Consider the following 971,967-nt stretch of genomic DNA (forward strand, 5'->3'; position numbering starts at 1 on the left):
ATCCACCTTTCTTACAATGCTCCTACCATTAAAATAGATGCACTTAAGAAATTCTCGACCTGTTACTCTCTGTTTATCCCTAATGGTGCAAACAACTTTATTATCTTTTATGTGTCTCCCCTACATCTTCGATCTGAGCGCTCCATATGTGTCAAAGAAGCTACCTCAGACTTACATCTGTCACAGATGGGATTTATATGGCAATAAAAATGAGGTAACTTATCCTTGGACATATGAGCCCTGTGAACCACCTTAAATTGTATCAAGGAGTGTCTCACACACATTGAAAAAGTGTTAACTAGTTGGGCAATTTTCTCCCATTTCTCTATAGGTAAAGATACCTGAAGTTCTCTTTCCTTATTTATTCTTAATTTTATCGGATGTACTTAGACATATTTTCGTAATCAGATCATAAATAATTGCTATTAAACTCTTCTGATGGGGGTTAAAACCTCAATTTTTTTCTGTAATTTCAGTTTGATGTGATACTGGAAAAGTAGAACATAATATTCAAAAAGTTTCTAATCTGTAAATATCTAAAAAAAATGTGATCTAGGCAAACTATATTTATTAGACAACTGTTCAAAAGACATAAAACAGTCATCCATGAATAAATCATGAAAACATGTTATTCCTTTTGTTTTCCATAAAAGAAAAGCTTGATCAATTCTAGATAGTTGGAAAAAAGATAGATATAATAGAACTTGACAGGATAAATTTATTCAATCCAAAAAATTTACGAAATTGAAACCATATTCATATTGTATGTTTCGTCATTGGATTAGTCATTTGTTTATTCAGTTTAGTAAGTGGAAAGGGAAGCAAGGCCCCTAAGATAGAAGCCAATGAAAACCCCTGTACAGACTTGCGCTCGAGGTTCACCCATCATGGACAATGAATTTCATCCAGATCTTGTGTCCAAAACGTTAAATATCGAATATTAATTGCCCAATAATGGAACTAAAATTCAGCATTGCCAAACCGCCCTCCTTTTTTGATTTCTGTAAATATTTCTTATTTAATCCAGGATTTTTATTCTGCCATATATATGAAGAAATTTTAGAGTCAATAATATCAAAAAAGGATTTGGAAATGAAAATTGGTACCGCCTGAAATAGATACAGAAATTTAGATTTAAATTTTAGAATTTAGATAAAAAATTTATCTAAATAAAGATAGATAAAAAGAAATTTAGATAAAAAATAAATTACCTAAAGCACCTCTGTGGCCGTTCCCATCAAAAATAAGCACACCGTTTTGGATACTGTTGGTGGGGATGACCTACCAGGAACAAGCTGCAGTGGTCCTGTCTATGGCACTGAGGTTGGACCCTTGACTAGGAAGGGGAGGAGGGAAGAGAAGAGAGCAGTATTAATAGGGGATTCTATAGTCAGGGGGGCGGATAGGAGATTTTGTGGGGAAGATCGGGAGTCTCGGATGGTATGTTGCTTCCATGGTGCCGGGGTCCGAGACATCTCAGATCGGGTGCAGGTTGTTCTCGAGAGGGAGGGCAAGTTAACTCAGGGAGTTAGGTGCGAAGCTGAAGAGCAGGACCTCCAGGGTAACAATCTCAGGATTGCTACCTGTGCCACGTGCAAGTGAGGCAAGGAACAGGAGGATTATAAAGATTAATACGTGGCTGAGAGGATGGTGCAGGAGGGAGGGCTTCAGGTTTGTAGATAATTGGGCCTTGTTCCAGGGAAGGTGGGATCTGTTCCGAAGGGATGGTTTACACCTAAACTGGAGCGGTACTAACATTCTTGCAGGGAAGTTTGCTAGTGCTTCTTGGGGGGGTTTAAACTAAATTTGCAGGGGGCGGGGATCCAGAATGTGAGAGAGGATAGCGAGAGGAAGGATAAAGGACAGGTGGGGACTACACGGTTCCGGAATATTAAGTATGTAGTAGAGGAAGGTGGGGCGGAACAAGTGATAAGGAGGACTCATGTACAGAGGGATGGTCTGACGGATCATGGAGTTAAATGTGTTGAAAGAATAAGTAAATTTAGGAAGGACAACAAAATTCTAGGGGCATATAGCCCGATGGGAGTTCGGGGAGCTGGGTTAAGCACAATAGGCAGCGATTCAAACAGAGAGAGGAGAAATGGGTTAAAAATTCTATATCTGAATGCACGAAGTGTCAGAAATAAGGCGGATGAGCTTGAAGCCCAGGTGCGAATGGGTAACTATGATATTGTTGGGATAACGGAGACATGGCTGCAGGGAGATCAGACCTGGGAAATGAATGTACAAGGGTATACGTGCTATCGTAGGGACAGAAATGTGGGCAGAGGGGGTGGGGTGGCCCTGTTGGTGAGGAATGAGATTCAGTCCTTTGCAAGGGGGGACATAGGGTCAGGAGAAGTAGAGTCTGTGTGGATAGAACTGAGGAACAGTAAGGGCAAAAGGACCCTAATGGGTGTTGCCTGCAGGCCACCAAACAGTAGCATGGATATTGGGTGCAAGTTGAATAGGGAGTTAACATTGGCATGTGGCAAAGGTAATGTCGTAGTAGTTATGGGGGATTTCAACATGCAGGTGAACTGGGAGAATCAGGTTGGTGCGGACCACAGGATAGGGAGTTTGTAGAGTGCCTACGGGATGCATTCTTGGAACAGCTTGTACGAGAGCCGACCAGGGACAAGACTATTCTGGATTTAGTGTTATGTAATGAACAGGATTTGATAAGCGATCTTGCAGTAAAGGAGCCATTAGGAGGTAGTGATCACAATATGATAAGCTTTTATCTGCAATTTGAGAAGGATAAGGGCAGCTCGGAGGTGTCAGTGTTGCAGATGAACAGGGGAAACTATGGAGCCATGAGGGAGGAGCTGGCCAAAGTTAACTGGACGGATAGCCTAGCAGAAAAGACAGTGGAACAGCAATGGCAGGTATTCTTGGGAATAATGCACAAGGTGCAAAATCAGTTCATCCCCCAGAGAAGGAAGGATTCAAAGGGGGGAAAGGGGCCACAGTGGTTGACAAAGGAAGTCAGAGATTGCATAGCATTAAAAAAAAGGAAATATGACAGAGCTAAGGTGAGTGGGAGGACAGATGATTGGGAAGTTTTTAAGGAACAACAGAACTTAACTAAAAAGACAATACGGGGAGAAAAAATGAGGTACGAACACAAGCTAGCCAGGAATATAAAGGAAGATAGCAAAAGCTTTTTTTAGGTATGTGAAGAGAAAGAAGATAGTTAAGAACAATGTTGGGCCCTTGAAGAATGAATTGGGTGAAATTGTTATGGGAGACAGAGAAATGGCAGAAGAATTGAATCAGTACTTTAGATCTGTTTTCACTAAGGAAGACACAAGCAATCTCCCAGATGTATGGATGGGCCAAGGACATAGGGTAACAGAGGAAATGAAACAGATTGACATTAGGAAGGAAACGGTGATGAGTAGACTGATGGGACTGAAGGCTGACAAATCCCCAGGTCCAGATGGTCTGCACCCTAGGGTACTAAAGGAGGTGGCCCTGGAAATTGCGGATGCATTGGTAATCATTTTCCAATGTTCCTTAGATTCAGGATCAGTTCCTGATGATTGGAGAATGGCTAATGTTATCCCACTTTTTAAGAAAGAAGGGAGGGAGAAAACAGAGAACTATCGACCTGTCAGCCTGACATCGGTGGTGGGAAAGATGCTAGAGTCCATTATTAAGGATGAAATAGTGGCATATCTAGATAGCAGTGATAGGATTGGGCCGAGCCAGCATGGATTTACCAAGGGTAAATCATGCTTGACTAATCTGTTGGAGTTTTTCGAGGATGTAACCAGGAAGTTAGACGGGGGAGATCCAGTGGATGTAGTGTACCTCGATTTTCAGAAGGCATTTGATAAGGTCCCACATAGAAGATTGGTGGGTAAAATCAAAGCTCAGGGCATCGGGGGGAAGGCATTGACATGGATAGAAAACTGGTTGGCAGATAGAAAGCAAAGGGTAGCGGTGAATGGGTGTTTCTCGGAATGGCAGGTGGTGACTAGTGGGGTGCCACAGGGCTCGGTATTGGGACCACAGCTGTTTACCATTTACGTTAACGATTTGGATGAAGGCATAGAAAATAACATCAGCAAATTTGCTGATGATACTAAGCTGGGTGGCAGTGTGACATGTGATGAGGATGTTAGGAGAATTCAGGGTGACTTGGATAGGCTGGGTGAGTGGGCAGATACTTGGCAGATCACGTTTAATGTGAATAAGTGTGAGGTTATCCACTTTGGGAGTAAGAACAGGAAGGCAGATTATTATCTGAACGGTGTAGAGTTGGGTAAGGGAGAAATACAAAGAGATCTCGGACTCCTTGTTCATCAGTCACTGAAGGTGAATAAGCAAGTGCAGCAGGCAGCGAAGAAGGCTAATGGAATGTTGGCTTTTATTACAAAGGGAATTGAGTACAAGAGCAAGGAAATCCTCTTGCATTTGTACAGAGCCCTGGTGAGACCACACCTGGAGTATTGTGTACAGTTTTGGTCTCCAGGGTTAAGGAAGGACATCCTGGCTGTAGAGGAAGTGCAGCGTAGATTCACAAGGTTAATTCCAGGGATGTCCGGACTGTCTTACGCAGAGAGGTTAGAGAGACTGGGCTTGTACACGCTGGAATTAAGGAGATTGAGAGGGGATCTGATTGAAACATATAAGATTATTAAGGGATTGGACAAGATAGAGGCAGGAAATATGTTCCAGATGCTGGGAGAGTCCAGTACCAGAGGGCATGGTTTGAGAATAAGGGGTAGATCATTTAGGACAGAGTTAAGGAAAAACTTCTTCTCCCAGAGAGTTGTGGGGGTCTGGAATGCACTGCCTCGGAAGGTAGTGGAGGCCAATTCTCTGGATGCTTTCAAGAAGGAGCTAGATAGGTATCTTATGGATAGGGGAATCAAGGGATATGGGGACAAAGCAGGAACCGGGTATTGATAGGAATTGATCAGCCATGATCTCAAAATGGCGGTGCAGGCTCAAAGGGCCGAATGGTCTACTTCTGCACCTATTGTCTATTGTCTATTGTCTATAATCATCTTAATAGTATTAATTCTACCAATCAATGATAAGGACAATGGGGACCATTTAGTAAGCAGTTGTTTAACATGATCAAATAAGGGTAAAAAGTTATCTTCAAATAGATCCTTATGCTTCTTAGTAATTTTAATGCCCAAATAAGTAATCAGTAACCAGTCTGAATGGTGATTGTCTATAGATTGGAGCTTGCATATTTAATTGGAAAAGTTCACTCTTATTAAGATTCAATTTATAACCAGAAAAAGTACTCAGCTGAGCAAGTAGTAATATTATTGCAGGGATGGATTTCTCTGGGTTAGAGATATATAATAACAGGTCATCTGCATATAGTGATGCCTTATGTATCTCATTCCCACGAATAAAGCCAAATATATTGAGTGAATCACGAAAAGCGATTGCCAAGGGCTCCAAGGCAATATCATATACTAAGGGACTTAAAGGACAGCCCTGTCTAGAACCTCGAAAAAGCCTGAAAAATGGGGATCTCTGATTATTGGTAAATACAGAAGCCAAAGGTGTATGATATATCAGTTTAATCCAAGATATAAACTTTGGGCTAAAATTAAATTTCTCAAGCATATTAAATAAATATTCCCATTCAACTCTATCAAATGCCTTCTTGGCGTCAAGCGAAATAACACATTCTGGGGTTTTAGATGAAGGAGTATACACAATAATTAACCTCCTAACATTAAAATACGAATAACGATTTTTAATAAATCCTGCTTGGTCGTCAGAGACAATTTGTGGCAATAATTTTCCAATCTAATTGCCAATATTTTGGAAAAGATTTTGGAGTCCACATTCAACAAGGATATAGGTCTATATGATGCACATTCAGTGGGGTCTTTATCTTTTTTAGGAATTAAAGAAATAGATGCTTCATAAAAGGACTGTGGTAATTTACCTACAGATAAAGCATCTTTAAAGATTCTACATAACCAAGGAGAAAGTAGATTTGAAAAAGATTTGAAAATTTCTACTGTATACCCATCCACACCAGGTGCTTTACCAGAATTCATCAAAAAAATTGCTTTCTTTATTTCTTTTTCCATGGTGGTTGCATCTAATGCTAAACGTTCATTAAGTGGTAATTTCAGAATGTTCAATTTCCTTAAAAATTCATGCATTATGATAGAATCATCAGGAAATTCTGATTGGTATAAAGAGGTATAAAATTCTTGAAAAGATTTATTAATTTCATCATGGGCAACCGTCAAACTACCATCCCATTTATGAACTTTAATAATCTGACATTTAGCTGAAGCAATTTTCAATTGGTTGGCCAATAATTTACCTAATTTATCACCATATATATAAAATTGAAACTTAGTTTTAAGTAATTGATTTTCAATCGGGGATGTTAATAACAAACTGTGTTGCATCTGAAGTTCAACTCTCTTTTTATAAAGCTCCAGGTTAGGAGCAGCAGAATATTTTTTATCACTTTCTTTAATCTTATCAACCAATGTACTTATTTCATTATTAATTCATTTTTTCAATTCAGCAGAATATGATATAATTTGACCACGGGTGTATACTTTAAAAGTATCCCATAATATCCCACTGGAAATTTCTTCTGTAAAGTTAGTTGAAAAGGAAAAGGCAATCTGTTCTTTAATAAAGTTAACAAAGTTTAAGTCCTGAAGGAGAGTAGAATTGAATCGCCATTGTCTAGCACTAAAAGTTACATCAGTTAATTTGATTGACAGTTTCAAAGGTGCATGATTGGAAATGGCGATTGCATCATGCTCACAGTTAATAACAGACTGAACTAATCAAGAGTCGATAAAGAAGTAGTCAACTCTAGTATAATTATGATATACATGAGAAAAGAATGAGAACCCTTTATCATTAGGATATAAAAACCTCCAAATATCTAAAATTCCGGAGTCAACTAAAAAGGAATTAATAAGAATAGCAGATTTGTTTGGAGGTACCTGATTGAATGCAGATCTATCTGATTCAGAAGGATTCAGACAACAGTTAAAATCTCCACCCATTTTCAACATATATTCATTTAAATTAGGAAGAGATGTAAATAAATGTTTAAAGAATTCAGGATAGTTGGCATTTGGTGCATAGATATTAACGATAACAACTTTTTGGTTATCAAGTAAACCAGTAATTAATAGAAATCTACCATTTGGGTCTAAGATTGTTTCATAGTGAACAAATAAAACTGAGGAGTCTATAAAAATAGATATACCTTTCACCTTAGCCTGTGAATTAGAATGAAATTGTTGTCCCTTCCAAAAGAAATGCTATTTATCCTCTTTCCTCACATGAGTTTACTGGGCAAAGATAATCTGAGCATTCAATCTATGAAAAACTTTAAAGATTTTCTTCCGTTTAATCGGATGATTCAAACCATTCTTATTCCATGAGACAAAGTTAGTAATATTATCCATTTAATTTGAATAAACCATATGGTATGTAAAGGGTTAACCTTCCTGCATAGGAAACTCATGAATCAGGAGGACAGAAAAAGGTTTAAGGTGGAAAGTGTACAGTTTTGGTCACCGAATTACAGGAAGAATGTTAATAAGGTTGAAAGAGTGCAGAGAATGTTTACAAGGATGTTGCCGGGACTTGACAAACTGAGTTACAGAGTAAGGTTAAATAGGTTAGGACTTTATTCCCTAGAGTGTAGAAGAATGAGGGGAGACTTGATAGAGGTATATAAAATTATGATGGGTATAGATAGAGTGAATGCAAGCAGGCTTTTTCCACTGAGGCTAGGGGAGAAAAAAAACAGAGGACATGGGTTAAGGGTGAAGGGAGAAAAGTTTAAAGGAAACATTAGGGGGGGCTTCTTCACACAGAGATTGGTGGGAGTGTGGAATGAGCTGCCAGATGAAGTGGTAAATGTGGGCTCATTTTTAACATTTAAGAAAAACTTGGACAGGTACATGGATGAGAGGTGTATGGAGGGATATGGTGCAGGTCAGTGGGATTAGGCAGAAAAATGGTTCAGCACAGCCAAGAAGGGCCAAAAGCCCTGTTTCTGTGCTGTAATGCCCTATGGTTCTATGGGAACCGGAAGTTATGACAATTCAGACATATTTGTAGTTTCAGTTCAGCCCAGATGAAAAAAACTAAAGATAGTCCCACCCTCCGCCCACAAAGACCTGAAAACTGGCCAATAGACAGCCAGAAAGCTAACTAGTACCTCCCTTACCCCCACTCTCTTGATGGCAAAGTCTCCAAAATTGAAAAAAAGTTGCAAAATACCACCCAGTCAGAACATTGAAAAAGGATTGCCATATTTGCAAAACATTGCACTTGGAATATTGTGTTCAGTTCTGGTCACCTCATTATAGGAAGGATGTGGAAGCTATGGAGAGGATGCAGAGGAGATTTACCAGGATGTTGCCTGGTTTGGAGAACAAGTCATATGAAGCAAGGTTAGCTGAGCTGGGACTTTTCTCTTTGGAGCGTAGAATAATGAGACGGGACTTGATAGAGGTCTACAAGATTATGAGAGGCATAGATAGGGTGGATAGTCAGTACCTGTTTCCCAGGGCACCAATAGCAAACACCAGAGGGCATATGTACACAATTAAAGGAGGGAAGTTTAGGGGAGACATCAGGGTTAAGTTTTTTTACACAGAGGGTTGTGAGTGCCTGGAATGACTTGCCAGGGATGGTGGTGGAGGCTAAAACATTAGGGGTATTTAAGAGCCTCTTGGACAGGCACATGGATGAAAGAAAAATGGAGGGTTATGGGGTAGTGTGGGTGAGTTTAGTACTTTTTTTAAGGATTATATGGGTCGGCACAACATGGAGGGCTGAAGCGCCTGTACTGTGCTGTAGTGTTCTATGGTTCTATTTTGAGAAGCAAAATCTTAAAAAAGTGAAACAGAATACAATCTTATTAATATTTCAGAAAAAAACATTCAGTCAACAGATCATAAAAAACTTCAAACTCTAACAGTCAGATCTATAAACTGGTTATTAATTTATAAACTAAATGAATACAAACACAAAAAAAATTGAGAAAAATGCGAACTTCCACCTTAGTCAAAACATTGAGAAGGGAATGATATAAACAACACCGGAATACAATCTTCTTAATATTTCAGAGAAAAAAGTCAATCACCAAATTAATTTCTTAATTATTTTTTAAAAAATGAACAATTGAAAATAATAAAGTAACAAAGGAAAAAAAACTTAAACATAGAAGCATAATAAACATCCATACTCCGAAACAGAATACGAGTTTTATCAAACCAGTGGCAAAAATCTTCAAACTTCAAAAGTCTAAATCTATGAACTGATTATTATCTTATAAACCAAATGAATACAGACACGAAGAAACATTCAATTTATTAGACAACCGGGATCGAACGTTGGTCGTCAAGGTTTTTGTTGAGCTTCTTCCACGGATTTAAGCCATTTACGTGATTTGTCAGGTAGAACAACCCTTAAATAGCAGAGCTGGTTGAAACTTTCTTTGATAAAGCTTGGACATCACCGGTTTAAAAAGCAATCTTTCTCGCATCACCTCGGGACTATAGTCTTCAACCAATCGAAACTTGAGGTCCCCATGTACAATAACCCCTTTCCGACGGGCAATTCGAATTAAATGCTCCTCGGTTTGCACATAATGGAATTGAAGTATAACAGGTCAGGGCTTCAGCTCTTTAGGGGGCTTGACTCTCAGAACGCGATGCGCGCCATCAAGTATAGGGGTAGTAGAAAAAACTTCAGAGCCGAACACATCCGTTAAAATTTGAGAAAAAAATGTAGTAAGCTCACCACTCTCAACATCTTCACGGAGTCCTATTATTCGCAGGTCCTATGACTGTGACTTTCCAGGTCAATAATCTTGAGTTTATACTGTTCTAGTGTCTGAGTAGTCGAAGTTAATTTCTTTTCCAGCACGTCCAATCTGCGATCTCTCTGTCTTCCAGCTTCATCGAGTTCAGCTATTTGCTATTGTTGCTTTTCACGCTCCTGCTTAAGAGCTCACAGTTTGCTTTCAATCTCCTTTAAAACTACTTCCAAAGTAGAACATTTTTTATCGTATTTAACATCCAGGAGTTTTGACATAGCTTCCAAAGTGAGTGGAGATTGTTTAAGTTGTTTAGAATCTCCCTCTTTCCTCCTTCCACTTCCGTTACTGGCTTCCTTGCCTTTGGCTGAAGCTTTTTGCCCTCTGGTATTCATTTTCAGTAATTAAAAATCAAAGTTCAGGCATATGAAAGTGTTATAAACACTTTAATATAAATAGTGAAAGGGTGGTAAAAAATTTAAAAAGTGAACGGAGCAAAGCCAAAATATGACTTACTCCATCTAGTGCCCCAAGAGAATCCCTCCCTCCAGCATTTTATAGGTGTTGCCAAAATTAATTTTGTTTCTTGATAAAAGTGAATGCTGAAGAGTGTATCTTGCTGTTGGATTTTTCTTCCAGATCCCAGATTTCCAATTAGATTATTTCTGTTTCCCAGTGTCCGAACTTACAGTGGAGCATCAGGAATTGTCAGAGTCCCTCCCAACGCTGCAATTCTCTGAGGATAGCCCATCCTCCTCTTCTCTGAGCAGTAAAACACCTGACTCTGATACCCAGCTGGTACAAGAGCCATCAAATGGTGAGTACCAGAGAATAGGGAGATCTGTGATGTCTTCTCTAACTGTTCTGAATTAAATGGGATGAAGTGAAAAGTTACATTTGTGCAAATTTCAAGTCGTTTGTGGTCCAGGCTCTCCTCCAACTGCTGATTAAAATGTTGCCAAAGTGTAATCATACCTTTGGGCCATGGAGGGTGAGTGACTACCTGACAATCAATGTAGTATCATATTTCCCAACCAGAACATTATCTTTCATGGTTCAGTACAAATCTTCCTCATGAGGTGTTAGGTTATATATACCAGGGGATATTAACAGGGGCTATAGTCAGGTGTGAATTTCAGGCTCAGCAGTTGTACTGAAAACTTGTTTCCTGCATCATCTGTTTGTAAAGGTCCACAATAAAACTCCGTCTAAGCTTCTTCCACCAGTCTACACAGCTCGGGGTCCATGGCATAAAAAGGTTGGGGATCCCTGTTTTAGAATAAACCTATAAACTGTAATCTCTTAGGGGTTTGCTTTCTTCATTTTTCAATATCACATGAGTTCTTGCCTCTGAATCAAAAGGTTGTGATTCACACCACACTTCAGACTTCCTGTTGATATGATACTGAGTTCGTGCTGGAGGTAAGGTATGTTGCCCTTAAGGCATTTGTTTAGCTTTATTACATAGTTTGTTGTAGTTTTACTTTTACAAGTATTTATGATGTAAATGCGATGCCAAGAAGGAAACAAATACTATATATATTTTGTATTGTTTTATCAACAGTTTTCACCATACGTTAATGTGGAAGAGTGAATAGTAAACGGTTAATCTTACTGGGATCGTGCCTCATTGACTACAGTTTAAACTCAGTGTTTAGTTCAGAGTTTTTACACCTGAATGAGAACACTACATAAGGAGTACCACAAGTGAGCAAGAAACCCTCAGTGATGAGTATCCAGAAGTCATGTGGCATTGCTTCAAACAGGGAGGGCTTCTCCCAACTCCCAACTTATATAAAACACTCAAGCATCACTTAAATTCTGATGATTATCATATTGCTGTTTATGTAATCTTGCTGTGCACTCATTCAATGAGAAGCAGAACTTCACTGTCATTAAAACATCTTATACCATCTTGAGGTTATACCATTGCAAGTTTCTTCTTTCTCTTTCATTTTGTTGCTTTTTCTTGGTGTCTCCTGCTTCATGGATAAACTTGAAGAAAAGGCTCACCAGACTGATTCCTGATGTCAAGGCTGCACAGACCGGCATCATGATGGGGTTATACCTCAGTCAAGTTCTTCCCTGAATATTGTGTTCATTTCCCACGTACAGGTGTCCCACGTTTTTTGAACGTTCGCTTTACGACAACTCGCTGTTACAAAAGACCTACATTAGTACCTGTTTTCGCTAACCAAAGAGGATTTTTGCTTTTACTAAAAAAAGACACCCGCTTTATATGTGTGTTTACCCTGAGAAAGACTACAATGACTGTGAAACCTTGTGCAGGCAGTTGTTTGCGCATGCGTGTACATGCCGATTTTTTTCTCCAAATCGAGTTTGGCTCGCTGTCTTACCGATTTTGATAAGTGAAACTACACCGTACCTACAATATTTCTACTTTATATAGGGTGTATATTTATCATATCATTCCTGCTTTTACTATATGGTAGTGTTATTTTAGGTTTTATGTGTTATTTGGTATGATTTGGTAGGTTATTTTTTGGGTCTGGGAACGTTCAAAAATTTTTCCAATATAAATTAATGGTAATTGCTTCTTCGCTTTACGACATTTCAGTTTACAAACAGTTTCATAGGAACGGTCTACCTTCAGATTGTGGGGGAAACCTGTACTACAAAACAAGGACAAGGCAGCAGGTGCATGGGGGTACCACTGCCTGCAGCTACCCCTCCAAATCGCATATGATCCTGACTTGGAAATGTGTCGCCAGCCCTTCACTGTCATTGATACTAAATCCTGGAACTCCCTCCTCAACAGCCATGTGGGAGCACCTTCACCAGTAGTTCTGCAGTGGTTCAAGAAGGCAGCTTTCCCTGACACTCTGGATGCGTAAAAAATGTCGGACTTGTCAGCGACACACAGATTCCCAAAAAATGAATGTGGAGGCTTATGTATGTAGCAACTTAAGTATTTCATGGTCACTGTCCGAGGTGCAAGGTTGATCCACTGAAGAGGTTTGCTATGTGTCACCTTTTCATCCAACCACTAAACCTTTCTGTTCCCACTTTGTTCCAACAGAAGAGGCACAGATGGGCGAGATGCGAGACCAGTGGCTACTGAGAAGGTGTATTGGGAGTGTGCGAGGAATGAAATGCTTTCGATCGTTTCTCATGGGGACAAATGGTAGGCAAATCCTGTGGGATGCGTTAATGAAAGGAGACAAGTCCCAAGTTTCCTGTCCCTTTAAGAATGCATGGATTGCTTGCTGTCGTGCTCAGAATGCAATTGAGGTATGGCTAAACAATGCTGGGTGTTCTTCTGGTGTACAGGGGCAGAGCTGGTGGAGTTCTGGATGAGGATGGAGAGGATGCGGAAACTCGACGAGACTGACATCAACCAGCGAGACCAGTACTTTGCTCAACTCCGCACGATACAGGCTGCTCACCTGCAAGAGGGCTCCGTTGTGATGTCCACCTGTGGAGGTTTTACTGGTAAGGAATAGGTAGCCTTTGGGTGGTAACCAAAGTAAGGGAGGGATTAACTTGTCACATTAAAAGCTGCAATGGCAGCTAGGTAACTTTCTGCCATAGTCCTTTACCGCTCTATGTGCTAAGGCAATATCTGACAGTAACAACCTTGCTCATTCTTGCAAACTCACAGATTCCCAACCCAGGGTCCTGTGGCATAAAAAGGTTGGGAACCCCTGTGCTAACTCTATGCAACATTGTCAGAAGAGTTGTTTTTCGCTGTGTTCTAAACTTAAGCCTTACTCCCTGATTAGGTGGATTAGATGGACCCATGACATGGAGTTCTCCTAGTGTAAAGCCCAACTTTATTTCTCACGTCTGCAGAGCAAGTCAGACTTGTCTACTGCTTGTTATTGCAGTTTGTGGGAGCTTGCTATGTATAAATTGCCTTTGCTTTAATTGCAATTGTACTTGTCAGCAGAATGCCTGATTACAGGCGAGATTCCCCCTCTCCTGCATTCCTCTCTGAATTACCTTCTTTTCAAATACTTGTCTCTTTCTTAGAATAAATATTTACTTAATCTACCTGCTTGTTTATAATTCAGCTATTTACAATCCCTTTGCAGCAGTTACAATCATGATTTTTGTCATCAGCACTTCAGCAGCACCTCTGACAATCTCTTCTGTTGCTTCCCTCACCTCTGTTGCTGGTGGCCTAGTTCACATCTACCTTCTGACTCATTCTCCATTATTCAAGGCTGCTCTCTTTTGCTCTGTCCCTTCTTTTCCTTTACCACAGTTTAGATCTTTGCCTTGCCCCCTTCACAAACTTGTGAAAATTAGTTGGTGGGAGATCAAGGATGGGGATGAAACCGAATGTGACAGATCGAAACTTTTCGCTTTATTATGTAACACTTACCCACAGAGGCTGGTATATGTCTAGGGGAAAAGGAGATCCAGCCACACACCAACCCACCTCCCGTACACGCAGGTGCTGTGAGAATCGAGTTTATGCCTCGCGCCGCTCACCGTAACAACTTCACACCAAATACCGTTATGAAATACACTTTATAGAATTTACTAACATTAACTAAAGAAGTATTAGGCAATACAATATATATACAAGGAAAGAAAAAAACAAAAGGCGCCAACTTATCAAAGTTCAGTCAGTGTAGTGCACATCGTAGGAGCTCAATCAACGAATCATCCGACAGCCACGTCGTCACCCCTGGGACCCACCCGGTGGTCTTACGAGCTGTCCAGCGCCAGTCGCGGTGGTCCTACGAGCCGTCCAGCGCCCGTCCACCTTCCTCGTCCGTCTCTCCTCCCGACTCTCCTCACACCTCAAGCCCGCGCAACCCCTCCCCCAAGTTCCCAGCCTCACAAAACACAATAACATTCCCCATTGATTAACAAATGAATACAATTACCATATCAGCCATTCTAAAGCGAAACAACGGCGAGATAAACTTTTAACAGACAAAGAAGCATTCCTACTCGTAACAAACCAAAGAAGCCCTTTTTAGTAACATGCACAGGACATTGTACAATTATAATGATTTAGAATAGGCAGGCAGGTCTCCAGGTTTGCTGATGTGGCACATAAGAACTGGGCAGCATCATGCTGGCTGCGTCTGGTTGTTTCTGAGAGGAACAATCAGCTCCTGATAAATGTCTTGGACCCAAGCCAGCCTACTGTACCTCCAGGTGAGCTGAGTGACATCTGTCAGTCTGAACCACCACCTGGACTCCATCTGGCATCCAATGTGGGAGGCCAGTCTTGCTGACATTACAATGGGGAGTCCACTCTCCCTATCCAATGCCAGACAACACTGGTGTAACATTAGGGTCTCCATTTATCTAATTCCAGAATCATGACCTGCAGATTAGGAGATAAGTTTTTTTGTGTGCTTTTAATGATTTATATGTATACTGTGGTGTTTCTAAGTTTTTAGGAGTTAATGTGTCTAATTTTTATAGAAATTTTAATGGGTTTTAAATATCATTCACTAGCAGAAATATTTTGAACTTGTAGTATGGCCTTGACAGCTTTGACAAGGGGGGAAGTTCCACCCCCAAATGTCTGATGCTAAAGGTGCATGCAGTGGAGCAAGTGCTGGATGCCTGGAATGCACTCTCAGGGGTGGTAGTGGAGGCAAATACGAGAGAGGTGTTTAAGAAACTCTGATGCAGGCATGTGAATATATAGGGAATGAATTGATATGGACATTGCGTAGGCAGAAGAGAATAATTTAGTTAGGAGTTTAGTTATTACTTTAATTATTTTGACTAAACTTCATGGGCTGAAGGGCCTGTTTTATATTCTATGTTCTAACTTTGCCAGAGAGGAGCAAAGTGTTTCCAGAGCCATGCTCTGCTCTGCCTATTGAGGGTGTGATAGGGATGTGGGTGTAAGTATGGTGGCCCTTGGAAAACACCATCTGAGCTGTAACAGTCCTTTGGGTATGGAATCCAGAGATCTGTAAGTCTGTCTGATTCATGTTTCTTTCTCCTCCTATTTGAGAAGACATTCCACTGTCAAAATCAAAGAAGCCCTTTCGCACCAGGAGGGATTTTCTGGTGAAGCTGCAAAAGCAGGTCTTGGAGAAACTAAAAGGTTACTGGTTGCCTCGTTTCCTGACACACTGCAAACAGAGCCTGAGAAAGGTGAAGGAGTACGGTGTCATCATCCGAGAGTACCAAGGAAAGGCTTCAGAAGACCAGTCACCTTCCCCCGTCCTAACAGTGAGCATCACACACAGAGGAGGCATTATGCAGCCCTACTTCACCAAGGCTCACAAGCGTCTCCTGTGGAGGCTGCCCGATTGCGAGGGCAAACCCATGAAGACACACAACTTCAAAGCGAAGGAGCAACGGGACAGTTGCCAGGCTCAGCCAGGGATAACTGCCCCCAAGTCCACTTTGCGTAGTTTCCCCAAGCAGGATGAATCATGGTTCTCTCCCCAGGCACCACAATGTGTTCCTTGCTCTTTAGCAACTAAAGATAAAGGGGCAACGAACATGCAGAGTGAATATGTCTTCCCACAGTTGGGCTCCTCTATCCCGCTCATCAAAGCACCTTCGATGCTACAGTGTCGGAGGTTTCCAGAGATGCCCCAGCACTTCAGGTACCTCCATTGGGCCTTTAATGCCGACCTGCTGGCAGGCAAACCATTTGCAGCCTTCCTGAGGGTGAGTGGTAACCTCTCCAAGCTCCAGTACCTGTGCCTCTGGCATGAAATGAGCAACTTCCTGAACATTGTGCTGAGTGTGAAGGACAGAGCCGGGTATCTGCTCAGGAAGATCATGGCTGAGAAGATTGTTGAAGTGTACCTAACAGAGAGTAGTAACCAATATACCAAGCTGCAGGTAGTAACTACTGAGAACCTCAAGACCCTCCTCCCCTCAGGTCAGGTCATTCCATGGATCTTTGCCGCCCAGAAGGAGATATGTGAGGTGAGGATACACTCTTGATTTTGGCTTTAGTATGTGCCTGTGAAGGAGGAGTACAGAGGGCACAGGTGCAGCTCTATGCTGACCCTGGGATGAATTGCCTAAAGAAGGAATAATGTCATTCAATGGCCAGAGCAAAATAAGACATTATTACTTAGTTGACAACAGTCATGCCAGCTGACCTCCGCATATGAACATAATAAGAAATAGGAGCAGGAATAGGCCATCCGGCCCATAGAGCCTGCCCCGCCATTCAATAAGATCATGGCTGATCTGTCCGTAAAAGATTGTGACAAATTGTCCTACTGGGTCAGATGATGGTGATAATAAACCAGCTGAGATTTGTTTTAAACCAATGATTGGAATCAGGTGTACTGGTAGTTTTTCAAGGGGTTTTGGAAAACTACTTGCTCATGAAATAGATCTGGAACCATGTATTTATTTACTTGTTGAGCTACAGAGTGGAACAGCTCCTTTCAGACCTTCGAGCCGTGCTTCCAGCAACCCCTGATTCAACCCTAGCCGAATCGCGGGATAATTTACATTGACCAATTAACCTACCAACCGGTACGTCTTTGGACTGTGGGAGGAAACTGGACCCATGTGGTCACAGAGAGAACGTACGAACTCCTTGTGTTGGGAATTGAACCAGGGTCACTGATACTGTAAAGTGTTGCACTGACCACTGTGCTACCATGCTTCCTAAAGGTTGGGGAGAGGAATGAACTGGATTCCTCATTCAGAATTCTGGTGCCATTTCTGTGCTGCAAACTTTGAAGTTACATCAGTTACTCATGGGTTGATGAAGGTTTCTGTCACCAGGAATTAGTACATTATGTCAGGATAGTAAGGCATGAAAAGAATCTGCAGCTCCACCATGTGAGAGCACACACACACACACACACGCACGCACACACACGCACACGCACACACACACACACACACACACACACACACACACACACACACACACACACACACACACACACACACACACACACACACACACACACACACACACACACACACACACACACACACACACAAAGCCCATGGGAATAAACATTTATGATACTGTTCAGGCACAAAAAAGTGTGATGATGTCAGTCCACACTTGCAACTTGAGGCTTACCCTGGCCCTCCCATAGAACCATAGAACATTACAGCACAGAAATAGGCCTTTTGGCCCTTCTTGGCTGTGCTGAACCATTTTTCTCCCACAACATTCTTTCTGCTCTTACTTTCAAAGAGTCATCCAAAAGTTGCAAATGTGGGAAACTTGACCAAACTCCCTCTCCCTGGCTATGGAGAAACAAAGACAGCTATAATGCTGTACATCCTGAGGTTTGCCAACCCATCATGGTCTGATGCCCACTTAATGATTTGGTGCCACACAGAACAAGCAGGGAATGATCTTGGTGTGAAACAGAAACAAACTCATCAATTTGTTTTCTACTCCTCCAACAGACACTCCAAGAAACATATGACGATTTTCTGGATGAAGAGGATAAGATTTTCCTTAATCTTGTGGTAAGACGGTTGCAGATCATCTTGCAATGTCCATCTACATGGGTTTTGCTGCTCATGATGACACCATAGGACAGCAAGATTGATATGCAGGTCTCTGAGCACCAGTGCATGTGCAAGTTAACTAGGTGCCATGGTAGCGTAGTGGTTAGTGCAACACTATTACAGCTCGGAGTTCAGAGTTCAATCCTGACCTCATCTGTAAGGAGTCTGTCTGTGGAACGGTGGATTTTTCCTGGACTCTCTGCTTTCCTCCCACAGTCCAGAGGCGTACTGAATAGGTTAATTGGTCATTGGCTATTGCATAATTAGGTTAGGGTTAAATCAGGGTTGTCATGGGTTGCTGAGGCAGCGTGGTTCAAAGGGCCAGAAGGTGCTATTTGCACAGAAGTCCCATAGTTCCATTTCAGAGAGTCTGGAATACATTACACAAAAGTCCATGACAAAGGAAGTAAGATTTTGCAGGTTTTGAAGTTTAGGACTATAGAGCGATAATATTCAAAGAAAATTAATTGCACGCTTAAAATAATTTATTGTTAATTAGTTTTAATTACACTTTGAGTAACACAATGCAACTCCTTTTAATAGTCCACCGAAAAAAATGTTGCCTTTTTGGTTTCTAATGTTGTGAATTAATATTTTCATTATGCTGGCATCTCCTCATTCTTTGCCCCTTGACACCCCCCCCCCCCCCCCATTGCCTCCAGTCCTTCAACACCCATCGAACCCTATCAAATATTGTAAGGCCTAGATAGAGTGCATGTTTTCTATAGTGGGTAAATCAAGGACCAGAATGCACAGTCTCAGAATAAAGGGATGTCCATTTAGAACAGAGATAAGGAGGAATTTCTTTAGCCAGATGGTGGTGAATCTGTGGAATTCATTCAGAGGGTCCTGGAGGCCAGGTCACTGAGAATATTTAAAACAGAGGTTGATAGGTTGAGGAGGATGATAGAATGGCAATGCAGATGTGATGGGCCAAATGGCCTAATTCTACTCCTGTTTTATGGTCTTATGCATGGGTAGAGTCCATGACAGAGGAGAGTGGACTTGTAGTGTGGGGAGGAACATGATAAATAGATTCCAAAAATAGTATCTCCATAATAGTTGTGGACTATTACTTGTGGCTCCTTGTTGATACTCCTTTTATGATATTAGGCAAGGTGCCGTATGGTAGGCTGGTCCTCAACATTGAGGCACATGGGATCCAAAGTGACCCGGCTAACTGGATCCAAACTTGGCTTGGCGATAAGGGTAGAGAGTAGTAGTGGAGGAAGGGTGCTTTTCTGATTGAGAGTCTAGCTATATAAGACCTTAATTAGACCCCACTTGGAGGACTGTGTTCTGTTCTGGTCGCCTCACTACAGGAAGGATGTGGATACTATAGAGAGAGTGCAGAGGAGATTTACAAGGATGCTGCCTGGATTGGAGAGCGTACCTTATGAGAATAGGTTGAGTGAACTTAGCCTTTTCTCTTTGAGCGACGGAGAATGAGAAGTGACCTGATTGAGGTGTATAAGGTGGTGAGAGGCATTGATCGTGTGGATAGCCAGAGGCTTTTTCTCAAGGCTAAAATGGTGAACATGAGGGGGCATAGTTTAAAGATGCTTGGAAGAAGGTACAAGGGGGATGTCAGAGGTATGTTTTTCACATAGGGAGTGGTGGGTACATGGAGTGCACTGCCAGCAAAGGTGGTAGAGGTGAATACAATAGGGTCTTTGTGTATTTTCTTCCCATTTAGGAAGTAGCCTACATCTTTATTCCTTCTACCAAAGTGCATGACCATATACTGCCCTGCGCTCTATTTCATCTGCCACTTCTTTGCCCATTCTCCCAACCTGTCTTACTCTGCAGACTCCCTGCTCCCTCAGGATTACCTTCCTCTACACCTATCTCAAACTCCCTCTCAAACTGCAGGGTGAATTCTGTCATATTATGATTAACTGACTCCTAAGGGTTCCTTTACCCTAAGCTCCCTAATGAAATCTCATTCATTACACAACACCCAATCCAGAATTGCCTTCCCTATTTTGGGCTCAATCACAAGCTGCTCTAAAAATCCGTCTTGTAGGCATTCTACTTTTGGGATTCAGCACCAAATGTATTTTCATAATCTACCTGCATATCGAAATCACCTATGACCATTTTAATCCGTCATCCTGACTACTGTTTAGAGGCCTGTATAAAACTCCTATCAGGGTCTTTTTACCCTTGCAGTTTCTTTACTCTACCCATACAGATTCTACACTTTCTGAATCTATGTCACCTCTAAGTATTTGATTTCATTTTTACCAACAGATCCATTTGGTTTTTTTCCACATAGGTACCTTGTCTTAATGTGTTCTATTAATATTATAATCTTCTGAAAGATTAGTGTGTCAGTAGTCTAGCACCAGGTTTGAATATCTGGACTCCAAACCAGGGGAAATAGACTCCCTCTCTACCTATCAAATCCTCTGCAGGGCTGAAACAAAGCTTTTGCTTCTGTCTGCTGCCTTTTGGGAAGCCTCTTTAAGTAATATCCATCGACATACCCTACCTTCTATTTTGCAGACTGCCTTGAAAACAATGTAGTCAGGTTCGAGAGGTCAGATATGCTATACAGATCCTTGCTGACTCTCTGACCAGTTCGTTTAATGCCCACTACACTCGCATTTTGCGTGCAGGTAGAGAATCAGTTAGAAATGCCAGGGATGGACTGAGGAAGAATTTAAATTCCCCTATCTTATGGATAGGGGAATCAAGGGATCTGGGGACAAGGCAGGAACAGGGTATTGATAGTAGATGATCAGCCATGATCTCAGAATGGCGGTGCAGGCTCAAAGGGCCGAATGGTCTACTTCTGCACCTATTGTCTGTTGTCTATTGTCTAAATGTGAAATTGCAATCCAGATTCTCAGAATGGCTGTTTTTTAAGTCCAGTGCAATCTCGATTATGGAGTTATGATCACATTCTTCTTACTTGCACTATTTAAGGCTGGGAGTGAACCCAATGATCCAAGCAGCTGGACAGAGTGCAAGAAGTTGCCAACACCTACGACAGATGCTGAAGACCTGCTCATCAGGAGGATGGCACGGGCACTACTGCTGAGCCAGGCCTGCACTGCCATAGGCAACTCTGAGAGCCTGACTGATGAAGACTGGAAGTTGCTGGTCACTGAGGACACGGCCAATCTTGGCTCCATGCTGATGCTCCCAAAGCCATCAGCAGAAGATGCGGGTAAGGGAGCTGGGAGGTGGGGGCTCGTCTGGGGCTAAGCTTCATTTCCCTCTCTCTGTTGGAAGGGAACAATCTACAGGCCATCTGGCCACCACTGTGGTTCTTATGTTATCCTGCAGTCCATTTCCAATGACCATGTTCCCAGATGCTTTGCCAAGGCCAAATGATAGTTATTTGGATAAGGTTTCATGCCCTAGGTTGATTTTTCCATGGTTGTTTATACAAAACAGCTAAAGGCCATTAGATGACATATTTCTTTCTCCCATCAGGAGAAAGATAAGTGACATTTGGCCAGATAGTTATGAAGCTCATGCTTGAGTGATATTAGAGAAGAAGAAGAAAGCCCTTAACTCCGAGTGGAGTCATCGGGATGCCACCGTGATGGCTTTTTTTAGCAGGATTTCTTATTTTTACGAGGCCGAGTTGCTAGCTCGACGCTCAACCCAGCACAGATGGAAAGCATGCAAGGGGGCCAGCTGGATTTGAACTCGGGAGCCTTCACTCTGAAGTCCAGCGCTGATGCCACTATGCCACCAGCCAGCGAGTGATGTTAGGTGTCTTGTTATGTATTGGGATCCAGGAAAGGTGGGGGCTAGTTCTCATTGAACATTCATGGCCTCAGACCCTCTCAAAGCACAGTGCAGTCAGCGAGGAACTTTTCAAATGGAATCATAGAGTTAAGACAGCATGAAAGCAAGAGAAATCATGAAATATGAAGGTAAGCTAGCCAATAATGCAAAAGAGAATACCAAAAGTTCTTCTTCAGATACACAAAGAGTGAGAGGATATTGGACCACTAGAAAATGATGCTGGATGAGGGACAAAGAAATGGCAGACGAAATCAGATGAAGTATGTTGCAGCAGTCTTCATTATGGAGACACAAGTTGCACATCAAAAATTCGAGATTGTCAGGGTCAGAAGCGAGCATAGTTGCTATTACTAAGGACAAGGTGTTTGAAAAGCTGAAAGGTCTGAAGGTAGATATGTCACCTGCACCAGATGCACTACAACTCTGGGTTCTGAAAGAGGTAGCTGAAGAGCCTTTGGAGGAATTAGTAATGATATTGCAAAAATCACGATATGGGAATTGTTCCGGAGGACTGGAAAATTGCAAATGTCACTCCACACTTCAAGAAAGGAAGGAGGGAGAAGAAAGGAAATTATATATCAGTTAGCTTGACTTCAGTGGTTGGGAATATGTTGGAATCCAATATTAAAAATGAGGTTTTGGGTAATTGGAGGTACATGATAAATTAGGCCGAACTCAGCATGGTTTCCTTCTGGAAAAATCTTGCCTGACAACTTTGTAGAAATTATTTGAGGAAATAACAAGCAGGATAGACAAAGGAGAGTCAGTGGATGTTGTTTACTCGGATTTTCAAAAGGCCTTTGACAAGGTGCCACTCATGAGGCTGTTTAATAAGAGCCAATGTTTATAGGAAAGATACTAGCTTGAACGTAAGATTGGCTGACATGCAGAAGGCAACGAGTGGGAATAAAGGGGGCCTTTTCTGGTTGGCTTCCTGTGACCAGTGATGTTCTGCAGATGTCAGTGTTGGGACCGCTTCTTTGCTTGTTATATGTGAAAAATTTGGGTGAAGAAATTGATGGCTTTGTGGCTAAGTTTGCTGATGATAGAATATAATGGTCATGCACTAGTTTCAAAACATTCAATTAATGCAAAGAAAGACATGGGAATCCGAAATATGAATCTGGGTTCGTCTTTACTTTAAGCAAGGCACACATATCAAATGGTAGTATCAGAATGTATGCAATTAGTGTATTTTTACGTATAACCTTGTGGTGAACCTGTCTGGACACGCCCCCCCCCCCCCCCCCCCCCGTTGACTGCTCCTGTGGCTCCTTCCACAGACCCCTGTATAAAGGCGGTTGGAGGCACTGCTCCTCCCTCAGTCTCCAGGATGTTGTGTGGTAGTCCCTTGCTGCTGACGTGCTTTCTTCCAGCTAATAAAAGCCTACCTTGACTCACGTCTCCGAGAGTTATTGATGGTGCGTCAAACCCATAATTAATTATTAATACTTACTCAAACTATATATATCAGCATTTATACGTACAAGATTACTCAAATATTATTGAAATATTAAATACACAACAGGCATGAACTATTCTGTAAATAGGGAGAAAATTCAAAAGAAATCAGAGGTGTAGAGTGCCATGGGAGTTCTCATGCAGGATTCCTTAAAGGTTAACTTGCAGGTTGAGCCAATGGTAAGAAAGTCAAAGGTAATGTTAGTATTCATTTCGTGAGGACTAGAATACAAATGCAAGGATGTAATGCTGAGTCTTTATTGGTCAGACCGCATATTGGGTATTGTGAGCAATTTTGGGCCTCTTATATAAGAAAAAATTGGAGAGAGTCCAGAGGAAGTTCGTGAAAATTATCTAAGGAATGAAAGGCTTAACTTATGAGGAGCATTTGTTGGCTGTGGGACTGCGCTCGCTGGAGTTTAGAAGAATGACAGGGGATCTCATTGAAATCTATCAAATATTGAAAGGTTGAGATAGAGTGGACATTTTCTATAGTGGGGGAGTTTAGAATCAGAGGGCACAGCCTTAGAATAGAGGTATGTCCTTTAGAACAGAGATGAGGAGGAATTTCTTTAGCCAGAGGGTAGTGAATCTGTGGAATTCATTGCCACATGCATCTGTGCAGGCCAAATCATTGAATATATTGAAAGCAGATTTTGACAGGTTCTTAATCATCAGGGGATCAAAGGTAATGGGGAAAAGACAGGAGAATGGGGTTGAGAGGGATAATAAATCAGCCATGTAATGGCAGAGCAGTCTCGATGGGCTGACTGCCTAATTCTGCTATGTTTTATCATCTTATGGATGTAAAACAAGCCCTTCAGCCCACTCATTCACATTGACCATTGTGCTTATCTGAGCTGCCCCATTTGCTTGTGTTGGCCCATATCCCTCTATATCTTTCCTCTCTATATGTTTGTCTGGATATTGCTGCTGCCACTTTCTCTGGCAGCTCATTCCATGCACCCACCACTTTCTGAGTAAAAAACTTGCCCTCAGCTCCCCTTTAAATTTCTTCCCTTTCACCTTTAACTTATGCCATCTAGCGCTCAATTTCCCTAAGCGGGGAAAAAGAATGTCATCATTCACCTTACATGAATTTTAAAAGTCCTGTAAGGTCACCTCGCAGCTTCCTTCTCTCAGAACCAGTCTATCCCATCTCTCTTTTTAACTTCAACCCTCTAGTCCTGGTAACAGTTTTGTGAATCTTGTCTGCACCCTCAATAACTTAATCACATCCTTCCCTTAGCGTTGCAAACAGAGCAATATTCCATAAATGGTCTCACTATGTCTTGTACAGCTATAACATGGCATCCCAATTCTTGTAATCAGTGCCCCATCCGATGAAGGCAAGGGTGCTGTATGTCTTCCACACAACCATGACTAAATTGGCAAGACTTTCAGCGAACTATGTAGGTCTCTACTACAACACTCACCAGGGGCCTGTCAGTTACTCTGTTTATCTCATCCTAATTGAACTTCCCAAAATGCATCACTTTTCTGAGTTAAATTCTATCTCCCATTCCTTTGCTTAGCCTCCTACTTCATCTAGGTTCTTTTGGGACCTTAGATAACCTTCTTCACTGTTCACCACACATCAATTTTGGTATCATCCACAAAGTTATGCATCATGCCACCTATATCCTAATGCAAATTGTTAACATCAAGTCAAGTCAAGTCAACTTTTATTGTCATTTCGACCATAAATGCTGGTACAGTACATAGTAAAAATGAGACAATGTTTTTCAGGACCATGGTGTTACATGACACAGTACAAAAAACTAGACTGAACTACGTAATGAAAAACAACACAGAGAAAGCTACACTAGACTACAGACCTACACTGGACTGCATAAAGTGCACAAAAACAGTGCAGGCATTACAGTAGTAGTATCTGGCGATGGTAGATAGCCGCTCTGTTATCCATGTGCCCTAATGGAAAATTGTGTATCAAACTTAAAATAGAAAATTAAAATTAAATTAAAGTAACACCAGGTCTGAAAGGCCGCTGCTGCCGTGCCGCCTGCATGTGACAAGGAATAGGGAACCCGATACTGATCTTGGTCACACCACTGGTTATGAGGTCCAATGTGGAAAAACAACACTCCACTGGCATCCCCTTACTCCTTTCCTCAGGTCAATTTTGTATCCAATTGGCTTGCTCACCCAGGACCCGATGATACCTCACTTTCCAGATTCTGTGTCCTGTGTAGGACCTTGTTAAAGGCCTAGATTAAAGTTTCTGTAGTCAATGTAGTGAGTACAGGCCCAGAGCCATTAAACACTCCTCATACATTAACCCTTTCAATCCCAGAGTCATTCTCATGGATCTTTTCGTTCTCCAGTTCCAGCACATCTTTTCTTTGATAGGGGGCTCAAAACTGCTCACAATACTCAAAGTGCAGTCTGACCAATGCCTTATAAAGCCTCAACACTCCACTCTTGCTCTTATATTCTAGTTCTGTTGAAGTGAATTCTAACATTGAAACTGCCTTCCTTACCACTGATTCAACTTGCAAGTTAGCCTTTAGGGAACCCTGCGAAGTCACTTTGCAACTCTGACTTTTGAACTTTCTCCCCATTTAGAAAATAGTCCATGCCTTTATTGTCTCTACCAAAGTGCAAGACCATATACTTCCCTGCACTATATTTCATCTAGTGGAATGCATTCGGCACGGACTAGAAGGGCCAGGATGGTCTGTTTTCGTGCTGTAATTGTTATAGTTATATCTGTCACTTCTTTGCCCATTCTCCTATCTGCCTAAAGGTGAACTTGGCAATCAGAGTACAATGCAAGTGAATTTCTTCACTTTGTGTTGAATGTAGTTTATTTTAATGCAAACAGTACCAGTATTTCCTCTAAAGGCAATAACAATTGACCACAACGTGGACCATCGTGCTGGAGCTCCACACCCGTGAATTCAAATCTGCTGTTTAAAAATTCGCCTTTCCATAGGATCCAGTGGATCACTATGAATTTGCAGCAAAATACCCCACTTACAGTGGACCTTTGGCTGAACTATCTCTGCTGCTGAATTTCAGTGGGGATTAATTGAATTTGATGAAGTTTGTGTTTTTTTAAGTTTGTCATTTTAATTACTATTTTAAAGTAATTTAATTCATACATAATCATTGTGGAATTGCCTTTGTATGTTTCTAACAGTCACAATTATTTGTTGTGTTTAACACCGTTGTTGACTGGCCTTACGGGGGCCTGGTTAGCTGGCTTGTGGATTACTGTTCCTGCTGTTTGTGACACCTCCTGATACTGTGCAGTACTTGGGGATTCACCAGTACACCACCTACAGCCATTACAGCTAAGTACGGTGCCTTCTTTCTACAGAAAGATCCTGTTTGAGCTCCAGACAAAATAAGTCAGGAACAAGATGCTGGAAATTCAGGCAACACACACAAAATGCTGGAGGAACTTAGCAGGCCAGGCAGCATCTATGGAAAAGAGTACAGTCAATGTTTTGGGCTGAGACCCTTCAGCAGGTCTCAGGAGAGTAGGGTTAGCAGAGACAGCATATAGGCTGATTACGCTACCACAGGATGGCAACAATCATAACTTCAATGTGTAAACGCCCTTAGGACAGGAGCAGATTGCTAATCTTCACAATCTCTAGCATTCTCAAATGGAGTAATTTCAGACTCCTCACCCTCCATTCTGAGTGATGTGATGTTCTAGCAGCAAGGTTTTCTAAAAATATGGAGCCCTCAAACTCGGTCTGGATATTAACTATCTTTCACTTGGACTGGACTCCTGGGTTGGAGTTTGAACTGATTGACTTGATTACTTAAATATCTTTTCTTAAACATATTTGAATCATCAGGCTTGTATTGAGTTAACAAGAAGCTCCTATTGCAGTATTATCTCTAGCACTCTCCTCCTGTGGTTCATTCTTTGCATTAGTTGGTCCCAAATGTGCTACAGCCAATGGAGTACTTTTGAAATGTGATCTCTGTTGTAATAGATGAAACATAGCCAGTCATAAACAGCAAGATCATAGCAACAACGTTATGTTAATCACTTGATGATGTAAGCTGAGGTATAAATTCTGGGCAGAACATAGGATCAAACTACTGAAATTCTGAAAAACAGTGTTCTCTGATCTTTTATATTAATCTGAGAGGACAGGAGTTGAATAGTTTCGCTGAATATTAGCACCTCTGACAATGCACAAGTTCCTCAGAACTTCACTAGAGATATCATCCTTCATTAAAGACTTGAGTCTCAAGTAGATGAGCTCTTGGTCTTCTGCCTTAGACCAGAGTGTCACCACAACCTTTGCTGTCTTTTGTTAAGCTAAGCACTGATAACACATAACTAGTAAGTCCAGTAGGAAAACCACCAGAAGTAAGTCACTTTCATTATTTTTTTTATAGATGGAAACTCACCAGAACCATCAATTGAGGAAAAGGGGACTAAGGTGGAGACAGGAATTCGATCACCATGATTGGGAAGTTGTAGTTGGTTTTGATTGGTCACCTGACTCTAAAATACACTGGTTGAACGGTTTTGAGTAGGAGCAGTTCAATAAATGCAAAGTACTTTGTGCCACCATCATAGTCTCTTTAGTGTTTTTGCAAGACTCTGTTCATTGGCAGTCAATATGTCAAAGCAGATTCAGTAAGAGCAACTTCCACTGAGCTCCCTGCAGAGGCAGAGTGAACCCTCCAGAAATTTGACAACATTGATTCAACAGTTCTTGTTCCATTTCCTGGAGATTTTGTCCAAGGAAGTTTCCCGATGAGAACTTGAGTGTGTTTACTTTATATTTAGAGAGAATTGGTTTGCTCTTTGCACCTATTATTATACCATGTTATCCAAACCTACAGGGAGATTTTCCCTTGTTCTTTGATCTACAGTATGTTTATATCTCTGTGTCTAAAGTCTGACCTCCGCTTCAACACAAAGCTTAAGTCTAGTGCAGAATTAGTATGTGACTTCAGTCATTGAGTTGAGGCAACACACAGGCCAGGTCCACCAGGGAAAGCAGGATCTCCCAGTGGCCACATATTTTAATTCCACGTCCCATTCCCATTCTGATATGTCTATCCATGGCCTCCTCTACTGTCAAAATGAATCCAAACTCAGGTTTTATATACTGGCTGGGTAGCCTCCAACCTGATGGCATGAACATTGACTTATCTAACTTCTGTTAATGCCCCTCCTCCCCTTCTTACCCCATCCCTGACATATTTAGTTGTTTGCCTGTTCGCCATCTCCCTCTGCTGCTCCCCTCCCCCTTTCTTTCTCCCGAGGCCTCCCGTCCCATGATCCTTTCCCTTCTCCAGCTCTGTATCACTTTTGCCAATCACCTTTCCAGCTCCTAGCTTCATCCCACCCCCTCCGGTCTTCTCCTATCATTTTGCATTTTCCCCTCCCCCTCCTACTTTCAAATCTCTTACTATCTTTCCTTTCAGTTAGTCCTGACGAAGGGTCTCGGCCCAAAACATTGACAGTGCTTCTCCTTATAGATGCTGCCTGGCCTGCTGTGTTCCACCAGCATTTTGTGTGTGTTGTTTGAATTTCCAGCATCTGCAGATTTCGTCGTGTTTGCGCTTTATACGTGTGTTTACCCCGAGAAAGACTACAATGACCGTGAAGCCTTGTGCGGGCAGTTGTTTGCACATGCGCGTACATGCGTATGTATACGTGTACATGCCAAATTTTTTCTCTAAATCAATTTTGTTTCGCTGTCTTCCCGAGTTTGATAAGTGAAACTACACTGTACCTGCAATATTTCTACTTTATATAGGGTGTAAATTTATTATATCATTCCTGCTTTTACTATATGTTAGTGTTATTTTAGGTTTTATGCGTTATTTGCTTTGATTTGGTAGGTTTTTTTTGGGTCTGGGAACGCTCAAAAAATTTTCCCATATAATTTAATGGTAATTGCTTCTTCGCTTTACGAAATTGCGGATTACAAACAGTTTCATAGGAACGCTCTACTTTCGGATTGGGGGGGGAACCTGTATCAGATATAGACATATCATTCTGATATGTCTATCCATGGCCTCCTCTACTGTCAAGATGAAGCCACACTCAGGTTGGAGAAACAACACCTTATATACCGGCTGGGTAGCCTCCAACCTGATGGCATGAACATTGACTTCTCTAACTTCCATTAATAACCCTCCTCCCCTTCTTACCCCAACCCTGATATATTTAGTTTTCTTCCCCCCCCTTCCTCCTTTTTTTTTCTCTTTTTTTCTGCCTGTTCTCCATCTCACTCTGGTGCTCCCCTGCCCCTTTCTTTCTCCCTAGGCCTCCTGTCCCATGATCCTTTCCCTTCTCCAGCTCTGTTTCCCTTTTGCCAATCACCTTTCTGGCTCTCAGCTTCACCCCACCCCCTCCAGTCTTCTCCTATCATTTTGCATTTTCCCCTCCCCCTCCTACTTTCAAATCTCTTACTATCTTTCCTTTTAGTTAGTCCTGACGAAGGGTCTCGGCCCAAAACGTTGACAGTGCTTCTCCTTATAGATGCTGCCTGGCCTGCTGTGTTCCACCAGCATTTTGCGTGTGTTGCTTGAATTTCCAGCATCTGCAGCTTTCCTCATGTTTACAGATTGCACAGATTGTGTTATTCTGTTTTGTCCTGTTTTCTTTCATAAGTCAACCGGGAACATTATAAATCTTTGGAGTAAGCTCCTCTGATATAGTACTTGGCTGATAACAGGAAAAGTCAATGCAGTGGGTACCAGTCTTCCTTCAGGACATTGGTATTGCTAACCTTGTTATTTTTTTTTTGTAATGGAGATGGTGGGAAGGGAACTGCAAAGAAGCATTTGTGAATTGCCACATAGCATCTAACAGATAGTGTGTGCTCAACACGCATGGTGCACTGATATTGGACGGGCTGTGGATGTGGATTGCCACTGATTAAGAAAGTTCTTAACTGTGTTGAGCTTCTTGAGTTTTCTTGGAGCAGCATCCATCCAGCAAATGGAGAGTAGTCCAGTATACTCTTGACCTGTGCTTACTCTTGACCTCAGTTACTTAAGAGTGTGGATGAACAAAGGGACCTTGGGGTTCAAATCCATACGTCCCTCAAGGTCGCTGCACAGGTTGATAGGGTAGTTAAGAAGGCCTATGGGATGCTAGGCTTCATTAACAGGGGGATTGAGTTCAAGAGTAGAGAGGTCATGTTGCAACTCTACAAATCTCTGCTGAGACCGCACTTAGAGTATTGTGTTCAATTCTGGTCACCTCATTATAGGAAGGATGTGGAAGCTATGCAGAGGGTGCAGAGGAGATTTACCAGGATGTTTCCTGGATTGGAGAACAAGTCGTATGAAGCAAGGTTAGCAGAGCTGGGACTTTTCTCTTTGGAGCGTAGAAGAATGAGACAGAACTTGATAGAGGTCTACAAGATTATGAGAGGCGTAGATAGGGTGGATAGTCAGTACCTGTTTCCCAGGGTACCAATAGCAAACACCAGAGGGCATATGTACAAAATTAAGGGAGGGAAGTTTAGGGGAGACATCAGGGTTAAGTTTTTTACACAGAGGGTTGTGAGTGCCTGGAATGACTTGCCAGGGATGGTGGTGGAGGCAAAACATTGGGGGTATTTAAGAGCCTCTTGGACAGGCATATGGATGAAAGAAAAATGGAGGGTTATGGGTATTACGTATCCCGTAACTGGATCACTTACCAGCAAAGATAGAGAGGTCCGCTGAAGTCTGATGGTACCATTTTCAAACGTTTTTATTTATAAAGGGGCACAAAAGTAAGGGTAATACAAACATTCAGATAACATACGTCGTCAATACTCAATCTAAAGCGCAGGTATAGTAATAATAAGAAATAAGCTCTATCGTTGTCTAGGGGTTAAACGATTGTCCGATGGAAATATAACAGTCATTCAAAAGTCTGCAGGCTTCAGCCTTTTGGGAACCGCTGGGTTTCCTGTGTTGGAGTGAGAGAGAGAGAGAGATTGGTGAGAAAAGGAACACTTACCCGGGTCCTTACGAAGCAAAGCCGTGGAATCAGGGGAGCAGGCTTTCCTGTTGTTAGTTAAAAGCGATTTTCCGTGATTCCAGCCACATCCCGATTCGGAATCTAACGCACGTGGCTTCCTTCAAAAATGGCTTCCCGCTACGACGGGATCGCTATCGTGTCTCCTTGGTGCGTCTAAAGGGGTCGTCCCCCCCAGACCCTCCTTTATACTTCCTCACGGGATCGCAGGTGTCACTCTCTCTCTCAACCAGCCCACTTTGCCCGAGGGCTTTACATGTGGTCTTCATGAAACAATAGTCAAGGTCGCCTTATTCTGCATCCCGGTGGAACGCGGTATTCAGCACGTCTCTCTCGCTCCCATTTCCTGTGTCTATTCAGCACGTCTCTCTCTCTCGGGTCATTGACCCCCCCCCTTCACTAGGGCTCTTGCGATTCTCACAAAGGAGGGGGCTGGCATCATAACACCTCCCCTCTTAAACGTTTTTTACCAGCGGTTAAAAACAGTGGTATAGAGTCTTATAGGATTTTTGAATCTACCACAATACACAAGCTTTTCTTTTCACAGAGTACTACTGTTATACATTCAAGTCAGTATCTAAACAGTTAACGATTGCAGTGTCCCTTTCTTTAATATCTTAACATCGCGTACCGTACTAAAAATCTTGTAGCATCAGACTTCAGTTCAATAACCACCTATTTTTTTTTTCTTCAGCAACAAAACTAAGGAGGTGTGATCATCTACAAAAGTTTATGCGAATACTAATCGTTTCGGTCGTTTCACTTCACCGGCAGGTCTCCAAAGGGGCTGTCTTTATTATTCACAGGCTTTGGCGCAACCCCGTACAACCTGCTTTGCTGTTTAAAAATGTCATCCCCATTAACCGTCGCCTCTTTTTCGGTGAGTCTCCCCGTGGGGAACTTGAGTAATTTGGCGTGGTGAACTCCCGCCCGTCTCGTTCATCGGGGTCATCTTATCAACACCACTTAGACCATTTCCACCCAATTCTGTAATTTTCCCCAGGTGACTAGCCCTTTTGTCAGGACCATGCAGGCTGATGGGTTTCAGTTCGAACCTTTCCCTCAGGCCGCATTTAAATTTCGGCTTTTTCACAGCGCTCTCTTGAATAACAACAGCGTGTGGGGCACCTTTACATTCCAAATCAACCTGTAATCGATGCGCAGGCACCGCATTACCAAGCCCTTGTTTCTGTAGCTTGGTTGCTTCTTCTGACACCAATCTAAACTTTAAATTTTCTTCATTCGATTTGGGAACTACAAACTTCCCGTTCCCTTCAATAATAATGTTTATTCCCCCATGGTCGAGTTCCACTTTAAGGTGCACCACCCCTTCGTGTACCAACACCTGGGAACCCTCCCTTCCCCCAATTACCAGGGTTAACCCTGTCTTCACTAAACCCAGTCCATCTGACCCACAGGGACTGCATTCCTTTTCAACTGAATCAAATATCTCAGACTTGTTCTGAGCTCCATTACTAGGTTCAGTACCACGTGCATCCACATCTTGGACACACTCAAACGGGACATCTGCCTCTCCCAGGCTTTCAATACCCGTACCCTTTTCAAATTCTAAATTCCCCTGATCCTCCCAGTTCCTCTCTGGGCAACTCCCTTCCGGAGTAAACTCAACCCCGCGGGCTGAAACAACCTCGTCTGCCAACCCAGCAGACCACTCCAAGGTAATGGCATCCTTTTCATCTAGGACTGCCTTCATCTCATTATCGGGAACACCTTGATAACTCTCAACTTCTTCAAACAGGGCTGCCACCCCCGACAGATCATCCATGTCCAACTCTGGACCTTTTAACAGCTTTTTCCGTCTCTCATCTTTATTTCCTACCTCTAGGACCTTTCTCTTCGCTAAGGGCAGATCTCGCTCCTCTCCCTTAACCCCTTTCACTTTACTACTCTTTGGTTTACCACCCTCAGAACCCTCGTGGTACAGGGTCGGTAGGACCGTCTCGGCCAAATCAATACTGGCCAGATTTAAACTGCTCGCTTTCTCAGCTGCCTTTCTCGACAGGCTGCGAATGCTCGCGCCTGTGGTACAGACTGGAGATGCGAGGGGCGGGGCTGCAATCCTCACAGGCTGTTTGAGCCGTGTCCAAACCTGCCCCCCGGCTGTCATTTCCGAGGAGGACGTCCGCGTCAGTTCTCGGGAATTCTGATGGCACCCCTATTTCGACTGGTCCAGATACCAGCTCACAATCCATAATTACCTGATGTAGGGGCACCATTTCTATTCCTGTACCTATCCCCTTCACGGCGACCATTCCCCTTCTCCGACCGAAATCTAGTATCTCACGGCGGATCAACGACAGCTCCGCCCCGGTGTCTCGCCAGATTTGGACGGGAATGGGTGGGTCTCCGCCCTTCATGGACACGGTTCCGGGTGACAGCCAAGTCTCTGACCCTTCTCGTACTCTGTCTACCCGGGGCTCTCTCGTTGATTTACTGATTACCACGGCAAACCCGATAGGGACCGCTGCTCTCCCTTTTTCTGGCTCCTTTCTCGGAGCAAAGCACCTAGAGGCAATATGTCCTCCCTTCCCACAATTAAAACAGGTCAAGCCCGGAAATCTCGGGCCGCCTGGCCTTTCCCCCTCAACCTTACCACTAGCTCCCGGCGGGACCTCTGCCTCAGCCGGCGGACTTTCCCTACTGTTCCGACAGTCTCTCGGGTAACCTTTTGGCGAGGAAATCTTTATCCTGTGGGTTAGGGCATATTCATCTGCGAACCTAGCAATTTCTGAGATGGACTTACTCGCCTTCTCATTCAAATACATCCGGATCTCCTCCGGAACACATCCTTTTAATTCCTCAATCAGAAATAACTCCCTGATACGCCCATACCTGTTCCGCGGTGCACCAACGGTCCAAGAGCACACCCTTTTCGTAGGCTAGCTCGGTATACGTTTGATTCCACCCTTTCCGTAAATTTCTGAACCTTTGTCTATACGCTTCCGGTACTAGCTCGTAACTCTGGAGAATGGCCTCTTTTACTTTGGCATAATTCTCCGCTTCCCCTTCCTCGACGGCCAAGGCCGCATATGCTCGTTGTGCCTTCCCCTTTAACACACTTTGTAACAACGCCACCCACTGCTCTTTGGGCCACTTTTGATTTACTGCCACCTTTTCAAAAAGCAAGAAATAACTATCAACATCCGACTCTTCGAATGGAGGTACTACCCTCAACTCCCGACTAACATTAAACCTCTCCTCTTGATCTAACCCTAGATATCTTCGCTCTTTCTTTAACTTCTCCATCTCCAAGTCATGTTCCCTCTGTTTCTGTTTCTCCTCATACTCTGTTTGCTTCTCGGCTCGTTCCCTCTCGTTCTCGGCTACTTCTAGCTCTTTTAGCTGAATTTCATGCTGTCTTTGCTTTTCAGCTTGGTCCTGCTCCCGTTCTTTCTCTCTCTTAGCCGCTTCCAGCTGCTTCATTTTAAATTCATGTTCCAACCTTAATTTCTCCAACTCTAGCTGATCCATTCCACTCGCTGGTACTTTTTCAGGGATATTTTCCAAGACCTCAGCTTCGAACACTTTCTTCCCAATGTAATACCGAGTTATGGCCCCTCACACCTCCCACTTTTTCATGGACGACCTCACTTCTGCGAGGTCCAATCCCTTCGCCAAATTTAACAAGTCTGATTTGGTGGCCGCCTCTAGCGCCTCTACAGTCGGGTTTTTCATAAATTCATCCACGTCCATCTTTGCTGGTTTCCCGTCTGGCTACCCACGTACCAGATCCAAATTTTTTTTTTTTTTTGACTTACAAACCCAATTCACTGCCCTCCCAATTTGGTTTCAAATCCCGGACGAGGCTCCCACGTTGTTACGTATCCCGTAACTGGATCACTTACCAGCAAAGATAGAGAGGTCCGCTGAAGCCTGATGGTACCATTTTCAAACATTTTTATTTATAAAGGGGCACAAAAGTAAGGGTAATACAAACATTCAGATAACATATGTCGTCAATACTCAATCTAAAGCGCAGGTATAGTAATAATCAATAAGAAATAAGCTCTATCGTTGTCTAGGGGTTAAACGATTGTCCGATGGAAATATAACAGTCATCCAAAAGTCTGCAGGCTTCAGCCTTTTGGGAACCGCTGGGTTTTCCGTGTTGGAGAGAGAGAGAGAGAGATTGGTAAGAAAAGGAACACTTGTCCGGGTCCTTACGAAGCAAAGCCGTGGAATCAGGGGAACAGGCTTTCCTGTTGTTAGTTAAAAGCGATTTTCCGTGATTCCAGCCACAGACTCCCGATTCGGAATCTAACGCAAGTGGCTTCCTTCAAAAATGGCTTCCCGCTACGATGGGATCGCTATCGTGTCTCCTTGGTGCGTCTAAAGGGGTCGTCCCCCCCCAGACCCTCCTTTATACTTCCTCACGGGATCGCAGGTGTCAATCTCTCTCTCAACCAGCCCAGTTTGCCCGAGGGCTTTACACGTGGTCTTCATGAGACAATAGTCAAGGTCGCCTTATTCTGCATCCCGGTGGAACGCGGTATTCAGCACGTCTCTCTCGCTCCCATTTCCTGTGTCTATTCAGCACGTCTCTCTCTCTCGGGTCATTGACCCCCCCCCCCCCCTTCACTAGGGCTCTTGCGATTCTCACAAAGGAGGGGGCTGGTATCATAACATGGGGTAGTGTGGGTTTAGTACTTTTTTTTAAAAGGATTATATGGGTCAGCACAACATGAAGGGCTGAAGGGCCTGTACTGTGCCATAGTGTTCTATGGTTCTATGGTTGTAAGGTCTGGAGCCATGTCCTAGTGCAATGCAAACTGGACATTGGTGAGCAGATTGTTGATGAGTAAGTACCACTTGATAGCCCTGTTGACAAAGGCTTCCATCACTTTGCTAATGGTTGAAAATTGAACTAGATTTGATGTGTCCTGGCTTTTTGTGAACTGCTTTTTGTGGTATAGATGGGCAAATGGCCAGCACAGGTCTGTGCTATGCAACTCTAAGACTCCTTTTAAATGCTGCTGTTGGGGAAATATACTGAATTTCTGGAAAACCTATGCCAGAATGCCTATGATTTTGAATCCACTCTATGTGAGGATAGATGGTCATGGTTTGCTTTTGTAGGAAACTTCTTGGGGTCAGCAATGCACCTGACAGAAGGGAGAGGAGAATGAGTCCTCAAAGATGCAAAGAATAACTGGGCTTTGTCCACATGGCAATGCTGACAGGCTTCAGATCTGCAAGAAACAACATGGATCTTGAGCCTAAGCAGGGGGAGCTACTGTCAATCTCAGGCTACAACTGATAACTTTTTGTGCAAAGTTCCCGCTCCTGACGTCAGCCAGTTTTAAGCTCACACTGAACCAACATCTAGATGTATTGCTGTTGGAACCCAAAGGAAAATTGGCTACTTGAAGCTTGCCACATCTTGTGAGTTTGGCATATTTTATCACAAGCCTGAATGGCCTCTTTGCATTCTCACATCCTGTCTGTTTGTAAATGAGCCATTTCTATGACATAAATTCACTTCAGTTTGATTCCAGCAATCTGTCAGCCAGTGACTGACATTTGTTGCACCACTGATCTTGTCTTTCTGTTGTCCCTATCCCACTACCACCCCATCTCACAGATATTACGAGCATGACCTTTGAGGAACTTGCACTGAAGTATCCAAAACTTGCAGTTGAGGAGCTGAGCAAGAACTTTCATCGATATTATAAGAAAATGGTTCTACTTGGTATGTATGGAGCTTGTGTTGTTTTTACCAGTTCGCTGGCTATCTGCCCACCAGCCCCATCTATCACTTTTGATTAGAGCTTCCATTGACACCACTGTGCCCCCCAAGGAAGGTAGAATTAGTAGCAGACCTTAAAGAAAACAATAGAGTATGTGGCATATAAGATTGTATTGAATCAGCCGTGCAATAACCCCAGAGTTCTTACACAAAGCTTCAAAGAACATTCATTATTAAAGTATGTACGCAGCATGAGATTGTCTTCCCACAGACAGCCATGAAACAAAGAAATAACATGAAACTGGTTCAAAGAAAACAATAAACACCCAATGCACAAAAAACAACAAATTGTGCAAACTGCAAAAAAAAGAGCGAATAACACACAGAATATTAAACATAAAACCACAACTTTCTTGAAACAGTCTCAGAATATCCAGTTTAGTTCTGCTCAGTTCAATTTATCCTTGTGTCATCTGTTGATTGGAGGCCGTGAGTTTGTACACATTTTATCACATGCCAGTCTGTCCTGAACAAACTTGTGCAAAATAGCATTTAAAAAAAGGAGTAACCAGAAACCAGAACACGTAACATGAACTGCAGTCCTCTAAAAATGAGTCCAATCCACAATCCACGTTAATCAAACCTTGCCCAAGACCCAAGACTCCTGTGACTTCCACTGGCATCAGCAAGTGAGAGGGAGAGGGAGACCTGTCAAACACAGGCAGGTGGAGATTCAAAGATTCAGACAGCGCTGAACACCCACTCACCTTACATTCTCGTCCTCATTGATTTCAGTCTTGCTCAGCGTTTTAATTGGTGAGTTGGTCAAGAATTGGAGCTGATCATGGGTTCACACTCTACCATTACTCTGGATCACGGAGAGTCTAATACAAAAATACAACACATGATTCCATGGACTACATCAGAGATGAAAACCAGATATGCGGCAAAAATCTGGTCTGGCAGAACTTGTAGAAAGAGGACAGTTTCAGGTCTGGAATCTTTCATCAGATCTGAGAGAGAAACAGGTTCATCTGGGTGGGAGAGAAGATTAGGGCAGGATAATGGATGGAACAGGGGTAATTTCTCACAGAGTGATGTAACATCACTTTTACAGGGCTAAGATTAAGCTTTTCTGTCTCACTCTCTCTCCTACCTAAGCAAACCTGTTTCTCTCTTTCTTTGATCTGAAGAAGGGTCTAGCGCTCAAACATCACCTTTTCCTCTTTCAACAGATGCTGATCGATCTGTTGAGTTTTTTCCCATCATTTGCAATATAACGAACCAAGTCTATTTACGCACAAAACTAAACAGTATCTATTTAAACAAAGTAATATGGCAAATAGAGTCTTTTTCTCCCTAGATGACACTAATCTACACTCAGTAATAGAGCAAACAATCTACTTAGGCTATTACAAAGGGATCTATTTAAATACAACCAATACAGCAAATGTGGGCACCACGGTAGCATTGCGGTTAGCACAATGCTATTACAGCTGGGGGTGTCAAAGTTTGAAATTCAGTTCCGGCATCTTCTGTGGGGTGTTTGTACATTCCACCTCGTGGAATGTCCAAAGACGTACCAGGTAGTAGATTAATTGATCTTGCAAATTGTTCCATGATCAGGCTAGGGTTAAATCGGGGGACCAGAAGGGCCTATTCTGTGTTGTATCGCTAAAGAAAGATCAGATGGCTAACAAACACTGAACTATGGGGAAATCTCTTAAATTGCTCACAACATGGAGGTCCAGTTAAATGCAGCCACTACTGGTCTAGTTAAATAGGGCATCGCAGGATTATGTAGCTAAAAACATCAATACAGCAAACCCAGACTACTTATCTCTTATAGTACCAGAGAGTCATCTCTACAACTAGCTGATAGAATGTCTATTAAAACAGTTAACTATAGGAATAGAGCAGAATCTATATTTTAACACTATACATCTTGCATGGTGTAGGAAGTGTGGTTCAGGTCTGCACTATCCAAATGATTGATTTGACCATTCTGAATATCCTGGTACTGACATGCCTCTTCCCATTCCATATTAGGATTTCAGGCTTTTAGGATCATGGTTTCTGTCCAATGTGAAACGGGAGATTAAGGATCACTTAGTTGAGGAATCAGCTGCTTTTTTCTTCAAAGAGGAAGGACAGAGCAGTGTTGGATGTATGGGTGCAGAGACAACAAGGATAGACATGTCAGTGGAGTGGTGGAGTGTAGCACTCTCTCTGGGGATATACAATGGTTGTGTTAGCCGCTGCATTGGTATTGAACCCTACCAAATCCCAGCATAAGAAGCACCCTCAGTCCGTGGGGTGAACTCACCCTCAAACAGCTGAAAACACTTTGAGCTGAGGTGAATTTGGATCAGAGAGGTTATGGAGAGAGCTGGGGAGGGAACTTAATCACTATCCCAAATCACTCAAACCTGGTCACAGGAGAGACAGCAACATACAGACCTTTATGGTAAACAGCTCATTAACACCTGGGCTTGGACGCAGAATAACTGGGCGTTTGAAGTAGACAGTGTGAGGTGAGGCCGGGGCTATATCAGAGTCAGAATGGAGACTGAGGCTAGCCAAAAGGGAAAATGCTGCCTAAATTCTCCAGTGGGTGGGAGACACTCCTTCACCTAAAAATCCTCACCTTCTCAAGCAGTTGTGACCTCTCTTGGGTGCATAGGTCTTTCAGCCTGTCCAGCAGATTAGCATCATCATGCTCGCCTCCTTAACATGGTCACAATAGCCTTAAACTAGTTTAAACCCATTGGCCTCTACCTCCCAGGTCTACTAAACAAAGAGATCTTACGAGAGGAGCTGTGGAAAAAGCTGAACATGGGACATCTGAAACTTGGGGACAAGATCCTGACCAGACTTAAAGGAATTCCCAGGTAAGGTGGCCTCATTGCAGATAAGAGTCACTCAGGGTTCTATAGACCATAAGGCCAGAAGATATAGGAGCAGAATTAGGCCATTTAGCCCATTGAGTCTGATTTGCCATTCCATCATGACTGATATATTATCCCATCCAACTCCCTTCTCTTGCCTTCTCCCCCTAACCTTTGACACCCTGATTAATCAAAGGCCTATCAAACTAAATGACTTGGCCTGCATAGCCATCTGTGGCAATGAATTCAATGGATTCACCACTCTTTGGTTGAAGACAATGGTGGGGCTGGGCTGCCAAATATGAGGTTCACGTATGGTCAATGATGGAGCCGTGCGATTGGCCTATCCACTGGAATAGTCACATTACTTGTCATAGAAGCTTCATAACCCATGGTCTGTGTCAAACAGGTGATGTAGCTAGTGAAGAACTGTTGTCTTGCTTTGAGTGTCACACAGGTACAACCTCCTTTCTCCTACTGATATCCCTGAGGAATCTGTCTGAAAGCCTGGCTTCTGGGGAGTGTGACTCAGTGTTGATGCTGTGAACTGGGGCAGGATATCACAAAAAAGGAAACTTCTCAAAGGCATAATGGGACCAAACCTGCACTGCATTGCTGTTTACACTGAACTAAAGTGGTGAAGACCTGTTGCAGGAGTGTTTAATGGAGACAGCGTAGAGGGAGCTTCACCCCCTCCCATTTCATCCATACACCATTAATAGATGTTGCCATTCTACAGTTGGTAAATGCAGGGGAGAGCAAGAGTGAATTTTGACCACTGACTTGCTGTGTGTCTTGGCAGGAAACTGGCAGATGTGCTGACAGATCCGATTGGAATACATTTCTTCCGGAGGTTCCTGGAAATCTATGATGCAGAATCTCCACTGCAGTTCTGGCAGGCAGTGGAGAACCTCCAAAACCTCACCACTGCCAACGAGAGAAAATTCTACACCAACTGGGTTATTAATAACTTCTTCAACAAGAATGTCAACCCAGGTAAGTACCACACAAAGTCTCCAATTGGACAAATCCTTTCTAAACTCCCTAGCAAGTCACAAAGAACAATTGTGTTTCTCAGACAGTGAGGGAATTGAACCCAGGTCACTGACAGTGTAGTAGTGTTAAGCTAAAAGCTATGTTGCAATTTGCACCAGGTCTTCTACCCCCATCATTTCTGCTACTGCTGATTTACGTCTGCTGCTCATTGAAACAATTCTTGGGTATCTAAGATTCTTACTCTTGCTTTCAAATTTCTCAGAAGCTTCTTTTAATTCCAACAATTTTGAATCTCTCCACAGCCCCCCCCCCCCCAGTTCTGGCTTCCTCAGACTCTTCTTGATGGTCATCCCTTTAAGCCATCAAGACCTAAAGTGTGGAAGTCCCTGCCCAACCTCTCCAATTCTCTGCCTCTCTCTTGATCTTTAAAACATACCTCTGATCAAGATCTTGTATAAGAACTCAAAATAAGAGTGGGACCAACTGGATCTCAGGAGACACAAGAGTGTGGATACTGGAATGTGGAGCAATTCATGGAACACTAGAGCATCTCAGCAGGTTAGGCAGCATCTGCAGAGGGAGAAGGGCAGTTGACTTTCTGGACTTTAGATCCTTGCAGGTGCCAAACTGTGAGGCCTACAAAAAAAGATAGAAAGCTGAGATCCTCTCCAATACATTAATGTATTGATTGATCATTTCCTGCTATAGATGCTGCCTGATCTGCTCAGTTCCTACAATTAGACCTCAGGCTTGCTGCAACATTCAATAGACTTTTCAGTGATCCTCCAATTTATTCGCATTGTCACACTTTTTCACCTTTTTTGTTGATTCCCTTAGTGTCCAAAGCTTCATCAGTCTCAGCCTTGGATATTCCCAATGCTGAATAACCATAGCTCTCTTGTTGGAAAGTTCCAGATTCACCTAAGAGGTTTCCCGCTGCCTCATCTCAAACCATCCATGTGATGGGTCATTCCCATAACTGTGTCAAGTTTGCTTTTGCAGACATTGGCATGCTGCTGTGTTTGATCCCGAGTGTGGCATCAGTTCCTGACCCCAGAGGACTTGCATCTGGGCTCTCTGAGCTTTGGTGAGCTGGGCAGCCACATACCCTGCAAATAAGCCTGGAAGGGGAGTCACAAGGAGCAAGAATTGTACAGGTGGACACTCGATAGACAAAAAGACTTGTTTCTCTGCTGCATGACTCTTATTATTGATGGGGTGATGATCTCTGTCACATGATGGATGAAGTGACTGTGTCTCCATCTAGATCTGTTATTTGGAGAATGAATGACATAGGGTTTGCTTTGGAGTATATAGACCAGTCTCCACTAGACCTGATTGGGCCTTCAAGAGAACATCAACTGTGCCTTACTTGGTACTTTCCATCGGGCATCAGTGTTCACGTAGTGGAACCAGTCGAACAAAAAACATCAGTAAATAGCTATACAGGCCCACATGATCTTGTTGGATTCATCAGATTCAATGAGGCGAAGAGAACGCTCTAGCTCATTGAGAAGCCAGCACTCTTTGAGCACTTGGTACTGTCTAATGGGGAGAGGTTCGCTGCCAACATGCCTACTGAAGGAGATGAGAACAGGGGATATGTTTACTGAACTAAAGTATTCATTCTCATTTCTCTCGTGTGTCTCTCCCCCTCCCACCACAACCCCCACCCCTCCCCAATCTCTTAGAGGAGCTTCTGCAGTGCAACTCACCAATCATCAAACAGATTGTGGAAATGATTGAGAATGGCAAGCCAGTCACGATGAGCATGCTGTTACAAGCTCAGTCAGAAGTTCAAAAGTCCTTGCAGAGCTGGTCAGTAGGGCAGGTTTGCTACTTTAGGCTTGTCTGCAGTATTTTATGGTGGTGTGACAAGGGTGATTGGGTAACAGGAGCAATTTACAACACTGAAACAAGTAATTTCCCTCTACCGAATTTTTACATAAAAGCATAGAAAAAGTACAGAGCACAATGTGGGCGCTTCGGCCCAGGAAGTTGTCCCAACCTATAGAAACCTACTCAATGGTCAATCTAACCCCTCAGTCTACACAGCCCATAACACTCCATTTCTTTTATAACCACAAGAGATTCTACAGATACTGGAAATCCAGAGCACCACACACAAAATGCCAGAGGAACTAAGCATCTACAGAGAGGAATTAACAGCTGACATTTCTGTCCAAGAGCTTTCATCAGGAGTAGAAAAGACTCTACCACAGACTCGCTATCACAGCCACATGGGAAATTCCTGGGAATTTGTCTCCACCACCATGGTCCACTCTGTTCTCCTATCAGATTCCTCCTTCTTCAGCCCTTCACCTCTTCCATCCATCACTTTCCAGCTATTCGCTTCACCCCCCTTCCCCCACCCACCTACCTTCCCACTCACTTGGCTTCATCTATCAGCTACCAGCTTGTACTCCTCCCTTCCCCACCCCCACATTCTGGATTCCTCCTCTGTCCTTTCCAGTCCTGAAACGTTGACTGTCTGACCTGCTGAGTTGCTCCAGCATTCTGTGTGTGTCTCTGTTGATTCAGCCTCAGCCACCACCTCCAGCAATGTGTTCCAGCACTCTGTGTAAAAATCTGACATTTGACACCTTCCTCTCAACTTCCCACTCTTATAATCATACACACCTCCATTAAAGCACCTCTCAGCCTCCTTCGTTTCATGGAGAAAAGCCCTGGCTTGCTCAACCTTACCACAGAAGACATGTTCTCTAATCCAGGCAGCATCCTGAAGTGTGGTCTAACTAGAGTTCTTGAGCTGCTTGTGATGATTGAGTTCACTTCTTGAACTCAATCATCCGACTAACAAAGGCCAACACACCACACACCTTCTTAATCACCTATAAACTTGCACAGCAACCTTGAGGGATGTGTGGATGTGGACCCCTGCACGCTGCTAAGAATCTTGCCATTAACCTTGTACTCTCCCTCAAGTTCAGCCCTCCAAAGAGAATCACTTGTCACTTCACTTTTCCAGATTGAATTCCATCTGCCATTTCTCAGCCCAGCTCTGCATCCTGTCTATGTCTCACTGTAATCTACAACAGCCTTCTACACCATCTACAACAACCTTCATGTCATCTGCAAACTTATTAACACACCCTTTCACTTCTTCATCAAAGTCACTAATAAAAATCACAAAGAGCAGGGGTCCCAGGACAATCCCCATGGAATGCCCCGGCCAATGATCTCCAGACAGAATACTCACCATCCACTACCACCCTCTGCCTTCTTTGGACAAGCTAATTCCAAATCTGGACTGGCAAGTTTCCATGGATCCTGCTCCTCATGACTTTCTGGTTGAGTCTTCCATGGGGAACCTTATTAGATACCTTACAAAAGTCCATGTTCTCCACATCCACTGCTCTACCCTCATCAATTTGTTTTGTTTCTTCTTAAAAAAAAGTCAATCTAGCTTGTGACTTGCCCCTCACAAAGCCATCCTCATAAGATTATGCTTCTCCAAGTGCTCATAAATCCTGTCCTGAAGAATCCTCCCCATTAGTTTGCCCACCACTAATGTAAGATTCACTGATTTATAATTCCCAGAATTATCCCTATTACCTTTGTTGAACAAAGGTACAACATTTGCTGTCCGCGAATTGTCTGTTATTACTCCAGCGACCAGTGAGGATATAAAGATTGTCAGTGCTTCTGATAGTGACCTGACTATATCCCATCTGGAGGGATGTATCTCTCCTAATGTTTTTTTTTACAGTTCCAGTACATTCTCTTTCTTAACGTCAACATGTCCTAGCATATCAGCCTGTTTTACACTGTCATTACAAATGCCAATGTCTGTCTCAGTGGTGAATACTGAAACAAAGTATTCATTAAGGACCTTCCCTAGCTCCTCAGACTACAGGCATGTGTTTCCTCTTCTATCCCTGATTGGTCCTACCCTCAATCGAGTCATCCTCCTGTTCTTCATGTACGTGTCAAACAGCTTGTGGTTTTCCTTAATCCTACTCACCAAAGCAAGTGATACAGTTTTTACGTCCCAAACACTAACCCCAGCATGAGTTTCACTATCTCATAATCTTATGAAAGTTGCTGCCTTCTGCTCCATGTTGCCTATATTTAGTTTGACACCACTGTCCATCATCCATCAACAGAGAACACTCTTAAGCATTCGGCATCTCTGGAGAAAGAAACAGAGAAAATATTTCAGTTTAAAGACTCTTCATCAGAACTGTGAATTGTAGAAGACAAGATATTTTGGACTGGGAAAAAATGGAGGGATGGAGAAAACAGGAATGTCTAACAGAGAAGGAAGAAACATTATTGGTACAATGAAATACACAATGCATTTTGATAAGGGTGGGAGTGTCAAATAAGGTTAGGACATAAATAATTAGGGTGCTTGTAAAGAAAAGGGCCTTTAGTGTACAAATCCAACGGTCCCTGCAGATCTGCAGGGGGTAGCTGAGGTAAACAAAATCATAGAGTTATAGAGCAATAGTATTAGGGTTAACCCTAGCCCTAATGCTAACTCTAATGACTGAATGAGTCTGTGACAGCTAGACCCAATTTCCTGTGTCCAACCCAGTGAGACTCCCTCCTTACCCATCCAAGTGTTTCTTAAATGATACTATAGTACCTGTTTCAACCACTTCGTCCAGCAGATCATTCAGATCCCTTTAGATCTTTCCCCTCTCACCCTAAATGGATGCCCTCTAGTTTTGGACTCCCCAACCTCGGGGAAAAGATTGTTACTATTTATCTGAAACTAAGCTTCTCATAATTTTAAACACATCTGTGAGGTCAAACCTCATTCTCCTGCATTCCAAGGAATTGAGTCCTATATTCTGGACAACCTCTCCCTATAACTAAGGCTCTCTACTCCTAGCAACATCCTTGTAAATCTTTTCTGTACTCTTCCATTATCAAGGATGAGCTCTCAAGGTACTTAGAGGCACATGATAAAATAGGCCGTAGTCAGCATGGTTTCCTCGAAGGAAAATCTTGCCTGACATATCTATTGGAATTCTTTGAAGAAATAGCAAGCAGGATGGACAAAGGAGAATTGGTTGATGCTGTGTACTTGGATTTTCAGAAGAACAAGGTGACAAGGTGCCACACAAAAGACAGCTTACAAGCTATGGTATTACAGGAAAGAATCTACCACAGATAAAGCAGTGGCTAATTGGCAGGAGACAAAGGGAGGATATAAACGGAGCCTTTTCTGGCTGGCTGCCGGTGACTAGTGGTGTTCCACGGGTGTCTGTGTTGGTACCAATTCCTTTTTACGTTATATGTCAGTGATCTAGATGATAGAATTGGTGGCCTTGTTGCAAAGGTTGCAGATGATATGAAGGTAGGTGGAGGGGCTGGTAGTTTTGAGGAAGTAGAGAGGCTACAGAAGGACTTAGACAGATTAGGAGAATGGGCAAAGAAATGGCAGACGGAATACAATGTTGGGAAGTGTATGGTCATGCTTTGGTCAAAGAAATGAAAGGGTTGACTGTTTTCTAAATAAGAGAAAATACAAAAAACTGAGGTGCAAAGGACTTAGAAGTCCTTGTGCAATATTTCCTAAAGGTTAATTTGCAGTTTGAGTCTCTGTTGAGGAAGGCAAATGCAATGTTAGCATTCATTTCAAGAGGACTAGAATATAAAGCACTGGTAAGGCCTCTCTTGGAGTACTGTGAGCAGTTTTGGGCCCTTTATCTTAAAATAGGATGTGCTGAAACTAGAGAGGGTTCAAATGAGGTTCACAGAAATTATTCCAGGATTAAATGGCTTGTCATATGAGGAGCGTTTTATGGCTCTGGGCCTCTATTCAATAGAACTTAGAAGAATGAGGGATGACCTTATTGAAACCTATTGAATGGTGAAAGGCCTTGACAGAGTGGATGTGAAGAGAATAGTTCCTATGGTGGGAGAGTCTAAGACCTGAAGACCCAGCCTCAGAATAGAGGGGCATCCCTTTAGAATGGAGATGGGTAGGAATTTCTTTAGCCAGATCATGGCGAATCTGTGGAATTCTTTGCCGCAGACAGCTGTGGAAGCCTAGTCTTAATGAATTTTTAAGGCAGAGGTAGATAGATTCTTTATTTGTCACGGCATGGAGAGAGAAGGTAGGAAATTGGGGCTGAGGGGAAAATTGGATCAGCCATGATGAAAATCCAAGTACACAACATCAACCAATTCTCCTTTGCCTATCCTGCTTGTTATTTCTTCAAAGAATTCCAACAGATTTGTCAGACAAGGTTTTCCCTTGATGAAACCATGCTGACTGTGGTTTATTTTATCATGTACCTCCTAGTACCCTGAGATCTCATCCTTAATAATCAACTCCAATATCTTCCCAACCATGGAGGTCAGATTAACTGGCCTATAGTTTCCTTTCTTCTGCCTGTCCCTTCTTGAAAAGTGGAGTGACATTTGCAATTTTTCAGTCTTTGGGAACCATTCCGGAATCTAGTGATTCTTGAAAGATGATTAACTAATGCCTCCATGATCTCTTCACCCATCTCTTTCAGAACTCTGGGGTGTACACTATCTGGTCCAGGTGACTTATCTACCTTCAGACATTTCAGTTTCCCAAGAACCCTCTCTCTAGCTGGTAGCTTCACACACTTCATTCCCAGACACCTGGAATTTCTGCCATACTGCTGGTATCTTCCACCATGAAGACTGACACAAAATATTTATTCAGTTCATCTGCCATTTCCGTGTCCCCATTACTATCTCTCCAGCATCATTTTCCAGCTGTCCGATATCCACTCTCACCTCTGTTTTACCTTGTATGTATCTGAAGAAACTTTTAGTATCCTTTTTTAATACTATTGGCTAGCTTACGTTCATAGTCCACCTTTACCTTCTTAATGAGCTTTTTAGTTGCCTTCTGTTACCTTTTGAAAGCTTCCCTATACTTCAACTACCCACTAATTTTTCATCTATTATATGCTCTCTCTTTGGCTTTTATGTAGGCTTTGACTTCTCTTGTTAGCCTCTTGTAATATTGATACATCTGACTTTATCATCTCCTCAAAATTCAAGGTGAATTAGATCATATTATGATCACCTGCTCCTAAGGGTTCCTTTACCTTAAGGTCTCTAATTAAATTTAGTTCATTGCATGTCACCCATTCCAGAATAGCTGATCCTCTAGTGGGCTCAACCACAAGCTGCTCTAAAAAACCATCTCATAAGCGTTCTAGAAATACCCCCTCCTGGAATCCAGCACCAACCTGATTTTCCTAATTTACCTGCAATTTGAAATTCCTCATGACTATTGTAACATTGCCCCTTTGGCATGCATTTTTTTACTGTTTGGGGATCTGTATATATCCCATCAGGGTCTCTTTGCCCTTGCAGATCCTTAGCTCAATGATTTGATACCTTCCGACCCATGTCATCTCTTTCTAATGATTTGATTTCTATTTTTACTAGCAGAGCAATACCGCTCCCCTCTTCTGCCTTCCTGCCTGTCCTTTCGATATAGTGTGTATCCTTGGACATTAAGCTCCCAGCTATAATCTTTCAGCCATGATTCCGTGATGCCTACAATATTAAACCTGCAAATCTGCAACTGTGCTGCAAGTTCATCTACTTTATTCTGCATACTACACATATTCAAATATAACACGCTCAGTCCTGTATTCACCCCTTTCAATTTTGTCTGCCTTTTACATTGAAACTCATCTTGTTGACTGCAATTTTGCCCTATGAACAGCCTCTCTTCACTACACATTATCTCTGTTAGTAAACCAGCTGTCTCATCTTCAGCACTATAATCTGCATTTCCTACAATACTTCTTGCATTGAAATAAAGGCAGCTCAGGGCACTAGTTGCACCATGCTCGACCTTTTGATTCCTAACTTTTGCCTCCACAACCTCTCCACTAACTGTTCTGGCACTCTGGTTCCCATCTCCCTGCAACTCTAGTTTAAACCCCACCATGCAGCATTAACAAACCTTCCCGCTAGGATATTAGTCCCTCTCCAGTTCAGGTGCGAACTGTCCCTTCTGTGCAGGTCCCACCTTCCCGGAAAGAGAGCCCAATGATCCAAAGGTCTGATGCCCTCCCACCTACACCAACTCCTTAGCCACATATTAAACTTTGTAATCTTCCAGTTCTGGCCTCACTAGCCCATGGCATGGGTAGCAATCCTGAGATCAGAACCTTGGAGATCCTGCCCTTTAACTTAGCACCTAACTCCCTGAACTCCCTAACCAGAACCCCGTCACTAGTCCTACCCATGTCATTGGTCCCTTTGGCTGTTCACCCTCACACTTAAGAATGCTGAGGACTCAATCCAAAATGTCCCAGACCTTGGCACCTGGGAGGCAAGTTACCATCTGGGAATCTTGTTCTCGCCCACAGAACCTCCTGTCCTTTCCCCTAACTAATAGATCCCCTATCACCACAGTGTGCCTCTTGTCTCCTTTCCCTTCTGAGTCACAGAAGCAGACTCAGAACCAGAGATTCGACCACTGCTTCCTCTGTTAGGTAATTCCCCCTGATATTATTCAAAGTGATATACCTGTTGTTGAGGCCGATTGCCACAGGGGTACTCTGCACTAGCTCCTTAACCCCTTTCCCCTTCCTGTCGCCCAATTTCCTGTGTCCTGCACCTTGGGTGTAACTACCTCTCTATATGTCCTATCTATCACCCTCCCAGCCTCCCGAATGATCCAGAATTCATCCAGTTCCAGCTCCGACTCCTAAACGCAGTTTGTTAGAGCCTGCAGCTGGATGCACCTCTCGCAGCTGTAGTCGTCAGGGACGCTGAAGGTCTCCCTGCCTTCCCACATCCAGCAAGAGGAGCATACAGCTATCCTGCTGGCATCTCTACTGTCCTAGCTGACCAGATATAAAGAAAAGAAGGAAAACACTTGAGATTTTCTTTCCTTTACTTTCTCTGACTGAAATCCCTCTTTGATGAAGCGCTAAAGAGCTAAAGCCTCAAGATCACCACTCTGATGACAGCCACTGTGATTGCCCCTGCCTTTCTTTAATTTGCACTTACTAATCAATCTCAAATGCCAACTGGTCGCTGGTCAAAGGTCTTTTTCACTGCCATGACCCACTGCTGCCTTTTATCCTTGGGCTCTGGACCTGATTGAAGTCCCCTCATCTCCGAACTTCCAATGTCCGGATTGCCGCTCATCAGAGACCTTGTTGCAGTTCAGTTAGACAACACCCAGTGCCCTACCTTCAAAGCCTTTGGTTACCTCTTCAAAGAATTCAACAAGATTTGTAAAGCATGACTTTCCATGAAACTCTGCTGACTCCTCCTAATCACATTCTATCTATTCTAATGTCAAAAATGCATGTCAAAAAGGCAATGTTATGATAGTCATGGGAGAATTCAACATGCAAGTCAATTGGGAAAATCAGGTTATCAAAGTGGATAGTAAAAGCTTCTTCAAGTATGTAAGAGAGATGAGGGTGGATGTAAGACCTCTAGAAAATGAGCCTGAAGAAATAATAATGAGGGCCAAGGGGATGGCAGATGAACTAAATGAACATTTTGCATCAGTCTTCACTGTGGAAGACACTAGCAGTGCGCCAGATGTTGAAGGCTGTGAGGGAAGAGAAGTGAGTTCAGTTTCTATTACAAGGGAGAAGGAGCTCAAAAAGCTGAAAGACCTAAAAGTACAAAAGTCACCTGGACCTGATGAACTGCACCCTGGGGTTCTGAAAGAAGTAGCGGTAGAGATTGTGGAAACATTAGTAATGATCTTTCAAAAATCATTGGACTCTGGCATGGTGCCAGAGGACTGGAAAATTGCAACTGTCACTCCACTCCTTAAGAAAGGAAGAAGGCAGCAGAAAGGAAATTATAGACCAGTTAGTCTGACCTCAGTGGTTGGGAAGATGTTGGAGTCAATTGTTAAGGATGAGGTTATGGAGTACTTAGTGACATAGGACAAGACAGGACAAAGTCAGATTCAGATTCAGTTTATTGTCATTTAGAAACCACAAATGCAATGCAGTTAAAAAATGAGACAACATTCCCTCAAAATGATATCACGAAAGCATATGACAAAACAGACTACACCAGAAAATCCACGTAACATTTGGCAATCCCCAATCCAGAGTCCGGAGAGGCTGCTGCATATAAAATGGCGCTACCGTCTAGCACGTTCCCCGGAAAGGAGCTCCAAATCCACCAGACAAACAAGACTAGAAACTAAAGCTACAAGACCTACACAAAACCACATAGTTACAACATACAGTTACAACAGTGCAAACAATAGCATAATTGATAAAAAAACAGACTATGGGCACAGTAAAAATAGTCCAAGATATTAAAGGACTGTAAGTTCAAAAGAAATCACCACAGTTTCCACAAGTCCCCAGGGTCCCGACAGATTCGCCATCCCACGCTGGTGGCAGAAGGGAATACCCCTGCTATGGGCTTCCAAGACGCCGCCCAATTCAGCCTCACAGACGTAGCACACAATGGAAGCTCCGTTGAAACCAGCCTCGCAGACGCAACACACACCAAAAGCGACCTGAGTCCGTCGAACCTCCGAGCCGACGACCATCCCCTCCGGCACAGCTTCTCCAAGCACCATCCTCTGCCGAGTGTATTAAGACAGCCCCGCCAACGGCCATCGGCAACGCGACCTGGGGGCCTGTTCTTTCCAGCAGAGACCCGGACCTCACAGCAGCAACAGCAACGAAGAAGGTCTTCCTGGAATTTCCCGATGTTTTTCCGTGCTTCCACGTCCGTTTTCAATCGATTATGATTGTGCACGGCACCCCACTTCACAGATAACAGATAATCAGTTCCGGAGTGGCCGCTGCAAGCTGCATCGCGCCGCCATCTTGAATCTAGTCAGCATGGTTTCCTTCAGGGTAAATCTTGCCTGACAAACCTGTTGGAATCCTTTGAGGAGATTACACATAAGACAGATAAAGGGGATGCAGTGGATGTCATATAGTTGGACTTATACTTGCCTGCCAAGTTAAGAGCCCATGGTATTACAGGAAAGTTACTAGCATGGTTAGAGCAGTAGCTGATTGGTAGGAGGCAGCAAGCAGGAATAAAAGGATCCTTTTCTGGTTGGCTGCCAGTGACTATCAGTGTTCTGTGGTATATCAATGATTTAGATGATGGCTTTGCTGCCAAGTTTGCAGATGGTATGAAGGTTGGTGAGGGGCAGGTAGTGTTGAGGAAACAGGAAGGCTGCAGAAGGACTTGGATGAGGAGAATGGGCAAGAAAGTGGCAAATGAAATGCAGTGTGGGAAAATGCATGATCATACACTCTGGTAGTAGAAATAAATGTGCAGACTCTTTTCTAAACGAGGAGAAAACCTAAAAATCTGAGATGCAAAGGGACTCGGGCATCCTTGTCCAGAACACCCTAAACTTTAGCTTGCAGGTAGAGTCAGTGGTGAGGAAGGCAAATGCAATGTTAGCATTCTTTTGAAGAGGTCTAGCATATAAGAGCAGGTATGTGATGCTGAGGTCTTATAAGTCACTGGTGAGGCCTTACCTTGTATTGTGAACAGTTTTGGCTCCTTATGTAAGAAAAGATATGTTGACATTGGAGAGGGTTCAGAGGAGGTTCACAAGGATGAAATCAATTAATGGAAGAGTTATCATTTGAGGAACGCTTGATGGCTTTGGGTCTGTACTGACTGGAATTTAGAAGGATATCATTGAAACCTTTCGAATGTTGAAAAGCCTAGGCAGAGTAGATGTGGAAAGAATGTTTTCCATGGTGGAGGAATCTAGGACAAGAGGGCACAGTCTTAGGATAGAGGGCCGTCCATTTAAAACCGAGATGTGGAGAACTTCCTTTAGCCAGAGGATGGTGAATTTGTGGAATTTATTGCCACAGGCAGCTGTGGAGCCCAGGTCGTTGAGTGTGTTTAAGGCAAAGCTTGATAGGTTCTTGATTGGACATGGCATCAAAGGTTATGGGAGGAGGCCAAGGAGTGGAGCTGAGGAGGGGAAAAAAGGATCAGCCATAATTGAATGATAGAGCAGACTTGATGGGCCAAATGGCCTAATTCTGCTCCTATGTCTTATGGTTTTTAAAAGCTTCCCAATCCTCTATCTTTCCACTAACTTTTGCTCTGTTATCTGCCCTCTTTGGCTTTTATATTGGTTTTGACTTCCCTTGTTAGCCATGGTGTGTCATCCTGCCTTCTTCCTCTTTGGAATGTATGTATCCTGCACTTTCTGAATTGCTTCCAGAAATTCCAGCCATTGCTGCTCTGTCATCATCCCTGCATCCCTATCCATCTTACACTCTCTGTTGCTCTTCTCTTAGATTTATTGATAATCTTTTAAAGTCCTCAAGGGATTCACACATCCCGACCTCCAAAACCCAATCCATGCTTCCTTCATTTTCCTGATGAGAGCTCGAATCAGCCAGGGTTCCCTAAACTTGCAGATTAACCCTTCCCCCGGAATCTTGATATCACCGTATGAAAAGCCATTCAGTCCTTTTAAACAGGCTTTCCTAGTTGATGTCTGCAAGATCTTGCTTAATTCCACCAAAATGAGCCCTAGACCTGTTTAGTATTCTAACCTGTGGACCTGACCTATCCTTTTGCATCGCTACCTTAAAACTAACAGAATTATGTTTGCTAGAGCCAGAGTGCTTCCTGACTAAAGAAGGCATACTGGTGTTCGTCATGCTGTCCATTTTTACTTTGGGAACATACTTCTGCTGTTCAGAAGGCATTTGATAAGGTCCCACATAGGAGATTGGTGGGTAAAATCAAAGCTCAGGGCATCGGGGGGAAGGCATTGACATGGATAGAAAACTGGTTGGCAGATAGAAAGCAAAGGGTAGCGGTAAATGGGTGTTTCTCGGAATGGCAGGTGGTGACAAGTGGGGTGCCACAGGGCTCGGTATTGGGACCTCAGCTGTTTACAATTTACGTCAACGATTTGGATGAAGGCATTGAAAATAACATGAGCAAATTTGCTGATGATACTAAGCTGGATGGCGGGTGACATGTGATGAGGATGTTAGGAGAATTCAGGGTGACTTGGATAGGCTGGGTGAGTGGGCGGATACTTGGCAGATGGCGTTTAATGTGAATAAGTATGAGGTTATCCACTTTGGGAGTAAGAACAGGAAGGCAGATTATTATCTGAACGGTGTAGAGTTAGGTAAGGGAGAAATACAAAGAGATCTAGGAGTCCTTGCTCATCAGTCACTGAAGGTGAATGAGCAAGTGTAGCAGGCAGTGAAGAAGGCTAATGGAATGTTGGCCTTTATTACAAAGGGAATTGAGTACAAGAGCAAGGAAATCCTCTTGCATTTGTACAGAGCCCTGGTGAGACCACACCTGGAGTATTGTGTACAGTTTTGGTCTCCAAGGTTAAGGAAGGACATCCTGGCTGTAGAGGAAGTGCAGCGTAGATTCACAAGGTTAATTCCTGGGAAGTCTGGACTGTCTTACACAGAGAGGTTAGAGAGACTGGGCTTGTACATGCTGGAATTAAGGAGATTGAGAGGGGATCTGATTGAAACATATAAGATTATTAAGGGATTGGACAAGATAGAGGCAGGAAATATGTTCCAGATGCTGGGAGAGTCCAGTACCAGAGGGCATGGTTTGAGAATAAGGGGTAGGTCATTTAGGACAGATTTAAGGAAAAACTTCTTCTCCCAGAGAGTTGTGGGGGTCTGGAATGCACTGCATCGGAAGGTAGTGGAGGCCAATTCTCTGGATGCTTTCAAGAAGGAGCTAGATAGGTATCTTATGGATAGGGAAATCAAGGGATATGGGGACAAGGCAGGAACCGGGTATTGATAGTAGTTGCTCAGCCATGATCTCAAAATGGCGGTGCAGGCTCGAAGGGCCGAATGGTCTACTTCTGCACCTATTTTCTATTGTCTATTGTCTATTGTTAGGAAGTGAGTGCTCCAAGAGTGGTTCCATGGAAATTCAGGTGTGGGAATGTGAAGGAAAGCAATTACAACTGAATATTCAAGGCAGCTGAAGATGGAATCTGGAACCAGGTAGTCCAAAATGCCTTGACAGCAGGGAAGGGATGGATGGGGGCAGGAGGAGGTACTGTGACAAATATTTTATTAGCTAATAAAATTGAGGCTCTGTTATAATCAGACAGTTCTGTTTGTATTTCAGTCATAGCTGTTGTGGTGTCTGTGGAAGTGATGCAGTGGAAGATTAAATTTGGACTTGACAGTGAGCTCGAGGAGAGCTGCAGTATTCAGCAATGGTGAACTTGCTTGCAAGAACAGATCTCTGTCAAGTAGGACTATTCAGGAGTAGAGATGACAGGATGGCCTGACTGATTGTGGACCAAAACCTCAGGATGAGTGCCAGCTAAACATGGTGCAGGAGAGGTGCTGGGCTGTCAGTAGTTTAGCAAGAATATGATCAAGGGAGCATGTCTCGTAGACGTGGTTAATATGGAGAGGGCTCCTGATGGGAAGGATGCAATTTGCAAATTAGAACAGAGGACCCTGGAGAGACTTTGGGAGGTGAAGGAAGTGGTCACTGTCACTTTGAGTGGTAGAGCAATTCAGTTCAGGATGCCTGTTTCATTCTGGTGTTCCTGGCGTGTCCATGATGTAGGAATTGTGTAGGGAGATAGCACCGACAAAGGGCATCAAGTTGGAATGATGTCTGGACTGGAGAGGAAGGTGAGGAAATCTGCTGCTGTTCGGCTGTGTGAAAGATGAGTTGCAGCAAGGTTTCCTGTAGGTGCTACCAAAGACAGCCACCATGCAGGGTAACGGGGGTGACCAGTTGCAGGGCAGATTTCTTTGGGTAATAAATGATACAACAGATCCTCCAGCAGAGGGAAGGGACCAGATGTACCAGCAATATCTTGGAAAACACTAACATGTCACTCCCTGGTGGAGATTCAAAGTAACTTGCTGCTAGCGTGTGTGATGACTCTGTCTAAACTATGTCAACTGTTGGAGGATGCCCGGGATGGCAGTGTGACTTCCTCTTTGTGTTGGCACAGGTTTGAGCTCTACTTGAAAACATACCCAGCAGAATCCCAATATCACAAGGACTCCTCTATACATACCTTCAGGTCTATCCACGTCCTCAGTCAAACGGTGAGAATTCAGATAGCTGCATGTCATGGTTAATTCAGTGCTCCTCACTACTCAGAGCGTTATGAACACTGGAGCAATATTCTGATGAAACGTAGCTGTGAAATGACAGGCAATCCATGCTGAATACTCTGTAGCTAGGGGGAATGGAAAACATAGAATGTAGAACATACAACAGCACAGCACAGTACAGGCTCTTGAGCCCATGATGAACTGACCATCTTGAGTGGAAATTTTTAGTTCCTCTTCAGACCTCAACTGGTCTGAAGACCCCTTCAGTTTGTGGTCTGGTGGAAAGTGAGATAAGGTATTGCCCTACCTGTGACAATGCAGTGGGTTCTTTGAAGGGATTGTGATACTCTGGGTGGCGGAGGCTGGAGGCTGCAGCCATGTCCTGGGCATTTGGTTGTGGGTTGATATAAAGCCGTGGAAAGGCTGGCTTCAGTGTTAATTCTGCTGTTGCGTCTGATATGCTTGAGAAAATGCCAGCCTCCCAGCTCGGTATGCTTGCTTAGCATGAGCAACCAGAATGCTGAAGACAGTGCTTAGCCAAGTACTCCTGTGCCTGAGCAGAGTGCGCATTTGAACCCATCCTCCATGGAGCTGGGACCCTTGCATCCCCCCACCCCCTGACCTTACTACAGTCCGTTTGTGGCTGGTGTCTCACCAGGTGTAGCACATTCTTCCATCTCCGCTTCATATCAAACCTCCTTTTATTTAGAGATACAATGCAGAACAGGCCCTTTCGGTCCAACGAGCCGAACTGCCCTACAACCCATTGATTTAACCTTCGCCTATACACAGGACAATTTACAATGACTAATTAACATACTAACTGGTATGTCCTTGGACTGTGGGAGGAAACCCAAGTGGTCATGGGGAGAACGTACAAACTCCTTTCAGACAGCAGCGAGAATTGAACCAGCGTCACTGGCGCTGTGAAGCATCGTGCTACAGTGCCAACACTTTGATGCCAGAAGCTAGGCTGCTGCTTGCTAGTATCATACAGTATGCCAGTGATTCCCCCTTTCCTGTAGAACTGGTACCGCACACCCCTCTCAGTGCCTGTCGGTACCTTCCTCACGGAAGTCATTGCGATGTTGGGCTGATGGGACATCTTATGAGATACAGATTTATTTTTCATGTGTACATCGTAACATACAGTAAGTGCATTGTTTGTGTTAGCAACCAACACCCCCGTTCAAATACCCCAGTGTACCCACAGGGAATCCCCAACCCTGGGCCTTCGATTCAACCCTCGAATCTCAATCCTCAGCATCAACACCACGATCACAGATCACAGAACACTAGGGCTCGAGCTTCGGTCTCAGTGAGTCGTGAACCCTTGGGCCTCATTCCTCCTGCCTCTGACTCTGGAACCCTCTGACAACTTGGTGACCCTGCGATGTCTGAAGGAATCCACCAACTCTGGCGGCGCTGGTCTGTTGGCCTGACATCCCGACCTAATCCATGGGTGTCCCACTTTTGTGTCGTTAGTATTCCGAATACAGAGCCGAGACTTCAGACCCTGACCTGTTCTCTAGTTCCTTTCATTTCCCTGAGCCCTAATCTGACCTCCAACATCACGCTCTGTCCCCAAAATCAACCCCATAATCCCAAGAAAAACCACTAAAAAAGCAACAGAAACTGAGCCACAACTTCAATGGAAGTTGCAACTTGGCGCCATCGGTATAATGGGAAGGAGATTTCCCCAGACTGGCAGGAGCATCTGAAAAGTCAGCTTTGCTGTTTGTTCGATTCTTGTTCCTATCCCTCACCGTTCCAGGCTCGGTGACCTGCAGCACCGATTCCTTCAGGGGTGGAGCACTCCCCATTCCTAGAGGATCCATGTGCTGAGCCTGCCTTCTATTTCCTGTCAGAAAAGGGGAGACATTTCTGAAAACACACCAGGTTATCTGGAAGCAGCACTGTAAATGCACACTCGTGTCTGTATTGCTGTTCAGCTTGTTTTAGATAGATAGATAGATAGATACTTTATTCATCCCCATGGGGAAATTCAACTTTTTTCCAATGTCCCATACACTTGTTGTAGCAAAACTAATGACATACAATACTTAACTCAGTAAAAAATATGATATGCATCTAAATCGCTATCCCAAAAAGCATTAATAATAGCTTTTAAAAAGTTCTTAAGTCCTGGCGGTAGAATTGTAAAGCCTAATGGCATTGGGGAGTATTGACCTCTTCATCCTGTCTGAGGAGCATTGCATCGATATTAACCTGTCGCTGAAACTGCTTCTCTGTCTCTGGATGGTGCTATGTAGAGGATGTTCAGAGTTATCCATAATTGACCGTAGCCTACTCAGCGCCCTTCGCTCAGCTACCGATGTTAAACTCTCCAGCACTTTGCCCACGACAGAGCCCGCCTTCCTTACCAGCTTATTAAGACGTGAGGCGTCCCTCTTCTTAATGCTTCCTCCCCAACACGCCACCACAAAGAAGAGGGCGCTCTCCACAACTGACCTATAGAACATCTTCAGCATCTCACTACAGACATTGAATGACGCCAACCTCACATACTCTTTTGGAGGTTTTCAACTGTATGCATATGCGCTTGTGCGTAAGATGAGATAAGGCGTTCTTGAATTTGTGGCACGTAGCGTGGTGGTGGTGCGATGATATCACTGTTCAGAGTTTGGAGTTCAGCTCTGACACTGTAAGGAGTTTGTACATCCTCCCCTTGAGCATGTGAGTTTCCTTCAGGTGCTCCGGGTTCCTCCCACATTCCATAGATGTACCGATTAGTAAATAATTAAGCATTGTAAATTGTTCTGTGATTAGGTGAGGGTTAAATAGGTGGGTTGCTGGGCTGGAAGTGCCTGTTCTGTGCTGTATTTCTAAATAAATAAATAAACATGTGCATATTGGGTGGGTGTGGACGTGCTTCGGAACTGTATCTGCCCACTGGCTGGAGGGTCACAATGCAAACCTTCACTAGTCATTTGGGATTTCTTTGGAAGTAGTTCTCTGATGTTGTGCAATTTAGCTTGGGACCCTGATCTCCAAGTGGAGGTCCTTGGATTAGCCTCCAGGCTGGTGCACGGGCAGTCACGGGGTACGTATGAACGGAAACTGACACCTGCCTGGCCCACACTAAACACCCATTCATTTCCCCATACTCAAGTGAGTTGAACTACAGCTGTGAGCGAGAGTGAGTTCAGACATCCCACCTCTCCTGGAAGTTCCAGGAGTCTCCCGCATATTGATAGTGACTCCCTGACACCCACAAATTATATACAATATTCCAGAAATTGATCTTTTTGAGAGCGAGCAAGCGAGAGGGGGAGAGAGAGAGACAGAGAGAGCAACTGACAGACGTAGCAAGAGAGTGACAGAGAGAGCATCCTGATTGGTCTCTCTTTGTGCTAAGTAGACCTATCAGCTTTCTCTGTGGGTGGGCTTTACAGTTGACCTCTCTCTCTCTTTCATTGTCCATCAGTTCAGTTTAGTGTCCTGCAGTGCCATGGCAGAGTGTTCCAAAAAAAGAAAATATAAAACGTACTTCACCCCAGACTACACTAAAGTGTACCCCTGCCTAATAGGGGTCAAAAATAATGACAGTGTTGCTCGCTGCACTGTTTGCAACAGTGACTTTTCTATTGCCCGTGGTGGGTTCAACGACTGTAAAAGACATGTTGAGTGTATTTAACAGGTGTCATTCGTATATGTGTGTGTGTGTGTGTGTGTGTGTGTGTGTGTGTGTGTGTGTGTGTGTGTGTGTGTGTGTGTGTGTGTGTGTGTGTGTGTGTGTGTGTGTGTGTGTGTGTGTGTGTGTGTGTGTAAATAGTTCCAATATGTGATCAAATAAATTGTTGTGTTCGTTCATAATCAAATGTCCTGTAAACATACACCTTTGGAGGTTGACCAGTGGGTGGGGTGGTTGGGGATATGGGATTGCAGGGCGCAGGGGTGGTGGTGCTACCTTCCTGAAATGCATTTTTGCAGGGTGGGATTCTGTCCATTGGACTGCACGTGTGCGCGAGAGTGAGTTGGACTGCGTGTGTGTCAGTGAGAGTGAGTTGGACTGCGCGTGCCCGTGTGAGTGAATTGGACTGCGTGTGTGTCAGCGAGAGTGAGTTGGACTGTGTGTCTGCACGGAAGTGATTTGGACTGCGGCTGTGAGTGAGAGTGAGTTGGACTGTGTATGTGTGCGAAAGTTAGTTGGACTGTGTGTGTGTGCAAGAGTGAGTTGGACTGCGTGTGCGTGAAACTGATTTGGATTCCGCATGTGCGCGAGAGTGAGTTGGACTGCGCCTGAGAACGAGAGTCTGTTGGACTTCAGTTGTGCACGAGAGTGAGCTGGACTGCATGTGCATGAGAGTGAGTTGGATTGCATGCGTATGCGAGAGTGAGGTGGACTGTGTGTGTGCGAGTGAGTTGGACCGCATATGCACGAGAGTAAGTTGGACGGCACATGTGTGGAAGAGTGAGTTCGACTGCGTGTGTGCATGAGAGTGTTTTGGACTGCGGTTGTGAGTGAGAGTGAGTTGGACTGCACGTGTACACAAGAGTAAGTTTGACTGCTGGTGTGCGCGAGAGTGAGTTAGGCTGCAGGTGTGGGCAAGAGTGAGTTGGAATGCATGTGATACAAGAGTGAGTTGGACTGTGCGTGTGCACGAGAGTGAGTTAGAATACGTGTGTGCGAGTGTGTTGGACTGTGCATGTGTGCAAGACTGATTTGGATTCCGCATATGAGCGAGACTGTGTTGGACTGTGCGTGTGTGTGGAAGTGTAAATTGGAATGTGCATTTGTGAGAGAGTGAGCTGAACTGCACGTGTGTAGTCAGTTGAACTACGGCTGTGAGCAAAAGTGAGTTGGATTCCGTGTGTGCACCAGAGTGAAGTGGACTGCGTGTGCATGAGAGTGAGTTGCACTGCAAGTGTGAGTGAGAGTGAGTTGGACTGTGGGTACATGTGAGCGTAGCACTGATCTGTGATGCCCTCTCTGGTGTTTTAGAACCGAGCATGGAAGGAGCTGCAGAAGGTGATCAAAATGATAATACGGTTCCTGCACATGATAAAGACTCCACACATGTGCCAAATGTTTGAAAGCTACCTGCGTGATGAAGTGTACAATGATGAGGAAAGTAAGTTCACGAGGAGCTGAACCCTCACAGGGGGTGGGATTGTTTTACTGACAGGGTTCAACATGCTGAGGTCAGTAGGAAGTGACGATTTTCATTCATCACCTTGTGCTAGCCCCTTGACTGTGACCATTGCCTTTCCCCTTGCAAAATACCATCCCCCTCTTTGATTCCACTGTGATTTCTGTGGCAATCGCAGCCCCAGGTGGAATCCAGTAAACTTCTTCTGTTATAGTCATAGAGTCATAGTCACAACACAGAACAGGGCCCTTGGCCCAGCCTATTTTATTGACAACTAGAACAGAATAGACCTTTCTGGTCTTCTGATCCAACTTGTCCATGTTGTTCTCCTAGTATAAACCTCAGGACGCTATTTCCTTGTAATAAGTGTGGGGGCAGTTTGTCAGCTTTGGCCTACTGTCCTGATCTCCTCTCCACGAGCTCAGTCAGGGGTGTGACAAGCCATATCCTCCTAGTGTGCTGTCTGCTTGTTCTGTGTGAATGACTGAATCACTGCCTGCTGGCCGAGAGAATTTCTCCTGATTCCCTCTTGTCACAACACTTTACCCTTCGAGTTGCCAGCACTCACTCTCTTGGTCTCAGATCAATCACCCTTGACTCCCAGAAGCAAGAAAAATAGAACGAAACATCACAGGACCATGGTCTGGCCCACAATGTCTGTGCTGACCATTGTGCCGAATTAGCTAATCCCATCCCTCCACTCCTTGCCTGTTCATGGGCCAATGTTAAATACCAGTATCATGTCTACTTCCTCCACTTCCTTGCCATTGTGTCCCAGGCACCTTTTGTCCAACAAATCTGTGCCACACACTTTATTTAAATGTTAACACACTCACTCTAAAATATGCCTGTAAATTTTTTGACATTTCTACCCCGGGAAAAAGACTCTGACGATCTACACTCATAGTTTTATAAACTTCTGTCAGGCTTCCCCACAGCATCCTCTGCTCTAGAGAAAACAACCCAAGTTTGTCCAGCCTTTTAACTAATTCCCTGTAATCCAGGCTGCATCTTGGTGAACCTTTTCTGCATCCTCTCCTAGGCCTCCACATCTTTCCAGTCATGACTCGTTGGAATTTAGAAGAATGAGGTGGGGGGGAGGGGAATCTCATTTAAACTTATCAAACGTATAAAGGCTTAGATAGCGTGGATGTGAAGATTATTTCCTTTGTTGGCGGAGTCTAGGACCAGAATAGAGGGATGTTCATTTAGAATGGAGGTGAGGAAGAATCTATTTAGCCACGTGGTAATGAATCTGTGGAATTCATTGCCACAGGCGGCTGTGGAGATCAGTCATTGAAATTATTTAAGACGGAGGTTGTTAGGCTCTTGATTAGCCAGGGTGTGAAAGGTTATGGGGAGAAAGCAGGAGAATGGGGCTGAGAGGGAAATGGATCAGCTGCGATGAAATGATGGAGCAGACTCAATAGGCTGAAAAGCCTAATTCAGCTCGTATGTTGTATGGTCTTATGGTCTGTCTAATGAGGAAAAGGTCTTCTGAATGGAGTATAAGTGGAAAATATGAAGTTATCTGTCTGTAAGTCTCTATTGATTTCCTTGTTAAAGGAAGGATGCTAAAGCATTGGAAGTTGTTTGCTAGTCTAACCTGCTGGAAGTTTACTCGGCTAATTGTCCTGCTGTATGATTGGCAAAAGGCTTGTATGCAGATACTACAAGTATTTATGAAAGCTTACATTATGTTATGGCTTGTTGCTGGGGGAATTGAGTACAAAAGTAGGTATTCAAAATTAAGTAGGCTCTGATTCAGTAAACTAAGGCACCGGTGATGGATCTGGAGTATAGTATTCTCTATGAGCACTTCAATCACCAAGGCATTCTGGGGTATGGACCAAGTGCTGGGAAATGGGATGAATATGGTTAGCAAGATCAATTGGTTTACTATTGTCACATGTACCTAGGTGCAGTGAAACATATCATTTTCAATATCATCCAGATACTTGCATCACATCTGAGGGATCTGGGGGTACACGGTTTAGAGAGTATGGATTATGATCAGAGATTAAGGGAGTCTTTACTCTTTGAAGAGAAGGAGGATGAGAGGATTCATGATAGAGGTATACAAGATATTAAGAGGAATAGACAGAGTGGACAGCCAGCACCTCTTCCCCAGGGCACCACTGCTCAGTACAAGAGGACATGGCTTTAAGGTAAGAGGAGGGAAGTTCAAGGGGGATATTAGAGGAAGGTTTTTCCACTCAGAGAGTAGTTGGTGCGTGGAATGCACTGCCTGAGTCAGTGGTGGAGGCAGATACACTAGTGAAGTTTAAGAGACTACTAGACAGGTATATGGAGGAATTTAAGGTGGGGGGTTATATGGGAGGCAGGGTTTAAGGGTCGGCACAACATTGTGGGCCAAAGGGCTTGTAATATGCTGTACTGTTCTATGTTCTATCAGTACATCAAGGTAGGACAAGGGAAAAGCAATAACAGAGTGTGGAATAAAATGTTTCAGTTACAGAGGAAGTACAGTTCAGTTAGACAGTAAGGTGCAAGGCCATAGTAAAATAGATTGTGAGGTCAAGAGTCCACCTCATTATACAAGGAGACTATTCAATAGTCTTGTAACAGTGTAATAGAAGCTTGGATATAGTAATCTGAAGGGCCAATTTCTGTGCTGAAAATCTCTATTGATTTCCTTATTTAAGGAAGGATGTTTATGCATTAGAAGCTGTTTGCTAGAAGTTTACTACGCTAATTGACAGTTTGGCCACTGAGGAATAACTTACTTGGTTATACTTAAATCTGTTAGAGTTTAGAAGTCTGCTAGCAGACTATGATTGAAACATAAAATTCAGAGGGGTCACGACATGTTAAATATGGAGCAAACACGAGGAAATCTGCAGATGCTGGAAATTCAAACAACAACATGCTGGTGGAACACAGCAGGCCAGGCAGCATCGATAGGGAGAAGCGCTGTCGACGTTTCGGGCCGAGATCTGACGAAGGGTCTTGGCCCGAAACGTCGACAGCGCTTCTCCCTATCGATGCTGCCTGGCCTGCTGTGTTCTACCAGCATTTTGTGTGTGCTGTATGTTGAATATGGAGAAGGTTTTCTCTTGTTGAAAAATCTACTGTTTGACAATTAGGTGTCAAAGTGAAAATTTCCCTGTCTAGCTCTCATGTCTTTGGAATATTTTTCATTAAAGGACAGTGACGGTGAGTCTTTGAAAATTTTAAATTCAAAGGAAGATAGTTTTGATAAGCAAGTGGAAGAAAGATTATCAGAGTGAATGAGAATGTGGAATTGAGATTACAATCAGATTAACCCTGGTCATCTTCAAAACTGGATTGAGTTTGAGGGTGTATACCTCCTACTCCTCCTGGCTCCTTTGCAAATGCCTCCTTTACTGCCTTTGATCTGATGAGAAAAGGCATAACTTACATGTTTCTTGAATGTTTGAATTCTGCTCTGTGGCCCATTACATTGAATCTGTACTACATCCTGTCTAAAGCCTTGAGATTAATTGGTTAAGGAAAGCCTGCGCTCTTGGAAATTTGTAACCTGCAGGGCCATTGTAGATACAGTAGGGTTAGCCTGGGTGCACAGTATCAGACACGATAGGTGTAACTGTTCTATGATTCTATGGTCAAGCACAATCTGGGGTGTTAGATAGAAGTGTCAGTGCTCAGGCTGGAACAGTTTGGGGTCCCTACAGTTGTAGATGAAATGTCTCTCACTGAATGATCTTTCCCCTAATTAAGTGTTTTTTTTCCCCCTTTTGCTTCCAGATATGACCGCATCTCACAATCAGGCCATGATACCTTCTGTGGCTAACTCATTGATAGTCCGAGTGTCTGATTATGGAGAGGATGCCGAGGTGCCCCAGATAAGAAAGCGAGTTGTGTGCAGCCGACATATCATCGTCAACTACTTAGTGAATGACCTGCACTTCTGCATGGAAATCCAGCAGTAAGATGGGATAGGACTGGCTACCCAGTCTCTGCATTGTCAATGATCATGTGATACATGGATGAGTGAGATGGAAGTGCATGGTTACCCACTGAGTGTAGCAGTTATCATCTGCACGTGTGTGTTGGTACAAACTTCATTTTATGCACGTGTCTTGAGCCAGTCCATTAGAGCTCAGTGGGTTGAATTGGACATAGAAAAGTACACCCTGCTCTGGTCTTCTACTTGCTCTGGATCTCTTTATTGCTAATTGCCGACGGGACATCAACCGTCTTGACTTCACCACACCCTGTTCTAATTCCAACCTCACTCCTTCCGAGTGCTCTGCTCTCCGCTCCCTCCGCACCAATCCCAACCTCACTATAAAACCTGTTGATAAGGGGGGAGCTGTTGTTGTCTGGCGTACTGACCTCTACCTGGCCGAGGCACAGCGACAACTCTCTGATACCTCCTCTTATTTACCCCTTGATCATGACCCCAATAAGGAGCACCAGGCCATTGTCTCCTATACCATCACCAATCTCCCATCCACTGCCACCAACCTCATAGTTCCCACACCCCGCACTTCCCGTTTCTACCTCCTACCCAAGATCCACAAACCTGCCTGTCCAGGTAGACCTATTGTCTCAGCTTGCTCCTGCCCCACTGAACTCATTTCTGCATACCTTGACACTGTCTTATCCCCCCCTTGTTCAATCTCTTCCCACCTATGTTCGTGACACTTCTCATGCTTTGAATTTTTTCAATGATTTTAAGTTCCCTGGCCCCCACCATCTTATTTTCACCATGGACGTCCAGTCCCTATATACCTCCATCCTCCACCGAGATGGTCTCGAAGCTCTTCGCTTTTTTTTGGATTCCAGACCTAACCAATTCCCCTCTACCACCACTCTCCTCCGTCTAGCGGAATTAGTTCTTACTCTCAATAATTTCTCCTTTGGCTCCTCCCACTTCCTCCAAACCAAGGGTGTAGCCATGGGCACCCATATGGGTCCCAGTTATGCCTGCCTTTTTGTTGGCTTTGTGGAACAGTCCATGTTCCAAGTCTATACCGGTATCCATCCCCCTCTTTTCCTTCACTACATCGACGACTGCATTGGCGCTGCCTCTTGCACGCATGCTGAGCTCGTCAACTTCATTAACTTTGCCTCCAACTTTCACGCTGCCCTCAAATTTACCTGGTCCATTTCCGACACCTCGCTCCCCTTTCTCAATCTTTCTGTCTCCATCTCTGGAGATGGCCTATCTACTGATATCTACTACAACTCTACAGACTCTCACAGCTACCTGGACTATTCCTCTTCCCACCCTGTCTCTTGCAAAAATGCTATCCCCTTCTCACAATTCCTCCGTCTCCGTCGCATCTGCTCTCAGGATCAGGCTTTTCATTCCAGAACGAAGGAGATGTCTTCCTTTTTTAAACAAAGGGGCTTCCCTTCGTCCACCATCAACTCTGCTCTCAAACGCATCTCTCCCATTTCCCGCACATCTGCCCTTACCCCATCCACCCGCCACCCCACTCGGGATAGGGTTCCCCTTGTCCTTACCTACCACCCCACCAGAATCCAGGTCCAATGTATAATTCTCCGTAACTTCCGCCACCTCCAACGGAATCCCACTACCAAACACATTTTTCCCTCCCTCCCCCTTTCTGCTTTTCACAAGGATCACTCCCTACGCGACTCCCTTGTCCACTCGTCCCCCCCATCCCTTCCCACCGATCTCCCTCCTGGCACTTATCCTTGTAAACGGAACAAGTGCTACACCTGCCCTTACACTTCCTCCCTCACCACCATTCAGGGCCCCAGACAGTCCCTCCAGGTGAGGCGACACTTCACCTGTGAGTCGGCTGGTGTGGTATACTGCATCTGGTGCTCCCGGTGTGGCCTTTTATATATTGGTGAGACCCAACGCAGACTGGGGGACCGTTTCGCTGACCACCTATGCTCGGTCCGCCAGGGAAAGCAGGATCTCCCAGTGGCCACACATTTTAATTCCACGTCCCATTCCCATTCTGCTATGTCTATCCATGGCCTCCTCTATTGTCAAAATGAATCCAAACTCAGGTTGGAGGAACAACACCTTATAAACCGGCTGGGTAGCCTCCAACCTGATGGCATGAACATTGACTTCTCTAACATTAATGCCCCTCCTCCCATTCTTACCCCATCCCTGACATATTTAGTTGTTTGCCTGTTCTTCATCTCCCTCTGGTGCTCCCCCCTCCTCCTTTTTCTCCTGAGGCCTCCCGTCCCATGATCCTTTCCCTTCTCCAGCTCTGTATCACTTTCGCCAATCACCTTTCCAGCTCTTAGCTTCATCCCACCCCCTCCGGTCTTCTATCATTTCGCATTTCCCCCTCCCCCCACTACTTTCAAATCTCTTACTATCTTTCCTTTCGGTTAGTCCTGACGAAGGGTCTCGGCCCGAAATGTCGACAGCGCTTCTCCCTATAGATGCTGCCTGGCCTGCTGTGTTCCACCAGCATTTTGTGTGTGTTGTTGTTTGAATTTCCAGCATCTGCAGATTTCCTCGTGTTTGCTCATAGAAAAGTACAACACATTTGGCTCACAATGTTGTGCTGATGTTGATGCCAATTTATACTAAATGTCCTTCTCCTGTGTATTGTCCATTTCCCTCCATTCCCTTCATATTTATGTGCCTATCTAAAAGCCTCTCAAATTCCATCAAAATTACCTGCTTCTCTATCCAGGCACGTACAGGTCTTTGCATAAAGAAACTGACCTTAACTTCGCCTTTAAACTTTCCCCCCTCCCCCAACCATAAAAACAGGTCCTCTAGTGTTTAACATTTCTATCCTGGGAAAAATATTCTGACTATCCACCCTACCTATGCCTCTCATACTCAGGTCTCCCCTCAGCCTCTGCCGCTCCAGGGAGCACAACTCAACTTTGTCCAACCTGTCCTCATTGCTCATACCCTGTAGGCAAGGCAGCATCCTCGTGTGAACCTCTCCTGCACCCTTTCCACATCCTTCTTACACTGAGCTGACCAGAAATGCACACAATACTCTGTGTGCTCTGACTGAAGTTTTAGATAGCTGCAACTTGACTTCCTTACTCTTAATACCCAACACCCCAAGCAGTGAACCATAGAACACTACAGCACAGTACAGGCCCTACAGCCCTCCATGTTGTGCCAACCCATATAAATCCTTAAAAAAAAGTACTAAACCCACACTACCCCATAACCCTCCATTTTTCTTTCATCCATGTACCTGTCCAAGAGGCTCTTAAATACCCCTAATGTTTTAGCCTCCACCACCATCCCTGGCAAGTCATTCCAGGCACTCACAACCCTCTGTGTAAAAAACTTACCCCTGATGTCTCCCCTAAACTTCCCTCCCTTTAATTTTGTACCTATGCCCTCTGGTGTTTGCTATTGGTGCCCTGGGAAACAGGTACTGACTATCCACCCTATCTATGCCTCTCATAATCTTGTAGACCTCTATCAAGTCCCCTCTCGTTCTTCTTCGCTCCAAAGAGAAAAGCCCCAGCTCTGTTAACCTGGCTTCATATGACTTGTTCTCCAAACCAGGCAACATCCTGGTGTTACGTAACCCCGTAACCAGGTAACTTACCAGCAAAGATAGCGGGATCAGCTGAGTCGGATGCTACTATTTTCAAACGTTTTATTTAAAAAGGGCACAAACGTATGGTTAATACAAAACATTCAGATCATATACATCATCAAAACTCAATCTAAAACACTGGTGTAATAATAATCAATCAGAAATAAGCTCTATAGTTGTCTAGGGGTAATACTGAGTCCAATTGAAATGTAAAGAGTCACTCAGAAGTTTGCAGGCTTTTCCCTTGTGGGAACCGCTGGGGTTTTCACGTTGGAGAGAGAGAGATGGTTTAGAAAAGATAAACACTTGCCTGTTGTCTTTGCAGAGCAAATCCTTGGAATCAGGGGAGCAGGCTTCCCCGTTGTTAGTTAAAAGCAGTCTTTCGTTGGTTCTAGCCACAGATTCAACATTTGGAATCTAACGCACGTGGCTTCCTTCAAAATGGCTTCCCGCTCCCACGGGAATCGGTATCGTGCTTCCTTGGTGTCTCCTTGGTGCGTCTGAGGGTTCCCCCCCCCTCAGACCCTCCTTTATACTTCTTCACGGGATCGCAGGTGTCAATCAGGTTGCAGGTAATGCGATCTTTCTCTCAACCAGCCCACTTTGCCCGAGGGCTTTTCACGTGGTCTCCATGAGACAATAGTCAATGTCGCCTTTATTCTGCTCCTTGGGAGAACATGGTCTTCCGCACGTCTCTCTCTCTCTCTCCCATTTTCCTGTGTCTATTCAGCACGTCTCTTTCTCTCTTGGGTCAGTTGACCCCCCCTCAACTAAGGCTCTTGAGATTCTCACAAAGGAGGGGGCCGAGGGCATAACACCTCCCCCCATAGCAGGTTTTTAACCAGCGGTTAAAAACAGGTTGGTACAGGACTTTTTTTTTGAATCTACATACTACACAAGCTTTTCTCTTCACAGAGTACTACTGTTATACATTCAAGTCAGTATCTAAACAGGTAACAAGTACAGTGCCCCTTTTCTTTAATACCTTAACCTCACGTGCCATACTAAAGTCTGGTAGCATCAAACTTCAGCTCAATAACCACCTTATTTATTTGCTTTCTTCAGCAACATAACTAAAGAGTTGTGATCTTAGTTTACGTGTGTACTACAAAAGTTCATGCAAAATACTAATTTTTATGTTACTTTCAAACTTAACAGTCAAGCTTCCATGGGTGTTGTCTTTATTATTCACATACTTTGTCAAAATCCCTTACAACCGGCTTCTGCTATTTAAAAATGGCGTCCCCATTAACCCTCGCCTCTTTTCCGGTTAATTCCCTCATGGTGATCTTGGGCACCCTGGCGAAATAGGCTTTCGCCCGCTCCTTTCATAGGAGTTATTTTATCAACAATGTGTTCCAAACTTAGACCATCTTCCGAATTTCCACCCAATTCTTTAATTTTTTGCAAGTTGTTAGTTTCCTCTTCAGGACCCTTCAGGCTGTTAGTTTTCAGTTTAAACTCTTTGTTCAAACAGCATTTCAAATTCTGCCTTTTCACACCACACTCTGGAATAACAATAGCGTGTGGGGCCCCTTTACCTTCCAACTCAACCTGTAATTGATTCACAGGCTTTGTGGTACAAAGCCATTGTCTCTGTAGCCTGGTTGCTGCTTCTGATATCAGTCCAGCCTTTAAATTTTCTTCATTCAATTTGGGAACTACACATTTCCCTTTTCCTTCAATAATAATATTCACCTCATCAACTTGTAACCCACTTTCGAGCACAAACACCTGGGAACTCTTACTTCCCAAGGTTAACCCTTTTTTTCCCGAACCAAGTCTATCTGCTCCAAAAGGACGGCCGTCTCGTCCAGCTGAGTCAAATACCTCCACTTTTTCCTGAGCTCCGTGACTAGGTTCAGCACCGCGTGCATCTTGGACACACTCAAACGGGACATTGGCCTCTTCCAGGCTTTCAACAGCCGTACCTTTTTCAAATTCTAACGTCCCCCGATCCTTCCAGCTACTCTCTAGGCAGCCCCCCGTTGGGGAAGGCGCAACCCTGCGAGCTGAAACAAACTCCTCAGCCATTTCAGCTGACTTCTCCACAGCAAGGATACCCTTCTTCTCTAAGACTGCCCTCATTTCACTCTCGGGACCATCGAGAACACCTTTAGAACTCTCAACTTCTCCAAACAATTCTGCCAAACCAGACAGATCAACCACGTCCAACTCTGGACGTTTTAACAGCTTTATCTGTTTCTCATCTTTATTTCCTACCTCTAGGACCTTTCTCTTCTCTAAGGGGGGGGCTATCTCCTTACCCCCTTTCACTTTACTACCTTCTGTTTTACCACCCTCAGAACCCTCGTGGTATAGGGTCGGTAAAAACGTCTTGGCCAATTCACTACTGGCCCGATTTAAACTGCTCTGGTTCTCAGCTGCTTTTCTCGACAGGCTGCGAGTGACTGCGCATGCGCGATAGCTTTGGGACTCTAGGGGCGGGGAGACCGTACTCGCCGGTCGGCGGGTCGGCATCATGGCTGCCGAAATCCTACCTCTGGCTAAATCGTCCCCCTCCCCTCTCTCTCCCCCTTGAGCTCTTCGCTCTTGCCTTCGCCTGTCCAGCTCCAATTCATGGCTCCTTTATTTCTCTTTCTCTTCTGCTTTTACTTCTAGCTGCTTTAGCTGGAGCTCATGACCCCATTTCATCTCTAATTCCCTTAGTCTGAACACATGCTCTCTTTCCGCAGCCTTTTCAGCTGCTTCTAGCTGCTTTACTTTAAGCTCATGGTCCAACCTTGCTTTCTCCAACTCTACCTGATCTGTCCCACTCGCTAATCTCTTTTCGGGAATATTTTCCAAATCCTCAGCTGCAAACACCTTCTTCCCAACGTAATGCTGTTGTATGACCCTTCGCACTTCCTGCTTTTTCATTGCTGGCTTCACCGCTGTGAGGTCTAACGCCTGCGCCAAATTTACCAAGTCTGATTTGATAGCCGTCCCTAGCGCCTCTACCGTTGGGTTTCTCATAAATTCATCCACATCCATCTTTGCTGGTTTCCCGTCTGGCTACCTGCGTAACCAGATTTAAGTTTGGACTTACAGCCTGATTCACTGACCCTCCCGTTTGGTTTCAAATCCCGGGACGAGAACCCAACTTGTTACGTAACCCCGTAACCAGGTAACTTACCAGCAAAGATAGCGGGATCAGCTGAGTCGGATGCTACTATTTTCAAACGTTTTATTCAAAAAGTGCACAAACGTATGGTTAATACAAAACATTCAGATCATATACATCGTCAAAACTCAATCTAAAACACTGGTGTAATAATAATCAATCAGAAATAAGCTCTATAGTTGTCTAGGGGTAATACTGAGTCCAATTGAAATGTAAAGAGTCACTCAGAAGTTTGCAGGCTTTTCCCTTGTGGGAACCGCTGGGGTTTTCACGTTGGAGAGAGAGAGATGGTTTAGAAAAGATAAACACTTGCCCGTTGTCTTTGCAGAGCAAATCCTTGGAATCAGGGGAGCAGGCTTCCCCGTTGTTAGTTAAAAGCAGTCTTTCATTGGTTCTAGCCACAGATTCAACATTTGGAATCTAACGCACGTGGCTTCCTTCAAAATGGCTTCCCGCTCCCACGGGAATCGGTATCGTGCTTCCTTGGTGTCTCCTTGGTGCGTCTGAGGGTCCCCCCCCCCTCAGACCCTCCTTTATACTTCTTCACGGGATCGCAGGTGTCAATCAGGTTGCAGGTAATGTGATCTTTCTCTCAACCAACCCACTTTGCCCGAGGGCTTTTCACGTGTGGTCTCCATGAGACAATAGTCAATGTCGCCTTTATTCTGCTCCTTGGGAGAACGTGGTCTTCCGCACGTCTCTCTCTCTCTCTCCCATTTTCCTGTGTCTATTCAGCACGTCTCTTTCTCTCTTGGGTCAGTTGACCCCCCCTCGACTAAGGCTCTTGCGTTTCTCACAAAGGAGGGGGCCGAGGGCATAACACTGGTAAATCTCCTCTGCACGCTCTGCATAGCTTCCACATCCTTCCTATAATGAGGTGACCAGAATTGAACACAATACTCTAAGTGCAGTCTCACCAGAGATTTGTAGAGTTGCAACATGACCTCTCTACTCTTGAACTCAATCCCCTGTTAATGAAGCCTAGCAACCCATAGGCCTTCTTAACTACCCTATCAACCTGTACAGCAACCTTGGGGGACATGTGGATTTGAACCCCAAAGTCCCTTTGTTCATCCACACTCTTAAGTAACTGACCATTAATCCTGTACTCAGTCTTCTGGTTTGTCCTTCCAAAATGCATCACTTCACACTTGTCTGGATTGAACTCCATCTGCCATTTTTCTGCCCAACTCTGCAGCCTGTCTATATCCTCTTGTAACCTTAGACCACCTACAGCTCCATCCATAACTCCTCCAATCTTCGTGTCATCCGTAAACTTACTCACCTATCCTTCCGCCTCTACATCCAGGTCATTTATAAAAATCACAAATAGCAGGGGTCCCAGGACAGATCCCTGCGGCACTCCACTAGTCACCAACCTCCAGGCAGAATACTTTCCTTCCACAACTACCCTCTGCTTTCTTCCTTTAAGCCAATTTTTTATCTAAACAGCCAAGGTTCCACTTATCCCATGCCTCATGACTTTCTGGATGAGTCTCTCATGAGGGACCTTGTCAAATGCTTTGCTAAAGTCCATGTAGACCACATCCACTTCCCTACCCTCATCAATTTCTTTTGTTACCTCTTCAAAAAACTCAATCAGGCTCGTGAGGCACAATCTATGTTGAAAAAGCCATGTTGAAAGCAAGCATTTCATATGCCATATTTACCACCTTATCCACTTGTATACCTAACTATGGACCTGGTCCCCAAGATCCCTCTGAGCCTTAATGCTATTAAGGATCTATTATTAACTGTATACTTTCTCTTTTCATTTGACCTATCAAAGAACAACACCTCACACTTGCCTGGATTTAACTCCATCTGCCACTTCTCTGCCTGTGTCTGTAATTGATCTCACTGTATTCTTTGATAGTCTATGCTGTTCACAACTCCACCAATCTTGCTGGTATCTACAAACTTGTTAGTCCACCCACCTATATTTTCATTCTATTCGTTAATTTATATCACAAACAGTACTGGTCCCAGCACTGATCCTCGCAGATCATCACTGGTCACAGACCTCCCACTACTCCCTGTCTTCTATGGCAAGCCAGTCTAAATTCAAACTTGCAGTTCACCCTGGATTTACCTTTGTCTTTTGAATCAATCTGCCATGAAGGTCCTTATCAAATTCATGAACTGAAGTTCATGTAGATAATATCCATTGCTCAATCAAAAACTCGGTCTTCTACACTATCCACAACTCCACCAATCTTGATATCATCCACAAATATACTAACCCACCCATCTATATTTTTACCCAGGTCATTTATATACATCACAAATAGCTGAGGTCCCAGCACAGATCCCCACTAATTACGGACCTCCAACTTGAATAAGTCTCTTCAACCACTACACTCTGTCTTATATGCACAAGCCAGTTCTGAATCCAAACAGCCAATTTGCTGTGGATCCCATGCATCTTAATCTTCTGGATTCGCCTCCCATGAAGATCTTACAAAACGCCTTACTAAAATACACTTAGACAACATCCACTTCCCTACTCTTATCAATCTCTCTCATCACCTTGTTAAAAAACTCAATTAAGTTGGTAAGACACAACTTGTCCCGCAGAAAGCCATGTTGGCTCTCCCTAATTAGACCATTTTCAAATGCTCATAGATCCTTTTCCTAAGGAATTTCTCTAGCAATTGATCTTTAAACACCCTCCACATGTCTGATGTGGACTTGCCAAAGGAAAGATGTTCCCAATTAGCACTCCTTAGTTCCAGCCTAATGCCCTTGTATTTTGCCCTACTACAATTTAAGAGTCTCCTATAATGACCATACCTATTTATAGCGGTCCTAAACGTTAAGGAGTTGTTGTCACTGTTTCCTAACTGTTAGCCCACTGAAAAGTCAGTCATCTGGCCAGGCTCATTACTCAACACCAGATCCACCTCTCATTGGACTGTCCACATATTGATTTAAGGAACCTTCCTGGATACACTTAACAAATTCTGCCCCATCTAAACCCCTTGCAATAAGAAGGTCCTAGTTTATATTAGGGAAGTTGAAATTTCCCATGACAACAACCCTATTATTTTACACATTTCCTTAATCTGGTTACATATCTGTTCCTCGATGTCCCAGTAGGGGGTCTGTAGTACAATCCCATCAGTGTGATTGCACCCTTCCTATCCCTGAGTTCAAACCAACTGACTCAGAGTTTGGCCTCTCCATTATGTCTCCATTGAATGCAGCTGTAAAATTGTCCTTGGTTAGTAATACAGCTCCCCCCACCCCCTTTTACCTTCTCCTCTATCTTTTCTAAAACTTCAAAGACCTGTACAATAATCACCCATTCCTGCCCCTTTCTTGGCCAAGTTTCAGTAATGGGTACAACATTGTAGTTCCACGTACTGATCCATGCTCTAAGTTCATCACCCTTACCCATAATACTCCCAGCAGTAAAATATACAAATTTCAAACTCTCTGACCCATCATACCTGTTAATTCAATTTTGCCTTTCAGTATTTTTCCTGACATCTACCTTCTGGCCCAATCCTTCCCTTACTGACCTGGGGCTTTGGTTCCCAGCCCCCTGCTGAACTAGTTTAAACTCTCCTGAGTAGCATCGGCAAACCTTCGGCCAGGAATAGGTTTCACTCCAGTACAGGTGCTACCCGTCCCTCTTGTACAGGTCACACCTTCCCCAGAAGATGTTCCAATGATCCAAGAACTTGAAAACCAGACAAAAATGGGAATGTGATTTGAATATCAAAATTGAAGAAAAAAACTGGTCAAGACTATGTCTTGAGAGTATGACAAATACAATAAACGTTCGATTAAGATTAGTGCAATACAATTTTTTACATCAACTATATATTACACCACAAAAAATAAACAAATTAAACCCAAATCTATCTGATCAGTGTTTTCGATGTAACCAAGAAATTGGTACTTTTTTACATTCTACTTGGTCTTGCTCTAAAATTCAACCTTTTTGGACAAATTTAAGAGTTTTACTGGAACAAATCATTGGAATACAACTTCCACACAACCCAACATTACTTTTACTAGGTAATATTGAAGGGATAAAACCGATATCCAGATTGAATAAATATCAGAAAGAATTTATAAAAATTGCATTGGCAGTAGCCAAAAAAGCTATTGCAGTGACTTGGAAATCGGATACATACCTAAGTATAGATCGTTGGAAGAACGAAATTTATGGCTGTATTCCACTTGAAAAAATCACTTACAATTTAAGAGATAAATATGAAACATTTTTGAAAATTTGGCGCCCTTATTTACAAAAGACAGGATTAAATATATAGGTGCTCCGAAGATGAAATAATTGGTTACTTGGGGAAAGAAATAAATGCATACACTAAAGTTATTACGAACTCCGTGGAGCGTGTGGGGATCTTCCAATATCCAGGCATTCCCTTTTTTTTTTCTCTTTCTTTTTTTTTTAGGGATGTTAGGGGGGAGGGGTTAAGGGGAGGGGGGCTGGGTAACATTTTTTTTTTTTTCTTATACACTTTTATTCTGTAACTATTTGAAAACAATAAAAAAAGTTTAAAAAAAAAAAAAAAAGAACTTGAAAACCTGCCCTACACCATCTCCACAACCACCCATTCATCCATGCTATCACCCCATTCCTACCTGCACAGGGAGTAATCCGTAAATGACAACCTTGGAAGTCTTTCTCTTCAGCCTCTTTCTTAACTCTATATACTCACTGCAAAGGACCTCTTCCCCTTTTCTGCCTATGTCATTGGTACCAATATGCACCATGCCTTCTGGCTGTTCCCCCTCCCCCTTGAGAAAATAAGACCATAAGATATAGGAGCAGAATTCAGCCATTTGGCTCATCAAATCTGCTCTGTCACTGCATCATGGCTGATCCAATTTTCCTCTCAGCAACAATATCCTGCCTTCTCCCCATATCCCTTTATAGAAACATAGAAAATCTACAACATAATACAGGCCCTTTCGCCCTTAAAGTTGTGCCAAACATGTCCCTACCTTAGAAATGACCATAGCCCTCTCTTTTTCTAAGCTCCATGAACCTATCCAAAGGTCTCTTAAAAGACCATATCATATCTGCCTCCACCACCATTACCGACAGCCCATTCCATGCACTCACCACTCTCTGTGTAAAAAACTTACCCCTGACATCTCCTCTGTACCTACTCTCCAGCGCCTTAAACCTGTGTCCTCTTGTGGCAACCATTTCAGCCTTCGGAAAAAGCCTCTGACTATCCACATGATCAATGCCTCTCATCATCTTATACACCTCTATCAGGTCACCTCTCATCCTCCTTTGCTCCAAGGAGAAAAGGCTGAGTTCACTCAACCTATTCTCATAAGGCATGCTCCCCAATCCAGGCAACATCCTTGTAAATCTCCTCTGCACCCTTTCTATGGTTTCCACATCCTTCCTGTAGTGAGGTGACCAGAACTGAGCACAGTACTCCAACTGGGAACTGACCGGGGTCCTACATAGCTGCAACATTACCTTTCAGCTCCTTAATTCAATTCCATGTTTAATGAAGGCCAAAGCACCATAACCTTCTTAACCACAGAGTCAACCTGCGCAGCTGCTTTGAGCATCCTATGGACTCAGACCCCAAGATCCCTCTGATTCTCCACACTGCCAAGAGTATTACCATTAAGAAATTAGAAAAGCTAAAAGAAGGTGTGAGGTTGCTTTGGTGAAAATAAATCCAAAGGGTTTCTACAGTTATATTATTAGCAAAAGCACAGTGAGGGATAAAATTGGTCCCTTAGAGAATCCGAGTGGAGAGTTATGAGTGGTGCCAAGAGAGATGGGGGAGATTTTGAACAATTTCTTTTCTTCGGTATTCACTAAGGAGAAGGATATTGAATTGTGTAAGGTAAGGGAAACAAGTAGGGAAATTATGGAAAATATGACGATTAAAGAGGAGGAAGTGCTGGCGCTTTTAAGGAGTATAAAAGTGGATAAATCTCCAGGTCCTGACAGGATATTCCCTAGGACCTTGAGGGAAGTTAGTGTAGAAATAGCAGGGGCTCTGACAGAAATATTTCAAATGTCATTAGAAACGGGAATGGTGCCGGAGGATTGGCGTATTGCTCATGTTCCATTGTTTGAAAAGGGTTCTAAGAGTAAACCTAGCAATTATAGGCCTGTAACTTTGACGTCAGTGGTGGGCAAATTAATGGAAAGTATTCTTAGAGATGGTATATATAATCATCTGGATAGACAGGGTCTGATTAGGAACAGTCAATATGGATTTGTGCGTAGAAGGTCATGTTTGACAAATCTTATCGAATTATTTGAAGAGGTTACGAGGAAAGTTGACGAGGGTAAAGCTGTGGATGTTGTCTATATGGACTTCAGTAAGGCCTTTGACAAGGTTCCGCACAGAAGGTTAGTTAGGAAGGTTCAATCTTTAGGTGTTAATATTGAAGTAGTAAAATGGATTCAACAGTGGCTGGATGGGAGATGCCAGAGAGTAGTGGTGGACAACTGTTTGTCAGGTTGGAGGCCGGTGACTAGTGGTGTGCCTCGGGGATCTGTACTGGGTCCAATGTTGTTTGTCATATACATTAATGATCTGGATGATGGGGTGGTAAATTGGATTAGTAAGTATGCAGATGATACAAAGATAGGTGGCATTGTGGATAATGAAGTACGTTTTCAAAGCTTGCAGAGAGATTTAGGCCAGTTAGAAGAGTGGGCTGAAAGATGGCAGATGGAGTTTAATGCTGCTAAGTGTGAGGTGCTACATTTTGGTAGGAATAATCAAAATAGGACATACATGGTAAATGGTAGGGCATTGAAGAATGCAGTAGAACAGAGTGATCTAGGAATAATGGTGCATAGTTCCCTGAAGGTGGAATCTCATGTGGATAGGGTGGTGAAGAAAGCTTTTGGTATGCTGGCCTTTATAAATCAGAGCATTGAGTATAGGAGTTGGGATGTAATGTTAAAATTGTACAATGCATTGGTGAGGCCAGATTTGGAGTATTGTGTACAGTTCTGGTCACCGAATTACAGGAAAGATGTCAACAAAATAGAGAGAGTACAGAGGAGATTTACTAGAATGTTACCTGGGTTTCAACACCTAAGTTACAGAGAAAGGTTGAACAAGTTAGGTGTTTAAACTTTGGAGCGTAGAAGGTTGAGGGGGAACTTGATAGAGGTTTTTAAAATTATGACGGGGATAGATAGAGTTGACATGGATAGGCTTTTTCCATTGAGAGTAGGGGAGATTCAAACAAGATGACATGAGTTCAGAGTTAGGGGGCAAAAGTTTATGGGTAACACGAGGGGGAATTTCTTTACTCAGAGAGTGGTAGCTATGTGGAACAAGCTTCCAGTAGAAGTGGTAGAAGCAGGTTCGATATTGTCAATTATAGTAAAATTGGATAGGTATATGGACAGGAAAGGAATGGAGGGCTATGGGCTGAATGCAGGTTGGTGGGACTAGGTGAGAGTAAGCATTCGGCACGGACTAGAAGGGCCGAGATGGCCTGTTTCCGTGCTGTAATTGTTATACGGTTATTAATACTATATTCTGCCATCATATTTGACCTACCAAAATGAACCAATTCACACTTACACACACAAAATGCTGGTGGAACACAGCAGGCCAGGCAGCATCTATAGGGAGAAGCGCTGTCGACGTTTCGGGCCGAGACCCTTCGTCCATTCTTTGCCCTTTCTCTTAATCTGTCTAAATCCTTCTGAGATCTCTCTTCTTCTGCAAAACTATCTGTCCCTCCACTTACCTTCATATTGCTTGTAAATTTTACGACAAAAACTATCAATTCCATCATCCAAATCATATTTTACCAATAGATCAATGCCGCCCTCCTCTTCCTTCCTACCAGTCCTTTCGATACAACGTGTATCCTTGGATATTAAGCTCCTCTTCTTTCTGCCATTATTCAGTGATGCCTACAACATCATACCTGCCAATCTGCAACTGTGCTGCAAGTTCATCAAACTTATTCCGTATACTGCACGTATTCAAACATAACACCTTCAGACCTGTATTCATCCTTTTCAAATTTGTCTGCCTTTTATATTGCAAGTCATCCTGTTGACTACAATTTTGCCCTATCAAAAACCTCTCTTCACTTCAGCACTATCACCCGCCTTTCCTACAATACTTCTTGCATTGAAATATACACAGCTCGGCACTAGTTGCACCATGCTCAACCTTTTGATTTTTAATTTTGTCTGAGATCTTACCAACATCTGCCTCTACAACCTCTCCACTAACTGTTCTTGGCATGCTGGTTCCTATCCCTCTGCAACTCTAGTTTAAACCCCACCATGCAGCATTAACAAACTTTCCCACTGGGATATTAGTCCCGCTCCAGTCCAGGTGCAAACCGTCTCTTCTGTAGGTCCTACTTTCCCTGGAAGAGAGCTCAATGATCCAAAAATCTTATGCCTTCCTCCTACACCAACTCCTTAGCCATGTATTAAACTGTATAATCTTCCTTGTTCTGGCCTCACTAGTGCATGGCACAAGTAGCAATCCTGATATCACAGCCCTGGAGGTTCTGCCCTTTAATTTAACACCTAACTCCCTGAACTCCCTATGCGAACATCATTACTTGTCTTACCCATGTCATTGATACCGACGTGAACCATGACCTCTGGGGCTCTTCACCCTCTCACTTAAGGATGCTAAGGATTCTATCTGCGACATCTTGGATCCTGGCACCTGGGAGACATCATGCCATCCACGAATCTCATTCTCGCCCACAGAACCTCCGATCCATTCCCCAAACGAACGAATCCCCTATCCCACACACTGCCTCTTCTCCACCATTCCCTTCTGAATCTCAGAGGCAGACTCAGTGCCAGAGATTTGACCACTGTGACTTTCCTCTGTTAGGTCAACCCCCGCTGACAGTATCCAAAGTGATAAACCTGTTGTTGAGGGGGACGGCTCTGCACAGGCTACTTAATCCCTTTCCCCTTCCTGACTGTCACCCAGTCTCCTGTCTCCTGCACATTGGATGTAACTACCTCTCTATATGTCCTATCTATCACCATCTCAACCTCCGGAATGATCTGGAGTTCATCCGGTTCCAGCTCCGACTCCTAAACGCAGTTTGTTAGAGCCTGCAGCTGGATGCACTTCTCGCAGTTGTAGTCGTCAAGGACACTGAAGGTCTCCCTGCCTTCCCACATCCAGCAAGAGGAGCATACAGCTATCCTGCCTGAGCAGATATAAAGAAGTGAATGAAAAAGCTTGAGCATTTCTTTGCTTTCTCTGCGTGAAGCCTCTTTTTGTCGAAGCCTCGAAGAGCTGAAGCCTCAAGGTCACCACTTAGACTATGTCCACTGCACTTGACCCTGCCTTCTTTTAACCTGCACTTGGTAGTCAATTCCAAACACCAACTGGTTGCTGGTCAAAGCTCTTTCTCGCTGTACCGACCTGGTGCTGCCTTTTACCTTCGGGCAGCAGACCTGATTGAAGTCCTCTCCTCTCAAAACTTCCGCTGTCCAGGTTGGCCACTGGTGCCACAGCCGCACCAGTACATCATGAGCCCCAGCACCTGGAAGGCAACACACCGTCCTAATGTCTCTTCTGTGGCCACAGAATCTCCTAACTGTCGAGTCCCCTATAACTGCCTGACTTTACCCTCCCTGTCAAGCCTCAGAGCAGGCCACAGTGTCACCAGACTGGTTGCTGCTGTTGTACCCCGATGGGTCATCCCAGCAGCAGTATTCAAAAGAGGTACTTGTTGCTGAGGGGAATGGTCACAGGGGAACTTCTTTAATCCCCTTATCTTCTCTGGTAGTCTGAAACCTGTACTCTGGGTGTGACCACTTCTTCAAAAGTCTCATCTATAATATCTTAGGCCCCCCCCCCCCCAAATGATCCTGAGTACATCCAACTCCAGCTCCAACACCTTGACCCAGTCAGTCAGGAGCTGGAAGTTGGGTGCAATTCCCACAGATATAGTCACCTGGGAAACCATCAGGTAACCGGAACTCCCACATCTGACAGGAGGAGCATTCCATCCTGATTATACAAAAAAAGAAAAAGACTTACCTCTTCTTAACTGTGCCTATGACTGTTCACACCGAAGCCTTTTAAGCCAAGGCCTCTCCACTCTCACTGGCACATTCCAACAATAGCTGGCTCCACTTGAGCCCATCTCCTTTTATTTGCAGCTGAGGTTAAGCCTCTGACGCCGACATTTTCTGCACCTGAACAGTCTAGAAAGAGCAGCCTTGTGGGAATACGCTCCTTTACCCTCTCTTCCAACTTCCTTAGGCCTCTGACACAGATACATGCTTCTTGCCTGAGCTGCCGAGAAAAGACTTGCTTTTTATATTCACATTCCTAGCTTTTATAGGCCTAACACTGACCCTTTCTCCAGTTGCGTGTGAGTGTGGTGTAATGTACAGGTACCCTCCAACCCCCAGGTTAAACACCTGGCTCATGTACAGCCCATAAAGGCAGATATTATTTGGGAAACTGGTAGGGGATTTGCCAGCTGCTGTTGTTGAAGGAATCCTTGCCAGGTGGGAACTGGCTACATTTCTGTTTTGCAAACTGTCCAGATTACAAGCAGTTCAGAAGGACAGAACCATGCTATAACATTGGGAACCTGGTTACACTGTAGTATCCAAATGGCTACACTGCATGTGTCTGTGTGGCTTTAGTATGAGTATGCATTTTGTTGTGTAATGTAGGAATGCACCTTTGTGGTTCTAATGTGTGCGTCCACGTGATTGTGGTGAGTCCTTGTGTGAATCGTTGCAATGACGGTGTGCCTGTGAGTGACTGTTGTGAGCCTGTGCTGAGACCTGAGTGATTGTAGTTAGAGTGTGCACTTATCCGAGTAGGTTGTAGTGACAGTGCTGGTGTGTGTGTAAGATTAAAATTTCAGTGTGTAGTTATAATGAGAGCATTGGTACCTGTGAGTGATTGTACAAAAAGCATCTATGTTGGAGGCGGAGAAGGAAGGGTATGAGAGGTTGTAATGGGAATGTGTATATTTGTGACTGGTTATAGTGCGAATGTGCACACGTGTGAATGGTTGTAGGGAGAGTGTACATGTGTATGACCGCACACTCACTGTATATTTGTGTGAGTAGTTGTAATTAATCAAATCAATCAAAATCAAATCAAATCAAATCAATTTTAATTGCCATTTAAACCATACTGAATTAGACAGCTTTCCTCTGGGGCCAAGGTGCAAAACATTCAAAATATCAAGCAAATATGAAAAAAAGAGTAACACAATTTAAAATATTGAACAAAAAGCATATTAAAAATGCACACATATATAGTATTGAGTATAAGAGTTGAAATGTTATGGTGAGCTTGTATAAGGCATTGGTGAGGCTGAATTTGGAGTATTGAGTGCAGTTTTGGTCACCAAATTACAGGAAGGATATTAATAAGGTTGAAAGAGTGCAGAGAAGGTTTACAAGGATGTTGCCGGGACTTGAGAAACTGAGTTACAGAGAAAGATTGAATAGGTTAGGACTTTATCCCCTGGAGCGTAGAAGAATGAGGGGAGATTTGATAGAGGTATATAAAATTATGCTGGGTATAGATAGAGTGAATGTAAGCAGGCTTTTTCCACTGAGGCTAGGGGAGAAAAAAACCATAGGACATGGGTTAAGAGTGAAGGGGGAAAAGTTTAAAGGGAACATTAGGGGAGGCTTCTTCACACAGAGAGTGGTGGGAGTGTGGAATGAGCTGCCAGATGAAGTAGTAAATGCGGGCTCACTTTTAACATTTAAGAAAAACTTGGACAGGTACGTGGATGAGAGGTGTATGGAGGGATATGGTCCAGGTGCAGGTCAGTGGGACTAGGCAGAAAAATGGTTCGGCACAGCCAAGAAGGGCCAAAAGGCTTGTTTCTGTGCCATAAATGTTCTATGGTTCTATATAGTCTGAGATCCTGAGCGACAATGTCCAGCAATTGATGGTGCAATCTTCCGGCAGTGTACAGACATACTCAATTCGGCCTGTCATTCCACCACGCAAACACGGGAGGGCAGCACCGACAAAAGAGGCCAGGCCCCAGCCAAGCTCACCATGCTTGTAGTGCTTTCGCATCGCTCACCTGGTCTGCAGCGGTAAGCAAGTCTGAGGCTTGACTAGTTCTCGCTACAACTGAGGCCACACATCCCTCATGTACACTGACCCTCCACCAGACGACAGCAACAGGTCTTCGGCAACTTACATTGTCACTGTCCAACAGAGTCTTGCGATCACAAATGAAATAGAAACATAGAAAACCTACAGCACAATACAGGTCCTTAGGCTCACAAAGTTGTGCCGAACGTGTCCCTACCTTACAAATTACTAAACTTCTCCATAGCCCTCTATTTTTCTAAGCTCCATGTACCTATCTAAAAGTCTCTTAAAAGACCCTATCGTATCCGCCTCCACCACTGTTGCCGGCAGCCCATTCCACTCACTCACCACTCTGTGAGTAAAAACCTTACCCCTGACATCTCCTCCATACCTACTCCCAAGCATCTTAAACCTGTGTCCTCTTGTGGCAATCATTTTAGCCCTGGGAAAAAGCCTCTGACTATCCACACAATCAATGCCTCTCATCATCTTGTACACCTCTATCAGGTCACCTCTCATCCTCCGTCACTCCAAGGAGAAAACGCCGAGTTCACTCGACCTATTCTCATAAGGCATGCTCCCCAATCCAGGCAATATCCTTGTAAATCTCCTCTGCACCCTTTCTATGGTTTCCACATCCGTCCTGTAGTGAGGCGACCAGAACTGAGCACGGTACTCCAAGTGGGATCTGACCAGGATCCTATATAGCTGCAACATTACCTCTCGGCTCCTAAATTCAATTCCACGATTGATGAAGGCCAATACACCATACACCTTCTTAACCACAGAGTCAACCTGCGCAGCTGCTTTGAGTGTCCTATGGACTCGAGCCCCAAGATCCCTCTGATCCTCCACACTGCCAAGAGTCTTACCATTAATACTATATTCTGCCATCATATTTGACCTACCAAAATGAACCATTTCACACTTAGCTGGATTGAACACCATCTGCCACTTCTCCGCCCAGATTTGCATCCCATCAATGTCCTGCTGTAGCCTCTGACAGCCCTCCACACTATCCAAAACACTTCCAATATCCGAGACGAGAGTGAGCATTCTTCTGAATGGTTACAGTAAATGTGGGTCGATGAGAATGCGTATGAGTGACTGTAGTCAGAACGTGCATGAGCTGTTGTAGCAACAGAGGATGTATATTATAGTGAGGGTGCATGCCTGTGAATATTGGTAGTGAGAGTGTGTGGGTTGTGAATGAATTTCAGGAGGCTGGGATATAAGCTAGTTCAAGGACTCACAGATAACACTATAATTCACTTCAGTATATAGACAGCTGATATGAAGTGCTTGAGATTGCAGCCCATTTCAGTATTTAAGCAAGGTGCTTCTCAAATTCCAGCTACACTAAAGCCCCACACTCCTCATCTTTAGGCAGAGGGCCATACTACTTGGTCTGCCCCTGGGCTTGGCCACTCACAGATCCAGGTAGTGAGCCATCAGGGAGGCTTCTCTGCTGAGATTACACACCTGACTGGGTAGTTCTGAGGAGGAAGCATGCAATGTCTGCTTAGGCCTTGCATGAATGATGAGAGTTCCTGGGGAACGGTGCATCCTAGACATCAAGGACAAGATAATAATACAAACTTTGTTTCTTTGTTGTTTTATTAAAGTTATTTTAAAGCAAACCCACCCCCAAAATATACACAGCATGAAGTGTGTTTTGGTCATAAAAACCAAAACAAAGAGAAGATAGAAGAGAATAACACTGTCACATTTCCATCAGAAGCTGGTAGGCAGAGAGACCGGGAGTGGAACAAACTGCACGTGGTTGGCAAAATCTTTTGCATTCTGAAATACAACATTGCCATGACATGTATGCAATGGCAGATGTCAGAAAAAAAATCCATCCAAAAGGTTCAGATTCAGTCCAGTTTAGGACAGTAGAAATAGAACGTTAATCCTTCCCCAAAACAATATCATTAACCACTCCAAAGGCTGGTAAACCAAACTTTAAGTACAAAGTTCCAACTTGTATGAGAGTATCTTAGGACCTTGAGTGATTGCGGTTTTGAGTTCTCAGGTATGCCTGCTGATAATTTCTGTGCCGTTCCAGTTATATAAGGCGATCAGAAGCAGCAATCATCATGGCCCGAATGGGGATGCATAATGACATTTATGAGGGATTGCTTCGGGCCAGAGTGGCAATGATCTTCAAGTTGTTCCTGCAGGCAGACAATCCTCCACGTCTCCGGGTGAGCATTAGCCTCTGTTCCTCTTACTTTCCTTCCTCCTAAAAATTACCCTGGAGCAGGAGTTCCCAATGTGGGGTCCACAAACCCCTAGTTAATGGTAAGGCTCACTGGCATAAAAAGTGTTGAGAAGCCCTGCCTTAGAGTATGCCCTCTGTTACACAGTTCGGGAATCCAGACTAACCAGGGGTCGTTCTGTGCTTGGCATTGCCCAGTTTTATAAGTCTGAGTAAAGATCCAGCCCACAGAAACATTTCGGATTCGTAACTTCAGTGCAGTGAATTTTGTGCTTTGTCTTTGTCCCCAAGTCAAGTCAAGTTGCTTTTATTGTCATTTCAACCATAACTGCTGGTACAGTACACAGTAAAAATGAGACAACGTTTTTCAGGACCATGGTGCTACATGAACAATACAAAAACTACACTGAACTACGTAAACCAACACAAAAGCTACACTAGATTACAGACCTACTCAAGACTGCATTAAGTACACAGAACAGTGCAGGCATTACAATAAATAATAAACAAGACAATAGGCACAGCAGAGGTCAGTAGGTTGGTAGTCCAATGGCTTGGGGGGAAAATCTGTTATATAAATAATCAGCTGAAAGGCGGCATCCAGGGATTCTGTCCGTTTCTGTACTCCTGCTGAGTATTTCGTTGCCACAGATGTAGTCCAATTTAATGTCCGTTGGAGAGCAGAATGGATGGGAGGGCTGGCCGGCTAGGGCTTCCTTTTTTTCCTGGCACAGACTCCTGCCCACTCGCCTCGCTTCCATTTCCTCTCACACCACTTACGCTGTCCCCACCTCCGGCCACTGGCATCAGGCGACTCTGAGGACTGCAGGCCTGATTCCCTCAGCAAGCAGACATTGGAGAACAGAGTGGATGGGAGGGCCGGCCGGCTAGGGCTGATTCCGTCAGTGAGCCGAGGTCGCGCAATCTAACCAGCAGATTTTCATGAAGGTTTGTTTTTGGGCGATCTAGCAGTATCTGGCGATGGTAGATAGTCACTCTGTTATCCATTGCCCTAAACCCTAATTGTGCCTTAAAATTAAATTTAATTAGAATTAAATTAAAAAACTAAATTAAAGTAGCACCAGATCCGAAAGGCCGCTGCTGCCATGTGCCGCGCCGCCTACAGGAGCGCACAAGTAGAAGTAGAAAGTTCGCGCTAAATCACGAGCTATAAAAGCTATGATTATGATGAGATGCTAGAAGTTCCAGGAAAGGTGCTTGGCACAAACGCTGAACATCACAGTTGAGTGCCCAAGGCGCTCTTTATGATAGTACATCCCTCATCATAGACTGGAAACCCTCTGACAGTTGTCATCAGGAGGGACATAGCCTAGTCAGAGTTTGCACCAGGAGGGAGAGGAAGAGTGGGACTGTGTAGGCAGAAAGAATTCACGTTGAGTCTGGGGTTTACCTCCAGAAGAGTCTTTATCTTTATTACAAACTGACATCAACAGGAGAGTCACTCATCCTAGAATAAATAATTTCTTATCTGCTTCTCCATCCACAATCTCAACCCCTCATGCATTGTGTATTTTGAGCCAGTACAGAATTTCACTGCCTAGTACCAACCCTATAGGGCTCCCCTCCTACAGCTCATCCGTACCTCTGTCTCTGCAGTGCTACAGAGCCAAGAATTCACTATTCCCTGCTATACCCCCTGCTTCCAGACTGTATCCCTGTGAGACAGTACCAGGAGTATCAAATATCATGAAAAATAGAACATTTTGGATAGACTTTCACTTCATACCACTTGTTGCTTTAAACCAACAAAAATCAGCAGTTGTGGTTTTGAGGTTGTTCTCAACCTCCTGGTACAGGACATTTAAGGAGTGCCCATGCTCAGATTTGGATTTCAGGAAATCATTTATCATGTTCCACTTGATTAAAAGGAAGTGAAATACATGGCATGGGATTGACCATAAAACATAGGAGCATAATTAGACCATTTGACCCATCAATTCTGTTCTATCTTTCAATCATGTCTGATCTATCCTTTACCTTCTCAGCCCCACTTCCCAGCCTTCTCCCCATAACCTTTGATGCCATGGCCAATCTCTGCCTAAAATACACCCAATGACCTGACCTCCACAGTAGCCTGTGGTAACAAATTCAAAATTTACCACCCTCTGGCCAAAGAAATTTTGCCACATCTCTATTTTAAATGGATGCCCCTCTATCCTGAGGCTGTGGTCCTAGACTCCCCCTCCGTGGGAAACATCCTTTCCACATCTGCTCTGTCTAGGCCTTTTAACGTTCAAAATGTTTTAATGAGACCTCCCCCCACAGATTCCTCTAAATTCCAGTCAGTACAGGCATAGACCATCAAGCGTTCCTCATATGATAACCCTTTCATTCCTGGAATCATCCTTGTGAACCTCCTCTGGACCCTCTCCAATGCCAACACATCCTTTCTCAGATAAGGAGCCCAAAACCGTCCACAACCTGTCCACATGAGGCCTCCTTAGCACCTTATAAAGCCTCAACATCACATCCCTGCTCTTGTTTTCTAGTTCTCTTAAAATGAATGCTGACATTCATTTATTATTGATAGGATGTAAAACTGGGCTGAGAAGTGGCAGTTCAACCCAGATAAATATGAAGTGGTTCATTTTGGTAGGTCAAATATGATGGCAGAATATAATATTAATGGTAAGGCTCTTGGCAGTGTGGAGGATCAGAGGGATCTTGGGGTCCGAGTCCATAGGACACTCAAAGCAGCTGCGCAGGTTGACGCTGTGGTTAAGAAGGCAGGAGGTCTCAAGATGGCACTTATGGAGTAAACCGCTTTTAGGCTTTGCTCCAAACCTTTTACGTCTTTTTAACCTACAAACACCCCTTAAAGGATCTTTATATACTTATTCTAAAGGGGTCTAAACATACAGAATTTTTCTTTTTAACTATTTGAAATATTCTCAACTTGCTGAAATGTCCAGAGCAAAAGAATCGAAACAGACGAAAGAACCGATAACTTTAAAAACAATTGTGAAGCTTATAGAAGACAAATTTGAAGAACTGGAGAGAAAAATAACCATAAAGCTTTTTCAGTTTGATGAGCGTTTAAAGTTATTCGAAGAAAAACTCCAAACACTTACACTGGAATCACAAAAACAACAAGCAAGTATTTTGGCTCTTGAAGAAGCCGCTCGCAAGAAAGATCGTATAATTGAAACTTTACAAGAAGAGCAAACTTCGACTTCTCAACAGATGGATCGTTATAAATTTAAAATTACTGATTTGGAAAATCGCTCTCGAAGACAAAATCTTCGGTTAATTGGGATTCCGGAAAAATTTGAGAGCGGTGATCTTACCGTTATCTTCTCTAAATTTCTAATGGATGTCTTTGGTCCAGAGGTACTGGACTCTCCTCCAATAATCGACCGGGCACACCGTGTCTCCCATTTTCGGTCTGACTCAAGTTTGAAACCACGACATGTAATTCTCCGGATCCATTACCCTCATACCAAAGAGCGTTTGATTCGGGCAGTCCGGAAAAAGGGTATGATCAGTTTTCAAGAGTTTAAATTTCGCATTCTGGAAGATTATAGCCCTGAAGTCTTAAGGGCAAGAATGGCTTTTAGATTGGTTATGTCGAAAATTCACCAGAAAGGCTGCAAGCAAGCGCTGCTGTTTCCAGCACACTTGAGAGTTACTCTTGATGACGGAACTTTTTGGCTGTTTAAATCTCCAGCGGATGCTCAAAGATTTTTGGAATAATGACGTTCTATCGGGTTGACTAATGTAATAATTAGTCTATAGATTTGGATCTTTTACAGAACGATGTTTGTTTTTTTTTGGGTATGGCTTACATGTATTTTTTATACACAGTTAAAGCTCTTTTTTCTTGGCTTATTTTGACTTTATTATTTTTCCATATTATTAATCTATTAGCTTTGAAAATAACTTATTAGGGTTTTTTTCTTTTTTGTTTTTCTTTTTAAGCTGGTATACGCTTTTTTATATTTTTAACATTTAAATATTAAGATTTAAAAAAAAATAAAATGTTGTTTCTTCTTCCCGACAGACTTTAGTGCTTGGAACGTCATATCCGTTTTGATGTGCTTGAAAGTTTTAAACTCTCATTTAAAATACCAATCCAGTATTAGTCATTTATGGGTTTTATTGTTTTAATTTTTTTCAACCCTTTTGTTTATATACATTTATAATACTAATTTTATATTTTAACTTTTGTTATACCAACCCTCTCTTATAATGTGGGTTGTTTGTATTTTTTTTTAACTTTGTTTTGTCTGAGTTGCCGTCTTGAGACATGGGGGTAATTTTAGTGTTAGATTGCCTGCTTGCCTCGTTTTGGCTTTTTTCCTGGGGTTTTGAGGGTGGAGGGAGGGGGATTTTTCTTTTTTCTTTTCTTTTTGCTTGCTTTTTGCTTAGTTTTATTTCATGGGCTTATATGAAACTACAAAAATGGTCGCAGTGCCGTGACTTCCGGTTTCTCCTTGAACTTACTTCCTTCCGGGTTCATGAGTTCACTTTTTTTTAAACTTATGTGTTAACTGTAATAAATATTGTCAATATGGATAGGACTATTAATTTTGTTTCTTGGAATACTAATGGTTTAAATCATCCAATCAAACGAAAAAAAACATTCAAAGTATTCCATAGAATGAATGCCAATGTTATTTTTGTGCAAGAGACTCATGTAAGGAAGGTGGATAGTCAACATTTGTTTAGGTTTTGGAAGGGCCAACAGTATCACTCAAATTCGCAAGCCAAAGTAAAAGGTGTTTCCATCTTTATAGATTCATCAACTTCTTTTATACATCATGAAACAATTTCAGATCCGCAAGGTAGATTTTTGCTTATTACTGGTCTACTTTTTAATCAAAAAGTTGTTTTAGTTAATGTTTATGCTCCAAGTACTGATTGTCCTGAATTTTTTAAATGTTTATTTACATCCTTTCCTAATTTGAATCAATATAGATTGATAATGGGTGGGGATTTTAACTGTTGTTTAAACCCTTTGATGGATAGATCCAAGCCCACCCAAACTCTTCCGAATAAATCGGCTTCTCTCATTAACTCTTCTATGATTGATTCAGCTATTTGTGAAATTTGGCATTTTCTACACCCTAATGACAAAGAGTTCTCATACTTTTCCCATGTTTATCATAATTACTCAAGAATTGATTACTTTTTCATTGATCACCATTTACTTACAGATGTTATTGATTGTAAATATGACTCTATTACCATATCTGATCATGCACCTCTGAAGTTATCTATTAAGATAACGGATTCATATATTAATGCTAAAGTTTGGAGGTTCAATCCTGTTTTATTGCAGGATTCTGACTTTGTTAACTTTATTAAACAGCAAATTGATTTGTTTTTCTCAACAAATTCTACAGCAGAGATCTCTAGTGGAATTTTATGGGATTCTTTTAAAGCATATATTCGTGGACAGATTATTTCATATTCTGCTGGAGTTAGGAAACGAACTAATTCTAAAATATTAACATTAGTTGATAAAATCAAAGCAATTGATAAGATTTATTCAATGACCCCTAGCAAAGAACTTTATAAAGAAAGAGTGGAACTTCAAATGGAGCATAGCTTATTACTATCCTCCTCGATTGAAAGTCAGTTAATTAAATCAAAAACCCAATTCTATATATATGGAGATCAGTCTGGTAAATTACTAGCTAACCAATTGAAAATTGTTTCGGATAAACGACAGATTACTAGGATTCTTAAACAAGATGGTACTTTGACGATCGATCACAAAGAGATAAATAAAGCCTTTCAAGATTTTTATAATTCCTTATATCAATCAAAATTTACTAAGGACTCTTCTATAATAAATGAATTTTTAAGGAAATTGAATATTCCAAAAGTAACTGTTGAGGACAGTGTATTTTTAGATACACCTATTACGGAGTCTGAAATAGAAAAGGCTATTTTTTCAATGAATTCGGGTAAAGCTTCTGGTCCAGATGGTTTCTCTGCAGAATTTTTAAAATCTTTTCCTTCCATACTTTCTCCTTGGCTTTGTAAAATTTTTAAAGATGCATTAAGTATAGGCAAATTACCACAATCTTTTTATGAAGCTTCTATTTCTTTAATTCTTAAAAAAGATAAAGACCCTACTGAATGCGCATCCTATCGGCCTATATCCTTGTTGAATACGGATTTTAAGATTTTTAGTAAAATTTTGGCTATTAGATTAGAAAATATATTACCTTGAATTATTTCTGAAGATCAGACTGGATTTATTAAAAATCGTTATTCATCTTTTAACATTAGAAAATTAATTAATATTATTTATACCTCTTCATCTAAAATACCAGAATGTGTCATTTCTTTAGATGCTGAAAAAGCATTTGATAGAGTCAAATGGCCATATTTATTTAATACGATGCAACATTTTAATTTTAGTTCAAAATTTATATCATGGATTAAATTAATATACTGTAAACCCTTAGCTTTGGTTTTTACCAATAATCAAAGATCCCCTTTTTTTCAGCTATTTTGTGGTACAAGGCAAGGTTGTCCTTTAAGTCCTTTACTATTTGACATTGCTTTAGAACCTTTGGCTATAGCTACTCGTGAATCACCCAATATTCTGGGTATTACCCATGGGGAGATGACGTATAAGGTATCATTATATGCGGATGATTTGTTATTATATATATCTGACCCTGAAAGATCTATTCCTGCTATTTCTTCTTTGCTCGCTCAATTTAGTAACTTTTCTGGTTATAAATTGAATTTTAATAAGAGTGAACTATTTCCATTAAATATGCATTTTCCAATTTATAAACATTTACCATATAAAATTGTTACAGATTATTTTACTTATTTAGGTATTAAAATTACTAAAAAAACAAAGATTTATTTAAAATTAATTTTCTACCTTTAATTGACCAAATTAAGCAACTTGCTATTAGGTGGTCTCCACTATCTTTGTCATTGGTAGGCAGAGTTAATGCTATTAAGATGATGATACTACCTAAATTTTTATATTTATTTCAAGCATTACCAATTTTTATTCCTAAATCTTTTTTTGATACTGTTGACTCTAAAATATCTTCTTATTTGTGGCAGAACAAAAATCCTAGACTAGGCAAAAAATATTTACAGAAGCCTAAGAAGGAGGGCGGCTTGGCTCTACCAAACTTAAGATTTTACTATTGGGCAGTTAATATACGGTATTTAATATTCTGGACGCAAGAGTCGACTATAGCTGCTTGCCCACAATGGGTAAATTTGGAATGTAAATCTGTGCAAGATTTTTCACTGATTTCAATCTTAGGATCTTCACTTCCTTTTTCTTTATTCAAAATGAATAAACAGATAACTAATCCCATAGTCAAATATACATTACGAATTTGGTTTCAATTTCGTAAATTTTTTGGCTTGAATAAGTTTATGCTGTCATGTCCTATAATATCTAACTACTTCTTTCGGCCTTCATCTATAGATCAAGCTTTTCTTTTATGGAAAACAAAAGGTATAACATGTTTTTGTGATCTGTTTTTGGATGATAACATTATGTCCTTTGAACAGCTATCTAATAAATATAATTTACCTAAAACCCATTTTTTTTAGATATTTGCAAGTCAGAAATTTCTTGTATAATGAATTAAAGTCTTTTTCGAAAGAATGTCCATTGGACATTACAGAAAGAATTTTAGCCCTCAATCCTTGTCAAAAGGGTTTAGTAGCTATCATTTATAATATGATTATGAGTGTACAGCCAGATGTATCAGAAAAAATTAAGAAGGAATGGCAAGAAGAATTGCATTGTCCTATATCCACTGAGCAATGGGAAAAAATTTTATCATTGGTAAATTCGTCCTCTATTTGTGCTAAACATGCCCTAATACAATTTAAGGTTGTACATAGAGCTCACATGTCTAAAGATAAACTTGCTCGATTTTATTCTCATGTTAATTCAACCTGTGACAGATGTCATTCTGATGTTGCTTCATTGACTCATATGTTTTGGTCTTGTCCTTGTTTACAAAATTATTGGAAAGATATTTTTAATATTATTTCAAGAGTTTTAAATATCAATTTTCAACCGCATCCTTTTACTGCAATTTTCGGTTTACCAATGATAGATAATAATCGTCTATCCGCTTCATCTCAATGAATGATTGCATTTGTTACATTAATGGCTAGAAGATCTATTTTACTGAATTGGAAAGAAATTAACCCTCCAACTGTATTTCAGTGGTTTTCTCAAACTATCTCTTGTTTGAGTTTAGAAAAAATTAGAAGCGTGGTTTTTGATTCTTCAGTTAAATTTGAAGAAACTTGGAGACCATTTATTCAACATTTTCATATGAGTTAAATGGTCTTATCCTAAACCTTACTTTTATTATCCTTAATTATTTGGATGGAGGTTCGGAGTTATTGGCACTACTGTATGTATTTAACATTATATAATGGCCCGTGTTGGTTAGTTTTTTTTTCTCTTTTTTGGGGGTTTTTTTTTCTTCTCTTTTTTGGTTTTTTTTACATAAATACTATGAGTTTGGGAGGCCTTATATATTGATTATTATATATCTGATTGTCTATTTAAACTATTAATTATATACTCTCAAACACTTTGTATTCATATTTCATCTATGTTTTTCTTAAAATTAATAAAAAGATTTAAAAAGAAAAGAAAAGAAGGCATATTTCATGCATAAAGCATGAAGTGCATACTTCATCGATCGTGGAATTGAATTTAGGAGCCGAGAGGTAGTGTTGCAGCTATATAGGACCCTGGTCAGACCCCACTTGGAGTTCTGTGCTCAGTTCTGGTCGCCTCACTACAGGAAGGATGTGGAAATCATAGAAAGGGTGCAGAGAAGATTTACTAGGATGTTGCCTGGATTGGGGAGCATGCCTTATGAGAATAGGTTGAGTGAACTCGGCCTTTTCTCCTTGGAGCAACGGAGGATGAGAGGTGACCTGATACACGTGTATAAGATGATGAGAGGCATTGATCATGTGGATAATCAGAGACTTTTCCCGAGGGCCGAAATGGCTGCCACAAGAGGACGCAGGTTTAAGGTGCTGGGGAGTAGGTATGGAGGAGATGTCAGGGGTAAGTTTTTTACTCAGAGAGTGGTGAGTGCGTGGAATGGGCTGCCGGCAACAGTGGTAGAGGAGGATACGATAGGTCTTTTAAGAGACTTTTAGATAGGTACATGGAGTTTAAAAAAAATAGAGGGCTATGGGGAAGTCTAGTAATTTGTAAGGTAGGGACACGTTCGGCACAACTTTGTGGGCCTGAGGGCAGGTATTGTGCTGTAGGTTTTCTATGTTTCTATGTAACATTGTATTTGCCTTCCTCACCACCAACTCTACCTGCAGGTTAACCTTTAGGGTATTTTGCACAAGGACTCCCAAGTCTCTTTGCATCTCAGAGTTTTGAATTCTCTCCCTGTTTAGAAAAACTTCTGCACAATTATTCCTTCTACCAAAGTGCATGACAGTGCATTTTCCAACATTGTATTTCATTTGCCATTTTCTTGCCCATTCCCCTAACCTGTCTATGTCCTTCTGTAGCCTTCCTATTTTCCTACCTGCCCCTCCACCAATCTTCGTATCATCTGCAAACTTGGCAACAAAGCCATCTATTTCATCATCTAAATCACTGATATACAGCATAAAAAGTAGCGGCCCCAGAATGACCCCTGCGGAACACCACTAGGTCACTGGCAGCCAACTAGAAAAGAATCCTTTTATTCCCATTTGCTGTCTCCTACCAATCAGCCAATGATCTAACCATGCCAATAACACTCCTGTAACACTATGGGCTCTTAATTTGGTACGCAGCCTCATGTGTGGCACCTCGTCAAAGGCCTTCTGGAAGTCCAAATATACAACATCCTCTGTTTCCCCTTTATCCTGCCTACTTGTAATCATCTCAAAGAATTCCAACAGGTTCATCAGGCAAGATTTTTCCTTAAGGAAACCATGCTGATTTTGTCCTATCTTGTCCTGTGTCACCAAGTTCTCCTTAACCTTATTCATAACAATCGACTCCAACATCTTCCCAGCCACTGAGGTCAGGCTAACTGGTCTATAATTTCCCTTCTGCTGTCTTCCACCTTTCTTAAAGAGTGGAGTGACATTTGCAATTTTCCAGTCATCTGGCACCATGCCAGAGTCCAATGATTTTTTTTTGAAAGATCATCACTAATGTCTCCATAATCTCTACTGTTACCTCTTTCTGAACCCTAGGGTGCAGTTCATCTGGTCTGGGTGACTTAAGTACCCTTCGGTCTTTCAGCTTTTTGAGGACTTTCTCCCTTGTAATAGTAACTGCACCCACTTCTCTCCCCTCACACCCTTCAACATCTAGCACACTGCTAGTGTCACAGTGAAGACTGATGCAAGATACTCACTTAGTTCATCTGCCATCACCTTGTCCCCCGTTATTATTTCTCTCACTTCATTTTCTAGCAGTTCTATATCCACTGTCATCTCTCTATTTTTTATCTACTTGAAGAAGCTTTTACCAGCCACATTGATATTGTTTGCTTGCTTTCATAGTTAATCTTTCCCTTCCTATTGATTCTCTTAGTTGCTTTCTGTAGGTTTTAAAAAGCTTCCCAATCCTCTGTCTTCCCACTAATTCTTGCTTTGTTGTAGGCCCTCTCCCTTGTTTTTACATTAGCTTTGACTTCCCTTGTCGGCCACAGTTGTACTATTTTAACATTTGAGTATTTCTTCATTTCTGGAATACATCTATCCTGCACCTTCCTCATTTTTCCCAGAAACACACACCATTGCTGCTCTGCTGACATCCCTGCCAGCAGCTCCTTCCAATTTACTTTGGCCAGCTCCTTTCTCATACCACTGTAACTTCCTTTACTCCATTGAAATACTGCTACGTCAAACTTTATTTTCTCCCTATCAAGCTTCAAGTTGAATTCAATCATATTGTGATCACTACCTCCTAAGAATTATTTTACCTTAAGCTCTCTAATCACCTCTGGTTCCTTGCATAACACCCAATCCAGTAAGACTTAGTAGTCATTGATCCCCTAGTAGGCTCTAAAGAGCCATCTTCTAGGAACTCACTCTCTTGAGATCTCCTACAAACCTGACCCCTGAACCAGCTTCTCAGCCACACATTAATCTGCCAAATTATCCTGTTTCTATCTTCACTGGTGAGTGGCAAAGGCAGCAATCCAGCAATTTCTACCCTAGAGGTCCTACTTCTGCTTCTCTGCTTTCTACCTAGCCCTCTAAATTCTTTCTTCAGGACTTCTTTGCTTTTGCTTCTTATGTCCAAAATGCTGTGGACGTGATCTGAGATGTCGCTGACCCTGGCACCTAGGAGGGTGTCCCATTCACATCCACAGAATCTCTTGTTTGTTCCTCTGATTATTGAGTCCCCTATCACTACTCTTCTCCCTCTTTCCCAGACCCATGCTCAGTGTCAGTAACCTGGTCTCCATTGTATTCCCCTGGGAGGTCATCCCCCACAACAGTATCTAAAGTGGTATATTTATTATTGAGGGGAATAGCCACAGGGTGCTCTGCACTAACTGCCTATTCAAATCTCCATTTCTCCTGACAGTCACCCAGCTACTCGCCTCCTGCAACTTACAGGTGACTACTTCCTTGTAACTCTGATCGATTATCTCCTCACTCTCCCATACAAGCTGAAGGTCCTCCAGCTGCTGCTCCAGCTCCCTAATAGTCTTCACAGAGTTGGCGCACCGCACCTTGGCCCATCAAATCTGCTCTGCCATTCCATCATGGCTGAGCTATTACCCCTATCAACTCCATACAGGCCCAGAACCATCAAACGTTTCTCATACATTGACCCTCTCCCATGCCAGCACATCTTTTCTACAATAAGGGGCCAAGACAGCTGTCAAAACTCCAAAGGTGGACTGTTCAATATTTTATAAAGCCTCAGCATTATATTCTTGTTTTTATATTCTAGTTCTCTCAAAATGAATGTTAATCTTGCATTTGTCTTCTTTATCACCGACTCAACCTGCATTATTAAACTTTAGGGAATTGATGGATTCTGGTGATGAAATCCAAGGTTCTTTTAGAAGATAGGAATGAAACACAAAACTTGTTGCTTCTTGTTGTTTTATTAAGAGTTGATAAAACAAAGGAAATGGGCAGAAGCTACTGGCAGAAGGCTTCCAGACAAGAGACTAAGAAGATTAAGCTGGCGTGCTTTGTGTTTAACTATTTTATACCCAGAGATAAGGGGAAAAGCAGGATAGACAAAGGTTGTGAACTTGCATTCTCAGAGGCCTTGGACAAGTGCCACACATGAGACTGCTTAACAAGCCATGAGCCCATGGTATTACAGAAAGATTCTAATATGGATAAAGCTGATTGGCAGAGGCAAAGAGTGGGAATAAAGGGAGCCTTTTCTAGTTGGCTGCCAGTGACTAGTAGTGTTCCACAGGGGTCTGTTGGGACTGATTCATTTTATGTTATATGTCAATGATTTGGATGATGGAATTGAAGGCTTTGTTGCAAAGTTTGCAGATGATATGAAGATAGGTGGAGGAGCAGGTAGTATTGAGGAAAGAGGAAGGCTGCAGAAGGACAGACAATTAGGAGAATGGGAAAGGATACAGCAGATGGAATACAGTGTCTGGAAGTATATGTTCATGCAGTCTGGTAGAAGAAATAAAAGGGCTGACTTATCTTCTAAGCAGAAAGAAAATACAGAAATCTGAAGTGCAAAGCGACTTGGGAGTCCTTGTGCCTTAATTTGCAGGTTGAGTTTGTAGTGAGGAAGGCAAATGCAATGGTAGCATTCATTTCAAGTGGACTAGAATATAAAAGCAAAGATGTAATGTTGAAAGCACTGGTGAGGCCTCACTTGGAGTATTGTGAGCAGCTTTAGGCCCCTTATCATAGAAAGGATGTGCTGAAACTGAAGAGAATTCAAAGGAGGTTCACAAAAATGATACCAGGATTAAATGGCTTGTCATATGAAGAACATTTGATGGCTCTGGGCCTGTATTCACTAGACCTCAGAAGAATGAGGGGTGACCTAATTGAAACCTATTGAATAGTGAAAGGCCTTGATAGAGTGGACATGGAGAAGATGTTTCCTCTGGTGGGTGAGTCTAGGACCAGAGGACACAGCCTCAGAATAGAGGGGCGTCCTTATAGAACAGAGATGAGGAGGAATTTTTTTTTAGCCATTGAATGGTGAATCTGTGGAATTCTTTGTTGCAGGTAGCTGTGGAGGCCAAGTCTTTATGTATATTTACATAAAGTAGAAGTTGATAGATTTTTGATTGGTCAGGGCATGAGAAGGGAGAAGGTAGAAGATTAGGGCCGAGAGGAAAATTGGATCAGCCATAATGATCATAATCAGCACAACAGACTTGATGGGCCAAATGTTCTAATTCTGCCCCTTTCTCTTATGGTCTTATGGTCTAGATTTCCATTCTAATCTATATATAAAAATTAACCAGTTAGAAAATATTATTCAATACTGCAGTTAAAAATTAACCAGTGAGAAAACACTTACTCAATTAATGCAGAACAAAGAAGCAGCAGCTTCACCTTCCTGGGTGAAGAAATTTCTCCTAAACTCACCCTGTATCCTGCAATTGTGATTCCTGATTCTGAAAGGGATATAACCTCCATTCAAAATGCCTTAGTAATTTCCTTTCAGTCTGCTAAAGTCTAATAGACAGTCTAATCTCTCCTATTGACCAGCCCCAGCATTCCTAGAATCAATCTGATGAACCTTTTCTGCTCTCTTAGTTTAGCAAACATGTCTTTTTTAAGTCAATGGACGAAAAATGCACACAATATTCAAGGCATACCAAGGCCCAAACACGAGAAAATCTGCAGATGCTGGAAATTCAAGCAACACACACAAAATGCTGGTGGAACGCAGCAGGCCAGGAAGCATCTATAGGAAGAAGTACAGTCGACATTTTCGGCTGAGACCCTTCGTCAGGACTAACTGAAAGAAAAGATAATAAGAGATTTGAAAGTGGGGGGGGGGGGGGAGAATCCAAAATGATAGGAGAAGACAGGAGGGGGAGGGATGAAGCCTAGAGCTGGGAAGTTGATTGGCAAAAGGGATACAAGGCTGGAGAAGGGGGAGTATCATAGGACAGAAAGCCTTGGAAGAAAGAAAGGGAGAGGGGAGCACCAGAGGAAGATGGAGAACAGGCAAGGAATTATTGTGAGAGGGAAAGAGTAGAAAAAAATTATTAAACATTAAAAATCAGGGATGGGGAAAGAAGGGGAGGAGGGGCATTCACAGAAGTTAGAGAAATCAATATTCATGCCATCAGGTTTTAAGGTTACCCATCTTCTGGAGACGGCTTATGTACTGATGTCATATACTATAAGCCCACAGACTCTCATAGCTACCTGGACTATTCCTCTTCCCACCTTGTTACTTGTTAAAATGCCATCCCCTTCTCTCAATTCCTCCATCTCCATTGCATCTGCTCTCAGAATGAGGCTTTTCATTCCAGGACAAAGGAGATGTCTTCCTTTTTTAAACAAAGGGGCTTCCCTTCCTCCACCATCTACTCTGCTCTCAAATGCATCTCTCCCATTTCACGCACATCTGCTCTCACCCCATCCTCCTGCCACCCCACTAGGGATAGGGATGTCCTCACCTACCACCAGCCTTAGTGTCCAACATATAATTCTCCATAACTTCCGCCATTTCCAATGAGATCCCACCACCAAGCACATCTTTCCCTCCCCCCACTTTCTGCTTTCTGCAGGGATCGCCCCCTACGCGACTCCCTTGTCCATTCGTCACCCCCATCCCTCCCCACCGATCTCCCTCCTGGCACTTACCCATGTAAGTGGAACAAGTGCTACACCTGCCCTTACACTTCCTCCCTCACTACCATTCAGGGCCCCAGACAGTCCTTCCAGGTGAGGCGACACTTCACCTGTGAGTCGGCTGGTGTGGTATACTGTGTCCGGTGCTCTCGGTGCAGCCTTTTATATTTTGGTGAGACCTGACGCAGACTGGGAGACCGTTTCACTGAACACCTACGCTCTGTCTGCCAGAGGAAGCAGGATCTCCCAGTGGCCAAACATTTTAATTCCACTTCCCATTCCCTCTCCAATATGTCTATCCATGGCCTCCTCTACTGTCGAGATGAAGCCACACTCACGCTAGAAGAACAACACAAAACAAACAAACCTCCAACCTGATGGCATGAACATTGATTTCTCCAACTTCCGTTTATGCCCCTCCTACCCTTCTTACCCCATTCCTAATTTTTAATAATTTTTTTTCTCTCTTATTTCCTCTCACAATAACTCCTTGCCTGCTCTCCATCTTCCTCTGGTGTTCCCTTCCCCTTTTCTTTCTTCCAAGGCCTTCCGTCCAATGATACTCCCCCTTCTCCAGCCTTCGAATGCTGTTCATAGACTTCAGTTCAGCATTCAACACAATCATCCCTCAGAAACTGACTGGAAAGCTGAGCCTGCTGGGCCTGAACACCTCCCTCTGCAACTGGATCCTAGACTTCCTGACTGGGAGACCTCAGTCAGTCCGGATCGGAGGCAGCATCTCCAGCACCATCACACTGAGCACAGGGGCCCCCCAGGGCTGTGTGCTCAGTCCACTGCTACTCACTCTGCTGACCCATGACTGTGCTGCAAGACACAGCTCGAACCACATCATCAAGTTTGCCAATGACACGACAGTGGTGGGTCTCTTCAGCAAGAACGACAAGTCAGCTTACAGAGAGGAGGTGCAGTGGCTAACAGACTAGTGCAGAGCCAACAACCTGTCCCTGAACGTGAACAAAACAAAAGAGATGGTTGTTGACTTCAAAAGGGCACTCTCTGCTGAACATCGACGGCTCCTCAGTAGAGATCGTTAAGAGCACCAAATTTCTTGGTATTCACCTGTCAGAGAATCTCACCTGGTCCCTCAACACCAGCTCCAAAGCAAAGAAAGCCCAGCAGCGTCTCTACTTTCTGCGAAGGCTGAGGAAAGTCCATCTCCCACCCTCAATCCTCATCACATTCTGCAAGGATTGTATTGAGAGCATCCTGAGCAGCTACATCACTGCCTGGTTCAGAAATTGCACCATCTCGGATTGCAAGACCCTGCAGCGTATAGTGAGATCAGCTGAGAAGATCATCAGGATCTCTCTTTTACACTACACGCTGCATCCGCAAAGCAAACAGCATTATGAAGGACCCCACGCACCCCTCATACAATCTCTTCTCCCTCCTGCCATCTGGGAAAAGGCACTGCAGCATTCGGGCTCTCACGACCAGACTATGTAACAGTTTCTTCCCCCAAGCTATCAGACTCCTCAATACCCAGAGCCTGGACTGACACCAACTTACTGCCCTATTGTCTTGCTTATTATCTATTGTAATGCCTGCACTGTTTTGTGCACTTTATGCAGTCCTGTGTAGGTCTGTAGTCAAGTGTTTCTTTTCTGTGTTGTTTTTTTACGTAGTTCAGCCTAGTTTTTGTACTGTTTCACGTAACACCATGGTCCTGAAAAACATTGTCTCGTTTTTACAGTGTACTGTACCAGCAGTTATGGTCAAAATGACAATAAAAAGTGACTAGAATTGACTTGTATCCCTTTTGCCAATCAATTTCCCAGCTCTTAGCTTCATCCCTCCCCCTCCTGTCTTCTCCTATCATTTTGGGTCTCCCCCTCCCCCTCCCACTTTCAAATCTCTTACTATCTCTTTTTTCCATTAGTCCTGACAAAGGGTCTCCACCCGAAACATCGACTGTACTTCTTCCTATAGATGCTGCCTGGCCTGCTGTGTTCCACCAGTATTTTGTGTGTGTTGCTTACCAAGGCCCTATGTATTTGTAGGAAAGTATCCTTGAAATCAAAACCTTTTGCAATGAAGGCCAGCATACCATTTTCCTTCTTAACTTTGTGTTCATCTGCATGTTTGTTTTGTGGCTGGTGTACAAGAGCACCCACTTTATATCATCATTACCCATTTCTGTTTTTCTCTCTAAATGTAGAATATATATTAATCTCACTAAACACATCATTGTTTAGAGTGTCTTGTAACATTCTTCCTGAATTCCAGACATCCCAAAGTGCTTCACAATGAAATATCACACTTGCAATACAGTAAATGAATCACCAAGTTGTGTACAAGATCCCACAGACCCCAATAACATAAATGTCAGGATTATTCAATGGTATTGGTTGAGTGATAAATACTTGGGCCAGGGTCCTGGGAAAACTCCCAAATTCCTTTTAGAAATCACTCTATGATGGTATGGTGGCACAGCAGGCAGTGCTATGGTCTCACAACACTAGGGACCCGAGAATAGTTGTGACATTGGTTGCTAATTGTCTAGAGGCTGCATACGCTCCCTTGACTGCATGTGCATCTTCTTATATTAGATGCTCTGGTTTCCTCCCACATCCCAGGACAAGAAAATGAATTGGCCATTGGTATAAGCAAAGAAAAATCAAAGGAGAGTTAATGGAAATGCATTAGAGAGATTAAGAAATGGACAGAGAGAGAAAATGGCTAATGGGATTGTTTTCCCAGAGCTAGCATGAAAGTGATGACCCAAATGGCCTACATCCGTGGCATATTGCAGATAGAGCTTTAGTGTTATGGAGGGGTTACTGCACAGAAAGAAGCTGCAGAGGGTTGTAAATCTAGTCAGCTCCATCTTGGATACTAGCCTACAAAGTACCCAGGACATCTTTAGGGAGCGGTGTCTGAGAAAGGCAGTGTCCAGTATTAAGGACCTCCAGCACCCAGGGCATGCCCTTTTCTCACTGTTACCATCAGGCAGGAGATGCAGAAGCCTGAAAGCACACACTCAGTGATTCAGGAACAGCTTCTATCCCTCTGCCATCCGATTCCTAAATGGACATTGATTCTTTGGACACTACCTCACTTTTTAAAAATATACAGTATTTCTGTTTTTGCTCATTTTTAAAAATCTATTCAATATATGTAATTGATTTACTTGCTTATTTATTTATTTATTTATTTGTTTGTTTGTTTATTTGTTTATTTTTTCTCTGCTAGTTTATGTATTGCATTGAACTGCTGCTGTTAAGTTAACCAATTTCACATCACATGCTGGTGATAATAAACCTGATTCTGATTCTGAATATAATGACTCATCTGGAGAAACACTGCAGTCTCAGTGGAGTGACCGGATTGGTCATGTGCTCAAGCTTCTGGAATCTCATGATTAACGATGTGAGGGGTGAGAGTGCTGCTCATTGAAAAGCCTGACAGCTTGGTATTGGACTTGAGGGTGAACCTGCTTAGAATTCCTTGTAGCAGAAAGCAGCAGGAATCTAATTCTCTGATACACTCATTCTCACTTCTCCCCCTGGACAGGTGAATATTTCAGAGTATGAGAAAGACCGGATCCTTATGGCAACTCGGCATGGAGCACTGGAACCGTGCTTGTTTCACAGTGTGCGCATGGCTGTGATCTTCCCTCTCTTACACTTCTGGAAAAGGTCAGCCTCCAGCTCGCACAGGGCATCATTCTGCCTAGTCAGACTGATGCCTATGTCTCAGGATAATTGACACCTGACCTGAGTAGCCAGTGGTGCAGTAGTGGGGTCTGTGGGGTCAACATCTGTTTAATGCAAGGGTTCACAACCTTTTTCGTGCCATGGACCAATACTATAAGTAAGGGGTACGCGGCCCCCAGGTTGCGAACCCCTAGTTTAATGTCTTCTGCTGCAGGTCACTGCTCTGTGTTGTACATTTTGAGTTAACCAGACTGGAGAAGAATGTGACAGCACTGGAATGGAATGGGTGCAGAAGATACTTATGAGAATGGCAGCACTGGAGAATTATCATTAAGAGGAAAGGCTGTCTAGCCAGGGTGACTGACAAGAGATTAGCTTGAGGTGTATAAAACTGAAGGAGGCCAGGATATGAAAAATAATAGGATTTTTTTCCTTAGTAGAGGGTTCAAGTGCCAAAGGTTTAATTGATAGGACTGAGGAGAGATGAGAATATATAATTTCACTCACGAGTAGTGGAATAGTGCTGGAATTCCACCTGAAAGAGCAGTGGAAGTGGAGGCTCTCCCCAGGTGTAAATAGTACCCAAATAAGCACTTGCAGGGTTGTGACCAAGAGCCAGAAGATGGGATTAATTTTGTCCACCTTTGGTTGATATGAGCTCTATGGGATGAATGGCCTTCTATGATGTAAATATCACAAATACTGCAGTACTTTAAAGTGGTGGGGTAGAGTTAAGTCTCTACCAAAGGTGCTTTTCCCTCTGCTAACCTGCAGGTTATTGTTGGGCAGGGTGTAGCATCCGCTTAGCCCCCCCCCCCCCCCCCCCCACCAATCAGGGTCAGGTGAGCCATGAGATCGGGTGGTGGATGGTTGTATGAGCAGCTGGTGTATATCACAAGTCCTGGTTACGCAACCATTGATGTCAGGAAGACAATCTCTGAAGAGTATTGATAATGGCTGTGGTCACAATAATTCATGTATGTTGACTGTGTTCCCTGGTAGTGTCATCCATTTCTCAAAAAGGGAGAAGTGGACAAAGCTGGGTGCTCTGCTTCCATTCCCATTCATTTCCTATATGATCCGCAGTCCACCTGTCACTGTACAAGGTTTTGGTCAAGCGGATGGCTGTCACACTAGAATCTTGGTAGTGCTAATATCAGGTTTCCATACTGCTTCTTCTCCTTGGGCAGTCTCTCGGGGGTGAGAGTGCCTTGCTTCCATTCTAGATTTGTGGGTTCTGAGGCTGATGAGGCTGTGGGTCCCCACAGATTGCCGTATGTGGTCAGGGAGAAGCTGATGAAGCAGGTGGTTGGGTAGTTGGGAATCAGGTGTACTGCTTCCACCATCTGTACGAGACTTCCATGTGCTTTGTCGGTGTCTTCCTGAAAACTCAGTAGTACTTTAACTTAAGTTATATCTTTCTTTGCAAAAAGAATGATATTTCACTGATGGTTGTAACGAGTGTGGAGAATGAAGCTGGGGAAGGGTAGGGTTGAAAGAACACATTTCTGATGAGACAGCTAAGCAAAGCTGTTTGTAATCCATTGGTGTAAGGCACGGGGATGGTACACATGGTGACATTCCTTTACAACTCAATCAGCACTTTTTGAAGGTTAGTCACTCTGACACTCCCTCAGTACAGCCCCTTCTAGAGTGTGGCACTCCCTCAGTTCTGAGCTGCCCCTTCCACAAAGTGACAGTCCTGCAGTACCTCTCCTCTCACAGTGCAACATTCTCTAAGTACCATCCCTCCCACAGTGTGACAAATTTGGTACTCCCTCGGTTCTGCGTTCCAGTAATGCAGCACTCCGTCAGCACTGGTCCTCCACGTAACAAAAGGCGTTGAATCTTACACTGAATGATCAGCTTCTGCTACGTGCTAGTGGGACTGTACTGTACTCAGAATAAGGTTCCTGATGATCAGTGTTTTATTTCACATAATAATGAAAATGTAAGTTGAAACTTCTAAATAAAAGAACTGTTGAAGCTGGAAATCTGAATCAAAAATTGAAAGTTGTGGAAATGCTCATCAGACAACATGTGTGGTGATAGTTACTGCTTCAGGTCAATGACCTGGAGATGCCTGAAGTAACCTGTAGTGTTACCAATACTTCCTGTTTTTATTATAAAAGAGAATGGGTAGTCCTTTTAAAAGTATCAGATTCCAATCATAATGACATCTTTCTCTTTTCATATCTTTCGCACAGATTCTGTTTCCTGAATGCTCTAAAAATATTGGGCCAACCCATACGTCAATGGAGAAAGGAGTATGTTCCACCAGATTACCTGAATCCGTCTCTTGAATTTAATTTTTATGAAATGATGCCTGCGCTCTCAGGAGGTAAGTAATGGATAAAGTGATACTGGAGAAAGGATCAAAGTATTTCTCCAAGTTAAGCTTTAGTTACTCTACAAAAGAATTTCCTTCCAAAATAATTGTCTATTGTCACATGGAGGAAGTCAAAATAACTTTCAAGATTAATGCATGCATTTCTGCCGAGAGAATGATTAATGGAACAGGGTAATCATTCCTTTACTCTGTCATTATATATGGTATAGCTAGTGTTATGACCCCAGCCCCCTCCTTTGTGAGATTCGCAAGAGCCCTAGTCAAGGGGGGGTCAAATGACCCAAGAGAGAGGGGGAGACGTGCTGAAGACCACGTTCCCCCGGGAAGCAGAATAAAGCGACTCTTTGACTATTGTCTCATGAAAACCACGTGTAAAGCCCTCGGGCAAAGTGGGCTGGTCGCTCAACAAGACAAAAACCTCGGACATAGCCATTGTCTTGGGAGACACCTTTGTGGGATAAGGAACTGGCCTACGTGCAAAATCTCAGGGCAATGTGAGGTGGGTGATGGGGGAAGGATTGCCTCGCCCCCCCACCCTGATGGACATCTACAACCCTGCCAGTCCAGATAAAAGGTGGGCTGCCGAGAAGACGCGCTTGAGATCCTGTGACAGCGTTTAGAGAGCGACAGCCGGTGGTGGGGTTCGTGTGCATCTTTTCCTTGCCTGGGATTGGCGACCCCCCAACGGAAGAACGGCTTAGCTACAGGGGAGGCCACAGATGAGCGTTCATTCCCCCAACGAGGCTCCGACAAACCGAACTCCTCCAGGTTGGAAAACCTGTCGGGTAACTCTTTCATCCCCCCTCTCTCTCTGTGTCTAACAAAAGTGCACCAACGCGACACCACAACCGACGGCGGCTGGTGGAACTGCAGTGACTGCAAAAAGACTTTTAAATATCCAGTAAACAATATATATCTACATTACCCCTAGACAACTGTAGAGCTTATTTCTGATTGATTATTACTATACCTGTGCTTTAGATTGAGTTGTGACGACGTATATGATCTGAATGTTTGGTATTAACCATACGTTTGTGCCCCTTTATAAATAAAAACGTTTGAAAATAGTAGCATCAGGCTTCGGTGGATCCATCTATCTTTGCTGGAAAATTACCCGGTTACTGGGGAACGTAACACTAGTCTAAGAATATTGATGGGAGAGTATGGAAGGGGGCTTTGTTTTGACCCTAACAAGTGTTGTACTTGCTCTGTTAACGTATAATAGGAAAGTTTCATTTTGTAGAAGCTTTATATCCATGTTGAAGGTATTTGTTGGAACTCAGAAAATGTAGAATGTTTTACTTAGTACTTCTGACAGGGAGCGCTGGATCGGGAAAGGAGGAAGCTTAGTGCCGTGGTGACCCAGCCTTTATCAGCTCTGGACATGAATCATTGCACTGAAGTGCGAGCTTCTCTTTGCATCTAACATACACTGTACCTGCCCTTGGGGAGGTTTGCTGAGAATGTGCATTTCTAACACAGCTGTGGGAGTGTTTTTTGAGATAGTTTATAGAAAGATTTACTCTGGAAATCATTTGTGCTGTACTTATCCTGGGCGTTTTGGTTAGAGAGTAATGGGCCCCAAACAATCCTTCACCTGAGTCAACACTTCACCTGTGAATCTGCTGGGATTGTTTATTGTGTCCAGTGCTCCCGATGAGCTTCCTCTACATTGGTGAGACCCATCACAAGTTGGGGGATGGCTTTGTTGAGCACCTCTGCTCCATCCGCCAAAAGTGGAACTTCCTGGTGGCCAAACATTTAAATTCTGGTTCCCATTCTAATTCTGACATGTCGGTCCACAGTCTCCTCTTGTGCCAAGATGAGGCCACCATCAGGGTAGAGGAACAACACCTTATGTTTCATCTGTGCAGCCTCAAACCTGATGACATGAATATCGATTTCTCCTTCTGGTTTAAAAAAAATCCCTCCCCATTCCCCACTCTGGGCTCATACATCTTCTCACCTGTCTATCAGCTCCCCCGGGTCCCCTCCTCCTCCCCTTTCACCTCTGGTCTGCTTGCCTCTCCTATCAGATTCCTTTCTCTCCAGCCCCTTGCCTTTCCCATCCGTCTGGCTTCACCTATCACTTTCTAGTGATTTGCCATCTTATTTTGGCATTTCCCCCTTCCTTTCCAGTCCTAAAGAAGGAGCTCAGCCCAAAAAGTCAACTGTTTATTCACTTCCACCGATGCTGCCTAACCTACTGAGATCCTCCAGTGTCTTAGAGAGTGTAGGTGGGGCTTAGCAGCGTATTTCACCTGAATTTTATGTAATTTGTTGTGGGACCTTTACTCTGTCAAGGATTTAAAGTGCATTTACTGTATTATTAAATATTATTATTGTCACTAATCAGTACAAACTTTTCCTAGAAATATTTGAAAGGGACAATGTGGAATGGGCTTTCTTCTGCATTTAACCTCTACAGTGCCTTGCAAGATTCTGATGAGACAGGGCAAAGCAAGTACTTATTGTGCTGCAAAGCCCTTCTGTATCAGCCCGATAATTGATGGGCAACAGAGCAGGAGCTTTGCTATGCACCTTTTGTGCTGTAATTCACCTGGACTTGTTTAGATAGAGGAGAGAAGCCTTAAATCTTCATGTAAGAATGCTATAGCTGTTTCACGATACAGTGCTCTTCGCAGTGTTGAAAGGCAAAAATCTATGTTGCGGTTTTTGGTACAAAGAACTTTTTGCAGTCCTCAATGCTGTGCTATCGATATGATACCCTATGCACTGATACTGTCTGACCTGCTGATGGTTCTAATTCTGTCTGTTTTTATATCACAGTTCCAGCATCAACTGAATTTTGTTTTGGAAAGCTTATGCAATGTCTCTCATTGGAATGATTCCTGGGACAGCAGAGAGGGATTTTATAATTTGTCTGCCATACTTATTATTACTAAAGAGAAGGTGCTTGGGAAGCTGAAAGTAGATAAATCACCTGGACCCAGAATACTGAAAGAGGTAGCTGATGAGATTGTGGAGGCATTAATAGTGATCTTTCAAGGTCTAAGAATCTGGAGGACTGGAAAATTGCATATGTCACTCCACTCTTTAAGAAGGGGAAGAAACAGAAGAAAGGAAATTATAGGCCATTTAGCCTAACCTCAGTGGTTAGGAAGTGATGCACCATCAATAACTCTCGGAGACAGGAGGCAAATGATAGGCTTTTATTAGCTGCAAGAGACCACGATTAGTAGCAAGAGACCACCACACAACATCCTGGAGACTGAGGGAGGAGCAGTGCCTCCAACTGCCTTTATACAGGGGTCTGTGGGAGGAGCCACAGGAGCAGTCAGCAGAGGGGCGTGTCCAGACAGGTATATGTAATTCACCACAGGAAGATTTTGGAATCCATTATTAAAATGAGGTTTCAGGGTACTTGGAGCCATGTGATAAAGTAAGCCAAAGTCATCATGGTTTTCTTGAGGGAAAATCTTGCTTGACAAGTCCATTGGATATCTTTGAGGGAATAACAGGCAGAATAGACAAATGACAGTCAGTGGATGCTATTTACTTGGATTTTCAGAAGGCCTTTGACAAGGTGCTACATGCGAGGCTGCTAAACAAGAGAAGAGCCCATAATATTACCGGAAACATACTAACATGGGTAGATTTACTGACTGGCAGGAGGCACAGAGTGGGAATAAAGGGGTTTTTTTCTGATTGGCTGCCAGTGGTGTTCTGCCAGAGTCAGTGTTGCAACCACTTCTTTTCAATTATTTGTATGACGAATTGACATCTTTGTGGCCAAATTTGTAGATGATAAGCGCGAGGGGCAGGTAGTGTTGATGAAGCAAGGAATCTGCAGAAGGTCTTAGACAGATTGGGAGAATGGGCAAAGAAGTGGCTGGTGGAATATAGTATAGGGAAGTGTATGGTCATACATTTTGGTAGAAGGAATAAAGGCGTAGGCTATTTTCTAAATGGAGCAAATTCAGAAATCAGAGGTGCAAAGGGACTTGGGAGTCGCTGTACAGGATTTCCTAAAGGTCAACTTGTAGACTGAGCTGGTAGTAAGGAAAACAAATGCAATGTCAGCATTCATTTCAAGAGGACTAGAATTAAAAAGCAAGGATGTAATGCTGAGGCTTTAGAAGGTATTGGTCAGACCTCATATAGAGTATTGTGAGCAGTTTTGGGCCTCTTACTGAAGAAAGGATGTGTTGGTATTGTTAAGGGTCTAGAGGAGGTTCACAAGAATGATATCAGGAATGAAAGGGTTAACAGACTTATTGAGGGTCCTTCTGGCCATTCGAGCTGTGCTGCCCAACAATTACTCGATTTAATCCTAGGCTAATCACGGGACAATTTACAATGACCAACTAACTTACCAACTGAGGAAACCAAGGCACCAGGAGAGAACCTGTGTGGACATGGGAAGAATGTAGCAGCGGTAGGAATTGAACCCAGGTCACCTGTACTGTGAAGCATTGTGTTAACCACTACGTTACCATGCTGCTCTATGAGGAGAGTTAACCTGTACTCACTGGAGTTTAGACGAATGGGGGGGGGGGGGTTATCTCATTTAAACCAATTGAATATTGAAAGGCCTAGATAGAGTGGATGTAGAGAGAATATTTTCTATAGTGGGTGAGTCTTGGAATAGAGGGCACAGCCTCATAATAGAGGAATGTCAATTTAGAACAAAGTTCCAAAATTGAGGAGGAATTTCTTTAGCTAGAGAGTGGTGAATCTGTGGAATTCATTGCCACGGACTGCTATGGAGGCCAAGTATTTAATGCAGAGGTTCATAGGTTCTTGATTAGTAATGGTGTCAAAGGTTACAGGGCAAAGGCAGGAGAATGGGGTTGAGAGGGATGAAAAGCAGCCAGTTTGGAATGACGGAGTAGACTCAATGAACTGAATGGCCTTATCCTGCTCTTATGTCTTATGCTGCATCGATGTTCAAGATGCTGTAGGGCAGTGTAAAGTCAGCAAACTGATGCTGTGTTGGTTGGGGAATGTTGATAGGGAGGAATGTGAAGGGAGCTTTTCTGTGTATCTTATATAACCATATTACAATTACAGCACGGAAACAGGCCATCTCGGCCCTTCTAGTCCGTGCTGAACGCCTACTCTCACCTAATCCCACTGACCCGCATTCAGCCCATAACCGTCCATTCCTTTCCTGTCCATATACCTATCCAATTTTGCTTTAAATTACAATACCGAACTTGCCTCTACCACTTCTACTGGAAGCTCATTCCACACAGCTACCACTCTCTGAGTAAAGAAATTCCCCCTCGTGTTACCCCTAAACTTTTGCCCCCTAAGTCTCAACTCATTTCCTCATGTTTGAATCTCCCCTACTCTCAATTGAAAAAGCCTATCCACGTCAACTCTATCTATCCCCCTCATAATTAAAAAAACCCCTATCAAGTCCCCCCCTCAACCTTCTACGCTCCAAAGAATAAAGACCTAACTTGTTGAATCTTTCCCTGTAACTTAGGTGCTGAAACCCAGGTAACATTCTAGTAAATCTTCTCTGTATTCTCTCTCTATTTTGTTGACATCTTTCCTATATTTCAGTGACCAGAAATGTACACAATATTCCAAATTCGGCCTTACCAATGCCTTGTACAATTTTAACATTACATCCCAACTCCTATACTCAGTGCTCTGATTTATAAAGGCCAACATACCAAAAGCTTTCTTCACCACCCTATCAACATGAGATTCCACCTTCAAGGAACTATGCACCATTATTCCTAGTTCACTCTGTTCTACTGCATTTTTCAATGCCCTACCATTTACCATGTATGTCCTATGGATTATTCCTATCAAAATGTAGCACCTCACACTTATCAGCATTAAACTCCATCTGCCATCGCTCAGCCCACTCTTCTAACTGGCCTAAATCTCTCTGCAAACTTTGAAAACCTACTTCATTATCCACACGCCACCTACCTTAGTATCATCTGCATACTTACTAATCCAATTTACCACCCCATCATCCAGATCATTAATGTATACGACAAACAACATTGGGCCCAGTACAGATCCCTGAGGCACACCACTAGTCTCCAGCCTCCAACCTGACAAACAGTTATCCACCACTACTCTCTGGCATCTCCCATCCAGCCACTGTTGAATCCATTTTACTACGTCAATATTAATACCTAACGATTGAACCTTCCTAACTAATCTTCCGTGTGGAACCTTGTCAAAGACCTTACTGAAGTCCATACAGACACCATCCAATGCTTTACCCTCGTCGACTTTCCTTGTAACCTCTTCAAAAAATCCAATAAGATTTGTCAAACATGACCTTCCATGCACAAATCCAAGTTGACTGTTCCTGATCAGACCCTGTCTATCCAGATAATTATATATACCATCTCTAAGAATATTTTCCATTAATTTACCCACCACTGACGCCAAACTGACAGGCCTATAATTGCTAGGTTTACTCTTAGAACCCTTTTTAAACAATGGAACCACATGAGCAATACACCAATCCTCTGGCACCATCCCTGTTTCTAATGATATTTGAAATATTTCTGTCAGAGCCCCTGCTATTTGTACACTAACCTCCCTCAAGGTCCTAGGGAATTTCCTGTCAGGACCCGGAGATTTATCCACTTTTATATTTCTTAAAAGCGCTAGTACTTCCTCCTCTTTAATCGTCATAGTTTCCATAACTTCCCTACTTGTTTCCTTTACCTTACACAATTCAATATCCTTCTCCTTAATGAATACTGAAGAAAAGAAATTGTTCAAAATCTCCCCCATCTCTTTCGGCTCCACACATAGCTGTCCACTCTGATTCTCTAAGGGACCAATTTTATCCCTCATTATCCTTTTGCTATTAATATAACTGTGGAAGCCCTTTGGATTTATTTTCACCTTACTTGCCAAAGCAACCTCGTATCTTCTTTTAGCTTTTCTAATTTCTTTCTTAAGATTCTTCTTACATTCATTTTATTCCTCGAGCATCTCATTTACTCCATGCTACCTATATTTATGTAACACTTATCCAACAGGCTGGTATATATCTAGGGGAAAAGGAGATCCAGCCACTCACCAACCCCGCCTCCCGTACACGCAGGTGCTGTGAGAATCGCGTTTATGCCTCGCGCCCGCCAACAGTATCAAACCCACAACAAATACCGGTATGAAATACACGTTAAAGAGTTTACTAAAATTAAAAGAGTACTAGGCAATACAATATATATATATATATATACAAGAAAAAAACAAAAGGCGCCAACTTATCAAAGTTCAGTCAGTTTAGTGCACTCGTTGGAGCTCATCCAGCGAACCATTCGACTCCTCGGCGCTTGCCCTCCCGACTTCCACGACTTCCACCTTGGACTCCCCGGTGGTCTTCCGAGCGCACGTCCTCCTTCCTCGGCGTCTCCCTCCCGACTCCCTTCACCCCCAAGCCCGCGCAACCCCTCCCCCAAGTTCCCAGCCTCACAAAACACAATAACATTCCCCATTGATTAACAAATGAATACAATTACCATATCAGCCATTCTAAAGCGAAACAACGGTGAGAGAAACATTTAACAGACAAAGAAACATTCCTACCCGTAACAAACCAAAGAAGCCCTTTTTAGTAACGTACACAGGACACTGTACATTTATTGTAGATATCTCTCTTTTTCCTAACCAAGTTTCCAATATTCCTTGAAAAACATGGCTCTCTCAAACTTTTAACCTTTCCTTTCAACCTAACAGGAACATAAAGATTCTGTACCCTCAAAATTTCACCTTTAAATGACCACCATTTCTCTATTACATCCTTCCCATAAAACAAATTGTCCCAATCCACTCCTTCTAAATCCTTTCGCATCGCCTCAAAGTCAGCCTTTCTCCAATCAAAAATCTCAACCCTGGGTCCAGTCCTCTCCTTCTCTATAATTATATTGAAACTAATGGCATTGTGATCACTGGACCCGAAGTGCTCCCCAACACATACCTCCGTCACCTGACCTTTCTCATTCTCTAACAGAAGATCCAACACTACCCCTTCTCTAGTTGGTACCTCTATGTATTGCTGCAAAAAACTATCCTGCACACATTTTACAAACTCCAAACCATCCATCCCTTTTACAGTATGGGCTTCCCAGTCTATGTGTGGAAAATTAAAATCTCCCACAATCACAACCCTGAGCTTACTACAAATATCTGCTATCTCCTTGCAAATTTGCTCCTCCAATTCTCGCTCCCCATTAGGTGGTCTATAATACACCCCTATAAGTGTTACTACACCTTTCCCATTCCTCAATTCCACCCAAATAGTCTTTCTAGACGAGCCCTCTAATCTATCCTGCCAGAGCAGCGCTGTAATATTTTCTCTGACAAGCAACGCAACACCTCCCCCTCTTGTCCCTCCGATTCTATCACACCTGAAGCAACGAAATCCAGGAATATTTAATTGCCAATCACACCCCTCCTGCAACCTTGTTTCACTAATAGCTACAACGTCATATTTCCAGGTATCAATCCATGCTCTAAGCTCATCCACCTTTCTTACAATGCTCCTAGTATCTTGTTAAGATGCCTCAGTAATTAATAACTACACGTCAATATAAAACTTACCATGTTTAAGTAAAATCATTGAAAAATTGTTTATCAACTTAATAGCTTTTTGGCACTAGGTAACTGTTCTCCCGTCTGGATTTTGACAACACTATAGCACTGAGACTGCTCTGGTCAAGGTTTTAAATCACATCCGCTTAAAATTTATGGTAAAGTTTATGATTTGGTTTTACTGGACCTTAGTGTTTGTTAATTTTGACACTGTTGACCATGGCATATTACTGGACTGACTGGAAAACTGGGTGAGACTTCCTAGTACAGTCCTAAAGTGATTTAAATCGTATTTATAGGACAAGGACTATTTTGTATCGATTGGTTGCTGCATATCAGACCGACAAAAATGACATTCAGGCCTCTTCTGTTTAACACGTACATGCTCCCTCTAGCTCAAATCATGTAAGCATTAAAATATCTCATCTTAATTATATAGATGACACTCAGATTTATATAACAGTATCATCAAGAGACAATGGTCCCATACAATCACTAAAAACTGTATTGAACAAATCACTGTTTGGATGAGCCAAAATTTCCTCCAGTTAAACAAAGAGAAAACTGAAATAATTGTTTTTGGTGCCAGAAAAGAACGATTAAAAGTCAATGCTCACTTAGAATCCCTGTCGTTACAAACCACAAATCAAGCTAGAAAGCTTGGTGTCGTGATGGACGCCAACTTAAATTTTAACTGTAAATTAAGACAATTACAAAGTCTCAGCCTACTGCCATCTTATAAATATAGCAAGTTAAAGGGCATATGTCTCAGTACGATCTAGAAAAACCCATCCATGCATTTATTTTTAGTAGGCTTGACTACTGTAATCACGTTTTCACAGGTCTCTGTAAAAAAATCCTTCAGCTGCAGCTCATTCAGAACGCTCGGCTAGAGTCGTCACTAGGACCATGAAAGTAGAACACATCACTCCAGTTCTCAGTCACTACACTGGCTTCCTGTCCATCAGAGGATTGACTTTAAAATAGTACTACTGGTTTATAAAGCACTGAATAGTCTAGGGCTATACATCTCCAATCTCTGGCTGAGCCTTCCTGAGCTCTCAGGTCATTTGGGGCAGGTCTGCTTACCGTCCCCAGGGCCAAAACTAAACAGGTGAAGCAGCTTTTAGTCACTAAGCTCCACATATCTGGAATAACCTTCCAGAGGACCTGAAGTCTGCCCCAACTTTAAGCTCTTTTAAATTGAGGCTTAAAATTTTTCTTTTCGCAGTAGCTTTAAATTAGAATCTCCTGCGCTGTAACTTCTATTTAGTGATTACTAACAGGATTAAAGAAATAGATAAAGTTTATTCAGTATCACCTACTGAAGATTTATATAAGGAAAGGATGAAACTTCAAACACAGCATGACTTGCTATTGACTTATCCCATTGAGCAGCAACTTCTGAAATCTAGAAGTCAATTTTATATACATGGAGGTAAGTCAGGTAAATTGCTGGTTGCTCAACTCAAAGCAACTATGGCTAGAAGGCAGATTTTAAAAATATGAAGATCTAACAGAACTGAAACATCAGGTTGTCAGGAAATTAATAATAAGGTATTTTTGGACTTCTACTCTAATCTTTATAAATCTGATTTTCTAGACAACACTATTTTTATGAATAAATTTCTCCAAGATATGAATACTTTAGATGCACCCATTAATCGAGAGGAAATAGCAAGAGTTATATCTTCTTTTCAATCAAATAAAGCTCTGGGACCGGATGGATTTATGGTAGATTTTTTTAAGACATTTACTGAAATACTTACACCTCATTTATGCCAAATTTTAATTGATTCTATATCTTCTGGGACCCTCCCAAAAACTTTCTATGAGGCATCAATTTCATTAATTCCCAAAAAAGAAAAAGATTTATCTGAATGTGCCTCTTACAGACCAATTTTCTTAATAAATGTGGATTCTAAAATTCTTTCTAAGATTTTGGCTAACTGGCGAGAATATTTTACCTAAGTTTATTTCTAAAGATCAAACTGGATTTATTAAGAATAGATAATCATATTTTAATATTTGGAGATTATTGATTTGGAGATTATTCATTCCTCTCCATCTAAAGAATCTGAATGTATTGTTTCCCTTGAAAGCCTTTGATAGGGTAGAATGGCCCTATTTATTTGAGGTTTTAGAAAGATTTAATTTTGGTCCAGGTTTTATTTCCTGGATTAAGCTGATCTATCAAGCCCCTATGGTGGCAGTTATAACTAACAATCAAAAATCTCCTTATTTTCGGTTATACAGAGGTACCCGGCAGTGTTGTCCTCTTAGTCCATTGTTATTCAACCTGGCTCTAGAACCTCTTGCTATTGCTCTTCGGGACTCCAATAAGGTTCAAGGTATTAAGAAAGGAGATAAAATGCATAAGGTATTGTTGTATGCAGATGACTTGTTAGTTTATATTTCAGATCCTAAAAAATCTATTCCTGCTACATTATCTATATTTTCTGAATTTAGTAGTTTCCCTGGATATAAATTAAATTTGCACAAAAGTGAGTTATTTCCTATTAACAACTATTTGGATCAATATGACCAAATTCCTTTTAGTATTGCTAAAAGTAACTTCACTTATCTTGGTATTAAAATTACCAAAAACTTTAACGACCTGTATAAATATAATTTTCTTCCATTAATTGAGTACGCACAAGAAGTACTTTCTAAATCGTCTCCTGTGACATTATCATTAATAGGTCAAATTAATGCTATTAAAATGATAGTGTTACCTAAGTTTCTATATGTATTCCAAGCTACCCCTTCTTTTGTTCCTAAACTGTTTTTTGACAGAATAGACTCTAAAATTCTATCTTTCATTTGGAATAATAAAAATCCTAGATTAAGTAAACCTTTACTGCAGAAATTAAAGAAGTATAGTGGTATGGCTCAAATTTTAGAATGTATTACTGGGCAATTAATATTCGATATATCTCTTTTTGGATTCATTTTTCAGACATACATGACTGTCCTTTGAGTGGATTTGGAGAAAAACTCAGTGAAGGAGTACTCTTTGGCCTCTTTACTGGGAGCTCCTCTTACTTTTTTGCTTTCTAAGATTGCTAGTCGAGACCTTAATCCTATTATTAAATATACATTAAGAATTTGGTTTCAGTTTCGTAGATTCTTTGACTTTAATAATTTTGTTCTTTCTAGTAAAATCCATTTCAACTTTTTTTTTAAACCATCAGTTTCCGATCAGACCCTTTCAATTTGGAAAACCAAAGGAATAGTAACTTTTTTTAGATTTGTTTATGGGCAATTGTTTAATGTCTTTCACTCAGTTAGTGGACAAATATGACCTATCTAATGAACACTCTTAGATGTTTACAAATTAGGAATTTTCTACGTAGATTACTTCCAAATTTTCCCTTGGCTTATTCACCCAATATAATAGATACTCTTTTTCAGGTTAACCATTTCAAAAAGGACTGATAGCTATAATTTATAAATGGTTATTGAATTTGCAAATGTTATCTAATGATAAAATTAAAGCTGCATGGGAATTGGAATTTCGAGAGTCACTTTCAGATAATCAATGGGATAAAATTTTTCATTTGGTAAATACTTCATCTATTTGTGTCCGTCATTCTTTGATACAGTTCAAGGTAGTACATCAGGCGCATATGTCAAAGGACAAATTAGCCCATATCTTTTCCAATATTAATCCTATTTGTGATAGATGTAATATTGAGATGGCTACTTTAACTCATATGTTTTGGTCTTGTATCAAGATAGATAATTTTTGGAAAGAAGTCTTTAAAGCTTTATCAAAAGTCTTGAATTTGGAACTACAACCCATTTTACTTACAGCATTTTTTGGGATCATTCCATCGGAAGCAGGATATATTCCTGTTTCTGCTCAACGGATGATAGCTTTTACAACTTTATTGGCTAGGAGAGCTATTTTGCTTAAATGGAAGCACTCGAATCTACCTACTGTTTTTTATTGGCTTACTTCCATTATGTCCTGTTTAAGTTTGGAGAAAATAAGAAGTCAGACATTTGATACATCCTTTAAATTTGAGGAAACTTGGCGACCTTTTATTCAATATTTTCATATGCTTTGATTTATAGCTCTTCCAGTTACCTTCTCGAAGTGTTGGATTTGATCAGAAAGTTTTTCTTTTTTCTTGCTTTCACTCGCAATTTGAGCTGCCCAGTTCCTTTTTGTCCTCTTTTTTGTTTGTGGGTTTTTATGTATATTAAAATTATAAAAGTTTCTTTATCTTTTTTCTTTTTATGGATAAGAGAATCAATTACCTTTTTCTTTATTATATACTATTAGATCATACTATGTATGATCTTGATAATATTTATTTTACCTTTTATATGAATTGTTATTGATATAGATATTTGAGATAACTCTCCTTGTTTATTTATATATATACTTTTTTAATTAATAAAAAGATTGATAAAGAAAGGATGAATATCGCTATTACAAGGGGACATAATTTCAAGGTGATTGAAGCAAAGTATTTTGGGGACAAAAACAAAGTTTTTGTTTTTTTTATTATACACGGAGTGTGGTGGGTGTGTGGAATGCCCTGCACAACATGTTGGTAGAGGCAGGTACTTCAGGAATGTTTAAGAAACTCTTAGATAGGCACATGATGATAGAAAAATGGAAGGCTAGTAGGAGAGAAGGTTAAAAGGTCGGCACAATATTGTGGGCTGAAGGGCCCGTGCTGTGTTGTAAATGTTCTACACTCAGCGGCCACTTTATTAGCTACCTCTTGTACCTAATAAAGTGGCCACTGTGTGTATGCTCATGGTCTTCTGCTGCTGTAGCCCATCCACTTCAAGGTTCACCGTGTTCAGTACGCAGTGATAATTTTCTGCACACCATTGTTGTAACATGTGGTTATTTGAGTTACTGTCACTTTCCTGTCAGCTTGAATCAGCCTGACCAGTCTCCTCTGACCTCGCCCATTAATAAGGATTTTTGCCCACAGAGCTGCTGCCGACTAGATGTTTTTTTGTTTCTCACATCATAATTCTCTGTAAACTCTAGAGACTGTTGTGTGTGAAAATGCCAGGAGATCAGCAATTTCTGAGATAATTAAAACACTCTGGCACCAACAATAAGTCCTTGGTTAAAATCACAAATCTTCCCCATTCTGATGTTTGGTCTGAACAACAGCTGAACCTCTTGACCATGTCTGCATGCCTTTATGCACTGGGTTTTTGCCACATGACTGCCACACTCGATGAATTCACACAATCGGAACTGATGAAGGGTCTTTGTCCTAAATGTTGATAGTTAATTCATTTCCATAGGTGTTCCCTGACCTGCTGAGTTCCTCTAGCATTTTGTGTGTGTTGCTCTGGACTTCCATCGTCTGAGGAATCTCTTTTGGCTAATTAGATATTTGCATTAGTGAGCAGACACCTAAAAAGTGGCCACTGAGTGTATATCCTCTGTGTAACTAACACTGTACATGTATGAAAAGCATGAGATGCATACAACTTTTTACATTATATTCTCTTGACACAGGAGATCATTCAGCTTAACAATCTCTTCTAGCTCCAGAGCAATCCTATTTCTCCCAATTCTCTAAACATTCTTTCATACATGTCCTTATACACTCCCAATGTCCCATCGTCCACCTACACTAGAGGAATTTAACCTCACAATCTGCATACTTTGGGATTAGTTTACCCCGCTTCCTAGCATCTCGAAGAATTGCTTCTTTAGTAGCAAAGTAATGCAGGCACAGAATCACTGGACAGGGCTTCGTCTCGACCGAAGGCTTCAGGCAGGGGATTCAGTGAGTTCTATCGACACCTGCAAGAAGTGCATCCAGCTGCAGCTCCGAACAAACCGCGTTAGGGAACCAGAGCAGGAGCTGGATGACCTCCAGATCATTCAGGAGAATGAAGAGTTTATAGATAGTAGCTACAGGGAGGCAGTTACGCCAAAGGAGCAGTGCACAAGTAATTGGGTTACCATCAGGCAAGGGAAGGGGAAAGGGCAGGCAGAGCAGGGCTTCCCTGTGGCCATTCCCCTCAACAACAAGTATACCGATTTGGATACTGTTGGGGGGGATGACTTACCTGGGACAAGCTGCAGAAGCCGGATCTCTGGCACTGAGACTGGTTCTGCCGTGCAAAAGGGAGGGGGAAAGAAGAGGAGAGCGGTAGTGATAGAGGACTTGATAGTTAGAGGTACAGATAGGAAGTTCTATCATCGTGACAGAGACTCCCAGATGGTTTGTTGCCTCCCAGGTGTCAGGGTCAGGGATGTCTCTGATCGCGTGCACAGCATTCTGAAATGGGAGGGTGATCAGCCAGATGTCATGGTACACATCGGTATCAATGACGTGGGAAGAAAGAGTGAGGAGGTCCTGAAGAGTGAGTATAGAGAGCTTGGTAGGAAGTTTAAAAAGCAGGACCTCGAGGGTGGTAATTTCAGGATTGTTACCTGTGCCACGTGCCAGTGAGGGTAAGAATAGGATGCTCTGGGGGATGAACACATGGCTGAGGAACTGGTGTATGGGGCAGGGTTTCAGATTTCAGGATCTTTGGGGCCTCTTCTGGGGCAGGTGGGACCTGTACAAGAGAGAAGGATTACACGTGAACTACAGGGGGACCAATATCCTTGCAGGGAGGTTTGTTAGTGCTATTGGGGTGGGGGGGGGGGGGGTTTAAACTAGATTTGCAGGGGGATGGGAACCAGAGTGACAGAGTAGATAGTGGAGCGGGGCTGAAAATAAATGATGTTAAAGTTTCACGCAAAGTCACAAATAGAAGGATTGTGTGTGGTGGTAATAATCTTCTGAGGTGTGTCTATTTCAATGGGAGGAGTATTATGGGGAAGGCTAATGAGCTGAGGGCGTGGATTGACACGTGGAATTATGACATTGTAGCCATTAGTGAAACTTGGCTACAGGAGGGGCAGGACTGGCAGCTTAATGTTCCAGGGTTCTGATGTTTCAGACGTGATAGAGGCAGAGGACTGAAGGGTGGGGAGGGGGGGGGTGGCATTGCTAGTTAGGAAAATGTTACAGATCAGAGGGCTTGTCTACTACCTTAGTATGACCACATTAATGGGGTTGACCATAGATATAGACCACCCAATATTCAGCGGGAATTGGAGGAGCAAATCTACAGAGAGTTAGCAGACAACTGCAGGAAACATGAAGTTGTGATATTAGGGGATTTTAATTTTCCGCATATTGATTGGGACTCCCATACTGTTAAAGTTCTAGACAGGTTAGAGTTTGTAAAATGGGTTCAGGAAAGTTTTCTAAATCAATATATAGAGGTACCAACTAGAGAGGATGCAATATTAGATCTCCTATTAGGAAACGAGTTAGGACAGGTGACGGAAGTGTGTGTAGGTGAACGCTTTGGTTCCAGTGATCATTACACCAATAGTTTCAACTTGATCATGGATAAAGATAGATATGGTCCTCGGGTTGAGGTTCTAAACTGGAAAAAGGTCAAAAGTGAAGAAATGAGAAAGGATCTAAAAAGCATGGATTGGGACAGGTTGTTCACTGGCAAGGATGTCGTTGGTAAGTGGGAGGCCCTCAAAGGAGAAATTTTGAGAGTGCAGAGTTTGTATGTTCCTGTCAGGATTAAAGGCAAAATGAATAAGAATAAGGAACCTTGGTTCTCTAGGGATATTGGAACTCTGACAAAGAAGAAGAGAGAGATGTATGACATGTATAGGAAACAGGGAGCAGATAAGGTGCTTGAAGAGTATAAAAAGTGCAAAAAAATACTTAAGAAAGAAATCAGGAGGGCTAAAAGAAGACCTGAGGTTGCTTTGGCAGTCAGGGTGAAGGATAATCCAACGAGCTTCTACAGGTATATTAAGAGCAAAAGGATAGTAAGGGATGAAATTGGTCTTCTTGAAGATCAGAGTGGTCAGCCATGTATGGAACCAAAAGATTGGGGGAGATCTTAAATGGTTTTTTTGCATCTGAATTTACTAAGGAAACTGGCATGGAGTCAATGGAAATGAGGCAAACAAGTAGTGAGGTCATGGAACCTATACAGATTGAAGAGGAGGAGGTGTTTGCTATCTTGAGGCAAATCAGAGTAGATAAATCCCCAGGACCTGACAGGGTATTTCCCTCGGACCTTGAAGGAGACTAGTGTTGAAATTGCGGGGGCCCTGGCAAATATATTTAAAATGTTGGTATCTACGGGTGAGGTGCCAGAGGATTGGAAGATAGCTCATGTTGTTCCGTTGTTTAAAAAAGGCTCAAAAAGTAATCCAGGAAATTATAGGCTGGTAAGTTTGACCTCTGTAGTAGGTAAATTATTGGAAGGAGTACTAAGAGATAGGATCTACAAGTATTTGGATGGACAGGGACTTATTAGGGAGAGTCAACACGGCTTTGTGCGTGGTGAGTCATGTTTAACAAATCTATTAGAGTTTTTCGAGGAGGTTACAAGGAAAATGGATGAAGGGAAGGCAGTGGATGTTGTCTACATGGACTTCAGTAAGGCCTTTGACAAGGTCCCACATGGGAGGTTAGTTAGGAAGATTCAGTCGCTAGGTATACATGGTGAGGTAGTAAATTGGATTAGACATTGGCTCAATGGGAGAAATCATAGAGAGTGGTAGTGGAGGATTGCTTCTCTGAGTGGAGGCCTGTGACTAGTGGTGTGCCACAGGGATCAGTGCTGGGTCCATTGTTATTTGTCATCTATATCAATGAGCTGGATGATAATGTGGTAAATTGGATCAGCAAATTTGCTGATGATACAAAGATTGGAGGTGTAGTGGACAGTGAGGAAGGTTTTCAAAGCCTGCAGAGGGATCTGGACCAGCTGGAAAAATGGGCAAAAAAATGGCAGATGGAGTTTAATACAGACAAGTGTGAGGTATTGCACTTTTGAAGGAGAAACCAAGGTGGAACATACAAGGTAAATGGTAGGGCACTGAGGAGTGCAGTAGAACAGAGGGATCTGGGAATACAGATACAAAATTCCCTAAAAGTGGCGTCACAGATAGATAGGGTAGTAAAGAGAGCTTTTGGTACATTGGCCTTTATAAATCAAAGTATTGAGTATAAGAGTTGGAATGTTATGGTGAGTTTGTATAAGGCATTGGTGAGGCCGAATTTGGAGTATTGTGTGCAGTTTTGGTCACCGAATTACAGGAAGGATATTAATAAGGTTGAAAGAGTGCAGAGAAGGTTTACAAGGATGTTGTCGGGACTTGAGAAACTGAGTTACAAAGAAAGGTTGAATAGATTAGGACTTTATTCCCTGGAGCGTAGAAGAATGAGGGGAGACTTGATGGAGGTATATAAAATTATGATGGGTATAGATAGAGCGAAAGCAAGCAGGCTTTTTCCACTGAAGCTAGGGGAGAAAAAACCAGAGGACATGGGTTAAGGGTGAAGGGGGAAAAGTTTAAAGGGAACATTGGGGGGAGCTTCTTCACACAGAGAGTGGTGGGAGTGTGGAATGAGCTGCCAGATGAAGTGGTAAATGCTTTTAACATTTAAGAAAAACTTGGACAGGTACATGGATGAGAGTTGTATGGAGGGATATGGTCCAGGTGCAGGTCAGTGGGACTAGGCAAAAAAATGGTTCGGCACAGCCAAGAAGGGCCAAAAAGCCAGTTTCTGTGCTGTAATGTCCTATGGTTCTAATGTTAGTGTAAACACAGATTTTGAGAGCCTATGAAACAAAAATGGAAACCCGGAAGAACTCAGCAAATCAAGCAGTGTCTGTGAAGGGAGAGTGCAGGGTGTAAAGTTTTGAAAGCAGAGCTGAAGGGAGGAATGAGCTGGAAGTCAAAAGACGCCATGGAGATTGATTAAGGTAGATCACATGAAAACGGGTATGCTATAATAGTCTGGCTGACTCTCAGATGCCTCCTCTTACTTACCCCTCAAACAATAAGGAGCACTAGGCCATTGTCACCTGCACCATCGCTTCCATTAACTACAGGGTTCTTGCATCCACTGCCAGCAGTCTGTTTGTTCCTGCCCCACTGAACTTGTATCTGCCTACCTCAACTCTGTTTAATTCCCCCTGGTTCAAACCCTTCCAACCTACATCCATGACACTTCACACTCTCAGGATCTTTTCAACGACTTCAGGTTCCCAGGCCCTGATTGTCCAATTTTCACCATGGATGTTTTCACCTCTAACCCCCATCACGAGAGCCTTAAAGCTCTCCACTTCTTCTAGATAACAGACCCAACCTGTTTCCTTCCACCACCACTCCTCCGAATGGCAGAACTGGTCCTCACTCTCAATAATTTCTCCTTCGGCTTCTCCAAATCAAAGGTGTAGCAATGTCCCAGCTGTGCTTGCCTTTTTGTTGGCTATGTGAAATAGTCTATTTTCCAAGCCTACACTGGTATTACTCCCCAGCTTTTCCTGTGCTACATCAACAACTGCATTAGGGCTGCTTCCTTCACCCATGCTGAATATGTCGACTTATCAGCTTTGCCCTCAAATTTACCTGCACCATTTTCAATACCTCTCTCCCCTTTCTCGATCTCTCTGTCTTGATCACTGGAGGCAGTTTATCGACTGATATCATTTATAAACCCACTGATTCTCACAGCTATACCTCTTCTCACCCTGGTTACTTGTAAAAGTGCCATCACCTCCTCTCAGTTCCTCTGTCTCTGCTGCATCTGCTCTCGGGATGAGGCTTTTCATTCCAGAACTGATGAGATGTCCTCCTTCAAGGACAACGCCTTTCCTTCCTCCACCATCAATGCTGCCCTCATCTGCATTACTTCCATTTTGTGCCTGTCTGCCCTCACCCCATCCTCCCGCCACCCCACCAGGGATAAGATTCCTCTTGCCCTCATCAACCACCCCAGTAGCCTCCATGTTTCCAGCACATAATTTGCCGTCTCCAACGGGATCTACCACCAATCACATCTTTCCCTCCCCCCAACTTTCAGCTTTCCGCAGAGATTGCTCCCTGCTCGACTCCCTTGTCCGTTCATTCCTCCCCACCGATCTCCCTCTTGGTGCTTATCCTTGCAAGTGGAACAAGTGCCATTCCTGCCCCTACTCCTCCTCCCTCACTACTATTCAGAGCCCCAAACAGTCCTTCAGGTGAGACGAAATTTCTGTTGGGGTCATCTACTGAGTCTGGTGTTCCTGATGTAGCCTCCTGTATATCAGTGAGATCTAACATAGATTGGGTGACTGCTTCGCCAAGTACCTATGCGCCATCCGTCATAAAAGGCAGGATCTCCCGCTACACCTGCCCTTACACTTCCTCCCTCACCACCATTCAGGGCCCCAGACAGTCCTTCCAGGTGAGGCAACACTTCACCTGTTATTCGGCTGGTGTGGTATACTGCGTCCGGTGCTCCCGGTGTGGCCTTTTATATATTGGTGAGACCCAACGCAGACTGGGAGACCATTTCGCTGAACACCTACGCTCTGTCCACCAGAGAAAGCAGGATCTCCCAGTGGCCACACATTTTAATTCCACATCCCATTCCCATTCTGGTATGTCTATCCATGGCCTCCTCTACTGTCACGATGAAGCCACACTCAGGTTGGAAGAACAACACCTTATATTCCACTGGGTGGCCTCCAACCTGATGGCATGAACATTGATTTCTCTAACTTCCGTTAATGCCCCTCCTCCCCTTCTTTCCCCATCCCTGATTTATTTATTTCCCCCCTCCCTTTCTTTCTGTCTCTCTGCCCATCACTCTTTGCCTGTTCCCCATCTCTCTCTGGTGCTCCCCTCCCCCTTGCTTTCTCCCTAGGCCTCCCATGATCCTTTCCCTTCTCCAGCTCTGTATCCCTTTTGCCAATTACCTTTCCAGCTCTTAGCTTCATCTCGCCTGCTCCTGTCTTCTCCTATCATTTTGGATTTCCCCCTCCCCCTCCTACTTTCAAATCTCTTATATTTTTTCTTTCAGTTAGTCCTGACGAAGGGTCTCGGCTCAAAATGTTGACTGTGCTTCTTCCTATAGATGCTGCCTGGCCTGCTGCATTCCACCAGCATTTTGTGTATGTTGCTAGGATCTCCCAGTGGCCACCCACTTCAACTCAACTTCCCATTCTCATTCTGATATGTCAGTTCATGGCCTCTTCTACTTCCGCGATGAGGCTGCACTCAGGTTGGAGAATCAACACCTTATATTCTGCCAGGGTAGCCTCCAATCTGATGGCATACACATTCCCATCCCATTTCCATCTCTCACCTCATCTCCTTGCCTGCCCATCTCTTCTCTCTGGTGCTCCTCCCCCTTCCCTTTCTTCCATGGTCTTCTACCCTCTCTTACCAGATACCCCCATCTCTGGCCCTTATCTCTTTCACCCATTAGTTTCCCAGCTCTTTACTTCACCCCTCCTATTCTCCTGGTTACACCTAGCACTTCCCACCTTGTACTTTTCCATCCCCTCGCTCCACCTTTTTGCTGTAACCTCATCTATTTTTCCAGTCCTGGTGAAGGATCTCGGCCCGAAACATTTGACTGTTTATTCTTTTCCAACAATGCTGCCTGGCCTGCTGAGTTCCTCCAGCATTTTGAGAGAGTTGCTTGGATTTCCAGCATCTGCAGATTTCCTCATCACATAATAAAGAGTTTGAGAACTGACCATTAGCGAGGCATTTTATAGAAACAAGATGAGAAAGGGACATGAGCATGATGATGACTTACTATTGTCACGTGTACTGAGGTACAGTGAAAATCTTTGTGTTGCATGCCATCCACACAGATCATTTCATCACATCACATGGGAAATGACAAGAGAGAAGTTCACTTGAAGCTGGAAAACTTAGTGTTCATCCCAGAAGTGTGCATGGTGCCGAGACAGAAGGTTAGCTTATATTGGGCCTCACTATGGTAGTGGAGAAGGCCAAAATAGGAGTGGCATTAATAACTAAAGGGGCATGCAACAGTAGCTGAGTAACCCCTGCAGATTGACAACACATGCACTGAAAAGTGATCACCACCTGTCACCTGCTCTCTGCTGCTGATGAGTCAGTGTCCTCTGAAGCTCATAGCTATCTTCATGGATCTTCAATATGAAATGTAAACATACCAGATCTCACTCTTACCAGTCCACCTGGAGCAGATGCATTTATTCATGATAGCATTGGTGACAATGACCATGTCTTTGGGAACACAGTGAGAACAGTAGCAGAAATGTACAAAGCTACAGTCTGAAACTGTCATAAGTCGGGTGTTGAATCAGGACCCAACTGCAGGACACAGACAGTGGAGTCCTGGAAACAGGATGAGACGGAACCCAAGGACGGGATGGGATACAGTCTAGGCAGGGAAAGCAGGACCAGGACGAGGGACTGGGAACAAGGAGCCTGGGGTGGACTCCGAGCCCGAGACTGGACAAGGACCCAGAACCTGGGGCTTGCCTCGGGCTCGGACCCCCAAACCCAGGTGAGGATGTGACGAGGCTTGGCTAGGGACTTGAGGCTTGGGTCGAGGCTTGAGGCTAGAGGCTGCAGGCTTGACTCGAGGCTTGAGGCTGCAGGCTTGGGTCGAGGCTGGAGGCTGGAGGCTTGGGTCGAGGCTGGAGGCTAGAGGCTGCAGGCTTGGAGCTTGGGGAACTCGGAGGCTGGAGCTAGGGGCAGACTAGGAACTGTACATCAACATGGAGCCAGTACTTATCCTCCGACAAGCCGGGACTCATCTTTAACAGGACACTGACATGAGACGGGACAGTACACAAACATAGAACCAGGACTTATCCACCAACAAGCCGGGACTCATCTATAACTCTACACCAAGGTGGGGCAGGACCATCCATCGGGTAATGGCAGAATGGCCTGACCTACCCAACGGAGGCAAAGACAAGGCAAGACAGATCCTCCTGCAGGGCAACAGCAGAATGGCCTGACTTACCCCACAGAGGTGAGGACAAGACAAGCCAGATCCGCCCACAGGGCAATGGCAGAATGGCCGGACTTACCCCACAGGGGCGAGGACAGGAAGAGACAAACACCAAGAAACGACACACAGTTCCACCTCTGCATCGGGGTAGCTCCGAGTAGCCGTTATGGCCAGCAGCCTTGGCTGGCTACAGAAGCAACCAGATCCCTACCTAGCTCGGAGTGGCTGACGGCCACCCAGCTGGCCCGGGAAACAGCTGAATCCATACTGCAATGACCGCTCCGACTACTACCAGCAAAGCTCCCAGAAGCCATTGTTCTCCAACGCAGCCCCAAGGATGGCAAGAGTCCGTTCTAGCCTTCCACCAGCCATCTTGTGCCATGAGTATCTTGACAAGACAACCCCCCCAACCACACTCAATACCAGGGCCACTTATATTCCCAGTTCCAATATAAGCCTCAGGTGTTTCTAGTTAAGTCCAACCACAGCAAGGAACCGCCGGAAATCCCAGAGTCCGGAGTCCGCGGACCGGACCACGGACTTCAGACTGAACCACCACAGAAACCTCACTAATGCCCCTGCTGAACCTCACCAATTCTTATTGATTCACCTTAGAAAGAATCCTTCATGCTTGGTATGGTAACTGCTCTGCCAAAGAGGGGAGCATGTGGTGAATCAGTGTGATACTTATCTGTCATCCTATTTAAGACAGTAAACGTTATTAGACTGCAGAGAATTGTGGATACAGCGTAGCACATCACAAAAACCATACTCCCCTCCATGGACTTTGTCTACATTTCTCACTGCCTCGGTAAAGCAGCCAATATGATCAAAGAACCCTACTGCCCCAGATATACTCTCTTCTTCCCCCTTCCATTGGGGAAGAGATTCAAAAACTTGAGAAAAAGTACTATCAGACTAAAGACAGTTTCTGTCCTGCATAGTAAGACTACTGAACAGACTTTTTTGCACAATAAGAAGGATGCTTGACCACACAATCAACCTTGTAACTTATTGTCTGCTTGCACTGCACTGTAACACCATATTCTCCATTCTCTTACTGCTTTACCCATTTTCTAGTCTACTGAAGTGATGAAATGATCTGGTTGACCATGGATATTGTGTCCCAGCTGTTAATGTGATAGGCAAGCTAGGGCAGTATGATATGGAAAGCAATTATTGCCCGTGTAGCAAATTCCCCCTCTCCATGCATCTGATGAATCCAAAGGAATGGCAGAGATTGATATAGGTTGCCAATCAGCATTGAATTCAATGCAGGACTGCCTTAGGGACTCTAGCTCAGGACTTTTCCTCAGGATTTACTCCTGAAGCCTTTTCCATGAGTGAGTATAGCCTCAAGACAGCAGAGGTTTAAGATCAGAGTCCTAGATGAGTTGTCAACCATGGCTGAAAGCCCCGTCTGCCCAAAGCGACTGGTTTTAAGGCGCCAGTAACTTGCCTTTGCCCCCTTCTCCTGCCAGTAGAAACTGTTCCACTGGAGTTAGTGGGTAAGCCACGTATGGAGGCTAGTGGCTGGACTTGGTTGTCAGAGGCTACTTGACGTGCACACCATTGGGAGCATTTAATAAGTAATGGGAGTTTATCCCCATTACCATCCATGGTTATAATAACCTTGATCATGCAAAACAGGTTCTGATGAAGGGTCTCGGCCCGAAACGTCAACAGTGCTTCTCTTTATAGATGCTGCCTGGCCTGCTGTGTTCCACCAGCATTTTGTGTGTGTTGTTTGAATTTCCAGCATCTGCAGATTTCCTCGTGTTTGTTCTTTTTACTATACTTTGGACTTGTGACAATAATAAACCTATTTACAGTTTACTTTCTTTTCTTCATAAACTCAAAAATGAGGATGTTCGCTAATGATTGGTGCACATTATCTAATTTCATCTGAAAATCTTCTGTAAATGAACCAGTTCACGCCTGCATGCAACATTCAGGCATGGGATGATGAGTATTCATATAGGAATATATGGGGTGTCCAGCGAGGAGTAGCACCTCTGGGGAATGGTCTCGTGATGTCAGTTCTGGGGCAGCTCATTTACATTTGGTCCCCAGTAGACACTCAGCTCTCACCTGTGGCTCCAAGTAGCTGTTTGCACGCGACAGCAGCCACACCCTGATGCACTAAATCAGGTCAGGGTCACCAGCAGCCTCGTATCCCAGTGAGATAGGGACATGCCTGTCCTAGCATGTGAAGACAGCTCCAGCGGACTGGGCGATTGAGATCTACAGTGAGATCCAATGGCCAGGAAGATGGCTCTGAAACGCTCCGTGGAGAGCGAAGGGCATGACAAGGCACAGAAGGCGTGGACTCATCCACTGCTACTAAGGAAGACTCCAGTTTGTGGCGCTTGTTTGTACCACTGGACCGGACTTCTGAGGTTGAGGGAATGGAACTGCCCCAGTACAACTGCTTTTTCCACTTTAAAAACTCTCCCACACAGGTTTCATGTCATCATCGGACACGATGGACAAACATTTTATGCCTCTAAGGTATGTTGAAGGTGATTGAAGAGTGGGCAGAATTGATATGTTGATCACAAAATGCTGACCACCATTGTCTGCTGGTGACATTCCTTTGATGTACTGGAAATTGTGATGGTTGATCCACTGTGTATGCGCTTTGGGGATGGGGGATTCTGTTGTACTTGCCCTGTCTCCTCCTCTATGAAGCCAGGCACCTCATTACTATGTGAGGTAAAATCCTGAAGCCATAAAATGCAGATAACTGCAAAAAATACTGGAAGAAGATCAAAACAGAGACAGCTGCAATGTGAGTGTGGGGATATGTCTGCTCCTAGCAATCAACAGATAAGAAATGGTTTGCAATACAGTGGGGCAACTGCAGAGAGCACTGTATCTTTATAAGGCAGATAAAAATAATAGAAATTTCCAAATACATGGAACCATTGTCAGATCTGTCTGATCAATTTAAGAGAAAAAAAACACGTTTTACACTTATCGGTTTAATTTCAAACTAAACTTTTTGCATATTTTTGGTGAAAACATTGCTGTTTTGAAATTGGAAATGAAATGTTGCTCTGGGACCTTAGAAAGGAACTTTAGAGCTGATGACTTCAAATAATGGAGAGATTCAAAGTTCGAAGTAAAATTTATTATCAGAGTACATACATGTCACCACATACAACCCTGAGATTCTTTTTCTGCGGGCATGTTGGTTGGTTGGCAATTAACCTCTCTCTACATTCACTATTTGCAGGATTAAATCCTGCTGAAAATCACTAGCAGGCTTACAATCCACCCAACACCACATCATAAACACAAGGAAGTCTGCAGATGCTGGAAATCCAAAGCAACACACACAAAATGCTGGAGGAACTCAACAGTTCAGGCAGCATCTAAGGAAACATGTAAACAGTCCACGTTCAGGCCCGGTTCTTCTTCAGGACTGGAAAGGAAGGGGGAATATGCCAAAATAAAAAGGTAGGGGAGGGGAAGGAGACTGGTTGGAAGGTGATAGGTGAAGCCAGGGAAAGGTAAAGGGCTGGGGAGGAAGGAATCTTATAGGAGAAAAGGAAAGAAATGGGAGAGGTGATGAATGATAAGCAGGTGAAAAGGTGTAAAAAGCCAGAGTGGGAAGAGAGGAAGGGGAGGGAAAAAAATCCTTTTACCAATAGGAGAAATTGATATTCATACCTTCAAGTTGGAGGCTACCTAGATGGAATATAAGGTGTTGCTTCTCCAGCCTAAGGGTGGCCTCATCTTTGGCACAAGAAGGGTCCATGGCCCAACAATTCGGAATGGGAATGGGAATAAAAGTGTTTGGCTGCTGGCAAGTTCTGCTTTTGGAGAATGGAGGGGATGGAGCGGAGGTGCTCAATGAAGTGGTCCTCCAATTATATGACGGCTCTCACCAATGTAGAGGAGGCTGCATCAGGAGCACTGGACTCAATAGATGACCCCAGTAGACTGGCAGGTTAAGTGTTGCCTCACCTGGAAGGATTGTTTGGGACACTGAATGAAGGGAGGAGATGAATGGGCAAATGTAGAACTTAGGCCCTTCACAGGGATGTGCTGGGAGGGGCAAATGGAGAAGGGAATCATGGTGACCCCTGCAGAATGCGGAGGGGGAGGGGAGAAGGGATCCCTTTGGAGATGGCAGAAGTTGCAGAGGTTGATATGTTGGATGTGGAGGCTTGTAGGGAGGTAGGTAAGGAAAGTGGAGATAAGGGTGAGGACAGCATCAATAGTGGAGGAAGGGAAACCCTATTCTTTAAAGAAGGAGGATATCTCTGATGTCCTGGAAAGGAAAGATGCAGCTTGGAACAGATGTGGTGGAGGCGATGGAGCTGGGAAAAAGGAATAGCAGTTTTACAGGAATAGGGTAGGAAGAGGTACAGTCAAGATAAACATGGGAATTGGTGGTTTATAAAATGTCGGTTGACAATTTGTCTCCAAAGGGGAGGGAGGTGTCAAAATGGACTGAGTGAATTTAAGGGCAGGATGGAAGCTAGAGGCAAATACACTGTATGGTTGTATATCAACTTCGGAGTAGGTAACTCACATTAACACTAATAAATGTTAATTTTGCATGTGCAGGTAATTTTAATTGATGTTAAGCATTTTTTGTCATACTGAATTAGTGTCACTTAAAATATATTCTTACAACAGGGAACCAAAATTTCAAAATGTTATGTGAAATATTATTCTCAAATGCAATGTACTTCTTGATTTATTGCTTGAAGTCAGTAAAGTAATTGTCCTTTCACATGTTTTCCAGAGGAGTTCCCAATTCTCAGATTCACACTAGCCAAAGGAATACAGATACTGGTCCCTCAAGAACAAGAGACAGGTGTGATACACTGCAAAACTGGCCCATTTGATTGATCTAATTTTGTCGCACTTAGAACTCTCAGATTACGCCTCACTCATTTGATTGTGCTAAATGCTATTGTTTATCCTTTGCGCATTACTGAGGTCACTGTTGGACAAGCTCCGTCCTCAACAGTTTCTTCAGCACAGAGCAGACCCATCAGGACTGCAAACATTATGCCCCTGTGTCCCCTTTAGAATTTGGACCTCTGAAATTCAGGGGACACCACTCCCTCAGCTCGTGATCGATCAAAGGAACTTTCCCATGGTCAGTATTAGGTATGCAGAAGCTGACATGATTCTGTTCATTGATAGTTTTTCATTGATTATGTTACATGATGTAAGCATGTTGGGGATTAAGGGCCATCTTTACTCAATGAGTCTTCTGCACAGTTTTCCGCCACTGAGGCTGCTATTTGACGAAAGCCTCTAGTCTTCCTGATAACCAAATTTGTGTGAATTGCACCCAGCTGTAGCTCCTTACAGATTTTGTTAGGAAACTGGAGCTCCAGCTCCAGCTCCAGTAAATAGGATGACCTCCAGCTCATTCAGGACAATAAGAAAGTAATAGTTAAGAGTGACAGGGAGGTAGTCACCCCTAGGTTGCAGAAGACAGGTAGCTAGATGGCTGTCAGGAGAGAGAAAGGGAATAGGTAGGTAGTGCAGAATGGCCTGTGGCCGTTCCCCTGAATAACACTTGGGATGGCACCTAGTCTAGTTCAGTGGCGCAGAAGGAAAGAAGGGAGAAGGAGAGGGCAGTAGTGATGAGGGAGGGGGGGGGGAATCCAATAGAGGATCAGACAAGAGATTCTGTGGTTGTGAAAGAGATTCCCTAATGGTATGTTACCTCCCAGGTTTCAGAGTCAGAGGTGTCTCAGATCAGGTCCATAGTGTTCTAAATGGGCAGGGTGAACAGCCAGATGTAGGGAAATAACATAGGTAGAGTAGGGGATGAAGTCTTTTTTTTCCAATCTTTTTATTAATATCAACATGATAAGATTAGTTCATAGATAATGGGATTACAAACTTACAAAATTAAAATGAACATAAAAGGATACACAAGCAATAAGTACAGTATAGTTAAGTCTTCCCAAATCATGAATGATACAAATGTCATATAAACAAAACAAAAAAGAACTAGGTAAATCATGTTAAAAAAAACAGAAAAGAGAAAAAGAAAAAAAAATATTATTGCCCTAAGAAAAACTAATCTAACAAACTAACCACTAACTAATAAAGAAAAAAAAGAAAGAAAAAAAAATGGGCTGTTTATAGTATCTATTAAAAAAAATACAAAATCATCAGTGTCCCCAACTCCAATCCTCTCAACATATATATAATCAAAACTGGAAAAACAAATAGGATTGGAACAGGGTCAAATTACATCATGTGAAAATATTGAATAAATGGCCTCCAAATCTTTTCAAGTTTAATAGAAGGGTCATATACGACACTTCTAATTTTCTCCAAATTTAGACATAACATAGTTTGAGAAAACCAATGAAATACGGTAGGGAGATTAATTTCTTTCCAATTCAACAAAACAGATCTTCTAGCCATTAATGTAAGAAATGCAATCATCTGACAAGCAGAAGAAGATAAATGGATTGACTCCATCGTTGGTAAACCAAAGATTGCAGTAATAGGATGAGGTTGTAAATCAATGTTCAATACCGTGGAAATAATATCGAAAATGTCTTTCCAATATTTTTTCAAAAGCGGACATGACCAAAACATATGGGTTAAAGAAGCTATCTCAGAATGACATCTGTCACATATAGGATTTATATGGGAATAAAAACGAGCCAATTTATCCTTGGACATATGAGCCCTGTGCACAATTTTAAACTGTATCAATGAATGTTTAGCACATATAGAGGATAAATTAACTAATTGAAGAATTTTATCCCAATTCTCAATAGGGATAGTAAAGTTAAGTTCTCTTTCTCAAACATTTTTAGTCTTATAAAAGGCCTCTGAATGTATTTTCATAATTATATTGTAAACATTTGATATTACACCTTTCTGAAAAGGATTTAGTTCTAACAATTCCTCCAAAATACCCGAAGAATCAAGATTTGGAAAGGATGAAGTCTTGAAAAGAGAATATAGGGAGTTAGGATAGTAAGCTGAAAAGAAGAATGCCAAGAGTGTGTGGTGTTTGGATTACTGCTTGTGTTTCACGCTGGTGAAGGCAGATGAATGAGGAATTGGTGCAGGTTTTCAGAATTGTGGATCATTGGGCTCTCTTCTGGGGAAGTTATGACCTGTACAAAAAGGACAGGTTACATCTGAACTCGTGGAGGACCAAGGGTCTCGGCCCAAAACATCGACTGTACTCCTTTCCATAGGTGCTGCTTGGCCTCCTGAGTTCTTCCAGAACTTTGTGTGTGTTGCTTGGATTTCCAGCATCTGCAGGTCTTCCCTTGTGTGTAATTGGACTTTTTCCTTGTGGTGGATTTGCCAGATATTTTGGGGAGGGTTTAAACTAGTTTTGCAGGAGGATAGGATCCAGAATGATAGGTCAGAGGTTGGGGCAATTGGTATAGAGGTAGATGCAGCATGTAGAGAGATTGTGAGAAAGGACAGGCAGTTGATAGGACAGAACTGCAGTCAGTAGGATGGGTTGAGGTATGTCTATTTTAATGCATGAAGTATCAGGAACAAGGGTGATGAACTTAGAGCGTGGGTCAGTCCATGGAACTACAATGTTGTGACCATAACAGCAACTTGGCTGTCACAAGAGTAGGAATGGCTGCTGGATGTTCCAGGTTTAGATGTTTTAGAAGGAACAGGGAAGGAAGTAAAAGAAGTGGGAGAGTGGCATTGCTAATTAGGGATAGTATCACAGATGCAGAAAAAGAGAATATCGTGCAGAGATTGTCTACTGAGTTACTGCGCATAGAAATCCCTCTATTAGGTCAACTCTATTGAGCCAACCTCCAATAGCAACAGCGACACTGAGGACCAGAACAGGAGTTTAGAAAGGTGTAAAATTAACAGGGTTGTTGTCATGAGGGAGTTTGACTTCCCTAACATTCATTGGCACCTCCTTAGTGCAAATAGTTTAGATAGGGTGGAATTTGTTAGGTGTGTTCAGGAAAGATTACTGACATAGTATGTAGACAGGCTGACTAGAGTATAGGCCATACTGGATCTGGTACCGGGCAATGAACCACATCAAGTGTTGGTGGGTGAGCATTTCAGAAACAGTGACCATGACTGCCTGACCTTTATCAAGGGCTTAGAGAGGGATAAGAGTAGATGGTATGGGAAAGTATTTAATTGTGAGAGGGAGTTAGTCCTGACGAAGGGTCTCGGTCCGAAACGTCGACAGTGCTTCTCCTTATAGATGCTGCCTGGCCTGCTGTGTTCCACCAGCATTTTGTGTGTGTTGGGTGAAATATAATGCTATTAGGCAGGAACTTGGGAGCATAATTGGGAACAGATATACTCAGGGAAACGCACAATGTAGATGTTGTTTAGGGAGCACTTGCATGGGGTTCTGGATTGGTTTGCAACATTCAGGGAGAGGATGGTAAGGTGAAGGAACCATGGCTGATAACAGATGTGGGAACATCTAGTTAAGGGAAAGAAAGAAGCTTACTTAAGGTTAAGGAAGCAAGGATCAGTCAGGGGAGAGGTAGAAGGTAGCCAGGAAAGAGCTGACTTAGGAGAGCTAGAAGGAGGCATGAGAAGACCTTGGTGAATAGGATTAAGGAAAACCTTAAGGCGTTCTTTATGTATGTGAAGAACAGGAGGATGACTAGAGTGAGGGTAGGACCGATCAAGGCTAGAAGAGGAAGCACGTGCCTGATGTTAGACAGGCAGGGGAGGCCCTTAATGGATACTTTGCTTCAGTATTCACCTTGACGTTTGTGAAGACAGCATAAAACAGACTAATATGCTACAACATGTCAACATTAAGAAAGAGGATGCATTGGAACTTTTGAAAAACGTTAGGATAAATAAGTCTCCAGGCCAGGGCAATATATTCTAAGTTGCTACAGGATGTGAGGGAAGAGATTACTGTACCTTTGGCAATGATCTTTGCATCCTCGCTGGCCATAGAGTAGTACCTGGTGAGTGCAGGCTGGCAAATGGTGTTCCTTTGTGAGGGGCAGGTCATGCCTTATGAGCCTGTTTGAATTCTAACGAGGATGTGACAAAGCATATTGATGACGTTAGAGCAATGATATGATATATATATGGATTTTAGTAAGACATTCGATAAAGTTCCCTCTGGTAGGCTCATTCAGAAACTCAGGGGGCATAGCTGGGTGGATACAGAATTGGCTTGCCCTTCGAAGACAAGGACTGGTAGTAGATGAAGTATATTTTTCCTGGAGGTCAGTGACGAGTAGACTTCCTCAGGGATCTATACTAGGACCCCAGTTCTTTGTGATTTTTAAAAATGATTTGGATGAGGAAATGGGTTACTGTTACATACCCATAATGGTTTAAATGAACCAGCAGCAATAGACCACACCTGGAGTCTGGTTTTGATGTTAAAACAACTATCTTTATTAGTACCTACTCAATATAGCAACTTAAACAAGAATAATCAAAAGTTAACAGTGTTATGAGTATACATATGTGTAAATAAAACTTCCAAACTATTAAGCTCAGTTGGGGTGGGGGGGGAGCACCAGGCTTAAAATCTTGTGATGGTAAGGTATGAAAGTTCAGTCCATCCACAGATTAAATGATGTGAGAGAGATATTTGTAATCCAAGGTGAATGTCAAGAGAAGGAATTCACGTCGTATTCCACAGGTTCCACGGTGGTGAAACAGGATAACAATCACCATAGGTTTTATCCGTCGTCGTTCCAAATCCACTTACGAATTATCACCAATACTAACTTATCACAGGGGTACTGTCATCAAAGGGAACTACCACCCAGGCAAGGGTTAACACATAGGTAGATTCCACAAGGTTGCCCCAATCACACAACATGATAGCCACTTATCAATGTTCTGGGTCAGTGCTCAACCCAGACTTGTGGGCATTTGGAAGTTCCAACCAGTGATCCCTTAGTCACTGGCTTCCTTCCATTGTCCGGCTTCAACTGCGACTGGCTGTGTGTGTGTGAGTGTCCTTGCTTAAATCAAAACAAGCTACAGAGTCAAATAGTTTTGCCCCGCTCTCTCTCTCTCTCAAAAATAACAGTCCACGGCAAGACATACCTAGGGGTTCATCACACTTCCCCCCAGAAAAGAAAATTTTGATCAAAGGGCAAAATTTTAACTGCAAACTATAGAAGGTAAAACAATATATATGTGATTATCATATAATGTATGCAGAAGCGTATTCAAATACCAGTTTCTTCACTTAAACTTAGCTTAGCATCTGGACAGGCAATCTGCAATGATATTGTTTGTGCCCGTCACATGCTTTATTACCATATCATATTCCTGCAAAATCAGACTGTGTGGTTGAACTGGAGTCTGATTAACCATTTTCTTTAACCATGTATATGCAAACATCCACCCTGGGGATAGGGTAAGCATCTGTCTTTGTTACTGCATTTACCTTCCTATAATCAGTACAAAATCTAACTCTACCATCAGGGCACTATAACACAGGGTGAGGCCCAATCTGATGTTGACGGCCTGATAATACCATTTTTCAGCATATATTCAATCTCCTGCTTAGCCAATTTACTCTTTTCTATGTTCATGCGATAGGGGTGCTGCTTCATTGGGTCAGCTTCACCAACCATCTACGTCATGCACAGCAACCGAAGTTTGTTTGGGAACATTGGGAAACAAATCTTCAAATTTTGGAATTAATTCTTTCAGTTGTTGTCGTTGTTTTGGCTGCAGTGGACCAATTTGTTATCAATATTTTCCAAAAATAACTGAGTTCATAAGCCTTACTGAGACTATGTTTGGCTTGTTAAAATTCTTAGACGAGTCAGTTATCCCATTCTCAGGCCCTCTAGTTTCGCATGTTCCCACAACAACACTCACAGATGGCATCTCCGGGTCAAAATTATGCTTTATCATATTTACATGTACCAGCTGTGTGGGTTTTCTTCGATCTGGTGTTTTAATAACAAAATTCAAAGAATCAATTTTAGAGATTATTTTGTATGGCCTGCTAAAATTTGCTTGGAGTGGATTTGTCGACATTGGAAATAACACCAATACTTTGTCTCTCATGTAATATGTCCTTTCTCGAGCTCGCTTATCAAAATAACACTTCATTTTGTCTTGAGAAGCCTTCAAGTTTTGTCTCACTAGACTACAGACTTGGTGTAATTTATTTTTGAACTTCAAAACATTGCTAACAAGCTAACATGCACTTTTTCATCAATCCATTGTTCCCTCAGCAAGGTCAAAGGTCCCCTCACTCTGTGACCAAATATGAGTTCAAATGGACTAAAATCCAGTGATTCCTGCACCAATTCTCTTATGGCAAATAGGAGAAAATATACACCCTCATCCCAATCTTTTCCATTCTCAATACAGTATGTCTTAATCATTGTTTTGAGGGTAGAATGAAATCTTTCTAAAGCTCCTTGTGATTCTGGATGGTACGCAGACAATGTAATCTGTTTAGCTCCCAGTTCACAAACTACCTGCTGGAATAATCCTGATGTAAAATTACTGCCTTGATCAGATTGAATTTCTTTTGGCAAACCGAACAAAGTAAACAACTTGGTGTGAGCCTTCACCACAGTTTTAGCTTTAATATTTCTGAGAGGGATCACCTCTGGGAATCTGGATGCAGTGCACATAATGGTTAACAGAAACTGATGGCCAGCTGTTGTCTTTGGCAATGGGCCAACACAATCTACTATAACTTTGGAAAAAGGTTCACTGAATGCAGTTATAGGATGAAATGGGGCCACTGGGATGGCTTGATTAGGTTTACCCACAACTTGACAAGTGTGACAGGTTCTGCAAAAGGTCACAATATCCTTCCTCAGATTAGACCAGTAAAGTTCTTTTCTAATCCTGTTTACAGTTTTATTCACCCCAAAATGTCCACTTAAAGGCATACTGTGAGCCAAAGTCAAAATTTCAGTCCTATAGACATTAGCAACCACAACTTGGTTAAGTTCCTCATTCACAGGTAGGTGGTCTCCACTTCCTCAGCAATATCCCATCTTTGAGATAGTACCCTTATCATCTTAGCTTATCATCTGAGAGAGCTGTTTCTTTTAAAGCTTCAATCTCAGGATTTCGATTTTGTTCTGCTACAAACTCCTACCTAGACAAAGATAAACCTTTCTCATCGGACTTACTCGCTGAATCCTGTTGAAACAATGAAGGCAGAAAAGTCCCTGACAAAACCCGATTTTGGCTATCCTGGACATCAGAACTATGCTGCACAGAACCGTCTCTGCATTGGCAGACATTTTAGTCAAGCTTTGTGTTACTGCACAGGCAGGATAAATATTAACATCCATCTGTGGGTCATCAGTGGCTGGCTTACTTGTCAGCTGCACTGCTGGATAAACTTCACTCCCTGCTATGTCACTTCCTTACAACAAAGAACACCCTTTATCGGTAACTTGGGTTGGATCCCTATCTTGACAGGTCCTGAAAACAATCCAGACTTCAAAATTACCTTATGCAAAGGTACAGAAACAACACCTTTCCCAATACCTTTAATACGATTTACCTCACCGAACTTTAGAACGCTGTCTAATATGAGTGACTGAGAAGCCCCAGTGTCTCGAATTTTCACTGGTACCAGGGTTGACCCCTCATTCACTGATACCAACCTATCTGATATAAAAGGATCAAATCCCTTCTTAACTCGGTCAGCCTTCTCAGTCCTTAACTGAGCCTCAACAGAAGGCTCAGAACCCGGTGGGGTTTTAGGTGCTTCGACACACTGAGCACAGGCATTTGGGACTGCCCCTTTTTCCTTTTCCCTTCTCTTCTTCAGAACGGAACAATTAGCCATCATGTGACCAGCTTTCTAACAATAGTAACAAGTAAGACCAGAATATTTATCCTTCGACTGCCTCCCTTCCTCCTTACTTTTGTCACTAGTTCCCAATTTAATTACTGGCTTACCCTGCCAGTAATTAACTGGCTACTGGGTTATCCCTGCTACTCTTTTGGAAGCTCTTATTCAGGGTAAATTTAGCCTTGTGGGTTAAAGCAAACTCATCTGCTAATCTAGCAGACTCCAGTAAAGTGGCAGCATCGTCTTCATCTAAATATGTCTTTATATCATCAGGGACACACCTTTTGAATTCTTCAATCAAAACCAACTCTTTCAAGCTGTTACAATCATTTACATTCTTGGGTGTGCACCAACGATCAAAATACACAAGTTTCTCATAAGTAAATTCCACATAAGTATGGGTCATAGACTTCTTCAAATTTCTAAACCTTAGTCTATAAGCTTTCTGAACCATCTCATAAGCTTTAAGCACTGCCCATTTCACAATATCATAGTTAGCTGCATCTTCAAGTGATAGGGCCGAATAAGCTTGTAGGGCTTTACCCTTAGATACACTTAGTAACAAAACAGGCCAACTTCTTTACGGCCAATTTTGACTCTGAGCCACCTTTTCAAAATGCAAGAAGTATTTATCAATTTCTGCTTTGTCAAATGGAGGTACCAATTTAACCTCCCGACTGGCACTAAACCCCTCGCCAGGGTCTAGCACTAGACCTCCTTGCTGTAATCTCTCTATCTTTTCCAGCTCAAACCGCCTGTCTTCCTGCTTCCGCCCTCTGTTTTTCTGCTTCCTCAGCCTCAAACTGCCTTTGTCTTTCCTCAGCCTCTAACTTAAGTTGTTGTAACTTTATTTGCTCCAACTGTAACTGCTGCTCAGGGTTAACTGGTTTACTTTCAGGAAACATCTCCAACTCCTCCATTTTAAACACATCCGTAGGTACATAATCCTCTGAATCTGTGCCCTCCTCATTGTCAATTACACCTTAGTAAGTTTTAACATTTTAGCAATTCTCAACATCTCAAACTTTCTGGCGTCCTCTAATGCCTCAGAGGTTGGCGCTTCCAGAAATTTATCACCATCCATTGCTGCTGATTTTTCCTCACACAAGTAAATCAAAAGGGATTTCCCCAATCAAATCGGTATTTGATCAATCAATAAGCCCCCCAAATTTGTTCATATCTCGGACGCAGGCCCCAATTTTGTTAAGTACCCATAACAGTTTAAATGAACCAGCAGCAATAGACCACGCCTGGAGTCTGGTTTTAATGTTAAAACCACTATCTTTATTAGTATCTACTTAATATAGCAACTTAAACAAGAATAATCAAAAGTTAACAGTGTTATGAGTACATGTATGTGTAAATAAAACTTCCAAACTATTAAGCTCGGTGGGGGGAGGCACCAGGCTTAAAATCTTGAGATGGTAAGGTATGAAAGTTCAGTTCATCCACAGATTAAATGAAGTGAGAGAGAGAGATTTGTAATCCAAGGTGAATGTCGAGAGAGGGCATTTACATCATATTCCACAGGTTCCACAGTGGTGAAACAGGATAACAATCATCGTAGGTTTTGTCTGTCGTCGTTCCAAATCCACTTACAAATTATCACCAATAGTAGCTTATCACAGGGGGACCATCTTCAAAGGGAACTACCACCCAGGCAACCTCCATAGGTAGTTTCCACAAGGTAGAACCACTGGGGCACTATGCTAAACAAATATGTTTACTCTTAACATACAAATGCCTACCATTTGTTTACAAATTATAACAAAGTAACTTAATAATATCAAATTATAACAAGCTCTTTTTTTTAAACTTTTGGTCTAAGACCCATTTAGAATTCAAGTCTCTGGGGAAGTCTTCTTTGCCTCCCTGGGTAACGCCTGACCTGAAACGTTTGCTTTGGGGAATGAGTCTCCGCAGGTTCATCAAGTGGGTCATCAGCACTGATGACTGGCTTATCTGTAGAGGAGGCTGATGTGGTCACATCAGGAGTGTTTGCTTCTTATGTCAGGGGAGTCTGGGCAAGGTGTTGTTGTGTTTTTCTCTGAGCATCCAGGATTTGGTCCACATGATGTCTCCATACGTTCTCTCCCACCTCCACTGTATACATCAGTGGCCCATCTATGGCAAAAATTGTACCCGGCTGCCACTTTTCAGTCTGGTAATCATGTGCAAGAACTGACTGTCCCACATTGAAGCTTCGTGTGGATTTAGCATTCAAGTGTTTGAACTGTCCGTTCTCCACATCACGCTGTACATCTGGTTTGAGAAGATCCATGTGGGACCTCAGGTTCCTGTTCAGAAACATAAGTCTTTATCTGCAATTTGAGAAGGATAAGGGCAGATCGGAGGTGTCAGTGTTGCAGTTGAACAAAGGAGACTATGGAGCCATGAGGGAGTAGCTGGCCAAAGTTAAATGGATGGATATCCTAGCAGAAAAGACAGTGGAACAGCAATGGCAGGTATTCTTGGGAATAATGCACAAGCTGCAAAATCAGTTCATCCCCCAGAGAAGGAAGGATTCAAAGGGGGGAAAGGGGCCACAGTGGTTGACAAAGGAAGTCAGAGATTGCATAGCATTAAAAAAAAGAAGAATGACAGAGCTAAGGTGAGTGGGAAGACAGATGATTGGGAAATTTTTAAGGAACAACAGAACTTAACTAAAAAGGCAATACGGGGAGAAAAAATGAGGTACGAACGCAAGCTAGCCAGGAATATAAAGGAGGATAGCAAAAGCTTTTTTAGGTATGGGAAGAGAAAGAAGATAGTTAAAAACAATGTTGAAGAATGAATTGGGTGAAATTGTTATGGGAAACAGAGAAATGGCAGAAGAATTTAATAAGTACTTTAGATCTGTCTTCACTAGGGAAGACACAAGCAATCTCCCAGATGTATGGATGGGCCAAGGACATAGGGTAACAGAGGAAATGAAACAGATAGACATTAGGAAGGAAACGGTGATGAGCAGACTGATGGGACTGAAGGCCAACAAACCCCCAGGTCCAGATGGTCTGCATCCTAGGGTACTAAAGGAGGTGGCCCTGGAAATTGCGGATGCATTGGTCATCATTTTCCAATGTTCCTTAGATTCAGGATCAGTTCCTGAGGATTGGAGAATGGCTAATGTTGTCCCACTTTTTAAGAAAGGAGGGAGGGAGAAAACAGAGAACTATTGACCTGTCAGCCTGACATCGGTGGTGGGGAAGATACTAGAGTCCATTATTAAAGATGAAATAGTGGCATATCTAGATAGCAGTGATAGGATTGGGCCGAGCCAGCATGGATTTACCAAGGGCAAATCATGCTTGACTAATCTATTGGAGTTTTTCAAGGATGTAACCAGGAAGTTAGACAAGGGAGATCCAGTGGATGTAGTGTACCTCGATTTTCGGAAGGCATTTGATAAGGTCCCACATAGGAGATTGGTGGGTAAAATCAGAGCTCATGGCATTGGGGGGAAGATATTGACATGGATAGAAAACTGGTTGGCAGATAGAAAGCAAAGGGTAGCGGTGAATGGGTGTTTCTCGGAATGGCAGGTGGAGACTAGTGGGGTGCCACAGGGCTTGGTATTGGGACCACAGCTGTTTAAGATTTACATAACGATTTAGATGAAGGCATTGAGAATAACATCAGCAAGTTTGCTGATGATACTAAGCTGGGTGGCAGTGTGACATGTGATGAGGATGTTAGGAGAATTCAGGGTGACTTGGATAGGCTGGGTGAGTGGGCAGATATTTGGCAGATGATGTTTAATGTGAATAAGTGTGAGGTTATCCACTTTGGGAGTGAGAACAGGAAGGCAGATTATTATCTGAACGGTGTAGAGTTAGGTAAGGGAGAAATACAAAGAGATCTAGGAGTCCTTGTTCATCAGTCACTGAAGGTGAATGAGCAAGTGCAGCAGGCAGTGAAGAAGGCTAATGGAATGTTGGCCTTTATTACAAAGGGAATTGAGTACAAGAGCAAGGAAATTCTTGCATTTGTACAGAGCCCTGGTGAGACCACACCTGGAGTATTGTGTACAGTTTTGGTCTCCAGGGTTAAGGAAGGACATCCTGGCTGTAGAGGAAGTGCAGCGTAGATTCACGAGGTTAATTCCTGGGATGTCAGGACTGTCTTACACAGAGAGGTTAGAGAGACTGGGCTTGTACACGCTGGAATTAAGGAGATTGAGAGGGGATCTGATTGCAACATATAAGATTGGACAACATAGAGGCAGGAAATATGTTCCAGATGCTGGGAGAGTCCAGTACCAGAGGGCATGGTTTAAGAATAAGGAGTAGGTCATTTAGGACATAGTTAAGGAAAAATTTCTTCTCCCAGAGAGTTGTGGGGGTGTGGAATGCACTGCCTCAGAAGGCAATGGAGGCCAATTCTCTGGATGCTTTCAAGAAGGAGCTAGATAGGTATCTTATGGATAAAGGAATCAAGGGATATGGGGACAAGGCAGGAACCGGGTATTGATAGTAGATGATCAGCCATGATCTCAGAATGGCGGTGCAGGCTCGAAGGGCCGAATGGTCTACTTCTGCACCTATTGTCTATTGTCTATCATCGCAGGAGTCTGATTAGTGGTTGCATGTACTGCATTATGATAGGCAAGGATGAAGTTGTCTATCTTGTGTTGTAGTAGTCGATTTTCACTGTCCCTTGCCTTGATGGCTTTCTTGAATGTCTGCACAAATCTTTCTGCAAGTCATTTGTGGATGGATAGCAAGGGGCAGATGTAAAGTACTTGATTCCATTGTTCTTCACAAAACTTTAGAATTCTTCAGAGACAAATTGTCGTCCATTGTCTGCGCAGATTTTTTCTGGTATGCCATTCCTGGCAAACATGGCCCTCAGAACTGTAATGTCTTTTCCGATGTGGTTGTCTTCACTTTGATGACCTCTGGCCATTTGGAATGTGCATCGACGGTGATTAAAAAGATAGAGTCCATGAATGGTCCAGCAAAGTTGATGTGCACTTGTTGCCATAGTTATGAGGGCCACTCCCATGGATGGAGAGGGGCTTGTGGTGTGTTCTGGAACTTTTGACATCCAGAGCAGTTCTTGGTCAAGTCCTCAATCTGTTTATCAATTCCTGGCCACCACACATAGGCACAGGCAAGACTTTTCATCTTCACAGTACCCAGGTGCCCCTCATGCAGTTCCACCAGCACTCTGGTGCATAGCTTGGGAGGAATCTCAATTCGTGAACCACACATTAGTGTTCCCTGACACACTGACAACTGCTCCTTCCTCACTGAGAAGGCTGGAAACAGTGTGTTACCACGCGCTGGCCATCCCTTTCCCGTGATGTCATACACTTTTGACAACATAGGGTCATTGTGTGTTTCTCTTTCAATGAGGCTGTTTGTCACTGGTAATTGTTCAACTGTTGTTGTGTGAAAGACCTCTGCTGAATCCATTTGTGTAGTTACCTCTGAAGTCAGCAGTAGTGAATGTGACAAACCATCTGCGTTGCCATGTTGCTTGTTCCCCTTGTGTTCAATGTCATTCATGTGACCTCCTAAGAAAAGAGACCATCGTTGCAGCCTTTGTGCTGTCATTACTGGAGCACCTTTCCTTGGGTTGAAGATTGACACGAGAGGCTGATAGTCAGTCAAAAGGATAAACTTTTGACCATCAGGAAGTGACTGAATTTCTTGACTCCCCACACAAGGCTTAGGGCCTCTCTGTCAATCTGTGCATAGTTGCGTTCAGTTGAAGTTAGCATTCTTGAGCCATCTGGAAACTTGTGCGATAACACAGCTCCTATCGCATGGGGCAAGGCATCACAAGCCATTCGGATTGGTAAGGAGGGGTCAAAGTGCATGAGCACCCCTTCTGAAGTTATGAGTCTTTTAGTTTCTTGAAACACTTTCTCACAGTTCTCAGTCCATTTCCATTGTATCCCTGTCTGTTATTGTGCATTCAGTGAGTGTAAGACTGTGGATAGGCTAGGCAAGAACTTGTGGTAATAGTTCACTGGTCCAAGGTATGTTCTCAGCTGAGACACATTAGCACCGCTTCTATCTTGTCTTGAAACATGAGTAAGCCATCCTTGTTGATCGCATGCCCACAGTATGAAATCTCCTTTTTGAAACACTCACATTTCTGTCAATTAGCTCTGAGTCCATATTCTTGTAACCTGGTGAGCACTTGTTCAAGGTTAAAAAGATGTTCGTCATCACCTTTGCCGGTGACAATGACATCATCCAGGTAATGCTGAGTCCCTTAAAGTCCCCACATATGCACACCTTGCTTGGTTTTCCTGGTTTTGTGCTGGAGGTTTTCTTCATCACTGAAACAATAGGCGTGGCCCATTCACTCCAATCCACCTTTGACAGGACCCCAGTTTGCTCCAGATTTTTCAGCTCAGCCTCTACTGTAGGACAGATTGCATATGGCACTGGTCTGGCTTTGTGAAATTTTGGACATGCATTTTCCTCAATCTCAATCTTTGCCTTCATGGTCTGAAGTGTTCCTATTCCTTTCATGAACACTTCCTCAGAGTCAGCAAGTATTTGTGACAGTCTCTCAGATGTAGCCTTGCTGCCCTCCTTTGCTGACACATCTAGTGCCTTGATGGTGTGCTACTCCAACTGGATTTTCCTGAGCCATTCACGTCCCAGCAATGGTGGTCCTCCATTTTTCAGTACATAGAGGTTCAGTTGCTGTGTTTTGTCTCTGTAGATCACTGTCACTTTAATTTTACTTTAAAGACTATCTTGTGTAAGTCTTTAGCAATATTTTAGTTCGTTTCAGAGGTATGTGAGAAAACAGTCATTTGTAGGCGTGTACAGAGATCACTATTAAAGCTGAACCTGTGTCCAACTCCATTTTCAGTCTCACACCTGCCACTTGTGGAGTGATCCATATTACTCTTTGAACATCTGTCTCTTTCACACTGTGAAGTTGCAGACAAGACAATTCACTTTTGTCTGAGTCATTTTCATCAGAACTGCTTTCTTTCATTTTGTGTACATTGTTGTATTTTCCTTTCTGGGGGTTTCTTGTTTCTCTGTATTTTGTCCTTTTTCTGCTGTTTACTAGCTTTGCATACTCTGCCAGTGTGGCCCTGTTTGCCACAGTTTCTGCATTCTTTGTCTTTAAACCAACAGTCCTCAGGGTCATGTGACATGTTCCCACAATGGTAACATTTCTTCCCTTCATTTCTGTTCAGTGACATTTTATTTGTAGCATACTCCAGAGATTTTTGTTGTATCCCCGAAGCACCCCGTGCTGCTTTTCCAAAGATATTGCAATGTTCAGTGCCTAATGTAAGGTCTAATTTACACAGGAGCTTCTTCTGTGTGGTTTCACAGGGCATGCCACAAACTAAACTGTCCCTCAATGCGTCCGATAGACCAGCTCTAAATTGATAATGTTCTGATAATTTGCGCAATTCAGCACAATATTAAGAAATACTTTAATTTTTGCTCTGATTCCATTTGTGAAATTTAAATCGTTCAGCAATGACCAGTGGTTTGTAATGTTAAAATTGTACAAGGCATTGGTAAGGCCAAATTTGGAGTATTGTGTACAGTTCTGGTCACCGAATTATAGGAAAGATGTCAACAAAATAGAGAGAGTACAGAGAAGATTTACTAGAATGTTACCTGGGTTTCAGCACCTAAGTTACAGAGAAAGGTTGAACAAGTTAAGTCTTTATTCTTTGGAGCGTAGAAGGTTCGGGGGGACTTGATAGAGGGACTTGATATGAGAGGGATAGATAGAGTTGACGTGGATAGGCTTTTTCCATTGAGAGTAGGGGAGATTCAAACAACAGGACATGAGTTGAGAGTTAGGGGGCAAAAGTTTAAGGGTAACATGAGGGGGAATTTCTTTACTCAGAGAGTGGTAGCTGTGTGGAACGAGCTTCCAGTAGAAGTGCTACAGGCAGGTTTGATATTGTCATTTAAAGTAAGATTAGTTAGGTATATGGACAGGAAAGGAATGGACGGTTAAGGGCTGAATGCAGGTCGGTAGGACTAGGTGAGAGTAAGCGTACGGCACGGACTAGAGGGGCTGAGATGGCCTGTTTCCGTGCTGTGATTGTTATATGGTTATATATGGTTTGGGGTTTAAATGCTGTTGGAGAGTGTCTACTATTTGCTTGAACATTTCGTCGGCTGGCTTTTCAGGGGTTAACGAGCTCTGTAGAAGCCCGTATGTTTTTGCTGCCATAACACTGAATAAGACACTGGCTTTCTTTTCATCATTAACACTGTTAACATCACAATATAATTCCATTATTTCAATGTAAGTTAGCAGTTTTTTTTTCTTTTTTGTAATTTATTTTTTATTGAAGTTCATCATCAAACAAACATTTCCATAAGATGTATTTCAGATATTGTACATACATATCATATATATATATATCATATATATATGCCACAGATCTCCACATAATATTTATCTGAGGTATACACTTATAGAAAAGAAAGGAAAGAAAGAACAAGCAAAAGGAGAAAACTATGTACAAGTAGGGAGTGATCTTTTTTTACAACACATTCATTGATTTGTGAGAGTAAAATCAGGCCTATGAGGTGTTATGTAGCTAAACCATTTTTCCCAGTATGAATCAAATTGTTCCAACTTATGATTAACAGATGCTGTTATCTTCTCCATTTTGTAAATATCCATTGTAATTTCCATCCATGCATTTAAGGTTGGGCTCTCCTGTAATAACCATCTCCTGGTAAGAGTCTTTTTACCAGCCACCAGCAGTATATTCATTAAATATTTATCTCTTTTCAACCATTTTTGAGGTATATACTTTCTTTCTTGGGGTATTTCACATTTAAAGATATCTTGTAGAGCATTGTGTATCCCACTCCAATAGTCTTTGATAACGGGGCATTCCCAGAAAATATGATAATGGTTTACATTTTGATTTCCCAATTTCTCCAGCAAACAGGGAGGTTACTATCATAATGGGATTTCCGAGAGGGTGTAATAAAATATCTTATCAAGTTTTTCCATCCGAACTTCCTCCATTTCTGTGAACTGGTACACTTCCATTAATACCTCCATATTATTGTCCATTCTTCCTCAGATATAATTATCCCTCCTTCCTTCTCCCATTTTGTTTTAATGTATGAAGTCGAATGTGTCTTAAGATTTGACAAACCCTTATACACGCTTCAAATGATTCTACTACTATTATCTGAATTACATGTTTTTCTAAATAGCTCTATCAAACATGTACTTGCCTTGGTTACATTTTTAACCATCCTATTAATATATTGTTGCATCTGTAAATGCCAATAAAAGTCTTGTTTTTCTAATAGGTGTTTCTCTTTAAGCACTTCAAAACTGAACAATGTTCCTCCTTTCATTATGTTGCAAAGAACTGTTATTCCTTCAGCTGTCCAGTCCTTAAATCTAGCATCCAGTTTATTCGGTGTAAAATCCAAGTCAAATGCACACCTTTTAAGAATTGCAATATCTCCCTCAAGTTTGTATTCTTTTATAATAGTTTTCCATATCTTAAGAGTCTATTTCATCCATAGGTTATCAATAGTATTTATGTACCTTTGTAGGTTGTTATCAGCCAAAATTGCCTGTATGGGGATGGGAAGTATACCCTCCTCAATGTTTTTCCATTGTGTGCCATATGATGGGTTGCACCAGCATATCAGAGCTCTCAACTGTGCTGCAAAATAATAATCTCTAAGAGAAGGTAGGCCCCATCTCCCCCTTTTCTGAAAGAGATATAATAGTCTGGGCAGTATATTCATTTTAACAGATTCAATCCTTGAACTGAGACTAAAAAAAGGAATTAGGTTCCATCTTGTTATATTTTCCTTAATTTTTTTATATATAGGCTGATAATTGCAATCTGATAATTTTGCCAAATCTTTTGGCATAATGATGCCCAAATATTTGAAAGTCTCTGTTTGCCATGCCCAGGATATCTACTTTCAATTTCTCTTGGTGGGCTATAGTTATATGAAAGTTATTGGGTTTTATCTATGTTGATCTTGTATCCTGATAATTGACCATATTGTTCAAAGGATTGCATCAATTTAGGTAAAGAGTATGTTGGTTGCCCTAGATAGATCAAAATGTCATCTGCATAACAGGCCAATTTATGCTCTGTCACTTTAATAGTAATTCCCCTGATATCTTCATTTTGTCTGATGTATTGAGCTAATGGTTCCAGATATAATGCGAAGAGTAGTGGTGACTATGCACAACCCTGTCTCATGCCCCTTTCTAGGGTAAAACTATTTGATAAATATCCATTAATCCCAGCAGTAGGGTTGTCATATAGTGCCTGTATAGTTTTAATATAGTTTTAGTTTTCATGGAAACTAAATCTATATAAAACTCTATAAAGAAAATTCCAATTAACCGAATCAAATGCCTTTTCAGCATCCGCGCTTATCACTATTGCTTCGATTTTATTTTTTTGTATATGATCCATAATGTGAAGTGTCCTTCATATATTGTCTTGTGTTTGGCATTGTCGTATAAAACCTGTCTGATTGTTATGTATCAATATGGGTAGAAACTCCTCTAATTGTTTGGCCATGATGGAGGTAAATAATCTATAATCTACATTAAGAACGGATATTGGTCTAAATGACCCACATTCCATTTTATCCTTGCCTTCTTTCGGTATAGCTGAGATTATCACTTCCTTCCAGCTGGGTGACATTTGTGCCTTTTTTAGAGCCCAGTTCAGTGTGGGGAGTAAGACAGGAATTAACTCATTTTTAAATTCTTTGTACCACTCTGCCATATACCCATCTGATCCTGGTGACTTGCTTAATTTAAGCCTACTAATTGCAGCTTTTAGTTCAACTTCAGTTATGTCAGCAGTCATTGTTCCATTTTGTTCTTCGCTTAAAGTGGGTAACTCTAGAGAATTCAGGAAGGTGTTAATTTCGGTTATCCTTCCCCCTTGAACTTTGGAATATAGAGTTTTGTAAAACACTTCAAAAGCTTCTTGAATTTCACTTAGTTTATTTTTTTAAATAATTTTGGTTCTTGGATCCCTAATTCTATGAATTGTATTTTCTGCTATCTTTTTTTTTCAGTTTCCACGCCAGTATTTTCATAGACTTAGATCCACTTTCATAACGCTGCTGTTTCAGAAGCATTAAATTTTTCCTGTCTCTTGCGAAGCCAAACTATTAATTTCATTCCTAATTTTTAAAATTTCCTCTAATGTATCCTGAGCCAAATTTAATTTGTGTTTTTTTTCTAGTTCCTTCAGCCTATTTTGTAATTCCTCTAATGTTTTATTCCTTATTTTTTTCTAATATGAAGATATCACTATGATTTTCCACCTTAAAACAGCCTTCAGAGTATCCCATAGAATGGGAAGTGAAACCTCTCCATTATCATTGAATTGACCAATTTCTTTTTTAATTTGTTCCTTAAAGTAGGGATCATTGAGTAGACTTGAATTTAGTTTCCAAATAGTATTCTTTGGCTGTAGGTCAAAATCAGCAAATAAATATATAGATGCATGGTCACTTACATCTATTGTCCCAATTCCACAGGTGTTTATTTTGTCTTTGTCTTTTCCAAATGTTATGAAATAGTCTATTCTTGTATATACAGAATGGGGTGCAGAATAATGAGTATAATCCCTTCTGTTGGAACGACATCCTCAAAAAGTGTATTAACTTTCTTATGTAAAGATTTTGTTTCATAGGTTTTTCTATTGGAAGAGTCTAACTTTGGTTGTAATTGTAAATTTAAGTCTTCCCTACATATCAGGAGACCTTCTGTTTCCGTTACCATAATATTGGTAATTTTCTGAAAGAAACTAATATCACTTCCTGGGGGTGTGTTTCAATAGAATATCTGAATTTCTGTCTATATTCCCCCTTACCAGAATATCTCCCATTTCGAATACTTTTTCAAAATTTAGCTTGCTTGAGGTAAGAATAGCAACTCCTCTCCTATGTCCTGATTTATATGAGGAGGAAAACAAATTAGTGAAGCCCATTCTCTTAAGTTTTCCATGCTCATTATCACTTAAGTAAATTTCCTGTAAATATACTACATGGGCTTGTTCTTTTTTCATTTTGGATAGAATTTTACTGCGTTTGATTGGATTTAACAGCCCATTGACATTAAAAGAAATGGGTTTTACTTTGTCCTTAGCCATGTGTATTTATCTGTCAATATATCATCGAAGTTAGCAGAATAAAACTTAATCGATCTACTCCCTGAACAAGTAAGAACTAAGAAACGCGAATAATTTTTAAAAAGGCGACGAAGGTGTGATTCCAAGGCTGAGGTCTCTAGTAGATGACCCTGGGTTGAGCTAGAGGAAATGTCTAGCTGTGGGGGATAACCCCTCCTACTTGTGAGTTGAGGGCCCCCAGTGCAGTATCCAAATCTCTGTAAGTGAACAAATCTATGTCCATTACACAGAAAAGATTTCCCTGTGTATTCCTCCCATATATATATTCTCATTTAGGTGGGGAAAAAGGAGTGAATGAATGAATTAAAAATAATTGAGTAATATATAATCCACATTATAAGAAGTATTTCTTGAAATAGGTATAGCACCGTCTATTTTTGCTTCCGTTTAGACTATCAACAATTTTAAAGTTAGCCAAACCTTATGGCTCTTCTGGAGGGGGTGAGAGGTGTCTTCGTAAAACTCACAGACTCTTGCTGATATACTTCTCTCACCCTCCTCCCGTCCCCTGATTTCTCGATTCTCTCACTATTTCCTAAGCAGAGCAGGAGTAACTGCTCATCCAGGCTTTCCCTCAGTTTGATCACGCTGACGGGCAACCCTCTGGCCTTCATGTCTGTAATCGCCTCTTCCACTGTCTGACACAGTTGGATCCCATCTTGATAAAACACTCGCAGTTTAGCAGGGTACGGAGTTTGGAATCTAATCCTTCCTTGCTTTAATATTCGCTTGACTTCAGAGTATTCTTTACGTTTCTGCAGGGCCACCGGGGGCTAATCTTGATCAAAATATATTAATTTACCGTTCAAAAACACCCTCTTCTTTCCCCAGTCCCTTTGTAGAATCTCCGCCTTGGTACTGTATTGAAGGAATCTAATTACTCTTGAGCATGGCTTATCTTCTCTGTCTCCAGTAGGCCTCGGGACGAGCGCACGATGTGCCCTCTCAATTTCAAGCTCCATAGTCGAGGGAATCTCCAGCATGTCCCGCAGCAACTTTCCTACAAACTCCATCATAGACAAACCCTCCGCTCTTTCGGGAACATAGTATATCCTGATATTTTTCCGTCATGATCTTCCCTCCAGGTCAAGCAGTTTATCTTCTTGTTGACTTAATATTTTTATCATCTTACTTAGTATCCGTTCCATGTTTTGCATGCGATCTTTCACCTTCTCATTTCATCTCTCTGCCACTGCTAATTTTTGATTGACGATGGCGAGCTCTGATTTGATATCATTTAGCTGCTATTTTATATCTTTTTGGAATCCCAGTATCTCTTCCAGAATTCTTATCATATTTGCCTCTTCATCTGAATGAGGCCCAACGTCAGCCTCGCTACCACACGTTCGGGTAGGACAGCCACTCGCTGCACCCCTGTCGTCCATAGGCTCCGCAGTGATGCTTTCTTTATCTCCAGTCTTTTTTGCCATTCTTGCCCCCCCTTATCAATTCAGATATTTTTGAAAGATCTTATATTTGATGGATTAACGGGGCAAAATATGCATTTTTTCCGGAGGAGCTATTGATTTAATCTGCCATTCTGGACGATGACATCACCAGAACCCAAGTTACCCAGTTTTCAATGCTACTATCAAATGCTGTAATAGTTCCAATCATCACCATCTTTGTTGTGTTAATTTAGTCCCATTTTTCCTTGTTTTCTTTTTAGCTAGCTCCTTGCAGTTACTGCACATTCCATTTGACTCACGTGTCCTTTTTGCTAGCACCATGAGCGCACTCTGTATAGATGCGTGTGTCGCTCCTTTTCATCTCCCTTCTCTCTCTTCTCCTCCGAGTATTGTTATCATCTAAAACATGGTGTTCCGATAAGATATAGGTTCATAATTCTCGTCGCCACTTTGTTGTGCATGTGGCCTTGTTACACAACTATGTTATTAATAAAAACGCTGGAGATGGGAACTAAGTTTCATGGTTCTTTACTGGTAGAGGCCAAACTTGACACACACATACAGACACATACACATACAGATACTATATACGTGCCTAATAGTGCATGCAATGACGTGTTATTAAAACATAAAGTAGTCCCTTATTATAATGTAGGCTATACGGTACACCTTCATTAGTCAGGGGATTGGGTTCAAGAGCTGTGATGTAATGTTGCAGCTCTATAAAACCCTGGTTAGACCACACTTGGAATATTGTGTTCAGTTCTGTTCACCTCATTATAAGAAGGATGTGGAAGCTTTAGAGAGGGTACAGAGGAGATTTACCAGGATGCTGCCTGGATTAGAGAGCATGTCCAATGAGGATAGGTTGAGCAAGCTAGGACTTTTCTCTTTGGGGCAAATGAGGATGAGAGGTGACTTGATAGAATACAGTATACAAGAGGCTAAGAGGCGTAGATAAAGTGGATAGCCAGAGACTTTTTCCCCAGGGCAGAAATGGGAAATATAAGGGAGCGTAATTTTAAGGTGATTGGAAGAAAGTATGGGGGGATGTCAGAGGTAAGCTTTATTGGTTGTTGAGTAGACTGACCTTCCAGGGGTGGTAGTAGAAGCAGATACATTAGGAACATGTAAGAAACACTTAGATAGGCACGTGGATAGAGAAAAGAGGGCTATTTAATAGGCAAGGGTTAGATTGAAAGTAGTAGGTTAAAAGGTCAACACAACATTGCAAGATGAAGGGCCTGTACTGCTCTGTATTTTCTATGTTCTCTGTTCTAATCAGTGATGTCAAGACCCAAGCAATGGCTCATTGAATCTAAAGTCATATATAGAACACCATTTCTTGCCTATGAATTGACAGTTCCTTGCAGATCTCAAATATTTTGCGCCTTTTATCCATTACCTTCCAGCTTCCACTTGACTTAAATGGCAGCTGATCACTGATTTTGTCTTTATTTTGTCCATTTTGCTGCCATTCGTTCAGCTGTCTGAGATTAGGAGAGGTGTCCATCTGACCATGGATGGCAAAACCTCTGTCCAACTGGGGAGGGAGTCTTATTTCACTGTTCAACTGTGAGAGAGGCACCTGCCCTACCATCTGTATCCCCAGGCAGGTGATGAAATGAGGGGCTTGCTATTTCTCCATTAGCTTTCCCCTTCAGCCATTATGTCTGTTCCTACCTACTGTAGTAATGAAGTGGCTACCAGTTACTTTTAATGATGCAATCCTCTGGTCTCTGCTCTTTATCCAAAAACAGTATAAGAGCTGGGTGTAGCCTGTATTAATGCTCCTACCTGGGTAGGATGACTTTTCAGTCCAATGTGTCATCGTAAAATTCTGTTAACCATAATATTCCGCTCTTTCAATATGTAGTGGAAGATGATACTTCAAATCACAGAAACAGCACCTCAGAACTGAGTCCTGCCAGTCGGTGAGTGGGCTTTTCAATATTTCATTGGCTAGAACTGTGCGAAGGATTATGTATAGAACTATATATATATATAGACTACCAGACAGGTATATGGAGGAATTTAAGGTGGGGGGGTTATATGGGAGGCAGGGTTTGAGGGTCGGCACAACATTGTGGGCCGAAGGGCCTGTAATGTGCTGTACTGTTCTATGTTCTATGTTCTAACTGCTAAAGCAAAATAGTAACACCATAAAATAAATGTTAAACATAAAAGATCATACGGATGCTGGAAATCCAGAGCAACACACACTAAATGCTGGCAGAACTCTGCAGGTCAGGCAGCATCTATGGAAATGAATGAACAGTCTACATTTTGGGCCAAGACCCTTCATAGAGTAAGAGTATCTATGAAGAGAGAAAGTTACGTTTGTGATCCTTTCATTAGAATGGTTTGCTGAAAAGCCTTGAATGTGAAGACCTCTTTCCACAGATGCTGAATGACCTATGTTTTCAGTATTTGCTGCTCTTATTTCAAAATTCAAACATCTCTAGGCTTTTTAAGAATGCAAATTATGTCCACTGTCCAAGTCCCTGTCCCCACAAACACTCACACTGTGTCCACAGGCCCTCTCCATTTTCCCCACAGATTCTCCCTCCTGTCTCCAGCCCTCTCCCCTCCCGTCTGTCCTGTATCCATAGCCCCTCTTCCCCTTTCCCCAAAGACCCTCCATTCTGTTCTCAAAATCCTCATAATGCCCCACAGGGCTTTCACCCTTCTTCCCTCAGGCCCATACCCTTGTCCCACAGACTCTCACCTTGCCTCCTGGACCCTTATCTCTCTTCCACCAGGCACAACTCTGTCCCAAAAGCATCCTACCAACAAAGTGTGGTTTTGCCCCTTTTTCCTATGCCCCTTTCCTTTGCCCTCACTCTGATCTCCTGTGGTCAAGATCCTTCGTATGGCCCAAATACATCTCCCATAGATGTACCTTTCCTATCACTATCTCCTACGCCATCCTTCCTTGGACTACATTTACGCCTATTTGACCTTGTCCCTTACGGCTTAGACAAAATCCCTACCTTGAATTAAAACTCTTTTGGCCATAGTTCTTGGTCAACTTTCCCTGATACTTTGAGCCAGCCCCCTCATGGCTGTTTATTTTTGGACTGTTTTACTCAATAACTTATTACTGGCTATCAGGTAGTTACGTGCAATGTTTTCTATGATATTTCACTAATAACGTTTGTGTTTGGGGTAAGTCCTCTGCATAAAAAAGCAGTCAGAAGTTCAGAAAGAAGGGAACAAAAGAAAAGACAGTCTCGTTCAACATAAAAAATTAAGAACTAAGATGCTACGTGAAAAGCACAGGAGAAGCACAGCTGGAGAGGGAGAGAAACCTGGGAACGTTGTGAAGGAGGGGAGAGATTAAGCTGCTTCTGTTACAATAAAAAGATATCTTCACATTCTTTTGGTGTTTTGTATTTTAAAAATTTTCTATTCTGGAAGCTGGCTAAAAAGTAACTTCCAAGAGAAAGAAAAGGTTAAGAACTGAATGGTGTCCTTTGAAATTTTTACTCTTCCCCCACTCCATCACAAATTATTTTCAGAAGCATTACTGCTCGTATTTGCAATTTTAATATATTTTCAGAGGTTTCCAAAGTGGGTGATATCGTGCCCATGGGGGTAGTTGGTGTTTCTAAGGGGTCGATAGAGATAAAGGGAGTGGTTGGTGGTGGGGAGGTGTTGGCTCTTGGTAGGAAGGGCAGACAGCTGAAGGATTACAAGCTTAATTTAAGAGATGAATTGCTTATTACAAGCATTTGATCTTCGGTGCCTCAAAATTAATTAAAATGATCATGTAATCACCACATCTCTTGCTAACCCATCATTCTCTTACACTTTGCTATAGTATGTTATAGTTGTTGAAAAGCAATGTGACACTTCTGTACTTAACATATCCTGAGAAATATGGACTGAAGAAATTGTGATATTTCTGGGCCTGGCCCATGCATTATTGCTGTTCACTTCTGTAGTACAGTGTTAGCTAGTATGGTTCCCGTGCACTAATCATGCGGCAACACAATTCCTGTGAATTAGGGTTTGCTGTTCAATGGGGTAAAGTTCAGAATCTGCCCTTTTGAATGGTCTTGACCATATTTCTTTAGACCTAAGACCCAACCGACATATCACTGCCCCACTTCAGGCAGAAATCAGGTTTCGCCTGTGCTATGATAACATCATAACTTTCTCCTTTATTGATTGTAGCACTTGAGGTTGGACTTAGACAGTAGGCGATTAACTGTGGTCATTCATCCATAATGAAAATGGCAGAAACGGCCAAACAAAAAAGGAGTCTCAATAGTACAGTGTGAAGTATCTGAAAATTGGATTTATACCAGCACCAAGCAACCAACAGCAGCCAATGTTTGTTGTGTGCAAAGGTTTTTTTCAAATAAGGTAATGAAACCATCCAGTCTGCCTGAACATTTGAAGAGATTTCACTCTGATGAAGCAAACAAGAACTTGTCTTATTTTCAGTAACTTGGTGAAAACTTTCAGAAACAGATAACACTTCAAAACATGTTTGCCAGCATTTCACAATAAAACAGTGATTGTGTGCTTCGTACAACATTTCATTGTTCATTGCTAAACCTGGAAAGCCCCATACAATTGGAGAAGAACTGAATCTGATGGCAGTAAGGGAGGTTCTAAGTACAGTGTTGCAAAATTCACATGATCAAGTAATTAAAGAAATTCTGCTTGGCCACAACACTGTCTGAAAGACAAATAGATGAAATGTTTGAGAATGTGGAAGACACATTGTGCAACAAATTTGTTCTGCAGCTGGATAAGTCAACTTTATCATGCAACAAATCGTTGCTTCATGGTTATGTTCGGTTCATAAAGGATGAAAGCATGGTTCAGGATTTGTTATTTGCAAGGGGACTAGAAGTGAATAAAAAAAGGGAATCAATATTTTGGACTGAATGAACTTTTAAAAATAAATACATTCCACTCACCAACACTCTTGCTTGTGTAACAGATAGGGCACCATTAATGACAGGACACATGTAGAGTTAGTACTCACTTGAAAAAAGCTGTTTCACAGACATCCTGTTGCAAAAAAATCTAAGGGATCACTTGCATAAATCATTAAATACTGTTACCGCAGTGGCAATTAAAATCACATCCTTGCTTTCAATTCTCAACTGTTTTGAGAGCTGTGCATTGAGAATGATGAACAGTTTGAACACTAGATGTTGTATACAGAAGTCAGATGGCTCTCAAAAGAAAACTGCTGAGATGCTTTCATGTTCTTTTTGAAACTGTGATAAAATTCCTTGAAGACTTAAATGCTTCATTCAATAACAACTCAAGAATTTTAGGCATGACATTGCTTATTTGCTAGAATTATTTGCAGTTTAATGAAATCAATCTTCAATTATAAGGAAATTATGTGAATCTTATCTTAGTCAAATTGGTTGTCTCCATATTTCTGTCCAAGGTAACCCTATTGAACAGCAACATTGGCCATCATGACCTCTTCCAACTTCAGAGCCTCTCTGAGTTGGAAGAGAAAGAATGAATGCCAGATGATGATCTTCAAGTACACTGCGCACACCTGGATGAGCTGCATAAAGTCATGACCGAGAGATTTCAGGGTCTTCTCTTGATCCAAATTCCAGATTAGATAATAAATACATTCCTGAGCACTTGTAATGAGAAATTAACAAGCAGGATGGAGGAAGAACTGATCTTAACCATAAAATGATTTTTAACTGAAGCCGAGGTTCAAAAATCATATTGATGCACCATCAATAACTCACTCTGAGACGTAAGAAGCGAGATATCGGCTTTTATTGACTGGAAGAATGAACAACACTACATCCTGGAGAATGAGGCCGGGCTCAGGCCTCAATCGCCTTTATACAGAGGTCTGTGGGAGGAGCCACAGGAGCAGTCAGCAGGGGTCTGTGGGAGGAGCCACAGGAGCAGTCCAGACAGGTATATGTAGTTCACCACACATATCAAGACAATTGATTGCAGAAAGTAATCTCTGAACACTATCCTGCAGTGTGGAAAAAAGAAATGGTGGTTTTTATTGCCTTTCTAACATCATATTTAGTGGAGCACTGTCCCAGTACAGTAGCCGAACATCTTTCAAAGCAACAAAGCAGATTGGAAATGACTGAAAGTGGGAATCTGAGACTTCTTCTGAATAACTTTCAGCCTGATGTTGAGAAGCTGGTATCACTGCACCAAACCCATTCATCTCATTGAAAGGTTGGACTACTAACGTACACTCTAAAATTGTTGATGAAAATATGGTACATAGAGCTTAGAAAAATAAACGGCTATAGAAATTACCCTAGGTAATTTCTAAAGTAAGTACGTGTTCGGCACAGCATTGTGGGCCAAAGGGCCTGTATTGTGCTGTAGGTTTTCTATGTTTCTAAAATTTATTCTACTGTAATTAAGTAAAGAAATAATTTTATTTGTAGCTTTAAATAGACTTGAATATTTTTGCAATTATTTGTCACTGCATTGAATTTGCAGTTCCTATTTTCTTACACTGTGCATCGTAAATCAAAATTCTTGAAAGTTTTTGTGTAATGGCCAGAATTGGGGGAGGGGGGTAGGCACTGGGGTTGTGGTCTGGGACCCAAGTGGACAGTGAGCCAAAGAAGGTTGGGAGCCACTGTACTGAATGATCGTGCATTAGCTTTTGCTGCGTTTAATGTTTGTGCTGCACTTGAGTAAATTTTCCATGATTCTCAAGTAAAGAGGAGCTCATTGTCATATGCAAATAGTGAGGTACAATTGCAGTGCAAAACTTGTTTGCAGTAGAATGACAGACACCTACAGCCAATTCAGTTAACATACAAACTTCAGAGTAAATTGTACAAGACCATGAAGAGAAAAAGTTTGCAAATCAAAACATCAGTGCAAAGAAACAATAACAAGTGCAAGAATTAGTCAAAAAGTTGCTGATTTAGGGTTTGCCTGTCATTTCAAGAACTGTTGGTTGTAGGAAAATACCTGTTCCTGAGTTCCCCTTATGAAGTCAAGGATGATTTTCTTTGTTTTGTTGACACTCAGCACAAGGTTGTTGTTGCAGTACCACTCAACCACATGTTCTATCTCACTGTTACATGGTGACTCATCACCACCATCACAACTCATGATAATTCTCACCAATTCATCATCTCTGTTGGTTTGGCCAACAACAGTGGTGATGAATTGGCAACAATTATCATGAGTTGCTGGACAATTTGTGTACTCTATTGTAGGTTTTATGGAAAGAGGAGCAATTGCCCAGAACCATCAAAAAATAGGCCCTTTGGCACACTCCAAGCCAGCTACAGGGTGGGAGCTATAAGGATCAGCAAGGCATTGGGAAAAACCTCCCGTCCTCTATCTGGAGCCTTTCTCATGGTATCCCTGCAGCACAGTTCAGTTGTGAACTTTCAGATGAAGAGGAAGATTGTCGTAGTCATGTTGGCAGATTGGGTCACATTTAGTCCATGTACTGTATTCATCTTTTGTTGTTTCCCCAAACTGTGTCATTGTGGTGAGGGAGCCTACGACTTCCATTTGACTTTAGTGACTCATTGGCTCTGAATTCTGGTTTGGGACTGCCACCCATGCCTCAGCATCTTCAGGTAATCGAACCTGATAGTGAGGAGTGCAAAGAAACAGGTCTCTCACCTGACGAACATGGCCTCACTCTTACTCCTATAAGTCTCACTCGACACAGCTCAAGACAGTCAGATAGCCTGGAGCCTGTGTACTTACTGCCGGTCCACCTTTCAATATGATTTAGCTGATTTGCCCTAGGTCTCAACTCCTATGCCAATCTTTCAAAGCTCTGCTATGATGCCTGCTGGAATCATATTCTTGTATTTCCAAGAGGCTTCTCCAGCTCAGCCTAGTTCTACAGCGCTGACAACACTTCTGGGAACTCTCTTCTGGAAATATTAGGAGGCCAAGACTGGCTTATTTAGTCAGGAGCCAATCTATTCACTTAAGGAAGAAATTTCTGGACATGATTAATGGTAGGAGTCCATGGCATAAAAAGGTTGGAAACCCCTGACTTAGAAACCCCTGTCATAAGTGGGCTTCATAGGAACATAAGAAATAGAAGTCAGCTGTCTGCTGAACAATTTAGTGGATTCATGGCAGATCTTCTACTCAACACCACTTTGCTGCAGCAACCCATATCTCTTATTTCCTTAATATTTATAACCTAGTTATGTGTTGAAGCCTCCTGGATAGGGAATTCCAAACATTCACTAATCTGAGTGAATTTCTTCTAATCTCTGTCCTTATTTGCTTATGCCTAATTTTGAGACTGTGACCCCAGGTTCTGGATAACCATTCAAGAAAACATCTGTTCTCTGTCAAACCTGTCATGCCTCATAAGATCATCATTTGTTTTAATGAGTTTTCAGGAGATAATTTTGACTGACAACATAAAGAAGAATCTTAAGAGATTTTATAAGTATATTAAAAGAAAAAGATTAACTAGAGAGAGACTAGGTCTCCTCAAGGATCAATGTGGTCGGCTATGTGTGAAGTCACAGGATATAGGCATATTAAGGTAGATAAATCATGAGGCCCTGACCAAATGAATACTAGGATATTGTGGGATGCTAGGGAAGAGGTTCCAGAGTCATTGGCAGAGATATTTGGATCATCTTTAGCCATGGATGATGCACCAGATGACTTCAGAGCTGTGTTGTAGGCATGGCTATATGCAGCACAGGGGCCCCATAGGGGACTGTATTGACTCCTTTCCTGTATACCCTCTATACCTCGGACTTTAGATACAACAGATCATGTCATCTGTAGAAATTCTCTGATGACTCAGCAATGACTCAGAGTTCCCCTGTGGCTATCCCTCTTAGCAATAAGCACTCCCGCTTGAGTACTGTTGTGGAGGACAGACTGCCTGGGGGAAACAACAGTGGCCGTGCCTCTGACACACAGAGTCTGGCCCTGTGGCTCAGAAGGGCAGGGAAAGGAAGAAGAAGGCAGCAGTAATAAAGGGACCAGATAGTTAGGGGATGAGACAGGCGATTCTGTGGATGTAGGAAAGAAACACGGATGATAGTTTGCCTCCCAGGGCCAGGGTCCGGGATGTTTCCGATCACGTCCACAGTACCCTGAAGTGGGAAGTAGAACAGCCAGAGATTGTGGTACATATTGGTACCAACGACATAGGTAGGAAAAGGGAGGAGGTCCTGAAAGCAGACTACAGGGAGTTAGGAAGGAAGTTGAGAAGCAGTACCACAAAGGTAGTAATCTCGGGATTACTGCCTATGCCATGCGACAGTGAGAATAAGGATAGAATGAGGTGTAGGATAAATGAATGGCTGAGGAATTGGAGCAGGGGACAGGGATTCAGATTTCTGGATCATTGGGACCTCTTTTGGGGCAGGTGTACCTGTACAAAAAGGACGGGTTGCACTTGAATCCCAGGGGGACAAATATCTTGCCCTGGAGGTTTACTAAGGCGATTGGGGAAAGTTTACACTAGAATTGTTGGGGATGGGAACTGAACTGAAGAGACGGAGGAAGAGGCAGTTGGCTCACAAATAGAGAAAGCTTGGAGACAGTGCGAGTGGGAGGATAGGCAGGTGATAGGAAAGGGACGCGCTCAGACTGATGGTTTGAGATGTGTCTATTTTAATGCAAGGAGTATTATGAACAAAGCAGATGAGCTTAAAGCATGGATCAGTACTTAGAACTATAGAACCATAGAACACTACAGCACAGTACAGGCCCTTCAGCCCTTCATGTTGTGCCGACCCATATATTCCTTAAAAAAAAGTACTAAACCCACACTACCCCATAACCATCCATTTTTCTTTCATCTATGTGCCTGTCCAAGAGGCTCTTAAATACCCCTAATGTTTTAGCCTCCACCACCATCCCTGGCAAGTCATTCCAGGCACTCACAACCCTCTGTGTAAAAAACTTACCCCTGATGTCTCCCCTAAACTTCCCTTTCTTAATTTTGTACATATGCCCTCTGGTGTTTGCTATTGGTGCCCTGGGAAACAGGTACTGACTATCTACCCTATCTATGCCTCTCATAATCTTGTAGACCTCTATCAAGTCCCCTCTCAGTCTTCAATGCACCAAAGAGAAAAGTCCCAGCTCTGCTAACCTTGCTTCATATGACTTGTTCTCCAAACCAGGCAACATCCTGGTAAATCTCCTCTGCATCCTCTCCATAGCTTCCACATCCTTCCTATAATGAGGTGACCAGAATTGAACACAATACTCTAAGTGCGGTCTCACCAGAGATTTGTAGAGTTGCAACATGACCTCTCTACTCTTGAACTCAATCCCCCTGTTAATGAAGCCTAGCAACCCATAGGCCTTCTTAACTACCCTATCAACCTGTGCAGTGACCTTGAGGGACGTATGGATTTGAACCCCAAGGTCCCTTTGTTCATCCATACTCTTAAGTAACTGACCATTAATTCTGTACTCAGTCTTCTGGTTTGTCCTTCCAAAATGCATCACCTCACACTTGTCCAGATTGAACTCCATTTGCCATTTTTCTGCCTAACTCTGCAGCCTGTCTATATCCTCTTGTAACCTTCGACCACCTAAAGCTCCATCCACAACTCCTCCAATCTCCGTGTCATCCACAAACTTACTCACCCATCCTTCTGCCTCAACATCCAGGTCATTTATAAAAATCACAAATAGAAGGGGTCCCTGGACAGAACCCTGCAGCATTCCACTAGTCACCAACCTCCAGGCGTCAGATCTTTCAGTAGGAGAGCATTTTGGAGACAGTGATCACAATTCTATCTCCGTTACCATAGCATTGGAGAGGGATAGGAACAGACAAGTTAGGAAAGCAACACACAGAAAATGCTGGTGGAATGCAGCAGGCCAGGCAGCATCTATAGGAAGAAGTACAGTCGACATTTCGGACCGAGACCCTTCGACAGGACTAACTGAAAGAAAAGATAGTAAGAGATTTGAAAGTAGGAGGGGGAGGGGGAAATCCAAAATGATAGGAGAAGACAGGAGAGGGTGGGGTGAAGCTAAGAGCTGGAAAGGTGATTGGCGAAAGTGATACAGAGCTGGAGAAGGGAAAGGATCATGGGACAGGAGGCCTAGGGAGAAAGAAAGGGGGAGGGGAGCACTAGAGGGAAATGGAGAGCTGGCAAGGAATGATGGGAAGAGAGATGGAAGAGGAGGAGGGAAGGCAGGAAATAAATAAATAAGGGATGGGGTAGGAAGGGGAGGAGGGGCATTAACGGAAGTTAGAGAAATCAATGTTCATGCCATCAGGTTGGAGGCTACCCAGACAGAATATAAGGTGGTGTTCCTCCAACCTGAGTGTGGCTTCATCTTGACTGTAGAGGAGGCCATGGATAGTCATATCAGAATGGGAATGGGACGTGGAATTAAAATGTGTGGCCACTGGGAGATCCTGCTTTCTCTGGCAAACAGAGCATAGGTGTTCAGCGAAATGGTCTCCCAGTCTGCGTCGGGTCTCACCAATATATAGAAGGCCACACCGGGAGCACCGGACAGAGTATATCACCCCAGCAGACTCACAGGTGAAGTGTTGCCTCACCTGGAAGGACTGTCTGGGGCCCTGAATGGTGGTGAGGGAGGAAGTGTAAGGGCAGGTGTAGCACTTGTTCCACTTACAAGGGTAAGTGCCAGGAGGGAGATCGGTGGGAAGGGATGGGGGGGGCACGAATGGGCAAGGGAGTTGCTTAGGGAGCGATCCCTGCGGAAAGCAAAAAGGTGGGGGGAGGGAAAGGTGTTTGGTGGTGGAATCTCATTGGAGATGGTGGAAGTTATGGAGAATTATATGTTGGACCCGGAGGCTGGTGGAGTGGTAGGTGAGGCCAAGAGGAACCCTATCCCTAGTGGGGTGGCAGGAGGATGGGGTGAGGGCAGATGTGCGTGAAAGGGGAGAGATGCGTTTTAGAGCAGAGTAGATGGTGGAGGAAGGGAAGCCCCTTTGTTTAAAAAAGGAAGACATCTCCTTTGTCCTAGAATGAAAAGCCTCATTCTGAGAGCAGATGCAACGGAGACGGAGGAATTGAGAGAAGGGGATGTCATTTTTGCAAGAGACAGGGTGGGAAGAGGAATAGTCCAGGTAGCTGTGAGAGTCCTGACAAAGGGTCTCAGCCCGAAACGTCGACAGTGCTTCTCCTTATAGATGCTGCCTGGCCTGCTGTGTTCCACCAGCATTTTGTTTGTGTTGTTGTTTGAATTTCCAGCATCTGCAGATTTCCTCGTGTTAGCTGTGAGAGTCCATGGGCTTATAGTAGACATCAGTAGATAAGCCGTCTCCAGAAGATGGGTAGCATCCAACCTGATGGCATGAACATTGATTTCTCTAACTTCCATGAATGCCCCTCCTCCCCTTCTTACCCTATCCCTAATTTTCAATTTTTAATAATTTTTTTTCTACTCTTTCCCTCTCACAATAACTCCTTGTCTACTCTACATCTTCCTCTGGTGCTCCCCCCCCCCCCACCTTTCTTTCTTCCAAGGCCTTCTGTCCTATGAAACTCCCCCTTCTCCAGCCTTGTATCCCTTTTGCCAATCACCTTTCCAGCTATTAGCTTCACCCCACCTCCTCCTGTCTTCTCCTATTATTTTGGATTTCCCCTTCCCCCTCCTACTTTCAAATAACCATATAACATATAACCATATAATAATTACAGCATGGAAACAGGCCATCTCGGCCCTTCTAGTCCGTGCCGAACGCTTACTCTCACCTAGTCCCACTGACCTGCACTCAGCCCATAACCCTCCATTCCTTTCCTGTCCATTTTCCTATCCAATTTTACTTTAAATGACAATACCGAACCTGCCTCTACCACTTCTACAACTCTCTGAGTAAAGAAATTCCCCCTTGTGTTACCCTTAAACTTTTGCCCCCTAACTCTCAACTCATATCCTCTTGTTTGAATCTCCCCTACTCTCAATGGAAAAAGCCTATCCACGTTAACTCTATCTATCCCCCTCATAATTTTAAATAACTCTATTAAGTCCCCCCTCAACCTTCTACGCTCTAAAGAATAAAGACCTAACTTGTTCAACCTTTCCCCGTAACTTAGGTGCTGAAACCCAGGTAACATTCTAGTAAATCTCCTCTGTACTCTCTCTATTTTGTTGACATCTTTCCTATAATTCGGTGACCAGAACTGTACACAATACTCCAAATTTGGCCTTACCAATGCCTTGTACAATTTTAATATTACATCCCAACTCCTATACTCAATGCTCTGATTTATAAAGGCCAACATACCAAAAGCTTTCTTCACCAACCTATCCACATGAGATTCCACCTTCAGGGAACTATGCACCATTATTCCTAGATCACTCTGTTCTACTGCATTCTTCAATGCCCTACCATTTACTATGTATGTCCTATTTGGATTATTCCTACCAAAATGTAGCACCTCACACTTATCAGCATTAAACTCCATCTGCCATTGTTCAGCCCACTCTTCTAACTGGCCTAAATCTCTCTGCAAACTTTGAAAACCTACTTCATTATCCACAACGCCACCTACCTTAGTATCATCTGCATACTTACTAATCCAATTTACCACCCCATCATCCAGATCATTAATGTATACGACAAACAAGATTGGACCCAGTACAGATCCCTGAGGCACACCACTAGTCACCAGCCTCCAACCTGACAAACAGTTGTCCACCACTACTCTCTGGCATCTCCCATCCAGCCACTGTTGAATCCATTTTACTACTTAAATATTAATACCTAATGATTGAACCTTCCTAACTAACCTTTCATGCGGAACCTTACTCTTACTATCTCTTATTATCTTTTCTTTCAGTTAGTCCTGATGAAGGGTCTTGGCCCGAAACGTCGACTATACTTCTTCCTATAGATGCTGCCTGGCCTGCTGCGTTCTACCAGCATTGTGTCGCTTGAATTTCCAGCATCTGCAGATTTCCTCGTGTTTGTGTTTTTAAGTTAGGAAAGCGGTTAATTGGAGTAACGGGAAATATGAGGCTATCAGGCAGGAACTTGGAAGCAGAAATTGTGAACAAATGTTCTCAGGGAAATGTATGGAAGAAATGTGGCAAATGTTCAGGGGGTATTAGTGTGGAGTTCTGCATAGGTATATTCTAATGAGATGGAAAGGATGGTAGGGTATAGGAACCATGGTGTACAAAGTGTTATGATACCAGCCCCCTCCTTTGTGAGAATCGCAAGAGCCCTAGTGAAGGGGGGGGGGGTGTCAATGACCCAAGAGAGAGAGAGACGTGCTGAATAGACACAGGAAATGGGAGAGAGAGAGACGTGCTGAATACCGCGTTCCACCGGGATGCAGAATAAGGCGACCTTGACTATTGTCTCATGAAGACCACATGTAAAGCCCTCGGGCAAAGTGGGCTGGTTGAGAGAGAGATTGACACCTGCGATCCCGTGAGGAAGTATAAAGGAGGGTCTGGGGGGGACGACCCCTTTAGACGCACCAAGGAGACACGATAGCGATCCCGTCGTAGCGGGAAGCCATTTTGAAGGAAGCCACGTGCGTTAGATTCCGAATCGAGAGTCTGTGGCTGGAATCACGGAAAATCGCTTTTAACTAACAACAGGAAAGCCTGCTCCCCTGATTCCATGGCTTTGCTTCGTAAGGACCCGGGCAAGTGTTCCTTTTCTCACCAATCTCTCTCTCTCTCTCCAACACGGGAAACCCAGCGGTTCCCAAAAGGCTGAAGCCTGCAGACTTTTGAATGACTGTTATATTTCCATCAGACAATCGTTTAACCCCTAGACAACGATAGAGCTTATTTCTTATTGATTATTACTATACCTGCGCTTTAGATTGAGTATTGACGACGTATGTTATCTGAATGTTTGTATTAACCTTACTTTTGTGCCCCTTTATAAATAAAAACGTTTGAAAAGGGTACCATCAGACTTCAGCGGACCTCTCTATCTTTGCTGGTAAGTGATCCAGTTACAGGATACGTAACAAAAGACTGTTGTAAATCTAGTCAAGAAGAAAAGAAAAGCTTAGGAAAGGTTCAAAAAACTAGGTAATGACAGAGATCTAGAAGATTATAAGGCTAGCAGGAAGGGGCTTAAGAATGAAATTAGGAGAGCCAGAAGGGGCCATGAGAAGGCCTTGGTGGACAGGATCAAGGAAAACCCCAGGGCATTCTATAAGTATGTGAAGAGCAAGAGGATAAGACATGAGACAATAGGATCAATTAAGTGTGACAGTGGAAAAGTGTGTATGGAACCAGAGGAGATAGCAGAGTATTTAATGAATACTTTGCTTCAGTATTCACTACAGAAAAGGACCTTGGCAATTGTAGGGATGACTTACAGTGGCTTGAGCATGTAGATATTAAGAAAGAGGATTTGCTGGAGCTTTTGGAAAGCATCAAGTAGGATAAGTAACCAGGACCAGATGAGATGTACCCCAGGCTACTGTGGGAGGCGAGGGAGGAGATTGCTGAGCCTCTGGCGATGATCTTTGCATCATCAATGGGGATGGGAGAGGTTCCGGAGGACTGGAGGGTTACAGATGTTTTTCCCTTATTCAAGAAAGGGAGTGGAGATAGCCCAGGAAAGTATAGACCAGTGAGTCTTAATTCAGTGGTTGGTAAGTTGATGGAGAAGATCCTGAGAGGCAGGATTTATGAACATTTAAGAAGCATGATATGATCAGGAATCGTCACCATGGCATTGTCAAAGGCAGGTCGTGCCTTACGAGCCTGATTGAATTTTTGAGGATGTGACTAAATACATTGATGAAGGTAGAGCCGTAGATGTAGTGTATATGGATTTCAGCAAGGCATTTGATAAGGTACCCCATGCAAGGCTTATTAAGAAGGTAAGGAGGCATGGGATCCAAGGGGACATTGCTTTGTGGATCTAGAACTGGCTTGCCCACAGAAGGCAAAGAGTGATTGTAGACAGGTCATGTTCTGCATGGAGGTCAGTAACCAGTGGTGTGCCTCAGGGATCTGTTCTGGGACCTCTACTCTTCATTATTTTTATAAATGACCTGGATGAAGAAGTGGAGGGATGGGTTAGTAAATTTGCTGATGACACAAAGCTTGGGGGTGTTGTGGATAGTGTGGAGGGCTGTCAGAGGTTGCAGCAGCACATTGATAGGATGTAAAACTGGGCCGAGAAGTGGCAGATGGAGTTCAACCCAGATAAGTGTGAAGTGGTTCATTTTGGTAGATCAAATATGATGACAGAATATAGTATTAATAGTAAGACTCTTGGCAGAAAATTACCCCCGAAATTAAAACGATTGTCCCAACAAACTATGACCCACTAGTGGACAAAGGGAAAGAGACGTTGGACCGATGGATAACAATGCCCATATCAATGACTGGCCATATAAATATTATCAAAATGAATATATTACCAAAATTTCTATACCTTTTTCAATCACTTTTTCAAAATCATTTTTGGTAGTATTAGTAGCTTATTGGTAGCTTAGTAGTATTTTTAGTAAATTCATTTGGAATAATAAAAACTCTAGACTGAGACTTGGGCTGCTTTACCTGCCTTATGAAAGGGGAGGGCTACGGCTCCCCAACCTGAAATGGTATTAATGGTCTGCTCAGGTATGTTCTGCAATGTTTTATTTCTCAATGGAGGCCCTTCCAGCCTGGGTGAATATTGAACAGGCATCAGTACCAAACCTCCTGTTAAAGCTCTATCTATACCCAAGAAATCGGAAAAGAACAACCGAGAACCCATTCCTCAAAAATACTATTGACATCTGGTATAAAGCACATCAGCATATTAAAGATACTCCTGCCATCTCTCACTTCTCCCCAATATGGGACAATACATACCTCAGGGCAGGAAGAGCAGATGGTGGTTTCAGAATCTGGGCAGACAAGGTTGTGCTGAAAATATGAATGGTAATCTTATTACATTCGATCAATTGTGTCAGACATACCGTATCCCTAAAAAAGCACTTTTTTAAATATATGCAACTGAGACATTTCGTATTATCAAAATATAAGCATTTAATATCTGAACCATCACTATCACATCTTGAAAATCTCACACTTCTAAACCTAAAGGGGAGGAGTCAGATTTCTTTATTTTATACAGCTTTGATGTCATATGATAAGGAGACATGTCATTGACAGGCTGGAGGCATGGAGACTGGATGTTCAAGTGGACATACAAGAAACTGAGTGGGAAATGGCATGCTTAAAAGCCCCAAAGCAATCAATTAATACGAGAATGTTGCTATTACAATACAAATGATTAATGAGAACTTATATTTCCCTGGTCAAACTGAACCGAACACTTGTGTTAAATGTTTAGAAGAAAAGGGTACTCTGTTTCACTGTGTATGGGACTGTCCAAAATTTAAAAAAATACTGGAAAACAGTTGTTCAGACTATATCTGAGATTGTTGGAGTAAAGATGCCTCACCAAGCAAAAATGCATGTACTAGGTATCTATCCAAAGAACTTTACTGCTAGTTCAAAACAGTCAACTTTAATTGACTTTGGACTCCTGCAGGCTAGGAGGATGATAGCTTTATCTTGGAGAAAATGGATATACCTTTGATACATGTATGGGTGAAGGAGATAGCATCTTGTATTGTATTGGAGAGACTGACTTACATAACCAGGGGAAGGGCAGGAGAATTTGAAAATGTGTGGAAACCTTTACTGGAGTTTCTTGAATGTCAAGGTGCACAGTCATTTTGAAATAGCTGTGTGTTGTTGAGTGCTTCTACGCTTTTCTCTGATGTGTTTTTATTTTACTTCTTTATTAAATATGTGAAGTATGTGAAGTGTTATCTCTCTTTTCCTATGATGATTGTGAAAAACATGAGGACATGTTTCACTATTTAGTTTAATTATTATTATTGTTTATTTGTATATGTGGAATATATGTAAAAATTCAATAGAAATATTGTTTTAAAAAAAAGACTCTCGGCAGTGCGGAGGATCAGAGGGATCTTGGGGTCTGAGTCCACAGGACACTAAAAGCTGCTGCACAGGTTGACTTTGTGGTTAAGAAGGCCTTCTTCATTTGTGGGATTGAGTTTAGGAGCCGAGAGGTAATGTTGCAGTTATATAGGACTCCGGTCAGACCCTACTTGGAGTACCATGCTCAGTTCTGGTCACCTCACTACAGGAAGGATGTGGAAACTATAGAAAGGGTGCAGATGAGATTTACAAAGATGTTGCCTGGATTGGGGAGAATGCTTTATGAGAATAGGTTCAGTGAACTCGACCTTTTCTCCTTGGAGTGACGGAGGATGAGAGATGATCTGATAGAGGTGATGAGAGGCATTGATCATGTGGATGAGTCAGAGTCTTTTTCCCAGGGTTGAAATGGCTAGCATTGGAGGGCACAGTTTTCAGGTGCTTGGAAGCAAGTACAGAGGAGATGTCAGGGTTAAGTTTTTTACGCAGAGAGTGGAGAGTGCTGCTGGCGACAGTGGTGGAGGCGGATACGATAGGGTCTTTTAAGAGACTCCTGGATAGGTAGAACATAGAACACATAGAACATAGAATAGTACAGCACATTACAGGCCCTTCGACCCACAATGTTGTGCCGACCCTCAAACCTTGCCTCCCATATAACCCCCCACCTTAAATTCCTCCATATACCTGTCTAGTAGCCTCTTAAACTTCACTAGTGTATCTGCCTCCACCACCGACTCAGGCAGTGCATTCCACGCACCAACCACTCTCTAAGTGAAAAACCTTCCTCTAATATCCCCCTTGAACTTCCCTCCCCTTACTTTAAAGCCATGTTCTCTTGTACTGAGCAGTGGTGCCCTGGGGAAGGGGTGCTGGCTCTGCACTCTGTCTATTCCTCTTAATATCTTGTACACCTCTATCATGTCTCCTCTCATCCTCCTTCTCTCCAAAGAGTAAAGCCCTAGCTCCCTTAATCTCTGATCATAATCCATATTCTCTAAACCAGGCAGCATCCTGGTAAATCTCCTCTGTACCCTTTCCAATGCTTCCACATCCTTCCTATAGTGAGGCGACCAGAACTGGACATGGTACTCCAAGTGTGGCCTAACTAGAGTTTTATAGAGCTGCATCATTACATCGCGTCTCTTAAACTCTATCCCTCAACTTACGAAAGCTAACACCCCATGAGCTTTCTTAACTACCCTATCTACCTGTGAGGCAACTTTCAGGGATCTGTGGACATGTACCCCCAGATCCCTCTGCTCCTCCACACTACTAAGTATCCTGCCATTTATTTTGTACTCTGTCTTGGAGTTTGTCCTTCCAAAGTGTACCACCTCACACTTCTCTGGATTGAACTCCATCTGCCACTTCTCAGCCCACTTCTGCAACCTATCAATGTGTCTCTGCAATCTTCGACAATCCTCTACACTGTCTACAACACCACCAACCTTTGTGTTGTCTGCAAATTCGCCAACCCACCCTTCTACCCCCACATCCAGGTTGTTAATAAAAATCACAAAAAGTAGAGGTCCCAGAACAGATCCTTGTGGGACACCACTAGTCAGAACCCTCCAATCTGAATGTACTCCCTCCACCATGACCCTCTGCCTTCTGCAGGCAAGCCAATTCTGAATCCACCTGGCCAAACTTCCCTGGATCCCATGCTTTCTGACTTTCTGAATAAGCCTACTGAGTGGAACCTTGTCAAATGCCTTGCTAAAATCCATGTAGATCACATCCACTGCACTACCCTCATCTATATGCCTGGTCACCTCCTCAAAGAACTCTATCAGGCTTGTTAGACATGATCTGCCCTTCACAAAGCCATACTGACTGTCCCTGATCAGACCATGATTCTCTAAATGCCCATAGATCCTATCTCTAAGAATCTTTTCCAACAGCTTTCCCACCACAGGCGTAAGGTATATGGAGCTTAGAAAAATAGAGGGCTATGGGTAAACCTACATAATTTTTAAAGTAAGGACACATTTGGCACAGCTTTGTGGGCCAAAGGTCCAGTATTGTGCTGTAGGTTTTCTATGTTCTAATAGTTGGGTGTGTAAAGGAAGATGAATACAGGGAGGACTTTGTCAAATGGTGCAAGCTGAATCATCTGCAGTTCAACATCAGCAAGACAAAGGAGATGGTGATGGACTTTAGGAAGTGTTAAGAGCTCCCAGTTACCATTGATGGTGAGGATGTGGATGGCATGAGGACCTGCAAGTACCTGGGGGTGAACCTGGATGACAGACTTGAGTGGAGCACCAACAAGGTGTACAAGAAGGGCCAGAGACACTTCTAATTCTAGAGGAGGCTGAGGTCCTTTAGAATATGCAGGCCTCTCCTTCAAATGTCCCACCAGTCTGTCGTCACTAGTACAACCTTGTATGCAGTGGTGTGCTGGGGCAATTGTTTCAATGTGAGTGATGCCAACAGGCTCAATAAACTAACTAGAATGGCTGGCTCTGTTATAGACTGGTAGAACAAAGGATCCTATGGAAAATCCTTGCAATTCTGAGCAATGTTTCTCATCCTTTGCATGCCACCTTGGCTGATCAGAGGAGCACTTTCAGTAACAGACTTAGACAATTGCACTGCTCCAAAGAGCACCATATGAGGTCATTCTTAGCCTCGGCCATAAAGCTCTACAACAAGTCAATCTATAGGGAAGTGAATACACCCTTCTGATAGACTGTTTAAGATAACTTATTTTTATTTATTCTTCTTTCTTCTCTTCTAATATTGTATATCTTATTGTATTGTATAACTTGTAATGCTACAGTAAATTTTTGAAATTAATAAAATATCTATCTACTCTTTTTTTTTAAAAAGGGCTGCAAGGACAAGTCAGAGAACCACAGGCCAGTAGTGGGAAAGTTACTGGAACAGATTCTGAGGTTGTTTAGAACCATAGAACACTACAGCACAGAAACAGGCCTTTTGGCCCTACTTGGCTGTGCTGAACCATTTTTCTGCCTAGTCCTACTGACCTGCACCTGGACCATATCCCTCCATACACCTCTCATCCATATACCTGTCCAAGTTTTCATTAAGTGTTAAAAGTGAGCCCACATTTACCACTTCATTTGGCAGCTCATTCCACACTCCCACCACTCTCTGTGTGAAGAAGCTCCCCCCCCATGTTCCCTTTAAACTTTTCACCCTTCACCCTTAACCCATGTCCTCTTTTTATTCTCCCCTAACCTCAGTGGAAAAAGCCTGCTTGCATTCACTCCATCTATACCTATTATAATTTCATATACCTCTATCAAATCTCCCCCTCATTCTTCTACGCTCCAGGGAATAAAGTCGTAACCTATTCAACCTTGCTCTGTAACTCAGTTTCTCAAGTCCCGGCAACATCCTTGTAAACCTTCTCTGCACTCTTTCAACCTTATTAATATCCTTCCTGTAATTCGGTGACCAAAACTGCACACAATATTCCAAATTCAGCCTCACCAATGCCTTATACAACCTCACCATAACATTCCAACTCTTATACTCAATACTTTGATTTATAAAGGCCAATGTACCAAAAGCTCTGTTTACTACCCTATCTACCTGTGATGCCACTTTTAAGGAATTTTATATCTGTATTCCCATATCCCTCTGCTCTACTGCACTCCTCAGTACCCTAACATTTACCTTGTATGTTCTACTTTGGTTTTTCCTTCCAAAGCACAATACCTCACACTTGTCTGTATTAAACTCCATCTGCCATTTTTCCACCCATTTTTCTAGCTGGTCCAAATCCCTCTGCAAGCTTTGAAAACCTTCCTCACTGTCCACTACATTTCCAATCTTTGTATCATCAGCAAATTTGCTGATCCAATTTGCCACATTATCGTCCAGATCATTGATATAGATGACAAATAACAATGGACCCAGCACTGATCCCTGTGGCACACCACTAGTCACAGACTTCCACTCAGAGAAGCAATCATCCACTACCACTCTCTGACTTCTCCCATTGAGCTAATGTCTAATCCAATTTACTACCTCACCATGTATACCTAGCGACTGAATCTTCCTAACTAACCTCCCATGCGGGACCTTATCAAAGGCCTTACTGAAGTTCATGTAGACAACATCCACTGCCTTCCCTTCATCCACTTTCCTTGTAACCTCCTCGAAAAACTCTTATAGATTTGTTAAACATGACCTACCAAGCACAAAGCCGTGTTGACTCTCCCTAATAAGTCCCTGTCTATCTAAATACTTGTACATCCTATCTCTTAGTACTCCTTCCAATAATTTACCTACTACCGATGTCAAATTTACCAGCCTATAATTTCCCGGATTAATTTTAGAGCCTTTTTTAAACAATGGAACAACATGAGCTATCTTCCATTCCTCCAGCGCCTCACCCATAGATACCAACATTTTAAATATATCTACCAGGACCCCTGCAATTTCAACACTAGTCTCCTTCAAGGTCTGAGGGAATACCCTGTCAGGTCCTGGGGATTTATCTACTCTGATTTGTCTCAAGATAGCAAGCACCTCTTCCTCTTCAATCTATATAGGTTCCATGACCTCACTACGTGTTTGCCTTATTTCCATTGACTCCATACCAGTTTCCTTAGTAAATACAGATGCAAAAAAAACATTTAAGATCTCCCCCTTTTCTTTTGGTTCCATACATAGCCGACCACTCTGATCTTCAAGAGGACCAATTTTATCCTTTACTATCCTTTTGCTCTTAATATACCTGCAGAAGCTCTTTGGATTATCCTTCACCTTGACTGCCAAAGCAACCGCATGTCTTCTTTTAGCCCTCCTAATTTCTTTCTTAAGTATTTTTTTGCACTTTTTATACTCCTCAAGTACCTTATTTGCTCCCTGTTTCCTATACATGTCATACAACCCTCTCTTCTTCTTTATCAGAGTTCCAATATCCCTAGAGGACCAAGGTTCCTTATTCTTATTCACTTTGCCTTTAATCCTGACAGGAACATACAAACTCTGCACTCTCAAAATTTCTCCTTTGAAGGCCTCCCACTTACCAACGACATCCTTGCCAGCGAACAACCTGTCCCAATCCATGCTTTTTAGATTTTCATTTCTTCAAATTTGGCCTTTTTCCAGTTAAGATCCTCAACCCAAGGACCAGATCTATCTTTATCCATGATCAAGTTGAAACTAATGGTGTTATGATCACTGGAACCGAAGTGTTCCCCTACACACACTTCCGTCACCTGTTCTAACTCGTTTCCTAATAGGAGATCTAATATTGCATCTTCTCTAGTCGGTACCTCTATATATTGATTTAGAAAACTTTCCTGAGCACATTTTAAAACTCTAACCCGTCTAGACCTTTAACAGTATGGGAGTCCCAATCAATATGTGGAAAATTAAAATCCCCTCCTATCACAACTTTATGTTTCCTGCAGTTGTCTGCTATCTCCCTGCAGATTTGCTCCTCCAATTCTTGCTAACTATTGGATGGACTATAATACAACCCCATTTTAATGTGGTCATACCTTTCCTGTTTCTCAGCTCCACCCATATGGCCTCGGTAGACAAGCCCTCTAATCTGTCCTGCCTGAGACCTGCTGTAACATTTTCCTTGACTAGCAATGCCCCCCCCCCCCCCAACCCTTCATCCCTCTGCCTTTATCACATCTGAAACATCGGAACCCTGGAACATTAAGCTGCCAGTCCTGCCCCTCCTGTAGCCAAGTTTATTGACCACAGCTCAGCATTCAACACAGTCAACCCTACAAACATCATCAAGCTTCAAAACCTGCACCTTTGTACTTCCCCTTTAAAACTGCATTCTTGACTTTTTCATAAGCAGACCTCAGTCAGCACTGATCAGTAAACACAATTCCTCAATTGACAATCAACACAAGTGCACTTCAGGCCTACGTGCTTCACCCCTTGCTGTGCTCTCTTTACACCACAACTGTGTGAGTAAGCACAGCTCCAATACCATCATCAAATTCACTACAGTTTGCTGGATCAGAAGTAGTAATGAGTCAGTGTACAGGAGTGTTGCAGAACACCTGGAGCTGCAACAAAATCATCTCATTCAACATCAACAAAACCAAAGAACTAATCAGTGATTCATTAAAGGCAAGTACAAAGATCATGCGTGTTACACCGCTGGCGTTAACGGCAGCAGTGAAGGCCCTCCATCTCTGACTGTGTTCAAGGCTTCCTTTACCTGGTCAGTAGCTTCCTTTTGATTTTCACTATTGTTAGTCATGCAAGTCCCAGTTGGAGTCACAGGAAAATCGTCATATTCAGATGTACAAGGGTTCTTCATTGCTGTTTTCATAACAATTTTGTTTTACCAGTCAGAGTTATTAGCCTGAGCTGAACCCCCAAACGTGGAGGACCAGTACCCTTTGTCTTTTGTCTGTCCTCTACCCTTTGACCTGTTTAGCATGGGTATCCTTGTCGAGAGCAAAAGCATAAAGCCCTGACTCCAGCTAGGGTCATTGAGACACACAAGCCTCCAAACCATGACAAGGCTGTGGTCCTCTTTGAGGGAGGAGGGGACTGAAGGGTTAGCACATTCAAATTCCTGGCATTAACATTTTGAATAATCCGTATCTGACCCCACATATTGCTGCAATCACAAAAAATTTCCCTAAATGCACCATAGAATGAATCCTAATTGGCCTGGTATGAGATTCCTCAGGAAACGTTCCAATTGTTTTTTTTTTGCATTAATGCCTTGTTTTGCAAAATATTTTTCTTCACTATGGAGCACAATTTATGTATAATTTGTCTTCTGTATGTTGTGTATTTCTGCTGCTGTTAAGTTTAAAAGCTTGAGAAGGAAATCATGAGAGTGAGGATTGGGCATGAAAAGTCCTTGGTAAATAGGATGAAAGAAAATCCATATATGCATTTGAGTTGAGAGAAAGAGGATAGCCAGGGGGAGGGTAGGACCTCACGAGAATGAGGAGGAAATGTGCTTGAAAGCAGAGGAAGTAGGTGAAGTCCTTAATGAGTACTTTGCTTTGGTATTTACCAGAGAGGATGTCCGAGTGCAGCTTGCTGATAGACGAGGGCATTTTGAGATAAAGAGGCAATATTAGGCCTCTTGAAGAACATTAACGTAAGTAAGTTATAGAGAGTGGCAAGCCACAAGATTGCTGTGGCCTTGATCAGTATGCACAGATTGCAGCAACCTAACAGACACATAGCACCATATAAGCAGGATTCACAAGAAAAACATAAATTATACACTGGTATTTGGTCCAAAGCAAATTTGATGAGAATATAGTTGATATATTTAGCAAGTTTGCAAATGACACTAATATTAGTGGTATAGTGGACAGTGAAGATGATTATCTAAGATTCATAACAGAGAAAGTTGGTTAAAGAAAGGCAAATAGAATTTAATGCGGACAAGTGTGTAGTGTTGTACTTTGGTAAAATAAGCCGGGCAGATTTAGACAATAAATGGTTGTGCCCTGGAGAGTGTTGTAGAATTGGAGTAGGAGTACAGGTACATAGTTCCCTGAAAGTGCAGACACATAGAAGCAGGATGGTTGTTAGGGAAATTTTATTTCTACACCAGACATGGACCCAGATATTCAATAATCCTTTTATTTTAGGTGACACGAAGAACTGTCCCTCCTGAGAGCAGCGACTCTGCCTTTGGATACAGAGAGTTCCTTTATACAAGATATAGGATATGCAAGCAGTACGGTTACACATTTTAACAACATCAATCATTAGTGATAAAACAGCAACTTTGCCCCAGACATTGTTCGACTGAATACAAACACATAAAAACACTCACCACATAATCTTGTGATTTACACATGGTTTTGTGACTGACACCAGTAAGCTAAAGGGTAATCTAATTTCTGCTGATCTGTGCATTCAGCAGTGCAGACATGCAATTCTACAGTTGTGCAAAGGTATTTTGGCAAAATTCTTCCAGTGGTGAAGACAGCATTGTACATGCTTGCCCTCATCAGTCAAGGCACTGAGTACAGGTATTAGATATTGTACAAGTCATTGAAGTTACAAATTGAGTATTGTGTATAGTTCTGGTAGGTCAATTATGGAGGTAGAATATCATTGAGTTGAAGGGGTTCAGGTTTCACAATGTTATTGGGTCTGGATGCTTGAGTTATGAAAAACAGCATAGGCAGGGACATTTCCCCTGAAGATAAGAGGCTGATGGGTGACTTCAGAGGTGAAACCTCATAATGATGAGGTTTTGGGGTACTGGGAGGCCAAATAGAACAAAGTCAGCATGTTTTCCTTAAATGGAAACCTTGCCAGACATATCTGTTGGAATTCTTTGGGGAAATTACAGGCAGGATAGACGGAGTTAGTAGATGTTAGAAAAAGGAAAAAGGATCTAGTGGATGTTGCTTACATGGATTTTCAGGACTTTGACAATGTGCTGCACATGAGGCTGCTAAACAAGATAATAGCCTATAGTATTACAGGAAAGATACCAGCATGGATAGAAAATGAGCTGACAGGCAGAAGTAATAAAGGGGCTTTTCTGGGTGGATACCAGTGACTAGTGATGTTCCACAGGAGTAAGTGTTGGGACTGCTTATGTATCACTGATTTGGATGACAGAATATGATGGTTTTGTGGGTGATAGGCAAAGGGGCAAGTAATGTTGAGGAAGCAAGGAGTCAAATGGACAATTGACATAGAAAGACAACGGTCGTAAATGTGGCTGATGTAATACAGTTAAGTGTATAGTAATGCACTTTGCTACAAGGAATAGAAGCATAGACTATTTTCTAAATGGGAAGATAATTCAGAATCAGGTGCAAAGGAACTTGGGAGTCTTTTTGTGTTGGATTCCTAAAGGTTAACTTGCAGGTTGAGTCAGTCGTAAAGAACGCAGATGTAAGAAGCTTATTGGAGTACAAGAGATATTGACAAGTGTTGCTTTAATTCTTGACACCAATCTGTTGTGACTTGCATACTGAAATCAGTATTGCAATTGTACCAGAATAGGTTGGCTCGAGGCATAGCTAGATGTTCAGCATGTTTTCAGTATTACAATCTGATTCTTTTGCCTTTGTTGTTTTCAGTGCTCTTAGCTATTTTTTCCATATCATCCAGAGGAAATTAAATTGCCTGGCTTCAGTGATGTAGTGATCTTAGGAAGAAGCAGAAATTAACTTTCCATTTGACACTTCTATGTGAGCACACTTACACTTTGTGCTCGATTCCACCACTGTTAGGGATAAGGATATACCTGTAGGACCGTAGAGCTTGTTCTGTATATTGTACAGCAGTTACCTTCCTGTGTTTGCAACTTTTTTAGGTATGCTGTATGCTGCTCCCAACATGCCCTTCTGAATTTCTCACTAAAGTAGGGTTGATTCTTTGGCTTGATTATAATGGCCAGTGAGGCTGGTGGAAGCTATTAAGTTGCATTTTGGTAGAATAAAGCTCCAATGAATGTTTATATTCATTAAAACTTGCTAGAATATTAGAAGCCTTTTAACCAGGCAGCACAGTGCTTGAGAAGAGGAAGAAACTTTGAGGTGCATCCATGAGTCTTACTTAGCTTTGGCTTAACATCTTGACCAGCTCAAGCAGCAGTTATACAAAAAAAACTGCTAATTGTCAGTCATCTTGTGTCTGTTGTATGCCTACTTTATACTGATTTGATCATCATGGCAACTCCTACTTCTTCATAAATCAATAAATCCCTCCATTACTAAACCATTCGATTATTTTTCAGAAAGGATAAAATCTATGCACTTCAGATCATGTACAGTACTTAATGCAGTTTTCAACTGCTAGATTTGGGTTCATCCTAATACAATAGTGTCCCAGATAAAGTGAGAGCTGTTTCAATAAGGGCTATGTCTTGACATTGATAATGATGATACACCTACATGTAGACTGGTGAAAATGAATTAGGAATATTATACCTCTCGTTCATTTACTTAACTGCCAAAGGTCCTGACAATCATCTTCAGAACTTAGCTGGTGGTGATGGACATTAAAATTCCCAAATACTAGCTGCACTCCTTGTAGGTGCTAATTGCAAGTGTTGTTCAACGACAACAAATAATGTTGTGAGCTGGGAAACAGTGATGGAAACATGTTCATCAGATTAATTTTTAAATGCATCTGAGAGGGCAAAAGACCCAAAGTATAAACTGCAACTTCAACAGGATCACCCAAGCCAGGGTAAAATGGAACTAGCATTGCTTGGTAAACCTGTAAGTCATAGGGTTTAGAATCAGATCCTTTTACTCCCACATGTGCCTGTTACATCATCTCCAGTGTGACAAGACCTGCCCAAGATTGGTGATGGAGGAGTCTGGCACACTGCTTTGCAGGAATGATCTTGTGTGCATAACTGTTAGGCCATTGCTCTACACAATCATGGGACCTCTGTTTAGGTACTAGCAGTTTGTGAAACAAGCTCAGCAAAATTAACTGAGCCAGAAGTGTCTTTACCTTGCCTAAATAAGATCCCCAAATCAAAATCTAGATAGTCATCTGCTTTTTACTTTTACTCAGTGACTTTGATGCCACCACATGGCTTGTTCAGGCAATTCAAAGGATAGATAACAGATAACTAAAGTAGTGTAGATTTGGCGTCATTCATGTCATATTGAGCAAATGCAGCAATTTTATTTTCTTTAAGAAATGAATAAACCATTAATATGGCAACATTACAGGCTTCCTGGTGGTGCAGTCTTTCACAGATTCAGCTTGCTAGTTCTGCAAGATTCCTTTCAGAGCTCAGACTCTTCATAAATCACATGGGCTTTGATTCAAAGGCAGCCAAGGGAACCCATATATGTGGGTTCTCCATATACAAGAGCTGCTGTAATGAAAGCCAAGGCAGCACAAGAAACTGAGGGAACAAAAATCTTATTTTGTTGAAATTAGCTGCACCATTCTGAGATTGCACTTCACTACACACCAGAAAGGTGTTCCTAATTTGATTACTGCTCATCATAAAACTCAGATCTAAAGGAGGGTAATGGTTTTCAGCAGGGCTGTCAACAACACAAAGTAGATTTTGATGGGCAATAAAAGCAGATCATGCTGAAGTTTGGAGCCCATTGATGACTATGAATGTGTCATTGCCTTAGTGCCTCAATGATTTGTCATCAACCTCCAACATTCAAGAGCTGATTCTGGTGTCTTAGATTACACTGGTTCTAGACAACTTCATTTTACAGAAAACTACTTAATTCAGCAAAAAAATAAATATCACTCACAAAGATCAGCATAGTGTTCAACAGATTAATGTTAAAATTGATAAATGAGAGGGGGTAAAGAGGATCCACAGTAGATTGTTTATTTATTTAAAATAGCAGGAAGGAGAACTTCAATAGTATCACTCTGAGTCATGGTAAAATCGAGCCGTTATTGCTTGACATCTTGACAGGACAGTAATCCCCGAGGAGAAGACATTTCACTTGCAGGCAGTGTACATTTCTACCTAGGGAAAAAGAAATTGATATGATGTACAAAATAAAGACCAAAATTCAGGAAGCGTTTGGCACATCACACAACAACTATTGTAAAGAAACACAGAGAATATGCTGTCAGTCAAAGCCTTTGTCAGAACTCGTAGGATGTCATGTGAATAACTCCAGTAAGAACCAGACTGAATATAGTGAGACTAAAGGAAGAAATGATATGGAAATAAGATGAGGAAAAATAATGTTTGAAAGGTTGATTTGGAGAAAGTATGGGAAAAACTAACAATTAAAGTAAGCAAACTACCTCATACTGGATGGGTGCACCTGATGGAGCTGGAGTGGAGAAGTTTTGTAACTTAGATATTTCTGCCCACAAATACTGGATAGTATTGTTTATAAAAAAATGTAGTACATTGGAATTAATAAACAGATTAATAATCTGCCCAGACCACAGGTGAATGAAGATGTGGATTTTGCATTCAATGTGACCCCCATCACAAGACACAGGAGTAGAATTAAACTATTCAGCCCATCAACTCTGCTCCACCATTTCATCATTGCTAATCCATTTCCCCCTCAGCCCCATTCTCCTGCCAACTCCCTTTAACCTTTCATGCCCAGGCTAATCAAGAACCTACCAACCTCTTTCAATATCCCCAATGACTTGGCCTCCACAGCCATCTGTGGCAATGAATTTCACACAATCACACCCTCTGGCTAGAAATTCCTCATCTAAATGGACGTCCTTTTATATTCAGAAGCTGAGCCCTCTGATTCTAGACTCCTCCACTGTAGGAAACATGTCTCCACATCCACTATCGAGGCCTTTCAAAATTCTATAGGTTTCAATGAGATCCATCATTCTTCTTAATTCCTCAAATTCCAACAGATTTATCAGTGAACATTTTCCCTTAAGGAAACCATGCTGACTTTGGCCTGTTTTATCATGCAGTAAAGGAGCCATTAGGAGGTAGTGATCATAATATGATAAGTTTTTATCTGTAATTTGAGAAGGATAAGGGCAGATCGGAGGTGTCAGTGTTGCAGTTGAACAGGGGAAACTATGGAGCCATGAGGGAGGAGCTGGCCAAAGTTGACTGGACGGATAGCCTAGCAGAAAAGACAGTGGAACAGCAATGGCAGGTATTCTTGGGAATAATGCACAAGTTGCAAAATCAGTTCATCCCCCAGAGAAGGAAGGATTCAAAGGGGGGAAAGGGGCCACAGTGGTTGACAAAGGAAGTTAGAGATTGCATAGCATTAAAAAAAAAGAAGTATGACAGAGCTAAGGTGAGTGGGAAGACAGATGATTGGGAAATTTTTAAGGAACAACAGAACTTAACTAAAAAGGCAATACGGGGAGAAAAAATGAGGTACGAACGCAAGCTAGCCAGGAATATAAAGGAGGATAGCAAAAGCTTTTTTAGGTATGTGAAGAGAAAGAAGATAGTTAAGAACAATGTTGGGTCCTTGAAGAATGAATTGGGTGAAATTGTTATGGGAAACAGAGAAATGGCAGAAGAATTTAATGAGTACTTTAGATCTGTTTTCACTAAGGAAGACACAAGCAATCTCCCAGATGTATGGATGGGCCAAGGACATAGGGTAACAGAGGAAATGAAACAGATTGACATTAGGAAGGAAACGGTGATGAGTAGACTGATGGGACTGAAGGCTGACAAATCCCCAGGTCAGGATGGTCTGCATCCTAGGGTACTAAAGGAGGTGGCCCTGGAAATTGTGGATGCATTGGTAATCATTTTCCAATGTTCCTTAGATTCAGGATCAGTTCCTGAGGATTGGAGAATGGCTAATGTTATCCCACTTTTTAAGAAAGGAGGGAGGGAGAAAACAGAACTATCGACCTGTCAGCATGACATCGGTGGTGGGGAAGATGCTACAGTCCATTATTAAGGATGAAATAGTGGCATATCTAGATAGCAGTGATAGGATTGGGCCGAGCCAGCATGGATTTACCAAGGGTAAATCATGCTTGACTAATCTGTTGGAGTTTTTCGAGGATGTAACCAGGAAGTTAAGACGGGGGAGATCCAGTGGATGTAGTGTACCTCGATTTTCAGAAGGCATTTGATAAGGTCCCACATAGGACATTGGTGGGTAAAATCAAAGCTCAGGGCATCGGGGGGAAGACATTGACATGGATAGAAAACTGGTTGGCAGATAGAAAGCAAAGGGTAGCGGTGAATGGGTGTTTCTCGGAATGGCAGGTGGTGACAAGTGGGGTGCCACAGGGCTCGGTATTGGGACCTCAGCTGTTTACAATTTATGTCAACGATTTAGATGAAGGCATTGAGAATAACATCAGCAAATTTGCTGATGATACTAAGCTGGGTGGCAGTGTGACATGTGATGAGGATGTTAGGAGAATTCAGGGTGACTTGGATAGGCTGGGTGAGTGGGCGGATACTTGGCAGATGACGTTTAATGTGAATAAGTGTGAGGTTATCCACTTTGGGAGTAAGAACAGGAAGGCAGATTATTATCTGAACGGTGTAGAGTTAGGTAAGGGAGAAATACAAAGAGATCTAGGAGTCCTTGCTCATCAGTCACTGAAGGTGAATGAGCAAGTGCAGCAGGCAGTGAAGAAGGCTAATGGAATGTTGGCCTTTATTACAAAGGGAATTGAGTACAAGAGCAAGGAAATCCTCTTGCATTTGTACAGAGCCCTGGTGAGACCACACCTGGAGTATTATGTACAGTTTTGGTCTCCAGGGTTAAGGAAGGACATCCTGGCTGTAGAGGAAGTGCAGCGTAGATTCACGAGGTTAATTCCTGGGATGTCCGGACTGTCTTACGCAGAGAGGTTAGAGAGACTGGGCTTGTACACGCTGGAATTAAGGAGATTGAGAGGGGATCTGATTGAAGCATATAAGATTATTAAGGGATTGGACAAGATAGAGGCAGGAAATATGTTCCAGATGCTGGGAGAGTCCAGTACCAGAGGGCATGGTTTGAGAATAAGGGGTAGGTCATTTAGGACAGAGTTAAGGAAAAACTTCTTCTTCCAGAGAGTTGGGGTCTGGAATGCACTGCCTCGGAAGGTAGTGGAGGCCAATTCTCTGGATGCTTTCAAGGAGCTAGATAGGTATCTTATGGATAGGGGAATCAAGGGATATGGGGACAAGGCAGGAACCGGGTATTGATAGTAGATGATCAGCCATGATCTCAAAATGGCGGTGCAGGCTCGAAGGGCCGAATGGTCTACTTCTGCACCTATTGTCTATTGACTCCCAAGTACCCCCGAAATCACATCCTTAACACCAGACTCCAAACCACTAAAGTCAGGCTAACTGGTCTTTAATTTCCTTTCCTCTGCCTTAATTCTTGGAAGAGTGGAGTGAAATTTGAAATTTTTCAGTCCTATGGAACTATGCCAGAATCTATTCTTGAAAGATCATTGTTAATACCTCCACAATCTCTGCAACTATCTGTTTCAGAACTCTGGGGTGCAGTCCATTTGGTTCAGGTGACTTATCAATCTTCAGAATTTTCAGTTTCCCAAGCACCTTCTCCCTTGTAATAACCGCACTCACTTCTGCCCTGATACTCTTAAACTTCCAGCATCTGCTAGTGTCATCCATAGTGAAGACTGATGCAAAATTCTTTTAAGTTTGTCTACAATTTCTACCTCTCCAGCTTCATTTTCCAGTGATCCAATATTTATTCTCAGCCTTTTTACTCTTTATATGTCTGGAAAATATGCTACCATCTTCTTTGATATTAACTAGCTTATCTTCATATTTCATCTTCCTACCCATGGCTTTTATTTTGGTTGCCTTCTTCTGGCTTTAAAAAAAGATTCCCAAACCTCTAACTTCTGACTCATTTTTGCTCTATTTTAGGCCCACTCTTTTGCTTTTGTGTTGGCTTTCACTTCCCTTGCCAGCCACAGTAACTTCATCCTGCCTTTAGAATACCACTTTTACCACAGACAACAGAATACCACTGCTGCTCTGCTGTCATCCCTGTAAGTGTCCCCTTCTAATCAACTTTGGCCACTCTCTCTCTCTCTCTCTCATGCCTCTGTAATTTCCTTTACTCTGCTGTAATATTAATACATCTGACTTTACATCCCTCTCAAATTGCAGGATGAGTTCTACCATTATGATCACTGCCTATGGGTTCCTTTCCTTTAATCAAATTTGGTTCATTACATAACATGCATTTCAGAATAGCTGCTCCCCAAGGGATCTCAACTGCAAGCTGTTCTAAAAAGCCATCTCATAGGTATTCTACAAATTCCCCCTCTTGGGATCCAACACCAACCTGATTTTCCCCAATCTACTTGCATATTGAACCACCCACCTCATGACTATCGTAACATTATCTTTTTGACATGCCTTTTCTAACTCCCATTGTAATTTGTAGCCCACATTCTGGCTACTGTTTGGAGACATGTATACAACTCCCACTATGGTCTTCATACCCTTGCAGTGTCTTGGCTCTACCCACAAGGATTCTACATCTTCCAAATCCACATCACCTTTCTAATGATTTGATTTCATAGTTTACCAACAGAGCCACACCACCCCCTCTGCCTACCTGCCTGTCCTTTTGATATCCTTGGATGTTATGCTCCCAACTGTGATCTTCTTTCAGCCACAACTCAGTTATTTCCACAACATCAAACTTACCAATCTTTAACTGTACTACAAGATCATCTACATTATTCTGGATACTGTGTGCATTCAAACACAACACTTTCAGTCCTGCATCCATCACGCCTTTCGATTTTGTCCCCCTTTTACACTTACTGAAATTTTGCCCTATTAACCACTTGTCCTTCCTGACATGTTCACTACTCACTGCCTCTGCTTGTAAACCCAGCCCTATTCTCCAGTTACCATCTTGGGACCAAATTAGTTTAAAACCCTCTCTAACACTGCTTGAAACCCTGCCCCCTACAGCAGATGATTCATCTGCTGAATCATCATATTCTTGCCCTCACTGTTAATGATACTGCTACCCTACAGATCCTGTTTTTCAGCTTTCTACCTTGATCCCTACAATCTCTCTTCAGGACTCACTTTTCCTACCCATGACATTCATGCCAATATATACCAAGACTTCTGGCTGTTCCCTCTCCCCCTTAAGAATGTTGTGGACCCGATCCAAGATATCGCTTACCCTTATAATCCGGGTGACACAATCTCACACCTACTCCTCAAACAATGGAATCCCCTTTCACTACTGCCGTCCTCTTCTAAACCCTCCCTCCCCCACTTCCATTCTGAGCCACAGAACCCAACTCAGTGTCCCGCACAAGTATAAAGAATGGTATACTTGTTATTTAGGGAATGGCCAGAGGAGTACTCTCCACTGGCTGTCCATTTCCCTTTTATCTCCTGACAGTGCATCTGTGGTTATGCAGGGGACCAGAGGTCTCTCAGAATTCCCACATCGCACACAAAGAACACAACTGAACCACTCAGTGCTCTAAGTATACATTAACAGACAAAAAGACAAAAGACAGAAGAAACTCACCAGATCCCACAAAAGCTCCTTTATTAAATCTCGCACTTTAGGACCTGCGAGAGGCCTCCACCTTCAATTAGACTGTGCTGCTGAAAAAAAATCAGCAACCAGGTCTTCAGTTGTCTCTGAACATAAGAAAATAGGAGTAGGCTTTAAGGCTGCCCTGACTATTCACAAAGATTAAGAGCTGATTCAAGCTGACTTCCATTCCTCTCCTGTGAGTTTGTCATACCCTCAATTCAATTATTTATCTACCGCCACCTTATCAAATTATCCAGTAACTGGATTTCGTCCTGAATATCGTTGCTGTATGGAAACTGCATGCTTTCCTTGTGACTATAGGCCTGGAAACCTCCGCACTAAAGGATCCATTGACAAAGCCCATTGACCCAGTCCATTCTCACATCACAGCCTCTGTTTGATAAACAATTGAAAAAAATAGCTTACTTATGCCTTAGTCCCACTATATGCACAGTGAACTCGGGGTACAACCAAACTGCATGGTTAAATCACCGTGGAAAAAAAAGCTGCCAAAGATTAGTGATGATACTCATCAGAAAATTAGTGTTTAGATCTTCACAGATATTAAGGGCATGTACACACAATAAAACAGAATGCATCAGAGCGTTTACTTTGAGCCTCATCAAAATCAGCAAAAAAGTATGTCATCACTTGCATCCTGCTATTCATTACTAGCAATTCTGCCCATGGTAATCATCTCAAACATATTAGACAGCCAGCTAATATGCATTTCCTTCTGGTGATAAGTCTCAACACAATACCTCATGAAAATCATTGCCAATGGATTAAATTAACAGAATTTTATTGTAGCACTGCAAAATCATTTTTCATGACATCAACCAGTAGTTTCAGAAAACTAAAACACTCATGTATTACAGCCAGCCTGAGATGTACAGTGAGATCCAACTGCAGGAACACAAAACGGTAACACTGTGCAGAACTAAGGGCGTGACAAGGCACAGATGTCATGGTCATCCACTGCAAACAAAACCTTGACTTCTGAGGGCAAGAGAAAGCTCTCCCGCACAGACATGACATGCAACCACCATGAGTAGATCCACTGAACAGATAGCTGAAGGATCAACTATTGCTTAATTGAGTTTTAGGCTTTAAGGTTTTGTAGAAGATTCTGAGAGGCAGGATTTATGAACATTTGGAGAGGCACAATATGATTAGGAATAGTCAGCATGGCTTTGTCAAAGGCAGGTCGTGCCTTACGAGCCTGATTGAATTTTTTGAGGATGTGACTAAACACATTGATAAAGGTAGAGCAGTAGATGTGGTGTATGTGGATTTCAGCAAGGCATTTGATAAGATACCCCATGCAAGGATTATTCAGAAAGTATGGAGGCATGGGATCCAAGGGGACCTTGCTTTGTGGATCTAGAACTGGCTTGCCCACAGAAGGCAAAGAGTGGTTATAGACGGGTCATATTCTGCATGGAGGTCAGTGATCAGTGGTGTGCCTCAGGGATTTTTATAAATGACCTGGATGAAGAAATGGAGGGATGGGTTAGAAATCTGCTGATGACACAAAGCTTGGGGGTGTTGTGGAGGGCTGCCAGAGGTTACAGTGGGATATCGATAATATGCAAAACCATGCTGAGAAATGGCAGATGGAAGTTCAACCCAGGTAAGTTTGAGGTGGTTCATTTTCGTAGGTCAAATATGATGGCAGAATATAGTATTATTATCAGTGTGGAGAATCAGAAGGTTCTTGGGGTCCGAGTCTATAGGACACTCAGCTGCTGCGCAGGTTGACTGTGTGCTTAAGAAGGAATACGGTGCACATTGGCCTTCATTAATCCTGGAAATGAGTGTAAGAGCCGAGAGGTAATGTTACAGCTTTATAGGACCCTGGTCAGACCCCACTTGGAGTACTGTGCTCAGTTCTGGTAACCTCACTACAGGAAGGATGTGGAAACCATAGAAAGGGTGCAAAGGAGGTTTATAAGGATGTTGCCTGTATTGGGGAGCATGAACTCAGTCTCTTTTTCTTGGAGCGACAGAAGATGAGAGGTGATCTTGATAGAGGTGTATAAGATGATGAGAGGCATTGATCATTTTGATAGTCAAGAGGCTTTTTCCCCAGTGCTGAAATGGCTAGCACGAAAAGGCAGCTTTTAGGTGCTTGGAAATAGGAACAGAGGAGATGTCAGGGATCAGTTGTTTGTTTCTTTTTTAAGAGAGTGCGTGCGTGGAATGGACCCCTGGCGACGGCAGTGGAGGCGGATACAATAGAGTCTTTTAAGAGACTCCTAGATAGGTACATGGATCTTAGAAAAATAGAGGGCTATGGGTAACCCTAGGTAATTTCTAAAATAAGTACATGTCTGGCACAGCATCGTGGGCCAAAGGGCCTATATTGTGTTGTAGGTTTTCTATGTTTCTATGAAATGGACACTCAAGGTATTGGAGGATTAGATGGGAGTTAATCAGGATTCATAGCAAGCCTCTCACAATCACCACCTATAGACCAGTACATGTTTTCTGTCCCATTGTAGGATAATGGGGAATGTCAAGGTCTGCACGTACTACCCATACCAAAGTGACTTGGAATTAATGGCATATGTTCCAGCTCAACCATGTGTTGAATATGCTAGTCTAGAACACTAATGTTGGTGTCTCAGAAAATAACCTGAATTCTTTTGCATCACAGCAAAAAAAAAAATCAGTCTCCTCCCAGACTCTCTGCTTATGCTTCACGAAATAACTCTCTCTTTGGTCTTAAAAACTTGGTATGCCAAAACTCCACAATGGAGGAAAGCCATTTTAAAACAAAATAACACTAAATTAAGCACTCACGTACATATTGAAAAGGTGAAAAGTTTAAAGCCTTTGACCTGTAAACAAAAAAAACAATTATTAGTGACAATAGTAGCAAGTTATTATATACCGCATGCATCATATCTATCAGAGCCAAGAGAAACATGATATGCCAAAAATCACTGACATGTAATCAGACTCCAAACCATAAATTACCCTTTGAGCAACAGGATGCATCAGAGTATTTACTTTGAAGATCACCTGCCTTGAAGACAATTGACATCACATTTCCCAATACTCATCATTTGCATCACTCTGCTCAAATTTACAGCAGAGTGTACACAGATTTTGGAACATTACAGTGCAGTACGTGGCCCTAGCTCACGAGGTCGTGCTGACTCTTTAACCTACTCTATCAATCTAACCCTTCCCTGTCACAGCCATTTTTCCATCATCCATGTGCCTAAGTTTTTTTTTTAAAAAGGAAAAATGTATCTAATAGTGCTTTACTTTCTAGAAAAATATTTTGCTTCCAGATTTATTGGTGCATTTAAGTGCAAAGTTATAGAACATAGGACATTACAGCACAGTACAGGCATTTGGTCCACAATGTTGTGCCAACCTTTTAACTTACTCCAAGATCAATCTAACCCTTCCCTCCTACAAGGCCCCCCATTTTCCTATCATCCATGTGTCAACTAAGTTTCTAATATGCCCCTAATGTATTTGCCTCGACCACCATTTCACCTCTGACATCCCCCCTTATACTTTCCTGCAATCATTTTCAAGTTATGTCCTCATGTATTAGTTAAAAGTCTGGAAAAAGTCTGTCTATCCACTCCAATCTATGCCTTTTATTATTTTGTACACTTCTTTAAATCACTTCTCATCCTTCACTCCAAAAGAGAAGAGCCTTAGCTCGTTCAACCTCTCTTATTCCTAAGACAGGTTCAGACAGCAACCTGGTAAAATCTCCTCTGCACCCTTTCTAAAACTTCCACATCCTTTGTATAATGAGACAACCAGAATTGAGCAATATTCCAAGCGCAGTCTAACCAGATTATACAGCAGCAAAATTACCTCATGGCTCTGGAACGCAATCCCCGACTAATGAAGACCAACACATCACATGCCTTGTTAACAACCCTATCAACTTTCACATCAACTCTGAGGGATGTGGACCCCAAGATCCTTCTGTTCTTCCATACTGCCAGGAATCCTGACATTAACCCTGTATTCTGCCTTAAAATTCAACCCTCCAAAATGAATCACTTCACTTTTTACTGGGTTGAACCCCATCTGTCACTTCAACCCCATCTGTCACTTCTCAGCCCAACTCTGAACCTTGTCACTATCCTGTTGCAACTTACAACTCTCCACACTATCCACAACACCAACAACGTTCATGTCACCTGCAGAATTACTAACACACCCTTCCACATCCTCATCCAAGGCAATTACGAAAATCACAGGGGCCCCAAAAGAGAGATACTACAAGGGACCTGAGGGGCACATTCTTCACTCTGAGGGTGGTGGATAAATGGAATGAGCTGCTAAAACTAGTTGTGGTGCATACAATTCCGACATCTAAAAATCAATAAATGGATAGGAAAGATTTAGGGGATTATGAGCCAAAGGCAGACAACTCAGTCAACATGGATGGATTGGGCTAAAGCGCCTGTTTCCATGCTATTTACCTTGATGATTCTATGATACTTGTGACAGAAGTATAAAAAAAATTGAGGTATAGATAGGTTATGGCTCTGTAACCCCTGGCATCGGTTAAAAAGGCTTCTCAAAATCAGCAACAAGATTTCCAGCTGACCGATGAGAAGTATGCAGAGATGTGCAACCTAATCCTAGTGATTCTTCCTCATACTTAATATTCTTTTAAAAAACAAATTGCGCCAAATATAGTCTCAGCATCCTTAAGGCTCTCACTACGAAAAGAAACCTACTGTTTTTGAAGTCACTTCCTTGGTCTTCTGCAAGCCATCCCTCTAAGCAAATGCAAAAACCTTGTCCAAGCTTCAAAATTCATGAGTGTCTGGAACATACAAAGAGCCCATAATCAACATATACTGATGGACTTCATTTCACACAACAGGCCTTAATAACAATAAATAATTAAAATCCAGTCACAACCGAGTTTGGACAGTTATTTTTAAACATTCATTGAACTTTGCATATATAAACTAACCATTGTGGGGAAAATAAACTTTTTTAAGCACAGCTTACCCTCCAGAGTAATAGAATATAAAGAAAAACAATGCTTCACTGATGTTTCTATGTCTATTATAAATGACCCCAGCTGTGACAACAGAAATATGCAAGCTGATAATTAATTTGGCTAGCAACCATCTCTATAGCTCTAAGAGCAATATAATAAAAAAATCTTTAGTTCAGAAAATATACTTTGAATAATTATTGCGTACAGAAAAGAAGAAGCACCTGATAGCATAAAGCTCCATCTGTTTTATCCAAAAAAAAAGTACACATGTTGATCTGTAGGACACATCAGAGCGTTTACTTTGAGCCTCACATTAGAATCTGCAAACAAAAATCATCATTTGTGTCCTTTCCCCTCCTCACAAAAGAGGGCCACTCATTAAGAGCTCATGCTAAAGTACTGATGACAAAAGCATTTAGTCTGTCAAGTGAAGGTATCCTTCTACTAACCACAACAGAAATCATTACCCATGCCGAAGGCTGACTTGCAATTTACAGCTACCTGCAAAACTTAAACAAAAAAAAAATCATACAAATCTGTTTTATGCTTTCTCCTGGTTTGTGAGTAAACTGAGCAACCCAGGCTCAGTAGTTTTATAAAAAATTGACATTTGTTCCTCATTTCAAGGACTAAATAGTCAGGGCTCTACACTGACTGCCATTGTGCAGTCTTCCTTAATAAGACGCAATCCTGCAAAAACTCACCATTTATAACTAGTTGGAGCAAGAATCCTTTAATGAGATCTGAAAAACAAAAATCAAAGATTAAAAGACAATGCTGCAGAATTTTAAAAATGGGGGGGGGGGGGGGGAAGCAAAAAAAAAGGGAAGTTCTACATTGGGTTGGAAGTCAGGTAAATTAAATGCTAGAAAGGTATGGACAGAAGCCAAGAAATTGACGTGCACAAACGGACCAGTCACCAGATGTAAATGGGAGATGAGCACAAATATGTGCTGGTGTGAGAACATATATACAGAGAGTGGAGCACAGTCAGGAGTGCTGGCAACTGAGGGGAAACCTGAGTTGAAGAAAAATGCCAAATCTGATGCATAACAGAGCTGCTGACTCACACTTCCAGTGACCCAGGCTTAAATCTGACCTCCCATTCCATCTATGGTATGTATTTTCCCAGGTGCTCTGGTTTATTGCCACATCCCAAGATTGTTTGTTAGATTAATTGGCCCACTGTAAATTGTCCTGATTGTAACTGCAAGTGCCAGGAGAATCAGGATGGAATCAATTGGTGTGTTTTTTTTTTAAAAAAGGAAATATATTACAGGGATGCAAGTCTGAATAGACTCCAAGCAGTATGGGCCTTTCTGCTCTTAAGAGTAAAAATGACAAAAGTAACATTATGAGAGCTAACGAAACAAAGGCATAAAAATTGTAAGCATAAAGTGAGTGCAGCGATGGGAAATGGAGAGTACATGGTCAACGCTGCTCACTTGTCCATAACGAAGATGAAGATAAACAAGAGTTCAAGATGGAGCACATGATGAAATCAGAATTATATACAGATGCAAGCTCAAAGCAAAGAACAGGAAGGTGCTTCTACTGTTATTAAATTACTGGACAAAGACATAGTGGATGGGACAAGGAAATAATGCTCCATAAGCCCAACACTAATAGGCTTTCCTGAACCCAAATGGCTTCCATAGCATTTAGAGAAAGTGAGTGGAATTAAAGCAAACACTGTTCAATGTACATTAAGTACATAATAGTCAGAAGACAGTAGTGGCTAAAACTCTAGCGGAGAATAGAAGGGATCTTGGGCTCTCCTTGGATTAAAGTATTAAGAGTGGGGCCAGGACACTGTCTTCAACTAACCGGCTTCCACTACCTGTGGATCATTGCTCAAATTTTCATTTATTTTCAAAGTACCTCTTTCTTCTTTTGCTATATGAAGGGATCACTTCCTCGGGCGCTGTTTCACTTATCTTCCAAATTTCATTCTAACCAACTGCAAGAGATGTAATGTCTGTCCTTTTACACTACTTTAGGTCCCAAGCACTTAAACCAGGAAAAGCAATATCACTTTCATTTTAGAAAACTGCTGTTCACAAAGCAGTTTCCAAGTCAACAGTTCACTGTCATTGCCGGAAAATTAATGGGTCTTATAAAAGTAACCATGGTGGATGTGTTCCCACCATGCTGATATGAAAGAATTCTGGCGTAACTGAGTGTTTGTGCCACAGTAAAACAGTCAGTACCTTACGCAAGCTGTGATTTTGATTATTAGTTTGAAGCATTCAGAAGGATCCAGTGCTCACTGAGCTAACTCATTGTCCTGAGACAGTCCGCATTTAATCAGAGCACTTTGTTTCGAAGAATACATCTCAGAGTGCTCTGAACACATAATGTTGTAACCTGGGGTCATCAGGTGTTACCCAGGTGACCCAGCCGTGGTCGATCAAGTTGTGCTCAGGTAGTATGTGCTGCAGATCCTCATGGACTTGCTTCATCCAGAGCCACCTTGAGTCTTTCTCTGCTGGCACAGTGATATTGAAAATGGCTCTCTGCCTCCTTGTATCAGAGATGCCCAATGTGCTGCGGACTCTGAAGAGAATGTCTAGCGAAGCACCAGCAATATAAAACACCACAGTTAAAGTAGTGGTGCTTCTTTTAACAACTTCACATTGAGTCCAAAGTCTATTATAATCTATCTAGTCAAATGAGAAAGAAATTAAATTGATTTGCATCCAGGACACACAGAAAGAGGATAATCCAAGAGCCCAAAACTGTATTTTATGAAAATGAATCAAACGTGGGCCGTGAGCATCACTATGGCCAGATATGTGGCAAAGCAAATTTCTAGGCTTTGAAAGGGATCTTTTTAAATATTGTTAATGAAGTAATCCCAAACTGATTTTGAACATAATCCCAAATTAACTTCAGGAATTCTATTTGGAACCTCTTGATGAGCAAAGGAACAAGGAGAAAGCCATGCATCAGCTTATATAGGCCCACTGCATTTAGTTATTGTGAGCAAATGTTAGAATGGGCTTCAGGATACACCAGAGAATTTACTTTGAGCCCTTGGCTGAAATCAGAAAAATACTAAATGGTTACCTGCATCCTGCTGTTGCATACTAACAGATCTAGCTTTGATACGCATCCCAAACATATTAGCCAAACAACTAAACAGAATGCAAGAATGTGCCCTTGGACAGCAGGCATGGCCTGCAAATATGATCGCGGCCAATCTGCCTTGATCTCTGTTGCACTAGTTCCCCATGGCACTCACTTCCCTGACCTTTCAAAAAACGTTTCCAATTGCTTTTTAAATATTCCCAATGATATTGCCTCCATAGCCCTCCCAAATAAATAAACTCCAGAGATTCACCACCTGCAAGAAGCTCCTACACCTCAGTTTTAAATGACCACTGCCAAATCTTACAGCTGGTTTCTCTGCCAGTGACACACCCCGAGACAGGGTTATTAAAGATTTCTGATGAAACAATCACAGGCTGAGAGGGTGCTGAGGACAACTTTTGACGTGCAGGCTCTCACCAGAGAATTGAGTCCTGAGCCATGGAAAATGGGATGTTGCAGTTGTACAAGACATCTGGTCACCGGGCTACAGAAACAATGCCATTAAACTGGAAAAAGTGAAGATTTACAAAGATGATGCCAGGACTTGAGGAATGTAGTGCCACAATTTGAGATGCCGGCCAAGCTAAGACTTTATTTTGTGAAGCAAAGTAGACCGAGAGGTGATCTTATAGGAGGTATATAAAAATCATTAATGGTATAGATAGAGTGAATGCACAAATCATTTTCCACCAGGGTTAGGGAAACACTGGAGGGCAAAGATTAAACATTTAAGGCAAGAATGACAAGGTTAATCAGCAGTTCAAGGGGCAAACTTTCCAAACAGAAGGTGGGACGTAGAGGGCATGAGCTGATAGAGCATTAGGGTTAGGGTGGAAGGTAAAACAACACAAGACATTTGGACAGGTATATGTTTAGGAAAGATTTGAGGGATAATTGCCAAATGTAGGTAAACAGGACTAGCACAAATGGACATCTTGAATGGCATGGCCCAGAATGCCAAAGAGCCTGATTCTGTGCTATATGTCTAATGCCATAAACTGATGACATCTTGCACTTGCAGAGGAACAGAAATTCATTCAGGTCTGTTCTGCTCCTGTTCCTACAGCCAAGTCTGTAAGGAGTAACTTCAAAGCAATGATCCCCAGTCTCGAATACTATTCGAACAGGCTTTACTTTTCAGCAATGGCAGCCTTCCAGAGTGGGTAAAATAGATGAGCCAAAACTCTCCATAATCACTCCTGCTGTAAAGTACATACAGGATTATCGGTTTCACTAAAGAATATGTAAATCCTCACCATTTAAAGAAACTGTGATGAGAAATCATCTTGTGATGCTTTATGAGACGAAAATGAAGATTCTAGAAATCTGGTATAATAAAATTCTGGAAAACACAGCAGAAAGTAACTGTGGAAAGAGAAAAAATATTTCAGATTGAAAATCCTCTGGGTAAAGTTAGAATGTTTAATGATGAAGAGCAAGGGGGGGCATTGAATTGAGGAAAAAGCAGGACATTCAGCTTCATATAAACTATCATGCAATTCAATCGAGATCAACCCTTAAATTTAAATAAATTTAAACTTACAGCTGGGTGCAGTTAAATTCCTATATGCATAAAGCAGGCAAAGTAAACTGCAATAATTGATTGATAGATTCTCGATTGGCCAGGGCATGAAGGGATTTGGGGAGAAGGCAGGAGATTCAGGTTGAGAGGAAAATTGGATCAGTCATGATGAAATGGCAGAGCAGACAGGATGGCCTAATTCTGCTCTTATATCTTATGGTCTATTAGGTAGGACATACACTAAACAGCAAAAAGCTGCAAGAATTGAACAGTATAGTCTCACATCAACTCTGCATCTCTTAACATCCCAAAATCTTTTTCTACATTGAACATATCAGTATATTAAGGCCTATTGAACACAGAAAGCTTTTCAGTACCTGCGACCAGGGTTCAATTTTTTTTCCCATTTTCCCCATGACTTCGGGGGCCTCCCACAATCCAAATGCGTATGGATTGATAAGCTAATTGGTCATTGTAAATTATTCTGTGACCAGTCTGGAGTTAAAACGAGGGTTGCTGGGCGGCGTGGCTAAAAGTGCCTATTCTGCAGGGCATCTAAATAAATAAATCAATTAACTACTCACTCGGTCAGTCATAGAAACAGGCTTAGTCTGCACAATCATCAACAAGTCTACTCCGGGTGATGGGGTCCTTAATGATGGAGGAAACCAGTGGACACCCATCACAGGGAATACAAACTGTACACATTCCCGAGATAGCGAGCACTGAAAGGAAGGATTGACCCCGGCTTGATAGAGCTGTGAGACAGCTACGCCAGTCCACGGTGAACACGAGTATGTTCTCCCATCTTACACAGTCTTCCCCACTCATCAGTCCCGACGCATAAATAACGTGCTCCAATGACTGTCCCCTCTTCTTACCTTTCGGCGGTCCTGCAGCGCACCATAAATTGCAAACATCAGCAAACTCCCTAAACTTTCTTAATGTTTTGCAACAAATCATTCGTTGGGACATGCGATTTCAAATTACTAAGCTATCTTTCAGCATATCAAATGCCAAGCTGGACCAAAACATCCAAAATGAATTTTACCCATTCTCAAATTTTCCCATTTTTGGGGAGTGGGGGGATTTCAAAAGTTCTGAGGGAACAAGGCTCCGGGTTACAAATGAGGGCATTCCACCGTCTCTAGATCCGACTCCTTCTAAATGCTGTACTCGCAGTGGGTTGGTGGCAGAATGGCAGCTACAGCGAGAAGTGGGAACCCCGCCAATTGTATACCGTCTTTTGATAAGGAAAACCTGCTCCATTTTAGGCGTATCGTAGAAGCTACAGCGCAGCCCGCCGCCGCCATTTTGCGGCGAGGTCACCAAAGGCCGGAAGTTGCCCACGTGACCGTTCATGGCGCGATCGGGTTGCTCGGGCCCATCCCTGGTTCGCGTCCCGACACCACGCCTGCAGCTACATACAAGCTTCAACCGCCGGTCGTAACCACCCGTAAGTAAATTCGCGCCGTCTCCGCAGCAGCCAATTAGTGGCGGGAACTATAGTCCCGCCCACCGACCTCCTTGATGGTCTTCTGACAGCGGCCACGTCATCTTTTGTGCTGATGGCGTCTCTGGAAGGTGCTTTACCGCCACCTACTGTGACGGAGTATGAAAGGAGCCAAGACAGCGCCAGGGTTATATGTACACGTCTTAACCGCTCATCCCTCAGGTTCCAGTATATTCTGCAAACTAAGCATCCAAGTTCTATCCAATAATTACCTTAAATCGCTTTTCACGTTTTAATGAATATCTGCTGCACACCACGTCTCTGGAACCTTACAAAAATCTCACTGCCAATTCCCAAGATTACCAACAAGAACCAAAATGAAGTTCAAACCTGCATGTCCATATCTCAGTCACTCCAACTACACATCTTCCCTCCTACTCCTTCTCAAAAGGTGCCTCCTACAGAGGATGGGGAGGAGGTCTGGCCCCTGCACATGTAGCACACAGGCCCACTGGTGTGTGGACATGCCCTGGTGCTCATGAACTAAATCCCCAGCTATGGATAAGTAGCCTCACTGCCTTGTGGGCCGAGACCTGACAAAACGTTGACTGCTCATTTCAACAGATGCTGCCTGACCTGCTGAGTTCATCCAGCTTGTTTGTACCCATGTAGAGTTTTTCCTTCTTGTATCCCTCTCCCCACTTTCCCACCTTTGGGATGTAGAAGAGAACTAGAGCACCCAGGGCAAACTCAAACAGTTACAAGGAGAATGTGCAAACTCCATACACCCAGCATCTGAGCTCAGTCTCTAAAGCTGTGAACCCCTTGTTCCTCTAGAGTCATCCTCTCAGCATCTACACTTACTGCTCCCCAAGAAACTTATGTTTCAATAAATTCATGTTTTATTGCTCTAAATTCAAATATATAGATGCACCTAACATCAACCTTTCTTCATGTCCATTGAACTCATTAATAAATCTTCTGAAGCTTCTAACACTGCCTCCAATAATTTCTCAAAGATAGTGTCCAAAACTAGACACTAATAATAATAAAATTATTAAATATATATTGAGTTCATAGAACTATCAGGACCATTTTAGGTCTTAGCCAAGCAATCCATTACCCCTGTCCTACAAATTATTTTCTTTTACATTCCTACTAACTCCCCTTTCATGACACAAAGCTGGGTGGCAGTGTGAAATGTGAGGAAGATGTTGTGAGAATGCAGGGTGACTTGGACAGGTTGGGTGAGTGGGCAGATGCATGGCAGATGCAGTTTAATGTGGATAAATGTGAGGTTATCCACTTTGGTGGCAAGAACAGGAAGGCAGATTACTATCTAAATGGTGTTAAGTTAGGAAAAGGGGAAGTACAATGAGATCTAGGTGTCCTTGTTCATCAGTCACTGAAAGTAAGCATGCAGGTACAGCAGGCAGTGAAGAAAGCTAATGGCATGTTGGCCTTCATAACAAGGGGAGTTGAGTATAGGAGCAAAGAGGTCCTTCTGCAGTTGTACAGGGCCCTGGTGAGACCTCACCCGGAGTGTTGTGTGCAGTTTTGGTCTTCAAATTTGAGGAAGGACATTCTTGCTATTGAGGGAGTGCAGCGTAGGTTCACGAGATTAATTCCTGGGATGGCGGGACTGTTATATGTTGAAAGATTGGAGTGACTGGGCTTGTATGCACTGGAATGTAGAAGGATGAGAGGGGATCTGATTGAAACATATAAGATTATTAAGGGATTGGACACGCTAGAGGCAGGAAACATGTTCCCAATGTTGGGGGAGTCCAGAACCAGAGGCCACAGTTTAAGAATAAGGGGTAGGCCATTTAGAACGGAGTTGAGGAAAAACTTTTTCACCCAGAGAGTTGTGGATCTGTGGAATGCTTTGCCTCAGAAGGCAGTGGAGGCCAATTCTCTGGATGCTTTCAAGAAAGAATTAGATAGAGCTCTTAAAGATAGCAGAGTCAAGGGATATGGACAGAAGGCAGGAATGGGGTACTGATTGTGGATGATCGGCAATGATCATAGTGAATGGCGGTGCTGGCTCAAAGGGCCAAATGGCCTACTCCTGCACCGATTGTCTATCGTCTATTGTCTATTGCCATCCCGAGACATTAAGTAGTGGAGCTGTATTCACTAAACCATGGTCTGATAGGGGTGTCTTTACTGTCCAACTGCTCCGGAGTATAGAACCAGGGAGGTAGTATCCGCTGGAGGCCTGTTTTGGCAGTAGGCAAACTGCAATAAGTCGAGGTTGTCCGGAATGCTGGAATTGGTGCTGCCACGACCAGCTTCTTGAAGCACTTCATCAGTAGTCATTAAGCCACATTATCTTGGCACCAGCATGATCGTGGACTTCTTAAAGCAGGAGGGTACCACAGTCTGAAGCAGGCTGAGGTTAAAAAATGTCTGCAAATGTGCCTGCCAGGTGATCTACAGAGGATCTGAGAGACATGGCCTTGGACACCATCTGACCCAAAGCTTTCTGTGGATTCACGCTCTTAAGACTGATCTTACTTCTGTGAAGGTAACAGTAGATTCAGATGCAGTGTTGGAGGTGTGGCAGGTGATAGGTAAAACTGGGAGGGTGGGGTAAAGTAAAAAACTGAGAAGTTGATTGGTGAAAGAGCTGGAGAAGGGGGAATCTGATAGGAGAGGACAGAAGACCGTAGAAGAAAGGGAAAGGGAGAGCCACCAGGGGGAGATAATGTGCAGGTAAGAAGTGATTACAAAGTAAAATTGCCTACACTCCTTTCAGTGTGATGCAGTTGATGTGGAGACATATTAAGTGTCACCCCACCCACAAATATCAAATATATCATAGAGCAGGAAGTAGATGCATATTCTTCGTTTTGAAGAAAACAAGCAGCTTGTAAGTCAGTAAAATTCTGATCATTTGAAAAGCTATGCCTATTGGTGTTTCATATAATTTAAAAATTAGCTTGTTTTTTTTAGATTTTTGCTTAACATGTTTTCAATTTTTTTTGTAATTTGCCCAGTGTAAGACTTGATTTGTTTTATTTCTTAACTGTTTGGCTTGCTTTTGTGTGATTTGGCTGGTTTTAAACTGAAGCAGAAAAGGGTGACTGTTTCCTTCTCAAATTCCAGTTGTTCAAAGTTTAATTAGGTGCCGCCGCCCAGAAGCGGGAGAGGGTCAATAACTTTAAATTGTTCGGCATTAAGGATCGATGTTTCTCTTTCTGAAAAGTGTCAGAGGATCTGTCCTGGAACCAGCACACAGCTGTCATTACAAAGAAAGTACGGCAGTGCCTATACTTTATTAGAACTATGTCACCTCGATCTTGACAGCCCTGTCTTTTCAGCCTGTCCTTGCTGGCGTTTAAATTGACCAAACAATGGAACAGCTAAAGGCTCCAGCGCCTTGGAAAGAGGAGTGAACATCGCGTAGAGCAAGTGAAATCGGCAATTGCCTCTGATCTGGGCCGACATTTTAGGCAGCACGTAATTAATTAGCTTGTTTATTTAGGCTTTTTTCTTGTGTCTGTATATCGCTTTTAGTTTGCTATAGTTTTCAAACAATCTGATGCTTTGAACTGCCAAATATAGTCACAAAGATATTATTTTGACTTTCGAGCAGCAATTTGGAAAATGTTGAGAAGAGTCGATTACACTGTCAATCAGATGTTTTTTAACTTTACGGAAGCAGTCAGCATAAAAGACCATTTTTACATAGCTATCAATTCCTAGTGTGGCACGTGGCCAAGTGGTTAGGGTGTTTGACTAGTGACCTGAAGGTCATGAGTTTGAGCCCAGCTGAGGCAAGACTTAACCACACAATGTCAAGTCACTTTTAATGTCATTTCGACCATAACTGCTGGTACAGTACATAACAAAAATGAGACAAAGTTTTTCAGGACCATGGTGTTACATGACACAATAAAAAAACTAGACTGAACTACGTAAAAAACAACACAGAGAAATAAAAACAACTACACTAGACTACAGACCTACCCAGGACTGCATAAAGTGCACAGAACAGTGCAGGCATTACAATAAATAATAAACAGGACAATAGGGCAGTAAGGTGTCAGTCCAGGCTCTGGGTATTGAGGAGTCTGATAGTTTGGGGGGAAGAAACTGTTACGTAGTCTGGTCCAAACGCTTCGGTGCCTTTTCCCAAACGGCAGGAGGGAGAAGAGTTTGTATGAGGGGTGCGTGGGGTCCTTCATAATGCTGGTTGCTTTGCGGATGCAGCGTGTAGTGTAAAAGAGAGATCCTGATGATCTTCTCAGCTGATCTCACTATCCGCTGCAGGGTCTTGCGATCCGAGATGGTGCAATTTCCGAACCAGGCAGTGATGCAGCTGCTCGGATACTCTCAATACAGCCCCTGTAGAATGTGATGAGGATGGGGATGGGAGATGGACTCTCCTCAGCCTTCGCAGAAAGTAGAGACACTGCTGGGCTTTCTTTGCTATAGAGCTGGTGTTGAGGGACCAGGTGAGATTCTCCGCCAGGTGAACACCAAGAAATTTGGTGCCCTTAACAATCTCTACCAAGGAGCCGTCGATGTTCAGCGGGGAGTGGTCGCTCTGTGCCCTCCTGAAAATGGGTACCTGCAGTAAAATGCTGTCAACTTCGCCCCCTATCGGGGGGGGGGGGGGGAGGTGGGAATGTCTCATACTATACTCTCAGTCGCTTCCCGCCACTGAAACGGGCATAAGCACCATATAACCATATAACTATATAACAATTACACCGGTCTGATGAGCCACAGGACTTTGAGTTTGATCAACTCCATACTCTTTCTCTGTTATCCTCATGATATTTCTAAAGTATTTATCCATTTTTTAAAGCTGTGAGAAATGCCTGTCATTCCATATAAAACACCACTAATGCCTTGAGTTCTTTTATAAATAACTTATTTTTTGTCTAACAAACGAGAAAATTGCGGATGCTGGAAATCCAAGCAACATACACAAAATACTGGAGGAACTCAGCATGCAGCATCTATGGAAAAGAGTATAGTAAACATTTTGGACCAAGACCCGCCAGCAGGACTGGAGGAAAAAAGTTGAGGAGTTGGAGTAAGAAAGTGGGGTGATGGGAGGAAGAAACACAAGGTGATAGGTGAAACCGGGAGGGTGGAAGGGGTGAAGTAAAGAGCTGGCGGGGGCTGGGGGGTGATTGGTGGAAATATAGGGCTGGAAAAGGGAGTATCTGATAGGAGAATTCAGAAGTCCATGGAAGAAAGAAAAGGGGGAGGAGCACTTTGGGGGGGGTGATAAGCAGGTAAGGTGATAAGGTGAGAATGGGGAATGGTGAGGGGTGTGTGTATACCAGAAATCTGAGAAATCAATGTTCATGCCATCAGGTTGGAGGCTACCCAGACAGTTCCTCCAACCTGAGAGGGGCCTCGTCATGACAATCGAGGAGGCCATGGACTGACATGTCGGAATGGGAAGTGGAATGGGTGGCCTTTGGGAGATCCTGCTATTTCTGGCAGAGTAAGTGCTCAGCAAAGCAGTGTCCCAATCTATGTCTCACCAAAATACAGGAGGTCACACTGGGAGCACTATATGACCCCAACAGCCTGACAGGTGAAGAGTCACCTCACCTGGAAGAACTGTTTGGGGCCCTGTTGGTAGTGAGGGAGGAGGTGTAGGGGCAGGTGTAGCACTTGTTCCGCTTGCAAGGAGAAGAGCCATGAGGGAGATCAGTGGGGAGGGACGAATGGACAAGGGATTCACGTAGGGAATGGTCCCCCCGGAAAGCAGAAAGTTTTGTCTGCTTACTAATCCATGAGATGTGGCTGTTGCTACCTTCATGTTTATTTTTGTTTTACCTTTAATTCAGAGTCAAATTCAGATTGATATTCATTTATCACATGTACATCAAAACTTACAGTGTAATGCCCCATTTGTGTCAACAACCAACAAACCTGAGGGTGTGCTGGGAGCAGCCCACAACCATCGCTTCACGTTTAAGTGCCAATATAGCATGCCCACAATGTTCAACAGAGCAACGCAGAACACAGCAAGCAATAGAGCAACAAATAAATAAACCCTTTTCTCTCTCCCACACCAACCCACTCACATGGATGACATCCTATCTCCAGCGCTGAGGCTTCAGCCATTGGGCCTCGACCTCTGGCTTCCAATCGACCTTTGGGCTTCGAGTTTTGGTAATGACCCCTAGAGTAGCCAATGACAGGACCCTGAACTCCAAACTTGAACACTGGGCTGGCCAACTCACTGATCCCGGGATCCACTGAACTGGGACAGCCTGACATCCTATGTGTCCTTTGTCACCAGTCTGTGTCCCTGGCCTTTGAGCGCCGAGTGAAAGCCTGAATTCCAGATGTCCTTCATCCTAGGTCCATGTTGTTGGCCTTTGAGCCCAGAGGCCAAGACCCTGGATGTCCTTCGGCACTGACCCACATTACTAAGCTCTGGGAAGGGACCATTTGATTAGGTAGTCAAAAGCTAACTACATTGATGGGTCTGAAATCATAAATATAAACTAGACTGCTTAAGAATGACCAGTTTCCTTCGATAAGGATAATTATGAAACAGAGGGTAATTATGACATTCTATTAGTTATGTGATTATCATTACTAGTAGTGGCTTTCTATTCCACATTTACTTAATATGTTTGTAATTCATTTTAAGTTCCCCAGTTCTGGTGAGTGGTTTTCAAACATGTATCCTGATCGATAATGCAGGACTCTGGATACTGATTTCCTGATAAAACCACGAGGACTCTGAACCTACTGTCCTCTCATTATCTTTGTCATTGCATAGCAACCATCCTGCTGCTGTAAATTATTTCCCTTAAATAATTTTATAATTTTATAAGTTTTGGACAATTCCATTAAATGTTTACTGAAGCACATCTCTGATGTTATTCATCAATGGTCTCTGTGAATACGAAGGTTGATCTCTAGGTTCCACCTGGAGAATCACTGGAGAATGGCTGACATATGACCCAACTCCATTGATCCATTAACATATTGAGTAACAAAAACCTGTTAGTGTCAGTTTTAAAATTAGCAACTAACTTAGCATTAATTGCCGTTTCAACTCAGCAACATTATTGTGGTGCTAGGATGCTTTCACAAGATCACAAGGCAAAGGAGCAGAAGTAGGCTATTCGGCCCATCGAGTCTGCTCCGCCACTCCACCATGAGCTAAACTATTCTCCCATCTCGTTCCAATTTTTGGCTTTTTCTCCATATCCCTTGATACCCTGACTAATTAGATACCTATCAATCTCCTCCTTAAACACCCTCAATGATTGGGGCAACTGTATGCGGCAATGAATTCCATAAATCCACAACCCTTTGGCTAAAAAATTTTTTCCTCATCTCTGTTTTAAATGGGTACCCTGTAATTCTAAGACTGTGAACTCTTGTCCTGGATTCACCCACCAAGGGAAACAGCCTTTCCCACATCTACTCTGTCCAACCCTTTCAACATTCGAAATGTTTCTATGAGATCCCTTATCATTCTTCTGTACTCTAATGAATACAATCTAAGAGCCGACAAATGCTGACAAACGCTTTCTAATCATTTAGAACATAGAACATAGAATAGTACAGCACAGTACAGGCCTTTTGGGCCACAATGTTAAACCCTGCCTCCCATATATCCCCCCACCTTAAATTCCTCCATATACCTGTCTAGTAGTCTCTTAAATTTCATTAGTGTATCTGCCTCCACCACAGACTCAGGCAGTGCATTCCATGCACCAACCACTCTCTGAGTAAAAAACATTCCTCTAATATCCCCCTTGAACTTACCACCCCTTACCTTAAAGCCAGGTCCTCTTGTATTGAGCAGTGGTGCCCTGGGGAAGAGGCGCTGGCTGTCCACTCTATTTATGCCATTGAATTTACTGAAAGGTTTGGCTCCAGTTTTACAGTCTGTTTCCTCATTCTGAGCTCTCCTTTCAGTGGAAGTAGAGTTTCTCTCACCAGTCAGTTCCCCTGCTCCCCCCTAGTGTCACACAGCACAGAAACAGGTACTTTGACCCAAATGGTCCAAGATACCATTCCACTTAGACCATAAGGCATAGGAGCAGAGTTAGGCTATTTGGCCCATCGAGTCTGCTCCACCATTCAGTCATAGCTGATCTTTTTTTTCTTTCCTCCTCAACCCCGTTCCCGGCCTTCTCCCCGTAACCTTTGATGCATGCCCAATCAAAAACCTATCAATCTCTGCCTAAATACACCCAACAACCTGGCCTCCACAGCTGCATGTGCAATGAATTCCACAAATTCACCACCCTTTGGCTAAAGAAATTTCTCTGCATCTCTGTTTTGAAAGGGTGCCCCTCTATCCTGAAGCTGTGCCCTCTTGTCCTAGACTCTCCCACCATGGGAAACATCCTTTCTACAAACGTACATCTACTCTGTCTAGGCCTTTCAACATTTGAAAGGTTTCATTGAGATCCCCCTTCATCCTTCTGAATTCCAGCAAGTACAGACCCAGAGCCATCAAACATTCCTCGTATGATGACCCTTTTATTCCTGGAATCATTCTTGTGAATCTCCTCTGGACCCTCTCCAATACGAGAATATCTTTTCTAAGATGAGGGGCCCAAAACTATTCACAGTACTCAAGTTGAGGCCTCACCAGTGCCTTATAAAGCCTCACCATCACATCCTTGCTCTTGTATTCTAGACTCTTGAAATGAATGCTAACATGGCATTTGCCTTCCTCACCACCGACCTATAAATTAACCTTTAGGGTGTTCTGCACAAGGACACCCAAATCCCTTTGCATCTCAGATTCCTGGATTTACTCCCCGTTTAGAAAATAGTCTGCACATTTATTTCTACTACCAAAGTGCATGACCATGCATTTTTCACATTTGACCTCTGAATCTTTTCCATCCATGTACCTGCCTAAGCGTCTTTTAGATGTTGACAATGACCTGAAAATTTCAACCATATTACCAAATTGTCTAGCCATAAGAAACTGTATTCCATTATTTTTCAACTTCTGTAACCATCTATGATATTCATTATCAATTTACATCAATCCCCAAAACATCCTCCTTTTCTGCTTTTCATATTCTTCAAAGTTTTAAAGATCCAAAGTTCCAATTTAAAGTCAGAGAAATGTATACAATGTACATCCTGAAATGCTTTTTCTCGCAATGCTTTTTTTCTTTGTATTAATTTTATCTTGAAAGTGGGTCACCTCACATTTGCCACATTTGCTCCAGTCACATTTACTCTATTAAAATCAATTGATAATTTATTACACACTGTATTTCAGTTCACCTAAAACACGGTAACATGATCTTTATATCAGATGACTCAGATTGTTTATAAAGTGAATGAATGAGGCCTCAACATGGTGCTTGCATGCCTCATGTAAAATTGGTAAATTGGTTATTTGATGCACCATCAATAACTCTCTGAGACCTGAGGCGAGATATCGGCTTTTATTGACTGGAAGAAAGAACAAGCAGCAATTGACCACCATGCTATATCCTGGAGACTGAGAGGCAGGGCTCAGGCCTCAATCGCCTTTATTCCGGGGTCTGTGGGAGGAGCCACGGTCAGTGGGAGGGGCCACAGGAGCAGTCAGCAGGGGGGCGTGTCCAGACAGGTATATATAGTTCACCACATTCACCCCCCCTTTGTTTTAAAAGTGAGTCCCCACGGGGCAAAGTTTCTTACAAGTATATTTACAGGTTACGTCTATCAGGTGGTTGAATCTGTCGCTGTGATCTACGTAGCACCGGCTGTGATTGCACAGGTGCCGGTGGTGATTGCACCGGAGACGGTGGTTGTGCTGGTTCCGGCCTGACCGGAGGTGTCAGCCCACTAGGCATCAGTGATCCCTCATGCGTGTGCGAGGCGCCTGATATATGCGCGTACGAGACGCCCGGTATAGGAGTGTCGTGAGGAGTCTGTGTAGGGCTCGGTGTGCGCGGTGTCACCTCGGGTACAGGGTTCATAGTTACTGTGGAGTGTTCAGGGTAGTGGTCTGCTGCTCCTGCGGGCGCCAGGTCGCGGACGGAGACCATGTCCTCCCGCCCATCAGGTAAGACCACGTAGGCATACTGGGGGTTCGCATGTAGAAGGTGAACCCTCTCGATCAGCAGGGAGTATTTATTGCTCCTCGCATGTTTCCGGAGCAGCACTGGCCCTGGGGATGTCAGCCAAGCTGGTAGGGTGGTCCCAGTGGCAGACTTCCTGGGAAAAGAGAATAGGCACTCGTGAGGGGTGGCATTGGTGGACGTACATAACAGGGAGCGGATAGAGTGAAGTGCCTCGGGGAGGACCTCCTGCCATCGAGAGATCTGCAACCCTTTTGACTTAAGGGCTAAAAGTGTGGCCTTCCACACTGTGGCATTCTCCCTCTCCACCTGTCCATTTCCCCGGGGATTATAGCTCGTGGTCCTACTAGTAGCAATGCCCCTAGCCAACAGGTACTGGCGCAGCTCGTCACTCATAAAGGAGGACCCTCTATCACTGTGGATATAGCAGGGATATCCGAACAGAGTGAAGAGCTGGTGCAGGGCTTTTATGACGGATGTGGCAGTGGTGTTGGGGCAGGGGATGGCAAAGGGGAACCGCGAGTACTCGTCAATAATGTTGAGAAAGTAGACATTGCGGTCGGTGGAGGGAAGGGGGCCCTTAAAGTAAACACTCAGTCGCTCAAAGGGACGGGTGGCCTTGATAAGTTGCGCCTTTTCAGGACGGTAGAAGTGCGGTTTGCACTCAGCGCAGACTTGGCAGTCCCTGGTCATCGTCCTGATGTCCTCAAGGGAGTACGGCAGGTTCCAGGCTTTCACGAAATGATAAAATCGGGTGACCCCCGGGTGGCAAAGATGTGCATGGAGGGCGTATAGCTGGTCGAGCTGTGCACTGGCACACGTTCACCGGGATAGGGCATCAGGGGGCTCATTGAGCCTTCCAGGCCGGTACAGGATGTCATAGTTGTAGATGGAGAGTTCTATTCTCCACCACAAAATTTTATCATTTTTGATTTTGCCCCGCTGTTGGTTGCTGAACATGAACGCAACTGAGCGCTGGTCGGTCAGTAAGGTGAACCTTTTGCCGGCGAGATAGTGCCTCCAGTGCCTAATAGCTTCCACTATGGCCTGGGCTTCTTTCTCCACCGCGGAGTGCCGAATTTCAGGGCCTTGAAGGGTACGAGAAAAGAATGCTACTGGCCTGCCTGCCTGATTGAGGGTAGCAGCAAGCGCAAAATCGGAGGCGTCACTCTCTACTTGGAAGGGAATGGTCTTGTCCACCGCATGCATCGTTGTTTTGGCAATGTCCCCTTTAATGCAGCTGAAAGCCGCGTGGGCCTCGGCAGAGAGGTGAAATATGGTAGACTTGACCAGGGGTGGGCCTTGTCTGCGTAATGGGGGACCCATTGGGCGTAATAGGAAAAGAAGCCCAGGCACCGTCTGAGGGCTTTGAGGGTGGTGGGAAGAGGGAGTTCTAACAGGGGGCGCATACGGTCGGGATCAGGGCCAATGACCCCGTTCTCCACGACATACCCAAGGATAGCGAGCCGGGTGGTTCCGAACACACACTTGTCCCTGTTATAAGTAAGGTTCAGGGCTTTGGCCACTTGGAAAAATCGTTGGAGGTTGGCATTGTGATCCGGCCAGTCGTGACCACAGATGGTGATATTATCCAGATAGGGAAATGTGGCCTTCAGTTGGCACTGGTCCACCATCCGGTCCATTTCCTTCTGGAAGACAGAGACACCACAGGAAGTGATAGAGCCTGCCGCCTGCCTCGAAGGCGGTGTAGGGGCGGTCCTCTGGGCAGATGGGGAGCTGGTGATAAGCGGATTTCAGATCTATTGTCGAGTACACCTTGTACTGAGCTATCTGGTTGACCATATCCGTGATGCGGGGTAGTGGGTACGCGTCAAGCTGCGTGAACCTATTGATGGTCTGGCTATAGTCCACGACCATCCTATTTTTCTGCCCGGTCCGAACAACAACCACCTGGGCCCTCCAAGGACTTGTGCTTGGCTCAATGATCCCCTCCCTGAGCAGCCGCTGCACCTCTGACTGAATGAAGGCCCTGTCCCCCACGCTGTACCTCCTGCTTTTAGTTGCCACAGGTTTACAGTCAGGGGTCAGGTTGGCGAACAGCGGTGGGGGAGGGATCTTGAGGGTGGAGAGGCTGCAAGTGGTGTCAGTAGCGCAGCTGTCGGCATGGTGCTGGGTGGGATGTGTGGGTCGGTGTGTGTGTGTGGTCAGTAGCGGGGTATATGATGAAGTCCCACAAAACTGAGGATTCCTGACAGTGAGTGGTTGGAGGGGCCTGTCATATGCCATAGTCACACTTTCGAGGTGGCTCTGGAAGTCCAGCCCCAATAGCACAGGCGCGCACAGTTGAGGCATGACCAGTAGCGCAAAGTTCCAATATTCTGTGCCCTGCACCACCAATATCGCTACACAACCCACCCAGATGTCTGTGGAATGCGACCCAGAAGCCATGGTGACCCTCTGGCTTACCGGCCGTGTCACGAGTCCGCAGCATTGCACCGTGTCCGGATGAATAAAACTCTCAGTGCTGCCCGTGTCAAACAGGCAGCTAGTCCTGTGCCCCTCCACCAGGATGTCCATCATTGACCTTGCAAGCTGGTGTGGGGCGCTTTGGTCAAGGGTTATGGAGGCCAGAGTTGAACTGCCGTCTTGGTGCCCAGTAAGCACCGGTGAGTCGGGGGCGGGGCAATGTGGTGCCGACAAAGATGGCCGCCCCCATGTCTCGCACGAGGCGGGCAGGCAAGATGGCGGCCCCCATGCCTCACACGCAGCACTGCCCAACCCCGCTCGTGGTTTAGACTTACAGACCTTGGCAAAATGGCCCTTCTTCCCGCAGCGGGAGCAGGTCACTTCTCGGGCCAGGCAGCGTTTTCGGGGGTGCTTTTCGAGTCCGCAGAAGTAACACTGCACGGACTTGCGACTGGCAGCAGCTGTGGTCGGTTTCAGGGAGTTCATGGACTCGCGACTGGCAGCGGCATTGGTGAATTCGCTCGCGGGTGGCGGGGTCTGAGGTGTCCATGGGACCGGCGGGGGATCGCGCGGCTGGACAGCGTCAGCGTTGTGCAGAGCAGCCTCCAGCATGTTGGCCGTCTTGATCGCCGAGCGTAAGGTAAGATCGGCATTTTCCAGCAGCCGCTGGCACACGTACACTGACCTGATCTCCGTAACGAAGGCATCTCGTACTAGCAGCTCCGTATGTTGTTCTGCCGTCAGACCTTTGCAGTCGCAAGTTCACACGAGTGTCTGTAGGGCTCGGAGAAACACGGCGCTCGACTCACCGGGTCGCTGTCGCCGCGTCGCTAAGCGATGTCTTGCGTAGACGGTGTTCACCGGCCGCGGGTACTGTCTTTTGAGGGCGTCCAGTGCCCCTTGGTAGGTCGGTAGGTCCCTGATAAGGGAGAATACTTTCGGACTTACTCTAGATAGTAATATTTTGTACTTCGTGGCAGGCTCAGTCACTGGAATCTGTTCCAAGTATGATTGGAAGCATGCAAGCCAGAGTTCAAAGGCAAGAGCTGCTTCGGAGTCTTGCGGATCAAGGTCTAATCTTTCCAGACGTAAAATGCTGTCCATGTTTTAAACTTCCAGTTAATAAAATTGATGCACCATCAATATCTCACTGAGACGTGAGGCGAGATATTGGCTTTTATTGACTGGAAGAAAGAACAAGCAGTAATTGACCACCATGCTACATCCTGGAGACTGAGGGCCGGGCTCAGGCCTCAATCGCCTTTATACCGGGGTCTGTGGGAGGAGCCACAGGAGCAGTCGGCGGTGGGGCGTGTCCAGACAGGTATCTGTAGTTCACCACATTATTATTATCATGTGTACGGAGGTACAGTGTAAAAATTAACTTCTATTCTGATCAACATTGCACTGAGGTCGTACAAGATAAAATAGTCATAAGGTGCAGAATTAAAGTGTTACTGTACAGAGAGAGTGCAGTGAAAGTTGATAATGAGATGGAAGATCACAACAAGGCATGTTGTAAGGTCAAGAGTCCATCTTATTGCACTAGGGAACCATTCAAGAGTTTAATAACAGCAGAATAGAAGCTGTCCTTGAACCTGGGTGGAATTTGCTTTCAGGCTTCTATATCTTCTGCCTGGGGGGGTGGGGGGTGGAGTAGGTGGAACAAGAGAGAACCTTTGCTTATGGTGGTTGCTGGCCAGCAAGAAGTGTAGACAGAGTCCATAGAGAGGAGATTGTTTTCTATAATGTACTGAGCTGTGTCCAGTGCAGTTTCTTGTATCATGGAGAGAACAGTTCCTATACCAAGATCAAAATGTGTCCAGCTTTCTATGGTGCATCAATGAAAATTGGAGAGGGTCAAGAAGGTGGCATCTGTTAGTCTCACAAGACCCTGGATCTGTGCCTGGAATGGTTTCCAGAGCGCAGGCCTGGGCAGGGTTGTATGGAAGACCAGCAGTTGCCCATGCTGCAAGTCTCCCCTCTCCACAACACCGACATTGTCCAAGGGAAGGGCAAGGGCTGATACAGCTTGGCACCAGTGACATCACAGGAGTTGCCAGAGTGAGGTTGAAGGCAACATCGGACTGCCTTAGGGACTCCAGCTCCAGATTTGTCCTCAGGTTTACTCCCGAAGCCTTTCCCATGAGTGGGTATGGCGGAGGTTTGAAATCAGAGTTTTCCCTCTCTTAGATGGACTGCCTTCCCAGGCTGATGAGCTCCATCTACTTGAAGGTCGAGAAGTACACAGCAAATTTCTATAGCCTCCTGAGGAAGTAGGGGTACTGGTGAGCTTTCTTGGCTGTGGAATTAAGTAATTGGACAGGAGAAATTTTTAGTGATGTTCAATCCAAGGAACTTGAAACTCTCAACTCTCTCAACTTCAGCATTGTTGCTGTAAACAGTGAGCACCACCCCACTTCCTGAAATCAATGCCATCTCTTTCATTTTGCTGACATTGAGAGAAAGTTTTTTGTTATAGCATCATGGCACTAGGCTCCTTATCTCCTTCTTGTACTTAACTTTATTTGAGTGTGGCTCACTACAGTGGTATTGTCTGCAAACTCTCGGATGAAATTAGAGCAGGATCGAGCCAGTCAGTCATGGGTGTAAAGGGGATAGAGTAGGGGGTTGAGAACACAGCCTTGTGGGGTGCTAGTGTTGAGAACAATCACAGCAGAGGTATTACTCCCTCTCCTTACTGATTGAAGTGTGTTGGTCACTAAGTCCAGGAATTGTTGAGTCCATAAGACATAGACTTTGGAGCAGAATTTGGCCACTTGGCACATTAAGTCTTCTCCGCCATTCCATTGTGGCCGATTTATTATCCATCTCAACCCAATTTTCCATGTAACCTTTGATGCCCTAACTAACTAAAAACCTATCGACCTCCACTTTAAGTGGACTCAATGACTGGGCCTCCATAACAGTCCCTGACAATGAAATCCACAGATTTACCACCTTCTGGCTAAAAAATTCCTGCTAAATGGACATCCCTCTATTCTGAGGCTATGCCCTCTGGTCCTAGACTTAACCACTATAGAAAACATCCTCTGCACATCCACTTTATTTACACTTCCAATATTCGACATGTTTTAATGCGATTCCCCCTCATTCTTCTAAATTCCAGTAACTACAGGCCCAGGGACATCAAATATTCCTCACACATTAACCTTTTCATTCCTAGAATCATTCTTGTGAACCTCCTCTGGACCCTCTCCAACGCTGACACATCTTTTCTTAGACAGGGTGCCCAAAATTGCTCATAATCCTCCAAGTGTGGTCTAGCCAAAGCCTTATAAAGCCTCAACATTACATCCTTGCTTTTATATTCTAGCCCTCTCGAAATGAATGCTGACATTGCATTTGCTTTTCTTACCACCAGCCCAGTCTACAAGTTGACCATGATGGAATCCTGCACAAGGACTCCCACATCCCTTTGTACTTCTGATTTTTAATTTTTTCTCTGTTTAGAAAATAGTCTTTCCCTTTATTCCTTTATACCTTCTCCCAAAGTGTATGACCTGGCCACAGATTCTCCCAATCTGTCTAGGTCCTTCTGCAGACTCCCTTCTTCCTCAATACTACCTGCCCCACCAGATCATCTTTGTATCATCTGCAAACTTGGCCACAAAGCCATCAAATCCATCATCCAAATCATTGACGTATAGCTTGAAACGAAGCAGTGCTAGTATTGCCCTCTGCGGAACACCAGTATTCACTGGCAGCGAACCCTTAATTCCCTTTCTTTGCCTCCTGCCAGTCAGCCAATCTCTATCACTGCAGGTGTCTTTCCTGTAATACCATGGGCTCTTATCTTGCTAAGCAGTCCCATGTGCAACACATTGTCAAAGGCCTTCTGAAAATGCAAGGAAACAACATCCACTGACTCTCCTTTGTCTATCCTACTTGTTATTTCCACCAAGAATTCCAACAGATTTGTTTGGCTAGATTTTCCCTTAAAGAAACCACGCTGACTTTAGCCTGTTTTATCATGTGCCTCCAAGTACTGCAAAACCTCATCCTTGCTAATTGGCTCCAACATCTTCCCAAACACTAAAGTCAGGCTAACTGGCCTATCATTTCCTTTCTTCTGACTCCCTCCCTTCTTAAAGAGTGGAGTAATGTTTGCAATTTTCCACTGGAAGCTTTCCAGAATATAATGTTTTTTGAAAGATCATAATTAATGCTTTCACAATCCTTTCAGCTACCTCCTTCAGAACCCTGGGGTGTTGTCTACCTGGTCCGGGTGATTTACGTAACTTCAGTCTCCCAAGTTTGTCTAAAACTTTGATAGACTTCTATAGATGTGTGGTGGAGAATATAGACTGGTTGCATCATGGCCTGCCTGGTATGGACACACCAATGCCCTTGAGTGGGAAATCCTACAAAAAGTAGTGGAATCGGCCCAGTCCATCATGATTGAGTACACCTACACTGAGCGATGTCACAGGAAAGTAGCATCCATCAAGGACCCCCACCATCCAAGTCACGCTCTCTTTTCACTGTGACCATCATGAAGAAAGATCTGGAATGTCAGGCCCAACACCACCAGCTTCAGGAAGAATTATTAACCTTCAACCATTAGGCTCTTGAACCAGAGAGGATAACTTCACTCAGCTTCACTCACACCATCACTGAACAGTTCCCACAATCTATGGACTCTCTTTCAAGGACTCTTCACGTCATGTTCTCTATATTTATTGCCTACTTATTTATTTGTTTGTTTGTTTGTTTATTTGTGTTATTAATTTGTTCATTCATTCATTCTTTTTTCTTTTGAATTTGCCCAGTTTGTTGTTTTTTGCACATTGGTTTTTTGTCTGTCCTGTTAGCTGTGGTCTTTCATTGATCCTGTTGTATTTCTTAGATTCGCTCTGTATGCCCACATGAAAATGAATCTCAGGGTTGTTATGGCCGCCTCTTGGTTCAGCTTCTGCCTGTACCTTGGCAGCAGCAAGATGGAGGAGTGATCCAATTTTCCAAATGGCAGCCGAAGGAGCACTTTGTAAGGTTGTGGAAGGGAGAGTAGCAGTGGTTAAGTATTCTATCGTATTCTATCTCCCCATGTGCACACCTGGATGTGTTGGCAAAACTTTAGAGAGACTTTAGTCAGTGACGTTCTATGAAAGTCCTCGGCGACAATGAAAGCAGCCTCCAGGTTTGCAGTCTCCAGGGTGCTGATGACCTCATACAGTTCCTTGAGAGCCAGGTCAGTATCAGCCTGCAGCGGAATATACACAGGTATGATAGTAACAGCCGTGAACTTCCTAGGCAGCCAGAAAGGTCTACACAGTAGCCCAGGGTATTCCAGATCTGGGGAACAAAAAGATTTGAGGGCATACACATTCCCGGGGTCGCACCAAGCATTATTGACCATGAAGCATACCCCACCTCCTTTACTCTTCCCAGAGGGATTTTTAGACCTACCTGCCCAGAACAGGGAACTACAGTTCAGTATTCAACACCATAATTCCCTCCAGGCTCAACAAGAAGCTCAGAGACCTTGGCCTTCACCCTGTCTCAAACCCTCTGATCCTCAACACAGGAACCCCTCCAGGGCTGTGTCCTAAGCCCCCTCCTTTACTCTCTGTATAGCCATGCATGTGTCACCACCCACAGCTCCAATCTGCTAATTAAATTTGCTGATGACACTACACTGATTGGCCTAATCTCAAATAATAATGAGGCAGCCTACAGAGAAGAAATCAATGGTGTCAAGAAAACAACCTTTCCTTTAATGTTGCAAAAACAAAGGAGCTGGTTGTGGACTACAGAAGGAATGGAGACAGGCTAACTCCTATTGACATCAATGGATCTGGGGGTAGAGAGGGTGGACAGCTTTAAATTCCTTGTCATTAACATCACCGAGGATCTCACGTGGTCTATATATACCAACTGTGTGGTGAAAAGACATAATAGTGCCTCTTTCACCTCAGACGGTTGAAGAAATTTGGTGTAGGCCCCCAAATCCTAAGACCTTTCTATAGGAGCACAATTAAGACAAATGGACAGACAGACAGACATACTTTATTGATCCCGAGGGAAATTGGGTTTCGTTACAGCTGCACCAACCAAGAATAGTGTAGAAATATAGCAATATAAAACCATAAATAATTAAATAATAATAAGTTAATCATGCCAAGTGAAAATAAGTCCAGGACCAGCCTATTGGCTCAGGGTATCTGACACTCCGAGGGAGGAGTTGTAAAGTTTGATGGCCACAGGCAGGAATGACTTCCTATGAGAGCATCCTGACTGGCTGCATCACTGCCTGGTATGGGAACTGTACTTCCCTCAATCACAGGGCTCTACAGAGAGTGGTGCGGACAGCCCAATGTATCTGTAGATGTGAACTTCCCGCTGTTCAGGACATTTACAAAAAGAGCCCAAAGGATCATTGGGCACCTGTGGTGAACTACATATACCTGTCTGGACACGCCCCCTGCTGACTGCTCCTGTGGCCCCTCCCACAGACCCCGGTATAAAGGTGATTGAGGCCTGAGCCCGGCCCTCAGTCTCCAGGATGTAGTATGGTGGTCAACTACTGCTTGTTCTTTCTTCCAGTCAATAAAAGCCGATATCTCGGCCTTCACGTCTCAGAGAGAGTTATTGATGGTGCATCAGCACCCCAACCACAAACTGTTCCAGCTGCTGCCATCCAGAAATCAGCACTGTAGCATAAAAGCCAGGACCAACAGGCTCCAGGACGGCTTCTTCCACTAGGTGATCAGACTGATACAATTGTACTTCTACATTATATTGACTGTCCTGTTGTACATACTATTTATTATAAATTACTATAATTTGCACATTGCACATTTAGACGGAGACGTAATGTAAAGATTTTTACCCTCATGAAAGATGTAAGAAATAAAGTCGAATCAATTCAAGTTAACTCATGACTATCGTAACATTGCCCTTTTTACAAGCATTTTCTAACTCCCACTGTAATTTGTATCCCACACCCTAGCTACTGTGGGGGGACTTGTATCTAATTCCCATCAGAATCTATTTACCCTTGCATTTGTTAACTCTACCCACAAGGATTCTATATCTTCTGATCCTATGTCACCTCTTTAGTAGGATTGATTTCATTTTTTACCAACAGAGCCATCCTGTTCCCTCTGCCCACCTGCGTGTGCTTTCAATACAACGTGTATCCTTGGATGTTAAGCTCACAACTGTGATCTTCTTCAGCCAGGACTCAGTGATACCCACAAAGTCATACCTGCCATTTTCTAACGGTGCTACAAGATCATCTACATTATTCCGTATACTGCGTGCATTCAAATGTGACACCCTCAATCCCGTATCCGTCACCCTTTTTGATTTGCCTCCATGTTACACTTCAACTCATCCCACTGACTGCAGTTCTGCCCTGTCATCTGCTGGTCCTTCCTCACAGTCTCGCTACACAATGCATCGAATCGACTTCTATAGCAATTGTCCTATCCTCAGCCCTATCGCTCTGGTTCCCATCAATCTGCTGTGGTAAACTATGTATACCTGTCTGGACACGCCCCTCTGCTGACTGCTCCTGTGGCTCCTCCCACAGACCCCGGTATAAAGGCGATTGGAGGCACTGCTCCCCACTCTGTTTTGCTGCTAATAAAAGCCTATCATTCGCCTTCCCTCTCCGAGAGTTATTGATGGTGCATCACCTGCCAAATTAGTTTAAATAACACCAGCCTCACTTGTGGGTTTAGGTGCATTGGAGTCCTGTGTTTAGTGGTTTGGAGATGAGTTTGCTTGGAATTATAGTACAGAAGAAAGATCTGTAGTTAATAAACTATAGTCTAACACACATCTTTACTGTGCAGATGCTTCAGGGATGAGGAGGGCCAGGGAGATTATGTGCACTGCAGACTCATTTCCATGGTAGGTGAATTGCACTGGGTCGATGTTGTCTGTGAGGCTAGAGTTAATGGATGGCATTTCCAGCATCGTGAAGCATTTCATGATGGCAATTTCCCAATGCACATTAATAAAACACATCCTCTCCTGCACCCATAACACCTGATGACATCATGGGTCCTTCTGTTAAGGAGACTGGGCCAGAATGTCAAGTGGATATCAGTATACAGTAGATGTTTAGTTAACTTTATATTTTTTACGTGAAGTATGAAACTATGTTACCACTATCATTAACACTCTTGTAACCTTGAATCTGAGTCAGGACTACTGGTTATGTAACTCAAATTGATTTTCCTTGGCTATTATGTCACTGAAAATGCTTCCAGTCCATAACTCAAAGCATCACTCACGTTTTAGTATACTTGTATCATTTTAAACTAACAAAGACTCATTTCCTAGACAGTTCTGGATGTTATATACAAATTTTTGATCTTTGACCTAATTCCATTCTTTCCTCACTAACTGAAGCCAGGTTAAGTAAAAATCTAGTACCGTAACTAGGAGTAATGTTTTCAGATTCTCATATGTTTACAGTTACTTTCATTTTCTCTTTGTAGTTACAATCCAACCCAGGGTTACTTCTTTCTCTATGAATGCACACTTACTTCTTTTTGAATTTTACCCTTGATTTCTGTAGTAACCTGATTGCATCTAACTTTCAATGATTTTTGTCTTTGGTACTTCTCTTTGGAACAGGGGAGGCTGAGAGGAAACTTAAATGAGGTGTATAAAAAATATGAGTGACCTGAATGGAGTAAATTGGGAAGACCTGTTTACCTTAGAGGAGTGGGAGGGGTGGACTTAGGTAGATTGATGGGAGAGATAAGGAGGTTCTCCAACCCAGAGTCTGGTGGAGAATAGAACTAAGGGTGCTGGAGGCAGAAACCCCCAACACACACCGTACTAGAATGGGAGAATTGTGATCTGCAGGGCTACAGACTCAGTCCTAAAAGGGAAATTGAGCTTCTCTTCAAACAACACAAATGCAATAAGCCAAGCAGTCTTCTTCTGTGTCACAAATTTGCCTTTACATCGCCTTTAAACTTCCTTGTTCTAACCTTAAATGCACGTCCTCTGGTATTTGTCATTTCTACCCTGGAGAACAGATTCTGACGATCTATCCTATCTATGCTTCACAATTTAAAAAAAACCTTTATCACGTCTTCCTTGACAGCTTAAGGAGAGCAATTCAAGTTTGTCCAACCTGTTCTAATATTTCATATCTCAAGCACAAGAACATTGAGTTGCCTGCCCTGACTCTCATGGTTCTGTACAGGAAAGAACATAACTATTCCATTGGCTGCTCTCGGCTCTAGTTTATCCTTTTAAGCTTCTTGTTTTACCTGTAATGTGTTGAAATAAGTACATTTTAGCCCATCAGTCACACTATCAACCTGTTCCTTGCTGTCTTCCTTTCAGCTTTATTTGTGAGACCGTCATCAACCTGTTGCCCTGCTGCTGTAGTTCCCATCCTCCTGCCACTCTAAGATATCAGTTTCCTTGCAGTTCAGATGCAAACTATCTTGCTTGTGCACATCCCACTTGCCTTGGAAGGGAGCCCAGTGATCCACAGATCTAGGGCTCTCCTTCCTTAGCCATGTATTGAACTGCATTATGTATTATTTCTCAGCTCGCTAACTCTTGAGATTCCAACCCTGCTTTTTATCTTTCTACCTAGCTATCTAAAATCATTTTGCAAGACCCCATCTCTGTTCCTGCCTATGGACAATGATCTGTTCACTCCACCCCCCTCAGAATGTCCCGTATCTCCTGTGAGACATCCTTGACCCTGTGCTCTTTACTACCAAGTCCCCTGTTACTATCACTCTGCTTGACTTCACCTATTTTACCTCAGAGCCGGGCACAGTGCTACCGACTCGGCTACTAGTGCTAGCCTCTGAAAGGCCACCCATCCCCAACAATTTGCAAAGGGATATATATACCTGATAGTGAGGGGAACGGCCAGAAGGGAACTCTGTTCTGTCTGCTTACTTCCTCTACTTATCTTCTTCTGGTGGCCACTCACCTATCTGTATTCAGCACCTGAGGTGTGTCCACTTCACGATGATATCGTTTATGACATCCTCAGAATCCCAGATGATCTCCAACTCCAGCTCCAGTTCCAACTCCTTCACCCAGTCTATCAGGAACTGCAGCTGGTGCACTTTTCACATATGTAGTCATCACAGAGACCATAAGGTTCCTTGAGTTCTCACATCTCAGGAGGACCATTCCAATGCCCAGACTGCCATTTTAGCTGTCAAAGGTTATGGATTGACAGGAAAATAAAAACCTTACCTGATTATTGTCTGCTCCTCACTAAAGCCTATCTAGCAAAAGCCTTAGCTCCCCACTCTCACAATGGCCACTCTTTTTCCTGATCCTACGGTATCTTCTTTTTATTGGCAAAGTATGTAGCAACTCACCCAATCAGGAACAACTTTATAAAGGTTGCTGGCCCCTCCGCTCTGCTGTCCTGGCTGCTGCGACTTTAAAGAAATAATCCCTTAAATAAGACAAAATAAGCAAATTATATCCATTATAAAGCAGATTGTGTGCAGTTGCAAATGGCATTACTTTATCGCTAATGTTTTCACCTCACAGGTCCCTCAAATGTTCAGAGGATTGGGAATGATATCTTGAAATCAGTTTGCTCTGATGCTATAATCACCAATGTGTTATTTTCTTACCCAGGAAAGAGGTTCAGCTGCAGCAATTGAAGAAAAATGTCAGATCCAGAAGTACTTGGTAAGAAACTTCGAGACCTCTGTAATTCTTCAACTTCAGATCTCTCAGAAGTGGAGCAATTAATTGCAAAGGGAGCATTGGTTGATTTTGATCCTGATGACATAGGGACCCCTCTATTTTTAGCAGCAGAAAAAGGTAATGAGCAGGTTGTTGAGTTGCTCTTGAAAAACAAAGCTAACGTTAACTATAAGACTAAGAGTTATGGTTGGTCACCTCTCCATACTGCCGTACAATCAAATCACGAAAAGGTTGTTCATTTATTGTTGAAGTATGGCGCAGACCCACATCTCAGGAAGAAGAATGGAGCAACGCCTTTCATTGTTGCTGCGATAGTTGGTGAAGTGAATTTGCTCAAAGTGTTTCTATCCCTTGACACAGATGTCAATGATGCAGATGACAATGGCTTTACTGCCTTCATGGAAGCAGCAGAACATGACAACGAGGATGCCTTGCGTTTCCTGTTTAGTTGTAAAGCTGATGTGAACAAGCGCAGGGAAGTGCCAGACACCAAAGCGAATGTGGGCAGAGGTGGAAAGACAGCACTCATGAGTGCTGTAGAGAATGGTTATGAAAATATTGTTAACATCTTATTAGATGAAATGAATGCAGATGTTAATGTGCTAGACAACCTTGGCAGAACAGCTTTAATTTTTGCCTTAAAGGAAAACAGACGGACAATTGTGGAAACCCTATTGAAACATGGGGCAAATGTAAACTCCATAGACAAGAATAAAGAAACACCTTTGAGCACCGCTTTGAAAAATAAGACGTTAGATAGTGATGTGGTGGAAATGCTGCTGAAGCATGAACCAGATGTGAATGTTCCAGACCAAGCTGGGAAAACACCCCTGATTCTTGCAATATCAAATGGTTTCACAAAGGTGGCCAAACTGCTGCTGCAGAATTATAGTGTTAACATCAATGCACGAGACGAATCTGGTTCGACGGCTCTTCTGGCAGCAGCGAACAGCAAAAATACTGAGTTGACTAAAAAATTGTGTGAGATGGGAGCAGATATGCACTCCTGTGACAATACAGGGACTACACCAATAATGATGGCCAAACGTCGATATGCCAAAGAAATAATAGAGATATTGAATAAGTATGACTTAAAGACTACTAATCAAAATGTAGAAGTTTCTTCAAATTGGAAGAAGTGCAGTAAACGTTGGCATGGAGAACTGGAGAAATTGCAGAATGTTGACTGTAACCCAATTGGAAACCTGAGACTGTCCAGGATTGAGGATTATAAGATTACTAGGGAAAACATGACTGAAGTTTACCTTGGTTTCCATAACAGACATACTGAGGTGGCAGTGAAATGCCACAAGAGGCACAGCGAAGAAGCCTTAAAGGAAAGGCAATGCCTCATGGAGCCAAAAATCAAAGCAAGCAGTCTGTTTGTTAAATTCGTGTCTCATGAATATGACGATTATTGTGAATACCTGTGCCTGGATCTCTGTGAGTATAATCTAGAAGAATATGTGCAGAAGGAGCCTGAAGGATGTCAGTCAGGAGCCCCAGGCGTTATGAAGCAGTTGATTGAGGGTCTTCAGATTTTGCACACAGTCAAGATTGCACATCGGGATTTGCATCCAACAAATATCCTCAGAGGTAACTTGAGTTATACTTTTTAGATATTTAAATCAGAATCAAGGCTGCAGTTACCCAATTAAATGTTCTTTTATTGTGATACCACACAAGGCCCAGCCAAAATGGAAGTGGGTGAGTCATTTCTATCAAAGTTCCTTTAAATGACTGGGATTGATTTTATGGATGTCACTTGTATCCTACAACTACCCTACACTCCACTTTTCTGGAGAAATATACTTGTTTTTATTGGCTATCATTGCTGTAGGTTTGATTACAAGTTTCGTTTGTTGTGGTTCATAGTCACCTTTAAATCGTCTCTGTTCAGTGGAGTTAGTTTGTAAACCATTTACAACACCAAGAATACCAGCCTACACTCACACAGCAGCTTAATAGAATAACATGCCCAAGGAGATGTGCAGGCATATCATGAAACAACAGTTGATGCAAAGCTACCTGAGGAAACATGAGCCATGTCACCAATGATGGCCAACCAGATCAGGGGAAGATCAAAAGATTAAAACAGAACATGGTACAGTAGGGCACCCAAAAAGCCATTTGGCCATGATGCTCTGTGTCACTTGTATCTCCCCATTCCCTTCATAGTCATATGTCTATCTGAAACCCCTTTAAACTCCACCAAACTGCATCCTTCCTCTACTAGCCCTGGCAATCTATTGCAGACACTTACCACTCTCTGCATAAAAATCTTGCCCATCATATCACCTTTAAGCTACACCTGCTAACCTTAAAAACATATCCTCTGGCATTTGGCATCTCTAACCTAAGGGAAAAATGTTGACTGTTTAACCTATCTATGATTCACAGTTTTAAAATTGTCGATCAGGTCTCCCCACAGCCTCCAGTTCTGCAGGGAGAATAACCTAAGTTTATCCAATCTTTCCTTAAAACTGGTATCATTAAATCCAAGCAGCATCCTGGTGAACCTCTTCTGTACCATTTCCACAGTCTCCACATCCTTCATAAAGGGGCAATCAAAACTGCACAAGTGTGGTCTGACTGAAGTTTTACATAGCTGCAGCATGGGTTCTTATTCACCTCCCCTGTCAATGAAGGCAAGAATGCCATACACCCTTTTTGGAAAGGGAAATGAACTGGAGGGAGGATTAAAGGGGGATGTCAGAGGCAAGTTCTTTATTCAGAGAGTGGAACACCCTGCCAGCGGTGGTGGTAGAGGCAGATAAATTAGGGATATTTAACTCACTCAGATAGACACATAGGTGATGGAAAAATGGAGGGTTTTATAGAAGGGAAGTGTTAGATTGATCTAAGAGTAGGTTAAAAGGTGGCCGCAACATTGTAAGCCAAAGGGCCTGTACTGTGCTGGAATGTTCTACATTTTATTATTGTCATATGTGGTACAGTGAAAAGCTTGTCTTGCTCACAGCTCATACAGATCAAATCATACACAATGCATTCAAGTAGAATAACAGAACGATAACAGAATGCAGAATAAAGTGTAACACCTACAGAGAAAGTGCAGGGCAGATATACAAAAAGGTGCAAGATTGATTGTGGTCAAGAGTTCATCTTATCATACTGGAGAATTATTCGTTAGTTTTATACCAGCAGGGTTGAAGTAGTCCTTGAGAATGGAGATCCATGCTTTCAGGCTTTTTATCTTCTGCCAAAGGGAGAGAGGAGATTAGAAATGTTTAGTTGGGTGGGGTCTTTGACTTGTCAGATTTATCGAGACAGCATGAAGAATAGACAGAATCCATAGACGGGAAGGTGGTTTCTGTGACGTGCTGACCATTGTCCACAACTCTCTGCAGTCACAAGCAGAGCTGTTACCATGATGCATCTGGATAGGATACTTCCTATGGTGGCATCAATTAAAAATTTATGAGGTTGACAGGGATGTGCCAAATTCCTTTAGCATCCTGAAGAAGCAGAGGCATTGGTGAGCTTTCTTGGCCATGGCATCTCCAGACCAGGCTTTTGATGATGCTCACTTCTAGGAACTTTAAGCTCTCAACCCTCTCTACCTCAGCACCATTGATGGAGAGAAGACTATGTGCACTGAGCCCTTCCTGAAGTCAGTGACCAGCTCTATGTTTTGCTGACATTGAGGGGAAAGTTTTTGTTGTGATACCATGTCAGTAATCTGTCTCCTTCCTGTATTCTGCCCCATCGTTATTTGAGATGTGACTCACTACGGTAGTATTATCCTCAAACTTGTAGATGGAGTCAGAGCAGAATCTGGCCACAGAGTCATGAGTGTACAGGGAGTAGAGTAGGGAGCTGAAGACTCATCCTTGTGGAACAACAGTGTTTAGAATAATTGTGGCAGATGTGTTGCTGCCTATTGTGGTCTATTTGTCACAAAGCCAAGGATACAATTGCAGAGGGATGTGTTGACTCCCAGTTTGGTGATGCATTTGCATGTAATTAAAGTATTGAAGGTGGAGCTGTAGTTAATAAATTATAAACTGTAGTCACCAGATAACACCTTATCCAATTATCTGCTTTCAGGGAACTATGGACATGGGCGCCAAGATCCCTCTGTAATTTTAGTGCTATTAAAGGGCCTTTGTTAGGGGTTTGAAATTAGAGGAACACCGAGTATCGCAGAGGGTTGCAGGGCTAGAAGTTACAGACTGATAGAGGAGTTTAAGAAGGTAGAAGAGAGCCCATGGGTAGATTTGTAATCAATGATGAAAATATTAAATGAACGAGTGTCTAGAAAACACCTAGGTGATGGAAAAAGGTGATTTTGTCAGAGTTAGATTGTAGATAATGAAGAGTGTCGGTAAGTGAAGTGAGACATGATAGTTATGTGTTGAGTTTCTGATTAATGTTGACCTCTAGGATGTTGATAGTAAGGGACAACTATTATCAAGGGAGGGTCTCCTTTGCTTGTCTAACGTGAATGTTACTTGACACTTATCAGCCCACACCTGAATGTTGCTTAGGTCTTCATTTACTGAAGAGGGGTGTTAGAAATGTGGGATATGACCAAAGAAAACAAGGCTGGAGTCACTTCACACTTTGGTGCAAGGCTGTTTATTAGGTGTAACAAACTTACAAATCTTAGTGAAAATAGTGGAAAGAAAAATGCCAATACTTACAAAACAATATCTACAAGAAAACACAATAATCACTCTGTGCTGTGAACTCCTGGCAGCCCCGATCTCTTTCTCTTGCTGAGGGCACCAGGACATACCAACTTCGATTACCAGCAAAGTTAACTTAAGACTACACATGAATTAAAATATGATGCACCCCACAATCATATTACAAAATAAACAGAAGTATATATATATAAATACAGTATACAAGCAACATTAACACACTTACATATCTCTAATACTAAAGGAATGGAATAATACACACTGTATGGAGGGAAAAGCACCATAAAGCCAACCTGAGCACATTGACTTGGTTTAGGACCCAGTAGTAAAACAGCAGAGCACTCAACACAATCACACACTTTTGATTAAGTACACATAAAGAATGAAATTAAATCAAATTCTCAGTGTCTGATTCTGAATGTATGCAGCAATGTGAAGAGAGAACAGTCAGAATGTACCAGGGCAGACATTGAAGTGTGTACACTCTCCGCAACGACAGCAGAGTAATGAGGAAATGTTTGTGTATGAGTGAATATGTGTTGGAAGGAGTGTGTTTACCAAGTGCTTCTATGACAAGAGCGTCACTTTAATACTTAGTTCCTCTCCAATTCTAGTCTTTGTCCTCAGCTTGTTCCTCTTCTACCTTTTATTCTCTCCCTACACCCTTGTTATTTTGATCTTTTCCCTCCTTCCCTTCTTTCAAAACTTCTTTTATCTTCAACATTTTCCAGTTCTGAAGAAAAGTCATTGATTGAAAACATTAGCTCTCTCTCCCTCTTGTCATAGTTGATGCATTTATAGATTTTACTGGATAATTAGTATGAACTTAGATCTGCAAAATATTGTGTTTAAGCTGCTTTCACTTTTGCATGTATCCAGTCAAAACACTGAGAAATAAAACTGCTTGATTTTCCACAGATATTGAAAACCGTGTTCTCCTGGCAGATTTCGACAAGAGTGTGCATTTTGATAACAATTCACCTGTAGAATTATCATCACAAGGGACCTGGGAGGCTTCAGAAATCCTTCAGAAAATGAAACAAACGCCAAATTCAACTTTTGAAGCACACGAGCTTTTCGCAGCAGATCTGCAGGTCCACTTCTTTCTCTCTGTCAGCTAGGTGACGTGCATATCATAGTGTGCGGCTGGGGCTGGGAAGAGTGAAAATGAACCCCAAAGCAGTGGTGCCTAATAGTAATGGTTGTACCATCCACTTAAAACATCTACTTTGTTTCTGTCTCTACAGATACTGCCTGAGCTGCTGTGTGTCTCTGTTTCTATTTTAGGTTAGATGATGCCAAGGAGGTTGGAAACAGTGAGCATGTAGATTGTGTGAGGAGCTGACGAACCAGTCTACTTAGTGGTAGGACAACAAGGAACAGAGACAAACAGAAAAGGAGAGAGGAAAACGTTGACTAATATAGAAGGAGGATGGCATTCTGTATTTCATTTGGGTATCTATTGATATGAATGTTATACCGTGTTAAGGTGACATATCCTCTTGTTTATCTATTGAACATAGTTATGTTCTATTAAGAGAATAGCCCAGTGACTAGATGGATGAGCTGACTGACCAAGACAGAGTCATGCAAACCCATAGGGTTATAGATTCTTCACTTGAATTCCATTGAACTAGCTGGTCTCAGCAATCACTGCTGATGGTTGCTCATTGAATTTGGCATCAAGTCTCCATGTCAGAAAAGACATAGGAGCAGAATTAGGCCATTCAGCCCATTGAGTCTGCTCTGCCATTTCATTGTGGCTGATTTATTTTTCCTCTCAATCCCATTCTCCAGCCCTTGCCCCAAAATCTTTGTCATCCTTGCTAATTAAGAACCTTTCAACACTCGCTTTAAATATACCCAATGACAGAGCCTCTACAGCAATGAATTCCATAGATCTACCAACCTCTGGGTAAAGAAATTCCACCTTATCTCTGTTCTAAATGGACATTCTTCTATTCTGAGGCTTTGCCCGCTGGTTTTGGACTCTCTCATCATTGAAAATATCCTCTCCATGTCCACTCTACAAAGGCTTTTCAATATTCAGTAGTCTTCAATGAGATTACCCCCCCCCCCATTCTTCTAAACTCCATGAGTACAAGCTCAGAGTCATTGAATGTTCTTCATTCATTAACCCTTTCATTCTTGGGATCATCCTGTAAACCTCCTCTGGACTCTCTCCAATGCCAGTACATCTCTCCTTAGATATGGAGTCCAAAACTGCTCAGAATACTCTAAATGTGATCTGATCAATGCCTTATAAAGTCTTATCATTACATCCTTGCTTTTATACTCCTTTCGAAATGAACTCTAATATTGAATTTCCTTAACTTAGCCTTTACCTTTACCTTCACCTTTAGTGAATCTTGCACTAGAACTCCCAAGTTCTTCAATTTCCTCCAATTTCTGAAATTTGTCCCCTTTTAAACAATAGACAATCCCCTTTATTCCTTCTACCAAAGTGCATGACCATACATTTCTCAATGTTATTTCCTTACTTTTATTATTTGCACAATTGTTATTTTTCTCTGTACATTGGGTGGTTGATGGCCTTTTTTAAATGGGTTCTATTGGGTTTCTTTGTTTTGTGGCTGCCTGTAAGGAACCAAACCACAAGGTTGTACAAACTTTGATAATAAATGTACTTTGAACTTTCTCTACACTGTATTCCATCCGCCACTGTTATGTCCATTCTCCTAATCTGTTCAGGTCCTTCTGCAGAATCATTGCTTCATCAACACTACCTGCTCCTCTACCTACCTTTATATCATCTACAGACTTGGCCATAAAGCCATCATCCAGATCAATGACATGAAAAGAAGCGGTCTCAACACTGACTCCTGCAGAAGACCACTAGCCATTGGCAGTGAACTAGAAAATGCTCCTTTTATTCCCACTCTTTGCCTCCTGCCAGTCAACCAACCTTCTGTCCATGCTAGTACCACGGGCTCCTCTCTTGTTTAGCAGTCTCATGTGTGGCACCTTGTCAAAGGCCTTTTGGAAATCCAAGTAAACAACATTAACTCACCCTCCTTTATCTATCCTGCCTGCTACTTCCTTAAAGAACTCCAACAGACTTGTCAGGCAAGATTTCCCCTTAAGAAAATCATGCCAATTTTAGCCAATTTTATCATGCAGTGTCTTTCCAAGTACCCTGAAACCTTATCCTTAACAATGGACTCCAACATCTTATCAAAAACACAGTCAGACTAACTGGCCTATAATTTCCTGTCTACCTCCCTTAAAGATTGGAGTGACATTTGCTATTTTCCAGTCCTTCAGAACCATTCCACAATCTAGTAATTCTTGAAAGATCACCATTAATGTCTCCACAATCTCTTCAACCAGCACTTTCAGAACCCTCAGGTGTAGCTTATCTGGTCTAGGTAACTTATCTACCTTCAGACCTTTCAGCTTCCCAAGAACCTTCTCAATAGCTGTTATGCTTAACTCTGCTCCCCAACTCTCCCAAATTTCTGCACTGTGAAGACTGACACAAAATACTTGTTCAGTTTATCCGGCATATCTTTGTTCCCCATCAGTATCTCTCCAACGTCATTTTCCAGGGGTCCAATATCCCTTCTTACCACTCTTTCACTCGTTACATACTGGAAAAAAAACATCTACTATCCTCTTTCATAATATTGGCTAGCTTATCTTCATAGTTCATCTTTTCTCCCCTTGTTTTTAGTCGCCTTTGGTTGGTTTTTAAAAGCTTCCGAGCTGCCCACTAAATGTTACTACTGTATATTATATGCATTTTCTTTTGCTTTTATGCTGTCTTTGACTTCCCTTGTCAGCCACGGTTGCTTCATCCTCTCTTTAGAATACTCCTTGTTAGAATTATGGAGCACTACAGTATGGAATTCTTTTTTGGGATAAACTGATCCTACATCTTCCGAATTACTTCCAGAAATTCCAGCCACTGCTGCTCAAACATCATCCTTGCCCTTCCAATCATATTTGGCTTAGTCCTCTCTCATGCCTCTGGAGTTACCTCTAATCCACTGTAATACTGATACATCTGATTTTATCTTCTCCCTCTCGAACTGCAGGGTGAACTCTATCATATTATGATGACTGTCTCCTAAGGGTCCTTTACCTTAAGCTCCCTAACCAAATTTGGTTCATTACACAACACCCAAGCCAGAACTGCCTTTCTCCTAATGGGCTCATCTGCAAGCTGCTCCAAAAAGCCATCTTGTAGGTATTCTACAAATTCTCTCTCTTGGGATCCCACACCAACCTGATTTTCCCAATCTACCTGGATATTGAAATCCCCTGTGACTATCACAACATTGCCCTTTTTACACGCCTTTTCTATCTCCCATTGTAAGTTGTATCCCACATCTTGGCTACCATTCGGAGGCCTGTACCCAAGCAGTTTCTTAACTCTACCCACAAGGTTCTGCATCTTCCTGACCAATGTCAGTTCTCTCTAAGGATTTGATTTCATTTCTGATTAATAGATTTCTACCTACCAGCCTGTCTTTTGATACAATGTTATTCTTGGATATTTAGCTTCCAATTGTAACCTTCTTTCAACCACAAATCTGTGATGCCAAAACATCATAACTGCCACTTTTTAGCTGTGCTATAAGCTCATCTACCTTATTTTGCATGCTGCGTGCATTCTGCATACAATGCCCAACTTCTCCGTTTTGTCTCCATGTTGCCTTAAGTTAAATTCTTATTCCATTCTAAATTTTCTCTCTTCTACTTTATTCTGGAGACTACAGTTACAACTCTTGCACTCTCGCTCAGTTTTACTTTATCCATCCCTTCCCAAGGTGTGAATCCATCTTCCTACTATTATATAGTTAGCCATACAATTTGATAGGCTGTCCACTGTTGCTCACCATCTGATAAAGGAGGCAGAGGCTGTGGAGGAGAGGGAATTGTCACTAATGAAGACACAATTACAAGTTGATAACAAATATGATGTACAGTTCAGCTAGCTGTAATCCAACATGGAGAGCAGTTGAAGGACATGGAGAGCAGGTGAATGAAGAGCCAGTGATCAGTTTTTTAACATCTTGCAGAATTTCAAAGTAGCTTTAACAACAGGTCTGCTAAGTAAAAGTTAGGCCAATTACTCTATTATTCCTTGAGTTGTGAGAGCATTGTGAAATTGACTGAAATTCACATGAAACTGTATATTTTTACTTATTTATAAAATTTAAACTGAACCAACTGCAATTATCTCTCAGGCATCTTTCCTGTTTCATTTCCCAGCAGAGGAAGAAATATCCCTGAGAGAATCCGTAAGATTAATAGACCAAAAAAAAGGGAGTTTTATTCTTCCAGTATGTTCCCACAGGATCTTTGACAAGAAACAGGGTGATCCAGAAGGCTGAACGGCCCATTTAATAGAATAATAAAGTGAGAGTGTGGACTGGCAATTGGAGTAACGAGGTTAATGTACATTATTTTACATAATGAAATTATGGAATGACTAATCACAGAAGGAGATAATGGTGGAATTCATAATAGCTTTTAAACAGTTGAAAAAAATAGCATGGATAAGAATGAAAATCTTGCACAGACATGAAGATAGCCTCTTGTACACAATTTCTATCATTGTATAAAACTTAGAAGGTGACTGTTGCAATCTAAACAGGGTATATTTGGGTGCAGGGTTATGTTAGGTTTCTGGACCGGTACCCAGAGTTCTGAACCACTGCTCCAGAGATAGAAGCATTTGAATCCCACCATGTTGGTGGGGGATTAAGACCAAATTTCATGACATATGCCAATGATTCCTGAGTCTGATTCTGAACAAATGATTCAATCGATCTGCAATTTGGAAACGAGCTGCTTTCAGCAACAGTATTCATGAAGTCACCAGCTTTTCATAGAAACCCATTGAGTTTGTTAATCTGTTACCCTTCAGGAAGTAAAGCTCCCAATATTGCCAGTCTTGTGGTTAGCTCTTACCTGTACCTTCAGTTCAGTGGCAATAAGGGATTGACAAAAATGCTGGAAGTTCCAGCGAAATTCACATCCCATAAACCAATAATTATTAAATCTTACTAGTATTAATATTTTTAAACTTGGCAACCCAGTGGAGTTAATGTATTCACCCCATCCCCATTGTATAGTTCTGAATTTGTTTCGCTTCCTACACAGGCTTTAGGTCGGCTATTGCACTACATTGTAACTGGAGGAAAAGACCCTTACGAGTGTGAGGAGAATGTATGTGAGAATAAGCCATACCTCGACGAGAAACTGTACAAATCTGAGAATGCTGAAGTCCGGGATTTCATAGAGGGATTGCTAGCTCCAGCTGAGACTCGGATCACACTCCTGGAGGCTGAGCAACATCCATTCCTGTGGAATGAATTGGAGTGAGTCAAATGAGCACAGTAAATGCCGTGGTTCCGTGGCTCAGATGAGCACAGTAAATGCCGTGGTTCCGTGGCTCAGATGGGCACAGTAAATGCCGTGGTTCCGTGGCTCAGATGGGCACAGTGAATGCCGTGGTTCCGTGGCTCAGATGGGCACAGTGAATGCCGTGGTTCCGTGGCTCAGATGGGCACAGTAAATGCCGTGGTTCCGTGGCTCAGATGAGCACAGTGAATGCCGTGGTTCCGTGGCTCAGATGGGCACAGTGAATGCCGTGGTTCCGTGGCTCAGATGGGCACAGTGAATGCCGTGGTTCCGTGGCTCAGATGGGCACAGTGAATGCCGTGGTTCCGTGGCTCAGATGGGCACAGTAAATGCCGTGGTTCCGTGGCTCAGATGAGCACAGTGAATGCCGTGGTTCCGTGGCTCAGATGGGCACAGTGAATGCCGTGGTTCCGTGGCTCAGATGGGCACAGTAAATGCCGTGGTTCCGTGGCTCAGATGGGCACAGTAAATGCCGTGGTTCCGTGGCTCAGATGGGCACAGTAAATGCCGTGGTTCTGTGGCTCAGATGGGCACAGTGAATGCCGTGGTTCCGTGGCTCAGATGGGCACAGTGAATGCCGTGGTTCCGTGGCTCAGATGGGCACAGTGAATGCCGTGGTTCCGTGGCTCAGATGGGCACAGTAAATGCCGTGGTTCCGTGGCTCAGATGGGCACAGTAAATGCTGTGGTTCTGTGGCTCAGATGGGCACAGTGAATGCCGTGGTTCCGTGGCTCAGATGGGCACAGTGAATGCCGTGGTTCCATGGCTCTCAATTGTCCTTCTCTACAACATAGAAGAGTCTGGGGTAAACAGCATGGTTATAGTTTCTGGGCTGGAACCACAGAGGTGACTGGTACCTTGTATCATATACCTGGTCCCAGGCACTTACCAGGAACCAGCCGCATTCATGCTCAGTGGGAGGAGTCACAAGTGAGCAAGGACACTTGTCCCTGGTGACTCTAGAGAAGATATTTTCCAGAAGGTTCTTCTGCCAAGAATGAGTTACAGCTATTTTATTAGATATTCACAACAAAGAAATAGCAGGTAACTAACTCTAACTGTAACCAGTCCAATCAAACAAAGAATCTGCCTCATCATTTTTCCTAATATTGGAAACTGGTTCAAGCTAGAGAGATAAGGGAAATTTCCTCTGATAAGAACAGTCTGTGAGACAACAGGCTCAGTCGTGTTTTATGCTACCATCACATCTCAGGCAGACAGACAAAGAAACTGCTGAAGTACAATCCACTGAACATTTACAGACCAACAAGTAAACAAGCATAAATAAAATTAAACTACAAGAAAGATAACAATTCCCAACATGTCTCAGCTTCACCTTAATCCTTTCCCCTCACTGTAGACCTATGCCCTCCAGAACATAAAACATTGACCAGTACAGCCCACAATGTGGTGATGAATTAATAAATATAATAACACCCAGTCTCTTCTGACTGCACAAAATCCTTATCCCTCCATTCTCTGCATATTCCACTACCTGTCTAAAAACTGCTTAAGTGCTTCTTTTATATCTGCCTTCACCACTACCTCTGGCAGCACATTCCAAGCTCCTACCACTCTCTGTGTAAAAAAAACATAAACACATATCTCCTTCGAACTTTCCTCCTGAAGTGCATTCTCTCTAATGTTAGACTTTTCAACCCTGGGAAAAAGGTACTAAATGTCTACTCCATCTGTGTCTTTCACGATTTAATAAACTTCTATCAGGTTGTCCCTCAGCCTCCGCCACTCCTGAGAAAACAACCCTACTTTGTCCAACTTCACCTTATAGCACATGCCCTCTAATCCAGGAAGCATCCTGGTAAATCCCTTCTGCACTCTATTCATAGCCTGTCACATTCTTCCTATAATAGAGCAACCAGAATTGAATGCAGTGTTCCAGATGCAGCCTAATCAGGGTTCTATAAAGCTGTACACAACATCCTAACTCTTAACTCAATTCCTCAACAATGCCTTGCAAGCATTCTTTACCAGCCTATGCAGACACTTTCAGAGAGCTATAGACTTAGATCCCATGATCCCTAGATCTCTAGTTTTAGACTCCTCTACCGGGGAGACTGTGACCATTCGACTTATCTATGCCCCTCTTAATTTTATAAATTTTTATAAGATCGTCTATCAGCCTTATTTGCTGCAGGGTAAACAGACTCAATATATTGAGTTTCTCAAGTCTTCTAGTCCCAGCAACATCTTCATGAATCTTTTCTGTATCCTCTCTAGGTTAATGACAGCCAATCTATGAAGGTGAATCAGAAAAGCACACAATATTCCCAAGTATGGTCTTGCCAATATTTTGTATAGTTGTATCCTAAATCTTATACTTCAGTTCCAGACTGAATGAGGCAAACACGTCATCTGCCTTCTTCACCACTCTGTCTACCTGAATTTCTATTTTCAGGGAACTTTGTACATATCCATGGTCTCTTTTCTGCAGTATTTCCCAAGGCTCTGTGTGTCTTGCCCTGGTTTAACTTCCCAAAATGCATCACTTTGAGTTAATTTCCACTTGCCATTCCTTTTCCCACTTTCCCAGCTGATCTAGATGGTGTTGCAACTTCAGACAACCTTCTTCAATGTCCACTACACTGCCAATTTTGAGGGTATCCACTGACTTGCTAAATCATGCCATCCAGATTCTCATCCAAAATACAGCATATGCAACAGTGGACTGAAACAGCATCCATCAATGTGGCACGGGTCTCCAACCTGAAAAGCACCCTCTGCTACCATAATTTACCAAACCAATTTTGTATCCAGTGACAACACCCTGGATCTCAAATGTTCTAATCTTCCAGACCAGCCTATCATTACTGCTTCTTTAAACTACATTTAATGTAGAGAATATCCTAAGGTATTCACACACATGGAGGAAACCATGCTAAGGATCTCCAAAACTGGGGTTCAGTTCTTCTGATCTTGCTCTGATTCTGTTGGAAAGTTAAACTCCTTCACATGGTGAGACCATAAGACATAGGAGAAGAATTAGGGCATTCGGCCCATCGAGTCTGGTCCACCATTCCATCATGGTTAATTTATTATCCCTCTCAACCCAATTCTCTTGCCTTCTCTCCTGAATTATATTGGACTGTGTTTGACTGACCAGGTTATGGGGAAATAGAAGTTAACCCAATTCCTAACCAATTTCTGATATGAAATTCTGTCTCCAAGTCACGCAGGTAACAACTGTTATTGGAAGTATGTGTAACTGGGCTTTAATTAGCTTTTGGTTTTCACTCCAGAAAGAGCACGTTTGTCCAAGACCTCGCCAATGAAGAAGTTGTAACAAAGCGGAAGCAGGATAGTGAGCTGGTGCGGATTCTGAATAAGACCAGCAAGGACCAGCACAAATCATTTCACAAGTGGACAGAGAAGGTAAAACAGCTAAGCTGATATTCAAATAACACTGCTCTCCCTGAAATACTGGACTCTATGAAGAACCAGTTGTATCTAATATATAAAATTCCATGTAATCTGAATGGATTTGGTATCCTGTTAAGTTAATGGTGGGAAGGAATGGGATGGTTCCCATTTCTGACTTCCCTTTGTTTTGTTACATAAAGGGTTTGGATTAGAAATTCAGGTTACATTAATGGATCAGTTCCTCACTATAGCTGAGAATTTAAACTGTATGTAAAAGAAATCTGAATTAATGCATTTTTCTATACTAGGCAGCATGACAACACTGGATAGTCATTAAAATCTGGCTGGATTACTTGTGTTCGTGGGAAGGGTTCTTTATTGTCTTGATTCTGTCTGAGACTGTGGGCTCTGAGGTGAGGCCGTGAAGGAAAAACACTAATGTTGTTCCGGGCTTGGAATTTGTTAAGATGGGAAGGTAGGAGGTTTATACTGAGATCTCTTCTGAGAATGAAGAGGGATAATGAAAACATGGTCAAGTTGAAACTACGCAGAAAGATGGGTCAGAAAAACAGGAAGGGGAAGGAGGTTCCAGAATAGTACTGGAATTCAAGTGTTGTTGGTCAAACTATCCAGTCACACAAAACCACTAATGGCAACACCGGTTTGCAATTCCCCCGTCAGTTCTTCTACCTCCACCACCTCTTCCCATTTCTAACCATTTCCCCACATAACCAAAGGGATTGCAGTACATATCTGTTCACCTTCTCCTTCCCCCACTATACAGGGATCCAAACAGTCTTTCCAGGTATTTTGTGGTGCATGAACACAGTTAATGCTTCAGGCTGAATATCCTTCATGAGAAAGGATGAGAATTTAACTTTCTAGTATTGGTTAAAGGCCATCAACCTGAACTGTAGCATGGTTTCTTTTTACAAGAATGCTTCCTGAATGTTTTACCAGTCTCTGGTTATTGACACAGTCTGGCTTGAAGGAGTAAGATCAGAGCAGACAGACAGACAGACATACTTTATTGATCCCAAGGGAAATTAGGTTTCGTTACAGCCACACCACCAAGAATAGTGAAGAAATATTGCAATATAAAACCATAAATAATTAAATAATAATAAGTTAATCATGCCAAGTGGAAAAAAATAAGTCCGGGACCAGCCTATTGGCTCAGGGTGTCTGACACTCCAGGGGAGGAGTTGTAAAGTTTGATGGCCACAGGCAGGAATGACTTCCTGTAACGTTCAGTGTTACATCTCGGTGGAATGAGTCTCTGGCTGAATGTACTCCTGTGCCTAACCAGTACATTATGGAGTGGATGGGAATCGTTGTCCAAGATGGCATGCAACTTGGACAGCATCCTCTTTTCAGACACCACCGTCAGAGAGTCCAGTTCCCTCCCAACAACATCACTGGCCTTACAAAGAGTTTGTTGATTCTGTTGGTGTCTGCTACCCTCAGCCTGATGCCCCAGCACACAACAGCAAACATGATAGCACTGGCCACCACAGACTCGTAGAACATCCTCAGCATCGTCCGGCAGATGTTAAAAGACCTCAGTCTCCTCAGGAAATAGAGGCGGCTCTGACCCTTCTTGAAGACAGCCTCAGTGTTCTTTGACCAGTCCAGTTTATTGTCCACTCGTATCCCCAGGTATTTGTAATCCTCCACCATGTCCACACTGACCCCTTGGATGGAAACAGGGGTCACTGGTGCCTTAATCCTCCTCAGGTCCACCTCAGTGTTCATCCATTAGAATTTCAAGGGCAAAGGAAAACAAATGGAATATATAATTATTTTAAAAAACTCATTCTTTTTACTTTAGATTGACCATGAAGTTCTTGAAAACATGAACTTGGGCCAAAAGAAGAAGCCAAGCAAAAAGCCAGGCAAAGCGTATGAAGACACCACCAATGATCTTCTGAAATTCATAAGAAATCTGACCCAACATTTCAATGAAAAGGATCCAAGGTATGAGAAATAGGTGCCGGTCTGTTGATTTTTGATTGATTTTGCAGGGTTAAAGACAAAAAGTTGCAATGAATCTCCTTCCCTCCAATCTATACAGCTTCCAATTAAGGAAAGACCATATGGTGTAGTTGCCATTTGCAGTGGTACAGTTCCTGATAGAAACCGTTCTGTGTCTGCCAATTCCTCCAAAGAATCAAGGAATAAAACGAAGAGCAAGAGCTATCACTGACTGCTCCCTTCCCCATCCCAAGGTCTTTGAGCATATTTGCAAGGCCCTAACCCAGGCTAGGTAATAGCAATCTGAATTCAGGACTTTCTGATTTTTAGTGGTAGAGGCTCTTGGCAGAACAGCACTCTAAATGTTTTATATCAGGGAAATTCATGCAAGGACAGATCAACGTAGATGGGGATGTAGAGATGTTCATAAAGAACCACGCAGATGCTGGAATTTATGACCTTGAGGAATACAATGATACAGAAAGCTGCCCTAATGGAACAAGAGAGAGGGTCCCAGGTTGAGTTGAGCTGTACTACAGCTCTGTGGACAAGGCTTAGGACTGAGTTAGCTGACACTGTTCTGACTCCTGATACTGTATGTAGAAATGTAGCCTAGTGGCAATGACATTATTAGCTGTTCAAAGTCCCTCATTGTAAAACAGCACATCTACGTTTGAACATAAGACCACATAGCAGCAGAATTTGGCTATTCAAGTCTGCTCCACCATCCCATCACAGCTCATTTATTTTCCCTCCCAACCCCATTCTCCTACCTTCTCCCTGTAATCTATAACACCCAGACTAATCAAGAACCTATCAACCTCTGCCTGAAATATAGCTAATAACTTGGCCTACCTCAGAGTTGCCTGTGGCAATGAATTCCACAGATTCACCACCCTGTGGGTTAAGAAATTCCTCTTTATCTCAGTTCTTATGGACGTGGTTCTATTCTGAGGCTGTGTACCCTGGTCGTAGACTCACCCAACATCCTTTCCATGACCACTCTAACTTGGCTTTTCAATATCTGAGAGGTCTCAATGAGATTCCCCCCTCATTCTTTAAATTCCAACAAGTATGGGTGCTGAGTCATCGAATGCTCGGACATTAACCTTTTCATTCCCAGTATCATTCTCGTGAACCTACTCTGGACCCTCTACAATTCTTCCTTAGACAAGGGACATAAAACCGCTCACCATATTCCAAGTGCAGTTTGACAATGCCTTATCTACCACTGTCTGAGTTGAAATCCGAACCTGCCTCTCCTCCCTGACTTTCTGTGCTAAGGCAATGATCTCGTAGAGCAGCGTGAAGACCCATCCAGCATGGATTTCCTCCAGCCACTGTTTTACTCTTGCTCAGATCAAAACTCGTTGAAGTATCATTCTGTCCTAGCTGCTCTGATTTGGGGCAAACCTTGCTCATCTACGGTTTATCCTTTATCCTTGAAGGCAGTGCATAGCAGAATTACCCTTGGGTGAGTCCTGCTGGGGTTTCTGCCCCAAAGCCCCCTGAGATTTGACAGTCACAGTTTCAAAATAAGGGGTTGGCCATTCAGAGTAATGTGAAAAGAAATCCCTTCACTCAGTGGGCAGCCTTACTAGCCCCTGGAATTCTCTAACCAAGGGCTGTAGAGTCTCAATTGTTCTGCATACTCAGAGGAGCACAGATTTCCAGATATTAATGGGATTGAGGGATGTGGTTAGTATAGAAAATGAATTCACTGAGTGACAGAACAGTCACAAGGGGGAAAATGTCCTCTTCCTGCTTCTATCTCTCATGTTCATATACCCGTTTCTGCCATTGTTGTGAAATGTGAGCCACTAGTATCAGGGGACATAATTTAAAAATGACTGGAGAAAGTATGGAGAGATGACAGAGGTAGGTTCTTTACACAGAGAGTGGTGGGTGCACGGAATGCCCTGCTGGGGTGGTGGTAGAGGCAGATACATTAGGGACATTTAAGAAACACATGGATGATAGAAATATGGAGGGTTATATAGTTGGGTAGTGTTAGATTGATCTTAGAGTAGGTTAACATTGTGGGCTGAAGGGCCTATACTGTGCTGTAATGTTGTATGATATATCACCTGGAGATAAAAAAATGCATTGCACAGTGTCTGGGTTCAATGTGTATGTATTTGCTCTACAAGCTCTATGAGTGGTACCCTTCAATGGTCAATGAGATCCTTTACTGTTGATGTTTTAAGGCTTGGTTGAAATTTGAGTACAGAGTGCCTGAAGCTCAGTAGGAACTGCTTGCACTGATTCATACTCCTTCAATTCCATCATCAGAAGCCCTTTGTCACCTCTATCGATCACCTCCTAGTCTCTGTCGCTACTTCCACCTGCTCTTCCTCATCTACCTGCTGCTACTCCTCACGTGAATCCACCAATCAACTGCCAGCTCTTGCCCCACTCTGTCCCCTCACCACTTTACACTAGCTATAATCCCTGTATCTTTCAGTCCAGATGAAGGGATTCAAACCGAAATATCGACAGTCCACTGATGCAGCCTGGCCTGTTGAGTTCCTCCAGTGCCTTGTTTTTTGCTGCAGATTTCAGGATCTGCAGTCACTTGTGATTCAAACAGACATTTGTTATAATTTTTTTTTCAGCATCCAGAAAACTGTTGGAAAACCAGAGAAATACTGGCTCAGGCTTTTTCCAGATTTTGTAATCTCGATCTACAATGCTGTAAAGGACACTGAATGGAGAAAGCACTTTCCAAAGAATCAAAGGCAACTCTGACAGCCAGTGGTATCTCCCTCCGCTGGTCCTGCATTGGACTATTGAGATATCAGCCAGGATCACACACTGAAACGGTACCTGTTGGTGTATTTAATCTCCTCAGGAGGAGAACATTCTGAAACTATGTCAGGGCTGTTTTGGCCGGTGAATATGATAGCCAATTTATACAAAATGGTCCATAACCAGAGATGGTTTAGATAGAGCATTCCCCACCCTTTCTCAGCCAATACCACTGCCATTTGTATCAGTTTCTCTTGGTCTTGACCCTATGAAGAAACATTCCCATTGCTCTCTCCATCCCTTCAACTTCTCTACTTGCTTGTTTGCTCAGCTCTTTTGAAGAATGATAGAGTCATAGAAAAGTACAGCACAGAAACATGTCCTTCAGCCATCTAGTCTGTGCAGAACCATTTAAGCTGCCTTCTCCCATCGACCTGCACTGGGACCATAGCCCTCCATACCCCTACCATCCACGTATCTATACAAGCTTCTCTTAAACATTGAAATTGTGCTCGTATGCACCACTTGAGCTGGCAGCTCATTCCACACTCACACCACCCTGAGTGAAGACGTTTCCCCTCGTGTTCCCCTTAAACTTTCACCTTTCATCCTTAAGCCATGACCTCGAGTTGCAGTCCCATCCAACCTCAGTGGAAAAAGCCTGCCTGCATTTACCCTATCTATACCCGTCATAATTTTGTATACCTCTATCAAATCTCCCTTCAGTCTTCTATGTTCCAAAGAATTAAGTCCTAAACTATTCAATCTTTCCTATAACTCAGGTCCTCCAGTCCTGAAAACAGAAAATCTTTTCTGTACTCTTTCAACCTTATTTACAACTTTCCTGTAGGTGGCCAAAACTGCATACAAGTCTCCAAATTAGGTCTCACCAATATAACATCCCACCTCTGGTACTCGGTGTGGGAAACTATGTGTATACCTGTCTGGACATGCCCCTCTGCTGACTGATCCTGTGGCTCCTCCCACAGACCCCTGTATAAAGGCGATCGGGGCACTGCTCCTCCCTCAGTCTCCAAGATGTTGTGGTCACTTTTGCAGCTAATAAAAGCCTGTCGTTTGCCTCCCGTCTCCGAGAGTTATTGATGGTGCATCAATTTTATTACCTGCAATTTTAAAACATGGAGAGCATTTTACGACCGGACAAATTGGACATTGATCCTCAAGCTCCCGAAGCAGCCATTGCCTTTGAACTCTGGCTTGCATGCTTCCAATCGTACCTGGAAGAGATTCCCGTGACTGAGCCTGCTATCATGCACGAAGTTCTCCTCTCCAGAGTCAGTCCGTGGGTATACTCCCTAATCAGGGACCAGCCAACCTACCAAGGGGCACTGGATGCCCTCAAAAGACAGTACCTGCAGCCGGTGAACACCGTCTACGCAAGACGCTTAGCGACGCGACGGCAGCGGGCCGGAGAGTCGAGCGCTGAGTTTGTCCGGGCCCTACAGACACTCGTGCGGGCCTGTGACTGCAGGGGACTGATGGTGGAACAGCATGCAGAGCTCCTGGTACGAGACGTCTTCGTTACGGGGATCAGGTCAGTGTACATGCGCCAGCGGCTGCTGGAAAATGCCGATCTTACCTTACAGTCGGCGATCGAGCTGACCGACACGCTGGAGACTGCTCTGCACAACGCTGACGCTGTCCAGCTGTGCGATCTCCCACCGGCCCCGTGGACGCTGCAGACCCCGCCACCCGCTGGCGAATCGACCACGGCTGTTGCCAGTCGCAAGTCTGCACAGTGTTACTTCTGCGGACTTGAAAAGCACCCCCAAAATCGCTGCCCGGCCCAAAAAGCTACCTGCTCCAGCTGCGGAAAGAAGGGCCACTTCGCCAAGGCCTGTAAGTCTAAACTGCGAGCGGGGTCGAGCAGCGCCGTGTGCGAGGCATGGGGTTCGCCATCTTGGTTGCCGCCATCTTGCCTGCCTGCCTCGTGCGAGGCATGGGGGCGGCCATCTTGGTCGGCACCGCCTCGCCCTGCCTCCGACCCACGAGTGCTTACTGGACACCAAGACGGCGGTTCAACTCTGGCCTCCATAACCCTGGACTAAAGCGCTCCACACCAGCTTGCAAGGTCAATGATGGACATCCTGGTGGAGGGGCACAGGACTAGCTGCCCGTTTGACACGGGCAGCACTGAGAGTTTTATTCACCCGGACACTGTGCAATGCTGCGGACTCGTGACACAGCCGGTAAGCCAGAGGGTCACCATGGCTTCTGGATCGCATTCCACAGACATCCGGGGGGGTTGTGTAGCAACATTGGTGGTGCAGGGTACAGAATATCAGGACTTTGCGTTACTGGACATGCCTCAACTGTGTGCCCCTGTGCTATTGGGGCTCGACTTCCAGAGCCACCTGAAAAGTGTGACAATGGAGTATGACGGGCCCCTCCCACCAATCACTGTCAGAAATCCTCAGTTTTGTGGGACTTCATCATATACCCCGCTACTGACCACACACACACCGACCTACACATCCCACCCAACACCATGCCAACAGCCACGCTACTGACACCACTTGCAGCCTCTCCACCCTCAAGATCCCTCCCCCACCGCTGTTCGCCAACTTGACCCCCGACTGTAAACCTGTGGCAAGTAAAAGCAGGAGGTACAGTGCGGGGGACAGGGCCTTCATTAAGTCGGAGGTGCAGCGGCTGCTCAGGGAGGGGATCATTGAGCCAAGCACAAGTCCTTGGAGGGCCCAGGTGGTCATTGTTCAGACCGGGCAGAAAAATAGGATGGTTGTGGACTATAGCCAGACCATTAATAGGTTCACGCAGCTTGACGCATACCCCCTACCCCGCATCGCGGATATGGTCAATCAGATAGCTCAGTACAAGGTGTACTTGACCATAGACCTGAAATCCGCTTACCATCAGCTCCCCATCTGCCCAGAGGACCGCCCCTACACCGCCTTCAAGGCGGGCGGCAGGCTCTATCACTTCCTGCGCGTCCCCTTCGGTGTCACAAATGGTGTCTCTGTCTTCCAGAGGGAAATGGACCGGATGGTAGACCAGTGCCAACTGAAGGCCACATTTCCCTATCTGGATAATATCACCATCTGTGGTCACGACTGGTCGGATCACGACACCAACCTCCAATGATTTTTCCAAGCGGCCAAAGCTCTTAACCTCACCTATAACAGGGACAAGTGTGTGTTCGGAACCACCCAACTTGCTATCCTTGGGTATGTCGTGGAGAACGGGGTCATTGGCCCTGACTCCGACCGTATTGGAATTCCCTCTTCCCACCACCCTCAGAGCCCTCAAACGGTGCCTGGGCTTCTTTTCCTATTACGCCCAATGGGTCCCTCACTACGCAGACAAGGTCCGCCCCTGGTCAAGTCCACTGCATTTCCACTCTCAGCCAAGGCCCGCGCGGCCGTCAGCCACATTAAAGGGGACATTGCCAAAGCAACGATGCACGCGGTGGACGAGACCATTCCCTTCCAGGTAGAGAGTGACGCCTCCAACTTTGCCCTGGCTGCTACCCTCAATCAGGCAGGAAGGCCGGTAGCATTCTTCTCTCGTACCCTTCAGGGCCCTGAAATTTAGCACTCCGCGGTGGAGAAAGAAGCCCAGGCCATAGTGGAAGCTATTAGGCACTGGAGGTGCTATCTCGCCGGCAGAAGGTTCACCTTGCTGAGTGACCAGCGCTCAGTTGCGTTCATGTTCAGCAACCAACAGCGGAGCAAAATCAAAAATGATAAAATTTTGAGGTGGAGAATAGAACTCTCCACCTACAACTATGACATCCTGTACCGGCCTGGAAGGCTCAATGAGCCCCCGATGCCCTATCCCGGGGAGCGTGTGCCAGCGCGCAGCTTGACCAGCTATACATGCAGATCTTTGCCACCCGGGGGTCACCCGACTTTACCATTTTGTGAAAGCCTCCAGAACCTGCCGTACTCCCTTGAGGACATCAGGACGATGACCAGGGACTGCCAAGTCTGCGCTGAGTGCAAACCGCACTTCTACCGTCCTGAAAAGGCGCAACTTATCAAGGCCACCCGCCCCTTTGAGCGACTGAGTGTTGACTTTAAGGGCCCCCTTCCCTCCACCGACCGCATTGTCTATTTTCTCAACATAATCGATGAGTAGTCGCGGTTCCCCTTTGCCATCCCCTGCCCCGATACCACTGCCACGTCCGTCATAAAAGCCCTGCGCCAGCTCTTCACTCTGTTCAGATATCCCTGCTATATCCACAGTGATAGAGGGTCCTCGTTTGTGAGTGACGAGCTGTGCCGGTACCTGCTGGCTAGGGGCATTGCTACTAGTAGGACCTATAATCCCTGGGGGAATGGACAGGTGGAGAGGGAGAGGGAGAATGCCACTGTGTGGAAGGCCACTCTCTTAGCCCTTAGGTCAAAGGGACTGCCGGTCTCTCGCTGGCAGGAGGTCCTCCCCAAGGCACTCCACTCCATCCGCTTCCTGTTATGCATGTCCACCAATGCCACCCCTCATGAGCGACTCTTTTTTTTCCCCAGGAAGTCTGCCACTGGGACAACCCTACCGGCTTGGCTGACATCCCCAGGGCCAGTGCTGCTCCAGAAACATGTGAGGAGCAATAAATACTCCCCGATGGTCGAGAGGGTTCACCTACTTCATGCGAACCCCCAGTATGTCTACGTGGTCTTACCTGATGGGTGGGAGGACACGGTCTCCATTCGCGACCTGGCACCCGCAGGAGCACCAGACCCCTACCCCGAAAACTCCATGGTAACTATGAACCCCATACCCACCAATGTATATTATATACCCATGCACACTCCCCTCTCAGCCGAGGACCGCGCGCACACCAAGCCCTACGCAAACTCCTCACGACACTCCCATACTGGGTGCCAGGCACACGGATGAGGGATTACTGACGCCTAACGGGCTGGCACCTCAAGTCAGGCCGGAGCCAGCACAACCACCATCACCGGTGCAATCACCACCGGTGCTACGTAGATCGCAGCGACAGACTCGACCACCTGATAGACTAAACCTGTAAATATACTTGTGAGAAACTTCGCCCCATGGGGACTCTCTTTTAAAACAAAGGGGGGGTGAATGTGGTAAACTATGTGTATACCTGTCTGGACATGCCCCTCTGCTGACTGATCCTGTGGCTCCTCCCACAGACCCCTGTATAAAAGCGATTGGAGGCACTGCTCCTCCCTCAGTCTCCAAGATGTTGTGGTCACTTTTGCAGCTAATAAAAGCCTCCCATTTCTGAGAGTTATTGATGGTGCATCACTCGGTACTTTGAGTTTTGAAGGCCAATGTGCCAAAAGCTTTCTTTACGATCCTATCTACCTGTGCTGCCACTTTCAATGAATTATAGACCTGCATTCCAGATCTCTTCGTTCTTCCACACTCTCAGAGCCCCTCCATCCACCATGTAAGACCTACCCTGGTTGGTCCTACCAAAGTGCAAAATCTCGCACTTGTCTGCATTAAATACAATCCGCCATTTTCCCACTCAGCCTTTTTTTTTATTACAGCTGATGCAGATCCCTCTGCAAGCTCTGATAGTCTTCCTAGCTGTCCACTGCAGCCTCAGTTTTGGTGTCATCCACAAATTTGCTGATTCTATTACCACATTATCATCCAGATTGTTGATGTAGATGACAAACAACAGACCCAGTATCAATCCCTGCAGCACACCACTAGTCACAGGCTTCCAGTCAGAGAGGCAATCATCTACTTGTACACTCAGGCTTCTCCCATGAAGCCAATGTCAAATCCGTTTACTACCTCATCCTGAATGGTGAGTGACTGAACCTTCCTGACCAGCCTCCCATATGGGACCTCGTCCTCCTCCTAACGTCCATGCCTTGCATTCATCAAAATTCCTGGTAACTTCCTCAAAAAACTCTATAAGATTAGTTGGACTTGTTGGAATCAGTTGTTTTTAAAATATTTTTAAGGTATTAGTTGAATTCATACAAGACTAAAATTGTAGTTTTAATTGTATAAAGAACATAGAACAGGAACAGGCCCTTCAGCTCATGATGTTGTTCTGAACCAGCTAAAATGTAATTCAAAAACCCCCAGTAACTAAACCCTCCTCCCTACATAATGTCCATATCCCTCCATCTTCCTCACATTCATGTGCCTATCTAAATATCTCCTAAAATCCTCGAATGTATCTGCCTCTACCAGCATACCAGGCATCCACCACTCTGAATAAAAAAAACTCATCCTTCACATCTCACTTTCAATGCATGCCCTCTGGTATTAGACAGGTCAACCCTGAGAAGCAGATACTCTTTGTCCACTCTCATAACCTTGTAAACCTCCATCAGATCTCGCCTCAGCCATTCCAAAGAAAACAACCCAACTTTGTCCAGCCTTTCATTAAAGCACATGTCCTCTAAACCAGGCAGCATCCTGATAAACCTCTTTTGCACCCTCTCTGTGGTGAACTACATATACCTGTCTGGACACGCCCCCTGCTGACTGCTCCTGTGGCTACTCCCTCAGACCCCGATATCAAGGCGATTGAGGCCTGAGCCTGGCCCTCAGTCTCCAGGATGTAGTATGGTGGTCAACTACTGCTTGTTCTTTCTTCCAGTCAATAAAAGCCGATATCTCGCCTTCACATCTCAGAGAGAGTTATTGATGGTGCATCACTCTCCAAAGCCCTAACATCCTTCCTATATAGTGGGGCAACCAGAACTGTAGATTCTTTGTTGACATAATCTGTATATTTAACAGTTTGTATCTATAACAAATGCGTGTATTTTTCACATTATGTGGTGGTGTGTCTCCACTTACTGGCAGGAAGTGATATAACAGTGGTTAATCATATTTTTCATTGGCTAAGTATTAGCACATAGCCCACATATTATAATTGTTACAACTATGTAGCTTCTTGATTTGTTTCTGTTATCTAAAGTACGTTATCTTGGAATATAAATGTGATAAATTTTTCAAAAGCACGATATTGAATCTCTTTAATTTCTGCTTTGCTTCTCAGCTCCTTTATTTAGTTTCAAATGCTCTATTCTTTGTTTAAGCTTTAAATAAACGATCATGAAGAATTAAAATCTTACACTCATTCTTGAACTTGGAAAAGAACGCAGGGATTGAAAAAAAACTGAGATCCGATAGTTCAGTACACTGTTTAAAGGGAGTTTAAGAGTGAGAAGAAATCTGCATTAAATATTCCCTTGTATTTCTTACACTCCATAAGCACCTCATTTGTCCCTACCTGCTATGCACCTCCTTTTTTTCTTAACCAGGGCATCAATATCTCTTGAAAACCATGGTTCCCCAAACCTGTTATCTTTACATTTTATTCTGACTGGCATATACAAGCTTTGCACTCTCAACATTTCACTTTTGAAGGGCTCCCACTTATCAAGTACACTTTTGCCAGAAAACAGTCCATCCCAATCCACACCTGCCAGATTCTTTCTGATACCTTCAAAGTTGACCTTGCTCCAATTTAGAATGAGAACCTGCGGACCAGACCCATCTGTTTGCAAATTTACTTTGAAACTAATGGCATTATGATCACTAGATGCAAAGTGTTCCCCTACACAAACTTCTGTCACCTGCCCTGTCTCATTCCCTAATATCACACTCTCTCATTGGGACTTCTATGTACAGATTAAGGCAACTTTCCTGAACACATTTGACGAACTATCCATATCTAGTCTCTTTACAGTATGGGAAGAAGTCCCAGTTAATATGTGGGAAGTTTAAAATCACCTACTATAACAAACTCTTGTTTTTTGCAACAGTATGATCTCTCTACAAACTTGTTCCTCTAAATCCCTTGAACTGTTGGGTGGCCTACAATACAACCTCATTAATGCGGTCATACCTTTCTTATTCCTTAGTTCCATCCATAAGTCTCACCAGCCGAGTTCTACAGTCTGTCCTGACTGAGCACTCCCGTAACATTTTCCCTGACTAGTAACACCATCCTCCCCCCCCCATTTAATCCCTCCTGCTCTGTCATGTCTAAAAAAGCTGAACCCCAGAATACTGAGCTGCCAGTCCTAAACCCTTCTGTAACCAAGTCTCACTAATGGCTACAATCTCATAATTCTACATGTTAATCCATGCCGAGCTCATCCACCTCATTGACTCCAATTTGAACTGTCCACTGTCTAACAATTTTTAGCAGCAAATTGGCTCCATGTTGTAAAAGCTGTATTATAGCACATTATTTTCATAAAGATTTCTCACCATCTTCCTTTTCAAAGGTCATCACTATTCCCTCTGACCTTCCCCTCTCTGTGGAAGAAAATTCTGTCATCAGTAAAGGTCTCACCTTTGTCCCCCATCTTAGTGAGTTCTGCACCCATCTTCTTCCACCGCCTCAGTCTCTGTGCCTATTACTTCAGCAAGGACTCTCGACCTCACACCGATAACACCTTCTCCTGTCTTCAGCCCTCCTCCTCTTCCTGGACACCCCACCCTGGTCTTCTGCCTGCCCTGGACCTTTACATTGTTAACTGCCAGTGGGACATCAACTGTCTTGACTTTACCACTCCTCTCTCCAATTCTAATCTCACTTCTTCCCAATGCACTGCTCTCTACACACTAATCCTAAACTCTCCATCAAACCCACAGGGTGCTAGTAGTCTGGTGGACTAACCCCTGCCTTGCTGAGGCCAGGTGACAACTCTCAGACACCTTTTTCTACTTTCCCCTCAAACAGTACTCCACTAAGAATCACCAGGTCATTGTGACCCTCGCCATCTCTGAACTTATTATCTCCCATCCACTCCCATCATAGTTCCTTTACCCTGCACCTCCTGTTTCTATCTCCTATCCAAGATCCACAAACCTGCCTGTCCAGGTAGACTCATTATTTTGGCTTGTTCCTGCCCCGCCAAACATATCTACATACCTTGACTCTGTTTTATACCCTTGGTTCAGTCCCTTCCTACCTACGTTTGTGACACTTCACATGCTCTGACCTTTTTAATGATTTCAAGTTTCCTGACCCAGATTGTCTCATTTTCGCCATGGACATCCATCCCCCATCAGGAGAGCCTGAAAGCTCTCTGCTTCTTTCTAGACACCAAACCCAACCAGTTCCCCTCCACCACCACCCTCCTCAGTCTGGCAGAACTGGTCCTTACTCTCAATAATCTGGCAGAACTGGTCCTGACTCTCAATAATTTCTCCTTTGTCTCCTCCCACTTCCTTCAAACCAAAGGTGTAGCCATGGGCACTCGCATGGATCTCAGCTACACCTGCCTTTTCGATGGCGCCATAAAACAGTATATGTTCCAAGCCTACACTAGTATTACTCCCTAACTTTTCCCATGCTACATCAAAGACAGCATTGGTGCTACTTCCTGCACCCATGCTGAGCTCAGAGGCTTCATCAACTTTGCCTCCAACTTCCATCTTGCCCTCAAACTTACCTGGTCTATTTCCAACACCTCCTCAAACTCACTGCCTCTATCTTTGGAGGCAGTTTATCTACTGATATCTTTTATAAACCCATTGATTCTCACAGCTACCTGGACTATACCTCTTCCCACCTTGTCACTTGTAAAAATGCCATTCCATTTTCTCAGTTCCTCCATCTTCACCACATCTGCTCTCAGGATGAGGCTTTTCATTTCAGAACTACTGAAATGTCATCCTCCTTCAAAGAAAGGGGCTTCCCTTCCTCCACCATCAATGCTGCCCTTATTTGCATCACTTCCATTCTATGTACGTCTGTCCTCACCACACCAATGATAGAGTTCTTCTTGTCCTCACCTACCACCCCACTAGCCTTTGCATCCACCACTCTGTAACTTCTGCCATCTCCAACAGAATCCCACCACCAAACACATCTTTCCCACCCCCTAACTTTCTGCTTTCCATAGGGATCACTCCCTACAGGACCCCCTTGCCCATTCATCTGTCCCCACTGATATGGAACAGTGCTATACCTGACCCTACACCTCCTCTCTCACTAACATTCAGGGCACTAAACAGTCCTTCTAGGTGAAGCGAGTGGTATCCCGCAGGGATCTGTTCTGGGACCTGTACTTTTTGTGATTTTTATTAATGACCTGGATGTGGGGTTAGAAGGGTGGGTTGGCAAGTTTGCAGATGACACAAAGGTTGGTGGTGTTGTAGGTAGTGCAGAGGATTGTCAAAGATTGCAGAGAGACATTGATAGGATGCAGAAGTGGGCTGAGAAGTGGCAGATGGAGTTCAACCCGGAGAAGTGTGAGGTAGTACACTTTGGAAGGACAAACTCCAAGGCAGAGTATAAAGTAAATGGCAGGATACTTGGTAGTGTGGAGGAGCAGAGGGATCTGGGGGTATATGTCCAGAGATCCCTGAAAGTTGCCTCACAGGTAGATAGGGTAGTTAAGAAAGCTTATGGGGTGTTAGCTTTCATAAGTCGAGGGATAGAGTTTAAGAGACGCGAAGTAATATTGCAGCTCTATAAAACTCGAGTTAGGCCACATTTGGAGTACTGTGTCCAGTTCTGGTCGCCTCAGTATAGGAAGGATGTGGAAGCATTGGAAAGGGTACAGAGGAGATTTACCAGGATGCTACCTGGTTTAGAGAGTATGGATTATGATCAGAGATTAAGGGAGCTAGGACTTTACTCTTTAGAAAGAAGGAGGATGAGAGGAGACATGATAGAAGTATACAAAATATTAAGAGGAATAGACAGAGTGGACAGCCAGCGCCTCTTCCCCAGGGCACCACTGCTCAGTACAAGAGGACATGGCTTTAAGATAAGGGGTGGGAAGTTCAAGGGGGATATTAGAGGAAGGTTTTTTACTCAGAGAGTGGTTGGTGAGTGGAATTCACTGCCTGAGTAAGTGGTGGAGGCAGATACATTAGTGACGTTTAAGAGACTACTAGACAGGTATATGGAGGAATTGAAGGTGGAGTGTTATATGGGAGGCAGGGTTTAAGGGTCGGCACAACATTGTGGGCCAAAGGGCCTGTACTGTGCTGTACTGTTCTATGTTCTATGTTCACCTGTGAGTCTGTTGTGTTCTGTCAGGGCACTGGAGCAGGGATCCAATCGCAGACCCAGTACTGTGCACACACTGATAGTAATTGAGTAACAAATTCCAAGGTGCAAACAAAGTCAGTGTCAAAGTTCAGGCAGAGATCAAAACATCCAGAGAAATCCAAAAACCAGAATCAGGAAATAGGCAGAGTCAATATTCAGACAGACAGAGTACAGATACAAATGCTGGACAGGCTCAGGAAAACTCACTGGCACAATCTGGCAACAAACAGGTGAAAACAGTTTTGAAGTACACTGAGCACCAAACAGAGAGGCAGATGATAGGTGCAGCACAATGAGACACGGGTGGCAGCAAAACAGGTAATAATGAGAAACAGGTGAGAGACAGAGTACTCAGTGATACAGGGGCCGGAGTACAGCAGAAGTGGGGACAGTACGTGGCAATACAAAACCACAGACTGACAGCTAGGGGGAAAACACACAAAAAGACAGAGTTCAACTGGAGGTACTGACACGTTCATCTATTGTATCTGGTGCTCCCGGTGTGGCCTCCTGTATATCGGTGAGACACAACGTAGATTGGGAGACTGCTTTGCCGAGCACCTATGCTCCATCCGCCAGAAAAAGTGGGATCTCCCAGTGTCCACCCACTTCAATTCTACTTCCCATTCCCATTCCGACATGTCAGTCCATGGCCTCCTCTACTGCTGTGATGAGGCCACACTCAGGTTGGAGGAGCAACACCTTATATTCCATCTGGGTAGCCTCCAATCTGATGGCATGAACATTGATGTCTTGAACTTCCGATAATTGCCCCTCCCTCCATCATTTCCATTCCCATTTTCCTCTCTTACATCATCTCCTTACCTGCCTATCACCTCCTTCTGGTGCTCTTACCCCTTCCCTTTCTTCCATGGCCTTCTGTACTCTCCTATCAGGCTCCCCCTTCTCCATCCCTTTATTTTTTCCTAGCCTTTTAATTCACCCTACCCCCTCTCCTGGTGTCACCTATCACCTTATATTTCTTCCTCCCCTCCCCCCCCACCTTCTTGCTCTAATCTCATCTTTTTTCCCCAGTCCTGATGAAGGGTTTCACCTGAAACATTGACTGTTTATTCCTTTAATAGATGCTGCCTGGCCTGCTGAGTCCCTCCAGCATTTTGTGTGTGTTGCTTGGATTTCCAGTATTTGCAGATTTTCTTGTCCTGATTGGACCCTGTTTCTGCCATCCCTACAGTGCACTGAGTTCCAGAACATTAATTCTCCCTTCAAGAAAAGATTTTGCCACACATCCTCTTGTACCAGTTGGCCAGAATCCCAAATCTGTGGTCTGTGGTCCTTTTCTGTAGTTCTCTAGGACTCACATCCTTCCTGAAGTGTGGTAATCTGAAGTTAGTTCATCACTCCAAATGCACCTGAGTGAGAGCTTTATCAGTGTGAAACAGGACCTCACTGCAAATCCTGTGTAAACCTCCTCTATTACTACACCATATGGATTATCTTATGGCATTGGAATTACAGGCAACAGGCTTCACCTGTCCTTTGTGTTCTGAGCCCTCATTTCACATTTCCAAACTGATCAGATTCCTATATTTACATAGTCTGTTCCAACTGCACCACTGAGCATCTACTGAGACGATTCATTATCTCTATCTACCCATCTCACCTTTCATCAGGCAGCTCGTGCTCCTTCCCCTCCCCCAAACTCCTGCCTCCTTCCTTTCCAGACCTGATGAAGGTTCTCGGACTGTTTATTCCCTTCTATACATGCTGCTTCACTTGTTCCTCCAGCGTTTTTGTGTGTGTTGATTTTTATAACATGGTTTGATTAAAAACAAAGTCCCATTCAGAAAAAGTTTGCATTCTTTCTGATGATAAATAATGACACCATACACATTCAAGCATTCTTCAAATGAAAAAGAAATGAAGATAATAGTTTTAATATAAATAACCGTCACACAGCAATGTGATTCACTCCTATTTATGATTAAAATAAGCCCAGACTGTGCTGGATAAATACAGCACAGTCACACATCAGCTACATCCTGTATTTATATAGCACCTCTAATGTGAGGAAATGTTCTGAACTATTTATGGCAGTTTTATCACAAGCATCATCTAAGAGGGGAAGAGGTGGAAGGGGGTAGGTTTAGAGAGGCATTTCTAGAGCTTAGGGTTTGATGGAGAAGGTGGTCAGGCAACTTGCTCTCCAAGTTCCACCCAATCCTACCTGAAATCCTGAAATTCTATCCTGAAGAGCATGTGGGTCCAGGAAAGCAGCTGAAAGCCACCTTCACGTGGGTCTTGTAGGGTTGTCAAATACTGGCCATGTCAACATATGAGTGATGTTAGGCTGAATAGCAAAGGGCTTAGGAGTGTGTTACAGAGTAAGGAAGAGTGAGACAGGCTGGTAGCCACAAGAATGAAAGCCTAAAACGCTGCTTCCAGGAAGCCAGGCAAAGGGTAGACTGTTAGAAAGCAGCTTCCACATGAGACCTCCGCATTTACCTCTACTGCAAGAAATGCCAACAGGAGAGTGAAAGAAGAGGTGAGATCCAGACAGGCTAGAAATTGATAAAGGAAACAATGAGAGAAGCCTGCTGAATTCAAAGTGAGCTTGTCTGGGGAAAAACATGGGAGTAAGTTACAGAAACTCTTGCTATAAGCATTCAATAAGGATGTAAAACCACAGGAAAGAACAATTGTAACAAGATAACGTGACTTAATGACTACCACTCAGTCTAGCATCACTTCAACTAGCATCATGAAGTGCTTTGAGAGCTAGGCCATAGCGCATATTAACTCTCGCCTTCTACCCACTGAAATTTGCCTACCGCCAAAACAAGCCTATGACGGAGACCATCTCCATGGCCTTACACTCATCCCTGGAGCAACTGGATAGTAAAGATATCCACATTCGATTATTGTTTACTGACTACAGCTCTGCCTGCAATATTATAATTTCAAGCAAACACATCATCAATCTCCAGACCCTGGGAGTTAATGCCTCCCTCTGAATCTGGATCACTTACTACCTGACCAAAAGACCACAATCAGAAAGGACAGGAAGCAATAACTCTGCCTGATTATTCTAAATACTGGTGCTCCATAAGGTCTTATTCTCAACGCCCTATATCAGGAAATGTAGAGGCTTGACCCAAAAGCAGAGCAGAATCAGACTCAGGTTTGAGTCCTGACGAAGGGTCTTGGCCCGAAATGTTGACTGCTCGTTTCCACGGATGCTGCCCGACCTGCTGAGTTCCTCCAGCTTGTTAGTACGTGTTGATCTGAGCACAGCATCTGCAGTGTACTTTGTATTTACTCAGGTTTAATATCACAGGCATAAGTTGTGAAATTTGTTGCCTCTGCGGCAGCAGTATAATGCAATACAAAACAATAGAGAAAAAAAATTACAGTAAGTATATATTAATTATAGTTAAATTAAATAAGTAGTGCAAAAACAAAAATAAGAATGTAGTGAGGTGGTGCTCATGGGTTCAATGTCCATTCAGATTTGTGATCGGATAGCAAGATTTGTGTTTTTGTTTTCTTTTCTCTTGCACAGCAGGTGTTGATCTTTTTTTAAAAATTGGGTTCTTTTAGGTTTTTTGCTTCGTGACTACCCATAAGCAAACAAATCTCAAGGGTGTATAAGTAATCCATTCATTGATAATAAATGTTCTTTGAAACTTTAAAACTTTGAAATCTGATGACAGAGGGGAAGAAGCTGTTTCTGAATTGTTGAGTGTGTGTGCCTTCAGGCTTCTGTACTTCCTTCCTGACGGTAACATTGAGAAGAGGACATGTCCTGGCTCATGGGAATCCTTAATGATGGATGCCACCTTTTTGAAGCACCACTCCTTGAAGATGCCCTGGATACTACGGAGGCTTGTGCCCATGGTGGAGCTGACTGAGTTTACAACTCTCTGCGGCTTAAGTCGATACTGAATAGTAGCCCAACTCTCCCCATATCAGACAGAGATGCAGTCAGTCAGAACATCCGTAGAAATTTGCAAGGGTCTTAAGAGATCTTTCCAGATCTCCTCAAACCTGCTCAAGAGCAACTAGGGATGGGTAATAAATGCTGGCTTAGTTCACATACCCTCAACCTGAAATGAATAAATAAAACAAAACTCCTAACAAAATATAGTCGTTGTTGGGCCATCTTTATAGCTGCATCAATATGTTGGGCTCAGGATAAATCCTCAGAGATATTGACACCCAGGAACTTGAAATTGCTCACTCTTTCCACTTCTGATCCATCTATGAGGACTGTTGTGTTTCCTCATCTTACCCTTTCTAGAGTCCACAGTCAGTTCTTTGGTCTTACTGATGTTGAATGCAAGGTTGTTGCAATGACACCACTCAACTAGCTGATATATCTTGCTCCTGAATACCCTCTTGTCACCATCTGAAATTCTGCCAACTTCTGAAGTTGTGTCATCAGCAAGCTTATAGATGGCATTTAAGCTGTGCCTAGCCACACAGTCGTGGATGTAGAAAGAGAAAAGACCAATGGGCTAAGCACACATCCCTGAGGTGTGCCAGCCTTGCATGTCCATGAAGTGGAGGTGTTATTTCCAATCTGCACAAATTGTGGTCTGCCAGTTAGGAAGTTGAGGATTCAGTTACAGTGGGAGGTACAGAGGCCCATATTTTAGAACTTTTTGGTCAGCCTGTAGGGATGATTATGTTCAATGCTGAGCTTTAGTCAATAAACAGCATCCTGATGTATTATCCAGGTGATCCAAGGCTGCGTGGAGAGCCAGTGAGATTGCATCTACCGTAGACCTATTGTGGTGATAGGAAAATTGCAGTGGGTCCAGGTCCTTGCTGAGACAGAAGTTGATTCTAGCCATGACCAGCCTGATCCTGTACGGTCATGACTGTGTGATCAAATTGTGCTCTAACTTCATTTGCAAGTTTAGGGATGATTGCACCATAGTGGGCAATCTTTCAAATAATGAGGAGTCAGAATACATCAGGTGATAAAGAACTTAATGACATGGTGGCATGACAACAACTTTCCCTTTAGTGTCAGCATAACAAAAGAGTTGATCATTAAGTTCAGGAAGGCGGGCAATGCATACGCTCTTGTCTTCACCTATGGTGCTGAGGTTGAGAGCTTCATGCTTGTAGGAGCAAACATCACCAATAGACTGTCCTGACCCTGATATTATAGGTGAAACTTCTGTCTAGGTGGTCACACCCAGAGTACAGGTTTTGGACAGTAGATGGGTGACCACCAGGAGAGATAAGGAGATTAAGAAGCCAATACAATGTTCCCCTGTGGCCATTCCCCTTAGCTATAAGTATATGTCTTTGGATACTGCTGGGGAGATGACCCATCAGGGTATGGCAGCAGCAGCCAGGCTGGTGGCACTGAGGCCAACTCTGAGGCTTAACAGGGAAGGGTAAAGTCAGACAATGAGATAGTTATAGGGGACTTGATAGCTAGGGGGACAGACTGGAGATTCTGTGGAGGCAAAAGAGACACCAGGTTGCCTCCTGGGTGCTGGTGTCCAGGATGTATTGGAGTCACTGCAGGATATTCAAAGATTCAAGATTCAAAGTACATTCATTATCAAAGAATGAATAAATTATGTACCTTGAGATCTATTTGGTTATAGGTAGCCACAAAGCAAGAACACACACACACACACACACACACACACACACACACACACACACACACACACACACACACACACACACACACACACACACACACACACACACACACACACACACACACACACACACACACACACACACACACACACACACACACACACACACACCAAACAACAGCATTCTGAACGAGACTGAGTCCTTAGATACATTCCCCAGAGCAGCCGGAGTGGGCTCAAGTCCCAATCTCAGTTCATCATGTTGGCGGGGCAAAAATGTCACAGAACTGGTAGAGACGACAGCAGTCGGAGCAGTTCACAGCCTCATCGTGCCACAAGAGGAATGAACATCACTGAAAAGTGAGCACAACCGGTCTGGCACTTGCCTGAGGTCCCGACACTCTATTTGAACTGCCTTTCCAATTGTCCAAGCACCGGGTAAGGCCTCGCTCTAGGATCCAAAGGCTTTCTCGATCTCACCAATTGCCTCGGTGTTTGGAGCAATCCAACCTCACACCAGTGCTGAGCTGGGAGCTCAGCTTGTTTGTGATGTACAGTATGAAGTTATGCGGACTATCCTTAATCAGTCCACGTCTATCCAAATACTTCTATATCTGGTCCCTAAAAATGCCTTCCAAGAGCTTTTCCACAACTGATATCAGATTCACAGGCCTGTAATTTCCTGGTTTATGTTTAGAGCCTTTTTTTAAATAGCAGAGCAACATTAGGTATCCTCCAATCCTCTGGTACTTCTCCTGTCACTAATGATGATTTAAACATCTCTGCTAGGGCCCCAGCAATTTCTGCACTTGCTTCCTGGAGGGTTCTAGGGAACACATTGTCAGGCCATGGGGATTTATCCACCCTCAGGATAGCAAACACCTCCTTCCCTGTAATCTGTACAGGGTCTATGAAGTCGATGCCACTTTGCCTCACTGCTATAGACTCTGTGTCTATCTCCTGAGTAAATACGGATGCAAAGAATTCATTTAAGATCTCCCCTGTCTGTTTTGGCTCCACACATGGATTAACCTTCTGGTCTTCCAGAGGAAGAATGTTGTCCCTTGCAATCCTTTTGCTCTTAACATATCTGTAGCATCCCTTCCGATTCTTCCTCACCTTGTCTGCTGGAGCAACTTCATGCCTTCTTTTCGCCTTCCTGATTTCTGTCTTAAGTGTTCTCTTGCATTTTTGTATTCCTTAAGCACCTCATTTGTTCCTACTTGCCTATACCTGTTATGCAATTCCTTTTTGCTCTTAACTAGGGCCTCAATATTTCTTGAAAACCAAGGTTCCCTATACTTGTTATCTTTACCTTTTATTCTGACAGGCACATACAAGCTTTGTACTCTCAAGATTTCATTTTTGGTGGCCTCCTACTTTCCAATGAAGCATTTGCTAGAAAACAGCCTGTCCCAATCCACACTTGCCAGATCATTTCTGAAACCATCAAAATTAGCCTTTCTCCAATTTAGAATCCCAACCTGTGGACCAGGCCTATCTTTTAGTATATTTACTTTGAAACTAATGGCATTATAATTACTGGATGCAAAGTGTTCTCCTACACAAACTTCTGTCACCTGCCCTGTCTCATTCCCTAATAGCAGATCGGGCTGTAAGTCCAAACTTAAATCTGGTTACGCAGGTAGCCAGACAGGAAACCAGCAAAGATGGATGTGGATGAATTTATGAGAAACCCGACTGTAGAGGCGCTAGGGGCGGCTACCAAATTAGACTTGGTAAATCTGGCAAAGGGGTTAGACCTCGCAGAGGTGAGGTCATCAATGAAAAAGCAGGAAGTGCGAAGGGTCATAAATCAGTATTACATTGGGAAGAAGGTGTTTGCAGCTGAGGATTTGGAAAATATCCCCGAAAAGAGATTAGCGAGTGGGACAGATCAGTTAGAGTTGGAGAAAGTAAGGTTGGAACATGATCTTAAAGTAAAGCAGCTAGAAGCAGCTGCGAAGGAAAAGGAACGGGCTGAAAAGGAAAAGGAAAGAGAGCAGGCATTCAAACTAAAGGAATTAGAGGTGAAACGGGGTCATGAGCTCCAGTTAAAGCAGCTGGAAGCAGAAGAGAAAGAGAAACAAAGGAGCCATGAATTGGAGCTGGACAGGCGAAGGCAAGAGCGAAGAGCTCAAGGGGTAGAGAGAGAGGAGGGGTTTGATGTTAGTCGGGCATTGAGGTTGGTCCCCCCGTTCGAGGAGACGGATGTTGATAGTTATTTCTTGCTTTTTGAAAAGGTGGCAGTGAATCAGAAGTGGCCCAGAGAGCAGTGGGTGGTGTTGTTACAAAGTGTGTTACGAGGGAAAGCACAGCGGGCATATGCAGCGTTGCCCCCAGAAGGGGAAGGGAATTATGACCAAGTAAAGGAGGCCATTCTCCGAGGTTACGAGTTAGTACCTGAGGCGTATAGACAAAGGTTCCGAAATTTAAGGAAAGGGTGGAATCAAACGTATACCGAGCTAGCCCATGAGAAGAGTGTGCTCTTGGACCGTTGGTGCACCGCGGAAAAGGTGGCCGAGAATTATGGGCGTTGCAGGGAGTTAATTTTGATTGAGGAATTTAAAGGTTGTGTTCCGGAAGAGATCCGGATGTATTTGAATGAGAGGACGAATCAGTCCATCTCAGAAATTGCTAGGTTCACAGATGAATATGCCCTAACCCACAAGACAAAGTTTTCCTCGCCAAAAAGTTACCAGAGAGACCGTGGGAACGGTAGCCCAGATGTCTTTACCGACCCTGTGCCACGAGGGTTTCGAGGGTGGTAAAACGAGGAATAATAATGTAAAAGGGGGTAAGGGAGAGAAGGTAGGTCTTCCCTTAGCAAAGGAAAAGGTCCTAGAGGTAGGAAATAAAGAGGAGAAACAGATAAAGCTGTTAAAAGGTCCAGGGTTGGACATGGATGATCTGTCTGGTTTGGCAGAACTGTTTGAAGAAGTTGAAAATTCTAAAGGTGTTCCCGATAATGAAATGAGGGCAGTCCTAGATGAAAAGGATGCCATTACCTTGAAGAAGTCTGCTGGGTTGGCAGATGAGGTTGTTTCAGCCTGCGGGGTTGAGTTTACTCCGGAAGTGAGTTGCCCAGAGAGTAACTGGGAGGATCAGGGGAATTTAGAATTTGAAAAGGGTACGGGTATTGAAAGCCTGGAAGAGGCCAATGCCCCGTTTGAGTGTGTCCAAGATGGGGATGCACGTGGTCCTGAACCTAGTCACGGAGCTCAGAAAAAGTCTGAGGTATTTGACTCAGCTGGACGAAACGGCCGTCCTTTTGGATCAGATAGACTTGGTTCAGGGAAGAAAGGGTTAACCTTGGGAAGTGTGAGTTCCCAGATGGTTGTGCTGAAGGGGGTGTTCAGAGATACTGTGGAGTTTACGAATGGGGGGATAACTGTTGTTGTGGAGGAGAACGGTAAATCTGTAGTTCCCAAATCGAATGAAAAAAAAATTAAGGCCTAGATTGATGCCTGCGCATCGATTACAGGTTGATTTGGAATGTAAGCGTGCCCCACACGCTATTGTTATTCAAGAAAGCGCTGTGAGGAAGCCGAAATTTAAATGCGGCCGGAGAAAAAGGTTCGAACTGAAACACATCAGCCTGCATGGTCTTGACAAAAGGGTTAACTACCTGTGTAGCATTAAAGAATTGGGTGGAAATTCCCATGATGGACTAGGTTGGGGACACGGAGTTAAGAGAATAACCCTTGTGGAAAGGAAAGGCGGGAGAGTACCTCGCCAAATTACTCAAGTTCCCCACGGGGGAACTCACCGGAAAAAAGGCAATGGTTAATAGAAATGCCATTTTTAAACAGCAACGCCGGTTGTACGGGTTTGCGCCAAAGCCTATGAAATATAAAGACAACCCCTTTGGAGACCTGCCGGTGAAATAACACGACCGAAACGATTAGTATTTGTATAAACTTTTGTAGATGCACCTAAGCTAAGATCACACCTCCTTAGTTTTGTTGCTGAAGAAAATAAATAAATAGGTGGTTATTGAGCTGAAGTTTGATGCTACAAGACTTTAGTACGGTACGCGATGTTAAGATATTAAAGAAAGGGACACTGTAATTGTTACCTGTTTAGATACTGACTTGAATGTATAATGGTAGTACTCTGTGGAAAGAGGAGCTTGTGTATTGTGGTAGATTTAAAAAAAAATCCTATGAGACTCTGTACCAACTTGTTTTTAACCGCTGGTAAAAAACTTTTAAGAGGGGAGGTGTTATGACCCCAGCCCCCTCCTTTGTGAGAATCGCAAGAGCCCTAGTCAAGGGGGGGTCAAATGACCCAAGAGGGAGAGAGACGTGCTGAAGACCATGTTCCCCCGGGAAGCAGAATAAAGCGACTCTGACTATTGTCTCATGAAGACCACTTGTAAAGCCCTCGGGCAAAGTGGGCTGGTTGAGAGAGAGATTGACACCGGCGATCCCCTGAGGAAGTATAAAGGAGGGTCTGGGGGGGACGACCCCTTCAGACGCACCAGAAGACACGCTAGAAATCCTGCGACAGCGTTTTGATAGCGACAGCCGGTGGTGGGGTTCGTGTGCGTCTTTTCCTTGCCTGGGATTGGCGACCTCACCACGGAAGAACGGCTTAGCTACAGGGGAGGCCACAGATGAGAGTCCATTCCCCAACGAGACTTCGACGAACCGAACTCCTACAGGTAACTGTTTCATTCAATCTCTCTCTCTCTCTCTTTCTAACAAAAGTGCACCAACGCGACACCACAACAGACGGCAGCTGGTGGAACTGCAGTGGCCGCAAGAGACTTTCAGATATACAGCGAACAATATATACATTACCCCTAGACAACGATAGAGCTTATTTCTGATTGATTATTACTATACCTGTGCTTTAGATTGAGTTGTGACGACGTATATGATCTGAATGTTTTGTATTAACCATACGTTTGTGCCCCTTTATAAATAAAAAGCATTTGAAAATAGTACCATCAGACTTCAGCGGACCTCTCTATCTTTGCTGGTAAGCCACCCCGTTACGGGGAACATAACACCTGCCCTGTCTCATTCCCTAATAGCAGATCCGGTATGGCACACTCTCGTTGGGACTTCTACTTACTGAAGGAGGAGACTATCCTGAACACATTTGAAAAACTCTATCCCATCTAGTCCTTTTACAGTATGAGATTCCCAGTCAATATGTGGAAAGTTAAAATCACCTACTATAACAACACCATACAACTGAGCATGGGGGTCCCCCAGGGCTGTGTGCTCAGTCCACTGCTGTTCACTCTGCTGACCCACGACTGTGCTGCAACACACAGCTCGAACCACATCATCAAGTTCACTGATGACATGACCATGGTGGATCTCATCAGCAAGAACGACGAGGCAGCTTACAGACAGGAGGTGCAGCGGCTAACGGACTGGTGCAGAGCCAACAACCTGTCTCTGAATGTGAACAAAAGAAAGAGATGGTTGTTGACTTCAGGAGGGCATGGAGCAACCACTCCCCGCTGAACATCAATGGCTCCTCGGTAGAGATAGTTAAGAGCACCAAATTTCTTGGTGTTAACCTGGCGGAGAATCTCACCTGATCCCTCAACACCAGCTCCATAGCAAAGAAAGCCCAGCAGTGTCTCTACTTTCTGTGAAGGCTGAGGAAAGTCCATCTCCCACCCCCCATCCTCATCACATTCTACAGGGGTTGTATCGAGAGCATCCTGAGCAGCTGCATCACTGCCTGGTTCAGAAATTGCACCATCTCGGATCGCAAGACCCTGCAGCGGATAGTGAGATCAGCTGAGAAGATCATCGGGGTCTCTCTTCCTGCCATCACGGACATTTACACTACGCTGCATCCGCAAAGCAAACAGCAATATGAAGGACCCCATTCACCCCTCATACAAACTCTTCTCCCTCCTGCCGTCTGGGAAAAGGCACCGCAGCATTCGGGCTCTCACGACCAGACTATGTAACAGTTTCTTCCCCCAAGCTATCAGACTCCTCAATACCCAGAGACTGGACAGACACCTTACTGCCCTATTGTCCTGTTTATTATTTATTGTAATGCCTGCACTGTTCTGTGCACTTTATGCAGTCCTGGGTAGGTCTGTAGTCTAGTGTAGTTGTTTTTTTTTCTCTCTGTGTTGTTTTTTACGTAGTTCAGTCTAGTTTTAGTACTGTGTCATGTAACACCATGTTCTGAAAAACGTTGTCTCATTTTTACTATGTACTGTACATAGCAGTTATGGTTGAAATGACAATAAAAGTTGACTTGACTTGAACCTTATGTTTCTTGCAACAGTCTGTAACCTCTTTACAAATTTGTCCCTCTCAATCCCTAGGACAGTTAGGTGGTCTGTAATAAAGCACCACTGACGTACTTTTCTTATTCCTCAGTTCCACCTTAATGCCTTACTAGTCAAGTTTCCCAGACTGTCCTGATGGACTACTGTTGTGATATTTTCTCTGACTAGTATCACCACCCCTCCTCCTTAAATCTCTCGCACTGTCATGTTTAAAACAATGGAACCCTGGAATATTGAGCTGCCAGTCCTGCCCTCCTACAACCAAGTCTCACTAATGGCTTTAACGCTAAAATTCAAGGTGATGATCCATGCTGAGGTTCAGCTGCCTTTCTTACAAAACTTCTTGCATCGAAATATACACAACTCAGGACACTAGTCGCACTATGCTCAACCTTTTGATTCCTGACTTTGTCTGAGGTCTTACCAACACCTGCCTCCACAACTGCTCCACTAACTGTTCTGGCACTCTGGTTCACATCCTCCTGCAACTCCAGTTTAAACCCCACCATGCAGCATTAACAACCCTTCCTGCTACAATATTAATCTCCCTCCAGTTCAGGTACAAACCATCCCTTCTGTACAGGTCCCACCTTCCATGAAAAAAAGCCCAATGATCCAAAAATCTTATACTCTTCCTCCTACACCAACTCCTTAGCCATGTGTTAAACTGTATAATCTTCCTAGTTCTGACCTTACTAGCACTAGGCATGGGTAGCAATCCTGAGATCACAAGCTTGGAGGTCCTGCCCTTTAACTTAGCTCCAAACTCTCTGAACTCCTTTTGCAGAACCTCATCACTCATCCCACCCATGACATTAGTACCTACATGGACCACGACCTCTGCCTGTTCACTTAAGAATGCTGAGGACTTGATCCAAGATATTCCAGGTCCTGGCACGTGGGAGGCAATATACCATATGGGAATCTCATTCTTACCCACAGAACCATCTGACAGTTCTGCTAACAAATCCCCTATCATCACAGCACGCCTCTTCTCCCTCCTTCCCTTCTGAGTCACAGAGGCAGACTCAGTGCCAGAGACCCAACCAATGTAACTTTCCTCTGTTAGGTTATCCCTCCACCCCACCCCCCAAGAGTATCCAACATGATATACCTGTTGTTGAGGGGGATGGCCACAAGGGTACTCTGCACTGGCACTTAACCCCTTTCTCCTTCCTGACTGTCACCCAATTTCCTGTGTCCTGCACCTTGGGTGTAACTACAGTGCCTATAAAGAGTCCCCCCTTTAAAGTTTTCATATTTTATTGTTTTATAACATTGAATCACAGTGGATTTTATTTGGATTTTTTGACACTGATCAACGGGAAAAAAAAAGATTCTTTCATGTCAAAGTGAAAACAGATCTCTACAAAATGATCAAAACTAATTACAAATATAAAACACAAAATATTTGATTGTATAAGTATTCGCCTCCTTCAAGTTAGTATCTAGTTGATACACCTTTGGTAACAATTACAGCCTTGAGTTTGAGTGGATAGGTCTCTTATCAGCTTTGCACATCTGGACACTGCAATCTTTCCCCATTCTTCTTTACAAAACTGCTCAAGCTCTGTCAAATTGCATGGGGATCATGAGTGAACACCCCTTTCAAGTCCAGCTGCAAATTCTCAATTGGATTGTGGTCTGGGTTCTGACTTGGCCACTCCAGGACATTAACTTTGTTGTTTTTAAGCCACTCCTGTGTAGCTTTGGTTTTATACTTGGGGTCATTTTCTTGCTGGTAAACAAATCTTTTCCCAAGCCACAGTTCTCTTGCACACTGCATCAGGTTTTCCTCCAGGATTTCCCTGTATTTTGCTGCATTCATTTTACCCTCTACCTTCATGAGCCATCCAGAGCCTCCTGCAGGGAAGCATCCCCACAGTTCGATGCAGCCACCACCATGCTTCCTCGTAAGGATGGTGTGTTTTAGATTATGTGTGGTATTTGACTAATGCCAAACATAGCATTTAGTCTGATGGTCAAAATGCTCAATTTTGGTTTCATCAGACCATAGAACCTTCTTCCAGCTGACTTTAGAGTCTCCCACATGCCTCTGGCAAACCCTAGTCCAGATTTAATATGTTTTTTTTTTAATAGTGGCTTTCTCTTTGCCACTCTCCCATAAAGCTGCCACTGGTGAAGCACTCAGACAACAGTTGTATGCACAGTCCCTCCCATCTCAGCCACTGAAGTTTGTAACTCCTCCAGAATTGTCATAGGTCTCTTGGTGGCCTCTTTCACTGGTCTATGTAAAAGGTTGCCAAACTAAACAGTGGGATACAGGTTGCTTGCAGATATGGGCGGAGAAATAGTAGATAGAGTCATAGAGTCATAGATCAAAGCAGCATTGATGAAGGCCCCTTGGTCCAGTGAGTCCACGTCAGTTACATACTATGCCTAGTCAGTTCCAATTTCCTGCATTTGGCCCCTATCCTTCTAGGCCCGGCCCCTCCATGGACCTATCCAAGTACTTTGTAAATGATACTATTGTCCCTGCCTCAACCACTTCCTCTGCCAGCACATTCCATAAACCTTTGTGAAAAAGGTTGCCTCTCAGGCAGTTTTCCCCACTCAATCCCCTTTCAACCTAAATCTAGTCCCCTTTGTTTAGGACTCACATACCCTGTTACTGACTACCTTATTTATGTCTTCCATAATTTTAAACACAAGGGATTCTGCAGATGCTGGAAATCCAAAGTAATACACACAAAATACTGGAGGAACTCAGCAAGTCAGGCAGCATCTCTGGAAAGATATAAAGAGCTGACATATTGGTCTGAGACACTTTCATTAGGACTGGAAAGAAGGGAGGAAGAAGCCAGAATAAGATGGTTGGGGGAGGGGAAGGAGGACAAAATGGAAGGTGATAGGTGAAGCCAGGTGGGTGGGGGAGAGAAGATGAAGTGAAATGAAATGTGGAAAAGGTAAAAGGCTAAAGCAGAAGGAATCTGATGAGGAGCACAGTGGACCACAGGAAAAAGGGGAGGAGGGGCACTAGAAGGAGGGGATGGTCAGGTGAAGAGAAGGGGAACCAGAAGGGGGAATGGAAGAAGAGAGAAGGGGAGGGGTTGTAAATCACCAGAAGTTAGCAAAATTGATGTTCATGCCAACAGGTTGGAGAAGAAACGTGTGTTGCCTCTTGCGTCCCAGGGTTAAGAATATCGCAAAGTGACTGCAGAACATTCTCAAGGGGGAGGATGAGCTGACAGAGATCATGGTGCAATTGGCACCAATGAAAGGGAGAAGAGACTGTATGTAGTGAGTACAGGGAGTTAAGAAAGAGGCTGAAAAACAGGACCTTGAAGGCAGTAATCTCTGGATTACGCTGGCGCCATGTGCTAGTCAGTACGGGAATAGCAAGATTAAACAGTTGAATATATGGTTCAGGAACTGGGGCAGGGCTTCTGGTTCTTTTGATGCAAGTGCAGATGTTGCACTGAAACTGGAGGGGAATCAATATCCTGGCTGAGATGTTTGCTAGTGCTGCTCAGGAGGGTTTAAAGTAGTTAGCAGGGGAATGGGAACCAGAGCACCATGTTAGGAAGTGGAAAGATTAAGAGGAAGGTAGATATTATGACTAGTAAGAACAGGCAGGAGAAGGTAATAGATACAAAGGAATGGACAGGTTGAAGTGTGTATATTGTAATGCTTAGAGTATTATAGGTGAGGGTGATGAACTTAGAGCATGGATCAGTACATGGAACTATGATGTTATGGCCATTACACAGAGGAGAGGGCAGGAATATGTGCTTAAAGTTCCAGGGCTTTAATGTTTTAGTAAAGAAGGGGTCTGAGTTGTGCTATAAAATCAGGGACAGTATCACAGCTGCACATGGAGGAGACATAATGGCAGGCTCATCCGCTGTCTATATGAGGAGGATTCAAAGGTAAGAGAGTCTAAATCACTCTGATGGGACTATACTACACACTACCCCCCCACCCCCCAATATCTACAAGGACATTGAAGAACAGACATACAGGCAGATTAGGGAAAGATGTGAAAACAACTGGGACCTCCTTAGTTCAAAAGGCTTAGATGGGGCAAAATTTTTTAAGTGCATCCAGGAGGATTTCTTTAATTAATATGTAGATAGTCCAACAAAAGGAGGGGTGCACTGTACTGTACCCGGTGTTAGGTAATGAACCTGGCCAGATGCCTGGCCTTACAACGGGACAACAGTTATGGAAAAGAGATCACAACTCCATAATTTTTTGTACTGCTATAGTTAAACATAAATATGGATCTTTATTTTATGTGGGAGAGTATTCATTTGAATCATAGCAAATTACAAGAGCATTAGGCAGGAACTAGGGAGAGTTAATGGAGAACAGCTCTTTCTGAGCAAGTCCACATCTGACATGTGGAGGGTATTTAAAGACCAACTGCACAGAATACAGGGCAAATCAGAAGGGAGGACGAAGATGGCACACTAAAGGAACATTGTGTTTTGAGAAATGCAGTATGGTGAATTTAGTAAAGGGCAGGGAAGAATATTTAAGGTTTAGGAAGCTAAAATTATACAGCACCCTTGAGGATTATATATATAAAAAACAGTAAAGAACTCAAAAAGGGAACTTAAAAAAAGACAAGAGGGCCATGAGAAGTTCTTAAAAAGTAGAATTAAAGGAAACTCCAGGCTGTCTATACATATAGCACATCAAAGATGATAATGAGGAAGTGGGTAGGTCTGCGCAAGGATAAAGGAGGGAACATGTGCTTCGAGGTGGAGGATGCACGAGGTCTAAAGTGAATATACTGCATCTGTATTAATCAACGAGAAGGATGTGGAGGACAGGGAGATCAGTATGGAAGTGTGCTAATACTCTGTGGCATTTTGATATAAGAATGAGATAGCATTGGATGTCTTAAAGAATATTAAGTTGGATAAATCCCCAGGATATACCTCAAGTTATTGAAAGAGGCCGAAGATGAGCTGTCTGGAGCCTTGACCAAGATCTTCCTGTCATCTCTAGGCACAAGTGAGGTCCAGAGGACTGGTGAGAAGCTAATGTTATTCAATTATTCATAATCCTGAAAAACTATAGACAATGAGTCTCACATCAGTGACAGGGAAATTAATAGAGATGGTTCTTAAGGGTCGTCATCAGTAGGTTGCATCTAGAATTTTCAGTTGGCAGACGATTTCCCTCTAAGCCGCTCGGACACATTGGGAAATCATATTCATGGCAAGTTACAGCAGTGGTTTGCCTTTGCCTTCTGCCGGGTGAGTTTCTTTTAAGAGATCACCAGCTCTTAACCCAGCACGGAAGGAGAGTGTGCAAGGGAGCCGGCCTGACTCGAACTCCAGACTTCGCACCCTGAAATCCAGCACTGACGCCACTACGCCACCAGCCAGGCAGGTTTAAGGGTAGGTTTTGGAAAACCATAGACTAAATGGTTCCTTAAGGGTATTATAGCCAGGGGTGGTAATGGGGATGAGCTCCCACTATCTATTAAACGCTGCATCTCAAATAGCCTCTGATAACCAAGTCCAGCTCCTGGTCTTCACGTGTGGCTTAGCTACCAAGCCTGGTGGAAGTATTTCTACAGAACAGGCAAAGGTGGGTTACTGGCACCTTAAAACCATTCACTTTGGGCTTGTCAGCTGTGCTTGGGAGCCCATCTATAAGGAAAACTCAGATCTCAAATTTCTGCTGCCTTGCAGCTATACCCACACATAGGGAGGGTTTCAGGAGTAAACCCCAAGGAAAAATCCAGAGCTGGAATCCCTAAGGTGGTCCCATGTCTCAAGTTCAATACTGACTGGAGCTCCTGCAATGCTGCTAGTGCCAAACTGTATTGGTCTTTGCTGTTCCTTTTCACATGGAGTGAGGGAGCTCCATGGGCAATGGTTTCCTCTCCATATTGTACTACCCTGGTCTGCATACTGGCTTTCAGATCACGTGGACAGCTGGGATGCAACATTCAAGGTCGACCTTGACCAATGGTGGGCCTTAATTAAAAACAGTCAGCTTAGCTTTATGTAGGGCAAGTCATATTTTACTGGAGTTTTTTGAGGAGGTGACAAAAGTGATTGATGGAGGTAGAGCTGTGGATGTTCTCTACGTGGATTTTAGTAAGGCATTTGACAAGGTCCCTCATAGGAGGCTCGTCCAGAAGATTAAACTGCATGCGATCATGATGTCTTGGCAGTTTGCCCATAGTGGTTGATGTGACTTATTCTGGCTGGATGCCTTGCCTAGTGGCGCTCCACTGATATTTTTACAGGACCACTGCTGTTTGTGATATAGACTGTATAAATGACATGGATGAAAGTGTAGATGGATAGGTTGGTAAATTTACAGGTTATATGAAGATTGGTGTAGAAGTGAGTAGTGTAAGGTCTGGCAAAGGATACGGTGGACAGATCAGTTGCAGATATGGGCAAATAAATGGCAGATGGAGTTTTACCTGGCCCATTGTGAAGTGCTGCATTTGGGAGATCAAATGTGAGGCCATAGTACACTGTTAATGGCATTCCCTTAACAGTGTTGGTGTGCAGAGGGATCTTGAGGTCCAAGTCCATAGTCCCTGGAAGTGTCTGCGCAAGTTGATAGGTTTATAATGAAGGCAAATGGCATGTTACCACTTGCTTCATCAGGGTGTCAGTAATGTCAGTGCCTGAGAAGAGCACCTCACAGTATGACTGTCACCTGGACCTCTGTGGGAATATGTAACCATGTGTGAAAATGACTTCCAGTACTGGTTGAAGGTTGTGTCTGAGCTTCCTGTTTCCTGGAAGTGACTGTTATCCAATCACGCTTGTGATTTCCACCTTGTATTTTCCCTCAGTATCACTCCTCTAATTTGCTGTTATGTTTGAATGCATTCACATAGGGATCAGTCAGTTGTAGAATCAGAGTTAAAAAACATAAAAACAGGTCTTTGGTCCAGATGCCCATATTGACTAAGATTTGAGTAGAGGCAAATTTGAGATTGAAAGCCTGAGAAGACAGCTCATTCAGGTTCACCAACTGAGTAGAAAAGACAACAACTTGTAGCAGTTTGGAGCTTTGAGCAGCAGCAAATTTGAGATCAGAAACCTAAGAAGATGTAGCTCATTCAGATTTGCTGATTGAATTGAAAAGACAACAACTTGTAGCAGTTTGGTGCTTTGAGCAGTGGCCAATCAATATGTGGGATTGATCGGCAAGAACAAATTAAAGTAAGATAGGGGCAAGCAGAGCAGCTATTGTTGGAGTGGCCATCGTTGGAGTGGTCAGAGTCAGAGTGGATATTTTTAGGCTTTAACTCTTGGAAGCTTCAGCATGGAGAGGCTTCAGTGAAATCTGCAGGTAGAGTTCGCACCTCAACCCATAGTTTATTGTTCTTTTATATTTGCTCAGTTAGAAAAGTAGAGATGCCAGGCAGGATAGTGGAATGCCTCTCTTGTGGGATGTGGGAAGGTGGGTAGGCAGAAAGACCTCCAGTGTCCCTGATAACTACAACTGCAAGAAGTGCATTCAGCTGCAGCTTCTAACACTCTGCGTTGAGTTGGAGTTGGAACAGTATGAACTTCGGTTCATTTGTGAGGCTGAGGTGGTGATAGATAAGACATATAGAGAGGTAGTTACACCCAAGGTGCAGGACACAGGAAAATGAGCGACAGGGGTTAGGGGAAAGGGGTTAAGGAGCCAGTGTAGAGCATCCCTCCGTTAATACCCCTCAACAACAGGTATATCACTTTGGATACTGTTGGGGAGAGGGCATTGACCTAGCACAGGGTTGGGTCTCTGGCACCGAGTCTGACTCTATGACTCAGAAGGGAAGTGGGGGAGAAGAGGCAAGCTCTGGTGACAGGGGGTTTGTTAGTTAGGGAAACAGAAAGGAAACTCTGTGGAGATAACAAGATTCCCAGATGTTATGTTGTCTCCCAGGTACCAGGGTTCGGAATATCTCGGATTGAGTATTAGTAATCTTAATCAGGAATGTGAACAGCTAGAGATCGTGGTCCACATAGATACCAAGGACATAGGTAGGAAGAGTGACAAGGTTCTGCAAAGGGAGTTCAGGAAATTAGGTGCTCAGTTAAAGGGCAGGACCTCCAGGGTTGTGATCTCAGGACTGCTACCCATGCCTCATGCTAGTGATGCCATAACTAGGAAGATCATACAGTTATATCACATGGTTAAGGAGTTGGTGTAGGAGTGAAGGCATAAGATTTTTGGATCATTCTGCTCTCTTCCAGGAAAGGTGGGATCTGTACAGAAGAGATGGTAAGCACCTGAACTGGAAGGGGGCTAATGAAGGGTTTGCTTGTGCTGTGTGGTGGTGTTTAAATTAGAGCTGCAGGGGATGGGAACCAAAGTGCCAAAACAGTTAGTGGGAAGGTTGTGGAGACAGATCTTGTTAAGACCTCAGAAAAGTCAGGAATCAAAAGGTTGAGCATGGTGTGATGTCCTGAGCACGCGTATATTTCAATGCAAGAAGTATCATAGGAAAGGCTGATGAGCTCAAAGCATGGATCAACACATACAATGTTGATATTGTAGCCATTTGTGAGACTTGGTTGCAGAAGGGGCAGGTCTGGCAGCTCAGTATTCTGGACTTCCATTGTTTTAGGCATGACAGAATGGGAGAGATTAAAGGAGAAGTGGTGGAGATACTAGTCAAGGAAAATGTTACAGCAGTGCTCAGTTATGACCAACTGGAGAACTGTCTAGTGAGGTGTGGAGCCAAAAGAGATGAGGAAGATCTTAAATTAATTTTTTGCATCTGTATTTACTCAGAAGCTGGACACAGCATGAGACAAAGTGGCATCAATTTCATGGACTCTATACAGATTACAGAGGAGGAGGTATTTGCTGTCCTGGGGCAAATAAGGGTGGTAAATCCTCAGGGCCTGACAAGCAGTTCCCTCAGACTGGATATACAAGTATTTGGATAGACAGACTAATTAAGGACATTCAGCATGACTTCATGCGTGGTAGGTCATGTCTTACCAATCTTATAGAGTTTTACGAAGCTGTTATCATGAAAGTGGATATTGTCTACATGGATTTAGCAAGGCATTTGACAAGGTCCCACATTGAAGGTTGGTCAAGAAGGTTCTGTTGCTCGGCATTTAAGATGAGGTAATAAATTAGATTAGACATTGGCTTTGTGGGAGAGGCCAGAGAGTGATAGCAGATTGTTGCCTCTCTGACTAGAGGCCTGTGATGAGTGGAGTGCTGCAGGGAATGATGCTGGGTCCATTGTTTGTCATCTATATCAAAGATATGGATGATAATGTGGTTAACTGGATCAGCAAATTTGTGGATGACACTAAGCTTAGGGGTGTAGTGGACAGTCAGGAAAGCTATTATAGCTTGCAGAGGGATCTGCATCATTAGAAAAATGGGCTGAAAATGGCAGACGGAATTGAATGCAGACAAGTGCAAGGTGTTGGCTGTTGGTAGAACCCACCAGCCTAGGTCTTACATGGTGAAGAGTAGGGCACTGAGGAGTGTGGCAGAGCAATGGGATGTGGAATACAGGTCTGTAGTTCATTGGAAGTGATGTTACAGGTAGATAGGGTCATAAAGCTTTTGGCACATTGGGTAGCGTAGAAAACATAGAAAACCTGCAGCACAATATAGGCGCTTTGGCCCACAAAGCTGTGCCGAACATGTCCTTACCTCAGAAATTACCTAATGGGGTAATTACGTAGTGGTTAGCACAACGCTTTACAGTACAGGCGACCCAGGTTCAATTCTTGCCACTACCGGTAAGGAGTTTGTATGTTCTCCCCTGACCATGTGGATTTCCTCTGGGTGTTCTGGTTTCCTCCCACAATGCAAAGACATACCAGTCGGTAGGCTAATTTATCATTTAAATTGTTCCGTGATTAGGCTGCCATTAAAATTAGGGGATTGCTGAGTGGCATGGCTTGAGGTGGAAGGGCCTACTCTGCACTGAATCTCAACAAACAAATAAATACAGGAGATAGGATGTAGCATTGAAGTTGTACAACCATTAGTGAGGCCTAATTTGGGGTATTAGGTGCACCTTTAATAAATACAAGCAGACTTTTTCTACTGAGATTACAACTAGAGGTCATGTGTTAAGGGTGAAAGGTGAAAAGATTAAGGGCACCCTGACAGAAACTTGTTGTTTCTGTGTTGTACTTTTCTATGATTCTCTGCCCATTTGAGGTTGTCCTATTGGTCTGCACTTGGCCACATCGCTCTAAACATTCCTATCCATTTGTCTGTCCAAACATGTTCTAAACAGTATAATTTTACCCACCTCCATTACTTCTTCTGGCAACTTGTGCCACATACCTCCTGCCCTCTGTGTGAAGAAACTGTAAATCAGGTCCTTCTTAAAACTTTCCCCTCTCACCTTAAACCAATATCCTTCAGTTTTAAACTCTCCCATCATGGGAAAAAGACAGAGACCTTTCACCTTATCTATGCTCCTCATAATTTTACAAAGATCTATAAGGTCACTGCTCAGCTTCCTGCATTCTGAGACAATGTCCCAGCCTACCAAGCCTTTCCTTATGACTCAAACCCTTCAGACCCATCAACGTACTTGTGTATCTTTTCCTGCTTGACATCCTTCCTATAGCTGAATAACCAGAAATGCACACAATACTTCCAGTGTGGCCTCACTAACAAATTAAACACTTATAACATGACATTGCAACTCTTGTAAAGCCCTGACTGATGATGCCTTTCCAATGACAGCTATTTCTGTGTCATTGGTTATGGATGGATGTCTAAAATCCTGCTGGAACTAACATCTGGTAATGTGGACAAGCCCTGGTCAGTTAATGAGTGTCTGTGCTACTGGCAGTGGCCAGGATATCCTGCATGCAGTGCAGTGCTAGAGAGCAATGGTCCCAAGCCTTTGCTTTCCGGGAGTGTGTCCCAGCTTACACTGGATCTGCACTGGCTGAACTGGCAAGGTGATCGAGGAGCTGGGAATGCCCTATAGACAAATGATGGAGTGTCACAAAACTCAGGCAGACACAAATCTGAGCCAGTTAGTTTATTTTCGAAAATACAACTGTTAGAAATTCAAGCTCTCCCATAGGTCTGGGTCTGTGCCACAAGTAAAGAGATGGGAAGCCTGAAACTATAGATAACCAGAAACAGAAAAAACCTACCTCCTGCCAGGGCAGGAAGCAGATTAAGCATAAAATCTTTCCTAAATTTAACTATTTTTAATATTGAGCCAGTTTGAAAATTAGAGAAACAAGATAGATAATTTCTTTATACATTGTGCAAATTGAATCTGGTATCAGTTACATTGCCACATCTACACACATCAGTTTGTAAAGACTCTAAGAGGAGAAGGTTAGGGCAGTCCTGCAGGAAGATCCAAGCAGGATGTTAAAAGAACACTCAAGGTGTCCAGTGAGTGGCCATGTGGCTCAGCAACCAACATAAACAATGCAACAAAAATCAGCCTATCAAATCAACTGAGGATGACACTCTCAGTCAGGCTGAGACCAACTCGATCATTCTCAGTCAGTCTGGCACAGAGCTTGATTATTCTTAGTCACTGAGCCCAGGGAGGGAAGGAAGATATTATTATTATCATCAGGGAGGGGTAGAATACTGTAGGGAAACCTTCCCTCATGCAGAGTACAGAACTGGTGCTTTTACTACATTGGCCAGTGGCAATGTCAATCAAAAGTCCAATGGCAATGAAAGGAACACCAAGGTAATATAAAATACAATAAACATCTGTTGCCTTACAATACACAAACCAACAGTTAGTAACATTGGATTAAATAATGAACGAACCTATGAATGTACAAAAGGGCTAACAGTGGTCAGCCAGACAGGCTGGTACTCTCCAGTAACTGCCTTTCCTCTGTGCAGCCTGGTTGTGTGGAGTAGTGGCGAGGACTATGTGCTCTCTTTGGGAGGGGGAGTGGGTGGGGACTGTGTGCTGGTGGCAGTTTTGATAGAGTTCAGGGTTTTGCTGAGCCAGGAGTTTTTAGTGGCTTGAATCTCATTGAGCAGAGTTCCCCGGTGGTGCTCCAGCTCCTGTTAAAAGAACACACAACAGTGAAGGAATTTAGCCCCACAATCGCACATGGGGGTGCAGTGGGAACATCAACACAATTGTACTTGTATACATATTGAATAGATGGAGGCAGTGGAGAAAGAGAGAGAGAAATCTTCAGAGAGGGGAAGAGATAGGAGAGAGAGAGGGGGGAGAAGGAAGGGATAGGAGAGGGAGAGAGGGAGAAATAGGAGAGGGGAGATAAGGGTGAAAGGGGGAGAGTGGGGAATGAGGGGGAGAGAGGGGTGTGAGAGTGGGAGAGGGGAGAGAGCGGGGAGATGGGGAGAGAGGGGTGAGAGAAGGGTGAGAGAATGTGAGGGGGAGAGAGAGGGGAGAATACAGAGGGGCTAGGGAGGAAATAGAGAAACAGTGGGAGGGAAAGGGGGAGGAGAGAGGGATGGGGAAGAGAGGGAGAGTAGGAGAGGAGAAGTAGGTAAGAAATGGTGAAATAGTGAGAAAGACAGAATGTGAAAGAGAGAAAGGGAGCAACGGTGAGACATGCAGAAATATAGTGAAGGACGTTCCCCTGAATAATAAGTATACCATCCCGGATACTGTTGGCGGGGATGACCGACCAAGGGTGAGCCACGGTAGCAGGACTTCCGGCAATGAGTCTAACCCTGTGGTGCAGAAGGATGGGACGGAGAAGAGAACAGCTGTCACATTGGGGACTCTATAATTCGGGGAGCAGACAGGAGATTTTGTGGACATGAGAAAGACACCCGCATGGTTTGTCTCTGACCGGGTCCACAACATCCTGGTACAAGAGGGAAAGCAACCAGAAGTCATGATACATGTTGGTACCAATGACATAGGCAGGGAGAGGGACGAGGTCCTGAAGTGTGAGTTTCGGGAACTCGGCAGAAGGCTGAAGAACAGGACCTCAAGGGTGGCGCTCTCAGGATTACTGCCAGTGCTACGTGATAGTGATGGTAAGAATTGGAGGAGATGGCAGTTGAATGTGTGGCTGAGGAGATGGTGCAGGGGCAGGGTTTTACATTTTTGGATCATTAGGATCTCTTCTGGGGAAAGTGGGACCTGTACAGATTGGATGGGTTACACCTGAACTCGAGGGGGAGCAATATCCTTGCAGGTAGGTTTGCTAGTATGGTTCTGAAGGGTTTAAACTAATTTGCAAGGGGGATGGGACCCGGAGCGATAGAGCAGTGGAAGAAATGCATGGAGTAAAGCTAGATCTAACATATAGAGAGGCTTTGAGGAAAGAGAAGCAGAATAAAGGGTGTAAAGGGAGTAAGGTAGAAGGAATAAAGTGTGTGTACTTCAATGCAAGAAGCATCAGGAACAAAGGTGGTGAACTGCGAGCTTGGATACATACATGGAATTATGATGTAGCAGCCATTACGGAGACTTGGCTGGCACCAGGGCAGGAATGGATTCTCAATATTCCTGGATTTCAGTGCTTTAAAAGGGATGGGGGGGGGGGGGTAAGGGGAGGAGGGGTGGAATTACTGGTCAGGGATACAATTACAGTTATAGAAAGGGTGGGTAACGTATCAGGATCCTCTTTTGAGTCAGTATGGGTGGAAGTCAGGAACAGGAAGGGAGCAGTTACTCTAATGGGAGTTTTCTATAGGCCCCCTGGTAGCAGCAGAGATACCGAGGAGCAGATTGGGAGGCAGATTTTGGAAAGGTGCAAAAATAACAGGGTTGTTATCATGGGTGACTTTAACTTCCTTAATATTGATTGGTACCTGATTAGTTTCAATGGTATAGACAGAGCAGAGTTTGTTAAGTGTGTCCAGGAGGGATTTCTGTCACAATATGTTGACAGGCCGACTGGGGAAGTGCCATACTAGATCTAGTATTAGGTAACGAACCGGGTCAGGTCAGAGATCTGTCAGTGGGTGAGCATCTGGGGGACAGTGACCACTGGTCCCTGGCCTTTAGCATTATCATGGAAAAGGATAGAATCAGAGAGGACAGGAAAATTTTTAATTGGGGAAGGGCAAATTATGAGGCTATGAGGCTAGAACTTGCGGCTGTGAATTGGGATGATGTTTTTGCAGAGAAATGTACTATGGACATGTGGTCGATGTTTAGGGATCTCTTGCAGGATGTTAGGGATAAATTTGTGCCAGTGAGGAAGATAAAGAATGGTAGGGTGAAGGAACCATGGGTGACAAGTGAGGTGGAAAATCTAGTCAGGTGGAAGAAGGCAACATACATGAGGTATAGGAAGCAAGGATCAGATGGGTCTATTGAGGAATATAGGGTAGCAAGAAAAGAGCTTAAGAAAGGGTTGAGGAGAGCAAGAAGGTGGCATGAGGCGGCCTTGGCGAGTAGGGTAAAGGAAAACCCCATGGCATTCTTCAATTATGTGAAGAACAAAAGGATGACAGGAGTGAAGGTAGGACCGATTAGAAATAAAGGTGGGAAGAAGTGCCTGGAGGCTGTGGAAGTGAGTGACGTCCTCAATGAATACTTCTCTTCGGTATTTACCAATGAGAGGGAACTTGATGACGGTGAGGACAATATGAGTGAGGTTGATGTTCTGGAGCATGTTAATATTAAGGGAGAAGAGGTGTTGGAGTTGTTAAAATACATTAGGACGGATAAGTCCCCGGGGCCTGACAGAATATTCCACAGGCTGCTGCACGAGGCGAGGGAAGAGATTGTTGAGCCTCTGGATAGGAAATTTATGTTCTCATTGTCCATGGGAATGGTACCAGAGGATTGGAGGGAAGCAAATGTTGTCCACTTGTTCAAAAAAGGTAGTAGGGATAGCCCGGGTAATTATAGACCAGTGAGCTTTACATCTGTGGTGGGAAAGCTGTTGGAAAAGATTCTTAGAGATAGGATCTATGGGCATTTAGAGAATCATGGTCTGATCAGGGACAGTCAGCATGGCTTTGTGAAGGGCAGATCATGTCTAACAAGCCTGATAGAGTTCTTTGAGGAGGTGACCAGGCATATAGATGAGGGTAGTGCAGTGGATGTGATCTACATGGATTTTAGTAAGGCATTTGATAAGGTTCCACACTGTCGGCTTATTCAGAAAGTCAGAAGGCATGGGATCCAGGGAAGTTTGGGCAGGTGGATTCAGAATCGGCTTGCCTGCAGAAAGCAGAGGGTCGTGGTGGAGGGAGTATATTCGGATTCGGATTGGTGACTAGTGGTGTCCCACAAGGATCGCTTCTGGGACCTCTTCTTTTTGTAATTTTTATTAACGACCTGGACGTGGAGGTAGAAAGGTGGGTTGGCAAGTTTGCAGACGACACAAAGGTTGGTGTGTTGTGGATAGTGTAGAGGATTGCCGAAGATTGCAGAGAGACATTGATAGGATGCTAAAGTGGGCTGAGAAGTGGCAGATGGAGTTCAACCCAGTGAAGTGTGAGATGGTACACTTTGGAAGGACAAACTCCAAGACAGAGTACAAAGTAAATGGCAGGATACTTGGTAGCGTGGAGGAGCATAGGGATCTGGGGGTACATGTCCACAGATCCCTGAAAGGTGCCTCACAGGTAGATACAGTAGTTAAGAAAGTTTATGGGTTGTTAGCTTTCATAAGTCAAGGGGTAGAGTTTAAGAGTCGCGAGGTAATGATGCAGCTCTATAAAACTCTGGTTAGGCCACACTTGAGAGTACTGTGTCCAGTTCTGGTCGCCTCACTATAGAAAGGATGTTGAAGCATTGCAAAGGGTACAGAGGAGATTTACCAGGATGCTGCCTGGTTCAGAGAGTATGCATTATGATCAGAGATTAAGGGAGCTAGGACTTTACTCTCTGGAGAGAAGGAGCATGAGAGGAAACATGATAGAGGTATACAAGATATTAAAAGGAATAGATAGAGTGGACAGCCAGCACCTCTTCCCCAGGGCACCACTGCTCAATACAAGAGGACATGGCTTTAAGATAAGGGGAGGGAAGTTCAAGGGGGATATTAGAGGAAGGTTTTTCACTCAGAGAGTGGTTGGTGCGTGGAATGCACTGCCTGAGTCAGTGGTGGAGGCAAATACACTAGTGAAATTTAAGAGACTACTAGACAGGTATATGGAGGAATTTAAGGTGGGGGGTTATATGGGAGGCAGGGTTTAAGGATCAGCACAACATTGTGAACCGAAGGGCCTGTACTGTGCTGTACTATTCTATGTGAGTGAGTGAGGAATAAAACATGGATGAGAAAGACTGAGATGGGACTTGGCCAGAGAATTGAGAGAGAGTGGAAGTAATGTCCTGACCGGATATTCCTGGATATTCCCCAGGACCTTGAGGGAAGTTTGTGTAGAGATAGCAGGAGCTCTGACGGAGATCTTTCAGATGACATTAGAAACGGGGATTGTGCCGGAGGATTGGCGTATTGCTCATGTGGTTACATTGTTTCAAAAGGGTTCTAGAAGTAAGCCTGGCAATTATAGACCTGTCAGTTTGACATCAGTGGTGGGTAAATTAATGGAAAGTATTCTTAGAGATAGTATTTATAATTATCTGGATAGACAGGATCTGATTAGGAGTAGCCAGCATGGATTTGTGCGTGGAAGGTCATGTTTGACAAACCTTATTGAATTTTTTGAAGTAGTTACGAGGAATGTTGACGAGGGTAAGGCAGTGGATGTAGTCTATATGGACTTCAGCAAGGCCTTTGACAAAGTTCCACATGGAAGGTTAGTTAAGAAGGTTCAGTCGTTAGGTATTAATGCTGGAGTAATAAAATGGATTCAACAGTGGCTAGATGGGAGATGCCAGAGAGTAGTGGTGGATAATTGTTTATCGGGATGGAGGCCGGTGACTAGCGGGGTGCCTCAGGGATCTGTTTTGGGCCCAATGTTGTTTGTAATATACATAAATGATCTGGATGATGGGGTGGTAAATTGGATTAGTAAGTATGCTGATGATACTAAGGTAGGAGGTGTTGTGGATAATGAGGTGGGTTTTCAAAGCTTGCAGGGAGATTTATACCGGTTAGAAGAATGGGCTGAACGTTGGCAGATGGAGTTTAATGCTGAGAAGTGTGAGGTTCTACATTTTGGCAGGAATAATCCAAATAGAACATACAGGGTAAATGGTAGGGCATTGAGGAATGCAGTGGAACAGAGAGATCTAGGAATAACAGTGCATAGTTCCCTGAAGGTGGAGTCTCATGTAGATAGGGTGGTGAAGAAGGCTTTTGGAACGCTGGCCTTTATAAATCAGAGCATTGAGTACAGAAGTTGGGATGTAATGTTAAAATTGTACAAGGCATTGGTAAGGCCAAATTTGGAATATTGTGTACAGTTCTGGTCACCGAATTATAGGAAAGATATCAATAAATTAGAGAGAGTGCAGAGACGATTTACTAGGATGTTACCTGGGTTTCAGCACTTAAGTTACAGAGAAAGGTTGAACAAGTTAGGTCTCTATTCATTGGAGCGTAGAAGGTTGAGGGGGGATTTGATCGAGGTATTTAAAATGTTGAGAGGGATAGATAGAGTTGACGTGAATAGGCTGTTTCCATTGAGAGTAGGGGAGATTCAAACGAGAGGACATGATTTGAGAGTTAGGGGGCAAAAGTTTAAGGGAAACACGAGGGGGTATTTCTTTACTCAGAGAGTGATAGCTGTGTGGAATGAGCTTCCTGTAGAAGTAGTAGAGGCCAGTTCAGTTGAGTCATTTAAGGTAAAATTGGATAGGTATATGGACAGGAAAGGAGTGGAGGGTTATGGGCTGAGTGCGGGTAGGTGGGACTAGGTGAGATTAAGAGTTCGGCACAGACTAGGAGGGCTGGAATGGCCTGTTTCCGTGCTGTGATTGTTATATGGTTATATGGTTATATAAGAGTATGTGAGACTTAGAGAACAAGAGAGAGTGAATGTGACTGCAATGAGATAGGAGAACACCAATGATTGGAAGAGAAAGTAAAATAAGAAGAGGAAGAAGACAAAAATGAGATAACATAAAGAACATTTAAGACAGAGAGAGAGAGCATGAGTGATGGCAATGACTGAGAGAATGTTAAAAAAGTAATATGCAGGACAGAGGGAGGAAGGGAGAGAAAGGAGAGAGAGTGGAAAGAGAGAAGGGAGAGGAGGTAGCCTTTCACCAGTAGCTGGTTCAGCTGTTACCTTCTTGTTGAACTGGTACCTGTATTTTGCATTTAGCCTCCACGAGCTGTAGTTTGGTTTGTGCGAGCTCCAGTTCCATCTCTCTCAGCTGTTTCTTTAGGAGTTCCTTCTCTTCATCCACATCCTGGTGCACATTGGCCTGCCCAGGCTCTGGGATCAGCTCGCCGTCCTTTCTGAAGAGCTCGCAGCACCGCTCACAAGTCAGCACCTTACCCTGATGGTCGAACAAAGCACTCCATCAATAGGCTCTTCAATTTTGAAAGGCAGAGCTAAAACTTCCCACCCTTGCACTCTTCCAGGTGAAGAGATGCGTTCCAGAGCAAGAAGTCAGAACTGGGCAGTTGGGAGATGACTGTCCACACAGCAGCTGTGAAAATCCAGAGATCTCCGAATTATGAGTTACTGAGACTAGGAAGCAATTAAAACTCACAAACCTAAACTGTTAAGAATATAAGGTTTGACAAGATTGAAAAAAACATGTTACAGAGGGAGAGGGGAGAAAGGGTAGACAGAGAAAAAGAGAAGATAGTGGGAGAAGAAAAGGAGAGGGTTGATTGGATGGGAAAGGTTCAGAAGGATAAGTTGGCAAATGGGACTAGCTTAGTTGGCAACCTAATCAGCATGGAGCAGTTGGGCAGAAGGGTTTTCTTCTGTGCTACATTATTCTGTGACTAAGTTTTTTTTAGGTAAAGATATACAGGATACAGAAACAAAATGGAGAGATGGATTGAAAATGGAAAATATACTTCTGGGAGGTGATAGCTTTCTGTTCCTGTTGAGAACTGGAATGCACTGGCAGACAGGGTGGTGAAACAAATATAATTAGAGATGCTATAGGGACAAAGTGAGATTAATGGCTAAGACACTAAACAGCAGGACCCTGGATGAATGTTCCTCTGTATTGCAGGATTTAGATCCATTCCCAGATAGGCAACTCAGGATGTTTTCAAAAATTTAGTTCAGAATCTCTCTCTCTCTCTCTCACACACACACACACACACACACACACACACACACACACACACACACACACACACACACACACACACACACACACACACACACACACACACACACACACACACACTTACTTGTGTCACAATCCCGTCTATTTCCTCTGCACAGTGGCTACAGTTTCCCTGCACACAAGTATGGACTGCCTCATCTGACAAGATGCTGTGCAACTAACATCCTCACCTCCAAGTTTATGATAGAAGGAAGGTCATTGATGAAGCAGCTGAAGATAGTTTGGTCAAGAACAATGTTCTCAATAACTCCTGCAGTGATGTCCAACAATCATAATGACCTTCCTTTGAAAACCACTGACTGCAGTTTGCCGGATTGGATGGTAACAAGCTGTATTGGATTTGTCAAGCTTTTTGTAAATGCCCTCAGGAATGTTTCACATTGTCAGGTAAATGCTAATGCAGTAACTGTACTGGAGCAGCTTTACTAGAGGTGTAGCTAGTTCTAGAGCACAGGTTGTCAGTATTACAGCAAAACCCTTTAATGTTTCCAGTGTTCTCAGTTTCCTGAAGTTATGTGGAATGAATCAAACTGGCTCAACACTATCTATCCTGAGCCCAACACATTGATGCAATCAGAAAAGTGGGCCAGTGGCTCTGCTTCATTAGGAGAATGAAGAGATTGGGTATGTCACCAAAGACTACAAATTTCAATGTTTGTACAGTAGCTAACATTTTGACTGGCTGCATCAGAGCTTGGTATGGAGGCTCCAATGAGCAGGATTGCAAGGGGTTTTAGACTCAGCCAGCTCCATCATGGGCTCAACCCTCCTCACGATCAAGAAGGTGGCATCCATCATTAAGGCCCAACACCATCCGGCATGTGCTTTCTTCTCGCTACTATCATTGGGGAAGAGGGTTAGGAAGTTGAAGATCCACACTCAATAATTTAGAAACAGCTTCTTCCCCTTCATCAAACACGAGGAAATCTACAGATGCTGGAAATTCAAACAGCAAACACAAAATGTTGGTGGAACACAGCAGGCCAAGCAGCATCTATAGGGAGAAGCACTGTCGACGTTTCGGGTCGAGACCCTGATGAAGAGTCTCAGCCCGTAACGTCGACAGTGCTTCTCCCTATAGATGCTGCCTGGCCTGCTGTGTTCCACCAGCATTTTGTGTTTGTTGTTTCTTCCCCTTTGTCATTACGTTTCTGAATGGTCCATAGTCACATTAACACTAGCATCATTATGATCCCACTACCAAGCCACCCAGTGGCCACCCATTTTAATTCCACTTCCCATTCTGATATGTCCATCCATGGCCTCCTCCACTGTTGTGATGAGGCCACACTTAGGTGGGAGGAACAACATCTCATATTCAATTTGGGTAGCCTCCAACCTGATGGCATGAACATCGATTTCTTGAACTTCCAGTAATGCCACCCCCAGCCCCCTCCTTTCTTTCACCATTTTCCATCCCCTTTTCCCTCTCTCACCTTATCTCCATGCCTGCCCATCACCTCTCTCTGGTGCTGCTCCCTCTCCTTTCTTTCTTCCATGGCCTTCTGACTTTCATCAATTTACTTCATCCCTCACCCTTCAGGTTTTACCTATCACCTAGTGTTTCTCTCTCCCCTTCCCCCCCCCCCCACCTCTTAAATCTACTCCTCAAGCTTTTTTTCTCCAGTCAGGTCCAGCCTGAAGCGTCAACTGTATTCTTTTCCTAGATGCTACCTGGCCTGCTGTGTGCTCAGATTTCCAGCATCTGCAGATTTTCTCTTGTTTCTCAATATTTCTATTTTTTACACCATTCATTTATTGTTAGTTTATGGTAATTTTATATCTTGGCGCTGTCAATTATCCTTTTCAGAGTACTGAGATGGATTATTCACTTGGGAGCAAATGATTGAGCCTTTATCACTCACGTGTTGAGGATGGGATGTTCTTGGAACTTGCTCCTCCTGTGAGCTACGTATCTAATAGTCCACCACCATTCACAACTGGATGCGGTGGGATCACAGAACTTTGACTGGAACCACGTGTTGTGAGATCACTTATCTTTGTGTACTGTTCAGTGTGCACCTTATCCTATATTACAGGGTCACTAGGCTGCCATCTCATCGGTATTGGTTTAACCCTTCTCCACTCCTCTCTGCTGATTCCCTGTCCTGACAGTATGAAGTTACAGATTTCTGCTATGGCTGCTGTCTACAGTGCAGCACAACAGGGAGGGTGATGGGATTGTCTCCAGAAGGACTGTATAGTACAATTGGTCCTCCTTATCCGTGAGAGATTGGCTCCGGGACCCCTCGTGGATACCAAAAAACGTGGATGCTCAAGTCCCTTATTTAACCTATTTCAGTGCAGTAGACTTTAGGACCCAGCGGAACCCCAGACCTTACTTAACCTGACTCAGTGCGGTGGTCTTTAGGACCAGGCGAAGCTCTGAATCCGCAGTGTTTCTGTTCACGAAAATAATCACGATCATGATTGAAAATAAAGTGGAAATAATAAAGTGATCAGAAAGAGATGAAATGCCATCAGTCATTGGAAAAGCGTTAGGCTACAGTCAGTCAACGATTGGAACAATTTTAAAGGATAAAGTGAGAAAGACCCTGCCCCGATGAAAGCTACAATTATTACCAAGCAAGGCAGTGGTTTAATTATTGAAATACATACGTTTCTAAAGGTAATTTTTTTTTTCAAAGACAAACGTTTGACTAACTGACGCTAAATAATACTGGATGTACCTGTTCCGACTTACTTAGTAAGAGAACTTCTGATTTTTTTCAATCCTGATCCACGATAATCTACGCACAGCCTCCCGTTTACTTCAAATCATCTATACATTACTTATAATACCTAATACAATGTAAATGCTATGTAAATAGTTTATGCATTGTTTAGGGAATAATGACAAGAAAAAAAGTCTGTACATGCTCGAAGAGCACTTCCGGGTTTTCTTGATTCGCGGTTGGTTGAATTTGCGCACGCGGAACTCAGATAAGGAGGGCCGACTGTAGTCACTTCCAGCAATTCATCTACTACAGGTAGTTTGCCGAAGGGAGTATTAAGCAGGTGTAAACCACCTATTGTTTCACTCACTACCTGTCAGTCATAGGCTACATCCACACTACACCGGATAAATCTGTAACCGAAGATTTTTCTCTTCGTTTTTACCCTCCGTCCACACTAAAACAGCGTTTTTGTCCCCCGAAAATGGATATCTGGAAGGTGCTACCAGAGCAGGTGGTGGAATCAGATACAATCACAATGCTTAAGATGCTTTCAGACAGACTCTTGAATAGGCAGGGCATATGAAAAAGATTCTGACTGTCTACTCTTTTTATGCCTCTCATAATTTTACCTACTTGTATGAGGTCACCCCTCACTTAGCCCCCTTCACTCAAGGAAAAACAGACCCTTCCCAGCCTATCTAATTCCTCCCCACAACTCCAATCTAGGCAACACCCCGGTGAATCTCCTCTGCATTCTTGCCTCTGAAATCACATTCTTCCTGGCTAGATCTGCACACAATTTTCTCAGTACGGTGTAACCAATGCTTTGTAAGGTTACAAAATTACATCCCAACATTTACATTCTAGGTCCCAATTTATGAAAGGCAAGTATGAAATACTCTTTCTTCACCACCCTATTGATCTGTGTTGGCATATTCAGAGAACTATGCACTTGAATCCCCAGATCCCATTGTTTATCAATATTCCACAGCACCTTTCCAGCTACAGTATATACCTCCCTCACTTGACTTCCCAAATGGCACAACCTCACACTCGTCTGGATTAAATTCCAGCTGCCAATCCTCTTTTCAGTTTCCTATCTCAGCTATATCCTGGTGTATCTTTAGACAAAACTTCTTCCCATCAATGTTCATCAGCACCAATTTTCATGTCATCTGCATATACTTACTAATCATTCCTCCTACATTCACACCCAAGTTGTACTTGTAAATTTCAAACAGAAACTCTGAAGGATGTTACAGCTGTTGTTAACTTACTGTCAGCCCGACACAACAGAGCAAAACATGACATGACCAGAGAAGCTGTAAATAGTCATGTCTGAACTGAAAGCTTCATACAATCAAAGAAGACGGCTTTGTGACTTCAGAAGTGGTAGGAACAAAGAGAAAGAGGTCCGGTGATTACAAGTGGGTCAGGCTGCAAAGCGGTATGAAAGCAGAGACACAAGATGGACAGCTTTCAGTAGCAACCAATTTAGGATTCACAGAGTTTGGTGCGTTATTGGATACTTTGCATAAATGTAATCATTCGGACTTCCGGTAAGATGGCGATTGCTTAGCTGCTCCGAACTTTTGTTCCGTTACTGTCGCTACCTTTGCACTAAATGTCTCCATTTTATAAAGCTTAGTTAGGAATTATTTCGGTATCTCTTACTTGCCTGTGAATATATCTAACCTACAATGTCTAGCAAGAGTTCTAAATCCGGGAGAAAAGAAACTACGACCTCGTCGGACGTGACGATGGAGGTGCTTGAAAATCTCCGAGACGAAATCTTAAAGGAAATTAAAATCGCTTTCAAACAGTTAGAAGAGAAACTGGATCGGATCAACGATAAAGTGGACAAACATGCTGAACACCTATCTCGCATCCATTCGACTTCTGAAGCTTTAGAAAGTCGGGTTCGATACTTGGAGACTCTCTGTTCCAGCTTAGAGGAAAAATCTAATAAACTTCTTTCCAAAATGGTGGATCTCGAAAATCGCAGCAGACGCTGCAACATCAGAATTCTGGGATGACCAGAGGCAACTGAGAAGGGGTCAACCGTGAAGTTTTTCGCCGAGTTTCTCTGTGAGATATTTGGGAAGGATCTGCTTCCGAAGCCGCCTGAGCTCGAACGGGCACACAGAGTTAACGTCCCCCCCGGAATTCTGGGCTCCCGTCCGCGACCAGTAGTCTTGTGTTTCCATCAATACCAGGTAAAACACAGTCTGATTGTGGAGGCACGTCGCAGAGGCTCTTTTTCTTTCCAGGATACAACCATTCGCTTTGTGGAAGATTCTGCACCCCAGACCTTAAAGATGCGCGCTGAGTATGAAGGCGTAATGAAAGTGCTTTTTGATCGTGGTTTCAAACCTTCCTTTCGTAATCTTGCTGACCTAAGAATCAAGTTTAATACCGGGGAATTCAAGTGGTTCAAATCAGCGAGGGAAGCTGAAGCGTTTGTGGCAAGTCTTCCGGCTTTCCAGTCATCTTCGGAATCTGATCGGACCTCCTAAAATGGTGGATAAGTACTCCTCGTAGTAAAATTACTTTCTCTGGACTCGGAATTCACTTGAATCACTCAGACATTATTCACTGAAACTCTAAAGGCTGTTGACAATGTCTCCCGGGATTTGGTGTGTGTGTAATCTATTTTTACCTCTGTATAACTTTACCTACAGAGTTCTACAACTAATTCTAACTTGTTTTGGAGGTTTGAAGTCTTTAGTGAAGGCCTCCCTGTTTGTTGGTTCACAGTTCAACTGCTGATTTATTTTTCCTCTGTTTTAAATATTTATTTATTTTATCTTTTTCTTTTCATCACCCCCTTTTTTTTCCATTCTCTGAATTTTTTTTTCTCCCTTCTTGGTAAACGGTTGATAAATACTCGTCTTGAATTTATAATTTTCCCCTTCCTCTTTTTTTCTTTTTCCTTCTTACCTTTTTTTTCCCCTTCTCTTACTTTATTCTTCTATAATATTTCGCGGGTAGGTTAGTTTTGGTTTTCTTCCGATTTTCTCTGTATTAAGTTGTATATCTCGGCAGAAGGTGTTCTAATCTGTAGTTATGTTTTCTAGTGCATAAATTAGTTACTGTTTGTTATAGCATTTATACGGAATTGCTGTCAATGACACAGATCTGGAAGTTGTATTTGGGTTAATTTTTTTGGTAGAGCTAGCTACTTGTTTTGGTAGCCGTCTAGTTTTGGGTTGTGTGGGTGGGGTGGATTTTCCAGTTCCAACATTTCTTTATTGTTTAGGACATGTTTATATTTTGACCTTACGAATCTATGTTTACATCTCTGCTCCCAGACTGCTATTGTACCGCTTGATTTTTTATATGCCTGCTGCCTTTTATGCATTAGTAATTGATAATGGCTAGTGCACTTAAATTTGTGAGCTAGAATGTAAAGGGACTGAACCACCCTGTTAAAAGGAGGAAGGTATTCTCACATATTAAACAACTCAAAGCTGACATTGCTTTCCTCCAAGAAACTCATATTCGTTGTTTTGATAACTCCCGGCTTCTGTCCAAGTGGGCGGGTCAGCATTTTTATTCATCCTTTGCCGCTAAAGCTAGGGGAGTCTCCATTCTTATTAACTCAAATATTCCTTTTGAACTCCATAATAAAATATCGGACACAAATGGCCGTTTTATTATTGTTTCTGGTAAACTATATAACACTAAAGTTACACTAGCAAACCTGTATGCCCCCAACTTTGATGATGTTAACTTTTTTGAATGGTTTTTTTTCCTCACTACCAGACTTAAACTCATACTCTCTTATATTGGGTGGTGACTTTAACTGTTGGTTGGATCCTAAACTGGACCTATCGTCCTCTGTTACCAGATCACCTACCAAATCTGCCTTAGCTATTCAGTCGTTTCTCTCTAATTTTGGTATCTATGATATATGGCGTTTCCTCCATCCTACGGAGAGAGATTATTCCTTTTTCTCACATGTTCACCATACCTTCACTAGAATTGACTATTTCCTACTCGATAACCAACTTATCCCATTTGCCCACACTTGTGACTATCAGAGTATACTGATTTCTGACCATGCCCCAATTACCCTCTCTCTGAACTTTCCCGGTCTCCCTCAGAGGAACAAACACTGGCGGTTCGATTCAACTTTATTATCGGATGATGATTTCGTAAAATTTATTAAAGACCAGATAACCTTCTATTTTAACACTAATACATCACCTGAAGTGCCATCCCAGATTGTCTGGGATGCCATGGAAGCATATTTGAGGGGTCAAATAATCTCTTACACAGCAAATCTCAATAGAAGATCCCGTGCAGATCGAGCAGACCTCATTAACCAGATCAAAGATGTGGATCAATTATATGTCCAAACTAAGAACCCTGAATTATACAAGAAGCGCGTTGAACTCCAAACTAAATTTAACCTTCTGTCCACTCAACCTGTCGAACGCCAACTTCTCGAAAGCAAGAGCCGCTTTTACATTCATGGGGATAAGTCTGGTAAATTCCTAGCCAATCAGCTGAGGCGTTCTAAAGCCAAACAACATATTACAAAGATCCGGAAGGAGAACGGAGACTTTACATCGGATCATTTAGAAATTAATGACGCATTTAAAAAATTTTATTCTCGGCTTTATTCCTCTGAATCCCTGAATGACAATATCTCTGTGGATCAATTTTTACAGAATCTGAATATCCCCTCACTTTCATCTGATTTCAAAGCCAAACTTAATGCGCCTATATCACTAGAAGAAATATCTTCTGCAATTTCTGCACTGTCCTCAGGGAAATCTCCTGGACCTGATGGGTTCCCTGTGGAATTTTATAAATCATTCTCCTCACTTCTTTCTCCTCAGTTACTTTCAGTATTATCTGACTCGTTTAACTACGGCAAATTGCCACCCTCTTTCAATGAGGCATCTATTATTCTTCTTTTAAAAAAGGGCAAAGACCCAACAGAGTGTTCCTCGTACAGGCCGATCTCTCTGCTCAATGTTGATGTAAAGATCTTAGCTAAAGTGTTGGCTCATAGATTAGAAACTGTTATTCCCTCCATTATCTCTGATGACCAAACAGGCTTTATTAAAAACCGTCTCCCTTTTTTTAACATTCGGCGTCTATTTAATATTTTATACTCAGTTCCAACTGGGACTCCTGAATGTGTTATCTCCCTTGATGCGGAGAAAGCATCTGATCGCATAGAGTGGAACTACCTTTTTGCAGTCTTGGAAAAATTTGACCTCGGCCAAAGTTTCATCTCTTGGATCCAATTGCTGTACCTGTGTCCTACTGCTTCTGTACTAACTAACTTTCAGAAATCCCAAGTATTCAATCTCAAACGTGGCACCCATCAGGGATGCCCCTTAAGTCCCTTTCTCTTTGATTTGGCTATAGAACCTCTGGCGATAGCATTTCGAAAATGTCCTGAACTGACCGAGATTTGGAGAGGGGGTGTTGAACATAAAGTCTCTCTCTATGCTGATGACTTACTACTCTTTCTCTCATATCCGTCTACATCCTTACCTCTAATGTTTTCACTTCTTGACCAGTTTAGCCAGATCTCTGGCTATAAACTCAACTTACATAAGAGTGAACTTTTCCCAATTAATAAAGAAGCACAAGAACTAATATTTCGAGATCTCCCTTTTAAAGTAGTCCATAATCAATTTACTTATCTTGGAATTACAGTCACAAGGAAGTTTAAAGATCTCTTTCGTGAAAACTTTGTCAATCTTTCATATGCTACAAAACAGAGTCTGGTACAATGGTCACCTTTATCTATGTCCTTGGTAGGTCGTATCAATGTTGTCAAAATGTATGTTCTCCCCAAATTCTTATACTTATTTCAATCTATCCCAATTTTTATTCCTAAATCTTTTTTTGATTCCTTAGACTCTATTATTTTGTCATATCTGTGGCAGAATAAGCGCTCTAGAATTAATAAAATCCACCTCCAAAAATCTAAAACAGAGGGTGGCATGGCTTTACCTAACTTTCGCTTATATTACTGGGCAGCTAATATACGTTGTGCTGCCTTCTGGTCTTTCTTCCACGGTCAACCTGAGTGCCCTAACTGGGTGGCAATGGAGTTGAGCTCCACTAAAGAATTATCTATATCTGCACTTCTTGGCTCTGCACTCCCTCGCAGTCTGCCCAGATCAATAGCTAATCCTCTGGTTAGACACACTTTGCGTATATGGGCTCAGTTCAGGAAATGCTATGGTTTCCAGGGGTTTTCCATTTCTAGCCCTGTTGCACATAATCACCTTTTTTTACCTACCACGTTCGATTCAGCATTCCATGTTTGGTACAGGAAGGGCATTAGACATTTTGAAGATCTCTTCATTGATAACCGCTTTGCTTCTTTTCAACAGCTCTCTGTTAAGTTCAACCTGCCTAATGCTCACTTTTTCAGATATCTCCAAATCCGACACATTACTGCTCCTTTAATTCCTAACTTTCCTGAAATGCCTGCGAAAAATGCTATGGACCTATTTCTCTCCATTAATCCACTAGGTAAAGGTTTAATTTCAATTATCCGAGATAAACTAGCAGCCTTACGACGGGCCCCTGTGGATAAAATTAAAATGGCCTGGGAGCAGGATTTAAATATCTCCTTATCCGAGGAGAGCTGGGACTCAGTTCTCAAATTGGTTAACTCAACCTCTCTTTGTGCTCGCCATTGTCTCTTACAGTTTAAGATTGTTCATAGAGCCCATATGTCTAAATCTAAACTATCTCGATTCTACCCTGGCATTAGTCCGCTCTGTGATAAATGCAAGAGGGGCGTGGCCTCTCTCATCCATATGTACTGGTTCTGTCCTAGCTTGGAGAAATTCTGGAAAGATGTCTTCACTACACTATTGGGTATTCTGAATCAGCACCTAGAACCTAACCCCTTAATTGCATTGTTCGGTTTTTGGGGCGAGACAGATGTATGTCTGGGTCCGACCAAATGCCGAATACTATCCTTTGCCTCTCTCCTGGCGAGACGCTTGATCCTCCTTAGATGGAGAGATGTTGCCCCGCCCACTCATGCGCAATGGCTTAACGACATTATGGCCTGCTTGGACCTCGAAAAAATTCATTATTCAGTTCTCAATTCGGATTTAAAGTTCCATAAGGTCTGGGGGCCTTTTATCGAGTACTTTCATAACCTTCCTCTTGACTAGGGTTTTTTTTTCTTTTCGGTCCCTTGCTTTCAGCTCCCTTTTTTTTCTGGTAGTAGGCATTATTATCCTCTGTTGCTAAGTGTATTCACAGTCTGGGAGTTTGACTGTCCGGACTTATACTCTCTATATTGTGTGGTGGTTGGTCTGGAATTGTTGTTTTTTTTCTTGTGTTGTGGGGTTTGGGGAGGACACTAAGCTCACTTGTCATTAATTTAGGTGCTTTTTTGTTAAATTCTCTTCCTTTGTAGCATATTGTTATTGTATGCTTAACCTTGCTCTGTATTAATGCTCCTCACTGGGATTTGGGGTTTTTAATTTTGTAAAATGTTTTGAAAAACTAATAAAAAAAATAAAAAAAATAAAAAAAAATAAAAATAAATGTAATCATTCATTTGTTTGTTTTGCATTGTGTCGTATGATGTGAGTGATCCTGGTCGCCCATGACCATGATTTTACTTGGCAAATTTTTCTTCAGAATTGGTCTGTCATTGCCTTCTTCTTGGCAGTGTCTTTACAAGATGGGTGATCCCAGCCATTATCAACACTCTTCAGAGGTTGTCCGCCTAGCATAAGTGGTTGCATAACCAGGAGTTGTGATATGCACCAGCCGCTAATATGACCATCCAACACCTCCTACCATGGCTTCACATGATCCTGATTTGGGGAGGGGGTGGTCAGGAGTGACCTGCAGGCTAGCGGAGAGAAGGAGCACTTTATCCCTCCTTTGGTAGAACAAATCTCCACCCCACTACCCTTGTAATCACTGCTGTTATTTATTAGTTATCGGTCTCTGTGTGAAGATTTATTTGAATAGAATAGTGCATACATGTAGTTCAGGAAAAAGGTGATCCAAAAATACAATGTATACAAAGTCATGAAGACAATTATGTTGAACCAGCAATTGTAGAGCTAACAACATTAAAAGAGGGATAGGTAGGGTCATGTTGAGTTTATTGTCAAATGCACAAGTGCATATATGCACAGAGGCAATGAAAAACTTGTAGTAGTAACACAGGCACTTAACTTTAGAGACACAACATTCAGAAGAAAAAACATAAACTAAACATAAATTCTACAAGAAAAGTGCACAAAAGAACCTGATTAGAACCAAAAACAAAACAAAGATGGTAAGAATATTTTTCTTGGATGGGAATGTCTAAGACCAAGGTTTATTTATTTATTGATTGCGATATAAGCTCTTCTGGGCCTTCGAGCTGCGTTGCCCAGCAACCTCCGATTTAACCCTAGCTTAATCATGGGACAACTTACAATGATCAACAACCTACCAACTGGTACATCTTTAGACTGTGGGAGGAAACTGAAGCATCAGGAGGAAACCTACCAGTCATCGGGAGAAGGTACAACTCCCTATAAGCAGCAGTGGGAATTGAACCCGGGTCGCTGGTACTGTATTGTGCTAATGACCATGCTACCGTACCAAGCAGATGGAGGTTTAGAGATGTTGAATCTGCTGATATTGATTCTGAGGTTCTTCGGAAGTAAGAATGAGGTATAAAACCACGTGGTTATGTTTTATCAAGTGTAACAAAAACAAAGAAATCATGGTCATCTCATACTCAGACTGTAGATAACAGCACATTCCAGTGGTAACAATTTCTCTTTTAACTAGCCAGATTCAAATGACATGACACCTGCTGCAAAAAGAACTGAGAAGATTCTAGAAAAACACAGAATCGGCTGTACTACAATTACTGGGAAATTTACTAAACAATTACATGTATATAGGTGATCATATAAAAATTATAAGTAAGCATAGTGTTACGTACTCGTGACACGTGACAGTGGTACCCTTGTCATGTGACTGGGGTTGAGGCTATACTGGACTTGAGGTAATGGTCTTGTGATGGTGGAGTGACGTCATTTTCCCGCCAGTAGAGATCATGTGACAGGTTTTTTTTACAGGGTATAAGAGGAGGACCCCACCCTGTGGGGAGGGGCAGTTCGTGGCTGGATTTGCCAAGCTGACTTCATGCCACTGCGTGATTTAATGTGATAACGCAGTTTAGTTGAAAGATGAAGTTTTATCTAATGCCTAAAGTTTAAAAGGTCATTGTCAGCAGTTTCTTTACAATACTGCTAGTTAAGAATTAGTGGTGAGTGAAGATAAAAGTTCGGGAGTTAAAGATCGAGGAGAATCGATTTTCGACGGTGGAATGGGTTCAACCTTGTGTGATCCTCATTCGGAAGGATTTCGTTGACTGTTCTCGTGTTAATCTCTGCGGGATAGCAGAAGATTGAGGACAGAGTGATAAAGGGAAGGTCAGTGCCTTTAAGCCATTATGTTTCATAAAATTCTACGTGGGAAGAGTTTGACGCCGGGGATCGAAGGAAAACGACATGGAAGAGAATTTAAAACGCCTTAAAAAGTCTCTCCTTTTAAATGGACTGAGCATTTTTAACTTTTGGCAATATCGCTTTAAACAACTGTTTTTGCAACATCGCTTTAAGAACTGTTTGAGCTGCATCGCTTTAAGAACTGTTAAGCTGCCACACAGCAGCTGTTTTTCCGGTTACGTTAGTGTTTTTTACTTTTGGGGGGGGTTTGTTTTCAGTGTTTAATAAACGTGTTATTTGTTATTAAAACCCTTGCCTAACTCACATATATTTATTGTTGCCTGAATACGTAACAATAGAAAAGTTAAACTACAAGGAAAATACTAGAAAAATAACAGTCCTACACCTGAATCCAACAGAGGGGATCTGTGGAGAAGTGTTTTCACTAGAAGGTGGTTGCAATCTGGAACACACAGCTAGAGGAGGTTGCACAGACAGAGACACTTACAACATTTAAGGAGAATCGTCACAAGCATGTGAATTGCCAAGGCATTGAAGGCTACAGACCTAACCTAAGTAAATTGGATTAGTAATGGTCAGTAGCATGTAGTGGGCTGAAGGGCCTGTTTCTATGCTAACAACTCTTTAAACTGGGGGTAGGAACAGTTGCAGCTGAAGCCCACCTGGGGAAGTTCTTGCACTTCGCAAAACCAGACACATATTACATTTCAGCTGGACTGACCACACCGGCTGTGTGACAAAAGAAGCACAACAGCATCCCTTCCACCTCTGGTGACTGAAGTAGTTCAGCATGAGCCCTCAAATCCTCAAGACCTTCTATAGGGGCAGCATTGAGAGCATCCTGACTAACTGATTCACTGCCTGGTACAGGCATAATGAATGCATTGTAGCTATAGAATTTGGCTTGCTATTACCCTGAACTTTAGCGTATAAAAATGTGATGTAATGTTGGGTCAGGGAGCCTCTCCAAAGTGATTCCAAATGCTGTCCGCTTATGTGTACCGAATAAAGGATTTATCCTACCAGCTGCATGTCTTTCATATAGCTTTCGTTAACAGTCACAACAGCCTTTTACTGTCTCTGGGGAAGCCTCAGAACCCCTGTGGCTGTACCCAACCAGTGTTATCAGGCTCAGACTCCTGTTGAGAAGGTAGCAGGGTTGTCAAGGCAAGGAGGTGAGTCCACGACAGAGGCTGTCCTGGACCAACACAAGAACCAGGTCAGCCCTGTGACTCACCCTGCAGTGACGGCCACTCCAGGGGATCGGAGTCACACTTGGATATGTGCAGAAGAGGAACATTCAAAGTCAGTTTGTCAATAGGGGTCACACGTACCTTTACCATCTCCAGCTCCTCCTTACTGGCAGCCTGCTGCTTCTCCAGTCGTGTGCTCAGCTGTGAACAGATCTTAACAAAGAGGAAGGATCAGTGTTGGTCCTGTTACACAACAAATGGAAGACAGGGGCCATGGAGGGAGAAGGGGAGGCAAAAGAGCAAAACCACATCGAGTCTGGACCATGGAGCTTAAATAAATGAGGAGCCATCTCAACCAACCACATGAGAACCTATGGGAGGCTGGCAGTGTAGATGATGGGATGAGGTCACCAGCAACAGAGCCATGAACAAAAGACAATACAGTAACTAAATAAGGGGGCCAGTCATTTAAATCTGAGGTGGATAGAAATTTCTTCTCCCAGACAGTGGGAAAAGGAGCTGTCTGCACTGAGGAGACAGGTCTGGGGGAAAGGAGCTGTGTGCACTGAGGAGACGGGTCTGGGGCTAAGGAGCTGTCTGCACTGAGGAGACGGTATCTAGACTAAAGGAGCTGTGTGCACTGAGGAGACGGGTCTGGGGCTAAGGAGCTGTGTGCACTGAGGAGACGGGTCTGGGGCTAAGGAGCTGTCTGCACTGAGGAGACGGGTCTGGGGCTAAGGAGCTGTCTGCACTGAGGAGACGGTATCTAGACTAAAGGAGCTGTGTGCACTGAGGAGACGGGTCTGGGGCTAAGGAGCTGTGTGCACTGAGGAGACGGGTCTGGGGCTAAGGAGCTGTGTGCACTGAGGAGACGGGTCTGGGGCTAAGGAGCTGTGTGCACTGAGGAGACGGGTCTGGGGCTAAGGAGCTGTCTGCACTGAGGAGACGGTATCTAGACTAAAGGAGCTGTGTGCACTGAGGAGACGGGTCTGGGGCTAAGGAGCTGTGTGCACTGAGGAGACGGGTCTGGGGCTAAGGAGCTGTCTGCACTGAGGAGACGGTATCTAGACTAAAGGAGCTGTGTGCACTGAGGAGACGGGTCTGGGGCTAAGGAGCTGTGTGCACTGAGGAGACGGGTCTGGGGCTAAGGAGCTGTGTGCACTGAGGAGACGGGTCTGGGGCTAAGGAGCTGTCTGCACTGAGGAGACGGTATCTAGACTAAAGGAGCTGTGTGCACTGAGGAGACGGGTCTGGGGCTAAGGAGCTGTGTGCACTGAGGAGACGGGTCTGGGGGAAAGGAGCTGTCTGCACTGAGGAGACGGTATCTAGACTAAAGGAGCTGTGTGCACTGAGGAGACAGGTCTGGGGGAAAGGAGCTGTCTGCACTGAGGAGACGGTATCTAGACTAAAGGAGCTGTGTGCACTGAGGAGACGGGTCTGGGGCTAAGGAGCTGTGTGCACTGAGGAGACGGTGTCTGGGGCTAAGGAGCTGTGTACACTGAGGAGACGGGTCTGGGGCTAAGGAGCTGTGTGCACTGAGGAGACGGGTCTGGGGCTAAGGAGCTGTCTGCACTGAGGAGACGGTATCTAGACTAAAGGAGCTGTGTACACTGAGGAGACGGGTCTGGGGCTAAGGAGCTGTGTACACTGAGGAGACGGGTCTGGGGCTAAGGAGCTGTGTGCACTGAGGAGACAGGTCTGGGGCTAAGGAGCTGTCTGCACTGAGGAGACGGTGTCAGGGGATGACGAGCTCTTTAAATCCTGTTTTATTGCTCTAGCCCCACAGTTTAGAAGGTCCAGGAGCAGGGAGAGGAACTTCAGTCTGACTGGTTCGTAGCTAATGGTCCCAAAAATATAGAGAGATTGGAGTTACCATCCACCTTACCCGACCCTCAGCCCCATCAGTGTAACCTCCACCCCCAGCCACAAGTCGTAATGGCCCTGTCTCTGAACTGTTTGCGGGCGATTATGTCTTTCTGTCAGTACCTGCTTGTACTCTGAAATTATAGCACTTGTCTTCTTCACCTCCGACTCCGCTTTCTCCAACTCTCTGCGGAAAACCTCCTTAATCTGTAATGGAAAATCCAGAGGGAAGTACAAACCTGTATCATTCTCTGAGGTTTGGTCAGTGCCTCACTCCCATACCCACGTCCGGTCCTCTGGTCTCCTTCCAACACCAGGGCCAGACTTTCCCATCCATAGCCCTGGCCCAGGGACTCTCTCCCACACCCAGGTCTGGCCCTTCCACCCACAGCTTTCGCCCAGGCCCTCAATTCCTCAGCTAGGCCTGGCCTCACTCACACACCTAGGCGTAGGTCTTCCATCCACACCCCTGGCCCAGGGTCTCACTCTCACATCTGACTCAGGGTTTCCCACCCTCACTCAGTAACAACCTAGGCCATTACTTCCTCACCAGACGTGGTCCCAATTTCAATCCCAAGGCTTGACAGAGGGCGGAGCTTAGTCAAGATGGCGCTAAATGACAACTCTTTTCCTTGCACCTTCGGAAACAGCTCGATTTCCATCTTTAAAATCTCCATTTTTCCCTTTCAGGGTTCTTTTGAAGACCCTGACTGGAGTTATACATTGACTTTGGTTCTTTGCGGGAATGGGACCCGCTCTCGGAGTGTCACGACTGGCCATTATCTGACGTGCCAAGGGTGCAGCCTAAGAGTTCAGCTCACCTTTGGAGGCCTAGGATTTCGGAGCTCTGGAGGTGGGTGGATCAAAGGTCAGTGTCCCTTCATAAACCAGCGAGTTGTTTATGTCTCCCCACTCGCTATGAAACAGAGACATCTCTTTCTCCCTTATTAGGGAGAGAGAGAGAGCCTGTGGTATGTTGAATACCGGGTGAACACAAAGTCTTTGGGGTAGCTGCGGCTCTGTGTCTTTGCTATTGCTTTGCTCACACTTGAGTGTTCGGTGGCGGTGACGATGCTTTTTTTGCCGGTGGGGGGAGGGGGATTGTTGCTCGCTGCTGCTTACACACGGGAGGGGGGAGCTGGGGGGGACTTAGGGGTTCTAACATCTAACTGTCATTCATTCTTTGGGGTACTTCTCTGTTTTCGTGGATTGTTGTGAAGAAAAAGCATCTCAGGGTGTATATTGTATACATTTCTGACATTAAATGTACTTTTGAAACTTTTGACCCTACCTGAGCTGACTCTTCCTCCTGCCTCCTCTTCTCATCTTCTGTCTCCACCAACTTCTGTTTGGTCTGCAGGAGCTCTTTGTTGAGGACATCTGCTTTGTCTTCAATCTGTGTGAAGGATCATGGCTGGGTCAGTGATGAAGGTCCAGGTATTCCCAGCACATCATCCAACCCTCTCCTTCCTTCTCACCCCTGTACTTCCTTACACTGCTACCTCAGACTGAAGCGCTTGGCTCAGAGAATGGAGGTCTTAGCTCTGGGTTAGGTTATGGCTGGTGTGCATTCCAGTCTACCAGAACTCCAGACCCAGCATGGAGGACTTTGACCTGGTCCATCCACTGGCTGGGGGGGGGGGGGGGAATGGACAATAAATGCGAGTAAGGCCGTCAAAGTACCATTCCAGACTACAGGAGAAATTAATGTGAATCACAATGTAGAGTGGCACTGAAGGACAGTGGCATTGCTGTATCTGTGCGCTGAAGTGCGAGGGACTATCCATCTCTGCAGTGGTGTTGATGTGTTCCATACTGAGGGGAGATTTTCAAATAACATGCATCACCCAACCGTTGTAATTATAGCGAAGGATTATCTGAGACGCATCATGCAACCGATTATGGAATCTTCCTGTGCACTCTGGCCGCCATGATTTCTGTAGCAATGATGGTGGTTCACGCTAGAGTAAGGTACTCTGTGAAAGGTGTAACAGGAAAGGAAGTGTTCCACTGTACAGGGTTCCTTTCAATGACACCTGGGCACACTCACCTGATCTAGGTCATTCCTCAGTGCGATCTTGCTGGTCACCAGCTCATGAGCCAGGTCATCGTTCTCCTGCTCCAGGCGCAGACTGGCCTCCTGCAATCGCCGGTTCTCCCGCTGAGGAGCAAAGAGCAGAGGTTGGAACACTGAACCAAGAGGTGTGGAGAGGGAGGGGGGGAGAGAAGAGAGGTGGGCTGAGAACAGTGGCAGGGAGAGAGAGAGAGAGTGAGTGGGAGAGAGATTGGTGGAGGAGAGAGACCACAAGACTGGTGGGTTAGAGGGGAGAGAGAGGTGGGGAGAGGGAGGTGGATGAACAGAGAGGTGGGGGCGAGACAGGGAGAGATAGTGGTAAGAGAAAGAGGGGGCAGGAGAAAACAGAGTTGGGGAGAAAGAAGATGAGGAAGAGAGAGGGGGGTGAAGAGGACAGAGTGGTGGGGTGGAGAAGACAAGAGAGAGAGTCAGGTAAAGATTAAAACTGGATGTAAGTGATGAATGGCATGAGAGAAACATGAATAGGAGTTGAAAAAGAATCTAGTGCTTTCTGAGTATATATGACAAAAAAACTCTTCTTGGGCTTCCAGCCAGATACAGGTATTGATTATAACCTGCTTTTATGATGATTCCTGGGCATGTCTAGTCTAGTGGTATTTATACCCACATCATCCGTCCTGATTGGTTAGTCCTCATCCAATCAGGTTTCTGCTGTTCTGCCTTGTTTACAATGGAATTCCAGTTCTTACTTAGAGCGAGACCTTCGCCTTTTGCGGGTCAAAGATGACCTGGGACTCAGGTTGGCTGGCACTTACAGAATTCTCTGTGAATGCAGAGCAGCATATATCAGCCAAATGGGAAGGGGTGAGTGGAAATCCACATCAAGGAGCCAAGGAGGTGTGCCCATTTGGATTACCCAGAGTATTCAGTGGTAGCAAAACACTGCATTCGCAATGGCCATAGGATTAACTTTGATGGCACAAAACTAGAGGAAAAGAATTTTAACAAAGACTAAGGCCTTGCTCTAAGTAAGAACTGGAATTTGATGGTAAACAAGGTGGGAGAGCAGAAATCTGATTGGATGAGGTCTACCAATCAGGAGGGACAGTCTACCATTGGGCTAGACATGCCCAGGCATCATCCCTGATGAAGACGGCAGAGTTTGTCATTGAAACACCAGTTATAATCGATTCCTGTACGCAGCTGAATGCCTGAGAAGAGCTTATTCATGAATAGGAGTGGCTGTAAAAAGGATAAACACAGTCACTGGGACAGTGCATCTGACCACATTATGCCCCAGTGGATCTGCACACAGGAGGCAGCTACTCTGGGAGTGCATGTAAAGGAGACACAGGCCAAAACAACACTGCAGCAAAGTCTGGAGGATAATGGGGAAATGTGTTCAAAACCAGTTATATGGGATATACAGAGAGGAGGTAAGAGAGAAAATAACAGGACAGGCAACTGTAGTAACTTGCAAAACAGGACATGAAAAGGATCAGAAGTTATAAGGCAATTAAAGAGAGGAACAAAAATAGCGATAAAGAGAGGAGACATTACATAGAACATAGAATAGTACAGCACATTACAGGCCCTTTGGCCCACAATGTTCTGCCGACCTTCAAACCCTGCCTCCCATATAACCCCCCTCCTTAAATTCCTCCATATACCTGAACAAAGGTATACAATGTATAAATATACATCGAACAAAGGAATTGGGACAGACTGGAAAAGGAGACAAAGTATTGGAAGAACAGGTTTCTATGAAATGCTCTGAGAATCAGCAAAGGCCTGGTGAATGGACTCCTCCTCGATATAAGAAACATGAAATATGTGAATGGCGGTAAGACAAGGTGACACACTGAAAGGAGCACGGTCACAGAGAGGGAAGCAGGATTGTGCAGGTAGATGTACAGATTATGAGAGGGGCATGGATAGCAAAAGGGAGAAAGAGTGAGGGAGAAAGGAGAGCATTGAAAAGGAAGAGAGAGTGAGGCTGTGGAGATAGAGAAAAGGAGGGAAGGAGGGACTGTTTCATGGATAGAAATATACAAATGTGGAGACAAGTAGTGATCCAACATTTAGAAAAATAAAGGGGAGGCAGAAAAAAAATCTTTGCTCAATTGAGTCATCCATCGATCACGACCATTAAAGGCATTTGAATTAGTGCCAGACTCATTTTATCTTTCACATTACATAACATTACTGAAATTCTATCTTGTCTGCTTAGAATTTGAATCTTTCTTAACTTATAATTAAGGATCATTGCAACTGTGAGTCAGGTAATAGACATGAGTGAGTTTCAAATACCCAGTATCTGTGAAAGACCTGAAAAGAGTTAGTAATGTTCATAGGGTTGAGAATTATTTGCCAATTTCTGAAAAACACCAACTTACGAACTACCTTACGATTTACCACACGTTCTCATCTTGTCAAGCAAAATGATCCCCCTTGTCAAGAAAGACATTACCCCACAAGAGTAAAAAGCTTTCAAAGTGATTAAATCTTTAGTCCCGAATGAGACCATTTAAAATTTACTGTGCTGTGGATGTCTATATAGTGGTTGTATTTATATGTATATAATATTGTAGGTATGCAAGTTGGGATGCATTTTATATTGAGTTGGAGTTTAAGTATTCTTTGTTTACATTATTTCATTACTGGTTATATGTAAAAGTATGTTAATGGCATACATTATCATGCCACCACATCAAATGTGCGCGCCTCACTTAAAGTAAAAGACACATATCTTCCAGCTCTGTGTTTCTTTCTTCTAAATGGTTTTCATCATTTGGAGATAGAAAACATAATTAACTTAATAACAAATAAAAACTGAACTGTCAGCAGGTCAGGCAAGTGGCAATTTTGGACGGACAAACAGCGATACCTTTTGGGTTTTCAGGTAATCAACAGGAAACTTATTTTACCCTCTCCACAGATGCCATCCAAACTGTGGAAAAGTTCCAGTGTATTTTTTGTTTTTTATTTCAGATTTCCAACATCTTGCCTTTTTTTTGTTTCACAACTTCATCCAAATAACAACAGTATGTTTATAACAGAATGTGAGTCATCTGTGAACAGACGAAATTAAATTGATCCAACTGCAAAAGTTGATGTGCATTTTTAGAAGCGATTTCTTTTAATGAAGATATTTTTACTTCAGTTTTCCAAATCATGAACTGAGGCTTTCAAAAACACCCTCCCATGAGATTCTTTACTAAATGCTTGATCTCCTCAGTGAAATCATTATTTTTATTCAATATCTCCATAAAATGACAGAAGGGCTTTCACCATGGTCAACCAAACACAAAATAAATCAGTCTAGAGGTTAGCACAATTAACAATGAAGATCACTGCCCTGTCCACAAAATCCAGCTACAAACGTTGTAATTAGCAACCAATTCAACTGCTCTCAATCATTAAAAAGCAATGAAAGTTACTGTACACAGTACTATTAAATAGGAGTCACTCACTAAAAATCTACTCATTAATCCCCAGTTTTGCCAAGACCATGGTTTCAAGACTCTTTACAGACTTGGTCCAAACATGAACCAGAGGTGAGCTAATTGGTAAGTGGTTTATCATTGACACATGTACCAAGATACAGTGAAAGGCCTTTGTTTACAGGCCATTCAGATAAATCATTTCATACAGTTGGTGGACTGAAATCAGCACGAGACGTCATTTGCTGGTAATATAGCATGAGGTTTAAAAAGAGCTCTGGTGCTTTTGTCTCTTACTGGCAGGCTGCAATCAGTGTGGGGCCAATAAAATGAAAGGAGGTCTAAGTGGAGTGGCCATTGTGGAAGCGGGCCAGTGTTTGAGTGTACAACCTTTGGCTCAATAGGTTCAGGCAAAAACAGACCTGGGCAAGCACAGGTGGAGGTTCTAAGTAAGTAAATAAAGTTCTTAGTAAGTTTTTTTTATCTGTTAATACAAAGCAAGTGCACTGAGAATGGGTTTGGAGTTAGTGGTATGTTCTTTGTGTGAGATATGGGAACTCTGGGAGACTTCCATTCTCCGTGATAAGTACATCTACATAAAGTGCACTGAGCTGCAGCTCCTTAGAAATCACATTAAGGAACTGGAGCCACAGCTGGACCTCCTGCTTAATGGTAAGGGTTCATGGCATAAAAAAGGTTGGGAACCCCTGTGCTGACAAAGCTTTATGGCACATTGTTTTTGCATTTCTCTGCAATGTTTTGTTCCAGATGATTACTAACTTAATTTCTTCAAGGAACTCTGTGCACATTTTACAAACAGGTAAAGTTCAGCCAGATACAGTAGGTACCTATTTTTGTTTAGGGTTTTATTATTGGAAAAACACAGTGTGAGGACATGTTGGTCTTGTAGCTCCCAGTTTTGATTAACATAAGAGTTTTTCAAGCCAGATTCTTTGAGCAAGATCCCGGAGTCCTACTTCACTTAGGGAGCTCTTCCACCAACTGGTGAGCTGTTCGAGCTAACAGCAGCACTTCCAGTGGTTGATGGTGGAATCGTTGCCTGCCTCTTGCTGTCTGACCCCCAAGCCTCATGATGAATACTGTACTCCTTTGTTTTTTTTTATCTCTTGAGAGGAGAGCACATTAAATTCCCTATGAACTGGGACTTGCACTGTTCCCTAGAACCTGTCAAACCTAAAAGCAAATAGTTACTTGTTGGCTCCTGTTTCTTCAGTTGTGCTGCAGATTGTTGCAGCCAGCATTGATGGGGGTGGGTTTGGAAAGTTAGCTGAGGATGTAGATGTTGCAAGCCATTTCACTTCTCATGGTTAATCCTTTATTTCAGCATCATCCTCCTGCTCTTTATTTCCTTCACATGCCTTGTCCTGTACTTGCCCAGCATCTGAGGTTCCATAGCTGTAAAATTAGCTGTATTCTGTTTGATACATTTATCCTTCAGGGTAAAATGCAAACACAAAATACTGTACATGTGGTAGAACACAGAGCGCCAAGCAGATTTTATGGTGGAAACTGATAGTCAAGCGCTTTAAGTTGAGATCTATTTTACAGTGTGAAATTGAAAAATATTTTCATTAATTTGCTATCAAATAAAGACACCCATCAAGGTTCACTGTTAGTTCCCACCTCGCAGTGGTTTGAGTTCACTCCCAGCTTCTGGTGCTGTTTGTGTGCAGTTTGTGTGTTCTTTCTGTGACTGTGCAGCTCCCATGGGTGCTCCAGCTTCCTCCAACTTTCCAAAGATATGCAGACTGACTGCTGAACATATCCCCTTGCGGTAAACAACCAGAATCAGAAAAATTAAACTGACACCATGTGGGCGAGAATGAACTGCAAAAGATTCAAGGAGTGGGGAATGGGACAGGGATCACTCCCCTGGGAAACTGGTATGGATCACACAAGACAAATTCCTTTGAGTGTCAGGTTATATTTGAGGAAATTCTCAATATCCCTGGATTTCAGTGCTTTAAAAGGGGGGGGGGGAAGGGGAGGAGGGGTGGCATTACTGGTCAGGGATACTATTACAGCTACAGAAAGGGTGGGTAATGTAGCAGGATCCTCTTTTGAGTCAGTATGGGTGGAAGACAGGAACAGGAAGGGAGCAGTTGCTCTATTGGGGGTATTCTATAGGCCCCCTGGTAACAGCAGAGATACCGAGGAGCAGATTGGGAGGCAGATTTTGGAAAGGTACAAAAATAACAGGGTTATCATCATGGATGACTTTAACTTCCTTAATATTGATTGGCACCTGATTAGTTTCAATGGTATAGACAGGGCAGAGTTTGCTAAGTCTGTCCAGGACGAATTCCTGTCTCAGTATGTTGATAGGCCGACTGGAGGAGTGCCATACTAGATCTAGAATTAGTTAACGAACTGGGTCAGGTCACAGATCTCTCAGTGGGTGAGCATCTGGGGACAGTGATCACCGCTCCCTGACCTTTAGCATTATCATGGAAAAGGATAGAATCAGAGAGGACACGAACATTTTTAATTGGGGAAGGGCAAATTATGAGGCTATAAGGCTAGAACTTGCAGGTGTGAATTGGGATGATGTTTTTGCAGGGAAATGTGGTCGATGTTTAAGGATCTCTTGCAGGATGTTAGGGATAAATTTGACCCGGTGAGAAAGATAAAGAATGGTAGGGTGAAGGAATCATACGTGACAAGTGAGGTGGAAAATCTAGTCAGGTGGAAGAAGGCAGCATACATGAGGTTTAGGAAGCAAGGATCAGATGGGTCTATTGAGGAATATGGGGTAGCAAGAAAGGAGCTTAAGAAGGGGCTGAGAAGAGCAAGAAGGGGGCATGAGAAGGCCTTGGTGAGTAGGGTAAGAGAAAACCCCAAGGCATTCTTCAATTATGTGAAGAACAAAAGGATGACAGGAGTGAAGGTAGGACCGATTAGAGATAAAGGTGGGAAGATCTGCCTGGAGGCTGTGGAAGTGAGTGAGGTCCTCAATTAATACTTCTCTTCGGTATTCACCAATGAGAGGGAACTTGATGACGGTGAGGACAATATGAGTGAGGTTGATGTTCTGGAGCATGTTGATATTAAGGGAGAGGAGGTGTTGGAGTTGTTAAAATACATTAGGACGGATAAGTCCCCAGGGCCTGATGGAATATTCCCCAGGCTGCTGCACGAGGCGAGGGAAGAGATTGTTGAGCCTCTGGCTAGGAAATTTATGTTCTCATTGTCCATGGGAATGGTACCAGAGGATTGGAGGGAAGCGAATGTTGTCCCCTTGTTCAAAAAAGGTAGTAGGGATAGTCCGGATAATTATAGACCAGTGAGCCTTATGTCTGTGGTGGGAAAGCTGTTGGAAAAGATTCTTAGAGATAGGATGTATGGGCATTTAGAGAATCATGGTCTGATCAGGGACAGTCGGCATGGCTTTGTGAAGGGCAGATCGTGTCTAACAAGCCTGATAGAGTTCTTTGAGGAGGTGACCAGGCATATAGATGAGGGTAGTGCAGTGGATGTGATATACATGGATTGGAGTAAGGCATTTGACAGGGCTCCACACGGTAGGCTTATTCAGAAAGTCAGAAGGCATAGGATCCAGGGAAGTTTGGCCAGGTGAATTCAGAATTGGTTTGCCTGCAGAAGGCAGAGGGTCGTGGTGGAGGGAGTACGTTCAGATTGGAGGGTTGTGACTAGTGGTGTCCCACAAGGATCTGTTCTGGGACCTCTACTTTTCGTGATTTTTATTGACGACCTGGACGTGGGGGTAGAAGTGTGGGTTGGCAAGTTTGCAGACGACACAAAGGTTGGTGGTGTGGAGGATTGTCAAAGATTGCAGAGAGACATTGATAGGATGCAGAAGTGGGCTGAGAAGTGGCAGGTGAATTTCAACCCGGAGAAGTGTGAGGTGGTACACTGTGGAAGGACAAACTCCAAGGCAGAGTACGAAGTAAATGGCAGGATACATGGTAGTGTGAAGGAGCAGAGGGATCTTGGGGTACATGTCCACAGATCCCTGAAAGTTGCCTCACAGGTAGATAGGGTAGATAAGAAAGCTTATGGGGTGTTAGCTTTCATAAATTGAGGGATAGAGTTTAAGAGTCGTGATGTAATGATGCAGCTCTATAAAACTCTGGTTAGGTCACACTTGGAGTACTGCGTCCAGTTCTGGTTGCCTGACTACAGCAAAGATGTGGAAGCACTGGAAAGGGTACAGAGGAGATTTACCAGGATGCTGCCTGGTTTAGAGAGTATGGATTACGATCAGAGATTTAGGGAGCTAGGGCTTTACTCTTTGGAGAGGAGGAGGGTGAGAGGAGACATGACAGAGGTGTACAAGATATTAAGAGGAATAGATAGAGTGGACAGCCAGCGTCTCTTCCCCACGGCACCACTGCTCAGTACAATAGGACATGGCTTTAAGGTAAGGGGAGGGAAGTTCAAGGGGGATATAAGAGGAAGGTTTTTTAACTCAGAGAATGGTTGGTGCATGGAATGCACTGCCTGAGTCGGTGGTGGAGGCAGATACATCAGTGAAGTTTAAGAGACTACTAGACAGGTATATGGAGGAATTTAAGGTGGGGGTTATATGGGAGGCAGGGTTTGAGGGTTGCACAACATTGTGGGCCGAAGGGCCTGTAATGTGCTGTACTATTCTATGTTCTATCTATGTTCTACATTTATGTCTGATTGTGGTTGGTTTTCATAATGACAGTTTCAAGACAAGACCACCAGCTTAAAGAGCAAACATGAGGAAATCTGCAGATGCTGGAAATTGAAACAACAACACACACAAAATGCTGGCGGAACACAGCAGGCCAGGCAGCATCTATAGGAGAAGCACTGTTGACGTTTCAGGCCGAGACCCTTCGTCAGGACTAACCAAAAGGAAAGATAGTAAGAGATTTCACCAATCACCTTTCCAGTTCTTAGCTTTATCCCACCCCCTCCGGTCTTCTCCTATCATTTCGCATTTCCCCCTCCCCCCACTACTTTCAAATCTCTTACTATCTTTCCTTTTGGTTAGTCCTGATGAAGAGTCTCAGCCCGAAACGTTGACAGTGCTTCTCCTATAGATGCTGCCTGGCCTGCTGTGTTCCACCAGCATTTTGTGTGTGTTGTTGTTTCAACCACCAGTTTAAAAGTTGATCTTGACTAGAAAGGTTTGACAGGCCATTCACAACAATAGCCATCATTAAATTCTGTTGTTATCCTGGAGGTTACCCTGCTGACACCCCCTTGTAATGGACCATGTGTGGACATCAAATCAATGACATCCACAGAGGTGGATCGAAGCCAGAGGCGGAGAGGGAAGAGGTAAAAGAAGCTCGGAGAGAAGCTGTTTTTTTTTTAACTGATCGGGGCAAAGAGGCTAGACTGCGCAGGCGTGTGATGTAGCGCACCAAAGGTTTAAAAGAAAGACTGCCATATACAGCGGCCATTGTCAGAGTGGACTGAGGTAGAGTGGGATGGCTTTGGCTCAATCAGGCTTTGGCGAGAACAGGCAGTGGCGAGGTTTGAACGGGGCACAACTGTGCAAGCGCGTGAAAGTCGGCCTCTGAGATCAGCGGGGGAATTCAAAAAGCGAGCAGAGGCTGAGTACGAGCTTCACTCCAGGTGAAATAAGGCCAGGTAAGCTCCTTTAATTAATCTAATTAGCTTAGAGTAGGTAATGGAGGCAGCAGTTAGGGCAGTCGAGTGCTCCATTTGCAGTATGTGGGAAGTCAGGGCGAGCACAATTGTCCCTGATGACTACACCTGCAAAAGGTGCATCCAGCTGCAGCTCCTGACAAACCGTGTCAGGGAACTGGAGCCGGATGAACTTTGGATCATTCGGGAGGCAGAGGCAGAAATAGACAGGAGTTTCAGGGAGATAGTCACCCCTAGGAGTCAGGAGACAGGTATTTGGGTGACTGTCAGGTGAGGGAAGGGGAATAGACAGGAAGAGCAGAGCACCCCTGTGGCCGTTCCCATCAACGATAAGTATACCGTTTTGGATACTGTTGATGGGGACTACCTACCAGGGACAAGTTGCAGTGGTTGCGTCTCTGGCACTGAGACTGGACCCTCAGCTCAGAAGGGAAGGAGGGAAAAGAGTAGTGATAGGGGATTCTATAGTTAGGGGGACAGATAGGAGGTTCTGTGGAAGAGATAGAGAATCCCGGATGGTCTGTTGCCTCCCTGGTGCCAGAGTGTGTGATATCTCGGATCGAGTTCTCAGCATTCTCAAGAGGGAGGGTGAGCAGCCAGATGTCGTGGTCCATGTAGCAACCAATGACGTGGGTAGGAAGAGTGAGGAGGTCCTGAAAGGTGAGTTTAGGGAGTTAGGTGCCAAGTTAAAGGACAGGACCTCCAGGATAGCAATCTCAGGATTGCTACCAGTGCCACGTGCAGGTGGGTTTAGAAATAATAAGATAGTGCAGATCAACATGTGGCTGAAGACATGGTGCAGGAGGGAGGGCTTCAGATTTATAGATAATTGGGCAGTTTTCCAGGGAAGGTGGGAGCTGTTCCAGCGGGACGGTTTACATCTGAACTGGAGGGGGACAAATATTCTTGCAGGTAGGTTTGCTGGAGAGGCTCCAGTGGATTTAAACTAGATACGAGGGGGGAGGGGAACCAGAGTGTAGGAACTAGCAAAAAGTTGATTGAGGTTGATCAACTAGTATGGGAGAAGGAAGAAAAAGAAGACAGTAAAGTTATTTGTACTGTTAGAGATAAACAGAGAGGAAGAGGTGGAGAATTTCTTAAATGCATTTATTTTAATGCTAGGAACATTGAAAGAAAGGTGGATGAGCTTAGAGCATGGATTGATACCTGGAAATATGATGTTATAGCTATTAGTGAAACATGGTTGCAGGAGGGGTGTGATTGGCAACTAAATATTCCTGGATTTCGTTGCTTCAGGTGTGATAGAATCAGAGGGACAAGAGGGGGAGGTGTTGCGTTGCTAGTCAGAGAAAATATTACAGCGGTGCTCTGGCAGGATAGATTAGAGGGCTTGTCTAGGGAGACTATTTGGGTGGAATTGAGGAATGGGAAAGGTGTAGTAACACTTATAAGGGTGTATTATAGACCACCTAATGGGGGACAAGAATTGGATGAGCAAATTTGCAAAGAGATAGCAGATATTTGTAGTAAGCACAGGGTTGTGACTGTGGGAGATTTTACTTTTCCACACATAGACTGGGAAGCCCATACTGTAAAAGGGATGGATAGTTTGGAGTTTGTAAAATGTGTGCAGGATAGTTTTTTGCAGCAATACATAGAGGTACCAACTAGAGAAGGGGCAGTGTTGGATCTCCTGTTAGGGAATGAGATAGGTCAGGTGATGGAGGTATGTGTTGGGGAGCACTTCGGGTCCAGTGATCACAATGCCATTAGTTTCAATATAATTATGGAGAAGGATAGGACTGGACCCAGGGTTGAGATTTTTGATTGGAGAAAGGCTAACTTTGAGGAGATGCAAAAGGATTTAGAAGGAGTGGATTGGGACAATTTGTTTTATGGGAAGGATGTAATGGAGAAATGGAGGTCACTCAAGGGTGAAATTTTGAGGGTACAGAATCTTTATGTTCCTGTTAGGTTGAAAGGAAAGGTTAAAAGTTTGAGGGAGCCATGGTTTTCAAGGGATATTGGAAACTTGGTTAGGAAAAAGAGAGCTATCTACAATAAATATCGGCAGCATGGAGTAGATGAGGTACTCAAGGAATATAAAGAATGTAAGAATCTTAAGAAAGAAATTAGAAAAGCTAAAAGATACGGGGTTGCTTTGGAAAGTAAGATGAAAATAAATCCAAAGGGTTTCTATAGTTATATTAATAGCAAAAGGATAGTGAGGGATAAAATTGGTCCCTTATAGAATCAGAGTGGACAGCTATGTGTGGAGCCAAAAGAGATGGGGGAGATTCTGAAAAATTTCTTTTCTTCGGTATTCACTAAGGAGAAGGATATTGAATTGTGTAAGGTAAGGGAAACAAGTAGGGAAGTTATGGAAACTAAGATGATTAAAGAGGAGGAAGTACTGGAGCTTTTAAGGAATATAAAAGTGGATAAATCTCTGGGTCCTGACAAGATATTCCCTAGGACCTTGAGGGAAGTTAGTGTAGAAATAGCAGGGGCTCTGACAGAAATATTTCAAATGTCATTAGAAACGAGGATGGTGCCGGAGGATTGGCGTATTGCTCATGTGGTTCCATTGTTTAAAAAGGGTTCTAAGAGTAAACCTAGCAATTATAGGCCTGTCAGTTTGACGTCAGTGGTGGGTAAATTAATGGAAAGTATTCTTAGAGATGGTATATATAATTATCTGGATAGACAGGGTCTGATTAGGAGCAGTCAACATGGATTTGTGCGTGGAAGGTCATGTTTGACAAATCTTATTGAATTTTTTGAAGAGGTTACGAGGGAAAAGCAGTGGATGTTGTCTATATGAACTTCAGTAAGGCCTCTGACAAGGTTCCGCACAGAAGGTTAGTTAGGAAGGTTCAATCTTTAGGTGTTAATATTGAAGTAGTAAAATGGATTCAACAGTGGCTGGATGGGAGATGCCAGAGAGTAGTGGTGGATAACTGTTTGTCAGGTTGGAGGCCGGTGACTAGTGGTGTGCCTCAGGGATCTGTACTGGGTCCAATGTTGTTTGTCATATACATTAATGATCTGGTGATGGGGTGGTAAATTGGATTAGTAAGTATGCAGATGATACTAAGGTAGGTGGTGTTGTGGATAATGAAGTAGGTATTCAAAGCTTGCAGAGAGATTTAGGCCAGTTAGAAGAGTGGGCTGAACAATGGCAGATGGAGTTTAATGCTGATAAGTGTGAGGTGCTAGGTGTAGGAATAATCCAAATATGACATACATGGTAAATGGTAGGGCTTTGAAGAATGCAGTAGAACAGAGTGATCTAGGAATAATGGTGCATAGTTCCCTGAAGGTGGAATCTCATGTGGTGAAGAAAGCTTTTGGTATGTTGGCCCTTATAAATCAGAGCATTGAGTATAGGAGTTGGGATGTAATGTTAAAATTGTACAAGGCATTGGTAAGGCTGAATTTGGAGTATTGTGTACAGTTCTGGTCACTGAATTATAGGAAAGATGTCAACAAAATAGAGAGAGTACAGAGAAGATTTACTAGAATGTTACCTGGGTTTCCACACCTAAGTTACAGGGAAAGGTTGAACAAGTTAGGTCTTTATTCTTTGGAGCGCAGAAGGTTGAGGGGGTACTTGATAGAGGTGTACAATGTCCTGTGTATGTTACTAAAAAGGGCTTCTTTGGTTTGTTACGAGTAGGAATGCTTCTTTGTCTGTTAAAAGTTTCTCTTGCCGTTGTTTCGCTTTAGAATGGCTGATAAGGTAATTGTATTCATTTGTTAATCAATGGGGAATGTTATTGTGTTTTGTGAGGCTGGGAACTTGGGGGAGGGGTTGCGCGGGCTTGGGGTGTGAGGAGAGTCCGGAGGGAGACACCGAGGAAGGAGGACGTGCGCTCGGACGACCACCGGGGAGTCCGAAGTGGGAGTTTCAGGAGGACAACCACCGAGGAGTCGAATGGTTCGCTGGATGAGCTCCACCGATGTGCACTAAACTGACTGAACTTTGATAAGTTGGCGCCTTTTGTTTTTTTCTTGTATATATATATATTGTATTGCCTAATACTCTTTTAATTTTAGTAAACTCTTTAAAGTGTATTTCATAACGGTATTTGTTGTGGGTTTGATACTGTTGGCGGGCGCGAGGCATAAACGCGATTCTCACAGCACCTGCGTGTACGGGAGGTGGGTTGCTGTGTGGCTGGATCTCTTTTTCCCCTAGACATATACCAGCCTCTTGGGTAAGTGTTACAGAGGTATTTAAAATTATGAGGGTGATAGATAGAGTTGACGTGGATAGGTTTTTTCCATTGAGAGTAGGGGAGATTCAAACAAGAGGACATGAGTTGAGAGTTAGGGGGCAAACGTTTAGGGGTAACACGAGGGGGAACTTCTTTACTCAGAGAGTGGTAGCTGTGTGGAACGAACTTCCAGTAGAAGTGGTAGAGGCAGGATTGGTATTGTCATTTAAAGTAAAATTGGATAGGTATATGGACAGGAAAGGAATGGAGGGTTATGGGCTGAGTGCAGGTTGGTGGGACTAGGTGAGAGTAGGCGTTCGGCATGGACAGAAGGGCCAAGATGGTCTGTTTCCATGCTGTAATTGTTATATAGTTATATGACTGTTGTATTTTTCTCTGAAGGTGAGCCATTTCCTTTCCCTTGTTGCTCAGCTTAATTTCCCTTCTAAACTGATATTTATTTTAAGTCAAAAGCAGAATGATTCAGATGCAAATCTGATATAAAAGCAAAAGTTGCTGGAGTTGCCCAGCAAGTCAGGCAGCATCTGAATTGGAAAAAGATAGAAACTATAGTTGGGAAGGGCAGAGGGAATCAGAGTGAAAACAAGGGTGGAGACCAACAACGATTGAGTGACACAAGAGATGTGGCTGTGGACTCTGAGAAGGTACATCCATGACAGTTGAGGAAATAAATCTTAGCAACCAGAAGAGGTTCAAAACACTGAATGCTGAAACTCTGAAATAAAAGGATTTGAGTAGCTAATTATCTGAAATTGTTGGGACTTTATTCCCTGAAGTGTAGGAGAATAAGGGGAGATTTTATAGAGGTGTCCAAAATTGAGGGGTATAGATAATGTAAATGCAAACAGACTTCGTCCACTGAGGTTGGGTGACACTAGAACTAGAGATCATAGGTTAAAAGTGAAAGGTGAAATGGTTAAGGGGAACATGAGGGGAAACTTCTTCACTCAGAGGGTGGTGAGAGTGTGGAACGAGCTGCCAGTGCAAGCTTGGATGAGTGATTGATTCTGGCATTTAAGAGAACTTCTGAGAGGTACATGGATAGGAGGGCTAAGATGCGTGTGCAGTTCGATGGGACTAGACAGAATAGTAGTTTGGCATGGACTGGATGGGCCAAAGGGCCTGTTTCTGTTTGCTGTGGCACTGTATGACTCTATAGTGTTCTCTGAAGGCTGTAAAGCACTAGGTCAAAAATGAATGCCATTCTTCAAACTTGCATTAGGCTTCATTGAAAGCAAGGGTGCTGCGTGCAAAGACAGAGAAGGTGGAGTGGGAGTGGGAAAGAGAATAAGAGTGAGAGGTGACTGGAAACTAAGGGTCTCCTTTGGGTATGAATGAAAAGCTGTATATACTTTCTCTAATTCCAACCATGTGTGGTGAGCACTAGATTCGGAAACGTGCAAGTGAATCACTGCTTGTGATCACCTGCAAGGACTGTGGTCCATCACTTCATTGACCCCAGGTCCCTGACTTGTCACAAATGGAAAGAATAGTGTTAATGGTGGCTTGATCTTGGACACTACTTCTGTTCAAGGCTTAATTTGGTAATATATAGTAACTAGAGATTTGGTTAATTCTCAAGATCTCAGCCCTGCCCTCACCAAGAAACACAACTAAACACAGGCTATAAAAAGTAACATTTATTTTGTTGCAAATGAACATTCCACACATTACTTTCAAAACATTTACAAGATCCTGGGTTTCAGCAAAACACAAGCACAGTATGGCCTTAGATAGAAGCCCAAGCTCTGAGAGAAATGAAGTACTGTCAAAGGCGTGTGGTGTTTGTCCAAACACCGCTGCAAACCACACTAATATGGAGAGCAGTGAAACGCCGACCTCATCAACCAGCAACATGAAACTAGGAACAAGGGGATAAATAATCTACCCATGAAATTGTCCAGACATCATTTCATTCAAAGCTCAATTTAAAAGGTCTGACACACACATTCATGAACATAACCTTCAAGTTTCAAGAGTGCTTTGCGATATGACAAATCATTCGGTACAATTGCAAAGTAGCAGCAGCTTTCATATAAGTTCCAATAATATTTTTACAATAGGCTCAGAAGTACATATCTGGTCCCAGAGTATCAAATACAGCACCAATGCCATGTCACAGCTTTTTTTTTAAAAAAAGCTAGCTTGCTAGAAGCCCTTCTGTTAATTATTTCAGTTTTAAGTTGCAAAGTTAATTATCTAAAAACCTAACGAGCTAATTGAAAATTACATACTATTCACTTTGATCACTGCCATGCCAGGTCCTGAGGAGCACTGTGACACCTCAACCTCACACACTCCACAGGGACCACAGCCCCAGCCTTTTGACAGTGTCAATTTGCATGGGCCTCAGGTGGAGTGAAATTAGAGTGGGCATTAAAAAAAAACTAACCCTAATAAAGCAGTGAAAGGGAAATGGAAGAATTCTTGACAGGTTCTGGTACTTCCTATATAGGTCACACCAGAGTACAATGCTGCATTAGAAGACAACTGAAATTAAAGCTGAAACTCTAAATGTGATAAATTCTGCCTGGATGTCTTTGTGTGATCTGGAATACTGAGGATTGTTACTTTGGCTTGAAACATCTACATACCCCCCTCCCTGTCTCTACACAATCACCTGATTTCTGGCGGAAGACTGTGGTCAGCGGACTGAAACAGCTCATCAGCCGAAGTGACTGTAGAACCTTTTACAGTTGCTTACAGAAGAATTTGATTTACTTATGATGATACTGCATGGGCTAAAGAGAAAACAACAGAACAGAAGGAAAGAAAGCACTAACACCTCAGTTGGAGATGATAAAAGTAGCAAGATACACAAATTTCTACAGGCCCTTCATTGTGACTTTTACTGGGACTGATCTGGGAGTTGGGAGTGTGGAGAGAGTGAGAGGCCACAGAAGTGGTCCTGACTGGCTTTGGGTGCATCTGCAAGGACCACATCCCCATTCTGAGCTGTGGCAGAAGCCTACAGCTTCTGGGGGTGGGGGTGGGGGTGGTGAAGGGTTGGAAGTGAAATAAGGGAAACAAGTATTAGGAGTGGCTAGTTTGCATCTTATGGCACCGGCAACTTTAAAATACTTTTAAATATCAATCCACTGATTGTTTTAAGACACTAGTAAGACAGTTGTAAGCATCTCAGTAGATGCGCGCCAGTGCAGAGTGTTCAGCCCCTCTAGCCCATTGCAACACAGTCAGTCAGATTAAGGCTGATGCAGTTACCTCCACTTAACTTCAGTTTTGTTATTTTTACATGACCCAAGGTAGGATAGTGAGGGAATTCCAAACTTTCACCTCTGCTTCTAACATCATTGCCCTGTCCCCTTTTTCTGGATTCCCTCACCAAAGGAAATACTTTTCTGTTTAAACTTATTAAATCTTTTAATCTCTTAAACAGCCTTTAAGCTTTGATATTCATTTGAATACAAGATCAGTCTGTGAAACTTAGCTTCTTAATTTAACTCTTTAAGCACTGGATCGTTCCACTGGGAATTCGTTCCACTATTAATTTCAGCACTGGGTTTTCCAGATGGGCTGGGCTACTCTCAATCATTGTGTTGGGTGGGGAGGGTGGGTGGGAGGAGATCATTCTCTACAAAAACAACCTCAATTCCAGCCTCTTTGACCTACTCAGCCCCAGTTTATAGGTTTATGCTGCAAAGAGTGGGACAGACAGCTCTGGGGATGGGACCTTTGGGATGAAAACAGATGGAATGTGTAGTTTTTCACTGATTCTATTGTATTTCTTTGTTCTACTCTGAATGCCAGCAAGAAAATGAATCTCAGGATAATATATGGAGACCTTGATAATAAACTTACTTTGAACTTTAGATATTAGGGGTGGAAGAGAATGGAAGCTCAATGGGAACTATAAGGAGCTTCTCACATTTAGAGAGAAATGAATCTACATAGTGCCGGGGAAGAAATTAATTGATGGAATTTGAACCCAGTGACTGGTAATGACATACCATCTAATGGAGCCAGCAAAAAACTGTATTAAATGAACTATTTTTTTTGTTGATTCTGGGGATCGGGACATTGTTAGCCAGCCATTAGGTTCTGTCAGATCCAGCATCCACCACCCACCTCGACCAAACGTTTACAGGGCCTCTTCAGATGGTAGGTAAGATTGAACCACACTGCAGCGAACCAGTTGGACTAGGCAATCTGACACCTTCAAATTCACTTTTACTTAAACCACAGATTGTTTCCTCTGATTGAAATGCTGGCAACACTCAGCAGGTCTGGTAGTGGGCCCAGCAAGTAACCCAGATTTAAGCAAAGCAGGTTTCTGTATTAGAATAAAAAACATTTAAACGACCATTGGGTCATCTGTAATTATAAAAAACTGTCAGCCCATCAAGTGTGCATGAAACATCTACCTATGCTAATCCTATACTTTATTCTTCCTACAGTCCCATCAACTCCCCCCAAAATTCTACAATTTATCTACACACTAAGGGAGACTTACAATGGCCAATTAACCCACTAATCTGCACGTCTTTGGGACAAGGGGGAAAACTGGAGCACCCACTGGAAACCCATGTGGCATCAGTAAGAATGTGAAAGTTTGACATAGACAGCACCCAAGGTCAGGACTGAACACACGTCTGTGGAGCTGTGAGTCAATTATCGGTCTTATCTCTCCAGCTGGTGGACTGCAGTGAGGACACAGTATTTCCATATTCAGAGGGATTTGTGTGCAGGAAGGAGGTCATTGTACAGAACAATGATGTGTACTATGTACACTTTTAGCATCTTCTCAAAGCATCACATATGCATATAAGGCAAGCTTACTAGCTCAGGAATGAAGGATCTGAATTACAGGAAAAGATTAGAAGGGTACAGAATTATGAGAGTTAAACATGGAACTTAGCACAGAACTAATGAAACTGAGAATATAAACTCATAATTCTCACTGTAGGAAAACAGATAAGCAGGAGGTATTGGATGTATAAAAGCCAAGATAAAGAAAACTTCCTGATGCAAATCAATTCAAAGCAATTGATAGCAAATTGTACATGCCATTCAAAAGCAATCCTGACAATTATCAAGAGAAAACTGAAAGGAACCTAAGGAGATAATGGACAATGGGTTTTGTTCTGCAAAGATGTAAGTGTAAAATCTAGCAAAATTAGGGCTAAAATTCAGAGATAAGGATAGCTTCTTCTCAAGTCTGTATGTTGCCTTGAACAGTGTAAGCATCAAAACAGTCTTCATTCCTCTCCTGTTTAGTCCAGAAGGATCTGATAGAGGAGGTACTAAACTACAACAATATCAGCCTCTGCAGGGTGTGTAGCAGCAACAGGTAGGTTTGGGCTGGATTGTTGTAAATACTCAGCAGGTCCAGAAATGAGTATAGACATGACCCAGATTTAAACAAGGCATGTTTTCAGCATAAGAAGAAGAAACATTTTACATCAAAATATTATTAGTCACCTTTTAGACCCAGCTGATGGACTGCAGCAAGATCATAGTATTTCAATTCAAAGAGTGGGTCAGGTCTCCCCAAAGTAGGTTCTGGTTCAGTTGCAAGTCAGAAGGCTGCGGGATTCAAGCTCCTACAGAGGAGCCAGCATATAATGTGGTCTGAGACACAATTATGTTGCTAAATGCGCACCGGGGTTCACCTTTGGAAATGTCATCGTTTGAATGAGATGTTGAATGTGCCCACTCTGATAGATGCACAGCTTCCCACGTCTCAATCCACAGCACCACCACAAGATGACTTTGCTCTGTCATTTGATATCCACAGAATCCCCCAAGTGCGTCTGGATTGTGACTTCAACAGTTGTTTTACAAAATATGCTGAGATGATTTAAGGTGACAAAGATTTGTCCAAATAAAAGTTCTTTATCTTTGCCAAGGAAGATTACAAGCAGATTAAAACACATTCAAAACCAACAAAAACGTCCACGGAAGATGCTATTTTGCATCCCGAGTTCTTCATGTTCATGCCCCAGGGAACTGCAAGGCAGATGCTGATGCATTATAAGGAATTCTTTGCACTAGTTCTAGCTGGCCATGGTCCAATCTGTAGTAAATAGTGAGTTGCCTCAAATTAAAGAGGTGGGAGCTTTGCCATTTCTTTGAGTAGAAAGTCGCTTCAAGCATTTCTCCATGAAGTATCGCACTTTAGGAAAATGAAATGAACTGAAACAAGAGAAGGAAATGGGGAAAATTAACCAGATCTTGCTTTGAGCACCAGAGAGTCCTAGGAGTGTGAAGAATCAGTACTACCAAAAGATTCCCAACAGGTTACATGGTTCATATACAAACAGAACAAAGACAACACTGTGGTTAATGCTTCAAAATCTAGTGACTAGTGATGTTCCACAGGGGTCTGTGTTGGGCCAATTCTTTTTACGTTAAATGTAAATGATGTGGATGATGGGATGATTGGCTTTGTTGCGAAGTTTGCAGATGATACAAAGATAGATGGAGGGGCAGGTAGCTTTGAGGAAGTAGAGAGACTACAGAAATGCTTACACAGATTAGGAGAATGGACAAAGAAGTGGTAGATGGAATAGAGTGTTGGGAAGTGCATGGTCATGCACTTTGGTAAAAGAAATGAAAGGATTGACTATTTTATAAATGGAATGAAAAATACAAAAATCTGAGGTGCAAAGAGACTTGGAAGTCCTTGTGCAGGATTCCTGAAGAGTCAATTTGCAGATTGAGTCTGTGGTGAGGAAGGCAAATGTGATGTTAACATTCAGTTCAAGAGGACTAGAATACTGTATAAAAGCAAGGATGTAAATGTTGAAACTTTATAAAGCACTGGCGTGTCCTCACTTGGAGTACTGTGAGCTGTTCTGGACCCCTTATCTTAGAAAGGATGTGCTGAAACTGGAGAGGGTTCAAAGGAAGTTTACACCAATGATTCCAGGATTGAATGGCTTGTCATATGAAGAGTGTTTGATTGCTCTGGGCCTGTATTCACTGGAATTCAGAAAAATGAGGGGGAGATGGGGAGGGATGGGTGGAGGGTGAGGGGAAAAGAGGGAGAGAGGGGAGGGTCGAGTGTGGGGTAGGAGGGGAAAGAAGAGAGAGGCAGGGGAGGGAGGGGGAGAGGAGGGGGAGGGGAGAGGGGAGTGAGAGAGAGGGAGGGGTGAGGGAGAGAGGGGGAAGGTTGAGGGAGAGAAGGAGGAAGGGTGAGAGAGGGGGGTGAGGGTGAGAGAGGGGGGTGAGGGTGAGAGAGGGGGAGGAGGGGGAGAGAGGGAGGAGGGGCAGAGGGAGAGAGGGGGAAGGTTGAGGGAGAGAAGGAGGAAGGGTGTGAGAGGGGGGTGAGGGTGGGGGGTGAGGGTGACAGAGGGGGAGGGTGAGAGAGAGGGAGGAGGGGGAGAGAGGGAGGAGGGGAGAGGGAGAGAGGGGGAGGAGGCACACAGTTAGCTAGATTTTTGTATGGCATAGGAGAATTAAGGTTATGGGGGAAGGGCAGATTGGTAGAGATGAGTCCATGGCCAGACCAGCCATGACCATTGAATGGTGGACCAAGCTTGACAGGCCAGTTGCCCTGCTCCTGCTCCCACCTCTTATGTTCTTATGAGAGATGAAGAAAGAAAAGGAGCGAGTTGAGAAGGAAAATGGGAGGAAAGGGTTTCTAACTCAGGAACTTTGCAGGCATTTAGTCTTTAATTGGAGATGGGTCAATATTGTCATTGTTTAAAACAGTTCACCCCTGTAGTTCTTTGAATGCAAGTGCTGATTTGAGAGCATGACTGAAGAAGACACGGTTGTGGTATGATCCTCCTGAATAAACAAGGATACTTCTGGTGATCATGTGTATGGGAAATGTGTCCAGGCACAGCTCCAGACAGACTGCATTGAGCAAACAACAGAATACTGGAGTGACACAGTTGGTCAAGCATCATCTGTGAAAGGAGAAATGTATGTTGATGTTTTCGATTGAGATCTTTGGATATGTAAGTACATGGCATGATGGTACTAAATTAAGAGGTCTTGTTGATAGTGAAACAGATTACAATGAATTGCAAAGAGATCTTTATCTGACAGAGAGATAGTTTGATAAATGGCAAGTGGATTTCAACTTTGATAAGTATGAGATTATGCATTTTGGACAATTATCCAAGGTAAGACTTATATACAGTGAATAGCAAGTCCTTGAGGAACAGAGGGACCTGGAAGTAGTAGTGCACAGTTCACAAGTGGGAACATACAGCCAAATATAGAGATCAAACAGTATCCAGCAGGTAGAACAATTTGGTAATGATTAGGTACATGGGGAGAAAGAGAAGGAGGATGGCACCAGAGGGAGGTGATGGGCAGGAGAGGAGAAGGGGTGACTGGGGAATGAGAATAGGGAACAGAAAGAGAAAGTAGGGGATAGGGAAGAAATTACTGGAAGAAACTGATGTTCATTTAATCAGGTTGGAAACAACCCAGACAGAATACAAGGTGTTGCTCCTCCAACCGGGGAGTTAGAACCATAGAACATTATAGCACAGAAATAGGCCTTTTGGCCCTTCTTGGCTGTGCTGAACCATTTTTCTGCCTAATCCCACTGACCTGCACCTGGACCATATCCCTCCATACACCTCTCATCCATGCACCTGTCCAAGTTTTTCTTAAATGTTCAAAGTAAGCCCACATTTACCACTTCATCTCACTGCAGCTCATTCCACACTCCCACCACTCTCTGTGTGAAGAAGCCCCCCCTAATGTTCCCTTTAAACTTTTCCCCCTTCACCCTTAACCCATGTCCTCTGGTTTTTTTCTCCCCTAGCCTCAGTGGAAAAAGCCTGCTTGCATTCACTCTATCTATACCCATCATAATTTGATATACCTCTATCAAATCTCCCCTCATTCTTCTACGCTCCAGGGAATAACCTATTCAACCTTTCTCTGTAACTCAGTTTCTCAAGTCCCGGCAACATCCTTGTAAACCTTCTCTGCACTCTTTCAACCTTATTAATATCCTTCCTGTAATTCAGTGACCAAAACTACATACAATACTCCAAATTCGGCCTCACCAATGCCTTATACAACCTCACCATAACATTCCAACTCTTATACTCAACACTAATAAAGGCCAACGTACCAAAAGCTCTCTTTACTACCTTATCTACCTGTGATGCCACATTTAGGGAATTTTGTATCTGCATTCTCAGATCCCTCTGTTCATCATCAAGTTCATCATTATGAAGTTACATCATCATAAGAGTAGAGGAGGCTATGGACGGACATGTTGGACTAGGAATAGGAATGGGAATTAACCATCATGGAATCCTGCCTTTTTTTGACAGACAAAAGGTGCTTGATGAAATGGTCCTCCAATCTACGTCAGATTTCACTAGATGTAAAAGAGGCTGCACTGGGGGCACTGGATACAGTAGATGACCCTAACAGATTTGCAGGTGAAGTGTTGCCTCATCTGTAACAACTGTTTGCCCTAAATGGTGGAGGTATAGAGGCTGGTGAAGCACTTGTTCCATTTGTAGGGATAGTATATTATTACAATAATAGTCATGTGATTGAAAGAAAGGCAGAACTGGTGATTTAAGATAGAGATGTTTTGATGAGGATGGATAGGGGATATATAAAAGGAATGGGCATTGGATTAATGATGAGGGAGAATATCTGTAGTGTACTTGGGAAGGCTCTACAAATGAGGCTATATTGATAGAATTTTAAAAAGAAGAATGTGATGCTCATTTTGTTGGGATTGTACTACTAGATCCCCAAGAAACAGCAGGAGCAGATACTTTCAACAAATCACAGTAAATTTAAGTTCATGTAGGATCTTGAAATAATGCATAGAGAAAAAGGAAGCATCTTGCAGTGATAGCCCAATGGAAACATGAAAAGTTCTTAGAGGGATTCAGGAGAATACTTAAATGCTAAATTAGAGGGCTAAAGTGAGAGGAGAAAGTTTGAAGTAGATTTACGAGGCAGGCTTTTTGCCTATTCACATATGTAATAGCTTGAGAATGCAGTGAAGGAGAAAGGGAAATTCCAGAGTAAATGTTCATATGTAAAGAGGAGGTACATAATGCTTTCGCAGACTTAAAGGTGGAAAAAAACCCTAGGGTCAGATGAGATTTTTCTCAGCTTGCTATGGTACATAAGGGAAGAATTACTGGGACTAGGACTGAGATTTTTGAATCTCTGCTGGCCACAAATAAGATACCAGATGACTAGAGGTCAGTAAACGGAAACCCCATTTCAAGAAGCGCAGCAGGGAAAAATCTGGTAATTGCAGGCTTGTGAGCCTAATATCAGTAATAGGGAAGTTAATGGGAAAAAAAATGTGAGAGACAGGATCAATAATTACTTGGAAAAGTAGGAACTAATCAGAGATAGCCAGAATGATCTTGTTTGACAATCTGAATGAATTTTGTGAAGAGGTAGCAAGGTGTATTGATGAGACAATGCAATAAATGGTGCTTACATGGACAAGGTCTCAGTTAGAAGACTAGTCCAAAAGGTCAGGGCAAAGTGGATCCAAATGGACTTGGCAATAGGAGACAGGGTGACTGAAGAGAGCTGTTTTTGTGATCAGATATCTGTAACTTGTGGTCTTCCACAGCAATCAGTGCTGAGACCCTTGCTGCTTGTAATATATGTGAATGATTTTAATGTGCATGTAGGAGGTAAGTTGCCAGGTGACACGAATTTTTGTGAAGTTGGTAACAGGGAGGAGGGTAGCCTTGGGCCACAGGGTGATACCTGCATGTTTTGTGAAATGGGCTGAAAAATGGTAGCTGGAGTTTATCCTAATACATTGAAGTGAGTACATGTATTTTGGGAATGCTACTGAGGCTAGGACATACACTCTGAATGGTAGGGTCCTAGGGAGGAGAGAAGAATTGGTGTACTAGTCCAAAGGTCATTAAAAGTGGCAGTGTAGAAAGCTAATGTGATTAATAAAACATAAAGGATACTGTTCTTCATTAGTCAGGGCACTTATTACAGAAGTACAGAGGTTATGCTCAAACTTCATAAAACATCAATTAGACCTCATTTTAAGCACTGCATGCAGTTCTAGGCACCATACTACAGGAAAGATGTCATAGTGCTAGAAAGATATAGAGAAGATTCACTTAGATGTTGCTTAGGATGGAACATTTGAATTATGAGAATAGATTGGAGAAGCTGGATCAGTTTTCCATTGAAAAGAGAATAAGAGTAGTGTAAAAGATTAGCCATAAGACCATTATACTTAGGAGCAGGATTAGGCCATTCGTCCCAACACATCTGCTCTGCCATTCCATCTTGGCTGAGTTATTATCCCTCTCAACCTCATTCTCCTGCCCTTTTCCCATAACCTTTGATGCCCTTACTAACCAAGAACCTATCTTTCTCTGTTTTAAATATACCCAATGACAATTCCTCAGCAGCCATTTTAGGCAATAAATTCCACAGTCCTAATCTCCGTTCTAAAGAGACATCTTGTATACTGAGACTGTGTCCTCTGGGTCTAGTCAACCACACCCCCCCTTCCCCACTATAGGGAACAATCTCTCCATGTCCACTCTATCTGTGCCTTTCAATATTCAATAGGTTACAAAGAGATCCCCCGCCTCATTCTTCCAAAACTCCAGTGAGTACAGGCCAAAGCCATCAAACTTTAACCCTTCCATTCCCAAGATCATTATCGTGAACCTCCTCTTGACCCTCTCTAATGCCAACACATCCTTTCTTAGATTAGAGGCCCATTCTGCTCACAATACTCCAAGTAGTCTTACCAATGTCTTATAAAGCCTCAGCATTCTATCCTTGGTTTTATATTCTAGACCTCTCGAAATGAATGCTAACACTGCATTTGCCTTCCTTACCACTGGCTCAGCTTGCAAGTTAGCCTTTAGGAAATCATGCCTGAAACTCCCACATCCCTTTGCACCCTTTATTTCTGGATTTGCTCCCTGTTTAGAAAATAGTCAATATCTTTATTCCTTTTACCAAAGTACATGATCATATATTTCCTTACACTGTATTCCAGCTGCCACTTCTTTGCCCATTCTCATAATTTGTCTAAGTCCTTCTGTGGAATTCCTGCTTCCTCAGCACTACCTACCCATCCATCTATCTTTGATTCATCTACGAACTTGGCCGCAAAGCCATCAATTACGTCATCCAAATCATTTACATATAACATAAAAAGAAGTGGTCTGAACACCAATCCTTGTGGAACACCACTAGTCACCGGCAGCTAACCAGAAATAGCCCCATTTCCACTCCTTGCATCTTGACAGTCAGCCAATCTTATATCCATGTTAGTACCTTTCCTGTAATACCATTGGCTCTTACCTTGTTTAGTTGCCTCATGTGCAGTACCTTGTCAAAGGCCTTCTGAAAATCCAATTAAACAACATCCACTGACTTTTCTTTGTCTATCCGGTCTGTTATTTCCTCAAAAAATTCTCTTAAGATTTTCTCTTAAGGAAAAGTACTGACTTCAGCCTATTTTATCATGTGCCTCCAAGTACCTTGCAACCTCATCCTAATAATGGACTCCAACATCTTACTGACCACTAAAGTATGAGAAATCACTGAAATGGCCTATAACTTACTGTCTTTTGCCTTCCAGCCTTCTTAAAGAGTGGAGTGATATATGCAATTTTCCAGTCCTCTGGAACCATTCGAGAATCTGGTGATTCTTGAAAAATTACTACTAATGTCTCTACAATTTCTTCAGTTACCTCTTTTAGAACACTGGGGTGTAGTTCATCTGGTTCAGGTGACATCCACCTTCAGACCTTTAAGCTTCCCAAGAACCTTCTCCTTAGTAATACTGAGTACATTAACTCCTGTCCTTGACATTCTTGAATTTTTGGTATACCGTTGGTGTCTTCCAGAGAGAAGACTGATGCAAAATACTTACTAAGTCCATCTGCATTTCTTTGTTCCCCATTACTACCTCTCCATCATCATTTTCCAGTGGTCTGATGTCCACTCTCGCCTCTCTTTAACTCTTCATCGGTTGGAAAAAAAAACTTTTTGCATTGTCTTTTATATTATTGGCTAGCTTCATATTTAATCTTTTCTTCCTTTTAGTTGCCTTATGTTGGTTTTTAAAAGCTTCCCAATCCTTCACTTTCCCACTAATTTTTGCTATATTATATGCCCTCTCATATGCTTTTATGTTGCCTTTGACTTCCCTTGTCAGCCATATGCCTCATCCTCCCTTTAGAATACTACTTCTTTGGCATATATCTATCCTGCACCATCCAAATTGCTTCAGAACTTTCAGCCATTGCTGATCCGTGTTGTTCCTTCTCGTGTCACCTTCCTATTAACTTTGGCTAGGTCTCTCTTGCCTCTGTAATTCCCTTTACTCCACTGTAATAGTGATACATCTGATTTTAGCCTTTCCCTTTGAAAGTGCAGAGTGAGTTCTATCGTATCCAATTTTATTCTATCTGGTTTAAGATGACACCATCGAAGAACTTCCAGCGACTTGCACTGCTAATTTGCTCGCCTCTATTGTTTGCATGATTTGTTTTGTGTTTATTTTTCTCTTTCTTTGTGGGTACTGGGGGTGGTCTTTTTTTTAATTGGGTCTTTCAGGTTCCTTGCTTTGCGGCTGCCTGTAAGCAAGCAAATCTCAAGGTTGTATGAATCTATTATGAACGCTGCCTCCAAAGGGTTCCTTTATCTCCCTCATCAAATCTGATTCATTACACAACACCCAGTCCAGAACTGCCTTTATATAACTCCCATTAAGGTCATTTTTCTCTTGCAGTTTCTTAACTCTACCCATAAGGACTCTACATCTTCCAATCTTATGTCAGCACCTTCTAAGGATTTGATTTTGTGTATTTTTTTACCAAAAAAAAGCCGCTGTACCTGCCTGCCCTTTCAATACAATGTGTACTATTGGATGTTAAGCTCCCAACTATGATCTTCTTTCAGCCATGACTCAGTGATTCCACAGGTTGAGGGGTATGGAAAGGACAGACAGCAAGAAACTTGCTCCTCATCATAAAACCAGACAACATACATTTGGGGTAAAGGTGAATAGATTTAGAGAGGATCTGAAGGGTATCATTCTTTTTGAGATAGTGATTTAGATGCATATCATATTTTTTACTGAGTTAAGTATTGTATGTAATTAGTTTTGCTACAACAAGTGTATGGGACATTGGAAAAAAAAAGTTGAATTTCCCCATGGGGATGAATAAAGTATCTATCTATCTAACCAGAGGGTGGTGAGTATCTGGAATATACTTGTTGAGAGAGTGGTGACAACACTTAAGTAATGTCTAGATTGAAGAGCACTTGATTTGCTGATGCATGGGTATGGGTCAAGTGCTGGAAGATGGAATTACTACAGATGGGTTCCCACTGTTCAGTGTGGCTGTAGTGGGCTGTTCCCATGCTGTACAACCCTGACTGTGATCCCGAGTATTGTCTCAGGATGTAGTGTGATACAGGTCAGTTAGAAAGTTGTTGAGTGATGGCAGATGGAATTTAATCCTGACAGTGCAAGCTGTTGCATTTTGGAAGATCAAACGTGGTAGGACATATACTGTAAATGGCAAAGTCTTAGGATTGGACCTTAGCAGACAAGTCTATATACTGATTCCTTGATAGTTGCAGCACTGTAGATAAGTTGGTGATGAACAAATATGAAATGCTTTCCATCAACAGCTGTAGCAAAGAATATAAGAGCTGTGCTTTGCACTGGAAAAGATACAGAGGAGATTCACCAAGATTGGCGCATTTCAGTTTAAAAAAGAGATTGGATAGGCTGGCTTTATTTTTCCATGAAGTGAGAAGGATCATGGATGACCCGGCAAAAGTAACCAAAATTGTGGCGCTTAGATAGGGGAGAAAGTAAGAATCTTTTTTCTCTCACTGGGGTGCTAATAACAAGAGGGCATAGGTTGAAGGTGAGAGTGCACCGACAACACACACTAAAAAAATACTACTTCTGACATAATCTCTATACTGTTCTTCAATCACCTTAAAATTATGCCTTTCAAGATGCATGTACCAAGATACAGTGAAAAGAATATTGTTCATACCTATCAGATCATTACCCAATGCATTGAGATAGAACATGCTAAAAACAATGACCATCACAGCAAAGTGTAATAGCTACACAGAAAATGCAGTGCAGATACAGTAAACATTGCAAAAGCAGTGCAAAATAAAATATGTAGGCCATTTTGAGGGCATCTAAGGGAGATCTTTTTTCACCCAGAGAGTGATTGAAATCTGGAACATGTTGCTGGAGGAGGTAGAGGCAGGCATACTCACAACATCTTAACAAGCTTCTAGACAAAACAAGCATCATCAAAGACTATGACCAAATGTGGTTTAGTGGGATTAGTATAAATAAATAACAGTCAACATGGAGTTGGCCAAAAGGCCTATTTTAGTGTTGTATGACTCTGTGTCTCTTTATATTTTCTCTTTATCAACAACCTTACACCCCAGGTTACAAATGAGATTACTTCTACCTTAGTTCTAAACTTCCACAGTTAGCCCCAAACCAGAAAAGTCTCAGCAATTAATTCGGTACAAAAAGAGACATGCCTTTGTCACCAAATCATGCATACTAATCCCTTATAAACTAGCATACAAAATTAAAATTAGTGTTTGAAATCTCTAACAAATAAGGACAATTATTAGATTTTTATGACTGTATACTGATGGAATCACAAATGTGTAAGTGAAGAGGTTCTGACCCAAGGAGTTGTGATACCTTGCTTGTCACAATATATATGCACTCAAACAATACAACACCTTGTGGCCTCTGCCAAGTGAGAGGAAGCAGCAATAAGAAGAGGGACGCCTCACGTCTTAATAAGCTGGTAAGGAAGGCGGGCTCTGTCGTGGGCACAGAACTGGAGAGTATGACATCGGTAGCAGAGCAAAGGGCGCTGAGTAGGCTATGGTCAATCATGGAAAACCCTGAACATCCTCTGCATAGCACCATCCAGAGACAGAGAAGCAGCTTCAGCGGCAGGTTGCTATCGATGCAATGCTCCTCAGACAGGATGAAGAGATCATTACTCCCCAATGCCATTCGGCTTTACAATTCAAACGCCAGGGGTAGGATATGTTAAAGTGCCAGGGTCAGGACTGAGCTTAAGTTACCATTCAATGTATTTCTTAGTAAACTATTTAAGAACTTTTTAAAAGCTATTTATTAATGCTTTTTGAGAGGGTGATTTTAGATGCATATTTATATTGAGTTAAGTATTGTATGTAATTAGTTTTGCTACAATAAGTGTATGGGACATTGGAAAAATGTTGAATTTCCCCATGGGGATGAATAAAGTATCTATCTATCTATAAGGGGAGGGGAAGTTATGAAACATATACATCCTCTTCAATACCTTCAGCCAGACAGTCTGGCACAAAACACAGCAGGACAAAACCACAGCATGTTACACTTTACTGTTAGGAAGAGCAGCTACACTACACTGTGCACTGGGTCTTTGGATTATTGGCTGCGTTGAGTTTATCGTCATGTGTGCTGGTATGGTGAGGTACAGGTAGCATGAAAAACCTGCTTGTAGCACGGGCACATAGGTTCAGACAACATACAGAATATAAATTATGCAAGACACTGAAGAGAGAGAAAAAAGGTCTGTGCAAAAAATAAAGGCACAATCTATGTCATTAATTTTTCCTGAATTATTCCAGTATATGAACATAATAACCATGTAAATCTGGATAATTAAGTCAGGTCCCCTGTATTTATATCTGTGGCACCCCACTAATTACTGGTTGCCAATCTAAAAATCATCCCGTTTCCAAAATGTTTTTCCAAAACGCCACTTCCCTATCCTTGGTGGTAAATTATTCCAATCCCACATTCTCATCTCATAACCCTCTTGGAAATCTGAACAGATTGTGTTGAATTTATTTGTTCTGTTTATTACATCCTCAATACATTTTCTACTCACAAATCCCTTTCCATAAGCAATGTTGGTTCTGGTTGTTTTAAAAATGTCCTGCTATTTGCTACTACATAAAGGATTTCAATATTTCCCAGTAATGGACCTCCAGATAACTCTCCTCTTGTTTGTTTCTCCCTTCTTTCTTGAAGAGACATTATAGCTCCTGTTTGCAAATCCTCTGGAACCTCTCCAAAATCCAGGCAGTTGTGGGATATATTCGGCTTTCTGCAGCCACTTGGAGACCTGAAGATGCAGGCCACTGGATTCAAGGCTTGATTTATATTCCCATTCATTTGCCTGGTAAACTACTCTTGTGACGGAAGTTAAGTTCCACTCTCCTTAAGCCCTTTAATTTTCTATTATTATCGGTATTTTACAGTGGCCAGTGAAGACACATATGCCTTCTTCATCATGTTCTTCACTTATGCTACCACCCGAGAATCTTTGGATTTTCCTTTCTCAATACTCCTTGGGGCTCTATCATTCATTGTCTATGTGCTACACTTACTAGTTTCCCAAACTGATAATGGTTAGGCTGCATCAGAAATATTGCATTCATTGCTGATCACTCCAATATAAGAAGGATGTGGAGGCCATGGAAAGTGTTCAGAAAAATTTCACCAATATGCTGTCTGATTAGAAGTAATGAGCTATAAGGAGAGGTTAGACAAGCATGGGTTGAATTTTTAGAGAGGTGGAAGGCAAAAGGAGACCTGCTATAAGTTTATAAAATTCTGATAAGCATGGATAGACAATCAAAATCCGGTGATATTAAACCTGATTCTGATTGTTTATCTGAAATGCCTAATAGTAGAGAACATGCATTTAAGGTGAGAGGGTGAAAGTTCAAAGAAGACGTGCAAAGCCAATTTTTTGACAGAGATTGGAGGATGTCTGACATATGCTGCCGGGGTAGTGGTGGAGGCAGGTACAACAGCAGTGTTCTTACACAGGCACATGCTTAGAGAATGGAGGTATATGGATCATGTGCAGAGAGAAGGGATTAGTCTAATTAAGCACTGTTATCCTAATTAGTTTGGCACATCATGGACCAAAGGGCCTGTTCCTATACTGTACTGTTTGATGTTCAAACTGCATCACCTCACACTAATCTAGATTAAATTCAATCTGCCATTGCACTGCCAATTTTACCAACTGATCAATATCATCCAGAAGCCTAAAACTATTCTCATGTCATCTGCCAATTTACTATTCAGATTTTCTATATTTACATGCAAATTATTAATATATATATATATATAACAAACAGCAAGGGTCCCAGCACCCATCCCTGTGGTGCACTATTAGTTATAGACTTTTGATCAGAAAAGCAACTCACCACCATACCAAGTTAATTTTGGATCTAATCTGCCACTTGCTTTGGATATCATGGGCCCTAACCTTTTGAACTAGTCCCAGGTGCAACCTTGTCAAAGGCCTTACTGCACTCACGTTGACTACATCAACCATGCTGCATTGATCAATGTATTTTTTTATTACCTCACTGATAAAATCAATCTAACTAGTCAGACACTATCTCTCCCCAACAAAAACATGCTGTTTTTATTTGATAATCACTGCCTTTATAAGTGTAGATTTTTTTCCAATAAATTTCCTACACTGACACTGTACTAACAAGCCTGCAATTACCTGGCTTCTTCCCTGAATAAAAGACCTCCATTTGTTTTGGCCAGTTAAGAATTAAGTGCCTCAACAACTTTTTCCCTTGCCTTGTAGTTCGGGATACACCCTAATGGTACCTGGGGATTTATCCAACTTTAAACCCATTAAGACATCTAATTTCTCCTTTGTAATGATAACATGCTCTGGAATTTCATATTTTATATTTATGTATTCAAATATATTCAATATTTAAATATTATATATTTATATAATTTCATATTTATATTTTGATGGGAAAGCTGTTGGAAAAGATTCTTAGAGATAGGATCTACGGGCATTTAGAGAATCATGGTCTGATCAGGGACAGTCAGCATGGCTTTGTGAAGGGCAGATCGTGCGTAACTAGCCTGACAGAGTTCTTTGAGGAGGTGACCAGGCATATAGATGAGGGTAGTGCAGTGGATGTGATCTACATGGATTTTTGTAAGGCATTTGACAAGGTTCCACACGGTAGGCTTATTCAGAAAGTCAGAAGGCATGGGATCCAGGGAAGTTTGGCCAGGTGGATTCAGAATTGGCTTGCCTGCAGAAGGCAGAGGGTCGTGGTGGAAGGAGTACATTCAGATTGGAGGGTTGTGACTAGTGGTGTCCCACAAGGATCTGTTCTGGGACCTCTACTTTTTGTGATTTTTATTAACGACCTGGATGAGGGGGTAGAAGGGTGGGTTGGCAAGTTTGCAGACGACACAAAGGTTGGTGCTGTTGTAGGTAGTGTAGAGGACTGTCAAAGATTGCAGAGAGACATTGATAGGATGCAGAAGCGGGCTGAGAAGTGGCAGATGGAGTTCAACCCAGAGAAGTGTGGGGTGGTACACTTTGGAAGGACAAACTCCAAGGAAGAGTACAAAGTAAATGGCAGGATACTTGGTAGTGTGGAGGAGCAGAGGGATCTTGGGGTACATGTCCCCAGATCCTTGAAAGTTGCCTCACAGGTGAATAGCGTAGTTAGGAAAGCTTGTGGGCATGCTTTCGGTGGGCATGTGGGTTTCGGCCCGAAACATCATCACTACCTCCTCCCATAAATGCTGTCTGGCCTGCTGAGTTCTGCCAGCATTTTGTGTTTTTATTTATTTCCAGCATCTGCAGATTCACTCGTGTGACTTGGAGTACTGTGCCCAGTTCTGGTCGCCTCACTATAGGAAGCATTGGAAAGGGTACAGAGGAGATTTAGCAGGATGCTGCCTGGTTTAGAGAGTATGGATTATGATCAGAGATGTACAAGATATTAAGATGAATAGACAGAGTGGACAGCCAGTGCCTCTTCCCCAGGGCACCACTGCTCAGTACAACAGGACATGGCTTTAAGGTAAGGGGAGGGAAGTTCAAGGGGGATATTAGAGGAAGGTTTTTTACTCAGAGAGTGGTGGGTGTGTGGAATGCACTGCCTGAGTCAGTGGTGGAGGCAGATACACTTGTGAAGTTTAAGAGACTACTAGACAGGTATATGGAGGAATTTAAGGCGGGGGGTTATATGGGAGGCAGGGTTTGAGGGTCGGCACAACATTGTGGGCCGAAGGGCCTGTAATGTGCTGTACTATTCTATGTTCTATGAAATGCTTTGGGATTTTCTTTGAGCTTGTCTGCTAGTGATATTTCAGTTTCCAATTCTGCCTTCCTACTGTAAGTACCCCCTATGCCTTCCAATGTGCTTCTGTTTTCAGTTCTTCATACCAGACGTGCTTTTTATCTTTATCAAACCTGTGACATCCAGGGTTCCTTGGACTTGCTTCCTGTATTTTTCACTCTTGAGGGGAAATGTTGTACTTAAATTCTCTTTCTTTACTTTTGAATGATTCTCACTTGGCACATGTAGGCACTCCTATCCCAATCTACTTTTGCTAGGCCTGTCATATGACCTTGAAATTGGTCTTCTCCAGTTTCAGACTTTAATTTCCAGATTATCCCAATTCCTCTCCAAACCCACTTTGTAGCTTATAAATTATGGTCAGTATTTCAGGTCAGAATTGTGGCATTTCATGAGCAGGGTGAAGATTTCTCTATCATTCTATAACTTAATGTTTAACATGCTATGACCACTCTTTTTTTGAGGATCTTTACGAAGAGATCATTCATTAATCATTCTCATTACCACCACCTGATGTAAACTAATCTATTCCTGGGTAGTTCCTCAATGTATTGCTTTACAAAAACTCCCCAGACTTTACAACCCCTCAAGACTACCTCATTAATTTGCTTTCGCTGATGCCTCTGACAGCATAGCCTGTACTGCAGACTTAAGACCTTGACCTGTTTCTTTACCCAGTTGCCTGTGAGATTCTAAACACTCAGTGCACTCCCAACATTGTCAATGACAAGGCAGATTTTGCATGTTTCCCTACCTTGTATCTGTCGATTGGATCTTCCTGTTGTGCCTGCTGCTCCCTCATTGTTTGGTATTCCTTCTCATACTTCTTCAGTTTTTTTGTTGGCACCTGGAAAGATTGTAGGAAAGAGGCAGTTAGTGGAAAAACACGAAAATCACAGTCTTCACTTCTCAAACACAACAGAGCTATGTTCTTTTTATTAAAGTCACCATTGGTAGTCCCTGTCATTAAACCCTGGGGTTATATACAGCTTTGTGAATTGTCAATAAAGAGTGAGGGTAAGGGCTGGTTTATTCAAGGCACCATTTAGGTGAAGCTATCTTGAGTATTTCATTAGCTTTATAAATGATCTTGGCTCCATATTCCACTCTTTGTCAAACAATTCACTTTGGAATTTGCAACCAGCAACACCACCGTGGGGCAGCGAGTTTTGGATTTGTCATCTTTGTTGCCATCCTTATGTCATCACTAACCTACCTGGCAATTTTAATTTACAGGATGTGCCAGGAGCAGGGCCAGGATTTTTTGACAGAAATACACATTGCTATGTTAGGAGGTAAAAGGGCACTGCTCACCAATACCAAAACTTCACCCCAACAGTAAATCATGGTGGAAGGAACATCATGGTTTGAGACTGTTTTGTTGCCTCAGGGCCTGGACAGCTTGCAATCGTAGAGGGATCAATGTATTTAAAGTTGTATCAAGACATAGAACAGGAGAATGTCAGGGTAGCGGTCCATCACCTGAAGCTTAATGCAACAAGACAATGATCCAAAAGACGAGTACGTCAACAACAGAATGGTTTTTAAAAAAAAAAAAATTTGTGTTTTGGAATGACAAAGTCAAAGTCCTGACCTTAATCTTATAGAAGCAAGCAGCTCATGCAATAAAGCTTGCCAACATCCTAGAGTTGAAGCAGGAATGGCCTAAAATTCTTCCAAGCCAATGTGCAGGACTGATCAACAGTTACTGGAAATGTTTGGTTGAAGTTATTGGTGTACTAGTTACTGAAAGCAAAGATTCACATCCAACAAATACATGTAATATTGGATCATTTTTCTCAATAAGTGAATAAGTATAATGTTTTGTGTGTTATTTGTTTAATTGGGTTCACTATATCTGGTTTTAGGACTTGTGTGAAGATCAGATCACATTTCATATTCATATATTATATATTTATATAATTATATAAATGATTATATAATTTTTAAAATATATACCATATTTATGCAGAAATTGGGACAATTCTACAGGGTTCACAAACTTCCCAGCACCTGTATCTTTAATGCCAAAGTCAACCTCAACTAAAGACTTGCTCAAGTGTTCTCAGGACTTGTACGCACAGTGGAATTTTAAATGTTTTCTCAAATAAGGATTATAGACATTGTTTGACATCACCTTTTGTGTCCAGTGACCTCACTAAAGTGTTGGCTGAATTTCATATTACAAACTTCAGTTCTGACCCAAAAATGGTTCTCCAAACCTTTGATGTAGAAGGAGAACAGCAACTGGCAGAATAGAACACCATAAACGCCATGTCAGTGGGTCTAGGTGAGAGTATGCGTTCGGCACGGACTAGAAGGGCCGAGATGGCCTGTTTCCGTGCTGTAATTGTTATATGGTTACATTATATGGTTAAACTGCAGGTTCCTCTCCAAGTCCAGACTTGTAACAAACTCTCTGGTAGTTTACCGTTACCATGTCTAAACCCTGGAACTCCCAACAGCTCTGTGAAGGACTGCAGTGGTTCAAGAAGGTGATTCATCAAGTCAAGTCAACTTTTATTGTCATTTCGACCATAACAGCTGGTACAGTGCATAGTAAAAATGAGACAACGTTTTTCAGGACCATGGTTTACATGACACAGTACAAAAACTAGACTGAACTACGTAATAAAAAAAAAACAGAGAAAGCTATACTAGACTACAGACCTACACTGGACTGCATAAAGTGCACAATAACAGCACCAGCATTACAATAAATAATAAACAGGACAGTAGGGCAAGGTGTCAGTCCAGGCTTCGGGTATTGAGGGGTCTGATAGCTTGGGGGAAGAAACTGTTATATAGTCTGGTCGTAAGAGCCTGAATGCTTCGGAGCCTTTTCCCAGATGGCAGGAGGGAGAAGAGATTGTATGATGGGTGCATGGAGTCCTTCATAATGCTGTTTCCTTTGCAGATGCAGCGTGTAGTGTAAATGTCCGTGATGGTGGGAAGAGAGACCCCGATGATCTCAGCTGACCTCACTATCCGCTGCAGGGTCTTGTGATCCGAGATGGTACAATTTCCAAACCAGGCAGTGATGCAGTTGCTCAGGACGCTCTCAATACAACCCCTGTAGAATGTGATGAGGTTGGGGGGTGGGAGATGGACTTTCCTCAGCCTTCGCAAAAAGTAGAGACGCTGCTGGGCTTTCTTTACTATGGAGCTGGTGTTGAGGGACCAGATGAGATTCTCCGTCAGGTGAACACCAAGAAATTTGGTGCTCTTTACGATCTCTACCGAGGAGCCGTCGATGTTCAGCGGGGAGTGGTCGCTCCATGCCCTCTTGAAGTCAACAACCATCTCTTTTGTTTTGTTCACATTAAGAGACAGGTTGTTGGCTCTGCACCAGTCCGTTAGCTGCTGCACCTCCTCTCTGTAAGCTGACTTGTCGTTCTTGATGATGAGACCCACCACGGTCGTGTCATCGGCGAACTTGATGATATGGTTCGAGCTGTATGTTGCAGCACAGTCGTGGGTCAGCAGAGTGAACAGCAGTGGAATGAGCACGCAACCCTGGGGAGCCCCCGTGCTCAGTGTGATGGTGTTGGAGATGCTGCCTCCGATCCGGACTGACTGAGGTCTCCCAGTCAGGAAGTCTAGGATCCAATTGCAGAGGGAGGTGTTCAGGCCCAATAGGCTCAGCTTTCCAATCAGTTTCTGAGGGATGATTGTGTTGAATGCTGAACTAAAGTCTGAACAGCATCCGAACATAGGTGTCTTTTTTGTCCAGGTGGGTTAGGGCCAGGTGGAGGGTGGTGGCAATGGCGTCATCTGTTGAGCAGTTGGGACGGTACGCAAACTGCAGGGGGTCCAGTGAGAGGGGCAGCAGGGTCTTGATATGCCTCATGACGAGCCTCTCGAAACACTTCATGATGATGGATATAAGTGCAACGGGACGGTAGTCATTTAGGCAGGACACTGAAGACTTCTTCGGCACGGGGATTATGGTGGCGGCCTTGAAGCACGTTGGAATGGTGGCGCTGCTCAGGGAGATGTTGAAGATGTCAGTGAGAACATCTGCTAGCTGGTCTGCACATCCTCTGAGCACTCTACCAGGGATGTTGTCTGGTCCAGCAGCCTTCCGTGGGTTGACCCTGCACAGGGTTCTTCTCACGTCGGCCACGGAGAGACACAGCACCTGGTCATTCGCAGGAGGGGTGGACTTCCTCGCTGCCATGTCATTTTCCGCCTCAAACCAGGCGTAGAAGTTATTCAGCGCATTTGGGAGGGAGGCATCTCCTGCACAGTCAGGTGATGTTGTCTTGTAATTGGTGATGTCCTGGATGCCCTTCCACATGCACCACTGCTGTCCTGGAAGTAACTGTGGATTAGCTGGGCATGTGCACGTTTTGCCCCTCTGATGGCTTGGGACAGTTTGGCCCTTGCTGTTGTTAAAGCTGCCTTGTCGCCTGCTCTGAAGTCGGAGTCGCGGGTCCTCAACAGCGCATGTACCTCTGCGGTCATCCATGGCTTCTGGTTGGCACGTATAGTGATGGTCTTGGACAGAGTAACATCATCAATGCACTTGCTGATGTAGCTGGTCACTGATGCTGTGTACTCCTCTCAGTTGGTAGAGTCGCCATCGGTTGTAGCCTCCCTGAACATGTGCAAGTTAGTGTGCTCAAAGCAGTCTTGAAGAACAGAGATGGCTCCTGATGGCCAGGTTTTCACCTACTTCTGAACTGGTCTGGAGCGCCTGATGAGCGGTCTGTATGCTGGGATTAGCATAACAGAGATGTGGTCTGAGTATCTGAGGTGGGGGCGGGGCTCTGTCCGGTACGCGTCGGGAATATTTGTGTGAACTAGGTCCAATGCGTTCTCCCCCCTCGTTGCAAAGTCCACATACTGATGGAATTTGGGGAGCACTGACTTAAGGTTCACGTGGTTAAAATCACCAGCGACAATAAACAGACCATCAGGGTGTGCATTCTGCAGTTCGCTAACAGCCCCGTACAGTTCACAGAGCGCCTCCTTAGCATTAGCGCTGGGGGGAATGTAGACACCGAATACAAGGATAGAGGTGAATTCCCGTGGCAAATAAAATGGTCTGCATCGAACTGCCACAAACTCCACTAACGATGAGCAGTGTCTGGAAACCAGCACAGAGTTCTTACACCATTCCGTGTCGATATAAACACAGACATCGCCACCGCGGACCTTACTGGAGACAGCTGCATCTCTGTCCGAACAAAACAAAGCTAGCCCATCTAGCTGGATGTCACCGTCCGAAATCCCATCAGTGAGCCATGTCTCTGTGAAGACATACGCGGAGCAAACTCTGTACTCCTGCCGAGTATTACGTTGGAGTCGGATGTAGTCCATTTTATTGTCCAGGGAGCGGACACTGGAGAGCAGAATGGACGGGAGAGCCGGCCGGCTAGGGTTTGCTTTTAGCCTGGCATGGACCCCTGCCCGTTTGCCTCGCTTCTGCTTCCTGGCACATTGCTTTCGACGTCTCCATCTCCGGCTCCCAACATCAGGCAAATCTCAGGATTGTAGGCCCGTTCCCCTCAGCAAGCCGACATCGTGTAATTCAGCCAGCAGATCTTTGTGAAGGTTTGTTTTTGGGCGATCTCTGTATTGTAGTAGTATCTGGCGATGGTAGATAGCCGCTCTGTTATCCATGTGCCCTAATCGAAAATTGTGTATCAAACTTAAAATAAAAAATTAAAGTAACACCAGCTCTGAAAGGCCACTGCTGCCGTGCTGCGCCGCCTCATGGGACACCAGCTTCTCATGGACAATTAGGCTAGGATTTCTGCAGGTCTTTTGCTGTTACCTTGGGTTCTTTTTCACCTCCTTCAGCATTGCACGTTGTTCTGTTGGTGTGATCTTTGCAGGACGCCCACTCCTAGGGAGAGTAGCAAAGTACTGAGATCCTTCCATTTGGAGACAATTACTCTTACTGTGGATTGAGGTTTTTAGAAGTGCTTTTGTAGCCTTTTCCAGCTTCATGCATCTCTACAATTCTTCTTCTCTGGAAGTTGTTTTGATTGAGGCATGGTGCACGTAAACGGATCTTACTTGAGAAGAGCAATCTGACTTTATGTGTCATTTTATACATTAGGGCACCTCGACAACCCACACCTCCAATCTTATCTCACTGATTCGAACACTTGACTTTTATAGAAGGCATTACCCTAGAGGTTCACATACTTTTCCCAACAAATTAATGTAATAGTGGATCATTTTTCTCAATAAATAAATGATAATCTTTTTGGGTTACTTATTTAATTAGGTTCTCTTTATCTAGTTTTAGGACTAACATGAAGATCTGATCAGATTTCAGTTCATATTTATGCAGAAAAAGAGGAAGTTCTACAGGGCTCACAAACTTTCTAGCACCACTACAATCTGTCATCATCCTGTAGGTTATAGTCATAGAGTCAGACAGTATGAAACAGACTCTTTGGTCCAAATAATCTATGTCAACCAAGATTCCCATCTAAGCTAGTCCCATTTGCCTGTGATTGACTTACATACCTCTCAACCTTTCCTATCCATTACCTGTGAAAGTTCCTTTTAAATCTTGTTCATGTGCTTACCTCAACCACTTCCTCTGGCAGTTCATTCCAATACAGAACACTCTCTGGGTGAAAAAGTTGTCTTTCAGGTTCCTAATAAATTTCTTCCGTTTCACTTTAAGCTTATGCCCTCTTGCTCTTAACTCCTTGAGAAAAACACTGCACATTCACCCTATGTCATCATACTTTATAAACTTGTTTAACTTTCCATTGTCTTCATCTATTCCATCATCTGTTTTATCCCCTCTGGCCATCTGCCTTGGTAGTGGTGGTCATGGGTTTGACAGGTGCTCTTACAGAAGCCGTGGTAAACTGTTGCTGAGGTTAAAGCAGACAGCACTTACTGCAGCCTCGGGCTGCTGGTGATAGCAGGAGGTGCTATCATCTAAACGTGAGGTTGGAAACACACAAGATTACTTCATCAACTCTTGACACATTCCATACAGTAAGGTTTTGGAGTTGTTTTCCTCAGGACCAACTAGTATTTACAGCGCCTATAAAAACTATTCACTCCCTTGAAAGTCTTCATGTTTTATTGTTTTAAAACAATGAATCACAGTGGATTTAGTTTGGCTTTTTTGACATTGATCAACAGAAAAAGACTCTTTTGTGTCAAAGTGAAATCTAATCTCTACAAAGTGATCAAAACTAATTACAAATATAAAACACAAAATCATTGATTGCACAAGTATTCACCCCCTTTATTATGACACACCAAATCATCACTGGTGCTGTCAACTGACAGATAGACATACTTCATTGATCCAGAGGGAAATTGGTTTTAGAAGTTACATAATTAGTTAAATGGAGTTCACCTGTGTACATTCAAGGTGTTTCAATAGATTGTGTGTTGCCTTTAAGGCATTTGTTTAGTTGATTATATTTTCGCTTTAGTAATTCGTTGTTATTGTTTTCTAGTTAAAGTTAAGGTTGTTTAAAGTAAATTCGTTGTCTGTGATATATCGCGGCATGCGATGATGTCACACCCGGTTTCGCCGTGTCTTGTGGGAAAATACCGGTTTGGAGAAACGGGAAGGAGGGGGCTTCTGTGTGTGGGATCAGCGCGAGAAAAGTTTTCTTTCTACGCACTAGAAACATTAGTGAAGCAATGCCGTAAGTTCATGAGATAATCGATACGTTGAATTAAAAATGTTAACGCTGATTCTGTTAAAAGTAATGACGGTTGATAAAGTTCATGTTTTTTGTTATTTAAAGAGTTGCGGATAGTTTGTGTTGAAGTGTATTTAAAGCCAGTCGATGGCGTAGGTAGATTCTGACTGTATGTTGCACTTTAATGTAATATAGTTGTTGTAGTTTTACTTTTGCAAGTATTTATGATGTAAATGTGATGTCAAGAAGGAAACAAATACTGTATATATTTTGAATTGTTTTATCAACAGTTTTCACCATACGTTAACGTGGAAGAGAGAACAGTAAACGGTTAATCTTACTGGGACCGCCTCACTGATTGGTTTATGCTTGGTGTTTAGTTCAGAGTTCTTTTACACCTGTGCGAGAACACTACAGATTGTATTAAAAGTACACCTGTATCTGGAAGGTCCAGCTGCTGGTGAGACAGTATCCTGGCAAAAACTACATCATGAAAACAAAAGTATACTGCAAATATCTTCACAAAAAGGTTATTGTAAAGCACAAGCCAGGAGATAAATACAAGAAAATTTCCAAATCACTGAATATCCTTTGGAGTACAGTTAAATCAATCATCAAGAAATGAAAGGAGTATGGCACAGCTGCAATTCTGCCTAGAGCAGCTGTCCTCAAAAACTGAGTGACCATGCAAGAAGGGGACTGGTGATGGAGGCCACCAAGAGACCTATGACAACTCCAAAGGAGTTGCAAGTTTCAGTGGCTGAGATAGGAGAGACTGTGCATGTAACAACTGTTGCCCGAGTGCTTTATCTCTCACAACTTTATGGGAGAGTGATAAAGAAATAGCCACTGTTGAAAAAACCTCACATAATATCTCAGCTAGAGTTTACTGAAAGGCATATAGGCAGAGTGGACAGCCAGTGCCTCTTCCCCAGGGCACCACTACTCAATACAAGAGTGCATGGCTTTAAGGTAAGGGGTGGGAAGTTCAAGGGGGATATTAGAGGAAGGTTTTTCACTCAGAGAGTGGTTGGTGCGTGGAATGCACTGCCTGAGTCAGTGGTGGAGGCAGATACACTAGTGAAGTTTAAGAGACTACTAGACAGGTATATGGAGGAATTTAAGGTGGGGGGTTATATGGGAGGCAGGGTTTGAGGGTCGGCACAACATTGTGGGCCGAAGGGCCTGTAATGTGCTGTACTATTCTATATGGGAAACTCTAAAGTCAGCTGGAAGACTGGTCCATGGTCTGATGAAATCAAAATTAAACTTTTTGGACATCAGATTTGTCAGGGGAAATCCTAGTTTGAAACGGGGTCCAGAACGGACCCAATGAACTGTGCTGCTATTAAGAGAGAGAGAGAGAGAGGGAGGCGTCCAGTAGGGAGGGGGGGAGAGGGAGAGGGGGAGGGGGAGGGGGAGGGGGAGGGAGAGGGAGAGGGAGAGGGGGAGGGGGAGGGGGAGGGGGAGGGGGAGGGGGAGGGGGAGGGGGAGGGGGAGGGGGAGGGGGAGGGGGAGGGGGAGGGGGAGGGGGAGGGGGAGGGGGAGGGGAGGGGGAGGGAGAGGGAGAGGGAGAGGGAGAGGGAGAGGGGGAGGGAGAGGGAGAGGGAGAGGGAGAGGGAGAGGGAGAGGGAGAGGGAGAGGGAGAGGGAGAGGGAGAGGGAGAGGGAGAGGGAGAGGGAGAGAAACTGCTCGAAAGATTGATGTTATGGTTTCTCTGTCAGCTTGTTTACCTTTTCCCCGAGGTCACTTGCCTGCTTGTTGAAGTTCCTGCAGAGAGAGCAGGGTGGATGGTTGATGGACAGCTGATGTCCGACATGGAGAGGTAAAAGCCAGGTCCGCTGTTACACAGACAGACACACAGTTCTGACACCGAACGAGCTTTGTTGCACCCACAGGAAGGTGGGGGTTTTGGAGGATCAATATGGGGAAATCAATCAGTGGCTCACAGTGTGAAAAGGTGCGACCGGTGGGGAATTATCCGTGTGTCCATCCTTGCCTGGGTGATAATTCCACCACTGAAGAATGGTCGTACATATCATGGTCATAGTCGGTGACCACCACAGGACTTTGGAAGACAACGGGAAGATCGACGGCATCGCCTCTCACCTCTCTCTCTCTCCAACGTCACTCAGCTAACTACCTCGAACTGAACTGAACTCTCTTCATCACATCGTAAGACTGTATCCATTTACCCCTAGGTTTGAAAGAGCCTAGTTTTGTTTCTATTTTCACACATATATGTATATATATCATTGCTAACCTGTTCAATATATTTGCATTTATATTACTGTATTGCTTAGTTACTAATAAACACTATTAGTTTATAGCAATACCAGACTCCAGTGCGTTCTCCATTTCTGCTGGTTCTTTAACCCGGTCACGGGATACGTGACAGACTAAATGCAATTGTGGCATAAACCAAACACTGCATGTCATCAAAAATACACCACCCCTACTGTGAAACATGGTGGCTGCATCATGCTGTGGGGATGCTTCACTGCGGCAGGCCCTGGAAGGCTTGTGAAGGTAGAGGATAAAATGAATGCAGCAAAATATAGGGAAATCCTGAAGGAAAACCTAATGTAGTCTGCAAGAGAACTGTGGCTTGGGCGAAGATTTGTTTTTCAGCAAGACAACAACCCCAAGCATAACACCAGAGCTACACAGGAATGACTTAAAAACAACAAAGTTAATGTGCTGGAGTAGCCAAGTCAGAGTCCAGACCTCAATCCAATTGAGAGTTTGTGGGCTGGACTTAAAAAGGGCTGGTCACTCATGATCCCCGTGCAATCTGATAGAGCTTAAGCAGTTTTGTTAAGAAGACTGGGAAAAAATTGCAGTGCCCAGATGTGCAAAGCTGATAGAGACCTACCCACACAGATTCAAGGCTGTAATTGCTACCAAAAGTGCAATTACACTGACTTAAATACTGACTTGAAGGGGGTGAGTAATTATGCATCAATTATTTTGTGCTTAATAATTGTAATAAATTTAGACCAATTTGTAGAAATTTGTTTTTACTTTGACACAGAAGAATCTTTTCTGTTTGTTGATCTGTGTCAAAAAAGTCAAATTAAATCCATTGCGATTCAACATTGTAAAACAATAAAACATGAAAACTTCTGGGGAGGGAGTGAATACTTTTTATAGGTACTGTACATGGCTGGTCCAGTTGAACTTCTGGTCAATGGCAGTTTCCAAGATATTAATAGAGAAGGTCTCAGCAATGATAATGCTATTGAACGTCAAGGTGGTTGGATTTTCTTTTCATGCAGATGGTTATTACTTGGGACGTCTACTTATTAGCCTATACCTGAACGTTTTGCTACATGTGAGTATGGACTGCTTTATTTGCTAAGGAGTTGTGAATAGAAAAATCCTTTTTGTTCTGAGTACCTCCACAATGAAGCAGTCCAAGATGGTAATTAGATTGCCTCTTAATGTTCCAGTTTAGGGAGATCAGTCCAGGGTATGCAACCTTTCCTCATACCTCAACACATTTGACCCTGATGCTGTACAGAATTGGGTTATCTTCCACCTGAATAAGGCTCTGTCTGGGACACTGTATACAGCGGTGCCAATGGAAAAACATAACTCTCGTGAAGATTGTTTCTGAAGTTTAGGTTTTGAGGTATTGTTTAGGAATTTGGAGATCGTGTTATTTGGCTAAGTGAAGATTTGAGATGACCTGTTAGAAATATTCAAAAAACTAGTAAAAGAGGTGGAGGCAAGTGATTTGAATGCTGCAGACTAGATATAAAATGAAAAAGAAAACTGTTACATTGAGACCTACAGCTGAAGTCAGAAGTTTACATACACTTAGGTTGAAGTCATTAAAACTCATTGTTTAACCATTTCACAGATTTCATATTAGCAAACTATAGTTTTGGCAAGACATTGTGGACATCTACTTTGTGCATGACACGAGTAATTTTTCCAACAATTGTTTACAGACAGATTATTTCACTTTTAATTGACTATATCACAATTCCAGTGGGTCAGAAGTTTACAAACAAAATCAAAAGAAATCAGCCAAGACCTCAGGGTAAAAAAATGTGGACCTCCACAAGTCTGGTTCATCCTTGGGAGCAATTTCCAAATGCCTGAAGGTACCACGTTCATCTGTACAAATAATAGTATGCAAGTATAAACACCATGGGACCACGCAGCCGTCATACCGCTTAGGAAGGAGACACATTTCCTAGAGATGAATGCACTTTGGTGTGAGAAGTGCAAATCAATCCCAGAACAACAGCAAAGGACCTTGTGAAGATGCTGGAGGAAACAGGTAGAGAAGTATCTACATCCACAGTACAACGAGTCCTATATCGACATAACCTGAAAGGCTGCTGGAGAAACTCAGCAGGTCGGGCAGCATCTGTGGAAACGAACTGTCAATGTTTCGGGCCGAGACCCTTCGTCAGGACTAAAGAGGGAGGGGACAGGGGCTCTATAAAGAAGGTGGGGGGAGGGTGGGAAGGGGAAGGCTGGTAGGTGCCAGGTGAAAAACCAGTAAGGGGAAAGATTCCTGAGGGGAAGCAGGGAGGGGATAGGCAGAAAAGGCACAATGACCATCGTTATGTTTGGAGGAAAAAAGGTGAGGCTTGCAAGCTGAAGAACACCATCCCAACCATGAAGCATGGGGGTGGTAGCATCATGTTGTGGGGGTGCTTTGCTGCAGGAGGGACTGGTGCACTTCACAAAATAGATGGCATCATGAGGAAGGAAAATTATGTGGATATATTGAAGCAACATCTCAAGACATCAGCCAGGAAGTTAAAGCTCGGGCGCAAATGGGTCTTCCAAATGGACTATGACCCCATGCATACCTCCAAAATTGCTTAAGGACAACAAAGTCAAGGTATTGGAGTGGCCATCACAAAGCCCTGACCTCAATCTGACAGAAAATTTGTGGGCAAAACTGAAAAAGTGTGTGTAAGCAAGGAGGCCTACAAACCTGACCCAGTTACACCAGTGCTGTCTGGAGGAATGGAACAAAATTCCAGCAACTTACTGTGAGAAGCTTGTGTAAGGCTACCCAAAGCGTTTGACCCAAGTTAAATGATTTAAAGGTAATGCTACCAAATACTAACAAAGTGTATGTAAACTTCTAACCCACTGGGAATGTGATGAAAAAAATAAAAGCTGAAATAAATCTTTCTCTCTACTATTATTCTGACATTTCACATTCTTAAAATAGTGATCCTAACTGGCCTAAGACAGGGAACGTTTTCTAGGATTAAATGTCAGGAATTGTGAAAAACTGAGTTTAAATGTATTTGGCTAAGGTGTATGTAAACTTCTGACTTCAACTGTACATTTTGATCAGTTCAGTGACTCATCCCTTCCAAAGATGGACTATCTTGCCAAATACTTCCTATGCTATTTCTGTAACTTCCCTTCATATATCCTGTAAAGAAGATTTGTTATGGCAAGTCTGTCTTATAAAGTGGCATGTGCCTGGAACACACTGACAGGGAAGGTGGTAGAAGCAGATATGATAGCAGTGTTTAAGAGGCATTTAGATAGGCATATGAACAGGCAGAGAATTAAGGGATATAGACTACTTGCAGATTATAGTGGCATCAGGATCAGCACAGACATTGTGGGCTGAAGGGCCACCTCCAGTGCTCTACTGCTCAGTTCTGTGCAGTTGGTGTAAATTTGAGAGAAATTGTGAGAGACAAATGCAGACAGATTTTTGAAACTCTGGAGATCCTAAAGCACTTGACAGCAAATGAAGTAATTCTGAAGTGTAGATGTGAGAGACTGTAGATTCTGGAATCTGGAGCAACACAAAAATGAGCAAGAAGAACTCAGCCAGTCAGGCAGCATCTATGGAGGGAAACTGATCCAGTCAAAGAGCCTTGAGCTGAAATGTTCACTGTCCATTTCTCTCCATAGATGCCAAAGACTTGTTCAGTTCTTCCAGCTCCTAAAAGGGTAGCAGTGTAGTTATATTACCAGACTTGTAAACCATTACCTTGGACTAATAGTCTGATAGATGAGCTTAAAAATTAAAAGTAGGTAAAACCTACATATAATTGTCTACGATTTAACAAAAAAGGCATTATTTGTGATGATGACCAAAGGACTGCAAAAATTCAATGGAAGGAGACCTCCCAAGTCCTACCAATCCTGGTTAAGTGTGACTCCAGACTCTCAATGGGATGAGCGGGGGGGACTTTTAACTGCCATCTAAAATGGACTAGCAAATATTCTTTTGTACCACACTGCTGCAAAAAGACAACAGGACACAAAAACTAAAAGATCATCACGTATAGATTTAAGGTGATGTATGCATGGCCACACCAGCTGGACCTGCAAAGTGCAGCTTGCTACTATCAGGGGACTGGTGCCAAAAATGGAAGAGTAGTCCCATGGATACATCATTTCAAATGACTCCTTCCACTCTGACAGCTCCATCCGCAGCCTCGAATACTTTCTGTTTCACCAGAAGAGGTAGTGTAGTAGAGTGCAGTCTTTTGAGGTCCTCCACATCCTCCTGATGCAATGACATCAAGCCAACCAAGCTAATAAAATGTATTGAAAATTTTTTACAACATTGGAGGTTCACTAGTACTACTCCGGAGTGTTTAAACTAGTTTAGAAGGGGGATGGGAACCAGAGAACCAGGTCAGAAAATGGCAGGATGGAGAAAAAGGTAGATGTCAGGGCCAGTAAAAACAGGCAGGAGTAAAATAATAGATACGATGGAACGGTTAATTTGAAGTGTGCGTATTATGGGTAAAGGTGATGAACTTGGGAGCATAGATCGGTACATGGAACAATGATATTGTGGCCCTTACAGAGACTTAGTTGAGAGAAGGACTGGAAAGGATGCTTATGTGCCAGGGATTCAATCTTGTAGAAAAGATGGAGAGGGAGGTATTAGAGAAGGGGGGAGGGGAGTTGCACCACTAATCAGGAACAATATCACAGATACATTCAGAGCAGACATAATGGAGAGCTTGTACACTGATGGGTAGAACTCAAAAATGGGGTGCAATCACTCTGATGGGATCATACTACAGCCACTGGGACATTGAAAAACAGATATGCAGGCTGATTAAGGAAAGGTGTAGAAACAATAGGGCTGTTATCATGGGGGACTCAACTTCCCCAATATAAACTGGGAGCTTCTGAGGGAAAGTGGTTTAGATAGGGTAAAATTTGTTAGGTGCATCTAGGAGGCTTTCTTAAATCAATGTGTAGATAGTGCAACAAAAGGAGGGACTTTACTGGAACTGATGTTGGGTAGTCAGCCAGCCAGGTGATTGACCTTTCAGTAGTTAAGTGATCGCAAGTCCTTAAGTTTTAAGATAGCCATAGATCAGGATAAGCATGGGCCTTGCAAAAGAGTATTAAACTGGAGCAGGGTAAATTATGAGAACATTAGGCAAAAAAATAGGGAAAGTTAATCAGGAACAGCTGCAAGTCCACATCCAGCATGTGCAGTATATTTTAAAGACCAACTGCACAGAGTACACGGTAGGTACCCTACTCTATGTTCCAGTCAGAAGGAAGGATAAGGATACAAGGTAAGAGAAGCTTGGATGTGGAGGGTGGTGATGAATTTAGTCAAATATATATATCTATCAGTTGGGAGTATGAGTGGAGAAGTGACAGATGGAGTTTAACCCAGCCAAATGTTAGGTGTTGCACTTTGGTAGGTGTGAAGGGACAGTACAAAGTTAAAGGCAAAATTTTTAACAGTGTACTGTCTTGGTGATCTTGAGGTCCAAGTCCATATCTCCCTGAAAGTGCTATGCAGGTTGATAGGGTGATTAAGTAGGCATTTAGCATACTTGCCTTTATTCATCATTATGTGGCATTTTGTATGATGTGGGTGATCATGTTCTTCCATCTGTCTTTAATCTGAGTAGTTCTAATAAGCTCTTTAAAATTGCCTGTCCATCCCTTGATGTAATTCATTAATGTCACGTGCTATTGAGCATAACTTTTCCTATCACTGAAAGATGTTCGAGTTTCTCTTTCCTCAGTACATGACCCAGAAATTCCAGCTGCCATTTCCTGATTGATGATATCAGCACTCATCTTATTCTGGCTTTTTGCAACACTTCCTCATTTGTTACTCTGTCCTTCCATGATATTTTCACATTCTCAAAAACCACATTTCTGCAGCTTCAAGTTTTCCCTCATTTTGCTTTGTCCAACATTCGCTTCCATATGTTTGTGTAGCACTGCAACACTGAGTTTCGTAACCAGTGAAATTTTGTTATTTACTATCTTGCTCAAATGCTTGAACGTTCATTCAGCAATCCCAATCCTCCTCCCAATTCCAACATCAGCCTTACTGTCAGATGTTATCATGCTCCCTAAGTAATTGAAATTCCATGTTCATTTAATTGCTTCATTGCCAACTTTCAGTTCACATTTCCGTCTTTCTTCTAGTCATTCAATCTCCTTGCAGTTGATGGCCAATCCTCTCTTTACACTCTCTTGAACAACTTTATCTAGTATTTTTCATTTGGAGCTTTTCTTTGGAAGTAGCTATCAGCTCTGTGTCATCTGTGTATCGTAGGTTGTTCAAACTGTATCTACTGACCATCATGTCTGGAATACTGATAATTTCTCTTAGAATCCTCTTGCTATAAGTTGAGACATTCAGTTCAAAAGTCAGTAAGTTATGGTGCAGCTTTATGAAAATCCAGTTAGGCCACATCTGGAGTATTGCATACAGTTCTAATTGCCTCATTCTAGTAAGGAGGCTGAGGCTTTGGAGAGGGTGCAGAAGAGATTTACCAGGATGCCTCCTGGACTAGAGGGCATATGCAATAATGAGAGGTTGAACAAACTTAGCTTGTTTTCTCTGGAGCAGCGGAGGCTGAAGGGAGATCTGATAGTTCATAAGATATCAGAGGCATAGATAGAGTAGACAAGATAGTATCTTTATCCCAGAGTTTAAAATATATAATTTCAAAGGAGATATGAAAGGCAATTTTTTCACACAGAAAGTGGTGGGTGTGTGGAATGCACTACCTGGGGTGGTAGATACATTAGGGACTTTAAAGAGATGTTTATATAGACACATGGATGTGAGGAAAATGGAGGATATGAACATTGTGTAGGCAGAAGGGATTAGTTTCTTTGGCCATTTGATTGATAATTTCTTTGGTTTGAAGCAACATTGTTGGCCTACGAGCCTGTTCCCGTGCTGAACTGTTCTATGTTCACTGAGGACTGCAAAGATGAAGAATTACTCTGGGCAGTGTCTTGTGCAAAAGTTTTAGGCACATATTCAGTATAAGGTAATGGATCCCAAGAGAGTGAGTTTGTTGAATGCCTAATAAATAGCTTTTTAGAGCAGTTTGTTGTTGAGCCTACTAGGGGATTGGGGATTGGCTATACTGGATTGGGTGTTATGTAATGAAATGGAGGCAATTAGGGAGCTTAAGGTAAGAGAACCCTTAGGAACCAGTGATCACAATATGATTGTGTTCAACTTGAAATTTGATAGGGAGAAAGTAAAGTCTGTCAGGGAAATTACAATGGTATGAGAGAGGAGTTGGCCAAAGTAAATTGGAAGGAGCTGCTGGCAGGAATGTCAGCAGAGCAGCAATGGCATGCTTTTCTGGGAAAAGTGAGGAAGGTGCAGGACGTGTATTCCAAAAATGAAGAAATACAGTCGGCCCTCTTTATCCGCGGGGGATTGGTTCTGGGACCCCTCGCGGATACCAAAATTCACGGATGCTCAAGTCCTTTATGCAGCCTGTCTTATTCTGGTGGACCTTAGGACCCAGCAGAACTCCAGACCTTATTTAACCTGTCTCAGTGCGCTGTTCATTAAGACCCGGCGCCAGAGCTCTGAATGCGCAGTGTTTCTGTTCACGAAAATAATCACAATCACGATTGAAAATAAAGTGGAATTAATAAAGTGATCGGAAAGAGGTGAAACGCCATCGGTCATTGGAAAAGTGTTAAGCTACAATAGTCAACGATTGGAACAATTTTAAAGGATAAAGTAAGAAAGGCTCTGCCCCGATGAAAGCTACAATTATTACTAAGCAACGCAGTGGTTTAATTATTGGGTTTTGGGTTTTTGATCCTCACATCAAGCCAGCACAGTGGAAAGCGCAATTGGGAGCGATCTGTCCCGAGTCCCAAGAACTTCCATTCCCAAGCCCGGCGCTGAAACATAAGTTCTTAAGTGTTTTATATGCATAGAAAGGTAAAATATATACTATATACCAAGACAAACGTTTGACTAACTGACACTAAATAACACCTGATGTACCTGTTCTGACTTACTTAGTAAGAGAACTTCCGATTTTTTTCGATCCCGATGCACGATAATCCACACACATTCTCCCGTGTACTATAAATCATCTCTAGATTACTTATAATACCTAATACAATGTAAATGCTATGTAAAATGGTTGTTATACTGCATTGTTTAGGGAATAATGACAAGAAAGAAAAGTCTGTAGATGCTGGAAGAGCTCTTCCGGGTTTCCGCGATCTGCGGTTGGTTGAATTTGCGCATGCAGAATCCGCGGATGAGGAGGGCCGACTGTACTCAAATGGTAAAATAGTACAACTGTGGCTGACAAGAGAAATTAAAGCTAATGTAAAAGCAAAAGAAAGGACATACAACAAAGAAAAATTAGTGAGAAGACAGAGGATTGGGAAGTTTTTTTAAAAAACCTGCAGAGAGCAACTAAAAAATCATTAGAAGGGAAAAGATGAAATATGAAATCAAGCTAGCAAATAATATCAAAAGTGGAGTGGATAGTAAAGGTTTTTTCCAAGTATGTTAAAAATAAAAGAGAAATGACAGTGGATATAGGACCGCTAGAAAATGAGACAGGAGAAATAACAACCGGGGATAAGGAGATGGCTGATTAAGTAAATAAGCATTTTGTGTCATTCTTCACTGTGGAAGACTCTAGCAGTATGCCTGATGTTGTAGTGTGTGAAAGAAGAGAAGTGGCTACAGTTACTGTTACAAGAGGGGTGCTCAAAAAGCTGAAAGACCTAAAGGTACATAAGTCACCCGGACCAGAGGAGCTACATCCTAGTGTTCTGAAAGATGTAGTGTAGAGATTGTGGTGCCATTAAAATTGATCTTTCAAAAATCACTGGACTCTGACATGGTGCCAGAGGACTGGAAAATTGCAAATGTTACTCCACTCTTCAAGAAAGGAGGAAGGCAGCAGAAAGGAAATTATAGACCAGTTAGCCTGACCTCAGTGGCTGGGAAGATGTTAGAGTCGATTGTTAAGATGAGGTGATGGAGTACTTGGTGACACAGGACAAGATAGTACCAAGTCACATTGGTTTCCTTCAGGGAAAATCCTGCCTGATGAACCTGTTGGGATTCTTTGAAGAGATTACAAGTAGGATAGAAAAAGGGGATACAGTGGATATTGTATATTTGGACTTTCAGAAGGCCATTGACAAAGTGCCACACATTAGGCTGTTTACCAAGTTAAGAGCCCATGGTATTACAGGAAAGTTACTAACATGGTTAGAGCATTGACTGATTGGTTTGAGGCGGCGATTGGGAATAAAAAGATCCTTTACTGGTTGGCTCCCAGTAACTAGTGGGGTTCCGCAGGTGATGGTGTTGAGGCTACTCCTTTTTATGCTGTATATAAACGATTTAGATGATGGAATAGATGGCTTCGTTGCCAAGTTTGCAGATGATACGAGGATTGGTGGAGAGGCAGGTAGTGCGGAGGAAACAGATAGGATGCAGAAGGACTTAGACAGATTTGGAGAACGGGCAAGAAAGTGGCAAACAAAATACAATATTGGAAAATGCATGGACATGCACTTTGGTAGTAGAAATAAATGAGCAGACTATTTTCTAAATGGGGAGAAAATCCATGAATCTGAGATGCAGAGGGACTTGGGAGTTCTTGTGCAGAACACCCTGGAAGTTAACTTGCAGGTTGATTTGGTGGTGAGGAAGGCAAATGCCATGTTAGCATTCATTTCAAGAGGTCTAGATTACAAGAGCAAGGATGTGATGCTAAGGCTTTATAAAGCACTGGTGAGGCCTCACTTGAGTATTGTGAACAGTTTTGGGGCCCCTTATCCTAGAAAAGATGTGTTGGTGTTGGAAAGTGTCCAAAGGAGGTTCGCAAGGATGATTCCAGGAATGAAAGGGTTATCATACGAGGAATGTTTGATGGCTCTGGGTCTGTACTTACTGGATTTTGGAAAGATGAGGGGGGGGATCTCATTTGAAACCTTTCAAATGTTGAAAGTTGGGCCTAGACAGAGTAGATGTGGAAAGGATGTTTCCCTAGTGGAAGAGTCTAGGACAAGACAGCACAGCCTCCAGATTGAGGAGCGCCCTTTCAAAACAGAGATGCAGAGAAATTTCTTTAATAACAGTGTGCACACTTAACTAATAATAAAGTACAGAATAATAACATATACAATAATAATTTACCAATGTGCATTAAGTGTATAAAAATAATAAGACTGACTATTAGACTATTGTACTATGATATGTTTTCTCCTGTCACATAGAGATGGACTTGTATATGCTTATTGCATTTGGTAGGAAAGATTTTCTGTACCAATCCTTATGACAACAGAGCTGAATGAGTCTGTTCGAAAGGTGCTCTGCTGCTTATTCAGAAGGTCATGGAGAGGATGTGCCAGATTGTCCATAATGGATAACAGTTTGTTTAGTGATCTCCTCTCTCATAGAAACCATGAGTCTCTATTGTGGACTGAGAGTAGGGAGAGGACAGGGAGAGGGGAATCATGGTTATGAAAAGGGGAAGGGAGCGGGAAGCATGAGAGGGACATTCTGTAATGATCAATAAACCAATTGCTTGCAATCAAATTACCTTGCCCTTTGTCTCAGGGCCAGGTGTATTTGCGCCTGCTCCACCCCGTCCCTGGCACTTCTTCTCTGCCATCTGTCCCACACCTCTCCCGCAGCGCTCTACCCTCACCATTCCCAATATCCTTTGCTCCCACCATATTTACAAACTTGTTCTCCTCACCATGTTGACAAATATAATGCTGTGCAAAAGTCTTAGGTGCCTTAGGTGTGCTTAAGACTTTTGTACAGTAACTGTAGATGACAAAGGCTTTGGATGTCAGGAGTTGTGTCACTTACCATTGATTGCCAGTCTTTGATGTGTTCTTATAGTCAGTATTGGTCCAGATATATTTCTGGTTAACAGTTAACCCCAGGATGTTAATGGTGGAACACATGTGAAGATAATGCCACCGAATATCAAGGGTAGGTTGGACTCAGGCCTGACACTTGAGTAACACATATATTATTTAAATGTATTAAACAAGGGCCCTTCAGAGCAGTGTCTGAAAATCAAGAAAACTTCCAGTGGCACTTGCAGAGAGTAAACCACCTCACGACATACCAAACCTTTCCATCATCAAGGCAGAATCCAGGATGAAAAGGTGAAATACTCCGCACTTGACTTGAGCGAACAATCGAAGCTCACACCATTCAGCATAGGGCTAGTTAATTACCACCCTATGTAACTGTGTTGCAGAATGTGCCTTCTACAGAGATGGACTATGATGAACACAAGCCACAATATTGCAAAGGGATGGACCACCACCACTAGCTCCGGGCAATTACAGATGAGCAACTAATCATGCAGTGATTCCCACAGCAGAGAAAATAAAGTCACCATTGTATTATAAACAAATATGCAGGAAAGTTTGATTCAGTGATCTACCAAAACAAGCAATGTGACAGACATAGCAAGACCATCTGTTCTCTGTGATAAAAGACTCCCTCAGAACACTGCCTTGGTATCTTTAGCATCCACCTGTGAGGGAAAGTGGTGCCTTTTACTGCATTTGAGGCAGTGGTGCAGTGCTGAGGGTCTACTCACAATAGGGCAATTAGGGAAGAGTACTGTCAACTGAGTCTTGCAGATGTGATGAGGAGAGAGATATGAGGGTTTGATCAGCAGCCAAGGGTCTCTGCTTTACATATGTAGTTTAAGCTTGATAAGTCCACTATATTGTTTCATGACTCAATACAGAATCATAGACATATAAACTATGTCACAATAACGATACTGAGTTTTGGCTCCCCCATTTCCTACCAAGAACTTTAGTATGTCGTAACTAACCGTAAGACCATTTTACATAAACAGTTAATGGCAGCAACTTCATATTAAAATTCAGGACAGCAGAGTAGGTAATTCCTGGAAAGAAAATGCCTCACTAACAAACAAGTGAAATTGTAAGGATACCATGATTAAGAAATTGATTGCAATCCACCCACTACTAAGTTGTTGTCCTGCCTTTAACTTAACTCCACCCTAAAAGCCAAGTATAAAAGAATCATTAACCACACAGTCCAAATATCAGTCAACCACAACAAAGAAACCAGGTTACCAGGTTACTTTAAACATAGTAAATGGAATGCAAGTGTAAGAATTTTGCACAGTTAATCCCCAGGAGTGTGTGTCAACATATTTTCAGATTAAAGATTCAGTTTCAATCTCTAGATTGTGCAGAGTACTTTTATTTAGGCTGGTGTTGGGGTTATTATAATTGATAAACAAGGTAGTAATTGGGATGGAAATAAAGCAGAAATTGCTGTCGGAGTTATTCACCAGACTCTCCTAGTAGACTCTTCTAGTGTATTCTCATTCAAATGTACTCCACAACTCTAGTTATTGTTGTGGCTGCATATAGCTTTGTTACCTAAGCTGTGTTGCCTAGCAGAGAAATTCTGTTGCTACAGTTCCAGCTGTGTCTGAACTTCTGTGGAATATGTGAGAAATCTGTGACCGTGGGCTGTGAGCATAGAGCTTGGTACCCATTAACTGGAGTGGGACTGCAGTAACACAATCTTCTGTCGTTGTTTTGGAGATTGCTTCACATCAACATGAAAGTTGTGTCCCAGGTACAGAGGGTGATGTAGAAGGTATATGGCACCACAGGAAAGGTTTTACATGGGTCACTGTCACACAGCTGTCAATGAAACTTGGTCATGCATAAATGCCACAATATGACGACGACAACAATTTCATAAGTATTTCTTTAGCTGAGTCATTCTGAGAAAAGCAATATAAATATCAGTGCCTTTCCTTCCAGTTACGGTAATTTAATTCTTCCCACTCTGACCTCTGTCTTCCAACATTCCAACAAAGCTGACACAAATGCAAGGAACAGCAGTTCATCTTCTGATTCTGCACAATTATCACTTTCTGGCTCAACCATGAGCTAAAATTCTAGGTAAAACATTTCTGGCATTAGTCATTTTCAATCTAATTATTTCAAGCAATTATTCTGCTCCCCCCCAATCACTCTTCCTGTAGAACAATTCTTCACTACTAATCCCTTAAGCACCCTGTACTATCATTCAATTTGTCCCGCTTTTCACCTTCTCATCTCTCCTCAGTTACGAAGCAGATCGAGACATGCTCTCAAACCTTTTTTTTGCCCAGTTCTAATGAAGGGGTATTAACCCAAAAATTTAATTCAGCTTCACTTTGCACTGATACTGCCTGACATGCTGAGGACTTCCAGTATTGTTAGTTTTATTTCAGATTTCTGGCTGTGTTTTACTTTGGAGGTGAAAAAGAGAATATCCACTCTATCACTCAGTGTTGTGACCATTGCTAACCATTATTTACCAATGTCTTGCCTGATCTTACTAAGTAACACTTTTGATGAGGTCTCAAAGAGAAAAACATTTTCCATTTCTAGTCTCTAGTGGCACTTGAGCTAAAGAGAGGTTAGTAAACTGGGATTGTTTTCCCTAAAGCCTAGGATATTGAAAGGTGACCTTTATAGAGGTTTACAAAATCATGAGGGGGAGATGGTTATAGTCTTTTTCCCAGCATAGGGGAGTCTAAACTATATAGGTTTAAAGCAAAAGGGGATAAATCTAGAGGGGACTGGAGTGTCAAGTTTTCTCATACATAGGATGGTGGGTATTTGGAATGAGCTGCCAAAGGATGTGGTAGAGGTGGGTACAATTATTATGTTTAAAAGATATTTAGACAGGTATATGGATAGAAAATAATTAGAGTGATATGGACCAGACATGGGAGAATGAGGCAAACTCAAGTAGACTTGGTTGCCATGGAAGAGATGGGCTAAAGGTTGGCAAGTTTGCAGATGATATGAAGAATGGTGGAGGGGCAGGTAGTGTTGAGAAAACAGGTAGGATGCAGAAGGGCTTAGACAGATTAGGAGAATGGCAAGAAAGTGGCAAATGAAATGTTGGAAAATGTTGGATCATGCACTTTGGTGGTAGAAATAAATGTGTGGGACTATTTTCTAAACAGGGAGAAAATCCAAAAATCTGAAATGCAAAGGAACTTGGAAGTTAACCCTAAAGGTTAACTTGTAGGTTGAGTCAGTGGTGAGTGTTATGACCCCAGCCCCCTCTGTGAGAATCGCGAGAGAGAGCAGCCTTACAGTTTGGAATGTGGGCTGGCCTCTCCGCCAGACAAAAGCCATGGACATAGCCATTGTCTTGGGAGACACCTTTGTGGAATAAGGGACTGGACTACGTGCAAACCCTCAGGGCAACGTGGGCTGGGTGATGGGGGAAAGATTGCCTCACCCCCACCCTGATTGACATCTACAACCCTGCCAGTCCAGATAAAAGGTGGGCTGCCGAGACGGGGCCTCAGACGCACCAAGGAGACACACGAAGAAGACACGATAGCGCTTCCCGTCGGAGCGGGAAGCCATTTTGAAGGAAGCCACGTGCGTTAGATTCCAGATCGGGAGTCTGTGGCTGAAACCAAAGGAAAACCGTTTTAACTAACAACCGGGATTTTCTTCGTAAAGACGACGGGCAAGTGTTCCTTCTTTCTCACCACTCTCTCTCTCCAACACGTGAAATGCCAGCGGTTCCCAAACGGAAAAGCCTGCAGATTATGAGTGACTTTTATATTCCATTGGACTCAGTATTCCCCTAGACAACGATAGAGCTTATTTCTGATTGATTATTACTATACCTGTGCTTTAGATTGAGTTTTGACGATGTATATGATCTGAATGTTTTGTATTAACCATACGTTTGTGCCCCTTTATAAATAAAAACATTTGAAAATAGTACCATCAGACTTCAGCGGACCTCTCTATCTTTGCTGGTAAGTCACCCGGTTACTGGGAACGTAACATGAGGAAGGCAAATGTCATGTTAGCATTCACTTCAAGAGCTCTGGAATACAAGATCAAGGATGTGATGCCGAGGCTTTATAAAGCACTGATGAGGCCTCACCTTGAGTATTGTAAATAGCTTTGGGCCCTCATCTTAGAAAAGATGTGCTGGCATTGGAGAGAGTCCAGAGGAGGTTCACAAGGATGATTCCAGGAATGAAAGAGTTATCATACAAGGTATGTTTGATGGATCTGTACTCGCTGGAAATTGGAAGGATGGGGGGGGGGGGGGGGGGGTTTGAAATCTCATTGAAACCTTTCGAATGTTGAAAGGCCTAGACAGAGTAGATGTGGAAAGGATGTTTCCCCATGGTGGGAGAGTCTAGGACAAGAGGGCACAGCCTCAGGATAGAGGGGCGCCTTTTCAAAACAGAGATGCGGAGACATTTCTTTAGCCAAAGGGTGGTGAATTTGCAGAATTTGTTGCCATGTCCAGCTGTGGAGGCCAGGTCATTGGGTGTATTTAAGGCAGACGTTGATAGCTTCGAGATTGGACATGGCATCAAAAGGGAGAAGGCCGAGAACTGGGGTTAAGGAGGAAGAAAAAAATATCAGCCGTGATTGAATGGTGAAGCAGACTCGATGGGCCAGATGGCCTAATTCTGCTCCTATGTCTTATGACCTAAAGGGCCTGTTTCTGTGCTTATAACTCTATGTGCAACTAAATCCATGAAGTGGGTTAATGAAATCATCTCAACAGATGCATTTTATAACCATGGCATTCACTTTTCTTGGTATTATCCTCTAAAGCACTGAAACATCTGAACCCTTGGAACTTATCTGAAAGTCAGGCAGAATATATGGGAAAACAGTTAATATTTTTGGGTAATGACCTCTCATTAAATAAGTTCATCTACCAAAAAGGCTAAACTCAGTCCTGCAGATATTACCTGAACCCTTAAGTAGCAAACACGAGGAAATCTGCAGATGCTGGAAATTCAAACAACAACACACACAAAATGCTGGTGGAACACAGCAGGCCAGGCAGCATCTATAAGGAGAAGCACTGTCGACGTTTCGGGCCGAGACCCTTTGTCCACCCCTTAAGTATCCTGCATTCAACACATCGTTCTCCACAACTTCCCGCCATCTTCAATGGGATCCTACACCAAACACATCTTTACCTCCCTCTCACTCTGTGCTTTCCGTAGGTATTGCTCTCCCTGTGGTTTCCTTGTCCATTTATCTTTCCTCACTAATCTCCCTCCTGGCCCATATCCTTGCAAGAGACAAATGCTACACCAGCTCATTCACCTCCTCCCTTACCTCCATTCGGGGTCTCAACTGTCCGTAAACTAAAGTGGGCATTACTGCTAAGGCCAGAACTTGTCTGTGGCTGAACTGATGGGTGACTTCCGAGGCAACTCAAAGGGTGCAAGGCTGATTGCATATGCACTGTCTCACCTAACGATAATGGATTTTCTTTCCGGTGAATCTGACCATTTCACAGTCAATTTTACTGACTGCAGCTTTTCATTTTTGAATTCATATTCTTCAACTGCCACAATTAAATTGTGACCCCACCACCACCACCCCCAACTGAATCAGGACTCCCACAACATTGCCTCTACAGAATTACATCATAAATAGAAACTAGAGTTGGGGCTACTGGAGTACAGGGGTATGAAGGAGGAGTTTGGGATACCCAAGAGGTTCCTAACCACAGTTGAAATACATTTGTAATTAAGACAAAAAATTGAAAGCACAGAGTACTGGGGGCATCTTTCACATCCCATCTCACCGTAAATTGCCTCCTTGGCTCCTGCTCTGCCTTACTGACCAAGCTATGCTTGCATCAACCTACCATGGCCTTAGGCTTTGTGACTGCGACCATGCTAGCCAAGGTGTCCTCTTCATCCATCTGGCTGAAGACATGAGCATCGTAGGCTACTGTTATAGAAACTTCTTCCATCATCTTGGATGCAAAATGTTAAATAAAAATAAATTAAATAAATAAGAGAATGTCCCCCCTGAATGCAGGGAAAGTTTGTAACAGAATGAAGAGTCCACACTGCATCCACTTTGTTCCGAAACTAATTGTGGTGACAAGCTAATTAAAATCCGTCCCTCTTCCTACTTGAAGAGTGAGCTACGGGTCAGACTCCATTATCACTGAGTGCACAGAGCTCCATTGGTGGCAGCTGAGACCTCTGCAAAGCTGGCCCCATTAACTATCGACTCACTCTCTCTTTCTCCACCTGTGCCTGATCCCAATTCTCTGTAAACATTCTGGAAGTCAGAGAGTGATGAAATGCGTCTTCTTCTCTCGAGATAAGCGCGCCCAATGAAAGGGAGATCCTTGACTTCAGTGTGCTGACCACTTCCTGCTTGTTTCTGCTGATGGGAGGGCTGAGTGTAACCTCTGCACGCTCCGTTACCTCGATGTCTTCATTATTCCCTGAAGGAACACGGCTCACAGAACATTTAGATATTCAAGAGTGATACCTTGTATATTTGCATTTGAATAGGTTTCTAGGGCAGCAACCGTGAAGGCGAAGGCTTCAGAGGAAGTCCTCTGACACACTCACTTTCGCACACAAACACTCCAAGGTTCTTCACGCTCAGTCCTTGTTTTTCAACAAAAAATATACGTAGCACAACCACAAGGCAATTCACTCCAGGGAAGCCACAGAATCAGTCGACTACTTCCTGCTTCAGACTGCAGCCGTTGCAGGTGTCATTTGGATTTTAGATTCGAGCATGTGCAGTTGAATCCAGTTGACTAGTTCTTGTAAGTACCTTTGAGTCCCTCCAGGGGAGTAACAGGTCCTTCAAGAGAGACGAATTGTCTGCTGATTTCAGAATTTTTCCTCGTTGATTTTCAAGGCACCTGTTCCACAAAGCACACACCTCTCTCTCTCCCTTTCCTCCAGAGCTGACTATAGTTTATACACTCACTGTATGAACCAGGAAGCGGCAACGATAGAAAGGAAGCTTCAGATGCCCTGCATTCCTAATCAATTCACGTGCTGTTTTTAAGGAGTGGCTTGCTTCAGTCCTCCAGCTCCCAAGGGCAGGTTAATGAGCAGCAGTACTGACTGAGGAGTGGCCCTACTTGGTGTGCAGTGACAAAACCCATAGTCAGAGGTATTACTGGTTTCTCTAACACAGACAAAGGCATGCAGAGAAATCCAATGTGAAATGCATCTGACATTAATTAGGTAACACTTTATTGCATGCCCATTAATCCACTTAATAGATTTGTTTTACGGGGAGGAGAGTCAAGACAAAAGTATTGCTTAATACAGACTAAGTTAGAATAAGGATTAGTAGTTCTGTTACAGGACAATTTGACAAGGTCTGAAGTATTAAGAATATGCATTTATTTAATGCCTGTCACTATTTCTGCACGTTCTGTAGTACTTGATCAGCAAGTGAAAATTTTAATTGTTGTAATACAGCTACCAATTTTCAATCAGCAAGCTCTCATAATGTAACATTCTGTTTTAGTTATGAATATTAGCAAGGAATCTGGGCATGATGCTTTTGCTTCTCTTTGTTATAGTGATGAAGGACTTTATATAATAATCACATGACATTGCGTTAGATTAACATCTCATCTGCATATCAGCATCTCCACTAATGCAGCACTCCTTCACTACCACATTTATTTAGAGATACAGTGTGGGATAGGCCCTTCCGGCCCTTCGAGCTGCACCACTGACAACCACCATTTAACCCTAACCTAATCATGGGACAACTTACATCAACCAATGAACTAACCAAACAGTATGTCTTTGGACTCTGGGAGGAAACTGGATCCCCAAAGAAAACCCATGCATTCCAGTGTGGACACACGAGACTCCTTACAGAGGACACCAGGATTGAACTCTGAACTCTGACACACCGAGATGCAAGAGCCTACGCTACCGTGGTGAATGTCAGCCCAGATTCCCTGCTCAACTCTCCAGTAATGCTTTTTGAAGTATTGTGTACAGTTCTGGTCACCGAATTATAGGAAAGATGTCAACAAAATAGAGAGAGTACAGAGAAGATTTACTAGAATGTTACCTGGGTTTCAGCACCTAAGTTACAGGGAAAGGTTGAACAAGTTAGGTGTTTATTCTTTGGACCGTAGAAGGTTGAAGGAGGACTTGATAGAGGTATTTAAAATTATGAGAGGGATAGACAGAGTTGACGTGGATAGGCTTTTTCCATCGAGAGTAGGGGAGATTCAAACAAGAGGACATGAGTTGAGAGTTAAGGAGCAAAAGTTTAGGGGTAACACGAGGGGGAACTTCTTTACTCAGAGAGTGGTAGCTGTGTGGAACGAGCTTCCAGTAGAAGTGGTAGATGCAGGTTTGATTTTGTCATTTAAAAAAAATTGGATAGGTATATGGACAGGAAAGGAATGGAGGGTTATGGGCTGAGTGCAGGTCAGTGGGACTAGGTGAGAGTAAGCATTTGGCACAGACTAGAAGGGCCGACATGGCCGTGCTGTAATTGTTATACTGTTATATGGTTAATGCAGCACTCCATCTTTACTATACTGGGAACCTGCCAAGGTCCTCTGGTCATGTGTCTGATGTGGGGCTTGAACCCTCAACTCTCTGATGGACATGTACATTTGCCAGTCAAATGGCCGTTCTATACCTGCCAGAGTCCAACGCCACATTGTGTGTTGTAAATGGACAGAAGTGCAGCTCATAACGGAGCACAGGTTATCGGTACTGCAGCTGAGATTTGCAGTATCCAGTGCTCTCAACCACTTCTTGACATCTTGTGAAGTCACTGAGCTACACAGCACAGAAACAGGCCATTTGGCCCAACAGACCTTCAACACAACAGTTAAGTTAGTAGGAAGATAAAGTTGGTGGAATCCTGTTAAGTATTGGAGGGGAAGTGTTTCCTTCATGTACTATTGTTCAAAGACCATAATGATGGAGTCAATGGGAAAATTCAATGACCAGCACAGTGAAGATTTGGGTTCCTTAGCACATATTCCACTTCCACTAAGCCTCTGATCCCTAGGGTAGGTACACTGCTGCAGTTAATGAATCAAAGTCCTCTTCTGCTCTAGAAAATACTTTATTTTGGTTATAATCTGGTGCAATATTCAGATGTTGGAAGTCCATTCCATGAGGCGAGTGTTGAGAGTACCAAAGGAGGGAATACTGACCAAGCTGGCCCTGAGGGATATAGCTCCCTCTCTAACAGGCAATGAGGGATAAGTCAGAGTAACCCAAAATTCAAACAAGGCCTTCACTCCAACTAGTCCATGCCAAGCAAGATTCCCATAGAACTACTCACATATACTCTTGTTTGGCCAATATCCCTCCTATACATGTACCAGTACAAGTACTGTCTATATGTTGTTAATGTACCTGCCTCAGCCACTTCCTTTCAGATACTGACTCTGGGTGAAAAAGATGCTCACACACAAGGACTCAAATACTTACACTAATGGCACTTTGTGCATTACTGTGACATTCTGGTGCTGCTGTAAGTTATTTTCTGCTACTTATCTATTTAATACTGTTTTTCTATTACTGTCTTGTTTTTATCTACCGCTTTGTTTGATTGCCTGAGAGGAAGCCAAACAGAGTTTCATTGTACCTATGTATAATGACAATAAAGATCACTCAATTTAATTACGTATCTCCCCTCTCATCTTAAGCTTAGGTCCTCCAGTTCTTGATTCCCCAACTCTAGTGAGAAGAAGATTGAGCACATTGACAATGCCCCCCACACTAGAATAACTTTATTCTAAATAAAATCATTCTGACTTTAGAACAACTCACACTCATCTTTACAGTGGCGGCACAGCAGCAGAAACTGCAAGCAGTTTCAAAGTCCTGGGAGTGTACATCTCACACAAACTCCTATAGTCCCAGACTACATTCCACACAATCAGGAAAGCTCACTAACACCTCTACTGTCTGAGGCTAAAAAGAGCTGGACTATGTACATCTGTACTCACATCCATCTACGGATGTGCATTAGAGAGCATCGTGACATGCTACATCACTGCATGGAACGGAAACTGCACTGCAGTGAACAGGAAGGTTTTATAACGGGTATTGCCAGTACCTGCCTACCTGCCATCAAGGACATGTATACAGAAAAGGGCCAGTAGCATCAATATGGATTCCACACACCCTGCCCAGACTGTTTGTCCCACTCCCTCCGAAGTCGTGTAACATCTCCGCCAGGACCATCAGATTCAAAAACAGTTATTTATCCCAACTAGTAAGGCTGTTCAATATCTCCACCCTCGACACCCCAAACCACCACTGCTTTATCATTTCATGTCAGCCACCTTTTGAACAGATACTCCTGTGCCTGGTGTCACTTTATGGACATGTAATCAATCTATGTTTATAAGCTATTTTATGCATTTGTATGTATTGTGTGTATTTTTATGATTACGTTATTTTTGTGCTGACCCAATCTGGAGTAACAATTATTTTGTTACACTTGTGTACTAGAAATAACACTAAACAATCTTGAATTATTCTATACATCCCTATAAAATCAAATCTCTTTCACCCATGCTCCAACAAATAAAGTCCAAAGCTGCTCAACCTCTTTCCATTCTCAGTCTCTTGAGTCCCAGCAAATGCGACTAGATCAGGAAAACATCCAAGGTCAGTTTTTGGGCTGGAAACTCTGACTCCACAAAATTTCAAGAAGTAGCTGAGAGCACTGGGTATAACAATCCCAACTGTAGAACTGAAAACCTGTGCTCAGAATAAACTGTACTTTTAGCCAAGCTGCTTCGATCTAATAACAACACTGGCTTCTACCCCTCAATTTGGAAGCTGTCTATGCATGTTCCGTTCACAAAAATTCAGAACTAATTCAAACTGGCCAATTACTATTCAATTAGTCTGGTCTTAATCATGAGCAAAACAATAGCGTCTGTCATTGACAAGATATATAGTACATACCAATAAGCTACTCACTAAGGCTCAGTTTGGGTTTCACTCCTTAAACCTTAGTACAACTGAGTGAATTATGAGTAGTTTTGGATCCCTTATCTTAGGAAGGATGTGCTGAAACTGGAGAGGGTTCAAAGGAGGTTCACGAAAATGATTCCAGGATTGAATGGCTTGTCATATCAAGAGTTTGATTGCCCTTTGTCTGTATTCACTGGAATTCACAAAAATGAGGGGTGACTTCATTGAAACCTATTGAATGGTGAAAGGCCTCAATAGAGTGGATGTGGCAAGGAGGTAGAAACACAGAAAACCTACAGCACAATACAGGCCCTTCGGCCCACAAAGCTGTGCCGAACATGTCCTTACCTGAGAAATTACCTAGAGTTACCTATAGCCCTGTATTTTTCTGAGCTCCATATACCTGTCCAGGAGTCTCTTAAAAGACCCTATCATATCCACCTCCACCACCGTTGCCAGCAGCCCATTCCACGCACTCACCACTCTCTGAGTAAAAAGACTTACCCCTGATACCTCCTCTGTACCTACTTCCAAGCACCTTAAAACTATGCTCTCTTGTGCTAGCTATTTCAGCCCTGGGGAAAAACCTCTAACTATCCACAGGATCAATGCCTCTCATCATCTTATACACCTCTATCAGGTCACCTCTCATCTTCTGTCATTCCGAGGCAAAAAGGCCGAGTTCACTCAAGCTATTCTCATAAGGCATGCTCCCCAATCCAGGCAACATTCTTGTAAATCTCCTCTGCACCCTTTCTATGGTTTCCACATCCTTCCTATAATGAGGCGAACAGAACTGAGCACAGTACTCCAAGTGGGATCTGACCAGGGTCTTGTATAGCTGCAACATTACCTCTCGGCTCCTAAACTCAATCCCACGATTGATGAAGGCCAATGCACCGTATGCTTTCTTAACCACAGAGTCAACCTGCACAGCTGCTTTGAGCATCCAATGGACTCAGACCCTAAGATCCCGCTAATCCTCCATACTGCCAAGAGTCTTACCATTAATACTATATCCTGTCATCATATTTGACCTACCAAAATGAACTACCTCACACTTATCTGGGTTGAACTCCATCTGCCACTTCTCAGCCCAGTTTTGCATCCTATCAATGTCCCGCTGTAACCTCTGACAGCCCTCCATACTATCCACAACACCTCCAACCTTTGTGTCATCAGCAAATTTACTAACCCACCCATCCACTTCTTCATCCAGGTCATTTATAAAAATCACAAAGAGTAGGGGTCCCAGAACAGATCCCTGAGGCACACCATTGGTGACCGACCTCCATGCAGAATATGACCCGTCTACAACCACTCTGCCTTCTGTGGGCAAGCCAGTTCTGGATCCACAAAGCAATTTCTCCTTGCATCCTATGCCTCCTTATTTTCTCAATAAGCATTGCATGGGGTACCTTATCAAATGCCTTGCACTACACTATACATTACATATACTGCTATATATACTGCTACATACACTACTATATATCCATATACACTACATCTACTGCTCTACCATCATCAATATGTTTATCACATTCTCAAAAAATTCAATCAGGTTCGTAAGGAACTACCTGCCTTTGACAAAGCCATGCTGACTATTCCTAATCATATTATGCCTCTCCAAATGTTCATAAATCCTGTCTCTCAGGATCTTCTCCATCAACTTACCAACAACTGAAGTTTCCTACAATGGTAGAATCTAAGACCAGAGGACACAGCCTCAGAATAGAGCGGTGTCCTTTTAGAATGGAGATGAGAAGACATTTCTTTAGCCAAAGAGTGGTGAATCTGTGGAATTCTCTGCCCAGGGAAGCAGTTGAGGCTTCTTCATTAAATATATTTAAGAACCAGAAACAGTTAGATAGGTTTTTACATAGTAAGGAAATTAAGGGTTATGGGGAAAAGGCAGGTAGATGGAGCTGAGCTTAGGGACAGATCAGCCATGATCTTATTAAATGGTGGGGCAGGCTCGATGGGCCGGATGGCCTACTCCTGCTCCTATTTCTTATGTTCTTATTGGGGCTGAGAGGAAAATTGGATCAGCCATGCTGAAATGGTGGAAAAGATTTGTTTGGGCCAAACAGCCTAATTCTGCTCCCATTTCTTATGGTCTTACAGAGTATTCAGACACGCAATAAATGTGGCTACATGAACAGTCAGAGGCTGGGTATCCTGCAATAAGTAATTCAGCTATGCTCTCAATCTCTTCACCAACTTTCAATTCCCTAGCTCAGATCACCTCATTTTCACCACAGATGTCCAGTCTCTATCCCCCGTCAAGAAGGCTTTAAAGCTCTCCACTTTTCTCGACAACAGACCAAACCAGTTCCACCACTCTCCTTCGTCTGGTAGAAGTGGTTCTCATACTCAGTGATTTCTCTTTCTGCTCCTCCCACTGTATTCAAAACCAGTGGATAGCCATGGCCACTTGTATGGGCTCCAGCAATGCTTGCCTTTTTGCTGGCTATGTGCAACAGTCCATTTTCCAAGCCTTTGCCAGTAATACTCCCCAACATTTTCTGCACTATATTGGTGCTGTTTCATGCACTGATGCTGAGCCCATCAATTTACGATACTTCTCTTTGCTTTCTAGATTTCTCTGTCTACACCTCTGGGGACAAACTGTCTACCAATATCTTCTATAAAGTTACAGTCTCACAAATATCTTGACTATACTTCTTCCCACCCAGCCACCTATAAAAATGACATTCCCTTTTCACAGTTTCTTCGCTCCACTGCATCTGCTCCCAGTAGGAGTCTTTCCTTTCTACAAAATCAAAGAACAGGGTTTCCCTTCCTCCAAAATTGACGCAACCCTCACATGAATCTCCTGCATTCCTCGGACAGCTGCACTTACCCCATCTGCCTTAACAGGAATAGTGTTCTTCTTGTCCTTACCTACCACCCCATGAGCTGCCGCCATCCAGCACATCAATCTCTAGAATTTCCACTACCTTTAACAGGATCCTACCGCCAAACACATCTATTCCCTCCCCATATTTCCACTTTCCGCAGGGCTCACTTTCTCCATCCTTGTCCATTTGTCCCTCACCACTAATCTTCCTCCTGGTACTTATCACTGCAAGTGGAAGAACTGCCACACCTGCCTATTCATCTCTTCCTTCAACGCCATTCAGGGCACTGAACAGTTTTTCCAGGTGAGGCAACACTTACCTGCAAATCTATTGGTATCATCGGCTCACTGTATTTGTGCTGAACATAAGGCCAAATTAAACTAGCCCCATTTGCCTGCACAACTCATATCCCTCAACTGCCCACATTCTCATGCTTCTGAAATGCCACTATCATATCTGCTTCCACCAAAGTCATGAGTGACTTTGAGATATTCTGTTTACAAGTCGACTTTAATTATTAAAACATTCCCATATTCACCTCCATTAACACAAGAATTGCTTTTCTCTTTTAGCCATTTGACTTCCTGACTGCAAAAACAGCCAATGGCTTTGAGTTTCCAAAGATGGCTTCTAAAAAGGTTTCTGTTTGACCAAGCTGCCCCTCCCCAACCACCATCTTGATTAACTTTCAGCTTCCACTTTCTGAACAAAGTTCAGAAGTAGGTTGAAAGGAAGTTTGGAATGCACTAAAAGTGCTTCAAGTCTGCTTGCGGAGTTCAACTAAAGGCCAAACATCTTGCTTCAATTAAGACTATTAAACTAGAAGGCCAAAATAGCATGTAGGGCATTTACTTTGGAAACTGAGGGATAAACCAAAAAATTCCCTGTGACTTCTCTCTAGATACATCATACAAACAGAGTTTGTGCAGAGATTTCAACAGCTGAATGGATGAACCATCCTGCTCATTGTCTCACTGGTGTTTCTCCTCTGTACTCCTTGGGATTTCCTAGCAGCAGCATCAGTGCCTTGTTCCAAAATTGCATAGGGGTAACCCAAGTCACTTAGTAACCTTATGCAAGCTGACAAATATGTCAAGTGCAGATAATTGGAACTCAATCTTAATTTCCATTTCTCTAACTCCACGCCTTCAAACTTGCAATTTTCCAATGGCATTGTTCCATAAACAGTACTTCTGCAACATTTCAAGTCAAGTCAAGTCAAGTCAACTTTTATTGTCATTTCGACCATAACTCCTGGTACAGCGAATGTTAGAAAATGTGCTGACCAATCTTACAAATCATATTCTTTGCTGGAACAACATATTGATACTTGACAAAAAATGGTGTCTTTTGGCTGTCGATTTCAGATAATTGGAATTAAGGAACAAACTATGAACATCATACTGCAAGAGGGAAGAAAGGCAGGTGATAGAGAAGGGCTGCACTCAGACCGAAGGCTTGAGATGTGTCTATTGTAATGCAAGGAAGTGTTGTGAACAAAGTGGATGAGCTTAGAGTGTGGATCAGTACTTGGAGGTATGATGTGGTGGCCATTACAGATGGGTCAGGGACAGGATTGGTTACTTCAAGTGCCGGGTTTTAGATGCTTCAGAAAGGACAGGGAGGGAGGCAAAAGAGGTAGGGGCGTGGCACTATTGATCAGAGATAGTGTCAACGCTGCAGAAAAGGTGGACACCATGGAGGGATTGTCTACGGAGTCTCTGTGAGTGGAGGTTAGGAACAGGAAGGGGTCAATAATTTTACTGAGTGTTTTTTATAGGCTGCCCAATAGTAACAGGGATATTGAGGAGCTGATAGGGAAACAGATCCTGGAAAGGTGTAAAAATAACAGAGTTGTTGTGATGGGAGATTTTAATTTCCCAAATAGTGACTGGCATTGCCCTACAGCAAGGGGTTTAGATGGGGTGCAGTTTGTTTGGTGTGTTCAGGAAGGTTTCTTGACACAGTATGTAGATAAGCCTACAAGAGGAGAAGCTGTACTTGAATTGGTATTGGGAAATGAACCTGGTCAGGTGTCAGATCTCTCAGTGGGAGAGTATTTTAGAGATGGTGATCATAATTCTATCTCCTTTACAACTGCATTGGAGAGAGAGAGAGGAACAGACAAGTTAGAAAAGCGTTTAATTGGACTAAGGGGAATTATAAGGCTATCAGGCAGGAAATTGGAGGCTTATACTGGAAACAGATGTTCTCAGGAAAAAGTATGGAAGAAATGTGGCAAATATTCAGGTGATATTTGTGTAGAGCTCTGTATAGGTACATTCCAATGAGACAGAGAAGTTATGGTAGGGTACAGGAACCGTGGTGTACAAAGGCTGTAATAAATCTAGTCAAGAAGAAAAGTTTACAAAGGGTTCCGAGAGCCAGGTAATGATAGAGATCTAGAAGATTATAAGGTTACTAGGAAAGAGCTTAAGAAAGAAATTAGGACAGCCAGAAGGGGCCATTGAGAAGGACTTGGCAGGCAGAATTAAGAAAAACCCCAAGGAATTCTACAAGTATGTGAAGAGCAAGAGAATAAAATGTCAAAGAATAGGACTTATCAAGTGTGACAGTGGGAAAGTGTGTATGGAACCAGAGCAAATAGCATACTTTCACTATGGAAAAGGATCCTAGCGATTGTAGTGATGACTTACAGCAGACTGAAAAGCTTGAGCATGTAGATATTAAGAAAAAGGATGTGCTGGAGCTCTTGGAAATTGGTTAAGTCACTGGAAAAGTACCCCAGGCTATTGTGGGAGGCAAGGGAGAGAATTGCTGAGCCTCTGGCGATGAACTTTGCATCATCAATGGGGACGGGAGAGGTTCCCGAGGATTGGAGGGTTGCGGATGTTGTTCATTTATTCAAGAAAGGGAGTTTCTTGCCCAGGAAATTATTGACCAGTGAGTCTTACCTCAGTGGTTGGTAAGCTGATGGAGAAGACCCTGAGAGGCAGGATTTATGAACATTTGGAGAGGTATATTATGATTAGGAGTAGTCAGCATGGCTTTGTCAAGGGCCTTATGAGCTTGATTGAATTTTTTGAGTATGTGACTAAACACATTGATGAAGGAAGAGCCGTGGGTGTAGTGTATATGGTTTTCAGCAAGGCATTTGATAAGGTATTCCATGCAAGGCTTATTGAGAAAGTAAGGAAGCATGGGATCCATGGGGACATTGCTTTGTGGATCCAGAACTGGCTTGCCCACAGAAGGCAAAGAGTGGTTGTAGACGGGTCATATTCTGCATGGGGTTCGGTCACCAGTGGTGTGCCTCAGGGATCTGTTCTGGGACCCCTACTCTTTGCAATTTGTATAAATGACCTGGAAGGAGTGGATGGGTGTGTTAGTAAATTTGCTGATGACACAAAGGTTGGAGGTGTTGTGGATAGTGTGGAGGGCTGTCAGAGGTTACAACGGGACATTGATAGGATGCAAAACTGGGCTGAGAAGTGGCAGATGGAGTTCAACCCAGATAACCCGTGAGGTAATTCATTTTGGTAGGTATATGATGGCAGATATAGTATTAATGGTAAGACTCTTGGCAGTGTGGAGGGTCAGAGGGATCTTGGGGTCTGAGTCCCTAGGACGCTCAAAGCAGCTGCGCAGGTTGACTCTGTGGTTAAGAAGGTGTATGATGTGTTGGCCTTCATCAATCATGGAATTGAATTTAGGAGCTGAGAGGTAATGTTGCAGCTATATAGGAACCTAGTCAGACCCCACTTGGAGTACTGTGCTCAGTTCTGGTCAACTCACTACAGGAAGGATGTGGAAGCCATAGAAAGGGTGCAGAGGAGATTTACAAGGATGTTGCCTGGATTGGGGAGCATGCCTTTTGAGAATAGGTTGAGTGAACTTGGACTTTTCTCCTTGGAGCGAAGGAGGATGAGAGGTGACCTGATAGAGTTGTGCAAGATGAGAGACATTGATCGTATGGATAGTCAGAGGCTTCTTCCCAGGGCTGAAATGGTTGCCACAAGAGGACACAGGTTTAAGGTGCTGGGCAGTAGGTACAGAGGCGATGTCAGCGGTAAGTTTTTTAGTCAGAGTGGTGAGTGCGTGGAATGGGCTGCTGACAATGGTGGTGGAGATGGATACGATAGGGTCTTTTAAGAGGCTTTATAAGAGCTTAGTAAAATAGAGGGCTAAAGGTAACCCTAGTAATTTCTGAGGTAGGGACATGTCCGGCACAACTTTGTGGGCCGAAGGGCCTCTATTGCGCTGTAGGTTTTCTATGTGTCTATGTTTCTATCATAGCTTATTAATGATGAAACACTGAATGTTTTATTTAGCCTTTATTTCTTCCAACAACCACTGACAAATTGGTGATTCCAAAATGATCATGGCAAGTTTTGTTAATTACTTGACATGCTATATGCATACATTGTACAAGTTTGTCAAATTTCATAAAGGAACATCTACTTTGTTGGCAGTTAGATTAGAGTGTTAAACAATCCAAATGATAAATATGACATTTACTGGAAACTTAAAACAAAAATAAGGAATCTAGGAAATACTCAGCATCTGAGGAGAGTGATCATTGCTGTTTCAGGTAATTGGCAGGCACAGACTAAGCTATAACCAGCATGCCAGCAACTGCATCCACCACTCACATTCCATCCTAGACACAACATAGGGTCAGGTGGAATGCGTAGGGTGCTGACCCCAATTGCATCTGATGCCCCAGCTTTCAGCCAGTATTTGAAAACTTGTTTAGGCTTTCATTAGGAAGGTAACTATTATTCTAAACTTTATTTTAACATATAACATTTCTGATCATTTTACCTTTGTTACATATGTTTCCAACTAATTTATTTTATTCTTTAATTTAGGAGTACTGTGTTTAGTTCTGGCTGCTGCATTACTGGAAGAATATAGAGGCTTTGGAGAAAGAGAGGAAAAGGTTCATCAGGATGTACATAATTTGTGAAAGCGGCAAGGGGCTGGTGGAAAAGGCAGTAGTCATGCATGCTTTCATCAGTTGGGGCACTGAATACAATAATCAGGATGCCTTGTTACATCTGTACAAGACATTGCTGTAATCATACTTGGCCAATTGGGTGTGGTTCTAGTCACCATAAAAGATCCAAAAGGAATTTACTGGTTACTGGGACTGGAGGGCTTGAGTTACAAGGAGATACCAGATAGGGTAGGACTGTTTCCTTATGAGTAAAGAAGGCTGAGAGTTGACCTTATGGAGATTCCTAAAATTATGAGGGCCATTCGTAGGATTGATAGTCACAGTCTTTTTCACAGGATTGGGGAATCTAAATCATAAGCCTTAGGTATTGTAAAAGGGGGCCAGAGAGGCACGTTTATCACGCAAAAGGTGTTGCATATAATAACAAGCTGGTTAAGGAAGTGGTTGAGGCAGGTACAATAATAACATTAAAGAAACAACTGGACAGGTATATAAAAAAAAATTGGACAGGTATATGGATAGGAAAGTTTCGAGGGATACAGGACAAATGTGGGAAAATGAGACTAGCGTAGATGGACAACTTGATTGGTATGGATGAGTTGTAGCAAAGGGCCTTTTTCTGTGCTGTATGACTCAATGATTTTATGAATCGTTAGGAACCCTATAACCTGTACATTAGATCTGGTGTGGAATAAACCTGGTGACTACTGTCTGTAGTGTGACCAAAGGAAAAAAATCCTTATTCAAATTTAACCATTTGTGGTCTGCAGCATGTGTCCCAGTTCTTAGAAGGTGAGAGACAAGGTAAGGATGTAGTCAGCTGATACTGCATTGATGTCATGTGTTACAATGTAAACCAAACGTTAAGAATTTAGTAGTTTCAGATCCAAAATAATGAGCATGTGATTTTTGTGGCCAATGGTATGCAAAGGAAGCTTCTCTTTAGAGAGTTATCCCCTTGTGGCTGCTGCTACACTAAGCACCTCACAGGAGAACAGAGAGCCCCTGGGAATCAAGGGTGATTTGTTTCCACTCTAGCTTTGAAGTGACTATGAAGGAATGGGTGGGACAAGATTCGGCTAGTTTGATAGGCGGTAGGATAATATGCGTGGTGAAACACTCCTTACCCTGTTCACACAGTGTTCCTTTGTGCTCTTGATACTGGAGGTTCTCCTTGCCTTTCCACCAAGCAGTCCCCAGTTAGTGGCTCTTAGAAGTCAGAGAGGATACTGCATTTTTCAAACTCAGAGCACATAATAAATCAATTTCTCTATCTACCTTCTAATCTCTCCCCATGACAAAACTCCTAAGAGAATTCCACAGCATCTCCCGAGGATGACAAGTAGGATTTTCCGTGTGTGACTGGGGCATTCACATACCAGTGAGCTCAGTATTTCAAAGCATGTGGGTACCACTGGGGATGTACTGAATTTCTGACAGTTGTTTGCAGTATTCTTTTCATGGCTACTTCTCAAGGGTAGAATTGCTAAGCTTTAAGCTGTGACATTTCCCCAGCTCTAGAACCTGTCAGAACAACCTGCAGTGTCTGGAGCTGGCACACTGACTCTTCCTCCACAGGCTGTGCATAAAGTGGTCTGCTACTGGATCTAAGGCAGGTTTCAACACTTTTAAGTTTCTTTCAAATTGTTTAAGTTTATAGATGTTTTTATTTTAAATTCTTCAGTTTTTAAAATGACTTTTTAAACCACTCAGTAACTTCACTGATCTTTAATAGTCTGAGTAGTTATCAAAGGGCTCCACCATCTCACAGCTATCACTAGGCAGGAGGTACAGAAGCTTGAACACCAACACTATCAGGTTCAAGAACAGCTACTTTCCTTCAACCATTCAGTTCTTAAAACAACTTGTACAACCCTAATCACTACCTTGGTACAGCAACAGTGGACTTTGTTTTTTTTTTGTTCTATGTTTTTTCATGTATAATTTTGTTCATATTTATCTTGTGAACATTGCTCAATGCCTGTTATGCTACTGAAAGCAAGTTTCTTTTCATTAACCTGTACATGTATGTACTTGTGCATACGACAATAAACTTGACTTTAACTTTGAATCCTTATGTCAAAAATTATGTTGATGTAGTTGTTACTGATACATTTGTAATGTTTACCTGTGACCCAGTGCTTTCGTCTGAATGGTCTGGATTTTTGATTCAAAGAAACGCCAATATTGCGTTTTTAATATTGACCTGTCATTTTTTCTAGTTCATGGATGGAGCTGGTTCTCTCAGGTTCTCCCTAAGATGGAGGTCCTGCAGACTCATGGGGCCTCACCTCTGGCTTTGTCCAGGATATTCCACTGGGAGATGGTTACAGAATAAGGGTGGACTTAGTGCTTTAGTCAGTGGCAAGTAATATTTCAATGACTGAAAAATCCAATGCAAGGGAGGTGAAGACACTAGGTCAAAGGTAAACTGTGTCAATAACCCAAAATATTTCAGTGGTTGTAGGACATTTTGTGACCATGAAAGTTGGTGTTAAAAGAGATCTATTTGCAATTTAAACCGCATCAGGGTAGATTTCAGAAGGATGGTGAGAAAATCCAGTAAATTAGGTCACAACATCTGCTCAACAATCAGTTTTCCACAGCAGGCTCATTTTTAACAGTTATAAAGGAGATCCTAATCAGGAATCCCAGATACTGTTAGAAAATTTTCAGGATCAGACTCAAAGCAATAAAGCACAAAACAGTTCCTTTGGCCCAACTAGTGCAGGTTGGTCACAGTGTCCACCCAGCTAGCCCCAATTTCCTGTATTTGCCCTATACCCCTCCGAGACCCGCCCTTCCACATTCCTATCTGTGCTTCTTGAATGATACTGTTGTACAACTTCCTCAGTCAGCTCATTCCACATACTCACCACCCTTTGTATGAAAACATTGTCCTTCAGCTTCCTTTTAAATCTTTCGCCTCTTACCCTAAATGTATGCTCTCTAATTCTGGACTCCCCTGCCCTGGTCAAAAGACACTGACCTTATCTATGCCTCTCATAAGTTTAAATACTTCTAGAAGGTCACCACACATTCTCCTGCATTCCAAGGAATAAAGACCCAGTCTGACCAATTTCCAATAACTCAAGCCCACTATTCCTAGCAACATACTTGCAAATCTTCGCTGCACCCTTTCCAGCTTAATTTAAGTGCACCTTTCTTACGAAAGCATGACCCAAACTGCACACAGTACTCCAAGTGCAGCCTCACCATGATTTTTACAACCTGCAACACAACAGTGCAGACGATGTTACTGCATAAGTACTGATATGCCTTCAGAATTGCAATGCATCATGAAGCAATTTGACCAAGTGAGGAGATCCTGATTAAATGACAGAAGACAGAATGGGAAAAATCAAGGAAGGAAGGGAGTAGGACACTGAGGAGTGCAGTAGAACAGAGGGATCTGGGAAAACAGATACATAATTCCCTAAAAGTGGCGTCACAGGTAGATAGGGTTGTAAAGAGAGCTTTTGGTACATGGGCCTTTATAAATCAAAGTATTGAGTATAAGAATTGGAATGTTATGGTGAGGTTGTATAAGACATTGGTGAGGCTGAATTTGGAGTATTGTGTGCAGTTTTGGTCACCTAATTACAGGAAGGATATTAATAATATGGATTGGCAGATCACAGTACGTGCGCTTGCAACACTGTGTGTCAGACAGAGTGGTCAGCAGCACTGGGGCTCCACAGGGGACTGCCCTGTCTCCCTTTCTCTTCACCATTTACACCTTGGACTTCGACTACTGCACAGAGTCTTGCCATCTTCAGAAGTTTTCTGATGACTCTGCCATAGTTGGATGCATCAGCAAGGGAGATGAGGTGGAGTACAGGGCTACGGTGGGAAACATTGTCACATGGTGTGAGCAGAATCATCTGCAGCTTAATGTGAAAAAGACTAAGGAGCTGGTGGTGGACCTGAGGAGGGCTAAGGCACCGGTGACCCCTATTTCCATCCAAGGGGTCAGCGTGGACATGGTGGAGGATTACAAGTACCTGGGGATACGAATTGACAATAAAATGGACTGGCCAAAGAACACTGAGGCTGTCTACAAGAAGGGTCAGAGTCATCTCTACTACCTGAGGAGACTGAGGTCCTTTAACATCTGCTGGACGATGCTGAGGATGTTCTATGAGTCTGTGGTGGCCAGTACTATCATGTTTGCTGTTGTGTGCTGGGGTAGCAGGCTGAGAGTAGCAGACACCAACAGAATCAACAAACTCATTCATAAGGCCAGTGAAGTTGTGGGTGTGGAACGGGACTCTCTGATGGTGGTGTCTGTAAAGAGGATGCTGTCCAAGTTGCATGCCATCTTGGACAATGTCTCCCATCCACTTCATAATGTACTGGTTAGGCACAGGAGTACATTCAGCCAGAGACTCACCTATGAGCATGGGGAAAAATAGAGGGAGACAAGGGGAGTGAAAAATGAGAGATAGACAGGGAGAGAAAGTAGTAAAGGGGGAACAACGGAGAGAAAAGGAAATAGGGATAAAGCAAGATGAAGTGGGGGAGGTGCCAGCTCATGACCTTGAACAAATGTAAAAGCTAACTCCAAACTGTGAGAGCACAGCACTGGATTACACTAACTGGGCTCCATGCTGATGAAGGCAAAGGTTAAAAAGCAGGTGGAGACACCTTAAACACACATGTAACATAATCTACGTTATTGTTCTTGATACGGAGGAGTTAATTGGGAAGGGTGATATACAGGAAATTAGCTCATGGGTGATGGTAGCAAAACTATAGGAGGGAAATAGGGCTGAGGGAGTGATCAACAGGACATACAGATTCGAGGTTCAGGAAGTGGGATTCTGGATAACCATTAAGAAGGGGCAAGGGGATAGGCAGCCAGTGTGGAGTAAATTATAGACCAGTGAGTCTTACCTCAGTAGTTGATAAGTTGATGGAGAACATCCTGACAGGCAGGATTTATGAACATTTGGAGAAGCATAATATGATTAGGAATAGTCAGCATGGCTTTGTCAAAGCTCAGTCGTGCCTTATGAGCCTGAATGAATTTTTTGAGGATATGACTAAACACATTGATGAAGGAAGAGCAGTAGATGTAGTGTATATGGATTTCAGCAAGGCATTTGATAAGGTACCCCATGCAAGGCTTATTGAGAAAGTAAGGAGGCATGGGATCCTAGGGGACATTGCTTGGTGGATCCAGAATTGACTTGCCCACAGAAGGCAAAGAGTGGTTGTAGATGGTTCATATTCTGCATGGAGGTCAGTGACCAGTGGAGTGCTTCAGGGATCTGTTCTGGGACCCCTGTTCTTTGTAATTTTTATAAATGACCTGGATGAGGAAGTGGAGGGATGGTTTAGTGAATTTGCTGATGACACAAAGGTTGGGGGTGTTGTGAATAGTGTGGAAGGCTGTCAGAGGTTACAGCAGGACATTGATAAGATGCAATACTAGGCTGAGAAGTGGCAGAAGTGTGAGGTGGTTCATTTTGGTAGGTCAAATATGATGGCAGAATATAGTGTTAATGGTAAGATATTGGCAGTGTGTAGGATCAGAGAGATCTTGGGGTCTGAGTCCATAGGACACTCAAAGCTGCTGCGCAGGTTGACTCTGTGGTTAAGAAAGCATATGGTGCATTGGCCTTCATCAATCGTGGGATTGAGTTCAGGAGCCAAGAGGTAATGTTACAGCTATATAGCACCCTGGTCAGACCCCACTTGGAGTACTGTGCTCAGTTCTGGTCGCCTCACTACTGGAAGGATGTGGAAGCCATAGAAAGGGTGCAGAGGAGATTTACAAGGATGTTGCCTGGATTGGGGAGCATGCTTTATGAGAATAGGTTAAGTGAACTTGGCCTTTTCTCCTTGGAGCGACAGAGGATGAGAGGTGACCTGATAGAGATGTATAAGATGATGAGAGGTATTGATCGTGTGGCTAGTCAGAGGCTTTTTCCCAGGGCTGAAATGGCTAGCACGAGAGGGCACAGTTCTAAGGTGCTTGGAAGTAGGTACAGAGGAGATGTCAGGGATAAGATTTTTATGCAAAGAGTGGTGAGTGCATGGAATGGGCTGCCAGTGATGGTGGTAAAGGTTGATACAATAGGGTCTTTTAAGAGACTCCTGGATAGGTACATGCAGCTTAGAAAAACAGAGGGCTATGGGTAACTCTAGGTAATTTTTAAGGTAAGGACATGTTCGACACAGTTTTGTGGGCCGAAGGGCCTGTATTGTGCTGTAGGTTTTTAATGTTTCTATGTTTCTAAACCTGCGGCTGTTCCCCTCAACAACAGTTTTGGATACTGTTGGGGGAATGATCCAGCAGAGGAAAGCCAAAGCAGTTAGATATCTGGCACGGAGTTTGATCCTGTGACTCAGGAAGAAAAAGGGGAGAAGAGGCTAGCAGTAGTGATAGGGGATTAATTGGTTAGGGGACCAGATAGCATAGTTTGTGGATGAGAATGGGAATCCCAGTGTTGTGTTGCCTCCCCGATGCCAGGATCAGGTACATTTTGGATCGAGTCCACATCATTCTTAAGTGGGACGATGGTCATGGTCTATGTTGATACCAATGACATGGGTAGGAAGGGTGACTAGGTTCTGTAAAGTGAGTTCAGGGAGCTATATGATAAGTTAACGGACAGGACCACCAGGGTTGTGATCTCAGGATTGCTTCCCATGCCACCTGCTAGTGAAATCAGGCACTTGATCCTGATCATACAGTTTCATACATGGATAAGTGTAGGACCTGTCCAGGTGGGACGGGAATTGGAGTGAGACTGTGTATTGCTGACAAGTCTGGAAAGTGACGCAGTGGTTATTGCCAAAGGGTCACTCCCAGGGAGTTGTGGTTCATATTGGTATCAATGACATGGGTAGGAAAAAGAAGGTCCTGAAGAGAGAATATATGGAGTTAGCTAAAAAGCTGAAAGGCAGGACCTTTGGGGTAATAATCTCTGGATTGCTGCCTGTGCCATGTCCCATTGAAGGTAAAAAAAAAAAAGGATGATCTGACAGATGAATGCATGGCTATGGAATTGGTATGGGGGCAGGGTTTCAGATTTCTGGATCATTGGTATCTCTTCTGGGGAATGTATGACCTGCACACAAAGAATGGGTTACAGCTGAACCTGAGAAGGATCAACATCCTTGTGGGCAGTTATTCTACAATTGTTGGGGAGGGTTTGAACTAATTTGGCTGGAAGATGGCAACTGGAATGATGGGGCAGTTGGTATCCAACCAAATGTTGTGTGTAATGAGACTGTGAGGAAGGACAGGCAGATGATAGAGCAAAATTGCAGTCAGTAGGATGAGTTGAAGTGTAACGGGGGGCAAAATCATAAAGGGTGATGAATACAGGATTGAAGGTGTTATATTTGAATGCCTGCAGTATACAGAATAATGCAGATGATCTTGTAGTGCAGTTAGAGATTGGCAGGTATGATGTTGTGGGCATCACTGAGTCATGGCTGAAAGAAGAGCATAGTTGGGAGTTTAACATCCAAGGATATACATTGTATCAAATGCACAGGCAAGTAGGCAGAGGGGATGGCGTGGCTCTGTTGGTAAAAAATGAAATCAAATCCTTAGAAAGAGGTGATAAAGGTTTGGAAGACATAGAATCTTTGTGTGTAGAGTTAAGAAATCGCAAGGGTAAAAAGACCTTGATGTGAATTATATACAGGCCTTTGGTGTGAGATATAGGTAACAATGGAAGATAGAAAAGGCATGCAAAAAGGGCAATGTTACAATAGTCATGTAGGATCTCCATATACATGTGGATTGGGAAAATCAGATTGATGCTGAGATAGAATTTGTAGAAAGCCTTCAAGATGGCTCTTTAGAGCAGCTTGTGGTTGAGTAGACTAAGGCAATTCTGGATTGGGTATTGTGTAATTAAAGATTAGGGAGCTTAAAGTAAAGGAACCCTGAGGAGAAAACAATCATAATATGAAGTTCGAGAGGGAGAAGATAAACTGAGATGTATCAGAATTACAGAGGCATAAGTAAGGTGGTGGCCAAAGTTGATTTGAAGGGGACATTAGCAGGGATGATGGCAGAACAGTAATGGTTGGAGATTCTGGAAGCAATTTGTAAGGCGCAGAGTAAATACTGTACATCCCAAAGATGAAAAAGTATTCTAAAAGGAGGTGACGCAATCCTGGCTGACAAGTGAAGTCAAGGTCAGCATAAAAGAGAGGGCATATTATACAGTAAAAATTAGAGAGAGGTTAAAGGATTCAAAAACTTTTAAAAACATAAGACAACTAAAAAGCCGTAAGAAGTGAAAAGGTGAAATGTGAAGGCAAGCTAGCCAAAAATATAAAAGAAGATACTTAAAGTTTTTTCCAGATATACGAAGAGTAAAACAGGTGAGAGTGGATATTGGACCGCTAGAAAATGACGCTGGGTCAAAGAAATGTTGGACACAGTTAATAAATATTTTGCATTACTCTTCACTGTGGAAGATACTAGCAGTAAGCCAGAAATTCAAGACCGTCAGGGGCAGAAGTGAGTATAGTTGCAATTACCAAGCAGAAGGTGCTTGGGAAGCTGAAAGGTTTGAAAATAAATAATGTTGAGTTCTGTTCATTGGGCATGTGCACTTACCCTGTTATGGGCATGCACACAAGGTGGTTGGGGGGAATTGTGAGTAAGAAAATGGCAGCCTAGTGTATTAAATGTGAATGGAGAAAGCAAAGTTGTTAAAACGAAAGAAAATCTTGCCTTTGTTGTTTGAATGTTACTGGTGATAGCAGAGGATGGTTTCCAATTTCAGGATTCCACTGGCATTTGATGAGAGCAAGCCTTACCAAAGCTGGAAAAATTAAATTGGAATATGGACTCATGTTATGGAGCTTGAGAAGAAGAACTAGGCCCTTGCAGGTGTACTGTCACTTTCGGAAAGAGCAAGAAAGATCATGATGGGAATTTTGGTGAAAGATTTAGACAAAGTTGACTACGCAAATACTGAAAATGCACTTGACTCAGTTTTTCTGAAGGAAGAGCAGGATCAGATTTATGAGCCATATTTAGACTTAGACAAAATTTCCAGAAACAGTTCTATAAATATGGTTGATTATATTATTGATTTTGAACAAAAGAACAGTCATATGCTTAAATACAAAATGGAACTTCCCAATGTAGTATGAGCATTTAAATGGCTGGATACTGCATGTGTAGACATAAAGGACAGACAGCTAGGGTTGACAGCATGTACAAAAACTTAAATTTGCATCTCCGAAATCACTGCCGAAGAGGATTTTTGGAGAAAAGGCTGTCAAGACAAGTCAGGATTAGTTTGCATCAGGAAACTGCTGCTTCGTGAAGTATGCAACGAGAGAGAAGAAGGCGTAGGTCCCAGAGTGATCAGACAAGGGTGCTATTACCTGACACAAATCCACTAGACAGTACTGCAGGAGATCAAAATGCGTGGTTTATCAAAATACTTATCACTGGGCAAAAAAACTGTCCACACAGAACCAAACATGTTAAGTTAAATAAAAAAAATAACAAATCTGAAAATTTAGAGTGCCTTATCACATTGTTTCCAAAAGAATTGTTTGCTAGTGCAGAGACATCTGATACAGAGATTTTGATGATAGGATCTCTAGCATCTGCTGTTATTGATACAGTATGCACATGCACAGTGTGTGCAGAAAGTGGCTTGAAAGCTATGTAAGTGAACTAAACCAGAAAGAAGTGCATAAACTAGTGAACCCAGTAACAAAGCATTAACATTTGGAGATAAAAAGATTGTACATTCTACCAAAAGAGTGAAATTTCTTGTAAAAATAGGGCAGACAAAATGTTACATTGAAACTGAGGTGGTAACAGTGAACATTCCATTACTCCTGAGTAAAACTTCCCGTAAGAAAGCAGGGGCAGTTTTGGATATGGAGAATGATCAAGCAACCTGTGGCCAGTGTCTCTTGAGCTCACCAGCTCTGGACATTACTGTGTGAACGTACTAGATGAGAAAAGCAAAGTGTTGCTCAAGCTTCACAAACAGTTTGGACACACTTCAACTAATGACTTCAGCAACTGCTCAGGAGTTCAAGAAACAAAGATGCAGACTATTTTTCCATTCTAAAGCAGATAGTTTACAGCTTTGAGACATGCCAAAAGTTTGTAAAGCCCAAACCTAAGCCTGCAGTTGGTCTGCCACTAGTGTCTGAATAGAATGAAATGTAGACCTACATGAACTTGAGCAAAAAGTGTGGTACTTCCACATCATTAATGAGTTCACACATTTCAGTGCTGATAGCATTGTAAACACAAAGAAACTCTTAGAAATACAGATAGTCCCCGAGTTACGAACGTCCGACTCGGAAAACTCGTACTTATGAACCGAGGAAGGAGAACGCCGTCCACCATTTTAAGTCGGATCCCGACGCCGTCTGCCATTTTAAGTCGTTGCCGTTGACACTGTGTTGAGTGTTTAACTTTGTATTTGGCTTAAAATTTTCTTAGTAAGATTCACCCTGACCCCGGCCCCCCCTTTCCAGTTGGCTGGTGGTGCAATGAGATCAGCGCCAGGCTGTGGAGAACGGAGGTTCCCAAGTTCGATCCAGTGACAGACTGCTCCCGTGCCAGGTTACCATCCGTGCCGGGTTGATGCCGAGGTCACAACTCGACCTTGTAAAAAAAAACACTGCCACCTCCAGTTTAAATTCCCACGCGGAATATTGTGGATGATCAAATACCCAAACCCAGCACAGCTCCCACTTCTCCCATTTGGCCTGTCTCAGTGTGGTGGTCCTTAGGGCCCAGCAGACCTCAGGAGCCGGCGGAGGTCAGGACCTACTGTCCGCAGTGTTTCTGTTCCGTTGACGGTGTGCGGTGGTCCTTAAGACCCAGCGGACCTCGGGAGCCGGCGGCGTTTGGGACCCGACGCTCACAGTGTTTCTGTTCCATTGACGGGAAGCAATTGCAATTGAAAATAAAGTGGAAATAATACTTTTGGAAAGAGGTGAAACGCCATCAGTCATTAGAAAAGCGTTAGGCTACAGTCGGTCAATGATCAGAACAATTTTAAAGGATAACGGATAAAGTGAGAATAATGGAGCATGTGAAAAGCCCTGCCCCGATGAAAGCTACAATTATTACTAAGCAACGCAGAGGTTTAATTATTGGAATACATATGTTTCTTAAGTGTTTTATATGCATAGAAAGGTAAAATATGTACTACCGGTATATACTAAGACAAACATTTGACTAACTGACGCTAAATAATACCGGCTGTACTTGTTCCGACGTACGTACAAATCCGACTTAAAGATGGACTCAGGAACGGAACTCGCACATAACCCGGGGACTGCCTGTACTAAAAAAAACTTCATCCATTCCTGGATAAGTGTGCATGGTACACCTTGGAAAGAATTCAGTAATAATGATGGCAAACTTAATAATGATGAATTCAGAGATATGGCGGAGAACTTCAACATTGAAATAAAGACAATAGCAGCATACAGTCCTTAGAGTAATGGACTTATGGAGCAACACAATCAAACACTTACCAAAATAATGCTGAAGGCAAAGAAGATCAACGGCTTTGATAGGAACACAGCCCTGGATTTAACCCTTATGGTGAACAATACTATGCACAATGTACATGACTATAGCCTGTATCAATTAGTGTTTGGCCAGAATCCAAACCTTTCCTCTGTACTGTTTGACAGGCCACCTGCTCTAGAGAGCACAAGGAGTGAGTGGGTTGGGAGACATATTTCAGCACTACACTTCAATGAAGGCTTTCACTGAAGCAGAGTGTTCAGAGAGAATTCAAAGAGCTGTGAGAGCTCAGCTCCGTTCTACTGATGGGAAATATGTGACCGGGAGGCTCACAAAACTTTGCCACAACAGTCATCCCTCAGCTAAAGTTAGCCTTTCAAATTGGACATGGGGAAATTGACAGATTCTGGTATGTAGGGATATACATCTTTGTTGTTGATGGAATAGTACAACTGCACCAAGAAAGTTACATCAGAAATCTTCAGACAATTCACATGGAATCCGCACGTACCATACAGCAGGATGCACCCCACAGAGAGGCTGTAGCTAAGCAACTCAGGTCAAAGATTGGTCAGATTCTATGGGTGGCAAGGCTAGCAGACCTGACATCATGTTTGATACCTGCAACTTGGCACCCAGCACAAAAAATGCCACAGTATAAACTTTACATGAGTCAAACAAGATAGTGCACCTATTTCAATCTGAAAAAGTAGTCTTGAAGTTTCAACAGCTTGGAAAAGATGGTTCACTGAAACTTGTTGCTTCAGTGATACCTCAGTTGGATATCTCAACGATGGAGGTACTCAAGGAGGACATTTTATTGTACTAATGGGAGAAGAGGGAAGATTCTCACCTCTCTGTTGGCAATCAAAAAGGATTCGAAGAGTTGAATGTAGTATGCTGGCAGAAGAAACCCTTGAAATATCTGATAGTATTGACTATGTCATTTATCTGGCCACATTCTATTCTGAGCTTGTCCATGGTGACCCAAAGAAGAACACTCTACAAATAACTTGTGTCACAGACTACTGATCTCTGGTTGATGCCAACAAATCCACCGACAATTACAGAGAAGAGATTTTGAGATGAGCAGCATCAAGGAACTCGTCCAAGCACAGAAAATTCATCTTTGCTATTGTCAACTACAAAGGAACAATTAGGTGATTGCCTCACAAAGAAGGGATCACCAGCTCTTGTGCCACTGAAGGCACTTAGTGAAAGCATTTGGTACCTTAAGAACTGTATCAACATCAAGGGTTAGAACTAATCCCCATATCCTAAAAGACATTTGAGTTGTGAGATACACACACACACACCGTTCTTGTACTCTAAAGGCACTAAGTGAGGGTATAGGGTACCTTAAGAAATGTATTAGGCCTAACGACTCAAGGTAAAAGTAATATAACTAAACCACTAGACATTTAATTATTTATAGGCATAAAAAAGAATGGGAGATTGTTGAGTTCTGTTCATTTGGGCATGCGCATGAGGGATGTTGGGGAGAATTGTGGGTAAGAAAATGGCAGCCTAGTATACTAAACTTGAATGGTAAAGCTGTTAAAATGAAGGAAAATTTTGTCTTTGTTGTTTGAACATTATCAGACAAGTCACCTGGACCAGATGGACTACACTCTAAGCTTCTGGAAAAGGCAGCTGAAGAGATTGTAGAAGCATTAGTAATGACCTTTCAAGAATCACTAGATTCTCGAATAGTTCTGGAGAACTGGAAAATTGCAAATTTCACTCCACTTTTTAAGAAGAGAGACAGTTAGCCTGACTTCAGTGGCTAGAAAGACATTGAAATCCATTATTAAAGCATGAGGTTTTGGGGTACGAGGGCATATGATTAAATAGGCTGAAGTCACCAACCTTTCCTTCAGGGAAAATCTTTTCTGATAAATCTATTGGAATTATTTGAGGAAATAACAGGCAGGATAGAAAAAGGAGAGTCAGAGAATGTTGTTTTCTTGGATTTTCAGAAGGCCTTTGACAAGGTGCCCCACATGAAACAGCTCAACAAGAGAGAAGCCCATGGTATTACATGGGCAGAGGACTGACTGGCCGGCAGGAAACAAAGAGTGGGAATAAAGGGAGGCTCTTCTGGTTGCATGCCAGACACTAGTGGTGTTCCACAGGATCAGTGCTGGGACCACTGCTTTTCACATTATATATCAATGATTTGGATCACACAATTGATGGCTTTGTGGCCAAGTTTGCAAACAATATGAAGATAAGTGGAGGGGGAGTTAGGATTTAGACAGATTAGGAGAATGGGAAATTAAATGGCAGATAGAATACAGTGTAGGGAAGTGTATGGTCATGCATTTTGTTAGAAGCAATAAAGGCATGGACAATTTGCAAACAGAGAGAAAATTCACAAACCAGAGGTGCAAAGGGACTTGGAAGTCCTTGTGCAGGATTCCCTAAAGGTTAACTTGCAGGTTGAGTCAATTGTAAGATTGCAAATGCAATTTTAGCATTCATTTTGCGAGGACTAAAATATGAAAGCAAAGATATAACACTGAGGCTTTATAAGCCATTGGTCAGACCACAGTAGTGTAAGCAGTTTAGGGCCTCTTAAATAAGAAAAGATGTGCTGGCATTGCAGAGGATCCACAGGAGGTTCTTGAGAATGATTCTGGGAATGAAATTGTGAACACACGAAGAGCGTTTGATGGCTCTGCCCTGTATTTGCAGGAGTTTAGAAGAACTGGAAGGGGGAGGAATCTCAATGAAACCTATCGATTATTGAAAGGCCTAGATAGAGTGAATATGGAGAGGACATTTCCTATAATAGGTGAATCTAGAACCAGAAGGCACAGCCAAATGAAAGTTGTCCATTTAGAACAGAGATGAGGAGGAATTTCTTTAATCAGAGGGTGGTGAACCTGTGGAATTCATTGCCATAGACAGATGTACATTTAAAGTAGAGGTTGATAGGTTCTTGATTAGTCAGAGTGTCAATGCTTACGGAGAGAAGGCAGAAGAATGGGGCTGAGAGGGATGATAGATCAGCTATGATGGAATGGTGGGGTACACTTGATGGGCCGAATGGCCTAATTCTGCTCCTATATCATATTATCTTATTATAGTTTCATGTTTAGGCTGAAAGGTCTGTTTTTGTAACAGGTGTCAGAGCAATCCCATTCCTCTCCTTATTTCTGGTAACTTATTCTCTATCACATGCACATCAATTCCCTCCAGCTCTCCTGCTACCGTTCTACACTTTGGCCAATTAACTTTTCAACCTGCAGGTATCTGGCTGTGGCAGAACAAAGCACTCAGGGGAAACCCATGAAGTCATAGGGAGAATGTGCAAATCCACATAGACAGCACGAAGTGTCAGTGGGTTGCTGAGGATAGGATGCAGCCGTGCCACTATGTTGCATTGGGACTTAGTGACCCTTTGTATATGACCTTGTAGGTAATGAATCATTACTTATCCATGGACATGAAATGTAGCTGGGATTCTACCCTCACTGTACTTCTAGCTGGAGAGTTCCATATCTCAGCAGACTGTATACAAAAAAAAATTTCCTCGGATCTTCTTCAATCCTCCTACTAATTAAACTGCACCAAAGGTACAAGTGCTTTTCTTGTTGAACCTATGAGATTCCTAATTTTATACAATTCAGTTAAATGTCTCCTCTGTCTCCTTTGAGCCTAGACAGCCTCTCCTTATCACTATAGTGCTTCAGCCCTGGCAATGCCTTTGAGAATTTTCCCATCCTTCCTACAATGTGATGATCAGAACTGCAAACAGTACTCTAGCTGTGGACAAACCAGTATTTACACAGTGCTAACAGCAACTCCCTGCTTTGGTATTCTGTGCCTCTGTCATTAAATAAATAAAAATCAATATCCTTGTCAAAACAGACACAGATTTTCTAATCTTGCTAACGGCTTGAACGACATACAAACTGGCAGAGGAACTGAGTGGGTTAAACAGCATCTATGGAGAAAAGTAGTAGGGGATGGGCGTATGTGTGATGGGCAGAAGGAGTGAATGGAAAAGAAGCAAGGTGAGAACAGTTTAGTGGAGGGTGGAAAATTTGATGCTTATGCAACCAAGTTGTAGACTACTGTAGCTAGGTGGAAAATGAGTTACTCATAGTCTAGTCTGTGATTAGCCTCAACCTGGCAGTGGAGGGCAGACATTTTTGTGGGAATGGGGAGGGGAATTAAAATGGCTGGAGTTTAAAATGGAGTTTCACGATGGAGCAGAAATTTTCAGATAAACTGATACCCAGTTTGATTCTGGCTTCACTAACGTAAAATAGGCCACATTGGGAGTACTGGATACAATAATGAAGAGGAGGATTTGTATGTGTTTGCGCAGGCACTCTAAGGAGCGTGTGGACATGTAGTCTGTGACCATCCTATTCCCTTGGTTAGCTTAAATGGGGAAAAAAACATATGGTCATTTTATTTTGCAAGTAGTCTGGAAAGTTGTAAAATTCATATAGACAGCGTACATTACCTACAAGGCTATATACAAAGGACTGGTAAATACCAAGGACAGTACTTCCATATTGTGACTATGTATCTGGTTTGTCATCCTCAAATTCACATGACCTCATAGAAACCTACAGCACAATACAGGCCCTGCGGCGCACAAAGTTGTGCTGAACATGTCCCTACCTTAGAAATTACTAGGCTTACCCATAGCCCTCTATTTCTCTAAGCTCCATGTACCTATCCAAAAGTCTCTTAAAAGACCCTATCGTATCCGCCTCCACCACTGTTGCCGGCAGCCCATTCCACTCTTTCACCACTCTCTGAATAAAAAACTTACTCCCTGACATATCCTCTGTACTTACTCCCCAGCACCTTAAACCTGTATCCTCTTGTGGCAACCATTTCAGACCTGGGAAAAAGCCTCTGACTATCCACACGATCAATGCCTCTCATCATCTTATACACCTCTATCAGGTTACCGCTCATCCTCTGTCGCTCCAAGGAGAAAAGGCTGAGTTCACTCAACCTGTTTTCATAAGACATGCTCCCCAATCCAGGCAACATCCTTGTAAATCTCCTTTACACCTTTTCTATGGCTTCCACATCCTTCCTGTAGTGAGGCGACAAGAACTGAGCACAGTACTCCAAGTGGGGTCTGAACATGGTCCTATATAGCTGCAACCTCATACCTTTGCAGACTGACTTTCTCTCATCACCTTTGTCAAGTCAAGTCAAGTCACTTATTATTGTCATTTTGGTACAGTACACAGTAAAAACGAGATAACGTTTTTCAGGAGTATGGTGCTACATGAAACAGTACAAAAACTACAATGAACTATGTGAAAACAACACAGAAAAAGAAACCACACTAGACTACAGACCTACCCAGGACTGCATAAAGTGTACAAAACAGTGCAGGCATTACAATAAATAATAGACAAGACAGTAGGAACAGTAGAGGGCAGTAAATTGGTGTCAGTCCAGTCTCAGGGTATTAAGGTGTCTGATAGCTTGGGGGGAAGAAACTGTTACATAGTCTGGTCGTGAGAGCCCGAATGCTCTGGTGCCTTTTCCCAGATGGCAGAAGGGAGAAGAGTTTGTATGAGGGGTGCATGGGGTCCTTCATAATGCTGTTCGCCTTGCAGATGCAGCGTGAAGTGTAAATGTCCCTGATGATCTTCTCAGCTGACCTCACTATCCGCTGCTGGGTCTTGCAATCCGAGATGGTGCAATTTCCAAACCAGGCAGTGATGCAGCTGCTCGGGATGCTCTCAATACAACCCCTGTAGAATGTGATGAGGATGGGGGGGTGTGGGAGATGGACTTTCCTCAGCCTTCGCAGGAAGTAGAGACACTGCTGGGCTTTCTTTGCTATGGAGCTGGTGTTGAGGGACCAGGTGAGATCCTCCGCCAGGTGAACACCAAGAAATTTGGTGCTCTTAAGTATCTCTACCGAGGAGCAGTTGATGTTCAGCGGGGAGTGGTCACTCCGTGCCCTCCTGAAGTCAACAACCATCTCTTTTGTTTTGTTTACATTCAGAGACAGGTTGTTGGCTCTGCACCAGTCTGCTAGCCACTGCATCTCCTCTCTGTATGCTGACTCATCGTTCTTGCTGATGAGACCCATCACGGTCGTGTCATTGGTGAACTTGATGATGTGGTTCGAGCTGTGTGTTGCAGCACAGTCATGGGTCAGCAGAGTGAACAGCAGTGGACTGAGCACACAGCCCTGGGGGGCCCCCGTGCTCAGTGTGATGGTGTTAGAGATGCTGCTCCTGATCCGGACTGACTGAGGTCTCCCAGACAGGAAGTCTAGGATCCAGTTGCAGAGGGAGGTGTTCAGGCCCAGTAGGCACAGCTTTCCAATCAGTTTCTGAAGGATGATCGCTGAACTGAAGTCTATGAACAGCATTCAAACGTACGTGTCTTTTTTGTCCAGGTAGGTTAGTCCATCTAATCAGTCCACTGATACCTTCTTGCAGTTACAACTTTATTCATCACAATGAACCACACTGTCAATTCTGGAGTACTGTTGGCAAAACATCTTAAATGTTGTTCCAGCATTCAAGATTAAGTTATTTACAAACACTGAAAAGGAAAAAAGACATATAGTACTGGGTCCTGTGGATCCCAGTGTTGAAACCCCTAAGGTACTAAAATTGCCACTGGTCAATGTCCTTTACTCTCTGCCATTTTAATTATGGAATGGTTGCAGACAGAATGAGGCCATTTGGTACATTTTAGCACACTGGCGCCCTAACAGAGCAACTCACTATTTCCACCCTCTGACATTTTTCCTGTAGCCCTCACATATTTATCCAATTTCCTCACAAAAGCCACAATGGACCAATTTTCAGTCCAACTCTCCTTTGGAAGCCAAGGGGTTTGACCTTTTTGTTTAATTTGGCACATAAGAATTTGTCAAATATCTTGCCAAAATCCATGTATGTATAATGCAACAAATGTGCTACTCTCATCACCGAGTCTAGTTACATTCTCAAAAAATCCATCCAGTCAGATACAACACTCTGTGAAACTCCACAATGCCTGTTGGTGACCAACCTTTCTAAATGCATTTCCTCAATTTAACTCAATTGTTTGTTCACCAGTAAGCAGAGTCTTTCCTTTCCTTCTACTCACAGAGACACAACACAGAAAAAGGCTCTTCAGCTCACTGAGTCTGCGATGACCATCAACTACTCATCTAGACTAATTTTACTTGAATCCCATTTTATTCTTCGCACATTCTTATTTATTTATTTATTTATTTATTGATTAAATTTTAGAAATTACAAGGAATAAATGTGATAATAAAATAGTAAGAAAAATAATGTTGACCCTCTCCCCTCCCCTTAACCCTCCCCCCCTTATTCTTATCAAGTCTCCACAGATAATACCACTTACTTACACACACACAAAAAATGGCCAATTAACCTGCCAATCCTCACATATTTTGGATGTGGGAGGAAGGCAGTGAGGCAATGAACATGGGGGAAATGCACATAGTCTCCAGAGAACTCAGATTCCTGGCGCTGTGAGACAGTAGCTCTACTAGATCTGCCATTGTCAATCCTGATTAAACCCCTACATTCAGAAACTCCTTCCAGGTGCTAACCTTTGCTGGTAATTAATTCCGCCCACTGCCTAAAATTCCAGCAACACTCAGCAGGCCCTAAAAAAAAGATGCACTGGACCAAAAAAGGTGGCTGTCTGTCACTTCCCATCTGAGGATAAAACTAGCCAAGGGAACGCGAGGTCTTCCTGGGCAAGATGGCTTGCATTACTCTCAAACAGTAAGTGGTGAACAGAACACCCAGAGTTATGGCCACAGACAAGACAAGCTCTGCATAGACCTTGTTAACCTCCCCATCTGAGGGTGAAGATTTCAGTGACAATAAATGACCTACACAGGGAGGATTCATCCAGCTCCATTATTATTGAAGTTAAATGGAGTGAGTTGTGGATCTAATTGAAAGTACGGCGGGTTTAGAGTCGATGGTTTACACTGTGGATATTCAGTAGGAACAGTGATTTCTCATAATTCCCACCTCTGCCCTCAGGCACAGTAGCACACACAGCAAGGAGGGGTGGAGGAGGTGCACCAATTACTTGTTGGCATGATGTAACACAAAGACTTGAGCAGTATAAATAACCACAGGAACCACTCAAAGGAATCAGGTGAGAGATATTTCAATTAGTTCATTTTTGATCAGGAAAATGTTGCCTGGTCTTCCAGTAAGATCTCTGTTTTTTAAAAAAGTTTGTGAAGGGACAGTTATGGATAATTGGAAAAACATACCTTAGCAGGGACAGATTGTCAGCTGCAAAGAAATTGACAATCTGTTCTCACCCCCCACACAAGAGTAAAATGGGATTCCAAATCTCTGACATTGGGCAAACAGGGCACAAAAAGATGGGAATATAATTACATGAAACACTATGTTGCTCAGGCAATTGGTCAGTTTATAAGCATTAGAGGCCTTTAATCCGAGAGTCTCCATTCTAAGAACAGAATTGGTGTGTAACTTGGGGAGAAGGAAACTGCTGAGCACAAATTACTGCAAGTGAGATTGGCACAGCCCACAAGTGCTGGGCAACAGTCATGAGGAAAGCCAAATGGACAACTGTACAAGTAGCTGGATAATTGAACGATTAGGAGAAGGGCACTGAAATCAGCAGGAAACATAAGATTCAGTCATTTAAACACAGGAGGAAACACTAAATAAAACAGCCCAACTCATTTATGCTGACCAAGCAGTCCACGTTGTGGGATACTCCCATTTGACCACGTTTGCAGAGAGGTCAGTTTAGGCCAGAAGACCATAAGATATGGGAGCAGAATTAGGGCATTTGGCCCATCGTCTCTGCTCTGCCATTTCATCACGGCTGACCCATCTTTCCTCTCAGCTCTAATCTCCTGCCTTATCCCTGTATCCTTTCATTCTCTGACTAATCAAGAATCTATTAGCCTCTGCCTTAAATATACCCAATGACAGCCTCCACAGCCACCTGTGGCAATAAATTCCAAAGATTCACCACTCTCTGGCTAAAGAAATTTCTCCTCATCTCTGTTCTAAAAGGATACCCTCTATCCTGAGGCTGTGTCTTCTAGTCTTAGACTCCCCCACCATAGGAAATATCTTCTCTATATCCACGCTATCAAGGCCTTTCAACATTTGATAGGTTTCAGTAAGGTCACTCCTCATTCCTTTGAATTTCATGAATACAGGCCCAAAGCCATTGTATGATAAGCCCTCTTTTAAACCCTCTCCAATGTCAGCACATCCTTTCTTAGATAAGGGGCCAAAAACTGCTCACAATACTCCAAGTGAAGCCTCACTAGTACTTTACAAAGCCCCAACATTACATCTTTGCTCATATATTCTAGTTCCCTTAAAACGGATACTAACATTGCATTTAATAGAGGCTCTCAGATGAAGGCCCACTAATAAACCAACTGATTGCCTGAGCAGCATAGAGTTTTATGTTATAATATTCCCATTTTTTTGTGCCCTGTGAGGATGGACTGTTTCTTAACCAACTCCTCATGGTGCTCAGACGTGATGGTTCTGCTGAGCTCCTGCTCACCCAGTTTGGAATATCTAATAGTGAAGTGTTTCCTAGACTACCTGTCCCAAGACTTCACTGACTGGTAGTCTATACTGAACTGAATTGTCTTTATTTCTTACATCTTTCATATACATGAGGAGTAAAAATCTTTATGTTACATCTCTGTCTAAATGTGCAATGTGCAATTACAGTAATTTATAATAAATATTATGTACAACAGGATAGTCAATATAACATAGAAATACAGTTGCATCAGCACGAATTAAGCAGTCTTTTGGCCTGGTGGATCCCATATCGGATGGATATGAAGCCTGCACTCATTGCACTATACTCTGTGATCAACAGCTTTGAAATGTTGCTCTCCTCATGAGTGTCAGTGATGTCAACAGGCCAAATGAGTGTGTCACCAAATTACAACCAGCACATTTCCTGTTGCACCAGGGGCCTAAACAGTGACACAACATTGCTATAGAACCATTAAAGATGCCGACCAAGCCACTTGCCACCACCCCACCCCCACACCCCGACCACACTTTTGTAAATAAGATCACCAGGCTGTCCTCCTATTTTCTAAATAGAAACTGAAATGTAAGGATCCGATACAGAAAGTAGTGCAGTGCTGTAGAGGAACTTCTGTGACACAGCTTTGAGTCTATGTTCAAAGACTCGGTTGCCAGCCTAGATGAATATATCATTACCATTGTGGAATTTATCAAGAAATGTGTGCTTGTTTGTTTGTTTATTTATTTAGAGATCAAGTGCAGAACAGGCCCTTCCGGCTCAACAAGCCACACCTCCCAGTAACTCACATATTTAACCCTAGACTAATCACAGGAAAATTTACAATGACCAATTAAGTACCTATTGAGTATAGCTTTGGACTGTGGGAGGAAACCAGAGCACCAGGAGGAAATCCATGTGCTTATGAGAAGGATGTACAAACTTTAAATTGAACTCCAAACTCTGATGCCCCCTAGCAATAACCACTATGCGTCCATAACATATTACAATGTTGTGAACGGTGTACCAAAGAGGACAACCTGGTTGCTCCCAAACTGGAAACTTTGGGTGAACTCAGAGATCCACTCCCTACTGACCTAAGCTTTACCAAAAATTATTGAGATACAACCTCTGTAAATCTATCAGACACCAAAAGACAATACCAGTCTAAAACTGAGTCATAGACTGCTCATCAGTTGTGGCAGGGCTTACATGCTTTAATGGGCTACAAAACGAAGTCGGGCAGCATCAACAACAACAGCACAACCTTTGCTGATGAGCTTAACACATTCTATCCACGTTTTGAGCAGAAGGGGAATGGGTATATCATCCACTCCAATAGTCTCCAATGTACCTGAACACAGAATCACCTTTGCAGATGAAAATCTGTCTTCCAGAGTGAACCCACAGTACAAATCTGACCCAAATGGTGTCCTTGCTGTGCCTTAGATTCTGTGCAGATCAGCTGGTGGGGGTATTTGTAAACATTCTTAATCTCTCCACACTTCAAACTGTGGTTCCCACCCACTTTCAGAAAACCACTATCATTCTAGTACTTCAGAAAAATAAGATAACCTGCATGGCAGCAGAACAGTTAGCACAATGCTATTACAGCTCAGGGGATCGGAGTTTGGAATTCAATGCCAGCATCCTCTGTAATAATCTCTGTATGCTCTCCCCATAGGTTTTCTCCAGGTGATCCAGTTTCCTCCCACAGTCCAAAGACATATCGGGTAGGTTAATTAGTCATTGTAAATTGTCCCATGATTGCTTAGGGTTAAATTGGGGTTGTCGGGGTTTGTGGGGCAGTGTGACTTGAAGGGCCCAATGGTCCTAATCCCCATTGTATCTCTAAATAAAAATAAACAACTGATACTGAATTCTCCAGCTTCAGCTAACTCACCCTTCTGTAGCAGAATGGACAAGTTTGCCTGCCCATCATTTTGGTTCAGTTGTTTGTTTCCTACTGGCACAGGCACAGGCTGGGTAGCAGGACACATCATACAACCCTGCAAACAACACTACAAAGGAGCATAATATGCTGATAACTACCACTGAATAATTTGGTCTCACTGTATCAGAGACATTTCCTCCATTCTACCCACCCCTGCCACACTTTCTCTGATACTAAAAAGTAAATTGTTTTCTTTCTGACAAAAGGTCCTGGACATGAAATAGAACATAGAACCATACAGCACAGTACAGGCCATTTGGCCCACAATACTGTGTCAACCCTGAAACACTGCCTCCCATATAACCCTCCACCTTAAATTCCTCCATATACCTGTCAAGTAGTCTCTTAAACTTCACTAGTGTATCTGCCTCCACCACTGACTTAGGCAGTGCATTCCATGCACCAACCACTCTCTGAGTAAAATAACCTTCCTCTAATATCTCTCTTGAACTTTCCTCTCCTTATCTTAAAGCCATGTCCTCTTGTACTGAGCAGTGGTGCCCTGGGGAAGAGGCGCTGGCTGTCCACTCCATCTATTCCTCTTAATATCTTGTATACCTCTATCATATCTCCTCTCATCCTCCTCCTCTCCAGAGAGTAAAGTCCTAGCTCCCTTAATCTCTGATCATAATGCACACTCTCTGAACCAGGCAGCATCCTGGTAAATCTCCTCTGTACCCTTTCCAATGCTTCCCACATCCTTCCTATAGTGAGGCGACCAGAACTAGACACAGTACTCCAAGTGCGGCCTAACTAGAGTTTTATAGAGCTGCATCATTACATCATGTCTCTTAAACTCTATCCCTTGACTTATGAAAGCTAACAACTCATAGGCTTTCTTAACTACCCTATCTACCTGTGAGGCAACTTTCAGGGATCTGTGGACATGTACCCCAGATCCCTCTGCTCCTCCATACTTCCAAGTATCCTGCCATTTACTTTGTACTCTGCCTTGGAGTTTGTCCTTCTAAAGTGTACCACCTCACACTTCTCTGGGTTGAACTCCATCTGCCACTTCTCAGCCCACTTCTGCATTCTATCAATGTCTCTCTGCAATCTTCGACAATCCTCTACACTATCTACAACATCACCAACCTTAGTGTCATCTGAAAACTTGCCAACCCATCCTTCTACCCCCACATCCAGGTCGTTAATAAAGATCACGAAAAGTAGAGGTCCTAGAACCGATCCTTGTGGGACACCACCAGTCACAACCCTCCAATCAGAATGTACTCCCTCCACCACGACCCTCTGCTTTCTGCAGGCAAGCCAATTCTGAATCCACCTGGCCAAACTTCCCTGGATCCCATGCCTTCTGACTTTCTGAATAAGCCTGTTCGAACCTTGTCAAATGCCTTACTAAAATCCATGTAGATCACATCCACTGCACTACCCTCATCTATATGCCTGGTCACCTCCTCAAAGAACTGTGTCAGGCTTGTTAGACACGATCTGCCCTTCACAAAGCCATGCTGACTGTCCCTGATCAGTCCATGATTCCCTAAATGCCCATAGATTCTGTCTCTAAAAATTTTTTCCAACAGCTTTCCCACCACAGATGTAAGGCCTGGTCTATAATTGGTCACTGGTCTATAATTACCTGGACTACCGTTACTACCTTTTTTGAACAAGGGGACAACATTCACCTCCCTCCAATCCTGTGGTACCATTCCTGTGGACAACAAGGACATAAAGATCCTAGTCAGAGGCTCAGCAATCTCTTCCTTCGCCTCGTGGAGCAGCCTGGGGAATATTCTGTCAGGCCCCGGGGACTTACCTGCCCTAATGTATTTTAACAACTCCAACACCTCCTCTCCCTTAATATCAACATGCTCCAGAACATCAACCTCACTCATATTGTCCTCACCGTCATTAAGTTCCCTCTCATTGGTGAATACCGAAGAGAAGTATTCATTGAGGACCTCGCTCACTTCCCTGCCTCCAAGCACATCTTCCCACCTTTATTTCTAATCGGTCCTATCTTCACTCCTGTCAACCTTTTGTTCTTCACATAATTGAAGAATGCCTTTTACCCTACTCGCCAAGGCCTTCTCATGCCCCCTTCTTGCTCTCCTCAGCCCCTTCTTAAGCTCCTTTCTTGCTACCCTATATTCCTCAATAGACTCATCTGATCCTTGCTTCCTAAGCCTCACATGTGCTGCCTTCTTCCATCTGACTAGATTCTCCACCTCACTTGTCACCCATGGTTCCTTCACCCTACCATTCTTTATCTTCCTCATGAGGACAAATTTATCCCTAACATCCTGCAAGAGATCCCTAAACATCAACCACATGTCCAAAGTACATTTCTCTGCAAAAACATCATCCCAATGCACACCCGCAAGTTCTAGCCTTATAGCCTCATAATTTTCCCTTCCCCAATTAAACAATTTCCTGTCCAGTCTGATTTTATCCTCTTCTATGATAATGTTAAAGGCCAGGGAACGGTGGTCACTGTCCCCCAGATGCTCACCCACTGAGAGTTCTGTGACCTGACCCGGTTATAGATGATAACTGCTCTTCTCTACAAATAGTGCCTGGTTCTACTCAGCATTTCCAGCACCTTGTTTTTATTTCAATGCCCAACATTTTTGATTTTGGACTTGCAAATGAAGCAGAAAATGAGAGGCCTGGGCTCCAAAACAGCCCTTGATGTTAGAACTCAAGATGCAGACGCCTAATGAGACTTGGGCAGCTAAACACAAGTAGGAACACAGGACTCACACATTAAAACAAAAATACCTCAGGCACCACAACACAAGAAGAAATACATAATTAGATTATCTAAATCAGGGGTGGCCAACCTTTTATATTCCATGAGTCAATTTTTTCACGCACAAGTTCAGATGTCCCATACAACTCTTGTACCCCCATTCAATTCTTGTAAAAATATGTTAATATAGACATATTTAGCATTTTTACATGATATATTGATTTAATATAAACAAGATAAACATTACTTCCCTTAATGAGACTTTTAACAAATATATTTTGTCTTCTTTTGATTTTTTCCTTTTTCTTAATCACATATTCTCTCCATAACTCAGACCCAAGCACTAGCTTCAGTTTTCCTTCTATTTCAGTCTGATGTTGTTGTTTTATAGTGTCTATTAAGATCATGTCTTCTATTATGTGAGAAAGTACTTTCACAAACAATGTACAACGGTTTTCCTGACAGACTCGCTATAAATAAGGACTCATTTTTCCACTGTTCATTGAATTCACACTTACTATCACGTTCTGCTTTTCTTTTGCTCACTTTCTTTTGCACTGTGATGGGTAACTGAATGTAAAAACAAGGCTTAATTTTCAAAAAAGTACAAAACCGCAAATGTTCGCAAAGGACAAACGAAGCACAACTCCGTAGCGCACGAGTGTCAATTGTAAACTAACTGGCAAAAACCTGCAACGCACCGCTGGTGCAGATGCCTGGCACCTCAGGATCAAACAAGTATCAAACCTGTATTGAACAGTTATGGAACGACTGCAAACAAAAGTCCTTCTTTCCAAGTTTGACTCCTTGAACATTTTTTAAAACATTGAAAACAGATTAATGTGAAAGAAGATAACATTCGCCAAAAGATGTGCACAAAATAATAAAATCGCTAAAATAATTGCTAAGTTTTAGATTTATTCTCAGTAAAACCCATTTCTAGCTCTAAGCTACTTGAATTCCTGTTATAGATTTTCTTCTACAGATCAGTTTTTGGTTAATACTTTTTGCATGAGTAGGCTTACTTTTTTTTATTATTATCACTGGGATGCAATGTGCCACTTCTAATCATCCAATGTGCCACTTTTGACGCATGCGCCATAGTTTGGCCATCCCTGATCTAAACAAAGGAGGAAACACGTGACTCGGACACACAAAAAACACAGGAAGAAACACAAGAAACTCGGATGCCTAAGCATTGGAGGAAATACAAGACTCAGGTTTCTAAACACAGAGAAACATGAGGTTCTGGCACATGGGACACAACAGGGTACATGAAACATGTACCAATAAGCATTTTGTCAGTTAGCATGGACATGGTTGCCTGAAGGGCCTGCATTTATGTAGTACGAGTCCATGATTTTATGACATATAGAACACACAGTGACATACAGATTAAAACACAGCAAGAAACATAAGACAGACACCTACATACAGCAGGAAACACATGATGGGGGCAGCTGGACACAGCAGGAAACACCAGTATTGGCCATCTAAACACAGGAGTATTTGGTTAGATAACACAGCAGAAATACAAGATGCGTACGGACAAATTCACAAGACATGTGCAACTATACACTGCAAGAAACAAGACAGCCTAAACACAGCTAAAAAAAAATGAGGCATTGCACCTAAGTGCATTTTATTGGCAACAGCAGCTGAAAGAAGTAAAAAAAGAAACCTGAGCAAATAAGCACAGAAGGCAATATAAGACAAAGACAACTAAACACAGTAGGATACTCAAGACTCAAGCAATCAAAGGCAATGAAGCAACTTGGCCACTTTAACAGAGCAAGACAATATAACAAAACATCTGATACAAATAATCATTGACACTGGAAGTGTGTTTCAGCCTAGCATCTTTATTGTGCTTTAAAAGTTGTAATAATTTATAAGTAGAGCTTATAAATTATAAGCACTGGAGCTTTATTAAACAAAACTTAATGTATCACTGGATGTGAAGATAGCTGGAATGATGACTAAATGTTTTGCCAAGAGGTAGGGTTTCTTTTGGATCATCTGAAAATGGTTTGGCGAGCTTGAGAAACTGAGAAAGTGAGCCAAGATGAGTTCAAAGAAATCTGCTGGAGACCGACCGCAGTGTGAATGTAACGGGAAATGTATTATTAAACTAGGAGAATGTAGATAAAATTTACCGGGATGTTGCCTGGACTTGGGACCCATCACTACAAGAAGTGATTGCATAGACTAGGACTTTATAGGAGATGGAGTGATGACCTGATAGAGGTACATAGTACCATCATGATGGGCGGACACAGTGAAAGCAGTGCCTTTTCCTAGGGTGTATGTTTAAGATCAGAGGCAAAAAATTTAAAATAGTTATCATGAGCAGCTTCTTCACACAAAGGATGTACGTACTTGGAATGAGCTGCCAAAAATAATGGTTGAGGCAGCTACATTAACATTTCAAAGCCATCTGATAAGTATGCGTATAGAAGTTTAGAAGGCTGTGAACAAAAACAAGGGGAAATGGGACCAGTTTGGTTGACCACTCAATCAATATAGGTGAGTTGGGCTGAACAGCCTGTTTCCATGCTGTAAGACTCTATAACATAAGCAGGAATTTATGAAACACTGGGACTAAACAAGGAGGTTATTTTTTTTAACAAGGTGCACTTTGAGGCCAATGAATACAAAGCAACACTAACATATGAAAAAAAGCAAGACAGCAGTGAGTGCAGCATCCAAAACACTGAGTGAAATGCTTTTACTCATTGCAGTGGAGAAGTTTTACCCGGGAAAGCACTGGCAACCTCGAATGTTTCTGATAGGAGCACACAGAGGCTATTGACAACACCCATACCTGTTAATCTGTCCATCCCCTGTCAGAAATACTGTCGACAGCCATCAGAAATGTTGGCACATCTACCATAGTGAACACCTGCTCTGAAATCCCAAACTGGCTGGTACCTGTGTGCAGAAAATCCTACCCATTGTCCCAAGAGCAGGTGTGAAATTCTATTCCCAGCTCTGTCATTTGATGAGACTACCAAGTGGAAAAAGAAAGGGATTCAAGACCTCACTGTAGAAGCGTAACATCCCCACTGACACCTCACAGGCAGAATATTACAAACAGAAACAATTATGACAGGAAAATGAAAAGACAGAAGGGAGCAGAGACAGACGTTGTATCATCAGGGATGTGGACTATGACCATGCAGGACACTGCAGCAAAATGTTAGAGATAAATGGACACACACAGAAAATACAGAGGAATTCAGCTGGTCAGACAGCATCTTTAGAGGGATTTGGACAGAGACATTCATCCTGAACCATTGACTGCATATTTCCCTCCACAAAATGATCTGCTGAGTGCCTCCCACATCTTGTGCATTGCTGAGGATACCAGCATTTGCAGTGTGTTGTGTCTCCATCAGTGTAGAAATAATAGATTACTGTTCTCCAGTCTAAGAAGCCAGAGAGCAGACTTTTAATAACATTCAGTTCCTTTGGGATACTCTAAGCCTATGAAAGGCACTGTATGAATGCTTCATCAGTCCTGACGAAGGGTCTCGGCCCGAAACGTCGACAGCGCTTCTCCCTATAGATGCTGTCTGGCCTGCTGTGTTCCACCAGCATTTTGTGTGTGTTGTATGAATGCTTATGTTCCTTTTTTCTCTTCCTTTCCAAACACCAGAGCAGATCATACCTGAAACTTTGCAAGATCCATACAGGCTGCAGTTTTATTCTCATTTCTTAGAACATAACAGCACATAATGTTGTGCCAACCTTTTAACTTAACTCTAAGATCAATCTAACCCTTCCCACCTACATTGCCCTACATTTTGCTATCACCCATGTGCCTAACAGTTTTTTAAATGCCCCTACTGTATCTGCTTCAACCATCACACCTAGCAGGTCATTTCACACGTCCACCACTTTCTGTGACATCTCCCCTAAACTTACCTCCAATCATTTAATAATTTTGTCTCCTTGTATTAGCCATTTCTATCCTGAGAAAAGTCTCTGTCTATCCACTCAGTTTATGCTCTGTTATCCTCTGTTAAGTTACCCCCCCACCATGCTCTTTCATTCCAAAGAGAAAAGAGAAAAGCTCACTGAACCTATCTTCCTAAGACATGCTCTCTAGTCCAGGCAGCATCCTGGTAAATCTTCTCTGCACGCTCTACCATCAGATTTCTGAGTGGACAATGAACCCATGAATACTACCTCATTATTATTTTCTCTCTTTTTACACTACTTACTTAATTTCACAAACAAGAGAAAATATGCAGATCCCTTGGCCCCAAATGTCGACTGTTTACTCTTTTCCATAGATGCTACCTGGCCTTCTGACTTCCTCCAGCATTTTGTGCGTGTAACTTACTTAAATTAAATTTATATATATATTTGTTATTGTAATTTATAGTTTAAAAAAATGATGTATTGCAATATATTGCTGCCAAAAGACAACAAATTTCATGGCATATGCCAGTGATATTAAAACTGATTCTGATGTGTGTAAGAAACTGGAGAGACTTGTGGACACAGGTTGGTTCATCATGGAAACCAGGCTCCCTTTATGGACGCTGTGTACACTTCTTTTTGCTTCAGTAAAGCAGCCAGCATAAGCAAAGACCCCACCTATCCTGGACATTCTCTCTTCTCCCCTCTCCCATTAGGCAAAAGGAACAAAAGTCTGACAGCATGTACCATCAGATTCAAGGTTAGCTTCTATCTTGCTGTTATCAGACTCTTGGAACTGACCACTTGTATGAAAAGACCTTGAGGACTCTTGACCTCACAATCTACCTCAATGTGTCCTTGCACTTTATTGCTTACCTGCAGCCTTTACATTTTATTGTGCATTGTTATTATTTCACTTTGTACCACCTCAATGCAATGTGTAATAAGTTGATCAGTATGAACAGGATACAAGACAATCTTTCACTGTGTCTTGGTACATGTAAACCAATACCAAAACTGTGCAGAGTGGATTGATCCCCGATGGAAAGGTGGAGAGTGGATAGAGACTTCAGGAAGAGTACAATAGATAAACAGCAGATACATTATTTGGTTCCTTAAGGGTGTTACAGCCAGGGGTGGTAATAGGGATAAGCTCCCACTACCTACTAAATGCTCCCAATGGCATGCGCCTCAAATAGGCTCTGACAATCAAGTCCAGCTTCTGCTCTTCACATGTGGTGTAGCTGCTAATTCTGGCAGAACTATTTCTACTGACAGGAGAAGGGTCAGAGGTGGTTTACTGCTGTCTTTAAACCAGTCGCTTTGGGCAGATGGGTCTTGTCAGCCATGGTTGGCAGCTGATCTTGGAGGAAAACTCTGATCTCAAACCTCCACTGCCTTGCAGCTATATCCACTCATGGGGAAGGCTTCAGGAGCAAAACCCAAGGAAAATCTGGGGCTGGAGTCCTTTATGCTGTCCTACATTGACTGGCAACTCCTGCGTGCCAAACTGTACCGACCTTTGCCATTCCTTTGGGTTCACTAGATGTATGGAGAGGGGAAGCTTGCTACAGAGACAACAGCTTGCTGTCCATATTAAACTGCCCAGGCTTGCATATCTAGACAGCTAGGATGTAATATCCATGGTCGACCTTGACCAATGGAGGCCTCAGCAGCATAGACAATAAATAAGCATACCTCAAAAATGAGGGATGTAGATGTGGTAATAAATAAACTTTAGACCCATCAAAACACAATACACAATATTTCTGATAATGTTACAGGTTATTTATGAAAAAAAAATTCTTGGATGTAACTGAGAGCCTGCTAGACACAAGACTAATCTCTCCCTAGATTGTCTGCTGCAAATACAGTATTAAGTTATCACAACAATTAAGCTCCATCAGCTAGTTTACAGACTTCAGGCCAGGAAAACCCCTACCCATGGAGCATTTTGGGAGCCTTAACATCTGTGGTGTGGACTATATATATAGTATATGTATTTCTCCCCTTTCCCCCAGTAGTAGCAGCTCCTTGAGAAATGATTGCTAAGCTATTTTTTAAATTTTAGATGGATCAGCAACAATGGGCCAGATTGCTTTCCTCATTTATCTTGCAGCAAATGGTCTGAATTCAACTACTTTGAGCCGACAGACAGACATAACTATTGCTTCGGTGTCTACACCTGCTGGACACAAATCTGAGGCTGAGCTGGATTTCTTCTGATTAACTGCACCTACTGAACCAATCAACATGTCCTCACAGCAGGTCAGAGTCATGTATTGAGCATTAAATCCAGATTTGACCAGTTACATTCTTCTTTCCACACCCCAGCTACTTGTTGGCTTACCTTTATATTGCAGGCTTGCTCCATTAATCTCCTGGCATTTTCCTCAGCTCTGTAGCGCTTTGGCAACTGGACACGGAAGAACTTTAAAGCCCCTTCAAAGTCAGCCTGCAGCAAGTCCTCTTTTGAGGTCTGTGAAGGTGAAACCAACAATGAGCTTCATCTTGGAAATGGGATATGTGAAGCAGTTAACCAACAGAGCACAACTCGTGACAAAATGGAGGAAAGAGCAATGCTGTAGACAGGAACTTTCCATTCTCTATGCCACCAATAATTCCACTAAGCTAGCCTCCGTTAACTGTAGCCACAAGATGTTCATCTTAAATACCTGCAGCTGTAAGTGGTTAAGCTAAAAGTACTAGTGCTTTCAACTCACTACACTGCCTAGATCTGTAACCTCCTCTGGCATGTACAACCCACCACAATCATGATGTTCTTTCATCTTTGGCCTCTTAAAGATCTTCCATCCTTCACAGTTGTTCCCCTTCTCTACCCACATGCCTAGCTTCTGAAAATATTTCCTTTGAGCTCCTCTGCCTCTCCACATACTTCAATCCTACCACATCAAGGATCAAGAATCAACTTTATTTGCCATATAGATTTACAAATATCAGGAATTTTCTGTGGTGTGTTGGTGCAACATGCCACAAAAAATTCAACTATTACAAAGAATAGAGAGTTATAAGAATATAGAATTGCTCTTCTATGTGAATTTTTAGCCCATTCATTAGCCCCCTATCCTAACCTCACTCACTGGAACATCGGGTAAGGTTTCTTCATAGAGTTCTTACAGTTATACAGCACAGAAACAGGCCCTTTGGCCCAAATGGCCTATGCCAGCAATGATGACCCAGCAAAGCAAGGCCCATTTGTTAATGTTTGGCTCAGAACCTTTCCAATCCATGCACCTGTCCAACAGTCTTTTAAAAATTGTTATTGTACTTGTTTCAAATACTTCCTCTGCAAATAAATCCCCCTGAGTAACAGGTATACCACTTTGGGTACTAAACACAAAGTACACTGCAGATGCTGGGGTCAAAACAACACGCTGGAGGAACTCAGCAAGTCGGGCAGCATCCGTGGAAACGAGCAGTCAACATTTCGGGCCGAGACCCTTCGTCAGGACTGAAGAGGGAGGGGGCAGAGGCCCTATAAGGAAGGTGGGGGGAGGGTGGGAAGGAGAAGGCTGGTAGGTGCCAGGTGAAAAACCAGTAAGAGGAAAGATCAAGGGGTGGGGGAGGGAAGCAGGGAGGGGTTAGAAAGGAAAGGTGAAGAAGGAATGTAAGGGGAAAGCACTGTGTGTAATAGAAGGCAGAATCATGAGAGAGGTGTTAAGCAGCTGGAGGAGGAGGCAGAGTGAAACTGGGATGTGGGAGGGAATTACCGGAAGTTGGAGAATTCAATCTTTATGCCAAGGGGCTGGAGACTACCCAGACGGTAGATGAGGTGTTGCTCCTCCAACCTGAGTTTGGCCTCATCATGGCAGCAGAGGAGGCCATGTATGGACATATCTGAATGGGAATGTGAAGCAGAGTTGAAGTGGGTGGCAACTGGGAGATCCTGTCTGTTGTGGCGGATGGAGCGGAGATGCTCAATAAAGCAGTCCCCCAAACTGCATCGGGTCTCACCGATGTACAGGAAGCTGCACCAGGAGCACCAGATGCAATAGATGACCCCAACAGACTCACAAGTGAAGTGTTGCCTCACTTGGAAGGACTGTTTGGGACCCTGAATGGTAGTAAGAGAGGAGGTGTAGTACTTACGCTTGCAGGGATAAGTGCCAGGTGGGAGATCTGTGGGGAGGGACGTGTGAACCAGGGAGTCATGGAGGGAACGATCCCTGTGGAAAGCGGAGAGGGGTAGAGAGGGAAAGATGTGCTTAGTGGTGGGGTCCTGTTGAAGATGGCGGAAGGTACGGAGGATAATGTGCTGGATCCGGAGGCTGGTGGTGTGGTAGGTAAGGACAAGGGGAACCCTGTTGTGGTGATGGGAGGATGGGGTGAGGGTCTAAGTGCCTTCCCACCCTCCCCCCACCTTCTTTATAGGGCCCCTGCCCCCTCCCTCTTCAGTCCTGACGAAGGGTCTCGGCCCGAAAGGTTGACTGCTTATTTCCACAGATGCTGCCCGACCTGCTGAGTTCCTCCAGCATGTTGTGCGTGCTACTTTGGGTTCTGTTGGGGGAGGCATAACCTAACAGAGGAAAGACGCAGTGGTTGGGTCTCTGGCACTGAATCTGGCTCTGTGACTTCAAAGGGAAGTGGGGGGAGAAGAGGCACGCTGTGGGGTTAAGGGATTTGTTGGTAGGGGAATGGACAGGAATCTATGGGTAAGAACGAGATTCCCGGATGGTGTGTTGTCTCCTGGGTGCCGGAGTCTGGGTAATCTTGGATTGAATCCTCAGCATTCTTGTGGGAGAGTGAACAGGCAGAGGTTATGGTCCATGTAGGTATCAGTGACATGGGTAGGACAAGTGACGAGGTTCTGCACAGGGAGTTCTGGGAGTTAAGTGGTCAGTTAAAGGGCAGGGCCTACAGGGTTGTGATTTTCAGATTGCTATCCTTGCCACGTGCTAATAAGGCCAGTACTAGGAAGATTATGCAGTTTAACAAGTGGCTAAGGAGTTAGTATAGGAGGAAAGTCATAAGATTTTTGGATCATTGGGCTCTCTTCCATGGAAGATGGGATCTGTACAAAAGGAACGGTTTGAAATGGAGAGGAATTAATCTCTTAGTGGGAAGGTTTGATAAAGATGCACAGTGGGGCTTAAACGAGAGTTGCAGGGGATGGGAACCAGAGTGCCAGAACAGTTAGTGGAGACATTGTGAAGATAGATGTTGGTAAGACTTCAGACAAAGTCAGGAATCAAAAGGTTGAGTATGGTGCGACTAGTGTCCTGAGCCATATACATTTCATGCAATAAGTGTCGGAGGAAAGGCGAACGAGGTCAGGGCATGGATCAACACCTGGAATTATGATGAGGCTTAGTTACATGAAGGCAGGACTGGCAGCTCAATTTTCTGGGGTTCCATAGTTTTATACGTGACAGAGCTTGAGGGATTAAAGGAGGAGAGTTGGCATTACTGGTCAGGGAAAATGTAATGCAATGCTCCATCAGGACAGACTGGAGAGCTCAACTAGTGAGGCAAAGGTATACTTGGAAAGTGGGAGGTCTTCAAAAATGAATTTTGAGAGTACAAAGTTTTTATGTGCCTGTGAGAATAAAAGATAAAGATAAAAGTGTAGGAAACATTGGCTTTCAAGAGATATTGAAGCCCTGGTTAAGAGAAAAAAGGAGGGGCATAGCAGTTATAGACAAGTAGGAACAATAATATGCTTATGGAGCACAAGAAGAGCAAGGGAACACTTAAGAGGCCAGGACGCTTCAGTCCCGATGAAGGGTCTCTGCCCAAGATGTCAACTGTACTCTTCTCCATAGATGCTGCCTAGCCTGCTGAGTTCCTTCAGCATTTTGTGTTTGTTACTTAAGAAAGAAATCAGGAGGGCTAAAATAAGGCATGAAGTTATTCTAGCAGACAAGGTAAAGGAGAATCCTAAGAGATTCTGCAGATATGTTAAGAGCAAAAGGATTGCAAGACAAAATTGGTCCTTTGGAAGATCAGAATGGTAATCCATATGTGAAGCAAAAACAGATAGGGGAGATTTTAAATGAATTCTTTGCATCTGTATTTACTCAGGAGATGGATACAGAATCTATAGAAGTGAGGCAAAGTGGCAACAATTTTATGGACCCTGCACAGATAACAGAGGAGGAGGTGTTTGCTACCTGGCAGCATATCAGGGTGGATCAATCCCTAGGACCTGACAATGCGTTTCCTTGGACCCTATGGGAGGCAAGTGTAGGAACTGCCAGGGCCCTTGCATAGATACTTAAAACATCCTTCGCAACAGGAGAGATACCAGAGGATTGGATGATAGCCAATGTTGTTCTGCTGTTTAAAAATGGCTGTAAACATAAACCAGGAAATTATAGGCCAGTGAGTATGACATCAGTTGTGGGAAAGTTATTGGGAGGTATTCTAAGGGACCAGATATATAAGTATTTGGATAGACATGGACTGATTAAGGATAGTCAGCATGGTTTTGCATGTGGTTGGTCACCTATAACCAATCTTAAGAGTTTTTCAAGTTACCAGGAAAGTGGATGAAGACAAAGCAGTGGATGTTGTCAACATGCGACATGTAAGGCACTTGACAAGGTCTCGAGTGCTAGTCAAGAAAGCTCAGACTCTCGGCATTCAGAACCAGAGAGTGATAACAGAAGATTGCCTCTCTAACTGGAGGCCTGTGACTAGTGGTGTGCTGGGTCCTTTGTTGTTTGTCATCTATATCAGTAATCTGAATGATAATGTGGTTAACTGGATCAGCAAATTTGCTGGTGGCACCTAGATTGGAGATGTAGTTGACAATGAGGAAGGCTATCATGGCTTGCAGAGAGATCTGCATCAGCTGGAAAAATGGGGTGAAAAATGGCAGATGGAATTTAATGCAGACAAGTCCAAGGTTTTACACAGTGTCTTATCAGAGCAGGTCTTATACAGTGAATGCTCGGGCACTGAGGAGTGTGGTAAATCAAAGGGATCTAGGAATACAGGTCCATAATTAGTTGAAAGTGGCATCACAGATAGATGGGGTCATCAAACTTTTGGCACACTGGTTTTCATAAATCAATGTACTGAGTACAGGACATGGGATCAACACACACAAAATGCTGGAGGAACTCAGCAGGCCAGGCAGCATCTGTGGAAAAAACTGCAGAGTCAATGTTTCAGGCTGAAACCCTTTGGCAGGACTGGAGAAAAAACTGCTGAATTCCTCCAGGTTTTGTGTGTGTTGCTCAGATTTCTAGCATCTGCACATTTTCTCTTGCTTGTGACAGAAGATGGGATGTTACATTGAAGTTGTATAAGACATTGGTGAGGCCTAATTTGGAACATTGTGTGCAGTTTGCTGACCTACCTAAGGAAAGATGTAAACAAGGCTGAGAAAGTGTTGAGAAAATTTACAAAGTTGTTGCCAGGTCTAGAGGACCTGAGTTATAAGGAAAGATTGAATAAGTTATGATTTTATTATTTAGAATGTAAATGACAGGTTAAATGTAAGCAGACTTTTTCCACTGAGGTTGGGTGGGACTACAACCAGAGGTCATGGGTTAAGGGTGAAAAGTGAGAAGTTTAAGGGGAACCTTCACTCAGAGGGTTCTGAGAGTATGGAATGAGTTGCCAGTATGTGGTGCATGTGAGCTTGATTTCAACTTTTAAGAGAAGTTTGGAAAGGTTCATGGGTAGTACGGATATGGAGGGCTATGGTCCTGGTGAGGTCGATGGAGAAGGCTGCTTAAATGATTTTGGCATGGACTAGATGGGCTGAAGGGCCTGCTTCGATGCTGTACTTCTCTATGACTCTTGCAACTCACTTCACATACATACCTTTTACTCTTTGTGTAAAAAAAGTTGCCTCTCAAGTTCTTATTAAATCTCTCCCTTCTTAAACTTATGCTCTTGATTCTTATGTGAGCAGTTTGGAACCTGTTACCATATAAAAGATGATATCCTTGATTGTTCGAGGCTTGCCACATGTGTTGGACAACTTGTGTCAGATACAGCATACACAAAAGCCTTGAAATGCTCCTGTAAAGCCACATTGGTGGCCTACATTTTATATTTTACAATGTGCTCACCAGACGTTATAGATGAAGAGTGTTAATTCAAAAGGCAGCATGCCGGTTTCATAGGCTATTATTAATATGCATCAGGTTATTTTAGATTGGCAAATAAATGCAGTGGACACGAAAATGATGTGGTCTGCCAGTAACTAATTCAAAAACTTGAAGCTCCATCAACATATAGATTTGGTTCTGGGTAGTACTGAGGTTTATCAGAATCATAGAGGCATACAGTAAGGAAATAGACCCTTCAGCCCAGAGTTCATGTGGGCCATCGTCATTGTGTGTGTGTGTGTGTGTGTGATATGGAGGAGGAGTTGGAGGGGGTGAGGGGAGAGGAAGGAGAGGGGAAGACAGGAGACAGGGATACACGATGATTAAGTACACATATAAATTTTTTTAAAATCAGGGCTTTTGGAGTTTACACTGCAAGTGAGGCTGATTCCTTGGTGTAAGAATACAAAAAGATTCTGGGAGTTTTAACAGAAAAATAAAGGGTATCTCCAGCCAAATATCAGATGGAATTCAGCAGCCAAGTAACGTCTTGCATGAGCAGACAGCTGATGTATAGATGCTACTCAGATTACTATAACGGTCTGTTCCTGAGAACAGTTTGTACCTGCAACACTTTGGAAGTTGTAAATACGGGTGAGTGGCAATATATTTAAATAAAAACATAAGCCAGTCAAGGGCAATGTGTAGTTAAATTAGGGTGTTCAACTCAACATTCAGATTTCTCTGCAATACGCAATCAGATTGCCACAAACTGAGTTTGCACACAGCAGAATATGCCTACAACTCCACAGCAGCTGGCAAATCTATCCCACCAGTCTCCTAAACGCTCATTCAAATATATGGACTGTACATAAGTTGGATGTTCATAACCTGGGGAGAACCTGTACACAGCTAAAGAAATTATGCTGTTAACTGAGGCAGCATAGGTCAGAGTTAATCAGCAAGTTTGTTATTCAAGGGGAGATTCAAACAAGAGGACACGAGTTGAGAGTTAGGGGGCAAAAGTTTAGGGGTAACACGAAGGGGAATTTCTTTACTCAGAGAGTGGTAGCTGTGTGAAATGAGTTTCCAGCAGAAGTGGTGGAGGCAGGTTTGGCATTGTCATTTAAAGTAAAATTGGATAGGTATATGGACAGGAAAGGAATGGAGGGTTATGGGCTGTGTGCAGGTCAGTGGGACTAGGTGAGAATAAGTGTTCGGCACTGACTAGAAGGGCCGAGATGGCCTTTCTTCCGTGCTGTAATTGTTATATGGTTATGGAGATTGCTACCACACTGAAGGGTGGAACTTGGGGCTCAGCATGTCTATTTGAAGTGACCAAGGGAAATGACTAGACTAGCGCAAAAAAAAGTATTCACTTTATAAAGTATCCTCAGATAAAGGTAATACAACACAGAATAAATCACCACAATGGATCAACAGAAAGAACAGTAGAACTGTTGAGAAGGTAGCTTAGGCGAAGTGAGGCTACATTGCCCACTCACTTACAAGAAAACACCAGTCATCATCATATCCAACCTGTTGCCCGGGCAGCATTAAAGTTCATGCCTCCACCAACCCAACCACATGCCCATCCTATGAGTCACTGCTCTACAGAAACTTGCTTTCTGATATCACTGCTAACTACTCCTTCAAATGTTTCAAACTGACAGTACTTCTCATCTATTCTTGATAATATCTATTGACCACTCTAAATTGCCTTCGAAAACCAGCATAACCACAGCGCTATATTGTTTTATTTTTTAGGCTAGCTGTGGTATGTTGAACCATTAAACAAGCTTGAAAATAAGTTCAAACGAGGAAATCTGCAGATGCTGGAAATTCAAACAACACACACAAAATGCTGGTGGAACACAGCAGGCCAGGCAGCATCTATAAGGAGAAGCACTGTTGACATTTCGGGCTGAGACCCTTCGTCAGGACTAACTGAAAGGAGAGATACTAAGAGATTTGAAAGTAGTGGGGGGAGGGGGAAATGCGATATGATAGGAGAAGACCGGAGGGGGTGGGATGAAGCTAAGATCTGGAAAGGTGATTGGCGAAAGTGATACAGAGCTGGGAAGGGAAAGGATCATGGGACGGGAGGCCTCGGGAGAAAGAAAGGGGGAGAGGGGTAGCACCAGAGGGAGATGGAGAACAGGCAGGGTGATGGGCAGAGAGAGAGAAAAAAAAACAAACAACTAAACAGGCAGGGATGGGGTAAGAAGGGGAGGAGGGGCATTAACAGAAGTTAGAGGTCAATGTTCATGCCATCAGTTTGGAGGCTACCCAGCCGGTATCTAAGGTGTTGTTCCTCCAACCTGAGTGTGGATTCATTTTGACAGTAGAGGAGGCCATGGATAGACATATCAGAATGGGAATGGGACGTGGAATTAAAATGTGTGGTCACTGGGAGATCCTGCTTTCTCTGGCAGACTGAGCGTAGGTGTTCAGCGAAACGGTGTCCCAGTCTGCGTCGGGTCTCACCAATATATAAAAGGACACACCGGGAGCACTGGACGCAGTATACCACACTAGCCGACTCACAGGTGAAGTGTCGCCTCACCTGGAAGGATAAGTGCCAGGAGGGAGATCGGTGGGTTGAAAATAAGCTGCTCAACAGAGCAAAGATTGATCAGCAGCTTATTGCTAAGGAGGAGATCTCTTAGATTTTGTTAACATTCATTCCTAGCTGAGTCCAGCAAAACAGATTAACCATTGACAGATTACTGAGTTAGTACTAATAGGTCATTCATTAGCTGTGAGGGAACTTAGGATATTGTGGTAGTCTGTGACTCATATGTTCATAAAACCCAAAGTTTCTCTAGTCTTCTTCCATGGCAATTCTCTTAAAAATGTTGCTGCATGAAAAGGCAAGTTAGAGAAGTAGAGGTGTTCAATGAATATCCTTTATTGAAGGCAACCACTCTCAACCAATGGTAGTATTTGTACAAAAATGTATCAAAGGTCATACCACAAGGTACATTTTTAAAGGTATACCTATAACACATTGTTCAATAGGCACATTTAATATCTTTAAAAAGATATTAATCCAATATGCACAATCATCAACACACAGTACCTGCATAAAGCCATGCAGTTGGTTAACTATTTACATTAATATCAGATGTAAACTAACTAGAAATTCAATGAATCATTTGGTTGCTTTGTTCACTGAACTCTTCATTGTAAGCTGTACTTTATATCCACTCCTAGGCACTGTTAACTCAAGTGTAGCACTTGCCCAAACAAGCTTTAGGCATATCAAGTCTCACCTTCTGCTCTGAACTGTGGCTTTAACATAATTGTTGCTCTGTGAATGTACAGTTTTGACCTTACCTTCCTGTCGTTACCAGAATACCAAACTGATCACTCAATATTGGCTACTACTTTAACATCTGTTACAACTACAATTAAGCATGGCCAATTCTATAGCATGTACTCAGTCCCAATATCTCTATTTCCTTTCCTTTTTAAGGGTCTCCATTTTTCAGTCTCTACTTTCGTTCATCTTGCGTCCTTACTCCCATTCTTACTCACTGTAGACACATTTCCTCTGTAACCATAAGTTACCTCCTCTGATTTTCCCTTTCTACATTCAACTCCTCAATACTTGTACCCAGTCTGCCTTGCCACACTCTGCCTGCGGAGTTTTGGGCTATCCTTTAGTGACATCCCCCAAAGGACTGGCACAGCTTGTTTCAGTCAGTTCGTCACTTGAAGCATCTAACTCAGTCTGTGGTTCTGACCAAGGTCATATAGTGATTCAGCTAGCAGAGCTGCTGTCTTACAGTTCCAGTGATACAGACTTGCTTGGCCACTGGTGCTGTCTGTGTGGAGCTTGCATACTCCCTGTGTGACCAGGTAGGATCCCCCCTGGTGCTCTGGTTTCATTCCTCACTCCAAAGGTTGGTAGGTTAACTGGTGTCTGGTATGAGGTGAGTGGCTGAATTTGAGGAGAGTTGATGAGAACAAGGGGAAAATGAAGTGGGATATAGTGTCAATGGATACATGTTACTTGGGGCATTTTCAGAAGGCTAAAGAGTCTCTTTCTGTGCTATATGACTTTATTCAGCAGTTCTGTATAAAATGGAAGCCTTGTAGATGCACAGTACTTCCAGTGAAATCCATCAACATCAACTGTGCCCCTCACCCTATCAGTGCACAGAGCCTTCTGCTCCCCACCTTACTCCTGCTCAAATTAGAAAATAAACACAGCATTTTGTGATTTTATTTCAGATTCTTGTTATGGCACAGCTGTCACGCTGTGAATAAAGATCTCATTGGCAAGCCTCTTCCTCTGTACTACCATCACTTTGCAAGTAGCCAGTCACTGTCCAAGTGATGCCTCAAACAGGTCACTCATAATGCCGTGTATTCTACTGATCCAGCCAATCAACTTTCATAGAAACATAGAAAACCTACAGCACAATACAGGCCATTCGCCTCCGAATGCTGTCCCAAACATGTACTTTCTTTAGAAATTACCTATGGTTACCCATAACTCTCTATTTTTCTAAGCTCCATGTACCTATCCAGGAGTCTCTTAAAAGACCCTATTGTATCCACCTCCACCACAGTCGCCAGCAGCCCATTCCACACACTCACCACTCTCTGCGTAAAAAACTTACCCCTGACATCCCCTCTGTACCTACTTCCAAGCACCTTAAAACTGTGCCCTCTTGTGTTAGCCATTTCAGCCTAGGGAAAAAGCATCTGACAATCCACACGATCAATGCCTCTCATCATCTTATACACCTCTATCAGGTCACCTCTCATCCTTCGTCATTCTCCGACATTCCAAGGAGAAAAGACCAAGCTCACTCAACATAGAGAAATGGAGGTCATTTAAAGGTGAAATTTTGAGGGTACAGAATCTTTATGTTCTTGTTAGGTTGAAAGGAAAGGTTAAAAGTTTGAGAGAGCCATGGTTTTCAAGGGATATTGGAAACTTGGTTAAGAAAAAGAGAGCTATCTACAATAAATATAGGCAGCATGGAGTAAATGAGGTGCTCGAGGAATATAAAGAATGTATGAAGAATCTTAAGAAAGAAATTAGAAAAGCTAAAATATACGAGGTTGCTTTGGCAAGTAAGGTGAAAATAAATCTGAAGCGTTTCTACAGTTATATTAATAGCAAAAGGATAGTGAGGGATAAAATTGGCCCCTTAGAGAATCAGAGTGGACAGCTATGTGTGAAGCCGAAAGAGATGGGGAGATTTTGAACAATTTCTTTTCTTCGGTATTCACTAAGGAGAAGGATATTGAATTGTGTAAGGTAAGGGAAACAAGTAGGGAAGTTATGGAAACTATGAGGATTAAAGAGGAGTAAGTATTGGCGCTTTTAAGGAACATACCGGGTCCTGACAGGATATTCCCTAGGACCTTGAGGGAAGTTAGTGTGGAAATAGCAGGGGCTCTGACAGAAATATTTCAAATGTCATTAGAAACGGGGATAGTGCCGGAGGATTGGCATATTGCTCATGTGGTTCCATTGTTTAAAAAGGGTTCTAAGAGTAAACGTAGCAATTATAGGCCTATCAGTTTGACGTCAGTGGTGGGTAAATTAATGGAAAGTATTCTTAGAGATAGTATATATAATTATCTGGATAGACAGGGTCTGATTAGGAACAGTCAACATGGATTTGTGCGTGGAAGGTCATATTTGACAAATCTTATTGAATTTTTTGAAGAGGTTATGAGGAAAGTTGACGAGGGTAAAGCAGTGGATGTTGTCTATATGGACTTCAGTAAGGCCTTTGTCAAGGTTCCGCATGGAAGGTTAGTTAGGAAAGTTCAATAGTTAGGTATTAATGTTGAAGTACTAAAATGGATTCAACAGTGGCTGGATGGGAGATGCCAGAGAGTAGTGGTGGATAACTGTTTGTCAGGTTGGAGGCTGATGACTAGTGGTGTGCCTCAGGGATCTGTACTGGGTCCAATGTTGTTTGTCATATACATTAATGATCTGGATGATGGGATGGTAAATTGGATTAGTAAGTATGCAGATGATACTAAGGTAGGTGGCGTTGTGGATAATGAAGTAGGTTTTCAAAGCTTGCAGAGAGATTTAGGCAAGTTAGAAGAGTGGGCTGAACGATGGCAGATGGAGTTTAATGCTGATAAGTGTGAGGTGCTACATTTCGGTAGGAATAATCAAAATAGGAAATACATGGTAAATGGTAGGGCATTGAAGAATGCAGTAGAATAGAGTGATCTAGGAATAATGGTGCATAGTTCCCTGAAGGTGGAATCTCATGTGGATAGGGTGGTGAAGAAAGCTTTTGGTATGTTGGCCTTTATAAATCAGAGCATTGAGTATAGGAGTTGGGATATAATATTAAAATTGTACAAGGCATTGGTAAGGCCAAATTTGGAGTATTGTGTACAGTTCTGGTCACCGAATTATAGGAAAGATGTCAACAAAATAGAGAGAGTACATAAGTCACCTCTGACGTGCTCAATGATTGCAAAGTCTGGCTGTACATCACAGAAACAGACCATTTAGCCCATGACGTTGTGCCAAACTAATTAAGCTAATAAAGTCATAGGAAAGTACAGCACTGAAACAGGCCCTTCAGCCCATCTAGTCTGCCAAATCATTCCTAGAGCCATTGACCTACATCCGGACCATAGCCCTCCATACCCTTGCCATCCATGTACCTAACCAAACTGCTCTACGTTGAAATCAAGCTCTCATGCACCATTTGCTGGCAGCTCATTTCATACTCTCATGACCTTCTGAATGAAGAAGTTTCCCCTCATACTCCCCTTAAACTTTCTGCCTTTCACCCTTAGCCCATGATCTCTGGTTGTAGTCCCATCCAACCTCTGAAGAAAAAGCCTGCTTGCACTTACCCTATCTAAACCCCTTATAATTTTGCATACCTCTATGTCGCCTAATCCCTTCTGCCTTCACAATGTCAATATAGCTCCATATTCATGTGCCAATCTAACAGCCCCTTAAGTATCTCTATTGTACTCATTTTCATCACCACTCCTGGCAGTACTTTCCAAGCACCCACCTCATCCTGGGTAAAAAATCTGTTGGAATTTAAAGCTATTTAAAAGAACTAATGATTATTAGGACTCAGGACTCCAGACCACTCAGGGAGTAAGTGCAGAAGTTGGAAGCTGAGGGAGCATCACCATTGTCTCGGAAAACAAGGCTGCTGGACAGGACCCCACAAGTAAAACTGAAATACAGGTCCTGAAGGTCACCTCCCCACCCCTACATCCTCCTAACAAGCGTATATTCTCAGGAAAATTAAAATTGAAGACCCCATGACTTGAGCAAGTCACTAATACCAGAGAGACATCAAGGATTGCTGTGCCCTCTGCTTTACAGAGGGGTGACTCAACTCCAGCACTCCAACCTGAGGGTCTTCCCTATCAACCATGTGGTCTGGATGGTAGCATCAAGTAAAAGTAGAGGCAGTGGCATTTGCTTCATGATGAACTCATTACATTGCACAGATGTAATGTTATGTTTCAGTCCTTCTCCCCTGACTTGGAACATCAAGTCTCCAACTTTCTATCCACCAAGGGAGTTTTCTGTCATTATCCTGGTTGCAGTGTACATTCCACCATTAGCAAACGTCAGGCTGGACTGGAGGAACTGAGTACCGTGAACAGCAGACATACGTCAATGCACCCTGACACCTTCCAAATTATCATGGGGATGACAGCTATTGAATTGACTTTATTACTTACATCCTTCATACACATGAGGAGTAAAAGTCTTTGTTACATCTCCATCTAACTGTGCAATGTGCAATTTATAGTAATTTATTGTAATAGTATGTACACCAGGACAGTCAATATGACATAGAAATACAATTGTATCAATATGAAATAATCAGTCTGACGGCCTGGTGGAAGAAGCTGTCCTGGAGCCTGTTGGTTCTGGCTTTTATGCTGCGGTACCATTTCCCGGATGGTAGCAGCTGGAACAGTTTGTGGTTGGGGTGACTCGGGTTCCCAATGATCCTTCGGGCTCTTTTTATACACCTGTCCTTGTAAATGTCCTGAATAGTGGGAAGCTCACATCTACAGATACGCTGGGCTGTCTGCACCACGCTCTGCAGAGTCCTGCAACTGAGGGAAGCTACTAACCACTAACTAGTAATATAGTTACTACTAACACTATTTCACCAGAAGAGTCAGTACACTCAATCACTGTTACACCACCATCAGGATCACTTACTGCCACACATGCACTTTGGCAAGTCCTTGACTGTATGTCTACTTCTGCCATATATGCAGAGACTGAGGACTACAGCACCAATGGTGAGGACAGATAAAGTCTTGTCAAGGGAGATGGAGGAGCATTGACAGAACTGATTCCACCTGCCTCAAAATGGCTACAAACATATCAGTGTCCAAAAAGAGCAGGGTGAGCTGCCTCAACAACTATCGCCAGGTAGCACCCAAATCTACTGCAATGAAGTGCATTGAGAAGTTCATCATGGCTGGATTTAACTCCTGTCTGAGCAAATGCCTGGACTTGCTGCAACTTGCTAACTGCCACGACAGGTCTCTAGTGGACAGAGTCTCACTAACTCTCCATTCAGCTACTGAGCACCTGAACAATAATAGCAAAGCATACATAAAGCAGCTGTTTATATTATAGCTCAGCATTGCATGCCATCATCCCCTTAGTATTAATCACCAATCTTCCAAACCTGGGCCTCTCTGCAACTGGATCCTTGACTTCCTAATCCATAGACCACAGTCAGTGCTGATCAGTAATAACATCTCCTCCTCACTGACAATCAATGTAGGCACACCTTAAGGATGCATGTTTGTCCACTGTTCTACTATCTCTATACTTATGAGTGTGCTGTTAGCCTTAGCTCAAATGCCATTTATAAATTTGCAGATGATACAACTGTTGTTGGCAGAATCTCAGATAGCAACGAAAGGACGTGCAGGAGTGACATAGATCGGCTGGTTGAATGTTGTCCCAACAACAACCCTGTACTCAATGTCAGCAACACCAAGGAATCGATTGTGGACTTCAGAAAAGGGAAGTTGGTAGAACACACACCAGTTCTTGAGGGATCAGTGGTGGAAAGGGTGAGCAGCTTTATGTTCCTGGTGTCAACATCTCGGTGGATCTATACTGAACCCAGTACACTGGTGTAATCATAAAGAAGGTCAACTCATTAGGAGCGTGAACAAATTTCTCAGAAAGATGCTTGCAAGTTTCTATAATGTATAGTGCAGAGCATTCTGACTGGTTACATTACAGCCTGGTATGAAGGCTCCGCTGCTCAGGATTCCAAGATGGTTGTAGACTCAGCCAGGAACATCATAGACACAACCTTCTTCACTACTGAGGACACCTACAAGAGGTGCATCAAGAAGATGGCATGCATCACTAAGTCCCCTCACCATCTAGGACATGTCCTCCTCTGCCATCAGATTTTTGAACAGTCCCTGAACCTATGAATACAACCTTGTTATTCCTCTTAATGCACTATTTATTATTTTGTAATTTATAGTAATCTTATGGTTTTACACTATACTGCTGCTGCAAAACAAGAACTTTCACAGCATATGACAAGTTAAGAGAACCTTGGATGCTGAGAGAGATGATGAAGTTAGTCAAGAAGAAATAGAAAAAGTATTTAAAACTTAGGAAGCCAGAATCGAACAGAGCCCTTGAGAATTATAAAGTAGCCAGAAAAAAAAACTCATGAAGGGAATTAGGAAAGGCAGGAGGGGCCATGAACATTTTTTGGCAAGTATACATACCTTATACATAGTGTACATTGAGAGCAAGAGAGTAAGGAGTAGGTAGAGTGACGCAAGGATGGGGGGGGGGGGGGAACATTACATGCAAAGAATGAAGATGAAGTCCTTAATAAGTACTTTACATCAGTATTTACCAAGGAGGAGGGCATGGAGGATAGAGAGATCAGTGCCAGGGAAAACTGCAGTCAGTGGGATGAGTTGAAGTATAACATGGGAGCAAAATCAAAAAGGGTGATGTATCAAAAAGGACTGAAGGTGTTATATCTGGATGCACGCAGTATACAGAATAAGCTAGATTATCTTGTAGCACAGTTAGAGATTGCCAGGTATGCTGTGACTGACAGAAGATCATAGTTGGGAGCTTAATATTCCAAGCACATGTATTGTATCAAAAGGATAGGCAGGTAGGCAGAGGGCTGTGGCACTGTTGGTAAAAAGTGAACTCAAATCCTTAGAAAGAGGTGATATAGAATCAGAAGATGTAGAGTCCTTGTTAAGAAACTGCAAGAGTAAAAAGACCCTAATAAGTGTTACATAGAGGCCTCCAAAGAGTAGCCAGGATGTAGAATACAAATTATGAGAGATAGAAAAGGCATGTAAAAAAGGTAATGTTACGATAGTCATGGGAGACTTAAATATGCAGGTAGATTGGGAAAATTAGGTTGGTGCTGGATCCTGAAGAGATGGAATTTGCAGAATGCCTATGAGTTGGCTATTTAGAGTAACTTGTGGTTGGGCAGACTAGGGGCAAAGGCAATCCTGGATTGGGTGTTGTGGAATGAACCAGATTTCATTAGGGAACATAAGGCAAAGGAACCCTTAGGGGACAGTGATCATACAATGATAGATTTCACCCTGCAGTTTGAGGGGGAGAAGCAAAAGTCAGATGCATCAATATTGCAGTGGAGCAACTGGAATTACAGAGACATGAAGAGTAGGAAGCCAAAATTGATGAAGGACCGACTAGCTGGGATAATGGCAAACCAGAATGGCTTGAAGGTGCAGGGTAGATTCATCCCAAAGATGAAAAAGTATTCTAAAGGAAGGATGAAACAACTGAAACTGATAAGACAGTCAAAGACAGCATAAAAGTAAAAAGGACATATCATATAGCAAAAATTAGTGGGAAGCTTTTAAAAACCATTAGAAGGGTACTAAAAAGGGCATAAGTTGAGAAAAGATTAAATATGACGGTAGGCTAGCCAATTAATATAAAAAAGGATATTAGAAGTTTTTTTTCCAGATACATTAAGAGCAAAAGAGAGGAGAAAGTGACTAATGGTCTACTGGAAAATATTGCTGGACAGGTAGTAATAGGGGACCAAAGAAATGATGAGTACATTAAATAAGTAGATTGCATCAGTCTTCACTGTGGAAGACACAAGCAATATGCCAGAAATTCGTGAGCATCAGGGGGCTGTGTGAATGTAGTTTCTATTACGAAGGAGAATGTGCTCAGGAAGCTGAAAGGTCTGAAGGTAGGCAAGTCAAATGAACCAGATGGACTACACCCCAGGGTTCTGAAAGAGCAGCTGAAGAGATTGCTTGAGGCATTAGTAATGATTTTTCAAGTATCACTAGATTCTGGAATGGTTTTGGAGGACTGGAAAATTGCAAATATCACTCTGCTCTTTGAAAAGGTGGGAGGCCAAAGAAAAGAAAATTATATTCCAGTTAGTCTGACTTCAGTTGATGTTGGATTGCATTATCAGGGATGAGATTTCGGGTTATTTGGAGACACACAATAAAATAGGCCAAAGACAGTATAGTTTCCTTATGGGGATATTTTACCTGACAAAACTGCTTGAATTCTTTAAGGAAATAACAAGCAGGATTTTCAGAAGGCCTTTGACAAGATGCCGCATATGAGTCTGTTTAAGCGCCCATGATATTACAGGAAAGATACTAGCATGGATAGAAGGTTGGCTGAGCAGCAGGAAGCAAAGAATGGGAATTAAGAGGGCCTTTTCTGGTTGGTTACTGGTGACAAACGGTTTTCCACAGGAGTTGGTGTTGGAACTGCTTCTTTTCACATTATATGTCAAATATTTGGGTGATAGAATTGAGAGTTTTGTGGCTAAATTTGTGGACAATATGAAGTGGTAGAGGGGTAAATAGTGCTGAGGAAGCAGGGAGTCTGTAAAAGGACTTAGACAAATTGGGAGAATGGGCAATGAAGTGGCAGATGGAATACAATGTAGGGAATTGTATGGTTGCATACTTTGTTCGAAGCAATAAGTAGGCAGGATACTTGGGAGTGTGGAGGAGCAGAGGGACCTGGGGGTACATGTCCACAGATCCCTGAAAGTTGCCTCACAGGTAGATAGGGTAGTTAAGAAAGCTTATGGAATGTTAGCTTTCATAAGTTGAAGGATAGAGTTTAAGAGTCGTGGGGTAATGATGCAGCTCTATAAAACTCTGGTTAGGCCACACTTGGAGTACTCTGTCAAGTTCCGGTCGCCTCACTATTGGAAGGATGTGGAAGCATTGGAAAGGGTACAGAGGAGATTTACATAGAAACACAGAAAATAGGTGCAGCAGTAGGCCATTCAGCCCTTCGAGCCTGCACTGCCATTCAGTATGATCATGGCTGATCATCCAACTCAGAACCCTGTAGCTGCTTTCTCTCCATACCCCCTGATCCCTTTAGCCACAAGGGCCATATCTATCTTTCTCTTAAATATAGCCAATGAACCGGCCTCAACTGTTTCCTGTGGCAGAGAATTCCACAGATTCACCACTCTCTGTGTGAAGAAGTTTTTCCTCATCTCGGTCCTAAAAGGCTTCCCCTTTATCCTTAAACTGTGACCCCTTGTTCTGGACTTCCCCAACATCGGAAACAATCTTCCCTGTCCAATCCCTTTAGAATTTTATACGTTTCAATAAGATCCCCCCTCAATCTTCTAAATTCCAGTGAGTTTACCAAGATGCTGCCTGGTACCAAGATGCTGTATGCATTATGATCAGAGATTAAGGGAGCTAGGACTTTACTCTCTGGAGAGGAGGATGAGAGGAGACAAGATATTAAGGGGAATAGATAGAGTGGACAGCCAGCGCCTCTTCCCCAGGCACCACTGCTCAATACAAGAGGACATGGCTTTAAGGTAAGGGGAGGGAAGTTCAAGGGGGATATTAGAAGAAGGTTTTTTACTCAGAGAGTGGTTGGTGTGTGGAATGCACTGCCTGAGTCAGTGGTGGAGGCAGATACACCAGTGAAATTTAAGAGACTATTAGACAGGTATATGGAGGAATTTAAGGTGGAGGGTTATATGGGAGGCAGGGTTGAAGGGTGGGCACAACATTGTGGGCCAAATGGCCTGTACTGAGCTGTATTGTTCTTTGTTCAATAAAAATGTAGACTATTTTGTGAACAGGGAGAAAACTCACAAACCAGAGGAGAAAAGGGACTTGGGAGTCTTCGTGAAGGTTAACTTACAGGTTGCGTCAGTAGTAAGGAAGGCAAATGCAATACTAGTATTCCTTTTGAAAGAACTATAATATCAAAACAAGGATGTAAGGAGACTTTATAAAGTATTGGTCAGACCGCACTTAAGTATTATGAGTAGTTCTGGACCTCTTATCTAAGAAAAGCAGTGCTGGCATTGAAGAGGGTCCAGAAGAGGTTCACAAGAATGATTCTGGTTTATGTTTGATGGCTTTGGACGTGTACTCGCTGGGGTTTAGAGGACTGGTCATGGGTAAGGTCTCATTGAAACCTACTGAACATTGAAAGGCCTTGATAAAGTGTATGTGGACGGAATGTTTCCTATCAAGGAAGAATCTAGGACCTGTAGGCACAGCCTCAGATTGGAGGTCTGTTCATTTAGAACAGTGATGAAGAGGAATTTCTTTAGATATAGGGCCGTGAATCTGTGCCACAGATAGCTGTGGAGGCCAAGTCATTGGGTATATATATATATATATATATATATATATATATATATATATAGACAGTGCAGGTTGATATGGTGTCAGAGGTATGTGGATAAGGCAAGAGAATGGGGTTGATCGGATATCAGCCGTGATGGAATCGATGAGCAGACTCGATTTGCTGAATAATCTAATTCTGCTCCTATGTCTTGTACTCTTTTGGCATTGATCTGCTAGGTAAAGGAGGAGGTAGTGTTGGGTCTCTTAAAGAGTGTCAAGGTGGATAAGTCCCAGGGCCTGATGGGATATACCCACATTATTGAGAGAGACACGAGAAAAGATTGTTGAGGCCTCAACCATTATATTAGCATCCTCACTAACCACAATCAAGGTCCCAGAGGACTGGCGAGTGGCTAATGATGTTCCATTACTTAGGAAGGAACCAGGCATAAATCTGAAAACTACAGACTGCTGAATCTCTCACCAATGGTAGGAAAGTTACTGGAGAGAATTCTCAAGGTTAGAATTTATGAGCATTTGGAAAACCATGGCCTAATTAGGTAGAACCAGCACGGCTTAGTACGGGGCAATCCATGTCTTACTAACTTTACTGAGTTTTTTTGATGAGATGGCAAGGATGACTGAAGGTAGAGCTGTCGATATCTATAGAGATCTTGGTAAGGCGTTTGACAAGGTCCCTCATAGGAGGCTTATCCAGGAGATTATGATGCATGGGATCCATGGTGAATTGACCATTTGGATTCAGAACTGGCTTGCCCATCAAAGACAGAGGTTTGTGGTTGAAGGTACTTATTCTAGCTGGAGATCTGTGATTAGTGGTGCCCCACAGGGATCTATACTGGGACCTCTTCTGTTTGTGATGCATATAAATAACCTGGATAAAAATATAGATGGGTGGGTTGGTAAGTTTGCAGATGACATGAAGATGGATAGCATAGAAGACTGGCAAAGAATACAGTGGGTTATAGATCAGTTGCAGATACAGGTGGAGAAATGCAGATGGAGCTTAGCCTGGCCATAAAGTTGCACCTTGGTACATCAAATGTAAAGGGACAATATACAGTTAATGGCAAGCCCCTTAACCATGTTGATGAGCAGAGGGATCTTGGAGACCAAGTTCATAGCTCCTTGAAAATGGCTACAGAGACTGATAGGGTGGTTAAGAAGGCATATGGCATACCTGCCTTTATTAGTTCAGACACTGAGTCCACAAGTCAGGAATTTATGTTGTAGCATTGTAAAACTCCAGCTAGGTCTCTTAGTATTGCATACTATTCTGGTTGTCCCATTATAGGAAGGGTGTTGAGGCTTTGCAGAGGGTACAGAAGAGGTTAACCGAGATGCTGTCTGGATTTGAAGCTAAGTGCTATAACAAGAAGTTGGACAAACTTGGGTCATTTTCTGTGGAGCAGCAGAGCCTGAGAGGAGATCTGATAGAGGTTTATAGAATTATGAGGCATAGATAGAAAGGGTTGACATGTCTAATACCAGTGGTTATACATTTAAGGTGAGAGGGGTCACTTCAAAGGCGATATGAGGGCAAGTTCTATTTTACACAGAGGGTGGGACACTGGAATGTGCTGCCTGGGGTGGTGGTAGAGGCAGATACATTAGAGACTTTTAAGAGACATTTAGGCACATAAATGTAAGAAAAATGGAATGCTATGGACATTGTGTGGGAAGAAGAGATCACTTTAGTTGGCCATTTGATTACTAATTTAATCAGTTCAATATAACATTGTGGGCCAAAGGGCCTGTTCCTGTGCTGTGCTCCATGTTCTACTCTATGTATATTTGTCATAATCTCAGTGGAGCCTCCACTGCTCCACAGAAAATTACCCATTTGTCTAACCTCACTTCATAGCACATTCCCTCTAAAACAGGCAGTATCCTGATAAACCTCTTCAGCACACTCTTCATAGCCTCCACAATCCTTCCTATAATGGGGTGACTAGAATCAAATGCAATATTCTTGTTGTGGCCTAACCAGAGATATGATTCTACATTTTGTCAATTCAAATGCTTGTCTTGATACTTCTTAAATGTTATGAGAGTACCTGCCTCCACCAACCCTCAGCCAGTGTGTTCCAGATTCCCAATTCCAACAACCATCTGAGGGGAAAAGTTTCCATAAGTTTCCATCCAAACTTCAAACCTATGCCCTCTGAATAAAGCCATCTCTGATATGGGGTCTATCCTATCCTTGTTACTAACAATTTTGTATATCCCTTCAGCTTTCTCTATTCCAAGGAAAATAATCCCAGCCTCTCCACTTTCTCCTTGTAACTGAGACACTCCATCCTGGTGAATTTTCTCTGCACCCTCTCCAGAGCCTGACACTTGTTGAGGAAACCAAAGTTGCACCCAATATCCCAGATGTGACCTTATCAGTGTTTTATAAAGCTGCAGCATCTGTCATCAATATTGTGTTCACTTCTGGTCACCTCATTAGATGATAAGGAAGCTTTGGAAAGGGTACAGAGGAGATTTACCAGGAAGTTGCCTGGATTAGAAGGCATATCTTTTGAGGATAGGTTGAGGAACTAGGGCTTTTCTCTTTGGAGTGAAGGAGGATGAGAGGCAACTTGATAAAGGTGTACAAGATGAAAAGTGATACAGATCAGGTGGAGACCCAGAGACCTTTTCACAGGGTGGAAATGGCTAATATGAGGGGGCAGAATTATAAGGTGATCAGAGGAAAGTATAGGGGTGATATCAGAGGTAATTATTTTTTACAGAGTTGTGCATGTGTGAACACCCTACAAGGAGTGGTATTAGAGGCAGATACATTAGGGACACTTAAGAATCTCTTCAATAGGCACAACATTAGAGCAGGTTAAAAGGTTGGGACAACATCATGGGCTGAAGGGCCTACACAGTGTTATACTTTACTTACTTTATTGTCACCAAACAATTGATACTAGAGCGTACAATGATCACAGCGCTATTTGATTCTGCGCTTCGCACTCCCTGAAGTACAAATCGAAGTAAATATAATAAAAATTTAAATTATAAATCATAATTAGAAAATAGAAAAGGGAAAGTAAGGTAGTGCAAGTCAGGTCCGGATATTTGGAAGGTACGGCCCAGATCCAGGTCAGGATCCGTTCAGCAGTCTTATCACAGTTGGAAAGAAGCTGTTCCCAAATCTGGCTGTACGAATCTTCAAGCTCCTGAACCTCTCCCAGAGGGAAGAGGGACAAAAAGTGTGTTGGCTGGATGGGTCGTGTCCTTGATTATCCTGGCAGCACTGCTCTGACAGCATGCGGTGTAAAGTTAGTCCAAGGATGGAAGATTGGTTTGTGTGATGTGCTGGGCTATGTTCATGATCTTCTGCAGCTTCTTCCGGTCTTGGACAGGACAACTTCCATACCAGGTTGTGATGCACCCTAGAAGAATGTTTTCTACGGTGCATCTATAAAAATTAGTGAGGGATTTAGGGGACAGGCCAAATTTCTTCAGCTTTCTCAGAAAGTAAAGGCACTGGTGGGCCTTCTTGGCAGTGGACTGTGCTTGGTTAGACCAAGTCAGGTCATTTGTGATATTCACTCCGAGGAACTTAGAAGTTTTGACCTGTTTCACCCGTGCACCACCGATGTAGATGGGATCGTGCGGTCCGCTACTCCTTCTGAAGTCAACAACTAATTCCTTCGTCTTGCTGACGTTGAGGGATAGGTTATTGTCTTCGCACCATGCCACCAGGTTCTTAATTTCCTCTCTGTACTCAGACTCATCATTACGCAAGATACAGCCTACAATTGTGGTGTCATCAGCAAACTTATATATTGAGTTCGATGGAAACTTGGCTACACAATCATGGGTGCACAGTGAGTACAGCAGGGGGCTGAGTACACAGCCTTGTGGGGCACCGGTGCTCAGAGTGATTGTAGAGGAGAGCTTGTCCCCATTTTTACAGCCTGGGTCCTGTCTGTGAGGAAGTTGAAGATCCAGCTGCAGATCTGAGTGCTAAGACCCAGGTTCCAGAGCTTAGGAATCAGTTTATTTGGAATGATGGTATTAAAGGCAGAGCTGTAGTCAATGAAAAGGAGCCTTACATATGCGTCTTTATTCTCCAGGTGTTCTCAGGAGGAATGTAGTGCCAGAGACATGGCATCTGCCATTGACCTGTTGCTCCGGTAAGTGAATTGCAAAACGTTGAGGTTGACCGGTAGGTTATGGTTGATGTGTGCCATAACCAATCGCTCGAAGCACTTCATAGCAATTGATGTCAGAGCCACAGGTCGATAGTCATTCAGGTATGCCACCATAGTGTTCTATGTTCTATAAGGTATACAAGCATTCAGAAGGGAGGAGTTAATTAGGCTTTGTACATGTAAGACTATGTCTCACAAATTTGATCATTTTTTTGAAGAAGTAAACAGGATGATCAATGAGGGCACAGCAGTGGACAAAGTCTATGTGGACTTCAGTAAGATCTTTGATATGGTTATATATGATAGGCTGCTATTGAAAGTTATATCACATGGGGTCCACTCTATCTAGGCCTTTCAATATCCAATACGTTTCAATGAGACCCCTTAATTCTTCTAAACTCCAGCAAGTACAGGCTCAGAGCCATCAAACGATCCTCATACATTAACTCTTTCATTCCCAGGATCATTCTTGTGAATCTGCTCTGGATCCTCTTCAATGCCAGCACACACTTTTTAGATATGGGACCAAAACTGTTCACATTCATGAAACAGCACAGTACGCATCTCTGCAAGGGTGCTCATGTTGTGTGTAATCAGCTCCTGAGAAATACTTCAGGCCTTGAGTCCACTGAGTAATTCTGGATGAGCAAGAATTTAACAGAGTCAGGATTATTCCGTGCTCGTGAGCCCCCTCAACACCTATTGCGACAGGTTGGGGACCAGTTGCTCTCAGAGTCAAAGTACCACTTTCTACCAACAGAGGAGCATTCTGACTGGTGGTGGCTATGTTCCAGACTCTTAATAACTTCTGATAAAAGCTGGGAAACTCCCTAAGAGCAGCGTGGGTAATGCTCTCTGCAAGGAGGGCTGCATGCCCTCCTGAAGGCAATGTCCTGGAAGGAAAAAATACAGTTCCAGCACATTCCATCTAGAAATGTGCTCAGTGAATGGCCATTTCTGCATGGTCCTTGGGTGAAGACACACCAGCTAAGTATGTGTGTACACCAGTAACTGACCAACCTCTGCTGTCAGGAGAACAGGACCGCAGCAGCGACGAAGTGTTTCCTATTGCCCTTCAAGACATCTTCCAACTTCTTTTAGGCCATGGCAACAAAAACAGTGAGGGGAACAAGGTGACCAACTAGAAACCAATCAGTTGGTTTATGACCAACACTCTGCCCCAGTAAGAAATCGCACTAAGTAGTCCTGACCAGTGCCCTACTCAGGTAGTGACTTTTGTCACCAGGTTCCACCAAGCTCGTTAGTTAGGTTTTCTCAGTGGAACTCCATTTAAATGGTCTCATTACCTGCGGTAGGGCCACTAACATGCAACTGCAACACCAAGAGACTAGAACACTTCTCCCAGTTGATCCTGTCAGAGAACACAGCTGAGAAGACCTGATAGCACTTACTGGTCACAAAATATACAGAGTTTTGAAGAGATATTTGTGATTCACCCTGTCAAACACCTTCTCCTGATTGAGAGAGAGGAAGGCAATGAACAGACTAGCTCTCTGGGAGAGGTGGAGCACTTTCCAAACTGGGTAGAAGCTGTCCTGAATGCACCAGCCAAGGGCCACGGAGAACTGGTAAGGGTCAAAACAGAGTACAAATGATTGGCTGTCACCTGGGCAAAGATCTTGTTCTCCATGCTAAGGAGAGAGATCAGACGCCAATTTCTCAAACAGTGGAGACCAGCCTTCTTGGGTAGCAGGATTACCACTGCTCAACACACAAGGGGGACCCTGCCAGGCTCTCCTGCATGACCCCTGTGTACTCATCTCCAAAGCGTCCCAGAGGGCCCTGAGAAATTCAGTGTCAACCCATCCATGACCTGCTAAACCCACGCCATGTCAGTGACAGACCCATACCCTGTCGGTGGCAGACACACACCCTGTCAGAGACACTACCACACCCAAGTCCCCGGGGCCCCAGGCTGCTCCATGAGGTGAGGTAAGAGATTGCTGAGCCTCTGGCTAGGATCTTTATGTCCTTGTCCACGGTAATGGTACCAGAGGATTGGAGGAAGGCGAATGTTGTCCCCTTGTTCAAAAAAGGTAGTAGGGATAGTCTGGGCAATTATAGACCAGTGAGCCTTATGTCCGTGGTGGGAAAGCTGTTGGAAAAGATTCTTAGCGATAGAATCTATGGGCATTTAGAGAATCATGGTCTGATCAGGGACAGTCAGCATGGCTTTGTGAAGGGCAGATCATGTCTAACAAGCCTGATAGAGTTCTTTGAGGAGGTGACCAGGCATATAGATGAGGGTAGTGCAGTGGATGTGATCTACATGGATTTTAGTAAGGCATTTGACAAGGTACCACACAGTAGGCTTATTCAGAAAGTCAGAAGGCATGGGATCCAGGGAAGTTTGGCCAGGTGGATTCAGAATTGGCTTGCCTGCAGAAAGCAGAGGGTCGTGGTGGAAGGAGTACGTTCAGATTGGAGGGTTGTGACTAGTGGTGTCCCACAAGGATCAGTTCTGGAACCTCTACTTTTCATGATTTTTATTAACAACCTGGATGTGGGGGTAGAAGGGTGGGTTGGCAAGTTTGCTGACAACACTAAGGTTGGTGATGTTGTGGATAGTGTTGAGGATTGTCGAAGATTGCAGACAGACATTGATAGAATGCAGAAGTGGGCTGAGAAGTGGCAGATGGAGTTCAACCCAGAGAAGTGTGAGGTGGTACACTTTAGAAGGACAAACTCCAAGGCAGAGTACAAAGTAAATGGCAGGATACTTGGGAGTGTGGAGGAGCAGAGGGATCTGGAGGCACATGTCCACAGATTCCTGAAAGTTGCCTCACAGGTATTAAGAAAGCTTATGGAGTGCTAGCTTTCATAAGTCGAGGGATAGAGTTTAAGAGTCGCGGGGTAATGTTGCAGCTCTATAAAATTCTGGTTAGACCACACTTGGAGTACTGTGTCCAGTTCTGGTCGCCTCATTATAGGAAGGATGTAGAAGCATTGGAAAGGGTACAGAGGAGATTTACCAGGATGCTGCCTGGTTTTGAGAGTATGCATTATGATCAGAGATTAAGGGAGCTAGGGCTTTACTCTCTGGAGAGGAGGATGAGAGGGGACATGATAGAGGTATACAAGATATTAAGAGGAATAGATAGAGTGGACAGCCAGCACCTCTTCCCCAGGGCACCACTGCTCATTACAAGAGGACATGGCTTTAAGATAAGGGGAGGAAAGTTCAAGGGGGATATTAGAGGAAGGTTTTTTACTCAGAGAGTGGTTGGTGCATGGAATGCACTGCCTGAGTCAGTGGTGGAGGCAGATACACTAGTGAAATTTAAGAGACTACTTGACAGGTATATGGAGGAACTTAAGGTGGAGGGTTATATGGGGGGGCAGGGTTTAAGGGTCGGCACAACATTATGGGCTGAATGGCATGTACTGTGCTGTATTGTTCTTTGTTCTTCTTTGTTTGTTCTGTCGGTAACAATACCACACCCAGTAACAGTACAACATGCAGTGACAGTATCACACCCCATCAGTGACACACACCCAGTGACAGTATTACACTGTCAGTGTCAGACCCACAACCTCTTCATGACAGACTTGCATCCTGCCAGTGAACAGCAGAATGCCCCTCCTACAGGTCACTAAAACTAAGACTAATGGATGGAAGCATCAAGTGTCCTGGCTCCTCTTCTCTGCAGGGAGTTAATCTGCATGTGAACCATCGCGTGCCCTGAGCACATTCCCACAGACAAACAACTTCCATCGTTTGGGAACTGGTTGAAAGAACAGTCCGGTGCAGCATTTCAGGAAAACCAATGATGTCACCAGCTTCTTTTATATGGGCAGATATACTGTCAAATAAGTGGTCCCAATTTTGAGACAACTCCCTCCATTTAAAGCAGCCCAGCAATAGCAACTGTAACCATTCTGCATGCTGTGTCGTGGGCTGAAGTCTGAATAGCCAACATTGCTTTTAATGATTCGAGGGCTACACACACACACACACACACACACACACACACACACACACACACACACACACACACACACACACACACACACACACACACACACACACACACACACACACACACACACACACACACACACACACACACACACAAGAGTCAGGGAGTCAGCCATCAACAGCTCACTGATTACTGATTCCCGGCAAGCGTCATTAATTACATGCTCCGGGCCTGTTCCACCTGCTGCCGCTGCATCCCCCTCCCCCAGCCCTCAGCCTCAATCTCTCAGAGAAAAGATGCTCACCGGCAGCAGCCGAGGCACGAATAGTCGATGGCCCATCCCCAGCAATTCCAGCAGCCGGCAGGCATACTCATTCACCATCTTGTGGCCATCGTCCTGTGCTTCCTGGGCTTTGGAACGGGGGTTCTGCACAGCTGAGAGGGAAGGGGCGGAACAGGGAAGCCCCTCTTCTGTCAGGAGGAAGCAGGATGGATCCAGCTTGCTGGCTCGGAAGTCAGGAATGAGCAGGAGAAAAGGGTAATGAACCTCACTCTTAGGACCGTGTCGTTGCTGAGCACAGGCTTGTTAGCATTGTGTGGTCCATGGAAAAGCGACAGCACGTTTGAGACTGCCTGCAGTCCGCGCCGAGAAACCCAGGCAGAGTTGCTCTTGCTAATGTAGTCGGTGAGCTCATCGCCCCTGGCTGGAAACGTGACGGCTGCTGTTCTCAGCACTGATGTGAATGTGTAATGAGGGAACCAGCCTGCAAGCCCACGTCTCATGGGAGCGGTTTGCCAATGGGGGTGGGAGGAGGGGGAATCTGTGAGAGACACCTTGCTTACCATCTGGCTTAGTCCTTTGACATGCTGCCCCCAACCCCTCCCTTCCCCTGCAGACAGCTGGCTGCGATGCACATCCTTAGCACGACACACATTGTTCAGTAGTCCAGCCTGCCTTATGCTATGCTCTCCTTAATCTTTGTTCTTTCGGCAAATGTGACATATTGATTCAGATTTACCCCTAACGACTTGTGTGGTGGCTGTTTGTTTAAAATTCATTTGTCACAATGACATATGTTTTTTTAAAATGGCAGTACCCTCTGTGAGTACAGTCATTTCCCACCATACAGGATCAGTTTATGTGCTCTTGACAAGTGACCCAAACAGGGTAGAAAATCATGAGGGGCATTAAGTAAGGTGAACACACATACTCTTTTTCCCCAGGGCTAGGAAACCAAACAAACTAGAACGCATAGGTTTAAGGCAAGAGGTGCAAGATTTAAAAGGGATTTCAGGGGCAATGTCTTAGTGCAGAGGGTAATCCATATTTAGAATGAGCTACTAGAGGAAGTGGCTGAGACAGGTAACATTCAGAAGATATTTGGTTAAGTACATGGATAGGAGGTACCTTGGCTGACATGAACCAATTGGGCTGAAGGGCCTGTTTCTGTGATATATTACTATATGACGAGATGTGCAACTCTGCATCAGAATCAGGTTTATTATCACTGGCATGTGTTGTGAAATTTGTTAACTTAGCAGCAGCAGTAAATGCAATAAATAATATAGAATAAAGGAAGAAAGAAAAACAAATTACAGTATATGTACATTGAACAGATTAAAAATCATGCAAAAACAGAAATAATATAAATTAAAATAATGAGGTAGTGTTCACAGTAGCATTCTCTTGTTTTCACTGACAAGGCAGATTGACTCCTCACTCTGTTCCTTTCAATCCATTACATACCCACTGATGGCACTGGAGTCAGCAAGTTAAATATAACCCACCATCTCTTTACCATATCTCTTAGTAAACTCAGTTAACACTTTGCCCATTTTCCTAGCAAGGGCATTACAAGCAAGGCCAACATTTACTGCTCATCCCTAATTGCTTTGAGGAGAAGGGGTTGTGTTTTTTTCTTGAACTATGCAGTGTATATGGATTTCAGCAAGGCATTTGACAAGGTACCCCATGCAAGGCCTATTGAGAAAGTAAAGAGGCATGGGATCCAAGGGGATATTGCTTTGTGGATCCAGAATTGGCTTGCCCACAGAAGGCAAAGAGTGGTTCTAGACAGGTCATATTCTGCATGGAGGTCAGTCACCAGTGGTGTGCCTCAGGGATCTGTTCTGGGACTCCTACTCTTTGTGATTTTTATAAATGACCTGGATGAGGAAGTGGAGGGATGGGTTAGTAAATTTACTGATGACACAAAGGTTTGAGGTATTGTGGATAGTGTGGAGGGCTGTCAGAGGTTACAGCAGGATATTGATAGGATGCAATACTGGGCTGAGAAGTAGCAGATGGAGTTCAACCCAGATAAAAGTGAAGTGGCTCATTTTGGTAGGTCAAATATGATGACAGAATATGGCAAGACTTGGCATTGTGGAGGATCAGAGAGATCTTGGGGTCCGAGTCCACAGGACATTCAAAGCTGCTGCACAGGTTGACTGTGGTTAAGAAAGCATATGGTGCATTGGCCTTCATCAATCGTGGGACTGAGTTTAGGAGCCGAGAGGTAATGTTGCAGCTATACAAGACCCTGGTCAGACCCCACTTGGAGTACTATGCTCAGTTCTGGTCGCCTCACTATCGGAAGGATGTGGAAACCATAGAAAAGGTGCAGAGGAGATTTACAAGGAGGTTGCCTGGATTGGGAAGCATGCCTTATGAGAATAGGTTGAGTGAACTTGGCCTTTTTTCCATGGAGCGACAAGGATGAGAGGTGACCTGATAGAGGTGTATAAGATGCTCAGAGGCATTGATCATGTGGATACTCAGAGGCTTTTTCCGAGGGCTGAAATGGCTAGCAAGAGAGGGCACCGTTTTAAGGTGCTTGGAAGTAGGTACAGAGGAGATATCAGGGGTAAGTTTTTTCTTACACAGAGAGTGGTGAGTGCGTGGAATGGGCTGCTGGTGATGGTGGTGGAGGCGGATACGATAGGGTCTTTTAAGAGACTCCCGGACAAGTATATGGAGCTCAGAAAAATAGAGGGCTATGGGCTAACCCTAGGTAATTTCTCAGGTAAGGACATGTTCGGCCCAGCTTTGTGAGCTGAAGGGCCTGTATTGTGCTGTAGGTTTTCTGTGTTTCTGAAATAATCCTTCTGGGAGAGGTGCTTTTGATGGCAATGTTGGGAGAGTGGTGGTGTTGGAGTTCCAGGACTTTGACCCAATGGTGTTGAAGGACCAGTAGTGGTGGAAACCTTGTGGGGTTGGGAGGTGCTGTTGGACTAGCCCAGGAGAGTAACTGTTGCCTTTTTGTAGGTGGTGGGAATGAACCTTTAGGGTGGGTGATGGTGTGCCAAACAAGCTTTTCTGAGATGGTGTCAATCTCCTGAATGTTTTGGAACTGCACTCTAAAGAAGTGTAAAAAATTCTATCACACTCCTGACATGCTTTGGAGATGCTGGAAAAGCCTTGGAAGCACCAAGAGAATAATAACTCACTGCCTTTGTCCTGCTCAAGTGGCCATGGTGTTTTATGTGGCTACTCCAGCCAAGTTTCTGGTCATTAGAGGGAGAGCGATGATAATGTGATTGAGTGTATAGAATAGGCAGTGAAGACAAGTGTTGCCTGATATCTATGTAGTGTGGATGTTACTTACTATTCATCAGTACATTGTTGAATATAGTCTGGGTCCTGCTGAATGTGCTTATGGGTTACTTCACTAACTGAAGAGTTTCAAATGGATTTATACATTATGTAATCATCAGCAAACTTCCCCTTTGTGACCTTATGAAGCTGTTGAAGGTGGCTGAGTCAATGTCATTGCTCTGAGGATCTGCTGCAGAGATGTTATGGAGCTGTGATCAGTAGCCAGACGGTCAAGCATCTTTCTTGTGCATGGTTTGCCTCCAAATACTGGGTAATCAAGGATAATTTCTCTCACTTCACCTCTGGAATACAGTTCTTTGAGCTCATTTGTAGTGAGGTTTGGAGCCAAGTGTTTCAAACAAAACACAAAGTGGTCATTATAAGAAACACTGCTTCATTGTACTAGAAAAGCTAACCATCCCAGCCTACTTCTCTAACACACAATGAAGACCTGGAGGAGTAGAACTTGCTTCTCGTTTGGTACCACAGTAGAGAGACAGAAGAGAATATGAACAGGATAGGCAAATAGATTTGAGGGGACACAAGAGATTACAGATGCTGCAGTCTGGAGCTGGAAGAGCTGAGAGAGTTGAGAAGCATCTGTGGGAGGGCTGGGAGGTGGGGAAGGAACTGTTGATGTTTCATTTTGGAACCTGCATCAAGATCAGTGTAAGGCTTATATAGTGAATGGTAGGGTACTGAGGAGTGTGGTAGAACAAAGGGATCTGGGAGTACAGGTCCACAATTTGTTGAATTTGGTGTCATAGGTAGAAAGGGTCGTAAAGCACATTGGCTTTCACATTGGCAATGTATTGAGTACAGGAGATAGGATGTTGTGTTGAAGTTGTATAAAACATTGGTGAGGTCTGATCTGGAGTTTTTTGTGCAGTTTTAGTCACCTACCTACAGAGAAAATATGAATAAGATTAAAAGAATACAGAGAAAACTTACAAGGATGTTTCCGGGTCTGGAGGACCTGAGCTATAAGGAAAGACCGAATAAGTAAGGACTTTATTCCGTAGAACATAGAAAATTGAGAGGTGACTTGATAGATGTATACAAAATCATGAGGGGTATAGACAGGATAAATGCAAGCAGGCTCTTTCCAATGAGTTTGGTTGGGGCTACAACCAGAGGACATGGGTTAAGGGTGAAAGGTGAAAAGTTTAAGGAGAACATGAGGGGAAACTTCTTCATTCAGAGTGTCATGAGAATGTGGAATGAGCTACCAGCACAAGTGATGCATGTGAGCTCAATTTCAACATTTAAGAGAAGTTTGGATAGATACATGGATAGCAGGGATATGGAAGGCTATAATCCCGGTGCAGGTTGATGGGATTAGGCAGGTTAAATGGTTTCACCATAGACTCGATGGGCTGAAGAGCCTGTTTGTAGGCTGTGCTTCTCTATGACTCTATGACATGAGAGTGGAGAGGTGAGAAGGCCAGTATAAAGAAAAGAAAAATGGTAAAAAGGGATTGTAAGGCAATTGGTGGATAGAGTGGAGGTGTAAGAGGACAAGCAGGTGGTGACTGTTGGGGCAGGTGAGCGAGGGTGGTGTTGGGAAACAATGCTAGGTGAGTGTTAGATGGAGGCAGATAGAGGCAGAGAAATAGGGAAAGGGAATAAAGGGAGCAAATTGGGGGAAGGAGGTTGTGAAGATATGAGACAGCTACTGGAAGCAGATAAGCAGGAGCACAAAGTGCTGTCAGTGTTGGATTTTTATAAGTAAAGAATATGAGAATGGGAATCAGAAGATTATCAGAAGCTTAGACTGTGTGGATGGGAGGAACATTATGTGTGAAGTGGATGGGAACCTGGAGGGGGGGAGTGACAAATATGGGTGTATGTGGAAAAAGGGGACAAAACTAGAGGACTGGAGGAAGACTGGGGGGGGGGGGGGGTGGTTAGAAAAGGATTACCTAAAATTAGAAAACTCAATATTCATGTCACTGGGTCATAGTCTACCCAAGTGTTGCTGGGCTTCATCCTGACAGTAAAGAAGACTGAAATGGACAGCTCAGTGTGGTAATGGATAGGGGAACTGAAATGGTCTGCAACTGAGAGCTCAGAAGGCCACTAAGGACTGAGCATAGGTGTTCTTCAGTGAGGTTGCCCACTTTGTTCATGGTTTCTCCAAATAGATCTTAAGTGTCCACTTGGTTAACAAGCATCATGGTACTACAAAGGGAAAACAATTCTGCTTCATCTCCTATTGTGGGATAGCCAATGTTTTTGGAAAGGAACCAGAAGATTCCACATGTTGTTGTACTGTATTCTGAAGCAATATATTGATACACCCATTCTCAATGTAAGGAATGAAGTTCAGAGTATATTCACCAAAGTCAAAGCACCAGTTGCAGGCAAATTGAAAGAAGTATGGAATATTCTTCTCTGGCCTTGATAAGAGTGTCTTCAACATATAGCATGCTTAAACACCATCAACGACAAAATAACTAGCCTGACTGGCACTCCACCCACTACTCTAAACCTTCACTCCATCCTTCACCACAACTGAAGCGTGTGGTGTCTACAAAATGCTCTGCAGCAACTTGCCAAGGCTTCTTAGGTAGCTTCTCCTAAAGCCTCTACTAATGAGAAGCATATATTCAGCAGGGACTTGATAACACCACCCTAAAAATTCAACTCTGTCACTTAGAATGGAAATGCTGCACTGTTCTATCACTGGTACTCCCGCTGCATTCACAACTTCTCCACTTAAACCACAACAATTTAAAAGCAGTGGCAGTAATTGAAGGCCTTACCTTGCAACAGTTGCTTTCCATCAAATATATTAAATGCATCATTAACAGTTCAGATATCCAGCTTATTTGTGTACATTTGATATGATAAATAAGGCCTAATATAACATGCACTCTGGTTTCTTCCTTGATAATTCATTCACAATGTTTGAGGCCAAACATATAAGTACTGAGCGTACAAGAGCATATTAGCGAATCTGTAGCAAATTACCCCACCTGATGCTCCAAATCCATCCCACTAGTTACAAGTCTCAATCTGGATGAGAAAGGCTGCAAAGGTCTCTATTGGATGTAATATTTCACCCCAATATCTTGCTCTCTTCTCATTTCCTTAACATCCTAGTAACCCATCTTTCTCCTTTCCCACTCCCCTAATAATATATTTTAATCTCATTAGCATACACTCCAGCATGTTCTTTTCTATCCTGCCATCCAAACCCATTCTCTTGTTTAATCTGCAGTTTTACTGAGCCACACACTCTTATTCATCCTTTTAAATAATTACCCTTTAAAACCTCACCTTCACAGTAACATCTTCCCATTCATGTCTTATTCTATTTAATAACTCACAGTACTTTCCACAGCACCAGCAATATTCCACCTGCAGTAACCATGCTCTCTCCTACTCTACCAACACACAGTAAAACCCATGTCTAATTCCATTTACTAATCAAGAACTTATAAACCTCCACTTTAAATATACAGAGGATATTTATATATCCATATGACCATGTACCCATGATTTCTGTCCTAGAAAAAAACTCTCTGGCAGTCCACTTGATCCATGACTTTTATCATCTAGTACACCTTTATCAAATCACCTCACATCCTCCTCCATTTCAAAGAAAAAAGCCCAAACTCGCTCAAATAAAGGTGCAGACCATTTTACTAACTAGGGAGCTAATTCCAAAATCATTGGTGCAAAGGGACATGGGAGTCCTACTGCAGTCCTAGTCCAAGTCCCTGAACTTGCAGGTTGAGACAGTAGTAAAAAAAAAGTAAATAGGACTAGAATATAGAAGCAAGGATGTAATGCAGAGGCATTATAAAGCACTGAGTAGACCACATTTGGAGTATTGTGAGCAATTTTGGGCCCCATATCTAAGGAAGGAAGTGCTGGTATTTTGAGAAGGATCAGAGGTGGTTTATGAGAATGATTGTGGGAGTGAAAGGGTTAATGTGTGAAGAGTACTTGATAGCTCTGGGCCTGTACTTACTGGTGCTTAGGAGGAAGAGGAGGGATTTTATTGAAACCTACAAAATATTGAAAGGCCTATATAGAGTGGACATGGAGAGGAGAGGATGTTTCCAATTGTGAGAGGGTTTAGGACCAGAGGGCACAACCTCAAAAAGGACAGCCATTTAGAAAAGAGATAAGGAGAAATTTCTTTAGCCGAGGATGGTGAATCTGTGGAATTCATTGCCACTCCTCCCCTCCCCTTCAAAAGATAAATTTAATGTTGGAGAACAGGGAATCTCCACTTTCTATGTGGTCAACCTTACTCCTTTAATCTCAATACTCTTAGATGTCCCCTGTCACCAAAAACAATTATTTGCTCATTCCTGAACCATTTTAATATCTTATAGAGTATAATATTCAACTTTGGTTCACTCCCAACATCCATTAAAATCCCACTCTCGTGCTTAATCCTAATAAATATTAAAATCCCACCTCGCTATTGTCACTTACACTGTTTGGTAACCACCCTAGACTGATTTTACTCTCCTGCTAGCTGTAACATCTCCAAATTAATCCCACTTTCCTGTTTACTCCTTGTATTCCTTAATATTCCACATACACTATTGCGCAATCTTGTTCTTTTCCCATGCTTTTGGATAGCTCAGTTGTGGCCTAATTCCATTCTCCTTTCTGCTTATCCTACTCTGCATCACCGTATGACGCTTAATGCCATCTACATGAACAGAGAAACTGAATTCTCAAGTGTTGAGAAGAGGCCATGCTCTTTGGAAGATCCAGTTATTTTCACTACCTCTGCCTTTACCTAAATGTCGGCAATATTGCCTTCATTCAGTATTCATTCAATCTGCTTATGAGGACTCTGACTGAATCTCTATCTCTAGCCTATCAGCAGGTCTTTTCCAAATTCTAGCCATTCTCAGTAACACAACCATTAGTACTACTGCTGCTCAGCTCCAGAGACCTGGGTTTAATCTGACCTCCGGTGCTGTCTGGGTGGAGTTTGCACGTTCTTTCTGCCACTGTGTGTGGTTTCCCTAGGGTATGCAGGTTTCCTCCAGTAGTATGCTGACAGATTAACTGGCTAGAGTGGATGGACGTGTGTGAGAGAGAATGTTGTATCTGGACTATGAAAGAGAAGAGAATTGGGACTGATGAAATTCCTCCTTGGGAGCTAGCATGGACTTGTTGGGGCCAAGTAGTTTTCTGTGTCATTATAGATATATTCAGTTATACATTACCACTAACCTATTTGCCAGAAACCTGTGATTTTGCCACATTCATCAACTCACCAGTCACAGGAAAGAGTTTCTGTTCAAACTTTCCATGATATTATTTAACCTTTCCTAACAAGAACATATCACCTTCCCTTGTCTAAGAAGATAATTCATGGAAGACTTACAGAATTGGAATCACATTCCTGCAAACAAACCCCTCTATTTCTGTTCAAGCCAAACTAACACAGCAAAGAGCCAACAGATCTCTGGATTTTATAACTTTGCAGTTGGAAGATTTTGTCTGACCAAGTTGATAGAATTTTCCAAAGAGGTCATTAAAAGTATTAATTGAGGCTGTATAGTTGAAGAAGTCTAAATGGCATTGAGGCATTCAACCATATTGAAAACTGATTCTTAAGGCTGGAAGCAATGGGTTCCAAAGCAAAATGGATATGAAGTTATAACACTAATGGCAAGAAAGTAAGGTGTGTGAGAAGAATACAGGACAGGAAATAAAAACAGAAGAAAAACATTAAGAGGCAGGATATGGTGGAGAATCAACGCAAAATACTCTGCAGGTGCTGGGGTCAAAGCAACATGCACAACACACTGGAGGATCTCAGCAGGTCGGGCAGCATCCGTGGAAACGAACAGTCAACGTTTCGGGCTGAGACCCTTCGTCAGGACTGAAGAGGGAGGGGGCAGGGGCCATATAAAGAAGGTGGAGGGAGGGTGGGAAGGGCATGAACACTGAATTCTCCAGCTTATGGCAATTCCCTCCCCCTCCCTTCCCCCATCCCAGTTTCACTCTGCCTCCTCCTCCAGCTGTCTATCACCTCCCTCATGGTTCTGCCTCCTTCTACTACCCATAGTGCTTTCCCCTTACATTCCTTGTTCACCTTTCCTGCCTATCCCCTCCCTGCTTCCCCTCCCCCACTCCTTGATCTTTCCCCTTACTGGTTTTTCACCTGGCACCTACCAGCCTTCTCCTTCCCACCCTCCCCCCCACCTTCCTTACAGAGCCCCTGCCCCTTCCCTCTTCAGTCCTGACAAAGGGTCTCGGCCCAAAACGTTGACTGTTCGTTTCCACAGATGTTGCCCGACCTGCTGAGTTCCTCCAGCATGTTGTGCATATGGTAGAGAGTTGTTTAGTGAATGGTAATTTGTGACCAGTGGATACCATAGTAACAGGAGCTGGGACCCTTAATGTTTGTTTTTATATTAATGACCTGTGTAGATTGGCTGTTGTAACTGGGTGGTCACACAATCAAGGGTTGTAAATGGTTTAGTCATCTGATACAGTTACTGAACAAAATAAGGGCTTATGGAGTTGGGACTGAATCATTGCAGAAAGCAGTAAGTGGGGATAAATGTGATAACTCAGAAGACTAAACGACACAACAACCCTTTGATTCCCACTCACTTCCTACATAATTCCTGAAAACTCTTATGCTGTAGCCTCAGCTATTTACACTCAGCATCTATGACAAATATAAAAGGACTGAGAACAATTGTTTCCCGATGACTCAATGCAGACAGTGAAGTGAGTTGTGAGATCAACACAATCTATGTTCCCTCAAGAAGGTAGATAGGTACTTAATGAAAGAAAAAGTCAAAGTTATACTCTGTGGTGGGAAGAATAGAAGGAGGCAAACTTACAAGGTGTGAGACTGCTAAACTGGTGTTCAGAAAGATTTGGGTAAAAGTACAGTTGATGTTTTGTGCTGAAACATTGACTGTACTTTTCTCCATAGATGCTGCCTGGCCTGCTGAGTTCCTGCAGCATTTTTGTGTGTGTTGCTCAGATTTCCAGCATCTGCAGATTTTCTCTTGTTCATAGAGAGATCTGGGTGTCAGCTTATGACAAACAAACTTAGCATGCAATTATGGCAAGTAATAAAGCAGGCAAATAGAATCAGGTATTTGTTATAAGTGAAATGGTGTATAAGAATAAAGCAATCTGGCTATTGTTCAGTGATATGCTGACAATCAACACTAGCACACCTCAAGGATGTGTGCTTATCCCACTGCTCTACTCTTTCTATACCCAGCTCAAACACCATCTACAAATTTTCCACTGATACAACTGTTGGCAGAATTTCAGATGGTGATGAGGAGGCATACAGGAGTGAGATAGATCCGGTGGTTGAGTGGAGTCGCAACAACAACCTTGCACTCAATGTCAGTAAGATCGAGGAAGTGATTGTGAACTTCAGAAAGGGAAGGTCAAGGGAACAGCAGTGGAAAGGTTGAGCAGTTTCAAGTTCTTGTGTGTCAACATCTCTGAAGATCTGCCCTGGGCCCAACATATTGATACAGTTAGAAAGAAGGCACAACAGCACCTCTATTTCATTAGGAGTTTGTAGAGATTTGGTATGTCACCACAGATTCGCACAATTTTCTACAGATGTGCCAAGAACAATTCAACTGGTTGCATTACCATCTGGGCCAATGTATAGGATTGGAAAAAGCTGCAGCAAGTTGTAAATTTGGTCAACTCCATCATGGACACTAGCTTTCCAGCATTAAAGACATTTTCAAAAGGTAAACAAGAGAAAATCTGCAGATGCTGGAAATCTGAGCAACACACACAAAATGCTGGAGGAACTCAGCAGGCCCGGCAGCATCTATGGAAAAAAGTACAGTCGGTGTTTTGGGCTGAAACCCTTCAGCAGGACTAGAGAAAAAAAGTTGAGGAGTAGATTTGGAAGGTGGGGTGGGGAGAGAGAAATGCCAGGCAATAGGTGAAACCTGGAGGGGGAGGGATAAAGCAAAGAGCTAGGAAGTTGATTGGTGAAAGAGACAGAAGGCCATGGGAGAAAGAAGAAACAGAAGAGGTCGGGAGGAGCACCAAATGGAGGCAATGGGCAGGCAAGGAGGTAACATGAGAGAGGGACAAGGGGATGGGAAATGGTGAAGGGGGGGTGGAGGCATGACTGGAAGTTTGAGAAATCTATGTTCAGGCCATCAGGTTTGGAGGCTACCCAAATGGAATATAAGGTGTTATTCCTCCAACCTAAGTGTGGTTTTTTCCCCCAGCAGTGGAGGAGGCCATGGATGGACATATCAGAATAGGAATGGGAAGTGGAATTAAAATGGGTGGCCACTGGGAGATCCCGCTTGTTCTGGCGGATGGAGTGTAGATGCTCAGCAAAGTGGTCTCCCAATCTACATTGGATCTCACTGATATACAAGAGGCCACACCGGGGGCACCAAACACAGTAAATGACGACAACAGACTCAAAGGTGAAGTTTCACCTCACCTGGAAGGACTGTTTGGGGCCCTGAATGATAGTGAGGGTGGAGGTGTAAGGGCAAGTGAAGCACTTGTTCTGATTGCAAGAATAAATGGCAAGAGAGAGATCAGTGGGGACGGATGAATGAACAAGGGAGTCATGTAGGGAGCAATCCCTGTGGAAAGCAGAAAGTTGGGGGTGGGGGGAGGAAAGAAAGATGTGTTTGGTGGTGGGATCCAGTTGGAGATGGTGGAAGTTTCAGAGAATTATGTGCTGGACGTGTTGGCTGGTGGGGAGTGGGGGAGGTGGTAGGTGAGGACAAGAGTAACCCTATTCCTGGTAGGGAGGTAGGAGGATGGGGTAAGAGCAGATGTGCATGAAATAGAAGAGATGCAGTTGAGGACAGCATTGATGGTGGAAGAAGGTTCTTTGAAAAAGGAGAACATCTCCTTTGTTCTAGAATGAAAAGCCTCATCCCGAGAACAGATGTGGCGGAGATAGAGGAAATGAGAGAAGGGGATGGCCTTTTTACAAGTAGCAGGGTGGGACAAGGTATAGTCCAGGTAGCTGTGAGAGTCCGTTGGTTTATAATAGACATTGGTGGATAGGCTGTCTCCAGAGATAGAGACAGTGAGATTGAGAAAGGGAAGTGTCAGAAATGGACCAGGAGAATTTGAGGACCAGGTGGAAGTTAAAGGCAAAGTGGATGAAGTTGATGAGCTCAGCATGGGTACAGGAAGCAGCAGCAATGCAGTTGTCGATGTAGTGTAGGAAAAGTGTGGGACGGTCACCAGTATAGGCTTGCAACATACACTGTTCCACGTAGCCAAAAAACAGGCAGGCATAGCTGGGACCCATGCGAGTGCCCATGGCTACACCTTTTATTTGAAGGAAGTGGGAGAACCCAAAGGATAAATTATTTAGAGTGAGAACAAGTTCCACTAGGCAGAGGAGAGTGGTGGTCCAGGGGTACTGGCTGGGTCTGGTATCCAGAAAAAAAAACAAGAGAGCTTTGAGTAAAAACACAAAGTGCTGGCAGAACTCAGCAGGCCAGACGGCATCTATGGGAGGAGGTAGTGGCGACGTTTCGGGCCGAAACCCTTCATCAGGAGTGAAGTAATGTGGGATGGTCAAGGGGAAATAAGAAGCTTTGAGGTCTTCCTGGTGGGGGATAGAGGTGTACAGGGACTGGACATCCATAGTAAAAATAAGATGATTGGGGGGGTGGGGGGTAGGGACCTGCCGAAGCGTTTCGGCCCGAAACGTCAACTGTACCCTTCCCAGCTGCTGCTTGGCCTGCTGAATTCCTCTAGCATTTTACGGGTGTTGCTCAGATTTCCAGCATCTGCAAATTTTCTCTGGTTTGTGATTGAAGCCTACCTTACTATCACTACTTATTTAAATATAGCTTTTTACATATTGCATTGTACTGCTGTCGCAAAACAGCAAATTTCACGACATGTGCCAGTGTTATTAAACCTGATTCTGATTCTGGCTCACCTGGAGTACTACATGAAGCTTTGGTCACTACAGTTAAGAAAGGATATAGATTGACTGGAAATAGTTCAGTGACTGATTCCTACAATGAGGAAGTTGCATGCTGCATGATTGAGCAGAATAGGTCTATAGCACTGGAGTTTAGAAGTGACCTTATTGAAACATAATATGAGGGGCTCTGATAGAATTGATTCTGAGAAGAATTTTATAATCACGGGGGTGTCAGAAACTTGGGGTAGATTATCACAATAAGTTGTCATCCATGAAAGAGATTCTCTGAGGGTCATACTGTCAAAAACCAATATAGCACAAATATAGACTGCAGCCAATCAGTGAATGGGAACATGAGTAGAAGCAGCAATTTCAGTTAGGTTCGTGACTGAAAATGAAAAAAGACAGTGCTTTGTGGCAGTTTTTGGAGTTGGACTGCTCCCAATCGGTGAACAGAATTCATTAAAAAGAGCAAATAAAAATAAGGTAATGACAAATTGAGCAGCTATTGTGTGAACGGGCCAGTGTTGGAGTGGCTTTGGTTCATCAGGCTTGAGTAAGTATCTGGTAAGTTTCTTCTTCTTCCTTATTCTTCATTCCTCAACTGCTAGGGCAAGTTAATACAATGAGAATGGTTTCAGGGGACGTGTTCCATTCTGTGTGTGAGACCTCCAGCCTCCCCAATAACCACATCTCCATCAGGTACACCGTGTTGCAGCTCCCCAAAGAACGTTGAGGAACTGGAGCTGCAGCTCAATTACCTTCAGCTTGTACAGGTGACTGAGGAATTGAATTGACTTCATTTCTTATATCCTTTACATACACGAGGAGCAAAAATCTTTACATTATGTCTCTGTCTAAATGTGCAATGTGCAATTGTAGTAATTTATAATAAACAGAACAGTCAATGAAACATAGAGTACACTTGAATCAGCATGAATTTATCAGTCTGATGGCCTGGTGGAAGAAGCTGTCCCTGAGCCTGTTGGTCCTGGCTTTTATGCTGCAGTACCATTTCCAGTATGCTAGCAGCTGTAATAGATTCTGGTTGGGGTAACTCGGGTCCCCAATGATCCTATGGGCTTTTTGTTTTAAACACACCTGTCCTTGTAAATGTCCTGAATCATGGGAAGTTCACAACTACAGATGCGCTGGGCTGTCCACACCACTCTCTGCAGAGTCCTGCGATTAAGGGAGGTACAGTTCCCATACCAGGATCGATGCAGCCAGTTAGCATGCTCTCAATTGTGCCCCTGTAGAAAGTTCTTAGGATTTGGGGACCCATGCCAAACTTCCTCAGCCGTCTGAGGTGAAAGAGGCGCTGTTGTGCCTTTTTCACCACACAGCTGGTACGTAAAGACCATGTGAGGCCCTTGGTGATATGGATGCTGAGGAACTTAAAGCTGTTTACCCTCTCAATCCCAGATCTATTGATGTCAATAGGGGTTAACCCATCTCCATTCCTCCTGTAATCCACAATCAGCTCCTTTGTTTTTGCAACATTGATACAGGGAGATATCACCCCAAAATTGCAGGAGGCAGGTAACAGGATGACTGTCAGGAGAGGGAAGGAGAGTGGGCAGCCAATGCAGAGCACCTCTCTGGGCATTACCTTAATAATAAGTTACCACTTTGGATACTGTGAGGAGAACGACCCACTGGGTCTCTGGCATTGAGTCTGTTGCTGTGGCTCAGAAGAGAGGTGAAGAAAACTGCAGTTGTAACAAGAGATTCAATAGTTAGAGGAATAGAGACAAGATCTGTGGACATGATAGAGATAACCAGATGGTAAGCTGCCTCCTGGTGCCAGGGTCAGGGATGTTCCAGATCGGGCCCATGGCATTCTAAAGGGGAAGGGGTGAGCAGCCAAAAGTCTTGGTACATATTAGCACCAATGATATAGGTAGGAAAAGTGAGGAGATCCTGAAGAAAGATTTTAGGGAGCTAGGTAGAAAGCTGAAAAGGGTACTAATCTCTGGATTGTTGCCTGTGCCATGCGGCAGTGAGGTTACGAATAGGATAATTTGGCAGATGAAGAACTGGTACAGGGGGCAGAGGTTCAGATTTCTGGATCATTGGGATCTCTTCTGGTAGGATATGACCTGGACAAGATGGACGGGTTCCACTTGAACCTGAAGGGGGCCAATAAACCTTACAGGCAGGTTTGCTACAGCTGGTCAGGAAGGTTTAAACTAATTTGGCAGGGGGAAGAGAACTGGAGTGATAGGGTTGGATGGGGTAGTTGATTTACAAACAGAGGCAGTGTGTAGTGAAAATATTAGCAAGCAGAGGCTGATGACGGGAAAATTGCAGTCAATGTGATGAGTTGCAATCTAAAAGGACAAAATCAAAAAGGGTGATGAATACAGGAATAAAGGTGTTATATTTGAATGTGTACACTATACGGGATAAGTTAGATGTAGCAGAGTTATGGATTGGCATTTGTGGCATTGTGGGAATCACTGAATCGTGAGCTTACCTACAAGTACACACATAGTATCAAAAGGACAGACAGGTAGGCAGGGGTGGCTGTTGGTAAAAAATGAAATTAAATCAGTAAAAAGAGATGACATTGATGTAGATGAAGATGTAGAATAACTCTGGATAGAGCTAAGAAACTGCAAGGGAAAAAAAACACCCTGATGGGTGTTATGTACAGAACAGTAGCAAAGGTGTAGTCTACAAAATATAATGGGAGATACAAAATGCATGGCAAAAGGGCAAGGTTACAATACTCATGGGGATTTCAATATGCAGATATATTGGGAAAATCAAACTGGTGCTAGACCCCAAGAGGGGGAATTTATAGAGTGCTTATGAGATGGTTTTTTTTTAGAGCAGCTTATGGTTGAGCCCACCAAGGGATCAGCTAGTCTAAATTGAGTGTTATGCAATGAACCAGAATTGATTAGAGAGCTTAAGGTAAAGGAGCCTTTAGGGGAAGTGATCATAATATGATTGAATTCACCCTGCAATTTGAGGAGAAGCTGAAGTCAGATGTATCAGCGTTATAGAGGAGTAAAGGGAATTACAGAGGCATGAGAGAGGAGCTAGCCAAAGTTGATTGGAAAGAAACACTAGCAGGGTTAACAGCAGAGCAGCAATGGCTGGAGTTTCTGGAAGCAATTCGGAAGGTGCATGATAGATACATCCCAAAGAAGCAGTATTCCAAAGGTAAGATGATGCAACTGTGGCTGACAAGAGAAGTCAAAGCCAAAGTGAGGGCATATAATTGAGGAAAAATTAGTAGGAAGCTGGACAATTGGAAGCTTTTAAAAACCAACAGAAGGCAACTAAAATAAATCATAAAGAAAGAAAAGTTGGAATATGAAGGTAAGCTAATAACATTGAAGTGGAAACAAGAAGTTTCTTCTGATACATGAAGTGTAAAAGAAAGGCGAGAGTAGATATCAGGCCGCTGGAAAATGATGCTGGGGTAGTAATAATGGGGGACAAGGAAACGGCGGATGAATTGAATAAGTATTTTGCATTGGTCTCCATTGTGGAAGATACTAGCAGTATGCTGTAAGTTCAAGATTGTCAGGCAGCAGAAATGCTTGGGAAATTGAAAGGTCTGAAGGCAGATAAGTCACCTGGACCAGATGGTGTACACACCAAGGTTCTGAAAGATGTGGCTGAAGATGGTGGAGGCATTAGTAATTATCTTTCCAGAATCAATGGATTCTGGCATGGTTCTGGAGGACTGAAAAATTGTAAATGTCACTCCACACTTCAAGAAGGAGAATAAAAGAAATTATAATCGGCCCTCATTATCTGTGAGGGATTGGTTCCGGGACCGCTCGCGGATACCAAAAAACACAGATGCTCAAGTCCCTTATTTAACCTGTCTCAGTGCGGTGGTCTTTAGGACCCGGCAGAGCTCTGAATCTGCAGCATTTCTGTTCACGAAAATAATCACGATCACGATTGAAAATAAAGTGGAAATAATAAAGCGATCGGAAAGAGGTGAAAAGTCATCGGTCATTAGAAAAGTGTTAGGCTATAGTCGGTCAACGATTGGAACAATTTTAAAAGATAAAGCGAGAAAGGCTCTGCCCCCGATGGTAGGTACAATTATTACTAAGCGACAGTGGTTTAATTATTGAAATACACACATTTCTTAAGTGTTTTATATGCATAGAAAGGTAAAGTATATACTATATACTAAGACAAACGTTTGACTAACTGACGCTAAATAATACCAGATGTAACTGTTCCGACTTACTTAGTAAGAGAACTTACGTTTTTTTCCGATCCCGATCCACGATAACCTACACACATCCTCCCGTATACTTTAAATCATATCTACATTACTTATAATACCTAATACAATGTAAATGCTATGTAAATAGTTGTTATATTGCATTGTTTAGGGAATAATGACAAGAAAAAATGTCTGTACATGCTCGAACAACAAATGCTGGAAGAGCACTTCTGGGTTTTCTTGATTCGCGGTTGGTTGAATTCGCGCATGCGGAGCTCATGGATAAGGAGGGCCGACTATATAGGCCAGCTAGTCTGACCTCAGTGATTGAGATGATGTTGGTGTTGATTGTTAAGGATGCATTTTTGGGATACTTGGAAGTACTTGATAAAATAGGCCGAAATCAGCATGGTTTCCTTCAGTAAAAATCTTGCCTGACAAATCGGTGGGAATTCTTTGAAAAAATAACAAGCAGGATAGACAAAGGAGAATTGGTAGATGTTGTGCCCTTGGATTTTTAGAAGGCCTTTGACAAAGTGCCACATGTGAGGCTGCTTAACAAGTTGAGAGCACATAGCATTACAGGAAAGATACAAGCATGGATAGAGATTTGGCTGATTAGCAGAAGGCAAAGGGTGGGAATACAGGGAGCCTAGTTACTGTTGGTGACTAGTGGCGTTCCACAGGGGTCTGTGTTTGAGGCGCTTCTTTTTATGTTATACGTCAATAATTTGGATGACGGGAATTTTGCGGACAATACAAAAATAGGTGGAAGGGCAGATACTGTTGAGGAAATAGAGAGGCTCCTGAAGGACATAAGACAGATTAAGAGAATGGGCAAGAAGTGGCAGATGGAATACAGTGTCAGGAAGTGTATGGGCATGTACTTTGGTAAAAGAAATTAAAGCATAGACTATTTTCTAAATAGAGAAATAATTAAAAAAATCTGAGGTGCAATGGGACTTGGGAGTTTTTGTACAGGATTCCCTAAAGGTTAATTTGCAGTTTAAATTGGTGGTGAGGAAGGCAAATGCAATGTTAGCATCCATTTTGAGAGGACTAGGATATAAAAGTATGTTGAGGTGTTATAAGGCACTGGTGAGGCCTCTGTTGGAGTATTGTGCGCAGTTTTGAGCCCATTATCTAAGGAAGGATGTACTGACATTGGATAGAGTTCAAAGGAAGTTCTCAAAAATTTTCCAGGTTTGAGAGATGTGGAGAAGATGTGTCCTATTGTGGGGGAATCTAAGGCCAGAAGATGCAACTTTTAAATAGAGGAACGTCCATTTGGAACAGAGACGAGGAGGAATTTCTTTAGCTAGAGTGGTGAATCCATGGAATTCATTGCCACAGGCAGATGTGGAGGCCAAGTCATTAGGTATATTTAAGGTAGTGGTTGACTAGTCAGGGCATGAATGGATACGAGGAGAAGGCAGGAGATTGGGGCTGAGAGGAAAATGGATCAACCATGATGAACTGGTAGTACAGACTTGATTGACCAAATGACCTCCTTTGCTCCTATATCTTATTGTCTTATGATACAAGTCCTTAGGACCAACAAGTCCATCCCAACCAGGGTGATCGCCCATCTAGCCCCAATTTCCTGTGTTCGACCCATATCACTCTAAACCTCACTAAACCTTCCATGTACTTACCCAAGTATTCTTAAATGATACTATTGTACCTAAACTAATTCTTCTGACAGTTCGTTATATACTAATCATCTTCCGTGTAAAATCTTTCCCCTCTCATTCTAAATTTATATGCTCTAGCTTTGGACTTTTCTACCTTGGGGAAAATACTACTCCATCCATCTTATACATGTCTCTCATAACTTTAAACATTTCTATAAGGTTAACCATTCAGATCTAACCTGTAACTTAGGTCCTCTAGATCTGCCAACTCCCTAGTAAACTTTACCTACATTATTTCCAATGTAAAGATAGCATGGTAACCAAACCTGTACACAGTACTTAAACTATGTAGTATAAGTGTGGTCTCACCAACAACTTTTACAACTGCAACATAATGTCCGAACTCCTATACTGAATGCATTGACTGATGGAGGCCAGCATACTAAATACGGTACCCTTTTCACCACCCTGTCTCCCTGTGACATCACTTTTAAGAAACTACGTACTTACACTCATAAGTCCTTCTGTCCCATTACACTCCCTAGTGCCATTACATTCATAGTACAGGTGCTACACTGGCTTGACTTTCCAAATTGCATAACTTAACACTAAATGTATGGAAATCTGTTCCCTATTCCTCAGCCTACTTCTCTAACTTATCAAGATTTCCTTGTAATCTACAATAAATTTCTTCACTAACTACAATACTTCCTAATTTTGTGTCATCTGCAAAATTACTGATTAAGCCTTATGCATTTGTACCCAAGTCACTTAAATAAATAATGAATATCAAGAGTTCCAACACCTACCCCTGCAGTACACCCTAGCCACTGACATTCATTCTGAGAAGCAACCTTTAAACACTACTCTCTACTTCCCATCTCTGAGCCAATTTTGAATTCACCTAACTAGCTCTCCCTGAATTTCATGGACCTAACTTTCCAGACCAGCCTACCATGCGGGAGTTTGGTAAAAGCCTTGCTATTTACCAATAGCAAAGGCTATTGGTAAATAGCAATAGCCTTTACCAATTGGCAAATAAAGAACATCTGCCGCCCTCCCCTCATCTACTGTGTCGACTCCTCCTAATCAGACTCTGTCTATCTAAATACTGGCAGATCCTTTCCTTCAGAATTCTCTCCAGTAACTCCACCACTACTGCTGTCAGGCTGACTGGCCTGTGGTTGTTCACTGGCTTGTTCAACGGAACAACATTAGCCAAATTCCACTCTTTGGAAACTTCACCAGTGGCTAATGATGAAACAGATATCTTCGCAAACGCCTCTCTGATTTCTTCACTAGATTCCTACACAGTCTGATGATGCAGACTGTCAGGCTCCCACATTCCGGAGATCTATCCTCCTTACCTACTCACACATTATTCACATTACCTGCTCGTGGAGTTTACTGTTATGTTAATCACCACTGTCTACATACTCCTGCACAAACACCAAAGCTGCACTGGGAAGAGACTTGCAGCATCATCAGCTCTCTACAAAACAATCATCCAGATGGTCTCTTCATAATTGCAGGACACTTTTGAACAGACTAACTGGTAGATGCTGAAGGAGGCGCAGATCTTGAGGAATATGTTTTATCTGTCACTGGCTACATCTGTAAGTGTGTAGGTGATGCCAGTGCCTCAAGAACAGTTATTTCATGGCCCAACCTGAAGCCCTTGCTGAATGCAGAAATATGCTCCCTACTAAAAGCTTGGGACACTGCCTTCAAGTCTGGAGACAGAACAGCCAGGAGAAACCTCATCTTAGGCATCAAGAACGCAAAGACAACCTACATATAAAAAATTCAGGAACATCCATCCAATAATGATCCCCAGTGTCAAGGGCATTATTGACTATGCAAGAGAAAACATCGTTGATTGTTCTAGTGATGCCTCTGTTCCTGATGCTCTAAACAACTTTTATGTATTCTTTGAAGCATGCACCATAACAACAGCCATGAAATCTATCTCCTCTTCCAGGTGAGTAGCCACTGTTTATAGCAGCAGCAGACGTGAGAAGGACTCTACAGAGAGTCGATCCCTGTGAAGCTGCCGGGCCAGACAACATCTCAGGTGGAGTCCTCAGGGAGTGTACACACCAGCTCTTCACAGATATCTATAACACTTCACTCATCCAGATTGCTGTCCCCACATGCTTCAAGTCAGCCACATCATTCATATACTGAAGAACTCTATACCTTCAGAGCTAAACAACTACCACCCAGTGGCACTGATGCCAATCACCACGAAGTGCTTTGAATGGCTGATAATGGCACATATCAAAAACTCCTTTCCGGCCACACTGGACACTCACCAATATGCTTACTGACTGAACATGCAGCTGGCCCTGACACACCTAGAAAACACGGACACATGTCAGAATGCTCTTTCTGGATTTCATTTATTTTCCCACAGACCTCGGTGAACAAATTTCTACTCCTCAGTCTAGATACCCCACCGCGCAACAAGGTATTGGACTTCCTAGCCAATAGATCTCAGACAGTCAGGATGCAGAACCACTCTTCCCTCCCCATGATTCTCAACACAGCTGTGTGCTGAACCCACTGTTACATACTTTGCTCGTACATGGCTACACAGCCAAATACCAAGTAATTACATTGTCAAATTTACAGATGACACAATAGTAGTGGGGGTTCATCACCAACAAATACAAGACAGCCTACAGAGAGAAGTTGGAAGGCCTAATGCCACATAAATAACCTCTTCTTCAATGTCAACAAGACAAAGGACATGGTTATCAACTTAAGAAGTACTCACATCACTTTACTTTATTGTCACCAAACAATTGATACTGGTGCGTACAATCATAACAGCGATATTTGATTCTGCGCTTCGCGGTCCCTTACAACCCTCTTTAACATCAGCGGCACAGCAGTAAAAACTGCGAAGCCTCAAACTCCTGCGAGCGCACATCTCACACAGCCTCTCATGGTTCCAGAAAACATACTACACAATATAAAAAAACCTCACCTATGCTTCTACTTTTGGAGGAGTCTGAAGAAAGCTGGACTATGGTCATAATACTCATGACCTTCTACAGAGAACATCCTAACATGCTGCATTGCTGCATGGTACAGAAACTACAGTGGACAAGGCTCTACAATGGGTAGTCAAAACTACTCAGTGGTTCACTGGCATCAGCCTACCTACCATCCTTTTATAGTCAACAAGGGATTTGCTCAATCCTAAACTCCTAAAACCAATGTATGCCTTCTTTTTCTTGAAGGGAATCTCAATATCTCTTGTCAGCCAAGTTTAACCTTCACCTGAACACAAGCACTTGCTCATCTTACTTTTAAGACTCCCACTTGTCATTCACTCCTTTCCATTCAACAGGTTCATCCACTTGACCTCTGCTAGATCCTATCTAATTCTCCAAAATTAGATCTGCTTCAGTTTAGGACCTTAACCTGTGTACCTGTCCTATCCTTTTCCATCTCTTCCTTAAAAATAATAGAATCATTATTACTAGAGCTAAAGTGCTCCCTGACTTCAACTTCAGTCACTCACCCTGTCTCATTCCCTAAGAGGAGGTACAATATTGCACCTTCCCAAAAAGGGGCCTCTATATATTGACTCAGGAAACTTTCCTAGAGACACTTCACAAATTCTACCCCGTTCAGGTCCTTAACAATCTGGGTGGTCCAATCAATACTGGGGCTATTAAAATCTCCTACTAATACAAACCTATTATACTTAAAATGAACAAATTTTCTACACACCTATTCGCCAAGTTCACACTGATTATAATACAACCCTACTGCCCCACTAGAGTGACCTCCCTCCTTCTTGTTGCTAAGTTCTACCAGCAATGCCTCACCGGATGATCACCAAAGAACGTAATCTCTAAACACTGCTATTATGTCCTCCCTATCATCCCATCCTTGCTCACCTGTACCTTTTCTCTCAGAAAATTGTGAATCTTTTGTATCCATAATTCCAGAGAGCTGTGGATGCTGAGCTATCAAGTGCATTGAAGGCTGAGACAGGTAAATACAGGAAATTAAAGGTTATGGGAAAATGTTAAAGTTGAGTTTATTGACACATGTAGAAGTATAGGTGTGAAGAAAAACTTACTTGCAGCAGCATCACAGGCGCATATCACATAAGCAGCATTCACAAAAAATCATAAATGAACCATAGCATTTATAAGAAAAAATGAAAGCCCTTTTAGTGCAAAGTAATCAACATGGTGCTAGGGTTGTGTTAGCTGGTTCAAGAACAGCTACTTCTCAACCATTCAGTTCTTGATTTGAAGAGAAGTAACTGTTCTTGAAGCTGATGGTGTGGGACATCGTGCTTTTGGTAGGAGGTGGGGATCATTGATGATGGATGTTACCTTCTTCAGGCAGCACCTTTTGTAGATACTACCATTGGTGGAGAGGAATGTGCCTGTAATGTACTGAGCTCAGTCCACTACTCTGTACAGCTTCTTACATTCCTGCACATTTCAATTGCCATACCAGACCATGATGCTACCTGTCAGGATACTTTCAAAAATATGTCTGTAGAACATCAGAGACATGCCGGACCACTTTACTCTCCAAAGAAAGTAAATAAATTGGCACACTTTCCTGATGATTGCATCTACGTGCTGGGTCTAGGACAGGTCATCTGATACGTTAGCAGCCAGGAATTTATAGCAGCTGACTGCACCCTTGACCTAATGTAGGCATATGTTTGCTCTCCTTCCCCTTCCTGAAGTCAACAATCAGTGTACTTGTGACAAATGGACTGAAAGTGAAGTTGACATTGACACCTTTAGCAAGTCTGATCACTTGGCTGTACTTTTATTCCCACCATATAAGCAGAGACCGAAGACTGCTGTACCAGTGGTGAGGAACCTGTAAGTATGGTCAAGGGAGGCAGATGAGCATTTATAGGATTGCTTATAGATAAATAGAAACTGCTCCCATTGCTGAAAGGAGGTCTATGAAGCATAAAATGAAGGTGAATAGCAAAACAAAAACTGTCAAGAGATAAATCTTGATTACATTCTATCACTGCTGGAATTCTTCATGTCAATGTTCTATGCTTAACCATTTCCTTTATCATTGGCTTTTCTTCTATCAAGAGTTCAGAAGTGATGATATACAAAGTGCAATTCAATTTGCAACTGCTTAGCAAATGAGACAGCTTGTGTTTGTATGCAGCAAAACTCAGACAATATACAAACACACTGTTGATAAGTGGCCAGCAACATCCACACCACAAGAGTCCTATGCAATGACCACATCCAGCAAGACATAAATAATTTAGGTGGTGTTGGTGGTGCCAATCAAATAAGTTCTTCATCCAGTTAGTGGCAATGGATTCACCCAGGCAAATAGCAAATTTGCCATTACTCTCGAGTCATGCCTTGATGACAATGTAATGGCAATAATCTGTCAGGAGGTGAACCATTGACCACAGGATAATGAGTGTCAGACCTGCACTCCCAGCCATAGTATTAACATTGTGGGCCCAGTTGAGTTTTGGTCAATGAGACTCCAAGGATATTGATGGTGTAGTACTAGAAGATGATAATACCATTGAATGTTAAGGATACATGGTTGGACATTGTTGTTGGAGATGCTCATTGCCTGGCATGTACTCGCCATTAACCCAGTGGAGAGGGACAACAGCTTTAAATTGCTGGCTATTGACATATTCGAGGACTTGTCCTGGAATCAGCACCTAGATGCAATCACAAGGAAGGCACATAGGCCTCTTTACTTTCTTAGAAGATTAAGAAGCTTTGGCTTGTCAATAAATACTCTAAAAAGTTCAATGTTCAAAGCACATTTATTATCAAAGGATGTATACTATATATAATATTGAGATTCAACTCCTTACAAGCACCCACAAAACAAAGAAACCTAATAGAACCCACTTAAAAAGATTGTCAAACACCCAATGTGCAGGGGAAAAATCATGCAAACAATAAAAGCAAACAAATAATATTCATGACTGAATTCAGAAGAGAAGTGAAGAAAAGTTCTAAAGATGTACTGTTGAAAGTATCCCGACTGATTGCATCATGGTCTGGTAGGGCAATTTGAATGCACAAGAATATAAGATGCTACAGAGAAGAGTGGACTCAGCCTAATACATCAAAGGGACAACCCTCTCCACCATTAATAGGATCTACATGAAACGCTACCTCAAGAAGGCAACATCCATCAATAATAAACTGCACCAAAGTTCAAACTAAATTTACCATCAAAGTACATATATGTCACCATATACAACCCTGAGATTCATTTCCTTGCAGACATACTCAATAAATCCACAATAGAATAATAAACATAACAGAATCAATGAAAGACTGCACCAACTTCAGTGTTCAACTAGTGTGCAAAAGACAACTGTGCAGAAACAAAAAGGAGGAATAGTAATAATCAGAATAACAAATAAATAAACAATAAATATTGAGAACATGAGATGAACAGTCCTTCAAAGTGAGTCCATTGGTTGTGAGAACATTTCAATTATGGAGCAAGTGACGTTTCATGTAGGGGCTAATCAGTTAGATGTTTTGTTCCGCTTTTTGTGGATAAGATATATCTGGGCACCTTGGTGGCTGAGTCTGGAGCAGAAGCACCACACCAAGATGTTTACGTATCCACAGACTTTGCTGTATCCAGTGATTTTAAATATTATTTGATATCACATGGAGTGAAGGTAAGAATTAATCGGTTTCTGTAACAGTGGAATTCTCAGGAGGAAATGGAAAAAACTTATTCATTTTGTACTTCTGGTAGAAGCTGCCTGCAAATATTTCAGTCTTTCTACACCCGAAGGCGATGTTGTTCACAGAATTACCTCCTTGCATCACTTGCTTATGAATATGTCATTTATGAGCAGGACAAGGCTACAGCTCCCTAAGCCTACTCCACCATTCAATAAGATTTGGGCTGAGCTGATTGTAGCTTCAGCTCTACATTCCTGTTTACTTCATTAACATTTCACCCTCTAGCCCATCAAGATTGTGTCCACCTGAAACTTGAAAATATTCAAAATCTCTGCTTCTATTGACCTTTCCTGAATAAAGTCTCAAATAATAATGACACTGAGGAAAATTTTGCCTCATCTCTGCATAGAATGGCTGACCCTTTATTTGTAAATATAGATTCATAGAGTTATACAACACAGAAACATGGCATTGGAACTAACTCATCTATGACAATCAACACTAATCTCATTTGTCAACATTTGGCCCATATAACTCTGAACATTGCCTATCCATGTGCCTGTTCAAATGTCTTTTAAATACTGTAATTGTACCCATTTTTATCTTTCTCTAGCATCTCATTTCATAATCTACTTTCCTTTATGTGAAAAACTTACCCCTCAGGTCCTCTTTAAATCATTTCCCTCTTACCTTAAACTTAAGCCCTTTAGTTCTAGATTCTCCTTTCCCTATTTACCCCTTTCATAAATTTTATAAATCTCTATGAAGAGATTCAGCCCCCTGCACTCCAGGGAAAACAGATGGTGAATGGTTTACTGGGAAAATAAGTAGGAGAATGGGACTGATGGAAATGCTCTGTAAGCCATCTCAGATGTCATTAGCTGAAGTGTCTCGTCCTATATCATGTGAAACTGAAAAACTGCAGCCACAAATATACTAGCAGATGCTCTGCAACAATTTTTTTAATCTTCTATTTATAAAAATAATCTGCAACATTCTCAGTGTTCGTTTGAACGTACTCAACTCAAACAGTTTGATGTGCTCTGGGACAAAGCAGTCTTTCACATCCAGCAGAAGGGCACCATGGCTGTTGTGTGTTTACAGTGTGCATTATCTAGAAAAGCAATGCAGTGACTGAGTATTTGAATGTAATAGGCAGTAGTTCATAACAATGTCTCTTCCTTCCAGATTTCTGATTAACAGTTTTTTTAGTGTATTATATACAGAAATGGGTGCCACTGAATCTGTGTGCATGCCTTTATATTTCAGGTGCACGGAAGGATGTAAACATTGTGGGAAGCACAGCAAGTCTGACAGTGCTTCATGAAGAGTTTTCCAAAGAAATCACACCACATGGTATATACGGAGCACTTACATGGTCACTTAAGAATGAGTAGTTGAAAAGTGGTCTGGCCCCGACTGCTTCATTTTTACCATGGATGTTCAACCCTTGTACACCTCCATCCCCCATCAAGAAGGCCTCAAAGCCCTCCGCTACTTTTTGGATAACAGACCCCACCAGTTCCCCAGCACCACCACACTCCTCCGGTTGGCGGAGCTTGTTCTAACTCTCAATAACTTCTCCTTTGGTTCTTCCCACTTTCTCCAGATCAAGGGCGTAGCCATGGACACTCGCATGGGCCCCAGCTAGGCCTGCCTCTCTGTGGGTTATGTGGAACAGTCTATGCTCCAAATCTATAGTGGCACCACTCCCCAACTTTTCCTCTGCTACATTGACAACTACATTGGTGCTGCTTCCTGCACCCATGCTGAGCTCGTCAATTTCATCAATTTTGCTTCTAACTTTCACCCAGCCCTTAAATTCACTTGGTCCATCTCGGACACTTCTCTCCCCTTTCTTGATCTCTTGGTCTCCATCTCTAGAGACAGACTATCCACTGACATCTTCTACAAACCCACTGACTCCCATAACTATCTTGACTATAACTTTTCCCACCCTGCCCAATGCAAAAATGCTGTTTCCTATTCCCAGTTCCTCTGTCTCCGCCACATCTGCTCCCAGGATGAGGCTTTCCGTTCCAGGAACGTTTCCGTTCTCAAATGTCCTCTTTCTTTCAGGATCGTGGTTTCCCTTCTGGCGTCATCAAAGATGCCCTCACCCGCATCTCCTCCACTTCCCGCACTTCAGCCCTTAACCCATCCTCCCGTCACCACAACAGGGACAGGGTTCCCCTTGTCCTCACCTACCACCCCACCAGCCTCCGGATCCAACACATTATCCTCCGCAACTTCTGCCACCTTCAACAGGACCCCACCACCAAGCACATCTTTCCCTCCCTACCCCTCTCAGCTTTTCACAGGGATTGTTCCCTCCGCGATTACCTGGTCCACACGTCCCTCCCCACAGAACTCCCACCTGGCACTTATACCTGCAAGTGCAAATGCTACACCTGTCCCCACACCTCCCCCCTTCACCTGCGAGTCTGCTGGAGTCGTCTATTGCATCCAGTGCTCCCGGTGCGGCCTCCTCTACATCGGCGAGACCTGACGCAGATTGGGGGACCGCTTTGTCGAGCACCTACGCTCTGTCCGTCACAATAGACAGGACCTCCCAGTTGCCACCCACTTCAACTCTGCCTCTCATTCCCATCTAGATATGTCCATACATGGCCTCCTTTACTGCCATGATGAGGCCAAACTCAGGTTGGAGGAGCAACACCTCATCTACCGTCTGGGTAGCCTCCAGCCTGGTGGTATGAACATTGAATTCTCCAATTTCCAGTAATTCCCTCCCCCTTCCCCTATCCCAGGTCCCTCTCTGCTTCTCTCCCCTTTCAACTTTCTGCTTCTTTATCTCTACAGTTCTTTCATGCTTATCCCCACCCCCTCCCCCCTTTATCTTTCCTCTGATTGGTTTTCCACCTGGCACCTCTAGGCCCTACCCCCCTCCCCTTTCTATAACTGGGCTTCGGCCTTCTCTTCCCCCCCATTGCTGATGAAGGGTCTCGGCCCGAAACGTTGGCTACTCTTTTCTCACGGATGCTGCTTGGCCTGCTGAGTTCTTCCAGCGTTGTGTACATATTAGTTGAAAAGTGGACTGGCCAATGTTGTCCATTTCCTGCCAGACACAGGAGTGTTCTAATCAAAATGACGATTACTTAGAAGTGGATAAAGGACAATCAATCAAAAATTGAGTAGTTCAATTTATTATGCAATGTAATAAAGCATCTAATTGATCCACCAAATTTCTTAAACTCACCACCCATGGAGCAACAAAACAACTCCAATAAATGACAGATTACTAGAGGTACAAATGGAAGACAATGGCTGATGGGAAGCCCAGAGATTGGTCTTATTGAAAAGGTAGGGAACCATGACAAGGAACCTGGAGGTCAGCATTGGCACCAAGTCATTCAGTTGTTGTCTGAAACAGCCTCACACTGCCATGGGAACATGGTGATGTTAAGTGGAGAGCTGGTGGATTCAGATCCACTAGTTCATAAGGATCTTGGATATGGAAATGGAGAGGTAGTTCCTGTACCATATTGAAATACTGTGTCCAATTTTGGTAACCCTACTATAGGAAAGATGCCATTAAGCTGAAAAAAGTGCAGAAAAGCTATATGAAGATATTGTTAGGACTTGAGGGATTGAACTATGGAAAGAGGTTGAGCAGTTTGGCACTTTATTCAATGGAGCATAGGAGAATGACGGGTGATCTTACAGAGAATTACAAAATCATGGGGGACAGAGATAGGGTGAATATAAGCAAGTCTTTTTCTCAGGGTTGAGGAATCAAGAGTTAGAGGGTATAGATTTAAGGTGACAGGGGAGAGAGTTAATAGGAATTGAGGGGCAAGTTTTTCCACTCAGAGGGTGGTAATATATGGTGACATATACGTACTTTGATAATAAATTTACTTTGAACTTTGATATTTGGAATGAGCTACTAGAAGAAGTGTTTGAGGGAGGTACATTAACAACATTTAAAATGTTTAGGGGGATATGGGCCAAATGCAGGATTAGCTGCTTCCATTCTATATGACTCTATGCACTGATACACTATAAGCATCTAAGCACTGTTTTCATGCTACATGAAAAGATGGGAAATGAAGGAAAATGTTTTGCCTAAAGTCAACATTTCCATCTGAGGAAATGTGGTGAGTCATCACAAAGATGGAATTACATAAGAAAAAAGGTGGAAAAAGATGTTGAAACACACACACCAACAGTTAAGTGCATGAACCCAAGGATATTTTAATAATGGACATGACAATTTTACAAATGGCAGACAGTGGCAGCAAAGTACATTGACAATGAAGGCTGGGAAAGAGAGTTACCATTAAGAAGTTGAATTTTAAAATAAAATTGAGATTGGGCTGTGAAGTTACAAACATCAGGCTAAGCCCAGAGATAGCCCAGTGTGATCAATCACCAATCCTTCTTCTTATAAGCACAGAAATGTACATTTCAGCCTTAACCATGCTGACAGGCATCCATGCCTGTTTACACAAATGTCACATCCCTTTATGCCTTTCTTAGCCAAAGACCTGTCTAAATGCCTTTGAAACATTATAGTTGTATCTTCCTTCACTACCTTTCCTGGCAGCTTGATCCAGATAACCACCATCCTCTGTGTGAAAACCTTGTTTTCAGGTACTGTTTAAATTTCTCCCCTCTCAACTTAAATCTATATCCTCTAGTTCTAGACTCCCCTGACCTGGGAAAATGATTTTGGCTTATCCACCCTATCTATGCCTCTCTGCCCATCTTGATTTTATTAAGATCATCCCCTGGCCTCCTACATTCCAGTGAGAATAAAGCCAGCCTATCCAATCTTTCATAATTAAGGCACTCCATGCTGATAAACATTCTGGTGAATCTCTGCACTCTATTGCTACCACACTCTTGTAGTGTGAAAACCATGATTGTATACACTCCAAGTGTGAACTAGACAATATTTTGTACAGCTGCAACATGACATCCCAACTCCTATACTCAATGCCTCAGACTATGGAGACAGCATATCTAATGGCTTATTCATGACTCTATCTATCTGTATTTCAAGTTTCAGGCAGCTATGAACTTGCACCCCAAGTTCTCACTGTTTGTCCTATAAATTTGACATCCCTCAGTGCATCACGTCACACTTGTCTGAACTAAATCCCATCTTCCATTACTCTGCTTGATTTACTAAACTGATCTATGTTCCACTGTGTACTTAGATAATTTTCCTTGCAATCTACAACTCTATCAATATTTGCCAATTTACTAAACATATAACGACATTCCCATCCAAGTCATTTATTATACAGGTCCCAGCATTGATCCCTACACCGCTTGTTACAGAGTTCCAGTGAGAAAAACACATCATTACCCTCTGCCACCTACTATCAAGCCCATTTAATAATAGAAACTGAGTCATACAAAGATTTTCAACTTTTGATTTAAACAGATCAATAACATTCCACCGCAGGAAGTGTGAGTTCTAGGGTGCTAGACTGGATAACATAACAAAATTGGGTTTAGTAAGTTGTGGATGTGTTAGGTTGGTGTCGAAAACATGGCTGCCCTAGCACATCCTGGGACTGTTTTGATTGTTGATGACATGTTTCAATGTACATGTGACAAATAGAGCTAATCTCATCTTAAAAGTGGTTAATGTTTGTTTTTATTTTTCTATCTTACCTTCAGTAGAGCCAGGGCCACATTGAAAATGATGCTGAGTCCCTGCAAAAACAAAGAAAAAGCAATGTTAAAACTTGGGACATAACCATTGACTCCTTTAAATATCATCAACACTGCTAAAGATAAAATTTAGGATAATTCCCTCCGGATCCTCTTCTTGAAAGCTCCTGCTTTCACACCTATGTTGTCCTTGATTCTTCTGACTCTGGGTGTTCACATATCAGATTATCTGTCCTGTATCCAGTAGATATATGCAAACACAAGGAAAGCGTATCAGCATCTTTACTTTCTTGAGAGATTAAGGAAGTTTGGGTTGTAACTGAACTCTTAACAAGCTTCTACAGATGAACTATTGAAAGTATCCTGAATGGTTGCATTATGGTCTGATGTTGGGAGGTTATGAAGGGTAAAGTTTAAATGCCTGGTTCTTTCTCTGGCAGTCATGAAAGACTGTGCCAGAGTCAGTCTCCCACAGATAATATCCAGTGCATCCCAGCAGCATAAGGCAATCAAGAATTCTTCCATATCAAACATTTCTTGCAGGTTCACAATCCATAAGACCGGAAGACAAAAGAGCAGAATTAGGCCCATAGAGTCTGCACTGCCATTTGATCACAGCTGATCCATTTCCTTTTCAACCCCATTCTCCTGTCTTCGTCAGAAGCTTTTCATGCCCTGACTTATCAAGAACCTATCAACTTACACCTTAAATATACCCAATGATCTGGCATCCACTGCCCCTGTGGCAACAAATTCCACACATTCACCACTCTTTGGCTAAAGAAATTCCTCCTAACCTCCATTCTAAATGGTCATCCCTCTATTCTGAGGTTGTGCCTTCTGGTCCTATACTGCCCCACTATAGGAAACATTCTCTCCACATCCACTCAATCTATGCCTTTCAACATTCGATAGGTTTCAGGTGATCACTCCTCATTCTTCTGAATTCCAGCGAGTACAGGCCTAGAGCTGTCTAATGCTCCTCATATGAGAAGCCTTGAGTTCCCTGAATCATTTTCATGCACCTCCTTTGAACACTCTGTTTTGCACATCCTTTCTCAGACAAGGGGCCCAAACCTGCTCACAATACTCAAACTGAGGCCTTACCAGTGTCTTATAAAGCCCCAGAATTACATCATTGTTTTTATATTCTAGTCTTCTCGAAATGAATGTTAACATTGCATTTGCTTTCTTCACCACCAACTCAATCTTCCTTTAGGGAATCCTGCATGATGACTCCCAAGTCCCTTTGCACCTCAAATTTTTGAATTTTCTTCCCGTTCAGAAAATAGTCTGTGTTTTTATTCCTTCTTCCAAAGTGCATGACCACACACTTCTCAACACTGTATTCCATCTGCCACTTTGCCCATTCTCCTAATCTGTCTGTCCTTCTGAGCCCCCCCCCCCGCTTTGAACAATCAGATTGCCTGACTGCATGCAGTAATTGGCCAAAAAGTATATTCACACACCAATCACCTCGTCACTTTGTACCTCTTCCAAATTTGCTCCTCACTGATATTTGAAATCACCAGTGGAGGGAGCTTAGGAGCAACCCAATCAGTGAAGCACGCCACTGAATTTACTATGAGCACAACAACCTGTGTTCAGGTGACCTGCGTTATAGTCATTTCGGTTATGGACATTCAGCCTTATGGAATTCCCAAATCACTACAAAAATCTGAGATATGGAATAAAATTTGTTCTTATGGAAGTTAAGCATGAAAAAATTAAATATGCACTTGTCTAACCCTGTTCCAAACTTCAATGCTTCACATTTGCAGGGATTGAATTCCATTTGTCAATGCACATTCCATCTGAATTATACCCTACTGTAACCTTAAAAATTTCTTTACTATTCACACTGCCACTAATTTTCATGTCATCTGTAAACTTTATAGCATACCTTCTACAAGCACAAATAGGAAAAAAAACAAGACATTCTATTAATTTTTATTATTTTCAACTCTCATTTCTTGATGCATGTGCAGAAAATATTGCGGTTTTTTTAGCACAGATGGTTCATTTTATTGCCCAGTATATTTATTTACTTCCTCAAGTTTTTCATATATTTACCTTCAAGATGTCAGTAAGTTCAGCAACTTCTTCCCCTTTGCCATCTGATTTCTGAATGAACATTGAACCCATGAACATGATCTCACTACATTTTTGTTTATTTTTGCACTACTTATTAACTAATTAATATATATACTTTCTATAATTCACAACTCTTTTCTATTACTATGTACTGCATTGTACTGCTGCCACAAAGACAACAAACTTCACGACATATGCCAGTGATATTAAGCCTGATTCTGATTCTGTTTAAGTGCTGTTATTTGTTGAGAGTTGTATCAATAAATTACCTTATCTATATTTGATATGCACTTGGAAGTATATGTTTCAACTTAGAATGAATTCTGGAATGTGATAAGCATCTGCAATCTCATATGCCTCCAAACACAGCAGCTGACAACTTAGGAGATTGCCTTGACAGTTTCAAAAGCAAATTCTTTGTGCCCTGAACCAGCAGCTGTGATACTCATTGTTATTGTTGAGAGAAAAAACATCCCATAGGAATGCAAAAGATAGGATTCAGGTTATGGAAATTTACTATATGGAGAGATTTTTTAAGAACACAACCCCACTGTAACTCCAGTTGTCGATTGGAGTACTACGCAGATGCACCAGAAATGATCCTTTGCTGGTCTGGCAAAGAGCTTTATGAAGCAGGAAGTTTTTCGATGGGAGTCATTGATTGGAATACTGTAAAGATGTGATAGAAGCATTCCTGCGCAGGTCCAGCAAAGAGCTTTGAAAATCAGGAAGTTTTCTTGATGGAAGTCATTGATTGGAGTACTGTGTAGATGAAACAGAACTGGTCCCGCGCAAGACTGGCAAAGAGCTTTAAAAACCCAGTCTCTATAAAAGAGGGATACCGCCTAGTGGAGCAGTCGTCGTGGGAGCGGTCATCGGAGTAGTCTTGAGTCAGAATAGTAAGGCTTTGGCTCAACAGAGCTTTGGTGAGAACAGGCAGAGGCAAAGTAAGTAAGTAAGTTCATTCCTTGTTTGCTATTTAAATCTTGAGAGTATGGAGGGAATGTCTACAGAGCCAGTATCCTGCTCTGATGCGAAGTTTCCAGGAACCTTCCAGCCTTCCGATGGTCACATCTGCGCCAGGTGCATTGTGATGCAGCTCCTTGGATACTGTGTTAGGGAACTGGAGCTGCAGCTCGATGACCTCCTGCTTGTCAGGGAAAGTGAAGCAGTGACAGACAGGAACTCCAGGGAGGTAGTCACCCCAAGGCTACAGGAGACAGATGAATGGGTAACTGTCAGGAGAGGGAAGGGACAGCAGTCAGATAGTGGAGAGCATTCCTGTGGCCGTCCCTCTCAACAATAAGTACTCCATTTGAGTACTGTTGGGGGGGGGGGGATGACCTACATGGGGGGAGCAACAGCAACTGTGCCTCTGGCACTGAGTCTGGCCCTTTAGCTCAGAAGGGTAAGGAACTGAAGAGGATGGCAGCAGTGATAGGGGACTCTATAGTCAGGGGGGACGGACAGATAGGTGATTCTATGAACACAAAAGGAAACATGAATGATAGCTTGCCTCCCAGGTGCCACGGTCTGCGATGTTTTTGAACGTGTGCACAATATCCTGAAAAAGGAGGGTGAGCAGCCACAAGCAGTGATAAATACTGGTATCAATGACACTGGTAGAAAAAGGGAGGAGGTCCTGAAAAAAGAATACAGGGAGTTAGGAAGGAAGCTGAGAAGTAGGACCTCAAGGGTAGTAATCCCGGAATTGCTGCCTGTGCTACATGACAGTAAGGATAGGAATAGAATGAGGTGGCAGAAGAATTGGAGTGGGGGCAGGAATTCCGGATAATTGGGACCTCTTCCGGAGCAGGTGGGACCTGTAAAAAAGGGACAAGGTCTTCCGAACAGGATCACTAGAGCTGTTGGGAGTAGTTTAAACTAATATGGCAGAAGATGGGAACCAGGATGACAGAGCTGAGGATGAGTCAGCAGGTTTACATGCAGATGATGGATATAATACAAATGTAAGGAAGGACAAGCCAATGATTGGATACAAATGCAGAGAGAGCAAAAAGTTAGATTGTACCACAGGGGCAAAATTCAGAAGGGCGAAGAATGCAGAACTTGCGGTGCTGTATTTAATTGAACTCCTGCAAAATTAGAGATTGGTCAGTTTGACATTGTAAGCATCACTGAGTTGTGGCTGAAAGAATGCCACAGTTGGGAGTTTAATGTCAAAGGATATACTTTGCATCAAAAGGACAGGCAGGAAGTTAGAGGCGGTGGTGTCGTTCAGTTGGCAAGAGGTGGAATTACATCTTTAGAATGAGGTGACATAGGGTCAGAGACTGTTAAATCATTATGGGTGGAGTTAAGAAACTGCTAGGGTAAAAAAAACCATTACGGGAATCATATATAGGCCTCCATTTAGTAGCCAAGATGTAGAGTTGAGATTGCACAGGGAGCTGGAAAAGGTATGTACTAAGGGTAATGGCACAATTGTAATGGGGGACTTCAATATACAAGGGGATTGGGCAAATCAGGTTGGTGTCAGATCGTAAGGGAGGGAACTTGCTGAATGCCTATGAGGTGGCTTTTTCGAGCAGTGCTTGAGCCTACTCGGGGAAAGGCTATCTTAGATTGGGTGCTGTGTAATAACCCAGATCTTAATGTAAAGGAATCCTTAAGAGGCAGTGATCATATGATTGAATTCATACTGCAATTTGAGAGGGAGAAGCATAAGTCACATATCAGCATCACAAAAGAATAAAGGTAATTACAGAGGCATGAGAGAAGAGCTTGCTTAGGTGGATTGAAGGAGGATACTGGCAGGGATGACAGCGGAGCAGAGATGGCTGAAGTTTCTGGGAATAGTTCACAAAGTGCAGGGCAAACATGACCCACAGAAGAAATATTAATTTGGGACAAATTGGGGCAGATAAACTAAATGGATACTTTGCATCTGTCTTCACTATGGAAGACACCAGCAGTGTGCCAGAGGTCTGTGAGTGTCAGGGAAAAGTGAGTGCCATTATAATTACAATTACAAAGGAAAAAGTGCAAACTGAAATACCTTGAAGTGGATAGATAGACTACATCCCAGAGTTCTGAGAGAGGTTGCTGAAGAGATAACAGATGCATTGGTAATAATCTTTCCAGAATCACTTGATTCTGGCATAATCCCAGAGGACTATGTCACTCCACTTTTTAAGAAGGGAGTAAGGCAAAAGAAAGGAAATTTCAGGCCAATTAGTCTAACCTCAGTGGTTGGGAAAGTGTTGAAGTCTATTATTATGGATGAGGTTTCAGGGTACTTGAAGACTAATGATAAAATAAGTCAAAGCCAGCATGGTTTCTGTAAAAGGAAATTTTGCCTGACAAATCTGTTAATGTTCTTTGAGGAGGTAACAAGCAGAGTGGATGTTATTTACTTGGATTTTCAGAGGCATTTGTAAGGTGCCACACATGAAGCTGCTTGACAAGATAAAATCCTATGGCATTACAGGAAAGATACAGGTATGGATAGAGGAATGGTTGACAGGCAGGAGACAGTGAGTAGGAATAAAAGGGGCCTTTTCTGGTTGGCTGTGAGTGACTACTGGTGTTCCTCGGGGATCAGTAATTGGGACCACTACTTTTCACATTGTTTGTCAATGATTTGGATAATGGAAATGATGGTTTTGTGGCAAAGTCTGTAGATGTTACAAAGTTAGGTGGAGTGGTAGGTAGTGCTGAGGAAGCAATGTGATTGCAGCAGGACTTGGACAAATTGAAAGAATGGGCAAAAAAGTGGCAGATGGAATATAGTGTTGGAAAATGTATGATAATGCATTTTGGTAAAAGGAATAATAGTGCAGACTATTATCTAAATGGGGAGAAGATTCAGACATCGGAGATGCAAAGGGACTTCGGAGCCCTCATGCAAGACTCCCAGAAGGTTAATTTACAGGTGGAGCCTGTGGTAAAAAAAGACAAATGCAATTTTGGCATTTATTTCAAGGGGAATAAAATATAAATGCAAGGAGATAATGCTGAGCCTTTATAAGTCACCAGTCAGGCTGCACTTGGGGCACTGTCAACAGTTTTAGGCCCTATATCTCAGAAGGGATGTGTTATCATTGGAAAGAATCCAGAGGAGGTTCACAAAGATGATTCCATGAATGAGGGGTTAACATATGAGGAGCATTTGGCAGCTTTGGGCCTGTACTCACTGGAATTTAGAAGAATGCAGGGGAACCTAACGAATGTTGAAAGTACGGGATAGGGTGGATGTTGGGAGCATGTGTCCTATGGTGGGAGTATCCAGAACTAGTGGGCACAGCCTCTAAATTGAGGGGCGAAGTTTAAAATCAGAGGTAAGGAGTATTTTTTTTAAGCCAGAGTGATGAATCTGTGGAATGTTCTGCCACAGACTGTGGCGGAAGCCAAGTCCGTGGGTATATTTAAGATGGAAGTTGATAGCTTCTTGATTGGTCACAGCATCAAAGGATATGGCGAAAAGGCAGGTGTATGGGGTTAAGTGGGATCAGGGATCAGCCATGATGGAATGAATGGCCTAATTCTGCTCCTGTGTCTTATGGCCTTATGGTAACCTGGGGGTCAAATGCATAAAAATACAGGCATATTATTTATGATGAATAATCAATTTCATGAGTTAGGCCAGACCTTTAGGAACTGTCCTTTTTTTGTAAAAAAAGAATCACTGATTGATGCCATCATCCAGATATAATAAGACAAGGATAGTGGTCATATCATTGCAATTTTCAGGATGGGAAAGGTGCTGTCTGACTCATTCATGAGTTTGTTGTTTTTATGATGTGGTTAATTTTTACCAGTTCTCACTGCTACAATGCTACTGGTTCTTTTATGGTTTGAAGTGATCTCTTCCTTGCTGAAGCTGTTGAGGAGTACTCCCTTCCCCTCATAGTACAGACTTTCCCTTGGCTTCAGTCCTCTTGCTCTCCAGCAGTGATTGACACTTCTTCCATCACATTGCCTTCCTTTCCTGCTAACTCCACTTGAGTACAGTTCCACTGCCCCTCTTCCCATCCTCTCCTGAAGGTGTGATTGTTACTGGGTGCAGTTCTGTGCTTGGATTCTCTCTTATAATGCTTATCATGTATTCCTGCAGGTAGCAGGCTCCAGCGCTTGAGGGAGAGGGGTAGCCTTATGGATACATCAGCATCTTAGTTGGGACCATCAGCTTAGACTGAAAAATTAGTACCAACTGGAGAAGTGTCATGTCAGGACAGGGAACTGAAAGTCCAAGACAGAGAACAAATTTAATCCGAACATGACTTAAGTACCAAAGTAATAAACAAGATACCAGAGAAACTCAGTGGACCAGGTAGCATCTGTGGAGAGAAATGGACAGTCAATGTTGTAGGACAGAGAAGGAAATTAGCCAGTATAAAGAGGTGAGGTGAAGGACTGCAGCAAGAGCTGTCAGGTGACAGGTGTATCTAGGTGAACTGAGTAGATCAGGAGGAAAGAGAAAAGGAGCAGAGGGAGAACAATTTCCCTGAAATTGGGAAATTCAATATGCATACTATTAGATTGTAGACTACCCAGGGGAAATATGAGATTTTGTTCCTATGTTTAGCCTCACCGTGGCAATGGAAGTATGAGAATGTGGAGGGGAATCATAAAGCAGGAGCTGCAGAGCATAGGTGCTTGGTGAAGTGGCAGTGTCATCTGCATTGGGGCTCAGTAGTTAAGAGGGCACTGAATGTAAATGACACTGGAGGAGGAAATTGGGAAGGAATGAAGATCAAAGAGGGGAGATGTTGTACATGTCTAAGCACAAATTGGCAATCCCAAGCATTAATGAAATGCTGAAATTCAGGGGGAGCTGTTGTTAAGCAGGCTGCAGAGCTGCAGTCACAGTGCAACTTGGCCTCCAGGCTTTGAGTTTGCAGAGAATATACAAGTACCACAGGGCAGCAAAGTCTGTTACAAGTGTGAAAGATGTACACTACGAGGAAAGAAGAGAGCTTCAGGATCTGTAAATTGGTTATTGAGAAGAATCTTTGAAACATATAAGTTTTGGAGAAACTAATTGTGTTCCATCAGAGTATAATTGCAAAATGCAAAAAAAAAATTTGGACAGGTATATTGATAGGAAAGGTTTAGAGGGATATGGACCAAATGCAGATAAATGGGACTATGTAGGATAGAGATTTTGGTTAGGCTGAAGGATCTGTTTTCATTTGGTATGACTTGATTAAAAGGTAAATTAGATCTATTGAAATGCAAGTCTCTGTCTGTACTAGCTGACAGAAAAGTTCTAACGTAATTCCACTGCCCCCATCCAGAATTCAGTGCATCCCTCAGCATCAAATACTTACCCATGTTTCTATTACAAGGTGCAACGATTGCTGCTCCATCAGTTTCAATGGCAAAACATTCCATTCTGCATGAAGGAAGAAATTTCTCCTAACCCACCTTTTCCCATCCTCTGCAGTAAGTATGTTTGATCATATCCAAATTAACATCTTATTGGATACAGTGTAGGATTCTGCTGCTCTCTCAGTGCTGTTTAGAACCTGTATGACTTGCATTACAAGTAATCCACGCCCAAACAGAAATCCACAAATACTGTTATTATTTAGGAAAAAAAGGTCTCTTTTCATTATTCTGAGGTATAAATTTTAAAAACAAAGTTGGTCAAATAAATTACGTTGTTTCACAGACTCCAGTCGTGCACGAGTCTGCATTCTCACAATCCTGTAAGGTACTATGTTTTGTTCAATTGCTTTCTGGAAGCTCAAGTGGAATCTGCTTCCACCACCAATTCACTTTGTATGTTGCATATCTTCACCATCATCTCTGGGAAGAAACTTCTTATTTCCCCCCAGCTCTATTGCCTTAAATCTATGACCTCTGGTTACTGAAGAGATTTAATTTCCAGGAGAAGCAGCATCAAATTATAGTTCCATCAAAATCCCACAATTGTGAGTAGATTTCTTGGTCTTTCTTCAATGTTCTTTGAATGCAAGAGATGATTGATTTTCCTTCCACCTCTGTATCCTCTTGATGGAGTTGCCACTTTCAGGAAGGTATAGACTTGAATCCCTTCTGTACATCAATGCTGTTAAGGTTTCTGCCATTGACTGTATACTTTCCCCTTACATTCGACTTCCCTAAGTGCAACACCTCACACTTGTCCGGATTAAACTCCATCTGCCACTCCTCTGCCCATTACTGATCTACTATAATTAGAAGTTTTATTTTAAACTACATGCCACCATTTTCTGATTTTGCCCTTTGACTGCCTCATTTAAGCCCCACTATCTTTGTTAGCAAATTTTATCATACACTTCTATTACTTCACTTCTATATTAATAATTTCTTTATGTATCTGCAATAAATAAAAGATTTCCTTTCCCCTACAGTAACATATATATTTCTTACAATAATCAATTTGTTCAGGAGGATTTCCCCTAACAAGTGCCAAACTTTCTTACTTAGTTCTATACTTTGTAAAAGGGGCTCTCTTTGAACCAGACAGATGCTACCTCTGCAGACAACCCAGTCCTTGTTTCTGAATCGGCTCCATTGCCCCCACATTTCTCTTCCAACACCAGTCCAGCCCATCATTCCTACCAATTCCTCCTCTTCTCAGCTTGTCCAGTGGGTAAAAGAGCAACTGGGACATTATGGCAAAACTCTGAGAGGAGTCTTTTTAAACTAGTGACTGCTTTTCCCCACACACGGCCCACCATTCTGATCTATTGATTTGTGAGAATAAAATCAGGCCTATGAGGCATTATGTAGTTAAACCATTTATCCCAGTATGAATCAAATTGTTCCAGTTTATGATTAACAGATGCTGTTATCTTCTCCATTTTGTAAATGTCCATTGTAATTTCCATCCATGTATTTAAAATTAGGCTCTCCTGTGATAAACATTTCCTAGTAAGAATCTTTTTACCAGCCACCAACAGTATATTCATTAAATATTTATCTCTTTTCAGCCATTCTTGAGGTATATATCCAAAATATATGGTCTTACTCTGTAAGGGTATTTCACATTTAAAGATGTCTTGTAGGGCATTGTGTATCCCCCTCCAATAGTTTTTGATAACAGGGCAGTCCCAAAAAATATGATAATGACTTGCATTTTGATTTCCATAATTACTCCAGCAAACAGGAAGGTTACCATCATAATGGGATTTCTGAGAGGGTGTAATAAAATATCTTCTCAAGTTTTTCTATCCAAACTCCCTCCATTTCTGTGAACTGGTACACTTCCATTGGTACCTCCATACTGTTGTCCATTCTTCCTCAGATATAATTATCCCTCCTTCCTTCTCCCATTTTGTTTTAATGTATGAAGTTGAATGTGTTTTAAGATTTGACAACCCCTTATACATGCTTGAAATGATTCTACTACCATTATCTGAATTATATGCTTTTCTAAATAGCTCTATCAAGCATGTACTTGCCTTGGTTACATTTTTAAGGGTCTTATTAACATATTGTCGCATCTGTAAATACCGATAAAAATCTTGTTTTTCTAAAAAGTGTTTCTCTTTAAACAGTTCAAAACTGAACAATGATCCTTCTTTCATTATGTTGCAAAGAACTGTTATTCCTTTAGCTGTTCAGTCCTTAAATCTAGCATCCAATTTATTTGGTGTGAAATCCGAGTCATATGCGCACCATTTAAGAATTGCAATATCTCCCTCTAGTTTATATTCTTTTATAATAGTTTTCCATATTTTAAGAGTCAATTTCACCCATGGGTTATCAATAGTATTTATGTAGCTTTGCAGGTTGTTATCAGCCAAAATTGCTTGTATGGGGATGGGAAGTACCCGCTCCTCAATGTTTTTCCATTCAGCATCATATGATGGATTGCACCAACATATCACAGCTCTCAAATGTGCTGCAAAATAATAATCTCTGAGAAGGTAGGCCCCATCCCCCTTTTCCTTTGCCAATTGAAATGTTTTGAGATGAACTCTAGGCCTTTTACCCTGCCAAATATACCTTGATAACATCTTGATAACATTGATAACATTGAATTGATTTTGATTCATCTCTGTTGGTAGGGTCTGAAAGAGATATAACAGTCTGGGCAGTATATTCATTTTAATAGACTCAATCCTTGAACTGAGATTGAAAAAAGGAATCAGGTTCCATCTTGCCACATCTTCCTTAATTTTTTTATACAAAGGCTGATAATTACATTCTGATAATTTTGCCAAATCTTTTGGCATAATGATGCCCAAATATTTGAAAGACTCTGTGTGCCATGCCCAAGGGTATCTACTTTCAATTTCTCTTGGTGGGCTATAGTAATATGAAAGTAATTGGGTTTTATCTATGTTGATCTTGTATCCTGATAATTGACCATATTGTTCAAAGGATTGCATCAATTTAGGTAAAGAGTATGTTTGTTGCCCTAGATAGATCAAAATGTCATCCGCATAATAAGCCAATTTATAATAAGTCCCTTTAATAGTAATTCCCCTGATATCTTCATTTTGTCTGATGTATTGAGCTAATGGTTCTAGATATATCGCGAACAGTAGTGGTGACCATGCACAACCCTGTCTCGTGCCCCTTTCTAGGGTAAGACTATTTGATAAATATCCATTGATTTTAATCCTAGCAGTAGGATTGCCATACAGTGTCTGTATAGTTTTAATAATTGTCTTGGAAACCAAATCTATGTAAAACTCTGTAAAGAAAATTCCAATTAACCGTATCAAATGCTTTTTCAGCGTCCACACTTATCACAATTACTTCGATTTTTTTTTGTATATGATCCATAATGTGAAGTATCCTTCGTATATTGTCTTGTGTCTGGTGTTGTCGTATAAAACCTGTCTGATCGTTACGTATCAGTATGGGTAGAGACTCCTCTAATTGTTTGGCCATGATGGAGGTAAATAATCTATAATCTACATTAAGAACGGATATTGGTCTAAATGACCCACATTCCATTTTATCCTTGCCTTCTTTCGGTACAGCTGAGATTATCGCTTCCTTCCAACTGGGTGGCATTTGTGCCTTTTTTAGAGCCCAGTTCAGTGTGGGGAGTAAGACAGGAATTAACTCATTTTAAATTCTTTGTACCACTCTGCCATATACCCATTTGATCCTGGTGACTTGCTTAAAACAGCCTTCAGAGTATCCAATAAAATGGGAGGTGAAACCTCTCTATTATCATTAAATTCTAAGTAGAGCCCAATTTCTTTATTAATTTGTTCCTTAAAGTATGGATCTCTGAGTAGACTTGAATTTAGTTTCCAAATAGTATTCTTTGGTTGTAGGTCAAAATCAACAGATAAATATATAGGTGCATGGTCACTTACATCTATTGTCCAAATTCCACAGGTGTTTAATTTGTCTTTGCTTTTCCAAATGTTATGAAATAGTCTATTCTTTTATATACAGAATGGGAGGCAGAATAATGCGTGTAATCCCTTCTGCTGGGGAAAAGGTCCCTCCATATATCAATTAAACCAACATCCTCAAAAAGTGTATTAACTTTCTTATGTAAAGATTTTGTTTCATAGGTTTTTCTATTAGAAGAGTCTAAGTTTGGTTGTAATTGTAAATTTAAGTCTCCCCCACATATCAGGAGACCTTCTGTTTCCGTTACCATAATATCAGTAATTTTCTGAAAGAAACCAGTATCACTTCCCGGGGGTGTGTATATATTCATTAGAGTAACTGAATTTCCATCTATATTCCCCCTTACCAGAATATATCTGCCCTCTTTATCTCCCATTTTGAATACTTTTTCAAAATTTAGCTTACTTGAGATAAGAATAGCAACTCCTCTCCTATGTCCTGATTTATATGAGGAGAAAAGCAAATTAGTGAAGCCCATTCTCTTTAGTTTTTTATGCTCATTATCACTTAAATGAGTTTCCTGTAAATATACTACATGGGCTTGATCTTTTTTCATTTTGGATAAAATTCTATTACTTTTGATTGGACTTAGTAGCCCATTGACATTAAAAGAAATGAATTTTACCTTGTCCTTAGCCATCTGTATTTATCTGTCAATGTATCATTGAAATTAGAATAAAACTTAATCGATCTACTCCCTGAACAATTAAGAACCAAGAAACGCAAATAATAACACAAATGGCAACAAACGTGTGATTCTAAGGCTGAGGTCTCTAATCCCTCCCACTTGTGAGTTGAGGGCCCCCAGTGCAGTATTCATAAAAGTCAGTGAACAAATCCATTACACAGAAAATATTTCTCCGTGTACTCCTATATATATATATGCACATACACCCACCCCCCCCCCACACACACACATATATATTACATACATACACATATATGCACACATCTATCTATATATATCTATCTATCTATATATATATATATATATATATATATATATATAGTCTCATTTTGGTGGGGAAAAAGGAGTAAGTGAGATAAAGAAATAAAGAATAACAACTAAGTAATATAAAATCCACATTATATTAAGTATTTCTCGAGCTAGGTATATCACCGTCTACTTTTGCTTCTGTTTAGCTTTTCAACATTTTAAAGTTAGCCAAACCTTAAGGCTTTTCTGAAGGGGGTGAGGATTCTCTTTGGGAAACTCCTGGTCTCATCCTGATATACTTCTCTCGGCCTCCTCCCATCTCCTGCCTTCTCAATTCTCGCAATATTTCCCAAGCGAAGTGGGATAATTCCTCTGCCAGGCTTTCCCTCGGTTTGGTCACGCTGACGGGCAACCCTCTGGCCTTCATGTCTGTAGTCGCCTCTTCCACTGTCTGGTACAACCACATCCCGTCGCCATAAAACACTCGAAGTTTAGCAAGGTACGGAGTTTGAAATCTAATCTTTTTTTGCTTTAATACTCGCTTTACTTCAGAGTATTCTTTACGTTTCTGCAGGACCGCGGGGGGTAATCTTAGTCTTTTCTTACCCCAGGCTCTTCGTAGAATCTCTGCCTTGGTGCTGTACCGAAGGAATTTAATTATTATTGAATGTGGCTTATCTTGGGTAGACTTCGGGACTAGTGCACGATGGGCTCTTTCGATTTCCAGCTCTATAGTTGAGGGAAGCTCCAGCGCGTCCCGCAGCAACTTTCCGACAAACTCCGTCATAGACGAGCCCTCCACTTCTTCGGGAACGTTGTAGATTCTGATATTTTTCCGCCGTGATCTTCCCTCCAGGTCAAGCAGTTTACCTTCTTGGTGATTTAATATTTTTATCGTCTTACTCAGTATTTGTTCAATGTTTTGAATGCAATCTTCCACCTTCTCAATTCGAGTCTCTGCCACCGCTATTTTTTGATTGACGTTGGCGAGCTCTGACTTAATATCTTGTGGCTGCTGCTTTATTTCTTTATGGAACTCCCTTATCTCTTTCAGGATTTCGATCATATTTGCCGCTTCGCCTGAACGAGGCCCAGCGTCTGCCTCGCTAGCACGCAGTCGGGCAGGAGAGCCACTCGCGGCACTCCCCTCGGTCGCAACCTCCACAGTGTCGCTTTTTTTATTTCCATTCTTTCTCCCCATTCTTGCCCCTCTTTTCAGTTCAAATATTTTTCGAAAAATACTATATTTGATGGGTTAACAGGGCTTAATACGCATTTTTCCGGAGGAGCTAGTGACTTAAGCTGCCATTCTCGACGATGACATCACCGGAAACCCCATTTTCAGTAGTGTCCTAACACTGCTTTGAATGACAACACGATCTAGATCCAGTTCCTCCAACAGGCAGGCTATGGACAAGCTTTCTGAATAGAGAAACACTGAGCTGCATAAAATGAACAGCAGCATATACATGCAAAACCCAGACATCCCATGGAGCCATGGTAGTTCATGCACTTAACCAAAAATTTTAATCATTGCAAAGTTTCACTGCCCTACACAGCTGCTTCCAAATTCAAGGTGTAGCTATTTTATTTCCTGGAACAACAGAACTAAACTCTAATAAGAATCAAACCTAATTGATTCCTGTCACACAGCTATTGTACAAAAACAAACGTCTATCCAACTGTACCTCCTGAAGAGACTAATCTCCACACAATTCCAGCTTCCACTGTCCAAGGAACACTGTTTCATGCTCATGGATGTTTTAACTTCCATAATAAACCCACTGCTCAAGGTGGGAAGAAATGCAACAAATCAGAGAACACCTCTTATATGGCAATTGCACCATATCCAATTACCTGATTAAATGCTTAGGGCCAACCTATTACTGAGAAATGTCAACTCTTCATACTGGATCATTAAAATCTGTTTAAAAGGTCAATAAGTGGCCATTTTGTGTTTCAAAAGAGTTTGTTCAAATTTTGTTTTTTCTCTTGTAAAAACTGTGTATAATTCATACATTATTTATATTTTTTGGGAATGCTGTTGCATAGAACCACAGAACATTACAGCACAGAAACAGGCCTTTTGGCCCTTCTTGGCTGTGCTGAACCATTTTTCTGCCTAGTCCCACTGACCTGCACCTGGATCATATCCCTCCATACACCTCTCATCCACGGACCTGTCCAAGTTTTACTTAAATGTTAAAAGTGAGCCCGCATTTACAACTTCATCTGGCAGCTCATTCCACACTCCCACCACTCTCTGTGTGAAGAAGCCCCCCATTAATGTTCCCTTCAAACTTTACTCCCTTCACCCTTATCCCATGTCCTCTGGGTTTTTTTTCCTCTCATCAGTGGAAAACGCCTGCTTGCATTCCCTCTATCTATACCCATCATAATTTAATATACCTCTATCAAATCTCCCCTCATTCTTCTACGCTCCAGGGAATAAAATCCTAACCTTTCTCTGTAACTCAGTTTCTAAAGTCCCAGCAACATCCTTGTAAACCTTCTCTGCACTCTTTCAACCTTATTAATATCCTTCATGTAATTTGGTGACCAAAACTGCACACAATTCTCCAAATTTGGCCTCACCAATGCCTTATACAAACTCACCATAACATTCCAACTCTTATACTCAATACTTTGATTTATAAAGGCCAATTTACCAAAAGCTCTCTTTACGACCCTATCTACCTGTGACATCACTTTTAGGGAATTTTGTATCTGTATCCCTAGATCCCTCTGTTCTACTGCACTCCTCAGTGCCCCACCATTTACCTTGTATGTTCTATCTTGGTTTGTCTTTGCAAAGTGCAATACCTCACACTTGTCTGCATTAAACTCCATCTGCCATTTTTCAGCCCATTTTTCCAACTGGTCCAAATTCCTCTGCAAGCTTTGAAAACCTTCCTCACTGTCCAATCTTTGTATTATCAGCAAATTTGCTGACCCAATTTACCACATTATCATCCAGATCATTGATATAGATGACAAATAACAATGGACCCAGCACTGATCCCTGTGGCACACCACTAGTCACAGGCCTCCACTCAGAGAAGCAATCCTCCACTACCACTCTCTGGCTTCTCCCACTGAGCCAATGTCTAATCCAATTTGCTACCTCTCCATGTATACCTAGCGACTGAATCTTCCTAACTAACCTCCCATGCGGGACCTTGTCAAAGGCCTAACTGAAGTCCATGTAGACAACATCCACTGCCTTCCCTTCATCCACTTTCCTGGTAACCTCCTCGAAAAATTCTAGTAGTTTTGTTAAACATGACCTACCACGCAGAAAGCCATGTTGACTCTCCCTAATAAGTCCCTGTCTATCCAAATACTTGTAGATCCTATCTCTTAGTACTCCTTCCAATAATTTACCTACTACAGAGGTCAAACTTACCAGCCTATAATTTCCAGGATTACTTTTAGAGCCTTTTTTAAACAACGGAACAACATGAGCTATCCTCCGGCACCTCACCCATCCCTTCATCTGATATATAAGCCCTGATGGTGCTACAAGTAATTTTCATTCTGCCTGTGTATCCACATACTTTTGCATATGACAATAAACATGACTTTGAGATGAAAATTTTATTCTCATCATTTCAAATGTGGTGTTTAACATCAGGAAAACATATTTATGGACGTTTCCATTGTATGAATATCTCAAAACTAAAGACTCCAACAGCACAAAGGAAAAGGCTGATAAATCATTTAACAAGGAATTAGAGACTATCACAGAGAGTACCATACTGCCCTTGAGTGGGCATACCAAATGGTCCCCATGTATATTAACTTCATGACCTTGATTATTAAGATATGCTTTGATGGCTTACTTTGATGAACAAGGCAGACTGAATTACCACTTCATGCTCTTAGCACTTACATTTTGCTAGGTGACTTTCAAAGCCTCATTCCTGACAGCTAACCTTGATTTATTTCCTCACCAACAACACTTAGTTAGAGATCAGTTTACACAATTAAGTTTAAGGTTATAAAGGGTGTGTCAAAAGCAATTAAATATGATTGAAAGCTTTTATATTCATCAACAAAAAGACAGACTTTGAGCAGTAGAGGCCTTAGGTCTTCTGTCAGTTTAAAAGCGTGGCTCATGATGCTTCATGTAAAATCACACCAGTCATTGAGCACAAAGGTGCAATTAAAAAGTTGTTGATGGGAGTTATGTCCATTGGCTTCATTTATTTACCTCACCATTGATTTAACTGTGTGTCAAGAAATTCCAGTACATCCCACAGGAATCTACTGTCATTAAGAAATACTCTAAAGTTAATTACATGCTTATACTGTGAAATAGTGATAAGAAGAACAGAGCAAATGCACGATAGTTTTCTAAAACAGCATGTTAAGGAATTAAGCAGGGATCAGGTTATTTTGGATTCAATATTGTGCTATAAGGAAAGATTAATTAAGGAGCCTTCAGGAAAGAATAATCATAATATGATAGAATTTTATATGAAGATTTAAATAATATTGTTTAAATCTACACAAAATAAACTATAAGATATAAAATATGAATTGGCTGTGGTGGATTGGAAAACACCATTACAGGGTATGGTAGTGGCAAAGCCGAGACAAACATTTAATAATTAATATGTTGTTGACAACGAAAATATATTTAAGGCTCAAACCCCAGCAAGAAAATATGTCCAAATATAGAGCAATACAGCACAGAAATAGGCCTTCAGCCCAAGTCATCGACACTGACCAAGATGACTGTTTAATCTAGCCTCATTTGCCTGTGTTTATGTTTAACAAGAGAGGTTGAAAACACAAGAGTGGGTTGGAGGATAGAACAGAGTGGAAGGCAACCAAATTTGCTGATGAATTGAAAATAGATGGGAAAGCTTGTTGTGTTGAGGATATTTAAATTCTACAACTGAGGAAGAGTAAATGGATGAGAACATGGCAAGTAGAGTTTAATGTGAGAAAATATGAGGCCATACACTTCAGTAAGAAGAATTTTATCTGAGTGGAATGAGTGCAAATGAGTGAAGTACAGAGAACGCGATGTTCTTTTGTATGGATCTTAGAAAGTAAGCAAATAGCATCTTGACCTTTATTCCAAGGGGTTGGAGTTAGAAATAGGGAAGAAATGTTACAGTTGTATGGGAAGCTGGTGAGGTGTGACCTGGAGTGCTGTGCACAGTCTTGGTCTCCTTATTTAAGAAAGGAGAAACTGGAACTAGAGTCCAGAAGAGATCCCCAAGTCTAATTCTGAATCAGAATCAGGATTATTATCACTGGCATTTGCATGTATATCATGAGATATGTTGTTTTGCAGCAACAGTATATTGTAATGTATAAATAGTAAAAACTATAAAATAAGAAATACCGTAGATTTCGCACTACAGAGCGCACCTGATTAAAAGCTGCTGGCTCTAATTTTAGAAAGAAAATCAATTTTGTACTTGTACAGGCCGCACCGGATTTTAGGCCGCACCGGATTTTCAGCCGCACCGGATTTTCGGCCGCAGGTGTCCCACGTTGTAATATGAGATATTTACACAGAAAGATATTACACGTGAGGATTTTTTAACTTTTAATTAAATCCATATGGTAACATAAACAAATACATATTGCAAATGCTTTTTTTCAAACCGTGCCTGTAACGCGGCTACTTTTAAATATACGTTGCGTATACTTTTTTACTGAACAACATTCCAATATCTCCTAACGACTGGTAAAAAATATATACACTGCAGCCTACCAGGAAAAGTTATTGATCGCCTTTAACTTAAAAGCAGCGTTCGCTCAGATCTAATGCCGCTTGCCCCCCACCTTCCCGTTTATCGCAAACCGGTATTTCCCACAAGACGCGGCGAAACCAGGTGTGACGTCATAGCATCCCGCGATGTAGTACAGAAAACAAATATAGTTAAAACACTTCTAACTTTAACTAGAAATTACTAACAAATGAATTACTAAGCGAAAATATTATAAACTAAATAACTGCCATAAAGGCAGCACAATGCTTTTCTTCGAGTGTTTTCCATGTTGATGAGGGTGAGTACAAATGACTGATTTACAATAATTTAATTGTGAAAGTGCGCTTGATTTATCGTACAATTTCATTGGACCTCTGTGAACTACTCATCAATTTTATTGGTCTACTGTTACGAGGCAAAATGTTTTTGGCGGCATGAAAAAAAATCATGCATTAGCCGCACCGTAGTAAAGGCCGCAGTGTTCAAAGCTGTTCAAAATGTGGGAAAAAAGTAGCGGCTTATAATCCGACATCTACGGTATATATACTATATACAGGTGGCCGCCATTTTTTGAACGTTTGCTTTACGACACCTCGCTGTTATGAAAGACCTAAATTAGCTACCAGTTTTTGCTAACAGAAGGTGTTTTCACTGTTATGAAAAAAAGGCAGCGCGCGCCCCCGGAACTGCATTCTAGACGGCATTGCTTAAAGACGTGCCTGTGAGCATCTGTGCTTTATGTCGATTTATTTTGTGCATCCGTTAGCAAGATGAGTTCTAAGGTATTGGAAAAGCCTAAAAGAGCTCGTAAGGGTGTTACACTTAGCGTAAAATTAGACATAATTAAGTGTTTCAATCGTGGTGAACGAAGTAATGATATTGTCCGCGCTTTGAACTTGCCTGCGTCCACCATTCACACTATTTATACGCAGAGAGAAAGAATTTTGAAAGCTGCCGATGTTACCATAGGTTCTGCTCGTAGCAAAGTGGTCTCTCTTAGTCGGCATCCAACAATGGATAAAATGGAAAGTCTATTGTTTGAGTGGATTGATGGGTGTACAAAGTATGGTGTTCCGTTAAGTTATCTTATACTTTAGGAGAAATCAGTCAGTCTTTTTAATAAGCTGAAACAGAAAGCACTGGACGATGGTGATGAAAGTGTTGCGAAAATGGAATTTAAAGCTAGTCATGGGTGGTTTGATCGGGTTCTGAGGTGAGGGCAGCTTCATAGCTTAAAGTTTACTGGAGAGAGTGCTTCAGCTGATATTGAAGCTGCCGAAAAGATCCCAGCAGAACTGAAGAAAATAATTACAGAAGGTGGTTATTCGTATAAGCAAGTGTTTAACTGTGATGAAACCGCAATTTATTCGAAAAAATTGCCCAGCACCCCAACCTCCGATGACTCAGCCTAACACACCATCAGTGTGCTCACTGTCTTCCCGATTCCAGTAAGTGAAACTACACTATACATACATTATTTCTACTTTATATTGGCTGTGTATTTTTATGTGTTATTTGGCATGATATGGCAGCTTCATAGCGTAAGGTTACTGGAGAGACTGCTTCCGCTTCATAGTGAGACTATACATAGTGAGATTTTCGCAACGCTACAATGCTGCAATGATTGGAGAAAATTATTTTTACTTTATATAGGCTGTGTATTTATCATAACATTCCTGCTTTTACTATATGTTGCTGTTATTTTAGGTTTTATGTGTTATTTGGCATGATTTTGTAGATTATTTTTTGGGTCTGGGAACACACAAATTTTTCCTATATTAATAAATGGTAATTGCCATTCACTTTATGACATTCAGGCTTACGAACCATTTCACAGGAACTTTCCTTCGGCTAGCGGAGGAAAGTCATTACTTCATTCACCACGATCGAAACAGTAGGAGAACAATTAGGGAAGAGCGATAAAATTACTAAGTTTTAATAGAGTCATAGAACACAACAATACAGCAACAGGTCCATTGACCCATCTAGTCTGTGCTGAACTGTTATTCTGCCTAGTTCCATCGACCTGCACCCAGTTCTTAGCCCTCCATTACCCTCCCGTCCATGTAACTATCCAAATTTCTCTTAAATGTTGGAATCAGACCCACATCTGCCACTTCTACGAGTAGCTTTAATCCACACTCTCACCCCTCTAAGTGAAGAAGCTCCCCCCCACATTCCCCTTAAACATTTCAACTTTCACCCTTGACTTCTAGTTCTTGTGTCACCTAATCTCAATGGAAAAAGCCTGCTTATATTTACCCTATCTATACCCCTCATAATTTAGTATACCTCTATCAAATCTCCCCTCAATCTCCTGTGCTCTAGGGAATAAAGTTGTAACCTATTCAGCCTTTCCCGATAACTCAGGTCAAGTCCTGGAAATCTTTGTAAATTTTCCCTGCACTCTTTCAATCTTACAGGTAACGTTCCTGTAAGTAGCTGACCAGAATTGGACACAATTCTTCAAATTAGGCCTCACCAATGTCTTATAGAACTTCAACATAACATCCGGACTCCTGTACTCAATACTTTAATTTATGAAGCCCAAAGTGCCAAACATTCTCTTTACAATCCTACCTTCATGTGACACCATTTTCAAGGGATTATATATCTAAATTTCCAGATTCCTCTGTCTGGATTTCGTTGCTTCAGGTGTGATAGAATCAGAGGGGCAAGAGGGGGAGGTGTTGCATTGCTTGTCCAAGAAAATATTACAGCGGTGCTTTGGCAGAATAGATTAGAGGGCTCGTCTAGGGAGGCTATTTGGTTGGAATTGAGGAATGGGAAAGGTGCAGTAACATATAGGAGTATATTATAGACTACCTAATGGGGAGCGAGAATTGGAGGAGCAAATTTGTAAGGAGAGAGCAGATATTTGTAGTAAGCACAAGGTTGTGATTGTGGGAGATTTTAATTTTCCACACATAGACTGGGAAGCCCATTCTGTAAAAGGGCCGGATGGTTTGGAGTTTGTATAATGTGTGCAGGGTAGTTTTTTGCAGCAATACATAGAGGTACCAACTAGAGAAGGGGCAGTGTTGGATCTCCTGTTAGGGAATAAGATAGGTCAGGTGACGGAGGTATGTGTTGGGCAGCACTTCGGGTCCAGTGATCACAATGCCATTAGTTTCAATATAATTATGGAGAAGGATAGGACTGGACCCAGGGTTGAGATTTTTGATTGGAGAAAGGCTAACTTTGAGGAGATGCAAAAGGATTTAGAAGGAGTGAATTGGGACAATTTGTTTTATGGGAAGGATGTAATAGAGAAATGGAGGTCATTTAAAGGTGAAATTTTGAGGGTACAGAATCTTTATGTTCCTGTTCGGTTGAAAGGAAAGGTTAAAAGTTTGAGAGAGCCATGGTTTTCAAGGGATATTGGAAACTTGGTTCGGAAAAAGAGAGAGTTCTACAATAAATATAGGCAGCATGGAGTAAATGAGGTGCTCGAGGGATATAAAGAATGTAAGAAGAATCTTAAGAAAGAAATTAGAAAAGCTAAAAGATACGAGGTTGCTTTGGCAAGTAAGCTGAAAATAAATCCAAAAGGTTTCTACAGTTATATTAATAGCAAAAGGATAGTGAGGGATAAAATTGGTCCCTTACAGCATCAGAGTGGTCAGCTATGTGTGGAGCTGAAAGAGATAGGGGAGATTTTGAACAATTTCTTTTCTTCGGTATTCACTAAGGAGAAGGATGTTGAATTATGTAAGGTAAGGGAAACAAGGAGGGTAGTTATGGAAACTATGATGATTAAAGAAGAGGAAATACTGGCACTTTTAAAGAATATATAAGTGGATAAGTCTCCAGGTCCTGACAGGATATTCCCTAGGACCTTGAGGGAAGTTAGTGTAGAAATAGCAGGGGCTCTGACAGAAATACTTCAAATGTCATTAGAAACAGGGATTGGTGTATAGCTCATCTAGTTCCATTGTTTAAAAAGGGCTCTAAGAGTAAGACTAGCAATTATCGGCCTGTAATTTTGATGTCAGTGGTGGGTAAATTAATGGAAAGTATTCTTAGAGATGGTATATATAATTATCTGGATAGACAGGGTCTGATTAGGAACAGTCAACATGGATTTGTGCGTGGAAGGTCATGTTTGACAAATCTTATTATTTTTTTAAAGAGGTTACTAGGAAAGTTGACGAGGGTAAAGCAGTGGATGTTGTCTATATGGACTTCAGTAAGGCCTTTGACAAGGTTTCACACAGAAGGTTAGTTAGGAAGGTTCAATCATTAGGTATTAATATTGAAGTAGTAAAATGGATTCAACAATGGCTGGATGGGAGATGCCAGAGAGTAGTGGTGGATAACTGTTTGTTAGGTTGGAGGCCGGTGACTAGTGGTGTGCCTCAGGGATCTGTACTGGGTGCAATGTTGTTTGTCATATACATTAATGATCTGGATGATGGGGTGGTAAATTGGATTAGTAAGTATTATGATGATACTAAGATAGGTGGCGTTGTGGATAATGAAGTTGGTTTTCAAAGCTTGCAGAGAGATTTAGGCCAGTTAGAAGAGTGAGCTGAAAGATGGCAGATGAGTTTAATGCTGATAAGTGTGAAGTGCTACATTTTGATAGGAATAATCAAAATAGGACATACATGGTAAATGGTAGGGCATTGAGGAATGCAGTAGAATAGAGTGATCTAGGAATAATGGTGCATAGTTCCCTGAAGGTGGAATCTCATGTGGATAGGGTGGTGAAGAAAGCTTTTGGTATGCTGGCCTTTATAAATCAGAGCATTGAGTATAGGAGTTGGGATATAATGTTAAAATTGTACAAGGCATTGGTAAGGCCAAATTTGGAGTATTGTGTACAGTTCTGGTCACCAAATTATAGGAAAGATGTCAACAAAATAGAGAGAGTACAGAGGAGATTTACTAGGATGTTAACAGGGTTTCAGCACCTAAGTTACAGAGAAAGGTCTTTATTCTTTGGAGCGTAGAAGGTTGAGGGGGGACTAGATAGAGGTATTTAAAATTATGAGGGGGATAGATAGAGTTGACACGGATAGGCTTTTTCCATTGAGAGTAGGGGAGGTTCAAACAAGAGGACATGAGTTGAGAGTTAAGGGGCAAAAGTTTAGGGGTAACACGAGGGGGAACTTCTTTACTCAGAGAGTGGTAGTTGTGTGGAACGACCTTCCAGTATAAGTGGTAGAGACAGGTTCAATTTTGTCATTTAAAAAAAATTGGATAGGTATATGGACAGTAAAGGAATGGAGGGTTATGGGCTGAATGCAGGTAGGTGGGACTAGGTGAGAGTAAGCATTCGGCACGGACTAGAAGGGCCGAGATGGCCTGTTTCCGTGCTGTAATTGTTATATGGTTATTGGGAGTCTATGATTCCACTTCCTCTGACAGCTCATTCCATATTCTGACCACTCTCGGGTGAAAATATTGCCCTCATGTTTCCATTAAATCTCTCCCTGCTGACCTGAAACCTATGCCATGTAGTTCTCGATTCCCCAAGTTTTGGAAAAAGACTGTGCATTCACTCTATCTAGGCCACACATAATTTTATAAACACTATAAACCCTCATTTTCCTAAACTCTAATGAAAAAAGTCCCAACTGGCTCAAGTTCTCTCCACAGCTCAGTTTGTTGAGGCCCAGCAGCATCCTTGTGAATTTCCTCTGCACTCTTTCAAAGTCAAAGTCAGCATAACTGTATCTTTAATAGCAGGGCAACCAAAACTGAACTCACTATTCCAAATGCAGCCTCACTAATGTCCTTAACAATTGAAACATAACCTGCCAACTTCTATACTCAGTAGCCAATTTCTAAAAACCCGTCAACACTCCGTCTACCTGCAACCTTTCAGGGAACCATAAACGTGTACTCCTAGCTAAATAAACATCATTTGCTATTTCTCAGCCCACTTACACAGCCGATCCTTTGTAAATCCAGATAACCTTCTTCACTTCAACGACACCAATCTCAAGTGTCATCATTTGTTGAGTTTTAACTGTTGTCATGAACAGGATGCAAAGTAGCTTTGGAGATACAGAGGCTCAGTGAAAAGGTAGGACATGGAAGTAGAATATAATGTCTGAAATATAAAAACTTTTAAAAAAATGGTGACAGAGTAAAAGGTATTGGTGTTCAGAGTGATCTGTCAAGTTTCTGGTAATGTGCAGATACAACAAGTGATCAATCAGAATCAGAATCAGGTTTATTATCACTGACATGTGATGTGAAATTTGTTAACTTAGCAGCAGCAGTTCAATGTGATACATAATCCAGCAGAGAGAGAAAAATATCAATAAATAAAACATAATAAATAAACAAGTAAATCAATTACAAATACTATTAGATTTTTTTAAATGTGCAAAAGCAGAAATATTGCATATTTTAAAAAAGTGAGTTAGGGTCCAAAGCTTCAGTGTCCATTCAGGAATCAGATTGCAGAGGGGAAGAAGCTGTTCCTGAATCGCTGAGTGTGTGCCTTCAGGCTTCTGTACCTCCTACCTGATGGTAACCATGAGAAAAGGGCATGCCTTGGGTGCCAGAGGTCCTTAATAATAGACGCTGCCTTTCTGAGACACCACACCCTAAAGATGTCCTGGGTACTTTGTAGGCTAGTGCCCAAGATGGAGCTAACTAGATTTACAACCTTCTGTAGCTTCTTTCGGTCCTGTGCAGTAGCCTCTCCAAACCAGACAGTGATGCAACCTGTCCACAATACAACTACAGAAGCTTTTGAGTGTATTTCTTGACATGCCAAATCTCTTCATACACCTAATAAAGTACAGCTGCTGTTCATGCCTTCTTTATAACTACATCAATATGTTGGGACCAGGTTAGATCCTCAGAGATCTTGACACCCAGGAACTTGAAGCTGCTCACGTTCTCCACTTCTGATCCCTCTATGAGGATTGGTATGTGTTCCTTCGTCTTACCCTTCCTGAAGTCCACAATCAGCTCTTTCATCTTACTGATGTTAAGTGCCAGATTGCTGCTGTGGCCCCATTCCACTAGATGGCATATTTCACTCCTGTACACCCTCTCATCACCACCTGAGATTCTACCAACAATGGTTATATCGTCAGCAAATTTGGAGGTGGTACTTGAGCTATGCCTAGCCACACAGTCACGTGTATACAGAGAGTAGAGCAGTGGGCTAAGAACACACCCCTAAGGTGCGCCAGTGTTGATCGTCAGCAGCACAATCTGCAGCAAGTCCAGCTCCTTCACTTTCTTTGCCAATGAGCAACCCGCTGAACTGGTTGACCTGCAAAACTTCAAGTTCTTAATGTTCAGCGGGGTCTTATGATCATGAAAAATATGATTACAAAGGACAATAATACCTTTGGATGGCCCCATACAAGCTGCTGTGAATGAACTCGCCGCCATCTTACCAGAAGCTTTCGGGAAGGTATGGTAATATAACAAATCTATAACAAGTTAGAAACTGAAACCTACTAAATATCAACTTCCCCTGGGTCCCCTTCTCCTTCCCTTTCTCCTATAGTCCACTCTCCTCTCCTATCAAATTTCTTCTTCTCCAGTCCTTGACTCCTCCTATCCTTCCCTCTCTCCACTTTTTTTATTTTGGCATCTTTCCTCTGTTTATTCATTTCCATAGATGCTGCCTGACCTGCTGAGCTCCTCCAGCATTTTGTGTGTGTTGCTAAAAAATTATAATTTGCTTTACAATTCCTGTATCGATCACTAGGGGGCACTTGCAGCACAACTATCAGGAGGCCTCACTACAGAGAAGAGGTTCTCAGGCAAAACTTCAGTACAAAATGGTACTTCATTTTCTTTCTTTGGATATTTTTAAATATTATTTTTTTGTGTGAAATAAATACTTCCATTGTTCAACTACAGAATTTGTGAATATACAGTCGGAAAGTCTGATCACCTGCCTGTACTTCTTTCTACTCCCTAAGTATAGACAGAGACTGAAGACTATAGCACCAGTACTGAGGACCAAGAAGGTATGGACAAGGGAAACACAGGAGCACTTACAGGATTGCTCTGAATCAGTAGACTGGACTGTATTCAGGGATTCATCTTCAAATCTGGATAAGTATGCATAGATGTTACCGACTTCATTGAAACCTGTGTGGATGGGTGTGTGCCTACGAAAACTTGTTGTATGAAACCTAGCCCTCAGCAGACAGTAGGGTCATTGTCTGCTGAGGGCTAGGTCTGTCGCATTTAAGTCTGGCGATCCAGGTCTGTACAAGAAAACCAGGTATGACTTGTGGAGGGCTATTTCAAGAACAAAGAAACAATTCCGAGTGAGGTTGGGGGCAACATTGGGTGCATGTTAATTCTGGCAGGGTTTGCAGGCCAACACGTCCTACAAAGCAAAACCCAATAGCAAGAATGGCAGTGATGCTTCACTATCAAAAGAGCTCAATGCCTTCTATGCCCACTTTGAAAGGGAGATATAACTATAGCTGTGAAGATCTTTGCTGCACCCAGTGACCCTGTGATCTCTGTCTCAGAGGCCGATATCAGGCTCTCTTTCAGTAGGGTGAACCCTCACAAAGTGGTAGGCCCTGATGACGTACCTGGTAAGGCTCTGAAAACTTGTGCGAAATAACTGGCAGGTGTATTCAAGGACATTTTCAACCTCTCACTGCTATAGTTGAAAGTTACCACCTGCTTCAAAGGGGCCACAATTATACCAGTGCCCAAGAAGAGTAGTGTGAGCTGCCTTAATGACCATCATCCAGCAGCACTCACATTTTTGGTGATGCAACACTTTGAGAAGTTGGTCATGGCTAGAATCAGCTCCTGCTTCAGCAAATGACCTGGACCCACTGCAATTTGCCTATCGCCACAATAGGTCAACGGCAGGCGTAAGCTCAATGGCTCTTCACACGGCCTTAGATCACCTGAACAACACAAACACTAATGTCAGGGTGCTGTTTGTTGACTATAGCTCAGTGTATAACACCATCACTCCTACAGTCTGTAGATAAGTTATGGAACCTGGGCCTCTGTACCTCCTTCTGTAATTGGATTCTTGACTTCCTAACCAGAAGTTCACAATCTGTGTGGATTGGTATTAATATCTCCTCCTCCTCAACGATGATCAACACTGGTGCACCTCAGGGATGAATACTTAGCCCACTCCTCTACTCTCTCTATACCATTACTGTGTGGGTAGGCACAACTCAAGTGCCATCTATAAATTTGCTGATGAATCTCAGATGGAGATGAGAGGGCATACAGGAGTGAGATGTTAGACTGTCTTGCAAGAGAGTGAACCCTCACAAGGCAGGAGGTACCGATGGAGTACCTGGTAAGGCTCTGAAAACCTGTGCCAACCAACTAGCGGGAGTATTCAAGGACATCTTCAACCTCTCACTGCTACAGGCAGAAGTTCCCACTTGCTTCAAAAAGGCAACAATTATATCAGTGCCGAAGAAGAATAATGTGAGCTGCCTTAATGATTATTGCCCAGTAGCACTCACATCGACAGTGATTAAATGCTTTGAGAGGTTGGTTATGACTAGTCTGAACTCCTGCCTCAGCAAGGATCTGGACCCATTGCAATTTGCCTATCGCCACAATAGGTCAATGGCAGACACAATCTCAATGGCTCTCCACGTGGCTTTAGACCACCTAGACAACACAAACACCTACATCAGGATGCTGTTCATCAACTATAGCTCAGCATTTAATACCATCTTTCACACAATCCTGATTGAGAGGTTGCAGAACCTGGGTCTCTGTACCTCCCTCTGTAATTGGATCCTCAAGTTGTGTCACAGCAAAAACCTTGCACTCAACGTCAGTAAGACCAGAGAACTGATTGTGGACTTCAGAAAGGGTAGGACAAGGCAACATGAACCAATCTTCATAGGATCAGAAGTGGAAAGAATGAGCAATTTCAAGTTCCTGGGTGTCAAGATCTTTGAGGACCTAACTTGGACCCAACATATCGGTTCAGCTAGAAAGCAAGACAGCGGCTATATTTCATGAGTTTGAGATTTGGTTTGTTACCTAAAACATTCAAAAACTTCTACAAATGCAGTATCGAGAGTATTCTGACTCGCTGCATTTCCATCTGGTGTGGGTGGTGTGGCTGCACAGAATTGAAGTAAGTTGCAGAAAATTGCAAGATTAGTCATGGCATTAGCCTCCATAGTGTCCAAGACATCTTCAAGGAGCAGTGTCTAGAAAGAAGGCCCACAACACCTAGGGCATGCTCTCTTTTTATTGTTACCAGCAGGAAGGAGGTACAGAAGCCTGAAGGCACACACTCAGCGATTCAGGAACAGCTTCTTCCCCTATGCCATTTGATTCCTAAATGGACATTGAACCTATGAACACAACCTCACTTTAATTATTTCTGTTCTTGCACAATTTTTAATTTAATGATTTAATATACATATATACTTACTGTAATTGATTTACTTATTTATTTTTTCTATATTAGCATGTATTGTGTTGTATTGCTGCCGCCAAGTTGACAAATTTCACAACATATGCTGATGATATTAAACCTAATTTTGATTCTGATTAATGCAGTAGATTGAAATTGAGCATTCAGTCACATGGTGGTGGGTTTTGTGTGAGTGAGTGACAGCATGTGACAGAGTGTGAATATGTAAGTGGGAATGAAACTGAATATCCTCGTCAGATGCAGAGGAATTACTGAAATATTTCAAGCGATGAGGATTTCAACTGTTACAGCTTAGGTGGGGGAAGTTACAACACTTCTTTTTACAGCTAAGGATACAGACAGGTTTAACAGAATTGAATGAGTTCATGATTGGCTTAGACAAGGAGGCTGGAGGGAATCTGTCCTCATTAGCAGAACGATAGCTTAGATTTAAAATTTTGAGCAAAAGATACAGATGTACAAAACCTTTATAATCAGGGAGTAACTGTTGAAGTTATTCTTACTGATTGCATTTAAAATTGCATTTCTGGTACAGCAATTAAAATGCACAGGAGCATAAGAAATTGCAGTGTGTAGTGGACTCTGTCTGTTACATTACAGCTGCATTCCTTCCCACCATTGGTAGTATCAACAAGAATCGCTGCTTCATGTAGACAACAAATATTATTAAAGATCACCACCATGTGGTCCATATCATCTTCTCACAGCTACCATCAGGCAGGAGGTACAGAACATAAAACATGGAACAGGACAGCACTGGACAAGCCATTTGGCCCATGGTGTTGCCAATTTATACAAATGTCCATTCTCCTATTTATCATCCATATCCTACCATTCCCTTCATATTCAAATGTCTATCTAAAAGTCTCTTAAACTCCACCGAACTGCCTACTTCCACTGTCACCCCAGTAACCTTTTTTAGGCACCCACCACAAACTGCGTTAAAAAAAAACTGTTCCTTGTATGTCCATTAAACTCTCCTTCTAACCTTAAAAGTAATTCCTCTGGTGTTTGAGATTTCTACGCTGGGGAACAGATTCTGACTGTCTACCCTATCTATTCCTCTCAGAATTAAAAAAAAAGTTCTGTTAGGTCAGCCACTGATGTTGCAGCTCTATAAAACCCTGGTTAGTCTTGGAATCTTGTGTTCTGTTCTGGTCACCTCATTATAAGAAGAATGTGGAAGCTTTAGAGAGGGTGCAGAGGAGATTTATCAGGATGCTGTCTGGATTAGAGAGCATGGAGCATGAAGATAGGTTGAGCTAGGACTTTTCTCTTTGGAGTGACGAGGATGAGAGGCGAGTTGATATGGTGTTGATATAGATTAAGTGGACAGATAGAGATGACTTCCCAAGGCAGAAATGACTAATACAAGGGGGCACAATTTTATGGTGATTGGAGGAATGTATGTGGGTGGGGGTAATGTCAAAGGTAAGTTCTTTTACGCAAAGTATCATGGATGTGTGATATGGCAGGATTCTCGGTAGTGTGGAGGAACAGAGGGATCTTGGGGGCTACATCCCTCAAAGTTGCATTGCAAGTTGATAGGGTTGTTAAGAAGGTGTATGGTGCGTCGGCTTTCATTTGTTGTGGGATTGTGTTTGACAGCTACGAGGTAACATTGTAGCTCAACAAAACCCTGATTAGATCACACTTGGAATATTGTGTTCAGTTCTGGTGGCCTCATTAGAGGAGGGATGTGAATGCAATGGAGAGATGCAGAGGAGATTTGCCAGGATGCTACTTGGACTAGAGTGCATTTCTTATGAAGATAGGTTGAGTGGGCTAAGATTTTCTCTTTGGAGCGAAGGAGGACCAGAGAAAACTTGATAGGGGTGTACAAGATGATAAGAAGCACAGATTGAGTACAGGCCCAGAGCTATCAAATCTTGGAATCATTTTTGTGAACCTCCTTTGAACCCTCTTAAATGTCAACATATCCTTTCTTAGATAAGGGGCCTTTAGGGAATGCTGCATGAGGACCCCCAAATCTCTTTGTAACTCTGATTTTTGAATTTTCTCTATTTGTACTCTATGCTTTTATTCCTTCTACCTAAGTGCATGACCATACACTTCCAGACACTGTATTCAATCTGCCACTTCTTTGCCCATTGTCCTAGTCTGCTTAAGTCCTTCTGCAGCTTCCCTACTTCCTCAACATTACCTGCTTCTCAATCTATCTTTGTATGATCAGCAAACTTGGCTACAATGCCACCTATTCCATCATCCAAATCATTGACATAGAACATAAAAAGTGTCATCAGGGTTGGCACTTGAGTGATTAAGCGTACTCAACCGTTCTACCTCTACCATCGGAAGGAGTGTGCGGATGCACTCATAGGTTGAATGAACACTTCTTTTCCTGTAGGTTGAAGATCAATAGGATAAAGACATTTGTCTTCCCCAGGAACAGATATGTGTGAATAATTCTTTTCACCATAACATGTGGGTACATTTATTAAAGGGAGGGTGCGTATAAATGTGCTTACCTCAAAGAGTAGCAGGTCGATGATGTGGAAGACCATACAGAGAGGGAACTTGGCAGTGAAGAGTGTGAGGAACCACTGTGAAGCATACATGTGTGCCTCCAAGTTCAGGTCCAGGAAGTGATTGTAGAGTTCGGGCAGCTGCTCCTGGAAGCAATAAGTGACAGTGTGGGGCTTTACTCTAACATGCAGTTCCACAAGCAACTGAAGCAGAGAACAGCTCACTAACTTATTCACCTATATTTTCCCAATGAATGAAGCAAAAAGAACAAATGTTTTGCAGTGAAGGTAGGGGAATAGCAAGGAATCACAGTCTACTCTTGACCATTATTCAGTTTATCTGTACAGCACCACTAGCAATGGTTTGGGTGTATCAGTATCACATACAATATTGCAGGATATATTTTTGAAAAGAATAATCTGAATCAAATCAGACAATCGCCAGAGTGCTGTAGTGGGAGGCAGTGAATAAGAAATGGAAAAGTCATATTCCTGAAAAAGCTGTTCAGACCCAAAAAACTTCTACAAATGCTACGAATGTTCAGCAGGTTCGACAGCATCAAATCAGGGACTCCTTATCATTCTATTTCGATAAAAGACTGAATTGGCAATTTTATTCCTTTCTCTGCAGGGACTATCCAACCTGCTGAGTGTTTCCAGCATTCACTGCTTTATCTCAGGTTTCCAGCATCTGCAAGTCTCCTCACCTGGTTTGTTATGACCGTGTTAGTGCCATTGTTACAAAAGCAGTAACTAAATATTATTAAGATGGGACACAGCCCAGGTGGAAGGAAGTAACTTCCAGCCTGATAAACACCATATATACAAAGGTCAATAACAGGGAACTGTACCTGAGCAACAGTGGGCAAAACGGAGCTGACACTCAATTTGTATATTACATAAATATATAAGGTTACATTATTCTGTACATGGTACAGCACAAGAACAGGCCCTGCAACTAAACATAACTAAATGTCTGACTAACTAATCCTTTGTGCCTCTACAATGTCTATATCCCTACATCCTCTCATATTCATGCACCTATTTCAGAGCCTCTTAAACATCACTATCATATCTGACTCCAGAACCAGATTTATTGAAGTGACTTCTATATTCAAATGTAATGTCAGAAGGTTTCTAGGATTTAGCTGAGAGGCTCTTCACATATTTGTTTAGGTTAGAAATGTGATGGTCTGACTATGTAACTGATCTCCCACCAGGCAAACAACCTCTGACCCTACAACAAGCAACCAAGCTGCTTTTGTGGGTGTGTGACTGGTGAGTGTGGGAGGGCAATGACAGTGGATCTATGATCATCAGCCTGGCTAATGAAGCAGAATGTAATAACTGTGAAGCTGTCTACCCTAGCAACTGACTGTAACCACGGCACAAGTGTGGTAGTAATCTTTTGGCTATAACCATGTGACAGAACTTTACCTGTGATAATTAAGTGTAAAAAAGAGAGAAGAACCATAATTCTGGGACAGTAGTGTGTGGGTAGGGCTGTGTAGCAGGTAAGAGCAATGGATATGCTTCTAAGGACAGCCATGCTTTATGTTTTCACCATTTTATTTTCTCTTAATTTGAGAAATATCTGACTCTAAAGCACATTATATTTTAATAATAGTTAGCCCTTTGCACAGCAGCAACTTATTTAAGTAAATTACTGAAATGATAAGCTTCAAGGCTTCAAAGTTTATATTTAAACTTCACTACCATAAATAATTGTAGCATGCCTCATTCTGCCTTTCAAATTCCTTTCCTGTATTTATAGAACTGAATTACCAGTTATGTAGATCACCCTCCAATTTGCTCAAGTAGATTTATGTTGTTTAAATTCAAATCCCAAAAAATAAATTTCCTATTGGGGAGCAGCAGGACTGGATTTAGAAGTTAATAATCTATAGTTTCCCTGCTGTGTACTTGGTATTTCATACATGGTGTCTAAGACACACTCCAGGGTCCTGAGCCCAGTCAACATTACTTACAAGCAGGTATCACACTAGTATCTGTAAGGACGTGAGGGAAAATTTTGAAAACCACCTTGTAATGTCAAGGCAAGAGCATTGTTGTTGAGTAGGATAAGAAAACTGTGTCAGAATTATACAGTCTTTAACTATAACAGTGAACAGGTAACATCCATTCTGCATCATCAACTACTTGCAGCAACCTGAACAGCCCATATCATTTAAATATGGCAACACTAAGAGAATATTGCACTAAAATGCATTTGGTTATTTATTTTTCTAATTGTGTTTCTTTCTTGTAAAAATTGTGTATATTTTATGTTAAATTTATGTTTTTCTTGTGAATATTGATTACATGATGGTATATGCCTGTGTTGCATTAAGAATTGAATTACAATAACTCGACTTTGAAATACCAGTAAAGGATCCAACCATGAAATAAATGGTAAAAAGTTAAAATTCACATCACTTTATCTCCCTACAAGAAACATTCATAACCAAATAGATAAGTCAATAGAATGAATAGTGATAAATGGTTTTGGACTGAGAGCAACCTCAGTTTGCAAGGGCTCAAAGATTTGAATTAGCAATCTGAAGCAACAGTAAGAGTGGACAAGAAATGGGAATTAACCCTGAATATGGGGTGAGTCCGAAAACAATAAGCCTGAATGAGCCATATTCATATAATCAGAAAGTAGAAATTATATAGCTGGAGATAAGACAATGGATAATGTTCATGGGAGCAATTTTATAGGCCTGCTAATGATGGCTATCCTGTAGGGTGAAGTATGAATCAAGAAATAACAAGAGCTCATAGTGAACATGATGAGATGTACTTCAGGCTTCACGTGGATGGGACAAATCAAATTATTGTGGGCCGTTATGAGAAAGGGTTCACAGAAAGCAACTGAGACAATTGCTTGGAATAAAGTGTTGTGAAGCTAATCTAAAGAAAAGCTGTTTTGGATATAGTCTTTGATTGTGACACAAGGTTAATTAGTAATCTTATCGGGATGGAATTTCACAACCAATGTCATACCAATGTCCTCATCCAACACCAGAGTTCTGAAATTAATCAAAATCATTTGCATAGTTAAACAGTATGAGCTGGCTAAGCTGCAATGGAAGTTAAGTTATAGGGAATGGTTAGACAGGCTGGGCCTTTGCTCCTTACAGTGTAGGAAAATGAAGGGTGATCTCATAGAGGTATATAAAATCATCATAAGCATAGATAAGAACAATTAAACAACAGTACATATTTACAGAAATATTTGAAAATTATCCTAGTGCAATACTTTAAAAAATAAAAGCTCCTTAAGAAAAGGTGCACCACTTGTACCTGCATTTAACTGTAGTTTTTATAATCAGAAGAGATTTACCAAAACATTAAAGAAAACTGAATCCAAGAATAGGAATCAGATCAGGTTTCATGTATTGTGCTGTACTGCTACCGCAAGACACCAAATTTTACGACATACACGATCTTCTATGTGGTGAAAATTTGTTGTCTTGCAGTAGCAGTACAGAGCAATACATGAAAAACTATAAATTACAATAATTATGTACTCCTTTACTACTTGCAGTAGGACACTACAGGATGATCTCATGGAGGTACAGGTGTCCCCCCACTGCCTTTACAAAGGTAGAGCGTTCCTATGAAACCTTTCTTAAGCCGAAATGGCGTAAAGCGAAGAACCATTAATTTATATGGGAAAAATTTCCGTAAAAGCGAAAATCCTCTGTGTAATGTGAAAACTCGTAAAGCGGGGGACACCTGCAAAAAAAATCATGAGAAGCATAGAGAATATAAATATCCAAAATGCTAGGGGCTAGAAGATTTTCAGATTTTGGATTCTTTAAATTTTGGAATATATGATGAAATAGATTGCTATCATTTCCAACTATTAATTTATGTGCTACCGCTAAGCACTTATTCATCTTACACTTCTTCATCAACATATATACTGAAGCAGCAATTCAGCGTGTTAGATCTTTATCAGCAATGATCTTGGCAAAGACTACTGAACCAAATCCATTTCATCCAGTTACTTCAATGATATGTTCATTTCATGCTTACTAACCTAACTTTGCTTAAACATGGCACGTACCTGGAGCAGCCTTTCCAGCTGGTAGAATTTACAGTGAAGATTCTCAAAATTATTCTTGTAGAGCTCTCGAAGACCGTAGTCATACATGATCTTCACCAGAACACAAAACGCTTGCTCTTCTGGCATCTGCAGGAAAGACATTCATTCCAAGTCAGGATTCACTGCATTACCTAGGACATTTTGTAGGATGCAGGGGTGGGAGCCAGCACAGGGTGAGTAAGGGAACTAGCCCACTGTTGCAAAATGGTTCAGTTTTGTGAGCTGCATTATGGAAGAAGTCTGGTTAAGTGTAATAAATCCAGTGATGTTGGACTGGGTCTTACTGCTTCGGTGGGCAGAATCGCAGTGAGGGAACTACTACAGACGAGGCACGAATACACTTTCTGAGTACTCCTTCCTCTAATGATATGAGGAAACTTCACTTCTGGATTTTTGATCACCCCTGGCCCATGTACACCTTCCAGTAACCAGGCATCACAAGCCCCTTCCCTTCCTGGATAAGTCATGCAATTTGAGTGCATGAGAGGGATGATATATCACAAGGTCATTGGAAATGACAAGCAGTGCTACAGGTTCCTCCTACTGTGCCTTTATCTTGCAGTCTGTAAACCAACTTTAATAAGATACTGTTATTTCAACTTAGATTTTCAGTAGCATCACTGAAATGAATGTGGAAGTTATTAACTGGTGGATTTAGGGATAAGGAAGAGGGATTAAGGACAGCAGGTGACTCTACTTCCTGAACATAATGGGGCAGCTGTCAACTGTTGACCTAATTTCTTTGCACAGTGCTAATTTCCTCACACAGGTCACATTGCAAATGCTTCAACCCTCATCACTTAATTTTGTCATTCCTTTAACATGCCAGACATTCCAATCAAGTTGAAACTCATTTCAAAATGAGAATCTGCTTCAGGTTTGAACACAATGAACCCAAAAAGCTGTGGATTAGAAATATGATAATAATGCTCTTTAATCAAGTCTTGCTTGTTAGTGTCTTCCATGATATCCAGACACATCAGGTGGCTTACAAATACCAAAATGTGACAGTCACACACAGCAATGATCAGTGATGTTGACTGAAGAATAAATATCAGTCAGGGACTTCGGAAACATTGCTGTTCCAGCAGTGGCTTTTACATGATCACCTGATCAAGTCAATGTCAAGTGTACTATCATATGCACAAGTGCAATGAAAAACTACTTGGAGCAGCATCACAGGCACATAGCATCATTCAAGCAGTATTTGGAAGAAAAGCATTTTTACAGGTAGGAACATTTGAGAACAAAACAGAATGTCCATTATAGAGCAAAATGATCAAGTGCTTTGGTGAAATGGGACTTTTCTGCCTCCTGCCTGATGGTAACTGCAAGAAGGTGGCATCATCCAGTAGGTGGAGATCTTTGATGATGGATGTTGTCTTCTTGAGGCAGTACCTCCTGCATGATGATGGTGGGGAGGGAGGTGCACAGAATATTGGGAAGAGTGCACTACTCTCTGCAGCTTCTTATATTCTTGCACATTCAAATTGCTGTACCAGACCATGATGAAACCAGTCAGGATACGTTCAACTTTATACCTACAGAATGGGCCTGGTATAAACCTAATCTGAAAGTTGAATCTTCTAGAGGGCTGTAGTTGCTCAGCACTGCCCAGGGTTTGTAGCAGGAAAGCTTCAAGATACTTCTCCTTCGATTAGTTATTATCTAAGTTGCCCAGAGGTCTGTGGATTCTACAGACAGTAGTAACCAGGCACTGTGCCTGGTTCTCCTCTGGGAGGCCAGGAGAAGGGGAGTACTTCAGGAGCCTGGCAGAAGATAAGATTAGGGTTATTATGTGATCAGCATAAGATATCAAGGTGGAAACTAACTGTTGGGTACTTGGCAATACAGATACTTTAAGAAATTGTCACTGGCATTTTCATTGGGGGGAACATGGGGGCAAGCAGGGGAGTTCAGCAGATACGCACAACACCATGAGCCTCCAGTAGAGTTGTTCCCTGACAGCTCCAGCACTCTTGGTTCACATCTGATCCACACTGCTGTTGGTGTGGAGTTTACACATTCTCCCTGTGTGAGTTTTGTGTGCACCAATTTTCTTCCCCACCTTAAGGACTGCGAATTAGTAGGTTAACTAGAAACAATGTGAGGGGGTTGGGAGTCATTAGTTACTGGGTTGTGGAGAGATTTAACATGGAAAGAAGTTTGTATTGACTATCAACCACAGATTTAGTCATCAAATTGTGCCTGCCAGATTCTACACAAATGACACCATCCATTTAACCCAACAACACCACACATTTTTGGGATGTGAGAGTAAACAGAGCATCAGAGTTGTATTTGGATATATGCTTTGATAATAAATGAACCTTTGATCTAGGTGAAACACACACAGTCATAGGAAGAATATGAAAATTCCAGGCAGACAGCACTCCAGATCAAGATAGACTGACAACACAAGCTCATTTTAGAATGTTTCTAATTGACAAAGATGCCCAACAAGTTAAATGAAGTGTGATATTGAAGAATAAAGGTTCAGCATCCTTTACACAATCATTATAGAAAATTAGCATTATGCAAAGAAATTGAGTCAGTTTCCAATGGGAATGTGGGGAGAATAAATGGGAGGTTGGCAGTGGCTGAATAAATGGGCTGAAGAGTTAGTGTCAGTGTTGCACCTCCCTTTCACTTTATGACTGAGTGAGGTGGAGCTGTCATCTGAAGAATGGTGGGGGCAGGCTGGTTAATGAGGGCTAGCAGGACACGTAATTGAAGTAATTAAACTTGTTTTCCTCAAGTGACCTTCCCTCCACAACTTCCAACTTCGAGATGCCTCAGCCTCACTCTGCCTGCTTCTATCTTCTGCTCAAGATACACAAACAGGACTGTTTCAGCCTGCTCTCGACCCACTAAACTTATTTCTCCATGAACTAACGGTCACACATCTGCAATGTTGAAAGATTCTATTTCCATAGATGAGACCCGACCTGATAAATGTTTGCAACATTTTCTATCTTTCCTACTGACTGTATATACTACTATATTACCTCTCCCTAGTGGCCCCTGCATCATCCCTTCCTCCCATGGTCCACTCTCCTCTCATTTCAGATTCTTTCTTCTTCAGCTCTTTACTTCCTCCACCTATCACCTGCCAGCTTCTTACTTCATACCCTTTCCCCACCAACCCACCTTCCCCCTCACCTGGCTTCATGTATCACCTCCCAGCTTGTAATCCTTTCCCTGAGCTCAACTTCTTAATCTGGCTTCCTATCCCTTTCTTTTAATTCCCAATGAAGGGTCTTGCCCCGAATATCGAGTGTTTATTTCTCTCCATATTTCTGTTTATTTCTGCCTGAAATGCTGAGTTCCTCCAGCATTTTGTGTGCTGTAATGGATTTTCAGCATCTGCAGAATCTCTTATAATCAAGAATGGCCTTTCACTCTAGAAAATGAGTAGCTTACTGCCACATTGTCCTGATGAAGGCAACAGTTTGTAACTGAGCTTCTGGATGAACATGAGTTCCCAAGGTGGTCAGAGACTGAGTCTTAAGTGCAGTTATTGATATCACGTAGAAAAGTCAACAGTCAATTTCTGCATTCCAAGCTGGAGTTCTGTTGCAGAGTCACTGACCTGAAAGGTTAACTCGATTTCTTACCTACTGGGTATTTCTGTTTTAATTCCTGTACTGCAAGCACCCAGAGAAACAACAAACACATCACCTTCTGACACAGAGTAAAGAGTGCTGGCCACTTATTTGATAGGCTGTCATTTATGGGATGCACACTGGGATCTCCACAGAGTTGGAAATGTAAAATAAAATGATTTCTTTCTCATTATAAAAGCATGGTTATGCACAGAGCATCACAGTCATCAAAGGCATTGTGTGAGATAATAAACTAAATATACAACATTATTGAAGCTGTAAGTTCTCAGGTTCTGATGATTGGGTGAGTGTTCTTTGTAATCCATCTGTCCTTGCAAAGATTATTACCCAAGTCACTTTCTTCTAATGCACTCCCTTAGAGTCAAAGGTGATCCTGTAAGTGTGAGTACTTTGGGAATTCAATTACAAGAGGAGAATATACTGTAAATGGCAGGACCCTAAGAAGTATTGATATACAAAAGGATCTTGGGGTGCAAAGAATGCATATGGTGCAGCTTGCCTTTAATGAACATAGAGCATTAGAGGACAATACAACCCCTTCAGCCCACAATGTTGTGCCAACCTTTTATCCTCCTCTAAGATCAATCTAACCCTTCCCTTCTACATAGCCCTCCATTTCGCTATCACACATGTACCTATCTATTTTTCTTACATGCCCCAAATGAACTTGCCTCTACCACCATCCCTGGTTCCACACATCTACAACCTTCAAAATAAAAAAAAACTTACCTCTGACATCCCCCTTATATTTTCATCCAACCACCTTAAAATTATGCCCACTTGTATTAGCCATTTGCATCCTGGGAAATGTCTCTGACTATATATTTGATCTATACTTCTCATCATCTTGTACACCTTTATGAAGTCTCCTCTCATTGTCCTTCACTCCAAAGAGAAATTCCTAGCCCACTTAACCTACCTTCATAAGAAATGCCCTCTATTCCAGTTAGTATCCTGGCAAGTCTCCTCTGCATCCTCTCTAAAGCTTCCACATCCTTCCTATACTGAGGCAACCAGAACTGAATACAATATTTCAAGTGTGGCTACAACATTACCTCACGGCTCTTGAACACAATTCCAGAACTAATGAAGGTTAACACACCACGTCTTCTTAACAACCCTATCAACTTGCGACGCAACTTTGAGGGAACTATACACATGGCCCCCTAGATACTTCAGTTCCTCCACACTGCCAAGCATCCTGCCACAACTGTGTACACTGCTTTCAAATTCAACCTTCCAAAATGTATTATTTCACATTTTTCTAGGTTGAACTCCGTCTGCCACTTCTCTACCCCGTTTTATGTCCTGTCAGTCTTGCTGCAACCTACAACAACCCTCCACACTCTTCATAACTCCACCAACCTTCATTTCATCTACAGACTTACTAAACCACCCTTCCACTTCCTCATCTGTCATTTATAAAAATCACAGAATGCAGGGGTCCCAGAACAGATCTCTGTGGAACACCACTGGTCACTGACCTCCAAGTTTCATCTACTACCACCTTCTCTGAGAAAGTCAATTATGAATCCACATAACCAAGTTTCCCTAGATACCAGGCTATCTGATTTTCTGAAGAAGCCTATCATGAGGAACCTTATCAAGCATCTAATTAAAATCTATATACACCATATCCACTGCTCTTGTCTTCATTAATGTGCTTTGACACATTCTCAAAGAATCCTTTAGGCTCGTGAGGCATGACCTGCCTCTCACAAAGCCATACTGACTATCCCTAATCAGACTATGCTTCTCCAAATGCTCATAAATCCTCACTCTAAGGAACTTGTCCAATAATTTGCCCAACACTGAAGTAAGATTCACTATTCTATACTTCTCAGCGTTAATCTTACACCTTGTCTTGAACAAAGGAATAACATTTACCACCCTCCATTCATCTGGTACCACTCATGTGGACAGTGGGGACGCACAGATCATCACCAAAAGTGCAGCAATCTCTTCCCTCGCTTCCTGTAGTACCTGGGGTATATCTCAGCTGGCTCCAGTGACTTGTCAAGGACCTCCACCATCTAGGCTATGCTCTCTGCTTACTGCTGCCATCAAGAAGGAGGTACAGGAGCCTCAGATCCCTCACCACCAGGTTCAGGAACAGTTATTACCCCTCAACCATCATGCTCCTAAACTAGAAGGGATAATTTCACTCACCCCAACACTAAACTAATTCTACAACCATTGAACTCACTTTTAAGGACTCTACAACTCATGTTCTAGATATTTATTGATTATTTATCTTTTATTATTATTTTAATTTTTTTCCTTCTTTTTCCTGGCAGATGGTAAGAGTAGGCTTGCTCACCTCTGCCCCTCAACACAGATGCCCCTCAGGGCTGTGTACTAGGCCCCCTCTAGTACTCTCTGTCTACACATGACTGTCGCCACCCACAGCTCCTATAGAACATAGAACCATAGAACACTACAGCACAGTACAGGCCCTTCAGTCCTCCATGTAGTGCCGACCCTTATAATCCTTAAAAAAAAGTACTAAACCCACACTACCCCATAACCCTCTATTTTTCTTTCATCCATGTGCCTGTCCAAGAGGCTCTTAAATACCCCTAATGTTTTAGCCTCCACCACTATCCTTGGCAAGTCATTCCAGGCACTCACAACCCTCTGTGTAAAAAACTTACCCCTGATATCTCCCCTAAACTTCCCTCCCTTAATTTTGTACATATGCCCTCTGGTGTTTGCTATTGGTGCCCTAGGAAACAGGTACTGACTATCCACCCTATCTATGCCTCTCATAATCTTGTAGACTTATATCAAGTCCCCTCTCATTCTTCTACACTCCAAAGAGAAAAGTCCCAGCTCTGCTAACCTTGCTTCATATGACTTGTTCTCTGAACCAGGCAACATCCTGGTAAATCTCCTCTGCACCCTCTCCATAGCTTCCACATCCTTCCTAAAATGAGATCACCAAAATTGAACACAATACTCTAAGTGTGGTCTCACCAGAGATTTGTAGAGTTGCAACATGACCTCTCTACTCTTGAACTCAATCCCCCTGTTAATGAAGCCTAGCATCCCATAGGCCTTCTTAATTTAACTTTCTTATCTGCTAATTAAATTTGCTGACGACACTACACTGAATGGTCTAATCTCAAGTATTAATGGGGCAACCTGTAGAGAGTAAGTCATCACCCTGACACAGTGGTGTCAAGAAAACAACCTCTCCCTCAAAGTCGCAAAAACTAAGGAGCTGGTTGTAGACAACAGGAGGAATGGAGACAGGCTAACCCCTATAGACATCAATGGATCTGGGGTTGAGAGGATGAACAGCTTTAAGTTCCTCAGCGTAAACATCACCGAGGATCTCACATGATCTGTACATACCGGTTACGGTACAAACAGTGCCTCTTTCACCTCAGATGGTTGAAGTAGTTTGGAATGGCCACCCAAATTCTAAGAACTTTCTATTGAGGCAGGATTGAAAGCATCCTGACTGGCTGCATCACTGCCTGGTATGGAAACTGTACTTCCCTCAATCGCAAGACTCTGAAGAGAATGGTGCGGACAGCCCAGCGCATCTGTAGATGTGAACTTCAGGACATTTACAAAGAAAGGTGTGTAAAAAGGGACTGAAGGATCATTGGAGATCCAAGTCACCCAACCACAATCTGTTCCAGCTGCCACCATCCAGGAAATAGTACCGTAGCATAATAGCCAGGACCTTCAGGCTCTGGGACAGCTTTTTTCCATGAGGCCATCAGACTGCTTAATTTATGCTGACGCAACTGTATTTTTATGTCATATTAATTATCCTGTTGTACATAATATTTATTATAAGTTACTATAAATACACATTTAGACAGAGATGTAATGTAAACTAGTAAGATGGGGGGGCGGGAATCAATTTGAGGAAACTATGGGAGAGGAGGTTAGTTCAGCAGTAGAGCAAGTAAGTAGACAGTGTGTGAGGGAGGAAAAGCAGGTGATGGAGAAGGGATGCGCTCAGCCCGAAGATGTAGGGGAGAAGAAAGAAAGGGATAATAAATTTGAATGCATTGTTAGGGATGAAAAGAGAGGAGGAGGTGGAGAGTATCTTAAATGTATCTATTTTAATGCTAGGAGCATTGTAAGAAAGGTGGATGAGCTTAAAGCGTGGATTGATACCTGGAATTATGATGTTGTAGCTATTAGTGAAACATGGTTGCAGGAAGGGTGTGATTGGCAACTAAATATTCCTGGATTTAGTTGCTTCAGGTGTGATAGAGTAGGAGGGGCCAGAGGAGGAGGTGTTGCATTGCTTGTCCGAGAAAATCTTATGGCGGTGCTTTGGAAGGATAGATTAGAGAGCTCCTCTAGGGAGGCTATTTGGGTGGAATTGAGAAATGGGAAAGGTGTAGTAACACTGATAAGAGTGTATTATAGGCCACCTAATGGGGAGCGTGAGTTGGAAGAGCAAATGTGTAAGGAGATAGCAGATATTTGTAGTAAACACAAGGTGGTGATTGTGGGAGATTTTAATTTTCCACACATAGATTGGGAAGCTCATTCTGTAAAAGGGCTGGATGGTTTAGAGTTTGTGAAATGTGTGCAGGATAGTTTTTTGCAACAATACATAGAAGTACCGACTAGAGATGGGGCAGTGTTGGATCTCCTGTTAGGGAATGCGATAGGTCAGCTGACAGATGTATGTGTTGGGGAGCACTTCGGGTCCAGTGATCACAATAGCATTAGCTTCAATATAATTATGGAGAAGGACAGGACTGGACCTAGAGTTGAGATTTTTGATTGGAGAAAGGCTAACTTTGAGGAGATGCGAAGGGATTTAGAGAGAGTGGATTGGGTCAAGTTGTTTTATGGGAAGGATGTAATAGAGAAATGGAGGTCATTTAAGGGTGAAATTATGAGGGTACAGAATCTTTATGTTCCTGTTAGCTTGAAAGGAAAGGTTAAAGGTTTGAAAGTGCCATGGTTTTCAAGGGATATTAGAAACTTGGTTCGGAAAAAGAGGGATGTCTACAATAGATATAGGCAGCATGGAGTAAAGGAATTGCTCGAGGAATATAAAGAATGTAAAAGGAATCTTAAGAAAGAGATTAGAAAAGCTAAAAGAAGATACGAGTTTGGTTTGGCAAATAAGATGGAAGTAAATCCGAAAGGTTTCTATAGTTATATTAAAAGCAAGAGGATAGTGAGGGATAAAATTGGTCCCTTAGAGAATCAGGGTGGTCAGCTATGTGTGGAGCCAAGGGAGATGGGAGAGATTTTGAACGATTTCTTCTCTTCGGTATTCACTAAGGAGAAGGATATTGAATTGTGTAAGGTGTGGGAAACAAGTAAGGAAGTTATGGAACCTATGACAATTAAAGAGGTGGAAGTACTGGCGCTTTTAAGAAATTTAAAAGTGGATAAATCTCCGGGTCCTGACAGGATATTCCCCAGGAGCTTGAGGGAAGTTTGTGTAGAGATAGCAGGAGCTCTGACGGAGATCTTTCAGATGTCATTAGAAACGGGGATTGTGCCGGAGGATTGGCGTATTGCTCATGTGGTTCCATTGTTTAAAAAGGGTTCTAGAAGTAAGCCTAGCAATTATAGACCTGTCAGTTTGACATCGGTGGTGGGTAAATTAATGGAAAGTATTCTTAGAGATAGTATTTATAATTATCCGGATAGACAGGATCTGATTAGGAGTAGCCAGCATGGATTTGTGCGTGGAAGGTCATGTTTGACAAACCTTATTGAATTTTTTGAAGAAGTTACGAGGAATGTTGACGAGGGTAAGGCAGTGGATGTAGTCTATATGGACTTCAGCAAGGCCTTTGACAAAGTTCCACATGGAAGGTTAGTTAAGAAGGTTCAGTCGTTAGGTATTAATGCTGGAGTAATAAAATGGATTAACAGTGGCTAGATGGGAGATGCCAGAGAGTAGTGGTGGATAATTGTTTATCGGGAAGGAGGCCGGTGACTAGCGGGGTACCTCAGGGATCTGTTTTGGGCCCAATGTTGTTTGTAATATACATAAATGATCTGGATGATGGGGAGGTAAATTGGATTAGTAAGTATGCCGATGATACTAAGGTAGGAGGTGTTGTGGATAATGAGGTGGGTTTTCAAAGCTTGCAGGGAGATTTATGCCGGTTAGAAGAATGGGCTGAACGTTGGCAGATGGAGTTTAATGCTGAGAAGTGTGAGGTTCTACATTTTGGCAGGAATAATCCAAATAGAACATACAGGGTAAATGGTAGGGCATTGAGGAATGCAGTGGAACAGAGAGATCTAGGAATAACAGTGCATAGTTCCCTGAAGGTGGAGTCTCATGTAGATAGTGTGGTGAAGAAGGCTTTTGGAACGCTGGCCTTTATATATCAGAGCACTGAGTACAGAAGTTGGGATGTAATGTTAAAATTGTACAAGGCATTGGTAAGGCCAAATTTGGAATATTGTGTACAGTTCTGGTCACCGAATTATAGGAAAGACATCAATAAATTAGAGAGAGTGCAGAGACGATTTACTAGGATGTTACCTGGGTTTCAGCACTTAAGTTACAGAGAAAGGTTGAACAAGTTGGGTCTCTATTCATTGGAGCGTAGAAGGTTGAGGTGGGGATTTGATCGAGGTATTTAAAATTTTGAGAGGGATAGACAGAGTTGACGTGAATAGGCTGTTTCCATTGAGAGTAGGGGAGATTCAAACGAGAGGACATGATTTGAGAGTTAGGGGGCAAAAGTTTAAGGGAAACACGAGGGGGTATTTCTTTACTCAGAGAGTGATAGCTGTGTGGAATGAGCTTCCTGTAGAAGTAGTAGAGGCCAGTTCAGTTGTGTCATTTAAGGTAAAATTGGATAGGTATATGGACAGGAAAGGAATGGAGGGTTATGGGCTGAGTGCGGGTAGGTGGGACTAGGTGAGATTAAGAGTTCGGCACGGACTAGGAGGGCCGAGATGGCCTGTTTCCTTGCTGTGATTGTTATATGTTATAAAGATTTTTACTCCTCAGGAGTACATAGGATGTAAGTAATAAAGTTAATTCAATACTTGCAGAATTTGTTGTCTTTTGCACTTAGTTATTTGTCCATTTTTGTTATGTACAGTTTTTAAGACCATAAGACTACAAGCTATAGGAACAGAATTAGATCATTTGGCCCATCGAGTCTGGCCCATCGAGTCTGCTCCATCATTTCATCATAGTTGATCCAATCCTCTCAGCACCAATCTCCAGCCTTCTCCCCAAATCCCTTCATGCCCTGACCAATAAAGAATCTATCTACTTCAGCCTTAAGTATACATAAAGAATTCCACATATTCGTCACATATTCACATATTCTGTGGCAAAGAACTCCACATATTCGTCTCTCTCTGGCTAAAGAAATTCCTCCACATCTCGGTTCTAAAAAGATGTCCCTCTATTCTCAGGCTTAGACTCTCCCATCATAGGAAACATCCTCTCCACATCCACTATAACAAGGCCTTTCACCATTTGATAGGTTTCAATTCGGTCACCTTTCATCCTTCTGAATTTGATTGGACACAGGCCCAGAGCCATCAAACACTCTTCACACGACAAGTCATTCAATTCTGGAATCATTTTCGTGGACCTCCTTTAAACCCACTCCAGTCTCAGCACATCTTTTCCACAATAAGAGGCCCAAAAGTGCTCACAATACTCTAAGTGAAATCTCACCAGTGCTTTATAAAGTCTCAATATTACATCCTTGCGTTTATATTTTAGTCCTCTTGAAATAAATGCTAATATTGCATTTGCCTTCCTCACTAGAAACTCAACCTACAAATTAAACTTTAAGGAGTCCTGCACAAGGACTCCCAAATCCCTTTGCAACTCAAATTTTTGTATTTTCTCTCCATTTAGAAAATAATCAACCCTTTCACTTCTTCTACCAAAGTGCATGACCATACACTTCCTGACACTGCATTCCATTTGCCATTTCTTTGCCCATTCTCCTAAACTGTCTAAGTTCTACTGTAGCCTCTCGACTTAGAAACATAGAAAACCTACAGCACAATACAGGCCGTTCGGCACAGAAAGTTGTGCTGAATATGTCCCTACCTTAGAAATTTACTAGGCCTCTATTTTTCTAAGCTCCATGTACCTATCCAAAAGTCTCTTAAGAGAATCTGCCTCCACCACCATTGCCAGCAGCCCATTCCATACACTCACCACTCTCTGCATAAAAAACTTACCCCTGACATCTTCTCTGTACCTACTCCCCAGCACCTTAAACATGTGTCCTCTTGTGGCAATCATTTCAGCCCTGTGAAAAAGCCGCTGACTATTCACATGATCAATGCCTCTCATCATCTTATACACCTCTATCAGGTCACCTCTCATCCTCCTTTGCTCCAAGGAGAAAAGGCCGGGTTCACTCAACCTGTTTTCATAAGGCATGCTCCCCAATCCAGGCAACATCCTTGTAAATCTCCTCTGCACCCTTTCTATGGTTTCCACATCCTTCCTGTAGCGAGGTGACCAGAACTGAGCACAGTGCTCCAAGTAGGGTCTGACCAGGGTTCTATATAGCTGCAACATTACCTCTCGGCTCCTAAATTCAATTCCACAATTAATGAAGACCAATACACTGTATGCTTTCTTAACCACAGAGTCAACCTGTGCAGCTGCTTTGAGCGTCCTATGGACTTGGACCCCAAGATCCCTCTGATTCTCCATACTGCCAAGAGTCTTACCATTAATACTATATTCTGCTATCATATTTGACCTACCAAAATGAACCACTTCACACTTATCTGGGTTGAACTCCATCTGCCACTTCTCAGCCCAGTTTTGCATCCTATCAATGTCCCGTTGTAACCTTTGACAGCCCTCCACATTATCCACAACACGTCCAACCTTTGTGTCATCAGCAAACTTACTAACCCAACCCTTCCCTTCGTCATCCAGGTCATTTACAAAAATCATGAAGAGTATGGGTCGCAGAACAGATCCCTGAGGCACTCCACTGGTCACCGACCTCCATGCAGAATATGACCCGTCTACAACCACTCTTTTGCCTTTTGTGGGCAAGCCATTTCTGGATCTACAAAGCAATGTCCCCTTGGATCCCATGCCTCCTTACTCTCTCAATAAGCCTTGCATGGGATACCTTATCAAATGCCTTACTGAAATCCACATACACTACATCTACAACTCTTCCTTCATCAATGTGTTGACTTCTTCAAAACTGCCTGCCCCTCCACCTATCCTCATATCGTTTACAAACTTTGCAGCAAAGCCATCAATTCCATCATCCAAATCATTGACATATAATGTAAAATGACTCAGTCCCAAAACAGACCCCTGTGGAATACCATTAGTCATCAGCAGCCAACAGAAAAGGCTCCTTTTATAAACGAGGGAAAATATGCAGATGCTGGAAATCCAAACAAAACACACAAAATGCTGAAGGAACTTAGCAGGCCAGACAGCATCTATGGGAAAAAGTACAGTCGACATTTCGGGCTGAGACTCTTCCGCAGCACAGGCTCCTTTTATTCTCACTCATTGCCTCCTGCCAATCAGCCATTGTTTTATCCATGCTAGGATCTTTCCTGTTAAGCAGCCTCATGTCAAAGCACCTTGCCAAATGCCTTCTGAAAATCCAAGTACACATCATCAACCAATTCTCCTTTGTCGCTCCTGCTTATTACTTACTCAAAGAATTACGAAAGAGTTGAGATTTTTCATTGATTTTATTGTGTCTTTGTACTTACTGTGAATGCCTGCAAGAAAATGAATCTTAGGGTAGAAAATGTTGACATTTGTGCACTTTAATAATATATTTAATCTTTGAACTAATGTTTTTCTGAAGTACCAGTACCTCATCTTTCTTAACGTTCACCCTGACCTCAAACACCTGTTTGAGCCCAGGGTATTGAATATAAAGTTTGGAAAGCTATGTTGAAACAGCATTTGGAATATTGTGTGCATTTCTGGTCACCCCATTACAGGAAGGATGTAGGGTCTTTTAAGAGGGTGCAGAAGAGGATCACCAGGATGTTGAGTGTCAGCTGCTGAGGGGTGATGTGTTAGAAATATATGAAATTCTGAGAGGCATAGACAGTGGAAATGTGAAATACTAGAAAGCTCCGTTTTAAGGTGAAAGGGAAAAAAGTTTAAAGGAGATTTGTGAGGCCATTTTCTTTTAATGAGAGTTTGGTAGGTACCTGGAGCGTGCTGTTGGGGGACGTGGTGGAAGCAAGTACAACAGTAATGCTTAAGAGCCATTTAGACAGGTACAACAAGAAGCAGGGAACTGAGGAATATAGACCATGTGCAGCTTGAATTACTATCATAGGCCACGGACTCGTTACTGTGCTGTACTGGCCTATGTTCTAATTGGTTTTATGGATTTCCAGGTGATTGATGCAGCCAAAATGGGGACTGCTAACTGCCACAGATAGGGCAAGAGAAGTCTAATAGCTGGGTATTTTGTGAGGTGATGTGCTCCTTCCACCATTTTTCCCTATTCCCAGTTCCTCCGTCTCCACCGCATCTGCCCCCAGGACGAGGCTTTCCGTTCCAGGACATCTCAAATGTCCTCTTTCTTTAAGAATCGTGGTTTCCCTTCCGCCGTCATCAATGATGCCCTCACCTGCATCTCCTCCATTTCCCGCACTTCGGCCCTCACCCCATCCTCCTGTCACCACAACAGAGACCATGTTCCTCTTTGTCCTCACCTACCGCCCTACCAGCCTCCGATCCAGCATATTATCCTCCGCAACTTCCGCCACCTTCAACAGGACCCCACCACTAAGCACATCTTTCCCTCTCTACCCCACTCTGCTTTTCACAGGGATCGTTCCCTCCGCAACTGCCTGGTCCACACATCCCTGCCCACAGATGTCCCACCTGGTACTTATCCCTGCAAACGTAAGTGCTACACCTGTCCCTACACCTCCTCTCTTTCCACCATTCAGTGCCCCAAACAGTCCTTCCAGGTGAGGCAACACTTCACTTGTGAGTCCGTTGGGGTCATCTATTGCATCCAGTGCTCCCGGTGCAGCCTGCTCTACATCGGTGAGACCCGATGCAGATTGGGGGACCGCTTCATCGAGCACCTCTGCTCCGTCCGCCACAACAGACAGGATCTCCCGGTTGCCACCCACTTCATCTCTACTTCATACTCCCATTCGGATATGTCCATACATGGCCTCCTCTACTGCTATGATGAGGCCAAACTCAGGTTGGAGGAACAACACCTCATATACCGTCTGGGTAGTCTCCAGCCCCTTGGTACGGACATTGAATTCTCCAACTTCTGGTAATTCCCTCCCTCTCCCTTCCACCATCCCACTTTCACTCTGCCTCCTCTTCTAGCTGCCTATCACCTCTCTCATGATTCTGCCTTCTTCTACTACACATAGTGCTTTCCCTTACATTCCTTCTTCCCCTCTCCTGCCTATCCCCTCCCTGCTTCCCCTCCCCCACCCCCTGATCTTCCCTCTGATTGGTTTTTCACCTGGTACCTTCCACCCTCCCCCCATCTTATTTACAGGGCCCCTGCCCCCTCCTTCTTCAGTCCTGAGAAGGGTCTCGGCCCGAAACGTTGACTGCTCATTTCAACAGATGCTGCCCGACCTGCTGAGTTCATCCAGCTTTTCTATGTGTTGATCCTTCCACCATTTATCCTGTGCACTCTTGTAACATGGATCTGAGGTTCACAATATTCTTTCTTGCGGTTTAATAAGGGTTGGGTTCAAGGGTCAGAGACCCCAGTAATCAATGGGGGTACTACATTTCTTCAGGACGGCTTTGAGAATGTCCTTGAATCATTTACTCTGAGCACCTGGTAATCTCTTATCATGCGGTGCTTAGGATAGAGTTCCTGTTTTGGAAGTCTGGCTTTGGGCGTGTCAAAGGAGTGGACTGAGTGTAACTAGGGACTCGATGCTGGAGGTGCTGGCTGGTGGGGGGGGGGGGGAAGACTGACATTGACCCTCTTCTAGGGAATTTGGAAGATTTTACAGGGATGCTGTTGCTGTTATTTTTCCAGTGTTTTTAAGTGCCTGCTGTACATACTCCTGATCTCTGCAGCAAAGTAGAGGGTGGGGATCACTGCAATCACTGCAGCAGAATGTTGCTCGATCATTTTATCCTCTCCCCTTATCTTACTTGACTTCTTACCCACCAGCCCAACTCCACCATCCCCTGTGCCCGCCCCCCATTCCCAACCTGGCTCCAACTGCCTACCTCCTTATATTGTCTATCTCCCTTCCTACATACACTCAGACCTGATGCAGGGTCTTGACCGGAGATGTCAACAATCACTTTACACCCACCGATGCTGCCTGGCCTTCCTACAGTTTGTATTTCCATAATCTGCAGTCTCCACAAACATATATAAGTCTTGGGTTTACACTTTGCTCTTTATTGTTGCTGGGGTTATTTTCACCAGTAGTAGGTGGACAATTCAAACAGGAACACCCACACTGACAATTCTGTCATGAACAACTCAGCAAATGCCAGTTTACTTACGTGCAGCAAGAGTACGGCAGCAAGGAAAGACTGGCCCTGGCAATAACCAATGTCTTCATCATGTACAGAGTAAGCCTGCGGAAAAGATAAGACAGCAATATAGGCAAGCTAGTGAGCAAATTCATCCCAACAAACTTATGTTAAAACAATCTTGCATTTTCAATTTAGAGACTCTTAGCTTTAAGATTAAGGGCAAAATACCACACTTTATGTCAATACATAACCCAAACTTGAACTGTAGGGCAGCGCTGTATATGTGGTACATTGATGGTTTGATGTTCCAGCTGCCATTTTTTGTGTTGGCAATCTGTTAGGTTTTTTTGTGCAAGGGAGGAGGTGAGGGGCTTGGGTTTGTGAGTTTTGTTTCTTTTTCCTTTTTGTGAGGGGGGGTTGATGTCTTTTCTTTCAAAGACTCCCATGGTTTTTCTGTATTTCATGGCTATCTCGAGAAGACAAATATCAGGTTGTATTGTACATGCATACTTTGACAACAATATGAACCTTTGAACCTTTGCAGCTGAAGTGTCAGCTTGCTATTCCACCTGCCCTTTCAAATGAATGGACGAATTCCTAATGCATTATTCAAAAAGATATGGGAGTTCTCCCTGTTACGTGGAGCACAGAACAAATACGGTCATCCACAGTGTCTGTGGAAACCATGATGTCAATCGAAATTAATTCCATCTGCCTTCAAGTGATTTATATCCCTCCATTCCCTGCCTCTTCATGTATCTGTTTAAATACCTCTTAACCATTGCTTTCACATACTCATCTACCACTCAGATCCTCTATGATAGCAGTTTAAACGCATAACTGTCTATGTAAAAACTTGCCTCCTAGACCTCCTTTACACTTGTCCCTCTCGTTTTAAAGCTATGAACTCTACTATTTGATATGCCTTGGGAAAAAAAGACTTTTTATCTATCCTGTCTATGTCTCAGAAGTTTATAAACGTCTATCAGGTCACCTCTCATCCCGATGCTCCAGAGAAAATATCTATTTGAATTTCGTAAAAGCATCTGTACTCCCAACCATCCAACAGTCAGTCTCCACCCAGAGTAACACTGTTCCGTTTAGGTGTATTCATGGGTATTCATGCATGGTTGAATGACAATTAAACATGAACTTCAACTTCTAGACATCAATCAATTTTATCCATATAATAAAATACCTTATTAATTTCTGCGTGGTCTTGTTGAGCTCAGATTGGATCCCATGATTCCTGTGTAACTGCATTATCTATACCAAAATTACTTCAGTGAAACTGAAATGGTCTCATTTTCAATGACCTTCAAACCTGCCATTAATTCCAAATTCCATTGTCAGAGACTTGTTTATAACTGTCTCTTTAAAAAAGTTTATTAAGACATAATTCAAATTTACTGACTCTATAACTAAATTCCTACAAATAGATTGACAACAAAAATAAATTTTGTTCTTCTTGACACATGTATCAATAGGTCTTATAATAAAAGGTCACTCTTTTTGCAGAGCTATCAAGAACCACACAGTCTGTGTCCCTTGTGCAAATAGAAGAAAGAAGACTGTGCCTCACTAAGAGCTGATCATGGCTTTATATCAGAGCTGCATTGTCACAACATCTTGAGAATTACAGCATCTCCTCATCAATTCACCCATGTCAGCAGGCAAGGCTCATTGTCTTAAGAATCAATATGCCTATGCCAATCAGTCAGCTCAAGCTGATACTTAGCAAACATTCAATGCACTGACTGATCAAAATGCTCAGGCAACATCTTCAAAGAACAATTTATGCTAAAAAGCCATTCTAAAGTTTTATATACTATTGCTCATCTCAACTGAAGCAATGAATCTGATGCAGAGCACTTCGCCCTAGGCAAGATTAAAAATTCAAAACCCAATTGTATTTATCATGCGTACAGTAAAACATGTCATTGATGTTAACAACTAACACACCCAAAGGTGTTCTGGGGGCCACACATTCTGATACCAACACAGCCTGCCCACAGCACTCAGCATAGAACACAACAAGCAACAAGACAACAGCAAAACAAGCACTATTCATTCCAGTCACCCATACCCATACACAGTCCTCTAAACCCAAGACAGACCATGTTCTCCAGCCTCCAGTGGATCCAGCTTTGGACTCTGGATATGGACACCCAGAAATTGGGTTTTCAATTACCTCAACGAACTCCCAGAGATTCGCAAGCCCAGGTCTCCAGCCAACGGCCCCCAGCTTCTGGATTTCCCATTCAACTCTTAGGTCTTGATCCTTGGCATCGACCACAGGGCCTGATGATCACTGAACACCAGGCCTTGAATTCTGTTCTTACGTGCAAATCTGGGGCTGCCTACAACTCACTGACCCAGGGGAAGACACCAGTCTTTGTTAATTGGACATACAGCCTGGTCCATGGATGTCCCTCATCTGTGTTACTGTCCTTTGAATGTGGAGTGGAGAACCAAGTCTTATGACTCTGGTCTATCCTCTAATTCCCCACATCCCTGCCCCTAAAACCCGAACCTAACCCTGAACACCTTCACTTTCCCCAAAGCCATTCCCATGAACACAAAATTTTTTTTAAAAATAATTAAAACTGAACCGTGACCTCAATGGAGATCACAGATGGGAGAAACTGGGATTGTTCTTTTCAGATTAGAAACAAGAGAAAGTCTGCAGATGTTGAAAATCTGAGCAACACACACAAAATGCTGGAGGAACTCAGCAGGCCAGGCAACATCTATGGAAAAAAGTACAGTTGACATTCTGGAAGATTAGAGATGGTTTTTAAAGATCAGCTTTATTTTTCACATTAACTTTGAAACCGAAACATACAGAGAGAGGAGAAGAAAGTTCTTCTCCCAGAAACAGCTGAACATGTGAAATTCTCTGTCATGGAAAGCAGCTGAAGTCAAGTCATTAAATATATTCAAGGAGAAGTTAATTGTTCTTAGGACTGGAAGGATCAAAGGATGAGGAGGGAAGAGACTACAGATGCTGGAATCCAGAGATAAAAAATAAAATACTGGTAGAATTCAGTGGGACAGACAACTTCTGTGGAGGGAAAATGCAGTTGGTCTCAGGTCAAGACCCTTCTACTGGACTGAAAGAGGGGAAAGCCAATATAGAGAGGTGAAGGGAAGCGGCAGGGTAAGAGTTGACAAATTATCTGTCAGGAGGGGTAACAAGCAGCTGGAGGAGGGAAGAATGGAAATACACTATCAAATCTGTTCTTAGGGACATACATGAAGATTCTGAGAGCACATTATCCAATCTACTCAGAGGCATACAGCACAGACAGGATCTTTGTCCCATTACATCCATAAGATCAAGTACCCATCTACATCACTCCCAGATACCAACCCTTAGTCTGTAGCCTTCTATGTGTTGACAATTCAAATGTTCATCAAGATACTTCTGAAATATTGTGAGTACCTGCCTCCACCAATCCCTCAGATGGTGTATTCCAGATTTCACAACCATCTTCATACCTCCACTAAACTTCTTACCCCTTATCCTAAGCCCTTCCACTACTCTGTTATGGGTAAGTTTCTCACTACCCACCCTATCTACTGTATGCCTTCACAATTTTGTATACTTTATCAGGTCACCTGTCAGTTTACTGTGGTCCAAAGAAAACAATCCTAATCTTTCCAGTCTCTTCTCATAACTAAAAACTCAATCCCAGGCATCATCTTGGTGAATCACCTCTACACCTGCTCCAGTGCAATCAGAAATGTACACAGTATTCCAGCTGTGGCTTCACCAAGAACCTCTTCTGTCTCCACATATGGCTAAATACCTTCATTCCCGATATTGTGCTAGCAATTTTCTTCAGCACCCTGTCCGAAGCCTTTACAATGGGGGATGACAAACGATAGCTTGATATCTCTCCTGAAGTGTTGTACCAGAACTAAACCCAGAACCCATTTCCTTTTCAACAGTTACATCTAATAATACAGCCAGTGAATTCTTGTTCAATTTAGCAGCCTGATTATTTGCAGTGACAGTGAAAACCGTAACAGTGTGGGTTTCCTCTGAGTGCTCCAGTTTTCCTCCCCCACTCCAAAGACATAGGGGTTAGTAGATTAATTGGTCATATGGGTGCAATGTGTGGTGCAGCCTCATTAGGCTGGATGGGTCTGTTACCATAAAAATAAAAAAATTAAAAATTTGTCGTAGCATTATAAAAGCTATCATTGCGCAAGATGTATAGAAGCCTAAAGCCTCCCACACCACTTTAAGAACAGCTACTTACCATCAACCATTCATGTTTGAATCAACCAGCGATATGTTAATCACTTATGGTTTAGCAACACTAATACCATTTTGAGCTCTTTTCATTAAAAATTTTTTTGTTCTAATAGTGTAATTCCTTGGAAAAACTGGGTAGAATTTATTTTTGGTTCATGTTTCCTTTGTGAATGCAATGTTATGGATTGTACCTGTGAATCTACTGCAAGTAAATTTTTAATTGCACCTGTACATACAGTACATGTACATTAAGAACAGTATATATAAGATTAAGTTGGGAGAGCAAAAAATACGGTGAGATAGTGTTCATGGGTTCATTGTCCATTCAGAAATCTGATCGTAGAGGGAAAGAAGCTGTTCCTTAACATTGCGTGTGTGTGTGTGCAGGCTCCTCTACCTCCTCCTTGATGGTGGCAATGAGAAGAGGCGATGGTAGATTGTCCTTAATGATGGATGCTGCCTTCTTGAGGCTCTGCCTTTGAAGGTGTTGGGGAGGATAGTATCCATGATGTATCTGGCTGAGTTTATAACTTTCAGCAGCTTTTTTCCAATCCTGTGCAGTAGCTCCTTCATACCAGATGGTAATGTAACCAGTTAGAATGCTTTCCATAGTATACCTGTAGAAATTAGCAGGAGTTTTTGGTAACAAACCATGTCTCCACAAACTCCTAATGAAATATAGCTGCTGTCATGCTTTCTTTGTATTTGCATCAATATGTTGGATCCAGGATAGATATTCAAGAGATGTTGACTCCCAGGAGCATGAGACGCTCACCCTTTCCACTGCTGATCCCTCAGTGAGGATTGGTGTGCCTTCCCTCAACTTCCCCTTCCTGAAGTCCACAATCAATTCCTTGGTCTTAATGACAAAGAGTGTAAGGCTGTTGTTGCGACACCACATAACCAGCTGATCTATCTCACTCCTGTATGCTTGCTTGTCACCATCCAAAGTTCTGCCTACAATAATATGTCAACACATTTATAGATGGCATTTGAGCCACACTCTTGTGGGTGTAGAGAGTACAGCAGTGGGCTAAGCACACATCCATGAGACGTGACAGTGTTGACCGTCAGCGAGTAAGAGATGTTATTTCTGATCAACACTGACTGTGGTCTCCCATTGAGGAAGTCAAGGATCCAGTTGCTGAGGGAGGTACAGAAGCCCAGGCTTTGGAGCTTTAACATCAGTACTGAGCATATGATGGTGCTGATTGCTGAGCTGTAATCAATAAACAGTAGTCTGACATAAGGGTTGCTATTGTCCAGGTGATCCAAGGCTGAGTAGAGAGCCAGTGAGCTTGTATCTGTTGTAGAGCTATTGTGGCGACTGGCGAACTGCAGCGGGTCCAGGTCCTTGCTTAAGCAGGAGTTGATTCTGCCCATGAATGACCTCTCAAAACACTTCATCATTATAGCTGTGAGTTCAACTGGGTGATAGTCATTGAGGCAGCTCACCCTGCTCTTCTTGGCACAGGTATGATTATCACCCTTTTGAAGTAGGTGGGAACTTCTAACTGCAGCAGTGAGAGATTGAAGATGTCCTTGAACACTCTTTCCAGTTGGTTAGTACAGATTTTCATACCCTATCAGGAGCACCATCAGGGCCTGACACCTTGTGAGGGTTCACCGTCTTGAAAGATGTTCTGACGTTGGCATCCTAAACAGAGATCACAGGGTCACCAGATGCTACAGGGATCTGCACATGTGTAGTTTTATTCTCCCTTTCTAAGTGTGCATAAAAAGAATGGAATTTAGTTTTCTCACTCTGAATATAACCTTCCATAGATTGTACCTGAACTTCTTGTATAGTTCTGGATTACTGGTCTTGAATGCCCAAGATCTAGCCTTCAGCATTGCACGGATCTCCTGGTTCATCAAAGCCTTTTGGTTTGGGGATATTCAGTATGTCTTCAAAGGAACACACTCATCCACATGTATCTTCATGAAACTGGTAACAACTGTGGCATATTTATTCAAATTCAAAATGAGTTCCTGAATATTGTCCACTGACTGAAATTCCTCTGCCTCCCTTGACCATAGTTTCTTGGTCCTTCCCACTGATACTATGGTCTTTAGTCTCTGCCTAAACTTCGAGAATAGAAATACAGCCAGGTGATTGGACTTTCCAAAGTGTGGGTGTGGGTTGGAACAGTAAACGTTCTTGATGATGGTATGACACTGGTCAAGTGTGTTGGCTCCTTTGGTTCTACAAGTGATACGTTGGTGGTAGTAGTTCAAAGATTTCTTCAAGCTGGACTGTTTGAAATCCCCCGTAATGATAAGGAAAGCATTTTGTAATTGCTGATTGCTCAGCTTCTCCAGAGCCTGTCTGACATTGGCCTGAGGTAGAATGTACACCATGACCAGGATAATGGCAGATAAAATGGATGAGATTTGACTGTTAGATGTAGCAGTTCAGATGAGCAGGACTGACACAGAAACACCATGAATAATTAATCATAAATCATACTCCACCTACAGTGGTGTAACAGGCAGTAACTACAAACTACACACCATCTCCTCTAAATTTAAAATATTGAGCTGTCCTGTTTTTGAGAACAGTGAAGCTATTGGGCTGCAGCACTGCATCAGTGAGCAATGTTTCCATAAAGTAAAGTACTCGGTGGCCCTGATGTCCCTTTGGCACCTCAATATTGCTCTTGGGCCTTCAATTTTATTTTCAAGAGACAATACGTTTGCCAGCAGGATAGTCATAAGAAGATGTCTAAAACCTCTGCATTTCAATCATATCTGCAGACTGGCTCGGCATCTGTGCTTTTGTTTTCTTAAAGGAAACTGCACTCACAATCTGAGTCTGTCGATTTTGAAGATCAATAGATTTTTAAATGTCTAAAATATTGACAATATTAGGTGAATTTCCTACTTTAAAAATCTTTTCTTATGTATTTGTATCTGGTGCAGTGTCATACCTGCCACTTCCTTTACTGTAATAATGGCAGGATCCTCCAATAGAAACAGATGCAAAGTGCATACTCAGTAACTCAGCCATATCCTCACACTGTGCAAGATCATCTTCTTGGTCTCTCAAACCAACTTCACCCATTGTTTATAGATTTTGGGATTTCCTGATGTCTTGGTTACTCACCTATTCTCGTGCTCTGCCTTTGCCCCCTTGTTACTTTTGTTTTTATTTAGAGATACAGAGCTGAGCAGACCCATCCGACCCAACAAGCTGCACCATGCAGCAACCCACCTACATAACCCTTGCCTGATCACAGGACAATTTACAATGATCCATTAAGATGTCACCAGAGGGCGGCTTCTTTGAGCTCCTCTGTGAGAGAGAGGGAGAGAGACAGAGAGCGAGCCTGTGGCATGTCAAATTGTTGGGTAAACAAATAATTTTTGTTGGACTGCAGATCATGGTCTCTGTGTGGAGGCTTGGCTATTGCTTGCTTGGTGACTGGTGGGTGCTGATACTTCCTGCTGAAATAAATGGGAGAGGTTTAATGCTTTGCTGCTGCTGCTTGTGTGTGGGGCGGGAAGAGTGGGCTTTAGGGTACTAACATTTTACTGTCATTCATTCTTTGGGGTTCTCTTCTGTTTGCGTGAATGTCTATGAAGAGCAAAAATTTCAGGTTGTATAGCTAATATTAAATGGAACCATTGAACTAGTAGGTCTTTCAACTGTGGGAAGAACTGGAGCACCCAGAGTAAACCACATTAAAGGAAACCTACATGTTCATGGGGAGGACATACAACCTCCTTACAGATGGCACCAGAACTGAACTCCAAACTCTGAATGCCCTGAGCTGTAATAGCATTGTACTAACCACAACACCACCATGGACCTTAGTTGATTGAACTAGACTTTATCTGTGGTTTTAACACTTTGCTTGGCTGTGACTGTATTTGGTGCTAAGCCAGATCTATCTTTCAATGCTCTGTCTTTCCCACACATAGATACAAGTACACTTTATAACTAAACCCTTTCATTTTTGAAGGCTTCCATTTCTAATATCATATCTGCTTACATTTGATTCCAATCTTTCAGGGCCTGATCCCTATGCAACTCACTGAAAGTCTCCCTTGTATTTTATGTTTGGTTATATCTTGCCCTGTTATTAACCAGTTTAAACTTGATGATGTGACGACCATTTCCAAACTGTTGCCCTTTATATTCTCAGAACAACATCAAACACAAACGAGTGACTGCAGATGCTAAAAACTGGAGCAAAACTCAGCAAAGAACTCAGTGGCTAAACAACATCTGTGCAAACAAAGGAATGGCTGATTTTTTGGGGACTGAGACTACAGAGATGAGATAGCCCGTATATGAAATTGCGAGGGAAGTGTGATATTGGTAGAATTGGATTGGGGGAGGGGAGGATGATGGGCAAATGGAACTAGATGGGGGAGGAGGAGTGTTGCGAAAGAGGCTGGTAGGTGAAAAATGGAGCCAGATAAGAGAGGAATGCTGGCCAGATGGCAGTAAGTTGGGGAGGGGAAAAGAAAGGCGAACCAAGAGAGAACCCAGGAGGATAGGTATGTGGGTGATGGGCAGATTGAACCAGTTGGGAGAGGGTGATGTCAAGGTAATGAGAGGGGGAAAGGATAGAAATTTGAACAAAAGGACAGAGACCCTGGCTGGACTAGTGGAAGTGGGTGACTGAAATCCTGAAAGATATAGCACAACTTCCTTCCTATTGGACTTGGATACACAGTGATCAAGAATGTTCTTTAATATACTTTTCAAGAATTTCACCCTCCCTTTGCCACCGTGACTATGCCAGCCTATAATGAGATAACTGAAATCCCTCAGTTCATGTTATTCAATGAAAGATGGTTTTGGCATTTGCTTCTCCAACATAAGTGAGAAAAATGTGGAGGTGGTGAGTGGCAACGTCAAAAAACCCTTTAGTCTCTGTTGATTGAGGACTTTCTTAACCTGCTCTTCAACTACTGTCAAATTCCTCAACTCAGTCAGACAGAAAGGCACAAAATGCACATCCTTAGAAACTGCTCAAATGTACCAAAACAGTAAGATGATAAAGACAACAGTTAGAAAAAATAATCTGCAAAGTATGTGAAAATTTCTAATACCAGAGAAAGTGTCAGTTGCTACTGGTTAAGATAACTAGGATGGAGGCTCCTAGTTAATGGCTTGGAAGTAGTGTGAGCATTTCCGGTCACTACACCACACATTAGCTACTACAGAGCATTTTGTAAATAGTTAAAAATGTAGCCACAATGTACCAACAGCGAAAGGAATGAATGCTCTCGTCTAGGTGGTTGAGAGGGGGCCAGTCAAAACAGATCTGACAGTAACCTGAGGGGCATTTTACTCCCCAGCAGTAGTCAGTAAAAGGAACGAGCTGCCAGAGTGAGTAGTTGAGGCAGGCACATTAAAAAAAACATTTAAAAGCTACTTGGACAAGTACATGGATAGCAAAGGGTTAAATGCAGACTGGCTTGATGGGAACTTGGTTGCCAGAATTAGAATCAGAAGCAGAATTTTATCACTGACACACCACTTGGTAAGTGTCACTTTATAGCACTGTTCTTTGCTGTTGATTGTGAGGAGACTGAGTGGAAGGTAGCTGGATTTTTCCTGGTTTTGTGAACAGGATACAGTGGTAATTTTCGTCATAATCAGAGATGCTAGAGGACTACTAAAATAGTTTGGCTAGAGGCATACATTACTCAGTGCACAACTATTAAGTCATGTAGCCTTTGGTTATGAGTGTTACGAATGATGGAATTTCAGGAGGAAATCAGGATGTATCATCAACTCAAAGTTCCTGGCTGGACATGCTTCCTTCGTCATCAGCACTCAGGTTTTGGGAGAAACAATCACTCAGACTGGGAATGCTTTTGCAGGCATCCACTCTGTAAACTACCACCTGGATAAAACAAGAGGCTGAGATTTCATTGTTCACAGATCTCCTTTAGAGAACTCTTGTTAACTTGGAACTAATTTTTTGCATATTTTCAATCTCACATTGAATGGAACTTCTCTGTAAAAGAATTCATCTGCCACCTGAACTGGAGAGGGACTAAAATCCTACCAGTGTAGTCACACGCAACGCGCTACTAAAGAAACACACGGAGGCAGAGAGAGTTGAACTCAGAATGCCTTTACTGATTCAAAATCGCGCGCTTAAACTTCCCCTTCCATGGGCCCCTGCAACCCGCGGGGCGGGCATGATGTCAGACTGTCCCCGGAAGGTCCGCCCCGAGCGGGTAGTTCCAAACGCATGTCTGCCCACGGCTCCCGATGGCGGTTTGAGTCCTGCGTGTGTGGGCCGCCAACCCCCCCCCCCCAGAAATGTCGATCGGGGGAGTGGAGCCCCTAGTCTGTGTGGCTTGCCTGGGTGGCTGGCCTCGCCTGCGCGGTGCGGGTACCCTCACTGATTGCTCAAAGTCCAAATGCGCCGGTTTGAGACGGTCCACTGTAAAAGTCTCTTCCTGGCCACCCACCTCCATGACACGTGGTTCCGTTGTGCCGGATCACCTTGAAGGGCCCCTCGTATGGCTGCTGTAGAGGTGAAGGATGGCGTGGGACCATGCCTGGAGGTCAGGACCTGTGCCAGGGTCACTACCTTGTCCCGCTGCCTCATTAGCACCGCTGCTGGAGTTTCTTCCGAACCACGGGCCTCTGGTATGAACTTGCCTGGGGGACTGTCAGGGGGGCGCTGTAGACCAATTCCGCCAAGGTGTCCAGGTCCTTCTTGGGGGCTGTGCGGATGCCCAGTAGGACCCAGGGAAGCTCATCTGTCCAGTTGGGGCCCCTGAGGCGCACCATCAGGGCCGACTTGAGATGCTGGTGGAATCGCTCTACCAAACCGTTGGACTGGGGGTGGTATGCTGTGGTGTGATGCAGCTGGGTGCCCAGGAGCTGCACCAGTGCTGTCACTGTCCACAAACCAGACGTGAACTGCGCCCCTCTGTCAAAGGTGATGTCCGTTGGGAGGCCGAACCTGGCGATCCAGTTTGCAATGAGCGTCCTGGCGCAGGACTCAGTGGACGTGTCTGCGAGCGGTACGGCTTCCGGCCATCTGGTGAACCTGTCTACCATGGTAAAGATATACCTGGCGCCCCGGGAAACTGGCAGGGGGCCGACAATGTCCACGTGGATGTGTTGGAACCTCCTGTGCATCGGCTGGAACTGCTGGAGGGGAGCCTTCATGTGTCGCTGGACTTTGGCGGTCTGGCAGTGTACGCAGGTCCTGCTGGCCCAGTGTCCAACGTGTTTGCACAAACCGTGCCAGACGAATCTGTCCGCTACCAGCTTGATGGACACCCAGATGGATGGGTGGGCCAGGTCGTGCAGCATGTCGAACACCCGGTGCCTCCATGCTACTGGTATCACGGGTCGGTGTTTACCGGTAGACATGTCGCACAGGAGTCGATCCGCTGCCGGGCCAATGGAGACGTCCTGCAACTGGAGCCCCGATACGGTGGTGCAGTAAGCTGGGATCTCGGTGTCTGACCGTTGTGCTTCTGCCAGTGCTGTGTAGTCTATTCCTGAGGACGATATGCCTACTGAGTGGAGGCAGGGGTGAGACAGTGTGTCGGCGACGACGTCATTCTTCCCTGCGATGTGGCGGACGTCCGTGGTGAATTCTGAAATAAAGGACAGGTGCCTCTGCTGCCGAGGCGACCATGGGTCCGATACCTTGGCCAGTGCGAAGGTGAGGAGCTTGTGGCCCGTATACACAGTGAACTCCCTTCCCTCGAGGAAGTACCAGAAATGCCGGACAGCCAGGTAGAGCGCTAGCAACTCTCTGTAGAAAGCACTGTACTTCACCTCTGGTAGCCGTAGGTGCTGGCTGAAGAAAGCGAGCAGTCGCCACTGGTCCTCAACGAGCTGCTCCAGGAATCCGCTGACTGTCGTGTCGGAAGCGTCGACTGTGAGTACCGTGAGTACATCGACTCTCGGGTCCACTAGGAGGGCCGTCTTTGCCAGCGCCTCCCTGGACTGCTCGAACGCCTCCGTGGACTCCACGTCCCATGCTACTTCTTTGGCCTTGCCGGCCATCAGGCTGAATAAGGGTCTTGTGATGCGTGCCGCCGCCGGCACGAACCGATGATAAAAGTTGACCATCCCTATGAACTCCTGCAGGCCCTTGACCGTGCTGGGCTTGGGGAACTGGCGGATGGCCTGGACCTTGTCCAGTAGGGGGACTGCGCCATGTTGGTTGACTCTGTGGCCCAAGAAGTCGATCTCCATCAGCCTGAACTGGCACTTCACCGGATTGATTGCTAGTCCGTGGTCGCTCAGGCGTTGGCAGAACTGGCGCAAATGTGCCACGTGCTCTTGGTGCGAACTGCTGGTTATCGTCCAAGTAAATGAAAACGAAATCCAGGCCGCGTCCCACCGAGTCCATGAGCCTTTGGAAAGTTTGGGCTGCATTCTTGAGACCGAAAGGCATCCTCAGGAATTCGAACAAGCCGAAAAGGGTGATGAGGGCTGTCTTGGGCACGTCGTCGGGGTGCACTGGGATCTGATGGTATCCCCGACCAGGCAGATTTTCGAGAAGATGGTCGCTCCGTGCAGGTTCGCTGTGAAGTCCTGGATGTGGGGTACCGGGTATCTGTTGGCGGTTGTGGTGTCGTTGAGTCTTCTGTAGTCTCCGCAGGGCCTCCATCCTCCTGCGGACTTGGGCACCATGTGCAGCGGGGATGCCCATGGGCTGTCTGAGTGGCATACGATTCCCATCTCTTCCATCTTACGGAACTCCTCCTTGGCGAGGTGGAGCTTGTCGGGTGGGAACCTGCGAGCTCAGTCGTGCAGCGGCGGTCCTTGTGTGGGGATGTGGTTTTGCACACCGTGCTTGGGGTCGGCCATGGAGAACTGCGAGGTGACTATGGAGGGGAATTCCGCCAACACCCTGGCGAATTCGTTACCTGAGAGGGTCACAGAATCCAGATGGAGCTTGGCTTCTCTGAGCTGGAAAGTCTGGAACGTCTCGGCATGGACCAAACGCCGGCCTTTTAGGTCGACCAGGAGGCAGTTGGCTCGTAGAAAATCTGCCCCTAGTAGTGGCCGTGACACCACTGCCAATGTGAAAGTCCAAGTGAAACAGCTTGACCTGAAATGCAGTGCGATAGTTTGCGGGCCGTATGTCCGAATACCAGTGCCATTTGCAGCGGTGAGTTCGGGGCCTGGGACCACGTTATGAGTGTCCATGTTCGAGGGGGAGAGTACGCTGACTTTGGCCCCGGTGTCTACCAGGAAGCACCGCCCGGAGTGTCAGTCCCAGAGGTACAGGAGGCTGTCTCGGTGGCCAGCCATCATAGCCATTAGCAACAGCTGGCCCCGGCGTTTCCCAGAAAAGCACATGGTGGACGGCAGCAGAGTGTGCCTGAGCCCCATCTTTGGTGATAGAAACACCATTGTTCTGAACTTTCGTCTTTTCCCCCCGTGGGTCACGACGGCTTCGGTTGTGGGGCCTGGGCTTTGGGGCACGCGATCGTGGCTAGGCCAATTGAGGCTGCTCCATGTTGCTTGCTCTGCCAAAGGACGCCTGCTTTAGCCACGACCCTGTGTGGGTCGCTGAAATCCTCACTCACAAGGAGGAGGTGCATGTCCTCTCTGGCACTTGCTCAAGGAACAACTGTTCAAATAAAAGGCACGGCTTATGGCCGTCCATGAGTGCCAGCATATCATTCATGAGCTCGGATGGCGTGCGGTCGCCCAGGCTGTCCATGTGTAGGAGCTGTGTGGCCCTTTTGCGGCGGGAGAGTCCGAAGGTACGGATCAGGAGCGCCTTAAGCTTAGTGTACCTGTCCTCCATTGGTGGCTGGCATAGGAAGTCGATGATCCGGCCTGCCGTCTCCTGGTCGAGCTGTGGCGTCGGCTGTAATGTCTCTGATATTGAACTGGGCTTCAGCCTGCTTGAGCCAAATGTGGGGCTGAGTGGCCCAGAAAGTCTGGAGCTTCAGAGAGACCGTGCTGTGCGACTTGCTCGAACACATGGCTGGTCGCTGAGTCGCCGGCTCCAGATGCCGCCTGGAACGTTGGGGTCATCAATGTAGTCGCGCGCAACTCGCTACTAAAGAAACACACAGAGGCAGAGAGAGCTGAACTCAGAATGCTTTTACTGATACAAAATCACGCGCTTAAATCTCCCCTCCCATGGGCCCCTGCGACCCGCGGGGCGGACGTGACATCAGACTGTCCCCAGAAGGTCTGCCCCGAGCGGGTAGTTCCAAACGCGCTACTGCGTGCTGCCCACAGCTCCCGGTGGTAGTTCGAGTCCCGTGTGTGCGGGCTGCCACACCGGGAAGGTTTATTAATGCTGTACGGTGGAGTTTAAACTAGAGTTGCAGGGTGATGGAACCAGGGTGTGGGAACAGATGGTGGAGAGGTTGTGGAGACAGAAGTTGGTAAGACCTCAGACAAAGTCAGGAACAAAAGGTTGAGCATGGTGTGACTAGTGTCCTGAACTGCATATACCGGTATTTCAATGCAAGAACATTCGTAGGAAAGGCAGATGAGCTCAGGGCATGATTGGCGTTGTAGCCATTAGTGAGACTTGGTTGCAGGAGGGGCAGGACTTGCAGCTCAATATTACGGGGTTCCGTTGTTTTAGACGTGACAGAGTGGGAACGATTAGAGGTGGAAAGGTGGCATTACTAGTCAGGGAAAATGTCACATTAGTGCTCCATCAGAACAGACTGGAGAACTCGACTAGTGAGGTATTATGGGCGGAACTGAGAAATAAAAAAGATATGTCCATGTTAATGGGGCTATAATACAGACCACCCAACAGTCCTAGGGATTTAGAGGAACTAATTTGTAAAGAGATTACAAACCATTATAAGAAACATATGGTCATTTTATCAGGTGATTTTAACTTTCCACATATTGACTGGGAATCCCATACTGTAAAAGGACTAGATGGGATAGAGTTTTGCAAGTATGTTCAGGAAAGTTTCCTTCATCAGTACGTAGAAATCCCAATGAGAGTGTACAATTCTCGAACTGCTATTAGGGAAGAAGATTTCAGAAGTGTGTTTTGGAAATATTTTGCATCCAGTGACCACAATGCCATTAGTTTCAAAGTAAATATGCAAAAAGATAGGTCTGGTGTATGGATTGAAATTCTAAATTGGATAAAGACCAATTTGATGGTATCAGAAATGATTTGGCAAGTGTGGATTGGGACTGGCTGTTTTCTGGCAAAAGTACTTGGTAAGTGGGAGGCCTTCAGAAACTAAATTTTGAGAGTAAAAAGCTTGTATGTGCCTGTCAGAATAAAAGGTAAAGATAACAAGTATAGTGAACCTTGGCTTTCAAGAAATATTGTGGCTCTGGTTCAGAGAAAAAACGAGTTGCATAGAAGTTACAGGCAAGTACGAACTAGTGAGGTGCTTAAGGAATATAAAAATGCAGGAGTACACTCAAGAAAGAAATCAAGGTTAAAAGAAGATATGAAGTTGTTCCAGCAGACAAGGTGAAGGAGAATCCAAAGGGATTCTACAGATATGTTATGAGCAAAAGGATTGCAAGGGACAAAATTGGTCCTTTGGAAGACCAGAATGGTAATCCAAATGTGTAGCCAAAACAGATGGGGGAGATCTTAAATGCATCTTTGCATCTGTATTTACATGGGAGACAGATGGAGTCTATAGCAGTGAGGCAAAGTGGCATCAACTTCATGGAACCTGCCCAGATTACAGAGGAGGAGGTATTTGCTACCCCGAGGCAAATCAGGGTGGATAAATCCCCAGGGCCTGTCAAGTTGTTCCCTCAGACCCTACAAAAGGCAAGAACAGAAATTGCCAGGGCACCAGCAGAGATACTTAAATCACTCTTAATGACAGAGGAGGTACCTGAGGATTGAAATATACCCAATGTAATTCCATTGTTTAAAAAAAAAGCTCTAAACATACACCAGGAAATTACAGGCTAGCAAATCTTACGTCAAATCTGTGGGAAGTTATTGGAAGTTATATAAGTATTTGGATAGACATGGGCTGATTAAGGATAGTTAGCATGGCTTCAAGCGTAGTAGGTCATGTCTAACCAATCCTACAGAGTTTTTCGAGGAAGTTACCAGGAAAGTGGATGAAGGCAAGGCTATGGATGTTATCTACAAGGACTTCAGTAGGGCATTTGACAAGGTCCCGCATATGCAGCTGGTCAAAAAATCATTCAAGATGAGGTAGCAAATTGGATTTGATACTGGCTTTTTGGGAGAAGCCAGAGAGTGAAAGTAGAGGGCTGCATCTCTGACTGTAGGCCTGTGACTAGTGGTGTGCCGCAGGGATCAGTGTTGGGTCCTTTGTTGTTTGTCATCTATATCAATGATAATATGGTCAAACAGATCAGCAAATTTGTGGATGTCACCAAGATTAGGGCTGGAGTGGACTGTAAGAAAGGCTATCATGGCTTGCAAAGGGATCTGTGTCAGCTAGAAAAATAGGCTGGACAAAAGCAGATGGAATTTAATGCAGACAAGTGCGAGTTTTTATACTTCAGTAGGATCATCCAGGGGAGGGCTCTGAGGAGAGTGGCAGAACAAACAGATCTGGGAGTACAGGTTACATAATTCATTGTAAGTGGCATCACAGGTAGATAGGATTGTAAAGAAAGCTTTTGGCAATTGGCCTTCATAAATTAATGTACTGAGTACAGGAGATGGGATGTTGAAGTTGTATAAGACATTAGTGAGGCCCAATTTGGAATATTGTGTGCCGTTTTAGTTACCTGCCTACAAGAGAGATGTAAATAAGGTTGAAATAGTACAGAGAAAATTTACAAGAATATTGCCAGGTCTGGAGAACCTGAGTTATATGGAAAGATTGAATAGGTTAGGACTGTATTCTTTAGAATGTAGAAGATTGAGAGGAAATTTGATAAAGGTGTACAAAATTATGAGGGATATAAATAGAGTAAATACAAGCAGGCTTTTGCCACTGAGGTTGTGAGAGTCTACAACTAGAGTCATGGGTTAAGGGTAAAAGGAGGGCGGGGAACATCATAAAGGACTCCTCCCATCCTGTGCACGGACTGTTTGATCTGCTTCCGTCTGGTAGGCGCTTCAGATCCCTCCAGACTAAGACTAATAGGCATTGGAGAAGTTTTTTCCCTACTGCGGTCACTTTGCTGAACAGTTAACTGCCGGTTAACTGTCGGCTAACTATTACTTGGATTGCACTACCTGTATGTATACCGTAGATTTCGCACTACAGAGCGCACCTGATTAAAAGCCGCTGGCTCTAATTTTAGAAAGAAAATCAATTTTGTACTTGTACAAGCCGCACCGGATTTTTGGCCGCACCAGATTTTAGGCCGCAGGTGTCCCACGTTGTAATATGAGATATTTACACAGAAAGATATTACACGTGAGGATTTTTTAACTTTTAATTAAATCCATATGGTAACATAAACAAATACATATTGCAAATGCTTTTTTTCGAACCGTGCCTGTAACGCGGCTACTTTTAAATATACATACGTATCGGTAACACACAAATTACGTTGCGTATACTTTTTTACTGAACAGTGCACGAACAACATTCCAATATCTCCTAACGACTGGTAAAAAATATATATACTGCAGCCTACCAGGAAAAGTTATTGATCGCCTTTAACTTAAAAGCTGCGTTTCGCTCGGGTCTAATGCCGCTCGCCCCCCACCTTCCCGTTTATCGCAAACCGGTATTTCCCACAAGACGCGGCGAAACCGGATGTGACATCATAGCATCCCGGGATGTAGTACAGAAAACAAATATACCGGGTACTTAAAACACTTCTAACTTTAACTAGAAAATACTAACAAATGAATTACTAAGCGAAAATATTATAAACTAAATAACTGCCATAAAGGCAGCACAATGCTTTTCTTCGAGTGTTTTCCATGTTGATGAGGGTGAGTACAAATGACTGATTTACAATAATTTAATTGTGAAAGTGCGCTTGATTTATCGTACAATTTCATTGGACCTCTGTGAACTACTCATCAATTTTATTGGTCTACTGTTACGAGGCAAAATGTTTTTGGCGGCATGAAAAAAAATCATGCATTAGCCGCACCGTAGTAAAGGCCGCAGTGTTCAAAGCTGTTCAAAATGTGGGAAAAAAGTAGCGGCTTATAATCCGACATCTACGGTAATCTATATTTTCATTTATATTTATCATTATTATTGTTATGAGCAGAGAGACAACATCTGCCGGAAGTAAATTCCTTGTATGTGCATAGGTACTTGGCGATTAAAGTCTGATTCTGATTCTGATTTAAGGGGAATATGAGGGGAAACTTCCCCAGAGGGCTGTGAGAGTGCAGAATGAGCTGCCAGTACAAGTGGTTCATGCGAGCTTGATTTCAATGTTTAAGAGAACGTTAGATAGGTATATGGATAGTAAGGTCTATGGGCCTGGTGCAGGTCTATGGGAGTAGGTAGTGTAGATGGTTTCAGCATGGACTAGGTGGGCCAAATGGTCTATTTCTGTGCTGTACTTCCCTATGACTCTGACTATTTCATCAATCTGTCTTGTGGTCTGTTGCCATTCCCTCCTGATTTATAATATTTCTGAATTTTCTAATATTAACATTTTTGAAATGAAGTCTTGTGCTTCCAACTCAGATCACTAGAACAGTGACTCGGGGTTCTACCTACAATCACTGCCTAGTGACATCTGACAATGCATTTGGATTTAGTTGCAATATCTCTGCCTGCTAAGGATTAATTGACTCTTATACAAAGATCTCAGGTGATGCCAGTGGATGTTTACTCTTAAGGAACAACACCTTTAATTGTATCAATATACTGCCTATTGGGTGTCCAGCTTATTTCAGCATCATAATTCAGCCTCTGGACAGAGAGATGAATGATTGTTCTGTTGTGTACTATCTGCTGCAGCCACCATCAATCATTGCACCACCACAGGTTCTACATTCCCTGGCTGCAGCCACAGCTCCCATTCTGCCTGGATCGCTCAACCATTCCGTCTTCATACAGTGTCCATCCCTTCTGCAGTATGTTGGGTAGAACATTGTCAAAAGCAATTGAATTTGAAAAGTCTATCAAATAAGGTGATGAATGTTTGACAAACCAAACCTGCAGAGTCAGCAAACATAATCACCCAGATAACATAGACAAAGTGAAGCAGGGAAATGTAAAGCCAGACAGACCAGCCTGTCTCATTACAAAGAAAATAATTAGTTTCAGAGCATCTCAAGACCCAGTCCTTCGCAGTTTAACAATGTTACATGGGAACATTATATAATGATTAATGTAAATATGTGCTCTTTGTCCCAGGGTTCAGGCCCTCTCAGACTTCAATTTATAGGAGGATAAAATACAGAATATAACAGCACACAAACAGACCTTTCAGTCCACAATGTGCCAAACTAAGTAAGGTAATACCTAATCCCTCCATTCTCTGTATATTCATATGCCTGTCTAAGAGGCTCTTAAACACATCCATCATATCTGCCAATACCAGCACCCATCCCTACCTAACAAGGACATTGAAAGAGTTGATGAAACACTCCTGTAGTGCAGTTGTTTTCTACCGCTGGAGGATACAGAAGTGATATGTCCAGAGCAAGTTCCCCAAGTAATATTAACCAACTGCTCTGACTTCAAGTGTTCTTTGAGAAATAGGTGATGACCAGAACACTAGGGAATTTGGTCTGGCTGTACATTTCCACTGAAAGAGAGTTTGGAGGCTCAAATGTGCAAAAGTTATACCCACATATACTGAGTGCATGAGAGCCACAGACTGAAGTACAGAACAATATTTACAAAAGCACAAAACAGAGGAATCCATAACGAAATTGACACAACCAGTCTTCAGAATTCCTTGGCCAACAACAACACTGCATGTGACCATCAGAAGAATCATACTCCACCACTAGTGTGACCATCGATAGAATCATACTCCACCACTAGTGTGACCATCGATAAAATCAGACTCACCGCTACAGTGTGACCGTTGATAGAATCATACTCCACCACTACAGTGTGACCATCAATAGAATCAGACTCACCGCTACAGTGTGACCATTGATAGAATCATACTCCACCACTAGTGTGACCATCGATAGAATCAGACTCACCGCTACAGTGTGACCGTTGATAGAATCATACTCCACCACTACAGTGTGACCATCAATAGAATCAGACTCACCGCTACAGTGTGACCATTGATAGAATCAGACTCCACCACTACAGTGTGACCATTGAAATAATCATACTCCAGCACTACAGTGACTATCAATAGAACCATACTCTTCTAGTAGAGTGTGACCATCAGCAGTCCTTAACTCAACACTACAATGGGGATCATGACATTTTTCACCTCATTTTTCAGATGGCCCATCCCTACACTGAAAACATTCCACTATTGGACATTGCAGGACTGGAATCCTTGTACAGGAGACATGGACCACACTGCTGTCAAATTTCCAGGCAACGAAGAGTCGATTGAAAGCAAAATCTCAGGTTAAAAATCATGGGAAGTTTAAATAGATCGATCAATTTGATAGATAAATAGATAGATAAAGAAATATAGATACACACACACACATCCACATACATATATGCAGGGTGTCTTACAGGATGGTCATGGGTTATGCTTGGTGTTTATAGACAGGAAGGTGGGAGCAGTATCTGTCATTAACATTTCAGGAATATGTGTCAGCTGAGTTGGTTGCACTCTGACTACTGTCTGCAGATGTGTACACAGCTGGAGAAGGAGCTGATGTGCCTGAGTGCTTGGCCACGCCCTTGTGATTACTTGAAAAAGGGCCAGGGGGTGGGCAGTTTGATAGAGTGCACAGTCCATCAATTATATGCAATGATTCAGGAATCCAGCTCCTTCACAGACACAATGATACACAACGGGACATACAAGTCATACAAGGTGTGTGATTACTCAATTTACTGCCGTTATTAGAACACCAACTTGACTGGCTTGTCATTAACTCTGTGACCTTGCAGCTCCAGACTCAGTTTCTCATAATGAGCAGTGCTGTTGCACCTGAGACTATTTCACCCCTTCACTTTGATGAGTAGCTTCATGATGACTGAGGGGATGCAAATAAGGTTGCCTCTGCAGGGTTATACTATGTTGTGTAGAACAATCTATACTACGAACAATCTAAAGGCAAGTGCTAGGCTTCAAACTTGGCATATCCAATAAGGAACAAGACTTGGTTGTGATGCTTGCTATGGTCAAACAGTCTGTCTGGAGTATTAGATGGCCACTGGTCGAACACAAGATGAACAGAAGAAATAAGGAAAAGATCAGGGTTAGAAACATAGAAACAAAGAAAACCTACAGCACGATACAGGCCCTTTGGCCCCGATGCTGTGTTGAACATGTACTTATTTTCAAAATTACCTAGGCTTACCCATATAGTCTCTTAAAAGACCCTACTGTATCCACCTCCACCACTGTCACCGGCAGACCATTCTACGCACTCACCACCCTCTGCATAAAATACTTACCCCTGACATCTCCTCTGTACCTACTTCTAAGAACCTTAAAACTGTGCCCTCTCATATTAGCCATTTCAGCCCTGGGAAAAAGGCTCTGACTATTCACACAATCAATGCCTCTCATCATCTTATACACCTCTATTAGGTCACCTCTCATCCTCTGCTGCTCCAAGGAGAAAAGGCCAAGTTCACTTAACCTATTCTCATAAAGCGTGCTCCCCAATCCAGGCAACATCCTTGTAAATCTCCTCTGCACCCTTTCTATAGTTTCCACACCCTTCCTGTAGTGAGGTGACCAGAACTGAGCACAGTACTCCAAGTGGGGTCTGACAAGGTCCTATATAGCTGTAACATCACCTCTTGGCTCTTAAACTCAGTCCCACGGTTGATGAAGGCCAATGCACTGTATGCCTTCTTAACCACACAGTCAACCTGCGCAGCGGCTTTGACTGTCCTATGGACTCAGACCCCAAGATCCCTCTGATCCTCCACACTGCCAAGAGTCTTACCATTAATACTATATTCTGCCATCATATTTGACCTACCAAAATGAACCACCACACATTTAACTGGGTTGAACTCCATCTGCCACTTCTTAGCACAGTTTTGCATCCTATCGATGTCCTACTGTAACCTCTGACAGCCCTCCACACTATCCACAACACCCCCACCTTTATGTCATCAGCAAATTTACTAACCCATCCCTCCACTTTCTCATCCAGGTCATTTATAAAAATCATAAAGAGAACAGATCCCAGAACAGACCCTTGAGGCACATCACTTTTCACCAACCTCCATGCAGAATATGACCCGTCTACAACTATTCTTTGCCTTCTGTGGGCAAGCCAATTCTGGATCCACAAAGCAAGGTCCCTTTGGATCCCATGCCTCCTTACTTTCTCAATAACCCTTGCATGGAGTACCTTATCAAATGCCTTGCTGAAATCCATATACACCATTACTACCACTCTACCTGTGTTTAGTCACATCCTCAAAAAATTCAATCAGGCCAGTAGGGCACAACCTGCCTTTGACAAAGCCAGGCTGACTATTCCTAATAATATTATGCCTCTCCAAATGTTCATAAATCCTGCCTCTCAGGATCTTCTCCATCAACTTACCAACCACTGAAGTAAGACTGACTGGTCTATAATTTCCTGGGCTATGTCTACTCCCTTTCTTGAATAAGGGAACAACATCTGCAACAGTCCAATCCTCCGGAACCTTTCCCATCCCTATTGTTAATGCAAAGATCATTGCCAGAGGCTTAGCAATCTCCTCCCTCGCCTCCCACAGTAGCCTGGGCTATATCTCATCCGGTCCCGATGACTTATCCAACTTGATGCTTTCCAAAAGCTCCAGCACATGCTCTTTCTTAATGTCTATACACTCAAGCTTTTCAGTCCACTGTAAGTCATCCCTACAATCCCTTTTCTGTAGTGAATACTGAAGCAAAGTATTCATTAAGTATCTCCGCTATCTCCTCTGGTTCCATACACACATTTCTACTGATACACTTGATTGCTCTTATCCTCCTGCTCTTCACATACTTCATCATCCAGTGTTGGTGGAAAATCCCACAGGTGCATAGCATGGATACATTGGTTTCAAATGATTCCAAATGACTAATGGCCATGGAAATATGTAGCTGTTCACAACATGGCAAAGAACCATTGAAGGAAATATGCCAAACGAAAGGGAATTGGAAGCTGATGTAATCACCTGAAACACATATGGAGTATGGGGAAAGTGCGATTAATTGGATAACTCTTTTAAAATCACAGCTAAACAGCCTTGTCTGCCTTCCATCTAACAATCACTCTGAAACAAAGCAGCAAAGAATGAAATGCAGTTTAGTATTAATTGCAATTTCCACTTAAAACAAAATCAATCAAGGATACTTGTACAGGAACGATCCCCAGGCCACACGCAAGAAAACGAGTGCTGACTCTTCAATTAGTTAAATGTCTATGAAACACTTTGTCATCACTGAAGAAGTGAAAAGTGATACTTTCCTTTCTGTGTACAACTACAGAAAGAAAAGTGAACATCAGCTGAACCCATAAATCTGGTAATGATATAGAGGTGGATTTTGAAACACCTTGCTGAGAGTCTCAAGATGGCGCTCATGGAGTAAACCGCTTCTAGGCTTTGCTCCAAACCTTTTACGTCTTTTTAACCTACAAACACCCCTTAAAGGATCCTTTTATACTTATTCTAAAGGGGTCTAAACATACAGAATTTTTCTTTTTAACTATTTGAATTATTCGCAACTTGCTGAAATGTCTAGAGCAAAAGAATCGAAACAGACGAAAGAACCGATAACTTTAGAATCAATTGTGAAGCTTATAGAAGACAAATTTGAAGAACTGGAGAGAAAAATAACCGTAAAGCTTTTTCAGTTTGATGAGCGTTTGAAACTAGTTGAAGAAAAGCTCCAGACACTTTCACTGGAATCACAAAAACAACAAGCAAGTATTTTGGCTCTTGAAGAAGCCGCTCGCAAGAAAGATCGTATAATTGAAAAAATACAAGAAGAGCAAACTTCGACTTCTCAACAGATGGATCATTATAAAGTTAAAATTACTGATTTGGAAAATCGCTCTCGAAGACAAAATCTTCGATTAATTGGGATTCCGGAAAAATTTGAGAGCGGTGATCTTACCGTTTTTTTCTCTAAATTTCTAATGGATGTCTTGGGTCCAGAGGTACTGGACTCTCCCCCAGTAATCGATCGGGCACACCATGTCTCCCGTTTTCGGTCGGATTCAAGTTTGAAACCACGACATGTAATTCTTCGGATCCATTACCCTCATACCAAAGAACGTTTGATTCGGGCGGCTCGAAAAAAAGGGATGGTCAGCTATCAAGAGTTTAAATTTCGCATTCTGGAAGACTATAGCCCTGAGGTCTTAAGGGCGAGAATGGCTTTTAGATCGGTTATGTCGAAATTTCACCAGAAAGGCTGCAAGCAAGCGCTGTTATTTCCAGCACACTTGAGAGTTACTCTTGATGACGGAACTTTTCAGCTGTTTAAATCTCCAGCGGATGCTCAAAATTTCCTGGAACAATGACATTCTATCGGGCTGACTAATGTAATTTAGCCTATAGATTTGGATCTGTTACAGAATGATGTTTGGGGGTTTTTTTTGGGTAAGGCTTACATGTATTTCTTATATACGGTTAAAGCTCTTTTTGCTTGGTTCATTTTGACTTTATTATTTTTCCATATTATTAATCTATTAGCTTTGAAAATAACTTATTAGGGGTTTTTTTCTCCTTTTTGCTTTTCTTTTTAAGCTGATATACGCTTTTTTATATTCTTAACATTTAAATGTTAAGATTTAAAAAAAAAATAAAATGTCGTTTCTTCTTCCCGGCAGACTTCAATGCTTGGAACGTCATATCTGTTTAGATGTGTTTGAAAGTTTTAAACTTTCATTTAAAATACCAATCCAGTATTAGTCATCTATGGGTATTATCGTTTTAATTTTCTTTTAACCCTTTTGTTTATATACATTTATAATACTAATTTTATATTTTAACTTTTGTTATACCAACCCTCTCTTATAATGTGGGTTGTTTGTATTTTTTTAACTTTGTTGCGTCTGAGTTGCCGTCTTGAGACACGGGGGTAATTTTAGTATTAGACTGCTTGCTTGCCTCTTTTTGGCTTTTTTCCTGGGGTTTCGAGGGTGGAGGGAGGGGGATTTTTCTTTTTTCTTTTCTTTTTGCTTGCTTTCTGCTTAGTTTTATTTCATGGGCTTATATGAAACTACAAAAATGGTAGCAGTGCCGTGACTTCCGGTTTCTCCTTGAACTTACTTCCTTCTTCCGGGTTCATGAGTTCACTTTTTTTTTCAAACTTATGTGTTAATTGTAATAAATATTGTCAATATGGATAGGACTATTAACTTCAATCTTGGAATACTAATGGTTTAAATCATCCAATCAAACGGAAAAAAATATTCAAAGTATTCCATAGAATGAATGCTAATGTTATTTTTGTACAAGAGACTCATGTAAGGAAGGTGGATAGTCAATGGTTGTTTAGGTTTTGGAAGGGCCAACAGTATCACTCAAATTCGCAGGCCAAAGTGAGAGGTGTTTCTATTTTTATAGATTCATCAACTTCTTTTATACATCATGAAACAATTTCAGATCCGCAAGGTAGATTTTTGCTTATTACTGGTCTACTTTTTAATCAAAAAGTTGTTTTAGTTAATGTTTATGCTCCAAATAATGATTGTCCTGAATTTTTTAAATGTTTATTTACATCCTTTCCTAATTTGAATCAATATAGATTGATAATGGGTGGGGATTTTAACTGTTGTTTAAACCCTTTGATGGATAGATCCAAGCCCACCCAAACTCTTCCGAATAAATCGGCTTCTCTTATTAACTCTTTTATGATTGATTCAGCTATTTGTGAAATTTGGCGTTTTTTACACCGTAACGACAAAGAGTTTTCATACTTTTCCCATGTTTACCATAATTACTTAAGAATTGATTACTTTTTCATTGATCACCATTTACTTACAGATGTTATGGATTGTAAATATGACTCTATTACCATATCTGATCATGCACCTTTGAAGTTATCTATTAAGATGACGGATTCATCTATTAATACTAAAGGTTGGAGGTTTAATCCTGTTTTATTGCAGGATCCTGAATTTGTCAACTTTATTAAACAGCAAATTGATTTATTTTTCTCAACAAATTTTACAGCAGAGATCTCTAGTGGAACTTTGTGGGATACTTTTAAGGCATATATTCGTGGACAGATTATTTCATATTCTGCTGGAATTAGGAAACGAACTAATTCTAAAATATTAATACTAGTTGATAAAATTAAAGCAATTGACAAGATTTATTCAATGACCCCTAGCAAAGAACTTTATAAAGAAAGAGTGGAACTTCAAATGGAGCATAACTTACTATTATCCTCTTCGATTGAAAGATAGTTAATTAAATCAAAAGCCCAATTCTATATATATGGAGATAAGTCTGGTAAATTACTAGCTAATCAATTGAAAATTGTTTCAGATAAACGACAGATTACTAGGATTCGTACACAAGATGGTACTTTGACGATCGATCACAAAGAGATAAATAAAGCCTTTCAAGATTTTTATAATTCCTTATATCAATCAGAATGTACTAAGGACTCTTCTATAATAAATGAATTTTTAAGGAAATTGAATATTCCAAAAGTAACTGTTGAGGATAGTGTATTTTTGGATACACCTATTACGGAGTCTGAAATAGAAAAGGCTATTTTTTCAATGAATTCGGGTAAAGCTTCTGGTCCAGATGGTTTTTCTACAGAATTTTTTAAATCTTTTTCTTCCATACTTTCTCCTTGGCTTTGTAAAATTTTTAAAGATGCATTAAGTATAGGTAAACGACCACAATCTTTTTATGAAGCTTCTATTTCTTTAATTCTTAAAAAAGATAAAGACCCTACTGAATGCGCATCCTATCGGCCTATATCCTTGTTGAATACGGATTTTAAGATTTTTAGTAAAATTTTGGCTATTAGATTAGAAAATATATTACCTCAAATTATTTCTGAAGATCAGACTGGATTTATTAAAAATCGTTATTCATCTTTTAACATTAGAAAATTAATTAATATTATTTATACCTCTTCATCTAAAATACCAGAATGTGTCATTTCTTTAGATGCCAAAAAAGCATTTGATAGAGTCGAATGGCCATATTTATTTAATACAATGCAACATTTTAATTTTAGTTCAAAATTTATATCATGGATTAAATTAATATACCATAAACCCCTAGCTTCGGTTTTTACCAATAATCAAAGATCACCTTTTTTTCAGCTATTTCGTGGTACAAGGCAAGGTTGTCCTTTAAGTCCTTTATTATTTGACATTGCTTTAGAACCCTTGGCTATAGCTATTCGTGAATCACCCAATATTTTCGGTATTACCCGTGGGGAGACGACGTATAAGGTATCATTATATGCGGATGACTTGTTATTATATATATCTGACCCTGAAAGATCTATTCCTGCTATTTCTTCTTTGCTCACTCAATTTATAACTTTTCTGGTTATAAATTGAATTTTAATAAGAGTGAACTATTTCCATTAAATATGCAAGTTCCAATTTATAATCATGTACCATATAGAATTGTTACAGATTATTTTACTTATTTAGGTATTAAAATTACTAAAAAACAAAGATTTATTTAAAATTAATTTTCTACCTTTAATCGATCAAATTAAGCAACTTGCTAATAGGTGGTCTCCATTATCTTTGTCTTTGGTAGGCAGAGTTAATGCCATTAAGATGATGATACTACCTAAATTTTTATATTTATTTCAAGCATTACCAATTTTTATTCCTAAATCTTTTTTTGATATGGTTGACTCTAAAATATCTTCTTATTTGTGGCAGAACAAAAATCCTAGACTAGGCAAAAAATATTTACAGAAGCCTAAGAAGGAGGGCGGCTTGGCTCTACCAAACTTAAGATTTTACTATTGGGCAGTTAATATGCGGTATTTAATATTCTGGACACAAGAATCGACTACAGCTGCTTGCCCACAATGGGTAAATTTGGAATGTAAATCTGTGCAAGATTTTTCATTGATCTCAATCTTAGGATCTTCACTTCCTTTTTCGTTATTTAAAATGAATAAACAGATAACTAATCCCATAGTCAAGTATACATTACGAATTTGGTTTCAATTTCGTAATTTTTTTGGCTTGAATAAGTTTATGCTGTCATGTCCTATAGTATCTAACTACTTCTTTCGGCCTTCATCTATAGATCAAGCTTTTCTATTATGGAAAACAAAAGGTATAACATGTTTTCGTGATCTGTTTTTGGATGATAACATTATGTCCTTTGAACAGCTATCTAATAAATATAATTTACCTAAAACCCATTTTTTTAGATATTTGCAAGTCAGAAATTTTCTGTATAATGAATTAAAGTCTTTTTCGAAAGAATGTCCATTGGACATTACAGAAAGAATTTTAGCCCTCAATCCTTGTCAAAAGGGTTTAGTAGCTATCATTTATAATATGATTATGAGTGTACAGCCAGATGTATCAAAAAAAATTAAGAAGGAATGGCAAGAAGAATTGCATTGTCCTATATCTACTGAGCAATGGGAAAAAATTTTGTCATTGATAAATTCGTCCTCTATTTGTGCTAAACATGCCCTAATACAATTTAAGGTTGTACATAGAGCTCACATGTCTAAAGATAAACTTGCTCGATTTTACTCTTATGTTAATTCAACTTGTGACAGATATCATTCTGATGTTGCTTCATTGACTCATATGTTTTGGTCTTGTCCTTGTTTACAAAATTATTGGAAAGATATTTTTAATATTATTTCAAGAGTTTTAAATATCAATTTCCAACCGCATCCTTTTACTGCAATTTTTGGTTTACCAATGATAGATAATAATCGTCTATCCGCTTCATCTCAACGACTGATTGCATTTGTTACATTAATGGCTAGAAGATCTATTTTACTGAATTGGAAAGAAATTAACCCTCCAACTGTACTTCAGTGGTTTTCTCAAACTATTTCTTGTTTGAGTTTAGAAAAAATTAGAAGTGTGGTTTTTGATTCTTCAGTTAAATTTGAGGAAACTTGGAGACCATTTATTCAACATTTTCATATGAGTTAAATGGTCTGATCCTAAACCTTACTGTTATTATCCTTAATTATTTGGATGGAGGTTCGGAGTGATCGGCACTACTGTATGTATTTAACATTATGCAATTGCCCATGTTGGTTAGTTTTTTTGGGGTTTTTTTTTCTCTTTTTCGATTCTTTTACATTAATACTATGAGTTTGGGAGGCTTTATATATTGATTATTACATATCTGATTGTCTATTTAAACTATTAATTATGTACTCTCAAATGTTTTTGTATTCATATTTCACTTATGTTTTTCTTAAAATTAATAAAAAGATTTAAAAAGAAAAAAGAAAGAAACACCTTGCTAAGCTGTTTCTGGTTTCCCACATAGCAGCTAGTCCCAGTGTGCCAGGACATTGTGTACATCATAGTATTTGGACAGCATAACCCATCTGGTGTGCGCACAGCCTAATTACAAAGAGAAACCATCTTTGTAAGCACAGCAAGTATCGCTGGAAGATGTCCGAGATTCTTCAATGATCTGAATGATTGAGATGACTTCCAAATATTGATGCTGCAAGTCCGGGGCGTGCAGCCATTACAGCAAGTACAGTCACTCATAGATCTCCATTTGCTGCTTATACCTATCCTTGTCCTAGGATATCCACTAGAAGCACACCAGAAAAAGCTCGAGTGGCCTAATTGGACATCACCGCGAGAATGTGAGACAATTCCTTGCAGGCATTGCTTGCCAGTTTAAAAAAGTGACAGGGGCATGTCAGGACTTATCCGTGGAACAGGACCAATTAACTTGGTTATTATTAACTTAGCAAGGGCCAATAAAAAGAAGCAAGGTGTAATTGGAGTGGTTATTATGTGAGGGTGGCGAGGCTTTGGCTCAACAGGTGGAGGTTCAAAGTAAGTTTCTTCTCCCCACTTCTTTTATCTATTAGTACATAGCTAGTTTGGTGAAAATGAATCCAGTATTAGTGATAAGTTCTTTATATGAGTTGCAGGAACTCCAGGATACCTCAAGTCTTCCTGATAACTACATCTGCACAATCTGCATTGATCTGCAGCTCGTCAGAGACTGTGTTAATGAACCCACTACATAAGGTAGATAGGAAAGGAGAGGAGATTCTATAGAGAGAAAATTGGGAGATAGGTCAAAAGCTGAAAAACAGGACTTCAAGGGTAGTAATCTCTGGATTGTTACATGTGATGCTCACCAGTAAGGGTGATTTGGTAAATGAATGTGTGGCTGATAAACTGGTGCAGGCGAAATGGGTTTCAGATTTCTGGATCATTTAGATCTTTTCAGGGGAAGGCATGTCCTGTAGAAAAAGGACAGGTTACAGTTGAACCCAAGGAAGACTAATATCCTTGCAGACAGGTTTGCAAGAACTGTTGGGGAGGGTTTCAACTAATTTGGCCAGGGGTTTGGGCACTGGAGTTGTGTTGCCTTTATGGCATTTGTTTAGTTTATTATTTTTTTGCTTTAGTAATTCGTTTGTTATCGTTTTCTAGTTAAAGTTAAGATTGTTTAAAGTAAATTCATTGTCTGTGATATATTGCGGCATGCGATGACGTCATACCCGGTTTCACCACGTCTTGTGGGAAAATACCGGTTTGGAGAAACGGGAAGGAGGGGGCTCACATGTGCAGGATCAGCGCGAGAAAAGTTTTCTTTCTACGCACTAGAAACATCAGTGAAGCAACGCCGTAAGTTCATGAGATAATCGATATGTTGAATTAAAAATGTTAACGCTGATTCTGTTAAAAGTAATGACGGTTGACAAGGTTTATGTTTTTGTTATTTAAAGAGTTACGGATAGTTTGTGTTGAAGTGTACTTAAAGCAGTCGATGGCGTAGGTAGATTCTGACTGTATGTTGCACTTTAATGTAATGTAATGTAGTTTTACTTTTGCAAGTATTTATGATGTAAAGGTGATATCAAGAAGGAAACAAATACTGTATATATTTTGTATTGTTTTATCAACAGTTTTCATACGTTAATGTGGAAGAGTGAACAGTAAACGGTTAATCTTACTGCGATCCTGTCTTCACTGACTACGGTTTACCTTGGTGTTTAGTTCAGAGTTCTTTTACACCTGTGTGAGAACACTACAGGAGTGATAGGGCTAAGAATGGGGCAGTGAGCATACAAGTAAATGCTGTGTGCAGTGGAACTGTGAGGAAGTACAGGCAGATGATGGGGCAAAATTTCAGTCAGTGGGATGGAATGTGTTGAAGTATAACATGGGGCAAAATCAAAAAGGATTATGAATACAGACTAAAAGTTAGGCAATCCTCTAACTTATTACTAATTTTTGCTATAATGTATGCCATCTTCTTTGCTTTTTTGCTGTCTTTGACTTTCCTTGTTAGCCACAGTCGCCTCATCTTCCCTTTAGAATACTTCTACATCTTTGGAATGTATCTACCCTGTACATTCTGAATTTCCTCCCAAAAGCTCCAGCCATTGTTATTCTACTGTCATACTTGTTAGTGTCCCCCTTCCAATCAATTTTTGGCCAGCTCATCTCTCATGCCTCTCTAATTCTGAAACATCTGACTTCATCTTCTCTCACTCAAACTGCAGGGTGAATTCTATCATATTATGATCACTGCCTCTAAGGGGTTCCCTTACCTTAAGCTCCCTAATCAAATCTGGTTTATTATACAACACCCAATCCAGAATTGCTTTCCCCTAGTGGGCTCAACCACAAACTGCTCCAAATAGTCATTGGATTGTCGATCTTATTGTCATCCGACTGTATGACACACAAGATGCTGGAATCTGGAGCAAAAACAGAATTGCTGGAGGCTCTCAGAGGAACAGGCAGGATATGGGGAGGGGCGGCAGTTGAGACCATACATCAGGACTGGATGCACACCAGGTTCTGGGTTCAACCACTGGCAAATCTCAAGACAGGTCAAGTCAAGTCAAGTCACTTTTTATTGTCATTTCAACCATAACTGCTGGTACAGTCCACAGTAAAAACGAGACGTTTTTCAGGAACATGGTGCTACATGAACAAAACAAAAACTACACTGAACCACGTAAACCAACACAAAAACTACACTAGACTACAGACCTACCCAGGACTGCATAAAGTATACAGAACAGTGCAGGCACTACAATAAATAATAAACAAGATAATAGGCACAGCAGAGTGCAGTAGGTTGGTAGTCCGATGGCTTGGGGGAAAATCTGTTACATAAATAAACAGCTGAATGGCATCCAGGATTCCCTCCGTTTCTGTACTCCCTCCAAGTATTTCGTTGCCACAGATGTAGTCCAATTTAATGTCCATCGGAGAGCAGAATGGACAGGACAGCTGGCCGGCTAGGGCTTTCTTTTGACCTGGCACGGACTCCTGTCTGCTCGCCTCGCTTCTGCTTCCTTGCACACCACTTACGACGTCCCCAACTCCGGCCACCGGCATCAGGCGACTCTGAGGACTGCAGGCCCAATTCCCTCAGCAAGCCGAGGTCGTGCAATCTAACCAGCAGATTTTCATGAAGGTTTGTTTTTGGGTGATCTCTGTATTGTAGCAGTATCTGGCGATGGTAGATAGTCACTCTGTTATCCATTGCCCTAAACCCTAATTGTGCCTGAAATTAAAGTAGCACCAGATCCAAAAGGCCACTGCTGCTGTCTGCCGCGCCACACGGTGGTACTTTGCTGTTTGCCCCTGAATAGGGAAATGGTACCCACACCCCAGCTGATCACCAGGACCTTCCTCCCCACTATTTGTGACATTTACTTGGAGTATTATATACTGTTGATGATCTCTACCACCCATTCCACAATCTCCTTGCCCACTACCATCAGGAAGGAGGTACAGGAGCATCAGGAGTAAGACTGCCAGACTGGGTAACAGTCCCCTCCCCCACCCCTTGATCTTTCCTCTTACTGATTTTTCACCTGGCACCTACCAGCCTTCTCCTTCCCACCCTCCCCCCACCTTCTTTATAGGGCCTCTGCCCCCTCCCTCTTCAGTCCTGACGAAGGGTCTTGGCCCAAAACGTTGACTGCTTGTTTCCACAGGGTGCTGTCCAAACTGCTGAGTTCCTCCAGCTTGTTGTACGTGTAGGTAACAGCTTCTTCCCTCAGGCTGTCAGACTAATCAATAATCAATCAATAATCAGGCTGCCATCACCAAGATCTTATCACTAGAATAGTGAGCTGCTTACTGTTACTTGTGCTATGCATTACATACACTTTGAATTGTATTATTACTATTTTCATGGTAATATTTGTTTTATGTACTGCTTGTGATATATGTTTTGTGGGTGCACTGTGGCCCGGACGAACATTATTTCATTTGGTTTTATATATGTACGATTGGATGACAATAAACTTGAACTTGTACTTGAGATTTTAGATAGTGGGTGGAGGCAGGTTTTAAGGTTTGCTGTAGTTAAATAACCACTGATTGCTGAAATTTAATGTCCATTGAAGTGCCAGAGGGTCTGTACTCCTGAAAGAATGTAATCCCATTGGAACATTCAGCTATAAAAGTATGTGTGGACTGTAAGTTAAGGATGTCAGGGGACAAGAGGATAGCCTAGTTAGAAACTCAGCCAAGATCTTAGAAAATAGTGGAATAGGCTCAGAGGTCAGATGTCCTACTCCTGCTCCTAACTCTCCTTTAGAGATGTGGCCCAATAAGGAATAAAATGCATGACCAGATTATATCAGGACTCCATGAGAAGACTGGTTGATGTGGGAAGCTTCTCAAATTAGAGTGCAAGCCAAGAGTCAACACCCAAAGGCACCAAATGAGCCTTGGCCCAAGATCACAACCCTCTGGCACCATAGCTTCTATGAGTTTAATGGGGGTGGTGGAATAAGCAGGGGTTAGATGCACATGGAAGTGAAGAAGGAGAGGATCCTCTGGGGAATGGGTCCATTCAGAAGGTATTGTTCACAAAATTATAATCGTCAGAATAAGAGGCTTCACAGGAGTGACCAATTTAATTTGCTTGATGCGGCAGGCAAGGGATCAAAAGACAGAATCACAAATTAACAGGAGTAACCAGTAAATCCAGCAGAGAAACTGGGAAGAATGTTTCTTTTTAAACTGGGGCTGGTCAGAACGTGAAGATCATTACCTCAAGCGGTGGTTGAGAGAACAGCAAAGCTGGGTTGATACACTGGGAGGAATGAACAGAACAATACATATGATAGCGCAAACATGAGGAAATCTGCAGATGCTGGAAATTCAAGCAACACACACAAAATGCTGGTGGAACGCAGCAGGCCAGGCAGCATCTATAGGAAGAAGTACAGTTGACATTTCAGGCTGAGACCCTTCATCAGGACTAACTGAAAGAAGGGATAGTAAGAGATTTGAAAGTGGGAGGGGAGGGGGAAATCTGAAATAATAGGAGAAGACAGAAGGGGTGGGGTGAAGCTAAGAGCTGGAAAGGTGATTGGCAAAAGGGATACACAGCTGGAGAAGGGAAAGGATCATGGGACGGGAGGCCTAGGGAGAAAGAAAGGGGAAGGGGAGTGTCAGAGGGAGATGGAGAGCAGGCAAAGAGTGATTGGGAGAGGGAGAGGGAGAGAGTAATAAGGGGAGGGGGCATTAATGGAATTTAGAGAAATCAATGTTCATGCCATCAGGTTGGAGGCTACCTAGACGAAATACAAGGTGTTGTTCCTCCAGCCTGAGTGTGGCTTCATCTTGACAGCAGAGGAGGCCATGGAAAGACATATCAGAATGGGAATGGGATGTGGAATTAAAATGTGTGGCCACTGGGAGATCCTGCTTTCTCTGGTGAACATCATTCCAGGATGAAGGAGATGTCTTCCTTTTTTAAAGAAAGGGGCTTCAAAATGGCGCCGCAGATGGCGGCCTCGGTGCCGAGCTCTCTGGCTTTTTGTGTGTTTTTGTGTCTTTTTATTGTTTTTGTTCAAGCGGATCCAGTCATATTCAGCAGGGATGAGCTCCTGAACACCAGGCAGATCATTAACTACCTTCCAACTTTCCACTCTGACCCGAATAGTTTTTCTGAGATCTTGGTCGGCGGAGCAGCGGTTCTGTATGGATTATGGAAGAGTCGTAAACGAGGGAAGAGAGCCAGTGTGCTTGTTAAACTGAGACTGCGGGGATTCCGCTCCGCGCTCCCAGCGATACACCTCGCCAACATTCGCTCTCTTCCTAATAAGATGGACGAGCTGCTTCTTCTGACCAGAACCAGCAGAGACTTTGTGAATTCTGCAGCTCTTTGTTTCACTGAAGCGTGGCTCGGTGATTCCATTCCGGACGGAGGTCTGCACGTCCCCGGCTACCAGCTGCTGCGAGCGGACCGCGTCACGGAGTTATCGGGGAAATCAAGGGGTGGTGGAATCTGCTTTTACATCCATGAAGGCTGATGCACTGACGTTAAGGTTCTTCACAGACACTGCGACCCGAACCTGGAGTTTCTCGTTCTGAACTGTAAGCCTTTCTATTCTCTGCGAGAGTTTTCCTCATTTATCCTTGTCGGTGTTTATGTTCCACCTCAGGCCAACGTGAGCGAGGCCATTCGGCGGCTGGCTGATCATATTATGCATTTAGAACGAAAACACACAGATTCGCTGTTGATCATCCTAGGAGATTTCAACAGAGCTAAATTGAATTACGAACTCCCGAAATACAGACAACATGTTAACTGCCCCACCAGGGACAGTAACACTCTGGACCACTGTTATACTATCCTAAATAATGCTTACCATTCTATTCCCCGTGCAGCCTTAGGACTCTCTGACCACTGTCTGATCTACCTCATCCCAGCCTATAGGCAGAGACTTAAATCTGCTAAGCCTGTGGTGAGGACAGTGAAGAAATGGACCAGTGAGGCGAAACAGCAACTTCAGGACTGTTTTGACACCACTGACTGGGGTGTCTTTGAAGCTGCAGCCACCAATATACATGAACTGACAGATACTGTGACATCCTACATCAGTTTTTGTGAGGATGCATGTGTACCCACAAAAACTTTCCGGACCTTCGCCAACAATAAGCCATGGTTTACCCCCAAACTCAGACATCTTCGCCAAGCTAAGGAGGACGCCCACAGGAGTGGGAATAGGGCCCTGTACAGGCTGGCCAGAAATGCACTGACCAGAGAAATCAGAGTGGCCAAGCGGTTCTACTCCGAAAAGTTGAGGAGTAATTTCTCAGCTAACGACTCATTGTCGGTGTGGAGAGGCCTGCAGGAGGTCACTGGCTACAGGAGACACCCTGCCCCCCCGCTGAGGTTAACAAAGCTTTGGCTGACGACCTTAATACCTTTTACTGTAGATTTGAGAGGGTCCCTCCCCCCTCTTCGGTCTCTCTTCCTGCCTTCCCTCGACCATCACTCACTGGCACTCATCCTCCAATCACTGCAATCACCTCCCCACCATCTCTGCCCAGCCCCCCTGGATCGCAGCTTAGAATCAGCGAAGGAGAAGTATGTCGATTGTTCCAGCGACTTAAGACCCGAAAATCTCCAGGCCCAGATGGGGTCTCCCCCTCCTGTCTACGAGCCTGTGCTGATCAGCTGGCTCCCATCTTCACTCAGCTCTTTAACAGATCTCTGGAGCTGAGTGAGGTTCCGACTTGCTTCAAGCGCTCTACCATCATCCCGGTCCCCAAGAAACCCACCATCACAGGACTGAACGACTACAGACCTGTCGCACTGATATCTGTAGTCATGAAATCCTTTGAACGCTTAGTGTTGAACCACCTGAAGACCCTCACCAGCAGCCTGCTGGATCCCCTGCAGTTTGCCTACCGGGCAAATAGGTCAGTAGACGATGCAGTCAACCTGGGACTGCACTATATCCTGCAACATCTGGATCGTCCTGGGACCTATGCTCGGATGCTGTTTGTGGATTTCAGTTCGGCGTTTAACACCATCGTCCCTCATACCCTCTGCTCCAAATTGTCTCACCTTACTGTGCCACCTGACCTCTGTGATTGGATTTACAGCTTCCTGACCAACAGAAGTCAGCAGGTAAGGATGGGACAGGTCACCTCGGATATTCGAATCACCAACACCGGCGCCCCCCAGGGGTGTGTCCTCTCTCCACTGCTGTTCTCCCTCTACACCAATGACTGCACCTCCTCCAACCCCTATGTGAAGCTTTTGAAGTTTGCAGACGACACTACCGTCATCGGACTCATCCAGAATAGTGATGAGTCTGCATATTGACAGCAGGTGGACCAACTGGCGCTCTGGTGCAGTCAGAACAATCTGGAGCTGAACACGCTCAAGACAAAGGAGATGATAGTGGATTTCAGGAGACATTGCCCCCGCTATGTCTCCCCTCACAGTCCTCAGCAGCCCTGTGTCCACCGTGGAGAACTTCAGGTTCCTGGGAACCACCATCTCTCAGGATCTGAAGTGGGAGCAGAACATCAGCTCCATCCTGAAGAAGGCCCAGCAGCGGATGTATTTCCTGTGGCTCTTGAGGAAATACGGTCTGCCTCAGGAATTGCTGCTGCAGTTCTACACTGCAGTCATTGAGTCTGTCCTGTGCACCTCCATCATTGTGTGGTTTGGAGCCGCCACCAAGCAGGATAGAACCAGACTACAGCGCACAGTGAGGACTGCCGAGCGCATCATTGGAGCCTCCCTGCCCTCTATTGTGGACCTGTACTCTTCCAGGTGTTGAAGAAGAGGGCGGGGAACATCATAAAGGACTCCTCCCATCCTGCGCACGGACTGTTTGATCTGCTTCCATCTGGTAGGCGCTTCAGATCCCTCCAGACTAAGACTAATAGGCATTGGAGAAGTTTTTTCCCTACTGCGGTCACTTTGCTGAACAGTTAACTGCCGGTTAACTGTCGGCTAACTATTACTTGGATTGCACTACCTGTATGTATAATCTATATTTTCATTTATATTTATCATTATTATTGTTATGAGCAGAGAGACAACATCTGCCGGAAGTAAATTCCTTGTATGTGCATAGGTACTTGGCGATTAAAGTCTGATTCTGATTCTGATTTCTCCACCATCAACTCTGCTCTCAAACACATCTCTCCCATTTCACGCACATCTGCTCTCACCCTATCCTCCCGCCACCCCACTCGGGATAGGGTTCCCCTTGTCCTCACCTACCACCCCACCAGTCTCTGGGTCCAATGTATAATTCTCCATAAATTCTGCCACCTCCAACGGGAGCCCACTACCAAGCACATCTTTCCCTCCTCCCCCTTTCTTCTCTCCACAGGGATCACTCCCTACGCGACTCCCTTGTCCAGTCATCCCCCTCATCCCTTCCCACCGATCTCCCTCCTGGCACTTATCCTTGTAAGCAGAATAAGTGCTACACCTGCCCTTACACTTCCTCCCTCACCACCATTCAGGGCCCCAGACAGTCCTTCCAGGTGAGGCAACACTTCACCTGTGAGTCGGCTGGTGTGGTATACTGCGTCCAGTGCTCTTATATTCAACACCTTATATTCTGTCTAGGTAGCCTCCAACCTGATGGCATGAACATTAATTTCTCTAACTTCCGTTAATGCCCCCCTCCCCTTCTTATCCCATCCCTTATTTATTTATCTATTCATTTATTTGTTTGTTATTTTTCCCCTTTTTTTCTTCTTTTCTCTTTTTTTCCTCTCTCTGTCCCTCTCACAATCACTCCTTGCCTGCTCTCCATCTCCCTCTGGTGCTCCCCTTCCACTTTCTTTCTGCCTAGGCCTCCTGTCCCATGATCCTTTCCCTTCTCCAGCTCTGTATCCCTTTTGCCAATCAACTTTCCAGCTCTTAGCTTCATCCCCCTCACCCTCCTGTCTTCTCCTATCATTTTGGATTTCCCCCTTCCTCTCCCACTTTCAAATCTCTTATTATCTCTTCTTTCACTTAGTCCTGACGAAGGGTCTCAGCCTGAAACGTTGACTGTACTTCTTCCTATAGATGCTGCCTGGCCTGCTGCGTTCCACTAGCATTTTGTGAATACATATGATAGGATGAGCCATAGAGGATGTGGAAAATAAACTCTGGCCCTGTACCACTGGGCAAAATGACCTGCTTCTGTTGTGAACTATACATGACCTCCCCTCTTTAGCTCTTGAAAAAAACACTACAAGGATGTGTCATCGAGTTATACAGCAAAGAAACAGGCCCTTTGGCCAACTCATCCATGGTGACCAAGACGTCCACCTGATCTAGTCCCAGTAACATAAGTTTGGTCCATATCACCCTGAATCTTTGATATCCAAATGTGTTTTAAATGTTCTAATTATACCCACTTCAATCATTTTCTTAGGCAGTTCACTCTGTGTGGTAAAACTTGCCCCTCAGATCCCAACAAAACTCTCCCGTCACCTTAAATCTATGCCTTGTAGTTTACATAGAATATAGAACAGTAGAGCACAGGAACAGGCTCTTCAGCCCAATATGTTGCACTACACTATTTAAACTAGTAATTAAATGACTGTTGCCTACATGTTGCTCCTCCCTTATTTTTTCTGCACATTCCTATGCCTGTCTAAGTGGGTCTTGAATGCCTTTGTCATAGCTGCTTCTACTACCACCCCGTCAGCACATTCCAAGCACCAATCGTATTCTATGCAAAAAGCTTGCCCTGCACATCTCCTTTGAATTTTCTCTCACTTTCAATGTATACCCTCTAGTATTAGACATTTCAATCTTGGGGAAAAGTATACAGGCTGTCTTTTCAATCTGTGCCTCTCATTCTTGTATTAAGTTCCATGTCTAAGACTCCCGCAGCCTGTCAAAGAATACTGTGATCATTCACCTTATCTGAGCCCTTCATGGCTTTCATATCCCTATAAAAGGGTACCCCTCAGCCTTTCACACCAGGGAGGCTGGAAGGAAGTCCAAGTCTGTGCGAGGGTAGAGATGGGCTTCCTGGGCTGTAGCAGGGTTTGATGGCTCTCAGCCTGTAATTGTTGGGAGTTTAGAAGAATGGGGGTGATGGGGGTAAATCCCTCTCACTCACACACACTCACTCTCACTCACAGACACTTACACTCTCTCACACTCAATCACATTCTTGCTCACTCTCTCCTACACATAGATTCACACTCTCTCACACACATACACACTCACATTCACACACACACTCTCACTCAGTCACATGCACATGCACACTCTCACTTGTGCACACTCTCTCACGTGCATGCACACTCACATTCACACTAGCGCACTCTCACACACTTTCTTCACACACACATGCTCTCTCTCGTATGATCTCACACCCACACCCACTCTTACACACCAGCTTCCTGTTCCTCTACTAAGTACCAGTGCAACTTGTAAAATTGCTCTATATTCCTGCATCTGCAGTCTCTTGTGTCTCCTGTTGTCAAATTTATCTGATGTAAGGGTTTCTTCTTTTATGTTACTGCGAAAGTGAATAAAATGGCTTCATGTACTGTTAACTGCTGAGGCAGTGGCTCTCTACAGCAGCATGTTTGGGTTATAATTAGTGATAACGAGACTTGTATTCATTTGCTAACCAATTGGGATAGATGTTATTCTTTCTGTCTGTGTGAAAGCTGTTAGTTTGCACAGGCTTGGGGGAGAAGGTGTGAGGAGGATGAAGAGAGAAGACGTGGCTTGAGGAGACGGTTGCCGGACCTGCTGGGTCTGGGCTTGGGGCGGGAGCCCAGGGGCCGACTAGTGAAGGAGGATCAGCGAAAGGGAATCCGTGAGCTCTAATGTTTGTGCACTGGACATGTTTATGAGATTACTGGCGCCTTTTATTTGTTTTCTTTTTCTTTAGTTTCTCTACTAACCCCATACTCAAATATAAAATCTTAATCGTTTAACCGCACAATGTGGACTGAATGTTATTCCGGGGTACTGGTGTTACACAGGGGACACAACACTCAGCATCCACCCAAACAAGAATGCAAAAGGTATAGACAGGGACAGCACATAGAAATGCAAGCTGACTTTTTCCACTGAGGTTGGGTGGGACTACAACCAGAGATCATGGGTTAAGGGTGAAAGCCGAGAAGTTTAATAGGAATATGAGGGGAAACTTCTTCACTCAGAGGGTGGTGAGAGTGTGGCCAGGACAATGGTGTATGTGAGCTCAATGTCAACGTTTAAGAGAAATTTGGATAGGTAAATGGATGGTAGGCGTATGGACGGTTACATACAATCTCGGTGTAGGTCAATGGGAATAGACAGTTTAAATGGTTTTGCATGGACTAGATGGGCCAAAGGGCCTGTTTCTGTGTTGCACTTCTCTAACCTATCTAATATCGAAAGGCCTAGATTGAGTGGACCTGGAGAGGATATTTCCTTTAGTGGGCAAGTCTAGGACCAGAGGGCACAGCCTCAGAATACAACGACATCCCTTTAAACAGAGATGAGGAGGAATTTCTTTCACCAGAGGAGAGTGGATCTGTGGAATTCAATGCCACAGACAGCTGTGGAGGCCAAGTCATGGGGTATATTTAAAGCAGAAGTTGACAGGCTCTTGGTTAGTCAGGGCATCAAAGGTTACAGGGAGAAGGCAGCAGAATGGGGTTGAGAAGGATAATAATTCAGCCATGATGAAACGGTGGAGCAGACATGATGGTCCAAGTGGCCTAATTCTGCTCATATGTCTTACGGTTTAATACGATAGCACTTCAGAAGTTTACTTAGAAGCAAATTTAGGCTAATTGGCCTATCAATCATACATATGATCATGGCTGATATATTTTCCCTCTCAATCCCATTCTCCTGCTTTCTCTCTGTAATCTTTGACACCTGACTAATCAAAACTCTAACATCTCTAGCAAACATCCTAATGTGGTCACTACCATCAATAGGGACCTTTAACCACAAGATCTCTAATTATCTTTCCTCATTACTCATGACCAAATCTGAACTAGCACATTTCTGGGTAGACTCCATAATATACTCTTCTAAGGTGCTATTCTTGATGCATTTCATAAATTCTTCTTCTATGATACCCTTATCAATCAAGATGTAGATTAAAGAGTCCTCTGACAATTGCAGTCCCTTTCAAACATGCCCTAGATATCTCCTCATTCTATTGAGAGGTCACATTTTAGGGGCCAAAGGTTACTCACACCTTGTCTTCTTTTCAATAGACAATAGGTGCAGGAGTAGGCCATTCGGCCCTTCTAGCCAGCACCGCCATTCATTGTGATCATGGCTGATCATACACAATCAGTACCCCGTTCCTGCCCTCTCCCCATATCCCTTGACCCCACTATCTATAAGAGCTCTATCTAACTCTCTCTTGAAAGCATCCAGAGACTTTGCCTCCACTGCCTTCTGGGGCAGAGCGGAGAAAAGTTTTTCCGCATCTCTGTTCTAAATGGCCTACCCCTTATTCTTAAACTGTGGCCTCTAGTTCTGGACTCACCCATCAGCGGGAACATGCTTCCTGCCTCCAGTGTGTCCAATCCCTTAATAATCTTATATGTCTCAATCAGATCCCCTCTCATCCTTCTAAATTCCAGTGTATACAAGCCCAGTCGCACCAATCTTTCAACATATGATAGTCCCGCCATTCTGGGAATTAACCTTGTGAACCTACGCTGCACTCCCTCAATAGCAAGAATGTCCTTCCTCAAATTTGGAGACCGAAACTGCACACAGTACTCCAGGTGGGGTCTCACCAGGGCCCTGTACAGCTGCAGAAGGACCTCTTTACTTCTATACTCAATTCCTCTTGTTATAAAGGCTCGCATGCCGTTAGCTTTCTTCACTGCCTGCTGTACCTGCATGCTTGCTTTCATTGACTGATGTACAAGAACACCTAGATCTCATTGTACTTTCCCTTTTCCTAACTTGACTCCATTTAGATAGTAATCTGCCTTCCTGTTCTTTCCACCAAAGTGGATAACCTCACATTTGTCTACATTAAACTGTATCTGCCATATATTCGCCCACTCACGTAGCCTGTCCAAGTCACCCTGCATTCTCATAACATCCTCCTGACATTTCACACTGCCACCCAGCTTTGTGTCATCGGCAAATTTGCTAATGTTACTTTTAATCCCTTCATCTAAATCATTAATGTATATTGTAAACAGCTGCGGTCCCAGCACCGAACCTTGCGGTACCCCACTGGTCACAGCCTGCCATTCCGCAAGGGACCCGTTAATCACTACTCTTTGTTTCCTGTCAGCCAGCCAATTTTCAATCCATGACAGTACTCTGCCCCCAATACCATGTGCCCTAATTTTGCCCACTAATCTCCTAAGTGGGACTTTATCAAAAGCTTTCTGGAAGTCCAGGTATACTACACCCACTGGCTCTCCCTTGTCCATTTTCATAGTTACATCCTCAAAAAACTCCAGAAGATTAGTCAAGCATGATTTTCCCTTCATAAATCCATGCTGACTCGGACTGATCCTTCTATTGCTATCCAAATGTGTCATAATTTCAACTCTTATAATTGACTCCAGCATCTTTCCCACCACTGACGTCAGGCTAACCGGTCTATAATTCCCTGTTTTCTCTCTCCCTCCTTTCTTTAAAAGTGGTACAACATTAGCCACCCTCCAGTCAGCAGGAACTGTTCCTGAATCTATAGAACATTGGAAAATGATTACCAATGCATCCACGATTTCTAGAGCCACCTCTTTAAGTACCCTGGGATGCAGACCATCAGGTCCCAGGGACTTATCAGCCTTCAGACTCAACAGTCTATCCAACACCATTTCTTGCCTAATATAAATTTCCTTCAGTTCATCCTTTACCCTAGTTCCTTTGACCACTATTACATCTGGGAGATTGTTTGTGTCTTCCCTAGTGAAGACAAATCCAAAGTACTTGTTCAACTCATCTGCCATTTCCTTGTTCCCCATAATAAATTCACCCGTTTCTGTCTTCAATGGTCCAATTTTGGTCTTAACTATTTTTTTGCTATTCACATACCTAAAGAAGCTTTCACTATCCTCGTTTATATTCTTGGCTAGTTTACCTTCGTATCTCATTTTTTCTTGGCGTATTGCCTTTTTTGTTATCTTCTGTTGCTCTTTAAAAGCTTCCCAGTCCTCTGGTTTCCCGCTCATCTTTGCTATGTTATACTTCTTCTCTTTTATTTTTATACTGCCCTTTACTTCCCTCGTCAGCCACGGCCGCCTTTTACTCCCTTTAGGACCTTTCTTCCTCTTTGGAATGAACCAATCCTGCACCTTCTGCATTATTCCCAGAAATACCTGCCACTGTTGTTCCACTGTCTTCCCTGCTAGGGTATTGTTCCATTGAACTTTGGCCAGCTCCTCCCTCATAGCTCCATAGTTCCCTTTGTTCAACTGTAATACTGACACATCCGATTTTCCCTTCTCCTTCTCAAATTGTAGGTTAAAACATATCATATTATGTTCACTACCACATAATAGTTCCTTTACCTCCAGGTTCCTGATCAAATCCGGATCATTGCACAACACTAAATCTAGAATTGCCTTCTCCCTGGTAGGCTCTAGTACAAGCTGTTCTAAGAATCCATCTCGGAGGCACTCCACAAACTCCCTTTCTTGGGGTCCAGTACCATTCTGATTCTCCCAGTCTACCTGCATGTTGAAATCCCCCATGACAACTGTATCATTACCTTTGCGACATGCCAATTTTAACTCTTCATTCAACTTACACCCTACATCCAGACTGCTGTTTGGGTGCCTGTAGATAACTCCCATTAGGGTCTTTCTATCCTTAGAATTTCTCAGTTCTCTCCATACTGACTCTACATTTCTCTTTCATTTAACTTCCTGTTCACTTGTTTCTTTTAACTTTTTGTTCAAAGTTCACTTGAACTTTTGATGGTTTTAACCCAAACCAATTCTACATTATTATCCATTGCTTCCCTATCTGTGGTAAACTACATACACCTGTCTGGACATGCCCCTCTGCTGACTGCTCCTGTGGCTCCTCCCACAGACCCCTGTATAAAGGCGACTGGAGGCACTGCTCCTCCCTCAGTCTCCAGGATGTTGTGTGGTGGTCTCTTGCTGCTAATAAAAGCCTATCGTTCGCCTCCCATCTCCGAGAGTTATTGATGGTGCATCACTATCATAACTCAACATCACTGATACTTGCTTGATTAAACAAAGCCACACCACCTCCTTTCCCATTTGATCTATCCCATCCCAGTGAGCTCTGAAATATCTATTAGATAATTTTCATTATGTTGCTATTTGTGCTATTGACTCACCTGTCTTATTGCAAATGCTAATTAAGTGTTGACTTTTAGTTTAAAGTTTTTACTAACTCTGGATTTGCTCTGTACTGTATACTTTTATTAATATTTCTGCCGTAGTTTGTTACACTTTGTCACTTCCCTCCTCACTTTTGAATGTAAAGGCAGTCCCGGGTTACGGACAAGTTCCGTTCCTGAGTCCCTCTTTAAGTCGGATTTGTATGTAAGTCGGAACAAGTACATCTGGTATTATTTAGCGTCAGTTAGTCAAACGTTTGTCTTAGTGTATATTTTACCTTTCTATACATATTAAACACTTAAGAAACATACGTATTCCAATAATTAAACCACTGCGTTGCTTAGTAATAATTGTAGCTTTCATCGGGGCAGGGCCTTTCACATGCTCCATTATTCTCACTTTGTCCTTTAAAATTGCTCCGATCGTTGACCGACTGTAGCCTAACGCTTTTACAATGACTGATGGCGTTTCACCTCTTTCAAAACGCTTTATTATTTCCACTTTATTTTCAATTGCGATCGCTTCCTGTCAATGGAACAGAAACACCGCGGGTGGCGGGTCCCGACCTGCACCAGCTCCCACGCTCCGCCGGGTCCTAAGGACCACTGCTCTGAAATCCCCGGGTCCAAAACTCCACCGCACTGAGACAGATTAAGTGGGACAAGTGGGGGCTGCGCTGGGTTTGGGTACTGTATTTGAGCCTCCACAATATTCCGCATGGGAATTTAAACTGGAGGTGGCAGTATTTTTTTTTACAAGGTCGAGTTGCGAGCTCGACATCAACCTGGCACGGATGGTACGGGAGTCACTGGATCGACATCAACCCAGCGCACTCAGGAGCGGTCTGCCTCGAGCCCGGCACTGATCTTACTGCACCACCAGCTGACCAGAAAAGAGGGGGGCGGGGTCAGGGTGAATTTTCCTAAGAAAAATTTAAGCCAAATACAAAGTTACACACTCAACACAGTGTCAATGGCAATGACTTAAAATGGCGTACAGCATTCTTCCTCGGTTTGTAAGTACGAGTTGTCCGTAAGTCGGACATTTGTAACTCTGGGACTACCTGTATTAAGTATCTGTGGAGTCCTTCCTCCTCCTACTTAGTTGAAAGCTTGTCCATAATCCTATTTATGAGATTTCTTCAAATTAGCCAAATTAGGATATTGTAGATTTTTTTCCAAAGGACACGAGGATAGCTCAGGTTGACAACCCAATGCAGAACCAAGTCAGTACTGCACTGCAGCATGTGGCGGCTTTGGGAAGAGGCAGTAAACCAAGCCCGTTGAAAATTATCCCTGGCATGGTTTTGAAAAAAAGCAAAGGAATTCTCTCAGAGCAATATTTATGCTCGACCAAGGTCATAGAAACTGATTACCTGGTCAATTCCACATTACAAACTGTGGGAGCTCACTGCGTGCTAATTAACTAGCTAGGCTTCCTGCCTTACAATGCTAACTGTAAATTATGCGCTGTGAAAAAATATCAAGAGATCCTTAAGTCACAAACGGCATTACAGAGGTGCAGGCTGCTCTCTCGTTCACACATTAAAAGAAAAGGCAATTTCCATTTAGTGGACTCAATAACTGAAGTAATTAGAATTGGATTATGATAAAATTTGTCAAAGTAATAACTACAAGAGCAGCAGTACTGTTGGTGGTGACAGGCTGCTAAATCCAGATGTAACTTTTGATTCTGTGTCATTAATCAGCTGGACATGAAGGTGAATCTGCTAGGCTTGAAGAACCACAGGACTCTGTCAGGTATTTTGATAATATATTCAGCAAAATTCCTAGATTCATCTTTTTTTTAATACATTGTGGACACAAACCAGTACCTGTGGAAAGGAGGAGCAGAAGGTGACATTGGCACCATTCTTGATTCTCTTCCAGAGCTTTGAACATAAACTGGTATGACAAAGCTCTGTGTGAAACTAAACTGTGTTCAGCTCCAAATAAAGCATTTTCATCCAATGGAATGCACTGTGCATTAAGGAGAAGGGAAGGGGGGAGTGGATGTTTAATGAACATAACAGACATGATAATTGACAACAAACCACTTCTGTGTATCCCACCTCCTGAATAAAGAAGTAAAATGAGAGAGGAACTAACACCATCTTTCAGATCAAGACTCTGCACAACTTCACTGGTAGAAATTATAAAAAATAACTAGTAGAATATCTGGTTCGACATGGACAGAGGATGTCAGCCATTGCGCCCACACGGAGAGGATCCCTCCATTCTTTGATCAGGGATCTGCTGAATTGCTCCAAGTTCTGGATTGCTGATCTCATGTTGGCAACAACACTGCCCAGGAACACAGGGGTTCCTGTTGCTGCAGTTCACATCCCACTGGTTACTGTGATTTTATTTCAGTGAGATACTGCATATGCTTCCGGAGAATGAGCAGAAATCTAATGAAGGATTCTCCCTGTATATATTGACATAATGTCCACTCCACTCAACACATCTTCCATCTCTCTCTTTCCGGTATTCAAATAGGAACAGACCCTTCACCATTCTCTGTCTGACTTCTACCTCAACCAACATGTATTCTTTAGCTGATTGCATCTATCTATGCAACCACAGAAGATACACCTGCTTATTTATATATCCCTTTCCACAACCAGAAATCCAAACAGTGCTTACTCCTAAAGTTGCCATTCACTTGTACCTCTTCTCATCCAGTTTAATGGATTTGCTGTTAAAAATGTAGAGAAACCACTTGCAGAATATCTCTGCTCAGTCTGCAGACATTACCTCCAAGTCACATTGCCCATCACTATATTCCTCTTGCCCTCCTGCATTGTCACAGCGAAGCTCACTAGAGGTTTCAGCTATAGCGTCATATTATCAAACCAGGCCTTCAGCATTACCACTACTTCCCTCTAGATTTCTCTGGTAATTTCAAATGATTCTAGATTTCCACTTATCCTTTCCCTCTGTGACCTTGAACTATTCTGATGTCTTTAAGGGTGTCCTTAAATAGGAAAGGGTTCAGAAAAGATTCATAAGGATGTTACTGGGTATGAAGAGCTTGAGTTATAAGCAAAGACTGGGACTGTTTTCCCTTCAGCATAGGTTTCTAAAATCATGAAGGGCTTTGGTTAGGTTATTGGCACAATCTTTTCCCCAGGGCAGGGGAGTCCAAAACTAGAGGAAATAGCTTTATAGTGAGGGGGCAAAATTAAAATACATCACTCTCTGCAACTATTTGCATAGAGGGTGACACGTATATGGGACACACTGTCAAAGGAAGCTGTAGAGGTGTGTACAATTATAAAGTTTTTAAAAAAACATTTAGACAGGCCCATAGATAGAAAAGATTTAGAGCAGGGGTTCCCAACCTGGGTTCCATGGACTCCTTGCTAGATGGTACTTTTCTACAGCATAAAAAAGGTTGGGAACCCCTGGTTCAGATAAATGCCAAACAGAGACAAAAGAAGATATTTACAGAATTTGGACTGCATGGTAATATTGGATTGAAGAGCATGTTTCTGTGCTGTATGACTCTATGGCATTGAAATTAGAATAATTTACTCATGTGGCTTGACAGTTGGTCAACTGATAGAAAAAAAGGTCGAGAACCATCCCAAGTTGGCAGGCTGTGACTTATAGATACCGCAGGGAATTTTGCTTGGAGCGCAGCAATTCTCAAACTGTATGGTGATTCCACTGAGGAAACCAATATGATATTCCACTTTTGTTGATGACATGAAACAGAGTGGGAATGTGATGGGAGTGAGGACCCAGAGAAACTACAAGGAAATAGAGACAAGCTGAGGGATCAGGCAAAAGATGAAGTACTAAGTGGAAAAATGTAAAGTGATGTAACAGAAATGCTGAGTGTCTTTTAAATTCTGAGAGACTGGAGCATGTTGGATGTTAAAAGGAACTGGGCGTCCTTGTAAAGAAGTTTCTGAAAACTTACTGCAGCAGATAATCAAGGAGATAAATAGTATGAGGTCTTTATTATAAGAAAATTAGAATGAATGACAATTTACTACAATTGCATAGGGCCTCTGAAAGTCTACATCTGTAATTCTAAGTATGAAAGGAAATATTTGCTATTCAGAAATGTAGCAAAGATTCACCAGACTGATTCTTGGGATGGTGGGTCTGCCATATGAGACTGAGTAGACTACAGAGGTCTCGGCTCAAAACATTGGCTGTTTACTCTTTTCCATAGATGCTGCCTGGCCTGCTGAGCCCCTCCAACAATTTTGCTTGGATTTCCAGCATCTGCAGATTTTCTTGTGTTTGTGAGACTAGGCCAGTATTGCCCAAACTTAGAGGAATGCAAGAAAATTGACAACATTCTAGACTCAGGATCTAGGTGCAGAAAGAATGCATTTCTTGGCTGAGGAAGCACATAATAAGGAATAGATAACAAAGGACAAATAAAAAGAAATATTTTTCACTCAAAGGCTGATGAGTTTTTGGAATTCTCTACCCCAGTGAGCTGTAGAGGTTCAGCGCTGAGCTCATTCAAAATACGATTTAGTAAATTCTACACACAACGGGGATAGTGCAAGAGTGGAGAATCAGCTATGATCTTGTTTAATAATGGAGAAGGCTTGAGGGGTGAAATGATCCTCTTCTGACGATTTATATCCTCCAATGATATAGATTCACCACATGAAGTAATAGATGGTCTATTCAGCACAAAAACAGCTAATCACTTCTTCCTCGACTGCTTTACTGGCATCACTTTTTGAAAATATCCATAAGCCACTCAAATAGCTCTCTAAGCTCTGACACTATAGAGAATAAGACTTCGAGATTTTCCTGGTGGTGGCTGATGGAGTAACAGCAATCTTCCGTTGCTCCAACTCTAATTATCTTACTATTTCCAACCTGTCTTGAAACTTCTTTTTTAAGTGTGATTTTTTTTTATTATGGTTACATTAAGGGGTGGCAGAGGTACTAAAAAGGATGATCCCCCTGCTTCTTTGAATTCTATTATGGATTTGCTGCAAAGTCATACACGAGAAGCCTCTGTGAACTTTCAGCAATTCAGCTCTGAATTTGAACAAATAGATGGTAAATTGGACTCCATTCAGCAAACTCTTAATGAACATGATAAACGTATAAAAAAAATGAAGCAATGTTGTTGTCTCTGGAAACAGAAGTAGATGAACTGCAAAAGCTTTGGGAAAAGCAATCGAAGTCCAACAAAAAGTTAAGACAGAAGATTATCAACATAGAAAATAGAAACATAGAAAATAGGTGCAGGAGTAGGTCATTCGGTCCCTCGAGCCTGCACCGCCATTCAGTATGATCATGGCTGATCATCCAACTCAGAACCCTGTACCTGCTTTCTCTCCATACCCCCGATCCCTTTAGCCACAAGGGCTATATCTAACTTAGATATGGCCCTTAGATAACTTAAGTAGAAGGAACAACCTAGGGTTCTGGGTCTCGAGGAATTAATTGAAGGTAATCATCCTATGGAATTCTTTGCAAACTTTCTGCAAAAATTATTTCCGGAAATTTTGGCGTCTTTGCCTATGACTGATTGAGTTCACAGGTCTCCCGTGTTTAGACCTCCTAACAGGGATAAACCAAGATCAGTAATAATTTGTTTTCATTAATTTAAAACAAAGGAACTGTTAATACACGAATCTTGTCGAAGAGGCATGATTGACTATCATGGTTGCAAGATTAGAATTGTTGAAGATTACTCGCCTGAGGTTATGCAGGAATGTGCTAAGTTCAAAGAAGTTATGTCCGAGTTTTTTAACAAGGGTTTCAAGCCCTCCCTTCACTACCCAGCTCGTCTCAGAATCACACTTAAAAATGGTTCTTTCGAATGGTTTCATTCGACTGCTGAAGCACAAAGGTTTTTAAAATCCGAAGGCTAGCTACTTAGTTTGTCCTTACATGAGGACACAAGATTAAATGAGAAACATTTAATTCGCAAGTCCCGTTGAAGGGGCATGATTCGTTATAAAGTGGAATATTAAGATTTTCAAAGACTATTCGCTTGAGGTTATGCAGGAATGTGCGAAGTTTAAACAAGCTTGGTTGGAATTTTTTTTAACAAGGGTTTTAACCCGTCCCTTGGCTACCCAGTTTGACTGAGAATCTCATTAAAGATGGAGCCTTCGAATGGCTTCGTTTGAAAGCTGAAGCAGAAAGATTTTTCAAACTTGAAAGCTAACTGCTTAGCCTCTTTTTTCATGAAAATATAAGATTAAATGTTTAATGTCTTTCTGTATAAATAATTGTATCTTTTACTTTTGGTAAAACTCTGTAACTACCTTTTGTATTTTTTTTAATGCTGTATTTTTGATATACGAGAATTGAATTTCTAGTCTGGATATTGTTTAGTCTAGGTCAGAATATAAATAACCTTGAAACTAATTGGAGCGATCACCAGGTTTTTTTTTTTGGGGGGGGGGGTTTGTCCATAGTTGTAGATGCTGGCTTTCTATTGGTTGGTTTTCTTTCTTTGGGAGGTGGGCAGGGGTATGGTTTTTCTCCTCAGAAGCTGTTTTTGTATTTTTTGTTAGCCAACTTGTTGCTTGGTTGCCATTTCTCAAGGTTTATGGATTGGTTTTAACTTACATTTTAACCCTTCCTTTAAATATTAAAAATGGACTCAGTTTTAACGTGAAAGGGTTAAATCACCCTGATAAACATAATAAGATTTTTGCTTATATTAGGAAATTTAAGGTCCCTATTATTTTTTTTTACAAGAAACTCACATACACAAATGTGATAATCTACGTTTTTTTAGCCTTGGAACGGACTTTGTTTACATTCGTCTTTTCAGACCAAATTTAGAGGAGTTTCGATTCTTATAGATAATACACTTTCCTTTGTCTAACATAGTGTCTGATACTAATGGACGTTTTGTTATAGCTTCAGGAAAACTAGATAATAAATTAATAGTATTTGCCAATGTGTATGCCCCAAATGTAGATGATCCAGGATTCTTTGAGCGTTTTTTTTCCGGTTTTAACCAGATCTGGATCTTTATTCTCTGGTGACGGGAGGAGATTTTAACTGCTGGCTAGATCCAATTTTAGATCGATCATCTTCTAAACCAGCGTCTCTTAATAAATCAGCTTTGTTTATTGAATCTTTTTTATTGAAATATGATATTGTTGATATTTGGCATTTCTTATATCCTTTAGATAGGGAGTACTCATTTTTTCCCATGTAAATCATACATATTCCAGGATTGATTATTTTTTTTATTGATAGTCAAATGATTTCATCAGTTTGTTCCTGTGAATATAAAGAGATTGTTGTTTCAGATCATGCTCCTGTATTTCTATCTTTAAATCTCCCTGGTCATCCTCAAACAAACAGATTTTAGTGTTTTAATACAACTTTGTTATCAGATAAGGAATTTTTTTAATTTCTAGAGAGGCATATTATTTTGTTTTTTTGAAGAAAATATAAAGGAAAAGACTTCTAATTTTACTGTATGGGATACTTTCAAGGCCTATATTAGAGGGCAAATTATTTCTTATACTGCAAATGTTAAGAATAAAGCTAATAAAGAAAGAATTGAATTAGCCAATCAATTGAAACAATTAGATCAAAAATATGCTATATCTCCAGATCCTGTTTTATATAAAAGACATGTTGAAGTTAAAACTAAATATGATCTTCTGTTATCATATCTAATTGAAACTCAACTCCTTAAAGATAAAACTTAATTTTACATTCATGGAGATAAATCAGGCAAAGTATTGGCCAACCAATTAAAATCTTCAGTAGTTAAATGACAAATTAAAGAAATGTGCAAAACTAATGGTGGTAGGACAACGGATCACTCTGAAATAAATGTTACCTTTAGAGAATTCTGTTCTAAACTTTATAGTTCTGATTCCCCTCAAGATAACACTGTAATGAATAATTTTCTAGATCAATTAAATATCCCTGCACTTTCTGCAGATAATTGTAAACAGATGGATCAACCCATTTCTTATGAGGAAATTACGAAGGCTATACATTCATTACACTCGGGGAAGGCTCCGGGTCCAGATGGATTTTCTGGAGAATCTTATAGGGCTTTTACTTCATTAATTATACCGCAGTTACACTTAGTCTTTTTGGATTCTTTCAAATTGGGTAGCTTGTCTCAATCTTTCTATGAAGCCCCTATTTCGCTTATCCTAAAGAAGAACAAGGACCCAACTGAATGCTCTTCATATAGGCCAATTTCATTATTCAATGTTGATACTAAAATCCTTTCTAAAGTTCTGGCTTGTAGGATTGAAAATATTCTACCTTCTCTTATTTCTGATGATCAGACTAGATTTATTAAAAACCGACATTCCCATTTTAATATATGCTGTGTATTGAATGTTATTTACTGTCCCTCCCAGGAGAGATCGAAATGTGTGATATCCTTAGATGCTCAGAAAGCCTTTGATCGGGTTGAATGGAATTATTTATTTAAAACCTTAGAAATTTTTAATTTTGGACCAAATTTTATTCAATAGATTAAATTACTTTATCTATCTCCTTCTGCTCGAGTTCTTACTAATTTTCAAAATTACAAACCATTTAAACTTCATCTCGGAACTAGGCAAGGCTGTCCGTTAAGCCCTTTGCTCTTTGATCTAGCTTTAGAACCCGTTGCCATTGCTTTTCAAGAATCTAATGATATCTGGGTATTACTCACAAAATTTCACTTTACGCTGATGATATATTGCTGTTTATCTCTAATGTTGAGACCCTGTTACTTTCTTTACTCTTCCGTTTTAGCCAGTTTTCAGGATATAAATTGAACCTACATAAGAGTGAATTGTATCCTTTAAATAATTTGGTATCAATTAATACTAATCTCCCTTTTAAAGTTGTAAGGAATCAACTTACTTTTTTGGGTGTAACAGTCACTAAGAATTACAAACACCTGTTTAAAAAAACTTTCTTACTTTATTGAATCATGTAGAAAGGATATCAATAAATTGGTCACCTCTTTCAATATCATTGATTGGACGAAGTATATGGAAAAACAAATGTCCTCGTTTAAATAAAGTTCATCTTCAAAAATCTAGAAAGTCTGGAGGTTTACCCTCATAAGGCCAGTGATGTTGTGGGGGTGGAACTGGACTCTCTGATGGTGGTGTCTGAAAAGAGGATGCTGTCCAAGTTGCATGCCATCTTGGACAAAGTCTCCCATCCACTCTACAATGTACTGGTTAGGCACAGGAGTACGTTCAGCCAGAGACTCATTCCACTGAGATACAACATTGAGCGTCATAGGAAGTTATTCCTGCCTGTGGCCATCAAACTTTACAACTCCTCCCTCGGCGTGTCAGACACCCTGAGCCAATAGGCTGGTCCTGGACTTATTTCCACTTGGAATAATTTACTTATTATTATTTAATTATTTATGGTTTTATATTGCTATATTTCTACACTATTCTTGGTTGGTGCAACTGTAACAAAACCCAGTTTCCCTCGGGATCGATAAAGTATGTCTGTCTGTCTGTCTTACCTAATTTTAGGTTTTAATACTGGGCAGTTAATATACGATATCTTATGTTTTGGCTATATTATATTAATTGTGTAGACTGTCCGGTACGGGTCTCTTTAGAAGCTAACTCTGCTATTAAATTTTCTATTATTTCTCTTGGATCCTCACTTCCTTTATTTGTAAGTAAACTAACTGATAATTTAATAGTTAACATACTCTGAGGATCTGGATACAATTTAGAAAACACTTTGGTTTATTGAGATTTTCCCTTTCAAGTCCCATTTATTTTAATTTTTTTAACCCTCCATGACTGATTTAGTTTTTAAAGAATGGGACAGGTTGGGTATTAAATGTTTTTGGGATCTGTTTGTTGGAGGAAACCTTTTTCCATTTGAGCAATTGTCAGCTAAATATAGCTTACCCAAAACTCACTTTTATAGATATTTATAAATCAGAAACTTTTTAAGATCTCAATTATGCACATTTCCTATAAGCTCTGATAAGAACTTACAAGATGTAATTTTTAGTTTGGCACCTTTTCATAATGGTTCAATATCTAATATTTATGGTATGTTACTGGAGACGAGGAATGTTCCTTTAGACAAAATTAAGAATCTCTGTGAACAAGATTTACAGACATCAATATCTGAGAAAACTTGGAATGAAATTTTTAAACTGGTTAATACGTCATTGTTATGTGCTCGTCATTCCCTCATACAATTTAAGGTGGTACATAGAGCTCATATGACTAAGGATAAGCTATCTCTTTTTTATTCAGATATATTGTAGTGACCCACTTTCTGCGCAGGCGAACCGGCTCACAAATAGCCAGAGCGCGGGGGGAGACTTTGGTAATGCACCTCTGATGTCATTTCCGCCCGGAGAGGGCAGGTGCTAGGGATTAAATGCCAGCGCCGCGAAGTTTGAATAAATTAGTCTCGAAACGACTTACCGACTGCGTGTTGTCTCTAGCTCTGTATGTAGCACATCGCTACATTGGTGACCCCGACGGTCCAAATGGGATTTGGACTAAAGATGACCAACTCTTCATCTGTTCACGCAGTTTCGCTAAAACTGCTGACTTTCTGGATGCTGCGACCACGCGTGTGGTTTAGCCAAGCAGAAGCCCAGTTCCAGATTCGGCAGATATCCTCTGATTCCACGCGTTACTACCACATGGTGAGCGCCCTTGACCAGGAGACTGCCGCCCAGGTTGCGGATTTCATACAGTCGCCCCCGGAAGAAGGCAAATATGAAGCATTCAAAGCGCTGCTCATTGGGATCTTTGGCCTCTCACGGCGTGAGCAGGGTGCCTGCCTGCTTCACCTGGACGGTTTGGGAGACAAGCTGCCGTCAGCATTGATGAACGAGATGCTGGCCCTAGCTGACGGATGCAAGCTCTGCCTCATGTTCGAGCAAGCGTTCCTAGAGCAACTGCCCAAGGATATACATCTGCTGCTGGCTAACGCAGATTTCAGCGACCCCTGGAAGGTGGCAGCCCGGGCAGACGTGCTGTGGAAAGCCAAGAGGGAGAGCATGGCGTCTGTCAGTCAGATTACCAAGCCACGCGCCCAACAGCGGACCAGATCAGGCCCGGCAGGGGGGCGCACACAACACAGAGGCAGGAGTGATGAAGACAGTGAACAGTAGTGTTTCTACCACCAGCGGTGGGGCACAAAAGCCCGCCATTGTCGCCCGCCCTGCAAGGGCCAGGGCCAGGGCCAGCTGCCGCTAATGACTATGGCGGCTGGCCGCCAGGACAGCCTCTTGTACGTCTGGGACAAACAGTCGGGACGCCGCTTCTTGGTCGACACCGGAGCGGAAATCAGCGTCTTGCCCCCGATGGGGTATGACACCCGCAACAGGAAGCCAGGACCCACCCCGAGAGCCGCAAACGGCAGCACGATACGGACCTACGGCACCCGCACAGTGCAGCTGCAGTTTGGCGCCAGCCGGTTCACGCGAGACTTCACACTGGCCACGGTGGCCCAACCACTCCTGGGGGCGGACTTCTTGCGAGCTCGCAGCCTGCTGGTCGACTTGCAAGGGAAAAGACTAGTACATGCCGAGACTTTCCAGACATTCTCCCTGGGTGAAACCAAGTTGCCGGCCCCACATCTGGACTTCATCACACTGTTGGACAACGAATTCACCAGAATCCTGGCGGACTTCCCATTGATTCTGGCACCGCAGTTCACAGCAGCCATGCCCAGACACGGGGTACAGCACCACATCCCGACCAAGGGACCACCCCTCCACGCCCGCGCACGAAGGCTCCCCCTGGCGAAGGAGGAGTTCAAGAGGATGGAGAAATTGGGGATCGTACGGAGGTCTGACAGCCCATGGGCCTCCCCATGGTGCCCAAAGCAGCTGGGGGTTGGAGACCATGCGGCGACTACCGCAGACTGAACGAGGCTACAACTCCAGACCGCTACCCCTTGCCGCACATACAGGACTTTGCAGCAAACCTGCACGGGGCAAGAATATTTTCCAAAGTAGACCTCGTCCGGGGATACCATCAAATCCCGGTGCACCCTGAAGACATCCCCAAAACAGCACTTATCACCCCATTCGGCCTGTTCGAGTTCCTCTGGATGCCGTTCGGCCTGAAGAATGCCGCACAGACTTTACAGCGGCTAATGGATGCGGTGGAACACGACCTGGACTTTGCGTTCATCTGTTTGGACGACATCATTATAGCCAGCAGCAGTCGCCAGGAGCATCTGTCCCACCTCCGCCAGCTCTACTCCTGGCTGAGTGATTTCGGCCTCACGATCAACCCGGCCAAATGCCAGTTCGGTCTCGATATCATTGACTTCCTGGGACACAGGATTACCAAAGACGGGGCAACACCTCTGCCCGCCAAGGTAGACACGATCCGCCACTTTGCCCGGCCCAACACGATCAAAGGCCTACAGGAGTTTGCTGGTATGGTGAACTTCTACCACCGTTTCCTCCCCTCAACAGCCTGTATCATGCGCCCTTTGTACACCCTGATGTCGGGTAAAGGCAAGGACATTACTTGGGACGAGGAGGCTGCGGCCGCTTTCGTTAAAGCTAAGGAAACCTTGCCAGATGCCGCGATGCTGGTGCACCCCAGGACGGACGTTCCGACCGCACTCACAGTGGACGCATCCAACACAGCGGTCGGTGGGGTGCTGCAGCAGCTCATCGAAGGGCGCTGGCAACCCCTGGCGTTCTTCACCTACGACCACCCGAACTCAAGTACAGTGCTTTTGACTGGGAGCTGTTGCCACTGTATCTGGCAATCTGGCATTTCAGGTACTTCTTAGAAGGCAGGCCGTTCACCGCGTTCACGGACCACAAACCGTTGACCTTTGCGTTCACGAAGGTGTCCGATCCCTGGTCGGCTTGCCAGCAGCGACATCTGTCCTACATCTCCGAGTACACGACGGACATCCAGCATGTTTTGGGAAAGAATGACGTCGTGGTGGACGCACTCTCCAGACCAGCTGTCCAGGCCCTGTCCCTGGGGGTGGACTATGCAGCACTGGCGGAGGCACAGCAGGCAGACGACGAGATGCCCAGCTACAGGACCGCAGTCTCGGGTTTGCAGCTGCAGGATTTTCTCGTAGGCCCAGGTGAGAGGACCGTCCTGTGCGACATGGCTACCGGCCAACCTCGCCCCATCGTCCCGGCAGCCTGGAGGCGGCGAGTTTTCGACTCCATACACGGTTTGGCGCACCCATCTATCAGGACAACCATCCGGCTGGTCTCCAGCAAGTTCACGTGGCACGGACTTCGCAAGCAGGTCAGTGAATGGGCCAGAACATGCGCGCAGTGCCAAACAGCCAAGGTGCAACAGCACACTAAAGCCCCGCTGCAGCAGTTCGAACCCACCCACCGGAGGTTCGACCACATTCATGTGGATATCGTGGGCCCCCGACCAGTGTCCCGAGGAGCGCGGTACCTCCTAACTATGGTAGACCGGTTCACCAGGTGGCCAGAGGCGGTCCCGCTCACTGACACATCTGCCGATTCCTGCGCCCGAGCACTGATTGCAACCTGGGTAGCACGTTTCGGGGTACCGGCCCACATTACCTCCAACAGAGGCGCCCAGTTCACCTCCAGCCTGTGGTCGGCTGTGACCAGCCTGTTGGGAATGCAGCTACACCACACAACTGCCTACCACCCACAGTCTAACAGACTAGTGGAACGCTTCCACCGTCACTTGAAGTCGGCTCCCGTGGCCCGCCTGAGAGGACCTAACTGGGTGGACGAGCTTCCCTGGGTCCTGCTTGGAATTTGCACAACGCCCAAAGAGGATCTGCATGCCTCGTCGGCCGAGTTGGTGTACGGCGCACCCCTGACCGTCCCGGGAGAGTTCATACCAGCCCCAAAGGGGCAAGAGGAAGAACCCGCAGCAGTCCTGGACAGACTACGCGAAAGGCTCGGCAACCTGGCCCCCGTGCCAATTTCACAGCACGGACGGACCCCGACCCATGTACCCAAAGACCTGCAGGACTGTAAGTTTGTGTTTGTACGAAGGGGCAGACACCGGACACTGCTACAGTGGCCGTACGAGGGGCCGTTCAAGGTGATCAACAACAACGGGTCCACGTAAGTTCTGGACATTGGGGGGAAAGAGGAGGTTTTCTCGGTGGACCGACTCAAACCGGCCTATGTGGACTTGGCGCAGCCGGTCGAGGTTCAGGCACTGTGGCGCAGAGGCAGACTTCCCAAACAGAGGCTGATCCAGACTGTGGACATTGGGGGGTGTATCGTCGGTTCTGGGGGGGGGTTATGTGGCGACCCACTTTCTGCGCAGGCGAACCGGCTCACAAATAGCCAGAGCGCGGGGGGAGACTTTGGTAATGCACCTCTGACGTCATTTCCGCCCGGAGAGGGCGGGCACTAGGGATTAAATGCCAGTGCCGCCAAGTTTGAATAAACTAGTCTCGAAACGACTTACCGACTGCGTGTTATCTCTCGCTCTGTATGTAGCACATCGCTACAATATCTCCCTACTGTGACAGATGTAATAATGGAGAAGCTTCATTAATTCATGTGTTTTGGACTAGTCTGAATCTTGAAAAATATTGGAAGGAAGTTTTTCAAACTTTTTCCTTACTTTTTAAAGTCAATTTTAAGCCTAACCTTCTGGCAGCCCTATTCGGTATTGTTTCAGGACAAGATATTAAGCTGAAGGCATCTGATTTACATATTTTGGCCTTCAGCTCTCTTATAGCTAGGAGGACGCTTTTGTTTAAATGGAAATATGGTTTTTCCTCCTACTCATGCTCAATGGTTATGCGACGTTATGTCATGTTTAGATTTAGAGAAGATTCGTTGTTCAATTTCTGGTGAGAGTAAGCGTTCGGCACAGACTACAAGGGCCGAGATGGCCTGTTTCCGTACTGTAATTGTTATATTGTTATATGGTTATTATCTCATCAAGACTTTCAAACATTGTGGGGACCTTATCTGAATTATTTTCAAAACCTTCAATTCATTGTTTAAACTCAGATGTTGGCTATAATTTTTATTATATGAGAAGGTATTTTACCTTCTTTTCTCCTTAATAAACAGCTTTGGTCTTGGTAGGAGTTAGATTCTTTTTTTTGTAATAAATTAACATATTTCAATATAACTACTGATTAACTTACATGAATACGGGGTAATGAGATTGTTATTATGAACAGATATAATGTAATTGGTAGTTTATTTTTATCTCTTTTGACCTTATTCTTGTACTCTGTAATCTTCTATGTAGAAAGTAATAAAAATATTGGAAAAGAAAATAAGACTTTGGTTTAAATAAATAAAAACTTGCCCTTTGTCTACATGCCGTGGATGAATTGCATAACAAGTGAACAAGTACAGAAAAGAGCTAGATACGTCTCTATTAACTGGTTGAATATAACTTTAACATAACACTCAAGAAATGCAACATCATCCAGGACAAAGCAGTGTGCCTGATCACTTTTACAATTCAGCAGGTTCAACATCCACTCCCTCCATTGCTGGTGTAGTGTGTACCATCTATGGGATGCACCAATGCAATGTACCAAGCCTTTAACGCTTCCAAAACCTGCGATCTCCAGTACCCTGAAGTCCAATGGTGGCAGAAGCGCAGGAATGCTCACTTCTAAGCTCCCCACTATTATCCTATTCTGAGTTAGTTCCACGAACCCACTGTGCCTCCTTCCTGAAGGGACATCACACAAGCAGCAGTAGTTCGAGAAGGTGCACTAGCATTACTCTTCAGTGGAAGTTAGAGATCTGAATAAATCCCAATCTTGGTGATGCAGATACATTTTAGTCTTTCCTGTTCTTTGTTCTTAGCTAATAGACTTGCAACTCTATCTTTCCAATTCTTTTGTTGCCTTTGCTTCTTCTTCACCTTCCCTTACTAGACCTCTGTTACTGCCCATTTCCTATTTTCTTTGTTCTATTAATACTTAATGAAATGATCGGCAAGCAACAAGTTTCAAGCCTTTTCCTTGGCTTCTGAAAGAATCTTTGAGAAGATGAAAAATACTTTCTACCATACTTCAGGACTGCTGAATGGTTGCTGGAAAAAAGTTCACAGGATTGCACAGCATTGATAGTATGGTATAGATTCAGCACCAAAGTCCATGTTCTGAGCAAAAAACCTAGCACAGGAGAAGGCAGCCGATGTTCTTGGAATTCAATGCCCTACCTTACAGATCTTAAATAACGAATCTTGTCCATCCCCATCAGTGTCTTTAAAGTAATCATGGGCTGGAAAAGTCCGATTAATATCACGGGTGATGACATTCGCCTGCATAGAATCCTGGAAAATAAATCATAAGAAATCAGTGACTTTGAAACTATGATTGTTTCTTTTGGTCCTCAGTTTAATATTACATGACATCTACAGAAAAGTATCATATTGTGCCATGTTCATTGTGGAACAGGGATACATTGCTTTAAAAAAAAAACACGTTCTTCTAAATGAAAATATGACACAAACAAGAAGGATGCATAATTTTTGTGGATATTTATTATCCAAGTGGATCACATGCATATGTGATATTATCCAAGTGCATATTATCCAAGTGGATCACATCCTCAAGAGTAAATTGCTCCTTTATCTGATCTGTATAAAACATAGGACAGTACAGTACAGGAATGAGCATTTTGGCCCATGATACTGTGGGATACTACGTAATTAAGCTAATGATACCAAATCCCTTCTGCCTGCACATGGTCCACATCCCTCAATTCTCTTCATGTGCCTATCTAAGAGCATCTGAAACACCACTATCGTTTCTGCCTCCATTTATTGTTCCTCCTTCTCAGTTGTGAAGAAAGGTCTTTGACCTGAAACCTAAACTCGTTACCAGCAAATTGCTGTTATTTCAGCTGCCCAGCGTGTGCAATTTTTTGATTTACATTTTCTGATTACTTAAATAGAGCTACCATGATATCATTGCAATCATAGCAGAGCCTATTGAGATCTCAAGGGAGAGCTTCTGAAAGGCTCATTTAATGAGTCTGTAAATTACTTCGTCATAGTAAGTGGAATGGTAAAAAGCTCACTGGGTGATGATATCCTGTTTGAAAACTTTCAGCCAAGAGAAACAGCTATTTCCTCTTACAGTTAACAAAAGATGCTCTAAACTACCAAAAGAAAAACAGAAATGCTGAAGAACTCAGGCTACGTCCACACTACGCCGGATAAATCCGTAACCGAAGCTTTTTCTCTTCGTTTTTACCCTCCGTCCACACTAAAACGACGTTTTTGTCCCCCGAAACCAGAGCTTTTCAGAAACGCTTTCCAGGGTGGGTATTTTTGAAAATGCTGCTCGGGCAGATCAGTGTGGACGGGGTAACTGGAGACTTTTGAAAACGCCGTCAGACGGCAGCACGCCATTTCATTGTTTTCTTGAACGCAACCTAACAATTTCAGAACAGATTGCAATGAGACCGGAGCCAGAAGAGTTAGAAATGTACTCACCAGATACTTTGACCCATAACTTACTGAATAAATAAGTATACTGTACTCACTTTGCCCTGTTTTCTGTCCTTGCTCGTATGAAGGTGGCTTACCTATTTATGCAAGTACTTCTCTGACAATAGATGTGTAACAGCCTAATATAACATTGTATGGAAATACAAGATAATACTGATGCAGTCATGTTTTACACATTTAACAAGGTGCTTTATTAATGCAACAGAGTTAGTCAGTTTTTCAATGTTCGGCATCAGCCGGGTCATACAGTCCGTGAACTCCCCGTTGGTTGCCTCCATACACTTCAGTATTTGTTTTTTTTTACTTTTAAATCTTCCTGCACGAGAGCCAACAGCTGCACGTCATTTAAGTTTTTCTAGTCTGTAACTGAACAAACATGCACTGTCTTTCACAGTGAGATTCAACACCAAACATGTCACTTGTTTTTGGTAGATGTGTCCTGTGCATGCACAGTAGGAGGAGATCCAACAAAATCTCCGTTTCAATATGGATAGAGATATTTTTAAAAACGCATAGTGTGGACGCCTATCGTTTTTATGCGAAACCGGTGTTTTCAAAATTATCCGGTCTAGTGCGGATGTAGCATCAGTCATTCAAACAGCATCTGTGGAAGGAGAAACCAGTCAATGTTTCAGACTCTTCATCAGAACAAGGGTGAGAGTGGAGGGTGTGAAAGCAGAGCTGGGGGAAGGAATGAGGTATTAATCAGAAGACAATATGGAGATTGTTTCAGGTAGATCAGGTGATAATGAGCTTAGGGACTAATCATTAAGAAGGTATTTTACAGAAACAGGGTGAGAAAGGGACATAAACAGAACAGGTGCTGGAAATCCAGAGCAACACATGCAAAATGCTGAACAAATACAGCAGCAGACCCTTCATCAAAAACGGATGTAATTTGCTCGTACAGGCCGATCTCTCTGCTCAATGTTGATGTAAAGATCTTAGCTAAAGTGTTGGCTCATAGATTAGAAACCATTATTCCCTCCATTATCTCTGATGACCAAACAGGCTTTATTAAAAACCGTCTCCCTTTTTTTAACATTCGGCGTCTATTTAATATTTTATACTCAGTTCCAACTGGGACTCCTGAATGTGTTATCTCCCTTGATGCGGAGAAAGCATTTGATCGTATAGAGTGGAATTACCTTTTTGCAGTCTTAGAAAAATTTGACCTCAGCCAAAGTTTCATCTCTTGGATCCAATTGCTGTACCTGTGTCCTACTGCTTCTGTTCTAACTAATTTTCAGAAATCCCAAGTATTTAATCTCAAACGTGGCACCCGTCAGGGATGCCCCTTAAGTCCCTTTCTCTTTGATTTGGCTATAGAACCTCTGGCGATAGCATTTCAAAATTGTCCTGAATTGACCGGGATTTGGAGAGGGGGTGTTGAGCATAAAGTTTCTCTCTATGCTGATGACTTATTACTCTTTCTCTCAAATCCGTCTACATCCTTACCTCTAATGTTTTCGCTTCTTGACCAGTTTAGCCAGATCTCTGGCTATAAACTCAACTTACATAAGAGTGAACTTTTCCCAATTAATAAAGAAGCACAAGAACTAATATTTCGTGATCTCCCTTTTAAAGTAGTCCATAATCAATTTACTTATCTTGGAATTACAGTCACAAGGAAGTTTAAAGATCTCTTTCGTGAAAACTTTGTCAATCTTTCATATACTATAAAACAGAGTCTGGTACAATGGTCACCTCTATCTATGTCCTTGGTAGGTCATATTAATGTTGTTAAAATGTATGTTCTCCCCAAATTTTTATACTTATTCCAATCTATCCCAATTTTTATTCCTAAATCTTTTTTTGATTCCTTAGACTCTATTATTTTGTCATATCTGTGGCAGAATAAGCGCTCTAGAATTAATAAAATCCACCTCCAGAAATCTAAAAAAGAGGGTGGCATGGCTTTACCTAACTTTCGCTTATATTACTGGGCAGCTAATATACATTGTGCTGCCTTCTGGTCTTTCTTCCATGGTCAACCCGAGTGCCCTAACTGGGTGGCAATGGAGTTGAGCTCCACTAAAGAATTATCTATATCTGCACTTCTTGGCTCTGCACTCCCTAGCAGTCTGCCCAGATCAATAGCTAACCCTCTGGTTAGACACACTTTGTGTATATGGGCTCAGTTCAGGAAATGCTATGGTTTCCAGGGGTTTTCCGTTTCTAGCCCTGTCGCACATAATCACCTTTTTTTACCTACTACGTACGATTCAGCATTCCATGTTTGGTACAGGAAGGGCATTAGACATTTTGAAGATCTCTTCATTGATAATCGCTTCGCTTCTTTTCAGCAGCTCTCCGTTAAGTTCAACCTGCCTAACGCTCACTTTTTCAGATATCTCCAAATCCGACACTTTACTGCTCCTTTAACTCCTAACTTTCCTGAAATGCCTGCGAAAAATGCTATGGACCTATTTCTTACCATTAATCCACTAGGTAAAGGTTTAATTTCAATTATCCGAGATAAACTAGCAGCCTTACGACGGGCCCCTGTGGATAAAATTAAAATGGCCTGGGAGCAGGATTTAAATATCTCCTTATCCGAGGAGAGCTGGGACTCAGTTCTCAAATCGGTTAACTCAACCTCCCTTTGTGCTCGCCATTGCCTCTTACAGTTTAAGATTGTTCATACAGCCCATATGTCTAAATCTAAACTATCTCGATTCTACCCTGGCATTAGTCCGCTCTGTGATAAATGCAAGAGGGGCGTGGCCTCTCTCATCCATATGTACTGGTTCTGTCCTAGCTTGGAGAAATTTTGGAAAGATGTCTTCACTACATTATCGGGTATTCTGAATCAGCACCTAGAACCTAACCCCTTAATTGCTCTGTTCGGTTTTTGGGGCGAGACAGATTTATGTCTGGGTCCGACCAAATGCCGAATACTATCCTTTGCCTCTCTCCTGGCGAGACGCTTGATCCTCCTTAGATGGAGAGATGTTGCCCTGCCCACTCATGCGCAATGGCTTAACGACATTATGGCCTGCTTGGACCTCGAAAAAATTCATTATTCAGTTCTTAATTCGGATCTAAAGTTCCATAAGGTCTGGGGACCTTTTATCGAGTACTTTCATAACCTTCCTCCTGACTAGGGTTTTTTTTCTTTTTCTTTTTTTTTCTTCTTTTCGGTCCCTTGCTTTCAGCTCCCTTTTTTTTTCTGGTAGTAGGCATTATTATCCTCTGTTGCTAAGTGTATTCACAGTCTGGGAGTTTGACTGTCCGGACTTATACTCTTTATACTGTGTGGTGGTTGGTCTGGAGTTGTTGTTGTTTTTTTTCTTGTGTTGTGGGGCTTGGGGAGGACACTAAGCTCACTTGTCTTTAATTTAGGTGCTTTTTTGTTAAATTCTCTTCCTTTGTAGCACATTGTTATTGTATGCTTAATCTTGCACTGTATTAATGCTCTTCATTGGGATTTGGGGTTTTTAATTTTGCAAAATGTTTTGAAAAACTAATAAAAAATAAAAAAAATTTAAAAATGGATGTAATAAGCCTGATAACAGAAAATGATAGATAACAGAAAATGGATGCTTCAAGGTTCAACAATAGCTTCCTCCCCACTGCCATCAGGTTCTGACCTGAAATCCTTAACACAACATCAGACTATAATTCTCTTGTATTAATGTTAGGTTTTTTTTATTTTGTCATTAAAGTTATGCATATTTTATGCTAATTTAAATTAATATTAACACATATTTGTAATATTCTGAACTGCTGTGGCAGAAAGCTGATTTTCCTAGTAATTATATGCTGGGTATGCACTGTATATTACAACAATAAAGTTGAACTAGCTGAAACTAGAAAATTCAATATTTCTTCCAAAAGGTTCCCAAGTGTTACATGGAAAGACTGAGGTGGGAAGGGAAGAGGCAAATGAACAAGTTGTACAGGAAGGTACAATGGGAGACTAGTGAGGGATGGGGGCTGGGGGTTGGGGAGCAGAAGAGTAGATGGTGGCCGGTCCCTGTAAAATGCAGAAAGGGGATGATGTGACTGGATGATGGACCAGGCTGGAGTTGGTGTAAATTGTTCAGGATATTTCACTGAATGTGAAAGCTAGTGGGCTGTTAGGTGAAGACCAAGGGAGAGGGGATGAGAGCTGAAGAGCAGCCAATGGAGGAAATGCAGTTAACAGCTCCATCCACCAAAGCAGAGGGGAAGCTGTGTTTCTGAAAGAAGGAGAACATTTCAAAGGCAACATTGGATCTAATGTGAAAGAGACAAAGACACTAGGAAAAAAGGCATGTCATCCCTGCAGGAGACAAGGTAACAGGATATACAGACAAGGTAATTGTGGTAGTCTGTGTGCTTGTAAAAGTGTCAGAGAGAGTTGGGGAGTCGTCCTAATAAGGTCTGTTTCGTGTATCCAACAAAATGACAGGCAGAGCTATACAGGCCATGTGAGATCACACAACTACACCTTTAATCCAAAGAAAGTGAGTGGAATGTGGAATGGAAGGAGATGCTATTGAGCCTAACTACAAGTTCTGCCAACTGAGTAAGTGTTTTGCTGGAGGGGTAAGTGATTGGGCCTCTACCTGAAATTTGCTGATGTGAGATGGAGATGTACATGTCTGCAGTGAAGATGATGGGACCAGGGAATTGGAATTTGTTATTGGTTCTGTTTTGTCATCGGAGAAAGCACTGAAAATGTCATGGATATGGGACTTGATTGGGGAAATAGTTCTGAGTCAAAGTAGGGTATGAGTAGTCTGAAATAATAGGTCTACCAGGACAGCCCTGTTTGTGGATCTGGGATTGGAGGTCATTAAAGGAGCATAATGTTTTCCTCTGACCACTGTTAAAGGCCCAGTCCAGCTACAGCAGCTTTTATGGCTTGTCATATTCTATTATTCACAGATCCACTGAGGGGCTATAGATAAAGTGGCAATAATGCTTTTAAAAGGAGCAGTAGTGATGATCAACTTAGGGAGAATACATGATGATAATCAATGTATCCTTGCCCATGTTACTTTATATGCCAAGATGTGTCATAACAACTAGAGTTGCTGCTAAGGTCTTGCAAGGCCAGATCCTTCTGACTACACACCATTGCATTGCTCTGTTGGTGGGTTGGAAATTCCTGAAGCTGCTGAAGGAGTGCCTGGGATATTGGGTAGAAGGTTTGAGCTTACACACAAGATTCAATTCAAGTTGTGCTTGGCCAGTTTACGGACAGTTCGCCAGATTCACATGCCCTCAGATTGTAATGGTGGCAGGAGGGTATACATGATGAAAGGGAACACCACCTCATCTCTGATAGATTACAGCCTTCAGACTGAGCATGAGTTCAATATTTTCAGAGGAAAAACATTTTCTAGCTTTATTTATTTAGAGATACAAGGTGGAACAGGCTCTTCTGGTCCAATGAGCCGTGCCGCCCAGCAACCCACTTTTGTAATTCTGTCCTAGTAACAGGACAATCAAGCTATGTATGTCTGACGGAAACAGAGCACCAGGACGAAACTCATACCGTCATGGGGGAGCATTCAAACTCCTTACAGATGGTGCCAGAAAACTGATGCCCAAACTGTAATAGCCACTATGCTATCGTCCTGCCCCAAAGATAAAGATAAGTTTTATTTGTCCACTTGTTCAAGTGTTGTTCATTTCCAACACTTCAGGTTTTATCTCAAATGCGCAGCATTCATATGGTTTTCCTTTTATAGAATCAGAGTGTCATAGAGCACAACAGCACAGAAACAAGCCCTTGGCCCAACTAGTCCATGCCAAACTATTAATTTGCCTGGTCCCATAGATCTGCACCTAGACCAAAGATCACTACACGTATCCCATCCATGTAATTATCACAATTTCTTTTAAATGTTGAAATCAAACCCGCATACACCACCTCCAATGACCACTCTATCAAATCTCCCCTCATTCTCCTAATCTCTGGGGAATAAAGTCCTAACCTCTTCAATTTTTCCCTGTAACTCTGGTCCTTAAGTCCTGGTAACATCCTTGTAAACTTTCTCTGTACTCTTTCAATTTCATTGACATCTTTCCCATAGGCAGGTGATCAAAACTGTACACAATACTCCAAATTAGGCCTCACAATGCTCTTATTCAGCTTCAGGATAACATTCCAACTCCTGTACTCAATCATTTATTAAGGTTAATGTGCCAAAAGGTCTCTTTAAAACTCTATCTACCTATGACACCATTTTCAAGGAATTATGGATCTGTAATCCCAGAATCCTCTGCTTTACCACACTCCACAGTGCCCTACCATTCACCGAGTAAGTCCTACGCTGGCTGGTCCTCCCAAAGTGCAACACCTCAAAATTGTCTGCATTAAATCCCACCTGCCATGTTCCACTATGCCTCCAAATTATCTGATCCAGTTTACCACATTATCATTAAAATCATTGACATACAGTAGATGACAAACAACAGCGAATCTTGCAATGATTCCTGCAGCACTCCACTAGTCACAGGCCTCCACTCAGAGAGGCAACAATCTACTACCACTCTCTGATTTCTTCCACAAAGTGCATGTCGAATCCAATTTACTAACTTATCCTGCATACTGAAGTGACTTAATCTTCTTGATCAGCCTCCTATGTGGGGCCTTGTTAAAGGTCTGGCTAAAGTCTATGAGACAACATCTATTGCCTTACCCTCATCAACTTTCCTGGTATCTCCCAAAATCTTTGTAAGATTGGTTACAGATGACCTACCATACACAAAACCATATTGACTCTCCCTAATCAGTCTCTGTCTATCCAAATACTTATACATCTGATGCCTTAGAATACCTTCCAATAACTTACCTACTACTGATGTCATACTCATTGGCCTATAATTTTCTCTCTGTTTCTTAAGAGCCTTTCTTCAACACAGAACATTAGCTATCCTTCAATCCTCTGGCACCTCACCTATACCTAAGGATGTTTTGAGTACCTCTGCCAGGACTCCTGCAATTTCTGCGCTAACCTCCCACAAGGTCCAAGTGAGCACCTTGTCAGGCCCTTGATTTGCCTCCAGATAGCAATTTACCTCCATTGTAATTGGTCGGCAGTCCATGACCTCATTGTTGTCTTGCCTCAGTTCCACAGACTGTACATTCATCTTCTGAGAAGTTACAGATGCAAAATATCCATTTAAGATCTTTCCTATTTCTTTCAACTCCATACATAGATGACCATGCTGATATTCAAGAGGACCAATTTTGTCTCTTGCTATACTTTTGCTTTTAATATATTTTTAAAAGCCCTTTGGATTTTCCTTCACATTGTCTGCTAGAGCAACCATGCATTCTTTTAGCCCTCCTGACTTCCCTCTTCAATGTTTTCCTTCATTTCTTATACATTGAGTGGCCACCTCATTAGGTAACTCTTCTACCTAATAAACTGGCCACTGAGTGCACTCTTCAAATACCTCACTTATTCCTTGCTGTCGCATACAGAAGGAAGTTCCGCATCTCCTTCTTCTTCTTAACTAGGGCCTCAAATTCCCTTAACCTGATAGCTTTGACTTTTATTCTGTCAAGAACAGACAAACTCTGTTCTCTCAAAATTTCACTTTTGAAGGCCTCCCACTTACCAAGCACACCTTTGCCAGAACATAACCTACCCTAATCCACACTTGCAGATCCTTTCTTCAATTGTGAATCTCAACCCGAGGATAATTCTTCATCATAATTATCTTGAAACTAATGGACTTATGATCACTAGATCCAAAGTGTTCCCTTACACACGCTTTTGTCACCTGCCCTGTCTCAATTCTTAATAAAAGATCCAGTATCACACTCTCCTAATTGTGACCTCTACCTATTGATTAAGGAAACTTTCTTGAACATATTTGGCAACCTCTATCCATCCAGCCCTTTTAAAATATGGGAGTCCCAGTTATTATGTGTTAAATTAAAATCATGTGCTGTCAAAATATTTTTTCTTGCAACTGTCTGCTGATTTATTTAGTCATTTATAATATAATCCGATTAATGTAGTCATCCCTTTCTTTTTCCTCAATTCCACTCATTTAGGCTCAGTAAATGAATTCTCCAGTCTCTCTTGGCTGAGCACTGCTGCGACACTTTCCTGACCAGTAATGGCAGACTTCCCTCTTTAACCCCTCCCGCTCTGTCACATCTGAAACAAAAGAACCTCAGAACACTGAGAAGCCAGACCTGGCTCTCCTGTAACCAAATCTCACTAATGACTACAATGTCATAATTCCACTTGCCAATATATGCTCTAAGCTCTAACCTACAATACTCTTCATACTGAAACAGACACAACTCAGAACATTATTGCCACCATGCTCAACCTTTCGATTCCTGTCTTTTCCCACAACTGCTCCATTATTTGCCCTGGCTTTCTGGTATCCATCCCCTTGCAACTCTAGGTTAAACATCCCTCCCACCCTGGAGCAGCACTAGCCCTTCTGAAATTACAAACAATGGTTCTACTTCTCCCTCTTACACGCCTTCCATAGTAACCTCTTGTTTCCTCACTTGAACCATGATCAAACTCTTCTAATTTTCATATTACTTATCTTTTATGCATCCTTTTATTTTAACTTTCCAATCTTCCATCTGAAACCTATCTCTTTGGTCTCTCTTACCCTCTTGCACCTCCATCCTCTCCCAGCTCTAATGGGAGGACATGGGCACAAAACACAGCTCCTTTCTCCACAGGTGCTAACTGTCCTACTGAGGTTTTCACATGTTCCATCTCTCTGCATCCACATCTAGCATTAACTCTTGCACTTCTTGAAAAAGTCTATTGAAATTAGATGTAGCTGGGTTAAACTGTATCAGCTGGTGTGCACCCGAGCCAAATCAAAGGAATTAACTGAATTTTTCATAGACCTACACGAGTTTATGTCAATGATACTGACACTTACAGGTTACGCTTGAATTATATTTGAGTGTCCCTATATTTAATTTGTCCACTGGTAACTAACTGCAAAACAAACATTACCAGTAGTGTGAATTTTCTACCTTTCTCTCCAGCTATTCAAAACTGCAAAAAGCATACAGTAAGAAAATTACAGATTTTGTCATGATTTTGGTTTAAACTTGGAGCAAGCGCTGGAGCTGTAAAGACAGGGTGAAATACTAGTTGGACACTTTCAAATGATGAACTGATTATTGCACAAGAGTAAAATTAATAGAGTTAATAATGGGGCTATACAGCACAGAAACAGGCCCTTCAATCCAACTGCTCTACGTCAACTGAGATGGCCCATCCAATCTAGTCCATCTGCTAGCATTTGGCCCATAACCTTCTAAATCTTTCCAATCTGTACAGTGTTCAACTGTATTTTAGAAGGTTTTATTAAACCTGCCTCAACCTTTCTCTGACAGCTCATTCCATATTGATACAGTACTGTCCTTTTTTGTTCATATTAAATCTCTTCCCTTTTACCTCAAACCTATGCATTATCGTTCTTGACTCCCCAACCCCAGGGAAAAAGGCTGAGTGCATTCAACTCAGCCATTCCAGATAGACAGGTGTTTACCTAACAAGAAATACAATTATTTTAAAACATCTGTATTAGCCAATGGATGCATATAAAAAGCATGGATAGAAATGAATGATCTAGACCTGTAATTATTGTACCAAACACTGCATTTGTCTTTAAGATGTGTATTACAGATTAATAAACCTACTTCCTTTGGCTTTAAAATTATCAAAATAAAATAAACTTTAAAAGAGCTTGCATTTTACAACTTCAGGAGTCCAAAAGTGATTTACAACTTTTACTTTGGTTGCTGTGGCATAGCAGAAAACAAAATACAGTCAAGCCTCACGAAGTAACAAGCAGTGAAATTGAGCAGGTTGTGAGTCTCAGCTGTATCCTGAAATTCCTTCCCCAAAACACGCTGATACCCTTTTTACTGCTCAAGACTTTGAAAATATTTTTGAATTTCTGATATGAAACAATAATCTTAAATTATGAAAATAATATTACATATTTTAAATGTTTTTGTAGCACCAATTGAGTTTTAAATACTGGCTTCTAAATGCATGCATTGCACCAGCTGCACACCCTATCTTTCTGCCTGATATTAGGTCAGCAGAAGTGCACTAAGCTGTATGAGAATATAATTGCAAAGAGTAACAATATTAATGAATACAGCATTGGTTAAACTGCACTCACCAATACTGGTCAACATGCCACATCTACTGGCATTGATAGGACTCAGCACAAAACAGCAATCTATTGAACATCTGGAATCAAATTTAATGGGCCAGTTCTCACTGGACCTGGCCCACTCACTGCCCATCACCATTCTAAGCTGACTGAGTTACTAAGGCTTTCCATGAAGTGTAGCAGGCAATAAGTAGCAACTAGTCCTCAGAAGGTGTATCCTACGACTCCTTCCTCAAACACACTGATGGCCCATTACACTGCACCCTGCTATCAAAAGCCTTTCTAAATATGAAAAACAGTACACATAAGATTAAATAAATAACAATTAAGTATTACAACATCTTAGCAATTAATTTCAAAAATTAAGATAAAGGAATAATAAAGAATTTCTCAGCATACACTAGGGTTCTTGCACACAGTGTGTGTTCTGTGCCACAGCCAGCCCTGAATATTACCATTCCATTCTTGGATCATTTGTGTGAAATCATTTGGCCTGACTTTCCTGCTTCAGCATGACTTTCAAACTGAAAGTGTCTCATTTCTGTTCATCAGCCCTCCCAGCTCCATACATCTGACACAAAGCTTAAATGTACCACTCACTATCTGACCTCCAGCTCATGTCTAACTTCTGTCTTTCAACATTATGTCTGAAGATTAGATGTCAGTTTACAGTCAGTGGGAAGTCCATCCCTCTCATACTTGCTGCTCTGGATTGAGGTCAGAATCAGCCATGGATGTTGTGTCCTAGCTGTTATATGCTAACCAGGGCAGAACAATATGGAAAGCAAGCTCTTGCCCATGCTGCAGGCTCCCCCTCTTTACGCAACTAATGAATCCAAAAGAACAGCAGAGACTTATACAGTTTGGCACCAGTGGTGTTGCAGGAGTTGCCAATCAGCATTGAACTCAAAGTAGGATTGCCTTAGGGTCTTCAGCTCTGGAATTTTCCTTGGGGTTTAGTCCAGAAGCCTTCCATATCAGTGAGTATGACCACAAGGCAGCGGAGGTTTGAGATCAGAGTTCGCCTTCTAGATGGGCTACCAACCACAGGCAAGGATTGTATGCATAGTCAGAGGCTTTTCCCCATTCTTCACTGGAAGCACTGATTGGGGTTTGGTTAAGAAATGTCACAAGTGAATTGAACTGTGAAGAGGATGTGATGAGTAGTTCAAAGATTAACAAAATCCAAACAGTTAAATTAGGATTTGATCTTTAAGTTTTAAAATTAAATTGGCAGTAATTTATCCCATGCAGGAACATTAACAAGAGTGCCTACTGCCTGAAAATTAAGCAAAAGAAAAAGGCAAAACTATCTTACACAAAGCATCTACATAAAATTAACAAGGAAGGTCAAGCAACAGATATCAGAGATGAAGGGCCGAAGGAAAAATAATTAAATATTAGAACTAAAATCCTGAATATGGAATAAGAGTATGACCATGGCCACTATTCCAGATCCAGGCAATCCATTAGGGTTCTGTCCTTCACTGAGTACACGATTATGGCTTAATGTCCCACAAGTAATCACATCTGAACCTCCATTAAACAGCCAGCAGAGAAAACCACCCCTCTTATGATCCTGAGACAGCAAGACGTACATACATTTGAATGCTGTTCATAGACTTCAGTTCAGCGTTCAACACAATCATCCCTCAGCACCTGATTGGAAAGCTGAAACTGCTGGGCCTGAATATCTCCTTCTACAACTGGATCCTAGACTTCCTGACTGAGAGACCTCAATCAGTCCGGATCGGGAGCAGCATCTCCAACATCATCAAACTGAGCACAGAGGCCCCCCAGGGCAGTGTGCTCAGTCCACTGCTGTTCACTCTTGCTGACCACGACTGTGCAGCAATACATAGCTCGAACCACATCATTAAGTTCGCTGGTGACATGACTGTGGTGGGTCTCTTCAGCAAGAACGACGAGTCAGCATACAGAGAGGAGGAGCAGTGGCTAACAGACTGGTGCAGAGCCAACAACCTGTCTCTGAATGTAAACAAAACAAAAGAGATGGTTGTTGACTTCAAGAGAGCACAGAGTGACCACTCTCCACTGAACATTGATGGCTCCTCTGTTGAGAAGAGCACCAAATTTCTTGGTGTTCACCTGGTGGAGAATCTCACCTGGTCCCTCAACACCAGCTCCATAGCCATGAAAGCCCAGCAGCGTCTGTACTTTCTGCGAAGGCCGAGAAAAGTCCATCTCCCACTTCCCATCCTCACCACATTCTACAGAGGATGTATCGAGAGCATCCTGAGCAGCTGCATCACTGCCTGGTTCGGGAACTGCACCATCTCAGCTCGCAAGACTCTATAGTAGATAGTGAGGTCAGCTGAGAAGATCATTGGGGTCTCACTTCCCGCTATTACAGACATTTACACCGCACACTGCACCCACAAAGCTAACAGTATTGTGAAAGACCCCACACATCCCTCATACAAACTCTTCTCCCTCCTGCCATCTGGGAAAAGGTACCGAAGCATTCAGGCTCTCATAACCAGACTGTGTAACAGTTTCTTCCCCCAAGCCATCAAGACTCCTCAATACTTAGAGTCTAGACTGACATCTACATCCTCTACTGTGCCTATTGTCTTGTTTATTAATTATTGTACTGCCCTGCACTGTTTTGTGCACTTTATGTAGCCCTGTGCAGGTCTGTAGTCTAGTGCAGTTCTTATGTTGTTTTACAGTCTAGTGTAGTTTTGTGTTGTTTCATGTAGCACCAGGGTCCTGGAGGAACGTTGTTTTGTTTTTAATGTGTACTGTACCAGCAGTTTATGGTCGAAATGACAATAAATTTGACTTGACCCGAGAGTAGAGGGACACAGCCCTCCCCAGCACTGACAGCATCTATAGGAGGTATTGCCTCAGGAAAGTGGCATCTATCATCAGTGATAGATTCTTAATTAGTAAGGGCATCAATTGTTATGGGGAGAAGGCAGGAGAACGTGGTTGAGAGGGAAAATGGATCAGCATTAATCGAAAGGCGGAGCAGACTTGATGCATTATTTCAGTGGTTGGTAAGTTGATGGAGAAGATCCTGAGAGACAGGATGTATGAACATTTGGAGAAGCATAATATGATTAGGAATAGTCAGGATGGCTTTGAGAAAGGCAGGTTGTGCCTTACGAGCCTGACTGAATTTTTTGAGGACGTGAATAAACACATTGATGAAGGAAGAGCAGTAGATGTAGTATATGGATTTCAGCAAGGCAGTTGATAAGGTACCCCATGCGAGGCTTATTGAGAAAGTAAGGAGGCATGGGATCCAAGGGGACATTGCTTTGTGGATCCAGAATTGGCTTGCCCACAGAAGGCAAAGCGCGGTTGTAGACAGGTCATATTCTGCATGGAGGTCAGTGACCGATGGTGTGCCACAGGGTTCTGTTCTGGGACCCTTACTCTTTGTGATTTTTATAAATGACGTGGATGAAGAAGTGGAGGGATAGGCTAGTAAATTTGCTGATGACACAAAGGTTGAAGGTGTTGTGGATAGTGTGGAAGGCTGTCAGAGGTTATAGCGCAACATTGAAAGGATCCAAAACTGGGCTGAGAAGTGGCAGATGAAGTTCAACCCAAATAATTGTGAAGTGGTTCATTTTGGTAGGTCAAATACAATGATAGAATATAGTATTAATGGTAAGACTCTTGGCAGTGTGCAGGATCAGAGGGATCTTAGGGTCCGAGTCCATAGGACACTCAAAGCAGCTGCGCAGGTTGACTCTGTGGTTAAGAAAGCATACGGTGTATTGGCCTTCATCAATTGTGGGACTGAGTTTAGGAGCCAAGAGGTAATGTTGCAGCTATATAGGACCCCTGGTCAGACCCCACTTGGAGTACTGTGCTGAGTTCTGGTCACCTCCTTACAGGAAGGATGTAGAAACCATAGAAAGGGTGCAGAGGAGATTTACAAGGATGTTGCCTGGATTGGGGAGCATGCCTTATGAGAATAGGTTGAGTGAACTCAGCCTTTTCTCTTTGGTGCAATGGAGGATGAGAGATGACCTGATAGAGGTGTATATGATGATGAGAGGCAAGGATCGTGTGCATAGTCAGAGGCTTTTTCCCAGGGCTGAAATGGCTAGCACAAGAGGGCACAGTTTTAAGGCGCTTGGGAGTAGGTACAAAGGAGATATCAGGGACAAGTTTTTTTTATATGCAGAGGGTAGTGAGTGCGTGGAATGGGCTGTTGGTGACGGTGGTGGAGGCGGAGACGATAGGGTCTTTCAAGAGACTCCTGGAGATGTACATGGAGCTCAGAAAAATAGAGGGCTATGGGTAACTCTAGGCAATTTCTAAGGTAAGGGCATGTTCAGCACAGCTTTGTGGGCCAAAGGGCCTGTATTGTGCTGTAGGTTTTCTACGTTTCTATATTTCATTGAATGGTTTAATTCTTCTCCTATGTCATACAGTTTTGTGATCCCCACTATCTTGGCTCATGCCCTCTTCTCAATGCAACATCTGGCAGGACATCTCACACTATCAGATTCAGTTGTACTCTCCTACAACCATCATGCTCTTGAACCAACCTGCACAACCCTAACTTTACTTCAGCAACAGACACCGTGGACCACCTCATGCACTATCATGGACTTATTTCTGATTGCATTTTTTAACCTAGTTTCTTTACTTAATTATTTTGTTTAATTTATATTCCCTATTGTCAGAATCTAATATTTAAGAGCCTCTCGGACAGGCACATGGATGAAAGAAAATGGGGTATGGGGTAGTGTGGGTTTAGTACTTTTTTTTAAGGATTATATGGGTCGGCACAACATGAAGGGCTGAAGGGCCTGTACTGTGCTGTAGTGTAGTGTAGTGTTCTATGGTTCTAATCCATATGTCTATGCTGCTGCTGCAAGTTTTTTCCATTCTCTAATTATTACTAATAAGTCCATTATCTGATCTGGTTGTGTGGATAACCAGAAGGGAAACCAGCAGAGATGGAGATTGACAAATTTTTTAAAACAAATTTTTTTACGCTCTCCATGCCAACTTTGGGGGCATTAGAGGATGCCAGAAAGGTGGAATTGTTGAGTATTGCGAGACAGTTGAATCTCTCGGTGGTGAAACCGGCGATGAGAAAGTTGGAGATACAAGGAGCAATAGCTGTGTATTACGTATCCCGGGAGGTGTTCCCGTCGGAGGTATTGGAGCTGTTCCCTGAGAGTAAACCAGCCGAGAGTGAGCTTCAGCTACAGTTGGAAAAATTAAGGTTGGCTGAGGAGGATAAGAAAAGGGAACATGAGCTCTGGATAAGGAAGCTGGTGGGAAGAAGCTGAAAGGCAGAGGGAAGAAGCTGAAAGGCAAAGGAAAGAGGCTGAAAAAGAGAGGGAGGAAAGGGAGAGAGAGAGGCAGTTTGAGCTGGAAGAAGAAAGGTTAAAGGCATCAAAGGGAGAGGACCAGGAAGCGGACCCAAACAAGGGGTTCAGGATTGGTCAGGAGATTAAGTTGGTACCCCTATTCGAGGAGATGGATGTCAATAGGTACTTCCTCCATTTTGAGAAAGTTGCTATGAATCAGGACTGGCCTCAGGAGAAGTGGGCTGTTCTGTTACAGAGTGTACTTAAGGGGAAAGCTCAGCAAGCTTATTTGGCATTATCTATAGAGGAGGCTAAAGATTATGATTAAGTAAAAAGGGCTGTACTAAGGAGTTACTAGTTGGTTCCAGAGGCATACCAGCAGAAGTTCTGGAACTTGAGAAAGCCGTGGGACCGCACGTATTTAGAGTTTGCTTGTGAGATGCAAATGTATTGTGAGCATTGGTCTGCCTCAAAAGGGGTCATTGGAGATTATGACAAACTGCTACAGCTAATGCTGATTGAGCAGTTCGAAGGTTGTGTCCCTGAAGGTATGAGGACGTACTTGGACGAGAAGGAGGCAGAAACTCTGTCTGCGACTGCCAAGTTAGCAGACGAGTATGCTTTAACCCACAAGACAAAATTTCCCCCAAGTAAGAGCTGCCCTTCCCCCCCCCCACCCCGGAACTATGCTGCTAATGAGAGAGAGATGCAGAGCAGAGGTAAAGGCATCTGCTACAGATGAGAGAGAGAGAGATGACTGATTTATGTATTATGGCTTCTTCACTGATGGAAAGGTAAACAATCTTTCACAGCAAGGACACTTCTTTGCTTGTTAACATTCTTGCTGAGACAGCAGGGAGTGGACTAGTTTGATGGAAATGGACATATTGAGTTGATGGATGGCTGATACCCCGTCAGTGGGGATAAAAGACAGATCTGGGGAGACACCCTCAGACACACCAGTGGACACTGAAAGAGTGTTGTGCACCCACAGGAAGGTGGGGGCTTCGAGGACCGAATCAGGAGATCGGTCACAAAGCTCACAGTGTGACGGCAGGGCCGGTGGGGGCTTGTGTGTGTATCCACTCATGCCAGAGTGACGAGTCCACCACAGAAGAACGGTCTAGCTGAGAACGGAGGGGTCATAACTGAATGACCACAATGGTACAACAAACAAGAAGACAACAGAAGCTTTGCCTGCTGCAGCTGCTTACATCTCGCTCGCTCTCTCTCTCCCCAACAATTGCAACACAACAACAGCTACCTCAGCACGAACTGAACTGAACTTTATATTCTTCTATGACAATTCATTTACCCCGAAACATTGATAGAGCTTGTTTCTTATTATTGATTATTATTCCTACACTTCTGTGTTTACTATTGCTAAGCTGTCTTATATGTATATTTGCATTATTGATAGTGTATTGCTTAGTTTACTAATAAACACCTTTAGTTACAGTACCACCAGACTCCAACGTATCATTCCATCTCTGCTGGTCTGTTAACCCAGTTACGGGGTATGTAACAGCTGTACCTCACTATACTCATTGTTCATGACCTGATCACATGATTACTGCAGGTAATGCCTGTCTATCACTCTCAGACACAAATGAAATCAGTATACTGAGCCCTACTTTTTTTGGAATGGGCTTTAAAGCATCTTTGCTAGTTTAATAGTACCAGAATGTCCAGTTGCAGGTAACCTACTTGAAACCAAAAATTTAGTGGCTGTGATGAAACTGCAGATGTTTTCAAACAGTGTGTGTCTACTTGAAGGAACAGATGCAGCTTCATCACATCTGAAAGACAACAGCTGCTGGCAGGGTAATATCTTGAATGTGGAGCCCACACCTCTCTGCCTGTCTGGGGTATGTGACAAATTGGAATTCCTGGTCCTGAAGATTGGATGAAGAAAAGTAAGGCTCGGTCAGTTATTTTTGTTACAAATGTGGAGCAACTCTGAGGGGCCGAAGGGTACCAAGTCGCCCCCTCCTTTTTGAGAATCGCAAGATTGCTATTATTTTGGGTCTGAGACCCAGGAAATGAGAGAGATACACAGCATGTCAGGAAATGAGAGAGAGAGAGAGACACAGAATACACAACCAGGTGGAATGTCTCCTGACATAAGCGGAACGGAACCACTGATTACTGCCATTGTCTCTTGGAGAAGGAATTGTGTATTGAGTACTGTACTATTCATTGAAACCCCTCAGGGGACAACCAGAGTGGTCTGGTTGAGGAATTGCATCATCCCAACCTGATTGACATCTGAGACCCCGTGAGTAAGGATAAAAGACGGGTCTGGGGAACACCCCTTAGACGCACCCAGGAGAAACGCTAGAAATCCAGTGACAGCGTTTTATAGCGAAAGCCGGTGAGAGCTCGTGTGTGTCCTCCCTTGCCTGGGTGGCGGGCTCATCACGGAAGAACGGTTTAGCTAAAGGAGAGGTCACACTTGAATGGCCACACCAACGAGACACCGATGGATCGAAATCATAAAGGAAAGTCGGCAAGTTTTTCTCTTTCTCTCTCTCTCTCCAACAATTGCAACACAACGACAAACAAACGATGGCAACCTGTGTGAACTGAGGCGAACTTTATATTTCCATCGGACAATTCATTATCCCCTAGACAACGATAGAGCTTATTTCTTATTATTATTGTACCCGCACTTTTAGGTTTAGTATTGACGACGTATATTATCTGTATACTTGCATTGATATTATTTTTGTGTATTTTTACTAATAAATATTGTTAAAAATAGTATCACCAGACTCCAACGGATGCCTCTATCTTTGCTGGTAAGTAACCCAGTTACCGGGTTCGTAACATTTTGTTCACATGTTTCCAAAATTAATTGCTTTCTTGGTCTACTAATTAGTTTAATTTTGATATATTTTAATTACTTTCATGTTCTCATTGGTTGAAAGAAATGCTAATTGTTTTCAGCAACAAACAACTTACTGGAGGAACTCAAATATACCAAATGTACAAAACGTGAGGTATGCCAAGAAAGTGTCATTCGTTTTTTTAGTTCGTCACATTACAATCACATGAGGAGGACTTCATTTTTGACAGTTTGAGAAACAGTATTGAATCAGTGACAGAGCCTCAAAAATTAAACAAATTAACTGTAATATCAGAAATTACTGCAACAAAAGTGACAAATTCTCAGTTCCAACCAGAATCTTCCAAAGTTTCCTCATCATATTACCCATTCCTTCAGATTGGAAAACTTTGCACTATTTAGGAAAGATGAAGGGAAAGTGGATAATTCTCATTCATTTATTATGAAATCTGTTATTAGGAAATACAAGAGTCATCTGTTTTGGATGGAGTTATTCAAAATGTTGAAATGGTTGAACTGATTATATAAAGAATCTCAGGGAATTTGTTTGGAAATTATTTCAGCAGTGGGCACAAAGTTTATAGATATTATTCAAATACTCTCAAGTACCTAATAACACTTGGCAACAAGGATTTTGCTTCCTGAATACTTTTGCACCTTATGGATTTTGGCCTACTGATCATGAAAATCACGACTGAATTTCACTAACATACACTATTTTTTTTAAATCATCTACATTTGTTACTTCAATTCATAATTCAAGTCAGAATAACTGATGCCAAGATTAAGGAAAGCATTTTTGTTGGTCCACAAATCAGTACAGGCAATTCGAAGAACTTCTGGTGGGACTGGAGAAATTCGCATGGAAAGTATTCAATGATGTTGAAAATTTTCATGGCAACTACAGAGCACAAACTACATGCAGCTGGTTGACAACATGCTTCAAGCATACAAAATCATGAAGTACAACATGTCACTAAAGATTCATGTTCTGCATTCCCATTTAGACTTCTTCCCTGCAAATCTTAGCAATGTCAGTGACGAGCATGGTGAAAGGTTTCAGCAGGACATTGTAGTCAGGGCAAATGGTATCAGGGCAACTGGAATCCATCAATGCTGGCTGATTATTGTTGGACACTTTAGCAAGAAGCTTCAGGCACTGAGTACAAATGTAAGTCATCAACAAAATAATTTTAGCTTAGTTGAAGTATTGTGAAGTGTCAGCACCAATATGCAATTAAATGCATTACATTCAATAAAAGTTAATTTCTTGTTTCGCCAAATTCCTACATGAATTTACACCAATTATACTAAATTAAATTTGAGTCTAAAATTATATTTGTGTTCAGCTTCAAGCTGCTTTTCATAAACAAAAAAAATCTGAGGAAAATGTTTGTTGCCCAGTGGTATTGGCTGAGCAATGGGAAACAGAAGTAGGTATGATGAGCTGGTATTGAAATTTGTCTTTCTGTCACCTCCTATTCTCGAAATAGTTTCCACACTCACTGTTTCATGGTGGCATGTGCATCAGCTGACCACATCGACCATGGGCTGTTCCTCATTGTGTTTAGTTCAACCCGCTCCCTAGATAATGTGTCTTGCTGAAGAAGTCTCAGATGGAACAAAAGATCTTCATTGGCCAAGCTTTAGGAAAGTCCGACTGCAGAAAAAACACAAATTACCCTGCCCATTGTTGATGACTGAAGTTCAGCATTGGCTGATGGAAACTCAATATGGCTATTGAGAATGCTTGCTATTGTATGACTTAGCAATTATTCACCAAATACACTGAAGATAACCAACAGCGGGCGAAAGAAATAGTTCTGAAGAAAGGCTATCATAGAATATAGAACATAAAACAGTACAACAAAGTATGGGCCCTTCAATCCACAAAGTTTTGCTGACGTACATAAACCTAATTCACAATCAATCTAATCCTTCTCCCCTACACAGTCCATGGGCTTCCATTTTCTTACATCTCTGTCACTATCTAAGAGACTTTGAAATGTCCCTAGTGTATCAGCCTCTACCACCACCCTTGGCAGTCCAATCCAGGGACCCATCACTCTGTGTAAAAAAACCTATCCCTGAACTTTTCTCCACTCACCTTCAATGGATGTCCTCTGGTATTGGCCATTGTTGTCCTGGGAAAAAGGTGCAGGCTCTCCACTCTCTCCATGTATTTCATATTTTACACACCTTTCATCCTCCATCACTCCAAAGAGAAAAGCTCCAGCACAGTCAGCCTTTCATCACAATGTATGTTCTCTAAAACAGGCATAATACTGGCAAATCTTCTCTCTGCCCTTTCCAAAGCTTTCACATCCCTTCCTGTGATGAATCTTGTCAAATGCCTTACTAAAGTCCATATACTTCACATCCACCATTCTATCTTCATCAATATATTTTGTCACCTTCTTGAAAAAATTCTATTAGGTTCGTGAGGCATGAAGTATCCCTCACAAATCCATATTGAATATCCCTAATAAGACTATGATTTTCCAAATTTTCCCAAATTTTCCGAAGTCCTGTCCCAAAGAGTCCTCTTTAATAGTTTAACCATCACTGACATCAGATTCATTTCTCTATAATTCTCAGGTTAATCCCTATTATCTTCCTTCAGCAATGGGACATTTGCCATCCATCAATCCTCGACACCAGTCCTGTGGCCAGGGAGTATGTAAAGATCATTGTCAATGGCATAGCAATCTCTTCCCTTACTTCTCATAGTAACCTCTGGTATATCCATTCCAGTCCCAGGGAATTATCTATCCTAACATTTTTCAGAATTTGAAACATTAACTGTTTTTCTCTCCACATATGCTACCTGATTTGTTGAATTCCAACAATTTGTTTTTATAATAGAAAGCTTGTAAATGTCAAAAAAGTCCTAGTAGTTCACAACTGAAATACAGTAACAGAAAGAGAAATTGTGGAAGTGACAACTTAGAATCCAAAAGCTCTGTGTAGACTTACCAACTAACAGCTGGACTTCTGAGATAATACAATGATAAGTTACACAAATACATTATATTTTTCAACTTTCTTTCCTTAGAGAAATGGTTCTGGGGCTAAAACTGTGATACCATTATCTAAAAAATGTTGAACGGGACAGATTGTGTAACCACAAGCAAGTTCACCTAACTTCAGAGTTGCTAATTATTAGAAAATGTTCAAAAAAGCAGCGTCAGCATTTGTTCAAGGATAAACAAATGGATTTGTTAAGAATTGTATTTGATCAATGGGTGATTTTATTTTTGAGATGAAAACAGTGAGGACAACATATTTGATTAATTTAACAAAGAATTTTACAAAATTTCTTGAGATAAACCAATTAGGAAAGTGAAGGCCATTGAATCCAAAGGAAATTAATGAGCTGAATTAAAGAGAAAAAGAGATAAATTTCACATCAATGACCAGTCAGAATTGACAGAGAGTCTTTGACCAAAGCTGCTTATTTTGTTTTTCTTACCACAAAGTCTGACCTATGAGTACATCCAGCATTTTCTGCTTTTATACTATAGCTACATCTTTTCCAAAGTAGAAAGTTGGAAAGCTCAGCCATTTAACTGGAGACAAATCCAGTTCTATAATCTCACCACCAGTAGGATTCTTTTTAATGCTGCACAATATTTCTGTCTGCAGTTCAGGAGTGAGGGAATTGTGTTGAAACCTTGAAGGAATCCTGTGAATTAAATACAGACAGCTATTTTTGAATGGTGACATGTGATGTTATGGAGACTGTGTGAAAATGCTTCCCAGATTTATTCTGCAGCAGCCACTGGGGCTTCAAAGCGAGAATTAATTGAAATGGACAAAGCAAGCTGAACTAAAGCAGAATTCCTGCACAGCAGAACAAGCTCACCTTGACTTTTCAAGAGCTCATCTTTATGATTCTTTTCGTACTTTTACATTATGTCCTATAAGTGGGAGGATGAATACCTGGTAGTCATGATCTATATAGGGACCAATGACATTGGTAGGATGAGTGACGAGCTTCTGCATAGGGACTTCAGGGAGTTAGGTGCTAACTTAAAGGACAGGACCTACAGGGATGTGATCTCAGGATTGCTACCTGTCCCACATGCTAGTGGGCCAGAAATAGGAAGATCATACAGTTTAACATGTGGCTAACAAATTGGTGTAGGAGGGAGGGCATCAGATTCTGGCTTATTGGGCTCTCTTTCAGGGAAGGTGGGATCTGTAGAGAAGAGACAGTTTGTACCTGTTCTGGAGGGGGACTACTATCCTACAGGGAAAGTTTGCCACTGCTGCTTGACGGGGGGGTGAGGGGGGGGGAGCTGCAAAGGGTAGTTTATATCAGGGAGTTGGGAAACAGAGTGCCAGAACAGATAATGGAGAGGTGTGGAGATAGATCTTGTTATAGTTCTTGTTAAGACTTCAAAGTCAGGAATCAAAAGGTTGAGCATGATGTGAGCAATGTCCAAAGCCACGTATATTTCAATGCAAGAAGTATCACAGGAAAAGCAGATGAGCTCAGGACATGGATCAACACATGGAGTTATGATATTGTAGCCATTAGTGAGATTTGGTTGCAGGAGAACCAGGACTGGCAGCTCAGTATTTTGGGGTTCTGTTGTTTTAGACACAACAAAATGGGAAGGATTAAAGGAGGAGGGGTTGCCTTACTAGTCAGTGAAAATATCATGGCAGTGCTCAGTCAGGATTGACTGGAGAACTCATGTAGTGAGGCGTTATGGATGGAACTGAGGAATAAGAAAGGTATAACCATGTTAATGGGGTTATATTATGTACCACCCAGCAGTCTGTGGGACTTAGAGGAACAAATATGTAGAGAATAATCGAAGACTGTAGCAAGAAACATAAAATTGTTATAGTAGGTGATTGGAACTTTCTACGTATTGACTGGGAGCCCCATACTGTAAAAGGACTAGATGGAATAGAGTTTGTCAAATGTGTTCAGGAAGGTTTTCTTAATCAGTACGTGGAAGTCCCAATGACAGAGTGTGCGGATATTTGATTTGCTATTAGGGAATGAGACAGGGCATATGACAGAAGTATGTGCAGGGGAACACTTTGCATCTAGTGATCACAATGCCATTATTTTCAAACTAAATATAGGTCTGGTCCTTGGGTTGAGATTCTAAATTGGAGAAAGACCAATTTCAATGGTATCAGATATGATCTGGCAAGTGTGGATTTGGGACAGGATGTATTTAGACAAGTGTACACTTGGTAAGCGGGACATTTGACATTTTTGAGAGTACAAAACTTGTATGTGCCTGTCAAAATAAAACATAAAAATAAAAGATTTAGGGAGCCTTGGTTTACAAGAGATATGAAAGCCCTTTAAGAAAAAAATGGAACAATTAGGAAAGAAATCAGCAGGGCTAAAATAAGTTATGAGGTTGCCCTAGAAGACAAGGTGAAGGAAAATCCTAAGAGATTCTACAGAAATGTTAAAAGCAAAAGGATTGCAACTTGGTTCTCTGGAAGATCAGAATGGTAATTCATGTGTAGAACCAAAAGAGATGGGAAGGTTTTAAATGGATTTTTTTTTTGCATCTGTATTTACTCTGGAGATGGACACAGTGTCTATAGAAGTGAGGCAAAGCAGCATCCACTTCATGGACCCTATACAGAGGAAGACGTGTTTCCTGTCTTGAGGCAAATTAGGGTCTGACAGATGTTCCCTTGGACCCTATGGGAGGCAAGTGCAGAAATTGCAGGGGCCCTAGCACAGATATTAATGTTGTTCTGCTGTTTAAAAAGGCTCTAAAAATAAACCAGGAAAATATAGGCTGATAAAGCCTGACATCAATAGAGGGAAAGTTATTGGAAGCTATTCTAAGGGACCGGATATATGAGCATTTGGATAGATATGGACTGATTAGGGACAGTTCGCATAGCTTTGTGATTGGTAGGCTGCGCCTAACTAACCTTACGAAGTTTTTCCAAGGACATTACAAGAAAAGTTGATGAAGGCAAGGCAGTGCACGCTGTCTACATTGACTTTAGCAAGGTATTTGATAAGGGTCTGCATGGGAGGCTGGTCAAGATGGTTCAGACACTCAGCCATAAATTGGATTAGACATTGGCTTTGTAGGAGAAGCCAGAGAGTGGTAGTAGATGGTTGCCTGCTGACTGGAGGCCTGTGGCTAGTGAAGTGCCACAGGGACTGGTGCTGGGTCTACTGTTGTTTGTCATCCATATCAATGACCTGGACAATAATATGGTTAACTGGATCAGGAAATCTGAGGATGACACCAAGATTGGGGGTGTAGTGGACAGCAGGGAAGACTATCAGAGCTTGCAGAGGGATCTGGACTAGCTAGAAAATAGGCTGAAAAATGGCAGATGGAATTTAATGCAGACCAGTGCAAGGTGCTGCACAGTGCAAGTCGATGGGAGTAGGTAGTTTAAATGTTTCAGCATGGACTAAATGGGCCTTAGGGGCTGTTCCGGTGCTGTACTTTTCTATGACTATTCATTTGATAGGACGTTGAAGCCCACTGATGCACCATATTTTGGGCAGTGGGTTCTTCACTCCATTCTCTCTCAGTCCCTGGTTTTTCCCAGGCCAAACTAAGCATGACAGCTCACTAGAAGGGCTGTTTGAAAGAAATAGGTTCTTGATTAGCCAGGGCATCAAAGGGGAGATGGCAGGGGAGTGGGGATGACTGGAAGAATTGGATCAGTCCATGATTGAATGGCAGAGCAGACTCGATGGGCTGAATGGTCTACTTCTGCTCCTATATCTTATGGTGTTAAATACCTCCATACCCCATAGACAGGAGGGAGGGAATAAAGATACACCCTGAGTTTTCCTCAAGCTCAGTGAACTTAGCATGGGTCTTCATTATCTGTCCCCCTTCATCAATCATATTCATACTTCTGTTTGCTTCCTGCACTAAAACTAGGGGATAAACTTTGAAGGTGAAAGGGGAAAAATTTAAAGGGGACTCTAGGAATAATGGTGCATAGTTCCCTGAAGGTGGAATCTCATGTGGATAGGGTGGTGAAGAAAGCTTTTGGTATGTTTGCCTTTATAAATCAGAGCATTGTGTATAGGAGTTGAGATGTAATGTTAAAATTGTACAAGGCATTGGTGAGGCCGAATTTGGAGTATTGTGTACAGTTCTGGTCACCGAATTATAGGAAAGATGTCAACAAAATAGAGAGAGTACAGAGAAGATTTACTAGAATGTTACCTGGGTTTCAGCACCTAAGTTACAGGGAAAGGTTGAACAAGTTAGGTCTTTATTCTTTGGAGCGTAGAAGGTTGAGGGGGGACTTGATAGAGGTATTTAAAATTATGAGGAGGATAGATAGAGTTGATATGGATAGGCTTTTTCCATTGAGAGTAGGGGAGATTCAAACAAGAGGACATGAGTTGAGAGTTAGGGGGCAAAAGTTCAAGGGTAACAGGAGGGGGAATTTCTTTACTCAGAGAGTGGTAGCTGTGTGGAACGAGCTTCCAGTAGAAGTGGTAGAGGCAGGTTCGGTATTGTCATTTAAAGTAAAATTGGATAGGTATACGGACAGGAAAGGAATGGAGGGTTATGGGCTGAGTGCGGGTCAGTGGGACTAGGTGAGAGTAAGCATTCGGCACGGACTAGAAGGGCCGAGATGGCCTGTTTCCGTGCTGTAATTGTTATATGGGACCTGAGGAGCTAGCTTTTCCACACAGAAGAGTGGTGGGGAAGTGGAATGAGATTTCAGATGATGTGGTAGACTGGGCAAATACTGTGTTTAGAGGGATATTGGCCAAACACAGACAAATGGGATAAGGTTAGGTAGGCTAAGCTTACCTAAGCTTAACCCATGTCTGAGCTTATCCCTCAGACATAAGTAACCTGGAGACACATAAGGAAGAGAGCTTGCTGTAATTCGCGAGAGAAGATGCAGTAACAGTCTGAGGCGTACGGATTTCAGCAGGCACAAGAAAACCATCCACTGGTGAGGGTGAGGGAAAACCGGGGCATCCTTGAGAAAGGATACCCATGCCATGAGCCTTAAGCAGGCTTATGAGAAACCAATGAATTTTTCCACAGCAATAGGCTTCACTATTATAGTTTCCAGTCTGAGGATGTAACAATCATAGGGAAAGCTGGCCTAAGAAACTGTTGGTTCCTGCAAGCAGATCCAAGTGATTCACAACGGGGGAACTAGTGTTCCAGTGCAAGGTGTCACACATCTTGTTTCAGGCTTTGTGCTCTTTCAGTTCTAAAGAATGTGGAAACCAAATGTTATGTATTGATATTTATTGTGTTTTTTAAATTATTATTGTGTCCTTTATCTTTTGTGATTTTTGTGTTATATTGGATCTAGAGTAACAATTATAACATTTTCCTTTATACTCGTGTATTGGAAATAACATTAAACAATCGAATGATTGTTGAATGAATTTGAAAGCTCTTCTGATCAAGTGATATTTCATTGAATGGCTAGTTTTAACTTCAGTGTTACGAGTGACCTGAAAAGGCTGAAGAAAGTTCTTTGATTTCATGGAGAGCTGTAAAATAAACTACCTTAACAAAATAGATGCTTTTTTCATAGTACACTATCAAATTGCAGCTCTGCTCATACTTAACACTGAGGGATTCTGCACCACAGCAGAGACAATAATGAACTTTCAACATGACCAAGTTGCAAAATACAGCAATGTGAGGTGCTGTAGTTTGCAAGCAGGTCATATTCTCCATAAAATAATTGGCTTGATTGGACATAGGTTAAGAAGGATCTGGAACAGATCCACTAATCACCCAGTGAGTCTTGCCCACTGTAAGAAACATCCTCTCCACATCCACTATCTAGGATTTTCAATATCCAGTAGGTTTCAATGAGATCCCCCTGGTGCTTCTAAACTCCAGTGGGTACAGGTCCAGAGCCAACAAAACCTCACCAGTACATCCTTGCTCTTATATTCTAGTCCTCTCAAAATAATGCTAACATTGCATTTGCCTTCCTTACCAATAACTCAATCTGCAATTTAATCTTTAGGGAATCCTGTGTGATTACTCCTTAGTCCCTTTGCACCTATGATTTCTGATTTTCTCCATTTAGAAAATAGTTCACACCTTTATTCCTTCACGAAGTGCATAATCATATAATTTCATACACTGTATTCCTCCTATCACTTCTCTTCTCCTTATCTAAGTCCTTCTGCAGACTACCTACCCCTCCACCCATCTTCCTACTGTCCACAAACTGGGCCACAAAACTATCACTTTTGTCATCCAAATCATTGACATATAACGTGAAAAGAAATGGTCCCAACACAGGCAGCCAACCAGAAAAAAACCCTCTTTATTCCCACTCTTTGCCTCCTGCCAGTCAGTCAATTCTCTATCCATACTGGTATCTTTCCTCTAATACCACAGGCTCTTATCTTGTTAAGCAGACTCATGTATAACACCTTGTCAATGGTCTTCTGAAAATCCAAGTAAACAATATCCACTGACTCTCCTTTGTCTGTCCTGCCTGTTACTTCTTCAAATATTTCAACAGATTTGTCAAGTAAGATTTCCCTTCAAGAAAACCATACTGCCATTGGCCTATTTTATCATATGGCCCAAGTATAAGTCCACAATCCCTTATCCAAAATTCTGAAATCCAAAAAGCTCTGAAAACTGAAGTCATTTACCATGTGTTTGATTTGGTTCGTTTGAAGCTGTATATTTTTATGTTTTATTGAATTTTTTAATTGGAAATAATTTTTTTTCTTATTATTCCCTAAACAATACAGTATAACAACTATTACATAGCATTAACATTGTATTAGGTATTATAAGTAATCTAGAGATGATTTAAAGTATACAGGAGGATGTGCGCAGGTCTGGAGCACCACTGGGTCCTAAAGTCCACCCACACTGAGACAGGTTAAATAATGGACTTGAGCAAATATGTTTTTTGGTATCTGTGGGGGGCAGGGGGGTCCCAGAACCAATAAGGAGGAATTCTGAAATCAGAAAAATTCTGAATTCCAAAATGCAACTGGCCCCAAGGATTTCGGATAAGGGACTGTGGACCTGTAGTCTAAAACCTCAGATGGGCTACAAAATGGGCTACAAAATCTTTCCATCCACTGAAGTCAGGTTAACCAGCCTATAAATTTCTTTATTCTGCCCCCTCCCTTCTTAAAGAGTGGAGTGACATTGCAATCTTCCAGTCCTCTAGAGCAATTCCAGAATCTAGTTAATTCTTGTAATACAGGTGTCCCCCACTTTACGGAAGTTTGCTTTATGCCACTTCGCTTTTACAAAAGACCTACATTAGTAACCTGCTTTCGCATTTCAAAGAGGATTTTTGCTTTTACGAAAATTTTTCCCATATAAATTAATGGTTCTTCGCTTTACGCCATTTCGGCTTAAGGAAGATTTCATAGGAATGCTCTACCTTTGTAAAGGGGGGGGGGACACACCTGTATCACTACTAATGCCTCCACAATCTTTTCAGCTACCTTTTTCAGGACGCTGGGTGCAGACCATCTGGTCCAGGTGACTTACCAAACTACAGACTTTTCAAGTTCCCAAGCATCTTCTCCTTAGTAACAGCATCTGCAGTAACTTTCGTCCGACAATCTCGAATTTTTGTAAAACTGCTGGTGTCTTCCACAGTAAGGACAGACACAAAACACTAAGTTCGTCCGCCATTCCTATGTCCTCATTACTACCTCACCAGTGTAATTTTTCAGCTGTACGATATCCACTCTCACCTCTCTTTTACTCTTTATATATCTAAAAAAATTTTGCCATCCTCTTTTATATTATTTGCTAGCTTACCTTTCATATTTCATCTTTTTTCTCATTGCTTTTTTAGATGCCTTCTGGTGGTTTTTAAAAGCTTTGCGACCCTCTAATTTCCCTTTTGCTTTTATACTAACTTTGACTTCCCTTGTCAGCCACAGTTGCCTCATCCTCCCTTTAGAATATTACTACTTCTTTGGGTCTGCGCCTTCCAAATTGTTCCCAGAATCTCCAGCCATTGCTGTTTTGCCATCGTCCCTGCGATTGTTCCCTTCCAATCAACTTTGGCCAGGTCTTCTCTCATGCCTCTATAATTCCCTTACTCCACTTGTAATAGTGATAAATTTGATTTTAGACTTGGCTCAATCACAGGCTACTCTAAAAAGACATCTCATAGGCATTCTACAAATTTCCCCTCTTGGGATTCAGCAATAACCTGATTTTCCCAATCTACTTACATACTGAAATCTCCCATGATTATCGTAACATTGCACTTTTTACATTCCTTTTCTATTCCCCTTTGTAATTTGTAGCCCACATCGTGGCTATTGCTCAGAGGCTTGTATAAGACCCATTAGGGTCTTTTTACCCCTGCTGTTCTTAACTTTACCCACAAGGATTCTACATCTCCCAATCCTAGGTCACGTCTTTCGAATGATTTAACTTCATTTTTTACCACCCCCTCTGTCTAGCTGCCTGTTCTTTTGATACAATGTATATCCTTGGATGGTAAGTTCCCAACAATGTTTTTCTTTCAACTATATACCAGTGATATCCACAATCTCATACCTACCAATCTCAAGGTGTGCTACAAGATCATCTGCCTTATTCCCTATACAACACGTATTCAAATGTAACATCTTCAGTCCTGTATTCACAACCCTTCTTGATTTTGCTCCCATGTTACACTTCAACTCATCCCTCTGACTGAAATTTTGCCGGATCATCTGCCTATCCTTCCTTGTAGTCTCCCTACACACTGCCTCTACTTGTCAGACATATCATTCCAGTTCCTATCCCCCTGCCAAATTAGTTAAATCCCTCCCCAACAGCTCTAGCAAACCTGCCTGCAAGGATATTGATCCCCCTTGAGTTCAGGCATCACCCATCCTTTTTGTACAGGACAGGTACAAAAGAAGAGATTCCAATGATCCAGAAATCTGAAACACTGCCCCTTGCACAAATTCCTCAGCCATGCATTCATCTACCAAATCATCCTATTCTTACCCTCACTGATGTGTGGTACAGGCAATCCAGAAATTACTCCCCTGGAAGTCGTGCTTTTCAGCTTTCTACCTAACTCCCTATATTCTGTCTTCACAACCTTCTTCCTTTCCCTACCAATGTCGTTGATACCAATATGTACCATGACTTCCAGCTGCTCACTCTCCCTCTTTAGAATGCTGTGGACTCGATCCGAGACATCTCCGCCACTGGCGCCTGTGAGGCAAAACACTATCCAGGTGTCTCTTTCATGTCCATAGCATCTCCTGTCTGCTCTTCTAACTCTGGAATCACCTATCACTACTGTGTTCCTTTTCTTTCCCCCTCCCACCCACTTCCTTTCTGGTACTGAGGGCCAGACTCAGTACCAGAGACCCAGTCATTGTGGCTCCCCCCAGACCCCAGCAGAATCCAAAGTAGTATGCTTATTATTGAGTGGAATGGCCACAAGGGTACTCTGCACTGGCTGCCTATTCGATTTCACTTTTCTGACAGTCATCTGGCTATCTGCCTTCTACAATTTAGGGGTGACTACCTCTCTTTAGTTCCTATCTATCACCTCCTCTTCTCCCATATGAGCTGAAGATCATCCAGCTACACCTCTAGTTCCCTAATTAGGTTTGTAAAGAGCTGTTGTTTGATGCACCTTGTCCAGATGTAGTTAGTAAGGAGACTGGAGGTCTCCCAGAGTTCCCCATCTCACAAGAAGACGGGTGCCAAGGTGACATAGCAGTTAGTGCAACACTATTATAGTTCAGGACATCGCAGTTTGGAGTTCAATTTTGACACTATCTGAAAGAAATTTGTACATCCTTCAATTGGGTGCGTGGGTTTCCTCGATATTTCAAACATATACTGGCTTGTAGGCTAATTGGTCATTGTAAATTGTCCCCTGATTATGCTAGGGTTAAATAGGTGGGTCACTGGGCAATGTAGCTCTTTGGGCCAGAAGGACCTGTTCTGCACAGTATGTCGAAATAAATAAACATACCACTAATGCTGGACCTATTCTCACTGCACTGGCTATCTACTAATAGACAAAGAAAGAAAAAAAACTTACTAGGGACTTACTTTGAGCCTTTGTCCCTCCTAAGCCAATGCCTGACCACTTTAACACGGTCTATCCTACAATGGCCACTCCACTTACACCTCACTTCTTTTTATTGGCCTTTGCCAAGTGCCTAATGGATTATCATGACTGAAGTCTGTCAAAAGTTCTGAAAGGCCCTGAGCTGTTTTTAAACCTTATGCCACCTCTCCCACAAGCAAGTGCTCATGATGATTGAAACCCACTAAAAAAGGACCGATTTTCTGAGATGATCTATGGTAGGCCAGATGGCATACTCTTGCTCCCGTTTCTTATGTTCTTAAATACTTCTTACAGAAATACAGAGGCCATATAGAAGGCTGAATGAGCTGTTTTCTGCAGCATAAAGATCCAATCAGTAATTTGAAAGTCAGTTTGTCTCACACTGTAGGCAGGTGCACGTGCACAGCATGATACTGAGATGTGGATTGCTGTTTGATCTCAGGATGTACTCCATTACAACTGTCATGGAGTACAACTGACAATAAAATTAAGTCTCAGTTTCTCCTAAATATTAGACTGCAGTGTTTGTGTGAAGTTGACATTTGGTCAAAAGCAGTAAAAGACTACGTTTCATTCTATCACAAAAAAGCTGATAGAATCGGTGTTAAAATGTACACAGGATCTAGGATTAAAAGCATTGAGGAAGTCCATAAAATAGGAAGAGTGGACATGAATGTGTAAAGGAATTACCGTAGATTCCGGATTATAAGCCGCTACTTTTTTCCCACATTTTGAACAGCTTTGAACTCTGCGGTCTATAATCCAGAGCGGCTAATACATGGTTTTTTTTCATGCCGCCTCGTAAACATTTTGCCTCGTAACAGTAGACCAATAAAATTGATGAGTAGTTCACAGAGGTCCAATGAAATTGTACGATAAATCAAGCGCACTTTCACAATTAAATTATTGTAAATCAGTCATTTGTACTCACCCTCATCAACATGGAAAATACTCGAAGAAAAGCAAGACCCGAGCGTGTCAGAGCCGATTAGACCCGATCGCATTGCGCAAGCGCGTCAGAGCCGATTAGACCCGATCAGACCCGATCGCATTGCGCAAGCGCGTCAGAGCCGATTAGACCCGATCGCATTGCGCAAGCGCGTCAGTGCCGATTAGACCCGATCGCATTGCGCAAGCGCGTCAGAGCCGATTAGACCCGATTAGACCCGATCGCATTGCGCAAGCGCGTCAGAGCCGATTAGACCCGATTAGACCCGATCGCATTGCGCAAGCGCGTCAGAGCCGATTAGACCCGATTAGACCCGATCGCATTGCGCAAGCGCGTCAGAGCCGATTAGACCCGAGCGAAAACGCTGCTTTTAAGTTAAAGTCGATCAATAACTTTTCCTGGTAAGCTGCAGTATATATATTTTTACCAGTCGCTAGGAGATATTGGAATGTTGTTCGTGCTGTTCAGTAAAAAAGTATATGCAACGTAATTTGTGTTACCGATACGTATGTATATTTAAAAGTAGCGGTGCGGCCTAAAATCCGGTGCGGCCTTTACAATTAAAAAATTGATTTTATTTCTAAAATTAGAGCCTGCGGCTTTTAATCAGGTGCGCTCTGTAGTCCGGAATCTACGGTAAATGTCTGTGTTCAGGAGGATCGCACAGATGGGTGTGACAGAGGTTTTAATGCTCATAATATGGAAGAGTGGACGTGGGTGGGGAGTGGATGGGGATTAACTGTCTGTAATTGGGCAGAGAGTGAATGTTGGGTGTGGGCAGGGATGAAATCTCCATAATTGGGTAGAGAGTGGACGTGGGGTGTGGAGGGGGATTAAATATCCATAATTGGGTAAAGAGTGCATGTAGGATGTGGAAGGACATGAACATTGGTGGGTAGAATCTACAAAAGGATAGGATAGTGTGTTCATGCAGTATGGAAGGGATTTCATGGAAGAGACGGCCAATTTTTAGACATGGGGTAATTTTGATAATCTGAATGTATTTAATTTAAATACTCATTATTGAACTGAGAGTTTAAGAATCTCAAGTCTGCAGCATTATATTCTTTGAAGATCCAGACCTTTAAATGTTATCTATCGTTTTCTCAGCAGTTCCACCCGAGAGAATGGAGGTTGCAGAGGTCACAGCAGAAGCTGGCAGCTCTCCCAAGACAGTCTTTCTTCTATTATTAAATTCCAGCTATGATCTGCACAGAGCTCATCAATATTTCATCAAAAACCATGTATTTAAAAAATGTCTGTGACAGATCAATGCCTGATAAAAGCAAGACTGTTCAGAAGACTTCTACTGGAATTCAGTCAAGCTCAAATGTAACCAATATAGACCACCAATGGTATGCATTTTCACATACCCAACATTTGTGAAGGATACAGCAGTCTAGAGGTATCTATGTCTTTGTACTGTGTTAGTACAAAGAGAAATAACAGCTCCATCTCACTTTAAATTTAGTGAGAACCAGGCTGCATGAAGCTGCTATCTGCCACTGTCTGCAAGGTGTTTGTATGTTCTCCCCGTGCCCACCCACATGGGTTTCTTCCAGACGCTCCAGTTTCCTCCCACATTCCAAAGACATATGGATTGGTAGGTTAATTGGTCACATGGGTGTAATGGGAGGGACGGAGGGCTCATTAGATCAGAAAGACCTGTTACTGTGCTGTATCTCTAAATAAATAAACAAATAAAATAAATGAATGCTTACATATCATATCCACTGATGTAAGGGAAAGTCATAATATTTTGTTTTGTGAAATTGCCAAAGAAATTTAGCTGATCTCTCTAAATTGCCTACTGTCTATAAACTATATACTTATGAGACCCAGTGCTTAGGTTGAGCCTATGGTAGGCTAGAGTGGGCATCAAATGTGAGGAGGAGGAAAAAAAAGGATCAGCCATGATTGAATGGCAGAGCAGACTCGATGGGCCAAATGGCCTAATTCTGTTCCTATGTCCTGTGATCTTATGGTCAAATGTGTGATTTTGATTAGCTGTATGCATTCAATCTAAGTTCTCTTCAGTCCATTGCAAGTTTGAAAATACAAAGTCTGCAAGTCCTTGTCACTGGAAAGCTTCAACATGTTTAACGGCAAATTAAAAAAACTTTGAAGGGAATGTGTCTACAGACATTTGGCAAGTAAATTTCACTACAATATCCCACAAATACATTGAGTACAAGAGCTGGGACATCATATTACAATCGCATAAGTCATTGGTGAGACCATATGTGGAATATTATGTACAGTTCTGGTCACCCAGCTATAGGAAGGCTATAATTAAGCTGGAAAAGATGCAGGACAGATTCACAGGGTTGAAGGGTTTGCAATACAAGGAGAGGATGAACCAATTCTCCTTCACCACCACCTTCCTCCGTCTGGCAGAAAAGTTACTCACCCTCAACAATCTCTCTTTTGGCTTCTTCCACTTTTTTAAAACCCAATGTGTAGCCATAGGCTCCTGCATGAGCCCCAGCTATGCTTCCTTTTTTGTCAGTTACATGGAACAGTCCATGTTTCAAGCCTACACTGGTAATGCTCCCCAACTCCTTCTACACTACAACAACTTCATTGATGTTGCATCCTGCACCCATGCTGAGCTTATCAATTTCATCAACTTTGCTTCCAATGTCCACCCTGCCCTCAAATTTACTTGGTACATCTGATACCTCTCTCCCCTTTCTCAATCTCTCTTACTGATATATTTTATAAACCTACTGACTCTCACAGCTATCTTTACTATTCCCTTTTCTCAGTTTCTCCCTCTCTGGTGCATCTGTTCCCAGGATGAGGCTTTCCATTTCAGAACATTGGAGATGTCCTCTTTATTCAAAGGACACAGCTTCCCTTCCTCAATCATTAATACTGCCTTCACCTGCATTTCCTCCATTTCCCACACATTTGTCCTCACCCCCACACAATTTTCCTGCGCCATAATACTGATAGAGTTCCCTTGTCCTTACCCACCACACCACAAGCCTCCATATCCAGCACTTCATTCTCTGCAACTTCCCCCATCTTCAACTTAATCCTACCACTAAACACATACTTCCTTTCTCCGCCCCCCCCCCCCCCCGTAAACACACTTTACTTTCTACAGGGATCACTTGGCTACACGATTCCCTTGCCCACTTCTCCCTCCCCACTGATCCACCTCCTGATACTTACTCCTGCAAGCGGGACAAGTGCTACATGTGTCTCTGCACCTTCACCCTCATCACCATTCTGGGCCCCAAACAGTCTTTCCAGGTAAGGTGACATTAATCTGTTGAGGTCATCCACTGTATCCAGTGTTCCCAGTGCAGCCTTCTCTACATTCGTGAAACCTGATGTAGATTAGGGGACAGCTTCATGGAGCACCTTCACAAAAGGCAGGATTTCCCGGTGGCCACCCATGTCAATTCTGCTTCTTATTCCCATAACAGTACATAGCGTCCTTTCCTTCCACAATGAGGCCATTCTCAGGTTGGAGGAGCAACACCTCATATTGCATCTGGATAGACTCAAACATGATGGCATGAACATCAATTTCTCTAACTTCTCCCAATTATTCCCGCCTCCCCCTTCTCCTCCCCTCTTACCACTTCTCCTCTCCTTACCTGCCTATCATCTCCCTTTGATGACCTTCTCTTTCTCCCACGCTCTACTGACTTCTCCCATCAAATGCTTTCCTCTTGGCCCTTTATTTCTTCCACCTATCACCTCCCAGCTTCTTACTCCATTCTTCCTCCCCCATTCACCCTTCCCACTCACCAGGTTTCACTTATCATCTTTTAGCTTGTACTCCTCCCCCTCCCCCACCTTCTTATTCCAGCTACTTCCTGCTTCCTTCCCAGTCCTGGTAAAGTGTCTCGGCCTGAAACGTCACTGTTTATTCCTCTCCATAGATGCTGCATAACCTACTGAGTTCCTCCAGCATCTTGTGTGTATTGCTCTGGACAGGCCAGACTTTTTCTTCTATGGAGCACAGGAGACTGAGGCAAGACATTAGAGAGGCTTATAAAATCACGAAGGGCATAAGCAGTCAGTCTTTTTCCCAGGTTAGGAGAGTCTGAAACCAGATGGCATAGCTTTAAGGTGAGAGCAGAAAGACGTTAAAGGGACCAAAGGGGGAAGTTTTTCACTCAGTGGGAGGTGGGTATATGAAAAGAGCTGCCAGAGGAAGTAGTCGAGGCAGGTACAATAACAATGCTAAAAAGATGTTTGGACAGGAAGGTTTAGGCCAAACACAGGCAGATGGGACTAGCTTGGTCAGAGTGGGTGAGTAGGGCAAAAGGGTCTATTTCTGTACTCTATAACTGAAACCAGTAAAGATAAACTTGCAAATTAGAATGAGAGCTTAGGTGCAAAAAGTGACTGGGTTGAAATTGCAGGAAGCGGTGACATTAGTTGATTAAGCCACTAACATACAGACAAATTCTGATCAGTAAAAAACATCTACCTAGGTGGAACCACATGCAACTTTAACCTCTGGGCAAATTAACACCTTTGAGGGGGAATGAAAACAGTTGAACAGAACAAGAACTACAGCACAGTGGTGCAGCTAGTAGAGCCACTACCAAGCAACACTGGAGACCCAGCTTCTATCCTGACCCCTGTTGCTGGCTGTTAAGCATATGCACATTCTCCCTGTGACCACATCAATTTCCTCCTACATTCCACAGATACGCAGGTTGGTTGGCTAATTGGCTGCTATGAAGGGCCCCCCCAGTTTTCAGATGAGTTGTAGAATCTGGGCGAGTTCATGGGAACACGGGGTAGAGAAAAACTGAGATTAATGTGGGACTAGTCTAAATGGGTGACGCTTGGCATGGACAGAAGCTCAAAAGACCTGCTTGCTGCAACTCTCTGTGCTTCTATAGTAATGGCATAGAATTCATACCAGTGTCTTGACATAAAATGGAGATCATTTGAGAGAAATAGAGGAGCTTCGACTAAGATGCAAGTCCAGGCTACAATGAGACACAGCTGAATTTAGCAGGTGAAAGCTTTCAGCTAATAAAAATACTGTCTTCTTGCTGTTGATGAAGCAGTCTGAAGGAATTGGTCCTTAATCCCTGGCATAGTGACTTCTCAGGGGATATTAGTTCTCCACAGGGACTGAAATGCCTACATGAGTATCTTTTGAAGTCTTCCTGTTCAGTCAGCTAAGAATGCAGGGTGCTATGATTCATTCTGTTGTAGTGCTATACAAAAGCTTCATGCAGTCCCTTTGATACTGCCCTTTCTCTGTCATACTTTTGAACTTTTTCCTCAGGATAACCACTGTGTTGGTGGGGAAAATAAAAGTCCAAACAAAATACTCCAATGCTGATGGATAACTTGCTTCAGTTCAGTATTTAACTGAGTTTAGCAAAGTATAGGAAAACCAATATGAAAGGGATCTGAGAAACAAACAAGACTGGAAATAGAAGCAGGCTGGCATTGACAATAGTATCAGCGCAGAGTTGATGGGGACAAATATTTGATACCGTGGTATAATATGATAGCCCTCAGTACCACCTGAAGTAGGAACAATATATTGACCAAAATACCACTTTAACCAATTTAACAACAGTTTATAGTTTCCACATTTACTTACTCCCTGACGGAGGCCATTTGCCCCATCAAATGTATGTCAGCTCATTCCCCTGTCAATTTTCCCCATTAAGTTACTCTCCCAACATTTTGATCACTCCCCCAGATTCTACCATTTACTTACACACTGGGATAGTTTATAACAGACAATTAACATCTCTGGGATGGCGAGGGAAAACCAAATTATGTGGGGAATCCCAGGCAGTCATGCAGAGAATATGCCAATTCCAAACAGACAGTATCCAAGATCAGGATTGACCCCTCATCAGGAACTGTGAGGCTATGGTTGTTCTTTGTGGAAAAGATTTACTGGAAGGTTCAAAGTTAATTTATTATACAGGTATGTATATGTTACCATATATTACTTTGAGATTCATTTTTTGCAGGCATTTAGAGGGATAAAAGAAATACAAAAGAATTTACAAAAAGCTATACATAAACAATGACAGAGTAACACCCAATGCACAAAAGACAAACTGCAAAGAAAAATAGTGAGAACATGAGTTGTAAAGAGTCCTCGAAAGTGAGTCTCTAGATCATAAAATCAGTTCATAGTAGTGATGATTGAAGTTATCCATGTCAATTCATGAGCCTCATGGTTGTAGGTTAACAATTGTTCCTGTGCTTGGTGGTGTGGGACCTCAGGTTTTTGTACCTCCTGCCCAATGGTGGTAGTGAGAAGACCAGTCCTTGATGGTGGAGTTCTTTGATGATGGATGCTGCTTCCATGTGGCAGTGTAAAAATATATTCCAATAGTGTGGAGGGCTTTGTCTGTGACAGATTGCTGTATCCACTACTTTCTGTAGCCTTTTCTGTTTATGGACATTGGGTATTTCCATAATGGGTCTTGATGCAACTAGTTAGGATACTCTCCACTGTGCATCTATAGAAATTTGTCAAAGATTTTGGTGACATGCCAAACCTACACGAACTTGTCATGCTTTCTTTGTGATGACAGATCCTCTGAAATGTTAACACCAAAGTATTTAAATCTATTGACCCCCCTCCACCTCTGTTCCCCTAATAAGGATGAATAAAGGTACCAGTGATCAACATTTCTGTTATGTGGAAAGAAAAGAGCGGTTGGGCTTGTTCTCTTTAGAGATGTATTTGCAGTGTACAGAATTTTGAAGGGTCTTATAGTGTAGTAAGGAGAAATAATGTACTGGAATCAAAGTTGAAGATAATGGGGGGGGGGGGGGGTAAGACAGATTTGTTTAGACAACACTTTCAAAGGTGAAAGAAACCAAGAAAAATATTCAGGAAAAGGAGTTGTGATCAGGAAATCACTTACAGTGATAGGCAGGACTAATTGTAACTTCTAAAATAGAACCAGATATACAGTCAAGCAGAGAAATACTAGAGGGGTGTTGGAAAAGAGCGGGAAAGGGAACTGATTAGATGGTACTTTTGAGATACTTGGGAAGGTCTGCTAGGCAAAGAGGTCCCTCCTGTGATGAATAGATGAAAGATCAGCTGGTATAATTGGATGTTTTTTTTGGGAGAACTCCCCTCTACTCAATCCATTCTTAAGCTCTTTTACATTATTTATACATGCCTCCAATGCTATTACCACCTATTATGATGAGGTATTGGTCTCAGAGCAAACATAAAGCAGAGACAGAAATCTGAAAAGGAATTTGAAGTCCAAGATTAATTACCTAAGCTGCAGCGTCTACATTTTATTTATTTGAATCTGGTTTTAATGAATATATTAGTAGGGCACTCGAGAGCAGTCTGCCCTGAAGGTGAAGCCATTTTCTGAACAATTCAATTGACGGCTGACCCGGTAAGAACCTATAATTTTTACACCTGATTTATGAGACCTTTCCTCGCTGCGTGTTTGGCAAGTGGAATGTAAATGATAAACTGACTGCTGAAAGCTCGTGTCACAAAATTATGTAATAGAAAATTGAGGGGCAGCATGCTACTTATGAAAGATACCACACTGGCATGGACACCCTGACACTGGTGAACCAACTGCTCATTTCAATTATAAGTGGCTCAAACCACAACTCTCTAAAACTGAGTAAATATTCAAAGAGCATGAAGGTAAGGACAGTGTGATTAGAATTGGTAGCTGCTGTGATCAAAAGGAGATTCCAAACTTAAGAGAGCCAAAAAAAGGGAACGGCTTTGCTACGCAGAATTCAGGACAATTCTAAATCCTTTTATACAAAATTATAAGAAAAAGTTAGAGTCTTATACCATGGAAACAAGCCCTTAAGCCCAACTTGCTCATGCAGACTGTGTTGCAAAGTGAGCTAATCTGATCTGATCAGTCCTGATGAAGTGTCTCAGCCTGAAACATCGACTGTTTACTCTCTTCCATTGATGCTGCCTAGCCTGCTGAGTTCCTCCAGCATTTTGTGTGTGTTGCTTAGATTTCCAGCATCAGCAGATTTTCTCTAGTTTGTAATCCAATCTGCCTGCATTTGGCCCAAAGCTCTCTAAACCTTGTTTAAGCATGTACTGTACTTATTGAGATGGCTATCAAACATTGTTAATGTGCATGCTCATTCCAAATATGCACCACCCTCTGCATGAAGAAGCTGCTCCTGATGTCCTTTTATATCTCCCATCTCTAATTTTAATCATATACCCTTGTGTTTTTAGCACACCCTCTCTGGGAAAAACACTGCTTTCACCCAGTCGGGTCATCCGTCAATCTTCTATGTTCCTGGGACCAAGAGAATAGATTGCAAGGGAAAGAATAGGTCCCTTCAAAGAACTAAAGGTAAATCTATGTGTGGAGCCCAAGAGACATGAGAGAGATCCTAAATTAATTGTTCTCATTGGATGCGGAGGGGAGTTAGGGCAGGAGTAGAATGACACTCCGCAGCATATCTGCTTCTGGTAGAAGGAAATGTTAAAGTTATTGGAACACAATAATTTGGAAAGATCTACAGGTTTAACACATCTATCGCAAAATGGCAACGAGAGAGGAGATTTCTGGGGCCTGATGGGGATTTATGAGGTAATACACTTTGGGAGGTCAAATTCTATTAGTAAATATTTTGTAACCCTGATACTGAGAAAATATCAGGGAATTTAGGCAAGTTGATATACAAAGGGAAATAGTGCTGCAAGTTCATAGCTCCCAGAAAGTTGAAACACATTCGGATAGGATAGTGAAAAAGGCATTTGGTATGCTTGAGTCCACAGGCTGAGGCCTGGAGTATAAGAGCTGGGATGTCACAAAACATTGGCTAGACTGTAGAAACATAGAAACCTACAGCATAATACAGGCCCTTCGGCCCACAAAGTAGTGCTAAACATGTCCCTACCTTAGAAATTACTAGGCTTACCTATAGCCCTCGATTTTACTAAGCTCCATGTACCTATCTAAAAATCTCTTTAAAGACCCTATCGTATCCACTTCCACCACCATTGCGGACAGCTCATTCCAGGCACTCACCACTCTCTGAATAAAAAACTTACCCCTGACATCTCCTCTGTACCTACTCCCCAGCACCTTAAACCTGTGCCCTCTTGTGGCAACCATTTCAGACCTGGGAAAAATCCTCTGACTATCCACACGATCAATGCCTCTCATCATTTTATACACCTCTATCAGGTCACCTCTCATCCTCCTTCGCTCCAAGGAGAAAAGGCCGGGTTCACTCAACCTGTTTTCATAAGGCATGCTTCCCAATCCTGGCAACATCCTTGTAAATCTCCTCTGCACCCTTTCTATGGCTTCCACATCCTTCCTGTAGTGAGGCGACCAGAACTGAGCACAGTACTCCAAGTGGGGTCTGACCAGAGTCCTATATAGCTGCAACATTACCTCTCGGCTCCTAAATTCAATTCCACAATTGATGAAGGCCAATACACTGTACACCTTCTTAAACACAGAGTCAACCTGCGCAGCTGCTTTGAGCGCCCTATGGACTCGGACCCCAAGATCCTTCTGATCCTCCATACTGCCAAGAGTCTTACCATTAATACTATATTCTGCCATCATATTTGACCTACCAAAATGAACCACTTCACACTTATCTGGATTGAACTCCATCTGCCACTTCTCAGCCCAGATTGCATCCTATCAATGTCCTGCTGTAACCTCTGACAGCCCTCTACACTATCCACAACACCTCCAACCTTTGTGTCATCAGCAAACTTACTAACCCATCCCCTCCACTTCCTCAACCACGTCATTTATAAAAATCACGAAAAGTAAGGGTCCAAGAACAGATCCCTGAGACACTCCACTGGTCACTGATCTCCATGCAGAATATGACCTGTCTACAACCACTCTTTGCCTTCTGTGGGCAAGCCATTTCTGGATCTACAAAGCAATGTCCCCTTCGATACCATGCTCCTTACTTTCTCAATAAGCCTTGCATGGGGTACCCTATCAAATGCCTTGCTGAAATCCATATAAACTACATCTACTGCTCTTCCTTCATTAATGTGTTTAGTCACATCCTCAAAAAATTCAATCAGGCTCGTAAGGCATGACCTGCCCTTCACAAAGCCATGCTGACTACTCCTAATCATATTACATCTCTCCAAATAAATCCTGCCTCTCAGGATCTTCTCCATCAACTTACCAACCACTGACGTAAGATTCACTGATCTATAATTTCCTGAGCTATCTCGACTCTCTTTCTTGAATAAAGGAACAACATCCACAACCCTCCAATCCTCCGGAACCTCTCCTGACTCCATTGATGATGCAAAGATCATTGCCAAAGGCTCAGCAATCTCCTCCCTCGCCTCCCACAGTAGCCTGGGGTATATTTCATCCGGTCCCAGGGACTTATCCAACTTGATGCTTTCCAAAAGCTCCAGCACATCCTCTTTCTTAATATCTACATGCTCAAGCTTTTCAGTCTGCTGCAAGTCATCACTGCAATCACTAAGATCCCCTGAATATTTGCGACATTTCTTCTGTACTTTTCCCTGAGAACATCTGTTTCTAATTTAAGCCTCCAATTTCCTGCCTGATAACCTCATAATTCCCCTTACTCCAATTAAATGTTTTTAAACTTCTGTTCCTATCTCTCTCCAATGCTATTGTAAAGGAGATAGAATTATGATCACTATCTCCAAAATGCTCTCCCACTGAGCGATCTGACACCTGACCATGTTCACTTCCCAATACCAAATCAAGTACCACCTCTCCTTTTGTAGGCTTATCTACATATTGTGTCAAGAAACCTTCCTGAACACACCTAACAAACTCCACCCCATCTAAACCCTTTGCTCTAGGGAGATGCCAATTGATATTTGGGAAATTAAAATCTCCCATCATGACAACTCTATTATTATTACACCTTTCCAGGATCTGTTTCCCTATCTGTTCCTCGATATCCCTGTTACTATTGGGCGACCTATAAAAAACACCCAGTAAAGTTATTGACTCCTTCCTGTTCCTAACCTCCACCCACAGAGACTCTGTAGACAATCCCTCCGTGGTGTCTACCTTTTCTGCAGCCATGACACTATCTCTGATCAGCAGTGCCACGCCCCCACCTCTTTTGCCTCTCTCCCTGTCCTTTCTGAAACATCTAAAACCCGGCACTTGAAATAACCATTCCTGTCCCTGAGCCTTCGAAGTCTCTGTAATGGCCACCACATCATATCTCCAAGTACTGATCCACGCTCTAAGCTCATCTGCTTTGTTCACAACATTCCTTGTGTTAAAATAGACACATCTTAAACCTTCGGTCTGAGCTCGTCCCTTCTTTATCACCTACATATCCTCCCTCTCGCACTCTACAAGCTTCTCTATTTGTGAGCCAACCTCCTCTGCCCCAGTGTCTTCAGTTTGGTTCCCACCACCCCCCACCCCCAAACAATTCTAGTTTAAACTCTCACCCGTAGCCTCAGTAAACCTCCCCGCCAGGATATTGGTCCCCCTGGGATTCAAGTGCAACCCGTCCTTTTTGTACAGGTCTCACCTGCCCCAAAAGAGGTCCCAATGATCCAGAAATCTGAATCCCTGCCCCCTGCTCCATTCCCTCAGCCACACATTTATCCTCCACCTCATCCTATTCCTATTCTCACTGTTGCGTGGCACAGGCAGTAATCCCGAGATTACTACCTTTGCGGCCCTGCTTCTCAACTTCCTTCCTAACTCCCTGTAGTCTTTTTTCAAGACCTCTTCCTACTTTCCTTTTCCTACTTATATCATTGGTACCAATATGTACCACGACCTGTGGCTGTTCTCCCTCCCACTGCAGGATATCTTGGACACGATCGGAAACATCTCGGACCCTGGCACTTGGGAGGCAAACTACCATCCGAGTTTCTTTCCTGTGTCCACAGAGTCGCCTGTCTGTCCCCTTAACTATAGAGTCCCCTATCACTACTGCCTTCCTCTTCCCTTCTCTACCCTTCTGAGCTACAGGGCCAGACTCTGCCAGAGGCACAGCCACTGTCGCTTCCCCCAGGTAGGTTGTCCCTTCCCAACAGTACTCAAACAGGAGTACCTATTGTCATGGGATACAGCCACAGGGGTACTCTCTAGTACCTGACTCTTCCCGTTCCTGACCGTGACCCACTTGTCTGTCTCCCATGGCCCCAGTATGACCACCTGCCTATAACTCCTCTTTATCACCTCCTAGCTCTCCCTGACCAGGTGAAGGTCATCGAGCTGCCTCTCCAGTTCCCCAACTTGGTCCCTCAGGAGCTGCAGCTCCACACACCTGGCACAGATTTGGCCATCCGGGAGGCAAGGAGACTCCAGGACCCCCCACATCTGACACCGAGCACAGAAAACTGGCCTCACACACATACTACCTCCTTTCTGCAATGAACACAGGTAAGCCGACCTCGCCTCGTCCCGTTACTTCCTAAGCCTGTTGAGCCAAAGCCCTACCACTCATTGCCCCTCACTCCGCTGCCCGCTGGATACGGTGGTCTTCTTTTTAAACCTTTCGCGCTCAACTGGCTGATGTCACACGCCTGCTCAATCTCGCCTCTCTTTAACCCCGAGTAGTAAAAAAAAACTCCCTTCGCTCTGAAAAATCAGCTGTACTTGGAGTATTTTGTAGTTCTGGTCAATACAGTACAGGAAGCAATAGAGAGATGGCTGAAGAGATTTACCAAGATGTTGTCTTGAATGAATAACTGTAGTTATTGGGGAGATTGGATAGGCTAAGTTTGATCTCAATATAATGTAGAAGGCAATATATAGTGAGGAGATAGGGCAAAATTGCAGTCAACAGGATGAGCTGCAAATTGAAATTGAAAAAGGTGAATATAGGACTGAAGATGTTGTATCTGAATGCGCGCAGTATACAGAATAAGGTAGATGAACTTGTAGCATTTACATTGACATTGGGTCAGAAAATGTTGAATCATTGTGGATAGAGCTAAGGAAGTAAAAGGATAAAAAGATCCTGATGGGAGTTAATACAGACCCCCAAACAGATGTAAGGATGTGGTCCACAAATTACAATGGGAGATAGAAAATGCACGCCCAAAGGGCAATGTTATAATGGTGATGAAGTATTTCAATATGCGGATAGATTGAGAAAATCAGGTTGCAGCTGGATACCAAGAGGGAGAATTTCTAGAATGCCTATAAGATGGCTTTTTAGAGCAGCTCACACTAGGGAATCAGCTATTCTGGATTGGGGCTTGTGCAATGAACCAGAATTGATCGGAGCGCTTAAGGTGAAAGTACCCTTAGGGGAAAGTAATCATAATACGATCAAATTCACCCTGAAATTTGAGAAGGAGAAGCTAAAGTCAGATGTATCAGCATTACTGTGGAGAAAAGACAATTACAAAGGCATGAGAGAGGAGTTGGCCAGAAATGATGGGAAAAGAACACTGGCAGGATTGATGGCAGAACAGCAATGGCTGGAATTTTTGGAAGCAATTCGGAAGGCACAAGATATATACACCCCAAAGAAGAAGAAATATTCTAAAAGAAAAATGACATAACCGTGGTTAACAAGAGAAGTCAAAGCCAGCATAAAAGCCAAGAGGTGGCATACAATAGAGCAAAAATTAGTGGGAAATTAGAGGATTGGGAAGCTATTAAAATCAAACAGGAGACAACTGAAAAAAGTCATTAAAATGCAATTATGGAATATGAAAGCTAGGCAATAATATTAAATAGGATACCAAAAGTTTCTTCAGATAAATAAACTGTAAAAGAGAGGCAAGAGTGGATATTGGACCACTGGAAAACGATGCTGGAAAAGTAGAAATGGGGACAAGGAAATGGCAGACAAACTAAAGAAGAATTTTGCATCAGTCTTCTCTATGGAAGCCACTACCAGTATGGTGGAAGTTCCAGGTACCAGGGGTCATGAAGTATGTGAAGTTACCATTACTAGGGAGAAGGTTCTTGGGAAACTGTAAGGTTTGAAGGTAAATAAGTCACCTGGACCAGATGGTGTACACCCCAGGGTTCTGAAATAGGTGACTAAAGAGATTATGGAAGCACTAATAATGATCTTTCAAGAATCACTAAATTCTGGAATGGTTCCATGAGACTGGAACATTACAAATATCACTCCACTCTTCATGAAGGGCAAGAGGCAGAAGAAAGGAAATTATAGGCCAGATAGTCTGACCTCAGTGGTTGGGAAGATGTTGGAGTCAATTGTTAAGGATGTGGTTTTGGGATACTGGGAGACACATGATAAAACAGGCTATAGTCAGCATGGTTTCCTTTAAGGAAAATCTTGTCTGACAAATCTGTTGGAATTCTTTGAAGAAAATAACAAGCAGGATTGACAAAGGATGATCAGTTGATATTGTACACTTGAATCTCAGAAGCCTTTGACAAAGTGCCACATGAGGCTGCTTTACAAGCCATGACCCCATGGTATTACAGGAAAGATTCTAGTGTGGATAAGGCAGTGGCTGATTGGCAAAAGGAAGGAGAGAGGTTTCAGAAGGACAAGACAGATCCAGAGAATTGGCAAAGTTGTTGCAGTTGTAATACAGTGTCAGGTAGTTTATGGTCATGCACTTCGGTAGAAGGAATGAAAGAGTTGACTATTTTCTAAATGGAGAGAAAATACTAAAATCTGAGGTGCAAAGGGACTTGGGAGTCCTTGTGCAGGATTCCCTAAAGGTTAATTTGCAGGTTGAGTCTGTGATCAGGAAGGCAAATGGAATGTTAGCATTAATTTCAAGAATATAAAAGCAAGGATATAATGTTCAGACTTTATAAAGCACTGGTGCCGCATTACTTAAGAGTATTTTGAGCAGTTTGGGGCCCCTTATCTTAGAAAGGATGTGCTGAAACTGGAGAGGGTTCAAAGGAGGTTCACAAAAATTATTTCAGGATTGAACGGTTTGTCACATGAAGAGTGCTTGATGACTCTGGGCCTGTATTCAGTGGAATTCAGAAGAATGAGGGATGATCTAATTAAATTCTATTAAATGGTGAATAGTGAAATGATTCAAAGTTCCAAAGTTCAAAGTAAATCTATTATCAAAGTACATATATGTCACCACATACAACTCTGAGATTCATTTTATTTCAGGCATACTCAATAAATCCATTATAGAATTATAACCAAAATAGAATCAATAAAAGACTAAATCATCTTGGACATTCAACCAGTGTGCAAAAGACAACAAATTGTGCAAATCCAAAAAGAATGGGGAAATAATAATAAATAAATAGGCAATAAATATCAAGAACATGAGATGAAAAGTCCTTGAAAGTGAGTCCTTAGGTTGGAGGAACATTTCAATGATGAGGCAAGTAAATTTGGGTGAAGTTATCCTGTTTTGTTCAAGAGCCTGATGGTTGAGGGGTAAAAACTGTTCCTGAAGCTGGTGATGTGAGCCTGAGGGTGCTGTACTTTCTTCCTAATGGCAGCAGTTAGAAGAGATCATGTCCTGGGTGATGGAGGTCTTTGATGATGGATGCTGCTTTCCTGCAACAATGCCTTGTATAGATATGCTCAATGGTGGGGAGGGCTTTGCCTATGATGGACTGAGCCATATCCACTACTCTTTATAGGATTCAAGGTCATTGGTGTTTCCATACCAGGCTGTAATGCAGCCATTCAATATATTCTCCACTACACATCTATGGAAGTTTTGTCACAGTTTTAGATGTCATGCCAAATCCACGCAAACTCCTAAGGAAGAAGAGCCACTGCCATGCTTTCTTCATAATTGCATGTACATGCCAGGCCCAGGGCAGGTCCTCCAAAATAATAACACGGATGAATTTAAATTTTTGACCCTCTCTACCTTTGATCCTCTGATGAGGACTAGCTCAGGGACTTCTGGTTTTCCTCCTAAAGTCAATAATCAGTTCCTTGGTCTTGCTGACATTGAGTAAGAGGTTGCTGTCATTGCACCACTGGGCCAGATTTTCAATCTCCCTCCTATATGCTGATTTGTCACCACCTTTGATTCGGACAACGACAGTGGTGTCTTCAGCAAACTTGAATACGGCATTGGAGCTGTGCTTAGCCACATGGTCATAAGTGTAAAGTGAGTAGAACGGGGAGCTAAGTACACACCCTTGTGGTTCACCTGTGTTAATGGACATCATGGAGGAGATGTTGTTGCCAATTTGAACTGATTTGGCTCTACAAGTGAAGAAATCCAGGATCTAATTGCACAAGGAGATACTACGGTCAATGTCTTGAAGCTTATTGATTTGTATGAGGGATTTTGATAGGATAAATGCAGGAAGGCTTTTTCTACTGAGTTGGGTGAGACTGTTGTAGGAAAAGATATGGGTTAAAGGTGAAAGACGAAACATTTAAGTGAAAAATGAGGGGGAACTTCACTCAGTGGGTGGTGCAAGTATGGAATGAGCTACCAGCAGAAGTGGTGAATGTGGGTACAATTACACCATTTTAAAAGACATTTGGACATATATATCCAAGGGATCTGAGGGTTTAAGAGTAATATAAGCCAAGTACAGGTGATAGGCATCTTGGTTGGCATGGGAGAGGTTGGGCTAAAGGCCTGTTTCTGTGCTGGATAACTCTATGATTTTTAACAATGGTAGGCATCTGAAGGGCATGAAGAGGACTGTGAATTATAGTCATAGTCTTAGAACACAGAGCTCAGAAACAGGCATTGCGAACTATTTAGTCAATGCCAAACTAATATGCTGCCATAGCCCTCCATACCCCTCCCATTTATGTACCTATCCAAATATCTCTTAATATCCAAAGGGGATTTCCCCTGAAAAAGTTCCCTCTCATGTTTCCCTTAAACATTTCACCTTTAACCCATGACCTCTAGTTTATAGTAGTCTCACACAACCTCAGTGAAAAATGCCTTCCTGCATTTACCCTATCTATACACCTCATAATTTGTATACCTTTACCAAATCTCCCCTCATTCTCTTACATTCCAGGGAATGAAGTTCTAACATATTCAATCCTTCCCAATATCTCAGGTTCTCAAGACCTGGCAACATCCTTGTAAATTTACTCTGTGCTCCATCAATCTTAATGATACGTTTCTTGTACGTAGGTAACCAGAACTGCACACAACACTACAAATAAGGTTTCACCAACATCTTACACAACTTCAACATAACATCCCAATTCCTGTACTCAATACTTTGATTTATGAAGGCTAAAGTGCCAAAAGCTCCTTTCGCGACCCTTCTAACTGTGATGCTACTTTCAAAGAATTAAGCTCAAGTACAAGTTTATTTGTCATTCAACCATGCACATGAATACAGCCAAATGAAACAGATTTCCTGCGGAGCCAAGATGCAAAACACAGTACCAACAGTAACACACAGCACATACAATACATACACTGTAGTTACAATAGCAGAAAAGCATATAGTCCCAAAAATGTATCGGCAAAGTTGACTATCCTTAAACAGCACCTGTCTATACAAATACTTACAAATCCAGTCCCTTACAATACCTTACAATAACATACCCAATACTGATGTCAGGCTCACTGGCCTATAATTTAACTAAGATCCTTTCTTAAATAACAGAACACCATTATCTATCCTCCAATCCTTCAGCACCTCACCCACACACAGCTAAAAAACCTCTGCTGGAGCCCCTGCAATTTCTGTACTAGCCTCACACAAGGTCCAAAGGAACACCTCGTCAGGCTCTGGGGATTTATCCACCCTAACTTGTCTCAATACAGCAAGCACCCCCTCTTCTGCATTCCATATATAGGCCATGACCTCACTGTGATATTGCCTCACTTCTGTAGACTGTATGTCCATCTCCTGATGAAATACAGATGCAAAAAAAAAAACCAATTAAGATCTTCCCCCAGCTCTTTTGGCCCCATGCAGAGATGACCACTCTGAACCTCAAGAGAAGCAATTTTGTCTCTTGCTGTCCTTCTGCTTTCAATATTTGTAGAAGCCCTTGGGATCCTCCTTCACCTTGTCTGTCAGAGTAACCTCATGCTTTCTGTTAGCCTTCCTGATGTCCTTCTTAAGTGTTCTCTTGCATATCTTATACTCCTCAAACATTTCATTTTTTCCATCCTGCTATACGGCTCCTTCTTCTTCTTAATGAGGGCCTTAATATCTCTCGAAAAACAAGCTTCCTTAATCCTGTTATCCTTGCCTTGAATGTACCACCTTCACCCTATCAACCAGTGTTATCACTTTTAGGGAACTATGGATTTGGATCCCCAGATCACTTTGTTTGTCATTATTCCACAATGCCTGTCTTGCCCTTAATTGATTTCTTAAAATGCATCATCTTGCATTTGTCAGAATTAACTTCCATCTGATCTATTTTTTGGTGCAGCCTTAGACAACTTATGATTATGCTTTCTAGAACATCCTCAATCATCAATACAGATATACTCTTCTAGACTGGAGGCCTCTAGGTATGGGGAGAGATTGAATAGGCAAGACTTGTTTTTCCTGGAATAATGAAGGTTGAGGTGTGAAGCATACAAAATCATAAGACACGCTGAAAGGATAGACAGTCAAAATCCTTTTATCCATGAAAGGGGTTATGAAAAACAAAAGGATAGTTGTTTAAGGTGAGAAAAATGAGTTTTAATGGGGAATTAAGGTGTAAGATTTTACAACAGTGTAGTTGATGTTTGGAACTCGCTACCAAAGGTGGTGATGGAATCAGACAGTCACTCTGTTTAAGGGACATTGACATGATATTTAAACAGGCAGAGCATGTAATTCTAATGTGGCTAAATGGGATTAATGTAGATGAGCAAAAAGGTTGGCATGGATATAGTGGGCCTAAAGGCTATCTATGCTGTCCAACTCTGACTTCATGACTATGAGCTGAAAAAGATCAGCTGGACACATTTAGCATTCCACAATGGAATCTTTTCATTGATGATAACCTTGGCAAGTTTCTGAAGGCAGTGGATCAATATCATTGATAAGTCAGAATCAACATCAGAATCAAGTTTATTATCATTGACATATGTTGTGAAATCTGTTGTTTTCCTATAGCAGTACAGTGCAATGAAATATTAAAAATAAATATTGCACTAAGAAAGCAAAATTATGAAATATTGTTCATGAGTCATGTACACTACTTGATGGTGAAGGGTAAGAAGCTGTCCCTAAAATATTTAGTGTGTATCTTCAGGCTCCTGTACCCCTTCCCTGATGGTAATAATGAAAAGAGGGCATATCCTGAATGGTAAGGGTCCTTAATGGTGGATGCCACCTTGAGGCAAACCTTTTGAAGATGTCCTCGATGGTGGGGAGGCAGATGTCCATGATGGAGCTGGCTGAGTCTACAACTCTCTGCGGCCTTTTCATCCTCTGCATTGCAGCCTTCATACTGGCAGTGAAACAGCCAGTTGACAATACATTTATATAAATTTGTAGAATTTTTGGTGACATACAAATCTCCTCAAACTCCTAATGAAGTAGAGACACTGCCATGCCTTCTTCATGATTGCATCAATGTGTTGGCCCAGGATAGATCCTTTGAGATTTTGCTGCCAAGGAACTTGAAGCTGCTCACCATTGACCCCTGACCCCCTGCTGACCCCTCGATGAGGACTGATATGTATTCTCTCAAAAAGTGCCAAATGACTCAAACTCTAGTGGGCACTGTTCACTCCATTCATTTTTGTTGTGTTGTAGAGTCCAAAAGTTAAATTATTAGATATTGATAAAATCATGGAAGTGTTTGCAAGGTTAGATGTTATGAATATGCTTTCATCTTAAGATAATCCAAAATTAGTAGGCAGCACAGTAGTTAATGCCAAACACCTGGGTTTGATCCTGGCAGCCAGTGCTAACCATGTGAAAGAATACATGTTCTGTTTGTGACTCCATGGGTTTTTTTCCAGGTGCTCTGTTTCTCTACCACATCCCAAAGGTGTCCTGCTGGTGAATTGGCTATTATAAATTACCCTAAGAATTGAGGAGGAGTTGATAAGCATGTGTAAAAAAATCAGTTTCAGGGCTATAGGGTATTCAGGAGGGATAGTGGGACTTACAGGATTTGCAAACCTTTTGTGTTGTAATATGTAAGTTGAAAAAGAAAGCAGTTACGATGAGCTTCAGTGTTTCTGGAGAAATGTTTTTACCTATTGAGTGATAAGGAACTAGAATCACAGCCACAATGATTTTGTAGAGTGGGTGTGATTAGGAAGGCACTTGAAAAAGGAGTGTGAGTTATGGTGAGAAAGGTGCACATCTCAGAAGTTTGGAGCAAAAACACTGATTTTGAGCAATTGGGTTATATGATCCATTGCTTTTCTGTATGTTAATTTTACTTAATTCTGTATAAGAACTCAGCATTAAAAACAACTCTTTAACCCCTCTTCTGCTGAAAGTCTTCTGGCAAGTCTCTCTTTAACAGCAAGTGGTTCTTAAAATGAGCACTCAGTTGAGTTGTGCTCATAACTATCCACAGTGGGACACTTCATCCCAGAGAGGCTGTGGTTTGGTGCAGCACACTGGTCATTCTGAGTGACTGAGAATGGCAATGATTGAGTTGTGCCAGCTAAGTTTGTGAATAAGAGTAAACAGATGGAATATTGGCATGAGAGTATTCAGGAGTAAAGAAAAAAATCATTTGCATGAAGCAATAAAAAATGTTGATAATGATCAATCCTACAAAAAAGAGAATTCTGTAAAATAACATCAAGTTCCCTTTTTAAAAATGCTGAATAAACAGTCCATTAAATATGGATAAACACTTCCCCTTGTACCCATTCTTACTCTGTATCTAATAGAAACAGGAAAGAGTTCTATGCTATCATGCTTGAATTGCAGTGTGCTGGTAATTTCCCCAGATGAGTAGGAGGGGTAGGTTTTACTGTAGGGAACTTGTTGGTAGTTGTATGTGCTCATAAAAATGCTGAAGCAGAAGGATATTTTACACAGAATCCCCAGAAGATGAGGGTAGTCAGTGTGTTTGCAGTATGTCATCATTCTGATCTTCAGAATTGATAAAAAGTACAGAACACCTCTGCTGACCCTGCTGCAGTCCCCATTTGTAATAGTTGCATGTTGTGCTCTGTTCATGTTAAGTTCATTCCAACAACTTCCTGTTTATCTTCTTTACTGCACCAGGGTTGAATGAAGTGTTATTTTCCAGGTGGCTAAAGAAATTAATTGGCATTTTCTGTTGGTGATTTGGTCCATCAGATTCTGATCTAAACTAGTCAATTTAGTGGAAGCATTGATGTTCTGTCATAGGAGGTAGTTCTTTGTCTATTACACTGCATCAGAGCCACTCACTCCCAATGCAATTGTCTTCCTATACATGTTTAAACCAAGATTGCTCCCAGCTCTATAGCCCTTTCTGTTCTTCAAATGAAATACATTCCCATAGTGATCAGCTCAGAAATATTTAAATAATGCTTTACTAAGAATCTCCAACCACTTATAACCGTTCTATCTGAAAATAATCAGTGCACAGTGTGGTCAGGTAAATAATAACAGATATTCGTTATTGCTTCTTGACAATAGAAATGTAAGAAGTGGATAGTCTGAATCTTTTTCTCATGGTAGAGATACTAAACATGAGCTCACAAGTTTAAGGTGAGAAGGAGGAGTTTTAAAGGGGATCTGAGGGAAATGTTCTTTATGGAGAGTGCTTGATCTCTGGAACTTGCTGCCAGAGAAGGTGGTGAAATCAATCATAATGTTTAAGAGATATTTAAAAGCATATGAAAAGGCAAGGCATAGATAAATACAAACCTAATGCAGGCACATGTGCATTCCAAAAACAAAATAGTACAACCGTGGCTGACAAGGGAAGTCAAAGCTAATGTAAACACAAAAGCGAGGGCATACAACAAAGTAAAAATTAGTGGAAAGAAAGAGGATTGGGACGTTTTTATAAACCTACAGAGAGCAATTAAAATATTCATTAGAAGGGAAAAGATGAAATATGAAAGCAAACTAGCAAATAATATCAAAGTGGATAGTAAAGGCTTTTTGAAGTATGTAAAAAAAAAGAGCGATGAGAGTGGATATAGGACCACAAAAACATGAGACAGGAGAAATAATAATGGGGGACAAGGAGATGGCAGATGAACTAAATGAATATTTTGCATCTGTCTTCACTGTGGAAGGCACTAGCAGTGTGCCAGATGTTGGACTGTGTGAAGGAAGAGATGTGGGTGCAGGTGCTCAAAAACTGAAAGGCCTAAAAGTACATAAGTCACCCGGACCAGATGAACTGTGCCTTAGGGTTCTGAAAGAAATAGCGTTAGAGATTATGGCAGCATTTGCAATGATCTTTCCTAAAAACATTGGATTCTGGCATGGTGCCAGATGACTGGAAAATTGCAAAAGTCACTCCACTCTTTCAGAAAGGAGGAACGCAGCAGAAAAGAAATTATAGACCAGTTATGCTGACCTCAGTGGTTGGGAAAATGTTAGAGTCAATTGTTAAGGATGAGGTGATGGAGTACTTGGTGACACAGGACAAGATAGGACAAAATCAGCATGGTTTCCATCAGGACGATCCTGTCTGACGAGCCTATTGGAATTGTTTATTACCACTTGTCACCTCGCTTTTCCCTGTGTTGTGCTCTCAGCCACTTTGTGTTATGCACCCCGCCCCCCCGTCCTGCATAAAATTCTAGAAATTCACAGCAATTCAAGCTACACCTGAGGGAGAGAAGCAGAATCAATGCTTCAGTCCTGAACTGATGAGAATTGCAACACTTTCTGGTTTAATTTTTGATTTTCAGCTTCTGCAATTTTTAAAAACAATTTTTGTCCTATAGTTCTGCAAACACTTTTCCACACACTTTACAATACTCCCTACACTGCCCTCACCAAGGCCATCCTACTTTTGCTCAGTTGTTAAGTAGGAGGTTGAGCCGTCAGAGGTCATGGCCCATGTCAGTACTAATGATATGGGAAGGAATGTTGATGAGGTATTGCAAAGTGAATTCAGGAAGTCAGGTGCTAAGTTAAAGAACAGGACCTCCAGGGTTATGATCTCAGGATTGCAACCTGTAAGATTCAAAATTAAGATGTGTGTTTCTGAAAGAGGTCTGGGTTAAGGTCAAAGGACAAAGGTGATTTAATTATGTCCGGGGACAAATGTGATTTAATTATGTCTGGGTTAAAGTCTGTAAACAAATGTGATTTAATTATGAATGCAGAAGCCCTGACAAGATTAACTGTTTGTGGAATCATTGAAGTCCTGAGATATGGACTATTGTTTTATAGAAACGTGTAAAAAAACAACTCCAAATATGGAATGGAGTCAGGGAGGGGGGTGGTAAGGAAGAAGGATAAAACCTGCTGCCCTGTAAGGTTCAGGGTTCCCTTCTCTGAGGGGGCCCAGCTCTGCAGAACTGTTAATAAACTTTGTTTCCTTGAATTTGTCTTAAAGCCATTATTCGGGAGCGTGGCTCGTTTCTGACACAACCTGTACCATGTGCTAGTGAGGCCAGAAATGGAAGATAATGCTGTATAATACATGGCTAAAGAGATGATGCTTAAGGGAGGGCTTCAGAGTTTTGATTATTGGGCTATTCTCCAAGGATGGTGGGACCTGTACAGACAGGATGGTTTGCACCTGAACTAGAGGGGGACTAAAAACCTTGCAGGAAGGTTTGCTAGTGCTGCACGGGAGAGAGGGGTGGTGTTTAAACTAGAGTTGCAGAGGTATATTGGGAAAAGATGTTTTTAAGGTTGCATAGAAAGACAGGAATCAAAAATCATAGTGGGAATAATGTTCTGAGTTGCATATATTTCAATGCAAGGAGTATTGTAGGAAAGGCAGATGAACTTAGAGCATGGATCAGCACGTGGAATTATGAAATTGTGATCATTAGTGAGACTTGTTTGCAGGATGGGCAGGACTGGCACCTCAATGTTCTGGGATTCTGTTGTTTTAGACATGATGGAATGAGAGGACTAAAGGGTGGCTTTACTAATCAGGAAAAAAATGAGACAGCAACCCTCAGTCAGGGCAGACTGAAGAGCTCATCTACTGAGGCTTTATGGGTGGAGTTGAAGAATAAGAATGGGTTGATCACTTTAAAGGGATTATATTATAGACTACCCAATAGTCAGTGGGATTTAGAGGAACAAATTTATAGTGAGATCGCAAACAGTTGCAAGAAACATAAGGTTGTTATGGTAGGTGATTTTATCTTTCCACATATTGACTCAGACTCCCATACTGTTCAGGGAAGTTTCCTTAATCAATGTAAAGATGTCCCAGCTAGAGGGTGTAAGATACTGGATCTCCTTTTAGGGAATGAGCCAGGACAGGTGACAGTTGTATGTGTAGGGGAACACTTTGGACCTAGTGATCATAATTTCATTAGTTTCAAGATAATTGAAACTATCTGGAAACTATAATAGAAAAGGATAGGTCTGGTCCTCAGGTTAAGCTCATAAATTGGAGAAAGGCCGACTTTGATGGTATTAGAAAGATCATAACAAGTGTGGATTGGGACAAGTGGATTCCTGCAGGTTTGCTTGGTAAGTAGGAAGCCTTCAAAAGTGAAATCTTGAGAGGACAGAATTTGTATGTTCCACTGTGTGTTTTTGCCACGAGTGCTGCCGAGAGGGCTTGCGTGAGATTTTCGCTGCGGTGGACAGTGCTGTAATAATTGTAGAAAAGTATTCCTACATTATATAGGCTGTATATTTATCAGATCATTCCTGCATTTACTATGTGTTACTGTTATTTTAGGTTTTATGTGTTATTTGGCATGATTTGGTAGGTTAGTTTTTGGGTCTGCGAACACTCACAAATTTTTCCCATATAAATAAGTGGTAATTGCTTCTTCACTTTACGACATTCCAGCTTACGAACTGTTTCATAGGAATGCTCTACCTTTGAATAGTGGGGGGAAACTGTATTTAGATAACATTAAAAAAGGATTGTAAATATTCTTAGAAGGATATCACAATATGTTGAGGAGGAATGTAAAATGAGGAAGCAGGCAAGTTATAATATACAACAGAGTTAAGTCATAGTGGGATCTACATGCATTCAGCAAATTCTCTCACAGTGCAAACTCTACTTCCCTGGTATTAACCTTTCCAAGGAACTTGCCTGGAACCATTTCTATTTCAGGTCTCTGCATACTTTCACTTTTAATTAGACCATCTGAATGATTTAATTACATCTAGGTGGGGAATAAAGGCTAACAGGAAAACAGCAGTGTGACCAAGATACCTTATATTACTTCCAGTAATGGAAGGGAAAGGCCACATTCTCAAGCTTTTATTGTTTCCATAGTTTTACCAAATGTCAAGCTAGCACATTCCAGATTACAGTGAGTATAGAAAAGGTGTGTTTTTAAATCACTCATCAAGGGAACCAGCATTCCTTATATATAATCCTTTAAAACTTGCATTTAACAAGGTCCCACATCTAAGCTTTTCACTGTATCTCAATACATGTGACAATAATAAACCAATTCCAAAATCTCTTCAGCCTATATTTATATATTTCAATGTCAAGGTCCTTTTCATCCCCATCTTCAAAAAGACCAAGACAAGCTAATTGGTACACAGCAGAGGGCTGAGGGGATGGACCCTCTATAAAGCTCTATAATCTTCCTTCTATCAGGAAAAGGGGAACTCTAAAGCAAGGTTTTAGCAAACCATTTGTGGCATCTCCCCTGCAAAGTGATGGTTCTAGAAACATAATTTCTTTTCATTTTAAACGCATTCATAGGATGCATGGCTGATTTATTCCCCTCTCAACTCCATCCTCCTGTCTTCTCTCAGTAACCTTTCTAATCAAGAACCTAGCAACATCCACTTTAAATATAACCAGTGACTTGGCCTCCATAGGTGTCTGTGACAATGACTTCTGCAGATTCACCACCCACTGGCTAAAGAGATTCCTTCCCATTTATTCTCATGTATTCTGAGATGTGCCCTCTGGTCATAGTCTCCCCCGATGTACAAAACATTCTCTTCACATTCACTCTATCTAGGCCTTTCAACATTTGATAGATTTCAATGAGATCCCACCTCACTCAAGCTCCAGCGAGTACAGGCTCAGGGCCAAATCTGCCTCATACATTAACCCTTTCATTCCCAGAATCATTCTTATGAACTTCCACTGGACCCTCTCCAATGCCAGCACAATCTTTCTTAGATAAGGGGTCCAAAACTGCAAGTGCAGTCTGATCAATGCCTTATAAAGCCTCAGCATTACGAAATTAATGCTAACATTGCACTTGCCTTCCTTATCAATGACTCAACCTGCAAATTAACCTTTAGGGAATCCTGAACAAGGACTCCCAAGTTTCTTTGCACCTCTGATTTCTGAATTTGCTCTCTGTCTAAAAAATGTCTTTATTCATTCTACCAAAGTACATGACCATACACTGTAAACTGTATCCCATCTGCCACTTCTGAGCCCTTTCTCCTAAACTGTCCAAGTCCTTCTGTAGCCTCTCTAGTTCCTCAACATTACCTGCCCCTCCACCCATCTTTGTATCATCTGGAAACTTGGTCATAAAGCATCTACTCTGTCATCCAAATCAATGACGTATAATGTAAAAGAGTCCCAACACTGACCCCTGATGAATGCCACTAGTTACCACAGCTAGCCGGAAAATGCTCCCTTTATTCCCATTCTTTACCTCTTGTAAGTCAGTCAATTTTCTATCCATGCTAGTATGTTTCCTGTAATACCATAGGCTCTTATCTTATTTAGCAGCCTCATGTTTGGCACCTTGTCAACGACCTTCTGAAAATCCAAGAAAACAAAACCTGACTCTCTGTCTAGCTCGCCTGCTATTTCTACAAAGGACTCCAACAAATTTGGCAGCAAGATTTCCCCTTAAGGGAATCAATATTTAATCATGTGCCTCCAAGTACCCCAAAACCTCATCCTTAATAATGGACTCTAACATCTTACCACTCAAGTAAGGCTAACTGGCCTATAATTTCCTTTCTTCTGCCTCACTCCCTTCTTAGAAGGAATGACATTTGCAGTTTTCCAGTCCTCCAGAACCCATTCCAGAATCCAGTGATTCATGAAAGATTATTCCGAATGCCTCCACAGTCTCTTCAGCAACCTCTTTCAGAACCCTGTGGTGTAGTTGACCTGGTTGAGGTTACATGTCCACTTTCAGGTCTTTCAGGTTCCCAAACACCTTGTCCTTAGTAATAGTGACTACACTCACTTCTGCTCTGCTGACACTTGTGAATTTCTGGCATTCTGTTAGTGTCTTCCACAGTGAAGGCATGTGTAATACTTAAATTTGTCCACCATTGCAAAGTCTCCAATGTAATTTTCCAGCGGTCTGATAGCCACTCTCACCTTTCTTTTACACTTCATATATCTGAAAAAAACTTTTGGTATCCTCTTTTATGTATTGGCTAGCTTATCTTTCATCTTTTTTCTCCTTACTGCTTTATTAATTGTTTTCAGTCATGTTCTTGATTCAATGTTTTAATTAAAAACATACAGCAGTCCGTCCCTAAATTATGTTGGGCATGGTGGGGGGGGGGGAGGGGTTGGAGTAGACAGGGTTTGAACACACAACTTTCTAACGCACAGCAAGAGTACTACTGAGCACAGCTGACATGTTGCTGTACCTCCAAAAGCAATTGGTTTCCCTTGCTTTAATTGAATGAGAAATCCCAGTTTACAAAGAAAAAGCAATTGCACGATAGTAAATGCAATGGCATCATACTGGAACCTAGCACTATAAGTACTCCTGGGGATACACAACTGAAAATGACACACCTGAGACCAGAGCTTCACCTGGAGTATTGTCAACGCAGACCTTTACCCCCCCCCCCCCCTCCCCACAGCAAATGTGAGCAGAGAGCAATCTCCCATGCTGAAAACTTACAGAACCATATCTTTCTAAGGTGCTGCAGTTTCGGGGTAGCAGGAAATGCTCATTGGACTATATGGATACAGCTCTACAGAACAGACTTTACACTTTTATTCAAAAAACAGAAATGAGAAAAGTGAAGATATATTAAAGAGCTGGGTCAACTGACACCTTGAAGATGGGCAACTTTGAGAAAGCAGAAATGGAGAGAGATGATTTGTGAAGACTGCATTTGGCAGCAAAGCTATACTGGAAGAGAGACTCTGCCCTAACCCAGAGGACTGTAGAGGTTATCAGTAGTCTCTAAGCTGGTGGAGGATGAATTTTTGATGATAAGACTCTCAAATAGATCTCTTATATGATAAAGATGAACTCCTGATTGCTCAATCTACCTTGGCATGGTCCTTGCATCTTATTTGTCTACCTGCACTGCACCTTCTCTACAACTGTAACACTAAATTCGACACTCCTATATTTTCCATGTCTACTACTTTGATATACTTATGTATGGAATGATCTGTCTGCATGTCACATAAACAAAAGCTTTTCACTTGGCACAAGTGAGAATACCAAATACCAATTGGCAAGAACAGCTGTTGAGGCCTGGGGTAGATCAGACAAAATCAGAACGAATGGCAGACCAGGCTTGAAGCCGAATAGCCTACTTCTGCTTCCTTGTGATCATGTATCCTGAGAAAGAACTGTGAAGTGAAATGAAATTCAGCCGAGGGTGAAAGAAGCACAATGCATCTTGTACTGACAAAAATCAAAAGCCGTGAAAATGCAGTCTTTTAAAAGACCCATTCTAGTAACCCAAGTGTGCCTTTATTGAATAAATCCAACCCATGCATTAATAAGCAGTCGAAGCCTGTGGCTGAATGCATTGAACTGGGAGACAATTATATTCATTCAATTTAGCATTATCCATTTATTGACCTCAAGAATACAAGCCGTTGAAATAGATTATATATCTGTTTTTAATGTAAAAGTTAATAAATCAATAGTTTTGCAATAATTTAATGTTACATTCTTACTGCTTAACTCTTCCTTATCGCACAGTACATAGCCCTTTGTGTGCCGCAGCAACGTTTTTGCATCTGTCATATCAACGGAAAGCTGGCTTTGCCACTTGACATTTAAAGTGGAGGAATGCTGCACAATTCCACCCCAGTCAATGCTGATCAACAGTGATGGAACTGGAGAACTCAAGGGGTTAATCAACATCATTTACACTGACATCAGTACAAGTACTGCTTTCCTTTTTACGACATATTCCTGAGTGGCACAATAATATGAAGAAAATCAGAAGATTCTCTCCTTAACTCTCTAAATAATTAATCTCGATGTCTATGAAATGAGCAAGCCAGGTGGGCATTTGTAACACTTTCGTTCACTAAGCTCTCCTCAACTGTGCCAGAACCACAGATGGTACGAGCCAAGTCATTGTTGCAGACACAATGACGAGTAGCATCTTTTGGGATAATAATGATTAACTGCACTGTATGCTTTTAATTACTTTTAGTGTTTAAATTTGAAAATGAATTCAATTCCTGCTCAAATTGAAACAGTTCACCTTGAACTACTGAACATGTAAAAGTACATCAGATGCAGACAAAGAATAAACTCCACCTATTTAGTACATCTGCAAGCTGACACTGAAATATTATAAAGAACTGCTGCCTACCACAGAAGATGGCACATCGAGTAAAAGTGTTAAGGTTCCTACAGAAAGTTGTACAAATTACTGCGCCATACTCCCAATGACCAGACAGTGAACAATTGATAGAATGTCACAGTGTGCACTCTTCACAAAACTGACTTCACTCCTCAGCTTTTCTATTCTTTATTATAATGCAGTAAATGCAATCCACTAACCAGTCAGTTACTCTAAGAATGGAGCTGAGGGCTTTCAGTGGTTAAAACATCAATTGAGTTTCACTGCATTTCCAAACTGTGGAAACATTAGGAGGCTTTCACCCTATTCGGAGTAGTAGATGTCTAGAACTTTACACCAAAATCTGAGGTTCAATTGAAAATTTCAAAATATATTGCTACTTTGTCTAGGGCAGATACTAAAGGTTACAGAGCCATTTTGAATATTATGGGTACAGAACCAAAGAGGACAGATGATCTTAAGCAATGTCCTAACCAAATGGCAAAACAGGTGGAGGGCATAAATTCCTTCCTCCTGTGCCCACATTCCACATTTCCGAGGAGCCCTTTGGTCATTGATGTCTTTGCTCTTTTACACGTCTTCACGTAAAGGTGCAAGACCATACAGAATGCCATACTGGTGTATCTCCTTCGGATAGGTAAATCATCATATGGAGCAGGAATGAGCTCTTTTCCTGGGTATGGGATCTCGCTGAGATTCATCTCCAAAACACCTGCTCAGTGAGCAGAGGGTCTCCCATAGTCTCCGTAATCCCAGCCTGAAGACGCTGTTTGAGAGGTTGTAGATGAGGCAATTGCAGAAGCTGTTGCTGATGGCCAGCCAAGTCGTCACAAAGGACAGTGAAGGGCTTTCCAGCACACGTGAGCTCTCTAGCAGGAAATAAACAATGTAGGGAAGCCACAGCACATAGAAAACACTTGTAATCCGAAACAGGACCATTGCATAGCGCCGGTCGGGGCTGGGGCTGCCTTCAGCAGATTCCGCCTCCTGGCTAGGGAATCGGGCACGGCGTTCGTTGATTTCTTTGGTGTGTTGCCGGCAGATTTTAAATATGTGGAAGTAGGTGAAACAGATAATGAAGGCTGCTGGGGCATATAACAAGCAGACTATAAAGCCTGTGAAGTACACATTAGTTTCCCAAAAGGTGGCACACCATTCAAAGATGTCTCCATGATATCCAGGTTTCTCCCATCCAAAGAATGAGGGCAAGAACACTGTCCCAGAGTAAATCCATATAAGAATGATACAGATCCTGAGGCGGCATGGAGTTACCAGTTGGCTGTAGGACAATGGTTTGGTTATGGCAAGGTAGCGGTCAATACTGATGCATGCCAGGCATGCCATAGAAACGCTTTTCAACACTGAAATGATGTACCCAAACACCTGGCAGGTCAGGGACTCTTGCATACCTGTGGAGTAGTGAAGGAGGGAGAGAGCAGGAACCAAGCAGCTTACCCCTACCAGCAGGTCGGCATAGGCCATCGTCTGGATGAAATAACTGGTGGTGTAGTGGTGAAGGAGAGGGGCACAGTGGAACACAAAGATGACTGTCAGATTCCCCACGATGATCAGGGCTGTCAACAGCACAATAATCACAGTCTCCAAAACACATACATCAACCATGTCGTAGCCAAAGCCGAGAGGGCAAGCGTGGTGATTGGATAAGTTGGCTGAGGTATTGCTCAGGTTCCTGGAATTCCATTCAGTCGTGGAGTGGTTCATGACACAGATGGGTGTGGGCTACAGTCCACAGTGACTGCAGATCGCTGGCAAGGCATCTGTTATTGCTGCTGCTGTTTCTGCGGCTCGTTCCGCTCCTCCGGCTCACTCTGCTGCTCTTGTTAGTCTCTGCAGTCAGCGTTTAACAGCCGCACATGCCTCCTCAGCAACAGCGGGCTGCTGACACACCTCAGTATTGCAATGCTGTTGACGAGCTCCCTCCAGTGTACTGCTTCCAGCTGTTCATTCAGAGATATTGTATGAAGAGCGGGAAAAGACGATGAGCCCTGGAAGAAATGCACAAGCCTCTCACACTGATCTCTACATGTTACATTTCTTCTCCCGTTGAAGTCTTCTGAAATACTGAGAGCATCGGGAAATCAATTGATAAGTAAGCGAAGTGGGCAAAAATAGCAGTGCAAGCTGTATTCCTGCACAATTTGAAATCCTCAGCCTTCCACATATATTAATCACTGCTACGGACTTGCGAAAAGGAATGCTGACAGAATTATGCAGCAATCTCGTGATTTAGCAAGGAGTCTGGCACCTTCATTGTGCTTGAGAAGCAATCCTTTCAGTGGCACATTAGCGCTGCTACTGCATACTCCTGTCCCTCAGCAGCTGCACCTGAGCCCCTTGTCTGCACCATCACAGCTGATGCGGAAGAATTCTCTACTCCAGCTACCTTGGTTTCCTGCTTCCAAATGAGCAGCAGCTGCTGAACCACCAATGGCCATCCGAGCTGCTTTCTCTCTTTATGTCTCTTGGTAACAGTTGCCAAGCGCACGTAGGCTCACAGCCATTCACTGTAACGTTATCCTGGAGCGTAACAAATGAATATAACGGACAGGGCTAGTCAACTTGTAGCCACGTTACTGTATAAAGACAGGTTCATGAAACAGGTAGAGTGCAGACGTAGGACCCAAGAGTTTGAGCAAGTAGCCTAAACAGAACTAAAAGAATGCAATGCCACACTTGCTGAGATGAACCCCAGCATCAGCTGTAACATCACTGAAGGAAAATCTAATACATTATTAATTGCATAAATAGCAATCAAAAACTACTCATTATAAATTTACTTGTGGCCTACACTGTATTACTTGCATTTCTGCTGACAGACTCTGCACAGATGTAGGTGAGATAGCAGCAGGAGCCACCAATGGCAGAAGTTTTGAAGGTGGGATTTGACGGCTCAGGGCAGTGAGGGTGAGGGAGCAAGATACTGATGATTATGATGATGTGAGGCAGCAGAAGGAAAGGTGTGAGAGACAAGACAGGGAGGTGTGCTGGTCATGGGGGTACAAGAGGCAGGTCGTGGCTGCATGGGGTGTGGGAGAAGACAGAGTGGGTGTGTGGTAGAAGGTGGGATGCTGTCAGGTAAGAAATGATAATCAGGACATCCAATAAAACATCAGCTGGCCTATCATCACTGTGTTTGATCACTTCCCTGTAAGTGTGGCCCCTTAAGATGCAGCACAGCCATAATACTTCAATCTACTACAAGGTACCAGTGCATCTCATTTAATGATGCAAAGTGTACCGTTGCCTGCAAAAGCAACACATTGACTCAAAGTGGATAAGTCGCCAGGACCGGATGAAACATATCCCAGGCTACTGTGGGAGTCGAGGGAGGAGATTGCTGAGCCTCTGGCGACGATCTTTGCATTATAATGAGGACAGGAGAGGGTCCGGAGGATTGGAGGGTTGTGGATGTTGTTCCTTTGTTCAAGAAAGGGAGCCCAGGAAATTAAAGACCAGTGAGTCTTACCTCAGTGGTTGGTAAGTTGTTGGAGAAGATCCTGAGAGACAAGATTTATGGACATTTGGAGAGGTATAATATGATTATGAATAGTCAGCATGGCTTTCTAAAGGGCAGGTCGTGCCTTACGAGTTTGATTGAATTATTTGAGGATGTGACTAAACACATTGATAAAGGAAGAGCAGTAGATGTAGTGTATATGGTTTTCAGCAAGGCATCTAATAAGGTACCCATGCAAGGCTTATTGAGAAAGTAAGGAGGCATGGGATCCATGAGGACCTTGCTTTGTGGATCCAGAACTGGCTTACCCACAGAAGGCAAAGAATGGTTGTAGACGGGTCATATTCTGCATGGGGTTCGGTCACCAGTGGAGTGCCTCAGGGATCTGTTTTGGGACCCTTACTCTTCGTGATTTTCATAAATGACCTGGATGAGGAAGTGGAGGGATGGGTTAGTGAGCTTGCTGATGACACAAAGGTTGGAGGTGTTCTGGATAGTGTGGAGGGCTGTCAGGTTACAGCAGGGCATTGATAGGATGCAAAACTGGGCTGAGAAGTGGCAGATGGAGTTCAACCCAAATAAGTGTGAAGTGGTGCATTTTGGCAGGTCAAATATGATGGCAGAATATAGTATTAATGGTAAGACTCTTGGCAGTGTGGAGGATTAGAGGGATTTTGGGGTCAGAGTCCGTAGGATGCTCAAAGCAGCTGCACAGGTTGATTCTGTGTTTAAGAAGGCATATGGTGTACTGGCCTTCATCAATTGTGGAATTGAATTTAGGAGCCAAGAGGTAATGTTGCAGCTATATAGGATCCTGGTCAGACCCCACTTGGAGTACTGTGCTCAGTTCTGGTCACCTCACTACAGGAAGGATGTGGAAGCCATAGAAAGGGTGCAGAGGAGATTTACAAGGATGTTGCCTGGATTGGGGAGCATGCCTTATGAGAATAGGTTGAGTGAACTCAGCCTTTTCTCCTTGGAGCAAAGGAAGATGACAGGTGACCTGATAGAGATGTACAAGATGATGAGAGGTATTGATCATGTGGATAGTCAGAGTCTTTTTCCCAGGGCTGAAATGGTTGCCACAAAAGGACACAGGTTTAAGGTGCTGGGGTGTAAGTACAGAGGAGATGTCAGGGGTAAATTTTTTACTCAAGAGAGTGGTGAGTGCATGAAATGGGCTGCCAGCAACAGTGGTGGAGGCAAATACGATAGGGTCTTTTAAGAGGCTTTTAGATAGGTACATGGAGCTTAGTAAAATAGAGGGCTATAGGTAAGCCTAGCAATTTCTAAGGTAGGGACATGTTCGGCACAGTTTTGTGGGCCGAAGGGCCTGTATTGTGCTGTAGGTTTTCTATGTTTCTAATTATACAGAAGCATATCTACAGCTCTACTTCATTAAGACTTTAAGGAGATTCATGTCATCAAAGAATCTTCCAAACTTCTACTGATGTCCAGTTGGAGTGTATTCTAACCTGTTGCATCAAAGCCTGATATAGAGGCTCAAATGCACAAAATACAAGGTGCTGCAGGAAGGTGTACACTCAGTTGGCTCTATCACAGGCACAACCTCTCCACCACCAAGGATATCTTCAAAAGGCCGTGCCTCAGGAAGAAGGTATCTATTGCCAAGGATCCTCACCATCCAGGACATGCCCTCTTCTCACTACTATGATCAGTGAGCCTGAAGCTGCAAACTTAGTGATACAGATACAGCTTTTTCACTTCTGCCTTTAGATTTCTGAATGGTACCTGACACAAGGAAGCATCATTATTCCTTTTATTTGCACTGTTTTGCACTATACTGCTGCTGTAAAAATGAACATTTTATATCAATATAAGCTTTATTCATGATCTTAAAATTATTTACAGGAATAAACTGTGCAATGTCTGGTGGACCAACATGTTGCAAGCAGATCAAACAGCGTTTTTCACCAAGTTGATCTTCCAGCAGCACTTAATGCGTGCGTGTGTGTGTGTGTGCGTGTGCATGTGCGTGTATGTATGTGTCTGTGTCTCTTTCTGTCTGTCCCTGGGCATAGACTATAGATCAGAAAGTCCTCTGTCACGCAGCAGCTTGGGATGAACAATGACACAGATGCTTGCATCTTTATCCACACCCTCTTCACGAACCTATAGTCCACAAAGAAATGATCAATCACTTGTCCCCACTGCAGTCACTGCACAGGATCTGACTGGGAGGGCACTTCTCACCGCCATCCAGGCAAGATCTTAGTTACTACTGGTGAGGTCTGGCAATGAGGCATTCTGGTAGATGGCCTGAGCCTGGACTGTGCCAGTCAGCAGCACAGGGAACGAGTCCACTGTATCCATCAATTCCTTCTCCTTCAGCATCTGCAGGATGTGTCAAGGGTGTTGGTCTCGAAGAAATTTTCCACAAAGGACAGGCAGTGTAGCAATGTCCAGCTGACTGGATGCTGTATGGTAATGAATCCAGGCCCATCCTTTACAACACTGGAGAGAGATAGTACCTCAGCATGTAGTGATACTTGGTGCCCACATACTTAGGTTCCACACACAGCCTGATGCACCAACACCCAAAGGTGGCCATCAGGGTGAGAATGACATTGGGTACATTTCTTCCCCTGTTCTCCAGTTTTCTGCATTGTGATCCATTTGACTCACTCCATCTTGGATCCCCACATGAACCTGAAGATAGCGTGAGTGATTTCCAAGCTGGTGGAGTGGGGGATGGGCCAAGTACAGCAGCCCTGAAAGCACCTCACACAGGATGACCAGGTTCTTCTCAGTTATCAATAGGGAGCATCCCCATAGTCCCAATTTCTGTTTTACCTTTCCAATCCACTCCAGACAAATCTTGTTGCCTGCTTCAGTCCCTCTGAACTAGATTCCCAGCACCTGAAGGGTGAAGAGGACACTGGATCAAGTCAGGCCAGTTGCAGAAGAGTGTGGTCTTGCTTTTAAAGCTTTGGCCCTGATGCCAACTCAGACTAATTGCAGGTGCTAATCAGTCTGCGAACCAACCTTAGATCCAAACAGAAGATGGTGATATTGCCAATGTATAGGGAGGATTTTACCTGCATCCCTCCACCACCTGGCAATTCTCTTCTTAGCTCTCATCCTTCCTAATGGCTTTGGCAATGGGTTCTATATAGCATACAACCAAGACTGGAGAATTGGCAGTCCTGTATGACTCCAGACTTGATGGAGAAGTTATGTTTTGGACTGTACTGCAGATGTCTGGGTAAACCAGTTGGATCCAACTTCTGATTCCTTCCCTAAAGCCCATTTTGGAGAGCACGTGCATCATGTATGTGTGATCTCCTGTCAAAGGCATTTAGTGATGATATCTCTAAGCAATGCAAGGCTGTCAAAGATCTTCCTGCTAGGTACAGCACCAATTTGATCTAAATAGATCAGCTTTCCCAGAGCAGACCTGACTATGTTGGCAATATCTTTGAACAGAATCTTGAGTCTTCATTCAACAATGAAATGGATTTCCAATTCCTGATGTCATCCCTCTCCCCTTCTGCTGTTAAAAGAGGGTAATGATGCCTTTCCTCATAGAGCTGTCAGCCAGAATCATCCAATCTCACAAAGCCGAATATAACTCAGCCAGTAAGCTGCTGCTTCCAGGAGCCCAGACTCTCCTGCTTGCTATCATCTAACATCTCCACGACAGAGGACAGGAAGTTCTTAGAGGCTGTGCATCTGTGACCTTTCTGTCATAGAGACTGACTGTGAAAGATCTAAAGATCCTCAATATACAGTGGCATGCAAAATTTTGGGCACCCCTGGTCAAAATTTCTGTTACTGTGAATAGCTAAGCGAGTAAAAGATGACCTGATTTCCAAAAGGCATAAAGTTAAAAATGACACATTTCTTTAATATTTTTAGCAAGATTACTTTTTCATTTCCATCTTTTACAATTTCAAAATAATAAAAAAGGAAAAGGGCCTTAAGCAAAAGTTTGGGCACCCTGCTGGTCAGTACTTAGTAACACCCCCTTTGGGAAATATCACAGCTTGTAAATGCTTTCTGTAGCCAGCTAAGAGTCTTTCAATTCTTGTTTGGGGGATTTTCACCCATTCTTCCTTGCAATAGGTTTCTAGCTCTGTGAGATTCTTGGGCCGTCTTGCATGCACTGATCTTTTGAGGTCTATCCACAGATTTTCGATGATGTTTAGGTCGGGGGACTGTGAGGGACATGGCAAAACCTTCAGCCTGCACCTCTTGAGGTAGTCCACTGTGGATTTTGAGGTGTGTTTAGGATCATTATCCTGTTGTAGAAGCCATCCTTTCATCTTCAGCTTTTTAAAGACGGTGTGATGTTTGCTTCCAGAATTTGCTGATATTTAATTGAATTAATTCTTCCCTCTACCAGTGAAATATTCCCCGTGCCACTGCCTGCAACACAAGCCCAAAGCATGATCAATCCACCCCACCCCCCACCACTTAACAGTTGGAGAGGTGTTCTTTTCATGAAATTCTGCACCCTTTTTTCTCCAAACATACCTTTCCTCATTGTGGCCAAAAAGTTCTATTTTAACTTCATCAGTTTCCAAAATGCATCAGGCTTGTTTAGATGTTCCTTTGCAAACTTCTGACACTGAATTTTGTGGTGAGGACACAGGAAAGGTTTTCTTCTGATGACTCTTCCATGGAGGTCATATTTGTGCAGGTGTTGCTGCACAGTAGAACAGTGCACCACCATTCCAGAGTCTGCTAAATCTTCCAGAAGGTCTTTTGCAGTCAAATGGTGGTTTTGATTTGCCTTTCTAGCAACCCTATGAGCAGTTCTCTCGGAAAGTTTTCTTGGTCTTCCAGTCCTCAACTTGACCTCCACTGTTCCTGTTAACAGCCATTTCTTAATTACATTATGAACTGACGAAATGGCTTTGTGGGCATCATTTATTTTAATTTTCAGAGTGCTAGGCAGCTGCTTAGAGGAGCCCATGACTACTGATTGTTGGGACAAGGTTTGAGGAGTCAGGGTATTTATAAAGCTTTGAAATTTGCATCACCTCGCCTTTCCCAATGATGACTGTGAACAAGCCATAGCCCTAACAAGCTAGTTAAGGTCTGAGACCTTGGTACAAGTTATCTGAGAGCTCAAATCTCTTGGGGTGCCCAAATTTTTGCATGGTGCTCCTTTCCTTTTTTCCCCACTCTAAAATTGTACAAAACAAAAATAATACACTAATCTTGCTTAAAATGTTGAAAAGAATGTTTCATCTTTAACTTTATGACTTTTGGAGCTCCGTTCATCTTCTACTCACTCAACAGCGTATTTACAGAAACAGAAATTTTGACCAGGGGTGCCCAAACTTCTGCATGCCACTGCATCCATCTGTGAAGATGCTACAAAGCCATCCTCTTTCTTAAGGTCAGGATCACAGAGCTCCCCTTGTGAAACTTTTGGAAGATGAACCGTTAGCTTGTCTCAATCTGTTCCATGGTGCAGATCCTGGATTGGAAGATGATCTTGGAGGATTGTCATTTGTCAGTGTTAGCACATCTGATTTCAATTCTCCTTCTAGAGATTTATACAATGCGTACTTCACTTCCAAAGGCACACAGTACAGTCAGGATTACTGATTAAATGATCCTGTCAAGAGCGGTTGTATGAAAATTGTAAGGCAAAACATTACTGCACACTTATACCCTTACAGAACACAGCAGTCAAGAATAGGGATGTGCTGCACTGGAAATGATTAACAACATTGTAATCCTTTAAATGATTAGGTAACCAGACTAGACACAATAGCACAGATGGGATCTGGCTAGTGCCTGCTGTAACAGCAATACACATATTTACATGCTGTCCCTTGGCTGGTGCTAACCAATGTCTTCTTCGCCCTTTTAACTGCAATAATCATAGTGTTCAGTGTGTATTATCCACTATATCCTACACAATTCGTAGAGTGTCACACTCCAATTTTTCAGAGTTTTTTTATAATGCCTGCAACAGAATAGTAGCATCTAGCGTACTGGGTAAGCACAACAGCAACCTGTGCCTAAATCACAACATGTACATTCATCAGTAACCTGCCCTGGTCAACCATGCAGACACCAAGGCCAAGAAAATGCATCAGTACCTCTACTTCCTCAAAATGCCAAAAAATTATGGCACATCCCCTTTGATCATCACTAACTGTTATTGATGTACCACAGAAAGCATCCTATCCAGATGCTTGATACGGCAACTGCTCTTTCCATGAACCCAAGAAACTACAGAGAGATGTGGACAAAGACCTCCCCTTCATGGACTGTCTATACTTCTATACTCACTCTGCCATACAGCCAGCACAATCAAAGACCCAGCTCATCCAGACGTTCTTTCTTCTCCCTCTTCCCATCAGGCAGAAGATGCAAAACATGATTTAAGAATATGATTTAAGAATAGCTTTTATTCCACTGTTGAATGGTTCCCTAGTATGATAAGATGGACTTAACATACTAGGCTTTGCACCCTATTGTCTGCCTGCACTGTAATTTCTCTGAAACTGTAACACTCCATACAATTGTTTTCCATTGTATTATCTTGATGTATTGATGCTATAGAATGACCATTTTCATTGTACCTCAGTACACGTGACAATAAAGAAAACAATTTATATTTACTAGTCAGTGAACTTGTATCACTGTCAGCCGTGCCTCACCTACTAAAGCCCAAGTACTCAACTTATTCCCAATACCTCCCTGCTTCTCTTCCCTCCTCTACAACATTGTGAGCTAAAGAGCCTGTAATTGGCTGTAAATGTCTATGTTCTATGTAAACCACATGGTGAAACTTGTGTCTATGGACAAGCTTTCAGCCACCTGGTCTAACACCTCGTGTGGTTCAGCATCGATAGCATTCATCTCACACCTTGAGATGTTAAAGGCAGGGTGGAGTGAGAAGGGTTAAAGCTGGAAAGGATAGATGCTGGGAAGTTTTCTAACAGTGAGTGGAACATTGTTGGGAAAGACAGTGCAATAACTTTCAAGAAGAAATCTCTCGATAAGTAAGAAAGCCAAATAGTTATCCTCATGCATATATGCATGATATTGATCAAAGTGAGAGCAGTGTTAGGAATAGTTATAGATGAGATAACTCAGCCAGGTGTCCTTGTGGAGGGAATATTATTTCTCCTTTTTTTGCAAGATGGAAGGCTATTGGGTCTATTCTGATTCTCAAACTAATCTGACCTATTTGTTCACATTTTCTCTGTAACCTATTCTCATTCACATCTTCATCGACTGGCAACACTGATTCTTCTGCCATAAACTTACAGTAGGGAAAATTTACAATGTCAATTAATCGATCAATCCACATCTTTGGGAGGAAACCAGAGCATCCAAAGGAATCTCACATGAAGAACATTAAAGCTTCACACAGACAGCACCTTAGGTCATGGTTGAACCTTGGTTGCTGGAGCTGTGAGGCACCACTCTACCACTGCAACAGTAGACCAGCTAATCAAGGGAGAGAGGTCAGGAAACTGTGGGAATTACAGGGATTCTAAAGCAGATCATGAGGTAGATCAATGTAGATAAAGAATTATCAGACTTAGGAGAGGAAATTGAACAAGTAAAGAAGGAAGTAAAGGAGCAGATAATCAGAGAGGAACAAGCATCAAAGGAATCCTGACAAAGTGGAATCACATATCAAAACCATAAAGTTAATATGATTATGTATGTTGTGTCCTATGAATCTAACCATGAAGGAAATTATTGGAAGGTTCAGTGCTGCCTTTCTGTTGATCTTGTTCACACACGTGTAACGAAGAGAAAGGTTTTGAGAGCAATGGCTGGGAATACTGAAGTCATCAACTGGGTAATGGTCATTTTCAGCAATATCTGGCTGAGTCGTTCCACCTCTCCATCAAGACAGACTATTCCAAGCAACTTTTTCACGCAGGGGGTGATGAGTACAGTCAGCCCTCCTTATCCGCGGGGGATTGGTTCTGAGAACCCCCCCCCCCCCCGCGGATACCAAAACACATGGATGCTCAAGTCCCTTATTTAACCTGTCTCAATGTGGTGGTCTTTAGGAATCAGCGGAACCCCGGACTTTATTTAACAAGCCTCAGTGCGGTGTACATTAGGACCCGGCGGTGAAGCTCTCAATCTGCAGTGTTTCTGTTCATGAAAATAATCACGATCACGAATGAAAATAAGGTGGAAGTAACAAAGCGATCGGAAAGAGGCGAAACACCATCGGTCATTGGAAAAGCGTCAGGCTACAGTCAGTCAATGATCAGAACAATTTTAATGGAGCATGTAAAAGGCCCTGCCCCGATGAAAGCTACAATTATTACAAAGCCATGCAGTGGTTTATTTATTAAAATACATATGTTTCTTAAGTGTTTTATATGCATAGAAAGGTAAAATATGTACTATATACTAAGAAAAACTAGTGTCAGACTAACTGACACTAAATAATACCGGATGTACCTGTTCCGACTTCAAATCCGACTTATAGACGGACTCAGGAATGGAACTCATTCATAACCCGGGGACTGCCTTTTAAGTCATTTCTAGATTACTTATAATACCTAATACAATATACTATGTAAATAGTTGTTATACTGTATCATTTAGGAATAATGACAAGAAAAAAATAGTCTGTACATGCTCAAACAACGAGTGCTGGAGAGAGAATTTCCAGGTTTTCCTGATCCACGGTTGGTTGAATCCACGGATAAGGAGGGCCAACTGTATATGGAGCGAGTTGCCAGAGGAAGTAATTGAGGCAGGTACAACAATATCATTTAAGAACCATTTGGGTAGGTATACGGCGAGGTTTAGGGGGATAAGGGCAAATGCAGGAAACTGGGACTAGCTGGATGCTGTGGTCAGCATGGACGAGTTGGGCCAAAGGGCCTGTATCTAAACTGCACTGCTTTATGACTAACTACCTTCTACACTTCTGGATCATATATTCAACACTTCCCTCCTAAGATTAAACCCCAAGTCTCAGTACTGCAGCACGGAGAGAGTATGGTGAATGGAGCTCCATCTTAATATTCTCTCACTTGTATTGCATTAGCACTCCACACCATCCTTTCATTCACTTCTCACACTATTCACTATCACTGACCTTCATATGCTTGCAGGTCAGTAGATCTGTCATTTAAAGTTCTGACATGCATTCAAATTCAACCATGGCCTCTCGCATTTCTTAGAAATGTTCCTGGTTATTGGATTGCAGATGATCAAAATACAGTCTCACAGTGTGAAGAAAGCCCTTCTAGCTGCTAATAATCATATCAAGACACACCTCCTGGCCTACTTATTCTATTCCAAGTTAATCACAAACTGTCTCATTTCCTTTCCCAATCCCCATGTTAAACGATATAGCACGGTATTACAGCACAGAAATACACCCTTCAGTTCATCTAACCCATGCCATACTGTTATTGTGCCTAGTCCCATTGACCCACACCGAGACCACAGACATCCATTCCCCTCCCATCTGTGTACTTATCCAAACTTCTCTTAAATGTTGCAATCAAACTTGAACCCACTACTTCTGCTGGGAATTCTTTCCACATTCTGAGTGAAGAAGTTCCCCCTCAGGTTTCCTAAAATGTTTCATTTTTTTATCCTTAACCTATTACCTCTAAGTCTAGACTCACTTAACAGTTGGAAAAATCCTGCTTTCATTTATTCTGTCTGTACTCCTCATAATTTCACATACAATATCTCCATCAAATCTTCCTGTCATTCTCCTACGTACTAGGGGAATAAACATAGAAAACCATAATATAATAATATTATATTATAATATTATAATAATATTATATATTATAATATTATATAACCATAATATAATAATAACCATAAAACCATAAAAACCATAATAAAAACACAATACAGGCCCTTCGGCCCACAATGCTGTGCCGAACACATACTTACTTTAGAAATTACCTGGGGTTACCAATAGCCCTCTATTTTTCTAAGCTTCATATACCCATCCAGAAGCCTCTTAAAAGTGTCCTAACCTATTCGATCTTTCCTTATAACTCAGGCTCTCAAGTCCTGGCAACATGCTTGTAAATTTTCTCTGCATTCTTTCAATCTTATTGACGGCTTTCCTCAAGGTAAGTGGCCAGAACTGCACACAATATTCCAAATTAGGCCACACAAATGTCTTATACAACTTCCACATAACATCCCAACTCCTGTACTTAATACTTTGATTTATGAAGGCCAAGTGCCAGAAGCTTTCTTTATGACTCTACCTACCTGTGACACCACTTTCAAGGAATTATAGATCTGTATTCCCAGACTCCGTGGTTCTACTGCACTTCTCATTGCCCTATCGTTCACTGTATAAGTCCTACCTTAGTTAGTCCTCTCAAAGTGCAAAACTTTGCACTTTTCTGCATTAAATTTCATCTGCCATTTTCCAGCCTATTGTTCTAGCTGGTTCAGATTGTGAAACAAGCTTTGAAAGCCTTCCACACTGTCCACTATACCCCAAATCTTGGTGTCATCTGCAAGTTTGCTGATGTAGTTTACCACATTATCATCCAGATTTTAGATATAGAAGACAAACAACAACGGATCCAGCACTGATCCCAGTGGCACACCACTACTCATAAGCCTCCAGTCAGCGAGGCAACTATCTACCATCACTCTCTGGCTTCTCCTGCAAAGCCAATGTCTAATCCAATTTACTACCTCATCCTGAATGCAGAGCAACCGAAACTTTCTTGACCAGCCTTCCATTCAGGACCATGTAGACAATGTAAACTGAATAATTTTTCAATTTTCCTGGTAATGTCTTCTAAAAAACTCTAAGTTTGGTTAGATATGACCTACCATGCACAAAGCCATGTTGGCTATTCTTAATCAGGCCCTGTCTATCCAAGTACTAAAAAATCCAGTTCTTTAGAATATCTTCTAATAATTTACTAACAACTGATGTCAGGTTCACTGGCCTATAATCTCCCAGCTTATTCTTCGAGCCTTCCTTGAACCACAGAACATTAGCTATCCTCAAGTCCTCTGGCACCTCACCAATGGCTAAGGACTGTTTAAAACATCTACTGGGGCCTCTGCAATTTCAGCATTAGCTTCTGACAAGATTTAAGGGGACATCTTGTCAGGCCCTGGGGACTTATTCACCCTAATTTGCCTCAAGACAGCAAACACCATCTCTTATGCAATCCAGATATGGTCCATGAGCTCACTACTCTTTTGCTTTTGTTTTTAGACTCTATTTAAGATCTTCCCCCATCTCTTTCAGCTCCATAAATAGATTATCACTCTTATTTTTGGCTCCATGCATAGTTGACCATGCTAATTATGGGCAACCTTTTCTTTTTCCTCAGGACTTATGCTCCCCTTCTTCAAATTTTCTATTGTCACTCTCTGATCAACAATACCCTCATCTCTTGTAGACTAAGACCACACCTCCAGCTTCCCCTACTCTCTAAAGTCATCAGTTTTCTAAACCAAAGGTCTTCCTTGCTTGAACCAGTTCAGTCTAGTTTCTCTTCTGCCACAGGATCAAAGTAAACCTGATTTAAGTCACTGTACAAAATGACAATCCTTCAAAAGTAAGGAAAACCAAATCCAGTGAAGGCAAACGCAGGAGATGTATGGAAAACCAGAGAAAGGGACATCCCTACTTCCAGATACACCTTTCTACCATATTGCTGTAATCCAAAAGCAAAATATTGCTGACGCTGCATGTCAGAAATAAAAAGAAAATGATGGAAACGTTGACATTCTGAAATATTTGCCTTAATCTTTCTTTAGCTTGATCTGTCTGCAACCTATCTTTGCCTTCTGATGCCTCGCCACTACCTCCTAGACAGTTAGGATCATGTTCACCCAATTTAATGTTTATCCAGCCACTTTCAAAATTGCTTTCATCTTTACCCAGCAATACCTGATGACTATTCTCATGCCAGTACAGATGACATGTTGACAACAGTACTTTCAAAATAGCTCAGAGTTCTTTCCAAAAACAAACACTGACTCTAAGTAGGTCCAACCCCATAAACCAAGAGCTAATAAGAGTCGGCCACTATCCACGGACTACACAGATTGCCTGGAACTCCACCATTTCTTTCACAATGATTTCATACCCTCTGGAACTTCAGTTTTATAAATCAACCTATCTGGTTTACTTCACTTAGCAAAAAACAGCTGAGAGCACTGGATGCAGCAAAGGCAATAATCCGGATATAATACTGAAGATTTGTGCTCCAAAACTAGCTGCTCCTCTAGCCAAAATGTTCCAGTTTAGTTATAACACCAAAAGTAAATATGGATCTTGATCAACAAAGGCAATTGGTGTTTAATTTGGCTAAATGTGAAAAAAAATGAGAGTATGGTAGGGCCATTAGGGATGCTGCACAACAAAGGGACATGGTTCCCTGAAACTGGTGTTGGAGGAAGACATCGTGGTGAAGAAAGCTACTGGTACACTGGCCTCCATCTGTCAAGGCACTGAATATAGAAGTTTGGAGGCAATGTTGCAGATGTACAAGATGTAGATGAAGCCAGGTTTGAAATATTGTGTTTATTTCTGGCCATCTTGTTAGAGGAAACGATGTCAGAAGTTGTAAAGAGTACAGTGGAAATTTACGAGGATGTTGCCAGGACTCGAAGGATTGAGCTACAGAAAGGTTGGAAGCTTTTTCACTGTCACTTAGGAGAATGAGGGGTAAAGATATACAGTCTCATTCCCAGGATTAGAGAATCACGAACCAAAGGGTATAAATTTAAGGAGATGGGGAGAGGAGCAACTTTTTCATCCAAAGGATGGTCAGCTTATGGAATGAGCTGCCAGAGGAAATGGATATATTAACAACATTTTAAAGGTTCTTGGATAGGAAAGGTTTAGAGAGATATGGGACAAGCTTAGATGGGGGGCCTAATTTAGATTATTGTGTGCAGTTTTGATCACCTACCTACAAGAAAGATGCAAACAAGGTTGAAAGAGTACAGAGAAAATTTACAAGCTCCTCCATGTCTGGAGGACCTGAATTATAAGGAAAGACTAAATAGGTTAGAACTAGGTCCTTACGAGAATGTAGAAGATTGAGAGGAGATTTGATAGAGGTATACAAAATAATGAGGACCATAGATACAAGCAGACTTTTTCCACTGAGTTTGGGTGGGACTGCAACCAGAGTTCATGGCTTAAGGGTGAAAGGTGAAAAGTTAAGGAGAACATATTATGGAATGAGCTGCTAGCACAAGTGGTGCATGTGAGCTTGTTTTCACTGTTTGAGAGAAATTTGGAACCTTTTCCCCGATGGAAGAGATTACACTCATTATTCTGCTCCCCATTCTGTACGTACAAGAATAGACTAATTCATAACATTTGGAAAAGACAAAATCAAAATAAACACTTGTGGAATTGGGAGAATAGATGTAAGTGACCATGCACCTATATATTTATCTGTTGATTTTGACCTACAGCCAAAGAATACTATTTGAAAACTAAATTCAAGTCTACTTAATGATCCCTACTTCAAGGAACAAATTAAAAAAGGAATTGGTCTTTACTTAGAATTCAATGATAATGGAGAGGTTTCACCTCACTATGGGATACTCTGAAGGCTGTCTTAAGAGGGAAAATTATAGCAATATCTTCATCTAAGAAAAAAATAAGGAATAAAACATTAGAGGAATTACAAAATAAGTTGAAGGAACTAGAAAAAAAACAAATTGTGTTTGGCACGGAATACATTAGAGGAAATTTTAAAAATTAGGAATGAAATTAATAGTTTGGCTACACAAGAAATCAGGAAAAATCTAATGTTTCTGAAACAAAGACACTATGAAAGTGGATCTAAATCTATGGCTTGAAAATACTGGCTTGAAAACTAAAAAAAGATAGCAGAAAATACAATTCATAGAATTAGGGATCCAAGAACAAAAGTGATTAAAAAAAATAAGCTAAGTGAAATTCAAGAAGGTTTTGAAGTGTTTTAAGAAACTCTATATTCCAAAGTTCCAGGGGGAAGGATAACCCAAATTGACACCTTCCTGAATTCTCTAGAGTTACCCATTTTAAGCGAAGAACAAAACAGAACTATGACTGCTGACATAACTGAAGCTGAACTAAAAACTACAATTAGTAGGCTTAAATTAAGCAAGTCACCAGGATCAGATGGATATAAGGCAGACTAGTATAAAGAATTTAAAAATGAATTAATTCCTGTTTTACTCCCCACACTGAACTGGGCTCTAAAAATGGCACAAATGCCACCCAGGTGGAAGGAGGCGATAATCTCAGCTACACCGAAAAAAGGCAAGGATAAAATGGAATGTGGGTCATTTAGACCAATATCTGTTTTTAATGTAGATTATAGATTATTTACCTCCATCGTGGCCAAATGATTAGAAGAGTTTCTACCCACACTGATAGATAATGATCAGACAAGTTTTATACGACGCCAAACACAAGACAATATACACTTCACATTATGCATCATATACAAAAAAATAAAATTGAAGCAATAGTGGTAAGTGTGGACGCTGAAAAGGCATTTGACTTGGTTAATTGGAACTTTCTTTAGAGTTTTACATAGATTTGGTTTACATGACACAATTATTAAAATTATACAGGCATTATATGGCAATCCCACTGCTAGGATTAAATCAATGAATATTTATCAAATCGTTTTTCCCCTAGAAAGGGGCACGAGACAGGGCTGTGCATGGTCACCACTACTCTTCGCATTGTATCTGGAATCACTAGCTCAATACATCAGACAAAATGAAGATATCAGGGGAATTACTATTAAAGGGACAGAGCATAAATTGGCCTGTTATGCGGATGACATTTTGATCTATCTAGGGCAACCAACATACTCTTTACCTAAATTGATGCAATCCTTTGAACAATATGGTCAATTATCAGGATGCAAGATCAACATAGATAAAACCCAATTACTTTCATATAACTATACCCCACCAAGAGAAATTGAAAGTAGATGTCCCTGGGCATGACAGAGTATTTCAAGTATTTGGGCATCATTATGCCAAAAGATTTGGCAAAATTATCAGAATGCAATTATCTGTCTATATATATTTAAAAAATTAAGGAAGATATAACAAGATGGAACCTAATTCCTTTTTTTAGTCTCAGTTCAAGGATTGAATTCATTAAAATGAATATATTGCCCAGACTATTATATCTCTTTCAAACCCTACCAATAGAGATTAATCAAAATCAATTCAATGAATGGAACAAAATGTTATTAAGATATACTTGGCAAGGTAAAAGGCCTAGAGTTCATCACAAAACTTTGCAATTAGCCAAGGAAAAGGGGGAGATGGGGCCTACCTTCTCTTAGAGATTATTATTTAGCAGCACAGTTGAGAGCTGTGATATGCTGGTGCAACCCATCATATAACACTCAATGGAAAAACATTGAGGAGAGGATACTTTCCATCCCCATACAGGCAATTTTGGCTGATGACAACCTACAAAGGTACATAAATACTGTTGATAACCCATGGGTGAAATGGACTCTTAAAATATGGAAAATTATTATAAAAGAATATAAACTAGAGGGAGATATTGCAATTCTTAAATGGTGTGCATATGACTTGGATTTTACGCCGAATAAACTGGATGCTAGATTTATGGACTGGACAACTAAAGGAATAACAGTTCTGTGCAATATAATGAAAGAAGGAACACTGCTCAGTTTTGAAATGCTTAAAGAGAAACTCTTACTAGAAAAACAAGACTTTTATCGGTATTTGCAGATGCGACAGTATGTTAATAGGAGGGTTAAAAATGTAACCAAAGCAAGTACATGCTTGATAGAGCTATTTAGAAAAGTATATAATTCAGATAATGGTAGTAGAATCATTTCAAGCGTGTATAAGGGTTTGTCAAATCTTAAAACACATTCAAATTCATACATTAAAACAAAATGGGAGAAGGAAGGAGGGAAAGCCTTTGATAAAGTCCCACATAGGAGATTAGTGGGCAAAATTAGGGCACATGGTTATGGGGGCAGAGTACTGACATGGATTGAAAATTGGCTGGCTGACAGGAAACAAACAGTAGCGATTAACGGGTCCCTTTCGGAATGGCAGGCTGTGACCACTGGGGTACTGCAAGGTTCGGTGCTGGGACCGCAGCTGTCTACAATATACATTAATGATTTAGATGAAGGGATTAAAAGTAACATTAGCAAATTTGCCGATGACACAAAGCTGGGTGGCAGTGTGAAATGTCAGGAGGATGTTATGAGAATGCAGGGTGACTTGGACAGGCTACGTGAGTGGGCGAATATATGGCAGATACAGTTTAATGTAGACAAATGTGAGGTTATCCACTTTGGTGGAAAGAACAGGAAGGCAGATTACTATCTAAATGGAGTCAAGGTAGGAAAAGGGAAAGTACAATGAGATCTAGGTGTTCTTGTACATCAGTCAATGAAAGCAAGCATGCAGGTACAGCAGGCAGTGAAGAAAGCTAATGGCATGCGAGCCTTTATAACAAGAGGAATTGAGTATAGAAGTAAAGAGGTCCTTCTGCAGCTGTACAGGGCCCTGGTGAGACCCCATCTGGAGTACTGTGTGCAGTTTCGGTCTCCAAATTTGAGGAAGGACATTCTTGCTATTGAGGGAGTGCAGCGTAGGTTCACAAGGTTAATTCCCAGAATGGCGGGACTATCATATGTTGAAAGATTGGTGCGACTGGGCTTGTATACACTGGAATTTAGAAGGATGAGAGGGGATCTGATTGAGACATATAAGATTATTAAGGGATTGGACACACTGGAGGCAGGAAGCATGTTCCCGCTGATGGGTGAGTCCAGAACTAGAGGCCACAGTTTAAGAATAAGGGGTAGGCCATTTAGAACAGAGATGCGGAAAAACTTTTTCACCCAGAGAGTGGTGGATATGTGGAATGCTCTGCCCCAGAAGGCAGTGGAGGCAAAGTCTCTGGATGCTTTCAAGAGAGAGTTAGATAGAGCTCTTATAGATAGCGGGGTCAAGGGATATGGGGAGAGGGCAGGATCGGGGTACTGATTGTGTATGATCAGCCATGATCACAATGAATGGCGGTGCTGGCTAGAAGGGCCGAATGGCCTACTCCTGCACCTACTGTCTATTGTCTATTGATAATTATATCTGAGGAAGAATAGACAATAATATGGAGGTATCAATGGAAGTGTACCAGTTCACAGAAATGGAGGGAGTTTGGATGTAAAAACTTGAGAAGATATTTTATTATACCCTCTCAGAAATCCCATTATGATAGTAACCTCCCTGTTTGCTGGAGAAATTGTGGAAATCAAAATGCAAACCATTACCATATTTTCTGGGATTGCCCCGTTATCAAAGACTATTGGAGTGGGATACATAATGCCCTACAAGACATCTTTAAATGTGAAATACCCTTAGAAAGTAAGACCATATATTTTGGGTGTATACCTCAAGAATGGCTGAAAAGAGATAAATATTTAATGAATATACGGCTGGTGGCTGGTAAAAAGTCTCTTACTAGGAAATGGTTATCACAGGAGATCCCAACCATTTTTAAACACATGGATGGAAATTACAATGGACATTTACAAAATGGAGAAGATAACAACATCTGTTAATCATAAGTTGGAACAATTTGATTCATACTGGGAAAAATGGTTTAACTACATAACGAATATGTTGTATAAAAAAAGATCACTCCCTACTTGTACATAGTTTTCTCCTTTCACTTGTTCTTTCTTTCCTCTCTTTTCTATAAGTGTATCCCTCAGATAAATATTATGTGCAGATTTGTGGTAAATATGAATATATGATATATATGTACAGTATCTGAAATACATTTTATGAAAATGTTTGTTTGATGATGAACTTCAATAAAAAATAAATTACCAAAAAAAAAGAGAAATTTGGATAGGTACATGGATGTTAGGGGTATGGAGTGCTATGGTCCCAGAGCAGTTTGATGGGAGTGGGAAATTTAAACTAGATGGGTGTAGGGGCTGTTTCTGCACTGTACTTCACTATGTCTATGACTCTATAACAAGAAAGTGAACACAGATTCAACTAGGAATTTGAAAGATAAATTATCGGCCGAAATTGAGTCGAATACAAAAGCTGAGTTCTCCTGCTGACTTTGCACAAAACTTTGCTGAGTCCCTAGTTGGAATATTGTATTCAGTTCCTGCCTCCATCTCTGAAGTACAGAGGGCAGTGCAGCAGATATTTGTTTACTGATTCCTGAGATGGGAGATCTCTTGGACAGAGGGAGTTAAACTTCCCTGCATTTGTTGGAGTTGTAGTGTCTAGAATTCAGGGGCATGATCCAAGGATAAGTAACTTGATAAGAATATCTGCACCTCAAAGCGCAGTGGAGGCTCTATCACTGAGTTTGTTGAAAGCTGAGATTGACAGAACGTTGGGCATAGAGAAAAGAGGATCAGGTGCATAAGATCAGTCACAATCTTAATGAATAACTGAAATGGTTAGTGAACTATACACCCCACCACTCCTCCTCTAGAGGTCAGTGAGCAGTGGTGTTCCACATGGATTGGTTCTGGGACCACTGCTCTTTGTGATCTTTATAATCTTTATAAATGACTTAGATGAGTCAGTAGAAGGGTGGATTAGTAGGCCTGCAAATAACATAATTACTGAAGCTGTGGATAATGTTGTAGGTTACAGCAATAGATTAATAGGAGAAAGCTGGACCGAGAAGTGGCAGATAAAGTTCAATCCAAAAAGGTATGAAGTGATAAACATTGGAAGGTCAAACTTGAAGACAGAGTACAGGGTTAATGGCAGGATTCTTAGCAGTGTGAGGAACATACGGATCTTGGAGTCCACATTCGTAGATCCCCCAAAGTTGCCGATCAAGTTGATAGGATGGTTAAGACGGCTAATGATGCATTGGCCTTCATTAGTTGGTGGATGAGTTCAAGAGCTGTTAGATAATGTTGCAACTCTGTGAAACTCTTGTTAGACCACACTTGGAGTATTATTTTCAGTCCTGGTCACCTTGTTATAGGAAGGATGTAGAAGCTTTAAAGAGGGTGCAGGTGATATTTACCAGGATGCTGCTGGACTAGAGAGCTTGTCTTATGGGGACAGGTTGAGCAAGCTTCAGCTTTTCTCTTCAGTGCAAGGGAGAATGAGAGGTGACTTGATAGAGGTGTATAAGATGATAAAGGACATTGATAAAGTGGACAGCCAGCACCTCTTTTCCAGCGTGGTATTGGCTAATAGAAGGTGGTGCAATTTTAAGGTAATTGGAGGAAAATATTGGGGGGGGGGGGGGGAATGTCAGAGGCAGTTTTTTTTTAAATAAAAGGAGAGTGGTAAATGTGTATAACATACTGCCAGGGGTAGTGGTAGAGGCTGATACACTAGGGACATTTAACAGAACCTTAGATGGGCACATGTTTGAAACAAAAAGTTGAACTATGTGGGAGAGAAGGGTTAGACTGATCCTGGAGTATGTAAAGTGTTCTATGCTCAACATGGTGTGCCCGTACTGTGCTTTACTGTTCTATGTTCTGTTCCAAGTGTGCAGGCACAAACAAACAACAGAATCTGGGTTAAATGGGTTCTGGTCCAAAACTTCATCTGCTACATCATCTGCTAATCAATCGATTTATATTAGTCATTACTTGTTTGTCCAATTTAATATGTCTTCTGCTGGAGTCTGCTTTGACATACTGGTCCACTCTTTTGCAATGCTGAGTCACATTTTACGTTAACAACAGGCTGCTCTAGAAAGCTGCTCCTTTTCCTTTAGGCTTTGCAGCCACATATAGCAATCAAACTAGTGCACACCAGGAGTTTTGTGCTTTCCCAGACCCATCACTAATATCATGTGCTTGTTCTTGTCAGCTATTTATAGATGAATTGCACCTTAGAGGTAATTAAAGATTAAACCTATTACTGCTGCTGAGATTGACAGCAATGGGACAGCATGGTGAGATCTGGGAGGGGTTGGGGAAGAATGAATAGTTCAACTATGAGTTATTTATATGTGCATTTATCGTTGTACAAGAATAATCAATAGTCTAATCCATAAACAGAGACACAAGAGGGATTGTAAATGCTGGAATTCTGGAAAACTTCTCATTTTTCACTCATTATTAGAGAGCCAGGAACCCTGCAAGTTTTAAACCTTTGCATGTTTAATGTTTCCAGGGGTGTTAATAATTCAGACCATAATCTACACAACAATGCAAAACAAATTCAATTAGAATTATGTCCTGTACTGCCAGAAATTGTGTAAAGGGAGTGATCAGATCATTCAAATTCACCAGAAAACATGATTTTATAACCGTATAACCATATAACAATTACAGAATGGAAATAGGCCATCTCGGCCCTTCTAGTCTGTGCCGAACGCTTACTCTCACCTAGTCCCACTGACCTGCACTCAGCCCATAACCCTCCCTTCCTTTCCTGTCCATATACCTATCCAATTTTGCTTTAAATGACAATACCGAACCTGCCTCTACCACTTCTACTGAAAGCTCGTTCCACACAGCTACCACTCTGAGTAAAGAAATTTCCCCTCATGTTACCCTTAAACTTTTGCCCCCAACTCTCAACTCATGTCCTCTTGTTTGAATCTCCCCTACTCTCAATGGAAAAAGCCTATCCACATCAACTCTATCCATCCCCCTCATAATTTTAAATACCTCTATCGCCCCCCTCAACGCTCTGTATTTTTGTGAGACTTACAGTTACCTGTTCAGTGCATCACATCACACAGAAACAAGCCCCTCCTCCCCATGCTCACCAAGATTCCAAATATTTGACCCTATCTCTCTAAGACTTTCCCAACCATGTATCTGCCCAAGTACCTTTAAGATTATATTAAAATACCTGCCTCAACCACTGTCTCTGGCAGCTCATTCCACATACAAATCACTCTCTGTGTGAATAAAATTGTCCCTCGGATTCCTTATTAAATCTCTCCCCTCTCACCTTAAACCTATTTCCTCTCATTTTTGATTTCTCGGTCCTGGGAAACAGACTGTGCACATTGACTGTGCACAACACCTCACTGATGTTACATACCTCTAAGATCATGCCTCAGTTTCCTACACTCCAATATACGTCAACCTGCTCAACCTCCTATGCACTCTTTCCAGCTTAATAGCATCTTCCCAAAAGCAGAGTAACCAAAGCTGAACACAATATTCTAAATACACCCTTGAATGCACTGGCAGAAAAGCCCAAGGTTGTGAAAAGTGCCATAAAAATGCAGGTTTTTCTTTAAATGAGTCTTACATATACTGACGATGCTACACATCTTGTTATATTAGTGGAAATACAAAAAACTCTAAATGGACAGGCAAATGGCAAGGAATAGGGCAAGGGCAAAGAGGGTGAAATTTGCTCTCTGTTGCCACTGAGGCAATTCCATTAATCAGAATGGAGATAAGTGGCGTTGTGGATAATGAAGTAGGTTTTTAAAGCCCACAGAGAGATTTAGGCCAGTTAGAAGAGTGGGCTGCAAGATGGCAGATGGAGTTTAATGCTGATAAGTGTGAGGTGCTACATTTTGGTAGGAATAATCAAAGTAGGACATATATGGTAAATGGTAGGGCATTGAGGAATGCAGTAGAGCAGAGTGATCTAGGAATAATGGTGCATAGTTCCCTGAAGGTGTAATCTCATGTGGACAGGGTGGTGAAGAAAGCTTTTGGTATGCTAGCCTTTATAAATCAGAGCATTGAGTACAGGAGTTGGGAAGTAATGTTAAAATTGTACAAGGCATTGGTGAGGCCGAATTTGGAGTACTGTGTACAGTTCTGGTCACCGAATTATAGGAAAGATGTCAACAAAATAGACAGAGTAAAGAGGAGATTTACTAGAATGTTACCTGGGTTTCAGCACCGAGAGTTACAGAGAAAGGTTGAACAAGTTAGGTCTTTATTCTTTGGAGCATAGAAGATTGAGGGGGGACTTGATAGAGGTATTTAAAATTATGAGGGGGATAGCTAGAGTTGACATGAATAGGCTTTTTCCATTGAGAGTAGGGGAGATTCAAACAAGAGAACATGAGTTGAGAGTTGGGGGGGCAAAAGTTTAGGGGTAACACGAGGGGGAACTTCTTTACTCAGAAAGTGGTAGCTGTGTGGAACGAGCTTCCAGTAGAAGTGGTAGACGCAGGTTCAATATTGTCATTGTTTTAAAAATTGGATAGGTGTAGGGACAGGAAAAGAATGGAGGGTTATAGGCTGAGTGCAGGTTGGTGGGACTAGGTGAGAGTAAGCGTTCGGCACGGACTAGAAGGGCCGAGTTGGCCTGTTTCCGTGATGTAATTGTTATATGGTTAGATAGGTCATGAAAGATGTTGAAGAGAAACCAATGCAGAATTCTTGATTAGCACAATGCAGGACATCCCAACATATTATCATATTTATATAAGGTATCACAAATACAAGAGCATGACAGGTGACTGGAGACTAACACAAGCCATACCTTTCTTCTGTGCCTAGCATTTCCAATTCACTCCCTGGTATCTCCAATGCTTCCAGGTCTCACCTACATCAAATTGCTGATCTAATGGCTTCCAAGGATTTTTGGCTGCTCTCGTCCTCTGTCAATCTTGCTGGGATTTAAGGAACTTTATACCTTAAGTTTTCATCGTCAGCTTGTGTATATTTAAAGGGTTTGATACTGAAAAATACCTACCAAATGCTTTCCATCCAGAGGAATGAAATGAAGCCAATCAGCCCCTTATTTTAGCCCTTCTATCTAGCTCTCTTTTCACCTTTATGGGTTCATTAAGGTTGTTATAGCTGAGGGTGGTAATGGGGACAAGCTCTCACTACCTATTAAATGCTCCCAATGGTGTGCACCAAATAGCCTCTAACAACCAAGTCCAGCTCCTGGTTTCCATGTGTGGTTTAGCTACTAAGTCCAGTGGAACCATTTCTACTGACAGGAGAAGGGGCAAACGCAGGTTACTGGTGCCTTAAGACCAGTTGCTTCGGGCAGATGTCAGCTTATGGATAGCAGCTCATCTAGAAGGAAAACTCTAATCTCAAACCTCTGCTGCCTTGCGACTATACTCACTCATGGGGGTGGCTTCGGGAGTAAACCCCAAGGGAAAAATCCATAGCTGGTGTCCCCAGTGCAGTCCTACATTGAGTTCAACGCTAATCTGGCAAATCCTGTGACACTGCTGGTACCAAACTCTATTAATCTCTGCCGTTCCTTTGGGTTTATCACATGCGTGGAAAGGGAAAGCTTGCTACATGGGCAACAGCTTGCTCTCTATATCATACCGCCCAGGCTTGCTTATCTAGATAGCTGGGACACCACATCTAGAGTTGACCCTGATTGATGGAGGCCTCACTCACTCACTTCACCTTTGGTTCAACAGTCCTTAATGTCCATGCCAAGTTAATCTAGCAATAATCCATCTGCTGGAGGAATTCAGTGGGTTGAGCAGATGCAAAGGAATTATCAACAGTTCGAGTCAAAACCCTGCATGGTTTCAGCATGATACATAACTATTTCTCTCTCCCTACTGATTCTGCTTTGGACCCCCTACAATATGCCTACCAACACAACCAGTCGACAGACGACACAATAGCCACTGCTCTACAAACCATTCTTACACATCTGGAGAAGAAGGATGCTTAAGTGAGAATGCTGTTTCTGGACTACAGTTCAGCATTCAACACCATAGTTCCATCCAGGTTCGACAAGAAGCTCAGAGACCTTGGCCTTGACCCTGCCTTGTGCAGTTAGATCCTGTCAGATTGCCAGCAAGTGGTAAGAGTGGGCTCACTCACCTCCACCCCTCTGACTCTCAGTACAGGAGCCCTTCAAGGCTGTGTACTAAGTCCCCTGCTTTACTCCCTGTATACTCACGACTGTCGCCATCCACAGCTTTAATCTGCTAATTAAATTTGCTAACAACACTAAATTAATTGGCCTTATCTCAAACAATAAACGAGGTGGCCTACAGAGAAGAAGTCATTTCTCTGACACAGTGGTGTCAAGAAAACAACCTCTCCCTCAATGTCGTAAAAACAAAGGAGCTACTTGTGGATTACAGGAGAAATGGAGACGGGCTAACCCCTATTAATGGATCTGGGGTTGAGAGGGTAAACAGCTTTTAGCTCCTTGGCATGCACATCACCAAGGACCTCATGTGATCTGTACACACCACCTGTGTGATGAAAACGATACAACAGCACCTCTTTCACCTCAGACGGTTGAGGAAGTTTGGTATGGCCCCCAAATCCTAAGAACTTTCTACAGGGGCACAATTGAGAGCATCCTGACTGGCTACATCACTGCCTGGTAAGGGAACTGTATCTTCCTTAATCGCAGGATTCTGCAGAGTATGGTGTGGACAGCCCAGCGCATCTGTAGTTGTGAACTTCCCATGATTCAGGACATTTACAAGGACAGGTGTGTAAAAAGGATCACTGGGTACCCGAGTCACCCCAACCACAATCTACTCCAGCTGCTACCATCCAGGAAACGGTACTGCAGCATAAAAGCCAGGGCCAACAGGCTCCAGGACAGCTTCTTCCACCAGGCCATCAGACTGATAAACTCATGCTGATCTCAGGACTCTGCAGAGCATGGTGTGGACAGCCCAGCACATCTGTAGTTGTGAACCGATTTGAGTGTACTCTATGTTGCATCTACTTATTATAAATTACTATGATTGTACATTGTACATTTAGATGGAGACGTAATGTAAAAGTTTTTACTCCTCATGTATGTGAAGGATATAAGAAATAAAGGCAGTTCAATTCAACTGACTTGCAGACTTCCTCTATAAAATTGTTACTCCAGATTACAATATCTTCAGTTTCTTGACTTTCTATTAAACCAAACCCTATTACTTGCATGTTACAATTTTTAATTGACCACCATCCTTGAAAACCTTTTGGAAAGGTTCCAGATATATACAACTCTTTGTGTAATCACAGCTGAATGAGCCAAGCATTTTTCTGAAGATTATATTCTTTCAATCATACCGGTTTCATTCACACCAGTACCCAAGAACGTGGTAACCTGCTTCAATGACTTGCTCAGAAGCACTGCGGAGAGTAAATTGGGAGCAGCTATTATTGGAAGTCCACATGTGAGTTGTTTAAAGGACTAGCATGTTCCTGTAAGGAAGATAGGTGAGGACAGGAAGGTTTAAGAATCTTGGATGATGAGAAATATTGCAAATTTGTCAAAAAGGAAAAGAAAGTATATGTAAGATTTAAAAAGCTGAAATCAAACATGGCTCTAGAAGAATATAAAGAAAAGAAATTAAACACAAAATCTGAAGAATAAAAGGGGACTATGAAATGTCCTTGGAGAGTAGGATTAAGGAAAATCCCAAGCCACTTTATACATATAATACATTAAAATAAGAGAGTGACGAGGGAGAACATATGACCATTTCAAAGTCAAAGGAGGAAATTTATGCAAAGGGCCAGAGAATGGGGGCAAGGTACTACATAACAATTTTGCATTTATAATCACCAATAAGGAGGGCAAGGACAAGGTTGAGATCAGGGAGGAGTATGCTGATGTTCAAAAGGCATGCTGACATCAGGCTTGAACACATGTGAAGTACTGCATACTATTTTGGCAACGCTCCTATAGGAAAGACATCAATCTGGGAAACAGTGCAGAGGACACGAGGGGCCCAAGTTAAAAAGAGATGTTGGGCAGATTAGGATTTTATTCCTTGGAACAAAGGAGATTGAGGGGTGACCTTAGATAACATCATGAAAGATACATTTAGTGTAATCACATATAACCTTTTCCCAGGGAAGGGGAGCTAAAAAACTAGAGGGCATAGGTTTCAAGTGAGAGGGGAAAGATTTAAAATGGAACTGAGGGACAGCTATTTCACACAGAGGATAGTGTATTCACGGACTGAGGTGCCAGAGGCAATGGTTGAGGAAGATACACTAACAATACTTAAAAGAGATTTGGTTAAGTAAATGGACATGAATGATTTAGAGGAATATGGGCCAAACATGGGCAAATTGAACTAACTTGGTGGGCACTATGCTTGAAAAGGACAGGGTGGGCCAAAGAGCCAGTTTCTAGGACTCTGTGACCTGGAAATTCCCAGTCACTTCTGAATTGTGTCTTGAGAATGATGAGCTGAAGTTATACTCATGGAATCTATACTGGTATCTATCTTTTACAAAATGAAATGAGCACTGGAGTTGGAATGTAGTGCTGACTTCCATTTGCATGGGTAACTGCTGTATATAAACTGTTCTACTCATGCATTCCTTCAAATGACTCCCATCAGTCATCATTCAACCCAAGAGAACAGTTGCTGAGTACATCACAGTTGAAGATAATGCAGTGTTAATGTACTGGCAGAGATTTACCTCAGCACTACCTCCCCACACTGACCCGCAGTAATTACATTTCATGTTGTATGGTGATAATAAGATGATTGTGAAATTGACAAAGATTCCTGTTCTTTGAATCATGGCTATGCTGAGAATTTTGTGTGCTTTATGAATCTCCCTCAACAAGGAGATTATCAGATTGTGCAGAGAGGTGATTACTTAAACTCTTAATGATTTTAGAAGCCTGTCTTGCTCAGTAACTGATCTCAGAGATTAGTAGTAATTAGTAGTAATTAACAGATAAAGTCCCTAGTAATCATCTCCATGCTGATTCAGTATGACAGGTAATGGATACTCGAAGAGGGATAGGTGTTTCACTCTAACACCACATTAAATTAATTCAGGTAAAATTCCCTAGTTAACCTGCATTTTAACATTTCCTTAGTTTCTTAGTGCATAAATTAGTTAACTTCATAGCTCCTACTGTATCATAGGTTAAATTGGACCACTAAAAACATAACTGACAAAGGTGAATGATGTTGAATGAATATCCTGAGGTACTGCTTTTATTAGTTTTTCTCAGGTGCATTGTTATTTTAAAGCCAATGGCATGTAAGAGAGCAGAAAACTGAAAGTAAATCCAGGATTAGGAAGTACAATGATTCAAATATCCTCCAGCAGTACACAACAATCGCACCACATGAGGATTTGATGGACTCGTAGGGATATCCTGCTGCTGGGAAAAGTGCATTATAATTAACAGTGTTTTTATCTAATAGAAATTCATAAAATTATGATAGGCAAAGTCAGAGGAGATAGACAACCTTTCCTAGGTTTGAAATGAGGAACACTAGAGGACTGCATTTAAGGTGAGAGAGGAAAGTTCAAAGGTGCAGTGTGAGACAAGTTTTTTCTCTCACACAGAGAGTGGTGGGTGCCTAGATTATGTGCTGAAGGCAAATATAGCTTCAATAGCAACATGAATGTGCAGAGAATGAAGGGATATGGACCATGTGCAGGTAGAAGGGAAGAGGGGTTATTAGTTTAATTAGTTCAGCAGATGGTGGACCAAAGAGCTGTTCCCATGCTGTACCATCATAAATCAACACACTACATGTAAGACAAAGGAAAGGGGAACAACAATATTAGCAGCTTCGAAGAGCAGAGATGAAGACCCAAAGAAATGATAACTGCAGCACTGTTATCTAAGAAAGCTTGAAGCCCAAACAGGAAAAAGACATGAAAGAGCATGCATGAGACAGAACATATAGCACAAGAGTGCTCTTTGGGCTCACCACTGTGCTGACCACGATGACAATCCAAACTAATCCCATCTATCTACACATGGTCCATATCTGTCCAACTGTGCAAGTTTGTGTCCTTCTAAATACCTCTTAAACATTGCTATCATATTAATATCCACCACCTTCCCAAGGAGCATGTTCCAGCACCCACCACTCTGTAAAAATGCCTCGCAACTTTCCATAAAACCTTAAGAAACAGGAACAGAATTAGGCCAACTGGCCCATCAAGTCTGCTGCACCATTTCATTATTGCTGATCCAATTTTCCTCTCAGCTTCTATCTCCTCCCTTTTTCCAGTATCCCTTCATGCCCTAACCAATCAAGAATCTATCAACCTCTGCCTGAAATGTACCCAATGACTTACAGCCACAGCCACCTATGGCAAAGAATTACACAGATTTGCCATGCACTGGCTAAAGGAATTCCTCCCCATCTCTGTTCTAAAAGGATTCCCCTCTATTCTGAGGCTATATCCCCTGGTCTTAGGCTCTTCCACCATAGGAAACATCCTTTCCACATCCATTATATCAAGGCCTTTCACCATTTAAAGAGCAAACACGAGGAAATCTGCAGATGCTGGAAATTCAAACAACAACAACACACAAAATGCTGGTGGAACAAAGCAGGCCAGGCAAAACTATAGGAGAAGCACTGTTGACGTTTCGGGCCGAGACCTGACGAAGGGTCTCGGCCCGAAACGTCGACAATGCTTCTCCTATAGATGCTGCCTGGCCTGCTGTGTTCCACCAGCATTTTGTGTGTGTTGTTGTTTGCCTTTCACCATTTGTTAGGTTTCAATGAAATCACTCCTCATTCTTCTGAATTCTAGTGAATACCGGCCCAAAGCTCTTCAATTCTGAAATCATTTTCATAAACCTCCTTTGAACCCTCACTAGTTTCAGCACATCCTTTTTAACATAAAGGGCCCAAAACTGCTCACAATATTCCATGTGAGGCCTCACCAGTACTTTATAAAGTCTCAACATTACATCTTTGCTTTTATATTCTAGTCCTCTTGAAATGAATGCCAACAGTGCATTTGCTTTCTTCATCCCTGCAAATTCACCTTTAGGGAATCCTGCACAAGTACTCTCAAGACCCTCTGCACCTCAGTTTTTTGTACTTTTTCTCCATTTAGAAAATAGTCAACCCTTTCATTTCTTCTACCAAAGTGCATGACCATACACTTCTTTGCCTATTCTCCTAATCTGTCTAAGTCCTTCTGTAGTCTCTCTACTTCCTCAAAACTACCTGCTCCCTCTATCTACCTTCATACCATCTGCAAAATGCCGTCAATTCCATCATCCAAATCATTGACATATCACGCTTTAAAAAAAAATCTGACACAACACAAGACCACTGTGAAACACCATTAGTCACTAGTAGCCAACCAGAAAAGGCTCCCTTTATTCCCACTCGTTGCCTCCTGTCAATCAGCTACTGCTTTATCGATGCTAAAATCTATCATGTAATACCATGGGCTCCTAGCTTGTTAAGCACCTTGTCAGAGGTCTTCTGAAAATCCAAGTACACAACATGAACCAACAGTTCTTTGTCTATCCTGCATGTTACTTCTTCAAAGAATTCCAACAGATTTGTCAGGCAAGATTTCCCTTGAGGAAACTATGCTGATTATGGCCTATTTTATCATGTGCTGCCAAGTACTTTGGGACCTCATCCTTACTAATCGACTCCAACATCTTATAAAGTCCTTTCTTCTGCCTCTTTCCCTTCTTGAAGAGTGGAGTGACATTTGCAATTTTCCAGTCTTCCAGAACCATTCCAGAATCCAGTGATTCTTGGGAGATCACTATTAATGCCTCCACAATCTCTTCAGCTACCTCTTTGAGAAACCAGGGGTGTAGTCCATCTGGTTCAGGTGACTTGTTTACCTTCAAACCTTTCAGTTCCCCAAGAACCTTCTCTCTAGTAATGGTAACTTCACACACTTCATGACCCGACAGTGGAACTTCCAGCATACTGTTAGTGTCTTCCACAGTGAACACTGTTGCTAAATACTCATTTAGTTTATCCGCCATTTCCTGCTCCCTATTACATTACTACCTCTCCAACATCATTTTCCAATGGTATGATATCCACTCCTGCCTCTCTTTTACAGTTTATGTATCTTAAGAAACTTATGGTAACCTCTTGAATGTTATTGGCTAGCTTACTTTCATATTCCTTCTTTACCTTCTTTATGACTTCTTAGTTGCCTTCTGCTGTTTTTAAAAAGCTTCCCAATCCTCTAACTTCCCACTAATCTTTGCGCCCTTGCTGCTCTGCCATCATCCAAGCCAGTGCTCTTTTCCAATCAATCTGGCCAACTCCTCTCTCATGCCTCTGTAATTCCCTTTACTCTACTGTAATACTGATACATCTGACTTTAGCTTCTCCTTTTCAAACTTCAGGGTGAATATGATCATATTATGATCTCTTGCCCCTAAGGGCTTTATTGCTTTAAGGTGTCTAATCAATTCTGGTTCATTGCACAACCCAATCCAGAATAGCTGATCCCCGAGTAGGCTCAACCACAGTCTCTCTAAAAAGCCATCTCGTAGGCATTCTAGAAACTCCCCCTATTGGAATCAGCACCAACCTGATTTTCCCAAATTACCTGCATATTGAAATCCTTCCAACTGCCTCAGGAAAGCAGCCAACATCATCGTGTCCCTCCTCTCACCCCACAATAACTCTCTCTTTTCCCGTCTCCCAATGTGCAGAAGATAAAAAAGTTTAAAAACATGTACCACCAGACTGTATTGTTAACAGTCACTTAAATTATCTCTCTCTCTTGGTATTGGGGATAAATTTTCACTACCTATTAAATGCTCCCAATGGTGCACATCTCAAATAGCTTTTGACAACTAAGTCCAACTCCTGGCCTTCACATGGAGCTTTGCTACTAAGCCTGGTGGTACCATTTCTACTGACAAGACAAGGGGTAAAAGCAGGTTACTGCCACCTTAAAACCGGTCACTTCAGGCAGATGGGGCACGTCAGCTGTGATTGGCAGCTCATCTAGGATCATAGGGAAGGCCTTGGGAGTAAATCCTGAGGGGAAAAAAAACAGAGCTGGAGTCCCTAAGACAGTCCTATATTGAAACATAGAAAACCTACAACACAAGACAGGCCCTTTGGCCCACAAGGCTGTGTCAAACATGTCCTTACCTTAGAAATAACCTAGGGTTACCCATAGCCCTCTATTTTTCTGAGCTCCATGTACCTGTCCAGGACTCTCTTAAAAGACCTTATCATATCCGCCTCCACCACCATTGCCGGCAGCCCATTCCATGCTTATCTGGGTTGTATCTCCATCTGCCACTTCTCAGCCCAGTTTTTCATCCTATCAATGTCCCGCTGTAACCTCTGACAGCCCTCAACACTACCCACAACACCCCCAAGCTTTTTGTTATCAGCAAATTTACTAACCCATCCCTCCACTTCTTCATCCAGGTCATTTATAAAAATCACAAAGAACAGGGGTCCCAGAACAGATCCCCAAGGCACACCAGTGGTGACTGACCTCCATGCAGAATATGACCCATCTACAACAACTCTATACCTTCTGTGGGCAAGCCAGTTCTGGATCCACAAAGCAATGTCCCCTTGGATCCCATGACTCCTTGAGATCAATGCTGACTTGCAACTGCTGCAATGCCACTGATGCCAAACTATATTGGTACCTTGGATTCATCAGCTGTGTAAAGAGGGGGAGCCTGCTGCATTGGCAACAGCTTGCTCTCCATATCGTACTGTCCTGGCTTGTGTATCGTGTAAACACCTGGGACGCAGCACCCACAGTCAACCTGACCACTGACTTTTCGTACCTAAAAAACGAACATTATCTCCTGATCTAGCTCATCATCATCACTGCATTTTGTGTACTTGCACTGCGCTTTCTCTAAAACTGCAACACTATATTCTACATTCTGTTTTCTTTTTACTATCCTGTTGTATTTATACATGGCATGATCTATCTGGATGGCACGCAAAACAAAAGCTCTTCATTGAATCTCGGTAGCCGTGACAATAGCAGTTAGGAGGCTACCTAGGCGGGAGATAAGGTATTGCTCCATCGACCTGCGTGTGGCCTACGGAACCGAAATTTCTCTACGCCTTGCAGCCAGACAGCCACCTAACGCCCGCCCGAAACACTCACTGCAGGTCAGTGCAGGACGGCCCGGGAGTCGTGGCGACAGGCTCAGATGCAAGCAGCGATCTTTCTTTCCGTTGGCGGTATATTGGCCGCAGGCAGGACGTGGATTTTCACTTTCCTTCGACGCCTCCCGCTATCAGCACTGCCACTGCCGGTCCCACTATCAGCACTGCCTCCGCTGGTGGTCAATGGAGCAATACCTTATCTCCCGCCTAGGTAGCCTCCTAACTGCCAGCATGAACATCCAACTCACAGACCCTCCGTTGATACCCCTGCCTACCCCCATCCCTATCTATTATTTTAGTCTGGTTCTCTTTCTCTCTCTTTTCCCCCCCTCACTATAATGTCCCCCCAGCCCTACCTTTCTTTCTCTTTTATTTCCCATAATTCTCCACCTTCCCCCAGCCCATTTCCCTCCAGCCTATCACTTCCTAGCTCTCTACTTTATCCCTCCCCCCACTTCTTATCCCCCCTTGACCATCCCATGTTACTTCACTCCTGATGAAGGGTTTCGGCCCGAAACGTCGTCACTACCTCCCTTCATAGATGCTGTCTGGCCTGTTGAGTTCTGCCAGCATTTTGTGTTTTTAAATGCTGTTTTAATGCAGGTTCCCAGCACTCATTGAAGCAAAAATAAAAGATCTAATATTTTTATTTTGAAAATTTATTATCAGATAATTACCACAGATTATCAAGTAAATGTCACACTGCTCAAACGCATCAAACACAACAGATAATATAGTAATTGTCATGTGGCTGTTTTGGGGATTCTGCTGTGCACAAAATATCTGTTTTCATTTAAAACACCCCACCCACGCTCTGTACTTCATTGGCTGCAAGATAGCAAAATGCACCATTCAGATAAGTAATTTTTGCTCTCCAATACCTGAGTCCACCTCTTGAACTACTTGATAAATCATTCCAATAACCACCATGTCAGACTATTCTTTACAATTGCATCATCTCCAACTTAGTGTATCCTATGCCAAGGGAGAAACACTAAAAGAACGTGTTTGTTCTGGTCACCTCACTGCAGGAAGGATGTGGATACTATAGAGAGAGTGCAGAGGAGATTTAAAAGGATGTTGCCTAGACTGGACAGCATTCCTTATGAGAATAGGTTGAGTGAACTTGGCCTTTTCGCCTTAGAGCAATGGAGGACAACAGGTGACCTATCTTTTAAGAGACTCTTAGGTACATGGAGCTTAGAAAACAAGAGGGCTATGCGGTAGGGAAATTCTAGGCAGTTTCTAGAGTAGGTTACATGGTCGGTACAACATTGTAATGTGCTGTAGATTTCAATGTTCTATTTCTCTTTCACATAATCGAAATAAATTTAACTGCATTCTGAAATTCATCTTGTTAAGCTAACAAGAAATATACAAAGTCAATTTTTTTTTAAATGCTCCTGTACATAAACAACATTACAGCACAGGCCAATCCGAAGTTTGAAGTTCAGTTCCAGCACTGTTCCGTAAGGAATATGACCTCCCCATGGAAGTTGTGGAATTGCTAGGGTAGTGAGGCTCGAAGGGCCGGAAGGGTCTACTCCATGGTGTATGTCAACAGATAAAATAACCACGAGTTCCCTGGATAAAGTGTCTGTAAAATCTGATCAGCATCAATTTTGAGTATAATAATCACAGCATTTATATCAGACTAGCTATTATTCTGCTGTCTGCCTTCATAGCTCACAAACCAAGAGTGAAACAGTGCTTCTTTCCCTCCTGGGCATGCAACATAACAGCAAACAAACTGACAAAACAACATTCCAAACCTTGCTGAGAGATGTATTTTAAGCCTCAACATTGAAAACAGGAGAATTTAAAGCATGTATTCACAGTTTTCTACCACTATTACTCCTATTCTTGAGATTTACAATTTTAATTATCTTTCATCTGCTTTTAACTTGAACTTATCTTTGTTATTGATAGGTAAATGTTTGAACTGTCTGGAAGGTGACATGATCTATGCAAACATATAAATTCTTCAATATGTACATTCTCTAATGCATGTTGCCACGTTTTTAATCTGCAGAGTTCAAACTTGTTCCCTTTCATATTTCACAGTCCTTTCATCTGCTGTCCTTGGTAACCACAAAGTAGAGTCTTGCAATGTGATATTGCCAATATTCTTTCCTCACCAATGTGCCTTCAGCTCCTAGAACACCTCACCTTTTTCTGCTGAAGGGTTTCTGCCTCAAACAACGACTGGACTTTTTTTCCATAGAAGCTGCCTGGCCTGCCGAGTTCCTCCAGCATTTGCAGATTTTCTCTTGTTTATCACTCTTTCCTTCTCCCCTTTTCCCTGCCAAAGCTCAGAAGAAGCATTTTCACCTTTGAGTCAGAAGGATGTAGATGGATTCATGTCCCACCTGAGAGGTGAGGACAAAAATCTAAACAAACACTCAGGTGACCGAGGTGCTTATTTTTAAGTAGTATGTTAAACAATCCCTCTGCCCTGACAGGTGAGTAGAAAACATTCCAAATGTATTCCGCCATTAACACCACCAAAGGTTATCCAATCATTACACTGTAAAGCTGCTGTTTCCAGAAGCTTGCTGTAGATAAGGTCCTACTACATAGCAGTGCTCACATAACAACCAATGAAGCACTGAGGTTGTGTAAGGAACTCGAGGAAAGCATATTCTTTGATTCTTTTACAACAGAAATGATGAGTACATTACCACAACACTGAGCAGATATTCACTGTTGCCCAAGCTTTTCTTCCCCTGTGCACCCTGTGAACATTGAAGTTAAATGTCACAACATTACCTCATTGGCACTGGTGCAAAAACCAACTGCTGGACAGACACAAAAGGTCGTTAGCATCTAAGGAGGAATTGTTGACGTGGGAGTAGAAAAGGAAGATATAGAGAATATAAAGAGAGTAAAATGAGTGAGACAGGTATCATTAAGTGACTGGGATATCTTCTCTCTCTTTCCTGAAACCTCATCAGATCTTTTCTTCCACAGATGCTGTTCAACCCACAGCTTTTCCAGTGGTTTGCTTTTTGTTCCAGATGTCAGCATCTGCAGTCCCTTAGCTCTGGTTATACTAATCGTAGAACCCTTTTGCTTATCAATCTATACAAGTCTACATTCAAGGACTCTGCTTTCAATGCCTATTGAGAGAAAGTTCCAGAAAACACACCAGCTTTATAGCTTCACAGTGCACATCACATGAACACATTATACATTTGGAGCCAATTACAGACAACTCTTCCAAAACCCCCAAAATGCAGGTGTAGGAGGAATAAAAGCAAGAAAAGCTACCTCCATCACTAACAATCCAAATTCAGTGAAGGCTCCAAGTTAAGCACAACTCCCAGGTTCAGTGCTCAGCTACTGGGGCATTTTGACAAAATGAAAACAATGGTAAGCAATTATTCCCCAATACGAAATCAAGGTTTTGGTCCTTCATGTAATGAAAAAGCCAGTTAATGCAGAGACTCTCACTGTGAACTGCATGGCATGGAAGCTGATGCAGTACAAAGACAATTAATACAGAGGACACAAAAGAAAGCATGTGGTAAATTAACATAACATAAATGTTTAATGATACAAAGTGTGCAAGTTTTAAATGCATCTTAAGAAAAGTGAACCCATTGTCAATATTTAAATCAACTGAATGTACAAGTGTTACAGTAAGTTGAACACTGAACAGTTAGCAGAACAGAAATTCTCCAGAACTGAAATAATACAGAGCCAGTCAAACCCAAAACATGTAAAACTGCCCCTGCAAACACATCCTACGGATAAACCTGAGGAATTTTCACAGAAAATATTCAAAGGCCTGTGAAAATGCTATCAGCGAGTTTACAGGTGAGCATAAATCCCACATGACTATATCCAACCACTAAATCACACACTTACATGTATGTATTCAGAACTACACGTGTAAAAATTTTGAATAAAGAAGCTTACAATGGTGTGAATACCATTCTGTATGAAAGCAAACTGTGAGCATGGTGCAGTGAGGCTGTGAATGAACATAGGACCATGCACCTTGATCTTCACATTGATCCATGGGTCTGCAAGTGTGAATACAGTCCTGTGGCATTGCAAGATATGAACACAGGGTTCAAATTTAAATACAACTCCTGGTCTATGAGTGTGAATACAATACAATGATGTAGAGGACTCTGGATGCTTCATCAATCAGGCACCTACTTCTACTTCCACTGCTGAGGTACTTCCTACCTTAGTGATCAGGATTCTGTAATTTTCCAGCATTGCTTGGTTATCGTGGCAATCCGACAACAACTGCCAAACTTCTGCTCTGAGTGCTTCTGGAATGCCACGTTTAACAAGGACAGACAACCCTTTGGGTCTGGTAGTCAGATTGCTGTGCCTGAAGGAAGAGACACTGTCAATAGGTATACATACTGAGGACAAGTCACAACCCAAGGTTACTGCTCAGTCATAATAAAGCTTCAGCATGTATTGCATGTGTCACATGTGTCAATAAAAATATATATACTTAAGTACAGGTGGCCCCCGTTTTTCGAACGTTACTTTATGACAGCTCACTATTACGAAAGACCTACATTAGTACCCGTTTTCGCTAACTGAAGAGGATTTTCGCTTTTACGAAAAAAGACGCCCACTTTATACATGTGTTTACCCCGAGAAAGACTACCATGACCGTGAAACCTTGTGCGGGTGAGCATGTGTGTACGTGCGTAGGCATGTACATGCATGTGCATGTGCCTATGGGCCGATTTTTTTTCTCTCCAAATCTATTTTGGCTCACTGTCTAAGTGAAACTACACTGTACATACAATATTTCTACTTTATATAGAATGTGTCTTTATCATATCATTCCTGCTTTTACTGTATGTTCCAGTTATTTTAGGTTTTATGTGCTATTTGGTATGATTTGGTAGGTTATTTTTTGGGTCTGGGAACACGCAAAAATTTTTCCCATATAAATTAATGGTAATTGCTTCTTCGCTTTACATTTCGGCTTGCAAACGGTTTCATAGGAACGTTCTACCTTCGGATAGTGGGGAAAACCTGTAATAAACCCACTCCTACAATAGCATTTTTCAAATTCAGTGCTGGATACTTTTGTGACCCCAGCACAACATCATGACTTTGTCTGTATGGCAGCGTAGTTTACTTTTTGCTTAGCATTCTTGGCCCCAGAATTTATTTAATCCAGACTAAAAAAGGAGCACAACATTGAGGAAGTGCTGCCCTGTCAGAGATTGAGAGACAAAGAACAGCCAAGACAATAGGCAAATTTCCTGTCTTATTCTTCAAATGGCAAGGTGAGATCTCTCAGACTGGGCAGGATCTCAATATATTGTTTCCTCCTACACCCAGTGCTTCTGACATTGCAGCACTTGCCCAGTATCATGCTGACCTGCCGGGCAATGGTGCAAAGTGAGGAAGTCTAGTCTTGGGTCAGGCAGCTCCTGCTGAACCACCTACAGAAACCTGTCTTGGGTGGGAACAAAGGAAAACATTGGTGGTAATGACCACAGCAACAGTAAAAAGAGGGGAGGCACATGCAAGAGAGCAGGGGTGTGTAAGGATGCAAGGGGTGCAACAGGTAGGGAAGGAAAGATAATGGAAGAGGCACAGAAGATGGGTTGGAGTTGGGTGCTGGTCCACCGCAGTTAACTGTTCTGCCAATAGCCACAGAAGAAATGTCAAACAATGCTGTGGCAGGAAGCAAACACACTCTACGTGGTTAGCTGTGCTACTCACCATCTCTGCAGCAATTCTCCCCACGATTCCAGGATTTTCTCAGGACACTCTTTGGAAACATCCCCAGTGCCACTCGACAATTCATTATCACTGTCTGTGAGAGGCAGAGAAGGAGAGACTATGTCAGCTGAGTCATCTGTACAGCTTGTCTACTTTTAACCTGGGATCTCAAGGTGCTGGGGTATTAGAGGGCAAAAAGTTGAAGAGATTTTGGTGTAGTTACTATATTGTTGATTTCACCATTCTACAGTTATTGCCCAAGGGCAAACCTTCCATAAAACTTCTAAAGTTGAGGTCATATTAGAAGTGATTTTAAATGGAAATCTTTGACTGCCATCTCCACAGATCTTTCTAACCTGCCCAAAAATCAGTGGAGTGTTTAGTTCCATCCTCCTGAAAAATTAACTGTTTTTCTCCCCACAGCTGCAGCCTGACATGCTGTGTTTCTATACTGTACAACACTCCTTTCTCAAAGTTTTTTAAAAACTGAAAATATTAGGACATTAATTCATTAGGATGTAGCAGGAACAAGACAACTGATGTTACCTCAGGCAAGGCAATAGGGAGGGCAGCTCCCTGGAGTCCAGGTGGGTGGGTTTTAAATGTTTCAATAAGCCGTTGGTAAGCACTGTTCCCCACCATGGTTGACTTGCTTGCAAATACCACCACCCATGACCTCTTCTAGCTTTGATATTCTCTTGGTCTACTGTCACTGATCAAGTTGACACAGCTTCAAGCTGCATGAAGTTAATCTACAACCTCTATCTCATGCTCCCAATCTTCCTAAACCACTCTGCTGCCTTTGGCAAACTACTTATATTGAGCAAATAAACAGAGAGGAGTTACATATACTGGAGAGACTGAATCAGGGGCAACCTAATGATCAACAGGCAAAACAAATATTACATCAAGGAAGGTTTAACTCTGGTTTAATATCGACAAGCAGTTAACAGGATTGGACCTATATTTAGAACAATCCTGGAAATGTGTCTGTGTTTTTAAGAATGCCTGGGAATGTCAATAATCGTGGCAGGTTCTGGGCTGTCAGAAGTTGGTACTTTCCTGCAAACATCAGGTACACACCACCTCTTGGACTTCTATGGATCAATTTGTGTTTCTTCCCCCCACAGATTTTTACTATATTGTATAATTTATATAGTGTGTGTTGTCTGTACCAATGTTCCTGCGATTTTCCTACAAGTTTTTCATTGTATCTGTTACCTCACAGTACTTGCTGTGAAGTAATCCAATAATCCAGACTTGATTTGGACATAGAAGCAGAGCATTATAAAGGCTCGATGAAGGTTCTCTGCTTCAGTGTTCACTACATAATGCCTGGAATACAGGGAGAAAGCTAGAATAAGATATTATAATTTGAAGGATGAGTTTTGGCCAAATTGAATGGGAGACCAGGTTTGAAGGGAACAATAACTTGGTCCAGCTTCCTCACATACCTCAGAGACATGCAGATAGGTTAACTGCTTCCTAGTGGAGATTAATGGCAAAGGAACTAAAGGGGGAAGAGGATAAGATGCAGGGCTCTTAGGGAAATAAAACTGATGGGGTTCCTCACCAAGAAGTTGGCAATGAACTCAATGGGCTAGTGACAAAACAATTAATTCTTCGTTTATGTCCATAAGACATAAGAGCAGAATTGGGCCTTTCAACACCTCGAGTTATCTATCATTTCATCATGGCTGGTTTATTATCCCTCACAACCCCATCCTCCTGTCTTCTCCCTATAACCTTTGATATCCTTACTAATCAAGAACCTATCAACCTCCAATGAACTCTAGCAGATTCACCAACCTCAGGCTAAAGAAATTAATTCCTCCTCATCCCTGCTCTAAATGGATATACCTCTATTCTGAGGCTATACTCTCTGGTCACAGACTCACCCACTATAGGAAACATCCTCTCCACATCCACTCTATCTAGGCCTTTCAATTTTGTTGATAGGCTTCAATAAGATCTGTCCTCATTCTACTAAACTCCAATGAGTACAGGCCCAGAGCTGTCAAACACTCCTAATATGTTAACCCTTTTGTTTCCAGAATCATTCGTGTGAACCTCCTCTAAACCCTCTCTAATGCCAACACGTCTTTTCTTAGATAAGGCACACAAAATTGCTCATCATACTCCAAGTGTGGTCTGACCGATGCTTTATAAAGCCTCAGCATTACCATCTTGCTTTCATATTCTAGTTCTCTCAAAATGAAGGTTAACATTACATCTGCCTTCCTTACCACCAACTCAACCAGCAAGTTAACCTTTGGGGACTCCTGCAGAAGGACTTCCAAGCCCCTTTGCTCCTCTGATTTCTGAATTTTCTCTGTTTAGAAAATAGGACCCTCGTCAGACCCCACTTGGAGTACTGTGCTCAGTTCTGGTCGCCTCACTACAGGAAGGATGTGGAAGCCATAGAAAAGACGCAGAGGAGATTTACAAGGATGTTGCCTGGATTGGGGAGCATGCCTTATGAAAACAGGTTGAGTGAACTCGGCCTTTTCTCCTTGGAGAAACGGAGGATGGCTGGTATAAGATGATGAGAGGTATTGATCGTGTGGATAGTCAGAGGCTTTTCCCCAGGGTTGAAATGGTTGCCACAAGAGGACACAGGTTTAAGATGCTGGGGAGTAGGTACAGAGGAGATGTCAGGGGGTAAGTTTTTTTACGCAGAGAGTGGTGAGTGCGTGGAATGGGCTGCCGGCAATGGTGGTGGAGGATACGATAAGGTCTTTTAAGAGACTTTTGGATAAGTACGTGGAGCTTATAAAAATAGAGGGCTATGTAATTTCTAATATAATAGAGCCTAGTAATTTCTAAGGTAGGGACATGTTCGGCACAACTTTGTGGGCCGAAGGACCTGTATTGTGCTATAGGTTTTCTATGTTTTTTCTAATAGTTTACACCTTTATTCTTTCTACCAAAGTGCATGACCGTACACTTTCCTACATATATATTCCAACTGTCACTTCTTTGCATATTCTCTCAATCTAAATTCTTCCACAGACTCTCTGCTTTTGCAACACTACACACCCTTTAGCCTATCTTTGTATTGTCCATGACACAAAGACATCAATTCTGTCATCCAAATCATTGACCTATAATATGAAAAGAAGCGGTCCCAACTCCAACTCCTAGTCACCAACAGCCAATCAGAAAAATCCCCCTTTATTCCTATTCATTGCCTCTGCCAGTCAGCCAATCTTCTATCCATGCTAGTACCTTTCCTATAATATCATGGGTTCTTATTTTGTTAAGCAGCTACATGTGCAGCACCTTGTCACCTTCTGAAGATCCAAGTAACCAACATCCACAGACTCTCCTTTGTCTATAATGCCTGTTATTTACTAAAAGAATTCCAACAGATCTGTTAGGCAAGATTATCTTTAAGGAAATCTTGCTGACTTTGGCCTATTTTATCATGAGTACCCCGAAACTTCATCCTTAATAATGGAGTCCAACAACTTCCCAGCCACTGAAGTCAGGCAAACTGGCTTATACATCTAAACTGCCTCTTTCTGGTAATTCCTTGGACTTTATTTTTTTTTACAATGCTTAGTCAAATAGTTCTAGTCCATGTGGATATTTAGTACATGGCCCGATCTACCCTCTCTATTACCTCATCAAATACTGTAGATGTCGGATTATAAGCCGCTACTTTTTTCCCACATTTTGAACAGCTTTGAACACTGCGGCCTTTACTACGGTGCGGCTAATGCATGATTTTTTTTCATGCCGCCAAAAACATTTTGCCTCGTAACAGTAGACCAATAAAATTGATGAGTAGTTCACAGAGGTCCAATGAAATTGTACGATAAATCAAGCGCACTTTCACAATTAAATTATTGTAAATCAGTCATTTGTACTCACCCCCATCAACATGGAAAACACTCGAAGAAAAGCATTGTGCTGCCTTTATGGCAGTTATTTAGTTTATAATATTTTCGCTTAGTAATTCATTTGTTAGTATTTTCTAGTTAAAGTTAGAAGTGTTTTAACTATATTTGTTTTCTGTACTACATCCCGGGATGCTATGACGTCACATCCGATTTCGCCGCGTCTTGTGGGAAATACCGGTTTGCGATAAACGGGAAGGTGGGGGGGAGCACATTAGCCGAGCGAAAACGCTGCTTTTAAGTTAAAGGCGATCAATAACTTTTCCTGGTAGGCTGCAGTATATATATTTTTTACCAGTCGTTAGGAGATATTGGAATGTTGTTCAGTAAAAAAGTATACGCAACGTAATTTGTGTGTTACCGATACGTATGTATATTTAAAAGTAGCCGCGTTACAGGCACGGTTCGAAAAAAAGCATTTGCAATAAGTATTTGTTTATGTTACCATATGGATTTAATTAAAAGTTAAAAAATCCTCACGTGTAATATCTTTCTGTGTAAATATCTCATATTACAACGTGGGACACCTGCGGCCTAAAATCCGGTGCGGCTTGTACAAGTACAAAATTGATTTTCTTTCTAAAATTAGAGCCAGCGGCTTTTAATCAGGTGCGCTCTGTAGTGCGAAATCTACGGTAATTGTGAAGTTAGTCAGAAATATTTAAGAAATCTGTACTGATTTGTCTTGATTAATCTATACTTTTTAAACTAGAGGTTATTCTATCCATGATAATGGTTTCCAATGACTATTCCATAAATGTTATATTGTGTGGACTTAGCTCATTACCTGTTTGAATTGCCATGTCATACGACAGACTATACCTTAATCCACACTAATTCCATACCCAATGCAGATTGAAGGACTGATTATGTCTCTGTCATTTTCATTTTTGGTTCCCTCAGCAACTGAGAAAGGACTCTGCTGCATCCAGCCACTTACCAACCTTCAACAATGCTAAATGAAGTGGGATATTTTCAGGGGTTTGTGAAAGGGCAATGAGTGGGAATAAGTGGATAGCATTTAATCACCTGGTAAATTAGTGATAGTGATAGCTAAATACTTCCCACTTGTAGTACCTCGCTGAATTTGGTGATAGGCTTGATCATGTAAGCATGGTGAGTGTAGGCAAGTTTTACACCTACAGCAACAGTTGAAACCATTATACCATACACACTTCCATCAATCCAAATTCATTCAATTAAAGCATCTCTTAGCAGCACTGCAACATAAACATTTTACCATCTGTTGGATTTTGAACTGTTAATTTGTAAAGACAGCAGAACAACAGACAAGGGCACAGAAAAATATTTTAAAAACACAATCATTAGCTCTGAGACCAAAAGGTTCCACAAGGAAAGTCAGGTACGGTGTTTTATTGTTTTATAACATTGAATCACAATGTATTTAATTTGGCTTTTTTGACACTGATCAAAAGAAAACAAATTGTCAAATTGGTCTAAATTTATTACACTTATTAACACAAAATAACTGATCGCATAATTACTCACCCCTTCAAGTCAGCATTTAGTAGATGCACCTTTGGCAGCAAATACAGCCTTGAGTCTATGTGGATAGGTCCCATCAGCTTTGCACACTTGGACACTGCAATCTTTCCCCATTCTTCTTGACAAAACTGCTCAAGCTCTGTCAGATTACATGAGGATCCTGAGTGAACAGCCCTTTTTAAGTCCAGCCACAAATTTTCAATTGGATTGAGGTCTGGACTCTGACTTGGCCACTCCAGGGCATTAACTTTGTTGTTTTTAAACCATTCCTGTGTAGCTTTGGCTTCATGCTCAGGGTTATTGTCTTGATGGTAAACAAATCTTCTCCCAAGTTGCAGTTCTCTTGAAGAATGCATCAGGTTTTCCTCCAAGATTTCCCTGTATTTTACTGCATTCATTTTACCCTCTACCTTCACAAGCCTTCCAGGGCCTGCTGCAGTGAAGCATCCCCACAGCATGATGCAATGACAACCATGCCTCATGGAAAGGATGGTGTGTTTTTGATTATATGTGGTGTTTGCCTTAAGCCAAACGTAGCATTTAGTCTGATGGCCAAAAAGCTTAATTTTGGTTTCATCAGACCATAGAACCTTCTTCCAGCTGATCTCAGAGTCTCACACATGCCTTCTGGCAAACTCTAGCCAAGATTTCAAGTGAGGTTTTTTTTCAAACAGTGGCTTCTTTTTGCCAGTCTCTCATAAAGCTGCAACTGGTAAAGCACCAGGCAACAGTTGCTGTATGCACAGTCTCTCCCATCTCAGCCACTAAAGCTTTTGTGGAGTTGCTTGGGGTGTTCTTATGTTTTCATGGTATAGTTTTTGCCAGTATACTGACTCACCAGCAATTGGACCTTCCAGATACAGGTCTGTTTTTACTACAATCTATTGAAACCTTGAATGCACACAGGTGATCTCCATTTAAGTAATTATTTGACTTCTAAAACCAATTGACTGCACCAGTGATGATTTGGTGTGTCCTATTTAAGGAGGTATTTAAGGACTTATGCAATCAACTATTTTGTGTTTTATATCTGTAATTAATTTACATCACTTTGCAGAGAGTCACTTTGTTTTCACTTTGACATGAAAGAGTCTTTTTCTGTTGATCAGTGTCAAAAACAGCCAAATTAAATCCACTGTGACTCAATGTTGTAAAACAATAAATCATGTAAACTTTCATGGGGGTGTGCATACTTTTTACAGGCACTATATTCTGAGGTGCAAATTAACTTAAACAGACAGTGCTAATACATGCAATCACAGACATCCTCAACATGATTAAAAACTACCAATATATTCATTCTTGAGAGTTAAAACCTGTGTTAATGAATGCTAATCTGATACAAATAGGATTGATGGAGAAACTTTTGTTTTTTATATTTTCAAAGTAGCTGAAAGTGGGGAAAACTGCAACCATAACATCAGGTCACAGACACACTATCATCCTACACTGGTCACTTTTCATCTTTTTTTCCTGTTGTTTCTTATATTTATACAACTGCTTTGTTTTATTATAATAGTGCCAGTAACATTATCGTGTCTTACATAAACATCCACCTTGCATTTATGTCAACCTGTCAATCTTCAGGCCACACCACTCAGGGCCCTGTACTATTTTAAGTTTTGTGTTTTTTTAAAATGTTATTTATTTATTGAATTTTAGAAATTACAAGAATAAATGTAATAATGAAATGGTAAGAAAAGTGATATTAACCCTCCCCCCTCCCCTTAACCCTCCCCCCTTAATCCTTATCTAAAGAAAAAAAAAGAAAGAAAGAAAGAAAGAAAGAAAAGAGAAGAAAGATTGCCTGGATATCGGAGGATCCCCACATGTTCCATGGAGTTCAAAATAATTTTGATATTTATTTTCACTTTCCCCAATTACTATAATTTTATCTTCAAAGGACCTATGTATCTAATCCTATCTTTCGTAAATATGGTGACCAAATTTTCAAAAATATCTCATATTCATTTCTTAAATTATACGTAATTTTTTCAAATGGAATACAACTATGTATTTCATTATTCCAACGATCCATAGTTAAATTTAAATCAGATTTCCAAGTATCTGCAATAACTTTTTTGGCTACTGCCAAAGCAATTTTTATAAATTTTTTCTGATACTTATTCAATTTAAATTTCATTATTGTCCCTTCAATGTCTCCTAATAAAAATAGCAATGGGCTATGTGGAAGTTGTACTCCAATAATTTGTTCCAATAAAAATCTTAAATTAATCCAAAATGGTTGAATTTTAGAACAAGACCAGGTAGAATGTAAAAAAGTACCAATTTCTTGTTTACATCGAAAACATTGGTCAGACATATTTGAATTTAATCTATTTATTTTCTGTGGTGTTATATATAATTGATGTAAAAAATTATATTGTATTAATCTAAGTCGAACATTTATTGTATTTCTCATACTATCAGAACATAATCTTGACCAATTTTTTCCATCAATTTTAACATTCAGATCAGATTCCCATTTTTGTCTTGATTTATCAATTCCTACTTTTACATAATTGGTTTCAAAAGGGGATTAAATATATAGGTGACTGTTTTGAAGGAGGTATATTGATGTCGTTTGATCAATTAAAAAATAAATATAAAATATCAAATAACACTCTTTTCTGTTATTTTCAATTAAAAGCTTATTTACGAGAAAAACTGGGACAAACAATGTTGATACCAAAACCTAGTGAAATAGAAATATTAATTCAGAAAGGAAAAATTAAAAAATTTACATCTTGTATGTATAATTTGATTCAAAAGCAGACAATTAAAGTTTTGTTTTGTGATTCTATGTGCTGGATCGTAACAATATGCACTGTGTGTGACTACATGAATTGTGTTTTGCACCTTGGCCACAGAGAATAATGTCTTCCTTAGCTGTGTATGTGTATGGTTGAATGACAAATAAACAAACTTGACCTTGAGGTGTCAGTTTCAAACTGGCCAACAGAAGAGCTTGATTAATTTGGATGCTCTGTCTGGTATATAGCACAAAAGGTCCATATTTTAGACAATGAGTAGGGAATAAGTTAGTGACATCTAATAAATTAGGTACCAAGGCATTGCAGTGCAAAGTTTAGATTGCCTGGCTTATAATTATTCATTTACTAGTCTAAAGTAATTAAGATTGTCAGTTAAGAACATTAAATTTAGTAATTTTAAGAGCCCAACTTCCATACATCAAATTACAGCAGAAATTATTTGTGCAGCTAGGGGCATCAAGGAAAATGCACCCGAGATCTATCCAAGGGGAAGTTGGAGCCTCAGTTTAATGTCTCATTCAAGTGACCACATTCATTACAGAACAACTTTTCCTTGGTACTGTACAGGACTGTTAGCCCAGATCACATGCTGGCCCTGGATTAGGACTTAAACTATAACAGTGTTCCCCACTAAGACAAAGCTGACATCACACAAAAGCATCCAAGTTCATAAAATAGTTCAACAGGCTTAATGAATGGTCTCTTTCTATCTGATTTTGAAAATCCAGGGTCAACAAAAAGCCAAAGTATCAATGGGAAGCAGTTAAATACCTTCTGGGTGCAAGCTATTGCAACTAAATGACACGCATCTTCTATCCCAATGCCCATACCTATTGTCAGACCAGTTTCCAGCATAGCTATCCCACTACTGTCCCTTGAACTCCAAGGGACAACACAAACTTCACCTGGTTCCCAATTCTCAGGAGACTGGCTGAACCTACCCCGTTGAAGGGTCAGGTCCCAATGTGGATTTAGTATATGTAAGATGAGAGAATTCTATAAATTAGACCTCTGCATTCTCTTGGCAAATGGTAATTACATAGAACAGTAAGCACTGGACAGGGTTTTCAGCCCATGGTATTGTGCCAACCTTGACATCAATTTATGTTAAATGCCCCCGCCCCACCCCATGTATTATCCATATCCTACCATTACCTTTGTATTCAAGTATCTACCTAAAAGTCTCAAACTCAACCGAATAGCCTGCTTCCACTACTTCCCCTGGTAACCCAATCTGCATAAAAAAACACTTGCCAATCACACCATCTTTAACCTCAGAAACATGTTCTCTAGTGCTTTGATTTTCTACCCTGGGAAAGAAATTCTCACTATCTATCTCTGCATGTCATAATTTTAAAAACCTCTATCAGTTCCTCCCTCAGCCTCCAAAACTCCATGGAGAACAACCCAAGTTTATCCAAACTTTTGTTGTACCTCATGCCCTCTCATCCAAACAGCCTCCTGGTAAACTGGTACTGGACCATTTCCACAATCTCCACATCCTGAGGCAACTAGAATTGCATACAGTACAATGTTTCCAAGTGTGGTTTAACTGAAGTTTTATACAGCTGCAACTTGACTTCTTTACTCTTATACTCAACACTCCAACCAAAGGATGCAAGCGTGCCATATGCTTTCTTTACTACCTTGCATAACCAGCATCAGTGAACTGTGGATCTAGACCCCAAGATCCCTCTGTACTAAGCAGTCTACCATTAATCGTACACTTTCTCCTTTAATTTGACCTCCCAAAGTGCCACATCTCACATTTGCCCATATTAAACTCCATCTGCCACTTTTCGGCTCGTATCTGTAATGGATCTATATCCCACAGCATTCCTTGATAATCTTGTACACTGTCCACAAATCCACCAATCTTGGTATCATCCTCAAACTTTAATCCACCCATCTACATTTTCATCCTAATCATTGACATATAATCATAAACAATAGAGGTCACAGCACTGATCCTTTACGGCAGCGGTCCCCAATCACCAGGCCGCGGTGCAGCTGACTCATATCGTTTCATACCACAATTCATATTGTTCCCTCACGGCCCGGGAGCACATGCTTTGTGGCCCAGTGGTTGGGCACCACTGCTTTATGGAATACCACTGGTCATTGACCTCTAGCCAAAGTAACAGCCTTCCACTCTTACTCTGTATATTCTATGACAATCCAGTTCCAAGTCCAAATTTACAATTGACAATTCACCTCAGATCCCATCTTTATCTTATGAATCAACCTACCAAAGGGAGCATCTATTTTTATTAAATTTAATATTTTATTCATCCAAGAAGACATTATGTCAGATATTAATGGTAGATTTTTAATTGTAAAAGGAACAATTTGTAATAGAAAAATTGTCCTGGTTAATCTATATGGAACTAATGTACATGATCCTTCTTTTTTAAAAAAAAATGTATTTGCTTTATTGCCAGATTTAAATGAATATATATTGTTAATAGGTGGTGATTTCAACTATTGTTTAAATCCTTTGATTGACAAGAGTTCAACCAATCAGTGGCTTTTGAGTTGTTCTGCATCACTTATTAACTCTTTTTTAATTGATTTTGGCCTGGTTGAAGTTTGGAGATATTTATATCCTAATGATAGAGAGTATTCATTTTTTTCCACATGTTCACAAAAAATATTCGAGAATCGATTATTTTATAGCTGATCCCCAATTTCTGTCCAAAGTCCAGAAATGTGAATATGATGCTATTGTTTTCTCGGATCATGTGCCTTTAAGCTTAGCTTCTGAATTGAATGATGTCGTTATTGCAAATTTGCCTTGGTGTTTTCCAGAAAATTTATTACAAAGTTCGGACATTGTCAAATTTATTGAGACTCAGATAAAAGATATTTTTCTTTTTAATAATACGGGAGATGTGTCGAAATTGATTAATGGGATACGTTTATAGCATATTTGCGTGGTCAGATAATCGCCTATTCAGCTAAGCTTAAGAAACAGACAAAAACAGAGTTAGATATGATTTCAAAACAAATTAAAGACTAGGATAATATTTATGCAATCTCTCCTAACATTGATTTATTCAAACAAAGAGCTGAACTCCAATCACAATATAATTTATTATTAACTTATCCTATTGAAAGAAATTTGCTTAAATTGAAAAGTCAATTTTATGTGTTTGGAGATAAAAATAATAAGCTATTAGCATCTCAATTAAAAGCAGCTAGATCTAAAAGACAAATTTTAAAAATTCGTAAGGGAGATGGTAGTTTAGCATGTAATTATGAAGACATCAATAAAATTTTTCAAGACTTTTACATTGAATTTTATAAATCTCAACTTGCAGTTGATTCTTCTAAGATCAATGCCTTTTTACAAAAGATCGATTTTCCTCGAATTTCTGTTGAAGATCAACAAACTCTTGATGCTCCTATTACTGAAAACAAAATTCAGAAAGCTATTTTTTCAATGCAATCTGGTAAAGCTCCTGGACTGAATGGTTATTCTGTAGGATTTTATAAATAATTTGAAAAATTACTTTCTCCATATACGTTAGAAATGCTTGAAGATTCTTTTTTGATAGGAGAGTTACCTCCCACATTTTATGAAGCTTCTATTTCTTTAATTCTTAAGAAACATAAGACCCTACTGACTGTGCTTCATATAGACCTATTTCATTATTAAATGTGGATGCTAAAATTCTTTCAAAAATAATGGCTGGAGAACATTCTAGCTAAAATTATCTCTCAAGACCAAATAGATTTTGTAAAGGGCTGTTATTCCTTCTCTAATGTTCGGAGACTGTTAAATATTATATATTCATCCTTTTCTAAGACTCCCCAATATGTTGTCTCTCTCGATGCCGAAAAGGCATTTGACAGAGTTGAATGGAAATACTTACTTAACGTTTTAGAGAAATTCGGCTTTGATATTAATTTTAATAAGTGGATCAGAATTATATATAAAAGCCCTATTGCTACTGTTATTAGTAATCATTGCAGATCTCCTTTTTTCCAGCTTTCGCAGGGTACGAGACAAGGATGTCCATTAAGTCCCTTGTTATTTAATTTGGTGCTGAAACCCTTGGCTATTGCACTTCGTGAAGCTAAAGATATCCATGGAATTTTCATAAATGGGACTATTCATAAGATCTCCTTTTATGCCGATGATCTCTTAGTTTATATTTCAAATCCTGAAGAATCCATTCCTAGTTTATAGAAACTATTAAACGAATTTGGGAAGTTTTCAGGATATAAACTAAACCTGCATAAAAGTAAGTTATTTCCCCTAAATGATTCTGTTTCTATATATGATGACATTCCTTTTAGAATTATGGACATTTAAATATTTAGATATTATTATTACTAAAAATCATAAAGACCTTTATAAGCAACACACACAAAATGCTGATGGAATGCAGCAGGCCAGGCAGCATCTATAGGGAAAAGCAGTGTTGACGTTTCGGGTCGAGACCCTTCGTCAGGACTAACTGAAAGAAAAGATAGAGATTTGAAAGTAGGAGGGGGAGGGGGAAATCTGAAATAATAGGAGAAGACAGGAGGGGGTGGGGTAAAGCTTAAGAGCTGGAAAGGTGATTGGCAAAAGGAATACAGAGCTGGAGAAGGGAAAGGATCATGGAATGGGAGGCCTAGGGAGAAAGAAAGGGGTAGGGGAGCACCAGAGGGAGATGGAGAACAGGCAAAGAGTGATGGGCAGAGAGGAAAAAAAAGGGGGAAATAAATAAATCAGGGATGGGGTAAGAAGGGGAGGAGGGGCATTAACAGAAGTTAGAGAAATCAATGTTCATGCCATCAGGTTGGAGGCTATCCAGATGGAATATAAGGTGTTGTTCGTCCAACCTGAGTGTGGCTTCATCTTGACAGTAGAGCAGGCCATGGATAGACATATCAGAATGGGAATGGGACATGGAATTAACATGTGTGGCCACTGGGAGATCCTGCTTTCTCTGGCGGACAGAGTGTAGGTATTCAGCAAAACGGTCTCCCAGTCTGTGTCAGGTCTCACCAATATATAAAAGGCCACGCTGGGAGCACCGGATGCAGTATACCACACCGGCCGACTCACAGGTGAAGTGTTGCCTCACCTGGAAGGACTGTCTGGGGCCCTGAATGCTGGTGAAGGAGGCAAGTGTAACACTTGTTCTACTTACAAGGATAAGTACCAGGAGGGAGATCGGTGGGAAGGGATGGGGGTGATGAATGGACAAGGGAGTCACGTAGGGAGCGATCCCTGCAGAAAGCAGAAAGAGGGGGAGAGGGAAAGATGTGTTTGGTGGTGCGCAAGTGCTACACCTGCCCTTACACTTCCTCCTTCACCACCATTCAGGATTTTGAAGTTGGTTAACTCTTCTTTGACCTGTGCCAGTCACTCCTTAATTCAATTTAAAATTGTGCATCATTTCTACAGTTGGCTCTCCTTATCCATGGGGGATTGGTTCTGGGACCCCTCGCGGATACCAAAATTCACAGATGCTCAAGTTCCTTATGCAACCTGTCTTAATCCAGTGGACCTTAGGACCCAGCGGAACTCCAGACCTTATTTAACCTGTCTCAGTGCGGTGATCATTAAGACCTGGCACCAGAGCTCTGAATGCGCAGTGTTTCTGTTCATAAAAATAATCACGATCACAATTGAAAATAAAGTGGAAATAATAAAGCGATCGGAAAGAGGTGAAACACTTTCGGTCATTGGAAAAGTGTTAGGCTACGTCGGTCAACTATCAGAACAATTTTAAAGGATAAAGTGAGAAAGGCTCTGCCCCGATGAAAGTTACAATTATTACTAAGCAACGCAGTGGCTTAATCATTGGGCTTTGGGGTTTTGGGTTTTTGATCCTCACATCAACCCAGTACGGTAGAAAGCGCACTCGGGAGCGATCTGTCCCGAGTCCCGAGAACTTTCATTCCCAAGCCCGGCGCTGAAACATACGTTCTTAAGTGTTTTATATGCATCGAAAGGTAAAACCATTTCCAGAAAAGTTGGGATATTTTCCAAAATACAATAAAAACAAAAATCTGTGATATGTTAATTCACGTGAAACTTTAATTAACTGACAAAAGTACAAAGAAAAGATTTTCAATAGTTTTACTGACCAACATAATTGTATTTTGTAAATATACACAAATTAAGAATTTGATGGCTGCAATACACTCATCAAAAGTTGGGACAGAGGCATGTTTACCCTTGTGTTACATCACCTTTCCTTTTAATAACACTTTTTAATCGTTTTGGAACTGAGGATACTAATTGTAGTAGATTTGCAATTGGAAATATTGTCCATTCTTGCTTGATATAAGACTTCAGCTGCTCAACAGTCTGTGGTCTCCGTTGTCTGATTCTCCTCTTCATGATGTGCCATACATTTTCAATAGGAGATAGATCTGGACTGGCAGCAGGCCAGTCAAGCACACGCACTCTGTGTCTACAAAGCCACGCTGTTGTAGCCCGTGCAGAATGTGGTCTGGCATTGTCCTGCTGAAATAAGCATGGACATCCCAGGAAGAGATGTTGCCTTGATGGCAACATATGTCTCTCTAAAATCCTAATATAAGCCTCAGAGTCAATGGTACCTTCACATACATGCAACTCACCCATGCCATGGGCACTGATGCACCTTCATACCATCACAGATGCTGGCTTTTGCACCTTTCGCTGATAACAATCAGGATGGTCATTTTCATCTTTGGCATGGAGAACTCAACGCCCGTTTTTTCCGAAAACTAGCTGAAATGTGGACTCATCTGACCACAGCACACGGTTGCACAGTCTTTTGGTCCATCTGAGATGAACTCGGGCCCAGAGAACTCGTTGGCGTTTCGGCATAGAGTTGATGTACGGCTTCCTCCTTGCGTAATACAGTTTCAAGTTGCATTTCTGGATGCATCGACAGACTGTGTTAAGTGACAATGGTTTTCCGAAGTACACCCGAGCCCAGGTGGCTATAATTGTCACAGTAGCATGACGGTTTCTTAGGCAGTGCCGCCTGAGGGCTCGAAGATCACGCACATTCAACAGTGGTTTCCGACCTTGCCCTTTACGCACTGAGATGTCTTTGAATTCTCTGAATCTTTTCACAATATTATGTACTGTAGATGTTGAAAGACCTAAATTCTCTGCAATCTTGTGTTGGGAAATGTTCCTTTTGAACTGACTAACAATTCTCTCACGAATTTTGGCACAAAGGGGTGAGCCACGACCCATCATTGCTTGCAAAGACTGAGCCTTTGATGGACGCTACTTTTATACCCAGTTATGATACCTCACCTGCTACCAATTAGCCTGCTTAATGTGGAGTCTTCCAAACCGGTGTTACTTGAATATTCTGTGCACTTTGCAATCTTATTTTAACTCTGTCCCAACTTTTGTTGAGTGTGTTGCAGCTATCAAATTCTAAATTTGTGTATGTTCACAAAATACAATTAAGTTGGTCAGTAAAACTATTGAAAATCTTTTCTTTGTACTTTTGTCAGTTAAATAAAGGTTCACGTGAATTAACATATCACAGATTTTTGTTTTTATTGCATTTTGGAAAATAACCCAACATTTCTGGAAATGGGGTTTGTATATACTAAGACAAACATTTGACTAACTGACATTAAATAATACTGGTTGTACCTGTTCCGACTTACCTAGTAAGAGAACTTCCGATTTTTTTCGAACCCGATGCATGATAATCCACGCACGTCCTCCCGTATACTTTAAATCATCTCTAGATTACTTATAATACCTAATACAATGTAAATGCTATGTAAAATGGTTGTTATACTGCATTGTTTAGGGAATTGAAAATAAAGTGGAAATAATAAAGCGATCGGAAAGAGGTGAAACACCATCAGTCATTGAAAAAGTGTTAGGCTACGTCGGTCAAGAAAAAAAATTCAAGAAAAATTCAAGGAAAAAAAAGTCTGTACATGCTCGAACAACAAGTGCTGGAAGAGCACTTCCAGGTTTTCGCGATCCGCAGTTGGTTGAATTCGCGCATGCGGAATCCATGGATAAGGAGGGCTGACTGTATTTCACAAAGGACTGTCTAAAATGTTTCCTAATGTTGATAGTCAGTGTGATAGATGTAAAACCGAGACAGCCACATTGACACATATGTTTTGGTTGTGTTCTGTATTGAAATATTTTTGGAAATCTATTTTCTCTACAATTTCTAAAGTTTTAAAAATTAATTTACAACCTAATAAATTGACAGTTTTGTTTGGTACCATCCCTCTATCAGACCAACATGTAATTGCATTTGTTATATTATTGGCCAGAAGGGCTATTTTGTTGAAATGGAAAGATGCTTCTGCTCCTACTTTGATACAATGGCTTTCTCAGGTGATGCTATATCTTAGTTTGGAGAAAATCAGAAGTCGAACTTTAGATCATCGATTTGATTTTGAGAAAAGGTGGGGTTCATTTGCCTGCTAATATCATCTGATTTGAGTTAATCAATATGGTTTCCTTCCGATTTTTGTTTAAGTGGATTTGAGTTGGCAGATTGATGCTTTTCTTCTGTGGAAGCTTGTATGATGTATAGCTTCGGGGTTGTGCTCCCATTGGGGATTTTTTTCGGTTTTTTTTTTAGTTAGTAGGGGTTCTTTTTTTTTCTTTCAAAAAATACTTATAGGGTTCTCAGTACTAGTAACAGTGGTGTTAACTGTTCAGGCTAACAAAATGGCTTTTCTGTATTTTATAAAGAAATGGCTTGCTCTGTAATGCTGTAATGGGATCCTGTGACTCATAAGTTTGGGTTATGGGTATTGATAAGGGGAAAACTAACCAATGGAGAATTGTTATGCTATCTTGTCTGTGTAAGCTGAGCGGGAGTTGGTCTGGATGGTGGCCGAAGGCTCGGAAGGTCGTTGTGGAAGGGAACCGGAGGCATGAGCTCCAACGTATTAAAATATGTGCACAAACTGACAAACTGATTATTACTTTGGCGCCTTTAGGTCATCTGTTTCTACTAACCCATCACTAAGAAATCACTATAAAGTTGCAATTATTTACTCGCTTTTGGATATTGTCTGGTATTTCTCTTGCGAGCGTGTACTGGGGGGGGGTCATTACACCGTATTTGCACAGAAGTATTTGCACTACTGGTGGGGCGACGGCGGTTTACCCTAGGCGAACGGGGGTCAACTGGAGGCACAGAGGCTACATATTCTTAACACTTCATTTTTTCTTCTTACTATTGATATATTGCTTAGCTTTGTTAATCAGTAATTTGCTAATTTAATTCTTCATTGTACATAATGACATATTGACTTCATTACCTTAATGTATTTTTTGTTGATCTTTAATAATAATTAATAAAGATTTTAAAAATGAAATACCATGAAGAATCTTAACAAATACTTTGCTTAAGTCTATACACATATCGATGGCCATAATTAAGCACCTTTATTAACTCCTCAAAAGAAACTTAGTCATTTGTAAGATGAAACCTGCCCTGTACAGCCAAATTGACTGTCCCTAAGCAGGCCATGCCTTTCCAAATGTACATAATTCCTATCCCTAGATACTCTTCCAATAACTCCCTCACCACTAACCTCCAGGCAAAATTCATCCATCTAATACCACTTAGTGCCTTCTGTTGGCAAGCCAATGCTGAATCCATGCAGCCATATTTCCCTAGATGTCATGCTTCCTGACTTTCTGACTGAGCATACCATGAGGAACCTTGTTAAATGCCTTACTAAAATCCATATACGCAACATCCACTGCTCTACCTTCATCAATTTGTGTGTCACTTCCTCAAAGAATTTAGTTAGGCTTGTGAGGCACAACCTACCCCTCACAAATCCATACTGACTACCCCTATCAAGACTGTGCTTCTCCAAATGCCCGTAAATCCTGTCTCTAAGAATCCTCTCCAGTAGTTTGCCACCACTGTTACATGACTCACTGGTCCATAATTGCCAAGAGTTATACCTATTACCTTTCTTCAAAACAGGAGAAACAGTTGCTACCCTGCAATCATCTGATATTACTCCTGTGACCAGTGAAGATGCAAAGATTATCACCAAAGATGCAGCAATCTCTTACTGTGGCAACCTGGGTATATCCCTTCTAGCCCAACCGACTTATCTATCCCAGTGTTTTTCAAAAGTTTCAGCACATCCCCTTTCTTAACATTGATATGTTCCAGCATATCAGCCTGTTTTACACTGTCCTCACATTCCACAAGGTCCCTCTCACTGGTGAATACTGAAGCTAAGTATTCATTAAGGACTTCCCCTACCTCCTCCAACTCCAGGCACGTTTTCCCTTTTATCTCTGATTGGTCCTTCCCTCATTCTAGTTATCCTCCTGTTCATGTACATTTACAATGCCTTGGGGTTTTTCTTAACCTACTCGTTAAGGCCTTTGCATGACCCTTCTAGCTCTCCTATTCATTCTTAAGTTCCTTCCATGCTACCTGTAACTCTCTAAAGCCCTGTCTGATTCTTGCTTCCTAAACCTTAAGTAAGTTTCTTTCTTGACTAGATGTTCCACATCTCTGATTCCCTCACCCTACCATTCTTGCTTGCTTCAATAAGAAATGTGGAACTTGTTTTAAGGACCATGCAAGTGGTCCATCCCAATTTAAATACTGTATTTTCCCACACCAACTGCATCACATCCTTGCTCTTGTATTCTAGACCTCATGAAATGAATGCTAAGACTTGTTCCTGATACTTCTCGCTTTAAAATAGACACACTTCAACCCACCCAAAATGACTGCAATTATGACTTATTCATGTCTACCTTTACATCCTCTAAATATGTTTATTTAGAGATACAGCCCAGAATAGGCCCTCCCAGCCCTTTGAGCTATGCTACCAGCAGCCTACTGATTTAATCCCAGCTAAATCATGGGACAATTTACAATGACCAAATAACCTACTAACCGGTATAGATTTAGACCGTGGGAGGATACCAAAGCATCTGGAGGAAATTCATGCATTCACAAAGTGGATGTGTAAACTTCTTACCAATGACATCAGAAATGAACTTTGAACTCTGATGCCCCGAGCTATAAGATTGCACTAACCGCTACGCTACCATGGAGATCACAATGACCCAAAGCTCTGAATCTGTGCCCCCTGCACCAAATCTTCAGTCACGCATTCAACCGCCAAATAATCCTATTCTTACCCTCACTGGCACATTGCATAGTCAGCAATTCAGAGATTACTGAGGTCTCTGATTTTCTGATTTCTACCAATTTCCCTATCGTCTGTCTTCAAGTCCTTATATTTTTTGTAACCAATGTTGTTGGGACCAATATGAACCACAACTTCTGGCTGCTCACCCTCCTCCTTAAGTATGTTGTGGGCCTGATCTGAGACATCCCTAGCCCTGATATTGGCACCTGGGAGGCAACATACCATCTGGGAATCTCTTTCACGCCTACAGAATCTGTCTGCTCCCCTAACTATGAATCCCCTATCACAACCACTTCCCTCTTTTCCTTCCTTCCCTTCAGAACCACAGAGCCTGACTCAAGTGCTAGAGACCTGGCTGTTGCAGCTTTCCCCTGATAGGTCACCCCTTCCCAACAATATCCAAAGTGGTATACTTGCATTGAGGGGCACGGCCAAAGGGGTACACAGCACTGTCTGCTTGTCCCCTTTCCCTCTCCTGACAGCCACTCAGCTGCCCGTCTTCTGCAATTTAGGTGTGCCAATTTCCTCGTAGGTCCTATCTAAAAACTCCTCATTCTCACGAATGAACTGAAAATCATCCAACTCCAGTTCAATAAAATAGTCTGTAAGGAGCTGCACCCAGATACACCTCATAGATGTAGCAATCAGGGAGACTGTGAGAGCACCTCATTGACCTGGGATCCAAATTCACTACTCCGGCCAAGTACTAATAAAGGAAGGGAAATTTTTACAGAAACTTCAGCCTAGCCTCTGTTTCTTCTCACTAAAGCCTCAGTTCCCCACTCAAACTCTGTCCCACTCACACAATAGCTGCTCTATTTAAATCTAACTTCTTTTTATTGGCCTTAACCAATTGCCTAATAACCCAAATGATCACAGGCTCCACAGAAAATCCCGACAGGCTCCACTCACTTCTTAATTCAGTCACTAAACTCCACAAGTAACTGCTCCTGTTATCTTAAGTTCTATTCTTAGTGCAGAAACTTGACAAGATTTTCACTGCCTGTCCATTTATTCCAAGTGAAGTTATACTGGCTACCTCCAATTTAACCCTAGATGAAACAAATGCACAGCTATTGGGCTAGTTTCGCAAATACTGAAAACAGTCTACAAAACAGCTGCAATTACATGAATGCATTTGAAATATGCATCACTTTTCTTTCTGCAAACTGAAATGTCAAGTCAGCTTCTTTGCTTGGTTCTGCACAAGATCCTTCATACTCAAATGAGGCCCAATGACAAGCATCTGGGCTATGTACCCAAACCCCTGGGCATTTCACAGTAACATCCTGCAAATACAATTTCAGGAAGTAAAACAGATGGACTTTTTCCTTTCATTGCTAATCCTACAATGAAAAATGGAGAGGGTGCTTTGCGAAGAGGTGGACTAAGATGATGAAAATTGTTATGAATGTACCACAGCTCTGAGGGGCCGAAGGGTGCGGGACCAGCCCCCTCCTTCCGGAGAATCGCAAGATCGCTATTAATTCGGGTCTTGGACCCAGGAAATGAGAGACAATGCAACGGATTTGACCATTGTTCTTAGAAGCACCTGTGTGAATTGCAACTCTATAGTACGTGCCAGCTATCAGGGACATGGACACCCTCGGGCAATGTGGTGTGGGGATTGTATCACCCTACCTTGATTGACATTTACAAATCTGCCAGCCATGATAAAAAGGAGACTGCAGGAGGCGGTACTCCAGCGACGCACCAGACGGAGACCATCGCTCATCGTTCTCATAAGAACGGGAAGCTGCTCGGGAGCCACGTGTGATTTGGATCCCCTAGCTAGGGAATCGAGTGGCTAATAACCCCGAAAAGGATTCCGAACTGACAACGGGGAACTCCTGTTCCTGATTCCACGCTGTGAGTCCAGAAGGCTGGCAAGTTTATTTTCTCTCTCCAACCCGTGAACACCCAGCGGTCCCTCAAACGGCAAAAAGCCTTCATGAACTGGCGAGACTTTTATATTTCCATCGGACAATAGTTTAACCCCTAGACCAACGATAGAGCTACTCCTTACTGTTGATTACTACTATACCCACGCTTTAGATTGAGTACTGACGACGTATATTATCTGAATGTTTGTATTAACCTTACTTTTATGCCCCCTTTAAAAATAAAACGTTTAAAAAATAGTACCATCAGACTTCAGCGGACCTCTCTACCTTTGCTGGTAAGTGACCCAGTTACGGGGATACGTAACAACTTGGGATTCTCGTCTCGGGATTTGACACCAAAAATTGGGAGGCCAGTGAATCGGGCTTGTAAGTCCAAACTTGGATCTGGTTGCGCAGGTAGCCAGAGGGGAAACCAGCAAAGATGGACGTGGGTGAATTTATGAAAAACCCGACTGTGGAGGCGCTAGAGGCGGCCACCAAATCAGACTTGTTAAATTTGGCGAAGGGATTGGACCTCACAGAAGTGAGGTCGTCCATGAAAAACTCAGTATTACATTGGGAAGAATGTGTTCGAAGCTGAGGTATTGGAAAATATCCCTGAAAAAGTACCAGCGAGTGGGATGGATCAGCTAGAGTTGGAGAAATTAAGGTTGGATCATGAATTTAAAATAAAGCAGCTGGAAGCAGCTGAGAGAGAGAAAGAAAGGACCGACAAACAAAGGGAGCAGGTGTTCCACATAAAGGAGTTAGAGGTGAAACGGGACCAGGAGCTCCAACTAAAGGGGTTAGAGGTGAAAAAAGAGCAGGACCAAGCTGAAAAGCAAAGACAGCATGAAATTCAGCTAAAAGAGCTAGAAGTAGCCAAGAAAGAGAAGGAACGAGCCGAGAAAGAGAAGGAACGAGCCGAGATGAGAAGGAATGAGCCAAGAACGAGAAGGAACGAGCCGAGAAAGAGAAGGAACGAGCCGAGATGAGAAGGAACGAGCCGAGAACGAGAAGGAACGAGCCGAGAAAGAGAAGGAACGAGCTGAAAAGCAAAGAGAGTATGAGGAGAAACAGAAACAGAGGGAACATGACTTGGAGATGGAGAAGTTAAAGAAAGAGCGAAGAGATCTAGGGTTAGATCGAGAGGAGAGGTTTAATGTTAGTCGGGAGTTGAGGGTAGTACCTCCATTCGAAGAGTCGGATGTTGATAGTTATTTCTTGCTTTTTGAAAAGGTGGCAGTAAATCAGAAGTGGCCCAAAGAGCAGTGGGTGGCGTTGTTACAAAGTGTGTTAAAAGGGAAGGCACAACGAGCATATGTGGCATTGTCCGTTGAGGAAGGGGAAGCGGAGAATTATGCCAAAGTAAAGGAGGCCATTCTCCGGAGTTACGAGCTAGTACCTGAAGCTTATAGACAAAGGTTCAGAAATTTACGGAAAGGGTGGAATCAAACGTATACTGAGCTAGCCCATGAGAAGGGTGTGCTCTTGGACCGTTGGTGCACCGCGGAACAGGTGGACGGGGATTATGGGCGTATCAGGGAGTTATTTCTGATTGAGGAATTAAAAGGGTGTGTTCCGGAGGAGATCCGGATGTATTTGAATGAGAAGGCGAATAAGTCCATCTCAGAAATTGCTAGGTTTGCAGATGAATATGCCCTAACCCACAGGATAAAGTTTTCCTCGCCAAAAGGTTACCCGAGAGACCGTCAGAACGGTAGGGAAAGCCCGCCAGCTAAGGGAGAAACTCCGCCGGGAGCTAGCAGGAAAAGTGAGGATAGCAGGCCGGAAACCTGAAGATTTCCTGGTTTGACCTGTTTTAATTGAGGGAAGGTGGAACATATTGCATCAAAATGCCCCGCTCCGAGGAAGGAGCCAGAAAAAGGGAAAGCAGCTATCCCTATAGGCTGTATTGCGTCGATCAGAAAATCGATGAGAGGGCCCCAGGTAGATGGAATACAGGAGGGGCGGGAGACGTTTAGTTCTGAAGGAACCGTGTCTTTGAGGGAGGGGGACCCACCAATTCCCGTAAGGATTTGGAGAGACACGGGGGCGGAGCTATCATTAATTAGCGGTAACGTGTTGAAATTCAGACCTCAGACGGAGAGGTAGCCCTGAGAGGCATAGGAAAACGGACCGAAGTGGTGCCTTTGCATAGGGTCCTTCTAGATTGCGAGTTGGTGTCGGGACCAGTGGAATTGGGGGTCCTGCTGGAGTTGCCGGGGGAAGGTGTGGACGTCCTTCTGGGTAACGACCTAGCGGGTGGGAAGATGGGTGCAGCCGTGAAGCTGACAACCCAGCCTGCGAGGGTTGAGGCCACTCCCTCAGATCCTAAGGTCTATCCCGCATGCGCGGTCTCTCGCAGCATGTCGAAAAAGGCAGCTGAGAATGAGAGCAGTTTAAATTTAGCCAGTTTTGATTTGGCCGAGATGTTTCTACCGACTCTGTACCAGCGAGGGTCAGAGGAAGGTAAACCGGAGAGTAGGGAGGGAGGAGAGAGAAAAGGGGGGGAGGTAGGCCTGCCCTTAGGGAGAAGAGAGTTTGTACGGGAACAGGGAGATGACGAGGAGCTGACAGCCTTGAGGGAGTCGGTTCTTTCTGAGACCGAGATTGAGACAGAACCCGAGGGTTACTACCTGAAGGAGGAGGTGTTGATGAGGAAATGGAGGCCCCCCGCGGTACCGGTCGATGAGGACTGGGCGGTGGTACATCAGATAGTAGTTCCGAAAGTATATCAGGACGAAATTTTGAACTTAGCCCATAAGGGACCTTTAGGTGGGCATTTGGGAATAACGAAGACAGTGAATCGGGTTCAGAGAGAGTTCTATTGGCCAAACCTGAGAAAAGATATTACGGTACTGAGTATTGTAAAAGGTGTCATACATGCCAAGTGGTGGGTAAGCCGAACCAAGTTATCCCTAAGGCACCCCTCCAACCCATCCCCGCATGCGAGGAGCCTTTCTCCCGAATCATTGTGGATTTTTTTAACCCTTACCTAAAACTGCGAGTGGGCGGCAGTATATCATGACCCTGATGTGTGCCGCTACACGATTTCCAGAGGCCGTGCCTCTGGGTAATATTAGGACCTCTGCGGTGGTGAAGGCCCTTATTAAATTCTTTACCACAGTGGGGCTGCCTAAGGAGATACAATCGGACCAGGGAAGTACATTCACGTCTAGCGCATTTTGGCAGATGATGACCCAGTTAGGGGTAAAACAGATTCTGGCCTCTGCGTATCACCCGGAGTCCCAAGGAGCGTTGGAAAGGTTCCACGCTACCCTAAAGACCATGCTTAAAGCTTATTGTCAGGAGAACGTTCGAGACTGGGATGAGGCTTTACCCCTTTTGTTATTTGCCGTAAGGGATACAGTCCAGTGCTCCCTGGGGTTTAGTCCGTTTGAGCTCGTTTTCCGTCACAGGCCCAGGGGACCTCTAACCCTACTGAAAGAAAAGTGGTCTAGCCCGACCGTCCAAGTCAGTGTGATCGACTATGTTCTGAAATTCCGGAAAAGGCTGCATAAAGTATGCGCCTTGGCAAAAGAAAACCTTAAAGACTCTCAGGAAAAAATGAGTCAGTGGTATAACCCGAAAGCGAGAGCACGAGAGTTTCACATAGGCAACCAGGTCTTGGTCCTATTCCCGGTAGTTACCCACCCCCTGCAGGTGAGGTTTCAAGGACCATATACAGTGCGTAAGAAAATAGACTCGCTGAATTACGTGATCGAAACCCCCGACCGGCGAAAGCCGACCCAGTTAGTTCACGTGAACATGATGAAAAGGTACCATGAAACCACCCCCGCGGTGGTCGGGGCAGCCATGAAAGCCAATGAGGTAGAGGGGGATGGTAAGGAGGGACCAGAACGGTTTGAAAAGATAGGTATAGTCCCCACCAGATTGGAGAACTCTATCGTATTGGCAAGCCTTGCGGAGAAAGTTAGCCACTTAAAGCCTGAACAGCGGGAGCAGGTAATACAGCTCATTAACCGGCATGCAGACTTATGTCCAGATGTTCCCCGAAGGTGTAGTGGGACGAAACATGATGTGATAGTTACCTCAACCCAACCTACAATGTACTGGATGAATTCTGAAAAGAGCCAGCTAATAGAAAAGGAGATTGAACATATGCTAGCTGCTGGGATAATCCGTGAATCCTCTTCCGTGTGGGCTTCTCCTTGCGTGGTTGTCCCAAAACCGGACGGTACCATAAGATTCTGTACCGATTACCGGAAGGTCAACGCGGTCACCCAGACAGATGCTTACCCTATCCCCCGGGTGGATGATTGCATTGATCAAGTGGGGAAGGCGAGGTACATCACAAAAATTGACTTGTTAAAGGGGTACTGGTGCGTTCCGTCAACAGACAGGGCTCGAGAGATTTCAGCCTTTGTCACTCCGTCCGGGTTGTACGAGTACAACGTTATGCCGTTCGGGATGAAAAATGCACCAGGGACATTTCAGCGGATGATAAACGCTGTGATAAAGGGGTTAACCCACACCAAGGCTTATCTTGACGATGTGGTGGTTTGGAATGACACCTGGGGGGAGCACCTGGAGGCTGTAGAAAATCTGTTTACCCAAATGTCGGCAGCCCACCTTACAGTAAACCTCGCAAAGAGTGAATTTGGTCATGCCACGATCACCTATTTGGAGTATGTGGTGGGAGAAGGGCAGTTGGCCCCAGTGCAGGCGAAGGTCCGGGCTATTTCCGAGGTCCCTGTACCCTACAATAAAAGGGCCCTGAGGAGATTTTTGGGCATGGTGGGATACTATCAGAAATTCTGTAAAAATTTCGCGGACATTGCGCTCCCCCTTACAAAACTCCTACAGAAGGAGGAAAAATTTGAGTGGGGTCATTCTTGTCAGGATGCCTTTGAAAGGTTAAAAGCCATATTGTGCCACACCCTGTGTTAAAAGCACCCAATTTGTTAGCCCCTTTCTCCTTGGCGACGGACGCCAGTGATGAGGCTGCAGGAGCAGTCCTCTTACAGCAAGCCGGGGATGGAGTGGAGCACCCGGTAGCATATTTCTCTCGGAAGTTCAATGTACACCAGAGGAATTACTCTACCGTGGAAAAGGAATTGTTGGCCCTAGTGTTGGCGATACAACATTTTGAAGTGTACATTTGTCCAGCGCAAAAACCCTTAGTGGTCTATACCGATCACAACCCGTTGGTATTCCTGGCCAATATGAAAAATAAAAACAGGAGGTTATTAAGCTGGAGTCTGATGCTGCAAGAATTCGATATTAAGATACAGCACCTTAAGGGGAGTGATAATGTGCTAGCAGATTGTTTATCTAGATGCTGAATTAAATGTATAACTGAGTAGCTCTGTAGTGAAATGAAAAGCTTGTGTACTGTGTTAGATTCCAAAAATCCAGTAAGACTCTGTATCACTTCGTTTCCACCACTGGTGAAAACGCTCTGAAGAAAGGGGGTGTTATGAATGTACCACAGCTCTGAGGGGCCGAAGGGTGCGGGACTAGGCCCCTCCTTCCAGAGAATCGCAAGATCGCTATTAATTCGGGTCTTGGACCCAGGAAATGAGAGACAATTTGACCATTGTTCTTAGAGGCACCTGTGTGAATTGCAACTCTATAGTACGTGCCAGCTATCAGGGACATGGACACCCTCAGGCAATGTGGTGTGGGGATTGTATCACCCTACCTTGATTGACATTTACAAATCTGCCAGCCATGATAAAAAGGAGACTGCAGGAGGCGGTACTCCAGCGACGCACCAGACGGAGACCATCGCTCATCGTTCTTGTGAGAACGGGAAACTGCTCGGGAGCCACGTGTGATTTGGATCCCCTAGCTAGGGAATCGAGTGGCTAATAACCCCGAAAAGGATTCCGAACTGACAACGGGGAACTCCCGTTCCCGATTCCATGCTGTGAGTCCAGAAGGCTGGCAAGTTTATTTTCTCTCTCCAACCCGTGAACACCCAGCGGTCCCTCAAACGGCAAAAAGCCTTCATGAACTGGCGAGACTTTTATATTTCCATCGGACAATAGTTTAACCCCTAGACCAACGATAGAGCTACTCCTTACTGTTGATTACTACTATACCCACGCTTTAGATTGAGTACTGACGACGTATATTATCTGAATGTTTGTATTAACCTTACTTTTGTGCCCCCTTTAAAAATAAAACGTTTAAAAAATAGTACCATCAGACTTCAGTGGACCTCTCTATCTTTGCTGGTAAGTGACCCAGTTACGGGGATACGTAACAAAATAAACAAGAAACATTAACTCAAACACAAGGAAATCCGCAGGTGCTGGAAATTCAAGCAACACACACAAAATACTGGTGGAATGCAGCAAGCCAGGCAGCATCTATAGGAAGAAGTACAGTTGACGTTTCGGGCCAAGACCCTTCGTCAGGACTAATTGAAAGAAAAGGTAGTAAGAGATATGAAACTGGGAGAGGGAGGGGGAAATCTGAAATGATAGAAGACAGGAGGGGGAGGATAAAGCTAAGAGCTGGAAAGTTGATTGGCAAAAGGGATACATAGCTGAGGAAAGGAAAGGATCATGGGACGGGAGACCTAGGGAGAAAGAAAGGGGGAGGGGAGCACCAGAGGGAGATGAAGAACAGGCAAGGAGTGATTGCGAGAGGGGCAGAGAGAGAAAAAAAGGAAATAGATAGATAGATAGATAAGGGATGGGGTAAGAAGGGGAGGAGGGACATTAATGGAAGTTAAGAGAAATCAGTGTTCATGCCATCAGGTTGGAGGCTACCCAGACGGAATCTCAGGTGTTGTTCCTCCAATCTGAGTGTGGCTTCATCTTGACAGTAGAGGAGGCCATGGATAGACATATCAGAATGGGAATGGGACGTGGAATTAAAATGTGTGGCCACTGGGAGATCCTGCTTTCTCTGGCGGACCGAGCGTAGGTGTTCAGCGAAACCCCTACGATGACCCCTTCTCCTGTCTTCAACGCTCCTCCTCTTCATGGAACTACCAGCCTCCCTCCCCCCCTCGGATCCCAGCTCTCATCCGTGCCGGGTCTTTACCATCCCCTCCGACCTTCAACTCTCTGAGGCAGAGTGCTCTGTCCTCAGTAAGGGCCTTACCTTTGTCCCCCTTCGCCCACACCTCAGCAAGTTCCGCTTACGCCATGACGCTGAACTCTTCTTCCACCGGCTCCATCATCGAGCCTACTTCTTCAGCAAGGACTCTCCCACCCCTACCGATGACCCTTTCTCCCATCTTCAACCCTCCTCCTCTTCATGGACACCCCGCTCTGGTCTTCTGCCTGCTCTGGATCCCTTTATTGCTAACTGCTGATGGGACATCAACATCACCACACCTTGTTCCAATTCCAACCTCACTCCTTCCGAATGCTCTGCTCTTCACTCCCTCCGCACCAATTCCAACCTTACTATAAAACCTGCTGATGGGGGGGGGGGGGGCTGTTGTAGTCTGGCGTACTGACCTCTACCTTGCCGAGGCACAGCAACAACTCGCTAATACCTTCTCTTATTTACCCCTCGATCATGACCCCACTAAGGAGCACCAGGCCACTGTCTCTCACACTATCACCAACCTTATCAGCTCTGGGGATCTCCCATCCACTGCCACCAACCTCATAGTTTCCACACACTGCACTTCCCGTTTATACCTCCTACCCAAGATCCATAAACCTGCCTGTCCAGGTAGACCCATTGTCTCAGCTTGCTCCTGACCCACCAAACTCATTTCTGCATACCTCGACACTTTTATCCTCCCTTGTTCAATCCCTTCCCACCTATGTTCATGACAATTCTCACGCTTTGCATTTTTTCAATGATTTTAAGTTCCCCGGCCCTCACTGCCTTATTTTCATCATGGATGTCGAGTCTCTATACACCTCCATCCTCCACCAGCAAGGTCTCAAAGCTCTCCGCTTCTTTTTGGAGTCCAGACCTAACCAGTTCCCCTCTACCACCTCTCTCCTCCGTCTAGCGGAATTAGTCCTTACTCAAATAATTTCTCTTTTGGCTCCTCCCACTTCTTCCAAACCAAAGGTGTACCCATGGGGACCAGTATGGGTCCCAGCTATGCCTGCCTTTTTGTTCGCTTTGTGGAACAGTCCATGTTCCACGCCTATAGTGGTATACGTCCCCCACTTTTCCTTCACTACATCGACAACTGTATTGGCGCTGCCTCCTGCATGCATGCTGAGCTCGTTGACTTCATTAACTTTGCCTCCAACTTTCACCCTGCCCTCAAATTTACCTGGTCCATTTCTGACACCTCCCTCCCCTTTCTTGATCTTTCTGTCTCCATCTCTGGAGATGGCTTATCTACTGATATCTACTATAAGCCTACGGACTCTCACAGCTACCTGGTCTATTCCTCTTTCCACCCTGTGTCTTGCAAAAATGCCATCCATTTCTCGCAATTTCTCCGTCTCTACCGCATCTACTCTCAGGATGAGGCTTTTCATTCCAGGACGAAGCAGATGTCTTCCTTTCTTAAAGAAAGGGGCTTCCCTTCCTCCACCATCAACTCTGCTCTCAAACACATCTCTCCCATTTCACGCACATCTGCTCTCACCCCACTCAGGTTAGGGTTCCCCTTGTCCTCACCTACCACTCCACCAGTCTCCGGGTCCAACGTAAAATTCTCTGAACTTCCACCCCCTCCAACGGGATCCCACTACAAAGCACATCTTTCCCTCACCCCCACCTTTCTGCTTTCTGCAGGGATCGCTCCGTACGCGACTCCCTTGTCCATTCGTCCCCCCCCATCTCTTCTGGCACTTATCCTTGTAAGCAGAACAAGTGCTACACCTGCCCTTACACTTTCTCCCTCACCACCATTCAGGGCCCCAGACAGTCCTTCCAGGTGAGGCAACACTTCACCTGTGAGTTAGCTGGTGTGATATACTGCGCCCAGTACAGCCTTCTATATATTGGTGAGACCCGACGCAGACAGGGAGACTGTTTCGCTGAACACCTACACTCTGTCCGCCAGAGAAAGCAGGACCTCCCAGTGCCCACGCATTTTAATTCCACGTCCTATTCCCATTCTGATATGTTTATCCATGGCCTCCTCTACTGTCAAGATGAAGCCACACTCAGGTTGGAGGAACAACACCTTATATACCGGCTGGGTAGCCTCCAACCTGATGGCATGAACACTGACCTCTAACTTCCGTTAATCCCCCTCCTCCCCTTCTTACCCCATCGCTTATTTATTTATTCCTCCCCTTTTCTCTCTCTGCCCCTCTCACAATCACTCCTTGCCTGTTCTCCATCTACCTCTGGTGCTCCCCTCCCCCTTTCTTTCTCCCTCGGTCTCCCATCCCATGATCCTTTCCCTTCTCCAGCTGTGTATCCCTTTTGCCAATCAACTTTCCAGCTCTTAGCTTTATCCCTCCCCCTCCTATCTTCTCCTATCATTTCAGATTTCCTCCTCCCCCTCCCACTTTCATATCTCTTACTATCTTTTCTTTCAGTTAGTCCTGACAAAGGGTCTCAGCCCAAAACGTCAACTGTACCTCCCCCTATAAATGCTGCCTGGCCTGCTGCGTTCCACCAGCATTTTGTGTGTTGAAGGAACATTAACTCTTCAATTTGCTTCCTTAGAAAAGAAATGCACTCTATCATCTGTTTACCTCAGTCCCAATTCAGTACCCTCTTCAATTTAATTGTGTGACTAGTCACCAGGGAATTATTTTTCAGACCTTTACTGTTATGAAGGTGTAAAGACAAGAGTTTAACAAAGACCACGTGAAATTTAATGCAGACAAGTTGCAATTTGGGATGACAAATCAGAGTGGGACTTACACAGTGAAAAGTAGGGCACTGAGGAATGCGGAAGAACAGAGGGTTCTGGGAATACAATCCGTAATTCCTTGAAAGTGGCGTCCTCAGTGGCACTCACAGGAGATAGGGTAATAAAGAAAGCTTTAGGTACATTAACCTTCCTAAATCAAAGTACTAACTACTGGAGTCAGGATGTTATGTTGAAGTTATATAAAGCATTGGTGATGCTTAATCTGGAGTATTGTGTGCAGCTCCAATTACTTACCGACAAGAAAGATATCAAAAGATTGAAAGAGTGCAGAGAAAATTTATAAGCATGTTGCCAGGACTTGAGTTATAGGGAAAGGTTGAATAGGTTAAAATTTTATTTCCTGGAGCTTAGGAGAACGAGGTATTCAAAATTAGGTGGGGTATAGATAGGGTAAATGAAAGCAGGCTTTTTCCACAGAGGTTGGGTGAGACTAGAACCAGATGTCATGGGTTAAGGGTGAAAGGTGAAATGTTTAAGGGGAACACGAGGGGGAACAGTCATAGATGAGCATGTCCCCACAAAATCATTCAGTCTTCCCCAACTAGAAGCCCTGGATGAACCATAAGATCCACAATCTGCTGAAGGCCAGATCAGAGGCATTCAAGTTTGGCAACCAAGAAAGCTATAAGAGATATGGCCTCCAGAAAGCCATCTCATGGGCAAAGTGACAATTCCAGACAGGCTTGAATGCTATCACTGCTTATAAAGTAATATCAAACAAATAGGTTTGATCAAAAATAGGTGACAACAGGGCTTCGCATCCAGATGAGCTCAATTCCTTCAATGTTCACTTTGATCGTAAAAACATAGAGGAACCATCACAAATTCCTACAGCCCCCAACGATCCTGTGATTTCAATCTCTGAGGCCAAAATGACAGTATCCTGTGGGTGAACCCACAGAAAACACCCAGCCCAGGTAGGGTACCTGGCAAAGTACTAAAGATCTGTACTGATCCACTGGCTGGAGTGTCCTCTGAGATCTTGTACCTCTCGCTTCGGAAGACTGAGGTACCCACCTGCTTTAAACAGGCTTCAATTATACTGGTGCCTAAGAAGAATGTGGTAACCTAACTCAATGATTATCATCTAATAGCACTTACATCCATACAGATGAAGTGCTTTGAGGGGGTGGTGATGAACTATATTAACTCTTGCCTGAGAAGAAACTTGGATCTGCTCCAGTTTGCTTACCAGCACAACAGGTCCAAAGCAGATGCCACTTAAATGGCTCTCTACTGAACCCAAGAACATCTGGACAGCAAAGATGCATACATCAGCTTGCTCTTTATCAACTACAACATGACATTCAATACTATCACCCCTTCAGAACAAATCAATAAACTTCAAGACCTTGGCTTTAATACCATCTTGTGCAATTGGATCCTCGATTTCCTCACTTTTAGACCTCAATCATTTCAGATTAGCAACAAAATCTCCTCCACAATCTCCATCAGCACAGATACACCACAAACCTCTACTCGCTTTGTACTTATGACAATGAGACTAAGCACAGCACCAAGGCCATATTCAAGTTTGCTGATGACACTACTGTCATAAGTTGAATTAAAGATGGTGACGAATCAGAATATAAGAGGGAGAGTGAAAATCTGACCAGAACAACAACTTCTCACTCAATGTCTGTAAGACTAAAGAGCTGATTATTGACTTCAGGAGGAGGAAACCAGAGGTCCATGAGCCAGTCTTCACTGTGGGATCAGAGGTCAGCAACTTTAAATTCCTGTGTTATCACTTCAGATGACCTGTCCTGGGCCCAGCATGTAAGTGCAATTATGAAGAAAGCATGTCAGTGCCTCTACTTCCTTAGGAGTTTGTGAAGATTCTGCATGACATCTAAAACTCTGACAAGTTTCTACAGATGCATGGTGGAAAGTATACACAGCCTTGTATGGAAACACCAACGCTCTTGAACAGAAAATCCTACAAAAAGTAGTGGATACAGCCCAGGACATCATGGATAAAGCCCTCCCTGGCATTGAAGACATTTACATGAAAGTGTTGCATAAAAAATAGAATCAACCATCAGGGACCCCCCACTACCCAGGTCATCTTCTCTTCTCGCTGCTGCAATCAGGAAGAAGGTACAAGAGCCTCAGGACTCACACCACTGGTTCAGGAACACTTATTACTCCTCAACTATCAGGCTATTGAACCAGAGGGAATAACTTCACTCAATTTATTTTGCCCCATCACTGAACTGTCCCACATCCTATGGACTCATTTTCAAGGACTCTTCATCTCATGCTTTCAATATTTATTGTTTATTTTTTAATTATCATTTCTTTTATATTTGCACACTTTGTTGTCTTTTGCACACTAACTGTTCAACCTGCTGGTGAGGTCTTTCATTGATTCTATTATGGATATTGGATTTATTACGTACATCTGCGAGAAAATAAACCTCAGGATTGTACATGGTAATATACATGTACTTTGATAATAAATTTTACTTTGAACCTCTTCACTCAGCAGGTGAAGAGTGTGTGAAATGAGCTGCCAGCAGAAGTGGTGGATGGGGGTTCAACTTAACACTTTAGAGAAATTTGGATAGGAGGGGTATGGAGGGTTATCGTCTGGGTACAGGTCAGAATAATATTTTGGCATGACTAGATGGGCCAAAGGGACTGTTTCTGTTCTGTGGTATTCTATGCCTCTTTGACCTCTGCTCACATTTGTAAGAACAACAGCCCAGCTTTTGACTGAGTATGTTATAGTCTACTAGATCGAACAGCAGCCAATTCAGCATACAGCTACAGATGTATCGTGGAGAGCATTCTGACAGGCTCATCACTATCTGGTATGGGGGGGGGGGGCCTACTGTACAGGACTGGAAGAAGCTGCAGAGGGTTATAAATTTAGTTGGCTTCATCTTGGGTACTAGCCTACAAAGTACCCAGGATATCATCAAGGAGCTGTGTTTCAGAAAGGCAGCGTCCTTTACTAAGGACCTCCAGCACCCAGGGCATGCCCTTTTCTCACTGCTACCATCAGGTAGGAGGTACAGAAGCCTGAAGGCACACACTCAGTGATTCAGGACAGCTTCTTCGCCTCTGCCATCCAATTTCTAAATGGGCAGTGAACCCTTGAACACTACCACTCTTTTTAATACATATTACTTTTAATCTATTCAATATAAGTATACTGTAATTGATTTACTTATTTATTATCATTATTATTTTTTTCTTCTATATTATGTATTGCATTGAACTGCTGCTGCTAAGTCAACAAATTACACAACACATGCTAGTGATAATAAACCTGATTCTGAGCCACAGCCCCTTTTCTGTGAGCTGCTGCAGCTGCTTAATTTCACCTGACACTGCCATCACTTCTGTCACATAATATCTCCTGCCTTCTACCTTTGTTATTCACTTCCCACCTGTCTCATCTCATTGTTTGCTTTATCTGTTTTCTTCTCTAACTTCTTCCAATGCAAGGTCACCAAACTGAGCAAGAACCCTGCTTCTGACATGTCATTACATTTTTTTTTAATTCTAGCATCTGTAATATTCTGCATTTGGATAATGAACAACTGAGAGTGCGTTTTTGGCAGACAATTCATGGCTACATGCGAATCAGGGAGCCCATGATTAACTCGTTCTCTTGAGAATACCAATGCAGCAATTGCATGAGCTCCATATCTAACTAGGTCTGAAAAGCAGATTCTTCTTTCCCCAAATAAAGGGCAATATGTTTGCCTATGCTTCTTACATTGTCAGAAAATGTATAAGTGACGTGTTTGTGTCTAAATCCAATAATTAATAAGAAACCATTTACCATTTTTTAACCAATTCAGGAGTGACATAGAAACTCAATGAAATCATGAAACAAACTGTTTTAATTAACCCCACGCTTCCAAGCAGCTTTAATTTCAACTGCCAAATCAACATCTTGCTGCAATGCTTTGGCCCAATTTCATTCATACAGAATATTCAAAGCTATCAAATTTTAATTTCCTATGAAATATTATCAGCCAGCTTCCCTCTGATTAAATATGCCTGATTAATGATGCAGAACTATTCAATACACATTTATCTGTAGTTCCTATCTGCAATGTCATCGTACCATCATTAGTAATCCTTTTTTCACACCTATTTCTATTTCTCTTTTCCATTTCCTTAATTTTTTTACTTCCACTTATTTCCTGCTCACTGGAGACAACATTCTGGGTGATTTTTAATTCTGTTTTCCACCACCATCAGTCTGATAAATTGCTATGTAGAGGCATGGGCACAGTAAGGGACAAAATGGCTGTGACGTTCTGTGAGGAATTGGAGGAGAGAGGCATGTTGTGTTGCTGAAAGACATCATTTGAGATATGAGGCCATTTACAAATGATTTTAAGGGGCTTGTTCGCTCTGCTCCTTCAAAGGTGCAATAAAACTACAGCATGGATATGCTCCCCTAGCTGTCCTTCAGCTACAAGGTTTCTTGGGTCTAGGGAGTACTAGTGACAGCAAGTTAAATTAAGCATTGGTTCAAAATGGCGCCATTCAGCTTCAGAGTTTAGTTTCTAACAAACCTCACAAGAAAATTGGGTCATCAAACCTCTAATGCATCTCTCTAGAAAGGTGGATGCATCACTTAAATTAAACATTTGAAAGATTCTCTTCTTCCCCCCATTCAGTCAGAGACTTGGGAAAAAGAAGAGGTGTGTGGTTACAAATCAGGATTGCTCATACCATCACTGCTTGCTGCGCCACACATTTCTTCAAGGGGAAGGGACAAATTCTAAGCATCAGAATTACTAACAATGTTCTCTTAGAGGCCAAGTAATCTTCCATTTACTAAGAACAACTGATCTCCAGACCTGCTGTTATCAGACTGGATAACTTTTGATCTGCCAATTTAGTTCATCACGGCCTTTGCGTATTGTTTACTGGCACTGTGCTTTCTCTCTTACTGCAACACTATATTTTGCATTTTGTTTCTCTTTTTTTCTACATGTATGGCATACAAACTGTTTTAACTGTATTTCAGTACACGTGACAATAAACCATTTCACTTCCTCTACCCTCTCCCATGCCTTTACATCCATAAAAACAGGTAGCCCATTGGCAGGAGGTGAATACTATATATTAAATTAAAATTTTCTCCTGTTTGAGAATGCAGCTAAAAACTATTTCCCATTTTCTTATAAAACAGGATGGGCTGTTTAACCTATCGAGTCCATACAGATTCTTAAGAATCTGATCAACCCAATTCCCTCACATTTCCCTATGACCTATTCTCTTCTGCCTGCCCATCCTCCCCAGACTCAACCACCCACCTCCATTAAGGGCAATACACAATTTGTTTACCAACTCTTTGAATAAGAGAGGAAATCAGGGAAGCTGGGGCAGCCGCAGGGACAACGTACAAACTTCGCACAGACAGCACTGGAGGTTAGGAGTGAACCAGTGTTGCTAGAGATGCCAGGCAGCAGCACTACCTGCTGCACTACATGTTGCCCAAACAACAGGTTGGAAGTTTCATGCAATTTCTTTTGCTAAGGTTTCTAAGTGATAGATCCAGTGGTCTCATTCCAGTTATTAGTGTGCAAGACTATTTGACCCTTGAACATTACTTTAATTAATACATTTCACAATTTTCTTAAGCATAGAAAGCTATTTTAACTTGACGTCAATTCTAGTTCACAGAACAATCCTGTTCCTCAGTGATTTCTCCTGCAATCTTTCCTCCCCACATTCCAATCACCACCACACTCCCAGCCAAACGCGCCCGCCCCCATATTCTACCACAACCATACATTAGGGGTGATTTATAGGCAGCTAACTAACCCACAACTTCCGCATCCTTGGGATATGAGAGGAAGCCAGAGCACTTTGATTGCCAAGACACAGTAGCCTGCATTGTGTGGGTGTGGACATGGTATGCCAAAGAGCTGATTCTGTGCCATACAATTCTGAAACCAGAAAAGTTGGAGGAAACCCACACAGTCATATGAAGATAAATCAAATTCCACAAAGCAGTAGGATTGATAGATAGATAGATAGATACTTTATTCATCCCCATGGGGAAATTCAACATTTTTTCCAATGTCCCATACACTTATTGTAGCAAAACTAATTACACGAATTAATTGAACACGAGTTGCTACAGCTTTGATGCAAATATTTTTCTGTGCCATTGTTACTGTCCTTTGTTAGATGACAGTACTTCTTCCCTCTTCTACCAACCTGATTTTTTCAGGTAGAGGAAGGATAGGAGCAGAAAGTGTTTTATCATTGAGCAGGTAAACCTGCTCTCCTGGTTCTACATCACTTGGTAGCATTAACTTAAGAAAACTTCAGGTAAAGCTTTCAGTTTCATTTTGTCTATGTTGATAATTTTGGGCAAACTAGGGGGTGTCTGGGATTTATTATCGTAAAAGAGGTTATGGGGTTTAAAAACCGATGATCAAGCTGAACATCACAGGAGGAAGATTTATACTAAATAACTTACACTGACCTGGGCAAAAATTCTGTTAAACCATTGAGAAACAAGTATGAGCAAAGGTAGAACAGGTAGATAATATGAAGGTGGCACAGGATACTTCTGTTCATTAGCCAGCAGACAGAATATAAGAGGAGGAAGGTTATGGTACACCTTTATACAATAATAATTAGGCCACGAGCTGGAGATACATGTGTAGTTCTACACACTGTAAGAAGAATATGATTTATTTTCAATAATGAGACTGGATAGACTGGATTTGTTTTCCTTGGGAGTGGAAGAGGGTGGTGGGAGGTTGGGTCTAAGAGAGGTATACAAAATTACAAGAGTAAAGAGAAGAGAAAGTTTTCCCCATTGTGTATCTAGAGAGAACAGATCTATCCAGGGTTTAAGAGAGAATCAGATGAGGCAATTGTGAGGTCAAGAGCCCATCTTAACATGGAAGTTCAATAGTTCCACCCCACTGTTATAATACTTTTGAATGGTCACCTAGTATGGTAAAATGGACTCTTGTCCTTACAATCTACTTCATTTTGGCCAATGCATTTCTTGTCTGCCTGCACTGTAGTTTCTCTGTACTGTAATACTTCATTCTGCATTCTGTTATTGCTTTCCTCTTGTACTACCTCAATGCACTGATGTGATGAAATGATCGCTGTAGATGGCATGCAAAGCAAAGATTTTCACTATTCCTCCATACATGTGACAACAATAAACCTATTTACCTTTTCACCCAGAGGTGGTTTACACCTCAAAAACACTTCCTGAGGGAATGGAGGCAGGGAAAGTCATTTGAATTGCATTTGCAAAGACCAAGTATAGATCAATGGGATTCTTACAGACATGTTTTTGGACATGATGAGCCAAAGGGCCTGTTTCTGGGTTGTATGATTCTGTCATTGAATGACAAGTTACATCTGTTGACAGGGAACAACTTAATAATAATTCAACATGGCACTGAATAATTGCAGCATGGGTGGAATGAAAAAGGACAATTTTCTAGTTATAGCTGTGTCACAATTAGTGAATGTACATCATATGTACATCATACTTCAAAGTCTAACCACATGATATATTAATGATACTGTCCAATGTACATTGCAAACTAACTTCACTCAGCTAACTAATCATTCAGAACTAGTATAGATAGCTCAATTCTGTGCTTCAATCCTGTTGTGTTAGTTACCTAATGATGTACACCAAGCAATTGCTGCATTGGAGATAATGGTATTGAAATATTTTTGACCAATTTTACTCTTCAATCATTCAGTAACAAATTCACACCACATCTTGTGGAAATTTAAATAGAGGGTCACTCAAACAAGAACAAAATAATAACTGCAGAGGCCAAGACTGCAGATGCTGGAACCTGGAGCAACAATCTGCTGGAGGAACTCAGCAGGGTGAGCAGCAAATGTGAAAGAGAACGGAATTATCAATGCTTCAAGTCCAAACCCCACACCAGGACCCAAAGTAAACTAGAAACGACATGGAAAATGCTGAAAACACTGGCCAGGCAGCAATGGAAAGAGAAACAGGTAACATCTGGGACTCTTATCAGATTTTCATTTAAAGATATAAAGGCATGGAAGGAAAAATATTTTAATAAGTCACTAATTATTTGCATTGAATATGTACAGGAAAAGTAGTTCAACTCCAGGTATAAAAGCAATTAAAGTAAGTATATCTAAAGAGGCAGTGCATCTAGGGACTAAACAAAAGGTTAGTAAAAGAATATTGAAGTCTTTGAATTCTGGTAAAAAGGGAAAAGTTACTGACTACAAATACATGTTCCAGTTATTGACAGAAAACATTATGATGTAAAATATAAAGCGGAGACTAACTGAACATTCTCCCTCAATTAAAATATATTAACAATTCATTAAAAGGAGAAATCGGAGCATAGCAGTAGGTAGTACTTCAAGAAATGAACAAAATTTTGAAAGAAAAACAGAATCATTAGAAATTTCAAGTCAGGTAGCACCTGTGGAAAGGGTCAACATTTCAGACTGAAAACAGAGGTTTTTAAAATTTTCATTGTGTTTTTAGGCCATCGTTCGCAAACCCAGACACGGCTGCTCTCTTCTCACTGCTGCCATCAAAAAGGTGGTACAGCAGCCTTAGGACTCACACCATCAGGTTCAGGAACAGTTATTACCCCTCAACCATCAGGCTCTTGAACCAAAGGGGATAACTTCACTCAACCCCTTCAACTCAACTTGCCCCTTCATTGAAATGTTCCCAAACCCTACGGATTCACTCTCACAGACTCTTCACCTCAGGTTCTCAATATTTAATGCTTATTTATTTATTATTATTTCTTTCTCTTTTTATTTGCAGCTTGATCTTGTTTGTACACTGGCCGAACCCAAGTTTGTGTGACATTTCATTGATTTTGTTATGGTTATTATTCTATTGATTTATTGAATATGCCCATGGGAAAATGAATCTCATTCATTAATGACATATATGTACTTCAATAATAAAATTGCTTTGAACATTTTCTGTTACTCTATTACATCATATTTGATATGTGTTCAGTGTTGTAGTATGAGAAATGCAGCAGCCAATTTCTACAGCAATCTCTCACAAACACTGTGATAATCAACCAATAATCAGCTTTATGACCACAAAACACAGAAGCAGAATTAAGCCATTCGGTTCAACCAGTTTACTTTGCCATTCAGTCATGGCTGATTTATTTTCCCTCTCAACCCCATTTTCTTCTCTTCTCCCTATAACCCTTAACACTTTATTAAGAACCTATGATCTTCTATTTTAAATATATCCAATATAACTTGACCTACACAGCCATTTGTGGCAATTAACTTCACAAATTCTCCATCCTCTGGTCAAAGAAATTCCACCTTATCTCTGTCTAGAGGGATGCCCTTGAGGCTGTGCACTCTCATCCTGGACTCTGCCACTATTGGAAATATCTTCTGCAAGTCCGCTCCATTTAAGCCTTTCAATATTTGGTAGGTTTCAATGAGATAGTCTTTCATTCGTCTAAACTCCAGCAACTACAGGCCCAGAGAAATTAAACAAACAGTTCTATATGAAGGATATTATTGTGTTGGGAGATTCACCATGATGGCTGGATTGGAGGACTTTGGCTAAAGAGACAGACTGGGTACTCTGAACTTGTTTTCCTTTGAGCAATGGAGGTTGAGTGAAGACCTGATACTAGTACAGAAGATTATAAGAGGTACAAATACGGTACCCAGTCAGAATATCTTTCTCTATAGTAAAGGCATCAGAAACAAGAAGGCATATGTTCAAAAGGGAGAGTTTTAAAGAAAGTCTGAAGAGTGGTTGTTTTCCCACACAGAGAATGATTGATATCTTGAATGTGTTGCTACACGAGGTGGGAATCAGATGAAAATACTATGTTTAATGGGCATTTAGTAGGCAAGGCGTAGAAGGATAAAGTCTTAAAATAACAATAACATCAAAATTAAATTCTTTTCATTCAGTATTAAAGGTTTGGGTGGTCTTTATTTCCAATCTTCTATTTTTCACAAGTAGACTCACAGCTCTACTTAAGAACAAAAAGTATGTATTTACGTACCTTTTTCTTCCTCATCATCCTGGGGTGAAAGGGTCACACTGGTTTGTCTCCCAAGATATAGCATGAAGCCAGTTGCAGATGCAGTTCTACCCCTCTCAGATTGTTTCTGCAGTGACACCACTTCATACATTGTGTCAACACTGCTGCCATGGTTTCTGCCTTCTGACTGCAATGGAGAAATAACAAGCTATTTGAGCACAGCAGTTTTCTTTTGAGGCTATGAAAATGGTCAGCCACTGAAACTGTACAATAATTATGATTATTTGGCATACTACATAGCTCTGAGTTTGTTAAATACCCAGTGTAACCTGCCAACATTCTGTGTATAGATCAATAAACAGAATCCATCAGATCACAATAACAAGATCACTAAACCAGGATATGACGATCTGGACATTCTCACATCTTTCAGTGGCACTGTGTTGTTCATAATTTGGTTGCTGTCTTCCAGCTGAATTTTCTAATCAGTGTTTTAGAAATGGTTCCCAGGTAACCCATGCTTGCCAGGTCGAGTCATGGGCACTCACTGCCAGGGGTGGGAAAGGGAGTCAGACTGAAAAAGAGGAGCAGGTTGGTGGGAGACATTTGTGTTCCAGTTACTTCATACAAGGTCAAGGCTCAACTTCTCACATCCTTAACTGAAAGAGTGAATGACTTGGAGTTCAATCTCCCCATGTGTGCAAACAAATGTCACTGACCAGGCCCTTCGGCTCAGCTCAACAATGCCAACCAAGTTTCCTAACTGAGCTAGCCCTACTTGTCTGCATCTCTTTAAATCTTTCTTATCTACGCACCTGTCCAAGTAATTTTTTTAATGTTGGAATTCAATCCACCTTCATCACTTCCATATATCCACCACAGTCATGTGAAAAACTTAACTCTCAAGTACACTTTAAACCTTTCCTAATAGGTTTTCCACACAAAACTTCTGACCTCTTAAGTTTTATGCATCTCTACCCTGGAAAAAAGACTAATCATCTATCTTATCTATACCCTTCATGATTTTATAAAGGTCACATCACAACCTCCTATGCTCCATGGAAAGTCCACCTCCTACATTCCAGTATCATCCATGTACTGAAAATTAATGAGAGTGGGGTGATTCAGAGTGGAAACAAGGGCTCCAAAATCAGAATAAGAATTACAAAGAAATGCTTACATATTGTGAAATATGTTGTTTTCCAGCAGCAGTACAGTGCCATACATCAAAATATTTGAGCTACAATGAGAAATATAAATAAAAAATAAGTAGTGCAAAAAGAGAGTAAAAAGCAGTGAGACAGTGTTCATGGACCATTAAGAAATCTGATGGCGGAGGGGAAGAAGCTGTTCCTCAAAAGCTGAGTGTGTCTTCAGGCTTCATTGTATTCCATCTCAAACAAGAGAATACCTGCAGATGCTGGAAATCCCAGCAACACACACAAAATGGTGGAGGAACTTGGTGGGCCAGACAATATCTAGGAAAAGAGTACAGTTGACCTTTTGGGCCGAAACCTTCAGCAGGACTGGATAAAAAATGCTGAAGAGTAGATTTAAAAGGACGGGGAGGGGAAAGAGAAACACAAGGTGATGGGAGAAGCCTGAAGGGGTTGGAATGAAGTAAAGAGCTGGGAAGTAAATTGCTGAAAGAGACAGAAGGCCATGGAAGAAAGAAAAGGAAAGAGCATCAGAGAAAGGTGATGGGCAGGCAAGAGGGTAAGGTGAGAAAGGGAAAGGGGGATGGGAAATGGTGAAGAGGGGTTGGGGGGCATTACTGGAAGTTCAAGAAATAAACGTTCATGCCATCAGGTTGGAGGCTAACAAAACAGAATACAAGGTGTTGTTCCTCAAACCCAAGTGTGGCCTCATCACGACAGTGATGAGATGCAGTTGAGGGCAGTGTTGATGGTGGAGGAAGGGAAGCCCCTTTCTTTGAAAGAAGAGAATATCTCCTTTGTTCTAGAATGAAAACCCTCATCCTGAGAGCAGATGCGGCAGAGATGGAGGAATTGAGAGAAGGGGATGCCATTTTTACAAGTAACAGGGTGGGAAGAAGTAGCTGTTAAGAGTTCGTGGGATTATAATAGGTATGTCTTCAGAGATAGAGACAGGGAGATTGAGAAAGGTGAGGTCGGAAAAGGACCAGGTAAATTTGAGGACAGGGTGGAAGTTGGAGGCAAAGTGGATGAAGCAGCACCAATGCAGTCATCGATGTAGCATAGGAAAAGTGAAGGATGGTCACCAGTGTAGGCTTGGAACATGTCTGTTTCACATAGCCAACGTGCGGGCAGGCATAGCTGGGACCTATGCGAGTGCCCATGGCTACACCTTTCGTTTGAAGGAAGCGGGAGGAGCCAAAGGAGAAATTATTGAGAGTGAGGACAAGTTCCGCTAGGCGGTGGGCTTTTTTTCTCTATTCCTGCCAAAGGATTTCGGCCCCAAATGTATTCCATCTACCACTTTTTTGCCCATTCTTTCAATTTGTCTAAGTCCTGCTGCAATCACATTGCTTCCTCAGCACTATCTACCCCTCCACCTATCTTCATATCATCTGCAAACCATGCCACAAAGCTATCAATTCCATTATCAAAATCATTAACAAATGTGAAAAGTAGTAGTCCCAATACTGACCCCTTAGGAACACCACTATTCATTGGCAGCCAACCAGAAAAGTTCCCTTTTATTCCCTCTCACTGCCTCCTGCCTGTCAGCCATTCCTCTATCCATGCCAGTGTCTTTCCTGTAAAGCCATAAGATTTTATCATGTTAAGCAGCTTCATGTGTGACACTTTATCTTCAGCCTTCTGAAAATCCAAGTAAGTGACATCCGCTGCCTCTCCTTCGTCCATCCTGCCTGTTACTTCCTTGAAGAACTCAAACAGATTTGTCAGGCAAAATTTCCCTTTACAGAAACTATGCTGACTTTGACTTATTTTATCATTAGCCTCCAAGTACCCTGAAACCTCATCCTTAATAATAGACTCCAAAACTTTCCCAACCACTCAGGTTAGGTTAACTGGCTTAAATTTCTTTTCTTTTGCCTTCCTTCCTTGTTAAAGAGTGGAGTGACATTTGCTATCTTCCAGTCCTTCAAGACCATGCCAGAATCAAGTGAATCTTGAAAGATCATGACACTGCATCCGTAATCTCCTCAGCAACCTTTCACAGGACTCTGGGATGTAGTTCCTCTGGTTCAGGTGACTTATCCACCTTAAGACCTTTGAGTTTGCCTAGCACTTTTTCCTTTATAATAGCAACTGCGTTCACTTCTGCTTCCTGACACTAATGGGCTTCTGGCACACTGCTAGTGTCATCCACAGTGAAGACAGATGCAAAGTACCCATTAAGTTCATCTGCCATTTCTTTGTCTCCCATTACTACCTCAACAGCATCATTTTCAAGTGGTCCAATATCAACTCTCACCTCCCTTTTACTCTTTATATAACTGAAAAAACTTCTGGTATCCTGCTTTATATTATTGGCTAGTTTACCCTCACATTTCATCTTTTCCCTTCAAAGATGGCATGCCCTGTTCTGAAGATGCCCTCAATACTGGAAAAATTAGGGTTCATGATGGTGCTGGCTGAGTTTGCAACCCTCAGCAGCTTTTTCTGCTCCTGTGTAGTGGCCCCTCCATACCAAATGGAACTGCAACCAGTAGGAATGCTCTTTACTGTACATCTATAGAAATTTGCTAGAGTTCTACACCCCCAGTCTTGGAGTAGTTCGAGGAGTATCTCTGCTTTCCCCAGATTCAGGCTCTGCTTCACTCTGTCTCCCTGCATGTGGTCTCTCTCTTTCTCTCACAAACACCTTCAAGCCCTGTATAAAAGCCAATTGCACAACAATATAGCTTTCAGTGGGCACAAAGAGCATTCTGAACAAGAGACTTAAAAATCCCTAAGGGTATACTTTTGACACTGAAGTTGCATACCCCAGCACGTAATACAAAGCTTACAAAATGGAAATTCAAAAAGATACACTACATATAATTGGCAGTGCAGAGCTATACTTGTATGCATTTAGGTAATACAAAATGGAAAATCCTAACATCAACACAAAACCCAAACATGCACAAATGCAGTGCAGAAAACATAGACACAGCATAAGCAAGATTAGTAAGCAGAGAAAATGGAAAAGCAACAGATTCCAACATAGGCAAGCAGAGGGACAACATCAAAAGGGTCTCAGAGACATATACTTACACAACAGAAGGCAAGACTTGGGACTGACTGATACAACTGATAAACTGTTATAACAGAGGGTGAAGTTTAGTAACTTGAATGGCAATTTACTTGCCTGCTCCCTGGAGTCTTCATCAAAGACTGCCACAGGTGGCAAGTAATCAGTTCGGATGGGACTTTTCTGTAATAGACGCTAGAACCCACCAGACCTGGATCACACTGCCCTCTTCAGTTCAATAAATTTATAGCTTGTTTTCCAAGGTTGTGTTAAACGACTTTACAATCAGTAAGTTTAGTCATTGAGAAATATAGCACAGAAACAGGCCCTTTGAGAGTCATCAACCACCCAAATACACTAATTCGATTTGAATTCTCCCCACATTCTCACAAACTCCTCCCAATTTACCATTCACCTACACACAAGTGGCAAAACTCCCCAGACCTTGATAGAGTACATCTTCAGACTTTGTGGGAGGCTAGAGACAAAATTGCAGAGAACCTTGTGGAGATATTTGCTTCATCAGTAGACACTTAATGTGAAGTTCGCAAAGACTAGAAGGTGCCTAATGTCTATTTGGCAGCTCAGTCAATGGTGAGGGTGCACTTGGAGTACAGTGTACCATTTTGGTCATCCTGTTTTAGGAGAAATGTGGTTAATTTGGAAAAGAGTTCATAAAGATTTATAAGGATGTTGCCGAGACTAGAAGGCTTAATATATAGGGAAAGTTTGGTTAAGTTAGGTCTTTATTCCTTGGAATGCAGGAGAATGTGATGTGGCCTTACAGAAGTGTTTAAAATTATGAGAGGCATAGATAAAGTGAATGGTGACAGTCTTTTCCCCAGGGCAGGTGAGTCCAAAACTAGGGAACATATGTTTAGGGTGAGAGTAAAAAGATTTAAAACAGACCTGAGGGGCATCTTTTTCCATGCAGAGGGAGGAGTGTATATGGAACAAGCTACTAAATGGTTGCGACAATAACAATAGTATCATTTAAGAAGCACCTGGATAGGCACATAGAGGGCCAGGGCTTAAAGAGCTGCGGGCCAAATGCTAGTTGGGTGAGTATCTTTGTTGGGCATTGACTAGTTAGCTCTGTATCCACGCTGCATTCCTAAACAATTCTAGAGGCAATTTGCTCTGGTCAAATATCCTATAAACCTGCACATCTTTGGGATATGGAGGAAACCAGAGCACCTAGCTATAAGGAGGATGTGCAAACACTGAACAGTGGACATCCAAGGTTAGGATTGAACCGGGTAACTGGAGCTGCCCAGGAATGACACCAAGATCAGAAGTCTTCAAGTTGAATATCACATTAAAATTGGTATACAACATGAAGACGGAGGGAGGTGACTACACCTTGATGGAGTGCAGGTCAGAGTGGGAATTGTGGGACAAAAGTGCAGTGATCCTGGGGATTACATGGTTATGCCGAAGGTATTTATTTCTGTCACCATCAGTATGAGACCCAAATGGAAAACCACCTCCTGATGCCAGGGTGAAGAACATTACAGAAAGGGTGATGAATGCTCTGCAAGGATAAATGGGGAAGGAAGCATATTGGCCATGAGATGACATGCTACCTGTGAGAATGTAGAGTTTCTACCGTCAAACCTTTACAAAGCAGAAATTGGTGATGGTGGTATTAAACATGTGAGGGGTAATCTCAGGTTTGTAAATAAGTATTATTCAGCTTGGTGAGTTTAGCTATCAGAGATGTAATATTGCAACTTATCCCACTAGGAGCTATTTATTTCTACTTGGCAAGGAATTCAAGAACAACATTCTTTACACCATAAAGATCAAGTTAAGGTTTCTAATATTTGAAGCTCTTAGTTCTCATCCTGGTTAAAAGTATTACACTAGACTACACAAAGTTCAGGTCAGAGCCTCTCATCTTTACCTGCTCTCGATACTAAATACAATCAGCTCTGCATCATGTGTCACCTCAAGCAATTATTTGGTCTTTTCTTGTACCAGGAGATACAACAGACAGCAAATGCTAGAACCTACAGCAAAATGTCTGACCCTCTGAGTTCCTCCAGCAGCTCATTTTTTTTGCTCAAGACTCATGAGTTGCTCGTAAAGCAGAAAACTAGCAGCTGCAGTTTGGCACCTCTTGATGGCAAATGTTCAATGTTGAGGGAGTGTTGTATTGTTTAGATGTGACATCTCTGGTCAATGTAAAAAGATCCACAGCCCATTGGAAAAAGCTTAGACAGCCTGGCTACGCTTAACAACCTTGCTCTCAGAAGGACTGTGATGTGCCAAATTGGCTGCTCAGGTTTTTGCATTGTAGCTGATCTTAAAGGAGTGAAAAGCAATTTACAGCATCTGAATGCTGAACTTCGATTTTTAAAAAAGCTCATAACCTAAAAAAATGATGATGGTGAATGGCAAAAAGCACAGGAGTCCAACAATTTATTGAGAACTGTGAAGTGCACGAGTTCTGCAGTACTGTGAAGATCACCCAGTGATCCAATCTGCTGTGAGCCAAGAACAGACTGAATCAATCAGCGCACACTAGACAGACCATGATCTCAACCATGATTCTGTCTTTCACGTGTCCTTGACTCCATCCCATAGTAAACTTTCACGTCCAGTCCAGGGTAGCAAAAAGATCAAAAAGGCCATATCAACTGAGAATCAAAATAACGTGGGGAGCAGGTAGTATCATCACTGAAGTTCTAAAAGCTGGTGAAGAGGAACTTCAGACTCAAATTCATAGCCTCATTCCCAGAAGCAGAACCTGCTGCAGGATGCTGCAAATGTGACCACCTTCAGAAAAAGGAGAAGTCTTACTGTGGTTACGTAAGATAGGTCATCTCAAGTGTTCTCTTCAACTGCCAAGATGACCTCTTGTGGCCAAGATGTCATTCCCCAAATCAAAGTGTGGATTTTATCCATCACAAAGGACAATCAATGTTATCTTCACTGTGCAAAAACACCAAGAGAAATGCATGGAGCAGTATGAACCATGATACAAGTTTTTAATTCAGCTGTGACCTATCCAATAACCTGCTACAGCATGCAAACTGCAATTTTGTTGATAGATCTCATCATGGACTTAACCTCAATGCAGTCCAAAGGTGAACAAGTGATCTTTCTAATCCTTTTTCCAATCCTTCCTTCAATATTCCAAAGGAGCTCCAACAAGCTTAAATTCTGAATGGAGCTTATCTGCAGGGTGAATGTGGAAACTATTTAATCTACGTCACCTCCCCATTAGACCCACAACAACACCAACCTCAATTATCAAACTGCAGGACACAGTCAATGCATGCATTTGCACATGTTCAGAGACCAATCTCTCATTTACTTACAAAGTGTATGAGAGAATGTGCTTTACACAAATATTCAGAGGCTGAATATCCCCTACTCCATTGTAAAACACAGAGATACAACCTACACCCAAGACTTCATCAACAAATTCTTCCAAATGTACTGGCAGTATAAGTACCCTCTTCCATTTTAACATAGAGTCTTAGCAAACTACAGCACAGAAACAAGCTCTCCAGCCCGTCTAGACCACACCAAACCATTTCCTAGAACTGAGGTTGTACTCTGTTGGATTAGATTGTTTTCTAGACTGTTTAATTGTTATTTTCTTTGCACTTTAACAATTAAGGGTCTGTTTGTATTTTATATGTATGTAACAGCTTAGTATGTTTCCTACTGGCCACAGTATGTATATGCAGTTGTTCAGTGTGTCCCCTGGTGGTTACACTGCTGTGATTCTAGAAAATTCTGGAAGCTTCTCTTGGTACTGCTTTATCTGAATGGGAGCTGTGGAAATTGTGGTTAGGCAAGGATTAGAGACAATGTCCAGGCAAGGATAAGCTATGGGAGTTGTAGTCAAGTGAAACTACCAGAGACACCTCTGCTTACTACAGACAAGGTAGGCTGGGGTGTCTGCAACAGTGTGTACTCAAGCTAAACAAATGAGGTCTCCATAGTAAAACTTTTCCAGAATGGTCTTCCTAAAACATAGTGTCCCTTTACACAATAAAGGTGCTGGAGACAGACGAGATCAGAATCAGAATTAGGATTATCACGAGTATGTGTCATGAAATATGTTAATTTAGCAGCATCAGTACAATGCAATACTTGTATATGATAAAATAGGAAGAAAAAATAAATTACAGCAAATAGATAAATATATTAGATAGATATAAAATAGTGCAAACCAATAATATATTAAAAAAGTGAGTTAGTGTTCATGGGTTCAAAGCCTATCTACGAATCAGATGGCAGAAGGGAAGAAGCTGTTCCTGAATTGCTGAGTGCGTGCCTTCAGGCTTCTGTACCCCCTTCTTGATGGTAGCAATGAGAAGAGGGCATATCCTGCATGATGGGGGTCCTTAATAATGGATGCCATCTTTCTGATCCACTGCTCCTTGAAGATGTCTTGGAGAATATGGAAGCTAGTACCCAAAATGGAGCTGACTAATTTTACAACTCTCTATAGCTTCTTTCAGTCCTATGCAGTAGCCCCTTTCCCCCCCATACTATACTGTGATGCAGCTGCCAGAATGCTCTCCACAGTACATCTATAATAGCTATACTAGAGTGTTTTAGGTGACAAACCAAATCTCTTCAAACTCCTAATGAAGTATAGATGCTGTCTTGCCTTCTTTATAGCTGCATTGATATGTTGAGACCAGATGAGACCCTCAGAGATCTTGACATCCAGGATCTTGAAATTGCTCACTCTCTCCACTTCTGATCCCTCTATGAGCATTGGTTGGTGTTCCTTTGTCTTACCTTCCTAAGGTCTACAATCAGCTTTTCATCTTAATGACATTGAGTGCAAGGTTTTGCTGTGACACCACTCAACTAGCTGGTATAACTTGCTCCTGTACATTCTCTCATCACCGTCTGAGATTCTACCAACAATGGTTGTATCATCAGCAAATTTATAGATGGTATTTGAGCTACAGTAGCTCATGGATATAGAGTGAGTTGAGCAGTGAGCTAAGCACACACCCTGAGATGTGCCAGTGTTGATCATCAGCAAGGAGGAGATATTATCACCAATCCACACAGATTGTGGGCCTTCCATTTAGTAAGTCAAGGATCCAATTACAGAGGGAGGTACAGAGACCCACTATCAATCAGGGGTTTGGGAATTATGCTGTTAAACGCTGACCTATAGCCAACAAATAGCATCCTGACATAGGTATTTGTATTATCCAGGTGATCTAAAGCCATGTGAAGAGCCATTGAGGATGGGTCTGCCGTAGACCTATTGTGGAAATAGGCAAATTATAGTAGGTCCAGATCCTTGACGAGGCAGGAGTTGACTCTAGCCACCAACTTCTCAAAGTAATTCATCACTATAAATTTACAAGGGTGTTGCCTGGATTGGGGAGCATGTCTTATGAGAACAGGTTGAGTGAACTCAGCCTTTTCTCCTTGGAGCGACGGAGGATGAGAGCTGACCTGATAGAGGCGTATAAGATGATGAGAGGTATTGATTGTGTGGATAGTCAGAGGCTTTTTCCCAGGGCTGAAATGGCTAACAGGAGAAGACGCAATTTTAAGGTGCTTGGAAGTAGGTACAGAGGAGATGTCCGGGGTAAGTTTTTTAACGCAGAGAGTGGTCAGTGCATGGAATGGGCTGCCGGCAACAGTGATAGAGGCAGATACGATGGGGTTTTTTAAGAGACTCCTGGATAGGTACATGGAGCTCAGAAAAATAGAGGGCTGTTGGTAACACTAGGTAATTTTTTTTGTAATTTATTTTTTATTCAAGTTCATCTTCAAACAAACATTTCCATAAGATGTATTTCAGATATTGTACATATATATCATATAGTCATATATAACCATACAACATATAACAATTACAGCACGAAAACGGCCATCTCGGCCCTTCTAGTCTGTGCTGAACGCTTACTCTCACCTAGTCCCACTGACCTGCACTCAGTCCATAACTCTGCATTCCTTTCCTGTCCATATACCTATCCAATTTTTAAAAAATGATAATATCGAACCTGCCTCTACCACTTCTACTGGAAGCTCGTTCCGCACAGTTACCACTCTCTGAGTAAAGAAGTTCCCCCTCCTGTTACCCCTAAATTTTTGCCCCTTAACTCTCAACTCATATCCTCTTGTTTGAATCTCCCCTACTCTTAATGGAAAAAGCCTATCCACGTCAACTCTATCTATACCCCTCATAATTCTAAATACCTCTATCAAATCTCCCCTCAACCTTCTACGCTCCAAAGAATAAACACCTAACTTGTTCAACCTTTCTCTGTAACTTAGGTGCTGAAACCCAGGTAACATTCTAGTAAATCTCCTCTGTACTCTCTCTATTTTGTTGACATCTTTCCTATAATTCGGTGACCAGAACTGTACACAATACTCCAAATTTGGCCTCACCAATGCCTTGTACAATTTTAACATTACATCCCAACTCCTATACTCAATGCTCTGATATAAAGGCCAGCATACCATAAGCTTTCTTCACCACCCTAACCACATGAGATTCCACCTTCAGGGAACTATGCACCATTATTATGCCACAAATCTGCACATAATATTTATCTGAGGTATACACTTATAGAGAGGATAGAAAGAACAAGCGAAAGGAGAAAACCGTACAAGTAGGGAGTGATCTTTTTTTTAACAACATATTCATTGATTTGTGAGAATAAAATCAGGCCTGTGAGGTGTTATGTAGTTACACCATTTTTCCCGGTATGAATCAAATTGTTCCAACTTATGATTAACAGATGCTATTACCTTCTCCATTTTGTAAATGTCATTGGAATTTCCATCCATATGTTTAAAAATGGTTGGGCTCTCCTGTGTTAACCATTTCCAAGTAAGAGTCAGCAGTATATTCATTAAATATTTATCTCTTTTTAACCATTCTTGAGGTATATACCCAGAATATATGGTCTTACTTTCTTAGGGTATTTCACACTTAAAGATGTCTTGTAGGGCATTGTGTCTCTCACTCCAATAGTCTTTGATAACGGGACATTCGCAGAAAATATGATAATGATTTCCACTATTTCTCCAGCAAACAGGGAGGTTACTATCATAATGGAATTTCTGAGAGGGTGTAATAAAATATCTTATCAAGTTTTTCCATCCAAACTCCCTCCATTTCTGTGAACTGGTACACTTCCATTGGTACCTCCATATTATTGCCCATTCTTCCTCAGATATAATTATCCCTCCTTCCTTCTCCCATTTTGTTTTAATGTATGAAGTCAAATGTGTTTTAAGATTTGACAAACCATTATACATGCTTGAAATCATTCTACTACCGTTATCTGAATTATATGCTTTTCTAAATAGCTCTATCAAACATGTACTTGCCTTGGTTACATTTTTAACCGTCCTATTAACATATTGTCACATCTGTAAATACCGATAAAAGTCTTGTTTTTCCTAACGTGTTTCTCTTTAAGCATTTCAAAACTGAACAGTGTTCTGTCTTTCATTATATTGCAAAGAACTGTTATTCCTTTAGCTGTCCAGTCCATAAATCTAGCATCCAGTTTTTTCAGCGTAAAATCTGAGTTATATGAACACCATTTAAGAATTGCAATATCTCCCTCTAGTTTATATTCTTTTATAATAGTTTTCCATATTTTAAGAGTCCATTTCACCCATGGGTTATCAATAGTATTTATGTACCTTTGTAGGTTGCTATCAGTCAAAATTGCCTGTATGGGGATGGAAAATATCCACTTCTCAATGTTTTTCCATTGACTGTCATATGATGCGTTGCACCAGCATATCACAGCTCTCAACTGTGCTGCTAAATAATAATCTCTAAGAGAAGGTAGACCCCATCCCCCCTTTCCCTTGGCTAATTGCAAAGTTTTGAGATGAACTCTGGGCCTTTTACCTTGCCAAATATACCTTGATAACATCTTGTTCCATTCATTGAATTGATTTTGATTAATCTCTATTGGTAGGGTTTGAAAGAGTCTGGGCAGTATATTCATTTTAATAGATTCAATGCTTGAACCAAAACTAAAAAAAAAGGAATTAGGTTCCATCTTGTTATATCTTCCTTAATTTTTTTAATATATAGGCTGATAATTGCATTCTGATAATTTTGCCAAATTTTTTGGCATAATGATGCTCAAATATTTGAAATACTCTGTTTGCCATGCCGTGGGATATCTACTTTCAATTTCTCTTGGTGGGCTATAGTAATATGAAAGTAATTGGGTTTTATCTATGTTGATCTTGCATCCTGATAATTGACCATACTGTTCAAAGGATTGCATCAGTTTAGGTAAAGAGTATATTGGTTGCCCTAGATAGATCAAAATGTCATCCGCATAACAGGCCAATTTATGCTCTGTCCCTTTAATAGTAATTCCCCTGATATCTTCATTTTGTCTGATGTATTGAGCTAATGGTTCCAAATATAATGTGAAGAGTAGTGGTGACCATGCACAACCCTGTCTCGTGCCCCTTTCTAGGGTAAGGCTATTTCATAAATATCCATTGATTCTAATCCTAGCAGTAGGGTTGTCATATAGAGCCTGTGTAGTTTTAATAATTGTGTCATGGAAACCAAACCTATGTAAAATTCTGTAAAGAAAATTCCAATTAACTGAATCAAATGCCTTTTCAGCGTCCACGCTTATCACTATTGCTTCGATTTTATTTTTTAGTATATGATCCATATCCTTCGTATATTGTCTTGTGTTTGGCGTTGTATAAAACCGGTCTGATCGTTATGTATCAGTATGGGTAGAAACTCTTCTAATCGTTTGACCATGATGGAGGTAAATAATCTATAATCTACATTAAGAATGAATATTGGTCTAAACGACCCACATTCCATTTTATCCTTGCCTTCTTTCGGTATAGCTGAGATTATAGCTTCCTTCCAGTTGGGTAGCATTTGTGCCTTTCTCAGAGCCCAGTTCAGTGTGGGGAGTAAGACAGGAATTAACTCATTTTTAAATTCTTTGTACCACTCTCCCGTATATCCATCTGATCCTGGTGACTTGCTTAATTTAAGCCAACTAATTGCAGCTTTTAATTCAACTTCAGTTATGTCAGCAGTCGTCGTTCTATTTTGTTCTTCACTTAAAGTGGGTTACTCTAGATAATTCAGGAAGGTGTCAATTTGGGTTATGCTTCCCCCTGAAATTTTGGAATATAGAGTTTCGTAAAACACTTCAAAAGCTTCTTGAATTTCACTTAGCTTATTTTTTATCATTTTTGTTCTTGGATTCCTAATTGTATGAATTGTATTTTCTGCTATCTTTTTATTTTCAGTTTCCACGCCAGTATTTTTGTAGACTTAGATCCACTTTCATAACGTCTGTTTCTGAAACATTAATTTCTTCCTGATTTGTTACGTAGCCAAACTATTAATTTCATTCCTAATTTTTAAAATTTCCTCAAATGTATCCTGTGCCAGATTCAATTTGTGTTTTTTTTCTAGTTCCTTCAGCCTATTTTGTAATTCCTCTAATGTTTCATTCCTTATTTTTTTCTTATATGAAGATATCGCTATAATTTTCCCTCTTAAAACAGCCTTCAGAGTATCCCATAGAAAGGGAGGTGAAACCTCACTATTATCATTGAATTCTAAGTAAAGACCAATTTCTTTTTTAATTTGTTCCTTAAAGTAGAGATCATTGAGTAGACTTGAATTTAGTTTCTAAATAGTATTCTTTGGCTGAAGGTCAAAATCAACAGATAAATATATAGGTGCCTGGTCACTGACATCTATTGTCCCAATTCCACAGCTGTTTATTTTGTCTTTGTCTTTCCCAAATGTTATTAAATAGTTTATTCGTGTATATACAGAATGGGGGGCAGAATAATGAGTGTAATCCCTTCTGTTGGGGAAAAGGTCCCTCCATATATCAATTAGACCAACATCCTCAAAAAGTGTATTCACTTTCTTATGTAAGGATTTTGTTTCATAGGTTTTTCTATTGGAAGAGTCTAACTTTGGTTGTAATTATAAATTTAAGTCTCCCCCACATATCAGGAGACCTTCTATTTCCGTTACCATAATATTCGTAATTTTCTGAAAGAAGCTAGTATCACTTCCAGGGGGTGCATATATATTCAATAGAGTAACTGAATTTCCATCTATATTCCCCCTTACCAAAATACATCTGCCCTCCTTATCTCCCATTTTGAATACTTTTTCAAAATTTAGCTTGTTTGAGATAAGAACAGCAACTCCTCTCCTATGACCTGATTCATATGAGGAGAAAAACAAATTAGTGAAGCCTACTCTCTTTAGTTTCTCCATGCTCATTATCACTTAAGGTGAGTTTCTTGTAAATATTCCTCATGGTATATTTTTTCATTTTGGATAGAATTCTACAACATTTAATTGGATTTAACAGCCATTGACATTAAAAGAAATGAATTTTACTTTGTCCTTAGCCATGTGTATTTATCTGTCAATATATCACTGAAATTAGCAGAATAAAGCTTAATCGATCTGCACTCTGAACAATTAAGAACCAAGAAACACGAATAATAATTTTAAAAAGGCGACGAAGGTGTGATTCCAAGGCTGAGGTCTCTAGTAGATGACCCTGGGTTGAGCTAGAGGAAATGTCTAGCTGTGGCGGATAGCCCCTCCTACCTGTGAGTTGAGAGCCCCCATTGCAGTACCCATAAAAGTAAGTACACAAATCTATATCCATTACACAGAAAAGATTTCCCTGTGTATTCCTCCCATATTTATATTCTCATTTAGGTGGGGAAAAAGGAATGAATGAATGCATAAAATACAATAATTGAGTAATATAAAATCCACATTATAATAAGTATTTCTTGAGATAGGTATATCACTGTCTATTTTTGCTTCCGTTTAGCTTCTCAACACTTTTAAAGTTAGCCAAACCTTATGGCTCTTCTGGAGGGGGTGAGGGCTGTCCTTGGAAAATTCTCAGTCTCTTCCTGATATATTTCTCTCGCTCTCCTCCCGTCCCTGCTTTCTCAATTCTCTCACTATTTCCCAAGCAGAGTGGGATAACTGATCAGCCAGGTTTTCTCTCAGTTTGATCACACTGCTGGGCACACCTCTAGCCTTCATGTCTGTAGTTGCCTCTTCCACCGTCTGATACAGTTGGATCCCATCGTCATAAAACACCCACAGTTTAGCAGGGTACAGAGTTTGAAATCTAATCTTTCCTTGCTTTGATATTTGCTTTACTTCAGAATATTCTTTATGTCTCTGCAGGACCGCTGGGGGGTGGGGGGAGTGGTAATCTTGATCGAAATATATTAATTTCCCATCCAAAAACACCCTCTTCTTACCCCAGGCCCTTTGTAGAATATCCAACTTGGTATTGTATTGAAGGAATCTAATTACTATTGAGTGTGGTTTATCTTCTCTGTCTCCAATAGGCCACAGGGCGAGCGCACAATGTGCCCACTCAATTTCAAGCTCCATAGTTAAGGGAAGCTCCAGCGCATCCTGCAGCAACTTTCATACAAACTCCATCATAGACAAACCCTCCACTCCTTCGGGAACATTGTATATCCTGATATTTTTCTGCCGTGATCTTCCCTCCAGGTCAATCAGTTTACTTTCTTGTTGATTTAATATTCTTATCATCTTACTTAGTATCTGTTCCACGTTTTGCACACAATTTTCTACCTTCTCAATTCGTGTCTCTGCCACCACTATTTTTTGATTGACATTGGCGAGCTCTGACTTGATATCATTGAGTTGTTGTTTTATATCTTTTTGGAACTCCCGTATCTCTTCCAGAATTTTGATCATATTTGCCGCTTTACCCGAATGAGGCCCATCAACAGCCTCGCTACCACGCTTTTGGGTAGGAGAGCCGCTCACTGCACCCCTCTTGTCCATAGGCTCCGTAGTGATGCTTTTTTTATCTCCATTCTTTTCCCCCATTCTTGCCCCTTTTATGAATTCAGATATTTTCGAAAGATCTTATATTTGAAGGATTAATGGGGCAAAATATGCATTTTTCCAGAGGAGCTATTGACTTAAGCTGCCATTCTGGACGATGACGTCACCGGAACCGTCAACCCTAGGTAATTTCTAAGGTAAGGACATGTTCGGCACAGCTTTGTGGGCCAAAGAGCCTGTATTGTGCTGTAGATTTTCTATGTTTCTATGTTTTTACATGAGTGCTACTGGACAAGTCATTAAGGCAGCTCACACTACTCTGCTTAGGCACAGGTACAATTATTACCTTTTTGAAGCAGGTGGGAATTTCCGACCTTAGTAGTGAGAGGTTGAAAATCTCCTTGAATACTCCTGCCATTGGTTGGCACAAGTTTTCAAAGACTTACCAGGTTCTTCATCAGAGCCTGCCACCTTGTGAGGATTCACTCTCCTGAAAGACAGTCTGACATTGACTTCTGAGGCAGAGATCACAGAGTCACTGGGTGATAGGAATAACAGGAGGATGTGACCACCAAGATGGCTAGCACTTGACTTGGTTATAAAGGAATTCAGCCCCACTAGCCGATCAGTCTTAAATCCTCTGCTGCTCATATATGAATAAGGGACTGAGTCTGACATTGGAATGCAAATTTCCTCATGTGTGGAGTAGTCAAGGGATACCTACACCTTAGTTGCTGATGTAGAAAAGTTGCAGCATTAAAACAGGGTTGCCATGGTCTAGGTAGTATCCTGCACAAGGTTACTGTGGTCCAGGTAGAGTTCTACACAAAATTGCTGCAGTCTGGGCTGACGTCCTGCATGAGCTGCTGTGGTCCGGATTGGTGTCCCACATGAGGTATTGCCGTGGTCCAGGTCAGATCCAGCACAAAGCACATGAAAATTTGGATAAAGTGTGTTGCTTAAAATGGAATTCTAAAGTACGAGTGTGTGTATGAAAGAGAATGTGAAAATGTGAGAGAGAATGTGAGAGTGAGTATGTGTGATTGGTAGCATGCCTGTCTTGGACCTCTAAAGGATCCCAGTATGGGATTGTACCAGAAAGCATTAAGCATGTTGGGAAGTAAATTGAAGTGTGTGGAATGGACTAAATGAGCGTCTGCACATGCATTCTTAGAGAAAGGAAAATGTGAGACTGTAGGGTGGCATGTGTTTTTTCACTGTAGATACAAAATGCAAAAACAGTTGAATGAATACTGTAAAAATACAGACAAAGTGAGCAAAAATCAAAGAAGGAAAAGACACAGAAAGAACAGGCAAAGTATAATAGTGTCTACCTCAGTGTTTGAAAAGAAACAATTAGTATTAGAGTCTGAGAATGAACAGAGCACAGTTTCAACAAAATCCATGCCAAGAGATGCCACTTGATTATTCAGTGATGAGGAATTGAGGATATAAAAAAAATCATTTTGAACCTATGTAACCTCTGGCTAAAAGAATAATTGGGACTGAATAGGAATTTTTGAACTGAAGTAAACTTTGTCTTCAGCAGTTAGCTAAAAACCCCGGCTTATACTAGTTTTCCTTTGGTATGCAGAAAGAGACATTCGGAGTTGATAGCATTATACATTATACCCTTGTTTGAGTAAGGGGAGGAGGACTAACCGATAAGGACAGGAATGAACATCCATCCGTAATTAAGTCAGGGCCTTGTAAAAGGAATAACTGATAAGGACTGGACAGTACATCCATCTGTAATTAAAACCTTGATTTAACAAACTCTCTTATCTGTAATTAAGTTTTGCACCAACAGACTTGGTGGGAGTACCAGTTCTAATAACATCTGCAACAGTAATGTATGGGACTTACTATGTATAAATATACGGCTATAACCAAGTGGGTCCACTTGTCCGATGGTGGCAGTACTTACATGCCTTCCCTTTGACAACTGGCTCTCAATCTACTGCAAGAGGGTGTGCAATAAACTGCTGTAACTATAAGAAGCTGGTCTCCTGAGTTTTATTCAGATTCGACTTAAACACTGAGGTCAGTGTCATCTGGTGCACTGCCACAGGTGGCAATTCCGAACAGCACTATGGAAGATGGGAGGTGAAGGGTGCAGAGAGGATGAGAAAATTGTTGATTTTAACGTACCTTGAATTAATCTAATAGGAGCTTTAAGAAAATGTTTCCCTTGTGTTGTAGATTGGCATAAAACAGTGTCAGCCAGGAGACCATGTGTGGATTAATATGTAGAACATGTAATTAATTATTTTCAAATGTATTCTGGTTTAACTCTAGGAAGCAGAAACACCCATCTTAATAAATGTTATTGTAAATCAGTTGCAATCTAGGTTAAAGGAAAGCATAGCGTTACTTATGTGAGATGAGAACAGCGAAGTAAAATTGTGAGTGCTTTACAAGATTGTCACAAGCATGTACAACATCAAAGGATTAAAACTGTTCAGGGGAATGAAGACAATAATTGTGTGAGACTTCCCAGGCTGCTTCACTATAAGGCTATATTGTTTTAAAAGCATTGTGATAACTGTCCTATACTGTTTGAATGTTATTTTAACATAGCTTTGTTCTACATTAAACTAAATTTAAAATGACCAAATTTTGACCAGATTAACTTTTGCTTAAAATTTCACTGTAAACTTCAGTTTTAACAGTACCTGCTATATACACATATAGCTCATGTGACCCACTCATGACTGGTAATTTTTGTTTTGAACAGCATAGTTGTTTAGATAATAATATTCTAAATGTATCAGCATTACAGTTCCTTGATTCAACAAACATGGAAATGAGAAAGTGGGCACAGTAGGGGTAAACATGAGGACGTCTGTGAAGGGTATGTCGTTAGAAATAGAAAAGGGCAATGTTATGATAGTCATGGGAGATTTTAACATGCATGTCGACTGGGAAAATCAGGTTAGTAATGAATCTCAGGAGAGTGAGTCTGTTGAAAGCCTAAGAGATAGCTCTTTAGAGCAGTTGTCGTTGAGCCTACTAGGGAATCAGCTATACTGGATTGGGTGTTATGTAATGAACCGGAGGCGATTAGGGAGCAAAAGAATCCTTAGTAACCAGTGATCACAATATGATTGTGTCAAATTGAAATTTGATAGGGAGAAAGTAAAGTCTGATGTAGCAGTATTTCAGTGGAGTAAGGGAAAGTACAGTGGTATGAGTGAAGAATGGGCCAAAGTAAACTGGAAGGAGCTGCTGGCAGTGATGTCAGCAAAGCAGTAATGGCATTCTTTTCTGGGAAAAATGAGGGGGGTGCAGGACATGTGTATTCCAAAGATGAAGAAATACTCAAATGGTAAGATAGTACAACTGTGGCTGACAAGGGAAGTCAATGCTATTGTAAAAGCAAAAGAAAGGGCATACAACAAAATAAAAATTAGCGGGAAGATAGAGGATTGGGAAGTTTTTAAAAACCTACAGAGAGCAACTAAAAAAATCATTAGAAGGGAAAAGATGAAATATGAAAGTAGCTAGCAAATAATATCAAAATGGATAGCAAAAGTTTTTCAAGTATGTTAAAAATATAAGAGAAATGGGAGTGGATACAGGACCACTAGAAAATGAGGCAGGAGAAATAACAACGGGGACAAAGAGATGACTGATGAACTAAATGACTATTCTGCGTCAGTCTTCACTGTGGAAGACGCTTGCTGTATGCCTGATGTTGTAGTGTGTGAAGTAAGAGAAGTGGGTGCAGTTACTGTTATAAGAGAGAAGATGCTCAAAAAGCTGAAAGACCTAAAGGTACATAAATCACCCGGACCAGAGGAAGTGCACCCTAGGGTTCTGAAAGAGGTAGCGTTAGAAATTGTGGTGGCATTCGAAATGATCTTTGAAAAACCACTGGACTCTGACATGGCGCCAGAGGACTGGAAAATTGCAAATGTTACTCCACTCTTTCAGAAAGGAGGAAGGCAGCAGAAAGGAAATTATAGACCAGCTAGCCAGATCTCAGTGGTTGGAAAGATGTTGGAGTCAATTGTTAAGGATGAGGTGATGGAGTACTTGGTGACACAGGCCAAGATAGGAAGTCAGCATAGTTTCCTTCAGAGAAAATCCTGCCTGACGAACCTGTTGGAATTCTTTGAGGAGATTACAAGTAGGATAGATTAAAGGGATGCAGTGGTTGTTGTATATTTGGACTTTCACACATGGTTTCCTTCAGGGAAAATCCTGCCTGACGAACCTGTTGGAATTCTTTGAGGAGCAAGGATGTGATGCTGAGGCTTTATAAGGCACTGATGAGGCCTCACCTTGAGAATTATGAACAGTTTTGGGCCCTTCATCCTAGAAAAGATGTGCTGGCATTGTAGAGGGTGTAGAGGAGGTTTACAAGGATAGTTCCAGAAATGAAAGGGTTATCATACAATGATACGCATATTGGTGGAGAATATGATATATTATATATATATATATATATATATATATATATATATATATATATATATATATATATATATATATATATATATATATATACAATATAATATATATAATAACATATCTAACATCTGATAGCTCCGGACCCGTACTCACTGGAAGGATGAGGGGGGATCTCATTGAAACCTTTTGAATATTGAAAGGCCTAGACAGAGTAGATGTGGTAAGGATGTTTCCCATGGTGGGAGAATCTAGGACAAGAGGGCACAGCCTCAGGATAGAGAGGCGCCTTTTCAAAACAGAGATGCAGAGAAATTTCTCTAGCCAAAGGGTGGTAAATTTGTGGAATTTGTTGCCACATGCAGCTGTGGAGGCCAGGTTGTTGGGTGTATTTAAGGCAGATATTGGATATGGCATCAAAGGTTAAGGGGAGAAGGCCAGGAACTGGGGTTGAGGAGGAGATAGAGAAAAAGGATCAGCCATGACTGAATGGCCTAATTCTGCTTCTATGTCTTATGGTCTTAGTCTTCGGCGGACAGCCTGGTCACTGGGCTCGTAGATGCCCTTGGGCCAAGGAAACTATGATAATGGTTTCTGCCTCCACCACCAGCACCAAAGTCTATGCAGTTTAACTAATCGATTCCCAAACTGTCCTTAAGAACTTGTACAATTTTAATTCTGCCTGTTGTAAAGGGTCATCTGATATAAACTCTCAGGTAATATTGCTTTGATGGCTTTTCCTTCCAATCCGATACTGGGAAAAATTTTAGTGGAGAATCCTAGTGGAACTACAGGGTATGCACTTCATATAGCAGCTGAGGTCCTTTCCTCTTGTTCTGCACAAGCAGCTGAATCTTTTTGCCTTAACATCCTTGCAGCTGGTGCACTGATTCTCATTTTGCCTTAGGAGCAGCACATTACAATGGAGATTAATGGAAACTATGTTGGTTTCTCATCTCTCCTGAACTCTGATAAAACACAGTGAATCTTTTCCTGTTTTTCAATTACTTACTCCAATTGTTGTTTTAAACTATGTGGCTCATACCACATGGTGGTATGAAATGGTGAAATAACTGTAGGGAACAAACTGGCTGACTGCTTTGCTAAAGCAGCAACAGCAGATCTATATGGACACAACCAGTGTGATCAGGCTGGGTTTTTTTTCCAAATTCTTTTGATGAACTAGAACAATTACAGCATGTGGCATCTGTAGCTGAGAAGACTCTATGGAATAAAGCAGAATGCAGTATGTATAAGACTATAAAGGATGGTGGGTATAATTGAAAATGACAGATTCTCGACCATAGCAAGAAAAGAAACAGCAAATGTATGATTTACCAGAGACATAATCCCAAAAGACACTGCCAATATCTTCTACTCCTGGGCCCTCCCCCAGAATTCATTTGTGTATCTCCTAAATGTATGGGTTGTGATTAAGTTCTTGTTATTGTGTTTATTCTCCCCATGGGTAAAAGCTTATCCAACTCAGAAAAATGATGTAATTGGTGTTAACTTATATTATAAGAATTTATTCCTAGGTTTGGAATTCCAGAAAAAATCTCAAATGATAACAGTCCTCACATTATTGGTAAAGTTGTCTAGGATTTGACAAAAGTCTTGTAGTGTAAGCATCATTTCACCTGCCCTTACCACCCTCAATCTTACAGGGCAGCTGAAAAGCAGAACGGGACCCTGAAAAAAAGGTTAACTTAGTTGTGTAACAAGATCAAACTGAAGTGGCCAGAGATGCTTCCACTGGTCATCATGGAAATGCACTGCACTCCAACTATATGACAGGCCTATCCCCGGATGAACCATGTGCTTGCCAGTCACCCCTCCCGTTTTAATTAAACAGATGGACATCCATATTATGAATGAAAACATGGTGCATTATTATAGATAACTAATATAAGCTCTTAAAGGTTTTCATCAACAAGTACTTGAACCCCAGAAGATCATAACTACTGCAGAGTGTCAGACCCATCAGCCAGGAGAGTGGATACTGGTGAGACCCTACCGATGAAAGAACTGCCTGGAGTGTGCTGGGAAGGTCCATTCCAACTGTTGCTGGAATGTGCCCTCTACTGTGCCTATTGTCTTGTTTATTATTTATTGTAATGCCTGCACTGTTTTGAGCACTTTATGCAGTCCTGGGTAGGTCTGTAGTCTATTGTATTTTTTTTTCTGTGTTGTTTTTACGTAGTTCAGTGTCGTTTTTGTACTGTTTCATGTAGCACCATGGTCCTGAAAAACGTTGTCTCGTTTTTACTGTGTACTGCACCCTTGTTGACTGCTTTAAAGGTCCAAGGAAAGCCAGCGTGGATGCACGCTTTGCACATTAGGCCAGTGATGTCACCAGACCAGGGAGCAGAATACCAGACCTTGATAATAAGGACTGATGGAATGAGCTCTTGATCTTTGCTATTTGTCATCTTAAATAACCAATATGCATTCTAAGTTTTGGGTAATCTGGGTACCTATTTTCTGCATAAATGCAGAAGTTATACACAACACTAAAACTCCTAACACTTTGCTTCAGTTATGAATATGTATCGCATACTTACCGGTCGGGTTGTTGGGTGTGCTCTAAGGACCTATACATTCAGAAGGTGGATTGTCAATGTGCCCTATTCTCCTGAATCATAGTGAGTTTGATTCAGCGTTTTACTTTGATAATGAAACCAGAACTGTAAAGGGGCCAGGAAACTGTTTTGAGAATTAGTATCAACCCACCTACAATGGCATGTATAACCTCCACCACCTGAAGCTGCTTCATGTGAATAGGGGTGAAGTATGTTATTGTAACCAACAAGGGACAAAACTTATTTTTGCTTCTTAGTGCTCAGAGAGGCTGTGCCAGAGGGGATGGTCGGAGGCTCGGAGGTTCAACGGACTCGGAGTCTGCTGCGGTCGGGGCACTTTCACTGTGTGCTGCATCTGCGAGGCTGGGCCCAGCGGCGTTTTCATTGTGTGCTGTGTCTGCGAGGCTGAGTCGGGCGGTGCCATGGAAGTCCATAGCGGGGGTATTCCCTTCTGCCGCCTGCGTGGGATGACGAGTCTATCGGGACCCTGAGGACTTGTGGAAACTGTGTGGTGGTTTCTTTCGAACTTATAGTCTTTTAACATCTTTGGACTATTTTTACTGTGCCCATGGTCTGTTTTTTATCAATTATGGTGTTGTTTGCACTGTTGTAACTATGTGGTTTTGTGTAGGTCTTGTAGCTTTAGTTTTTGGTTTGTTGGGTGGTAGGGTTGGTCTCCTGACTTGGTGTGTCTGGGTAGTCTTGTTTTGTCTGGTGGATTTGGAGCTCCTTTCCAGGAAACGCGCTAAGATGGTAGCGCAATATTAATACGCAGCAGCCTCTCCGGACTCTGGATTTGGGGATTGCCAAACGTTATGTGGATTTTCTGGTGTAGTCTGTTTTGTTGTGTGCTTTTGTGATATCATTCTGGAGGAACGTTGTCTCATTTTTTAACTGCATTGCAGTTGTGGTTTCTAAATGACAATAAACCGAAATTCAATTCAATTCAATTCAACTAGACTAAGGTAAGAGTATGTGCAACGCCTATACCACTGGTGACCCTCCAACCAGTTAGCCTGACCTCAGTGGTTGGGAAGATATTAGAGCCAATTGTTAAGGATGAGGTGATGGAGTACTTCATGACACAGGACAAGATAGGACAAAGTCAGCATGGTTTCCTTCAGGGAAAATCCTGCCTGACAAACTTGCTGGAATTCTTTGAGGAGATTACAAGTTGGATAGATAAAGGGGATGCAGTGGATGTTGTATATCTGGACTTTCAGAAAGCCTTTGACAAGGTGTCACACATGAGGCTGCTTACCAAGTTAAGAACCCATGGTATTACACGAAAGTTACTAACATGGTTAGAGCATTGGCTGATTGGAAAGAGGCAACGAGTGGGAATAAAAGGATCCTTTTCTGGTTGGCTGCCAATGATTAGTGGTGTTCCGCAGGGGTCGGTGTTGGGACCACTTTTTTTTATGCTGTATATAAATGATTTAGCTGATGGAATAGATGGCTTTGTGGCTAGGTTTGCAGATGATACGAAGATTGGTGGAAGAGCAGGTACAGTTGAGGAAACAGGTAGGATGCAGAGGGACTTGGACAGATTTAGAAAATGGGCAAGAAAGTGGCAAATTCAATACAATGTTGGAAAATACATAGTCATGCACTTTGGTAGCAGAAATAAATGTGCAGACTATTTTCTAAACAGGGAGAAAATCCAAAAATCTGAGATGCAAAGGGACTTGCAGAACACCCAAAAGGTTAACTTGCAGGTCGAGTCAGTGGTAAAGAAGGAAAATGCCATGTTAGCATTCATTTCAAGAGGTCTAGAATACAAGAGCAAGGATGTGATGCTGAGGCTTTATAAGGCACTAGTGAGGCCTCACCTTGAGAATTGTGAACAGTTTTGGGCCCTTCATTTTAGAAAAGACGTGCTGGCATTGTAGAGGGTCTAGAGGAGGGTCACAAGGATGATTCCAGGAATGAAAGGGTTATCATACGATGATATGCAGATTGGTGGAGCATTGTACAGACCCAGAGCCATCTAACATTTGATGGTTCTAGGCCTGTACTCACTGGAATTCAGAAGGATGAGGGGGGATCTCATTGAAACCTTTCGAATGTTGAAAGGCCTAGACAGAGTAGATGTGGAAAGGGTGTTTCCCATGGTGAAAGAGTCTAGGACAAGAGGGCATAGCCTCAGGATAGAGAGGCACCCTTTCAAAACAGAGATGCGGAGAAATTTCTTAAGCCAAAGGGTGGTGAATTTGTGGAATTTGTTGCCACGTGCAGCTGTGGAGGCCAGGCCGTTGGATCTATTTAAGACAGAGATTGATAGGTTCTTTATTTGACACAGTATCAAAGGTTACAGGGAGAAGGCTGGGAACTGGAGTTGAGGAGGAGAAACAAAAAGGATCAGCGATGATTGAATGGCGGAGCAGACTCGATGGGCCAGATGGCCTAATTCTGCTTCTATGTCTTATGGTCTTATGGAATCATGTTATGGTATTTACTAGGTGTCTGGCTGCCAGGAGTACCCCTTAAAAAAGTAGGATCATTGGCCTGAACCAAATTGTGGAGTGGATTTTGTTATCTGGCTTATGTCATACCACGTATGTACTACCTTCTCAGACTCTCTCTAAATTCCACTGTGCAGGCCTGCCATCGAAGGAACATTATGGAAACTGAGTGTTTCCAGATAATAGCATCCCTGTTCTGAGGACCTGCCAGACTCACTCACAAGAGTGTCAATATGGCCTTAGCGCTGGAGAAACTGGTTAATGATGATACATGATAAACATGATACAAATCAGGCCATCAATATCATCACTGCAGAAATAGTGGCAATCTGCACTGTGGTCCTTCACAATCAATTTGCATTGAACTTTTTGTTGGCCAAAAAGGGTGGTACTTATGCTATCACTGGCCAGGTGTGTTGCATATACATCCCTGATATGTCCAAGAATATCACCAGTTTAGCTGTGCACATCCAAGTAGAAGCTGGTAAGGTTAGGGTGATTGAGGAAAAAGCTGCACAAGACTCCATGCTCGCTTTGGGGACCCTTTAGCTGGCTTCACTGTTTATATGGGGTCTGGGGCAACTCTATTGTACAGTGAGCAATGGGAGCTTTATTCTTGTTAGTTGTCATATTCAATTTAGTCTCTTGCCTGAGATTACTCTGTAGAATATTAGCTCACAGAGCAGCTACCTCCATCATGATACAACAGCCAATCGTCCCTGACAAAACTGTCACAGAGTTTCAGACACTCTGTGCTATTGAAATTCAGTAAGATTTATGTTGTCCTACACAGGATAAAGTGGAGGTAGTGTGAAAGTTGCAATAGGGAAAGAGTTAAAGACTACGGCCAAACAAGAATAGCCTAGAGCAGTTGTAGTAAGTGATACTACTGGAGAACCTCTGCTTAGTACAGGCAAGATAGGCTGGGGTGACTGGGACAGTGTGAACTCAAGCCAGACAAATGAGGTCTCTGTAGTGAGACTTTTCCAGATTGGTCTTCCTGAAACATAGCGTCCTTTTACACAATAGTGGTGCTGGAGAAAACAAGATAAGGATAACAGACCGAATACAGGAGTCTTAGGACCCACATCACCATGGTTGGAACAGTAATTACCCCTCAACCATCAGGCTCTTGAACCAGAGGGGATAACTTCACTCATCCCATCACTAATCCATTCCCACAAACTATGGAGTCATTTTCAAGGATTCTTTATCTCATGTTCTCAATATTTATTGCTTGCTTGCTTGCTTGCTTATTTATTTATTTATCTATCTATCTATCTATTTATTTTCTTTTTGTATTTGCAGTTTGTTGTCTTTTGAACTTTGGTTGCTTGTCTGCCCTGTTGGGAGCTGTCTTTCATTGATTCGATTGTGGTTCTTGTATTTACTGTGAATACCCGCAAGAAAATGAATCTCAGGGTTGTACATGGTGACATAAATGTAGCTAAATAATAAATTAACTTTGAACTTTGAATTTGTGAAGCATACCCAACAACTAAGGGACAATTGTCTTTACTAACTTCAAAATATCGTCAACTGCCCACTTGAAGTTTCAACCAAATTTTAACACCTCTACTGTGAGTGGCAATTGATTCTGCAATCAAGCAACTCAACATACACAATTTACCAAATGGTCAATATCCGTAACTGATAAGCCAATTCTATATAAAAATAGCAAGTGTGGGTGACCGGGCCTATCCTGTTCTCCTTGTGCACAAGTGAAATAAAAAGAATGCTTGAGTCATAAGCATGGAGATCTTCTGGGCCTGGTTATTTTAATTATTTTATTCTATTTATTTTATTACCAGCAATTACAATTACTTTGAGGATCCACCAAGATGAAATAGCCACTCTATTCTAAACTCTGTCACAGCAGGGTATCCCCAGGACATGGAAATGGTTCAAAGATATTCTGAAATCTTCCTTGAAAAAATAAAACATCCTTATCAACTCCTGAGATCCTTGGCCTGTTATTGCTCAAAATGGAACAGTTCTGGGATAGGACTGAGAAGCTCAAGTCTATGCATTGGGAACTCCAGTGAAACAGAGGAAGGAGCACATGACCTCTCACCAATCAAACAGCTCTTGCTCCATCTATGGCAGTCTACAGATACCTCAAAACTGCAGTGGAAACAAGTCATCCTCAATCCTGAGAAACAGCCCAAGAAGAAGACTGCACATTAAAAGTACTTTAATTGCATGGAATGTTTTGAGATGTTTGGAGACATTTTTTTACATATTTACTTGATTGCTAAAGCTGGTCAGACTATCCTGAATTTTATACATAGAATAATGACAGCAACTGTAACCAAGGAATGAAATGGTTCTCTTCCTGATCTGAGGGAATGGACCTGTCTCTCAAACTGCTCTACGCCTCCAATCCCCTAAATGGGGAACGGTCTACATTCCTCCCAGAGCAGGGATGAGTCCTTGGAAAGGAAATCATGAAGTGACATAGGGATCAGTGTCTATAAGGGAGGGATGTAGTGTTACACTAATACGTTTAGTGCCAAGGAAGGGATGCATCTCTTGGTATCAGCAGAGGAGACCCCATCTCTAAATAACAACTTCTGGCATCTTGGGCTCAGATACCAAAGTGTAGATGATTCCTGACCCTGAAGTAGAGTTACAATTTGTTAAGTTCCAATATTAATTTATAACTATTTCTTCTCCCCCATGGGCCTGAGATAGTGTGTTTTCCTTCCTCAGTAATCTCCCTCCTTGCACATATCCCTGCAAACAACAGAAATGCTACACCTGCACATTCACCTCCTCCCTTACCTCCATCCAGGGCCCAAAAAGTCCTTCCAGGTGAGGCAACATTTCAACTGCAAATCTGTTGGGGTCATCTATTATATCCAGTGCTCCCAAAGTGGCCTCCTCTAAACTGGTGAAACTCGACATAACTTGGGGAACCGCTTTGTAGAGCACCCTCACTCCATCCACCAAAAGTGGAATTTCCTGATGGTCAACCATTTTAATTCCTATCCCCATTCCCATTCCAACATGTCAGTCCACGGCTTCCAGTTTTGTTATCCATTTCCATAGATGCTGCCTGACCTCCTGAGCTCCTCCAGCATTTTGTGTGTGTTGCTCTGGATTTCCAACATCTGCAGAATCTCTTGTGTATAGGTAATACTCCTACCTGTTTCAGCTTCATGTGGAAGGCTTCACTGAAGGTCTTTCTGCTGAAGTACCAGAACCTCTCGTTGGCTGAATACACACGGACCACAGTTTCTAACTGAAACCGAACTGGCTCCACCACCTCAGTGATCACCAAGTCCACAGCTACTGTCATGTATACCCTCACATCTGCGAGCAAAACAAATCCAAGCTAAAATTAGTCAACCAATGTTGTACTGAAAACAGAAACTATTGGAAATACTCAGCATGTCAGGCAGCATCTATGGAAAGAGAAACAGAGGTAATGCTCCAGGTATTCTGGTTTACTTACACATTCCAAGATTTGCTGAATAAGTACAAGATACAAGATTCAGTTTATTGTCATTTAGAAACCACAAACGTAATGCAGTTAAAAAATGAGACAACGTTCCTCCAGAATGATATCACAAAAGCACATGATAAAGCAGACTACACCAGAAAATCCACATAATGTTTGGTAATCCCCAAATCCAGAGTCCGGAGAGGCTGATGCATATTAATATCGCGCTACCATCTTAGCGCGTTCCCCAGAAAGGTGCTCCAAACCCACCAGACAAAACCAAAAACTAAAGCTACAAGACCTACACAAAACCACATACGGTAGTTAAATATAGTTACAACAGTGCAGACAATACCATAATTGATTAAAAAAAACAGACCATGGGCACAGTAAAGATAGAAACTGGCAACTGAAGGTAATAGTGGCAGTATCAGTGGTAGGAGCAAGAAAACTGATGGAGACTCTCATTGGTGAGGTGAAGAGGGGTAGTAGCCTCAAATTCCTGTGTGTTAACATCTTGGGAAACCAGTCCCTGGCCTAGCACATAGATGCAATCACAAAGAAGGCATACCACTCCAAAGCTCAAGATGATTTGGAGTGTCACCAAATACTCTTAAGAAACTTCCAGAATGTTGAATATTGAAAATATCCTCAATTCAAATTCAGATTCATTTATTTAACACATATACATAAAAAATATACAGTGAAATGTGTTGTTTGCATTAACAACCAACACAATCTAAGGATGTGCTAGGAGCATTCTGCAAGAGTCACCACACATTCCCATGCCAACAAATGGTTGCATCATGGTCTGATACAATAGTTCTAATGCACAGAAACAAGGCTGCAGCAAGTAGTGAGTGGACTGCATTAACTTGTGTATTTAACACATGGTGTACCAAAAGACCTGTTTCTCTGCTGTACTATTCTCTGGTGTGTGCTTTTCCACATACTACTAAACGTAGTGGATGAAAATGAGCTGTTTTTACCTTTGGGAGTTTCTTCATTCAGTGCCTGAAAGGCAGGACCATTAGGGTTCCATATCCCCGTGATGACATAGGACTTCCCATCAGCACTCTTTCCCATGGACTCCTGAAAGCAAAACAAAAATAAAATCAGCAGTGAGAAGGCAAAATGTTAAAAGGGTAAAGAACAGTGTTGTGCCACCCCCCTGAAAATACGGTACTCTCTATTGAAGAAGCATTATCCCCTTCAAAGGTAAACACATCAACTACAATCATCCAAGTATTATGGGGAAATGCCTGACAACATGCCACAATGCCTTCATGTTTGCCTTTGCCACTGTCAATGTTTTTGCCTCTCCCATTCACATTCTTCTGGATAGTTGTTATTTTTTGCCTTTATTACCTCTCTAGTTTTTCAACTCATACTATTATTTCTTCTCTCATTTCTTCTCCCTGCCCTCCACCCCACTTCTAAATTATAACATCCATTTACTGTTCCCCAGTTCTGATAAAAGGATTTCACTTTTGAACCAGAGTGGAACACTTTGCTCATCTTTGAAATTGCAGAAGAATCCTAAATTCATTCCTTTCAGGGTGGGTGTGGTTCTGTTGAAGACCCTGACCCGGAGTTACATTCAGACTTCGGTTCTTTGTGGTGATGGGGCCCGCTCTCAGTGATCACGACCGGCTGCTTTTTGATATCCCAATGATGCAGCCTAGAAGACAAGTGCGCCTTCGGGGTTCCGAGGTTTCGCGACCCTGAGGACAGGCTAATACTAAGCTGATGCATCGCGGGAGAAAAAAATTTTGGGGTCAGTGGCTGTCAGAGACTGTGTACTCGACGAGTTGCGCTCTCTCTTACACACACATCGGTAAGGGAAAGATTGTTGACGATTCCCAAGTCACAGAACTCAGAAAAAAACCTAACAGGTTTTTAAAACTGTAAACCAGCGAGAGTTGTTTTGCTATGTCTCCCCTCTTGCTGTGAAAGGAGGCACCTCTTTTCCTTTTATTAGAGTGAGAGAGAGAGCCTGTGGTATGTCGACTTGTTGGGTGATCGATTAGTTTTTGTTGTACTGCAGATCATGGTCTTTACTGGGAGCTTTGCTATTGCTTGCTTGGTGGGTAGAGGGTGCTGATGCTTTTTTGCAGAAGTGGGTGGAGGAGGGTGAGGGTCATTGCTTGACTGCTGCTTGTGCGTGGGAAGGGGAGGCTTTGGGATTTTAACATTTTTATTGTCACTCATTCTTTGGGGCATTCTTCTGTTTCTGTGGATGTTTGCAAAGAAAAAGGATTTCAGGATGTATATTGTTTTCATTTCTCTGCTATTAAATGGAATTATATATTGAAATAGCAGATGGGACTTCAAAATTCAAAGTTCAAAGTAAATTTTATTATCAGAGTACATATATGTCACTACATACAACCCTGAAATTCATTTTCCTGTAGGCAAACTCAGCAATTCAACAGAATAGTAACTATAACAGGATCAATGAAAGATCATCCTGAGCGCAGAAGACAACAAATTGTGCAAATGCAAATATAAATAAAAAACAAAAAATAATGAGAACATGAGATAATGAGATAGAGTCCTGAAAGTGAGATCATTGGTTGTGGGAACATCTCAATGGATGGGCAAGAACCTGATGGTTGTGGGTTAGTAACTGTTCTTGAACTTGGTGGTGCAAGTCCTGAACCTTCTACCTGATGGCAGCAGTGAGAAAAGAGCATGGAGTTGATGGTGAGGATCTCTGATGATGGATGCTGCTTTCCAATGACAGCCTTTCACATAGATGTGCTCAATGGTTGAGAGGGCTTTACCTGTGATGTACTGGGCTGAATCCACCTGTAGGATTTTCTGCTCAAAGGCATTGGTGTTTCCATACCAGGCCGTGATACAGCCAGACAATACACTCTCCACTACACATCTGCAGAGAGTTGTCAAAATATTTGATATCGTACTGAACCTCCACAGACTCCTAAGGAAGTAGAAGTGCTGCTGTGCTTTCTTTGCAGGACAGGTCCCCTCAAATAGTAACAGCCAAGAACTAAAAGTTGCTAACCCTCTCCACTTCTGATCCTCCAATAAGGACTGGCTCATGGACTTCTGCTTTCCCTCTCTTGCTGACATTGAGTGAAAGGTTGTTGTTGACTCCACTCAGCTAATTTTTCAATTTCCCTCCTGTATGCTGATTCATCACCATCTTTGATTCAGCCTAGACAGCAAACTTGAGATAGACTGAATTGACTTTATTACTTACATCCTTCACATACATGAGGAGTAAAAATTTTTATGTTACGTCTCCATCTAAGTGTGCAATGTGCAATTTTTAGTGTGTACAACAGGACAGTCAACATAAGATAAAAATACAATTGCATTACTGTGAATTAATCAATCTGATGGCCTGGTGGAAGAAGCTGTCCCGGAGCCTGGCTTTTATGCTGCGGGTACAGTTTCCCAGATGGTAGCAGTTGGAAGAGTTTGCGGCTGGGGTGACTCGGGTCCCCAATGATCCTTCAGGCCCTTTTTACACACCCGTCTTTGTAAATGTCCTGAACAGTGGGAAGTTCACATCTACAGATACGCTGGGTTGTCCGCTGCACTCTCTGCAGAGTCCTGCAATCGAGGGAAACACAGTTCCCTACCAGTTAGTGATGAAGCCAGTCAGAATGCTCTCAATTGTGCCCCTGTAGAAAGTTTTTAGGATTTGATGGCCCATAACAAACTTCTCCAACATACAGGAGCTGGAAGAGGCACTGTTGTGCTTTTTTCACCACACAGCCAGTATGTACAGACCACATGAGATCCTCGGTGACGTGGATGCCAAGGAACTTAAAGCTGTTCACCCTCTCAACCCCAAATCCATTGATGTCAATAGGGGTTAGCCAATCTCCATTCCTCTTGTAGTCCACATTCAGCTCCTTTGTTTTTGCAACATTGAGGGAGAGTTTGTTTTCTTGACACCACTGTGACAGGGTGATGACTTCTCTCTAGACTGCCTCGTTATTGTTTGAGATTAGGCCAATCAATGTAGTATCGCCAGCAAAATTAATTAGTAGATTGGAACTGTGGGTGGCAACATAGTCATGGGTATAGAGAGAGTAAAGGACAGGGCTTAGTACACAACCCCGAGAGGCATCTGTGTTGAGGGTCAGGGAGGCAGAGGTCTTACCATCTGCTGGTTATCTGACAGGAAGGCCAGGATACAACTGCACAAGGCAGGGTGAAGGCCAAGGTCTCTGAACTTCTTGTCGAGCCTGGAGGGATTATGATGTTGAATGCTGAACTGTAGTCCAAGAACAGCATTCTCACATAAACATGCTTCTCCAGATGTGTAAGGACAGTGTGTAGAACTGTGGCTATTGCATCATCTATCGATCGGTTGTGTCGGTAGGTGAATATGGTATTGGAGCTGTACTTAGCCACACAGTCAATAGGTGTAAAGCAAGTAGAGCAGGGGGCTAAGCATACAGTCCTGTGGTGCAGCTGTGCTGATGTGAAGGAGATGTTGCTGCCAACCCAAACTGATTGGGGTCTACAAGTGAGGAAATCCAGCATCCAATTGCACAAAGAGGCATTGAGGTCAACGTCTTGGAGCTTATTTATTTTTTTCGAGTGGATAAGGGTACTAGATGCTGAGCCGTAATCGATAAACAGCATCCTGATGTATACAACTTTTCTGTCCAGATGTTCCAGAGTTGTATGAAGAGCCAATTAAATGGCATCTGCCATGGACCTATTGTTCAAGAGGCAAATTGGAACGGACCCAAGTTGCCACTCAGACGGGAGCTGATATCTTTCATCACCAGCCTCTCAAAACATTTCATCACTGTGGATGTAAGTGCAACTGCATGATAGTCAGTAAGGCAGGTCACAAAGCTCTTCTTGGTCACCAGTATAATTGAAGCCTGCTTGAAGCAGGTGGGTACCACACAACGCCAAAGCAAGAGGTTAAAGATTTCAGTGAACACACCAGCATTGGTCTGTAGTAAATGACCAGGTACTCCATCTGGTCCAGATGCTTTCCTTAGATTCACCCTCCTGAAGGCAGCCTGCAAGCCAGATTCAGATACTGAGCTCAAAGGTTAATCAGGAGATGTGGGGTTCGCGATGGTTCTTCAATGTTCTGATGGTCAAATCGACTATAGAAGGCAAGCGAAGCAAAGCTCTGCTGTTTCCCAAGTCACTCGATTTAACTTTGTAGGAGGTTAAGGTATTCAAACCCTTCCACAGCTGTCGAGCATCCCTTGTTGATTCCAGTTTAGTCCAGAATCTCCACTTCACCTGTGAGATTTTTTTCCAGAGATCATATCTGCACCTCTTATAGCATTCTACATCTCCAGCCTTGACTGTCTCTGATCTGGCCCTTAGCAAATTTTGGATCTCATGGTTCATCTTGGGTTTCTTATTGGGGAAGACGCTGAATGAGTTAGTGGGACACACTCATCTACAGCTGTTTTAATCAAGTCCATTACAATCCTAGTGTATTCATTCAGATCTCTAGCACTTGAACATGGACCAATCCACTGATTCAGAAGAATGCAGCTCTAATACTGAAATATTCTCTCTGCATTGCACTTTAATGCTGGCCTAAGTTCAGGCAATCAAAACCACCTTCTGAGGCAAAAGTGTGACTATGTCAGAGCTGAGACATAAGTATCTTTGGATTTAACCTCATAAGTAATCTGTTCACTCCAAACTCACCATGTCAAGCAGGTGCATGTCACTATTCCGCACATTTGTCCCTGGGCTCAAAAGCATACCAAAACATCTGAAAAACACAAAACACAGAAAACATCGAACAGTACTCCAAACAGAAAAGGAAAGTTGCAACTAATTTACTTTGACCATAAACTTGTGTGTCCTATTGTAAAATTTCCTTACAGCACAAGAGATTATTTGGCTTATGGTGTCCTACTGCTCTCAAAGACTTCCAAAGAACCTCACTGCCCCCAATTCATTCTCCTGTACTCCATTTGCTTTCATATTCCTATCATCCTCCATCTCCCATCAGCCACTTAACCACACTAGGGGCAATTTATACTGGGTCAAACAACTCATCATCGCATCTCTGGGATGTGGGATGGAACCAGTGCACCCAGAGGAAATCTGCATGGTCACAGAGAGAACCTGTAAACCCTATGCACACAGCACTGGAAGTCCGCATCAAATATGGGTTGCTGGAACTGTGCAGAAGCAGCATTAACTGTTGCGCCATTGTGGCATCAACGATCAAAGTGGTGAAAACTATGCCCCAACTTGAAAGCATGACATTCCCTTATGGCTTCAGCAACTGAACCTCACCCATTTCTCATTCTACAGTAGAATACCAAAAGGCTGGCAAATTATAAATGCACGTAACGTTTTCATTATGGGTTGCTGGAGGCAGGATCTCATGAGTTTGTGGAATTTGCAGAATAAAACAGATTCTATTGAAAATCACACAGGTAATATGAATGTGTTGGAAAGAAATACTTTCTTTGGACAGAAATTGTCAGACTGCAAGCTATGAATTATTGTTTTTAAGTGAATTCAGAGACAATAATTATGCCAATTTCATTACAGAATGGAGTAGAAAATCTGTATTTCATGTACAAGACTTTCCACATTACATTATGAAGAAAATATACACCAAAGTCTCAAAATATACACTTCTTGCAAATTCCAAACAATGCAAATGCTGTTAGTCTCTAATGAACAATCAAGTATTTTCTTTTAAGTATATTCTGGAAAAGAAAAAGAGTGTGACACAGGGAAATTATAGATTGGCACAATCAAATAAAATCCGTATGTATTATTGACAGCTCACAGATCAAGGCATGTAGGCACACCATTTAGAATTTTCTGCAGCACTTGGGTCATAAACCTGACACTGATTGGAACGGTCTAATTAACATTAGTGGAACATAGTTGCAAACTGACCCAGTTAGGAATTGTATATTCCAGGATTCTCAACATTTAGATGGGAAAATGGAAAAGGGGTAGACTCAACAATTAAAGGTTGTAGAGAGAAGTATTGGAGCTAGAATCAGTTTTGATGGAGCTGAGAAACAATGGAGGGCAGGAAACTTCATAGGGAGTTGTAGTTCGGTAGTGGAATTCCAGGGCGTCGTAAATCTGGAAAGTAAGATGCAAGTAATAAAGGTAATGCAATAAACATACAAGCTTTGCTCTATATATTAATTGGGCAATCCAAAGGAACAGTAACAGTGTAAAAACAGGAATATACAGGAACAAATTAGACTATTTTAACACGAGAAATATGTGATAAGGAAGGGTTAAATTAAGTCTACTTACTAGTTAAGTCTGAAACTGGAGCTTAAAGCATGAAGCGTAATCTAAGGTGGGAACTTTAAAGATTCGATACATTACATCATATTAAGGCAAATTAATAGCAGCAGAAAAACTGGAACAACTCTATCTATAAACTGAAAGACAATATTAGATCAAAGGTTTTTAATACTGCTACTGAATACTAAAATGAGATCTAAGAAAATGTCAGCACTCAGCAAAAATGGACCAAGGCATTGAATCAAAATCAGGTTTATTATAGAACATAGAACAGTACAGTGCAGGCCCTTTAGCCTACAATGTGTCACTTACATGTCAGCAAATTTTACAACAGCTCTACAGAGCAAGATATAAAAATTGCTATAAGTTACAATAAATAAAGACAAAAAGGTAGAAAACAACAGTAAGTGGAAGACAAAGAGTGCAAGAATTTATGTAGAAATGTGAAAAGGAAATTACTTCATGAAATGTGAAATGAGGTAGAAAGGAATTACTAAAAGGAACTGGGAAGCTGGAAAGAAATTAAATAAATGTGCTGCGTGTTTTAACCACAAAGATACAGAAAACCTTTCAGAAATAATGGGGAACTACAGCTAGGTGGCAGTGTGGGTCATAAAGAGGACACCAACAGAGTAACACACAAAAATGCTGGAGGAACTCAGGTCAGGCAGAATCTATGTAAAGGAATAAAGAGTTGATGTTTTAGGCCAAGACCCTTCATCAGAATGGGTGTCAGCCCAAAATATCAACTCTCTATTCTTTTCCACAAATGCTCTTTGTCCTGCTAAGTTCCTCCAGCATTTTAAGTGTGTTACTCTGGATTTCCAGCATCTGCACATCTCTTGTCTTTAGACAGACATGCAGAGATGAAGTGATTAAACAAGGGCATGGAGACAGTGTAACGATGTGCAAAAATGTGACTTTTTTTAAATGGTGAGTGATTGGAAAGTGTTGGCTTCTTAGGGATAAGGATGTCCTTGCACAAAGTTAACATGCAAGAGCAGCAGGCAATTAGAAAGGTAAATGGAACACTGGCCTTTATTGAAAAATGTTTGAGAGGAAAGGCATTTTGCTGCCTTGCTAGGATAGCATCTGGAATACTGTACAGAGCTTAGGATCATGTCGCCTAACAGCAACTCCTTTGCTTGCATCTTCGGAAACAGCTCTATTTCTATCTTTAATATCTCTTTTTTTTCCTTTTCAGGGTTCTTTTGAAGACCATGACCTGGAGTTACACGCTGACCTCGGTTCTTGGCAGAAATGGGAGCCTCACAACCAGCTGCTTTTCCATATGCCAATGACACAGCCTGGAAGACTAGTGCCTCTGCAGGTTTCCGGATCTTCGTGGCTCTGGAGGTGGGCGGATTCAAGGCCGATGCCGCTGCCTGATGTGTTGTGGGAGTACACGGAAGATTGAAAGCAGCGAGTTGACTACTGGATGTGTGCCCAGAGACACGAGTTCTTTGGGCACAGAGCTCAGAAAAAGCAACGCGAGACTTAAATCAGCAAGTTGTTTTGTTTTGTTATGTCTCCTCTCTCGCTGTGAAACCGCTCTTTTTCTTTTTCCTTTTTTCTCTTATTAGGGAGAGAGTGAGCCTATGATATGTCGAATTAACGGGTGAAAGAGTAGTCTTTTGAGTACTGCCAGTCTGTGTCTTTACTGATGCTTTGCTGCACACTGCTCGGTGGAGGGTGCAGATGCTTTTTTGCTGGTGGGGAAAGGGGGGGGGGGGTCATTGCTTTGCTGCTTATGCGTGGGAGGGGGGAGCTGGGGGTGGCTTTGGGGTTCTAAAGTTTAACTGTCATTCATTCTTTGGGGCACACCCCTCTGTTTTCGTGGATGTTTGCAAAGGAAAAGAATTTCAGGATGTATATTGTATACATTTCTCTGATATTAAATGTACCTATTGACACCTATTGAAAACGTCTGATCTCCCTCAGTAAAGATTTACTTACGATGCCCAATTACCATCAGCATAAACATGTAGCACCAGAGGTTCAGTATGATCACCGGAAAGCCATTCCACAGGCAAAGTGGCAATTCCAGACCAAACTTAAATCAACAAAGGAGGCTTGACAGTTGTGGCAGAGCTTAAATACTATTATCTCTTATAAAGTTAAATCAAGCAACATGGAAGACAGTAGGGCTTTGCTTCCAGATGAGTTCAAAGCTTTCCATGCTTGCTTTGACCATCAAAACATGGAGGAACTGTCACAAACTCCCACATCTCCTGATGATCCCATGATTTCAGTCACTGAAGCTGATGTGTGAGCAGCCTTCAAAGAGGGTGAACCCACAAAAAGCACCCAGTCCAGATGGAGTACCTAGCCAGGTACTAAAGACCTATGCTGATCAACTGGCTGGTCTGTTCACTATCATCCACTAGCACTTGCATCCACTCTGATGAAGTGTTTTGAGAGGTTGATGATGAAACATTTCGATTCCTGCCTGAGAAGTGACTTAGATCAGCTCCAGTTTGCAACAGGTACACAGCAGATACCAACTCTTTGGCTCTTCACTCTACCCTGAAACATCTGGACAGCATTCAATACCATCATCTGCTCGTAAGTAATCAATAAGCTTCAAGACCTTGGTCTCAAAACCTCCTTGTGCAATTGGATGCTACATTTCCTCACTTGCAGACCCTAGTCAGTTCGGATTGGCAACAATCTCCATCAGCACAGCTGCACCACAAGGCTGTGCACTTATTCACCTGCTTTACTCACTTTATACTTATGACTGTGTGGCTAAACACAGCTCCAATGCCATATTCAATTTTACTGACAATACCACTGTCTAGGCTGAACTAAAGGTGGGGAATGAAACAGCATATAGGAGGGAGATTGAAAATCTAGCCAAGTGGTGTCAAACAAACAACCTCTTACTCAATGTCAGCAAGACCAAGGAAATGACTATAGACTTCAGGTCCATGAACCAACCTTCATCAGAGGATCAGAGGTGGAGAGAGTTAGCTACTTTAAATTCCTAGGAATTATTATTTCTGAGGACCTGTCCTGGATCCAACACTTAAGTGCAATTATGAAGAAAGCACAGCAACACCTCTACTTCCTTAGGAATGTGCAGAGATTCAGTATGACATCTAAAACTTTGGCAAGTTTCTACAGATGTGTAGTGGAGAATATATTGACTGGCTGCATCACAGCCTGGTACAGAAACACCATTGTCCTTGAATGGAAAATCCCCCAAAAAATAATAGTGGACATGGCTCAGACCATCACGGGTAAAGTCCTCCCCACCATTGAGCACATCCACATGAAACACTATCTCAGGGTATGCAGCATCCATCATAAGGGACCACTACCACCCAGAGTTTAGAGAAGAACTCACTGAAAGAGACATGAAAGGACAGACTAGATTCAGGGATGATGTCTCCTCTCCTTGGGGTCTCTAGAGGCAGGGTTCACACCTTTCAGGACTGAGGGGGAAAAAAATATTTTTTTCATCCAGAGGGCAGTGAATCTTTGGAATTGTAAGCCCAAGACAGATATGAAACCTCAGTTACCTAGTATTACAAGACTAAACATGATAATTTTTTTAGGTGGTATGGAATCAAGGGGAATAGGGCTCGTACAAGAAAGTGGCCTTGATGAGAACCAGGGCCTGAACTGTCTTCTCCAACCTCCACTTAAACTCTCAGCATCTTTATAGTGAGTATGGAGAGCTTGCTGCAAATAAAGGAGAACTCTTCATACTCCACATCCTCCTATGTGAATCAGACAACCAGCACCTTTGCTCTCCTGGGATGTGCCGTACTTCAGTGTAGTACACCTGCTAGCTCATGCTCAAGCCATTTAAAAGATGCTGGTAAACAATGATTGGTAGTAACTAGTTTTAACTGATGCTCAACATTCATAATATTAGCCCCTCCAAAACTACCCAAGAAACAATTAATACTAGCTGTTCCATTCATGAAACTGAGTGAACAGCATTCTACTTGCATTCTGCAGAACAAACCCGACTAGCCAATCTCCTAAGTCAGAGCAATAACACATAATAAATTCCATTTCAACTTCAGCTAGCAACCTCTTATGTGCAACAGTTCTGTCCTTGAGCAGTCTACAAAAAAAATTCATATGTTTTCCCTTGTCTACTAATAGAAATGCTACACAATTTTAATCAGTTTAAATTTCCAAATGTTCACTCTGTCCTAAAGACTCCATTTTAAAAATAGTATATTTGCACTTCCTCATTGTTCATTCCTCCCTCCCCACTAATCTCCCTCCAGGCACTTATCCCTGCAAGCAGCCCAAGTGCAAGGATACCTGCTCATACACATTCTTCCTCACCTTCATTCTGGGCCCCAAACAGTCCTTTCAGGTGAGGCAACACTTTACCTGCAAACCTGCTAGGGTTGTCCATTGTGTCCAATGCTTCTGATGCTTACTCCTCTACATTGGCAAGACCCGTTTAAATTGGGGGACCACCTCCACACCATCTGCCACAAGCGGAACTTCCTAGTGGCCAAACATTTTAATTCCCATTCCAACGTGTCAGTCCAAGGCCTCCTCTTGTGCCACGAAGAGGCCACCCCCAGGATGGAGGAGCAACATCTTGATACTCTCCACCCTGATGGCATGAATATTGATTTCTCCTTCCAGAAACCTAACCCCTACACCCTATTCTCCACTCTGACTTTTCACTTCTTACCTATTTCTTCCTAATGGGTCCACTCCTCCTTCCCTTTCTCCTATGGTCTACTCTCCTCTCCTAACAGATTCTTCCTCCTCCAGCTCTTGATCTTTCCAGCCACCTATGACCTTCCAGCTAGTCTCTTTTCCTCTTGCCACTTTTTATTCTGGCATTTTCCTCCTTCCTTCTCAGTACTGAAGAAGGGTCTCGGCCTGAAATGTCGACTGTCTATTCATTTCCATAGATGCTGCCTGACCTTCTGGGTTCCTCCAGCATTTTGTGTGGGTTGCTTTATATTTGCATTTATTTATTCTTAGCAATCCTTTCATTCTAACAGATTTAGAAGATTACGTCTCAAACATACACAATTTCCTCACTTGCTTCCTTTAATGCCCTCAAATATAAACAAGCTGACAAATCTCTGGAGAATAATTTGAATAAAATGCCATGCTCAGACAAACTTGAGCCATTATGCTTCAAGATCTATCATCCTCGGATCAAGAGCATGAGAAATAAAATAGTATCTCTTTCTCCAACATTTGATTCAATAACTGATCTGTGAACCTGACCAACTGCATTTCCTGCAGCCTTTACTGGGGTTAAAAAAACTCAATATTAAAGTTACACCTTTGACATAAGAATAACACAGCATAGATGTGGGAGGGGTTTCAACCAGAGGAAGGGAATTTAGGTCCAACTTATCCATGCTGACTGTGTTGACCAGCGTGATAGTCCCATCTGCTCACATTTGGCCCACAGCCCTCTAACATCAGGAGAAAGAGGAAGGCAAGAGAACATACAACAGTCCTCATAAGAGCCCATGGAATTACAGGGGAGTTACTAGCATGGGTGGAGTATTGGCATTGGCTGATTGGCAGAAAACAGAGAGTGGGGATACAGGGATCCTATTCTGCCGGTTATCAGTGGAGTCCCACAGGGGTTGGTGTTGGTACTACTGCTTTTTACAATGTATGTCAATGATTTGGACTATGGAATTATTGGATTTGTGGCTAAATTTGCTGATGATACAAAGATAGGTGGAAGAGCGGATAGTGTTGAGGAAACAGAGAGCTTGCAGAGAAACTTAGATGATTTTGGGGAATGGGCAAAGAAGTAGCAAATGAAATACAATGTTAGAAAGAAAATGGTCATGCACTTTGGTGGAAGAAATAAATGGGAAATAAATAAATTATTTAGATGAGGAGAGAATTCAAAATGCAGAGATGTAAAGGCACTAGGGAGTCCTTGTGCAGGTACCTTAAAGGTTAACCTACAGGTTGAGTCAGTGGTGAAGAAGGCAAATGCAATAGATAGATAGATAGATAGATAGATAGATACTTTATTCATCCCCATGGGGAAATTCAACTTTTTTTTTTTCCAATGTCCCATACACTTGTTGTAGCAAAACTAATTACATACAATACTTAACTCAGTAAAAAATATGATATGCATCTAAATCACTATCTCAAAAAGCATTAATAATAGCTTTTAAAAAGTTCTTAAGTCCTGGCGGTTGAATTGTAAAGCCTAATGGCATTGGGGAGTATTGACCTCTTCATCCTGTCTGAGGAGCATTGCATCGATAGTAACCTGTCGCTGAAACTGCTTCTCTGTCTCTGGATGGTGCTATGTAGAGGATGTTCAGAGTTTTCCATAATTGACCGTAGCCTACTCAGCGCCCTTCGCTCAGCTACCGATGTTAAACTCTCCAGTACTTTGCCCATGACAGAGCCCGCCTTCCTTACCAGCTTATTAAGACGTGAGGCGTCCCTCTTCTTAATGCTTCCTCCCCAACACGCCACCACAAAGAAGAGGGCGCTCTCCACAACTGACCTATAGAACATCTTCAGCATCTCACTACAGACATTGAATGACGCCAACCTTCTAAGGAAGTACAGTCGACTCTGTGCCTTCCTGCACAAGGCATCTGTGTTGGCAGTCCAGTCTAGCTTCTCGTCTAACTGTACTCCCAGATACTTGTAGGTCTTAACCTGCTCCACACATTCTCCATTAATGATCACTGGCTCCATATGAGGCCTAGATCTCTTAAAGTCCACCACCATCTCCTTGGTCTTGGTGATATTGAGACGCAGGTAGTTTGAGTTGCACCATATCACAAAGTCCTGTATCAGTTTCCTATACTCCTCCTCCTGTCCATTCCTGACACACCCCACTATGGCCGTGTCATCAGCGAACTTCTGCACATGGCAGGACTCCGAGTTATATTGGAAGTCTGATGTGTACAGGGTGAACAGGACCGGAGAGAGTACGGTTCCCTGCGGCGCTCCTGTGCTGCTGACCACCGTGTCAGACCTACAGTCTCCCAACCGCACATACTGAGGTCTATTTGTCAAGTAGTCCACTATCCAATCCACCATGTGAGAGTCTACTCCCATCTCCGTTAGTTTGTGCCTTAAGATCTTGGGCTGGATGGTGTTAAAGGCACTAGAGAAGTCAAGGAATGTAATCCTCACAGCACAACTGACCCCATCTAGGTGAGAGAGAATATTGGCATCCATTTCTAGAGGTATAGAATATAACAGCGTAGATGTGATGTTGATGCTCTATAAGGCACTCGTGAGACCACACTTGGGAGTATTGTGTACAGTTTTGGGCTCCTTATTTTAGAAAGGATATGCTGACATTGGAGAGGGTTCAGAGAAGATTCAAAAGAATGATTCCAGGAATGGAAGAGTTACCATATGAGGAACACCTGGCAGATCTTGGGCTGTATTCCCTGGAGTTCAGGAGAATGAGGGGGGATCTCATAGAAACATTCTGAATGCTAAAAAGCCTGTGCAGATTAGATATGGCAAAGTTATTTCCCGTGGTAGGGGGGACTAGGACAAGGGGGCACCACTTCAGGATTGAAGGACATCCATTTAGAACAGAGATGCGGAGAAACTACTTTAGTCAGAGGGTGGTAAATCTGTGAAATTTGTTGCCACAAGCAGCTGTGAAGGCAGGGGAGTGGGGATGACTGGAAGAATTGGATCAGCCCATGATTGAATGGCGGAACACTCGATGGGCCAAATGACCTACTTCTGCTCCTGTATCTTATGCTTTTATATATATCTTCTGCATCACACCAGTACTTTGGGACATTGTGATGCTTTAGATGTGTTACATAAATGGAAGTTGTTATCTTACTCAAGGCAATAGGAATGTAGACTCTCCAAAATACATCCAATGTTGTACAGAAGCTTGAAAATACCAGAAATACGATTACAATTTGCTGCCACACCTACGTGGAACAGTATTTAGTTAAGTATATTCCTAACGTCAGACAACAGATGGTTGGAGCTTCATTGTAATCAGAATTTTCAAGCAAGGGAAGACAACAAACTTGATGCTAGAAGAACTCAGCAAACAAGGCAGCATCTGTGGAAGGATATGGCGTATCGACATTTCCTGACCATGCGTGAAGAGAATCCTGGCTCCTGATCTCTCATCACAAACCACTTAGCCAGACCTGGCTGCTACAGAACTCTGCTGACTACCAGGAAATACATTTTCTGTGTCACATGCTTTCACCTTTCAACAGATCTGTGCTGGAATGCTGTGTTTTGATATGGTAGTGTAATTTTTCTCCTTTCTCTCACCCAAATTCTCTGACACAGCTCCTTCAGAATCCATGCACAGAATGGCTGGGAGAGGGGTGGGGGAAAACAAGTAAACAAAATCAAATATAATGACAGCAACCTATAAACTAAACTAAAGGGTGTGAAGGAAGCATGATCAATCAAATATTCTGCCAGCTTTCACAAGTAGGAATGAACATCTGGGTGAGACATCACAGAAACATGGCAACTAAGCAAAGATGATGAGAATTTATAAAATGCACCACCTTGCATTGTAAGTAAGAAATGCATCATTACTGCAGCAAAAAGCAAACTGCTGATTGAACTCAGTGGGTCAAGCAGTATCTGTGGAGGCAAAGGGATGATCAACATTTCAGGCTGAGAACCAAAACATCGACTGCCACAGATGATGCCTAGCCTGTTGAATTCCTCCAGCAGTTTGCTTTTTAAGCAGATCTCAGCATTTGCAGTCTCTTGTGTCATCATTATAATAGCTGACCAACTTTAATAAGAACTACATCAATCAGTTTATAAGAATATTACCTCTCAATGGAGAGCTCATTGTTTGACGTTTGCTGCACATTGATTATTAATTTCTTCTCTACCCCTTGTCGCAACTTAAAATATAGTTTGTCTCTGTCCTTCGGTACAGCACTGTAAAGAGAAAATCGATTATTTCAGGTTCAGGAATCAAAACAAAAAATCACCTACTACTGAGTCACACTATGAATAATAGTTTGCTGTAAATCTACCTCAAGGAGATTGTTCTCTAATGTTTTGCAGACATCACTGCAAGAAACCATTATAGAAGGTCAATGTATGTACATAGTTTGGTGCATTTTGATACTGCCCAACATCATCAAAACATCCACACATTGGTAATTTCACATAGCTGCAGAGAGTTAGCAACATTAGGAAGTCTTGCTGTAACATTATTAAGCACTGGTTAAATCTGTACCTCTACCTTGTCCAATTGCAGGCTTTACAAATAATGCTACAGGCTAGGAGAGAGTGCAGAGGAGATTGGAGCAGCACCATTTTTAGAATAGACTGAAGAAACTGGAAAGTTAGGACAGTTCTCCTTCCAGCAGGGCAGGAGAGAAGGATATTTACCGATGTGTTCAAAACCATGAGAAATGTAACATCGCCAAGTTTGCAGACCACACACAGCTGGGGGAAGTGTGAAGGAGCTGTGAGGAGGACACAAAGAAACAACAGTGCATTTAGACAGGTTGGGTCAGTGGATAAGTGCCTGGAAAATGAATTTTAGTGTAGAGAAATACGAGAGTCTCAAGATGGCGCTCATGGAGTAAACCGCTTCTAGGCTTTGCTCCAAACCTTTTACGTCTTTTTAACCTACAAACACCCCTTAAGGGATCTTCTTATACTTATTCTAAAGGGGTCTAAACATACAGAACTTTTCTTTTTAACTATTTGAATTATTCTCAACTTGCTGAAATGTCTAGAGCAAAAGAATCGAAACAGACGAAAGAACCGATAACTTTAGAAACAATTGTGAAGCTTATAGAAGACAAATTTGAAGAACTGGAGAGAAAAATAACCGTAAAGTTTTTTCGGTTTGACGAACGTTTGAAATTAGTTGAAGAAAATCTCCAGACCCTTTCATTGGAATCACAAAAACAACAAGCAAGTATTTTGGTCTTTGAAGAAGCCGCTCGCAAGAAAGATCGTATAATTGAAAAAATACAAGAAGAGCAAACTTCGACTTCTCAACAGATGGATCGTTATAAAGTTAAAATTACTGATTTGGAAAATCGCTCTCGAAGACAAAATCTTCGATTAATTGGGATTCCGGAAAAATTTGAGAGCGGTGATCTTACCGTTTTCTTCTCTAAATTTCTAATGGATGTCTTGGGTCCAGAGGTACTGGACTCTCCCCCGGTAATCGATCGGGCACACCGTGTTTCCCGTTTTCGGTCTGATTCAAGTTTGAAACCACGACATATAATTCTTCGGATCCATTACCCTCATACCAAAGAACGTTTGATTCGGGCGGCTCGAAAAAAGGGTATGATTTGCTATCAAGAGTTTAAATTTCGCATTCTGGAAGACTATAGCCCTGAAGTTTTAAGGGCTAGAATGGCTTTTAGATCGGTTATGTCGAAATTTCACCAGAAAGGCTGCAAGCAAGCGCTGTTATTTCCAGCACACTTGAGAGTCACTCTTGACGACGGAACTTTTCGGCTGTTTAAATCTCCAGCGGATGCTCAAAGTTTTCTGGAACAATGACATTCTATCGGGCTGACTAATGTAATTTAGCCTATAGATTTGGATATGTTACAGAATGATGTTTGGGTTTTTTTTGGGTATGGCTTACATGTATTTCTTATATACGGTTAAAGCTTTTTTTTGCTCAGTTTATTTTGACTTTATTATTTTTCCATATTACTAATCTATTAGCGTTGAAAATAACTTATTAGGGTTTTTTTTTCTCCTTTTTGCTTTTCTTTTTAAGCTGATATATGCTTTTTTATACTCTTAACATTTAAATATTAAGATTTTTTAAAAAATAAAACGTCGTTTCTTCTTCCCGACAGACTTTAGTGCTTGGAACGTCATATCTGTTTTGATGTGTTTGAAAGTTCTAAACTTTCATTTAAAATACCAATCCAGTATTAGTCATTTATGGGTTTTATCGTTTTAATTCTTTTTTAACCCTTTTGTTTATATACATTTATAATACTAATTTTATATTTTAACTTTTGTTATACCAACCCTTTCTTATAATGTGGGTTGTTTGTATTTTTTTTTTAACTTTGTTATGTCTGAGTTGCCGTCTTGAGACACGGGGGTAATTTTAGTATTAGATTGCTTGCTTGCCTCTTTTTGGCTTTTTTCCTGGGGTTCTGAGGGTGGAGGGAGGGGGATTTTTCTTTTTTCTTTTCTTTTTGCCTGCTTTCTGCTTAGTTTTATTTCATGGGCTTATATGAAACTACAAAAATGGTCGCAGTGCCATGACTTCCGGTTTCTCCTTGAACTTACTTCCTTCTTCCGGGTTCATGAGTTCACTTTTTTTTCAAACTTATGTGTTAATTGTAATAAATATTGTTAATATGGATAGGACTATTAACTTTGTTTCTTGGAATACTAATGGTTTAAATCATCCGATCAAACGGAAAAAAACATTCAAAGTATTCCATAGAATGAATGCTAATGTTATTTTTGTACAAGAGACTCATGTAAGGAAGGTGGATAGTCAACGGTTGTTTAGGTTTTGGAAGGGCCAACAGTATCACTCAAATTCGCAAGCCAAAGTGAGAGGTGTTTCTATTTTTATAGATTCATCAACTTCTTTTATACATCATGAAACAATTTCAGATCCGCAAGGTAGATTTTTGCTTATTACTGATCTACTTTTTAATCAAAAAGTTGTTTTAGTTAATGTTTATGCTCCAAATACTGATTGTCCTGAATTTTTTAAATGTTTATTTATATCCTTTCCTAATTTGAATCAATACAGATTGATAATGAGTGGGGATTTTAACTGTTGTTTAAACCCTTTGATGGATAGATCCAAGCCCACCCAAACTCTTCCGAATAAATCGGCTTCTCTCATTAACTCTTTTATGATTGATTCAGCTATTTGTGAAATTTGGTGTTTTTTACACCCTAACGACAAAGAATTTTCATACTTTTCCCATGTTTACCATAATTACTCAAGAATTGATTACTTTTTCATTGATCACCATTTAATTACAGATGTTATGGATTGTAAATATGACTCTATTACCATATCTGATCATGCACCTTTGAAGTTATCTATTAAGACGACGGATTCATATATTAATACTAAAGGTTGGAGGTTTAATCCTGTTTTATTGCAGGATCCTGACTTTGTCAACTTTATTAAACAGCAAATTGATTTGTTTTTCTCAACAAATTTTACAGCAGAGATCTCTAGTGGAACTTTGTGGGATACTTTTAAGGCATATATTCGTGGACAGATTATTTCATATTCTGCTGGAGTTAGGAAACGAACTAATTCTAAAATATTAACACTAGTTGATAAAATCAAAGCAATTGACAAGATTTATTCAATGACCCCTAGCAAAGAACTTTATAAAGAAAGAGTGGAACTTCAAATGGAGCATAGCTTACTATTATCCTCCTCGATTGAAAGTCAGTTAATTAAATCAAAAGCCCAATTCTATGTATATGGAGATAAGTCTGGTAAATTACTAGCTAACCAATTGAAAATTGTTTCGGATAAACGACAGATTACTAGGATTCGTAAACAAGATGGTACTTTGACGATCGATCACAAAGAGATAAATAAAGCCTTTCAAGATTTTTATAATTCCTTATATCAATCAGAATGTACTAAGGACTCTTCTATAATAAATGAATTTTTAAGGAAATTGAATATTCCAAAAGTAACTGTTGAGGATAGTGTATTTTTGGACACACCTATTACGGAGTCTGAAATAGAAAAGGCTATTTTTTCAATGAATTCGGGTAAAGCTTCTGGTCCAGATGGTTTTTCTACAGAATTTTTCAAATCTTTTTCTTCCATACTTTCTCCTTGGCTTTGTAAAATTTTTAAAGATGCATTAAGTATAGGTAAACTACCACAATCTTTTTATGAAGCTTCTATTTCTTTAATTCTTAAAAAAGATAAAGACCCTACTGAATGCGCATCCTATCGGCCTATATCCTTGTTGAATACGGATTTTAAGATTTTTAGTAAAATTTTGGCTATTAGATTAGAAAATATATTACCTCGAATTATTTCTGAAGATCAGACTGGATTTATTAAAAATCGTTATTCATCTTTTAATATTAGAAAATTAATTAATATTATTTATACCTCTTCATCTAAAATACCAGAATGTGTCATTTCTTTAGATGCCGAAAAAGCATTTGATAGAGTCGAATGGTCATATTTATTTAATACAATGCAACATTTTAATTTTAGTTCAAAATTTATTTCATGGATTAAATTAATATACCATAAACCCTTAGCTTCGGTTTTTACCAATAATCAAAGATCCCCTTTTTTTCAGCTATTTCGTGGTACAAGGCAAGGTTGTCCTTTAAGTCCTTTATTATTTGACATTGCTTTAGAACCCTTGGCTATAGCTATTCGTGAATCACCCAATATTTTTGGTATTACCCGTGGGGAGACGACGTATAAGGTATCATTATATGCAGATGACTTGTTATTATATATATCTGACCCTGAAAGATCTATTCCTGCTATTTCTTCTTTGCTCACTCAATTTAGTAACTTTTCTGGTTATAAATTGAATTTTAATAAGAGTGAACTATTTCCATTAAATATGCATGTTCCAATTTATAATCATGTACCATATAGAATTGTTACAGATTATTTTACTTATTTAGGTATTAAAATTACTAAAAAACTTAAAGATTTATTTAAAATTAATTTTCTACCTTTAATCGATCAAATTAAGCAACTGGTTAATAGGTGGTCTCCATTATCTTTGTCTTTGGTAGGCAGAGTTAATGCCATTAAGATGATGATACTACCTAAATTTTTATATTTATTTCAAGCATTACCAATTTTTATTCCTAAATCTTTTTTTGATATGGTTGACTCTAAAATATCTTCTTATTTGTGGCAGAACAAAAATCCTAGACTAGGCAAAAAATATTTACAGAAGCCTAAGAAGGAGGGCGGCTTGGCTCTACCAAACTTAAGATTTTACTATTGGGCAGTTAATATACGGTATTTAATATTCTGGACACAAGAATCGACTACAGCTGCTTGCCCACAATGGGTAAATTTGGAATGTAAATCTGTGCAAGATTTTTCACTGATCTCAATCTTAGGATCTTCACTTCCTTTTTCATTATTCAAAATGAATAAACAGATAACTAATCCTATAGTCAAGTATACATTACGAATTTGGTTTCAATTTCGTAAATTTTTTGGCTTGAATAAGTTTATGCTGTCATGTCCTATAGTATCTAACTACTTCTTTCGGCCTTCATCTATAGATCAAGCTTTTCTATTATGGAAAACAAAAGGTATAACATGTTTTCGTGATCTGTTTTTGGATGATAACATTATGTCCTTTGAACAGCTATCTAATAAATATAATTTACCTAAAACCCATTTTTTTAGATATTTGCAAGTCAGAAATTTTCTGTATAATGAATTAAAGTCTTTTTCGAAAGAATGTCCATTGGACATTACAGAAAGAATTTTAGCCCTCAATCCTTGTCAAAAGGGTTTAGTAACTATCATTTATAATATGATTATGAGTGTACAGCCAGATGTATCAGGAAAAATTAAGAAGGAATGGCAAGAAGAATTGCATTGTCCTATATCTACTGAGGAATGGGAAAAAATTTTATCATTGGTAAATTCGTCCTCTATTTGTGCTAAACATGCCCTAATACAATTTAAGGTTGTACATAGAGCTCACATGTCTAAAGATAAACTTGCTCGATTTTATTCTTATGTTAATTCAACCTGTGACAGATGTCATTCTGATGTTGCTTCACTGACTCATATGTTTTGGTCCAGTCCTTGTTTACAAAATTATTGGAAAGATATTTTTAATATTATTTCAAGAGTTTTAAATATCAATCTCCAACCGCATCCTTTTACTGCAATTTTTGGTTTACCAATGATAGATAATAATCGTCTATCCGCTTCATCTCAACGAATGATTGCATTTGTTACATTAATGGCTAGAAGATCTATTTTACTGAATTGGAAAGAAATTAACCCTCCAACTGTATTTCAATGGTTTTCTCAAACTATTTCTTGTCTGAGTTTAGAAAAAATTAGAAGTGTGGTTTTTGATTCTTCAGTTAAATTTGAGGAAACTTGGAGACCATTTATTCAACATTTTCATATGAGTTAAATGGTCTGATCCTAAACCTTACTGTTATTATCCTTAATTATTTGGATGGAGGTTCGGAGTGATCGGCACTACTGTATGTATTTAACATTATACAATTGCCCATGTTGGTTAGTTTTTTTTAAGTTTTCTTTTAGTTTTTGTTGGGGTTTTTTTTTTCTCTTTTTCGATTCTTTTACATTAATACTATGAGTTTGGGAGGCCTTATATATTGATTATTACATATCTGATTGTTTATTTAAACTATTAATTATGTACTCTCAAACGTTTTGTATTCATAGTTCGCTAATGTTTTTCTTAAAATTAATAAAAAGATTTAAAAAGAAAAGAAAAGAAAGAAAGAGAAATACAAAGTGTCCACTGTTTACAGAAACAATGAATCAGAATGATGACAGTTGGGGAAAAAGAATAGTGCCACAACACCTGGATTTAGGTCACTGAAAGCAAGCAATTAGAAAGATAAATGGTATGCTGGTCTTCACTGCATGAAAACTTGAGCCCAGGAGCAAGAATATCAAGCTACAGCTGTACAGGACCTTGCTGAGACACCACTAGAAGCTGTGTGAGCAGGAAGATGTCCTTGCCAGGGAGTGATTACAACAATGGCTGATTCCTGTGATGTCAAAACACGAAGGGTTGGGTGCTAGGCCTGTGTTTACTGGATTTTAGAATAATAAGAGGAATCTACGAAACCTGAACATAACCACACAGAGTAGAAACCAGACAGGATGTTCCTGATGGTTGAAGAACCCAGAATACGGTGTTAAATGGAGCAGGCCCAAAGGACTGAATGATCCACTCCTGTTCCTCAATCTAATCTCAGTTCACCTGAAGTTGCCTTTTCCATCATCCTCCTTTATTTCCAGAGAAACTGTGAAGTTATAGCTGTCACTCTCGGGGCTTGTATCACCCATGTCTTTCACTTCTGTTGTTTGTTTGGAAGACCGGCGGAAAGCAGTAGAAAAGCTGTACAGGATTCGACTGACCTGAAAGACAGGGAGAGATGTACAGGTTTAAATTTTTAATTCATGATCACTGTCCTCCTCTTCCACACCTACAAAGCACTGCCAAGACCCTATCTGGAGTTTTACATTCAGTTCTGGTACCACTGCTCAAAGAAGAACAAGGGGAATTGAGGCAGATAGTGAGGTGCTATGCAGATTCACCACACTAGATTTAAAAGGCTAAATTATTAAGGCAGATGAACAGAGTTTACTTAATTTACCTCAAGTCTGCACTGCCCCATTATAATGATATCAGATATATCCCAAACCTTCACTACAACAGTCCTTGGTACCCCAGATCCTCACAGTAACTATGACTGATATACACCGCATTGTTTCAAAGGCTGGAGTTATAGGAAAGGCTTGGACATTTCTTGCAGGAGTGACCTTATAGAGCTGTATAAAATCATATATGGCATAGATAGGTTGAATGTGCATAGACTTTTTCCTCGGGAAAGGGGAATCAAAAACTATAAGGCAGAAGTTTAAGGGAAGATTTAAAAGGGATCTGAGGGGAAACTTCTTCACGCAGAGGATGATACATATATGCAACGAGCTGCCATTGGAAGTGGTTGAAGCAGGTACATAAAGACATTTAAAAGATTTTTGGACAGGAACATGGATTGGAATGGTTTAAAAGTATATGGGCCAAATGCAGGCAAATAGGATAAGCTTAGTTGGCATGTTAGTTAGCATTAACAAGATGGCCAGAAGGCCTGTTCCCATGCTATGATTTCTGTGAAAAAGTAGGATGATCTAAGACATTTCAGAATATCAATGGTGCTGACCTTTTCTCTGCTGAAGGGTTCCAAAATGAAAGAACATTACCCCAGCATTAAAACTAACAAAGTCATTAAGTCAGTGGAGACTGACTGCAGTTGCTGTAATCTGAAGCAACACCATTTGTTGTAGGAATTCAGCCTGGTTGAGCATCATCTGTGCGTGGTGTGGGGAGGGGAAGGGAAGAGCCCTGATGCAGGGCTTCAACCTTAAATTGGCATTTCTTCTACATGCACACTCACAGTGCTCAGCCTACTGACAGGTGCTGCACATGTAGACAATATAGGTGCAGAATTAGTTATAAGTATCATCCAGACTGATTGAAACACTACTTTTAAAAGGTAGCACTGGATTCAGAGCAGGAATACTGAACCAAGTCAATTGTACCCAATGACAACTTATTATCTATCTGAAAGGAAATTGGTAAATTGGTTTATTATTGTCATATGAAAAACTTTGTTTTGTATGTCATCCATACAGATCATTTCATCATAATGGTACGTTGAGACAGTACAAGGGAAAACAATAATATTGGAAAGTTTATTGTCGCAATAACAAATAAATAATGAATACAGAATAAAGTATCACAGTTACAGAGAAAGTACACTACAAGGCTGAAAATAAGATGCAAAGCCATAACAAGATAGACTGCGAAGTCAAGAATCCATCTTATTGTACTAGTGGGCCATTCAACAGTCTTATAGAAGCTGTCCATGCACCATGAGACATGCTTTCAGGCTTTTGTATCTTCTCCAATTTGGGTAGTGGGGAGAAAAGAGAAAATGTCTAAGGTGGAAGGAGGCTTTGATTAATTTGGCAACTTTACCAAGGCAGTGGGAACTGTGTAGAATCCATGGAAGGAAGGGTGATTTATATGATGTGCTGAACTGTATCTACAAATCTGCAGTTTCTTGAGGCTCCCTGTAGAGCAAATGCCTGTGGTTCCCAGCAGAGCAGTTGTCATACCAATAACTGTTATACCATAGACAGCACCACATCCTGAAATGAGCTAATGTCACTTACTGAGAAAGCTCATTGCTTTGCCCATTGCTCAAAGCTGAGGTCTGACCAGTGTTTTATAAATCTGGAGCACCTGATCTTGTGTAGGTAGCTCCTTGTTACAACTATTCAGACAATGGAAATTCAGTCTTACAGAATTCACAAAATCACTAGCAGTCATTAAATACTTTCCAACTCTTGTTTGTTAAGTGGTGAACAGAGGGTTTCACTGGTGGATCAGACAAGGAAAGATATCCTGGAGCTGTAGTATCAGCATGGACTTGTTGGGCTGGATAGTTTGTCCTGTGCTAGATATCCTTTGTTAGTCTATTGAACTGCATTGCCATCAGCCTAGCTCTGTTCTAAAAGCCTTCATCTGTAGAGCTCCACTACTGTCACCACAGGAAAACACCATCTAGACTCCAGCTGATCAGACAAAGCAACCTAAGTTCAAAAGGCTGGCAGTCCCTCTGTGAGCAACAGCTAGGCATGTTTCAATGAAAATGCTTTCCATTTTAGAACTAAAACCAAAGGAGCCAAGCCACTACAGCTTACATCATATTCAGTTCTGATGAAAAGGGCTGATTCATCACTACTAGCGTTTTCACACATTTATCTCAATCATTTCTTGTTCTTATTTGCTAATCTTTCTGTGTTACCAAATCGGGATAATAGGTAAAGCATCTGACTCCTGTTTCAAAATTCAACAAAAGACATTGTGACAAGGCACGAGAGTGGATTAATGTAAGCTACATCTACTGCTTCTGACCCTGACACTAACAGTTTGCTTTTGTACAGTTTTCTCTGGTGTTAATCAATTTACAGTTAATAAATCTCTCTCATAGTTTATACACTGAGTCATAGTTTGGTGGAGTGTTTATTAAGCTGTACTCACCTGCTCAATGCTCAACACTAACTCGTTGCACATGATGTGCTTTGAGATCTGACAGATATACAAACTGCACTTTAGTCAGATACTGAAGTTATTTATAGTCATATTAATTTTTCACAAATAAGTCTGCTGACATGAGGAAAAATATACGGTTTATTATTTTTGCTTTTGATTCTGCATTCACATACTTATTTTGAAAACTAGAATTTCAACACTCAGTTAAAGTACATTACTTACAGCTTCTTTGATCTCACAACAGAACACATGAAGCTGGAACTCTTCTGTACTACAGTAACTTTCAGTAAATGCAAAGCAATTACTCTCTGAAGTACCATCAACGCCTCGGACGCAGAACAGCACTGTGTATATGGGAAATGCTGCTATCTCTGTAGTCGTAGCCTGGTCTATGATCCTGAAGTGGGATGGAGGTAGGGGTGGGAGGATTTGGGGGAAGGAAGGAACAAAGAAGTTAGTTAACAGACAGTGCAAATGGTGGCCCACAAGATGTTTTATTCCAGGAATGAAACAAATCAAGTTTGGGTAATATCATTTTACAGAAAAGAGCTTTTACTGTAAACTGCAAAGGTTCTAAGTTACTCAAACAACAGAGTGATGGATCAGAATTTATCAGCATAGCAACCCAAATGACCAATAATGTTATGATATGGTATGTTAGTTCTTTGAAAGTGCCACCCAGTAGGGTCCTAATCCCCTACTTTTCCCCTTTCCTTCCGCAAATATTTGTCCTTCAACACCAAGTTCTATTTAGAACATAAGGCTATTTAAAAATAATAATTCTTGGCTTTGCTGAGTAAGGGTAAGGGGGAGGAGGGTAAAGGCACGGGGAGAAGGGGGAGAAATCAGCAGAGGAGAGGAATAGCAGCTTTAAAGTCCTGTGTGTGAACACAATGGATGTCCTCTCCTGCGCCCAACACATAGATACAATCACAAGGAAGGACTGCCAACATCTTTACTGTCTTAGAAGGCTAAAAAGGTTTGGCAAGCCTCCAAATAATCTAACAAACTTCTACAGATATACTGTGGAAAGTGTCCTATTTGGTTATATCATGGCCTGATACAGCAATTTAAAGGGGTAGGAAAAAAATAAAGCACAGAGTACTGAATTCTGTCCAATGCATCACGGGCTCATCCCCCCTCAATATCAGTGGTATCAACATGAAAAAAGTAAGCAAATAACATTCAGAACTAAAGTTCATGAAAGTGAGTTCACAGTCAATCCAGGAGCCAGTTAGTTGCAGGCCAGTGCAGAGACAAGTAAATTTCGCCAAGCAGCAGCCTGTCCCTCGCATCTGGCCCAATGCCATGACCTTTCAATCTGACCCGGCACTTAAAATCAGTCAAACCTTGACTTGTTCTTCACTCTCAGACCCAGATTTTGCAGCTTCAATACACTCTTATGGCTGGGCCTCTCTGCCTCAATTCAGCCCATACCTTTCCAATCTCACCCAGCGTTTAAATCAGTCAAACATCGACTCATTCCTCTCACTTGGACATGGAAACCACCACCTCCACTCTGATGCCTCAAACAAGAAACAATTTCATTCTATTTGTGCAGATGACAATAAACTTGACTGACTTTGACTTTTGACTCTGATAAGAGCTGAACCATAGGTTAGTTTGCAGTTTGTACATTTGAACCACCTGGACACCACACTTTAGCAAGCACACTAATGTGAGAGATAGGGTGCAGAAAAATGATACTCAGGGTGAGGAAAACCCTGAAATGGTCTGCCTCATGGCAAGGAATGTTCAGGAGCAACAAACACAAAATGCTAGATGAACTCAGCAAGTTAAGCAGCATCTATGGACAGAAATAAACAGTTGATGTTTCAGCTGAGACCTTTCATCAGGACTGAAAAAGAAGGGGGAAGAAGCCAGAATAAGGTGAGGGTAGGGGAAGGACTACAAGCTTGCAGGTGATAGGTAAGATCAGGTGGGGAAGGAGTTGAAGCAAGAAGGTGGGAGGTGACAGATGCAAGAGGTGGAACTACAGAAAGAGGAATCTAAGTAGAAGTGGACCATGGGATAAAGGGAAGGAGGAGGGGAACCAGAGGAAGGCGATGGGCAGGTGAGAAAGGGTGAGTGGGTAACCAGAATGGGAAATGGGTAAGAGAAGGGGGAAGAAGAAATAATTACCAGAAGCTGGAGAAATCAACGTTCAAGCCAACAAGGCGGAGGCTACACAGATGGAATATGTAGATGTGCATCTGTAGATGTGAACTTCCCAGCATTCAGGACATTTACAGAGACAGATGCATTAAAAGGGCCTGAAGGATTATTAGGGGCCCAAGTCACTCCAACCACAAACTGTTCCAGCTATGACAATCCGGGAAACAGTACCACAGCATAAAAGCCAGGACCAACAGGCTCCAGGACAGCTTCTTTCACCAGGCCATCAAACTGATTAATTTACGCTGATAAATGTACTTCTATGCTATATTGACTGACCTGTTGTACATACTGTTTATTACAAATTACTATAAATTGCACATTGCAAATTTAGACAGAGACATAACGTAAAAATGTTTTCTCCTTGTGTATATGAAGGATGCAAGTAATAAAGTCAATTCAATTCAATATAATGTGTTGCTCCTCCAACCTGATATTGGCCTCATGAAAGCATTAGGGGAGACCATGAACAGGCATACCAGCATCTTCAGAATCTGATGCCTAAGGGACATTTAGGACTGATTTTATGAAGGTTTTTAACATTATAAAAGGGTTTGGTTGAACGGATAACAAATATTTCACTGACAGGAGTCTAGAAACCAAAGAAAATAAATTTAAGGCACTGGCAAAAGAACCAGTGGGTTGGTGAGGAAAACTCTTTTTGAGTAGAGGAAGTTATCATCTCAAAAGGTTGGCGTCATTCAATGTCTGTAGTGAGATGCTGAAGATGTTCTATAGGTCAGTTGTGGAGAGCGCCCTCTTCTTTGTGGTGGCGTGTTGGGGAGGCAGCATTAAGAAGAGGGACGCCTCACGTCTTAATAAGCTGGTAAGGAAGGCGGGCTCTGTCGTGGGCAAAGTACTGGAGAGTATAACATCGGTAGCTGAGCGAAGGGCGCTGAGTAGGCTACAGTCAATTATGGAAAACCCTGAACATCCTCTACATAGCACCATCCAGAGACAGAGAAGCAGTTTCAGCGACAGGTTGCTATCGATGCAATGCTCCTCAGACAGGATGAAGAGGTCAATACTCCCCAATGCCATTAGGCTTTACAATTCAACCGCCAGGAGTAAGATATGTTAAAGCGCCGGGGTTGATTGTATTAATGTATTTAAGTAAACTACTTAAGAACTTTTTAAAAGCTATTATTAATGCTTTTTGAGAGAGTGATTTAGATGCATACCATATTTTTACAGAGTTAAGTATTGTATGTAATTAGTTTTGCTACAACAAGTGTATGGGACATTGGAAAAAGTGTTGAATTTCCCCATGGGGATGAATAAAGTATCTATCTATCTATCTATCTAAAAGCACTGTGAAAGGGGAGTGAAAACTGATTCAATAACTTCAAAGGAAATGTGTAAAATGATCCAAATTCAAACCTCTTCTGAAATGGGTTAATATGTCTCAATATCAATACCAAAGCCTATTAAAAAGTTATTATAAAAGCCTATTATAAAAAGTTTTTTAAAAAACCACACAGGGATCTGAAATTCAATTCAATAGGTTTCGATAGGTACATTTAATGTCAGAGAATATATACAATATACATCCTGAAATTCTTTTTCTCAGCCACTGGGTTTGATTTGACAAGGACTTCATTAACATCTGTAGGATTGTTGGGAGAGTTATTCAAGCAATAACCTAACACGGTCCATATAAATTCACACCTTTCAGCCAACATACAAAACTCCTCCATTGATCCCTTGATATAACCTCTCCTATCAGTCGTGCAATCCCACCAGTAATCATATTGGCCCCTCTAAGTGATTTCAGGTGAGCTTCATGGCATAAGATCAAACACAAGCAAGAAAACTATTCCCATGTTGCCTTCCTTTAGCAAAACACTTAATGTTTCATGCTAAATAACACATAAAAAGCAAGAGTAGAGTGCTGTGGGTGTGGGACATCAACCTTCATTCCAAATGTCACAGTTGTGCCAACACTGGCCAAGCTGGTTGAGTCCTTTCAGACTGCGTCAACAAGAAGAGCCACAATTCAGCATCTATCTGCCATAGATGCGTTTATCTAATGTAGTACATGATTGCCTTGTACTGTTTGTAGAGACAGTCTTTTCTTCACTCTTTTTATCAAAAGAGTTACAACACCACCAAGTAAGTAGAAGAGGACACGTACATGTAGCTGATCAGAACTAAAACTTCACCTGACAGTTGAGATTGTGAAAGTGCAAGACCACAGGTACATTCATGCGGCTCAGCATTTCTCAAATTGCCAGCTTCAGCACCTCCTGGGATCCATGCTGAGGTGTACATTCTCTTGACTCCTCTCAGCAACAGCACTGACTCAGTACTATCCCGATCCAGTTCTACTTCACCCTTCACCACATCTGCTTTCCACAGATGACTTACTTCCTTCCACAGAAAGAACATAAAGTTGAATAATTCTTAATTCTGTTACCATTGATCTTTGTCCCCTTCATATTCCTCTAACTGCATCTCCCCTCCCAATCCTACTTCTTGTGTTTCACTGTCCTTCTTAATCTTCACCACTCTTTGATAATCAGTCCCCACAGAACCTCATTCTCCCTGTCCCCACCCTAAGTCTGAGCCTGGCATGATGTTGATTCTCTCACTGTATTTGCCCCAGTACCTCCCTTATTTGCCCAAGAATCCTTACCCCAGACCTGGGATCCACAGACCCCTTGCTTAACGGCACAGTTTGACCCAGACTGTGAATCTTTTCCCTCATTTCGATAATGCCTAATCCACCTAGGCCCCTCCCTTTGGCCTCTTACCCTGTCCAGATGTATTAACACTAACTGCTACTACACATTAACTGTTTCAATTCCTCCAGCGCCTTTTTACAATCTAATATACCTCCATCCCTGTTCCATTCACAACAGACCAACCATGCCTTCTTCGAATCTCCTGACAATGGTATTGATACTCTGGCTGGAAAACTGATCGCTCCATTGTTGAAAAATTAGCCCCCTGACATCTACACAAAAGCCCACTGGACCATAGCCCCAGCAATAAAGATCAGGTCATAAGAAACTTCAAGAGTTGTGACCTTTAACACCTAGAAACAATAATGAGAGTCACAATTATGGGTGAAGCAGCAGCAACTCTACTTCCTTAGAAGGTTGCATAGATTCTGCTTTGACAAGCTTCTAAAGATGCACAATGGAGAGTATCCTGACTGGTTATATCACAGGCTGGTCTGAAAACACCAGTGCCGCAAAACAGAAAAGGATGGATAAAGAGCCCAGTCCATCACAAACTCCTCCCCACTATTGAGTACATTTACATGGAGCACTGCCACAAGAAAGCAGCATCCATTGTCAAGGACTCCCACCATCCAGGTCATCCCTTCTTCTTGCTACTACCATTTAGGCAAGAATACAGAAGCCCTAGGTCCTACACCACCTGGTTCGGGGATAGCTATTACCCTACCTCCATCAAATCCCAACCTCCACTCTGAAATGATTCTACAACCTATAAACTCACTATCTAGCACTCTTTGCAACTCAAGTTCTCAGTTTTAGCTTTATTTGCACAGTTTGTTTACACAACTTTATTTTTAATTTGCATATTGGTGTTTGTCAGTCTTTGGCTATTCATGTATAGTTTTTCATAAAATTTTATTTATTTTTTTCTGTAAATGCCTGCAAGAAAATGTCCAGGTAGAATACTGTAACATATACATAGTTTGATAGTAAATTTTCTTTCAACTTATATGACTTTGAGAAATGGCTGATCTAGTTTAATCAAGCAAGTATGAAGTGTTTCAATTTTGGGAGGTCAAATGTAAGGAGAAAACACAAAGTTAATGATGAGACCTTTAATAGCATTGAAGTACAGAGGGATAGCTCCCAAAAGGTGGATTTAAGGATAAGGAATATGGTATGCTTGCTTTCTTCAATAGAGGCAAAAGTATGAGTCAGTAATTGTATACAATTTAGATTAACCCACACGTGGAGTATTGCATGCAGTTCTGGTTTCCCTATTATAGGAAGGATGTGACGTCTTTACCAGGATGTTGCCTGGATTAGTGTGTATGAGCTATAAAAAGAGGTTAGACAACACAGGGTTTTTTTCTCCAGAGTGACAGAAGCCTGAAGGGATACCTGAAGGAATTTATAAAATTATGAGAGGCACAGAGTAAATAGACATCCAGAATCTTTGACTGCAGGTAGAAATGTTTAAAACTAGAGGGACTGGCTTTAAGAACACACACAAAATGCTGGAGGAACTCAGCAGGTCAGGCAGCATCTATGGAAAAAAATATATCTGACATTTCTTGGCCCGAAAAGTCAACTGTATTCTTTTTCCATAGATGCTCCTTGGCCTGCTGAAATCCTCGAGCATTTTGTGTCTGTTGCTTGGATTCTCAGCATCTGTAGATTTTCTCTGTGATTGGGACTAGCTTTAAGGTGAGAGGAGGAAAGTTTAAAGGCAATGCATAGGGCAAGCAGCTTTTTTTATAAACAGAGTCATAGGTGCCTGAAACATGCTGTCAGGGGTGGCAGTTCAAACAGTTGAATAGTGAAACTCAAGACACTTTTAGGTAGCCACATGAATATGCAGAAAATGGAGGGAAAAAACAGATATGTGCAGGCAGAGGGGATTAGTTTACCGGTAATTTGGCATCGGGTTTGAGAAAGACATTGTATACCTTGTCCTGTGCTTGTACTGTTCCAACAATCTCAGAGAAGACAGTGATGTTCAAATTCTCTTCCAATTCATATATCATTCAACTTGGACATAAAGGCGTGTACTTTAATGCTGCTCAGAATTCTGTATTCCTCACCGTACTACACCATAAAAGTATCATACCATAATGGCTCTGGAAGACAGCTTGGTATGCCCTTCCCAAGAAAGAATCTGTGAATGGATTGAATGAGTATACAATTGAAAAGGACTAAGTGGGCAAAGGGAAAACATGGGGATAACTCTCAAAGGCCTGGTACAGGTGTAATAGCTATACTGCCTTCTCTGCACGAAATTAAAGTATGGAACAATGGAGCCTACACTCAGTGGCTGCTTTATCAGGTACACCTGCTTATTAGAAAAATAAAAAACCTGCAAGTTGTGCCAAACCTGTCCTTACCTTAGAAAGTACCTAGGGGTACCCATAGCCCTCTATTAGCCCTGTCTGCGCAGGGATAAGTGGAGGGAGATGAAGGGGCGTTATAAGCCCGCTGTTCCTTCGGTCAATATGGGGAATGTAAACTCGCTGCCAAATAAATTGGATGAGCTAGCCTCACTAGTAAGGAATGTTAAAGCATACAAGGAATGCAGTTTAATGTGCTTTTCCAAAACATGGCTGACGGCTAACATCCCGGATGTAAATGTAGAATTACCTGGTTTTACTACGGTAAGATTTGACAGAGATGCCAAAAAGTGTGGGAAGAAGAAAGGAGGGGGACTTGCTGTCTACATTAACGTAAGATGGTGTAACCCCGGGCATGTGAGTACAAAGATCTCCGTTTGTGAAAGAGATATTGAGCTGATTGCTGTGAGTATGAGGCCATATTATCTGCCGCGAGAATTCGCAAACGTCATTGTGGTGAATGTGTATGTCCCGCCGTGTGCCGACGCAACGGTAGCGTGTGACGTCATCAACTCCGCTGTTGCTAGGCTTCAGACACAGCACCCTGAGGCACTGGTGTTAATTACAGGGGACTTCAACCATGTGACTTTGGACACGACACTACCTGCTTTCTCCCAGTATGTGGATTGTTACACCAGGGGTAATAGGACTATTGACCTACTGTATGCAAACGTAGAGGATGCATACAGTGCATCCCCGCTGCCTGCACTGGGGAAAGCTGATCACAACCTGGTTTTGTTACAGCCCAGATATAAATCAATTGTGATGAGGCATCCCACTACTACACGCTCTTTTAGAAAGTGGACTCCTGAAGCTGAACAGGCCCTGAGAGACTGCTTCGGTACTACTAACTGGGATGAACTGCAAGGGGGGCTTTGTAGGGGCGTTGGGGAGGTCACTGAATGCACAACGGACTATATTAACTTTTGTGTGGATGTCGTTGTTCCTGTTAGAACTGTTCGCTGCTATCCCAATAATAAGCCCTGGATCACTAGTCACATCAAAGGCCTCCTAAATCAGAAGAAGAGGGCCTTTAAAGATGGTGATCGGTTGGAGCTTAAAAGAGTTCAGAAGGAACTCAGAGTACAGATAAGGGGGGCAAAGGAGCAGTATAGGAGGAAGCTAGAACAAAAGCTGCAGAAAAAAAGCATGAAGGAGGTGTGGGATGGGATGAAGATCATCACCGGATGCGGTGCAATGCGGGGGGCAAACATAAGTGGAGATGTGGAGAAAGCGAACCAGCTGAACAACTTCTTCAATAGGTTCGACAGCACAATCTCATCCTCACCGCAGAACTCCACACCAGGCTTGTCTTTCTACTCGTCCTCCCTCTTACTTCCCTCACAGGAAAATAGCCACTCACAGGAGACCTTGCCCACGCCCAGGATTACGGCTGCACAGGTGGAAGGTCAACTGAGGAAGATCTGTACCAGCAAGGCGGCTGGACCGGATGGAGTATCCCCACGATTACTGAGGGCCTGTGCGACTGAGCTGGGAGAACCACTACAGAGCATCTTCAACATGAGTCTGGAGCAGAGAAGAGTACCCAGACAGTGGAAAACATCCTGTATTGTCCCGGTACCGAAGAAACCACAACCAAAGGAGTTGAATGACTTCAGACCTGTTGCCTTGACGTCGCACGTGATGAAAACCATGGAGCAGCTGATAATACAGAATCTGAGGCCACAAACCAGGCACGCCCGGGATCCTCTTCAGTTTGCGTATAAGGAGAAGGTGGGAGTGGAGGATGCTATCACGTATTTGCTGCACAAATCCCTCTCTCACCTGGATGGGGTCAGTGGTGCTGTGAGGATTACATTCCTGGACTTCTCTAGTGCCTTTAACACCATCCAGCCCAAGATCTTAAGGCACAAACTAACGGAGATGGGAGTAGACTCTCACATGGTGGATTGGATAGTGGACTACTTGACAGATAGACCTCAGTATGTGCGGTTGGGAGACTGTAGGTCTGACACGGTGGTCAGCAGCACAGGAGCGCTGCAGGGGACCGTGCTCCCTCCGGTCCTGTTCACCCTGTACACATCAGACTTCCAATATAACTCGGAGTCCTGCCATGTGCAGAAGTTCGCTGATGACACGGCCATAGTGGGGTGTGTCAGGAATGGACAGGAGGAAGAGTATAGGAAACTGATACAGGACTTGGTGATATGGTGCAACTCAAACTACCTGCGTCTCAATATCACCAAGACCAAGGAGATGGTGGTGGACTTTAAGAGATCTAGGCCTCATATGGAGCCAGTGATCATTAATGGAGAATGTGTGGAGCAGGTTAAGACCTACAAGTATCTGGGAGTACAGTTAGACGAGAAGCTAGACTGGACTGCCAACACAGATGCCTTGTGCAGGAAGGCACAGAGTCGACTGTACTTCCTTAGAAGGTTGGCGTCATTCAACGTTTGTAGTGAGATGCTGAAGATGTTCTATAGGTCAGTTGTGGAGAGCGCCCTCTTCTTTGTGCTGGCGTGTTGGGGAGGCAGCATTAAGAAGAGGGACGCCTCACGTCTTAATAAGCTGGTAAGGAAGGCGGGCTCTGTCATGGGCAAAGTACTGGAGAGTATAACATCAGTAGCAGAGCGAAGGGCGCTGAGTAGGCTACGGTCAATTATGGAAAACCCTGAACATCCTCTACATAGCACCATCCAGAGACAGAGAAGCAGTTTCAGCGACAGGTTGCTATCGATGCAATGCTCCTCAGACAGGATGAAGAGATCAATACTCCCCAATGCCATTCGGCTTTACAATTCAACCGCCAGGAGTAAGATATGTTAAAGTGCCGGGGTTAGGACTCAATGTATTTAAGTAAACTACTTAAGAACTTTTTAAAAGCTATTATTAATGCTTTTTGAGAGGGTGATTTTAGATGCATATCATATTTTTACTGAGTTAAGTATTGTATGGAATTAGTTTTGCTACATTAAGTGTATGGGACATTGGAAAAAATGTTGAATTTCCCCATGGGGATGAATAAAGTATCTATCTATCTATTTTTCTGAGCTCCATATACCTGTCCAGGAGTCTCTTAAAAGACCCTATCGTATCCATCTCCACCACTGTCACCGGCAGTCCATTCCATGCACTCACCACTGTCTGAGTAAAAAACCTCCCCCTGACATCTCCTCTGTACTTACTTCCAAGCACCTTAAAACTGTGCCCTCTCATGCTAGCCATTTCAGCCCTGGAAAAAAGCCTCTGACTATCCGCACAATCATCTTATAAACCTCTATCAGGTCACCTCTCATCCTCCGACACTCCAAGGAAAAAAGGCCAAGTTCACTCAACCTATTTTCATAAGGCATGCTCCCCAATCCAGCCAACATTCTTGTAAATCTCCTCTGTACCCTTTCTATGGTTTCTACATCCTTCCTATAGTGAAGCAACCAGAACTGAGCACAGTACTCCAAGTGGGATTTGACCAGGGTCCTATATAGCTGCAACATTACCTCTCAGCTCCTGAACTCAAACCCATGATTAATGAAGGCCAATGCACCATATGCCTTCTTAACCACAGAGTCAGCCTGCGCAGCAGCTTTGAGTGTCCTATGGACTCAGACCCTAAGATCCTTCTGATCCTCCACATTACCAAGAGTCTTACCATTAATACTATATTCTGTCATCATATTTGATCTACGTCTCGTCTGGTCCCGGTGACTTATCCAACTTGATGCTTTCCAAAAGCTCCAGCACATCCTCTTTCTTAGTATCTACATGCTCAAGCTTTTTAGTCCGCTGTAAGTTATCCCTACAATCGCCAAGATCTTTTCTCATAGTGAATACTGAAACAAAGTACTCATTAAGTACCTCTGCTATCTCCTCCAGTTCCATACTCACTCTTCCACTGTCGCACAATGATCCTACTCTCTAACGTCTTATCCTCTTGCTCTTCACATTCTTGTAGAATGCCTTGGGGTTTTCCTTAATCCTGTCTGCCAAGGCCTTCTCATGGCTCCTTCTGGCTCTCCTAATTTCTTTCTTACGCTCCTTCCTACAATCTTCTAGATCTCTATCATTACCAAGTTTTTTGAACCTTTCGTAAGCTCTTCTTTTCTTCTTGACTAGGTTTACAACAGACTTTGTACACCACAGTTCCTGTACCTTACCATCTTTTCCCTGTCTCATTGGAATGTACCTATGCAGAACGCCACGCAATATTGCCACATTTTTTCTGTACATTTCCCTGAGATCATCTGTTCCCAATTTATGCTTCCAAGTTCTTGCCTGATAACCTCATATTTCCCATTACTCCAATTAAACACTTTCCTAACTTGTCTGTTCCTATCCCTCTCTGATGCTATGGTAAAGGAGATAGAATTGTGATCAGTATCTCCAAAATGCTCTCCCACTGAGAAATCTGACACCTGACCAGGTTCATTTCCCAATAGCAGATCAATTACAGCCTCTCCCTCTTGAAGGCTTATCTACATATTGTGTCAAGAAACCTTCTTGAACACACCTAACGAACTTCACCCCATCTAAACCCCTCACTCTAGGGACATGCCAATCGATGTTTGGGAAATTAAAACCTCCCACCACAACAACTCTGTTATTATTACACCTTTCCAGAATCTGTCTTCCTATCTGCTCCTCAAAGTCCCTGTTACTATTCAATGGTCTATAAAAAACACCCAGTAGAGTTATTGACACCTTCCTGTTCCTAACTTCCACCCACAGAGACTCCGCAGACAATTCCTCGATGTCTTCCTCCTTTTCTACAGCATGACACCATCTCTGATCAACGGTGCCACGCCCCCACCTCTTTTGCCTCCCTCCCTGTCCTTTCTGAAACATCTAAAGCCTGGCACTTGAAGTAACCATTCCTGCCCCTGAGCCATCCAAGTCTCTGTAATAGCTACAACCTCATAGCTCCAAGTACTGATCCATGCTCTAAGCTCATCCGCTTTAATCATAATACTCCTTGCATTAAAATAGACACATCTCAAACCATTGGTCTGAGCGCGTCCCTTCTTTATCACCTGCCTATCCTCCCACTCGCACTGTCTTCAAGCTTTCTCTATCTATGAACCAATGGCCTCTTCCTCTGTCTCTTCAGTTCGGTTCCCACCCCCCAGCAACCCTAGTTTAAACTCACCCCAATAGGCTTAGCAAACCTCCCCACCAGAACATTGGTCCTCCTGGGATTCGTGCAACCTGTCCTTTTGGTACAGGTCACTCCTGCACCAAGAGTGATCCAGAAATCTGAATCCCTGCCCCCTGCTCCAATCTCTCAGCCACGCATTTATCCTCCACCTCACTCTATTCCTATACTCACTGTCACGTGGCACAGGCGGTAATCCTGAGATTAGTATCCTTGTGGTCCTGCTTCTCAGCTTCCTTTCTAACTCCCTGTAGTCTGCTTTCAGGACCTCCTCCCTTTTCCTTCCTATGTCATTGGTACCAATGTGTACCACGACCTCTGGCTGTTCTCCTTCCCACTTCAGGATGATGTGGACGTGAACAGAAACATCCCGGACCCTAGCACCTGGGAGGCAAACTACCATCTATGTTTCTTTCCTGTGTCCACAGAATCACCTGTCTGACCCCTAACTATAGAGTCCCCTATCACTGCTGCCATCCTATTCTTTATCCTACCCTTCTGAGCCACAGGGCCAGATTCTGTGCCAGAGGCATGGCCACTGTTGTTTCCCCCAGAAGGCCATCCCCCACCACTAAGGTACTCAAGCAGGAGTACTTATTGTCAAGGGGTACAGCCACAGGGGTGCTCTCTAGTGTCTGCCCTTCCCTCGCCTGACTATTACCCACTTCTTTGTCTCCGCCGGCCCCGGTGTGACTACCTGCCTATAGCTCCTCTCTATCACCTCCTCACTTTCCCTGATCAGACAAAGGTCATCAAGCTGCATCTCCAGTTCGCTAACACAGTCCAGCTTGACGCACCTGGTGCAGATGTGGCCATCCGGGAAACTGGGAGTCTCCAGGACTTCCCACATCTGACACCGAGCACAGAACACCAGCCTCACACACATTCTTCCTAGGCAACCTACCTCACCTCAACCCATTATCACCGAAGCTCCGCTGAGCCAAAGCCTTTCTACTCTGTCTCCCTCTACTCTAACGCCCGCTCTATAAGGTGTCTCCTTTTAAACTCTTCTCATTGTTCTCACTGGCTGACATCCACGTGCTTGCACAGTCGCGCCCCGATCAAACCGCTGAAGAATTAATTGTCTCCCTTTAAATTCTTCTTGCTGTTCTCACTGGCTGATGCAAATATCTAATCAGCCAATCATATTCAAAGGTTCATTTTATTATTAAAGAATATATGCAGAATAGAACTGAGATTTGTCTTCTCCAACCATAAAAGTACATAAAATTATAGTAGTTGAAAGTCGTCAACCACCCTCGCCCTCCTACATGAATCTCCCCCACATGAAAAGAAAAAGAAACAAAAAACTTGCAAACCCCGAACCTCCCAACCCCTCGAACCAACAGCACCTCAGAGAACCATTTGCTCTCCTCAGCATTTGCCTCAGTGTTTGAATCTTCCTAAATGCCTTTAAGCAACAAGAAATGTAGTCAGTGCTCGCTTCGGCAGCACATATACTAAAATTGGAACAATACAGAGAAGATTAGCATGGCCCCTGCGCAAGGATGACACGCAAATTCATGAACCGTTCCATATTTTTAAAAAAACAAGAAATGTAGTCAATCACGGCAGCAATTCAATGCATAAAAGCACGCAGACATGGTCAAGTGGTTCAGTTGTTGTTCAGAATAGAGAAGAAATGTGATCTAAGTTATTTTGACCATGGAATGAATGATTTGGTGCCAGGTGGTTTGAGGATCTCAGAAACTGCTGATCTCCTGGGAGTTTCATGCACAACAATCTCTAAAGTTTACAGAGAATGGTGCAAGAAACGAAAACATTCAGAAAGCAGCAGTTCCGTGGGTAGAAACGCCTTGTTAATAACGTCAGAGGAGAATGACCTGACTAGTTCAGGCTGACAGGAAGGCAACAGAAAGCCAACGAAGCACACATTATAATAGCAGCATGCAGACGAGCATCTCTGAACACACAGCATGCTGAACCTTGATGTAGGTGAGCCACGGCAGCAGCAGTGCATGAACATACAGAGTGGCCACTTTATTAGGTACAGGGGTTATCTAATAAAGTGCCTGCTGAGTGTAGGGCTATCCACACTACACAATGATGTGCAGCATCCAGCAGAGGACAAGGGGAAAGGACCTGGAAGAACATGCCTTCAGAGACATGGTACAAATTCAAAAATGTGAAGTGGAGGGTGATAGGAGACAGCTGATAGGTAGGTCAGTATTGGCTAAGCAATAAGCTGACCAGTAAGCAATTGCTGACCATTTTTCATTTATTTTCAACATCCTAAGGTGATAAGTCTAAAATAAAGTATCTAAACTAATAAATACATTTAACTACAATGTTTCCTATGCAGGCGAAGTGTCATAGCTGCAAATTGTGGGAACCAGTGGACAACATTGCTGTACAAAGTGACCACACTGCAGCAGGAACTTCTTTTTCAATATTTTCTTTTTCAATATTTTTATCGATTTCTTACATAAAAGAATACGGAGTACAGTAGGAATTATAATATATACTGATTACAATATATTGGAATCACAAATATAGTCCCATTATGCCATATCAATATAAATTAAATTTAAACATAATATTGAAAAGAGATAATTTTATTATACAAAAAAATCAAAACCCACTACCAGAATAAAAAAAACAGCTGTTTGGTTAAAAAAAGGAAAAAATCCTTTTGATATAGTAAAACATATTATTAGCCAACATCTTTGCTTAATAGCAAATCAAAAGATTTTTTTTTTTTTTTTTTTTTGATAATTTTAAATATTTATGTTTATTTAAATAAAACAACTTCTTGAAAAATGAGCAAATCATACTAGATAAGAGAAGTTCACTTTAACATCAAGTTTACCAAAAAGCCTAGCAAGGGTAAGGATCTACATAACTTTGGAATTTAAGGTGACCAAAATAATGCCAAAGAGGAAACAAAGTATGAGAATAAAATGGTAAGAGAATATTAAATACTTGTTGAAAAGGAGGCGTTAAACAAATACCACTTATTTATCTGTATGGTATAATATATAAAATCATATCTTAAAAAGTGTGAAAATTGGAAGTCCAATGAGAAAAATGAATGTTGAAACACATTTCTATCACTGATTTTTTTTTTTTTTTAACTTTTTTTATTGTTTTCAAATAGTTACAAAATAAAAGTGTATGAGAAAAAAAAAAATGTTACCCAGCCCCCCTCCCCTTAACCCCTCCCCCCTAACATCCCTAAAAAAAAAGAAAGAGAAAAAAAAAAGGAATGCCTGGATATTGGAAGATCCCCACACGCTCCACGGAGTTCGTAATAACTTTGGTGTATGCATTTATTTCTTTCCCCAAGTAACCAATTATTTCATCTTCGGAGCACCTATATATTTAATCCTGTCTTTTGTAAATAAGGGCGCCAAATTTTCAAAAATGTTTCATATTTATCTCTTAAATTGTAAGTGATTTTTTCAAGTGGAATACAGCCATAAATTTCGTTCTTCCAACGATCTATACTTAGATATGTATCCGATTTCCAAGTCACTGCAATAGCTTTTTTGGCTACTGCCAATGCAATTTTTATAAATTCTTTCTGATATTTATTCAATCTGGATATCGGTTTTATCCCTTCAATATTACCTAGTAAAAGTAATGTTGGGTTGTGTGGAAGTTGTATTCCAATGATTTGTTCCAGTAAAACTCTTAAATTTGTCCAAAAAGGTTGAATTTTGGAGCAAGACCAAGTAGAATGTAAAAAAGTACCAATTTCTTGGTTACATCGAAAACACTGATCAGATAGATTTGGGTTTAATTTGTTTATTTTTTGTGGTGTAATATATAGTTGATGTAAAAAATTGTATTGCACTAATCTTAATCGAACGTTTATTGTATTTGTCATACTCTCAAGACATAGTCTTGACCAGTTTTTTTCTTCAATTTTGATATTCAAATCACTTTCCCATTTTTGTCTTGACTTATGGACTCCTTGTTTAATTGCCTGTTTTTGAATCAAATTATACATACAAGAGATAAATTTTTTAATCTTTCCTTTTTGAATTAAAGTTTCTATTTCATTGGGTTTCGGTAGTAACATTGTTTGACCTAGCTTTTCTCTTAAGTAAGCCCTTAGTTGAAAGTAACAAAAAAGAGTGTTGTTTGATACTTTATATTTATTCTTTAATTGATCAAATGACATTAATATACCTCCTTCAAAACAATCTCCTATATATCTAATCCCTTTTTGAAACCAATTATATAAAAGTTGATTATCCATTGTAAAAGGAATAAGTCTATTTTGGATTAAAGATCTCTTTGCTAATAAGGATTTCTTTGTCTCATCGTCAACATTTATCTTATTCCATAAATCAATCAAATGTTTTAATATAGGAGATTCTTTCTTTTCCCGTATCCATTTAGATTCCCATTTATATATAAAGTCTTCTGGTATGTTTTCTCCTATTTTATCTAGTTCTATTCTGATCCACGCCGGTTTGTCTTTCTCAAAAAAGGATGCAATAAATCTAAGTTGATTTGCTTTATAATAATTCTTAAAATTTGGAAGTTGTAACCCTCCTAGCTCAAATTTCCATGTCAATTTTTCCAACGATATTCTTGACATCTTACCTTTCCAAAGAAACTTCCTCACATATTTATTCAGCTAGCAAATCAAAAGATTTTGAAAATAATTCAAAAAAGGTCCCCACAATGTTAAAAAATCTTATCTAGGTTCAGAAATTGAACAGCTAATCTTCTCTAAATTTAAGCCTGACATAACATCATTTAACCAATGAATATGAATAGGCAGAGTGGCATCCTTGCCCTCCTGGCTATAAGAGAAATAAAAGCCAAAATGTGCAAATCATGAGTCTCCAAAATAATATTATTTCCTCCAACAATACCAAATAAGGCAGTCAAAGGATTAGGTTTAAAATTGACTTTAAAAAGCATCGAAAAAGTTTGAAATACTTCCTTCCAATATTTTTCAAGACTCGGACAAGTCCAAAATATATGAATTACTGAAGCTTCTCCATTGTTACATCTATCACAATAAGGAGATATACCAGAATAAAAATGAGACAGCTTATCTTTAGTCATGTAGCACTTTAAATTGTAAAAGGGAATGATGGGCACATAACGATGAGGTATTAACCAATTTAAAAATTTCATTTCAAGTGTCCTCAGAAATTGGAATCTGTAAATCTTGTTCCCAGAGATTTTTAATTTTGTCTAAAGGAATATTTCTCATTCCCAACAACATACAATAAATATTAGATATAGATCCATTATGGAAGGGTTTCAAATTAAAAATTGTATCAAGTAAATTCTTATCTGGACTTTTAGGAAATGTATGTACTTGAGAACACAAAAATCTCTAATTTGTAAATATCAATATTTAGCTGGCAGTTGATCAAATGAAGAGAGACTATCTCCAACAAACAAATCCTGAAAACATTTAATGCCCAATCTATTCCACTCTTGAAAAACTACATCAGTCACAGAAGGTTTAAAAAAAGTTAGAAATAATGGGACTTGAAAGTGAAAAACTCAATAAACCAAAATATTTTCTAAATTGTATCCAAATCCTCAAAGTGTGTTTAACTACAAAATTACCAGTTAAATTACTTAAAGATAAAGGAATTCAGGATCCGAGAAGAGAAATGATAGAAAATTTATTAACAGAATTAGCTTCTAAAGAAACCCAGACCGGACAGTCCTCTCAATTAATATAATATAACCAAAACAGAAGATTTCATATATTGACTGCCCTCTGGTCTTTCTTCCACGGTCAACCCGAGTGCCCTAACTGGGTGGCAATGGAGTTGAGCTCCACTAAAGAATTATCTATATCTGCACTTCTTGGCTCTGCACTCCCTAGCAGTCTGCCCAGATCAATAGCTAACCCTCTGGTTAGACACACTTTGCGTATATGGGCTCAGTTCAGGAAATGCTATGGTTTCCAGGGGTTTTCCGTTTCTAGCCCTGTTGCACATAATCACCTTTTTTTACCTACTACGTACGATTCAGCATTCCATGTTTGGTACAGGAAGGGCATTAGACATTTTGAAGATCTCTTCATTGATAATCGCTTCGCTTCTTTTCAGCAGCTCTCCGTTAAGTTCAACCTGCCTAACGCTCACTTTTTCAGATATCTCCAAATCCGACACTTTACTGCTCCTTTAATTCCTAATTTTCCTGAAATGCCTGCGAAAAATGCTATGGACCTATTTCTTTCCATTAATCCACTAGGTAAAGGTTTAATTTCAGTTATCCAAGATAAACTAGCAGCCTTACAACGGGCCCCTGTGGATAAAATTAAAATGGCCTGGGAGCAGGATTTAAATATCTCCTTATCCGAGGAGAGCTGGGACTCAGTTCTCAAATCGGTTAACTCAACCTCTCTTTGTGCTCGCCATTGCCTTTTACAGTTTAAGATTGTTCATAGAGCCTATATGTCTAAATCTAAACTATCTCGATTCTACCCTGGCATTAGCCCGCTCTGTGATAAATGCAAGAGGGGCGTGGCCTCTCTCATCCATATGGACTGGTTCTGTCCTAGCTTGGAGAAATTCTGGAAAGATGTCTTCACTACATTATCGGGTATTCTGAATCAGCACCTAGAACCTAACCCCTTAATTGCTCTGTTCGGTTTTTGGGGCGAGACAGATTTATGTCTGGTTCCGACCAAATGCCGAATATTATCCTTTGCCTCTCTCCTGGCGAGACGCTTGATCCTCCTTAGATGGAGAGATGTTGCCCTGCCCAATCATGCGCAATGGCTTAACGACATTATGGCCTGCTTGGACCTCGAAAAAATTCATTATTCAGTTCTTAATTCGGATCTAAAGTTCCATAAGGTCTGGAGACCTTTTATCGAGTACTTTCATAACCTTCCTCTTGACTAGGGTTTTTTTTTTCTTTTTTTTTCTTCTTTTCGGTCCCTTGCTTTCAGCTCCCTTTTTTTTTTTCTGGCAGTAGGCATTATTATCCTCTGTTACTAAGTGTATTCACAGTCTGGGAGTTTGACTGTCCGGACTTATACTCTTTATACTGTGTGGTGGTTGGTCTGGAGTTGTTGTTTTTTTCTTGTGTTGTGGGGCTTGGGGAGGACACTAAGCTCACTTGTCTTTAATTTAGGTGCTTTTTTGTTAAATTCTCTTCCTTTGTAGCATATTGTTATTGTATGCTTAATCTTGCACTGTATTAATGCTCCTCATTGGGATTTGGGGTTTTTAATTTTGTAAAATGTTTTGAAAAACTAATTAAAAAATTATTTTAAAAAAACCTAAAATTGGGTAAGGCTAAACCTCCATTCTTTTTAGCTTTTTGAAGATGAACTTTATTTAATCGTGAAATTTTATTTTTCCATATATAAGAAGATATAATAGAATCTAGAGGATCAAAAAAGGATTCAGGAAAAAAACAGGTACAGCCTGAAATAAACATAAAAAATTAGGGAAAATATTCATTTTAATCGAATTAATTTGGCCAATCAACGATAAAGAGAGGGGTGACCAATTTGATAGTGCCTTCTTACCATAATTCAGAAGTGTAAAAAAAATTTCTTTAAAAAGGAATTTATAATTCCTAGTAATTGTTACGCCCAAATAAGTAAATTGATTTCTTACAATTTTAAAAGGGAGGTTAGTATTAACTAATACCAAATTATTCAAAGGAAAAAGTTGACTCTTATGAAAGTTAAGTTTATATCCTGAAAACTGACTACAGCAGGAGAGTAAAGAAAGTACGGAAGATAAAGAAGACTCCACATTAGAAATGTAGAGCAAAAGGTCATCAGCATAAAGCAAAACTTTGTGGGTAATACCCCTCCTTAAAATACCAGTGATATCATTAGATTTGCGGACAGCAATAGCTAAAGGTTCTAAGACCACATCAAAGAGCAAAGGACTCAAAGGACAACCTTGTCTAGTTCCATGTTAAAGTTTAGATGGTTTAGAATTCTGAGAGTTAGTAAGAACCTCAGCGGAGGGAGATAGATAAAGTAATTTAATTGATTGAATAAAATCGGGCCCAAAGTTAAATTTTTCTGAAGTTTTTAATTAATAATTCCATTCAACCCGATCAAAGGCTTTCTCAGCATCTAAGGATATCACACATTCCAATATCACTTTAGAAGGAGAATAAATAACATTCAATAAACAATGAATGTTAAAGTGGGAGTATCGATTTTTGATAAATCCAGTCTGATCATCAGAAATAATAGATGGCAAAATATTTTCAATCCTATGAGCCAAAAGTTTAGATAAAAGTTTAGTATCAACATTAAGTAAGGAAATTGGTCTGTAAGAAGAACATTCAGTCGGATCCTTTTTTTAAGAATAAGCGAAATAGAGGCTTCATAAAAAGATTGTGGCAACCTAATTAATTTAAAAGAGTCTGAAAGTACTGAATATAAGTAAAGAGGATAAACCCTTATAAAACTCTCCAGAAAATCCATCAGGACCTGGAGCCTTCCCCGAGTGCAAAGAGTGAACAACCTTGGCAATTTCCTCATAAGAAATGGGTTGATCCAGCAATTTTCGATTATCATCAGAAAGTGTAGGAATGTTTAATCGATCTAAGAAATTATTCATTTCAGTATTATCTTTAGGAGGATCAGAACTATAAAGTTTAGAATAGAATTCTCAACAAGTATCATTTATTTCTAAATGATCAGATGTTTTATCACCATTAGATTTATAAATTTTTTAAATTTGGCGTTTAACAATAAAGGTCTTTAATTGGTTAGCCAACAGTTCACCCATTTTATCTCCGTGAACACTAAACTGACTTTTATCTTTTAAAAGTTGAGTTTCAATTGGATAAGTTAAAAGCAGATCATATTTAGTTTTAATTTCAACACGTCTTTTATATAAAACAGGATCTGGAGCCAAAGCACATTTTTTGTCTAATTGTTTCAACTGATTGGCTAATTCAATTCTCTCCTTATTAGCTTTTTTCTTAACATTTGTGGTGAAAGAAATAATTTGTCCTCTAATATGCCTTAAAAGCATCCCATAAAATAAGACCAGAAGTCTCTTCTAGCATATTCTCTTCTAAGAAAAGAGTAATTTGTCTCTCCAAAAAAATTTTTTTAATCCTTATCAGATAACAGAGTTGGATTAAAATGCTAGAATCTGTTTATTTGGGAGATACCTGGAAGATTTAAAGATAAAAACACAGGAGCATGATCTGAAACAGCAAATTCTTTATATTCATAGGGTCAAACCAATGCAATCAATTGACTATCAACAAAAAAATAATCAATCCTGGAATAAGTATGATGAGCATGAGAAAAAAAATGAGTGCTCTTTATCTGTTGGATACAAAAAGCACCAAATATCACAATATCACATTTCATTAGAAAAGATTTGATAAAGGAGGCAGATCTACTAAAAGCCAATCGTTTAAAAGATGAGTGATCTAAAACAAGGTCTAAACAACAGTTTAAGTCTCCTCCTAAAACAGAATACAGACTTAAATCTGCTAAAAGTGAAAAAAAGCGTTTAAAAAAAACCCGGATCATCTATATTCCAGGCATACAAATTAGCAAAAACCATTATTCTATTATCTAATTTCCCTGACACTATAACAAAACGCCCATTGATATCAGACACTACATTATGTTGAACGAAAGAAACCGAATTGTCTATAAGAATCAAAACTCTTCTGGCCTTAGCCTGAAAGGAGGAATGAAAAAAATAAGCCCTTCCAACTACTGAAAAGACGTAAATTATCACATTTACAAACATGTGTTTCTTGTAAGAAAAAACTGAAACATTCAATTTCTTAATATAATTAAATATCTTATTACATTTCACAGGATGGTTTAATCCTTTCACATTAAAATTAAGTCAATTAATAGTATGGTCCATTTTAAACATTACTTAAAAGAGAAGTTAGAATAATAATAATAATAATAATAATAATAATGTATATTAAATCCAAACAATGAGCTTTAAGATAAAGTAACCAAGCAACAAACGAAGCTAAGAGAACCAAACAGCTGATAGAAAAGAAACCCCCCCCCCCACCGAGTGAAAGTTGACCAAAGGGCAATCGACAGCTAAACCTGCCAACATTATCCTCCCAAAACAACCTACTAGCTGAACTCCAAAAAATTTTCAAGGCTAACTGATGAAGGAAGAGCAGTAGATGTAGTGTATATGGATTTCAACAAGGCATTTGATAAGGTACCCCATGCAATGCTTATTGAGAGAGTAATGAGGCATGGGATCCAAGGGAACATTGCTTTGTGGATTGAGAACTGGCTTGCACACAGAAGGCAAAGAGTAGTTGTAGACAGGTCATATTCTGCATGGAGGTCAGTCACCAGTGGAGTGCCTCAGGGATCTGTTCTGGGACCCTTACTTTTTGTGACTTTTTTATAAATGACCTGGATGAGGAAATGGAGTGATGGGTTAGTAAGTTTGCTGATGACACTAAGGTTGGAGGTGTTGTGGATAGTGTGGAGGGCTATCAGAGGTTACAGCAGGACATTGATAGGATGCAAAACTGGGCTGAGAAGTGGCAGATGGAGTTCAAGCCAGATAAGTGTGAAGTGGTTCATTTTGGTAGGTCAAATATGATGGCAGAATATAGTATTAATGGTAAGACTCTTGGTAGTGTAGAGGATCAGAGGGATCTTGGGGACCGAGTCCATAGGACGCTCAAAGCACAGGTTGACTCAGTGGTTAAAAAGGCGTACGGTGTATTGGCCTTCATCAATCGTGGTATTGAATTTAGGAGCTGAGAGTTAATGTTGCAGCCATATAGGACCCTGGTCAGACCCCACTTGGAGTACTGTGCTCAGTTTTGGTCGTCTCACTGCAGGAAGGATGTGGAAGCCATAGAAAGGATGCAGAGGAGATTTACAAGGATGTTGCCTGGATTGGGGAGCATGCCTTATGAGAATAGGTTGAGTGAACTCGGCCATTTCTCCTTGGAGCGAAGGAGGATGAGAGGTGACCTGATAGAGGTGTACAAGATGAGGAGAGGTATTGATCATGTGGATAGTCTGAGGCTTTTTCCCAGAGCTGAAATGGTTGCCACAAGAGGACACAGGTTTAAGGTGCTGGGGAGTAGGTACAGAGGAGATGTCAGGGGTAAGATTTTTACTCAGAGAGTGGTGAGTGCATGGAATGGGCTGCCAGCAAAGGTGACGGTGGCGGACACGATAGGGTCTTTTAAGAGACTTTTGGATAAGTACATGGAGCTTAGAAAAATGGAGGCTATAGGTAAGACTAGTAATTTCTAGGGTAGGGACTTGTTCAGCACAACCTTGTGGGCCGAAGAACCTGTACTGTGCTGTAGATTTTCTATGTTTCTATAAAATATTAAAAACTAAGAAAATTCAGAACATATTAACTTGGAAAGTATTAAATTCAATGAAAACTTAATTTCATTGCTTAGAAAATTAAATCCTTAATTTTCTAAGCAAAGAAATAAAAGTACAAAAAAAATTAAATACGAAGGTATACCAAAAGTAAAAAAAAAATCAATTGTTCATAAAAGAAAGTAATGAGCAGTTAGACTGCTAATTCTAAAAAAAGGATCCCAGGCAGATGCAACAGAAATTTATGTAGGGAATTATTGAACAGTTAAACTTCTGATACTGATTTGGAAACTTAAAAATCCTGCACCTCTTGAGTCAAACGGAACCATTTCTGAGAGCCATTTTTCAAAATGATTCTAAGATGAGCGGGGTAACAAAGAGGGGGTTTAAAACCTTTATTATACAATTCCGACATAACTTTTTAAAATTGAAGCGTTCATTCAACACCTCGGGTGAAAAATCCTCCACAATTCTGATCTTCTGGCTTTCATAATTAATCGTATCTTTCCAACGAGATTCACAAATTAAAAGTTCCTTTGTTTGAAAGTCGTAAAGACAAATTATCACTGATTTTATCACTGAATTATCACGTTTTCCTGGAGGAGGTCTTGGTGCTGGTGATCTATGAGCTCAGTCTATTTTAGGTGGAGATTTTAAAGTATTCGGAAATAAGTTAGCCAAAAGGTTTGCAAAAAATTCCGAAGGCTGATTGCCTTCCATTAACTCTTTAAAACCCAGAATTCGTAAATTATTTCTTCTGCTTCTTTTTTCTAAGTCGATAATCTTCTGTCTTAATTTTTCATTAACCTTTGACTGTTTATCACAGATCCAGGTCATCAATCTTTGCATCCAACATCTTCAAAGTGTCTTCATTCTCTTTCATTCATTACTTAAAGTTTTCTGAATAGAATCCAATTTTATATCCATTCGTTTAAATTCAGCACTGAGTTGCCGGAATTTATGCTGGAACTCCTAAAAAAAAGTTCATTTTTATGCTTCCGAAGTGTCTCCATAGTAGGTTCCAAAGTTATAGGAGGGTCCTCTTCTTTTTTAGTAACTTTGGCACCCCTCATCGTAAAACAATATTGCATTTAAAAGTAAGTTTTCAAAACAAGTTGGAAAAAATAAATTACCGTAGATTCTGGATTTTAAGCCGCTACTTTTTTCCCACATTTTGAACAGCTTTGAACTCTGCGGCCTTTAATACGGAGCGGCTAATGCATTATTTTTTTCATGCCGCCAAAAACATTTTGCCTCGTAACAGTAGACCAATAAAATTGATGAGTAGTTCACAGAGGTCCAATGAAATTGTACGATAAATCAAGCGCACTTTCACAATTAAATTATTGTAAATCAGTCATTTGTACTCACCCTCATCAACATGGAAAACACTCGAAGAAAAGCATTGTGCTGCCTTTATGGCAGTTATTTAGTTTATAATATTTTCGCTTAGTAATTCATTTGTTAGTTAAAGTTAGAAGTGTTTTAACTATATTTGTTTTCTGTACTACATCGCGGGATGCTATGACGTCACACCCGGTTTCGCCGCGTCTTGTGGGAAAAATGCCGTTTGCGATAAACGGGACGGCGGGGGGGAGCGGCGGAGCGAAAACGCTGCTTTTAAGTTAAAGGCGATCAATAACTTTTCCTGGTAGGCTGCAGTATATATATTTTTTACCAGTCGTTAGGAGATATTGGAATGTTGTTCAGTAAAAAAGTATACGCAACGTATATTTAAAAGTAGCCGCGTTACAGGCACGGTTCGAAAAAAAGCATTTGCAATATGTATTTGTTTATGTTACCATATGGATTTAATTAAAAGTTAAAAAATCCTCACGTGTAATATCTTTCTGTGTAAATATCTCATATTACAACGTGGGACACCTGCGGCCGAAAATCCGGTGTGGCCTAAAATCCGGTGCGGCCTGTACAAGTAAAAAATTGATTTTCTTTCTAAAATTAGAGCCAGCGGCTTTTAATCAGGTGCGCTCTGTAGTCCGGAATCTACGGTAAGTAGGTATAGGAGCACTATAAAAATGCTGCTACTCCATTGACAGCCAGTAGGGCTCTCCTGCAGCAGGATCTTCGGCTCAGAATTGATGAGCTGGAGTCTGAGCTCCAAACACTGTAATACATCGGGGGGGAGGGGAAATTATATGGTCATAGTATTTCTGGGGGCAGTCACGTCCCTTAGATTAACCATTCTAAACTGGTGAATGGACAGTGACAAGATGATGTGACTGACGAAGAGGCAGGGGATAGCACAGGAGTCTCAGCCTTTATCTTTGTCCTATTGGTACATGGTTCTTGCTCTGTGTCTGGTGGAGGGTGCGGACTGCACAGAGAATATGCAAACTATCTCTAGCATCATGGCACAAGAGAGGGAGAAAAGAGAAATGCTGTAGACATAGGGGATAGAATAGTTAGGGAAATAGTCACTAATCTACAAAAAGTCCTGAAGGTTATGTTGCCTGCCTAGTGTTAGAGTTAAGGACATCCCTTCTGGATTGTAAAACCAGAATGGGAGGGGCAAATTCAAGTAAGCATGAGTAACTAATGACTTTGAAAAACTGTACCCTGAGGGTAACAATCTCAAGATTATCACCAGAGCCACATGCAAATTGACAAAAGGCAAAAGGAATGGTGTAGTAGAAATAGGTTCTGATTCCTGGGATACTGGCACTGTTACGGGGAGCAGAGTGCTGCTTCATTGTAATGGGCTTAAACTGAACCATTCTAGGACCATTATCCTAGCAAATCAGATAACTAAAGCTGGAGACAGGGCAAGAAGGGAAACAGCTCCAAGACAAGGTTTGATAAATTAGAAAGAAATGAAAGAACAACGGCACAGGATAGTGATGGGAAAACTTACAGCCTTAAGTGTGATAGGCCAGGGAAGAAGACAAAAAAATCCAAAATAGAGCAAATCTGGAGTTACAAATAGCTAAATATAAAACAAAGTTTTATGCTTATTTTAATGCATGTACCATTTAAAAAGACGAGCTGATTGTACAGATATAAATATGCTGTGATAGCTGTTACAGAAACATAGTTGCAGAGTGTCCATGGTACAGTATTATAGGTTAGACATTGCTCCAAATGAACAGGCCAAAAGGGAAAAGAATTGAGTGCAAATTTTAATCAGAAAGGTGCCAGAGCAGTGCCAAGTGTTAATATTGAGGCAGTGCATAGTCATATAGTTGAAACCATGAATAGCTGAGAAAGGTAGACACGGATAGAGTAGCCTCTAGCCCCCCCACACCTTCTCAACACAGGGGAAATATCAAGGGCATGTTGGAAGGAAAACATCAGAGGCTGGAAAACTAATGGAGATAATTCTTAGAGACTGGATTTATCTGCATTTGGAGAAGCATAGCGTGATTAGGAATGGTCAGCATGGCTCAGTGAGAGGCAGGTCATGCCTCATGAGCCTGATTGAAGTCTTCGAGGAAGTGACAAAACTAATTGATGAAGACAGAGTCATGAATATGGTGTAAATAGATTTAAGTAAGCTGTTTTATAAGATTCCTCATAGTAGGCTCATTCAGAAAGTCAGGGGATATGGGATCCAGGAAAACTTGGCTGCATGGATTCAGAACTCGCTAGCCCATGGAAGACAGGGTGGTATTAGATGGGGTGTATTCTGCCTGGAAGTCAGTAACCAGTGGTGTTCTGCAGGGATCTGTCCAGGAACTCATGCTGTTTTGTGATTTTTATAAATAACCTCGTGAGGAAGTGGAAGGGTGAGTTCATAAGCTTGCAGATGACATGAAGGTGGGTGCTGTGGATAGTGCAGAAAGTTGTTGTAGGCTACAATGGGACATTCTTAGGATGCAGAGCCTGGCTGAAAAATGGCAGATGGAGTTCAATCCAAACATATGTGCAGAGTTGAAGGTTAATGGCAGGATTCTTAGCAGTGTGTGTAGGAACAGAGGGATTCTTGGCATCCAGGTCCATAGATCACTCAAAGCTGCCATACAAGTTGATAGGGTGGTTAAGAAGGCGTATTGGTGTGTTGGCCTTCACTATTCGGGAGATTGAGTTCAAAAGCTGCAAGATAATGTTGCTGCTCTACAAAACTCTGGTGAGATTACAGGGAGTATTGTGCTCAATTCTGATTGCCTCATTATAGGAAGGATGTAGAAGTTTTAGAGACCCTATAGAGATCTATTAGGATGCTGCCATATTAGGACAGCATGTCATACGAAGAAAAGTTGAGTGAGTTAGAGCATTTCTCTCTGAAGTGAAAAGGATGAGATAGAGGTGTATAAGATGATAAAAGGCACTGACAGAGTGGAAAGTAAGCACCTTTTTCACCAAAGTGAAAATGACTAATATAAGAGAGTGCAGTTTTAAGGCGATTGGAGGAAAGCGTAAGGGGGATGTCAAAGGCAGGTTTATTTTTACAGACTGGTGGGTGCTTGGAATGCACTGCCAGGAGTGGTAGTAAAGGCAGATACATTAGGGACATTGAAGAAACTCTTAGATAGGCACATAGGTGAAATAAAAATGGGGAGGGGGAGCATTAGATTGATACTTTGAGAGGTTAGAAACCTGGCACAACATTTTGAGCTGGAGGGTCTGTACTATGCTGTACTGTTCTATAATATTCAATATCAGAGACTGAAGTAGCTTGGCAAAGGGTGGGGGTTGTGCCTATTGGCACAGGAAGGAACAGTGAAAGGTTTTAAGAATTTAGCAGTCAGGAGCAGACTATTTCCCCAGTGAGCAAATAAAGCACATCATAGTCAGGGTGCAGAATATTCAGCAGGGAGAAAGGAAGAGTCAGGAGCAGTGGCTCCAAGTAAGAACCCATGACATCCTGAGGGAAAGGCTGAGATTCTGTTGTCGGAGCTTCAGAAGTTCAGGAAGTTTAAAAGTAGAAATCCAAGGTAGAATTAACTGGAGTTATTAACTGGATGGTTTGCACCTGAACTCGAGGGGGAGCAATATCCTTGCAGGTAGGTTTGCTAGCATGGTTCGGGAGGGTTTAAACTAATTTGCAAGGGGGATGGGACCCGGAGCGATAGAGCAGTGAAAGAAGTGCATGGAGTAAAGCAAGATCTAACATATAGAGAGGCTTTGAGGAAAGAGAAGCAGAATAAAGGGTGTAAAAGTAGTAAGGTAGAAGGGCTAAAGTGGGCGTACTTCAATGCAAGAAGCATCAGGAACAAAGGTGATGAACTGAGAGCTTGGATACATACATGGAATTATGATGTAGTGGCCATTACAGAGACTTGGTTGGCACCAGGGCAGGAATGGATTCTCAATATTCCTGGATTTCAGTGCTTTAAAAGGGATAGAGAGGGGGTAAAAAGGGGAGGAGAGGTGGCATTACTGGTCAGGGATAATATTATAGCTACAGAAAGGATGGGAAATATAGCAGGATCCTCTTTTGAGTCAGTATGGGTGGAAGTCAGGAACAGGAAGGGAGCAGTTACTCTACTGGGGGTATTCTATAGGCCCCCTGGTAGATACCGAGCAGATTGGGAGGCAGATTTTGGAAAGGTGCAAAAATAACAGGGTTGTTATCATGGGTGACTTTAACTTCCCTAATATTGATTGGCACTTGATTTGTTCCAAGGGTTTAGATGGGGCAGAGTTGGTTAAGTGTGTCCAGGATGGATTCCTGTCACAGTATGTTGACAGGCCAATTAGGGGCAATGCCATACTAGATCTAGTATTAGGTAACAAACCGGGTCAGGTCATAGATCTGTCAGTCTATGAGAGTATCTGGGGTACAGTGATCACCGCTCCCTGACCTTTAGCATTATCATGGAAAAGGATAGAATCAGAGAGGACAGGAAAATTTTTAATTGGGGAAGGGGAAATTATGAGGCTATAAGGCTAGAACTTGAGGGTGTGAATTGGGATGAAGTTTTTGCAGGGAAATGTACTATGGACATGTGGTCGATGTTTAAGGATCTCTTGCAGGATGTTAGGGATAAATTTGTCCCAGTGAGAAAGATAGAGAATGGTAGAGTGAAGGAACCATACGTGACAAGTGAGGTGGAAAATCTAGTCAGGTGGAAGAAGGCAGCATACATGAGGTTTAGGAAGCAAGGATCAGATGGGTCTATTGAGAAATATAGGGTAGCAAGAAAGGAGCTTAAGAAGGGGCTGAGAAGATCAAGAAGGGGACATGAGAAGGCCTTGGCGAGTAGGGTAAAGGAAAACCCCAAGGCATTCTTCAATTATGTGAAGAACAAAAGGATGACAGGAGTAAAGGTAGGACCGATTAGAGATAAAAGTGGGAAGATGTGCCTGGAGGCTGTGGAAGTTAGCGAGGTCCTCAATGAATACTTCTCTTCGGTATTCACCAATGAGAGGGAACTTGATGACGGTGAGGACAATTTGAGTGAGGTTAATGTTCTGGAGCATGTTGATATTAAGGGAGAGGAGGTGTTAGACTTGTTAAAATACATTAGGACGGTTAAGTCCCCGGGGCCTGACGGAATATTCCCCAGGCTGCTCCACGAGGCAAGGGAAGAGATTGCTGAGCCTCTGGCTAGGATCTTAACGTCCTCGTTATCCACGGGAATGGTACCGGAGGATTGGAGAGAGGCGAATGTTGTCCCCTTGTTCAAAAAAGGTAGTAGGGATAGTCTAGGTAATTATAGACCAGTGAGCCTTACGTCTGTGGAGGGAAAACTGTTGGAAAAGATTCTTAGAGATAGGATCTATGGGCATTTAGAGAATCATGGTCTGATCAAGGACAGTCAGCATGGCTTTGTGAAGGGCAGATCGTGTCTAACAAGCCTGATAGAGTTCTTTGAGGAGGTGACCAGGCTTATAAATGAGGGTGGTGCAGTGAATGTGATTTACATGGATTTTAGTATGGCATTTGACAAGGTTCCACACAGTAGGCTTATTCAGAAAGTCAGAAGGCATGGGATCCAGGGAAGTTTGGCCAGATGGATTCAGAATTGGCTTGCCTGCAGAAGGCAGATGGTCATGGTGGAGGGAGTACATTCAGATTGGAGGGCTGTGTCTTGTGGTGTCCCACAAGGATCTGTTCTGGGACCTCTACTTTTCGTGATTTTTATTAACGACCTGGATGTGGGGGTAGAAGGGTGGGTTGGCAAGTTTGCAGACAACGCAAAGGTTGGTGGTGTTGTAGATAGTGTAGAGGATTGTCGAAGATTGCAGAGAGACATTGATAGGATGCAGAAGTGGGCTGAGAAGTGGCAGATGGAGTTCAACCCGGAGAAGTGTGAGGTGGTACACTTTAGAAGGACAAACTCCAAGGCAGAGTACAAAGTAAATGGCAGGATACTTGGGAGTGTGGAGGAGCAGAGGGATCTGGGGGGTACATGTCCACAGATCCCTAAAAGATGCCTCACAGGTAGATAGGGTAGTTAAGAAAGCTTATGGGGTGTTAGCTTTCATAAGTTGAGGGATAGAGTTTAAGAGACGCGATGTAATGATGCAGCTCTATAAGGCTCTAGTTAGGCCACACTTGGAGTACTGTGTCCAGTTCTGGTCACTTCACTATAGGAAGGATGTGGAAGCATTGGAAAAGGTACACAGGAGATTTACCAGGATGCTGCCTGGTTTAAAGAGTATGCATTATGATCAGAGATTAAGGGAGCTAGGGCTTTATTCTTTGGAGAGAAGGAGGATAAGAGGAGACATGATAGAGGTGTACAAGATATTAAGAGGAATAGACAGAGTGGACAGCCAGCGCCTCTTCCCCAGGGCACCACTGCCCAGTACAAGAGGACATGGCTTTAATGTAAGGGGAGGGAAGTTCAAGGGGGATATTCGAGGAAGGCTTTTCACTCAGAGAGTGTTTGGTGCGTGGAATGCACTGCCTAAGTCAATGGTGGAGGCAGATACACTAGTGAAGTTTAAGGGACTACTAGACAGGTATATGGAGGAATTTAAGGTGGGGGGTGTTATATGGGAGGCAGGGTTTGAGGGTCGGCACAACATTGTGGGCTGAAGGGCCTGTAATGTACTGTACTGTACTATACTATACTATGTTCTATGTCTTTGGAATGTGGGAGAAACCTGGAGCACCCAGAGGAAACTCGTGTGGTTATGGAAAGAACATACAAATTCCTTACAGGCAATGGTAAGATTTGAACCACAGTTTTACAGCTGGTGCTGTAGTGTTGTGCTCACTGCTCTGCTACCCTGCTGTCACTGCTTTGACTGATGGTTTTTGGTTTCAGAATGAGGGAGGAAAGAGAAGGTGAAGTCTTGATTGAGGGGTTGTGCGTGATGAGGGCTAAAGCAAAGAAGAGGAGAGAAGAGTTGGTGGAAGAGCCAGCAGGGGTGAACAGGTCAGGAAGGGTAAAGAGGAACAAGAGAAGAAATTACATCAGATTTACAGATTAGAGATGTACAATTTCTCTACAATGCAGCACAGGAAATTCTGATACTTACAAAGAATTAATTGCACACACACAACTTCTGAACTATAGGAGAGAAACAAAAACATTGTTTACTCATTTAAGTTTCTCACAGACTAACAGTTCCAGTTTAATACACTTACCAACAACACTCCTGTCCAATTCTAAACACTAATCAGGGTGCAGGTTTAGCTATTCACTAAGGCAGTAAGAGTAACTTTCAAACACTTTTCCCAATAGCAGCCATTCCCCTTACAAGACAAACCGCATTATTTGTTCTCTGATGTTTATTTACAGGGTCAATGATGATGGTGTACTTAAATGCTAACTTGGCTCAGTTGCTAATGCTGGTGCACAAGTCAAATGAAGCAATCTTAGCTAATGCTACAGAGGAAACTTTAAAGGTGCATTTTACTTTCAAATGGAGCCCTTTCTCTAAGCAGAAGTTAAAGCCCATTGAAAAATTTAAAATTGTACAAGGCATTGGTAAGGCCGAATTTGGAGTATTGTGTACAGTTCTGGTCATCAAATTACAGGAAAGATGTCAACAAAATAGAGAGAGTACAGAGAAGATTTACTAGAATGTTACCTGGGTTTCAGCACCTAAGTTACAGGGAAAGATTGAACAAGTTAGGTCTTTATTCTTTACAGCGTAGAAGGTTGAGGGGGGACTTGATAGAGGTACTTAAAATTATGAGGGGGATAGATAGAGTTGACATGGATAGGCTTTTTCCATTGAGAGTAGGGGAGATTCAAACAAGAGGACATGAGTTCAGAGTTAGGGGGCAAAAGTTTAAGGGTAACACGAGGGGGAATTTCTTTACTCAGAGAGTGGTAGCTGTGTGGAACGAGCTTCCAGTAGAAGTGGTAGAGGCAGGTTCGGTATTGTCATTTAAAGTAAAATAATTGGATAGGTATATGGACAGGAAAGGAATGGAGGGTTATGGGCTGAGTGCGGGTCAGTGGGACTAGGTGAGAGTACGCGTTCGGCACGGACTAGAAGGGCCGAGATGGCCTGTTTCCGTGATGTGATTGTTATATGGTTATATATGGTTATATGGACTTAAAAGTACAGGCAGTCCCCGGGTTATGAATGAGTTCCATTCCTGAGTCCATCTATAAGTCGGATTTGAAGTCGGAACAGGTACATCTGGTATTATTTAGTGTCAGTTAATCAAACGTATTTCTTAGTATATAGTACATATTTTACCTTTCTATGCATATAAAACACTTAAGAAACATACGTATTTCAATAATTAAACTACTGTGTTGCTTAGTAATAATTGTAGCTTTCATCGGGGCAGGGCCTTTCACATGCTCAATTAAAATTGTTCCGATCGTTGACTGACAGTAGTCTAACGCTTTTCTAATGACCGATGGTGTTTCACCTCTTTCTGATCGCTGTATTACTTCCACCTTATTTTCAATCGTGATCGTGATTATTTTCGTGAACAGAAAGATCACGAGCTGTGCCAGGACCTAATGTCCACTGCACTGAGACATGTTAAATAAAGTCTGGGGTTCCTCTGGGTCCTAAAGACCACCGCACTGAGACAGGTTAAATAAGGGACTTCAGAATCCGCGATTTTTGGTATCTGTGGGGGTCCCGGAACCAATCCACCGTGGATAAGGAGGGCTGACTGTACATGGTTATAAGGAATTTTTAATATTCAAAAATCACCAGATTGTTTTTGAAATGCATCAAAATGCTGTTGAAGTGCAATCACTGTTAGGTGGGCAGACTGTGCACAGCCAAACCCAACAACTGCAAAACCTGTTGGTACTTTACACTCTACAGTGCAGCAAGAAATATTGGTTCAGATTCTGATAAATTATTAGTTCCTTTTGCAATAGTAACAGATCCACCTGAATAGGAAAATGGGCTTTAACTTTTGCTTAGAGAAAGGGTTCCTCTGTAGCATTAGCTAAGATTGCTTCATTTGACTTGTGCACCAGCATTAGCAACTAAGCCAAGTTAGCATTTAAGTACACCATCATCATTGACCCTGTAAATAAACATCAGAGAATAAATAATGTGGTTTGTCTTGTAAGGGGAATGGCTGCTATTGGGAAAAGTATTTGAAAGTTACTCTTACTGCCTTAGTGAATGGCTAAACCTGCACCTTGATTAGTGTTTAGAATTGGACAGGAGTGTTGTTGGTAAGTGTATTAAACTGGAACTGTTAGTCCATGAAAAACTTATATGAGTAAACATGCTTTTGTTTCTCTCCTCTAGCTCAGAAGTTGTGTGTGTGCAATTAGTTCTTTGTAAGTATCAGAATTTCAAAAATTCAAACACCTCCTCTGTATCCTATATACAGTCCATGGCCTCATTACTGCTTTGCCTTACTTCTATAGACTCTGTGTCTGTCTTCCAAGAAAATACAGACGCAAAAAATCCATTTGAGACAACCCCTTCTCTTTTGACACCATGCAGAAATGACTACTCTGATTTTCCAGAGGACCACTTTTGTCCCTTGCAATACTTTAACGTAATGGTAAAAGCCCTGGGGATTCCCCTTCACCTTATCTGCCAGAGCAACATCATGCCTTCTTTTAGCCCTCCTGATTCCATTCTTAAGTATCCCCTTGTACTTTAAGTCCAGTCAGTCCCTGGGTTACAAATGAGTTCTGTTCCTAAGTCCATCTTTAAGTCGGATTTGTACGTAAGTTGGAACAGGTACATCCGGTATTATTTAGTGTCAGTTAGTCAAACGTTTGTCTTAGTGTGTGTGTATATATATATTATATATTTTACCTTTCTATGCATATAAAGCACTTAAGAAAATGTATGTATTTCAATAATTAAACCACTGTGTTACTTAGTAATAATTGTAGCTTTCATCAGGGCAGGGCATTTCACATGCTCCATTATTCTCACTTTATCCTTTAAAATTGTTCTGATCATTGACCGACTGTAGCCTAACACTTTTCCAATGACCGATGGTGTTTCACCTCTTTCCAATCGCTTTATTTCCACTTTATTTTCAATCGTGATCGTTTTCCATCAACGGAACAGAAACACTGCGGATTCAGCAGCAGCTATGGGCAGCGGGCCCTGAGCTCCCCCAGGATGAGAGAGGTTAAATGGGACAAGTGGGGGCAGTGCTGACTGGAAAAGGGGAGTCAGGGTGAATCTTGCTAAGAAAAATTTAAGCCAAATACAAAGTTACACACTCAACACAGTGTTAACAACAACGTGATCCGAGTTAAAATGGTGGACGGCATTCTCCTTCCTCGAGCCAACAAATTTTTAATATAATAGGCTTTATGGTATGCCATTCATAAGTTGGACGTTCGTAACTTGGACTTTGTACTTTCAAAATTTCACTTTTGAAGGCTTCCGACTACTAAATACACATTTGCCCAATACTTTGAGGTGCCATCAAAATTGTCTTTCTCCAATTTAGAATCTTAACCTGAAGACCAGACTTATCCTGGTCAGACCCCACTTGGAGTACTGTGCTCAGTTTTGGTCACCTTACTATAGGAAGGATGTGGTAACTCTAGAAAGGGTGCAAAGGAGATTTACAAGGATGTTGCCTGGATTGGGGAGCATGTCTTACTAGAATAGGTTGAATGAACTTGGCCTTTTCTCCTTGGAGTGACGGAGGATGACAGGTGAACTGATAGACCGCATGGAATGGGCTGCTGGCAATGGTGGTGGAGGCGGATATGATAGGGTCTTTTAAGAGACACCTGGATAGGTATATGGAGCTTAGAAAAATAGAGGGCTATGGGTAACTCTAGGTAATTTCCAAAGTAAGTACATGTTCAGCACAGCATTGTGGGCCAAAGAGCCTGTATTGTGCTGTAGGTTTTCTATGCTTCTATCCTTCTTTATCATTATCTTGAAACTAATGGCATTATGATCACTGGATGCAAAGTGACTACATAAACTTCTATCACCTGCCCTGTCTCACTCCCTAATACGAGATCTAGCATCACACCCTTTCTAGTTGGGCTGTAAGTACTGATTAAGGAAATTTTATGAACACATTTGACAAACTCTACCTCTCCCAGCCCATTTATAGTCCCACTGAACATGTACAAAGTTGAAACCACCTATTATCCTAACCTTATTTTTCTTGCAACAGACCAAAATCTCTCTACATATTTGCCCCTCCAAATCCCATAGACTGTTGGGTGGACTATAATATAATCATGGCTATCCTTTTCTTATCCTCAGTTCCATCCATATACCCTCAATAGACTAGCTCTCCAGTCTGTCCTGCATGAGCAGTGCTGTGGCATTTTCCCACTCTAGTAATGCCACTCCTCCCCCTTAAATCCCTCCAGCTCTATCAAGTCTAAAACAAAGAAACCATGGAACATTTAGCTGCCAGTCCTGCCCCTCCTTCAACCAAGTCTCACCAAAGGCCACAATGTCATGATTCCATACGCTAATCCATACTCTAAATACATCCAGCTTTCCTGCAATACTCTGCATTGAAATAAACAAAACTCAGAACATTAGTTCCATCAAGCTCAACCTGTCAATTTCTGACTTCATATGTAGGTTTACCAACATCTTTTCGCGCAACTCTTGTAATTCCAGTTTAAACCTCCACCACCTCTCCCTCCTCCACCCCCACTCCCCAATGCAGCACTAGCACACTGTTCTAAGGAATTCCCCATCACTACTGCACTCCTCTTCTTCCCCTTTCCCTTCTGAGTCACCATGCCAGGCTCAGTGCCAAGAACCTGACCACTGTGGCTTTCCTCTGCTATCCAAAGTGGAATACCTATTCTTGAGGGGGAAGGCCACAGGGGTAATCTGCACTGGCAGACTATCCCCTTAGCCATCCTGATGGTCACTCAGTTACCTGTGTCCTGCATTTTGGGTGTAACTACCTCCCTGAATTGCCTGTGGCTCAACCCCTCACCTTCCTGAAGATCCGTAGTTCATCCACTTCTAGCTCCAATTCCTTAACACTGTCTGAAAGAAGCTGCAGCTGGATGCACTTCTTGCAGATGTAGTTGTCAGAGACACTGGAAGACATTTCCCACATTTCTGCAACAGGAGCATTCAACTATCCTGACTGGCATCCCTACTGTTCTAACTGTTCAGAAAGAAATAAAAATTAAATGAAAAAAATCTACCTACAGCCTTCATCTCTCCTCACTGAAGCCTCTATGAATCAAAGCATGAATTCCCCACTCTAACACTGGCCCATTCATACTATGGCCACTCCGCTTAAGCCTATCATTTTTTTTGGTCATTGCCCAGTGAGTAATTATGCACAATCCAATGACTCCTGAGGAGTTGCAGTACACAGAACATCCTGACTGTGCTCACTCACTGCTTTTAAACTTTCTCTCCCACTCTGTAATCCAATGCCTTTTCAGGAACTGTGCCATGCAGAATGTCCCAAATGTTCCCGTTTGCTTCTTTTAAACTCTCTCTCTAGCTACTCAATGCAACATTTCCTCAGGAACCGTTGCATGCCAAATGTTCCAACTACCCCACTCACTTTTTTTTAAACGCTCTCTCCAGCTACTCAATCTGATGTCTCCTTAGGGACCGTGGCATGCAGAATGCCCTAACTGCCCCCGTTCACTTCTTTTGAATACTCTCTCCCTCTAAGCAATCCAACGTCTCCTTGGGAAATATGCCACACAGGTTGATGGACTCTATTTCTCTCCACTGATACTAGCTGCTCTGTAGTATTTCTTGTTCCACTGCTATCTGCCATTTGCAATTTTCTGTTTATGTTATTTGCAACTCTGGTTGCTAGTGCCTTCTTCTTGGCAACTTAGTTTGAATATCTCCCAGCCCCATTAGTGGATGGTCATGCATCCCTGCCTCCTTCTCTACTCCACCTCCCCAATAGGACATTGGTTTAATTACTGTTAAGGTGCAACTCATTCACCTTAAACAACTCATTCCTGCCCTAGAACTGTTCCCAGTGTTCCAGAATCTGCTGCCAAACAGAAGTTCAGATGCTGTTCAAATACTGATAGCTCTATTTCTATTTTTCTGTCCTCACTGGTCACATGAGAAGCTACAATCCAACAGATGGGTCTTTCTCAACAAAAGTTCCTTCTGGACTCCCAGTGTTTGGCAATGACAGCCCCGCTTGTTCACAGTGGTAACATACACCCATTCCCTACATAAGAAAACCCATGTACCATGACAATTCAGGCACATAAATTTGAGAGGCCTATGCACATTAATTATGTCCTGTAGCAGAGGGGTTAATAACTAGGGGCATATATTTACAATAATAAGTAGGATTAAAGAGAAGATGAGGAAATATTTTCTTGTCAAGGGTTGCAAAGTTCTAAACCAAAAATGGTAGTGAAGCCAAAAGCTCTGATAATATTTAAACAGGTAGATACACAAGGAGCCCTGACCTGCAAGGTTATAGACCTAATGCTGGAAATTGAGTTCAAGTTGGGTAGCTCTGTTTTGACCAGCATGGACCAGGCAGCCAACATGAACTAATCTTCACAGGATTCACTTGTTAAGTCCCAAGCTAACTGTTCTTGATTAAGCCCAAAATAGTGATAAATACAAGCCTCCAGATTGTTACCAATAATTTTCCCAAGGTTAGGTTGTTTAGCTTACAATTACTTGGCTTCATCTTTATCCCTTAATAAATCAGCATTCAATAACACAGTATCCTAATCTTCAGGCCATGTTGCCACAATCTCAAAGGCAATTGGGCAACTAAATGCAGGTTCTCCCTGCAAAGTCCTTTGAATGAATTGAAGAAACACTAATTAAAGAAAGCAATAACTATTATAGAAAATACATTTGACCTCTGAATAGAAACTCCAACTATACTCAAATCTAGCTGACACTGATGAAGGAGGTAGATAATGTTCAACTTCTTTATTGTGGTTGTGGCTACAGATGAAGCTCAAAACTCCAGTGACAATGCAGAACGTCATGTAGCCACATCATTGGTGTGCCTTGGTCCGGCAGCCCTCAAGAAATTTATATGAGAGAATTGAAAAATATTGGCAATATTACAGTGAAAGAACTAAGTTTAAATTTCTTCATTTCAACATAATATATATCATACAGTATGTCAGCTCAACTTGAGTGTTACCCTACGTCAAGACAAGGGAAACAGGATCGATTTATCAGTGTCATCATTATTATGAAGATGAATGGCCTGAAGACACACAGTAATTTCCAAGACTGTCTTCAACTGCTACAATCACTTTTCATGTGTCATCACTCTAGCTATTGCAGAAATCTACAATAAATTTAGCCAATCTCTTGGGATTGTTCTGGGAAACATTCCATCCTGTAGTCATGGTTAGTTATCCTAGTACCTACTCTGGCCTAAAATGTGCATCAGTGAGCATGCTAATGGTAAACAATAGGGACTTTTAAGAGATTCTTAGATGGGTACATGGAGCTTAGAAAAATAGAGGGCTATGCAGTAGGGAAATTCTAGGCAGCTTCTAGGGTAGGCTACATCATCAGCACAACATTATGGGCCAAAGAGCCTGTAGATTTTCTATGTTCTACGCAAACAGACACAACAATAGCACTAACGTAATGGATTGAAAGGCATCTGAAAGGATAGCAATTATGTTTGCTGTTTTTGATAAATAAGCCATCTTCAGATAATTTCCACTTGTTTAATGGATTCTAGGGAGAAGACCACACACTAATTACCAGCTTCATCTCTGGAAATGTTGTTCTGTCTCAGACACTGCCTGACCCAAAAACAAATAATACAGTGGTATGCAAAAGTTTGGGCACCCCGATCAAAATTTCCGTTATTGTGAATAGCCAAGCGAGTAAAAGATGAACTGATTTCCAAAAGGCATAAAGTTAAAGATGACACATTTCTTTAATATTTTAAGCAAGGTTACTTTTTTATTTCCATCTTTTAGTTTCAAAATAACAAAAAAGGAAAAGGGCCTGAAGCAAAAGTTTGGGCACGCTGCATGGTCAGTACTTAGTAACACCCCCTTTGGCAAGTATCACAGCTTGTAAACACTTTCTGTAGCCAGCTAAGAGTCTTTCAATTCTTGTTTGGGGGATTTTCTAGTTTCTAGTTCTGTAAGATTCTTGGGCCATCTTGCATGCACTGCTCTTTTGAGGTCTATCCACAAATTTTCGATGATGTTTAGGTTGGGGGACTGTGAGGGCCATGGCAAAACCTTCAGCTTGCGCCTCTTGAGGTAGTCCATTGTGGATTTTGAGGTGTGTTTAGGATCAATATCCTGTTGTAGAAGCCATCCTCTTTTCGCCTTCAGCTTTTTTTTAAACAGATGGTGTGATGTTTGCTTCCAGAATTTGCTGGTATTTAATTGAACTCATTCTTCCCTCTACCAGTGAAATATTCCCCGTGCCACTGCCTGCAACACAAGCCCAAAGCATGATCAATCCACCCCACCCCACCCCACCCCCCCGCTTAACAGTTGGAGAGGTGTTCTTTTCATGAAATTCTGCACCCTTTTTTCTCCAAACATACCTTTGCTCATTGTGGCCAAAAAGTTCTATTTTAACTTCATCAGTCCACAGAACTTGTTTCCAAAATGCATCAGGCTTGTTTAGATGTTCCTTTGCAAACTTCTGATGCTGAATTTTGTGGTGAGGATGCAGGAAAGGTTTTCTTCTGATGACTCTTCCATGAAGGTCATATTTGTGCAGGTGTCACTGCACAGTAGAACAGTGCACAACCATTCCAGGGTCTGCTAAATCTTCCTGAAGGTCTTTTGCAGTCAAACAGGGGTTTTCATTTGCTTTTCTAGCAATCCTACCAGCAGTTCTCTCGCAATGTTTTCTTGGTCTTCCAGATCTTAACTTCACCTCCACCATTCCTGTTAACTGCCATTTCTTAATTACATTACGAACTGAGGAAACGGCTACCTGAAAACACTTTGCTATCTTCTTACAGTCTTCTCCTGATTTGTGGGCATCATTTATTTTAATTTTCAGAGTGCTAGGCAGCTACTTAGAGAAGCCCATAGCAGCTGATTGTTAGGACAAGGTTTGAGGAGTCAGGAGATTTATACAGCTTTGAAATTTGCATCATCTGGATCTTTCCCAACGATGACTGTGCACAAGCCATAGCCCTAACAAGCTAATTAAGGTCTGAGACTTTGGTTTCATCTTTAACTTTTTGACTTTTGGAGATCAGTTCATCTTCTACTCACTTAACTATTCACAGTAACAGAAATTTTGACAGGGGTGCCCAAACTTTTGCATGCCACTGTATCTCCCTTCCACTGCTGATTCACAAAGCCCCACTATCAACAATTATGGGCACTGCAAATCTGCAGAAAGTGATTCCGTGTGGCGATTGAATGAGCAGTCCTTTTTGAGAACTGAGATTAGTTATGTTGTGCAAAAGAAATTACTCTTGAGTAACCACCTGGAGCATTTGATGCTGTCAATGTTGAAAATCAAAAGGGGCACTGTTTCCAAAGTAGACACCATTCAAACTCAAAACAGGATCAAGGCTTGAAAGGCATCTTTGCTATTTATTTACTCACTTAACAATAAATATTTCATCTATTTACAGTTGCAAGAAAAAGCTTGTGAACCCTTTGCAATTACCTGGTTTTCTGCATTAATTACTTATAAAATATGGTCTGAACTTCATATACGTCACAATAATAGATAAAGCCAGCAACACACACAAATGCTGAAGGAACTCAGCAGGCCATGCAGCATCTAGAAAAGAGTACAGTCGACATTTTAGGCCGAAATCCTTCAGCAGGAGAGTCTGCTATAAGTAAAACACTGAACAAGACACCACTGCTTTCCCAAAAAATCAATGCTGCATGTCTCAAGTTTGCAACCTGGATGTTCCACAACACTCCTGGATGCTGTTCTGTGGACAGATAAGATAAAAGTTGAACTTCTTGGCAGAAATGCACACTGCTATGTTTGGAGGAAAAAGGACACTGCACACCAATACCAAAACCTCATCCCAACTGTGAAGCACGGTAGAAGGAGCATCATGGTTTGGGCCTGCTTTGCTGCCTCAGGACCAGGACAGTTCGCAATCGTTAAGGGAACAATGAATTCAATATTTATCAAGACGTTTTATAGGACAATGTCAGGGTAGTTGTCCTTCGCCTGAAGCTTAATAGAAGTTGGATGATGGAACTAGACAATAATCTGAAACACAAGAATAAATCAACAACAGAATGGTTTAGAAAGAAGAAAATTCATTCTTTGAAATAGCCAAATCGGAGTCCAGAACTGAACCCAATTGGGATGCTGTAGCATGTCCTGGAGAGAGCTGTTCATGCAAGGTATCCCAGAAATATTGATGAGTTTTATATGGAGGAATCGTGTCAACTTCCTTCTCACCATTGTGCAAGTATGATCAGCAGCTATAGGAAATGTTCGGTGGAGGTTACTGGTACTAAAGTAGGTCCTACCAGTTATTAAACACAAGGATTTACATACTTCTCCAGCCTGGACTGTGAATGATGAAAAAATGATTCAATAAAGACGTGAAAAGTACAATTGCTTGTATGCTATTAGTTTAGGCAGATTGTGTCTGTCTATTATTGTGACTCAGGTGAAGTTCAGACCACATTTTATGAGTAATTAATGCAGAAAACCAGGTAATTGCAAAGGATTCACAAACTTTTTGTTGCAGCTGTATATAATTGGCACTAGTTCTGTGACAAATCTGAAGATACCAAGAAAAATTAATTAGAACTTAAAGTGAACCTACCTTAAAGATCCATCAGCAACATTAGGCACGTACAAAGTAACTGGAATAGGAGCTTGACAACTGAAACGCAGTTTGGCCATAGCACGAAGAGCCTCTCCTTCATTCCGTGGAGAGGTAACCTTCGTGCTTCCAAGGTAGGTTAACTTGTTGAACAGTACACTCTCCTCTTCCTCAGCAGTAGGGGATGCGGTCTTTAGTACAGGCAGCTCTGTAAAAAGTGCCCATTGGTTAATCTCTCACAGTAGGTAAAAACAACACACAAGACTTCTAGTTTGCAGTACATTTTCCAGAGATACAAGCAGAATGCTGTAAATGGACATCATTCATCAAATATCGTCAAAGGTTACGGGGAGAAGGCAGGAGAATGGGGTTGAGAGGAATAAATAATCAACCTCGATGAATTGACGGAGAAGAAAGGCCTAATTCTGCTCCCATGTCTTATGGTCTAAAAGAGATTGTATACTGTCAAAATACATTTCATTAACTGGCAAATAATGGTAAAAGATAGATGAACTAAGAAAACAATTGTTCGGTTTGGAATTACATCCACCCGAGTCAAAAGGTGTGACACGTAATGACCTGGATTTTGTCAACACTTGAGAAACAAGGCCTTCTCAGTGCCATAACTTGCTCTCTGAGAGGCCAGGGAGAACAGCTATTAAGAATGGTTACGATATGATTAAATGGAAAAAGATCCTACATGTAAATAGCCTCTCTTTATTCTCTCATTTGTAGTTTTTACACACTGCAAGAGACAAACCAGGAGGAAAGTCTGTATCTTGGGCTCCTGCTGCAAATTGGTACTCCTCCCAAAGTTGCTGCAATATTACTGATGAAACTGTGCATGTTATTCTTATGCTGTGATTTTATGTCATATTAATTCTGAACATCAGCTTGAAGGTTGCCTAAGCAGGGAGTGTGTAATTACACGCCACCTTCAACAGGACCCCACCACCAAGCACATCTTTCCCTCCCTACCCCTCTCAGCTTTCCACAGGGATCGTTCCCTCCGCGACTACCTGTTCCACACATCCCTCCCCACAGAACTCCCACCTGGCACTTATCCCTGCAAGCGCAAATGCTACACTTGTCTCCACACCTCCTCCCCTTACCACCATTCCGGGCCCCAGACAGTCCTTCCAGGTGAGACAACACTTCACCTGCGAGTCTGCTGGAGTCGTCCATTGCATCTGGTGCTCCCGGTGCGGCCTCCTCTACATCGGCGAGACCCAATGCAGATTGGGGGACCGCTTCGTCGAGCACCTTCGTCCGTCACAATAGACAGGACCTCCCGGTTGCCACCCACTTCAACTCTGCCTCTCATTCCCATCTAGATATGTCCATACATGGCCTCCTCTACTGCCATGATGAGGCCAAACTCAGGTTGGAGGAGCAACACCTCATCTACCATCTGGGTAGCCTCCAGCCTTGTGGTATGAACATTGAATTCTCCAATTTCCAGTAATTTCCTCTCCCTCCCCCTTCCCCTATCCCAAGTCCCTCTCTGCCTCCCTCCCCTTTCAACTTACTGCTTCTTTATCTCTACAGTTCTTTCATGCTTATCCCCTCCCCTCCCCCCTTTATCTTTCCTCTGATTGGTTTTCCACCTGGCGCCTCTAGGCCCTACCCCCTCCCCTATCTCTATTACTGGGCTTCGGCCCTCTCTTCCCCCCCCCATTCCTGATGAAGGGTCTCAGCCCAAAACGTTGGCTACTCTTTTCTCACGGATGCTGCCTGACCTGCTGAGTTCTTCCAGCATTGTGTACGTATTCTTTGATCCACAGCATCTGCAGTTGTATTTTAGTGTGTAATTACAGTTCTGTGCAGAAGTCTTAGACACATGTATATAGCTAGAGTGCTGAAACCTTAGCCCAGTACTGTGGAAATTTTATGTATTGCACTGTACTGCTGACACAAAAAGAAATTCATGACATATGTGAGTGATGGTAAATTTGATTCTGATATGGGCCTCTTTTGTGGACTGAGTGGGAAGGGGGCAGGGAGAGAGAAATCATGGTTGGGAAAAGGGGAAGGGAGAGGAAAGCACCAGAGAGACATTTAGTAACAATATATAAACCAAATGTCACCACCCGCTCCTGGCATTCCTTCTCGGTCATCTGTCCCACACCCTCCTGTGACATTCCACCTTTGCCATTCCCAACATTTTTTGTTCCTGCCAGATTTACAAACTTGCTGTCCACTCCACGTTAACAAATTCTGTGTACATTTCATTGGTTATTCAAGATTCTTGCCCATAATGCAAGGTGCAGCAATCTGGATCCTGGCTTCAAGTCCCCGTCAGGAGGTTAAAGCACAACTATAGAGACTGATGTTCCATGTAGCACTGAGGCCATTTTGCACTTAGGTGCTTTTTTCTGACACAACATTAAGCCAAAAACCCTTCTGCACCCTCAGGAAAAAGCAAAATATCCCAGAACACAATGGATTATGATTATGGGAACTTACTGTATGAAAATTGGCATAGGTTTAAGGTGAGTTAGAAGGTTAGAGGGGATCTGAGGAAATATTTTCTCACCCAGAGAGTGGTTGGATTTGGAATACATTGCCTGACAAGGGGATAGAAGCAAGTATACACACACACAGCATTTAAGTATACGGATGAGCACTTGAACCTCCAAGGAACAGAACACTATGGACCAGGTGCTGGGAAAAGGGGCTAGTGTCGACAGGTCCTTAATGGACAGGGTGAGCAGGAAGAGCCTATTTCTGTGTTTTATAGCTCTATGTTGGTACATTACTGAACTGTAAAAAAGGAAATCTCTATTAAATGAGCATGCAGCAAAATATTTAGCTACTTGATAACTGCACTGCTTACTATATATGGTAGGGCATTAAGATATACAGGTTTCTATGAAATGGTTCATAAGCCGGAATGTTGTAAAGTGAAGAAGCAATTACCATTTATTTATATGGGAAAAATTTGTGAGCGTTCGCAGACCCAAAAAATGATCTAACAAATCATGCCAAATAACACATAAAACCTAAAATAACAGTAACATATAGTAAAAGCAGGAATGATCTGATAAATACACAGCCTATATAAAGTAGAAATACTTTTCTGCAATTATTGCAGCACTGTCCACAGCAGCGAAAATCTCACGCAAGCGCTCTCGGCAGCACTCGCAGCAAAAACACTCGGCGCAAGTGCTCTTGGCAGAAACACACGGCACAAGCACTCTCAGCAGAAAGACTCGGCGCAAGCGCTCTCGGCAGAAAGACTCGGCGCAAGCGCACTCGGCAGAAAGACAGCGCAAGCACTCTCAGCAGAAACACTCTTTCCAGTAACCTTTAAGCCTTGAAGCTGCCAAATCATACCAAATAACACATAAAAATACACAGCCTATATAAAGTAGAAATAATGTACGTCCAGTAGAGTTCCACTTACCGGAATCGGGAAGACAGTGAGCACACTGATGATGGTGTGTTAGGCTGAGTCGTCGGAGGTTGGGGTGGTGGGAGGTAGAGGAGACTGGGGTGTCATTTCATCGTCGTCTGTTTCCATCAGGGCAGGCAGGTCACTTTCTTCTTCACTATATCCTCCTTCGTCAGTCCTGACAAAGGGTCTCGACCCAAAACGTTGACTGCTCCTTTCAACGGATGCTGCTCGACCTGCTGAGTTCATCCAGCTTGTTTGTATGTGTTGATGAGGTCACCTTCTTCAATGTCTGCCTGCCTCGATGTCGAAGGTCGAGGTTCGTCATCTGCTGTGGCTGATGTGGAAGGCTTGAAAAATGACAGTATGCTTGAGCCTTGCACATTTTTCTATCATACAGTTCTTTGTAAGCACTCAAACCATCCTGCAAATATGCTCTAAACCTACGTACCCTTTCAAAATTAAAGTCATACTTTTCTGCAATCATTGCAGCATTGTCAATTGCAGTGAAAATCTCACGCAATTGCTTCACGTTCAGTTCCTGGACGATTTCACTTTCGGGCCGTTCGCTACTGTGTTCAGCTTCAATTGTTATCCTTTCCTCTTCATCAGCTCTTCATCTGTCAGTTCTTGGTGAGGGGATGCCAAAACCTCTTCAACATCATCTTCATCAACTTCCACAAACCCTTAGCCAAACTCACTATATCCTTACTTCATTCACCACGATCAAAACGCTTTATTATGTCCAGTTTTACGCTAAGTGTAACACCCTTACGCGCTCTTTTAGGCTTTTCCGATACCTTAGAACTCACCTTGCTAACAGATGCACAAAATAAATTGACATTAAGCACAGATGCTCACAGGCATGTGTTTAAGCAATGCCGGCTAGAATGCAGATCTGGGGGAACAGCTTGGCTGCTCGGCACGCGCTGCCTTTTATCGTAACAGTGGAAACACCTTCTGTTAGCGAAAACAGGTAACTAATGTAGGTCTTCCATAACAGTGAGGTGAAGTAATGCAAACATTCGAAAAACGGGGGACACCTGTATTGATGAGAACCAGGTCCATAGCTTTCTAAATGTGGCAGCATAGGTCAATAAGTCAGTGAAGACTACATATAGTATGACTGAAGTTGTGAGGTTACAAAATATTGGATGGGAGGACCTTGGCTTATGAAGAGATTGGATAGGTTGAACTCTTTTCACCTAGGTGGGGAGGGTAACCTGATAAGATAAATAACACTGATAGAATGTATAATCCAAAGAGGCAAAAAAGGATTGACATATCGGAATGGTAAGTGGAATTAAAGTGGGTGGCCACTGGGAGATCCCGCTTCTTCTGGTGGACAGAGCATAGGTGCTTGGCAAACCAGTCTCCCAATCTAAGTCGGGTCTCACCGATATACAGGAGGCCACACCGGGAGCACTGGACACAGTATATGACCCCAACAGACTCATAGGTGTAGTGTGACCTCAGCTGGAAGGACTGTTTGGGGCCCTGAATGGTCATTAGGGAGGAGGTGTACGGGCAGTTGTAGCACTTGTTCTGCTTCCAAGGATAAGTGCCGAGCACCTATTAACAAATTAACCAATTCAATTCTATTAACAAATTCTTCCTCAAGTAATAAAGCAGCCAGTTCCCACATTTTGCAATAGTATGACAACAATCATAATTTTAGTTGACATGGATGTAACGAGCTGTAGAACTTTCTTTCTATTACATTTCTATTTAATAATGTGGTAACTAACTTTCACATCACTGCAAAAATTACCTCCAATAGGAGATGGTCTAATTACCTTCCTTCATATCCAAGTACTGTAGCGGTGTGCTACACACAGCGCTGGAATAACGACACGCAGACGGTGAGTTGCAGTTGCGTAAAAGATTTATTCAAACTTCGCGGCCTTGCTTTGAAGCCTTCCTGTTTCCACCCTCCCCGGGCGAGAATGCTGTAGAATGCATATTCACAGTCCCTTCCCGTGCGCGGGCTTTTCCCCTTGCTGGTGAAGAAGGCCTGGCACCCTTTTTGGGGCCGGCCTCTCTGCCGGCGCGTGCCATTTTGTGAGCCGGTTCGAGTGCACTGGAAAGTGGGTCACCACATAACCCCCCACCCCCACCCCAGAACCAGCAATACACCCCCCAATGTCCACTGTCTGAGTCGGCCTCTGTTTGGGAGGTCTGCCTCTGCGCCGCGGTGCCAAGTCCACAAGTCCACATGGGCCTGTTCGAGTCGGTCCACAATGAAAACCTCCTCTCCCCCCCCCCCCCCAGTGTCCAGCACGAACGTGGACCCGTTGTTCCTGATCAGCTTAAATGGCCCCTCGTAGGGCCGCTGTAGCAGTGCGATGTCCGCCCCGTTGTACAAAAACAAACTTTCAGTGCTGCAGGTCTTTGGGTACGCAGGACAGGCTCTGTCCATGCTGTGAAGTGGGTATGGGGGCCAGGTTACCGAGCCTCTCATGTAGTCTGTCCAGGACTGCTGCGGGTTCTTCCTCTCGCCCCCTTGGGGCTGGTATGAACTCTCCTGGGATGGCCAGGGGTGCGCTGTACACCAACTCGGCCGACGAGGTGTGCAGATCCTCTTTGGGCGCCGTGCAGATTCCGAGCAGGACCCAGGGAAGTTCGTCCGCCCAATTAGGCCCTTTCATGCGGGTCATGAGAGCCGACTTCAGGTGACGGTGGAAACGCTCCACTAGTCCATTCGATTGTGAGTGGTAGGCAGTTGTGTGGTGTAGCTGTGTTCCCAAAAGGCTGGCCACAGCTGACCACAGGCTGGAGGTGAACTGGGCGCCTCTGTCGGAGGTAATGTGGGCCGGTACTCCAAAGTGGGATACCCAGGTTGCAATCAGTGCTCAGGCGCAGGATTCGGAGGTGGAGTCGGTGAGCTGGATGGCCTCTGGCCATCTTGTGAACCGGTCTACGATAGTTAGGAGGTGCCACGCTCCTCGCGACACTGGCAGGGGCCCCACGATATCCACATGAATGTGGTCAAAATGCCGGCGGGTGGGGTGGAACTGCTGCGGCAGGGCTTTGGTGTGCCGCTGCACCTTGGCTGTTTGGCACTGCATGCACATTTTGGCCTATTCACTGACCTGCTTGCAGAGTCCGTGCCAAACGAACCTGTTGGAGACCATTCAGACGGTTGTCCTGATGGAGGGGTGCACTAAGTTGTGAATGGAGTCGAATACTCGCCACCGCCAGGTTGGGGCGAGGTTGGTCGGTAGCTACGTCACACAGTAGGGTCCTCTCACCTGGACCTACGGGGAAGTCTTGGAGCTGCAAACCAGAGACTGCAGTTCTGTAACTAGGGATCTCATCGTCTGCCTGCTGCGCCTCCGCCAGTGCTACATAGTCCACCCCCTGGGACAGAGCCTGGATAGTGCGTCCGCCACGATATTGTCCTTTCCCGAGACATGCCGGATGTCCATCGTGTATTCGGAGATGTAGGACAGATGTTGCTGCTGGCGGGACGACCAGGGATTGGACGCCTTCGTGAATGCAAAAGTAAGCAGTTTGTGGTCCGTGAACACACGGTGAAGGGCCTACCTTCTAAGAAGTACCAGAAATGCTGGATTGCCAGGTATAGCACCAACAGTTCCCGGTCGAAAGCACTGTATTTGAGCTCGGGTGGTCATAGGTGTTTGCTGAAGAACGCCAGGGGTTGCCAGCGACCCTCAATGAGTTGTTCCAACAATCCACTGACTGCTGTGTTGGATGCGTCCACTGTGAGGGCGGTAGGGACATCTGTTCTGGGGTGTACTAGCATCGCGGTGTTTGCCAAAACTTCTTTGGTTTTAACAAAAGCGGCTGCGGCCTCTTTGTCCCAGGTAATGTCCTTGCCCTTACTCGACATCAGGGTGAACTGGGGGCGCATGATTCAAGCTGCTGAGGGGAGGAAGCGATGGTAGAAATTCACCATACCCACGAATTCCTGCAGGCCTTTGAGTGTGTTGGGTAGGGGGAAGTGGCAGACCGCGTCTACCTTGGCGGGCAGAGGGGCTGCTCCGTCTTTAGTAATCCTGTGCCCCAGGAAGTCGATGGCGTCGAGTCCGAACTGGCATTTGGCCGGGTAGATTGTTAGGCCGTATTCACTCAGTCGGGCGTAGAGTTGACGGAGGTGGGACAGATGCTCCTGACGACTACTGCTGGCTATGAGGATGTCAGCCAAATAGATGAATGCAAAGTCCAGGTTGCGTCCAACCGCGTCCATGAGCCGCTGGAACGTCTGTGTAGCATTCTTTAGGCCGAACGGCATTCAGAGGAATTCGAAAAGGCCGAACGGAGTGATGAGTGCTGCTTTGGGGATGTCGTCTGGATGCATCGAGATTTGATGGTATCCCCGGACGAGGTCTACCTTGGAAAAGATCCTTGCGCCGTGCAGGTTTGCTGCAAAGTCTTGAATGTGCGGCACAGGGTAGCGGTCCAGTATTGTAGTCTCGTTCAGCCTGCGGTAGTCGCCGCATGGTCTCCAGTCCCCTGTTGCTTTGGGCACCATGTGCAGGGGGGAGGCCCATGGGCTCTCGGACTGCCATATGATCCCCAATTCCTCCATCCTCTTGAACTCCTCCCTCGCCAGTCGGAGCTTGCCCGGGGGAGGCCTTCAAGCACAGGCATGGAGAGGTGGTCCCTGGGTCGGGATGTGGTCCGTGTCTGGGCATGGCTGCCGTGAACTACGGTGCCAGAACCGATGGGAAGTACGCCAGGACTCAGGTGAATTCGTTGTCGGACAGCGTGATGGAATCCAGGTGTGGGACTGGCAACTTGGCTTCACCCAGGGAGAACGTTTGAAAAGTCTTGGTGTGGACTAGTCTTTTCCCTTGCAGGTCAACCAGCAGGCTGTGAGCTCGCAAAAAATCCGCTCCCAGGAGTGGCTGGGCCACAGCGGCCAATGTGAAATCCCACGTGAACCAGCTGGAGCCGAACTGTAGGACCGTATTGTGCTGCCATTTGCGGCCCTCAGGGTGGATCCCGGTTCTCTGTTGCGGGTGTCGTAACTCGTCGGAGGTAAGACGCTGATCTCGGCCCTGGTGTCGACCAAAAAGCAGCATCCCGACTGTTTGTCCCAGACATAAAGGAGGCTATCCTGATGGCCAGCCGCCGTAGCCATCAGCGGCGGCTGGCCCTGGTGGTTCCCGGGAAGTTGCAGGGCGGACTACTGCAGCGGGCTTCTGTGCCCCACCACTGGTGGTAGAAGCACCATTGTTCGTTGGCCTCCGCACTCCTGCCTCTGGGTTTTGTGGGCTCTGCTGCCAGGCCTGGTCTGGTCTGCTGTTGGGCACATGGCTTGGTGATCTGTGCGACGAACGCCCCACTCTCCTTCTTGGCTTTCCACAGCACATCTGCCTGGGCCACCAGCTTCCGGGGGTCGCTGAAATCCGCGTTGGACAGCAGCAGGAGTATGTCCTCAGGCAGCTGCTCTAGGAACGCTTGCTCAAACATGAGGCAGGGGTTGTGTCCTTCAGCCAGGGCCAGCATCTCGTTCATTAATGCCGATGGCGGCCTGTCTCCCAAACCATCCAGGTGCAGTAAGCAGGCAGCTCGCTCACACCGTGAGAGTCCAAAAGTTCTTATGAGCAGGGCTTTGAATGCTGTGTATTTGCCATCCTCCGGGGGCGACTGTATGAACTCCTCAACCTGGGCAGCTATCTCCTGGTCGAGGGAGCTCACCACGTAGTAGTAACGTGTGGAATCGGAGGTTATCTGCCAAATGTGGAATTAGGCTTCTGCTTGTTGGAACCATAGGTGAGGTCACAGCGTCCAGAAGCGTGGCAGTTTTAACGAAACTGCAGGAACAGATGCGGCATCGTTCATCTTCGGTCCAATTATCGTTTGGGCCATCGGGGTCACCAATTGTAACGGTGTGCTACACACAGCACTGAAATAACGACATGTAGATGGTGAGTTGCAGTTGCATAGAAGATTTATTTAAACTTCACGGCCTTGCTTTTAAGCCTTCCCGTTTCCACCCTCCCCAGGCGGGAATACTGCATTCACAGTCACAGTCCCTTCCCACATGCGAGCTTTTCCCCTTGCTGGTGAAGAAGACCTGGCGCCTCTTTTAGGGCCGGCCTCTCTGCCAGCGCGCGCCATTTTGTGAGCCAGTTCGAGTGCGCTGGTAAGTGGGTCACCACAGTACCATAATTTTCTCATATATCACAAGCATCCTGGGGATTTGTAACAACAGAATCAGCCACACAAATACTGTGGATTCAAAAAGTTGGAGGCTTGACATTCTGCAACATATGACTCACCTAACTGCACCAGATCTACCAACTACAGGCAATGGGATGGCGAGTGCAACTTCAAGGTAAAGCATTTTGCATGATTGACGCCTCAACCTCACCACCACCTTCCTACATTGGCGTACCATGGTAGCACTCCACATCTTCTTCAAGGAACACGATAACTAGTCTGCGCTTGTAAGCATAGGCCCCTTCCATATTTTTTAATTTTTACTTTATTGAGATACATCACGAAACACTGCTAGAGAAGATCTGTACCTTGGCCCGTCAGCCTTTCAAGCCACGCCACCCAGCAACCCCCAATTTAACCCTAGCCTAATCATTGGGCAATTTACAATGTCCAATTAACCTACCAACCGGTACATCTTTGGACTGTGGGAGAAAACTGGAGCACCTGCAGGAAACCCATGCAGGCACGGGGAGAACGTACAAACTCCTTACAGGCAGTGATGGGATCTTATTCCTTTCACCCTAGTTTCCTCCTGAATGCTCCTGGCCGGTCATTATCTCTACCCCTCTCTCGGTAAAAACACTTCTCCAAAATTTACTGGATTTAGTGTTATATTCATGACAATTTACTTGGAATTCCCCTGTAATTGGAAATATTTGCCCTTTCCAATCTCTCAATAAATTACATAACCAAAGCTCTCTGTGAAAAAATGAAAATTCCAGGCTAAATTGTAAGCTCTCAGTCTGTTATTGTTCTGAAAATCATTTTTGAACCTTGACCATTCAGATCAAACAATGCACAGTAAAACTCGTCTGAAAGGAGGCCTGGAAGAAAGTTACTGTGGTGCTTCATGAAGATGCTGTTCACTGACCCCCATACTGCAACAGTGATGAAGAGAATTAACTTCCTGAAAAATAAGGATAAGGTGCTGATCAAGAACAGAGTCATAGAATAATAAAGCACAGAAACAGGCCCTTTGGCCTAACTGGTCCATGCTGATCAAATGCCCAATAAAGCCACTTCCTTTTATGCCAACACCCTCAAAACCAGAGATTCCCAATCTGGGGTCCATGGACCCCTCAGTTAATGGTAGGTTAATGCCATAAAAAATAGGTTGGAAACCTTTCCCATCCATGCACCTGTCCAAGTGCCTTTTAGATGTTATTACTGTACCTGACTCAACAACTTCTGACAGCAAGATGGTAATTGTTGTTAGAACTGTACTAGGGTTAACTGAGAAGACTTTGGCAAGTCAGGACGTGACTCCCTTATCACGAAATATCCATGTAGGTACACAATCTATGTTTCCACTTGTGTAAGAGCTGAAAACCAGAACTCAAATACATCACCCGTGACAAACTAATTTAGGAACTCATTGGATGGCTCATAAATATTCAATTTCCAGTTTGTTCTCACCTTACCAACCTGATGACAAATCAACATTTTGCATATAAACAAAAATGGCATGATGCCACCCACCACACAATTTACAAATTTATTGAATATAATACTAGAGACTTGGAAAATGGATACATTTCAGCAAGATACCTTAGTGTCAATAATAGAAGATGTCTTTAGTAACTGTCCATCTCAACAACATAATTCCTCATACTATTATACAGAGAAAGTGAATTACAGGTAGACAATGTCTCTACAATTCTAACACTATGTTGTGTATCTGCTATTGTTACTTCTTATGTACTACCTTGATTTGCTTGAGTAGGGGCTATCTGTTTGGATGGCATGCAAACATAGCTTTTCACTGTGTCTCAATATACGTGACAAAACAATTACTAATGTAAAGATGTTCATTCCAAACTGTTCGGAGTGCTCCATCCTGCAGTATTCTAATAGCAGAATAGGAATTGCTCAATAACCAAGAACCAAAAAGTTAAAAGGCCAATAAATTACTGCCTAAAATCGCCATGCTCTCTACTCATGTATAATGGGATAAATAACGGAAGTGCATAAATATTTTCTTCCTAAGTGCGAACAAATCACCTCAGTTTTCAAAGCAATGGGTCTAACATGAAAGTTGGTGATCAACTGCTAATGAGGAATCCACGATAATGTCATTTCCTGTTAAAATATCATGGTGCAGCATTAGTGGAACTTTATATGGTGAACATATCATGGTATCAATTATTGTGAGTGAAGTTTCATACTATAACTCGCCCACAAAAGAACTTGCAGCATCACACCTTAACTGAGGGGCAAAGTACAAAATTCCACATCCATAATGTTGACCCAGGAACACATTAAGCTGCCCTGCAGACATTCTCAGTCAGTGCCTGAGTGTTGCGTGCAACAACCATTAACTCAATTAAATCAAGGTTATTGTGTTGCATGAGAACGCAAATTTAAGCATGTGAATTTAACACAGACTAACATCCCAAGATGCAAGATCATCTTACACACTCAAGCCCCTACAATTGACTCATAAATTCTGTCCAGGCACTAAATTGAGTTAGATCTTTTCATAGCAACCTTATAAATAAATTTATAACTTATATAATTATAATTTATATATAATATATATAATATATAACTTGTTTAATTAATAAATAACTTTATAAGTTGGCCAATAAACCAAAATGAACATGAAATTCTGTCAGCTTTCTTTTTAAAAGAACCTTTTGCTGCAAGAAGTCAGAGCAAAACACATGGCTCTATTCAAAAGCACTCCTTGTTAACTGTACCCATACCATCTCCTTCCTGTTTGTGAAAAGATTCCAATTGGCTTTATCTCAACTCAGGTTTGTAAATGACTCTCTAAATAGCTGTGATCCTACATTTGTGCAGCAGAGGTAATTAACACTGATCTGTTAATAATTTGGTATTCCTTCAGACAGCTCAATAAAACTATAATACTGATCATTCTTTTTCCTTTTCATATTTCCAGATCACTGTAGAGTAGTGGTCACCAACCCATTGATCGTGATCGACTAGTCAATCTTTGAGACTTTCTCAGTAGATCCCAAAAAAAATGAAAAATAAATACACAAATACTGTTGCGAGATTGTTTCCGGGTTGCGGGGTTTTAGTTCCATTCTTCCTGCCCAGTGTGCATACGTGTAGCTCCCCTGCCACTCACTACACAGTGTACTTCAGTGGTCCCCAACCACTGGGCTGCGAGGAAACGATATGATTTGGCAGTATGAAATGATATGAGTCAGCTGCACCTTTCCTCATTCCCTGTCACACCCACTGTTGAACTTGAACGCATGCAAGGTCATCAGTTGCCTAAACGCGGTGATACCCTCGCGCGGCCGGTGGGAAGTGCCATTGGTACTGGCCTGGAGCACAGACAGATGGGCACTGCCTCTAAACCTGTTTAGCACACCGAATGTTCGTGGGAAACCCGGTGCTAAAATATTCGCAGACGACTTAATTTGGGCTCAGGGTTTCGTAAGTAGCAGAGCAGCTACCTCGCTGCAATCTACTGAAAGTCACCCCTCGAGCCAAACTTTTGTCAGCCGATAGATCCTACAAGGGGGGCGGGTGCGCGCCCTGTCGCACTCCTCACTCGCTCGGTCACTCTCTCTGGACTGCGACCGTTGCAGCCCCAGCACGGGGACCTCCGGCCCTTACTTTGTCCTGTCACCCCACCCACGACCAGCCACACCTGACCAAGGCATCTGGCAGCAGGCAGGAAGCTGGAGTTCGGGCCCGGAGGCTTGTCTAATGAGGCAATGAAGCCGTCAAAACTGCTTCGGCACCTTAAGTGCAAGCACCCTGCACTTAAAGACAAACCCGTTGAGTTTTTTCAGCAGAAAAAACGTAAGCAAGCGGGACAGAAGCTAAGTGCTGAGAGCCACGTAAACTAAATTGCGGAAAAGACTGGACATAAGGAACCTGCTTCAAGTATTACTGTATTCCGGTTGTGGTTAACACACTCCTCCGGTCGGCGGGAGGTGACCCCTGGTGTACATACATTATTTCTACTTCCGGGTTGTGGGGTTTTACTTCCGGTCTTTTTCTGCCCGGTGCGCATGCGTGTGACTAATCGATTTAGTAGGTCGATCTTGCCTTTCACTAAGACAGAGGTAGGGGATCTTGGGCTTAAAAAGGTTGGTGACCACTGCTGTAGAGTGAAAGATTACTGGTTGGTGAAATATACACTGTCTGAACAACTACTAGAAGGCTTCTAAGATCCTGAGTAAAACTCTTTAACAACTGTTTTATGGTCAGGAAATCTGCACCAAACTGAAGGGTTCACCTGTTTTCATCTTGTTTCTGTATCTACATCATCACATCCTGTTACATATTTGTATCTTCATTCCATTTTTACCCAAATAATGTCACCCTATCAAACAGGGATCAGCCTGATCCAAAATATATCTGGGTCATAGAAATTCACACTATATAAAGAAACTAATGGGGCAACACCTGTTGGAGGGACAAGAATGTTCTGGCATCTGATTAACAGACCTTATTCACTGATTGCTCTGGTATTGAATCAATGGGTTGAAAAACCTCCCTCTGCACCAAGTTTGAACTTTGAACTAGTCAGCATGAACTTTCAACTGCTTTAGGTATAAAGTTACGGTAATACCATGCTGATTACCACCTACCGTACCCTCAAATGAAAAATCAATATTCCAAGTCAACCAGTGCTAGAAAGCTCCGAAGAAAAAGGAGGACCTATGAATATACAGTATGTAAACCCATCCAAATCCAGCTTAAACTGACCAAAATAAATGATAAATTAAATGGATTACATAACTAAATTAATATCACAACCATTGCTCAGTTTGTACATCCATTACGAAACAATCCACTGACTCACACAAAATTCTTGGGTTGGGTTGTTGACGACGCTGGCGTGGCTCTTCATCCTCCCCTTGATCTCTAACTTTTCCTACTTTTGATGAAAGGTCATTGACCTGAAATGTTAACACTGTTTCTCTCTTCGCAGATTTTTTTTCAGAGATTGGAAGCAACATAAGTAAATGTGAGTGTATTCAAAACATTCAAAATAGGATACAGGGTACAAAGTAGATGGGCAATTTCCCCTTTGTTGTGTTCATTTTCCTCACTGTGTGTCACAGATTACAAGGAACTTGCAGAAGAAATGGTGAAAATTTCCCGTGCAGCTTTCGGGCTGATGAAAGTCAGGAAAAGAAAGGTTTCTCCCTAGCCCCAGGACACAAGATAGAGCAATATTTACCATTGTAAAAAAAAAGTGCCAAATAACTTTGTAAGTTTACAATTTCTTTCCATATCAGAAACGAACCTCTGATGTGAATATATGAATAGTGAAGTACACAACAATGCTGTGTTGCTTGATGAATATCTCCAGGATTCCACAGTTCCTTAAGGTGGTAGTGGTGTTTTTTTTAAACTTGAATCACAACATTCCTTATAGACTGCACCTCAAGACTGTTTTAACTCCTTTCTGAAGGAGCACAGCAGTGTGCTTCAGGAATGATCATCTTGATCATCTTCAATTGCTTCACTCCAGCAACAAAAGCATCTAGGCAACCTCAGTATCAACACAATCACAGATGCACCCATTAGTCTCTCCACTCCTCACTCTGCAATTTGAAACATACTTGTTTTATCTTTCCCAGCTCTGATAACGGGTCATTGATCTAAACTTTGATTCTGTTTGTGTCTCCACAGATCTTCCCTGACTCACAGAGCATTTCCAGCAGCATTTTCATTATAGATTTAGTTGGCTACACATAATGCTGGCATGAATTTTCAAGGACATGAACTTCAAATAAACAGTCCAACATGACCATTAAACCAAAAAGAGCTTTGTTTCAAGAAAACAACTTCCTTTCTTCAGTGAGGAAGCGTATATGCAAATAGAGGTCACTTACAGGGCAGAGATTGGAAGCAACATAAATAAATGTGAGTGTATTCAAAACATTCAAAATAGGATACAGGGTGCAAAATAAATGGGCAATTTCCCCTTTGCTGCGTTCATTTTCCTCACAGTGTGCCACAGATAACAAGGAACTTGCAGAAGAAGTGGTGAAAATTTCCCCTGCAGCATTCAGGCTGATGAGAGTCAGGAAAAGAAAGGTTTCTCCCTAACCCCAGGAGACAAGATAGAGCAATATTTACGATGGTAAAAAGAAGTGCCAAATAACTTAATAAGTTTACAATTTCTTTCCGTATCAGAAACTAACCTCTGATGTGAATATATGAATAGTGAAGTAAACAACAGAAAAAAACTATTTCTTGCAGCTTGTTGTCATGTGCAACTGTTCTCTGCACCAGTTGTCTACAATTAAACTGTATTAAGCACACACCAAATACTTACCTTCCATCGCAGAGGAATCCAAGATTAATTGTGGAGGCTTTTGTTCTTCTCGGGACATCAGGCTTCTGCTTCCCTTCTCTCCTCCTGCTCCAGTTAGTACATAATCTTTCTGGCCCTCCTCCAGAGCTGCCTTTAGCTGCTGCTCACTCCCATTACAAGTGATCTGGAGACAACAACAACAAAGTAACATATTGCAATGCCATTTACAATATGTGAAGACGCACCACAGTTCAAAGAATTCATTCTGTTACAGGCCACAGCAAATTCCCCAATTCCACCACATTTGGAGATTTTCAAACATTTCAATTATGAATCTGAAATACAAACAAGTTTACACAAGCTTTGAAAACCTATGCTTAAATAAAATTTGCACTTACCAGCACTGATACGAATCTTGTTTCACATTTACAATACGCTAATTCATTTGATAATTTTTGCTGTTGTTCTTAAGTGCATTTGTCAGCCTTCAACACTCTGAACTTGCCAAGTCCATGGAAAATTAGTTGTAGGTTTTAGCACACATCACAAAACTAACAGACCAAAAAGGCTGCAGATTCTGGAATCTGATAAGTAAGTAAGGTGATAAGTGGAATAACATAAGGAAAGAATTCTAGACAGGTGGAACCAGTTGGGAGAGGGAATAGGAGACTGTAGGTATAATGTAAGCAGATAGAACCAGATGGGGAGGAGAAATTCTGGCTGCATCAGGAGACAGGAAGGAGCAGAGAAATACTACCGTGTTTCCACTTATCACCTTCCTTGCATCAGACTCCAGCATCTGCAGCCTCTTGTTCCAGCCCCCATCTCTACTTCCTATTTCCACTGTCCCCATGCCCCTTTTCCACTCTCTCCTTTTCTGTCTTTAGCAATCATCCACCAGCCACTGTCCCCCAATTCCATCGCTCCCTTTCAGAAGAGATACTGGAAAATGAGGAAGTGGTGGTCTACTAGATCTAGACTGGGCAACCAAGTTTGTGAGCTTGCGATCCTAAGAGCTGAAGACTCAGCCACAATGATGACGCAGGGCACAAAAAGTTCGAAACATGGCGCCACAGGCAACAGAAACAGTGACATTAAAACAAGGAAGTGCAAAGTGTGTGAATATTACCCTTGATATATTGGGGAATGACATTAAAATGCAAGTCAATGAGAAGGCTAGGATTGAGCTTATATCATCTGATGAAGACAATGATAGAAGGCAGAAATTTGGATAAGCTGCAGTCATGGAAAACAAAAAAAAACTGCAATTATTGGAAATCTGCATTTTCTGCATTCACTAAATGGTAGGACCTAGCGCAGTGTTATAGAACAGAGGAACTTAGGAGTGTAACTACGTGGTTCCCTAAAAGTGGTATCGCAGGCAGACAAGGTGGTGGAGTCAGCTTCTGCCACGCTGACCTTCATCAGTCAGGTCACTGAGTATAGAAGTCGGATGTTGTTGCAGTTGTATTATGCATTGGTGAGGTCACATCTGGAATATTGCATTCAGTTTTAATCACTGTGCTACAGGACAGATGCCTTTCAGCTGGGAAGAGTACAGAGCAGATTTACGAGGAAGTTACCAATAGACAAAGACAATAGGTGCAGAAGTAGACCATTCGGCCCTTCGAGCCTGCACCGCCATTTTGAGATCATGGCTGATCATCAGGACAAGAGACTGAGTTATGGATTGAGGTTGAGCAGTTTGGTACTTTATTCTTTTGTGTGTAGGAGATTGAAAGGTGATTGTACAGAGGTGTATAAAATCATAGGATAAATAGAGCAAATCTTTTTCCCTGAGTTGAGGACTCGAGAACTAGAGGACATTGGCCTTCATAAGTCAGGCCATTAAGCTTGTTGGCAGGTTATAGTGTGATTGTATAAGATGCTGGTGAGGCTGCACTTTAAGTATTGTGTTCAGTTTTGGTCACCCTGCTAAAGGAAATATATTACTAAACTGGAAAGGCTGAAGAAAAGATTTACAAGGATGTTGCCAGGACTTAAGCAATTGTTGTAAGCAGAGGTTGGACAGTCGCTGATGTTATTCTTTGGAGTGTAGGTGATGGATATATTTTCCATAAAATGAGGGACATAGTCTTTTTTCCATGGTTGGGGAATCAATAGTCAGCATAAATTTACAGTGAGAGGGGAAAAGACTTAATATGAATTTGCAGGCCATCTATCTATTTACCGAGAGTGGTATATATGCGGAATGAGCTACCAGAAGTGGTACAATAATACCTTTAGACAGACAAGCAGGTAGATGGAGTTGAACGGTTTATAAGTTTATGGGCCACATGCTATTAAATGAGACTAACCTGGATGGGGCATCTTGGTCTGTATGGACTAGTTGGTAGTTGAGCCAAAGGGCCTGCTTCCATGCCGAATAACTCTATACTGTCTGGCACAGGCTGAAGGTAAGAGGGGGCAGTTTTAATCGGAACTTGAGAGGCAAATTTTGCACCAAGGGATCGGGGGGGGGGGGGGGTGTTTTTTTGTGTGTGTGTGTGTGTGTGTGTGTGTGTGTGTATGCGTGCTTAAGGCAGATGGCCGATGCATTAACAACACTTGGACAAGTACATGGATAGAATGGGAATCCAAGCATGAACAAGTTGGTGCAAAAAATCCAATTCCATTATCTACCCCTTTAGCGAGTTGCTCATCGGCAGATTAACTGAAGGAGCTGAATCCGGTATGGACCATGACACTGCCTGTGACGGAGGGGCATTGGTGCGAAGGAGGTGTGCTGTCTAACAGCGAATGATTGTCTTAATTGCTTTTCTTGTGATCACAAGACCCTGTTGGACATCGGTATTGTGGAATGCTGCAAGTCCATTTCATTGGTTTATTGACTAATGACGGGGGAGCTGCATGGTCTAGGTTGTAGTGAGGAATAATAGGCTGCAAGCCATGGTGTCACCTATTTGCAGCCATGCGGGGGAGACACTGGAATCAGGCATTCCACTGGAGTTCTGGAGGTGGTGTCGCATGGCATCCATGCTGGAGTCGGTGCTGCCCCCAGTGTTCACTTGGCAGAAGGCAACTTGTATTGTGTTCAACTGCAGACTGCTGCAACATTCATGAACTTAAGGACTACACAGTATGTTTTTGTGTGATTGTATTTTACTGCTATCTTACATGTACTATATGTGTCTTGTGCTGTCTACTAATGTTAGCACTGTGCTTTGCACCTTGGTCCTGGAGTAACACTGCTTCGTTTTGCTATATTCGTGGGTATTCATGTATGGTTGAATGACAATTAAACTTGAACTAGTATACAGATGGAAGGATGAAAAGTCTGCTAACAGTGACCTGTGGCAATTAAATTATAACAAAGGGTTTAGGGTTTTGTTGTAAAGAGAATGTTAAAACAGTTCTTTATTATAATTGCTTTCTGTTAGCAGTCTGTGAGAAGAAGAAACATTTGATTACCTTCAATGCTGGTTTGTCTTCTCCATTGGTGGAGGAAGAATCCTCTGCTGGCTGAGACACAATGACAAACTCTTCGCTGTTCAGTGTGGAAACAGAGTCTGAGGAACTGCTCACTTTCCTCAAATCAGCCTGGCCATCCATGTCTCAACAAATCACAGCAGCACCCTGAAAGATCAGATTGTGGGAGAGGATCTCTAAAAATGTGTTATTTTTTCACTTTTGACATTAAACTCCTTAGGGAGAAAGAAACCATGGATGAGAAACTAGGTAAATAAAAGAATAAAATTGAAAAAGAAAAAGCTAAATGCTAACAGAGTCAGTTAAATTAAGCAAAACTCTTTAAAAGCTTAGAAAAAGTTCTCAGACACCACTTGCATGGTCTTCAAATGCAAAATGTTCCTTGTAGCAGGTCTAGGTTATTGCTAGTAATTCCTCACACACTAAGTTCTGATCTGAAGTGTGAGGAGGATGTAGATCAAAGTTCAAAGTAAACGTTATTATCAAAGTACATATGTCACCATATACAACCCTGAGATTTATTTTCCAGTGGGCATACTCAGCAAACCTATAGAATAGTAACTACAACTGGATCAATGAAAAATCAACTAGAGTACAGAAGACAACAAACTATGTAATTGCAAATATAAATAAATAGCAATAAATAATGAGAACATGAGATAACAAGATAGATACCTTAAAGTAAGATCATTGGTTGTGGGAACATATCAATAGATAGTTAACTCTTTGTCCAAGAGCCTGATGATTGAACTCAAGAGGGATAAGTGAATAAATAAAGTCAGTGGATGAGGATGTGGCAGGTTAAATGTAACACTGAAGAATGGAACATCCCCATTGATAAAATAAAAATAAAAATTTGGAGTATTTCTTAAATGGTAAAATGATTGAAAGATGTTGATGGCTGGGTGCAGGATATGAGTGTCCCTACAAATGAATCACTGAAAGTTAACATGCAGGGAAATAATTACGGAGATAAATTATATGTTGGCCTTTACTGCAAGGAGATTTAAGTTCAAGACTAAAGACATCTTACTGCAGTAATAAAAAAAGCACTAGTGAGACTGGGCCTAGATTATCTGGTCTCCCTAAACTTGCAAAAGAGGAAGTACAATTAGCTTTGCCAGAATGACTCTTAAAATGGCAGATTTGTCCAATGAAGCAAGATTAATCAGACCAGGCACAGAGTTCAGTAGAATGAAATGCTGGAATATACTACATTTTTACAAGTCTGATGGGATAGATGAGGAACTGATTGATTTTCTTTGCTGGGTGTCTGGAGCCAAGGATTATAATTTGAAACTAAGAGGTTCACCATTCAGAACTGGAGTTAAGAAAACTCACATTCACCCAAAGGATGCTGAATCACTACCCAAGATACTGCAGATGCTCAGTTATTACATATATTCAAGGCAGGATGCAACAGAGTTTTAATTCTTGGAGAAATCAAGCAATATTGGAGGGAGATTCAAGAGACTGGGATCTGGAATAACACACAAGGCGCTGGAGGAACTCAGTCTCAATGGAGGGAAGTGGACAGTTGATATATTGGATTGAGACCATTTATCTGCACTGATCCAAAACATCGACTGGCATTGCCCTCTATAGATGTTGTCTGAGCTGATTAGTGCAGGGAAGTGGTGCAGAACTAAAAGTTCAGACTTGATCTTATTGAATGTTAGAGCAGGTAAAAACACCTTATTACCTTTTGGCCTATTCCTGTTTGTGCCCTTGTGAGCACTGAGTGAAAAACCTCATTTACACATATTGAATATGCAGCCTTTGTTGGTTGACTGCCAATGATGAATGATGTTCCACAGGGGTCTGTGTTGGGACTGAATCTTTTTATGTTACATGTCAATGATTTGGATGATGGAATTGATGGCTTTATTGCAAAGTTTGCAGACAACATGAAGATAGGCATTGAGGAAGTATAGGATAACAGAAGGACTTAGACAGATTAGGAGAATGGGTAAAGTGGCAGATGAAATAGAGTATCGGGAAGTGTATGGTCATGCACATTAGTAGAAGAAATGAAAGGTAGACTATTTTCTAAATGCAGAGAAAATACAAAAAAAAAACTGAGATGGAAAGGGACTTGGGAGTCCTTGTGCAGGATTCCCTGAAGGTTAAATTGCAGGTTGAGTCTGTGGTGAGAAAGGCAAATGTGATGTTAGCATTCATTTCAAGGATTAGAATACAAGGGCAAGAATGTAATGTTAAGACTTTATAAAGTACCAGTGAGGCCTCACTTGGAGTATTATGAGCAGGTTTGGGCCCCTTACCTTAGAAAGGATGTGCTGAATCTGAAGGGGATTCAAAGGAGGTTCACAAAAATGATTCCAGGATTGAATGGCTTGTTATGTGAAGAGCATTTGTTGGTTCCAGGCCTATATTCACCGGAATTCAGAAGAATGAAGGGTGACTTCAATGAAACCTATCAAATAGTGAAATGTCTTGATAAGAGTGTACTTCCTAAGATGAGAGAGTCTAAGGCCAAAGGACACAGTCTCAGACTAGAGGGGCATCCTTTTAGAATGGAGATGAGGAGAAATTTCTTTAGCCAGAGAGCGGTGAACCTGTGGAATTCTTTGCCACAAGCAGCTGTGGAGGACAAGTCTTTATGTATATTTGGCAGAGGTTGATATATTCTTGATTGGTCAGGGCATGAAGGGATTCGGGGAGAAGGCTGGAGATTGGGGCTAAGAAGAAAATTGGATAACGATGAAATGGTGGAGCAGATTTGATGGGCCAAATGGCCTAATTCTGCTACTATGACTTATGGTATGAAAGGAAGAATCAAACGGCATTATACCACCCAATCAGAAAAGAGAGCCTCTGTAAATACTACTGTTCAGAAAGCTAATGGGGCCAAACATTAAAAGAGCAGCTTTATTTACTGTCTTAACTTTCCCCTTTTCCCTTCAGATATCACTTTGCCTCTGTGGGGAATGAGGAATGTACTATTCTGGCAATAAAGGAGAGCTAGAATAGCACATACATTCAAGCCTAGGAAAAGTTTTTGGATTTTACTAAATGATAGAATAGATACGAATGGCCAAGTAACCTTCTCTTTCCATCTCTTATGTATCTAGAATTGTCAATGAACTAATTGATGTGATCACTGGTTTAAGACAAACAATGGGCTTGCTGTGTGTGCTAGCCCTACCATTCCAGAAACAGAAAAAAGTTGCCTTGTAATTAATGAATAGAGTACAACATGCAACTTTTTCCATTCACACAAGAGCAAATCAATACTTGCCTCGTTTCCAACTAATGTTCTAACCACAGTCTGAATGGTGTATATGACAGCAACACATTAAAGAAGTTATGAGTAACATGATTAAAATAAATTAACTTGCTTCCCCTTCTAAATGTGGTATTGAAAGTTAGCTGAAAGAATGGGTAGTGGTACATTGGTGATTTTATTACAAAAGAAGTAGGAAACCATAAATAAATAAAATTGCTCTGGTGAAAAAATTAGCCAATAAACTTCAGATTAAGCACAAATTGGCACATTTTTAAAGAGAAATAAGGGAGTCACAAACTCCTTGAAAAATAGCCAAATATTAAAAAGGAACATGGGGGTATGAACTCACATCATTAGGAGCAAGGACACATTTCAAGCTATAAAAAGCCCAAGTGCTGGGGATTCACTTCCAGAGAACTCATTTGAAAGACACAGGATTTATATTCAACTCCTAGAGAACCTCAGTTGAACAACATGGAAAGCAGGGAATAATTCTGCTGAGTTATATTTTATTTTATTTAGTGATACAGCACAGGACAGGCCCTTCCAAGTAGCTGCACTGCCCAACAACCCACCTATTTAACTTTAGGCTAATCACAGGACAATTTACAATGATCAATTAACCTACTAACCAGACAATCTGTAGACTGTGGAAGGAAACTGGAATACCCGGAGGAAACTCATGCACACAAGGGAAGAACATTCCCACTTTCTTACAGAGGATGCCGGAACTGAAATACGAACTCCGATGCCCCGAACTGTAATGGTGACGTGCTAACCATTCTGCCTCTGTGGCACCCCTATATACATGTGAAATATACAGCCACTGGAGAAAATATAACAAAACTGGCAAAAACTAGGTCTGAACTAGGCATCAACAGTGATGGGAGAGACCTTGCTTTTACTTCTAGGGTGACATTTTATGGAAAATGTGATAAGTTAGACATTATTTCAGCTGGCACTCCACAACAGAATTAGGGGTCATAAATACATTGCTATTAATAAATCAGATACAAAATTCAAGAGAAGCCACTTTACCTCAGTCGTTAAAATGTGTATCCCACTAACGTGACTTAGGTAGCTAGTAGAACCTGGAAGGATACATTGATGTGATGAAGGGTGCCTCAATTACAGCATAAACTGCGCTCAGTATCCTACTTCTGTGCTACAAAAACAGCATCACTACGCAATAATCAGCATTCAGCCTTATCCTTCCGCTCCTGGTGCACCGCCCTTAGATTGCATCCACCCCCAGAACTCCACTCCAAGACGTTTGTTTGCAGTTTGTTCTTCAAAGCCTCACCCAACAATTCGATCACAAAGAAATATTAGTCTTAAAAGTTTCAAGTTTGAGGGAATGTACCATACACTTCGTTTGTCCCAGTTTGAGGATGTTTGAAATAAAATATTCAGTTACTCTTTGCTCAGATGGATGAATCCAAACAAGCAAAAAGATATTGAAATTAAAGGGAATGTTAGATCTGGAACAAATTCTGTGAAAGTCTTTTCATGCTTGAACTTGTGAAAATATCAAAACTGAAAGCAATGGAAATTCATTAGCAATCCAGATTAGTAATACAAGGCTAATTAGAATAGGAATCAGAATCAGGTTTATTGTCTCTCACATTAGTGGTGAAATTTGTTTTGTGGCAGGCATAACAAATACCAAAGTCAGAATTAGTAATTCAATCCAACAGTCTAGCAATAATAGTAATTCAAATCCCATGACAGTAACTGTGGAATTTAAATTTAGTTAACTAAGTGGATTAGTTAATCTCCATAATTGTGAACACGAAGATACTAGATGTTCATGGTTGGACTGTGATGTAGATAACCTGCTCACTCATGACACCACACAATGGAGAAAATTTCTGCCCAACCTTCCTATAACAATGTAGCCATGAATTGTCCTCTTCAAATAAATGCTTAAACAACACACCAAAGTGCATCAGTCTTTGCGCTGGCATCACAACTGACCTAGCACAGTCCTCCACGTCGACATCTAGAGAATGGTGTCTAAATTGCCCTCAAATTTATCTGGATATTAACTTTGCCTCCAACTTTCACCCTGCCCTCAAATTTACCTGGTTCATTTCTGCATACCTTGACACTGTCTTATCCCCCCTTGTTCAATCTCTTCCCACCTACGTTCGTGACACTTCTCATGCTTTGAATTTTTTCAATGATTTTAAGTTCCCTGGCCCCCTCCGTCTTATTTTCACTATGGACATCCAGTCCCTATATACCTCCATCCCCCACTGAGATGGTCTCGAAGCTCTTCGGTTTTTTTTTGGATTCCAGACCTAACCAAATCTCCTCTACCACCACTCTCCTCCGTCTAGCGGAATTAGTTCTTACTCTCAATAATTTCTCCTTTGGCTCCTCCCACTTCCTCCAAACCAAGGGTGTAGCCATGGGCACCCATATGGGTCCCAGTTATGCCTGCCTTTTTGTTGGCTTTGTGGAACAGTCCATGTTCCAAAGCTATACCGGTATCCATCCCCCTCTTTTCCTTCGCTACATTGACGACTGCATTGGCGCTGCCTCTTGCACGCGTGCTGAGCTCGTCGACTTCATTAACTTTGCCTCCAACTTTCACCCTGCCCTCAAATTTACCTGGTCCATTTCCGACACTTCCCTCCCCTTTCTTGATCTTTCTGTCTCCATCTCTGGAGACGGCCTATCTACTGATATCTACTATAAACCTACAGACTCTCACAGCTACCTGGACTATTCCTCTTCCCACCCTGTCTCTTGCAAAAAGGCTATCCCCTTCTCACAATTCCTCCGTCTCCGCCGCATCTGCTCTCAGGATGAGGCTTTTCTTTCCAAGACGAAGGAGATGTCTTCCTTTTTTAAGCAAAGGGGCTTCCCTTCATCCACCATCAACTCTGCTCTCAAACGCATCTCTCCCATTTCCCGCACATCTGCCCTCACCCCATCCACCCGCCACCCCACTCGGGATAGGGTTCCCCTTGTCCTTACCTACTGTCCCACCAGCCTCCAGGTCCAACATATAATTCTCCGTAACTTTCGCCACCTCCAACGGGATCCCACTACCAAACACATTTTTCCCTCCCCCCCCCTTTCTGCTTTTCGCAGGGATCGCTCCCTACGCGACTCCCTTGTCCACACATCCCCCCCATCCCTTCCCACCGATCTCCCTCCTGGCACTTATCCTTGTAAACGGAACAAGTGCTACACCTGCCCTTACACTTCCTCCCTCACCACCATTCAGGGCCCCAGACAGTCCTTCCAGGTGAGGCGACACTTCACCTGTGAGTCGGCTGGTATGGTATACTGCGTCCGGTGCTCCCGGTGTGGCCTTTTATATATTGGCGAGACCTGACGCAGACTGGGAGACTGTTTCGTGGAACACCTACGCTCGGTTCGCCAGAAAAAGCAGGATCTCCCAGTGGCCACACATTTTAATTCCACGTCCCATTCCCATTCTGATATGTCTATCCATGGCCTCCTCTATTGTCAAAATGAATCCAAACTCAGGTTGGAGGAACAACACCTTATACACCAGCTGAGTAGCCTCCAACCTGATGGCATGAACATTGACTTCTCTAACTTCCGTTAATGCCCCTCCTCCCCTTCTTACCCCATCCCTGACATATTTAGTTGTTTGCCTGTTCTCCATCTCCCTCTGGTGCTCCCCCCCCCCCTTTCTTTCTCCTGAGGCCTCCCGTCCCATGATCCTTTCCCTTCTCCAGCTCTGTATCACTTTCGACAATCACCTTTCCAGCTCTTAGCTTCATCCCACCCCCTCCGGTCATTTCCCCCTCCCTCCTCTACTTTCAAATCTCTTACTATCTTTCCTTTCGGTTAGTCCTGACGAAGGGTCTCGGCCCGAAATGTCGACATCGCTTCTCCCTATAGATGCTGCCTAGCCTGCTGTGTTCTACCAGCATTTTGTGTGTGTTGTTGTCTAAATTGAGACCGTTTTCTTACAGGAAAACAACCCGTTGCAAAAACAACAGAAAATGCTGAAATGCTGGGAACACCCAGCAGGTCAGACAGGATCTTTGACTTTAAACATCAACTCTATTTCTCTTTTGAAAGATGTCCCCTCACCCACTGGGTGTTTCCAGCACTGTGTCTTAATTTGCAATTTTTCTGACAGCCTATTTCACTTGTACTCACAGAACTGTAGACAAATGCCAGTTACCTATTTCACAATGAAGACAAAAAAATCCTGCAGATGCTATAATCTGAAACAAAAATTAAACACTGGAAGAACTCAGTGGGTTGAGCAGCATCTGCAGAGGCAAAAGGTGTAAGTTGATGGTTTGGTTGAGAACTTGCATCAGGATCATCCTTCTCAACCAAAATTGTCAACATACACCTATTTCACAATCCCCGTATTTGTCCAATTTACTAGTAGTTCAGAGTCAATAGACAGAAGTAGTCATGGGAGTTGGGAGTCCTCAGTACAGACCCACAGACATTTCATGGCTTTGATAAGCGATCTTGCAGTAAAGGAGCCATTAGGAGGTAGTGATCATAATATGATAAGCTTTTATCTGCAATTTGAGAAGGATAAGGGCAGCTCAGAGGTGTCAGTGTTGCAGACGAACAGGGGAAACTATGGAGCCATGAGGGAGGAGCTGGCCAAAGTTGACTGGACGGATAGCCTAGCAGAAAAGACAGTGGAACAGCAATGGCAGGTATTCTTGGGAATAATGCACAAGCTGCAAAATCAGTTCATCCCCCAGAGAAGGAAGGATTCAAAGGGGGGAAAGGGGCCACAGTGGTTGACAAAGGAAGTCAGAGATTGCATAGCATTAAAAAAAAGGAAGTATGACAGAGCTAAGGTGAGTGGGAGGACAGATGATTCGGAAATGTTTAAGGAACAACAGAACTTAACTATAAAGACAATACGGGGAGAAAAAATGAGGTACGAACGCAAGCTAGCCATGAATATAAAGGTAGATAGCAAAAGCTTTTTTAGGTATGTGAAGAGAAAGAAGATAGTTAAGAACAATGTTGAGCCCTTGAAGAATGAATTGGGTGAAATTGTTATGGGAAACAGAGAAATGGCAGAAGAATTTAATGAGTACTTTAGATCTGTTTTCACTAAGGAAGACACAAGCAATCTCCCAGATGTATGGATGGGCCAAGGACATAGGGTAACAGAGGAAATGAAACAGATTGACATTCGGAAGGAAACGGTGATGAGAAGACTGATGGGACTGAAGGCTGACAAATCCCCAGGTCCAGATGGTCTGCATCCTAGGGTACTAAAGGAGGTGGCCCTGGAAATTGCGAATGCATTGGTAATCATTTTCCAATGTTCCTTAGATTCAGGATCAGTCCCTGAGGATTGGAGAATGGCTAATGTTATCCCACTTTTTAAGAAAGGAGGGAGGGAGAAAACAGAGAACTATCGACCTGTCAGCCTGACATCGGTGGTGGGAAAGATGCTAGAGTCCATTATTAAGGATGAAATAGTGGCATATCTAGATAGCAGTGATAGGATTGGGCCGAGCCAGCATGGATTTACCAAGGGTAAATCATGCTTGACTAATCTGTTGGAGTCTTTCGAGGATGTAACCAGGAAGTTAGACGGGGGAGATCCAGTGGATGTAGTGTACCTCGATTTTCAGAAGGCATTTGATAAGGTCCCACATAGAAGATTGGTGGGTAAAATCAAAGCTCAGGGCATCGGGGGGAAGGCATTGACATGGATAGAAAACTGGTTGGCAGATAGAAAGCAAAGGGTAGCGGTGAATGGGTGTTTCTCGGAATGGCAGGTGGTGACTAGTGGGGTGCCACAGGGCTCGGTATTGGGACCACAGCTGTTTACCATTTACGTTAATGATTTGGATGAAGGCATAGAAAATAACATCAGCAAATTTGCTGATGATACTAAGCTGGGTGGCAGTGTGACGTGTGATGAGGATGTTAGGAGAATTCAGGGTGACTTGGATAGGCTGGCAGATACTTGGCAGATGGTGTTTAATGTGAATAAGTGTGAGGTTATCCATTTTGGGAGTAAGAACAGGAAGGCAGATTATTATCTGAACGGTGTAGAGTTGGGTAAGGGAGAAATACAAAGAGATCTTGGACTCCTTGTTCATCAGTCACTGAAGGTGAATGAGCAAGTGCAGCAGGCAGTGAAGAAGGCTAATGCAATGTTGGCCTTTATTACAAAGGGAATTGAGTACAAGTGCAAGGAAATCCTCTTGCATTTGTACAGAGCCCTGGTGAGACCACACCTGGAGTATTGTGTACAGTTTTGGTCTCCAGGGTTAAGGAAGGACATCCTGGGCTGTAAAGGAAGTGCAGCGTAGATTCACGAGGTTAATTCCTGGGATGTCTGGACTGTCTTACGCAGAGAGGTTAGAGAGACTGGGCTTGTACACGCTGGAATTAAGGAGATTGAGAGGGGATCTGATTGAAACATATAAGATTATTAAGGGATTGGACAAGATAGAGGCAGGAAATATGTTCCAGATGCTGGGAGAGTCCAGTACCAGAGGGCATGGTTTGAGAATAAGGGGTAGGTCATTTAGGACAGAGTTAAGGAAAAACCTTCTCCCAGAGAGTTGTGGGGGTCTGGAATGCACTGCCTCGGAAGGTAGCGGAGGCCAATTCTCTGGATGCTTTCAAGAAGGAGCTAGATAGGTATCTTATGGATAGGGGAATCAAGGGATATGGGGACAAGGCAGGAACCAGGTATTGATAGTAGTTGATCAGCCATGATCTCAAAATGGCAGTGCAGGCTTGAAGGGCCGAATGGTCTACTTCTGCACCTATTGTCTATTATCTATTAAACCAAACATGCAAAAGGCAACCTCCTAATTACCATGATCCTTCAGAGGATGAACTGGTGCTCCTCCACGTTGTACTTAATCTCTGTGTGAGGACTTCAATATCTATCATCAAGAATGGTTTAGTAGCACTAGCACTGAACGAGCCTTGACATTAATAGATATAATTACCAGATATGTTCTGATACAGGCAGCAAGCGAATCAACATGATGGATAAACCAGTTTGACTTTGACTTGACCAAACTATCGGCTGAATGACTCCCTGGGGAATGAAGAAAGCACTATGTTGGGAATAACGAAGATCTAGAATGCCACGTGTATTCAAAACTGACACGTTTTTAGATTTTACTGAATGGTAGAGTAAGAACAAATCATAAGTTGCCTTTTACTTCCATTTCTTATGTATCTAAGGTTGGGTCATCATGATAGCACTGATAGAAGCAACAACCAAACAGTCGTTGCAGAGACAAAGTAACATCCTCAGATCAACAACATCTGGACAAGTACAATCTTCAACTTGATCATCACCATCACTAAACTCATCCTAGCTTTCTCCTAAGACCCCCATGAGCTCACAAGTCATTTGGTTCAAGCAATGTCTGCGGGTCCAGAGTAGGTTCATGAGAATGATCCCAGGAATAAAAGCATCATTTTGATGGCTCTGGGCCTATTCTCACTGGAATTTAGAAGAATGATGGTGGTGGTGCTGATGGGGGGAGAGGGTCCTCATTGAAACCTACTAAATATTTTAAGACGAATATGGAGTGGACATGGATGGAATGTTCTCTGCAGAAAGGGAGACAAAGACCAGAGAGCACAGTCTCAAAATACAAGAACATCCCTTTAGAACAGAGAATGAGGAGGCATTTCTTTAGCCAGTGGCTGGTGGATCTGTGGAATTCATTGCCACAGACATCTGTGGAAGACTTTGGGTATATTTAAAGTGGAGAGTGATAGGTTCTGATTAGTAAGGATGTTAAAGATTATCAAGAGAAGGGATTGCGAGGGTTAACAAATCACATGATGGAATGATGGAACAAATGCAATAGGCCAAATAGTATATTTTTTCTCCTATGCTTTATGGTCTATCTCCTTTATGTACTCTGCGTCATCATTATCTCAGGTGTGGCCCCATTACAATGCTATCATCTGCTAACTTGTAGAAAGAGGTAGAGCAGAATCTAGCCATGCAGTCATGATTGTAGGACAGTGGGGGGCTGAAGACGCAGCCTTATGGGGCATTAGTGTTGAGAATAATCAGACAGGGGTGTTGCTGCCCATCCTTACAGATTTAAAGTTTAAATTCAAATCTCAAAGTACATTTATTATCAAAGTATGTATAAATTACACAATCTTGAGATTCGTCTGCTTACAGGCAGCCACAAAACAAAATACCCAAAAAACCTAATTTTAAAAAGACCAACATTGGCAGAGAGCAAAAAAAAGCAAATTGTGTAAACAATAAAAACAAGCAACAGCATTCAGAATGAAAGTGAGTCCATAGACCCAAAGCCGAGAGCAGCTGGAGCAGGCCCATAGCCTCAGTTCATCACACAGTGGAACAAATCGTCGCAGATTTCTCAGAATAGAAGCCCGGAGCAGGACACATCTTCAGCACCGAGGAGACAAGACCAGAGTAAACATCACTGAGCAGTAAGCAGAACCAGCCCAACCTTACCTTCGCCTCCGGACCCAACACCTTGACTTTTCAATTTATCTGGCCTGCCATTTAAATTTCCAAACACCAGGGTCAACCCTGCACTAGGAGCCAGGCTGCACCGCATCAACGCTTTGTGCCTGGACCCCGCTGCAACATTCCAGCCCGTACACAACCTTTCCAAATTGGCCCAACAGTTAAATCGATCCAACCTTGCCCCTAGTTTAGATGAATAAGTTTTGAAACACCTCTGCTCTGCTCGTTCCAGCTTCATCTCGAACATGCCTCAACCTCGCTCCGAATTTGCATCACACCCACACGCCTTGACCCTCAAGTCAGCCTTGCTTTCGCTTGTATCTTCATTGTTTGCAGTGAGTTTACCACAAATTTCTACAGAAATTTATCACTGCCTGGTAATGGGAACTGTACTTCCCTCAATCACAAGACTCTGCAGCGAGTGGTGCAGACAGCCCAGCTTATCTATGAATGTGAACTTCCCACTATTCAGAACATTTATAGTGACAGGTGTGTAAAAAGATCATGGGGGACCCGAGTCACTCCAAACACAAACTGTTCCAGCTGCTACCATCCGGGAAATGGTACCACAGCATTAAAGCCAGGACCAACAGGTTCCAGGACAGTTTTTCCAAAAGGCCATCAGACTGATTTACACTGAGACAATTGTTCTTCTAAGCTATATTGACTATTCTGTTGTATATCTTACTGTACATACTATTTATTACAAATGACTATAATTTGCATGTGCACATTCAGAAGGAGATGTTAACAAAAATTTTTATTCCTAGTGTGAAGGATGAGAAATTAAGAAATAATGTCAATTAAATTAAATTCAAAAAGTGTAATTAATGAAGTATTTAATTGTATTTCTTGCTTTATGAACCACAAGTCAGCTATCACCCATCTTCAGTAAGGCCATCTTAAACCAGACGATGGAGGTCTACTGGTTAGGAAGTCTAAGGTCCAGTTGCAGAGGGAGGCATTGACTCCCAGGGTCTGAACCTTGGGTCATAAGAATGCTTGGAATTATAATATTAAAAGCAGAGCTATAGTCAACAAACAGTTGTCAGGCTTAGGTGTATATACTGTCTAGATGCTCCAGAGATGAGTGTAAGGTCAGGAAGATGGTATCCACCTATTTCAACAGCAGGCAAATTGCAGTAGAACAAGGTTGTGTAGAATGCTAGAGTTGATGCATGTCATGACCAGCCCTTCCAAGCACTTCATGAAAGCAGATGTCAGAATCACTGGGCAGTATTCATTACCTTGTCTTACTTGGATATAGTATGATAGTGGTCTTCTTAAAGCAGAAGGGAACCTCAGCCTGCAGCAGAGAGTTAAGAATGTCTGCAAATACAGCCTGCTAGATGATCTGCACAGGATCTAAGTGAACAGCCAGGAACACCATCCAGGCGCAATGTTTTTTACAGGTTCACTCTTCAGACTGATCTTACCTCCATGATAATAACAATAAATTCAGGAGCACTAGATACTGTCAGGATAGGTTGTGACATACCAATTCCCTTCTGTTCAAAACATGAACAGAATGTGTTAAGTGCATCGGGAAGGAATGTGCTGTTGTTGGCAATGCTGTCCAACTTTATTTTGTAACCCATTTATAGTATGTAGACCCTGCCACAAATGATAGCTGGACTGGCACTGTCTCTTAGCATGGCTTTACAAAGGTCATATTTTGATTTCTTATAAAGGACAGAGTCACCTGATTTGAATGGGGCAGACCTAGGTTTCATGGTTTCCAATTTTCACCCAGATTGTGCACTTTGATACACAGTTCCCACAGACTTGTACTATTTTTTTTGGGTGATAGCATTGCTGGGTGTGAACTTCAAAACTGATCAAACTTTAATAAATACCTATAGATCAACAACAACTAAAACTGTTTGATATTCAATTCCATTATCCAACTTTATTTTAAAGCAAAATATACATTTAATTTCTTAAAATAACCTGCTCAATTCTGCCTCCAAATAAAGCTACCAAATTCTCACAGGGAACTTTTCAAGATGATGGAAAAACAAGAGCGTGGGACAAGTTCCACAGCTTTGCCAAAGGGCCAAAACAGGCACCATATAATTCAATAACCTCAAAATACTCCCCAAAATGGCAGAGATCAGTGTTTACTGCCATTGATTTTGAAAAATCAAACACAGCAAAATAGCCAATACTGCATGTTTTTTGAAAGTCATTGATTAGTGCAAAATTAAATCATGCATGACAATTTCAAAGTTACCTGTTTTACTGCACAAGTATTTTAAAAAGTGTAGCCATTGTGAACTCACAAATGACCACACAGTCAATTTTTATTAGGATGTTCACACTGAATTCTCAGATTAAAGAAAATTTGGACTGATGCTGCAGACTAATACACAGTTGATAATTCAAAAAAAAACATGCTATTTTCAGAACTGCAGCCAGTTGTTTAATAAGATTCATGCAACGTGGTCAATATTCCATATTTTGACAAAAGAGCTGCTTTGTGAAAATATTCTCTCCTAGCTATGGATTTGAAGAGATGAATTCCAGAAGCTTCCAAGCATCCAGCCAAGTTATCCCAGTAGAGAAGTCTTAAACAGATAACATTTGATCAACCACAGAAAAATTACTAATCAAAAAGATGAACAATGGTGATTCCTATATAATCAAGGTACTTCCAATAATTATTTCACTTCCGTATTAACTTGAAGCACAAAGAAATTAAAAGCGAATAAATATTTCCATAAATTTCAACACTTCAACACAATCCATGCCACGTACCCCTTATGCAATATTGAAACAAACTGGAATGAAGCCACCAATTGGAACAGAAACACATTACAAGGCTTGCCTCAGCTCTGCCTATTCCATATTTTGACCACATAGCTGCTAGTATTGTAGTATTGGGAATTGAACTCCAAAAGCTTCCAGGCCTCCAGCCAAATTATCCCAATATAGATGTAACACTACCCAACAATATGGAAAACAACCCAACAATATCCTTTACACTTATAGCAGAACTAATCGAATCTGGCTAACTGCTGCTTACTCAGGTCATTTAAAGTGATGGATCCTGATTTTGGGGCTCAGCCCAAAACATCAACTATTGCTTTGCCTCTACAGATCCTGTCTAAACCATTGAGTTATTCAGGCACTTTGCTTTTTGGTGATGAAAAGTATTGCTGACAATGCTAACAACTGGCACTTCCTCCCTGATAACCTGCACACCAATGCTCACTTTGGGATTTACTTGCACCACTTGGTTGCATAGCTCATCACAGCCTTAGTCCAAAAGTGAACCAAAGACCTGAATTCCACAGGTGAGGGAAGAGCAACTGCCATGGCAACAGAGCAACTTTTAACAAAGTGCAGCATCAAGTATTGGGAAAACTGAAATCAATGGGCATCAAAGTGTTATCAACGACAGGAGTCAAACTTTGCAAAAGGAAAAAGGCTGTGATTGCCAGAAGTTCAATGTAAATTATTCTCACTGAAGATCCATGACTACTGGTGGACCACGGAGATCAGTACTGCCACTTCTGCTGTATTCAAGTTCACAGATGATGCAGATTTGCAGCATTACAGAAAGCTGTGGTTTCCAAAGGATACAGCGGGACAGAGACCCGTTTCAGATACGGGAAGATAAAAAGGCAGATTAACTTAATCCAACCAAATGGACATCAGCGAGTTAGACCGGCAGGAAGAATTTAAAAAGAAGACAGCCTTATAGAGCAGGCGTTAGATCAGAGGGCTTTGGCTCTATGGGGCTTCGGCGATAATGCGTCAAGGCAAGTTAAGTTAATTGTGAAGAACAGGAATAGGAAGAATGTCTGAGAGGTTGGTGTTCTACACTGGGTGTCAGATGTGGAATGTCTGGGAGACTCCCAGCCTCCCAGATGGCCACATCTACACCAGGTGTGTCGAGCTGCAGCTCCTTAAGGGCCGGGTTAGAGAACTGGAGATGCAGTTTGATGACCGTCGTCTGGTCAGGGAAAGTGAGGAGATGATAGATAGGCGCTTATAGGCAAGTAGTCACACCGGGGCCTCGGGAGACAGATAAGCGGGTACAGTCAGGAGAGGGAAGGGCAAGAGTCAGATACTAGAGAGTACCCCTATGGCTGTCTCCTGTAAGTACAGTTGGGGGGGGGGGGGTGAGGGGAAGCAACAGTGGCCATGCCTTTGGCACAGAGTCTGGCCCTGTGACTCAAGGGTAGGGAAAGGAAAAGGATGGCAGCAGTGATAGGCGACTCTATAGCTAGGGGGTCAGACTAATTCTGATTCTGTGGATGCAGGAAAGAAACATGAATGTTTCTGACCACGTACACGATATCCTGAAGTGGGAAGGTGAACAGCCAGAGGTTATGGTACATATTGGAACCAACATAGGTAGGAAAAGGGAGGAGGTCCTGAAAACAGATTACAGGGAGTTAGAAAGGAAGCTCAGAAGCAGGACCACAAGGATAGTAATCTTGGGATTACTGCTTATGCCACACAACAGTGAGTATAGGAATAGAGTGAGGTACAGGATAAATGCGTGGCTGAGGGATTGGAGCAGGGGGCAGGAATTCATTCTTCTGGATCATTGGGACCACTTTTGGGGCAGGAGTGACCTGTACAATAAGGATGGGTTGCACTTGAATCCAAGGGGGACCAATATCCTGGCAAGGAGGTTTGCTAAGGCTATTGGGGAGAGTGTAAACTAAAATTGTCTGGTGGTGGGAACCGAACTGGAGAGATGGAGTAAGAGGCGGTTGGCTCACAAATAGAGAAAGCTTGTAGACAGTGTAAGAAGGAGGATAGGAGGTGATAGAGAAGGGATGTGCTCAGACTGTTGGCTTGAGATGTGTCTATTTTAATGCAAGAAGCATCATGAACAAAGCGGATGAGCTTAGAGCGTGGATCAGTACTTGGAGCTATGATGTTGTGGCCATCACAGAGACTTGGATGGCTCAGGGGCAGGAATGGCTATTTAAGCTTTAGATGTTTCAGAAAGGACAGGGAAGGAGGCAAAAGAGGTGTGGGCATGGCACTGCTGATAGTGTCACGGGTGCAGAAAAGGAGGAAGTCATGGAGGGATTTTCTACTGAGTCTCTGTGGATAGAAGTTAGAAACAGGAAGGGGTCAATAACTCTACTGGGTGTTTTTTTTATATATAGACCACACAATAGTAACAGGGATATCAAGGAGCAGACAGATTCTGGAACAGGATTTTCATGGTGGGAGATTTTAATTTACCCAATATTGATTGGCATCTCCGTAGAGCAAGGGGTTTAGATGGAGTAGAGTTTGTTAGGTGTGTTCTGGAAGGTTTTCTGACACAATATGTAGATAAGCCTTCAAGAGGAGAGGCTGTACTTGATCTGGTATTGGGAAATGAACCTGGTCAGGTGTCAGGTCTCTCAGTGGGAGAACATTTTGGAGATAGTGATCACAATTCTACCTCCTTTACCATAGCACTGGAGAGGGATAGGATGCATGGCAGAAACGTGGCAAATGTTCAGGGGATATTTGTGTGGAGTTCTGCATGGGTACATTCCAATGAGACAGGGAAAGGATGGTAAGGCACAGGAACCATGGTGTACAAAGGCTGTAGAAAATGCAGTCAAGAAAAAAAGAAAAGCTTACGAAAGGTTCAAAAAACTAGGTAATGATAGAGATCTAGAAGATTAAAAGGCTAGAAGGAAGGAGTTTAAGAATGAAATTAGGAGAGCCAGAAGGGTCTATGAGAAGTCCTTGGCAAGCAGGATTAAGGAAAACCCCAAGGCATTCTACAAGCATGTGAAGAGCAAGAGGATATGACGTAAGAGAATAGGACCAATCAAGTGTGACAGTAGAAAAGTGTGTATGGAACTGGAGGAGGTAGCGGAGGTACTTAATGAATACTTTGCTTTAGAATTCACTACAGAAAAGGATCTTGGCGATCGTAGGAATGACTTACAGCAGATTGAAAAGTTTGAGCATATAGACATTAAGAAAGAGGATGTACTGGAGCTTTTGGAAAGCATCAAGTTGGATAAATCACTGGGACCAGACAAGATATAACCCAGGTTATTGTGGGAGGTGAGAGAGGAGATTGTCGAGCCTCTGGCAATGATCTTTGCATCATCAATGGGGATGGAAGAGGTTCAGAGGATCAGAGGTTTGCAAATGTTGTTTCCTTATTCAAGAAAGAGAGTAGAGATAGCCCAGGAAATTACAGACCAGCGAGTCTTACTTCACTAGTTGGTAAGTTGATGGAGAAGATCCTGAGAGGCAGGGTTTATAAACATTTGGAGAGGTATTATATGATTAGGAATAGTCAGCATGGCTTTGTCAAAGGCAGATTGTGCCTTACGAGCCTGATTGAATTTTTTAAGGATGTGACTAAACACATTGATGAAGGTAGAGCAGTAGATGTAGTGTATATGGATTTCAGCAAGGCATTTGATAAGGTACCCCATGCAAGGCTTATTGAGAAAGTAAGGAGGCATGGGATCCAAGGGGACATTGCTTTGTGGATTCAGAATTGACTTGCCCACAGAAGGCAAAGAGTGGTTGTAGACGGGTCATATTCTGTATGGAGGCCAGTGACCAGTGGAGTGCCTCAGGGATCTGTTCTGGGACTCCTTCCCTTTGTGATTTTCATAAATGACCTGGATGAGGAAGTCGAGGGATGGGTTATTAAATTTGTTGATGACGCAAAGGTTAGGGGTGTTGTGGATAGTGTGGAGAGCTGACAGAGGTTACAGCTGGACATTGATAGGATGCAAAACTGTGCTGAGAAGTGGCAGATGGAGTTCAAACCAGGTAAGTGTGAGGTGGTTCATTTTGGTAGGTCAAATATGATGGCAGCATATAGTATTAATGGTAAGACTCTCAGCAATGTGGAGGATCAGAGGGATCTTGGGGTCCAAAAGTGGCTGCATAGGTTGACTGTGTGGTTAAGAAGGGACTTACAATGCATCAAAAGAAATATCTTAAAGATTGAAAATTTTTGTGAATAAAAAAAACCTTACTAAGTGTTGTTACTTCGATGTACCTGTGTATTTTTGAATAATAATAATAATAAAAAGATTTGAAAAGAAAGAAAAGAAGGCATACGGTGTACAGGCAGTCCCCGGGTTACGTATGAGTTCCGTTCCTGAGACTGTCTTTAAGTTGGATTTGTATGTAAGTCGGAAAAGTACATCCGGTATTATTTAGCGTCAGTTAGTCAAACATTTGTCTTAGTATATAATATATATTTTACCTGTCTATGCACATAAAACACTTAAGAAGTGTATGTATTCCAATAATTAAACCACTGCGTTGCTTAGTAATAATTGTAGCTTTCATCGGAGGAACGCCTTTCAAATGCTCCATTATTCTCACTTTATCCGTTACCCTTTAAAATTGTTCCGATCGTTGACCGACTGTAGCATAATGCTTTTCCAATGACCGATGGCATTTCACCTCTTTCCAAACGCTTTATTATTTCCACTTTATTTTCAATCGCAATCGCTTCCCATCAATGGAACAAAAACACTGCAGGTGGCGGGACCCGAGCTGCACCGGCTCCCAGGGTCCGCTGGGTCCTAGTGGACCACCACACTGAGACAGATTAAATGGGACAAGTGGGGGCTGTGCTGGGTTTGGGCATTTGATCCTCCACAATATTCCGTGTGGGAATTTAAACTGGAGGTGGCAGTGTTTTTTTTATGAGGTCGAATTATGAGTTTGACATCATCCCGGCACTGGATCGACATCAACCTGGCATGGGAGTGGTCTGTCACTAAATCAAACTCGAGAACCTCCGTTCTCCAGCCCGGCGCTGATCTCGCTGCGCAACCAGCTGACCGGAATGGGGGGGGGGGGGGGGGTCAGGGTGAATCTTACTAAGGAAAATTTAAGCCAAATACAAAGTTAAACACTCAACACAGTGTCAACGGCTACGACTTAAAATGGCGGACGGCATTGCGACCGGACTTAAAATGGCAGACGGCGTTCTCCTTCCTCGGTTCGTAAGTACGAGTTGTACGTAAGTCATACGGTCGTAACTCGGGGACTACCTGTATTGGCTTTCATCAACTGTGGAATTCAGTTCAAGAGCCGAGAAGTAATGTTACAGCTACAATAGGACCCTAGTCAGACCCCACTTGGAGTATTGTGCTCAGTTCTGGTCACCTCACTACAGGAAGGATGTGGAAAATATAGAAAGGGCACAGAGGAGATATACAAGGATGTTGCCTGGATTGGGAAGCATGCATCATAAGAATAGATTGAGTGAACTCGGCCTTTTCTCTTTGGTGCAACAGAGGATGAGAGGTGACCTGATAGAGGTGTATAAGATAATAAGAGGCATTGATCATGCAGACAGTCAGAGGGTTTTTCCCAGGGCTGAAATGGCTAACAGGAGAGGACACAATTTTAAGGTGCTTGGAAGTAGGTACAGAGGAGATGTCCGGGGTAAGTTTTTTTACGCAGGGAGTGGTGAGTGCATGGAATGGGCTGTCGGCAACAGTGGTGGAGGCGCATACAACAGTCTTTTAAGAGACTCTTGGATAGGTACATAGAGCTTAGAAAAATAGAGGGCAATGGGTAACCCTAGGTAATTTCTAAAATAAGTGTATGTTCGACACAGCATCATGGGCCGAAGTGCCTGCATTGTGTAGGAGGTTTTCTGTTTCTACATTTCAGATGTGAAGTGTTGCACTTTGGGAGACCAAATATAAATGGAGAGTACACCAATAATGGCAGGATCCTTCACAGCATTTACATACAAAGGGCATGTGCTATCAGAAACACAGAAAACCTACAGCACAATACAAGCCCTTCAGCCCACAAAGTTGTGCCGAACATGTCCCTACCTTAGAAATTACTAGGCCTAATTACTATAGCCGTCTATTTTTCTAAGCTCCATGTACCTATCCAAAAGTCTCTTAAAAGACCCTATCGTATCCGCCTCCACCACCATTGCCGGCAGCCCATTCCACGCATTCACCACTCTCTGAGTAACAAACTTAACCCTGACATCCCCTCTGTACCTACTCTCCAGCACCTTAAAACTGTGTCCTCTTGAGGCAACGATTTCAGCCCTGGGAAAAAGCCTCTGACCATCCATGCGATCAATGCCTCTCATCACCTTGTACACCTCTATCAGGTCACCTCTCATCCTCCTTTGCTCCAAGGAGAAAAGGCCGAGTTCACTCAAGGATAAGGCATGCTCCCCGATCCAGGCAACATCCTTGTAAATATCCTCTGCACCCTTTCTAAGGCTTCCACATCCTTCCTGTAGTGAGGCGACCAGAACCGAGCACATTAATATTTGATCCACCAAAATGAACCACCTTACTCTCTTATCAGTTGTTACAAAAACTTTTAGTATGTTTTTACATTTCTGACTAACTTTACCATGCACTCAATCTCTTCAATTAGACCGATCAAATAAATGCAAGGAACACACACAAAATGCTGGAGGAACTCAGCTGACTATGCAGCATCTGTGGAAAAAAGTACAGTCGACGTTTCGGGCTGAGACATCGACGGTACTTTTTTTCCATAGATGCTGCCTGGCCTGCTGAGTTCCTCCAGCATTTTGTGTGTTGCTCAGATTTCCAGCACCTACAGGTTTTTTCTTGTTTGTGATTCAATCAAATAAATAGCATGTTAACAACAGTAGGTCACAGATTGCATATCTCATGATGACTTTCCATCAACAAGACAAAGGTCAAAAATATCATGGCACTTTCAATTTCCCTAGATGCCACAGGTTGCAACAATTCTCCTCAAGTTGGAAACCACTGAGGGCAAAGAAGTTGCTCAGCTTGCCAAATATCTCACCACTGGTACATAGTGGCTGCAGTGACAACATATCCAAAGTGCACTGCAGTTAAACCTAAAGGCTACTCTATACCTCAGCACTGAGGACAAGAGTAGCAGATGCGAATGTACACCAGAAACTGCAGACTCCTCTCCAAGTCACACATGGAACTACTGTCACAGGCTACACTAATTCTCACCCTCACGCTTCCCACGTCAGAAATCACGGATCTCACTCCCTATTATTCTCAGGGATAAGTGGGGGGGGGGGGGGTGGGAAGAGAAGGCCCATTAGTGCAGAGTTTTTTTGGGATCTGTCTCTGTCAGTATCTCTTCAATCTATCAGGGAGCAGAGGCCCCACTCTCTACATCAGTCCGCTCTCTACCGTAGTGGCCATGCAACCCAGATACCCTGCTGAGTCCCACTCTTCTTCCTCACCATCCAGCCGGGGTCAAGGAATCTCTCCTCATCCTCACTCACTTTCTCGGGCCTCCAGCCATGTCAGTCAGAGGGAGATGTTGTGACGAGCTGTCACATCCCAAGTTGTGACTTGTTGCCGATCACCGACAGTCCTTACCCGGCTCTCCTGGCTGCGCTGCCGCCACCTACGGCTACGTCCCGACCTCGGCCGACGCCAACATCGTCGCTACTAGCACCGGAGCTCCGTCTGCGCATGCTCAGTACAACCACAGGGCGGCCGTTCCTGCTGCGCGTGCCCAGTGCTGCTTGCGCGCGGTTTCCGCTTTGCGCATGCTTAGTACCGCCCGATTGCCTGCACTGGTGGCGGATGCTGTTTGCTCTCTTTCGTGCCGTTTGATGCGACGCGTGGATTGCAATGTTGTGCATGTGTTCCGGGAGCGTCTACAGCAATGCTAGCACTCATTCCTCAGTCTCTGATCTCGAAGATCAATGCAAATTGACCGCATTAGGATTGCTCATTTTCTGAATAACTCCTGGTAGCACGCGCCAGGCTCTAACTTTCAGCAAATAGTATGTGTCACGCGGAAGTATCTCAAATATAGTAATCATAACCTCCCTGGTCACTCATTCCACGCCCCAACTAATGAAGAATATGCTTTTTCACTGTATCAATTATCCTCGGATGCGTACACCAATATTCGATTAAGGCCTTACCGTTCAACATGCCCTATCCCCATTCGCCCTCAATGCATCACCAGATTAGGGTTATATTCCAGTTCCCATTGCCCTGCCCGTTAATACCACACTGTAGCTGCCTAAAACTACACCCCTCATTGTCAACACCAATTATTTGTGTCATCATGCTAACCATTCCTGAGACACCAGACTGCAGCCATGCAATCTGCTGTAAGAACTCAATGGGTTGAGCAGCATCATTGAGAAGATAGTTGGGATGCTTATGTTTCAGGTCGAAACTCTTCATGTGTGGAGAAAGGAGAAAGACGAACTGAGGAATGGAAGACGACAGGCAGCTAGTGCCAGGTAAGCAAGATAAGCGGATGTGGAGTTGGGAGACAATAACAGGTGAATGATAGATGGAGGCAAACAAAGAGGAAAGGGGGGGACAGATACAGTGAAATGAGCGAAGTGTCAAGGTGGAGCATATACTAGAACACAAAGTGCTACCATTGCTGGATTTAGATAAGGTAGAAAGGGAACCATTACTTCAACTATACTCATCTACCATATCTTCATGTCATTTTACGCCACAAAAAATAAGAAAATCTGCTGATGCTGGAAATCCTAACACACACAAAATGCAGCCTAGCCTGTTGAGTTCCTCCAGCATTTTGTGTGTTGTCATTTTACACCCCTCCTCAGTACAACTTGAATTCTTCCCACCACATCCACTTTCTTCTTTACACAGAGGATTTTCCCTCTCCACTCTTAGATAAATTTTCGCTTCCTAATCAATCATATGCCCTTCATTGATTTTATTAATAAGACCATCATCATCAGGTGCCATGCCCATTTTGAGTTTTGTCTGCCATGGCCCACACACTCCTGTTTCGGGTCAAGTGGATCAATTCATTGGTATTCATTTTCAGTTCTCTGGCTGCTGTCTCCATCATCATTTGCCTTTGCCTTCCTCTTGCTTTCTTCCCTTCAATCTCTCCCATAATTACCATGCATTCTAACTCACATGTCCAATGAAGTCACGTTGCCTTTTCATGATCTCATACATTATTTCTCATTTTGTGCTTGTTCTGTTCATGACATCCTCATTAGATATTCGTTTCATCCATGATATTCTTTGCATCCTCCTCAAAAACCACATCTCTGTTGTTTCAATTCGTTTCCTCATGTTACTAGATATCGTCCAACATTCTGAGCCATATAACTGGAAGAACGTAACATTTCAGTACTCTGAGGCAAGTTGTCATGCCTAGTTTAGTGTTGGTCAGTATACTCTTCATCCTCGTAAAGGTGTCTTTTGCCATCCCTATTCTTCTTTTGATGTCCATGTCACGCCTGCCATCTGATGCCACCCAGCTTCCTAAGTAGCAAAAGTTCTGTACTTGTTTTATGTCTTCCCCGTTTATTCTCAGCCTGAAGATAGGATTCTCCCTCTTTTTGGATATCACCATACATTCTGTCCTTTTGCAATTGATAGATAGACCCATTTTTTCACTTTTTTCAACAACTATATCAATTAAGTTTTGTAGTTCTTCCTCTGTACTTGCAATTAACACTGTGTCATCCACATATCTGAAATTATTGATGTTTTTACCATCAACTTTGATTCCCAAAATGTCTCTTATTTTTTGTAGTATTGTTTCACTCTACACATTAAACAAATCAAGGGAGAAAACACACTGCCTCTCTTGGTTTTCGTAAACTGACTCACTTCTCCATCTATGCTTACAGTGGCAGTTTGTTCCCAGTACAGATTTCTGATTAGGCGGAGGTCTTACGAATCTAAATCTAGAGTTTCCTGTAATATTTCAAATAACTTATTGCACTTCACTTTATCAAATGCCTTTGTGTAGTTGATAAAACAAATCTTTTTGCACTTGAATAGCTCATTCTGATAGTATCCTTAACATCAATACGTTTCTTGTACCTTTGTCTTTCACAAAACCACTTCTTTACCTATTTCAGCTGGTATCTTACTTTTAGCTCATCATCAAAATTCTTAGAAGTTAATATAAAATGATTAATACACAATAATGAGTGGCGTGGTGGATGTATATCTCTACCATTGGAGTGCAAGGCATTGCGGCGTCCTTCCCTCCACTGACCTACAGGTCACCCTCGGGCAAGGTGTAGCACCTACCTGGCCAACACCCCTTCCCCCGATCAGGGTAACTTGAAGCCGTGGGAGCAGCTGGTGCATAGCACAAGTCCTGGTTATGCGACCCCTGATGAGCATTGATAATGGCTGGGGTCACCCGTCTTGTAAAGACACTACCCAGAAGGCGGCAATGGTAAAACACTTCTGTAGAACTTTTTATCAAGAATGATCACGGTCGTGAAAAGACCATGATCACCTACGTAACACAACACGGCATGTAACGAACAAATGCACAATAAGAGCCAGGGCACTTATTCTTGTGATACACCACTGATCAGTCCAATCAAAGAAAATCCCTCCACCAATCCCTATTATCAATACTTTGCATCGGTTTGAACTGCACAAAAAAGGCCTTACAGAAGTTACTGTTTGTAACATTAAGGGTAAAAGGGACACAAAATGACATTGGTCAATATTAAGGATATCCCAAAATGTAATGGACAAAATCATTGAATATTTGCCTCAACTTTATAGCTAATTCCAGGAAAAGGAGGAAGAGTAGAATTCCAAGACAAATTGCTGTGCAGATACTTGCATGGCCCTACAATTGTTTTTGTTCTAATTGCCGATTTTTTGGTTAAAAAAATGTGTATAACTTTGCGTTTTTTCTTAATGTTTATAAAAAGCTGTGATTGTGATGCTGTTGCAATTCAGTTGCAGCAGCCTCAGTCAGTTCAGATTGGCGAAAACATCTCCACAATCTCCATCATCACAAGGCTGTGTGGTCAGCCCCCGGCTTTAAACCTATTCTCAAGTTTGCTGAAGACACCAATGTTTTGGGCCGTATCAAAGGTGCTGATGGAGGGAGATTATAAATTTGGCTGAGCGGTGTCATAACCTTTCACTCAGTATAAGCAGGACCAAGTAGCTGCGGTTGTAGACTTCAAGAGAGAGAAACCTGAGGTCAATGAACCATTCCTCATCGGAGAACGTTAGACCACACCCAAGTGCAATTAAGAAGCCCAAAAGCCCTTCGTCTTCCTTAGGAGTTAGCAGAGATTCAGCATGTGACATCTGAAACTTTGAAAAACATTTAGAGGTGTGGTGCAGAGTATTTTGATTGGCTGCAGTCTGGGATGTAAGCATCAATGCCGTTTAATGGAAAATCCTGCTTTTCCAGTAGTGAATACAGCCTTGTCCATCATGGGCACTGCTGCAATGAGGAAGTTAGCATTTGTGTCAAGTTAAATCCATATAAACTAATTAGTACTTTAAGACCACACCAATCCTAATAGTGAAAGACTACAGCAAATTAACAACTTCTCCAAAATTGATAATGTTGCGTTTTCCACCTTTAGCTGTTGGAACAGATTGTGTTTGCACTCTTCCAGCACATATATACATAATATATATTTATACAGAGATGGATATTGTAATTGCCTTGGTTACAGAACTATGCTCACCAGTTAATGGCAGGTAGAACTTATTCCTGATAGAAGAAATACTAGTAATATACAGAAACTAAAAAAACAGCACAGGTAGACTAAGACAAATTCATTAGTCAGGGCATGAAATCATAGGGAGGTTATAATAGTATGTAAATTATTGATTCACTAAAAGTGTGAAATACTGTATTGCAGAAAGATGTGGAGGATTGACACGTGAAAGTTTATGGTTGTTTGACAGAGGAGGGAACATGAAGTCTACCACCCAATGTTGTGCCAACTACGAAAGTTAAAGGTTGTATGATATGGTTATTGGAACTCCACAGTAACTTAAAACATCAAAACAAACAGAACTACGTGAGGGGCATTAAGACAGTAGTTAGAAAGGATGTTGGCTCAGCTTTATGGCACATAAGAAATAGGAGCAGGAGTCGGCCATCCGGCCTATCAAGCCTGCCCCGCCATTCAATAAGATCATGGCTGATCTGTCTGTAACTCAGCTCCATCTACCTGCCTTTTCCCCATAAACCTTAATTCCCCTACTATCTAACTGTTTCCTAAATATATTTAGTGAAGAAGCCTCAACTGCTTCCCTAGGCAAAGAATTCCACAGATTCATCACTCTCTGGGAAAAACAGTTTCTCCTCATCTCCATCCTAAATCTTCTCCTCTGAATCTTGAGGCAATGTCCCCTAGTTCTAGTCTCACCTACCAATGGAAACAACTTTCCTGTTTCTATCTTATCTATCACTTTCAAACTTTTTTATGTTTCTAGAAGATCCACTCTCATTCTTCTGAATTCCTGAGAGTATAGTCCCAGGCGACTCTCCTCATAAGTTAACCCCTTCATCTCTGGTAGTAGTTACAGAATCTGCTTTAACACCCTCAGTAGTTTATTAGTACAGTACACAAAATGCTGGAGGAACTCTACAGGTCAGTCACTGTTTTGGGTCCACCTACTGTACTGTATATTTTCCACTCCACAGGTGCTGACAAACCTACTAAGTTCCTCCAACATTGTGTGCAGTATCTGCAGTCTCATGTCTGAATTGGGATTTGTATCTGCTATGTATTGTCAAATCATTAGTACGAGAGGAATTTAATGATCAGTTTATCAAAAATTGGGGAGGGACTATAATGCCTACTTTCTGTAAGCACAATTAATAGCAAATTTGCCCCTACTTGGGTCTGAATTTATCTCTGAAATGGCAGAGGAATTGAACTGTTCTTCTGTCTAAACACTAAACAACCAAGCTACCACCTTGAAACAAGAAACTGGTACTACAATACTAGGTCATGTCTGAAAATTAATTACCCAGTAAACTGTCAGATTTACAAAATTAATCTGGGGTCATGTAGAGGGGGACAATGGAATAGCAATCTGAATATGACAACCATAATCCAATTAGCATTAGCAGTTATGCAAGGACGAAGTTGTAGTTTTACGGTTACTCACGTAAATCTCAACAAGCAACTTGAAGACAAATTTGTCACATGGAGTCCCAAAGGAGTGAAAACTTACTGTATCATTTTGATTATGTATTTTTGTAAATATTAAACACCATTCCTTCAGGTTCCCTTTCATTCTTTGGATCCCTATTTTTCGTGCCTCTGCAGTTGTATCAGTTGATATTAAGTGGTTTATCCTGTGTCTTGATTGTAGCCTATGCAATTCCCCATCCCATCTAATTGCTCATTTTTAATATTTTATTGACCAATATCTGCAGCAGATTGATTGTTGACATGAGCCAAAAGTATGCAACCTCACAAGTATGTAGAAACCTTTTAAAAGCATTTCACTTGACTCTCCATGGAACAGAAGTTATGAAAGGAGCATTACACATAGAAACAAAACATACAGAATTGACCAACATACCATACAGTATGGTATCACAGCAATGCTTCAGCGCCCACAACCAAGGTTCAGTTCTGCAAGTTTGGACATTCTCCACCTACTTTCCAGACAAGTTAATTTTAAGCATGTTGGCACCAGGTCACTGCCAGCACATCCTTGGTTGTTGATGCAAAGAATGCATTTCATTGTATGTTTTGATGTTTCAATGTAAATGTTACAAAGCTAATCTCTAATCTTCCCACTGACATTATATGCTAGAAAAATGACTGCCCATGTTCAAGTCTAGAATAAGCAGGTAGATGCTGCAAACAGCCAGTACACAAACAAGCCCATTTGCCGATGCTAAACTATCATTCTGCCCAAACCCATTACCGGCAGTTGGACCATAGCCCTCCCAATGTACTTATCCCAAATTAGTGCCAAAATCAAACCTGCATTCACTTCTGCTGAAAGCCCGTTCCACTCACCACCCTGATTGAGGAAATTCACCCTCACAATTCCCAAAATATTTCAACCACTTTAACCCACAACTTCTAGGCCCACTATTGGTCAGGGATACTATTACAGCTACAGAAAGGGTGGGTAATGTAGCAGGATCCTCTTTTGAGTCAGTATGGGTGGAAGTTAGGAACAGGAAGGGAGCAGTTACTCTACTGGGGGTATTCTAGAGGCCCCCTGGTAGCAGCAGAGATACCGAGGAGCAAATTGGAAGGCAGATTTTGGAAAGGTGCAAAAATAACAGGGTTGTTATCAAGGGTGACTTTAACTTCCCTAATATTGATTGGCACTTGATTAGTTCCAAGGGTTTAGATGGGGCAGAGTTTGTTAAGTGTGTCCAGGATGGATTCCTGTCACAGTATGTTGACAGGCCGACTAGGGAGAATGCCATACTAGATCTAGTATTAGGTAACGAACCGGGTCAGGTCACAGATCTGTCAGTGGGTGAACATCTGGGGGACAGTGATCACCGCTCCCTGACCTTTAGCATTATCATGGAAAAGGATAGAATCAGAGAGGACAGGAATATTTTTAATTGGGGAAGGGGAGATTATGAGGCTATAAGGCTAGAACTTGCGGGTGTGAATTGGGATAAAGTTTTTGTAGGGAAATGTACTATGCACATGTGGTCGATGTTTAAAGATCTCTTGCAGGATGTTAGGGATAAATTTGTCCTGGTGAGGAAGATAAAGAATGGTAGGGTGAAGGAACCATGGTTGACAAGTGAAGTGGAAAATCTAGTCAGGTGGAAGAAGGCAGCATACATGAGGTTTAGGAAGCAAGGATCAGATGGGTCAAGCAAGGATCAGAGGAATATAGGGTAGCAAGAAAGGAGCTTAAGAAGGGGCTGAGAGGAGCAAGAAGGGGACATGAGAAGGCCTTGGCGAGTAGGGTAAAGGAAAACCTCAAGGCATTCTTCAATTATGTGAAGAACAAAAGGATGACAGGAGTGAAGGTAGGACCGATTAGAGATAAAAGTGGGAAGATGTGCCTGGAGGCTGTGGAAGTTAGCGAGGTCCTCAATGAATACTTCTCTTCGGTATTCACCAATGAGAGGGAACTTGATGACGGTGAGGACAATATGAGTGAGGTTGATGTTCTGGAACATGTTGATATTAAGGGAGAGGAGGTGTTGGAGTTATTAAAATACATAAGTCGCCGGGGCCTGATGGAATATTCCCCAGGCTGCTCCATGAGGCAAGGGAAGAGATTGCTGAACCTCTGGCTAGGATCTTTATGTCCTTGTTGTCCACGGGAATGGTACTGGAGGATTGGAGGGAGGCAAATGTTGTCCCCTTGTTCAAAAAATGTAGTAGGGAGAGTCCAGGTAATTATAGACCAGTGAGCCTTATCTCTGTGGTGGGAAAGCTTCTTAGAGATAGGATCTATGGGCATTTAGAGAATCATGGACTGATCAGGGACAGTCAGCATAGCTTTGTGAAGGGCAGATCATGCCTAACAAGCCTGATAGAGTTCTTTGAGGAGGTGACCAGGCATATAGATGAGAATAGTGCAGTGGATGTGATCTACATGGATTTTAGTAAGGCATTTGACAAGGTACCACACAGTAGGCTTATTCAGAAAGTCAGAAGGCATGAGATCCAGGGAAGTTTGGCCAGGTGTGTTCAGAATTGGCCTGCCTGCAGAAGGCAGACGGTCGTGGTGGAGGGAGTACATTCAGATTGGAGGGTTGTGACTAGTGGTGTCCCACAAGGATCTGTTCTGGGACCACTACTTCTCGTGATTTTTATTAACAACGTGGATGTGGGGGTAGAAGGATGTGTTGGCAAGTTTGCAGATGACACAAAAGTTGGTGGTGGTGTAGATAGTGTAGAGGATTGTCGAAGATTGCAGAGAGACATTGATAGGATGCAGAAGTGGGCTGAGAAGTGGCAGATTGAGTTCAACCCGGAGAAGTGTGAGGTGGTACACTTTGGAAGGACAAACTCCAAGGCAGAGTACAAAGTAAATGGCAGGATACTTGGTAGTGTGGAGGACCAGAGGGATCTGGGGGTACATGTCCACAGATCCCTGAAAGTTGCCTCACAGGTAGATAGGGTAGTTAAGAAAGCTTATGGGGTGTTAGCTTTCATAAGTCGAGGGATAGAGTTTAAGAGACGCGATGTAATGATGCAGCTCTATAAGGCTCTAGTTAGGCCACACTTGGAGTACTGTGTCCAGTTCTGATCGCCTCACTATAGGAAGGATGTGGAAGCATTGGAAAGGGTACAGAGGAGTTTTACCAGGATGCTGCCTGGTTTAGAGAGTATGGATTATGATCAGAAATTAAGGGAGCTAGGGCTTTACTCTTTGGAGAGAAGGAGGATGAGAGCAGACGTGATAAAGGTGTACAAGATATTAAGAGGAATAGACAGAGTGGACAGCCAGCACCTCTTCCCCAGGGCACCACTGCTCAGTACAAGAGGCCATGGCTTTAAGGTAAGAGGAGGGAAGTTCAAGGGGGATATTAGAGGAAGGTTTTTCACTCAGAGAGTGGTTGGCGCGTGGAATGCACTGCCTGAGTCAGTAGTGGAGGCAGATACACTAGTGAAGTTTAAGAGACTACTAGACAGGTATATGGAGGAATTTAAGGTGGGGCATTATATGGGAGGCAGGGTTTGAGGGTCGGCACAACATTGTGGGCTGAAGGGCCTGAAATGTGCTGTACTATTCTATGTTCTTCTGTGTCACTATCACAGCCTCAGTGGGGAAGAAGCCTATACCCAAATGTGTATACCTGTGAAATCTCCCCTCCTTCTGACTCCAGGGAATGAAGTGCTAACCTATTTGGAGAAGGAAGTCTGAGAATCGGAATGGGAGTGCTGCAGGAGCCATTTTGATTTTTTCTTCTCATCGGGGTTAAGAGAGGCGGGCCTGTGACGTCGGGCAGTGAAGCGCGGAAGATTTAAAAGGAACACCTTATACAGTGAGCAGCTTCATTTTGCGGGCAGCGGAGTGAGCTGGGAGCAGAGTGAAGGCTTAAGGGCTTTGGCTCAACGGGCTTAGGCAGAAACGGGCGAGGCAAGGTAGGTTTAGTTTTCAATTTTTCCTGTTATTTGAGGAAAGGGGGAATTATGAGTGTGAGGGCAGCTTCTTGTTCTCGGTGATGGATGTGGGAGGTCCTGGAGTCTCCTAGCCTCCCGGACGTCCATATCTGCGCCAGGTGTGCTGAGCTGCAGCTCCTAAGGGACCGTGTTAGGGAACTGGAGCTGCAGCTTGATGACCTTCGTCTGGTCCGGGAGAGTGAGGAGTTGATGGAGAGGGGTTACAGGCAGGTAGTCACACCAGGGCCACAGGAGGCAGACAAGTGGGTCACGGTTAGGACAGGGAAGGGGAAGAGTCAGGTACTAGAGAGTACCCCTGTGGCTGTACCCCTTGACAATAAGTACTCCTGTTTGAGTACTGTTGCTGGGGACAGCCTACCTGGGGGAAGCAACAGTGGCCGTGCCTCCGGCACAGAGTCAGGCCTTGTACCTCAGAAGGGCAGGGAAAGGAAGAGGAAGGCAGCAGTAATGGGGACTCAATAGTTAGGGGGTCAGATAGGCGATTCTGTGGACGCAGTCAGGAGACCCGGATGGTAGTTTGCCTCCCTGGTGCCAGGGTCTGGGATGTTTCTGATCACGTCCAAGATATCCTGAAGTTGGAGGGTGAGGAGCCAGAGGTCGTGGTACATATAGGTACCAATGACATAGGTAGGAAAAGGGAAGAGGTCCTGAAAGGAGAATATAGGGAGTTAGGAAGGCAGTTAAGAAGAAGGACCGCAAAGGTAGTAATCTCGGGATTACTGCCTGTGCCACGCGACAGTGAGAGTAGGAATGGAATGAGGTGGAGGATAAATGCATGGCTGAGGGATTGGAGCAAGAGGCAGGGATTCAAGTTTCTGGATCATAGGGACCTCTTTTGGGGCAGGTGTGACCTGTACAAAAAGGACGGGTTGCACTTTAATCTTAGGGGACCAATATCCTGGCAGGGAGATTTGCTAAGGCTACTGGGGAGACTCTAAACTTGAATGGTTGGAGGGTGGGAATCAAATGGAAGAGTCTAGGAGAGAGGAGGTTAGATCATAAATAGAGAAAGCTTGTAGAGTGTGTGAGAGAGGATAGGCAGGTGATATAGAAGGGGAGCACTCAGACTGAAGATGTAGGGGAGAAGGAAGAAAAAGATAATAAAGTTGTTTGCACTGTTAGGGATAAACAGAGAGTAAGAGGCGGAGAATTTCTTAAATGCATCTATTTTAATGCTAGGAGCATTGTAAGAAAGGTGAATGAGCTTAGAGCATAGATTGATACCTGGAAATATGATGTTGTAGCTATTAGTGAAACATGGTTGCAGGAGGGGTGTGATTGGCAACTAAATATTCCTGGATTTTGTTGCTTCAGGTGTGATAGAATCGGAGGGGCAAGAGGGGGAGGTGTTGCATTGCTTGTCCGAGAAAATATTACAGCGGTGCTTTGCAGGATAGATTAGAGGGCTCGTCTAGGAAGACTATTTGGGTGGAATTGTGGGATGGGAAATGTGTAATAACACTTATAGGGGTGTATTATAGACCACCTAATGGGGAGCGAGAATTGGAGGAGCAAATTTGTAAGGAGATAGCAGATATTTGCAGTAAGCACTAGGCTGTGATTGTGGGAGATTTTAATTTTCCACACATAGACAGCCCATTCTGTAAAAGGGCTGGATGGTTTGGAGTTTGTAAAATGTGTGCAGGATAGTTTTTTGCAGCAATACATAGAGGTACCAACTAGAGAAGGGGCAGTGTTGGATCTCATGTCAGAGAATGAGATAGGTCAGGTGACGGAGGTATGTGTTGGGGTGCACTTTGGGTCCAGTGATCACAATGCCATTAGTTTCAATATAATTATGGAGAACGATAGGTCTGGACCCAGGGTTGAGATTTTTGATTGGAGAAAGGCTAACTTTGAGGAGATGCAAAAGGATTTAGAAGGAGTGGATTGGGACAATTTGTTTGATGGGAAGGATTCAATAGAGAAATGGAGGTCATTTAAAGGTGAAATTTTGAGGATACAGAATCGTTATGTTCCTGTTAGGTTGAAAGGAAAGGTTAAAAGTTTGAGAGAGCCATAGTTTACAAGGGATATTGGAAACTTGGTTCAGAAAAAGAGAGATATACAATAAATATAGGCAACATGGAGTAAATAAGGTGATTAAGGAATATAAAGAATGTAAAAAGAATCTTAAGAAATTAAAAAAGCTAAAAAAAGATATGAGGTTGCTTTGGTAAGTAAGGTGAAAATAAATCCAAAGGGTTTCTACAGTTATATTAATAGCAAAAGGATAGTGAGGGATAAAATTGGTCCCTTAGAGAATCAGAGTGGACAGCCATGTGAGCAGCCAAAAAAGATAGGGGAGATTTTGAACAATTTCTTTTCATCGGTATTCACTAAGGAGAAGGATATTGAATTGTGTAAGGTAAGGGAAACAAGTAGGGTAGTTATGGAAACTATGATGATTAAAGAAGAGGAAGTACTAGAGCTTTTAAAGAATATAAAAGTGGATAAGTCTCCGGGTCCTGACAGGATATTCCCTCGGACCTTGAGGGAAGTTAGTGTAGAAATAGCAGGGGCTCTGACAGAAATATTTCAAATGTCATTAGAAACGGGGATGGTGCCGGAGGATTGGTGTATTGCTCATGTGGTTCCATTGTTTAAAAAGGATTCTAAGAGTAAACCTAGCAATTATCGGCCTGTCAGTTTGACGTCAGTGGTGGGTAAATTAATGGAAAGTATTCTTAGAGATGGTATATATAATTATCTGTATAGACAGGGTCTGATTAGGAACAATCAACATGGATTTGTGCATGGAAGGTCATGTTTGACAAATCTTATTGAAGTTTTTGAAGAGGTTACAAGGAAAGTTGACGAGGGTAAAGCAGTGGATGTTGTCTATATGGATTTCAGTAAGGCCTTTGACAAGGTTCCGCACGGAAGGTTAGTTAAGAAGGTTCAATCATTAGGTATTAATATTGAAGTAGTAAAATGGATTCAACAGTGGCTGGATGGGAAATGCCAGAGAGCAGTGGTAGATAACTGTTTGTCAGGTTGGAGGCCGGTGACTAGTGGTGTGCCTCAGGGATCTGTACTGGGTCCAATGTTGTTTATCATATACATTAATGATCTGGATGATGGGGTGGTAAATTGGATTAGTAAGTATGCAGATGATACTAAGATAGGTGGTGTTGTGGATAATAAAGTAGGTTTTCAAAGCTTACAGAGAGATTTAGGCCAGTTAGAAGAGTGGGGTGAAAGATGGCAGATGGAGTTTAATGCTGATAAGTGTGAGGTGCTACATTTTGGTAGGAATAATCAAAATAGGACATACATGGTAAGTGGTAGGGCATTGACGAATGCAGAAGAACAGAGTGACCTAGGAATAATGGTGCATAGTTCCCTGAAGGTGGAATCTCATGTGGATAGGGTGGTGAAGAAAGCTTATGGTATGCTGGCCTTTATAAATCAGAGCATCGAGTATAGGAGTTGGGATGTAATGTTAAAATTGTACAAGGCATTGGTGAGGCCAAATTTGGAGTATTGTGTACAGTTCTGGTCACCGAATTATAGGAGAGATGTCAACAAATTAGAGAGAGTACAGAGGAGATTTACTAGAATGTTACCTGGGTTTCAGCACCTAAGTTACAGAGAAAGGTTGAACAAGTTAGGTCTTTATTCTTTGGAGTGTAGAAGGTTGAGGGGGCACTTGATAGAGGTATTTAAAATTATGAGGGGGATAGATAGAGTTGACGTGGATAGGCTTTTTCCATTGAGAGTAGGGGAGATTCAAACAACAGGACATGAATTGAGAGTTAGGGGGCAAGAGTTTAGGGGTAACACAAGGGGGAACTTCTTTACACAGAGAGTGGTAGCTGTGTGGAATGAGCTTCCAGTAGAAGCGGTAGAGGCAGGTTCGATATTGTCATTTAAAATAAAATTGGATAGGTATATGGACAGGAAAGGAATGGAGGGTTATGGGCTGAGTGCAGGTCAGTGGGACTAGGTGAGAGTAAGCATTCGGCACAGACTAGAAGGGCTGAGATGGCCTGTTTCTGTGCTGTAATTGTTAGACGGTTATTCAACCTTTCTCTGCAAGACCTGGCAACATTGATGTACCATTTCAGTATTACTGATATCTTCCCAGTAGGTAGGTACACAAAATACTCATTATGCCTCACCAACATCTCATACAACTTCCAACATCTGAACCCCCATACAATTCTTTGATCTACAAATGTCAATGTGCCAAAAGCTCTCTATGGCCTTATCTACATGTAATGTCACTTCCAAGCAATAATGGATCATTATTTATAGATCTCTGCACTCCCAAGGGCCATACTGTGAAGATCCTACTGCAAGCTGAGTCTTCCTCACTTTCCCACTAGCCAACTTGCTATCCGGCTTACAATATCATCCAGATCATTGATATAGATTTTTTAAGAGACTCTTAGATAGGTACATGGACCTTAGAAAAATAAGAGGGCTATGCGGTAGGGAAATTCTAGCTTCTAGAGTAGGTTACATGGGCCAAAGGGCCTGTAATGTGTATATCTATGTCGAACTACTGACCCAGCACCAATCCCTATATCATACTATTTTCCCAGTCCTCCAGTTAGAGGCAACTATCTACCACTTTCTGACATCTCCGGCCAACGTTGAACTCCATTTATGAATTGGATTAATGAAGGCCAAGCAACTGAAACCTGTTGGCAAATCTCCGAAGTCTCCTTGCCACATCCATTACAAATATACCACCTTTCAATCTAGAAGATAATTTACGCAGCAAATACAATGGGTTTGTTAAATAAAGCAAAACATCGTCAGCAAATAAATTCCTCCTGGTTAACTCTGAAACCCATAATATCTGGGTCTGTTCTAATTAATTCAGCTAATGGTTCTATCGCCAACACAAATAAAGCAGGTGATAATGGACAACCTTGTCTAGTTGACCTTGTTAACTGAAATGATGTTGAAATTTGACCATTTGTCATTACTTTAGCTTTGGGATTAGTATTTAAGGTTTTAATCCATTTTATAAAAGATTTTCCTAACCCATACTTTTCCAATACCTTAAATAAAAAATCCCATTCCAATCTATCAAATGCTTTTTCTGCATCTAAAGCAACTGCCACACTCATTTCCTCCCTCTTTTGTGCCAGATGAATTATACTAAGTAACCGAGTTACATTATCTGCCGATTGTGTATTTTTGATAAATCCTGTTTGATCCATATGTATTAATTTTGGTAAGTATTTAGATAATCTATTAGATAAAATTTTTGCTATTATTTTATAGTCTGTGTTCAACAAAGAAATAGGTCTATATGATGTTGACTTTAAAAGATCTCTATCTTTTTTTGGTAATACTATTAAAATAGCTGTCGAAAAAGATTCTGGAAGTTCATGCGTTCTTTCCGCTTGGTGTAGTAACTCCATAAAAGGAGGAATTAGTAAATCTTTAAACTTATTGTAAAATTCAGACAGAAAACCATCTTCTCCTGGGGATTTATTACTCTGAAGTGATCCTAGAGCTTCTTCGACCTCTTTTAATGTAAAAGGCATATCTAATCCCTTTTGTTCTTCTGAATTCAATTTTGGAAGAGTTATTTGTGATAAAAACCTTTCTATCTCAACATTATCATTTTGTGATTCTGATTGATACAGTTCAGAATAAAAATTCCTTAAAATTTCATTAATTTCTAAAGGTTTATGAGTAATTTTATTTACACTTGTTCTAATTGCATTTATCGTTTTGCAAGTCTGGTCTGTTTTTAACTGCCAAGCAAGAATCTTGTGTGATCTTTCACCTAGTTCATAATATCTCTGTTTAGTTCTCATAATTGCTTTTTCTGTTCGGTATATCTTAAGTGTATTATATTGTAACTTCTTGTTAACAAGTTGTCTTCTTTTTTCTTCTGTCATTTATCTTTGAGATTCTTTTTCTAATTTTGTAATCTCTTTCTCCAATTGATCTGTTTCTACCATATATTCCTTAATTTTAGAAGTATAACTTATTATCTGACCTCTCAAATATGCCTTAATTGCTTCCCATACTATAAATTTATCATCAACTGAATGTAAATTTGTATCTTAAAAAAAATGAATCTGCTTTTTCATGAAATCACAAAAATCTTGACGTTTTAATAATATTGAATTAAATCTCCATCTGTAAATTGATTCCTCTTTATCCGTCATTATCATTATCAAGGGGGAATGATCTGACAATATTCTTGCTTTATATTCCATATTTTTCACTCTGTCTTGAATATTCGTTGATAATAGAAAAAAATCTATCCTTGAATAAGTTTTATGTCTATTTGAATAAAATGAATAATCTCTTTCTTTTGGATTAATTCTTCTCCATATATCAATCAAATTTAAATCTTTCATCAATGATAAAGTTAATTTTGCTACTTTTGATTTTGTAACAACCTTTGTATCTAAAACTGGGTCTAATCAAAAATTAAAATCTCCACCTATTAATATTTTGTCATATGCATCAGCCAAATTCAAAAAGGCCCCTTGTATAAATTTTACATCATTTTCATTTGGTGCATAAATATTCATAAGAGTCCATAGTTCTGAAAAAATTTGACAATGTATAATTACATATCTCCCCGCAGAATCAATTAATACATTTTATATTTTAATTGGTAAAGTTTTATTAACCCAAATTGCAACTCCCCTCGCCTTTGACTTAAATGAAGCTGTGATAACATTTCCGACCCAATCTCTCCTTAATTTCTGATATTCTATCTCTGTTAAGTGTGTTTCTTGTAAAAAAAAGCTATATCTATTTTCATTTTCTTAATATATGTTAAAATTCTTTTTCTTTTTCACTTGTCCATTATGCCCATTAACACTAAAACTTTAAAAATTCAGTAAATTAGTCATTATTTTTAACAGGGTTACTCCAATCTAAAATAATACCTCATCTTTCAACTTTCGTAGTACCTTGGGGAATCTTTTTTGGAAGAATATGGGAAAATATCAGGCTACAAAATAAATCGGGATAAAAGTGAAATTCTACCCCTTACTAAAGGAGATTATAGTCAATGTCAATCAATAACTCAATTTAGATGGCCGATAAATGGCATAAAATATTTAGGTATAAGAGTTGATAATGATATAAAGAATTTATATAAATTAAATTATTTACCATTATTGAAAAAAATTCAAGAAGATCTTGATAAATGGGTGATGTTACCAATAACATTAGTAGGCAGAGTAAATGCTGTAAAAATGAATGTATTCCCTAGATTACAATATTTATTCCAAACACTACCAATACAATTACCACAGAAGTTTTTTCAAGAGTTAAATAAATGTGAGAGGAAGTTCCTTTGGAAAGGTAAGATGTCAAGAATATCGTTGGAAAATTGACATGGAAATTTGACCTAAGCGGATTACAACTTCCAAACTTTAAAAATTATAATAAAGCAAATCAACTTAGATTTATTGCATCTTTTTTTGATGAAGATAAACCGGCATGGATTAGAATAGAACTAGATAAAACAGGAGAAAATATACCAGAAGATTTTATAAATAAGTTGGAATCTAAATGGATACGGGAAAAGAATCTCCTATATTAAAACATTTGATTGATTTATGGAATAAGATAAATGTTGATGATGAGATAAAGAAATCTTTATTAGCAAAGAGACCTTTAATTCAAAATAAACTTATTCCTTTTACAATGGATAACCAACTTTTATACAACTGGTTTCAAAAAGGGAATAGATATATAGAAGATTGTTTTGAAGGAAGTATATTAATGTCATTTGATCAATTAAAGAATAAATATAAAATATCAAACAACACTTTTTTGTTATTTCCAATTAAGGGCTTATTTAAGAAATAAATTGGGTCAAACAATGTTATTGCTGAAACCTAATGAAATGGAGATTTTAATTCAAAAAGGAAAAATTTAAAAATTTAGTTCTTGTATGTACAGTTTGATTCAAAAGCAGGCAATTAAACAAGGAATTCATAAGTCAAGACAAAGATGGGAAACTGATTTGAATATTAAAATTGAAGAAACAAATTGGTCAAGACTATGTCTTGACAGTATGACAAATACAATAAATGTCTGGCTAAGATAAAACCCAAATTTATCTGATAAATGCTTCCGATGTAATCAAGAAATTAGTACTTTTTTACACTGTACTTGGTCAACCTTTAAAATTCAACCTTTTTGGACAAATTTAAGAGTTTTACTGGAACAAATTATTGGAATACAACTTCCACATAATCCAACATTATTTTTACTAGGCGATATTGAAGGGATAAAATCAAAATCCAAATTGAATAAATATCAGAAAGAATTCATAAAAATTGCATTGGCAGTAGCCAAAAAGGCTATTGCAGTTACTTGGAAATCAGATTCATACTTAAGTATAGATCGTTGGAAGAATAAAAGTTTTAGCTGCATTCCAGTTGAAAAAATTACTGATAATTTAAGAGATAAGTTTGAAATATTTCTGAAAATTTGGCACCCATATTTATAAAAGATATGATTAAATATATAGGTGCTCCGAAGATAAAATTATTGGTTATCTGGGGAAATAAATAAATATACATATTAAAACTATTATGAACTCCATGGAGCATGTGGGGATCTTCTGATATCCAGGCATTTTTTCTTTCTTTCTTTTTTCTTCTCTTTTTTTCCATAGGGATATGTTGGGGGGAAGGGGTTAAGGGTTGATAATTTTTTTCTTTCTGTAACCTACTTGAAAATTCAATTTAAAAGAACCCACCACCTTTCAACTTCCCTGGTAACCTGAAGATTGTGCTTATGTTGTGTCAAAACAAAGCCATGTTGACTATTCATCAGTCCCCAGCTACCCAAATGTTTATATCAAGTCCCTTAAAATACCCATCAATAATTTACCTACTACTACTGTCAGGCTCAGCCTACAGTTCCCCTTTTAATCCCGAGACTTTCTTAAACAATGCAACAAATTTCACTACCCTCCAACCCACCTCACCTATGCCCAAGGACACTCTAAATAACCTTTACTAGATCAGAGCGAACACCTCACCAGGACCTGAGAATTTATCCACTCAAATTTACCTCTAGAAGGCAAGCACCCCTCTAATCTGTGTAGTTGCCTCACCCCCATATTTTGCACTGGACAGCGCCTATTTAAGCTCTCCCCATCTCTTTCAACTCCAAAATTGATTTTATTGAGAAACCCACCCATCAACCCTAGCATAATCATGGGACAATTTACAATAATCAAACTTGTGGGAGGAAGCCAGAGCACCCAGAGAAATCCAATGTATATGGGAAAGAACATATAAACTGGCTAGTAGAGGAAGCGAACTCAAGTCTCCCTAGCTGTAATAACGTTATCTACATTATTGTGGGATCCCACTCTGTTCTACAAGATGACCAACCTTGATAACCTTTTGCTTTTAATATTTATATTAGGCAAAAAATTGGGATCCCAATTCACTGTCTGCTAGATTATCCTTATGCCTTCTACCAGCTCCCTTGATTCCCTGTTGAAATTGTCTCATTTGTTCCTTCTGTACTACCACCTCAATCAGATATTCAATATCCCTAAAAAACCATGTCTTCCTAAACTTGGTAGCCCTGCATCTTTACAAAACTATTCCCATTTGAAGGCCTCCCTCTTACCAAGTATGCCTTTGCTTGAAGACATCCAGTCCTGGTACACTTGCCAGATTCTACTTATGCCATCAAAATTGGCCTCTGCTCGCCAGCTCTTACACATACTGAGTGCAACACATAAAATCCTGCCTGCCTATGGCCTGCTATTTCTAGATGCTGAAAGTGTTCGATTGCCTTGAAGGGCCAAATCTTTGGAGAGTTCTAAAAGAATTAAAGTTTGGCAATAAATTATGACTCAAACTGTATGCTAATCCCTCAGCCCAGGTATGTGTGGGAGGTTTCTCAGAGTTATTTGACATAGGACAGGGCACACAGGGGGACCCTTAATAGTGTGTGTGTATATATATATCTACACACACACTATTTTTACAATATTGAACTGAGAGTGAGAAACTCTCCTCAGATATCCCCTATTAAAATAGGTACATCACATTTGATATCACTTTATGTGAACACCACCTTAGTTTATATGGCAAATGTTCAACAAACTCTCCTGTTTTAAAAACACTGAAGCAACTTGGATTTCTTTCAGGATACAAAGTTAATCTGTCAAAATCAGCACTGATGCTGAATAATACAGGTAAAAGTAAGGTGTCTCTCCCTCCCCAGATTAATGTTACAAATAAGGTTCTCTACTTGGGTATTAAAATTAAAACTTCCCTATCACCTGTGGCTAAAACAGACACCTGCCAGCATCAGTCCCAGCCCATATATCAGTCATTAAAATGATCATCTTACCCCACATTAATTTTATCAGCTCAATGCTCATTTTATCACTTGCACCTCCAGCAGGATATTGGCAAAAACTGGAGAACAAGAGCTAATAGCACCAATAAGGTTGAAAGACTTTCTCCTTATAGGTATATCTACCAAAAAATGTGATTTGTATTAGGGGCCAATTTTAACCCATATGCTACAAGTGTTTAGAGCAGCAGAAAAATCCAAAACTTTAAAAGGGTATGGTGCAAATTATTTCCATTATGGAACAATCATTATTTTCTATCGGGGGAGAATCATTCACTAACAGAATTTGGGAGGATAAAGGTATTATTACTACTCAAAGATATTAATGGGGCAAGTACTATCCTTAGCTTTCAAATACTGAGTGTACTGAGTACTCATACTGAGTAAGATCAGTTTGTAAAGCCTATGAGTTTCCCTGGTCAGAATTAAAGGACCATCCCATTTTAAGTTGGATACAGAGTGCGCCAAGACAGTGTCATATATCTATGATAAATCTAAGAAATATATGCCCACATCAAGAATGAAAGCCTGGGATAGGGACATACCTGATTTAGGTCAAGACTTAAGACTAGGATGCGATTTGGGATAATGCTGTCGGTGCTTCGAAAAACCAAATCAGTATATACACTTTAAATGCTCTTTTATACATGTTGTATGGGAATGTCTAGACATTTTGGTTTGTGGGGAAGGTTATCAGTACTCTTATAGAACAGGGGTATAATTACCAATGAACCCCACTGTACATCTTCAAAATTATGACTCCCACCTTTCCCTTATGGAAAAACATGCAAAATCTGGCTGGCAGGCCTGACTGCAGCTGAGATTGTAATCCAGCATTGGAAACCTCATATTTCAAGTACGCACTAGCTTGAGCTTTTTGGACATTTACCACCTGGAATCATCAGCAAGAGTAAATGATGCATGACCAAACAAAATCTCAATGTGGACAAATTTGATATCCAACTTAAAAGATCTTGTTAAAATAGGAATGTTCTGTGTACACACTACTATTTGGTTGGTGGGGGGTGGCTGGGTTTAGTCAAAATGTAATCAGCAACTGGTTGTATTGAATGGAATTTGTTGGTGTTGCAATAAAAATTAGTGATAAAATTGGCCTCTGCAATTTAGAATTTCTACCCTAGGACATCATCTAGTCCTTCTCCACAATTATCTTGAAACTAATTGTATTTTGATCACTAGAGTCCCACACACTTTTCCTGTGTATATTTACAAATTTTAGGCTTTTCTGGCCAAATAAACTGCACTGCCTAGCCAACCCTAACCTAACCACAGGACAATTAACCTATCAGAGCACCAAGATAGCCACACATTCAGAATATGTACAAACCTCTTACTAACAGCCCAGGAATTTGAACTTGACAGCCTGAGCTAAAATAGCAGCATGCTACCACTTGATTAAAGAAACTCATTTCTTTAATCAATCCCAATCCAGCTCTTGTAAAAGTATGGGAGTCCCAGTCAATATGGAAAGCTATCAACAACCTTGCATTTCTATAAATTTGCTCCTCTAAATTGGGTGGTGTACAATATAATCCTTGTAATATAATCATCCCTTTCGTATTTCCTCATTTCCACACACATAGCTGTCCTATGAGCACTGCCATTATTTTCCAACTAGTAATGCCACCAATGCTCCTTTTAATCCCTCCCACTCTATAGTCCAAAACAGAACTCAGGTATTCAAGCAAGCTGCAATTCTTCTCTCCCCATGCAACTAAGGCTACATCCACCACACTACACCGGATAAATCCATAACTGAAGCTTTTCAGAAACACTTTCCAGGGTGTGTATTTTTGAAAACATTGCTTGGGCAGATCAGTGTGGACAGGGTAACCTGAAAAATCTGAAAGTGATGTCAGAGTGCCATTTCATTGTTTTCTTGAACGCAACTTAACAATTTCGGAAGACAGCAATGATTCTGAAGCCAGAAGTTAGAAATGTACTCAAATACTTTGACCCATAACTTACTGAATAATTCTGTCCTTACTTGTATGAAGGTGGTTTACCTATTTATACAAGTATATCTCTGAAAATAGATGTGTAACAGCCTAACGTAACATTGTATGGAAATACAAGATACTGATGCAGACGTTTTACACATTTAACAAGGTGCTTTATGAATGCAACATCATCAGTTTTTCCAAAGTTCGTCAGCTGGGTCAATCGCCCGTGAACTCCGTCAGTTGCCTCCATACACTTCAGTATTTGTTTTTTTACTTTCAAGTCCTGCGCAAGAGCCAACAGCTACCCATCGTTTTAAGTTTTTCTAGTCGCTAATTGAACAAACATGCACCATCTTTCACAGCGAGATTCAACAGCAAACATGTCACTTGTTTTCAGTAGATGTGTCTTGTGCATGTGCAGGAGATTCGCTGAAATCTCCGTTTCAATGTGGATAGGTTTTTTTTTTAAAAACGCATAGTGTGGATGTAGCCCAAGTCTCACTAATGAATACAATTTTAATACCCCATTTGCTAATCCATGCTCTAAACTCATCCACCTTACCTGGAACACTGTCTTAAGTACATCTTTCCCCACAACACTCCATCCTGGGAGTTGCTCTCCCAGGAGTTCCCTGCAACTCCTAGTTAAAAATCAAACTGCAATGTCAATTTGCCTTGGACAGTAGCAGGAAATACGACTCTTCCACTTGCCATAATTATTACATCCAGATACAGCATGGATCTGGGTAGATAATTTAGCCCAAACAAGAGCTTGGTAAACCCAGTAACAACTAGCTAAAGCAGTTCAATTCAGGTCAACAGGCTGTGAAATGTAGTAACTGAAAAGGACCCCTCTTAATAAGGGACTAAATATTACACAATTTAAATAACACTTCCAGATAAGCAGAGAAATAGAGCAGTATTTATTTTATTATCCCAGTGTTACATATTGAATTGACATACTCGTACATAGAGCATAAAAATAGCTGATATCTGCTTGCAAGCTCCGTTTTGTACCTACAACAGAAAACAAAAATTAATACTGCAATACAATCCAGAAATCACAGATCCACCAATGAGATAAATCACTACCACACTACACAATTCAGATGCTCAGATACTAAGCATCTTCCAAGATCATCAATACTTACCCCTACTGATCAGACGAGGACCCAAGACAATGCCACAAGCCAACCTCCACTGCTGCTCCCAATGAACCTCAGTTCTGGAAAAAACAGGAATGTCAAATCACTGCTGACAAACATGCTTCACTCACATCCAGTGATCTTCATACACCTGATCAGTTAGAGCTAATATCAAGACAGTCTTCATGGACAATTCAAGTTTTCTGCTCTCATCATAGATATTTATTGTATAGGAAAACAAAGCCATGCACTTACCAATGGTCACAGTAGTTGTATCCTGACACCTGAGATAGAAAAAGATACTTTAAAAACCAGACTTAGAGGAGACATTTTAAAACAAATGGACTGCCTATCATATCAGTCAATTTACTTGTCCTCATGACTAGGAGACCTAATTCGTACATCATGATGAAAGGGTAGTTAAAACAGCAGAATGAGGATTGAACATAGTGCCCACCTGTTTAAGGCCAGTCAAAAGCTCCAGCATACTTTTGAGAACAGAAACCAGAATCTGTAAAAGGAAAAAATCTCACAATAAATAACCCATGCTTTCACCATCTTTGCCAGACAGAAACCACCCAATACAGTTCATTAACTTCCCAATTCATCACCTCATCCTGAAAATACAGGCCATATTTTTGACAAACATTGAAACCTCAGATATATGGAACTAATTGGAATCAGTCATGTTCATATGGCAGAATCATCTTAATCATTGGTTTCACACAAAAATCCTTCAAGGAAACCTGTCCTATCCTCACTGGAGCCTGGAAGGACAAGGGTGACTGCACACTGGTACACAAATCCAATAAGTCTTCCCCCACACCCTCCACCTTATCTACCCAAAGGCCAGTGAAGGATCACTGTTCAGAAAGTTGTAAGTTCAAATATCACTCCAATGCTGGATACCAACCATCTCAATATTCACTCCTGCAGCATTTGGCAGAGAAACCCTACACTTCTACTGTAAGCAGACTTTAAATTCCTGATAAAACCTCAATTCATTCCTTCAAACATGCAACACTATCAACAAGAGGAATGCACACAATTCAATCCCACTCCACTCACCTGATGCCATCCAATCCACAGGCTAACTTCATGTTTGGAATTGGGCTGAAATAAAAAAAAATTGTTACCTTGATGAAGGAGGTTTTCATGTGTTGCATCATGTATGTGGATGAGGAAATGTCAGGTATATGCGAAAGACTAATGATTAATTCATCATCAGTTATCTGCTGAACTATGAGTTCATCATTCACTCCTCAGATAGGAAAACACAATGTAAACCCAGTTTCCAGAAATCACAACTTACAGGTTCCACAGAACACTCCAAAACAAAGTCTCCAAATATCTACACAGCAAACTGCCATGATCGATTGAAGCACCCATAAGAAATTCAAGATGCTCACAAGTTCACTACAAATCTACGCCAATGAAGGCATACCAATAACAAACATACCCAAGGGCTAACCATATTAGATTTGTAACTGCATTGCAGTTAAGAGGCCCACCACTAGCAGATGAGTGCATTCTTGGGTTTACTGACAACTCCACACCAATAACTCAATCTCCACTCACCCGGTGCCATCCACAATCCAACTTTATATCCGGAGTCAGAGGCTGAAACCCAAAAAAAAGTGAAGAAAATGTTACGTTGCAACTTTTGTGTTAAAGCAACAGATCTAGCTGTCCCATACTGAATTTCAAATACTCAAATTTACAAGACAATATACAAACACCGCAACTCATTACGATGTAACCCAAATCACACAGTTAACAGCCCATCTTACCCATGATGAATGTGATGCCTATCTCACTTGGCTGCATTGGGCCCAAATAATTTTGTACCCTTCCTATACAAGTACTGGCCAAACTAGTGGATTCTGGTTAAATGGACACACTAGCACTTTTTAGCCCAATTAAATTGCTGTCCTAATTAACCAGTTTCCTGTGAATAGTTCAAGATTCAAGTTAAACAGCCACCTGAGTAACAAGTTGTTTATTTAAATGAAATATAGTACAAACTAGAACATCAGAATAGTACTATAAAATGATTAGTTCCCAATAATTATCCTGTTCACCCTGTACACATCAGACTTCCAATATAACTCAGAGTCCTGCCATGTGCAGAAGTTCACTGATGACACGGCCATAGTGGGGTGTGTCAGGAATGGACAGGAGGAGGAGTATAGGAAACTGATACAGGACTTTGTGATATGGTGCAACTCAAACTACCTGCGTCTCAATATCACCAAGACCAAGGAGATGGTGGTGGACTTTAGGAGATCTAGGCCTCATATGGAGCCAGTGATCATTAATGGAGAATGTGTGGAGCAGGTTAAGACCTACAAGTATCTGGGAGTACAGTTAGACGAGAAGCTAGACTGGACTGCCAACACAGATGCCTTGTGCAGGAAGGCACAGAGTCGACTGTACTTCCTTAGAAGGTTGGCGTCATTCAATGTTTGTAGTGAGATGCTGAAGATGTTCTATAGGTCAGTTGTGGAGAGCGCCCTCTTCTTTGTGCTGGCGTGTTGGGGAGGAAGCATTAAGAAGAGGGACGCCTCACGTCTTAATAAGCTGGTAAGGAAGGCGGGCTCTGTCGTGGGCAAAGTACTGGAGAGTTTAACATCGGTAGCTGAGCGAAGGGCGCTGAGTAGGCTACGGTCAGTTATGGAAAACTCTGAACATCCTCTACATAGCACCATCCAGAGACAGAGAAGCAGTTTCAGCGACAGGTTACTATCGATGCAATGCTCCTCAGACAGGATGAAGAGGTCAATACTCCCCAATGCCATTAGGCTTTACAATTCTACCGCCAGGACTTAAGAACTTTTTAAAAGCTATTATTAATGCTTTTTGAGATGGTGATTTAGATGCATATCATATTTTTTTACTGAGTTAAGTATTGTATGTAATTAGTTTTGCTACAACAAGTGTATGGGACATTGGAAAAAAAGTTGAATTTCCCCATGGGGATGAATAAAGTATCTATCTATCTAATTATTGACAGAATTCACTACGTATGCTGATGATTAACAGTCCAGATACTGGACTGCCTCCAAACAATGCTATCAAATATTGCATCCTACAAATATTCATTGTAACATTCATTATTGTTGACACCTTCACTCCCGGCCATTTCCAAAGCAGAATTAATGTTTGAAACCATGAACAAATCAGTTGTGAATCATCTTATTGTTTAGTGACCAAAATCACTTTTTACAGCAATAGAAGTTATCTTGTACTGGTTCAGTAATGTTCAAGTGTCTTTCATACCATCTCAGAGAGATTCCCATTGTATTCCAATTAACATCATCAACAGTACAAGTAACTCATTACTCCATCAGACCTTCAAATCTAATGGCAACATTTCCCACATTGTTTAATGACATCACATAGGTCTTCTTACCTCAGCAGCAGACACTTTGACTTGACCGGATTCACACCTGGAGGACACACACATTGTTAGTAACCGGCATTGTTAGTACAGCATTAGTATTATAATCCATTAAATTTTGTGTGCCTCAGAATCTATACAGTGGTTCATATCCTTCGTCATCCAACATGTCAAGAGTAGCAAATAAGCATCATCACCGGCACAATCCAATGGACAATGTTCCTATGGAGATGCTAACTGGTCCCCTCTCCAAGACTGCTCTCCAGAGCTAATCAGACCATCCTCACTGACAAGTCAGCTCTCACAGCTAATTGTGAAATCAAAGCAGGGCAAATCATCAGGCAAAGGCGAGTGTGAACTTAAAAGCCAAATGAGAATTTAACATGGCACCCACCTGTAAAGGCCAGTCCCAGCATTCATAGAGAACAGAGATTCCAATCTGTAAAAGAGGAGAAATTTCAGAACTACACAATGATCAAAACTGTGACCCATGTATTCACTAATTAGACCATAAACAGAAACCACCACCTGATACACTCCATATCTTTGCCTAGATAACAGCATAGTGATCATCCCACAACCTTCCCTAGCAGTGCCTACCCATGCACTTTTTTTTAAATGGGGATTCCAACATCTTGGATCTGAATACTGAAAACAATTCAGTCCTGAAGAATCTTTACTGTTTTGCTGCCTGGCCTACCGAGTTCCTTCAGCATTTTGTGTTACCTCACAGTAACCTAACCAATCCCAACACAAAAAAAAACCACTGGTTTCTCAGCAGATTCAGATAATTTTATGTCATCACTTTCAGAGAGAGAGTTCAAAATATTTCATCATTTCTGTGCCGAGTTTAACCAGGATAAAATGAAACTGCAATCCTTATAATCCCACCACTAAACTCATTCAAAACAAGATGTTGTCACATGGTGAATCTCCAGCACTGCACGTGTAATTCTGACAGCCCAGTACCCCACTTACAGGACAATGCAGTAGTAGATTATAGGAAAAATATGAAGCAGGCCTGAGGAAGGTTCATTAGCAAAGAAACTAGAAGCATGAACATTCTCAGTGTCTGCAAGCAACACCTACACTGCCAATTTGAAGAATGCTCCCAGAATGGCCAAGCAGCTCCTCTGCACTAACCTCCACTGTTCCAAAAGAACCATCTCCTGCAGCTCAGACCATTAAATAAATGTCTGATCATTGTTCGCAATCTTGCCTCACTCAGACAATCATCATGGACAATTCAGATTTTCTGCTATCATAGTACTTATTGTGAAAGGAAACAATGCCAGACACTAGACATTGGCACAACAGCTGTATCCCGACACCCAATTTAAAAACTAGGCTTACAGGAGACATTTATTTAAAACAAATGAACTGCCTTCTGTCATATCAATTACTTGTCCTCATGACTAGGAAACCTAATTCATACATCACAGTGAAAGCACCAGGATAAAATGGCAGAATGGGTTGCACTCAGTACCCATCTATTTAAGGCTGGTCAACAGTTCCAACAAACATTGGGAAACAAATTGGAACCAGTGAAAAAACCTTAGGATTTTCTTTACACACCAATGAACAGTCACGCAGAAAGACATCTACACTAATCCCATTACTTTGCTTTAGATTGTCTGTGTGATGTTCTTTATTTGTCTGTCTTACAGACACACAGTACTGACGTCAACCCCTTCCCCAGCAGTGCAACTACAACCTTCCCCTCAAATCCCATTCAGAACCATGGCCTCTCATCATAACCCTAATTACCAAACACAGGAAACAGTAAGGGCACCATTGAGAGCCATATTCAACACAGCAACAGATGATAAATTGAAGCCAGACTGTTATCCAGACTCAGCAAGAACTGAACTCACCTTTATTTGTCCAGTCGACACTTGGTCACCTCATTCTGAAAATTAAGAAAATGTTGTCATTGACAAGCACACACAAACACACAGAAACATGCAGAGAAGCAGCAAAACCTCAGATGTAAGGAACGGATTAGGAGTAGAATCATTTATGATCATATGGCAGAATCATCTGCATCATTGGTTTCACATAAAAACCCTTAAGGAAGGCCATCCTACTCTCACTGGAGCCTGGAAGAACAAGTGTGATCTCAGACAGGTATACACATCTTCCTCAATTCAGGGATCCATAGATCAGAAAAAAGGCTCAGGAGTTAGGTTCAGATTAACTTCATTTAATCCTGTACCCACAAAGAGACACTACTGACCTGATGCCATCCACTGGCCACCTTCCATTCAGGAGTCAGCTGCTGGAACCCAAAAACCAGAGGATTAACTTGAGGCAGGAAGTGTTAGTCACACCATTTACAATAAGAGGAATAATCAGGTATATGCATAAATCGTCAGATATCTGCTGAACTTAAGTTCATCATTCATTCTTCAAAAAACTACATGCCAATGTAACCCAAGGGCCTCAGAAAACAGTCACGGATCATGGCCAATGCCACATTTCACAGGTGTTCCACAAAACACCAGCTCAAACTGATATAGTACAAATCTGAACTGAAAGGAATTCAGTCATTTTCCTGAGGTTGCTGAAGGAAACCAGAAGCCAGCATTATCCTTAGGTCGTGCTGATTGTTAGAGCAAACGATACATGCACTACGTTCAGTACTATGCAAAAGTCCTGGCCACAGTTCGCAGAAATCAAAAAAGCTGATTTTAAAAATAACAGAAATATACTATAAAAAATACAGTAAACGTTAAAAAGAAAACAAAATGGTGACCTTTAAAACTGCAGCATTTCTTTAGGTAAACGTGTGCAGTTTTATTACAAAATTGCCTGTTAGGACTTACTACAGTTCTTCAAGACTTTGGCTGCTTTGCTTTTATTTCCCCAGAGCTTTGATTATGTTGAGATCAGAACTCTCTGGAGACTGTACAGAATTTAAGGTGCCTTAAGTCTTTTGAACAGGGCAGTACATAAGCCAAATTAATCTTAAAATATAAGCAACGCATAAAGCTGTAAATTACAGGTTCGCTTTAAATATTCTAATTACTTGTCTTTAGCCTTGTCTCAGGATTCAAGCACCTGAAAACAGTATCTCGCATTGCGCATGCAAAGATGGACGAACGGATCTGCTCACGTGGGTTTACAATACATTTCATGAGACACAGGACCGACAGAATTTCCTGCCACTTTTAATACCCCATTCCTATGATCAATTTTCACAACTATATTGATAGACCCAAACACAGACATTTAACGTTTCTTGATCTGGCAGGCAATGAGTCATGCATTCACTCTACAATCATCCCTTTCTGGCCTGTTGTATATGCCCCCCACATTACTAGCAACCGTATTGAAACAAAACGTTGGTTTCACATTCCTCACACTAACATTATCTTCTCCCTTTACTACCCCAATTCGAGTACCAAATCCTTTCAATAAGCCTCATTCAGAAGGTTTTCAGGAACAGTCCTGACCACTACTCGTTAATCACTGGCTCACTGCCCTGCAGTTTTACCCGCAGGGTTCCCAAGGAACGAGAACACGGGGTCGCCCTCTACGTATTCGGTTACCTGGGTCACTCGCCTCTCAGTACGGGCGAAGTCGCTGCTGCGCCGGGCCACCTGTGGACGAGGAACAGAGTCGGTGAGAGGTACGAGGCCAAGCCGCGCAACAGAACCACTCGTAACCTCAGCATGTTGGGTCCTCATCACAGTTACTCGGATGTCCCTACCAACATAACCTCATCACGGGAGATGTACAGCAACCCGCCCGACCACAGCCACCCCCCACACACACACCAACCTCCATTTCCACCAGCCGCATGAGGCAGAGTTAATCGCGCAGAACCTCTTTATAGACTGCTCCGCGCCTAGCTTCATGGGAATCATCAGAGACGCTAATCTGATTGGAGCATGCAGATATCAGACCACCTCCAATTGGATAATACCTTTGTCAATCGAATCCTAAATCGGCATTCCAATCCAATAGATCTGATTGGCTGTTCAATGGTAGTTTTTATATAGTTTTGAAAGGCAACATTGTAACGGTCGTGTGACGAAGGCGGGAATGCAAACCACGCCCTTCCGGTACTACCAAACCCAGTTAATCGTAACCTAATCATGGGAAAATTTGTAATTTACGTGGGACTGTGGAAGAAAACCGACGGGGAAACTCCTTACAGAAAGCCACCGGAATTGAACTCTGAGCTGTTACAGCGTTGCGCTAAAGTGGTCTTTTCCGAGCAGCATTCATGCAAGGCCGAGGATTGGCCTTGTGATGGTCGGTGGAGGTGTGGCGAGGACATGGTTTCGCCCCACACCACCGCTGTGAGCTTACCTCACGGCTCAGTGCTCCTGGCTGTTTTCCCACTCGTATGCCTCAATCGTGTAACCACATTGGTACATCGATCAAGTGCTAGTTATTATTAATATGTGCAAGTACGTGCAGATATATTCGAAATGAAAATTTTACCTGCAACAGCACCACAGGCAATTATCATTTAGAAGCCCAACATTGAAAAGAAAACCAAATCAGAATCAGACTTTAATCGCCAAGTACCTATCCACATACAAGGAATTTACTTCCGGCAGATGTTGTCTCTCTGCTCATAACAATAATAATGATAAATATAAATGAAAATATAGATTACACATACAGGTAGTGCAATCCAAGTAATAGTTAGCCGACAGTTAACCGGCAGTTAACTGTTCAGCAAAGTGACTGCAGTAGGGAAAAAACTTCTCCAGTGCCTATTAGTCTTAGTCTGGAGGGATCTGAAGCACCTACCAGACGGAAGCAGATCAAACAGTCTGTGCGCAGGATGGGAGGAGTCCTTTATGATGTTCCCCGCCCTCTTCTTCAACACCTGGAAGAGTACAGGTCCACAATAGAGGGCAGGGAGGCTCCAATGATGCGCTCGGCAGTCCTCACTGTGCGCTGTAGTCTGGTTCTATCCTGCTTGGTGGCGGCTCCAAACCACACAATGATGGAGGTGCACAAGACAGACTCAATGACTGCAGTGTAGAACTGCAGCAGCAATTCCTGAGGCAGACCGTATTTCCTCAAGAGCCGCAGGAAATACATCCGCTGCCGGGCCTTCTTCAGGATGGAGCTGATGTTCTGCTCCCACTTCAGATCCTGAGAGATGGTGGTTCCCAGGAACCTGAAGTTCTCCACGGTGGACACAGGGCTGCTGAGGACTGTGAGGGGAGACATAGCGGGGGGATGTCTCCTGAAATCCACTATCATCTCCTTTGTCTTGAGCGTGTTCAGCTCCAGATTGTTCCAACTGCACCAGAACTGCACATTCGGCTCCCTGTATTCTAATTTTACTGTAGAAATCCAAATGCACCCAACTCGTTGGGTACCCCCTTATCTGTTCAGCTAGTCACATCCTCAAAGAACTCCCAACAGAATCAGGTTGAATATCACTGGCATATGTCGTGAAATTTGTTAACTTTGCAGCAGCAATACATAATATAGGGGGATAACTGAATTACCATAATTGTGTATGTGAAGGGGACAATGGATGCTGCCTTTTTGTGGCATCACTTCTTGAAGATGTCTTAGATACTATGGAGGCTAGTACCCATGATGGAGCTAACTAAGTTTACAACTCTGCAGCTTACTTCAATCCTGTGCGATAATCCCCACCCCACCCTATACCTTGCAGACAGTTAGAATGCTCTCCACAGTATATCTGTAGACACTTTCAAGTGTTTTAGGTGACATTCCAAATCTCCTCAAACTCCTAATGAAATACAGCTGCTGTCTTGCCTTCTTTATAGCTGCATTGATATGTTGGGACCAGGTTAGGTCCTCAGAGATCTTGACACCCAAGAACTTGAAATTGCTCTCTCTCTCCACTTCCGCTCCCTCTATGAGGATAGGTGTGTGTTCCCCTGTTTTACCCTTTCTGAAGTCCATAATCAGCTCATTGAGTGCAAGGTTGTTGTTGCGAAACCACATAACTAGCTGATATATCTCACTCCTGTACCACCCTCTCGTCACCATCTGAGATTCTGCCAACAATAGTAGAGACAGTAGAGCAGTGAGCAGTGAGCTAAGCGCACATCCCTGTGTTGACTAACAGATAAGTCGAACAGGATATTCCCTTTACGTTAAGTTGCAATGTAAAAGGTGGACAGAATTGAAAAAGGTAATTACAGGACTGAAGGTGTTGTATCTCAATGTGCACAGTATATGGGATAAGGTAGATGAACTAGCAGCATAGTTGCTGATTGGCAGGTATGATGTAGTAAGCATCACTGAATCATGACTAAAATATTATAGCTGGGTGCTTAATGTCCAAGGATACACATTGTATCGAAAGGATAGGCAGGAAGGCAGAGGGGGCAGATTTGCTCTGATGGCAAATAAGGTGAGATTGGGCTGGAAAATGTTGAATCATTGTGGATAGAGACAAGGAAATACAAGGGTAAAAAGACCCTTTGGAGTTGTACATGGACCCCCCAAACAGTAGTAAGGATGTGGCCTACAAATTACAGCAAGATATAAAATACATGTCAAAAGGACAATGTTACAATAGTCATGGGGGACTTCAATATACAGGTAGATTGGAAAAATCAGGTTGGTGCTGAATCCCCCAGGAGGGGGATTTTCTAGAATGGCTGCAAGATGGCTTTTTAGAACAGCTCACGGTTGATCCAACTAGAGGATCAGCTATTCTAGATTGAGTGCTGTGCAATGAACTCAGAATTGATCAGAGAGCTTAAGGTAAAAGAACTCTTAGGGGAAAGTGATCATAATATGATAAAATTCATCCTGAAATTTGAGGAGAAGCTAAAGTCAGATGTATTCAGTATTACAGTGGAGTAAAGGGAATTACAGAGCCATGAGAGAGGAGTTGGCCAGAATTGATTGAAAAACAACACTGGCAGGGATGACAGCAGAGCAGCAATGGCTGGAATTTCTGGAAGCAATATGGCAGGCACAGGATATATACATCTCAAAGAGGAAGAAGTATTCTGAAAGAAAAATGACAAAACCATGGCTAACAAGAGCCATGTTGAAAGCCAAATTAAAAGTCAAAGAGATGGCATTAAACAGAACAAAAACATTAGGAAGTTAGAGAATTGGGAAGCTTTTAAAAACCAACAGAAGACAATTAAAAAAGTCATTCACAAGTTAGAGATGGAATATGAAAGTAAGCTAGTCAATAATAGTAGCGAGGATACTAGATGTTTCTTCAGATACACAGAGTGTAAAAGAGAGGCAAGGGCAGATATCAGACCATTGGAAAACTATGCTGGAGAGGTAGTAATGGAGGGCAATGAAATAGGGGGCAAACTGGATAAATATTTTGCATCATTCTTCATTGTGGAAGACACTAGCAGTATGGTGGAAGTTCCAGATGACAGGGGGCATGATGAAGTATGTGAGATTACCATAACTAGACAGAGGTTCTTGGGAATCTGAAAGTTCTGAAGGTAGTTAAGTCAGCTGGACCAGATGGTGTACACCCAGAGTTCTGAAAGAGATGGCTGAAGAGATCGTGGAGGCATTAGTAATGATCTTTCAAGAATAACTAGATTCTGGAATGATTCTAGAAGACTGGAAAATTGTAAATGTCACCCCACTCGTCAAGAAGGACAGAGGCAGAAGAAAGGAGACTATCGGCCAGTTAGTCTGACCTCAGTGGTTGGGAAGATGTTGGAGTCGATTATTAAGGATGAGGTCTCAGGGTACTTGGAGGCACATGATAAAATAGGCTGTAGTCAGCATGGTTTCGTCAAGGGAAAATCTTGCCTGACACATCTGTTGGAATTCTTTGAAGAAGTAACAAGCAGGAGAGACAAAGGAGAATTGGTTGTTGTTGTGTATTTGGATTTTCAGAAGACCTTTGTCAAGGTGCTCATGAGGCTGCTTAACAAGCTACAAGCCCTTTGTATTATGGGAAAGATTCTAGCATGGATAAGGCAGTGTCTGGTTGGCAGGAGGCAAAGAGTGGGGAAAGGGGAGCCTTTTCTGACTAGCTGCCAGTGACCCATGGTAATAATTGTGCTGTCTTCTTATTCCACTCGGTTATGCAGTATCAAAACAAGTTCTCAGACTGAAGTGGGCCTACACTAATTGCAGTGTCCTGAATTTTGGGCCATAACCTGCAGTTCTTTTCCTATCCTTGTATCAATTTAAAGATTTTTGAAACATTGTAATTTTAACTACCACTTTCACTCCCTTTGGCAGCTCATTTCACATACCCACCACCCTCTTTGTGAAAAACCTGTCCTTCAGATCTCCTTCAAATTTTCCCCCTCTTGCCTTAAACTTGTGCCCTCTAAATTATCTTATTTGCAAAAAAAAAACAAAAAAAAAACAAAACTTGTGCCCTCTAGTTGTAGACTCCCCTACCTTGGAAAAGACAATCCACCTTATCTCTGCCCCTTATGCACCCATTAGCTTCCTGTAAGAATAATTCCAACCTATCCAATTCCTAATTATAAATTCCTCCGTATTGGGGCCATAATTGCCATTTTTATAAGCCTCTAATTTTGATTTAAAATGTTCAATTATTTTTCCCATAATGTGTTGGAGTTTTGTGTGCAGTTTTGGTCACCAAATTACAGGAAGGATATTAATAAGGTTGAAAGAGTGCAGAGAAGGTTTACAAGGATATTGCCGGGACTTGAGAAACTGAGTTACAGAGAAAGGTTGAATAGGTTAGGACTTTATTCCCTGGAGCATAGAAGATAGAGGTATATAAAATTATGATGGGTATAGATAGAGTGAATGCAAGCAGGCTTTTTCCACTGAGGCTAGGGGAGAAAAAAAACCAGAGGACATGGGTTAAGGGTGAAAGGGGAAAAGTTTAAAGCGAACATTAGGGGGAGCTTCTTCACAAGTGGTAAATGCAGGCTCACTTTTAACATTTAAGAAAAACTTGGACAGGTACATGGATGAGAGGTGTATGGAGGGATATGGGCCAGGTGCTGGTCAGTGGGACTAGGCAGAAAAATGGTTCGGTACCGCCAGGAAGGGCGAAAAGGCCTGTTTCTGTGCTGTAATGTCCTATGGTTCTATGATCTACATGGGAGTACATTCTGTGGCCACTTTATTTGGTACACCAAATATCTAATCGTGGGGCAGCAACTTATTGCAGAATAGCATGCAGGCATGATCAAGAGATTCAGTTGTTGTTAAAACAAGCATCAGAATGGGAAAGGAATCACATCTAAGTGACATTGACCGTGTAGTAATTGTTGGTGTCAGATGGGGTGGTCAGAAGTAGCTGATCTCCTGCACAAAAGACTCTAGAGTTTACAGAGAATGGTGCAAAAAAAACAAAAAAAAAACATCCAGTGAGCAGCAGTTCTGTGGGTGAAAACACCTTGTTAATGAGAGAGGTCAGGAGAGAATGAATGGACAGATTAGTTCAAGCTGACAGAAAGGCAGCAGTAACTCAAATAACCACACATTACAACAGAGGTGTGCAGAAGAGCATCTCTGAATGAACGACACATCGAACCTTGAAGTGGATGGGCTTTGGAAGCAGCAGACCACACAGTGGTTCCACCACCATACTTAATAACGTGGCCACTGAATGTCTGTATGTCTTGTGTCTGTAGTGTATACATTATTTAATACTAATCACTTCCTGTCCACCATCATGCCTTTCAATATTTTTCTCCCAACCAACCACAGCTAACTCCCCTCACACCCTTCATCATTTTCTTTGTTTAGATTTAAGATTCCAGTTTTGCAATGACCCTCATCACTTTCACGCTTACTGTAGAGTTCTGTCATATTATGCCTACTCTTCCCCAAAGGGCCCTTTACAAGATCATCTGAAAATCCTTTCTCACTGCAGAACAAACTCCAAAATAGCCTTTTCCTTAATGGGACAAGTAATGTTGCAGTCTGAAGAAGGACGTGGACACGTTAAAGTGGCAGGTGGAACTGTAGAGTTATGTATTTTGGTAGGAAGGATAATGATGTTTTCTAATTTTCTTTTTTCCAAATGGGGAGAGATTTCAGAAATCAAATGGCCAAATGTCTCTGGGCTAAGCAAAGGGACTTGGGATTCCCTTAAGGTTAAGTTGAGTTGATAGTAAAGAAGGGAATTGCAGTGTTAGCATTAACTTCAAGAGGACTAGAATATAAAAGCAAGGGTGGACTGCTGAGGCTTTATTAGGTGTTGATCAGACCAGATTTGGATTTCCCTGGAGAGGATCTTAAGCTCTTCCAGTTGATGACACTTCTTCCACAGGGTTGGCCAGGAGTCTATCACAACTTGTTCAGTTGCACATTTACTTTTTTTTGCTGTTTTCTGGTAGAAATTTGAAACATTTTCTATGCGGTGGGGCATTTGAAATTTGCAAGTCATACAGCACAGAAACAGGCCCTTTGGCCCAACTCATCACTGCTGGCCTAAATTAGTTGCATTTGTGTGCATTTGGCCCATATCCTTCTAAACCTTTCCTATCCATGTATTTGAAATCTTATTATTGTATCTGGCTCAACCACTTCCTCTGGCAGTTCATTCCATATATGCACCACCGCCTACGTGCAGAGTTCGCTGCTTAAGTGCCTTTGAAATCTTTCAGCTCACACCCTAAAACCATGTTCTGTCGTTTTGATTCCATTTTCCTAAGGAAAAAAACACAGTGCATATTCATCTTACCTATGACCCTCATTATTTTATACACCTATCATACCCCTTATCCTAAATCTAGATCTTCTATTGTGGACTTGGACTTTGCCAAATGGCCTATTTCTATTCTGTATAATTCTATGAAACAATTAAATAATCTTAGATCTTGTTTTTTGGTTTAATAGTCTTGCTATATTGAACAAACTAAGAAAAGTTAAAGTGTTCAACTTTATGGAATGGGTGTAAATTATTAAACTTCTATCCAAATTAGTTGTTCTATTGAATTAAATCATGGTAATCATCTCCTAGTTTTTACCCCCTTACCCAACAGAAAATCTCATGCAGATGTCAAATGCTGATCCTAAACAAGATCTAAGATTGTTTCAACAGCTGAAGGCCATTAAATGAAGCAAAAAAGATGCCCAGATGACTGAGAACAATAAATGCAAATAAAGAATTGTTCAGAAATGGGTTAAAAATGGAGGAAATATAAAAGGGTTTGAAGTTCAATGAAATATGGTAAGGACAGTGGTAGCCAACAGCACAAATCACAAGAGACAAGTTGCCATATCAGATTAGGCTCGCACTATGGGAGGAATGAGAATGTAATATTCCAGTTGTCTGAGTATTTAAGGAAGGAAAAAAATAATCATTGCAGAATTGATTTGAAATGGTTACAAATTGTTGATCAGAAGCTGTTATACTGCTGGAGAATAACCTTAGTGCAGTAAAGTCCAAATTGCTCTGCTCAAAAGTTAAGGACTAATTTAGGAGATAGTAATAATGAGAATTGGAAGTTAGCAGACTGGACTATTTTGGGGTAGACAAAAGACCTTGGGGTTTTTTTAGAAACAGAGATGGTTCAGAGTGCTTCCACTGTGACATATAAAATGATTGCTCTAGATAGGGTGAAAAAGAAAGGATTATTTTCCTCAGTAGAGAGATCAATAATGGTCATAGATTTCAAGTGATTGGTAAGCAGATTAGAGAATGCTTTTACTGGAACAGGTAAAAGTTTAGAGGGATATGGGCCAAAAACAAGCAATGGGGCTAGCTTAGATGGGCATCTTGGTTGGTATTGACCAGTTTTTTTGGCCAAAGGCCTACTTTCATGCTGTATGACTCCATGAACAGAGATGCATCTTTTCCTGGAGGATGCAAGGTCTGCCTGAGACAGCTGTAGCAAAATAAGACTCACTAGTTATTATATAATATACAGAGTTTATTCTTCCGTTTGAGAACAGTTTACAGCTAAAATCTCACACAAAATACTTGCTACTTGGGAAGTATAAGTTAGAATCTGTATAGAATTTTAAAAACCTTGTTAACAAACCTGACTAATCATTGAAAGAGTGGAGAGAGTTGGTGAAAGTAATATGGTTGCACAATGACTTCTAGAAGGTGTATGATAATTGTGTTCAAGTATGTCACTTTAAAAAAGATTTTGAGAGAATTCTATTGTCAGAGAAAACAGAGGGAAGAATTAAGCATAGTTATGATAAAATAAGCAGCTTCTCTGATTTGATTATGAGAGCTCAATAAGGACACCCCTTCAATTATAACAACTCATTCCCTTTATTTTTCTTGTACCACCACAGACAACACCAGCCCTTGTACCCTCTCTCAACTGGACAGAGCCACAAATGCTTTATGCAGGTGAAGCAGCAACTTCCTTTTGTTCCTCCTCATCTCTTCTCTTTTTATTTATTTTATTTCTTATTCTAGTTCTAATGATCAGATACTAACCTAAAATGTTAGCAATTTTTCTTCCTACACATGCTGCTAGAGCAGCTGAGCATTTTATTTTACAACATTTCTTAAAAATATTATGATAAGTACCCTGCTGCTTGCAGGAGGTTCTGGGCTGTTCTGAGGCCATGATGGCTGATTTATAAAAGCAAACCATTATATTTAATCCCTTTCAAGAGTAATTCCTCATGTGGGTAGGTCCCATCTAATTGAATCTTCTGATCTCAAGCAAAAATATGGAACAAGATCCCTCATGATAGCTGATCCAGAAGATCAAGATGCATGGGATCCACATTGACTTGGTAGTTTGGATTGAGAATAGAAGACGGAAGGTGGTGGTCAAAGGGTGTTATTATGACAGGTTGCCCATTAATAATGGTGTTCCACAGGGATTTGTACTAGGACCTCTATTTGTGATACTAATGAATCACTTGGACCAAAATGTGGACGGGTGATTGGTAAGTTTGCAGATTTGTGGACAGTGAAGAAGGTTGTCAAAGAATACAGTAGGATTTAGATTAGTTACAAGTGAAGAATTTGAAAAGAGTTTAATCCAGGCAAGTGTGATATGCTTCACTTTGGAAGGTCAATGTAACGAAAAAGTATATAGGTAATGATAGGCCCCTTAACAACATTGATACCCAGAGGGATCTTAAGATCCAAGTCCAAAGTTCTCTGTAAGCGACCCAGCATGTAGAAAGAGTGGCAAGGAAGGCATATGGCATGCTTGCTTTAATGGTTGGATCTTTCAACTACAAGAGTCAGTAAATCATAATGCAGTTATATAAAACATTGGCGAGGCCACACTTTGACTATTATGAGCAATTCTGGTCAACCCATTACAGACAGGATTTTGAGACTTTGAAATAGCTACAGAAGAAGTTTACCAAGATGCTACCTGGTTTAGAAGGCATTAGTTATAAAGTGAATTTAGGTAAACCTCGGTTGTTTTCTCTGGAATACCATAGGCTGAGGGGACACCTGATACAGGTTTATAAAACTATAAGAGGCATAGACAGGGCAGACAGTCAGAATCATGTCCCCATGATTGAAATGTCAAATACTAAAGGGGATTCATTTATGGTGAGAAGGAATTTCAAAAATGTCAGGCATTGCTATCTTCTTTTGCAGAATGATGGGTATCATAATGTGGAGGTAGTGGTAGAAGTAGATACAATAGTGATGTTTAAGAGGCTTTTAGATAAGTATGTGAATATGATGGGAATATTGGGAAAAGGATCATGTATAGGCAGTAGTTTAATTCACACTGTGTTGGGTGCAGACATTACGTAACAAAGGGCTTGTTCCTGTGCTATACTGTTCTGTGGTCTATGACATCAAACAACATATTTACATTTTGAATCTTCCAGCTGGTTTTGCTGTCTTAAATTGCAACCCTTTTGTCTCTATGTTGCAGGTGGCCAATTTCTGGGATTTTAATCCCATGCAAGCAGTGCCTGGAGATACTCAGAGGAAAAAGGCATTTTATATTAGGACTACTCACCACAGGAAGGATTAACACCAGCATAAAGCAATCTGTTTCCATTCAAAACAGGAACAACATCATAGTATTAGTACAGAGGAAGAATTATTTAAGTGGGAAATGGTGTACAATAGGACAGAGTTGTAAGAGGTCTCAACTGCCTGAAAGTTCTTGCCCATGTATATAGAATAATGAAAGCCCAAAGTGTCCTTGTCAATTCTCCCGAGAGCAATCCATTGAATTAAATTCTTCCACTGTTTCCCTGAAGCCCTTAAGTTATTATTTTTCAAGTGCCCATCTAATTGACTGTTCACACCACAATCACAATTAGGCTTAAATTATGACTAGTCTCTGTAGCAGAAGTTCCTCTATATCACAATTTTTCTAGCTTCCCTTTTTTGTGTGGTCCTCAAACCCCTCATTACAGGAAACAAATTTTCTGTTTACCCAACACAATCTTATAAACCCTCCTTCAAATTTCCTATCAGCTTCCCCAGGCTCATTTCCAGAACCATTCCAGTACATCTCTTCTGGCAGAAGACGATTGTTAATTTTCAACACAACTTCATTGCAAATGCATTAGGGTTCACACTTTGAGTTCTATGTTTCTGCCACCTTTTGGTACAGGGCCAGCTAGTCTGTCCATTGGAGCAGATCTCCTCTAAGTCATGCTATACTGATAACATGACATTCCTACTCAGTCCCAGAATTCAAAGCTAGTTTAGGTTTTTAGGGACCACACACAAAATGTTGGAAGTCAGACAGCCTCGATGGAAGGAGATAAACAGCTGACATTTCGGATCAAGGCTCTTCATCGGCACTGCAAAGGAAGAGGGCAGAATTAGAAGGTGGGCAGAAGGGAAGGAAGAGCCAGAATTGGAATGTGGGCAGAGGGGAAGGATTACAAGCTGGCAGGTGAAAGGGAAGGGGGATGAAGTAAAAAGGTGGTAGCTGGAAGAGGAGAAGGAGTAAGAGGGAAACCAGAATGTAGAATGGAAAAAGAGAGAAGGGGGATAGGGAGAAATTACCAGAAGTTAGAGAAAGTGATGTTCATGCCACCAGGCTAGAGGCTACTCAGATGGAAAATGAAGCATGGCTCCTCCAACCTGAAAGTGGCTTCATCATGGCAATAGAGGAGACCATGCATGTCAGAATGGGAAGTTGAATTGAAATGGGTGGCCACCAGGAGATCCTGCCTTTTTTTTGGCAATGGTGTGAAGGTGTTGGTGAATCAATCCTCTTGCATTTTAGGTTTTAGGTGTTATTGAACTATGCCAGGGGTTAACAACCTTTTTTATGCCATGGACCAATACCATTAAGCAGGGTATCTTTGGATCCCAGGTTGGGAACACCTGCACTGTGCTATACCCAAAAGGGCAGCACAGGTGTCTCCACATTTTCCAGCTGTCTGCTAAACTGAGGTCCTCTGTTGGTCAGGGTCAACCTTGGATGTTGCACCTTACCTGTCTATGTTGTTGGTGCAGAAACATCAATGTGCAAAGCAGTAAGCAACTCAGGGCAGTACGATACAGAGAGCAAGCTGTTGCCCATGCAGCAGGGTCCCCCACTTCAGGCAGCTGATGAATCCAAAGGAACAGCAGAGATCAATACAGTCTGTCACCTGCAGCTTTGTAGGAATTGCCAGTCAGTGTTGAACTGTCTTATGGACTCCAGTTCCAGATTCTTCATCGGGATTTACTTCCAAAGCCTTTCCCAAGAGTGAGTATAGTCACAAAGCAGCAGAGGTTTGAGATCAGAGTTTTTCTTCTCCTAGATGAGCTGCTAACTATGGCCGATGAGGCTCATCTGCACACAACGTCTGATTTTAAGGCGCCAGTAACCCACCTTTGCCCCTTCTCTCGTTAGTAGAGACGGTTCCGACAGGCTTAGTAGCTTAGCTACACAAGATGGCCAGGAGCTGGACTTGGTTGTCAGATGTTAATTGAGACAAATGCCATAAGGGCAATTTAATAGGAAATGGGAGCTTAACCGCACTAACCATCCCCCCGCCCCAAACAATCTTAAGGAAACCTGCTATACCTGTGCCAAGTTAATGCTGGTGAAAGTTCAGTAGTTTCATTTAAATTAATGCAAGAAATCAACAGCAAGGAAAAAGTGGAACTTTTTGATCTAATTAAGTTAGATTAAATGTTTAAAAGTGTGTGATCCATAATGGTTTGACTTTTAAACAGTTTAGTTAACATTCTGTAACAGTTCTCTAGTCATTTTGAAAGCTCAATAACAGTAACATTTTGGCAGCTGGTGAATTTGGGCTGCCAAAGCTTTTCAGTGAGGGTGCTGATGCACTATGCTGACACACTGATATGCCAGAGGTTTGCATATACACAGGACAGGCAAGGACCAGCAGTCTTGATCTCAGAGCAGAACATCACCCCCACCTTTCTCTTTCTCTCTCTCAGAAGTATCACTTCACACTCCATCAGCTTGTTCATTTTTGCTCCAGATTCAAGTATCTGCAGTCTCCCAAGTGTTCATATTTCTCTCCATAGAACCATAAAACATTACAGCACAGAAACAGGCCTTTTGGTCTTCCATTAAATTTCATCTGCCACCCGGCTGACCAATGTACTAACTTTAAATACTGTCCTCACTACTGGTTGCCTCAAAAATGTTGGTAGCTGCTGTATATTTTAGAACTTTAACCATGTACCACCATATGCAAATATTTTCCAGACAAAACTAATGACCCTGGGGAACATTAAAAACTATGATGTTCCAGTCTGAGTAACTTTCATGTAACTCTCAGCCTCCTATCCTTGGTCTTTCTTGGGCCTCAATTTTATAAATTGACCTTTTATGAGAAACTTGTCAACGCCTTTCTGAAAATCAGTATGAATGACATTTTCAATCTATTCCATCATTGACCTTGTACTCTGCACTGCACATTCTCTGGAACAGAACGTTAAGGAACATTCCATTTCTTATAACATCTCGACACAGAAAAATTGACACTCACTTTTGTTTTTAGCCGATTAGACTACTGTAATGCACTCTTTTCAGAACTGCCTAAGAAAGATATAAATTGGCTGCAGCTTGTTCAAAACACAGCATCAAGAATCTTAACCAAAAAAAGAAAATCTGAGCACATACTGTATCACCAGTTTTGGTATCATTACACTGGCTGCCTGTGTCCTTTAGGATCAATTTAAAAATACTCTGAAAAATGAAGCTCTTCTGTATATTTCAGAGTGTCAATCCTCTCACATCCTTAATCGTAATCTTAGATCTACAAATACTGGTTTGCTTAGTGTTCCTAGAGCCAAGCATATAAAAACCGGTGATGTGATCTATGGCTCTTATGCACCAAAAATCTGGATTACTCTGCTGACTGAGATACACCAGGATAGTACTGTGGAACATTTTGAAATACTTCTAAAAACCTACATTATTAATTGGCCAATTTATTGGATTTAATGCCTGTTGATGGTGATTACATTTATATATTTACATTGGTATATCTGATCACATTTTATTCCATATACTGTTTCTTTACTTATGATTTTTAATTTTGTCTTATTTTTATGACTATATTGATTTATTTTTACAATCTATGTGAAGCACTTTGAGCCTGCATCTTAATGTATGGTACTATATAAATAAAGATGATTAATATATTCTGCATGCTGTTTTCCTTTATTGTATACCTCAATGTATTTATGTATGGAATGAACTTGTACCAAATTCATCAGGGACCCCATTCTCTTGAAGTTGCACACTTGATGCCCTCAGAACACTTCATAACCAGTAAAATACTGTTGAACCTGCTGTGACATTAGGAATGGTTGTTATTACATATGATCTCTTGAATTATTTATTCTATCAGCAAGTGATGGTATAGATGGTATTCCAAGTGACAGGGGCTAGGTTTCCTGATTCCCCAGCATGGAGAGAATAGACAAATGAAACACTTCAAAACAAACACAGTATATACAATTCTCTAGAATCAGTTTATTTTCCTCCTGTTCTTTGCCTACTTGCTGGAAATGGTGGTGACAAATGTTCACAAATTTTCAACAGTTGTCCTTGAGTTATTAACAAGTTACTTGCTATCACACCTCAGCCAGCTCTTGCTTTAGCTTCAGTTTCATAATTATGTTCAGGGACTTAGAAAGGGACTCAAAGGAAGATCAGTTTTAAAAATGGAAAATGGATCAATTTCAACATAAGATGATACAATATAGGAGCAGAATTAAGCAATTTAGCCCATCCAGTCTGCTCCACCATTGCATCATGGCTGATTGATTTCCCTCTCAGCCCAATCTTCTGCCTTCCCCCATATCCCCTCATGCCCTGACTAATCAAGAATCAACCAACCTCTGCCTTAAATATACATAAAGACTTGGCCTCCACAGATGCCTGTGGCAACAAATTCCACAAATTCACCATTCTCTGGCTAAAGAAATTCTTCCTCAACTCTGTTCTAAATGGACATCTCTCTATTTTAAAGCTGTGCCGTCTGGTCTTAGACTCCCCCATCATAGGAAATATTTTCTCACGAGGAACGACAAAATATAGAGCAGAAAATACTGGCAGATGGAGATATACAAATAAATTACATGTTAGAGGATCATCAGCTGTATTAGAGTTTTGATAAATTAAAATGCTAAACAATTTTCCTGTTATAATTTCACTCCCAAGCTCCTCCTCACTAATTAAAATCTAAGCCTAACCTTCTCTCTCTCTCTCAATTAAAACCTTAGGTCCAATCAACTCTTGTACTATTAGCACCAACGTGCACACCTTTCCCCTGTCCCTTGTTTAACCTTGGGTCCAAATTTTCTTTCTATTGTTTTAAACACAGCTTTGATCTCCACCACCAAAAAAGTGACCTGCTATTTTTGTAGATTATAAAATGGTAGATGTTATATCCAACACATAATTTGAAGTGGTCTTTACTAAGAATACTTTGGACAGGAGGAAAATTATACAATACCATGAAAAATAAAAGTACATTTTTTGTTAACTTTGTTTGGGTTAAGTACCAGGATCTGTGGGATGAGCTTTAGATTCATGCTGAGTTTGTGTGTGTAAGGGAGGGAGGGAGATTCTATCTGCTAGGTGACCACACAGCATCTTTTAAAAGGAGGGACTGAGCTAATCGGTGCAACTTCAGGGTTGTTAATATCTGTAAGCAAACATGAAGAAATTATTGCATGTTGGGACTGCTTCAAGGAAAAGAAACAGCAACTTCTTAGTGTGTTATTGTGGGCATTTCTGTTCCCAGACCACTCCTGTGGGCTTTGATGATGATATGGATTTAGAGGGAAAGGGAGTTAATATATGGAGAGCACAATAAATGAGATACAGGATGAACTCACCATTAGAAAGAGGGAATCATATTTCTGGGAGGGGGAAGAGGGGGAAGAGGGAGAAGGGGAGGGGGAGGGAGAGAGACAGTAGAATGAACGTAGATGAATTGATTAAGCGTGCAGAAATTCTCCTGAATGTATTTGAAACCAAGTCCAGCAAGGGGGGAGAAGCAGAACTCTACTTTCCTAGAATGAACTGGGCATATGAACAGCAACCAGTAAAGAGCACAAGGCAGAGTAAAATTAGGGATGGCCCAATTTTACTCAGTAAATAACCATGTTAAAATGAAAGTTCCAAATTCCATAAATGTTGAGGAAATATATATTAGAATAGGGCTAAAAGAGCGGCTTTATATACTGAGAGCTCAACACTTTATGTAGAGCAGGGAGAAAGTGAAGGGGTGGAATTTAAAAGGGACACTAGAAGGGTTATGGTAAAATCAAAGAAAACCTTGAAATGTTCTGAAAGTACAAAAAGGGAAAGATAATTAAAAAGGAAGGCAGGGAGATATTGTGAAACAACAAAGTAAGTGAGGAAGGGGAGAGTGTCAAGTTCTAATTAACCTTCTTCTCAGAACACGGTTTGATGAGAACATAAAAACTGAGGAAGAACAACCACCTTTCACTCAATGTCAGAAAGACCAAGCAGCTGATTATTGATTTCAGGAAGTGGAAACCAGAGGTCCATGAGCCAGTCCCCACCAGAAGATCAGAGGTGGAGAGAGTCAGCAACTTCAAATTCCTCAGTGTTATAATTTCAGAGGACTTGTCTCAGGCCCAGCATGTAAGTGCAATTGCAAAGAAAGCACAGCAACGCCTCTACTTCCTAAGAAGTTTGTGAAGATTCGGCACAACATCTAAAATTTCGACAAACCTCTTTGAATGTGTAGTAGAGAATATACTGGTTGTATCAGAGTCTGGAATGGAAACACCAACGCACTTGAATGGAAATTCCTACAAAAAGTAGAGGATATGGCCCAGTACATCACGGGTAAAGCCCTCCCCACCATTGAGCACATCTACAGGAAGCATTGTGGCAGGAAAGGAACATCCATCATCAGGAAACTCCACCACCCAGGTCATTCTCTCTTCTCACTGCTGCCATCAGGAAGAAGGTACAGGAGTCCCAGAACTTACACCTCCAGGTTCAGGAATAGTTACTACCCCTCAACCATCAGGCTCTAAAACCAAACTTCACTCAACTTCACTTCCCCATCACTGAAATGTTCCCACAACCAATGGACTCACTTTTGAGGACTCTTCATCTCATGTTCTCAATATTTATTGCTTATTTATTAATTATAATTATTTCTTTCTTTTTGTATTTGCACAGTTTGTTGTATTTTGAACACTGTTTGAACACCCAATTTGGAGTGATCTTTCATTGGTTCTATTTTGGTTATTATTCTATTATGTATTTATTGAGTATGCTTGCAAGAAAATGATTCTCCGGATTGTATATGGTGACACATATGTACTTTGATAATAAATTTACTTTGAACTTTGAATGTGACATAATAGAAATGATAAACAGAACAAATGATGTAAGCAGTTTTGAGAGTGAATAAAACACCAGCTCCAGATAAAGTATATCCCAGGTTGTGAAAAACGAGACAGGAAATAACACAGGATTATTCACCAACAGGTGAAAACAATGGAAGACAGATAATGTGGTACCATTGTTTCAACAAGGAGCCACAGTGGTGCACTCAATAAAACTGCTGCCTTACAGCACTTGGAATCCAGGTTCAATCCTGACTGTGGGTGCTGTCCCCCTCTGCACTTGGATTTCTCCCTCAGATTTCCTCCCACATCCCAAAGGTGTGATTATGTTAGGTGAACTAGCCGCTGTAAAGTACCCTAGGAGTGTATGTGAAGGTTAGATTTCGGTGGAATTGATGTGAACTAGCATTTAATTGCTTCAATCATGATGCCCTTATGCCACTGTAGACATTGAGGTGTGGGTAATCCCACAGTTGTGTTGAGGATGGAGGTTGACCCAGTGATACTGAAGGAACCATGACATATTTCCAAGTTATGATGGTGTGTGGCTTAGAGGGTAACCTCCAGGTCGTGGTGGTTCCCTCAGCTTTTCAGGATCACTGCCAGATTAGTGTAAAAATGGGTGCTTGATAGTCTCAGTCAGCTAAGGGCTTGTTTTCATCCTATATCTCTCTATGATATGGTAAGAGTGAGTGACATCAGACCAAGAAGTCTGACAACAGTGGAGGAAAGATGTTGGGAAATGCACAAACCATCATTTTCAAAAGGCACAGGTTAACTAAACACTGGCAACATTTTTTTTGTTGAAAGGAAAGGTGAGGTTCGCAATGAATGAAAAAAGCAAAACCTTTGGGGTCCAAGAGAAGAAGAACAAATTACATTGAACACTAGATCAGTGCAGACAGCAAGAGATAATTGTTTATGGATGTTTCAGCCACTGAGTGAGTTAATTACTGAAGGAATTGGGCCTGGATAATACTGGGCCCCTTGGATTTCATGGAATTCATTGGCAGGGTTAGTAGCTTAGTTAGAATCTAAGACAATATTAGGAATTAGTCAAGGTGGATGGATTTTTGGAAATCATGGGTAAATGATTTTGGATGATCTGCTTCCAAAAATTATTTGAAAAGAATGGATTATGTTTAACCTGCATTTGTTTGCAGCACAAACATACACCACCCTTATTTTAATTACAGTTCCACTTGTTCTTCATTGAATGCAAGTTTCTGCACACTCACTATTCCAGGAAGAGTAAATCAAAACTCCTTAACAAACTTAGTGGCCCCTGATCACTGATTGATTCATTCCATGCCAAGTTCAATCCAAACACTTTTCATTTGTCCTGACTAGTTCCAGAGCTAGTTACAAAGCTAATTATTAGTTTAAATATTCACACCCTGAGTAGAACAACAGCTTTAATTAATGCAGCTCTTCAACAAGACATGATTCTGGCCGGTCGTAGCCATTGGAACAGAAAGAAACTACTCAATCCATTGAGCAGCTTCTTCCATTCAGTTAAAGCATTGCTAATCTGTCTTTTAACTCCCTATAATAACTCCTATCTCATTAATACTCTTGTATGACAAAAAAATTTTCAAACTCAGTTTTGAAATGATCATTTGGCCCTGAGCCTCAAGTTTTATTATTGAGTCATACAGCATGGAAAAGGGCCCTGTGGCTCAAATGGTCCATGCTGACCAAGATTCCCATCTAAGCCAGGCTGATTGCCATGTTTAGTATATATCCCTCTAAATGAAACTTCTCCTATCCATGCACAGTACTGTACAAACGTCTTAGGCACACATATATAGTTAGGGCGCCTAGGACTTTTGCAGAGTACTGTGGTAATTTTATGTATTGCACTGCACTGTACACAAAAAAAGACAAATTTCATGACATATAGTGGCATGTCAAAGTTTGGGCACCCCTGGTCAAAATTTCTGTTACTGTGAATAGTTAAGTGAGTAGAAGACGAACTGATCTCCAAAAGTCATAAAGTTAAAGATGAAGCATTCTTTTCAACATTTTAAGCAAGATTAGTGCATTATTTTTGTTTTGTACAATTTTAAGTGAAAACAAGGAAAGGAGCACCATGCAAAAGTTTGGGCACCCCAAGAGATTTGAGCTCTCAGATAACTTTTACCAAGGTCTCAGACCTGAATTAGCTTGTTAGGGCTATGGCTTGTTCATAGTCATTGTTAGGAAAGGCCAGGTGATGCAAATTTCAAAGCTTTATAAATACCCTGACTCCTCAAACCTTGTCCCAACAATCAGCAGCCATGGGCTCCTCTAAGCAGCTGCCTAGCACTCTAAAAATTAAAATAAATGATGCCCACAAAGCAGGAGAAGGCTATAAGAAGACAGCAAAGTGTTTTCAGGTAGCTGTTTCCTCAGTTCGTAATGTAATTAGGAAATAGCAGTTAACAGGAACGGTGGAGGTCAAGTTGAGGTCTGGAAGACCAAGAAAACGTTCCAAGACAACTGCTCATAGGATTGCTAGAAAGGCAAATCAAAACCCTCATTTGACTGCAAAAGACCTTCAGGAAGATTCACCACACTCTGGAGTGGTGGTGCACTGTTCTACTGTGCAGCGACACCCGCACAAATATAACCTTCATGGAAGAGTTATCAGAAGAAAACCTTTCCTGCGTCCTCACCACAAAATTCAGCATCAGAAGTTTGCAAAGGAACATCAAAACAAGCCTGATGCATTTTGGAAACAAGTCCTGTGGACTGATGAAGTTAAAATAGAACTTTTTGGCTGCAATGAGCAAAGGTATGTTTGGAGAAAAAAGGGTGAAGAATTTCATGAAAAGAACAGCTCTCCAACTGTTAAGCACGTGGGTGGATTGATCATGCTTTGAGCTTGTGTTGCAGCCATTACACTGGCAGAGGGAAGGATGAATTCAATTAAATACCAGCAAATTCTGAAAGCAAACATCACACCGTCTGTAAAAAAAAAGATGAAGATGAAAAGGGAATGGCTTCTACAACAGGATAATGATCCTAACACACCTCAAATCCACAATGGACCACCTCAAGAGGTGCAAGCTGAAGGTTTTGCCATGGCCCTCACAGTCCCCTGACCTAAACATCATTGAAAATCTGTGGATAGACCTCAAGAGCAGGCCCAAGAATCTCACAGAACTAGAAGCCTTTTGCAAGGAAAAATGGGTGAAAATCCCCCAAACAAGAATTGAAAGACACTTAGTTTGCTACAGAAAGCGTTTACAAGCTGTGATACTTGCCAAAGGGGGTGTTACTAAGTACTGACCATGCAGGGTGCCCAAACTTTTGCTTCAGGCCCTTTTCCTTTTTTGCTATTTTGAAACTGTAAAAGATGGAAATAAAAAAGTAATCTTGCTTAAAATATTAAAGAAATGTGTCATCTTTAACTTTATGCCTTTTGGAAATCAGGTCATCTTTTACTCGCTTAGCTATTCACAGTAACAGAAATTTTGACCAGGGATGCCCAAACTTTTGCATGCCACTGTGTGTGAGTGTTGATAAACCTGATTCTGATATGGGTCTCTATTATAGACTGAGAGAGGGAAGGGGTCAGGGAAAGGGAAATCATAATTGGGAAAAGGGGAAGGGAAAGGGGAGGAAACGGGAAGCACCAGAGAGACATTCTGTAATGATCAATAAATCAATTGTTTATAATCAAATGACTTTGCCTGGTGACTCAGGGTTGGGTGTGTCTGTACCCATGCCGAACCCCGCTCTGCACTCCTTCTCTGCCACCTGCCCACTCCCTTTCCATGGCTCTCCACCATCACCATTCCCAACATCCTTTGCTCCCACCACATTTGCAAACTTGCTCTCTGCTCCACACTGACAAATACAGTACTATGCAACAGTTTTAGGCACCCTAGCTATATATGTCTAAGACTTTTGCACGGTCTTTTAAATAGTTTTAATGTAACTGCTTCAATCACTTTGTCTGGAAGCTTGTTCCATATACAGACCATTCTGTGGGTGAAAAAGTTGCCCTTCATACTCCCATTGAGAAAGAGAATTCCCTTTTTCTGTCAGAACATATTACAATAATATGACCCAACTCTAATATTGCTCAGGAATTCCACTATCTCTTTCCCTGTACCTGTCAATTTTTTTAGTCATCATGTTTTCTCCTCATCAATCGTGCATTTTCCACCATCCATTAAGCTGAAATCATTACCACAGAAAAATGAGCAGTATCAGTTGAGAGTAAAACAAAAAATTTGCAGCATGATTAAGAGAGAACCAGATTTCAATAGTATCACAGTGGAGCACCTTGATAGAGACATAGGGTGCACAAGAAGGGCAAGTTAAAGCATTTGATACCCATATGTTGCAATCCCTGTCCCATTCCTCTAACATATTCTTCAGAAGCATTTCTGCACTAAGTCAAGGGATTAGTAACTTCATTATTCTAGGAATGTTATAAATTATGGAACATTCTGTGTTCTGTACATTTCCTCTATCCATTTTTGATAAAGACAGCTTAATAAGCTCACACAGAAATGCTTCATTAGAAAGTTCATAGGAGGCATTTTAGGTAGATAATATACTATGATAGACTTTCATTCCTGAATAGGATCTCTCATGTTAAAAGACAAATACAATATGAGAAACACTACACACACAAATCCACTCAACTGTAAATCTACTGTCAAACAAGGGCCCCGCATTCTCTTGGAGTATCCCCATTTCTTTTAAGCACTATCTATGGATTAAACCACATTTGTTAGTCGTTTATAGAAATGTACAGAACCACAGGGTTTTCCATTTGCCACACAGATCACCTCACATTGAGGAATTAACTAAGATGTTCCACTCCAGACCCATTGCCACTCTGCCATGATTTTTAATCCCCAATCTGCACAAATAGTCACATATTTCCTGAAAACCTTGATATTTTTTATGTTGTCCTTTCTAGACAGTGACAGCTCTGAATAAATCACTTCAACAGTTTCAAAGATACAGCTCTGGATCTACCCAGGACTTATTGAGGAAAGAGCTCAGGAGGGGCCTCCAACTGTTCGCTAACTACCCTAAGAGTGATCCATAGAGCAAAATACCCTTTATTGGATCTGGTCATTCAATATTAACTACTCATTCTACTAATATCCAGGGTACTTTCTCCCCACCACTCCTCTTTATACACCCAACAATCCCTTTCTTGATTCTTTTATAAGGCAGGGAAATGTCAAGATACTGAAAAGGTAATGGTTGATAGTGAATTTCAGCAACCCTGCAACTGGGAGGCTTCATGTTCCTTTCCCAAAGAAAAAAAAACCCTTGGTATAAATAGTTCTAAATCCAAATGAAATCGTCCATTCTAAAGAAAAACAGTGTCCCAGAGTCTCTCACACAGACATCCTCCCCCAGTGCAGTCAGTCAGGCCCTGTAGTTGAGATGGAAGTGTGAATTAGTTCACCCACTGCTTTTGGCTGGTCCTGAAGTGGCGACTGTTGTCCATTCTGTCCCTTGGAAGTGGTCTCTGGTGAGATACTGTGCAGCCCTTCCAGTAACGTACAACCAGGATGGTTCTTTTTGAAGTGCTGGTTTAAAATGGCCTGGAAAGGGAAGCTCTTGCCACACACATGGCAGTGGAAGGGCTTATTCCCAGTGTGCTTGCGTATGTGATATTCCAACTGGTCTTTGCGGGTGTACTTTTTCCCACAGATCCGGCACACAAAAGGCGTTATGCCCATATGCAACCGCATGTGGCGGTCCAGACTCCCCTTCTGGTTAAAAGACTTGCCGCAGTATAGGCACGTTAGTCGAGGATTGTAACGGTACCAGCGCTCAGCCACTTCTTGGTCCCGGAGATACTCTTCATAGCCAGTGGCACCAAAAATTGGGATGTCACCAGTCTAGAAGAGAACACAGCGTCAATTCAGAAGGTGCAAATGGTGCAGTATCTATGAGGGAATGGCTAATCAAACAGTTCAGATGTCACCCAGCATAATGTTATTGATTCTTTTGACATAATTGCAGTTATAATGTAGGGAATGCAGTCAATGTCCTCACAGAGAAGTATAATATGTTACAATGACACTTCCTAAAGCACATTCATGATTGAACATTAGAGAGTTTTAATTAGTTAATAAGTTAGCTCTTCAAAGCTTATTTTCCTTTCTACAAGTCAGAGAATGTTTCAGAATGTTATAGACTCTGCGGAATTGCCAATGAAACCATTGATAGCAGCTCTGGGAAAATGTGCCTATTGATGAAAATATAACAGTAAAATCAGTGGAGAAAGTTCATTAATATTCCAGTTATGCTGATATACCAGGCAATGCAGAAACACTTAGTAGTTGTGGAGAAAGAATAATCAGCAAGTAGGTTTTGGAAGAGATGCTTGTATGGTCAGCTAACATTATACCTTTAGGAACCTCAATTCCCCTGGCTAAAGTCATGTTTATTTTTTAACTGCACACACAAATTACTATTCAACAGTAAATCTGTAACACCAAACATTCAGAAACTTTGGAATCAAGTACATGCAGTAATACACACACACATTTACTGCTTCTATATTGCAGCAGCTTTCTGTAAATCTTTGTCAAGAGTGACATCCAACTAAATGTCACAGGGTGGTTTGTTGTTCCTTGATCCTGCCTCTCCATCATCAGGGCAATGCCCAAACTTCAGTAATACTAGGTACATTGCCACAACTACACTTCACTACCATCCGACCTTCACAATTTCCCTACTCATACATTAACCCTCATTCAACACTGTCCCTATGCGAAAGGCAATACTGTATTCTTTGCTAATGACCGATTCTGCCAGTGGACTCTGTGCTAATACAGGGTTGTGAATAAAGATGCCAGTGGAATTTGCATCTTCATTTTTAGCACGCCCATGGTAATTCAGTTCCCAATCAAGTCAAGTTGTTTATTATGGGCACATAACCTTTGACAGTGGAAAATTTACTTATTACTTAAGGAATCAGCATGGTAACAAGCCCTTCCAGTCCAATGAGCCCGCACTGTCCAATTACACACATTTGACCTACTAACCCGTACATCTTTGGAATGTGGCAGGAAACCAGAGCACCCAGAGGCGACCCACATGGTCACAGAGAGAACATTCAAATTCCTCACAGACTGCAATGGAACTGAACACAGGCTGCTGACACTATAACAGTGTAATGCTAACCACTATGCTACTGTTCCACCCCACCATTAAAGCCAAAATAACTGTTCAGATTTATACACAAGCAAAACATGCAGAAGTAACCTTATAGTGTAAAAGTTTCCCACTGCCTTTAAGATTCTGAAGATGGAGTTTTTTGTAATAAAAAAGTTGTAATACTATTATGTTTTAAAAATTGATTCACTGAATGAAGGGGTGTTACTATCAAGGCCAACATTCCCTGCCCACCTCCAATTGCCCTTGAACACCACTTGGAGGACAAACAGGCCAGCACACAGATTAAACATACCAAATGACCTGCCTTAAAGAGCATGCACAATACAGTGGTTTTTGTTCGCATTTAACTTTGTGCTCCAGAATTATTCAATCAATAAATTCAATTTCCTATTTGCTTAAATGGGATCCATATTATATGTCCAAATTTGCTGAATTACTGTGTGACATTCTTCATCTACACCTCAGTCTTGCATTGGAACTAAGAAAATGCACAAACTTATTTTCACAAAAATGGGTCAACTGATTCATTAAACAGCGTCAAAAACAGAAAAGGTATCAGATTGCATCAATTGAGCACTCTACGAGGTGACCTACAACATTTATGTCACCCCAAATGCTTTCAGTTAAAATACTGTTGTCATGGTCACTATATATCAGTTAACTACAGCATGTTCTAAATAACATCTCCTAAACATCACTAAAATGCCCTCACCCATTCAGCCCCTTCAAGGGATTTCTGTACTTTATCTAGACAAGTGGACCCACATATCTCGCCCTTGGGCATGGTGGGAATTTCTTAGGGGGTGATAAAGTCAAAGGGGTGATGGTAGTGGGGTCACTTGGTAGCAAGGGGTGCAGCTGATGGATTACAGGCTTAATTTTAAAAATGAATTACTTTGAATCAATTAAACACATGCGCAATGTTTCCATTGAACACCTGGGCACAGCAGTAATTTTTTCTTTGGAGAGATTAAATTGAGCCACAGCAACAACATGATGCGGCAATGAGCAACAAATTGGTCGACCAAAGTTGTGTGCAGCAGCAGAAGCTGGACTGATTGGTGTTACCGTAACCAGGGAAGTTGATGATGTATGTGGACAGGAGGGAGAGACATGATAAGAGGAGTGAACACAGGGAAGGGCAGTAGTCACATACTAAAGATTTTTTTGTCATTAAAAAGTCATCGTAGAGGGACAGGTAATTGTGGAGAGGGTTTAACAGTTATGGATCCTGGAGTGAGGGGCTGTGGTGCTGTATTAAAGTACAACATTGGCCATCGCAACCTTTTCCCAATTTCCAACCTGAGTTAGAAAGAAAGAAAGAATACCAGATGTGATCTTCAAGTATACTATGCCCACCTGGGTGATCTACATAAAGACACGTTAGAGAGATTTCAGGATCTTCTCTCGATCCAAATTCTAGATTAGGTAATAACTAAGTTCCTGAACATTTGTAATGAGAAATTAACAGGAGGGATGGAGAAAGAACTGACCTCTCTACAAAATAACTTCGACCAAAAGTCAAGGTTCAAGGTTGCAGAAAGAACTCTCTGAACGCTGTCAGCCCTGTCAGTCAGTGTGGAAAATGGTCACAATGTTCTTTATTGCCTTTCTACAACATATTTGGTGGAGTGCAATTTCAGTGCAGTTGGCCAACTTCTTTCAAAACAACGAAACAGACAGAAAATTACTGATTATGGGGATCTGAAACTCCTTCTGAGTGACATTAAACCTGATGCTGAGAAGCTGATATCACTGCACCAAGCTCGTCCATCTCATTGAAAGGTTGGACACTCTAAAATTGTTGATGAAAATTGTTTTTATTGTAATTAAAGAAATAATTTTATTTGAAACTTTAAATAAATCTGAGTATTTCTTGCAATTACTGTCACTGCTTTGAATTTGCAGTTCCTATTTTCTTCTGTTGTGCATCGAAAATCAAAATTCTTTATAGTTTTAATATAATGGCTAGAATGGGAGAGAGGGGCACTGAGGATGTGGTTTGGGAGCAAAGGGGGTGGTAACACAAAACATTTTGGGAACCACTGACCTATACTGACACATAAACACCGTATTGCAGAAAGTGTTGTTTATTGATAAGATGCCAAACCAAGACTTTGTAATCTCCCTCACGCTATATCCAAGTATATGCCATAGTTGTTTCAGTCCATCCCTCCACCAACAGCACCAAAATATAGACCCGAATACACAAGAAAATAAGAGCAGAGATAGGACACTCAGCTCCTCAAACCTGCCTCACCATTATTCAATATGATCATTCTTGATCTATGCTGGTCTCAATTCCTCTCCTGTGCCAGTTCTCCATAAACCTCAATTCTTTGAGCTTTCAAATATCTATCCATCTCCTCCTTAAATATATCTAATGATCTGGCTATCACTAGTCTTATGGGCAGAGACAGCCAGAGATTCGCTACCAACAGAGAAGAACTTTCTACTCACCTCTCTTCTAAGTAACTGGCTCCGTTTTTTTTTAGCAAATAAACCAATTATTCCACTTCCTGTTCATGTGCCTTTACTCTGTCTAAATTGACTGTCTGCTTTTTTTGCTTTGTTCCAGAAACTGTGGGGTTAATTGTGTTGACTGATGCTCAGCTGTTAGCTGTTTCAGTCTCAGGAAGTCATGGCCAAACAAGCAAGTCTAGCTGATGAAGCTCAGATGCAGCAGTGTTAGAGGACAATCACTGGTTCTGCGCACTTGATACACTACATTTAACTTATTGTAATGTTTTTGTTAGCATTTTAAGAAGTTTTTGATTATTTTTAAAGGATTCAAATCCATTTGAATAGTTTTTAAATACCTTCCACTATCAGGGTACAGAAGGCCTCAGAAAGTGATGCTCAAGACTAAGACCACTCAAAGTTCCTTCTGCCTTGCCTGACTAGCTCATCTGGGTTGGAGAGAGGATTTAGTAGGCCAGGACCTCACACAGCCAGTTCCTGATATCCTGGCCCAGTAGTAATTGTAGCTAACATAGGGCAGAAAGAGATCAGCAGGTCCACTCAACCCATGCAGTCATTATATAGTCTACTTCAAACACCGGCCTCTCTGGGTTAGGGAAGTGTAAAGAGGAAAGCTCAGAAAACAACATCAATGTTTTATCAACTCACAAGCAAACACACACAAGAACACAAAAAGCCATCAAGTGCAGGAAATCCCAGGTCCTTCTAAAAGGTATGCAGTAAATCCTCCCACACATTTGGGGTACTTATTTCTGAAGGCAGCAATTCAAAAAGTCACCCCAGTGCACAGCCAAACTTGATATTCCCTTATCCTGTACTGTTGTGCCCGCATTCACCTCAAATAAGCAATCTACTCATGTAGAATTGATTTGAAAAAACTCAGTTTTGTCTTCTCATGAACAAGAGAAAGCCTGCAGATGCTGGAAATCCAAGCAACACCGACAAAATGCTAGAAGAACTCAGCAAGCTAGGCAGCATCTATGGAAAAGAGTAGAGTTGACATTTTGGACCGAGATCCTTCATCAGGACTGGAAAAAAAGATAAGTCAAAGTAAGACAGTGGGGAGAGGGGAGGATGCACTCACATCGACTGTGATGAAATGCTTTGAGAGGTTGGTTATGACTAGACTGAACTCCTGTCTCAGCCAGGACTTGGACCCATTACAATTTGCCTGTCCCCACAATAGGTCAACGGCAGATGCAATCTCAATGGCTCTCCACACGGCTTTAGACCACCTAGACAACACAAACACCTATGTCAGGATGCTGTTCATCGACTATAGCTCAGCATTTAATACCATCATTCCCACAATCGTGATTGAGAAGTTGCAGAACCTGGGCCTCTGTACCTCCCTCTGCAATTGGATCCTCGACTTCCTAACCTGACGACCACAGTCTGTGCGGATTGGTGATAACATATCCGCCTCACTGACGATCAACACTGGCGCATCTCAGCGGTGTGTGCTTAGCCCGCTGCTCTACTCTCTCTATACCCATGACTGTGTGGATAGGCATAGCTCAAATAACATCTATAAATTTGCTGACGATACAACCATTGTTGGTAGAATCTCAAGTGGTGACGAGAGGGCGTACAGGAGTGAGATATGCCAACTAGTAGAGCAGTGCCACAGCAACAACCTGGCACTCAACGCCAGTAAGACGAAAGAGCTGATTATGGACTTCAGGAAGGGTAGGACAAAGCAACACATACCAAACCTCATAGAGGGATCAGAAGTGGAGAGAGTGAGCAGCTTCAAGTTCCTTGTGTCAAGATCTCTGAGGAACCAACCTGGTCCCAACGTATCGACGTAGTTATAAAGAAGGCAAGACAGTGGCTATACTTCATTAGGAGTTTGAAGAGATTTGTCATGCCAACAAATACACTCAAAAACTTCTATTGTTTTACCATGGAGAGCATTCTGACAGGCTGCATCTCTGCCTAGTATGGAGGGGAATCTGCACAGAAGCTGCAGAAGGTTGTAAATCTAGTCAGCTCCATCTTGGGACAGCATCTATTATTAAGGACCTGCAGCACCCAGGGCATGCCCCTTTCTCACTATTACCATCAGGTAGGAGATACAGAAGCCTGAAGGCACACATTCAGCGATTCAGGAACAGCTTCTTCCCCTCTGCCATCCGATTCCTAAATGGATATTGAAGCTTTGGATACTATCTCGCTTTTTAAAAAAAAATACAGTATTTCTGTTTTTGCACATTAAAAAAAAATCTATTCAATATATGTAATTGATTTACTTGTTTATTTATTATTATTATTTTTTCTCTCTCTGCTGGATTATATATTGCATTGAACTGCTGCTGCTAAGTTAACAAATTTCATGTCACATGACGGTGATGAACAACCTGATTCGGATTCTGAGCACCTTGTGGTTCTTCCTCCCCTCCCCCCACTTTCTTACTCTAACTCATCTTTTTTCCCCAGTCCTGATGAAGGGTCACATCCCTAAGCGTCAACTCTACTCTTTTCCCTAGATGCTGCCTGGCCTGCTGAGCTCCCCTAGCACTTTGTGTATGTTGCTTTGTCCTCTTATGGTTTGTTTGAAACAAAAAATTCAGCCCCAAGTCCATTCTAATGGCAAATATCCAGAAACTTGGTATCAAGCAGGTAAGCTCTCTGCCACACATCACATGAAGATAGCAATTGCTGAAGTGTTTGAAAATGCTTTGAAATTATGAGACGATACAAATGTAAATCATTTTAAAATGGAGACACAAAGACACAAGTGATCACAGATGCTAGAATCTGGACCAATCAGAAATCTGGTGGAGGAACTCAGTGGGTTGAGCAACATCTGTGAGGAGGAAGGAATTGTTAATGTTTGAGGTTGAACCCTGTATCAGGATCTGAAATGTCAATAATTTCATTCCACTCTCATATACAGCCTGGCCTGCTGAGTCTCATTTCAAAATGTATTCTGTACATTTACTTCATGGCTTTCACCATCTCATGCAGTCCTAATACAAGTCAGCCCTATAACAATTCATTAAGTGTAGTCACCACTGTAGTGTAGCAGTTAGAGCAAGCTCATACAAACTCAACTGTGATAATGTGTCAATGTGATTTAGTTCAGGGTCTCTGCTACTACAACTATGGCAGCCAATAAATGTCAATGTTTAAAGGAGGATTCAAAGCAGTCTAGGATTCAAAACAGCAAAAGAAATCATTTAAACAGCACACCACAACAGTCTATCAATACAAGTCTTTGTAAATGGAACAAGTCTGAAACTACAGCAGTCACCCAGTAAAACATTAAATGGAGAATAATTACGTTAATAAAATCAATTCCTTTCTGCAGTGCTATCACCAGGTGTGCCTGAAGGAGGAAATAAGCAATCATATTCTTTTTGGCTGAGAGTAGTGGTGTCACTACACAGCTGTAAGGTTGGTTGAGGGATAAAAAATTGGTCTGGACAGTGTGGAAAGTTTTCCTGCTCTTCTTCAGGTAATATGATTGGATCTTTTACTTCCACCAAGAGGTTAAACAGGATCTTAATTTATCATCAGAAAGACAGCACTTGCTGCACTGAAGTGTCAAATGAAATTATGTGCTCAAATCCTTGGAATGTGATTTGAACCCACAACTGTAGAGAGTTGCTACTGAGACACAGGTGAAAGCTAAAGGAGGTAACATTATATCTTCTACATTCCTCAGAGTCAATGTTAAACTTGTGCCATGTAACTCTTCTATCTGAAACCTATAAACTCAACATCAAAAGTGTCCAATGTTGTCCATTCTGTTAGTTGACATCACCTACTGATAATTGAATGTTTTACTGGATTGGCAAATTCTTTGTTATTAAAACGTGGGATGAAAAATGCTAAGTAGTTTGGAAATGTTCATTTTAGCTTAAGTTTTAAACTCTATTGCCCAATTTGGCAGCTCTTGGCAATATGTCCTTTCAAGTTCTGTACCTTCTGCATAGAATGAAAGAACTGCAAGTAAATGGACATATAGGTCCAGGTGCCATTTGAATCCGTCACCAAGATAATTACAGTTTGAAAAGAAACCACAAATACAGCAAAACAGAAATCCTGCAACAAATATAAAGGAAACAGAATTAAACCCCAAAGAGTTCAATATCAGATTGGTCTTAGATGCCCGGTGGGAACTACAGTTGAAGTCAGAATTTACATACACTTAGGTTGAAATCATTAAAACTCATTGTTTAACCACTCCACAGATTTCATATTAGCAAACTACAGTTTTGGCAAGACATTGAGAACATCTACTTTGTGCATGACACGAGTAATTTTTCCAACAATTGTTTACAGACAGATTATTTCACTTTTAATTGACCATATCACAATTCCAGAGGGTCAGAAGTTTACAAACAAAATCAATCAGCCAAGAGCTCAGAAAAAAAAAATTGTGGACCTCCACAAGTCTGGTTCATCCTTGGGAGCAATTTCCAAACACCCGAAGGTACCATGTTCAACTGTACAAACAACAGTACGCAAGTATAAACACCATGGGACCACGCAGCCATCATACTGCTCAGGAAGGAGACGCATTCTGTCTCCTAGAGATGAATGCACTTTGGCGTGAGAAGTGCAAATCAATCACAGAACAACAGCAAAGGACCTTGTGAAGATACTGGAGGAAACAGATACTGTGGTATCTATATCCACAGTAAAACGAGACCTATATTGAAATAACCTGAAAGGCTGCTCAGCAAGGAAGAAGCCACTGCTCAAAAACAGCCATTAAAAAGCCAGACTACAGTTTGCAAGTGCACATGGAGACAAAGATCTTGTTTTGGAGAAATGTCCTCTGGTCTGATGAAGCAAAATGTTTGGCCATAATGATCATCATTAAGTTTGGAGGAAAAAAGTTGAGGCTTGCAAGCCGAAGAACACCATTCCAACCGTGAAGCATCATGTTGTGGGGGTGCTTTGCTGCAGGAAGGACTAGTGCACTTCACAAAATAGATGGCATCATGAGGAAGGAAAATTATGTGGATATATTGCAGCAACATCTCAAGACATCAGCCAGGAAGTTAAAGCTCGGTCGCAAATGGGTCTTCCAAATGGACTATGACCTCAAGCAAACCTCCAAAATTGCTTAAGGACAACAAAGTCAAGGAATTGGAGTGGCCATCACAAAGCCCTGACCTCAATCCCAAAGAAAATTTGTGGGCAGAACCGAAAAAGTGTGTGCGAGCAAGGAGGCCTACAAATCTGACTCAGTTACACCAGTTCTGTCTGGAGGAATAGAACAAAATTCCAGCAACTTATTGTGAGAAGCTTGTGGAAGGCTTGTGAAAGAAATAAAAGCTGAAATAAATCATTCTCTCTACTATTATTCTGACATTTCACATTCTTAAAATAGTGATCCTACCTGACCTAAAACTGGAAGCTGAGAGCTGTGGAAGCTACTACACTCAATAAATTCAAAACGGAGATAGACATTTGCCTGGATAAAAATGGCATTAGGGGATACGGTGAGCGAGCAGGTAAGTGAACATGAGGCTAGGTTTAGATCAGCCATGTGATCTCCTGGACCAGTTTTCGATAGCCTGGATGGGTCGGAGAGGAATTTTCCAGATTTTTTCTCCTCAATTGGCAACTCGATTTTTTTCCCCCGGGTGATCACATGGGTTTGGGCGGGATGAATAATAAAATAAAATGGGCGGCATGGTGCCCTGTTGGTTGGCACTGTTGCCTTGTGGGATTCGGTGAAAACTAGAGTTAAGATTGGATCAGCCATGATCTTGTTGAATGGCGGAGCAGGCTTGAGGGGCCGATTGGCCTACTCCTGCTCCTATCTCTTATGTTCTTATGGAAATGTTTTCTAAGATTAAATGTCAGGAATTGTGGAAAACTGAGTTTAAATGTATTTGGCTCAGGTGTATGTAAACTTCTGACTTCAACTGTAATTGTAAAAACCTCATCTCAAAGAGGACCATAGTAATAGGGGACTCGATAGTCAGGGGTTCAGACAGGCAGTTCTGTGGAGGTGATCGGGAGTCCTGGATGGTAGTTTGCCTCCCTGGTGCCAGGGTTCGGGATGTTTCTGATCGCGTCCAAGATATCCTGAAGTGGGAGGGTGAGGAGCCAGAGGTCGTGGTACATGTAGGTACCAATGACATAGGTAGGAAAGGGGAAGAGGTCCTGAAACGAGAGTATAGGGAGTTAGGAAGGCAGTTAAGAAGAAGGACCGCAAAGGTAGTAATCTCGGAATTACTGCCTGTGCCACGCGACAGTGAGAGTAGGAATGGAATTAGGTGGAGGATGAATGCGTGGCTGAGGGATTGGAGCAGGGGGCAGGGATTCAAGTTTCTGGATCATTGGGACCTCTTCTGGGGCAGGCGTGACCTGTTCAAGAAGGACGGGTTACACTTGAATCCTGGGGGGACCAATATCCTAGCGGGGAGGTTTGCTAGGGCTACAGGGCAGACTTTAAACTAGTAAGATGGGGGGGGCGGGAATCAATTTGAGGAAACTATGGGAGAGGAGGTTAGTTCACCAGTAGAGCAAGTAAGTAGACAGTGTGTGAGGGAGGAAAGGCAGGTGATGGAGAAGGGATGCGCTCAGCCCGAAGATGTAGGGGAGAAGAAAGAAAAGGATAATAAATTTGAATGCATTGTTAGGGATGAAAAGAGAGGAGGAGGTGGAGAGTATCTGAAATGTATCTATTTTAATGCTAGGAGCATTGTAAGAAAGGTGGATGAGCTTAAAAGCGTGGATTGATACCTGGAATTATGATGTTATAGCTATTAGTGAAACATGGTTGCAGGAAGGGTGTGATTGGCAACTAAATATTCCTGGACTTAGTTGCTTCAGGTGTGATAGAGTAGGAGGGGCCAGAGGAGGAGGTGTTGCATTGCTTGTCCGAGAAAATCTTATGGCGGTGCTTTGGAAGGATAGATTAGAGAGCTCCTCTAGGGAGACTATTTGGGTGGAATTGAGGAATGGGAAAGGTGTAGTAACACTGATAGGAGTGTATTATAGGCCACCTAATGGGGAGCGTGAGTTGGAAGAGCAAATGTGTAAGGAGATAGCAGATATTTGTAGTAAACACAACGTGGTGATTGTTGGAGATTTTAATTTTCCACACATAGAATGGGAAGCTCATTCTGTAAAAGGGCTGGATGGTTTAGAGTTTGTGAAATGTGTGCAGGATAGTTTTTTGCAACAATACATAGAAGTACCGACTAGAGATGGGGCAGTGTTGGATCTCCTGTTAGGGAATGCGATAGGTCAGCTGACAGATGTATGTGTTGGGGAGCACTTCGGGTCCAGTGATCACAATAGCATTAGCTTCAATATAATTATGGAGAAGGACAGGACTGGACCTAGAGTTGAGATTTTTGATTGGAGAAAGGCTAACTTTGAGGAGATGCGAAGGGATTTAGAGAGAGTGGATTGGGTCAAGTTGTTTTATGGGAAGGATGTAATAGAGAAATGGAGGTCATTTAAGGGTGAAATTATGAGGGTACAGAATCTTTATGTTCCTGTTAGGTTGAAAGGAAAGGTTAAAGGTTTGAAAGCGCCATGGTTTTCAAGGGATATTAGAAACTTGGTTCGGAAAAAGAGGGATGTCTACAATAGATATAGGCAGCATGGAGTAAAGGAATTGCTCGAGGAATATAAAGAATGTAAAAGGAAACTTAAGAAAGAGATTAGAAAAGCTAAAAGAAGATACGAGTTTGGTTTGGCAAATAAGGTGAAAGTAAATCCGAAAGGTTTCTACAGTTATATTAAAAGCAAGAGGATAGTGAGGGATAAAATTGGTCCCTTAGAGCAGGGGTGTCAAACTCATTTTAGGTCACGGGCCGGATTGAGCAAATTGCAGCTTCATGCGGGCCGGATCAGTCGGACGCGAGCGAACGCAGCTTCGTTGCCTCTGTTTTTTCAGCCTGCTCTCATGTGTCTCAGTCTCTGCTATAACTACAAAGTGTTTCACTTTACAAATTCCGTTTCTTATGAAGAAGACTGCCGAGCAAGACTGTCGAATAAACACTAAAAACCCTGAAAATCTGGTATCTGAATAAACTCAGCATTAGCCATATCATACGCCATAGGCGCTTCGATTACTGGGGCCAGCTTTAATAGTAATTAGATATTATCTCGCGGGCTAAAGATAATTCCACCGCGGGCCGGATTTGGCCCGCGGGCCTTGAGTTTGACATATATGCCTTAGAGAATCAGGGTAGTCAGCTATGTGTGGAGCCGAGGGAGATGGGAGAGATTTTGAACAATTTCTTCTCTTCGGTATTCACTAAGGAGAAGGATATTGAATTGTGTAAGGTGTGGGAAACAAGTAAGGAAGTTATGGAACCTATGACAATTAAAGAGGTGGAAGTACTGGCGCTTTTAAGAAATTTAAAAGTGGATAAATCTCCGGGTCCTGACAGGATATTCCCCAGGACCTTGAGGGAAGTTTGTGTAGAGATGGCAGGAGCTCTGACGGAGATCTTTCAGATGTCATTAGAAACGGGGATTGTGCCGGAGGATTGGCATATTGCTCATGTGGTTCCATTGTTTAAAAAGGGTTCTAGAAGTAAGCCTAGCAATTATAGACCTGTCAGTTTGACATCAGTGGTGGGTAAATTAATGGAAAGTATTCTTAGAGATAATATTTATAATTATCTGGATAGACAGGATCTGATTAGGAGTAGCCAGCATGGATTTGTGCGTGGAAGGTCATGTTTGACAAACCTTATTGAATTTTTTGAAGAAGTTACAAGGAATGTTGACGAGGGTAAGGCAGTGGATGTAGTCTATATGGACTTCAGCAAGGCCTTTGACAAAGTTCCACATGGAAGGTTAGTTAAGAAAGTTCAGTCGTTAGGTATTAATGTTGGAGTAATAAAATGGATTCAACAGTGGCTAGATGGGAGATGCCAGAGAGTAGTGGTGGATAATTGTTTATCGGGATGGAGGCCGGTGACTAGCGGGGTGCCTCAGGGATCTGTTTTGGACCCAATGTTGTTCGTAATATACATAAATGATCTGGATGATGGGGTGGTAAATTGGATTAGTAAGTATGCCGATGATACTAAGGTAGGAGGTGTTGTGGATAATGAGGTGGGTTTTCAAAGCTTGCAGGGAAATTTATGCCGGTTAGAAGAATGGGCTGAACGTTGGCAGATGGAGTTTAATGCTGAGAAGTGTGAGGTTCTACATTTTGGCAGGAATAATCCAAATAGAACATACAGGGTAAATGGTAGGGCATTGAGGAATGCAGTGGAACAGAGAGATCTAGGAATAACAGTGCATAGTTCCCTGACGGTGGAGTCTCATGTAGATAGGGTGGTGAAGAAGGCTTTTGGAACGCTGGCCTTTATAAATCAGAGCATTGAGTACAGAAGTTGGGATGTAATGTTAAAATTGTACAAGGTATTGGTAAGGCCAAATCTGGAATATTGTGTACAGTTCTGGTCACCGAATTATAGGAAAGATATCAATAAATTAGAGAGAGTGCAGAGACAATTTACTAGGATGTTACCTGGGTTTCAGCACTTAAGTTACAGAGAAAGGTTGAACAAGTTACCGGGTAGGTCTCTATTCATTGGAGCGTAGAAGGTTGAGGGGGGATTTGATCGAGGTATTTAAAATGTTGAGAGGGATAGATAGAGTTGACGTGAATAGGCTGTTTCCATTGAGAGTAGGGGAGATTCAAACGAGAGGACATGATTTGAGAGTTAGGGGGCAAAAGTTTAAGGGAAACACGAGGGGGTATTTCTTTACTCAGAGAGTGATAGCTGTGTGGAATGAGCTTCCTGTAGAAGTAGTAGAGGCCAGTTCAGTTGTGTCATTTAAGGTAAAATTGGATAGGTATATGGACGGGAAAGGAGTGGAGGGTTATGGGCTGAGTGCGGGTAGGTGGGACTAGGTGAGATTAAGAGTTCGGCACGGACTAGGAGGGCCAAGATGGCCTGTTTCCGTGCTGTGATTGTTATATGGTTTATATGGTTATATGGTTCTGCCTTTCCAATACATACCCGTTTTCCCACTAGGGCTGAAGAATTCTTTTGAAGTTAGAATAAACTCTAGATTGTACATTTGGTTATTTGAACCTCTCAACTTCTGTATGGTTCACTTAGGTTTGTATTGAAGTTCAAAATTCAAAGTAAACTTATCAATGTGTATATACTGTATATGTCCCCATATATAACCCTGAGATTTATTTTCTTGCAGACATACTCAATAAATCTATACTATAATAACCATTACAAAATCAGTGACAGACTGTGCCAACTTGTGTGTTCAACCAGTGCGCAAAAGACAACAAATTGTGCAGACGAAAAGTAAGAAATAATAATAATAAGTAATAAATATAGAGTACATGAGATGAAGAGTCCTTGAAATTGAGTCCATTGGTTCTGGGAACATTTCAATGATGGGTCAGGTAAAGTTGAGTGAAATTATCCCCTTTGATTCAAGAGCCTGCTGGCTGATGGGTAGTAACTGCTCCTGAAACTGGTGGTCCGAGTCCCGAGGCTCCTGTACCCTCTTCCTGGCGGCAGCAGCGAGAAGAGGGTATGTTATGGGTGGTGGGGGTCCCTGATGATGGATGCTGTTTTCCTGCAACAACGTTTCATGTAGATGTGTTCTTTGGCAGGGAGGGCTTTACCCATGACCAATGGAGCCATATCAACTACTTTTTATAGGATTTTTTATTCGAGTGTTTTGGAGTTTCCATACCAGGCTGTGATGCAACCAGTCAATATACTCTCCACTACACATCTATAGAAATTTGTCAAAGTTTTAGATATCACACTGAATCCCCATAAACTCCTAAGGAAGTAGAGGTGCAGCCGTGCTTTCTTCACAATTGCATTTACGTGCTGGACCCAGAACAGATCTTTCATAAAAATAGCACCAAGGAATTTAAAGTTGCTGAATTTAGTTTTATTCAAAGGGATTAAAATTGCAAAATTTGGATTATTTTGTGTAATTCTGGTCACTGAATAACACTAAGGGTTTGGAAAGAGTGCAGAGGAGGTTCACTGGACTGTTGCCTGGATCGAAGTGTTTTAGCGAAAAAGAAAGGTTGTTCAACTTACATCATGTTTCTGGAGCATCAGAAGCTGAGGGATAAGACCGTAAGTCATAAGAGCAGAATTAGGCCATTCAACCTACAATGTCTGCTCCGCCATTCCATCATGGCTGATTTATTATCCCATTCAACTCGTTTCTCCTGCCTTCTCATCATAACCTTTGTCACTCTTACTAATCAAGAAGCTATCAACCTCCGCTTTGAGAATACTCAATGACTTAGCCTCCACAGTTTTTTGTGGCAATGAATTCCACAGATTCACCTCCCTCTGGTTAAATAAATTCCTCCACATTCTCTGTTGAAAACAGAAATCTTCTATTTTGAGGCTGTGCCATCTGGTCCTAGACTCCCCTCTCATCCTTTCCACATCCACTCTATCTAAGCTTTTCAACACTCCTCATACATTATCCTTTTCATTGCCGGAATCATTCTTGTGAATCAGCTCTGGACCCTCTCCAATGTCAGTGCATCCTTTCTTCGATTAAGATTAGATTTATGTAACTTATATTGCTCTCCTTCAGTTTTCTGTTTTTGTTTCTTTTGCCCATTGGTGGGTTAGGGCTCTGGGTGGGTGATATGTTGTTTTTGTGAGCGAGAGGGGTTGGGGATTTGGGATTGGATGTTCTTGTTGGTTTTTCTGTGTGGGCAGTCTGTTAGTTTTTATGTATGAGTGAGGGGGGTTGGTGGTTTGATGCTATTGTCACTGTTCTCTTCCGCGAGGGATGGGGTTGTGGGGTTTGATGTTATTGTCACTGATTTTTTTGTGAGGGAGGAGGTTAAGGATTTGATATTATTGTTGCTTTTTTTGGAGGGTGGGGGCTGGGGGTTTGGGGTTTGATGTTCCAGCCACCATTTTCTGTGTGGGCTATCTGTTAGCTTTTGTGCGAGGGAGGAGGTGGGGGGGGGGGGGGTGGGGGTTGGGGTTAGCAAAAGTTGTTTCTTTTTCCTTTTCATGTGGGGTGGGGGGTTGATGTCTTTTCTTTCTTTTTTCTGTATTTCATGGCTATCTGAAGAAGGCGAATATGAGAGTTGTACATGCATACTTTAACAATAAAATGAACCTCTGAGGGGGCCCGAAACTGCTAACAATACTCCAAGTGAAGCCTTACTAGTGCTTTATAAAGCATCAGCATTGTATCCTTGCTTTTCTATTCTAGTCCTCTTGAAATGAATGCTAACATTGCATTGACCTTCCTTACTGTTGACTCAACCTGCAAATTAAGCTTTACAGAATCCTGCATGAGGACTCCCAAGGCTCTTGGTATCTCTGATTTCTGAATTACCCTCCTGTTTAGAAAACAGTCTACAAAAATAGTCCCAGAGGAATGGAAGATTGCAAATGCCATTCCACTCTTTAAGAAGGGAGGATTGTAAAAGAAAGGAAATTGTAGGCCAATTAGCCTAATATCAGTAGTTGGGAATGTGTTGGAGTCTATTATTAAGGGTGAGGTTTCGGAGTACTTGGAGACTAATGATAAAATAAGTCAGTCAGCATGGTTTCTGTGAAGGGAAATTTTGCCTGACAAATCTGTTAAGAGTTCTTCGAGGAAGTAACAAGCAGGGTGGACAAAGGAGAGGCAGTGGATGTCATTTACTTGGATTTTTAGAAAGCATTTGATAAAATGCCACACATAAGGTTGCTTAACAAGATAAAATCCTATGGCATTACAGGAAAGATACTGGCATGGATAGAGGAATAACTGACAGGCAGGAGGCAGCGAATGGGAATAAAAGGGGCCTTTTCTGGTTGGCTGTCAGTGACTAGTGGTGTTCCTCAGGGATCAGTATTAGGACCGCTACTTTTCTCACTGTTTGCCAATGATTTGAATAATGGAATCGATGGATTTGTGGCAAAGTGTGCAGATGATACAGACAGGTGGGGAGAGGGTAAGTAATGCTGAGGAAGCAATACAATTGCAGCAGGACTTAGACAAATTGGAAGAAAGGGCAAAAAAGTGGCAGATGGAATATAGTGTTGGGAAATGTATGATAATTCATTTTGGTAAAATGAATTATGTGTACTGAGAAGAACTTAAAAGTATCAATGGTGCCTAACCACCACTCCTTTGCTTGCATCTTCGAAAACTGCTCTATTTCCATCTTTAATGTCCCTATTTTCCCCTTTCAGGGTTCTTTTGAAGACCCTGACCTGGAGTTACACGCTGACTATGGTTCTTTGTGGGAATGGGACCCCCTCTGTGGCTTTCACAACTGGCCGTTGTTCAGTACACCAAGAGCGCAGCCTAACATCTTCGCTCGCCTTTGGAGATCCAAGTTTTCATGGCTCTGGAGACAGGGGGATAGGAAGTCCGTGTCCAGGCAGGAGATCGGTGTGTCGTGGGAGATGGAAGATCTAAGGCTGAGTGCCCAGGGACATGAAATCTTTGGGCACTGAACTCAGAAAAAGTGACGCAACGGACTTTTAGAGCAGCAGGCTAAGTACACATCTCTGAGGTGCGCCAGTATCGATTGTCAGCAAGATCGAGATGCATTTCCAATCCGCACAGGTTGTGGTCTTTTGGTTAGGATGTCATGGATCCAGTTGAAAAGGGTGGTTCAGAGGCCCAGGTTCTGGAGCATTTTGATCAGAACTGTAGGAACGATTGTATTAAACACTGAGCTGTAATAAACAGCATCTTGAGATAGGTATTTGTATTGTCCAAGCGATCCAAGGCCACGTGAAGAGCCAAGCAGATTGCATCCACCATAGACCTATTGTGAATGTTTGGCAAATTGCAGTGGTCCAGGTCCTTGCTGAGACAGGAGTTAATTGTAACCATAACCAACCTCTCAAAAAGCACTTTGTCACTGTAGCTTTGAGTGTTACTGGACGACAGTCATTAAGGCAGCTCATCCTGCTCTTCTTGGGCACTGGTATAATTGTTGCACTTTTGAAGCAGGTGGGAACTTCCAACTGTAGCAATAAGTTTGAAAATATGTAGCATGGAGCCGAAAGAGATGAGAGAGACCTTAAATCAACTTTTTGCATCTGTATTTACTCAGAAGATGGACAGGAACTATAGAACTGAAGCAAAGCAGCAGTGAAGCCATGGACCACATACAGATGACGCAGGAAGTTCTTGTTGTCTTGGTCTAGGTGCAAGTTAGGGACTGGACAGATTAATAGCTTGGCATGGACTAAATGGTCCAAAGAGCTTGTTTCTGTGCTATAGTGCTCTCTGACTCTATTTTACAAAAAACTGCATCCTCTCCAGTATCATCACTGCAGCAGCCTCTGCTTCTACCCCCACACCTCCTTCATTAACTTTGTACTTCTATACACTTACAATCTTACCTCTTCCCTCTGAGTCATGTTATAGAGTTTGATCTGAAAGAGTAACATATACCTTTTGCCTCCACAGCATTCAGGATTTTGATTAATACCTTTGTCAAAGACAGGTCCTCCCTAACCAATCTAAGCTATTGACAACAGCTGTGTAGTAAATGTGCTTTAAATGTACTTCAGTAAGGCCGCTGACAAGGTCCCACTTGGGAGATTCATCAAAAGTTTAGGGTTCCATGGGATCTAACTTCTGTCCACGTTAGTAAATTGGATTCAAAATTGACTCAGTAATAGGAGACAGTGATGATGGTAGAGGGCTTGTTTTTGTGACTGGGTATACGTGACAAATGGTATTTCACAAAGATAATTGCTTGGGTCCTTATTTGTAATATACCTGAATGACTTGGATGTGGACATAGGAGACAACACCAGTCTTCACAGATGAAATGAAGATTGGTGGATTGGTTAACAGTGCAGAGGGTAGGGTGATATTTATGTGTTGGTGAAATGGACTGAGAAATGGCAGATGGAGTTTAATTCTGATAAATGCAGCCTGGGAGCACCTAAGAGGCCAAAAGTCATAAAGTTAATGATGAAACATTCTTTTCAACATTTTAATCAAGATCTATTTTTGTTTTATACAATTTTAGAGTGAAAAAAAGGAAAGGAGCACCATGCAAAAGTTTGGGCACCCCAAGAGATTTGAGCGCTCAAATAACTTTTACCGAGGTCTCAGACCTTAATTAGCTTGTTAGGGCTACGGCTTGTTCACAATCATCATTAGGAAAGGCCAGATGATGCAAATTTCAAAGCTTTATAAATACCCTGACTCCTCAAACCTTGTCCCAATAATCAGCAGCTGCCTAGCACGCTGAAAATTAAAATACACTGTAAATGATACCCACAAAGCAGGAGAAGACTATTAGAAGATAGCTAAGCGTTTTCAGGTAGCCATTTCCTCAGTTCATAATGTAATTAAGAAATGGCAGTTAACAGGAACAGTGGAGGTCAAGTTGAGGTCTGGAAGACCAAGAAAACTTTGCCAGAGAACTGCTCGTAGGATTGCTAGAAAGGCAAATCAAAACCCCTGTTTGACTGCAAAAGACCTTCAAGAAGATTTAGCAGACTCTGGAGTGGTGGTGCACTGTTCCACTGTGCAGTGACACCTGCACAAATATGACCTTCATTGAAGAGTCATCAGAAGAAAACCTTTCCTGCGTCCTCACCACAAAATTCAGTGTCAGAAGTTTGCAAAGGAACTTCTAAATAAGCATGATGCATTTTGGAAACAAGTCCTGTGGACCGATGAAGTTAAAATAGAACTTTTTTGCTTCAATGAGCTTAGGTATATTTGGAGAAAAAAGGTGCAGAATTTCATGAAAAGAACACCTCTCCAATTGTTAAGCATGAAGGTGGATCGATCATGCTTTAGGCTTGTATTGCAGCCAGTGGCATGGGGAACATTTCACTGGTAGAGGGAAGAATGAATTTAATTAAATATCAGCAAATTCTGGAAGCAAATATCATACCGTCTGTAAAATAGCTGAAGATGAAAAGAGGATGGCTTCTACAACAGGATAATGATCCTAAAAACACCTCAAAAACCACAATGGACTACCTCAAGAGGCGCAAGCTGATGGTTTTGCCATGGCCCTCACATCCCCCAACCTAAGCATCATCGAAAATCTGTGGATAGACCTCAAAAGAGCAGTGCATGCAAGACAGCCCAAGAATCTCACAGAACTAGAAGCCTTTTGCAAGGAAGAATTGGCAAAAATCCCCCAAACAAGAATTGGAAGACTCATAGCTAGCTACAGAAAGCTGTGATACTTGCCAAAGGGGGTGTTACGAAGTACTAACCATGCAGGGTGCCCAAACTTTTGCCCAATCCTTTTTTGTATTTTGAAACTTTAAAAGATGGAAATAAAAAAGTACTCTTGCTTAAAATATTAAAGAAATGTGTCATCTGTAACTTTATGCCTTTTGGAAATCAGGTCATCTTTTACTCGCTTAGCTATTCACAGTAACAGAAATTTTGACCAGGGGTGGCCAAGCTTTTGCACGCCACTGTACACGTGATTAAGAAGGCACGTGGGATATGATTCTATTTAGTCTGGGCAGCAAATACAAGAGGTGACTCCAAACTTATAAAACATTGGTCAGACCTCAACTGAAGCACAGCATGCAGTGCTAATCCCATAGTGTAGGAAGAATGTGAAGGTACAGGAGAAGATGCAGAGGTTCACTGGGTTGCCGGGGATGGATTGTTTCAGTTATGACAAGAGGCTGGGTCTGTTTTCCTTGGAGTCAATGAAGTTAAGAGGATATGTGATTGAGGTTTTGCAAAATAATGAGGGGTATAGAGACAGTAGACTGTAGGAAACTGCAGGATGTAGATAGGGGTTTGAGGGGGTCTTAAGGGGATATTTTACTACCCAGTGAGTTATAAGCACCTGGAACAATATGCCAGTAATATACCTCATTTCTGCCCAAGCTGCTCTGTTTAAAAAGTTTCAGTACTGAATAGGGACTGGATAGGCTGAGTATCCTTGGAGAGGAAAAGAGATTCATATGCAAAGTTGTGCAAGGCGAGCATTGGGTAGATGGTAGGATTTTTTACCCCTAACATGAAGAAATCCAAAACCAGAGAGCAGAATAGTTTGGCCAGAGTAGGCCAAGTAGTTTCCAGAGGATCTGAGAAAGACTTTTCCTCTCAGAGGGTGGTTGGAATCTGGAATACAGACTTTAAATGTTAACATATCTTATACTGTCAGAATAAGTGGACTCTACAATATTTAACTAGTATCTGGATTGCCAAGTACTAGAATTGCCAAGGCATAGAATGCTACTACCAAGTGATGGTAAATGTGATTGGTATAGGTGGGCGTGTTTGGTGGGCATGAACACAATGTGCAGAAAGATATATTTTTATGCAATATAACTTATGATCCTATTCGCCCCAATGCAACACATCTCAAATAGATGCAGACACCATTCCTCCACTAATCACCACTCCAGAAATGTTACAAAGTCATTCTGGAGCCAACCAATGAATATTGCGACCTTAACAGGCTAAGTCATTTTATTTAATACAATGATGTGACCATCAAAGTCTGCATGGGTGATCTGCAAGCAATGTTTGATTTCAATTGATACAAGTGTAAGATTATTCATGCTACAAGCCACTCCCTCTGTGGAAAGTGGGGTGCATCATCCCCACTCTCTAACAGTTGTGGTCTTCATGCTTAGAAGGCCTGCCAGTACATTGCAAATTGGCTACTACAGCTCCTTGATTCTTCTTTTCATCAGAATTCCCTACATTTCTATCAAATTAAATCAGACATGCCTCGCACACCACCCAAACATGCTTTGACTGGTCACATATCATTGCCTTAAATACAATGAATGGTGTCTTGACCTATTAAGGTTCACCACCCAGGCAGAACTTGTCCTCCATTGCACACTCTTCACAGCTGTACCCATTCTACAATCTGGTCTTCATTGCTTGAGAAGAAAAGATCACCAGGTGAAAGCCCACACAGAGTGCTACGTGGCTTTAGGTGGCTTGTCATTAACTGCAGTACGAGTTACCAAGACTGGCAATTCTCTCCTTAGATGATCAAGGAAGCTGAATCTTCATGCCCCTTTCTTTAGCAAACACTCAGATCCATGGAGATCCCATGAACACAGAACAGCACAGCACAGAAACAGGCTTTTTGACCAATGTTGTGCTGAACCAATTAAATTAATAATCAAATGGCCAACTAATCTCTTGTGCCTACACAATGTCTATATCCTTCTATTCATGTGCCTATTTAAAGATCTCTTAAAAATCTCTATTATATCTGCCTCTGCTATCACCCCAATTGCACCCACCACTTCTCTGTGTAAAAAAAAAACTTGCCCCTCACACTTGTGTACAAGAACTTACTCTCTCTCCTTAAATGCATGTGTTTTGGTATTAGGCATTTCAACTCTGGGAAAAGATACAGTCTGTCTATTCTATTTAAGCCTATCAAAATCTTATAAACCTCTAACAGATCTCTCCTCAGCTTCCACCATTCCAGAGAAAACAACCCAAGTTTATCCAACCTCTAATCTAGACAGTACCCTGGTAAACCTCTTCTGCAGCGTCTCCAAACCTTGACACCCTTCCTATAATGGGACAAACAGAACTGTATGCAATACTCCAGATGCAGCCTAACTAGAGTCTTATAAGGCTGCAACATAACTTCCTGACTCTTGAACTCAATGCCTCAACTCAAGCATGCCATATGCATTATTAACCTGCATAGCCATTGGACCCCAAATCCCTCTGCTCATTAACACTGTTAAGAACCTTGCCCTTAATAGTGTACTATCTCTTTGCATTTGACCTACAAACTTGCAATGCTTCACTGCATCTGCTATCTGCTGTTAAACTCCATCTGACATTTACCTGCCCCTATCTGCAATTTATCTATATCCAACTGTATTCTTTGCCAGTCTTCTACTCTATCCACAATACCACCAATCTTTGTATAATTTGCAAATTTACATTTACCCATTTACATTTTCATAAAGGTAATTATATACATAACAAACAGCAGAGATCCAGTACAGATCCCCACAGAACATCAGTAATCATAGACTTCCAGCTAGAATCAGTCCCTTCAATCACTACCCTGTCTTTTATGTGAAAGCCAGTTGTAAATCTAAATGGCCTATTCACCACAGCTCCCATGCATCTTAATCTTCTGGATGAGCTTCCCATGAGGGACCAAGAGAGACAACATCCACAGCTCTACCTTCATCAATCATCTTTGTCAACTTGTCTAAAACAGTCAATTAATTAGTAAGACATGACTTGCCCTGCACAAAACTATGCTGACTCTCCCTAATTAAGCCATGGTTTTCCAAATGTTTGTTAAATCCTATCCCTTAAAAATTCTCTCCAGCATCTTCCCTACCACTGACATGAAACTCACTGGTCTATAGTTTCCAGCATTAACCTGATTCCCTTCTCGAATAATAGATCCATGTTCTGTATTTTCCCTTCTATTTTATGCCCTTTTCTGCAAGAAGAGAAAGAGTAATGGGTGTGAAGGACTGTGTTAATTCAGTGAATGGAGTACAGAATTAAACGCGACTATGATGAAGTTATGATACTGTAGACCAGTTAGATTGAACAGATCCACTGACTAGGCAAATACAATTGATGGATTCACCTGCAATTTAAGGGGAGAAATGTAACAGAGATGCCAGAGTGAGGGCATAAGATGATGTAAACAATAAAACGGAGCCTCTGATGAAGCACAGTACAAACCTGCTTAGATCATTAAAATATGGGCATAATATCCCACAGTATTGCCGTGCCAGTGACACACTTTCTGCAACATCACCACATTCCAACAATGCTATAATGCAGTTGTGCAGCCAACCAACTATATCGCTCTAATCCTTCTTCAAAATTTCCAACCATGCCTCCTTTATCTCAGTAGCCAGCCCCTTTCTCACCATGCTGGAGAAAGAGTATCTGCCTTCTCACAATACACCAAGGAAAATGCCTCTTCTGAAGTAGACTACAGCCTTTATCTCTCTTGATTCAACTACAACTCTTCCATTTCCCTGACAGTAAACTGAAGTTCTTTCAACTTGCTTCATTAAATTCTCCCTGAACACACAGACAACTTAAGTGGCTTCCTAATACACCAATTGCTAAAGAATAGCTGGAAAACCTAAAAGGCAATATTTTGTTAGCCAAGTTTAAAAAGCTAAACATTCATATGTCCCCTTGTATTAGCCATCTTTGACCTGGGAAAAAGTCTGTCTATCCACTTAATCAATGCCTTTTATCATCTTGTACATCCCTATTAAGTCACCTCTCATCCTTCACTCCAAAGAGAAAAGCCCTAGCTCACTCAACCTATCTTCCTAAGGCAGGTTCAGGCAGCATCCTGGTAAAATCTCCTTTGCATCTTTGCTAAAACTTCGACATCCTTCCTATAATGATGTGACCAGAACTGAGCAATATTCCATGTGTGGTCTAACCAGAATTTTATGAAACAGCAAAATTACCTCACGGCACCTAAACGCAATCCCCAACTAAGGAAAACCAACATACCACACGCCTTCTTAATAACCCTATCAACTTGCACATCAACTCTGAGGGATGTGGACCCCAAGATCTCTCTGTTCCTCCACACGGTCAGGAATCTTGACATTAATCTTGTATTCTGCTTTCAAATTTGACCTTCCATAATTAATCACTTCACATTTAGAAACGTATAAGTCTACAGCACATTTCAGGCCCTTTGGCCCACAATGTTGTACCAACCATGTAACCTAATCTAGAAACTGCCTAGTATTTCTCTACCACATAGCCCTCTATTTTTCTAAGCTCCATATATCTATCTGAGTCTCTTAAAAGACCCTATTGAATCCCCCTCTACCACATTCTCTGGCAATGCATTCCACGCATGCACCCTTGTACTTACTTCCAAGCACCTTAAAACTATGCCCCCTTGTGTTAGCCATTTCAGCCCTGGGAAAGAGCCTCTGGCTATCAACACGATCAATGCCTCTCATCTCTATCAGGTCAACTCCCATTGCCCATCACTCCAAGGAGAAAAGGACAAGTTGACTCAACCTATTCTCATAAGGCACACTCTCCAATCTAGGCAACATCCTTGTAAATCTCCTCTGCACTCTAACTATAGTATCCATATCCTTCCTGTAATGAGGTGACCAGAACTGGACACAGTACTCCAAATGGGGTCTAACTAAGCTCTTATATAGCTGTAAAATTATCTCACGGCTCTTGAACTCAATCCCACGCTTGAAGTCCAACACACCATATGCCTTCTTAACAACACTGTCAACCTGCGCAGCAGCTTTGAGTGTCCTATGAACACAGACCCTATCAATGTTCTGCATCCTATCAATGTTGCACTGTAACCTCTGACAACATTCCACACTATCCACAATATCCCCAACTTTTGTGACATCAGCAAACTTACTAACCCACTCTTCCACTTCCTCATCCAGGTCATTTATATATATATATATATATATATATTTAAAAAATCACAAAGAGGAGGGGTCCCAGAACAGACACCTGGCGAACACCACTGGTCACCAATCTCCATGCAAAATAAGAACCATTCACAGCCATCCTTTGCCTTCTGAGGGCAAGCCAATTCTGCATCCACAAAGCAAGGATCCCATGCCTCATTACTTTCTGAATGAGCAGCACATGGGGAACCTATCAAATGCCTTACTGAAATCCATATACACTACATCCACTAATCTACCTTCAAAGTGTTTCGTTACATCCTCAAAGAATTCAATCAGGTTCATAAGGCATGCCCTGCCCTTGACAAAGCCATGCTGACTATCTCTAATCAGATTATATCTCTCCAAATGCTCATAAACCCTGCCTCTCAGGATGTTCTCCAACAACTTGCCCACCACTGAAGTAAGACTCACAGGTCTATAATTTCCTGGGTTATCTCTACTCCCTTTCTTGAACAAGGAAACAACATTTACAACCTTCTAATCCCTTGGTACTTCTCCTGCCCCTATTGATGATGCAAAGAATTTTTCTGGGTTGAACTCCATCTGCCACTCTTCAGCCCAGCTCTGAATCTTGTCACTCTCCACACTATCCACAACTCCAACAACCTTCATGTCATCTGCATGTCCCCCTTCCACTTCCTCATCCAAGGCATTTATGAAAATCACAAAGAGCAGGGGTCCCAGAACAGAAAAATATGGACAAGATGGGTGAGTGCTAGAGGGCAGGATAGTTGGTGTTGCCCCCTTGTTCAAGTTAGGCTCAAAGAATAAGCTGGGAAATTATAGACCGGTGAGCTTGACATCATTAGTGGGTAAATTATTGGAAGGTATTCTAAGGGAGCAGATATATAAATATTTGGATAGACAAGGCCTGATAAGGGATAGTCAATATGGCTTGTGTATGGTAGATCATATTTAATCCACTTTCTAAAAGTTTTTTAAAGAGATTACCAAGAAAAGTTGAGACAGCAAACATTGTCTACATGAACTTTAACAAGGTCTTTGAAAAAGTCCCTCAAGGGTAGCTGGTCCTGAAGGTTCAGTTGCTTGGCATTGCTTGGCTTCAATTCAACATTGGTTTAGCACAAGCCAGAGAGTAGTAGTAGACAGTTGTTTCTCTAACTGGAGGCCTGTGACTAGTTGTGTGTCACAGGGATTGATGATTGGTCTATTGTTGTTTGTCATGAATTGAATATTTTGAGATTCTTCTTCTCCAATCCCATTCGCAATATGCTTGTGTGTTAGACACCAGTCTATCATTTCAGTGGTGCAGAAAACATAGAGCTTCAGGAACTCAGTGTGTCAAGCAGCATCAGTGGAGACAAATAGACGGTCAAATGGACTAAAGGAGGGAAGATAGCCAGTACGCAGAGGTGAGGGGAAGGGACAAGGCAAGAGCTGGCAAGTGAAATGTGGAACTAGATGAAGGGGTAAAATGGTAAAGAAACCTATAGGTAGAGGAAGGGGAAGTGGAAACAGCGATAGAGGCTGAGGTAATGGGTAGAGGTGACAAGGGGCTGCAGATAATGGAATCTGACATGAAAGGAAAGTGGTGCATGAACTCTTTCAGTCCTGATGAAGGACTCAAAACATTGACTGTCCATTCTCTCTGCAGATGCTGCCTGACCCATTGATATTCTTCACCCACTGCTTATCTTTTTACTTCAGTTTCCAGCATCTGGAATATCTTTAAGACTCCGAAAAAAAAGGAACTATTTCTTCAGAAAAGTTTGTGAGAAATAAATTAATTCAAATTAAACAAATTCTCTTCATAAAATATGAGATAAGTATATGACATTTGGAAGTGCTTGGGAGGAATGAATGATAATGGACCTGTGGTTCTCAAAGTTCTTTAATTCTAAAATTCAACAATTTCTGGTTTCCCAAAACATGCATATACCTGCTGTATAAAATCTTGAGATACTTATAACAACAAAGGCAACACCTCTGCAGATACCACAAATATCAGAATCAGAATCAGGTTTAATGTACATATAATACAAAAAGATAGGAAAAGTAGTGAGGTAGTGTTAATGGGTTTATTATTCATTTGTATATCTGATTTGGAGGGGAAGATGCTGTTCCTGAAACATTGAGTATGTGTCTTCAGGCTCCTGTACCTCCTCCTTGACGATAGTGATGAGAGGAAGGCATCTCCTGGTGATGGGAGTCCTTAATGACAGATGCCACCTTTCTGAGGCATCACCCTATTGAAGATGTCTTCGAAGTTGAGAAGGCAAGAGCCTATGATGAAGCTAGCTGAGCTTGCAACCTTCTGCAGCTTTTACTGATCCATTGCAGTGGCCCCTCCAGTGACATAGCTAGTTAGAATGTTCTCCATGGTACATCTGTAGAAATCCGCAAATGTCTTTGGTGACTTCTTTGTAATTGCATCCATATGTTGGACCCAGGATAGATCTTTAGAGATGTTGACACCCAGAAACTTGAAACTACACACCCTTTCCACTACTGATCTCTCAATGAGGTTCCCTTGACTTCCCCTTCCTGAAGTCCAAAATCAATTCCATGGTCTTACTGATATTGAGTGCAAGGTTGCTGTTGCGGCACCACTCAACCATGTAGCCTCAAAAATTCCAATCTCAAGGATCATCCTACATTTGGAAAACAAAATCTCTGGACTTAGAAACAAAAGTTCTGCCTGAAATAAAAGTTGGAGCTGGTTAATTACAATACAAATAATATAATGACCCTATGGGTGCTGATAATTACCTGTGCATTGGACTGCTTCTGCTCTTCAATTTTGCCTGGAGACTCGCTCCTCGCTCTGTGACGCTCTGACACGGTGCAAACTACGCTGCCTGATGGGCTAAATCTGTTCAACAAGCATAGCAATGACGGACAGTTTAGTCAGCAAATAGGGGAGTGCAGCAAATGGACAGGAAATTGAGACTAAACACATACATACTATATAGCGAGAAAATATTCTGACAGGAACTAGTGTGGAAAAGTCATTCTTTTCACTTTCCTTATGTGAGTCTGCTCCCAAACTACTGATTCCACTACTTCTATCTGGCAAATGTCTAAAACTGAACTGGACTGCTTGCAATCTCAGCATCATGTTGCAGCCAATGCATCAGACTACATATCCATGCTATCACTACAACTGACTATCTCTACCTCTGCACATCTGCCAGTTTCACCTGTTGGGGATAATTCTGGAGTTATGAAATCCTGGATAGCTGACAAATAATCAAAATGAGAACCAGTCTTCATGGAATAAAGCCTGCTTACAATTTAACTTATTTCAACTGACACTAATATTACTGAAACCCATCACTGGGTGTGGGACATTCTGATTACATACCATTGTCACTGCAGAGGGGAAGACAAAAGACCTTCATGTTCATGTTAATTGGTGGCAATTGAAAACTTCAGTTTGAGAAAAGGGAAGGCATTGATTGGACATCTCCTTTATTAGCATATTGTTGAAAGCATATCTCTCCCACTTAATGCAAAGTTCAGGACAGGTCACTTTTGTCACAATATTCTGGCTAGTTGTAAGATCAAAGAGCTATCTCTCAACATTGCAATAAAAGTACATTTTGGGTGTCTGGAGTTTGCGCTCAGAAGCTATCAGACCACCAAAAGTATCTGAATATTCAAGAGTTCAGTTAGTGGGGTGCACCATCTTTGTAAATATGTAATCTTTGAGAGCAGGTCCTCAAAGTGTGTGCAGAACAGATGGCTGATGTGTTTCCGGATATTTTTAATCTCTCCTTTTCCCAGTGTGTAATACCATTCTGCTTCAAGTGGCCCATCATTGTCTCTGTACCTAAGGAAACCAAGATAGCAGCCTAAATGATTGGTGCCCTGACGCACTTACCTCAAATACAAGCAAATGCTTTGAGAGGCTGGTTAAAGACTACATCTGCAGCATTTTACCACCTACACTGGACCCCCTATGATTCACCTACCAACGGAACCAGTTTACCGATGACGCCACAGCCACCACACTATACACCATCTTCACTCACCTGCAGAAGAGGGATGCATATGCTAGAACGCTGTTCGTAGACTACAGTTCAGCATTCAACACCATAATTCCCTACAGACTTGACAGGAAGCTCAAAGACCTCGTCCTGCACCCCACCTTGTGCAGCTGGATCTTACACTTCCTTTTGGATCGCCAACAGGTGGTAAGGATGGTATCCCTTACCTCTGCCCCACTAACCCTCAACACGGATTCCCCCCAGGGTTGTGTCAAGTCCCCTGCTCTACTCTCCTTACACCCATGACTGTGCCACCACATACAGGTCCATTCTGCTTATCAAATTCACAGATGACACGACATTGATCATCCTTATTTTTAGCGGTGATGAGACAGCCTACAGAGGAGAGGTTAACACAGTGGTGCCAAGATAACAACCTCTTCCTCAATGTCCAAAAAAAAAGAGCTGATTGTGGATTATAGGAGGAATGGAGACAGGCTCGCCCTAATCAACATCAGTGGGTCTGCAGTTGAGAGGATGAGTAGTTTTAAGTTCCTCAGTATACACATCACTGAAGATCTCACCTGGACTGTACACACTGGCTGTGTGGCAAAAAAGCACAACAGCGTCTCTTCCACCTCAGGCGACTGAAGAAGTTCGGAATGAGTCCCCAAATCCTCAAAACCTTCTACAGGGGCACCATTGAGAGCATCCTGACTGGCTGTATCACCGCCTGGTACGCAAACTGCACCAACCTTGATCGCTGGGCACTGCAGAGAGTGGTACGGACAGCCAAGTGCATCTGTGGACATGAACTTCTCTCCACTGAGGACATTTACAGCAGCAGGTACAAAAAGAAGGCCTGGAAGATTATCAAGGACACCAGTCACCCCAACCACAAACTGTTTCAGCTGCTTCCGTCTGGCAAACGGTACCGCAGCATAAAAGCCAGGACCAACAGGCTACGGGACAGCTTCCTTCTATGAGCCAGTAGACTTATAAATGCACATGTCTGTACATTGCAACGGAGTCATAACATAAAGATTTTTACTCCCTCGTGTGGGATGGATGTAAGTTTTAAATTAAATTCAATTTAAAATTCAATTCAAGTTCAATTCTGTGAAGTTACCTGTCTACATTCAAAATTTTAAAGTAGATAATTGTAGCCATTTAAACAGTCATTAAAGTTATTATCATCTTTATGTTCATAAGTATAAAACACTGTGTCAGGAGAGAACTAGATTACATCCAGAAGATCTATATTGAATAAAGACTTTAATATTAACAGCTTCAGGTTTTCTCTGGCGATTTAGCTCTGTTAGTCACATCACCCACTCTGCTGCTGAATCCATCATCTGTTTCAATGTTATAACAATTTCTATATGGTCCTCCTGGTTTCCCCCATTCTTCTTGATGTTCCCCAAAATACTAATATGAATCACTCAGTTTTTTTCAAAGCGGTATATTAAGCCTTCCAAAAGACTTTTCATAAGGTGCCACACAAGAAGTTATTAAACAAGGTGTGGGACTGAAAATGTAGGGTAGGAATAATCAACCCTTGATACTGTAACGAGCAAAGTGCTGCAGGGACTAGAGGTGGGACCCAGTTATTCATAATGTAAAATGGCATGGATGAGGAGATTGTATGATTCTAATGAAAGAAAACTAAGTAGCAATGTGGACTGCAGGCAAGATGCAAGAAGGCTTAAGTAAATGAGAAAACAATGACAAAAGTGTGATCTCATCCACTGACAGAGAAAAAAAGGAATGTAAGTGTTTTCCCCTCATGACGAATGCTAGAAGTCTGAAGTCAAAGTGGAAAACGAAGGCCAGGAGGAAGAGCTACAGATGGTGATAGAGGGTGACTTCTTCTAGTTCATCCACAAAACAGTTTAATTTCTTCTATTTAATGTCTTTTCTTTCCTTTTCAAGGTGGCTGGGAACCCATTGGAGTTCAGATCTACAGCTGCATTCAAATCGCAGTTCTTTATGGTTCATGCTCTTGGAGCTCGTCTAATAGGCTAACGTTTTCAATATCTCTAGGCAGGCTAAAGATGTGCGCCTTTGGGGTGTGGTCCTGCAGCCCTGAGGACGACCTGATTCCACACAGGTGTGGCCGAATGAAGCGTCACAGGAGATTAAAACATCAGGATAGCAGTGTACACTGCTGTTTAAATAAGCAACACTGCAGACTGTAACACTGAAACAGTGAGCTGTTGGTTTCTCCTCTCGTTGTGGCAGGAGTGATATCTTAGTGAGAGAGAGAGAGCCTGTTGAGATGTCGAGGTGCTATCTCAGGAGTCTGTGGAGGTTCATTGTGTCATCGAAAACCTTGGCAAACTTCTACAGACGTGTGGTGGAATGTATGCTGAATAGCTGCATTATAGCCTGGTATGGGAACACTAATGCCTTTGGGTGGAAAATCATAAAAAAGGTAGTGGATTCATCCCAGGTAAAACCCTCCCAACAGCTGAGCATGAAATGTTGCTGGAGAAAAGCAGCAACAAATCACCAAAGATCCTCACCACCCAGGCTATGCTCTTTTCTCACTGTTGCCATCAGGTAGAAGGTATAGGTGCCCCAAAACGCATATCACCAGGTTCAAGAACAGTTACTACCCCTCAACCATCAGGCTCTTGAACCAAAGGGGATAGCTACACTAATTTAAGGATTCTGTAATATTGTTATTTCATGCTTATTATTTATTGCTATTTATTTATATCTGTATTTGTACAATTTGTTTACAGTTAACGGTTCCTGATGTTTGCAGTTACTACTCTATAGAGTTGCTAAGTATGCACGCAGAAAAAGAATCTCAGGGTTGGATGTGGAGAAATGTATGTACTCTGATAATAATTTTACCTTGAACTTTGAAGACTTTTTGATGGACTTTATATTATGGTCTCTAGGGGTTTTGCTACTGTTTGCTTGGTAGGTGGGGTGGGGAATGATGCTTTTGCTGGAGCAAGTGGGGAGAGGGGGAGGGGGTTCTTTGGGGTTCTAACGTTTTCTGTCATTCATTCTTTGAGGGTTTTCTCTCTGTTTTGTGGATGTCTGCGAAGAGAGAATTTCAGGTTGTATATTGTATACATTCTTAAAATGAACCATTGAATTATCTATAGAAAGAGATACAAAACTAAAGTTTCAGTTAATGATGGTTCATCAGAATGGGGCAAAGTTAAATGTTTGTTTATTTATTCATTCAGAGGTACAGTGCAGAATAGGTAAACTACAGTACAGTGCCGACCAACAACCCACTGATTAATTCCTAGCCTAACCACAGGCCAATTTACAATAACCAATTAATCAACTATCTGGTACATATTTGGACCGCGGGAAGACACCAGAGCACCTGGAAGAAGTCCATCCACTTCACGGGAAGGACGCACAAACTTTCTTACAGAGAATGCCAGAATTTAACTCCAACGACCCAAGCTGTAATAGTGTCATGCTGTTACGCTACCATGCTGCCCCACAAATCAAATCTGTTTTAAGTTACAGAGAAGGAGGGATGGAGAGAATAAGGGAAAGTGATAGAGTTGAAGTCACAGTTTGTTAACTTTCTTTGCTGTACTGTAAAAGATTTTTTTTGCAACATTAATTATAATTTTCAACACAAAGTATTTATGATCACTCTATTCTAAAGGCTCTTTAACAACATAATTACTAACATACAAGTTCTTTGCCAATGCACACCATGAGATTGCTTGATGTTCCACAATACACTGATCTAGAAAGCCATCTTGCATATATTTCAAGATTTCTTTCCCACTTTATTTAACTTATCCAAATTAACATCTATAATTACATTATCACTATAAATATGCACTCAAATTTCCTGATTTATGTCATGCATAATATTATAAGCATTAATTGGTGATCTCTTAGTAACTCCCACCAATGTCATTGAGTCATACAGCATGAAAACAGCCTCTTCAGCGCATATGATCAATACCAGCCATTGACCCATCTATATGAATCCCATTTGTCAGTACTTGGTCCACAGCCTACTATACCTCGGTTATTCAACTCTCGTACAGATGCTTGGAAAATACTGTTACAGTGCCTATCACCATATTCAATATAACTACCTTCTGTGTGAAAAAAATTCTTCCTTATAGCCCCTCTAAACTGCTTGCTTCTCACCTTAACAAGCCCCATGGTCTTAGTTACCACTGCCATAAGGTTTCTTACTAGTAAATAGGGTAAGTAGTAAGAAACATTCCCTTAAAAGACAACAAGCCTTCCATAAATTTGTAGTAGAAGTAGTACAATCACTCCAATCAGGTATATATGTTCTCCTAAGGGTTTGTCAACTGGCAAGTGGATGTAGAGGCCGATTTGGAATCCATATATTCTGTGTTAACACTTTAAGACAGAAAAGCAAAAAAAAGATAGGCCATTCAGCCCGAGTCTACTCTGTCATTTCATCATGGCTAATCCCTCTTCCCTCTCAATCCCATTCTCCTGCCTTCTCCTCATAACCTTTCACACACTGACTAATCAAGAAACTATCACCCTCTGCCTTAACTATACCCAATAAACTGTCCTCCACAGCTCCCTGTGGCAACAAATTCTATAGATTCAGCACCCTCTGGCTAAAGAAATTCCTCATCCCCATTCTAAATGGATGTCCCTCTATTCATACACTTCCAGACACTGTATTCCATCTGTCACTTCTTTCCATTCTCTTACCCAAGTCATAAGTCCATCACCAGACTCCCTGGTCTTCAACCCTACCTGCCCTTCCACCTACCTTTGTATTATCTGTAAACCTGGTCACAAAGCCATGAATTCCATCATGCAAATCATTACATAAAACGTAAAAAAGCAGTCCCAACACCCACCCCTGTGGAACACTACTAGTCACCAGCAGTTAACTAGAAAAAGGTTCCTTTATTCCCATTATTTGCCTCCTGCCAATCAGCGACTGCACTATCCATGCTAGTATCTTTCCTGTAATACCATGGGCTTTTGTCTTGTTAAGCAGCCACATATGCGGTCCCTTGTCAAAGGCCTTCTGAAAATCCAAATACATAATATCCACTGACTCTCCTTTGTTTATCCTACTTACTATTTCCTCAGGCAAAATTTTCCCTTAAGAAACCATGCTGACTTTGGCCTATTTTATCATCCTTAACAAGCATCTCCGGCATCTTCCAAAACATGAGGTCAGGCTAACTGGCCTATAATTTCCTTTCTTAAAGAGTGGAATGACACCTGCAATTTTCCAGTCCTCTGAAACCATTACCAGAATCTAGTGATTCATTTAAGATCATTACTAATGCCTCCACAATCTCTTCAGCTACCTCTTTCAGAACCCTAGGTTGTCGACTATCTGTTCCAGATGTTTTTATGTATTACATAATACTCAATCCAAAATATTTCTATGTTTTTCTATGTTTCTATGACTTTACTTTCAGAACTTTCAGCTTCTCAAACACCTGCTCCCAAACAACTGCACTCATTTCTGCCCCCTGACAATCTTGAACTTTCAGCATGTTACTGGTGGGCTTACCTTCATATTTCATCTTTCACCTCTTTATGGCTGTTAAGTTGCCTTCTGTTGGATTTTAAAAGTTTCCCAATCCTCTAACTTCCCACTAACTTTTGCTCTACTATATGCCCTCTCTTTTGCTTTTATGTTAACCTTGTCAGTCATGGTTGCATCATCCTTCCTTTAAAATACTTCTTCTTTGGGATGTATCTATCCTGCACCTTCCAAACTGCTCCCAGTTACTCCAGCACTTGCTGTTTTGCCATCATCTGCTAGTATTTCCTTCCAATCAACTTTGGCCAGCTCCTCTCTCATGCCTCTATAATTCCCTTGAACACTATAATACTGATACATGTGACCTTAATTTCTCCCTCTCAAATTGCATTCTATCATATTATGATCACTGCGTCCTAAGGGTTCCTATATCTTAAGGTCCCTAATCAAATGTGGTTCATTACATAATACCCAATCCAAAATAACCTTTCCCCTAGTGGATTACCACAAACTGATCTTAAAAAACATTTCATAGGTATTCTACAAATTCTCTCTCGGAATCCGGTACCAACCTGATTCTCCCAATCTACCTGCATATTGAAATTCCTCATAACACTGCCCTTTTGACATGCCTTTTCTATTTCCCATTGTAATTTGTATTTCACATCCTGGCTACTGTCAGGAGGCCTATATATAACTCCTATCAGGGTCTTTTTACTTTTGCAGTTTCTTAACTCTACCCACTAGGATTCTTCATATTCCAATCCTATGTCATATCCTCCTAGATTTGATTTCATCTTTTAACAACAGAGCCATCCCACCCCCTCTGCCTAGCTGCCTGTCCTTTCAATACAATATCCTTCGAAGTTAAGCTCTCAACTTTGATCTTCTTTCAGCCACGACTCAGTCATACCTGTCAATCTCTAACTACAACATCATGTACCTTATTCTGTATACTGTGTGCACTCAAATGTAACACATTCAGTCCTGTATATTCATCACCTCTTTCAACATACACACTGCATCTGCTTAGATACCAACTCAGCCCTATCACTCTGGTTCCCATCCTCTGCCAAATTAATTTACAACCTCCCCAACAACTCTAGCAAATGTGCCCACAAGGATGTTGTCCTTCCCCAGAAGAGATTCCAATGATCCAGAAATCTGAAAACCTGCTCTCACACCAATTCCTCATCTGCCAAATCATCTTATTCTTATTCTCACTGACACGCGGCACAGAGAGCAATCCTAACTCTCTAAATTCTCTCTTTAAAATTTCCTCCTTCTTCCTACCTATGTCATTAGTGCCAATATGAACCAATACTTCTGGCTGCTGACCTTTCCCCTTTAGAGTGCCGTGGACCCGATCTGAAATGTCCCAGATATTATGGTGGATTAACTTAATGGATAAAGTCTGTAAATGGCTTTGTTTAATGTCAGAAAACTGATGCAAGGGCAGCCGCAATACAGTCCTCACAGATCAGAGTCTGTAAGATTACAGTCAGGGTCCAGTGGCATGGAATGCAAGATGACTGGGGATCTTTCTCTGCCTTTACTGCCATTGCAATATGTCATGATTGTTCACCCGCGCCATTGTTAAGGTTCTGGTTGGATTGCTCTGTCTGGAACTGCCTCCTTGACCTTACTGTCATGAGTGACCCTTCCAGGAGCTAAGCGCCAGATGGCTAATCTCCAGACAACACTGCTCTTGCCACCTCAGAACTCACAAGTCTCTCCACCATGACAAGGTGATGATTCTCACATTAGCTTTGGATACCACTATGCAGTATCCTTTCAGCCTGCTCTGCTCCAAGGAAAACAAACCCGGTCAATCCCACCTCCTCATAGCTGAAACACTGCATCTCAAGTAACATCTCTGCACCCTCTTCAGTGTAATCACATTCTTCCTATAGTGTGGTGACCAGAAAGGTACACAATTTTCCAACTGTGGCCAACTAAGGCATCCCACTTGCTGCATTCATCATATCTACCAACTCTAACTTCTTCAGGGATCTTTGGAGATGTACATAGAGATCCCTTTCTTCCTCAATTCTCCCTACAACTTTTTCTGAGCTCCACCAAAGTCTAATTCTACATCATGATTTGTCCGGCTAAAATTGATTCTCACCACAGCACTGATTTCATCCCATGTTAATAGCACTTCACATCTGCTTGACAATACTGCCTGAAATTCCTAAGTGGGAATACCCTGAAAATTGAACTTCCAGTCACATTTCTGTAATGGACCATAATTCAGAATCAGAACCAGGTGTCTCTCTAACCTGCGATGAGAAGTTCTTAATCCAGACACCAGGCAGCAAAACTCATACTCACAGTACAGAGAAAGGTATTTATCTGTCTGCTCTGTTACTGAAAGCTAACTTGTTTTCCCTCTCTTCCAGTTTTAACAAAGAATCTTTGACCTGAAATATTAACTGTTTCTTTTCCACAGATGCTGCTTGCTGAGTGCTTCCAGCATTCTGTTGTTATTTCAGATTTCCAGTATTTACAATTGCTACTCTCCTCAGCAGGATGCAATCCCCAACCCAATTCCTCAAGATGCAGACACAAATATGGTTGATGACTTATCTTAATATATTAAAATATCATTAAGCTAGAGGGGTTGCAATTCATAGATTCATAGCAATCTTGCCTGGACTAGAGGCTTGAGTTATAAGGAGAGATTGGATTGAGACTATATTCCCTCGAGCGAAGGAGGCTGAGCAGTGATCTTATGAAGGTTTATAAACTCCTGAGGGTCATAGACTGGATAAATAGTGACAGCCTTGTTCCCTCGGTAGGTTAAGAAGAGAGGGGAAAGATCTAAAGGGGATTAAAATGCAAGTTTTCTCACACAAAGGATGGTGGATATATAGAAAAAGCTGCCAAAGGAGGTGACAGAGGCATTTAAATATTTAAAATACACTTGGACAGGCATACATGGATGAGAAAAGATTTAGAGAAATATGGGCCAAAGACAGGAAAATAGGATTAGCCTGTGTTAATCATTTCAGTCAGCACGGATGGGTTGGGCTGAAGAGCCTGTTTCTGTACTGTAGAGTTCTGGGGATCTATTTAATTATTTAAATACTCGTGCAATTAGTTCAATGTTTTAGTAAAATACGTGCATGTATAATCCCAGCTACCGTTAACTCTGAGTCAGCCAATTTAAACTAACTCATTCAACTCATCCATCAACCCTGGTGAATGACAGGCTACTTTTTCATCACTGCAAACAAAAGCCAAAAGTTAAAAAAAAAATGAAGCAATTATAGTTGTTAGATTCCTGCAAAAGAAGGAACAATATTTCCTCTATATAATCCATTCAATCTTTTTTTTCATTGCAAACACTTCAGGGGCTTAGGTGCCAAGTTAAAGGGCAGAAACCTTCAGGGTTGTGATCTCAGGACCGCTACCCATGGCATGTGCTAGTGAGGCCAGAACAAGGAAGATTATACAGTTTAATACATGGCTAAGGAGTTGGTGTAGGAGGGTGTAGTTGGTGTAGGAGCCCAATAATCCAAAAATAAGATTTTTGGATTATTGGGCTCTCTTCCAGGGAAAGTGGGACCCGTACAGAAGGGACAGATTGCACCTGAACTGGAGGGGACTAATATCCTAGCGGGAAGGTTTGTTAATGCTGCATGATGGGGTTTAAACTAGAGTTGCAGGGTGATGGAGTGCCAGAACAGATAGTGGAGAGATTGTGAAGGCAGGTGTTGGTAAGACCTCAGAAAAAATCAGGAATCAAAAAGTTTGAGCAATGTGTGACTAGTGTCCCGAGCTGTCTATATTTCAATGCAAGAAGTATCGAAGGAAGAGCAGATGAATTAAGGGCACAGATCAACACGTGAAATTATGACTTTGCAGCCATTTCTGAGACTTGGTTTCAGGAGGGTCAGGGCTGACAGCTCAATATTCCGGGGTTCTGTTGTTATAAACTTGATAGAGCAGGAAGGTTTAAAGGAGGAGGGGTGGCGTTACTAGTCAGGGAAAACATCATGATGGTGCTCCATCAGGACAGACTGGAGAACGCAACTAGTGATGTGTTATGGGTGAAACTGAGAAATAAGAAAGGTATGACAACGTTAATGGGGCTATACTACAGACCACCCAACAGTCCTAGGGAATTTGGAGGAACAAATTTGTAAAGAGATCACAGACCATTGCAAGAAGCTTAGGTTCTTACAAGGAATGAGACAGAGAAGATGACAGAAGTTTGTGTAGGGGAACACTTTGCACCCAGTGACCACAATGCCATTAGTTTCAAAGCAAATATGCAAAGAGATGGTCTGGTCCTCGGGTTGAGATTCTAAATTGGAGAAAAGCCAATCTTGATGGTATCAGAAATGTTCTGGCAAGTGTGATTGGGACAGGGTGTTTTCTGGCAAAGGTGCACTGGAAAGTGGGAGGCCTTCAAAAGTGAAATTTTGAGAGTACAAAGTTTGTATGTGCCTGTCAGAATAAAAGGTAAAAATAACAAGTGTGGGGAACTTGGGTTTTCAAGAGATATTGAGGCTCTGGTTAAGAGAAAAAAAGGTGAGTAGCAACTATAGGCAAGTGGGAACAAATGAGATGCTTATGGAGTACAAGAAATGCAAAAGAATACTTAAGAAAGAAATCAGGGAGGTGAAAAGATGGTATGAAGTTGCTCCAGCAGACAAGATGACAGAGAATCCAAAGGGATTATACAGATATGTTAAGAGCAAAAGGATTGCAAGGGACAAAATTGGTCCTCTGGAAGATCAGGATTGTAATCCAAGTGTGAAGCTAAAACAGATGGGGGAGACCTTAAATGCATCTTTGCATCTGTATTTTCTCAGAAGATGGATACAGAGTTTATAGAAGTGAGGCAAAGTGGCATCAATTTCACAGACCCTGTACAGATTACAAAGGAGGAAGTGTTTGCTACCCTGAGGCAAATCACTGTAACTAAATCCCTAGGGCCTAACAAGGTGTTCCCTTGTACTCTACCGGAGGTAAGTGCAGAAATTGCTGGGGCTCTAGCAGAGATATTTAAAATGTCCTTAACGACAGCAGAGGTACCAGAGGATTGAAGGATTGTCAATGTTGTTATGCTATTTAATAGAAGCTCTAAACAGAAACAAGGAAATTATAGGCCAGTGAGTCTGACATCTGTTGTGGGAAATTTATTGGAAGGTATTCTAAGGGATTGGATATTTAAGTTATTTGGATAGACATGGATTAATTAAGAATAATCAGCATGCATGGCTTCATTCACGATAGGTCATATCTAACCAATCTCATGGAGTTTTTTTTGAGGATGTTACCGGAAAGTGGATGAAGGCAAAGCAGTGGATGTTGTCAACATGAACCTTAGTAAGGCATTTGACCAGGTCCCGCTTGTGAGGCTGGTCAAGAAGATTCAGTCAGTTGGCATTCAGGATGAGGTAATAAATTGGATTAGACATTGCCTTTGTGGGAGAAGCCAGAGAGTGGTAGTAGACGATTACCTCTCTGACTGTAGGCCTGTGACTAGTGGTCTGCCGCTGGGATCAGTGCTGGGTCCTTTGTTGTTTGTCATCTATATCAATGCTCTGGATGATAATGTGGCTAAGTGACACCAAGATTTGGGGTGTAGTGGACAGTGAGGAAGGCTATTATGACTCACAGAGGGATCAGCATCAGCTGGAAAAATGGCAGGTGGGATTTAATGCAGACAAGTGTGTAATATTTTGCACTTTGGTAAGACCACCCAGGGTAGGGCACTGAAGAGTGTGGTAGAACAAAGGAATCTGGGAATACAGGTACATAGTTAGGGTTGTAAAGAAAGCTTTTGGCATTGGCCTTCATAAATCAAAATACTTAATACAGAAGATGAAATGTTACGTTGAAGTTGTATAAGGCATTGGTGAGGCCTAATTTGGAGTAGTGTGTACAGTTTTGAGCTCCTATCTACAAGAAAGATGTAAATAAGGTGGAAAAAGTACAGAAAAAATTTAGAACGATGTTGCCAGGTCTGGAGGACCTGAATTATAAGACCATAAGACAAAGGAGCAGAAGTCGGCCATTCAGCCCATCGAGTCTGCTCCGTCATTTCATCATGAGCTGATTCAATCTCCCCTTTAGTCCCATTCCCCCACCTTCTCACCATAACCTTTGATGCCTTGACTACTCAGATACCTATCAATCTCTGCCTTAAATACACCCAATGACTTAGCCTCCACTGCCGCCCGTGGCAACAAATTCCATAGATTCACCACTCTCTGGCTAAAAAAATTTTTTTCGCATCTCTGTTCTGAATGGGCGCCCTGCAATCCTCAAGTCATGTCCTCTTGTACTAGACTCCCCCAGCATGGGAAACAACTTTGCCACATCCACTCTGTCCATGCCTTTCAACATTCGAGTTATAAGGAAAGATTGAGTAGGTTAAAGGGCTGTATTCCTTAGAATGCAGAAAAATGAGAGAAGATTTAATAGAGGTATACAAAATTATTAGGGTAAATAGATAGGGTAAATGCAAGCAGGCTTTTTCCACAGATGTTGAGTGGAACTTCAATCTGTGGTTATGGCTTAGAATGAGATGCCAGCACAAGTGGTCCATGCAAGCTCGATTTCAATTCAGTTTAAATGGTTTTGGCATGGATTAAATGGGCCAAAGGGCCCGTTTCAGTGGTGTACTTCTTTATGACTCTATTTGGACCACTCTTTAATCTTCCTTGGTGTCAAATATTGCACACATTGTAAACTGCGTACGTCATGAACTCAAAGCCCCATCCTACACATTGCTACCTTGTCTGACCACACCAGGTCCACCCACACTGCAGGATCCTACCCACAGTACATACTTTGCTGCCTATGGGACCCCACCCTCTGCCCGAATATTAGCAGAGTAAAGCTGTATAGAAGGGAAATGGAATGACCTGCCTTCCATACCTGTCCATCTCACTGAAGCTGCTGGAGGGTCTGGAGGTCTTGCCGCTCGATGCTGTGGTGTGAAAGGTATCCTGGACCAGAGTGCTGTGTCCAGTGCTGTCAATCACCATGGCCGTCACCTCTTCTGCACTACTGCCGTCCTCCCCAGATGGCTGGTTTTCCGACACGATCCACTCATCCGGGGTCTCGGTCTTGATCCGCATGCTGCTGATCTGCCTGATTGTTTCTGGGCTGCGATCTCTGCTGACACCAGTCTCCACATACCATTGACCCACTCGATCAATACGCACCAGCCTCTCGTCATTGCCACCCTCACCACCCAAGTCGTCAGGCAACGGGCTCCCGTGCGTTGCACCCCCTGCGTAGTTTGAGGGTATCCGCCTTCTCCGTGGGTTTGGGGGGAGGGCACTGCCCCCACCACGAGGCTGGCCCAATCGTTTTGATCCATCCTGGCTCAGCCCTGCCTCCACCTCGGAGATGTCAATGCGGAAGTGGATACCGTCCAGGATCTGTGTGCACTTGTCGATGATGTACTGCATTTGGAGGAAGCTGGCCGCCGTTAGGTAGCTAATAATGTCGGCCACCTGCAGGCATAATTTGCCCGTGTAGCAGAATGCCAGCAGGCGCTCAAACACTGCCGGGCTTTTGATAACTGAGATCGAAACAGCACTCATCTCACCCAGAGACATGTGATCACGGAAGTAGGGCGAACTAGCAGCCAGCACAGCCTTGTGAGCACGGAAGGACTTCCCCTGGATGTCAACTACGATGTCACAGAGGCGACCCTGCATCCGCAACTGATTGAGCTGTGCCAGCACAGAGCTGCTGAAATCTGGGACCTCCAGCTGGATGCTGCCCTCCTTTTCCATGGCTCCCAGTACAGCTCACACACTCCTGTAGGAAAGAAGCAGTGTAATGGTTACTAAAGAAGAATGGCTCCCTTTAAGCATGCACAAATGAGGCAAATCATGGCATATTCTACCCAATGAGTATCTCTGCACTATTCGCAAGATCTTGGTGCTGTTGGTCACCAAGTCCCATAGTTTTCCAAATGAACAAACAATAAAAGGAACGAGCTGATGGACAGACCGCATCAAGGGACTGGGAAACCCGAGAGCACTCATAGAAGCTGCATCTGCCACCTCCCTCTTCCTCAACAAGGTCATGAAATCATGTTTCTGCCTCAATACTTTCCTAGCACCAGCCTTGCTTCCTCTTTTCAACTCTTCCATGAAACCCACTCCTTATTCACTTCATCCTCCAACTAAATACTGACCAAGCCTCAACTTGAGTTTATCATAATGAGTACAAGTACAAAGAAAAGTTTGCTTGTAGCAGCTTCACTAGCACATAGGTACAGATAACAGACAGAATATAAATCATACAAACTACTTTCCATCTCAGGTTTAATGTTATTTCTAGTAACTCATTCTCATTTATCATTTTTACAGTTTCCATGTTTACCATTGGCAGGTTTCTAATTTTAAAAAAATCCTTGTTACCTCTGTCTTCTGCAGATTATCTTCCCAATTCCATCTTTCCTTTGCTATTCAAAATATTGTTATCTCCCAAATATGTATCTGCCTTTTCCTCTAATTTAGTTTACCCCTCCATCATATTGAAATGACACCCGTTATCTGTAAACAAAATCTTCATTCCTCCAAACTCACCTTTAGTCTGCCATCACTTCATTCCCCGCAAAAGCCTCTCCTCAGCTATGCTCTTGGGTATAATTATGCTTGTTTACTTCCAAACTCATCCCTCAAATCAAGGCTAGCACAAAGTCTGCTAGGCTGTGTGATGTCGATGATATCGTTTAACCTGGTGATTGAATGGGTTATGAGGCAAACAGTGAAAGATAAGCAGAGAGGCATTAGGTGGACTCGATTTTTTTTACTTTAGAAGACCTTGACTTTGTGGATGACGTTGTTTTACTATCACATACACACCAACAAACGCAAGCAAAAACTCAGCACCTGTGTAACTTGTGGTGGACAGGTTGGACAGTCAACCAGAGACAGACTGAGACCATGACCATCAATGTAGAGTCTCCTCTTCCCATCAAGGCATATGGCATCAGCTTAGATTCACCTACCTAAGCAGTATCATTCAGCTAAATAGTGGGACCAAGGTCTCAGCAAAGCTTGAATCGTCTTCAGATCAATGGGCAACTTATGGAGAACAACCAAGTACAGTGTCCACAGCAAGGTGAAGATGTACCAGAGCTGTGTCCTGTCCACACTCTTGTATGGTTCAGAACGATGGTGCATGACAGAAGGGCAAGTAGTGTTGAGGAAGCAGGAAGTCTGCAGAAGGATTTGGACAGATTAGGAGAATGGAATACAGTGTAAGGAAATGTATGGTCATGTACTTTGGTAACAGGAATAAAGGTGTAGACTATTTTCTAAACAGGGAATAAATGCAGAAATCAGAGACACAAAAGGCCTTGGGAGTCCTTGTGCAAGATTCCCTGAAGGTTAGCTTACAGGTTGAGTCGATAGTAAGGAAGGCAAATGCAATGTTAGCGTTCATTTCAGGAGGACTAGAACATAAAAGCAATGATGCAATGCTAATTCTAAATAAGACATTGGTCAGACCACGCTTGGGATATAGTGAGCATTTTTGGACCCCTTATCTAAGAAAGGATATGCTGGCATTTGAGAGGGTCCAGAGGAGGTTTAGCGAGAATGATTTGGGAATGAAACAGTTAACATACAAGGAATGCTCTGGGCCTGTACTCACTGGTGTTTAGAAGGGGAGGGATCTCATTGAAACCTATCAAATTGTGAAAGGCCTAGATAGAGTGGATGGATCTTTGATCTTTCTCTCTAAAACTTACTTCTCAAATGGCTAGAGTGCTCACTGAGATCTTTAATCTCTCTTTTGGCAGTTTGAGGTACCCATCTCTTCAATCAGACATCAATTATATTGGTGCCTAAGGAGAATATGGTTACCTGTCTCAATGACTATCATCCAGTAGCACTTATAGTACATCCACTGCAATGAACTGCTTTGAGACTGGTAATGAAACATATCAACCCCTGCCTGAGAAGTGATTTGGATCTGCTCTAATTTGCTTACATCACAACAGGTCCACGGCAGACACCAGTTCATTGGTTCTTCACTCAACCATAGAACATCTGGACAGTGAAGATGCATACATGCATACATCAACATACTCTTCATCAACTACTGCTCGGCATTCAATAAAATCATCCCCTCAACACTAATCGATCAGCTTCAAGACCTTGGCCTTAATATCTCCTTGTGCAATTGGATCCTCGACTTCCTCACTTGCAGACAGACCCCAGTCAGTTCAGATTGACAAAAACATCTCCTTCACAATCTCCATCAGCATAGGTGCACCACAAGCCTGTGTGGTTAGCCCCCTACTCTACTCACTTTATATTTATGACTGTGAGGCTAAGCACAGCTCCCAATGCTATATTTAAATTTGCTGACAACACCACTGTTGTTGGCTGAATCAAAGGTGGTGACAAATCAACATATAGAAAGGAGGCTGTGTGGTGCCATAATAAGATGAAGGAGATGATTGATATCATGAGAGAAAACCAGAGTCTATGAGCCAGTCCTCACCTGGGGAACAGAGGTGGAGCGAATCAGCAACTTTAAATGATCATTTCAGAGGATCTGTCCTGGGTCTAGCACATAAATACAATTACAAGAAAGTGCGGCAGTGCCTCTACTTCCTTATAAGTTTGTGAAGATTTGGCATATCATCTAAAACTTTGACAAACTCCTGTAGATATGTGGTGGAGAGTATATTGACTGGTTGCATCATGGCCTAGTATGGAAACACCAATACCCTTGAATGGAAAATCCTACAAAGAGTAGTGGATATGGCCCAGTCCATCACGGGTACAGCCCTCCCCACCACTGAGTACATTTACACAGGACACTGTTACAGGAAAGCAGCATCCATCACCCATGATCCCCACCATCCAGGCCATGCTCTCTACTCACTGCTTCCATCAGAGGAACTAGATAACAAAGCCTCAGCACCCACACCACAAGGTTCGGGAACAATTATGAACCTGAGGGGATAACTTCACTCACCCTATCAATGAACTGTTCCTACAGGCTATGGACTCACTTTCAAGGACACTTTATTTTGTGTTTTTGATACTCAATGCATATTTATTTATTGTTATTATTTTTCCTTTTGTATTTGCACAGTTCATTGTCTTCTGTACATTGTTTGTTTGTGGGTTCAGTTGGGCTGTGGTCTTTCATTGATCCTGTTGTGTTTCTTGGATTTACTGTATAAGCCCACAAGAAAATGAATCTCAAGGTTATATATGGTGACATATATGTACATTGATTACAAATTTACTTTGAACTTTATTCCTCCCCAAACACATATCCCATCTAAAGAATCTCACCCATATTTACCACTTATTGCAATTTTGTGGTCTCCAGCTTTCTTGCAGGGTAGTCTCCAACCACTTCCATGTATGAAATAGAATCAATTTCTTCCAACTACATTTCTGTCTGCCAATCTTGCTTTGTCAACATATGCCTGTATTAAACACTTTCTGTCATGTTATTATCACACCTGCAACAATCACCAACTGATACAAGTCATTGGTGAGACCACAACTAGTGTATTGTTCACCCAGCTATAGGAAGGATGTCAATAAGCTGGAAGTAGTGCAGTTTTTTTTTGTTTCACAAAGATGTTGCCATGACTGGATAACTTGAGTGATAAGTAGAGACTGGATAGGCTGTGACTATTTTTCCTGAAGTGTAGGAGACTAAGGGCTGACTTTATCAAGATTTATATAATTATGAGGGGCAAAGATACAATAAATGGTCACAGTTTTCCCTCCTTGGGCTTAGATTTAAGGTGAAAAGATTAAGATTTTAAAGCAGGGGTTCCCAACCTGGGGTCCACAGACCCCTCGGTTAATGGTAAGGGTCCATGGCATAAAAAAGGTTGGAAACCCTGATTTAAAGACAATCTGACAGTCAACCTTTTCACACATGTGATGCCAGAGGAAGTGGTGGGTATGTGAACGTTTACAATGTTCAAAAGCCTTTCAGATACATGGATAATAGAGGTTTAGAGGGAATATGGTCCAAATAAAGGCAAGTAGGACGAGTTGAGTAGGCAACCTGTTGGGGCAATGGGCCGGTCTCAACGCTGTATAAATCTATGACTCTAATTGCTACTAGATGGTTGCTGCTACCAAATTTAGTCCAGTGACAAGAGCAGTTCTGTTATCAGTGCTCACTGAAAAAGCGAGTGCCCCAATGGGTGACCATGCATACCCCAAGCAGTGCAGCAGGTGACCAAGACAAGAGATTTGATTCATGCCCTGTACTGCACCTGGTCAACTGTGTTGGGTTGGCACCTCTGGCACTTAGTCTGTGTCCTAAGTTTGGTTGATAGAGAAAAGACTAAAAGAGTATTGGATATGATATATGTGGAGTGGGAGTTAGTATAGAGTAGGTCAGTTGAGTGAATTAAGGGCTTTGTTTGAGATTAACTAAAAACCTTCTCAGCAACTGGCAGACATAGAAGCAGGTCCTTCAGTGCACTGATCCACCCTGACAATCACACTAAAACCATTTTATTCTCCCTGTGTTCTTATTAACTCTGCTAGGATGCTCAGGACAACTGGCCAAACCACAAAAAGGAAGCATCCAGAGGAAACCCACACTTTCAGAGAGATAACGTGTAAAATCCCACACAGTCAGGACCAGATGTCAGGATCTGATTGAGAACACTGGAGTAGCAAGGAAGAAGCTCTACCAGCTGAATTGCTTATGGCAAAAATGCCAAGCAATGACATCTCAATGTGCATCTCAAGATTACTGGTGAAGGCAATCACCTCAGGAGAGAAACCCAAAGCTGTCCAACCCTTTCAGGATTCTACCATTGTAGCATTAGAGCAATGAGCCATAAGAAATTTATACATACATATATAACTTAATTTACAGGAATAAACCATGCAACGCCTTTTCATTCTTACATTCATAAACAATGTGTTAAGTGATGTTCTATTACATTTCCTAAAACCAATAGCACTGTTGCCATTTATGTGGCCCCTTGGGGAGGTATGCTACTACAATAATTGAGGGGTTTCTCCACCCAACCCGACCCCTCGCTGCCCAGTAGTGAAAGAACCCTAATTTCCTTTGACATACCCACCAATCTCACAACAAACTCACCAATTACCACACAAATGTGCCCCTGTACAGTGTTGATACATCGCAAAACATGCAACAATGCTCCAGCACGGGGTTCCTGTAGATCTTAGCCATTACGTAGTCTCAATCTATAAAACAAAAGAGATTAACTTACAAAGTCAGAAAATACATAACGCAAGAAAATCCAGCAACTTGTGAAATTAATATTAAATACTTGTCCTCAAAAACTCTCCAAGACCCTTGGATATGGATTGAACTGCTTTATTTTTTGTAACATGATCCACTCTACTATGAGATTTATTATTACAGTACAACAACAGACCTGGCCATTTCAAGGCATTTATCCGCCTCATCAAAAGAACACCCCTCACAAAACCAACTCTACAAAAAAAATCTAAGTATTCTAGATGTGTTCACTGACAGCACTCAGAATCAGATTATCACTGACATTCATCATGAAATGTATTGCTTTGTGGCAGTGACATGGTGACTATAACTTACAAAAACAAATAAACAGTGCAAAAAGAGGCATGATGAAGAAATGTTTATGGACTGTTCAGAGAAATAAGATGCAGAGGAGGATGACACTCAGCAACTCTCTCCACTTATCTGCAACCCAAAGAGGTTAAGCAGAAACTTCCTCCAAACAGATATGGGTATTACCAAAGCCATTTGCTCTGTTCCATTGCCACAGATTGGTAAACTGAATTACCAATCTTCTGGTAATCTGTTGCAGTTGCTGAAGATTCTTCTACAACTTGAAACATTAACTTTGCTTCCTTGTTCGCAGATGATGCCTGAGTGTTTACACACACATGTTGCAACTTTGGCATTATATCTGACCCTCCACCCCCTATCCCCCAGGGTCAATTTAGGATTACACCTCTGCCATTACAGACTACCTACATCTACCTCAATTATAATTATTCTTTCCTGAGAGCAAGCCTGAATGCGACAAGTAGAGAATGGAACTTTGGAATGACAGAGAGAGAGGAAGGTAGGCTGGAGGGAGAGGGAGATATCTCTGGAATTCTTTACCCTGAAGATCATGGCAGATTTATAAAAAGAAAATAGATTTTTTGAAAGATCAGAAAATTAAGGGCAACAGAGAGATGGCCCAAAGGTGCGGCCTGGCGCAGATCAGCCATGGTCATATTGAATGCCAGGGTAAGCATGGCCTACATCTGATTTTCTTTAAGCTCTTCATACCAGAGTACCCAAAATATATTAACTATGCCCGATAACCTGTGGATTTCTCAACAAAGTATAGATCTATAACATTCACGTTAAATTCACAGAATCTTCCAAGTACTGACATTGTCACACACAGATGTTCTGATTTATGATCCATTCCAAAATATAAAAGCAGCAATATAAACATAAAACAGGAATCAGAGTTCCTTTATAAACAACACTGTGTTCACAAGAGAATTTCACAATAACACGTGGCCTGAAATAAGAAAACACTGATAATATCCATTGAAAATATAGGCACAGCATATTCATTCAATTAACTACTTTGCCATGACAGGGATATCAAGGAGAATTGAAGGGGAATTTAGAGTGATCGAAGAACTTAAAAGAAATCTAAAGCATACTTTTTTCTAAACAGTAGTTAATATCCAGAACACACAAAATGCTGGTGGAACACAGCAGGCCAGGCAGCATCTATAAGGAGAAGCACTGTCAACGTTTCCGGCCGAGACCCTTCGTCAGGACTAACTGAAGGGAAAGATACTAAGAGATTTGAAAGTAGTGGAGGAAGGGGGAAATGCGAAATGATAGGAGAAGACCGGAGGGGGTGGGGTGAAGCTAAGAGCTGAAAAGGTGATTGGCGAAAGTGATACAGAGCTGGAGAAGGGATTATGGGATGGGAGGCCTCGGGAGAAAGAAAGGGGGGAGCACCAGAGGGAGATGGAGAATGGGCAGAATGATGGGCAGAGAGAGAGAAAAAAACAAAACAACTAAATAAGATGGGTTTAATGGGCATTTAGAAAGCTAGTTGAATGAGCAAGCAAATAGCATTAGTGAAGATAGGGAAGAAGATTGGCAGGGGTGTGATGGGCCAAAGGGCCTGTTTCTGTGCTGTGAACCTCCTAGGCAAGGCAGATTCCACCCCCTGATTGGGGAGGCTTTCGTCAGAGAGTCCCTACTGTGTCATATCTCTGGGGGTCCAGATAAACATGCCCATGGCACGGTGAATAGCGGGGGGGGGGGGAGTTCGGAGGTCAGTCGGCCACACCTCCAAGAAAGGAGAGGGCAGAGTTGGCATCGCCTCGCAGGGTGAGAGGCCACGCCTACGAGGGAGGGCCAGGTAAACAAGCCCTCCTGGGGAGGAGCCCCAGTTGGTTACGCCCGCCATCCCAATAAAACCACGGCCCGATCGCGGGCCGCGGACTGGAAGCCCCTCGGCTGGTCCCGCTGCCCCTCCCACAGCACCCGGACCGGGCCCTCACAACCTAACGCTACCACCCCCTCCAGCGACTCTCTCCTCGCCCCACTTGGTGGTTCACAGCAGCCGCGTGGCGACGCCTGCCCCGGCCGGGTGCCGTTGCCCGGTTACCGGCGGCGGTATTCACTCACCGCTCTGCGCCTACCGGACACTACTCGTTCAGGCGGGCCCTAACGCGCATGCCCTTTCGCACAGACCCTGGGACACGTAGTTTCCGGCTGCTACGGATCACCGGAAACGGTGCAAGAAGGACTACAGCTCCCATGATGCACTCAACTCTGCCGCCATTTCTGTCCAAAGGAGTGACCATTGGGTTGTGAGTGTATGGCCGGATTATTTGGGAACGGGATAAAGGAACTAATAACTGTACTACGCCTCCCACCAACTTTAATCAAAACTACCCCACGAAATAGACAGTGTTAACGGTGGGATGGTGTGGTATAAGGCTGACGTCCTCATTCCATGTGGAATGATCCTGGGGACGTGAGACTACAATCCTATTAAGCGGACCGCTCTCCCGCGATAGCGACGCTGGCAGGTCACCCGGTGCATAGGTCTGGTCCATCAGTTTGACCTTATAGGAGGTATTGTATAGACACTGGTATGTTCGGTTAATCAACGATGGTGCATAGATGCTAGATGTGTTCCACAAATTCAGTCATGTAAATATGTGTGAAAATACAACCGCGGGAGATCAATTCTATTCCATTTCCTTCTTCCCTTTCCTCCAATTCAGGGATCCAAACCATACTTGCTGCCATCAGGAAAATGATACAAGACCCACACCGCCAGGTACAAGAACAGTTATTCCCCCTCAACTGTTAGGCTTTTGAACCAGTGGGGATAACTTCACTCAATTTCACTTGCCCCATCACTGAACTGTTCCTACAACTTATAGACTTAATTTCAAGGACTCTTCACTCAGTATTTCTTGATACTTATTTTTTTTGTATTTTGCAATTTGTTGGGGGAGGTCTTTCATTGATTCTGTTAATTGCTTGGATTGCTGTGAATGCCCACAAGAAAATGAATTGCAAAGTTCTATAAGGTGACATATGTATTTTGATAATAAAGTTACTTTGAATTTTTCTAGGTGAATCACTTATTCCAATCTAGAGGATAAGACGTTGGTGAGGCTATATTTAGAGTATTGTTTTCAGTTTTGATCATACTATTAAAGGAAAGATGCCATTAGGGACAAGAGAATGCAGAGAAGGTTTGCAAGGATATTGTCAGGATTTGAGGGACTGCGTATAGAGCAAGGTTAAGCATATTGGAATTTTATTCATTGGCGTGTAGAAGAATGAGATAAAACCTTATGGAGGTGTATAAGATTATGAAAATATGGCTAGAGTGAATACTCTCAGTATTTTTCCAAGGATCGAGGACTCAAGAACTGGAAAACATAAGTTTTTAAGGTGAGAGGGTAGAGATATAATAGAAGCCTTTTCACTGCTTGTACATGTATGGAATAAGAAGCCAGAGTAATTGGTTGAGGCAAAACACCAGCAACTTTTAAGAGGCACTTATAAAAGATTGAAAGGAAAGGAAAAGATTAGATGGATATGTACCAAATGCAGGCAACTGGGACTGATTTAGATGGGCAACAAGGCAATTCAAGTTTATTGTCATATGCACAAATACATGTTTGTACAGTATCTTTGTTGAAATGGTTGGGTTAGGCAGAAGACCTGTTTCTGTGCTGAATGACTAACTCCTCCGTAGCACTGTCTACAATGTGGCCTCCTCTACATTGAAACAGATTGGTTTCTTGCTTGGCAGAGCACCTGTGTTCACTCTGCGGGGGTGATCTTGAGTGTTTGGTTGCCTCCATCCCTACCCCCACTATCAGCTGTCTGCTTGAGGCTATGGTTATAAAAATGTAGGAAGCCAATGTTAGCTTGAAGGGCAGCATCTTACTTTATGTTTGGCACCACACTGCAGTGTTCTGACAGATTCTGCAGTGAATTCTGCAGCATTTCAGCAACTATCTTTCTCTGTGACAGAACGGGCCATTTCACATGTAAGAACATGACAAAATAGGAGTAGCGGTAGGCATCTCAAGACTGTCCCACTGTTCTGTACAATAGCATCATATTAGAAAGGGGCTAAAAATTCTATATCTGAATGCACGAAGTGTCAGAAATAAGGTGGATGAGCTTGAAGCCCGGGTGCGAATGGGTAACTATGATGTTGTTGGGATAACGGAGACATGGCTGCAGGGAGATCAGACCTGGGAAATGAATGTACAAGGGTATATGTGCTATCGTAGGGACAGAAATGTGGGCAGAGGGGGTGGGGTGGCCCTGTTGGTGAGGAATGAGATTCAGTCCTTTGCAAGGGGAGAAGTAGAGTCTGTGTGGATAGAACTGAGGAACAGTAAGGGCAAAAGGACCCAAATGGGTGTTGTCTACAGGCCACCAAACAGGAGCATGGATATTGGGTGCAAGTTGAATAGGGAGTTAACATTGGCATGTGGCAAAGGTAATGTCGCAGTAGTTATGGGGGATTTCAACATGCAGGTGAACTGGGAGAATCAGGTTGGTGCTGGACCGCAGGATAGGGAGTTTGTAGAGTGCCTACGGGATGCGTTCTTGGAACAGTTTGTACGAGAGCCGACCAGGGACAAGACTATTCTGGATTTAGTGTTATGTAATGAACAGGATTTGATAAGCGATCTTGCAGTAAAGGAGCCATTAGGAGGTAGTGATCATAATATGATAAGTTTTTATCTGCAATTTGAGAAGGATAAGGGCAGCTCAGAGGTGTCGGTGTTGCAGTTGAACAGGGGAAACTATGGAGCCATGAATACCATGGCTGGCAGCTGGCCAAAGTTGACTGGACGGATAGCCTAGCAGAAAAGACAGTGGAACAGCAATGGAAGGTGAATGAGGAAGTGCAGCAGGCAGTGAAGAAGGCTAATTGAATGTTGGCCTTTATTACAAAGGGAATTGAGTACAAGAGCAAGGAAATCCTCTTGCATTTGTACAGAGCCCTGGTGAGACCACACCTGGAGTATTGTGTACAGTTTTGGTCTCCAGGGTTAAGGAAGGACATCCTGGCTGTAGAGGAAGTGCAGCGTAGATTCACGAGGTTAATTCCTGGGATGTCTGGACTGTCTTACGCAGAGAGGTTAGAGAGACTGGGCTTGTACACGCTGGAATTAAGGAGATTGAGAGGGGATCTGATTGAAACATATAAGATTATTAAGGGATTGGACAAGATAGAGGCAGGAAATATGTTCCAGATACTGGGAGAGTCCAGTACCAGAGGGCATGGTTTGAGAATAAGGGGTAGGTCATTTAGGACAGAGTTAAGGAAAAACTTCTCCCAGAGAGTTGTGGGGGTCTGGAATGCACTGCCTCGGAAGGTAGTGGAGGCCAATTCTCTGGATGCTTTCAAGAAGAAGCTAGATAGGTACCTTATGGATAGGGGAATCAAGGGATATGGGGACAAGGCAGGAACCGGGTATAGATAGTAGTTGATCAGCCATGATCTCAAAATGGCGGTGCAGGCTCGAAGGGCCGAATGGTCTACTTCTGCACCTATTGTCTATTGTCTAAATGTTTTCCCCAAATTGTCTGCTCCTCTCCTCGCTAGCACTATGGTAAAGGAGACAGTTGTGATCACTACCTCCAAAATGCTATCCCACTGAGAGATCTGATACCTGACCAGGTTCATTTCAGATCGGATCAAGTACAGCCTCTCCTCTTGTAGGCTTATCTACATATTGTGCCAGGAAACCTTCTTGAACACACCTAACAAATTCTACCCCATCTAAACCCCTTGCTCTAAGGAGATACCAGCCAATATTAGGAAAGTTAAAAATCACCCATCTCAACAACCCTATTATTGCACCGTTCCAGAATCTGCCACCCTATCTTTTCCTCGATGTCTCTGCTACTAATGGGGCAGAGAAAGAGTCTATATGTGTATATATATATATATATATATATATATATATATAAAAAACACCCAGTAGAGTTATTGCCTCTTTCCTGTTTGACTTCCACTCACAATGACTCAGTAAACAAACCCTCCATGACTTCTTCCTTTTCTACAGCTGTGATACTATCCCTGATTAGCAATGCTACTACCCCACCTCTTTTGCCTCCCACCCTGTCCCTTTTGAAAAATCCAAAGCCTGGCACATTCAGCAGCCATTCTTGCCCTGAGACATCCAAGTCTCCATAATGGCCACACATCACAGTTCCACATATTGATCCACACTTAAGTTTATCCACCTTGTTTATGATACTCCTTGCATTAAATAGACACATCTCAAACCATCTAGCTGAGTGCATCTTTGCTCTATCATCTGCTTATTCTTTCTCACAAACTCCTTACAAGCTGTCCCTATTATGTGTGCCAACCGCCCCATCTTCCTCACTTCAGTTCCCACCCCCCTTCAAATCTAGTTTAAACTCCCCAGTAGCATCAGCAAACCTCCCTCGCAGGATATTAGTTCCCCTCCAGTTCAGGTGCAACCCAACC

General features: G+C 42.2%; 5 protein-coding genes and 5 non-coding genes across 25 annotated transcripts; 3 read left to right on the top strand and 7 right to left on the bottom strand.

Annotated features, from left to right (window-relative positions):
• The first annotated feature begins 9,691 nt into the window (after window positions 1–9,691).
• Window positions 9,692–65,144, top strand: LOC140736642 (regulator of G-protein signaling protein-like). The gene is made up of 13 exons (XM_073062453.1): window positions 9,692–9,713; window positions 10,473–10,613; window positions 12,837–12,941; window positions 13,088–13,249; window positions 15,750–16,681; window positions 18,146–18,208; window positions 21,182–21,425; window positions 37,063–37,170; window positions 39,953–40,058; window positions 40,858–41,051; window positions 59,091–59,227; window positions 61,062–61,191; window positions 64,960–65,144. The coding sequence occupies exons 1-13, from the start codon at window positions 9,692–9,694 to the stop codon at window positions 65,142–65,144; spliced, it is 2,529 nt and encodes an 842-aa protein (XP_072918554.1).
• Window positions 65,145–204,254: 139,110 nt separating this feature from the next.
• On the top strand, window positions 204,255–250,742 carry LOC140737303 (2-5A-dependent ribonuclease-like). 3 transcript variants are annotated; one of them, XM_073063714.1, is made up of 7 exons: window positions 204,255–204,369; window positions 224,570–226,237; window positions 230,227–230,402; window positions 235,441–235,658; window positions 238,959–239,091; window positions 240,911–241,056; window positions 243,669–250,742. In XM_073063714.1, the coding sequence occupies exons 2-7, from the start codon at window positions 224,602–224,604 to the stop codon at window positions 243,799–243,801; spliced, it is 2,442 nt and encodes an 813-aa protein (XP_072919815.1). In that variant the 5' UTR covers window positions 204,255–204,369; window positions 224,570–224,601; the 3' UTR covers window positions 243,802–250,742. The 3 variants fall into 3 exon arrangements, with proteins under 3 accessions (XP_072919815.1, XP_072919817.1, XP_072919816.1); XM_073063716.1 differs by having other exon boundaries at window positions 204,320–204,373; XM_073063715.1 differs by lacking the exon at window positions 204,255–204,369 and adding an exon at window positions 221,782–221,839.
• A 26,888-nt stretch (window positions 250,743–277,630) lies between these two features.
• rabgap1l (RAB GTPase activating protein 1-like) lies at window positions 277,631–864,647 on the bottom strand. 7 transcript variants are annotated; one of them, XM_073063719.1, is made up of 26 exons: window positions 864,527–864,647; window positions 842,458–842,622; window positions 839,047–839,209; window positions 823,187–823,394; window positions 780,745–780,919; window positions 777,661–777,818; window positions 770,522–770,632; window positions 760,160–760,226; window positions 755,479–755,581; window positions 754,193–754,359; window positions 725,582–725,747; window positions 684,566–684,659; window positions 683,051–683,201; window positions 580,638–580,751; window positions 519,101–519,175; window positions 502,979–503,104; window positions 498,907–499,050; window positions 466,963–467,004; window positions 407,863–407,991; window positions 337,176–337,268; window positions 303,019–303,129; window positions 302,260–302,364; window positions 301,092–301,175; window positions 299,247–299,318; window positions 284,748–284,942; window positions 277,631–278,650 (listed from the first exon to the last, which is right to left on the bottom strand). In XM_073063719.1, the coding sequence occupies exons 2-26, from the start codon at window positions 842,596–842,598 to the stop codon at window positions 278,510–278,512; spliced, it is 3,135 nt and encodes a 1,044-aa protein (XP_072919820.1). In that variant the 5' UTR covers window positions 842,599–842,622; window positions 864,527–864,647; the 3' UTR covers window positions 277,631–278,509. The 7 variants fall into 7 exon arrangements, with proteins under 7 accessions (XP_072919820.1, XP_072919821.1, XP_072919822.1 ...); XM_073063720.1 differs by having other exon boundaries at window positions 864,430–864,557; XM_073063721.1 differs by lacking the exon at window positions 864,527–864,647 and adding an exon at window positions 864,388–864,509.
• Window positions 643,810–645,598, bottom strand: LOC140736613 (G-protein coupled receptor 52-like). The gene has a single exon (XM_073062434.1). It carries the CDS (start codon window positions 645,357–645,359, stop codon window positions 644,283–644,285), a length of 1,077 nt encoding a protein of 358 aa, XP_072918535.1. The 5' UTR covers window positions 645,360–645,598; the 3' UTR covers window positions 643,810–644,282.
• Window positions 794,318–794,424, top strand: LOC140737457 (U6 spliceosomal RNA). The gene has a single exon (XR_012101158.1). It is a non-coding gene; the product is annotated as a U6 spliceosomal RNA (small nuclear RNA).
• Window positions 864,648–887,221: 22,574 nt separating the features above from the next.
• zbtb37 (zinc finger and BTB domain containing 37) lies at window positions 887,222–967,672 on the bottom strand. 8 transcript variants are annotated; one of them, XM_073063736.1, is made up of 17 exons: window positions 967,605–967,672; window positions 965,043–965,149; window positions 960,518–960,668; window positions 958,848–959,741; window positions 945,240–945,342; window positions 916,947–917,381; window positions 894,416–894,466; window positions 893,101–893,139; window positions 892,739–892,773; window positions 891,259–891,303; window positions 890,877–890,913; window positions 889,043–889,084; window positions 888,533–888,577; window positions 887,922–887,975; window positions 887,720–887,748; window positions 887,471–887,544; window positions 887,222–887,336 (listed from the first exon to the last, which is right to left on the bottom strand). In XM_073063736.1, the coding sequence occupies exons 4-9, from the start codon at window positions 959,714–959,716 to the stop codon at window positions 892,741–892,743; spliced, it is 1,530 nt and encodes a 509-aa protein (XP_072919837.1). In that variant the 5' UTR covers window positions 959,717–959,741; window positions 960,518–960,668; window positions 965,043–965,149; window positions 967,605–967,672; the 3' UTR covers window positions 887,222–887,336; window positions 887,471–887,544; window positions 887,720–887,748; window positions 887,922–887,975; window positions 888,533–888,577; window positions 889,043–889,084; window positions 890,877–890,913; window positions 891,259–891,303; window positions 892,739–892,740. The 8 variants fall into 8 exon arrangements, with proteins under 8 accessions (XP_072919837.1, XP_072919835.1, XP_072919836.1 ...); XM_073063734.1 differs by having other exon boundaries at window positions 893,101–893,142; XM_073063735.1 differs by lacking the exon at window positions 960,518–960,668 and having other exon boundaries at window positions 893,101–893,142.
• On the bottom strand, window positions 888,117–888,185 carry LOC140737451 (small nucleolar RNA SNORD47). The gene has a single exon (XR_012101152.1). It is a non-coding gene; the product is annotated as a small nucleolar RNA SNORD47 (small nucleolar RNA).
• LOC140737452 (small nucleolar RNA snR60/Z15/Z230/Z193/J17) lies at window positions 888,645–888,728 on the bottom strand. Its single transcript, XR_012101153.1, has one exon. It is a non-coding gene; the product is annotated as a small nucleolar RNA snR60/Z15/Z230/Z193/J17 (small nucleolar RNA).
• Window positions 890,710–890,791, bottom strand: LOC140737447 (small nucleolar RNA SNORD79). The gene has a single exon (XR_012101149.1). It is a non-coding gene; the product is annotated as a small nucleolar RNA SNORD79 (small nucleolar RNA).
• Window positions 892,844–892,918, bottom strand: LOC140737449 (small nucleolar RNA SNORD47). The gene has a single exon (XR_012101151.1). It is a non-coding gene; the product is annotated as a small nucleolar RNA SNORD47 (small nucleolar RNA).
• Window positions 967,673–971,967: the final 4,295 nt, after the last annotated feature.

This window comes from Hemitrygon akajei, chromosome 12 (assembly GCF_048418815.1).
Source record: "Hemitrygon akajei chromosome 12, sHemAka1.3, whole genome shotgun sequence".
In the NCBI taxonomy this organism is placed as follows: Eukaryota; Metazoa; Chordata; class Chondrichthyes; order Myliobatiformes; family Dasyatidae; genus Hemitrygon; species Hemitrygon akajei.

Bases quoted from the DNA above. Each gene is read 5' to 3' on its own strand.
- LOC140737303 (XM_073063714.1), top strand. From the start codon at position 224,602: ATGTCAGATCCAGAAGTACTTGGTAAGAAACTTCGAGACCTCTGTAAT. The intron at 230,403-235,440 runs GTCCACTTCTTT...CTTCCTACACAG, and splicing joins TTTTCGCAGCAGATCTGCAG to GCTTTAGGTCGGCTATTGCA. The intron at 235,659-238,958 runs GTGAGTCAAATG...TTTTCACTCCAG, and splicing joins TTCCTGTGGAATGAATTGGA to AAAGAGCACGTTTGTCCAAG.
- LOC140736613 (XM_073062434.1), bottom strand. From the start codon at position 645,359: ATGAACCACTCCACGACTGAATGGAATTCCAGGAACCTGAGCAATACC.
- zbtb37 (XM_073063735.1), bottom strand. From the start codon at position 959,716: ATGGAAAAGGAGGGCAGCATCCAGCTGGAGGTCCCAGATTTCAGCAGC. The intron at 894,467-916,946 runs GTGGGTGAACTA...CCTCGTCCACAG, and splicing joins TTCAGGACCAGCCAAAAGCA to GTGGCCCGGCGCAGCAGCGA. The intron at 892,774-893,100 runs GTCAGTAGTGTC...CTTAATTTTCAG, and splicing joins TGGCCAGTGGATGGCATCAG to AATGAGGTGACCAAGTGTCG.
- rabgap1l (XM_073063719.1), bottom strand. From the start codon at position 842,598: ATGGATGGCCAGGCTGATTTGAGGAAAGTGAGCAGTTCCTCAGACTCT. The intron at 302,365-303,018 runs GTGAGTGTGCCC...TCCTTCACACAG, and splicing joins TGAGGAATGACCTAGATCAG to ATTGAAGACAAAGCAGATGT. The intron at 301,176-302,259 runs GTAGGGTCAAAA...TTTCCATTACAG, and splicing joins AGGAGGAAGAGTCAGCTCAG to ATTAAGGAGGTTTTCCGCAG.
- LOC140736642 (XM_073062453.1), top strand. From the start codon at position 9,692: ATGCGCGCCATCAAGTATAGGG. The intron at 9,714-10,472 runs GTAGTAGAAAAA...TCTGTTTCCCAG, and splicing joins GCGCGCCATCAAGTATAGGG to TGTCCGAACTTACAGTGGAG. The intron at 37,171-39,952 runs GTATGTATGGAG...TCTACCTCCCAG, and splicing joins TAAGAAAATGGTTCTACTTG to GTCTACTAAACAAAGAGATC.